Source organism: Rhinolophus sinicus, chromosome X, assembly GCF_036562045.2.
Source record: "Rhinolophus sinicus isolate RSC01 chromosome X, ASM3656204v1, whole genome shotgun sequence".
In the NCBI taxonomy this organism is placed as follows: Eukaryota; Metazoa; Chordata; class Mammalia; order Chiroptera; family Rhinolophidae; genus Rhinolophus; species Rhinolophus sinicus.
The window spans coordinates 50173356-51326788 of record NC_133768.1 but is presented as its reverse complement, the minus strand read 5'-3'; the positions used below and the strand labels follow the sequence as shown (position 1 = coordinate 51326788).

General features: G+C 36.2%; 1 pseudogene; it reads left to right on the top strand.

Moving 5' to 3' along the window:
• The first annotated feature begins 295987 nt into the window (after nucleotides 1–295987).
• Nucleotides 295988–297389, top strand: LOC109438475 (dnaJ homolog subfamily C member 21; annotated as a pseudogene).
• The last annotated feature ends 856044 nt before the right edge of the window (nucleotides 297390–1153433 follow it).

Here is a 1153433-nt window from a genome sequence, read left to right as displayed (position 1 = left end):
TTTAAGTTCATTTTCTGGAGACTTCACTTTCTTTCTGAGTTCTCTTGTTCCCTTGGTTATTCATGGTAATTAATGATTTATTATTTCTCTTCTTAGACATCTAGAGGAGTGGGTTCTGCAACAGGTTGATAGGAAGAAGTCTTTCTTTTGTTTTCCTGTGCCTGTTGTTAGAATGTTTTATTTTCTCTTGACTGCAGCCTTTTTTCTCTCTCACACTGTAGTGTCATATTTTCTCTGCAGTATTCTAGCTTCTGACACAATGAGGGGATTCCCTGGATGGTGCGCTGCTCCTCTGTTAACAGGTTACCTGGGTCATAGGGCTCCAGGTCTCTCTGGGTATGTGTAGAGCTTTTGAAGTTGCAAAGCTCTTCTTCTTTTTTTTTTTTTTTTAAAGTTTTTATTGGGGAAGGGGAACAGGACTTTTATTGGGGAACAGTGTGTACTTCCAGGCCTATTTTTCCAAGTCAAGTTATTGTCCTTTCAATCTTATTTGTGGAGGGTACCATTCAGCTTCAAATTGTTGTCCTTTCAGTCTTAGTTGTGGAGGGTGCAGCTCAGCTCCAGGTCCAGGTCCAGTTGCCGTTTCTAGTTGCAGGGGGCACAGCCCACCATCCCTTTTGGGACTGGAGGAATTGAACTGGCAACCTTGTGGTTGAGAGCCTACTTGCCCATGTGGGAATCGAACTGGCAACCTTCGGAGTTAGGAGCATGGAGCTCTAACCGCCTGAGCCACCGGGCCAGCCCTGCAAAGCTCTTCTTGCACCAGATTCAGAGCCTGTGTGTTTCAGCATCTCTGTTTACTCCTGCTGGGATCCACCGAGATAGGTGGGGACAGGGGCAGCATTGTTTATAAGAGGCGGCCCAGAGCAATGCCGGTGACCACCACCCCTGCAGTTCCTGCTTCCACAGCTCCCTTCTCTTTGCTGGAACTTGTTGGGCTGTGATTCTGTGTCTGTGGATAACTGTTGTCAGAACTGTGACTATTCTGTTCTTTTGATCTGACACTGCTATTGTTCCTCTTCTAGCATTGGGCAGGTGGGGGCGGGGCGTGCTCTAGGAGGTAGGGAGGGGGCAGCTAGTCTCAGTTCTTAAGGCTTCCATTCTTTGCAACATTGATGGCTTAAACCACAGTTTTCAGCCCTCTTCCCTCAGTCTTTGCTCCGAGGTCTCTGCTGTGAGCTTTGGGTTGAGCCGTGTTATATGGTGTCCCCTCAGCCCTGTGGGCCATAAACAGAGCCCTATCAGTGTGACTTCTTCCCTCTCCCAGAGCTGCGGTAGTTCCGGGATGCAGTGACCTCGGAGAACTGAGCTAGTTCTGCGTTGTGCGCCTGCACGAACCCATCTGTGCACTTCTCCCTTCCCTCCTTCCCTGGTAGCACAATTTGCCCACCTTCAGATGAATTCAGTAGTGAGCCTCTTCATATTGCCTGTCTGCTGTGCTGGGAGTCCTTTGTGGAGTTATAGTTTTTCAATTTGTTGTAAATTCCAGAGGAGATTTCCAGAGGCTCACCTCATGTTGCCATTTTGATGACATCACTCTTCTTAACTTTTTTAAAGCTTATTTTATTGCTTAGATTTGATGTATCCCCAAGAATTTTCCAAATGCCCTTGACTAGAATGTGTGTGCATATTCTGCCACTGTTGGAGGGAATATCTGTTAATTCCATTTTGTCTAACCTGTAGTTCAAGTCTAATGTCTTCTTATTGGTTTTCTTACTGGATGATCAATCTATTGTTGAAAGTGGGATATTAAAGTTCCCGACTCTAGGGAAAGTTCCCTACTCTAATTATTGTATTGCTGGCTATTTCTTACTTTATATCTGTTAATATTTTCTTTACATTTTTAGATGCTCCAATGTTGGATGCATAAATATTTACAATTGTTATATCCTCTTAATATAATGACACCTTTTTATTATATAATATCCTTTTTATTTATTTTATATAAATTTAATTTAAAATATTTATATAAAATATATTTAAAAATAAAAATAATATACACAATATTCATTAACATAAATAACATTTTCAAAAAATAAAATTACATTTTTCCAAACCAAAATAAAGTTACTGAGGAGTGGCTTTGTTTTATACCATTTACAAATTTTCAATGTTTTGTCTAATAGAAAATAACATATAATAAAGTGTTTAATTCTGATATTAAGTTTTGACTGTTGACAACTTTCAAGTCCCTTCCTTCTCGCCTCCCCTCTTGTCCCACATTTGGGCCAGCTGACAAGAAAACATGCATACTATGCTCTTGGCACAAGTGGGGAATTCAAAGCATAGAAACCCTGGTGCAGCCATCACCTAAACAAAATCAAATCCAAGGACATTCATGCTTATTTATTTATTTATTTTTCTTTTTCAAGTCATTTTTGGACTTGCTTTGGAGCATTCACTGCTGTCCTCAGAAACCATTATTATGTGAGTTTTATTGCTTTCCATACTGTTTTGGTGTATTTGTGGCAACATTCTAACCAAATTTTGGGTGGTGTGTGTATCCCATCTCTTTGGTTTGACCATAATACCTCTAGATTCTGGATTCTTTTATCTACTTCTGCATTTAGTATTTTGTGTTACGTTGTTTCAGTTGAAATATGTAAAGGAAATCCTGCATTTCACAGATATGTAGTTTGAAAAAAGAGTATTTTAAAAGCTTTTTCAGATAATTGTGGACAGTCCTCTTTCATACTATACCAAAACTTGATAAGTGTTAGTTGCAATAAATAAGATAGTAGCAATGTGGAATATGAAACCGTGTTAATGAATTTGATACTTGGAAAATGTTTATTCACTGAGATATATAAATCCCTAAATATTGATACATTTCATCATATATCCAAAATTCATAAGCCTTAACTTTAGCACCCTTGTCATAATAGTAATTTTAATTATTGGGTGGTTGCCAAGCTCATGGTGGCAGATGCAAGTTTTCAAAAATATTAATATTTGCTTGAGAGATCAAATTTTATTATTGGCAACAAGTAATGTCAGTTTTGTTTTCTCATTGAAGTAACTGTTTTGCTTTCTTAATTTTTCAGTCAATATCTGCCAAATGTCCAAGTCTAAATAACCGTACTTTGTCTATCGGTATTATTTCAAGTAAAAAGTGTGTTTTATTTAATAAAATATTGAATAGCAGATTGTACCTCAAACAACCAGACAACTGCTTTTCTTGGAGATAGCCATCATACTTCAGTATACTACAAACATGTTTTATGTATGCTTGCTATTTTATCACAAAAAAGCTATAAAAAAAGTTGTGTATTTAAGAATTAAAATTTAATAAAATGAATAGTATTTACTACTTCATCAATCATATTTTTTTCATGTGAAACTGGCTTTTTTTACTTGCACGTATGTCGAAATCAAGAATATAATGACTACTAGCAATTTGGTACCACTGCTTTGATTTTTGCTATAATGCTGGAACATTTAACCCCCACTACTTTTGCACCATCTGTGAAAAGGTCCACACAGTAAAAATGGTAGATTAAGCTTAATTTTTTATAGAACTAATTTAAATGTCACAGACTTCATGAAAGGGTCTTAGAAATCCCAAGGTTTGTTGAATCACTCTTTGAGAACCACATTTGGGGGCTTAGAAAAGGGGGACAATTTGTGTGAGTTGGCATAGTTGAGGATGATTTCATAGAGGAGGCATGATTTGAGCTAGAGCTATAAAGATTGAGATTTGGACAGGTGGCGTGAGCCAAGATGTTCAGGTACATGGGAGTAACAACAAGGAGTGTGGCGTAAAATTTCAGAGTAAAAGAAAAATGGAGATAAACTACCTGTATAGAATGGGTTATGAGTATAGAATCAGGTTGTCTGACAATGTCTTATATGATGACATCAAGTGAGAATCTTTGAATGTAAAATGAAATATTAACAATTAGTGGAAATAAAATGATCAGTGAAATAAAGGCCCCCCTCAGTGTTTATAAAGACTATTAATTAACACTTTTCAAAGTTCTTATTATAAATTAAGTGGAAACAAACATGATTTTGTTAAATGGGAAGGATATTTACAGATAGGCAGCAAATCAGCCGTATGTCTCCACGGACATCACTAGCAATTTTACATAAGTGGCTTTCTTCTTATTTAATTCAGTCACTCCTTTACTCTTCTAAGAGTCATGTTTGTGAAGAAAATTTTCTGAAACAATTGCTGACTTGTTTTTTCTTCTTCACTTGGGAAGTCTTGTTTGTGTTGATGGCTTCAACACTGTATATAGGCCAATGCAAGGAGCAGTGCTTACTCTCAGCATGGCTAACAGATGGAATGCTGTCAGGACAACCATATGAGTACATATCAGTTTTGCCAGCCTGAATCCTGATTTGGGACAAAACAGAATGTCAGAAGGCACTAGAAAGCACTAGAAGATACTAATCATGTTTGGATAAAAGCAAGAGCTTTGATAATTTTCCTGGGCCAAGTGAAGAAGCCCATATGTGTTTTTCTTAATTGGCTTTGTTTTGCTTGTAAAGTTTTAGAGGCAAGCAACATTTGTAAGCAAACTATTTAGAGAATAGCAATTGCTTTATTTTACTAAAGCTGTGTCTGTCAAATAACAAATTTGACTCAGTATCCCTCCCCCAGTTAAATTGACAAATTGATTGAATTGAATGAATTGGCTGGTTGTTTTAGTTCACTGGTGATTATCATTGGTCTCCTTCCCTTTCTCTTTCCCATTCCACAATTAAACACCCTTAAACATTTCATAGCAGAAAAAAGTAGCCCCCCAGAAGTTAAGGTTTTCCTTAATATTTGAAGTTTTTTTTTTTTTTTTTTTTCTCATTGATTTGGTTTAAACTTCCAGTAGGTTTGAGTGTTTGGAGAGATCTCTACTTTTATTTTTAAAAACAAAAAAGGTCTTTGTGACTGTCTCTGTGAGCAGGTGTGTGTGTACATGTGGTTATTATGTATGTATAGCATCTCCAACTTTTTTACAATAAAAAAATATTTTAACAAAACACCCCAATAAATTTTAATAAAAAAATAAAAAAATCATTGAATGAGTTTCAGAAACAAATGTAAATGAGCTAAATTAATGTTTTTGAATAGGGATAATGTAATTAATTTGTTGTGAGGTATGAAAAATGTGTGTGATCCTTCAATGTTGAGAGAAATAATATATTACTCCAAAAACAAATAAAACCCTTGTATTTATCCAGAAATATTCAGTTAAATATTTTAAAGTGAAAATCCATTAATTTTAAAATTAAAAATGACATTTCTTACTACAGAAACACTATGTATTTAGTATGGAAATCTTGGATTAGTCTCTACTTAGTATTTTGAAACTATTTTTGGGAGGAAGTCATGGTTTTCGGTAATACTGAAGATTTGAGAGTCCCTCTCCATTGTAATGGAGACAGTGTTTACATATCACTGTCAGTGTTTATTAAAACCTCAATTCACTGTAAACCAACTAACTTGAACGTCTTCCTAACCCAGGGTTGCCAGATTTAGCAAATAAATATATAGGATTCTCAGCTAAATTAGCTATTTTTTTAGTTTAAGTGTGTTTCAAATATTGTCTTATATTTTAACTTTCAACTCTATCCCTGAACTTTAATGTTACTATCTCCTTTTCAGAGAATGAAAGGTGATGATTAAAAATAACCAATAGCTTAAAACAAATGCTTAGTAGGAAATTAGTAAAACACAAAATAAACACAAATACATTCCAGGCCTTAGGATACATCTAGCCAACTCTCCCATACTTACTAGTGGCTCCACTTCCAAATGGTGAGAAGCAGATCTTTATTAAAATGGAGATGTCCAGGACCCAGTGGATTTTGTAGTCAGACCTGCCACCAATTCTCAACTTTTAATTTCTTGTCTGTCATTTGGGCAACAGCTATATAAAATGATTGTTGTGAAAATTAAATGTGTAAAATGTTGTGCATACAGTTATCTGGCTATTTCTTCAGTCAAGTAAAAGAAGATTAAATTATATTTTCCAAACTCTCCTGGGGCAAAGTCTTGGAACAAGTATATTTTAGACTTTGCCTCTGTATTTATTATGAACATTTTCACATATAGCTAAATGTAGAAAGCATAGCAACAATGAAATATCATTTACTTAATACCCAGCTTGAATAATTATGAACATTTTGCCATTCTCATCTGCCCTCTTTTTTTCCTGGAGAATTCTAAAGTATATCCCAGACTAAGTATACTTTTACCCATACATATTTCAATATGTATTGGAAATATGTTTAATATTAGGGATTAAACCACTTTCCAAAAAATTAGATGGAAATTGGAATCACTTCCCTCATTTTTCCCCCATTAACTTTCACCTTCCTCTTAATTTGTGTATCTTGTAGATTAAATTTCTAAAGGAAGTCAGTATTGAGATACCTAGATTGTAGCACTCTAGACTGGAAATGCAAATATCATTGCAAGATTATGTTTTGCATGATAAAAGTACAGAGACAAACCTTCACCACCAAAAAATTAAAAGCAGTTTAACAGAAATATAATGCAAAATTTTCAGAAAATGAGAAAATTTTATTTGCCATTGCAATTGTATTTTTGCACCAGTGGGATGAAATTATATATTTGGAAGTAACGGATGGTTACTAGTGGATATATTTTACAATGAAAGCCTTCAATTCTTAAGGTGACTTGAAACCTACATAGTAATAAATGTGCTAACCTCCACTGAAAATAATTATGTGGGATTATTCTTCTAACGACCTAATTTTTCATCTTTCCTACCTGTGTAAACATTAAAGCTAAATGCATATTACTGACTCACATAATATTGAAAGCAAGAATTTCCATATTACTAAAGTAAAAGTGAAAATCCCAAATGAGGACTAGAATATACATATGTATAAGCCTTCTATTTGAATGTATACGGACAACTGGGAAAATTTTAAACAATAGTAACTCACTGAAAATCTTATAAACTCCAATAAAAATAGGGTGGAAAATGGGAAGAAATGCAGAATTGAAAGACCTGGAATACATTCTCAAGTTTTACCATTAACCAGCTAAATGGCATGTGCTAGGAAGTGTGAGATGAATGCCCTCCACTGTAAAGGTGTTATATACAGCACACAGTTTTTAACTGCTATTTACAACTATTTTTCTCCTGTAAGAAAATCTCATGGCGGTATTGAAATAGCAAAGCTGCCAGGTGAATTGGAGGTTGTTGTGGTAACTGTTTTGCACCTAACAGTGGAATACACAGATGTAAATATGCATACAAGTTGAAGGTATTAATGCCTGAGGGCAGCATAAAAACACACGGTCAATTTCAGCATCTATTTTTGGGTTTTGTTCAGTTTTACTCAAATAGGCTTGCAGTCAGATACTTCCTCTTTCCTCCCTTCTTTCATCTAACCCCATGTGGGGTTGTGCACCCTCCTGACCTCCAGAGGTGAGGTGATAATGGAGAAGGGCAGGGGGAGAAAAAGATTGATGAATTTTCTGAATAGACCTAATTGAAAAACAAAGCTAGCTACATTTTATCCTTCCTTGTAAACATTCGTTGAACAGAGTGGAGTTAGATTTTTCTTTTTAAAATCAATGAGTGCTTTGTACTTTAACTGGGAATTTATTAGCCTCTAAATTCAATATATTTGCATCACTAACATGAGCCAAACCATTCCAGTCTGTTCAAATACTTTTGATTTTGGCATCTGAGCAGAACTATGCTGGGATGTATGTTCTGTACGTGCAGGTATTATTTAACTGGGAACTGGAAAACGGTCCAAATGGGAACGGATGTCTTCACTACTAGTTTCCAGTTTCAAGTTCAATATCTGCACATATTAACTACAATCAGTGTTTTATTTAAATATGTAAATTTATTACATTTACACCAGTAGATTTTTAGGAATGGAGACTTTATGGGACCTCTTTTCCTACTTGCCTCTCCACTGTTTCAAAATTCTCTTCTGAAGTGTTTTTCCACTCTCCACCACATTGCTTGGATTTTACAAAGTAATTCATGAATGCAGCTAAAAAAGAGAAGCCTTTAACAACTAATCTGCATTTTTGTTTCAGCACAATATCGTTCTGACAGTAACAGTTTTGATAAGGTGTACTTTTTGCTGGGTGGAACAAAGAGCAATAAATTAGTTTTGAACTTTTGTGATCTTGTATTATAAAGAGTCTACAACAGACACTATATTCAAATCAATTGTCAAAGTGAAGAAGGTTTAATAACTGTTGTACTATATAACCTTTTACATAACTGCAGCCTGAGGAAGGGTACACTTTAAGATCTACAGCCATATTTCATTATTATAATTCTTAATAAAATATTCTTTCAGTTATAGAAAAAGGTAACCAAAAAGTGCAAAAAACAAACAAACAAACAAACAAAAAATACCCTCACAACTATTTAGTTTATAGATTTGTTTATAGTATTTATTTCAATAAAAGATCTCCATTTTTTCCTTGATATGATTGGTAGATGAAGTTAAAAGCAGGCCCAGAGAAGAAAACTATCAAGAATAATTTTGGATTATGAGGTCAAAGAACAGATTAAGTAGCAGAGATGCTGCTTCTCAGGCGATATCACGTTAGATTGTACTAGCTTTTTGTTGTTTTACCACTGATGGGGTGGGTGCCTTTTGTCTGAAAATCTTGAAAATTCCTACACATGTAGTATTTTCATGGTCCATAGGATAGGTGACCTCAGAACAAATATTGCTATTTTCCAGAGAAAGGAACTGAGTCAAAGTGGTTTAGAGACTGCCCCCAAGATAACTACCTAGCTCTGTGATTCTGTTCTACATTTTAGTAGTTGAATGAAGAAGAATCCCAGAACTTCAGACTCTTGTGTTGAACCACCATGCATGATTTCTTTTCCCTTAGTAATTACGGTCCTATCTGAGGAATTCTACAATAAATTCCATCTCCCGGTTGCTAAGAATTTTTGCTCAATAAAGTCAAGGGAGATCTCTTTTGATGCCAGAGACCACTAGATTATGATTCAGCACAGCTTTATTTCAAACTGTTGAAACTTACAGAAGCTTAGTTGTAAGACTTTATAAGTATCTTAAATCATGTAGGAATCAGAGAGCTCCCTTAAAATACTTAGGCATAAAGAAATATTGTGATGGGACAATAGCCTAAGATGGACTTTAGGACCAACTTCAGGGAAAGGATAGAGAATTTAGAGTTAGACTTAAACTCCAGACCCTAACCAGCTATGCGCCTTTATGCAATTCCCTTCCTCTTGCTGGCCTCAGCTCTCCTGTCTTTAATACTAGGAGGAAGTTAGACTAAAACTAATTACTCTCTTTGTGGAGGTGGGGCAGTGTTGGCCACAAAAAATTTCAAACTCTGATGAAAGCTCAGGACCCCCTCACCAGAAAATGGCAAATAGTCATAGAGACACACTCACCCCCAAATATATTCACGCATCATTATTACAAAAATTTGAGATTTGTGCCCCCTAAAAACTCATACATAGACTCCAGTTTAAGAATCTTGCAGTGAATACTCTCTTTTGGCAGTAGCAAAATTTGCTTCTGTTTTTCTAATTCAATTAAATATGATTTACGTATGTATACTGCATACTAATAAAGATAACTTCCCAGTCAAAATATATAAAACCTGGGAAAGGCAGGGCTATTCCCTAGGATTAGATGCCCTATTTGATGGTGTCACATTTTTATGTCCAAGCCAGGGACTTCAAGCTTTTCAAGAATTTATAAACATGCTCAGAAACTGAAAAATATGTAGTGGCTTTAAAATATGCACATAAAATATCAATATCAAAATTTAAACATGTTTAAATTTCTAGATAACATAGCTCACTGATTTGCTAACTGTTATTCAGTTTAAAGTAATTACACATAAATATAATAAACGTTAAATCACAACAAATTTTTCTTACCAAAACATAAAATTATAATATTAATAAAACTATTTAGACTTTTTAATCAACAATGTATTTAAGATACAATTAGATATATTTTAATATTTTTTATATGATATGGGGTAGGGCTTCCAAATCTAAGAGTATTTAAGGCCTAAAAAGGTCTCAAAACAGTTCTGGTCTAAGACCTACCCTTCAGCTTTCTGAAAGGAAGAAGCTGTTTGTATCAGAGCTCTAAGATTCACATATACTTGGACCCTAACCTGAGAACTAATTCTTTTTTTAATGAGGAAGTGGAAAGCAGTTGCAGGAGCAGGGAAACAGTGAATCTTAGGCTCTGGATCTTGAAATTGGGGGCAGGGGAGGGGGGATTAAATGAAAGGAAAGGAGAGAAAACAGGAAGCTAGTGCTGTTTTAGAATTTCAGTGTTGGCTAAAGTAGTCTCTGTTTTTTTTTAAGGTCTTTGTGTGTGTGTGTGTGTGTGTGTGTGTGTGTGTGTGTGTGTTTTAACTATTATAAAATCTTTTAAACATACAGAAAAGCTGAAAGACTCATATAATGAACTCCATATACTCACTGCTAAGATTTAATGAACGTTAATATTTTGCCATATTTATTTCATCTACTTTTTATGGATTATTTTACAGATAATTTTAGACATCATGAGATTTTAAATATACTTTTACCCATATGATTCTCTGAAAATTAAGGTCATGTTCCTAGATCATAAAAATTATCATTATTACACTTATTGATGGGAAATAATTCCTTGATTTAATTTAATTTCTAGTCTATATTCAAACCCCCTATTGTCCACAAAATGTCTTATATAGCTCACTGAAATCATTATCTAATCAAACATCGTGTATAAATTTTCTAATCTAGCAGACCCCCACTTTTTTTTTCTTTATAAAATTGAGCTGAATTTAGTTAATTCCTTTCTTGTGGAGCTTAACTCATTTCTCAAATCCCTGTATTTCCTGTAAATTGAAAGTTAGGTCTAAAGGCTAGATACGATTTTTGGCAAGTATGTTACTTAGGTGCTGCTGCACACTTCATGTTGCATTTTATCAAACGTTATATGCTATTTGGTTGTTCCACTATTAGTGATGGTGAATAATTGTCGGTTAGTAGTAACAACTTGGTCCCTGAAAATAATAATTTCAAAGTATTATTTTCTCTTTTACAACTAGCATGTCGAATGATACTTTTAGCCATGCAACTTTTGAAAGATGAAAGGTGGGGGTAAAGATAAGAAATGTATGAGAAGAGCCCCATGATGTAGTTTATTACCTTATTAATTCTTTTCAAAAGGTATTTTTCATTTTTGGTGCTTAAGGCTGGCTTTTCTCCTTTCCTGTATCCTTGCTTTCTCTATGAAATATTGGCAAGTTGCTGCTGATTTATTATTTTAGAAATGAACTTATAAAGTAATTTTAAATGGTTGCTTTTATGTATTATAATAATAGAGAATTATCTAAAAATCCATTTTTTTCAGGCAACTGTTTTAATAGAAAACTGGTTTTCAAGACCATGATGTTGGACAAAAAATATTTTGGGAGAATTTCTAAAACAAGGTTTTTTGTTTGTTTGTTTACCTCTTTTCATTCCACAGTATTCTGTTGAATTCTATGAATGCTTACATATGTTTCTTTCCAGCTCAGTTGCAGCAAAACACTTTGTATGATTACAATAACATCCTCTCTGTTTTTATATTTATGTATCGTTTGTGCCGATTTCACTGACTTAGAAAGAACTGCTGGAACTGCAGAGCTGTGTAGTTTAGGTCTGTCCTCGGTGAATTGAGTTGCCCTAGCAATGGAATAATCACAACCGGTTGCTATATTTAATGGAAAATAATTTCATTTTTATAACAAACGTCTGCAAAGAGATCACAAAAATTACTTTTAAGGTATTCTTTGTAATGACTGATTTTTAATAAACTCATCTGCTTGACTGAACAATTTCGGTGTAGAAACAAAAGAATGTGAAATTGCCTTAGGGAGTGAGGTCAGGTGAAGGTTAATCAAAGGAAGTGACAGTGAAATGACATTCATGGCTTTTGGTAAATTTTTAATCATTACATACACAAACTCACACTTGAGTGTGGGCATATGTGCTCATACACACGACATTGAAACTTAAACTCCGTAGAAACAATTTTGTAAAATCAGATGACTGTTTTATTCTTATGATTTGACTTTCTGCCTGTATTTCTGATTCAAGCTAGAATTTTTGAATTTGAAAAATAGGGTAGATTAAAGTAGCTATGGGATGTAAAGGTATTCAAATTATTTTTTTGGCTTGGAATGAAATGAATTTTAGGAGAACATTGAAACAGACAATTTTATATATTTAGAATTTGTAGGGGACATTAAAAAGAAAACATGAGGAATTATTGGTCCAGAAAAAAAAAATTGTGAATAGACAGTGGTTGTTTTCTAAAAACTTAACTGGAAATTGAGGATATAGGCAGAAACACCCTTTATTACAAGGCAGCTTATTATACATCAGAATGTTTTATTTCCAAAAAAGGACAATTTCTGGTCAAGAAATCCTTCAAGCAGTGTTATGTATGCTCTCAAATACTATTGTAGTGGTAAAAAATGCCTGATTAAATATTAATTCACTCCCTTATACTGTTTTTGACTAATTTTTTTCTAGGTGAAAATTTAAAAAAATCAAAAAATCAGAAAACCAAAAGAAAAGATGTTTTAAGATTGATGAGCTCCCTTCTTTAAAGAAAAATTATGTTAACTACTTTTAGTTTTTGCCACAATAACTTTGGTACTACTTTGACTTAGCAGGATGGAATCAACTATTAATGACTTTATTATTGTCTGAGACAACTGCCTCAAAGTAAGACAGCATTTCTTTCTTTTCATTTGACTGTATACAATTAGTGTTATTTAGAGATTTTGTAGTTGTAGGACAGGGATTTATTTCCAATTTCCACCAAGTATATTGCCCCAAAAGAAGAAGAGACTAATGTTTCACTTTGCTGATAATTACCAACATGAAAATCTAGAAAAAAATAACTATTTTTCCCATTCTCTTAAAGTGTTAGATCACCACAGTTATCATGTTAATTTTTAAATGAGATCTTCTGAAGGTTTCTTTTTATATTAACATGGATAACTGCAATGCTATTTATCTGAACACACATTTGACGACCTTTACAAACAATCAGAAGGGTAACAAGGAACTGTAGTGAGCAGGAAGCCTTTTATATAAAGCAAAACTGATGAACTTTACACTTTGTTGGGTCTGACAAATTGTGGAAATGAAAACAAGTTGTGTTTACCAACTGTGCTTTCTAATCCCCTCACCTTCCCCCTTATCACCCCCCCCCCCCCCATCTAGCAACCCTCAGTATTTCCTCTGTCTCTGAGAGGGGTTGTCACTGTGTGAGTTATATAAATGATAAATGTCTATTAAAAAAAGAAAAGAAAACAAGTTGTGCTGCTGCTATAACTTTGACAAATTTCTTTTTCTAAAAAAAAAAAAAATCTGTTTTTCTCTTGAATCTTTCCTCCTTAGCAGAAAATAAAGCTAGTGAGATACACAGAATAGAATGACTAGTGTATTTTAACACTTCTAGAATCTGCATTTCCCCACATAAAATCTTTAGGTATGTCACAAGGAAGATGCTGCTAAAAGTGGAGTGTCATTACAGGATGGGATTTTAAAAAAATGGGACACCAGAAGAACTGGTCATTTATTTGTTAATTTAGTTAAATAGTCTATCAAATTAGTAACAACAACAAAAAATCAAACCACCAGTCTCGGAAATACTGTCCAGCTGTTAGACCTGCTCTCAGCACAGCACTGTAAGTCATTTTTCTCGTTTTGTTCTTTGAATGTAAACACTCTATTACCCTTAGACAAAGAAAAAAGTTGTTATTTGGAATATCTGAACAGTTGGAACTCTACACCATTTATAGAAGGGGAGACTAATCAAAAAGGGGGTTAAAAATCTCAGAGTACCTTCTGCCTATTTATAGTAATTGCTTATAATTTAGGCTGGCTCTATGGAATTATCAGTGACTCAAATTGGAAGTAAAAACCAGACAGGCAGGTTTTACTTGATGGCCAATAATTTAATGTTGTCTGAGGAGTAGTTCCATTATTTATGGATTTTTAATTGTGTAACTCCTAAATGCAGATGAGCATTGTACCTAAAGAAAATGGACAAGTCACATAATCTCTGAGTTTGTTTCCTTACCTATAACAATAGAGCAAATAATATGTACTTCATAGTGTTATTGTGAGTGTTAGGATAGGAAGAAAGAATTTCTAAGCCTTATCTAATTTGGATCCTTTGTATATGTATACAATAAAGTGGAAAATTGAAGAATTGTCCAGAGAATCTGAGTAGAAATCTCACTTTAGTCTTGTTTTTTTGATGATTTTTTATTTATTTATTTATTTATTTATTTATTTATATTTTTTAAAGTTATTTTTTGTATTTTTTTATTAAAGTTTATTGGAGTGAAAATTGTTAGTAAAGTTACATAGGTTTCAGGTGTACAATTCTGTAATACAGCATCTATATATCACATTGTACGTTTTTAAATGAGGTGATTTTACAACATGGCTCATGTTGTAACTTGAGCCAGCTTTACATTCACCTTTCTTTTGTAATGCAAATTCTATAAAAATAAATTTTTACTCCCATATAAAATGTTTCAAAGCTGTAAAACTTTTTTTTCCATTCCTTTTAGTACTTAAAGCTGTGAAATTTTCTTTCTCCTTGTAGTACTTAATAGGGCTCATCATTGCTTGAAAAAAGTATAGCAAATGTTCCTTCTCATTGAACTGTTGTGAGAATAAAGTAACGTTATAAATGTAAATATACTTTACAGACAAAAATATGTTACAGAAATGTTAATTGTTTTCACTTACTATACAGGCTTTTTGTACGTGGAAAGTTTATCGGGAGAGCTTATCCTTTGAAATAATTTTCCTGGTCGTGGGCCTGGGTTTGCACTGAGCCAGTAACACTCACCTGATTTCCCTTGTTGCAAAATTAGGTGTTATCCTTTGGTTCACTAAGGTGATAGTTGCAATCTAGTTATTAAAAAGATATGATGCTAATTGGCCATCCTGGAGATAAAACTTGTTGCCACGGTCTTATTAATGTCATGATTTAGCCAACGAAGCTAACTAGCCACAGACAAAATGACAGAAAGACTAACTTCCCATTATATGCTTTTCCCTATTCTCTGCCTTTTCTTATTTATATGTTCACTACATTAGCAAATTGGGATATATTTATGTCCCAAAGATTTTTCAGATTATAAGAAGACTGATAGTGAACATTTATTGTACATAAAGTTGTTTGCAAATGTGTTTGAAACTTAACAAAAATGTATAGTTTTAAAGACTTGGCAGTGTTTTAACATATGCACCTCCCAAGTTTTACCCAGCTGGAAAGAGGAAGCCCTGATGAATTTTCATGCCTTCTGGTGAGCTAATGACGATATTTGTTGGTGTGGAGATTTTTTTGGGAACTCTCCAGAAGAAACTCTTCTCCTTGAGCTGGTGAAATTTGAAGAACAACTTCAAACAGCAAGGCTGTTGTCAAAAGAAACAGATGGGGCAATATCTGAGGTAATTTCTTACAGTATCTAAAATTAATTTACAGTAAAATACTTACCTAACCAGGGGCTAATTTCTTTTAAGAATTTCTGAACTGGAAAATGAGCTCACCAGCTTCCTGCTTGAAATTTCTCTTTGTAGAACTGATCAAGCGGAAGGATGGGTATTATCTGAAATGTAGATCTGGAAAAAGAACATTAACAATAATGGTATTTCTTCACGGTGCTCATTTAGAAATATGAGTGTAGCAAGAGTGTACAGATAGAAGATGCCTTCACTTACAACCCATCTGTCCTCAATGGGGTCATCAGAAGGTCAGATGTTGTGCCACCTTGGGCCATTTAGCAAAAACTATAGCCTTTTCTCTAACCTCTAGGCCTTCTTTTATTTTCTTGGAGATTGGTTTCCCCTTGGCAACAGTCCAATGTGCTAATTCCATGGGTTGAAGATCTTTAAAATGGAAAATGAAAATCCCTCTTGACTCCTAGTGACTGATTAATTTGCTACTAGAGGTAGGTGAGGGACAAGAAAAGCTGCCATTGTTTCCCAAAGAAGAAAGGAACAGTGGGGTACCTAGGCTGCAGAACTGATTGCAATTAAAATATGTTTTAAGGAACTTGAGAGAGCACATTAGAGAGAACAATACATGCAGAATATACAATGGATTGTGTCTCCAAGTTTACAGTTTACTTTTCTAACATAAAATAATAGAATTTATTTTTATGTTATTCTTTCACTCATTTTACAAACACTGGAAGCACTTATTTATTTACTTATTTATTTATTGAAAATTTTTGCTTTCTGAACTCCAGAGATATGTGCTGTGACTAGAAAGAAGTTACTTCCCACGCACTAATGGTACAGGATATCTTGTTAATGCAAACCAAAGTTTTGGCAAATATGTGTGTCTAGGAGTTTTTGGTAGCATCATTTACTATTAAAAACTCGTTCTTGAAATGTTGGTTGTAACGGAGGGGTTCAGCACTAGTGAAGGATGTAGCCTAGTCAAAATGCTTGATCAATAAATGATTTTGTATGACTATGAGAACAGTGACCCATTTTGAACATTTTTTAATTGTTTTGGTTGCCTATCAACAATGCATAGGTAAATGATGCTCCAAGAAATAAATAATAAGATGCTATAACAAATGAAAGGGACTTTAACATTTTCACTGTGACATTCATCTATAGTTGAATGATATTTCCATGCTGCTGACTGCGGCGTTTGACTTTACCCCATGAGCTCAGTGTTCCAGAAAGGAAGTTTAGGAAAGCAGATACACATTTGTCTATATTTTTGTTTTTCAAGAATGAATAACAATAGGAAATTTTTATACTTTAAAGTAATCATTTGTTTTAATGAAATGTAGCACCTTCACTGTATTTACTTAAAAATGTAAATAATGTAATTATTTTCTGTGGATTTTTGACACATTTTGGAGAACAAACTTGAAATTAATTAACACAGTGAAAGGTGAAAGACCATCTAGTCCAACCCACTTATTTTGTGGATAAAAAACTGAGAGCCAATATAAGTAGATATCTCATTAAAGACACAGAGGTAACTACTATGTAGTTTTCCTGGACCTATCTTCCTTCCACTACACTAGGAAGATGTGTATAGGGCAATCCCCTGTGTTGTCTTCATCCACTTGCCCCCTTATCACTTATTGGTCAGTTTGGTTGTTTGCTTTGTGGATAAACAATATGGAACTTGAAAAAATTGTAGTTCAAACTACTATATATGTGTATATATATACACACACACACATATGTATATGTATATGTATATATATGTGTATATATATACATATATATACATATATATATATATATATATATATATATATATATATATATATTGCTCATATGAATACAGTTTCTGTCCTATAGAATCAGAGAATTTTAGATTTGGAAAAGATCTAGCCTTACTCATATACTAATCTATTTTTCGCCATCCTTAATGAGAAGTCACTTGGATTCTGCTTGGATTCCTTCAAAATGAGGAGCTTATTTTTCTTTTTAAAAGGCACCCAAATTTATTATCTGATAACATTGTTAGAAAGTGTTTTAGAATATGAAACTAACATTTGTCCCTTTGTTTTTTGCATCTATGATTCTTTTTGTGCCATATGGGACCATACAGAAAAAAAATATTTTACATGATGATATTTCAACACTTAAGAAAATATAGTCATACCCTTCATGCCTTCTAATCTCTCTCAATTCCTTATATGAGAGCATTTCCATATCCTTTAAGATCCCATGGGCTATTGCTGAACAGTCTCCAGTGAGTCAACATTCCTCTAAAAATAGATCAGAAAAAAAGATGATATTACAAGATTTATTTTGAGCAGTCTAGTTGCAGAACGATAACTCTTGTCCAGAAATACATTTTTTTTTTTTTGCCATGGGGTATCATAATTTTGAGCTCTTAGTATGTGTCAGAAACTCCTATGTACTTCACATGAATTATCCAAGTAATCTTTACCACAATCCTGTGAGGTAGGTACTTGTATTCTCATTTCGTAGATGAAGACACTGAGGACCAGAGATGTTGAGTAAGATGTCCAAGGATTCAAAGCTAGTAGATGTCAGATTTCAACTCAAGCTTTCTTAACTCCGAGCAAGGTGCTGCCTCCTGTACCACCAGAGTGACTTATTTGTCTTCCCTTCCCATTGTTTACTCATTTTAATCTTGTACATAATCTTGAGGTCCTCTATTTGACACAAATAGCTAAATATCATCTGTACTTGCACAATTGACTTTAAACTAACCCTTAGTAGAGAACTTACATCTTTTCTCATCCATTTTCCATCCTGTTAGTTTTGGTCTAACTTTCTAGATTTTTGAATGCTGCTTTATCTTTTAGATTTTTGTCATTCATTGAGTTGAGCAACAAGCCATTAATATCTTTGTTTAACTTATCTCTAAATGTTGAACATGATAGCTAATTTCTTTCAGGTTGATATGGATGCATTAACTCATATTCTTTGTATGATTATAAAACTGGGCATGACCTCATCTAATAGTACTGTCATGTAGCTTATATTTGCCATCTAGTTGACAAGGATATTATAGAAAACTATCAAGGATCTTGCTAAAATAAAGCTGCATTGTAGCTATAGCATCTTCCCATTCATTGAACAATTATTTTTTTGAGCATTTTCTAGACAACAATAGTATGTAAAGATGACTACTGACTATTAAAGCACATAGACTTTAGTAAAAAAATACTATAATATAATTAACTGTGCAGATAATATACTTTGATGGGTCAAGGGAAGAAGGGATTGGTTCCAGTTTGTGAAGAGAAAGGGTGTGATTACTAATCTACAGACCCTTCAAAAAGGGAGATTTGCTTAATTTGGCAGGATTGCCTATTAGTTAACCCATGCTAAATCTTGGTTATGACTTCAACCTAAGTTAGAAAGCATAAAACTTTAGATGCACTTTTCTGTCATAGCCACTTGAATATTTTAAGCATTTAAATTGGGATAAATTTAAGCTAGAGTAAATCAATTTGAGAGGCTTTGTGCTTTGGAATTTAAAACACAGATATTTTGTGCTCTGTTAAAAAATATAAGCTCTCTCCTTATACTGGGGAGAGTTAGCTACTTTAGGACTTCTCTTTTCCAGTAATCTTAAGAAACATTATTTTTTCTCTTTATGGGTCATTTACATCATAAGGGATCACTTTAACCAAACTCTACATTTTCCGATCTAGCTTCCTCTCAGAACTCAACTCCTCCTCACATGGGGCTGCACCCTTTTGTTGTTCTGAATATTTTAAACACTTTAAAACAGACAGAATAGAGCAATTTTAAAACACAGATACACAGTGCTTTCCTGAAACATGCATACAATCTTTACAAATTAAGTCTGTGTCTGCATGGTGCTAAAACATCTGCTCAATTCAGTCCTACTTGTGTTTGTTCTATAGATATAGTGACCATTTGCCCTGGATTTTCCAGGACATTTCTAATTTCAAACATTTTGTCCCATTGTCCCCATAATTACACTCTTATTTGTAGGAGCATGCATCCTAGTTCAAGGGTGAGAAAGTATATTAGTTGACTTTATAAAGTATTTTGATGATTGTTTGAGTTACTTAAATGAGTCAGGTGTTTTGGTGTCCTATAAGCCTAGATGTCTCTAGAATTTAATATGTTGCTATTTCTATTCATGTCCCTCTCCTTAACCTAACACATGGTTTGAGAACTCATGAACAAATAAAAAGCTGAAAATATTAATCTTGGCAACAATAAAGATTATTTGGTTCATTGTAAACAACAGGATGTAGACAAGGATATAAAAATATTGAAATAAGACAATGGCAAAGATAAAGTCATTCTTTAAACATTTCTTAAGGCTCCACAAGGACAGTTCACTATATTGGGGAACATAAAAATTAATTATTGAATCTGTTCTCTACACTGAAGATGAAATCACTAATCATCTCTGAGCCTCAATTTTCTATAAAATGAGTATGACAATAACAAGACTTATACCATAAAGGTATTATAAAGATTAAATAAGATAACTTCAAATTGCTTAGCAATGATCCTGCTACGTAGTAAGTGTTCCATGAATATTAGCTACTAATATCATTATAATAGGAAAAACTATCTTTGTCTGATTCAATACTATGGTACATTGAAGTAGAAAGGAGGGTTTAGAGTTGACTAGATAGAGAATAGGCAAAGCTAGTGAAAGGGAAAGACCCTAGAGAAGGTAGGTCTTGAGCAATGATTTAAGGAAAGGAAAATGCACATTGGGTGGATAGGCAGGAGGATAGGGGAAGACACATACAAAAAGATAAATTAACTGTTATGTAAAAACAAGTCTGGTTTGTTATAATAAACAAAGCACTCCATGTAGTAAATTGGCATATTGGCAATAAAATGTTAAAATTTAAGCTCCTTGTTTTTATTCCAGGTAGTCTTTTTTAGTCGTGTATAGTAGTTGGATTCAAAGGTTAAAACAATCAGCAATATGAATCCACTATTGCTAAGGTAACTCTTATATGGGAGCCTCATATTCTTCCCTTTTAATGTTTTTATATTAATTAAATTTTATTGGAGTGAAAACTGTGAACAAAGTTAAATAGGTTTCAGGTGTACAATTCTATGTATCATCATATATAGAATTATCTATAATACATCATATAGATAATTCATCATCATATAATACATCATCTATATATCACATTGTGTGTTCACCACCCAGAGTCAGTTCTCTTTCCATCATCATATATTTGATCCCCTTTATCCAATTTCTGTCCTGTATCAGAATTTTACTTATGATTGCAGTCTTCGTCATCTTTGGACTGTAGTTCCAGTCTTTACATGGTTTATTGGTGATTCATCTGGAAGAAGAATAATTATGCTAAGAAATCCTTTTTAGCGTTTATATGCAATGATTCTTGGGCTGAGTGCGTTACTTCAATTACCTAATTTTATCCTTATAACACCCTATGGATAGGTAATATTATCATTCTCATTTTACAGATGAGAAAGCAGAGGCACAGAGAGATCAAGTAACTTACTCAAGGCCACACAGCTCTATTAAGTGGTAAAATTGAATTTTGAACACATGCAGTTTGGCACTAGTGTCCATGATACTATATTGCACTACTACTTCTTGTTAGAAAGTTTAGTAGTTGAACACTTACCTGACATACACAGTAAATGCTTGATAAACATTTATTGAATAAATGAGAGAAAATACATGAATGTGGATATGGGCTAAATTTGTACAACAATCTGACTATGTTAGTATAGTTACGAAGAAGAAGAAAGCTTGGTAATTATCCATTATACTTAATAAATGTAGATGACCAGGCAAGACAAATAGCTCACTTTTGACTCAGTAATAACAGTTCATTGAGGATTTCATAAAACAAAGTAAATAGAAGAAGGGATAATTTCAGATTTATTTGATACCTAATTTAAGACCAATATTTCACATTTCAAATTATTCCACAGACCAGTGCAATCTAAATTTATTACCATAGATGCCAGTATAGTCACTGTCAATGTGGACAGTGTGGAAAGGAATCTTGGAACTAAACATGTAACTCTCTGAACTAATTCATGAGGTTGCTCTTTGGAAGCAATGCTCTACACAATGGGCATTTCTGTCTTTGCATTTTACACTGGATGCAATTATTCTCAATTTTGTATTTCACACTGCCTGTGTATAGATGCAAAAATCATTCAATTAGAGAAGAAAAATGAACTACCATATAGGAAAAGGATTTCTGAAAGTGTTCTCTGAGTTTCAGAGAAGATGGCAAGGCTACCAATAATGTAATTAGAGTCTCCATCATAAGATAGCCAAGATTAGACATGGACTTTACTAAGTTACTGCCACCTGGATACTTTGTGTTCAATATGGGATTACCTCAGACAAGGGATTCATAAACTAACTCTATATCTATCCGTCTATCTATCTATCTATCTATCTATCTACCTATATATCATCTGAAATTTGATTACTGTGTTCCTGTGGTTTTATGTTTAAAAAGGCAGCTAAGCTTTATATAACCAAATCAGTAAAAGATATATACAATTGTATTTTGCTTCCCTTTTTCTCTGGCTCTTTTTCAATGGTAGCTTAGACAATATGCTATTGAGTCAATGTTTATTTGAAAGAAATAATCAATTTTCAGTTTTACTGCAGAGGAACATTGAATAATCTCTTAGTTTGCTGATTATGCACTCAAAAACAAACTAGCAATAAAGCATTCCTTTTTACTGAATTTGTTTTGGCATCAATACTATTCTTTGAAAATTTGACAATTAGCCCATCTATGTACATTTTGAAATAATGAATGACCTTCCGAGAGATTTTCATGCTGTAATATTAGTCTTCTATACCTTTCTGTATTTGCAACTCTATGCATAGTGTATGTAAGTTCAGTGGCTTCAGATCTGAGACTTGATTTTTCTCAGTATGGTTGCATTAACATTCAGCTTGAGTATGTAAGATAATAGTATTAAAAGCAACCTTCCATTCTGTTGTCATGGATGCAGCACAACCCAATACTGGTGGCACTATACCACTAGTCTTTGCACAACCTCATTTTTATCTACAAATTCTAATTTAATTACATGTGAAATTCAATCACCATTCTTAAAAATCCTTGCTATTTATTTGATATTTGAACATTAAAATGAATTAGAATCCATTGACTATCTTTGAATGTAAGAATCTTTTTCAAAATATTCTTTTTAAGCAAAGTATTTCTGTTACTATTAATTATAAAAATCAGAAACAAAACTCATGGAAAATACTGCTTCTTATGTTTTTCTTCACTGGTTCAGTGAGTCAGTGTATACTCTCTTGTGGGTATGTAATGTGGAGAAAAGTAGTACTATTCTATAAATAATTGATATAAATAGCATGTATATTTTCTGAGTTTGTAGAGGATTTTACAGTTTCCACATGTCTTTTTACAATATCTATGTTACCAATTTTGAAGAACTTAGAATAAATACACATATTCCTGGTGTAACTAATTTTGGTAGTGAAGAAAATTGGTCACAAGAATGCTTGCCTCAAACCTGATGGCCATATCTAGGACTTTAAAAACAATACACAACTCTCTAGGAGGCAGGGATTTTAGTATTTATCAAGAACTAAGTTTTTGTTATGCAATCACACAAAGTATCTCTAAGGACAGAGTAAACTAATCTGAAAATAGCCAAATCCATAGTTGGTTGGTTAAATGTGTAATGCGCAATAGGTCTTCTTATTGGTCTGTATACACTTTTTTTTTTTAAAGAGATCTATGTCCTTTTTTCCCCAAAAAGAGACAACCGATGTTGTATTCTGCTTTGGAATAACAAGTAAAGAGATCCTTATTTGCTAAAAATATTTTCCTTCTCTGTTAATTTAATTCTGATTGTGTGAATTTTTATGTATGAGAACAAATTTTGATAGTTTAAAAGCCCTCCATAATATTTTTAATGATTTTTATTTGACAGCTGTTTATCTGTATACCTTGAAAATGTAAAATAAATTAAAATTTAGAATTTTAAAGTAGTTTCTGATGTTTGCTTTTTACATATTAATAATAAAATAATTTTATCCTATGTAATTAATTTTGCCACCTGGTTTTCAATAATTTGAACCACACAGGTTGATTTTTTGTTTTGATTACACTAAATATCTATTACCTTATATACATAAAGATACCTTAGATTATGTACTGTTTTGTCTGATGGTGACTAGAATGGGGGGAGTTTATGCTTATGGGTGGGGAAAATCTGTGCCCACTCATAATTAAACAACCACAAAGATACATGAATCAGTCAGCAAAAGCAGGCATCAACATTATGGATTGAAAATTAAAGAGTCAAACACCCGAGTGTCTACTGTATCTGCCTGCTGCTAGACACTGAAGCATGGAGAACAGGATACACCTCTATGGATGGGTAGCTTTCCTTATTAAAAAAACACAGTGGGAAGCCCAGTAGGGGAGCGTACTAAAACAAGGCTTTGTAGTAATTTCCCTGAAAGAAATTTCCCAAGATAGCAACCTGAAATGCTTTTAATCTTATGACTAGCTATAGAGTGTGCTTTGTACTAAGTGGTATTTAAAAATTCCGTTAGTTTGCAGCAGATCATATCTGGTAGAGTTTCCCAAACTTTTCCCTCTTCCTTTATTTTTCCTTATAAAACATTTGGTATCCAGAATCATTAAAATGCATACATACTTGAGAGTCTGAATCCCTTTGAAAATCTCAATGATATGTTAGCTATTTTCATTTTGGATGAAAAATTTGACTTAGAAACTGACATAATTGCATCACTGGATAAAATGATGATGAACTTTTATGGCTGCATTTTCTGCTTCATTCATTTAATGTCTCACATGTTTCATCAGGTGAATACTGATGTTGCATCCTTTTACTTCTTTTAAACTGCAAGGAAGACTTAAATGCTATAAACTTATCAAACTCCAGAATGTTCATGCCTAATAGTTGACAAGAAATATTTCAAATGCCGATTTTGAATGTCTGTTCACAACTTGAAATAGTAGTTTCAATTTTATTGTGACTTTTTTTTAACCTAAGAAGATTCTATTGTATTTTTGGAAAATAATAATTCTCTTTTAAACTTGAGTGTGTCTGTCTATTGTCCATTATATATATCTAAACAATCAAGGCCTTGAAATATTACTGTCTAAAACTATCAGAAGAAGGTATTGTGAGGTGATATAGTGCCATTTGAGACACATGGATGGATCTTGAGATTATTATGCTAAGCTAAATAAGTCAGACAGAAAAAGTAGAGAACCACATAATTTTACTGATATGTGGTATATAAAACTGAAAACAACAAAGGAACAAGGCAAACAAATGACGAAATAAAAACTCATTGACACAGACAATGGTTTAGTGGTTGCCAGAGGGTAAGGGGGTGAGGGGTGTGATAGATGAAGGTAAACGGGGTCAAATATATGGTGATAGAAAGACAACTGACTCTGGGTGGTGAACACACGATGGGATTTATAGATGATGTAACACAGAATTGTACACCTGAAATCTATGTAACTTTCCTACCAATTGTCACCACAATAAGCTTTAATTAAAAAAAAGAAGGTATTGTGATTTTTAACCTATTGACAAAGCATGACTGAGCACCCTGAGGGTAGTTATTAATAATATTCCTTAAGTGGATCTCTAGTAATGTGAGCAAGGTTTTCTTATATAATGAATGTATTTACATATGTTATATTTTTAGACAAATGTAAAGGTGTGAATTAGAGTAGACAGAGTGGAAACTGATATGATTTTGAATAACTTAACCACAGTCTTGGAGACTTTGAATCCAAAAAGAAACATATAATTTTACATTGCAATATTCTATTCTTATTTAATAACAGTAGATTTATATAAATGAGGCCAAACACCAAGGACACACCCTGAATTTTACATGATTTTTTGAGAAACTTATAATGATAGAACTTAATAAATCTAACTTGACTAGGTAGCAAATAGTGTTTTGAAGCAGTAAATAGCAGCATGCTTTCTTCCAGTTCAGACTTGTAGACATTTTATTTTTATGTAGCGGTTAGTAGCAACACTTTAACATTGAATTTCCCCTTTGAGTACCCATATTTTAAAAATACAGAAACAAAAAGCTTTATTGCTTAAGACAGTGGATTTTTTACCTTCTTGTTTAGTAATGTAATTATGATCTGGAGATATTTGCATTTTCCTCATAATTAGGTGCTACAAGAATATTTTGTAAGTATAAAACTCAAGAGAAAAAACAGTGAAAATGTTTGCTTATATGTTGTCTGCATGTTAACACAAAGACATTTTTAATATGTTGGTACTAATTCTGTAATTGGTATATACTAGAAATATTGTAATTAGTTTTTTTCTTTAGAGTAACATTTGTAAATTCAGTTGTATAGTTTTCATTTTTCTTTCATTATATTTTATCATTTTTCCAGTGGTTTGAATTTACAAGTTAATTACCAACTTCAAGAAAAATTGTCCAAAATGACAGGATTATGTGTCTGAACCTTGCATTTTACCTATTTGATTTTTGTTTTTAGTGGTCTGGAATTATATTAGAAAAACTTCCTGTTTTTATTATGAGTATATTCCTCAGTGTCAGGAATAAAAACTATTTCTACTTTAAAGTAGAAGGACCTGAATTTTGGATTTTAAAAAATGTTTAATGGCACTTAAAATTAAATTGTCAATTTTATTGAGACCCTTATGCCACATTTGAAAATCACAAGTCATTTTGCATAGTTTTGAGTAATTCTGAATTCCAAAAGAAAAATAGGGAAAAGAGCTAATGAGATGGTTATTTGACAATGAGATGATTTCTTATTATAAAATTCATACAACTTACCATTTTTAGTAGTTTTATTTACTGTAACCTCAAAATCTATATACATTTTGGTAGTTACAAGAATCAGACTAAAATATATCCATTGTTTCTTAAAATTAGAAACACATTTTTTTAGTTTGAGTTTTAAGTTAAAAATCTGATGCTCATAAAATAATGTAAAACAGTTTCTATATCACAGTTGCTACTATAATAAATGCATTTTGTGTTCTTATAATATCATGCAAAAATAAAGTATTAGAAATATAGAATGTTTTCATGGGTAGAAAGTGCATATACATTTCCACAGTTCCAAAACTTCAACATGGCTGTGAAGAAAAAGTACATTTCAACTCACATTATATGTATATGATACAAAATGATTAGATCTAATTTTATTTGTCTTATGTATTTTAGAGGGATTAAAAAATTCCTGCAGGGAAACAGTTAATCTATTTCTAACTGAAGCTTTATTTTTGTAATCTATCCAGTGCTTCGAGTTCTGTCATTGATCTATGATTTATGTGATTTAAACCACCTCTTGGCTGTAACACTGGTTTCTGTCCAAGATGCTGAGTTGAATACTAATTACAAGATCAAATTTATGCTGTTGGGCTAAGCAGCTCAATGAGTTCTCCATGAAGGACTCCCTTCTCCATCCCTGCCACAGTTGAACCTTAGGGAAATATTTGTCAGAGAAAAGGGTAAGGGGAGAAAAAAAATGTATCAAATAAAAACGTCTTATTCTGCATGTTTTAGCATATTAAATAATTGTTTTGAATCACACATATGCAGTCATGAATGAAGATGTGGTTGTGCAGATAGAAGACATAAATTGTATATGTATTTATTGTGTGTGTGTGTGTGTGTGTGTGTGTGTGTGTATTTCCATGTCTGGGAACATAGAATAAACATTCAAATTAATATTCATGGCTTTATTTGAAACCCAAGTTAAATTAATAGCTAAAATCCACTGTACAGTGGCAATACTTCCATTCTTTAACTGTACTCCAGAAATTCCAAATAGCAACCAGCATTGGGCCATATACATAGTAGCCAATTATTCCATTAAAAGGGAAAGTGAATTTGTTGAGGGAGTAATTTAAGATGTACGTAACTGAGTAAATTTTTGTGCAGAGCAGTGGTACTCAACTGGGAGTCATATAGTCCTCTAGGGGACATTTGGCAATGTATAAAGATATTTTTGGTTAAAACAACTGGGAGGGCAAGATGTTATTTCACATCTAGTGGGTCTAGGCCACTGATGATACTAAACATTTATAATGTAGAGGACAACTCCCCACAACAAAGAATTATTTGGCCCCATATGTCAACAGTGATGTTGTTGAAAAACCTTAGTCTAGAAGTACAATACACTTGTTAGTTACTAGGCATAATCATACAAATTGCTGAAAAAATGAGACTAATTGATATTGTTCACTTCACAAAGAAAAATCATTCTAAATAACTGGGCCAAACAAATGGCAGGATTGGAGTGGCAGGATGTAGTTGTGACCCAGACGTACAATCATAGAAGATTGCAAAGCTAAAGAGGCCACTATCTTAAATGTGGCTTTTTCAAATTCAGTGAGGCCTCTGAATTCAATTTGGTTTGGTTTTAAGGAGATGGTAGTGCTTTTTTTCTCCATTTATATGTGCATATCAACTTCAATTCTTTTCTTTTTGAACCCACACAAATACACATTTATGTAATATTGACATATTCACCCACTTTTAATTTGAAGACCTATATTCTTATCTGTGTATGGGTCAGATCCATTTAAGCATCTCTATAATTCATGCTAATTTACACAGTTGGATCACTCTTGGAGTCACAGACATTTATTCTTGAGCGAGTTGTACTATTTACCCAGGTCTTACATGGCTTCTTCAGGAATTGTGTAAGTCTTAGAATGAACTCACTCAATAAAACATCAGTTGTGATATTATCAAACCCAAAATATCAGAAGCTATTGTAACTACTACATAAAAATAAATTCCAATTCTTCATACATCTGCAAGGTCCCAGAAAGCTAATAGGTTACTTGGTTGGTTGTCTTAGTCAGTTTGGGCTGCTATAAAAAAAAATGCCACAGACTGTGTGCCTTATAGAAAACAAAATTTGTTTCTCATAGTTCTGGAAGCTGGAAATCCAATATCATGGTGCAAAAATGGTCACATTCTGATGAAGGTTTTCTTCCTACTTTATAGACAGTACATTCTTGCTATGTCCTCACAGAGAGGAAGTGGTGAGGGATCTCTGTGGAGTCTCTGTTATAAAAATACTAATTCCATTAATAGGGGCTCTACCCTAAGGATTTCAACATATTGATTTGAGTGGGGTACACAAACATTCAAACCATAGCAATGGCCTGTGGGTATATATGGAGGCCAGGAGAGATTATTGAGCAAAATGGTTCTATAAACTGTATGTGGATTCTTGTGTTTGTTCTTTCCCTAGAAGTAATGATAGCTAGCCTTATTGTTATTCATTGCCAAAACTAGTCCTACTTTCTGGCTGTAATCAAACTCCCTTATGCCTCCTTCCAGACTAGTGGCCCAATATCATTCCTTTCCCTTACTGCATACACTTTTTGGAGCATCGAATCAGTCTAATGGGAGAGTGGGTTGAGATATTGTGCAAATAGGGTGACATTGTTTGAGTACTAGAATACATAATGTGGGTTCAGCTCAAAATGTAGACTAACCAATACACAGAGCTGCCTGATACTTGCTAACTTATTTTATGAGGACAACATTACCTTGGTACCAAAACTTGGTAAGGATAACACAAACAATGAAAACTACAGACCAATATCTGAAGAATACATATGAAAAAATCCTAAACAACTACTAACAAATCAAATACAACAAAACATTATAAAGATTATTCATCACAATTAACTAGAGTTCATTCCAGGGGCACAAGGATGGTTCAACATATGCAAATTGATCAATATGATACAACCACATAAACAAAATAAAGGATAAAAACCACATGCTTATATCAATAGACACAGAAAAAGCATTTGACAAGATGCAACATCCGTTTATGATTAAAACAATAAAATGGATATAGAAGCAAAGTACCTCAATGTAATAAAGGTCATATATGACAAACCCACAGCTAATATCATACTTAATGGTGAAAAACTGAAAGCTTCACCTCTAATATCAGATAAAAGACAAGGATGCCCCCTCTAATCACTGTTATTCGACCTAGTATTGGAAGTCCTAGCCAGAGCAATCAGGCAAGAGAAAGGAAAAAAAAAGGCATCCAAATTGGGAATGAAGAAGTCAAATTATAATTTTTTGCAAACTACATGATTCTTCATAGAGACAACCCTAAAGACCCTACCAATAATCTATTAGAAAAAATAAATGAGCACAGTAAAGTTGTGGGATACAAAATTGATGTACAAAATGCCATCATTTTCCTATATAGTAAATGAAATTTCAGGAAAGAAAAGAAAAAAATTCCTTTTGCAATTGCAGTGAAAAGAATAAAATACCTAGGAATAAACTTCACAAAGGATGTGAAAAACCTATACACTGAAAACTATAAGGCATCATTAAAATAAATGGAATAAGAAACAAAGAAATGGAAAGATATTCATGTTCATGCATTGGAAGAATCAACATAGTAAAAATGGTGATATTATCTAAAGAATATACATATTCAATGCAATCCACATAAAAATCCCGATGGCATTTAAAAAATAAACACAACAAATAATCATTAGAATTGCATGGAATCACAAAAAAAACCAAATAGCTAAACCAATCCTAAGAAAAAAGAACATGGCCACACATATAAGCATCACACCCCTATCTTTAAATTATATTAATACTACAAAGTGACAATAATCAAAACAGCAAGGTATTGGCAGAAAAACAGAAACACAGACCAATGGAACAGAATTGAAAACCCAGAAACAAAACCACATATACACAGGCAAATAATTATTGACAAAGGAGCCAAAATCATACAATGGAGAAAAAAATCCTCTTCAATAAATGGTCCTGGGAACATTGAAAAGCCACGTGCAAAATAACAAAACTAGACTGCTGTCTGTCACCATATACCAAAATTAACTCAAAATGGATCAAAAACCTAAACATAAGACCTGAAACAATATGTTGCATAGAAGCAAACAGGTGCTAAACTTATTGTTCTTGGTCTTAGAGAAGAATTTATGAATTTGACCTCAAAGGCAAGGGAAGTAAAAGCAAAAATAAATGAATGGGACTATATCAAATCAAAAAGCTTCTGCACCGTAAAGGGAACTGTCAACAAAACAAAGAGGCAACCAACCGAATGAGAGAAGATATTTGCAAACAACACCTCCGAGAAGGGGCTAATATCCAAAATATATAATTATGTCATACAACTCAACAACAACACAATCTAATAAAAAATGGGCAAAGAACCTGAATAGACACTTCTCCCAGAAAGACATTCAAACGGCCAAAAGATATACGAAAAGATGCTCAACTTCACTAGCTATTAGGGAAATGCAAATCAAAACCACAATAACATACCACCTCACACCTGTTAGAATGGCTATTATCAATAAGACAAGTAATAACAAGTGTCGGAAAGGCTGTGGAGAAAAAGGAACCCTCATACACTGCTGGTGGGAATGTGAACAGGTACAGCCACTGTGGAAAACAGTATGGAGGTTCCTCAAAAATTTAAGAATAGAACTATATGACCCAGCAATTCCTCTTTGGAAAGCTACCCAAGAAATCTAAAACACTTATCTTTTAAAATATATGTACCCGTATGTTAATTGCAGCATTATTCACAGTTGCTAAGACATGGAAACAACCGAAGTGTCCCTTAATAGATGATTGTATAAACAAGATGTGGTGCACTTATAGAATAGAATATTTCTCAGCCATAAGAAAAGATGAAATACTGCCATTTGCAACAGCATGATTGGATCTTGAGATTATCACACTAAGCAAAATAAGTCAGACAGAAAAAGTCGAGAACCATATGACTTCACTCATAAGTGGCATATAAAACTGAAAGCAACAAATGGATAAGGCATACAAACAAACAAAACTGATAGACCCAAATTACAGTTTAGAGGTTACCAGAGTATAAGGGGGAGTGGGAATGGTAGATGAGGGTAAAGGGGGTCAATTATATGGTGATGGAATGAGAAATGACTCTGGGTGGTAAACACAGAATGCAGTATATAGATGATATATTGTAGAATTGTACACTTGAAACCTATATAATTTCATTAACCAATGTCACATAATAAAAAACTTTATCAACAAACTTCAAAAAAATCCTTAGAGCTTCCTGGAGGGAGTGGGCAAAAGAAAAATCCAGGTAGGTAGATTACTGTGCCTTTTTTGATGAATTAACTAACTCTTCAAAGTCCCAACGTGGAAGGTAAAAATGAATTCTTCAACTCATTTGAATCTGCATATTTCATCAAATAGACGCAGTTCAGTTGCTAAAACACTGGCCCCATTAGCTGAAAACTGTTATATATTAAGGTACATATAATGATTGCAGAAATTTTCTGCCTCAAAATGTGTTTCTACGTCAACGCTTCTACACAGTATTATATGTTAAACATCAAATGAAAAATACTGTATTAGGTTTTCTTCTTTTGTTTTAATTGGTACTACTTAAACATCAGTCTTTGCTTTATAATTTTTCTCATATTCGTAGCTCAGTTGATACATTTCACATTCTCTTTTAGTAGCTTTGGATATAATAACTAAATAAAATCATATTGGATGTGATCCACTGTAGTATAGTAAATGGTGGTATAAGACTCCCTAGCATTGTACAAAAACCAGGATAGATGTTAAAAGGTTTCCCACAATGTCTGGCCATTTGGTTTTGGATACTTGCAATGCAATACCCATCTGCAGACTGGACCTTTTAGAGGGTATACATATTTCTGCCAAATGAAAATATGAATTTGTACAGGTTCACACCCAATTGTATTGTTTTATTTTTCCATTGCTACATAATTGATATACAATGTCCTATTCATTTCAGGTGTACATCATAGTGATTCAATATTGATATATGATATTTGATATTGACATTAGTAAAGGATCCCTATGATAAGTGTAGTTATTATTTGTCACCATACAAAGTTATTACAATATTATTGACTATATTCCCTATGCTGTACATTACACCCCCATGGCTTATTAATTTTATGATTGGAGTTTGTACCTTAATCCCCTTTATCTCCTAAAACCCCTCATCTATCCCCCAAATGCTCCCTACTCTGGTATCCACCAGTTTGTTCTTTGTATCTGAGTCTGTTCTGTTTTGTTTGTTCATTTGTTTTGTTTTTTAAGATTTCACATATAAATAAAATCATATGGTATTTGTCTTTGTCTTGCCTACTTATTTCATTTAACATTAGCTTTTGGTCCATCCATGTTGAGCAAATGGCAAGATTTCATTCTTTTTATGGCTGAGTAAAATGTATATACATATTTTTATCCATTCATCTATTAATGGACATTTAGGTTGCTTCCATATCTTGTCTATTGTAAATAATGCTGCAATGAACATAGGGCTGCATATATCTCTTCAAGTTTGTGTTTTTGTTCTCTTTGAAATTGTGGATCATATGGTAGTTCTATTTTTAAATTTTTGAGGAACTTTCATACTGTTTTCCATAGTGACTGCACCATTTTATATTCCTGCAAACAGTTTCCTAAGGTTCCCTTTTCTCCACATCCCCACCACCACTTATTATTTTTTGTCTTTTTGGTAATAGCCTTTCTGACAGGTGTGAGGGGGGTATGTCATGGCTTTGATTTCCATTTCTGTGATGATTAGTGCTATTGAGCATCTTTTTAAAAAAAATTTATTGGGGAGCAGTGTGTTTCTCCAGGGCCCATCAGCTCCAAGTCGTTGTCCTTCAATCTAGTTGTGGAGGGCGCAGCTCAGCTCCAAGTCCAATTGCCATTTTCAATCTTTAGTTGCAGGGGGTGCAGCCCACCATCCCAAGCGGGAATTGAACTGGCAACCTTGTTGTTGAGAGCTCACGCTCTAACCAATTGAGTCATCCGGCAGCCCCTTTTGAGCATCTTTTCATGTGCTTGTTTGTTATCTATATGTCTTCTTTGGGAAAATATTTATTCAACCTTTCTGCCCATTGTTTAATCAAAATATTTTTGATACTAAGTCATGTGTATTCTGTATATAATTTGTATATTAGCCTCTTATCGAACGTTTGATTTGCACATACCTTTTACCATTAGTAGGCTGCCTTTTTGTTTTGCTGATGGTTTCCTTCGCTGTGCCAAAGCTTTTTAGTTTGATGTAATCCAGTTTGTTTAGTTTTGCTTTTGTTGCCCTTGCCTGAGGAGACATATCCAGAAAATAACATTGCTAAGATCAATGTCAGAGAGCTTACTGCCTATGTTTTCTTCTAGGAGCTTTTTGGTTTCAGGTTTTACACTGGAGACTTTAATTCATTTTGAATTTGTTTTTGTAAATGGTGTAGATAATGGTCCGTTTTCATTCTTTTGCATGTAGCTGTCCAGTTAGTTTTCTGTTGACACCTGCTATTGAAGGAACATGCATGTGTTAATGAAGATCACCCTCAGATCCTCACTTCTAGTCATAACTAGATCTATTGCTATGAGAAAACATTAAGATATGCTCTCCTAACTGCAATATTTCATTAAACATCTCCACCCAGACAGTCTGGAAGGCAGTGATAACTGGTATTTACAGTGATCATTCTAGGGCAATATAAGAAGATCTTAAAGTGTATTCTAAATCCTGAAAATACATTGTAGGTAAGCTCAGTATACTTTTTTCTTTTAAAATATTTTATTAAAATATAGCTAATATACTAACATATTAGTTTCAGGTGTATACCATGGTTATTCAAGATTTATGTACCTAAAGAAGTGATCACCATAGTAAGTTTAGTAACCATCTGACACAGTAGAATGTTATTACATTATTATTGACGATATGCTCTATGCTGTATATTATGTCCCATGACTCATTTATTTTATAACTGGAAATTTGAATTCTAATTCCCCTTCAACTTTTCCCCCATTTGATATTTAATTTTTAAATTGCAGTTGACATTTCATATTATTGCATATTAGTTTCTGGTGTACAGGATAGTGATTAGACATTTATGGAATTTATGAAGTGATACCCCCATTAGTCTAGTATACACTTGGCACTGTACATGGTTATTACAGTATTGTTGACTATATTCCCTATGATGTACTTTACATCTCTGTAACTATTTTGTAACTATCAATGTGTACTTCTTAATCCCTTCCCCTTTTTCACTGCACCCTCCAACCCCCCTCCCATGTGGCAACCATCAGTTTGTTCTCTGTATCTATGGTCTGTTTCTGGAGGCCCAGTATAGTTTTACTGTTGCATGTTTTTGTTTTATTTATCTTATTCTACGTCTTCAAAACTTGGTAAATATGTAAACTCACTGTTAATCAAGAATATTTTAAAACAGAATGCTATACTTTTCAATTTCTTCGTGTAAAAGAACAGTTACTGCATTTGATCTGATGTTTTCATTTATCTACATTATCATCTTTTTTAAGAAACTGGGCACTGTATTCTTTTGAATCTTCTGTTTTTATTTTTAAATTTAAAACAGCAAATTTAAGTTAATTGTTGAAAAGCAAATGTGGAAATACTGACCTTTGTTGTTGTTGTTCAATGCTGGGTCTGATATCAAGATATGTTTCCCAAAGTATTGATTATGCTCTAACTCAGGATTGTGCTAGATAATGTAAATAACATTAAAAATAAAGATTAAAATATTTATTTATTTAACAAATATTTATTGGGCACTTACTATGTGCAAGGCACTGTGCTAACAAAAACTGTTTCACAGTTACCTTATTTTTCTCATAGAACTTAAATGTTGTTATTGTCTAGGGAACATACATTAATCAAAGAATCACACAAATAAGTGTAAAATTCCACTAGCAGAAAGGTTCTTAGTGTAATGAAAACATGTAAGAATGGGTTTTTACTTAGCTTGAGAACTAAAGTATGTCTTCCTTGAGATGAGTTCTGAGGGATGAGTAGGTGCTAAAGATTTAAAGGGGAAAGAGTAATAATGTTGTAAATAGAAAAAGGGTTTGTAGGGGTGGCCGGTTAGCTCAGCTGGTTAGAGCGTGGTGCTAATAACACCAAGGTTGCCAGTTTGATTCCCACATGGGCCACTGTGAGCGGCGCCCTCCTAAAAAAAAAAAAAGGGGGGGTTGTACTAGGAGGAAACATGACACTCTCGAGGAATTTAATATCTAGTGTGGAGGGAGTGCAGAGAGTAAATACGGGTCAGTTCACACAGGTACAAAAGAAGGCCTTTAAGGCATTTTAAGCAGTAATTCGTGAAGTGAAACAACAGATTTTTATTTTGGAAATATTTTGGCTGTTGTAGAGAATTGAGGGGAGGATGTCAGAATGGAAACAGAAAGACATAGTAGGCCACTACTGTGGTAGGCCATGGGAGAGATGACGACAGATTTTTTCTTTTAAATAATGTTTGACATACAACATTTATATACCTTACAAAGTGATCACCACTTTAATTCTAGTAACCATCAGTCACTGTACATAGTTATTATGATATTATTGACTATATTCCCTATGCTGTACATTACATTGCTATGACTAATTTTATAACTGCTAGCTTGTACTTAATCCGCTACCCCTTTTCCATCCATGCCCCACCCCCTCCCCTCTGGCAATCATAAGTTTGTTCTCTGTATCTCTGAGTTTGTTTCTGTTTCATTGTTTGTTCATGTTTTGTTTGATAGATTTTGCATACAACTGAAATCACATGGTATTTGTCTTTCTCTGACCAATTTTTATATATCTCACATCTTCTTTGTCCATCTATCAACGGACACCTAGGTTGCTTCCATATTTTGGCTATTATAAAAATCATATCATATTTCTATTTTTAATTTTTTGAGGAATCTCCATACTGTCTTTCATAGTGGTTGCATTAGTTTTCTTTTTTCTTATTAGTTTCATGTGTACAAAACAGTGTAACTGTTAGACATTTACACACCTCACAAAGTGATAACCGCTCTGTTCCAGTATACTACCCCCCTGACATTGTATATAGCTGTTACAATTCCATTGACTCTATTCCCTATGCTGTACTCCACATCCTGTGACTATATATATATATATATATATATATATATATATATATATATATATATATATATATATATATATATATATGTATATATAATATAGTTGACATTCAATATTATTCAGTTTCAATTTCAGGTGTACCGTGCAGTGGTTAGGCATCTACACTGTTCATAAAGTGGTCTCCCTATTAAGACAAGTGCCCATCTGACACCCTACAAAATCTTTACAACATTATTGATTATATTCCCCAAACTGTCTTTCATATCCCCATGGCAATATTGTGGCTACCAATTTGTGCTTTCTGATCTCCTCATCGTCTCCTTCATCCCCACCCCTGTCCCATCTAGCAACCATCAGTTTTATCTCTATATCTCTGAGACTATTTCTGTTTAGTTTGCTCGCGCACTAGTTTTCAATCCCACCAACAGTGCATGAGGGCTCCCTTTTGTCCACATTCTTGTCAACACTTATTCTTGTTGTCTTTTGGATAACAGCCATTCTGACAGATGTGAGGTGATATCTCGTTGTGGTTTTGATTTGCAATTCCATAATAATTTGTGATGCTGAGAATATTCTCATGTGTGTATTGGCCATCGTATGTCTTCTTTGAAGAAATGTCCATTCAGGGACTCTGCCCAATTTTTAGAATCATATTTATTAAAGTTTATTTGGGCTACAATTGTTAGTAAAGTTACACAGGTTTCAGGTGTAAAATTCTGTACTACATCATCTATATCACAACAGTATACTGTTCTGCCATAAGATGAAATAGTGCCATTTGGAACGACATGGATGGATCTTGAGATTATTATGCTAATCAGACTTTTTTGATGTTGAGTTGCATGAATTCTATTTTTTTTTTAATTAAAGCTTATTGGGGTGACAATTGGTAGGAAAGTTACATAGATCTCAGATGTACAATTCTGTAATACATCATGTATATATCACATTGTGTGTTCACCATCCAGAGTCAGTTGTCTTTCCATCACCATATATTTGATCCCCTTTACCTTCATGTACTAACCCCCTCCCTCTGTACCCTCTGGTAACCACTAAACTATTGTCTGAGTCTATGAGTTTTTGTTTCTTCATTTGTTTGACTTGTTCTTTTGTTGTTTTCAGTTTTATATACCACATATCAGTGAAATCATATGGTTCTCGACTTTTTCTGTCTCATTTATTTTACTTAGCATAATAATCTCAAAATCCATCCACGTTGTCGTAAGTGGTACGATTTCATCTTTTCTTATGGCCGAATAGTATTCTACTGTGTATATATATGACATCTTCTTTATCCAATCATCTATTGAAGGACACTTTGGTAGTTTCCATATCTTGGCCACCATAAATAAAGCAGCAGTGAACATCGAAGCACATATATCTTTACGGATAAATGTTTTCAGATTTTTTGGGTAGATACCCAGGAGAGGGATTGCTGGGTCATATGGTAATTCTATTCTTAATTTTTTGAGGACCCTCCACACTGCCTTCCATAACGGCTGCACGAATCCGCATTCCCACCAGCAGGGTATGAGGGTTCATTTTTCTCCACAGCCTGTCCAAAACTTCTTATTACTTGTCTTGTAGATAATAGACATTCTAACTGCTGTGAAGTGATATCTCATTGTGGTTTTTATTTGCACTTCTCTGATGATTAGTGTTGAACATTTTTTTGATATGTCTATTGGCCATTTGTATGTCCTATTTGGACAAATGTCTCATGAGGTCCTCTGCCCATTTTTAATTATACTGTTTGTTTTTTTGTTGTTCAGTTGTATGAGTTCCTTATATATTTTGGATATTAGCCCCTTATTGGAGGTGTTGTTTACAAATGTCTTCTTCCATTCGGTTGGTTGCCTCTTTATTTTGTCAATGGTTTCTTTCACTGTGCAGACGCTTTTTAGTTTGATATAGTCCCATTCAATTATTTTAGATTTTACTTCCCTTGACTTTGAAGTCAAAATCATAAAATTCTCTTTGAACCCAAGGTTTATAATTTTAGTACCTATGCTTTTCTATGCAGTTTATTGTTTCAGGTCTTAGGTTTAAGTCTTTGGTCCATTTTCAGTTAATTTTGGTACATGGTGCAAGAAAGCAGTCTTGTTTCATTCTTTTGCATGTGGCTTTCCAATTCTGCCAGCACCATATAGGGAAGAGGCTGTCTTTTCTCCATTGTATGTTTTTGGCTTATTTGTCAAAAATTATCTGTCCAGATTTATGTGGTTTTATTTCTGCGTTCTCAATTCTATTCTATTGATCTGCATGTCTGTTTTTATGCCGGTACCATACTGTTTTGATGATTTTTGCCCTTTAGTACAATCTTAAGCCAGGGAGTGTGATACCTCCAGCATTGTTCTTTTTGTCATTTGTTTTTCCATATAAATCTGATGATTTTTTTGTTTCATTTCTTAAAGAATGGCATTGGAATTTTAATGGAGATTGTATTAAATCTGTATATTGCTTTGGGTAACACGGCCATTTTAACTATATTGATTCTTCTAATCCATGAACACAGAATGTCCTTCCATTTGTTTGTGTCTTCTTCAATTTCCTTTAAAAATGTCTTATATTTTTCAGTGTATAGCTCTTTCACATTCTTGATTAAGATAATTCCTAGGTATTTTATTCTTTGTGTTGCAATTGAAAAAAGATTTTTTTTGGTTTTTCTGACATTTCATTGTTAGTACATAGGAATGCAATGGACTTTAGTAGATTGGTTTTGTATCCAACGACTTTACTGTATTCTTTTATTGTTTCTAATAGCGTTTTGGTGGAGTCTTAAGGGTTTTCTACCTATAACATCATGTCATCTGCAAAAAGGGACAATTTAACATCTTCGTTCCCAATTTGGATGCCTTTTATTTCTTTCCCTTGCCTGACTGCTCTGGCTAGGACTTCCAATAGTATGTTGAAAAGCAGAAGTGATTGGGGACTACCCTGTCGTGTTCCTGAATGTGCAACACAGGGCTTCAGTTTATCACCATTAATTATTATATTAGCTGAAGGTGTGTCATATATGGCCTGTTTTATGTTAATGTATTTTCTTTCTATACACATTTTATTAAGTTTTCAACCATAAATTGATGTTGTATATTGTCAAACGCTTTTTCTGCATCTGTTGATATAACCATATGATTTTGTCCTTTATTTTGTTTATGTGGTGTATCACACTGATTGATTTGCATTTGTTGAACCATCCTTGTGCTCCTGGGATGAACCTTACATGGTAGTGATGAATAATTATTTAAATGCATTGTTGCATTCGATTTGCTAGAATTTTGCTTAGGATTTTTGCATCTGTATTCATCAGAGATATTGGTCTGCAATTCTATTTTTTTCAGTTATCCTTACCAGGTTTAGGTATCGGGTTAATGTTGGCTTAATAAAATAGGTTAGGGAGTATTTTCTCTACTTCAATTGTTTTGGAAGAGTTTGAGTAGGACAGATATTAGATCCTCTTTGACTGTTTGATAGAATTCACTAGTGAAGCCATGTGGTCCCGGACTTTTGCTTTTGGGAAGGTTTCGGATGACTGATTCAATTTCCTTACTGTTGATTGGTCTATTTAATTTCCCAGTTCTTCATGATTCAGCTAATGGTCATTTAGAGCTGCTATTCATTATTTATTATCGGTTTGAATGATCTATCCATAGCTGTCAATGATGAAGTTAGGTCCCCTGCTATAATTGTTTTTTGGTCAATTTCTCCCTTTAGTTCTTTTAGTAGTTGCTTTGTATATTTTGGTGTTCCCTGATTGGGGGCATAAATATTGACGACTGTTATATCTTCTTGTTGTATAGTCCCCTTTATCATTATTAAATGTCCATCTTTGTCTCTTATTTCCTTTTTTTATCCTGAAGTCTGTTTAATCTGATATCAGTATGGCTACACCGACTTTTCTCTGGACACCATTTGCATGGAGTGTCAATTTCCACCCTTTCACTTTGAGTCTATATTTGTAAGTGCAGCTGAGTTGTGTCTCTTGCAGGCACCATATAGTTACATTTAGTTGTTTTTTTTTTTCCATTTTTTTAAAAATTAGTTTCAGGTGCACAAGACAAAGCAAAACTTAGACGTTTATCATTTATATCCCTCACACTGTGTGAACCCCCCTCCCCCCATCCACTATCCCTCTGTACGTTCCCCAAATTAATTTTCAAACCCCCATGACCATCTTGTGGTTACCGACTATTTTTCAAAACCTCTCACCTTCCCCTTATCCCCACCCCCCCGCCCCTCTAGCAACCCTCTGTTTTTCCTCCATGTTTCCAAAACTGTCTCTGATTAGTTCATTCACTTATTCTTTTCTTTAGATTCCGCATATAAGTGAGATCATATGGTATTTGTCTTTCTCTTTCTGACTTATTTCACTTAACATAATGTTCTCTAGGTCCATCCATGTTGTTGCAAATGGTAAGATTTCTTCTTTATGGCTGCATAATACTCCATTGTATAAATGTACCACAGTTTCTTAATCCAGTCATCTTCTGATGAGCATTTCGGTTGTTTCCATGTCTTGGCTATTGTGCATAGCGATGCAATAAACATAAGGGTATATATATTTTTTGAATTAGTGTTTTTGATTTTTTGGGGGGGATGAAAACCCAGGAGTGAAACTGCTCAGTCATAATGTAGCTCTATTTTTAATTTTTTGAGAAATCTCCACTGTTTTTTATAGTGGCTGCACCAATTTGCAATCCTACCAGTTGTACATTAGGGTTCACTTTTCTCCACATCCTCACCAATACTTGTTCTTTGTTTACTTGTTGATAACAGCCATTCTGACAAGAGTGATGTGATATCTTATTTTGGGTTTTATTTGCATTTCTCTGATGATCAGTGACAATGAGCATCTTTTCCTATGTCTATTGGCCCTCTGTATGTACTCTTTAGTGAAATGTCTCTTCATATCCTCTGCCCATTTTTTAATTCTTTTGGTGTTGAGTTTCATGACTTTTTAAAAATAAATTTTGAATATTAACTCCTTCTCATATGTATCGTTGGCAAACATTATATCTTCTCCCATTCAGTAAGATTTTTTTGTTTGTTTTGTTTTGTTGATGGTTTTTTTCACTGTGCAAAAACTTTAGTTTGATGCAGTCCCATTATTTGTTGTTTGTTTTGCTTCCCTTGCTTGAGGGGATATATCAATAAAAATATTACTAAGGGTAATATCTGCAGTTTTACTTTCTATATTTTCTCCTAAGAATTTTATGGTTTTATGTCTTACAGTATTTAATTCATTTTGAATTTATTCTTGTATATGTCATAAGAAAGTGGTCCAGTTTCAGGTTTTTTTGCATGTATCTGTGCAGTTTTCCCAGGACCATTTATTAAAGAGACCATCTTTATCTCAGTGTAAATTTTTGTTTCCTTTGTCACAGATTAAATGACCATATATGCATAGATTTATTTCTGGGCTCTAAATTCTGTTCCATTGATCTATGTGTCTATTTATGCCAGTACAATGCTGTTTTGATTACTGTAGCCTTGCTATATAATTTGGTATTAGATAGCATGATACCTGCCGTTTTGTTCTTATTTCTCAAGATTGCCATGGCTATTTAGGTTCTTTTATGGTTCCATACAAATTTTAATATTATTTGTTCTAGTTCTGTGAAAAATGTCATTTGTATTTTGACAGGGATTGCATTGAGTCTACATATTGCTTTAAATCTATACAATGTAGTGTAGACATTTTTTAAATTAAAGTTTGGGGGAGACAATTGTTAGCAAAGTTACATAGATTTCAGATGTACAATTCTGTAATACCTCAAAGACATTTTAACTATATTAATTATTCCTATTGAGGAGCATGGTATATGTTTCCATTTCTTTCTTTCTTATTTAATTTCTCTTTTCAATGTCCTATAGTTTTCTCAGTACAGGTCTTTTACTTCCTTGGTTAAATTTATTCCTAAGAAGTTTATTAGTTTTCTGATGCAATTGTAAATGGGATTGTTTTCTTAATTTCTCTTTCTGAGAGTTCTTTTTTGGCGTATAAAAATGCAACCAATTTCTGACTATTAATTTTGTATCCTGCTACTTTACTATATTCATTTACCAGTTCTGATAGTTTTTTGGTGGATTCTTTGGGATTCTCTATATAAAATATCATGTCATCTGCCAATAATGACAATATTACTTCCTCCTTTCCAATTTGGATGCCTGTTTTTTTTTTTGTGTGTGTGTGTTTTTTTACCTTTTCTTGTCTGATAGCTGTGATTAGCACTTCTTGTACTATGTTGAATAAACGACATGAAAATGGGCATTCTTGTCTTGTTCCTGATCTTAATGGGGAATGATTTTAACTTTTCCCTGTTGAGTATGATGTTAGCTGTGGGTTTGTCATGTATGGCCTTTATTATGTGGGGATATGTTCCCTCTATTCCCACTTTGCTGAAAGTTTTTATCATAAATTAATGCTATATTTTGTCAAATGTTTTATCTGCATCTAGTGATATCACCATATGATTTTTATTTTTCATTTTGTTTATGTAAGGTATCACATTAATTGATTTGTGGATACTGAATCAACCTTGCATACCAGGAATGAATCCCACTTGATCGTGGTGTATTATGCTTTTAGTGTATTGCTGAATTCAGTTTGTAATATTTTCTTCAGGATTTTTACATCTATGTTCATTACGGATATCAGCCTATAGTTGATTTTTTTTTTGTAATGTTTTTGTCTAGTTTTGGGATCAAGGTAATGGTGTCCTCATAAAATGACCTTGGGAGCCTATCCTCCTGGATTTTTTTGAATAGTCGAAGGAGAATAGGTGTTAATTCTGTTTTTGAAATGTTTTTTAAGTATTATTATCGTTTATACTAATTGGATATTTTTTTCCCAAGTTTCTTTCTTTCTTTTTTTTTTTACTATTAGTTTCAGGTGTACAAAACAATATAATAGTTAGACATTTCACCCCTCACAAAGTGATACCCTCCAATCTATTGTCCCTCTGGCATTATATATATCTATTACAATTCCATTTACTCTATTCCTTATGCTGTACTTCAATCCCATGACACATATATATACATATATATGTGTGTATATATATATATATATATATATATATATATATGTAATATATATGTATTACATTTTACTTGATGTACAATATTAATCAACTTCAGCTTCAGGTGTACAGTGCAGTGGTCAAGCATCTACATCGTCCATGAAGTGGTCTCCCTAATAAGACATGTGCCCATCTGACACCCTACAAAATCTTTACAACATTATTGCTTATATTCCCCAAACTGTCTTCCATTTCCCCTTAGCAATATTGTAGTTACCAATTTATGTTGTCTAATCCCTTCCCCTTCTCCCTCATCCCCACCCGCCTCATCCAGCAACCATCAGTTTTTCCTCTATATCTCTGAGATGATTTGTTTACTTTGCTCATTTATTCAGTTCTTTAGATTCCACATATAAGTGAGATCATATGGCATTTGTCTTTCTCTGACTGACTTATTTCACTTAACGTAATATTCTCTAGGTCCATCCATATCGATGCAAATGGTAAGATTTAATTCTTCTTCATGGCCAAGTAATAGTCCATTGTATAAATATACCACAGTTTCTTAATCCAGTTGTCTACCACGGGCATTTCGGTTGTTTCCAAGCCTTGGCTATTGTAAGCAGCGCTGCAGTAAACATAGGGGTGCATATATTTTTTCAAATTAGCACCTTGGTTTTCTCTGAGAAGTACCTAAGAATAGAATTGCTATGTTATAAGGTAGTTCCATTTCCAGTTTTTTGAGATACCTCCATACTGAGTACCATAGTGGCTGCACCAGTCTTCAATCACACCAACAGTTCCCTTTTCTCTACAGCCTTGCCAGCTCTTGTTGTTTGTTGATTTATTGATGACAGTTATTCTGACTGGAGTGAGGTGGCATATCATTGTGGTTTTTATTTGCATCTCTCTAATGATTAGTGATGTTGAGTATTTTTCACTTGTCTGCTGGCCATCTGTATGTCCTCTTTAGAAAAATGTCTCTTCATGTCCTCTGCCCATTTTTCAATTGGGCTGTTTGTGTTTTTGGTGTTGAGTTGAATGAGTATTTTGTCAATTTTGGATATTAATCCCTTATCAGATATATCATTGTCAAATATCTTCTCCCATTGAGTAGGCTGCCTTTTTGTTTTACTGATGGTTTCCTTTGCTGTGAAAAACCTTTTAAGTTTGATATAATCCCATATGTTTATTTTTTCTTTTGCTTCCCTTGCTGGAGGGGATATATCAGTAAAAATAGTACTCAGGGTAATGTCTGCAAATTTACTCCCTATATTTTCTTCTACAAATTTTATGGTTTCGGGTTTTAACATTTAAGCATTCAAGTCTTTAAACCATTTGCATTTGTTCTCGTATATGGCATAAGGAAGTCATCCAGTTTCATTTTTTTTTTTGCATATGCCAGACCAGTTTTCCCAGCACCATTTATTAAATAGACTGTCTTTACCCCAATGTAAATTCTTGCTTCTACTCTCATGGATTAAATGACCATGTATGAATGGATTTGTTTCTGAGTTCTCTATTCTGTTCCATTGATCTATATGGCTGTTTTTATGCCAGTACCATGCTGTTTTAATTACTATAGGCTTGTAGTATGAGTTGATGTTGGGTAGTGTGATACCTCCCACTTTGTTCTTATTCCTCAAAATTGCCATGAGTATTCGGGGTCTTTTATGGTTCCATATAAATTTTAGGATTCTACGTTCTATTTCTGAGAAAAATACCCTTCGTAGTTTGATAGGAATTACTTTGAATCTATGTGTTGCCTTCGGTAGTATTAACATTTTAACTATACTAATTCTTCCTATCCATGAACATGGTATGTGTTTCCATTTATTTGTATCTTCTTTGATTTCTCTCTTAAGTGTCTTATAATTTTCTGAGTACAGGTCTATTACTTCTTTGGTTAAATTTATTCATGTTTTATTGTTTTTGAAGCAATTGTAAATGGGATTGATTTCTTGGTTTCTCCATCTGATTGTTAATTATTGGTGTACACAAATACAACTGATTTCTGAATATTAATTTTGTATCCTGCTAATTCACTAAATTTACCGGTTTGAATAGTTTTTTGTAGAGTCTTTGGGGTTCTCCATGTATAGTATCAAGTCATCTGCATATAATGACTATTTTAATTCCTCCTTTCCAATTTGGATGTTTTTTATTTCTTTTACTTGTCTGATTGCTGTGGCTAGAACTTCCAGAACTATGTTGAATAAAAGTGGTGAAAGTGGGCAGCCTTGTCTTGTTCCTCATCTTAATGGGAAAGATTTTAGCCTTTCCCCATTGAGTGTGATGCTAGTGGTGGGTTTATCATATATGGTCTTTATTGTGTTGAGATATGATCCATCTATTCCCACTTTGCTAAGAGTTTTTATCATAAGATAAGTGGCTGCTGGATTTTGTCAAATGCTTTTTCTACATCTATCGATATAATCATATGATTTTTATTTTTCATTTTGTTAATGTGGTGTATCACATTAATTGATTTGCAGCTATTACCAACCTTGCATACTAGAAATGAATCCCACTTGATCATGGTGTATGATCTTTTTAATGTGTTGCTGAATCCAGTTTGCTTGAGTTTTGTTGAGGATTTTTGCATCTTTGTCCATTAGAGATATCAGCCTCTAATGATATCTTTGTCATTTTTTTCCCCGTTTTTTGTAATGTCTTTGTCTGGTTTTGGGATTAGAGTAATAATGACCTCATAAAACGTGCATGGGATCCTTCCCTCTTTCTGCATTTTGTGGAATACTTTGAGGGAAATAGGTGTTATTATTTTTTTTTAATATTTTGTAAAATTCACCTGTGAAACCATCTGGTCCTGGACTTTTGTTTGTTGGGAGCTTGTTGGTTACTGATTCAATTTCTTTGGTAGCAGTCAGTCTGTTCAGAGTTTCTGTTTCTTCTTGATTTAGTCTTGGAAGGTTGATTCATCCATTTCTTCAAGATTGCCTGATTTGTTGGCATATAGTTGCTCATAGTAGTTTTAAAATTTTTCTGTATTTCTGTGGTACCTGTTGTCACTTCCCTTTCATTTCTGATTTTATTAATTTATTAAAAGAGAAATTAATTTATTAATCTTTTTCTTGGTGAATCTGGCTAAGGGTTTGTTGATTTTGTTTTTCTTTTACAAAAACAGCTTTTGGATTCTTTGATCTTTTGTATTTATTTATTTATTTATTTATTTTTTGGTCTCTATTTCATTTATTTTTGCTCTCATCTTTATTATTTCCTTCCTTGTACTCCGTTTGGGCTTGTTTTCCTGTTCTTTTTTCAGTTCCTTTAGGTGTAAAGATAGCTTCTTGATTTGAGATTTTTCTTATTTCTTTTGATAGGCCTGCATTGCTATGAATTTACCTCTTAGGACTGCTTTTGCTACATCCCATAGATTTTGGGTGATTGTGTTTTCATTTTCATTTGCCTCCAGGTATCTTTTGATTTATTCGTTTATCTCATTATAGACCCACTTGCTATTTAGTGACATGTTATTCAGCTCCATATATTTGTGTGTTTTCTGGATTTCTTCTTATAATTGATTTCTAGTTTCATAGCATGGTTAGAGAAGATGCTTGATTCATTTCAATCTTTTTATATTTATTGAGACTTGTTTTGTGGCCTAGCATATGGTCTATTATGGAAAATGTTCCATGTGCACTTGAGAAGAATGTATATTCTGCTGCTTTAGGGTGAAATGCTCTAAAAATATCGATTAAATCCAACTCTTCTAAAGTGTCATTTAAGGCCACTGTTTCTGTGTTGATTTTCTGTCTGGAGGATCTGTCTATTGGTGACAATGGGGTGTTGCAATCCCCTAGTACGATAGTGCTACTGGTGATCTATGACTTTATATTGGTCATAAACTGTTTTATATATCTAGGAGTTCCTATGTTGGGTTCATAAATGCTTACTAGGGTTATTTCCTCTTGTTGGATCAATCTCTTTATCATTATGTAGTGTCCTTCTTTGTCTTTTATTGTAATCTTCGTTTTAAAGTCTATTTTGTCTGAAATAAGTATTGGTACCTCAGCTTATTTCTCATTTCCATTTGGTTGAAATATCGTATTCTATACTTTTACTTTCAGTCTGTGTTTCTCTTTCAGTCTGAGATGAGTCTCTTGTAAATAGCATATGGATGGGTCCTGCTTTCTTATTCACTCAGCCACTCCCATGTCTTTTGATTGGAGCATTTTGCCCATTCACATTTAAAGTGATAATTGATAGGTATATATTTATTGCCATTTTGTTATTCGTATTTCTGGTCTTCCTTTGTTAGTTTGTTTTCCTCTTACTTCTGTTTAGAAAAGCCCTTTTAACATTTCCTGTAATGCTGGTTTGGTGGTAATGAATTATTTTAGCTTATTATTTTCTGAGAAGCTCTTTATCTCTCCTTCAATTTTAAGAGATAACCTTGCTGGGTAGAGCAATCTTGGTTGTAGAACTTTGTTTTTCATTACTTTGAATATTTCCTGCCACTCCCTTCTGGCCTGCAGAGTTTCTGTAGAAAAGCCAGCTGATATCTTATTCCCTTGTATGTAACCCACTGCCTTTCTCTTCCTGCTTTTAGGATTTTCTCTTTGTCTTTAACATTTGCTGTTTTAACTATGTGTCTTGGTGTGGGTCTGTTTGGGTTCATCTTGTTTGGAACTCTCTGCACTTCCTGGGCTTGTATGTCAATTTCCGTCACCAGGGTGGGGAAGTTTTCCATCATTATTTCTTCAAATATGTTCTTGATCCCTTGCTCCTTCTGGTATTCCTATGATGGAAATGTTGTTTGTGCTTGATGTTGTCCCATGGGTCTCTTAAACTGTTTTCATTGTTTTTTATTCTTTTTTTCCTTTTTGTTTTTCCAATTGGGTGATTTCTGCTATCTTGTCTTCTAAATCACTGATCCGATCTTCTGCTTCATCTAATCTACTGGTGATTCCTTTGACTGTGTTCTTCATTTCTGTTATAATATTCTTTAGTTCTAACTTTCTTTTTTTCAATGATTTCTCTATCCTTTATGTTCTCACTAAGTTCCTTAAACATTCTTTCTTTTATTGTTGATTGAGGTTCCTTTTATACATTAGGTAACTTTGCCAGCTGTGTTAATTATTTTATTTTTCATTTTTATTTTTAAAAATTTTTTAATTTTTATTTTTTTTTATTTGAAATTCATTATTCTTCAGTTTCAGCTTCAGGTTTACAGAGCAGTCATCAGGCATCTATATCATACATCATCCCTGAGGTGGTCTCCATAATGGGACAAGTGTCCATCTGATACTGTACAAAATCTTTACAAAATTATTGATTACATTCCCCAAATTGACTTTTGTATCTCCATGGCAATCTTGTGGTTACCGATTGTGCTTTCTAATCTCCTCACCTTCCCCCTTATCCCCACACCCCCACCCATCTAGCAACCCTCAGTTTTTCTTCTATGTCTCTGAGCCTGTTTCTGATTAGTTCATTCATTTATTCTTTTCTTTAGATTCCACATATAAGTGAGATCATATGGTATTTGTCTTTCTCTTATCATCAGTGTTCTAAACTGTCCCTGATAGGATGGATGCCTCGGTTTCATTTAGTTCCATTTCTAGAGGTTTCTTGTGATGTTTCATTTGGGACATGTTTCCTCATTCTGGCTGTCGCTCTGTGATTGCTTTGATATATTAGGAAGATCACCTATGTCTCTCAGTCATTGCTGGGTGGTCTTATGTAGTATTTGTCTTTTATATTCAGGTTGCACAGTCTGTCTATTCTCCTGTCCTGTGTGTTCCAGAGGTGTTACTGTTGAAGTTGATCTTTAATTGCGTTTGGCTTGTCAGAGGGTGGGATTGACCCTCAGGCTGATTAGCTGGGAAGATTAGCTCTGCTCACTGTATGAGCTGCTGTGTGGAGGTTGACCACTTCAGAGGAAGCTTGCCCCTTGTGGGTTCTTGTGTCTGTGGAAAATTTCCTTTGAGATTGCCACTCGTGGGTTCAACCAGGTAGTGCTCTTGTTTGGTCTGATGCTGACATTAGGTATCTTGGTTTTGGTGTCTCTTGGGCGGGGCTCCTACTCTGGGCCATTTTAGCCCTGTCTGTTACCAGCCCATGGCTACCTGGTAGGTGCCTCAAAGCTGTATATGGTTGGCTGCTGCCTGTGCTTGACCTGGAGTCATGTGGGGGTGGTGTCTCTATTAACTGAGGCTGGCTACCACCAATATTGGTCCTGAGGCAGTTTAGCAAATGGCCCAGGAAATCCTAGGCCTGTTGCCACCTGTCAGTTGCCCATAATGCCCAACTATTGAAAGAGGCTCTTTAGGTGCATGTGTCTAGCTCTTTGACCCAGTATTGAGAGTGCCCTCAGTGATGGGGCACTAGCTGGCCAGGATGGAGTTCAAGTGAGTCACAAGACATAGTTGGTGGTTTTTAAAATGTTAATGCAGATTCAGATATTCTGCTAATACCTGGCCTGTGACTCCCTTGAACAGTGTCCCAAAGGCACTACAGCCAGCCTTCACCTCAAGCTTGCAAATTCCTGAGAGCTGCTCCTGAGTGGCTGTTGTGCAGGTTTGGGGTCACTGAGCACCACCATAGATGGCCCCAGGGCTCTGCAGACCATCTGTTATTGTAAAAAATCCTTTTTCACAGTTTATGGGAGTGGAGCCCATTACCCAGGCACCCAGAGTGCCCCTAACAATGCAGCTGTAGGTAGGTGAGTTGGTGTTACAGGTGGGTAAAGGCAGTGGTCAGTGGTTTCTACAGTTGCAATGTAGTCTCAGCTCCTGGACCAGTGCTAGGACTATGTCCATTTTGCAAAACAAAAACAAAGCAAGGCAAAACCAACAACATTAATAAAACAAATACACTCCCACAAAAACACAATAAACAATGATCAGACAGGAGAAACAAAAATATATATAAGAGACAAAAATAGCAGAACAAGACAGAAAAACAGTAACCAAAGCAATAACAAGACAAATAAACCTGAGAAACAACAACAAAAAGAAAACAGATGAAAGAAAAAGAAGAAAAAGGAACAAAAAAATGAAAGAAGAAGAAAACAAAAACAAAAAAGATAAAAAGAAAAAACTATGATAAAAAAGGGGGGGTGTGTGAGTAGACGGACTAAAAGAAAAGAAAGAAAAAGCAAAAGCAAAAAAACGGCTTTCCACCCGCTTTAATCTGCAGGCCACTTGCTCAGCAATAGAGTCTCCGTGCAACTCAGCACTAGCTGTGTTGAGCAGAAGGGCACAGCACGTCATTTGCTGGCCTGCCTCTCAGGCTCAAAGTTAGCTGCCTGCAATTGGCTGCCGTGGGCTGGGGGGCTGTGCTCACCACCAAAAACCCCCACAGTTTGCTGTGGGGTGTCTGCTGCTGCAAAACCCATCTGTGGCCCCAGGCATCAGGGGCCCAGGATACTCCAGGCAATTCAACTCTAGGTGGGCAGGGCAGGCCCCCAGGGCACAACAGGGTGTGGTCAGTGACCCCAACCAAGTCAGAGCAGCCTGAGCTCCTGCACCGGCAACCAGCCTGAACAAACACGCCAGGAATACCTTGGTCAGATTGCACTGCCTGCTGCGCAGCTCCCAACCCAACACTCTCAGGAAAACTCTCAGTCTCTGCCTGTCTCAGTCAGCAGCCCGTGGATCAGGTAGAGTAGCCTGACAGTCAGGTGCTACCCTGGCAACACTGTACTGCAGTGTAGAGAGCTGGAACCCAAGGCAGCTCGTGCGCACTCACGACTGCCTGCGTCCCAATCAGCAGCCTGCCAGAGGTGGAACGCACCCGACAGGCCTCTCCCCGGCAACACTATACAAGCCTAAGTTGAGCAGGAACCCAAGGCAACATGCCCCTGCACAGATGCATGCCTGCACCAATTTCACCAGACCAATGTGTTCCCCAACGTGACCCTCTGTGGGAGGGTTTAACCCTGAAAAAATGGCACCCTCCTGTACACCGCTCGTATGTAAGCTCCACACAGGGAGAAGAATGGTCCCCAAATCTCCAGCTCCCATGCCAAAGGTGCTCAACTCAGTCTTTCTCCACAGGCTTCCGGGCCCCTGCCCACGGAGCCACTCCCTCCGCCAGGGACTGGGTGAGTGCTCAGCAAGCAAGCAAGTCCAATGCCTGCTCCACAGGAGGGCGACTGGGTCTCTAGTTGCCCTCCAACCCACAGAGTTGAGCAAAGAGGGTCCTTACTGACTTCTATTGCCAGCTATCGTGGAACTCGCATTCCCGGCAGAGGCACTTTGGGCTGGGGAGTCCAGCATGGAGTCGAAGGATCTCTCTCTCTCCCCCAGCAAAGAAGCCTCTGCCACCCTCCTGGTGTTCGCCCTCTCTCCACGGGCCTGCCTCACATCTCCGCCCCTAGTACCAGTCTCAATGTAGCCTCTTCTTTAAATCCTTAGTTTAGAGATTCTGTTCAGCAAGTATTCAGATGAATTCTGAGGTTGACTGTTGTATAAATTATTTGTAATTTTAGTGTGATCTTGGGACGCAATTGGCACAGTGCCCATTTATTCCATCACCTTAGCTCCTAAAATTAATTGGATATTTTAAAATTAAAGTTTATTGGGGTGACAATGGTTAGTCAAGTTACACAGGTTTCAAATGTACAATTATGTAATATATCATCTATATATCACATTGTGTATTCACCACCCAGAGTCAGTTCTTCCTCCATCACCATATATTTGATTCCGTATACCCTCATCTATCACCCCGCAGCCCCTTTACCCTCTGGTAACCACTACACTATTGTCTGTGGCTATGAGTGCTTGTTTCATCATTTGTCTTGTTCCTTTCTTGTTTTCAGTTTTATATACCACATATCAGTGAAATAATATGGTTCTTGACTTTTTCTGTCTGACTTATTTCACTTAGCATTATAATCTCAAGATCCATCCATGTTGTCACAAATAGCACTATTTCATCTTTTCTTATGGCAGAATAGTATTCCATGGTGTATATATGCCACAACTTCTTTATCCAATTATCTATGAAAGGACACTTTGTTTTTTGTACATGTCTTGGCCACTGTAAATAAAGCTACAACGAACATCAGAGCACATATATCTTTACGTATAAATGTTTTCAGAGTTTTTGGGTGGATACCTAGGAGAAGGATTGCTGGGTAATATGGTAATTCTATTCTTTTTTTCTGGTTTTTTTTTTTTTTTTTTTTTTTTTTTTTTTTTTTTTTTTTTTTGAGGAGCCTCCCCACTGCATTCCATAGCAGCTGCACCAATCTGCATTCCCACCAACAGAGTATGAGGGTTCCATTTTTTCCACAGCCTCTCCAACCCTTGTTATTATTTGTCTTGTTTGTAATAGCCATTCAAACTGGTGTGAGGTGATAGCTCATAAAATACCTAGGACTAAACATAGCCAAGGACGTGAAAGGCGTATACACTGAAAACTATGAGACGTTTTTAAAACAAATGGAAGAAAACACAAAAAAATGGAAAGACATTCTGTGTGCAGGGATTTGAAGAATCAACATAGTTAAAAAAGACCATATTATCCAAAGCAATACACAAATTTAATGCAATCCCCATCAAAATCCCAATGGCATTTTTAAAAGAAATAGAACAAAAAAATCATCAGATTTTTATGGAACCACAAAAATCGCCAAATAGCCAAAGGAATCCTAAGAAAAAAGAATAAGGCTGGAGGTATCACACTCCCTGACTTCAGCTTGTACTACAGGGCAACAATAATCAAAACAGACACATAGCCCAATGGAATAGAATTGAGAACCCAGAAAATAACCCACATAAATATGAACAGATGATATTCGAAAAAGCCAAAAACATACTGTCACATCCAGCGCAACACGGGCAGTGAGGGTGCGAGAAGGGGCAGCTTTGGGTTAAGTTTTTAAGAAAGAAACAAACAGACTTAAAGTAGTTAAATCTCAGAAGGCCAGGTGTCTCACAGTTTTGAAAGGCAGGAGCCCGGAATAAAGCCGAGGGAGGTTTTATTGATAAGTATACAAGAAAGTAACATTGTTTCTTACACGGTCTGTGAGACTCATACATCATAGCAGAAAAAAATGTTTCTTCCAATCAACCTTTGTCTGTCAATAGCCGAAGCACCAAAGTCCCATGATGTCTTACTTATGGTATGTTCCCTCTCAGGGTTAAGTCTGTCATATTGTAATAGTTCCGTTGAGATAAGTGGAGAGAACTGATCTTTATTATCCTCATGACTTCTCTCACAATCAGGTGAGAGAGGAAAGCGAGAGTCAGCAATGGCTTTTCCCAGGCAGGGGGGAATGGGAGGCAAGGCTCCTTTTTGGATCTTCTAAGACAGCTCATTGGGAGTCCCTACTCGGTTCTGCCTGGCTTGAGTTGTTCCCCCCATGGGAAATCTTACTCATCATTGGCTACAAACCATCTTTTGGGGACCAGACATAAGGTGTAAAACATAGAGGTAAGCAAAGTCCTAAAAAGGCACAGTCTCACAGACTTTTCTTTCCTCAAGGAAAGACAAGGGGGGCAGTCGGCTAGGCTGTTGTGTGACTACAACATACAGTGGAGAAAAGATGCCTCTTTAATAAATGGTGCTGGGAGAATTGGAAAGCCACATGCAGAAGAATGAAACTAGACTGCTATCTGTCACCATGTACCAAAATTAACTCAAAATGGATAAAAGACCTAAACATAAGACCTGAAACAATAAACTGCATAGAAGAAAACATAGGTACTAAACTTAATGCACCTTTCAAAATCCAATCCAATTCTAAATGGACAGAGGACCAGAATAGACATTTAACCAAAGAGGATGTACAGATGACCAAGAGACATATGAAAAGATGCTAAACATCACTGGTCATCAGAGAAATGCAAATAAAAATCACAATGGGATATCACCTCAAACCACTTAGAATGGCTGTCATCAGGAAGACAAATAATAACAAGTTTTGGGGAAGCCGTGGAGAAAAAGGAACCCTCATACACTGTTCGTGGGAATGCAGATTGGTGCAGCCGCTATGGAAGGCAGTGTGTTTGTTTCTCAAAAAAATTAAGAATAGAATTACCATATGACTCAGCAATCCTTCTCCTGGGTATCTACCCCCCAAAAATCTCAAAACATTTATCCATAAAGATATATGTGTTCAGATGTTCACTGCAGCTTTGTTTATGGTGGCCAAGATATGTGAACAACCAACGTGTCCTTTGACAGATGATTGTATAAAGAAGATGTGGTATATATACATAATGGGATACTATTCTGTTATACGAAAAGATGAAATAGTGCCATTTGCAACAACATGGATGGAAGTCGAGATTATTATTCTAAACAAAATAAATCAGAAAAAATTGAGAACCGTATGATTTCACTGCTATGTGGGATACAAAACTGAAAACAACAAAGAAGCAAGACAAATGAAGAAACAAACTCAGAGACACAGACAATAGTTTAGTGGTTACCAGAGGGTAAGGGGGTATGGGTGCAGTAGATGAGAGCAAAAGGGATAAAATATGTGGTAATGGAAGGAGAACTGACTCTGGGTGGTGAACACACAATGTGACATATAGATGATGTATTACAGAATTATACTCTTGGTACCTATGTAACTTTACTAACCATTGTCACCCCAATAAACTTTTATTAAAAAACAAACTTTCTCCTTATTTTGAGGAGGCATGGCTGGGCACCCGGGTTTCCAGAGCTCCCTTGCCATTGTACCTCTAGCTTAGTGGCACTGGCTTCCAGGGAGCTAACAGGTGTGGTAGGTTATTTCTACAAGTTCAGTGCTGTCTCAGTTTCTGCAATGGTGCTGGGCCCAGGACCACGCCAACAAAATGCCCCAAGAACACCATGGCCAGCCACTGACCACCATATTCAGGCCCACCATGCCTCTGCCCGTCTATGGTGTGGTGCTGAACTTGACTTAATACCCTCCAGCAATATTTTCCAGGCAGTCACAGGCCCTCTCCCTGCTTTAATCTGCAGCCTGTGACATGGAGCCAGCAGCCGGCAGTCAAGAAATTTTTGGGTTACGTAGTACCAGTTGTGTGGAAGGTATGGACCCAGGGCATTGCCAAGCAGTGTGCAGGTGTGGATTCTACCAGGCCAATGCAGTCCCAGACTTGGTCCTTTGGGGAAGCACTTAACCCTGTAAAGATGGCACCTCCCTGTAAGCCACCTCCCATAAAGCAGAGACCACATTGAGGCTGGTAGGAGGGGCAGAGACACGAAATGGGTGACCTCAAACCCACAGAGAGAGGTTGAAGTCTGGTAGGGTCTCCTTGGTGGCAGAGGTCCCCACTAAAGAGAGAGGGAAGCTCCACACAGGGTCAACAATGGCTCCCATCCCTCCAGTTCCCATGTCAAAGGCACTCAGTTCAGTCCTTCACCACACATCCCTGGGCATTCTGAGTTGCCACTCCTTCCATCAGAAGCAAGGTGAATGCCTGCTAGTGAGGGAGTCTCTGTGTCAGCTCTACAAGTGGGCGTCTGGGTTTCAAACTGACTTCCATCCCCACCAGGAAGGGTAGACAGAATCCTTACTGATTTTCAGTGTCAGATGCCATGGGAACGCCTCTTCCTGGCACAGGACCCCTGGACTGGGGAGCTGGTGTGGAGCTGGAGGTTCCCTCTCTCTTTAGGGGGGACCTCTGCCACCAAGGACTTCAACCTCTCTCTGTGGGTTTGAGGTCAGCCCATTTCGTGTCTCTGCCCCTCCTACCAGTCTCAATGTGGTCTCTGCTTTATATGCTTAGTTATAGTGGTTCTGTTGAGCTAGTGTTCAGATGACACTTAAGGTTGATTGTTCTATAATATATTCCCAATTTTGGTGTGATCCTGGGATGCAGCAGGCATAGCATTTGCCTAATATGCCATCTTGAACGTCTCTCTCTATGTATCTTTTCATCTTTCCTTTTATTTTTTTTCTTTGACCAGTTGTTTTTTAATAGCATGTTGTTTAATCTCCACATATTTGTGGTTTTTCCTATTTTCTTTTTGCAGTTGATCTCCAAGTTTAAGGCCTTGTGGTCAATATGCTTGGTATGATTTCAATCTGCTTAAATTAGCTGAAGCTAGATTTATGTCCCAACATTTGGTCTCTCCTTGATAATGTTCCATTGAACACTATAAAAGAATAGTCTAGTGTTCTAGAATGAAGTGCTCCGTAAATGTAAGTTATGTTCATTTGGTCTAATGTGTCATTTAAGGCTGGTATTTCCTTAGTGATTTTATGTTTTGATTATCTATCCACAGCTATTAATGGTGTGTTTAGGTCCCCTATTGTAGTTGTATTTTTGTCAGTTTTTTCCTTTATTTCTGTTAGTAGTTGCTTGGTATAATTTGGTCCTACCTAATTGGGGGCATATGTATTGATACATTTTATGTATTCTTGTTTTATTGTCTACTTTATCATTATGAAATGTCCATCTTTGTCTCTTGTTACCTTTTTCATCCTGAAGTCTGTTTGTTTATATATAAGTATGGCTACATACACTTTATTCTGGATACCATTTGCTTGAAGTATTGTTTTCTACCCTTTCACTTTGAGTCTACTTGTCCTTATAGCTGAGATATATGTCTTGGAGGCAGCATATTGTTGGGTTTTGTTTTTGATCCAACCTGCTACTCTGTGCCATTTTATTTATTTTATTTTTTATTTTTTAATTTTTTTCTATTTTTTTTTTAATTTATTGGGGTGACAATTGTTAGCAAAATTACACAGATTTCAGGTGTACAATTCTGTATAACATCATCTATAAATCCCATTGTGTGTTCACCACCTCTTAAGAGTCAGTTCTCCTTCCATCGCCATATATTTGATCCCCCTTACCCTCATCTCCAAACCCCCACCCCCCTTACCCTCTGGTAACCACTAAACTATTGTCTGTGTCTATGAGTTTCTGTTTCTCATTTGTTTGTCTTGTTCTTTTGTTATTTTTGGTTTATATACCACATATCAGTGAAATCACATGGTTCTCTGGTTTTTCTGTCTGACTTTTTCGCTCAGCATTACACTCTCAAGATCCATCCATGTTGTCACAAATGTTCCTATATCATCTTTCTTACCGCCGAATAGTATTCCATTGTATATATATACCACAACTTCTTTATCTATTCATCTATTGTAGGACATTTTGGTTGTTTCCATGTCTTGGCCACTGTAAACAAAGCTGCAATGAACATTGGAGCACACGTGTCTTTATCTGTAGATGTTTTCAGATTTTTTGGGTAGATACCCAGGAGAAGGATTGCAGGGACATATGGCAATTCTATTCATAACTTTTTTTTTTAATTTTATTTTATTAAATTTATTGGGGTGACAATTGTTAGTAAAATTACATAGATTTTAGGTGTACAATTCTGTATTACATCATCTATAAATCCCATTGTGTGTTCATCACCCAGAATAAATTCTCCTTCCATCACCATATATTCGATCCCCCTTACCCTCATCTCCCACCCCCCACCTCCCGCCCCCCTTACCCTCTGGCAACCACTAAACTATTATCTGTGTCTATGAGTTTCTGTTTCTCATTTGTTTGTCTTGTTCTTTTGTTGTTTTTGGTTTATATACCACATATCAGTGCAATCACATGGTTCTCTGCTTTTTCTGTCTGATTTATTTCGCTCAGGATTACTCTCTCAAGATTCATCCATGTTGTCACAAATGTTCCTCTATCATCTTTTCTTACCGCCGAATAGTATTCCATTGTGTATATATACCACAAGTTCTTTATCCATTCATCTATTGGAGGACATTTTGGTTGTTTCCATGTCTTGGCCACTGTAAACGAAGCTGCAATGAACATTGGAGCACACGTGTCTTTATGGATAAATGTTTTCAGATTTTTGGGTAGATACCCAGGAGAGGGATTGCTGGGTCATATGGCAATTCTATTCGTAATTTTTTGAGGAACCTCCACACTGCCTTCCATAACGGCTGCACCAGTCTGCATTCCCACCAACAGTGTATGAGGGTTCCTTTTCCTCCACAGCCTCCAACATTTGTTACTATTTGTCTTGTTGATGATAGCCATTCTGACTGGGGTGAGGTGATATCTCATTGTGGTTTTGATTTGCATTTCTCTGATGATTAGTGATGTTGAGCATTTTTTCATATGTCTATTTGCCATTTGTATGTCCTCTTTGGAGAAATGTCTCTTCAAGTCCTCTGCCCATTTTTCAATTGGGTTGTTTGTTTTTTTGTTGTTGAGTTGCATGAGTTCCTTGTATATTCTGGATATTAGCCCTTATCGGAGGCACTGTTTGCAAAAATCTTCTCCCATTCAGTTGGTGGCCTCTTTATTTTGTCAATGGTTTCTTTTGCTGTGCAGAAGCTTTTAAGTTTCATATAGTCCCATTCGTTTATTTTAGCTTTTACTTCCATTGCCTTTGGAGTCAAGTTCATAAAATGCTCTTTGAACCCAAGGTCCATAAGTTTAGTACCTATGTTTTCTTCTATGCAGTTTATTGTGTCAGGTCTTATGCTTAAGTCTTTGATCCATTTTGAATTAACTTTGGTACATGGTGACAAATAGCAGTCCAGTTTCATTCTTTTGCACGTGGCTATCCAATTCTCCCAGCACCATTTATTGAAGAGGCTGTCTTTCCTCCATTGTATGATTTTAGCTTCTTTGTCAAAAATTATCTGTCCATATTTATGTGGTTTTATTTCTGGGTTCTCAATTCTATTCCATTGGTCTATGTGTCTGTTTTTCTGCCAATACCATGCTGTTTTGATTATTGTAGCCCTGTAGTACAAGCCAAAGTCAGGAAGTGTGATACCTCCATTATTGTTCTTTTTTCTTAAGATTGCTTTGGCTATTCTGGGTCTTTTGTGGTTCCAAACAAATCTGATGATTTTTGTTCTATTTCTTTAAAATATGCCATTCGGATTTTGATGGGGATTGCATTGAATCTGTATATTGCTTTGGGTAATATGGCCATTTTAACTATGTTGATTCTTCCAATCCATGAGCACGGAATGTCTTTCCATTTCTTTGTGTCTTCTTCAATTTCTTTCAAAAATGTCTTATAGTTTTCAGCATATAGGTCTTTCACATCCTTGGTTAAGTTTATTCCTAGGTATTTCATTCTTTTTGCTGCAATTGCAAAAGGAATTGTTTTTTGTATTTCTTTTTCTGAGATTTCATTTTTAGTATATACGAAAGGAATGGACTTTTGTATGTTGATTTTGTAGCCAGCAACGTTACTGTATTCGTTCATTGTTTCTAACAGCTTTTTGGTGGCATCTTTAGGGTTTTCTATATATAGCATCATGTCGTCTGCAAAGAGTGATAATTTAATTCTTCATTCCCAATTTGGATGCCTTTTATATCTTTCTCTTGCCTAATAGCTCTGGAAAGGATTTCCAACACTATGTTGAAAAGCAGAGGTGATAGGGGACAGCCCTGTCGTGTTCCTGAACATAGAGCAAAGGGCTTCAGTTTTTCACCATTAATTATGAGATTAGCATAGGCCTTCTCATATATGGCCTTTATTATATTAAGGTATTTTCCTTCTATACCTATTTTATTAAATATTTTAATTGTAAATGGATGTTGTATCTTGTCAAATGCCTTTTCTGCATAAATTGATATAATCATATGATTTTTGTCCTTTATTTTGTTTATGTGATGTATCACATTGATGGATTTGCGTATGTTGAACCATCCTTGTGCCCCGGGGATGAACCCCACTTGGTTGTCATGAATAATCTTTTTAATGCATTGTTGTATTCGATTTGCTAGAATTTTATTTAGGATTTTTGCATCGGTATTCATCAGAGATATTGGTCTGTAGTTTTCTTTTTTTGTGCTGTCCTTACCAGGTTTTGGTATCAGGGTAATGTTGGCCTCATAAAATGAGTTAGGGAGTACTGTCTCTTCTTCAATTTTTTGGAAGAGTTTGAGCAGGATTGGTATTAGATCCTCTTTGAAGGTTTGGTAGAATTCACTAGTGAAGCCATCTGGTCCCGGACTTTTGCTTTTGGGAAGGTTTTGGATGACTGATTCAATTTCGTTACTGGTGATCGGTCTGTTTAGATTTTCCAGTTCTTCATGGTTCAGCCTTGGAAGGCTATATGTTTCTAAGAACTTGTCCATTTCTTCTAGGTTGTTGAATTTGGTGGCATATAGTCCTTCATAGTATTCTTGGATGATCCTTTGTATTTCTGTGGTGTCCGTGATAACTTCCCTTTTGATTTCTGATTTTGTTAATCAGTGTCTTCTCTCTTTTATCTTAGTAAGTCTAGCCAAGGGTTTGTCAATTTTGTTAATCTTTTCAAAGAACCAGCTCTTTGTCACATTAATTTTTTCTATTGTCTTTTTGTTCTCTATTTCATTTAGTTCTGCTCTAATTTTTGTTATTTCCTTTCTTCTGCTGACCTTGGGTTTTACTTGTTCTTCTTTTTCTAGTTCTTTAAGGTGTAACATGAGGTTATTTATTTGGGAGTTTTCTTGTTTCTTGAGATAGGCCTGTAATGAGATAAATTTCCTCTTAAAACTGCTTTTGCTGCATCCCAAAAATTTTGGTAGGATGTATTTTCATTGTCATTTGTTTCTATGTATCTTTTGATCTCTCCTCTAATTTCTTCTTTGACCCAGTCCTTCTTTAAAAGTATGTTGTTTAATCTCCATGTATTTGTGTTTTTTCCGACTTTCTTTTTACAGTTGATATCCAATTTCAAAGCCTTGTGATCAGAGAATATGCATGGTATGATTTCAATCTTCTTAAATTTGTTGAGACTGATTTTATGTCCCAATATATGGTCTATCCTTGAGAATGTTCCATGTACACTAGAAAAGAATGTATAGTCTGATGTTTTAGGATGAAGTGCTCTATAAATGTCAATTATGTCCATTTCATCTAATGTGTCATTTAGGGCTACTATTTCGTTATTTATTTTCTGTTTGGATGACCTATCCATAGCTGTCAATGATGTATTTAAGTCCCCTAGTATAATTGTGTTTTGGTCAATTTCTCCCTTTAGTTCTGTTAGTAGTTGCTTGGTGTATTTCGGTGCTCCCTGATTGGGGGCATAAATATTGATGACTGTTATGTCTTCTTGTTGTACAGTCCCTTCACCATTATGAAATGTCCATCTTTGTCTCTTGTTATCTTTTTCACCTTGAAGTCTGTTTCATCTGATATCATTATGGCTACACCTGATTTTCTCTGGGTACCATTTGCTTGGAGTGTCAATTTCCACCCTTTCACTTTGAGTCTATGCTTGTCCTTGTAGCTGAGATGTGTCTCTTGGAGACAGCATATGGTTGGGTTTAGTTTTTGATCCAATCTGCTACTCTGTGCCTTTTTATTGGTGAGTTCAGTCCATTTACATTTAGGGTGATTATTGATATGTGAGGATTTCCTGTCATTCTATCTTTAGTTTTCTGGTAAGGCTGTGTCTCCATTGTTTCTTTGCCTTTTGTTGTTGTCTATTATTTCTGTGTGGTGGTATTCTATGATGTTTCCTCTGTTTCTTCTTTTATTTCAGTATATATTTCAGTTCTGGATTTATTTGAGTGGTTACCCTTAAGTTTATGTAAAAGAAAGTTTGATATTTAGAGTATTCCATTTTCTTCAGCACGCTTACTTTCTCCATTCCCATATTCCGGTTCAGGCCTTTACTCTCCCCCTTTTTGAGTTTTGGTTGCAACAAATTGTCCCTGTTGATGGTGGTAGAATAGCCTCCTTTAGTATTTCTTGTAGTGCAGGTCATGTATTAGAAAATTCCCTCAGCTTCTGTATGTCTGGAAAGGTCTTTATTCCTCCTTCATATCTAAAGGATATCTTTGCTGGATATATTATTCTTGGCTCATGATTTCTCTCTTCAATAGTTTGAATATTTGGTTCCACTCCCTCCTGGCTTGTAGAGTTTCTGCTGAAAAATCTGATGATAATCTAATGGGCTTTTCTTTCTAGGTTACTGTCTTCTTTTCCCTGTCTGCCTTGAGGATTCTTTCTTTGTCGTTGATTTTAGACAGCTTCAATACAATGTGCCTTGGAGAAGGCCTGTTGGGATTGAGGTAACTAGGTGTTCTATTTGCTTCTTGGATTCGAGGGTCCAGTTCTGTCCACAAGTTTGGGAAGTTCTCATCGACAATTTGTTTGAATATATTCTCTGTTCCCTTGTCTCTTTCTTCTCCTTCTGGTATGCCCATTGTTCTTATATTGCTCTTTCTGATGGAGTCAGAAAGTTGTTGTAGATATGTTTCATTTCTTTTAAATCTGAAGTCTCTTTCTTGTTCCATCTGTGTCATTTCCAGGTTCCTATCTTCGACGTCACTGATTCTTTCCTCCATCTGGTCAACTCTACTACCTAAGCTGGTTATTTCACTCTCAATTTCTTCTATTGAGTTCTGTATCTCCAGAAATTCTATTTGGTTCTTTTTTGAAATTTCAGTCTCTTTCATAAAATGCTCGTGCTGTTCTTTGATTGAGTTTCTGAGTTCATTTAACTGCCTATCTGTGTTTTCTTGTATCTCGTCGAGCTTTTTCAGAACTGCAATCTTGAATTCTCTGTCATTTAAGTCACATATTTCTGTATCTTTAAGTGTCTTTTCTGGAGATTTTTCACTTTCTTTCTGAGCTATCTTGTTTCCTTTGTTATTCATGGCAATTTATGGTTTACTGTTTCTCTCCCTAGACATCTACAGGAGTGGCTTCTGTAACAGGTTGATAGGAAGCGGTCTTTCTTTTGTTTTCCAGCACTTGTTGTTAGAATGTTTTATTTTTTCTTCAACTGCAGCTTATTTTTCTCCTCCCACACAGTATTGCTATGTTTTCTCTGCATTATTCCAGCTTCTCACAGAATGGCGGGTTTCCCTGGGAGACGGGCTTCTCCTCTGTTAATAGTTCATCTAGGTCACAGTGGGTAGTGTCCCGGTAGGTATGCGGAGAGCTTTTGATGTTCCAAAGCTCTTCCAGCTCCAGATTCAGAGCCCGTATGTTTCAGCAGTTCTGTTTACTCCTGCAGGGATCCGCCCAGATAGGTGGGGCCAGGGGTGGGGTTAGTTGTGAGAGGTGGCCCAGAGCAATGGCAGCGACCACCACCACAGCCGGTCCTGCTTTCACAGCTCCCTCCCCTTTGCCGGAACTAGTTGGGCTGCGAATCTGTGTCTGCAGTCCACAGGTCTCCGAACAGCAAATATTCTGTTCTTTTGATCTGACACTGTTCTATTTCTAGCACCGGGCAGATGAGAGCTGGGCGAGCTCTGGGAGGACAGGGAGGGGCGTCTAGTCTCAGTGCCTAAGGCTTCCGTTCTCTGCTCGGCAGTGCGGGCTTATACCACCATTTTCAGCCTTCTTCCCTCTGTCTTTTCTCCGAGGACTCTGCTGTGAGTGTTGGGTTCAGCCGTGTTTTATGCCGCCTCCTCAACCCTGTGGGCCACAAGCGGAGCCCTAGCAGTCCGAGTTCTTCCCTCTCCCGCAGCTGCGGTAGTTCCGGGAAGCAGCGAGCTCGAAGCACTGAGCTAGGTCTGCCTCCTGAGCTGCGCGGCTCCGTCTCCGCGCTTCTCCCTTTCCTCCTCCCCCTGCTCATGCGAATCTCCCACCTGTAGGTGATTTTGGTAGTGGGCCTCTTCGTCTTGCTGTCTGCTGTGCAGGGAGTCCTTTGTGGATTTTTTGTTGTTCGATTCGTTGTAAATTCCAGGGGAGATTTACAGAGGCTCACCTCACGCCGCCATTTTTACTTTGTGCCATTTTATTAGTGAGTTCAGTCTATTTGCATTTAGGGGATTATTGACATATGAGGATTTCCTACAGTCATTTCATCTTTTGTTTCCTGTTACCTCAGTGTCTCCATTGTTTCTTTGGGTTTCGGTGCTGTGTGTTATTTTAGTATAGTGGTGTTCTATGATTTTTTACCTGTGCTTCCTCTTTTTTGATGTCGTGTATCTCAGTTCTGTTTTTTTTGTGTGTTTTTTTTGAATTGCTACCATTAAGTTTATGAGGTAGAACAATTAAGTTCGTGAACTCATCCTAGAAAAAGTGCTACATACCTCATTGCTGAATATCACTGTGGTCACCTTTGAAGTACTCCCCTTGGTAAGCTATGCACCAACACCAGCACCTAGTCCACCTTCAAGGCAATTTTGGAACTTTTTTTCTGGAATTGCCATCAGACTGTCGTCGTATTACCCTTGATGTCCTGAATGTCATCAAAATGTCTTCCTTTCAATATTTTCTTTATCTTTGGGTAAAGAAAGAAGTCATTGGGGACCAGATGAGGTGAGTAGGGAGGGTGTTCTAATACAGTTATTTGTTTACTGGCTAAAAACTCCCTCACAGACAGAGCCATGTGAGCTGGTGCATTGTCATGATGCAAGAGCCATAAATTGGTGAAAAGTTCAGGTAATTTTCGTCTAACTTTTTCATGCAGCCTTTTCAGCACTTCCAAATAGTAAACTTGGTTAACTGTTTGTCCAGTTGGTATAAATTTGTAATGAATAATCCCTCTGATAATAAAAAAAGTTAGTAACGTTATTGCAACAAGTTCACGGACTTAATTGTCATACCTCATTTGTAAAAGGAAGTTTCATATATACAATAGTCCTTTGTTTTGTAGTCTGCTTCTTATCTCTATTCCTCTTTGCAACTTCAGTCCTTTAACCTCTCCCCTTATATGTTTTTGTTGTCACAAATTATCCTTTTTTATTCTGTGAGTTGATTTCTGGGTTGCAGTAGCAAGTTGTCTTTTTCTTCTCTTCTTCCTTTTTTATGTTTTGATATTCTTTATCCTTTATGTTATCTTTAAGTGTAAAGTGCCTAGTGCTGTGTAGGTGTTGCCATTTCCTGTCTTTCTCTGTTAATAATCTTGCTCATGGTTTTGTATTCTTTTGACTTTTAGTTTCAGGTTGAATAGCCTGCTTCAGTATTTCCTGTAATGCACATCATGTGGTGGAAAATTCTTTCAGCTTCTGTATGTCTGGAAAGTCTTTATTCCTCCTTCATACCTAAAGGATAACTTTACTGGATGTATTATTCTGGGATTGTCCTTTCTCTCTATCAATAGTTTGAATATTTGATTCCATTTCCTCCTGGCTTGTAGAATTTATGCTGAAAAATCTGATAATGGGTTTTCCTTTATACATTAATGACTTCTTTTCCCTAGTTGCATTGATAAATCTTTCTTTGTCATATAATTTTTGATATCTTCAATATAGTGTGCCTTGGAGAAGGCCTGTTGTAATTGAGGTAATTTGTTGTTCTGTTTACTTCTTGGATTTGAGGATCCAGTTCTTCTATAGGTTTGGGAAGTTCTCAACGACTATTTGTTCCCTTCTCCCTCTCTTCTCCTTCTGGTATATCCATTAACCTTATGTTACTCTTTCTGACGGAGTCAGAAAGTTCTTGCAGCATTCTTTCATTTCTTTTAACACTTAAGTCTCTCTCTTTTTCCATCTGTGTCATTTCCAGGTTTCTATCTTCAATATCACGAATTCTTTCCTCCATCTGATCAGCTCTATTTCCTAAGCTGGCTGTTTTATTATTCATTTCTTTTATTGAGTTCTTCATCTCCAGAAATTCTATTTGGTTCATTTTAAAAATTTCAATCTCTTTGGTAAAATATTCATTTTTTTCAATGATTTATTTTTTGAGTTTATTAAACTGCCTTTCTGAGTTTTCTTGCATGTTGTTGAGTTGAGTTTTGTCAGAACTTCAGTCTTGAATTCTCTGTCATTTAAGTTCCATATTTCCATGTATTTAAGTTTATTTTCTGGAGATTTAAAACTTTTCTTTCTGAGCTGCCTTGTTACCTAGACTTTTCATGGCAATTAATGAATTATTATTTCTCTTCCTGAACATCTACAGCACTGGATTTTGCAGCAGATCGAGATAAAGAGGTTTTCTTTTGCTTTCCAGTAGGTGTCACTGCAATGTTTTATTTCCTCTTCTGCTGCAGTGTTTTATTTTCTCTTGTGCTGTTCTGGCTTCTCACAGGATGGGTGGTTTCCCGGGATCTGGGCGTCTTCTCTGTGATCAGGTTGCCTTTGTCTCAGGGCACCCCCGCAGTGGGATTATGTGTTGGGCAGTGGGGTTCGAGCTACTGAGATCCCAGATATTTTGCTCTTTAATCTGACACTGCTACAGTTTCTTCTGGAGCTTGCTTCTAACACTGGGATTGTGGGGGAGATGTGCACTCAGGGAGGGTGGGAGGAGGTGGCCAGTCTCTATGTCTTTGTTTTATGCCTGGCAATGAGTGCTTAAACCACAGTTCTCACCCTTGTGTATTTGGTTTTTGCCCCAAGGTCTCTGCCTCAATTGCTGGATTCAGCCATATTTATATGCTGATCCCTCAGATAGGATTGTGGTCCCAGAAAGTGGTTGCAGCCTGAATCCTTCCCTCTCCTGAGATTGCAGTGAGCTCCAGGCCGCATCCTGCAGCCCATGTCTCTGCACTTCCCCCTTCCCTTGCTCACCTGATTCGCCTACCTTCCGATGTTTCAATGTGAGGATCTCTCAGACATACTTGTGTGTTGCATACGATATCCTTTGTTGAATTATAGCTGTTCAATTTTTAGTAACTTACAGGGGAGATGTCAAGGAGTACTCCTCACACCTCCATGCTTCTGACATCACTCCCAAAAGCTCCTCCCTTGTCTTCTAAGCCAGTGATTCGATCTGCTTCATCTAGTCTGCTGTTGATTCCCTCTAATGTATTCTTTAATTATTGTATTGTTCAGTTCTGACAGGTTCTTTGTTATGTTTTTTGTCTCCATTTTTATGTTTCCTATCTCTTTCTTGAAGTTATCCCTGAGATCATTGAGCATCCTAATAACCAGTGTTTAGAGCTCTGCATCTGGTAGCTTCTTTGTCTTCATTTTATTTAGTTCTTTTTCTGGAGGTTTGTTCTGTTCTTTTATTTGGGACACATTTTTTTCCCTCCACATTTTGTCTGCCTCTCTGTGTTTGTTTCTATATATTAAGTATAGCTGCTATCTCTCCCCATCTTAGTAGAGTGGCCTCATGTGTTAGGTGTCCTGTGGTGACCAGTGGCAATGTCTCCCTGGTCACATGAGCCAGGTGCTCCAGGTTTGTCCCTTGTATGTGTTTTATGTGCACTCTTATTGTAATTGAATCTTGGTTACTGTTTGCATGTCACTGGGATAGATTGACCCTCAGGCTCATTGGTTGTGAGGACTGGCCATGACTATGGTGGAGAAAGTGTTGTGTAGGGGTTGATCTTATAGAGCAAGATTTGCTTTAGCAGGGTTCAGGTGCCTGCCTAGTCTGACCTTTGGGTGTGCTGTCCGTGGAGGCAGCCACGTGTTGCTCCATCTCAGTCTGAAGCCAGCCCCTGGATGAAACTTCCTTAAGTCCTCCTGGTAGGGGCCTTCCCACAGGCCAAGTTCAGCTGCAGCCTGTGCCTTGCCAGAGTCCACCTGGTAAAAGCCACGGAACAATCTGAAGATGGCCACCACCTGTGCTCACCTTGGAGGTACCTGGGAGAAGCCAAGATATGAAACAAGACCTGCTGCTGCTAGTTCTGGTGTTAGGGATGCTTAGCAAGGGGTATGGAGCATGGTGAGGCCAGACAATTGTTCTTTGGGGTTTGTGATCTTTTGGAAAATTTTAGGTAAGTCTGCAGCTTGAGCCAAGACAGGTTGTTTGTACGGGAATGCCAGTGGAAGTGGCTTGGGTGGTTCCACAATTTGGGTGGGATGGAGTCTCAGGGAGTCACTAGGGCAGGGTGAATGGTATTAGCTAGGTTGATGGAGATTCAAAATAGTGCCTATCTTAGTCTGCATTCCGGGAGGGGACAGGCTCGACAAAGGAACATGGGCTCTGCCAGAACCTCTGTCTGGGAGAAAGTGCCCCCCTCTGCAGCCCTTCTGCTAGACATTTCAGTTCCCCCCCTTTGTCTCTGGCACCTTTCTACCTGCTGCCCTAGTGCTGGAGCTTAGAGCAAGTGAGTCTGTGAGTGAGTACATTTGTGCATGGCCCTTTAAGAGGATGCCTGGGACTCCAGCAGCCACCTGTCTCACTTAGCAATAATCTCTGCTGGTGTTAGCAGCCAGAATTTATGGGGAGTTCTCTTCCTAGCACTGGAACCCTGGGCTGAGGAGCCTGATGTGTGTCTGGGACCCTTTACATCTCAGGGGGACCTCCACAACAAAGATATTCTTCCCAATTTTTAAATGCCCTTTGTGGGTGTGGGACCAGTGCATTCCATCTCTATGCCTCTCCTACCAGTCTTGATGTGGTTTCTTCTATATATCCTTAGTTGTAGGACTCATGTTCAGATAGACTTCAGGCAATTCTCAATAACGGGTTTTCTGTAGTTCAGTTGTAATTCTGATGTCGCTATGAGAAGATGCAAAGCACAGCATTTTCCTATTCCACCATGTTGACTGGAAATCCCATCGTTCGGAATCTTTCCTTTAATTCTGAATGATAACCTTGTTGTGGGCAGAGTGTTATTGGTTGTGGGTTTTTTCTTTCTTCACTTTGAATATTTTGTGCCATTCCCTCTGGCTTCCGAATTTTATGATGAAAAATCAGCTTATAGTCTTATAGGTTTTCCCTTGTACTTAGCTAGCTGCTTTTTGTCTTGCTTCTTTTATTTATTTTTATTAAATTTATTGGGGTGACATTTGTTATTAAAATTATAAAGGTTTCAAGTGTAAAATTCTATAATATACCATCGATATATTGCATTATGTGTTTTAAATTCTCTCTTTAGCTTTAATTTTTGGCATTGCAATTATGGAATGTCTTGGTGTCAGCCTTTTTTAATTTCTTTTTTATTTTTTTATTAGTTTCAGGTGCACAAAACGAAGAAATAGTTAGAAGTTTATCATTTATATCCCTCACACTGTGTCAAATCCCCTTCCCCCATCCAAAATCCCTCTGACATAGCACACAGCCATTACATTTCCACTGTCTCTATTTCTAATGCTGTACTCTACTTCTTATAAAATATATATATATATATATATATATATAAACTTGTTGTTGACATTCATTATTGTTCAGCTTCAGCTTCAGGTGTACAATGCAGTGATCAGGCATCTACATCTTCCCTGAGGTGGTCTCCCTAACAAGACAAGTGTCCATCAGATACCCCACAAAATCTTTGCAACATTATTGCTTATTTTCCCCAAATTAACTTTCGTTAACCCATGGCAATCTTGTGGTTACTGATGCTTTCTAATTCCCTCACCTTCCCCCTTAACCCCACGCCCCCCGCATCTAGCAATGCTCAGTTTTTCCTCTATGTCTCCAAAACTGTTTCTGATTAGTTCATTCACTTATTCTTTTCTTTAGATTCCACATGTAAGTGAGATCATATGGTATTTGTCTTTCTCTGTCTGACTTATTTCACTTAACATAATGTTCTCTTTGTCCATCCATGTTGTTGCAAATGGTAAGATTATATGTTCTATTTCTGTGAAAAACGTCATTGGTAGTTTGATAGGAATTGCGTTGAATATGTATATTGCCTTAGGCAGCATGGACATTTTAACTATATGAATTCTTCCTATCCATGAACATGGTATGTGTTTCCATCTATTTGTATCTTCTTTCATTTCTTTCTTCAGTGTCTTATAATTTTCTGAGTACAGATCTTTTACTTCTTTGGTTAAATTTATTCCCAGGTATTTTATAGTCTTTGAAGCAATTGTAAATGGGATTGCTTTTTTAATTTCTCCTTCTGATGTTTTATTATTGGTATATACAAATGCAACTGATTTCTGAATATTAATTTTGTATCCTGCTACTTTACTAAATTCATCTATCAGCTCTAATAGTTTCTTGGTGGAGTCTTTAGGGTTCTCTCTATATAGTATCATGTCATCTGCATATAATGACAATTTTACTTCCTCCTTACCGATTTGGATGCCTTTTATTTCTTTTTCTTGTCTGATTGCTGTGGCTAGAACTTCCAGCACTATTTTGAATAGAAGTGGAGAAAGTGGGCAACCTTGCCTTGTTCCTGATCTTAAGGGGAATGGTTTAGCTTTTCCCCATTGAGTATGATGTTAGCTGTGGGTTTATCATAGATGGCCTTTATTATGTTGAGATATGATCCCTCTATTCCCACTTTCTTAAGGGTTTTTATCATAAATGGCTGCTGGATTTTGTCAAATGCTTTTTCTGCATCTATTGATATGATCATATGATTTTTATTTTTCATTTTGTTAATGTGGTGTATCACATTAATTGATTTATGGATGTTGAACCACCCTTGCATACCAGGGATGAATCCCACTTGATCATGGTGTATGATCTTTTAATGTATTGCTGAATTCTGTTCACTAATATTTTGTTGAGGATTTTTGCATCTATGTTCATTAGAGATATCGGCCTGTAGTTTTCTTTTTTGTGGTGTCTTTGTCTGATTTTGGGATCAGGGTGATAGTGGCTTTGTAAAAAGTGTTTGGGAGTCTTCCTCCTTCTGGATTTTTTGGAAGAGCTTGAGGAGAATAGGTGATAATTCTTTTTTGAATGTTTTGTAAAATTCACCTGTAAAGCCATCTGGTCCAGGGCTTTTGTTTGTTGGGAGATTGTTGATTACTGATTCAATTTCCCTGGTGGTAATCAGTCTATTCAGGTTTTCTGTTTCTTCTTGAGTTAGCCTAGGAAGGTTGTATGCTTCTAGAAAATTGACCATTTCTTCCAGATTGTCAAATTTCTTGTCATATAGTTGCTCATAGTAATTTCTTAAAAATTTTTTTGTATTTCTGCAGTGTCTGTTGTCACTTCTCCTTCATTTCTGATTTTATTAATTTGGGTCCTCTCTCTTTTTTAATGAGTCTGGCTAAAGGTTTGTCGATTTTGTTTATCTTCTTGAAAAACCAGCTCTTGTATTCATTGATCTTTTCTATTGTTTTTTTGTTTGTTTGTTTGTTTGTCTCTATTTCATTTATTTCCACTCTGATCTTTATTATCTCCTTCATTTTACTACCTTTGGGCTTATTTTGATGTTCTTTTTCCAGATCCCTTAAGTGTGAAGATAAACTGGTGATTAGTGTTTTATCTTGTTTCTTTAGGTCGGCCTGCAATGTTATGAATTTCCCTCTTAGGACTGCTTTTATTGCATCCCACAGATTTTGGGTCGTTGTGTTTTCATTTTCGTTTGTCTCAAGATATCTTTTGATTTCTTCCTTGATCTCATGGTTGACCCATTCATTATTTAGTAACATGTTATTCAGTCTCCATGAATTGGTGTGTCTTCCAGTTTGTTTCCTGTAGTTCATTTCTAATTTCATAGCACTGTGGTCAGAGAAGACAATTGGTATGATTTCAATTTTCTTAAATTTATCAAGACTTGTTTTGTGGCCTAACATATGGTCTATCTTGGAAAATGTTCCATGTGCACTTGAGAAGAACGTGTATTCTGCAGCTTTGGGGTGAAATGCTCTGAAAATATCGATTAAATCCAAGTGGTCCAATGTGTCATTTAAGGCTGTTTTTTCCATATTGATTTTCTGTCTGGAAGACCTGTCCCTTGTTGTCAGAGGTGTGTTGAAGTCCCCTCCTATGATAGTGTTACAGCTGATCTCTGTCTTTATGTCAGTCAATATCTGTTTTATATATTAGGTGCTCCTATGTTGGGTGCATAGATGTTTACTAGGGTTATGTCCTCTTGTCGGATCAATCCCTTTATTATTATATAGTGCCCATCTTTGTCTTTTAATATGTTCTTCATTTTAAAGTCTATTTTGTCAGATATAAGTATTGCAACTCCAGTTTTTTTCTCATTTCCATTTGCATGAAATATCTTACTCCAACCCTTCACTTTCAGCCTGTGTGTGTCTTTTGATCTGAGGTGAGTCTCTTGTATACAGCATATACAAGGGTCTTGCTTTCTTATCCACTCAGCCACCCTATGTCTCTTGATTGGAGCATTTAATCCATTTACATTTAAAGTGATTATTGATAGGTACATAGTTATTGCCATTTTAAAATTTGTAGTTAGATTGTTTTCATCTTTCTTCTGTTTACAGAAGTCCTTTTAGTATTTCTTGCAATGCTGGCTTGGTGGTAATAAATTCCTTTAGATTATTCTTTTCTGGGAAGCTCTTTATCTCTCCTTCAATTTTAAATGATAGCCTTGCTGGATAAAACAATCTAGGTTGTAGGCCTTTGTTTTCCATCACTTTGAGTGTCTCCTGCCACTCCCTCCTGGCCTTCAATGTTTCTGTAGAAAAGTCATTTGATAGTCTTATGGGAGTTCCCTTGTATGTAAACCTCTGTCTTTCTCTTGCTGCTGTTAGGATTCTCTCTTTGTCTTAAATCTTTGCCATTTTAACTATAATGTGTCTTGGAGTGGACCTGTTTGGGTTTATCCTGGTTGGAACTCTCTGCACTTCCTGGGCTTGTATGTTGGTTTCCTTCATCAGGTTAGGGAAGTTTTCGGACATTATTACTTCAAATATGTTCTAATCCCTTGCTTCCTCTCTTCACCTTCTGGTATTCCTATGATGCACATGTTGTTGCACTTGATGTTATCCCAGAGGTCTCTTAAACCATCTTCATTGTTTTTTATTCTTTTTTCTTTCTGTTGTTCTGTTTGGGTGATCTCTGCTAACTTGTCTTCTAAGTCGCTGATTCGATCCTCTGCTTCATCTAACCTGCTGTTAATTCCTTCAAGTGAGTTCTTTATTTCAGTAATTGTGTTCTTTAGTTCTAACTGGTTGTTCATTATGATTTCTCTATCCTTCTTTATGTCATCACTAAGCTTCTTAAACATTCTTATCATCAGTGTTCTGAACTCTGATAGTCTCTGATAGGTTGGTTACCTCTCTTTCATTTGGTTCCAATTCTGGAGGTTCCTTCTGTTCTTTTATTTGGGACATGTTACTTTGTTTCCCCATTCTGGCTGACTCTCTGTGTTTGCTTCGATGTATTAGGTAGATACCCTAGGGTTCTTAGTTCTTGCTGGGTTATCTTATGTAGTATGTGTCCTTTATATTTGACTTGCACCACTTCCTTCTTCTCCTCTGCGTGTGCTCCAAAGGTGACGTGTTGTGTATATTGTCCTGTTAAAGAAGATCTTTAATTGCTTGTAGCTTGTGAGTAGGTGGGGTTGACTCCTAGGCTGACTAGTTGTGAGACTTGGCTCTGCCCACAGCAGGATGTTCTGCTGCATAAGGTTTGACAACTTAAATGTGGTTTGGCCTCTATGGGCTCTTGTGCCTGTAGAGAATTCATTCTGGGTGTGTCACTTGTAGGTGAAACCCAGTAGTACTCTGGTTTGGTCTGGAGTTGGCCTCTGGGTGTGTTGAATCTTGTGCCTCTTAAGCTGGGCCCTGGTGTAGGACAATTTCAGAACAAAGCAAATCACCAAACACAACAACAACAACAAAGAAAAAGCCAAATATATTCACATGTAAAAACAACCAAAAACCCACACTCAACACAGGCAAAGATATCAAAGTTATAAAAACAAAACAAAACAAAAAAAGCAGTGCCAGTCTTGGCTTAAGCCCACCAAATAATTTCTAGGTTGTCCTGTGCTGTACCAAAGAGTCCTCTGTATATTGTGCAGACAGAGCCGGTCACCTGGTGCCCAGAGTGACCTTGGGAGTGCAGATTTAGATGAGTGGGGCTGAGGGGTCTGGATGGTAGTTTCTACAAAGTCAGTGTAGTTTCTGCTCTTGCTTGCATATATGCGCACTGAGATTAGCATCACCAGCCCTGTGCCCAGTTCTCCTGAGTCTTAGGGCACTTCTTCCGTGTGTGCGTGTGTGTGTGAGAGAGTATGTGGCGGGCGGGAGATTTCTGAGCTGCTGAAAGCCCAGAGATGCGTCTGCCACCTACTGCTGATCCCTGGGAGTGTCTCCGCAGTGTAATTGCCCTGTCCTAGACAAGCCAGAAAAGGTGGGGGCTGGGGATGGAGGGGTCTTCTCTCTTCTAGCACAGCTGTGTCACACTCTTCCCGCAGGCCAGAAAAGGTGGTGGCTGTGGGTGGAGGAGTCTTTTCTCTCCTAGCCCAGCAAAAGTCAGTCTTCTCAGCCTCTTCCCTGGATCAGAGCTGCATGCTGGTCTTCCCAGAACCTGAGCACTATGGCGCCTCTGTAATCTGACACTACTCAGTTCAGGGGTCTGTTTAAGTCTCTAGAAGGGCAGGGGCATAATTGGGAGAGTGGGGGGAGGGGCCCAGGTATGGAATTTGTGTCCATTGTCTGACCTAGGGCCCAGATGGATGTCTCAGCTGAGGTTACTGCCTCAAATACTGGATATGTTGCCCCCTTGGCAGGAGAGATCAACTGTGGGATTCAGGGAAAGAGCCCACCTCCTGGCTTTTGTGTTCTCTCTTCTGTCCTGGGATCCCCTGTGTCTCTGCAGCCGCGGATGTGGCTGCGTCTCCACTCTGCTCCCTTCTCTCTTCCCCTGCTCGCACAATTTGCCCACCTTCAAGTAATCCTTGCACGAGTTTCTTAGGTGTTCTGCATGATGAGCAGAGAGTCCTTTGATGGGTTATAGATGTCTCGTTTGTGATAAGATCCGGAGGACAACTCAGAAAGTCCGCCTTACCTCCTCCATTCCTATGATGTCACCGGTGTCAGCCTTTTTGGGTTTATCTTGTTTGGCACTCTGTGTGCTACCTGGATTTTAATGTCTGTGTCTTTCACTAAGTTAGGCAAATTTTCAACCATTATTTCTCCAAATAATTTTTTGTCCCTTTTGCTCTTTCTTCTGGAATCCCTGATAAAAAATGTCAATAAGTTTGATGTTGTCTCAGAGGTCCCTTAAACTATCCTCATTTTTTAATAAAAATTCTGTCTTTGTTTTTGCTGTACTGATAGGTGATTTCCACTACCTTGTCTTCCAGGTTGCTCATCTGTTCTTCTGCATCATCTAATCTGCTGTTATTTCCTTCTATTGTAATTTTTGTGTCAGTTAATGGAATCTTCAGCTCTGAATATTTTGTGAGGTCTGATAATTAAGTTCATGAGCCTGTTTGGAACGATGTTGCTAACCTTTTTTGATGTCAGAGGGAGTATTCATTATGAATTTGTACCAACTGGACAAGCAGTTACCAAGTTTACTATTTGGAAGTGCTGAAAAGGCTGCATGAAAAAGTTAGATGACGAACTTTTCACCAACAAGTCATGGCTCTTGCATCACAACAATGCACCAGCTCACACAGCACTGTATGTGAGGGAGTTTTTAGCCAGTAAACAAATAACTATATTGGAACATCCTCACTACTCACTTGTTCTGACACTCAATGACTTCTTTCTTTACCCGAAGATAAAGGAAATTTGAAAGGAAGATATTTTGATGATATTCAGGACATCAAGGATAATACAATGACAGATTTGATGGCCATTCCAGAAAAAGAATTCCAAAATTGCTTTGAAGGGTGGACTAGGCACTGGTGTTGGTGCATAGCTTCCCAAGGGGTGTACTTCGAAGGTGACCATAGTGATATTTAGCAATGAGTTATGTAGCACTTTTTCTAGGATGAGTTCATGATCTTAATTGTCAGACCTGTGTGTGTGCACGTGGTGTGTGTGTGTGTGTGTGTGTGTGTGTGTGTATTCTGTCTCTTTGTTGGAGTTTATCTACACTTCTTCTTGGTTTACTGAGTATTTTTATAATCAACATTTTGAATTTTTTATCTGTCAGATTCCATGTTTCCATTTCATTATTTTTTTTCTGGGTTTTTGGCCTGTTTTTTATTTTTATTTTTTTGTTAAGAACATATTCCTCTGTACCATCATTTTGCCTGTATCTCTGTTTTTATTTCTATGAATTAAGTGAAATAGTAGCCTCTCCTGGTATTGAAGGAGTGGCTATGTGTCAGGCTTCCCTTTGTGTGTCTACTGTAGATAAGCTGGAGTGGGCACATGACATGAGGGTTCCTGGGGGCAACTCATATCAGGGCTACCCTAGCAGGTAGGTTGAAGTTGGGCCTGGATTGTGTGCAACCTTGGGAAATTCTGGGAGCAAACCTAACCTGAGCTGCCTTGTCAGGTCAACTTGGGCTTTAGTTAGAGTCAGCTCAATTTGTGGGCAGTCCCAGGAGCAAAGCACACTGGGATCTTCCTGTCAGGCTGACTGTAGCTGTAGCTGGAATGGGCTTGGGCAGCAGGGAGTCCTAGGTCCAACATATATTGGTGCCCAGAGCTGTAGCTGAAGCAGGCCCAGTCAGCAGGAAATCCTGGGGGCAAGCTGTACCAAGGCCACATTGGCAGGATGTTTGGAGCTGTAGCTCAAGTGGGCTATGGCAGCAGGGAATGTTGGGGGGGCAAGCTATGATGGGGGACACCTAGTAAGGATGGCTGTAGCTGTAGCTGAAGCAGGCATGGCATGTAGGAAGTCCGGGCAACAAGCTGTACCAAGGCCTGATCTGTAGTAGAAGTGGGGGTGAGCAAAGTTGGGCACTGGGGACAAGTTACACTTTGTCCAGCACTATATCTTAAGTGGGTTTGTGCTGCAGGAAGTCTCAGGAGCAAGTCAGGCTGGAACCTGGAGATGTAGCTAAAGCAGTTTGGGCCATGGGACATCCTGGGGTCAAGCTGTACAGGGGTCACTTTTGCAGAACACCTGAAGCTGCAGCTATAGCAGGTAAAGGCCACCGGAAGTTTTGGGGGCAAGTCACCTGAGGGCTGCCTTGGCATGTTGGTTGAACCTTGTGTTGGAGTAGGCTGGGGCTGCAGAGAGTCCTGGGGACAAGTCAAGAACAATTGCTAGAGTGGATGAAAGTCTCTGGCAGTCCCAGGGAGAAGTCATGTCAGGGCTACCTTGGCAGTCTGCTAGAAGCTGTCATTGAGAAGGTTGTGGGGAGTCCCAAGTGTAAGCTTTGCTGCCCAGGAGCTCTAGGTGTAGCAGGTGTAGTCTGAGGGGTGTCCCAGGGGCAAGCTATGCTGGGGCCACTTTGGCCCCAGCCTTGGTAGGCTGGCTGTAGCTATAGCTGAAGGAGGTATGAGCCATGGAAAATCCTGGGTCAAGCCATGCCAGGGCCAGAAGCTGTGGCTAGAGCTGGTGCAAATTGTGGGGAGTCCTGGGAATAAGCCCCAAGAGCGGATATGGGCCTGAAGCCCGAGCTGCACTGGGATGGCCTTAGACTGTGGCTAGAACACCTTGATTAAGCTCTTCCCTGTACAATCAAGGTGGAGGGGAACAACAAATGGAACATTTTGGTGCCTCTGACACTGGAGAGAATTCCTGTAATTACCCTTCCATTTGGCAGATGCTCTAATATTAGTAAATGGATTTCCTTCCATATTGTCTGGGTGTCATTTAGACCACTGGTTTAATTATTTTTGTTTGTTTTTTTTTGTTTTGCTGTGCCCCAGGGCAGGTATGTCTGCAAGTGGTCCTACTGTGCTCTCTTCCTATTGCAGGTTGGTGTGTTGGGGGTGGGGTTTCCATGATACCATGTCTCTATCTCTCCTACTCATTTTTGTGTGCTCTCTATCTCCTCTGTTCTCCAGAACTTTTCAGTCAGCCCTCAATTCTTTTTTAGGTGGAATTGCTCTGTCTATAGGTGTACATTTGATGTGTTTATGGGAGGAGGTGAGTTCAGGGTCTTCCTACACTGCCATCCTGGACCTTTCCTCATGATTATGGCAGTTTTAACAATAGTTCTGGCAGGCGAGGAAAGAAACTCACACATTAGAGCTATATTTAGGAGACAAAGTTTCAATTTTTGATAGTAGAGAAGTAGTTCCCTAAATGCGAAAATACAGGAAAACTTAGAGACTTTCTTTTATGGAGTGTGGTGGGCTGGGAGTAAGTTAGATTTCACATGTATTTGCCTTTGTGTTATTTAATGCTTTTGAGGACAATTGTGGAAGGTGAGACATGCAGTAAAATCATTAGCCTGCAAACCAAAACAATCCATAATAGTGACTTATTAGTAGATAGTTCAGCCATTAAGTGCTATGGGAGTTTCAGTAGAGGAATGCTGAGTTCTATTACCCCTTCCATGAGTACATGGATTTGGGCTTCATAGTCATGGTGGTGGAGTAAGTCCATTTTAGAAGTTTCTAGTTCCCATAGATAGAATACAAAAAGAGACAAGAATCCACCTATCTGTGCAGTTAACTCAATACCCCATGCTATCACTTGATGTGTATAATATTGAATGAAAGAGTGAGAATTATAGACTTAGATGTTTTAAACCCAGGAACATTGAGTGAACTCTTGACACTGATCACTCATCCTATAAATTTGCATGTATTTTCTTTCTTTTTTTTTGTCATTTATTTATTTTTATTTTTCATATTGATTTTTTTTTAAATAAAGTTTACTGCGGTGACAATTGTTAGTAAAGTTACATAGATTTCCGGTGTACAATTCTGTATTACATCATCTATAAATTCCATTGTGTGTTCACCACCCAGAGTCAGTTCTCTTTCCATCACCATCTGTTTGATCCCTTTTACCCTCATCTACCACCCCCTTCCCCCTTACCCTCAGGTAACCACTAAATTATTGTCTATGTCTACGAGTTTTTGTTTCTCATTTGTGTGTCTTGTTCTTTTCTTGTTTTTGGTTTATGTACCACATATCAGTGAAATCATATGGTTCTGTGCTTTTTCTGTCTGACTTATTTCGCTCAGCATTATATACTCAAGAACCATTCATGTTGTAATAAATGGTCTTATTTCATCATTTCTTACCACCAAATAGTATTCCATTGTGTATATATACCAAAACTTCTGTTTTTGTTTGTTTGTTTGTTTGTTTGTTTTTAATTTTTTAAATTTATTGGGGTGACAATTGTTAGTAAAATTACATAGATTTCCGGTGTACAATTCTGTATTACATCATCTATAAATTCCATTGTGTGTTCACCACCCAGAGTCAGTTCTCCTTCCATCACCATATATTTGATCCCCTTTACCATCATCTACCACACCCCTCCCCCCTTACCCTCTGGTAACCACTAAACTATTGTCTGTGTCTATGAGGTTTTGTTTCTCATTTGTTTGTCTTGTTCTTTTTTGCTTTTGGCTTATATACCACATATCAGTGAAATCATATGCTTCTCTGCTTTTACTGTCTGACTTATTTCGCTCAGCACTATATTCTCAAGATCCACCCATGTTGTCACAAATGGTCCTATATCATCTTTACTTACCGCCAAATAGGATTCCATTATGTATATATACCACAACTTCTTTATCCATTCATCTATTGAAGGACATTTTGGTTGTTTCCATGTCTTGGCCACCTTAAACAAAGCTGCAATGAACATTGGACCACACGAGTCTATGTGTATAAATGTTTTCAGATTTTTTGGGTAGATACCCAGGAGAAGGATTGCTGGGTCATATGGTACTTATATTTGTACTTTTTTGAGGAACCTCCACATTGTCTTCCATAACGGCTGCACCAGTCTGCATTCCCACCAACAGTGTATGAGGGTTCCTTTTTCAACACAGGTTCTCCAACACTTGTTACTATTTGTCTTGATGATGACAGCCATTCTAAATGGGATGAGGTGATATCTCATGGTGGTTTTCATTTGCATTTCTCTGATGATTAGGGATGGTGAGCATTTTTTCTTATGTCTATTTGCGATTTGTATGTCCTCTTTGGAGAAATGTCTCTTTAGGCCCTCTGCCCATTTTTCAATTGGGTTGTTTGTGTTTATAGTTGTGGAGATGCATGAGTTACTTGTATATTTTGGATATTAGTCCCTTATCGGAGGCACTGTTTGCAAAAATCTTCTCCCATTCACTTGGTTGCCTCTTTATTTTGTTGATGGTTTCTTTTGCTGTGCAGAAGCTTTTAGGTTTGATATAGTCCCATTCATTTATTATAGCTTTTACTTCCCTTGCTTTTGGAGTCAAATTCATAAAATGTTCTTTGAACCCAAGATCCATAAGTTTAGTACTTATGTTTTCTTCTATGCAGTTTATTGTTTCAGGTCTTATGCTTAAGTCTTTGATCCATTTTGAATTAATTTTGGTACATGCTGACAGATAGAAGTCAACTTTCATTCTTTTTCACATGACTTTCCAATTCTCCCAGCACCATTTACTGAAGAGGCTGTTTTTTCTCCATTGTATGTTTTTTGCTTCTTTATCGAAAATTGTCTGTCCATTTTATGAGGGGTTATTTCTGGTTTCTCAATTCTATTCCACTGTTCTACGTGTCTGTTTTTTGCCAATATCATGCTGTTTTGATTATTGTTGCCCTGTAGTACAAGATAAAGTCAGGGAGTGTGATTTTCTTAAAATTGTTTTGGCTATTAGGGGTCCTTTGTGGTTCCAAACAAATCTGATGATTTTTTGTTCTATGTCTTTAAAAAATTCCATTGAAATTTTGATGGGGCTTGCATTAAATCTGTATATTGCTTTGGGTAATATGGCCATTTTAATTACGTTGATTCTTCCAATCCATGAGCATGGAATATTTTTCCATTTCTTTCTGTCTTCTTCAATTTCTTTTAAAAATGTCTTGTAGTTTTCAGCATATATGTCTTTCATATCCTTGGTTAAGTTTATTCCTAGGTATTTTATTCTTTTTTTTTTTTTAATTAAATTTATTGTGGTGACAATTGTTAGTAAAATTACATAGATTTCAGGTGCACAATTCTGTATTACATCATCTATAAATCCCATTGTGTATTCACCACCCAGAGTCAGTTCTCCTTCCATCACCATATATTCGATCCCCCTTACCCTCATCTCCCACCCCCCACCCCCCGCCCCCGTTCTTTTTGCTGCAATTGCAAAAGGAATTTTTTTCTTTATTTCTTTTTCTGAGATTTCATTGTTAGTATATAGGAATGCAGTGGACTTTTGTACATTGATTTTGTAGACAGCCACGTTACTGTATTCGTTGATTATTTCTTTTTTTTTCTTTTTTCAAAATTAAATTTATTGGGGTGACAATTGTTAGTAAAATTACATAGATTTCAGGTGTACAATTCTGTACTACATCATCTATAATTCCCATTGTGTGTTCATCACCCAGAGTCAGTTCTCCTTCCATCACCATATATTTGATCCCCCTTACCTTCATCTCCCGCCCCCCACCCCCCACCGCCCACCCCCCTTACCCTCTGGTAACGACTAAACTATTGTCTGTGTGTATGAGTTTCTGTTTCTCATTTGTTTGTCGTGTTCTTTTGTTGTTTTTGGTTTATATGCCACATATCAGTGAAATCACATGGTTCTCTGCTTTTTCTGTCTGACTTATTTCGTTCAGCATTACACTCTCAAGATCCATCCATGTTGTCACAAATGTTCCTATATTATCTTTTCTTACTCATTGATTGTTTCTAATAGCTTTTTGGTGGAGTCTTTAGGGTTTTCAATATATAGCATCATGTCATCTGCAAAGAGTGACAATTTAACTTCTTCATTCCCAATTTGGATGCCTTTTATTTATTTCTCTTTCCTGATTGCTCTGTCGATGAATTCCAACACTATGTTGAAAAGCAGAGGTGATAGGGGACAGCCCTGTCGTGTTCCTGAACGTAGAGTAAAGGGCTTCAGTTCTTCACCGTTAATTATGAAATTAGTTTTGGTCTTGTCATATATGGCCTTTATTATGTTAAGATATTTTCCTTCTATACCTATTTTATTAAGTGTTTTAATCATAAATGGATGTTGTATCTTGTCAAATGCTTTTTTGCATCAATTGATATAATCATATGATCATTGTCCTTTATTTTTGTTTATGTGAGTATCACATTGATGGATTTGCGGATGTTGAACCATCCTTGTGCCCCTGGGATGGACCCCTCTTGGTCATGATGAGTAATCTCTTAATTCATTGTTGCTTTTGATTTGCTAGAATTTTGTTTAGGATTTTTGCGTCTGTATTCATCAGAGATATTTGTCTGTAATTCTCTTTTTTTGTGTTGTCCTTATCAAGTTTTGGTATCACGGTAATGTGGGCCTCATAAAATGAGTAAGGGAGTACTGCCTCTTCATCAATTTTTTGGAAGAATTTTAGCAGGATTGGTATTAGATCCTCTGAATTTTTTGTCGAATTCACTACAGAAGCCATCAGGTCCCAGACTTTTGCTTTTAGGAAGGTTTTGGATGATTCAATTTCATTACTGTTCATCGGTCTGTTTAGATTCCAGTTCTTCATGCTTCAGCCTAGGAAGGCTATATGTTTCTAAGAACTTTTCCATTTCTTCTAGGTTATTGAATTTGGTGTCACATAGTCTTTCATAGTATTCTTAGATGATCCTTTGTATTTCTTTGGCACCCGTGATAACTTCCCCTCTTTCATTTCTGATTTTGTTTATTAGTGTCTTCTCTCTTTTTATCTTAGTGAGTCTAGCCAAGGGTTTGTCAATTTTGCTAATCTTTTCAAAGAACCAGCTCTTTGTCACATTAATTTTTTCTATTGTCTTTTTGTTCTCTATTTCATTTAGTTCTGCTCTGATTTTTGTTATTTGCTTTCTTCTGCTGACCTTGGGTTCCATTTGTTCTCCTTTTTCTAGTTCTTTAGGGTATAACATGAGGTTATTTATTTGGGAGTTTTCTTGTTTCTTGAGATAGGCCTGTAATGAAATAAATTTCCCTCTTAAAACTGCTTTCGCTGCATCCCAAAAATTTTGGTAGGATATATTTTCATTGTCATTTGTTTCTATGTATCTTTTGATCTCTCCTAATTTCTTCTTTGACCTGGTTGTTCTTTAAATGTATGTTGTTTAATGTCCATGTATTTTTTATTTTTCCTGCTTTCTTTTTGCAGTTGATATCCAACATCAAAGCCTTGTGTTCAGAGAATATGCTTGGTATGATTTCAATCTTCTTAAATTTGCTGAGGTTAATTTTATGTCCCTGTATATGGTCTATCCTTGAGAATGTTCCATGTACACTAGAAAAAAAATGTATATTCTGATGTTTTAGGATGAACTGCTCTATAAATGTCAGTTATGTCCATTTCATCTAATGTGTCATTTAGGGCTGCTATTTCGTTATTTATTTTCTGTATGGATGATGTATCCATAGCTATCAATGATATATTTAGGTCCCCTAGTATAATTGTGTTTAGGTTGATTTCTACCTTTAATTCTGTTAGTAGTTACTTGGTATATTTTGGTGCTCCCTGTTTGGGGGCATAAATATTGTTGACTGTTATGTCTTTTTGTTGTATTGTCCACTTCACCATTATGAAATGCCCATCTTTGTCTCTTGTTACCTTTTTCACCCTCAAATCTGTTTCATCTGATATCATTATGGCTACACCTGATTTTCTCTGGGTACCATTTGCTTGGAGTGTCAATTTCCACCCCTTCATTTTGAGTCTATGCTTGTCCTTGTAGCTGACATGTATGTCTTGCAGACAGCATATGGTTGGGTTTAGTTTTTTTATGCAATCTGCTTCTCTGTGCCATTTACCTTTAGGGTGATTATTGATATGTGAATATTTCTTTTCATTTTATCTTTAGTTTTCTGGTAAGTCTCTGTCTCTATTGTTTCTTTGCCTTTTTGTTGTTGTGTATTATTTCTGTGTGGTAGTATTCTATCATGTTTCCTTCTGTTTCTTGTTTTATTACAGTATATATTTCAGTTCTGGATTTTTTTTGAGCATTTACCTTTATGTTTTTGTAAAAGAAGGTTTGATATTTAGAGTATTCCATTTTCTTCAGCATGCCTAATTTCTCCATTCCCATATTCCAGTTCAGGCCTTTACCATCCCCCTTTTTATGTTTTGGTTGCCACAAATTGTTCCTGTTGATGGTGGTCAAATAATCTCCTTTAGTATTTCTTGTAGTGCAGGTCGTTTATTAGAAAATCCCCTCAGCTTCTGTATGTCTGGAAAGGTATTTATTCCTCCTTCATATCTAAATGATATCTTTGCTGGGTATATTATTCTTGGCTCATAATTCCAGTCTTTCAGTATTTTGAATATTTGGTTCCACTCCCTTCTGGTTTGTAGAGTTTCTGCTGAAAAATCTGATGATAATCTAATGGGTTTTCCTTTGTAGGTTACCGTCTTCTTTTCCCTGGCTGCCTTGAAGATTCTTTCTTTGTTATTGATTTTTGACAGTTTCAATACAATATGCCTTGGAGAAGACCTGTTGATGTTGAGGTAATTAGGTGTTCTATTTGCTCCTTGGATTCGGATCCAGTTCTTTCCACGAGTTTGGGAAATTCTCATCGATATTTGTTTCAATATAGTCTCTGTTCCCTTCTCTCTTTCTTCTCCTCGTATGCCCATTATTTTTATATTGCTCTTTCTGATGGAGTCAGAAAGCTCTTGTCAAGTTCTTTCATTTCTTTTACGTCTCAAGTCTCTTTCTTCTTTCATCTGTGTCATTTCCAGGTTTCTATCTTCGATGTCACTGATTTTTTCCTCCATGTGGTCAACTCTACTACCTAAGCTGTCTATTTCATTCTTTGTTTCTTCTGTTGAGTTCTTAATCTCCAGAAATTCGATTTGGTTCTTTTTTTAAAAATTTTAATGTCTTTCGTGAAATGTTCATCTTCTTCTTTTATTGTGTTGCTGAGTTCATTTAACTGCCTTTCTTGCATCTTGTTGAGTTTTGAGAACTGCAATGTAGAATTCTCTGTCATTTAAGTCGCAGATTTCCATATCTTTAATTTCATTTTCTGGAGACCTTTCATTTTCTTTCTGAGCTGTCTTGTTGCCTTGGTTATTCATGGCAATTAGTTATTTATTATTTCTCTTCCTAGACATCTATAGATGTGGGTTCTGCAACCGGTTTATAGGAAGATGTGTTTCTTTTGTTTTCCAGTATGTGTTGGTTGAATGTTTTATTTTCTCTCCAACTGCAGCCTTTTATTTCTCTCACATTGTAGTGTTTTGTTTTCTCTGCACCATTCTAGCATCTCACACAATGGGGGGATTCCCTGGAAGGTGGGCTTCTCCTGTGTTAACAGTTCAACTGGGTCATAGGGCACTGTATCACTGTGGGGTTGTGGAGAGCTTTTGAAGTTCCAAAGCTCTTCCTGCACCAGATTCAGAGCCCGTGTGTTTCTGCAGTTCTGTTTACTTCTGCAGGGATCTGCCCAGATATTGGGGATAGGGGTGGGGTCAGTTGTGAGAATTGGCCCAGAGAAATGGCGGTGACCACCACCAGAGCAAGTCATGCTTCCACAGCTCCCTCCCCTTTGCCAGAGCTAGTTGTGTTGCAAGTCCGTGTCTGCAGACCACAGTTCTCAGAACGGCAAATATTCTGTTCTTTTGATCTGACACTGCTACTCTTCTGTTTCTGCACTGGGCAGGACGGAGCGGGGCGATCTCTGGGAGGGTCGGGAGGGGGTGGCTAGTCTCAGTGCCTAAGGCTTCTGCTCTCTTTGGCAGTGAGGGCTTAAACTACTGTTTTCAGCCTTCTTCTCCCAGTCTTTGCTCTGAGGTCTCTACCGTGAGCATTGGTTTCAGCCTTGTTAAATGCTGTCCCCTCAGCCCTATTGGCCATAAATGGAGTCCTAGCAGTCCGAATTCTTCCCTGTCCTGCAGCTGCGGTAGTTCTGGGATGCAGCGACTTTGGAACACTGAGCTAGGTCTGCATCCTGCGCCCATGGAGCTCCAAGTCCGCACTTCTCCCTTCCCTCTTTCCCTGCTTGCGCAATTTGTCCACTTTTCGGTGAATTCAGTAGTGAACCTTTTCGTCTTGCCTTTCTGCTGTGCAGGGAGTCCTTTTGTGGAGTTATAGTTTTTCATTTTGTTGTAAATTCCAGGGGAGATTTCCAGAGGCTCACCTGACGCTGCCATTTTGATGACATGTTGCATTTGTTTTCCCCTAGCAAGTTGCAAGAGAACTGGAGGTGATAATCAAAATGAGGAAATAATACCCAAAGTAGCAGTGTCAGCAAACACTTACCCACAAGTCAATCTTGATTGCCCTCTCTGGGAATTATTGTTAGATGAATGAAATGAAAATCTAAGAATCAACATCCCCAGGCAGCTCTATCTCAATTCCTCCCATTTGGGAATTATCTTTCAGAAAATGTAATATTTTTGGTTAAAAGGAGCCCAGAGAAGGATGATGGCAAAAATAGAAAAGAATGAATTGCTGTTTGCTTTACTATTCTTTGAAATGAAATAATTGTTTGATTATGTATTCTGATGTTTCCAAAGCTCCTTATAAAGTTCTAATCTTCTATATTAAGAAGTAGACAATTTGAAATTAAATAGCTGTATTCATTATTATATATTTCATTGAGGTGAATAATATTGTAAAATAGTAGATTAAATAACCAAGTCACCGTTTGAACTAGTTTTTAATTTAATTAGACTTAAAAATGGCTTTTATATAATTAAAAAATTTGTTACCAACCTGTTAACTCCCTACCCCATTGTAAAGCAGCATAACAGCAACTAACTTTCCTGAATCTCTTCTTAATTATAAAGATATTAGATGTAGAACTTGTCACATGGCTTATTCCTATGGCTCATCAAGGCCAGAATTCTGTTTCTGACAAGGGCATTTGTCTCAGTGTCATTTTATAGGGAAATTTGTGTGGTTTTCCTGCTTTCAACCTAAATTTGAGCTGATCCACAACTATAGTAGTTGATCTACAATGTGTGATAAAAAAACACAGCGAATATTTTATAATAATTATATAATATTTTATAATAGTTTTATTTAATAATTAAATTAGAAAATATTAAACTGAAAGACTCATTGCCATTAACCCCCCCCATACCTTCCCTCCCTTCAAATACACTTATCCTATCATTCTTGCCACTTTCTGAAAAGGTTCTGGAAGTCCTCTTTCATGAGTGTCTTTAGTGGCACTGTCATGGCTGCCTCGAGGTCCTGAATTATTTTGACTGGGGAAGAGCTAAAAGTTGCCCGGTGCCAGATCTGGTGAATAAGGTGGATGAGGACACAATGTAATGTTTTTATTTGACAGAAAATGCTGTATACCAGAAGCCATGTGTGACACAGAGCATTGTCATGATGGAGGATGATTTAGGACACACTTTAAAGCACACCTCTCAACCATCACTCACACCCGACTGACAGCTCCGGACAAGTTGAAACTGGTCACACACTGTTACTAAGGTTTGATATGCTGCTTCCTGTGTTGAAGAGCTCTGCCTTTCTGTTGGATGGTACTCAGCAGCAGCATTCACTGTATGTTTTAATCACAATGGAAAGGCTCCATGTCACACATCGCTGCTGGTCTACAGCAATTTCTGTCAAAGAAAAACGTTAAGATGTGTCCTCATGCACTTTATTCACCAGATCTGGCACCAGGTGGCTTCTGGCTCTTCCCCAAATTCAAAATGACCATAAAAGTTAAATGCTTTGAATCTATTCAGGATATCAAGGCAGACATGACAATGCAACTAAACACACTCATAAAAGAGGACTTCCAGAACTGCTTCAGAAAGTGGCAAGCACCATGGGAAAAGTGTGTTCAAAGCGAGGGGAAGTATTCTGAGGGGTATTAATGGCACTGTCTTTTACTGTAATAATTTTTTAATGTACACGTTCACCTTGTTGTTTAATCACACCTTGTATACACACATTTTGGGCTGAAGTATGTACAGCTTCTTCCCATTCTCTGTCTATCCTACAATTTGGGTGTACCCAGACAAATTTGTCTTCAGAACACACCATAAATATTCCATAGTTCTGAGGAATAGGTTTGTAAATTATTTTATGTTGTTGCACTTGGTTATGGTTCTTCCACTTTGAATAAAATTCCTGAGGACAATAAAATTTCAAAATAAGCATGGCTGGATATTACTTTCAGATAACAATTTGTTCCCTTCTTCCGTCATCATCTTTACCTTTCTCATATTCAATTTCATTGTCTCTGGGGAAGTATGTGACATTGAATTGTCTGTGAGAATTTCTAGTTTTGTTTTTATAATTTAAACCCATATGGAAATGTAAGGGTTGCAGAAATACTTTAGAGTTATTCTTGATACATCCCTTTCTCTCATACCCCAAATCCAATCCATCAGCTATGTCCATTGGCTATATCTTCAAAATACAAGAATCCCACCACTTTCATCTCTTACTCTTCTCCAATCCTGGTTTGAGCCATCATAATCTCCAACCTAGATCACTAAAATAAAAACTTTATTGGTCTATCTCCCATATCAGTAGTTTATTTTCACCACAAAATACAAAGAGTGGTACTTTAAAAGTATAAATTATATTGTTACTGTGTCCTAATCCCCGTAGTCTAGGGGTTCTTAACTTCTTTTGTATCGTGAACCCTTTTGATAGTCTGGTGGAACCTCTGAATTCCTTGTCAGAATATTTTAAAATACATAAAATTTGAAAAAGAATGCAGAGTGAACCAATCATTCTGAAATACGTAGCCTAAATACATTTTAAAAACTAATTTATAACATAGTAACATATGGTACTTCTTAATTAATGTATTAAATAACAAGATCTAGGGTCCAGTCTAATGACTAATGTAATTTCCAAATTATGATAAATGTGAATGATATTTTAAGATATCTGCAACAACTATAATACAATATGAAACTGTCTTTGATTTGTACTTGTGACAAAATTAAAGGTAATTTTAATACTGTTGTGACTTGTGGTGCATTCATAATGGAAGGAAATGCAAATTTCAGTTAAGGGTAGTGAAAATAAAGATGTAATTTTTTTTCTGGTCCAGGTTCAGTCCTCCTGAATTCTATCCAAAGATTTTCAAGGTCCAGAACCCCTGCACCAGTGTCCTCCTATCTCACTCAAGGTAAATGCAAAGTCCTTAGGACTTATATAAAGCCATAATGATCAACTCTCCCTCTTCTATTTTCTCTTCCATGGTTCTCTCCTTCATTCACTGTGCTCTTGTCATAGTAGCATCCTTCAATACGCTAGGCATGTGTCAACTTTAGAATGTTTGTACTGGCCATTTCAGGTTGTCTTTTATTATTGAGTCATAATGCCTCTTTATATATTCTGTATATAAGAATCTTATATGATGTATGTTTTAAAAATATTTTCTCTTAGCATAATGTTTTCAAGATCCATCCATGTTTTCATAAATGGCAGTATTTCATCTTTTCTTATGGTCAAGTAGTATTCCATTGTGTGCATGTACCATGTCTTCTTTATCCAATAATCAATTGAAAGACACTTTGGTTGTTTCCCTGTCTTGGATACTGTGAATAATGCTTCAATGAACATTGGGGAACATATATCTTTAAGGATAAATGTTTTCAGATTTTTTGGGGTAGATAAAGAGGGGTCATATGGTAATTTTATTCTTAGTTTTTTGAGAATCCTCCATATTGTTTTCCATAGTGGCTATACCAATTTACATTCCCACAAACAGTGTGTGAGGGTTTCAAAATAAGTTAGACAGAAAATGTCAAGAACCATATGACCTCACTCATATGTGGGATATAAAACTGAAGCAACAAAGGAACAATACAAACAAACAAAGAAACAAAAATCTATAGCCACAGACAACAGTTTAGTGGTTACCAGAGGGTAAGGGGGTGGAAGGGTGGTAAAAGAGGGTAAAAGGGATCAAATGTATGGTGATGGAAGGAGAACTGACTCTGGATGGTGAACACACAATGTGGTATATAGATGATGTATTACAGAATTGTACACCTGAAACCAATGTAACTTTACTAACAATTGTCACCCTAATAAACTTTAATGTAAAAAAAGTTTTTATTAGTTACAGGTGTACATAACAACATAATAGTTAGACATTTATACCCCTCACAGAGTGATAAACTTCCCCAATCTACTACCTTTCTGACATCATATATAGCTGTCACAATACCATTGACTATATTCCCTATGCTGTACTTTACATCCCGTTGACATTCAATATTATTCTAATTTAGCTTCAGGTGTACAGCACAGTGGTCAGGCATCTACAGAGTCTATGAAGTGATCCCTCTGAGAAATCTAGTACCTATCTGTTACCCTTAATAATCTTTACAACATTACTGATTATATTCCCCATACTGTATTTCATATCGCTGTGACTGTATTGTGACTACCAATTTGTACTTTGTAATCCCTTTATCTTCTTTTTCAATGGTTTGTACTCCTCCTGCTCTAGGATTTCAGCTCAGCATTGGCTAAGATGGTTATTTTAGTATCAATTTATTTTTTGCCACTTGTCTAGTAAATATGGTAGTTGTAGAGTGGTTTTATAGCCAGGTAGCAGAGAAAATTATATATAATATCAATATGAATTGTCTCTGTAGATGAGGGCCCAGAAGCATTAAAGGATCCATCTATCAACTGGCAGATGTGGCCTGACCAACCACAGAAACAGCTTGTTTCATGCTTACCAAAGGAAACTAAGAACAATAATAAACTGCATATAAAAAATTCAGAAGTTAATAAAACTAATTTTACGTGTTTTTAATTAATTTCATTTTAATTGGTTCAATAAGCTAATTTTTTTAAATTTAATTTTATTGGGGTGACAATTGTTAGTCAAATTACATAGGTTTCAGGTGTACAATTCTGTATTACATCATCTATATATCACATTGTGCATTTTCCACCCAGAGTCAGTTCTCCTTCCATCACCACATATTTGACCCCTTCTACCCTCATCTACCACCACCTCCCCACTTACGCTCTGGCCACCACTAAACTATTGTCTGTGTCTATGAGTTTTGTTTCTTCATTTTTCTTGTTCATTTGTTGTTTTCAGTTTTATAAACCACATATCAGTGAAATCATATGGTTCTTGACTTTTTCTGTCTGACTGATTTCACTTAGCATTATAATATCAAGATCCATCCATGTTGTCACAAATGGCACTATTTCATTTTTCTTATGGCAGAATAGTATTCCATGGTGTATATATACCACAACTTCTTTATCCAATCATCTATGAAAGGGCACTTATGTTGTTTCCCTGTATTGGCCACTGTAAATAAAGCTGCAATGAACATTGGAGTGCATATATCTTTACGGATAAATGTTTTCAGATTTTTTTGGTAGATACTGAGGAGAGGGATTGCTGGTCATATGGTAATTATATTCTTATTTTTTGAGGAAACTTCACAGTGCTTTCCATAGTAGCTATGGAAGGCTAGTATTTTTAAATGAACTCATTTATTTTAAAACTCATTAATTGGACTCAGAACACTTTGTCTTTTATTGTTTAAAGCAGAGAATGTAGTTTTCCTTCGGAATTTGAAGAATCCCTTTTTGCCAATTGACAAATGCGTTTATTTTTACATATAAGCTCTATTAAATGCAATAGAATCTACCTCCTTCCTCTCTTGCAGTCTCTTTTGTTTGTTATAACTGTATGGAGTTGTTAAAAGTTATCGTATTAGTGTTAAATTAAAAACAGCAGTTTTTCTTGTTGTTTTTTAAGCAATAGCAGTAAAAGAGAAATCTGTGGTAAGCACTGAGGAAAGTAGTTATTATACATGTTCTTTTCACAGGATCTTCCTATGGGACAAATCCTTCATGTTTAAATGTGAGTTTGAAAAGTTCCTTTGAAAACTTCCACACCTATGGAATTTCTGTAAGGCGACGGCATTAAATATTGCTGAAATATCATATAGGATATAACATTATTTGAGTCTAACTTTATAGAAAGTTCTGACATTTAAAGAAACTCAAATTACTAACAAAGCCAGAAATTATATAGATCCTGGAAAAAGTAGCAAAAATAAAAAATGTGGAAATGTGAATGAGAAATTTCAAATTCGTTTTATTTGCATTTTTAAAAATATGTTTCAATACCACATATCAAATAAACCAAAAACAACAAAAAAACAAGACAAACAAATGAGAAACAGAAACTCATAGACACAGACAATAGTTTAGTGGTTGCCAGAGGGTAACGGGGGCGGGGGGTGGGGGGTGGGAGATGAGGGTAAGGGGGATCGAATATATGGTGATGGAAGGAGAACTGACTCTGGGTGATGAACACACAATGGGATTTATAGATGATGTAATACAGAATTGTACACCTGAAATCTATGTAATTTTACTAACAATTGTCACCCCAATAAATTTAATAAAATTAAATTAAAAAAAATATGTTTCTATGCATATATAATTGCTTAGTAAAAAAAGGAAACAAAATAAAAAATCTGTTGCTTATTTAGTGGTAAGAGTGAGCACATGGTTTTGTGTTCCTATTAGGGATCATTCTTAATAAATAACTAAGAAAATGAACCCAGCAAAGAGTTACTACTTAACTGGATACTTTTTTGACTATTGTTTTGTTTTTGTTGAGAAAAGCTCATCCAGTCATTCATTCACTTATTCATTCATTCATTTATTATGCTTTTACAGATTTTCTCCACTAGCAGTACTGCAGAAATGCAGAGATGTAAAAAAAAAAAATGAGCCTTCTCACTATCTATAGTTATAAGTGCTATTTAAAATCCTGATAAAAGACAGATTTTTTAAAAAATAAAGTTTATTGGGGTGACAATTTTTAGTAAAGTTACATAGATTTCAGGTGTACAATTCAAGCAGATTGTTTTATACATGTAATTTCCTGTGAATTACAGATTCTCCCGTTCTGTCTGCAAAACATATTTTATTTCTAATAAAATATCAATGAACACTTAAATTTAAAAATAAGTTGACTTTCAGGGAATGACTGAGAATAAGAGCTAAGTCAATTTGACTGACTATGCCTTTATTTGTATCTGTGGCTAGTTAGGATAACCCAGAAATGTTTTATTCAAAAGGTCAGTTGATTGAAGGGGAAGGTAGGCTGTTTTGATCCTGCCTGGTGATCTGGTAAAAGGAGTCTTTGTTTACAAGATTAGATGACACAATGAAAATGGTTTCTGCAAATCAACTGCTACTGGAGGAAAACAATTCAAAGCACATGTTTTACTTTGGGTGGGCTAAGTGTGTCAGCTTTGTGTGCAATGTAGTATGTCATGATTCTAAGCTATAAAATATGCTTGGAAACATAATCACATGTGAAAAATCATGCCAGATGGGATATGTGTATTTCTCATTTATATTTATAATAAGTAATAACTAAACTTTCCAGAATACTTTGTGTGTTCTGGTCTTATGCTAAGCATTTTACATATGTAATTACAATCTTAATAAACCCTATAAAGCAGGTACCCCTATGTCCTCATTTTATCAATGAGGGGACTGAGGCTAAGAGACATTAAGTAATTTGTCTAAGATTCTAGCCTTTATAAGGGGTGAGACTAGAATTTGAATCAAGTAATCTGACTTTAGAACTCAGGTGCTTAAGCATTTTGCCAGACCAATTAGGGATATTTCAACTATAATACATCTAGAAATCTGCAATTTGTTATTATTATAGATGTAGCTTTAAGGCAGCTATTCCTCATCCAGTTGTTTATGCTTTCAGATCCAACTTTCTAGACTAGTTAACATTTCTGTACCACAGTTCCCTCACATAAAATTGGAAAAATAAATAACTACCTCATAGAGTTGTTTTAATGATTAAATGAAATAATGTTATTTGTGTCAGGTAATATGGTAATTATCAGATAATATGATGTGTGTCATATAAGATGTTAGTGTATTTAATCTTTTTAAGTAATAATAATAATAATAAAAGTACTTGGCTTTTACTTATGGGTTACTATGAATCAGGCATTGAATTAAGCACTTTTTATTGACTATGTTTTATAATCCTCACAAAAAATATGATGAGGCAAGCACTATTCTTTCTATTTTACTGATGAAACCACTGAGTCAGAGTGAAATTAAATATAATTATGAGTATCACACAGCTAGCAAATTGCACAGCCACAATAGAAACCCAGGCAATCTTTTACACTTTTGAGTTAATATAGATCAGGCTTTGCCTTTCTTTTTTATTTTGTGGCATTCACTTCTATCCAATTATGGGGCAAAGCTGACCAGTAACAATGTTCTTACTAACCTCTGTGCAAATACTTCTGTTATTTGTAAGAGCAAAACTTTATTCATTTCTGGAGGGATGTTGAAGGAAAGTAGCCTTCTGAGGAGCAGCCAGAAAGTAGTGTGGGTGGAGCCCAGTGAGCAAGGGAGGGAGTGGTTGGAGGAGAGAGGGAGAATTGATTATAGAGGGACAGGATAGTAACAGGGAGAGTAATTAGGCATCTATTGCCATAATTACTTCTCTTTTATCCCTTTGTATCAATGTTTATATGACTTTTATTCCACTTAGAATTTCTCTCTAATTTAAAGGAATTGATGAAGTTGAAAATATTCAGTAAAACCAATGATTTTGTTTCATGAACACTTACCCATATGATGTGGGAGGTATTTTCATTCAAACGCATAATGGAGCTAGGTGATTATTTTTTTCAGAATCACATGCTTTATTTTTAGTATTAATTATTTCCTAGGATATATCACTTGAACCAGGCAAATGGTTATTAGGTTATACTCCTCTGCAGCCTCCACAACATAACTTCAAAGGGTATGCAAAGCCTCCAAAGAGGTTATTGATGAATAATTGTCCTGGGGTGCTATCTGTAAAGAAGATTTCCATAACATTATACTTTAAAAAAAATAAAATGAAACACTGCTATACTTATTGTCACGGCCTGTGATTTACTCCTTTATCCATCACTTTCTGTGGGGATTTCGGGCAAGATATTTGAGCACTCTGTTTCAGTGTTTTCAAATGTAAAACATATATCTCCAGTTATTTGTTTGCCTTCTAAAAGGACTAAATGAGTCACGGAAAGCTAAGTGCTTACAATAGAGTCTGATAGTATGCATTCAAAAAGTCCTTTTTTATTCAGTATTCTGGTGTTTAGACTTTGCTTAGCATTTTTTCTTTATGAATGACAATTTTTCTTTTTTTTTACTTTTAAGAACTGTTATTGAGGACCTCCTATGTGGTAGACATTTTTATATGTATTGGAGCTAAAGAAAAAGAAAATATGGCACTTGTTCATTAAAAAAAATACCTGCTTAGCTTAAGCGAAATAAGTCAGACAGAAAAAGTCGAGAACCATGTGGCTTCACTGATATGTGGGATATAAAGCTGAAAGCAACAAAGGAACAAGAGAAACAAATAAAGAAACACAAACTCATAGACACAGACAATAGTTCAGTGGTTACTGGAGGGTTAGGGGGAGGGGGCATAGTAGAAGAGGGTAAAGGGGGTCAAATATATGGTGATAGAAGGAGAACTGACTGGGTGGTAAATACACAATGTGATATATAGATGATGTATCAGAATTGTACACTTGAAATGTATGTAATTTTACCAACCATTGTCACCCCAATAAATTTTAACTAAAAAGGAAAAACCCCTGAAAACTGCTTCAAGAACCCAAAAGTGTAAAAAACAACAACAACACAAAAAACAAACAAACAAAAACTCTCCTGGATAATAATGGATATAGAAATGTAAACAACAAATCTTAAAGGTGGTGAAGAGTAGGGATGTATATGTAAGTAATCGTGTTTAAAAATAAACCTGAAATATGAATCCCACTTTAGGTCTGCTGTGTTCTAGATAAGTAAATCTTACCAGAATTTGATTCCTATAGTCACTCAAATTTTCAAAGAAAGGCCATGCTTTGTCAAAAGTTCGTAGAGCTGCCCAATGACAAAGCAGATTCACTTCTTCATAACAGTAAACTGTGTAAGATAATCATTCAGTCCCATCATCATCTTCACAAAATAGTACATCGTCATAGAGTTTTGCACATTTAAAAGAGTATATTGATTTCTTCTATGACTCACAGCTGTGTAACGTCAGCCCAATCACTAATGGGTAATTCCTCAAATGGCTGAAAAAAACCTACCATTCATTTAGAAAAACAGCTCAGGGTATGTCATGACTTCATCTTCCAACATCATTTTTTTCTTTTGAAAAATTTTAATGTGCACTTGGAAGTCTTTTCTGTCAGAAAAAAACACCCATAAATCTTTCTCACTAAACATTTAAAAGAGAATAAAATAGTAAATGACCTGATGCACCTTTTGTTAGGTATCTTTTAGACCTAGGGTACAGGACATTGAGCATTAATACCAATAAGGCTAAGCCAAAAGACAATATGTAAACATATGATGCAGAAACCTGTGAGTGAGTCCCTTTTTCTTTTTTTGCATATATGTAGCTCTCACTTTCCAAAAGTAAGACACCTTATTGATTGAGAATTAGGTAGATTCACTGTGTTATTCTCATCAATTTAGCCATAAAATGTCACAGTATATTTATTTAGAACATAACGTTATGGAACTCTGTGATTGTGAGTACTGTGATTCACAATGAATTTTTCTCCTATTCTTAAAGTATTATGTGTATATTTTTATGCCCAATATACCCTGATTATTAATGGAATATGGGTTTAATTTAATAGATAAGGATGACATTTTATATACTTATCTTTGGCAAAAAACAATTCTTATGTGTTAAAATAAATTCTATAGAGAGTAAAAATTCTGGAATTGTGGAGTGAGGACCTTTATAAATATACTTCTCCATAAAAATTATAAAAAAACTTGTACACCTATAATCTACATAACTTTACTAACAACTGTCACCCCAATAAACTTTAACTGAAAAAACTAACCTACTAAAATTTGTCAAAATCAAATTTTACTGAACTCCTGTGAATAAGCAAATGTCTACAAAAACCTGAGGGGTATTTGTTCAAGAAAAATAAACAGCATGCTAAATCTTGGTAAGAACAGTAAGATTTGTGGTGGTTTAAGTTGGCCTACCCTCATCCTCCTCTTTTCAGTTCCACAGTAGGATTGAAAACCAGCAAACTTGCAACTATGATGGGAAGATCCATCAGCCTTCCAGTCACTGTAGAAAGAAGACTGGGTTTAGAACTCCTGAGAAAGCCCCAAACCCAAATAGTCTTATAACTATTCACACTATCTCCCGGATTCTTAGAAAAGCCTCTATTATCAGAATGTTTTTAATTTTTATCTAACTCAGAGCTAATTCTGCAAGACAAGCTATATCCTCAGGGTGTTTGTTAAAAGCAATCAGTAGCAATTATTTAACATTACAGCTGCCTGAGGTTATGATACATGTTGGGGTTAACAAGTACCTGATAAAAAAAATTAAAAAGAAGGTCTGCAAAACAAAATGTCCTCAGAGGATTTTGAAAAACTCTGACATGTTCCTAGGGTGATAGAAAGCCATGAACAGGTAGAGGGGCTATGTGTATTCCCAGGTGAAAATTGATAAGGCCCCAATTTTTCACCTCTTGCTGACAGCACCTGGGCATATAGGAAGTGAAAGTTATGGCACAACTGTAAACTACAGTTGAGTATTGAAGACATGCCCCAACACACACACAAAGTACCTTGGCAAACTGTATGTGTATGTGTGGGTTATTGATTCAAGGCACTTAAAAAAGTATCTGTCTAGTCATTATCTGACCACTAAGTTAATGAAGAAGAGATTTCAGTGGTTATGCACAACAAAGAATACAGACTTCGCAGAGGTTGTCCATGAAAGTCAGCAAACAAGCAAGGAGCAGCAACAACAATAAACAAGAAACAGTAATGATAAGAAGTCTTCGGGGAACTTGTGATTTCCATAGTAGCCACATTATATTGCCACATAATAGTTAAAAATATCAAGTTCTTTAAGAAAAAAAAGGACCATGGAAAGAAACATGAGATTATGGTTCATATGCAGAGAAAAAAAATAGAAACTGTCCCTTTGAAAGCTCAGATTTTGAACTTACTAGACAAAGATTTTAAATCAGCTATTATAATGTGGTCAGAAAACTAAAGGAAACCATGCATATTAAAATAAAAGAATGAATAGGATGATATCACACCAAATAGAAAACATCAATATAGAGACAAAAACAAGAGTCAAAAAAAAATTCCTCAGCTGAAAAGCACAATAACTGTAAGAAAAGAATCACTATATAGCTTCAACAATACATATGAACTGGTAAAGAAAAGAACCACCAGACTTGAAAATAGAGATTACCCTGTTTGAAGTACAAAATGAAAAAAAGAATGGATAAAAGTTAACAAAGCTTCACAACCTATGAAATGGGAATAATATTTGCAAAACACATATCAGATAAAGGATTAATACCCAATATATATCAAATAATTCACACAACTCAATAACATTAAACCAAGCAATCTGATTAAAAAATTGGTATAGGAACTAAATAGATGTTTTCCTAAACAAGACACCCAAATTACCAAAAGGTACATGGAAATGTGTTCAACATCACTATGAAGCAGGAATATGCAAATCAAAAACACACTGAGATATAACCTCATACCAGTTAGAATGGCTATCATCAGGAAGATAAGAGTTGGTGAGACTGCAGAGAAAGGGAACTCTTGTATAATGTTGGTGAGATTACATGTTGGTTCAACTGCTGTGGAAAACAATATGAAGGTTCCTCAAAAAAATTAAAAATAGAACTAACATGTGATTGACTTTCCGTTTCTGGATGTATATCCAAAGGAAATAAAATCAAGATATTGAAGAGATATCTGCACTGCTACGTTCACTCGTGATAGCCAAGATATGAAAACAACCTAAGACTCCCTCAATATTCCACATAATGGAATGTTATGCAGCCATGAGAAAAAGGAAATCCTGCCTTTTGTGACAACATGGATGGACTTGAGGACATTATGCTGTGTGAGATAAGTCAGACAGAGAAAGACAAATATTGTATGCAATCACTTATATGTGGATCTGAAAAAGCAAAATTTATAAAAACAGAGAGTAGAATTGTGCTTAGCAGGGGTTTTGGGGTAGGGAAATTGGGGAGATGTTTAAGTGTGCAAACCTGCAACTAGTAGGAAAATAAGTCCTGGAGGTCTAATGGACAGCATAGAAATTATAGTTAGTCAACAATACTGTATTATAAAATTCAAAGTTGCTAAGAGATAATAATTATGTGATGTGATAAAGGTGTTAGTTAATGCCATGGTAATAATCATGTTGCAATGTATAAATGTATTAAATCAACATGGCATACACCTTAAACTCATATAGTGTTATATGTCTATTAGATTTCAACAAAAATAAATGTGCAAAATTTCATATATTATAGGATACCACAAAGTTTACCAACATATGCGTAATGGTTGTCCCAGAGGGAGAGGGGGATATTTTAAAATGATAAAAGAAGCATTTCAGCAAGAATTTATTTATCAATTATGAATTAGAACAAATATAATAATTAGGATAAATATAAAAATTAGAATTTGTAGCCAAATGAAAATAAAAATACATGTCAAAATTTATGGGATGCAACTGAAGTAATACTTAGTGGAAAATTTGTAGCTTTAAATGCCTACATTCTAATAGGCATTTCTAAAATGCCTATTAGAAAACAGAAAGTTCTCAAATTAATAGTCTTTGATGTCACCTTAATGATGTCAAAAAGAGCAAATAAAACTTGAGGTAAGCAAGGTGATGAAAATAAAGACCAGGATAGAAATTAATAAAATCCAAAACAGCAAAACTATAGAGAAAATAAATAAAATCAAAACTTGGTTCTTTGGAAAGATAACAAAATTGACAAAACATTAAAACAGACTAATCAGGTGAAAAAGACAACATATAGACTGTGAGAATTAGGAATGTATGAGGAGACATTATCACTGACTCCTCAGAAATTAAAATGATCATAAGAAAATACTATGAAATACTTTATACTAACAAATTCGACAAATTAGATGAAATGGACAAGTGCCTATAAAGTCACAAATTACCAAGATTCCCTCAATAGAAACTAGAAAATATAGATAAAAATATAACAGATGAAGCAATTAAATTAGTAACTAAGAATCTTTTCAAAAACATAAGCTTAGACACAGATGTCTTTATTGGTCAATATTATCAACGATTTAAAGAGGAAATAATCACACTACTCAACTAAATTTTCTAAGATATTTTGGAGGATGGCCTATTCCCAGCTCATTCTGTGGGAACAATATCACCCTCATCCCAAATCTAAAGATAGCAGGAGAAGAAAAATACAGACCAATATTTGCAAGTATAGATGCAAAAAACTGACAAAATATTAGCTATCCAAATTCAACAACATGTAGGAAAGATTATATACCATGGTCAAGTGAAATTTGTTGTAGGAATTCAAGGTTGGTTTAACATCCAAAACTTAAAAAAAAACCACACACCACATTAATAGAATAAAGTATTAAAAACTATATATCATTTCAAAAGACTCCGAAGAATCAGTTGACAAAATCCAATACTGATAAAGGGTCTTTACAAACTGGAATAGAAGGGAACTTCCTCAACCTGATAAATATTGTGACCTATTTTCTTGAAAATCTACTCAACCATTCCTAACCAGAGAGAAACAAGTATTTTCATTACTCATGTCTTATTGCTAGTTGGACTCCAATTAAGAAGTTGAAATACAATAAAATTAAAATAACACAATTTTCAAGAAAGAAAGATTAAAGCAGGTTAAAGGGCTATAGTGATAAAGAAACAAAATCAATTTTCATTAGCTTCATATAAGCATTTGTTTTGAATGATGAGGAAGCTACCAAGTTCAGCCAGTAATCAGCACATTTCATCACCTAAAATTGGGGGTTCCTTACCAGGGATCCCCAGACTGGGGAAAAACAAAGCAAAGGTAAGAATAAGAGAAATGATCCTGAAGTTCTCACCTTTACCTCACATTATAGGCTTATGCTTTCAGGACCTATTCATTTATCAGATGCTGTAGGCATAAGACAAGAAGGAAATGACCCTGTTAGGGCATAGCCATGGCAGAACTGTCTGCTAGCTCCTAATTTCTTTACTCCACTTTTCACATGAGTATATTTAGGTTCTGCTAATATTGATATTTTATTGATTGCCTTAGTTTTTTGCCACAAATTTGCATTGTCTTCATATTGTTTACTCGTGGCAAGGATATATTACATAATAAATCTACCTTCTTGAATTTCACTATATGATGTTAGCCTGTGGCAGTTTGAGAAACCTGTTTTCTCATGAGTCCATCATTATGTGATTTAATCCTCAGAAGGTTTTCACCTTACTGACACTGTGGGGGACCCTTTTATATATGTGAACAAATTAGCAAATTATTTCATTTAATTACAAAAAAGATAAGAAGATGATGATATCCTGAAGCATAGAAAAATCATTTTTATACTACTTGGAATCTCATAGATGGACAACCATTCAACTTTGGGAGGAAATCAGGTATTAATGGTTTCATGGTTTAGTTTATATATCTACATAATGACCCTGCGCTTCCATCTTGGACTAAATTTATTCATGTCAGTGGCTGCAACATTGAAATTCTCACTATTTGTTACTCTTTGTATTAAAGGTTTGAAAGGCTCTTGTATACATAGAATAAAGTTAACATATTTTTTTCTTTATTTGCTGTAACATCTCTTATTGGATTAGTTTATCACATTAGTTCTACATGACCAGGAGGGAAAGGAGGCAATAGGATGGATACATGGAATAGTATCGAGATGAGAAAACTCCTCACTTGCTTCAGATAGGGACTGCTGGATTGCCAGGATGACAACTGAAGCTTCGCAGCTTATGGAAGTATTAAGGAAATATGAAAGGCATTTGTATGGGGTCACAGAATCAATGGGAGAGAGGTTAGGAGAGAGATTCTGAGAACCAAAGTGCTTGAATATACTGGAGGGTGGTCAGGGAGAGACTTACACCTCACAGTCCTTGGGTCCTCTTGATGCCCCCACTATAGAAACTCTCCCTCCACTCCTTTATATTCAAGGATAGCCTTAGCCTCATTTCAGTTCAATAATAGGAAGGCTCCTGCTGTACAAGCTGTAGGTTGTCAATTGGGACTTCAGTCAAAGCAGGCTTTGTCCTTGCCTTTCTGGAGTTCATTGTCTAGTGAGGAAAGCATCTCACTTCTAGGCTCTGCCACTTTACCAGATACTCAACATAGAGAAAATCATTTTACTTCTCTGAGCTTCAATTTTCTCATCTGGAAAATGATAATAATAATTACAACAGCAACAACAACAACAATGTTTCCTTCATAGGACTGTTGAGAGCATTTGATAGGATAAAGCTGATTGCAGATGAAGTGAGCTATATAAATGGTGCCTGTTACTAATAGGGATAATGGCAATGATGAAGCACTTAGTGAAATGGCTGTCACATGATAAGTATTCAATAATTAGAATCTGTTATAAGCAATTATTACTGACAGGATTGTAGTTTTTGTGATTCCTGGGAGAACTACTTTGCCATAATGAATACAACCATTAGTTATCCCAGAGGTTTTCCCAATGCTCTTTCTTCCTCATTCCATTGTGAACCATTCTATATCTGGTGACATGGACTTACAGTGATTCTCATAATTTAGTATTGTCAGACTCATCTGAGGAATTTGTAAAAAATATACCTCTTAGTACCATCTTCAAAAATTCTGACTCAATAGTCGTAAAAGTGGCTTCCAAGTGTCTGAATTTTAAACAAATGTCTTAAGTGCCACTAATGCAGGAAGTCTTGTACCACATTTTGAGATAATTTGGCCTAGAAACTCTCCAGATACTTTTTGGGGACACAGTAGTTTTCTATATTGTCTTACCATGTCTATTCCAGCTCTTCCCGAACTAACTGTCATGCCCATGAGAAGAAAACCTGGGAGAGATTTCCATAAACTAACTCAGCATGGGGAAGATGGAATAATAGATACCAAGGGAAGAAAATATTTGAGGGGGGCAGGAACAGACCCTTTCCAATTAAGTCCACGTGACCGCCACTGGCACAGTGGGCCCTCAGGGAGCAACAGTGCTTCTCAGAATCACTGAATTGGAGAAGAGGCCAGGGCACAGCTGGAGATGGGTATTCCATGGAAAGAGCCTTGCAGAGCTTAATGATAAAAAATTTGGGAATGCAAAATCTTGCTAATTCAGTCTAATTGGGGATCTGAATAATTTTTTAATTAAACATTTTTAATTAAAAATGATAGAGTATTTGAAAGGCAATTTTATTACGGTCAAGGAGCTACATTAACCTGAACCAAGCTAACAAAGTGTTGCCAAGTACAGGGCCTCTGGGAATTAATGTACTAAATGGAGAATTATTTGTCATCAGGAATTTGTACATAAAAGGTTTGTTATATAAATGGATGCTGCTTAAAAGCTGCTTAAAAACAGGTTGTTCTTTTAAGGGGTATAAATATGTGCCTGGTAATCGTGTTTGCATGATTTTACTAAAGCCCCCTCCCTATTCCTCCATCAGATAGTCCAGCTTTCACTTCTGGTAGAATTTATTCAAATTCATTTGCAAAGCTCCTAAAATCACAATTTCCACATGGGTAATGAACATGTCATCAATTTTGTGAGTAAAATAAAATCTGAAGTGGAGAGGAGCTTAGAGATCATTAAGCCAAAAGTCCTAATTTTACAGATGGAGAAACTGAGGCTCATAGCAAGGATGTAACTTGCCCAAGAACATACAGGGTTGGGGTAGAGTGAGGACTAGATCCCAGATCTCCAACATTCCAGAGCAGCCTGCCTCCTTCTACATGGACCGTGCTGCTTCCTAGTGAATGCCATTTACTAAAACTTACCCTGATTAGTAATGCATGTCTACATTATGATTATTTTGTTAATGCCCTTTGTGTACTGTCCAGATGTGAATTAAAGTGATTCTATACAAAGATAAGATACACAAGGACTCAAGAAGCAGAATTCCAATGGTATTTAAATTTGTAACATAAGATGTGTTTATAGGAGAAAACACTATTAATCAAAAAAAGTAGGCAAAACATAAAGAGAAGCAGAAACTGATGGGGTAGGTAAATGGCAAGAGTTCTAACTGGGCTCTAGACTTCAGCAAAAATGTATCATCAGGGTGTATCTTCACCAACTACTCCCTCTCCCACCATTTGCTTTTTCTGTGTGTTATTCCTTCTTCTGAAATAGTTGAGAAACATTTTCCTAAAGTAAAGAATAAAGGATGGAAATTGATTGTTCTGGCAATGCTAGTTTTTATTTTATTAAATTATTGGGGTGACATTAGTTCACAAAACTCTGTAAGTATCAGATGTACAATTCTATAATGCATCATGTGTATATTGCATTGTGTGTTCACCACCCAAAGTCAAATCTCCTTCTGTCACCATGCCATATATTTGACCCCCTTAAACCTTTTATAACTCCCACTACCTCCCTTTCCCTCTGGTAACAACTACGCTCTTGTCTATGTTTATGAGTTTTTGTGTGTTTGTCTATCTTGCTTGTTTGTTGCTTTCAGTTTTACATCCCACATATGAGTGAAATCATATGGTTTTTTCTCTCTGACATTTCATTTTGCTTGATAGTCTCAAGATCCATTCATGTTGTCGCAAAAGGCAGTCTCTCATTTTTTCTTATGGCAGAATAGTATTGCACTGTATATATGTACAATGTATATGTGTACACATATTTTTATCCAATCATCTATTGTTGTTTCCATGTCTTGGTCATTTTGAATAATGTTGCAATGAACATACGGGTACACATATCTTTACAGATAAATGTTTTCAGGTATTTTTTCGGTAGATACCCAGAAGAGAGATTGTTAGGATATATAGTAATTCTATTTTTAATTTTTTGAGGAACTTCCATACTATATTCCATAGTGTCTATACCAAATTGCATTCCCACCAGCAGTCTATGAAGGTTCCTTTTTCTCCAAAACCTCTCCAACACTTATAATTAAGTGTATTGTTGATAATAACCGTTCTAACATGTGTGGGGTGGTATCTCATTGTGGTTTTGATTTGCATTTCCCTAAGAGCTGGTGAAGTTGAGGATCTTTACATTCATCAGTAGGCCATTTGTATGTCTTCTTGGGAGAAGTGTCTGTTCAGGTCCTCTGCCCATTTCTTATTGGCTTTTTTTTGTTTCTTGTTATAGTCAAATTGCATGAGTTCTTTATATATTTTGGATATTAACCCATTATTGGAGATGTTATTTGCAAGTATCTTTTCCCATTTTGTTGGTTGCCTTTTAATTTTGTTTATGGTTTCTTTTGCTCTGCAGAAGCTTTTTGGTTTGAAATAGTCCTATTCATTTATTTTTGCTTTTAATTTCCTTGCCTTTGATGTCAAATTCATAAAATCCTCTCTAAGACCAAGGTCAATAAGATTAGTACCTATGTTATTTTTATGTATTTTATAGTTTTAGGACTTAAACTTAGGTCTTTGATCCATTTTCAGTTTATTAATTTGTATGGTGACAAATAGAAATCTAGTTTCATTCATTTGCATGTTGCTTCCAATTTTATCAGCACCATTTATTGAAGAAGTTTTCCACTCTCCATTGTATGTTACGAGCTCCTTTGTCAAAAATAAATTGCCAATATGCATCAGTTTATTTATGGGCTCTCAGCTCTGTTTCATTGTCTGTGTGTCTGTTTTTCTGTCAATACCATGCTGTTCTGATTATTATCACTTTGTAGTATAATTTGATGTCAGGGAGTGTGATACCCGTGGCTTTGTTCTTTTGTTCTCAGGATTGCTTTGACTATTCAGGGTCTTTTGTGGTTCATTACAAATCTGATGCTATTTTGTTTTACTTCTTTAAAAAATGCCACTGTGATTGACATCATCAAAATGAGGGCATGAGGTGAGCCTCTGTAAAGCTTCCCTGGAATTTACAACTAATTGAACAACAACAACTTCAAAAAGAACTCCCTGCACAGCAGAGAGGAAAGATGAAGAGGGCCACTACTAAATTAACCTAAAGGTGTGCGAATCGCACGAGCAGGGGAGGAGGGAAGGGAGAAGTGCGGAGACAGAGATGCGGGGGCACAGGACACAGACCTAGTTCAGTGCTCCGAGCTCGCTGCATCCCGGAAATACTGCAGCTGTGGGAGAGAAAAGAATTCTGACTGCTAGGGCTCAGCTTATGGCCCACAGGGCTGAGGAGACAGCATATAACACGGCTGAACCCAAAGCTCATGGCAGAGACCTTGGAGAAAAGACTGAGGGAAGAATGCTGAAAACGGTGGTTTAAGCCATCACTGCTCAGCAGAGAATGGAAGCCTTAGGACCTGAGACTAGCTGCCCCCTCCCTACCCTCCCAGAGCTCGCCCCATCCCCACCTGCCTGGTGCTAGAAGTGGAACAGTAGCAGTGTCAGATCAAAAGAACAGAATATTTGCGGTTCTGAGAACTGTGGACTGCAGACACAGATTCGCAGCCCAACTAGTTCTGGTAAAGGGGAGGGAGCTGTGCAAGCAGGACCGGCTGTGGTGGTGGTTGCCGCCATTGCTCTGGGCCACCTCTCACAACTCAACCCACCCCTGGGCCCACCTTTCTGGGTGGATCCCTGCAGGAGTAAATAGAACTGCTGAAATATTAGGGCCCTGAATCTGGTGCAGGAAGAGCGTTGGAACTTCAACAGCTCCCCACATACACACACAGACACTGTGCCCTGTGATCCAGGCAAACTATTAACAGAGGAGAAGCCATTCTGGCAGGAAATCCCCCCATTGTGTGAGAAGCTGGAATAGTGCAGAGAAAACATAGCACTACCGTATGAGAGAGGAAAAAAAAAGGCTGTAGTCAGAGAGAAAATAAAACATTCTACCAACATGTACTGGAAAACAAAAGAAAGACCTCTTCCTATCACCTGTTGTAGAAGCCACTCCTGCAGATGTCTAGGAAGAGAAATAATAAGTCAGTAATTGACATGAATAACCAAGGCAATAAGACAGCTAAGAAAGAAAGTCAAAATTCTCCAGAAAAGGAATTTAAAGATATGGAAATATGTGAACATAAATGACAGAAAATTCAAGACAGCAGTTCTGAAAAAACTCAACGAGATACGAGAAAACACAGAAAGGCAGTTCAATGAACACAGAAACACAATAAAAAAACAACATGAGCATTTTACAAAAAAGATTGAAATTTTAAAAAAGAACAAAATAGAATTACTGGAGATAAAGAACTCAATACTAGAAATTAAGAATGAAATAACCAGCTTAGGTAGTAGAGTTGACCAGATGGAGGAAAGAATCAGTGACATCGAAGATAGAAAAATGGAAACTAAACAGATGGAAGAAGAAAGAGACTTGAAACATAAAAGAATTGAAATAACTCTACAAGAGCTTTCTGACTCCATCAGAAAGAGGAATATAAGAATAATGGGCATACCAGAAGAAGAAAGAGAGAAGGGAACAGAGAATTTATTTAAACAAATTGTTGATGAGAACTTCCCAAACTTGTGGACAGAACTGGATCCTCAAATCCAAGAAGCAAATAGAACACCTTATTACCTCAATCCCAACAGGCCTTCTCCAAGGCACATTGTATTCAAACTGTCTAAAATCAACGACAAAGAAAGAATCCTCAAGGCAGCCAGGGAAAAGAAGATGCTATCCTACAAAGGAAAGCCCATTAGATTATCATCAATTTTTTCAGCAGAAACTCTACAAGCCGGAGTGAGTGGAACCAAATATTCAAACTATTGAAAGAGAGAAATTATGAGCCAAGAATAATATACCCAGCAAAGATATCCTTTAGATATGAAGGAGGAATAAAGACCTTTCCAGACATACAGAAGCTGAGGGAATTTTCTAATACACGACCTGCACTACAAGAAATACTAAAGGAGGCTATTCGACCACCATCAACAGGGACAATTTGTGGCAACCAAAACATAAAACAGGGGAGAGTAAAGGCCTGAACCGAATATGGGAATGGAGAAAGTAAAAGTGCTGAAGAAAATGGAATACTCTAAATATCAAACTTTCTTTTACATAAACTTAAGGGTAACCACTCAAAAAAAAATCCAGAACTGAAATATATACTGTAATAAAAGAAGAAACAGAGGGAAACATCATAGAATACCACCACACAGAAATAATAGACAACAACAAAAAGGCAAAGAAACAATGGAGACACAGCCTTACCAGAAAACTAAAGATAGAATGACAGGAAATCCTCACATATCAATAATCACCCTAAATGTAAATGGACTGAACTCACCAATAAAAAGGCACAGAGTAGCAGATTGGATCAAAAAACTAAACCCAACCATATGCTGTCTCCAAGAGACACATCTCAGCTACAAGGACAAGCATAGACTCAAAGTGAAAGGGTGGAAATTGACACTCCAAGCAAATGGTACCCAGAGAAAATCAGGTGTAGCCATAATGATATCAGATGAAACAGACTTCAAGGTGAAAAAGATAACAAGAGACAAAGATGGACATTTCATAATGGTAAAGGGACTATACAACAAGAAGACATAACAGTCATCAATATTTATGCCCCCAATCAGGGAGCACAAACATACCAAGCAACTACTAACAGAACTAAAGGGAGAAATTGACCAAAACACAATTATACTAGGGGACTTAAATACATCATTGACAGCTATGGATAGATCATCCAAACAGAAAATAAATAACAAAATAGCAGCCCTAAATGACACATTAGATGAAATGGACATAATTGACATTTATAGAGCACTTCATCCTAAAACATCAGACTATACATTCTTTTCTAGTGTACATGGAACATTCTCAAGGATAGACCATATATTGGGACATAAAATCAGCCTCAGCAAATTTAAGAAGATTGAAATCATACCAAGCATATTCTCTGATCACAAGGCTTTGAAATTGGATATCAACTGCAAAAAGAAAGCAGGAAAAACACAAATACATGGAGATTAAACAACATACTTTTAAAGAACGACTGGGTCAAAGAAGAAATTAGAGGAGAGATCAAAAGATACATAGAAACAAATGACAATGAAAATACATCCTACCAAAATTTTGGGATGCAGCGAAAGCAGTTTTAAGAGGGAAATTTATATCATTACAGGCCTATCTCAAGAAACAAGAAAATCCCAAATAAATAACCTCATGTTACACCTTAAAGAACTAGAAAAGAAGAACAAGTGAAACCCAAGGTCAGCAGAAGAAAGGAAATAACAAAAATCAGAGCAGAACTAAATGAAATAGAGAACAAAAAGACAATAGAAAAAATTAATGTGACAAAGAGCTGGTTCTTTGAAAAGATTAACAAAATTGACAAACCCTTGGCTAGACTCACTGAGATAAAAAGAGAGAAGACACTAATTAACAAAATCAGAAACGAAAACGGGGAAGTTATCACGGACATCACAGAAATAGAAAGGATCATCCAAGAATAGTACGAAGGAGTATTTGCCACCAAATTCAATAACCTAGAAGAAATGGACAAGTTCTTAGAAACATATAGCCTTCCAAGGCTGAACCATGAAGAACTGGAAAATCTAAACAGACCGAACACCAGTAACGAAATTGAATCAGTCATCCAAAACCTTCCCAAAAGCATAAGTCCGGGACCAGATGGCTTCACTAGTGAATTCTACCAAACCTTCAAAGAGGATCTAATACCAATCCTGCTCAAACTCTTCCAAAAAATTGAAGAAGAGATAGTACTCCCTAACTCATTTTATGAGGCCAACATTACCCTGATACCAAAACCTGGTAAGGACAGCACAAAAAAGAAAACTACAGACCAATATCTCTGATTAATACAGATGCAAAAATCCTAAATAAAATTCTAGCAAATCGAATACAACAATGCATTAAAAGATTATTCATCACGACCAAGTGGGGTTCATCCCGGGGCACAAGGATGGTTCAACATCAAATCCATCAATGTGATACATCACATAAACAAAATAAAGGACAAAAATCATATGATTATATCAATTGATGCAGAAAAGCATTTGACAAGATACAACATCCATTTATGATTAAAACACTTAATAAAATAGGTATAGAAGGAAAATACCTTAACATAATAAAGGCCATATATGACAAGCCCTCTGCTAATCTCATAATTAATGGAGAAAAACTGAAGCCCTTTGCTCTACGTTCAGGAACACGACAGGGATGTCCCCTATCACCTCTGCTTTTCAACATAGTGTTGGAAGTCCTTGCCAGAGCAATCAGGCAAGAGAAAGAAATAAAAGGCATCCAAATTGGGAATGAAGAAGTTAAATTATCACTCTTTGCAGATGACATGATGCTATATATAGAAAACCCTAAAGACTCCACCAAAAAGCTATTAGAAACAATCAACGAATACAGTAAAGTTGCTGGCTACAAAATCAACGCACAAAAGTCCATTGCCTTCCTATATACTAACAATGAAATCTCAGAAAAGAAATACAAAAAACAATTCCTTTTGCAATTGCAGCAAAAAGAATAAAATACCTAGGAATAAACTTAACCAAGGATGTGAAAGACCTATATGCTGAAAACTATAAGACATTTTTGAAAGAAATTGAAGAAGACACAAAGAAATGGAAAGACATTCCGTGCTCATGGATTGGAAGAATCAACATAGTTAAAATGGCCATATTACCCAAAGCAATATACAGATTCAATGCAATCCCCATCAAAATCCCAATGGCATATTTTAAAGAAATAGAACAAAAATCATCAGATTTGTTTGGAACCACAAAAGACCCGAATAGCCAAAGCAATCTTAAGAAAAAGAACAATAATGGAGGTATCACACTTCCTGACTTTGGCTTGTACTACAGGGCTACAATAATCAAAACAGCATGGTATTGGCAGAAAAACAGACACATAGACCAATGGAATAGAATTGAGAACCCAGAAATAAAACCACATAAATATGGACAGATAATTTTTGACAAAGAAGCTAAAAACATACAATGGAGCAAAGACAGCCTCTTCAATAAATGGTGCTGGGAGAATTGGATAGTCACGTGCAAAAGAATGAAACTGGACTGCTATTTGTCACCATGTACCAAAGTTAATTCAAAATGGATCAAAGACTTAAGCATAAGACCTGACACAATAAACTGCATAGAAGAAAACATAGGTACTAAACTTATGGACCTTGGGTTCAAAGAGCATTTTATGAATTTGACTCCAAAGGCAATGGAAGTAAAAGCTAAAATAAACGAATGGGACTATATGAAACTTAAAAGCTTCTGCACAGCAAAAGAAACCATTGACAAAATAAAGAGGCCACCAACTGAATGGGAGAAGATTTTTGCAAACAGTGCCTCCGATAAGGGCTAGTATCCAGAATATACAAGGAACTCATGCAACTCAACAACAAAGAAACAAACAACCCAATTGAAAAATGGGCAGAGGACTTGAAGAGACATTTCTCCAAAGAGGACATCCAAATGGCAAATAGACATATGAAAAAATGCTCAACATCACTAATCATCAGAGAAATGCAAATCAAAACCACAATGAGATATCACCTCACCCCAGTCAGAATGGCTATCATCAACAAGACAAATAGTAACAAGTGTTGGACAGGCTGGGGAGAAAAAGGAACCCTCATACACTGTTGGTGGGAATGCAGACTGGTGCAGCCGTTATGGAAGGCAGTGTGGAGGTTCCTCAAAAAATTACAAATAGAATTGCCATATGACCCGGCAATCCTCTCCTGGGTATCTACCAAAAAAATCTGAAAACGTTTATAGATAAAGACACGTGTGCTCCAATGTTCATTGCAGCTTTGTTTACGGTGGCCAAGACATGGAAACAACCAAAATGTCCTTCGATAGATGAATGGATAAAGAAGTCGTGGTATATATACACAATGGAATACTATTCGGCGGTAAGAAAAGATGATATAGGAACATTTGTGACAACATGGATGGATCTTGAGAGAGTAATGCTGAGCAAAATAAGTCAGACAGAAAAAGCAGAGAACCATGTGATTTCACTGATATGTGGTATATAAAACTGAAAACAACAAAAGAACAAGACAAACAAATGAGAAACAGAAACTCATAGACACAGACAATAGTTTAGTGGTTGCCAGAGGGGTGGGGGTGGGGTGGGAGATGAGGTAAGGGGGATCAAATATATGGTGATGGAAGGAGAACTGACTCTGGGTGATGAACACACAATGGGATTTATAGATGATGTAATACAGAATTGTACACCTGAAGTCTATGTAATTTTACTAACAATTGTCACCCCAATAAATTTAATAAAATAAAATATTAAAAAATGCCATTGGGATTTTGAAGGGGACTGCATTAAATCTGTATGTTGCTTTGGGTAATATGGCCATTTTAAGTATTTTGATTCTTCCAATCCATGAGCACAGAATGTCTTTCCATTTCTTTTGTCTTCTTTAATTTCTTTCAAAAATGTCTTATAGTTTTTAGCATATAGGTCTTTCACATCCTTGGTTAAGTTTATTCCTAGGTATTTTATACTGTTTGCTGCAATTTCAAAAGGAATTGTTTTTTGTATTTCTTTTTCTGAGATTTCATTGTTAGTATATAGGAATGCAATGGAGTTTTGTACATTGATTTTGTAGCCGGCAAATTTACTGTATTCATTGATTGTTTCTAATAGCTTTTTGGTGGAGTCTTTAGGGTTTTCTATATATAACATCATGTCATCTGCAAAGAGTGATAACTTAACTTCTTTAGTCCCAATTTGGATGCCTTTTGTTTCTTCTCTTGCCTGATTGTTCTGGCAAGGACTTCCAACACTATGTTGAAAAGCGGATGTGATAGGGGACAGCCCTGTCGTGTTCCTGAACGTAGAGCAAAGGGCTTCAGTTTTTCACCATTAAGTATGAGATTAGCAGAGGGCTTGTCATATATGGCCTTTATTATGTTAAGGTATTTTCCTTCTATACCTATTTTATTAAGTATTTTAATCATAAATGGATGTTGTATCTTGTCAAATACTTTTTCTGCATCAATTGATATATGATTTTTTTCCTTTATTTTGTTTATGTGATGTATCACATTGATGGATTTGTGGATGTTGAACCATCCTTGTGCCCCGGGGATGAACCCCATTTGTTCGTGATGAATAATCTTTTCAATGCATTGTTGTATTCGATTTACTAGAATTTTGTTTAGGATTTTTGCATTGGTATTCATCAGAGATATTGGTCTGTAGTTTTCTTTTTTTGTGCTGTACTTACCAGGTTTTGGTATCAGGGTAATGTTGGCCTCATAAAATGAGTTAGGGAGTACTGTCTCTTCTTCAATATTTTGGAAGAGTTTGTGCAGGATTGGTATTAGATCCTCTTTGAAGGTTTGGTAGAATTCACTAGTGAAGCCATCTGGTCCCTGACTTTTGCTTTTCGGAAGGTTTTGGATGACCAATTCAATTTTGGTACTGGTGATAGGTCTTTTTAGATTTTCCAGTTCTTCATGGTTCAGCTTTGGAAGTTTATATGTTTCCAAGAACTTGTCCATTTCTTCTAGGTTATTGAATTTGGTGGCATAGAGTCCTTTATCGTATTCTTTGGTGATCCTTTGTATTTCTGTGGTGTCCGTGATAACTTCCCTTTTTTCATTTCTGATTTTTGTAATTAGTGTCTTCTCTCTGTTTATCTTACTGAGTCTAGCCAAGGGTTTGTCAATTTTGTTAATCTTTTCAAAGAACCAGCTCTTTGTCACATTAATTTTTTCTATTGTCTTTTGTTCTCTATTTCATTTAGTTCTGCTCTGATTTTTGTTATTTCCTTTCTTCTGCTGACCTTGGGTTTTACTTGTTCTTCTTTTTCTAGTTCTTTAAGGTGTAACATGAGGTTATTTATTTGGGAGTCTTCTTGTTTCTTGAGATAGGCCTGTAATGAGATAAATTTCCCTCTTAAAACTGCTTTCGCTGCATCCCAAAAATTTTGGTAGGATGTATTTTCATTGTCATTTGTTTCTATGTATCTTTTGATCTCTCCTCTAATTTCTTCTTTGACCCAGTCGTTCTTTAAAAGTATGTTGTTTAATCTCCATGTATTTGTGTTTTTTTCCCGCTTTCTTTTTGCAGTTGATATCCAATTTCAAAGCCTTGTGATCAGAGAATATGCTTGGTATGATTTCAATCTTCTTAAATTTGTTGAGACTGATTTTATGTCCCAATATGTGGTCTATCCTTGAGAATGTTCCATGTACACTAGAAAAGAATGTATAGTGTGATGTTTTAGGATGAAGTGCTCTATATATGTCAATTATGTCCATTTCATCTAATATGTCATTTAGGGCTACTATTTCGTTATTTATTTTCTGTTTGGATGATCTATCCATAGCTGTCAATGATGTATTTAAGTCCCCTAGTATAATTGTGTTTTGGTCAATTTCTCCCTTTAGTTCTGTTAGTAGCTGCTTGGTATATTTTGGTGCTTCCTGATTGGGGGCATATATATTGATGACTGTTATGTCTACTTGTTGTATAGTCCCCTTTACCATTATGAAATGTCCATCTTTGTCTCTTGTTATCTTTTTCACCCTGAAGTCTGTTTCATCTGATATCATTATGGCCACACCTGATTTTCTCTGGGTACCATTTGCTTGGAGTGTCAATTTCTACCCTTTCACTTTGATTCTATGCTTGTCCTTGTAGCTGAGATGTGTCTCTTGGAGACAGCACATGGTTGGGTTTAGTTTTTGAACCAATCTGCTACTCTCTGCCTTTTTATTGGTGACTTCAGTCCATTTACATTTAGGGTGATTATTGATATGTGAGGATTTCCTGTCATTCTATCTTTAGTTTTCTGGTAATGTTGTGTCTCCATTGTTTCTTTGCCTTTTTGTTGTTGTCTATTATTTCTGTGTGGTGGTATTCTATGATGTGTCCCTCTGTTTCTTCTTTTATTTCAGTATATATTTCAGTTCTGGATTTTTTTTTTTTTGAGTGGTTACCCTTAAGTTTATGTAAAAGAAAGTTTGATATTTAGCGTATTCCATTCTTTTCATCAGGCTTACTCTCTCCATTTCCGTATTCCCACTCAGGCCTTTACTCTCCCCCTTTTTTTGGTTGCCACAAATTGTCCCTGTTCATTGTGGTCGAATAGCCTCCTTTAGTATTTCTTGTAGTGCAGGTCGTGTATTAGAAAATTCCCTCAGCTTCTGTATGTCTGGAAAGGTCTTTATTCCCCCTTCATATCTAAAGGATATCTTTGCTGGATATATTATTCTTGGCTCATGATTTCTCTTTCAATACTTTGAATATTTAGTTCCACTCCCTCCTGGCTTGTAGAGTTTCTGCTGAAAAATCTGATGATAATCTAATGGGCTTTCCTTTGTAAGTTATCGTCTTCTTTTCCCTGGCTGCCTTGAGGATTCTTTCTTTGTCGTTGATTTTAGACAGCTTCAATACAATGTGCCTTGGAGAAGGCCTGTTGGGATTGAGGTAACTAAGTGTTCTATTTGCTTCTTGGATTCGAGGGTCCAGTTCTGTCCACAAGTTTGGGAAGTTCTCATCGACAATTTGTTTGAATATATTCTCTGTTCCCTTCTCTCTTTCTTCTCTTCCTGGTATGCCCATTATTCTTATATTACTCTTTCTGATTGAGTCAGAAAGTTCTTGTAGAGTTCTTTCATTTGTTTTAAGTCTCAAGTCTCTTTCTTTTTCCATCTGTTTAGTTTTCAGGTTTCTATCTTTGATGTCACTGATTCTTTCCTCAATCTGGTCAACTCTACTACCTAAGCTGGTTATTTCATTCTTAATTTCTTCTATTGAGTTCTTAATCTCCAGAAATTCTATTTGGTTCTTTTTAAAATTTCAATCTCTTTTGTAAAATGCTCATGCTGTTCTTTGATTGTGTTTCTGAGTTCATTTAACTGCCTATCTGTGTTTTCTTGTATCTCATTGAGTTTTTTCAGAACTGCAATCTTGAATTCTCTGTCATTTAAGTCACATATTTCTGTATCTTTAAGTGCCTTTTCTGGAGATTTTTCACTTTCTTTCTGAGCTATCTTGTTGCCTTGGTTATTCATGGCAATTACTGGTTTACTATTTCTCTTCCTAGACATCTACAGGAGTGGCTTCTGCAACAGGTTGATTGGAAGCGGTATTTGTTTTGTTTGCCAGTACTTGTTGGTAGAATGTTTTATTATTTCTCCAACTGCAACTTATTTTTCTTCTCCCACACGGTAGTGCTATGTTTTCTCTGCACTATTCCAGCTTCTCACACAGTGGGGGGATTCCCTGGGAGACTAGCTTCTCCTCTGTTAATAGTTCGTCTAGAGCACAGGGCGCAGTGTCCCTGTGGGTATGCGGAGAGCTTTGATGTTCCAAAGCTCTCCCAGCTCCAGATTCAGAACCCGTATGTTTCAGCAGTTCTGTTTACTCCTGCAGGGATCCGCCCAGATTGGTGGGATCAGTGGCGGGGTGAATTGTGAGAGGTGGCCCAGAGCAATGGCAGCGACCACCACCACAGCCGGTCCTGCTTCCACTGCTCCCTCCCTTTGCTGGAAATAGTTGGGCTGTGAATCTGTGTCTGCGGTCCACAGTTCTCAGAACAGCAAATATTTTGTTGTTTTGATGTGACACTGCTACAGTTCCGCTTCTAGCACCAGGCAGGTGGGGGCGGGGTGAGCTCTGGGAGGGTAGGCAAAGGGCGGCTAGTCTCAGTGCCTAAGGCTTCCATTCTCTGCTCGGCAGTGAGGGCTTAAACCACTCTTTTCAGCCTTCTTCCCTCAGTGTTTTCTCCGAGGTCTCTGCCGTGAGCGTTGGGTTCAGCCATGTTATATGCTGTCCCCGCAGCCCTGTGGTCCATAAGCGGAGCCCAGCAGTCCAAGTTCTTCCCTCTCCTGCAGCTGCAGTAGTTCTGGGAAGCAGCGAGATCGGAGCACTGAACTAATTCTGTGTCCTGTGCCTGCATGGCTCCATCTTCGCACTTCTCCCTTTCCTCCTCCCCCCTTCCTACGCCCCCCCCTCCCCCACTCGCGCGAATCTCCCACCTGTAGGTGATTTCGGTAGTGGGCCTCTTCTTCTTGCCTGTCTGCTGTGCATGGAGTCCTTTGGGGAGTTTTTGTTGTTTGATTCGTTGTAAATTCCAGGGGAGCTTTACAGAGGCTCACCTCACACCACCATTTTTCCTCTGCAAATCTCCTTCGATTTTAAATGATAGTCTTGCTGGGTAAAGCGATGTAGGTTATAGGCCTTCGTTTCTCATTACGTTGAATATTTTCTGCCACTCCCTTCTACCTTGCAAAGTTTCTGTAGAAAAGTCAGCTGATTATCTTATGGGAGCTCCCTTGTATGTGACTCGCTGTCTGTCTCTTGCTGCTTTTAGGATTCTCTTTGTCTTTAACCTTTGCCATTTTAACTATAATGTGTCAATGTGGTCCTATTTGCATTCATCTTGGTTGGAACTCTCTGAACTTCCTGGGCTTGTATGTCGATTTCATTCACCATGTTAGTGACGTTTTGGGTCATTATTTCTTCAAATACATTCTCGATCTCTTGCTCCCTCTCTTCTACTTCTGGTATTCATGTGATGTGCATGTTGCACTTGATGTTATCCCACAGGTCTCAAACTATTTTCATTGTTTTTTATTCTTTTTTTCTTTTTGTTTTTCCAACTGGGTGATTTCTGCTATCTTGTCTTCTAAGTCGTTGATTCAATCCTCTGCTCATCTAATGTACTGGTAATTCCTTCCAGTGTTTGCTTCATTTCCGTTATTGCATTCTATAATTCTGACTGGGTATTTTTTATGATTTCTGTATCCTTCTTTCTGTTTTCTATGTCTTCATTGAAATTCTCACCAAGTTCCTTTAACATTCATATAATCAGAGTTCTAAACTCTGTCTCTGATAGGTTGGTTGCCTTTGTTCCATATAGTTCCATTTCTGGAGGTTTCTTCTGATCTTTCATTTGGGACATTTTCTTTGTTTCCTCATTCTGGCTGTCACTCAGTATTTGTTTCAATGTATTAGTTAGATCCCCTATGTCTCTCAGTCTTTGCTGGGTAGTGTTATGTATTGTGTGTCCTTTATATTTGGATTGCAGTCTCCCTATTCTCCTGTGTGTCTGTTCCAGAGGTTTCCCTGTGTTGTGTGTATTCTCCTGTTGAAGTTGTGTTTTAATTGTTTTTTGCTTGTCAGTGGGTGGGATACTCACAGGCTAACTAGCTGTGAGTATTAGCTATGCCCACAATGTATGAGCTGCGGTGTGAAGTTTGACCCCTCAGATGAGGCTTGGCCCCTGTGGGCTCTTGTGCCTGTAGAGAATTCTCTTTGGGTTTGTCACTTGTAGGCCAAAGTCGGTAATGGTCTGGTTTGGTATGGAGTTGTCCTCTCGGGTTGTTGATTCTTGTGTTTCTTGGGCTGGGCTCTTGTGCAGGGCCATTTCAGAACAAAACAAACCAACAAGCAAAAAAACAACAATAACAAAACCAAATACACTCACAAATAAAAACAACCAACAGTCAACAGAAAGAAAAACATCAAAAAATACAAAAAGGAAAAAAAAATAATAGCAAAAAATCAATACAGAAAAACAGAAAGAAGGAGGAAAAGTAGAGCAAGGAAAAGAGAAAAGAAAAGAAGTGAGAGAGGGAAAAAAGGAGGACAAAAATATCTATCTAAAAATGATACTATTAATAATAAAATAAAATAAAAAAAAACAGCATCTGTCTTGGCTTAAGTTCACCAAGCTATCTCCAGGTTGCCCTCTGCTGTAGAAAATGTCGTCTGCATCTTGTGGAGGTGGAGCTGGCCACCTGGCACCCAGAGTGACCCTGGCAATGTAGTTCTAGGTGGGCAGGGCTATGGGGTGTGTTTGGTACTTTTACAGTCAGTGTAGTTTCTGCTCTCACCGGCACAAATGTGTGCTGAGAACACCACAGCCACCCACTGGGAGGTGGGCTTCTCTCTGGGCACATTGCCTGGGTTTTAGGGCACTTCTTTTGTGGGTGTGTGTTTGTGAAGGATGTGAGATTTCTGAGCTTCTGAAAGCCCAGAATTAACTCTACAACTTGCTGCTAACACCTGTGTGTGTCTCTGCAGTTGTAATTGCCCTGCCGGCCAGCCCAGAAGTTATCACACTCGTCCCAGCCTATTTGTAGGCCACAGTTGTCAAACCATTTTTTCCAGTTCTTGAGGGCCACAGTTCCTCTGTGATCTGACACTAGTCCTTCCTGTTCTGGCACCTGCTTAAAATTCTGCACTGGCAGGGGTTGGAAAAGCTGTGGGAGGGTGGAGGGGAGGGATCCAGGGAAGGTGCTTTCTCTGGATTCTGCCTGACTGTGAGACCCCAAGCCACAATTCCCAGGTGAGGTGTCTGCCTCGAACGCTGGGCACTGCTGTCCTATATTCTGATCCCTTGGCAGGACTGTGGGGTACAGGGAGAGAGCCCACAGCCTGGTTGTTGCAATTTATGGTCTGCTCTTGGGACCCCGCAACTCCGCAGCTGTGGGCCATGATTCTGCACTTTCCCCTACCTTCTTCCCCAGCTCACCCAGTTTGCCCATCTTCAGATAATCCTCCTGCGTGTCTCTTAGCTGTTCTTTGTGATGAGCAGAACATCCTTTGATGAATTATAGACGTTCAGTTTGTGGTAACTTCCAGGGGCTATCTGAAGAAGCCCACATCACACCACCTGTGACCTGATTTCAGATTTTTTGAATAGATGGATACTCAGTAGACTGATTCTTTCGTCATATGGTAATTCTATTCTTAAATTTTGAGGATACTCCATACTGTTTTCCATAGAAGTTGTACCAATTTACATTCCCACCTACATTGTGTGAGGGTTTCTGTTTCTCCACAGCCTGTCCAACACTTGTCATGATTTGTCTTGTTGATGATAGCCATTTTAAGATGTGTGAGATGATATCTCATTGTGGTTTTTATTTCCATTTCCCTAATAGCTAGTGAAGTTGAACATTTTAAAAATATATTTGTTGGCCACTTGTATGTCTTTTTGGTAGAAGTGCCTTTTCAGATTCTCTGCCCATTTTTTATTTGGATTGTTCTTTATTTCTTTATTGAGCTGTATGAGTTTTTAAATATATTTTTGATATTACCCTCTTATCAGAGGTGTTCTTTGCAAATAATTTCTGTTATTCAGTTGGCTGCCTTTTTGATCTGTTGATGGTTTCTTTTACTATGCAGAAGTTTTTCAGTTTGATAAAGTCCTATTCATTTATTTTTGCCTTTACTTCCCTTTCCTTTGACATCAAATTAGTAAAATCCTCTCTGAAACCAATATCGCCCGTATCTATAGTACTTATACTTTCTTTTATGCAATTTATTGTTTCAGGGCTTATGTTTAGATCTTGGAACCATTTCGAGTTAATTTTGGTGTATAGCGATGATAGCAGTCTAGCTACATTTGTTTTTAAGTCACTTATTAAAAATTAAAGTTTATTGCGGTGACAATTGTTAGTAAAGTTATATAGATTTCACGTGAACAATTCTGTAATACATCATCTATATATCACATTGTGTGTTCACCACCCAGAGTCAGTTCTCTTTCCACCACCATATATTTGATCCCCTTTACCCTCATTTACTATTCCCCTTGCCACTTACCCTCTGGTAACCACTAAACTATTGTCTGTGTCTATGAGTTTTTGTTTTTACATTTGTTTGTCTAGTACTTTTGTTGTATTCAGTTTTATATACCACATATCAGTGAAATCATATGGGTCTCTACTTTTTCTGTCTGACATATTTTCGCTTAGTGTTATAACCTCAAGATCCATCCTGTTGTCACAGATGGTACTACTTCATCTTTTCTTATGGCAGAATAGTGTTCCATTGTGTATATATACCACAACTTCTTTATCCATTCATCTATCGAAGGACAGTTTGATTGTTTCCATGTCTTGGCCACAGTAAATAAAGCTGCAATGAACACTGGAACATACTTGTCATTATGGATAAATGTTTTCAGATTTTTTGGGTAGATACCCAGGTGAGGTATTGCTGGGTCATACGGTAATTCTATTCGCAATTTTTTGAGGAACTTCCACACTGCCTCCCATAAAGGATGCACCAATCTGCATTCAAAAAACAGTGTATGAGAGTTCCTTTATCTCCACAGCCTCTCCAACACTTGTTACTATTTGTCTTGTTGATGATAGCCATTCTAACTTGTGTGAGGTGATATCTCATTATGGCTTGTATTTGCATTTTTCTGATAATTGATGATGTTGAACATTTTTTCATATGTCTATTGGCCATTTGTATGACCTCTTTGGAGAAATATCTCTTCAGGTCCTCTGCCCATTTTCAATTGGGTTGGTTTGTTGTCGTTGTTGTTGAGTTGTATGAGTTCCTTGTACATTTTGGGTATTAGTCCCTTATCAGAGGAGTTATTTGCAAGAATCTTCTTCCATTCGGTTGGTTGCCACTTTATTTTGTCAATGGTTTCTTTTGCTGTGCAGAAGCTTTTTGAATTTAATGTTGTCCCATTCATTTATTTTAGCTTTTATTTCCCTTGCCTTTGGAGTCAAAATCATAAAACGCTCTTTGAACCCAAGGTCCATAAGTTTAGTACCTATGTTTTATCCTATGCAGTTTATTGGTTCAAGTCTTATATTTAGGTATTTGATCTATTTGGAATTAATTTTGGTTCATGGTTACAGATAACAGTCTAGTTTCATTCTTTTGCACGTGGCTCTCCAATTCTCCCAGCACCATTTATTGAAGAGACTGTCTTTTCTTCATTGTGTTTTTGGCTTATTTGTCAAAAATAATCTGTCCATATTTATGTGGGTTTATTTCTGGGTTCTCAAGTCTATTCCATTGGTTTTGTGTCTGTTTTTCTGCCACCACAACACTGCTTTGATTATTGTTGCCCTGTAGTACAAGCTGAAGTCAGGGAAAGTGATACATCCAGCATTATTTTTTTGGTTTTGTTTTGTTTGCTTTTTTTTTTTTTTTTTTAGGATTCCTTTGGCCATTCGGGGTCTTTTGTGGTTCCATACAAATCTGATGATTTTTCGTTCTATTTCTTTAAGAAGTGCCATTGCGATTTTGATGGGGATTGCATTAAATCTGTATATTACTTTGGGTAATACGGCCATTTTCACTATGTTGATTCTTCCAATCCATGAGCACGGAATGTCCTTCCATTTCTTTGTGTCTTCTTCAATTTCTTTTAAAAATACCTTGTAGTTTTCAGTATATAGATCTTTTACATCCTTGGTTAATTTTATTCCTAGGTGTGTTTTTTTATTTTTTATTTTGTTGCAATTTCAATAAGATTTGTTTTTGTATTGCTTTTTCTGAAATTTCATTGTTAGTATACAGGAATGCAATGGACTTTTGTACATGTGTTTTGAAGCTGGCATCTTTATTGTATTTGTTTATTGTTTCTAAAAGCTTTTTGGTGGAGTCTTTAGGATTTTCTCTATATAGCATGATGTCAACAGCAAAAAGTGACCACTTCACTTGTTCATTTCGAATTTGGATGGGTTTTATTTCTTTCTCTTGCCTAATTGATCTGTCTAGGATTCCCAATACTATGTTGAAAAGCAGAGGTGATAGGGGATAGCCCTGTCATGTTCCTGAATGTAGACAAATGATTTCAGTTTTTCACCATTGACTATTATATTTGCTTAGGGTTTTCATATATGACCTTAATTATGTTAAGGTATTTTTCCTACTATTGCTATTTTATTAAGTGTTTTAATCATAAATGGATGTTGTATCTTGTCAAATGCTTTTTCTGCATCTATTGATATAATCGGATGATTTTTGTCTTTTATTTTATTTATGTGATGTATCACATTGATTGTTTTGTACATGTTGAACCGTCATTGTGCCCCTGGGATGAACACCACTTGGTTGTGATGTATAAACTTTTTAACACGTTGCTTTAGATGTGCCAGAATTTTAAAAAGAATTTTGCATGTGTATTCATCAGAGATATTGGTCTGGGGTTCTCTTTTTTGGTGTTATCCTTATCAGGTTTTAATATCGGGGTAATCTTGGCCTCATAAAATGAATTGGGGAGTACTGTCTCCTCTTCAATGTTTTGGAAGAGTTTGTGCAGGACAAGTATTAGATCATCTTTGAATGTTTGGAAGAATTCAGCAGTGAAGCCATCTGGTCCCAGAATTTTGCTTTTGGGAAGGTTTGGAATGACTGATTCAATTTCCTTACTGGTGATCAGCCTATTTAGATTTTTCCAGTTCTTCATGATTCAGCCTGAGAAGGCTTTATGTTGCTGAGAACTTCTCTATTTTTTCTAGGTTATTGAATTTTGTAGCATATATTCCTTAATAGTATTCTGGGATGATCGTTTGTATTTCTGTGACACCCGTGGTATCATCCCCTCTTTCACTTCTGATTTTGTTTATTTGTGTCTTTTCTCGTTTTATCTTAGTGAGTCTAGCCAAGGGTTTGTCAATTTTATAAATCTTTACAAAGAACCAGTTGTTTGTCACATTAATTTTTTCTATTGTCTTTTTGTTCTCTATTTCATTTAGTTCTGCTCTGATTTTTATTATTTCCTTTCTTCTGCTGACTTTGGGTTTGATTGTTTCTTCTTTTTCTAGTTCTTTAAGGTGTGACATGAGGTTATTTATCTGGAATTTTTCTTCTTTCTTGAGATAGGCCTGTAATGATATAAATTTCCTTCTTAAAATTGCTTTCGCTGCATCCCAAAAATTTTGGTAGGATGTATTTTGATTGTCATTTGTTTGTATGTATCTTTTGATCTCTCCTCTTATGTCTTCTTTTACCCAGGCATTCTTTAAATGTATGTTGTTTAATCTCCAAATATTTGTGATTTTTCCTGCTGTCTATTTGCAGTCGATGTCCAATTTCAAAGCCTTGTGATCAGAGAATATTCTTGGTATGATTTCAATCTTCTTTAATTTGCTGAAGCTAGTTTTATGTCCCAATATATGGTCTATCCTTGAGAATGTTCCATGTACACTAGAAAAGAATGTATAGTCTGATGTTCTAGGATGAAGTGCTCTATAAATGTCAATTATGTCCATTTCATCTAATGTGTCATTTAGGGCTGATATTTCTTTATTTATTTTCTGTTTTGATGATCTATCCATAGCTGTCAATGATGTATTTAGGTCCCCTACTATAATTGTGTTTTGGTCAATTTCTCCCTTTAGTTCTGTTAGTAGTTTCTTGGTATATTTTGGTGCTCCCTGATTGGGGGCATAAATATTCATGACTGTTGTGTCTTCTTGTATAATCCCCTTTATCATTATGAAATTTCCAACTTTTTCTTTTGTTACCATTTTTATTCTGAAGTCTATTTTATCTGATATCAGTATAGTTACACCTGATTTTCTCTGGATACCATTTGCTGAAGTGTCAATTCCCACCCTTTCATTTTGAGCCTACATCTGTCCTTGTAGCTGAGATGTGTCTCTTGGAGGCAGCATATGGTTGAGTTTAGTTTTTTTATCTATTCTGCTCCTCTGTACCTTTTTATTGGTGAGTTCAGTCCATTTACTTTTAGAGTGATTATTAATGTTTGTGGATTTCCTATAAATCTATCATTGTTTTTCTGATATGACTGTGTCTGCGTTGTTTTTTGCCTTATTGTTGCTGTCTATTATTTCAGTGTGTTGGTATTCTATGATTTTTCCCTCTGTTTCTTCTTTCATCATGTTATATATTTAAGTTTAAAATTTTTTTTTGAGTGGTTACCGTTATGTAAAAGAAAGTTTCATATCGAGAGTATTCCATTTTCTTCCACATGCTTCCTTTCTCCATTCCATTATGCTGGTTCAGACCTTTACTCTCCCCTCTTTTATGTTTTTGTTGTCACAAATTATCTCTATTTATGCTGTGAGTTGATTCCTGCACTGCAGTAGGAAGTTTTAGTTTTCCTGTTTTTCTTTAAATGTTTTTTTTTTTCTTTATGCTGTAGTTAAGTGTATAGTGTCTTATTTGGTGTAAGGGTGCCATTTCTTGCTTCTGTCTTTCTGTTTGTAATACTATTCAGGTTTTGTGTTTTTTACTGTTTTTTTCCAAGGTGAAAAGCCTCCTTCAGTATTTCTTGTAGCACAGGCCATGTTTTAGAAAATTCTGTCAGCTTCTGTATATCTGGAAAAGTCTTTATCCCACCTTCATATCTAAAGGATATCTTTGCTGGATATGTTATTCTTGGCTCATAATTTCTCCCTTTCATTAACGTGAATATTTGAGTACACTCCTTCCATGCTTGTTGATTTTCTGGTGAAAAGTCTAATGACATCCTAGTGGGCTTTCTTTTGTAGGTTACCATCTTCTTTTCCCTGGCTGCTTTGAGGATTTTTTCTTTGTCGTTGACAGCTTCAATACAATGTGCCTTGGAGAAGGCATGTTGGGTTTGTTAATTAGTGTTCTTTTTGCTTCTTGGATGTGAGGATCCAGTTTGTTTGCTTTTCCCACAAATTTGGGAAGTTCTTATCACTATTTTTTTGAATATACTCTTTGTTCCCGTCTCCCTTTCTTCTTCTTGCATGCCCATTATTCTTATGTTGCTCTTTCAGATGGTGTCAGAAAGTTCTTGTAGAGTTCTTTCATTTCTTTTAAGTCTCAAGTGTCTTTCTTCTTCAATCTGTGTCATTTCCAGAGTTCTGTCCTCGATGTCACTGAATCTTTCCTCCCTGGTGTTCAGCTCTATTACCTAAGCTGTCTATTTCATTCTTCATTTCTTTTATTGATTTATTTATCAGTAGAAATTATATTTGATTCTTTTTTAAAATTTCAATGTCTTTAGTAAAATGTTCATTTTATTCTTTGATTGTGTTTGTGAGTTCATTAAACTGCCTATTTGTGTTTTCTTGCATCTCATGGATTTTTTTTTCAGAAGTGCCATCTTGAAATCTCTGTCATTTAAGACATCTTTTAGTTCATTTTATGGAGACTTTTCATTTTATTTCTGAGCTGTCTTGTTACTTTGGTTATTCATGGCGTTTAGTGAATTATTATTTCTCTTCTTCAGCATCTACAGGAGTGGGTTCTGCAACTAGTTGTTAGGAAGAGGTGTTTGTTTTCCAGTAGGTTATTGTAGAATCCTTTTTTTTTCCTTTCCAATTGCAGCCTTTAATTCTCTCTCACGCTATAGTGTTATATTTTCTCTGCACTGTTCTGGCTGTCGTACAATGTGTCGATTGCCTGGAAGGTGGGCTTCTCCTTTGTGAGTAGGTTGCCTGGGTCTTAGGGCACCACCTTTGTTCGAGTATATGGAAAGCTTCTGAAGTTCCGAAGATCTTCCTGCACCAGATTCAAGGCCCGTGTGTGTCAGCAGCTCTGTTTACCATGCATGGATCTGCCCAGATAGGTGAGGACAGGTGTCAGGGTGGGTTGAGTTGTGAGATGTGGTTGTGGGCAATGATGGCGACCCCCAGCACAGCCACACCTGCATCCAGGGCTCCCTTGCCTTTGCCGGAACTAGTTGGGCTGCGAGTCCATGACTGTGGCCTGCAGTTCTCAGAACTGCAAATATTCTGTTATTTTGATATGACACTGCCACCCTTCTGCTTCTAGTACTGAGCAGGTGGGGTTGGGGCAAGCTCTCAGAAGGTGGGTAGTCTTCATGTCTACTAAGCCTTCAGTCCTCTGCTTGCCAGTGAGGGCTTAAACTGCCATTTTCACCCTTCTTTTCTCAGTCTTTGCTCTGAGGCCTCTGCAGTGAGTGTTGGGTCCAGTGGTGTTATATTCTGATCCCTCAGGCAGGACTGTGGGTCATAATGGGAGCAATAGCATTCTGAATTCTTCCCTCTCTTGTGACTGCAGGAGTTCAGGAGTGCTGGGAACTCCAAGCTCCAAGCTCCGGTCATCTCCTTAGCCCAGGCAGCCCGCATTTCCTTACTTCCCCTTACTCTCCTCCCCCATTTGTCCAATTTGCCCATCTTTAGATGATTTCTATTGTGCGTCTCTTAGTCTTGCCTGTCTGCTGCACAGGGATGCCTTTGTGGAATTATAATTGTTCAATCTCTTGTAAATTCCAGGGGAGACTTCAAGAGGTTCACCTTACGCCAACATTTTTATGACATCATCTAAATTATCACTTTAATTTTTTATTGCCTTTTCTTTCTTTATTTCATTCTGCTGTAATTTATTGTTTCCTTCCTTCTGCTGACTTTGAGTTTTATTTGTTCTTTTTCTAATTTTTAAGATGTAATCTTAGGTTGTTTATTTGGGATTTATCTTTTTTTTTTTTGAGATAGCCTTGTAATGATATAAATTTCCCTCTTAATGTGGAAATTCATCTGCATTGAAAATATTTCATTATGCTTTCTAATATTCTTTTGTGTTTTTCAAAGGACATAGTATTACTCTTACTCAAAGCATCAAATACATGTATAATAAAATCCTATTATTTTTCTATCTGGCTTTCTTCAAGGGCAACAACATATTAGCCTCTGTAGAGATACATGTGGTTCCAGGATCACAGGTTGGCAGTTGAGAGTTACTGATTTCAATTCTTCCTATTTCACCTAGAGAGAAAAAACTGTTATGCTCCTTCAATTATAGAAGGAAACCCACAGCTCACCTCATTTTCTCCCTAATAATCTTTGAATTGGGCTTCATTCATACTGCTACCTGGAAATTGAAAGATTTACTTCTTCAAGTGATTTTTGGCAGGAGAAATTCCTGCCTTGGAAAAGCTGTAATTTGATGCTCATTGAATTTTTGTTATTTCTCCTTGACTTACTTCTTTCAGAACATCTATATCCTGAGTGCATGTTTTGCCACTGGAGAAATAATCCTCTTCTCTGTTAAGATTGAGTGTTTTGTGTTTAAATTTATATTATAAATAACTGTACAATAGAAAGTATAATAGTAAAATATCCCCTTCGTCATGTACCAATGGCACATTTTGAAAAATTATAAACATTCTGATGTTTTATTTAATTTGTGTTTGGGCTTTTAAAGAAATGAAATACTTAGATTATTTCACTTTCAATAATATCCTGTAAAAGAAATGAGTACTCAGGTTGATTATTCTTATTTCTGAGCAGGCAAACAGAAGTTAAATGACTTGCACAAAGTTACAGCATTATAGCAAAGATGAAAGTAGAACTTTGGACTCTTGATTCTCTTTCTCTTAACTTGTTTTTCAAATCAGATTGCTTCTCTCGTTAAAGAAAAGAAAACTGATTCCATCTCTGGAGAATTATAAAATCTCTCATTGCTCTTTGAAGAAAAAAATTTTATCTGTCAGACACAAGATCTTCATTTTTATACCAGCATCTGTTATGCCCAGCTCTTCATGGACTGAAACTGACTGAAAAGTCCCTATCTTCTGAGTTCACTCCTTGTTTGTTCAACAAAATTTGTTGACAATCTGTGAATAAATTTTCTGCTTACTTGGCTATCTTCAGCTCAATTTGACAAAATATGACTTTAGCAATTCCATTCCCAAAGATTGCCTCTCAGGTATGGTTTCAAATCCTCCAATCCCTGTTTGAACTGGTCTCCTAAGATTCTTCAAGCTTGGATTGTATTCTGGGCTCTTGGTTTTCCTTTGCCTTCTTCAGCCTTATCTCCCAACACATATTACACTTGGCTAATTTTGTGGTCTACTACTTGGACTGTTCTCTCAGGCTCTTTCCACTAAACTTCCCAGTAATTGTCATAGTGTTCACTTTGTAATCTTGAATAATAATTTTAGTTCTCTCAACTCAACCTTACCAAGTGGCAGCTTTACATTTTCAGTTTAAAGTATGGTAGATAACAAGGATTAGTTGGCTGAAAAAGTAGAATGGGGAAAAATTACAAAAGATACTGAGTTAGGCTGATATCTAGAACTTGCATCTCTCTGTTCTAAATATCAGGAGTCCCTTGGCCTGTGGACTCATCCCTGTCACCAATCCCTGAAAGCCATCATGGGTTGAGATAGGTTCGAATTATAAAGCTTCATCATGGATCATCTCTTGCTTCCTATTTATCTGGTGTCAATCTTGAGGCCTAGTTTTGGTAACTGAACTTTTGCTTGGATTCTTGTCTTCATTTCGTATGTGTGAACCTTTGCTTTAGTGCCCCTGTCCTTTTAGAATTGAAAATAAACCCTCACCAATTCACTTCTTTGAAAGTCTAGAGTTCTTGTCCATGAACCCCAGAACCCCAGATTAGTAGTTGGGAAGTTGCCAGCTACTGATAGGATTACTGTGAGCTAATTATTTGGACTTCAGAGTTTCACAGCTAATTGAATTCCCTTTGCTGCTCTTCTAGCCTAATTAGCTAAATTTAAATAATACTAATGAATAAATAATGAATAACATTAATTTACTGCAAACTATGTGCTAAGATCTACTCTATGCACCTTCAAAGTATTAAATCATGCACACCTCACAGGAAGCCTGAAATAAGTAATAATACTTTGCCTGAACTTCTTCTTTCTTATGACTATATCCTGTGGTCATATACATTCTGCTTTTAGACTTTATTTGCTTAATGTCAGTAACAAAGTGTGTCTCCTCTGTCCTCATCCCTCAACCACCATGTGTCCCATTAATGGTTGGACTAGTTTCATACCATTGGTGGTCTCAGCCTGTAAAACATCATCCATTCAATCCAGCATGGATAGTCATGCTCTGACATATAACCATGATCTCTCTGTGGTCTTTCTAGGATAACAATGAAACTAAGGTTTTGGGATCCCTGGGTAGACAGACTAGCATTCAAATCCTAACTCTAGGATTTTCCAGTTGTATGATCTTGTACTCAGATATTTTTTTAACCTATAAAATGGGATTAGTAATAGTAATTATGTTTATAAGGATATTATGAAAACAAAACAATTTAACACATAAAATGTTTACCATAGACAATCTTGGCACACAATGGAGTTCAAAAATGGTGGATAATATTAACATCATTATTCAGTATTTTTATTAAACATTGAATACCATTGGATTGTGTTCTGTCTTTAATATCCCTGGTCTGACAAGTGAAGCTGACTGTGTAAAAGAGTTATTTATTTAAAAACAGAAAAAAAAATTTGCTTTTGACTTCAGAATTTCCTGTAACTAACAAATTTAAGGATTCTATGAATCATAACCCCAATTTCACACACCAGTAATAATACATCTAGAAAAAAAACAGTTCATTTTTATTGCAAAGGGTAAATATTTAAATCATTGATATGATTTATGAAAAAGAACATTAAAATTATTAAAATATAGTTTAGAATCAATTAATGAAGTGTTCAACTTGCCTCAGGGTCATTGCCAAAAGATAATACATTTTAAATTAAAATTGGATGTGGTAATAAATAGCATTAGTAACTACAAATAAGAACATATTTAAGAAAGTAATTGATTAGAAACCCAAAAGTCCATATCTATGTCTTAAGTGCTTTGAGTTTCCTGATCTGGTTCAATATCTTTAGAATTTCAGTGAACTTTTTCTCTTTAGTAGTTTCCATATTTCTTGAATCCTGATTATCCCCAGTTAGTCAATACACTTATAATAAGAGATTTTACATGTGAAAGGCATTCAGGATGTATTGTAGAGATGCTAAAGGGCATCGGAAGGTCTTTAGTCTCAAGGAGCTTATCTAGAACTTAAAAAGATATAAACATGTGAAAGCTAAATAATACAAACCTAGAAAAAGGTGAGTTGCTATGAGGCAATATGATTAATCACCTGCATCACAGTGAGTAGTAGAGAAAAAATAGTATCCAGAGAAGTTCAGAGGAGGACATATGCATTTGGGCTAAATTGACATGGGGAAGTATTTTGGGGTAGGGGAGAAAGGATTGGAGCTGTTCTGAAGGGTAAGTAAAATTTGGGCTGTCTCAAACATCTTTAATTGATTCTATGTCCTATTCTGGTCTTTATATTAATGTTCTAAGGCTTTTCACTTTTTAAGGGAGAACTGGAAAATTAACGGGCTAAAGAATGGAAGATATAGTTCTAATAATTCTAGTTTCTTGCTACTCTTACTGAACATCTATTAGGAATTCTATAATTTTAGTCACTACATGTCCTTTCCTCACCTCAGAATTTTCTTGGGATTTCTCACCCCTATTTCTAAATGTTTGAGTAGATGGTTGAAATTTACCCATGCCTCAGTCATCTTAATTGGAAAATGGGCTGCTGTTCTAATCCACGGGAACATTGGTTCACAAGGAAGGTGGATAGTGTAAACTGTGTATAATGGATACACATGTGCATTTGCTATTTTTATCATTGCTCACAGTGCAACTTACCATTGCTCTTCCCTTTTTCTACTCATTTATTTTTGAGTTGCCTGATTCAGATGCAAATAGCTCCCATCTTCTCTTCCCTGGGCTCAGGGTGCTGTTTACAGTTCTGGAAATGTGTTGTGGCTTGGTATAATGTGAGAGTGCCTCTACTTGGATACTTACATCATGAATATTGAAAGTTTTTTTTATTAATTTGAGGTGTACAAAACAATATAATAGTCATTTACACCCCTCACAAAGTGATAATCCGTTTCCCCCAATCTACTACCCCTCTGACATCATATATAGCTGTTACAATTCCATTGACTCTATTCCTTATGCTGTACTCCACATCCCATGACTATATATATATATATATATATATATATATATATATATATATATATATAAAATTATAGTTGACATTCAATATTATTCAGCTTCAGCAACAGATACAGCACAGTGATCAGGCATCTACACTGTCCATGAAGTGGTCTCCTAATGAGACAAGTGCCTACATGACACCTACAAAATCTTTACAATATTATTGATTATATTCCCCAAACTGTCTTTCATATGCCTGTGGGAATATTGAAGCTAGCAATTTGTGCTTTCTACTCCTTTCACCTTCGTCATCCCCACCCCCCTCCCAATCTAGCAAACATCAGTTTTTTCTTTATATCTCCAAGACTATTTCTGTTTATTTTGTTCAATTATTCTGTTCTTTAGATTCCACTTATAAGTGAGATCATATGGTATTTGTCTTTCTCCATCTGACTTGTTTCACTTAGTATAATGTTCTCTACGTCCATCCATATCATTGCAAATGGTAAGATTTCATTCTTCTTTATGGCCGAGTAATATTCCATTGTATAAATGTACCACAGTTTCTTAATCCAGTCATATATCAATGGGCATTTTGGTTGTTTCCATGTCTTGGCTATTGTGAATAGTACTGCAATAAACATAGGGGTGCATATATTATTTTGAATTAGTGTTTTGGATTTCTCTGGATAAATACTTAAGAGTGGAATTGCTGGGTCATAAGGTATTCCATCTTCAGTTTTCTTAGATATCTACATACTGATTTCCATAGTGGCTGCACCAATATGCAATTCCACCAACAGTGTACGAGGGTTTCCTTTTCTCCACATCCTCGCCAGCACTTGTTGTTTATTGATTTACTGATGATAGCCTTTCTGACTGGAGTAAGCTGATCAGTTGTTTATTATGCTGTGTGCCCTCAGATGTGGAAATGCTCCTATTTGGGCAAAGTTGCCATGGACCTGTTTATTATCACTTTAGATATCACAAATTAAAACCCAAGTGGCCATTGGATTGAGCCCTGGAAAATGTACATTTTCTGCCCCTGTTAGTTATCTCCTTGGCATCTGAAAATAAAACCAGTTCATGGAAACAGTGCTTTTTATGGTAAGTTAAACTTTTTGAGAACTTTGAGAATTGAGAGGTTTAAGTTCCGCTTGAAATTCAGGGTGGATTACATAGCCATCTCCAAATAACTCAAAGCTGTACGAGGTCAGGCCACCTTGTGAGAGCTCACTTCCACGTATAAGTATGATTCCAAATTTCCCATAAACTATAAATGAGGATCTCAATGCACACGAATGACATATTTGCCTCAATAGAAAAACTAATTTTATGTTATCTAAGAAGCTGATTAATGATGGTGTCACCCTATATTCTAGCAAAAATCAATGTTGCATTAAAAACTAATATTTAATTAAACATCTTAGTTTACATGATAATTTTCATAAAGTTAACTGATATGAGATACTAATGGGTGACTGTCTTATAGAATACAACCACTGTAATATCAGGAGAACACTGTATGATACGGTTTTATTTAAAAAACAATATTGATGTTCATGTCATCATTAAAATTGATAAAAAAGAAAAATCTACAATTCATCTCTGTGCATATGTGCCTGACTGTGTGTGTGTGTGTGTGTGTGTGTGTGTGTGTGTGTGTGTGTGTGTGTTGTCAACCAATTAAGAATTCTTTGGGTAGAAAGGGTTTAAGTAATAATAATAAATCAATTTGTTTTGCTTCACCATAATTAAAAGAGTTGTTACCCTGAATTCAATAATAAAGGAAATATATTGTGACTTAATGAAAGTTATAAAGTAGGTTGAGAAAACATGAATTAGAGTCATACAATCTTGGTTATAGTAAAAATATAATTCTTCAAATATGATGTATTTTCCCACAAGATATAAAAGTTACATATTTTGACGTCATCAAAATGATGGCATGAGGTGAGCCTCTGTAAATCTCCCCTAGAATTTACAACAAATGGAACAACTATAACTCCACAAAGGACTCCCTGCTCAGCAGACAGGCAAGATGAAGAGGCCCACTACTGAATTCACCTAAAGGTGGGCGAATCGCGAGAGTGGGGAAGTAAGGAAGGAAGAAGTGCGGAGACTGAGACCCACGGCCTCAGGACGCAGACCTAGCTCAGTTCTCCGAGCTCGCTGCATCCCGGAACTACTGCAGCTGTAGGAGAGGGAGGAACTCGGACTTCTAGGCCTCAGCTTATGGCCCACAGGGCTGAGGGGACAGCATATAACATGGCTGAACCCAATGGTCACAGCAGAGATCTAGGAGAAAAGAATGAGGGAAGAAGGCTGAAAATGGTGATTTAAGCACTCACTGCTGAGCACACAACGGAAGACTTAGGGACTGAGACTAGCTGCTCCCTCCCTATGCTCCCAGAGCTCACCACGCCCCCACCTGCCCGGTGCTAGAAGCGGAACAGTAGCAGTGTCAAATCAAAATAACAGAATATTTGCTGTTCTAAGAACTGTGCAAAGCAGGAACAGATTCGCAGCCGAACTGGTTCTGGCAAAGGGAAGGGAACTGTGGAAGCAGGACCGGCGGTGGTGGTGGTTGCCGCCATTGCTCTCGACCACATCTCACAACTCACCCTGCCCATGGCCCCACCTATCTGGGCGGATCCCTGCAGGAGTAAATAGAAGTGCTGAAATACACGGGATCGGAATCTGGTGCAGGAAGAGCTATGAAACTTCAAAAGCTCTCCGCATAACCACAATGGACACTGTGCCCTGTGACCCAGGTGAACTATTAACAAAGGAGAAGCCTGTCTCCCAGGGAATCCCCCCATCATGTGAGAAGCTGGAGTAGTGCAGAGAAAACATAGCACTACAGCGTAGAGAGAAAAAAAGACTGCAGTTGTAGAGAAAATAAAATACTCTGCCAATAAGTACTGGAAAACAAAAGAAAGACCTCTTCCTATCAACCTGCTGCAGAAGCCACTCCTGTAGATGTCTAGGAGAGAAACAGTAAATCAGTAATTGCCATGAATAACCAAGGTAACAAGACAGCTCAGAAAGAAAGTGAAACGTCTCCAGAAAAGGAACTTAAAGATATGGAAATGTGTGACTTAAATGACAGAGAATTCAAGATTGCAGTTCTGAAAAAGCACAATGAGATGCAAGAAAACACAGAAAGGCAGTTTAATGAACTCAGAAACACAGTCAAAGAACAACATGAGCATTTTACGAAAGAGATTGAAATTTTAAAAGAGAACCAAATAGAATTTCTGGAGATTAAGAACTCAATAGAAGAAATTAAGAATGAAATAACCAGCTTAGGTAGTAGAGTTGACCAGATGGAGGAAAGAATCAGTGACATCGAAGATAGAAACCTGGAAATGACACAGATGGAAGAAGAAAGAGACTTGAGACTTAAAAGAAATGAAAGAACTCTACAAGAACTTTCTGACTCCATCAGAAAGAGCAATATAAGAATAATGGGCATACCAGAAGGAGAAGAAAGAGAGAAGGGAACAGAGAATATATTCAAACAAATTATTGATGAGAACTTCCCAAACTTGTGGACAGAACTGGATCCTCGAATCCAAGAAGCAAATAGAACACCTAATTACTTCAATCCCAACAGGCCTTCTCCAAGGCATATTGTATTGAAGCTGAATAAAATCAACGACAAAGGAAGAATCCTTAAGGCAGCCAGGGAAAAGAAGATGACAACCTACAAAGGAAAGCCCATTAGATGCTCATCAGATTTCTCAGCAGAAACTCTACAAGCCAGGCGGGAGTGGAACCAAATATTCAAACTATTCAAAGAGAGAAATTATGAGCCAAGAATAATATACCGAGCAAAGATATCCTTTAGACATGAAGGAGGATTAAATACCTTTCCAGACATACAGAAGCTGAAGGAATTTTCTAATACACGAACTGCCCTACAACAAACACTAAAGGAGGCTAATTGACCACCATCAACAGGAACAATTCCTGGCAACCGAAACATAAAAATGGGGTGATTAAAGACCTGAACCGGAATATGGGAATGGAGAAAGTAAGCGTCCTGAAGAAAATGGAATACTCTAAATACCAAACTTTCTTTTACATAAACTTAAGGATTACCACTCAAAAAAATACAGAACTGAAATATATACTGTAATAAAAGAAGAAACGGAGGGAAACATCATAGAATACCACCACACAGAAATAATAGACAACAACAAAAAGGCAAAGAAACAATGGAGACCCAGCCTTACCAGAAAACTGAAGATAGAATGACAGGAAATCCACACATATCAATAATCACCTTAAGTGTAAATGGACTGAACTCACCATTATAAAGGCACAGAGTAGCAGATTGGATCAAAAAACTAAACCCAACCATATGCTGTCTCCAAGAGACACATCTCAGCTACAAGGACAAGCATAGACTCAAAGTGAAAGGGTGGAAATTGACACTCCAAGCAAATGGTACCCAGAGAAAATCAGGTGTAGCCATAATGTACAGATGAAATAGACTTCAGGATGAAAAAGGTAACAAGAGATAAAGATGGACTTTTCTTAATGGTAAATGGGACTATACAACAAGAAGACATAACAGTCATCAATATTTATGCCCCAATCAGGAGCACGGAAATATACCAAGCAACTACTAACAAAACAAAAGGGAGAAATTGACCAAAACACAGTTATACTAGGGGACTTAAATACATCATTGACAGCTATGGATAGATCATCATCCAAACAGAAAATAAATAACGAAATAGCAGCCCTAAATGACCCACTAGATGGGATGGACATAATTGACATTTATAGAGCACTTCATCCTAAAACATCAGACTATACATTCTTTTCTAGTGTACATGGAACATTCTCAAGGATAGACCACATATTGGGACATAAAATAAGCCTCAGCAAATTTAAGAAGACTGAAATCATACCAAGCCTATTCTCTGATCACAAGGCTTTGAAATTGGATATCAACTGCAAAGGGAAAGCATGAAAAAACACAAATACATGGAGATTAAACAACATACTTTTACAGAACGACTGGGTCAAAGAAGAAATTAGAGGACAGATCAAGAGATACATAGAAACAAATGACAATGAAAATACATCCTACCACGATTTTTGGGATGCTGCGAAAGCAGTTTTAAGAGGTAAATTTATATCATTACAGTCCTATCTCAAGAAACAAGAAAAATCTCAAATAAATAACCTAAAGTTACACCACAAAGAACTAGAATAAGAACAAATGAAATCCAAGGTCAGCAGAAGAAAGGGAATAACAAAAAATCAGAGCAGAACTAAATGAAGTAGAGAACAAAAAACAATAGAAAAAAGTAATGTGACAAAGAGCTGGTTCTTAGAAAAATTTAACAAAATTTACAAACCCTTGGCTAGAGTCACTAAGATAAAAGGAGAGAAGACACTAATTAGCAAAATCAGAAATGAAAAAGGGGAAGTTATCACTGACACCACAGAAATACAAAGGATCATCCAAGAATACTATGAAGGACTATATGCCACCAAATGCAATAACCTAGAAAAAATGGACAAGTTCTTAGAAATATATAGCCTTCCTAGGCTGTACCATGAAGAACTGGAAAATCTAAACAGACCGATCACCATTAATGAAATTGAATCAGTCATCCAAAACCTTCCCAAAAGCAAAAGTCCAGGACCAGATGGTTTCACTAGTGAATTCTACCAAACATTCAAAGAGGATCTAATACCAATCCTACTCAAACCCTTCCAAAAAATTGAAGAGGAGACATTACTCCCTAACTCATTTTATGAGTCCAACATTACCCTGATACCAAAACCTGGTAAGGACAACAAAAAAAGAAAACTGCAGACCAGTATATCTGATGAATACAGATGCAAAAATCCTAAACAAAATTCTGGCAAATCGAATGCAACAATGCACTAAAAGGATTATTCATCATGAACAAGTGGGTTTCATCCCAGGGGCACAAGGATGGTTCAACATCCGCAAATCCATCAATGTGATACATCACATAAACTAAATAAAGAACAAAATCATATGATTATATCAATTGATGCAGAAAGTGCATTTGACAAGATACAACATCCATTTATGATTAAAACACTTAATAAAGTAGGTATAGAAGGAAAATACCTTAACATAATAAAGGCCATTTATGGCAAGCCCTCAGCTAATCTCATGATTAATGGTGAAAACCTGAAGCCCTTTGCTCCTTGTTCAAGAACATGACAGGGCTGTCCCCTACCACCTCTGCTTTTCAACATAGTTTTGGAAGTCCTTCCCAGAGCAATAGGCAACAGAAAGAAATAAAAGTATCCAAATTTGGAATGAAGAAGTTTAATCTTCACTCTTTGCATATTACATGATGCTTTATATAGAAAAACCTAAAGACACCACCTAAAAGCTATTAGAAACAATCAACAAAACAGTAAATTTGCTTGCTGAAAATCAACGTACAAAAGTCCATCACATTCCTATATAGTAACAATGAAAACTCAGAAAAAGTAATACAAAAAACAATTCATTTTGCACTTGCAGCACAAAGAATAAAATACCTATGAATAAATTTAACCAAGGATGTGAAAGACCTAGATGCTGAAAACTAGAAAACATTTTTAATAGGAAAAGAAGACGATAGAAAGAAATGGAAAGACCTTCCATGCTCATGGATTGGAAGAATCAACATAGTTAAAATGGCCATATTACCCAAAGCAATATACAGATTTAATGCAATCCCCATGAAAATCCCAATGGCATTTTTTAAAGAAGTAGAAAAAAAAACCAAAAAAACACACATCAGATTTGTTTGGAACCACAAAATACCCCAAATAGCCAAAGCAATCTTATGAAACAAGAACATAACTGGAGGTATCACACTCCCTGACTTACCTTGTACTACAGGGCAACAATAATCAAAACAGCATAGTATTGGCAGAAATACAGATATGTAGACCAATGGAATAGAATTGAGAACCCAGAAATAAAACCATATAAATATCGACAGATAATTTTTGACAAAGAAGCAAAGACATACAATGGAAAAAAGACAGCCTCTTCAATAAATGGTGCTGGGAGAATTGGATAGCCACGTGCAAAAGAATGAAACTGGACTGCTATTTGTCACCATGTACCAAAATTAATTCAAAATGGATCAAAGACTTAAGCATAAGACCTGACACAATAAACTGCATAGAAGAAAACATAGGTACTAAACTTATGGACCTTGGGTTCAAAGAGCATTTTATGAATTTGACTCCAAAGGCAATGGAAGTAAAAGCTAAAATAAATGAATGGGACTATATGAAACTTAAAAGCTTCTGCACAGCAAAAGAAACCATCGACAAAATAAAGAGGCAACCAACTGAATGGGAGAAGATTTTTGCAAACAGTGCCTCCGATAAGGGGCTAATATCCAAAATATACAAGGAACTCATGCAACTCAACAACAAAAAACAAACAACCCAATTGAAAAATGGGCAGAGGACCTGGAGAGACATTTCTCCAGAGGACATACAAATGGCAAATAGACATGTGAAAAAATGCTCAACATCACTAATCATCAGAGAAATGCAAATCAAAACCACAATGAGCTATCACCTCACCCCAGTCAGAATGGCTATCATCAACAAGACAAATACTAACAAGTGTTGGTGAGGCTGTGGAGAAAAAGGAACACTTATACACTGTTGGTGGGAATGCAGACTGGTGCAGCCGTTATGGAAGGCAGTGTGGAGGTTCCTCAAAAACTTTTGAATAGAATTACCATATGACCCAGCAATCCCTCTCCTGGGTATCTACCGAAAAAATCTGAAAACATTTATACATAAAGACACGTGTGCTCCAATGTTCACTGCAGCTTTGTTTACGGTGGCCAAGACATGGAAACAACCAAAAAGTCCTTCGATAGATGAATGGATAAAGAAGTTGTGGTATATATACACAATGGAATACTATTCGGCGGTAAGAAAAGATGACATAGGACCATTTGTGACAACATGGATGGATCTTGAGAGAGTAATGCTGAGCGAAATAAGTCAGACAGAAAAAGCAGAGAACCATGTGATTTCACTGATATGTGGTATATAAACCAAAAACAACAAAAGGTGCAATCTTTATTGATGATAATCTACTAATAAATAATATAGCTTTGAAAATGACAATTTCATTCATGGGACAGTCATTTTTTTTGAAAACTGCTACATTTCCAAAGGTTCACATTTAACTTTCCAGTCAAATATTATTTATCCTAAATAATTCTATATTAATAAGTTGATTTTTGGAGGAGAAAAAGATGTTAAAGTTGCTTCATGTATGTTCCTCTTTGTAGTATATTCATATTTTGCTGAAAATGTATTTGTGTGTAAGAATAAGATAAAAATATATGCATTGAGGACTTATAAGTAAGTGTGCATTTAGGATTATAAGTAAAATTTATTCCACCTGAAAAAGCTTTGTAAGGGAAATTTTTGTATCTGTCATCCTTAAATCCTGTTCACTTTATGTCTGACAGCGTTAAATCTTATTCAACTGTTGAGAAGTGTTCAGTTTTTTCTGTCGTTTGCAACTCATCAACTATGTTTTTCCTGAATAGAAGTGTTCCTTTCCCTTTGATTTGGCATGTGTTTGTAGTATTACACCCATTTCCTGAGTTAAACAGTAGAATGTCATCAATCCTGTCTTTTTGAGGTGATGTAATATTTACATGCCAAAGAAGGCCAAGAACCTTATCTCTTCTTTAATTAGAGAAAGAGAGCAAATTTTCCTTTGCGCATCTTATTGCTCTGCTTTTGCATTTCTGGGTCAACTTTGCTTTCATTAGTAATCTCCAAGAAAGTCTTTCCTCACTCATTAAATAGCTCCTTTCTCCATTAAGTTATTGAGCAAAAAGCTGTCAACTGACTACCAGTACTTCTTTTACTATATCAGTCAAAGATTTTTACAATCAATATTCCCCTATTGTTAAAAGTCCACTACCCACTTCTTACTGATTTTTTAAAAAAATACTGAGGTGAAGGAATGAAAATTAACTAACTGATAACTGGTTCTTGGCTAAACTGAGAATAGAATCCTTGTTGCTTGGCTCATACTTAAGTGGTCCACATCTCCTCACTTGTGGAACCTGAATATAGCCAAAATAAAAATAGGTTCCAGCATGTAAATGTTATTTAATTAAAGAGATTTTTCCCCCTAAAACTATGATGACTAAAAGAAGACCTGTTTGTAGGATCAAAGTTGAAGGGGTTTGCAACCACAAAGGGGACACCTTTAACAAAAATAAGTAATGATGGTAATGGATTATAATCTATAGACTAAAATGCAAATGAATGAATTTATACTCATACAAAGAAACAATTGAATTAATACATCATTGAAGGAGAATGTAATTTAAACTGAAAATGTAGAAGGGATTAAGGAAATAATAAATTACCATTGGTAAAAACCATGATAATTATTTCAGTTGATAATTAACAATGGATAATAAAATTAGTGGGTAAATGTATTAAGAGGTTTACATAATAGAAATGGTGGTGGGAGGTGAGCCTCTTGAAATCTCCCCTGGAATTTACAACAAATTGAACAACTATAATTCCACAAAGGACTCCCTGCTCAGAAGACTGGCAAGACTAAGAGATGCACAATGGAAATTATCTAATAATGGGCAAAATGGAAGACTAGGGGAGGAGGTAAAGGGGTAAGTGCAGAGATGCAGGCCACACGGGGCCGCAGGAGAGACACAGACTGAGCTCAGAGCTCCAAACTGCCTGCATTCTGTACCTACTGCAGCCAGGCTAGAGGGAAGAATTTGGACTTCTAGCACTCCCATAATGGCCCACAGTCCCGCCTGAGAGATCAGCATATAACACTACTGAACCCCACCCTCACAGCAGAGACCTCAGAGGAAAGACTGAGGGAAGAAGGGTGAAAGCAGTGGTTTAAGCCTTCACTGCCAAGCAGAGGACAGAAGACTTCGGCAAAGAGCTTGGCCGACCCATCCAGATCCTCACAGAGCTCGCCCAACCCCTACCGGCCCAGTGATAAAAGTGGAAGAGTAGCAGTGACAGATCGAGAGAACAGAATATTTTCAGTTTTCAGAACAGTGACCGTAGCCACAGAAACATGGCCTAAACAGTTCTGTAAAAGGGAAAAAAACCTTGGATGAATGAATGGCTGTGCTGGTGGTCCCTGCCATTGCTCAGAGCCACCTTTCACATCCATTCCACTCCTGCCCCCGACTATCTGGGAGGATCCCTGCAGGGGTAAACAGAGATGCTAAAACACATGTGCCCTCAATCTGGTGCAGGAAGAGCTTTGGAAACTCAGATGCTCCCCACATCTCCCCAGGGAGGCAGTGCCCTGAGACCCAGATGACCTGCTCACACAGCAGAAGCCCACCTTCCAAGAAATTGCCCTATCGTTTGAGAACCTGGGACAGTGCAGAGAAAACATAAGACTACAGTGTGAGAAAGAATCAAAGGCTGCAGTCAGAGAGAAAATAAAGCATTCTACCAACACCAACTGGAAAACAAAAGAAAGACCTCTTCCTATCAGCCTTTAGCAGAACCCACTCCTGTAGATGCCTAGGAAGAGATATAATTCACTAATTGCCATGAATAACCAAGGTAACAAGGTAGCTCAGAAACAAAATGAAAAGTCTCCAGAAAATGAGCTTAAAGACATGGAAATATGTGACTTAAATGACACATTTTCAAGATTGCAGTTCTTAAAAAAATTAATGAGATACAAGAAAACATAGAGAGGCAGTTTAATGAACTGAGAAACACAATCAAAGAACAAAATGAACATTTTAGCAAAGAAATTGAAATTTTAAAAAAGAACCAAATAGAATTTCTGGAGATTAAGATGTCATTATAAAAAAAAAATGAAGAGAAAAAAACACACAAAAGAAAAATGAAATGGACAGATTAGGTAATAGACCTGACCAGATGGAGAAAAATTTCAGTGACACCGAAGATAGAAATCTGGAAACGACACAGATGGAAGAAGAGAAACACCTGAGAGTTAAAAAAATAAAAGAGCTCTATAAGAACTTTCTGACTCCATCAGAAAGAGCAATATAAGAATAATGGGCATACCAGAAGGAGAAGAAAGAGAGAAGGGAACAGAGAGTATATTCAAACAAATAGTCAATGAGAACTTCCCAAACTTGTGGAAAGAACTAGATCCTTGAATCCAAGAAGCAAATAGAACAATTAAATATCTAAATCCCAGCAGGCCTTCTCCATGGCATATTGTATTGAAGCTGTCTAAAATCAACGACAAAGAAAGCATCCTCAAGGCAGCCAGGGAAAAGAAGATGGTAACTTACAAAGGAAAGCCTATTAGATTATCATCAGATTTTTCAGCAGAAACTCTACAAGCCAGGAAGGAATGGAACCAAGTATTCAAACTATTGAAAGAGAGAAATTATGAGCCAAGAATAATATATCCAGCAAAGATATCCTTTAGATATGAAGTAGGAATAAAGATCTTTCCAGACATACAGAAACTGAGGAAATTTTCTAAGACAGGACTTGCACTAGAAAAAATACAAAAGGAGGCTATTCAAACTGAAACGAAGAAACAAAACAGTACAAAACCATGAGTAGTATTATGAACAGACAGAAGCAGGTAATGGCAGCCCTTACACCAAATAGGACACTATACACTTAAACATAACGTGAAGGGTAAAGAAGAAGAAAAAAACACTTTAAAAAAAAGAGAGGGGGAGAGAGAGAGGAAAAAGACTACTTGCTACTGCAGCACAGAAAACAACTCACAGCATAAATAGGGATAATTTGTAACAACAAAAACATATAAGGCGAGAGAGTAAAGGTCTGCGCCTGCAGAAGGGAATGGAGAGGGAAGCATGCTGAAGAAATGCACACTCTAAATATGAAAGTAACTTTTACATAAACTTAATGATAACCACACAAAAAATACAGAACTGAAATATATAGCTTAAAAAAAGAAGAAACAGAGGGAAAAATCATAGAATACAACCACACTGAAATAATAGACAGCAACAGAAAGGCAAAGAAACAATGGAGACTCCATCATACCAGAAAATCAAAGGTAGAATGATAGGAAATACTCACATATCAATAATTACCCTAAATGTAAATCGACTGAACTCACCAATAAAATGGTGCAGAGAAGCAGATTGGATTAAAAAAACAACAACACACACACACACACACACAAACTAAACCCAACAATATGCTGCCTCCAAGAGACACATCTCAGCTACAAGGACAAATATAGAATTAAAGTGAAAGGGTGGAAATTGACACCCCAAGCAAATGGTATTCAGAGAAAACCAGGTAGGCATACTGATATCAGATGAAACAGACTTCAGGATAAAAAAGGTAACAAGAGACAAAGATGGACATTTCATAATGGTAAAGGGGACTATACAACAAGAAGACATAACAGTCATCAATATTTATGCCCCCAATGAAGGAGCACCAAAATATACAAAGCAACTACAACATAATAGAACTAAAAGGAGAAATTGACCAAAACACAATTACAGTAGAAGACCTAAATTCATCATTGACAGCTATGGATAGATCATCCAAACAGAAAATAAATAACGAAATAGAAGCCCTAAATGACACATTAGAGGAAATGGATATAATTGACATTTATAGAGCACTTCATCCTACTATATCAGACTACACATTCTTTTCTAGTGTACATGGAACATTCTCAAGGACAGACCATATATTGGGACATAAAACTAGCAGCAAATTTAAGAAGATTGAAATCATACCAAGCATGTTCTCTGATCACAAGTCTTTGAAACTGGATATCAACTGCAAAAAGAAAGCAGGAAAAAACGCAAATACATGGAGATTAAACAACATACTTTTAAAGAATGACCAGGTGAAAGAAGAAATTAGAGGAGAGATCAAAAGATACATAGAAATAAATAACAATGAAAATACATCCTACCAAAATTTTGGGGATGAAGCGAAAGCAGTTTTAAGAGGGAAATTTATATCATTACAAGCCTATTTCAAGAAATAAGAAAAATCTGAGATAAACAACCTCACGGTACCCCTTAAAGAACTAGAAAAAGAAGAACAAATGAAGGTCAGAGGAAGGAAGGAAATAATAACAATCAGAGCAGAACTAAATGAAATAGAACATGAAACACAATAGAAAAAATTACTACAACAAAGAGATTGTTCTTTGAAAAGATTAATAAATTTGCCAAACACTTCGCAAGAGTCACTATGATAAAAAGAGAAAAGAAACACATAAACAAAATCAGACATGAGAGAGGGGAGGTTACCACAGATGCCACACAAATACAAAGGATCATCCAAGACTACAATGAAGAATTATATGCCTCCAAATTCAATAACTTAGAAGAAATGGTCATGTTCTTAGAAACTTATAGCCTTCCTAGGCTGAATCACAAGGAACTGGAAAATCTAAGTAGACCAATCAACAGTAAGGAAATTGCATCAGTCATTTGGAACCTTCCCAAAATCAAAAGCCTGGGACCATAAGGCTTCACTAGTGAATTCTACCAAACATTCAAAGAGGATCAAATACCTGTAATACAAAAACTCTTCCAAAAAATTGAAGAAGAGACAATACTCCCTAACTCATTTTATGAGGGCAACATTACCCTGATACCAAAACCTTGTAAGGATAACACCAAAAAAGAAAATTACAGACCAATATCTTTGATGAATACAGATGAAAATCCTAAACAAAATTCTAGTAAATCGAATGCAAGAATTCATTAAAAAGATTATACAACATGACCACGTGGGGTTCATCCCAGGGGCACCAGGATGGTTCAACGTATGCAAATCAATCAATGTGATATATTACACAAACAAAATAAAGAGCAAAAATTATACGATTACACCAATAGATAAAGAAAGAACATTTGACAAGATACAACATCCATTTATGTTTGAAACATTTAATAAAATGTGTATAGAAGGAAATTACCTTAACATAATAAAAGCCATGTATGACAACCCTCAGTTAATATGATAATTAATGGTGAAAAACTGATTCCCTTTACTCTAAGTTCAGGAAAACGACAGGGTTGTGTCCTATCATCTCTGCTTTTCAACATAGTATTAAAAGTCCTAGCCAGAGCAATCAGGGAAGAGAAAGAAATAAAAGGCATCCAAATTTGGAACTTTTTGTAGATGGATAAATGGTCACTTTTTGTAGATGACATGATGCTATATAGAGAAAACCCTGAAGACTCCACCATAAAGCTATTAAAAACAATAAACGAATACAGTAATGTTGGTGGCTACAAAATCAACGTACAAAAGTCCATTGCATTTCTATATACTAACAAAGAAATCTCAGAAAAATAAATTTGAAAAATTCCTTTATTAATGGCAATGAAAAGAAAAACTACCTAAGAATAAACTTAACCAAGGATATGAAAGACCTATATACTGACAACTGTTTTTTAACCTTTTTTATTTAAATTTATTGGGGTGACAATTGTTAGCAAAATTATATAGATTTCAGGTGTAAAATTCTGTACTACATCATCTGAAAATCACATTGTGTGTTCACACCCAGAGCCAGTTCTCTTTCCATCACCATATATTTGATCCCCCTTACCCTAATCTCCCAACCCCCACCCCCCTTACCCTCTGGTAACCACTAAACTATTGGCTGTATCTATGAGTTTTTGTTTCTCATTTGTTTGTGTTGTGCTTTTGTTGTTGTTTTTGGTTTATATACCACATATTTGTGAAATCATATGGTTCTCTGCGTTTTCTGTCTGACTTATTTCGCATAGCATTATACTCTCAAGATCCATACATGTTGCCACAAATGTTCGTATATCATCTTTTCTTACCGCCTAATACTAATCCATTGTGTATATATACCACAACTTCTTTATCCATTCCTCTATCGAAGGACTTTTTGGTTGTTTCCATGTCTTGGCCACCGTAAACAAAACTGCAATGAATTTTGGAGCACACGTGTCTTTATGGATAAATGTTTTCAGATTTTTTGGGTAGATACCCAGGAGAGGGATTGCGGGGTCATATGGTAATTCTATTCGTAATTTTTTGAGGAACCTCCTCACTGCCTTCCATAACGGCTGCACCAGCCTGCATCAACAGCTTATGAGGGTTTCTTTTTCTCCACAGCCTCTCCAACACTTGTTACTGTTTGTCTTGTTGATGATAGCCATTCTGACTGGGGTGAGGTGATAGCTCATTGTGGTTTTGATTTGCATTTCTCTGATGATTAGTGATGTTGAGCATTTTTTCACATGTCTATAGCCATTTGTATGTCCTCCATGGAGAAATGTCTCCAGGTCTTTTGCCCATTTTTCAAGTGGGTCGTTTGTTTTTTTGTTCTTGAGTTTCATGAGTTCCTTGTATATTTTGGATATTAGCCCCTTATCGGAGGCAGTTTGCAAAAATCTTCTCTCATTCTGTTGGTTGCCTCTTCATTTTGTCGATGGTTTCTTTTGCTGTGCAGAAGCTTTTATGTTTCATATAGTTCCATTCTTTTCTTTTAGCTTTTACTTCCATTGTCTTTGGATTCAAAGCCATAAAATGCTCTGTGTACCAAAGGTCCATAAGTTTAGTACCTATGTTTTCTTCCATGCAGTTTATTGTTTCAGGACTTATGCTCAAGTCTTTGATCCATTTTAAATTAATTTTGGTACAAGGTGACAGATAGAAGTCCAGTTTCATTCTTTTGCATGTGGCTATCCAAGTTTCCCGGCACCATTTATTGAAGAGGCTATCTTTCCTCCATTGTATGTTATTAGCTTCTTTGACAAAAATTATCTGTCCATATTTATGTGGTTTTATTTCTGGGTTCTCAATTCTATTCCATTGGTCTATGTGTCTGTTTTTCTGCCAATACCATGCTGTTTTGATTATTGTAGCCCTGTAGTACAAGCTAAAGTCAGGGAGTGTGATACCTCTAGTATTGTTCTTTTTTCTTAAGATTGCTTTGGCTATTCGGGGTCTTTTGTGGTTCCAAACAAATCTGATGATTTTTTGTTCTATTTCTTTAAAAAATGCCATTGGGATTTTGATGGGGATTGCATTAAATCTGTATATTGCTTTGGGTAATATGGCCATTTTAACTATGTTGATTCTTCCAATCCATGAGCACGGAATGTCTTTCCATTTCTTTGTGTCTTCTTCAATTTCTTTCAAAAATGTCTTATAATTTTCAGCATATAGGTCCTTCACATCCTTGGTTAAGTTTATTCCTAGGTATTTTATTCTTTTTGCTGCAATTGCAAAAGGAATTGTTTTTGTATTTCTTTTTCTGAGATTTCATTGTTAGTATGTAGGAATGTGGTGGATTTTTGTACGCTGATTTTGTAGCCAGCATCTTTACTGTATTCGTTCAGTGGTTCTAATAGCTTTTTGGTGTAGTCTTTAGGGTTTTGTATATATAACATCATGTCATCTACAAAGCGTGATAATTTAACTTCTTCATTCCCAATTTGGATGCCTTTTATTCCTTTCTCTTGCCTGATTGCTCTGGCAAGGACTTCCAACACTATGTTGAAAAGCAGAGGTGATAGGGGACAGCCTTGTCGTGTTCCTGAACATAGAGCAAAGGGCTTCAGTTTTTCACCATTAATTATGAGATTAGCAGAGGGCTTGTCATATATGGGCTTTATTATGTTAAGGTGTTTTCTTTCTATACCTATTTTATAAAGTGTTTTAATCATAAATGGATGTTGTATCTTGTCAAATGCTTTTTCTGCATCAATTGATATAATCATATGATTTTTGTCCTTTATTTTGTTTATGTGATGTATCACATTGATGGATTTGAGGATGTTGAACCATCCTTGTGCCCCGGGGATGAACTCCACTTGGTCGTGATGAATAATCTTTTTAATGCATTGTTGTATTCTTGATTTGCTAGAATTTTGTTTAGGATTTTTGCATCTGTATTCATCAGAGATATTGGTCTGTAGTTTTCTTTTTTTGTGTTGTCCTTACCAGGTTTTGGTATCAGGGTAATGTTGGCCTCATAAAATGAGTTAGGGAGTACTGTCTCTTCTTCAAGTTTTTGGAAGAGTTTGAGCAGGACTGGTATTAGATCCTCTTGAAGGTTTGGTAGAATTCACTAGTGAAGCCATCTGGTCCCGGACTTTTGCTTTTGGGAAGGTTTTGGATGACTGATTCAATTTCGTTACTGGTGATCGGTCTGTTTAGATTTTCCAGTTCTTCATGGTTCAGCCTTGGAAGGCTATATGTTTCTAAGAACTTGTCCATTTCTTCTAGGTTATTGAATTTGGTGGCATATAGTCCTTCATAGTATTCTTGGATGATCCTTTGTATTTCTGTGGTGTCCGTGATAACTTCCCCTTTTTCATTTCTGATTTTGTTATTTAGTGTCTTCTCTCATTTATCTTAGTGAGTCTAGCCAAGGGTTTGTCAATTTTGTTAGTCTTTTCAAAGAACCAGCTGTTTGTCACATTAATTTTTTCTATTGTCTTTTTGTTCTCTATTTCATTTAGTTCTGCTCTGATTTTTGTTATTTACTTTCTTCTGCTGACCTTGGGTTTCACTTGTTCTTCTTTTTCTAGTTCTTTAAGGGCTAACATGAGGTTATTTATTGGGGATTTTTCTTGTTTCTTGAGATAGGCCTGTAATGATATAAATTTCCATCTTAAAACTGCTTTCACTGCATCCCAAAAATTTTGGTAGGATGTATTTTCATTGTCATTTGTTTCTATGTATCTTTTGATCTCTCCTCTAATTTCTTCTTTGACCCAGTCATTCTTTAAAAGTATGTTGTTTAATCTCCATGTATTTGTGTTTTTTCCTGCTTTCTTTTTGCAGTTGATATCCAATTTCAAAGCCTTGTGACCAGAAAATATGTTTGGTATGATTTCAATCTTCTTAAGTATGTTGAGGATGATTTTATGTCCCAATATATGGTCTATCCTTGAGAATGTTCCGTGTACACTAGAAAAGAATGTATAGTCTGATGTTTTAGGATGAAGTGCTCTATAAATGTCAATTATGTCCATTTCATCTAATGTGTCATTTAGGGCTGCTATTTCGTTATTTATTTTCTGTTTGGATGATCTATCCATAGCTGTCAATGATGTATTTAAGTCCCCTAGTGTAATTGTGTTTTGCTCAATTTCTCCCTTTAGTTCTGTTAGTAGTTGCTTGGTATATTTCGGTGCTCCCTTGTTGGGGGTATAAATATTGATGACTGTTATGTCTTCTTGTTGTATAGTCCCCTTTACCATTATGAAATGTCCATCTTTGTCTCTTGTTATCTTTTTCACCCTGATGTCTATTTCATTGATATCATTATGGCGACACCTGGTTTTCTCTGGGTACCATTTGCTTGGTGTGTCAATTTACACCCTTTCACTTTGAATCTATGCTTGTCCTTGTAGCTGAGATGTGTCTCTTGGAGACAGCGTATGGTTGGGTTTAGTTTTTTGATCTAATCTGCCACTCTGTGTCTTCTTATTGGTGAGTTCAGTCCATTTACATTTAGGGTGATTATCGATATGTGAGGATTTCCTGTTATTCTATCTATAGTTTTCTTTTAAGGCTGTGTCTCCATTGTTTGTTTGCCTATTTGTTGTTTTGTATTATTTCTGTTTCGTGGTATTCTATGATGTTTCCTTCTGTTTCTTCTTTTATTACAGTATATATTTCAGTGCTGGATTTTCTTTGAGCGTTTACACTTAAGTTTATGTAAAAGAAAGTTTGATATTTAGAGTATTCCATTTTATTCAGCACGCTTACTTTCTCCATTCCCATATTGCAGTTCAGGCCTTTACACTCCCCCTTTTTATCTTTTGGTTGCCACAAATTGTCCCTGTTGATGGGGTCGAATAGTGTCCTTTGGTATTTCTTGTAGTGCAGGTCGTGTATTAGAATATTCCCTCAGCTTCTGTATGTCTGGAAAGGTCTTTATTCCTCCGTCATATGCAAAGGATATCTTTGCTGGATATATTGTTCTTGACACATAATTTCTCTCTTTCAATAGTTTGAATATTTGTTTCCACTCCCTCCTGGCTTGTAGAGTTTCTGCTGAAAAATCTGATGATAATCTAATGGGCTTTCCTTTGTAGGTTACCGTCTTCTTTCCCTGGCTGCCTTGAGGATTCTTTCTTTGTTGTTGATTTTAGACAGCTTCAATACAATGTGCCTTGGAGAAGGCCTGTTGGGATTGAGGTAATTAGGTGTTCTATTTGCTTCTTGGATTTGAGGGTCCAGTTCTGTCCACAAGTTTGGGAAGTTCTCATCAACAATTTGTTTGAATATATTCTCTGTTCCTTCTCTCTTTCTTCTCCTTCTGGAATGCCCATTATTCTTATATTGCTCTTTCTGATGGAGTCAGAAATTTCTTGTAGAGTTCTTTATTTTTTTTAAGTCTCAAGCCTCTTTCTTCTTCTATCTGTGTAATTTCCAGGTTTCTATCTTAGATGTCACTGATTCTTTCCTCCATCTCGTCAACTCTACTACCTGAGCTGGCTATTTCATTCTTAATGTCTTCTATTGAGTTCTTAATCTGCAGTAATTCTATTTGGTTCTTTTTTAAAATTTCAATCACTTTGATAAAATTCTCATGTTGTTCTTTGTGTTTCTGAGTTCATTAAACTGCCTTTCTGAGTTTTCCTGCATCTCGTTGAGTTTTTTCAGAACTACAATCTTGAATTCTTTGTCACTTAATCACATATTTCCATATCTTTAAGTTCCTTTTCTGGAGACTTTTCACTTTCTTTCTGAGCTGTGTTGCTGCCTTGGTTATTCATGGCAATTACTGATTTATTATTTCTGTTCCTAGACATGTACCGGAGTGGCTTCTTCAACAGGTTGATAGGAAGAGGTCTTTCTTTTGCTCTCCATTAATTGTTGGTAGAATGTTTTATTTTCTCTCCGACTGCAGCCTTTTTTTCTCTCTCACATGGTTGTGCTATGTTTTCTCTGCACTATTCCAGCTTCTCACACAATCGGGGGATTCCCTGGGAGACAGGCTTCTCCTCTGTTAATAGTTCTTCTGCGTCACAGGGTACAGTGTCCCCGTGGGTATGCAGATAACTTTTGAAGTTTCAAAGCTCTTCCTATACCAGATTCATAGCCCGTGTGTTTCAGCAGTTCTGTTTACTCCCGCAAGGATCCGCCCAGATAGGTGGGGCTAGGGGAGGGGTGAGTTGTGAGAGGTGGGCCAGAGCAATATTGGCGACCACCACCACAGCCGGTCCTGCTTCCACAGCTACCTCTCCTTTGCCATGACTAGTTGGGCTGCAAATCTGTGTCTGCTGGTCCACAGTTCTCAGAACAGTAAATATTCTGTTCTTTTGATCTGACTTTACTACTGTTCCGCTTCTAGCACCAGGCAGGTGGGGGCGGGGTGAGCTCTGGGAGGGTAGGGAAAGGGCAGCTAGTCTCAGTGCCTGAGGCTTTCTTCTCTGCTCGGCAGTGAGAGCTTAAACCACCATTTCAGCCTTCTTCCCTCAGTCTTTTCTCTGAGGTCTCTGCTGTGAAAGTTAGGTTCAGCCGTGTTATATGCTGCCCCCCTCAGCCCTGTGGCCATAAGCGGAAGCCTAGCAGTCCGAGTTCTTCTCTCTCCCGTAACTGCAGTAGTTCCGGGATGCAGTGAGCTCGGAGCACTTAGGTAGGTCTGTGTCCTGCGCCCACGTGGCTCCATCTCCGCACTTCTCCTTTCCCTCCTCCCCTGCTTGCGTGATTCGCCCACCTTTGGTTGAATTCAGTAGCGGGCCTCTTCGTCTTGCTTCTGTGTTGTGCAGTGAGGCCTTTTTTTTTTTTTTTCCCCCAAATATCCTTCCTCTGAAACCAAGTCACTGTAATTCATACACTTTATTGCTTAACTTTTGGATAGGGAACATATTTTACATGACGGTGTATGATTGCCCCATTTTGGGGATATCTGTTTGACTTTCCTGATGTTTGCACAATTTTTTGCACAATGTTTGAAAAAGGGTCCCAGCAGATTACTTCGGCTTGTAATATAAATTCCTTGAAGGTGGTAACTGTAGATAGGAAAAGTTTTGGTATCAAACGAAATGCCATTCCAAATCTCAACTTTTGTTCAAGTGACTTGACTCAGAATACAGGTAGGGAGGTATTTAAATATGAAACAGAACAAAAGAAGTCTGAATACTCAGAATCTTTCTTTAGGTCCTAAAGTATCTGATAATACATAGATAACAAAATATTGTTATTAAATCCTTTTGCCATTTATTTCATTTTTATAGTAACCATACTGAAAAAAATCTCCAAATATTGGATTGTAATTTATATAAGTTACACTTACAAAACTAATATTGCTATTGTTTATATTCCAGTGATAGAGCACTTTTTTTTATTAGTTTCAGGTGCACATGACAAAGTAATACTTAGACGTTTATCATTTATATGCCTCACTCTATGTGAACCCCCTCCCCCATCCACTATCCCTCTGACATCACATAGGACCATTACATTTCCACTGAATCTATTCCTAATGCTGTACTCCGCTTCCTGTAACCATATACATACATATATATACATATATATATATATATTTATACATATATATATATATATATATATATATATATATATATACACATACATATACATATGTGTACATATACATGTATATATATATAATTATAGTTGGCATTCATTATTGTTCAGCTTCATGTGTACAGTGCAGAGATCAGGCATCTATATCATTCCTGAGGTGGTCTCCCAAATGGGACACGTGTCCATCAGATACCCCACAAAATCTTTGCAACATTATTGCTTATTTTCCCCAAATTAACTTTCGTTAACCCATGGCAATCTTGTGGTTACTGATGCTTTCTAATCCCCTCACCTTCCCCCTTAACCCCACGCCCCCCCGCATCTAGCAATGCTCAGTTTTTCCTCTATGTCTCCAAAACTGTTTCTGATTAGTTCATTCACTTATTCTTTTCTTTAGATTCTGCATATAAGTGAGATCATATGGTATTTGTGTTTCTCTGTCTGACTTATTTCACTTAACATAATGTTCTCTTTGTCCATCCACGTTGTTGCAAATAGTAAGATTTCTTCTTTATGGCTGCGTAATACTCCATTGTATAACTGTACCACAGTTTCTTAATCCAGTCATCTACTGATGGGCATTTTGGTTGTTTCCATGTCTTGGCTATTGTGTATAGTGCTGCAATAAACATAGGAGTGCATGAAGATTTTTGAATTAGAGTTTTGGATTTCTCCGGATAGATACCTAGGACTGGAATTGCTGGATCATAAGGTAGTTCCATTTTCAGATTTTGATATACCTCCATACTGTTTTCCAAAGTGGCTGGACCAATCTGCAATCCCACCAGCAGTGCACAAGCGTTCCCTTTTTTCCACATCCTCGCCAGCACTTGTTGCTTGTTACTTTATTGATGATAGCCATTTTAACTGGGGTGAGGTTGTATCTCATTGTGGTTTTTATTTGCATTTCTCTGATGGTTAGTGCGGTTGAGCATTTCTTCATATGTCTGTTTGCCATGCGTATGTCCTTTTTAGAAAAAATGTCTCTTCACGTCCTCTGCCCATTTTTCAATTGGGTTGATTTTTTGGAGTTGAGTTGAGTGAGGTTTTAGAAATTTGTGATATTAACCCCTTATTGGATATGTCATTGGAAAATATCTTTTCCCATTCAGTAGGATCACTGTTGTTTTATTGATGCTTTCCTTTCTGTGAAAAAAATTGTTTAGTTTGATGTAATCCCACACGTTTATTTTTTCTCTTACTTCCCTTATGCGAGGGGATATATCAGTAAAAATCTTATTCCGGGTAACGTCTGTAAAGTTTCTTCCTATATTTTCTTCTAAGAATTTTATGGTTTCAGATCTTACATTTAAGTCTTTCAGCCATTTTGAATTTATTTTTTTGTATATGGTGTAAGGAGGTGGTCCAGCTTCATTTTTTGCATGTGTCTGTCCAGGTTTCCCAGCACCATTTATTGAATACACTCTCTTTACCCCACCATACATTCTTGCTTCCATTGTTGAAGATTAAATGGCCATATAGGCCTGGATTTATTTTTGGACTCTCCATTCTGTTCCATTGATCTATGTGTCTGTTTTTATGCCAGTACCATGCTGTTTTGATTACTGTAGCCTTGTAGTATAATTTGATGTCAGGTATTGTTATACCTCCCACTTTGTTCTTATTTCTCAAGATTTCTGAGGCTATCCGGGGTCTTTTATGGTGCCACATAAATTTTAGGATTATATGTTCTATTTCTGTGAAAAACGTCATTGGCCGTTTGATAGGAATTGCGTTGAATATGTATGTTGTCTTAGGCAGTATGAACATTTTAACTATATTAATTCTTTCTATCCATGAACATGGCATGTGTTTCCATCTATTTGTATCTTTTTTCATTTCTTTCTTCAGTGTCTTATAATTTTCTGAGTACAGATCTTTTACTTCTTTGGTTAAATTTATTCCCAGGTATTTCACAGTCTTTGAAGCAATTGTAAATGGGATTGTTTTTTAATTTCTCCTTCTGATGTTTTATTATTGGTATATACAAATGCAACTGATTTCTGAATATTAATTTTGTATCCTGCTACTTTACTAAATTCATCTATCAGCTCTAATAGTTTCTTGGTGGAGTCTTTAGGGTTCTCTATATATAGTATCATGTCATCTGCATATAATGACAATTTTACTTCCTCCTTACCGATTTGGATGCCTTTTATTTCTTTTTCTTGTCTGATTGCTGTGGCTAGAACTTCCAGCACTATGTTGAATAGAAGTGGAGAAAGTGGGCAACCTTGCCTTGTTCCTGATCTTAAGGGGAATGGTTTTAGCTTTTCCCCATTGAGTATGATGTTAGCTGTGGGTTTATCATATATGGCCTTTATTATGTTGAGATATGATCCCTCTATTCCCACTTTCTTAAGGGTTTTTATCATAAATGGCTTCAGGATTTTATCAAATGCCTTTTCTGCCTCTATAGATATGATCATGTGATATTTATTTTTCATTTTGTTAATGTGGTGTATCACATTAATTGATTTGCTGATGTTAAACCACACTTGCATACCAGGGATGAATCTCACTTGATCATCGTGTATGATCTTTTTAATGTATTGCTGAATTCTGTTCACTAATATTTTGTTGAGGATTTTTGCATCTATGTTCATTAGAGGTATCGGCCTGTAATTTTCTTTTTTTGTGTTGTCTTTGATTTTGGGATCAGGGTGATAGTGGCTTTGTAAAAAGTATTTGGGAGCCTTCCCTCCTTCTGGATTTTTTGGAAGAGCTTGAGGAGCATAGGTCATAATTCTTTTTTGAATGTTTTGTAAAATTCACCTGTAAAGCCATCTGGTCCAGGGCTTTTATTTTGTTGGGAGATTGTTGATTACTGATTCAATTTTCCTGGTGATCATCAGTCTATTCAGGTTTTATGTTTCTTCTTGAGTTAGCCTTGGAAGTCTGTATGCCTCTAGAAAATTGTCCATTTCTTCCAGGTTGTCAAATTTGTTGACATATAGTTGCTCTTAGTAATTTCTTAAAATTGTAAGTCAGTTTTAAAAATAAACTGAAGGAGACACAAGAAAAAATGGAAAGATATTCTGTGTTCATGGATTGGAAGAACCAACATAGTTAAAGTGGCCATATTACCCAAAGCAATATATAGAATTAATGCAATAACCATGAAAATCTCAGTGGCATTTTTTTAAAAAAAGAAATAGAACAATAATCACCAGATTTGTATGGAGGCACAAAAACCCCGAATAGCCGAAGCAATAATAAGAAAAAAGAACAATGCTGGCAGTATCACACTCCCTGATATCACCTTATACTACAGGGCAACAATAATCAAAACAGTATGGTATTGGCAAAAAAACAGACACATAGACCAATGGAATAGAATTGAGAACCCAGAAATAATCCCACATAAATATGGACAGATAATTTTCGACAAAGAAGTTAATAACATACAATGGAGAAAAAACAGCCTCTTCAGTAAATTTTGCTGGGAGAATTAGAAAGCCACATGCAAAAGAATGAATCTAGACTGTCACCGTGTACCAAAGGTAACTCAAAATGCATCAAAGACCTAAACGTAAGATCTGAAACAATAAATTACATAGAAGAAAACATAGGTACTTTATTTATGGTCCTTGGGTTCAAAGAGCATTTTATGAATTTGACTTCAAAGGCAAAGGAAGTAGAAGCTAAAATAAATGAGTGGGACTATATCAAACTGAAAGCTTCTGCACAGCAAATGAAACCATCGACAAAATAAAGGGTCAACCAACCAAATGAGAAGATTTTTGCAAATAACACCACTGATAAGGGCTAATATCCAAAATATATAATTATTTCACAAAATACAACAACAACAACAACAAACAATCCAATTAAAAAAGGGGCAGAGGACTTGAAGAGACATTTGTCCAAAGAAGACATAGAGATGGACAATAGACATATGAAAAAAATGTTGAACATCACTAATCATCAGAAAAATGCAAATAAAACCCACAATAAGATATCACCTCATACCAGTTAGAATGGCTATCATCAACAAGACAAATAATAACAAGTGTTGGAGAGGCTGTGCAAAAAAAAGAAACCCTCATACACTGTTGTTGGGAATGATGATTGGTGCAGCCGGTATGGAAGGCAGTGTGAAGTTTCCTCAAAAAATTATGAATAGAATTACCATATGATCCAGCATTCCCTCTCCTGAGTATCTATCCAAGAAATCTGAAAACTTTTATCCATGTGCTCTGATATTCAGTTTGTCTTTATGTACATGGCCAAGACATGGAAACAACCAAAGTGTTCTTTGATGTATGATTGGATAAACAAGATGTGGTATATATATATGCAATGGTATATTATTCTGCCATAAGGAAAGATGAAATAGTACCATTTGCAAAAACGTGTATGGATCTTGAAATTGGTATTCAAAGTGAAATATGTCAGACAAAAAAAGTCAAGAACTGTATGATTACACTGATATGTGGAATGTAAAACTGAAAAGAACAAAAGAACCAGACAAAGAAATGAAGAAACAAAAACTCATAGACATAGACAATAGTTTAGTGGTTACCAGAGGGTTGGTAGATGAGGGTAAAAGGGATCAAATATATGGTAATAGAAGGAGAACTGACTCTGGGTGGTGAACACACAATGTGATACATAGGTGATGTATTACAGTTTGTTCACCTGAAACCTATGTAACGTTACTAACAATTGTCAACACCAATAAACTTTAATAAAAAAATGTATTAAGATAAACGGATTGTTTGTATGGCCTCAAAGTATCTCCATACAAGATACTTATTAATTACAAGTAAAACAACCTTAACTCTGCAATTCAGAAGCATGGCACCACCTTAACCCAATGATCAAGGCTAACTTCACCAATAATGAGCTATACCAACATCAGCGAGCTCCTAATATGATGCACTAAAAAAAGAACAAACACTGTATCTGTGATATCTTTGCCCAAACTACATAACTTGATTTTTTTCATTAGGGAACAGTTGGCAAATCAAAATGAGGGCTATTCCATAACCTTTGCTCTTCAAACGTGTCACTATAATGAAAGACTAAGAAATACTGAGAAAGTATTCCAGATTAAATAGTCTAAAGAGACATGTCAGATAGTGCATTCTGTGATCTAACATCAGGTCCTGAAACAGAAAGAAGAAATTAGTGGGACAATTGGAACACATTGTATCGATGTTAGTTCATTGTTTTTGATAATTGTGATGTGGTTATGTAATATGTTAACTCTGGAAATCTGGGACAAGGGTATATAGGAATTCTTTGTACTACCTTTTCAACTTTTGTGTAAGTATGAAATTATTTCAAAATCCAAAGTTCATAGAAACAGAGACCAAAGGACTGTTGCCAGAAGGGAGGGTGTTGGAAAGTTGAGTGAAAAAGGTAAAGGGGAATATAGTCCATGATGTTGTGATAAGTTTGCATGGTGGCAGATGATTACTGGAATTAGTGAGGTGATCACATTGTAAGGTATAAAAATGTCAAATCACTATATTGTACGCCTGAAACTAGTATAACTAGTATAACTAGTGTATATACCAACTATACTTAAATTTTTTTTTTTGCTTTTTTTTTAAATTTTATTTTATTAAATTTATTGGGGTGACAGTTGTTAGTAAAATTACACTATACTTAAATTTAAAAGAAAGGAGGGGGACCTGTTTCATCAAACCTTTATTTAGAGTCAAGACCAGTGAATAAGTACAAGTTACTCATTTTATTGCTAGGCTTTCCAAAGACTTAAATTGCCACGCCTCCTTGAGGACATCATTATTCTATTATCTCACTTCTATTTTTCAGATTTTTGGCTAATGTTTAACCCCTAAACTTCTGCCTTCCTGCCATGCAAATCTTTTTTCTCAAGGGAGAATATAAAACATCTTTTTGGACCACATATTGTCCTACATTTAAGATTTCAGGAAACAAGACCAAAAATCACCTTACCACTCATATAAAGGGTTTATATGGGAAATTGTTGTCCAAATCATATTGCCTCTTTTCACCTCAAATGATTCGTTCCATAATTTTCAGTTCACAAGGAACTAAAGTGCAGTTTGAAGATAATGTATGGTAGGATTAGCAATCGACTACGAGGCTTTTCATTGAAATGCCCCCTTTCAAGAACATTTTAAAATAAAAGTTGAACAAGTTAACCACCTTCCTAATGCTCTAATAAAAATTCAAAAGGTGGGAATCAATTTATGTGTTAACAGATGTTGCTATCTGTAGAATAAAAATTCAGACATGGCAATAACAATAGCTATCACTTGACGAACATGTACTATGTTCTAGTCACTCTGGTGTGTGCTTTACATATATTTTTCTGTTTGATTCTCAGGATCCTGTGAGGCAAATACTATTAATAATCCTATTTTTCATATAAGGTTATCAAAATTGAGAGATTTTGAATCAATAACCCAGGGTTCATATCTAGTAAAGCCGCGACTTTATGAACCAAATTCTGTACGTATCTATATTTCACAGATTTTGCACTATCCCACACTGACCGAACTGAGGTCAAAATATCTAGGTAATGGCAAAAAAGCTGCAAATACTTCTTACTTTTTATTTTTTCATAATGAAAAACTCTGGAATATTTTAATCATCTAATGTTTATTCACCATTAAGACAGTATTAAATACTTCACTTGGTTTTTTACTTTGTGTTGAGAGATTTTGTCATCTTCTAGATTTAGACCCAAAGGTGAGTGCAAATATTTTGGATAGTGCCGTGTATAATAGGATCCCATTCTTCAGCGTGTATTTCATCAGGTTAATGTGGTGAGTTCTCCAGTGATTTCCCTTTCATGTGCATGGAAGTTGGGTTTCCAGGTTAGTTCATATTGGGCTGTCTATCATCAAGAAGGTAAAACTATACGTATAGAGGAGATTGGGGAAAGGCATGACTTGGTGAATGATTACTACAAAGCCTGCTTTTTTCTTTTCTGGTTGGGAAGAATGGCAAATATTCTTAGCCCCTCCTACATTTTTGTTTGTTTGTTGCATTTCAGTAAGAGAATAAAGGAGGAAAAAATCTGAAACATTTGTGTAGATAAAAACAAATTTCAAATTTCTTTTGAGGAGTTCCTTTACTGTTTTTGTAGTTTGACATCTCTCAACATCTTAAAATATCATCTCACCCAAACTGTTGAAAGAAAGAAACTCTGATTTCCCCCTGGAGACTATGAGACTGAAAATGGAAACTTTGTAGCCATAGTTCCATTTCAGACTGTACTCCCCTGTATATTCTAGTTGGAAGAAACATGTATTTGTTAAGTAGTTAATTAAATAAGTTTTACCATTTTAACTTGCTTTCCAAAGGAAAAAAAAAAGCAAAATAAATCTCCAACATGCTATTCTCTTTATCACCAATCTTAGCAGACTAAACATCACATTTCTTGCATCATTAATAATGCAAATTAGCTTTTGTTTTTCTCTCACATAAGACTATAATTAGAAGTAAATATTTAATGCCCAGATCAGAAAATCAAATCCTATACCCCAGAAAATGTGTTCACTAACTACAGTAAGCTAATGTGAGAAAGCTTGCATGTACAGCCATTCTGTTGATTTAACCTTTCTTGGTTTTTCTTCACTATCAATGGATTACTTTGTAACCATTCATTAAGGGGTAATGTATTCCTATACTCTTTCTGCCCCAATCTTTAGAGCTGCCAAGAGCACTAAATATTATATTTTAACATTATTAAACATATATATATATATGTAAGTACAACATTTGAACATTTAATTTTATATAATTTTAGCAATCTGAAAACTTCAGAATGAAATTCAGGAATTTACTTATTAATATCAGTTATGTATACTTTAGTTTAAAATATGTGTTAATCTACTGAAGATGCAAAAGGTTATTTGAAGCATTATCAGCATGATGTAAATGTGGTATTTTCATTTTAGCACTTGGGTAAAAACTATCTACAGAACGAAGGTAATACCTTGCTTGAGATGGTCATTAAGACAGAATCATTCTTTGTGGGATTAATTTCTGAGGTTTTTTCTGTAATACCACTTTTCTCTAGGAAGTGTAGGACTAATTCATCAATTAGTCCATCACTATGAGATATATAAGGTATAAGGTCCGTATTAATTAGAGAGAAGAAAACAAAATCTACTACCCAAACACAATCAACATTTGAACTTCACATTATGACAGTGTGCAAGTACATTGTTTAAAGAAGTATTCTGTTTTACAGTGGCAATAAAAGTAATAATAAAAGCTGAGCTCAATAATGTCTTTTATTTTTTTATTACTTTTTTAAGATTTTTATTAAAATATAACTAAAATACAATATTATATTAGTTTCAAGTGTACACTATAGTTATTCAACATTTTAGCTATTCAACATTTATATACCTAAAGAATTGATCACCATGATGAGTTCAGCAACCATCTGACACTGCGCCACGCTATCACAGTTATTGACAATATTCCCTGTGCTGTACATTACATCCCCATGACTACTTTGTAACTACCCATTTGTACTTTTTAATCCCCTTTTTCACCCACCCACAATCACGCTCCCATCTGACAACCATTAAAATATTCTCTGTATCTATGTGTTTGTTTCTGTTTTGTTTGTTTATTTTGTTATTTAGATTCCACATATAAGCAAAATAACATTGCATCTGTCTTTCTCTGTCTGACATACTCTACTTAGCACAATATCCTCCAGGTCCATCCATGTCACTGCTGATGGTAAGAACACATTTCCTTTCATGGCCAAGCAATATTCTATTCCATAAATGCATCACCTACTCCATATTCTTCATCCATCAACAGACACGCAGGCTGCCTCCACATCTTGGACACTGTAAACAATGCTGCAATGGATATATATGGATGCACTCATCCCCTCAAAGTAGCATTTTGAGTTTCTTTGGATAAATACCCAGAAGTGGAATTACTGTGTCTTTCTTTGTCTCTTTTCATAGCCTATATTTTAAAATCTATTTAATCTAGTATAAGTATTGCTACTTGAACTTTTTGTTTGTTTGTTTCCATTTTCACAAACTATTTTCACCCCATCCCTTTACTTTCAGTCTCTGTGTGTCTTTTGATCCAAAGTGAGTCTGTTGTAGGCAGTATATGCAAGGGTCTTGTTTCCTTATCCATTCAGCCACCCTATGACTTTTAATTATAGCGTTTAATCTATTTACATTGAAAGTAATTGTTGATAGATATGTACTTATTGCCATTTTATTGATCATAATTTTTACCTCTCCTCCCCTCCTTCTTCTTAAAGAAGTTCCTTTAACATTCCTTGTAATAATGGTTTGGTGGTGATGAACTCCTTCAGCTTTTTCTTATCTGGTAAGATCTTTACCTGTCCTTCGATTCTAAATGATAGCTTTCTCAGTAGAGTAATCTTGGTTGTAGGTCCTTACTTTTCATTATTTTAAATATTGTGTGCCATTCCTTTCTGGCTTTGAAATTTACTGTTTAGAAATCAGCTAACTGTCTTATAGTCTAACTCACTTGTAGATAGCTAATTGCCTTTCTCTTGCTGCTTTTAAGATCCCGTCTTTGTCTTTAACCTTTGCTATTTAATTATGATATCTTGGTGTGGGCCTCTTTGGGTTTATCTTGTTTGGGATTCTATGTGCTTCCTGGGCTTGTATGTATATTTATTTGCCCAGGTTTGGGAAGTTTTCCATCATTATTTCTTCAAATCAGTTTTCAATTCATTGCTCTCTCTCTTCTCCTTCTGATATTTCTATGATGCAAATGTTGGTACATTTGATGTTGTCTGAAAAGCCCCTTAATCTAGCCTCATTTTTTGGATTCTTTCTCTCTTTATATCTATCTTTCTTTCTTTCTCTTTCTTTCTTTCTTTCTTTCTTTCTTTCTTTCTTTCTTTCTTTCTTTCTTTCTTTCTTTCTTTCTCTCTCTCTCTTTTTCTCCCTTCCTTCCTTCCTTCCTTCCTTCCTTCCTTCCTTCCTTCCTTCCTTCCTTACCTCCCTCCCTCCCTCCCTCCTCCCTCCCTCCTCCCTCCCTCCTTCCTTCCTTCCTTCCTTCCTTCCTTCCTTCCTTCCTTCCTTCCTTCCTTCCTTCCTTTCTTTCTTCTGTTCTGGTTGGGTGTTTTCTGCTACATTATTGTGGGTACAGAGCCAGGAGTACAGTTTCCAGGCTCTCCACCTCATGTGGAAAGGTGCTGGCTCAGGTAGTAAATGGCCATCAACTGTGTTTGGATGGCCATCAGCTGTGGCTAGTTGGCTGTCAGCTGTAACTAGTGAGCCATTGGCCACTAATATAACTGTTGTGGCTACGCTAGCAGAAAATGGGTGCTGGCAAGAAGATGGTGGCTGAGCTAGCAAGCACAGATTGCAGTTAGCAAGGGGAGTCGGTCAGTTGGCAGGCAGAAAAGCAGACAGCAGGTTGCACGTCGTGTGAATCCAGCCTCCAGTGAGACGATAGTGGTATGACTCCCCTACCTATGGCTCCGTGGATGTTCCTTTTTGGCCTAGACACATCCTGTGTTCTTATGTGGAGAGCAGGAGCTGAGACCCTGCATGCCACCCCTCATGACACCCTGCATGACACATGGAGCAGCGAGCAGGGTCTCCCGCATGACAAATGGCAGAGCAAGCAGGGTACAGTGCCGCCCAAAGCTCTCCGAAGGGCGGTGGAGCAGTTTGTGCCTATGAACACTCAGTCTCAGGAAGACCAGGAGGAGCAGCTGCCGGAGAGCTGGACCCCTATGGAGGGGTGGAAAGACGTGGACGGTTCCCCAACCAGCATAGGCTGCAGAAAGTGAAGGTCGTTGTGGCCCTGTGGGCTGGGAAGTGCTTGCTGAGGCCCTCACTTCCAGGTTGGGGAGGATTTAGAGCCTTCGCCCTCCAGAGAGGGCTCACATTGTGGGGCTAATGCACAGCCCTGGAGAATGACTGTGGACTATGGGGAATGGGCTCCATCCCTAATTTAATGGACTGCTTGACTGTTTGCTTGGGAACATGCCACCAAGTAGTGGAACTGGTGGGTATTTGCTTTTGTGTCTTGACCAGCCGCCATGGAGAATATGTGAGAAAGACTGGCTGAGCCCAGGAAGTCTGGCTGTGCCCAGAGAGAGTGGCAGTGCCCTGAGAGACCCTGGCTGTGCCCGAGGAGACTGGTGGTACCCTAAGAAGCCCAGGAAGTCAGGCTGTGCCTAGAAGGACTGGTGGTACCCTGAGAAACCCTGGCTGTGTCCAGAATATTGCAGTCACCTCCAGGCTCCTCGCACAGGGCCCCTCATGGAAGATGCATAGATTGTGAGGCGAGACCCTGTAGGGGTGGAGTGTGGGGACAACCAGGAGTACAGTTTCCAGGCTCTCGGCCTCACATGGAAAGGTGCTGGCTCAGGTAGTAAATGGCCGTCAACTGTGATTGGACAGCCATCAGCTGTGGCTAGTTGGCCGTCAGCTGTAACCAGTGAGCCATTGGCCACTAATATAACTGCTGTGGCTACGCTAGCAGCAAATGGGGGCTAGCAAGAAGATGGTGGCTATGCTAGCAGGTGGCAGAGTGTGGATTGCAGATCTTGTGGCTCCTGCCTCCTGTGTCTCCAACCCAGCCTCCAGTGAGACTATAGTGGTATGACTCCCCTATCTATGGCTCCATGGGTGTTCCTTTTTGGCCTAGCCACATCCTGCATTCTTATGTGGGGAGCGGGACCAGAGACCCCGCATGACACCCCGCGTGATACTTATCTTCTAAATTTCTGTTTCAATCATCTGCTTCCTCTAATCTACTGTTGAGTACCTCTAATGTAGTTTTCATTTCAGTTATCGTATTCCTTATTTCTGACTGGTTCTTTTTTTTATGTTTTCTAGCTCTATTTTTACGTTTTCTATGTCTTTGTTGAAGTTCTCCCTGAAATCACTGAACATCCTTATAGCCAGTGTTTTCAATTCTGTGTCTGTAGATTGTTTGTCTCCATTTTGTTTAGTTCTTTATCTAGAGTCTCGTGCTGTTCTTTTATTTGGAGCATGCTTCTTTTTCTCCTTGTTTTGGTTGCCTCTGTGTTTTTGTTTCTATGTATTAGGTAGAGCTGCTATGTCTCCCAGTCTTTGTAGAGTGGCCTTATGTAGTAGGTGTGCTGTGGGCCCCAGTGACATAGTCTCCCTACTCACCTGAGCTGGGTGCTTCTGGTGTGTTCTTTGTGTGGGTTGTGTGTGCCCTTCTCTTGTAATTGAGACTTGGTTGCTGTGTGCACCTCAGTGGGAGGGATTGACACTCAGGCTGATTGGTTGTGAGGACTACAGTGGTTGTGACTACAGTGGAGGATCTGTTGTTTAGAGGCTGACACTGTGGATCAGTGTTCACTCTTAGAAGAGCTCTGGTGCTTGCTCAATCTGCACGTTTTAGTGTGTCAACCATAGAGGCAGCCAGGGAATGCTCTGGCTGGGTCCAAAGACAGTCACTGGGACCCCTGGAAGGGACCTTGCTGCAAGTCACATTCAGCCGCAGCTTACTGGGGGCCACGTGCAAATAGCCACCATCTATGCTGGGCTTGGAGATGCCTGGGAGAAGTGAAGTCTTGAATTGAGGCTGGCTGTTGCAATGCCAGGCTTGGGGCAGCTCAGCAAGAGGTAAAAGGCATACTGAGGCCAGATGCTGCTTTTTTGGGTTTGTGAACTTTTGAGAGTTTTAAAGAAAGTCTTCATGATGAGGCAAAATAGGCTGTTTATATGCTAAAGTCACTGGAACTGGCTTGGGTGGGCCTGCAAGTTGGGCAGGTTGGGTCTTAGAGAATCACCAGGGAGGGGTGAATGGTGTTAGCTAGGTGGTAGAGTCCCAGGTATGGCACCCACCTAAGTCTTCATGCTGGGAGAAGGGAGGCCTCAACAAAGAAACTATGGCTTGTGCCAGCATTTCTGTCTAGGATAAAGCTGCCCCTGCAGAGCTCACCCTGAAACCAGACAACTCGGTTACTCCCTGTATGTCCCTGATGCCCCTCTAGCCATTGCTCCAGTGCTGGAGCCAGAGTAAGCAAGTCCATCAGTGAGTAAGTCTGCTTGCAGGCTGTTTAAGAGGACTGCCTGGAACTCCAACAGCCCTCTGTCTCACTCAGCCACAATCTCCACCAGTTTTGACAGCCAGATATTATGGGGACTTCTCTTCCCAGCACTGGAACTCTAGGATGGGTAGCCTGGTGTGCGGCTGGGACCCTAGCCTCTCAGGGGAGACCACTGCAGCCAAGATATCCCTCGCAATTTATAACTGCCACATGTGGGTGCGGGATCTGCCCATTCCACATCTCTGCCCCTCCTACCAGTCTCAAGTTGGCTTCTGTATATACTAAGTTGTAGGACTTCTGTTCAGCTAGATTTCAGATGATCCTCAATGATGTTTGTCTGGTAGTTTAGTTGTAATTTTGAGGTAGTCGTGACAGCATGTAAGAGCAGCCTTTACCTACTCCACCATTTTTACCAGAAAATCTAAATATTTGAGTTTTAATAAAGAAAAGTAAGAACACACATGGGATATGTTTTTGTTCTCTGGATTGCTTTTAAGCCTATTAACCTAATGAAATGATTTCTACTAATGTCACACATTTGCAAGAGTTAAAATAAAAGCTAGCCCCTGTATGAAAAAGAACAGTGGATGAAAACCAAAGGAACACAATGATTTCTGAAACTAAGCAACCATACAACAACAATGTGCTTGGTTTTAGTTTTGAAAATTATTAATTATAAATTATTAGATTTGGTTTGAGTTTCTTTAGAAAAATATTAAAGTAGCCCAATAGAAAAGTGAAATGGCATTACATTTGGCTAAATTCTAGGATACAAAATTGTTTTATCCAGGGATCACTTATTTCCATTTGAATTGTGGCCAATCTTTGTCATGACCTAATTTCCCCTCAGTAGGATATACTTATGAACATTTATAAATCATTTATTTATTCAACAAATATGTTACATAACTGTTATATATATATATATATATATATATATATATATATATATATATATATATATATATATATATATATGCCAGGCCTTAATTTATGTACAGGGAAAACAACACTGAGCAAGATATACAGGTTCTCTTCCACCATGACTGTTTAAAATCTAGTAGTGGAAGAAGTCATTGCGCAGAAAATCAAAGTAACATTTCATTTTGCTATGTTGGGAAAAGCACAGCATTCTGGAAGGGAGTGTCTTATCAAATATATAGGGATCAAAGAATGTTCCTTAGAGGAAAAATATAAAGTGAGTTAGTTTGTCAAAGATAATTTAAATGAGTCATATATGCATTATGGAGAGGGCATTTCAAGTAAATGTGCAGTTTGGTACAGGTTAGAATGATTTTCCTGAACCTGTTTCATTATCTGTACACATTGGTGCATATATATATATATATATATATATATATATATATATATATACACACACACACACATATATGAGGTTGGACAATTAAGTTTGTGAACTCATCCTAGAAAAAGTGCTACATACCTCATTGCTGACTATCACTATGGTCACCTTCGAAATACTCCCCTTGGGAAGCTACGCACCAACACCAGCGTGTAGTCCACCCTTCAAAGCAATTTTGGAACTCTTTCTGGGATGGCCATCAGATCTGTCGTTGTATTACTCTTGATGTCCTGAATCTCATCAAAATGTCTTCCTTTCAATATTTCCTTTATGTTCAGGTAAAGAAAGAAGTCATTGGGGGCCTGATAAGGTGAGTAGGCAGGGTATTGCAATACAGTTATTTGCTTACTGGCTAAAAACTCCCTCACAGATAATGCCCTGTGAGCTGGTGCATTGTCATGATGCAAGAGCCATGAATTGTTGGCAAAATGTTCAGGTCATGTAACTTTTTCATGCAGCCTTTTCAGCACTTCAAAATAGTAAACTTGGTTAACTGTTTGTCCAGGTGGTACAAATTCACAATGAATAATCCCTCTGATATAAAAAAAGGTTAGCAACATTGTTTCGAACTTAATTGTCAGACCTTCATGTGTGTGTGCGTGTGTGTGCATGCACAAAAAAGGTGCCTAATTCGGTAGCCTGTTGGGTCCAGAACAGCTTTTACAGGGAGGCCATGTGGGTGTGCTGATGTCCTGTTTTTCCTTCTTAATCCATTTGTTGAGAGGCAAAGTCTCCAGTTAATGTAGCTGTGAATTTTCTGCTGTGATCTTGCACGTAAGGCAAAGCACCAGAATAGCGTTCTAGTCCAGTCTATCAAAGTGGAAGGGAACATCAACTATGGTGCTCTCCAGCTCATGAAGCCTTGGAGAGTTCCTGCTGTCCCTGGTGTTCTCACTCGGCTTCCTAGCCTTCTCTATTTGGTTTCTTTTTCTTGTTTGTTGTCTAGAGGCTCTTCATTCAGGGATTGGTTGTTTTTTAGGAGAAATTTCTACCTATATACATGTATATTTAATTTTGCTCTGGAGAGAGGGCAAGTTCAGCATTCTCTTATGACATCCCTAACTTTCATGATCATATGTTTAATGCAGCATTATTTATAATAGCCAAGATAGGGAAACAGCCTTAATGCCAATCAGTGGATAAAATCATAAAGAAAATTACACACACACATGCGCGCGCGCGCGCGCGCGCACACACACACACACACACACGAGGTCTGACAATTAAGTCTGTGAACTTGTTGCAATGATGTTGCTAACATTTTTTGATATCAGAGGGATTATTCATTATGAATTTTTACCAATTGGACAAACAGTTAACCAAATTTACTATTTGGAAGTGCTAAAAGGCTGCATGAAAAAGTTAGATAAAAATTACCTGAACTTTTTGCCAACAATTCATGTTTCTTGCATCACGACAATGCACCATCTCACAGGGCATTGTCTGTGAGGGAGTTTTTAGCCAGCAGACAAATAACTGCAACACCCTCCCCACTCACCTGATCTGGCCCCCAATGGCTTCTTTGTTTACCTGAAGTTAAAGGAATTATTGAAAGGAAGACATATTGATGACATTCAAGACATCAAAGGCAATACAATGACAGCTCTGATGGCCATTCCACAAAAAAAGTTCCAAAATTGCTTTGAAGGGGGACTAAATGTGAGCATTGGAGATTCCCAAGGGGAGTACTTTGAAGATAACCATAGTGATATTCAACAATGAGGTATGTAGCATTTTTCTAGGATGAGTTCGTGAACTTAATTGCCCAACCTCATATTCTCTGTATCTTTGTGAAGACAAAAGAGATGAAAGATGTGAAAATGGCATGGAAATTGTAAAGGATTAAATGATATGAAGGATTATTATTTTTGTTCCCCTTAAGCCCTTCTTTACCTTTTCCTTGATATTTACCATAACAAGTTCCCATTGCTTTAGGCACTTTCTCTTGCTGAATGTTAACTTGCTGATCTGATAAGTGATTCCATATTAATACATTAATTGTTGGTGGTTGATCAATTTTTCTCTTGGTATATTTTACAGGAGTGTGTAGAAGTACTTTCTTTTCAGAAGCAGTAACACTAATGGCATGAATTACAGGCATTGTGACATATTATTGGGAAAAATATTTTATTTAGTGGCAGGATGGGCAACTAGGAATTCCTCAACTCCACTAGGTAGGGGACTACCAATTCTGCTGACAATAGAACAGGGCATACCAAGAAAACATTTGTTTTAATTATCATCTCATTTGATGTTCATAGTGACTCCTTAAAGAAGGCAGACCTGGAGTTATAGAGTTATAGCTAGTAAGTGATAAAATAAAAAACTGGAACCCAGGTCTTCTGATTCCAGACAGTATTCTTTCCACTGGAACCCAGGAAAATTATTTTTAAAAAATTAGTTATTTTTTCAAATGAAGTCCTTAGCAAAATCAGAAGATGAAAACCAGGTACAAGTAGAGGTATTTGGAGAAGAAAGAGTTTGGTGGCTCAGAGCCTTAACCTCTCATCAGTTTCTACATATCTCCTTTCACAACATTAAGGGACCTCCTAAAAACCAGGTAACAAACTTTGAGGACAACCACTGCACAACACTATACTGCTATACAACTCACTGAGTATTTCCAAGAGTCAGCCCACATCCATGGGCTTCTCTCTGTCAGGTCTAGATAAGTTTCATGAAGTATCTGACAAATACCATCTTTCCAAGTTACCAGGATGAAGTCTAGGGGGTATAAAGTCATTGTTGCTTGTTTCATCACCCTCAAAGTTACACATTAGTTTTTTTAATTAAAATTTATTAAGGTTACTATTATTAGTAGAGTTACATAGATTTCAGGTGTACAATATATCATCTATATATCACATTGTGTGTTCACCATCCAGAATCAGTTGTACTTCTATTACCATATAGTTGATCCCCTTTACCCTCATCTATCACCCCCTCCCGCCTTAACCTCTGGAAACCACTAATCTATTATCTGTGTCTATGAGGTTTTGTTTCTTCATTTGTTTGTCTTGTTCTTTTGTTGCTTTCAGTTTTATATAGCATACATCAGTGAAATCATATGGTTCTCGACTTTTTCTGCCTGACTAATTTTGCTCAGCATAATTATCTCAAGACCCATCCATGTTGTTGCAAATGTTACTATTTAATCATTTCTTAGGGCAGAATAATATTCCATTGTGTATATATACCACAACTTCTTTATCTATTCACCTATTGAAGGACACTTTGGTTGTTTCCATATCATGGCCACCACAAATAAAGCTGCAATGAACATTGGAACACACTTATCTTTATGTATAAATGTTTCAGGTTTTTGGCATAGACAACAAGTACAGGGATTGCTGGGTCATAAGGTAATTGTATTCGTAATTTTTTGAGGAACCTCCACACTGCTTTCCATGGCGGCTGCACCTATCTGCATTCCCACCAACAGTGTATGAGGGTTTCTTTTTCCCCACAACCTCTCCAACACTTGTCACTATTGGTCTTGTTGATGATAGCCATTCTAACTGGCATGAGGAGATATCTCATTGTGGTTTTTGTTTGCATTTCTCTGATGATTACTGATGTTGAACATTTTTTTATATGTCTAATGGCCATTTGTATGTCCTCTTTGGAGAAATGTCTCTTCAGGTCCTCAGTCTATTTTTTAAATAGGATTTTGTTGTTGTTGTTGTTGTTGTGGAGTTGTATGAGTTCCTTATATACTTTGGATATTAACCCCTTATCAGAGGTGTTGTTTGCAAAAATCTTCTCCCATTTGGTTGGTTGCCTCTTTATTTTGTCGATGGTTCCTCTTGCTGTGCAGAAGCTTTTAAGTTTGATATAGTCCTATTCATTTATTTTTGCTTTTGCTTCCCTTGCATTTGGAGTCAAATTCATACAATGCTCTTTGAACTCAAGATCCATGAGTTTGGTACCTATGTTTTCTTCTATGCAGTTTATTCCTTTAGGTCTTATGTTTAGGTGTTTGATCCATTTTGAGTTAATTTTGGTACATGGTGACACATATCAGTCTAGTTTCAATCTTTTGCATCTGGCTTTCCAATTTTCCCAGCACCATTTATTGAAGAGGCTGTCTTTTCTACATTGTATGTTATTGTCTTCTTTATCAAAAATTATCTGTCAATATTTATGTGGTTTTTTTTTCTGCATTCTCAATTTTATTCTGTTGGTCTTTGTGTCTGTTTTTCTGCTAATACCATACTGCTTTAATGTTGCCATGTAGTACAAGCCAAAGTCAGGGACTGTGATACCTCCAGCATTGTTCTTTTTTTTTTTTTTTTCAGGATTACTTTGACTATTCAGTGTCTTCTGTGGTTCCATACAAATCTGATGATTTTTTGTTCTATTTCTTCAAAAAAATGTCATTGGGATTTTGATGGGAATTGCATTCAATCAGTATATTGCTTTGGGTAATATGGCCATTTTAACTATGTTGATTCTTCGAATCTATGAACACAGAATGTCTTTCCATTTCTTTGTATTTTCTTCAACTTCTTTTAAAAATGTCTTATAGTTTTCAGTATATACGTCTTTCACATCTTTGGTTAACTTTATTCCTAGGTATTTTCTTCTTTTTGTTTCAATTGCAAAAGGAATTGCTTTTTAATTATACCTTTTCCTGTGATTTTATTGTCAGTATAGAGGAATGCAATGGACTTTTGTACGTTGATTTTGTAGCTGGCAACTTGACTGTATTTGTTTATTGTTTCTAATACCTTTAATGGAGTATTTAGGGTTTTCTATATATAGCATCATGTCATCTGCAAAGAGTGACAATTTAACTTCTTCAGTTCCAATTAGGATGCCTTTTATTTCTTTTTCTTGCCTGATTGCTCTGGCAAGGACTTCCAACACTATATTGAAAAGCAGAGGTGATTGGGGACAGCCCTGTTGTGTTTCTGAACGTAGAGCAAAGGGCTTCAGTTTTTCACTGTTAATTATGAGATTAGTTGAGGGTTTGTCATATGTGGCTTTTATTAGGTTAAGGTATTTTCCTTCTGTGCCCATTTTATTAAGTGTCTTATTCATAAATCGATATTGTGTCTTGTCAAATGATTTTTGTGCGTCTATTTATATAATCATATAATTTTTCTCCTTTGTTTTCTTTATGTAGTGTATCACATTGATTGATCTCCGTATGTTGAACCATCCTTATTTCCTTGGGATGAACCCCACATGGTTGTGATGTATAATCTTTTTAATGAATTGTGGCATTCGATTTGCTAAAATTTTGTTTACGATTTTTGCGTCTGTATTCATCGGAAATATTGGTCCCTAATTTTCTTTTGTTGTGTTATCCTTAGGAGGTTTTGGTAAAAGCGTAATGTTGGCCTCATAAAATGAGTTAGGGAGTACTGTCTCTTCTTCAACTTTTTCGAAGAGTTTGTGTAGTACAGGTATTAAATTCTCTTTGAAAGTTTGGTAGAACTCACTAGTGAAGCCATCTTGTCCTGGACTTTTGCTTTTGGGAAGGTTTTGGATGACTGATTCAATTTCCTTACTGTTGATTGGCCTATTTAGATTTTCCAATTCTTTTTGATTCAACCTTGGAAGGCTATATGTTTCTAAGAACGTGTCCGTTTCTTTCAGGTTATTGAATTTGGTGACATATACTCCTTCATAGTATTATTGGATGATCCTTTGTATTTGTGTGGCATCTGTGGTAACTTCCACTGTTATTTCTGATTTTGTTTACTTGTGTCTTTTCTCTTTTTATCTTAGTGAGTCTAAGACAAAATTTGTCAGTTGTATTAATCTTTTCAAAGAACCAGCTCTTTGTCACATTACTTTTTTTGTCTTTTTGTTCTCTATTTCATTTTGTTCTGCTCTCATTTTTACTATTTTCTTCCTTCTGCTAATTTTGGGTTTCACGTTTTCTTCTTTTTCTAGTTCTTTAAAGGTAATGAGAGGTTATTTATTTGGGATTTTTCTTGTTTCTTGAGATAGGCCTGTAATGGTGTAAATTTGCCTCTTAAAACTGCTTTTGCTGCAACCCACAAATTTTGATAGGATGTATTTTCCTTCTCATTTGTTTCTAGATATCTTTAAATCTCTCCTCTTATTTCTTGTCTGACCCAGTCATTCTTTAAAATATGTTGTTTAATCTCCACGTTTGTGGTTTTTCTGCTTTCTTTTTGCAGTTGATATCCAATTTACAAGTCTGTGATCAAATAATATGTGTGGAATGATTTCAATCTTCTTAAATATACTGAGGTTAGTTTGATATCCCAATATGTGGTCTATCCTTGTGAATGTTCCATGTACAATAGAAAAGAACGCGTAGTCTGATGTTGTAGAATGAAGTGCTCTATAAATGTCAATTATGTCCGCTTCATCTAATGTGTCATTTAGGGCTGATATTCCCTTAATTTCTGTTTGCATGATCTATCTATTCCTGTCAATGATGTATTTAGGTCCCCCACTATAATTGTGTTTTTGCCAATTTCTCCCTTTAGTTCTGTTAGTAGTTGCTTGGTATATTTCGGTGCTCCCTGATTGGGGGCGTAAATATTGTTGACTGTTATGTCGCCTTGATGAATCATCCCCTTTATCATTATGAAATGTCCATCTTTGTCTCTTGTTACCTTCTTTACTCTGAAGTCTGTTTCATCTGATATCAGTATGGCTACAGCTGCTTTCTTCTGAATACCATTCGCTTGGAGTATCAATTTCCACCCTTTCACTTTGAGTCTATATTTGTCCTTGGAGCTGAGATGTGTTTCTTGGAGGCATCACATGGTTGGGTTCAGATTTTTTTTTTCTTATCTTATTGGCTCCTCTGTGGCTTTTTATTAATGAATTCAGTGCATTGACAGTTCGGGTGATTATTGACATGTGAGGATTTCCTATCTTTCTCTATTTGTTTTTCTGGCATGTCTGTGTCTTCATTGTTTCTTTGCCTTTTGTTGCTGTCTTTTATCAGTGTTGTGGTATTCTATGAGTTTTCCCTCTGTTTCTTCTTTTATTATGTTATATATTTGTGTGTTTTTTTTTTCTTTCTTTTTTCTTTGAGTGTTTACCATTAAGTTTAGGTAAAACAAAGTTTCATATTTAGACTATTTCTTTTTCTTCAGCATGCTCACTTTCTCCATTCCCTTATGCCCGTTGAGACCTTTACTCTCCTCACTTTTATGATTTTGTTGTCATAAATTATCCTTATTTATGCTGGTCAAAGAGCCTCCTTCAGTTTTTCTTGTAGTGCAAGACGTGTGTTAGAAAATTCCATCAGCTTCTCTGTGTCTTCAAAGGTCTTCATTCCTCCTTCATGTGTAAAGAATATCTTTGCTGGTTGTTTTATTTTGGTCATAATTACTCTCTTTCAATTCTTTGAATATTGGAGTCAATTTCCTCCTGGCTTGTAGAGTTTCTGCTGAAAAATCTGATGATTACATAAAGGGCTGTCCCTTGTAATTAGCATATACTTTTCCCTGGGTACCTTGGGGATTCTTTCTTCATCATTAATTATTGACAGATTCAATACAATGTGCCTTGAAAAGGCTTGCTGTTTTTGAGGTAATTAGGTGTTCTATTTCTTGGATTTGTGGATCCAGTTCTTTCCACAAGTTTGGGAAGTTATCGACTATTTGTTTGAATTTACTCTCTGTTCCTTACTCTGTTTCTTCTCCTTCTGGTATCCCCATTATTCTTTTTTTTAAGGATATTGGGGAGACAATTGTTAGTAAAATTATATAGATTTCAGGTGTACAATTCTGTGTTACATCATCTATAAATCCCATTGTGTGTTCACCACCCAGAGTCAGTTCTCCTTCCATCACCATATATTAGATCCCCCTTACCCTCATCTCCCACCCCCCACCCCACTTACCCTCTGGTAACCACTAAACTATTGTCTGTGTCTATGAGTTTTTGTTTCTCATTTGTTTGTCTTGTTCTTTTGTTGTCTTTGGTTTATATACCACATATCAGTGAAATCATATGGTTCTCTGCTTTTTCTGTCTGACTTATTTCGCTTAGCATTGTACTCTCAAGGTCCATCCATGTTGTCACAAATGGTCCTATTTCATCTTTTCTTACTGCCGAATAGCATTCCATTGTGTATATATAGCACAACTTCTTTATCCATTCATCTATCGAAGGACATTTTGGTGGTTTCCATGCCTTGGCCACTGTAAATAAAGCTGCAACGAACATTGAAGCACACATGTCTTTATGTATAAATGTGTTCAGATTTTTTGGGTAGATATCCAAGAGAGGGATGTCTGGGTCACATGGTAATTCTATTTGTAATTTTTTGAGGAATCTCCACATTGCCTTCCATAGTGGATGCATCAGTCTGCATTCTCACCAACAGTATATGAGGGTTCCTTCTTCTCCACAGCCTTTCCAATAATCATTATTTGTTTTGTTGATGGTAGCCATTCTGACTGGGGTGAGGTGATATCTCATTGCGGTTTTTATTTGCATTTCTCTGATGATTAGTGATGTTGAGCATTTTTTAATATGTCTATTTGCCACTTGTATGTACTCTTTGGAGAAATGTCTCTTCAGGTCGTCTGCCCATTTTTCAATTAGGTTGTCTGTTTTTTTGTTGTTGAGTTGCATGAGTTCCTTGTATACTTTAGATATTAGCCCTTTATCACAGGCACTGTTTGCAAAAATCTCCCATTCAGTTGTTGGCCTCTTTATTTTGTCGATGGTTTCTTTTGCTGTGCAGAAGGTTTTAAGATTCGTATAGTCCCATTCATTTATTTTAGCTTTTACTTCCCTTGCCTTTGGAGTCAAATTCATAAAATGCTCTTTGAACCCAAGGTCCATAAGTTTAGTACCTATGTTTTCTTCTATGCAGTTTATTGTTTCAGGTCTTATGCTTAAGTCTTTGATCCATTTTGAATTAATTTTGGTACATGGTGACAGATAGCAGTCCAGTTTCATTCTTTTGCACATGGCTATCCAATTCTCCCAGCACCATTTATTGAAGAGGCTGTCTTTTCTCCATTGTATGTTTTTAGCTTCTTTGTCAAAAATTATCTGTCCATATTTATGTGGTTTTATTTCTGGGTTCTCAATTCTATTCCATTGGTCTATGTGTCTGTTTTTCTGCCAATACCATGCTGTTTTGATTATTGTAGCCCTGTAGTACAAGCTAAAGTCAGGGAGTGTGATACCTCCAGTATTGTTCTTTTTTCTTAAGATTGCTTTGGCTATTCGGGGTCTTTTGTGGTTCCAAACAAATCTGATGATTTTTTGTTCTATTTCTTTAAAAATGCCATTGGGATTTTGATGGGGATTGCATTAAATCTGTATATTGCTTTGGGTAATATGGCCATTTTAACTATGTTGATTCTTCCAATCCATGAGCATGGAATGTCTTTCCATTTCTTTGTGTCTTCTTCAATTTCTTTCAAAAATGTCTTACAGTTTTCAGCATATAGGTCTTTCACATCCTTGGTTAAGTTTATTCCTAGGTATTTTATTCTTTTTGCTGCAATTGCAAAAGGAATTGTTTTTGTATTTCTTTTCTGAGATTTCATTGTTAGTATATAGGAATGCAATGGACTTTTGTATGTTGATTTTGTAGCCAGCAACTTTACTGTATTCGTTGATTGTTTCTAATAGCTTTTTGGTGGAGTCTTTAGGGTTTTCTATATATAGCATCATGTCATCTGCAAAGAGTGATAATTTAACTTCTTCATTCCCAATTTGGATGCCTTTTATTTCTTTCTCTTGCCTGATTGCTCTGGCAAGGACTTCCAACACTATGTTGAAAAGCAGAGGTGATAGGGGACAGCCCTGTCGTGTTCCTGAACATAGAGCAAAGGGCTTCAGTTTTTCACCATTAATTATGAGATTAGCTGAGGGCTTGTCATATATGGCCTTTATTATGTTAAGGTATTTTCCTTCTATACCTATTTTATTAAGTGTTTTAATCATAAATGGATGTTGTATCTTGTCAAATGCTTTTTCTGCATCAATTGATATAATCATATGATTTTTGTCCTTTATTTTGTTTATGTGATGTATCATATTAATGGATTTGTGGATGTTGAACCATCCTTGTGCCCTGGGGATGAACCCCACTTGGTCGTGATGAATAATCTTTTTAATGCATTGTTGTATTCGATTTGCTAGAATTTTGTTTAGGATTTTTGCATCTGTATTCATCAGAAATATTGGGCTGTAGTTTTCTTCTTTTGTGTTGTCCTTACCAGGTTTTGGTATCAGGGTAATGTTGGCCTCATAAAATGAGTTAGGGAGTACTGTCTCTTCTTCAATTTTTCGGAAGAGTTTGAGCAGGATTGGTATTAGATCCTCTTTGAAGGTTTGGTAGAATTTACTAGTGAAGCCATCTGGTCCCGGACTTTTGCTTTTGGGAACGTTTTGGAAGACTGATTCAATTTCGTTACTGGTGATCGGTCTGTTTAGATTTTCCAGTTCTTCATGGTTCAGCCTTGGAAGGCTATATGTTTCTAAGAACTTGTCCATTTCTTCTAGGTTATTGAATTTGGTGGCATATAGTCCTTCATAGTATTCTTGGATGATCCTTTGTATTTCTGGGGTGTCTGTGATAACTTCTCCTTTTTCGTTTCTGATTTTGTTAATTAGTGTCTTCTCTCTTTTTACCTTAGTGAGTCTAGCCAAGGGTTTGTCAATTTTGTTAATCTTTTCAAAGAACCAGCTCTTTGTCCCATTAATTTTCTATTGTCTTTTTGTTCTCTATTTCATTTTGTTCTGCTCTAATTTTTGCTATTTCCTTTCTTCTGCTGACCTTGGGTTTCACTTGTTCTTCTTTTTCTAGTTCTTTAAGGTGTAACATGAGGTTATTTATTTGGGATTTTTCTTGTTTCTTGAGATTGGCCTATAATGATATAAATTACCCTCTTAAAAATCCTTTTGCTGTATCCCCAATATTTTTGCAGTATGTATTTTCATTGTCATTTGTTTCTATGTACCTTTTGATCTCTCCTCTAATTTCTTTTTTGACTCGGTCCTTCTTTAAAATTATGTTGTTTAATCTCCATGTATTTGTGTTTTTTCCTGCTTTCTTTTTGCAGATGATATCCAATTTCAAAGCCTTGTGATCAGAGAATATGCTTGGTATGATTTCAATCTTCTTAAATTTGCTGAGGCTGATTTTATGTCCCAATATATGGTCTATCCTTGAGAATGTTCCATGTACACTAGAAAAGAATGTATAGTCTGATATTTTAGGACGAAGTGCTGTATATACGTTAATTATGTCCATTTTTTCTAATGTGTCATTATGTTTGCTATAATGTTATTTATTTTCTTTTTGGATGATCTATCCATAGCTGTCAATGATGTATTTAAGTCTCCTACTGTAATTGTGTTTTGGTCAATTTCTCCCTTTAGTTTTGTTAGTAGTTGCTTAGTATATTTCGGTACTCCCTAATCAGGAGCATAAATATTGATGACTGTTATGTCTTTTTTGTTCTGTAGTCCCCTTTACCATTATGAAATGTCCATTTTTATTTCTTGTTACCTTTGTCATCCTGAAGTCTGTTTCATCTGATATCAGTATCGCTACATATAATTTTCTATTGGTACCGTTTGAATGGAGTGCCAATTTCCACCCTTTTACTTTGAGTCTATTCTTGTCCTTGGAGCTGAGGTGTGTCTCTTGGAGACACCATATGGTTGGGTTTAGTTTTTTTATCCAATTTGCTACTCTGTGCCTTTTTATTGGTGAGTTCAGCCCATTTACATTTAGGGTGATTATTGATATGTGAGGATGTCCTGTCCCTCTATCTTTAGTTTTCTGGTAAGTCTGTGTCACCATTGTTTCTTTGCCTGTTTGTTGCTGTCTATTATTTCTGTGTGGTGGTATTCTATGATATTTCCCTCTGTTTCTTCTTTTATTGCAGTGTATATTGCAGTTCTGTATTTATTTTTCTGGTTACCCTTAAGTTTATGTAAAAGAAAGTTTGATATTTAGAGTATTCCATTTTCTTTAGCACGCTTACTTTCTCCATTCCCATATTCCGGTTCAGGCTTTACTCCCCGCCCCCCCTTTTATGTTTTGATTGCCACAAATTGTCTCTGTTGATGGTGGTCGAATAGCCTCCTTTAGTATTTCTTGTAGTGCAGGTCGTGTATTAGAGAATTCTCTCAGCTTCTGTATGTCTGGAAAGGTCTTTATTCCTCCTTCATATCTAAAGGATGTCTTTGCTGGGTATATTATTCTTGGCTCATAATTTCTCTTTCAACAGTTTGAATATTTGGTTCCACTCCCTCCTGGCTTGTAGAGTTTTTGCTGAAAAATCTGATGATAATCTAATGGACTTTCCTTTGTAGGTTACCGTCTTCTTTTCCCTGGCTGCCTTGAGGATTCTTTCTTTGTCGTTGATTTTAGACAGCTTCAATACAATGTGCCTTGGAGAAGGCCTGTTGGGATTGAGGTAATTAGGTGTTCTATTTGCTTCTTGGATTCGAGGATCCAGTTCTGTCCACAAGTTTGGGAAGTTCTCATCGACAATTTGTTTGAATATATTCTCTGTTCCCTTTGCTCTTTCTTCTCCTTCTGGTATGCCCATTATTCTTATATTGCTCTTTCTGATGGAGTCAGAAAGTTCTTGTAGAGTTCTTTCATTTCTTTTAAGTCTCAAGTCTCTTTCTTCTTCCATCTGTGTCATTTCCATGTTTCTATCTTTGATGTCACTGATTCTTTCCTCCATCTGGTCAACTCTACTACCTGAGCTGGGTACTTCATTCTTCATTTCTTCTACTGAGTTCTTAATCTCCAGAAATTCTATTTGGTTCTTTTTTTAAAATTTCAATGTCTTTGGTAAAATGCTCATGTCGTTCTTTGATTGTGTTTCTGAGTTCATTAAACTGCCTTTCTGTTGTTCTTGCATCTCTTTGAGTTTTTTTCAGAACTGCAGTCTTGAATTCTCTGTCATTAAATCACATATTTCCATATCTTTAAGTTCCTTTTCTGGAGACTTTTCACTTTCTTTCTGAACTGTCTTGTTGCCTTGGTTATTCATGGCAATTACTGATTTATTATTTCTCTTCCTAGACATGTACAGCAGTGGCTTTTGCAACAGGTTGATAGGAAGCAGTCTTCCTTTTGTTTTCCTGTACTTATTGGTAGAATGCTTTATTTTCTCTCTGATTGCAGCCCTTTTTTCTGTCTCATACGGTCGTGCTATGTTTTCTCTGCACTATTCCAGCTTCTCACACAATGGGGGGATTCCCTGGGAGACGGGCTTCTCCTCTGTTAATAGTTTGCCTGGGTCACAGGGCGCAGTGTCCATGTGAATATACAGAGAGCTTTTCAAGTTCTGAAACTCTTCCTGCACCATATTCAGAGCCCGTATGTTTCAGCAGTTCTGTTTACTCCTGCAAGGATCTGCCCAGATAGGTGGGGCCAGGGGCGGGGTGAGTTGTGAGAGGTGGCCCAGCGCAATGGCGGTGACCACCCCCACAGCCTTCCGGCTTCCACAGCTCCCTTCCCTTTCCTGGAACTAGTTTTTCTACGAATCTCTATCTTTGGTCCACAGTTCTCAGAACAGCAAATATTCTCTTCTTCTGATATGACACTGCTACTATTCCACTTCTAGCACCAGGCAGGTGAGGGTGGGGCGAGCTCTGGGAGATTAGGGAGGAGGTGGCTAGTCTCAGTGCCTAAGGCTTCCATTCTCAGCTTGGCAGTGAGGGTAAAACACCGTTTTCAGCCTTCTTCCCTCAGTCTTTCCTCCAAGGTCTCCTCCATGAGTGTTGGGTTCAGCTGTGTTATATGCTGTCCCCTCAGCCCTGTGTGTCATAAACGGATCCCTAGCAGTCCTAGTTCTTTCCTCTTTCCTCTCCCGCAGCTGCGGTAGTTCCGGGAAGCAGCGAGGTTGGAGCACTGGTCTAAGTCTGTGTCCTGTGCCCACGTGGCTCTGTCTCCTCACTTCTCCCTTCCCTCCTCTCCTGCCCACGCAATTCGCCCACCTTTAGGTGAATTCAGTAGTGGGCCTCTTCGTCTTGCCTGTCTGCTGTGCAGGGAGTCCTTTGTGGTATTATAGTTTTTCGATTAGTTTTAAATTCTAGGGGAGATTTACGGAGGCTCTACTCACGCTGCCATTTTGATCTCATTCCCTGTTATTTTTATATTGCTCTTTGTCGTGGAGAAAGGAATTTCTTTTTTTTTTAAGGTTTTTTATTTTTATTTTTATTGGGGAAGTTGTACAGAACTTTTATTGGGGAACAGTGTGTACTTCTTGCGTTTTACCCAAGTCAAGTTGTTGTCCCTTCAATCCTAGTTGTGGAGGGTGCAGCTCGGCTCCAGGTCCAGTTGCTGTTGTAGTTGCTGGTGGCACAGCCCTGCATCCCTTGCAAGAGTCAAACTGGCAACCTTGTCGTTGAGAGGACGTGCTCCAACCAACTGAGCCATCTGGGAGTTCAGCTGCAGCTCATCTCAAAGTGCCATGCTCAATCTTAGTTGCAGGGGGCAGATCCTACCATCTCTTGTGGGAGTTGAGGAATCGAACCATCAACCTTGTGCTTGAGAGCCTACTGGTCCATGTAGGAATCTGATCGTCAGCCTTCAGTATTAGGAGCATTGTGCTCCAACTGCCTGAGCCACCACCCCGTCCCGATGAAGTTCTTGTAGATTTTTTTTCTCTGAGTTCATTAAACTGCCTTTCTGTGTTTTCTTGCGTCTTGTTGAGTATTTTCAGAACTGTAATCTTGAATTCTCTGTCATTTAAATCACATTTTCCATGTCTTTAAGTTCATTTTCTGGAGACATTTCATTTTCTTTCTGATCTGTCTTGTTACCTGGGTTATTCATGTCACTTAGTGAATTATTATTTCTCTTACTAGGCATCTTCAAGAGTTAGTTCTGGGACTGGTTGTTTGGAAGAGGTCTTTGCTTTGCTTTCCCATAAATGTTGGTGGAATGGTCTATTTTCTTTCCAATTGCAACATTTAATTCTCTCTCACACTGTAGTGTTACATTTTCTCTCACTATTTCAACTTCTCACACAATATAGGGATTTCCTGGAAGGTAGGCTTCTCCTATGTTAGTGGGTTGCCTGGGTCTCAGGGCACCGCCTCTGTTGGGGGTTGTGGAAATGTTCTTATGCTCTGAAGCTCTTCCTGTACCAGATTCAGTGGTTGCATTTTTCAGAGGCTCTCTTTACCTCTGCAGGGATCCGCCCACACAGGTGTGGGCAGGGGCAGGGTGGGCTAGGAGAGATGTCTGTGAGCAATGGTGGTGACCACCAACACAGTCCCCAGGGCTCTTTCCTCTTTGTCAGACCTAGTCTGGCTGGGATTCCATGGCTTCAGGCCACAGTTCTCAGTACTCGCAATATTCTGTTCTTTTGATCTGACACTTCTACCGTTCTGCTTCTGACACTGTGCAGGTGTGGTGGGGTGAGCTCTTGGAGTGTTGGGAGGCATTGGCTAGCCTCCATGCCTAAGCCTTCCATTTTCTGTTTGACAGTGATGGCTTAAACTTCTGTTTTCACCCTTCTTCCCTCAGTGTTTACTCCAAGGTCACTGCTGTGAGCCGTGGTATATGCTGATCCCTCAGGCGTGACTGTGGGCTGTAAGCAGAGTGCTAGCAGTCTGAATTCTTCCCTCTCTCATGCCTGCAATAGCTCTGGAATGCTGGGAGTTTGGAGCTATGTCTGTGTCCTGCGCCCATGCGACCCGCATCTCTGCACTTCTTGCTTCCCTCCTCCCCCGTTGGCCCAATTTGCCCACCTTTAGATGATTTCAGTTGCTCGTCTCTTATTCTTGTCTATCTGCTGCACAGGGAGTTCGTTGTGGAATTATAGTTGTTCAACTTGTTGTAAATTCCAGGGGAGGTTTCAAGAGGCTCACCTCACACCACCATTTTTATGATGTCATCCCTTATACATTAATGTATTCAGAAAATATTTATTGAGAACCTACTATGAGCCAACCACTCTTCTACGTACTGTAAATACACCACCAAACAAAAAACTCAAAAACCTCTACCCTCACAAGGATTATATTCTAAGTATACTATATTGTTTAAAGGCATGGACTCTGGGGACAAATTATCTGCATATGAATTCCAACTCCATCACTTAGTATTTGTATGACCTTATTCAAGTTAATCTATTATTGGTTACATTCTTCATTTACAAAATAAGTGTACGAACAATGTCTACCTCGCACAATGATTATAAGGATTGAAGAGTTATTGTTTGTAAAATGCAGCACATAATAAGTAATATATGCGTTTCTTAAATAAAAAAGAGGGAAGGCACAGACTGTAAAAGAATAAGTAAAACCTATGGAATGAGAGATCATGATAAGTACTATGAAGAAAAACATGTAGGGAAGACATAATTGTTCTTGGGATGTTCTTGGAGACAGCAAAGAAGTTGTTGTGGCTTGAGCAAAGTGAGGACAAAGAGAGGGAAGTAGGACCATTGATATCATTTCAGATTTCTGTTCAAAGTGGATTGTTCTTTGGCAATAGATGTATACTTTTTCAGAAAGCAATGTGCATCAGTGGCAAGCATTAGAAGTTATAGGCTGCCAAGATATTGCTAACCACTATTTAATAACTCCAAATAGAGATTGCTTTGCGGATGGAAAATGTCATGTTTTTCTTTAAAAGCAGGATAAAGAGTGGCTTTCTGGTTAGGAGTGGGGGTAGAGGTGGGAGTAGAAGATGTCACAGGTGTGCTCTTAGTTTTCCTTATGTAATATGAAGGTTTACTTCAATTTGATGCAATTATACAGGCAGTTCAAAAAATGATTTTTTCCGTGTAAGTAACCCACTATTGGTAGCAGTGTAATGGAATGAAATGCTAGCTCTCTCTGACTTCACCTATTCCATCTTGCATTATTCTCATTGTCTTCAAGATAATAGCTCCTGCTCTAGACATGCTAATTGTTAGAGGAATTCTGCTTGCATCTTGCATGTTGAGTTTTTTTTTTTTTTTTTTTTTTTTTTTTTTTTTTTTTTTTTATTAAATTTATTGAGGTGACAGTTGTTAGTAAAATTACATAGATTTCAGGTGTACAATTCTGTATTACATCATCTATAAATCCCGTTGTGTGTTCATCACCCAGAGTCAGTTCTCCTTCCATCACCATATATTCGATCCCCCTTACCCACATCTCCCACCCCCCACCCCCCACCCCCCTTACCCTCTGGCAACCACCAAACCATTGTCTGTGTCTATGAGTTTCTGTTTCTCATTTGTTTGTCTTGTTCTTTTGTTGTTTTGGTTTATATACCACATATCAGTGAAATCACATGGTTCTCTGCTTTTTCTGTCTGACTTATTTCGCTCAGCATTACACTCTCAAGATCCATCCATGTTGTGCATGTTGAGTTTTTAAAAGAACAGTCCCTTGCCAGAAGTTGCCTCTCCTGAGGAGGTGGGGGAAAAGTGTACAAAAATAACAATTATTTATCAAAGACTTGCAGGAACCTTGAAATCAGACTCAGATCAGCAAGGGTCAACAGACTGGGAACAAAGAGTTTTAGAGATTTCTCCAGTTTTTTCAACCTCTGCTCTTACCCAGATGTTTGTGGTCATCAACCATCTCATGCCCCTCCCATTTTCCCTTCCCTAGACATAAAAGAAGCCTGAACTTGGTACTTTCTTAAAATGGATTTGAGGAACTACTAGAGCTCCCATCTTCTCGATTTGGCACCTTGTTGGTCAATAAATCTTTCCTTACTCCAAACTCTGATATTTTGAGTTTGTTTTTTGAAGCATTGGGCACAAAGACTTTGGGGCTAGTAACAACGGAATGCTGTTCCTCCCAAATAGACCTGAGCTAAGTTTTAAACCTGTGTACCACCAGAGATAGGAATGATTTGACTCTAAGATGAGTTTCAGAATAAGTTGGACAGAAGCATTTTAATGTAATATATGGCTAAAGCCAAAGTTAGATCAGGCTGTGAGTGACATATTAAGGATTAGTAAGAAAGGTAACATATTGGATGTATGTAAGCATGTTTTAAAATGCATACATTCATTAGCCTCTCCTTAATTTTTTAAATGTTGCTTAAATTCAGGAATATTATAAACCAGGCTAATTTATTTTATGTTTATCTATCATCTATCTATCTATCTATCTATCTATCTATCTATCTATCTATCTATCTATCTAGATATCGATTAAACATGTCTATACTTGAGCATACTGTTTGAAACAATAATTGAACACTTATTAAATAAATATTTATTAAACATCTTCTATGAGCCACACACTGTTCTAGATGCTAGAATTACAGCAGGAACCAAAACAGGAAAGGTCCCTACCCCCATGGTGCTTACATCTAGTCGGGGAGGCAGATTTGAAATAATCTGAAAAGATATATTATGCATATTTTGATAATTTCTATGAGTTTCTTACTATTATACCTAACATTCCTTAAAGTAGTCCACATTTTCCCAAAAATAAAGGGATAAAGGAAATAATTGGACTCTTGAATAATTAATTTAAAAACCTAAGTTACAAAATAATAGCATAAATGTCACAAGTATGAAAAGTGCTATTGATTGATTCAGACACCAATAGGCAATACCTTGAGTGTCTTCTAAGGAAATATAAAGCTGTTTTTTATTGACACTAAAGATCCTCTAAGACTGTTCTCAGTTTATGTAGTATATTTTGGTAAGCAAAGATGCAAAGGCTCCAAAGGAGAAAGAAATGTAGAGGAGTCCCAGGGCATCAAAGATATATGGGGCCTTTTTAAAGAACACCTTCAGCAAGTATGCAAGCATCAAGCATTGTCATTTAAAATGGTGATGGATTCTTACATGACTAGTGGAATACAATGTGTTTTATTCAGTCCTTCTCCCACCTCATTTTGAAAGCCATTTGCTATAATTCAAAGAACAGGTTCACTTGTCTGTTACATTTCAAATCAGATTTTGACAGAATTATTTGAAGCTGGAGAATACGCATAAGTCTTTTAATAAGCTTTTTGAAAGCTCTTTTGCTAAAACCACCATGTCACAATTTGCCAAAAGAAAGTATGTATAAAACAGAGGAAAAACTTAGTGACAGTGACATGAGTCACAAACTTGGTAAAATGCCATGCCTTAAAGATAACGTATTATTGAAATTATTAAGAAAATACTCAGAACAGTTTTCACGGGGCTTTGCTGCCTAGTTGCTCCTACCCTATCATACTCATTCTATTTTCTATGTATAATCAACTTCACAAGTTAAACCAGTCAATGTGGTAAGCTCAATGCAAGGAGGAAAAGAACAAAAACAAAAAAAAAAAATACAGAATTTCAATATTTATTCAAAGTGCTAGCTGCAGTAACAGTGCATTGAAAACAATTAATCTTTTACCTGTTTGAGAAACACCATCCCTCATTACTGTTATAGAATCAGTGTTGCAGTAGACCATGTAGATTCAAGGACACCTCTCCTTGATACACCTCCATGAGTTTAGAGTAAATGACAGACTCAAATTACATGAAATCTGACATCCAAACCTGGGTTGCAACATCCAAACCTGGGTTGAATAAAAAAGAAAAACAGTCCAAGTAGTTCTTTGGAAAACTTTTATTTGAAAAAAATTTCATAACTTTTTGGTTGTAGCAGCAGACAGTGGTGAAGATTCTCTTTTTCAATATCCAGTTTGTAGCAAATGTATACTTTTGTAAAATACATTAAAATGAATTACTATAAAAATGAAATTAAAATTAAAAGATATACAAAATTTACAGAGCTGTATCAAGGAGAGGAGTTTTTGAATCTACATCATCTACTGCAACAGATTCCATGCTGTACACCTGAAATAAATATAAAATAATACTAAATGTGAGCTGTAATTGAAAAAATAAAACAGTTGAAAGATCCATGGAAGTTGCAAGTTCATCAAGGGCATCACTTCTCTACACATCAAAATTTTCTTTTGCACCTATTGTGATGGGCCCTAGAAATACAGAAATTAATATCCACAATCTTTTCCTCAGAAAGCTTATAATCTAATGACTTGTTGCTGAACTTGTGATTTACATACCAGCAGCATTATAGACTTAACCTGGTAACTTGCTAGAAAGCCAAACCTCAAACCCAATTCCAGATCTGTTAGAATGTTCATATTAACAAGATTCCTAGGTAATTAATATGCACATTAAAATTTGAGAAGCACTGATCAAATGAATTCTATCAGTGCTACTCATTGAATGTCTGAGTACCGGGCCGGGTTTGTGAACTGACCCATGGCAAGATAAAAATGAAAATTAAGAAAAACAATTTAGACAATTTTATGGCAAATTGACATGGACAACATCCAAATGTAATAGGTGGACTTGAATTTTGTATATGTGTGTGTTTTAAATTTCACATTTTAGTAATTCATTTAATTATATTTAACAAAATTATACTTTTGTCACAGATTGAATGTTAAAAATAAAGATTCTTCACAAGAGTTAGTTTGGGAAGCACTATACTAGATCATTTGATCATCTGGATGTTCGGGGCAGGTGAAAGTCTCAATTATTCAGAATAAACTCTTATTGTCATGAAACTAGCCATACTGATGTTCAGAAATATTATTCAAATGTTTTATTTGGTATAAGGAAAACAGGCTGCTTGGAAAACTTTTTTGCTGCAGTAGTTTGTGAAAGTTGCAGGTTTCAAAATTATAATTAAGGATTTTATAAGAACTCTTTTTGTGCAAACAATTTTATAAATACAAAGTAAAAATAGAAACTATTTGATTTTTGAGTGGAGAGAATCTAATCATGAAGGGCATTGAGATTATATTGTCAGTGTTGCTTCCTGCTCTGGCTGAATGACGAGGTGTTTAAAGAGCTCTAACAGATGGGATCTGAAATGTACCATGAATCATTTCATTAGTATGCTATGAAAAGGAGTAATCACAGATAAGGTGATGTGCACAAATTGAGAAATCAAATTGGTCTGAACTCACTCATGAACAAAACAGAGTTGCTAACATTAAGGAGCTTCCAGTTTGGCAAACAAAATCCACGTTAAACAATTATCTAAATAATTATTTAATTGCATTTGATGAAGGAAAATTACAGTCATATGAAAACATATAATTGTATATATAATTCAGATTGAAGTAATGAAGGAAAGCTTCTTTCAAGAAGTGACATTTGAGCTGAGACCTAAACAATAAGTTAGTCAGAAGAAAGGAGGAGGAGGAGGGCATTGTTACAGACAAGGGAAGTAGTATTTTTGAACACCCTGGGACAAGAAGACATTTCCATGGAGAAAAGAAAACTTCCTAGAACATGGTAAGCAAGAGGAAGTGATGGTAGACGAGACCACCAAGTTGCTGAGATAATGCATGTCTAGGAAAGTCATGGTCAGTCACTATTTTGAACTTTATCCAAAGAGAAATGAGAGGATGCTGGTCCAGATGATGGAATAGGTAAATGCTGTGCTCACCTCCTCCCACAATCACATTAGAATTACAACTAAACTACAGAACAACCATCATTTAGAATTGCCTGAAGTCTAGCTGAAAAGAAGTCCTACAACTAATGATATACAAAAGAAGCACTAGTCAGAGGGACAAAGATGCTGAAGGGCTGGTCCCACACCCACATGTGGCAGTTAAAAACTGGGAAGCATATCTGGGCTGTGTAGGCCCCCCTGAGGAGTGAAGTGTTCCAGGCCCACACCAGTGTCCCCAGCTCAGAGCTCCAGTTCTGGAAAGAGAAGTCCCCACAACTTCTGGCTGTGAAAACCAGTGGAGATTGTGGTTGAGTGAAATGGAAGGCAGCTGGGGTCCCAAGAACTCCTCTTAAAGGGCCCAGGCACAGACTTACTTGCTGACAGACTCATTTGCTCTGAGCTCCAGTACTGGAGTGGCAGCTTAAAAGATACCAGAAACATATGGGGTGGGGTTGGTTGGGAGAATTGTCTGGCTGCAGGGCGAGGGCTGGAGAGGCAGCTTTCACCCAGACAAAAGTGCTGGCAGAAGCTATTATTCCATTGTTGACCACTTGCCTACACACAGGTGGCACCATGTCTGAGTCTCCATCAACCTGGCCAACACTGTTTGTCCTCCTCACCCTGGTGATTCCCTGAGATGCCACCACATCCAACTTGCAGGCCCACCCAAGCTATTTCCAGTGGCTTTTCCATACAAAAGGCTTCTTTAGGCTCATGCTTCAGACTTTCCTATAATGTCTAAAAAGATCATAGATCCAAAACCAGCAGCATCTGGCCTTGGTGTGCCCCATACCTCTTCCTAAGCAGCCCCAAGCTGGTGCTACTGGGGGCCAGCCTCAGTTCACAACTTGGCCTTACCCAGACACCTAAAAACCCAGCACAAGTGGCAACCATCTGCATATTACTTTGTATCTTATACCAAGTGGCCCTGGGTTGGGCAGAAATAACAACTGACCTGCACCAGAGCCACTCCAAAGACGTCCCTGAAACAACACACCCAGTGGCAAGCATCAGACCACACCAGTATACCACATAAAAAACTTCACAAATGGCACACCCAAAGGACAGACTCAGCAGGTACCAGAGTCCTGCGAAAGCAAATCCTGCTCTCTAGGAGAGTCCCACTGTAGTCATAGCCTGTCCTCACATCTAATCAGCTTAAGGGTCTTCCTTCCAATAGATGTGCCAATGGCAATCAAGGCTAAATTAAAACAGAAGGGCACACACAACCTACACAAAAGACAAACCTAAAGCACTTGAGGAGCAGACAACACCCTAAGGAATTAGACTGCTGAAATCTAATTCTCATTGAGAACCCAGAAAAGAAAGTAGAGCAGTGAAGTAATTTTTTTCCTCTCAAGTATTTGCCTTTCCTGGTGAACATGAGCTTCTAGATTGAGGTAAAACTTTAGTACCTCCCTCCTTTAGAGGGTATCATAAGAGAACCTCTTCCTAATAAAATATGGATTCCAAAAATCTATACTCTGAGGGTAAAAGTTCCCTAAAAAGTAAATCCATTACCCACTTCCCACGGGAACACAAAATTTTTTCTTAATACCCAAGTGAGCAAGTTAACAGGTGTTCTGAGGGGACATCCCTGGGAAATTATAACTACAAGTTGGCCCTCCTTTGGGTTTATAGCCCAAATTCACATCAACTAAGTAGGCCAAAAATAATCTCAAGATGTGATTATAGTATAAAGTGATCCTGAACTTGTAGTGAGTGTCCTTAGGCATATTATAGAAGTCACCATAAATCCTCTCTGGAGGAGAGCATTTCATCCTAGACCTCAAATCCTCTAAAACTATTTTTCAAGGACAACAAGCATCACCCATTCAAAAACACACATGCATAAGAAAATAAGGCACCATGAGTTAAAACCAAGAAAAATATAGGCAGAAAAAAACCAGATTAATAAACTCTTCAAATACTTAAATTATCAGACTGACTATATGAAATATATAAAATATGAAAACTTAAGTTTAAAAAATTAATATACAACAAGGGGCCGGATACATATTTAAATGATCTATAGATTTGAAAACATGACAAATAGAACTCTGCTAGAAATAAAAATATGCAATAAGAGAAAATTTTAATATCAGTGGATTCATTTCATAAAAAATTGATATAGCTGAAGATGCAGCTGGTAAACTTGAAGAAATTTCAGAAGAAATTTTCTAGAATGTAGCATTGAGAGACAAAAATATGAATTCAATGGCTATTAAGAGACATAGAGATACAAAGGCTTTCTTTCTGAACTTAAGCAAGATAGTCTCTCACTTCAGTGTTCTCATACATGTTACTCCCAGTACCTGGAATGTTTTTCCTCCAGATTTTTACATGGCTAGTGGTTGGTGGTCCCTTCTCATTACTGAAGTTGCAGCTTAAATGTCATATTTCTGGAGAAGCCTTCTATGGTGGGTTACTGAGTATTGGATCACTCCAACCAACAATCTACCCTTCACTTCTTGTAATGCATAGTATGGGAAGCAAAAACAAAATGTTACATACCTCATATTTCTTTTCAGTTAGTCCTGATGAGAATGAGATTCCACCAATTAAGCAGAAAGGAGACAGGAGCTTCTTTCTGCTGCTATATATGTTGGCAAACAAAATCACAGATGTGTAAAGACTGAGAAACAATTGTAGTGGTTGAACTCAGATTTTTGCAGGCTAATTACAAATTTCATGGGTATCAAGAGGCAACTCTGGAAGTAATAGCAATGGTTGTGGCAAGGGTGGCTTTGTGATCTCTAGATCATATCTATGGTGATAGTCTCTTTCTCTTTTGGCATTATATAAATACCATATTTATTTAGATGTAGTTCACATGTCATAAAATTTCACTTGTGAAGTGCACATTTCAGTAGTTTTCAGTGGATTCTGAATTGTGCCACAATCACTGCTATCTATTCAAGAATGTTTGCATTATCCCTAAAACAAACCCTGTATCTATAAGCAGTTACTTCCCATTTCCTTTTATTCTCAGGTCTTGGCAATGACTAATCTAATTTCTGTCTATGGATTTCCCTATTCTGGATATTTTATATAGATGGCATCCCAGTATTACCTTTCGGTCTGGCTTCTTTCACTTAGCATAATATGTTCAAAATACATCCATGTTGTAGCGTAAATTAATATTTAATTCTTTTGTACAGCTTAACAATCTTTCAGTGTATAAATACGAAATCTGACAATTAAGTTTGTGTACTTGTTGCAACAATGTTGCTAACTTTTTTTTATATCAGAGGGATCATTCATTATGAATTTGTACCAACTGGACAAACAGTTAACTAAATTTACTAATTGGAAGTGCTGAAAAGGCTCCATGAAAAAGTTAGATGACCTGAACTTTTCAGCAACAATTCATGGCTCTTGCATCACAACAATGTACCAGCTCACACAGCACTGTCTGTGAGGGAGTTTTTAGCCAGTAAACAAATAACTGTATTGGAACAACTTTCCTTACTCACCTGATTTCACCCCCAATGACTTCTTTCTTTACCCAAAGATAAAAGAAATACTTCAAGGAAAATATTTTGATGACATTCAGGACATCAAGTGTAATATGACACCAGCTCTGATGGCCATTCCAGAAAGAGTTCCCAAACTGCTTTGAAGTGTGAACTAATCACTGGGTTGGTGCATAGCTTCCCAAAGGGGGTGCTTCAAATGTAACCATAGTGATATTCAGCAATGAGGTATGTAGCACTTTTTCTAGGATGAGTTCACAAACTTAATTGTCTGAACTTCTATATCACATTTTGTTTATCCATTGATTGGTTGATGGATATTGGATTATTTTCAAGTTGTGGCTATTAGAATCATGCTTCTATATACATTTATGTGCGAGTTTATCTGTGGACAAATGTTTTCAGTTCCTTTGGGTATATATCTAGGACTAAAATCAATAGGACACATGGTAATTCTATGTTTAAATTTTGAGAAATTGCCATACTGTTTCCCAGTTACTACATTTCACATTTTTATAAGCAATGTATAAGGGTTCCCATTCTCCACATCTTATCCAATACTTGCCACTGCCTGTCTTTCTTATGTAGTCATTCTATTGCATGTGTCATGGTTTCTCATTTTGGTTTAGATTTGCATTTCCCTAATGAGTAATGATGTTGAGCATCTTTTCAAGTGTTTGTTGAACATGTCTCTGGAGAAATATCTGTTCAAATTACTTCTCCATTTTTAGTTGGGTCATTTAATTGATTGTGTTTTTTTTTAGTTTTTTTTTTACTGAATTGTAAGTGGTTTTATGTACTATAGATACAAGTGTCTTATCAGATATATAATTTGCAAATATTTTCTCCCATTACACAGGTTTTCTTTTAACTTCACTTATGGTGTCCTTTGAAGTGCAAAAGTTTTAAATTTTGATGAAATTTAATTTATCTTTTTTTGTTACTTTTGCTTTTGGTTTGTTATCTAAGAAGCCATTGCCTTATCCAATGTCATGAAAATTTATACCTATGTATCCATCTAGGAGTATTATAGTTTTAGCTCTTACATTTAGGTCTTTGATCCATTTTGAGTTAATTTTTGTGTATAGTGTGAAGAGTCCAAATTCATTCTATTGTATGTGAATGTCTTGTACTTGTGCCATTCTTGAAAACAATATTCATTTCTCCATTGAATTGTCTTTGTGATCTTGTCAAAAATCATAATTGACAATAACTGTGTGGTTTTATTTCTGGACTCTCAATTCTATTCAATTGAAACACATGTTTACACTTATACCAGTACCTCAGTATCTTGATTATACTGTTTTGCAGGAAAATTTGAAATCAGGAAGCTAGTGTCCTCTAATTATATTTATAAATATTTTCTAAAGACTGTTTTGCTCTAGGTCCATTACATTTCAGTATGAAATTTAGAGTCAGTTTGTTAATTTATGCAAAGAAGTCAGCTCGGATGTTGATTGGAATAGCTTTGAGTCTGTAGATCATTTTCAGGAGTACCATTCAACTTTCTTTTATTTTTATTATGGTAGAAAACACATAAGATCTATATGCCTAACTTTTTAAATTGAGACATAATTGACATATAATACTGTATAAACTTAAGGTGTACAAAATGTTAATTTAATACATTTACATATTACAACACGATCACACTCATATTGTTAGCTAATACATGTATCATGTCATATAATTATCATTTTTTTGGTGATGGAAACAATTGAGATCTAGTCTCTTATTAACTTTGAAAATTTTAATACAGTATTATTGTCTATAATCACTATGGTCTTCATTAGATCTTGAAAACTTATAATATACTGGTTCCAAATTTGTACCTTTAAACATCTCCCAAATCCCTCTACCCACTAGCCCCTGGTAATCACCATTCTGCTCTCTGTTTTTGTGAGTTCAGCTTTTTCAGATTCCCCATGTAAGTGATTATATGTAGCAATTGGCTTTGTATGTGTGACTTATCCCATTTTACATAATGTCCCCCAAAGACCATACATGTTGTAACAAATGGTACGATTTCCTTCTTTCTCATGGCTGAATGATATTCCTGCGCATGCCCGCGAGAGAGAGAGAGAGAGAGAGAGAGAGAGAGAGAGAGAGAGACATCTTTTTTATCCATTCATCTGTTGATAGATATTTAGGTTGTTTCCATATCTTGACTATTGTAAACAATGCCACAACAAACATGTCAGTGCAGTTATCTCCTCAATATTCTCTTTTCTTTATTACTCATTAGTTATTTAGATGTATTTTGTTTAATTACAATATACTTGTAAAATTTCTTAAACTTTATTTTGTTATTGATTTCTAATTGAATTCCATTGTCATCAGAGAATGTAATTTCTATAATTTGAATCATCTTAAATTTATTAATAATTGTTTTATGGTTTTGAATATTTTATATTCTGAAAAATGGTTCAGGGGCTCTTGAAAAGAATATGTGTTTTACTCTTGATGGGTGGAGTGTTCTGTACATATCTCTCTGGTCTGATTGGTTTATAGCATTTTTCAGGTCTTCTATTTTCTCTTTAATATGCTGCCTATTTGCTTTGTATATTATTGAATAGTGAATATTTAATTCTGCAATTTTCATAATAAATTATCTATTTATCTTCTCAACTCTGAGAGTTTTTTATTTATATCTTATTGGCTCTGTTGGTAAGTGCATATATACTTAATAATTGCTATTACTTCCTGATGCCTAAACACTTTTTAAAATTAAAATTTATTGGGGTGACAATGGTAAACAAAACTACATAGGTTACAAATGTACAATTCTATAATACATCATCTATGTGAGCACATTCTGTGCTTAGTGCTCAGAGTCAGATCTTCCATCACCATATATTTGACCCACTTGACCTTCTTCTACCATGGTCCCTCCCCCCTTACCCTCTGGTAACCACTAAACTGTTGCCTGTGTTTATGAGTTTTTGTTTCATTATTTGTGTGTCTTGTTCCTTTGTTGCTTTCAGTTTTATATGCCACATATGAGTGAAGTCATATGGTTCTTGACTTTTTCTGTCTAATTGATTTTGCTTAGCATAATAATCTCAAGATCCAACAATGTTGTCACAAATGGCAGTATTTCATCTTTTCTTTTGGCAGAGTAGTATTCCATTGTGTATGTATACCACATCCTCTTTATCCAATCATCTATCCAAGGACACTTTTGTTGTTTCTATGTCTTGGCCACCATAAATAAAGCTGCAGTGAACACAGGAGTACATAAATTTTTACAAATAAATGTCTTCAGATTTTCTGGGTAGATACCCAGGAGAGGGATTGTTGTGTCATATGGCAATTCTATTCTTAATTTTTTGAGGAACCTCCACATAGCCTTCCATAGCGGCTACACCAATACGTATTCCCACCAACAGTGTATGAGAACGTATTTTTCTCCACAGCCTCTCCAACACTTGTTATTTGTCTTGTTGATAACAGACGTTCTAACTGGTGTGAGGTAACATCTCATTGTGGTATTGATTTGCATTGCTCTAATAGTTAGTGAAGTTGACCATTTTTTAATTAAAATGTATTGGGGTGACAATGGTTAACCAAACTACATGGGTTTCTAGTGTACAATTCTATAAAAGATCATCTATTTATTACATTATGTGTTCAGCATGCAAAATTAGTTATCCTTCCATCACCATATATTTCACCCCCTTTACACATCTTCTACCGTCTCCCCTTCCCTTTACCCTCTGGTAATCACTAAAATGTTGTCTGTGTCTAGGAGATCTTATATCTTTATTTGTGTGTATTTTTCCTTTGTTGCTTTCAGTTTTATATCCCACATTTGAGTGAAGTCATGTGGTCCTCAACTTTTTCTGTCTTATTTCACTTAGCATAATAATCTCAAGATCCATCCACATTGTCGCAAATGCAAGTATTTCATCTTTTGCTGTACAAGATTAGTATTCTGTTGTGTATATATACCACATCTTCTTTATCAAATAATCTATCAAAGGACACTTTAGTTGTTTCCATTTCTTGGCCACCATAAATAATGTTATAATGAACATTGGAGTACATATATCTTTACAGATAAATGTTTTCAGATTTTTGGGGTAGATACCCAGTAGACAGATTGTTGGGTCATATGGTAGTTTTATTCTTAATTTTGGGAGGAACCTCCCTACAATTTTCCATAGTGGCTGTGCAAATTTACATTGCCACAAACAATGTATGAGGGTTCCTTTTTCTCCACAACCTCTCCAGCACTTGTTATTATTTGTCTTGTTGATGACAGCCATTCTAACTGGGGTGAGGTGATATCTCATTGTGGTTTCCATTTGCATTTTCCTAATAGCTAGTGAAGTTGAACATTTTTTCATATATCTCCTGGCCATTTATATGACTTGGGAGAAGTTTGTGTTCAGCATTCTACCCATTTTTTAATTGGATAGTTTGTCTTTTTCTTGTTGAGTTGTATGAGTTCCTTATGTATTTGGATATTATCCCCTTATAGGAGGTGTTGTTTGCAAATATTTTCACTCATTTGGTTGGTTGTCTCTTTGTTTTATTGATGTTTTCTTTTGCTGTGCAGAAACTTTTTACTTTGATATAGTCCCATTCATTTATTTTAGCTTTCACTTCTCTTGCCTTTGAAATCAAATTCATAAAATCCTCTTTAAACCCAAGGTCCATAAGGTTAGTACCTATGCTTTCTTCGATGCAGGTTATTGTTTCAGAATTTATGTTAGATCTTTGATCCATTTTGAGTTAATTTTGGTACACGGAGACACATAGCAGTCTAGTTTCATTATTTTGCACGTGCCTTTCCAATTTTCCCAGCACCATTTATTGAAGAGGTTTTTTTTTTTTTTTATTCTCCATTGTATGTTTTTGGCTCCTTTGTTGAAAATTTTCTGCCCATATATATGTGGTTTTTTTTCTGGGTTTTCAGTTCTATTACATTGGTTTCTGTTTCTGTTTTTCTGCCAACACCATGCTGTTTTGATTATTTTTGCTCTGTATTACAAACTGAAGTCAGGGAGGGTGGTACCTCCAGCCTTATTGTTTTTTCTTAGGACTGCTTTTGCTGTTCAGGGTCTTTTGTGATTCCATGAAAACATGATCATCTCTTGTTCTATTTTTCTAATAAAATGCCAGTGGGATTATGATGAGGATTGCATTAAATGTGTATATTGCTTTTGGAAATAGGGCCATTTTAACCCTGTTGATTCTTCCAATCCATGAGCACGGAATGTTTTTCCATTTCTTTGTGTCTTCTTCAATTTCTTTAAAAAATGTCATGCTTTTCAGTGCATAGTTCCTTCACATCTTTCTTAAGTTAATACCTAGGTATTGTATTCTTTTTTTTTTAAGTGCAAAGCCATTGTGTTTTTCATTTCTTTTTCTGAAATTTCATTGTTAGTATATAGGAATGCAATGTATTTTTGTACATTGCTTTTGTAGCCAGCAACTTTACTGTATTTGTTTATTGTTTCTAATAGGTTTTTGGTGGAGTCTCTAGGGTTTTTCTATATATTACATCATGTCATCTGCAAAAAGTGACAATTTAACTTCTTCATTCCGAATTTGGATGCCTTTTGTTTCTTTCTCTTCCCTGATTGCTTTGGCTAGGACTTCCAATGCAATTTTGAAAAGCAGTGGTGATAGAGTACAACCCTCTTTTGTTCCTGAATGTAGAGTGAATGGCTTCTGTTTTTCACTGTTAGTTATGATATTAGCTGAGGTCTTGTCATATATCGCCTGTGTTATGTTAAGGTATTTTCCTTCTATACCCAGTTTATTAAGTGTTTTAATCATAAATAGATGTTACATCTTGTCAAATGCTTTTTTGCATGTATTAATACAATCGTATGATTTGTATATTTTATCTTATGTGGTTTTGTGGTGTATCATATTGATTGTATTGTGTATGTTGAAACATTCTTGTGCCCCTGAAATGAAACCCATTTGATCATGATGTGTAATGTTTCTAATTAATTGTTGTATTGGATTTCCTAGAAAAATATTAAAGATTTTTTACATTGTATTCATCAGAGATAGTAGTCTGTAATTTTCTTTTGTGTGTGTTATGCTTACCAGGTATTGGTATCAGGGTAATTTTGGCCACATAAAATGAATTAGGATGTATTGTCTCTTTAATTTTTTGGAAGAGTTTGAGGAAGACAGGTGTTAGATCCTCTTTGAATGCTTGGTAGCATTCACTAATGAAGCCACTTGGTGCTAGACTTTTGCTTTTAGGAAGGTTTTAGATGAATGATTTAATTTCCTTACTGTTGCTTGTTCTATTTAGATTTTCTAGTTCTTCATGATTCAGTCTATGAAGTCTATCTGTTTCTAAGAACTTGTCCCTTTCTTCTAGGGTATTGAATTTGGTAGCATATAGTCCTTCATAGTATTCTTGGATGATCCTTTCTATTTCTGTGATAACTGTGGTATCTTCTTTTTCATTTCTGATTTTGTTTATTTGTGTCTTTTCTCTTTTCATCTTAGTGAGCCTAACCAGGGTTTGCCAATTTTATTCATCTTTTCAAAGTACCAGGTCTTTGTTGCATTAATTTTTTACATTCTCTTTTATGAATGTCAGTTATGTCCATTTTGTCTAACGTGTCACTTAGGGTTGATATTTCTTTGCTTATTTGCTGTTTGGATAATCTATACATAGCTGTCAATGATGTGTTTAGGTCCCCTACTATAATTGTGTTTTGGTCAACTTCTGTCTTTACTTCTGTTAGCAGTTGCTTTGTATATTTTGGTGCTACCTGATTGGGAGCATAAATATTGATGACTGTTATGTCTTCTTGTTGTATAGTCCCCTTTATCATAATGAAGTTTCCATCTTTGTCTCATCTTACCTTTTGTATCTTGAGATCTGTGTCAACTGCTATCAGAATAGGTACACCTGCTTTTCTCTGAATACCATTTACTTGGAGTGTCAATTTCCACCCTTTCACTTTGAGTCTGTATTTGTCCTTATAGGTGAGATGTTTTCCTTGGAGGCAGTATATGGTTGGGTTTAGTTTTCTGATCCAATCTGCTACTCTGTGCCCTTTTATTGGTGAGTTCAGTCCATTTACATTTAATGTGATTATTCATATATGACAATTTCCTATAATTCTACCTCTAGTTTTCTGGTAGGATGGTGTCTCCATTGTTTCTTTGCCATTTTGTTGCTATTATTTCAGTATGGTGGTATGCTGTGCTATTTTCCCCTATTTCTTCTTTCTTTATGTTATATATTTCAATTTTTTTTTTTTGTCGTTACCATTACTCTTATGTAAAAGAAAGTTTGATATTTAAAGTATTCCATTTTGTTCAGTATGTTTCCTTTCTCCATTCCCTGTGCCAAATTGGACATTTACTCTATTCATTTTTTTGTTTTTATTGTCACAAATTATCCATATTTATTCTGTGAGTTCATTTCTGTGCTGCAGTAGCAAGTTATGTTTTTTTCCTCCTTTTTAAGTGTATTCTTTTTCTTTCTTTTTTTTTAAATTTTATTTTATTAAATTTATTGGGGTGACAATTCTTAGTAAAATTACATAGATTTCAGGTGTACAATTCTGTATTACATCATCTATAAATCCCATTGTGTGTTCATCACCCAGAGTCAGTTCTCCTTCCATCACCATATATTCGATCCCCCTTACCCTCATCTCCCACCCCCCCCCCCCCTTACCCTCTGGCAACCACTAAACTATTGTCTGTGTCTATGAGTTTCTGTTTCTCATTTGTTTGTCTTGTTCTTTTGTTGTTTTTGGTTTATATACCACATATCAGTGAAATCACATGGTTCTCTGCTTTTCTGTCTGACTTGTTTCGCTCAGCATTACTCTCTCAAGATCCATCCATGTTGTCACAAATGTTCCTATATCATCTTTTCTTACTGCGAATAGTATTCCATTGTGTATATATACCACAACTTCTTTATCCATTCATCTATCGAAGGACATTTTGGTTGTTTCCATGTCTTGGCCACCGTAAACAAAGCTGCAATGAACATTGGAGCACATGTGTCTTTATCTCTAAATGTTTTCAGATTTTTTGGGTAGATACCCAGGAGAGGGATTGCTGGGTCATATGGCAATTCTATTCGTAATTCTTTGAGGAACCTCCACACTGCCTTCCATAACGGCTGCACCAGTCTGCATTCCCACCAACAGTGTATGAGGGTTTTTTTTCTCCACAGCCTCTCCAACATTTGTTATTATTTGTCTTGTTGATGATAGGCATTCTGACTGGGGTGAGGTGATATCTCATTGTGGTTTTGATTTGCATTTCTCTGATGATTAGTGATGTTGAGCATTTTTTCATATGTCTATTTGCCATTTGTATGTCCTCTTTGGAGAAATGTCTCTTCAAGTCCTCTGCCCATTTTTCAATTGGGTTGTTTGTTTTTTGTTGTTGAGTTGCATGAGTTCCTTGTATATTCTGGATACTAGCCCCTTATCGGAGGCACTGTTTGCAAAAATCTTCTCCCATTCAGTTGGTGGCCTCTTTATTTTGTCAATGGTTTCTTTTGCTGTGCAGAAGCTTTTAAGTTTCATATAGTCCCATTCGTTTATTTTAGCTTTTACTTCCATTGCCTTTGGAGTCAAGTTCATAAAATGCTCTTTGAACCCAAGGTCCATAAGTTTAGTACCTATGTTTTCTTCTATGCAGTTTATTGTGTCAGGTCTTATGCTTAAGTCTTTGATCCATTTTGAATTAACTTTGGTACATGGTGACAAATAGCAGTCCAGTTTCATTCTTTTGCACGTGGCTATCCAATTCTCCCAGCACCATTTATTGAAGAGGCTGTCTTTGCTCCATTGTATGTTTTTAGCTTCTTTGTCAAAAATTGTCTGTCAATATTTATGTGGTTTTATTTCTGGGTTCTCAATTCTATTCCATTGGTCTATGTGTCTGTTTTTCTGCCAATACCATGCTGTTTTGATTATTGTAGCCCTGTAGTACAAGCCAAAGTCAGGAAGTGTGATACCTCCATTATTGTTCTTTTTCTTAAGATTGCTTTGGCTATTCGGGGTCTTTTGTGGTTCCAAACAAATCTGATGATTTTTTGTTCTATTTCTTTAAAATATGCCATTGGGATTTTGATGGGGATTGCATTGAATCTGTATATTGCTTTGGGTAATATGGCCATTTTAACTATGTTGATTCTTCCAATCCATGAGCACGGAATGTCTTTCCATTTCTTTGTGTCTTCTTCAATTTCTTTCAAAAATGTCTTATAGTTTTCAGCATATAGGTCTTTCACATCCTTGGTTAAGTTTATTCCTAGGTATTTTATTCTTTTTGCTGCAATTGCAAAAGGAATTGTTTTTTGTATTTCTTTTCTGAGATTTCATTGTTAGTATATAGGAAGGCAATGGACTTTTGTGCGTTGATTTTGTAGCCGCAACTTTACTGTATTCGTTGATTGTTTCTAATAGCTTTTTGGTGGAGTCTTTAGGGTTTTCTATATATAGCATCATGTCATCTGCAAAGAGTGATAATTTAACTTCTTCATTCCCAATTTGATGCCTTTTATTTCTTTCTCTTGCCTGATTGCTCTGGCAAGGACTTCCAACACTATGTTGAAAAGCAGAGGTGATAGGGGACATCCCTGTCGTGTTCCTGAACGTAGAGCAAAGGGCTTCAGTTTTTCTCCATTAATTATGAGATTAGCAGAGGGCTTGTCATATATGGCCTTTATTATGTTAAGGTATTTTCCTTCTATACCCATTTTATTAAGTGTTTTAATCATAAATGGATGTTGTATCTTGTCAAATGCTTTTTCTGCATCAATTGATATAATCATATGATTTTTGTCCTTTATTTTGTTTATGTGATGTATCACATTGATGGATTTGATGTTGAACCATCCTTGTGCCCGAGGATGAACCCCACTTGGTCGTGATGAATAATCTTTTTAATGCATTGTTGTATTCGATTTGCTAGAATTTTATTTAGGATTTTTGCATCGGTATTCATTAGAGATATTGGTCTGTAGTTTTCTTTTTTGTGCTGTCCTTACCAGGTTTTGGTATCAGGGTAATGTTGGCCTCATAAAATGAGTTAGGGAGTACTGTCTCTTCTTCAATTTTTGGAAGAGTTTGTGCAGAATTGGTATTAGATCCTCTTTGAAGGTTTGGTAGAATTCACTAGTGAAGCCATCTGGTCCCGGACTTTTGCTTTTGGGAAGGTTTTGGATGACTGATTCAATTTTGTTACTGGTGATCGGTCTGTTTAGATTTTCCAGTTCTTCATGGTTCAGCCTTGGAAGGCTATATGTTTCTAAGAACTTGTCCATTTCTTCTAGGTTGTTGAATTTGGTGGCATATAGTCCTTCATAGTATTCTTGGATGATCCTTTGTATTTCTGTGGTGTCCGTGATAACTTCCCCTTTTACGTTTCTGATTTTGTTAATCAGTGTCTTCTCTCTTTTTATCTTAGTAAGTCTAGCCAAGGGTTTGTCAATTTTGTTAATCTTTTCAAAGAACCAGCTCTTTGTCACATTAATTTTTCTATTGTCTTTTTGTTCTCTATTTCATTTAGTTCTGCTCTAATTTTTGTTATTTCCTTTCTTCTGCTGACCTTGGGTTTTACTTGTTCTTCTTTTTCTAGTTCTTTAAGGTGTAACATGAGGTTATTTATTTGGGAGTTTTCTTGTTTCTTGAGATAGGCCTGTAATGAGATAAATTTCCCTCTTAAAACTGCTTTCGCTGCATCCCAAAAATTTTGGTAGGATGTATTTTCATTGTCATTTGTTTCTATGTATCTTTTGATCTCTCCTCTAATTTCTTCTTTGACCCAGTCCTTCTTTAAAAGTATGTTGTTTAATCTCCATGTATTTGTGTTTTTTCACCCTTTCTTTTTACAGTTGATATCCAATTTCAAAGCCTTGTGATCAGAGAATATGCATGGTATGATTTCAATCTTCTTAAATTTGTTGAGACTGATTTTATGTCCCAATATATGGTCTATCCTTGAGAATGTTCCATGTACACTAGAAAAGAATGTATAGTCTGATGTTTTAGGATGAAGTGCTCTATAAATGTCAATTATGTCCATTTCATCTAATGTGTCATTTAGGGCTACTATTTCGTTATTTATTTTCTGTTTGGATGATCTATCCATAGCTGTCAATGATGTATTTAAGTCCCCTAGTATAATTGTGTTTTGGTCAATTTCTCCCTTTAGTTCTGTTAGTAGTTGCTTGGTGTATTTCGGTGCTCCCTGATTGGGGGCATAAATATTGATGACTGTTATGTCTTCTTGTTGTACAGTCCCCTTCACCATTATGAAATGTCCCTCTTTGTCTCTTGTTATCTTTTTCACCTTGAAGTCTGTTTCATCTGATATCATTATGGCTACACCTGATTTTCTCTGGGTACCATTTGCTTGGAGTGTCAATTTCCACCCTTTCACTTTGAGTCTATGCTTGTCCTTGTAGCTGAGATGTGTCTCTTGGAGACAGCATATGGTTGGGTTTAGTTTTTTGATCCAATCTGCTACTCTGTGCCTTTTTATTGGTGAGTTCAGTCCATTTACATTTAGGGTGATTATTGATATGTGAGGATTTCCTGTCATTCTATCTTTAGTTTTCTGGTAAGGCTGTGTCTCCATTGTTTCTTTGCCTTTTTGTTGTTGTCTATTATTTCTGTGTGGTGGTATTCTATGATGTTTCCCTCTGTTTCTTCTTTTATTTCAGTATATATTTCAATTCTGGATTTATTTTGAGTGGTTACCCTTAAGTTTATGTAAAAGAAAGTTTGATATTTAGAGTATTCCATTTTCTTCAGCACGCTTACTTTCTCCATTCCCATATTCCGGTTCAGGCCTTTACTCTCCCCTTTTTGAGTTGTGGTTGCCACAAATTGTCCCTGTTGATGGTGGTCGAATAGCCTCCTTTAGTATTTCTTGTAGTGCAGGTCGTGTATTAGAAAATTCCCTCAGCTTCTGTATGTCTGGAAAGGTCTTTATTCCTCCTTCATATCTAAAGGATATCTTTGCTGGATATATTATTCTTGGCTCATGATTTCTCTCTTTCAATAGTTTGAATATTTGGTTCCACTCCTCCTGGCTTGTAGAGTTTCTGCTGAAAAATCTGATGATAATCTAATGGGCTTTCCTTTGTAAGTTACCGCCTTCTTTTCCCTGGCTGCCTTGAGGATTCTTTCTTTGTCGTTGATTTTAGACAGCTTCAATACAATGTGCCTTGGAGAAGGCCTGTTGGGATTGAGGTAACTAGGTGTTCTATTTGCTTCTTGGATTCGAGGGTCCAGTTCTGTCCACAAATTTGGGAAGTTCTCATCGACAATTTGTTTGAATATATTCTCTGTTCCCTTCTCTCTTTCTTCTCCTTCTGGTATGCCCATTATTCTTATATTGCTCTTTCTGATGGAGTCAGAAAGTTCTTGTAGAGTTCTTTCATTTCTTTTAAGTCTCAAGTCTCTTTCTTCTTCTATTTGTGTCATTTCCAGGTTTCTATCTTCGATGTCACTGATTCTTTGCTCCATCTGGTCAACTCTACTACCTAAGCTGGTTATTTCATTCTTAATTTCTTCTATTTAGTTCTTAATCTCCAGAAATTCTATTTGTTCTTTTTTAAGATTTCAATCTCTTTCGTAAAATGCTCATGCTGTTCTTTGATTGAGTTCCTGAGTTCATTATACTGCCTATCTGTGTTTTCTTGTATCTCGTTGAGTTTTTTCAGAACTGCAATCTTGAATTCTCTGTCATTTAAGTCACATATTTCTGTATCTTAAGTGCCTTCTCTGGAGATTTTTCACTTTCTTTCTGAGCTATCTTGTTGCCTTGGTTATTCATGGCGATTACTGGTTTACTATTTCTCTTCCTAGACATCTACAGGAGTGACTTCTGCAACAGGTTGATAGAAAGCGGTCTTTCTTTTGTTTGCCAGTACTTGTTGGTAGAATGTTTTATTATTTCTCCAACTGCAACTTATTTTTGTTCTCCCACACGGTAGTGCTATGTTTTCTGTGCACTATTCCAACTTCTCACACAATGGGGGGATTCCCTGGAAGACGGGCTTCTCCTCTGTTAATAGTTCGTCTAGGTCACAGGGCGCAGTGTCCCGGTGGGTATGCAGAGAGCTTTTGATGTTCCAAAGTTCTTCCAGCACCTGATTCAGAGCCCGTATATTTCAGCAGTTCTGTTTACTCCTGCAGGGATCCGCCCAGATATGTGGGGTCAGGGGCGGGGTGAGTTGTGAGAGGTGGCCCAGAGCAATGGCGGCGACCACCACCACAGCCGGTCCTGCTTCCACAGCTCTCTCCCCTTTGCTGGAACTAGTTGGGCTGTGAATTTGTGTTTGCAGTCCACAGTTCTCAAAATAGCAAATTTTCTGTTGTTTTGATCTGACACTGCTACTGTTTCGCTTCTAGCACCAGGCAGGTGGGGGCGGGGCGAGCTCTGGGAGGGGAGGGAGGGGGCAGCTAGTCTCAGTGCCTAAGGTTCCATTCTCTGCTCGGCAGTGCGGGCTTAAACCACCGTTTTCAGCCTTTTTCCCTCAGTCTTTTCTCCGAGATCTCTGCCGTGAGCATTGGGTTCAGCCGTGTTATATGCTGTCCCCTCAGCCCTGTGTAGCCCTGGCGGAGCTCTAGCAGTCCGAGTTCTTCCCTCTCCTGCAGCTGTGGTAGTTCTGGGAAGCAGCGAGCTCGGCGCACTGAGCGAGGTCTGTGTCCTGCGCCCGCGTGGCTCCGTCTCCGGCACTTCTTCGTTTCCTCCTCCCCCCACTCGCACGAATCTCCCACCTGTAGGTGATTTCAGTCGGTAGTGGGTCTCTTCGTCTTGTCTGTCTGCTGTGCAGGGAGTCCTTCGTGGACTTTTTGTTGTTCGATTCTTTGTAAATTCCAGTGGAGCTTTACAGAGGCTCACTTGACGCCGCCATTTTTCCGCTTAAGTGTTTTTTTCTTCTTTACCCTGTATGTTATGTTTAAGTGTGCAGTGTCCTATTTGGTGTAGGCATTACCATTTCCTGCTTATGTCTTTTCGTAATATTGCTTATGGTTTTGTATACTTTTTTGTTATTTTTTTTCAGATTGAATAGCCTCCTTCACTATTTCTTGTAGTTCAGGTCATGTATTAGAATATTCCCTCAGGATTTGTATGTCTGGAAAGGTCTTTACTACTTTATATCTAAAGTATAGCTTTGCTGGATATACTATTCTTGCCTTATAATTTCTCTCTTTCAATAGTTTGAATATTTGATTCCACTCCCTTCACCTTGTAGAGTTTCTGCTGAAAAATATGATAATGGCTTAATGGGCGTTCCTTTATAGATTACAGTCTTCTTTCCCTGACTGCATTGATGATTCTTTCTTTGCTATTAAGTCTTGACAACTTCAATACAATGTGCCTTGTAGAAGGCCTGCTGGAGTTGAGGTAATCAGGTGTTCTATTTGCTTCTTGGATTCGAGGATACAGTTCTTTCCAAAAGTTTGGGAAGTTCTCATCAACTATTTGTTTGAATATAATCTCAGTTCCCTTGTCCCTTTCTTCTCCTTCTGGTATGCCCATTATTCTTTTATTGCTTTTTTGGATGGAGGGAGAAAGTTCTTGTAGAATTATTTCACTTCTTTTATGTCTCAAGTCTCTCTCTCCATCTATGCCATTTCCAGATTTATATTTTTGATGTCACAGTATCTTACTTCATCTTGTCAGCTCTATTACCTAAGCTGGCTATTTCAGTCTTCATTTATTTTATTGAGGTCTAAATCTTCAGAAATTCTATTTAGTTCTTTTCAATAATTTCAATCTCTTTGGTAAAATGTTCATTTTATTATTTGATTGTGTTTCTGACTACATGAAACTGCCTGTCTGTTTTCTTACGTCTCGTTGAGTTGTCTGAGAACTGCAATCTTGACATTTTGATGATTTTCAAGGTTATAGATGAGTTGTCTCGTTCAGTGGATAAAAATGAAAAGGTCATTACATCATTAAATTGGCGGTATGAGGTAAACTTTTTGAAATCTCACCTGCAATATACAACAAATTGAAGAACTATAATTCCACAAAGTACTCCCTGCACAGCAGACAAGCAAGACTAAGAGTCACTCAACTGAAATCATCTAATGGTGGGCACATTGGGTGAGCCGGGGAAGATAAAAGATGGTAGTGCAGAGATGTAGTCCACACAGGCGCAGCAGCAAACTGGAGTTCAGAATTCTGAGTTCCCTGCTGTCAGGAGCAATCACAGTCATGGGAGAAAAAAGAATTTGAACTGCTAGCACTCCCCTTGTGGCCAAAAGTCCTGCCTGAGGGATCAGCACATAACACGGTTGAACCCAAGAGAGCTTGGTGAAAGAAAGTGGAAAGAAGGGTGAAAATGGTGGATTAATTCCTCACTGCCAAGCATAGGATGGAAGGCATAAGCTCAGAGCCTAGCCATCCCCCAAAACCCTTCCTAAACTCACCCCACTTCCACCTTCCCAGTGATAGAAGTGGAAATGTAGCTGTGTAAGATCAAAAGAACTGAATATTTGCAGTTCTGAGAACTGCGGCCTGCAGCCATGGACCTACAGGACAAGTAGTTCTGGCAAAGGGGAGGAAGCCCTGGGTGCAAGACTGGCTGTGCTGGTGGTCTCCACCATTGCTCTGGGCCACCTCGCACTACCTACCCTGACCCTGTCCCTACCTATATGGGCCGATCCCTGTGGTATTAAACAGAGCCACTGAAACACACAGGCTCTGAAATTGGTGCAGGAAGAGGTTTGGAACTTCAGGAGCTCTCCATGCCCCTGACAGAAGCAGTGCCCTGTGATCCTGGTGACGTATTCACAGAGGAGAAGCCCACATTTCAGGGAATTTCCCATTGTGTGAGAAGCAGAAACAGTGCAGAGAAAATATAATACTACAGCATGAGAGAGAATAAAAGGTTGTAGTCAGAAAGAAAATAAAACATTCTACCAACACCTACTGGAAAAAATGTAAGAACTCTTCCTATCAACCTTTTACAGAACCCACTCCTGTAGATGCCTTAAAAGAGAAAAATAATTCATTAATTGCCATGAATAACCAAGGCAACAAGACAGCTCAGAAAGCAAATGAAAAGCCTCCAGAAAATGAACTTAAAGACATGGAAATATGTGGGTGAAATGACAGAGAATTCAAGTTTCAGTTTTTAAACAAAAAGAGATGCACGAAAACACAGACAGGAGTTTTAATGAACTCAGAATCATAATCAAAGAACAAAATGAACATTTACCAAAGAGACTGAAATTTTAAAGGAATCAAAAAGAATTTATGGAGATTAAGACTTCAGGAAAAGTAATGAAAATGAAATAGTCAGTTTAGGTAATAGAGTTGACCAGAAGGAGGAAAGCATCAGTGACATTGCAGATTGAAATGTGGAAATGACACATATGAAGAAGAGAGTGGCTTGAGACATAAAAGAAATGAAAGTACAAGAACGTTCTCACTCCATCAGAAAGAGAATATAAGAATAATGGGCATACCAGAGAGAAGAAATGGACAAGGGAACAGAGAGCATATTCAAACAAATATTTGACGAGAACATCACAAACTTGTGGAAAGAACTGGATTGTAAAATCCAAGAACAAATAGAACACTTAATTACCACAATCCCAACAGGCCTTCTCCAATGCACACTGTATTGAAGCTGTCAAAAATTAATGGAAAAGAAAGAATACTTAAGGCATCCAGGGAAAAGAAGACGATAACCTACAAAGGAAAGCACATGAGGTTATCACCAGATTTTTCAGTAGAAACTCTACAAGACAGGAGAGAATGGATTCAAATGTTCAAACTATTGAAAGAGAGAAATTATGAGCCTAGAATAATATATCCAGCAAAGATATCCTTTAGATATGAAGAGGAATAAAGACCTTTCCAGACATACAGAAGCTGAGGGAATTTTCTAACGTGTGACCTGCTCTACAAGAAATACTGAAGGAGGCTATTCAATCAGCATGAATTGGGATAATTTGAGACAAAAAAAATGTAAAAGGGGGGAGAGTAAAAGCCTGAACGGGCATAAGGGAATGGATAAAGTAAGCATGCTGAAGATAATGGAATACTTTAAATATGAAACTTTCTTTTCCATAAACTTAAAGGAAATGACTCAAAAAAACTCCAGAACGGAAATATATAACATAAGAAAATAAAAAACACAGGGAAAAATCATGGAATACCACCACACTGAAATAATAGACAGCAACAAAAATGCAAAAACAAAAAACAAAAAACACACACAAAGAAAAAAAAATGGAGACACAATCCTACAATAAAACTGAAGATAGAATGGTAGAAAATTTTCATATATAAATATTCACCCTAAACATAAATGGACTGAATTCACTAATCAAAAGGCACAGAGTAGCAGATTGGGTAAAGAAAAAGTAAACTCGACCACATGCTGCCTCCAAGAGACACATTTCAGTTATGAGGACAAATATAGACTCAAATTGAAAGAGTGGAAATTGACACTCCAAGCAAATGGTATCCAGAGAAAAGCAGGTGTAGCCATATGATATCAGATTAAAGAGACTTCAGGACAAAAAAAGGTAACAAGATACAAAGATGGACATTTTGTAATGATAAAGGGGATTACACAACAAGAAGACATAACTACTAACAGAAATAAATGGTAAAATTGACCAAAACACAATTATATTAGAGGACCTAAATACATCATTGACAGCTATGGATAGATCATCCAAAACAAAAATTAATAAAAAAAAAATATCACCCCTAAATGACACATTAGATACAATGAACATAACTGACATTTATAGAGCACTTCATCCTAGACACATCAGACTATACATTCTTTTCTAGTGTACATAGAACATTCTCAAGGTGAGACCATATATTGGGACATCAACCTAACCTCAGCAAATTTAAGAAGATTGAAATCATACCAAGCATGTTCTCTGATCACAAGGCTTAGAAACTGGATATACACTAGTAAAAGAAGGTAGGAAAAAACCCACAAATATGTGGAGATTAAACAACATACTATTAAAGAACGACTGGGTCAAAGAAGAAATGAGGAAAGATCAAAAGATACATAGAAACAAATCGCAACGAAAATGCATCCCACGAAAATGTTGGGGATGCAGCAACAGCAGTTTTAAGAGGAAAATTTATATCATTACAGGCCTATCTCAAGAAACAAGAAAAATCCCAGATAAATAACCTCACGTTACTCTTTAAAAAAACTACAAAAAGAAGAAAAAATGAAACCCAAAGTCAACGGAAGGAAGAAATAACAAAAATCAGAGCAGAACTAAATGAAATAGAGAAATAAAAAGAGAATAGAAAAAATTAATGCAATAAAGACCTGATTCTTTGAAAAGATTAATAATATTGACAAACCCTTGGCTTAGTCACTAAGATAAAATGAGAAAAGACACAAATATAAGAAAGGAAGTTATCACAGAAGCCGCAGAAATACTACGGGTCATGCAAGAATAATAGAAGGACTATAAATCACCAAATTCAATAGATTAGATGAAATGGACAAGTTCTTAGATACATATAACTTTCCTATGCTGAATCATGAAGAATTGGTAAATCTAAATAGACTGATCACCAATAAGGAAATTAAATCAGTCATTCAAAACCTTCCCAAAAGCAAAAGTCTGGGACAAGATTACTTCACTAGTGAATCCTACCAAACATTCAAATAGGATCTAATACCTGCCCTCTTAAACTCTTCCAAAAAATTGAAGAAGAGACAATACTCCCTAATTCATTTTATGAGGCCAACATTGCCCTGATACAAAAACCTGGTAAGGGTAACAGAAAAAAAGAAAATGACAGATCAATATCTCTGATAAATATTGATACAAAAATCATAAACAAAATTCTAGCAAATCGAATGCAACAATGCATTAAAAAGGTTATCCATCATGACCAAGTGGGGTTCATCCCAGTGGCACACAGATGGTTCAACATGTGCAAATTGATCAATGTGATGCACCACATAAACAAAATACAAAAGTCATAGATGCAGAAAATGCGTTTGATACGATACAACATCCATTTATGATGAAAACACCTAATAAAATGTGTATAGAATGTGTATAGAAGGAAATATGTCAATATAATAAAGGCCATATATGACAAACCCTTTGCTAGAATAATAATTAATGGTGAAAAACTGAAGCCCTTTGCTCTATGTTCAGAAACACCACAGAGCTGTCCCCTATCACCTCCACTTTTCAACATAGTATTGAAAGTCTTAGCCAGAACAATCAGGCAAGAGAAAAATAAAAGGCATCCAAATTCTGAATGAAGAAGTTAAATTGTCACTTTTTGCAGATGACTTGATACTATATTGAGAAAACCCTAAAGACTCCACCAAAAAGCTATTAGAATCAATGAATGAATACAGTAAAGTTTCTGGCTACAAAATGAATATACAAATGTCCATTGCATTCCTATATACTAACAATGAAATTTCAGAAAATAAAATTTAAAAAAAAGCAATTCCTTTTGCAATTGCAAGAAGCAGAATAAAATACCTAGGATTAAACCTAATCAAGAATGTGAAGTCCTATACACTTAAAACAATACGACATTTAAGAAAAAATTGAAGAACACACAAATAAATGAACAGATATCCCTCCCTGTTCATGGATTGGAAGAATCAACATAATTAACATGGCCATATTACCCAAAGCAATATACAGATTCAATGCAATCCCCATGAACATCCCAATGCCATTTTTTAAAGAAATAGTACAAAAAATCTTCTGATTTCTATGGGACAAAAGACCCTGAATATCCAAAGCAATCCTAAGAAAAAAGAACAATGCTGGAGGTATCACACTCCCTGACTTCAGCTTGTACTACAGGGCAACAATAATCAAAACTGTATGGTATTCGCAGAAAAACAGACACAGCAGACCAATGAAATAGAACTGAGAATCCAGAAATAAATACACACAAATAATGACAGATAATTTTTCACAAAGGAACCAAAAGCATACAATGTAGAAAAGATAGCCTCTTCAATAAATGGTGCTGGGCGAACTGGAAAGCCACGTGCAAAGTGATGAAACTAGACTGCTATGTGTCTCCGTGTACCAAAATTAACTCAAAATGGATCAAAGACCTAAATATAAGTCTTGAAACAATGAAATGCATAGAAGAAAACATAGGTACTAAGCTTATGGACCTTGGGCTTAAAGAGCATTTTATGAATCTGACTACAAAGGCAAGGGAAGTAAAAGCTAAAATAAATGAATGGGAATATATGTAACTGAAAATCTTCTGCACAGCAAAAGAAACCATCGATAAAATAACGAGGCAACCAACCAAATGGGAGAAGATTTTTGAAGACAACGCCTCAGATAAAGGGCTAATATCTAAAATATACAAGGAACTCATACTACTCAACAACAAAAAATCAAACAATCCAATTAAAAAATGGGTAGAGGACCTGAAGAGACATTACTCCAAAGACAACATACAAATGGCCAACAGACATATGAAAAAATGCTCAATATCACTAATCATCAGAGAAATGCAAATGAAAACCACAATGAGATATCACCTCACACCAGTTAGGATGGCTGTTATTAATAAGACAAATGGTAACAAGTGTTGGAGAGGCTGTGGAGAAAAAGGAACCCTCTCCGTTGGTGGGAATGCAGGTTTGGGATCCTACTATGGAAGGCAGTGCGGAGGTTACTCAAACAATTCAGAATTGAATTACCATATTACCCAGCAATTCCTCTCCTGGGTATCTACCAAAAAAGATCTGAAAACATTTGTCCATAAAGACATATGTGCTCCAATGTTTATTGCAGCTTTATTTATTGTGGCCAAAATATGGAAACAAGCAAAGTGTCATTTAAAAGATGAATGGATTAAGAAGTTGTGGTATATATACACAATGGAATACTATCTGCCATAAAAACGTGAAATAGTACCATTTGCAAGAAAATGGATGGATCTTGAGATTACTAGCTGAGTGAAATGAGTCAAAAAGAAAAAGACAAGAACCATATGATTTCACTGATATGAGGGATATGAAATTGAAAGCAACAAATGAACAAGACAAAGAAATGAAGAAACAAAAACTCATAGAAACAAACAATAGTTTAGTGGTTACCAAAGGGTAAGGGGGAAAGAGTTGGTAGATGAGGGTAAAGGGGATCAAATATATAGTGATGGAAAGGGAACTGACTGAGTTGTGAACACACAATGTAATATATAGATGATGTATTTCAGAATCGTACACCTGAAATTTACATAACTTGACTCACAATTGTCACCCCAATAAACTTTAATTTAAAAAGCTGCAATCTTGAGTTCTCTGTCATTTAAGTCACATATTTCAATGTCTTTCAGTTCATTTTCTAAAGACTTTTCATTTTCTTTCTGAGCTGCCTTGTTACCTTGGTTTTTCATGGCAATTAATGAATTATTGTTTCTCTCCCTAGCCATCTGCAAGAGTGGGTTCTGCAACAGGTTGATAGCAAGTTGTTTTTCTTTTGCTTTCCAGTAGGTGTTGGTAGAAAGTTTTATTTTCTCTTCAACTGCAGGCTTTTATTCTCTCTCATGCTCTAGTGTTATATTTTCTCTGCATTGTCCCAGCTTCTCATACATTGGGATAATTCCCTGGAAGGTGGGCTTCTCTGTTAGCAGGTTGCCTGGGTCAGGTTACGGCCTCCCTTGAGGGATGTGGAGAGCTTCTGAAGTTCCAAAGTTCTTGCACCAGATTCAGAGCCTGTGTGTTTCAGTGGCTCTGTTTACCCATGTAGGGATTTGCCCATGTAGGTAGGGACTAGGGTGGGGTGGATTGTGAGAGGTGGCCCAGAGCAATGGCAGAGACCACCACAGCCAGTCCTGCACCCAAGGCTCCTTCCCCTTTGCTGGAACTGGTTGAACGGTGAATCCATGGCTATGTGCTGCAGTTCTCAGAACTGCAAATATTCCGTTCTTTTTTCTGACACTGCTACAGTTCTGCTTCTAGCACTGGGCATGTGATTGTGGGGCGAGCTTTGGGAGGGTAGAGAGTGGTCGGCTATGTTCCATGCCCATGCTTTCTGTCTTCTGCTTAGCAGTGAGGGCTTAATCTGCCATTTTCTTCCTTCTTCCAACAGTCTTTGCTTCGAGGTCTCTGCTGTGAGAGTGGAATTCAACTGTGTTATATGGTGATGCCTCACATGGGACTGTGAGCCATATGGGGTCTGTCAGCAGTCCAAATTTCTTCCTATCCCATGATTGTGGTAGCGCCACAATGTAGGGACTCAGATCTATGATCCTGGTCTGCATTCTGCAGTTCACATGGTTCACTTCTCTGCATTTCGCCCTTCCCTACTCCCCTGCTTGCCCAGTTTGCCTACTTTTAGATGATTTCAGTAGCGTGTCTATTAGTCTTGCCTGTCTGCTTCCCAGGGACTCCTTTGTGGAATTATAGCTCTTCAATTTGTTGTAAGTGGTAGGGGAATTTTCAAGAGGCTCAACTCTTGCTGCCATTTCTGTGATGTAATCTCTGTTGTCTTTTTGTTCTCTATTTCATTTAATTCTGCTCTGATTTTTATTATTTCCTTCCTTCTGCTGACTTTGGGTTTCATTTGTTCTTTTTTTTTTTTCCTAGTTCTTTGAGGTGCAATGTTAGGTTATTTATCTGGAATTTTTTCCCTTTCTTGAGATAGACCTATAATGATATAACATATCCTCTTATTACTGCTTTAGCTGCATCCCGATAATTTTGATAAGATGTATTTTCATTCTCATTTGTTTCTATGTATCTTTTGACTCCTCCTCTTATTTTTTTTGACCCAGTCGTTCTTTAAAATCATGTGGTTTGATCTCCACTTATTTATGTTATTTCCTGCTTTCTTTTTATAGATGATTTCCAATTTTAAAGCCTTGTGATCAGAAAATATGCTTGATATATCAATCTTCTGAAATTTTTTGAGGCTCGTTCTATGTCCCAACATATAGCCTACCTTTGAGAATATTTCATGTACACTAGAAAATAATGTAATTTCTGGTGTTCCAGAATGAAGTGCTCTCTAAATGTACATTATGTATTTAGTCTAATGTGTTATTTAGTGCTGATATTGCCTTACTTATTTTCTGTTTGGGTGATCTATCAATAGCTGACAATAATGTATTTAGGTACCCTAATATAACTGCATTTTGGTCAATATCTCCCTTTAGTTCTGTTAGTAGTTGCTTTGTATACTTTGGTGCTGCCTCATGGGTGCATATATATTGATAAGTGTTATGTCTTCTTGTATTATCCCATTTATCATTATGAATTGTCCATCTTTGTCTCTTGTTACCTTTTTTATCCTGAAGTCTGTTTCATCTGATATCAGTATGGCTACACCTGCTTTTTTCTGAATACCATTTGCTTGGAGTATCAATTTCCACACTTTCACTTTGAGTCTATATTTGTCCTGTAGCTGTGATGCATCTCTTGGAGGAATGGGTTTTATGCATATGGCTGGGTTTTATTTTTTGACTCAATCTGCTACTCTCCCTTTTTATTGGTGAATTCAATCCACTCACATTTAGGGTGATTATTGATATACAAGGTCTGACATTTAGGTTTGCGAACTCATCCTAGAAAAAGTGCTACATACCTCATTGCTGAATAACACTATGGTCACCTTTGAAGTACTCCCCTTAGGAAGCTATGCACTGACTCCAGTGCCTAGTACAGTTTTCAAAGCAATTTTGGAACTCTTTTTCTTGAATGGCCATCAGAGTTTTCATTGTATTACCCTTGATGTTCTGAATGTCATCAAAATGACTTCCTTTCAATATTTCCCTTTATTTGGGTAAAGAAAGAAGTCATTGGAGCTAGATTAGGTAAGCAGCAAGGGTATTTCAATACAGTTATTTGTTTACTGGCTAAAAACTTCCTCACAGACCATGCCGTGTGAGCTGGAGCAATGTTGTGATGCACGAGTCATGAATTGTTGGCAGAAAGTTCAGTCGTCTAACTTTTTCATGCAGCATTTTCAGCACTTCCAAATAGTAAACTTAGTGAACTATTTGTCCAGTTGGCACAAATTCATAATGAATAGTCCCTGTGATATCAAAAAAGGATAGCAAAATCATTGCAGTAAGTTCTCAAACTTAATTGTCATAACTCCAATGAGGATTTCCTGTCATTGTATCTTTTGTTCTCTGGTGGTTCTGTGTCTCTATTGATTTTTTGCCTTTTTGTTGCTGTTTGTTTTAGTGTGGTGGTATTCTATAATTTTCCTTCGTTTTCTTCTTTTTAATATTATATTAGGTTGGTGCAAATGATATTGTGGTTTTTGCAATTATTTTCAACGTTTTAACCCACAATTATTTTGCACCAACATAATATCTCAGTTCTGGATTTTTTTTGTGTGTGTGGTTACCATTACGTTTGTGTAAAATCATGTTTCAGATATACAGTAATTGTTTTTCTTCAGCATGCTTCTTATCTCCATTCCCCTTTGCAGTATCAGACCGTTACTCTCTGCCATTTTATGTTTTTGCTGTGACAAGTTATCCCTACTTATGCTGTGAGTTGATTTCTGAGTTGGAGTAGCAAGTTGTGTTTTTCTTCTCTTATCCTTTTTAAAAAAAATGTTTTTTTTAACTGTTTTACCCTTCATATTATGTTTAAGTATATAGTGTCCTGTTTTGTGTAGGTGTTGCCATTTTCTGCTTCTGTCTGTAATACTGCTCATGGTTTGTATTCTTTTGATATATTTTTCAGGTTGAATAGCATTCTTCAGTATTTCTTATATGCAGGACATGTTTTAGAAAATTCTGTCAGCTTCTGTATGTCTGGAAAGGTCTTTATTCCTACTTCACATGTAAAGGATATCTTTGATGGTTATATTATTCTTGGCTCATAATTTCTCTCTTTCAATAGTTTGAACATTTGAATCCATTCTTTTATTGAGTTCTTAATCTCCAGAATTTCTATTTGTTTCCTTTTTGAAATTTGACTCTTTGGTAAAATGTTAATTTTGTTCTTTGATTGTGTTTCTGAGTTCATTAAACTGCCTATTTGTGTTTTCTTGCATCTTGTGGAGTTTTTTCAAACTGCAATATTGAATTCTCTGTGTTTTAAGTCACATATTTCCATGTCTTTAAGTTCGTTTTCTGGAGACTTTTCATTTTCTTTCTAATCTGCCTTGTTACCTTGGTTACTCATGGTAACTTATGAATTATTGTTTTTTGTCCTGGGCATTCATAGGAGTGGGTTCTGCTGCAGGTTGATATGAAAAGGACTTTCTTTTGCTTTCCAATATGGGTTGCTTAAATGTTTTATTTTCTCTCCCTCTGCAGCCTTTTATTTTCTCTCACACTGTAGTGTTTTATTTTCTGTTGCACTGTTCCAACTTCTCATGTGATGGGGGGAGGTTTCCCTGGAAGATGGACTTCTCCTCTGTGAGATGGTTACCTGGGTCTCAGGGAAGAACCTGCATGGGAAGATTTGGAGGGCAATAGTGTTCTGAGCCTCTGATACCCCAATGCTGCCCCTGCAGCCTGACCCATGTGTCTCAGTGGTTCTGGTTGTCTCTTCAGGGATCTGCCCAGAAATGTTGGGGTGTGGTTTGTTGTGAGAGGTGTCTTGTGTGTTTCTGGCTCTGAGCAATGGCGATTACCAGCCAACAGCTCTCTTGCCTCTAGAGTACCTTCACTTTTCCCGGAATTAGTTGTGCTGTGAGGATGCATTTGTGAGACTGTTGCTGGAGTTCTCAGGGCCATTCATAATCTGTTTTTTAATCTGACACTGCTACAATTTCTTCTGGAACCCGCTTCAAACAGTGGGAGGGTGGGAGTGTGGCTAGTTCTGGGAGGGTGGGGGACAGGCAGCCAGGCTCTGTGTCTTTGTTTTCTGTTTTCTGCCTAGCAGTGAGGGCTTAAACAGTGGTACTTACCTTTCTGTATTTCTTCTTTTCTCTGAGGTCCCTACCGTGAGTGCTGGGTTCAGCTATATTATATCCTGGCCCTCCAGGTAGTACTGTGGGCCACAGGGATTTGTCATGCAGCCAGAATTCTTCTCTCTCGGGACTGCAATGAGCTCTGGAGTGCAGTGACCTCCATTCTGCATCCTGTGGCCAATGGCCCACATCTTTGCACTTCCCCCTGCCCTACTCCCCTGCTCTCCCGATTTGCCCAATTCAGGTGATTCCATGTGAAGATTTCTCTGACATGCTTGTGTGTTGTTCAGGGAATCTTTTGTTGAATTACACGTGTTCCATTAGTTGTAACTTCCAGGGGAGATTTCAAGAAGTAGTCTTCATGCCACCATATCTGTGACTCAGGTTTGTTAACTCTTTTATTGTTATAAGATATGCTTCCTTATGTCTAGTGTCAATTTTTGTCTTAAAGTCTATTTTGTCTGATATCAGTATAGATATTTCACATACCTTTTAGTTATTGCTTGCATGATATATATATATATATATATATATATATATATATATATATATATATACACATATACATATTTTTATCTTTTTACTTTCAATCAAGTTGTATTTAAATCTGAAATATGTTTCATACACAGCATATAAATGAGTCAAATATTTTTAAATCTAATTTACCAGTGTCTCTCATTTGATTGAAATATGTTGTCTGTTTGTTTTTAAATTAATGATTGATGAGGTAGCATTTGCACTTGCCATTTTTCTATTTTTCAAAAATATGGTTTATGTCTTTTGTGTCTTTACTTGTCCATCTCTACTTGTTTTGGTGGTAAAATAAAATTTATAGTATGCCATTTTATACTTGTGTAGTTTGTTTCTTTTTTTACAGTTATTTTTTAGTAGTTGCCTGAGGATAACAATTAATGTCTTGTATCTTTCAGTTAGGACTAATATCAACTACATTTAAATAGTACATAATTTTTTTCTCTCTCATAACCTTCTATCTCTTTCCCCTTCTTCGTGTTATTTGTCATACAAATTATATTTTTATATATTTAAGAGTAATGGAAAAGTTTTAAATACTGCTTTATAGAGTTGTCTTTTAAATCACATAGAATAAAATTGTTAAAAACAAAAATACATTTGGGGGTGATGTCATAGTAATGGCGGCAGCAGGGCACACTTTTTGAGTTCTCCTTCGGATCTTATCAGAAACGGGACATTTATGACCCATCAAAGGACTCTCTGCTCATCACGCAGAACAACTAAGAGACTCGTGCAAGGATTACTTGCAGGTGGGGAAAATTGGGCGAGCAGGAGAAGAGGGAAGGGAGCGGAGTGGAAATGCGGTCCCCACCTGTGGCTGTGGTGACGCAGCCTGCACCTTCGGCTGTGGAGAGGAGCCCACATCTGCAGCGATGGAAATCCGGCTGACATCCGCAGCTGCAGAGACGCAAGGGATCCCAGGACGGAAGAGAGAACACAAAAGCCCGGAGGTGGGCTCTTTCCCTGCATCCCACAGCTGATCTCTCCGGCTGAGGAGGCAGCGTATCTAGCAATTGAGGCAATAACCTCAGCTGATTCCTCCAGTTAAGAACAAGGACACAAACTCCATACCTGGGCCCCTCCCCCCACTCTTCCAATCCTACCCCCACCTTTCCAGAGACTTGAACTGGCCCCTGAACTGAGGAGCGGTGTCAGATTTTAGAGGAGCCTTGGTGCTCAGGCTCTGGGAAGTCTGGCGGGTGGCTCTTGCCCAGGGAGGAGGCTGGGAGGAGTGTGGTTTTCGCTGGGAAAGGAGAGAGGACCCTCCTCCAACCCCAGCCACCACCTTTTCTGGCCTGCGGGAAGAGTGTGACACAGCTGGGCTGGGAAAGAGAAGACCCCTCAATCCCCAGCTCCCACCCTTTCTGGCCTGCCTAGGGCGGGGCAATTACATCTGCAGAGGCACTCCCAGGGATCAGCAGTAAGCGGCAGACACAGCTCTGGGCTTTCAGCAGCTCAGAAATCTCCTGTCCACCACACACACACATGGAAGAAGTGCCCTAAGACTGAGGAGAACTGGACACAGAGCTGGTGGTGCTACTCTCAGTGTGCATATGTGCAGGCAAAGACAGAAACTGCACTGGCTTTGTAAAAACTATCGTCCAGACTTCTCAGCCCCACACATCTAAATCTGCAGTCCAAACGTCACTCTGGGCACCAGGTGACGGGCTCTGCCTGCACAATACGCAGGGGACTTTTTGGTACAGCAGAGGACAACCTGGAGATTACTTGGTGGGCTTAAGCCAAGACTGGCGCTACTTTTTGTTTTGTTTTGTTTTGTCTTTATATCTTTGCCTGTGTTGAGTGGGGGTTGTCGGCTGTTTTTACATGTGAATGTATTTGATTTTTTCTTTGTTGTTGTTATGCATGGTGATTTGCTTTGTCCTGACATTGCCCTACCAAGGCCCAGCCTAAGAGGCACAAGATTCAAAACACCCAGAGGCCAACTCCAGACCAAACCAGAGTACTACCGGGTTTGACCTACAAGTGACACATCCAGAGGGAATTCTCTACAGGCACAAGAGCCCATAGAGGCCAAACCACATTTAAGTGGTCAACCCTCACGCAGCAGAACACCCTGAAGTGGGCAGAGCCAAGTCTCACAACTAGTCAGCCTAGGAGTTAACCCCACCTACTCACAAGCGAAAAGCAATTAAAGATCTTCTTTAACAGGACAATATACACAACACAAGAGTCACCTTTGGAGCACACACATAGGAGAAGAACAAATTGTGCAAGTCAAATATAAAGGACACATACTACATAAGATAACCCAGCAAGAACTAAGAACTCTAGGGGATCTACCTAACACATCGAAGCAAACACAGAGAGTCAGCCAGAATGGGGAAACAAAGAAACATGTCCCAAATAAAAGAACAGAAGAAACTTCCAGAAATGGAACCAAATGAAACAGAGGTAACCAACATATCAGAGACAGAGTTCAGAATACTGATGATAAGAATGTTTAAGGAGCTTAGAGGCGACATCAAGAAGGATGTAGAAATCATAATGAACAACCACTTAGAACAAAAGAACACAATTACCGAAATAAAGAACTCACTTGAAGGAATTAACAGCAGGTTAGATGAAGCAGAGGATTGAATCAGCGACTTAGAAGACAAGTTAGCACAGATCACCCAAACAGAACAACAGAAAGAAAAACGAATAAAAAACAATGAAAACGGTTTAAGAGACCTATGGGATAACATCAAGCGCAACAACACACATCATAGGAATACCAGAAGGTGAAGAGAGGAAGCAAGGGATTGAGAACATATTTGAAGTAATAATGTCTGAAAACTTCCCTAACCTGATGAAGGAAACCAACATACAAGCCCAGGAAGTGCAGAGAGTTCCAACCAGGATAAACCCAAACAGGTCCACACCAAGACACATTATAGTTAAAATGGCAAAGGTTAAAGACAAAGAGAGAATCCTAAAAGCAGCAAGAGAAAGACAGAGGGTTACATACAAGGGAACTCCCATAAGACTATCAAATGACTTTTCTGCAGAAACATTGAAGGCCAGGAGGGAGTGGCAGGAGATACTCAAAGTGATGGAAAACAAAGGCCTACAACCTAGATTGCTTTATCCAGCAAGGCTATCATTTAAAGTTGATGGAGAGATAAAGAGCTTCCCAGAAAAGAATAAGCTAAAGGAATTTATTACCACCAAGCCAGCATTGCAAGAAATACTAAAAGGACTTCTGTAAATAGAAGAAAGATGAAAACAATCTAACTACAAATTTAAAAATGGCAATAACTATGTACCTATCAATAATCACTTTAAATGTAAATGGATTAAATGCTCCAATCAAGAGACATAGGGTGGCTGAGTGGATAAGAAAGCAAGACCCTGGAATATGCCGTATACAAGAGACTCACCTCAGATCAAAAGACACACAGGCTGAAAGTGAAGGGTTAGAATGAGATATTTCATGCAAATGGAAATGAAAAAACTGGAGTTGCAATACTTATATTTGACAAAATAGACTTTAAAATGAAGAAAATATTAAAAGACAAAGATGGGCACTATATAATAATAAAGGGATCGATCCGACAAGAGGACATAACCCTAGTAAACATCTATGCACCCAACATAGGAGCACCTAAATATATAAAACAGATATTGACTGACATAAAGACAGAGATCAACAGTAACACTATCATAGTAGGGGACTTCAACACACCTCTGACAACAAGGGACAGGTCTTCCAGACAGAAAATCAATATGGAAACAACAGCCTTAAATGATACATTGGACCACTTGGATTTAATCGATATTTTCAGAGCATTTCACCCCAATGCTGCAGAATACACGTTCTTCTCAAGCACACATGGAACATTTTCCAAGATAGACCATATGTTAGGCCACAAAACAAGTCTTGATAAATTTAAGAAAATTGAAATCATACCAATTGTCTTCTCTGACCACAGTGCTATGAAATTAGAAATGAACTACAGGAAAAAAACTGGAAGACACACCAATTCATGGAGGCTGAATAACATGTTACTAAATAATGAATGGGTCAACCAGGAGATCAAGGAAGAAATCAAAAGATATCTCGAGACAAACGAAAATGAAAACCCAAAATCTATGGGATGCCACGAAAGCAGTCCTAAGAGGGAAATTCATAGCATTGCAGGCCTACCTAAAGAAACAAGAAACATCACTAATCAACAGTTTATCTTCACACTTAAGGGATCTGGAAAAAGAACAGCAAAATAAGCCCAAAGAGAGTATAAAGAAGGAGATAATAAAGATCAGAGCGGAAATAAATGAAATAGAAACCAGAAAAACAATACAAAAGATCAATGAATCCAAGAGTTGGTTCTTAGAGAAGATAAACAAAATCGACAAACCTTTAGCCAGACTCATTAAAAAAAGAGAGGACCCAAATTAATAAAATCAGAAATGAAAGAGGAGAATTGAAAACAGACACCGCAGAAATACCAAAAAATTTAAGAAATTACTATGAGCAACTGTATGCCAACAAATTTGACAATCTGGAAGAAAGGGACAATTTTCTAGAGGCGTACAACCCTCCAAGGCTAACTCAAGCAGAAACAGAAAACCTGAATACACTGATTACCACCAGGGAAGTTGAATCAGTAATCAACAATCTCCCAGCAAACAAAAGCCCTGGACCAGATGGCTTTACAGGTAAATTTTACAAAACGTTCAGAAAAGAATTATCACCTATTCTCCTCAAGCTCTTCCAAAAATTCAGAAGGAGGGAAGACTCCCAAACATTTTTTATGAAGCCACTATCACCTTGATCCCAAAATCAGACAAAGACACCACAAAAAAGAAAACTACAGGCCAATATCTCTAATGAACATAGAAGCAAAAATGCTCAACAAAATATTAGCGAACAGAATTCAGCAATACATTAAAAAGATCATACACTATGATCAAGTGGGATTCATCCCTGGTATGCAAAGGTGGTTCAAAATCCGCAAATAAATAAATGTGATACACCACATTAACAAAACGAATAATAAAAATCACATGATCGTATCAATAGATGCAGAAAAAGCATTTGATAAAATCCAACAGCCTTTTATGATAAAAACCCTTAAGAAAGTGGGAATAGAGTGATCATATCTCAATATAATAAAGGCCATATATGATAAACTCACAGCTAACATCATACTCAATGGGGAAAAGCTAAAACCATTCCCCTTAAGATCAGGAACAAGGCAAGGTTGCCCACTTTCTCCACTTCTATTCAACATAGTGCTGGAAGTTCTAGCCACAGCAATCAGACAAGAAAAAGAAATAAAAGGCATCCAAATCGGTAAGGAGGAAGTAAAATTGTCATTATATGCAGATGACATGATACTATATAGAGAACCCTAAAGACTCCACCAAGAAACTATTAGAGCTGATAGATGAATTTAGTAAAGTAGCAGGATACAAAATTAATATTCAGAAATCAGTTGCATTTGTATATACCAATAATAAAACATCAGAAGGAGAAATTAAAAACACCAATCCCATTTACAATTGCTCCAAAGACTATAAAATACCTGGGAATAAATTTAACCAAAGAAGTAAAAGATCTGTACTCAGAAAATTATAAGACACTGAAGAAATGAATAGAAGATACAAATAGATGGAAACACATACCATGTTCATGGATAGGAAGAATTAATATAGTTAAAATGTCCATACTGCCTAAGGCAATATACATATTCAACGCATTCCTATCAAATTACCAACAACTTTTTTCACAGAAATAGAACATATAATCCTAAAATTTATATGGGACCATAAAAGACCCCGGATAGCCTCAGCAATCTTGAGAAATAAGAAAAAGTGGGAGGTATGACAATACCTGACATGAAATTATACTACAAGTCTACAGTAATCAAAACAGCATGGTACGGGCATAAAAACAGACACATAGATCAATGGAAAAGAATAGAGAGTCCAGAAATAAATCCATGCCTTCATGGCCATTTAATCTATGACAATGGAAGCAAGAATGTATGGTGGGTTAAAGACAGTGTATTCAATAAATGGTGCTGTGAAACCTGGACAGACATGCAAAAATATGAAGCTGGACCACCTCCTTACACCATATACAAAAATAAATTAAAAATGGCTTAAAGATTTAAATGTAAGATCTGAAACCATAAAATTCCTAGAAGAAAATATAGGAAGAAACTTCACAGATATTACTCGGAGTAAGATTTTTACTGATATATCCCCTCATGCAAGGGAAGTAAGAGAAAAAATGAACATGTGGGATTACATCAAACTAAAAAGTTTTTTCACAGCAAAGGAAACCATCAATAAAACAAAAAGGGACCCTACTGAATGGGAAAAGATATTTGCCAATGATATATCAGATAAGGGGTTAATGTCACAAATTTATAAAACACTCACTCAACTCAACTCCAAAAAAACAAACAGCCCAATTTAAAAAAAGGGCAGAGAACATGAAGAGACATTTTTCTAAAAAGGACATACAGATGGCAAACAGACATATGAAGAAATGCTCAACCTCACTAACCAGCAGAGAAATGCAAATTAAAACCACAATGAAATACCACCTCTCCCCAGTCAAAATGGCTATCATCAATAAATCAACAAACAACAAGTGCTGGCGAGGATGTGGAGAAAAGGGAACGCATGTGCACTGTTGGTGGGATTGCAGATTGGTGCAGCCACTATGGAAAACAGTATGGAGGTATCTCAAAAATCTGAAAATGGAACTACCTTATGATCCAGCAATACCACTCCTAGGTATCTATCTGGAGAAATCCAAAACTCTAATTTGAAAAAATTTATGCACTCCTATGTTTATTGCAGCACTATACACAAAAGGCAAGACATGGAAACAACCGAAATGCCCGTCAGTAGATGACTGGATCAAGAAACTGTGGTACATTTATACAATGGAGTATTACACAGCCATAAAGAGGAATGAAATCTTACCATTTGCAACAATTTGGATGGACCTGGAGAACATTATGCTAAGTGAAATAAGTCAGACAGAGAAAGACAAATACCATATGATCTCACTTGTATGTGGAATCTAAAGAATAAGTGAATGAACTAATCAGAAACAGTTTTGGAGACATAGAGGAAAAACTGAGGGTTGCTAGATGGGAGGGGGTGGGGATAAGGGGAAGGTGAGAGGTTTAGAAACAGTCAGTAACCACAAGATGGCCACGGGTTTTGAAAATTAATTTGGGGAATGTAATCAATAATGTAAAGATTTTGTAGGGTATCTGATGGACACTTGTCTCATTGTGAGACCACCTCATAAATGATGTAGATGCCTGATCACTGCATTGTACCTGAAGCTGAAGCTGAACAACTATGAATATCAACTACAAGTTTATATGTATATGTGTGTGTGTGTATATATATATATATATATATCGTATATATATATATATATATATATTTCTTGTAGAGAAGGTTTGAGTACAACATTAGGAATAGAGACAGTGGAAATGTAATGGCTCTGTGCGATGTCAGACAGATAGTGGATGGTTCACACAGTGTGAGGGATATAAATGATAAATCTAAGTATTACTTTGTCTTGTGCACCTGAAACTAACAAATCAAAAGTAAATCATATTGAGGAAAAAAAGTACTTTTTTCTTAAAAAATTTTTTTAATTTAAAGTTTATTGGGGTGACAATGGTTACTAAAGTTACATATTTCATGTACAGTTCTGTAATACATCATCTATAATATCCCATTGTATGTTCACCACCCAGAGTCAGTTCTCCTTCCATCACCATATATTAGATCCCTTTTACCCTCATCTACCACCTCCCTGCCCCTTACCCTTTGGTAAACACTATTGTCTATGTCTATGAGTTTTGTTTCTCATTTTTTTGTCTTGTTTTGTTGTTTTTGGTTTATATACACATATTAATGAAAGTTATATGTTCTCTGATTTTTCTGTCTGACTTATTTTTGCTTAGCACAATAATCTCAGGATCCATCATATTGTTGCAAAAGTCACTATTTCATCTTGTGACAGAGTAGATTTTGATTGTCTAGGTAAATGTCTCCTTTATCAAATCATCTAAGGACACTTTGTTTTAATGTTTTTCATCAAAAAGCTGAAGTGAACATAAGAGCACATGTATCTTGACAGTTAAATGTTTTCAGATTTTTCATAGATAACCTTCTGGGTCATATGGTAATTCTGTCTTAAATTTGCCCAAAACCTCATGGGTCTCTTCCATAGTGGCTGCACCAATCTGCATTCCTAAACAGTGTATGGTTCCTTTTCTCCAGATCTGCTTGTTATATTTGACTTGTTGATGATATATTCTAACTGGGGTGAGGTGATATTCAGTTTTTATTTGCATTTCTCTAATTGATTAGTGATGTTGAGCATCTTTTATATGTCTATTATCTATAGGAAACTCTTTGAGAAATGTCTCTTCAGGTCCTCAATACCATTTTTTAATTGGATTGTTTGTTATTTGTTGTTGAGATATATGAGTTCCTTATGTAATTTAGATATTAAGTTATCTGAGGTGTTGTTGAAGTCTTTTCCATTAAATTGGTTGCTGTTTATTTTCATTTTCTGAATGGTCATACTTTTCATAGTTTGATATGCATTTGATTTTATTTTAGGTTTGACAATGCCTCTGGAAATTCATAAATCCTCTGAACCCAAAATCCATAAGTTCAGTGTCATTTTTTGTTCTATTTAAGTTTATCCTGGTTAATTCTGAGGTCTTATGTTTTCTTTGATCCATTTTAGTAAGCTTTGGTACATGGTGACACAGCAGTCTAGTTTAAATACATTCTTAAATATTGAACTAATTAATTCTCCAGCACCATTTATTGATGAGTTTTCTTTCTCCATTGTATTTTGGCAGCTTAGTTCAAAATTATCTGTCCATATTTTGGTTATTTCTGGGTCTCAATTCTATTCCATTATCGTGTGTTTCTTCGGAATACCATACTGTTTTGATTGTTCCTCTATACAGCTGAAGTCAAGAATTGATACTAGCATGATCTTTTTCCTTAGGATTGCTTTTTTATTTGGGGTCTTTTTAAATTCTGTACAAATCTGATGATTTTCAATTATTTCTTTAAAAAATGCCATTGATTTTGATGGATTAAATAAATCTGATATTACTCTGGATAAATATGGCCATTTTAACTATGTTGATTCAGCATCATGAACATGGAATATCTTTCATTTCTTTGTGTTGTCTTCAATTTCTTTTAAAATGTCTTAATAAGTTTTCAGTCTATGTCGCATTACCCTTGGTTAATTCTTCTAGGTATTTTATTCTTCTTGTTGCAATTACAAAAGGAATTTTTTTAAATTTCTTTTCTGAGATTTCATTGTTGGTATATAGGAATGCTATGGATTTTACTATCATTGATTTTGTAATTGGTAACTTTACTGTATTTTTATTTTTCAATAGTTTTTTTCAATTGTTTTTCACATAGCGTTCATGTCATCTGCAAAAAGTGACAATTTAATTTTATTTCATTAGGATGCCTTTTATTTCTTTCTCAAAATGATTGCTCTAAGGACTTTGTCATACTATGTTGAATAGTAGTGGTGTTAGGGTATAACCCTGTCTCGTTTTATAAGTGTGATAAGACTTCTGTTTTCACCAACTTTAGTTTCTTAATAACTGAGGTTGTCAATAGGCATTTATTATATTAATTCTTTATAATTTTATTAATATGCTTTAATCATAAATGGGTGGTATCTTAGTGGCACAAATGCTCTCTTGCATCAATTGATATAATCATACTATTTATCCTTTATTTATGGAGTATCAAGTTGGTTGATTTGCATATGTTTAACCATCCTTGTTCTAGGGTGAACCTTACTTGATGAAACAGAATATTGTCATATATATATCTTATATGTTCAATCCCTCAGTGAACTCATTACGGATGACATATCTGAAAACAAACACAGAAGAATGAACACTATTCCTTAGTAAACTTTATGCAAATCTGTCACCTGGGTAATAGTCCAAAACATTTGTTGATAGCTGACTTTCAGTGTAGAGCAAAACTAGCTTTCTGAGCTGCAGGTATAACAAAGTCTTGTGAATTAAACAAGAGTAAAGTCAACTTAAGCAGGCTTATATATTTTGATATATAGAGACTTATTTAACATTTGTATTTATACTTATATTGTTATAAGCATCATACATACACATACTATATATTTATCAAATGTACAATTCTGTATTACATCATCTATAAATCCCATTATGTGTTCACCATCCAGAGTCAGTTCTCCTTCCATCACCATATATTTGATTCCGTTTACTCTCATCTACCACCACCCTGACTCCTCACCCTCTGGTAACCACTAAACTATTGTCTGTGTCTATGAGTTTTCGTTTCTTTCTTTGTTTGTCTTGTTCCTTTGTTGTTTTTAGTTTTATATCCCACATAACAGTGATATCACATGGTTCTCTGCTTTTTCTGTCTGACTTATTTCACTCAGCATTACACTCTCAAGATCCATCCATGTTGTCACAAATGTTCCTATATCATCTTTTCTTACTGCAAATAGTATTCCATTGTGTATATACCACAACTTCTTTATCCATTCATCTATCGAAGGACATTTTGGTTGTTTCCATGTCTTGGCCACCGTAAACAAAGCTGCAATGAACATTGGAGCACACCTGTCTTTATGTATAAATGTTTTCAGATTTTTTGAGTAGATACCCAAGAGAGGGATTGCTGGGTCATATGGTAATTGTATTAGTAATTTTTGAGGAACCCACACAATGCCTTCCATAGTGGCTGCACCAGTCTGCATTCCCACCAACAGTGTATGAGAGTTCCTAATATCCACAGCCTCTCCAACACTTGTTACTATTTCTCATGTTGATGATAGCCATTTTGATTGGGGTGAGGTGATATCTCATTATGGTTTTTATTTGCATTTTTCTGATGATTAGTGATATTGAGCATTTTTTTATATGTCTATTTGCCATTTGTATGTCCTCTTTGGAGAAATGCCTCTTCAGGTCGTCTGCCAGTTTTTCAATTGGGTTGTTTTTTTTTGTTGTTGTTGAGTTGCATGAGTTCCTTGTATACTTTGGATATTAGCCCCTTATCAGGCACTGTTTGCAAAAGTCTTCTCCCATTCAGTTGGTTGCCTCTTTATTTTGTCGATGGTTTCTTTTGCTGTGCAGAAGCTTTTAAGTTTCATATAGTCCCATTCATTTATTTTAGCTTTTACTTCCATTGCCTTTGGAGTCAAATTCATAAAATGCTCTTTGAACCCAAGGTCCATAAGTTTAGTACCTATGTTTTCTTCTATGCAGTTTATTGTGTCAGGTCTTATGCTTAAGTCTTTGATCCATTTTGAATTAATTTTGGTACATGGTGACAGATAGCAGTCCAGTTTCATTCTTTTGCACGTAGCTATCCAATTCTCCCAGCACCATTTATTGAAGAGGCTGTCTTTTCTCCATTGTATGTTTTTTGCTTCTTTGTCAAAAATTATCTGTCCATATATATGTGGTTTTATTTCTGGGTTCTCAATTCTATTCCATTGGTCTATGTGTCTGTTTTCTGCCAATACCATGCTGTTTTGATTATTGTAGCCCTGTAGTACAAGCTAAAGTCAGGGAATGTGATACCTCCAGTATTGTTCTTTTTTCTTAAGATTGCTTTGGCTATTCGGGGTCTTTTGTGGTTCCAAACAAATCTGATGATTTTTTGTTCTATTTCTTTAAAAAATGCCATTGGGATTTTGATGGGGATTGCATTAAATCTGTATATTGCTTTGGGTAATATGGCCATTTTAACTATGTTGATTCTTCCAATCCATGAGCATGGAATGTCTTTCCATTTCTTTGTGTCTTCTTCAATTTCTTTCAAAAATGTCTTATAGTTTTCAGCATATAGGTCCTTCACATCCTTGGTTAAGTTTATTCCTAGGTATTTTATTCTTTTTGCTGCAATTGCAAAAAAGAATTGCTTTTTGTATTTCTTTTTCTGAGATTTCATTGCTAGTATATAGGAATGCAGTGGACTTTTGTATGTTGATTTTGTAGCCAGCAACTTTACTGTATTCGTTGATTGTTTCTAATAGCTTTTCAGTGGAGTCTTTAGGGTTTTCTATATATAGCATCATGTCATCTGCAAAAAGTGATAATTTAACGTCTTCATTCCCAATTTGGATGCCTTTTGTTTCTTTCTTTTGCCTGATGCTCTGGCAAGGACTTCCAACACTATGTTGAAAAGCAGAGGTGATAGGGGACAGCCCTGTCGTGTTCCTGAACGTAGAGCAAAGGGCTTCAGCTTTTCACCATTAATTATGAGATTAGCTGAGGGCTTGTCATATATGGCCTTTATTATGTTAAGGTATTTTCCTTCTATACCTATTTTATTAAGTGTTTTAATCATAAATTGATGTTGTATCTTGTCAAATGCATTTTCTGCATCAATTGATATAATCATATGATTTTTGTCCTTTATTTTGTTTATGTGATGTATCACATTGATGGATTTGCGGATGTGGAACCATCCTTGTGCCCGGGGATGAACCCCACTTGGTCGTGATGAATAATCTTTTTAATGCATTGTTGTATTCGATTTGCTAGAATTTTGTTTAGGATTTTTGCATCTGTATTCATCAGAGATATTGGTCTGTAGTTTTCTTTTTTTGTGTTGTCCTTACCAGGTTTTGGTATCAGGGTAATGTTGGCCTCATAAAATGAGTTAGGGAGTACTGTCTCTTCTTCAATTTTTGGAAGAGTTTGAGCAGGATTGGTATTAGATCCTCTTTGAAGGTTTGGTAGAATTCACTAGTGAAGCCATCTGGTCCCGGACTTTTGCTTTTGGGAAGGTTTTGGATGACTGATTCAATTTCGTTACTGGTGATCGGTCTGTTTAGATTTTCCAGTTCTTCATGGTTCAGCCTTGGAAGGCTATATGTTTCTAAGAACTTGTCCATTTCTTCTAGGTTATTGAATTTGGTGGCATATAGTCCTTCATAGTATTCTTGGATGATCCTTTGTATTTCTGTGGCGTCCGTGATAACTTCCCCATTTTCATTTCTGATTTTGTTAATTAGTGTCTTCCCTCTTTTTATCTTAGTGAGTCTAGCCAAGGGTTTGTCAATTTTGTTAACATTTTCAAAGAACCAGCTCTTTGTCACATTAATTTTTTCTATTGTCTTTTTGTTCGCTATTTCATTTAGTTCTGCTCTGATTTTTGTTATTTCCTTTCTTCTGCTGACCTTGGGTTTCAATTCTTCTTTTTCTAGTTCTTTAAGGTGTAACATGAGGTTATTTATTTGGGATTTTTCTTGTTTCCTGAGATAGGCCTGTAATGATATAAATTTCCCTCTTAAAACTGCTTTCGCTGCATCCCAAAAATTTGGTAGGATGTATTTTCATTGTCATTTGTTTCTATGTATCTTTTGATCTCTCCTCTAATTTCTTCTTTGACCCAGTCATTCTTTAAAAGTATGTTGTTTAATCTCCATGTATTTGTGTTCTGTTGCGAACTTTCTTTTGCTAGTTGATATCCAATTTCAAAGCCTTGTGATCAGAGAATATGCTTGGTATGATTTCAATCTTCTTAAATTTGCTGAGGCTGATTTTATGTCCCAATATATGGTCTATCCTTGAGAATGTTCCTTGTACACTAGAAAAGAATGTATAGTCTGATGTTTTAGGCTGAAGTGCTCTATAAATGTCAATTATGTCCATTTCATCTAATGTGTCATTTAGGGTTGCTATTTCGTTATTTATTTTCTGTTTGGATGATCTATCCATACCTGTCAATGATGTATTAAATCCCCTAGTATAATTGTGTTTTGATCAATTTCTCCCTTTTGTTCTGTTAGTAGTTGCTTGATATATATGGGTTCTCCCTGATTGGAGGCATAAATATTGATGACTGTTATGTCTTCTTGTTGTACAGTCCCCTTCACCATTATGAAATGTCCATCTTTGTCTCTTGTTATCTTTTTCACCCTGAAGTCTGTTTCATCTGATATCATTATGGCTACACCTGATTTTCTCTGGGTACCATTTGCTTGGAGTGTCAATTTCCACCCTTTCACTTTGAGTCTATGCTTGTCCTTGTAGCTGAGATGTGTCTCTTGGAGACAGCATATGGTTGGGTTTAGTTTTTTGATCCAATCTGCTACTCTGTGCCTTTTATTGGTGAGTTCAGTCCATTTACATTTAGGGTGATTATTGATATGTGAGGATTTCCTGTCATTCTATCTTTAGTTTTCTGGTAAGGCTGTGTCTCCATTGTTTCTTTGCCTTTTTGTTGTTGTCTATTATTTCTGTGTGGTGGTATTCTATGATGTTTCCCTCTGTTTCTTATGTTATTACTGTATATATTTCAGTTCTGGATTTTTTTTTGAGTGGTTACCCTTAAGTTTATGTAAAAGAAAGTTTGATATTTAGAGTATTCCGTTTTCTTCAGCATGCTTACTTTCTCCATTCCCATATCCTGGTTCAGGCCTTTACTCACCCCTTTTTATGTTTTGGTTGCTACAAATTGTCCCTGTTGATGGTGGTCGAATAGCCTCCTTTAGTATTTCTTGTAGTGCAGGTCGTGTATTAGAAAATTCCCTCAGCTTCTGTATGTCTGGAAAGGTCTTTATTCCTCCTTCATATCTAAAGGATATCTTTGCTGGATATATTATTCTTGGCTCATAATTTCTATCTTTTCAATAGTTTGAATATTTGGTTCCACTCCTCCTGGCTTGTAGAGTTTCTGCTGAAAAATCTGATAATAATCTAATGGGCTTTCCTTTGTAGGTTACCGTCTTCTTTTCCCTGGCTGCCTTGAGGATTCTTTATTTGTCGTTGATTTTAGACAACTGCAATACAATGTGCCTTGGAGAAGGCCTGTTGGGATTGAGGTAATTATGTGTTCTATTTTCTTCTTGGATTTGAGGGTCCAGTTCAGTCCACAAGTTTTGGAATTTCTCATCAACTATTTGTTTGAATATATTCTCTGTTCCCTTCTCTCTTTCTCCCCCTCTGGTATGCCCATTATTCTTATATTTCTCTTTCTGATGGAGTTAGAAAGTTCCAGTAGAGTTCTTTCATTTCTTTCAAGTCTCAAGTCTCTTTTTTCTTCCATCTGTGTCATTTCCAGATTTCTGTCTTCGATGTCACTGATTCTTTCCTCCATCTGGTCAACTCTACTACCTAAGCTGGTTATTTCATTCTTAATTTCGTCTATTGAGTTCTTAATCTCCAGAAAGTCTAAATGGTTCTTTTTTAAAATTTCAATGTCTTTGGTAAAATGCTCATGTTGTTTTTTGACTGTGTTTCTGAGTTCATTAAACTGCCTTTCTGCATTTTCTTGCATGTCGTTGAGTTTTTTTCAGAACTGCAATCTTGAATTCTCTGTCATTTATGTCCCATATGTCCATATCTTTAAGTTCCTTTTATGGAAACTTTTCACTTTCTTTCTGAGCTGTCTTGTTGCTTGGTTATTCATGGCAATTCTGATTATTATTTCTCTTCCTAGACATCTACAGGTTTTGCTTCTACAACAGGTTGATAGGAAGAGGTCTTTCTTTTTTTTTCCAGTACTTGTTTGTGGAGTGTTTTATTTTCTCTCTGACTGCAGCCTTTTCTTCTCTCTCTCACACAGTAGTGCTATGTGTTTGCTGCACTAGTCCAGCTTCTCACACAATGGGGGGATTCCCTGGGAGATTGGCTTCTCCTCTGTTAATAGTTCGCCTGGGTCACAGGGCGCAGTTTCCATGGTGTATGTGGAGAGCTTTTGAGATCCAAGCTCTTCCTGCACCAGATTCAGAGCCCGTGTGTTTCAGCAGTTCTGTTTACTCCTGCAGGGATCCATCCAGATTGGTGGGGACAGGGCACAGTGAGTTGTGAGAGGTGGCCCAGAGCAATGGCGGTGACCACCACCACAGCCGGTCCTGCTTCCACAGCTCCTCCTCTTTGCTGGAACTAGTTGGGCTGTGAATCTGTGTCTGTGGTCCACAGTTCTCAGAACAGCAAATATTCTGTTCTTTTGATCTGACACTGCTACTGTTCCACTTCTAGCACCAGGCAGGTGGGGGCAGGGCAAGCTCTGGGAAGGTGGAGGAGGCGGATAGTCTCAGTGCCTAGCACTTCTATTCTCTGTGGCAGTGAAGGCTTAAACCACCATTTTCAGCCTTCTTCCCTCAGTCTTTTCTCCGAGGTGTCTGCCATGAACGTTGGGTTCAGTCATGTTACATGCTATCCCCTCATCCCTGTGGGACATAAGCGGTGCCGTAACAGTCTGAGTTATTCCCTCTACCATAGCTGAGGTAGTTCGAATGCAGCGAGCTAGGAGCACTGAGCTACTCTGCGTTCTGTGCCCACGCTGCTCTATCTCCGCAGTTCTCCTTCTCCTCCTCCCCCACTCCATAATGAATCTCCCACCTTTAGGTGAATTCAGTAGTGTGTCTTCTTGCCTGTGTGCTGTGCAGGGAGTCCTTTGTGAGTTATAGTTCTTGCATATGTTGTTAATTCAGGGGTGATTTCCAGAGGCTCACCTTACGCTGCCATTTTGATGATGTCTCCTTTTTGTTGTTTTATGTTGAAAACAATAGTAATGGAACATTTTACGTATCCTGAAAACATTTGTTAAATGAATGAGACGATGTACTTTGTTTCCTACCCCTCTATTTTTCCAGTTTTTCTAAGGTATAACTGACAAAAAATTGTATATATTTAAAGTGTACAAGTGCTATGCATATACATTTTAATATAATTACCAAAATCAAGTTAATTAGCATATCCATCACCTCACATAATTACCTTCATTCTGTGGTGAGGTTAATTAACATTTATTATACTAGGAAATTCACATATACAATAAATTATTATTTAATACAGTCACAATGCTGTACATTAGGTACACAGAATTTATAATTGAAAATTTGTACTATTTGACTAATATCTCTCTATTTCTTCCATTTCTTAGCCTCTGGCAGCCAACATTGTACTTTTTGTTTATATGAATATAAACTTTTTTGAAAGATACTGCATACTTAAAACATACAGCATTTGTCTTCCTCTGTCTGGCTTATTTCACACACCATGATGACCTTTAGGTTCATCCAAGTTCCAAGTAGCTTGATTTCCTTCTTTATGAAGTTGAATATTATTCCATTGTGTGTATGTGTGTGTGTGTACTACATTTTCTTTATCTATTAGTTTCTTTTCTATAGAATGCAAGTGATGGTAATTATGTTATGAGGTTGTTATGAAGATTAAATGAGGTCATTTCTTTTAAAGTAGTTAACATAGTGATCAGCATTTAATAAGTTCCCCCATTTAATGTTGGTCATTGTTATTGTTAGTATTGCTGTGGAATAAACATGGAATTTAGCCTCAAATATAAAAATAATTTTTCCAGTGTGTGACCTTGTGTAAGTAAATACTTTTTTGGAAAATAAAGCTGATTATGTTATTTCAAAAAGAAAGCAATATACTTTTCCCCTAGAGATGCTATCAGGAATTAATGAGATAATCTATGTGAAAACATTTTGTATGCTGTGTAATGAAAATATTACATGTATATTAAATATGTTTACATAATTTTATGTAAGTGTTCAATTGATATAAACTAAGATATTTTAAGTGCTGATCTTTCCAAGATAACATACTTGCACTTTACTTTGCCAGAATGTTATAGTTTAGAGCAACACTGAGTTACTTTGTCCAAACTCTCCATCTATTTAGAAGAAACTGAAGTTTAGAAACTAAATGCCTTTTTCCCAAGTAAATACTGAGTACATGGAAAAGATGAATTTAGAACTGAGATTTATGTATATCTCATCTGGTATAGTTTTCAATGGAGCCTTTAACATGTTTTAGCTCAGAACAAGGATACTATTGGCTGGAAAATGAAACACTAGGAGAAGTAAGTATAGTAAAATATTTGAGCCCATGTATGACAGTGGTTTTCAAATCACATTTCATTGGTCACTAGTTCATTAATGCTTACAGCAGGTCTATTTTGTAAAAGTCAATGTTTCTGGACTTCCTAATCAGTGTAATAGTGGTGGATGCAAAAACCTCCTGCCACCATCTACAGCATAATATTGCAAACATACATTTATATAAAAGCTGTACAAGTATATACATGCCCACATTTACATTGATAAAGTATTTCTTACTCTTAAAAATTAAACACACTTTTTTCTTTGGTGGATTGTTTTTATAGCTTCCAGAGGCTTAATTAGTGAAGGTCTAAATAAGTACCTGTTTTGTAAGGTTGTTGAGAGGATTAAATAATATGATAGTCCATCCAAAAGCACTTAATACAGTGCCTGTATAAAGTAATAACTCAGCAAATGAGAAAAGTTATTATGATCAATGGTTGTTGCTCACGTGACATATGAATAAAGCCTAAAGGTGTAAATAATAGAAAAATCTCCTCAATCCCATAGGTAGTGCTACAATTTATGTTTACTAGGTATATAAATTTATAGATTACTTGATAACTACCTGTTCATTATTTCTTTATGTGGATTTGTGTTAGTATCTAATGCCCTATTATTTCCGTCTGAATAGCTCTCTTTAGTTTTTTCTTGTAGAGAAGGTTTGTTTGCAACAGATTTTCTCAGTTTTTGTTTGTTTGTTAATGGCTTAATTATTCCCTCATCTTTGATAATTTTTTGAAACAGAATTATTGGTTGTCAACAGTTTATTTTCCATAGCAGCATGTGAAATGTATTATCTTATTGTCTTTTGTCTTACATGATTTCTGATTACAAATCAGCTGTTAATCTTATTGAGGAACTCTTATTCTTGATGAGTCACTTTTTTTTTAAAATGGTAGTCTGAAAAAAAATGCTTTTTTTAAATTAAAGTTTATTGGGGTGACAATTGTTACTAAAGTTACATAGATTTCAGGTGTACAGTTCTGTAATACATCATCTATAAATCCCATTGTGTGTTTGCCACCCAGAGTCAGTTCTCCTTCCATCACCATATATTAGATCCCTTTTACCCTCATCTACCACCCTCCCTCCCCCCTTACCCTCTGGTAAACACTAAACTATTGTCTTTGTCTATGTGTTTTTGTTTCTCATTTTTTCTCTTGCTTTTTGTTGTTTTTGGTTTCTATACCACATATTAATGAAATCATATGGTTCTCTGCTTTTTCTGTCTGACTTATTTTGCTTAGCATTATAATCGATGAATCACTTTTGTTCTTGGTGCCTTCATAATTTTCTTTGTCTTTGACATTTAATAGATTTTGATTGATCTAGGTATGTTCCTGTGTTTATTCAATATGTGTTTTAATGTTTTTTCATCAAAATTGAGAACGTTTTACCCAAGTTTACAAATATTTATTCTGTTCCTTCCTTTTTCTTCTGTCCTTCTGGGACTCACTTATACATATTTTTGTATACTTAACGGTGTCCCAAAAGTCTCTGGGGTCTATTTATGTGTCCAGACATTTTTGTTGTTGTTCCTTAAAATGAATAATCTCTGTTCCCCTGTTTTGCTTCCATTGATGCTGTCTTTGCTTGTTCAAATATGCTGTTGAGCATATTTAACTATTTTTAAATTTTAGTTATTGTCCACTTCATCTCCAATATTTCTATTTGATTCTTAATTTTAATTTATGAAACATTACTCTCATACTTCCTTTTAGTTCTTTATACATGGTTTAAATATATTCATAATTTAATTGTAATATTTATATATTTCTAATGGTTAGTTTGAAGTCTTTGTCTATTAAGTGCATCACATGCTCTTTCTCAGAAAAGATTTTATTCATTAATTTTTTCCCCATGAATGGGTCATACATTTTCATTTGTTTACATGCATTTTGATTTGTTTTTTCACTGGACAAATTAAGACACTCTGGAAATTGGATATCCTCTTCCCTATGGTTTCTTTCTGTCATTCCTCTTGTTTATTTAAGGATTATCCTGGCTTAATTCTGAACAGTGTTTCTTGTCACTTTTGCCAACTGAAGTCTCTGCTTTGTTAGTTAGTGGATAGGTAATGTTTGGAAATACATGTTCTTAAATATTGAACTAATTAGTCTCCCAGTCTTTGTGAGTACTAAGGTATACCTTCTATGTTCCCCCAGTTGTTTAACAGTTCTACCTTAGTCTTCATTCTCTGCTTGTGCACAACCTTTTGGTCAGCCTGAGGTGAGTGCATATTTCCTTATCAGGTCTTTCTAGACATGTGCATAACTCTACACATATGTATGGCTTTCTATATCACCAGGAATATATTGAAGTTTTTCAATGCCTTATATAGACATCTAATTTCCTAGTTTTTAAATTTTTTCATCAGCCTATTGTTCATGCCAGCTAGAAGCCTCAGGTAGGTGCAATTTTAAACAATCACCACCAATTATTTTCAATTATTACCCTGGAAAAGAAATGAGGTTGTTTGGATAGAGTAAACTCTGATGTGTCTCAAATACAGATAATCCTGAAAATTGTGTTTTTAGCTAGCATCAAATGTTAAATAGTGACAATACCCCAGGAGTGTGGCTTTCGGAAGTTCCAAACCTGTTATTAAACCCTGCCCCCATTACACCTAGGCTGATGATTTTCACAAATTTCATAGTTAACAGGGCCCTTAATTTTTTTAATGTTAGAGTGGAGCTAGGGAGAAAGGGATAAAATTATGCAAGTTAAAATGCCACAAAACTACTGTTCTTACTGAGATTTAGGTGTGCTTTTTTTAAAAAAATAAGAACTTCTCAGATATTTTTCAAATTTTCACTAATTTCCAGAGTTCCAAAAAATGATTTTGACAATTTATGTCCTTGTGTTTAATATAGAGATGACGATTTTCAGAAGTTCTTACCTCAAGATGAGGGTAAGGGGGATCAAATATATGGTGATGGAAGGAGAACTGACTCTGGGTGGTGAACACACAGTGGGATTTATAGATGATGTAATACAGAATTGTACACCTGAAAACTATGTAATTTTACTAACAATTGACACCCCAATAATTTTTCTAAAAATTCAGACGTGCCTCCTAATTATGTTTTCATAACTAATAATTCAGTAGTGGCACAAGACTTCCCTTCTGTTGGGAAAGTTTCCTGAGGTATACTGGAAACAACCTCCAGTGGAAGACAGGGATAAAAGGCCAAAGAAAGAGAATGACAACTCCAGAAATAATGAGTTTATTAAGGGAACTTATAAACAGAGGCAGAGTCTTTTGCAGTAGCAAGATGGTGGACCACCATCTTGATATATATAGCCTCCAGGAACATGGGAGGCTTGTAGCCAAGTGGCATGTGCTTGTTAAGAGTTCTATATTGCAAAGTAGTAAACTCCTTAATCGGCCTACCTATTTGTGTCAGAACATTCTTTTCAGGTGATACAGACCCAACCCTCCTGAGGTGAACTGGCAGTCACTGAGTGCAACTTACTTCTTAAGATGGCATCAGTCACATCAAGCATCACAAACCATTTTACCTAATACCCTATTTCAAGTCTTTCAACAATTTTATGTGTCCCCTTTCCTTCACTGAATTAAGCTTTTCCTAAGTACCTACAAAAGTTTGTTTCTTGTACTAAATCCTGTATGATATATTTTCCTTAACGACTTATCAAAGTGACATTCTTATTGTTTTCCATCACTGTGCCTTGCTCGTTTTCTTAATCCCACATATAAGTTTTAAAATTATATCTTTGTTTGTTTCTTATCTGACTCTACAATTAGACTGTAAGGTCTGTGAGGGTAGTTACCAAAACTTTCTTGTACACTACTTTCTATCATTAACTACAAGGTCTGAAAATTAAGTTCTCACACTTGTTGCTAGTCTTTTTTTGATATTAGAGGGATTATTCTTTATGAATTTGTACCAACTGGAGAAACAGTTAACGGAGTTTACTATTTGGAAGTGCTGAAAAGGCTGCATGAAAAAGGTAAACTACTTGAACTTCCTACCAATAATTCATGGTTCTTGCATCACGATAATGCACCAGCTCACCCGGCACTGTCTGTGAGGGAGTTTTTAGCCAGTAAACAAATAAATATATTGGAACACCCTCCTTAATCACCTGATCTAGCCCCCAATGATTTCTTTCTTTACCTGAAGATAAAGGAAATATTGAAAGGAAGACACTTTGATGAAATTCAGGGCATCAACTATAATACGGTGACAGCTCTGATGGCCAGTCCAGAAAACGAGTTCCAAAACTGCTTTGAAGGGTGGGCTAGGCACTAGTGCCAGTGTACATCTTCCCAAGAGGTGTACTTCAAAGGTAACAATAGTGATATTCATCAATGAGGTCTGTAACACTTTTTCTAGGATGAATTCACAAGCTTAATTGTCCATATAACAAAGGTTGGCATACAGTAAATGATTCTTAAATATTTGTGGGGGAAAAATGAATAAGTGAAAATGTTATTAAAAACATGGAGAGGTATAATAGAATAAATGACAAAGTTTGCTTTGGCACACATTTAATGTTTATTGTGTTTTCAAATACTGTTGCTTCCTGTGGTTTATGTTGTGTTGCACGTATTAATATTTCAGATTATGAGAAAAATTAGAATGAAAAAATCTTATATTATTGTGTATTTGTTTGACTGACTAATGGTGTATCAGCACTATAGTAAAAAAATGGTCTATGTGAAGAACGCCTCTATGTTCAATTTATTGAAAGCTGTGTTTTTTTATTTTAAAATTTATTGGGATGACAATTGTTAGCAAAATTACACACATTTCAGGTGTACAATTCTGTATTACATCATCTATAAAGCCCATCGTGTGTTCACCATCCAGAGTCAGTTCTCCTTCCATCACCATATATTTGATCCGATTTACCCTTATCTCCCACCCCCTACCCCACTTACCCCCTGGTAACCGCTAAACTATTGTCTGTGTCTATGAGTTTTTGTTTCTCATTTGTTTGTCTTGCTCTTTTGTTGTTTTTGGTTTATATTCCACATATCAGTGAAATCATATAGTTCTCTGCTTTTTCTATCTGGCTTATTTCACTTAGTATTAAACACTCAAGATCCACCCATGTTGTCACAAATGGTCCTATTTCGTCTTTTTTTACCGTCAAATAGTATTCCATTGTGTATACATACCACAACTTCTTTATCTATTCATCTATCGAAGGACATTTTGGTCGTTTCCATGTCTTGGCCACCGTAAACAAAGCTGCAATGAACATTGGAGCACACCTGTCTTTATGTATAAATGTTTTCAGATTTTTTGAGTAGATACCCAAGAGAGGGATTGCTGGGTCATATGGTAATTGTATTAGTAATTTTTGAGGAACCTCCAATGCCTTCCATAGTGGCTGCACCAGTCTGCATTCCACCAACAGTGTATGAGGTTTCCTTTTTCTCCACAGCCTCTCCAACACTTGTTACTATTTGTCTTGTTGATGATAGCCATTCTGACTGGGGTGAGGTGATATCTCATTGTGGTTTCTTTTTTTTTTTTTTTTTTTGCATTTCTCTGATGATTAGTGATGTTGAGCATTTTTCATATGTCTATTTGCCATTTGTATGTCCTCTTTGGAGAAATGTCTCTTCAGGTCCTCTGCCCATTTTTCAATTGGGTTGTTTGCTTTTTTATTGTTGAGTTGCATGAGTTCCTTGTATATTTTGGATATCAGCCCCTTACTGGAGGCACTGTTTGCAAAAATCTTCTCCCATTCAGTTGGTTGCCTCTTTATTTTGTCGATGGTTTCTTTTGCTGTGCAAAAGCTTTTAAGTTTCATATAGTCCCATTCGTTTATTTTAGCTTTACTTCCATTGCCTTTGGAGTCAAATTCATAAAATGCTCTTTGAACCCAAGGTCCATAAGTTTAGTACCTATGTTTTCTTCTATGCAGTTTATTGTGTCAGGTCTTATGCTTAAGTCTTTGATCCATTTTGAATTAATTTTGGTACATGGTGACAGATAGCAGTCCAGTTTCATTCTTTTGCACGTGGCTTTCCAATTCTCCCAGCACCATTTATTGAAGAGGCTGTCTTTTCTCCATGGTATGTTTTTTGCTTCTTTTTCAAAAATTGTCTGTCCATATTTATGTGGTTTTGTTTCTGGGTTCTCAATTCTATTCCATTGGTCAATGTGTCTGGTTTTCTGCCAATACCATGCTGTTTTGATTATTGTAACCCTGCAGTACAAGCTAAAGTCAGGGAGTGTGATACCTCCAGTATTGATCTTTTTTCTTAAGATTGCTTTGGCTATTCGGGGTCTTTTGTGGTTCCAACAAATCTGATGATTTTTTGTTCTATTTCTTTAAAAATTGCCATTGGGATTTTGATGGGGATTCCCTTAAATCTGTGTATTGCTTTGGGTAATATGGCCATTTTAACTATGTTGATTTTTCTAATCCATGAGCATGGAATGTCTTTCCATTTCTTTGTGTCTTCTTCAATTTCTTTTAAAAATGTCTTATAGTTTTCAGCATATAGGTCTTTCACATCCTTGGTTAAGTTTATTCCTAGGTATTTTATTCTTTTTGCTGCAATTGCAAAAGGAATTGTTTTGTATTTCTTTTTCAGAGATTTCATTGTTAGTATGTAGGAATGCAATGGACTTTTGTACGTTGATTTTGTAGCCAGCAACTTTACTGTATTCGTTGATTATTTCTAATAGCTTTTTGGTAGAGTCTTTAGGGTTTTCTATATATAGCATCATGTTATCTGCAGCGAGTGACAATTTAACTTCTGCATTCCCAATTTGGATGCCTTTTATTTCTTTCTCTTGCCTGATTGCTCTGGCAAGGACTTCCAACACTATGTTGAAAAGCCGAGGTGATAGGGGACAGCCCTGTCGTGTTCCTGAAAGTAGAGAAAAAGGCTTCAGTTTTTCACCATTAATTATGAGATTAGCTGAGGGTTTGTCATATATAGCTTTTATTATGTTAAGGTATTTTCTTTCAATACCTATTTTATTAAGTATTTTAATCATAAATGGATGTTGTATCTTGTCAAATGCTTTTCTGCATCTATTGGTATAATATTATGATTTTTCTCCTTTATTTTGTTTATGTGATGTATCACATTGAGGGATTTGTGGATGTTGAACCATCCTTGTGACCTGGGGATGAACCCCACTTTGTCGTGATGAATAATCTTTTTAATGCGTTGTTGTACTCAATTTGCTAGAATTCTATTTAGGATTTTTGCATCTGTATTCATCAGAGATATTGGTCTGTAGTTTTCTTTTTTTGTGCTGTCCTTACCAGGTTTTTGTATCATGGAAATGTTGGCCTCATAAAATGAGTTAGTACTGTCTCTTCTTCAATTTTTTGGAAGAGTTTGAGCAGGATTGGTATTAGATCCTCTTCGAAGGTTTGATAGAATTCACTAGTGAAGCCATCAGTTCCCGAACTCTTGCTTTTGGGAAGGTTTTCGATGAGTGATTCAATTTCTGGTGATTGGTCTGTTTAGATTCTCTAATTCTTCATGGTTCAGCCTTGGGATTCTATATGTTTCTAAGAACTTGTCCATTTCTTCTAGGTTATTGAATCTGGTGGCATACAGTCCTTCTTAGTATTCTTGGATGATCCTTTGTATTTCTGTGGTGTCCATGATAACTTCCCCTTTTTCATTTCTGATTTTGTTAATTAGTGTCTTCTCTGTTTTTATCTTAGTGAGTCTAGCCAAGGGTTTGTCAATTTTGTTAATCTTTTCAAAGAACCAGCTCTTTGTCACATTAATTTTTCTATTGTCTTTTGTTCTCTATTTCATTTAGTTCTGCTCTGATTTTTGTTATTTCCTTTCTTCTGCTGACCTTGGGTTTCACTTGTTCTTCTTTTCTAGTTCTTTAAGGTGTAACATGAGGTTATTTATTTGGGATTTTCTTGTTTCTTGAGATAGGCCTGTAATGATATAAATTTCCCTCTTAAAACTGCTTTTGCATCCCAAAATTTTGGTAGGATGTATTTTCATTCTCATTTGTTGCTATGTATCTTTTGATCTCTCTAATTTCTTCTTTGACCTAGTCATTCTTTAAAAGTATGTTGTTTAATCTCCATGTATTTGTGGTTTTTTATGCTTTCTTTTTGCAGTTGACATCCAATTTCAAAGCCTTATGATCAGAGAATATGCTTAGTATGCTTTCAATCTTCTTAAATTTGCTGAGGCTGATTTTATGCCCCAATATATGGTCTATCCTTGAGAATGTTCCATGTATACTAGAACGAAATGTATAGTCTGATGTTTTAGGATGAAGTGCTCTATAACTGTCAATTATGTCCATTTCACCTAATGTGTCATTTAGGGCTGCTATTTTATTATTTATTTTCTGTTTGGATGATCTATCCATAGCTGTCAATGATGTATTTAAGTCCCCTAGTATAATTGTGTTTTGGTCAATTTCTCCCTTTAGTTCTGTTAGTAGTTGCTTGGTATATTTCGGTGCTCCCTGATTGGGGGCATAAATATTGATGACTGTTATGTCTTCTTGTTGTATAGTCCCTTTTACCATTATGAAATGTCCATCTTTGTCTCTTGTTATCTTTTTCACCCTGAAGTTTGTTTCATCTGATATCATTATGGCTACACCTGATTTTCTCTGAATACCATTTGTTTGGAGTGTCAATTTCCACCCTTTCACTTTGAGTCTATGCTTGTCCTTGTAGCTGAGATGTGTCTCTTGGAGACAGCATATGGTTGTGTTTATTTTTTTTTTTATCCAATCTGCTACTCTGTGCCTTTTAATGGTGAGGTCAGTCCATTTACATTTAGGGTGATTATTGATATGTGAGGATTTCCTGTCATTCTATCTTATGTTTTCTGGTAATGCTGTGTCTCCATTGTTTCTTTGCCTTTTTGTTGTTGTCTATTATTTCTGTGTGGTGGTATTCTATGATGTTTCCCTCTGTTTCTTCTTTTATTACAGCATATATTTCGGTTCTGGATTTTTTTTTGAAAGGTTACCCTTAAGTTTATTTAAAAGAAAGTTTGATATTTAGAGTATTCCACTTTCTTCTGTATGCTTACTTTTCCTTTGCTGTATTCCGGTTCAGGCCTTTACTCTCCCCATTTTTTAGTTTTGGTTGCCACAAATTGTCCCTATTGATGGTGGTCGAATAGCCTCCTTTAGTATTCTTGTAGTGCAGGTCGTGTATTAGAAAATTCCCTCAGCTTCTGTATGTCTGGAAAGGTCTTTATTCCTCCTTCATATCTAAAGGATATCTTTGCTGGATATATTATTCTTGGCTCATAATTTCTCTCTTTCAATAGTTTGAATATTTGGTTCCACTCCCTCCTGGCTTGTAGAGTTTCTGCTGAAAAATCTGATGATAATCTAATGGGCTTTCCTTTGTAGGTTACCTTCTTCTTTCCCTGGCTGCCTTGAGGATTCTTTCTTTGTCGTTGATTTTAGACAGCTTCAATACAATGTGCCTTGGAGAAGGCCTGTTGGGATTGAGGTAATTAGGTGTTCTATTTGCTTCTTGGATTCGAGGATCCAGTTCTGTCCACAAGTTTGGGAAGTTCTCAAACTTGTTTGAATATATTCTCTGTTCCCTTCTCTCTTTCTTCTCCTTCTGGTATGTCCATTATTCTTATATTGCTCTTTCTGATGGAGTCAGAAAGTTCTTATAGAGTTCTGTCATTTCTTTTAAGTCTCAAGTCTCTTTCTTCTTCCATCTGTGTAATTTCCAGGTTTCTATCTTCGATGTCACTCATTCTTTCCTCCATCTGGTCAACTCTACAAGCTGGTTATTTCATTCTTAATTTCTTCTATTGAGTTCTTAATCTCCAGAAATTCTATTTGGTTCTTTTTAAAATTTCAATCTCTTTGGTAAAATGCTCATGTTGTTCTTTGATTGTGTTTCTGAGTTCATTAAACTGCCTTTCTGTGTTTTCTTACACCTCGTTGAGTTTTTTCAGAACTGCAATCTTGAATTCTCTGTCATTTAAGTCACATGTTTCCATATTTTTAACTTCCTTTTATGGAGACTTTTCACTTTCTTTCTGAGCTGTCTTGGTGCCTTGGTTATTCATGGCAATTACTGATTTATTATTTCTCTTCCTAGACATGTACAGGAGTGGCTTCTGTAACAGGTTGATAGGAAGATGTTTTTCTTTTGTTTTGCAGTACTTGTTGGTAGAATGTTTGATTTTCTCTCTGACTGCAGCATTTTTCTTCTCTCTCACATGATGGTGCTATGTTTTCTCTGCACTATTCCAGCTTCTCACACAATGGGGGGGATTGCGTGCAAGATGACTTCACCTCTCTTACTAGTTCTCTTGTGTCACTGGGTGCAGTTTCCATGTGGGTATGTGGAGAGCTTTTAGAGATCCAATGCTCTTCCTGCACCAGATTCATAGCCCGTGTGTTTCAGCCGTTCTGTATACTCCTACAGGGATCCATCCAGATTGGTGGGGACAGGGGCACAGTGATTTGTGAAAATTTGCCCAGAGCAATGGCGGTGACCATCACCACAACCGGTCCTGCTTCCACAGCTCCCTCCTCTTTGCTGGAACTAGTTGGACTGTGAATCTGTGTCTGTGGTCCACAGTTCTCAGAACAGCAAATATTCTGTTCTTTTAATCGGACACTGCTACTGTTCCACTTCTAGCACCAGGCAGGTGGGGGCAGGGCAAGCTCTGGGAAGGTGGAGGAGTGGGCGGATAGTCTCAGTGCCTAGCACTTCTATTCTCTGTGGCAGTGAAGGCTTAAACCACCATTTTCAGCCTTCTTCCCTCAGTCTTTTCTCCGAGGTGTCTGCCATGAACGTTGGGTTCAGTCATGTTACATGCTATCCCCTCATCCCTGTGGGACATAAGCGGTGCCGTAACAGTCTGAGTTATTCCCTCTACCATAGCTGAGGTAGTTCCGGAATGCAGCGAGCTAGGAGCACTGAGCTACTCTGCGTTCTGTGCCCACGCTGCTCTATCTCCGCAGTTCTCCTTTCCCTCCTCCCCCACTCACGCAATTCGCCCACCTTTAGGTGAATTCAGTAGTGTGTCTCTTGCCTGTGTGCTGTGCAGGGAGTCCTTTGTGGAGTTATAGTTCTTGCATATGTTGTTAATTCCAGGGGTGATTTCCAGAGGCTCACCTTACGCTGCCATTTTGATGATGTCTCCTTTTTTTGTTGTTTTATGTTGAAAACAATAGTAATGGAACATTTTACGTATCCTGAAAACATTTGTTAAATGAATGAGACGATGTACTTTGTTTCCTACCCCTCTATTTTTTCCAGTTTTTCTAAGGTATAACTGACAAAAAAATTGTATATATTTAAAGTGTACAAGTGCTATGCATATACATTTTAATATAATTACCAAAATCAAGTTAATTAGCATATCCATCACCTCACATAATTACCTTCATTCTGTGGTGAGGTTAATTAACATTTATTATACTAGGAAATTCACATATACAATAAATTATTATTTAATACAGTCACAATGCTGTACATTAGGTACACAGAATTTATAATTGAAAATTTGTACTATTTGACTAATATCTCTCTATTTCTTCCATTTCTTAGCCTCTGGCAGCCAACATTGTACTTTTTGTTTATATGAATATAAACTTTTTTGAAAGATACTGCATACTTAAAACATACAGCATTTGTCTTCCTCTGTCTGGCTTATTTCACACACCATGATGACCTTTAGGTTCATCCAAGTTCCAAGTAGCTTGATTTCCTTCTTTATGAAGTTGAATATTATTCCATTGTGTGTATGTGTGTGTGTGTACTACATTTTCTTTATCTATTAGTTTCTTTTCTATAGAATGCAAGTGATGGTAATTATGTTATGAGGTTGTTATGAAGATTAAATGAGGTCATTTCTTTTAAAGTAGTTAACATAGTGATCAGCATTTAATAAGTTCCCCCATTTAATGTTGGTCATTGTTATTGTTAGTATTGCTGTGGAATAAACATGGAATTTAGCCTCAAATATAAAAATAATTTTTCCAGTGTGTGACCTTGTGTAAGTAAATACTTTTTTGGAAAATAAAGCTGATTATGTTATTTCAAAAAGAAAGCAATATACTTTTCCCCTAGAGATGCTATCAGGAATTAATGAGATAATCTATGTGAAAACATTTTGTATGCTGTGTAATGAAAATATTACATGTATATTAAATATGTTTACATAATTTTATGTAAGTGTTCAATTGATATAAACTAAGATATTTTAAGTGCTGATCTTTCCAAGATAACATACTTGCACTTTACTTTGCCAGAATGTTATAGTTTAGAGCAACACTGGGAGTTACTTTGTCCAAACTCTCCATCTATTTAGAAGAAACTGAAGTTTAGAAACTAAATGCCTTTTTCCCAAGTAAATACTGAGTACATGGAAAAGATGAATTTAGAACTGAGATTTATGTATATCTCATCTGGTATAGTTTTCAATGGAGCCTTTAACATGTTTTAGCTCAGAACAAGGATACTATTGGCTGGAAAATGAAACACTAGGAGAAGTAAGTATAGTAAAATATTTGAGCCCATGTATGACAGTGGTTTTCAAATCACATTTCATTGGTCACTAGTTCATTAATGCTTACAGCAGGTCTATTTTGTAAAAGTCAATGTTTCTGGACTTCCTAATCAGTGTAATAGTGGTGGATGCAAAAACCTCCTGCCACCATCTACAGCATAATATTGCAAACATACATTTATATAAAAGCTGTACAAGTATATACATGCCCACATTTACATTGATAAAGTATTTCTTACTCTTAAAAATTAAACACACTTTTTTCTTTGGTGGATTGTTTTTATAGCTTCCAGAGGCTTAATTAGTGAAGGTCTAAATAAGTACCTGTTTTGTAAGGTTGTTGAGAGGATTAAATAATATGATAGTCCATCCAAAAGCACTTAATACAGTGCCTGTATAAAGTAATAACTCAGCAAATGAGAAAAGTTATTATGATCAATGGTTGTTGCTCACGTGACATATGAATAAAGCCTAAAGGTGTAAATAATAGAAAAATCTCCTCAATCCCATAGGTAGTGCTACAATTTATGTTTACTAGGTATATAAATTTATAGATTACTTGATAGCTACTCTCTGCTTTTCACTACAGCTCTCACATGGAACTGCATTTGGCCTTTATCCTTTATTTACAACATTTAAGAAATTTAAAATAAATTTTATACTCCACGTTACTTACTGATTTTACATACAATTTAACAGTGACATAGGAAACTTCTCTTGTGATGATTGAAGCTCTGAATTACACTGTTCTCTGTGTCAAAAAGAACTCTCTTATATTATTGTTTTATCTGTTCCATTTTAGATATTATCATTGTTCCCAGTTACATAATATTCTCAGACCTTGTTAAAATGAGATTACTCCTTGTGGGTAACCCAAACAAGTCTACTATATTTTATACACAGTAACTTTTCCACATATTTGGAGAGAGCTCTAATGTCCTGATGTAAAATCTTTTTTTCCAGGGTAAATATGTAAAGGTCTTTCAAACATGTCTCAGACAACACTCTGTTTAATTTTATAACTATCTTAACCATTCTTTCCAATTTGTTTAATAATTGGAAAAAAAAATGTGATGCCCTGTTAGGAAACCAATATTCAAGGTATTTTTTCATTTCTGAAAGTAGATCAGATATATTGTCTTCCTTTATTTCAAGTATTGTACTCCTGTTAATGCATAATATCACATTAACTTTTCTTGAAACACACACACACACACACACACACACACACACACACACACACTCAGCTCACTGTCAATGAAAAGTCATTAAATCTTTATTACATGGATTGTTGAGAAGCCCTCTTTATGCATTCCATGAGAAATTTGCCCTTTTCAAGTGCAGAAGTATTCCATGTATTTAATAATATTAGATTTATCCTATTTTTCTTCCCATCAAAAATTTTTGCATGCTGATGACGACAACTATATATTCTGTTTCAAGATGTGCCACTAGGATTAATGCCAGCAAAATAGCAAACTGAAAATCTCGAAGCTCCCATTCTCCCACTGAAACATTAAAACAAACAAACAAACAAACAAAACACCTAGAAGTGGTCTTAAACATCAGTGATCTGGAAAACATTCAAAGCTTTAAAGCAACCAAACAAACACCCAATTAGGAAAAATCTACCTTAAAAGTGTTAGGAAAGTTTTGTGGTGTTTTCACTCATGTTTGCCTCACCCCTTCCAGGTGTAGTCTTGAAGTTGAAGCACCCTGGTTCCCAATTACTTCTTTTAAACCAAAGGAAGTTGAGCAGAAATTATTTGCATATTATTGTGTATATAAGGTAAAATCTATAGAGTGGCTACCTGAAATACTGATGAAAGGCACACATCTCTTTTTTGCCTAATGTAGACATCATTCAGAAAAAGCAGTGGGCACTGCTTTGGAATGTTTTAAGATGGACTAAAGATCCACAACATTTGGGACAAAAATTATGAGTGTACTGAGACATATAATGGACCATCTAAGGAAAGGAGGAGAATTTAGGGTGGGACTCTTTGGTAAATTAGAATATTCAAAAGTAGCCATGTTTACTAAGACATTTAGAAAGCCATGAACATGCACAGGCAAGAAGCATGCTCAAAATGGACTTGAAAAAACTTTAAGCATAAAAAACTTAGCTAGGTATTAAAATGTCCCAGCACAGAGAAACTGAACAAAAAAAGGAAGAGGTATTTTTTTCCTCTCTCTCTCTCTCTCTCTCTCTCTCTCTCTCTCTCTCTCTGTCTCTCTCTCTCTCTCTCTCTCTCTCTATATATATATATATATATATATATATATATATATATATATATATATATATATTTGTTTCAGTTCTCTTCATTCAAGGAAATTTCTGTGAAAATATTAACTGAACATGTAAACAAAGAGAGACATCACTGACAACATATAACAAGAAACAGTCTTTGCAAAGATAGTTTGGAAAGCTCAAAATACAAACAGACTACGATAGTTGTGAACAACTAATAAAGAAACAGCAAACACTGGGGAAGGAGAAGAACATCATTTCCAGAGTTAAAACCTTGTAATAGTCAAATATCAAACTATTAATACTAAATCCCAAGGCATATGAAGAAATAGGAAAACATGACCCATTTAAAGGAACACAATAAGTATACTGCTGTCCCTGAAGACCAGACATCAGACATACCAGACAATGGCTTTAAAATAACTACATTAAATATTTACCAAGAGCTAAAGCATACCATAGCCAAAGACCTAGAGGAAATCAGGAAAATGGGATAAGAAAAAAATGAGAATATCAGCAAAGAGGTATAAATTATGTAAAGGAACCAAACAGAAATTCTGGAGATAAAAAGTACAATATCTGAAATCCATAGTTTACTAGAGGAGTTCAGCAGCACAATTGAGCAGATAGAAAACAAATCAGAGTACTTGGAGGTAGGAAAATGGAAATTATTGATCCTAATGAGACAGAAGAAACAAAAGGATGAAAAGGGAACAGAACCTAAGGGACTTGTATACACTCAAGTGGACCAACATACACATGATGGAAGTCCCAGAAGGTTTAACAGAGGGTAAAGGCAGAGAAGTTATTATTTTTTTTAATGGCCATAAACTTCCTAAATTTCATGAAGCGCATGTTTCTATAAAGTTCAAAGTTCAATGAACTCCAAGAAAATAATCCCCAAGAAACAAGACAGAGAATCACATTATGATTGAAGTGTTAAATGACCAAGGCAGAGAGAATCTTATGAGCGGGAATAACAATGTGACTCATTACATATAACAGATTCTTTATAAGATTATCTGCCAATCTCTCATTCACAATTTTGGAGGTCAAAGGCATTTGGGTAATGCATTTAAAATACGGAAGAAAAAATCAACAATCAACCAAAAATTCTACATCTGGTAAAACTGACTTTTAAAAATGTGGGGAAAATGAAGGAATTCCCAGAAAAACAAAACCTGAAGAAGTTCATTACCACTAGACCAGCCCTATAAGAAATGATAAATGGAGTCTTTCATGTTGAAATAAAATGTTGCAGGACAGTAATTTGAAGCAATATTAATAAATAAAGATCTGTCATAAATAAGAATATATTTGCTGACATAAAATCCAGTATTATTATAATTTTGGTTTGTGAATCCACTTTTTGTATTTTACATGATTTAAAAGACAAATACATACAAATAATTATAAATCTATGTTATTCAGTACACCATATAATAACAAGTAATTTGTGACACCAGTAACATAAAGGGGGGACAGAGCTCTATAAGAGTTGAGATTTTGAGATTGAAGATATTATCAATTCACATCAAATTATTATAACTCTAGGATGTTATATGTAATCCCAATGGTAATCACAAAAAATCTATAAAATATACACAAAAGAAATGAGAAGTAATTCAAAATATGTCATAAAAATCAACTAAACACAAAAAAGTCGGTAATGGAGAAACTGAATGATAAAAGAGCTATAAGGCATGCAAAAAACAAATAGAAAAATGGCAGAAGTAAGACCTTTTATCAGAAACTATAGTAAGTGTAAGTGGATTAAAATCTCCAGCCAAAAGACAGAAACATGTAGAATAGATTGAAAAAAAAAAAAGCATGATCCAACACCATGCTGTCTATAAGAGACCCAATTTAGATCTAAAGACACAAACAAGTTGAAAGTGAAAGTACAGAAAAGGGTATTCCATTCAAGGGGAAATAAAATGAGAGCTGAAATAGCTATATTAATGCCAGACAAAGTACTTTAAGTTATAAAATGTAACAAGAGACAGATAAGGACAATATACTGGGGGTGCAAAAAAATGTATACAAGTGGACATTTTGGTCAACATTGCTCACTCAGTAGTTTGCCATAATCAGAAGTATCTGGACGCTGATGGTAACCACTTTGAGGATCTCTTGTAATTGCAGAAGTCAAACGTGACTTGTATTCATCTTTTGTTTTTGGTATATATTAAGTATAAAATTTTAATAGTTTTTTCCTTTATTAAAATGTGTATAGATGTTTTGCACCCTCTGTATATTAATAAGAGGGTCAATTTATCATGAAGACATAACAATTGAAAACACATGTGCACCAAATATCAGATTCCCAAAATATATTATGCAAACGTTGACAGAATTGATGGGAGATTTGATAATTCAATACATTTACATTTAAAATAATCATTAATAGCTAAGAACTTACTATTGTTATCTTATTGTTTTCTGTCTGTTGCGTAGTTCCTTTCTTTCTTTTTCTCTTGGTATCTTCCTTTGTTATATGATGATTTTCTGTAGTTATGTGCTTTGATTTCTTTGCCTTTATATTTTGTGCATCTACAAGAGGTTTTTGCTTGTTGGTTACCATGAGGCTTTCATAAAATATACTATAATTATTACTATCTTTTTAACAGTATTAACATCTTAAATTTTATCACATATAAAAATTATATGCTTTTATTATCCCCCACCATAGTTTATGTTTTATATCACCATTTACATATTTTTATATTGTGTAACAATTAATAAATAATTGTGGATTTCCAGCCAAGACTGTGGAATAGGTAAGTGTTGTGCTTGCATTCTCTCATGACCACATCAAAATTACAACTAAAACACACAAAAAACATCATTGAGAATCACCTGAAGTTTAGCTGAACAGAAGTTCTACAATAAAGGATATACAGAAGAAGCTACCTTGAGATTGGTAGGAGGGACAGAGACATGGAATGGACAGGTCACACAACCATGTGTAGTGGTTAAAAATTATGAGGGATGTCTCAGCTGCAGAGGTCCCCCCTGAGGAGTGAGGGATCCCAGCCCCACACCAGGCTCCCAAACTCAGGGTTCCAGTTCTAGGGAGATAATTCTCCATAACTTCTGGCTGTGAAAAACAGCAGAGATTGTGGCTAAGTGATATGAAGGGCTGCTGGAGACCCACATGGTCTTCTTAAAATGCTTGTGCATGGACTTACTGACAGACTTGCTCACTCTGAGCTGCAGTCCTTGAAAGGGGCCTGGCCATGCAAGGAGGATCTGAATTGTCTGGCTTTAGGACGAGAGCTGGAGGGGCACCAGTCTCCTAGGCAGAAGTGTTGGCAGAAGCCATTGTTTCCTTGCTGAGCTCTCTCCCCTCCATATGGTGGCAGGCAGCAACCATACCTGAGTCCCCACCACCAATGCTGACACTGTTTGCCCCACCCTGGCAATTTCCTGAGACACAACCACACCCAAATTGAGGCCCACCCAAGAGACATCCAGTGTATTTTCCATACAAAAGCCCTGTCTTGGCTCATGCTGCAGACTTCCTTACAATTTCTCAAAGGTTCATAAACACCAAACAAGCAGCATCTGGCCTCAGCATGCCCTGTACCACTTGCTAAGCAGTCCTGAGCATGGGACTCGTAGCAGCTGTCCTCCTTTCACAGCTTAGTCTCTCTCAGGCACCTCCAAGTCCAGTGCAAGTGGCACCCATCTATGGATTGCTTTGTGGCTCTTTCCAGCAGGCCACAGGGGCTGGCATGGCAAGTGGGTGGCTTCAGACCAAGCTGTAGCATCAGTTGGCTGCCTCCACAGATGACACAACCAAAGGGCAGACTAGGCAGGCACCAGAGCCCTGGTAAATTGAATCTTTCTCTGTAGGATCAGCCCCTGCACAACAACTTCTCCACTGCAGTCATGGCCGGTCCTCACAACAAATCAGCCTGAGGGTCAATCCTTCCCACTGACATGCAAATAGCAACCAAGGCTCAACTACAACAGGAGGGCACACACAACCCACACAAAGGATGCACCTGGAGGACCCAGCTCAGATGACCAGGGAGACTGCCACTGGGCCCCATAGGACACCCACTACATAAGGCATCTCTACTAAGACTGGGAGGCATAGCAGCCATACCTAACATATAGAAACAAACACAGGGATGCAGCCAAAATTAAGAGACAAAGAAACATGACACAAATGGAAAAAAAAAACACAAACCCACAAAAAAAAAGAAAACAAAAACACAGAACAAACCTCCAGAAAAAGAAATAAACAAATGGAAACAATGAAACTACCAGACAATGAGTACAAAAGACGGTTCTAAGGATGCTCAATGATCTCAGGGAGAACTTCAGCAAAGAGATAGGAAACACAAAAACAGAGATAGGAAACAAAGGAAAAAAAACAGGAAGACAAAAAGAATATAATGAATGAATTAAAGAATACGTTAGATGGAATCAACAGTTGATTAGCAGAGGTTGAAATCAATAATTTAGAAGATAAAGTAGCAAGAAACACCCAATCAGAACAGCAAAAAATGGGATTTATAGATGATGTAATACAGAATTGTACACCTGAAATCTATGTAATTTTACTAACAATTGTCACCCCAATAAATTTAATAAAATTAAAAAAAAAAAAAGAACAGCAAAAAAAATAAAGAAAATAGTTTAAGAAAATTCTGACACAACATCAAAGATACCAACATTCACATAATAGGACTACCAGAAGGTAAAGAGAGAGAGTGAGAGCCAGGAACTGAAAAAACCTACTTGAAGAAATAATGACAGAAAATTTCCCTAACATGGCAAAGCAAATAGACATACAAGCCCAGGGAGCAGAGAATCCCAAACAAGAGGAAACCCAAGAGGCCCACACCAAGACACATCATAATTAAAATGCTATAGGTTAAAGACAAAGAAAGACTCTTAAAAGCAGCAAGAGAAAGCAGTTAGTTACAGACCATCAGCTGATTTCTCAGCAGAAACTTAAATAGCCAGAACGGATTGGTATGGAATATTCAACACAATAAAAAGCAAGAACCTATAACCAAGATTACTCTACCCAGCAAAGCCATCATTGAGAATCAAAAGACAGGTTAAGAGCTTTCCAGAGAATAAAAACTGAAAAGAGTTCATCACCACAAACCACTGTTACAAAGAATGTTTAAGGGAGTTCTTTTTTAAATCATTATTATTACAGTCTATTGGGATGACATTTCTTAGTAAAATTACATAGATTTCAGGTGTACAATTCTGTAATACATCATCTGCATATCACATTGTGTGTTCACCACCCAGAGTCAATTCTCCTTCCATCACCATATATTTGATCCCCCTTACTCTCATCGCCCACCCGCCTCCCAACTTACCCTCTGATAACCACTAAACTATTGTCTGTGTCTATGTGTTTTTATTTCTCATTTGTTTGTCTTGTTCTTTTGTTGTTTTTGGTTTATATACCACATATCAGTGAAACCACATGGAAACAACCAAAATGTCCTTCGATAGATGAATGGATAAAGAAGTTGTGGTATATATACACAATGGAATACTATTCGGCAGTAAGAAAAGATGATATAGGAACATTTGAGACAACATGGATGGATCTATGAGTAATTTTTTGAGGAACCTCCACACTGCCTTCCATACAGGCTGTACTAATCTGCATTCCCACCAACAGTGTATGAGGGTTCCTTGTTCTCCACAGCTTCTCCAACACTTGTTACTATTTGTCTTGTTGATGATAGTCATTCTAACTGGTGTGATGTGATATCTCATTGTGGTTTTGATTTGCATTTCTCTGATTATTAGTGATGTTGAACATTTTTTATATGTTTATTGGCCATTTGTATGTCTTCTTTGAAGAAAGGCCTATTCAGGTCCTCTACCTATTTTTTAATTGGATTTTTTGGGTTTTGTTGTTGTTGTTGTTGTTGCTGTTGAGTAGTATGAGTTCCTTATACATTTTGGATATTAGCCCATTATCTGAGGTATCATTTGCACAAGTATTCCTCAATTCTGATGGTTTCCTCTTTATTTTCTCTATGGATTCTTTTGCAATGCAGAAGCTTTTTAGTTTGATATATAGTCCCATTCACTTTTTTTTATCTTTTACTTCCCTTGCCTTTGGGGTCAAATTCATAAAATGCTCTTTGAACCCAAGGTGCATAATCTTAGTACCTATGTTTTCTTCTATGCATTTTATTGTTTCACGTCTTATGATTAGGTTTTTGATTCGTTTTGAGTTAATTTTGGTACACGGTGACAGATAACAGTCTAGTTTCATACCTTTGCACGTGGCTTTCCAATTCTGTCAGCACCATTTATTGAAGAGGCTGTCTTTTCTCCATTGTATGTTTTTGGCATTTTATCAAAAATTATCTGTCCATGTTTATGTAGGTTTATTTCTGCGTTCTCAATTTTATTCCACTGGTCTGTGTGTCTGTTTTTCTGCCAATACCATGCTGTTTTGATTATTGTAGGCCTGTAGTACAAGCTGAAGCAAGGGAGTGTGATACCTCCAGCATTGTTCTTTTTTCTTAGGATTGCTTTTGCTATTTCAGGTCTTTTGTGGTTCCATACAAATCTGATGATTTTTTGTTCTATGTCTTTAAAAAATGCCATTGGGATTTTGATGCTGATTGCATTCAATCTGCATATTGCTTTGGGTAATATGGCCATTTTTACTATGTCGATTCTTCCAATTCCCGAACATGGAATGTCTGTCCATTTTTTTTGTGTATGTGTTTGTCTTCTTCAATTTCTTTTGAAAACGCCTTATAGTTCTCAATATATAGGTCTATCTCATCCTTGGTTAAGTTTATTCCTAGGTATTTTATTCTGTTTGTTGCAATTGCAAAAGGAATTGTTTTTCTTTATTTCATTTTCTGTGATTTCACTGTTCATATATAAGAATGCTGTGGACTTTTGTACATTATTTTGTAGCCAGCAACTTTACTGTATTTACTTATTGTTTCTAATAACTTTTTGATGGAGTCGTTTGGGTTTTCTATATATAGACTTGTGTAATCTGCAAAAAATGACAATTTAATTACTTAATTCCCAATTTGGATGCTTTTTATTTCTTTCTCCTGCCCGACTGCTGTGGGTAGGACTTCCAATACTATGTTGAAAATCAGCAGTGAGAGGGGACAGCCCTGTCATATTCCTGAACATAGAGCAAAGGGATTCACTTTAGCTATTAATTATGAGAGTAGCGGAGCGTTTGTCATATATGGCCTTTATTATGTTAAGATATTTTCCTTCTATTCCTATTTGATAAAGTGTTTTAATCATATATCAATGTTGTATGTTGTCAAATGCTTTTTCTGCATCAATTGATATAATCAACTGATTTTTGTCCTTTATTTTGTTTATGTGATGTATCACGTTGATGGATTTGCATATGTTGAACCATCCTTGTGTCCCTGGGATGAATTCCACTTGGTCGTGATGTATTAAAAAGTGTATTAAGAAGATGTAATCTTTTTAATACATTGTTGCATTAAATTTGCTAGAATGTTGTTTATGATTTTTGCATCTGTATTCAGCACATAAAGTGGTCTTTAATTTTCTTTTTATGTGTCATCCTTACTAGGTGTTGATATCAGAGTACTGTTGACCTCGTAAAATAAGTCAGGGAGTATTTTCTCTTCTTCAATTTTTTGGAAGAGTTTGAATAGGACAGGTATTAGATCCTCTATGAATGTTTGTATAATTCGTTAGTGAAGCTATCTGGTCCCGCAACTTTGCCTTTGGGGAGGTTTCAGATGACTGACTCAATTTCCTTTTGGTTGATTGGTCTATTTAGATTTTCCAATTCTTTGTGATTCAGCCTAGGTAGGCTATATGTTTCTAAACACTTGTCCATTTCTTCTAGTGTATTGAGTTTTGTGGCATGTAATTCTTCATAGTATTCTTGGATGACCTTTGTATTTCTGTGTCATCCATGGTAACTTTCCCTCTTTCATTTTTGATTTTGTTTATTTGTGTTTTTTCTGTTTTTCTCTTAGTGAGCCTAGCCAAGGGTTTGTCAATTTTATTAATCCTTTCAAAGAGCCAGGTCTTTGTTTCATTATTTTTTTCTACGGAATTTTTGTTCTCTATTTCATTTAGTTATGCTCTGATTTTTATTATTTCTTTCTTTCTGGTGACTCTGGGCTTCATGTTTTCTTCTTTTCCTAGTTCTTTAAGGTGTGACCTGAGGTTATTTATCTAGGAGTTTTCTTGTTTGTTGAGATAGGCCTGTAATGATATAAATTTCCCTATTAAAACTGCTTTTATTGCATCCCCAAAATTTTAGTAGGATGTATTGTTTTCCTCATTTATTTCTATATATCTTTGATCTTTCCTCTTATTTATTCTTTGACTCAGTCATTCTTTAAATGTATGTTGTTTAATCTCCATACATTTGTGGTTTTTGCAGCTTTCTGTTTGCAGCTGATATCCAATTTCAAAGCCTTGTGATCAGAGAATATGCTTGGTATGATTTCACTCTTCTTATATTTGCTGAGGCTAGTTTTATGTCCCAATGTATGGTCTATCCTTGACAATATTCCCTGTACACTAGAAAAGAATGCATATTCTGATGTTGTAGGATGAAGTGCTTTATAAATGTCAATTATGTCCATTTCATCTAATGTGTCATTTAAGTTTGCTATTTCATTATTTATTTTATGTTTGGATGATCTATCCATAGCTGTCAATGATGTATTTAGGTCCCCTACTACAGTTGTGTTTTGGTCAGTTTCTCCCTTGAGTTCTATCAGTAGTCCCTTTGTATATTTCAGTGCTCCATGATTGGTGGCCTAAATATTCATGACTGTTATGTCTTTTTGTTGTATACTCCCTTTATCATTATGAATATCCATCTTTGTCTCTTGTTACCCGTTTTTATCCTGAAGTCTGTTTCATCTGATATCAATATGACTATACCTGATTTTCAGTGAATACCATTTGCTTGGAGTGTGTGTTTCCATCCTTTCACTTTGAGTCTATATTTTTCCTTGTTGCTGAAATGTGTCTCTTAGAGGCAGCATATGGTTGGGTTTATTTTTTGATCCACGCTCATACTCTGTGCCATTTTATTCGTGAGTTCAGTCCATTTACACTTAGGTGATTATTGATATATGAGAATTTCCTACCATTCTGTCTCTGGTTTTCTGATAGGATGGTGTGACCAGTGTTTCTTTGCCTTTTTGTTGCAGTCCATTATTTCACTGTGGTGGTATTCTATGATTTTTCCTTCTATTTCTCCTTGTTTTATGTTAGGTATTTCAGTTCTGGATTTTTTTTCCAGTGGTTATAATTAACCTCTCAACCATGTAATCTTTAACCACATCAACCTTGTAAAGGAAAGTTTCATATTTACAGTATTCTATTTTCTTTTTTAATTTTATTTTATTAAATTTATTGGGGTGACAATTGTTAGTAAAATTACATAGATTTCAGGTGTACAATTCTGTATTACATCATCTATAAATCCCATTGTGTGTTCATCACCCAGAGTCAGTTCTCCTTCCATCACCATATATTCGATCCCCCTTACCCTCATCTCCCACCCCCCGCCCCCCGCCCCCCTTACCCTCTGGAAACCACTAAACTATTGTCTGTGTCTATGAGTTTCTGTTTCTCATTTGTTTGTCTTGTTCTTTTGTTGTTTTTGGTTTATATACCACATATCAGTGAAATCACATGGTTCTCTACTTTTTCTTTTTTATTTCACTCAGCATTACACTCTCAATATCCATCCATGTTGTCACAAATGTTGCTGTATCATCTTTTCTTACCGCTGAATAGTATTCCATTGCATATAACACAATTTCTTTATCTATTCGTCTATCAAAGAACATTTTGGTTGTTTCCATCTCTTGGACAACATAAATAAAGCTGCAATAAACATTTGAGCACATGTGTCATTATGGATAAATATTTTCAGATTTTTGGGTAGTTACCCAGGAGAGGGATTGCTGGGTCATATGGTAATTCTATTTGTAATTTTTGAGGAATCTTCAAACTGCCTTCCATAGCAGCTGCACAAGTCTGCATTCTCACCAACAGTGTATGAGGGTTCCTTTTTCTCCACAGCCTCTCCAACACTTGTTACTATTTGTCTTGTTGATTATAGCCATTCTGACTGGGGTGAGGTGATATCTCATTGAGGTTATTATTAGCATTTCTCTGATGATGAGTGATGATGAGTATTTTTTCATATGTATATTTGCCATTTGTGTGTCCTCTTTGGAGAATGTCTCTTCAAATCTTCTGCCCATTTTTCAATTGGGTTGTTTGTGGTTTTTTGTTGATTTGCATGAGTTCCTTGTATATTTCGGATAATAACCCTTTATCGGAGGCACTATTTGCAAAAATCTTTTCCCATTCACTTGGTTCCCTTTTTATTTTGTCAATGGTTTTGTTTGCTGTGCAGAAGCTCTTAAGTTTGATATAGTCCCATTCATTTATTTTAGCTTTTACTTTCTTGCCTTTGGAGTCAAATTCATAAAATGCTCTTTGAACCCAAGGTCCATAAGTTTAGTACCTATGTTTTCTTCTTTGCAGTTTATTGTTTTAGGTCTTATGCTTCAGTCTTTGATCCATTTTGAATTAATTTTGGTACATGGTGACAGATAGCAGTCCAGTTTCATTCTTTTGCACGTGGCTTTCTAATTCTCCCAGCACCATTTATTGAAGAGGCTGTCTTTTCTCCATTGTATTCTTTTTTGCTTTTTGACAAATATTATCTGTCCATATTTATGGGGGTTTATTTCTGGGTTCGCATTCTATTGCATTGGTCTAAGTGTCTGTTTTTCTGCCAATACCATGCTGTTTTGATTATTGTTGCCCTGTAGTACAAGCTAAAGTTAGGGAGAGTGATACCTCCAGCATTGTTCTTTTTTTCTTAAGATTGCTTTGGCCATTGGGGGTTTTTTGTGGTTCCAAACAAATCTGATGATTTTTTGTTCTATTTCTTTAAAAGATGCCATTGGGATTTTGATGGGAATTGCACTAAATCTGTATAGTGCTTTGTATAATATGGCCATTTTAACTATGTTGAGTCTTCCAGAAAATTACCACAGAATGTCTTTCCATTTCTTTTTGTCTTCTTCAGTTTCTTTCAAAAATTCCTTATACTTTTCAGCATATAGGTGTTCCACATCCCTGGTTAAGTTTATTCCTATATATTTTATTCTTTTTGCTGCAATTGCAAAAGGAATTGTTTTTTGTATTTGTTTTTCTGAGATTTCATTGTTAGTATACAGGAATGCAATGGATGTTTGTACGTTCATTTTGTAGCCAGCAAATTTACTGTATTTGTCGATTGTTTCTAATAGCTTTCTAATGGAGTTTTTAGGGTTTTCATATAAAGCATCATGTCATCTGCAAAGAGTGATAATTTAACTTCTTCATTCCCAATTTGGATGCCTTTTATTTCTTTCTCTTGCCTGATTGCTCTGGCAAGGACTTCCAACACTATGTTGAAAGCAGAGGTGATAGGGTACAGCCTTGTCGTGTTCCTGAACGTAGAGCAAATGGCTTCAGTTTTTCACCATTAATTATGAGATTAGCTGAGGGCTTGTCATATGTGGCCTTTATTATGTTGAGGTATTTTCCTTCTATACCTATTTTATTAAGTGTTTTCATCATAAATCAACGTTGTATCTTGTCAAATGCTATTCTGCATTAATTTATATAATCATAAGATTTTTGTTCTTTATTTTACTTATGTGATGTATCACATTGATGGATTTTCAGATGTTGAACCGTACTTGTGCCCCTGAGTTGTACCCGACTTAGTTGTAATGAATAATCTTTTTAATGCATTGTTTTGTTCAATTTGCTCGAATATTGTTTAGGATTTTTGCATCGGTATTCATCAGAGGTATTGGTCTGTAGCTTTCTTATTTTGTGTTGTCCTTACCAGGTTTTGGTATCAGGGTAATGTTGGCCTCATAAAATGAGTTAGGGAGTATTCTCTCTTCTTGAGTTTTTTTGAAGAATTTGAGCAAGATCGGTATTAGATCCTCCTTGAAGGTTTGGTAGAATTCACTAGTGAAGCCATCTGGTCATGGACTTTTGCTTTTGGGAAGGTTTTGGATGACTGATTCAATTTCGTTACAGGTGATGGGTCAGTTTAGATTTTCCAGTTCTTCATGGTTCAGCCTAGGAAGGCTGTATGTTTCTAAGAACTTGTCCATTTCTTCTAGGTTATTGAATTTGGTGGCATATGGTCCTTCATAGTATTTTTGGATGATCTTTTGTATTTCTGTCGCGTTTGTGATAACTTCCCCTGTTTCATTTCTGATTTTGTTAATTAGTGTCTTGATATCCAATTTCAAAGCCTTGTGATCATAGAATATACTTGGTATGATTTCATTTTCTTAAATTTCCTGAGGTTAGTTTTATGTGCCAATATACGGTTTATCCTTGACAATGCTCCATGTACACTAGAAAAAAAATGTGTAGTCTGATGTTTCAGGATGAAGTGCTCTATAAATGTCAATTATGTCCATTTCATCTAATGTGTCATTTAGGTCTGCTATTTCGTTATTTATTTTCTGTGTGGATGATCTATCCATAGTTGTCAATGATGTATTTTGTTCCCTTAATATAATGCTGTTTTCGTCAATTTCTCCCTTTAGTTCTGTTAGTAGTTGCTTGGTATATTTTGGTTTTCCCTGTTTAGGGTATAAATATTGATGACTGTGATGTCTTTTTGTTGTGTTGTCCCCTTTACCATTATGAAATGTCCGTCTTTGTCTCCTGTTATCTGTTTCACCCTGAAGTCTGTTTCATCTGATACCGTTATGGCTACACCTGATTGTCTCTCGATACCGTTTGCTTGGAGTGCCAATTTCCACTGTTTCACTTTGAGTCTATGCTTGTCCTTTTAGCTGAGATGTGTCTCTTGGAGACAGCATATGGTTAGATTTAGTTTTTTGATCCAGTTCCTGCTCTGTGCCTTTTTATTGGTGAGTTCAGTCCATTTACATTTGGTGTGATTATTGATATCTGAGGATTTCCTGTCATTCTATCTTTAGTTCTGGTAAGATTGTGTCTCCATGGTTTCTTTGACTTTTTTTTTGTTGTCTCTTATTTCTGTGTGGTGAAATTCCATGATGTTTCCCTGTGTTTCTTCTTTTATTACAGTACATATTTCACTTCTGGATTTTTTTTTTTTCCCAGTGGTTACCCTTAAGTTTATGTAAAAGAAAGTTTGATGTTTAGAGTATTCCATTTTCTTCAGCATGCTTACTTTCTCCATTCCCATATTCTGGTTCAGGCCTTTACACTCCCCTTTTCTATGTTTTGGTTGCCACAAATTGTTCCTGTTGATGGTGGTCGAATTCCCTCTTTTAGTATTTGTTGTATTTCAGGCTGTCTATTAAAAAATTCCCTCAGCTTCTCTATGTCTGGAAAGGTCTTTATTCCTCCTTCATATCTAAAGGATATCTTTGCTGGGTATATTATTCTTGGCTCATAATTTCTCTCTTTCTATAATTTGAATATTTGCTTCCACTTCTTCCTGGCTTGTAGAGTTTCTGCTGAGAAGTCTGATGATAATCCAGGGGGCTTTCCTTTGTAGGTTGCCTTCTTCTTTTCCCTGGATTCCTTCAGGATTCTTTCTTTGTCATTGATTTTTCACAGCTTCAATACAATGTGCCTTGGAGAAGGCCTGCTGGGATTGAGGTAATTAGATGTTTATTTGCTTCTTGGATTTGAGGATCCCGTTCTTTCCACAAGTTTGGGAAGTTCTCATCGACAATTTGTTTGAATATATTCTCTGTTCCCTTCTCTCTTTCTTCTTCTTGTATGCCCATTATTCTTATATTGCTCTTTCTGATGGAGTCAGAAAGTTCTTGTAGAGTTCTTTCATTTTTTTTAAGTCTCAAGTCTCTTTCTTCTGCCATCGAGTCATTTCTCGGTTTCTATCTTCAATGTCACCAATTCTTTCCTCCATCTGGTCAACTCTACTTCCTAAGCTGGCTATTTCATTCTTCATTTCTTCTATTGAGTTCTTAATCTCCAGAAATTCTTTTTGGTTCTTTTTTATAATTTTAATATCTTTGGTAAAATGCTCATGTTTTTCTTTGATTGTGTTTCTGAGATCATTAAACAGCCTTTATGTATTTTCTTGTATCTCGTTTAGTTTTTTTCAGAACTGCGGTCTTGAATTGTCTGTCATTTAAGTCACATATTTCCATATGTTTAACTTCATTTTTTGGAGACTTTTCATTTTCTTTCTGAGCGGTCTTGTTACCTTAGTTATTCATGGCAGTTAATGATTTATTACTTCTCTTCCTAGGCATCTACAGGAGTGGGTTCTGCAACAGGTTGATAGGAAGAAGTCTTTCTTTTGTTTTCCAGTACGTGTTGGTAGAATATTTTATTTTCTCTCTGTCTGCATCCTATTTTTTTCTCTCTCACTGTAGTGTTACGTTTTCTCTGCACTATTCCAGGTTCTCACACATTGGGGAGGATTCCCTGGAAGGCGGGCTTCTCTTCTGTTAGCAGTTCACCTTCGTCATAATGTCCTACGTCTCTTTGGAGATGCGGAGAGCTTTTGAAGTTGCAAACCTCTTCCTGTACCAGATTCAGTGCCTGTGTATTTCAGCAGTTCTGTTTACTCCTGCAAGGATCCACCCAAATAGGTGGGGATAGGGACTGGGTGAGTTGTGAGAGTTGGCCCTGAGCAATGGCACTGACTACCACCACAGCCAGTCATGCTTCCATAGCTCCCTCCCCTTTGCTGGAACTAGTTGGGCTGCATATCTATTTCTGTGGACCATAGTTCTCAGAACTGCAAATATGCTGTTTTTTTGATCTGACATGGTACTGTTCCGCTTCTATCAGTGGGCCGGTGGGGGTGGGGTGAGCTCTAGGAGTGTAGGGAAGGGGCGGCTAGTCTCAGTGCCTATGGCTTCCATTCTCTGCTCGGCAGTGAGTGCTTAAACCAATGTTTTCAGCTTTCTTCCCTCAGTCTTTGCTCCGAGGTCTCTGCCATGAGCGTTGAGTTCAGCCATGTTATAAGCTGTCCCCTCAGCCCTTTGTGCCACAAACAGAGCCCTAGCAATCTGAGTTCTTCCCTGTCCTGCAGCTGCGATGGTTCTTGGATGCAGCGAGCTCAGAGCACTGAGATAGGTCTGCATCCTCTGCCAGCGATGTTCCCTCTCTGCACTTCTCCCTTCCCTCCTCCCCTGCTAGCACAATTTGCCCACCTTTAGGTGAATTCAGTAGTGGGACTCTTCATCTTGCCTGTCTGCTCTTCAGGGCATCCTTTGTAGAGTTATAGTTGTTTGATTTGTTGTAAATTCCAGGTAAGATTTCCAGAGGCTTACCTCACACCTCCATTATCATGACGTCTCTTAAAGTAGCAAATTTGTTGTTTGAACATCAACTGTTTCATTTAAGAGGTAATACACTTAAGCACCACTGCTATATTGCCCCCACTAACACAATATTTCAATACAATGCAATGAATTTGTGAATACTACAAAAGTTTTAACCTCAAAGCTTCATTCTTCCTGTTCCTTCTGCTACGAATATCCTTCTATATTTCCTCTACATTTTCTATGTTCATTACTTTTTAATTATACAGATTTCATCCTAAATATCATCTTAGAAAGCTTGTCTTTCTTCGTGCTATCTAAAATCCAACTACTTTTTAAATATAAAAGTAATTATAGTTGACATTACCACTACTTTCTCATTCTTTCCTTCAACACAATATTATTTTTCTTCATAGTTCTTATGATTTATAATTATTTTATGTGCTTATTTACTTTTTTTGTTTTGTTTTATTTTCAAGACTCCCCCACAGGCTCCATGAGGTCTGGGACCTTGTTTGTTTATCACTTATTCATGATACATATCCACATGTCTGGAACATAGTAGGTGCTCAATACATGTTGAATCAATCTCACTTAGTTGTGGAATCTAATGAAAGAATAAATGAGCAAACTAAACACAAATAGTCTCAGAGATATTGAGAAAAAAACTGATGGTTGCTAGATGCGAGGGGTGTGAGGATGAGGGAGAATGTTAGGGGATTAGAAAGCACAAATTGGTATCCACAATATTGCCACAGAGATATGAAAGATAGTTTTGAGAATATAATCAATAATGTAAAGATTTTGTAGGATGTCAGATGGGCTTATTAGGGAGACCACTTCATGGACAGTGTAGATGCCTGACCACTGCACTGTACATCTGAAGCTGAATAATATTGAATGCCAATTATATATATATATTTTCCCCCAGTGGATGTGGAGTACAGCATAGGGAAAAAGTTAATGGAATTGTAAAAGCTATATACAATGTCAGAGGGTAGTAGATTGGGGGAGGGGTGTTTGTCACTTTTTGAGCAGTGTAAATGTCTAGCTATTACACTCTTTTGTACACCTGAAACTAATAAAAACAAACAAACAAAAGGATATTCAAATAGCATTAGACATAGGAAGTGCCATATTTTACTGTAAACCTCTGTAGTCTTTGAAACTCAGAGTAAAGATATAATTATCATACCTGTAACTACATGATGAAACAAGTTCTATGTTTTGTTATTTGTTCCCTTTAATAAAACTTTGTTATCTTGTTATAGCTAATTCCATTAAGGCAATCCTCAGTATAGGAGGTACATAATTTTCAACTTTTGTAAAAATGATTTTCTAAATGTTTACAGATGGCCAATATTAAGTTTTTTAACATTATAGATTTATAAAGTAAGTACAGAAGCATGATTTTTTGATATATTAAAATGACACTTGGTCTCAATTAAATTAACTTAAAACAGTAATAACGTTTCATAACAGAATTTTAAAAGCTTCAACTCATGATTTTCCATTTGTCACATAATAAGAAAAGAATGCTCACTGGATAGTCTTTCAGATTATTTCTTTTAAAGTCTGCCAACAGCAGAATTTTAAACTTGTGTAATTCACAGTTTAAGGCCCCTGATTTTTCTTTCCCTGCAGATGTAAGCTATTCCTTACATCTGCTTAAGTAGCCTATAGGACAGTTTAGATAGTTTCCCTCTAGAATTTCTCTTCCTATTCCTTCATTTTCTAAAATACTCTAGCATCTGAAATTTATTTTAAAGATTGTTGGGGATCAGAAACATCAGCCCATAGAACTCAAGAATTTCTGTACATTTCTATTTCAATACTGTAGACTAAGCAAATTTTAAATTGTCGTTCTGTCATGAACCTCTATAGAATAATATGAAGTAAAAGCATTACAAGGGAAATAATTCTATAACAGAAAGAAGGAAAAGAATTATCAGCTAATGTCAGCATACTGACAAGCAAAGTAGAACAGAGTGTGCACAGTATGGCGATGGGTTCCAATCTTTTCAGAGGAACACCAGAGAAGTTCTAGGAAAATGCACAAATTTGGAGTGATATGAAGATGAAAACAGGACAGCACCACTACTTAGCACCCCTCCATACACACTCACACACCTATTCTGAAGTGATTGGAAATTTGATGTTTCCTTACAGGCCAAATGATGCATAAGTTTATTTTCTAAAGAAATGTTCTACCTGAACAGAAATAAGGTTCCCAGTGTGAGATGTAATATACATGAGCACGGGTATCCTCATACTGTTACTTTGGGGGGCTTCCCACAATTTTCCCCTTCATGTGCTGGTAGAATCCACCCCATTTATGTACATGGGTATATGGGTAAGAAATTGGCACATCTTACCCATATACCCATGTACACAAATCCCACATTCAAACATTCCTTTAAAGAAAAACGTCAACCACAGACAAATTATGTTGTTTGTCTATTCTAACCTGTCTGAGGGGTAACACATGATACAACACAAGTTTCCTATCTCTGTTTCCTTTTACTGTGAACCCATTCAGAGTGGAAAAGTGGCAAAAAATTTTCAAAATCTTTATAATGGGATATAAAAAATCTTCAAATCTGCGTAGGACAAATGATTGTAGGTCAGAGTTTCAGTAGAGCACCTATAAGATGGCAGGAAAAGCTATGGAGAGAGATAGCTTGGAAAACTGAGCCATTCCAGAGTGTTTGTATGTACTGCAGAATTTTAAAAGCCACACATATGCCCAGGAAAAATACATCCACAGTAAAGTGCTAGGACCCTAAGCTTTCACTACTGATTTGAAAACTCTGTGCTAGTAGTAGGTTGAGGCAGAGTTGCTAATGATCTGGCTAAGTATTAAAGAAATACCTCAACACTGAGTCAATTCACAAAATCTAATAAATTTTTCTTTAAAATTTCAGAAATTCAAAAAAGTCTTAGTCAAAACACTGGCTGAACTCAAGCTAAGCCTTCAACAATCAAAAACAACAAAACCTTTGGAAGAGTGAGAAATTGATTTCCAAAGTTATCATATGTTAATGTTTGAATGTTTTCAACAAATATATCACAGAGTGGATGAAGAAACAAGAAAGTATAGTGCATTTAAAGGAAAGAATAACAAAAACCATCCCTGACGAAACCAAAACAATGGACTTAACAGAGAAAAGAAAAAAACTTTAAGTCAATTGTGTTAAATATGCTCAATGAGCAAAATAATAATAATAATAATAATAATAATAATAATAATTAATAAATAAATAAATAAAAGAATAAAAGACAAATAATAATGAGAAATCAAGAAATGACATATGAAAAAATGAGATTCTAGAGCTGAAATGTAGAGTAATTGAAATGGAAGAAAAAATTCACTAGAAAAGTTCAACACCAGATTTGAGTAGGTAGAAGAAAGGATCAAGAGACATGAAGATAAGACAATTGAAATTGAGTCTGAGGAATGGAAAGAAAAAAAAAGAATAAAGTAAAAAAAGTAAAGTGAGCTAAACCTAAGGGATTTGGAGAATTAACATATGCATATGTGTCTCAAAATGAGAACAGATGAGAAAAGGGCAGAAATAATATTTGAAGAAATAATGACTGATAATTCTCCAAATTTGATGAAAAGCATGAAACCAAATATCCAACAAGCCCAACAAAATCCAAGCAGAATAAATTCAAAGTGATACAACACTGAGATACATTATAGTCAAATTGCTGAAAAACAAAAAAAGAATCTGAGCAGCAAGAGAAATAAGATTTTTTACCTGCAAGGGATTCTCGAAAAGATTAATAGCTGATGAAAAATCACACTGTCCAGAATGCAGTGCCATAATAACTTTCAAGTGCCGAGTTAAAAAAAAAAAAAAAGTAAAACAAGCATTTAAATTTTCTATATCTGGCAAAATATCCTCTTAAGCATGAGGAAAAATTTTTAAAAATCCTCAGAAACAAAAGCTAAGGGTGTTTTTTTTCCTGGAATATATTCACAACAAGAAGTAATAAATGGAGAACTTGAGGCTGAAATGAAAGGACACTGAAAGTAACTAAAAGCCATATAAAGATATAAAAATCTCCAGTTGGGGAACTTTATAGATAAATACATGTATAACCACCATTATTATTATAAATTTGATTTGTAGCTCTTGTTTTATTTTCTATACTCTACAAAAAGCAAAAGCATAAGACAATAAGTCTATGTTAATGGGTACATGGTATGTAAAGTTGTAATTTGTAAAAATAACAATAAATAAGGGTAAGGTAAACATAGATTGGAGAGGAGTGTCTGTATGCTACCAAAACTAAGTTGGTATTATACAGACTAGGTTGTTTTAAGTTTTAGATGTTAGTCATAAATTCCAAATGATAACAAAGAAAATAAATACAAAATATACAGTGAAAAGAAGAAGGAGGGAATCAATATGTTACATTACCAAAAAGTCAACTAAAATTCTAAAAAATAGTAATGGAAGAAACGAGGAACAAAAATATATAAAACACATGGAAACAAGAGGTAAATGACAAAAGCACCTATTTATTTATCACCAAGTTAAATATAAATGGTTGAGAATTTTCAATTAAAAGAGATATGGAAAAATAGATAAAGCAGATTATATATATAACAAGAGATTAATTTTAGATGCAAAGAAACAAAGCAGTGGAAAACAAAATGATAGATAAAGATATTCCAAGAAAAGTATTAACCAAAAGACTGCTGCAAAGGCCATATAATTATCAGCCGCATAGATAGGAAACTATAAAAGATTACAAGTTACCAGGAAGAACATTATATGTTGATTAAGGCTCAATACATTCAAGAATATATATTAGGTATAAACATGCATGTTCTTAACAACAGAGTCCCAAAATGTATAAGCAATAATTGACAAAATTATGGGGAGGAATATACAAATCTAATAGACGGAGACTTTAATACCTCACTTTTAATAATGTAATGGACAATAAAACAGGGTAAAAAAAAGAATCAGAGGACTTGAACAACACTATTAAACAATTAGACCTAACAGACATATGAGGAATACTTCACCCAAGAATAGTAGAGTACATATTCTACTCAAGTGCACAGAATATTCTCCAGAACAGATCACATGTTAGGTAATAAAACAAGTCTTAATAAACTTTAAAGGGCTGAAATCATATAAAGTATTCTTTCTGACCACAACGGAATGTAACTAGAAATAAAAACAGAAAGAAAACTTGAAAACTCACAAATATGTGAAAAACAAGCAACACACACTTAAATAACTAAGGAGTCAACAAAATAAATCACAAAGTAAATTAGAAAATACATCAATACAAATGAAAATGAAAACACAATACACAGTCAGGACTAAGATATCAGTGTATAAAGACCCTAAACTTTCCGATTTCCATGGACACAACAAATATATACCTATATAGAGAGCAATTTCTCCTGAAGGAGAAATGAGAGCTGATTGAACAACTTCTGCACAATGAATTATAAAGACATGACATAAAGAAGGGTAGGAGAGACAGAGACATGGTAACAATGGGAATCCCACCCCTGATGTGGTGACTTACAGTAGGGAGGGATATCACTGAGAGGTACACATGCAGACTTGCCAATCCTGGAGCACTGAAAAAGGAGTTCAAAGGGGGCACTTAGAATACATGAGAAGAAAATCTCATGTATTTACTAAACCTACAGCATCTGCCAAATAGGCAGAGATGCATTGGAAATCTTCACAGGATCAGAGGTGCTAGAAAGCTTTATTACTTGTGTTTCCTCTCCAACATGATAGTGCAGGTGGGAGACCAGTCCAACCACTCTAGCCAACCTGACAGGTTGGCCCCAGTGAGCTTCAGGACCCTGGTTGACACAAGCATCAGCCATCCCCCAAAGGTTTACAGCACAGGAGCCCTCCCAACTGCACCCGCACAAGCTCCTGCCACCCCATGAAGGCAGTCACAGTGTGGCAAGCCCAAGAACCCCCTGGCTCACACCTGCTACCACAGCTCCACTAAAGCAGCCCCTATGCAATGCACCCTGGAACTGCCTCAGACCATGCTTTATCCAGCTCCAACCGGCTTGACAAAGCTGCCAGTCACACTCTGTCTACACAGGGGTTGTTCCTACAGAAGACACAACCTTAAGACCTGGAAAAGTAGCTGCTTTGCCTAATTCATAAAAACAAACACAAAAAGTCAAACAAAATGAGATACAGAAATGTTTTCTAGAATGAAACCACAGAATAAAAAATTTCGAAAGAGATAAGTTATTTACCTGATATAAAGTTCAAAATAATGGCCATAAAAATGTTCACAAAACTTGGGAGAAGAAAGGAAGAACACAATGAGGACTTCCACAAAGAGTTCAAAAACATGAAGAAGAACCAATCAGAGCTGAAGAATACAATCACTGATATAAAAGAGACGCTAAATATAATCAACAAAAGATCAGATATACGAAAGACTGGATAAGTGATCTAAAAAACTAAATAGTGGAAATCACCCAATCACATTAACAAAAAGAAAAGAAAACTTTTAAACATGAGGATACTTTAAGGGGATTCTGGCACAACATCAAGCATACTGTAATTTACATTATGGGGTCACAGAATAATAAGAGAGAGAAAAAGGGGGGTAAAAAAGCATAATCAGAAACAGTTTTGGAAACATGGAGGAAAAACTGAGGGTTGCTAGATGGGCAGGGGGGTGGGGATAAGGGGAAGGTGAGAGGTTTTGGGAACGTACAGAGGGATAGTGGATGGGGGGAGGGGGGTTCACACAGTGTGAGGGATATAAATGATAAATGTCTAAGTTTTGCTTTGTCTTGTGCACCTGAAACTGATTAATAAAAAAAAAAAAAAAGCATATTTGAATAAATGATTCCTGAATACTTGGATATCTTGGGTAAGAAAATGGAAATCCATGTCCAGAAAGCACAGAGTCCCAAACAAGATGAATCCAAAGAGATATTTATCAATACATCTTATAATTAAAATGGCAAAAGTCAAAGATAAAGGAAAATCTTAAAGGCAGCAAGAGAAAAACAGCTAGCAACACAAAAGGGAAAACCCCATAACAAGATCGGCTTATTTTTTCAGCAGCAACATTGATGACCAGAAAGGATTGAGAAGATGTATTTAAAGTGCTGAAAGGGATGAAAAACAACAACAACAACCTTAAAACAAAGAGTACTCCATCCAGCAAGATAATAACCCAAAACAAATAAATGATAGTTTCCCAGATAAGCAAAAACTAAAAAAGTTCATCACCACTAAATTGCCTTTAAATAAATGTTAAAGAATCTTCTTTAAGCAGAAAAGCAAGGAGAAGACTAGAAATGAGAAAATATATGAAAGAAAAAATGTCAATGGTGAAAGCAAATATATATTATAGGCAGGATAAGTCACTTAAAAACCTAGTATAAAAGTTAAAAGACAAAAGTATTAAAATCAACTATAACTATAGTAAGTGGTTAGGGGATACACAAAAAATATGTAAAATATGACATCAAAAATATGAAATATGACCAGAAATAGTAAAAATGTAGTGTGCTTATAATTCTTTTGAATTTAGTGACTATCAGCTTAAAACAGTGTGTAGTCAAGGTGTGTGTGTGTGTGTGTGTGTGTGTGTGTGTGTACTAAAATACCTACAGTAGATATAAAAAAATAAAGAGAAAGGAACCCAAACACAAAACTAAAGAAAACCATCAAACTACAAGAGAAGAGACCAGAAGAAGAAAGGAACAGAGAAGAACTTAAAAAAAACAACCGAAAAACAAGAAACCAAATGGCAATAAGAATGTACTATCAAAGATAACTTTAAATTTAAATGGACTAACAGCTTTAATGAGAAGAAATCATGGATGAATGAATAAAAAAGCCAACACCCATTTATATGCTAGCTACAAAAGACTCACTTTATATCAAAAGACACACACAGACTGAAAGTGGAGAGATGGAAAAAATATTCCTTGAAAACAGAAACAAAAAGAAAGCTGTAGTAGCAATACTCATATAAGACAAAATAAAATTCAAAGTCTATAACAAAAGGTAATGACATTACATGATGATAAATGGGTCGATCCAAGAAGAGGACATACCATCCATAAATATGTGTACACTCAACATAAGAGAACCTAAATGTATAAAATGTTATCAGACATAAAGACAGAAATTGACATTTACACCATAATAGTAGGGGACTTTAATACTCCACATGAACCGATTGGTAAATCATCAAACAGAAAATCAGAAAGAAAACAGGAATGCTGGAGAATATGTCATATAAATAGCAGCAAGAGGTAAGCCTCTTGAAATCTCCCCCGGAATTTACAACAAATTGAACACCTATAGTTTCACAAAGGACTCCCTGCAGAGCAGACAGGCAAGAGTAAGAGACACGCAACTGAAATCATCTAAAGGTGGGCAAATTGGGTGAGCAGGAGAGAAGAGTAAGGGAAAGTGCAGAAACAAGAGGTGTACACGGCTGCAGAATGAAGACCAGAGATCCCAGCAACCTGCATTCCAGAGCTACAGCAGTCGCAGAAGAGAGAAGAATTCAGACTGCTAATACACTCCTTGTGGCCCACAGTGTGATCACCATACAACACTGCTGAACCCAAAGCACACAGCAGAGGGCTGGGAGCAAAGACTGGGGAAGAAGGGTGAAAACTGAGGTTTAAGCCCTCAGTGCTAAGCAGAGGATGGAAAGCATAGGCACAGACATAGCAGATCCCTTGTTACCCTCTCAGAGCTCGCCTCACCCCCACTTACCCAGTGCTAAAAGCTGAACTGTAGCAGTGTCAGATCAAAAGAACAGAATATTTGCAGTTTTCAGAACTGTGGCCCACAGCCAGGGACTCGTGGACAACTAGTTCCGGTGAACAGGAAGGAGCCTTGGGTGCATGACTGTCTGTGCTGGTGGTCGCTGCCATTGCTCACAGCAACTTCTCACAACCCAGCAAAACACTTCCCCCACCTATCTGCATGGATCCAGACAGGGGTAAGAAGAGCTGCTGAAACACACAGGCCCTGAAACTGGTGCAGGAAGAGCTTTGCAATTTCAGAAACTCTCCACATCCCCCCACAAAGGCAGTTCTCTGAGACCTAAGTGGCTTTCTCACAGAGGAGAAGCCCAGCCTCCAGGGAATGCACCCATTGTATGAGAAGCAGGACAAGTGCAGAGAAAATGTAATACTACAGTGTGAGAGAGAATAAAAGGCTGCAGTCAAAGAGAAAATAAAGCATTCTACCAACACTTACTGGAAAGCAAAAGAAAGCACTCTTCATATCAACCTGTTCCAGAACTCACTCCTGTAGATGCCCAGGAAGAGAAATAATAATTAATTAGTGCCAGGAATAACAAAGATAATAAGGCAGCTCAGAAAGAAAATGAAAAGTCTCCAGAAATGAACTTAAAGACATGGAAATATATAACTTAAATGACAGAGAATTCAAGAATGCAGTCCTTAAAAAACTCAATGAGATGCAAGAAAACACCAGACAGGAACTTTAATGAACTCAGAAACACAATCATAAAACAAAATGAACGTTTCAAAATGATTGAAATTTTAAACAGGAACCAAATAGAATTTCTGGAGATTAAGACCTTAATAAAATAAATGAAGAATGAAATAGCCAGCCTTGGTAACAGAGCTGAACAGGTGGAGGAAAGTATCAGTGACATTGAAGATAGAAACCTGGAAATGACTCAGATGGAAGAAGAGAGAGACTTGAGAATTAAAGAAATGAAAGAACTCTACAAAAACTTTCTGACTCCAGAGAGAGAGCAATATAAGATTAATGGGCATACCAGGAGGAGAAGAAATGGAGGAGAGAACAGAGAGTGTATTCAAACAAATACTCAATGACAACTTCCCAAACTTGTGGAAAGAACTGTCTCCTCGAATTCAAGATGCAAACAGACACCTTATTACCTCAATCCCAAAAAAGCTTTCTCCAAGACGCATTGTATTGAAGTTATCAAAACTTAATGACAAAGAAAGAATCCTCAAGGCAGCCAGGGAAAAGAAGATGGCAACCTACAAAGGAAACCCCATTAGGTTATCATGAGATTTTTCAGCAGAAACTGTACAAGCTAGAAGGGAGTGGGATCAAATATTCAATGTTTTGAAAGAGAGAAACTAGGAGCCAAAAATCATATATTCAGCCAAGACATCCATTAGATATGAAGGAGTATTAGAGACTTTTCCAGACATACAGAAGCTGAGGGAAATTTCTAACACATGACCTGCATTACAAAAAGTACTAATGGAGGCTACTAAACCTGAAAAAAAAAAAAAAAAAAGCAAAAGAATATAGAACCATGAGTAGTGCTATGAACAGAGAGACAGAAGCAGTAAATGGCAACTCCTACATCAAATAGGACACTATAAACTTTACCATAAAATACATGATAAAAAAGAAAAAAAATACTTAAAAAAAAGTAAAGAAAAGAAAACTTGTGACTGCAGTGCTCAAATCAACTTACAGCATAAACGGGAATAATTTGTGACAACAAAAAGATAAAAGGGGACAGAGTAAACGTTATGAAGTAGCACAAGGAAATGGAGAAGGGAAGCATTCTGAGAAAATTGAATACTCTAAACATGGAATTTTCTTTCACATAAACTTAATGATAACCACTCAAACAAAACAGAACTAAAATATATAACATGAAAAAAAGAAGAAACAGAGAGAAAAACCATAGAATACCACCACACAGAAATAATAGACAACAACAAAAAGTCAAAAAACAATGGAGACACCAGCTTGTTAGAAAACCAGAGATAGAATGATTGGAAATCCTCATATATTAATAATCATCCTAAATGTAAATGGACTGAACTTACCAATAAAAAGGCACAGAGGAGAAGATTGGGTCAATAAACTAAACCCAACCATATGCTGCCTTCCAGAGACACATCTCAGCTACAAGGACAAATATAGACTCAAAGTGAAAGGCTGGAAATTGACACTCAGAGCAGAGTACTCAGACAAAGGCAGGTGTAGCTATACTGATATCAGATGAAACAGACTTCAGGATAAAAATGGAAACAAACGACAAAGATGACATTTAATAATCATACAGGGGACTATAGAACAAGAAGGCATAACTGTCATCAATATTTAAGCCCCCAGTCAGGGAGCACCAAAAAATAAAAAAGCAACTGCCAAAAGAACTAAAGAGAGAAATTGACCAAAATAAAATTATAGTAGGGGATTTAAATACATCATTGACAGCTATGGAGAGATCATCAAAACAGAAAACAAATAAAGAAATAGCAGCCCTAAATGACACATTAGATGAAATGGACATATGATATTTACAGAGCACTTCATCCTAGAATATCAGACTGTATTTTCTTTTCCAGTGTACATGGAACATTCTCAATGATAGACCATATATTGTGACATAAAACAAGCCTCAGCAAATTTAAGAAGATTGAAATCATGCCAAGCATATTCTCTGATCACAAGGCTTTGACATTGGATATCAACAGCAGAAGAAAGCAGGAAAAAACACACAAACATGTGGAGATTAAACAACATAACTTAAAGAAGGCTGGGTCAAATAAGAAATAAGAGAAGTGATCAACAGATACAAAGAAACAAAGGAGAATGAAAATACAATGTACCAAAATTTCTGGAATGCAGCAAAACCAGGTTTAAGAGGCAAATTTATATCTTTACATCTCTAACTCAAGAAAGAAGAGACATCCCACATAAATAACCTCATGTTACACCTTAAAGAACTAGAAAAAGAAGAACACATGACACTCAAAGTCAGCATAAAAAAGCAAATAATGGAAATCAGAGCAGAACTAAATGAAACAGAGAAAAAAAAGACAGTAACAAAATTAATGCAAACAAAGAGCTGGTTCATTGAAAAGGTTAATAAAATTGAGAAACCCTTGGCTAGACTCATTAAGATAAAAAGAGAAAAGACACAAATAAATGAAATTAGAAATGAAAAAGTGGAATTTACCATAGATGCCACAGAAATACAAAGGATCACCCAAGAATACAATGAAGAGATATGCCACCAAATTCAATAACCTAGAAGAAATGGACATGTTCTTAGAAATATATAGTCTTCCTAGGCTGAATCATAAATAACTGGAAAATCTAAATAGATTGATCACCAATAAGGAAATTGAATCAGTCATTCAAAACCTTCTCAAAAGCAAATGTCTGGGACCATATAAGTTCACTAGTGAATTCTAACAAACATTCAAAGACAATCTAATACCTGTCCTACCCAGACTCTTCCAAAAAATTGAAAAAGAGGTAGTACTCCCTAACTCATTTTATGAGGCCAACATTATCCTGACACCAAAACCTGGTAAGGATAACACTCAAAAAAGAAAATTGCCACATATACTGATATGTGGTATATAAACCAAAAACAACAAAAGAAGAAGACAAACAAATGAGAAACAGAAACTCATAGACACAGAAAATAGTTTAGTGGTTGCCAGAGGGTAACGGGGGCGGCGGGTGGGGGTGGGAGATGAGGGTAAGGGGGATCGAATATATGGTGATGGAAGGAGAACTGACTCTGGGTGATGAACACACAATGGGATTTATAGATGATGTAATACAGAATTGTACACCTGAAATCTATGTAATTTTACTAACAATTGTCACCCCAATAAATTTAATAAAATAAAATTTAAAAAAAAAAGTATCAAAAAAAAAAAAAGAAAATTGCTGACAAATATCTTTGATGAATACAAATGCAAAATTCTAAAGGAAATTCTAGCAAATCAAATGCAGTAATGTGTTAAAAAGATTATACATCACAACCAAGTGGGGTTCATCCCAGGGGCATAAAAATGGTTCAACATATGCAAATCGATCAATGTAATACACAAACATAAACAAAGTAACAGACCAAAATCAAAGGATTAGATCAATAGATGTAGGAAAAGCATTTGAAAAGATACAACATCCATTTTAATTTAAAAACTTAAAATGTATATAGAGGGAAAATACCTGAATATAATAAAGGCCATATATGCAAACCCTAAGGTAACATTATAATTAACAGTGAAAAACTGAAGCACTTTGCTCTACATTGAAGAACAATACAGGCCTGTCTCCTATCACCTCTGCCTAGACAGAGCAATCAGGGAAGAGAAAGAAATAAAATGTATCCAAATTTGGAATGAATAAGTTAAATTGTCACTTTCTGCAGGTGACATGATGCTATATATGTAGAAAACCCTGAAGACTCCTCCAAAAAGTTATTAGAAACAATAAACGAATACAGTAAAGTTGCTAGCTACAAAATCAATGTACAAAAGTCAATTGCATTCCTATATTCTAACAAAAGAATCTCAGAAGAAGACATTAAGAAAACAACTCATGTGATTTCACTGATATGTGGTATATAAACCAAAAACAACAAAAGAACAAGACAAACAAATGAGAAACAGAAACTCATAGACACAGACAATAGTTTAGTGGTTGCCAGAGGGTAACGGGGGCGGTGGGTGGGGGGTGGGAGATGAGGGTAAGGGGGATCGAATATATGGTGATGGAAGGAGAACTGACTCTGGGTGGTGAACACACAATGGGATTTATAGATGATGTAATACAGAATTGTACACCTGAAATCTATGTAATTTTACTAACAATTGTCACCCCAATAAATTCAATAAAAAAAAAAAAAAAAAAGAAAACAACTCATTTGGCAATGGCACAAAATAAAAGTATAAAATACCTAGGAATAAACTTAATCAAGGATGTGAAAGACCTGTATACTGAAAACTATAAGACATTTTTAAAAGAAATTGAAGAAACAATGACATGCAAAGACATTCCATGTTCATGGATTGGAAGAATCAACATAGTGAAAATGGCCATATTACCCAAAGCAATATACAGATTTAATGCAATCCCCATCAAAATCCCAATGGCATTTTTAAAATAAATAGAATAAAAAAAGAAAAATAAATAAAATAAAATAAATAGAACAAAAAAAAATCATCATTTTTTTATGGAAGCACAAAAGACCTTGAATAGCTAAAGTAATCCTAAGAAAAAAGAACAATGCTGGAGGTATCACACTCCCTGACTTCAGCTTGTACTACAGAGCAACAATAATCAAAGAGCATGGTATTGGCAATAAAACAGACACAGAGACCAGTGGAATGGAATTGAGAACCCACATAAATATGGACAGATAATTTTTGACAAAGAAATAAAAAACATACACTGGATAAAAACAGCCTCTTCAATAATCCGTGCTGGACGAATTGAACAGCCACGTGCAAAAGAGTGAACCTAGACTGCTATCTGTCACCCTATACCAAAATTAATTCAAAATGGATAAAGATCTAAACATAAGACCTGAAACAATAAATTGCATAGAAGAAAACATAGGTACTACACTTATGGCCCTTGGTTTCAAAGAACATTTTATGAATTTGACTTCAAAGGCAAGGGAAATAAAAGTTAAAATAAATGAATGGGAGTATATCACACTAAAAAGCTTCCTCTCAGCAAAAGAATCCGTCGACAAAATAAACAGACAAAATAAAGCAACCTAATGGGAGAAGATTTTTGCAAACGATGTCTCCGATAAGGAGCTAATATCCAAAATATATTAGGAACACATACAACTCAACAAGAGAAAAACAAAGAATCCAATTAAAAAATGGGCAGAGGATCTGTAGAAACATTTCTCCAAAGAGGACATACAAATGACCAATCGACATATGAAAAAATGCTCAACATCACTAATCATCAGAGAAATGCAAATAAAAACCAGAATGAGCTATCACCTCACTTCAGTTCGAATGGCTAACAACAAGACAAATAATAACAAGTGTTGGGGAGGCTGTGGAGAAAAATAAAATCCTCATACACTGTTGGTGGGAATGCAGATTGGTGCAGCCTGCATGGAAGGCAGTGTGGAGGTTCCTCCAAAAATTAAGTATACAATTACCATATGACCCAGCAATCCCTCTCCTGGGTATATACCCCAATAATCTGAAAACATTTACCTATAAAGATATATTTGCTCCCATGTTCATTGCAGCTTTATTTATGGTGCCCAAGACATGGAAACAATGAAAGTGTCCTTTGATACATGATTGGGTAAAGAAGATGTGATATATGTACACAATGGAATACTATCCTGTCATAAGAAAAGATGAAACAATACCATTTGCAACAACATGCATGGATCTTGAAATTATTATGCTAAATGAAATATGTCAGGCAATAAAATTAAGAACCATGATTTCACTGATATGTAGTATATACAATTGAAAGCAACAAGCAATACAAACAAATAAAGAAACAGATACTCGTAGGCACAGACAACAGGTTAGTGGTTACCAGAGGGCAAGAGTGGAGCCTAGATAGGAGAAGAGGTTAAGAGGCTCAAATATATGGCGATTGCAGGAGAAGTGACTCTGGTTGGTGAGCACACAATGTTATATATAGATGATGTATTATAGAATTGTACACTTAAAACCTATCAAATTTCACTAACCATTGTCACCCCAATAAATTTAATTTATAAAAGAAAAGATAAAAGGCTATGGGGATGTAATGTACAGCATAAAGTATATAGTCAAATGTATTATAGTAACTTTTATGGTGACAGAGGGCAACCAGAATTACCATGGAGTCTATTCATAATGTATGACCATATACATACCCAATCACTATAATGTGCATTTAAATGTCATATGATATTGTATCTCAACTATATATTAATGAAATTTTCAAAAAAACTATGTATGGAAAGAGCATTGTACAAAATGAATGTTTGGAAATGTTTCCAGCATTTTACTTGACATTGTTGAAGATAATATTGTAAGTATATTGCTATAAACACTCTCACATCTGAAGACTGTTTTCTACATCATCCAAATGGAGAGTTTCAGTGGATTTTGTTAAAACCATTAATATGCATTACCTTCAAATTAGTTTTGTAAGAACATTTGATTGGGATCACAGAAGATGGGAATTTGATAGCCACATTTCAATGAAAACAACTGCAAAATGAATTTTGGGTTCAAAATTGATTTACATGATTAAAATTGATTTACGCAATTGATTTCCATGATCCATTTCATCCACTTGCATATTTTTGAAAATTATTTTCCAACTATGACAATAATTAAAAACAAATTCTCAAAATAAACTTGCATTTGAAACATACCTTTTAGTTGTTGTATTGTAAAATTTTAAACTAATAGTTTAAAACTAATGAAGCATATTTAAGTATATTGTGCTCATTTAAAAATGGTAATGATGTTTTAATGAGTGAAAAACAATTTTGTTACCATAAACAAATGAAATAATAGCACTTTAAGGTATTTATTGTATTACAAAGTGAAAACAACATACGAAAACTCTTGGGATGCAGTGATAAGTTAGAAATGTGTAGCTATAGGCTCATTTATTAAAAAGAAGAAATGTCTCAAATAAATAACCTAACTGTATATCTTAAGAAATTTGAAAATAAACAGCAAATTAAACCTAAAGTTAGGAAGGAAATACTATTAGAGTGGGAAAAATGAAATAAAGACTAATAATAGAGAAAATCAACACAACCAAAAGATTTTTTAAGATCAATAAAATTAACAATTTTTAACTAGATTGACTAAATAAAAAAAAGACAAATTATTAAATTCAACCATGAAAGTGGGACCATTTCTACTAATTTTATATAAATAAAAGGTATAAGAAAATACTATGAACATCAGCATGACACTAAATTTGCTATCTACTTAAACAGAAAAATGCTGAGAAACACAAAAACTACCAAAACTGACCCAGGAAGAAATGGAAAAACTGAATAGACCTATATCAAGTAAGAGGATTGAATCTTTAATAAAAATCTCCCCAAAACAAAAAAATCAGTATGAAACTGTTTCAGTGATAAATTCTAGCAAACATTTAAAAGAGAATGAACAATAATTATTCTCTAACTTTTTAAAACACTACACAACTAGAGAACATTTCCTAACTCCTTCTGTGAGGCCATATTGTTCTGATACCAAAGTCAGACAAAGACATCCCAAAAAAGAAAACTGCAGATTAATAACTTTTATGAATAGAGATTCAAAAATTTTCAACAAAATAATGAAATAGCATATTAAAGGGTTATACACAATGACCAAGGAAGTTTATTTCAGGAATGTAGGGTGATTTAACATATGACAAGTAATCAATGAAATGCAACACAGGAATAGATTGAAGGGCTAAACTGACCACATCAATTGATGTAGAAAATACATTTATTACCAGAGGGTAAGAGGGGAGAGTGGTGGGAGATGAGGGTAAGGGGGATCGAATATATGGTGATGGAAGGAGAACTGACTCTGGGTCATGAACACACAATGTGATTTATAGATGATGTAATACAGAATTGTACACCTGAAGTCTATGTAATTTTACTAACAATTGTCACCCCAATAAATTTAATATTATTAATAATAAAAAAAATAATAGAAGTAAAAAAAAAAGTTAAAATAAAAAATATATATGTATATTTTTAAAAAAATGTTAACAGGAAACCTGGGTGAATTCCAAATACTGTTTTATAACAAATAATAATAATAATAATACTTTTAAAAAGTCACATAGAAAAAAAAAATAACCCACAGCTAACGTTATAATTAATCTTGAAAGACTGAAATACTTCTCCCTAAAATCAGGAACAAGACAAGAATGACTGCTTTTACCAGAGCAAATTGTCAAGAACAAGGAAGTAAAAAGGTTCCAAATTTGAAAGGAAGTTGTAAAACTATATTCTCAGATTACATGATCTTATTTCTATTAAACACACACACACACACACACACACAAAACCTGTTACAACTCATAAACAAAATCAGCAAAGTTACAGCATACAAAATCTTCAACACACAAAAATCAACTGTATTTCCACATACCACTATAGAGGGGGAAAAAAGGAAATTAAAACAACAATTGTATTTACAATAGCTTCAAATACAATACTAAATAAATTTAACCAAGAAGGTAATAGATTTGTGTACCAAAAAATTGCAAAATATCACCTAAAGAGAATTAAGACATAAGTAAATAGAAAGCCATCCTGTGTTAATGAATTGAAAGAATTAATATTGTTAATATCACCCAAAGTTATCTACAGATTCAATGTAATCCCCATCAAAATACTGATGGCATTTGTAAAGAAATGGAAAAACAATCTTAATGATCATATGGAATCTCAAGAGACTTCAAATAGCCAAAACAGTCTTGAAGAAGAACAATAAAGTTGGAGGTCTCAAAATTTACTACAATGCTACAGTACTCAGAGCAATGTAGAACTGACATAAGGACAAACATATAGACCAATTGAATGGAATTCAGAAATAAACTTATACATCTAAGACCCACTGATTTTCAGTAAGAGTCACAAGATTATTCAATGAAGGAAAACACAAAAAAAGATCCTGGGAAAACTGGACATACCAAAATATAAATGAGATGAATGAAGTTAGACTTTTATAATATACTTCATACTATAAACCACTCAAAATGGATTAAAATCCCAAATCTAAGATCTATGATTAAAATGAATCATAAAGGTAAATATGAATTATGTTGGATCTGGAAATGCTTCTTTAAAAATATGACATGGAAAGAAAAAGAAAAAAATCCCAAATGTAATTTAGACTTTATTCTAATTAAATCTTGTGCAAGTTAAAAAAAAGATGGCAGAATAGGTAAACGCTGTGCCTGCCACCTCCCATTACCACATTAAAGTTACAACTAAATGATAGAAAAATCAACCTCGACAAACATCTGAAGACAAGCTGAACAGAATCCCTACAACTAAGGATATAAGAAGAGGCCAACTCAAGACTGGTAGAAGGGGTGGAGATGAGAAACAGGCTGAACTCACACCCACTGGTAATAATTAAGCATTGGGAGAGATACCTCAATGGCAGAGGCCACCCCTAAAGAGTGAGGGGTCTCAGTCCCACACCAGGCTCTACAGCCTAGGGTTCCAGTGTCAGGAAGAGGAGTACATACAACATCCAGTTGTGAAAATCAGCAATGATTCCACCCATCCCATTGAGACAGATGGCAGCTGGAAATAAAGGCATCCTTTCATAGGGCCCGCACACAGACTCACTAGCTTGCGGGCACTTACCCTGGGCTCCAGCAGAGGGGTAGCAACTTGAGAGGCACCCAGAGACATATAGGAAAGATTAGTTGTGTGGCTTCAGGATGAGGACTAGAGGGACAGCTGCCATTATCCCTTTGAAGAGCTCACCTCACTTTTAGCCTACATGCAGGTGCCATCTTTACTGTGTTGAGCCTTTCTCCACATGGGGAATTCTGAGACTGCATTGGCCTGGTGAAATTTTTGCAGCCCACCCCAGTGATTCCATGGGATCCCACCCCACCCTGCTCACATGGCATCACCAGGGGCACTCTCAGTGCCTGGACAACTACCCCCACTATGGACACTGTAGGAGGCTTTTCCAGCAGCAGAGGGAGCATGGTGGCTTATGTGCCTACCTGGGACACTTTTGGTGACAGGCAGTTATCCCTGGCCTGTGTTGCAGCCTTTCTTAGAGAGTTCTTAGGGATGTGAGGGCCTGAGGTAAATAGCAGTTGGCCTCAGTGTTCTCTGGGCATTTTGCAGAGTGGCCACAGGCTTGTCACCCACCCAAGAAAATGTACATTGCCTTGTGAATATCATCTGTCCCATTACAGTGATTCCTTGACCTCTGCCCTGACCAATTTACAAAGCACCATGTAGGCACTGTCAGCACTGGGGCAACCACCCTAATCCACACACCTAAGGAGACTCTTTCAGTGGCTGAGCCTTACAAGGAGCCAACAGGTGCCACAGGCCTTGGGACACACTAGGCCTTTTACTAAGCTGCTCTAGTTCACAAACTGGTGGCAGTTAGCTTCAGTTTACAGTGTGGCCACCTCCACACATCTCCAGGTCCAGTGCAGGCACAAAATAACTACATACAGCATTCTAGCTTACACTGGGTAGCCATGGTTTGGTCACAGGCAATAGTGAACTTAACCTGGAGGGGAGCCCCTCCCAAGAGGCACAAGAAACAACACGGACAGTGGTGAGCTTCAGATGAAAAGAGAGCACCACCTAATTAGCACCACAAGCAGTGAACCCAAAGGGTGATCTCACAAGGCAAAAGAGCCCATGGGGTTGAACCCCCCTTTGAGGGGTCAGCACCCACACAGAAGCTCATATGTTGTGGGCATATGTCACAGCCAGTCAACCTGAAATTTAATTCCACCTACCAAAGTGCCAAAAGTAATCAAGGTTCAACTACAACAGGATGGCACACGAAACCCACAGAACAAACACTCATGGAACACACGGTACAGGTGATAAGGAAGAATGCATCACTGGACCACACAGGACACCTACTATATAAGGCCATCCAGCAAAGTCTGAAAGACTTAGAACATCTACCTAATACATATAAATGGATGCACAGAGGCAGACAAAATGAGGAAACGAAACATATTCCAAATAAAAGGAGAAAACTCCAGAAAAATACATGAGTGAAATGGAAGCAACGAACCTACTACAGAGAATTCAAAACATTGGTTATAAGAATATTTAAGGAACTTAGGGAAAACTTCAACATAGTAGTAGTAAGCATAAAGAAGGACATAGAAACCAAAAAAATGAACCAGTCAGAAATAAAGAATACAATAATTGAAATGAAGAGTACACTAGAAGGAAACAAAAGCAGATTAAATTAAGCAGAGGATCAAATCATTGATTTAGAAAACTAGGTAGCACAAAACACCTAATCAGAACAACAAATAAAAAAAAGAACTTTTAAAAAATGCATAGTTTACATGACCTCTGGGACAACATCAAGCATAATAAGATTAACATCATAGGAGTACCAGATGGAGAAAAGAAGGAGCAATGGATTAGGACTAATTTGAAGAAATAATGACTGAAAACTTCCCTAACCTGGTAAAAAAATTACACATACAAGCCCAGGAAGTACAGAGTCTCAAACAAGATGAACCCAAAGAGGACCACATCAAGACACATTATAATTAAAATGGGAAAGTTTAAAGACAAAGAGAATTCTAAAGGCAGCAAGGGAAAGACTGCAAAACAACTCCCAGAATATTGACAGCTGATTTAACAAGAGAAACTTGGCGGGTGAGAAGGGAGTGGCACAGAATATTAAAAATGATGCAAAGAAGGACCTACAACAAAGACTACTCTACCCAGCAAGATTATTATTTAAAATTGCAGAGATAAAGAGCTTCCCAGACAAGAAAAAGCAAAAGAATTAATTACCCCCAAGTCAATATTTAAATAAAGGTTAAAGGGACCTCTTTAAAAAGAAGAAGGGGGGAAACAAACAAAAAAAAAGATAAAAAATATGAATAATAAAATGGCAATAACTGGGTATCTATCAAAAATCACTTTAAATTTACATAATTATTTTGTTGCTTTCAGTTTTATATACCATGTATCAGCGAAATCATATGGTTCTCTACTTTTCCTGTTTGACTTATTTCACTTAACTTTATAATCTCAAGATCCATTCATGAAGAAACAAATCTCATAGACATTGAAAATAGTTTAGTGGTTAGCAAAGGGTAAGTGGGGAGGGGAAGTTCTAGAAGAGGATAAACGGGGTCAAATATATGGTGATGGAAGGAGACGTGACTCTGGGTGGTGAACACATAATGTGAGACACAGGTGATGTATTACAGAATTGTACACCTGAAATCTATGTAACTTCACTAACAATTATCACCCCAATAAACTTTAATTTAAAAAAATTTAAATGAATTAAATGCTCCAATCAAAAGATATAGTGTAGCTGAATGGATAAGAAAACAAGACCCATACATATGACGTCTACAAGAGTCACACCTCAGATTGAAAGACATGCACAGAGTGAAAGAAAAGGGATGAAAAAAGATATTCACGAAAATGGAGATGAAAACCAAAAGCTAGGATAGCTACAGACATATTAGACAAAACTGACTTTAAAACAACGTCTATAATAAGAGACAAAGAAGGGCATTACATAATGATAAACGGATCATTCCAACAATAGGATATAACCATAGTAAACATCTATGCACCCAACATAGAACCACAAACATATGTAAAGCAAATATTGACCAACATAAAGGGAGAGATTGAAAGTAATACAATCATACTAGGGGACTTAATACCCCATTGACACCAATGGAAAGACCTTGCAAACAGAAAATCAACAAGGAAACAGTGGCCTTACATGACACATTAGACCAGATGGATTGAAATTATATTTTTATAGCATTTTGCTCCAAAGTAGCAGAATATACATTCTTCTTAAGTGCACATTGAACATTTTCCAAGATAGACTACATAGTAGGCCACAAAACAAATTTCAATATATTCAAGAAATTTGAAATCGTATCAAGCATCCTCTCTGATCATAATGGTAACAAATCAAGTCTGGATAAGAAATCAAGTACCAAAAACACCCCTAAAAAACACACAATTACATGGAGGCTAAATCACATGTTACCAAAAAGGAATAGGTTCACAATGACATCAAGGAAGAAACCAAAAGATACCTTGACACAAATGAAAATAGGAACACCACACCCTAAAGATTGTGGGACACAGCAAAAGCAGTCCTAAGAGAGAAATTTATAGCAACACAGTTCTAGCTCAAAAATCAAGGAAAATCTTGGGAGTGACGTCATTAAAATGGCTACGTGAGGTGAGCCTCTGGAAATCTCCCCTGAAATTTACAACAAATTGAACAACTATATCTCCACAAAGGACTCCCTGCACAGCAGACAGGCAAGACATTGAGACTCACAACTGAAATCACCTAAATGTGGGGAAATTGTGCGAGCGGAGGAGGAGGGAAGGGAGAATTGCGGAGACAGGGCCACGCAGGTGCAGGAAGCAGACTTAGTTCAATGTCCAAGCTCGCTGTATCCCAGAACTAATGCAGCTGTGGGAGAGGGAAGAACTCTGACTCCTAGGGCTTCGTTTATGGATGAAAAGGCTGAGGGGAAAGCATATAACACGGCTAAAACCAACGCTCACGGCAGACCTCAGAGCAAAGATTAAGTAAGAAGATTGAAAATGGTGCTTTAAGCCCTCATTGCTGAGCAGAGAATGGAAGCCTTAGGCAGTGAGACAAGCCACCTCCTCCCTACCTTCCCAGAGGTCGCCACTCCCCAACTTGTCCAGTGGTAGAAGTGGAACAGTAGCAGTGTCAGAGCAAAAGAACAGAAAATTGCAATTCTGAGAACTGTAGTCCACAGACATGGACTCGCAGCTCAACTAGTTCTGGCAAAGGGGAGGGAGCAGTGGAAGCAGGACTGGCTGTGGTGGTGGTCACCGGCATTACTCTGGGCCACCTCTCACAAATCACCCCGCCCCTGTCACCACCTATCTGGGCGGATCCCTCCAGAGGTAAACAGAGCTGCTGAACGACACGGGTTCTGACTCTGGTGCAGGAAGAGTTTTAGAACTTCAGAAGCTCTCCACATGCCCCCACACATGTTGCGCCGTATGACCCACATGAACTGTTCACAGAGGTGAAGCCAGCCTAAGAAGGAATACCCCCCATTGTGTGAGAAGATGGAACAGTGCAAAGAAATCATAACACTACAGTGTGTGAGAGAAAAAAAGGCTGCAGTCGGAGAGAAAATAAAACATTCTACCAACAAGTACTGGAAAACAAAAGAAAGACCTCTTCCTATCAACCTGTTGCAGAACCCACTCCTGTAGATGTCTAGGAAGAGAAATAATAAATCATTAATTGCCATGAATAACCAAGGCAACAAGACAGCTCAGAAAGAAAGTGAAAAGTCTCCAGAGAAGCAACTTAAAGGTATGGAAATATGTGACTTAAATGAAAGAGAATTCAAGATTGCTGCTCTGAAAAAACTCAACAAGATGCAAGAAAACACTGAAAGGCAGTTTAATGAACTCAGAAACACAATCAAAGAACACCATGAACATTTTGTCAAAGAGATTGAAATTTTAAAAAAGAGACAAATAGAATTTCTGGAGATTAAGATCTCAATAGAAGAAATTAAGAATGAAATATCCAGCTTAGGTAGTAGAGTTGACCAAATGGAGGAAAGAATCAGTGACATTGAAGATAGAAACTTGGAAATGACATGGATGGAAGAAGAAAGAGACTTGAGACTTAAAAGAAATGAAAGAATTCTACAAGAACTTTCTGACTCCATCAGAAAGAGCAATATAAGAATAATGGGCATACCAGAAGGAGAAGAAAGAGAGAAGGGAACAGAGAATATATTCAAACAAATTGTCGATGAGAACTTTCCAAACTTGTGGAAAGAACTGGATCCTCGAATCCAAGAAGCAAATAGAACACCTAATTACCTCAATCCCAACAGGCCTTCTCCAAGGCACATTGTATTGAAGCTGTCAAAAATCAATGACAAAGAAATAATCCTCAAGGCAGCCAGAGAAAAGAAGATGGTAACTTACAAAGGAAAGCCCATTAGATTATCATCAGATTTTTCAGAAGAAACTCTACAAGCCAGGAGGGAGTGGAACCAAATATTCAAACTATTGAAAGAGAGAAATTATGAGCCAAGAATAGTATATCCAGCAAAGATATCCTTTAGATTCGAAGGAGGAATAAAGACCTTTCCAGACATACAGAAGCTGAGGGGATTTTCTAATACATGACCTGCACTACAAGAAATACTAAAGGAGGCTATTTGACCACCATCAACAGGGACAATTTGTGACAACCAAAACATAAAAAGGAGGAGAGTAAAGGCCTGAACCGGAACATGGGAATTGAAAAAGTAAGCATGCTGAAGAAAATGAAATACTCTAAATATCAAACTTTCTTTTACATAAACTTAATGGTAACCGCTAAAAAGAAAAATCCAGAACTGAAATATATACTGTAATAAAAGAATAAACAGAAGGAAAAATCATAGAATACCACCACACAGAAATAATAGACAACAACAAAAAAGCAAAGAAACAATGGAGACAGCCTTACTAGAAAACTAAAGACAGAATGATAGGAAATCCTCACATATCAATAATCACCCTAAATGTAAATGGATTGAACTCACCAATAAAAAGGCACAGAGTAGCAGATTGGATCAAAAATCTAAACCCAAACATATGCTGTCTCCAAGAGACACATCTCAACTATAAGGAAAATCAAAGTGCAACGGTGGAAATTGACACTCCAAGCAAATGGTATCCAGAGAAAATCAGCTGTAGCCATACTGATATCAGATGAAACAGACTTCAGGGAAAAAAGGTAACAAGAGACAAAGATGGACATTTCATAATAGTAAATGGTACTATACAACAAGAAGACATAACAGTCACCGATATTTATGCCCCCAATCAGGGAGCACCGAAATATACCAAGCATCTACTAACAGAACTAAAGGGAGAAATTGACCAAAACACAATTATACTAGGGGACTTAAATACATCATTGATAGCTATGGATAGATCATCGAAACAGAAAATAAATAACGAAATAGCAGCCCTAAATGACACATTAGATGAAATGGACATAATTGACATTTATAGAGCACTTCATCCTAAACATCACACTTACACTTTTTTCTAGTGTACATGGAACATTCTCAAGGATAGACCATATATTGGGACATAAAATCAGCCTCAGCAAATTTAAGAAGATTGAAATCATACCAAGCATATTCTCTGATCACAAGGATTTTGAAATTGGATATCAACTCCAAAAAGAAAGCAGGAAAAACACAAATACATGGAGATTAAACAACATACTTTTAAAGAACGACTGGGTCAAAGAAGAAATTAGAGGAGAGATCAAAAGATACATAGAAACAAATGACAATGAAAATACATCCTACCAAAAATTTTGGGATGCAGTGAAAGCAGTTTTAAGAGGGAAATTTATATCATTACAGGCCTAGACCAATAAACAACAAAAATCCCAAATAAATAACCTCATGTTACACCTTAAAGAACTAGAAAAGAAGAACAAATGAAACCCAAGGTCAGCAGAAGAAAGGAAATAACAAAAATCAGAGCAGAACTAAATGAAATAGAGAACAAAAAGACAATAGAAAAAATTAATGTGACAAAGAGCTGGTTCTTTGAAAAGATTAACAAAATTGACAAACCCTTGGCTAGACTCACTAAGATAAAAAGAGAAGACACTAATTAACAAAATCAGAAATGAAAAAGGGGAAGTTATCACGGACACCACAGAAATACAAAGGATCATCCAAGAATACTATGAAGGACTATATGCCACCAAATTCAATAACCTAGAAGAAATGGACAAGTTCTTAGAAACATATAGCCTTCCTAGGCTGAACCATGAAGAACTGGAAAATCTAAACAGACCGATCACCAGTAACGAAATTGAATCAGTCATCCAAAACCTTCCCAAAAGCAAAAGTCCGGGACCAGATGGCTTCACTAGTGAATTCTACCAAACCTTCAAAGAGGATCTAATACCAATCCTGCTCAAACTCTTCCAAAAATTGAAGAAGAGACAGTACTCCCTAACTCATTTTATGAGGCCAACATTACCCTGATACCAAAACCTGGTAAGGACAACACAAAAAAGAAAACTACAGACCAATATCTCTGATGAATACAGATGCAAAAATCCTAAACAAAATTCTAGCAAATCGAATACAACAATGCATTAAAAAGATTATTCATCACGACCAAGTGGGGTTCATCCCAGGGGCACAAGGATGGTTCAACATCCACAAATCCATCAATGTGATACATCACATAAACAAAATAAAGGACAAAAATCATATGATTATATCAATTGATGCAGAAAAAGCATTTGACAAGATACAACATCCATTTATGATTAAAACACTTAATAAAATAGGTATAGAAGGAAAATACCTTAACATAATAAAGGCCATATATGACAAACCCTCAGCTAATCTCATAATTAATGGTGAAAAACTGAAGCCCTTTGCTCTATGTTCAGGAACACGACAGGGCTGTCCCCTATCACCTCTGCTTTTCAACATAGTGTTGGAAGTCCTTGCCAGAGCAATCAGGCAAGAGAAAGAAATAAAAGGCATCCAAATTGGGAATGAAGAAGTTAAATTATCACTCTTTACAGATGACATGATGCTATATATAGAAAACCCTAAAGACTCCACCAAAGAACTATTAGAAACAATCAACGAATAAAGTTGCTGGCTACAAAATCAATGTACAAAAGTCCATCGCATTCCTATATACTACCAATTAAATCTCAAAAAAAGAAATACAAAAAACAATTCCTTTTGCAATTGCAGCAAAAAGAATAAAATACCTAGGAATAAACTTAACCAAGGATGTGAAAGACCTATATGATGACAAGTATAAGACATTTTAAAAGAAATTGAAGAAGACACAAAGAAATGGAAAGACATTCCGTGCTCATGGATTGGAAGAATCAACATAGTTAAAATGGCCATATTACCCAAAGCAATATACAGATTTAATGCAATCCCCATCAAAATCCCAATGGCATTTTTTAAAGAAATAGAACAAAAATCATCAGATTTGTTTGGAACCACAAAAGACCCTGAACAGCCAAAGCAATCTTAAGAAAAAAGAACAATACTGGAGGTATCACACTCCCTGACTTTAGCTTTTACTACAGGGCTACAATAATCAAAACAGCATGGGGTTGGCTGAAAAACACACACATCGACCAATGAAATAGAATTGAGAACCCAGAAATAAAACCACATAAATGTGGACAGAAAATTTTTGACAAGGAAGCAAAAAACATGTAATGGAGAAGAGACAGCATCTTCAATAAATGGTGCTAGGGGAATTGGATAGCCACATGCAAAAGAATGAACCTGGACTGCTATCTGTCACCATGTACCAAAATTAATTCAAAATGGATCACAGACTTAAGCATAAGACCTGACACAATAAATTGCATAGAAGTAAACATAGGTATTAAATTTATGGACCTTGTGTTCAAAGAGCATTTTATGAATTTGACTCCAAAGGCAATGGAAGTAAAAGCTGAAATAAACGAATGGGACTACTTGAAACTTAAAAGCTTCTGCACAGCAAAAGAAACCATAGACAAAATAAAGAGGCAACCAATTGAATGGGAGAATATTTTTGCAAACAGTGCCTCTGATAAGGGGCTAATATCCAAAATATACAAGGAACTCATGCAACTCTACAACAAACAAAGAAACAACCCAATTGAAAAATGGGTAGAGGAGCTGAAGAGACATTTGTCCGAAGAGAACATACAAATGGCAAATAGACATATGAAAAATTGCTCAACATCACTAATCATCAGAGAAATGCAAATAAAAACCACAAGGATATATCACTTCACCCCAGTCAGATTGGCTATCATCAACAAGACAAATAGTAACAAGTATTGGAGAGGCTGTGAAGAAATAAGAACACTCATACACTGTTGGTGGGAATGCAGACTGTTGCAGCCATTATGGAAGGGAGTGTGGAGGTTCCTCAAAAAATTATGAACAGATTTGCAATATGACCCAGCAATGCCTCTCCTGGGTATCTACCCGAAAAATCTGAAAACTTTTATACATAAAGACACGTGTGCTCCAATGTCCAATGCAGCTTTGTTTATGGTGGCCAAGACATGGAAACAACCAAAATATCCTTCAATAGATGAATGGATAAAGAAATTGTGGTATATATACACAATGGAATACTATTCGGTGGTAAGAAAAAATGATATAGGAACATTTGTGACAACATAGATGGATCTTGAGAGTGTAATGCTGAGCGAAATAAGTCAGACAGAAATAGCAGAGAACCATATGATTTCACTGATATGTGGTATATAAATCGAAAACAACAAAAGAACAAGACAAACAAATGAGAAACAGAAACTCACAGACACAGACAATAGTTTAGTGGTTACCAGAGGGTAAGTGGGGTAGGGGGTTTAAGGGGGATCAAATATATGGTGATGGAAGGAGAACTGACTCTGCGTGGTGAACACACAATAGGATTTATAGATGATGTAATACAGAATTGTACACCTGAAATCTATGTAATTTTACTAACAATTGTCACCCCAATAAATTAAAAAAAAAAAGTCAGACACAAAAAGCAGAGAACCATGTGATTTCACTGATATGTGGTATATAAACCAAAAACAACAAAAGAACAAGACAAACAAATGAGAAACAAAAACTCATAGACACAGACAATAGTTTAGTGGCTACCAGAGGTAAGGGGTTGGGGGTTGGGAGATGAGGGTAAAGGGGATCAAATACATGGTGATGGAAGGAGAACTGACTCTGGTTGGTGAACACACAATGGGATTTATAGATGGTGTAATACAGAATTGTATACCTGAAATCTACATAACTTTACTAACAAATGTCACCCCAAGAAACTTTAATAAAAAAAAAAAAAAATGGCTGTCAAATGCTGGCCCTTAAATGTCACCTGAAAAGAATCTGGATATGCTGCAGTAGCAGCTGAACAGTTTTAATTAATTAATTAATTAATTAATCCAAGCAGTATATAATGTGTTCAGTGACCCTCAGGAAGAAGCATGTTATGATAATCATAGAGAGGCTTTGCTCAAAGACAGGCTTGATGGTAAATATCAAGATGACAGCTTAGATTTGCTTCACTATTTCACTGTTACCTGTTACTCTGGTTATGGAGTAGATGAAAGGGGCTTTTATACAGTGTATTATAATATTTTTGAAATGATTGTGAAGGAAGAACTAGAATCTGTATTAGAAGAGGATGCTGAGGGTTTTCTAACTTTGGAGACTCCCAGAGTGACTATGACTCAATAGTCCACAGTTCCTACACTTCTTTGCATAGTTTTTACACTCAAGAAAACTTTTCTTGGAAAGAATTATGTGATACTCAACAAAATTCTAACCTCTGGGAGAAAAGAGCCGTGGAAATAGAAAACAAAAAGATTCGAGATAAAGAAAGGAAATTGGAAGAATGGTGAGATAAAAGAGTGTAGGTTCATTGGAAACTGGTGTAAGAACAGAATGCAGAGAAGGCAAAGAAAGCCGAAGAGAGGAGGCAGCAGCAGAAGCTAAAGCAGGCACAACTGGCAGAGCAGTACAAAGAAGAAATCAGGATGACGCTGGCTGATTTGTAGAAGGAGCTCAGGGAGATGGAGGCGTGGTATGAAAAGGAATTTGGAGGTAGGTCGGATGAAGATGAAATGAAGGAACATGAGCTCAAAGATGGACAGGATGGTAAAGATAGCAATGAAGCCGAGGTTGCAGAGCTTTATGATGTCCTTTACTGCCCAGCATTTGACAAGTCTTTCAAGAGAGAAAAGGCTATGAGGAATCACGGAAAACCCAAGAAGCATCGGGAAATGATTGTCTTGTTAAAACAAGAGTTAGAGGAGGAAGAAGAAAAACTTTTCAGGACCCCAGACTAGTGAAAATCTATTAAATGCCAATTCTGAGGAAGAAACAAAAGCTTTCTAAAAAACAGAAGAAAAAGAAACAGTAACCCATGCAGAATTATAATGATAATTTCAATGAAAATGGAACTGGAAAAGGAGTAAAGTTTCAACCAGAATATACCAACTTAAATCATTACAGTGCCAAAGAATTGGAACCTAGTCCCCAAGAAAATGTCAGTGTCACAGAGACTGTTGAACTAAGTGATGACTCAAAAAGTGATGGTAAAAGTGTTCCTAAACCCAAAGGAAAGAAAGCCAAAAATATGAAAAAGTCTGTCAAAGTACTTGCTGAACCACAAACAGTTAATGATGTTCTTATCAACTGCACAACTTGCCATAGTGAATTTCCATCTTGGAATAAAATTTTTGACCATCTAAAGACCACAGCTCATGCAAGAGCACCTTCAGCATCTTCTTTAAACAGTGTAACAAGTAGTCAAAGCAAGAAAGGGAAATGTGAAAGCAGATAGGCATTCGGCCAATGCTTTTTCTTTTTGATTGTCTCTAGATTTTGAAAGCAAAAACTGAACTGAAATCATCTAAAGAGTTAAAATTTCAGTGATCTGCAATTTATGGCAATACGGAAGATTATTTTTTGTCATGTAAAAACATTTTTTTTCATTTAATGTATATTTTTAAACATTTCATTAGCGACAGAATTCTACCTTTGCCATCTGGATTGAATTGAATATCTCAAAATAGTAAATATTGTAAAGTATGCATTCTTGATTTCTGTTGGCTCATATGGACAGAAATGTACAGGGAGAATTAAATTATTTTATCACATAAAAAAGTAAAATATATACATATTGGAAAGGAAAAAAATAACACTTTCTTTTTTCAAAGAGGGCGTGATTATCTATGAAAAAAATCCCAAAGAATCAACAACAACAAACCTCATGAAACTAATAAACAATCATAGCAAGGATGTACAATACTAGGTTGTTATACAAAAGTCAATTGCTTTTCTATAAACCAACAATGAAGAAGTGGAATTTGAAACTTAATTTATAGATATAGTGAAAACCCGATAAAAATATCTGAAAGATATTTTTGGATATTGACAAACTGATTTTAAAGTTTATATGGACAGACAAAAAACCAGAATAGCCAACACAATAATGAAGGAGAAAAAACAAAGTTGGAGCACTAACACCATCTTACTTCAAACTTACTCTAAAGCTACAGTAATGAAGATAACATGGTATCAATAAAATAACAGACATATAGATCAATAATAAAATAGAACTTATAAATAGACCCAAATAAATATGGTCATCTGATCTTTGACAGAGGAGCAAAGATAGTCTTTTCAACAAATGGTCCTGGAGAAAATGGCTATCCAAAAAATAAAATTAAATAAAATTAACAACTTACAAAATTAAACAAAATAAATAAAATTAAGAAAAATTAAACAAAATAAATAACTTACATACAGATCTTATACCCTGCACAAAAATTAAACAAAATGGATTATACATCTAAATGTAAAAAACAAGAAGAAACTTAGATGATGGTGCATATGGTAATGAGCTTTTTAGCTACAATACCAAGTGCACAATCCATGAAAAAGAATAATTAATAAGCTAAAATTTATTAAAATTGAAAACTTCTGCTCTGTGAAAGACAATGTCAAGAGAACCCACATACTGGCAAAAATATTTGCAAAAGACATGTCTGATAAAGGACTGGTATCCAAAATATACAAATAACTCTTAAAATTCAACAATAAGAAAACACCTAATTTAAAAATGAGCAAAAATCTGGAAAGACATCTCATCAAGGAAGATATACATATGACAAATGAGTATATGGAAAGATGCTCCACACCATATGTCATAAGTGAAAAGCAAATAAAAACAGTGAGCTATCAACACACACCTATAAGAAATGCCAAAATCCAGAACATTGACAAAACAAAATGCTACTTAAGATGTGGTGCAACAGCACCTTTTGTTATTTGCTGTTGGGAATGCAAAATAGTGCAGCCACTTTGGAGAGCAGTTTGACTGTTTCTTATAAAACTAAAAATACTCTTACTATACAATTAAGCAATCACACTCCTTGGTATTTATCCAAGTGATTTGAAAACGTATGCCTTCCCAAAAAGCTGCACAAAGATGTTCATAGCAACTTATTCATAATTGTCAAAACATCAATGTAACCATGCTGTCCCTCGGGAGGTGATTGGATAAATAAACTGTGGTATATCCAGATAATGGAACATTATTCAATATTGAAAGATATAAGCTATCAAGCCATGAAAATACATGGAGGAACTGTAAGTTCATACTACTAAATGAAACAAAATAATGTGAAAAGTCTACACAATCTATGATTTTAGCGATATGACATTCTGGAAAAGGCAAAACTATGAAGTAAGTTAGAAGGACAGTAGCTGCAGTGGTTTGGTTGGGGGGAGAATAATGACTAGGTATAGCAAAGAGGATTTTTAGGAAAGTGAAAATACACTGAATCATATCATAATGATGTATACACGTCATTATACATTTGTCAAAACAATTAACATGTCCAACACCTAGAGTGAACTGTAATGTAAATTATGGAATTTGGGTGTTTATAACGTGTCAATGTAAGTTAATCAGCGTGGAAATTGTACCATTCTTGTGGGGGATGTTGATAATTGAGGAGGCTATGCATAAGTGGGGGCAGAGAATAGAAGGGAAAATGGTACCTTCCCTCAATTTTGCCTTGACCTTTAAACTGCTCTAATAAAAAGTAAACTCACACATAAACACACACACACACACACACAGACACACACACACGCACAAATAGAGAATGTCAGCATCTGACTTGACCAAGCAGAAAAAATAATCTATGAAGCAGATAACATTTATATAAAAATATACAATCAGAAAAAAAACACATGAAAAGAATAAAGAAAGCCTATACAATTTATGAGATATCAGAAAAATAATTTCTATAAACATTATCAAAGTCTCAGAAGTAGAAGAGAGAGGGACATGTGCATAAATATTAATCGAAGAAACAGTAGCTAAAAACTTCCACAATATAGAGAGAAATATGGACATCGAGACGCATTGAATTCAAAATTCCTCAAAGAGGTTCAACATAAAGGAGATGCCACCAAGATGCACATTGAACAGTAAAAATGAAAGAAAAAAGAGAGAATTTTGGAAGTGACAAAAGAAGGGAGACTTGTTATATAAAAGAGAACCCCTTTTTTATCCTGAAGTCTGTTTCATCTGATATATGGTGATGGAAAAAGAACTGACTCTGGGTGGTGAACACACAATGTGATATATATAGATGATGTATTACAGAATTGTACACCTGAAATCTATGTAATTTTAATAACAATTGTCACCCCAATAAACTTTAAAAAAAGAGGGGGAACCCCATTAAGGTTTTATCCAGATTTCTCAAAAGAAAATTATGCATACCAGAAAAGAAGGGGCTGATAGATTAAAAATACTGGGGGTAAAAACACTACCAATCAGGAATACATTATAAGGAACAGCTGTCCTTTAGGAATGAAAGACTAGCCTAGAAAAAAAAATCTACAGGAATTTTCATCACTAGGTATGCCTTACAAGAAACATTAAAAGGGAATTCTTCAAGCTGAAATAAAAGATGATTAGAAACATGAAAATATAAAACTCACTGGCAAATGTAAGTGTATAGACAAATTAAGAAAACATACTGTAAGGTTGTTGTAAAAATCACATTACTCTAGTTTGGAGCTGTGAGCCAGAATTGTAGAAGAAGACCAAATACATATGATAAATATATTTTGGTTATCAGAATAACCAAATATATATTTCTTATAAATTACACTATTACATAGAGATTCAAGATGGCGGAGTAGATAATCACTGTGTCTACGTCCTTCTGTGAACACATTAAAATCACAACTAAATTATGGAATAATCATCCTGGAGAACCATCTGAAGTCTAGCTGAACAAAAGTCCTATAACCAAAAATTTAAAGAAGCCACATGGAGACTGATAGGAGGGGCAGAGATGCAGAAACTCCATGTGGTAGTTGAGACTAAGGAGGGATACCTCAGCCATGGAGGCTCCCCAGCCCAGAGTACTGGTGGTGGGAAGAGGAGTGCCACAATATCTGGCTGTGAAAAAACAGTGGGAATTCCAACCTTTTGGGTGGGACAGAGGGCGGCAGGAAACCCAAACGTCCTCTTACAGGGCTTGTACACAGACTCACTAACTCACAGGCATTCACCTTGTGCTCCAGTGGAGGGATGATGACTCGGGGGGTCTTGGAGACATGTGGGGGGCAGACTGAGTTGTGTGGTTTCATAGAGAGGCCTGGAGGACAGTCTTTTCCTATTGAGGGTTCTTCCTCCTGTAGAGCTGGCAGGCAGGCACCATCTTTCCAATGTTGAGCCCACACCCACATGGTAAATCTGAATCTGATTGGCCTATTGAGCTCTGTTGCTCTGCCCTGCTTATTCAGCTGGAACCCCCCACCCCACCCAACTTGTGTACAGCTGGAGGCACTTTCTCTGCAAGTAGCCATCCCCTCCCACATTGCATTCTTTCTTGGAAAACTATCAGAGTTCACAGGCCCCAGGTAGTTGATGACTGGCCTCTATGTGCTCTGAGATCTTTGCTGAGTCACTCTAGGCTCGGCACTGGCACCAAACACTACTTTGAGGGGACCTGTGCATCCATATGTTCCTTGCAGCATTGTTTACAATGGCCAAGGTGTGGAGGCAGCCTTGGTGTTCTGCAATGGAAGAATGGATAAAGAGGAGGTGGTACACATATGCAATGGAATATTGCTTAGCCATGGAAGGGAATGTGTTCTTGCCATCTGCAGCAACATGGGTGGATCTGGAGTGTATTGTATTGGGTGGAGTATATGAAACAGAGACAGACAGAAGCAATGTGACTTTGCTTATATGTAGAATCTAAGAACAAAATTAACAAACAAAACAGAAAGAAACTCATAGATACAGATAACATTTTTTTAAATTTATTTTTTAAATTTATTGGGGTGACAATTGTTAGTAAAATTACATAGATTTCAGGTATACAATTCTGTATTACATCATCTATAAATCCCATTGTGTGTTCACTACCCAGAGTCAGTTATCCTTCATCACCATATATTTGATCCCACTTACCCTCATCTCCCACCCCCTAACCCCCTTACCCTCTGGTAACCACTAAACTATTATACAGATAACATTTTGATGGTTGCCAGATGTAGGGAGGATTGGGGGTGTGGGTGAAAGAAGGGGAAGGAATTGAGAAGTACAAATTTGTTGCTACAAAGTAGTTATGGGGACGTAGGGTATAGCATAAGGAATATAGTCAATAATGTTGTAATAACAATGTATGGTGTCAGATGGGTACTAGATTTGTTGGGGTGATAGATGGAAAGGGGCTGGGGCAGGGTGAAAAATGTGAAGGAATTAAAAAGCACAAATTGGTAGTTGCAAAATAGTCATAGGGATGTAAATAAAGCATAGGAAATATAATCAATAATATGGTAATAGCTATGTATAGGGCCAGGTGGGTACTAATCGGGGGTGGGGGGGTCACTTCATAAATTATATAAATGTCTAACCACTATGCTGTACACCTTAAATTAATATAAAAAATATTGAACGTCAGCTGTAATTGGAAAATTAAGAAGGGGGTTAAGATAAAGGGGAATAACAAAGTCAAAGTTCCAGGTATAAAGCAAATAAGTCTTGGGGATGTAATATACAGCATAGAAAATATAGTCAATAATATAGTGATAGCATGGTATGGTGTCAGATGGTTGCTGGACTTATCAGAGTGAACACTTCTTTAGCATAGGGAATATAATCAATAATGTGGTAATAGCTATGTATAGTGCCAGTAGGGTACTGTTGAATAAGTATGATGTACACCTGAAATATAATATTGTACATTAGCTATATTTTAATAAAAAACTTAAAATTACAATATCACTGGAAAAATTACATAACTCTGTAAAAACTTAAAATATATAAGCATTAAAATAATTAGAACCATGATTATTTATTTCATTTCTTAAATATATTTTTTATTTTTAATACATTTGACATACAATATTATATTAGTTTCTGGTGTACAACACAGTGATTAGACATATATGTAACATATGAGGTGATATCACCTGATAAATCTAGCACCCATCTGACAGCACACATAGTTATTAGAATATTATTGACAACATTCCTATGCTATACTTTACATCCCCATGACTATTTTGTAACTACCAATTTGTACTTCTTAATTCCTTCCTCTCCTTCACCTATAATCCCAAAGCACCTCCAATCTGGCAACCCTCAAATAGTCTCTGTGTCTGAGTTTGTTTTTGTTTTGTTTGTTCATTGATTTTGTTCTTCAGATTCTACATGTAAGAGAAATCTTATAGTATTTGTCTTTCTTTGTCTGACTTACTCCACTCAGTGTACCACACCCTAGGTCCATCCATGTTGTTGCAATAGCAAGATTTCATTCTTTTTTTATGGCTGAATAACATTCCATGGTATACACATACCACCTTTTGTTTATCCATTTATCCATTGATTAACGCCCAGGATTCCTCCAAATCTTGGCTATAATAAATTATGCCGTAATGAACATATAAATGCACATGATCCTTCCAAGTAGTATTTTGGGTTTCTTCCATAAATACCCAGCAATGGGATTACTGGGTTCTAATTTGTCTCTTGTTATAGCCTTTGTTTTAAAGTCTATTTTGTCTGGTATAAGCATTGCAACCCCAGCATTTCTCTCTCATTTTCTTTTTTATGAAATATCTTTTTGCACTCCTTTATTTTCAGTGTGTATATGTCTTTCGGTCTGAAGTGGAACTCTTGTAGGCAGCATATGTACAGATCTTATAATCTCATCGATTCAGCCATATTATGTCATTTGATTGGACCATTTAATCCATTTATATTTAAAGTAATTGTTGGCAGATATACAGTTATTGCCATATATATCTATATCTATATCTATATATATATGTATATATATATATATATATATATGTATGTATATGTGTGTATATCTCTATATATACATATACACACACATATATATAAACTTTAATTACATATGCATATAATTAAAGTTTATTGGGGTGTCAATTATTAGTAAATTTACAGAGCTTTCAGGTGTATGATTCTGTTACACATCATCTATATATCACATTTTGTGTTCACCACGCAGCGTCAGTTCTCCAACAATCACAATATATTGTATCCCTTTTACCCTCATCTACCATTACCCCCCCTCCCGTCTGGTAACCAGTAAACTATTGTCCATATCTATGAGTTTTTGTTCTTCATTTGTTTGTCTTCTTCCTTTGTTGTTTTAGCTTTATACACAACATATCAGTGAAATAATATCGTTCTCTACTTTTTCTGTCTGATTTACTTTGCTTAGCGTAATAATCTCAAGATCCATCCATGTTGTCACAAAAGGCACTGTTTCATCTTTCTTATGGCAAAATAGTATTCTACTGTGTATATATACCACAACTTCTTTATCCAATCATCTATCAAAGGACACTTTGTTAATTTCCATGTTGTGGCCACCTTACAGAAAGCTGCAATGAACACCAGAGCACATATATTTTTACGAATAAATGTTTTCAGAATTTTGGGTAGATACCCAGGAGAGGGAATGCTGGGTCATATGGTAATTCTATTATTAATTTTTTCAGTTGCCTCCACACTGCCTTCCATAGTGGCTGAACCAATCTGTATTCCCACCAACAGTGTATGAGGGTTCCTTTTTCTCCACAGCCTCTCCAACACTTGTTACTATTTGTCTTGTTGATGATAGCCAGTCTAACTGGTGTGAGGTGATAGCTCATTGTAATTTTTATTTGCATTTCTCTGATGATTAGTGAAAAAATGCAATAAAAATGGCACCGAGAGTTGAGCCTCTTGAAATCTTCCCTGGAATTTACAACATATTGAACAACTATAATTGTACAAAAAACTCGCTATGCAATAAACAGGCAAGCAGAAGTGGCACACAACTGAAATCATCTAAGGGTGGGCGAATTGGGTGATAATGGGAGGAGGGAAGAGGGAATTGTGGAGACATGAGCTGCCTGGACCCAGGAGCATAATGCAGCTTGGAGCTCCAAGCTCCCTGTATTCTGGACCAACCACAGTTGTGGGAGTGGCAAGAATTCAGACTGCTAGTGCTCTGCTTATGGACCACAGTCCCACCTGACGGATCAGCATATGGCATGGCTGAACCCAAAACTCACAGCAGACACCTTGGTGCAAAGACTGAAGGAAGAAGAGTGAAAACTGCTGTTTAAACACTCAATGCCAAGCAGAGGATGGAAGTCATAGCCATGGAGCCTAGCCACACCCTCCTCACCATCCCAGAGCTCACGTGACCTCCACCAACCCATGGCAAGAAGCAGAAATGTAGCACTGTCAGATCAAAAGAAGGGAATATTTGAACTTCTGAGAACTGCAGGCCGCAGCCAGGGACTCACAGCCAAACTAGTTCCAGCAAAGGGGAAAGAGCATTGGGTACAGGACTGGCTGTGCTGGTGGTGGCCTCCATTTCTCTTGGCCACCTCTCACAACTCACCACGACCCTGTGCCCACTTATCTGGGCAGATCCCTCCAGGAGTAAACAGAGATGGTGAAACACACAGACCCTGAAACTGGTACAGGAAGAACTTTGGAACTTCCGAAGATCTCCACATATTCTCACAGATGTGGTGCTCTGTGACCCAGGGGACCTGTTCACAGAGGAGAAGCCCACTTTCCAGGGAATCCCCTCATTGTGTGAGAAGCCAGAATAGAACAGAGAAAATATAACATTAAAATGTAAGAGAGAAAAAAAGGCTGCAGTCAAAGAGAATATAAAACATTCTACCAACACCTAAAGGGAAAACAAAAGAAAGACGTCCTCCTATCATCCAGTTGCAGAACCAACTCCATTACATGCCTAGGAAGAGAAACATAATTCATTAATCGCCATGAATAACCACTGTAACAACAAAGCTTAGAAAGAAAATGAAAAGTCTCCAGAAAATGAACTTAAAGACATAGAAATGTGTGACTTAAATGACAGAGAATTCAAGATTGCAATTTTTAAAAAAACTCAAAGAGATACCAGAAAACACAGACAGGCAGTTTAATGATTCAGAAAACAGTCAAAGAACAAAATGCATGAAATACCAAAGAGACAGAAATTTTAAAGAAACAAACACAATTTCTGGAGACTAACAACTTAATAAAAATTAAAAAAAAATACAGAATGAAATAGCCAGCTTGGGTAATATAGCTGACCAGATGGAGGAAAGAATCACTGATATCAAAAACAGAAATCTGGAAATGACACAGAAGGAAGAAAAAAGAGACTTGAGACTTAAAAGAAATGAAAGAACTCTACAAGAACTTTCTAACTCCATCAGAAAGAGGAACATAAGAATAATGGACATACCAGAAGAAGAAAGAGTGAAGGGAACAGAGAACATATTCAAACAAATTGACAATGAGAACTTCCCTAACTTGTGGACAGAACTGGATCCTCAAATCCAAGAAGCAAATAAAACCTAATTACCTTGTTGGGGATTATACAACAAGAAGACATAACAGTCATCAATATTTATGCCCCCAATCAGGGTGCACCGAAATATACTAATCAACTACTAACAGAAATAAAGGGAGAAATTGACCAAAACATAGTCATACTAGTGGACTTAAATACATCATTGACAGCTATGGATAGGTCATCCAAACAGAAAACAAATCACGAAATGGCAGCCCTATATGACACATTAGATGAAACGGGCATAAGGGCATATGTAGAGCACTTCATCCTAAAATATCAGAGTACACATTCTTTACTAGTGTACATGGAACATTCTCAAGGATAGACCATATATTGGGACATAAAATCAGTCTCAGCAAATTTAAGAAGATTGAAATCATACCAAGCATATTCTCTGAGCACAAGGCTTTGAAATTGGATATCAACTGCAAAAAGAAAGCGGGGAAAACACACAAATACATGGAGATTAAACAACATATTTTTAAAAACTGACTGGGTCAAAGAAGAAATTAGAGGAGAGATCAAAAGACACATAGAAACAAATGAAAATGAAAACACATCCTACCAAAATTTTGGGGATGCAGCAAAAAGCAGTTTTAAGGGTGAAATTTATACCACTACAGGCCTACCTCAAGAAACAAGAAAAATCCCAAATAAATAACCTCATGTTACAACTTGAAGAACTAGAAAAAGAAGAACAAGTGAAACACAAGGTCAGCAGAAGAAAGGACATAACAAAAATCAGAGCAGAACTCAATGAAATAGAGAACAATAGACAATAGAAATAATTAATGTGACAAAGAGATGGTTCTTTGAAAAGATTAACAAAATTGACAAACCCTTGGCTAGACACACTAAGATAAAAAGAGAGAAGACACTAATTAACAAAATCAGAAATGAAAAAGGGGAGGTTTTCACGGACACCACAGAAATACAAAGGGTCATCCAAGAATACTATGAAGGACTATATGCCACCAAATTCAACAACCTAGAAGAAATGGACAAGTTCTTAGTAACATATACTGTCCTAGGCTGAACCATGAATAACTGGAAAATCTAAACAGACAAAACACCAGTAAGGAATCTCAATCAATCATCCAAAACCTTCCCAAAAGCAAAAGTCATGGACCAGATGACTTCACTAGTGAATTCTACCAAACATTCAAAGAGGATCTAATACCAATCCTGCTCAAACTCTTCCAAAAATTTGAGGAAGAGACAGTACTCCCTAACCAATTTTACGAGGCCAAAATTACCCTTATACCAAAACCTGTTAAGGACAGTACAAAAAAGAAAACTATAGACCAATATCTCTGATGAATACAGATGAAAAAATCCTAAACAAAATTTTAGCAAATCAAATCAGCAATGCATTAAAAAGATTATTCATCACGACCAAGTGGGGTTCATCCCCGGGGCACAAGGATGGTTCACCATCTGCTAATCCATCAATGTGATAATCACATAAACAAAATAAAGGACAGAAAGCATATGATTACATCAATTTATGCAGAATAAGCATTTGACAAGATACAATATCCATTTATGATTAAAACACTTAATAAAAGAGGTACAGAAGAAAAGTACCTTAAAGTAATAAAGGCCATATATGACAAGCCCTCAGGTAATCTCATAATTAATGGTGAAAAACTGAAGCCCTTTGCTCTACGTTCAGGAACATTACAGGGCTGTCACCTATCACCTCTGCTTTTCAACATAGTGTTGGCAGTCCTTGCCAGAGCAATCAGGCAAGAGAAAGATATAAAAGGCATCTAAATTGGGAATGAAGAAGTTAAATTATCACTCTTTGCAGATGACATGATTGTATATATAGAAAACCCTAAAGACTCCTCCAAAAAGCTATTAGAAACAATCAATGAATACAATAAAGTTGCTGGCTACAAAATAAACGTACAAAGGTCCATTGCATTCCTATATACTATAATGAAATCTCAGAAAAAGAAATACAAAAAACAATTCCTTTTGCATTTGCACCAATAGAATAAAATACCTAGGAATAAACTTAACCAAGGATGTGAAGGACCTATTTGCTGAAAACTATAAGACATTTTTGAAAGAAATTGAAGAAGACACAAAGAAATGAGGGTAAGGGAGATCGAATATATGGTGATGGAAGGAGAACTGACTCTAGGTGATGAACACACAATGGAATTTTTAGATGATGTGATGCAGAGTTGTACACCTGAAATCTATGTGGTTTTGCTAACAATTGTCACCCCAATAAATTTAAAAAAAAAAGAAAGAAAGATATTCCGTGCTTGTGGATTGGAAGAATCAACATAGTTTAATGGCCATATTACTCAAAGCAATATACAGATTTAGTGCAGTCCCCATGAAAATCCCAATGGCATTTTTTAAAGAAATAGAACAAAAAAATCATCAGATTTGTTTGGAACCACAAAAGTCTCCAATAGCAAAAGGAATCTTAAGAAAAAAGAACAATACTGGAGGTATCACACTTCCTGACTTTAGCTTGTAATACAAGGCTTCAATAATCAAACCAGCATGGTATCAGCAGAAATACAGACACGTAAACCAATGGAATAGAATTGAGAATCCAGAAATACAACCACATAAATATGGACAGACACTTTTTACAAAGAAGCTAAAAACATACAATGGAAGAAAGACAGCTCTTCAATAAATGGTGTTGGGAGAATTGGATAGCAACATGCAAAAGAATGAAACTGGACTGCTATCTGTCACCATGTACCAAAATTAATTCAAAATGGATCAAAGACTTAAGCATAAGACCTGACACAATAAACTGCATAGAAGAAAATATAGGTACTAAACTTATGGACCTTGGGTTCAAAGAGTGTGTTCATTTTATGAATTTGACTCCAAAGGCAATGGAAGTAAAAGCTAAAATAAACGAATGGGACTATATGAAACTTAAAAGCTTCTGCACAGCAAAAGAAACCATCGACAAAATAAAGAGGCAACCAAATGAATGGGAGAATATTTTTGCAATCAGTGCCTCAGATAAAGGGCTAATATCCAAAATATACAAGGAACTCATGAATCTCATCAACAAAGAAACAAACTACCCAATTGAAAAATGGGCAGACGATCTGAAGAGATATTTCTCCAAAGAGGACATAGAAATGGCAAATAGATATATGAAAAAATGCTCAACATCACTAATCATCAGAGAAATGCAAATCAATACCACAATGAGATATCACCTTACCCCAGTCAGAATGGCTATCATCAACAAGACAAATATTTATAAGTGTTGGAGAGGCTGTGGAGAAAAAGGGACCCTCATACACTGTTGGTGGGAATGCAGACTGGTGCAGCTGCTATGGAAGGCAGTGTGGAGATTCCTCAAAAAATTACGAATAGAAATACCGTATGACCCAGCAACCCCTCTCCTGAGTATCTACCGAAAAAGTATGAAAACATTTATACATAAAGACATGTGTCCTCCAATGTTCATTGCAGCTTTGTTTATGGTGGCCAAGACATGGAAACATCCAAAATGTCCTTCAATAGCTGAATGGATAAAGAAGTTGTGGTATATATACACAATGGAATACTATTCCGTGGTAAGAAAAGATGAAATAGGACATTTGTGACAACATGGATGGATCTTGAGAGTATGATGCTAAGCGAAATATGTCAGATAGAAAAAAGCAGAGAACCGTATGATTTCACTGATATGTGGTATATAAACCAAAAACAACAAAAGAACAAGACAAAAAATGAGAAACAAAAACTCATAGACACACACAATTATTTAGTGGTTACCAGAGGTTAAGGGGGTTGGGAGGTGGGAGTTGATGTTAAGGGGGATAAAATATTTTGTGATGGAAGGAGAACTGACTCTGGGTAGTGAACACACAATGGGATTTATAGATGATGTAATACAGAATTGTACACCTGAAATCTATGTAATTTTACTAACAATTGTCTGCCTAATACATTTGAAAAAATGGAGAGAGTGTCGTCATAGGAATGGCAGCAGCGGGGCACACTTTTTGAGTTCTCCTCCAGATCTTATCAGAAATGGGAGGTTTATAACCCATCAAAGGACTCTCTGCTCATCACAGAAAACAGCTAGGAGACACGCGCAAGGATTATTTGCAGGTGGGGAAAATTGGGCGAGCAGGGGAAGAAGGAATGGAGTGGAGTGGAGACGTGGCTGCACCTGCGGCGGTGGAAATCCGGCCCTCATCCGCAGCTGCGGAGACTCAGGGGATCCCAGGATGGAAGAGAGGACACAAAGGCCAGGAGGTGGGCTCTTTACCCTGTGTCCCACAGTGGACCTCTCCCGCCGCGGGGGCAGCATATCTAGCATTTGAGGCAATAACCTCAGCTGATACTTCTAGTTAAGCCTTAGGCCGGACAAAGGACACAAACTCCATACCTGGGCCCCTCCACCCGCTCTTCCAATCCTACCCCCACCCTTCCAGAGACTTGCACTGGCCCCTGAACTGAGGAGCAGTGTCAGATTACAGAGGAGCCTTGGAGTTCGGGCTCTGGGAAGATTGGCAGGCGGCTCAGGCCCAGGGAGGAGGCTGGGAGGAGTGTGGTTTTTGCTGGGCTGGGAAAGAGAAGACCCCACCTTCCATCCCCAGACTCCAAGCTTTCTGGCCTGCCTAGGGCGGGGCAATTACATTGGTGGAGGCACTCCCAGGGATCAGCAGTAAATGGCAGACACAGCTCCCAGCTTTCAGCAGCTGAGAAATCTCCCATCCGCCACACACACACACAGGGAAAAAGTGCCTTAGACTCAGGAGAACTGGACACAGGGCTGGTGGTGCTACTCTCAGTGTGCATATGTGCAGGCAAGGGCAGAAACTGCACTGGCTTTGTAAAAACTACCGTCCAGACCCTTCAGGCAACGCACCTAAATCTGCAGTCCCAACGTCACTCTGGGCACAAGGTGACCGGCTCTGCCTGCACAATACGCAGGGGACTCTTTGGTACAGCAGAGGACAACCTGGAGATTACTTGGTGGGCTTAAGCCAAGACTGGCGCTCCTTTTTGTTTTGTTTTGTCTTTATATCTCTAATATCTTTGCCTGTGTTGAGTGGGGGTTGTCAGTTGTTTATTACATGTGAATGTATTTGATTTTTTCTTTGTTGTTGTTTTTGTGCTTGGCGATTTGCTTTGTTCTGAAATTGTCCTACCAGGGCCCAACTTAAGAGGCACAAGGTTCAACATACCCAGAGGCCAACTCCAGACCAAACCAGTGTACTACCGGGTTTGACCTACAAGTGACACACTCAGAGGGGATTCTTTACAGGCACAAGAGCCCATAGAGGCCAAACCACATTTAAGTGGTCAACTCTCACGCAGTAGATCACCCTGTGGTGGGCAGAGCCAAGTCTCACTACTAGTCAGCCTAGGAGTTAACCCCACCTACTCACAAGTGAAAAGCGATTAAAGATCTTCTTTAAAAGGACAATATACACAACACAAGAGTCACCTTTGGAGCACACGCATAAGAGAAGAACGAATTGTGCAAGTCAAATATAGAGGACACATACTACATAAGATAACCCAGCAAGAACTAAGAACTCTAGGGGATCTACCTAATACATCAAAGCAAACACAGAGAGTCAGCCAGAATGGGGAAACAAAGAAACATGTCCCAAATAAAAGAACAGAAGGAACCTCCAGAAATGGAACCAAATGAAACAGAGGTAATCAACCTATCAGAGACAGAGTTCAGAACACTGATGAGAAGAATGTAAAGGAGCTTAGAGACAACATCAAGAAGGATGTAGAAATCATAACGAACAACCTGTTAGAACTGAAGAACACAATTACCGAAATAAAGAACTCACTTGAAGGAATTAACAGCAGGTTAGATGAAGCAGAGGATCAAATCAGTGACTCAGAAGACAAGTTAGCAGAGATCACCCAAACAGAACAACAGAAAGAAAAAATAGTAAAAAAACTATGAAGATGGATTAAGAGACCTATGGGATAACATCAAGCACAACAACATGTGCATCATAGGAATACCAGAAGGTGAAGAGAGAAAGCAAGGGATTGAGGACATATTTGAAGTAATAATGTCCGAAAACTTCCCTAACCTGATGAAGGAAACCAACATACAAGCCCAGGAAGTGCAGAGTTCCAACCAGGATAAACCCAAACAGGTCCACACCAAGACACATTATAGTTAAAATGGCAAAGGTTAAAGACAAAGAGAGAATCCTAAAAGCAGCAAGAGAAAGACAGAGGGTTACATACAAGGGAACTCCCATAAGACTATCAAATGACTTTTCTGCAGAAACATTGAAGGCCAGGAGGGAGTGGCAGGAGATACTCAAAGTGATGGAAAACAAAGGCCTACAACCTAGATTGCTTTATCCAGCAAGGCTATCATTTAAAATTGATGGAGAGATAAAGAGCTTCCCAGAAAAGAATAAGCTAAAGGAATTTATTACCACCAAGCCAGCATTGCAAGAAATACTAAAAGGACTTCTGTAAATAGAAGAAAGATGAAAACAATCTAACTACAAATTTAAAAATGGCAATAACTATGTACCTATCAATAATCACTTTAAATGTAAATGGATTAAATGCTCCAATCAAGAGACATAGGGTGGCTGAGTGGATAAGAAAGCAAGAGCCTTGTATATGCTTTATACAAGAGACTCACCTCAGATCAAAAGACACACACAGGCTGAAAGTGAAGGGTTGGAGTAAGATATTTCATGCAAATGAAAATGAGAAAAAAGATAGAGTTGCAATACTTGTTTATGACAAAATAGATTTTAAAATGAAGAAAATATTAAAAGACAAAGACGGGCACTCTATAATAATAAAGGGATCGATACGACAAGAGGACACAACCCTAGTAAACATTTATGCACCCAACATAGGAGCACCTAAATATATAAAACAGATATTGGCTGACATAAAGACAGAGATAAACAGTAACACTATCATAGTAGGGTCTTCAACACACCTCTGACAACAAGGGTTAGGTCTTCCAGACAGAAATTCAATATGGAAGCAATGGCCTTAAATGATACATTGGACCACTTGGATTTAATCGATATTTTCAGAGCATTTCACCCCAATGCTGCAGAATACATGTTCTTCTCAAGCGCACATGGAACATTTTCCAAGATAGACCATATGTTAGGCCACAAAACAAGTCTTGATAAATTTAAGAAAATTGAAATCATACCAATTGTCTTCTCTGACCACAGTGCTATGAAATTAGAAATGAACTACAGGAAAAAAACTGGAAGACACACAAATTCATGGAGGCTGAATAACATGTTACTAAATAATGAATGGGTCAAGCAGGAGATCAAGGAAGAAATCAAAAGATATCTCGAGACAAACGAAAATGAAAACACAACGACCCAAAATCTATGGGATGCCGTGAAAGCAATCCTAAGAAGGAAATTCAGAGCATTGCAGGCCTACCTAAAGAAACAAGAAACATCACTAATCAACAGATTATCTTCACACTTAAGGGATCTGGAAAAAGAACAGCAAAATAAGCCCAAAGGGAGTACAAGGAAGGAGATAATAAAGATCAGAGTGGAAATAAATGAAATAGAAACCAGAAAAACAATACAAAAGATCAATGAATCCAAGAGTTGGTTCTTAGAGAAGATAAACAAAATTGACAAACCTTTAGCCAGACTCATTAAAAAAAAGAGAGAGAGGACCCAAATTAATAAAATCAGTAATGAAAGAGGAGAAGTGACAACAGACACTGCAGAAATACAAAAAATTTTAAGAAATTACTATGAGCAACTGTATGCCAACAAATTTCACAATCTGTAAGAAATGGACAATTTTCTAGAGGCGTAACCTTCCAAGGCTAACTCGAGAATAACAGAAAACCTGAATAGACTGATTACCACCAGGAAAATTGAATCAGAAATCAACAATCTCCCAAAAAACAAAAGACCTGGACCAGATGACTTTACAAGAGAATTTTACAAAACGTTCAAACAAGAATTATCACCTATTCTCCTCAAGCTTTTCAAAAAATCCAGAGAGAGGGAAGACTCTCAAACACGTTTTACGAAGCCACTATCACCGTGATCCCGAAATCAGACAAAGACACCACAAGAAAAGAAAACTACAGGCTGATATCTCTAATGAATATAGATGGAAAAATCCTCAACAAAACATTAGCGAACAGAATTCAGCAATACATTAAAAAGATCATACACCATGATCAAGTGGGATTCATATCTGGTATGCAAGTGTGGTTCAAAATAGTTAAAATGCCCATACTGCCTAAGGCAATATACATATTCAACACAATTTCTATCAAACTACCAAAGACATTTTTCACAGAAATAGAACATATAATCCTAAAATATATATGGGAACATAAAAGACCCCAGATATCCTCAGCAATCTTGAGAAATAAGAACAAAGTGGGAGGTATAACAACACCTGAGATCAAATTATACTACAAGGCTACAGTAATCAAAACAGCATGGTACTGGCATAAAAACAGACACATAGATCAATGGAACAGAATAGAGAGTCCAGAAATAAATTGCCTATATGGCCATTTAATCTACGACGATGGAAGCAAGAATGTATGGTGAGGTAAAGACAGCGTATTCAATAAATGGTGCTGTGAAACCTGGACAGACACATACAAAAAAATGAAGCAGGACCACCTCCTTACACCATATACAAAAATAAATTCAAAATGGCTTAAAGACTTAAATGTAAGATCTGAAACAGACACATAGATCAATGGAACAGAATAGAGAGTCCAGAAATAAATTGCCTATATGGCCATTTAATCTACGACGATGGAAGCAAGAATGTATGGTGAGGTAAAGACAGCGTATTCAATAAATGGTGCTGTGAAACCTGGACAGACACATACAAAAAAATGAAGCAGGACCACCTCCTTACACCATATACAAAAATAAATTCAAAATGGCTTAAAGACTTAAATGTAAGATCTGAAACCATAAAATTCCTAGAAGAAAATATAGGAAGAAACTTCACAGACATTACTCGGAGTAAGATTTTTACTGATATATCCCCTTGCGCGAGGGAAGTAAGAGAAAAAAATAAACATGTGGGATTACATCAAACTAAAAAGCTTTTTCACAGCAAAGGAAATCATCAATTAAACAAAAAGGGATCCTACTGAATGGGAAAAGACATTTGCCTATGATATATCTGATAAGGGGTTAATATCACAAATTTATAAAAAAAACTCACTCAACTCCAAAAAAATCAAAAAACCCAATTAAAAAATGGGCAGAGGACATGAAGAGACATTTTTCTAAAAAAGACATACAGATGGCAAACAAACATATGAAGAAATGCTCAACCTCACTAACCATCAGAGAAATGCAAATAAAAAACACAATGAGATAGCACCTAACCCCAGTCAAGATGACTATCATCAATAAATCAACAAAGAACAAGTGCTGGCGCGGATGCGGAGAAAAGGGAAGGCTTGTGCACTGTAGATGGGAATGCAGATTTGTGCAGCCACTATGGAGAACAGTATGGAGGTATCTCAAAAATCTGAAAATGGAACTACCTTATGATCCAGCAATTCCACTCCTAGGTATCTATCCGGAGAAATCCAAAACTCCAATTAAAAATCTTTATGCACTCCTATGTTTATTGCAGCACTGTACACAATAGCCAAGACATGGAAACAACTGAAATGCCCATCGGTAGATGACTGGATTAAGAAACTGTGGTACATTTATATAATGGAGTATTACGCAGCCATAAAGAAGAAAGAAATCTTACAATTTGCAACAACATGGATGGACCTAGAGAACATTATGTTAAGTGAAATAAGTCATACAGAGAAAGACAAATACCATATGATCTCACTTATATGAGGAATCTAAAGAAAAGAATAAGTGAATGAACTAATCAGAAACAGTTTTGGAGACATAGAGGAAAAACTTAGGGTTGCTAGAGGGGTGGGGGGTGGAGATAAGGGGGGAAGGTGAGAGGTTTAGAAAATAGTCAGTAACCACAAGATGGCCACGTGGTTTTGAAAATTAACTTGGGGAACGTAATCAATAATGTTAAGATTTTGTAGGGTATCCGATTGACATGTGTCACATTTGGGGGACCACCTCAGGGATGATGTAGATTCCTGATCTCTGCACGGTACAGCTGAAGCTGAACAATAATGAATGCCAACTGGAAATATATATATATATATATATATATATATATATATATATATATATATATATATATACACACATATACACATACATATATATATATACATACATATATATATGTATGTATATGTGTGTATATGTGTGTATATATATATGTATGTATATGTATATATTTGTATGTATATGGTTACAGGAAGCGGAGTACAGCATTAGGAATAGAGACTGTGGAAATGCAATGGCTCTGTGCAATTTCAGAGGGATAGTGGATGGGGGGAGGGGGGTTCACACAGTGTGAGGGATATAAATGATAAACGTCTAAGTATTGCTTTGTGTTGTGCACCTGAAACTAATAAAATTATATTAAAATATGTAGGAAAAAAAGAAATTGATATTGACATAATACTATTAATTAAACTAGAGATTTTACTCAAGAAAAAAATCAATGACAAAGAAAATATCCTCAAGGTACCCAGTGAAAAGAAGACGGTAACCTACAAAGTAAAGCCCAGTAAGTCATCATCAGATTTTTCAGCAGGAACTCAACAAGCCAGGAGGGAGTACACTCAAATATTGGAACTATTGATAGAGAGAATTTATGAGCCAAGAATAATATATCCAGCAAAAATATCCTTTAGATATGAAGGAGGTATAAAGACCTTTGCAGACATACAGAAGCTGTGGGAATTTTCTTACACATGACCTCTACTACAAGAAATACTGAAGAGGTTATTCAATCTGAAACCAAAAAGCAAAAGAATACAAAACCATGAATAGTATTCTGGAAAGACCAAAGCAGGAAATGGCAATCCCTAGAACAAATAGGGCACTATACACTTAAACATAATATACAGGGTAAAGAAGGACAAAAATAAAACAAAAAGAAAAACACTTTAAAAAAGAGGAAAAAGACAACTTGCTACTGCAGTGCAGAAATAAACTCACAGCATAAATAGGGACAATATGTGAAAACAAAAACATAAAAGGGGAAAGAGTAAAGGTCTGAACTGGCACAAGGGAATGGAGAAAGGAAGCATGCTGAAGAAAACGGAATTTGCTTTTACATAAACTTATTGGGAACCACTCAAAAAAAAAATCCACAACCCAATTATATAACGTAAAAAAAAAAAAAGAAACAGAGGGAAAAAACATAGAATACCACCCCACCGAAATAATAGACAGCAACAAAAAGTCAAGGGAACAAGGAAGACACTATCCTCCCAGAAAACCAGAGATAGAATGATAGGAAATTCTCACATATCTATAATCACCCTAAATGTAAATGGACTGAACTCACCAATGAAAAGACACGGAGAAGCGGATTGGATAAAAAAACTAAACCCCAAAAATATGCTGCCTTCAAGAGCCTCATCTAAGCTACAAGATCAAACATAGACTCAAAGTAATAGGGTGGAAACTGAGAATCCAAGCAAATGGTATTCAGAGAAAATCAGGCGTATGCACCGTGATATCAGATGAAAGAGACTTCAGGATAAAAAGAGTAATGACAGACAAAGAAGGACATTTCATAATGATAAAGGGGACTATACAACAAGAAGACATAACAGTCATCAATATTTATGCCCCCAATCAGGAGGCACTGAAATATACAAAGCAACTACTAACAGAACTAAAGGGACAAATTGACCAAAAAACAAATCTACTAGGGGACCTAAATACATTATAGACAGCTATGGATGGATCATCCAAAAAGAAAATAAATAAAGAAATATCAGCACTAACAGAAACATTAGATGAAATGGACATAACTGATATTCATAGAGCACTTCATCATAGAACATCAGGCTATACATTCATTTCTAGTATACATGAAACATTTTCAAGGATAGACCATATATTGAAACTAGCCTCAGCAAATTTAAGAAGATTGAAATCCTACCAAGCATATTCTCTGATCACAAGGCTTCAAAATTGGATACCAACTGCAAAAAGAAACCTGGAGAAACCATAAATATGTAGAGATTAAGAAACAAACTTTTAAACAGTGACTGGGTCAAAGAAGAAATAAGAGGAGAGATCAAAATATACATAGAAACAAATGCAAATGAAAACACATCCTACCAAAATGTTTGGGAAGCAGTGAAAGCAGTTTTAAGAGGGAAATTTATATCATTACAGGACTATCTCAAGAACTAAGAAAACTCCCAGATAAATAACCTCATGTTCCACCTTAAAAAGAAGAACAAATGAAACCCAAAATCAGCATAAGGAAGGAAATAATAAAAAACAGAGCAGAACTAAATGAAATAAAGAACAAAAAGACATTAGAAAAAATTAATGCCACAGAGCTGGTTATTTGAAAAGATTATAAAATTGACAAACCTTTGGCAAGACTCACTAAGATCAAAAGAGGGAAGACACTAATTAACAAAATCAGAAATGAAAAAGGGGAAGTTATCACGGATGCCACAGAAATACAAAGGATCATCCAAGAAGACTATGAAGGACTATATGCCACCAAATTTAATAATGTAGAAGAAATGGACTGTGGGGACAGAGCCCCAGAGAGCAGTTTCCAGGCTCTCGGCCTCACATAGAAAGGTGCTGGCTCAGGTAGTAAATGGCCATCAACTGTGATTGGATGGCCATCAGCTGTGGCTAGTTGGCCATCAGCTGTAACCAGTGATCCATTGGCCACTAATATAACTGCTGTGTCTACACTAGCAGAAAATGGGGGCTAGCAAAAAGATGGTGGCTGAGCTAGCAAGAGCAGATTGCAGAGAGGCGGATGCCGCCAGTGCGAATATAGTGGAATGAATCCCCCATCTATGGCTCTCTGGGTGTTCCTTTTTGGCCTCACAATATCCTGCATTCTTATGTGGGGAGCAGGACCAGAGACCTCACAGGCCGCCCTGCACCACATGGACATATTCTTAGAAATATGTAACCTTCCTAGGCTGAATCAGGAAGAATTAGAAAATCTTAATAGCCTGATCAATAGTACGGAAATTGAATGAGTGAGCCAAACTTTTGCAATAGGAAAAGTCCAGGACCAGATGGCTTCACTAGTGAATTCTACCAAACCTTCAAAGAGGATATCATACCAGTCCTGCTCAAACTCTTCCAAGAAACTGAAGAGGAGGCACACCCTAACTCACTTTATGAGGCCAAAATTACCCTGATACCAAAACCTGGTAAGGAAAACAAAAGAAAAAGAAAATTAAAGAACAACATCTCTGATGAATACAGATGCAAAAATCTTAAACAAAATTCTAGCAAATCGAATGCAACAATGCATTAAAGAGATTATGCATCACGACCAAGTGGGGTTCTTCCCAGGGGCACAAGGATGGTTCAACATACACAAATCCATCAATGTGATACACCACATAAACAAAATAAAGGACAGAAATCATATAATTATATCAATAGATGCTGTAAAAGCATTTGACAAGCTACACCATCCATTTATGATTAAAACACATAATAAAACAGGTATAGAAGGAAAATATGTCAACAAGATAAGGCTATATATGTCAAATCCACAGCTCCTATCATAATTAACAGTGAGAAACTGAAGCCTTTTGCTCTATGTTCAGGAACACAACAGGGCTGTCCCATATCAACTCTGCTTTTCAACATAGTATTGGAAGTCCTCACCAGAGCAATCTGGCAAGAGAACGAAATAAAGGCTTCCAAATTGGGAATGAAAAAGTTAAATTGTAACTCTGCAGATGACATGATGCTGTATATAGAAAACCCTAAAGAATCCACTGAAAAGCTATTAGAAACAATAAAAAATACAGTAAAGTTGCCAGCTACAAAATCAATTTACACAATACCATTGCATTCCTATATACTAAAAATGAAATATCAAAAAAAGAATAAATAATTCCTTTTGCTATTGCAACAAAAAGAATAAAATACCTAAGAACAAACTCAACCAAGGATGTGAAAGACATATATACTTAAATGTATAAGAGGTTTTTAAAAGAAATTGAAAAAGACACAAAGTAATGGAAAGATATTTCATGTTCATGGATTGGAAGAATCATCATAGTTACAAAGGCCGTTTTACCCAAAGCAATATACAGATTTAATCGAATTCCCATCAAAATCCCAATGGCATTTTTTTAAATAAATGGAACAAAAATTCATCAGATTTGTATGGAACCACAAAAGACCCCAAATTTTCAAGCAATCCTGAGAAAAAAGAACACTGATGGAGTTATCACACTCCCTAAGTTTAGCTTGTACTACAGATCAACAATAATAAAAACAGCATGGCATTGGCAGAAAAACAGACACATAGACCAATGGAATAGAATTGAGAACCCAGAAATAAAACCACATAAATATGGACAGATAATTTTTGACAAAGAAGCAAAAAATATACAGAGGAGAAAAGACAGTCTGTTCAACAAATGGTGCTGGGAGAATTGGAAAGCAACGTGCAAAAGAATGAATCTGGACTGCTATCTGTCACCATGTACCAAAATTAGTTCAAAATGTATCAAAGACCTAAACATAAGACCTGAAACAATAAACTGCATAGAAGAAAAAATAGGTACTAAGCTGATGGACCTTGGGATCAAAGAGCATTTTATGAATTTGACTCCAAAGGCAAGGAAAGTAAAAGCTAAAATAAATGAATGGGACTATATCAAACTAAAAAGCTTCTGCACATCAAAAGAAACCATCAGCAAAATAAAGAGGCAACCAAGTGAATGGGAGAAGAGTTTTACAAATAACGCCTCAGGTAAGGTGCTAATATCCAAAATATATAAGGAACTCATACAACCGAACAACAGAAAACAAACAATCCAATTACAAAATGGGCAGAGGACCTGAAGAGACATTTCTCCAAGAGGATATACAAAACGGCCAGTAGACATATGAAAAAATGCTCAATATCACTAATCATTGGAGAAATGCAAATAAAAACCACAATGAGATATTAACTCACCATAGTTAAAATGGCTATCATCAGCAAGGCAAATAGTAACAAGCATTGGAGAAGCTGTGGAGGAAAAGGAACCCTAATACAGTGTTTGTGGGAATGTATATTGGTACAGCCACTGTGGAAAGCAGTGTGGAGATTCCTTCAAAAATTAAGAATAACCCAGTAATCCCTCTCCTGGGTATTTACTCCAAAAATCTGGAAACATTTATCATTAAAGTCATATGTGCTCTAACGTTCATTGCAGCTTTTATTTTTTATTTTTTTTTTTATGGTGGTGAAGACATGGAAACAACTAAAGTGTCCTTCAGTAGAGGAATGGATAAACAAGTTGTGCTATATATACACAATGGAATACTGTTCGGCCATAAGAAAAGATGAAATAACACCATTTGTGACAACATGGATAGATCTTGAGATTATAATGCCAAGCATAATAAGTCAGACAGAAAAAGTAGAGGACCATATGGTTTCACTGATATGTGGTATATAAACCTGAAAACAACAAAAGAACAAAACAAACAAATGAAGAAACAAAAACTCATAGACACAGACAATAGTTTAGTGGTTACCAGAGGGTAAGGAGGGAGGGGGCTTCTAGAAGACAGTAGACAGGGTCAAATATATGGTGATGGAAGGAGAACTGACTCTGGGTGGTGAACATATAATGTAAGATATAGAAGATGTATTGCAGAATTGTACACCTGAAATCTATGTAACTTTACGAACAATTGTCTCCCCAATATTAAGTCCCAATAAACTTAGTTTAAAAATATGCAGTTGAGTTTCTGATAGGGATTGCATTGAATCAATATATTGCTTTGGATAATATGGCTATTGTAACTATGTTGACACAATTCATGAACATGAAACATCTTTCCATTACCTTGTGTCTTCTTAAGTTTCTTCTAATAATGTCTTGTAGATTTCAATGTATAGATCCTTCCTATGTTTGGTAAGTTTATTGTTAGGTATTTTATTGTTTGGTTACAATTTCAGAAAAACTTGTGGTATTCTTTTTTTTTCCCTGAAATTTCATTGTTAATATATTGAAATGCAGTGGATTTTTGTACATTGATTTTATATCCTCCAACTTTACCAAACTTGTTTATAGTTTCTAATTATTTTTAGTGGCATCTTTAGGGCTTTCTATTATAAAGAATCATGCCACCAGCAAAAAGTGACTATTTAATTTATTCATTCCCAATTTTGATGGCTTTAATTTCTTTCTCTTGCGTGATTGGTCTGGCTAGGGCTTCCAATACTATGCTGGGCAACAGTGGTGACAAGACAATCCTTGTCATGTTCCTAATCTTAGAAGAAAAGCCTTCAGTTTTTCAACATTATGTAGTATATTACCTCAGGGTTTGTCCTATATGGCCTTTATTATGCTGAGGTACTTTCCTGTATACACATTTCAAGCGTTTTCATCATAAATGGATATTGTATCATGTCAAATGTTTTTCTGCATCTATTGATAGGATCGTATGATTTGTATGATTTGTATTCTTATGTGGTGTATCACACTGATTGCTTTGCATATTTTACACCTTCCTTGTGCCCCTGGAATGTACCCCACTTGATGTTATGTATAATCTTTATAATGTGTTGTTCTATTCCACTTGTATTTTGTTTAGGTTTTTTGCATCTCTATTTATCAGAGATACTGGTCTGTAGTTTTCTGTGTGTGTGAGTGTGTGTGTGTGTGTGTGCACGCACGCGCGTGTGTGTGTGTGTTATTTTTACCATGTTTTGGTATCAAGGTAATGTTGGCCTCATGTAATGAATTAGGAAGTATTGCCCCTTCTTAATTTTTTTGGTATTAAGTCACCTTTGAACGTTTAGAGAATTCACTAGTGAAGCCATCTCATCCTGGACTTTTGCTTTTGGGGAGTTCTTGGATGATTATTTCAATTTCTTTACTGTGGATCTATGTGTTTTGATATTCCAGTTCTTTGTTAGTCTAGGAAGGTCATATGTTTCTAAGAACTTTTCCATTTCTTTTAGGTTACTGAATTTGATTGCATCCTGTCTTTCACAGTATTCTTTCATGATCCTTTGTATTTCTTTGGTATCCATTGTAACCTCTCTCAATTTTGATTTTGCTTGTTTCAGTCTTTTTTTCCTCAGTGAGTCTAGTAGGAGTTTGTCAAATTTGTTAATCTTTTCAAAGAACCATCTCTTTTTTGTTTTAAATTCTTTATTTTACTTTTGGTTTCTATTTCATTTAATTCTGCTCTAATATATATTATTTCTTTCCTTCTGATTACTTGGACTTCATTTGTTCTTCTTTTTCTAGTTCTTTAAGATGTAATGCTAGATTCTTTCTTTAGGATTTTTGTTTTTTTATGAGGTATGCCTGTAACAGTATAAATGTCCTTCTTATTACTGCTTTCACCACATCCCAATAATTTTGATATGTTTTATTTTCATTCACTTTTGTTTTTATGTGTCTTTTGATTTCTCCTTTTATTTCTTCTTTGATCCAGTCGTGCTTTAGTAGCCTGTTGTTTTATGTATGGATATTTGTGAGTTTTCCTGCATTTTATTTTATTGCAGTTGATCTTCATTTTCAAAGCATTGTGGTTAGAAAATATGGTTGGTATGATTTCAATCTTCTTAATATTGTTGATGCTGATATTTTTTAATTGATTTTTTTTTGTTTGGATGATCTGTCCATAACTCTTAATGGTGTATTTAGGTCCCCTACTATAATTGTGTTTTTTCAGTTTCTCCCTTTAGTCCTATTAATAGTTGCTTTGTATATTTTGGTGCTACCTGATTGGGGACATATATATTGATATGTTTTATGTTTTCTTGTTGTATTTTCCACTTTATCATTGTGAAGTGCCCATCATTGTCTCTTGTTACTATTTTCATCCTGAAGTCTCTTTCGTCAGATATAAGTATGACTACACCTTATTTTCTCTGAATACCATTCGCTTGGAACGTCAGTTTCCACCCTTTCACTTTGCGTCTATATTTGTCCTTGTATCTGGGATGTGTTTCTTGGAGGCAATATAGAGTTGGGTTTTATTTTTTTATCCAATCTGCTACTCTGTGACTTTTTATTGGTGAGTTCAGTCCATTTACATTTAGGGTGATTATTGATATATGAGGATTTCTTATAGCCATTCTATCTTTTGTTTCCTGGTGATTCAGTGTCTCCATTATTTATTTTTCTTTTTGTTCCTGTTGGTTAATTTATTATGGTGGTAGTCTTTGATTTTTCCTTCTTTTTCCTCTTTTTTTATGTTATGTGTCTCAGTTCTGATTTTTTTTTGAGTTGTTACCATTAAGTTTATGTAAAAGAAATTTTCATATATACAGTAGTCCTTTTCTTCTACATATATCTTGCATTTTTTTTTCTTTGCAAATTCAGGCCTTCATCCCCTCCACATTTATGACTTTGTTTTCTAAATTATCCATATTTTTGCTGTATGTTTATTTTTGAATTACAGTAGAAATTGTCTTTTCTTGTTTCGATTTTACCTCCTTTAACATTTATGTTATATTTAAGTATTTGTGCCCTATTCTGAAAAGAAGTTGCCATTTCCTGCTTCTGTCTGTCTGTTAGTCATCTAACTCATTGTTTTGTATTCTTTTCACTTTTTGTTTCAGATACAATAACTCTTTCTGTATTTCCTGTAATGCAGGCCTCGTAGTGGAAAATTTCCTCAGCTCTTGCATGTCTGGAATGGTCTTTATTCCTCCTTCATCTCTAAAGAATAACTTTACTGGATACAACACTCTTGGGTGACAATTTCTTTTTGCAATAGTTTGAATATTTGATTAATTTTCCTCTTGGCTTTGTACAGTTTCTGTTGAAAAATCCATTGGTAATCTAATGGGCTTTCCTCTATAAGGTACAAACTTCTTTTCCCTGGCTTCATTGAGAATTATTTTTTGTCATTAATTTTTGACACTTTTAATACAATGAGTCTTGGAGAAAGCCTTTTTGAATCGAGGTAATTAGGTGTTCTGTTTGGGTTTTGGAATCAAGGATCCAGGACTTTTCATAGGTTTGGAATATGCTCATCAGCTATTTGTTTGACTAGGCTCTCTGTGTACCTCTCCCCCTCTTCTCCTTCTAGTATACCCATCATTATTCTGTCGCTCTGTCTTTTTCACTTTTTATTATTATTATTTTCTTTTTTCCCCAACTTTGAGCTTTCATTTATTTTATTATTTTTTAATTAAACTTTATTGGGGGGACAATTGTTAATAAAATTACATAGATTTCAGGTGTACAATTCTGTATTACATCATCTATAAATTCCATTTTGTGTTCACCACCCAGAGTCAGTTCTCCTTCCATCACCATATATTTGATCCCCTTTACCCTAATCTACCACCCTCCCTCCCCCCTTACCCTCTGGTAACCACTAAACTATTGTCTCTGTCTATGAATTTTGGTTTCTCATTTGTTTGTCTTGTTCTTTTGTTGTCTTTGATTTATATACCAGATATCAGTGAAATAATATGGTTCTCTGCTTTTTCTATCTGACATATTTCACTTAGCATTATAATCTCAACACGCATCTATGTTGTCACAAATGGTCCTATTTCATTATTTCTTAATGCCGAAAAGTATTCCATTGTGTATATATACCACAACTTCTTTATCCATTCATCTATCGAAGGATATTTCGGTTGTTAGCATGTCTTGGCCACCACAAATAAAGCTGAAATGAACATTGGAGCACACGTGTCTTTATGGATAACTGTCTTCATATTTTTTGGGTAGATACCCAGGAGAAGGATTGCTAGGTCATACGGTAATTCTATTTGTAATTTTTTGAGGAACCTCCGCACTGCCTTCCATAGTGGCTGCACCAATCTGCATTCCCACCAACAGTGTATGAGGGTTCCTTTTTCTCTACAGCCTCTCCAACACTTGTTACTATTTGTGTCATTGATGATAGCCATTCTGACTGGGGTGAGGTGATATCTCATTGTGGTTTTTATTTGCATTTCTCTGATGATTAGTGATGTTGAGTAACTTTTCATATGTCTATTTGCCATTTCTATGTCATATTTGGAGAAATGTCTCTTCAAGTCCTCTGCCCATTATTCAACTGGGTTGTTTGTTTTTTTTTTGTTTTTGAGTTTCATGAGTTCCTTGTATATTTTGGATATCAGGCTATTATCGGAGGCACTGTTTGCAAAAATCCTCTCCCATTCACTTGGTGGCCTCTTTATTTTGTCGATGGTTTCTTTTGCTGTACAGAAGCTTTAAGTTTGATATAGTCTGAGTCAGTTATTTTAGCTTTTACTTCCCTTGCCCTTGGAGTCAAATTCATAAAAAGCTATTTGAACCCAAGTTCCATAAGTTTAGTAACTATGTTTTCCTCTATGCAGTTTACTGTTTCAGGTCTTATGCTTAAGCCTTTCTTCCATTTTGAATTAATTTTGGTACATGGTGACAGATAGCAGTCCAGTTTCATTCTTTTGCATGTGGCATTCCATTTCTGCCAGCACCATTTATTGAAGAGGCTGTCTTTTCTCCATTCTATGTTTTTTGCTTCTTTGTAAAAGGAGAACTGACTCTGGGTGATGAACACACAATGGGATTTATAGAAGATGTAATACAGAATTGTACACCTGAAATCTATGTAATTTTACTAACAATTGTCACCCCAATATATTTAATAAAATAAAATTTTTAAAAAAAGTTTATATACCACATATCAGTGAAATCACATGGTTCTCTGCTTTTTCTGTCTGACTTATTTCGCTCAGCATTACACTCTCAAGATCCATCCATGTTGTCACAAATGTTCCTATATCATCTTTTCTTACCGCCGAATAGTATTCCATTGTGTATATGTACCACAATGGGATTTATAGATGATGTAATACAGAATTGTACACCTGAAATCTATGTAATTTTACTAACAATTGTCACCTCAATAAATTTAATTTAAAAAAAAGAATAAAAAAAAAGTTATCTGTCCATACTTATGTGGTTTTATTTCTGAGTTCTCAATTCTATTCCATTGGTCCACATGTCTCTATTTTTTCCAATACCATGCTGTTTTGATTATTGTTGCCCTGTAGTACCACCTATAGTCAGGGAGTGCGATACCTCCAGCATTGTTCTTTTTTCTTAAGATTGCTTTGGCTATTCGGGGTCTTCTGTGGTTCCAAATTAATCTGATGGTTTTCTGTTCTATTTCTTTAAAAAAATACCACTGGGATTTTGATGGGGATTGCAAAATATATTGCTTTGGTTAATATAGCCATTTTAACTATGTTGTTTCTTCTAATACATGAGCACGGAATGTCTTTCCATTTCTTTGTGTCTTCTTCAATTTCTTTCAAAAATGTCTTATACTTTTCAGCATATAGGTCCTTCACATCCTTGGTTAAGTTTATTCCTAGGTATTTTATTCTTTTTGCTGCAATTGCAAAAGGAATGTTTTTGTTTTTTTTTTCTTTTTCTGAGATTTCATTGTTAATAAATAGGAATGCAATGGAATTTTGTACGTTGATTTTTGTAGCCAATAACTTTACTGTATTCATTGATAGCTTCTAATAGCTTTTTGATTGAGTCTTTAGTGTTTTCTCTATAAGCATCATGTCATCTGCAAAGAGTGAAAATTTAACTTCTTCATTCCCAATTTGGATGCCTTCTATTTATTTCCCTTGATTGATTGCTCTGGCGAGGTCTTTCAACACTATGTTGAAAAGTAGAGGTGATAAGGGACAGCCCTATTGTGTTCCTGATCTTAGAGCAAAGGGCATCAGGTTTTCACCATTATATTGAAATTACCTGAGGGTTTGTCCCATATGGCCTTTATTATTTAAGGTATTTTCCTTCTATGCCTATTTCATTAACTGTTTTAATCATAAATGGATGTTGTATCTTGTCAAATGCTTTTTCTGCCTCAATTTATATAATCATATGATTTTTGTCCTTTATTTTGTTTATGTGATGTATCACATTGATGGATTTGCATATGTTGAACCACCCTTGTGCCCCTGGGTTGAACCACCTTGGTCATGATGAATAATCTTTTTAATGCATTGTTGCATTCGATTTGCTAGAATTTTGTTTCGGATTTTTGCATCTGTATTCATCAGAGATATTCATCTGTAGTTTTCTCTTTTTGTGTTGTCCTTACCAGGTTTTGGTATCAGGGTAATGTTGGCCTCATAAACTGAGTTAGAGAGTGCTGTCTCTCCTTCAATTTTTTGGAAGAGTTTGAGCAGGATTGGTATTAGATCCTCTTTGAAGGTTTGGTAGGATTCACTAGTGAAGCCATCTGGTCCCGGACTTTTGCTTTTGGGAAGGTTTTGGATGACTGATTCAATTTCGTTACTGGTGATCGGTCTGTTTAGATTTTCCCGTTCTTCATGGTTCAGTCTTGGAAGGCTATATGTTTCTAAGAACTTGTCCATTTCTTCTAGGTTATTGAATTTTCTGGTATATAGTCCTTCATAGTATTCTTGGATGATCCTTTGTATTTCTGTAGTGTCCGTGATAACTTCCCCTTTTTCGTTTCTGATTTTGTTTATTAGTGTCTTTTCTCTTTTTATCTTAGTGAGCCTAGCCAAGAGTTGGTCAATTTTGTTAATCTTTTCAAAGAACCAGCTGTTTGTCACATTAGTTTTTTCTATTGTCTTTTTGTTCTGTATTTCATTTAGTTCTACTCTGATTTTTGTTATTTCCTTTTTTCTGCTGCCCTTCGGTTTCACTTTTTCTTCTTTTCCTAGTTCTTTAAGGTGTAACATGAGGTTACTGATTTGGGGTTTTTCTTGTGTCTTGAGAAAGGCCTGCAATGATATAAGTTTCCCTCTTAAAACTGCTTTTGCTGCATCCCAAAAATTTTGGTAGGATGTATTTCATTCTCATTTGTTTCTATGTATCTTTTGATTTCTCCTCTAATTTCTTCTTTGACCCGGTCATTTTTCAAAAATGTGTTGTTTAATGAGAAACAATAACTCATAAACACAGACAATAGTTTAGTGGTTACCCGAGGGTAAGGGGGTAGGGGGGTGGGAGATGAGGGTAAAGGGATCAAATAAATGGTGATGGAAGGAGAACTGACTCTGGGTGATGAACACACAATGGGATTTATAGATGATATAATACAGAATTGTGTTATTTCATCACCTGAAATCTATGTAATTTTACTAACAATTGTCACCCCCAATAAATTTAAAAAGGAAAAAAGGGGGGAAAAAGTGTGTTATTTAATCTCCAAGTATTTGTGATTTTTTCTGCCTTGTTTTTGCAGCATATTTCCAATTTCAATGCCTTGTGATAAGAGAATATGCTTGGTATGATTTCAGTCTTCTTTAGTTTGTTGAGGTTTGTTTTATGTCCCAATATATGGCCTATCCTTTTGAATATTCCATGTACACTAGAAAAAAATGTATAGTCTGATGGTTTAGGATGAAGTGATCTATAAATGTCAATTATGTCCATTTCATCTAATGTGCTATTTAAGGCTGCTGTTTCATTAATTATTTTCACTTTGGATGATCTATCCATAGGTGTCAACGATGTATTTAGGTCCCTTGGGATAATTGTGTTTTGGTCAATTTCTCCCTTTAGTTCTGTTAGCAGTTGCTTGGTATATTTTGGTGCTCCCTGATTTGGGGCATAAATATTGATGACTGTTATGTCTTCTTGTTGTACAGTCCCCTTCACCATTATGAAATGTCCATCTTTGTCTCTTGTTACGTTTTTCACTCGGAAGTGTGTTTCATCTGATATCAGTATGACTACACCTGATTTCCTATGGATACCATTTGCTTGGAGTGTCAATTTCCACCCTTTCAGTTTGAGTCTATGCTTGTCCTTGTAGCTGAGATATGTCTCTTGGAGACAGCAGATGGTTGGGTTTAGTTTTTGATCCAATGTACTACACTGTGCCTTTTTATTGGTGAGTTTAGTTCATTTACATTTAGGGTGATTATTGATATGTGAGGATTTCCTATCATTCTTTCATTAGTTTTCTGGTCAGATTTTTTCCCCCATATATTCTTTGCCTTTTAGCTGTTGTCTATTATTTCTGTGTGGTGGTATTCTATGATGTTTCCCTCTGTTTCTTGTTTTATTACAGTATATATTTCTGTTCTGGATTTCTTTGAGTGGTTACACTTAAGTTTATGTAAAAGAAAGTTTGATATTTAGAGTATTCCATTTTCTTCAGCTTGCCTACTTTCTCCACTCCCATGTTCTGGTTTAGGCCTTTACTTTCCCCCTTTTTACATTTTGATTGCCACAAATTGTCCCTGTTGATGGTGGTTGAATAGCCTCCTGTAGTATTTCCTGTAGTGCAGGTTGTCTAATAGAATATTCCCTCTGCTTCTGTATGTTTGGAAAGGTCTTTATTCCTCCTTCATACCTAAAGGATATCTTTGCTGGGTATATTATTCTTGGCTCGTAATTTCTCTCTTTCAATAGTTTGAATATTTGGTTCCAAGCCCTCCTGGCTTGTAGAGTTTCTACTGAGAAATCTGATGATAATCTAATGAGCTTCCCTTTGTAGGTTACCGTCTTTTTTTCCACGACTGCCTTGAGGATTCTTTCCTTGTTGTTGTTTTTAGACAGCTTCAATACAATGTGCTTGGAGAAGGCCTGTTGGGGTTGAGGTAATTAGGTGTTCTATTTGCTTCTTGGATTCGAGGATCCAGTTCTTTCCACAAGTTTGGGAAGTTCTCATCGACTATTTGTTTGAATATATTCTCTGTTCCCTTCTCTCTTTCTTCTCCTTCTGGTATGCCCATTATTCTTATATTGCTCTTTCTGATGGAGTCAGAAAGTTCTTGTAGAGTTCTTTAATTTCTTTTAAGTCTCAAGTCTCTTTCTTCTTCCATCCATGTCATTTCCAGGTTTCTATCTTGATGTCACTGATTCTTTCCTCCATCTGGTCAACTCTACTACCTAAACTGGCTATTTCACTCTTAATTTCTTCTATTGAGTTCTTAATCTCCAGAAATTCTATTTGGTTCTTTTTTAAAATTTCAATCTCTTTGGTAAAATGTTCATGCTGTTCTTTGATTGTGTTTCTGAGTTCATTAAACTGTCTTTCTGTGTTTTCTTGCATCTCGTTGAATTTTTTCAGAACTGCAATCTTGAATTCTCTGTCATTTAAGTCCCATAGTCCATATTTTAAGTTCATTTTCTGGAGACTTTTCACTTTCTTTCTGAACTGTCTTGTTGCCTTGGTTATTCATGATAATTAATCATTTATTGTTTCTCTTCCTAGACACCTACAGCAGTGGGTTCTGCAACAGGTTGATCGGAAGACGTCTTTCTTTTGTTTTTCAGTACATGTTGGTAGCATATTTTATTTTCTCTCTGACTGCAGCTTTTTTTTTCTCTCTCACACTGTTTTGTTATGTTTTCTCTGAACTATTCCAGCTTCTCACACAATGGGGGATTCCTTGGAAGGCGAGCTTCTCCTCTCTTAACAGTTCACCTGGGTCATAGGGTGCTGCGTCCCTGTGGGGATGTGGAGAGCCTTTGAAGTTCCAAAGCTCTTCTTGCACCAGAGTCAGAGCCCGTGTGTTTCAGCAGTTCTGTTTATTCCTGCAGGGATCTGCCCAGATAGGTGGGGACAGGGTTGGGGTGTCTTGTTAGAGTTGGCCCAGAGCAATTGCAGTGACCAACACCACTTCCAGTCCTGCTTCCACAGCTCCCTCCCCTTTGCGGAACTAGTTGGGCTTTGAATCTGTTGTGAACCACAGTCCTCAGAACTGCAAATATTCTGTTGTTTTGATCTGATACTGCTTGTGTTCCACTTCTGGTACTGGACAGGTGGGTGCAGGGTGAGCTCTGGGAGAGTAGAGAGGGGGAGGCTAGTGTCAATGCCTAAGGCTTCCATTCTCTGCGGCAGTGAGGGCTTAAACCACCGTTTTCAACCTTCTTCCCTCAGTCTTTACTCTGAGGTCTCTTCTGTGAGCATTGTGTTGAGTCATGTTATATGCTGTCCCCTCAGCCCTGTGGGCCATAAACGGAGCCCTAGCAGTCTGAGTTCTTCCCTCTTCCACAGCTGCGGTTGTTCTGGGATGCAGCAAATTCGGAGCACTCAGCTAGGTCTTTGTCCTGTGCCCGCGCAGCTCCATCCGGGCACTTCTCTATTCCCTTCTCCCCTGCTCGTGTAATTTTCCCACCTTCAGGTGAATTCAGTAGTGAGCCTCTTTGTCTTGTCTGTCTGCTGTGCAGGGAGTCTTTTGTGGAGTTACAGCTGTTCAATTTGTTGTAAATTATAGCAGAGCTTTCCAGAGTCCCACCTCACGCCGCCATTTTGATGAAGTCTTGCAATCTGTTTCTTGGACTTGAGGATCCAGTTCTTTCCACAAGTTTGGGAAGTTGTCATCAATTATTTGTTTGAATATACTCTCTGTTCCCTTCTCCCTTTCTTCTCCTTCTGGTATGCCCATTATTCTTATATTGCTCTTTCTGATGGAGTCAGAAAGTTTTTGTAGAGTTGTTTCATTTCTTTTAAGCCTCAAGAGTCTCTCTTCTTCCATTTTTGTCATTTCCAGATGTATATCTTTGATGTAGCTGAGTCTTTCCTCCATCTGCTCAAGTCTACTACCAAAGCTAGCTATTTCTTTCTTCATTTCTTTTATTGCGCTCTTAATGTCCAGAAATTCTATTTTGTTCTTTTTAAAATTTTCAATCTGTTTGGTAAAGTGTTCATTTTTTTCTTTGAATTTGTTTCTTAGTTCATTAAACTGTCTGTTTTTGCTTTCTTGCATCTTGTCGAGTTTTTTCAGAACTGCGATCTTGAATTCTCTAGCATTTACGTCACATATTTCCATGTCTTTAAGTTCATTTTCTGGAAACTTTTCTTTTTCTTTTTGAGGTATCTTGTTTCGTTGGTTATTCATGGATAATAATTAATTATTATTTACCTTCCTAATCATCTACAGGTGTGGGTTCTGCAGCAGGTTAATAGAAACAAGTCTTTCTTATGTTCTCCTGTAGGTGTTGGTAGAATGTTTTGTTTTCTCTCTGATTGCAACCTTTTATTCTCTCTCACATTGTGGTATTATATTTCTTTGCACTGTTCCAGCTTCTCACATGATAGGGCGATTCCCTGGAAGTCTGGCGTCTGCTCTGTGACCAGTTAGTCTGTGTCACTGGGCACCACCTTCATAGGGGGATGTGGAGGTCTTCTGAACTTCCAAAGCTCTTTGTGCACTAGATTCACAGCCTGTGTGTTTCAGTGACTCTGTTTACTCCTGCAGGGATCCGCCCAGATAGGTGGGGACAGGGGCTGCGTGTGTTGTGAAAAGTGTTCCAGAGCAAGGTCGGTGACCACCAGCACAGCCAGTCCTGCATCCAATGCTCCCTGCCCTTCACCAGGAATTAGTTGGGTTGTGAGTTTGTGGCTGCAGGGCCACAGTTCTCAGAACTGCAAATATTCTGTTCTTTTGATCTGACACTGCTATCGTTCTGCTTCTAGCCCTGAGAAGTTGGTGGCAACGCGAACTCTGGGAGGGTTGGGAGGGGCCAGCTAAGCTCAATGCTTAAGCCTTCTGTTCTCTGATCTACATTGAGGGCTTTGAATGTAGTTTTCACCCTATTTCCCTCAGTCTTTGCTCTCAGGTCTCTGCCATGAGCATTGGGTTCAACCGTGTTATATGCTTATCCCTCAGGTGGGAATGTGGGCCATAAATGGAGCTCTAGCAATTGGGCTTCTTCCCTCTCCTGTGGCTGGGGTAGTTCTGGAATGCAGTGAGCTGGGAGCTCTAAGCTCTGGTCAGCATCCTGCGCCTCCTTGGCTCTGCGTCGCAGCGCTTCCTGCTTTACTCCTCTCCCACTAACCCAATTTGCCCACTTTTAGGTGATTTCTTTTTTGTGCCATTCAGTCTTGCCTGTCTTCTGCACAGGGAGTCCTTTGTGGAGTTATAGTTGTTCAATTTGTTGTAAATTCCATGGGAGATTTCAAGACTCTCACCTCAGTCAGCCGTTTTTATGACGAATCCCCTATTGCTCTTTCTGATGGAGTCAGATAGTTATTATAGAGTTCTTTCAGTTCTTTTAACTAACAAGTGTCTCTCTTCTTCCATTTGCGTCCTTTGCAGGTTTCTATCTTATGTATCACTAATTCTTTCCACCATGTCATAAGCTCTATTTAATAGCTGGCTTTTTTATTCTTCATTTCTTTTATTGAGTTATTCAGTCCAGAAAATTTATTTGGCTCTTTTTAAAAATTTGCTTTTTGAGAAAGTATTTATTTTGTCTGTTGATTTTATTTTTGAGTTCATTAAACAATCTATTTGAGTTTTCTTATATCTTGCTGCATTTTTTTTCAGAACTGCAGTCTTGAATTTTCTGTCATTCAAGTCACGTATTTTTATGTCTAATTTATTTTCTGGAGATTTTTTTTTTTTCTTACTGAGCTGCCTTGTTACCTTGGTTGTTTATGGTAATTGGTAAGTTATTTCTCTGCTTAGGCATCTATGGGAGTAAATTCTGCAGCAGGTTAATAAGAAGAGGCCTTTCTTTTGTTTTCCAGCTGGTGGTAGTAGAGCATTTTATTTTATTTTTCCATTGCTCTGGCTGGCTTTTTAGATCTTTGCTTGGTAATGGAGATCCCTTGTATTCCCTGGTGAGTTGGGTTTCTTTTCTGTGAGCAGATCACCTAGGTCTCAAGGCACTACCCCCATGAGAGAGTGCGGTGGGTGATCAGATTCTGAGCTCCTGAAATACCGATGATGTCACTGCAGCCAGATGCAGTGGTGCACTGCCTGAGCTGTACCAGGTGCCCTGATATGTAATCAGCCATGAAGGATGGGGGATGTGTTGGCTGGGAGAGGCTGATGGCATGTTTGTGTCTTTGCTTTTCTCCTAGTAATAGTAATTGTGAGTCCTCAGCTGCCTTACCTCTGTATTTCCACCCTTGTCACTGTTATTTTCCACAGTGTGCATCTACCTCTCAGGAATTGTTTCTCCAGTTCTCAAGTCTGTAGATATTCTGCTTTGTAACCTGACCCTCACTCCTACAGTTTCTTCTGGGGCCCACTGCTAGCTCTTAGATGGTGCAGTGAGGGAAGATCTGGGAGGGTGAGGGGAGGCAACTAGGCTCTGTATCTTTGTTTTCTGCCTGGCCATGCCTACTTCTAGAATACAGCTGTCATACTTCTGTATTTGTCTCTGCCTTGATATCTCAGCCCTGATTGGTGGATACAGCCATATTATAGTCTGATCATCAAGCAGGAATGCTCGGGGCCACACAGAGTGCACCAGCTGACTGAATCCTCCCCTCTCCTGAGACCCAGTGTGAGCTCCTGGCTGTGCCAGCAGTGCCCGACCCTGTTCTTCTCCTTTTCCTCCCGTCCGATCTTCCTGATGTGCTCACCTTCAGAAGTTTCATTGTGCGGATCTCTCAGATATGTTTGTGTGTTGTGCAGGAAATCCTTTGTTGAATTGTAACTGTTTAACTTGTTGTAACTTCAAGGGGAGCGATCAAGGGAATCCCTCACCCTGCCATGCTTCTGACATCCAACAAATTGACATTCAAAGTAATTATTGATATATATATATATATATATATATATATATATATATATATATATATATTCCTTATATATATAGTAATTCCTTATATATATATATAAGGAATTACTATTGCCATTTAAAAATTTTTTTTCTGACTCTTTAGTATTTTTTTATTTCCTTTGTTCCTGTTTTGCTATCTTCTTTTATGATTTGATGATTTTTTTTTGTAGTGGTATGCTCTCATTATTATTTTTTCTCTTTTGTGTATCTATTATCTACTATGTTATTTTCTTTGTGATTCCTATGACACCAATGTAAAATATTTTACAGTTATAAATAGTTCATTTTAACATAATAACTCAACTTCAATGACATACAAAAAAGTCTATATTTTAATTCCCTTTCTCCACATTTCATGTAGTTTTTAATTTATGCATTTTAAGCCACAATTTCCATTTCTTTGTGTTGTGTATCCATAAATAAATTATTGAAGCTAATTTTTTAAATACTTTGTCTTTTGATATTTATACTTGAATTCAATGTAATTTATGTGCCCCAATTTCAATGTTAAGAGTATTCTGAATTTTGCTACATAACTTCATCAGTGAGTTTTATGTTTTCATATTGCTAAATAGCATACTTAATTTCAACAGATGAAGAACTATTTTCATCGTTTCTTGTAACACTAATCTAGTGGTGATTAACTCCATCAGCTTTTGTTTGTCTGGGAACATCTTTATCTCACTTTAATTTCTGAATGACAACTTTGTCCCATTAAGTATTCTTGTTGCAGTTTTTTTTTTTTTTCTTTCAGCACTTTGAATATACCATCCCACTCTCTCCTGTCTTGTGAGTTTTCTGCTGAGTAGTCACCAATTATCTGTTTCAAGTCACCTTGTATGTGAAAAGTAATTTTCTCTTTATTTTTTCAATATTCCCTTTGTGCTTGACTTTTGATAATTTGATTATAATATGTTTTTGAGAGGGCTTTTTGGATTTTCCCCATTTGGAGTTATGTGGCCATGCAGCAGCCTACCCGTCTGTCTCCTTGTACCTGCCCCTAAAGAAAGCAGAGTCTGTGAGATGGATCCTTTCAGAGACATTACTTCATCTTTGTGTTTGCACCTTATCTCTCCCTGTTTGGTCCCAAAATTTTGGCTGGTCAGCCAATGATGAGTAAGATTTCCCATGGGGGGGGGAACAACTCAAGCCAGGTACAGTTGAGTGGGGAACAACAGGAGAACCCACGGGGTTCATAGAGGTAGGCACAGCCCCCCACCTTTCCCAGGCTAAAGAGAGCCTCTGCCTCTGTGGCTGCATTCTTTCCCGAAACCTGCAAGGGAAGAGATTCAATGATGTGTTCTCCATGTACTCATATGCATATAGGTTCTGTCCCTTGGGGAAGTACATACATTCTGAGACTTATGGTTCAGGTCCCTGCAGGCAAGGGTGATTGGCTTGAATCAGTTTCCTATTATGATGAATAGGATTCACAGATCTTGAGATTGACAGGCTTTATGTCCTTTACTTCCAAACCTAACTAATAAAAGCTAATGCGTAGGCCCCATTAGGCGCATCCAGTCCTTCAGGCTGCATGACTCGTAGCACCGCTTCACTCTTTTCATGGCTACTGTCTTTTCTTAACCCTGCGCTGCCCTCCTCGCTACCCACAAACCTCGTCATGCGAGATGCCACAGAGTTATTTTGGACTTCATAGATAGATATGTACATTTTCCTATGCAGATTTTGAGTCATGCCTTCTTTTTCTTTTTTAATTAAAGTTCATTGCAGTGACAATTGTTAGTAAAGTTACATGGGTTTCAGGTGTACAATTCTGTATTACATCATCTATAAATCCCATTGTGTGTTCATCACCCAGAGTCAGTTCTCTTTTTCTCACAATATATTTGATTTCCTTTACCCTCATCTACCACCCCGCTACCCCCTTACCTTCTGGTAACCACTAAACTATTCTCTCTGTCTATGAGTTTTTGTTTCTTCATTTTTTTGTCTTGTTCTTTTGTTGTTTTCAGTTTTATATACCACATTTCAGTGAAATCATATGGTTCTCAACTTTTTCTGTCTGACTTATTTCGCTCAGCATAATAATCTCAAGATCCAATCATATTGTCACATATGGTACTATTTCCTCTTTTCTTAGGCAGAATAGTATTCCATTGTGCATATATACCACAACTTCTTTATCCATTCATCTATCGAAGTACACTTTTGTTGTTTCCATGTCTTGGCCACCATAAATAAAGCTGCAATGAACGTTGGAGCACATATGTCTTTATGGATAAATGTTTTCAGGTTTTGTGGGTAGATACCCAAGAGAGGGATTGGCTGGGTCATATGTTAATTCTATTCTTAATTTTTTTTCGTTGTTCAGTTGTATGAGTTCCCTATGTATTTTGAATATTAGTTCTTATCTTGGGCGTTGTTTGCAAAAATCTTCTCCCATTTGCTTGGTTGCCTCTTTATTTTGTCAATGGTTTCTTTTGCTGTGCAGAAGATTTTTAGTTTGATATAGTCCCATTCATTTATTTTAGTTTTACTTCCCTTGCCTTTGTCGTCAAATTCATAAAATGCTCTTTGAACCCAAGGTCCATATCTTTAGTACCTGTGTTTTCTTTCATGAATTTTATTGTTTCATTTCTTATGTTTAGGCATTTGGTGCATTTTGAGTAAATTTTGGTACACAGTGACAGATAGAGATCTAGTTTCATTCTTTTGCACATGGCTTTCCAATTCTCCCAGCACCTTTTATTGAAGGAGCTGTCTTTTCTCTATTGAATTTTTTTGGCTTCTCTGTGAAAAATTATCTGTCCATATTTACTGTGGGTTTATTCCTCTCAATTCTATTCTATTGTTCTGTGTGTATGTCTTTCTGCCAATATCATACTCTTTTTATTATTGTTGCCCTGTAGTACAAGCTGAAGTCAGGGAATGTGATACCTCCATCATTGTTCTTTTTTCTTAGCATTGCTTTTACTATTTGGGGTCTTTTGTGGTTCCATACAAATTTGATGATTTTTTTGTTCTGTTTCATTAAAAAACACAGTTGATTTTTGGATGGGGATTACATTAAATCTATATATTGGGTAACATGACCAATGTAACTATGTTGATTCTTCCAATCCATGAACACAGAATGTCTTTCCATTTCTTGGTCTTCTTCAATTTCTTTTAAATATGTCTTATAGTTTTCAGTATAGAGGTCTTTCACATCCTTAGTTAAGTTGATTCCTAGGTATTTTATTCTTTTTGTTCAAATTGCAAAAATACTTTTTTAAAATTTCTCTTTCTGACATTTCATTGTTAGTATATAGAAATGTAATGGCTTTTTATACATTGATTTTGTAGCTGGCAACTTTACTGTATTCATTTACTGTTTCTAATAGCTTTTTGGTGTAGTCTTTAGGGTTTTCTATATATAGCATCATATCATCTGCAAAGAGTGACAATGTAACTTCTTCATTCCCAATTTGGATGCATTTTATTTCTTTCTCTTGCCTGCTTGCTCTGGTGAGGACTTCCTACACTATGTTGAAAAGTAGAGGTGATAGGGGACAGCCCTGTCATGTTCCTGAACGTAGAGCAAAGGGCTTCAGTTTTTCACCATTAATAAGAGATTAACTGGGGGTTTGTCATATATGACCTTTATTATATTAAGGTATTTTCCTTCTATACCTATTTTATTAAATGTTTTAAACATACATGGATGTTGTATCTTGTCAAATGCTCTGTCTGTATCTATGATATAGCCATATGATTTTTGTCCTTCATTTTGTTTATGTGGTACATCATATTGATCGATTTGCGGATGTTGAACCATCCTTGTACTCCTGGTATGAACGGCAATTGGTCATGATATATAATCTTTTCAATGCATTATTGCGTTCGACTTGCTAGGAATTTTAGTATCTGTATTCATCAGATATATTGGTGTGTAATTTTCTTTTTTTGTATTATCCTTATCAGGTGTGGTATCAGGGTAATGTTGACCTCATAAAATGAGTTAAGGAGTATTGTCTCTTTTTCAATTTTTTGGAAGCCTTCAAGTAGGATAGGTATTAGATCCTCTTTGAATGTTTCATACAATTCACTAGTGAAGCCATCGGGTCCCGGATATTGCTTTTAGTAAGTTTTTGAATGACTGACTCAATTTCCTTACTGTTGGTTGTTCTATTCAAATTTTCCACTTACTTGTGTATCAGCCTAGGAAGGCTATATGTTTCTAAGAACGTGTCCATTTCTTTTATGTTATTGAATATAGTCCTTCAGAGTGCCCTTAATGATCCTTTGTATTTCTGTTACATCCGTGGTGACTTCCCCTCTTTCACTTCTGATTTGTTTATTTGTGTTTTTTCTCCTTTCATCTCAGAGAGTCTAGCCAAGGGTTTCTTAATTTTATTAATCTTTTAAAGATTAATAAACCATTTCAAAGGTAACAACAACCATCTGTTTGTAGCATTAATTTTTCTATTGTCGTTTTGTTCTCTATTTCATTTAGTTCTGCTCTGGTTTTCATTATTTTCTTCATTCTGCTGACTTTGGGTTTTGTTTGTTCTCCTTTTTCAAGTTCTTTAAGTTGTAATGTGAGTTTACTTATCTGGGATTTTTCTTCTTTTGTGAGATAGGCCTGTAATGACATTAGTTTCCCTCTTAAACCTGTTTTTGTTGAATCCAAAAAATTTTGGTACGTGTATTTTCATTCTCATTTGTTTCTATGCACCTTTTTATATCTCCTTTTATTTCTTCTTTGATCCAGTCTTTCTTTAAAAGTATGTTGTTTAGTCTCCATATATATGTGGATTTTCCTACTTTTTTTGTTCTGCAGTTCTATCAAATTTCAAAGCCTTGTGATTAGAGAAAATAGTTTGTATGATTTCAATCTTCTTATTTTTGGTGAGGCTGTTTTTATGTCCTAAAATACAGTCTATCCTTGAAAATCTTCTATGTACACTAGAAAAGAATGTGTAGTCTGAAGCTTTAGGATAAGTGCTCTATAAATGACATTTTGTCCATTTCATCTAATGTGTCATTTAAAGCTAATATTTCCTCATATATATTCTTTTGGATGGTCTACCCATAGCTGTCAATGATGTGTTTAGGTCCTCTACTATAATTGTTTTCCTTTTTTTGTTTTAATTTATTGGGGAGACAATTATTAGTAAAATAACATAGATTTCAGGTGTAAAATTCTGTATTACATCGTCTATAAATCCAATTGTGTGTTCACCACCCAGAGTCAGTTGTCCTTCCATCACCATATATTTGATCCCCCTTACTCTCATCTCCCACTCCACACCCAACTTACCCTCCAGTAACCACTAAACTATTGTCTTTGTCTATGAGTTTTTGTTTCTCATTTGTTTGTCTTGTTCTTTTGTTGTTTTTGGTTTATATACCACATGTCAGTGAAATCATATGGTTCTCTGCTTTTTCTGTCTGACTTATTTCAATTAGCATTATACTCTCAAGATCCATCCATGTTGTCACAAATGTTCCTATATCATCTTTTCTTACCGCCGAATAGTATTCCATGGTGTATATATACCACAACTTCTTTATCCATTCATCTATTGAAGGATATTTTGGTTGTTTCCATGTCTTAGCCACCGTAAACAAAGCTGCAATGAACATTTGAGCACATGCGTCTTTATGTATAAATGTTTTCAGATTTTGTGGGTAGATACCCAGGAGACGGATTGCGGGGTCATATGGTAATTCTATTCGTAATTTTTAAGGAACCTCCACACTGCATTTCATAATGGCTGCACCAATCTGTATTACCACCAACAGTGTATGAGGGTTCCTTTTTCTCCACAGCCTCTCCAACACTTGTTACTATTTGTCTTGTTGATGATAGCCATTCTGACTGGGGTATGGTGATATCTCATTGTTGTTTTCATTTGCATTTCTCTGATGATTTGTGATGTTGAGCATTTTCTCATATGTCTGTTTGCCATTTATAGGTCCTCTTTGGAGAAATGTCTCTTCAGGTCCTCTGCCCATTTATCAACTGCGTTGCTTGTTTTTTTGTTTTTGAGTTCATGAGTGCCTTGTACATTTTAGATATTAGCCCCTTATCGGAGGCACTATTTACAAAAATCTTCTCCCATTCAGTTGGTTGCCTCTTTATTTTGTCGATGGTTTCTTTTGCTGTGCAGAAACTTTTAAGTTTGATATAGTCCAATTCATTTATTTTAGCTTTTGCTTCCATTGCCTTTGGAGACAATTTCATAAAATGCTCTTTGAACCCAAGGTCCATAAGTTTAGTACCTATGTTTTCTTCTATGCAGTTTATTGTGTCAAGTCTTATGCTTAAATCTTTGATCCATTATGAATTAATTTTGGTACATGGTGACAGATAGCTGTCCAGTTTCATTCTTTTGCACATGACTGTCCAATTCTCCCAGCACCATTTGTTGAAGAGGATGTCTTTCCTCCATTGTATGTTCTTAGCATCTTTGTGAAAAATTGTCTGTCCATATTTATGTGGTTTTATTTCTGGGTTCTCAATTCTATTTCATTAGTCTATGTGTCTGTTTTTCTGTAAATACCATGCTGTTTTGATTATTGAAGACCTGTAGTATAAGCTAAAGTCAGGGAGTGTGATACTTCCAGTATTGTTCTTTTTTCTTAAGATTGCTTTGGCTATTCGGGGTCTTTTGTGGTTCCAAACAAATCTGATGATTTTTTGGTTCTAGTACTTTAAAACATGCCCTTGGGATTTTGAGGGTGAAGGCATTAAATCTGTATATTGCTTTGGGTAATATGGCTATTTTAACTACATTGATTCTTCCAATCCATGTTCACGGAATGTCTTTCCATTTCTTTGTGTCTTCTTCAATTTCTTTCAAAACTGTCTTATAATTTTCAGCATATAGGTCCTTCACATCCTTGGTTAAGTTTATTCCTAGGTATTTTATTCTTTTTGCTACAATTGCAAAATGATTTTTTTGTATTTCTTTTTCTGAGATTTCATTGTTAGTATATAGGAAAGCAATGGACTTTTGTACGTTGATTTTGTAGCCAGCAACTTTACTGTATTCGTTGATTGTTTCTAATAGCTTTTTGGTGGAGTCTTTAGGGTTTTCTATATATAGCATCATGTCATCTGCAAAGAGTGATAATTTAACTTCTTCATTCCCAATTTGGATGCCTTTTATTTCTTTCTCTTGCCTGATTGCTCTGGCAAGGACTTCCAACACTATGTTGAAAAGCAGAGGTAATAGGGGACAGCCCTGTCATGTTCCTGAACGAGAGCAAAGGGCTTCAGTTTTTCACCATTAATTATGAGATTAGCTGAGGGCTTGTCATAGAGGGCCTTTATTATATTAAGGTATTTTCCTTCTATACCTATTTTATTAAGTGTTTTCATCATAAATGGATGTTGTATCTTGTCAAATGCTTTTTCTGCATCAATTGATATAATCGTATGATTTTTGTCCTTTATTTTGTTTATGTGATGTATCACATTGATGGATTTGCAGATGTTGAACCATCCTTGTGCCCCGGGGATGAACCCCACTTGGTCGTGATGAATAATCTTTTAATGCATTGTTGTATTCGATTTGCTAGAATTTTGTTTAGGATTTTTGCATCTGTATTCATCAGAGATATTGGTCTGTAGTTTTCTTTTTGTGTTGTCCTTACCAGGTTTTGGTATCAGGGTAATGTTGGCCTCATAAAATGAGTTAGGGAGTACTGTCTCTTCTTCAATTTTTTGGAAGAGTTTGAGCAGGATTGGTATTAGATCCTCTTTGAAGGTTTGGTAGAATTCAGTAGTGAAGCCATCTGGTCCCGGACTTTTGCTTTTGGGAAGGTTTTGGATGACTGATTCAATTTCGTTACTGGTGATCGGTCTGTTTAGATTTTCCAGTTCTTCATGGTACAGCCTTGGAAGGCTATATGTTTCTAAGAACTTGTCCATTTCTTCTAGGTTGTTGAATTTGGTGGCATATAGTTCTTCATAGTATTCTAGGATGATCCTTTGTATTTCTGTGGTGTCTGTGATAACTTCCCCTTTTTCGTTTCTGATTTTTGTTAGTGTCTTGTCTCATTTTATCTTAGTGAGTCTAGCCAAGGTTCTGTCAATTTTGTTAATCTTTCTAAGAACAAGCTCTTTGTCAGATTATTTTTTCCTGTTCTCTATTTCATTTAGTTCTGCTCTGATTTTTGTTATTTCCTTTCTTCTGCTGACGTTGGGTTTCACTTCTTCTTTTTCTAGTTCTTTAAGGTGTAACATTTGGTTATTTATTAGGGATTTTTCTTGTTTCTTGAGATAGGCCTGTAATGATATAAATTTTCCTCTTAAAACTGCTTTCGCTACATGCCAAAAATTTTGGTAGGATGTATTTTCATTGTCATTTGTTAGAAGTACCTTTTGATCTCTCCTCTAATTTCTTCTTTGACCCAGTCTTTCTTTAAAAGTATGTTGTTTAAGCTCCATATGTTTGTGTTTTTTCCTCCTTTCTTCTTGCAGTTGATATCCAATTTCAAAGCCTTGTGATCAGAGAATATGCTTGGTATGATTTCAATCTTCTTAAATTTGCTGAGGCTGATTTTATGTCCCAATATATGGTCTATCCTTGAGAATGTTCCATGTACACTAGAAAAGAATGTACAGTCTGATGTTTTAGGATGAAGTGCTCTATAAATGTCAATTATGTCCATTTCATCTAATGTGTCATTTAGGGCTGCTATTTCGTTATTTATTTTCTGTTTGGATGATCTATCCATAGCTGTCAATGATGTATTTAAGTCCCCTAGTATAATTGTGTTTTGGTCAATTTCTCCCTTTAGTTCTGTTAGTAGTTGCTTGGTATATTTTGGTGCTCCTTTATTGGGGGCATAAATATTGATGACTGTTATGTATTCTTGTTGTATAGTCCCCTTTACCATTATGAAATGTCCATCTTTGTATCTTGTTATCTTTTTCACCCTGAAGTCTCTTTCATCTGATATCATTATGGCTACACCTGATTTTCTCTGGGTACCATTTGCTTGGAGTGTCAATTTCCACCCTTTCACTTTGAGTCTATGCTTGTCCTTGTAGCAGAGATGTTTCTCTTAGAGACAGCATATGTTTGGGTTAGGTTTTTGATCCACTCTGCTACTCTGTGACTTTTTATTGGTGAGTTCAGTCCATTTACATTTAGGGTGATTATTAATATGTGAGAATTTCCTGTCATTCTATCTTTAGTTTTCTGGTAAGGCTGTGTCTCCATTGTTTCTTTGCCTTTTTGTTGTTGTCTATTATTTCTGTGTGCTGGTATTCTATGATGTTTCCCTCTGTTTCTTCTTTTATTACAGTATGTATTTCAGTTCTGGATTTTTTGTGTGTGGTTACCCTTAAGTTTATGTAAAAGAAAGTTTAATATTTAGAGTATTCCATTTTCTTCAGCACGCTTACTTTCTCCATTCCCATATTCCGGTTCAGAACTTTACTCTCCCCCTTTTTATGTTTTGGTTGCCACAAATTGTCCCTGTTGATGGTGGTCAAATAGCCTCCTTTAGTATTTCTTGTAGTGCAGGTCGTGTATTAGAAAATTCCTCAGCTTCTGTATGTCTGGAAAGGTCTTTATTCCTCCTTCATATCTAAAGGATATCTTTGCTGGATATATTATTCTTGGCTCATAATTTCTCTCTTTCAATAGTTTGAATATTTGGTTCCACTCCCTCCTGGCTTGTAGAGTTTCTGCTGAAAAATCTGATGATAATCTACTGGGCTTTCCTTTGTAGGTTACCGTCTTCTTTTCCCTGGCTGCCTTGAGGATTCTTTCTTTGTTGTTGATTTTAGACAGCTTCAATACAATGTGCCTTGGAGAAGGCCTGTTGGGATTGAGGTAATTAGGCATTCTATTTGCTTCTTGGATTCGAGGATCCAGTTCTGTCCACAAGTTTGGGAAGTTCTCATCAACAATGTGTTTGAATATATTCTCTGTTTTCTTCTCTCTTTCTTCTCCTTCTGGTATGCCCATTATTCTTATATTGCTCTTTCTGATGGAGTCAGAAAGTTCTTGTGGAGTTCTTTCATTTCTTTTAAGTCTCAAGTCTCTTTCTTCTTCCATCTGTGTCATTTCCAGGTTTCTATCTTCGATGTCACTGATTCTTTCCTCCATCTGGTCAACTCTACTACCTAAGCTGGTTATTTCATTCTTAATTTCTTCTATTGAGTTCTTAATCTCCAGAAATTCTATTTGGTTCTTTTTAAAATTTCAATCTCTTTTGTAAAATGCTCATGGCGTTCTTTGATTGTGTTTCTGAGTTCATTAAACTGCTTTTCTGTGTTTTCTTGCATCTCGTTGAGTTTTTTCAGAACTGCAATCTTGAATTCCTGTCATTTACATCACATATTTCCATATCTTAAGTTCCTTTCCGGATACTTTTCACTTTCTTTCTGAGCTGTCTTGTTGCCTTTGTTATTCATGGTAATTACTGATTTACTGTTTCTCTTCCTAGGCTACTACAGGAGTGGCTTCTGCAATATGTTGATAGGAAGAGGTCTTTCTTTTCTTTTCCAGTTATTGTTGGTAGAATGTTTTATTTTTTCTCCGACTGCAGCCTTTTTTTTTTTTCTCTCTCACACGGTAGTGCTATGTTTTCTCTGCAGTATTGCAGTTTCTCACGCAGTGTGGGGATTCCCTGGGAGACAGTCTTCTCCTCTGTTAATAGTTCACCTAGGTCACAGGGCGCAGTTTCCCTGTTGGTATGCGGAGAGCTTTTGAAATTCCAAAGCTCTTCCTGCACCAGATTCAGAGCCTGTATGTTTCAGCAGTTCTGTTTACTGCTGCAGGGATCCACCCAGATAGGTGGGGCCAGGGGCAGGGTGAGTTGTTCTTTGATCTGACACTGCAACTGTTCCGTTTCTAGCACTGGGCAGGTGGGGGCGGGGTGAGCTCTGGTAGGGTAGGGTGGGGGCGGCTAGTCTCGGTGCCTAAGGTTTCCGTTCTCTGCTCGGCAGTATGGCTTAAACCACTGTTTTCAGCCTTCTTCCCTCAGTCTTTTGTCCGAGGTCTCTGCCGTGAGCATTGGGTTAGCCGTGTTATATGCTGTGCCCTCTTCCATGTGGGCCATAAACAGAGCCCTAGCAATCCGAGTTCTTCCCTCTCCCACAGCTGCGGTATTTCCGGGATGCAGCGAGCTCGGAGCACTGAGCTAGGTCTGTGTCCTGAACCTCCGCCGGCTCCGTCTCTGCACCTCTCCCTTCCCTCCTCCCCCGCTCGTGTGATTTGCCCACCTGAAGGTAAATTCAGTAGTGGGCCTCTTCGTCTGGCCTGTCTGCTGTGCAGGGAGTCCTTTGTGGAGTTATTGTTGTTCAATTAGTTGTAAATTCCAGCGGAGCTTTACAGAGGCTCCCCTCACGCCGCCATTTTGATGACGTCTTATAATTGTGTTTTGATCAATTTCTTCCTTTAGTTCTATTCATAGTCGCTTGGTACATTTCAGTGCTCCCTATTTGGGGGCATAAATGTTGATGAGTGTTTTGTTTCTGGTTGGATAGTCCCCTTTATCTTTATGAAATGTCCATTTCTGTCTCTCGGTAATTTTTTTGTCCTGAAGTCTGTTTCATATGCTATCAGTATGGATACACCTGATATTTTCTGGATCCCATTTTCTTGGAATGTCAGTTTCTACCCTTTTACTTTTTGAGTCTGTATTTGTCTTTGTAGCTGAGATGTGTCTCTTGGAGGCAGCATAATTTTGGGTTTAGTTTTTTGATCCAATCTGCTACTCTGTGCCTTTTTTTTGGTGAGCTTAGTCCATTTACATTTAGAGTGATTATTGATATGAGGAATCCTATCATTCTATCGGTGGTTTTCTGGTGGAATTGTGTCTCCATTGTTGCTTTGCCTTTTTGTTGCTTTCATTTCAGTGTAGTGGTATTCTAAGATTTCTCCCTCTGTTTCATTTTTTTTAATGTTGTTCATTTTAGTTCTGGTTTTTGTTGTTGTTTGTTTGTTTTTTGAGTCATTGCCATTAAGTTTATGTAAAAGAAAGTTTCATATTTAGAGTATTCCATTTTCTTCAGCATGCTTCCTTTCACTATTCCCTTTGCTGGTTCAGACCTTTACTCTCTCCCTTTTTATTTTTTTCTGTTACAAATTATCCCTATTTATTCTGTGAGTAGATTTCTGTGCTACAGTAGCAAGTTGTCTTTTTCCTGTCTTTTTAAGTTTTTTTATTTATTTGTATTTCTTTACTCTGTATGTTATTGTTAAGTGTATAGTGCCCTATTTGGTGGAACGGTTTACATTTTATGCTTCTGTCTGTCTCTTTGTAATACTACTTATAATTTTTGTTCCTTTGCTTTTTTGTTTCAGTTCGAATAGCCTCCTTCAGTATTTCTTGTAGTACAGTTTTTGTGTTACAAAATTCCCTCAGTTTCTGTATGTCTGAAAAATTCTTTATTCCTTCTTCGTATCTAAAGAGTGTCTTTGCTGGCTGTATTGTTTTGTTTAAAATTTCTGTCTTTCAATATTTTGAATATTTGATTCCACTCCCTACTGGCTTGTAGAATTTATGCTGAAAAATCTGATGATAATCTAATGTGCTTTCCTTTGTAGGTTACCATCTTCTTTTCCCTGGCTGCCTTGAGGATTCTTTCTTTGTTGTTACATTTTGACAGCTTAAATACAATGTGCATTTGAGCAGGCCCGTTGTGTTTGAGGTAATTAGGTGTGCTGTTTGCTTCTTGCATTCGAGGATGCAGTTCTTTCTACAACTTTGAGAAATTCTCATTGACTGTTTATTTGAGTATATTCTATTTCCTTCTCTCTTTATTCTCCTTCTGGTATGTCCATTTTTCTTATATTGGTCTTTGTGATGGAGTCAGAAAGTTCTGGTAGAGTTCTGTCATTTTTTTTTTAAATGTCAAGTCTCTTTCTTCTTCCATCTGTGTCATTTCCGTATTTCTATCTTTGATGTTACTGATTCTTTCCTCCATTTGGTCAGCTCTATTACCTAACTGGGCTATTTCATTCTTCATTTCTTTTATTGTGTTATTCATCTCCAGACATTTTATTTGGTTCTTTTTAAAAATTTCAATGTCTTTGGTGAAATGTTCATTTTGTCCTTTGATTGTGTTTCTTAGTTCATTAAACTGCCTCTCTGTTTTTTCTTACATCTCATTGAGTTGTTTAAGAAATGCGCTCTTGAATTCCCTTTCATTTGAGTCACATATTTCCATTTCTTTAAGTTCATTTCCTAGAGACTTTTCATTTTCTTTCTTTGTTGCCTTGTTACCTTGGTTATTCTTGGTAATTAATTAATTATTATTTCTCTTCCTAGGCATCCACAGGAGTGGGTTCTGCAACAGTTTCATATGAAGAGGTCTTTCTTTTGCTTTCCAGTATGTGTTGGTAGACTGCTTTATTTTCTGTCCTACTTCAGCCTTTTATTCTCTCTCATGCTGTAGTGTTATATTTTCTCTGCACTGTTTTGGCTTCTTGCAATGGGTGCGTCCCCTGGAAGGTGGACTTTTCTTCTGTAAGCATGTTGCCTGGGTCTCAGGGAACCACCTCCATGGGGGTATGTGGAGAGCTTCTGACATTCCAAAACTCTTCCTGCACCAGTTTCAGGGCCTGTGTTTTCAGTGGCTCTCTTTACCCCTGCAGGTATCTGACCAGATATGTAGGGGCAGGGGAAGTTTTGGTTATTAGAGTTGGCTCTGAGCAAAGTTGGAAACCACCAGCATAGCCAGTATTGCTCCCAAAGCTCCCTTCCCTTCGCAGGAACTAGTTGGGCTGTGAGTCCATGCCTGTGGGGCCACAGTACTCAGAACTGCAAATGTTCTCTTTTTTTGATGCAATACTGCTACTGTTCTGCTTCTAGTACTGAGAGGGTGGGGATGGGGAGAGCTCTGGGAGGATAGGGAGGGTTTGGCCATGCCTATGTGTTGCATCCTCTGCTTGGCACTGAGGGCTTATACCACTATATTCACTCTTTTTTTCTCAGTGTTTACTCCGAGGTCTTTACCCTGATTGTGGGGTTCAGCTGTGTTAGATGCTGATCACTCAGATGGGACTGTCAGCCATAACGGGAGTGCTAGTAGTCCAAATTCATCCCTCTTCCATGACTGCTATAGTTTCTGAATGCAGGGAGCTCGGAGCTCTGGTCTGAGTCCTGCCACCCATGTGACTCTTGTCTCCACACTTCCCCCTTCCCTCCTTCTCTGTTCGCCCAATTTGCCCACCTTTCGATGATTTCAACTTCATGTCTCTCAGTCTTGTCTGTCTGCTGCACCATAGTCCCTTTTAGAATTAAAGCTGTTCAATTTGTTGTAAATTCCAGGGGAGATTTCAAAATTCTTATCAAGCTGCCATTTCTATGATGTAATCTAAATTTTTATATATTCTAAGTCCCTTTCCTATGCATGATTTGGATTTTTTTTCTCCCATTTTGTTGCTTATATTTTCATTCTCTTGATGATGTCCCTTGAAGCACAAAAATGTTCAATATATTATATTATATTATATTATATTATATTATATTATATTATATTATATTATATTATATTACATTACATTACATTACATATAACTGGAAGCTACAGTTACTCTCAATGAGGACTTTATGTAGCTTCTCCAATGTGCTAGGCTCAGCTTCCACAGAGCTTGGTGGCTGGTTTCTGAGCATTAATATCATTAGTGTAGGTACCAGGAAGAAGCTATATCTGTTTTGTTATTTGGCCTTGGAAGTCACATAAATTCCTTTTTCTATACTCTTTCAGAGAAGTCATATCTCAAGCCAGATTCAAAAAGAGGGAACTTAGACTGTACTTCTAAATGTGAGGCAAGTTAGTCATATTTTAGGAAGAGCATGGCATATGAGATGGCAGATATATATGTTGGTGTGGCCATTTTGGGAAAAATAATCTGACATAATAACAACTATAACTTCTCTTTTGTATCGCTGATCTTCTCTGTGGCCCCCATAGCATAACATTTTGTACAATCTAAGTCCTTTATAAATGACCAAATAACTACTTGAGTGATATAATGAAATAAAACATGAGTTTAGAATTTGGGCTTGGAAAGTGCCATTTTGTATAACTTTGAAGGATATTTGGTCAAACAGACATGTTTTATTTCTTATTACTTGATCATTTATTTTTCCAGAAACAATGTTTTAATGGCAAGACATCAACTATCTTCAGAGGGGTTTGATAAGCATCTCATATCTTACTCAGATTTTGTTCCTGACATCTTTTCATTTCTTCCCTTCTGTTTACTATAACCTCAAACAAGAAACACATGTCTTAGAATCCACAGTTTGACGCAGTAGTTATGGTTGAGAAAGACCTGTTGTCTCAGCTAGGACCCATGTATCCTGTCAAGAGCTCTGTATTGGTTACTCTTGGCTAGCAATTGACAATAGATATTGAAGAAAATTTGTTGTTTCTGTTTTATGAAAATGTACACACCCATAAACAGCCAAACTGAAGTCAGAATTGTTATTTTTATGGGTCCTGTATATAAACTATTTCTCAGCGTTAACTTAATTCTGTCACATGAGTACGAAGTAGAGAAAAGGAGTATGGAGGGCAAGGGAACTTGGAAAGAAGGTGCGGAAGGCATATTCTCACATGAACTGTAGACATCTGTAAAGTGATAACTCTGTAAGAATTACAGTATGTCATGATAAAGTGAGATAAAGAGGGTTAGTCTAGCAAGTTTTAGAGAATGTAAATCTTCTATCCAAGAAACAGTAACATAGTTAATTTGCAAGAAAATCTATTACTACCAAAGCACTTTCTCAATTGTATTGCCCAAGAGTGAGACTCAAAATCTTGTTTATCATAGTTCTTTTATTGAAAAGACCTTGGGTGAGTTAATGCCTATACATTCCTGGTTTTGATTTTATAATTTAAAAAGTATTGTACATTCTAAAATTCTAGTTCAAGTTGTTTCTTTTTTCACAACAAGGGCATTGATATTATTACATAGCTTCTTCCTAACATGGAAGCAAAGAACCATCTTTCTTTCCTTTCATCAAATCTTTACCTTCTTCTTGAGGCAGCCAGAGAAATGAGCTGGGTACTGCCACACACATTAAAACACCCAATACCCACCAATATAGGACAATACTCACAGCAATGCACTATTTGTTGTACAAAGGATTGAGTTCTGCCTCTGTCACTGTGAGTAAATCACTTCTTTTAAATTTATTTTTCACAAGTTCTTCACTTATAAAATACAGTTGATGATATCACAACAGTTTATACTTTAAATATCATTGTGTTGCATTTTCTGGCTTACTTGCCCAATACACACTCAACTCTACCAGAAGGTGAATGAAGGAACAGTGCTTGTATCCTTCTTCATTGTTTTTCAAACACTTAGAATAGTTAATGGTGCATAGTAGGTACTATAAAATATTTGTTTGAATAAACACAGAAAGTTTCCTGCTGCATTTAAACTTACTTTGCTTTTAATATTCTGATACATGGTATAGTCAAGTAATTTGACTTACATAAATTTCTTTTTTTTCATATTATTGAATTATTATATTTCCTACCCTCTTTTTTATTATTTTAAAATATACACAACATAAAGATTATCATTTTAACTGTTTTTAAGTCAACAGTTCAGTGTCATTAAGGACATTCACATTGTTGTACATTGTCTTTTATGCTTCCATATAAATTTATTCTAGTTCTGTGAAAATTATGATTGACATTTTGATAGGGATTGCATTGAATCTATAGATTGCCTTGATAGTGTGGACATTTTAACAACATTAATTTTTCCTATCCATGAACACGGTATATGCTTCCATTTATTTATATCTTCTTCAACTTCTTTTTTCAGTATCTTACAATTTTCCAAGTACAAGTCTTTAACCTCCGTGGTTAAATTTATTCCAAAGAATTATTTTTCAGATGCAGTTGTAAATGGAATTGTTTTTTTAATTTCTATTTCTGCAGTACATTACTTATGTATAAAAATAGGTTCTTTATATATAGTATCATGTCATCTGTAAATAATGACAGTTGTAATCTTCCTTTCCAATTTGGATACATTTTATTTCTTTTCACTTGTCTATTTACTGTGGCTAAGACTTCCAATACTTTGTTGAATAGGAGTGTTCCTAATTTTAAGGGAGTGCTTTTAGCTTTTGCCCATTGAATACGATACTAGTTATGAATTTGTCATATATGGCATTTATTTTGTTGAGGTCTGATCCCTCTATTCCCACTTTGCTGAGTGTGGTTTTTTTAAATTATAAATTGATGTTCAATTTTGTCAAATGCTTTCTCTGCATCTATTGATATGACCATATGGTTTTTATCTTTAAATTTGTGTATGTTGTGTATCACATTAATTGATTTCTAGATATTGAACCAACTTGCATTCTAAGAATAATCCCTCTTGACCATGATGTATGATCTTTTTAATGTATTGCTGAGTTTCGGTTTGCTCGTATTTTGTTGAGAATTTTTGCATCTAAGTTCATCAGGGATATCAGCCTGCAATTTTCTTTTTTGTAATGTCTTTTTCTGGTTTTAGAATCAGGGTATTGTTAGCATCATAAAAATGAACGTGGGAGCTTTCCCTCCTCTTGAATTTTTTGGGACAGTTTGAGAAGAACAGGTGTTAATTCTCTGAATATTTAGTAAAATTCACCTGTTTAGCCATCAGGTCCAGGACTTTTATTTGGTGGAGCTTTTTATTACTGATTCAATTTCATTAGTAGTAATTTGTCTGGTCATATTTTCTGTTTATCCTTGATTCAGTCTTGGAAGATTTTATGTTTCTTAGGAATTCATCCATTTCTTCAAGATTTTCCATTTTCTTGGCATAAAATTGTTCATAAGATATTCTCATAATTCTTTGTATTTCTGTGGTGCCTGCAGTCACTTGTGTTTCGTTTCTCAGTTTACTTATTTGATTCCTCTTTTTTTCTTGATGAGTCTGGTTGAACGTTTATCAATTTTGTTTACCTTTAAAAGAAACAGCTCTTACTTTCATTGATCACTTGTGGTGCTTGTAAGACTCTATCTCATTTAATTCCACTCTGATCTTTATTATTTCTTTCCTTCTACTTGCTTTGTGCTTTGTTTGCTGCTGTATTTCTTGTTCCTTTAAGTGTAAGTTTAGATTATTTATTTGAGGTATTTATTGTTTCTTGAGATAGTTCTGTATTGCTATTAATTTCCCTCTTAGTACTGCTTTCACTCTGTCCCATAGATTTGGGTCACTGTGCTTTCATTTTCATTTGTTTCAAGGTATCTTTTGATTTCTTCCTTAATCTCTTTGTTAACCCATTCATTCTTTAGTAGCATGTTGTTTAGCCTCTATATTTTTGTGTCTTTTTCCAGCTTTATTCTTGTAATTGATTTCTAGTTTCATAACATTGTGGTCAGAGAAGACATTTTATATGATTTCAATCTTCTTGAATTTATTAAGGGGTGTTTTGTTAATATTTTAACATGTGGTCTACCTTGGAAAGTGTTCCATGTGTACTTAAAAGTGTGTATATTCTGCTTCTTTGGGGTAAAATGCTCTAAAAATACAAATTAAATTCATCTGTCTAGTGTGTCATTTAAGGCTACAGTTTCCTTATTCATTTTCTGTCTGGAAGATATGTCCATTGGTGTCAATAGGGTATTAAAGTCCCCTGGTATGATTGTATTAATGTTGGTCTCTCTCTTTATGTGGGTCAATGTTTGCTTTATATATTTAAGTGCATCTCTGTTGGGTGCATAAATATTTACAAGGGTTATATCCTCTTGTGGGATTGAGCCCTTTATTATTATGTAATCTCTCTCTGTGTCTCTTTTTATAGATTTTGTTTTAAAGTATGTTTTTTTCTTATATAAGTATTTCTACCACAGATTTTTTGTTTCTTTGTTTCCACTCACATGAACTATCTTTTCCACCCCTTTATTTTCAGTGTATGTGTGATATTTGATAGGCAGTGGATCTCCTGTAGACAGCATATCTATTAAACTTGTTTTCTTATCCATTCAGCTATCCTATGTCTTTTAATTGGAGGATTTAGTTCTTTTATATTTAACACGATTATTGATAGACACATAGTTATTACTATTTTAGTATTCAATTTTATGTTCCTTTTCCCCCTTCTTCATCTTAAAAAGGTCCCTTTAACAATTCTTGTAGTACTGCTTTCGTAGTGATGAACCTTTTTTCAGCTTTTCTCATCTGGGAAGCTCTTTATCCTTAAATTTTAAATGATAGCAAAGGAGAAGGTTCAAGATAGCAGATTAGGTAAATGCTATGCCTATTGCCTCCCAGGATAATGCCAAAATTACAAATAAGTTATAGAATAATCAACTTAAAAATCATGTGAGGACTAGCTGAAGAGAACCCCTATAACCAAGGATATAAAGAATAGTCCACATCGATAGTTGTAGGAGGGGCTGAGATACAAAACAGGCTGACCCCAAACCAACAGATTGTGGTTGAACACTGGGAGGGACTTCTCCTTGGCAGGCGTTACCCCAAAAGAGGGAGAGGTTCTAGCCCTACATCTGACTCCCCAGCCCATGGGTCCTGTGTTAGGAAGAGAAATTCCAACAACAGCTGGCAGTGAAAGTCAGAGAGACCTCTGTCTGTTTGTCCTGGTGAGATGGAAGGTGGCTGGAAACACTGACACCCCTCTTGAAGGTCCCACCCACACTCAGTCACTTATAAACACTCATCTTGTCTTCAGTGGAGGGGACAGCAACTCAAGGAATGCCGGAGACATACAGGGAAAGGCTGAGTTGAGTGGCCTCAAAGAAAGGGCTGGAGGGACCAGCTATTGTCTCTGCGTGGAGCCTGTCTCACATGTAGCCTACAGAAAAACATCATCTTTTCTATGTTGAATCATCCTTCATAAGGCCAAATCTGAGAGCACATTGGTCTGGTAAAATCCATGCATGCACTCCACTTTGGTGGCACATTGGGTCCCCAGCATCCCACACAGCTAGTACTGCATTGCTGGGGCACTCTAGCCTACCAATAGGCCAGCCCTGCCCCATGAGCTGCAGAAGCCTTTTAGAGCAGCAGATGGTACGCAGCGGCCTGGGCAACTTTTTATGGTGAGCAGTGAGCTACAGCCTGCACAGCATCCTTTCTTGGGCAGCTGTCAAGAACCTGTGGGCCTGAGGCGAGTGGTGACTGGTGGAGGTATCCTCAGGGCATTTTTGCATAGTATTTGCAGGCCAAGCACTGGTGCATGAACTGGAACTGAAGTAACTTTGTTAAAACCACTGCCTCCACTATATAACACTCTGAAACCTGGACTTGCCCAAGTAGGGCTGCATTCCTGGGGGCACTCTCAATACTCTGTAAAGCAACCTGGCCACACACATAAGGAGGCTTTTCAACAGCTGAGCCTTATGGGAAGCCAGTAGGTGGCAACACATACAGGGGGGTCCTAGGCATTTTGCTGAGCTGCCTCATGCCCAATACTAGTGGCAGCCAGACTTGGTTCACAGCAAAACCACACTGGCATGCCTCTAGGTCCAGCACAGGCAACAACCAACCACATATAGTTGTGCAGTTCTTACTGGGTACCCCTGAGTCAGTCACAGGCAAGGCTGAAATGGGCCTGCAGAGGAGCCAATCACAAGAGACACCAGGGACTACATACCCAGAGTTCAGCTTCACACCACACCAGAGCATTACCTGGTTAGGCTGACAAGCAGCACACCCAAAGGGTGGACTCACAGGAACAAGAGCCAGCAGGGCAAACTCCACTTGAAGGTGTCAGCCCTCACACAGCAACTCATATGCTGTGGGCATAGCCAATCCACAGAGTCAGTCAGCCTGGGAGTCAATCACACCCATCAACATGCTAAAAGCAATCTAGGTTCAACTATAATAGGATAATACAGACAAAATAGACAAGGGAAAACCCTGGAGCACATGCGAAATAGATCAGAAGATTGTGTCATTGGACCACACAGGACAAATACTACATAAGGCCATTGAGCAAAGACTGATAGACATAGGAGATCTACTTAATACATAGAAGCAAATACAGAGAGGCAGCCTGGATGAGGAAACAAAGAAACATGTCCCAAATAAAAGAAATGGAGAAACTTCCAGAAATAGAACATAACAAAATGGAGGTAACCAACTTATCAGAGACAGAGTTTAAAACACTGGTTATAAGAATGCATAAGTGTCATAGCAAGAACTTCAACAAAGAGATAGTAAGCATAAAGAAGGAAATAGAAACCATAAAAAAGAACCAATCAGAAATAAAGATACAATAACTAAAATGAAGAATACACTAGAAGGTTTCAACAGCAAATTTGATGAAGCAGAGGATCGAATCAGCAATTTGGAAGACAAGGTAGCAAGAAACACCCTTTCAGAACAATAAAAAGCAAAAAAGAATAATAAAAACAAAGACAGTTTAAGGGACTTTTGGGACAGCATGAAGCATAAAAACATTTTTGCATCATAGCAGTACCAGAAGGAGAAGAGAGGGATTAAGGGATCAAGAAACAATTTGAAAAAATAATAGTTGAAAACTTCCCAAACCTGATGAGTAAAATAGACATACAATCTCAGGAGGCACAGAGAGTCCCAAACAAGATGAACCCAAACAGACCCACACCAAGACACATCATAATTAAAGTGGGAAAGGTTAAAGAAAGAGAAAATTCTAAATGCACACACACACAAAAAAGACAACTATTTACTTAAAAGGGAGCTCCCAGAAGACCATCAGCTGATTTCTCAATGAGAATTTTGTACTCCAGAATGGAGTGACAGGGAATATTCAAAGTGATGAAAAACAAGGACCTACAACCAAGACTGCTCTACCCAGCAAGCTATCATTTATAATTGAAGGAGGAATAAAGAGTTTCCCAGACAGCACAGAATCCATTACCATCAAGCCAGTATTGCTAGAAATGTTAAAAAAAAAAAAAAAAATACTCCTTTAAGCAGAGAAAAGGAGAAAAGAAACAAACATTAAAAATATGAATAATAAAATGGCAATGATTATGTACATATCAATAATCACTTTAAATGTAAATGGATTAAATTCTCCAATCAAAAGTCATAGAGTAGCTGGATAAGAAAACAAGACACACGCATATGCTGTCTAAAAGAGATCTACCTCAGATTGAAAGACACACATAGACTAAAAGTAAAGGGAAATAAAAGATATTTCACATAAATGGAAATGATTAAAAGTGATGGTGTAGCAATACTTGTATCAGAAAAAAATAGACTTTAAAGCTAAGGCTGTAATAAGGACAAAGAAGGACATTGTGTAATGATAAAGGGATCAATACAGCAAGAGGATATAATCCTAGCAAATATTTATGCACCCAACATAGGAGAACCTAAATATATAAAACAAATATTGACTGACATAAAGGCAGAGATCAACAGTAACACAGTCATAGTAGGGGACTTAACACTCCACTGACACAAATGGACAAAACATCAACAAGGAAACAGCAGCTTGAAATGACACATTAGACCAGATGGATTTAACTGATATTTTTAGAGCATTTTACTGCAAAAGCAACATAATGTACATTATTTTCAATTGCACACAGAACAATTTCCAAGACAGACCACATGTTAGGCCACAAGACTCAATAAACATGAGAAGATTAAATCATATTAAGTTTCTTCTCTGGTCACAATGGTATGAAATTGGAAATCAATTCCAAAAAAATAACACTGAAAAACACAAAAACACATAGAGGTTAAATGACATGCTACTAAATAATGAACGGGTCAATAATGAAATTAAGGAAGAAATCAAAAGATACCTTGAGACCAACAAAAATGAAAATCCAATGACCTAAAATCTATGGGACACAGTGAAAGCAGTCCTAAAGGGAAATTCATAACAATGTAGGCCTACCTAAAAAAACTTAAAAATCTCAAACAGAGTTTAACTTTACATGTAAGGGATCTGGAAAAAAAAATTGCAAACAAAGCCCAAAGTCACTAGAAGGAAGGAAATATTAAAAATCAGAGTGGAAATAAATGAAACAGAGGATAAAGAAAACAATACAAGATAAATGAAATTGAGAGCTGTTTTTTTGAAAGGATAAACAAAATTGATAAACTATTAAACAGACTCATGAAGAAAAAAAGAGAGGGCTCAAATAAATCAAATCAGAAATGAAAGAGAAGTCACAACTGACACCACAGAAATACCAAAAAAAAAAAAAAATTAAGAAAATACTATGAGCAAATATATGCCAACAAATTAGACAATCTGGAAGAAATGGATAAATTCCTAGAAGCATACAGTCTTCCAAAGTTGAATCAAGAAAATCAAGGGGTGGCCAGTTAGCCCAGTTGGTTAGAGCGTGGTGCTGGTAGCACCAATGTTGCTGGTTCAATCCCTGCATGGGCCACTGTGAGGTGCACCCTCCTTAAAGAAGAAAGAAGAAGAAGAAGAAGGAGAAGGAGAAGGAGAAGGAGAAGGAGAAGGAGAAGGAGAAGGAGAAGGAGAAGGAGAAGGAGAAGGAGAAGGAGAAGGAGAAGGAGAAGGAGAAGGAGACGGAGAAGGAGAAGGAGAAGGAGAAGGAGAAGGAGAAGGAGAAGGAGAAGGAGAAGGAGAAGAAGAGGAGGAGGAAGGAGAAGGAGGAGGAGGAGGAGGAGGAGGAGGAGGAGGAGGAGGAGGAAGAGAAGGAATGGAAAATCTGATCCAACTAATTATTACCAATGCAAGTGAATCGGTAATCAAGAAACTCCCAGCAAACAAAAGTCCTAAGCCAGATGGCTTCAGATGTGAATTGCACCAAACATTCAAAAAAAATTAACACTTATTCTGTAATACAGAATTGTACGCTTGAAAACTATGTAACTTTACTAATCCTTGTCACCCTAGTAAACTTTGATTAAAAAAAAAGAATTAAAAACTACTTTCCAAAAACTATTCCAAATAATTCAAAAGGAGGGTAGATTGCAAAGCTCATTTTATGAGAGGCCTATATTAACCTGATTCCAAAATCAGGCAAAGACATTAAAAAAGAAGAAGAAGGAGAAGGAGAAAAAAAAACTATAGGCCAATATCCTTGATGACCATAGATTAAAAAATACTCAACATAGTATTAACAAACCAAATTGAAAAATACATTAAAAAGATCATAAACCACAATCAAATGGGGTTCATTCCTGGTATGTAAGGGTGGTTTATTGTCTGTGACTCAAATACAATGACATACCAAATAAACAGAATAAAAAATAAAAATTATACAGCCATATCAATAGATGCGAAAAAAGTATATGACGAATCCAGCATCCATTTATTATTAAAACTATGAGCCCGAGGGGGATCAAAATGGCGGCTTGGGGTGAGCCTCTGTAAAGCTCCCCTGGAATTTACAACTAATCGAAAAACAATAACTCCACAAAGGACTCCCTGCACAGCAGACAGGCAAGACGCAGAGGCCCTCTACTGAATTCACCTAAACGTGGGCGAATCCCGTGAGAAGGGGAGGATGGAAGGGAGAAGTGCGGAGACGGAGCCACGTGGGCACAGGACACAGACTTAGCTCAGTGCTCCAAGCTCGCTGCTTCTCAGAACTACCGCAGCTGCGAGAGAAAGAAGAACTCAGACTGCTAAGGCTCCACTTATGGCCCACAGGGCTGAGGAGGCACAATATAACACGGCTGAACCCAAAGCTCAAGGCAGAAACCTTGGAGAAAAGACTGAGGGAAGAAAGCTGAAAACAGTGGTTTAAGCCCTCACTGCCGAGCAGAGAACGGAAGCCTTAGGCACTGAGACTAGCCGCCCCCTCCCTACTCTCCCAGAGCTCGCCCCACACCCACCTGCCGGGTGGTAGAGGTGGAACAGTAGCAGTGGCAGATAAAAAGAACAGAATATCTGCGGTTCTGAGAACTGTGGATCGCAGACACAGATTCGCAGCCCAAATAGTTCCACAAAGGGGACAGAGCTGTGGAAGCAGGACCGGCTGTGGTGGTGGTCACTACCATTGCTCTGGGCCACCACTCAAACTCACCCCGCCCCTGGCCCCAACAACCTGGCTGAATCCCTGCAGGAGTAAACAGAACCGCTGAAACATACGGGCTGTGAATCTGGTGAAGGAAGAACTTAGAATTTCAAAAGCTCTCCACATACCCACATGGACACTGTGCCCTGTGACCCAGGCAAACTATTAACAGAGGAGAAGCTTGTCTCCCAAGGAATACCCCCATTGTGTGAGAAGCTGGAATAGTGCAGAGAAAACATAGCACTACCGTGTCAGAGAGAGAAAAAAGGCTGCAGTCGGAGAGAAAATAAAACATTTTACCCACAATTACTGAAAAACAAAAGAAAGACATCTTCCTAAAAATCTGTTGCAGAAGCCACTCCGGAAGATGTCTAGGAAGAGAAATAATAAATCAGTAATTACCATGAATAACCAAGGCAACAAGACAGCTCGGAAAGAAAGTGAAAAGTCTCCAGAAAAGGAACTTAAAGATATGGAAATATGTGACTTAAATGACAGAGAATTCAAGATTGCAGTTCTGGAAAACTCAACGAGATGCAAGAAAACACAGAAAGGCAGTTTAATGAACTCAGAAACACAATCAAAGAACAACATGAGCATTTTACGAAAGAGATTGAAATTTTAAAAAGAACCAAATAGAATTTCTGGAGATTAAGAACTCAATAGAAGAAATTAAGAATGAAATAACCAGCTTAGGTAGTAGAGTTGACCAGATGGAGGAAAGAATCAGTGACATCGAAGATAGAAACCTGGAAATGACACAGATGGAAGAAGAAAGAGACTTGAGACTTAAAAGAAATGAAAGAACTCTACAAGAACTTTCTGACTCCATCAGAAAGAGCAATATAAGAATAATGGGCATACCAGAAGGAGAAGAAAGAGAGAAGGGAACAGAGAATATATTCAAACAAATTGTTGATGAGAACTTCCCAAACTTGTGGACAGAACTGGATCCTCGAATCCAAGAAGCAAATAGAACACCTAATTACCTCAATCCCAACAGGCCTTCTCCAAGGCACATTGTATTGAAGCTGTCTAAAATCAACGACAAAGAAAGAATCCTCAAGGCAGCCAGGGAAAAGAAGACGGTAACTTACAAAGGAAAGCCCATTAGATTATCATCAGATTTTTCAGCAGAAACTCTACAAGCCAGGAGGAGTGGAACCAAATATTCAAACTATTGAAAGAGAGAAATTATGAGCCAAGAATAATATATCCAGCAAAGATATCCTTTAGATATGAAGGAGGAATAAAGACCTTTCCAGACATACAGAAGCTGAGGGAATTTTCTAATACATGACCTGCACTACAAGAAATACTAAAGGAGGCTATTTGACCACCATCAACAGGGACAATTTGTGGCAACCAAAACATAAAAAGGGGAGAGTAAAGGCCTGAACTGGAATATGGGAATGGAGAAAGTAAGCGTGCTGAAGAAAATGGAATACTCTAAATATCAAACTTTCTTTTACATAAACTTAAGGGTAACCACCCAAAATAAATCCAGAACTGAAATATATACTGTAATAAAAGAAGAAACAGAGGGAAACATCATAGAATACCACCACACAGAAATAATAGACAACAACAAAAAGGCAAAGAAACAATGGAGACACAGCCTTACCAGAAAACTAAAGATAGAATGACAGGAAATCCTCACATATCAATAATCACCCTAAATGTAAATGGACTGAACTCACCAATAAAAAGGCACAGAGTAGCAGATTGGATCAAAGAACTAAACCCAACCATATGCTGTCTCCAAGAGACACATCTCAGCTACAAGGACAAGCATAGACTCAAAGTGAAAGGGTGGAAATTGACACTCCAAGCAAATGGTACCCAGAGAAAATCAGGTGTAGCCATAATGATATCAGATGAAACAGACTTCAGGTGAAAAAGATAACAAGAGACAAAGATGGACATTTCATAATGGTAAAGGGACTATACAACAAGAAGACATAACAGTCATCAATATTTATGCCCCCAATCAGGGAGCACCGAAATATACCAAGCAACTACTAACAGAACTAAAGGGAGAAATTGACCAAAACACAATTATACTAGGGGACTTAAATACATCATTGACAGCTATGGATAGATCATCCAAACAGAAAATAAATAATGAAATAGCAGCCCTAAATGACACATTAGATGAAATGGACATAATTGACATATATAGAGCACTTCATCCTAAAACATCAGACTATACATTCTTTTCTAGTGTACATGGAACATTCTCAAGGATAGACCATATATTGGGACATAAAATCAGCCTCAGCAAATTTAAGAAGATTGAAATCATACCAAGCATATTCTCTGATCACAAGGCTTTGAAATTGGATATCAACTGCAAAAAGAAAGCAGGAAAAACACAAATACATGGAGATTAAACAACATACTTTTAAAGAATGACTGGGTCAAAGAAGAAATTAGAGGAGAGATCAAAAGATACATAGAAACAAATGACAATGAAAATACATCCTACCAAAATTTTTGGGATGCAGTGAAAGCAGTTTTAAGAGGGAAATTTATATCATTACAGGCCTATCTCAAGAAACAAGAAAAATCCCAATAAATACCTCATGTTACACCTTAAAGAACTAGAAAAAGAAGAAAAAGTGAAACCCAAGGTGAGCAGAAGAAAGGAAATAACAAAAATCAGAGTCGAACTAAATGAAGTAGAGAAAAAAAAGACAATATAAAAAATTAATGTGACAAAGAGCTGGTTCCTTGAAAAGATTAACAAAATTGACAAACCCTTGGATAGACTCACTAAGATAAAAAGAGAGAAGACACTAATTAACAAAATCAGAAATGAAAACGGGGAAGTTATCACAGACATTTCAGAAATACAAAGTATCATTCAAGAATACTATGAAGGACTATATGCCAGAAAATTCAATAACCTAGAAGAAATGGACAAGTTCTTAGAAACATATAGCCTTCCAAGGCTGAACCATGAAGAACTGGAAAATCTAAACAGACCGATCACCAGTAAGAAAACTGAGTCAGTCATCCAAAACCTTCCCAAAAGCAAAAGTCCGGGACCAGATGGTTTCACTAGTGAACTGTACCAAATCTTCAAAGAGGATGAAATACCAATCCTGCTCAAATTCTTCCAAAAATTTGAAGAAGAAACAGTACTTTCTAACTCATTTTATGAGGCCAACATTACCCTGATACCAAAACCTCGTAAGGACAACACAAAAAAAGAAAACTACAGACCAATATATCTGATGAATACAGACGCAAAAATCCTAAACAAAACTCTAGCAAATCGAATACAACAATGCATTAAAAAGATTATTCATGATGACCAAGTGGGATTCATCCCCAAGGCACAAGGATTTTTCAACATATGCAAATCCATCAATGTGATACATCACATAAACAAAATAAAGGACAAAAATCATATGATTATATCAATTGATGCAGAAAAAGCATTTGACAAGATACAACATTCATTTATTATTAAAACACTTAATAAAATAGGTACAGAAGGAAAATAACTTCAAATAATAAAGGTCATATATGACAATCCCTCAGCTAATCTCATAATTAATGGTGAAAAATTGAAGCCCTTTGCTCTATGTTCAGGAACACGACAGGGCTCTCACCTATCACCTCTACTTTTCAACATAGTGTTGGAAGTCCTTGCCAGAGTAATCAGTCAAGAGAAAGAAATAAAAGTCATCCAAATTGGGAATGAAGAAGTTAAATTGTCACTCTTTGAAGATGACATGATTCTCTATATAGAAAACCCTAAAGACTCCACCAAAAAGATACTAGAAACAATCAACCAATACAGTAAATTTACTGACTGCAAAATCAGCGTACAAAAGTCTATTGCACTCCTATATACTAACAATAAAATCTCAGAAAAATAAATAGAAAAAACAATTCCTTTTGCAATTGCAGCAAAAAGAATAAAATACCAGGGAATAAACTTAACCAAGGATGTGAAGGACCTATATGCTGAAAACTGTAAGACATTTTTTTTTTTAATTAAATTTATTGGGGTGACAATTGTTAGTAAAATTACATAGATTTCAGGTGTACAATTCTGTATTACATCATCTATAAATCCCATTGTGTGTTCATCACCCAGAGTCATTTCTCCTTCCATCACCATATATTCGATCCCCCTTACCCTCATCTCCCACCCCCCACCCCCCGCCCCCCTTACCCTCTGGCAACCACTAAACTATTGTCTGTGTCTATGAGTTTCTGTTTCTCATTTCTTTGTCTTGTTCTTTTTGTTTTATATACCACATATCAGTGAAATCACATGGTTCTCTGCTTTTTCTGTCTGACTTGTTTCGCTCAGCATTACTCTCTCAAGATCCATTCATGTTGTCACAAATGTTCCTATATCATCTTTTCTTACTGCCGAATAGTATTCCATTGTGTATATATACCACAACTTCTTTATCCATTCATCTATCGAAGGACATTTTGGTTGTTTCCATGTCTTGGCCACTGTAAACAAAGCTGCAATGAACATTGGAGCACACGTGTCTTTATCTCTAAATGTTTTCAGATTTTTTGGGTAGATACCCAGGAGAGGGATTGCTGGGTCATATGGCAATTCTATTCATAATTTTTTGAGGAACCTCCACACTGCCTTCCATAATGGTTGCACCAGTCTGCATTCCCACCAACAGTGGATGAGGGTTCCTTTTTCTCCACAGCCTCTCCAACATTTGTTACTATTTGTCTTGTTGATGATAGCCATTCTGACTGGGGTGAGGTGATATCTTATTGTGGTTTTGATTTGCATTTCTCTGATGGTTAGTGATGTTGAGCATTTTTTCATATGTCTATTTGCCATTTGTATGTCCTCTTTGGAGAAATGTCTCTTCAAGTCCTCTGCCCATTTTTCAATTGGGTTGTTTGTTTTTTTGTTGTTGAGTTGCATGAGTTCCTTGTATATTCTGGATATTAGCCCCTTATCGGAGGCACTATTTGCAAAAATCTTCTCCCATTCAGTTGGTGGCCTCTTTACTGATATGTGGTATATAAACCAAAAATAACAAAAGAACAAGATAAACAAATGAGAAACAAAAACTCATAGACACAGACAATAGTTTAGTGGTTACCAGAGGGTAAGGGGGGTGGGGGGTGGGAGATGAGGGTAAGGGGGATCGAATATATGGTGATGGAAGGAGAACTGACTCTGGGTGGTGAACACACAATGGGATTTATAGATGATGTAATACAGAATTGTACACCTGAAATCTATGTAATTTTACTAACAATTGTCACCCCAATAAAAAAAATTAAAATACCTAGGAATAAATTTAACCAAAGAAGTAAAAGACTTGTGCTCAGAAAATATACAACATTGAAGAGAGAAATGAAAGAAGATACAAAGAAATGGAAACACATACCATGCTCATGAATAGGAATAATTAATATAGTTAAAGTGTCCATAGTACCCAAAGCAATCTATAAATTCATTTCAATCCCTATCAAAATAGTAATGGCCTTTTTCACAAAACTGAAACAAATAATTCAAAAATTTATATGGAACCATAAAAGACCAGAGAATGACGAACCTAGGTGGAGGTATTATGCTAACTAATATCAAACTGTACTACCAGGCTATAGTAGTCAAAACAGCATGATACTGGCATAAAAATAGATACAACATATCAATGAAACAGAATAGAGAGGCCAGATATAAATCCATCCTTATATGATCATTTAATCTATGACAAAGGAAGCAAGAATATACATTGGGGTAAAGGCAGTCTATTTAATAAATGACCATCCCTATGTGATCATTGAATCTATGACAAAAGAAGCAAGAATATACATTGGGGTAAAGGCAGTCTATTTAATAAATGGTGTTGAGAAAACTGGACAGATACATGCAAAAAATGAAACTGGACCACCTTCCTATGTGATATACAAGAATTAACTTAAAATTAATTAAAGACTTAAATGTAAGATTCTAAACCATAAAACTCCTAGAAGTAAATATAGGAATTAAACTCTCAGACATTACCCTTAGTAATATTTTACTTATGTATCTCCTTGGGCAAGGGAAACAAAAGAAAAAATAAACAAATGGGACTACGTCAAACTAAAATGTTTTTCCACAGCAAAGTTAACTATCAATAAAATGAAAAGACATCCTACTGAATGCAAGAAGATATTTTCCAGTGATACATCTGATGAGCGTTTAGTATTCAAATTTTATAAAAAAAAAAAAATACTCATACAACTCAACACCAAAAAAACCAAACAATCCAATTAAAAAATGGGCAGATGACCTGAACAGACATTTCTCCAAAAGGCTATACAGATGGTCAATAGACATATGAAAGACGCTCAATGTCACTAATCATCAGAGAAATGCAAACAAAAACCACAATGAGATATCACCTCACACCTGTCACAATGGCCTTCATCAATAAATCAGCAAACAACAAGTGTTGGTGAGGATGGGGAGAAAAGGGAACCTTTGTGCACTCTGTGGGGGTCAATTGGTGTAGCCACTCTGGAAACAGTATGCAACTACCTCAAAAAATTAAAAATAGAACTACCTTATGGCTCAGCAATTCCACTCCTAGGTATTTATTCAAGGAGGGCATTTATTCAAGGAAATCCAAAACACTAATTCAAAATGATATATGCACTCCTATGTTTACTTCAGTGTTATTTACAGTAGTCAAGATATGGAAACAATTAAAATACCCATGAATAGATGATTGGATAAAGAAATTGTTTTTCATATATACAATGGAGTATTACTCTTCCATAAAATGGAATGAAATCTTACCATTTGCAACAACATGGATGTGCCCAGAGGGTAGTATATTAAATGAAATAAATCAGATCAAGAAAGAAATACCATATAATCTCACTTATATGTGGAATCTAAAGAACAGAATAAACAAACCAAAAAAACAGAAAGACTCATACATTGCAGATGGCTACTAGATGGGAGAGGGGTTAGGGGGCTGTGTCAGAAAGGGGAAGGGATTAAGAAATACAAATTGGTAGTTATTAAATAGTCATGGTAATGTACAGTACAGTGTGAGGAATATAGTCAATAATATTGTAAAAACTATGTACAGTGTCTAATGGGTACTAGACTTATTGGGGGGATCACTTTATAAATTATATAAAGTCTACCCACTACTCTGTACACCTGAAACTAGTATAAAATATATTAAATATCAACCATAATTTAGAAATAGTCATGAGATATAAAGGACAGAATAAGGAATATGTCAATAATTGTGTAATAACTATGTACAGTGTCAGATGGGTAATAGGCTTATACGGGTTATCACTTTGTGAGGTATATAAATGTCTAATCTCTACATTGTTTTGTAGTCCTAAAAATAATAAGAAAAAGAAAAGAAAAAATGTGGGAAAGAAACATGGAAATCATGCTCTGCTGTATTTAGTATAAGGTCAAGTTTCATATAATAAAGAGAAGTATATTGCTTAGCATTCACCATAGCATTTGCATTTTTTTAGCAAAAAAATTATTTTTACTATTTTTGATTAAATTTATTGGGGTGACATGGTTAGTAAAATTACATAGGATTCAAGCATGCATTTCTGTAATATATTGTCTATATATCACGTTGTGTACTCACCACCCAGAGTCAGTTCTCTTAAGAACCACATTCACTGCCTTAAACATCTTTATCTCCAATGTTATCAGATATTATAATGCTGTCTCATGAATTCATTGCTATGCATTTTTAAAACCCTAAAAAGTAACAGGTAACTGGCATAGTGATGCACTGACACGTACTAATTATTTTTTAATTGGTTGAAAGCAATTCATGAAAATTGTAATGCATTCACCTAGCTGTGTATATATGGTGACATCATTCAATAGTGTGTATGCCAGATAGAATTGTTGTACAATTTTAAAAATTAAATTATTTCATGCTTATGATCTCAATTCATGTTTTATATTCCAGATTTATTTTAAACCATTTCCCAGCTTTATGAAAAATATACATTGGAGAAGCCTTAGAAGGAGAAAATAACTGTAGAAAAAAATTGCACTAATATGGGTATTTGCCATAGGGAAGAAACCATAAACTCCTTGTTTCACAAATGAATAACATACATGATTCACATGGAAGAATCTTCATTACTCAAAATATCACATACAAATATATAAATTAAAACTTGTCTGTACAACTAAATTAATTTATTTGAGAAGCTGTTAACAGAGGTGTAATAATGTTGTCACTGTTCAAACACATTCAAAAACATGTTTTGGATCTTCCTCACCTTGGGAAAACACCTTCTGTGAGTGAGCCACATTATTTTCAATACCATTTTTTAAAAAAAAATTATTGGGTAACAGTGTGTTTTTCCAGGACCCATCAGCTCCAAGTCAGGTCGTTGTCCTTCAATCTAGTTGTGGAGGGCACAGCTCAGCTCCAAGTCCAGTCACCATTTTCAGTCTAGTTGCACGGGGCACATCCCACCATCCCATGTGGGAATCGAACAGGCAACCTTGTTGTTAAGAGCATGTACTCTAACCAATTTTCAATATTCTTGATGGTAACAAACCATAATCCTTTGAAGATGGACTTGATTTTTAATTAAAATACTATCAACACATAAATAAAATGACTAACAAATGAAGTTTTAAAATACAGTGATATGGTTAGAAAACTAGTTTTATTCAATAGGTATTTATTGAGTATTTGATATGTATAAAATGCTGTGTTTTAGATGCTTATAGAGAGTGGTTCTTAACACTGGTTATACAATAAAATTACTTGGGGAGATTTTAAAATACTGAGTTCCACTCCCATAAATTATGATTTATTAGTCTAAGGTGGGGCCTAGGAATTAATGTAAAAATTTAAAAATAAATTTAGGTGATTGTAATGTGTATTATAGTTGTAAATGACTGAGATAAAAGATTTAGAGATGAGTAAGACAAATAGCTGAATACAACTGAGGGAAATTTGCTTCTGACTATTTGATAAGCTTCTCTTATGAGGTCACAATCTATGGAGTAAGACTAAAAGGTGAATGAAAATTACAATTTACTGAGGGTTTATTCTGTACCAAGCAGTTTTCTTAGGTCTCTATATGTTGTAAAGTATTTAATCCTCACCACAATTATATGAAGTATATAATTGTTGTGGTCTGAATGTTTGCATCCTCTCAAAATTCATATTCTGAAATCTTAATCCTCAAATTGATGGTATTAGTAGGTAGGGCCTTTAGGAGATGCTTAAATCATGAGGGTAGAACCCTCATGAGTGGGATTAGTATTTTATAAAAGAGGCTTCAGGGAGATCCCTAGTCCCTTTCACCTTAGGACACAGCAAGAATGTGTCATCTAGGACACAGATTCTACTGTCACCTTGACCTTGGACTTTCAGCTTCCAGAACTGTGAGAAACAGACTTATGTTGTTTATAAGCTATCTAGTCTGTGGTATTGTCTGAATAGACAAAGATAGTAATCTTCTCCCTTTTTTAATTAATGATAAAATGAAGTTCAGAGAGGTTATATAACATGCTTCCATTAGTAAATAGCAAAGCTGAGATTCAGATCCAGGCCTGTCTAGCTTCAAAATTCTTGTCCCATCTATTGTACAAAATTGCTTCGAATAAGAGCAATACATGGTGTAGAATATTAAGTGTTGTAAGATTTGAAGTCAGAAGGAGAGATAATTTCTAGCTGAGGATAGTAAGATCTTGTAAAAGATAACATTTAAATTTGAATCTAAAAGTTTAATAGGAGTTTTATAGATGGACATGAAGATGCAGCTATTTTAAATATGAGCAAGGCATACAGAAAGGAAACCAAACTGTATATTTGAGTGATTAAAAATGGTCCAATTAATGTTACTCAATCATAGCAATATTACTATGATGTTTAGAAATGAGTGAGGGTAAGTTTGGTTCTCTCAAAAATGGAAGCACTCTACAATGCACACAACAATCTTGCAAAATGAACAATTACACTGCAAATACCAAGTGTCTTCACTGAAATTTGTGCATGGGTATGTGTAGAAAAGTAGCAGGAGATAAGCCATGGTATAGTGTTTACCAATACTTCCATTCCTCCTTTCTTTCTGGATACAGGAGAAGATTGAAACTCCTTGCATACTTGAAGCTAAGTGCAGCCATGAGTTAGTTGCAGGCAGAAGCATTTACAAGCAGGCATACAATTGCAATCTCTCTTCCCCTGCTGATTTAAACCCTGAAGGCTTGTAATGAGAAGGTGATACCACAAAATCAAAGCATCCTATATGACTGAGCCATCACAGGAAGGACAGCTATCCTGAAGAGATGGCTGAGACCACATAAAACTTTGTAATATACTTTTGTTACTTTAAGCCACTGATATTTTGGTATTGTTTTTTTGCATTGTCATGAACTAGCTTATATAGACATAAGTTATATAAATATAACTGAATTAAAAATCATTTGCAAAGGTCCTTGAATGTTAGAATATGGAATACAGACATGGTTCTGAAAACTCTTCAAATACAGGATTTCCACTAATTTTCAGAGTATTGATTGCATAATTGGATTATATGTTTAACCTCCCAATTTAAATTCGTTGAATAGCTTTCATTAGATGTATATGTCTGGTATTTTAAAAATCACTTTCATTCCCTTTTCCTCACAGAGCATGCAAATGATCAGAACACCTAGATATGTCTGATGCTAAGCATTTAAAACAATTGTGCAAGTGAATAATGTGGAAAACTGCTATTGAAATGCAACTGGGGTGGCCCAGTGGCTGAGGCGGTTGGAGCGCTGTGCTCCTAATGCTGAAGACCACTGGTAGATTCCCACATGGACCAGTGAGTTGCGTCCTCTACACCTAAGACTGTGAACAATGGCTCTCCCTGGAGCTGGGCTTCTGTGAACAGCCATAGGTCAGTGTGAACTGTTGTGTGCTGTCATGACTGCTGTTAGCTGCCGTGGGCTGCTGTTTGCTGCTGTGGGCTTCTGTGTGCTGATGTGTGTGCTACCGTGAAGGGCCAGTGGCCACGCTGGCTGGCAGCCATGAGTGTCTGGCAGCCATGAGTGGCCAGCAGCCAGTGTGTGGCAGGCAGCCATCATGAGCAACCGGCAGCCAATGAGAGCTGTGGTGAGCTGCTGTGAGCAGCCCATCAATGACCTGTGACTGACTGCCTCAACCCTGTGGAGCGCAAGGCTCATAATACCAGCATGGGCCAGGGAGCTGTGCCCTACAACTAGACTGAGAAACAATGGTTGAAAAATGGGGGGGGGGGGTTGAGGCTGGCGGGAGGGTAGTGGGACGGGGTCAAAAACAAAAAAAAAGAAATGCAACTGAACCTTCCCAGTAATTACTGCTGTACAGAACATGGAGTAGAAAGCTATCCTTCATGCATGCTTGAAAGTACTTAACAACAAGAAGCACTCATTGACATTGTATCTTTTAAAATGTAAAAAGGCAGTCTAACTTTCTGTTTTTTATTTATTTTTATGAAATGGCCCATCTCCTTAAGAAACAGAGATGCTAATAGTCTGGCTTTCTACAGTAATGAGAGACATGCTCATGAAATGTTCAAATGCTCATCTGCTCAGATACAGCCTTCTCTAGCTCTGGATTAAGTTAAGGGAAAATAAACTATAACCATTTTCAGGCAACTTAACAACATTTACTAAGGGACTATAAAATATTTACATCTTTCAATTGAGTAATTTTACTTTGGGAAATCAAGCCTCAAAAACTGATACCGAATATAAACAAACTTGAAACACAAAACTATTCAATGCAGCAGTATTCGTAATAGCAAAAGATTATAAGCCATTATCTTTCCAGCAGTAGGAATTCACTGAATTAAATTATAGTACATTCATATTATAAAAATTATACAGTTAATTAAATGTGTACACATTTATTTTTATGAAATAAAAATCTAATAGAGTATGTATAATACCATACTAAATACATTTATTTGAAAAAATATAGAGGTATACCAAAATTATTAAGTGATCAACTCAGAGTGGTAAGATTTTGGCTTATATTTTCCATATTTTGTCTTTTCTATATTTTGAAAATTTGTCATAGTAAATATGATTTATTTTCAAAATGAGTATAAGTATCTTAAATGATGCAAGAGCTTCAGCCCAATGAAGACTAGCACAAGAAGAAACAGAAAAGTGATTTGTATATTCCATCTTGTTCCATTTCTGAAATACGAGGTGTGATCAAGAAATATGATGAATGTTTAATTAAAAAATTATTACAGTAAAAGACATTTCCATTAATCTCCCTCAAAATACTCTCCCTTGCTTTGCATACACTTATCCCATCATTCTTGCCACTTTCAGAAGCAGTTCTGGAAGTCCTCTTCCATGAGTGTCTTTAGTTGCACTGCTGTGGCTGCTTTGATGTTCTGAATTGATTCAAAACATTTACCTTTCATGGTCATTTTGACTTTGGGGAAGAGCCAGAAGTCGCACGGTGACATATCTGGTGAATAAAGTTGATGAGGACACACCGTCATGTTTTTATTTGACAGAAATGGCAGGGCAAAAAGTGATGTGTGACACAGAGCCTTTCCATTGTGATCAGAAAATACAGTGACTGCTGCTGTTGAGTGCCATCCATTGGAAAGGCACAGATCTTCAATAAGGGAAGCAGTGTGTGGAACCTTAGTAAAAGTGTGTGACAAGTTTCAACTGGTTGGGTGCAGTCAGTTGGGTGTGAGCTATGATTGAAAGAAGGTGTGTTTTAAAGAGTGCCATAATTCATCCTCCATCATGACAATACTCCATGTCATACATCACTTCTAGTATACAGCAGTTTTTGTCAAATAAAAAATATTATGGTGTGTCCTCATCCACCTTATTCACTGGATCTGTCACCGTTTGACTTCTGGCTCTTCCCCAAAGTCAAAATGATTCAGGATAGCAATGCAGCCATGACAGTGCAACTAAAGACACTCACAAAAGAGGACTTCTGGAACTGCTTCAGAAAGTGGCAAGAACGATGGGATAAGTGTTTTCAAAGTGAGGTGGAGTACTTTGAGGGGGATTAATGGCAATTTCTCTTTTACTGTAATAGATTTTTATTTAAACATTCATTCACTGTATAGTTTGATCAAACCTCGTATTTCACTCTACTTTAATGATCTATCTAGCCCTCTACTCATATTTGGAATATTAAAAGACATTGCTTCAATCCCAGTCCATGTGATTTTATAAATAAATGGTTAAGCAGTAGAAGGCTAAATCAGTGAAAGTAACATATACATATATATATACATATATATATATATATATATATATATATATATATATATATATATATATATATATATATATATATATATATATATATAGAGAGAGAGAGAGAGAGAGAGAGAGAGGTATGAGATCTGACAAATAAGTTCTCAAACTAATCCTGGAAAGAATGCTACATAACTTATTGCTGAATATCACTATGGTCACTTTCGAAGTACTTCCCTTGGGAAGCTATGCACTGTTGCTAGCGCCTAGCCCACCCTTCAAAACAATTTTGGAACTCTTTTTCTGGAATGGCCATCAGAGCTGTCATTGTAGTACCCTTGATATCCTGAATGTCATCAAAATGTCTTCCTTTCAACAGTTCCTTAATCTTCAAATAAAGAAAGAAGTCATTGCGGGCCAGAACAGGTGATTAGGGAAGGTGTTCCAAAGAAGTTATTTGTTTGGTACCTAAAAACACTCTCACAGACAGTACCATGTGAGCTGCTGCATTGTCATGATGCAAGAGCCATGAATTGTTGGCAAAAAGTTCAGGTTGTCTAACTTTTTCTTTTTATGGTACATTCTTTCAGTCATTCAATTATCATTTTTCATGTGCTATAATCTATCTATATCACATGAAAATATGTGAAAATTCCCAATTAATATTAAGAAGTAAGCATAAATAAATTTTAACAACTTGTATCGATAGCTCAAAAAAAAAAGAAAAAACAACAAAAAACCGAGGTAATATTTAAATGAAAGTAAGATGCAAACATCTAAGTAAAATGGAAACAAATGAAATCCAGTAATTTATTAGAAGAAACAAAATTCATGAATGAGTTTACGACATTCAAGTAAAGAGAGATGGTTTAAAATGAAATAATTCATTAATATAATTTAAACAATAGGTATAAATATTGAGAATATAATCAGTTTCGCACAAAAAAAATGCATTTCATAAAATTCAGCTCACATTCTTAAAATAAACAGTACATTAGGACTACAAAGGTACTTCCTTTAAATCAATGTTTTTGTTTTTGTTTTTTAATTAAAGTTTATTGGGGTGACAATTGTTAGTAAAGCTACATAAGTTTCAGGCATACAATTTTGTAATACATCATCCATACATCACATTGTGTGTTCACCACCCAAAGTCAGTTCTCCTTCCATCACCATATATTTGATCCCTTTTACCCTCATCTACCACCCCCCACACCCTTACCCTCTGGTAACCACTAAACTATTGTCTGTGTCTATGAGTTTTTGTTTCTCATTTATTTGTCTTGTTCTTTTGCTGTTTTTGGTTCATATACCACATATCAGTGAAATCATATGGTTCTCTGCTTTTTCTGTCTGACTTATTTCGCTTAGCATCATACTCTCAATATCCATCCATGTTGTCACAAATGTTCCTATTTCATCTTTTCTTACCACTGAATAGTATTCCATTGTGTATATATAACACAACTTCTTTAACCATTCATCTATCGAAGGACATTTTGGTTGTTTCCATGTCTTGGCCACCGTAAATCATGCTGCAATGAACATTGGAACACACTTTTCTTTATGTATAAATGTTTTCAGGTTTTTGGGTAGATACCCAGGAGAGGGATTGCTGGGTCATATGGTAATTCTATTTGTAATTTTTTGAAGAACCTCCACACTGCCTTCCATAGCTCTGAACCAGCCTGCATTCCCACCAACAGTGTATGAGGGTTCCTTGTTCTCCACAGCCTCTCCAACACTTGTTACTATTGGTCTTGTTGATGACAGCCATTCTAACTGGGGTGAGGTGATATCTCATTGTGGTTTTTATTTGCATTTCTCTGATGATTAGTGATTTTGAGCATTTTTTCATATGTCTATTTGCCATTTGTATGTCCACTTTGGAGAAATGTCTCTTCAGGTCCTCTGCCCATTTTTCAATTGGGTTGTTTTTTTATTGTTGTTGTTGTTGTTGTTGAGTTGTATGAGTTCCTTATATATTTTGGATAATAGCCCCTTTTTGGAGGCGTTGTTTGCAAAAATCTTCTCCCATTCTGTTTGTTGCCTCTTTATTTCACTGATGGTTTCTTTTGCTATGCAGAAGCTTTTCACTTTGATATAGTCCCATTCATTTATTTTAGCTTTTACTTCCCTTGCCTTTGGAGTCAAATTCATAAAATGCTCTTTGAACCCAAGGTCCATAAGTTTAGTACCTATGTTTCCTTCTATGCATTTCATTGTTTCAGGTCTTATGTTAGGTCTTTGATCCATTTTGAGTTAATTTTGTTACATGGTGACAGATAGCAGTCTAGTTTCATTATTTTGAGTGTGGCTTCCCAATTCTCCCAGCACTATTTATTGAAGAGGATTTATTTATCCATCGTATGTTTTTGGCTTCTTTTTCAAAAAATTTCTGTCCATATTTATGTGGGTTCATTTTTGGCTTCTCGATTCTATTCTATTGGTCTGCGTGTCTGTTTTTCTGCCAGTACCATACTGTTTTGATTATTGTTACCCTGTAGTACAAGCTGAAATCAGGGAGTGTGTTACCTCCAGCATTGTTCTTTTTTCTTAGGAGTGCTTTGGCTATTTGGGGTCTTTTGTAGTTCCATACACATTTGAAAATTTTTTGTTCTATTTCTTTGAAAAAATGCCATTGGCATTTTGATTGGGATTGCCATTTAAGGCACATATTTCCATGTCTTCAAGTTCATTTTCTGGAGACTTTTCATTTTCTTTCTGAGCTGCCTTGTTACCTTGGTTATTCCTTGCAATTCCTTGCAATTTCTCTTCCTAGGCATCTACAAGATTTGGTTCTGCAACAAGTTGTTAAGAAGTAGTCTCTTTTGCTTTCCAGTAGGTTTGGTAGAATGGTTTATTTTCTGTCCAACTGCAGCCTTTTGTTCACTCTCACACGTTAGTGTTAACTTTCTTTGCACTGTGCTGGCTTCTCACACAATGGTGGGATTCTCTGGAAGTTGGGTTTATCCTCTGTGAACAGGTCTTCTGGGTCTCAGGGCACTCCCTCCATGGGGGAATGTGGAGAGCTTCTGAAGTTTTGGAGCTCTTCTTGCACCAGTTTCAAGGCCTGTGTGTGTTCAGCTCCTCTGTTTACCCCTGCAGGGAGCTGCCCAGGTAACTGGGGGCAGGGTTGGGGTGCGTTGTGAGAAGTGGCTCTGAGCCATGTTGGCGACTACCAGCACAGCCTATTCCTACATCCAAAGCTACCTCCCCTTAGCCGGAACTAGTTGGGTTGCGAATCCATGGCTGCAGGCTGCAGTTGTCAGAACTGCAAATATTTTGTTCTTTTGATCTGACACTTCTACCGTTCTGCTTCTAATAGTGGGCATGTAGGGGTGGGGCAAGCTCTAGGAGGATGGGAAGGGGTTGGCTGGGCTCTGTGCCTATGCTTTCTGTCCTCTACTTGGCAGTGAGGGCTTCAGCTGCCGTTTTCACTCTTCTTCCCTCTATCTTTGCTCTGAGGTCTTTGCCATGAGCAGTGGGTTCAGTCATGTTATATACTGATCCCTCAGGCGAAACTGTGGGTCATAAAGGGAGTGTCAGCAGTCCAAATGCTTCCCTCTGGCACAAGTGTTGTAGCTCCAGAATGTAGGGATCTCAGAGCTCTGAGCTCAGGTTTGTGTCCTGCAATCCATGTGGCCTGTGTCTCTGTACTTCCCTTTCCCTCCTCCCCCTCTTGCCCAATTTGCCCACCTTTAGATGATTTATATTGTGCATCTCTTAGTCTTGCCTGTATGCTGCATAGGGAGTCTTTTGTGGAATTATGGCTGTTCAATTTGTTGTAAATTCCAGGGGAGATTTCAAGTGGCTCTCCTCACACTGCCATTTCTATGACATCATCTTGTCTAAATTTTACATGCAGCCTTTTCAACACTTCCAATTTATAAAATTGGTTAACTGTCCAGTTGGTACAAATTCATAATGAATAATCCCTCTTATATTAAGAAAGGTTACCAACATTATTGCAACAAGTTCCTGAACTTAATTATCAGACATTGTGTATGTACATATGTATGTCTACACAAAGCACACATATACCATATGAGGGATAAAAATGGGAGGTATATTTTTACATGGACCAGTGCTAATTTGTTACTAAAGTATTACTTGTCTTATAAGGGAATAAAAGGATTTTTCATCTTTTACAGAGTTATGTTTAACAATAGATATTAACTGCTTCCTTTTTCTGCTCTTTGGTGTTAATTTTATATGGCATAAAAAAGTAAGTATGTAGTTTTGGTTGTTGTTTTTTTTCTCAAATTTTCTCTCTAGAAAAAAAAAAAGAAGACAACCTTATGTAGTGGATCAGTGCCATAAATAATCTCTATTATGGCCATCTATGTCTGATACAATATGTGAATGCATTTTGAGACTAGTGAGGATTTCTGATTATTCTTTATTCAGACCTTGTATGTAGCTGCTTATATGAGACTGGCCCTGGCTAGAAGCCTTGGACAATAAAATCCTTTTTTTCAAGTAGAGCCTATAGCAGTAGTAAAGCTCAAAATAGAAGACAAGTTTCCTATGCTCCTCTCTTTCAACCTCCCAAAAGAAAGGAGCATCTGTCTCACTGGGGTCAGAGTCTTTGGAAAGAAGATGGAAAAGAATAAAATGAGGACAGAACCAAGTTCAAGCAATGAACAATTAGTGCTGCAATACAATAGCCACCTATTTTCTGGCAGTTTCTGAATTTGAGGGGCAAAGTTTGTCCTGCTCATCCCGTACCCCAACACACATAGGTGATAGCTTTCACTGGACCTGTGGTCTCTGCTGCTGTTCTGCATATAGCCCTCTAAAACCTCTTCATAAAATAAAAAACAAAACAAAACAAAGCAAAAAAAAAAAAAAAAAAAAAAAAAAAAAACCCTCTTCATGTCTTTTACTTTGTGCCTTGTTCCCTTCAGGCTACTGTAATAAAAACACCGTATCATCTTTCCCAAGGCTGTGACTCCAATGATATAGATGCTGCTTTCTTTTGGGATACGGAAAGAGGGGAGCATAAAAAACTCATCTTCCTTTCTGAGCTTCCTGACTTCTGTAGGCTCTGTTTGAAAACTAACTTTTATTTTGCAAGGCTTCTAGCAAGAGCCAGTCTCATACAAGCAGCTACATACAAGGTCTGAATAAAGGAGAATCAGAAAGGCTCTCTAGCCTCAAAATGCAGTTGTATATCATATCAGAGATGGATGGCCATACTAGAGATTATTTATTTTACTGATCCCCTACATATGGTTGACTTTTTTTTTCCAAACAGAAACTTAAAGAAAAAACAAAAACACAACAACACACTACATATTGTCCATTTTTATCCCAAATAAAATTAATACCAGAGAGTAGAAAATGGAAACACTCAATATAAGTCTTTAAATGTAACTCTATAAAATAGGAAAAATCCTTTTATTTTCTTGTGAGACTAGTAGAAGAGGGAAAAGGGGATCAAATATATAGTGATAGAAGGAAAACTGACTCTGGGTTGTGAACACTCAATGCAATATATAGATTACATATTGTAGAAATATACACTTAAACCTATATAATTTTACCAACCATTCTCACCCCAATAAATTTAATAAACAAGAAAAGAAATAAAAATAAAAATGCTATAGACTGAGTGGTTTAAGCAAAAAAATATATATTTCTCACAGTTCTGGAGGCTGAGAAGTCCAATATCAAAGTACTAGCAGATAGAATGTCTGGTGAGTGCCCTTGTTCTGATTCATAGTCAGCCCCTTTCTTGCTGTGTCTTCATGTGGCAGGAAGGGTGGGACAGCTCTCATGAGGTCTCTTTCACAAAGGCACTGATTTTATTCATGAGGGGCCCACCTTCATGACAAAATCACTTCCCAAATATCTCACCATCTAATACCATTACATTGGGAGTTAAATTTTCAACATGTGAATTTTAGGGGGATGCCAATATTCAGTACATAACATCGGGACTGTTTTTTAGTGTCTTCATGGCTCTACTCCTGGATGGAGACTTTCAGACCAGTATCGGGTGAACCAAATAATAAGATTAAGTATGAACACATGTCTCTGACTTGACACCTCACTTCTCTATGTCTGTTGGGCAGGGAGCTAGGGGCAATCTTAAGTAGCAAAGTTAGTTGTGGCATCTGGTATGAAATCAGGAGCTCAAGTTACTTGGCTTCTTCACTTAAAGGACACAGCCACTCTCCATTTCATTTCTTTATTTTTCTTTATTTACCTTAGAAGGAAACACCAAAAAAAGAATGAAAAATATTTTTGTGTTACCCCATCATGTGATAGGCAGAGAAAACATTGTGCTCAGTTATTTTGGCAAAAGGCAACTGGCCATGCTCTGTTTGAAAGAAATTGGCAGAAACAAAATGCATATAAATGACCCAGGCTATATATGGCAATTTGAACACACCCAGTACTCTCTGTGGTTGCTGGTTCCAGTAAGGCAAGGCTTTGAGGCTACTATTGTGGGTCTGAAATGTGAGAAAGATGGGCCAGGCCACAGCCCTTTAAATGGTCTTTTCTTGCAAGTAAAATTGAGGCTTTTCAGGAAAAGGGAGCCTCTTTGTCTGATTAATGAGGATTTAATTCCCCTTTTTTTGGTCATAAAAAATATTTGTATGATATGGACTCTCATTTTAAACTTACTTCAAATGCTATAATTCTAACTCTTGCCATGTTCTGCAGAGAAAAAGACTTCTATATATTTTTTTCCAAGTCTTGGGTTGGGGCGACTCAAAACTTTGCATCATGTATGGTTGTAAACAGAACCATTGGCTTTAACAATGATTAACTCTTATTTCTGGCTCATTGCGAGTTAGACAATGAATGTATAGGCAAGAAGCAGAGAAAAAGACTTCTATGGCTGAGACTTGACACTTTGGGAGCTGTGGCTCTATATTGCCCACATTAGAGGTGCAAGGATATTTCACACCTGCCATTTCTATCAAATGTACAAACTCACTAGAAGGAGAATTCCTGTGGGAATATGACTGAACTCTAATAGATATCAACATGAAACTCATTAGATTTTTCAGATATCGATCTTTTTTTTTTTTTTTTGGCTCTTTTTAAAAAAGTGATAGCATCTTTGTAATTTTCACTCAAAAAGAGAAAAATATGCTTTTTATATGAGGTGTTTATATAATCAACCAATTCACTGCCATCTCTGATATCCAGTTATTGTTCCTTGAAAATAAACTATCTAAAAGTATAATAGTCTTTTGCTCCCATTTGGTAAGAAAAATATTTAAAAATATGGCTAGTTTGTTTGCAATCAGTTTCATAAGATGTGCCTAATTTTGTTCTAGTTCAATTTTGTGAAAGTATTTTAACCCATCCCTTCACCCCTTAACTAATGTTTTAAGGCAAAGAGAACATGGCTATTCTCTTTTTTACAACATTGACATACATTATAAATGTCTCATTGAAATAGTTAAGACTAGAAGTAGAAAACATTGCTAAACATTTCCACATGATTTTACTGGTTGTTGTGATATTTCAGTTCATGCTACAATTTAATATGCCAACTATATCTAAATTACAGTATCAGATAATTAAGAAAGGGTATTTTATAATTGATTTCTCCCAAAATAAATTTGGAGTCCCAGAAATCACCCAATGTTTATATGTTGGTAAAACTCACTGCATTTACTTTCTATTAAAGTTCCATGATCAGACAATGGGGGAATAATTATAATTGAGCATTTTTGTGGCAAGACCTTACATCAACAATGACATTGTTAAAAACTGGCTCTATTTAAATTTGCAGGTTAAAGAAGAAACATATCCTTTGATTAATAGTTTTTTTTTTCCAAAATTTGATATTAAGTAACTCTGTTTTAATTCCAGTCAAGATGGTGACTAGAACTAAAAGTAGGTGAATGCTGGGCTCACCTTCTCCCTCACAACATCAAAATTGCAGCATCTGGCCTCATCCTGCCCTGTACCTCTTGCTAAGCAGTCCCAAACCAAGCATTAGTGGAAACCAGCCTCAGTTCTCAGCTTGGCCTCTCTCAAGCACAGCGCAAGTGGAAACCATCTGCAGATCACATTATACTCCATACCAAGTGGCTCTGGGCTGGGCATAAGGAGCAGCTGATCTTGGACTGCACCAGAGCCTCTCCCAAGAGACCAGAGAACCAACACACCTGGTGGCCAGCTTCAGTCCACAGCAGAACACCATCAAACACCTCAAAAAATGACACACCCAACGAGCAGACTTGGCAGGCATCAGAGCCCCGCTAAAGTGAATCCTGCTCTGTAGGGTCAGTCCCTGCACCACTCCTCCACTGCAGTCCTCACAACAAATCAGCTGTATAGTCAATCGCTCCCATTGATATGTCAATGGCAATCAAGGCTCAATTACAACAGGAAGGTACACACAACCCACATATGGGATACACTTGAAGCACACAACACTAGATGACTAGGGATGTTGTATCCCTGGACCCCAAAGAACACCTACTACATAAGACCACTCTTCCAAGACTGGGAGATATAGCAATTCTACCTAATACATAGAAACAAACACAGGAGGGAAGCCAAAATGAGGAAATAAAGAAATATGTTCTAAATGAAAGAACAGAACAAAGCTCCAGAAAAAGAACTAAACAAAATGGAGAGAGGAAATCTACCAGATGCAGAGTTCAAAACACTGGTTATAAGGATGCTTAATGATAGAAGGGAGAACATCAATAAACATAGAGGAAACATAAAAGAAAGAACAGTCAGAATTGAAGAATACAATAATAGAACTAAAGAATACATTAGAAGACATCCATAGTTGATTATGTGAAACAGAAGATCAAATTAGTGATGTGGAAGATAAGGTAGCAGAAAACACCAAATCAGAATAAATGAAAGGGAAAAAAGGACCCCAAAATGAGGATAGTTTAAGGAGCCTCTGGGACAACATAAAGCACACCAACATTTCCATTATATGGGTACCAGAAGGATAAGAAAAAGAGCAAGAATTAAAAATCTATTTGGAGAAATAATGAGAGAAAACTCTCCTAAGCCTAGGAAAGGAAATAGACGTGCGAGCCCAGGAATTGCAGAGTCCCAAACAAGATGAACCCAAAGAGGACCATATCAAGATACATCATATGAAAATTGAAAAGTTTAAACACAAAGAGAGAATCTTAAAAGCAGCAAAAGAAAAGCAGTTAGTAATATGCTAAAAAGCTTCCGTAAGATGATCAGCTGATTTCTCAGCAGAAACTTTGCAGGCCAGAAAGGGATTGGCATGAAATATTCAAAGTGATGAAAAGCAAAGACCTACAACCAAGATTAAACTGTCCAGAAAAGCTGTCATTTAGAGTCGAAGGGTAGGTAAAGAGTTTCCCAGACAAGAAAAATCAAAAGGAGTTTATTACCACAAAACCAGTATTATAAGAAATATCAAAGGGACTTTCTTCAGAAGAAGAAGGAAAAAATATGAATAATAGAATGGCAATAAATACATATCTAACAATAATTACTTTAAATGTAAATGGATAAATACTCCAATCAAAAGACATAGGGTGGCTGAATGGCTAAGAAAATGACTCTTAAATATGCAACCAACAAAAGACTCACTGCAGTTTGAAAGAAACACACAGACTGAAAGTAAAGGGATGGAAAAATATATTTCATGAAAATGGGAACAAAACAAAACGCTGGGGTAGCAATACTGATACCAGACAATATAGACTTTAAAATAAAGGCTATAACAAGAAACAAAAATGGACCCAGTAATCCCACTTCTGAGTATTTATACAAAGACACCCAAAACTCTACTTTGAAGAGACATGTGAATTTATACATTCACTGCAGCATGATTTACAATGGCCCAGATAGGGAGGCAGCCTGGATATCATCAATGGATGAATGGATAAAGAAGAGGTGTTACACATGTACAACAGAAATATTACTCAGCCATAAAAAGTATGAAATCTTTCAATCTGCAATAACATGGATGGACGTAGAGGGAATTGTGCTGAGTTGAGTAAATCAGAGAGAGAAAGACAAATGCCATATGATTTCACTTATATGTGGAATCTAAAGAACAAAATAAAAGAGCAAACAAAACACAAACAGATTTATATGTGGTCTGACAATTAAGTTCGAGAACTTGTCACTATGTGCTTACATTGGCAGCACTGTATAAACAGCTTGATAAGGTTTCATAACCCTGGTATATCAGTGTCTCACAGCTGTGTTTGTGTCAACATGTGGCAGTGTCTTGCTGAGTGGCATTCATTATTGTTGCTGCGTACTTTTGTGTGCTGTCATGTGAATGTCTGAGCTTGAATTAGAGCAAAAAACAAACATTAAATTTCCTGTTAAACTTGGCAAGAGTGGAAATGAAGTCAGAGGCATGTTAGTCCAGTTTATGGGGATAATGATGTTAAGAAAACAGTAGTTTACAAATGGATTAAATGATTTTCTGAGGGGAGAGAACACATTAGTGATGAAGAGAGGTCAGGGCATCCATTACTGAGCAGAAATGACAAAAACATTGCAAAAATCTATTGAATTGTGTGCCAAAATTGTCAGCTGACTGTGAGAAGCATAGCAGATCAGGTAAATATCGATAGAGAAATAGTTAGGAAAATCTTAACTGAAAATCTTGGCATGAGAAAGATGTGTGCAAAAAAGGTCCCAATGCAGCTCACTCATGATCAAAAGCAAAGAAGAGTCAAAGTTTGCCAAGACATTTCGGAGAGGAAAGATGATGTTTTGGGCCATGTTATCATGGGTGGTGAAACATAGATGTACCAATACAACCCTGAAACAAATCATCAAAGTGCACAATGGAAATCAGCCAATTCTCCATTACCAAAAAATTTCTCTCAGTCCAAATCAGGAGTCAAAATGATGTTGCTGATCATTTTTTTTTATATCAGAGGAGTTATTTGTCATGAAGTTGTACCAACTGTGCAAAATGTTAACCAAGTTTACTATTTGGAAGTGTTGAACATGCTGCATGAAAATGTTAGACAAAAACCACCTGAGCTTTTTGCCAACAATTCATGGCTCATACATCACAACAACACACCAGCTCACACGGCACTGTCTGTGAGGGAGATTTTAGCCAGTGAACAAATAAATGTATTGGAACACCAACCCTACTCACCTGATTTGGCTACCAATGACTTCTTTCTTTACCCAAAGGTAAAGGAAATATTGAAAGGAAGATATTTTGATGATATTCAGGACATCAAGTGTAATACAATGACAGCTCTGATGGCCATTCCAAAAAAATGTTCCAAGATTGCTTTGAAGGGTGAACTAGGCACTGGCATTGGTGCATAGCTTCCTGTGGGGACAGAGCCAGGAGTGCAGTTTCCAGGCTCTTGGCCTCACATGGAAAGGTGCTGCCTCAGGTAGTAAATGGCCATCAACTTTGATTGGATGGCCATCAGCTGTGGCTGGTTGGCCATCAGCTGTAACCAGTGAGCCATTGGCCACTAATATAACTGCTGTGGCTACACTAGCAGAAAAATGGGGGCTAGCAAGAAGATGGTGGCTGAGCCTGCAAGTGGCGCAGTGAGGGTTGAGAATTGTGTGGCTCCTGTTTCCTGTTTCTCCAACCCAGCCGCCAGTGAGAGTATAGTGGTATGACTCCCCTACCTATGGCTCCGTGGGTGTTCCTTTTTGGCCTAGCCACATCCTGCATTCTTATGTGGGGAGCAGGACTAGAGACCCCGCAGGCCGCCCCGTGTGACACTTACCAAGGGGAGTACTTCAAATGTGCCCATAACGATATTCAGTAATGAGATATATAGCACTTTTTCTAGAATGAGTTTCTGAACATAATTGTCAGACTTTGTAGGTGTAGAGAACATTTTGATGGTTTTCAGATGGGAACGGTTTGGAAGGATGGGTGAAAAAGGTGAAGGATTAAGAAGTACAAATTGGTAGTTACAAAATAGTCATGGGGTTGTAAAGTCCAAGATAGGGAATATAGTCAATAGTATTGTAGTAACTATGTATGCTGCAAGATGGATACTAGATTTATCAGGGTTTTCACTTCGAAACTTAGATAAATGTCTAATCACTATGTTGTACAACTGAAACTAATAAAATATTGTATGTCAACTGAAATAAAAAATATAATATATATGTATATTAAAAAGTAAACTTTGTTTTATCTATACATGTGATTTATTTATTTCAAACAGTTGAAACTATTCACATTTTCTCCCTCACTACTGTAAAAAACTGACCCTCCCAAGAATAAACCAAAGAACCAAGATTCAGAAAAGGCTTTCAACCTCTAGTGGCTACATGGGAAAACTGTAAGAAGCTTAGTAATACTTTCACCAACAGGAAGTGGGCATCTTATAATTGCTAATGGAGGCCTTGAAAATATTTCTATGCAAACAAATTGGACCAGAAGCATGAGTTTTATATTTTGACTTAAATAAGATGTACTATTTATTCTTTTTTTAAAATTAGTTTCAGGTGTACAAAACAATGTAATAGTTAGATATTTCACCACTCAAAAAGTAATAAACTCTCTCCCACAATCTATTGCCCATCTGGCATCATATATATCTATAACAATTCCATTGACTATATTCCCTATGCTGTAAGCCATATCCCATCACCATATATATATATATATATATATATATATATATATATATATATATATATATATATATATGCATACATATATATATTAAATTATAGTCGACATATAATATTATTCAGCTTCAACTTCAGGTGTACAGTGCAATGATCAAGCATCAACACCGTCCATGAAGTGGTCTGCTTAATAAAACATGGGCCCATCTGACACCCTACAAAATCTTTGCAACATTATTGATTATATTACCCAAACTGTCTTTCATTTCCTCTTGGCAATATTGTAGTTACCAATGCTATCTAATCCCTTCCCCTTTTCCCTCATCCCCACTCCCTCCCATCTAGCAACCATCAGTCTTTCCTCTATATCTCTGAGACTATTTTTGTTTACTTTGCTTATTTATTCAGTTCTTTAGATTCCACATATAAATGAGATCATATGGTATTTGTCTTTCTCTGACGGACTTATTTCACTTAACATAATGTTCTCTTGGTCCATCCATATTGTTGCAAATGGTAAGATTTCATTCTTTCTTATGGCTGAGTAATACTCCATTGTATAAATGTACCACAGTTTCTTAATCCAGTCATCAACTAATGGGCATTTCATTTTTTTCCACGTATTAGTTATTGTAAGTAATGCTGCAATAAACATAGGGTTACATGTATTTTTTCTAATTAGCATCTTGATTTCTCTGGATAGATACCTAAGAGTGGAAATGCTGGATCACAAGGTAGTTCCATTTTCAGATTTTTGAGCTACCTCCATACTGTTTTCCATAGTGGCTACACCAATCTGCAAAACCACCAACAGTGCACCAGGGTTCCCTTTTCTTCACAGCCTTGCCAGCACTTGTTGTTTATTGATTTATTGATGATAGCTATTCTGATAGGAGTGAGGTGGTATCGCATTGTGGTTTTTATTTGCATTTCTCTAATAACTAGTTAGGTTGAGCCCTTTTTTCTATGTCTGTTGGCCATCTGTATATCCTCTTTAGAGAAATGTCTCCTTATGTCCTCTGCCAATTTTTTATTTATTTATTGGGGTGACAATTGTTAGTAAAATATAATGGAATTCAGGTGTACAATTCTGTATTGCAACATCTATAAATCTCATTGTGTGTTCACCACCCAGAGTCAGTTCTCCTGTATCACCATATATTTGATCCCCCTTACACTCATCTCCCAACCCCCCCCAACCTCTGGTAACCACTAAACTATTGTCTGTGTCTATGAGTTTTTGTTTCTCATTTGTTTGTCTTTTTTTGTTGTTGTTTTTTATTTATATATCACATATCAGTGAAATCATATGGTTCTCTGCTTTTTCTGTCAGACTTATTTTGCATAGCATTATACTCTCAAGATCCATCCATGTTGTCACAAATGGTCCTATGTCATCTTTTCTTACCGCCGAATACTATTCCATTGTGTATACATACCACAACTTCTTTATCCATTCATCTATCAAAGGATATTTTGGTTGTTTCCATGTCTTGGCAACCGTAAATAAAGCTGCAATGAGCATTGCAGCACACGTGTCTTTATGTATAGATGTTTTCAGATATTTTGGGTAGATACCCAGGAGAGGGATTGCTGGGTCATATGGTAATTCTATTCATAATTTTTTGAGGAACCTACACATTGCCTTCCATAACGGCTGCACCAGTCTGCATTCCCACCAACAGTGTATGAGGGTTCCTTTTTCTACACAGCCTCTCCAACACGTGTTACTACTTGTCATGTTGATCATAGCCATTCTGACTGGGGTGAGGTGATATTTCATTGTGGTTTTTATTTGCATTTCTCTGATGATTAGTGATGTTGAGCATTTTTTCATATGTCTATTTGCCAATTGTATGTCCTCTTTGGAGAAATGTCTGTTCAGGTCCTCTGCCCATTATTTAATTGGGTTGTTTGTTTTTTGTTGTTGAGTTGCATGAGTTCCTTGTATATTATGGACATTAGACCCTTATCGGAGGCACTGTTTGCAAAAATCTTCTCCCATTCAGTTGGTGGCCTCTTTATTTTGTCGATGGTTTCTTTTGCTGTGCAGAAGCTTTTAAGTTTCATATAGTCCCATTCATATATTTCAGCTTTTACTTCCCTTGCTTATGGAGTCAAATTCATAAAATGCTCTTTGAACCCAAGGTCCCTAAATTTTGTACCTATGTTTTCTTCTATGCAGTTTATTCTGTCAGGTCTTACGCTTAAGTCCTTGATCAATTTTGAATTAATTTTGGTACATGGTGACTTATACCAGTCCAGTTTCATTCTTTTGCACGTGGCTATCCAATTCTCCCAGCACCATTTATTGAAGAGGCTGTCTTTCCTCCATTGTATGTTTTTAGCTTCTTTGTCAAACATTATCTGTCCATATTTATGGGGTTTTATTTCTTCGTTCTCAATTCTATTCCATTGGTCTATGTGTCTGTTTTTCTGCCAATACCATGTTTTGTTTTGTTTTATTATTGTAACCCTGTAGTACAAGCTAAAGTCAGGGAGTGTGAAACCTCCAGTATTGTTCTTTTTTCTTAAGATTGCTTTGGCTATTCAGAGTCTTCTGTGGTTCCAAACAAATCCGATGACTTTTTGTTCTATTTCTTTAAAAAATGCCATTGGGATTTTGATGGGGATTGCATTGAATCTGTATATTGCTTTGGGTAATATGGCCATGTTAATTATGTTGATTCTTCCAATCCATGAGCACGGAATGTCTATCCATTTCTTTGTGTCTTCTTCAATTTCTTTAAAAAATGTCATAGTTTTCAGCATATAGGTCCTTCACATCCTTGGTTAAGTTTATTCCTAGGTATTTTATTCTTTTTGCTGCAATTGCAAAAGGAATTGTTTTTTATTTCTTTTCTGAGATTTCATTGTTAGTATATAGGAATGCAATGGACATTTGTATATTCATTTTGTAGCCAGAAACTTTACTGTATTCATTCATTGATTCTAATAGCTTTTTGGTGGAGTCTTTAGGGTTTTCTATATATAGCATCATGACATCTGCAAAGAGCAACAATTTAAATTTTCATTCCCAATTTGGATGCCTTTTATTTCTTTCTCTTGCCTGATTGCTCTGGCAAGAACTTCCAACACTATCTTGAGAAGCAGAGGGGATAGGGGACAACCCTGTCGTGGTCCTGAAAGGAGAGCAAAGGACTTCAGTTTTTCACCATTAATTATGAGATTAGCTGAGGGTTAGTCATATATGGCCTTTATTATGTTAAGGTATTTTGCTTCTATACCTATTTTATTAAGTGTTTTAATCATAAATGGATGTTGTATCTTGTCAAATGCTTTTTCAGCATCAATTGATATAATTACATGATTTTTGTCATTTATTTTGTTTATGTGGTGTATCACATTGATGGATTTGCGGATGTTGAACCATCCTTGTTCTCTGGGGATGAACCCCACTTGGTCGTGGTGAATAATCTTTTAATACTTTGTTGTATTCGATTTGCTAGAATTTTGTTTAGGATTTTTGCATCTGTATTCATCAGAGATATTGGTCTGTAGATTTCGTTTTTGTGTTGTCCTTACCAGGTTTTGGTATCAGGGTAATGTTGGCCTCATAAAATGAGTTAGGGAGTGCTGTCTCTCCTTCAATTTTTTGGAAGAGTTTGAGCAGGATTGGTATTAGATCCTCTTTGAAGGTTTGGTAAAATTCACCTGTGAAGCCATCTGGTCCCGGACTTTTGCTTTTGGGAAGGTTTTGGATGACTGATTCAATTTCGTTACTGGTGATCAGTCTGTTTAGATTTTCCAGTTCTTCATGGTTCAGCCTTGGAAGGCTATATGTTCCTAAGAACTTTTCCATTTCTTCTAGGTTATTTAATTCGGTGGCATATAGTCCTTCACAGTATTTTTGGATGATTCTTTGTATTTATGTGGTGTCAGTGATAACTTCCCGTTTTTCTTTTCTGATTTTGTTAATTAGTGTCTTCTCTCTTTTTATCTTAGTGAGTCTAGCCAAGGGTTTGTCAATTTTGTTAATCTTTTCAAAGAACCAGCTCTTTGTCACATTAATTTTTTTCTATTGTCTTTTTGTTCTCTATTTCATTTAGTTCTGCTCTGATTTTTGTTATTTCCTTTCTTTTGCTGATGTTGGGTTTCATTTGCTTTTCTTTTTCTAGTTCTTTAAGTTGTAACATGAGGTTATTTACTTGGTATTTTTCTTGTTTCTTGAGATAGGACTGTAATGAGATAAATTTCCCTCTTAAAACTGCTTTTGTTGCATCCTAAAATGTTTGGTAGGATGTATTTTCATTGTCATTTGTTTCTATGTACCTTTTGATCTCTCCTCTAACTTCTTCTTTGACCCAGTCCTTCTTTAAAATTATGTTGTTTAATCTCCATGTATTTGTGTTTTTTCCTGCTTTCTTTTTGCATTTGATATCAAATTTCAAAGCCTTTTGATCAGAGAATATGCTTGGTATGATTTCAATCTTCTTAAATTTGCTGAGGCTGATTTTATGTCCCAATATATGGTCTATCCTTGAGAATGTTCCATGTACACTAGAAAAGAATGTATAGTCTGATGTTTTAGGATGAAGTGCTCTATATATGTCAATTATGTCCATTTCATCTAATGTGTCATTTAGGGCTGCTATTTCATTATTTATTTTCTGTTTGGATGATCTATCCATAGCTGTCAATGATGTATTTAAGTCCCCTAGTATAATTGTGTTTTGGTCAATTTCTCCCTTTAGTTCTGTTAGTAGTTGCTTGGTATATGTTGGTGCTCCCTGATTGGGGGCATAAATATTGATGACTGTTATGTCTTCTTGTTGTATAGTCCCCTTTACCATTATGAAATGTCCATCTTTGTCTCTTGTTACCTTTTTCACCCTGAAGTCTGTTTCATCTGATATCATTATGGCTACACCTGATTTTCTCTGGATACCATTTGCTTGGAATGTCAATTTCCAGCCTTTCACTTTGAGTCTATGCTTGTCCTTGTAGCTGAGATATGTCTCTTGGAGACAGCATATGGTTGGGTTTAGTTTTTTGATCCATTCTGCTACTCTGTGCCTTTTTATTGGTGAGTTCAGTCCATTTACATTTAGGGTGATTATTGATATGTGAGGATTTCCTGTCATTCTATCTTTAGTTTCCTGTTAAGGCTGTGTCTCCATTGTTTCTTTGCCTTTTTGTTGCTTTCTATTATTTCTGTGTGGTGGTATTCTATGATGTTTCCCTCTGTTTCTTCTTTTGTTACAGTATATATTTCAGTTCTGTACATTTTTTGAGTGGTTACCCTTAAGTTTATGTAAAAGAAAGTTTGATATTTAGAGTATTCCATTTTCTTCAGCATGCTTACTTTCTCCATTCCCATATTCCAGTTCAGGCCTTTACTCTCCTCCTTTTTATGTTTTCATTGCCACAAATTTTCCCTGTTGATATGGTCGAATAGCCTCCTTTAGTATTTCTTTTAGTCCAGTTCGTGTATTAGAAAATTCCCTCTGCTTCTGTATGTCTGGAAAGGTCTCCTTCTTCCTTCATATCTAAAGGATATCTTTGCTGGATATATTATTCTTGGCTCATTTCTCTCTTTCAATAGTTTCCAGCCTTCTTTCCTCAGTCTTTCCCCTGACTTCTCTGTCATGAGCGTTTGGTCCAGCCATGTTATATGCTGTTCTTTGAGCCCTGTGGGCCATAAACGGAGCCTTAGCAGTCCGAGTTCTTCCCTCTCCCGCAGCTGTGGTAGTCCCAGGATGCAGCGAGCTTGGAGCACTGAGCTAGGTGTGTGTCCTGAGCCTGCACAGCTCCTTCTCTGCACTTCTCCCTTCCCTGCTTATGAGATTTGTCCACCCTTAGCTGAATTCAGTAGTGGGCCTCTTTGTCTTGCCTGTCTTCTGTGCAGGGAGTCCTTTGTGGAGTTATAGTTGTTCAATTAGTTGTAAATTCCAGGGGAGATTTGCAGGCTCTCGACTCAAACTGCCATTTTGATGACCCAGATCTGGCCTTTTTTAATTGGGTGTTTTAGTGTTTTTTTTTTGGTGTTGAGTTGAATGAATTTTTTATAAATTTTGGATATTATCCCCTTATTACATGTGTCATCGACAAATATCTTGTCCCATTCAATAGACTACCTTTTTGTTTTATTGATGGTTTCATTTGCTGTGAAAAAAACTTTTAAGTTTGATGAAATCCCATTAGTTTACTTTTTCTTTTATTTCCCTTGCCTGAGGGGATATATCAGTAAAAATATTACGCAGATAATCTCTGTATATTTACTCCCTATATTTTCTTCTAGGAGTTTCATGGTTTCGTGTCTTACATTTAAGTCTTTAATCCGTTTTGAATTTGTTCTCATATATAGCATAAGGTTGTGGTCCAGTTTCATTTTTTTGCATGTGTCACTCCAGTTTTCCCAGCACCATTTATTTAGTAGACTCTCTTTACCCCAATGTGTATTTTTGTTTCCATTTCATAGATTAATGACCATATATAAGTGGATTTATTTCTGGGCTCTCAATTCAGTATCATTGATTTATTTTTCTTTTTTTAAGCCAGTACCATGCTGTTTTGATTTCTATATGCTTGTAGTGTGATTTGATGTTAGGTAGCCTGATAGCTCCCACTTTGTTCTTATTTCTCAAGATTGCCATGGGTTTTCGGGGTCTTTCCATATAAGTTTTAGGATTATATGTCTTATTTCTGTGAAAAATACCCTTGGTAGTTTGATAGGAATTGCGTTGAACCCGTGTATTGCCTTAGGCAGTACGCACATTTTAACTATATTCATTCTCCCTATGCATGAGCATGGTATGTGTCTCCATTTATTTGTATGTTCTTTAATTTCTCTCTTCAGTGTCTTAAAATTTTCTCAGCACAGGTCTTTTACTTCTTTGGTTAAATTTATTCCTAGGTATTTTATTGTTTTTGAAGCAATTGTAAATGGGATTGATTTCTTGATTTCTCCATCTGATAGTTTATTATTGATGTATACAAATGCAACTGATTTCTGAATATTAATTTTGTGTCCTGCTACTTTACTAAATTCATTTATCAGTTCTAATAGTTTTTTGGGGGGTTGTGTGGGTATAGTATCATGTCATCTGCATATAATTACAATTTTACTTCCTCATTTCCAAGTTCGGATTCCTTTTATTTATTTTCCTTGCCTGATTGATGTGGCTAGAACTTCCAGAACGATGTTAAATAAAAGTGGTGAAAGTGGTAATCTTTTCTTCTTCCTGATCGTAAGGGGAAAAGTTTTAGCCTTTCCACATTAAGCATGATGTTAGCTTTGGGTTTATCATATATGGTCTTTATTATGTTGAGATACGATTCCCCTATTCCCACTTTGATAAGAGTTGTTATTATAAATGGCTGCTAGATTTTGTCAAATGCTTTTTCTGCATCTATTGATATGATCATATGATTTTTATGTTTCATTTTGTTAATGTATTATATCACATTAATTGATTTTTGGGTATGGTACCAACCTTACATACCAGAAATGAATCCCACTTGATCATGGTGTGTGATCTTTTTAATGTGTTCCTGATTCCAGTTTGCTAGTATTTTGTTGAGGATTTTTGCATCTATGTTCATTAGGGATATCATTCTGTAATTTTCTTTTTTTGTAATGTCTTTGTCCGGTTTTGGGTTCAGAGTAATAGTGGCCTCATAAAATATATTTGGCAGCCTTTCCTCCTTCTGGATTTTTTGGAATAGTTTGAGGATAATAGGTGTTAATTCTTTTTTGGATGTTTTGTAAAATTCTCCTGCATCACCATCTGGTCCAGGACTTTTGTTTGTTGTGAGCTTGTTAATTGCTGATTCAATTTCTTTGTTACTAATTGGTCTGTTCAGTCTTGGAAGATAGTATGCTTCTAGAAATTTTTCCATTTCTTCCAGATTGTCTAATTTGTTGGCATATAGTTGCTTGTAGTATTTCTTAAAATTTTCTGTATTTCTGTGGTATCTGTTGTCACTTCTCCTCTTTCATTTTTGATTTTATTAATTTGGGTCCTCGCTCTCTTTTCCTTGGTGAATCTGGCTAAGGGTTTGTTGATTTTGTTTATCTTTTCAAAAAGGAAGCTCATACTTTCATTGATCTTTTGTATTTTTTTTTTGTTTGGTCTCTATTTTATTTATTTCTGCTCTAATATTTATTATTTATTTCCTTGTACTCACTTTGGGCTTTGTTTCCTGTTGTTTTTCAAATTTCCTTAGGTGTAAAAGTAGCTTGTTGATTTGAGATTTTTCTTGTTTCTTTAGGTGTCCAGCATTGCTATGAATTTCTCTCTTAGGACTGCTTTCTCTGCATGCCATAGATTTTGTGTCATTGTGTTTTCATTTTTGTTTGTCTCAAAGAATCTTTTGATTTCTTCCTTGATCTCATATTTGATACATTCATTATTTAGTACCATGTTATTCAGCCTCTATCTGTTTGTGTGTTTTCCAGTTTTCTTCTTGTATTTAATTTCCATTTTCATAGCACTTTGGTCAGAGAAGATGCTTGACGTGATTTCAATCATCTTAAATTTATTGAGACTTGTTTCCTGACCTAGCATGTGGTCTATCTTGCAAAATATTCCATATTCTGCTGCTTTGGGATGAAATGCTCTAAATATATAAATTAAATCCAACTAGTCTTAAGTGTCATTTAAGGTCACTGTTTCTGTGTTGATTTTCTGTCTAAAGGATCTGTGCATTGGTGACAATGAGGTGTTGAAGACCCCTACTACGATAGTGCTAATGGTGATCTCTGACTTTATGTCAGTCATAAACTGTTTTCTATATTTAGGAGTTCCTATGTTGGGTGCATAGATGTTTTCTAGGCTTATATCCTGTTGTTGGTTCAATCTCTTTTTATTACGTAGTGTCCTTCTTTGTCTTTCATTGTAGTCATTTTAAAGTCTATTTTGTGTGAAATAAGTATAGCTACCCCAGGTTTTTTCTCATTTCCATTAGCGTGAAATATTTTATTCCATTCCTTTACTTTCATTCTCTGTGTCTTTTGATCTGAGATGAGTCTCTTGTAAACATCATATGCTTGGTTCCTGTTTTCTTATCCACTCAGTCACTCTGTGTCTTTTGATTGCAGTATTTTGTCCATTCATATTTAAAGTGATTATTGATAGGTTTATATTTATTGCCATTCTGTTATTCATATTTCTGGTCTTCCTTTCTTAGTTTTTCCCCCCTTTATTCTGTTTAGAAAAGCCCTTTTTTAAATTTATTTTTAAAATTTATTGGGGTGACAATTGTTAGTAAAATTACATAGATTTCAGGTGTACAATTCTGTGTTACATCATCTATAAATCCCATTGTGTGTTCACCACCCAGAGTCAGTTCTCCTTCCATCACCATATATTTGAACCCCCTTACCCTCATCTCCCACCCCCCACCCCCCTCACCCTCTGGTAACCACTAAACTATTGTCTGTGTCTATGAGTTTCTGGAAAAGCCCTTTTAACATTTACTGCAACTCTGGTTTCGTGGTAATGAATTCCTTTAGCTTATTCTTTTCTGAGAAGGTCTTTACCTCTTCTTCAATTTTAAGTGATAGCCTTGTTGGGTAAATCAATCTTGGTTGTAGGCTTTTGTTTTTCATCACTTTGAATATTTCCTGCCATTCCCTTCTGGCCTGCAGAGTTTCTGTAGAAAAGTCAGCTGATAGTCTGATAAGAGTTCCCTTGTATGTAACCCGGTCTTTCTCTTGCTGCTTTTAGTATTCTCTCTGTCTTTAAACTTTCCATTTTAACGTGTTTTGGTGTGGGCCTGTTTGGGTTCATCTTGTTTGGAACTCTCTGCACTTCCTTGGCTTATATATCGAAATCCTTCACCAGAGTGGGGAAGTTTTCCGTCATTATTTCTTCAAATATGTTCTCAATCCCTTATTCCTTCTCTTCTCCTTCTCGCATTCCTAGGATGCAAATATTGTTGTGCTTCATTTTGTCTCACAGGTCCCTTAAACTACTTTTATTGTTTTTTATTCTTTTTGTTCTTATTGGGTCATTTCTGCTATTTTGTCTTCTAAATCGCTGATATAATCCTCTGCTTCATTTAATCTACTGGTGATTCCTTCTAGTGTGTTCTTCATTTCAGTTATTATATTCTTTAGTTCTCACCAGTTGTTTTTTATGATTTCTCTATCCATCTTTATGTTCTAAGTTCCTTAAACATTCTTATAATCAGTGTTCGAAACTCTGTCTCTGATAGTTGGATGCCTGTGTTTCATTTAGTTCAATTTCTAGAGGTTTCTTCTGAGCTTTTATTTGGGACATTTTTATTTGTTTCTTCATTCTTGCTGTCACTCTGGGATTACATTCATGTATTAGGTAGATTACCTATGTGTCTCAGTCGTTGCTGGATGGTCTTATGTAGTATGTGTCATTTATATTTGGATTGCAGTTTCCCTATTCTCCTGTCCCATGTGTTCCAGAGGTGTTGAATTTGACCTTTAATTGATTATTGTCTTGTCAGAGGGTGGGATTGACCCTCAGGCTTATTAGCTGGGAGAATTAGCTTTGTTCACAGTGTATGAGCTGCTATGTAGAGGTTGACCCCCTCAGAGGAGGTTTGGCTCCTGTGGGTTTTTGTGCCTGTGGAAAATTTCCTTTACGAGCACTGCTTGTACATTCACCCAGGTAGTACTCTGGTTTGGTCTCATGCTGGCCTCTGGTGCATTGGTTTTGGTGTCTCTTGAGTGGGTTTCCGACTCAGGCCTGTTTCAGCCCTCTCTGTTACCTGCCCATGGTTACCTGGTAGGTGCCTTAAAGCTGTATGTGGTTGGCTGCTGCCTGTGCTGGAACTGGAGTCCTGTTGCAGCGGTTTCTCTGTGAACTGAGGCTGGCACCCACCAATATTGGTCCAGAGGCAGTTTAGCAAAAGGCAGGTATTTACACAAAATTGACTACACAGACAAGTTCCTTCTTTACCATATAAAGAAGAAATAATGAACCTTTTTGTTTTTATTTTTATTTAACATTTTTCTAAGCAACCTTATTTCTTCTTCTCAGATCTTGACTACTTCTATGTATTTGTAAAGACACAGTTGATCCTGGCTGTCTCTTTCAACTTTTTATCATCATTGTCAAGCTTCACCCCCTTAGATCACTGTGGCTCTTATTTCCTATGTTCCTTTGTTGATGTTATATTTAACATTTTATATTCAAATATCTTAACTCTCCAACAAAATTATGAGATTCTTGAGGATAGAGTTTCTTTAAAATGTCTTCATATCCTCCCACAGGTCTCATAAATAGAGCAAAGGGCCCAGAAAGAAACCTTCCCATATATAATTAATTAATTTTTAACAAGGGGGGCCAAGAATATTCAATGGAGTGAAGGATAGGCTTTTTAACAAATTTTGCTGGGGAAACTGGGTATACAATACAAAAGAATGAAGTCGAATCCTTACCTCATGGCAAATAATAAATAAATAAATAAATAAATAAATAAATAACTCAGAATGGATCAAAGATCTGAAATTAAAAGCTAAAATAGGACGTCATCAAAATGGCGGTGTGAGGTAAGCCTCTGGAAATCTCCCCAGGAATTTAAAACAAATTGTACAACTATAACTCCACAAAGGACTCCCTGCACAGCAGACAGGCAAGATAAAGAAGCTCAGTACAGAATTCACCTAAAGGTGGGCAAATTGGGCAAGCAGGGGAGGAGGGAGGGGCGAAGTGCAGAAACGGGCTTCGCAGGCACAGGACGCAGACCTAGCTCAGTGCTCCAAGCTCACTGCATTCCAGAACTACTGCAGATCTGGGAGAGGGAAGAACTCAGACTGCTAAGGCTCACAGGGCTAAGGGGGCAGAATATAATATGGCTGAACCAAACAATCATGGCAGATACCACAAGGGAAGAAGGCTGAAAGCAGTGGTCTAAGCCCTCATTGCCGAGCAGAGAATGAGCAGAAAGCTGAAGCCTTAGGCGCTGAGCCTAGCCACACATTCCCGACCCTCCCAGAGCTCGCCCACCCCCACCTACCCAGTGGTAAAGCTGAACGGTCACAGTGTCAGATCAAAAGAACAGAATACTTGCAGTTCTGAGAACTGTGGTCTGCTGACACAGATTCACAGGCTAAGTAGTTTTGGCAAAGGGGAAGGAGCTGTGTAAGCAAGACTGGCTGGAGTGGTGGTCACCGCCATTGCTCTGGGGAAACTTTCACAACTCACCACGTCCCTGTGACCCAGGTGAACTGTTAACAGAGGAGAAGCCTGCCTTCCAGGGCATCCCCCCATTGTGTGAGAACCTGGAATAGTGCAGAGAAAACATAACACTACAGTCTGAGAGAAAAAAAATGGCCACTGTCAGAGAGAAAATTAAACATTCTACCAACACGTGCTGGAAAACAAAAGAAAGACCTCTTCCTATCAACCTGTTGCAGAACCCACTGCTGTAGATGTCTAGGAAGAGAAATAATAAATCATCAATTGCCATGAATAACCAAGGCAACAAGACAGCTCAGAAAGAAAGTGAAAGGTGTTCAGAAAATGAACTTAATGATATGGAAATATGTGACCTAAATGACAGAGAATTCAAGATTGCAGTTCTGAAAAAACTCAATGAGATGCAAGAAAACACAGGAAGGAAGTTTAATGAACTCAGAAACACAATAAAAAACAACACAAATATTTTACCAAAGAGACTGAAATTTTAAAAAAAAGAACCAAATAGAATTTCTAGAGATTAAGAACTCAACAGAAGAAATTAAGAATGAAATAGCCAGCTTAAGTAGCAGAGTTGACCAGATGGAGGAAAGAATTAGTGACATCCAAGATAGAAACATGGAAATGACTCAGATGGAAGAAGAAAGAGACTTGAGACTTAAAAGAAATGAAATAACTCTACAAGAAGTTTCTGACCACATCACAAAGAGTAATATAAGAATAATGGTCATACCATGAGAAGAAGAAATAGAGAACGATACAGAGAGTATATTCAAACAAATAGTAAATGATAACTTCCCAAGCTTGTGGAAAGAACTGGATCCTTTAAAACAAGAAGGAAATAGAACACCTAATTACCTAAACCACAAGAGGCCTTCTCCAAGTCACATTGAAGCTGTCTAAAATCAATGACAAAGTAAGAATCCTTAAGGAAGCCAGGGAAAAGAAGACAGTAACCTACCAAGGAAAGCCCATTAGATTATCATCAGATTTCTCAGCAGAAACTCTACAAGCCAGGAGGGAATGGAGTCAAATATTCAAACTATTGAAAGAGAGAAACAATGAGCCAAGAATAACATACATAACAAAGATATCCTGAAGATATGTAGGAGGAATAAAGACCTTTCCAGACATACAGAAGCTGAGGGAATTTTGTCACACAAGATATGTACTACAAGAAATACTAAAGGAGGCTATTCGACCACCATCAACAGGGACAATTTGTGGCAACCAAAACTCAAAAAGGCAGAGAGTAAAGGCCTGAACCGGAATATTGGAATGAAGAAAGTAAGCATGTTGAAGAAAACGAAATACTCTAAAGATTAAACTTTCTTTTAAATAAACTGAAGGGTAGCCACTCAAAAAAAATCCAGAACTGAAACATACACTATAAAAAAGAAGAAACAGTGGGAAACATCATAGAATACCACCACACAGAAATAATAGACATCAACAAAGTGGCAAAGAAATAATGGAAGCACAGTTTTACCACAAAACTAAAGATAGATTGATAGGAAATCCTCACATATCAATAATCACCCTCAATGTAAATGGACTGAACTCACCAATAAAAAGGCACAGAGTAGTAGATTGGATCAAAAAACTAAACCCAACCATATGCTTCCTCCAAGAGACACATCTCAGCTACAAGGACAAGCATAGACTCAAAGTGAAAGGGTGGAAATTGACACTCCAAGCAAATGGCACCCAGAGAAAATCAGGTATAGCCATATGATATGAGAAGAAACAGACTTCAGGGTGAAAAAGGCAACAAGAGACAAAGATGGACATTTCATAATGGTAAAGTGGACTAAACAACAAGAAGACATAACAGTCATCAATGTTTATAATCCCAATAAAGGAGCACCAAAATATACCAAACAACTACTAACAGAACTAAAGGGAGAAATTGACCAAAACACAATTATGCTAGGGGACTTAAATACATCACTGATAGCTATGGATAGATCACCTAAACAGAAAATAAATAGTGAAATAGCAGCCCTAAATGACACATTAAATGAAATGGATATAATTGACATTTATGAGCACTTCATCCTAAAATATCAGACTATACATTTTTTAGTAGTGTTCATGGAACATTCTTCTTGTTAGACCATATATTGGGACATAAAATTAACCTCAGCAAATTTCAGAAGATTGAAATCATACCAGGCATATTCTCTGATCACAAGACTTTTAAATTGGATATCAACTGCAAAAAGAAAGCAGGAAAAACCACAAATACACGGAGATTAAACAACACACTTTTAAAGAACGATCCAAACAAGGAAGAAATTAGAGGAGAGATCAAAAGATACATAGAAATAAAAGAGAAGTATAATGCATCCTTCCAAAATTTGGGGGATGCAGCGAAAGCAGTTTTAAGAGGGAAAATTTATATCATCACAGGACTATCTCAAGAAACAAACAAACAAAAAAACACCAAATAAATAACCTCACGTTACACTTTAAAGAACTAGAAAAAGAAGAACAAATGAAACCTAAGGTCAGTAGAAGAAAGGAAATAACAAAAATCAGAGCAGAACTAAATGAAATAGAGAACAAAAAGACAAGAGAAAAAAATTAATGTGACGAAGAGCTGGTTCTAGAAAAGATTAACAAAATTGAGAAAACCTTGGCTAGGCTCACTAAGATAAAAAGACAGAAGACACTAAAAAACAAAATCGGAAATGAGAAAGGGGAAGCTATCACAGGATGCCACAGAAATACAGGGGATCATCTAAGAATACCATGAAGGAGTATATGGCACCAAATTCAATAACCTTGAAGAAATGGACAAGTTCTTAAAGCATACAGCCTTCCTCAGCTGAACCATGGAGAACTGGAAAATCTAAACAAACTGATCACCAGTAACGAAATTGAATGAGTCATTCAAAACCTTCCCAAAAGCAAAAGTCTGGGACCAGATGGCTTCACTAGTGAATTCTACCAAATGTTCAAAGGGGACCTAATCCTGCTCAAACTCTTCCAAAAAATTGAAGAAGAGACAGTACTCACTGACTCATTTTATGAGGTCATCATTACCATGATACCAAAACCTGGTAAGGACAACACACACACACACACACACACAAACTACAGACCACTTTAGAGATGAATACGGATTCAAAAATCCTAAACAGAATTCTAGCAAATAGAATTCAGTAATGCATTAAAAAGACTATTCATGACTACTAAGTGGGGTTCATCCCAGGAGCACAAGGATGGTTCAACATAAGCAAATCCATCAATGTGAAACCACATAAATAAAATAAAGGACAAAAATCATATGATTATATCAATTGATGCAGAAAAAACATTTGACAGGATACAACATCCATTTATGATTAAAACACTTAATAAAATAGGTATAGAAGGAAAATTCCTTAACATAACAAAGGCCATATATGACAAACCCTCAGCTAATCTCATAATTAATGGTGAAAAACTGAAGCCCTTTGCTGTATATTCAGGAACACAACAGGGCTTTCCTCTATCACCTCTGCTTTTTAACATAGTGTTGGAAGTCCTCACCATAGCAAGCAGGCAAGATAAAGAAATAAAAGGCATCCAAATTGGGAATGAAGAATTTAAATTGTCACTCTTTGCAGATGACATGATGCTATATACAGAAAACCCTATAGACTCCACCAAAAAGCTGTTAGAAACAATCAACAAATACAGTAAAGTTGCTGGCTAAAAAAATCAACATACAAAAGTCCATTGCATTCCTATATACTAACAATGAAATCTCAGAAAAAAGAAATTAAAAAAACAATTCCTTTTGCAATTGCAGCCAAAAGGATAAAATACCTAGGAATAAACTTAACCAAGGATGTGAAAGTCCTATATGCTGAAAACTATGACATTTTTAAAAGAAACTGAAGAAGACACAAAGAAATGGAAAGACATTCCATGCTCATGGATTGGAAGAATGAACATACTTAAAATGACCATATTACTGAAAGCAATGTACAGATTTAATGCAATACCCATCAGAATCCCAATTGCATTTTACAAAGAAATAGAACAAAAATCATCAGATTTGTTTGGAACCACAAAAGACCCCAAATCGCGAAAACAATCTTAAGAAAAAAGAACAGTGCTGGAGTTATCACACTCCCTGACTTTAGCTTGTACTACAGGGAAACTGTCATCAAAACAGCATGGTATTGGAAGAAAAACAGACACGTAGAACAATGGAATAGAATTGAAAACTCAGATATAAAACCACATAAATATGGAGACAATTTTTGATAAAGAAACAAAAAACATAGAATGGAGAAAAGACAACTACTTCAATAAATGGTGCTCGCAATTTTGGAAAGCCACGTGCAAAAGAATGAAACTGGACTTCTATCTGTTACCATGTACCAAAAGTAATTCAAAATGGATCAAAGACTTAAGCATGAGACCTGACACAATCAACTGCATAGAAGTAAACATAGGTACTAAACTTATGGACATTGGGTTCAAAGAGTATTTTATGAATTTGACTCCAAAGGCAAGGGAAGTAAAAGCTAAAATAAATGAATGGGACTATATCAATCTTAAAAGCATCTGCATAGAAAAAGATATCATCACAAAATAAAGAGGCAACCAACTGAATGGGAGAAGATTTTTGCAAACAGTGCCTCCGATAAGGGGCTAATATCCAAAATATAGAAGGAACTAATGCAACTCAAAAACAGAAAACAAACAACGCAATTGGAAAATGTGCAGAGGACCTGAAGAGACATTTCTCCAAAGAGAACATACAAATGGCAGATAAACATATGAAAAAATGCTGAACATCATGAATCATAAGATAAATGCAAATAAAAACCACAATGAGATATCACCTGACACCAGTCAGAATGGCTATCATCAACAAGACAAATAGTAACAAGTGTTGGAGAGGCTGTAGAGAAAAAGGAACACTCATGCACCGTTGGTGGGAATGCAGACTGGTGCAGCTGCTATGGAAGGCAGTGTAGAGGTTCCTGAAAAAATTACGAATAGGTTTACCGTATGACCCAGCAATCCCTTTCCTGGGTATCTACCCAAAAAATCTGGAAACATTTATCCATAAAGACACGTGTGCTCCAATGTTCATTGCAGCTTTATTTACGGTGACAAGACATGGAAACACCCAAAATATCCCTCAATAGATGAATGGATAAAGAAGTTGTGGTATATATACACAATGGGATACTATTTGGTGGTAGGAAAAGATGAAATAGGACTATTTGTGACAACTGGATCGATCTTGAGATTATAATCTTAAGTGAAGTAAGTCAGATGAAAAAGCAGAGAACAATATGATATCACTCTTATGTGGTATGTAAACCAAAAACAACAAAAGAACAAGTCAAAGAAAAGAGAAACAGAAACTTACAGACAGAGACAATAGTTTAGTGGTTACCAGAGGGTAAGGGGGTGGGGGGTGAAGGTAAAGGGGATGAAATATCCCCTTGAGGGTAAAGTGGATCTAATTCCCTAGATGAGATTAAACGGGATCAAATACATGGTGATGGAAGGAAAACTGACTCTGAGTGGTGAATCCACAATGGGGTTTATAGATGATGTAATACAGAATTGTATACCTGAAATCTATGTAACTTTACTAACAATTGTCACCCCGATAAACGTTAATTTTAAAAAAAGCTAAAATAATAAAACCCATAGAATGAAACATAGGGAGAATTTTCCACAACATGTGATACGGCAATGATTTGTTAAATATTACACCAAAGTCAGTAAACAAGCAAAGATTAATTGTACTTCATTGAAATTAAACTTTTGTGAATCTGACGACAAAATCAACAGAGTGGAAAGGTTATCCACGGAATGGGGGAAGCCATTTACAAATTATAGGTCTAATAAGCAAATGAATATCCAGAAAGTATAAGGAACTTCTACACACTCAAGAACAACAACAAAATAATATAATTTACAAATGGGAAAATATTTCCATAGGTATTTCTTCAAAAAAAAAAATACAAATATCTAATTTGCACAAGGAAAAGTCCTCAATATCATTAGTCATGAGGGAAGTGCAAGTGAAAACCACAATGAGATGCCACTTCACACCTACTAGGATGTGTATAGTCAATGAAATGGAACATAGTGTTGGGAAAGGTACGAAGTAATTGTAATACTTGTTCCTGGCTGGTAGGAATGTAAAATGTGGCAGCCTCTGAGGAAAATAGTTTCACAGTTTGTAAAAAGTTAATCATTGAGCTACAAGGCAGCTGCAACACCACAGCGGGCGAGAGGCCCTTGGATGCCCCTTGTGCGGGAAGGCATTTGCTCAGCACCCCTACCTGGACCAGCACCTTGCGCTTGCACTGAAACGAGAGGCCATTGGATTGCCACTGGTGCTCGAAGGACTTCGGGCCCAGCTGAAGAGGCACAAGATTCAATATACCCAGAGGCCAACTCCAGACCAAACCAGAGTACTACCGTGTTTGACCTACAAGTGACACACCCAGAGGGAATTCTCTACAGGCACAAGAGCCCATAGAGGCCAAACCACATTTAAGTGGTCAACGCTCATGCAGCAGAACACCCTGCAGAGGGCAGAGGCAAGTCTCACAACTAGTCAGCCTAGGAGTTAACCCCACCTACTCACAAGCGGAAAGCAATTAAAGATCTTCTTTAACGGAACAATATACACAACACAAGAGTCACCTTTGGAGCACACGCAGAGGAGAAGAACGAAGTAGTGCAAGTCAAATATAAAGGACACATACTACATAAGATAACCCAGCAAGAACTAAGAACTCTAGGGGATCTACCTAATACATCGAAGCAATCACAGAGAGTCTGCCAGAATGGGGAAACAAAGAAACATGTCCCAAATAAAAGAACAGAAGAAACCTCCAGAAATGGAACCAAATGAAACAGAGGTAACCAACCTATCAGAGACAGAGTTCAGAACACTGATGATAAGAATGTTTAAGGAGCTTAGAGACGACATAAAGAAGGTGTAGAAATCATAATGAACAACCAGTTAAAACTAAAGAACACAATTACTGAAATAAAGAACTCACTTGAAGGAATTAACAGCAGGTTAGATGAAGCAGAGGATCGAATCAGCGACTTAGAAGACAAGTTAGCACAGATCACCCAAACAGAACAACAGAAAGAAAAACGAATAAAAAACAATGAAAACGGTTTAAGAGACCTATGGGATAACATCAAGCGCAACAACACACATCATAGGAATACCAGAAGGTGAAGAGAGGAAGCAAGGGATTGAGAACATTCTTGAAGTAATGTCCGAAAACTCCCCTAACCTGATGAAGGAAACCAACATACAAGCCCAGGAAGTGCCGAGAGTTCCAACAGGGATAAACCCAAACAGGCCCACACCAAGACACATTATAGTTAAAATGGCAAAGGTTAAAGACAAAGAGAGAATCCTAAAAGCAGCAAGAGAAAGACAGAGGGTTACATACAAGGGAACTCCCATAAGACTATCAAATGACTTTTCTACAGAAACATTGAAGGCCAGGAGGGAGTGGCAGGAGATACTCAAAGTGATGGAAAACAAAGGCCTACAACCTAGATTGCTTTATCCAGCAAGGCTATCATTTAAAGTTGATGGAGAGATAAAGAGCTTCCCAGAAAAGAATAAGCTAAAGGAATTTATTACCACCAAGCCAGCATTGCAAGAAATACTAAAAGGACTTCTGTAAATAGAAGAAAGATGAAAACAATCTAACTACAAATTTAAAATGGCAATAACTATGTACCTATCAATAATCACTTTAAATGTAAATGGATTAAATGCTCCAATCAAGAGACATAGGGTGGCTGAGTGGATAAGAAAGCAAGACCCTTGTATATGCTGTATACAAGAGACTCACCTCAGATCAAAAGACACACACAGGCTGAAAGTGAAGGGTTGGAGTAAGATATTTCATGCAAATGGAAATGAGAAAAAAGCTGGAGTTGCAATACTTATATCTGACAAAATAGACTTTAAAATGAAGAACATATTAAAAGACAAAGATGGGCACTATATAATAATAAAGGAATAAATCTGACAAGAGGACATACCCCTAGTAAACATCTATGCACCCAACATAGGAGCACCTAAATATATAAAACAGATATTGACTGACATAAAGACAGAGATCAACAGTAACACTATCATAGTAGGGGACTTCAACACACCTCTGACAACAAGGGACAGGTCTTCCAGACAGAAAATCAATATGGAAGCAACAGCCTTAAATGACACATTGAACCGCTTGGATTTAATCGATATTTTCAGAGCATTTCACCCCAAAGCTGCAGAATACACGTTCTTCTCAAGCGCACATGGAACATTCTCCAAGATAGACCATATGTTAGGCCACAAAACAAGTCTTGATAAATTTAAGAAAATTGAAATTATACCAATTGTCTTCTCTGACCACAGTGCTATGAAATTAGAAATGAACTGCAGGGAAAAAAACTGGAAGAAACACCAATTCATGGAGACTGAATAACATGTTACTAAATAATGAATGGGTCAACCAGGAGATCAAGGAAGAAATCAAAAGATATCTCGAGACAAACGAAAATGAAAACACGGTGACCCAAAATCTATGGGATGCCATGAAAGCAGTCCTAAAAGGGAAATTCATAGCATTGCAGGCCTACCTAAAGAAACAAGAAACATCACTAAACAACAGTTTATTCTCACACTTAAGGGATCTGGAAAAAGAACAGCAAAATAAGTCCAAAGGGAGTACAAGGAAGGAGATAATAAAGATCAGAGAGGAAATAAATGAAATAGAAACCAGAAAAACAATACAAAAGATCAATGATTCCAAGAGTTAGTTATTAAAGAAGATTAACAAAATCGACAAACCTTTAGCCAGACTCATTTGAAAAAAGAGAGAGAGGATCCAAATTAATAAAATCAGTAATTAAAGTGGAGAAGTGACAACAGACACCGCAGAAATATAAAAAAAATTAAGAAATTACTATGAGCAACTATATGCCAACAAATTTCACAATCTGGAAGAAATGGACAATTTTTTCTAGAGGCATACAAGCTTCCAAGGCTAACTCAGGAAGAAACAGAAAACCTGAATAGACTGATTACCACCAGGGAAATTGAATCAGTAATCAACAATCTCCCAACAAACAAAAGCCCTGGACCAGATGGCTTTACAGGTGAATTTTACAAAATGTTCAAAAAAGAATTATCACCTATTCTCCTCAAGCTCTTCCAAAAAATCCAGAAGGAGGGAAGACTCCCAAACACTTTTTACGAAGCCACTATCACCTTGATCCCCAAACCAGACAAAGACACCACAAAAAAAAGAAAACTACAGGCCGATATCTCTATGAACATAGATGCAAAAATCCTCAACAAAATATTAGCAAACAGAATTCAGCAATACGTTAAAAAGGTCATACACCATGATCAAGAGGGATTCATCCCTGGTATGCAAGGGTGGTTCAACATCCGCAAATCAATTAATGTGATACACCACATTAATAAAATGAAAAATAAAAAATCACATGATCATATCAATAGATGAAGAAAACGCATTTGATAAAATCCAGCAGCCATTTATGATAAAAACCCTTAAGAAAGTGGGAATAGAGGGATCATATTTCAACATAATAAAGGCCATATATGATAAACCCACAGCTAACATCATACTCAATGGGGAAAAGCTAAAACCACTCCCCTTAAGATCAGGAACAAGGCAAGGTTGCCCACTTTCTCCACTTCTATTCAACATAGTGCTGGAAGTTCTAGCCACAGCAATCAGACAAGAAAAAGAAATAAAAGGCATCCAAATCGGTAAGGAGGAAGTAAAATTGTCATTATATGCAGATGACATGATACTATATATAGAGAACCCTAAAGACTCCACCAAGAAACTATTAGAGCTGATAGATGAATTTAGTAAAGTAGCAGGATACAAAATTAATATTCAGAAATCAGTTGCATTTGTATATACCAATAATAAAACATCAGAAGGAGAAATTAAAAAAACAATCCCATTTACAATTGCTCCAAAGACTATAAAATACCTGGGAATAAATTTAACCAAAGAAGTAAAAGATCTGTACTCAGAAAATTATAAGACACTGAAGAAAGAAATGAAAGAAGATACAAATAGATGGAAACACATACCATGTTCATGGATAGGAAGAATTAATATAGTTAAAATGTCCATACTGCCTAAGGCAATATACATATTCAACACAATTCCTATCAAACTACCAATGACGATTTTCACAGAAATAGAACATATAATCCTAAAATTTATATGGGACCATAAAAGACCCCGGATAGCCTCAGCAATCTTGAGAAATAAGAACAAAGTGGGAGGTATAACAATACCTGACATCAAATTATACTACAAGGCTACAGTAATCAAAACAGCATGGTACTGGCATAAAAACAGACACATAGATCAATGGAACAGAATAGAGAGTCCAGAAATAAATCCATGCCTATATGGCCATTTAATCTATGACAATGGAAGCAAGAATGTATGGTGGGGTAAAGACAGTCTATTCAATAAATGGTGCTGGGAAACCTGGACAGACACATGCAAAAAAATGAAGCTGGACCACCTCCTTACACCATATACAAAAATAAATTCAAAATGGCTTAAAGACTTAAATGTAAGATCTGAAACCATAAAATTCCTAGAAGAAAATATAGGAAGAAACTTTACAGACATTACCCGGAATAAGGTTTTTACTGATATATCTCCTCACGCGAGGGAAGTAAGAGAAAAAATAAACATGTGGGATTACATCAATCTAAAAAGTTCTTTTCACAGAAAAGGAAACAATCAATAAAACAAAAAGGGATCCTACTGAATGGGGAAAGATATTTGCCAATGATATATCTGATAAGAGGTTAATATCACAAATTGTTAAAAAAAAAAGAAGTCACTCAACTCAACTCCAAAAAAACAAGCAACCCAATTAAAAAATGGGCAGAGGACATGAAGAGAGATTTTTCTAAAAAGGACATACAGATGGCAAACAAATATAAGAAGAAACGCTCAACCTCACTAACCATCAGAGAAATGCAAATAAAAACCACAATGAGATACCACCTCACCCCAGTCAAAACGGCTATCATCAATAAATCAACAAACAAGTGCTGGCGTGGATGTGGAGAAAAGGGAAGCTTGTGCATTGTTGGTGGAATTGCAGATTGGTGCAGCCTCTATGGAAAACAGTATGGAGGTATCTCAAAAATCTGAAAATGCAACTACCTTATGATCCAGCAATTCCACTCCTAGGTATCTATCCGGAGAAATCCAAAACTCCAATTCAAAAATCTTTATGCACTCCTATGTTTATTGCAGCACTATACACAATAGCCAAGACATGGAAACAACCGAAATGCCCATCGGTAGATGACTGGATTAAGAAACTGTGGTACATTTATACAATGGAGTATTACACAGCCATAAAGAAGAAAGAAATCTTACCATTTGCAACAACATGGATGGACCTAGAAAACATTATGTTAAGTGAAATAAGTCAGACAGAGAAAGACAAATACCATATGATCTCACTTATATGTGGAATCTAAAGAAAAGAATAAGTGACTGAACTAATCAGAAACAGTTTTGGAGACATAGAGGAAAAACTGAGGGTTGCTAGATGGGCGGGGGGGTTAGGGATAAGGGGGAAGGTGTGGGGATTAGAAAACAGTCAGTAACCACAAGATGGCCACGGGGTTTTGAAAATTAATTTGGGGAATATAACCAATAATGTTGTAAAGATTTTGTAGGGTATCCGATGGACACTTGTACCATTTGGGAGACCACCTCAGGGATGATGTAGATTCCTTATCAGTGCACTGTACAGCTGAAGCTGAACAATAATGAATGCCAACTATAATTTTATTTATACATATATATATATATACATATATATATATGTATATATATATATATATATGTATATACTTACAAGAAGCGGAGTACAGCATTAGGAATAGAGACAGTGGAAATGTAATGGCTCTGTGTGATGTCAGAGGGCTAGTGGATGGGGGAAGGTGGGTTCACACAGTGTGAGGGATATAAATGATAAATGTCTGAGTAAAAAAAATAATAAAGTAAAATAAAATGTAACAAATTATGTTTCATATGCAAAGAAAGTCAGTGTTTTTCAGGAGACATATATCGACATTTTATGGGATACTTTATTAAGAACAAATATAAGTGTGTAGATGTCTAAAAAAGAATTTTAAATAAAATTTTTATAACTGCTTTATTGAAAAGAAAACATTGAGTTTCTATATAGCCCAGCAAATCCAATCCAAAGTTTATATATAAAATAATTAAAAACAGGGACTTGAACAAGTATTTTTACACCATGTTCATAGCAGCAGCATTCAAAATATCTAAAAGTTGGAAACAACCCAAATGTCCATCAATGGATGAATTGATAAATAAATGTGGTATATACATGCAATGGAATATTATTCATCCATAAAAATGGATGAAAGGTTGATATATGATACAACATGAATGTACCTTTAAAACACCATGTTTAGTGTAAAAATCCTGACAGAGAAGGGTAATTATTGCATGATTGCACTTATATGAGGTACACAGAATAGGCAAATTCATAGATGCAGAAAGCATAATAGATGGAGGAAGGAAAAATGCAGAATTATTGTTAAGTGGTACAGAATTTTTTGGGGGATGATAAATATTTTTGGTATAGATAGTGATAATGGTTACACAGCATATTTAGTGTCATTGAAGTGTACACTTATAAATAGTAAAAAACAATAAACATTATGCTATGTATAGTTTATGAAAATAAAAAAGGAAGACATGCACTAGTCTCAAACAATGTTATATCAATATTTATTTGATAAACCAGCTAAATTAGGTGGGATGACATGCTTTATTGTCCCAAATTTGGCATATTTATAAATACTCTGGAGAACAAGGTGTACACATATGCACTAGCTTTGTTCCTCTGTCTTCATTATTCCTTTAATTGTGTGTTTTTTTCATTCTGCTTCCCCAGTTTTATTTCCCAAGGGTTACCATCATCTCATGAGAGGATATCTCGATTGTAGAATTCAAGACTGAATAAATCCTAATAAAATATGTAATCTAATCTTTTCATTTAAACATTTCCAGAGCTAATTAGAATCATGGGTAGGACTGGAAAGCAATTAACTTAGGGTTTATTAGTAGTAACGTACATGAGTGTTGGCAGCATTAGGATGAAGTAGCTTAGTGTGGTTTTCTAAGTTTTATGCTGAGATTTGTATGTTCACGAGTTTGAGTGAGAATCCATGCATAATCTACAAGGTAGTTAATCCAATAACAAAAGAACCATTTCCTTGATCTAGATTTATTCAGAACGGTGAAGTGAAACAAGTAAGTATGTATATTTTGGAAATTTGCACGGCTTCATATAGTTAGCTCCTTCTCCTTTTAGTCACCCCTTCAGAAAATACTTCCTAGACCATCCTACTAAAATATCCTCCATGGCTCTATATCATATTATCTTCTTATTTCCTTCATAGTACATGTTGTACCCAGATAATTAATTTACTTATTGTTCTTCTCCCCCTATTGGAATATATAATCCTCCTAGTCTACCTTTTTCACCATTGTGTTCCTGGTGCCTGGTATGGTATCTGGTACAGAAAAGGCATTCAGTATATTTCTGAATAAGTAGATGCAACCAAATCCAGATGGCAAATAGGAGGAAAGGCAACAAGATGGCTACATAAAACTGATGCGTTTATGTAGGAGTATGATGCCAGCAGAGTACTGCATTGGAGTTTCTGACAATGAGGCAAAAACCTAATGAAATGTGAGCAATTGAGAAAAGGTTAAACAGCAGAAGGCAACGGTAGGGGAGGATTAAACACATACAGATTGAAATATGGGACAGTACAGAGCCTCATGTGGGAGGCTTGTGAACTGAACTATTCATGAGTCAACTGAGTGGGAGTTGCCTAGGGAAGTGTTAATGCAGTTTGATCTTTGTTTAGGTTGAAAATAAAAATGTTTCTGAAACAACAGAAAAAATCCCACATCATCACTATGTATAGGCAGACAGCCACAATCAAATATTCTTTTAGCTGTGACGTATAATTAATCTCAGACCTAAGAAGTCTGTTAATTACTGCCTGGAAAGGATTATTTGAATTTATGCAATGACTTCTCCCAAAGATGAACTGATAGATTTCCTCACAGTAGGAGTGACAAAATATAAACACGTAATGGGTATTGTGTTTTGGTGAAACTACCGTCTTCAAATACCATGGATCTAGGTACCAGAAAAGTGAAGTTTCCAGCAATTCCACAGGGTCAATCCATAAACAAACTACTAAATCATAGAAACTCACGATGGTAACCTGCGGACAAATAATGAGGTTCTACTTATTCAAGCTTTGTTAAAGTTTGTATGAAAAATTTCATGAAGTCTTGAGGCCTGCACTTTTCTTTTCATGTAAAGGTCTAATACTTGGTCCCTATTCTGTATATAGGTAAGGAGACCGTATTGACAAGGACCATAGAGAATGTGACAGAAGTATGTATTTCTTCTCTAAGCACAGTAAAGAGTTGCTTGCCATTCCCAAGGAGCTCCAACTTTGCTTTAAGTTGTACTATGTTCATTTATTTTGTTAGTACGGTATTCCTTAAAACATTGTCTTTCTCTTTGAGTAAGGCAAGATATATTTTTCTTTTTTTATTTAATTAAAGTTTACTGGGGTGACAATTATTAGTAAAGTTACATAGGTTTCAGGTGTACAATTCTGTAATACATCATCTATGTATCACATCGTGTGTGATAGATTTTTCTTACCTCATTTTCCTGTTTCTTTTCTTTATTCTCTTTTTCTTTTAATATTATAAAAGGAACAAATTCCATTTTCCCCTAGTCAACTGAATCAGTCTTATTCCTGTACACCTTGATGTGGATATTCAGGCCTCAAAATGTTTTCTATCATAATTTTCTCCTCTTCTGAAATTGAAAAAAAATTTTTTTTTCATTTCTTGCCTTTGTGTTTAAAACCACTCTTTGTGAGAATGCAACTTATCATGTGGGTCCCTCTTTTTTCCTTATTGTTCCTTGACAACCTTAGTCTTCCCAAAGACAACACATATTTTGCTTCTGATCTGGCTGCTTGTGAGTGCTGCCCTTTTCCTACTTTAGTGTCAAATGAAAACTGTCAAGCTTACATACATGGCTTTGGTCCTTTCTCTTTTTACTTCCTATACTATAGAGAATGTGACAGACTACTAAACAAACTACTATCCTGCGTTCTTACATATTTAGGATACACCCACCACCTCACCTCAACTTTTGTACCTTCCTAAATTAGTTGAGGAAACTTCCATGTTTCCTCAATTCCTTAAGTAAAAATCAATTAATCAATCAATCAAATCACTCTTTGTGATCCTTTAAACTTCATTAAGGTATAACGAGTTAGTCCCTCAATTTGATGTATTATAACCTGTGAATGTTCTTTCTGCATGCTTGATTACTTTTTGCACTTCGTTCCTCTACACTGGCCTTTAGAATCTATCTCTCTGCACCTTCTCAATTTTAATTATTTCTGGGTAGTGTGCATAACCCGTGGGCATACATTCATTTACCTATGAGCACTTTCTATTTCTCCCTCTGCCCATTGCACCAGCTTACTCAAATTTATCATGCACTTCCAGCAGACATTTGTGACTAGCTTCACTGAATATTATGCAGCTCGGTTTTCTATTTCTTAATTAACATTCAGGTAAGATAAATGATTTTTTAATTAAAGTTTATTGGGGTGACAATTGTTAGTAAAGTTACATAGGTTTCAAATGTACAATTCTATAATACATCATCTATATAGCATGTTCTGTGTTCAATACCCAGAGTCAGATAAATTATTTTTTTTAATGGCTACACATATCCCAAATCAGCAAGTCTAATAAGTGTGGTTTGCCTTTAAACAAATCAAGAAATACTCTTTAAAATTTTTTTAATCTGTTACAGTTGACATTCAATATTATTTTATATTAGTTTCAAGTGTATAGCATAGTGGTTAGACATCTGTATAATTTATGCAGTGATCGCACTGATTAGTCTAGTACCTACCTGGCTCTATACATAGTTGTTGCAACATCATTGACTTTATTCTCTATGCTGTACTTTACATCCCCGTGACTATTTTCAACCTTATTTTTATTTATATTGTGATATTTTAGTCTAAAAAGATTTCTATTTTAGAATGTTTCTATCATTTATAAGTATTTAGACAGAATATCTTTGTTTTCTCACTTTGTAGATTATGCTGAAAATTATCATCTAACTTCTGGGTTTTGCTCCACAATTTAACTCATCAGAATCATTTGGCCACCTGTGCCTAAATAACTTCCCAAATATAAAACAATGATGCTTTTGCTTCACCTACTTTAAGTCTTCTAATAGCAGTCACAATCTTCCTTTAACCTTTCCCTTTTGGACTCCCCTACAATCTGAATTTCTTGAGTCTGAATACTTTGGCTAAATTTGGGGCCACATTATTTTCCAGGAATTGTTATTTATATTCAACATCCAATTGTAGAAATTTCAATTTTTACTAATGGAAAACAAACATTTGTTTACTTTGGACTCTTGGGACAGAGAATGCTTCAAATGCATAGAGTTAATTTCTATTATCAAATTGCTTTTGCCCTTAGTGCTGTGGAGACTGTTAGATGGAAATTTTTTTGTTTATTTGGGAACTAACTCCATTGGATATGTTATCACGATTTATTGGTATACTGGACTCACCTTTATAGACACAGTGATTTGGAAGTCTCTGTGAATCCTGCAAACTCAATATGATAACCTTTAGTGGACTTTTCTTTCCACAGCTGTTATTCTACAATAGATATTTTTACTCTTCACTCTATTCCGTGGAGATAAAACCTGTGATCCTCAGTATGATGTTCAAGGTCCTCCAGAATTATATTCCATCTAATTTGTCCAAGCTCTTTATCTTCTTTTCTTGAATATGAACACTTCACTTCAGCCAGGTCAGCTTTTTCACTGCTAAAATTATCCAAGAAGGAAAATGCTTAATTCTGTGTTTCTGCTCATGTTTTTTCTCATGTCTGAAATGCTCCCTTCTTTCTGTCTATCCAAATAATGAGTTCTATGTCCTCTGGAAAGTACATCTTTTCTTAGACTAGCCAACCTTACTCATTATTTTGCATAAGTAGTTCATCTGTATCATACAACTCAGTACTTGGTTTCATACTGAATTGATTATTGTTTTTCCACAAGTGTAAGCTCTTTTTCTTTTTTTACTTAATTGTGTAAGCTCCTTGAGCAGAAAGACTATGATTATAGTGGTACAGCAGAAAGGAAATGATTTTTGAGTCAGATGAAAACTCTCTTTCTGGCCTCTCCATTTATTTGCTGCATGACCTTTGATAAACTAGTTAACTATTCTGAGTTTTGTTTCCTCAAAATTAAAAAGTGGTTGATCATAGTAATTATTAATGTTATTGTCATTACGAATAGAAGAGATAATGTATGTAGAGTACCTAGCCCAATACTTTGCCCATGCAAAATTATCAATGTAGTGGATAAGAATATAGTGTATAGATCTGTTCAAATCAGTAGCTACTAGCGACAAGTGGCAATTAAGATTTAAATTAATATTAAATAAAACATTTATTCCTCATTTGCTCTAGCCACATTTCAAGTGCATAATAGCCAGATGTGGCTAGTGGCTACCATATTATACATAGATAGATAACATTTCCATCATCACCGGTAGTTCTAGTGGACAGTATTGCTCTAGAGTCTAAAAGTCCTGGGTTTGACATGTCTTCATTTCCTAGCTTTATGTTGAGCAAGTAAATATACAACATCTCTAAGCCACCATTATTTATGTATAAAATGAGGATGACTAACATCTGAAAAGACTTTTTTGAGGATACATAACATATTGCCTGACATATAATAGATGCTCAAAAAGGCTTCTTGTTATAAATATTATCATAATTATCAGTTTCCTTCCTCTATCAAATATATATCACAATAACAAGCATATAATGGTTAAGCATTCTATAAGTATATTTTAAATTAAAATACTATCAAATAAATATAGTACTCCTAGTGAGAATTATGCCCAAAGAAGACATATCTATTACTCCTCTATTATTAAGAACTTCCAGTGGGTTGACAGAAACATTCTTTTAGGTACCTTTCAGTGACCCTAATCTAGTAGGATAGCTCAAACCGTTAGACAGTTTTGTATTTAGCCCAAAAAAAGTTACCACTAGGTTAAGTTTACACAGAAAAAGTGAAGCAGAAATGGAGCATATGTCCAGTGAATCCAAATCATCTATCCATCTAATCGGTTAGAATGGATTAACCTAAGCCTATATGTGCATGTGTGTGTTTGTGTGAATGCATGTGTATGTGTGTGTTGTGAATTTTACTAAATTTAGAAAAATGACTGCCTTGGTGCTCCACTACAAGTTTGCATAGATAAGTGTTTTCCAGGTATTAATTTTGTAAAATTGCCTTATGTATGATGTGCTTCCAGCAATTTTATTTTCCTGTCATCTTAGAGTGTTGTAAGTTGGCAGGTCCCAAAGGCTGAAACTATTTTTGACTAGCTTATGTATGGCAGCCTGTATTAAAGACCTGGGGTGCTTATTAATCTGAGTTTTGACATGATTTCTCTATTCACATTGGGAATTTACATTGTATTGTTGCCTTTTAGTGCTAGGAGAACAGTTATGTTAACTTTTCATATAAAAAATTGTCATCCATTTCATGACCTTGCCAAATTCTTGTTTTTAATCTCCTCTTTTTTTAAAGTTTATTTTTTAAACTTATTGGGGTGACAATTGTTAGTAAAATTACATAGATTTCAGGTGTACAATTCTGTATTACATCATCTATAATTCACATTGTGTGTTCACGACCCAGAGTCAGTTCTCCTTCCATCACCATATATTTGATCCCCCTTACCCTCATCTCCCACCCCCACCCCCCTGACCCTCTGGTAACCACTAAACTATTGTCTGTGTCTATGAGTTTTTGTGTCTCATTTGTTTGTCTTGTTCTTTTGTTGTTTTTGGTTTATATACCACATATCAGTGAAATCATATGTTTCTCTGCTTTTTCTGTCTGACTTATTTCACTTAGCATTATACTCTCAAGATCCATCCATGTTGTCACAAATGTTCCTATATCATTTTTTCTTACCGCCGAATACTATTCCATTGTGTATATATACCACAACTTCTTTATCCATTCATCTATCAAAGGGCACTTTGGTTGTTTCCATGTCTTGGCCACCGAAAATAAAGCTGCAATGAACATTGGAGCACATGTGTCTTAATGTATAAATGTTTTCAGATTTTTTGGGTAGATTGGTACTATTTCATCTTTACTTACGGCAGAATAGTATTCCAACAAAATTTTTTATACTTGATTCCTTCCAAGTTAAAATATACTTGTATCGCTCCTAATTTACAAGTATTTTACTGTATCTTCCCTAAAAGGCCCAGCTACAATGTGTTGTCTTTACAAAGTATTCCCTTATCTCTTCAACTAGCAGTAATTTCTCCTTCCTCTTAATTCACATAGCTCCATGTTCATAACCCTTATTTTGGAACTTCTTAGTCTATTTTTTCAAATAACTAATTTTATAAATGTCCTGTCTGCTCAACTCTACTGTAAGCCTCTTGAAGGCAAAGGCCATAGGTTATGAAAAAATAAAATAGGAATATCCATACACTGCAAAATATTTTGCTTTATTTCTTTTCCTTATTTTGGTAAAATATATATAATATAAAATTTACCATTTTAACATTTTTAAGTATAAAATTCAGTGATATTCAGTACCTTCCCATTGTTACACAACCATCACCGTTACATAGCTCCAGAATATTTTCATCATTCCAAATTGAAACTCTGTAACTATGAAATGATAACTCTACACTCCCACCTTTGTGTAGCCCCTGCTACCCTGAATTCTACTTTTTGACTCTATGAATTTGCCTGTTCTAGGTACCTCATTTCTATGGAATCATATACATTTTCCCCTTTGTGTCCAGCTTATTTCACTCAGTATGATGTTTTAAGGTAAATCTATGTTTTATCATGTATCAGGATTTCATTTCTTTGTAAAACTGAATCGTATTCAATTTTATGTATACACCATATTTTAACTGTTAATTTACTGATGAAAACATTGGTATTTTTCCATCTTTCAGTTACTGTGAATAATAGTGCTATGAACATTGGTGTAAAAATATCTCTTTGAGTCCTTGCTTTCAATTTTTAAAATTAATATCATTGATTTGAATTGTATTGACTTACTTTTAAAAATACTGTGCTAAAAGTGCTGAACATAAGATCTACCCTTTTAACAGATTTTTATAGTGTTGATATCTATAGGCACAATGTTGTATAATGGATATCTTGAGCCTATTTATCTTGCATAACCACAATTTTATAACTGGTAAGTATCAACTCACCATACCCTGCAATACCAACCTCTGAAAGTCAACATTCTGTTCTTTTCTTCTATGCATTTCAGTATTTTAGATACTTCATATATATGGAATCATGCAGTATTTGTTTTTCTGTGATTGGATTATTTCATTAGTCTAATGTTCTCCAGGTTCACCTGTGTTGTCAAATATTGCTATATTTCCTTTTTATGAAAAGCTAAAAATTATTCCATTATATGTAAAACACTTTTTTAATCCATTCATCCATCAGTGGCATTTAGCTTGTTTCTCATCTTGGCTGTTGTGACACTAGTGCTGCATGAACAAGGGAGTGCTATTATCTGCTGGAAATCCTGCTTTCAATTCTTTTTTTATGTATACCTAGAAGTAGAATTTCTGAATCCTATGATAATTCTATGTTAAATTTATTGAGTAAAAGCCAAACTTTCTTCACAAATACTGTATCGCATTACACTCCAACCAGCAACGTGCAATGGTTCCAATTCCTCTTGATTTTCCACAATTTTTATTTATATGTCATATATATAACATACATAATATTGTATGTAAAACATATATAATATATAATATAATGTAATGTAATGTAATATAATATAATATAATATAACATAACAGAATGTAGTATAATATAATATAATATGTAACATAATGTAATATATAAATATTATCCATTCTCAGCATCATTTATCTCTTATCATTTTGATAATAGTCATCCTAATAAGTGTGAGGTTATATCTCATTCTAGTTTTGATTTGCATTTCTCTAATGACCATGTCTCCCCGAAAATAAGACCTAGTCGGACAATCAGCTCTAATGCATCTTTTGGGGTAAATATTAATATAAGACCTAGTCTTATATTATATATTATGTTAAGTTATGTTATGTTATATTATATTATTATATTATATAAGACTCGGTTTTATAGTAAAATAAAACTGGGCCCTATATAAATTTTTGCTCCAAAAGACGCATTAGAGCTGATTGTCTGGCTAGATCTTATTTTCAGGGAAACATGGGATTAGTGATGTTGAGCACCTTGCAGGTACCTGTTGGCCATTTGTATGTCTTCTGTGAGAAAAACATGTCTATTCAGGTGTCTTCTGTGAAAAAAATGTTTATTCAGATCATTTGCCCATTTTTTTCCTTTTTTTTTTTTGCTTTTGAGTTCTCTGAATTTCTTATATATTTTAGATATTAACCCCTTATCATGTATGTGATGTGCAATTTTTTCTCACATTCCACAGATTACTTTTTCATTTTTTGATGGCTTCATTTGGTGTGCAGAAGCTTTTTAGTTTGATGTAGTCTTCCATTTGTTTGTTTGTTTGTTTGTTTGTTTGTTTGTTTGTTTGTTTATTTATTTATATTTATTGCTGTTGTTGCCTTTGCTTTTGATGTCAAATTAAAAAGAAAAATATTGCAAACTAGTGTTAAAAAGTTTTCTCCCTAATTTTTGTTCTAGGAGTTTCAGGGTTTAGGTCTCATGTTCAAGTCATTAATCCATTTTTAGTTGATTTTTGTGCATGACATAAGATAGGAGTTCAATTTCATTCTTTGGCATGTAGCTAATACAGTTTTCCAAACACTATATATTAAAGAGAATATCTTTTCCCATTGTACGCATATATTCTTGTATCCTATGCTGAAAATTAATTAAATAGGTTTATTTCTGGGCTGTCTATTTGTTTCTGTTGATTTATGTGTCTGTTTTAATGCCAAGACCATCATCTTTTGATTACTCTTACTTTGCAAAATAATTTTAAATCAGAAAGTTTGTTTCTTGCAGTTTTGTTTTCTCTCTATATCACTTTGGCTAGTATTGGTGTTTTGTGCTATCATACACATTTTAAGATTCTTTATTCTATTTCTGTGAAAAATACCATTAGATTTTGACAGAGATTGCATTGAATATGTAGATCACTTTGGGCAGTATGAAACTTTTAACAATATGAATCATTTCAATTTATAAGCAGTAATTTCTTTCCATTTATTTGAGTCTTCAATTTTTTATTAATGTCATAGTTTTCAGTGTACAGATCTTTCACCTCCTTGGTTGAATTTATTCCTAAGGACAAAATACTTAGGAATAAATTCAACTATTTCTATTGTAAATGGGATTGTTTTCTTCATATTTTTCTCTTTCTGATAGTTGTTAGTAGGTAGAAACACAACTGATTTTTGTATATTGATTTTGTACCCCTCAACTTAACTGAATAAATTTATTAGTCGTAACAGTTATTGGGTGGAATTATTAAACTTTTCTATATATAACATCATTTTATCTGCAGATAGAAACAATTTTACTACTTCCTTTCTGATTTAGATGCCTTTTGATTCTTTATCTTGTCTAATTGCTATATCTAGGACTTCCAGAATTATGTTGAATACAAGTTGCTAGAGTGGACATCCTTGTCCTGTTTCTAATATTGAAGGAAAAGCTTTCAGATTTTCACTGTTGAATACATTAGCTGTTGGCTTCTCATATGTGGTCTTTATTATATTGAGGTATGCTTTTTCTATACCAAATTTATTGAGAGTTCTTTTTTTTTTATCATGAAAGTATGTTGAATTTTGTCAAGTGCTATTCCTGCACCTATTAAGATGATTGTTTGACTTTTTCCTTCACATTGTTACTGTGGTGTATAATATTCATTAATTTGCAAATGCTGAGCTATCCTTGAATCCCTGGAATAAATCTCACTTGATTATGATGTATGATCTTTTTAATGCATTGTTGATTTCAATTTACAAATATTTTATTGAGAAATCTTACATCTATATTCATCGGGGATATTGACCTATAATTTTCTTTTCTCACAGTGTCTTTGTCTGACTGTAGACCCAGGGTAAGTCTGGCCTCATAAAATGAAATTGGAAATATTCTATCTTCTTAAATTTTTTGAATAGTTTTAGAAGCATTGCTGTTAATTTGTCTTGAGATGGTTGGTAGAATTCACCAGTAAAGCCATCTGGTACTGGGCTTTTCTTTGAAAGCTTTTGATTACTTGAACTCCTTACTCATTATCAGTCTGTTCAGACTTTCTATTTTTTTGTGATTCAAGCTTGGTAGGTTGCATGTTTCTAAGAATACTTATATTTCTTTTAGGTTATCAAAATATTTTTTTGATATATAATTGTTCAGAGTAGTTTTATAAACTTTTGTGTTTCTATGGTGTCAGTTCTAATGTCTCCTTTTTTATTTATTATTTTATTCTAGTCTTCTCTTTTATGTTTTAGTTGGTCGAGCAAAAGTTTGGTCAATTTTGTTTATCTTTTCAAACAACCAGCTCTTAATTTTATTGATCTCTTCTATAGATTTTTTCTTTATTCATTATTTCTGCTCTGATCTCAGTTATTCCCAATCTTCTGTTAACTTTGGGCTTAGTTTATTATTATTTTTGTACTTTTTGAAGTGTAAAATTAGTTTGTTTATTTTATAACTTTCGTTTCCCAAATGTAGTACCAGGTCTGACAATTAAATTCGCAAACTTGCCACTGTACACTTACATTGGCAGCACTGTACAAACAGCTCAGTAAGTTTTCATAACTTTGGTATATCAGTGTTTCACAGCTGTGTTCATGCTGACATGTGGCACTGTCTTGCTGAGTGGCATTTATTATTGCTGTTGTGTGTTTTTTTGTGCTATCACAAGAATGTCTGAGCTTGAATTAGAGCAATGAACACACATGAAATTTCTTGCTAAACTTGGCAAGAGGGGAAGTGAAATCAGGGACATGTTAGTCCAAGTTTAGGGGATAGTGCCATAAAGAAAACGGCAGTGTACAAATGAATTAAACGTTTTTCTGAGAGGAAAGACAGCATCACTGATGAAGAGAGGTCAGGGTGGCCAGTGATGAGCAGAACTAATGAAAACATTGCAAAAATTTGTCAAATTGTGCATCAAAACTGTTGGCTGACTGTGAGAAGCATAGCAGATCAAGTATCCATCAACAGAGAAATAGTTAGGAAAATCTTAACTGAAAATCTTGGCATGAGAAAGGTGTGGGCAAAAAATGGTCCCTAAGGAGCTCACTGATGAAAAAACAAACAAAACAAAACAAAGGAGAGTCGAAGTTTACCAAGACTTTTTGGAGAGGCAAAACAATGTTTTGGGCCATGTTATCACTGGTGATGAGACATGGGTGTACCAATACGACCCTGAAACAAAGCGCCAAAGTGCACAATGGAAGTCAGCCAATTCACCACGACCAAAAAAGTTCTGTCAGTCCAAATCAAGAGTCAAACAAATGTTGCTAACGTTTTTTGATATCAGAGGGATCATTCATCATGAATTTACACCAACTGGACAAACAGTTAACCAAATTTACTACTTGGAAGTGCTGAAAAGGCTGCGTGAAAAAGTTAGATGACCTGAACTTTTCGTCAGCAATTCATGGCTCGTGCATCACAACAATGCACCAGCTCACACAGCACTGTCTGTGAGGGAGTTTTTAGCCAATAAACAAATAACTGTATTAGAATACCCTTCCCCCCAAACTTATCTGATCTGCACTCCAATGACTTATTTCTTTACCCAAAAATAAAATTAATATTGAAAGGAAGACATTTTGATGACATTCAGGGGTAATATGATAACAACTCTGATGGCCATTCCAGAAAGAGTTTCAAAATTTTTTTGAAGGATGGACTAGACACTGACATCAGTGCATAGTTTCCCAAGGGGAGTACTTTGAAGGTGACCATAGTGATATTCAACAATGAGGTATATAGCACTTTTTCTATGATGAGTTCGCGAACTTAATTGTCAGTGCTCATATTTTGCTGCCATAAACTTCCCGTTGAAAACTGTTTTGTAGCGTTCCATAAGTACTGTTATGTTTGTTGTGTTTTCATATTTATTTGTTTCAAGATATTTTGTGATTTCTCTTTTGACATATTGGTTGTGAAGGATCAAGATGTTTAATTAACACATATTTCTGAATTCTTCTTTGACCCATTAGTTGTGCAGAAGTGAGTTGTTTAGTACCCACATATTTATAAAATTTGCAGCTTGACTCCTGTTACTGATTTTTAGTTTCATAACATGGTCTAAAAACATCCTTGGTATGATTTCACTCTTCTTAAATATATTAAGACTTGTTTTGTGGCCTAACATAGAATCTATCCTGGAGAATTTTTCATTTGTGTTTAAAAATAACGTGTATTCTGCAGCTGTGTATATGTCTATTAAGTTCGTTTGACTAAGATATGGGTCAAGTTCAATGTCTTTTTGCTGATTTTCTCTCTAATTTATCTATCCACTTTTGGAAGTGGGTTATTGAAGTTCCCTACTAGTACTGTACTGCTTACTATTTTTCCCTCAGATATTTTAGTATTTGCTTAATGTATTTTAGGTGTTCCAGTGTTGGAAACATGTATATATAGAGAGAGGGTGCCAAGAAATGTATGCACATTTTAAGAAAGGAAAAAATGTATTAAAATTGTAATACTCGATATAAACCAATAACAAAAGATGAATACAAGTCACATTGGACTTCTGCAATTACAAGAGGTGCCCAAAGTGGTTACCATCAGCATCCAGACACTTCTAATTATGGCAAACTACTGCTTGAACAATGTTGACTAAAGTGTCCACTTATATACATTTTTGGCAGCCCCCCCAGTATTTATGTGTGTGTGTGTGGGTGTGTGTGTGTGTGTGTGTGTGTATATATATATATATATATATATATATATATATATATATATTAGTTAACACCTTTATCATTACATACTGACCTCATTTTTTTTCTTGTAACTATTTTCAGCTTAGCATCTATTTTGTCTGATGTAAGAATATCTGTCCCTGCCCTCTTTTGGTTTCCACTTGCATAGAATATGTCTTTCCATCCTTTCACTTTGAGCCTATTGTATCTTTAAGGCTGAAATTAGACTCTTGTAGGCAACATATAATTTGGCCATGATTTTTTTTAATCCATCTAGCCATTCTATGTCTTTTGTTTAAAAAATTCAATCCATTTACATTTAGAATAGTCACTGATAGTTAATGACTTATTAGGCAATAGTATCATCTGACTGTTTTGTAGAATTAATTTTTTTCCTGTCTTCTCCTATTGCCTCCCTTTGTGAATTAATACTTTCTTATGGTGGTATGCTTTGATTATTTTCTCCATATCTTTTATTAATCTAGTGTATGTTTTCTTCTTTATAGTTGCCATGAGACCTACAAAAGCATCTTATAGATGTAACAGTCGATTTTATGTTGATAAAACTTATACCTTGATCACATTGTAAATCTACCCTTTTAATACCTCTATTGTGTTCTTGACATCACAGTTTACCTTTTTAATATTGTGTATTTATTAACACATTTTTATATTTATGGGTATTTTTAATACCCTTGTTCTTTAATCTTTTTTTAATTAAAGTTTATTGGGGTGACAATTGTTAGTAAATTTACATAGATTTCAGGTGTACAATTCTGTAATACTTCTGTATTACATCATCCATAAATCCCATTGTGTGTTCACCACCCAGAGTCAGTTCTCCTTCCATCACCATATATTGGATCCCCTCATCTACCACCCCTCCTTCCTTACCCTCTGGTAACCATTAAACTATTGTCTGTGTCTATGACTTTTGTTTCTTCATTTGTTTGTCTTGTTCTTTTGTTGTTTGCACTTGTATATACCACTTATCAGTGAAATCATATGGTTCTCTACTTTTTCTGCCTGACTTATTTCGCTTAGCATAATAATCTCAAGATCCATCCATGTTGTCACAAGTGGCACTATTTCATCTTTTGTTATGGCAGAATAGTATTCCATTGTGTATATATACCACATTTTCTTTATCCAATCATCTATGGAAGGACACTTTGGTTGTTTCCATGTCTTGGCCACTGTAAATAAAATGGACATTGGGCACATATATCTTTATGGATAAATGTTTTCAGATTTTTTGGGTAGATACCCAGGGGAGGGATTGTTGGGTCATAGAATTACCAGGTGACCCAGGCTCCTCTTCAATTTTTTTAAAAGACTTTGAGATGGACAGGTATTAAATCATCTTTAAGGTTAGGTAAAATTCACCAGTGAAACCCCCTGGGTCTGGACTTTTGCTTTGTGCAGGTTTTGGGTAATTGTTTCAATTTCCTTACTGTTGATCAGTCTATTTAGAAATTCTAGTTCTTCATGTTTCCGTCTAGGAATATCATATATTTCTAAGAACTTGTCCATTTCTTCTATGTTATTTAATTTGGTGGCATAGTCTTGCCATTGAATTGTTTTATGATTCTTTGTATTTCTGTTTTACCTGTCATAACTTCTGTTCTTTCATAACTGATTTTGCATATTTATGTCTTTTCTTTTTTCTTAGTGAGTGTAGCCAGGGGTTTGTCAATTTTACTTTTTGTTCCAAAGAATGAGCTATTTGTTGCATTAATTTTTTTCTATTGTCTTTTGTTTCCTGTTTCATTTAATTCTGCGTAGTTTTGAAAAGTATTATTATTTCCTTCCTTTTGCTGACTTTGTCTTTCATTTATTCTTTTTTCTAGTTCTTTTAGATGTTATTTTAAGTTGTTTATTTGGGATTTTTCTTGTGTGTTGAAATAGGCCTGTAATGATATAAACCTCCCTCTTAGTACCATTTTTGGCACACCCCAAACGTTTTGACATGTTGTACTATTATTCTCACTTGTTTCTATGTATCTTTTGATCTTGCCTTTTCTTCCTTCCTTTACCAGTCATGCTACAATATCCTGTTGTCTAATTTCCATGTATTTGTGTTTTCTCCCACTTTCTTTTTTCAGTCAACCTCCAATTTCAAAGCATTTTGGTCGGAGAATACTCGTCGTGTTTGGTATGATTTCAATCTTCTTAAACTTGTTGATGCTTGTTTTGTGTCCCAACAGTTGGTCTATCTTTGAGAATGTTCCATGTATACCAGAGAAGAATGTATAACCTGGTGCTCTGTAAATGTCCATCATGTCTTTTTGGTCCAATGTGTCATTTAAGGCTGATATTTTCTTCTTCTTTTTTTAAATTTTATTTTATTAAATTTATTGGTGTGACAATTGTTAGTAAAATTACATAGATTTCAGGTGTACAATTCTGTATTACATCATCTATAAATCCCATTGTGTGTTCATCACCCAGAGTCAGTTCTCCTTCCATCACCATATATTCGATCCCCCTTACCCTCATCTCCCACCCCCCACCCCCCCACCCCCCTTACCCTCTGGCAACCACTAAACTATTGTCTGTGTCTATGAGTTTCTGTTTCTCATTTGTTTGTCTTGTTCTTTTGTTGTTTTTGGTTTATATACCACATATCAGTGAAATCACATGGTTCTCTGCTTTTTCTGTCTGACTTGTTTTGCTCAGCATTACTCTCTCAAGATCCATCCATGTTGTCACAAATGTTCCTATATCATCTTTTCTTACTGCCAAATAGTATTCCATTGTGTATATATACCACAACTTCTTTATCCATTCATCTATCGAAGGACATTTTGGTTGTTTCCATGTCTTGGCCACCGTAAACAAAGCTGCAATGAACATTGGAGCACACGTGTCTTTATCTCTAAATGTTTTCAGATTTTTGGGGTAGATACCCAGGAGAGGGATTGCTGGGTCATATGGCTATTCTATTTGTAATTCTTTGAGGAACCTCCACACTGCCTTCCATAATGGCTGCACCAGTCTGCATTCCCACCAACAGTGTATGAGGGTTCCTTTTTCTCCACAGCCTCTCCAACATTTGTTACTATTTGTCTTGTTGATGATAGCCATTCTGACTGGGGTGAGGTGATATCTCATTGTGGTTTTGATTTGCATTTCTCTGATGATTAGTGATGTTGAGCATTTTTCATATGTCTATTTGCCATTTGTATGTCCTCTTTGGAGAAATGTCTCTTCAAGTCCTCTGCCCATTTTTCAATTGGGTTGTTTGTTTTTTGTTGTTGAGTTGCATGAGTTCCTTGTATATTCTGGATACTAGCCCTTATCGGAGGCACTGTTTGCAAAAATCTTCTCCCATTCAGTTGGTGGCCTCTTTATTTTGTCAATGGTTTCTTTTGCTGTGCAGAAGCTTTTAAGTTTCATATAGTCCCATTCGTTTATTTTAGCTTTTACTTCCATTGCCTTTGGAGTCAAGTTCATAAAATGCTCTTTGAACCCAAGGTCCATAAGTTTAGTACCTATGTTTTCTTCTATGCAGTTTATTGTGTCAGGTCTTATGCTTAAGTCTTTGATCCATTTTGAATTAACTTTGGTACATGGTGACAAATAGCAGTCCAGTTTCATTCTTTTGCATGTGGCTATCCAATTCTCCCAGCACCATTTATTGAAGAGGCTGTCTTTGCTCCATTGTATGTTTTAGCTTCTTTGTCAAAAATTATCTGTCCATATTTATGTGGTTTTATTTCTGGGTTCTCAATTCTATTCCATTGGTCTATGTGTCTGTTTTTCTGCCAATACCATGCTGTTTTGATTATTGTAGCCCTGTAGTACAAGCCAAAGTCAGGAAGTGTGATACCTCCATTATTGTTCTTTTTCTTAAGATTGCTTTGGCTATTCAGGGTCTTTTGTGGTTCCAAACAAATCTGATGATTTTTGTTCTATTTCTTTAAAATATGCCATTGGGATTTTGATGGGGATTGCATTGAATCTGTATATTGCTTTGGGTAATATGGCCATTTTAACTATGTTGATTCTTCCAATCCATGAGCACGGAATGTCTTTCCATTTCTTTGTGTCTTCTTCAATTTCTTTCAAAAATGTCTTATAGTTTTCAGCATATAGGTCTTTCACATCCTTGGTTAAGTTTATTCCTAGGTATTTTATTCTTTTTGCTGCAATTGCAAAAGGAATTGTTTTTTGTATTTCTTTTTCTGAGATTTCATTGTTAGTATATAGGAAGGCAATGGACTTTTGTGCGTTGATTTTGTAGCCAACAACTTTACTGTATTCGTTGATTGTTTCTAATAGCTTTTTGGTGGAGTCTTTAGGGTTTTCTATATATAGCATCATGTCATCTGCAAAGACTGATAATTTAACTTCTTCATTCCCAATTTGGATGCCTTTTATTTCTTTCTCTTGCCTGATTGCTCTGGCAAGGACTTCCAACACTATGTTGAAAAGCAGAGGTGATAGGGGACATCCCTGTCGTGTTCCTGAACGTAGAGCAAAGGGCTTCAGTTTTTCTCCATTAATTATGAGATTAGCAGAGGGCTTGTCATATATGGCCTTTATTATGTTAAGGTATTTTCCTTCTATACCCATTTTATTAAGTGTTTTAATCATAAATGGATGTTGTATCTTGTCAAATGCTTTTTCTGCATCAATTGATATAATCATATGATTTTTGTCCTTTATTTTGTTTATGTGATGTATCACATTGATGGATTTGCGCATGTTGAACCATCCTTGTGCCCCGGGGATGAACCCCACTTGGTCATGATGAATAATCTTTTAATGCATTGTTGTATTCGATTTGCTAGAATATTATTTAGGATTTTTGCATCGGTATTCATCAGAGATATTGGTCTGTAGTTTTCTTTTTTTGTGCTGTCCTTACCAGGTTTTGGTATCAGGGTAATGCTGGCCTCATAAAATGAGTTAGGGAGTACTGTCTCTTCTTCAATTTTTTGGAAGAGTTTGAGCAGGATTGGTATTAGATCCTCTTTGAAGGTTTGGTAGAATTCACTAGTGAAGCCATCTGGTCCCGGACTTTTGCTTTTGGGAAGGTTTTGGATGACTGATTCAATTTTGTTACTGGTGATCGGTCTGTTTAGATTTTCCAGTTCTTCATGGTTCAGCCTTGAAGGCTATATGTTTCTAAGAACTTGTCCATTTCTTCTAGGTTGTTGAATTTGGTGGCATATAGTCCTTCATAGTATTCTTGGATGATCCTTTGTATTTCTGTGGTGTCCGTGATAACTTCCCTTTTACGTTTCTGATTTTGTTAATCAGTGTCTTCTCTTTTATCTTAGTAAGTCTAGCCAAGGGTTTGTCAATTTTGTTAATCTTTTCAAAGAACCAGCTCTTTGTCACATTAATTTTTTCTATTGTCTTTTTGTTCTCTATTTCATTTAGTTCTGCTCTAATTTTTGTTATTTCCTTTCTTCTGCTGACCTTGGGTTTTACTTGTTCTTCTTTTTCTAGTTCTTTAAGGTGTAACATGAGGTTATTTATTTGGGAGTTTTCTTGTTTCTTGAGATAGGCCTGTAATGAGATAAATTTCCTCTTAAAACTGCTTTCGCTGCATCCCAAAAATTTTGGTAGGATGTATTTTCATTGTCATTTGTTTCTATGTATCTTTTGATCTCTCCTCTAATTTCTTCTTTGACCCAGTCCTTCTTTAAAAGTATGTTGTTTAATCTCCATGTATTTGTGTTTTTCCGCTTTTTTTTGCAGTTGATATCCAATTTCAAAGCCTTGTGATCAGAGAATATGCATGGTATGATTTCAATCTTCTTAAATTTGTTGAGACTGATTTTATGTCCCAATATATGGTCTATCCTTGAGAATGTTCCATGTACACTAGAAAAGAATGTATAGTCTGATGTTTTAGGATGAAGTGCTCTATAAATGTCAATTATGTCCATTTCATCTAATGTGTCATTTAGGGCTACTATTTCGTTATTTATTTTCTGTTTGGATGATCTATCCATAGCTGTCAATGATGTATTTAAGTCCCCTAGTATAATTGTGTTTTGGTCAATTTCTCCCTTTAGTTCTGTTAGTAGTTGCTTGGTGTATTTCGGTGCTCCCTGATTGGGGGCATAAATATTGATGACTGTTATGTCTTCTTGTTGTACAGTCCCTTCACCATTATGAAATGTCCATCTTTGTCTCTTGTTATCTTTTTCACCTTGAAGTCTGTTTCATCTGATATCATTATGGCTACACCTGATTTTCTCTGGGTACCATTTGCTTGGAGTGTCAATTTCCACCCTTTCACTTTGAGTCTATGCTTGTCCTTGTAGCTGAGATGTGTCTCTTGGAGACAGCATATGGTTGGGTTTAGTTTTTTGATCCAATCTGCTACTCTGTGCCTTTTTATTGGTGAGTTCAGTCCATTTACATTTAGGGTGATTATTGATATGTGAGGATTTCCTGTCATTCTATCTTTAGTTTTCTGGTAAGGCTGTGTCTCTGTTGTTCCTTTGCCTTTTTGTTGTTGTCTATTATTTCTGTGTGGTGGTATTCTATGATGTTTCCCTCTGTTTCTTCTTTTTATTTCAGTATATATTTCAGTTCTGGATTTTTTTTGAGTGGTTACCCTTAAGTTTATGTAAAAGAAAGTTTGATATTTAGAGTATTCCATTTTCTTCAGCACGCTTACTTTCTCCATTCCCATATTCTGGTTCAGGCCTTTACTCTCCCCTTTTTGAGTTTTGGTTGCCACAAATTGTCCCTGTTGATGGTGGTCGAATAGCCTCCTTTAGTATTTCTTGTAGTGCAGGTCGTGTATTAGAAAATTCCTCAGCTTCTGTATGTCTGGAAAGGTCTTTATTCCTCCTTCATATCTAAAGGATATCTTTGCTGGATATATTATTCTTGGCTCATGATTTCTCTCTTTCAATAGTTTGAATATTTGGTTCCACTCCTCCTGGCTTGTAGAGTTTCTGCTGAAAAATCTGATGATAATCTAATGGGCTTTCCTTTGTAAGTTACCGTCTTCTTTTCCCTGGCTGCCTTGAGGATTCTTTCTTTGTCGTTGATTTTAGACAGCTTCAATACAATGTGCCTTGGAGAAGGCCTGTTGGTATTGAGGTAACTAGGTGTTCTATTTGCTTCTTGGATTCGAGGGTCCAGTTCTGTCCACAAATTTGGGAAATTCTCATCAACAATTTGATTAAATATATTCTCTGTTCCCTTCTCTCTTTCTTCTCCTTCTGGTATGCCCATTATTCTTATATTGCTCTTTCTGATGGAGTCAGAAAGTTCTTGTAGAGTTCTTTCATTTCTTTTAAGTCTCAAGTCTCTTTCTTCTTCCATCTGTGTAATTTCCAGGTTTCTATCTTCAATGTCACTGATTCTTTCCTCCATCTGGTCAACTCTACTACCTAAGCTGGTTATTTCATTCTTAATTTCTTCTATTGAGTTCTTAATCTCCAGAAGTTGTATTTGGTTCTTTTTTAAAATTTCAATCTCTTTCGTAAAATGCTCTTGCTGTTCTTTGATTGAGTTTCTAGTTCATTTAACTACTTATCTCTGTTTTCTTGCATATCATTGAGTTTTTTCAGAACTGCAATGTTGAATTCTCTGTCATTTAAGTCACATATTTCTGTATCTTTAAGTGCCTTTCCTGGAGATTTTTCACTTTCTTTCTGAACTATCTTGTTGCCTTGGTTATTCATGGTAATTACTGGTTTACTATTTCTCTTCTTAGACATCTACAGGTGTGGCTTCTGCAACAGGTTGATAGGAAGCGGTCTTTCTTTTGTTTTCCAGTACTTGTTGGTAGAATGTTTTATTTTTTCTCTGACTGCAGCCAATTTTTCTTCTCCCACACGGTAGTGCTATGTTTTCCCTGCACTATTCCAGCTTCTCACACAATGGGTGGATTCCCTGGGAGACGAGCTTCTCCTCTGTTAATATTTCGTCTAGGTCACAAGGCACAGTGTCCCAGTGGGTATGCGGAGAGGTTTTGATGTTCCAAATCTCATCCAGCTCCAGAGCCCATATGTTTCAGCTGTTCTGTTTACTCCTGCAGGGATCCGCCCAGATAGGTGGGGTCAAAGGCGGGGTGAGTTGTGAGAGGTGGCACAGAGCAATGGCGGTGACCGCCACCACAGCCGGTCCTGTTTCCACAGCTCCCTCCCCTTTGCTGGAACTAGTTGGGCTGTGAATTTGTGTCTGCAGTCCACAGTTCTCAGAACAGCAAATATTCTGTCCTTTTGTTCTGACACTGCTACTCTTCTGCTTCTAGCACCGGGCAGGTGGGGGCGTGGCGAGCTCTGGGAGGGTAGGGAGGGGGCGGCTAGTCTCAGTGCCTAAGGCTTCCATTCTCTGCTCGGCAGTGAGGGCTTAAACCACTGTTTTCAGCCTTCTTCCCTCAGTCTTTTCTCCGAGGTCTCTTCCGTGAGCGTTGGGTTCAGCCGTGTTATATGCTGTCCCCTTAGCCCTGTAGTCCATAAGCGGAGCCCTAGCAGTCCGAGTGCTTCCCTCTCCGGCAGCTGCAGTAGTTCCGGGATGCAGCGAGCTGGGAGCAGTGAGCTAGGTCTGCGTCCTGAGTCCATGCTGTACTTCTCCCTTTCCTCCTCCCCGCGCTCATGCTCATGTGAATCTCCCACCTGTAGGTGATTTCAGTAGTGGACCTCTTCGTCTTGCCTGTTTGCTGTGCAGGGAGTCCTTTGAGGAGTTTTGTTGTTTGATTCGTTGTAAATTCCAGGGGAGCTTTACAGAGGCTCACCTCACGCCGCCATTTTTCCTTGCCTCTCCCTTATATTTCCTTCTAAATGCTTTATGCCTTTGGGTCTTATATTTAAGTCTTTAATCTATTTTGAATTTATTCTTGTATATGGTATAAGAAGGTGATCCAGTTTTTTGTAATTTTCAGTCTGTAATTCTATGCTTGTTTTATAAAATTTATACCTAAGTATTTAATTTGATATCTAAAGAATGTTGTATTCCCAATTTCAATTTTTATATACATATGGTTCCAAAATATGTATACACGTTTTAAGAACGGAAAACACTATTAAAATTGTAATACTGAATATGTACCGATAACAAAAGATGAATACAAGTCATGTTTGACTCCTGCAATTACAAGAGGTTCTCAAAGTGGTTGTCAGCATCAAGACACTTCTGGTTATGGAAAACTACTGCTTGAGCAACGTTTACCAAAGTGTCCAGTTGTGTACATTTTTTGGCACCCCAAGTATTTATTGTTAATATACCTAAAAGTGAGTTTTGTGCATTGACCTTATGTGCCAAATAAATGGGATGCATGCCTTGTTTGATCCTGAAGACTTGGAGATAAATTTTGCAGGAGAGTCTTAGTTTATAAATCCTTTTTCTCTCACACACAACTGATATAAAAATATATATTTGCACCTAGAGGAGGATCCAATTCAAGATGGCACAGTAAATAAATGCTGTGCTTGCCTCTTCCAATGACCACATTAGAATTACAACTAAATTACAGAACAATCAACCTGGAAAACCATCTCTAGTCTAGCTGAACAGAAGTTTTATCACTAAAGATGTAAAGAAGAGCCACATCAAGACTGGTAAGAGGGGCAGAGACATGGAATGGGCTGGCCCCATACCTCTGTGTGGGGGTTGAGAAATGGGAGGAATATCTTTGCCATGAGATTCCCTTTTGTAGGAGTGAAGGACCCTGTCTCCACTGTGCTCCCCAGTCCTAGTCACAGCAATCGGATGATAAAAAGAAATAAAAGGCATCCAAATTGGAAAGGAAGAAGTAAAACTGTCATTACTTGCAGATGACATCATACATGTTATGTATAAAAAACTGAAAGATTCCACCAAAAACTATCAAAAGTGATAAATGAATTTAATAAAGATGCAATTATAAATGGGACTATTTTCATTAATTCTCATTTAGATAGTTCATTATTGATGTATAAAAATGATACTAATTTATGAATATTAAGTTTGTATCTTGCTACTATACTGAACTTATTTATCAGTTCTAAATATACATATACTTAAGACTTCCATCCCTATGTTGAATAAAACTGGTGAAATTGGGCATCCTTGTCTTGTTCCTGATCTTAAGGAGAGTGCTTTTAGCTTTTTCCCAGTGAGAATGAGTTTAGCTGTGGGTTTGTTATATACGGCTTTTATTATGTTAAGGTATGTTCCCTCTATTCCCATTTTGCTGAGAGTTTTTACCATAGATTGATGCTGGATTTTGTCAAACACTTTTTCTGAATCTATTGATATGACTGTACGATTTTTATCTTTCATTTTGTTATGTGGTGTATTACATTAATTGATATGCAGATATTCAACCATGTTTGCATTCCAGGAATAAATCCCACTTCATCATGGTGTGTGATCTTTTAATGTATTGCTGAATTTGGTTTGCTAATATTTTGTTGAGGATTTTTCATCTGTGTTCATCAAGCATATAGGCTTATAATTTTCTTTTTTTTTTATAAGTCTTCTTTTGGTTTTGGAATCAGGGTAATGGTGGCCTCATAAAATGAAATTGAGACCTTTCACTCCTATTATGTTTTTTGGAAGAGTTTAAAAAGGATAGGAGTCAATTCTTTGAATGTTTGGTCAAATTCACCTGTGAAGCCCTCTAGTCCAGGGATTTGGTTTGTTTTGGGAATATTTTGATTAGTGATTTAATTTTATTTGTAATAATCTGTCTGGCTAGGTTTTCTGTTTCATCTTGATTCATTCTTGGAAGATTGTATATTACTAGAAATTTATCCATTTTTCCTAGATTGTCTGATTTGTTGACATAATTTTTCATAATATTTTCTTATAATTCTTTGTATTTCTATGGTATCAGTTGTCTCTTCTCCTTTTTAAATTCTGATTTTGTTTATTTGGGTTTGTTTGTTTTTTTCTTGAGGGGTCTAATTAAAGGTTTATCAATTTTGTTTATCTTTTCAAGAATCAGTTCTTTGTTTTATTGATCGTTTGTATTGTTTTTGACACTATTTCCTTTATTTCTGCTCTGAACTTTATTATTTCCTTTTTTTCCCCCTACTCACTTTTGGTTTTGTTTGCTGTTATTTTCCTAGTTATTTTAAGTGTAAGGTTAGATTTTTGATTTGAGATTTTTCTTGGTTTTCGTGGTAGGCCTGTATTGCTGTGAGTTTCCCTCTTAAGAATGCTTTTGCTGTGTCTCATAGATTTAGAGTAATTGTGATTTCATTTTCATTTGTCTCAAAGTATCTTTAGATTTCTTCCTTTATCTAATTGCTAACCCATTCATTATTTAGTAGCTTGTTATTTAGTTTCCATGTATTTGTGTGTTTTTCAGGGTTTTTTCCCTTGTAATTGATGTCTAGTTTCATACCAATGTTGGCAGAGAAGATGCTTGATATGATTTCAATCTTCTTAAATTTATTGAGACTTGTTTTATGTCTAACATGTGGTCTACCCTGGAAAATGTTCCATGTGCACTAGAAAAGAATGTATATTCTGCTACTTTGGAGTAAAATGCTCTAAAAATATCAATTAAATCCATCTGGTCCAGTGTATTATTTAAGGCTGCTCTTTCCCTGTTCGTTTTCTTCCTGTAAGATCTGTCCATTGGTGTCAATGGGGTGTTAAAGTCCCCTACTATGATTTTATTACTGTTGATCCCTCCCTTTATGTTGGTCAATATTTGCTTTACATATTTAGGTGCTCCTATGTGGGGTGTGTAAATGTTTACTAGGGTTATGGCCTCTTGTTTGATATATACCTTTATCATTATGTATGCACCATTACGTATGTATGTACCTTTGTTTCTTACTGTGTATAGCCTTTATTTTAAAGTCTGCTTTGTCTAATATCAGTATTGCTACCTCAGCTTATTTCTTTTCCATTTTCATTAAATATCTTTTTGCATCCCTTTTCTTTCAGTCTGTGTGTGTCTTTTGATCAGAAGTGGGTCTCTTGTACACTGAATAAGTATGAGCCTTGTGTTCTTATCCATTCATCTACCCTATATATTTTGATTGTAGCATTTAATTTATTTATATTTAAAGTCATTATTGATAAATACATAGTTATTGCCATTTTATTGTTAATATTTATGTTATTTACCCCCTCCTTCTTCTTAAAGAAGTTCATTTAACATTTCTTTTGATATCGGTTTGGTGTTGATGAGCGACTTTAGTTTTTAATTATCTGAGCATCTTGTTATCTGTCCTTCAATTTTAAATAATAATAGCCTTGCTGGGTGAAGTAGTCTTGGTTGGAGGTCATAGCTTTTCATCACTTTGAATATTTCATGTCAATCAATACTGGCCTGATAAATTTATCTTGTGAAATCAGCACACAATCTTATGGGAGCTCCCTTATAAGTTATTAGTTGCCTTTCTCTTGCTGCTGTTAGGATTCTGTCTTCATCGTTAACCTTTGCCATTTTAATTATGATGTGTCTTGGTGTGGGCTTTTTTGGCTTCATTATTTTTGGCATTCTGCACTTCCCAGACTTGTGTCTGTTTTCTGCACCAGGTTAGGAAAGTTTTCAGTTATTATTTCTTCAAATAGGTTTTCAATCACTTGCTTTCACTCTTCTCTACCTGATACCCCTATTATAAGAATATTGTTATGTTTGATGTCCCAGAGGTCTCTTAACTATCTTCATCCTTTTTTATTCTTTTTGCTGTTCTGATGGGGTTTTTTCTTCTCCCTCATCTTACAGATTGCGGATTCTATCTTCTGCTTCATTTCATCTGGTAATGATTCCTTGTAGTGACTTTTTCATTGCAATTATTTTATTCTTTATTTCTTACTGGTTCTTTTTTGTGGTTTCTATGTTCTTTTTATGCTTGCTATTCCTTTGTTAAAGTTCTTATTAGTTCCTTCAGCATTCTTATAACAATTGTTTTGAACTCTGTATTTGGTAGATTCCTTAACTATTTTTCATATAGTTGTCTGTAGTTTTTCTCCTGTTCTTTCATTTGGGACATATTTCTTTCCCGCCCCCCTCTTTTTGGCATTCTCTGTATGTTTGTATCTATGTACTAGGTTGGTCTATTATGTCTTCCAGTCTTGGCCAGGTTATCTCATGTTTTAGGTGCCCTGTGGATTCCAGTGGCATACCAGGTTGTTCAGTAGTCCATTGTGTGTGTTTCATGTGCCCTACCAATGAAGTATTGATGACTGTTAGCATGTCAGTCAGTTTGATTGACCCTCTGACTGACTGGCTGTCAGATTTGGCCCCATCCACAGCTTATGGACTGCTCTGTGGTGACTTACCCCACAGAGCAGGATTCTCCACCAAGCTCTGGTGCTTGCTGAGACCACCCTTTTGGTGTGTCACTTGTGGGGCTAATTGTGTGCTGTTCTGTTGTGATCTGAAGCTGGGCTCTGAGTATGATGGATATGGGCCTTTTGGGAGGGTTTCTGGTGTAGTCTTAGGTCAACAACCTCCTGTTGCTGGCCCAAAACTACCTGGTAAGAACTACAAAATGACCTGCAGTTGTTTACTTCTTGTGATGGACCTAGAGGTGTATGGGAAAGGCCATGCTGTGAACAGAGGGTGGCTGCCAACAGTATTGGGCTTGGGTCACACTGCAAAATGCCCAGGGCACCCTGAGTTCTACCTCTGCTTGCTGGCTGCCTGTAAGGCTTAGCTGCTGAAAGAGCCTCGTGTGGTATACGAGTTGGGTGAATTGGCATCTCCAGGAGTCACCCAGTTACAGTGAGTGGTATTCACCATGTTAATGTAGATTCTGGTTTAGCACCAGTGCTGACCTACTCAGCAAAAGACTCAGAGCACACCGAGATCAGCCACCACTGACCTGTGGCCCTCTAACCCCCAATATTTTTTTTCAAGAGAGACTGTAGTATGAGCTGGGGCTGGCTGCTTGCTGCAGAAGTGCCTCTGGTGGCATGCAAGTTGAGGTCAGCGGTTTGCTGCTGAAAGAGCCTCCTGCAACGTGCATTGCAAAGCTGGCTGCTGGTCATGGAATGTACCTCCAGTGATGCAACAGTTGAGTGGGGCATAGTCTCAGGGAGTTACCAGGGTGGAGCGAGCAGAGTTCACCAGGCCAACGCAGATTCAGATTCCACTGTGTTGGGGAGGCATCAATTCAGGAATCATGGCACATGCCTGATAGCTACATGGGAAGGAGGCTCTACACAAGGAAAATGGCGACTGTTCCTCCAGTCCTCATCCTGATGCCACACAACTCAATCTTTTCTATATGTCTCTGGTCCCTCCCAAGTTGCAGTCCCTCTGCTGGAGCCCAGAGTGAGTGCCCGTGAGCCAATGAATCTGTGTGCTGGCCGTTTAAGAGCATGCCTGGATTTTCAGCAGCTTTACATCTCACCCAGATGCTTGGAATTCCCACTGTTTTCCACATTCATTTATTGTGGAAACTCCTCTTCAATGCACCAGTATTCCATGCTTGGGAGCCTCGTTTGGGGCATGGGTCCCTCTCTCCTCCAGGAGACGTCCATGGCTGAGATATCCCTCCCAATTTTCAACTGTCACAGGCAGGTGTGGGGTGAGCCTGTTTTGCGTTTGTGCCCCTCCTACCAGTCTCTCCAAGGCTTCTTCTTTATATCATTAGTTGTATGATTTCTGTTAAGTGTGGCTTCAGATGGTTCCCCAGGCTAATTTTTCTATAATTTAGTTGTAATTTTAATGTGGTCATGGGAGGAGGCAAGTAAAATGTTTGTCTACTCCACCATCTTGCCCCTTCTTGTGCTTTCAGTTTTATTTGCTTTGTAATATTTCTTGATATCTCTTGATTTCTTCTTTGATTCATTGGTTGTTCAGGAGTTTGCCTATTCATCTCTGCCTTTTAATATTTTCCAGCTTTCCTCCTGTTATTGATTAATAGCTTCATACCACACTAGTCAGGAAAGATACTTGATATGATTTACCTCTTCTTAACCTTTCTAAGTCTTATTTGTGACCTGTCATTTAATGTATCTTGGAGAATGTTTCATTTGTGCCTGAAAAGAATTGTGTTTTGTTGCTGTTGGATGTAATGTTGTGTGTGTGTGCATGTGTGTGCGTATGTGATCTCTTTTGTGTGGAGCATGTTGCTTCAAGTTAAATGTTTCATTGTTGATTATTTGCCTGGGTGATCTGCCCATTGCTGAATATGGGGTGTTGAATTTCTCTGCTAATATTGCATTTTTTAATTTATCCCTTCAGATCTGTTAGTATTTTGTTAAAATATTCACATGTTCCAATCCTGGGTAAATATTTATGATTGTTAAATCTTACTAATGAGTTGACCTTCTTATCATTGTATAATGATATATTTTGTCTCTTATTACCATTTTTGGCTTAAAATACATTTTGTCTAATATAAGAAGAGCAACTCATGCTCTTTTTTGGATTCTACTTGCATGGATTATCTTTTGTTATCCTTTAATTTGAGCCAATGTGTGTCCTTAATTCTGAAGTGAATCTTTGTAGGCAACATATGGTATGGTCCTATTTTGTTGTAGTTGTTTTATTTTACTTGTTTTATTTTTTTTCCATCCAGCCACTCTGTACCTTCTGGTTAAAGGCATTAATCCATTAAAATTTAGTAATTATTAATAAGGAAGGATTTACTAATGTCATCTTATCAGTTGCGTTCTAAGTATTATGTTGTTTCATTTATATATTTTTTCTGGCTTGCTTGCTTTCTTATAAACTGATGACTTTTCTTAGTTTCATTCTTTGATTCTCTTCTCTTTCTTTTTTGTATCTAGTATTGTGCACTGTTTCTTCATTATTTCCATGAGGTTTACATAAAATATTTTATAGATGCAATGTCTATTTTACTCTGCTAACAATTTAACTTTGTTTACATACAAATATTCTATTATTTTACTCCTCCCTTCCCCTTTTTTTGATGTCCCCATTTATAACTTTTTCCAGAAGTTTTTCTTTGGAAAGATTAATAAAAATCAATAAGTATCTAGAAATACTGATAATAAAACAAAAGCAGAGAGAAATTGCATTACCAGGAACACAAGACTGGCTATCATTTCAGACCATGCAGACATTACAAAAATATATTATGTAAACAAAACATACAAAAATTACACAATTAGGTGAAATAGACCAATTCCTTGAAATCTAAAAGTACCCAAAGAATAGATAATCTTAATTGTCTTCTATCTATTAAAAGTGAATATATAGTTAAATGCTTCCAAAAAATTTATGTCCCATTAAGTTTCAATGGCACTTTCACTAAATACTTAAAGTTGAACTATCACTAATTCTACACAGTCTCTTCTATAAAACAGAAGGGTAGAAAACCCTTGTTACTAGTTTATGAGGGAAATATTTCCCTGTTAAACCAAAGATGTGTATATATATATATATATATATATATATATATATATATATATATACATCTTTGGTTTTAAATATATTTATATCAAGCATACACACAAAGCTCTGACAATTAAGTTTGTGAACTTTCCACTGTGTAAGTGCACAGTGCAAATGTATAGGTATATTTCGTGTGTGTGTGTGTGTGTGTGTGTGTGTGTGTGTACATACACACACAATACATGGTATCCAAACATAGATCCTAACATCTCAAAAATATTGGAATATCAAGTTCAACAATATGTAAAAAGAGTAAGACACCACATTCAAATATGTTTTATTCCAGAAATGCAAAACAGTTTCAATACTTGAAAAATTTATCAGTAGGATTCTGTTTTTTGGACTAGCACATAAGGAGCTTAGAAATTGCCATTCCATCCTAACAAGGAAAAATCTGAACAACCTGAAAAATCAACTCTTTTTAAGTCCATCAGAGAAGTGAAGCGACAGGACAGACACACTGCTCTCAAAATTGAAAAGACAGATAGGCAAATACAGAGGATCACACATTACCAGAACAAAATCCCATGAGCAAAAATATCCACTGGAACCAATAATGGGATAGGAAAAGTTGAACTGTAATTGAAAAATTGCTGGAGGCTCAGTATGGACAATCCTGATATTTACTAGCATAAAGACAAAAAAAAAAAAAATAGACCAGAGGAATAGAATAGAGAACACAGAAATAAAGCCTTGCATACAAAGTCAAATGATCTTTGACAAGGGTGTCAATATGAGTATGTAGGCAAAGGACAGTCTCTTCTACAAATTTGGGAAAATTGTATTTCCTCATCTAAAAGAGTGAAGTTGAACTCTATCTTATATTTTAAAGAAAAAGTAATTCAAAATGTATAAAAATTTAAACGTTAGCCCTGAAACTATAAAACTTTTAGAATTGAACATAAGGGGACATCTTCAATAAAGAGGACTTGGTAATAATTTATTGGGTATAACATCAATAAAAGGAAAAATAGACAAGTGGGACTCCATCAAACATAAAAATGTTTGTGTATCAAATGATAAAGTCAATAAAGTAATAAAGCAACTTATGAAATAAAAGAAAATATTTCTAAATCATATATCTGATTAGGAGTTAATATCCAGATTACATAAACAACGTAACCAAAAGATAACCTGATTAAAACATGAGCAAAGGATTTGAATAGACATTTTCTAAAGATTATATACAAATGGTTAACGAACATATAAAAAGTTGCTCAACATCAATAGTCATTGGATACATGCAAATCAAAACCATATTGTTATGTTTCTTAACAACAATTGATGAGACTGTAAAATTGTGTAACCACTATGAAAAACAGTATGGAGGTTTCTAAATAGATTAAAAATACAACTATCATATGTTCCAGCAATTCCAATTTTGGGTCTATATCCCAAAGTATTGAAAGCAGGATATCGAAGAGATATTTATAGACCCATTTTTATAGCAGCAATGTTTATAAAAGCCAAAATTGGAAACAACCTCAAAGTCCATTGATGTATGAATGAATAAATAAAATGTGGTATACACATATAGTGAAATATCATTTAGTCTTAAAATAAAGGAAGTCTTGTCATTTGCCATAAAAAGGGTGAATATTGAGGGCATTATACTAAATAAAATAAGTTGGTCACAAAAACAAATACTATATGAATCTACTTGTATGAGATATCTGAAGTAGTCAAATTTATAAAAAACAGAAGAACGGTGCTTACCAGAAGTTGAGTGGTGGGGAAATGAGGAGTTGTTGTATAATGGGTATAGAGTTTCTGATTTGCACGATGAAAAAATTTTGGAGATCTGTTTCACCACAATGTGAGTATACTTAACACTATTAAATTGTACACTTATAAATGGTTAAGATGGTAAATTTTATGTTACAAATTTTTGCCGTAATAATAAAAACACAGTACTTCTGTCATGCTTGACTACTAGGGACAAAGGTTTGTAAAAGATTTTATCTGTTGCTCTCTTCTACTTAATCCTTTATTAGATCCCATTTGTATTTTGTACCTAAACACTGACCTTCAGAATATCATGAAATATGGCAAGGTCCTACTGGGTGCTTCTCTGTGTACCCTTCTTATGGTATAAAGCACCATAAAATAGATTAGATTAGAAAAATTCAGATTAGAAGTATTTAGATGTAGAATGGAATTTGGAAGCATTCAAAAAAATTATTTCATTTGTACAAGTAGATAAACTGAGAACAAAGCAAGGAAATGGGTAGTGAATCATTCAAGTTGACACAATCAATTAGAGGTAAAGCTAGAATAGCAGTAAAGGTCTCCTGACATCTTTATCATTATAATTAAATCTTTAGTAGTCTAAATGGTGCCCCCCGAAAAAACCAAATGTTTACATCTTAATTCCTATAACCTGTAAATGTTACTATATTTGAAAAAAGGTTCTTTTCAGATGTAATTAAATTAAGGATCTTGAGAAGATCATATTAAATTATTATAATGATCCTTATATCCAATGATAAGTATTTTTATGAGTGACATACAGAGGAGAAGACAGACACACACAAAGGAGACGGTGATGTGAAGAGAGGCAGGGGTTGGAGTGATAAACTACAATCCAGGAAACACTGATTGTTGGCAGCCATGATAAGCTAGAAAAGAGGCAAGTAATGGATTATTCTTTTGCATTCCAGAGTAAGCACAGCCTTGCCATTTATTTGGACTTCTTGTCTCAAGAACTGTGAGAGAATAAATTACTCTTGCTTTAGGCCTCCAAGTTTGTGGTAAATTGTTATGGCAGTCACTGGAAACTAATACAAAGACACATACCATGTTGTAGACTCACAAAACAGAGATTTTGCCCTTCATTAGAGATACAGAAACAATTATAAAAATGTGGCCAAGATTCTCAGATATTGCTCCTGAGAATCATTATGATGATTACAACTGAAATAAGCAAGTAACTTAAACAACAAAAGGACTTATCTCACCTAGGGAATTCAGAGATAGGATACCTCCACAGTTGGCTAATTCCACTACTCAATGATGCCATCATGAACTCAAGGGCTTTTCATCTTTCCACTCTGTCCTCAATAGTGTGAACATTGTGTTAGCTTAGCTCACCTCATAATCACAAGATGGCAGTCACAATCACAATTCCAGTCTTCACATACAGATAAGATGATACCCAGGCAAAGAATGTTCACTCTTTCTTCCATGCTCTTTTTTTTTTTTTTTTGCATGTTTAAATTAAAATTTATTGGGGTAACAATGGTCAGCAAAACTACATATGTTTCAAGTGTACAATTTCGTAATACATCATCTATATACTGTCTTCCATGCTCTTTTTAAGAGCAAAGCAACTTTTCCCAGAAACCCTCCAGCATATTTCTCCTTGGGTTAATTTGTCTAGAACTGATTAATATAGTATCCCACCAACAGATTTCTGGTAACTAAAATGTGGCTAATATGATTGATTTAGACTAATAAGTATTTATTAAATAGATATTTGAACAAAATTAGGATTCTGCTACTACAAAAGAAAGAGAAACTGGATAGTCAACAATCAATCAACTGAATCAGCTACCCTGTTTCAATAAATTTGAAGGAAGGAACAAAGGAGGAAAAAATTCCTAAAAATTAATGACAGAAATCAGAAGTGATCCTTAATAGGGATTAAACATTTTTTTTTTTTTACTTAAATTTTTACAGTGTCACAGAATGTGTTGGTTAAAATAGACCTTAAACTTGATCTAACCCATTGGTTTTCAAATCTCACTGATCAGTGAGATCACCCATAAAAAGTGTGAAAAATATAGATTTTGGAGCTTGTCTTTAAATTTTTTTAATAAAAATGTATCTGAATTTTAATGTTTGCTGGGTGGTTTTGCTGATCTGGTAACTTTTGGGCACTATTGGTATAATCCACTCTCTAGCTTTTTTCTATGTGAAAATACATGAAAAAGTGAGAGGCCCATGTTTCCTCAGCATATTGAAACAAAGCGTGTAAGTGAATATTAAAAAAAAAAAAACTAGATTACAATATAATCTTATTTCTATTATAGAGCAAGTACTTTTATGCATTTGCTTGTTACATTGATATTTTTGTCTTTCTTGCATTAATATTCTTCCTGGGAAGCTAGGATATATTATTATTCAAGTGAAGTATCCAAAATGTGAGCATTATCAATTTGTATGCATTTTTACTTTGTTTTGATGCTTGACCTAAGGGCAAGAAAAGGTTAATTTGCCACAGAAGGTCATCCCGCTCCATCATCAGGTACTACAATCTAAAGCTGATGTGGCTTCAAATGCCTAAGCTTAATGAAAAATCAATATGCAATGTTTGACTTTGTAACTGTGAAATTTTGCAAAGGTTTTTATGCTTTAGTGTTCAAAAGAAAGTGCAGTCTGTATGTTCCAAGAGTGAAACTACATTATCATTAATACCGCTGTAACCAGGCTTCATAGATTGAACAGGATCTGATTATTACTATTGGTTGCATTTTTACTATCTTCTTAACTCTCTGGAAAGTACTTTGCTCTAGAAAATTAGTATCAGTTGAAGCAAGATAAAGTTGAATTCTTCCTAATGTTGTGTATACCCCGAATAAATGTTTTATCAGATAGTGTGTTTCAGGATGTTGCTCCAAAGCACCCTCCATCTTAAAAACAAAACAAAGTAATAAAAATTGTTAGTCTTGTTATACTCATCAAATTATTTTCAAGTTTCATAAATACATTAAAATCACAATTTTGAAAGACATAGGTCTGGACTCATATTTTGAAAACAAGCAAACAAACATTTTTGTTGTTGCTATGGTTAACTCTATTGGGTCTGGAAGTTCTTGTCCAGAGGAATTCCTTATAAAACAAACATTAGAAACTATTTGCAAATGTGATTGTTTTAACAGGCTTAAAGCTGAAATTAGGAGAGTCATGTGATATTAGTATTGATTAAAAATCCAAACAGGATATTGTGTCCAAACCACAGTATAATGAAAGCCATGTACTACAATGTGCAAAAAATATGTGTTATGGTTTTGAAAATATATTAATATAAAACAAATTTTCAATGAACACAACTTGGACACTTGTATTAGATTAAACAGCATGGTTCAGTATTGGTCAGGTATCTGTATATAACAGATACTCAACTCAAGCCAGCTCCATTTTGAATATTTCTAGATTTCTAGGGAACCAATCTGCTTGGCACAGTTAAGGTATATGCCCTTTTGGACTCATGATTATAGCTATTAAAAAGGTCTGTGAGAAGGTGGAATTACCCATTTGAGACACAAATTTAAAAAGAATAAATCTAAGCAAGACACTGGGTATGTGAATGGTTGCTGCTTCTAGAAGTGAGAGATGGTGGCAGGTAAATGTACACTGATCTGCCCTCCGCTGTACACTTCTTGAGAATTTTAAAAACTATTTTATTAATTAATTAACTTATTTATTTATTTATTTATTTTTATTTATTTTGTCCATCGTTATCTTTTTTTTTGCTTATTTAGTAATTTTTATTTATTTGTTTGTTTGTAATTTATTGGGGTGACAATTGTTAGCAAAATTACATAGATTTCAGGTGTACAATTCTGTATTACATCATCTATAAATCCCATTGTGTGTTCACCACCCAGAGTCAGTTCTTCCATCACCATATATTTGATCCCCCTTACCCTCATCTCCCACCTCCCATTCCCCTTATCATCATTATATTTTTAAAATTTTATTAAATTTATTGGGGGTGACATTGGTTAGTAAAATTATATAGGATTCAAGTGTACAATTCTATAACACATCATCTATATATGGCATTCTGTGTTCATCACCCAGAGTCAGTTCTCCTTCCATAACCATATACTTGACATCCTTTAAACAATTCTAACAAGTTCCTCCCCCCTTAGCCTGTGGCAATCACTAAACTGTTGTCTCACACGTGTTAGAATGGCTAATATCAACAAGACAAGTAATAGCAGGTGCTGGAGAAGTTGTGGTGAAACAGGAACCCTCATGCTCTGCTGGTGGGAATGTAAATTGGTACAACCACTATGGAAAAAAGTATGGAGGTCCCTAAAAAAAAATAAGAATAGAATTACCATATTACCCAGCAATCACTATTCTGGAAATGTACCCCCCAAAAGCTGAAAACATTTATCTGTAAAGCTATATGTACTCCTATGCTTATTGCAGCATTATTCACAGTGGCCAAGATATGGAAAAAACCAAAGCATCCTTCAATAGATGATTGGATAAACAAGATAAAGTCCATATATACAATGGAATACTACTCAACCATAAGTAAACATAAAATACTTCTATTTGCAACAACATGGATGGATCTTGAGATTATCATGCTAAGTGAAATAACTCAGACCAAAAAAAAAAAAAAAAAAAAAAAAAGAGAACCATATGACTTCACTCATATGTGGGATATAAAACTGAAAGAAACAAATGAACAAGACAAACAAACAAAAACTCATAGACAAAGACAACAGTTTAGTTGTTACCAGAGTGTAAGGGAGAGGGTAGATGGTAGAAGAGGGTAAATGGGGTCAAATATATGGTGATGGTAGGAAAACTGACTCAGGGTGATCAAAACACATTACAATATATAGAAGATGTATTATAGAATTGTACACTTGAAACCTATATAATTTTACTAACTAATATCACCCCAATAAATGAAGTAGAGTTAAAAAATAAGCAACAACAACAAAAAACTTCCAATAAGTAAAAGCCAAGGACAAGATGGTTTCACTGGTGAATCCTACCAAACATTTAAAGAAGATTGCAGACTGGTGCAGCCGTTATGGAAGGCGGTGTGGAGGTTCCTCAAAAAATTACGAATAGAATTGCCATATGACCCAGCAATCCCTCTCCTGGGTATCTACCCAAAAAATCTGAAAACATTTAGAGATAAAGACACGTGTGCTCCAATGTTCATTGCAGCTTTGTTTACAGTGGCCAAGACATGGAAACAACCAAAATGTCCTTCGATAGATGAATGGATGAAGAAGTTGTGGTATATATACACAATGGAATACTATTCGGCAGTAAGAAAAGACGATATAGGAACATTTGTGACAACATGGATGGATCTTGAGAGTGTAATGCTGAGCGAAATAAGTCAGACAGAAAAAGCAGAGAACCATGTGATTTCACTGATATGTGGTATATAAACCAAAACAACAAAAGAACAAGACAAACAAATGAGAAACAGAAACTCATAGACACAGACAATGGTTTGGTGGTTGCCAGAGGGTAAGGGGGGTGGGGGGTGAGGGGTGGGGGGTGGGAGATGTGGGTAAGGGGGATCAAATATATGGTGATGGAAGGAGAACTGACTCTGGGTGATGAACACACAACGGGATTTATAGATGATGTAATACAGAATTGTACACCTGAAATCTATGTAATTTTACTAACAACTGTCACCTCAATAAATTTAATAAAAAAAAAAAAAAAAAAAAAAAAATCATTCTTAATATCATTTTATGGGGCTACAATTGCCCTGATAACAAAGCCAGATTAGAAAAGTACAAGACAGTAAAAAACAAACAGTCCAATATATCTGATGAAAGTAGATGCAAACATCCTCAACAAAATATTAGCAAATTGAATTCAACAACACAGTCAAAGCATTATACACCATGATCAAGTGGGTTTTACTCCAGGTATGCATGGGTTTTATTTTTTTGCTGAAAAATTTTATCTTCATTTTTATTAATTTAGAATTTTGCTATGTTGAAAATATAGGCAATAAATTATACTTGTAGCTTTAGCTAAAATGGAAATCACAGATATTTTTAAGTCATATTTTAGCCATTGCAGGTATCTTAAAATTTTGTTTCTATTCATACTTGCTCAAAATTATGGTATTAATACCATAACATAGACTTGATTTTAAAACTTTTTCAATTACAGTGGACAGTCAATATTGTATTAGTTTCAGGTGTACAGCATAGTGGTTAGACACATAATTTACAAAGTGATACCTCTTTACATATAATATACAAAGTCACACCCACTTGACATCATATATTTATTACAATATTACTGGCTATGTTCCGAAGCTCTACTTTACATTCCCGTAAATATTTTGTCACTGCCAATTTGTACTTCTTAATCCCTTTACCTCTTTCATCCAACCCCTCAATCCCCTTCCCAACTGACAACCATTAGTTTGTTTTCTGTATCTATGAGTTTGCTTCTGTCTTGCTTGTTTGTTTATATATTTATTATTATTTTCAGATATAAGTGAAATCATATGGTATTGGTCTTTGTCCAAATTATTTCACCTAATTCAATACCCTCTAGGTCCATCCATGTGGTCAAAAATGTTACAACTTCATTCTGTTTTATGGTAGAGAAATATTCCATTGTATATATGTAACACTTTATCTATTTTAATTTTGATTGGAACATTTAATCCATTTATATTTAAAGTAATTTTTGATAGGAATGTAACTATTGCCATTTTATTAGTTGTTTTCTAATTGTTTCATAGTTCTTTGTTCCTTTTTTTATTCTCGTGCTCTCTTTTCTTATATGTTGTTGATTTCCTGTAGTTCTGTGTTTGGATTACTTCCTCTTTATTTTTTGTATAACTCTTATGTATTTTTGGTTTGTTGTTAGCATGTGTTTCATATATATCAAGTTATGTTTATAGCAATCTACTTTAAATTGATGGTCCCTTAATTTTGAACATATTCTGTGATCACTACCATTTTACAAACCTGACCCATGTTTATGTTTTTGTTATTAACTTTACTTAGTGTGTGTGTATGTTTATCTCTTAATTTACTGTTGTAATTATACATGATCTCTTATTTTTGTCTTTTAACCTTTGTATTAGCTCTAATGTTGGTTGAACTACTACTTTCATTATGTTTGCCTTAGTCATTGCTTTTTTTTCCTTTGAGATATTTTTTGTTCATATTTTTTACTTTTCCTTCTTTTTCTTAAAAAAAAAAAAAAGGCCCTTTAACATTTCTTGTAATACTGGTTTGTCGGTTATAAACTCCTTCAGCTTTTTTCTGTTTGGGAAGCTCTTAATCTCTCCTTCAATTCTAAATGATTGCATTGCTGGGTAGCATAATCTTGGTTACAGTTCCTTGCTTTTCATCACTTGGAATATTTTTTGCCAATCCCCACTGGCTTGAAAACTTTTTGTTGAGAAATCAGCTTTTCTCTTGCTACTTTTGGGATTCTCTTTTTTCTTTTACCTTTGACATTTTAATTAAGATGTGTCTGGGTTTGAACCTCTCTGGGTTCATCTTGCTTGGGACTCTGCTTCCTGGACTTATATGTCTATTTCCTTTGCCAAGTTATAGAGAATTTTCTGTCATTATTTCTTCAAATAGATTTTCAATTCCTTCTGGCTCTGCTCCTTCTGGTACCTCTATGATGCAATTGTTTGTTATGCTTGATGTTGTCCCAGAGGTCCCCTAAACTATCCTCATTTTTTTTAATTATTTCTTTCTTTATTTCTTTTTTGCTCTTCTGATTGGGTGTTCTCTGCTACTTTATCATCAAATCACTGATTTGATCCTCTGCTTTATCTAATGTGCTGTCAATTCCATCTAAATATTCTTTATTTCAGTTATTATACGCTTCATTTCTGACTGGTTCTTTTTTTATATTTTCTATCTCTTTTTAATATTTCCTATATCTCTGTTGAAGTTCTCACTAAGATCATCTATTTTTTTCTCTAAGTTCATTAAACATTCTTATAACTAGTATTTTGAACTGTGCATCTGGTATATTGCTTGCCTCCATTTATAAACTTCTCTTTCTGAAGTTTTGTCTTGTTGTTTCATTTGGGACATGTTTCTTTTTCTCCTCATTTTGGCTGCCTTTCTGTGTTTGTGTTTATGTATTTGGTAGACTTGTGATATGTCCCATTCTTAGCAGAGTGGCCTTATGTAGTAAGTGTCCTGTGGGGCTGAGTGGTAAAGTCTCCCTCTTCACCGGATATGAGTGCTCCAGGGGTGTCACTTGTGTAGATTTTGTGTGCTTTCCTGTTGTAGTTGAGCCTTGATTCCTATTGGTATGTTAGTGCCTGGGATTGATCCTCAGGCTGAATGGCTGTGAGGGCTGGCCATGACTTTAGTGGAAAAGCTTGTGTGGGATCTGACCCCATGGGGCATGATTCATTTTAGTGGGGCTCAGATGCCTGCCAAGCCCACCCTTTGGGTGTGTTGTTTCTGGAGCTAATTGGATGGTGCTTTGGTGTGGTCTGATGTCAGTCACCAGGTATGTTGGTTCTGGAACCTCTTAGGAGGGACGCAGATATAAGTCTAAATCAACCTCTACCTATGTCTAGCCCAAGGCCACCTGGTAGGATCTTCAAAGTTATCTGTGGTTGGTAGCTGCCTGTGCTGAGCTTGGAGGTCCCTGAAGGTGGTATGCTATAAACCAAGGCCAAGTGCCACCTGTGCCAGTCTTGGGGCCACTTAGCAAGAGGTATAGAGTATGCTGAGGCCAGCCGTGGCTTGTTTGGTATTTGTGGACCTTTGAGAAATTTTAGGAAAGTCAAAAGAATGAGCCCAGGATATTCCTTTATTTGGATTACCCTCTGAAAGAGGTTCTGGCATGGTAGATGAATTGGATGTGGAGGGGTCTCAGAGTATCAGCAGTGTGAGACAAAAGCTGTGTTAACTGGGTTAATGGAGATGCAGACTTGGTGCTTGCTTGCGTTTGCAGACTGGGTGGTTGAAGGGTTCAACAAAGGTCCAATGGCTCCTGCCAGCTGTTCTGCACTTTAGTCCTTGATAGACCTTCCACTCAGCCCTTTTCCTAAACGCAGACAATTCAGTCCTCCTTGTATGTCCCTGGTCCTTTTGGTGCTGCTTTTCCTTTTCTGGAATCCATGGCACATGTTTGTGAGTGAGTGAATCTGTGATCAAGCCCTTTAAGAAGACACCCAGATATACAGCAGGTTTCTGTCTCACCCAGAACAAATACCTCCTGATTTTACCAGCCAGCTGTTGTGAGGACTCTTCTTCCTGACACTGGTGTTCTGAGCTGGGGAGTCTTGCATGAGACTTTGACCCCTTGCTCTTTAATGGGACCTCCACAACCAAGATATCCCTCCTGTTTCTTAACCACCATATATGTATGTGGGACCAGCCTGTGTTCACCTCCACCACTTCTATCAGTCTTGATGTGTATTCTCTATACCCTTAGTTATAGGAGTTCTATTTGTTTAGTCTTCATGTGGTTGTTCTATAATTAAGTTGTAATTTTGATGTGGTTGTGGGAGGAGGTGAGCACAGCTTTTTCTACGCTGCTATTTTGACTGGAAGTTAAATCTTCTGGATTATTGCAATAGCTTCTGACTTTTCTTTGTGTGTCTGCCTTGTAAAACTTCAAGGTATTCTCCAGCACATTCCCTACTGCAGTTCACCCAATATGAAGTGGTGAGCTGATGGGACACAATGGACCCTTGCTTGTACCTAGCACCTGGTCCAGGTCTGCAGGGTGTTCCTGGGTGGACTTCTTCAGAATCCTGCCAACTATACCACGTAAGTGTTGATATAAAAAATATTCAAACCATTCTGGTGGTTGGGAAGTCCAAGGGAAAGCTGACAGCAAGGCAGTTTTCATCCTGAAGCCTTGCCTTTTGGCTTGTATATGGCCACCATCTTACTTTGTGCTCACATGACCTCTTCTTTGTGTGCACACACAAAGTGGGGGAGGGAGAAACTATGCATGAATGGTTTAACATATACAAATCAGTAAATGTGATAGATTAAATTCATAGAAAAAAATATAAAAACATGCCATTATCTCAATAGATACAGTAAAAACATCTAACAAAATTCAACATTATTGCATGATAAAATGTTCAAAAAATTAGGTATGAGGCATAGAGACAGTGAAAATGTAATAGCTGTATGAGACGTCAGAGGGGAAGTAGGTTGGGGGAGGGGGTTATCAGTCTGTGAGGGGTTTAATGTCTAACTATTACATTGTTTTGTAAACCTGAAACTATTTAAAAAAAAACACCATAAACATATCTCAACAAAATGAAGGCCACATATGACAAGCACACAGCTAACATTATATTCATTAGTGAAAGGTGAAAAGCTTTTCCTCTATGATGAGGAACGTGAAAAAGGTACTTACTCTCACCAATCCTATTCAATATAGCAATGGAAGTCCTGGCCAGACCAATCTGGCAAGTAGGAATAAAAATATTATCCAAAATGTAAAAGGAGAAGTAAAGCTCTCTGTGTTTGCAGATCATATACTAACAAAGAAATTTTATAATAAAATATGTCATCAAAATGTCAGCGTGAGGTGAACCTCTGAAAATCTCCCCTGGAATTTAAAAAAATTGAAAAACTGTAACTCCACAAGTGACTCCTAGCACAGTAGACAGGCAAACAAAGAGGCTCACTACTGAATTCACCTAAAGGTGGGCAATTGCGCTAGCAGGGGAAGAGGCAAGGGAGAAGTGCAGAGACGGGGCTGCACGGGCAAAGGAGGCAGACCTAGATCAGTGCGCTGAGCTCGATGCATCCCAGAACTACCACAGCTGTGGGAGAGGGAAGAACTTGGACTGCTAGGGCTCTGCTTATGGCCCACAGGGCTGAAGGGGCAACATAAATCACGGCTAAAAACAATACTTATGGCAGAGACCTTGGAGCAAAGACTGAGGGAAGAAGGCTGAAAACAGTGGTTTAAGAGCTCACTGCCACAGAGAATGGAAGCCTTAGGTAATGAGACTAGCAGTCCTCTCCCTACCCTACCAGAGCTTGCCCTGCCCCCACCTGCCCAGTGCTAGAAGCAGAACATGAGCAGTGTCACATCAAAAGAACAGAATATCTGTAGTGCTGAGAACTGTGGTCCACAGACACAGATCTGCAGCCCAAATAATTCTGGCAAAGGGGAAGGATCCATGGAAGCAGGAATGGCAGTAGTAGTGCTCAAAGCCAGTGCTCTAGGCCACCTCTCACAAATCACACCGCCCCTATCCCCACCTATCTGGGCGGATCCCTGCAGCAGTAAACAGAGCTGCTGAAACACATGGGCTCTGAATCTGGTGCAGGAAGAACTTTGGAACTTCAAAAGCTCTCCACATCCACACGTGGACATGATGACCTATGACCCAGGAGAACTGTTAACAGAAGAGAAGCCCGCCTTCCAGGGAATCCCCCCATTGTGTGAGAAGCTAGAATAGTGCAGAGAAAACAACACTACAGTGTGAGAGAGAAAAAAAGGCTACAGTCACAGAGAAAATAAAACATTCTACCAACAAGTATTGGAAAACAAAAGAAACACCTCTTCCTATCAACCTGTTGCAGAACCACTCCTGTAGATGTCTAGGAAGAGAAATAATAAATCAGTAATTGCCATGAATAACCAAGGCAACAAAACAGCTCAGAAAAAAAGTGAAAAGTCTCCAGAAAAGGAACTTAAAGATATGGAAAGATGTGATTTAAACGACAGAGAATTCAAGATTGCAGTTCTGAAAAATCTCAACGAGATGCAAGAAAACACAGAAAGGCCGTTTAATGAACTCAGAAACACAATCAAAGAACAACATGAGCATTTTACCAAAGAGATTGAAATGTTAAAAAGGAACCAAGTAGAATTTCTGGAGATTAAGAACTCAATAGGAGAAATTAAGAATGAAATAGCCAGCTTAGGAAGTAGAGTTGACCAGATGGAGGAAAGAATCAGTGACATCGAAGATAGAAACCTGGAAATGACACAGATGGAAGAAGAAAGAGACTTGAGACTTAAAAGAAATGAGAGAACTCTACAAAAATGTTCTCACTCCATCAGAAAGAGAAATATAAGAATAATGGGCATACTAGGAGGAAAAGAAAGACAGAAGGGAACAAAGAATATATTCAAACAAAAGTCAATGAAAACTTCCCAAACTTGTGGAAATCACTAGATCCTCAAATCCAAGAAACAAATAGAACACCTAATTACCTCAACCCCAATAGTCCTTCTCCAAGGCACATTGTATTGAAGCTGTCTAAAATCAACGACAAAGAAAGAATCCTAAAGGCAGCCCAGGAAAAGAAGACAGTAACCTACAAATCAAAGCACATTAGATTATCATCAGATTTCTCAGCAGAATCTCTACAAGTAAGGAGGGAGTGAAACCATATATTCAAATTATTGAAAGAGAGAAAATATGAGCCAAGAATAATACACCCAGTAAAGATATGCTGAAGATATGAAGGAGGAATAAAGACATTTCCAGACATACAGAAGCTGAGGGAATTTTCTAATACACTACTTGCACTATAAGAAATACTAAAGGAGGCTATTCGACCACCATCAACAGGGACAATTTGTGGCAACCAAAACATAAAAAGGGGAGAGTAAAGGCCTGAACCGAATATGGGAATGGAGAAAGTAAGCATGCTGAAGAAAATGGAATACTCTAAATATCAAACTTTCTTTTACATAAACTTAAGGGTAACCACTCAAAAAAATCCAGAACTGAAATATATACTGTAATAAAAGAAGAAACAGAGGGAAACATCATAGAATACCACCACACAGAAATAATAGACAACAACAAAAAGGCAAAGAAACAATGGAGACACAGCCTTACCAGAAAACTAAAGATAGAATGACAGGAAATCCTCACATATCAATAATCACCCTAAATGTAAATGGACTGAACTCACCAATAAAAAGGCACAGAGTAGCAGATTGGATCAAAAAACTAAACCCAACCATATGCTGTCTCCAAGAGACACATCTCAGCTACAAGGACAAGCATAGACTCAAAGTGAAAGGGTGGAAATTGACACTCCAAGCAAATGGTACCCAGAGAAAATCAGGTGTAGCCATAATGATATCAGATGAAACAGACTTCAGGGTGAAAAAGATAACAAGAGACAAAGATGGACATTTCATAATGGTGAAGGGGATTATACAACAAGAAGACACAACAGTCATCAATCATTATACCCCCAATTATGGAACACCAAAATACACCAAGCAACTACTAACAGAGGTAAAGGGAGAAATTGACCGAAACACAATTATACTAGGAGACTTAAGTACATCATTGACAGCTATGGATAGATCATCCAAACAGAAATTAAATAACGAAATAGCAGCCCTAAATGACACATTAGATGAAATGGACATAATTGACATTTATAGAGCCCTCCACCCTAAAACATCACACTATACATTTTTTCTAGTGTTCATGGAACATTCTCAAGGATAGACCATATATTGGGACATAAAATCAGCCTCAGCAAATTTCAGAACATTGAAATCATACCAAGCATATTCTCTGATCACAAGGCTTTGAAATTGGATATCAACTGCAAAATCAAAGCAGGAAAAACACAAATACATGGAGATTAAACAACATGCTTTTAAAGAACGACCGGGTCAAAGAAGAAATTAAAGGAGAGATTAAAAGATACATAGAAACAAATGAGAATGAAAATACATCCTACGAAAATTTTTGGGATGCAGTGAAGCAGTTTTAAGAGGGAAATTTATATCATTACAGGCCTATCTCAAGAAACAAGAAAAATCCCAAATAAATAACCTCATGTTACACCTTAAAGAACTAGAAAAAGAAGAACAAATGAAACCCAAGGTCAGCAGAAGAAAGGAAATAACAAAAATCAGAGCAGAACTAAATGAAATAGAGAACAAAAAGACAATAGAAAAATTAATGTGACAAAGAGCTGGTTCTTTGAAAAGATTAACAAAATTGACAAACCCTTGGCTAGACTCACTAAGATAAAAAGAGAGAAGACACTAATTAACAAAATCAGAAATGAAAACGGGGAAGTTATCACGGACACCACAGAAATACAAAGGATCATCCAAGAATACTATGAAGGACTATATGCCACCAAATTCAATAACCTAGAAGAAATGGACAAGTTCTTAGAAACATATAGCCTTCCAAGGCTGAACCATGAAGAACTGGAAAATCTAAACAGACCGATCACCAGTAACGAAATTGAATCAGTCATCCAAAACCTTCCCAAAAGCAAAAGTCCGGGACCAGATGGCTTCACTAGTGAATTCTACCAAACCTTCAAAGAGGATCTAATACCAATCCTGCTCAAACTCTTCCAAAAAATTGAAGAAGAGACAGTACTCCCTAACTCATTTTATGAGGCCAACATTACCCTGATACCAAAACCTGGTAAGGACAACACAAAGAAAGACAACTACAGACCAATATCTCTGATGAATACAGATACAAAAATCCTAAACAAAATTCTAGCAAATCGAATGCAACAATGCATTAAAAAGATTATTCATCACGACCAAGTGGGGTTCATCCCAGGGGCACAAGGATGGTTCAACATCTGCAAATCCATCAATGTGATACATCACATAAACAAAATAAAGGACAAAAATCATATGATTATATCAATTGATGCAGAAAAGCATTTGACAAGATACAACATCCATTTATGATTAAAATACTTAATAAAATAGGTATAGAAGGAAAATACCTTAACATAATAAAGGCCATATATGACAAACCCTCAGCTAATCTCATAAATTAATGGTGAAAACTGAAGCCCTTTGCTCTACATTCAGGAACACGACAGGGCTGTCCCCTATCACCTCTGCTTTTCAACATAGTGTTGGAAGTCCTTGCCAGAGCAATCAGGCAAGAGAAAGAAATAAAAGGCATCCAAATTGGGAATGAAGAAGTTAAATTATCACTCTTTGCAGATGACATGATGCTATATATAGAAAACCCTAAAGACTCCACCAAAAAGCTATTAGAAACAATCAACGAATACAGTAAAGTTGTTGGCTACAAAATCAACGTACAAAAGTCCATTGCATTCCTATATACTAACAATGAAATCTCAGAAAAAGAAATACAAAAAACAATTCCTTTTGCAATTGCAGCAAAAAGAATAAAATACCTAGGAATAAACTTAACCAAGGATGTGAAAGACCTATATGCTGAAAACTATAAGACATTTTTGAAAGAAATTGAAGAAGACACAAAGAAATGGAAAGACATTCCATGCTCATGGATTGGAAGAATCAACATAGTTAAAATGGCCATATTACCCAAAGCAATATACAGATTTAATGCAATCCCCATCAAAATCCCAATGGCATATTTTAAAGAAATAGAACAGAAAATCATCAGATTTGTTTGGAACCACAAAAGACCCTGAATAGCCAAAGCAATCTTAAGAAAAAGAACAATAATGGAGGTATCACACTTCCTGACTTTGGCTTGTACTACAGGGCTACAATAATCAAAACAGCATGGTATTGGCAGAAAAACAGACACATAGACCAATGGAATAGAATTGAGAACCCAGAAATAAAACCACATAAATATGGACAGATAATTTTTGACAAAGAAGCTAAAACATACAATGGAGCAAAGACAGCCTCTTCAATAAATGGTGCTTGGAGAATTGGATAGCCATGTGCAAAAGAATGAAACTGGACTGCTATTTGTCACCATGTACCAAAATTAATTAAAAATGGATCAAAGACTTAAGCATAAGACCTGACACAATAACCTGCATAGAAGAAAGCATAGGTACTAAACTTATGGACCTTGGGTTCAAAGAGCATTTTATGAATTTGACTCCAAAGGCAATGGAAGTAAAAGCTAAAATAAATGAATGGGACTATATGAAACTTAAAAGCTTCTGCACAACAAAAGAAACCATCGACAAAATAAAGAGACCACCAACTGAATGGGAGAAGATTTTTGCAAATAGTGCCTCTGATAAGGGGCTAATATCCAAAATATACAAGGAACTCATGCAACTCAACAAAAAAAACAAACAACCCAATTGAACAATGGGCAGAGGACTTGAAGAGACATTTCTCCAAAGAGGACATACAAATGGCAAATAGACATATGAAAAAATGCTCAACATCACTAATCATCAGAGAAATGCAAATCAAAACCACAATGAGATATCACCTCACCCCAGTCAGAATGGCTATCATCAACAAGACAAATAGTAACAAGTGTTGGAGAGGCTGTGGAGAAAAAGGAACCCTCATACACTGTTGGTGGGAATGCAGACTGGTGCAGCCATTATGGAAGGCAGTGTGGAGGTTCCTCAAAAATTATGAATAGAATTGCCATATGACCCAGCAATCCCTCTCCTGGGTATCTACCCAAAAAATCTGAAAACATTTGTACATAAAGACACGTGTGCTCCAATGTTCATTGCAGCTTTGTTTACAGTGGCCAAGACATGGAAACAACCAAAATGTCCTTCAATAGATGAATGGATAAAGAAGTTGTGGTATATATACACAATGGAATACTATTCGGCGGTAAGAAAAGATGATATAGGAACATTTGTGACAACATGGATGGATCTTGAGAGTGTAATGCTGAGCGAAATAAGTCAGACAGAAAAAGCAGAGAACCATGTGATATCATGTGATATGTGGTGTGTAAACCAAAACAACAAAAGAACAAGACAAACAAATGAGAAACAGAAACTCACAGACAGAGACAATAGTTTAGTGGTTAGCTGAGGATAAGTGGTGTGGGGGGTGGGAGATGAGGCTAAGGGGGGTCATATATATAGTGATGGAAGGAGAACTGACTGTGGGTGGTGAACATACAATGGGATTTACAGATGATGTAATACAGAATTGTACACCTGAAATCTATGTAATTTTACTAACAATTGTCACCCCAATAAATTTTAAAAATAAATTATTTTAAATAACTAAAAAACGAAACAAAACAAAAAACTGGGAATGAAGAATTTAAATAGTCACTCTTGCAGATGACATGATGCTAGCTATAGAAAACCCTAAAGACTCCACCAAAATGCTATTAGAAACAATCAATGAATACAGTAAAGTTGCCGGCTACAATATCAACATACAACAGTCCATTGCATTCCTATATACTTACAATGAAATCTCAGAAAAAGAAATTGAAAAAAAAGAATTCCTTTTGCAATTGCAGGAAAAAGAATAAAATACCTGGGAATAAACTTAACCAAGGATGTGAATGACCTATATGGTGAAAACTTTAAGAGATTTTTAAAACATATTGAAGAAGACACAAGAAAATGGAAAGGCATTTCATGTTCATGGATTGGAAGAATCTACATGGTTAAAATGGCCATATTACCCAAAGCAATATACAGATTTAATGCAATCCCCATCAAAATCTCAAATACATTTTTTAAAGAAACAGAGCACAAAATCATCAGATTTATTTGGAACCACAAAAACCCCGACTTGCCAAAGGAATCTTAAAAAAACAAACAAACAAACAAACAAAAACAATGCTGGAGGTATCACATTCCCTGACTTTAGCTTGTACCACAGGGAACAATAATCAAAACAGCATGGTATTGGCCAAAAACAGACATGTAGACCAATGGAAGTGAACTGAGATCTCAGAAATGAAACCACATAAATATGACAGATAATTTTTGTCAAAGAAGCAAAACCATACAATGGAGAAAAGACAACCTCTTCAATAAATGGTGCTGGGAAAATCGTAAAGCCACGTGCAAAAGAACGAAACTGGACTGCTATCTGTCACCATGTACCAAATTAATTCAAAATGGATCAAAGACTTAAGCATGAGACCTGAAACAATAAACTGCACAGAAGAAAACATAGGTACTAAAGTTATAGACCTTGGGTTCAAAGAACATTTTATGAATTTGACCCCAAATGGACGGGAAGTAAAAGCTAAAATAGACGAATGAGCCTATATCAAACTTAAAAACTTCTGGACAGCAAAAGAAACCATCGACAAAATAAAGAGGCAACCAAGTGAACGAGAGAAGATTTTTGAAAACGGTGTCTCCGATAAGGGGTTAATATCCAAAATATACAAGAAACACATGAAACTCAACAACAAAAAACAAACAACCCAATTGAAAATGGGCAGAGGACCTGAAGAGACATTTCTCCAAAGAGGACATACAAATGGCAAATAGACATATGAAAAAATGCTCAACATCACTAATCATCAGAGAAATGCAAATCAAAACCACAATGAGATATCACCTCACCCCAGTCAGAATGGCTATCATCAACAGGACAAATAGTAACAAGTGTTGGAGAGGCTGTGGAGAAAAAGGAACCCTCATACACTGTTGATGGGAATGCGGACGGTTGCAGCCACTGTGGAAGGCAGTGTGGAGGTTTTTCAAAAAATTATGAATATATTTACCATATGACCCAGGAATCCCTCTCCTGGGTATCTACCCAAAAAATCTGAAAACATTTATCCATAAGAAAAAGCGAAGAACCATGTGATTTCACTGATATGTGGTATATAAACCAAAAACAACAAAAGAACAAGACAAACAAATGAGAAACAGAAACTCATAGACACAGACAATAGTTTAGTGGTTGCCAGAGGGTAAGGGGGGCGGGGGGTGGGGGGTGGGAGATGAGGGTAAGGGGGATCGAATATATGGTGATGGAAGGAGAACTGACTCTGGGTGATGAACACATAATGGATTTTATAGATGATGTAATACAGAATTGTACACCTGAAATCTATGTAATTTTACTAACAATTGTCACCCCAATAAATTTAATAAAATAAAATTTAAAAAAAACACACAAACAAAAAAAACAACAACACATGGGCTCCAAGGTTCATTGCAGCTTTATTTATGGTGGCCAAGACATGGAAACAACCAAAATGTCCTTCAATATATGAATGGATAAATAAGCTGTGGTATATATACACAGTGGAATACTATTCGACAGTAAGAAAAGATTAAATAGGACCATTTCTGACATGGATGGATCTTATGAGTGGAATGCTGAGCGAAATAAGTCAGACAGAAAAAGCAGAGAACCATGTGAGTTCACTGATATGTGGTATATAAACCAAAAACAACAAAAGAACAAGACAAACAGATGAAAAACAAAAACTCATAGACACAGACAATAGTTTAGTGGTTACCAGAGGGTAAGTGCGGTGCAGGGTGGGAGATGAGGGTAAGGGGGGTCAAATATATGGTGATGGAAGGAGAACTGACTCTGGGTGGTGAACACACAATGGGATTTATAGATGATGTAATGCAGAATTGTACACCTGTAATCTATGTAATTTTTCTAACAATTGTCACCCCAATAAACTTAAAAAGTAAATAAATAAATAAATAAATAAATAAATAAATAAATAAATAGATAGATAAAAGAAAAGAAATAGGAAACAAAATCTCATAGACACAGACAATAGTTTACTGATTACCAGAGGGTAAGGGGTCAGGGGCTGATAGATGAGTGTAAAGGGGATCAAATATATGGTGATAGAAGGAGAACTGATTCTGGGTGGTGAACACACAATGGGATTTATAGATGATGTAATACAGAATTGTACACCTAAAATCTATGTAACTTTACTAACAATTGTCACCCCAATAAACTTTAATTTAAAAAAGAAAAGAAAAAAAAAGAAAGAAAATGAGGGCATTCTAAAATAATACCTTGTTTAGTTAAGAAGGATAAGGCCAGGAGACAGCTCCTCTAGATCGACTTTAGACTTAATGACTTGCCAGCCCTGAATATTTGTCCATTATTGGTCTTTTCTAGGTTTTATTTTTCTTATTACTATGCAATAAATTGTGTTTGGGGAATAGGCGGTGCAGTAGAGGTTAGAAAGTGACTTGAAAGAATCAGATCATTTTTAATTTCTTCTCTCAGTTATTACATTTTACATATATCTGCATAGGCACCCTTTTTATTATAAATAATGACATTTATGTATCAATAACCCTCTAGTAAATCTACATGAACCAAAGTATATGAAGGAATATTAAACAGTAAAGATGGAAATCTGAAAAGTTAGTTTTCCTGTTGCTATGTAATGGTAGAATAATTAGAAGAGGTCAATTTAAATCCTGTGGTAAAATTAATGCAATCAGAATTTTGATCTTTGATTTTCAAATTAGTTGTTTAAAGAAGCTATGTAATATGCTCCTGTGACTAAAAGGAAACTGAAAAATGGTGGTCCTAATTTGCTTAGTATTATCCTTTACATTTCAGTGATTCTCAGACTTCTTGTCCTTTAGTTTTTAGTAAAGCATTGAAAGTTATTCCTTTCTGATTGTTCCCTGTAATTTTCATTCATGTTTTCCTTTTCCAATCTTTTAAAAAATTATTCGAACATTTTTAGTACTTTATTTTATCTGCAGAATTTTTCTATATCTGTTTGCATGGTTTTATTAACAGTGTTCTAGGGAATAAGATATAAAAACTTAACTTTTCACAGTCAAATTAGAATTAATATTTCACAACTTTAAGTGGTATGTCATAAGCTTATCATAAAATAAGTTTCTTTACCATTCCCCTTTTCTGTTGTATTTATCATATGTATTATTTACATATATTGACAATCCCTTAATACAATGTTATACACTTTGCTTTTTATCTGTCATACATATTTTTATATATAAAACTTAGGAGAATAACTGACCCTAGATATTTACTGTTCCTACTACTTTTTAAAAACTTTTTAAAAATTAGTTTCATGTGTACACAGCAACATAATAGTTAGACATTTATACCCTCACAAAGTGATAAACCCCTTCCCAAAGATACTACCCCTCTGACATCTTATATAACTGTTACAATACTACAGACTTGAAGTGACAAGTATCTCTCTGGTGACAATGTCCTCAAGTCTGAAGAACTTTCTGTAGCATCTCCTTTAGAGCAAAACTGCTGATAATGCATTTTCATAGATTTTCTTCATCTGAGAATGTCTTTATTTCACATTTGGTCCTAATGTTATTTTCACTGAGTGTAGAATTCTGTGGTTACAGTCAGCAACTTTGCAAATGCTATTCCACTGCATTCTGGTCCAATTGTTTCTAATGAGAAGTGTGAAATCATTAAAAAGTTTTTCACCTATATATTTAGCATAATTCTTCTCTGGCTATTTTAAACATATTTATGTTGTTTTTACTTTTCACCAGTTTGACACTGAAGGATGTATTCCTTTAACTTTACCCTATTTTGGGTTATCTGAACTTCTAAAATCTATGTTTATGTTTGTGGCCAAATTTGATAAATACTCAGCTACATTTCTTCATGTGTTTTCTGTGCCATATTCTTTTTTTATCTGATACTTATTGAGGTGTAACACTAAACATTTTGTTTGTAAGTGATAACCCCAAACTGCCTCAGTAATTTTCTTTTTTTTTAATTAAAATTTATGGTGGTGGGGGGTAATGGTCAATGAAATTACACAGTTTTCAAGTGTACAATTCTATACTACATCATCTATATATTGCATTATGTGGTCACCACCCAGAGTCTGTTCTCCTTCCATCACCATATATTTGAGCCCCTTGACCCTCTTCTACCATCCTGCGTATCCCCCTTACCCTCTGGTAACCTCTAAACTGTTGTCTGTGTCTATGAGTTTTTGTTTCTTTGTTTGTCTGTCTTGTTCTTTTGTTGCCTTCAATTTTGTATCCCATATAAGAGTGAAGTGATATGGTTCTTGACTTTTTCTGTCTGACATTTTTTACTTAACATAATAACATCAAGGTCCATACCAGTTGTCCCAGATAGCAGTATTTCTTCTTTTCTTACGGTGGAGTAGTATTGCACGGTCTATATATACCACATCTACTTTATCCAGTCATCTATCAAACGACACTTTGGTGGTTTCCATGTCTTGGCCACTGTAAATAATGCTGCAATGAATATCAAAGTGTATCTTCATGGGTAAATGTTTTCAAACTGTTTTGGTAGATATCCAGGAGAGGGATAGAGGGGGTCATTTGGTAATTCTATTCTTAATTTTTTGAGGAACCTCCATACTGTTTTCTATAGTGGCTGTACCAATTTACATTCCCACCAACAGCGTATGAGGGTTCCTTTTTCTCCAAGCATCTCCAACACTTGTTATTATTTGTCTTATTGATGATAGCCATTCTAACTGGTGTGAGGTGACATCTCATTCTGATTTTGATTAGCATTTCCTTAATAGCTAGTGAAGTTGAGCATTTTTTTCATATATCTGTTGGCTGTTTTGTACGTCTTTTTGGGAGAATTTTCTGTTCATTTTCTCTGCACATTTTTTAACTGGATTGTTTGCATTGTTGTTGTTGAGTTGTATGAATTCCTTATATATTTTGGATATTATCCCTTTATTGGAGGCATTGGTTTTCCTAGGTATTTTATTCTGTTTCTTGCAATTGCAAAAGGAATTGTATTATTATTATTATTATTATTATTATTTATTTTTCTGAAATTTCATTGTTAGTATATAGTAATGCAATGTATTTTTGTACATTGATTTTGCAGCTGGCAACTTTACTGTATTCATTTATTGTTTCGAATAGCTTTTTAGTGTAGTCTTTAAGCATTTTCTATGTAAAGCATCATATCATCTTCAGAAAATAATAATTTAACTTCGTCATACCCAATTTGGATGCCTCTTATTTTTTTCTCTTGCCTGATTGCTCTGGCCAGGACTTCCAACACTATGTTGAATAGCAGTGGTTATAGGGGACAAGTCTGTCTTGTGCCTGAACGTACTATGAAGGGCTTCAATTTTTCACTGTTAATCATGATATTAGTTGAGGTTTTGTCATATGTGGCCTTTATTATTGTATGCTGAGGCATTTCCTTCTATACCCATTTTATTAACTGTTTTAATCATAAATGGATGTTGTATCTTGTCAAATGCTATTTCTGCATCTATTGATATAATCCTACGATTTTTATCTTTTAGTTTGTTCATGTGGTATATCACATTGATCAATTTGTGTATGTTGAACCAACCTTGTACCCCTGGGATGAACCCCACTTATTGTGATGTATAATCTTTAAAGCATGTTGTATTTGATTTGCTAAAATTTTGCTTAGAATGTTTGTATCTGTATTCATTAGAGATAGTGGTCTGTAATTTTCTTTTTCTGCGTTAACCTTACCAGGTTCTGGTATAAGGTAATGTTGGCCCCATAAAATGAGTTAGTATGTATTGTCTCTTCTTCAATTTTTTGGAAGAGTTTGAGGGAGATATGTGTTAGATCCTGTTTGAATGTAAGGTACAATTCACTAATAAAGCCACGTAGTCCTGGACTTTTGCTTTGGGGAAGGTATTGGATGACTGACTCAATTTCCTTGCTGTCAATCGGTGTATTTAGATTTCCCAGTTCTTTGTGATTCAGCCTTGGAAGGCTATATGTTTCTAAGACTTGTCCATTTCTTCTAGGTTATTGAATTTGGTTGCATATAGTCCTTCATATTATTCTTGGATGATCCTTTGTATTTCTGTCACATCCCGCAGTAACTTCCCATCTTTCACTTCTGATTTTATCTGTTTCTTTTCTCTTTTTATCTTAGAGAGTCTAGCCTAGGGTTTGTCAATTTTAGTAATCTTTTCAAAGATCCAGCTCTTTGTTGCATTAATTTTTTGTGTTGTCTTTTTTCCCCTCTATTTCATTTAGTCCTACTTTGATTTTTATCATTTCCTTCCTTCTGCTGACTGTAGGTTTCACATGTTCTTCTTTTTTTAGTTCTTTAAGGTGTACTGTTAGGTTGTTTATCTGGAATTTTTATTGTTTGTTGAGATAGGCCTGTAATGATATAAAGTTCCCTCTTATTCCTGCTTTCGCTGAATCCCAATAATTTTGATAGGATGTACATTCATTCTCATTTCTTCCTATTTATCCTTTAATCTCTCCTCTTATTTCTTCGTTGATCCAGTCATTCTTTAATAACATGTTGTTTAAGTTCCACATATTTGTGGGTTTTCCTGCTTTTTTTTTTTTTTTTTTTTTTTTTGTGGCAGTTGATGTTCAACTTCAAAGCTTTGTGATCAGAGAATATGCTTGGTACGATTTCAATCTTCTTAAATTTCCTGAGGCTACTTTTGTGTCCTAATATATGGTCTATCCTTGAAAATGTTCCCTTGTACACTAACAAAGAATGTATAATCTGATGTTCTAGGATGAAGTGCTCTATCAATATAAATTATGTCCATTTCATCTAATGTGTCTTTAGGGCTGCTATTTCTTTATTTATTTTCTGTTTGGACAATCTATCCATAGCTGTCAATGATGTATTTAAGTCCCCTAGTATAATTGTGTTTTGGTCAATTTCTCCCTTTAGTTCTGTTAGTAGTTGCTTGGTATATTTCGGTGCTCCCTGATTGGGGGCATAAATATTGATGACTGTTGTGTCTTCTTGTTGTATAGGCCCCTTTACTGTTATGAAATGTCCATCTTTGTCTCTTGTTACCTTTTTCACCCTGAAGTCTGTTTCATCTGATATCATTATGGCTACACCTGATTTTCTCTGAGTACCATTTGCTTGGAATATAAATTTCTACCCTTTCACTTTGAGTCTATATTTTTCCTTGTAGCTGAGATGCTCTTGGAGGCAGCATATAGTTGGCCTTTGTTTTTTGATCCAATCTGCTGCTCTGTGCCTTTTTATTGGTGAGTTCAGCCCATTTACATTTATGGTGATTATTTATATATGAAGATTTTCTATCGTTCTCTTTTGTTTTGTGGTGGCTAGGTATCTTCATTATTTCTTTCCCTTTTTGTTGCTGTGCATTATTTCAGTGTGGTTATATTTTATGACTTTTCCCTATATTTCTTGTTTTTTTTATGTTATATGTCTCAGTTCTGGATTTTTTTTTTTTTTGAGTGGTTACCATTAAATTTATGTAAAGGAAAGTTTCATATATAGTAGTCTTTTTTTTTCTACAGCATGCTTCTTGTCTCCATTTCCCTTTGCAGGTCAGACCTTTACTCTGTCCCTTACGTTTTTGTTGTCACAAGTTATCTGTATTTATGCTTGAGTTGATTTCTGAGTTGTGGTAACAAGTTATCTTTTTCTTTTTTTTCCCCTTTTTCTTAAATATTTTTATCTTCTTTACCCATTTGTGTTGTGTTTAGGTGTATAATGCCCTATTTTGTGTAGGGGTTGCCATGTCCTGCTTCTGTCTGTCTGTTCATAATGTTGCTCACGGTTTTGTATTATTGAGTTTTTTTGTGTGTGAGGTGGAATAATCTCCAGAATTTCCTATAATGCAGGTCAGGTGTTAGAAAATTACCTCAACTTCAGGAGGTCTGGAAAGGTCTTTATTCCTCCTTCATATCTAAAGGATATTTTTGCTGGATATATTATTCTTGGCTCCTAATTTCTCTCTTTTAATAGTTTGAATACTTGATTCCACTCCCTCTTGGCTTGCAGATTTTCTGCTGGAAAGCCTGATGATAATCTAATGGGCTTTCCCTTATATGTCATTGTTTCCCTCTTCCCCCCTGGTTACCTTTAGGATTCTTTCCTTGTTTTTAATTTTTATAGCTTCAGTGCAATTAACCTTGGAGTAGACCTGTTGGAATTAAGGTAATTAGGTGTTCTGGTTATTTCTTAGATTTGAGGATCCAGTTTTTTCCACAAATTTGGGCAGTTCTTGTTGATCTTTTGTTTGAATATACTTTCTGTCCCCGTCTCTTTTTCTTCTTCTTCTGTTATGCCTGTTATTGTTATGGTGTTCTTTCTAATGGCGTCAGAAAGATCTTGTAGAGTTCTTTCATTTCTTTTAACTCTGTCTTCTTCCATTTGTGTCATTTCTAGATTTCTATCTTTGATGTCATTAAGTCTTTCTTCCATCTGATCAGCTCTATTACCTAAGCTGGCTCTTTGATTCTTCATTTATTTTATTGAGTTCTTCGTGTCTAGAATTTCTGTTTAGTTCTTTTTAAAATTTTCAATCTCTTTGGTAAAATGTTAATTTTGTTCTTTCTTTATGTTTCTGAGTTAACTAAACTCCCTATCAATGTTTTCTTCCAGCTTGTTGAGTCTTTTCAGAACAGCAATTGAATTCTCTGTAATTTAAATCACATATTTCCAAGTCTTTAAGTTTGTTTTCTGGAGATTTAAAAATTTTTCTTTCTGAGCTGCCTTGTTACCTAGTTTATTTATGGCAATTAATTAATTATTATTTCTCTTCCTGGGCATTTAGAGGAGTGAGTTCTGCAGCAGGTTGATGTAATGAGGTCTTTTTCTTTTTTTTTTTCTTCTCTTTTTTTTTTTTTTTTTTTTTGGCTTTCCAGTAGGGGTTGCTGAAATGTTTCATTTTCTCTCCCACTGCAACCTTTTATTTTTTCTCACACTGCAGCCTTTTTTTTTTTCTCTTGTGCTTTTCCAGCTTCTCACACAATGGAGGTTTCCCAAAGGTGGGCTTCTCTCTGTGAGCAGGTTGCTATAGTCTCAGAGCACCACATTCGTGGGAAGATGTGGAGTGCAATAGAGTTCTGAGCTTCTGAAACCCCAGTGCTGCCCTTGCAGTGCAATGCAGAGCTTCTGTTTTTCAATGACTCTGGTTGCCCCAGCATGGGATCCACCCAGAAAGGTGGGGGCGGGGTGAGCTGTGAGAGTTGGCTGGTGCATTTGTGGCTCCAACCAGTGGCAATTACCAGCCCACAGCTCCCTGGCCCTTACAGCTCTTTCTCTGTTGCCAGAATTAAGCACTTGCTGTGCATCTTGGCTATGGGAATGTCACTCCAGTTTTCAGGGTTTTAGATATTCTATTCTTTATTCTGACATTGCTACCATTAATTCTGGAGCTTACTTCTAACACTGGGAGTGTGGTGGTTGGGTGATCTTTTGGGTGGGGGGAATCAGCCAGGCTCTGTGTCTTTGTTTTCTTTTTTTCTGCCTGGCAGTGATGACTTAAACCACAGTTCTCATTTGAGGATTCTGCTCCAAATGCTGGTTTAACCGTATTATATGCTGATCCCTCAGGCAGAACTGTAACCCACAGGAAATGCAAATACAGCCTGGATTCTTCCCTCTCCTGAGAAATTAGTGAGCTCCAGACTGCATCCTGGGCCTTTGGCTTGCCTCTATTTTGATCCATTCTTTTCTGGAGTTTTGTCCTTTTTTTTTTTTTTTTGGGGGGGGGGACATTTTTGGCTGCATCCCAAAAAGTTTGGTAGGATGTATTTTCATTCTAATTTGTTTCTATGTATCTTTTGATCTCTCCTCTTATTTCTTCTTTGACCCAATAGTTCTTTAAAAGTATATTGCTTAATCTCCAAGTATTTGTGCTATTCCCTGCTTTCCTTTTGCAGTTGATATTCAATTTCAAAACCCTGTGATCAGAGAACATGCGTGGTACGATTTCAATCTTCTTGAATTTGCTGAGGCTGACTTTATGTCCAAATATATGGTCTATCCTTGAGAATGTTCCATGTACAGTAGAAAAGAATGTATAGTCTGATGTTTTAGGATGAAGTGCTCTATAAATGTCAATTATGTCCATTTCATCTAATGTATCGTTTAGGGCTGCTATTTCATTATTTGTTTTCTGTTCCGGTGATCTATCCATAGCTGTCAATGGATGTATTTAGATCCCCTAGTATAATTGTGTTTTGGTCAATTTTTCCCTTTAGTTCTGTTAGTAGTTGCTTGGTATACTTCGGTTCTCCCTGATTGAGGCATAAATATTGATAACTGTTATGTCTTCTTGTTGTATAGTCCCCTTTACGTTATGAAATGTCCATCTTTGTCTCTTGTTACCTTTTTCACCCTGACGTCTGTTTCATCTGATATCAGTATGGCTACATCTGGTTTTCTCTGGATAGCATTTGCTTGGAGTGTCAATTTCCAACCTTTCAGTTTGAGTCTATGGTTGTCCTTGTAGCTGAGATGTGTCTCTTGGAGACAGCATATGGTTGAGTTTAGTTTTCTGATCCAATCTGGTACTCCGTGCCTTCTTATTGGTGAGTTCAGTCAATTTACATTTAGGGTGAGTATTGATACATGAGGATTTCCTATCATTCTATCTTTGGTTTTCTTGTAAGGCTGTGTCTCCATTGTTTCTTTGCCTTTCTGTTGTTGTCTATTATTTCAGTGTCCTGGTATTCTATGATTTTTCCCTCTGTTTCTTCTTTTATTATGTTATGTATTTCAGTTCTGGATTTTTTTGAGTGTTTACCATTAAGTTAATGTAAAGACAGTTTCATATTCAGAGTATTCCATTTTCTTCAGCATGCTTACTTTCTCCATTGCCTTATGCCCATTCAGATCTTACTCTCCCTCCTTTTATGTTTTTGTTGTCACAGATTATCCCTGTATATGCTTGTCGAATAGCCTCCTTAATTATTTCTTGTAGTACAGGTCGTGTGTTGAAATATTCCCTCAGCTTCTGTATGTCTGGAAAGGTCTTTATTCCTCCTTCATATCTAAAGGATATCTTTGCTGGATATATTATTCTTGGCTCATAATTTCTCTCTTTCAGTAGTTTGAATATTTGAGTCCACTCCTTCCAGGCTTGCAGAGTTTCTGATGAAAAATCTAATGATAACCTAATGTGCTTTCCTTTGTGGGTTACCGTCTTCTTTTCCCTTGCTACCTTAAGGATTGTTTCTTTCTCGTTAAGTTTAACAGCTTCAATATAATGTGCCTTGGAGAAGTCTTGTTGGGGTTCAGGTAATTAAATGTCCTATTTGCTTCTTGGATTCGAGGATCCAGTTTTTTCTACAAGTTTGGGAAATTCTTGTCGACCATTTGTGTGAATATAATCTCTTTTCCCTTCTCCCTTTCTTCCTTTGCTGGTATGCTTATTATTCTTATATTACTCTTTCTGTTGGAGTCAGAAAGTTCTTGTAGAATTCTCTCATTTCTCTTAACTCTGAAGTCTCTCTCTTCTTCCGTGTATGTCATTTCCAGATTTCTATCTTTGATGACACTGATTCTTTCCTTTATCTGGTCAACTCTATTACCTTAGCTGGCTATTTCACTCTTCATTCTTTTTATTGATTTCTTAATCTCCAGAAAAACCTTCTTGGTTGTTTTTTAAAATTTGAATCTCTTTGGTAAAATATGTATTTTGTTCTTTGATTGTGTTTCTGAGTGCATTAAACTGCCTTTCTGTGTTTTCTTGCATCTCATTGAGTTTGTTTTTTTTTTTAATTAAATTTATTGGGGTGACAATTGTTAGTAAAATTACATAGATTTCAGGTGTACAATTCTGTATTACATCATCTATAAATCCCATTGTGTGTTCATCACCCAGAGTCAGTTCTCCTTCCATCACCATATATTCGGTCCCCCTTACCCTCATCTCCCACTCCCCACCCCGCCCCCCTTACCCCCTGGCAACCACTAAACTATTGTCTGTGTCTATGAGTTTCTGTTTCTCATTTGTTTGTCTTGTTCTTTTGTTGTTTTTGCAGCTTTGTTTACTGTGGCCAAGACATGGAAACAACCAAAATGTCCTTCGATAGATGAATGGATAAAGAAGTTGTGGTATATATACACAATGGAATACTGTTCGGGAGTAAGAAAAGATGATATAGGAACATTTGTGACAACATGGATGGATCTTGAGAGAGTAATGCTGAGCGAAACAAGTCAGACAGAAAAAGCAGAAAACCATGTGATTTCACTGATATGTGGTATATAAACCAAAAACAACAAAAGATCATTGAGTTTTTTAAGAACTGCAATCTTGAATTCTCTGTCAATTAAGTCACATATGTCCATGTCTTTAAGTTCATTTTTTGTAGACTTTTCATTTTCTTTCTCAGCTGTGCTGTTACCATGGTTATTCATGGCAATTAATGAATTACTATTTCTCTTCCCAGGCATCTACAGGATGGGGTTCTGCAATATGTTGGTAAAAAGAGGTCTTTCTTTTGTTTTCCAGTAGGTGTTGGTAAAATGTTTTATTTTCTCTCTGTTTGCAGAATTTTATTCTTTCCCACATTGTAATGTTATATTTTCTCTATGCCATGGGGGGATTCCTTGGAAGGTTGGCTTCTCCTCTGTAAGCAGGTTGCCTGGGTCTAAGGGCACCGCCTCTGTTGGGGGATGTGGAAAGCTTCTGAAGTTCTGAAGCTCTTCCTGCACCAGATTCAGGGCCTGTGGTTTTCAGTGGCTCTGTTTACCCCTGCAGGGATCTGCCCCGATAGGTGGGGAGGCAGGGTGGGTAGTGAGATTTGGCTGTGAGCAATGGCAGCAACCACCAGCACAGCCGGTCCTGCACCCAGAGCTCCCTGCCCTTCACTGGAACTATGGCTGTGAGTCCAATGCTGTGCATCACAGTTCTCATAACTGCAACTATTCTGTTCTTTTGCTCTGACTGCTACTTTTCCACTTCTAGTACTGGGTAGGTTGGGGTAGGGCTAGCTCTGGGAGGGTAAGGAGTGGTCCACTAAGCTCTGTGACTAAGCCTTCCTTCCTCTGCTTGACAACAAGGGCTTACACCTCCATTTTCACCCTTCTTTCCTCAGTCTTTGATCTGAGGTCTCTGCCATGAACATTGGGTTTAGCCATATTAGATGCTTATCCCTCAGGTGGGACTGTGGGTCATAAGGGGCACTTTAGCAGTCTGTATTCTTCCTTCTCCCACTGCTGCAGTAGCTTTGGAATGCAGGGAGTTCGGAGCTCTGAGCTAGGTCTGTGTCTCTGCACTTGCGGTTTCCCTCCTCCCCCACTCACCCAATTTGCCCACCTTTAGGTGATCTCATCAATAAAGCAATAAACAATAAATATTGGCAAACATATGAAGAAAAGGGAATCCTCATGAACTTTTGATGCGATTGCAAATGGGTGGAGTCACTATGGAAAACAATATGGAGGTTCCTCAGAAAAAATGAAAATAGAGCTACCTTATGACCTCACAATTCCTCTTCTGGATATTTATTTGAAGAAATCCAAAACAGAAATTTGGAAAGATATATAGGGACTTATGTTTATTTCAGTGTTATTTACAACAGCCAAGGTATGGAAGCAACCATCAATAGATGACTGGATAAAGAAGAAGGGATATATGTATATAAATGGAATATTACTTAGCTATAAAAAAGAATGGATTTTTATCATTTGGGACAAAATGGATGGAGCTGGCGGGTATTGTGTTAAATAAAATAAGTCAGACTAAAGAATGCAAATACTATATGATCTCAGTTATATGTAAAACCTAAAGAACAAAATAAATAAATTAAGTAAATAAATAAATAAATAAATAAATAAATAAATAAATAAATAAAACAGAAATAGACTCATAGATACAGAGAACAAATTTATGGTTGCCAGATGGGAGGGAGATTTGGCACTAGGTGAAAAAGTTGAAGGGATTAAAAAGTACAAATTGGTAGTTACAAAATAGTCATGGGGATATAAAGTACAACATAGAGAATACAGTCAATATTATGGTAATAGCTATGCATAGTGCCAGGTGGGTACTTGACTAATCAGGGGATTACTTCACAAATTATATAAATGTCTAACCACTGTGCTGTACACCTGAAACTAATGTAAAATAATATTGAATATCAACTGTAATTGAAAAATAATTAAATAAAAACAGAAAAATTATATATCTGTTGGCCATTTGTATGCCTTGTTGGGAGAAATTTCTGTTCAAGTCCTCTGTCTTTTATTTTAATTAAAGTGACCAGAGGGTGGGGGGTTGGTAGATGAGGGTAAAAGGGATAAAATATATGGTGATGGAAGGAGAACTGACTCTGGGTGGTGAACACACAATGTAATATATAGATGATGTATTGCAGAATTGTACACATGAAACCTATGTAACTTTACTAACAATTGTCACCTCTGCCCATTTTTAATTGGATTATTTGTCTTTTTTTGTTGAGTTGTATGCACTCCTTATATATTTTGGATATTAGCCCCTTATCAGAGGCATGTTTGCAAATATCTTCTCCCACTTGGTTGGTTGCCTCTTTGTTTTGTTGATGGTTTCTTTTCCTGTGCAGAAGCTTTTTAGTTTGAGATAATCCCATTCATTTGTTTTAGCTTTTACTTCCCTTGCTTTTGAGGTCAAATTCGTACACAATGTAATACTACTCTGCCATAAGAAAAGATGAAATATTGCCATTTGCAACAAAATGGATGGATCTTGAGATTGTTATGCTAAGTGAAATAAGTCAGACAGAAAAATTCAAGAACCATATGACTTCACTCATATATGGGATATAAAACTGAAGGCAACAAAGGAATGAGATCCAGAAATAAAGAAACAAAAACTCATAGACACAGACAATAGTTTAGTGGTTACCATAGGGAAAGAGGGAGGGGATGTGGTAGAAGTGGGTAAAAGGGGTCAAATATATGTGATGGAAGAACTGGCTCGGGGTGGTGAACACACAATGTAATATATAGATGATGTATTATAGAATTGTACACCTGAAGACTATATACTTTGGTTGACCATTGTCACCCCAATAAACTTTAATAAAAAAATAGGAAAAAAATGGCGGAGTGAGGTGAGCCTCTGTAAAGCTCCCCTGGAATTTACAAAGAATCGAACAACAAAAACTCCACAAAGGACTCCCTGCACAGTAGACAGGCAAGACGAAGAGGCCCACGACCGACTGAAATCACCTACAGGTGGGAGATTCGCGCGAGTGGAGGGAGGAGGAAAGGGAGAAGCACGCGGAGACGGAAACGTGCAGGCGCAGGACGCAGACCTCGCTCAGTGCACCGAGCTCGCTGCTTCCTGGAACTACCGCAGCTGGGGGAGAGGGAAGAACTCGGACTGCTAGGGCTCCGCCAGGGCTCCACAGGGCTGAGGGGACAGCATAAAACACGGCTGAACCCAACGCTCACGGCAGAGACCTCGGAGAAAAGACTGAGGGAAAAAGGCTGAAAACGGTGGTTTAAGCCCGCACTGCCGAGCAGAGAACGGAGCCTTAGGCACTGAGACTAGCCGCCCCCTCCCTCCCCTCCCAGAGCTCGCCCCGCCCCCACCTGCCCGGTGCTAGAAGCGAAACAGTAGCAGTGTCAGATCAAAACAACAGAAAATTTGCTGTTTTGAGATCTGTGGACCGCAAACACAAATTCACAGCCCAACTAGTTCCAGCAAAGGGGAGAGATCTGTGGAAGCAGGACCGGCTGTGGTGGTGGTCGCCGCCATTGCTCTGGGCCACCTCTCACAACTCACCCCGCCCCTGACCCCACCTATCTGGGCGGATCCCTGCAGGAGTAAACAGAACTGCTGAAATATACGGGCTCTGAATCAGGAGCTGGAAGAGCTTTGGAACATCAAAAGCTCTCCGCATACCCACCGGGACACTGCGCCCTGTGACCTAGACGAACTATTAACAGAGGAGAAGCCCGTCTCCCAGGGAATCCCCCCATTGTGTGAGAAGTTGGAATAGTGCAGAGAAAACATAGCACTACCGTGTGGGAGAAGAAAAATAAGTTGCAGTTGGAGAAATAATAAAACATTCTACCAACAAGTACTGGCAAACAAAAGAAAGACCGCTTTCTATCAACCTGTTGCAGAAGTCACTCCTGTAGATGTCTAGGAAGAGAAATAGTAAACCAGTAATCGCCATGAATAACCAAGGCAACAAGATAGCTCAGAAAGAAAGTGAAAAATCTCCAGAGAAGGCACTTAAAGATACAGAAATATGTGACTTAAATGACAGAGAATTCAAGATTGCAGTTCTGAAAAAACTCAACGAGATACAAGAAAACACAGATAGGCAGTTAAAGGAACTCAGAAACTCAATCAAAGAACAGCATGAGCATTTTACGAAAGAGATTGAAATCTTAAAAAAGAACCAAATAGAATTTCTGGAGATTAAGAACTCAATAGAAGAAATTAAGAATGAAATAACCAGCTTAGGTAGTAGAGTTGACCAGATGGAGCAAAGAATCAGTGACATCGAAGATAGAAACCTGGAAATGACACAAATTGAAGAAGAAAGAGACTTGAGACTTAAAAGAAATGAAAGAACTCTACAAGAACTTTCTGACTCCATCAGAAAGAGCAATATAAGAATAATGGGCATACCAGAAGGAGAAGAAAGAGAGAAGGAACAGAGAATATATTCAAACAAATTGTCGATGAGAACTTCCCAAATTTGTGGACAGAACTGGACCCTCGAATCCAAGAAGCAAATAGAACACCTAGTTACCTCAATCCCAACAGGCCTTCTCCAAGGCACATTGTATTGAAGCTGTCTAAAATCAACGACAAAGAAAGAATCCTCAAGGCAGCCAGGGAAAAGAAGACGGTAACTTACAAAGGAAAGCCCATTAGATTATCATCAGATTTTTCAGCAGAAACTCTACAAGCCAGGAGGAGTGGAACCAAATATTCAAACTATTGAAAGAGAGAAACCATGAGCCAAGAATAATATATCCAGCAAAGATATCCTTTAGATATGAAGGAGGAATAAAGACCTTTCCAGACATACAGAAGCTGAGGAATTTTCTAATACACGACCTGCACTACAAGAAATACTAAAGGAGGCTATTCGACCACCATCAACAGGGACAATTTGTGGCAACCACAACTCAAAAAGGGGAGAGTAAAGGCCTGAACGGAATATGGGAATGGAGAAAGTAAGCGTGCTGAAGAAAATGGAATACTCTAAATATCAAACTTTCTTTTACATAAACTTAAGGGTAACCACTCAAAATAAATCCAGAATTGAAATATATACTGAAATAAAAGAAGAAACAGAGGAAACATCATAGAATACCACCACACAGAAATAATAGACAACAACAAAAGGCAAAGAAACAATGGAGACACAACCTTACCAGAAAACTAAGGATAGAATGACAGGAAATCCTCACATATCAATAATCACCCTAAATGTAAATGGACTGAACTCACCAATAAAAAGGCACAGAGTAGCAGATTGGATCAAAAAACTAAACCCAACCATATGCTGTCTCCAAGAGACACATCTCAGCTACAAGGACAAGCATAGACTCAAAGTGAAAGGGTGGAAATTGACACTCCAAGCAAATGGTACCCAGAGAAAATCAGGTGTAGCCATAATGATATCAGATGAAACAGACTTCAAGGTGAAAAAGATAACAAGAGACAAAGATGGACATTTCATAATGGTGAAGGGACTGTACAACAAGAAGACATAACAGTCATCAATATTTATGCCCCCAATCAGGGAGCACCGAAATACACCAAGCAACTACTAACAGAACTAAAGGGAGAAATTGACCAAAACACAATTATACTAGGGGACTTAAATACATCATTGACAGCTATGGATAGATCATCCAAACAGAAAATAAATAACGAAATAGTAGCCCTAAATGACACATTAGATGAAATGGACATAATTGACATTTATAGAGCACTTCATCCTAAAACATCAGACTATACATTCTTTTCTAGTGTACATGGAACATTCTCAAGGATAGACCATATATTGGGACATAAAATCAGTCTCAACAAATTTAAGAAGATTGAAATCATACCATGCATATTCTCTGATCACAAGGCTTTGAAATTGGATATCAACTGTAAAAAGAAAGCGGAAAAACACAAATACATGGAGATTAAACAACATACTTTTAAAGAAGGACTGGGTCAAAGAAGAAATTAGAGGAGAGATCAAAAGATACATAGAAACAAATGACAATGAAAATACATCCTACCAAAATTTTTGGGATGCAGCGAAAGCAGTTTTAAGAGGAAATTTATCTCATTACAGGCCTATCTCAAGAAACAAGAAAACTCCCAAATAAATAACCTCATGTTACACCTTAAAGAACTAGAAAAAGAAGAACAAGTAAAACCCAAGGTCAGCAGAAGAAAGGAAATAACAAAAATTAGAGCAGAACTAAATGAAATAGAGAACAAAAAGACAATAGAAAAAATTAATATGACAAAGAGCTGGTTCTTTGAAAAGATTAACAAAATTGACAAACCCTTGGCTAGACTTACTAAGATAAAAGAGAAGACACTGATTAACAAAATCAGAAACGTAAAAGGGAAGTTATCACGGACACCACAGAAATACAAAGGATCATCCAAGAATACTATGAAGGACTATATGCCACCAAATTCAACAACCTAGAAGAAATGGACAAGTTCTTAGAAACATATAGCCTTCCAAGGCTGAACCATGAAGAACTGGAAAATCTAAACAGACCGAACACCAGTAACAAAATTGAATCAGTCATCCAAAACCTTCCCAAAAGCAAAAGTCCGGGACCAGATGGCTTCACTAGTGAATTCTACCAAACCTTCAAAGAGGATCTAATACCAATTCTGCACAAACTCTTCAAAAAAATTGAAGAAGAGACAGTACTCCCTAACTCATTTTATGAGGCCAACATTACCCTGATACCAAAACCTGGTAAGGACAGCACAAAAACAGAAAACTACAGACCAATATCTCTAATGAATACCGATGCAAAAATCCTAAATAAAATTCTAGCAAATCGAATACAACAATGCATTAAAAAGATTATTCATCACGACCAAGTGGGGTTCATCCCCGGGCCACAAGGATGGTTCAACATATGAAAATCCATCAATGTGATACATCACATAAACAAAATAAAGGACAAAAATCATATGATTATATCTATTGATGCAGAAAAAGCATTTGACAAGATACAACATCCATTTATGATTAAAACACTTAATAAAATGGGTATAGAAGGAAAATACCTTAACATAATAAAGGCCATATATGACAAGCCCTCTGCTCATCTCATAATTAATGGAGAGAAACTGAAGCCCTTTGCTCTACGTTCAGGAACACGACAGGGATGTCCCCTATCACCTCTGCTTTTCAACATAGTGTTGGAAGTCCTTGCCAGAGCAATCAGGCAAGAGAAAGAAATAAAAGGCATCCAAATTGGGAATGAAGAAGTTAAATTATCACTCTTTGCAGATGACATGATGCTATATATAGAAAACCCTAAAGACTCCACCAAAAAGCTATTAGAAACAATCAACGAATACAGTAAAGTTGCCGGCTACAAAATCAACGCACAAAAGTCCATTGCCTTCCTATATACTAACAATGAAATCTCAGAAAAAGAAATACAAAAAACAATTCCTTTTGCAATTGCAGCAAAAAGAATAAAATACCTAGGAATAAACTTAACCAAGGATGTGAAAGACCTATATGCTGAAAACTATAAGACATTTTTGAAAGAAATGGAAGAAGACACAAAGAAATGGAAAGACATTCCGTGCTCATGGATTGGAAGAATCAACATAGTTAAAATGGCCATATTACCCAAAGCAATATACAGATTCAATGCAATCCCCATCAAAATCCCAATGGCATATTTTAAAGAAATAGAACAAAAATCATCAGATTTGTTTGGAACCACAAAAGACCCGAATAGCCAAAGCAATCTTAAGGAAAAAGAACAATAATGGAGGTATCACACTTCCTGACTTTGGCTTGTACTACAGGGCTACAATAATCAAAACAGCATGGTATTGGCAGAAAAACAGACACATAGACCAATGGAATAGAATTGAGAACCCAGAAATAAAACCACATAAATATGGACAGATAATTTTTGACAAAGAAGCTAAAACATACAATGGAGCAAAGACAGCCTCTTCAATAAATGGTGCTGGGAGAATTGGATAGCCACGTGCAAAAGAATGAAACTGGACTGCTATTTGTCACCATGTACCAAAGTTAATTCAAAATGGATCAAAGACTTAAGCATAAGACCTGACACAATAAACTGCATAGAAGAAAACATAGGTACTAAACTTATGGACCTTGGGTTCAAAGAGCATTTTATGAACTTGACTCCAAAGGCAATGGAAGTAAAAGCTAAAATAAACGAATGGGACTATATGAAACTTAAAAGCTTCTGCACAGCAAAAGAAACCATTGACAAAATAAAGAGGCCACCAACTGAATGGGAGAAGATTTTTGCAAACAGTGCCTCCGATAAGGGGCTAGTATCCAGAATATACAAGGAACTCATGCAACTCAACAACAAAAAAACAAACAACCCAATTGAAAAATGGGCAGAGGACTTGAAGAGACATTTCTCCAAAGAGGACATACAAATGGCAAATAGACATATGAAAAAATGCTCAACATCACTAATCATCAGAGAAATGCAAATCAAAACCACAATGAGATATCACCTCACCCCAGTCAGAATGGCTATCATCAACAAGACAAATAATAACAAATGTTGGAGAGGCTGTGGAGAAAAAGGAACCCTCATACACTGTTGGTGGGAATGCAGACTGGTGCAGCCGTTATGGAAGGCAGTGTGGAGGTTCCTCAAAAAATTACGAATAGAATTGCCATATGACCCAGCAATCCCTCTCCTGGGTATCTACCCAAAAAATCTGAAAACATTTAGAGATAAAGACACGTGTGCTCCAATGTTCATTGCAGCTTTGTTTACGGTGGCCAAGACATGGAAACAACCAAAATGTCCTTCGATAGATGAATGGATAAAGAAGTTGTGGTATATATACACAATGGAATACTATTTGGCAGTAATAAAAGTGTAAACTCTCACATTTTGGAACATGGATCCAGTAGCTGCACTAATGTCTTGATAATTCTAACATGTATCATCTTGGAATTGGCTTATGTTGACTTTTTTCCTTTTCAAATTGAGATTTTTTCTCTTATCCCAAGTAACTTGGGATTGTATTCTGAACATTTTAAGTATGCTATTATGAGAATCTTAGTCTTGTTTGAATCTTAATAAAATTTTTCATTTTTAAAAAAAATTTCAGCAGGTAATCTACCTGGTTAGGTTCAGACCACAAAATCTCACTCATCTTATGTGGACTGTAGTTTAATTGCAATTGTCTGTTTGTTTTTTATTAATTTCAGGTGTACAAAACAACATAATGATTAAACATTTACATATCACACCAACTGTCAACCCCAAGAAGCATCTGACACAGTACATATCTATAATAATACCATTGACTATATAACTTATGCTAGACTTTACATCCCACGACTACATATTTTTTAAATTGTAGTTGACATTCAATATTATTTTATATTAGTTTCAGGTATACAGTGTAGCTGTTAGGCATTTATATATGAAGTGATCCCCCAATAAGTCTAGTCCCCATCTGACACTATACCTAGTTTTTACAATATTACTGACTATATTTTCCCATAGGGTTGGGGGGGTGAGAAAGGTGAAGGGATTAGGATGTATAAATTGGTAGGTACAAAATAGTCATGGGGATGTCTGTTTGGTTTTTAAGGCCTTTGCATGTGTACTACCTAGTGGCTTCTCCCAGACATGGGTAGCGATTTTCCCTATCGGTCTGTTCTCAAATATTTTAGCGTGCTACTTTTGGTCAGGTCACACAAGCAACTTAGGGGTGATACTAGGACTTTGTACATCACTTTATGAGATAGGTCTCTTGAAGTCTCTCCTCTTTACATTTTTCCTTGGATACTTTCTGATTTCCTGAAACTTCATTTCACAGTGTTCCAACAGAAGGCAGGGGTTGTTGTATGCCACTTTGACATGCAATACCCATGACTGCATCTGCATTCTGGGCAAAAACTTGGGAGAACATAAAGGGAAAATGCAGCAACTTGGATTCCCCCATATTTTCCTTGGGCTCACACCTTCTCTGATTCAAGAGAAAGATGTATCTACCTCAGAATTTTAGGTGCATGCTCAGACACTACTGCCCATGCATCACCACGAAATTTCTTGGTAGTTAGAGATAAAAAGAATGTCTCTTAATTTTAAATATTGTCTTTAAAAATTCTAAGGAAAGAAAATTAGAGCTTATCTTGAAGCAATTTCAGACCACACTCCTTGTAGACACATAAATTTCAGGCTACCTTTGAGTCCAGTATGAATTATACTAACAGAGAAAAATGGTAAATTGACCACCATTTGATGTGGTCTCAATTCAGCTCTCCTTCCCTTTCACTTCAATTCAGCTCTCCTTCCCTGGTCTTTCTGTTACTATTTACTTTTATGAGTTCGTTGACAGTTGCTTCCTGAATTCTGTCCAAGGTTTATATTTTTATTCATTAGCTTTAAGGCCTTGTGTACATTTATAAATTTCTCTATTTTTAAATTTTCCTCATCTGTATTATAGGGATAATAATACCTTCTTCCATGAGAGTATTGCACATATTAGATAAAAATTCAGTAAAGTCAGCAAAATGTCTGGATATTAAATGACGCATACTTGTTGGAAGAGTATATTTATAATTATTCATAATAATTTTATCACCATAGAAAAATTGTCAATAGTTTAATAGATTCATTTACAGTCTTTTTTCTATGCATACATACTTATAAGAATGAGACCATACTGCACATACTGCTTAGTAACCTGCATTCTTACCTAACAATATACCTTGAACATCCTTACACGTCAATAAGTATAATACTTATTTTTAAATCTGATATTCAATTATATCAATGTACCATTAATTTAACCTATATATTGTAATTCTTGAAAATTTCATAATAACAATGAATATAATTGTAACTACACAGTTTATATCATACTTCGTTAGTTCCACAAGAATTATTTTAGCTTAACTTTGATATTACAAAGTTCCTTGATGTTCTGAGTAATTTTGACTTTGGGGAAGAGCCAGAAGTGGCACGGTGCCAGATCTGGTGAATAAGGTGGATGAGAACACACCGTAATGTTTTTATTTGACAGAAATTGTCATATACCAGAAGTGATGTGTAACACGGAGCATTGTCATGATGGAGGATGATTTATGGCACACTTTGAAACACAACTTTTCTCAACCGTAGCTCACACCTGGCTGACTTAACTGAACAAGTTGAAACCTGTCACACACTGTTACTAAGGTTCAACACACTGCATCCCCTATTGAAGATCCCTGCCTTTCCATTGGATGGCACTCAGCAGCAGCATTCATTGCATTTTGTGATCAAAACGCAAAGGCCCTGTGTCACACATTGCTTCTGCACGGCAATTTCTGTGAAATAAAAACATTACAGTGTGTCCTCATCCACCTTGTTCACCGGATCTGGTACCATGAAACTTCTGGCTCTTCCCCAAAATCAAAGACCATGAAAGTAAACCATTTTGAATCAATTTAGGAGATTGAGGCAGCCACAACCGCACAACTAAAGGCACTCACGAAAGAAGACTTCCAGAACTGCTTCAGAAAGTGGCAAGAATGATGGGATGTGTGTTTGAAGCAAGGGAGGGATATTTTGATGGGGATTAATGGCAATGTGTCTTTTAATGTAATTTTTTTATTTAAACATTCACCATATTCTTTGATCACATCTTGTATAGTATTTTGCTCATCTGAAAAAATTTGAATGCTTTTTTTTAGAGAATGTTGTTGATTTATTTGCTTTAAAGACTGTTTTCATTGTGGTAAAATATACATAACATAAAATGTAGCATTGTAACCATTTTTAACTGTGCAAAGAATTGGCATTTGGTACAATCACAAGGTTGTGCAAATAGCATCACTATCAATCTCCAGAAACTTTCATCATCCTAAAGAGAAACTTTGTACCCATTAAAGAATAACTCCCCATTTTCCCTCTCTCTTGGACCCTGGTAATCTTCTATTCTATGTTGTGTCTTCATCATTACTTTTATTCTAAATACCTCATATAAATCGAATCATGTAATATTTTTTTCCTTCTTTATCTGGCTTATTTCATTTAGCATACTGTTTTCAAGGTTCATCCATGTTGTAGCATGTAATAGAATTTTACTCCTTTCTTAGGTGAATTATATTTTATTACAAATATAGATAACATTTTGGTCATCTGTTGATAGACATTTTGATTTTTTTCCACATTTTGGCTATTGTAAATAATATGCTATGAACATTGGCATACAAATATCTGTTTTATTCCCTGCATTCAATTGTTTTCGGTACATACCTAGAAGTGGAATTGCTGAATCTTATGGTACTTATGTTTAAATTTTTTTAGGAAATGCCAAACTATTTTCTACAGTAGCTGCTCTATTTGCATCTCTGCTAGCAATGCATAATGGTTCTAATTTTCCATATTCTTGCAAATACTTCTTATCACCCCCTTTTTTATAATAGCCATCTAAATTGGTATGAAAAGGTCTCTAATTGTGGTTTTGATATGCATTTCCCAAATGACTAGTGATGTTGAATATCCTTTCATGTGCTTCTCAGCCATATGTGTATCCTCTTTGGAGAAATGTTTATTCAAGTCCTTTGCCTGTTTTAGAATTGGGTGGTGATTGTTGGTGTTTTCAGTTGTAGGTATGTTAGTATATATTCTGGATATAAAGCTCTTATCAGATACATGATTTGCAAATATTTTCACTCATTCTGTGTGCTGTCTTTCCATTCTCTTGATTGTATCTTTTGATGCACGTAAGTTTTTATTTAGGTGAAATTTGTCTATTTTTTCTTTTGTTGCTTGTGCTTTTAGTGTCGTATCCAAAAATCATTGCCAAATCCAATGCCATAAAAGCTTTCCTCTTATATTTTTGACTTTGTTTAGAAGTTTTTCTTTCACATTAAATCTTTGATCAAATTCAAATTATATAGTGTGAGGTAAGGGTCCAACTTCATTCTTTTGTATGTGGATATCCAGTTGTTCTGCTGTCATTAGTTGAATAGTCTATAATTTTCCCCATTAAATGATCTTTGCATCTTTGTCCAAAATCAATGTCATAGATGTATTTGTTTATTTTGGGGCTCTCAGTTATCATCTATTGGCCTATATTTCAATCTTTATGTCAGTAGCACATTGTGTTGATTACTGTTACTTTATATTTCTATTTGACATTCGTTATTATTCAGCTTCAGCTTCAGCTTCACGTGTGCACTGCAGTGGTCAGGCACCTACACCGTCCATGAAGTGGTCTCCCTAATAAGACAGGTGTCCATCAGATAGCCTACAAAGTCCTTACAACTTCATTGGTTATATTCCTCAAATTGTCTTTCATATCCCTGTGGCAATCCTGTGGTTACCAATTTGTGCTTTCTAATCCCCTCACCTTCCCCCTCATCTCCACCGCTCTCCCATCATCTAACAGTCCTCAGTTTTTTCTCTATATCTCTGAGATGTTTATGACTAGTTTGATCATTTATTCTATGCTTTAGATTCCATATATAAGTGAGATCATATGGTATTTGTCTTTCTCCATCTTATTTCACTTAGCAAATGTTCTTTAGGTCCATCCATATCGTTGCAAATGGCAAGATTTCATTCTTCTTTATGGCCGAGTACCATGGTTTCTTAATCCAGTCATCTACCAATGGTCATTTCGGTTGTTTCCATGTCTTGGCTGTTGTGAACAGTGCTGCAATAAACATAGCGGTGCATATATTTTTGTGAATTATAATTTTGGATTTCTCTGGATAGATACCTAGGAGTGGAATTGCTGGGTCATAAGGTAGTTCCATTTCCAGTTTTTTGAGATACCTCTGTCCTGATTTCCATAGTGGCTATACCAATCTGCAATCCTACCAACAGTGCACAAGGGTTCCCTTTTCTCCACATCCTTGCCAGCACTTATTTTTTGTTGATTTCCTGATGATAGCCATTCTGACTGGAGTGAGGTGGTATCTCATTGAGGTTTTTATTTGCAATTCTCTGATGATTAGTGATGTTGAACCGTTTTTCATATGTCTGCTTGCCATCTGTATGTCCTCTTTAGAAAAATGTCTCTTCATGTCCTCTGCCCATTTTTAAAATTGGGTTGTTTTTTGTTGTTGTTTTTGAGTTAAATGAGTTTTTTTTATAGATTTTGGATAGTAACCCCTTATCAGATGTATCATTCACAAATATATTCTCCCATTCAGTAGGATTCTTTTTTGTTTTATTGATGGTTTTCTTTGCTGTGAGAAAACTTTTTAGTTTGATGTAATCCCATATGTTTATTTTTCCTCTTACTTCCTTTGCCCGAGGGGTATATCAGGTAAATTATTACTAAGGGTAATGTCTTCAAATTTACTTCCTATATTTGCTTCTAGGAGTTTTATGGTTTCAGATCTTATATTTAAGTCTTTAATCCAATTTGAATACTTTCTTGTATATGGCACAAGGAGGTGGTCCAGCTTCATTTTTTTGCATGTGTCTGTCCAGGTTTCCCAGCACCATTCATTGAATAGACTGTCTTTATGCCAATGTAAATTCTTGCTTCCATTGTCATAGATTAAATGACCATATAGTTATGGATTTATTTCTGGGCTCTCTATTCTGTTTCATTGATCTATGTGTCTCTTTTTATGCCAGTACCATGCTGTTTTCATTACTACAGCCTTGTAGTATGATTTGATGTCAGGTACAGTAAGCTTTGAAATTAGGAAGTGTGAGTCCTCCAAACATTGTTCTTTTTCAAGACTCTTTTAGCTATTTGGGATCATTTGCAATTCCATATGGATTTTAAGATTGGATTTTTCTGTTGTTGTGAATTGGTTTGGGTAATGTAATTATCTTAACATTATTAAGTTTTCTAATCCATGAAGAGGATATCTTTCCATTTATTAATGTCTTCTTTAATTTCTTTCAGTGATGTTCTGTAATTAACATGCATTAGTATTTCTTCTCCTTGGTTATATTTATAGCTAAATATTTTATCCTATTTGATGCTACTGTAAATGTAATTGTCCTGATTTACTTTTGGGATTATTTATTCCTAGTGTATAGAAATGTAACTTACTTTTTATGTGTTGGGTTTATATCCTATAAATTTGTGTGTGTGTGTGTGTGTGTGTGTGTGTGTGTGTGTGTGTATGACCTTTCGTTTCCTGCATATATGACAATGTCATTTACAAATATAATTTTACTTCCTCCTTTCCAACTTGGATATCTTTTCTTTCTTTTTCCTACCCAAGTGCTCAGTCTATAACTTCTAACACTATTTGAGTAAAAAATTGTGAATGGAAGCCTCTTTGTCTTTTTCCTAATATTAAGAGAAAAGCTGTCTTTTACTATTGAGTATGATTTAGCTGTTGGCTTTTTATGTATGGCCTTTATCAAGTTGAGGCATTATCCTTCTATTGCTATTGTGCAGTTTTTCTTTTTTTGTTGTTTGTTTTTTTATCATGAAATGATATTGAATATTGTCAAACATTTTTTCTGTATTAATGTAATGAGCTTGCAATTTTTAAATTTATTACCTTAGTTTATTGTAACTCATTTGAAATTTTGATTTAGAGTATGAAATTGGAGTTTAAAATTGTAGTGGTCCAAATGATGGCTTACTTTACTTGTTACACTTACACCTATGGAATAGTCTATCTCAGTCTACTGATTTGAGATAGAGCCTTGATATTATACAAAATTCTTACATACATTTAAGGTATTGCTGAGCTTTCTATTCACAAATTAAATATAATTTTATAGTACCCTTAAATTATCTGTTGGACAATTCCTTTCTAATTATATTCTAAAAAGTTCCTAGCTCATTTATTCTTTCATTCTTTTATATAAACATTAAGTTAATTTATGTCTCTTCAAATAAAAGTTATTTGAAGTTTTACTGTAATTTAATTTATAGATAAATTTATAGGAAATATTTACATGTCTGCATTCAGTCATGGTTCCTATATGTTTTTGTTCTGTATTTTTAGTTTCATTTATATTCTTCCTATGATATATTAAGTTTCCCCCCCCATGTTATATTCCACAGATGTTATCGTAATTGGGATATTTTTCCATCACAGTGTATAACTAGTTAAGTAAATAGATTACAGATAGTGGGGTCCTGTTTTCTCACTTGCTACAGTGAGTGGTTACAGATAAACAAGGGAAAAATTAAAATGATTGATGTGATGCTACGAATCAGAGTCAGGAACATTGGTATGAACTTACGTTTAGCTTAGTATAGATACAGATGGATGTATATAAAATAAGTAGTATGCATATTAATATTTCTTCGCTTTGTCAACTAAGAAGGACTAGAACCAATGACTTCCCAGTGTCAATGAGCACATCCAATGACATTTTTATTTTGTAATACCATTCTCCAATGAAAGAAACCAGGATCTCTTGGACAAATAGCTGATTTTAGGGTGTCAAACAATGGCTGTTAGTGCCAATTCAATGCAAACAGGAATCCCCAATTTGGGGTGCAGTGAAGAAGGAAACTTTATTCAGTGCAAACACCTCAATTTTGATACAACACAGCTATGAAAACAGCATAGCAGTGAGAACAATCCATTAGTGTTACAGCTCAATTAAGAAACAGCATAGGTGTTTCAATTAGAACAGCATGGCTGTGAGGCAGCAATGGGGTGAGGCCCCTTTCAGGCCATTAGCTCTGCTCTGGTCTGCTGCACTTGCTCCAGTCCAGTTCACTCCTCTGTGCCTTGTGTAGGTCTATTTTGCCTTGCTCCAGCAATACATGTCTGGTGTGGGGAGCCATGGTTTCTTGCAACCCTGAACCTTGCAGACTGGCTCGGTTTCTGCCCCCATAACATTGTCTCTGCCTTATCTGAGAGGCGCCTAACGGCTGCTGAGGAATGTGGTGGAAACGGCCAGTTCCAGGACACAGAAGACTAAGGGCTTTCTGAACAATTGGTAGGTTCTGTCTCCTTGAGATATTTACTTTTGTGAGTTTCAGTGACCTTGTATCTTCTATGTCAAAGTAAAAGATTTACTTTCGCTGAGATAATGCATATCTTCTTCGTTTAACTGCACGTACTCAAACTGTATATATTGGTTAGAGATAATAAACTCAGGGCTTCAGCATGAATGAAGACTGGCCGCATTAGCATTTGTGTGTGTCTTTTATTCATTCCCACTCCCCCATTCAGGTACTGATCGACTTGTGGCGGCTGGCCCTTCACACTTGGCGCCCGAACAGGTATTTCAGCTCCAGCTGGGTAAATGCAGTCTCCAGTCTTCCAAGGAAAGGGAAATTGTGCTCTCTGAGCCAGAGTAGACCTCAATTATATAGGCAGAACTCCCCACTTCTAGTCTCTGATGGGTCTGTCCTCATGCAAATCAGTACTCCATATGCTCACAGTTTGTTTGCTCAAAAAAAAAACAAAAAAAAAAAACCAAAAACACAACAACAGCAACAACAACACTATCCTGATTAGTCGGAATGGAGCTGCTGTGATTGAATGGTGAAGATGCTGATGGGGATACAGCTGTGCAGCTCTAATTGAACAGGGAATGTCTCAGTCCTATTGGTTGAAATACAATTCTAGGAAATCCTTTATAAGGACTGGTTCAGATGTCAAGAACACAGTACAGGCAGAGAGTTCAGTGATGGCTTTTCCCTGAAGTGCAGTTTAAATGAAAGGCTCCTGTTTAGAAAAGGCTGCCAGGTGTGGAGGTTCCTCAAAAAATTACGAATAGAATTGCCATATACCCAGCAATCCCTCTCCTGGGCATCTACCCAAAAAATCTGAAAACAATTAGAGATAAAGACACGTGTGCTCCAATGTTCACTGCAGCTTTGTTTACGGTGACCAAGACATGGAAACAACCAAAATGTCCTTCGATAGATGAATGGATAAAGAAGGTGTGGTATATATACACAATGGAATACTATTCGGCGGTAAGAAAAGATGATATAGGAACATTTGTGACAACATGGATGGATCTTGAGAGAGGAATGCTGAGCGAAATAAGTCAGACAGAAAAAGCAGAGAACCATGTGATTTCACTGATATGTGGTATATAAACCCAAAACAACAAAAGAACAAGACAAACAAATGAGAAACAGAAACTCATAGACACAGATAATAGTTTAGTGGTTGCCAGAGGGTAAGGGGGGTGGGGGGTGGGAGATGAGGGTAAGGGGGTTCAAATATATGGTGATGGAAGGAGAACTGACTCTGGGTGATGAACACACAATGGGATTTATAGATGATGTAATACAGAATTGCACACCTGAAATCTATGTAATTTTACTAACAATTGTCACCCCAATAAATTTAATAAAATAAAATAAAATAAAATAAAACAAAAATAAAAGGCTGCCAGGCTCTGCTTTTAGCCACCAGGAATCCTACTTGGCAGGTATCTTTTCTCTCAAGGTCCACAAGAGCAAGTGTAGGAAATATATAGGACAATCCTAGAGTATATTATACTGCCAGAAAGTTAGAAACCCACAAGAAAACAAGACAAACTAACAAAATTGGAGTACATCAAAAGAACACAAAAGCAAATTGGAATTACTCCCAATGACTAAAATGAACATTTTGAGCAACAGAATTAATGAAATAGTGTTCTATTATAACACAGTGTATAAATATTGATGAGTCCATATTGATATCAATAAATGGAGTATAATATACAATCCACCCATGCAAAAAATCCAATCAATTATGTAGATATTCCACCCTTAAGAAGACAGAACATAACTTAGCACTGCTAAATGTGACTTTCACATAATTAAACTTCCTTCCAAATGGTACAGCATGAAAATGACAAACAAACAGTAACTTCTCCAATAATGAAAAAAATGAGAAAGCTTTTCTCAGCCTGGTGGTTAAAGTTAAAATTAAGAGTAATGTCATGTATGTACCTTTGACATGCTGTGGTAAGAATGGCACTTTACCTTTAAAGTCTTACTTCCCAAGTTAATCACAACAAAAACACTAGATAAACCCCCGTTGAAGGACAAAATTCAAAATGCCTGATCATTTCTCCTAAAAACTCTTAAGGCCATAAAAAAACAAGAAAAGTCTGAAAAACTGTCACAGCCAAGAGAAGTCTAAGGATATGGGGACTTCCGGAAAAAAGGCGGCATGAGGTGAGCCTCTGTAAAGCTCCCCTGGAATTTACAAAGAATTGAACAACAAAAACTCCACAAAGGACTCCCTGCACAGCAGACAGGCAAGACGAAGAGGCACGCTACCGACTGAAATCACCTACAGGTGGGAGATTCGTGCGAGTGGAGGGAGGAGGAAAGGGAGAAGTGCGCGGAGACGGAGCCATGCGGGCACAGAACGCAGACCTCGCTCAGTGCGCCGAGCTCGCTGCTTCCCGGAACTACTGCAGCCGTGGGAGAGGGAAGAGCTCGGACTGCTAGGGCTCCGCCAGGGCTCCACAGGGCTGAGGGGGCAGCATATAACACGGCTGAACCCAACGCTCACGGCAGAGACCTCGGAGAAAAGACTGAGGGAAAAAGGCTGAAAACGGTGGTTTAAGCCCTCACTGCCGAGCAGAGAACGGAAGCCTTAGGCACTGAGACTAGCCACGCCCTCCCTCCCCTCACAGAGCTCGCCCCACCCTCACCTGCCCGGTGGTAGAAGCGAAACAGTAGCAGTGTCAGATCAAAACAACAGAAAATTTGCTGTTTTGAGAACTGTGGATTGCAGACACATATTCACAGCCCAACTAGTTCCGGCAAAGGGGAGAGAGCTATGGAAGCAGGACCGGCTGTGGTGGTGGTCGCTGCCATTGCTCTGGGCCACCTCTCACAGCTCACCCCACCCCTGGCCCCACCTATCTGGGCGGATCCCTGCAGGAGTAAACAGAACTGCTGAAACATACGGGCTCTGAATCAGGAGCTGTTAGAGCTTTGGAACATCAAAAGCTCTCCACATACCCACCGGGACACTGCGCCCTATGACCTAGACCAACTATTAACAGAGGAGAAGCCTGTCTCCCAGAGAATCCCCCTATTGTGTGAGACGTTGGAATAGTGCAGAGAAAACATAGCACTACCTTGTGAGAGAGAAAAAAAAAAGCCTGCAGTCGGAGAAAAAGTGAAACATTCTACCAACAAGTACTGGAAAACAAAAGAAAGACCAATTCCTATCAACCTGTTGCAGAAGTCACTCCTATAGATGTCTAGGAAGAGAAATATTAAACCAGTTATTGCCATGAATAACCAAGGCAACAAGATAGCTCAGAAAGAAAGTGAAAAATCTCCAGAGAAGGCACTTAAAGATGCAGAAATATGTGACTTAAATGACAGAGAATTCAAGATTGCAGTTCTGAAAAAACTCAACGAGATACAAGAAAACACAGATAGGCAGTTAAAGGAACTCAGAAACTCAATCAAAGAACAGCATGAGCATTATCCGAAAGAGATTGAAATTTTAAAAAAGAACCAAATAGAATTTCTGAAGATTAAGAACTCAATAGAAGAAATTAAGAATGAAATAACCAGCTTAGGTAGTAGAGTTGACCAGATGGAGGAAAGAATCAGTGACATCGAAGATAGAAACCTGGAAATGACACAGATGGAAGAAGAAAGAGACTTGAGACTTAAAAGAAATGAAAGAACTTACAAGAACTTTCTGACTCCATCAGAAAGAGCAATATAAGAATAATGGGCATACCAGAAGGAGAAGAAAGAGAGAAGGAACAGAGAATATATTCAAACAAATTGTCGATGAGAACTTCCCAAATTTGTGGACAGAACTGGACCCTCGAATCCAAGAAGCAAATAGAACACCTAGTTACCTCAATCCCAACAGGCCTTCTCCAAGGCACATTGTATTGAAGCTGTCTAAAATCAACGACAAAGAAAGAATCCTCAAGGCAGCCAGGGAAAAGAAGACGGTAACTTACAAAGGAAAGCCCATTAGATTATCATCAAATTTTTCAGCAGAAATTCTACAAGCCAGGTGGGAGTGGAACCAAATATTCAAACTATTGAAAGAGAGAAATCATGAGCCAAGAGTAATATATCCAGCAAAGATATCTTTTAGATATGAAGGAGGAATAAAGACCTTTCCAGACATACAGAAGCTGAGGGAATTTTCTAATACACGACCTGCACTACAAGAAATACTAAAGGAGGCTATTCGACCACCATCAACAGGGACAATTTGTGGCAACCAAAACTCAAAAAGGGGAGAGTAAAGGCCTGAAGCGGAATATGGGAATGGAGAAAGTAAGCGTGCTGAAGAAAATGGAATACTCTAATTATCAAACTTTCTTTTACATAATCTTAAGGGTAACCACTCAAAAAAAATCCAGAACTGAAATATATACTGAAATAAAAGAAGAAACAGAGGGAAACATCATAGAATACCACCACACAGAAATAATAGACAACAACAAAAAGGCAAAGAAACAATGGAGACACAGCCTTACCAGAAAACTAAAGATAGAATGACAGGAAATCCTCACATATCAGAAGTCTAAGGATACATGACTACTCTATGTAATGTGGTACCCCGTATGGAACCCTGGAACAAATAAAAGTCATTAGGTCAAAGCTAAGACAATCTAAATAAAATATGTATTATTTAATAATAATGTACCAATATTGTATCATTAGTTCTGACAAATATACCAAACTAATGTAAGATAATCAGATAATTGTGTGCGAGTTATATGGGAACTCAGTATTATCTTTACAGCTTTTCTGTAAATCTAAAAGCATTCTAAAATAAAATGTTTATTACCTAACACTTATGAAAAACATTATATTTGTAGTATTACTGATAAGTTGGACAACATGACATAAGCTTCAGATAAATCACCACAAAAACTCATGTGTAAAGAATCTTTTTGTCTTTTGTTATGTGGCCACTCAGAAAGACCACTAGAGGCATTCCAGCTGCAAACCAGGGAAATCTGTCTCCTTGTCATTGCTTGACCTTAGTCCATCTGAAGATGCTTTGAATCTGACATTTTTCTCAACTGGCTGCTCCCCAAACTCTGAAAATGAGTTTGTAATTTGTTTGAACTATCAACCATTGTTTTCATTTTGTTTCTATAGGAATATATCTCGTTAAATTATCTGATTGCTCACACCATTCAGAAGTTTAATCTATGTGAAAGGTTACCTGCAATACCACCGCCTGAAATAGAGAATTCTTACATTCATCCTTTCCTAAGTAATCATAAGGATATGTGTTTGTTAGTAATACATTATGTTGTACCTATGTAAATAACTTTAAAAATTGAAACCCATTTGATTTTTTAATTGGTTAAGTCTTGTCTCCTAAGAATCTCTGCTCTAGGGAATTTTTCAATCCTTGGCCATTGTTCTCCTTATAGTCATCATACTAATTTCTCAAGTTTCTTATACGAAGGGTGCCAAAAAATTTATACACATTTTAAGAAAGGAAAAAAAATATTAAAAATATAGTACTCAATATATACAAATAGCAAAATATGAATACAAGTCATGTTTGACTTCTGCAATTACAAGAGTTGTTCAAAGTGGTTACCATCAACATCCAGACAGTTCTGATTACAGCGAACTACTGCTTGAGAAATGTTGACTAAAGTGTCCACATGTATACAATTTTTGGCACCCCCAGTGTACTCTGCAGTGTTTCAAATGCCGGTTAGCAGCCACATGCCAAATGGTATCCATCAAGATCAACAACTGGATGAAATCAACAATAACCACACAAATGATGAAGATGGTGACCATGTGGCTCTCCAGCATGACAATTCAACTAATGGATACAGGAAATATGTGACTCTTCAGCCTGATTACATTACTGGTGGTAATCAAGAATAATTTTATGTCAGTTGAGCAGGCTGAGAGTGTGACCAAAAGGGGGAAATTGTTAACATAAAAATAAATGCAGATTAGCCTCGAAAATTCCCTGAGTAGACAAAACCAGTTCAGTCATAAAAGCAAAGCTTAATTTAGCTTATTTTGCAAAACTGACTTGAGCAGGGTCTTTCTGTTTGTTTGTTTTGTTTTTTTGTGTTTTTGCTTATTGGCTATATTTGCTTTGGGTTTCAAATAGGTATTCTTTATCATGGTTAAAACATTTCTTATATTGTATATACTCTTTTTCTAATGTTGTTTTATTTAAATAATAGATGTTGAAAATTTCATATGCCTTTTTCACAGCCATAGTTATTTTAATGGTAATTTGCTGAATTAAATAGGTCTATCTAGCTCCAGATGCAGTAGCCTAGTTAATTTTTGACACTCAGTAGATGTTCAATAAATGTTGACTGAACTTAAATATTTACAAACAGAGTGTCTGAACCCAAATGATGAACATAAAAAGTGTTTGTTTCTTCCTTGTCTTTTCAGATAAACCAACCCCTTTAGTTATCTTCAGTATCTTCTCTGACAATTTTCCTTGTTCAAATAACAGAGGAACAATATGAAAAAGAAATACATGTTCACATACACACACACACACACACACACACACACACACACACATTGAGAGTACTGATCTGTGTAGACCCAGACCCTCTCTATATCAACAGTAATAAAAATCAATATGTATTAGTTGCTAATCTGTTCCAAAAACATAGTAAATTATCAGCAGACATGGGGATATTTATTAGCCAACACTTCTGAACATCCACAGTACAATTGAAATTGATACTTATAGTTATGACATTTCAAGACCTTCTGAAACACTGAATCATTGTTATATATGGTAAATGCATATTACAAAATTATTCTGTTAAACAGAACTTCTGATTTGCAGGAATGTCAGAATACCAAGGGTTCATGTGCCTCAAAAACTACATATTAATTGAGTGCTCCTAGATGCACTAGCCTTTATGAAATTATAATAATGTATTTTGTGTCAGAAATAATTTTATATTCAGCAAATAGAAAGGACTGAGTTTTTGCATCTTGGTTTAATTATATTACTATTAGAATAACTTCATTGTAAATAATGTCAGCAAAATATTATTATCAAGGTGATAAAATAAAAATAGAAAACATTACGGTTGTAAATTCTTATTTTGGATTCCAGAGACTTGAGATGACATCCTTCAAGAAAAATTGTTCCTTATAGATGGAAAGGGAGACTGTCTCTTCAAGTTTAATATTTTGTCAAGAGACGACATCATAGAAATACCTGTGTGAGGTCAGCGTCTTGAAATCTCACCTGGAATTTACAACAAACTGAACAACTGTAATTCAACAAAGGACTCCCTGAACAACAAACAGGCAAGGCTAAGAGGCTCACAACTGATTTCACCTAAAGGTGGGCAAATTGGGTAAGCTGGGTAAGGAGGGAAGCAGCAGTGCAGGGACGCACTGAAATATATAATGTATAAATGTTTTCACATTTTTTGGGTAGATACCCAGGAGAGGCATTGCTGGGTCATATGGTAATTCTATTCGTAATTTTTTTGAGGAACCTCCACACTGCCTTCCATAACGGCTGCACCAGTCTGCATTCCCACCAACAGTGTATGAGGGTTCCTTTTTCTCCACAGCCTCTCCAACACTTGTTACTATTTGTCTTGTTGATGATAGCCATTCTGACTGGGGTGAGGTGATATCTCATTGTGGTTTTGTTTGCATTTCTCTGATGATTAGTGATGTTGAGCATTTTTTCATATGTCTATTTGCCATTTGTATGTCCTCTTTGGAGAAATGTCTCTTGAAGTCCTCTGCCCATTTTTCAATTGGGTTGTTTGTTTTTTTGTTGTTGAGTTGCATGAGTTCCTTGTATATTCTGGATATTAGCCCCTTATCGGAGGCAGTTTGCAAAAATCTTCTCCCATTCAGTTGGTGGCCTCTTTATTTTGTCGATGGTTTCTTTTGCTGTGCAGATAAAGACACGTGTGCTCCAATGTTCACTGCAGCTTTGTTTATGGTGGCCAAGACATGGAAACAATCAAAATGTCCTTCGATAGATGAATGGATGAAGAAGTTGTGGTATATATACACAATGGAATACTATTCAGCGGTAAGAAAAGATGCTATGGGAACATTTGTGACAACGTGGATGGATCTTGAGAGTGTAATGCTGAGCGAAATAAGCCAGACAGAAAAAGCAGAAAACCATGTGATTTCATGTGATATGTGGTATATAAACCAAAAACAACAAAAGAACAAGACAAACAAATGAGAAATAGAAACTCATAGACACAGACAATAGTTTAGTGGTTACCAGAGGGTAAGGGGGATGGGTGGTAGGGGGTGGGAGATGAGGGTAAGGGGGATCAAATATATGGTGATGGAAGGAGAACTCACTCTGGGTGGTGAACACACAATGGGATTTATAGATGATGTAATACAGAATTGTACACCTGAAATCTATGTAATTTTACTAACAATTGTCACCCCAATAAATTTAAAAAAATAAATTTATATATATATATATATGTATATATATATATATATATATATATATATATATATATATATATATATATATATATGTAATGTAACAAAAGAAAAAACAGAGGGAAATATGAAGATTACCACACTTAACTAATTGACAGCAACAAAAAGGCAAAGAAAAATGGAGACACAGTCCTACCAGAAAACCAAAGAGAGAATGAAAGGAAATCCTCATATATCAGTAATCACCCTTATTGTAAATGGACTGAACTCTCCAATAAGAAGGCACAGAGTAGCAGAATGGATCAAAAAACTAAACTCAACCATACACAGCCTTCAAGAAACACAGCTCAGCTACAAGGACAAATATAGACTCAAAGTGAAAGGGTGGAAATTGACACTCCAAGCAAATGATATCCAGGGAAAATCAGGTGATATAACCATACTGATATCAGATGAAATAGACTTAAGGATAAAAAAGGTAACAAGAGACAAAGATGGACATTTCATAAGGATAAAGGGGACTATACAAGAAGACATAATAATCATCAATATCTATGCCCCCAATCAGGGAGCACAAAAAATATACCAAGAAACTACTAACAGAAATAAAGGGAGACATTGACCAAAACACAATTATAGTAGGGGACCTAAATACATCATTGGCAGTTATGAATAGATCATCAAAACAGAAAATAAATAAATAAATATCAGCCCTAAAGACACCTTAGATGAAATGGACATAATGACATTAACAGAGCCCTTCATCCTAGAACATCTGCCTATACATTCTGTTCCAGTGTACATGGGCCGTTCTCAAGGATAGATCATATATTGGGACATAAAATTAGCCTCAGCAAATTTAAGAAGATTGAAGTCATAGAAAGTATATTCTCCGATCACAAGGCTTTGCAACTGGATACCAACTGCAAAAGGAAAGCAGGAAAAAACACAAACATGTGGAGATTAAACAATATACTTTTAACAAATGACTTGGTCAAAGGAAAAATAAGAGGAGAGATCAAAGTATATATACAAACAAATGAGAATGAAAATACATCCTACTGAAATTTTGGGATGCAGTGACAGCAGTTTTAAGAGGGAAATTTAAATCATTACAGGTCTATCTCAAGAAACAGGAAAAAAAATAAAAAAAATAACCTCATGTTACACCTAAAAGAACCAGAAACAGAACAAATGAAAACCAAAGTCAGCAGAAGGAAGGAAATAATAAAAATCAGAGCAGAACTCAGTGAAATAGAGAACAAAAAGACAATAGAAAAAGTTAATGTGACAAAGAGCTGGTTCTTTGAAAAGATTAATAAAATTGACAAACCCTTGGCTAGACTCACTAAGATAAAAAGAGAGAAGACACAAATAAACAAAATCAGAAATGAAAGAGGGGAAGTTATCACGGATGCCACATAAAAACAAAGAACATCCAAGAATACTATGAAGGACTATACGCCAGCAAATTCAATAACCTACAAAAAATGGACAAGTTCTTAGAAACATATAGCCTTCCTAGGCTGAATCATGAAGAATTGGAAAATCTAAATAAAACTATGAACAGTAAAGAAATTAAATCAGTCATCAGAACCCTTCCCAAAAGCAAAGTCTGGGACCAGATGGCTTCACTAGTGAATTCTACCAAAAATTCAAAGAAGATCTAATATTGGGACCAGATGGCTTCACTAGTGAATTCTACCAAAAATTCAAAGAAGATCTAATACCTGTTCTACTCAAACTTTTCCAAAAAATTGAGGAAGAGACAATACTCCCTAGCTTATTTTATGAGGTCAATATCACCCTGATACCACAACCTGGTAAGGATAACACACACAAAGAAACTAAATTACAGACCACTATCTCTGATGAATACAGATGCAAAAATCCAAAACAAAATTCTAACAAACCTAAAGTATCAATGCATTAAAAAGATTATACATCACCACCAAGTGGGTTTCATGCCAGGGGCACAAGGACGGTTGAACACAGGCAAATAGATCAAAGTGGTACACCACATAAACAAAATAAAGGACAAAAATCACATGATTATAACAATAGACACAGAAAAAGTGTTTCACAAGATAAAACACCTATTTATGATTAAAACACTAATAAAATAGGAAGAGAAGGAAAATGCCTTAACATAATAAAGGCCATATATGATGAAACCTCAGCTAATATCGTAATTAATGGTGAAAAAAAGGAAGGCCTTTGCTCTACATTCAAGAAAATGTCAGGGCTTCTCCCATCACCTTTGCTTTAAACATAGATTTGGAAGTCCCAGCCAGAGCAATCAGGCAAGAGAAAGAAATACAAGTCATCAACAATGTATGTGCCATCAAAATGGCGGCGTGAGGTGAGCCTTTGTAAATCTCCCCTGAAATTTACAACTCATCGAACACCTATAACTCCACAAAGGACTCCCTGCACAGCAGACAGGCAAGACGAAGAGGCCCACTACTGAATTCACCTAAAGGTGGGGAAATCGCACAGGCCGGGTAGGAGGGAAGGGAGAACTGTGGAGACGGAGCCAAGGGGGCCCAGGACGCAGACCGAGCTCAGTGTTCCGAGCTCGCTGCATCCTGGAACTACCTCAGCTGCAGGAGAGGGAAGAACTCGAAATGCTAGGGCTCTGTTTATGGCCCACAGGGCTGAGGGGCAGCACATAACACGGCTGAACCCAACGCTCATGGCAGAGACCTCAGAGAAAAGACTGAGAGAAGATGGCTGAAAACAGTGGTTTAAGCCCTCACTGCGGAGCCGAGAACGGAAGCCTTAGGCACTGAGACTAGCCGCCCCTTCCCTACCCTCCCAGAGGTCGCACTGCCCCCACCTGCCCGATGTTAGAAGCGGAACAGTAGCAGAGTCAGATCAAAAGAACAGAATATTTACTGTTCTGAGAACTGTGGACCGCAGACACAGATTCACAGCACAATTAGTTTTGGCAAAGGGGAGGGAATGTGGAAGCAGGACCGACTGTTATGGTGGTCGGTGCAATTGCTCTGGGACACCACTCACAACTCACCCCGCCCCTGGCCCCACCTATCTGGGTGGATCCCTGCAGGAGTAAACTGAACTGCTGAAACATACAGGCTCTGAATCTGGTGCAGGAAGAACTTTGGAACTTCAAAAGCTCTCCGCATACCCACAAGGACACTGCACCCTATGACCCAGGTGAACTATTCACAGAGGAGAAGACCATTTCACACAGAATCCCCCCATTGTGTGCGAAGCTAGAATAGTGCAGAGAAAACATAGCAGTACCTTGTGAGAGAGAAAAAAAGGATGCAGTCGGAGAGAAAATAAAATTTTCTACCAACAATTACTGGAAAGCAAAAGAAACACTTCTTCCTATCAACCCATTGCAGAAGCCACTCCTGGAGATGTCTAGGAAGATAAATAATAAATCACTAATTGCCATGAATGAAAAAGGCAACAAGACAGCTCAGAAAGAAAGTGAAAAGTCTCCAGAAAAGGAACTTAAAGATATGGAAACGTGTGACTTAAATGACAGAGAATTGAAGATTGCAGTCATGAAAAAACTCAATGAGATGCAAGAAAACACAGAAAGGCAGTTTAATGCACTCAGAAACACAATCAAAGAACAACATGAGCATTTTATGAAAGAGATTGAAATTTTAAAAAAGAACCAAATAGAATTTCTGGAGATTAAGAACTCAATAGAAGAAATTAAGAATGAAATAGCCAGCTTAGGTAGTAGAGCTATCCAGATGGAGGAAAGAATCAGTCACATTGGAGATAGAAACCTGGAAATGATACAAATGGAAGAAGAAAGAAACTTGAGACTTACAAGAAATGAAAGAAGTCTACAAGAACTTTCTGACTCCATCAGAAAGAGCAATATAAGAACAATGGGCATACCAGAAGGAGAAGAAAGAGAGAAGGGAACAGAGAATATATTCAAACAGATAGTCGATGAGAACAACCCAAACTTGTGGACAGAACTGGATCCTTTGCTCTACGTTCAGGAACAAGACAAGGCTGTCCCCTATCACCTCTGCTTTTCAACATAGTGTTGGAAGTCCTTGCTAGAGCAATCAGTCAAGAGAAAGAAATAAAAAGCATCCAAATTGGGAGTGAAGTTGTTACATTGTCATTTTTTGCAGATGACATGATGCTATATAGAAAATCCTAAAGATTCCACCAAAAAGCTATTAGAAACAATCAACGAATACAATAAAGTTGCCGGCTACAAAATCAACGTACAAAAGTCCATCACATTCCTATATACTAACAATGAAATCTCAGAAAAAGAAATACAAAAAAAAATTCCTTTTTAAATTGCAGCAAAAAGAGTAAAATACCTAGGAATAAACTTAACCAAGGATGTGAAAAACCTATATGCTGAAAACTACAAGACATTTTTAAAAGAAATTGAAGAAGACACAAAGAAATGGAAAGACATTCCATGCTCATGGATTGGAAGAATCAACATAGTTAAAATGACCATATTACCAAAAGCAATATACAGATTTAGTGCAATCCCCATCAAAATTCCAATGGCATTTTATAGAGAAGTAGAAAAAAAATCATCAGATTTGTTGGGAACCACAAAAGACCCCGAATAGCCAAAGCAATCTTAAGAAAAAAAAAAACAATACTGGAGGTATCACACTCCCTGATTTTAACTTATACTACAGGGCTACAATAATCAAAGCAGAATGGTATTGGCAGAAGAACAGACACGTAGACCAGTGGAATAGAATTGAGAATGCAGAAATAAAACCACATAAATATGGACAGGTAATGTTTGATACAGAAGCCAAAAACATACAATGGAGGAAAGACAGCATCTTTCAATAAATGGTGCTGGGAGAATTGGATAGCCACGTGCAAAAGAATGAAACTGGACTGCTATCTGTCACCATGTATCAAAATTAATTCAAAATGGTTCAAAGACTTAAGCATAAGACCTGACACAATAAACTGCATAGAAGAAAACATAGGTACTAAACTTGTGAACCTTGGGTTCAAAGAGCATATTATGAATTTGACTCCAAAGGCTAGGGAAGTAAAATCTAAAATAAACAAATGGTACTATATGTAACTTTAAAGCTTCTGCACAGCAAAATAACCATCGACAAAATAAAGAGGCAACCTATTGAATGGGAGAATTTTTTGCAAACAGTGCCTCTGATAAAGGGCTAATATCCAAAGTATACAAGGAAGTCATGAAACTTAACAAAAAAAAACAACCAACAACCCAATTGAAAAATGGGCAGAGGACCTGGAGAGACATTTCTCCAAAGAGGACATACAAATGGCAAATAGACATATGAAAAAATGCTCAACATCACTAATCATCAGAGAAATGCAAATCCAAACCACAATGAGATATCACCTCACCCCAGTCAGAATGGCTACCATCAACAAGACAAACAGTAACAAGTATTGGAGAGGCTGTGGAGAAAAAGGAACCCTCATACACTGTTGGTGGGAATGCATACTGGTGCAGCCGCTTTGGAAGGCAGTGTAGAGATTCCTCAAAAAATTATGAATAGAATTACCATATGACCCAGCAATCCCTCTCCTGGGTATCCACCCAAAAAATCGGAAATCATGTATGCATAAAGACACGTGTGCTCCAATGTTCATTGCAGCTTTGTTTACGGTGGCCAAGACATGGAAACAACCAAAATGTCCTTCAATAGATGAATGGATAAAGAAGTTGTGGTATATATACACAATGGAATACTATTTGGCAGTAAGAAAATATGAAATAGGACCATTTGTGACAACATGGATGGATCTTGAGAGTATAATGCTAAGCGAAATAAGTCAGACAGAAAACGCAGAGAACCATGTGATTTCACTGATATGTGGTATAAAAACCAAAAACAACAAAAGAACAATACAAATGAAAAACAAAAACTTATAGATAGAGACAGTAGTTTAGTGGTTACCAGAGGATAAGGGGGGAGGACGGTGGGAAATGAGGGTAAGCGGGATCAAATATATGGTGATGGAAAGAGAACTGACTCTGGGCGGTGAACATACAATGGGATTTATAGATGATGTCATACAGAATTGTACACCTGAAATCTATGCAATTTTACAAACAATTGTCACCCCAATAAATTTAAAAAAAAGTCATTCACATTGGGAATGAAGCAGTTAAATTGTCACTTTTTGCAGGCGACATGATGCTCTATATTGAAAACTCTAAGGACTCCACCAAAAAGCTTTTGGAAACAATAAACAAATGCAGTCAAGTTGCTTTCTACAAAATCAAGATACAAAAATCCATTGCATTCCTATGTAAAAACAATGAAATCTCAGAAAAATAAATTTTAAAATATCATTTTGCAATTGCAACAAAAAATGAATATTTAGGAATGCACTTAATCAAGAATGTGAAAGACTTATGTTTCCTTGAAAATAAGACTGGGTCATATATCAATTTTTGCTGCAAAAGACGCGTTAAAGCGTATATTCAGGTGATATCGTGCTGAAAAACCATGTTAGGGTCATTTTCCGATTGGGTCTTATTTTTGGGGTGACATGACCTATACTGAAAACTACAAGACATTTTTAAAAGAAATTGAAGAAGACACCAACAAATGGAAAGACATTCAGTGTTCATGGATTCGAAAAATCAACATAGTTAAAATAGCCATATTACCTCCAAAAATATACATATTTAATGCAGTCCCCATCAAAGTCGCAATGGCATTTTTTAAAAGAAATAGAACAAAACAATTATCAGATTTGTATGGAAACACAGAAGACCCCAAATAGCTAAAGGAATCCTAAGAAAAAAGAACCATGCTGGAGCTATCACAGTACCTGACTTCAGCTTGTACTACAGGGCAACAATAATCAAAACAGTATGGCATTGGCCGAAAAACAGACGCGCAGACCAATAGAATAGAACTGAAAGAAATAAACCCACATAAATATGGACAGATAATTTTTGACAAAGAAGCCAAAAATATACAACGGAAAAAAGAATCCTCTTCAATAAATGGTGCTGGGAGAATTGAAAAGCCACATGCAAAGGAATGAAACTAGACTGTTATGTGTCTCCATGTACCACAATTAACTCAAAATAGATCAAAGACCTAAACATAAGACCTGAAACAATAAAATGCATAGAAGAAAACAAAAACACTAAACTTATGTTCCTCGGGTTCAAAGAACATTTTATGAATTTGACCCCAAAGGCAAGGGAAGTAAAAGCTAAAATAAATGAATGAGACTATATCAAACTAAAAAGCTTCTGCACAGCAAAAGAAACCATTGACAAAATAAAGAGGCAACCACCTGAATTGGAGAAGATTTTTGCAAACAATGCCTCTAACAAGGGGCTCATATCCAAAATACATAAGAAATTCAATAACAAGAAAACAAACAATCCAATTAAAAATGGGCAGAGGACCTGAAGAGACATTTCTCCAAAGAGGACATACAAATGGCAAATAGACATATGAAAAAAATGCTCAACACTACTAATCATCAGAGAAATGCAAATAAAAGCCACAATGAGATATCACCTCACCCCAGTTAGAATGGTTATCATCAACAAGATTAATAGTTACAAGTGTTGGAGAGGCTGTGGAGAAAAATGAACCCTCATACACTGTTGGTGGGAATGCAGACTGGTGCAGCTACGGAAGGCAGTGTGGAGGTTCCTCAAAAAATTAAGAATAGAATTACCACATGACCCAGAAGAAGTTGTGGTATATACACACAATGGAATACTATTCTGGCATAAGAAAAGAAGAAATAGTACCATGTGCGACAACATGGGAGGATCTTGAGGTTATAATGGTGTGGGAAATAAGTCAGACAGAGAAAGTCGAGAACCATATAATTTCGTTGATATGTAGTATATAAAACTGAAAACAACAAAACAATAAGACAAACAAATGAAGAAACAACAACTCAGAGACACAGACAATAGGTTAGTGGTTAGTGAGGGTAAGCGGGGAGGATGATGGTAGATGAGGGAAAAGAGGATCCAATATATATGTTGATGGAAAGAGAACTGACCCTGGGTGGTGAACACACAATGGGATTTATAGATGATGTATTACAGAATTGTACACCTGAAATCTATGTAACTTTACCAACAATTGTCACCCTAATAAACATTAATTAAAAATAAAAAAGTGAAATATAAAATTATTTGTGTTTTATAATCTTTGCCTTGAAATCTATTTCTGATATAATTATAGCTACCCCAGCTTCCTTTTACTTTACACTTGCATAGAATATTGCTTTTAATCACTTCATTTTTTTATCCATTTGTGTTCTTAAATCTGAAGTGAGTCTCTTGTTGACAACATAGATTTGGGTCTTATATGTTTATATCCATTTAATCACTATATCTTTTGATTGGAGAAATTAGTCCATTTTCATTTAAAGTGATTATTAATAGGTATGGATGTGTTGCCATTTTGTTAATTGTTTTCTGCGTTTTAATTCCTGTGTTGTTGTTTTTTCTTTTTGTCTTGGTCTTTCTTTTGACTTGATTATTTTTTGGTAGTTACATGCTTAGATTCCTTTCTCTATATCTTGTGTATATATATTATGTATGTTTTGTGATTCACATGATGCTTATGTAAAAAATCTTATATATATTGTAGTGTATTTTAAGTTGTTAATGTCCCAATTTACATGTTTTACCTTGCATATCCATTAGTAAATTATTTTGTTATAGTTATTTTACTACTTTTGTCTTATCACCTTTCTACTAGTTTTATGAGTCACCCCCCGTTTACAACATTAGGTTATTCTGAATTAACTATGTATTTATCTTTACCAGTGGGATTTATAATTTTAAGTGTTTTTTCATTACTTATTAGCACCATTTCTTGTAAGTTTGGTCTAATGATGCTGAACTTCTTCAGCTTTTGCTTGTCTGATAAACTATCTCCCCTTTGTTTCTGAAGGATACTTCTGCTGGATAGTGCATACTTGGCTGGTAGGTTTTTTTTTGTTTTTTTTTTTCCTTCAATACTTTGAATATATCTTGTCACTCCCTTCTGACCTGCAATGTTTCCGTGGAAATATCTCCTCATTGTCTTATGTCATTCTCTTTATGTATATAACAAATTGGTTTTCTGCTGTTCTCTTTATGTTTGAGTATTTAATTATAATGTGTCTTCTTGTTCTTTTTGGATTCTTCTTATGTGGACCTATCTGGTATTTCTGGATGTTGATAGTCTATTTCCTTCCTCACGTATTGGGAGGTTTTTAGCCATTATTTATTTCCCCCTCTTTCTTCAGCCTCTCCCCTGACTCCAGTTCAGGCTGTTGTTTCTCAGTCTAGTTGTGTAGGACACAGCTCCCTGACCCACGCTGGTATTATGAGCCTTGCACTCCCCACGGCTGAGGTAGTTGGTCACCATTCGGCTGCTCACAGCAGCACATGGTAGTCCACAGCATCACACGGTAGCACATGGCAGCACATGGTAGCCCACAACAGCATACAGCAGTCCATGGAAGCCTACAGCAGCACACAGCAGCCTACAGGAGCACACACTGGCCACCAGTCACTCAAAGTGGCTCTCAGCAGCCCACGGTAGCACTCAGCAGCCCACAGCAGCACTCAGTGGCCCACGGCAGCTCACAGCAGCCTACGCCAACCTCCAGCTGCTCATAGCAGCTCACCTCCAGGGAGAGCTGTTCTTCACAATCTTAGCTGCAGAGGGCGGAGCTCATTGGCCCATGTGTGAATTGAACTGGTGACCTAGGCATTAGGAGCACAGTGCTCCAACCACCTGAGCCACCAGGCCAGCACAGCCATTATTTCTTCAAATAAGTTATTTGTCACATTCTCTTTCTTTGTCTTCTGGGAATACTATATTGTGATCTTCTTGAAGTCCCATAAGTCTCTTAAGCTATATTTACTCTTTTTTTTTCTTTTTGCTCCTCTGATTTGATGAATTCCAATGCACTCTCTGATTTTGCTGATCCTTTGTTCCACTTCATCTAGTTTGCTGTTGAACATTTCCATTGTATTTTTCAGCTCAGATATTGTATTGTTCAGCTCTGTGATTTCTGTTTGGTGTGTTGTTTTTTTTAAATATTTTCTATCTCTTTGATAAAAATCTCACTTTGTTCACTCATTGTTCTCTTGACATCAACAAGCATCTTTATTACCATTACATTGACTTTTGTATTAGGTAAATAACTTATCTCCACCGCAACCTTGGGGTGATAGTTAAAAACTGTTTCTTTGTTTGCTATTATCTCATTGAACAAATAAACACAAGCTCCACTGGCTACCAGGGGTAGGTTATCAAACAATATGTCCTCTGGGTAACAGCCACAAATGTCAAGGTGTCAGAAGTTTGCACAAACTTGTCTGTGGGAGACACCATTGACCTGGGATAGAGCAGAGGGAGAGCACATAGATGGAGCCCCCTGTCCTCCCTTGTCATTGGAGTTGACAGTCAGGCCCTAGATGTGTGTTAAATTAGAAGACTGCCCCTCAGTCCTCATCCATTAGGATAAGCAAATAGGCTTCTCTCATGGAAAGAATAGGTGTTTCAATTTGCTTCCTCTGCACTCTGCCCTGGGTGATTGCCCATTACAAACTGTTTCTGTTGTTATAGTCCTGTGGAACTAATAAATATAAACTTCACTGGCCACCAGAGCCATGCAATCAAGAGACATTCTTTGGGCAGAAGCCCCCAAAATTGGAGCACGAGATTTGTGCACAATTTCCTTTCCATGAGATACCAGTAACCAGAGGAAAGTAGAGGGAAAACGTAAAGATTACCTCTCACAGGGCTGCTTAGTCTCTGGAGGGTATTGCAGTTGGTCCCTTGATGTGTGTTAAATTAGAACCCTTCCCCTTAGTCAGGAGCTATTAAAATAAACAAGTAAGCCATTTTCATGGAAAGATTGTTTCACTCTGTTGCCTCGCTGGGCTCTGGGGGGTTAGCTATCATGAGTCCACTTGAGCCCTTTAATAGTTGTCTCTTAAGTCACTATAGCTTGATTGTGATTTTTCAAGCAAATTTTGGTCATGAAAACAGTAATTCATTAGCTTTTCTTAATTTTTAAGAAATAAAGATGAAAATGGTATGGTGACATAGGACTTATAATTATTTATACATACTATAAACAGCTCAAAACTCACATTTATATTATAAAAATGTCTTAAAGTGTTTAATAATGCATATGGCCTTATAGTCTCCAAATGTTTTAATTTGTAATTTTTAAATGACTAAACAATAGTGTTTTATTGATAAAAGGTTAGCTTCAATGCATGCACAATCACTGTGCAAAATACATTTTCAGAATACATTTCTATAGGTAAAGATTATCTCTTAGTAAAAAACAATTACCTATTAGTAAAAGTATTTATTTAGGAATGGGCAACAAAAAGGGATTTAAAACTTTAACGGCGTAGGTTCACTCACTGTGCTTAACCATAATTCAGGGCAGCTAGCCCTATGTAGTAGTTTTACTCAAATGCACAGTTTTTACCAAGAAGAAGTTTTCCATGATTTTCAAGGCCAATTTGTAATTTTTAACCAAACACTAAGCTCAGTTTTAAATTGGCAGCTTTGGACACATTTATACTGATCTTATTTTAAAAATGAGTAAATAATCATGTGGCTACAACAATATCACACATTAGTGACTTTAATGTAAATCAATGGGAGTTGTATGGAATAAATATTCCTCAAAATATATTACACAAGAACTGGCAAATGAAGGTCAAGTTCAATAATCTTTTAAAATATATTTTGGCTCTTTTTAAACTGAAAAATTTTAAATATAGCCTAGTGCATAGCACAGACCACAAATATATCAATTTTAGTTCACCTAAACATTATGGTGTATATGAGTTGTGATAAAAAAATATTGTGGATGTTTAAATAAAAAAAAATTATTATGTGTTCATCACCCAGAGTCAGTTTTTACTAACAATTGTCACCCCAATAAATTTAATAAAATAAAATTAAAAAAAAATTATTACAGTAAAAAACATTGCCATTAATCCCCCTCGAAATACCGCCCCCCCACTTCAAACACACTTATCCCATCTTTCTTGCCACTTTCTGAAACAGTTCTGGAAGTCCTCTTTTGTGAGTGTCTTTACGTGCATTTAAGAAACAATATGTATTTTGATAGAGATTAATGGCAATGTGTCTTTAACTGTAATAAACTTTTTATATTTAAACATTCACTGTAATTTTTCATCACACCTCATATGATGTAGTGCCAGGCACTGTGATGAGGGTTGTTACAGAAGTGATCAAGATTTAGTTTTTACTTTTTTTTTTCTGTTTACTTCGTGGGATGAAATATGAATTAGGTTATATTTTGAAGGACAGGAATCAAAAGCCCACTTTTGAGCTGACAAACCCAACAGGAAATATTAAGCGGATAGATAACTACATATATGAAGTTTGTTTCAAAAAACTGAGCTGAAAATAAAATTTGAAAGTTTTTAGTGTATCAATAACATTTAAAGTAATGGCAATTGATGACATCACCCATGAAGAAATTATACTGAGTAAAGAGACGAGATCCTAGAATTGAGTCCTAAGGAACAGCAATACTTAAAAGTTTTGTAGAAGAGGAGTAAAACAAAATAAAACCTAGAAATATGTTGTCTCAAAAACAAAATTTTAAAAATATGTATTTTTAAAAGGGGAAGTTTACTGAATATTGTGAGGTCAAATAACATGAGAACAGATGTATTCTTTGGTTTTGGCACTGAAAAGGCTGTCAATGACCTTGATGATGATAGTTTTGATAAAATGGTACAAATGGAGTCAGTTTGGAATGGGATGAAGAGTTACATATAAAATTTGAGAGTGCTCAAACTACTTTTTAATAATACAATGCAGGAATGCCAGAAGAGTTGTGTTGTGTCAATTGAAGGTCTTTTGATGACGGGAGATATTGGGGTTCATTTGTGTACTGACATGAATATCCCATAGAAGGAAAGCAATTGATGATGTAGGGGAGACAGTAAGTCATTTACACTCTCAACAAATTCTGAACTACTGCTTAATACTAGGTTTTAATCTATGCACAAAAGATTAGCTGGAAACAGAAGAGTTCTTGTCATCATATAACTTACATTACCATGAGTAATTTTTTAAAAAATGCCTCAAGAAGGTAAAAAAGTTTGGCCTTTGAGAGATATGAAAGGTAGGTCATGCAGAGTCTTGCATACTATCCTAGGGACCATAAGTTTTATTTTATTATTTTACTCTGTGTATGGAATATATTCCAAATAACCTCAGAATACTATTAAATTAATTTTAAAAATAAATTAACAGTGTTAGATGACAGTGCCTCTCCTTCTTAACTTACTTAATAGCCTGTCTATTGGAATCTATCTGTATGATTTTAGTGAGATGATTTTAGATTAGATCTGTTATCTAGCTGTTTTGTGTTTTGGTTTGGTTGTTTGTTTCCCCCAATAAGGTATATGATCTCTGAGGAAAGGCATTATTGCAAGGGGTTTAACAGTTCAAACTCAGAAATAAAAACTGCAATATCTATATCATATCAGGTAAAAGACAACTGTAAGTAGAGATAATGGTGATATATTTCTTATAGAAATATCATGAAAATTAAATGAGACACTATTTTCAATGTGGTTAGCACCTTACATAGCACATAGTAAAGCATCCTATTGGTAACTACTAGAGTTCCTGGATGCTTGGCAAATATTTGTTCACTTTATTTCTTAATTTTTTTGTTGTTGGTAAAAATGTACATTGGTATATCCACTATGACAAAGAGTACAGAGGTTCCTCAAAAAATTAAAAATAGAACTACCATCTTATCCAGTGATTCCACTTCTGGGTATATATCTAAACAAATGAAATCATTATCCTGATAGACATGTGCATCATTATGAAGGCATTATGCTAAATGAAATAGGTCAGACACAGAAAGACAAATAATGTATAATCTCACTTATATGTGGAATCTAAAAAAAAAACACAAAAAACACTCATTGAAATAAAGATCAGATTAGTGATTGCCAGGAGTGGGAAAATGGGTATAGGTGTTCAAAAGGTAAAAACTTCCATGTATAAAATAAATAAGTTTTGAGGATGTAATATACAAATGATGACCTATAGCTAACAATAAGTTTTCGTATGCATTTGAATCCATTCAAAACATTTACCTTTCATGGTCATTTTGACTTTGGGGAACAGCCAGAAGTTGTACAGTGCCAGATCTGGTGAATAAGGCAGATAAGAACACACAGTAAGGTTTTTATTTGATAGAAATCACAGTACCAGAAGTGATGTGTGACATAGAGCCTTTCTGTTGTGATAAAAAAACACAGTGAATGCTATTGCTGAGTGCCATCCAATGAAAAGGCAGGGATCTTCAACATGGAAAGCAGTGTGTTGAACCTTAGTAACAATGTATGACAACTTTCAACTTATTTGGTGAAGTCAGTCAAGTGTTAGCTATGGTTTTAAGAAACGTTGTTTTTTTTTCCTTGCGTAATTTATTTTTTTAATTAGTTTCAGGTGTACAAAGCAACATACTAGTTAGACATTTATACCCCTCACAAAGTGATACCGCCCTCCTCTAAGCTACTACCCCTCTGAAATCTTATATAACTGTTACAATACCCTTGACTATCTTCCTTATGCTATACTTCTCCTCCCGTGACTACGTATATATCTACTGTGTTTCCCCGAAAATAAGACCTAGCCGGACCATCAGCTCTAATGCATCTTTTGGAGCAAAAATTAATATAAGACCAGGTATTATATTATATTATATTATATTATATTATATTATATTATATTATATTATATTATATTATATTATATTATATTATACTATAAAGACCCAGTCTTATATTATAGTAAAATAAGATCGGGTCTTATATTAATTTTTGCTCCAAAAGACGCATTAGAGTTGATGGTCTGGCTAGGTCTTATTTTTGGGGAAGCACAGTATTAATTAGAGTGGACATACAATATTATTCTACTGATCAACAATGTTATAAAGATTATGTAAGATGTCAGATGGACACTGGACTTATCAAGGGAAAGAAGGTGTATTTTAAAGTGTGCCTTAAATCATCCCCCAACATGAAAATGCTCCAATGCTCCGTGTCACACATCTCTTCTGGTATACCACAGTTTCTGTCAAATAAAAACACTACGTTGTGTCCTCATCCACCTTCTTCACCAGATCTGGTACCATGTGACTTCTGGCTCTTCCCCAAAGTCTAAATGATTCAGGACATTGAGGCAGCCATGACAGGACAACTAAAGACACTCACGAAAGAGGCTTCCAGAACTGCTTCTGAAAGTGGCAAGAATGATGGGCTATGTGTGTTTGAAGTGAGGGGGAGTATTTTGAAGGGGATTAATGGCAATGTGTCTTTTACTGTAATACATTTTTTTAAATTAAAGTTTATTGGGGTGACAATTATTAGTAAAGTTGCATATATTTCAGGTGTACAATGCTGTATGTAATGCATTTTTTTTAATTTAAACATTCATCATAGTTTTTGATCACATCTCATATTTAAGATAGGTTTGGTGATGTTCCACTATGCCCCAGGAATGCAATAATTTTTATCCTCCTGAGATCTAACAATAGATCATTTTTTTCCTGTTTTGTTTTAGTTTAATTTTCAAATGATAAGTAGCAGCTCTTTGTGATCTTTGTATAGAGACACTTCTTCTGTGTCACTCCTGTTAAGAGGAAGTGATATTCTTTCCCCTGGCTAATGGAAGATTAGTGTGGAAAGTCTTAAAAGTAAAAGCAACTAGATGGGTTGTTAAGAAGCACAAATTATATAAGCTTTGAGCTTACTCTATCTTTGGGGTGGGAGGTTATTGAAAACATTCCAATTTCATTATCATTTTGAGCATTCTTTTTATCTTTGTGTGCGATGTTCACCACAGCTACTTACCCTCTACAAAACAGAACACCCAGAGAAAGCTTTCTCCATTTAATCAAAACCTCATATACTTTTTTCCTTAGTCTCATAAACAGCAAATTGTCATTTGAGTTCTATTCCCCTCCAAACAACAAATAGAGAATATTCAACTACTTCAAAAATAGTGTGACATATATGTTACAGGAAGGAATCTAGTGTATTTTAGTGTCACATTTCCTCTCAACACAAAAACACAGTTTTGTATTTTCATTCATTACTTGGGAAGATAGGTAGGGGTACTACAGAGTGGTTAGTTAACCAAATAATTTGGCTAATAAAAAGTGAACATAGTTAGCATAGCTCACTTGTCAGTTTTCAAAGCCTTGGAATATAATGAAATACAATTAACACAAAAGCTGTACTGAGCATAATTGAATCTTGCTTTGATGATTCAGAAGACATTTCAGGACTTTCAGTGCTGCAGGGTCATTACAAATATCAATTCTTACTGAAATTTAGCAAATGAAGCTTTCCAATTAATAAAAGGCTGGACAGACAACACAGATGAAGGTCTAGAGAGAAGACATATTTTTTCCATAGTTCTTCCCATGCTGAATCTAATGGGAGAATACTTTATGAATGACTTGGTTTTGTTGGATAAACTAATTGAATTATTCATTTATTCAAATAGATTTACTGAGAACTTAATATGCGTCAGTTTCTGGGGCAGGAATGAGGTAATAACGATGAATCATTGCCTTTCTCTGTCTGACTTATTTCACTTAACATAATATCCTCTAGGTCCATCCATGTTGTTAAAAGTGACAAGATTACATTCTTTATAAGGCTGAGTAATATTCTACTCTGTATATATACTTCTTCTTTATCCATACCATATGATTTCACTTATATATGGAATCTAAAAAAATGAACAAACAAAACAGAAATACACTCATAAATGCAGAGAACATTTTGATAGTTGCCAGATGGGAGGGGCATTTGGAGGATGGGTAAAAGGGGGAAGGAATAGAGAGGTACAAATTGGAAGTTATAAAATATCCTTGGGGATGTAAAGTATAGCACAGGGAATATAGTCAATAATATTGTAATAACTATATATGGTGTCAGATGTTTACTACATTTATACATAAGTTGTATAAATGTCTAACCATTATGTTGTACACCTGAACCTAATATAATATTGTATGTCAACTGTAGTTGAAAAATAAACATTTTTAAAAGGTGAATCTTTTAATGTGTACACTCGTGGTTAAAAATAAGTAAAGTAGTATGCTGTAAGGACGGCTTATTTTTTTATTTATGAAATAATTAATTTTTTGTTTAATCTGTTCTGGGCATAGGAATATTGACTTCAATTCACTTAGGAAAGGTCTGCCTAGTCCAGGAAACGAAATAGCATTGGGGCTTTATGTAAACTGGGAAAAAAAAGTGTGTAAAAGTTGATGAAACTTTATCTTTATAATGTCAGATATATTCTGTGTACTACATGATTAACTACAAATGAATATGAATTCTACACAGTGAAGTTCTGAGATGAGCTTCCTGTTATTTATTTTCCACTTAAGATCAGGAAGACTTTTTATCTATGTGACTATGTGAATACTGTATGTTCTGATACTTCATGGATAAGCTTCTTTCAGGTTCTTCTGATCTGTGTTTCCCACAGTGATTTGTTTTACACAATTTGTGCTGTAACTGATCCCTTTCTTATTTAAGGATCTTTGTATAAATTTGTAGATTGTCAATCTATACTTATGTGATTGTTTCATGGTTGTTTCAATTATAGATTTTTTTATTACTAATTCCCGAGGACTTTAACTCCAATAGCCACTGCAAAATTTTAGTTTCCTCCTTTACTTGCTAGCTATGGGAGTGAGTTCATTCTTTGTTTTCTGGGATTTGGAGTTATTTATCTACTCAAACTACATCTTCCTGTCTGAGTTTTTTATATTTATATTCTCTCTCAAACTTCGACAATATAGATTCCAGGGATTTTTATGTATATTTTATTCTGTGTTGTGGGAGGCAGCAAACTGAAAATGATATCTAAATTTTTTTTTAATTTATTGGGGTAACAATTGTTAGTAAAATTACATAGATTTCAGGTGTACAATTTTGTATCACATCATCTATAAATCCCATTGTGTGTTCACCACCCAGAGTCAGTTCTCCTTCCATCACCATATATTTGATCCCCCTTATCCTCATCTCCCACCCCCCAACCCCTTACCCTCTGGTAACCACTAAACTATTGTCTGTGTCTATGAGTTTCTGTTTCTCATTTGTTTGTCTTGTTCTTTTGTTGTTTTTGGTTTATATACCACATATCGGTGAAATCACATGGTTCTCTGCTTTTTCTTTTTTTTAATTTTAATTTTATTTTATTAAATTTATTGGGGTGACAATTGTTAGTAAAATTACATAGATTTCAGGTGTACAATTCTGTATTACATCATGTATAATCCGATTGTGTGTTCACCACCCAGAGTCAGTTCTCCTTCCATCACCATATATTTGATCCCTTTTACTCTCATCTATCACTCCCTTCCCCCTTACCATCTGGTAACCACTAAACTACTGTCTATGTCTATTAGTTTTTGTTTCTTTGTTTGTTTGTCTTGTTCCTTTGTTGTTTTCAGTTATATACCCCATATATCAGTAAAATCATACGGGCTCCGATGTTCATTGCATCTTTATTTACAGTGGCCAAGACATGAAAACAACCAAAATGTCCTTCAATAGATGATTGGATAAAGAAGATGTGGTATATATACACGATGGAATACTATTCTGCCAAAAGAAAATATGAAATAATGCCATTTCCAACAATATGGATGGATATTGAGATTATTATGCTAAGTGAAATAAATCAGTGTTCCTTTTTTTGTGTTCTTTTATTAAATTAAAGTTTATTGGGGTGACAATTGTTAGTAAAGTTACATAGGTTTCAGGTGTACAGTTCCATAATAAATCATCTGTATCACACTGTGTGTTCATATAGTTGATATACAATATTATGTTGGATTCAGGTGTACAACATAAGGATTTCACATTTATATATTTTATGTTGTAATAATCACAAAGAGTTTAGTAAATATCTGCCACCATACAATGTTATTATGATATTATTGACTATTTTCACTCTGCTGTATATTACATCCTGGTGGCTTATTTATTTTATATCTTGAAGTTTGTACATCTTATTTACCTTCACCTTTTCCACCCACTGCTGTCCTCTGGCAGCCATCAGTTTGTTCTTTGTATGTATGAGTCTGGTTCTATTCTGTTTGTTGACTTGTTTTTTAAATTCCACTGGTAACTGAAATCATATGGTGTTTGTCTTTCTCTGACTTATTTCACCTAGCATAATACTCTCTAGGTCCATGCATATTGTTCCAAATGGTGAAATTTTATTATTTTTATGGTTTGATAATATTCCACTCTATGTATATACCACTCATTCTTTATCCATTCACGTATTCCTAGACACCTATGTTGTTTCCATATCTTGGCTATTGTAAATAATGCAATGAACATAGGGGTGAATATATAATTTGAATTAGTGTTTTTGTTTTCTTCAGATAAATACTCAGGTTGGAATTGCTAGGTCATATGGTAGTTCTTTTTAAAAAACTTTTGAGAAACTTCCATAATGTGTTCCATACTGGTTACACCAATTTACATTCCCAATAACAGTGCATATCTTTGCCACCATCACTTGCTGTTTGTAGACTTTTTGATAATTGCCATTATTACAAGAATGAGGTGATATGTCATTGTTTTGATTTGCATTTCCCTGATGATTAAAGATGTTGAACATCTTTTTATATGTTTATTGGCAATGTGTATGACTTCTTTGGAGAAATGTCTATTCAGGTCCTCTGCCCATATTATAATTGGACTGTTTAATTTTTTTGATATTCAGTTCTATGTGTTCTTTATATAGTTTAGATATTAACCACTTATTGGATATATCATTTGCACATACCTTTTCCCATTTACTAGGGTGTCTTTTTAATTTTATCTTTATTTTACAATTACAGTTGACTTACAATATTATATCGATTTTGGGTGAACAACATAGTGATTATACATTTACATAACTTAAAAAGTGATCACCCCGATAAATCTAGTATCCATGGATTGGTTATATTTCTCATGCTATACTTTACATCCCTATGGCTATTTTGTAACTACCAGTTTGTTTTTCTTAATCCCTTCCCCCTTTTCACCCATCCTCTCAAACCCCATCCCATCTGAGAACTGTCAAAATGTTCTCTGTATCTATGAATTTGTTTATGTTTTTTTTGTTTGTTTAATTTATTCTTTAGATTCCACATATATGTAGAATCATATGGCATTTGTCTTTCTCTGTTTGACTTAATCGCCTCAGCACAATACCCTCTAGGTCCACCCATGTTGTTGCAGATTTCATTACTTTTTAAGGCTGAGTGGTATTCCATTGTATATATGTACCACCTCTGCTTTATCCAGGCATCCACTAATGGACATCCAGGTTGCAGTCATGTCCTACTTATTGTAAATACTGCTGCAATAAACATATTGAGGCACATGTCCCTTCAATTGATGTTTTCGGGTTCTTCAAGTAAGTATCCTTAAGTGGGACTACTGGGTCTAACTGTCATTTGTTATAGGTTTTTTTGTGTGTGTTTTTAACTCTGTTCTGTCTGGTGTAAGTATTGCTGTGCCAGATGTTTTTAGATTTGTTTGTTTGTTTGTTTGTTTTTTCTCATTTTCATTTTCATGAAATACATTTTTCCATCCTTTTACTTTCAGTCTCTGTGTGGCTTTTCATATGAAGTGAGTCTCTTGTAGGCAGCATGTCTAAGGGTCTTTTTTTCTTATCCATTCATCCACCCTATATCTTTTGACTGGAGCATTTAAAGTAATTGTTAATAGATATGCAGTTATTGCCATTCTATTATTTATATTTCTGACTCCTCCTCCTCCTGCTCCTCTTTCTTAAAAAACATGTCCCACTGACATTCCTTGTAATATCGGTTTGCTTGTGATGAACTCCATTAGTTTTTTCTTGTCTGGGAAGATTATAATCTGTCCCTCTATTCTAAATGATAGCTTTTCTGGGTAGAGTAATCTTGGTTGTAGGTCCTTGCTTTTCATTATTTGAATATTTCATGCCAATCCTTCCTGGCTTTCAAAGGTTCTGTTGAGAAATCAGCTGACAGTCTTAGGGGTTTGCCTTTCTAGGTAACTAACTACTTTTCTCTTGCTGATTTAAGATTTTTTAAGATTCTCTCTTTAACTTTTGGCATTTTAATGATATTGTGTATTGGTGTGAGCCATTTTGGGTTCATCTTGTTTGGGACTCTCTGCACTTCCTGGGCTGCTATGTCTATTTCCTTCTGCAGGTTAGGGAAATTTTCCATCTTTTTTTTCTTTTCTTTCTTTCTTTCTTTCTTTCTTTCTTTCTTTCTTTCTTTCTTTCTTTCTTTCTTTCTTTCTTTCTTTCTTTCCTTCTTTCTTTCTTTCTTTCATTCTTTCTTTTTCTTTCTCTTTCTTTCTCTTTCTTTTTTTTTCTTTCTCTTTCTTTTTCTTTTTCCTTCCTTCCTTCCTTCCTTCCTTCCTTCCTTCCTTCCTTCCTTCCTTCCTTTCTTTCTTCCTTTCTTTCTTATTAATTTCAAGTGTACAAAACAATGTAATAGTTATACATTTACACCCCTCACAAAGTGATAACCCTCCTCCCCAATCTACTAACCCTCTGACATCGTATATAGCTGTTACAATTCCATTGACTCTATTTTCTATGCTGTACCCACATCTTGTGACTATGTGTATATTAAATTATAGTTGACGTTCATTATTATTCAGCTTCAGCTTCAGGTGCACACTGTAGTGGTCAGGCATCTACACCGTCCATGAAATGGACTCTCTAATAAGAAAAGTGTCCTTTGGATACCCTTCAAAATCTTTACAACATTATTGATTATATTCCTCAAACTGTTTTTCATATCCCTGTGGCAATCTTATGGTTACCAATTTGTGTTTTCTAATCCCCTCACCTTCTCCTTCATCCCCATCACGCTCCCATCTAGCAACCCTGTTTTTTCTTTGTATCTCTGAGACTGTTTCTGATTAGTTTGTTCATTTATTCTATTGTTTAGATTCCACATATAAGTGAGATCATATGGGATTTATCTTTCTCCAACTGACTTATATCACTTAGCATAATGTTCTCTAGATCCATCCATATTGTTGCAATTGGTAAGATTTCATTTTCCTTTATGGCTGAGTAATACTCCATTGTATAAATATACCATAGTTTCTTAATCCAGTCATCTACCAATGGGCATTTCAGTTCTTTCCATGTCCTGGCTATTGTGAGTGGAATTGCTGGGTCATGAGGTAGTTCCATTTCCAGTTTTTTGAGACACCTTCATACTGATTTCCATAGTGGCTGCACCAATTTGCAACCCCACCAACACTACACCAGGGTTCCCTTTTCTCCCCAGCCTCACCCGCACTTGTTGTTTGTTGATTCATTAATGATAGCCATTCTGACCAGAGTGAGATTGTATTTCATTGTGGTTTTTATTTGCGTTTCTCTAATGATTAGTGAGGTTGAACATTTTTTCATAAATCTGTTGGACATCTGTATGTCCTCTTTAGAAAAATGTCCCTTCATATCCTCTGCCTATTTTTCACTTGGGTTGTTTGTTTCTTTAGTGTTGACTTGAATGAGTTTTTTATAGATTTTGGATATTAACTCCTTAACAGATGTGTTTATCCTGAGAAATCGAAAATGCTAATTAAAAAAAAAATACATGCACTCCCATGTTAATTGTAGTGCTATCCATCAGTATTTCTTAAAATATGTTTTCTTTCTTTCTTTCAATTTATTGGGGTAAACATGATTAGGAAAATTACATAGGTTTGAAGGGTACAATTCTGTAATACATCAGCTATATATCACATTGTGTGCTCAGACTCACATTTAATTCTCCTTCCATCACCAAATATTCGATCCCCTTTACCCTCTTCTACTATCTTCCATCCCACATTAAGCTCTGGACACCACTAAACTGTTGTCGGTGTCTATGCAGTTTTGTTTCTTTATTTGTTTGTATTGTTCCTGACTTATTTTGCTTAGCATAATATCAAGATCCATCCACGTTGTTGCAAATAGCAATATTTCATATTTTCTTATGGCAGAATACTTTTCCATTGTGTATATACATACCACACCTTCTTTATCTAATCATCTATTGAAGGACACTTTGGTTGTTTCCATGTCTTGGCCACTGTAAATAAAGGTGCAATGAACATCAGAGTACATATATGTTTACAGATAAATGTTTTCAGATTTTTGGGGGGGTAGATACCCAGGAGTGTGATTGCTGGGTCACATGATAATGTTATTCTTAATTTTTTAAGGAACCTCCACACTGCCTTCCATCTGGCTGTACCAATCTTCATTCCCACCAACAGTGCGTGAGGATTTCTATTAACCCACAGTGTCACCAACAATTGTTATTATTTCTTTTGTTGATGATAGCCACTCTAATAGGTATGAGGTGATATCTCATTGTGGTTTTGATTTCCATTTTCTTAACAGCTAGTGAAGTTGAGCATCTTTTCATATATATATTGGCCATTTGTATATCTTCTTGGGAAAAGTTTCTGTTCATGACTTCTGCCCATTTCTTAATTGGATTGTTTGTGTTTTTGTTGTTTGAGTTATATGAGTTCCTTATATATTTTGGATATTAGCCCCTTATCAGAAACATTCTTTGCAAATACCTTATTCCCTTCAGTCTGTTGCCTCTTTACATTGTTGAGGATTTCTCTTGCTGTGCAGAAGGTTTTTAGTTTGATATACTCTCATTAATTTATTTTAGCTTTTATTTCACTTGCTTTTGAGGTCAAATTCATAAAATCCTCTTTCAATCAAAGGTCCATAAGATTAGTACCTATGCTTTTTTTTATGCAGTATATTATTTCAGATCTTATTTTAAGCTCTTTGATCCACTTTGAGTTAATTAAAGTACATGGTACCAGATAGCAGTCTAGTTTCATTCTTTTGAAAGTTAATTTCCAATTCTCCCAGTACCATTTATTGAAGAGGCTATCTTTTCTGCATTGTATGTTTTGGGCTCCTTTGTGAAAAATTATCTGTCCATATTTATGTGGATTGATTTCTGGGTTTTCAGTTCTATTCCCTTGGTTTTAGTGTCAATACCATGCTGTTTTGATTTTTGTTGCTCTGTGAAACAAGCTGATGTCAGGAACGGTGATACCGCCAGCATTACTCTTTTTTCTTACGATCACTTTGGCTATTTGGGTCTTTTGTGATTCCATACATATCTGATCATGTTTTTTTTTTTTTTTTCGTATTTCATAATGACATTTTACTTTTTCTTTCTTTTATTCTTCAATTAAAGTTTATCAGGGTGACAATTGTTAGTAAAACTACATAGACTTCAGGTGTAAAATTCTGTATTACATCCTGTATAAATCACATTGTGTATTCCCCACCTAGAGTTAGGTCTCCTTCCATCACCATATATTTGATACCCTTTACCTCATCTACCATCCCCTTCCCCACTTACTCTCTGGTAAACAGTAAACTATTGCCTATGTCTATGAGTGTTTGTTTCTCATTTGTTTCTCTTGTTCTTTTGTGGTTTTTGGTTTATATACGAAATATCAGTGAAATCATATGGTTCTCTGCTTTTTCTGTCTGACATATTTCACTTAGCATTATAATCTCAAGATCAATCCATGTTGTCACAAATGGTCCTATTTCATCCTTTCTTACCGTCAAATAGTATTCCATTGTGTATATTTACCACAACTTCTTTATCCATTCATCTATCAAAGGACATTTTGGTTGTTTCCATGTCTTGGCCACCGAAAATAAAGCTGCAATGAACATTGGAGCTCATGTGTCTTTATGTATAAATGTTTTCAGATTTTTTTGGGTAGATACCCAGGAGAGGTATTGCTGGGTCATATGGTAATTCTATTCGTAATTTTTTGAGGAACCTCCACACTGCCTTCCATAGCGGCTTCACCAGTCTGCATTCCCACCAACAGTGTATGAGGGTTCCTTTTTCTCCACAGCGTCTCCAACACTTGTTACTATTTGTCTTGTTGATGATAGCCATTCTGACTGGGGTGAGATGATATCTCATTGTGGTTTTTATTTGCATTTCTCTGATGATGTGTGATGTTGAGCATTTTTTCATAAGTCTATTTGCCATTTGTATGTCCTCTGTGGAGAAATGTCTCTTCAGGTCCACTGCCCAATTTTCAATTGGGTTGTTTTTTTGTTGTTGAGTTGCATGAGTTCCTTATGTATTTTGGATATTAGCCCCTCATCGGAGTCACTGTTTACGAAAATCTCCCATTCAGTTGGTGGCCTCTTTATTTTGTCAATTGTTTTGTTTGCTGTGGAGGAGCTTCTTTTTTTTTTTGTTTTTAATTAAAGCTTTTTGCAATGACAACGTTTAGTAAAGTTACATAAGTTTCAGGTGTACAGTTCTGTAATGCATGATCTATATATCACATTGTGTGTTCACCACCCAAAATCAGGTCTCCTTCCATCAACATATATTTGATCTCTTTTACCCTCATCTACCACCTCCCTCCCCCCTTATTCTCTGGTAAGCACTAAAGTATTGCCTGCATATATGAGTTTTTATTTCTTAATTTGCTTGTCTTTTTCCTTTGTTGTTTTCAGTTTTATATGCCATATATCAGTGAAATCAAATAGTTCTCGAGTTTTTCTGACTGACTTATTTTGCTTAGCATAATAATCTCAAGATCCATCGATGTTGTTGCAAATGGCAATATTTTATATTTTCTTGTGGCAGAATAGTATTCCATTGTGTGTATATACCACAACTTCTTTATCCAATCATCTATCAAAGGACACTTTGGTTGTTTCCATGGCTTGGCCACTGTAAATAAAGCTACAACGAACACTGAAGCACATATATTTTTACAATTAATGTTTTCAGATTTTTGAGGTAGATACCCAGGAGAGCGATTGCTGGGTCATATGGTAATTCTAGTCTTAATTATTTGAGAAATCTCCACAGTGCCTTCTATAGAGTGTGCCCCAATCTGCATTCCCAAAACAGTGTATGAGGGTTCCTTTTTCTCCACAGCCTCTCAAACACTTGTCATTTGTCTTGATGTTAATAGCCATTCTAACTGGTGTGAGGTGATAGCTCATTGTGGTTTTCATTTGCATTTCTCTGATTATTAGTGATATTGAGCGTCTTTTCATAAGTCTGTTGGCCATCTGTATGTCCTTTTGGAGAAATGTCTATTCAAGTCTTCTGTCCATTTTTTAAAATAATATTTTTTGTTTTTTTTTGTTGTTGAGTTGTATGAGTTCCTTATATATTTTGGGTAATAGCCCCTTGTTTGTGGTATTGTTTGCAAAAGTCTTTTGCCATTTGAATGAATGCCTCTTTATTTTGTCAGTGGTTTCTCTTGCTGTACAGAAGCTTTTTAATTTGATGAAGTCCCATTCATTTATTTTCACTTTTACTTCCCTTGCCTTTGAGCTCAAATACATAAAATCATCTTTGACCACAAAGTTCATAAGTTCATTACCTGTGTTTTCTTCTATGCAATTTATTGTTTCAGGTCTTGTGTTTAGCTCTTGATCCACAAAATACTTAGGAATAAACTTACCCAAGTATGTGAAATAACTATACACTGAAAACTCTAAGGTATTTCAAAAATAAATTGAAGAAGACACAAAGAAATGGAAAGATATCCATGTTCATAGATTGGAAGAATCAACATAGTTAAAATGGGCTTATTACCCCAAAAAATCTACAGATAGAACTAACAATTGTCACCCCAATAAATTTAATAAAATAAAATTAAAAAAAAAAAAAAAAAGAATGCAATCTCCATCAAAATCCCAATGGAATTAAAAAAAAAAAATTTAATTTATTGGGGTGACAATTGTTAGTAAAATTACATAGATTTCAGGTGTACAATTCTGTATTACATCATCTATAAATCCCATTGTGTGTTCACCATACAGAGTCAGTTCTCCTTCCATCACCATATATTTGATCCCCCTTACCCTCTTCTCCCACCCCCCAACCCACTTAGCCTCTGGTAACCACAAAACTAATGTCTGTGTCTATGAGTTTCTGTTTCTCATTTGTTTGTCTTGTTCTTTTGTTGTTTTTTCTTTATATACAACATGGGATTTTTTAAAGATATAGAACAAAAACATCATCAGATTTGTACGGTACAACAAAAGACGTCAGATAGCCAAAGCAATCCTAAAAAAAAAGAATAGATTGACATAATCAAAATGGCGGCGTGAGGTGAGCCTCTGTAAAGGTCCCCTGGAATTTACAACTAATCGAACAACAACAACTCCACAAAAAACTCCCTGCACAGCAGAAAGGCAAGAAGAGGCCCACGACTGAATTCACCTAAAGGTGGGCGAATCGTGCAACCTGGGGAGGAGGGAAGGGAGAAGTGCGGAGATGGAACCCTGTGGGCAGAAGACACAGACCTAGCTCAGTGCTTCGAGCTCGCTGCATCCCGGAACTCCTGCAGCTGCGGGGGAGGGAAGAACTCCAACTACTAGGGCTCCGCTTATGGCCCACAGGGCTGAGGGGTCAGCATATAACACGGCTGAACAAAACACTCACAGCAGAGACCCCAGATAAAATACTGAGGGAAGAAGGCTGTAAACGGTGGTTTAAGCCGTCACTGCCAAGTAGAGAATGGAAGCCTTAGGCACTGAGACTAGCCGCCCCCTCCCTACCCTCCCAGAGCTCGTCCCACCCCCACCTGCCCGGTGCTAGAAGTGGAACAGTAGCAGTATCAGAACAAAAGAATAGAATGTTTGCTGTTCTGAGAACTGTAGACCACAGACACAGATTCACAGACCAACAAGTTCTGTCAAAGGGGAAGGAGCTGTGAAGCAGGACCAGCTGTGGTTATGGTCACCGCCATTGCTCTGGGCCACCTCTCACAACTCACCCCTCCCCTGGCCCCAAATATCTGGGCAGATCCCTGCAGGAGTAAACAGCACTGCTGAAATATAATGGGCTCTGAACTGGTGCAGGAAGAACTTTGGATCTACAAAAGCTCTCCGCATACCCACCAGTACACTGTGCACTGTGACCCAGGTGAAATATTAACAGAGGAGAAGTCCATCTCCCAGGGAATCACCCCACTGTGTGACAAGCTGGAATAGTGCAGAGAAAACATAGCACTACCGTGGGAGAGAGCATAAAAGGATGCAGTCAGAGAGAAACTAAAACATTCTACCAACAAGTACTGGAAAACAAAAGAAAGACAACTTCCTATCAACCTGTTGCAAAAGACACTCCTATAGACATCTAGGAAGAGGAATACTAAATCAGTAATTGCCATGAATAACCAAGGCAACAAGATAGCTCAGAAAGAAAGTGAAAAGCCTCCAGAAACGAGCTTAAAGATATGGAAATATGTGATTTAAATGACAGAGAATTCAAGATTTCAGTTCTGAAAAAACTCAACAAGATGCAAGAAAACAGAAAAAGGCAGTTTAATGAACTCAAACACAATCAAAGAACAACATGAGCATTTTACGAAATAGACTGAAATTTTTTAAAAAAAGAACCAAATAGAATTTCTGGACATTAAAGAACTCAATAGAAGAAATTAAGAATAAAATAATCAGCTTAGGTAGTAGAGTTGACAAGACAGAGGAAAGAATCAGTGACATCGAAGATAGAAACCTTGAAATGACACGGATGGAAGAAGAAAGAGACTTGAGACTTAAAAGAAATGAAAGAACTCTACAAGAACTTTCTGACTCCATCAGAAAGAGCAATATAAGAATAATGGGCATACCAGAAGGAGAAGAAAGAGAGAAGGGAACAGAGAATATATTCAAACAAATTGTTGATGAGAACTTCCCAAACTTGTGGACAGAACTGGATCCTCGAATCCAAGAAGCAAATAGAACACCTAATTACCTCAATCCCAACAGGCCTTCTCCAAGGCACATTGTATTGAAGCTGTCTAAAATCAACGACAAAGAAAGAATCCTCAAGGCAGCCAGGGAAAAGAAGACGGTAACCTACAAAGGAAAGCCCATTAGATTATCATCAGATTTTTCAGCAGAAACTCTACAAGCCAGGAGGGAGTGGAACCAAATATTCAAACTATTGAAAGAGAGAAATTATGAGCCAAGAATAATATATCCAGCAAAGATATCCTTTAGATATGAAGGAGGAATAAAGACCTTTCCAGACATACAGAAGCTGAGGGAATTTTCTAATACACGACCTGCACTACAAGAAATACTAAAGGAGGCTATTCGACCACCATAAAGAGGGACAATTTCTGGCAACCAAAACATAAAAAGGGGAGAGTAAAGGCCTGAACCGGACTATGGGAATGGAGACAGTAAGCATGCTGAAGAAAATGGAATACTATAAATATCAGACTTTCTTTTACATAAACTTAATGGTAACCACTCAAAAAAATGCAAACTGAAATACATATGGTAATAAAAGAAGAATCAGAGGGGAAAATAATAGAATACCACCACACAGAAATAATAGACAACAACAAAAGGCAAAGAAACAATGGAGACACAGCCTTACCAGAAAACTAAAGATAGAATAACAGGAAATCCTCACATATCAATAATCACCCTAAATGTAAATGGACTGAACTCACCAATAAAAAGGCACAGAGTAGCAGATTGGATCAAAAAACTAAACCCAACCATATGCTGTCTCCAAGAGACACATCTCAGCTACAAGGACAAGCATAGACTCAAAGTGAAAGGGTGGAAATTGACACTCCAAGCAAATGGTACCCAGAGAAAATCAGGTGTAGCCATAATGATATCAGATGAAACAGATTTCAGGGTGAAAAAGATAAAAAGAGACAAAGATGGACATTTCATAATGGTAAAAGGGACTATACAACAAGAAGACGTAACTGTCATCAATATCTATGTCCCCAATCAGGGAGCACCGAAATGTACCAAGCAACTACTAACAGAACTAAAGGGAGAAATTGACCAAAACACAATTATACTAGGGGACTTAAATACATCATTGACAGCTATGGATAGATCATCCAAACAGAAAATAAATAATGAAATAGCAGCCCTAAATGACACATTAGATGAAATGGACATAATTGACATATATAGAGCACTTCATCCTAAAACATCAGACTATACATTCTTTTCTAGTGTACATGGAACATTCTCAAGGATAGACCATATATTGGGAAATAAAATCAGCCTCAGCAAATTTAAGAAGATTGAAATCATACCAAGCATATTCTCTGATCACAAGGCTTTGAAATTGGATATCAACTGCAAAAAGAAAGCAGGAAAAAACACAAATATATGGAGATTAAACAACATACTTTTAAAGAACGACTGGGTCAAAGAAGAAATTAGAGGAGAGATCAAAAGATACATAGAAACAAATGACAATGAAAATACATCCTACCAAAATTTTTGGGATGCATGAAAGCATTTTATGAAGGACATTTATATCATTACAGGCCTATCTCAAGAAACAATAAAAATTCCATATAAATAACCTCATGTTACACATTAAAGAACTAGAAAAAGAAGAACAAATGAAACCCAAGGTCAGCAGAAGAAACGAAATAACAAAAATCAGAGCAGAACTAAATGAAATAGAGAAAAAAAGCACAATAGAAAAAATTAATGTGACAAAGGGCTGGTTCTGTGAAAAGATTAACAAAATTGACAAACCCTTGTCTAGACTCACTAAGATAAAAAGAGAGAAGACACTAATTAACAAAATCAGAAATGAAAAAGGGGAAGTTATCACGGACACCACAGAAATACAAAGGATCATCCAAGAATACTATGAAGGACTATATGCCACCAAATTCAATAACCTAGAAGAAATGGACAAGTTCTTAGAAACATATAGCCTTCCAAGGCTGAACCATGAAGAACTGGAAAATCTAAACAGACCGATCACCAGTAACGAAATTGAATCAGTCATCCAAAACCTTCCCAAAAGCAAAAGTCCGGGACCAGATGGCTTCACTAGTGAATTCTACCAAACCTTCAAAGAGGATCTAATACCAATCCTGCTCAAACTCTTCCAAAAAATTGAAGAAGAGATAGTACTCCCTAACTCGTTTTATGAGGCCAACATTACCCTGATACCGAAACCTGGTAAGGACAACACACACAAAAAAAGAAAACTACAGACCAATATCTCTGATGAATACAGATGCAAAAATCCTAAACAAAATTCTAGCAAATCGAATACAACAATGCATTAAAAAGATTATTTATCATGACCAAGTGAGGTTCATCCCCAGAGCACAAGGATGGTTCAACATCCGCAAATCCATCAATGTGATATATCACATACACAAAATAAAGAACAAAATTCATATGATTATACCAATTGATGCAGAAAAAGCATTTGACAAGATACAACATCCATTTATGATTAAAACACTTAATAAAATAGGTATAGAAGGAAAATACCTTAACATAATAAAGGCCATATATGACAAGCCCTCAGCTAATCTCATAATTAATGGTGAAAAACTGAAGCCCTTTGCTCTATGTTCAGGAACACGACAGGGCTGTCCCGTATCAACTCTGCTTTTCAGCATAGTGTTGGAAGTCCTTGTCAGAGCAATCAGGCAAGAGAAAGAAGTAAAAGGCATCCAAATTGGGAATGGAGAAGTTAAATTGTCACTCTTTCAGGAGGCATGATGCTATATATAGAAAACCCTAAAGATGCCACCAAAAAGCTATTAGAAACCATCAACGAGTACAGTAAAGTTGCCGGCTACAAAATCAATGTACAAAAGTCCATTGCATTCCTATACACTAACAATGAAATCTCAGAAAAAGAAATACAAAAAAAAATTCCTTTTGCAATTGCAGCAAAAAGAATAAAATACCTAGGAATAAACTTAACCAAGGATGTGAAGGACCTATATGCTGAAAACTGTAAGACATTTTTGAAAGAAATTGAAGAAGACACGAAGAAATGGAAAGACATTCCGTGCTCATGGATTGGAAGAATCAACATAGTTAAAATGGCCATATTACCCAAAGCAATATACAGATTTAATGCAATCCCCATCAAAATCCCAATGGCAGTTTTTAAAGAAATAGAACAAAAAATCATCAGATTTGTTTGGAACCACAAAAGACCCTGAATAGCCAAAGCAATCTTAAGAAAAAGAACAATACTGGAGGTATCACACTCCCTGACTTTAGCTTGTACTACAGGGCTACAATAATCAAAACAGCATGGTATTGGCAGAAAAACAGACACATAGACCAATGGAATAGAATTGAGAACCCAGAAATAAAACCACATAAATATGGACAGATAATTTTTGACAAAGAAGCTAAAAACATACAATGGAGCAAAGACAGCCTCTTTAATAAATGGTGCTGGGAGAATTGGATAGCCACATGCAAAAGAATGAAACTGGACTGCTATCTGTCACCATGTACCAAAATTAATTCAAAATGGATCAAAGACTTAAGAATAAGACCTGACACAATAAATTGCATTGAAGAAAACATAGGTACTAAAGTTATGGACCGTGGGTTCAAAGAGCATTTTATGAATTTGACTCCAAAGGCAATGGAAGTAAAAGCTGAAATAAACGAATGGGACTGTATGAAACTTATACGCATCTGCACAGCAAAGAAACCATTGACAAAATAAAGAGGCAACCAAGTGAATGGGAGAAGATTTTTGCAAACAGTGCCTCCGATAAGGGGCTTATCCAGCATTTGTTACTATTTGTCTTGTTGATGATAGCCATTCATTGGAGCACACGTGTCTTTATCTCTAAATGTTTTCAGATTTTTTTGGTAGATACCCAGGAGAGGGATTGCTGGGTCATATGGCAATTCTATTCGTAATTTTTTCAGGAACCTCCACATTGCCTTTCATAACGGCTGCACCAGTCTGCATTCCCACCAACAGTGTATGAGGGTTCCTTTTTCTCCACAGCCTCTCCAACATTTGTTACTATTGCAGCTTTGTTTACACTGGCTAAGACATGGAAACAACCAAAATGTCCTTCGATAGATAAGGGGCTTATATCCAAAATATAAAAGGAACTCATGAAACTAAACAACAAAAAAAACAAACAACCCTATTGAAAAATGGGCAGAGGACCTGAAGAGACATTTCTCCAAAGAGGACATACAAATGGCAAATAAACATATGAAAAAATGCTGAACATCACGAATCATAAGATAAATGCAAATAAAAACCACAATGAGATATCACCTGACACCAGTCAGAATGGCTATTATCAACAAGACAAATAGTAACAAGTGTTGGAGAGGCTGTGGAGAAAAAGGAACCCTCATACACTGTTGGTGGCAATGCAGAGTGGTGCAGCCGTTATGGAAGGCAGTGTGGAGGTTCCTCAAAAAAATTACGAATAGAATTACCATATGACCCAGCAATCCCTCTCCTGGGTATCTACCCCAAAAATCTGAAAACATTATCCATAAAGACACGTGTGCTCCAATGTTCATTGCAGCTTTGTTTACGGTAGCTAAAACATGGAAACAACCAAAATGTCCTTTGATAGATGAATGGATAAAGAAGTTTTGGTATATATGCACAATGGAATACTATTCGGCGGTAAGTAAAGATGATATAGGAACCTTTGTGACAACATGGGTGGATCTTGAGGGTATGATGCTTAGAGAAATAAGTCAGACAGAAAAATCAGAGAACCATGTGATTTTACTGATACGTGGTATATAAACCAAAACAACAAAAGAACATGACAAACAACTGAGAATCAAAAACTTGTAGACAGACAATAGTTTAGTGGTTACCAGAGGATAGGGGTTTGGGGGTGGGAGATGAGGGTAAGGGTGATCAAATATATGGTGATGGAAGGAGAACTGACTCTGGGGTGGTGAACACACAATGGGATTTATAAATGATGTAATACAGAATTGTACACCTGAAATCTATGTAATTTTACTAACAATTGTCACCCCAATAAATTTAATAAAAATAAATAGATAAATTATCTGTCCATATTTATGTGGTTTTTTTAGTAGGTTTTCAATTCTGTTTCATTCGTCTGTGTGTCTGCTTGCTGCCAATACAATACTGTTTTGATTATTGTTGTCCTGCAGTGCAAGCTGAATTCAGGGAGTGTGATACCTCCAGCATTGTTCTTTTTTCTTAGGATTGCTTTCATTATTCGGTGTCTTTAGTTGTTCCACACAAACCAGCTGATTTTTTGTTCTATTTCTTTAAAAAATGCCGTTGGGATTTTTATGTGGATTGCATTCAATCTGTATATTTTTGGGGGTAATATGGCCATTTTAACTATGGTGATTCTTCCAATCCATGTACATGGAATGTCTTTCCATTTCTTTGTGTCTTCTTCAATTTCTTTTTAAAATGTCATGTACTTTTCAGTATATATGTTTTTCACATCCTTGGATAACTTTATTCTGAGGTATTTTATTCTTTTTATTTCAATTGCAAAAGGAACTGCTTTTTTAAAATTTCTTTTTCTGAGATTTCATTGTTAGTATATAGGAATGTAAAGGACTGTTGCACGTTGATATTGTAGCTGGCAACTTTACTATATTCATTTATTGTTTCTAATATCCTTTTGGTGGAGTATTTAGGCTTTTCTATGTGTAGCAGTATGTCGTCTGAAAAAAGTGACAATTTAACTTCTTCATTCCCAACTTGGATGCCTTTTATATCTTTCTATTGCTTGATTGCTCTGTCTAGGACTTCCAACACTAGGTTGAATGATAGTGGTGTAGGGGACAGCCCTGTCGTGTTCCTGAAAGTAGAGTAAAGGGCATCAGTTTTTCACCATTAATTATGATATTAGCTGAGAGTTTGTCACATATGGTCTTTATTGTGTTACCTTGTTTTCTTTCTATACCTATTTTATTAAGTGTTTTAAGCATAAATGTATGTTGTATCTTGTCAGACACTTTTTCTGCGTCTATTTATATACTCATATGATTTTTGTCCTTTATTTGGTTTGTGTGGTATACCACATTGATTTGTGTATGTTGAACCATCCCTGTGCCCCTTGAATGAAACCCACTTGATCGTGATGTATACTCTTGTTAATGCATTGTTATGTTCAACTTGCTAGAATTTTGTTTGGGAGTTTTGCATCTGTATTCATCAGAGATTTTGTCTTTTTTTTATTTTTTATTGCCCTTCCCAGGTTTTGATATCACAGTAATGTTGGCCTCATAAAATGAGTTAGGGAATATTATCTCTTCTTCAAATTTTTGGAAGAATTTGGGTAGGAGATGTATTAGACACTCTTTGAATGTTTGGTAGAATTCACTAGTGAAGCCATCTGGTCGTGGACTTTTGCTTTTGGGAAGGTTTCGTTTGAATGATTTAATTTTCTTACTGGTGATCAGTCTATTTAGGTTTTCCAATTCTTCGTGATGGAGCCTAGGAAGGCTGTATGTTTCTAGGAAATTGTCCATTTCTTCTAGGTAGTTCAATTTGGTGGCATATATTCCTTCATAGTAATCTTGGATAATCCTTTCTATTTATGTGGCATCCGTGTTACTTCCTCTCTTTCAATTCTGAAATTGTTTATTTGTGTCTTTTCTCTTTTTATCTTAGAGAGTCTAGCCAGGCATTTCTCAATTTTATTACTCTTTTCAAAGGACCTGCTCTTTTTCCTTTTTCGTAATAATTTCTTCTGTTGTCTTTTTGTTCTCTATTTTGTTTAGTTCTCTGATTTTTATTATTTCCTTCCTTCTGCTAACTTTGGGTTTCATTTCTTTTTCTCTCATTCTTTAATGGGTAACATTAGGTTATTTATCTGAGATTTTTCTTCTTTGTTGAAATAGGCCTGCAATGATATAAATTTCTCTCTTAAAGCTACTTTTGCTGCATCCCAAAAATTTTGGTAGGAGGTATTTTCATTCTCATTTGTTTTTATGTATCTTTTGCTGTCTCCTCTTATTTCTTCCTTGACCCAGTTGTTCCTTAAAAGTATTTTGTTTAATCTCCACATATTTGTGATTTTTCTTGCTTTGTTTTTGCAGTTGAAATCCAATTTCAATGCCTTTTGATCAGAGAATATGCTTGGTATGATTTCAGTCTTCTTAAATTCGCTGAGGCTCATTTTATGTCCTAATGTATAATCTATCTTTCATTAGGTTCCATGTACCCTAGAAAAGAATGTATAGTCTGATGTTCTAGGATGAAGTGCTCTATAAATGTCCATTATGTTCATTTTATCTAATGTTTCATTTAGGCCTTACATTTCTTTATTTTTATTTTTTGATGATCTATCCATAGCTGTCAATGACATATTTAGATCCCCTACTATAATTGTGTTTTGGTCAATTTCTCCCATTAGTTCTGTTGGTAGTTGTTTGGTATATTTTCATGCTCCCTCTTTGGGAGCATAAATATTGATCACTATTATGTCTTCTTGTTGTATAGTGCCCTTTATCATTATGAAATATCTATCTTTGTGTCTTGTTGCCTTCATTATCCTGAAGTCTGTTTCACCTGATATCTGCATGGGTACACCTGCTTTTCTCTGAATACCATTTGATTGGAGTATCAGTTTCTACCCTTGTACTTTGAGTCTGTATTTGTCCTTGTAGCTGAAATGTGTCTCTTGGAGGCAGCATACGGTTCAGTTTAGTTTATCGATCCAATCTGCTACTGTGTACGTTTTTATTGGTGCATTCAGTCCATTTACATTTAGAGTGATTATTGATATATGAGAATTTCCTATCATTCTATCTCTGGTTTTATGGTAGGATGGTGTCTACATTGTTTGTTTGCCTTTTTTTGCTGTCTATTATTTAAATGATATTTCCCTCTATTCTTTTTTATTGTACATTGTGGGGGAAGAGCCCCAGAAAGCAGTTTCCAGGCTCTCTGCCTCACATAGAAAGGTGCTGGTTCAGGTAGTAAATGGCCATCAACTGTGATTGCATGGCCATCAGCTGTGGCTAGTTGGCCGTCAGCTGTAACCAGTGAGCTATTTGCCACTAATATAACTGCCGTGGCTACGCTAGCAGAGAGAAAAAGAATGGGGGCTAGCAAGTAGATGGTGGCTGGGCTGGCAAGCGCGGATTGCAGTTAGGATGGCTGGTTGCGGACAGTGTGGATCCAGCCTCCAGTGAGAGTATAGTGCCGCCAGCAAGACTATACTAGTATGACTCCCCTACTTATGGCTCTGTGGGTGTTCCTTTTGGGCCTCACCATGTCCTGCATTCTTATGTGGGGAGCGGGAGCAGAGACCCCGTAGGCCTCCCCACACGACAAATGGCGCAGCGAGCAGGGTCTCCTGCAAGACATATATATTTCAGTTCTCAATTTTTTTTTTGAGTGGTTACCGTTAAGTTTATGTAGAATAAATTTTGATATTTCAAGTATTCTGTTTTCTATAGCATGCTTCTTTTCTCGATTCCCTTGTGCCTGTTGAGAACTTTACTCTCTCCCCTTTTATGTTTTTGTGGTCATAAATTATCCCTACTTATGCTGTGAGTTGATTTCTGCACTGCAGTAGCATGTTGTCTTTTTCCTCTTTTTTTTTAAGTGTTGTTTTTCCTTCTTTACCCTGTATATTATATTTAAGTGTATAGTGTGCTATTTGGTGTAGGTGTTACCATTTTCTCCTTCTGTCTCTTCATAATACTACTAATGATTTCATATTATTTTGCTTTTTTGTTTCAGGTCGAATAACCTCCTTCAGTTTTTCTTGTAGTGCAAGTCGTGTGTTAAAAAATGTCCTCAGCTTCTGTAAGTCTGGGAAAATCTTTATTCCTCCTTTATATCTAAAGGATATCTTTGCTGGGTATTTATTCTTGGCTCATAATTACTCTTTCATTAGTTTGAATATTTTCATCCACTCCCTCCTGCTTGTAGAGTTTCTGCTGAAAAATTTGATGATAATCCAATGGTCTTTCCTTTGTATGTTACTGTTTTCTTTTCCCTGGCTGCCTTGAGGATCCTTTCTTTGTCATTAATTTTTGACAGCTTCAATTCAATGTGCCTTGGAGAATGCCTGCTGGGATTGAAGTAATTAGGAGTTCTATTCGCTTCTTGGATTCAAGGATCCCCTTCTTTCCACAAGTTTGGGAAATTTTGTTGACTATTCGTTTGATTCTACTCTCTGTTTCCTTCTCCCTTTCTTCTCCTTCTAGTTGCCCATTATTCTTATATTGCTCTTTCTGTTGGGGTCAGAAAGTTCATGTAGAATTATTTCATTTCTTTTAACTCTCAAGTCTCTCTCTTCTTCCGTCTTTTCCAGATTTTTGTCTTTGATGTCACTGATTCTTCCCTCCATCTGGTCAGCTCTATTTCCTATTTTGGCTATTTCATTCTTCATTTCTTTTATTCAATGCTTCATCTCCAGAATTTCTATTTGGTTCATTTAAAATTTTTAATCTCTTTGGTAAAATATTCGTGTGTTTTTTTTTATTGTGTTTCTGAGTTCATTAAACTGTCTATCTGTTTTCTTCCACTTTTTTGAGTTTTTTCAGAACTGCAATTTTGAATTATCTGTTATTTAAGTCCCATGTTTCCATGTGTTTATTTTCATTTTCTAGAGTGTTTTTATTTCTGAGCAACCTTGTTACCTTGGTTATTCATGGCAATTACTGAATTATTATTTCTTTTACTGGGCATCTACAGGAGTGCATTCTGAAGCAGATTGATATGAAGAGGTCTTTCTTTTGCTTTCCAGTAGGTGTTGCTGCAATATTTTATTTTCTCTTCTGCTGCATCATTTTATTTGCTCTCACACTGTAACATTTTATTTTCTGTTGTGCTATTCCAGCTTCTCACATGATGGTGGGCTTCTCCTCTGAGCAGTTCACCTGGGTCTCAGGTCACCACCTCCATGGGAAAATATGGAGGACGTCAGACTCATGAGCTTCTGAAATCCAATACCACCCCCTGCAACTTGATCATGTGTGTCTCAGCAGCTCTGGTTGCCCCCACAGGTATCCACACAGAAAGGTGGAGTTGGGGTTGGCTGTGACATTCAGCTGTGAGCAATGACGACTACCTGCCCACAGCTGTCTCAACCCTATAGCTCTTTCCCTAGCACCAGAATTAGTCATGTGCTGTTCATCTTTGGCTGTGGGAATATCACTGCGGTTTTTAGGGCTGTAGAAATTATGTTATTTAAGCTGACACCATTATTGTTTCTTCTGAAGCCTGCTTCTAGCACTGGGAGTGTGGGGGTGGGGCAATCTCTTGTTGGGGGTAGTTGGCCAGGCTCCATATCTTTGTTTTCTGTTTTCTGCTTGGTAGTGAGGTCTTAAACCACATTTCTCACCCAAGGTCTCCACCCCAAAGAGTGAGTTCAGCTGTATTATATGCTGATCCCTCATGCACAACTGTGGGCCACAGGGAGTGTACTAACAGCCTGAATTCTTCTCTCTCTGGAGACCACAGTGTGCTGTGGACTGTGTCCCCTGGCCAGTGGCCAGCATCTCTGCAATTTCCCCTTGACTCCTCAACCTGCTCACCTGATTTGCCCATCTTCAGGTAATTCACTGCACAGATTTCGCAGATGTCCTTGTGTGTTGCTTAAGTTATCTTTTGTTGAATTATAGCTGTTCAATTTGTTGTAACGTCCAGGGAAGATTTCAAGAATCACTCCTCACACTGCCATTTTTTTCTTTTCTTTTTTTAAAATAATTTATTTTTTAAATTTATTGGGGTGACAATTGTTAGTAAAATTACATAGATTTCAGTGTACAATTCTGTATTACATCATCTATAAATCCCATTGTGTGTTCACCACCGAGAGTCAGTTCTCCTTCCATCACCATATATTTGATCCCCCTTACCCTCATCTCCCACCCCCCACCCCATTTTTGTGACATATTGCTGAAATAGGTTTTCAATTCCTTGCTTTCTTTTCTCCTTCTGGTTCTTCTATGATGCAAATGTTGATATTGTCCCTGAGGCCCCTTGCACTATGCTCAATTATTTGAAACCTTTTTTTTCCTCTTTTTGCTGTTCCAGTTGGGTGTTTTCTGCTACCTTATCTTCTAAATCTCTGCTTCATCTAATCTACTCTTGATTCCCTCTAATGTAGTCTTCATTTCAGTTATTTTATTCTTTATTCCTGACTGAATCTTTTCTGTGTTTTCTATCTCCATGTTTATGTTTCTTGCATCTTTCTTGAAGTTCTCTCTGAGATCATTGGGCATCCTTATAACCCACATTTTGAACTCTGCATCTGGTAGATTGCTTGTCTCAATTTTGTTTAGTTCTCTTTCTGGAGCTTTGCTCTGTTCTTTCATTTGGGGCATGCTTCTTTGTCTCCCAATTTTGGCTGCCTCCTTGTATTGTTTCTATGTCTTAATTAGAGCTGCTATGTCTTCTGGTCTTAATATAGTGGCCTTATGTAGTAGGTGTCCTGCGGGGCCCATTGGCATAGTCTCCCTTACCCAGGTGCTACAAATGTGTCTCTTATGTGTGTTGTGTGTGCCCTCCTGTTGTAGTTGAGCTTTGATTGCTGTGGGAATGTCAATGAGAGGGATTGGCCCTTACGATGATTATTTGTAAGGACTGGCAATGACTACAGTGGAGCAGCTGTTATGTAGGGGTTGTTCCTATGGAGGAGGTTCCACATTAGCATGGCTCTGGGGCCTGCAGAATTTGCACTTTGGTTGTGTCATTTGTGGAGGTTATTGAGTGATTAACTAGCATACACTTATATCCAGAATATAATGAATCATTTTGTTCAATAACAAATTCTGGGACATTGCACTAGTCAAATGAAATACATGTAATAGTGAGAGGTATACTATAAGAGTTAAGAGCTCATATTCTGAAGTCAGACTTTATTTGAATTCTATAACTGCCAATTACTGTGGGACCTTTACTTAACTCTCTGTAAAAGAGAGGAAATAATACATTCCACGTAAAATTATTCAATTAGTTAATATAGGCAAAGTAATTTTCACAGTGCCAAACATTTAGTTGTTGCTCAATAAGAAGTAACTGTATTATTCCTATCTTGTCAATAAGTAATGAGATTTAAAATGATAAGAAGAGCTTGTTATTTCTCTTTCACTATAGACCAAAGGTGAAGGCATTGGAACAAGTATTATGAGGAATGGCAATCTACCAGATGGTAGCATGACCCCCAAATTATTTCCTCCACATTATGTGCTGAACTTTTATAAAACAAATAATGTATTTATGCATGTATGTCTTTGTTCATTCGTTAATTCTTTTTTTCATCCATTTAGCATATATTTATTATGCATATTCTTTGTGAAATATTATGCCTGGTGCAAACACCTAGCCAGTAGCAACACAAGAGCAGTATTATTCTTACTCTCATGGAACTTATGGTCTAGTGAGAAAAAATAGGAGAATTTGGAAGGATCTTAAAAGATTAGTCTAATATTTTCCAAACTATATTTTGAAAAATGCTAGTGCCCTATGATATATTAATAGCTCTTTGATAAATAAATGTGTTTTAATGATCAAATTGAGACATGCTACATATTACAATCACACTAATTAAACATCCACAAAATATATTAGTATATTAACTACTCTGAGAATTCCTGCAATAAATAAATATGTTTACCTTGTTTACAACAACATTTCCAAAATGTGTTTGACCACAGAAACTTTTCTTTATGCAAAAGTGTTAATATCACATGGGATATAATAGACCCACAGAACACAACTTGAGAAAATCTTGTCTAATTCAACCCTTTTATTTTGTGGTTGAAATAAATAAATATCAGAGAATACAACTAACCTGTTTCATATTACAATTTCTCATCAGATGATTATGGGATTAGAAGCTCATACCAGCACTTTTTCTACTTCCCCATGAAGATTCCAAGGAATGGAATTGTCTCTGCTTTACTATCTTAAATGCAGTTTGAAAGAGATTGTACAAAGTTTTTATTTATTTTGTGAATGTCCAAAACTCAAGTTTAGCTTTACATGATTTGGAGTATAAATTCCACAGTGCACTTCATATCTTTACTGAAAGCCAGAAAAGTATCAACTATCAATTTAAATTTTATATACTATAATTTGAATTATAAAATACATTTTATAATGATGCAATTATAATTATCACAATAACTTGATCAATATCAACTCCATGCTCACATTCCAATACAGATCATCTGGCTATCTGAAAATATTGGATTATTAACCAAACAAAAGCAGGTTTTTGTTTTATGATTTTGAGAAGGTATCCCTCCTGCATTAGATAACCTGTATTTGGTTATCTTACTGAAGACTTAGAAAAAATCACCACCTCTCATAGTACTCCCCCAAGTACAGGTAGAGTTGCCAATAAAGAGAATTTGTTTCGTTTAATTTGTATTTTGTTCTTTTATAGACAGTGGAGAGAAAAAAAATAAATGGTATTTATCAAGTGTAAAAGTGCACAATTGAGCAATTTTCCATTCTGTGTTTTCTGACCTCTTTCTGCAAACACTAGTTACAAAAGATAAATGTTTTGATTATTTTCTTTTTAATAAATACCAAAAATAAATATAGAAAATTTAAAAATAGGGTGCGGATATAAAATATCTCAGTAATAAAGAGAACAGAAGCAAACTGTTACTGCTCTTTGGAATGAGTAGTTTTAACAAAGTAAGCAAGAATCATTTTCTATGGTTGAATGTTGATTCCCCAGTGTGCTCTCAGTAAGTAATTAGAATGGCCCACTGAATGTCAGCATCAGCTTGTTTATTCTCATTATTTTATCATTTTAAAAACCCTCTAGGTGATGAGACATGCAGTATAGAACATAATTACCATTATTAGCATACTAATTGGACACAAAAATAGGCCAACTACAAGGTAGCCAACTGAATAATTTCACATTAATCAAACACCATAGTGAATAAGCCTATTGTTAAATTGACAGCTTCTATAATTGGCAATATTTTGCAGTGAAAAATCAGAATTTCCTTGTAATATCTCTCCAGTGTCAGATAATTTAGTAATTTTCCATGTTCTCATCTTCAAGTGTGTGCACCTAGATCAGGTTTTTAAAAAAAATCATGATGAGAATACTAGTCTTTTTAAAAACTGACCTAAGTATTTAAAGAGAGGTTTCTTGGCCATCAGCATAAATGATAACCAAACAAAAAAGCTACCAATTTAGTCACTTGTTGCTGTATATTGTTTTATTTATAAATATGCACATGTATTCTGCTGAACCCAAAAGACACTTGGCCACATTTATAGACTGGAGATGGTCTACTTTGTAAGAGTGCAAATATGATACCTTGCAGTAATCCCCTACTTAACAATGTAATTTTTTAAATGTACTGGCAGTTATGAAAGATAAGTGCTCCATGACAGCAGTATTTTTTTCCTGCAGGTAAGTAGAATTGGTCTAGACTAAAATTCTTTCTTAGTAGAAGAGAATCATTATAAAGTCTCAGTGTATAGGAGATTCCCTTTTTCTGATGTCCTGTGATACCAGTTTTATTAGATCATCTGCTTACTCAAAAGTCACAAATGGCCACCAGCTGCTTTCAAGATACAGCTCAATTGAGTACTATTATAGGTTTTCTACAATCTGACTTCAGGAGGTCTTTTTGACTGATCCCCAAAATAACTTCTGTTCCAGCCAGTCAACCTCCTGTATATCAAACATCCATGCCATTCATAATTCTCCTATGCATACTTTTTGCATGTTTTCTCCTCCTAGACTATCTGTCTCTTCTTTTATACTTATCCCCTTCTTTTATATGTTTTTTATACTTACACTTTTCCTCAAAGGTTCACTCAAATCCCTCCTCCCTGAAGGTTTTTCTGACTATTGCAACCCAAAGTTAGTTCTCCTCTTGCTAAACTTCTATTATGTTTACTATGAAGTCTAACAATGAAGTTTGTGAACTCATCCTAGAAAAAGTGCTACATACCTCATTGCTGAATATCACTAATCACCTTCAAAGTACTCCCCTTGGGAAGCTATGCACCTATGCCAGTACCTAGTCCACCCTTCAAAGCAATTTCAGAACTCTTTTTCTGGAATGTCCATCAGAGCTGTCATCGTATTACCCTTAATGTCCTGAATGTCATTAAAATGTCCTTCCAATGTTCCCTTTATCTTCGGGTAAAGAAAGAAGCCATTGGGGGCTAGATCAGGTGAGTAGGGAGGGTGTTCCAATACAGTTATTTGTTTACTGGCTAAAAACTCCCTCACAGACAGTGCTGTGTGAGCTGGTGCATTGTCGTGATGCAAGAGCCATGAATTGTTGGCAAAAAGTTCAGGTCATCTAACTTTTCACGCAGCTTTTTCAGCACTTCCAAATAGTAAACTTGGTTAGCTGTCCAGTTGGTACAAATTCATAATGAATAGTCCCTTTGATATAAAAAAAAGTTAGCCATATTGTTGCCACAATTTTGTGAACTTAATTGTCTGACCTCATATTTATATGAAATATATTAATTTCCTCTACAAACAGTGAATACCTATTAAATGTCATCCCCACCATTTGGCAACAAAAAGACAAAGATGGCTCTGGCATGTTTCCCCCTTGAAGCTTCATAGGTGTGATTTTTATCATATTATACAGGTTTGAAAGTAGAAACCCTATGTTATATTCCTTTTGTTCCCCTCATTAATGAGCACATAATGGATTATCTAGAAAATAATAATGGATTAAGTTTCTCTATTACTTTTCCTTTTTTATAAGTCTTATTGAAGTTACATGTCATTGCCATTTAGAGCTTCCTTGTAATTACGTCAACTTCACTAACTTTCTTTTATCCCATAACATTCCCTTTTCCATTAATATTTTTACTGACTTTTCTATAGCATGCTAGAATGAGGTAAGTAATGTACTGGGAAATCTGTTCCTATATTGACTTTTACAGTCGGGCCTCCCACCGAACTTGTTTTCATCCCTTAATTTATCTGCATCTTAGTTTCCCTATCTATGAAATTAAGAGGTTGAACTACATTAATAATACAGATAAGTAGGTGGATTTCAGCATCATGTGAGTGATGATTTTATTAAAATATTTAAGTAAGTGTTGGATAGATCAGTGGTCCCCAAATGTGGTTGCACATTAGAGTTCTATGTGAAGTTTTAAAAACTGCCGTTGAATCAACTCCCTCCTAGAAACAAATTTAGTCAATTTCCAGGGGCATATATTGGATGTTATTATCTTCTAAAAGGCTAGTCCAGTAAATTTAATGCATAGACAGAGTTGAGAACGGCTGAACTTTGTTGCTCTGATTTTCCATGACTTTGTAGTTCAAAAAGCATTAAAGTTATTGAGGAATACCTTAGCAAGTTCATAAAAGTTAGTTTTAGGAAGGAAAAAACATTTACATGTAGAGCAAGACATTTTTAAGAATCTATTTTATGATTTCATGAAAATCTAATCTATGATAATTTAGAAAGAAGGAAATTCAACCTTATGCCTACATATCATTGACTTGGATTGGAATAGCTATTTCTTAAATTATACATAATCTGCTTCAGTTAAGGGAATTACTTATATATTGAACAATGAATTCTGACTTAGGAAGGTGAAAATAAATAGGATTCCTGAATAAGCACAAATCTCATTCCTGGCAGAGAACACCAGACCTTTGTAACATTTTACTCTTGTGTTTTTTGTTTTGTTATCTATTTGTGCTGTATAAACAGAGAGTCTTCAGAGGAGCCTTTGCCATGGGCATAGCTCTGCAGGTAGAGCAATTTAACCCATGAGCCTCAGGAGGGAGAACTGTGGAATGCAGCTGATAGGTAGCCATGAGAAGTGTACTAATGACAATACTGGCTCACCTGCTATAACCAAAATAAAAATCAAAATAATAGTTGATTAATAGAAATTGAAGTTTGTGTTAATCTCATGCGTAGAACCAGGGTCCTTCTACACTGTTGCATTATCATCCTCAAAATGCAGCTTCCATCTTCTGATCTAAAATGGCTGCTTAAGCTCCCACTATCATGTTCACATTTCATCTAGCAAGGAGTAAAGGTGAAAGGAGACTGCGAATGCTTTTATACATAAGGTAAAAAATCAAGGTATTTCACACATCCCTTGTCTCACACTCCATTAACCAGTACATAGACACATGGCCACACTGCTGCAAGTGAGGCTTAGAAATGTAATCTTCAGCTGATAAATGTAGTCTTCAGCAAATACTAACATTTTTTAAAGTATATTTAAAGAGGCTACATGTGTGGGGAAAGCTGAATTTTTGTCACAGGTAGGAATTTGTAATAAGCTGCCAAATTTCTTTCCTTTACCAATGTCCTTCAAAGTCCCTAGATGAAGATAAATTAATTCTTCCTTCCCTTCGTCAACTATGCTTCCAACTCTCCACATGTATATTAATATCACCTGCAGAACCAACTCCATTCTAATCTCTGAGACTGATCTTAACTCAGGGTAAAGAAGAGTGGACATTTTAATATGTATTTGCTGGCTACTTAAAAAAACTTTTCTTTTGGGGGCCAATACAGTATTGTATGTGTAGCTCTACCTGGTATTATTGAAGCAACCAAGCCTGAATAACTTGCTGTATTTCTTGTTTATCTTGGTTTGGCTTCTGTCCTTTTTCCTACCTTGGTAATGGGGAGTTACTGTTTAATGGCTATGGAGTTTCAGTTTTGAAAGATGAAAAGAGTTTTCAAGATGGATGGTGGTAATGTTTGCACAGCAATATAAATGTACTTAATGCACCACGCTGTGCACTTAAAATAATAATATGCTAAATCGTATGTGTATTTTACCATAATTAAAAAGTGATGGAGAAATTAAGACATTCTCAGGTAAACAAAATTTGAGGGAGTTTGTTAGCAATAGACTATCCCCCCCCCAAAAAAAAAAATGCTTCAAGTTGAAATGAAAGGACACTAGACTGTAACTTGAAACTGAAGAAAGAAATAAAGATGTCCACTAAAGGTAGCTACATAGGTAAATGCAAAAGCCACTATTCCTGTATTTTTAGTTCATAACTCCATTTTTTTGTTTCTTACACATAATATAAAATTCAAACAAAAATAGTTATAAATCTATGTATTGGGCATACAATGTATAAAGACACAATTTGACAACAAGAAGAATATAATGGGGTGGGGAGGTTAGAGACTATTAGGACCAAACTGTTTGTATGCTATTGAAGCTATGTTGGTATCAATTTAATAGAATTATAAATTTAGGATGTTAATTGTAATCTTCATGGCAACCACTAAGAAACTATGTAAAAATATATACCCAAAAGGAAATTGAAAGAGAGTAAAAATAATACACTGCAAAAAATCAACTAAATAAAAAAGAAAGCAGTAATGGAATGAATGAGAAACAATCAAGGTACATCACATACAGAAAACAAAAAGCAAATGGACAAAAGTAAATCCATTTTATTAATTATTTATTTACTTGAATAAAATAGATTACTCTCTCCAATCAAAAGGTATAACTTAGCATGTTGAATTACAAACAAACAAAAAAACATGGTCCAAGAGTATGCTGTCTACAAGTTATTCATTTTAGATACTAGGTACAATAGGTTGAAAGTGAAAGAATGCAAAAACATGGTCCATGCAAATAGCCACCAACAGATAACTGGAATACTATATGATCAGATAAGAGTCTTTGAGCCAAAAACTGTGCAAGAGCAAAGAAAGATATTATGTATTATAAAAGGGTCAATACACTAAGAAGACATAACAGTTATAAACATATATGTACCAAACATCAGAGCCTCAAAAAAAAAAAAAAAAAAAATATATATATATATATATATATATATATATATATATATATATTTATATTATATATATATATATATATATTATAATTTTATATATATATATATATATATATAAATATATAAATTGACAGAATTGAAGGGGAAAATAGACAGCTCTGCAATAATAGTTGGAGATTTCAATGTCCCACTTTTCATAATGGATAGACATTCATATGGAAGATCAAAGAGGAAATAGAATATTTGAACAACACTATAAACTAATCAGATCTAAAAGACATATATCAACTATTGAACAATAGAGGATACACAATTTTTCCACATGCACGTGGGACATTCTCTAGGGTAAACCATATGCTGGGCCAAAAAACAAGTCTCACTAGATTTTGAAAGGGAAATATAATGCAAAGTATCTTCTCTGACCAAAGTGGAATGAAGATAGAAATCAATTACACAAGGAAAAGTGGAAAGTTCACAAGTATGTGGAAACTAAACAACACACTCTTGAACAACTAATGGATCAAAGAAGTAATAATAAGTGAAATTAGAAAAAAAAACTTAGAGATATATAAAAACTAAAACACAGCTTACCAAAACTTAGGAGATACAGTTGAAGGCAGCATTGGAGGGAATTTATGACAGTAAACACCTACTTTAAACAAGAAAAAAGATCTCAGATCAGTAAACTAACTATATAGCTTAAGTAACTAGAAAAAGAGGAGCAAATTAAACCCAAAGTTAACAGAAGGAAGAAAATAATAAACATTAAAGCTGAAATAAATGAACTAGAGAAAATAAAAATAATAGAGAGAACCGATCCAACCAAAAGTTGGTTCTTTAAAAACATCAACAAAATTGGCAAACGTTTAGGTAAACCAATGGGAAAAGGGGGAGAGAAGTCACAAACAATTAAAAATCAGAAATTATATTAGGGACAATACTACTAACCTTACGGAAATGAAAAGGATTATAAGAATATACTATATATTGCCTTACATGAACAAATTAGATAACTTAGCAGAAATGGACAAATTAAAACACAATTACCAAACTGATCCAAGAAGAAATAGAAAATCTGAGCATTACCACCCACCCCCCAAAAAAAAAGATTGAAAAGATTGGAAGATTGGATAAGTAATAACCACCAAGTACCAAAGAAAAGTCCAGGAACATGTGGCTTCACTGGTGATTTGTATTAAATATTTAAAGAATGAACACCAATCCTTCCTAATATCTTGTGAAAATTAGAAGGGGGAACACTTCCAAACTAATTCTATGATGCCAGCAATACTCTGATTCCAAAGCCTGATAAAGTCATTACAAGAAAAGAAAATTACACAGCAATGTCCTTTATATGCAAATTTCTCAAAAAACAAAAAAAGCACTTAAAAAAAAAAAAAAACACACCAAAAGCATTTAAGAGGATCCTACACCATCACCAAGTGATATTTATCTCAAGAATACAATAGTGTTTTAACATGAGAAAATTAATCAGCTCCTGGAATGAAGGAAAAATGCAAAACAAAACAGGATCATTTCAGTTGATGGAGAAAAATCATTTGACAGCATCCCACACCTTTTCGTGATAAAGACACTCAGAAGGAAGTTTCAACATAATAAATGCCTTTATGAAAAATCCACATATAACATCATACTCAATGGTAAAATACTGAAAGTATTCCTATAGTTAGGAATCAGACAGGGATGCCTACTTTTGCCACTGCTATTCAAAGTTTTACTGAAAGCACTAGAGAATGCAATTAGATATGACAAAGAAATAAAAGGCTGGAATGATGACATATTTACTAATAAAAATGGCAGCATGAGGTGAGCCTCTTGAAATATCCCCTGGAATTTACAGCAAATTGAACAACTATAATTCCACAAAGGATTCCATCCACAGCAGATAGGCAAAACTAAGAGGTGCACTACTGAAATCATATAAAGGAGGGCAAATTTCACAAGTGAAGGAGGAGGGAAGGGAGAAGTGTGGAGACAGGGCCACAGGCCAAGGACACAGACTTAACTTGCTGTTCCAAGTACACTGCATTCCGCAACTACTCCAATGTGAGAAAGGGAAGAACTCGGACTACTAGGAATCTGCTTATGGCCCACAGTGCTGAGGGGACAGCACATAACACAGCTAAACCCAATGCTCATGGCAGAGACCTCAGAGCAAAAACTGAGGGCAGAGGGGTCAAAACAGTGGTTTAAGTCCTCACTGCCAAGCACAGAATGGAAGCCTTAAACACTAGGCTAGCTGCCCTCTCCTGACAATCCCAGAGCTTGCCCCACCCCCACCTGCCCAGTGCTAGAAGCTGAAGAGTAGCAGTGACAGATCAAAAGAAAAGAATATTTGCTGTTCTGAGAACTGTGGTCCGCAGACACAGATTCGCAGCCCAACTAGTTCTGGCAAAGGAGAGGGAGCCGTGAAAGCTAGACTGATTGTGGTGGTGGTTGCCGCCATTGCTCTGGGCCACCTCCACAACTCACCCTGAGCCTTTTCCCACCTATCTGGGTGGATCCCTGCAGGGGTAAACAGAGCTGCTGAAGTACATGAACTCTGAATCTGATGCAGGAAGAGCTTTGGGACTTCAAAAACTCTCCACATCCCCCCACAGAGGTGGCACCCTATGAACCAGGCGAACTGTTTACAGAGGAGAAGCCCAACTTCCAGGGAATCCCTCCATTGTGAGAAGATGGAATAGTACAGAGAAAATATAACACTACATAAATTCACAAAATGCTCTTTGAACCCAAGGTCCATAGGTTTAATACCTATATTTTCTTCTATGCAGTTTATTGTTTCAGGTCGTATGCTTAAGTCTTTGAACATTTTGAATTAATTTTGGTTCATAGTGACAGATAGCAGTCCAGTTTCATTCTTTTGCACATGGCTTTCCAATTCTGCCAGCACCATTTATTGAAGTCTTTTCTCCACTGTATGTTTTTTGCTTCTTTGTCAAAAATTATCTGTCCATATTTATGTGGTTTTATTTCTGGGTTCTCAATTCTATTCCATTGGTCTATGTGTCTGTTTTTCTGCCAATACCATGCTGTTTTGATTATTGTTGTCCTGTAGTACAAGCTAAAGTCAGGGAGTGTGATACCTCCAGCATTGTTCTTTTTCTTAAGATTGCTTTGGCTATTCGGGGTCTTTTGTGGTTCCAAACAAATCTGATGATTTTTTGTTCTATTTCTTTAAAAAATGCCATTGGGATTTTGATGGGGATTGCATTAAATCTGTATATTGCTTTGGGTAATATGGCCATTTTAACTATGTTGATTCTTCCAATCCATGAGTACGGAATGTCTTTCCATTTCTTTGTATCTTCTTCAATTTCTTTTAAAAATGTCTTATAGTTTTCAGCATATAGGTCTTTCACATCCTTGGTTAAGTTTATTCCTAGGTATTTTATTCCTTTTGCTGCAATTGCAAAAGGAATTGTTTTTCTATTTCTTTTTCTGAGATTTCATTGTTAGTATATAGGAATGCAATGGACTTTTGTACGTTGATTTTGTAGCCAGCAACTTTACTGTATTCGTTGATTGTATCTAATAGCTTTTTGGTGGAGTCTTTAGGGTTTTCTATATATAGCATCTTGTCATCTGCAAAGAGTGATAATTTAACTTCTTCATTCCCAATTTGGATGCCTTTTATTTCTTTCTCTTGCCTGATTGCTCTGGCGAGGACTTCCAACACTATGTTGAAAAGCAGAGGTGATAGGGGACAGCCCTGTCGTGTTCCTGAACGTAGAGCAAAGGGCTTCAGTTTTTCACCATTAATTATGAGATTAGTTGAGGGTTTGTCATATATGGCCTTTATCATGTAAAGCTATTTTCCTCCTATACCTATTTTACTAAGTGTTTTAATCAAAAATGAATGTTGTATTTTGTCGAACGCATTTTCTGCATCATCATATGATTTTTTCTGCAGCTGATATCATCATATGATTTTTGTCCTTGATTTTCTTCTCTGATGTATCACATTGATGGATTTGCGTATGTTGAACCAACCTTGTAACCCTGGGATGAACCCCACTTGGTCGCGACAAACACTCTTTTTAATGTATTGATGCATTAAATTTGCTACAATTTTGTTTACTATTTTTGCATCTGTATTAATCAGAGATATTGGTATGTGGTTTTCTTTTCTTGTGTTGTCTTTACCAGGTTTTGGTAGCAGGGTAATGTTGGCCTCATAAAATGAGTTAGGGAGTATTGTCGCTTCTTCAGTTTTTTGGAAGAGTTTGAGCAAGGTAGGTATTAGATCCTCTTTGAAGGTTTGGTGGAATTCACTAGTGAAGCCATGTGGTCCAGGACATTTGCTTTTGGGAAGGTTTTGGATGACTGATTCAATTTTGTTACTGGTGATCTCTCTGTTTAGATTTTCCAGTTCTTCATGGTTCAGCCTAGAAGGCTATATGTTTCTAAGAACTTGTCCATTTCTTCTAGGTTATTGAATTTGGTGGCATATAGTCATTCATAGTATTCTTGGATGATCCTTTGTGCTTCTGTGGTGTCGGTGATAACTTCCCCTTTTTCATTTGACTTTGTTAATTAGTGTCTTCTCTCTTTTTATCTTCGTGAGTCTAGCCAAGGGTTTGTCAATTTTGTTAATCTTTTCAAAGAACCAGCTCTTCGTCACATTAATTTTTTCTATTGTATTTTTGTTCTCTGTTTCATTTAGTTCTGCTCTGATTTTTGTTATTTCCTTTCTTCTGCTGACCTTGGGTTTCATTTGATCTTGTTTTTCTAGTTCATTACGGTGTAACATGAGGTTATTTATTTGGGATTTTTCTTGTTTCTTGAGATAGGCCTGTAATGATATAACTTTCCCTCTTAAAACTGTTTTCAGTGCATCCCCAAAATTTTGGTAGGATGTATTTTCATTGTCATTTGTTTCTATGTATCTTTTGATCTCTCCTCTAATTTCTTCTTTGACCCAGTCGTTCTTTAAAAGTATGTTGTTTAATCTTCATTTATTTGTGTTTTTTCCTGCTTTCTTTTTGCAGTTGATATCCAATATCAAAGACTTCTGATCAGAGAATATGCTTGGTATGATTTCAATCTTCTTAAATTTACATAGGCTGATTTTATGTGCCAATATATGGTGTATCCTTGAGAGTTTTCCATGCACACTGGAAAAAAATATATAGTCTGATGTTTTAGGATGAAGTGCTCTATATATGTCAATTATGACCATTTCATCTAATGTGTCATTTAGGGCTGCTGTTTCGTTATTTATTTTCTGTTTGGATGATCTATCCATAGCTGTGAATGATGTGTTTAAGTCCCCTAGTATAATTGTGCTTTGGTCAATTTCTCCCTTTAGTTCTGTTAGTAGTTGCTTGGTATATTTCGGTGCTCCGTGATTGGGGGCATAAATATTGATGACTGTTATGTCTTCTTGTTGTAAAGTCCCTTTTACCATTATGAAATGTCTATCTTTGTCTCACGTTACCTTTTTCACCCTGAAGTCTGTTTCAACTGATACCATTGTGGCTACACCTAATTTTATCTGGATACCATTTGCTTGGAGTGTCAATTACCACCCTTTCACTTTGAGTCTATGCTTGTCCTTGTAGCTGAGATGTGTCTCTTGGAGACAGCATATGGTTGGGTTTAGTTTTTTGATCCAATCGGCTACTCTGTGCCTTTTTATTGGTGAGTTCAGTCCATTTACATTTAGGGTGATTATTGATATGTGATTATTTCCTGTCATTCTATATTTAGTTTTCTGGTAAGGCTGTGTCTCCATTGTTTCTTTGCCTTTTTATTGTTGTCTGTTATTTCTGTGTGGTGGTATTCTATGATGTTTCCCTCTGTTTCATCTTTTTATTACAGTATATATTTCAGTTCTGCATTTTTTTTTTTGAGTGCTTACCTTTAAGTTTATGTAAAAGAAAGTCTGATATATGGAGTATTCCATTTTCTTCAGTACGCTTACTTTCTCCATTCCCATATTCCGGTTCAGGCCTTTACTCTCCTCCTTTTTATGTGTTGGTTGCACAAATTGTCCCTTTTGATGGTGGTTGAATAGCCTCCTTTAGTATTTCTTGTAGTGCAGGTCGTGTATTAGAAAATTCCCTCAGCTTCTGTATGTCTGGAAAGGTCTTTATTCCTCCTTCATAGCTAAAGGATATGTTCACTGGATATATTATTCTTGGCTCCTAATTTCTCTCTTTCAATAGTTTGAGTATTTGGTTCCACTCTCTCCTGTCTTGTAGAGTTTCTGCTGAACAATCTGATGATAATGTAATGGGTTTTCCTTTGTTGGTTACCGTCTTCTTTTCCCTGGTTGTCTTGAGGATTCTTTCTTTGTCGTTGATTTTAGACAGCTTCAATACAATGTGCCGTGGAGAAAGCCTGTTGGGATTGAGGTAATTAGGTGTTCTATTTGCTTCTTGGATTCGAGGATCCAGTTCTGTCCACAAGTTTGGGAAGTTCTCATTGACAATTTGTTTGAATATATTCTCTGTTCCCTTCTCTTTCTTCTCCTTCTGGTATGCCCATTATTCTTATATTGCTCTTTCTGATGGAGTCAGAAAGTTCTTGTAGAGTTCTTTCATTTCTTTTAAGTCTCAAGTCTCTTTCTTCTTCCATCTGTGTCATTTCCAGGTTTCTATCTTCGATGTCACTGATTCTTTCCTCCATCTGGTCAACTCTACTACCTAAGCTGGCTATTTCATTCTTAATTTCTTCTATTGAGTTCTTAATCTCCAGAAATTCTATTTGGTTCTTTTTAAAATTTCAATCTCTTTCGTAAAATGCTCATGTTGTTCTTTGATTGTGTGTCTTAGTTCATTAAACTGCCTTTCTGCGTTTTCTTGCATCCCGTTGAGTTTTTTCATGACTGCAATCTTGATTTCTCTGTCATGTAGGTCACATATTTCCATATCTTTAAGTTCCTTTTCTGGAGAATTTTCACTTTCTTTGTGAGCTCTCTTGTTGTCTTGGTTTTTCATGGCAATTACTGATTTATTCTTTCTCTTTCTAGACATCTACAGGAGTGGCTTCTGCAACAGTTTGATAGGAAGAGATTTTTCTTTTGTTTTCCAGTACTTGTTGGTAGAATATTTATTTTCTCTCTGACTGCAGCCTTTTTTCCTCTCTCACAAGGTAGTGCTATGTTTTCTCTGCACTACTCCAGCTTCTCACACAATGGGAGGATTACCTCGGAGAGGGCTTCTCCTCTGTTAATAGTTGACCTGGGTCACAGGGGTCATTGTCCGTTTGGGTATGTGGAGAGGTTTTGAAGTTCCAATACTCTTCCTGTACCATATTCACAGCCAGTATGTTTCAGCAGTTCTGTTTACTCCTGCAGGGATCTACCCAGATAGGTGGCACCAGGGACGGGGTGAGTTGTGAGTGGTGGTCCAGAGCAATGTCAGTGACCACCACCACGGTCGGTCCTGCTTCCACAGCTCCCTCCCCTTTGCTGGAACTAGTTGGTCTGTGAATCTGTGTCTGCGGTCCACAGTTCTCAGAACCAAATATTCTGTTCTTTAGATGTGACACTGCTACTGTTCCATTCTAAGACTGGGCAGGTGGGGGTGGGGTGAGCTCTGGGAGAGTAATGAGGGGGCGGCTATTCTCAGTGCCTAAGGCTTCCGTTCTCTGCTGGGCAGTGAGGGCTTAAACCACCATTTTCAGCCTTTTTCCCTCAGTCTTTGCTCTGATGTCTCTTCCATGAGCGTTGGTTTCTGCTGTGTTATATACTGTCCTCTCAGCCCTGTGGGCCATAAACTGAGCCTTAGCAGTCTGAATTCTTCCTTCTTCCACAGCTGCAGTAGTTTCGGGATGCAGTGAGCTTGGAGCACTGAGGTAGGTCTGCGTCCTGTGCCCGGGATGCAGTGTCTCTGCATGTCTCCCTTCCCTCCTCCCCTGCTTGCGCAATTTGCCCACCTTTTGGTGAATTCAGTAGTGGGACTCTTTGTATTGCCTGTCTGCTATGAAGGAAGTCCTTTATGGAATTATAGTTGTTCAGTGTGTTGTAAATTCCAGGGGAGATTTCCAAAGTCTCACCTCATGCTGCCATTTTCATGATGTCACTCACATTTTGTATATCTTGATGATTCAGTCTTAGTAGATTGTATGTATTTAGGAATTTATCCATTTCTTTATGTCCAATTTGTTGGCATATAATTGTTTATAATTGTCTCCTTTTTTTTCTTTTTTTTTTGTTTTGTTAGTATTTCTTGGGATCAGTTGTAATGTCTCGTCTTTTATTTCTGATTTTATTTTAACCTCTCTTTTTTCCTTATGGAGTCTAACTAAAGGTTTTTGTATTTTGTTTATCTTTTCAAAGAATCAGCTGTTTCATTGATCCTTTCTATTTTCTTTTTATTCTTTATTTCATTTATTTCTGCTCTGAACTTCGTTATTTCCTTCCTTCTACTTACTTGTTCTTTTTCTAGTTTTTTGAGGTATGAAGTTAGGTTGTTTGAGATCTTCCTTGTTTCTTGATATAGGCATTTATTGTGATGATACTTCCATCTTAGGGCACTTTTTGCTTCATTCCATAAATAGTGGTATGTTGTACTTCCATTTGTTTCAAGGTTTATTTCTCCTTTATCTTTTGATTTTTCCCCCAATGGTTGTTCAGTAGCACGTTGTTTAATCTCTACATATTTGTGAATTTTCCAATTTTCTTCTTGTTCTTGATTTATAGTTTTATACCATTGATATCAGGAAAGATGCTTGATATGATTTCCATATATTTTTAATTTATTAAGATTTTTTTGTGTCCAAACCTATGATCTCCCCTGGGGAAAGTTCCATGTTTGCTTGAAAGGAATGTGTATTGTATTGCTTTTGAATATAATGCTCTGCATATGCCTGTTATGTTCATCTGACCTAATGTGACATTAAAGCCTATATTTTTATTGATTCTGTGCTGATGTTTTATGTATTTATGACAATGAAATATTACACTCTCTTACTATATTGTATTTTTTTTCTTTAATATTTGTTAATTTGTTTAATCTGTTAATATTTGCTTTGTGTATTTAGGTGTTCCTATCTTGGGTGCATATACATTTATAAATATTATGTTCTTTTGTTTGATTTATGTTTTTATCATTATGTACTGACATTCTTTGTCTCTTATACCAGTCTTTGTCTTAATGTCTATATTGTCTGATATAAATATCGCCACCACAACTTGCTTTTAACTTCTTTTGACTCCAAGTTATTTTAATTTAACTTAATCTACCACTTGATATGTGTTCTCAATTTGTTCCATTATGATTTGGTATTTTCTGATTAAATTGTCAAACAAGCAACTAGGAAATGAGTAAGAACCCACAGTTGTTTTTTTGTTTGTTTTTAAATTGTGCACGTAGTTACCCTATCATGTAGAAGATTCTGGTACCATGCAACAAGAATTAAATATAGAATCAGACAGACCCATGTTTAAGCATGAATATCAAATCTTACTCCATATGTAAGTTTAGACACATTTATTAAACTCATTAAGTCTAAATTTTCTCATATAAAATTGTATCAGTTGTGGTCAATGGTTCCATTAAATTTCACTATGTACCAAAATTAATTCAAAATGGAGCAAAGACTTTAGCATAAGACTGAAACAATAAACTTTATAGACTAACACATAGGTACTAAACTTATGGACCTTGGGTTCAAAGAGCATTTTATGAATTGGACTCAAAAGGCAAGAGGAATAAAAGCTAAAATAAATGAATGGGACTATATCAAACTGAAAAGCTTCTGCACAGCAAAAGAAAACATTGACAAAATAAAGACGTAACCAAATTAGTGGGAGAAGATATTTGCAAACAGTGCCTCCGATAAGGGGCTAATATCCAAAATATACAAGGAACTCATGCAACTCAACAACAAAAAGACAAATAAACCAATTGAAAAATGGCAGAGGACCTGAAGAGACATTTCTCTAAAGAGGACATACAAATGGCAAATAGACATAAGAAAAAATACTCAACATCACTAATCATCAGAGAAATGCAAATAAAAAACCACAATGAGATATCACCTCATCCCAGTTAGAATGGCTATCATCAACAAGATAAATAATAACAAGTGTTGGAGAGGCTGTGGAGAAAAAGGAACCCTCATATACTGTCCGTGGGAATGCAGACTGGTGCAGCCGCTATGGAAGGCAGTGTGGAGGTTCCTCAGAAATTTATGAATAGAATTACCATATGACCCAGCAATCCATTTCCTGCGTATCTACCCAAAAAATCTGAAAACGTTTATACATGAAGACACGTGTGCTCCAATATTCATTGCAACTTTGTTTACAGTGGCCAAGACATGGAAAAAAAAAGTGTCGTTCAATATATGAATGGATAAAGAAGTTGTGGTATGTATACACAATGGAATACTATTCGGCAGTAAGAAAAGATGAAGTAAGACCATTTGTGACAACATGGATGGATCTGGAGAATATAATGCTAAGCGAAATAAGTCAGACAGAAAAAACAGAGAACCATATGATTTCACTGATATGTGGTATATAAACCAAAAACAACAAAAGAACAAGACAAACAAATGAGAAACCAAAACTCATAGACACAGACAATAGTTTAGTGGTGACCAGAGGGTAAGTGGGGTGGGGGTTGGGGGGTGGGAGATGAGGGTAAAGGGGATCGAATATATGGTGTTGGAAGGAGAACTGACTCTGGGTGATGAACACACAATGGGATTTGTAGATGATGTAATAAAGAATGTTTCTTAATGGCAACAACAGGATCAATTTCTTTTGCTCATCATATTCTTGGCTCCTATCATAGTGCCTGATGTAGAGACTCAATATATATCTTTGAATAAATGAATGAGTAATTGTGTCAGTGCTCAGCATGCTATTTTTTAAAGCATAGATTAATTAGTATTAGGTATTTTATAATAAAGGGTTTGAGGTTTAACCAATTTTCTTGTTTCATTGAGGGTGGAGTTATTTTTTTTTATCAGTTTACTTTTATTTTATTCAATGGGTTTTGAAAGAAGAAAGAGGTGTAAAAATGCCTTTACTCCTCTATCTTAGAATTTCTATATCAGAATTTTCACCGATTCTTTAATAATAAAAAGTTATCATTCATTAAGTGCTACTGTACATACATTATCTCTTTTAATATTTATAACAGTTCTATCAGATAGATATTATTATTGGAGAATCTTAAGTCCAAAAGAGGCTAAGCAAATTCCTAAATGTTGCAGTATTAGCAGTCTTCAAAGCCAGAATTCAAACCCTCATTTGTTTGTATCTAAACATTCAGATCTAAACATCTGCCTACTAAGGGATGGCTATGCTTCGTTTTTTTTCCTCTTTTTTTTAAAATTAAAGTTTATTGGGGTGACAATTGTTAGTAAAGTTACATAGATTTCAGGTGAACAATTCTGTAATACATCATCTATATATCACATTGTGTGTTCACCCAGTCAGGTCTTTTCCCATCACCGTATATTTGATCCCCTTTACCCTCATCTACCACCCTCTTCCCCCCTTACCCTCTGGTAACCACTAAACTATTGTCTGTGTATATGAGTTTTTGTTTGCTCATTTGTTTTTCTTGTTCTTTTGTTGTTTGCAGTTTTATATACCACATATCAGTGAAATCATATGGTTCTTGACTTTTTCTGTCTGACTTATTTTGCTTAGCATAATATTCTCAAGATCCATCCATGTTGTCACAAATGGTACTATTTAATCTTTTTTATGGCAGAATAGTATTCCATTGTGTATATATACCACAACCTCTTTATCCATTCTTTTATCCAAGGACATTTTAGTTGTTTCTATGTCTTGGCCACCATAAATAAACCTGTAGTGAACATTGGAGCACATATATCTTTACGGATAAACGTTTTAAGATTTTTTGGGTAGATACCCAGAAGAGTGATTGGTGGGTCATACGGTAATTCTATCCTTAATTTTTTGAGGAAACTACACACTGCCTCCCATAGTGGCTGCAGCAATCTGCATTCCTACCAAGTGTGTATTAGGCTTTCGTTTTCTCCACAGCCTCTCCAACATTTTTATTATTTGTCTTGATTATGCTTCCTTTTTAATTCAACTTTATGGAAGAGCATAGAAAGCATACAGACATTGGAAAGTTACTTGTAGCCTGGTTGGAGAGATTAGCATCTATGCCAATAATGAACACAGCTAAAAACCAGTAGATGGCAAGTGACATAATAGAAGATCAATACTATGTGAATTCTAAGAAAGGACAATCATTTACAACTGAGCTAGTCAATAAATGCCTCATTGAAGAGGTAGGATTCCTAAACTAAAGCTTAGTTGCAAAGCAAGTACCAGGGACATGCACAATGTGCTTGGTCAGCTTAAAAACATTTTTTTTTTTGAAACCACTGGAAAAATATAGCTCTTTTTGGAGGTTGGGGAAATAGTGAGAAAAAAACAAACATGCATGTAGAAGGTCCAAAGTGGCAGATTAAGTAGACACTATGCATACTGCCTCCCAGGATCACACAAAATTACAAATAAATTATACAACAATCGACATCAAGAATCATCCAAAGACTAGCTGGACAGAACTAATGCTATAAAGAAGAAGCCATGTCAAGTCTAGTAGGAAGGGTAAATAAATGAAACTGGCTGACCCTAAACCCACAGATTGTGGTTGAACACTGGGAGGGATGCCTTAGTGGCGAAGGTCCCCCCAGAACAAGGAGGGGCCCCAGCTTTACACCAGTCTTCCCAGCACAGGGATCCTGTGCTAAGAAGAGGAATTCTCACAACATCTGGCAGTGAAAATCAGGGAAGACTCTGCTTGTTCATCCTGGTGAGATGGAAGGCAGATGGAAACCAAGATGCCCTCTTAAAGGGCTCACACACAGACTCACCCACTTGCAAACACTCACCTGGTCTCTATTGTAGGGATGGCAGTTCAAGAAGTGCCAGAAACATACGGAGAAAGAATGAGTTGTGTGGCTTTGCAACAAAGGCTAGAGGAACAGTTTTCCCTGTGTTTATCCTGCCTCACATGCAGTCTACAGAAGAGTGCCATATTTTGTATGTTGAACCCTCCCCCAACAGGCCAAATCTGAGACCACATTGGTAAAATCCACCTGTGCCCACCACCTTGGTGATGCCCTAGGTCCCTGCCCCCACAGCTAGTACTGCATCACCAGGGTCAGTCTCAGCTCCTGGGCGGTCAGGCATACAACACAAGCTGCAGAAGCCTTTTGTCATAGTGGATGGTCCGCAGTTGCCAGGGAAATATTTGGTGGTAGGCAGTGAGCCACAACATGTTCAGTCTCTTTTTGGTGGCTCTCAGGAATCTGCAGGCCCAAGGTAAGCAGTGGCTGGCTGCAGTGTTCTCAGGGCATATTGTGAAGTTGTCACAGGTCAGGCACTGATGCAAGAACTGAACCTGCATTAACCTTGTAAAAACTGCTGGACATGCCTGGTGACTACATGGGACCCAGCCCTGCCCAGCGAGTGCTGCATCACCAAAGGCACTCTCAACACCAGGTCAACCAACCTGACCTGTGCACCTGAAGAAGATCTTTCAACAGCTGAGCTTTACAAGCAGCCAGCAGGTGTCAACAGACCTAGGGAGTCCTGGGTCATTTGCTAAGCTACCCCAGGCCCAATACTGGTGGTAGCCAGCACTGGTTCATAGCAAGGCCACCCTCACATTCCTCTAGGTACAGCACAGGCAGCAACTAACAACATATAGCTTTATGACTCCTACCAGGGAGCCCCAGACCAGTCATAGGCAAGGCTGAAATTGGCCTGCACAGGAGCAGCTCACAAGAGACAACAGAAACAACACACCCAGAAGATGGGTCAGACCACACCAGAACACTACCCAGTTAGCCCCACAAGTGGCACAGCCAAAGGGTGGTCTCAACAGGCACAAGACCCCATAGGGGCAAATCCCCTTCTGAAGGGTCATCTCCCAAACAGTGTCTCATACTCTTTGGGCATAACCAGTCCTCATAGACAGTCAGCCTGGGAGTCAATCTCACCCACTGACATGCCAAAAACAATCAAGTCTCAACTACAACAGGAGAATACACACAACTTGTACAAGGAACACTACTGGAAAACATGCACAGGTGATCAGGGAGACTGTGCCACTGGACTACATAGGTCACATACTACATAAGGACACCTGGCCAATACCGGGAGACATAGCATATCTATCTTTTATATAGAAGCAAACACAGAGAGGCAGCCAGAATAAAAGAACAGAGAAACCTAAAAACAACAACAACAACAACAACAACAAAAACTAAATGAAATGGAGGCAACGAACTTACCAGAGAGAAAGTTTAAAACAATGGTTACAAGAATGCTTAAGAAACTTATTGAAAATTTCAACAAAGATATAGTAAGCATAAAGAAGAACATAGAAACCATTAAAAAACACTCAGAAATAAAGAATACAATAACTGTAATGAAGAATACACTAGAAAAAATCAACAGCAGATTATATGAAGCAAAGGATTGAATCATTGATTTAGAAAACATAACAGAAAATACCTAATAGGAACAACAAAAAGAAAAAAAAAAGAATATAAAAAGCCAAGATAGTTTAAGGGACCTCTGGGAAAACATCAGGCATAACAACATTCAAATCACAGAAATACCAGAAGAAGAAGAGAAAGAGCAATGTTTCAAGAACCTATTTGAAGAAATAATGATTGAAAAACTCATCTAATTTGGCAAAGGAAATAAACATACAAGCACAGGAAGTACAGAGTCCCAAACAAGATGAACCCAAAGAGGCCCACACCATGACACATTATAATTAGAATGGCAAAAGTTAAGCACAAGTAATCCTAAAAGCAGCAAGAGAAAGACAACTAGGTACTTACAAGGAGCTCCCATAAGACTGTCAGTGATTTCTAAACAAAAACTTAAGAGGCCAGAAGGGAGTGGCAGGAAATATTCAAAATGATGAAAAAGAAAGGACTACAACCAAGACTACTCTACACAGCAAGGCTATCGTTTAAAATTGAAGGAGAGATAAAGAGCTTCCCAGACAGGAAAAAAAAAAAAAAAAAAAAGCCAAAGGAATCAATATCACAAAGCCGGTACTATATGAAATGTTAAAAGGACTTCTTTAAGCAGAATAAAGGATAAATCAAAAAAACAAATGAAGATCAAAGATATAAATAATAAATTGGCAATAAGTATGTACCTATCGATAATCACCTCAAAGGTAAATGGATTAGATGCTCCAATCAAAGGAGATAAAATAGGTGAACAGATAAGAAAACAAAACCCATGCATATGTTGTCTACAGTAGATCCACCATAGATTGAAAGACACACATAAACTGAAAGTAAGTGGATGGAAAAAGATGTTTCATGCAAATGAATAAGAAAAAAGCTGCGGTAGCAATACCTATATTGGACCAAATACACTTCAAATAAGACTATAATAACAGACAAAGAATGACATTAAATAAGGGGATGAATCCAAGGAGAAGATATAACCCTAGTACACATTTATTCACACAAGAAAGGAACACCTAAATTATAAAACAAATATTGACGGTCACAAAGGGAGAGATCAACAGTAACACAATCATAGTAGAGGGATTTCACAGCACACTGACACCAATGGTCACATCTTCCAGACAGACAACACGGAAACAGTGGCCATAAATGACACACTACACCAGATGGATTTAATTGATATTTTCAGAGCATTTCACCCTAAAGCAGCAGAATATACTTTGTTTTTCAAGTGGACATGGAACATTATCCAAGTTAGACCATATGATAGGCCACAAGACAAGTCTCAAATTTGTCTCAACAAATTTAAGAAGATTTAAATAATATCAAGCGTTTTCTCTGACCACAGTGGTATGAAACTGAAAATCAATTACAAGAAAAAAAATCTGAAAAACACACAAACACATGGAGAGAAGATAACATGCTACTAAATACTGAATGGGTCAACAATGTGATAAAGGAAGAAATCAAAAGACAAATAAAAATGAAAACACAATGACTCAACATCTATGGGACACAACAAAAGCAGTTCCAAGAGGGAAATTCATAGCAATGAAGGTCTACCTAAAAGACAAGAAAAATCTCAAATAACCAGTCTAACTATATACCTTTGGAACTGGAGACAGAATGGCAAACAAAGCCCAAAGTGAGTACAAGGAAAGAAATAATAAAGATCAGATTAGAAATAAATAGAAGCTAAAAAATAATACAAAAGGTCAATGAAACCAAGAGCTATATTTCTGAAAAGATAAAATTGACAAACATTAAGCCAGACTCATCAAGAAAAAAAAAAAAAGAGGAGCAAAATAAACAAAATCAGACATGAAAGGGAGGTGACAATGGACAACAAAGAAATACAAAAATTTTAAGAACATACTATGAGCAACTATACACCAACAAATTCTACAATCTGGAAGAAACGAATAAGTTCCTAAAAGCACACAATCTTCCAAGGATGACTCAAGATGAAACAAAAAATCTCAACAGCCCAACTGTTACTGTGCTTCCCCCAAAATAAGACCAGGTCTTATATTAACTTTTGCTCCAAAAGACACATTAGGGCTTATTTCCAGGAGATGTCATCCTGAAAAATCATGCTAGGACTTATTTTTTGGTTAGGTCATATTTTGGGGGAAACATGGTACCATCAAAATTGACTCAGTAATGTACAAGCTACCAGCAAACAAAAGACCTGGACCAGATGCCTGCACAGGTGAATTTTACCAACTACTCAAAAAAGAATTAATGCCTATGATTCTGAAACCATTCCCAAAATGTCAAGAGGAGGGAAGGCTCCCAAACTCATTTTATGAGGCCAGCATTACCTTGATTCTAAAACCAGACAAAGTCATTACAGAAAAAGAAGACTACAGGCCAATAACCCTAATAAATCTAGATGCAAAAATCCTCAACAAAATATTAGCAAACCAAATTCAGCAATACATTAAAAAGATCATATACCACAATCAAGTTGAATTCATTCTGTCATGCAAGGTTGGTTCAATATCTGCAAAACAATTAATGTGATACACCACATAAATAAAATCAAAGTAAAAATCATATGGTCATATCAATAGATGCAGAAAAAGAATTTGAACAAATTCAGCATGGGTTTGTGAAAAAAAACACAAAAAACAAACAAACAAACTCTCAGCAAAGTCGGAATAAAGGGAAAATATCTCAACATAATAAAAGTAAATCAACAGCTAATATTCATGCAAAAGTAATTGCAGTTTACAAGGTTAAAAACAATTGCAAAAACCACAATTACTTTTGCACCAACCCAATCTCTTACTCGGTGGGAAAAAGCTGAAAACATTTTCCTTAAGATAAGGAACAAGATAAGGATGCCCACTTTCACCACTTTTATTCAACATAGTACTGGAAGTCTTAGCCACAGCAATCAGAAAAGAAAAAGAAAAAACAGGAGGGAAAAAAACATCCAAACGGGAAAGGAAGTTATAGTGTCATTATTAGCAGCTGACATGATACTATGTAGACAGAACCCAAAGATTACACCAAAAAATTATTAGAAGTGGGCATAGAAATTGTGGTGTGAGGTGAGCCTCTTGAAATCTCCCTTGGAATTTAAAACAAATTGAACAGCTATAATTCCACAAAGGACTCTCTCTGTGCAGCAGACAGTCATGACTAAGAGATGCGCAACTGAAACAATCTAAAGATGGGCAAATTGGGTGACCTGGGGAGGAGAGGAAGGGCTAAGTGCAGAGACGTGGCCCCCACGAGCACAGGATGCATACTGGAGCTCCAAGCTCCCTGCATTCCAGAGCTACCATAGTCGCAGGAGAGGGAAAAATTCGGACTGCTAACACTCCCCTTGTGGCACACAGTCCCAGCTGAGGAATAACCATATGACATGGCTGAACCCAATGTTCATGGCAGAGACCTCGGAGCAAAGGCTGAGGGAAGAAGGGTGTAAACGGTGGTTTATGCCCTCACTGCCAAGCAGAGGATGGAAGGCTTAGGTACGGACCATACCCAAGCCCTCCCCACTCTCCCATAGCTTGCCACACCCCCACCTGCCTAATGTTAGAATCAGAACAGTAGCAGGGTCACATCAAAAGAACAGAGTATATGCAGTTCTGGGAACTGTGGCCCACAGCCACCGACACGCAGCCCAACTAGTTCTGATGAAGGGGCAGGAGCCTTGGGTGCAGAACTGGCTATGCTGGTGGTTGCTGCCATTGCTCAGAGCCTCCTGTCACAGCCCACCCTGCCCCTGCTCCCAACTATCTGGGTGGATCCCTGCAGGGGTAAACAGCTGTTGAAACACACAGGCCCTGAATATGGAGCAGGAAGAACTTTGGAACTTCAGAAGCTCTCCACATTCCCCAAGGAGCTGGTGCCCTGAGACCCAGGCGACCTCTTCACAGAAAAGCTCACCTTACAAGGAATTCCCAATTGTGTGAGAAACCAGAACAGTGCAGAGAAAATATAACACTACAGCATGAAAGAGAATAAAAAACTGCAGTTGGAGAAAAAAAAAAGCATTCTACCAACACCAACTGGAAAGCAAAATAAAGACCTCTTCCTACCAACCTGTTGCAGAAGTCTTCCTGTAGATGCCAAGAAAGAGAAATAATAATTCATTAATTGCCATGAATAACCAAGGTAACAAGGCGGTTAAGAAAGAAAAATGAAAAGTCTCCAGAAAAAGAACTTAAAAATACAGAAATATGTGACTAAAATGAAAGAGAATTCAAGATTGCAGTTCTGAAAAATCTCAATGTGATGCAGGAAACCACAGACAGGCAGTTTAATGAACTCAGAAACACAATCAAAGAACAAAATGAACATTTTACAAAAGAGATTGAAATTTTAAAAAAGAATCAAATAGAATTTCTGGAGATTAAGAATTCAATAGAAAAAAATAAAGAATGAAATAGCCAATTTAGGTAATAGAGCTGACAAGGTGGAGGAAAGAATCAGTGATATTGAAGACAGAAATTTAGAAATGACACAGATGGAAGAAGAGAGAGACATAAGAGATAAAAGAAATTTAAAAACTACAAGAACTTTCTGACTCACTCACAAAGACAAATATAAGAATAATGGGCATATCAAAAGGAGAAGAAAGGGAGAAGGGAACAGAGAGTATATTCCAACAAATAGCTAATGAGAACTTCCCAAACATGTGGAAAGAACTGGATCCTCGAATCCAAGAAGCAAATAGAAAGCTTAATTGCCTCAACCCCAACAGGCCTTCTCCAAGGCACATTGTATTGAACCTGTCAAAAAATTAATGACAGGGGAGGCCAGGAAAAATGGCAGAGTGAGGTGAGCCTCTGTAAAGCTCCCCTGGAATTTACAACGAATCAAACAACAATAACTCCACAAAGGACTCCCTGCACAGCAGATAGGCAAGACGAAGAGGCCCACTACTGAATTCACCTACAGGTGGGAGATACGTGCGAGTGGTGGGGAGGAGGAAAAGGAGAAGTGCCGAGATGGAGCCGCCCGGGCGCAGGACGCAGACCTAGCTCAGTGCTCTGAGCTCACTGCTTTCCGAAACTACCGCAGCTGGGGGAGAGGGAAGAACTCGGACTGCTAGGGCTCCGCTTCCCACCGGGTGGAGGGGACAGCATATAACTCGGCTGAACCCAACGCTCACGGCAGAGTCCTCGGAGATAAGACTGAGGGAAGAAGGCTGAAAACGGTGATTTAAGCCGACACTGCCAAGCAGGGAACGGAAGCCTTAGGAACTGACACTAGCCGCCCCCTCCATACCCTCTCAGAGCTTGCCCCGCCCCCACCTACCCGGTGCTAGAAACAGAACAGTTGCAGTATCAGATCAAAATAACAGAATATTTGCTGTTCTGAGAACTGAGGACCGCAGACACAGATTCGCAGCGCAACTAGTTCTGGCAAAGGGGAGGGAGCTGTGGAAGCAGGACCGGCATTGGTGGTGGTCGCAGACATTACTCTGGGCCTCCTCTCACAACTCACCCCGCCCCTGACCCCACCTATCTGGGCGGTTACCTACAGGAGTAAACAGAACTGCTGAAACACACGGGCTCTGAATCAGGAGCTGGAAGAGATTTGGAACATCAAAAGCTCTCTGCATACCCACATGGACACTGCGCCCTGTGACCTAGATGAACTATTAACAGAGGAGAGCCCGTCTCCCAGGGAATCGCCCCATTGGGTGAGAAGCTGGAATAATGCAGAGAAAACATAGCACTACCATGTGGGAGAAGAAAAATAAGCTGCAGTCAGAGAACAAATAAAACATTCTACCAACAATTACTGGAAAACAAAAGAAAGACCAATTCCTATCAACTTGTTGCAGAAGCCACTCCTGTAGATGTCTAGGAAGAGAAATAGTAAATCAGTAATTGCCATGAATAACCAAGGCAACAAGATACCTCAGAAAGAAAGTGAAAAATCTCCAGAAAAGGCACTTAAAGATACCGAAATATGTGACTTCAATAACAGAGAATTCAAGATTGCAGTACTGAAAAAACTCAACGAGATGCAAGAAAACACAGATAGGCAGTTAAATGAACTCAGAAACTCAATCAAAGAACAGCATGAGCATTTTATGAAAGAGATTGAAATTTTAAAAAGGAACCAAATAGATTTTCTGGAGATTAGGAACTCAATAGAAAAAATTAAGAACGAAACAACAAGCTTAGGTGGTAGAGTTGACCAGATGGAGGAAAGAATCAGTGACATCGAAGATAGAAACCTGGAAATTACACAGATGGAAGAAGAAAGAGACTTGAGACTTCAGGAAATGAAAGAACTCTACAAGAACTTTCTGACTCCATCATAAAAGAGCAATATAAGAATAATGGGCATACCAGAAGAAGAAGAAAGAAAGAAGTAAACAGAGAATATATTCAAACAAATTGTCGATGAGAACTTCCCAAACTTGTGGACAGAACTGGACCCTCGAATCCAAGAAGCAAATAGAACACCTAGTTACCTCAATCCCAACAGGCCTTCTCCAAGGCACATTGTATTGAAGCTGTCTAAAATCAACGACAAAGAAAGAATCCTCAAGGCAGCCAGGAAAAGAAGACGGTAACTTACAAAGGAAAGCCCATTAGATTATCATCAGATTTTTCAGCAGAAACTCTACAAGCCAGGAGGGAGTGGAACCAAATATTCAAACTATTGAAAGAGAGAAATCATGAGCCAAGAATAATATATCCAGCAAAGATATCCTTTAGATATGAAGGAGGAATAAAGACCTTTCCAGACATACAGAAGCTGAGGGAATTTTCTAATACACGACCTGCACTACAAGAAATACTAAAGGAGGCTATTCGACCACCATCAACAGGGACAATTTGTGGCAACCAAAACTCAAAAAGGGGGAGAGTAAAGGCCTGAACCGGAATATGGGAATGGAGAAAGTAAGCGTGCTGAAGAAAATGGAATACTCTAAATATCAAACTTTCTTTTACATAAACTTAAGGGTAACCACTCAAAAAAAATCCAGAACTGAAATATATACTGAAATAAAAGAAGAAACAGAGGGAAACATCATAGAATACCACCACACAGAAATAATAGACAACAACAAAAAGGCAAAGAAACAATGGAGACACAGCCTTACCAGAAAACTAAAGATAGAATGACAGGAAATCCTCACATATCAATAATCACCCTAAATGTAAATGGACTGAACTCACCAATAAAAAGGCACAGAGTAGCAGATTGGATCAAAAAACTAAACCCAACCATATGCTGTCTCCAAGAGACACATCTCAGCTACAAGGACAAGCATAGACTCAAAGTGAAAGGGTGGAAATTGACACTCCAAGCAAATGGTACCCAGAGAAAATCAGGTGTAGCCATAATGATATCAGATGAAACAGACTTCAAGGTGAAAAAGATAACAAGAGACAAAGATGGACATTTCATAATGGTGAAGGGACTGTACAACAAGAAGACATAACAGTCATCAATATTTATGCCCCCAATCAGGGAGCACCAAATACACCAAGCAACTACTAACAGAACTAAAGGGAGAAATTGACCAAAACACAATTATACTAGGGGACTTAAATACATCATTGACAGCTATGGATAGATCATCCAAACAGAAAATAAATAACGAAATAGTAGCCCTAAATGACACATTAGATGAAATGGACATAATTGACATTTATAGAGCACTTCATCCTAAAACATCAGACTATACATTCTTTTCTAGTGTACATGGAACATTCTCAAGGATAGACCATATATTGGGACATAAAATCAGTCTCAACAAATTTAAGAAGATTGATATCATACCATGCATATTCTCTGATCACAAGGCTTTGAAATTGGATATCAACTGTAAAAAGAAAGCGGGGAAAAACACAAATACATGGAGATTAAACAACATACTTTTAAAGAAGGACTGGGTCAAAGAAGAAATTAGAGGAGAGATCAAAAGATACATAGAAACAAATGAGAATGAAAAAACATCCCACCAAAATCTTTGGGATGCAGCGAAAGCAGTTTTAAGAGGGAAATTTATCTCATTACAGGCCTATCTCAAGAAACAAGAAAACTCCCAAATAAATAACCTCATGTTACACCTTAAAGAACTAGAAAAAGAAGAACAAGTAAAACCCAAGGTCAGCAGAAGAAAGGAAATAACAAAAATTAGAGCAGAACTAAATGAAATAGAGAACAAAAAGACAATAGAAAAACTTAATGTGACAAAGAGCTGGTTCTTTGAAAAGATTAACAAAATTGACAAACCCTTGGCTAGACTTACTAAGATAAAAGAGAGAAGACACTGATTAACAAAATCAGAAACGAAAAGGGAAGTTATCACGGACACCACAGAAATACAAAGGATCATCCAAGAATACTATGAAGGACTATATGCCACCAAATTCAACAACCTAGAAGAAATGGACAAGTTCTTAGAAACATATAGCCTTCCAAGGCTGAACCATGAAGAACTGGAAAATCTAAACAGACCGATCACCAGTAACAAAATTGAATCAGTCATCCAAAACCTTCCCAAAAGCAAAAGTCCGGGACCAGATGGCTTCACTAGTGAATTCTACCAAACCTTCAAAGAGGATCTAATACCAATCCTGCTCAAACTCTTCCAAAAAATTGAAGAAGAGACAGTACTCCCTAACTCATTTTATGAGGCCAACATTACCCTGATACCAAAACCTGGTAAGGACAGCACAAAAAAAGAAAACTACAGACCAATATCTCTGATGAATACCGATGCAAAAATCCTAAATAAAATTCTAGCAAATCGAATACAACAATGCATTAAAAAGATTATTCATCACGACCAAGTGGGGTTCATCCCTGGGGCACAAGGATGGTTCAACATCCGCAAATCCATCAATGTGATACATCACATAAACAAAATAAAGGACAAAAATCATATGATTATATCAATTGATGCAGAAGAAGCATTTGACAAGATACAACATCCATTTATGATTAAAACACTTAATAAAATAGGTATAGAAGGAAAATACCTTAACATAATAAAGGCCATATATGACAAGCCCTCTGCTAATCTCATAATTAATGGTGAAAAACTGAAGCCCTTTACTCTACGTTCAGGAACACGACAGGGATGTCCCCTATCACCTCTGCTTTTCAACATAGTGTTGAAAGTCATTGCCAGAGCAATCAGGCAAGAGAAAGAAATAAAAGGCATCCAAATTGGGAATGAAGAAGTTAAATTGTCACTCTTTGCAGATGACATGATGCTATATATAGAAAACCCTAAAGACTCCACCAAAAAGCTATTAGAAACAATCAACGAATACAGTAAAGTTGCTGGCTACAAAATCAACGCACAAAAGTCCATTGCCTTCCTATATACTAACAATGAAATCTCAGAAAAGAAATACAAAAACAATTCCTTTTGCAATTGCAGCAAAAGAATAAAATACCTAGGAATAAACTTAACCAAGGATGTGAAAGACCTATATGCTGAAAACTATAAGACATTTTTGAAAGAAATTGAAGAAGACACAAAGAAATGGAAAGACATTCCGTGCTCATGGATTGGAAGAATCAACATAGTTAAAATGGCCATATTACCCAAAGCAATATACAGATTCAATGCAATCCCCATCAAAATCCCAATGGCATATTTTAAAGAAATAGAACAAAAATCATCAGATTTGTTTGGAACCACAAAAGACCCTGAATAGCCAAAGCAATCTTAAGAAAAAGAACAATAATGGAGGTATCACACTTCCTGACTTTGGCTTGTACTACAGGGCTACAATAATCAAAACAGCATGGTATTGGCAGAAAACAGACACATAGACCAATGGAATAGAATTGAGAACCCAGAAATAAAACCACATAAATATGGACAGATAATTTTGACAAAGAAGCTAAAACATACAATGGAGCAAAGACAGCCTCTTCAATAAATGGTGCTGGGAGAATTGGATAGCCACGTGCAAAAGAATGAAACTGGACTGCTATTTGTCACCATGTACCAAAGTTAATTCAAAATGGATCAAAGACTTAAGCATAAGACCTGACACAATAAACTGCATAGAAGAAAACATAGGTACTAAACTTATGGACCTTGGGTTCAAAGAGCATTTTATGAATTTGACTCAAAGGCAATGGAAGTAAAAGCTAAAATAAACGAATGGGACTATATGAAACTTAAAAGCTTCTGCACAGCAAAAGAAACCATTGACAAAATAAAGAGGCCACCAACTGAATGGGAGAAGATTTTTGCAAACAGTGCCTCCGATAAGGGCTAATATCCAGAATATACAAGGAACTCATGCAACTCAACAACAAAAAACAAACAACCCAATTGAAAATGGGCAGAGGACTTGAAGAGACATTTCTCCAAAGAGGACATACAAATGGCAAATAGACATATGAAAAATGCTCAACATCACTAATCATCAGAGAAATGCAAATCAAAACCACAATGAGATATCACCTCACCCCAGTCAGAATGGCTATCATCAACAAGACAAATAGTAACAAGTGTTGGAGAGGTTGTGGAGAAAAGGAACCCTCATACACTGTTGGTGGGAATGCAGACTGGTGCAGCCGTTATGGAAGGCAGTGTGGAGGTTCCTCAAAAATTACGAATAGAATTGCCATATGACCCAGCAATCCCTCTCCTGGGTATCTACCCAAAAATCTGAAAACATTTAGAGATAAAGACACGTGTGCTCCAATGTTCATTGCAGCTTTGTTTACGGTGGCCAAGACATGGAAACAACCAAAATGTCCTTCGATAGATGAATGGATAAAGAAGTTGTGGTATATATACACAATGGAATACTATTCGGCGGTAAGAAAAGATGATATAGGAACATTTGTGACAACGTGGATGGATGTTGAGAGTGTAATGCTGAGCTAAATAAGTCAGACAGAAAAAGCAGAGAACCATGTGATTTCACTGATATGTGGTGTATAAACCAAAAACAACAAAAGAACAAGACGTATAAATGAGAAACAGAAACTCATAGACACAGACAATAGTTTAGTGGTTACCAGAGCATAAGGGGAGTGGGGGGGGTGAGAGATGAGGGTAAGGGGGATCAAATATATGGTGATGGAAGGAGAACTGACTCAGGGTGTTGAACACACAATGGGATTTATAGATGATGTAATACAGAGTTGTACACCTGAAATCTATGTAATTTTACTAACAATTGTCACCACAATAAATTTAAAAAATAAATTATAGAAAAAATTAATGACAAACAAAGAATCCTCAAGGCAGCCAGGGAAAAGAAGACGGTAACTTACAAAGGAAAGCCCATTTGATTATCATCAGATTTTTCAGCACAATCTCTCCAAGTCAGGCGGGAGTCGAATCAATATTCAAACTATTGAAAGAGGGAAATTATGAGCCAATAATAATATATCCATCATAGATGTTCTTTAGATATGAAGGAGGAATAAAGACCTTTCCAGACATACAGAAACTGAGGGAATTTTCTAACACACGACCTGCACTACAAGAAATACTGAAGGAGGCTATTCTGCCTTAAACAAAAAAGGAAAAGAATACAAAACCATGAGTGGTATTATGAACAGACAGAAAGAAGCAGGAAATGGCAACCCCTACACCAAATAAGACACTATACACTTAAAGATAACATACAGGGTAAATAAGAAAAAAGAAACACTTATAAATTTTTTAGCAAATCAAGTACAACATGCTTTAAAGATTATAGATCACGACCAAGTGGGGTTTATCCCAGGGCACATGGATGGTTCAACATATGCAAATTGGTCAATGGCTACACCACAAAAACAAAATAAAGGACAAGAATCATCTGATTATATCAATAGATGCAGAAAAAGTGAGAAGATACAACATCGATTTATGATTAAATCACTTTATAAAATTGGTATAGAAGGAAAATACTTCAACATAATAAAGGCCATATATGACAAACCCTCAGCTAACCTCATAATTAACAGTGAAAACCTGGAACCCTTTGCTCTATGTTCAGGAACATGACAGGGCTGTCCCCTATCACCTGTCCTTTTCATCATAGTATTGGAAGTCCTAACATGAGCAATCAGGCAACAGAATGGAATAAAAGTCATCTACATAAGGAATGAAGAAGTTAAATTGTCACTTTTTGCTGATGATATGATGCTATATATACAAAACACTATTTTTTATATATAAGACTATTAAAAATGCCAGCCGTGTGTTCAATGTTCGTTTTTTAATTGGGGGATATTGGGGAACTGTGTGTTTTTCCATGACCCATTAACTCCAGGTCAAGTTGTTGTTGTTGTTGTTGTTTTCAATCTAGTTGTGGAGGGTACAGCTCACTGGTCCATGTGGGAACTGAGCCCACGACCTTGGTTTTATGAGCACTGTGCTCTAACCATTGAGCAAACCAGTTGCCCCATGATCCAGTATTTTATGGGTGTCGTTTTTCAAAAACACTTATTATTTAATCACTTTAACCTTTTATACTGGTAATAAAACTGAGTCCAAGGAGATTTCTTTATTATTGTACAACTCATAGTGCAATCATGTCAAAATACTAGAATAGTAAATTGATTTCCTCCCCAAGATCTGGGAACACTTGTATAATACTTTGATTAAATACTTAAATTATGCTTCATTGTCTAACATAGTTGACACTGAATAAGCATTTGATGAAAGAGTTTGTTGAATCAATGAATACTATGTTACCACTTACTACTACTATTAGCAGTAGTACTACTACTAACAGAGTGAAGCATACTGGGAGGACTTGGATAAGGAGTCCTTGGAAATTTACTGAAAGGGGCAATTATTAGAAGTATGATGTGAAATCACTGTGGTGGAACCCAATTTCAACACATGATGAATGCAGTGTGCAAAAAATAAAAAATCTTACAAATCTGAAAGTCATCAAAAAGAGCTTTGTTATATCCTGGGAGGTGGGAAATAGAAATAGAGTGTTAATGGAATATTGAAATGTTACACATTTTTAGAGGAATTTAGAGTATCCCAGGTGTAATGTCTAAAAGGCACCTTCACTTTTTGTGGCTGCATCACAAATGTTACTGGCTTTTGGTTTTGAGGTTTATCAACTATTCATTTTCAATATTGCATTAACCACTCTGTCACAGAACTGCTTTCCTTTTTTTAATGGTACCTTCATCACAAAGAATTATCCCAGGGTGCAGTGACTAGGACCAGGTTGCAAGCTTTTTGATACTTAAAATATAGCAATAGTTGTGACTGACTGGTAAGGACTTGCTTTTATCCATCATTTTTCGGGGGGTGGGTAGGATTTTTGCTCTATGTATTTCACTGGTTTATTTTGTTGATGTTGAAAATGTTTGAGATATTTCTAATAGGCAACTTAGTTGTTTAAAATAAGTAGTTGTTTGCAAGATATGAAAAAAAAATTGTTGGAATGTTTTCTTTTAAAAATCAGCATGAGGATGCCTCTAACATAGCTTAATACATATCAGATGATTTAATTACCATTTAACACTCTTAAAATACTGATTTTTTTCAAATTAATGTGGCATTCAACAAACTCCCAGGGAGGTGAATTTATTTTAAAAAATAATAAATGAGAATAATACATTGATAATGGTGTGCCTGTTAAAAGGGCTACTAAGCCCAAATTTCCAGATGTTTCTGGATGCCAACTGCACACAGGGAGACTATCTTTAATTTCCTAGTGCCTTTGTGTTCTTAGTTTGCTACTTATAATTTGTTCTTTTTAATAATTTCTACTTGTATATACTGTGCATCTTTTCATCCTAGAAAATAAACTAGCACCTCTCTTTCCAATCATACTTCAAACATGATTATATGGTGAAACTGAAACTGGACCTTTGTGAATGAAGTATGAGAAAATAAGTACAAATAATCATAATTATTGCAACCAAATTAATGTCCTTCTGTGATTCTCTGCATTTTTCTGTTAGTTTCTTTTTTTTATAAATGTACAGAGCTAGACCCATCTCCCTGCATGTTTCCAAGAGTAAGATAACATTGTCAGTTTCCCATAAAATATTAAAATATATTTTATATATGAATGTACACTGTGATATTGAATTAACTAATGTATTCATATACACATTATTTTGAAGAGAATTTTAGAGGATTGGACATTTTTTTATTTTTTGACTTTTTGACTTTTTATATTTCAATTACAGTTGACATACAATATTATATTAGTTTCAAGTGAACAACATAGCAATTAGACATTTATATTCTTCACAAAGTGATAACCACAATAAATCTATTACCCATCTGACACTGTACGTAGTTATTACACTATTACTGAATATATTTTCTATGTAGTACTTTATATTCTCATAACTATTTTGTAACTACCAATTTGTATTTCTTAATTGCTTCAGTTTTTTATCAGTTATTTTTAAATATAGGTTTCTTTTATGAAATAAAGATCCATGAAATAATCCTTGCATCATTTGTTTCTGAATTTAATACTATCCTTGTGCTTGCCCAGGAAGAGGTATTTGTTTCTTCAGCAAAACTTACTGTGTCCAGGAATCATCAAACTACTGTCAGGAAACTGGAGCCTTTCAAATATAAAAATTCAGCACTTTTTCCCAATACAGGAGGCTTCCCTATATATCAGAGAGAATCATTTTTAGATAGGGAAGGCAGACATTGTTGCTATTTTTATCTTTATTGTTTCATGAGTTTATGAATTTTAGAGTTTGGGAAAGTCTGTTTGTATGTTATAATTTGTGTAAAGGAATTTTGTAAATCAAAAGGGTGTTTGTAAGTCAAATAACAGGAAGAAAGATTAAAATTTGCAAAATTGAGAGAGAAATGGTGACTGTAGTAGGAAAGAAAGAACAGATGTACAGAATTAGTAGAAATGTAGATAAAGAAAGAATGGTAGATGGAAAAAAAAGGAAGCCAGAAAACCCCAAAAAAGGACAGGAGGGAGGGGAGAGACAAACCAGAGAGAGAGAGAGAGAGAGAGAGAGAGAGAGAGAGAGAGAGAGAGAGAGAGAGAGAGAGAGAAAGGAAAGGTGGGGAGAAGAAATTAGTACATAACTTTATTTTTTATTCCATCAAACTATATGACTAGTTCTTGTACTATATTGCTAAATGAAATCATTATTAGTCTTCCTTAAAGGAAAGAGTATTGAATTTACTCCCATCCCTAAATGAATGATATTTTAAGACTCTTGATCTTAAAATTGTGTGATATTTGGTGTCATTTACAAGAAACTTCGTTACAAATTAATCTATAATTATCTAGTTCCATACTGTTAAAATGGGTGACTATGCCTTAATTATAAAATTGGCAAGGGTTTTGAATCTGTCAGCTTTCATATAAAAGGTTACCACTAATACTGTAGTTTACAACATATGATAAGAATCACTAATTAAATACTCCAAAATCAAGAATGGAACAAGAGCTGTCAATTCTGAAGAGATATCAATGACGTAAGACAGTGATAAAAATCACTAGGAGTATTTACTCTTACTTTATGGGTTTTATATTATAGGAACAAAAAGAACCACAAAGGAAGTCAAGAGATAAAATATAAGTATGATTAAAGGACAAAGGTTCCACTTTTCAGCCTCCCTTTTCCTTCCAAATGTAATGTGCATGACATCTAGGGGAGAGATTAGCAATTTTACGATTCTGATAGTTGTTTTCTGCATTGAAATAAGTAGTTGAAACTTTGTTGCAACTCCCAACTCGTTATTTAAAGAATGGTCATTTTTGTGGAACATATCAAAGGAAGCATAAATAGCATCTGAAAAAGCAGGCTATAAGTTTAGTATCACATTGTCAGAAAAAAGAACTGCAAAACTGTTGTTTTCTCACTATTGGCTAACTAAAATGACAAAGCTGAATAAATATATAAACATTTTTATTGGAAGTAAAAACTATTAACAAACGTATTTTATTGTGAAGCTCAAACACAAACTTGGCTTTCTCTGCTGTTCTAGGCAACTCAGCTTCTATCCTGAAGGATATCTTACCCTTATGTGCTTTGGCTGATCTCCAGGGTCCCCTGGGAGAAAGCTATATCTCTATTTACATATCAAAGGAAATGAAGAATCAAATCCCATTAGACCTCTCAGGGGATGTGAAAGTACTATATGAATTAGGAGTCTCAACAATTTTCCTTCCAAAAACTTTCTTTGTCACACAATGCTTAGCACACTGTAGTATCTTGCAGAGAGGCAAACAAAATAAGCTTAAGAAAGAGTTAAAGATGCTATGCAAATGTTTTTTAATTAGTTTAAGTAATTGTTTAGAGTAACCATATAGGGAAAAGAGAAGTCAGTCCAAGGATGTGGGCCCATTCTAATTGTTTTACTATTTGGACATCTACAAAACCACACAATGGAAGTGGCTAATTGCAGTTCTTCACTTCATGAAAAAGGATGACTGCCCATAACCAAAAGGTACATTACTTGATTTTTACTGGCTATTAAATATTTGTAATGACCATCTCAGCTTTTGCATATTTACTGGAATGTAGTTTCCATTTCGTAGGATTTTTTAGCTTTCTGCTCTTTGTGCAGCCTGGAATGTACAGTATAGTATACAGAAACAAATACTAAGCTAGAGTGGCATTCAAAATCCAGCCTACCCTAGATGTCTTCAGCAAGGCTCTCTTGCTCATATGACATTGAATGCTTCCTATGAAGTTATGAAAAATAAAGACTAAAATATGAATTAAATAACCATACTTCTCAACAAACAGTACATAAAGCACTCATTAGATATTGATTATTTTAAATATATTTGTTTAAAATGTTTCCACAAGTGTTCAAATATTTCTTTTCACAATCGAATTCTGTGATCTGTCAACTTTTAAATATCCCAAAACTGCAGTTTTTCTTTCACTGCATTTAATTAACAAGAGATAAGGGTGTTTTGTTTTGTTTTGCTTACCATTTCTTCTTCAATTCAAAATGCCCTTGTTGGGTGAAATCACACTCATAATAGTGATCAGGATGATTCCTCATATATACAAAATGATTTTACTTTATCTTAATATTCCTTTGAGAAATGTAGAGAAGAGACTAAGTCACTTCAGACCAGATTGAGATTGAACTCTTGTTTTCCCTTGCATCAAACACACTTTTCTTTATTACATCTGTCTGTCTGTGTGTCTGTCTGTGTGTCTGTCTGTTTGTCTCTCTCTCTCTCTCTCTCTCTCTCTCTCTCTCTATCTATCTATCTATCTATCTATCTATCTATCTATCTATCTATCTGTCATCTCCACCTGCCCTTCAAACATTTAATGAGTCCTGGTGATGTGTCAGGCATTATGTTAAAGTATTTTTCATGTATTATCTCCCTACATATTCACAAACTCGTACCTCAGTGATGAAGTAGAGTGCTAAGAATATAAGGAGCCTCTTTTGAGTCTTTGTTGCTTCTTATTTGTTTCTTTTATTACTACCACAAATATTTCTTGAACATAAATTATGTGTAGGGCCAAGTGCTAGGTATTTAAAATTCCCTGTAACTTTTGGTACATGGACAACACATTCAGTATCAGTGTTTTCTGTTTTTGTTTATACACTCCTAAATTTTTCTGACTTAATACCATACAGCCCAGAGTACATTGTCAAGGTCCCAAGGAACATAAATATGTCCTTGAAGTTGTTGAGACTAGTCATTGTTTATTCTTTTAATGAATGTTTGTTGAGCATCTACCACGTGCCAGGCACTGTGCTTATGCTGGAGATATAAATGAAGCAAAACAACATTCCTGATTTCAGGAGATCAGTCTTAGTGAAGAAGACAGACAAGGAAACTGAGGAATCTAAGGTAATGATAAGTCTGATAATGAAGAAAGTGCATGGTGTTATGGAGAAATAGGAAGAAGCACACAATTTTGTGTAGACGATGAGTCAGAAAAAGGTTCACAGAGGAGGTGGGTTTTAATGATGAAGGACTTTTTCAGGTGGATAATAATAGTAGTAATAATGATAATAATAATAATACATTTTATTGAGCCTCTACTAGGTCTCAGGCACTGGGCCAGGCATAGGAAGTATTATTTTAATTTCACAAACAAGGTAGCTGAGCTTCAGAAGGTTAAGTAGTTTCTCAGAGGTCACACAGCAAGTAAGTAGCAGAGGCCTAATCCAAACCCAGTTTTACCTTACTCCATCTACATCATGCTACCATGGTTTGCCATCATTTTATAATGCTCCTTCTACTGTGGTCTTGTGTAATGTTAGTGTTTTTTTTTAACCTGTGATCATCTGTTTGACAAGTTTTTCTTTTATTTATATTATGCTTTTATTGTAAATTTAATTAAAAATCACCTTTTTATATATGTAAGTTATGTTCAACAAATATGATTCCAATACTGCCTATCTCACAGGATTCTTTGAGGTTCAAATGATATGAAAGGTTTGAAATGTCCTTTGAAAATTTGACAAACTAAAAAAGTGCAAGTTGTTGTTTGTAATAGACATTTTCAGCTCCACAAGTTAGCTGTTTTAGGTAATTTAAGTTTTGCTTTCATTCCAAGTATGATTTCCTGTGTCTTGATTTCATCCTTATATGTGTAAAAGTTTCCATGTTCTGTTTCTTTGCAGTTATATTTGATTGATTTATAGTTAGTATTCTGATTTGGCAATAATTACATGATCATCTGTGGATAATACTAGTCTAATTAATCATTTGTAAACTGGCTACCATTGGTTACTTTCATTTTCCACTTGTATAATTTTATAGATGCATGTGTTCATGTGTCTGTGTGCGTACTCTATAATATATTACACCAGTACTAAAGTCGAATTTAACTAACCTAAGCTTCATTTTAGGTCACTGACATATGCATTCAATAAAATTTGTCCTTGACATTTTTAAAATTTTTAATATGGTTCTGGCACCAGCAATTTCTTTCCTTTTTTTTCTTATTTTGAATACCATTTTTCAAAGTGTGCTTATTTTTGGGACACTTTTCTATGAAATTTACTAACAGCTAAGCATGTCTTTGCACATTATTAAGTTTTATATTGATACATTTATTTACGCATTATTAATGAGTATATAATCAGTCTCCCAGCATCTAGATTCTAATAATTTGAGTTACTTTATTTACACTTTATGATATCTTTAATAATAGTGATGAAATGATCATTTTCTGTGTTCTTTGTTTTTTATGTTTACCTCAAAAAGAACATAAGTTCTGTTAGCTCCAAAGATCTGGGGATTTAAAAAACTATGTTAATTTTACTATGCATTTCTCTTTTCCTCTGTCTTTGAGTAGATTTTAGAATTTTAGGGAATTATAGACATATCTTTTATTGACCCTTCCTGATAACAGATGATGACCATACTATATGCAGGGTGAGAATAGAGTGATCTATACTTTCCAATCTATATATTAATTTTCATTAAGTTAATTATTTTCTGAAACCCTCTTATATATTGGATATAACTATTGATTTGTGTGAAGACTTTTGTTTGGTCCAAAACACTACCCTGATTTAGTATTTCCATAACAATTCTTAGTTTAACTTAGGACTCTTTTTTTCTAATTAATAACAAAATAAAAGTGGGCAAAATGAATGATTATTTTTTTTTCCGTGGACAGCTTCAGTTAGATAATAGCATGTTCTATGTTTGGGCAATAAGCTCTAGATAGGCTAGAATGTGAAAGTTTGAAATACTTTAATAGGCTGTGTACAGTTGGGAGTATAAAGTCTCATGGCATTTAAGGTGCTCCTTCTCACCCACCTTGAGATCTTAAAATGAAGATGAAAGTATAAAACAAGCCAGGAGTGTATTCCCCTTTGTGGAATTAAAAAAAAAAAAAAAGGAAAAACTACTCTATCAAGTATTTTACAAGTGATTCCCGCATTCCCTTTTACCCTGTCCCGGCAATTTTGTCTAAATTAACTAGCTCCAAACACAGTTACAGAAATGTGTCATGATAATTTGTATTTTATCTTCACAGTGATTTTCCAATTCTTGTATTGCGGGAACTCAGCTCATTCCAGCACTATTTGCTAAAGAACTGAGTTCACTAAGTTATATCCACATTAGAGCTGCTCTACTTTTTAAAAAATATCTGAAAAACCTCATCATATGATAGTCTAGCTTACTAGGATTCAGTATAGAGCCTGTAAATCACTTTTGAAGAAAACTTCAGAAAATGGCGTGCAATCTTGTATGATGTACCCATAGGAAGCTTGAATAGATAATCTCCATTCTTTTATTATTATTATTATTATTATTATTATTATTATTTTAAAAAAAGTTTAGGGTGGCCAGTTGGCTTAGTTGGTTAGAGTGCAGTGCTCATAACACCAAGGTCGCCAGTTTGATTCCCACATGGTCCAGTGAGCTGCTCCCTCCACAACTAGATTGAAAACAATGACTCTACTTAGAGCTGATGGGTCTTGGAAAAACACACTCTTCACCAATATACACCAATTAAAATTTTAAAGTTTATTGGGGTGACAATTGTTAGTAAAGTTACATAGGTTTCAAGTGTACAATTCTGTAGCACATCATCTATATATCACATTGTGTGTTCACCACCCAGTCAGTTCTCCTTCCATCACCATATATAATAATAACCATAAATAATAACAAGTGTTGGAGAGGCTGTGGAGAAAAAGGAACTCATACACTGTTGGTGGGAACGCAGATTGGTACAGCTGCTATGGAAGGCAGTGTGGAGGTTCCTCAAATAATTAAGAATATAATTACCATATGACCCAGCAATCCATCTCCTGGGTGTCTACCCAAAATATCTGAAAACATTTATCCGTAAAGATATATGTGCTCCGATGTTCACTGCAGCTTCATTTCCAAGACATAGAAACAACCAAAGTGTCCTTCAATAGATGATTGGATAAAGAAGATGTAGTATGTATATACAATGGAATACTATTCTGACATAAGAAAGGATGAAATAGTATCATTTGCAACAACATGGATGGATCTTGAGATTATTATGCTAAGTGAAATAAGTCAGACAGGAAAAGGTGAGAACCATATGATTTCACTGATATATGGTATATAAACTAAAAACAACAAAAAAACAAGACAAACAAATGAGAAACAAAAACTCATAGACACAGACAATAGTTTAGTGGTTACCAGAGGGTAAGAGGGGTGGGGGGTGGGAGATGAGGGTAAGGGGGATCAAATATATGGTGATGGAAGGAGAACTGACTCTGGGTGGTGAACATACAATGTGATATATAGATGATGTAATACAGAATTGGACTCCTGAAATCTATGTAACTTTACTAAAAATTGTCACCCCAACAAACTTACAAAAAATATTATGTAGGGGAGAAAGGGGGTTAATCGTGTTAGTTAAAATTGAGCACAATTTTTCTGTTTGTGCTCAATTTTAACTAACATGATTAATCAATGATGAGCAAATCTTTGATTTGTATAAATCCATATAGCATTTTTAGAAATTTCTAGGAAAAAATAAAGAGATGATAAAAGATCTGTGAAAAGACTTTCTTTGGTTCCTAACCAGCACATGGTATAATGTCACATATATGTCCCTTAGATTAAATTTGAGTTTATATGCAGAAACATATATTCCAAGCTTTACTGTTTCAACACTTCTGGTAACATCGCAGAAAGCATAAGTAGATGATAAATAGTCTCGGGTGATTAAAAAATGGACCCTGTACCCATATTATTGCTGAGAGGAAATAGAAGGTATCACAAAATAAGATCCTTGTTAGCAGCTAAAATGTTAGATTGTTAAAAGTTCAACAATTAAACAATCTTTTCATCTTGTCAGATGAGATGCGTTCCACATCGGTTTAACACAGATTTACTAAGTGAACACCACAGGCATAGTGCTGAGCTAGCTGTTGTGGGACACAAAGAAGCACATAATATGAACTCTGTCCTTAAGGGGCTTCACTATATGTAAAGAGACAAGATAAATATGCATTAATAGATAGATATTGAACAATTCATAAGTCAGCACAAGCCAATACCACAAGGCATGAGGTTATATTAAAAATCAAATGTGGGGATTAGATGATGGGTGTTATGTGTGTTCAAAGGAGAGAGACCAATGTGGCTGGAGTAATCAAGGAAGACTTCCTGCAAGAGGTAGGGCTTCATTTGGGAGACCACTTCAGGGATGATGTAGATGCCTGATCTCTGCACGGTACACCTGAAGCTGAACAATAATGAATGCCAACTATAATTATATATATGTATATATTTGTATGAATATGGTTACAGGAAGCGGAGTACAGCATTAGGAATAGAGACAGTAGAAATGTAATGTCTCTGTGCGATGTCAGAGGGATAGTGGATGGGGGAAGGGGGGCTCACACAGTGTGAGGGATATAAATGATAAACATCTAAGTTTTGCTTTATCTTGTGCACCTGAAACTAATAAAATTATATTAAAAAAAAAAAAAGAGGTAGGGCTTGAACTGGGCCATGAAGTAGTTCTAGATGGTAAGGAATTGTATAGATAAGATGAGAAATATTCCATGTCTGAAGAAAAAGAAAAAGAAATACTAAAGTTTTAGAAGCTGTAATTAATGTTTGCAGGATGGATCACTTTTGGAAAGAAGCATTATCGAAGAACAGCAATAGGCTAGCATCCATTGATCCCTGGTTTAAGTTGGATGCTACCCTGGCTTCAGCAGGGATTGGTCCTATTGTCATAATTCTTCTGTACCCAAGTTACTTTGCTGGGCCAATTTTACTATTTCCTACTCTCAAATCATCATGTCAATCAATTACCATGTGTCATGTTTTACAAATTAACAAAAGCGTTACAGCTAAGCATATATAATATGGCACAGAGTAGTTTCATCTTACATTTGCGAACTAGCTAGTCATATTTAGAAGGATCACCCACAGATGTTTCACAGAAGGAGAAGGGAAAGAGAAAGAAAGAATTCTACCCACTGAGAATATATTTAATTATTCTTTCCAGGGCATCTGTGTGAATTATGCAAGCTGTGTAAAAATATTAATTTTAAATGTGGCATAATCTGTGCAAGTCTATAAAAAGAAAAGTACAGGCAGGCCAATGAGTTAAACAGAAATATTGGAAGTTATTTGTAATCTCAGTGGTTTCAAGGTGTGCTTCCATGGGTTATGGGTGGTTGGTGAGGTCAATTTTGTTCTGCCTTCAAGGTCAGAGGTGAACTTTCTCCTCTTATACTATGGAGTAGAGGGGCACATATCCCCCAAAGTCCTCCAAGCTCAAATCATTTATCTGAGAGTAGCTTTTTGTCTCCCTGAGTTTTCAATAAAACATTAAATGGAATAAAGAAAAAATGTTTCAATTTTTAATTCCCCTAGATTGAAAAACAGATTAATTAGATCTTCCTCTGTGCCCAATGCTTAGCTTCTCCTCTAGCAGAGGAACCTAGGATTTCAGAATTTTCCTAGGTGGATCTAGTTTTAATCCTGTCTGGTTTGGGAGGCCACTGATATATCCCAGGCTAGCAAAAAGGAAGGAATTTACTTCCTGAGGAGAACTAAGGCTGAGTCAGCACTACAAAAGGGTCATTTACTAAAAATGTCTTTCCTGTTGCTGGAAAGAGGAGGGGGAAACATGTAGAAAAATATATACATTTTGATCTTCAAAAAATTACCATTATAACCCCAATAAACTTTAATAAAAAATTGTGTTAGTTTTGGTTTTCTAACCCCCTCTTCAATCTTAGATTATAAGCCTCCAAATTTTTGTTCACTCACAGTGGTTAAATCACTATTAATAATAGAGTAAAATAAACCCTTCCCAATTTAAATCACCTTAGAAAGGGGAAAAAAGAAAATGTATTGAGCATTTGCTTTATCGTAGTTTTATTCTAGATTCTATAACTTATATTTTCTCATTGATTCCTTAAGATACCCATGGGACTCATACCTGATATTTACTAACTAACCTTTAACCATACCACACTTAAAATTAATTCCACAAGCACAGTGTGAAGAAGTTAACAGGATGGATTCAACCAGAAGCACTATACATTTATTATTTTTCCAGAAAGCAAAAAACACAAAAGTGATCTGCCTTCCAGAAAACTAAACTATATGGGAATTTTCTCCAGATACTTTGTAGATGTCTTCCCACTCAGCCTTCTGACTTAGAGATGACTTTTGTTTCAATGCAGCTGCATGGTTAATATTTTTAAAAGAACACTTATTTATTTATTTATTTACTTATTTATTTTGCTTACCAACAGTGATGGTAAAGCTGTTTGTTGTTATAAACATCTCACAAGAATAAAGAACAATGGGTTCTACTATTTGCAACTTCCTGCTGAGCAGATGTTTTGGCATCTTTTATTTCTGGAGTCAGATGAGAATGTTTTGACTGCCATATAAGAGACTATATCCACTGAGTGGAGAAGTTAGCCATAGTGTATAATATATATTACACACACACACACACACACACACACACACACACACACACACCCCCAAGGTGCCAAAAAAATCTATACACAATTTAAGAAAGGAAAAAACTGTATTAAAATTACATTTTGAGCACCTCTTGTAACTACAGAAGTCAAATGATACTTGTATTCATCTTTTGTTGTTGATATATATCGAGTATGACAATTTTAATACAGCTTTTTTCTTTTTTAATATGTGTATAAGGTTGCATCATAAAAATGGCGGGGTAAGGTGAGCCTCTTGAAATCTCTCCTGGAATTTACAACAAATTGAACAGCTATATTCCACAAAGGACTGTCTGCACAGCAGACAGGCAAGTCCAAGAAACACACAATTGAAATCATCTAAAATTGGGCAAGCAGGGAAAAAGGGGAGGTGGATGTGCAGGACGCAGAATGCAACAGAGCTCGGAGCTCTGAGGTCCCTGCATTATGAAGGTATTGCACTTGCAGGAGAGGGAAGAATTTGGACTGCTAGTGCTCTGATTATGGCCCACAATCCTGCCTGAGAGATCAGCATATAAGATGGCTGAACTGAACACTCATGGCAGAGACCTCACAGCAAAGACTGAAGGAAGAAGGGTAAAAATGGCAGTTTAAGCCATCACTGCCAAGGAGAGGACCGAAGACATAGGCGCGGAGCCTACCTGACCACTCCCTCCCAGAGCTCGCCCCACCCTCCCAGTGCTAGAAGTGGAACTATAGCAGTATCAGATGAAAACAACAGAATATTTGCAGTTCTGGAAACTGCAGCCCTCAGCCATGGACTCCCAGCCCAACTAGTTCTGGCAAAGGGGAAGGAGCTTTTGGCGTAGGACTGGCTGTGCTGGTGGTTGCCACTATAGCTCTGGGCCCCCTCTCACAACACACCCAGCCCCTGTCCCCACCTATCTGGGCAGATCCCTGCAGGAGTAAACAGAGCTGCTGAAACACACAGGCTCTGAATCTGGTGCAGGAAGAACTTTGGAATTTCTAAAGCCCTCCAAATCCGCCCACAGAGGCCGAGTCCTGTGACCCAAGCAACCAGTTCACAGAGAAGTCCACCTTCCAGGGAATCCCCCCATTGTGTAAGAAGCCAGAACAGTGCAGAGATAATATAACACTATAGCATGAGAGAGAATAAAAGGCTGCACTCGGAGAGAAAATAAAACATTCTACAAAAACCTACTGGAAAACAAAAGAAAGACCTCTCCCTATCAATCTGTGGTAGAACCTACTCCTGTAGATGCCTAGGAAGAGAAATAATAATTCATTAATTGCCATGAATAACCAAGTTAGCAAGGCAGTTTAGAAAGAAAGTGAAAAGTATCCAGAAAATGAATTTAAAGACACGGAAATATGTGACTTAAATGACAGAGAATTCAAGATTACACTTCTGAAAAAACTCAACGAGATGCAAGAAAACACGGACAGGCAGTTTAATGAACTCAGAAACACGATCAAAGAACAAAATGAACGTTTTACCAAAGATATTGAAATTAAAAAAACAAAACAAATAGAATTTCTGGAGCTTAAGAACTCAGTAAAAGAAATGAAGAAAGAACGAGACATCCAGCTTAGGTAATAGAGCTGACCAGATGGAGGAAAGAATCAGTGACATAGAAGGTAGAAATCTGGAAATGACACAGATGGAAGAAGAGAGAGATCTGAGAGTTAAAATAAATGAAACAACTCTACAGGAAGTTTCTGACTCCATCAGAAAGAACAATATAAGAATAATGGACATACCAGGAGAAGAAAGGGAGAGGGGAATGGAGAGTGTATTCAAACAAATACTTGACAATAACTTCCCAAACTTGTGGAAAAAACTGGCTCCTCGAATCCAAGAAGCAAATAGAACACCTAATTACCTCAATGCCAACAGGCCTTCTCCAAAGCACATTACATTGAAGCTGTCAAAATTAACAACAAAGAAAGAATCCTCAAGGCAGCCAGGGAAAATCAGATGGTAACATATGATTCAATTATCATCAGCCCATTCGATTATCATCAGATTTTGCAGCAGAAACTCTACAAGCCAGAAAGCAGTGGACAGAAATATTCAAACTATTGAAAGAGAGAAATTATGAACCAAGAATAATATACCCAGGAAAGATATCCTTTAGATATGAATGAGGAATAAAGACGATTCCAGGCATACAGAAGCTGAGGGAATTTTCTAACACATGACCTGCAGTACAAGAAATACTGAAGGAGGCTATTCGACCTGAAACAAAAAGCAAAGAAATATAAAACCATGATTGGTATTATGAAAAGACAGAAGCAGGAAATGGCAACACCTACACCACATAGGACACTGTACACTAAACATAACATACAGCGTAAAGAAGGGGAAAAAATATAAAAAAAAAGAGGAAAAAGACAACTTGCTACTGCAGCACAGAAATCAACTCACAGCATAAATACGGATAATTGGTAACAACAAAAACATAAAGGCAGAGAGTAAAGATCTGAACTGGCACAATGGAATGGAGAAAGAAAGCATGCTTAAAAAATGGAATACTCTAAATAACAGACTTTCTTACACATAAATTTAATGGTAACCACACACACACAAAAAAATCCTTAACTGAAATATGTAACATTAAAAAAAAAAAGAAATACAGGGAAAAATCATAGAATACCAACACAGTGAAATAATAGACAGCAACAAAAAGGCAAAGAAACGAGGGAGACACTATCCTACCAGAAAACCAGATATGGAATAACAGGAAATTCTCATATATCAATAATCACCCTAAATGTAAATGGACTGGACTCACCAATGAAAGGCTCAGGTGGTTGGAGCTCCGTGCTCCTAACACAGAAGGCTGCCGGTTCGATTCCCACATGGGCCAGTGTACTCTCAACCACAAGGTTGTTAGTTTGACTCCTGGACTGCCCCAAGGGATGATGGGCTCCGCCCCGGTCAACTAAGGTTGAAAATGGCATCTTGAGCTGAGATCCCGCTGAGTTCCCAGATGGCTCAATTGGTTGTAGCGCGTCCTCTCAACACAACGTGCCGGTTTGACTCCCTCAAGTTATGGTGGTCTGTGCCCCCTGCAACTAACAACAGAAACTGGACCTGAAGCTGAACTGTGCCCTCCACAACCACAATTGAAAGGACAATGACTTGGCAAAAATTCTGGAAGTACACATTGTTCACCAATAAAGTTCTGTTTCCCTTCCCCAGTTAAAAAAAAATAAGAAAGAAAGAAAAGAAATGAAAGAAGGGAAGTTACCACGGATACCACAGAAATACAAAGCATCATCCAAGAATACTATGAAAGATTATCTGCTACCAAATTCAATAACCTACAAAAAAAGGACATGTTCTTAGAAACAGACAGCCTTCCTGGGCTGAATTACGAAGAATTGGAAAATCTAAATAGACAGATTACCAGTAAGGAAATTGAATCAGTCATCTATCTGAAAGCTTCCCAAGAGCAAAAGTCTGGGACCAGATGCCTTCACTAGTGAATTCTACCAACATTCAAAGAGGGTATAATACCTTTCCTCCTCAAACTCTTCCAAAATTAGAAGAGGAGACAATACTTCCTAACACATTTTATGAGGCCAACATTACCCTGATACCCAAACCTGGTAAGGATAACACACAAAAAAAGAAAATTAGAGACCAATATCTCTACTGAACAGACACAAAAATACTGAAAAAGAATCCTAGGAAATCACATGCAACAATGCACTAAAAAGATTATACATCACGACCAAGTGGGTTTAATCCCAGGGGCACAAGTATGATTAAACATATGCAAATCAATCAATATGATACACAACATTATATAAAAGACGAAAATTATATGATTATATCAATAGATGCAGAAAAAGCATTTGACAAGGTACAAAATCAATTTATCATTAAAACACTTAATAAAATGGGTTAAGAAGGAAAATACAGGCTAGTCTTTTCCGGAAAAACGGCTGCGTGAGGTGAGCTTCTGAAAAGCTCCCCTAGAATTTACAACGAAACCGACAAGGAAAACTCCACAAAGGACTCCCTGCACAGGAGACAGGTAAGACAAAGAGGCCCACTACCGAAATCACCTACAGGTGGGAGATTCACGCGAGCGGGGGGCGGGGGGGGGGGCGCGGGAGGAGGAGGGCAAAGGGAGGGAGCTGTGGAAAAAGAACCTGATGTGATGGTGGTCTCCGCCATTGCTCTGGGCCACCTCTCACAACTTACCCCGCCCCTGGCCCCACCTATCTGGGCGGATCCCTGCAGGAGTAAACACAACTGCTGAAACATACGGGCTCTGAATTTGGAGCTGGAAGAGCTTTGGAACATCAAAACCTCTCCGCATACCCACCGGGACACTGCACCATGTGACCTAGACGAACTATTAACAGAGGAGAAGCCCATCTCCCAGGGAATCCACCCATTGTGTGAGAAGCTGGAATAGTGCAGAGAAAACATAGCACTACCGTGTCGGAGAAGAAAAATAAGCTGCAGTTGGAGAAAAAATAAAACATTCTAACAAACACCGGAAAACAAAAAGACTGCTTCCTATCAACCTGTTACAGAAGCCACTCCTATAGATGTCTAGGAAGAGAAATAGTAAACTACTAATCGCCATGACTAACCAAGGCAACAAGATAGCTCAGAAAGAAAGTGAAAAATCTCCAGAAAAGGCACTTAAAGATACCGAAACATGTGACTTAAATGACAGAGAATTCAAGATTGCAGTTCTGGAAAAACTCAACGAGATACAAGAAAACACAGATAGGCAGTTAAATGAACTCAGAAACTCAATCAAAGAACAGCATGAGCATTTTACGAAAGAGATTGAAATCTTAAAAAAAGAACCAAATAGAATTTCTGGAGATTAAGAACTCAATAGAAGAAATTAAGAATGAAATAACCAGCTTAGGTAGTAGAGTTGACCAGATGGAGGAAAGAATCAGTGACATCGAAGATAGAAACCTGGAAATGACACAGATGGAAGAAGAAAGAGACTTGAGACTTAAAAGAAATGAAAGAACTTACAAGAACTTTCTGACTCCATCAGAAAGAGCAATATAAGAATAATGGGCATACCAGAAGGAGAAGAAAGAGAGAAGGGAACAGAGAATATATTCAAACAAATTGTCGATGAGAACTTCCCAAATTTGTGGACAGAACTGGACCCTCGAATCCAAGAAGCAAATAGAACACCTAGTTACCTCAATCCCAACAGGCGTTCCCCAAGGCACATTGTATTGAAGCTGTCTAAAATGGAACAACAAAGAAAGAATCCTCAAGGCAGCCAGGGAAAAGAAGACGGTAACTTACAAAGGAAAGCCCATTAGATTATCATCAGATTTTTCAGCAGAAACTCTACAAGCCAGGAGGGAGTGGAACCAAATATTCAAACTATTGAAAGAGAGAAATCATGAGCCAAGAATAATATATCCAGCAAAGATATCCTTTAGATATGAAGGAGGAATAAGGACCTTTCCAGACATACAGAAGCTGAGGGAATTTTCTAATACACGACCTGCACTACAAGAAATACTAAAGGAGGCTATTCGACCACCATCAACAGGGACAATTTGTGGCAACCAAAACTCAAAAAGGGGGAGAGTAAAGGCCTGAACCGAATATGGGAATGGAGAAAGTAAGCGTGCTGAAGAAAATGGAATACTCTAAATATCAAACTTTCTTTTACATAAACTTAAGGGTAACCACTCAAAATAAATCCAGAACTGAAATATATACTGAAATAAAAGAAGAAACAGAGGGAAACATCATAGAATACCACCACACAGAAATAATAGACAACAACAAAAGGCAAAGAAACAATGGAGACACAGCCTTACCAGAAAACTAAAGATAGAATGACAGGAAATCCTCACATATCAATAATCACCCTAAATGTAAATGGACTGAACTCACCAATAAAAAGGCACAGAGTAGCAGATTGGATCAAAAAACTAAACCCAACCATATGCTGTCTCCAAGAGACACATCTCAGCTACAAGGACAAGCATAGACTCAAAGTGAAAGGGTGGAAATTGACACTCCAAGCAAATGGTACCCAGAGAAAATCAGGTGTAGCCATAATGATATCAGATGAAACAGACTTCAAGGTGAAAAAGATAACAAGAGACAAAGATGGACATTTCATAATGGTGAAGGGACTGTACAACAAGAAGACATAACAGTCATCAATATTTATGCCCCCAATCAGGGAGCACCAAATATACCAAGCAACTACTAACAGAACTAAAGGGAGAAATTGACCAAAACACAATTATACTAGGGGACTTAAATACATCATTGACAGCTATGGATAGATCATCCAAACAGAAAATAAATAACGAAATAGTAGCCCTAAATGACACATTAGATGAAATGGACATAATTGACATTTATAGAGCACTTCATCCTAAAACATCAGACTATACATTCTTTTCTAGTGTACATGGAACATTCTCAAGGATAGACCATATATTGGGACATAAAATCAGTCTCAACAAATTTAAGAAGATTGAAATCATACCATGCATATTCTCTGATCACAAGGCTTTGAAATTGGGTATCAACTGTAAAAAGAAAGCGGCGAAAAACACAAATACATGGAGATTAAACAACATACTTTTAAAGAAGGACTGGGTCAAAGAAGAAGTTAGAGGAGAGATCAAAAGATACATAGAAACAAATGACAATGAAAATACATCCTACCAAAATTTTTGGCATGCAGCGAAAGCAGTTTTAAGAGGGAAATTTATCTCATTACAGGCCTATCTCAAGAAACAAGAAAACTCCCAAATAAATAACCTCATGTTACACCTTAAAAAACTAGAAAAAGAAGAATAAGTAAAACCAAAGGTCAGCAGAAGAAAGGAAATAACAAAAATTAGAGCAGAACTAAATGAAATAGACAACAAAAGGACAATAGAAAAATTAATGTGACAAAGAACTGGTTCTTTAAAAAGATTGACAAAATTGACAAACCCTTGGCTAGACTTACTAAGATAAAAAGAGAGAAGACACTGATTAACAAAATCAGAAACGTAAATGGGGAAGTAATCACGGACACCACAGAAATACAAAGGATCATCCAAGAATACTATGAAGGACTATATGCCACCAAATTCAACAACCTAGAAGAAATGGACAAGTTCTTACAAACATATAGTCTTCCAAGGCTGAACCATGAAGAACTGGAAAATCTAAACAGACCGATCACCAGTAACGAAATTGAATCAGTCATCCAAAACCTTCCCAAAAGCAAAAGTCCGGGACCAGATGGCTTCACTAGTGAATTCTACCAAACCTTCAAAGAGGATCTAATACCAGTCCTGCACAAAATCTTCCAAAAATTGAAGAAGAGACAGTACTCCCTAACTCATTTTATGAGGCCAACATTACCCTGATACCAAAACCTGATAAGGACAGCACAAAAAAAGAAAACTACAGACCAATAGCTCTGATGAATACCGATGCAAAAATCCTAAATAAAATTCTAGCAAATCGAATACAACAATGCATTAAAAAGATTATTCAACACGACCAAGTGGGGTTCATCCCCAGGGTACAAGGATGGTTCAACAAATGAAAATCCATCAATGTGATACATCACATAAGCAAAATAAAGGACAAAAATCATATGATTATATCAATTGATGCATAAAAAACATTTCATAAGATACACCACCCATTTATGAATAAAACACTGAATAAAATAGGTGTAGAAGGAAAATACATTAACAGAATAAAGGCCATATATGACAAGCCCTCTGCTAATCTCATAATTAATGGTGAAAAAATTGAAGCCATTTGCTCTACATTCAGGAACACGACAGGGATGTCCCCTATCACCTCTGCTTTTCAACATAGTGCTGGAAGTCCTTGCCAGAGCAATGAGGCAAGAGAAAGAAAGAAAAGGCATCCAAATTGGGAATGAAGAAGTTAAATTGTCACTCTTTGCAGATGACATGATAGTATATATAGAAAACCCTAAAGACTCCACCAAAAAGCTATTAGAAACAAACAACGAATACAGTAAAGTTGCTGGCTACAAAATCAATGTAAAAAAGTCCATTGCCTTCCTATACACTAACAATGAAATCTCAGAAAAAGAAATACAGAAAACAATTCCTTTTGCAGTTGCAGCAAAAAAAAAGAATAAAATATCTAGGAATAAACTTAACCAAGGACGTGAAAGACCTATATGCTGAAAACTATAAGACATTTTTGAAAGAAATTGAAGAAGACACAAAGAAATGGAAAGACATTCCGTGCTCATGGATTGGAAGAATCAACATAGTTAAAATGGCCATATTACCCAAAGCAATATACAGATTCAATGCAATCCCCATCAAAATCCCAATGGCATATTTTAAAGAAATAGAACAAAAAATCATCAGATTTGTTTGGAACCACAAAAGACCCGAATAGCCAAAGCAATCTTAAGGAAAAAGAACAATAATGGAGGTATCACACTTCCTGACTTTGGCTTGTACTACAGGGCTACAATAATCAAAACAGCATGGTATTGGCAGAAAAACAGACACATAGACCAATGGAATAGAATTGAGAACCCAGAAATAAAACCACATAAATATGGACAGATAATTTTTGACAAAGAAGCTAAAAACATACAATGGAGCAAAGACAGCCTCTTCAATAAATGGTGCTGGGAGAATTGGATAGCCACGTGCAAAAGAATGAAACTCGACTGCTATTTGTCACCATGTACCAAAGTTAATTCAAAATGGATCAAAGACTTAAGCATAAGACCTGACACAATAAACTGCATAGAAGAAAACATAGGTACTAAACTTATGGACCTTGGGTTCAAAGAGCATTTTATGAACTTGACTCCAAAGGCAATGGAAGTAAAAGCTAAAATAAACGAATGGGACTATATGAAACTTAAAAGCTTCTGCACAGCAAAAGAAACCATTGACAAAATAAAGAGGCCACCAACTGAATGGGAGAAGATTTTTGCAAACAGTGCCTCCGATAAGGGCCTAATATCCAGAATATACAAGGAACTCATGCAACTCAACAACAAAAAAGAAACAACCCAATTGAAAAATGGGCAGAGGACTTGAAGAGACATTTCTCCAAAGAGGACATACAAATGGCAAATAGACATATGAAAAAATGCTCAACATCACTAATCATCAGAGAAATGCAAATCAAAACCACAATGAGATATCACCTCACCCCAGTCAGAATGGCTATCATCAACAAGACAAATAGTAACAAATATTGGAGAGGCTGTGGAGAAAAAGGAACCTCATACACTGTTGGTGGGAATGCAGACTGGTGCAGCCGTTATGGAAGGCAGTGTGGAGGTTCCTCAAAGAATTACGAATAGAATTGCCATATGACCCAGCAATCCCTCTCCTGGGTATCTACCCAAAAATTCTGAAAACATTTAGAGATAAAGACACATGTGCTCCAGTGTTCATTGCAGCTTTGTTTACGTTGGCCAAGATATGGAAACAACCAAAATGTCCTTCGATAGATGAATGGATTAAGAAGTTGTGGTATATATACACAATGGAATACTATTCCACGGTAAGAAAAGATGATATAGGAACATTTGTGACAACATGGATGGATCTTGAGAGTGTAATGCTGAGCGAAATAAGTCAGACAGAAAAAGCAGAGAACCATGTGATTTCACTGATATGTGGTATATAAACCAAAAACAACAAAAGAACAAGACAAACAAATGAGAAACAGAAACTCATAGACACAGACAATAGTTTAGTGGTTACCAGAGGGTAAGGGGGTTGGGGGTTGGGGGGTGGGAGATGAAGGTAAGGGGTATCAAATATATGGTGATGGAAGGAGAACTGACTCTGGGTGATGAACACACAATGGGATTTATAGATGATGTAATACAGAATTGTACAACTGAAATCTATGTAATTTTACTAACAATTGTCATCCCAATAAATTTAATAAAAAAAAAATTTTTAAAAAAAGAAGGAAAATACCTTAACGTGATAAAGGCCATATATGTCAAACAATCAGTTAATATCATAATGGTGAAAAAGTCGAGCCCTTTGATCTCAGTTCAGGAACACGACAGGGCTGTCCCCTATCACCTCTGCTTTTCAACTGATTATTGGAAGTCCTAGTCAAGCAATAAGGCAAGAGAAAGAAACAAAATGCATCCAAATTTGGATTGAAGAAGTGAAACAGTCACTTTTTGCAGATGACATGATGCCAATTAGAGAAAACCCTGAAAACTCCACAAAAAAGTTATTGGAAATAATAAACCAATACAGTAAAGTTGCCGGCTACAAAATCAACATACAGAAGTTCATTGCATTAGTATATGCTAACAATGAAATTTCAGAAAAAGAAATAAAAGTAAACAATTCCTTTTGTGATTGTAACCAAAAGAATAAAATAACTAGGAAAAAACTTACCAAGAATGTGAAAGACACACAGAAGACTATCAGAAATTTTTAAAAGAAATTGAAGAATACACAAAGAAATGGGAAGACATTCTGTGTTCATGGATTGGAAGAATAAACATAGTTAAAATGACCGCATTACCCAAAGCAATATACAGGTTTAATGCAATTCCCATCAAAATCCCAATGGCATTTTTTAAACAAATAGAACAAAAAATCATCAGATATTTTTGGAACCACAAAAGACCCCGAATAGCCAAAGCAGTCCTAAGAAAGAAGAACAATGCTGGAGGTATCACACTCCCTGACTTTGGATTGTACTACACGGCAACAATAATCAAAACAGTATGATATTGGCAGAAAAACAGACACACAGACCATGGAATAGAACTGAGAACCCAGAAACCTACCCCCATAAATATAGAAAGATAATTTTCGACAATTAAGCCGAAACATACAGTGGAGAAAAGACTGCCTCTTCAAGATATGGTGCTAAGAGAACTGGAAAGCCACGTGCAAAAGAATGAAACTAGACTGCTATCTGTCACCATGTACCAAAATTAACTTAAAATGGATCAAAGACCTAAAGATAAGACCCGAAAGAATAAAATGCATAGAAGAAAACATAAGCACTAAACTTATGGACCTTGGGTTCGATGAGCATTTTATGAATTTGACCCCAAAGGTAAGGGAAGTAAAAGCTAAAATAAATGAATGGGACTATATCACACTTAAAAGCTTCTGCACAGCAAAAGAAACTGTTGACAATATAAAGAGGCAACCAACAGAATGGGAGAAGATTTTTGCAGACAACTCCTTGAATAAGGGGCTAATATGCAAAATATATAAGGAACGTGTACATCTCAACAACAACAACAACAAAAAAAAAACAATCCAATTAAAAAAATGGGCAGAGGACCTCAATAGACATCTCTCTGAAGAAGGCACACAAATAGCCAATAGACACATAAAAAAAATGTTCAACATCACTTATCATCAGAGAAATGCAAATAAAAACCGCAATGAAATATCCCCTCACATCAGTTAGAATGACTATTATCAACAAGACAAATAATAACAAGTGTTGGAGACACTGTGGAGAAAAAGGAACCCTCATACACTGTTGCTGGGAATGCAGATTGGTGCAGTTGCTATGGAAGGCAGTGTGGAGGTTCCTCAAAATTTAAGAATAGAATTACCATATGACCCAGCAATCCCTCTCCTGGGTATTCACTGAAAAAATCTGAAAATATTTATCCGTAAAGATATATGTGCACAAATGTTCACTGCAGGTTTATCTACAGTGGCCAAGACATGGAAACAACCAAAGTGTCCTTTAATAGATAGTTGGATAAAGAAGTTGTGGTATATATACAGAATAGAATAGTATTCAGCCGTAAGAAAAGATAAAATAGTACCAGTTGCAACAACATGGATGGATCTTGAGATTATTACACTGAGCAAAATAAGTCAGGTAAAAAAAGTAGAGAAGCATATGATTTCACTGATATGTGGTATATAAAACTGAAAACCACAAAAGAACGAGAGAAACAAATGAGGAAACAAAAACTCAAGGATGTGAACAGTAGTTTAGACCAGAGGGAAATGGGGAAAGGAGTGATAGATGAGGGAAAAGGGGATCAAGTATATGGTGATGGAAGGAGAACTGATTCTGGGAGGTGTACACACAATGTGATATATATATAGATGTATTACAGAATTGCACACCTGAAATCCATGTAATTTTACTAACAATTGCCACCCCAATAAATTTTAAAAAGTGTATACATTTCTCTCTCTCTCTCTCTCTCTCTCTCTCTCTATATATATATATATATATATATATATATATATATATATATATATATATTCACTTTCTAATCCAAACCCCTAAACCTCTGCAAGTGTAATGTAGACAGTTCCCTGGATTCATTTTTGTTAAATGCAGAAACTGGATGGGAGAAACTGTAGGTTGAAGTTCCAAGATTCCTGCATTTTGCACTTTTGTTCTTTTTCAAATCAGTCAACACTGAAAATTCAGAAAATCTGTGCCCTATCTGCCTTTTTCTTACTTCTCTGGTACTTGTCTAATCCAAGAGTCCAGAGAAAATATGTAATGTATTATGTATCCAGGATAGTGCTTCTGGGAAGATTGCCCCCTGCCTCAGCTATGGGAGAACAGCTTTACTTATAACCTGTATGGACGGCCACAGCACATTCATACAACCTGAATATCACTGAAACTTAGTTCAGTGGCTTTCTTTTTTCATTGCAAAAAAACTTGTGCTCTTTTCTGATCAATTGCACACTTTGATTTTATGTGTGATTTCTCTAGAAAACCAGTAAATGAGGAGAAAAATATGTGGATACATCAATGATAAAACGGTCTTAGTGCACACATGTACTGTATTTTGCCATGTATAATGCACACTTTTTGCCCAAATTTGTGAGGGAAAAATAATGATGCACCTTATACATGGGAAGTACTAATTCTGTATCCTTATAAATGTTTTTAATTCTTTAATTTATGCTTATGAGTTAAAAGTGTAACTCTATATATACCACAACTTCTTTATCCATTCATCTATCGAAGGACATTTTGGTTGTTTCCATGTCTTGGCCACCGTAAACAAAGCTGCAATGAACATTGGAGCACACGTGTCTTTATCTCTAAATGTTTTCAGATTTTTTTGGGTAGATACCCAGAAGAGGGATTGCTGGGTCATATGGCAATTCTATTCGTAATTCTTTGAGAAACCTCCACACTGCCTTCCATAATGGCTGTACCAGTCTGCATTCCCACCAACAGTGTATGAGGGTTCCTTTTTCTCCACAGCCTCTCCAACATTTGTTATTATTTGTCTTGTTGATGATAGCCATTCTGACTGGGGTGAGGTGATATCTCACAATGGAATACTATTCGGCAGTAAGAAAAGATGATATAGGAACATTTGTGACAACATGGGTGGATCTTGAGAGAGTAATGCTGAGTGAAACAAGTCAGACAGAAAAAGCAGAGAACCATGTGATTTCACTGATATGTGGTATATAAAACAAAAACAACAAAAGAACAAGACAAACAAATGAGAAACAGAAACTCATAGACACAGACAATAGTTTAGTGGTTGCCAGAGGGTAACGGGGGCGGGGGGTGGGGGGTGGGAGATGAGGGTAAGGGGATCGAATATATGGTGATGGAAGGAGAACTGACTCTGGGTGGTGAACACACAATGGGATTTATAGATGATGTAATACAGAATTGTACACCTGAAATCTATGTAATTTTACTAACAATTGTCACCCCAATAAATTTAATAAAAAAAAATTAAAAAAAAAAAAGTGTAGCTCTAGAAATCAATAACGATGTCCATATGCAAAATAATACCCTGGAATATGATAATCGGTTTTGTTGAACTTACGATGAACTTGCAGTGATGAAGAGTTCTTGGCCTTGTGTGATGCATAAATATCGTAAATTTGTTACAGGTACATAAAATTTCTTGTACCATAATATGTTAAAAAGTAAATGCTGCAATTCCTTTATAATACAAAAAACAAGTATCTAAATGTAAACAAATAAAAATTTGAATTAAAACTGAACATTTTTTTCCTTGAAATTTTGGGGCAAAATTGTGGGTATGCATTATACACGGCAAAATACGGTACATGTCTCTGGCTCTTGAATACTGACATCCTTATAATAAACAATCAGATACCACAGATTGATCTCAAGCTTTAATGGTTTTGTATTTGGCTTGTTGGAAATTATTTTCCATCATAGTATACGTAGATGAGAATAACTAAAAAACAAGAGTGAAGCTTAATGACATCAATAGTGGTATACTCTCCAAATTGTATAAACACGCTTTGTATCAGGTATTGTACTATTCCCATAATCCTTTTTAATGATGATGTTTTAAAAATCTTCCTTTGATTCTCTTCTGAACTTTAATTGTGTTATTATGAGTCTTATGGTAATTTGGTTGTTATTAAATGCCAAATACTTTAACGTATGTTGCCTTATTTAATACTCCAAAGAAGTTCTGAGGCATTATAGTAGACATTGTTGATTAAATATCCAACAGTAATGCAGCTTTCCCCTTTCTTCCCTCTAATAAAACCTTAATTTTTGTCTAGGCACGACTTTTCTCCTTGAGGTTTTGTATTTAAAGAAAGTCAATGACTTTTAATACAGGAGAGGAAATACAATGTCTAGGCAAGATTAGTGATGTCATTTTCCTGGCCAGTAATTGGTTCAGTTATAAGCATAGGATACACTTCTGACTAATGAGACCTGAGAGGAAGTCTGCTTGGAAGCACCAAGGAAAAAAAAATTCCATGATGATTAAATGAAAAAAGAATACAATACATGCAAGAAAAAGGACTTCTTATTATTGTTCTTCTGGACATGTTTATGTCTGTACCTGATTCCTGAAAGTATTTCAGCTATCTTTCTCCCATGAAGAGACCTAAACTTAAATGCTTGTAATGGCAAAGTAAAACTCTTGGCAAGAACCTTGGTCTTTCATGGTGTCACCAAGCCACTGAATGAACTAATCCTAGAAACACACTATCTCTGGATTTCTTGTTATGTCAGATAATACATATCATATTATTTAAGCTGTTTGAGTCGGAGTTTTCTGTTACTTTCAAGCAAAATGAATCTCAACTGTTTATATATATATATATATATATATATATATATATATATATATATATATATGTATACATATATATCTACATATATAAATATATAATATGAAAAATGTATATAATATAAATATATAATATAAAAATGAAGTTTATATATTATACATAATAATATATAATAATGTAAAGTATATATATATATATAACATATATAATAAGGTATTATATATATATAAACTTCATTTTTCATATGGAGAATCTGAGCTTTAAAGAGCTAATTGAGTTGCCTGATGTCTTAGAGTTTAAAATTGGGAGGGCATAGTGTTGGATGAATATGTTTCCTGTTATTTTCACTGAGACACCCAGATTCCTGTGGTAAATTGCAACATTCCTATATTATTAAATGTATTGTTCCTGTTATTCCTCTAATTTAATATTTAAGTAAAAAAGTCTGGGGGAAATGCTACCCCAATTTTTTAGCTAATATGGTATCTATTGTGATTTCTGACCCTGATTAGCTAAGATACTTCTTTTGTCAATTTGTAGATCTTATGAACATCAAACTGTACTTCAAAAAGCATATTGGCTATTTCCACCTTGATATCAGAGAGTCATCTCTTCTTCAACAGGTCCAATACTGAAATCACCATTTTTATCTAAAACCTGTTACACATTCTATATTTACATCTTTATTAATGATTCCATAATTTGTCCATGGGCCTACACCAGGTATAGGGAAATTATTCCTAACATGTCTCTCACTCTTCATGTATGATTCATAATGAGATTTTGTCATTTTTATACTGTAAATAACTTTTTCCACCTTTCTCATTTGTACTATCCTTAGACATTGAGATCGATGCTTTGGAGCATACTGCATATCCAAAACACAAAATGAAATTTATAAAAGAATACATGACCTTTCTATCATTCAAGGTTCCATGCTCAGACCTAGCAGAGCATGACTGGTAACTCCAAACATCCAATCTTACAGCTGGAACTACTCAGGCCCTCCATATCCTTTACCCTATATCCTCGAGCCAAACAATGACTACTGGTAAATGCTATGAAGGTTTCTGGATTGTACCAATGTTGCAAATGAGCACTGCTTTGGACTGTGAGGAGGATTTAGACCGAAGAGGTACTTATATAAATGAAAAGGCAATTTGTCACATACTGCACATACTGTCTCTCAGATGTTATAAATGTCATAGATAGTTGCATAACAAAGTATCATATCTTAGTGGTGCTGAACATGCATTTTTCATGTTCTAATCTATGGTTCTAGACATACTCATGAATTCCCATGGTATGTACATATATCAGTGGAGGAACATTTTGCAATAAACAATTCAGTGCAAATTGTTGAATGATTCATATTACTCATGTATTTATATATGTAGGTCTAGATTTTATATGGATCAAGCATGATACTGATTTTTTTTGCAACTAGATAAATATTAGAATACGAGAAATACAAATAGCCTTAATTTATAAAATCTTTTAATAAGATTTTGTTCCAGAAAATTAAATAAGATTATTTCAAACTTATTTGAATAACTTTGAACTTATAATGTTCATAGTCATTAATATAATTTACATTTTGTCTTTTGAATTCAATAAATTATTTTTGAATATCTTATAAGCAAATGAAAGTATAAAATATTTAAATTTTGTATTTTTTATTTATTGAAATTCACATTTTTGCTAAAATATATTCAATTTTGTATCCTTTGAATACACTTGTATTTTTTTTAACATTTTCTATTATTAACATAAGGAAACATTCAGATAATAAAAACAGATAATGTAAAAGTGGAATATAGAAAAGAAGTAACATAAAAAGTGGACAGATTTTGTGTGTATAATTTTTTAAACAGTAGAAACAATGAAAGTGAGCAGACTTCTATTGAGCATCACAATCACAAGATTCATTAATAAGACAGGACATTATACATTCTTTGTTTAATGCAAATTTAATTCCTGATCAAAACAATAAAAAGAGAAAAGTATTCCTATCAAATTCAAAACTCAGAAGAAACAAATGCAACTCTGTCCAGACCATCAGATGATGAAGAAAACGGCTTTCAGGAAATCCAGAAAATTGAAAGATGAAACCTGTGTATCTTTACTACGTTTATTGGATTATGACCATGGAAAATGGCTGTCATGCCCTTATGACAGTGTGAAAATGTTTCTAACAATGCATAATCCGATTTTAATTAATGCTGTATTTTTTTCCCTAATTGGACGAACATAGCAAAACATTTAATATTTCATTTTGCATCAAAATTCTTTCAAATGGATAAACTGTGGAAAAATGAATTTTGTGTCATACATTCAAAAGCAATCTATGCATATTTTCATTCATTGCAATAAATTCACATTTAAAATTTCACTTGCATAACTGCAATTACTGGAACTGAGGGGAAAAAGTTTGAGTAAACAGTATTAATTAGTGTTCCACAAAGACGAGTGGAAGCAAATACAGAGCATTGTCATGATTTTCTTAAAATAATATGTGTCCAACATTTAGCAAGCATAAGAGTTCACACTATTTCTAGAAAAATAAAAAAATAGTTTTATTAGATATTATTTTGAAATCTCTTGGCTAAACCTGTAAAATGGATAAAAATAAATAAAGTAAATAATCACTATCTAGGATGGGAAATTGAAAATGAGATTTTAATATAATAAATTAAGAAGTAAGAGAATAAATCATATATGCAATTTATTTTATTTTTTAGGGTTTTTTATTCATCAAATTTATTGGGGTGACATTGCTTAGCAAAAGTATATAGGTGTACATTTCTAAAAACATCGTCCATATATTGCATTGGTAAGGGGGGCTGAAGGGTAGTAGAAGAGTGAAAACAGGGTTAAATATATGGTGATGGAAGAACTGACTCAGGGTGATGAATACTCATATATGCAACTTAAAAAGTAAATTTTATTCGGTACAACTAGATTAAAGTAGGGGAAATCATGTTGAATAAATAACATTTAATATAAAGTACAAGTTTTGATTTTGTAAGACACTGAAAAATAAACCAAATTTTAGGCATGGATTTAAAAAAAATGTTGAGGGTGAGCCTATGCTAATGATACTAACAAGTTTGATTTTTAAAAAATGGTGTATAAGACAAAATTGTGGCTGACAATAGAGAAGTATTTTTTTGTGCTATGTGCATAGCATATATTGAATACATTGAATTTGATACTGGGAGGCATGGCCTCAACTGTGCTGATATTAATGGCATTTCCCTTTAAAAGCTGAGATTATATATGATAATTTCTGGGTCTTCCCAAAGATAGAACATCTTCATTTATGTATATTAACTTTTACCTTATAAATATCTTTATACACATGATAGGATGTCGACTAAATGCTGTTAAATAATTACATTTATTTAGACAAAATAAAAATGCACTACAAAATTAAGTGAAAAAAACAGAAGATTCTTAAATAAAGATCAACTCATGGTCTCTAGTGGAAAACAAAACTAATTTTGAATTTATTCTTATCCACTGTTATTTAGTAGGAAACTACTGCTTTTTATCAATAATATTAATGAGAGCATAAAGAAAACAGATTTAAGTTTGACTATTTCATATTTAAAATGCTTGAATATTTTAAAATAGAGAAAATGGTTCCTCTTTATTGAAAGGAACTGCATGGAAATATGCAATAAACATGACATTACAAAAATAAGATTAAGAAAAAAAGTTTTCACAACCATATGGAAAAAGATTCAGATAAAAATATTGCCCAAGCTAATTTCTGTAGAAACCGTTCTAAAAAAGGCTTATGTATAATTCATTCGAGGTCAAGGTATAGTCTTGATTGAAAGAAATTTGAACAAGTTGGACAACATAGTGCTATAATCCATTGTATTATAAGATACCAGTATTGAAAATGTTGAAAGAAGAAATTATGAAATATTCTCTGGGTTTAAATATTGCATTGAAAATAGTGAAAATCACAGTATAAGACATGGAGGTTTATATGATGAAATTAAAATATCTTGTAATATATTATATGATAACAATGCTTTATCATATGTGGCACCATTGAAGTGTCCATGATATGTAAGATACATGATTGTGGTTGATTCAAAAAAATTACTACATATTTTTAGTTCCTTTTTATACTAAACTGAGTCTAGCCTAAACTGCTGGGCTGCAGAATCCTGAGACAATAAATTACTGCTGTTTTAAATCACAAAGTATTCATTATACAAGAAAGGCTAACTGATATAATGCTTCATTTTTTAAATCTAAGTATTACTTAAGAATTAAGAATTTTATTGACAATTATTACTTTCTACTATTTCAGCTGAGACAAGTTTCTGCAAATTGAAATTAATGAAAAACTAATGAAAAATTGCGATGACTTAGGACTCCTGGTCGTATTTAACATTGCTGTCAATGGAACACAAATAATATGAAAATTATTATTATAAAACCCTAATTAGTGATTTTGGTGAAATTAAGGTAAATCTAGATATAGATATAGATATAGATACAAACATATAATCATTTATTATTTATTTATTTATTTTATTGCTCATCAAAATATTGCTACCTCATCAAGAGAATACCCGCACCTGCACAATGATAATTAAATTCAGTCAGTTTTGGTATTATGTCCCAACCTCTTGGGAGTTATAGGGGACAGCGTTTTGTCCATCTCTACTACCATTGCCTTATTTCAAACATATAATTATCTCTCAACTTCAATATTTTAATATTCTTCTAATAGCCTTCACACACACCACTTTCTCTTTTTCTCTCTATATATGCCATCCTCAGAAAATTCTTAGGAAAGTGTTAAAATAATTTGCCACAGCCTTACTTAAGATTCTTTAGTGGTTTCTTATCATCTGTAGGATAAAGTCCAAACTTTTTGGCAGAGCATACAGTAGCCTTCATGAATGGGCCCTTGCCTATCATATTTGCAGCCTCTTTTTTCTAACACCCTCCTCATAGTTACGTTTCAGTGCAACCAGGTCTAGCTATGTAATTTGTGGGGCCAGTGCAAAACATGTTTTCAAAAATTATTAACAATTTCAGCATAGTGATGACAGATTATTAAATCAAGTATGGAGTCCTTCTAAGTGGGGACTGTGTGTAACTACATAGGTCACATGTCCATGAAACCAGCCCTGACTTCACTCCCCCCAATGGTTTACAGTTCCCAGAACATTCCATTCACTTCTTATCTACCTTTCCATATCCTGTCCCTTTTGCTATAATGCACCTTTCTCCATTTCTTTTAAGAATTTTCATCCAAGTCATAAAAAAATATTTTCTCCTCTGGGGTTCCATAACACTTGAGATATAACCCCATCATAATGCTTTCCACATAATAATTATGTTTACATATGTTTACAAATCTGTTTCCTTCACCAGTCTCTGAAAATCTCTAGGACAGGGATCATATCTTGGTTCATCTCTGAGTCTTCAACCTCAAGATCTACTACTGAAGAGGTGTTCTGCAAGTTAGAAGACAATTTTTATGTTTTTTTTTTTCCAGTATGTGAAATGGAGATAACTTATGCTTCCTACTTAACTTGTAAAAATTAAAGAACTGATTAAGCCACAGAGTTGTTTCAATGATGATACCAACATATCATGAACAAGTTGTGCACTAAATTGCTATGCTTTGCTCATCTGCATATATCAGACTTATTTCAGTGACATTTGTAGACAAAATAAGAAATACAATACAAAATATTTTATTGGACCAATGGGGAAAATAATGGTTGATGCCCTGAATTTTGGTTAAATTGACAGGGTGACAATGTTTGAAAGTAGGTGTTTATCATTTTACTCCATATGCTCACTATTTAATCACGTTATATTTGCTAAGGGAAGAGAGGATAGTTCCCAGTTTTGACACATCTTGTGACTATCAACACTAACAATCTAGTTATGAAAAACGTTTTGAATTTTACATCTTTGAGAAGCAAAACATTCACACAAAAGTAGGTAAAATACGTTGGTTAGAGAGAAGAAAATTCAATAAGTGTTGTAAAGCACAGGTACTGGATTCTCTAGCATTAAGACTTATTGTGTACTGTTACTGGCTTTCAGAAAGGTCTCTGGCTTTCAAACCTCTTAATTAGAAATACATGTGTTTTAAAATACAATTAGTTTTGACCCATGCCAAGGCAGCAAGACCAGAAAAGTGAAGTCTTTTTGGTACATGGTTTTTTGGATATTATGTCCTAGTACATTTATACAAGAATCTCATGTTACTAGGAGTATCTGGAAGGAGTCTTACTTACTTTCAATGATGCTCTCACATTTTTAGATCAGATTCTACTGTATGGTGATTATCGGTAAATGCATTTGCATTTACCGTGATCTGAAAGTGCAATATTATAAAGCTACTTGTGAAGTAGCCTTACATGTACACAGAGTTGCATACATATAAACTCTGATATCTGTGTTTTAATTGAGATGTACTCTATTTTACTTATTGAGACTGTGGATAGTCATTTCTTCCATTCAGATCCATTTGCTTATACTACGGAACTTTTGTACCCTGTATTAAAGCTGATGTTAAAGACAATACTGTGTTTCAACTAATAACAACAATAAAAATAGCATGTATTGAGTTCTGACATGAGGCTCAGAAGTGTTAAATGACCTACCGAAGGTCACATAGTAGCTAGAAGGTGATAGAGTCAGACTTGAATCCAAATCATTCTGAATCCAAAACCCATGTTCCTAACCACAATTATTCTACTTTCTGATCATAAGCTCCTGTTGGGACTTGATGGATGAAAGAAAATTCTCCCAATCTTAAACAATTTGTCTGTCCAGCTATGTTTCTAGAATATGTACTATTAATGACTGATGAGTTTAAGTATTACCATCTAAAGGAATGTTTCCTTCAAAGGAATATACAAAATAATTTGTTTCACCTTAAACAAATAAACTAAATTGCCATGTCATTATCACTTTAATGTGAAACAGATAATCACATGCCTTTCAGATTTAACTAGCATTTATTTGTGTACCCGCTGTGTGGTAGAACTTGGGTTAGACATGTACACATCACAGCATTGAGGGAGAAATACTAAAATAACAATACTTAGCATTTATTGAGCTCATATTATATGCTAAGCAATTTGGACAATTCTTATATATTTTCCAATTTAATTATCTGAATATCCCTGTGAATTAAGTACCTCTGATCAACAAATGAGGATATTGAACATCAGAAAGATTTAGCTATTTCTCTGAGGTCACAAAGGTAAGATGTTGTGGGGACTACATTTTATGCTAAAGCTCACGGCCTTATGCCCTAAACTAGGGTATGGATCAGTACTGCTATTTTTGTGCTGAGTTTCTATATGTAGACAATGCAGTAATTAAAGGTGGTGTTAATTCAGCAGTTTTTCCCAACAGAATTTGGCTTCACTGCTACTAATATATTAAAGTAGCATTGAAACAAATGTGTAGCATGGTGCTACAGGAGGGGCCAAGCGACAGTATAAAGGAGGCTGGGGCTGGCAGCAAAGATAGACCTTAAGACCTTACCTATTTGACAACGTTGCCTGGCTCAGTCCCTGATAAAATGAGTCTCCTTGTGGCATACTTTCTCCACTGATGTTTCTATTCTTTGCTGTTCATACATGATCTAACCACTTTTTTAACATCTTGTTTGGAATCAGGCTATTAATAATGAAGAGAAGGGGGTGAAAATTCGTAAACACCGTTTCTTTCAGTGTTAGTACCCTTTAGCCATTCATGGAACTACTTTGTACATTCTTCCCATTTGCTGGCCTTCACCTTCAATGTGAATGATAAGGCAAAATTATACAGGTAAATTTCAGCTTTTTATCTTAATCCTAAAATGGTTGTGAAGAATAAAGAAAGAAACGTATAATTTAACAACCTTCAGTAAAAAAGGTTTTTAGCTAGACCACTGAGTGTGCCAGAATAAAGCAACATTCTTCACATTCCTGAAATTGAGTCTCTTGTCTACTAGGTAAGTTGCATTAAAATTGGTTTGCATTCATCTAATGAATGAATTATTGAAATTCCTTGGGAAATAAAGCTGCATCCACTTTTCCCAAAGCTTATTGTTTCGGCAAATATATTGAGAACTGGTTAAGTAATTTCAGCCTCTCATTTATTTAATACATTACAGATGGATATCTGTTTAAGTCATAATGGGTCATTTCTGCCAACATCAAGCCCTTCAGAGTTTAGCAGGGGGAAATACATGCATGCTTCATGTATCCTTAATTTAGTGTGAGAGGCTCCATCTTTTATCTCTGGAAAACAGTTCTGTCAGCAGAATGAAATTCTCTGTGAGGAAGTAAATTAGTTTGAGCATGGCAGAAATTCCACTATCCAACGCTTTACTGTCTCACAATCCTGATGCAATATACCACACCACAAAAGAGAAATACTGAGTTAATGCCACCTTTAGCATCTTTCAGCAATACTTCTAACCATTCATTTACAATTAAATGTACACAAGATTTTTTTTGTAACTATCCGGTGTAAGGAGTCTTTTCTTCATCTCCATTTTTTCCACATTCATGATTCTAACCAAAGATTACTTTGTCTAGTTTGCCTTGTCATGTCACTCCATGTTTCACAAATTTTGGCTAAATCTATCCTAATAAGTAACTGAATTAAGATTACCCATTCATGCATATGTTTCTACAACTGCTTTTTAAATCCTTTGCTAAAATTTTGAAACAGTTATGAAAATGTGTCTTTGAGACAAGAGTATGATTTGGTCATAGTTCATTCATAAATCTTTTTTTTAAGGTTGTTATTATAAAATATCTAGAAGAAAAAATAGGGAATGTATTTAAATAATCCTGGACTGGTTAAGACCTTGTAAAGCAATGCACAGAACCTAAAAACAATTTAAAAATTAGATAAATGTTACTTCATAACATTTTAAATTATATGCATTGAGAAATGTACCATAAAAATATTAATGGTAAAAATAGAATGTAAAACATACCTCTGACAAGGTACTATTTCTTTACTATACCAAAAATTCTAAAAATCAATAAGAAAAAGCCAAAAACTCTATAGAAAAATAAGCAGAGTACATTTATAGATAGTTTGTAGAAAAAAATGGGAATGGGTTTTAATTATATGAAACGAAGCACAATATAAATAATAGAAAATGTATACAAATTGAAACTGTAAGATGCCATTTTGCCTATAATTTTAACGTTATCTAAAATTTGTAATCATATACTATGTTGTAAAGGCTGTGGGAAACAGACACTCGGACAAATTGTTAGTAAGATGTAAATTAATATAACTCTTTGGAGGACAACTTGGCAATATCAAAGTAATGAAATTCACATACCGTGAGCCCCAGCAATTCCACTTCTATGAATTTTACCTTTTTCCATAGATATATGCATGTATTCATATATATCATATACAGTTGCATATTTATATTTAAATTTATAGTCTACTATGTAGATATACACACATATACATACAATTATGTAAACAAAATAATAGGATATCCTTGGACAGATAAACCAGAAGCTGGTAAGAGTGATTGGTTTTGAAGGAGGACAGTAAGCATGAGGGGAGTGGTGTCTGTGGAGCTAAGGGATGGGGGTTCATTGATGCAAGTGAAACTTGCTTTTCACGCAATTCCCTTTTGCATTCTTTGATTTTTATCATATGCATTATAGATTAAGTGATATATATTGAATTATACATTTGGATATGTATTATCTGTCTTAAATATTTTAAAAACTAAAGGGGTCTATTTTTGGTGCCTAGACATATGAACTTCTAAACTAAGAAATTAATGCTGTCTGCAAATTTAACAAATTAGTGAAAAGAGCAGGTCAAATGGGAAAGGCAGAGCTTAGAAGTAAACAACTCTTATTCTAGGACCAGTGCAATGTACATATGGTGGCCTAAAATCCTAGCTCTCCCATTTATTAAATATGTAGTCTCAATAATCTCTACAAGCCTCAGTTTTCACATATGTAGCACTGGCATGATAATACCTATGTCATAGTATTTTCCAAAGCATTTAATGAGACAATATGTGTAAATTGCCTAATATAGGGCTAGTTGTATAGTAAGCAGTCAATAACGTTCAATTGTCATTTTAAAAAATTGTCATCGAAAATAGCACTAAACAATGACTTTAGGATATGTAAATTTATTTTTTCTTAGTTATTTCCCTAATTAAATATATATAATGTAGCCCATTTATTTAAAGACTCTGAACCTCAAGTTCCTCACTTGTAAAATTAGAATAATTATTCCCACCTCACCTACCTCAAAGAGTTTTGAAAGACTGGTATGAGATTATATGTTTAGAAGGGCTTTGAGTGTTACCATATCCCAGGGCATTATTATCATCCCAAAAAGGTTAATTTGTGTTCTTTTTATAGATCTGTTGAAGAAGAGGATTCCACAAACTTCCCCTAGATATTCTGAGGCTGTCTCTGGACTTCCGTTCTGGTTACGGTTCACTGGAAGATGGAATATGTTAGAGGAAATATATGGAAAAAAAAAATCCTTCACAATCCTCATCCTTCACTAAGCCCTCATGAATTGGATTAGTATCCTTATAAAAAGATGCAGAGAGCTCCATTACCCCTTCTGTCATTTGAGGGCACAGTGGGAATGTACCATCTATGAACCAAAATGTGGACCTTTACTAGACAGTGAATATGTTGGAGCCTTAATATTAGACTTATAGCCTCCAGAACAGTGAGAAATAAATTTCTATTGTTTAAGCCATGTGGTCTATGGCATGTTTGTTATAGCAGCCCAAATAGGACTAAGACAAAACCCTTCATTGCCTTCCTCCAAAGTTTATATCCCTTCTATAACATTTTAAACATATGAAGTACAGTACCTTTGCTTGGTCACCTTCATTGACAGAGAACTCATTAATTTCCCAGGCATTAAATTCTACTTTTGTTCTCCTCATGAAATTGGATATTTTTCTTATTTGTAGTAATATAGGTTTTGTTACTATTTCATATAACAGTTCTTCAGCTATCTAAATACAGAAATTAAAGGAACTTGGATTTCTCACTGTTCTTAGTTCCATCAATTTTTCCTACTCTGACATGCTTTCACATCCCTACACTATTCCAGACATTTTCTTATGGATGTACTCTCATTTGTCAATATCCTGTGTGGTATCCATAACTAAATATAGTTTTCCAGGTCTAGGTGGAGTAACATCAGCTTCTATCTTCTAGAACCTTTTTCTTTTATTAAAGATTGCTTTAGCATCTTAGAAGCCTAGCTATTCCCTTTTGATTTCTCACATTGTACTTACTGTTGATGAACACCCTTGGCTTTCATGTATTATGGCTAAGCTATGCTTCATGTCTTTTATTCAGGTGAATTTTTTATGTGGGGTATGTGTGTGTATGTGTTATTTTTGGCTAGATGTGGATTATGCATCTTATAATTATTTTCATAATTTTTATCTATTTTTTAAATTGTTTATAAAAATATATACCTTGCTTGCAATAACAAAAAAATAATGAAAAAAATTATTATAACCAAACAAATATATTATCTTTTTTGGGGGACAAGAGTATTTGACCTACATCCTAATATAGCCATGATAGCTCTCCAGACCTTAGTTCACCTTTTCTTGCAACAAGGAACTGACACAGCCATCAGGACACCTGGACAAACGGGAAGGCATTTTTATCTCTTCTTGGAAGATAACAGAAAGAGAACATAGTACTTAATGAGTATGCTGTAGTGGCTAAGATCGTGGACTTTAGAACCAGACAGCCTACCTCTGCAAGTTGCTAGATTTGTGATCCAGATTAAGTTATTTAACATCTCTCTGTGCCTGCAGTTTTCACTTTTTAAATAGAAGATATTTACATAACCTGCCTCATAAGATTACTGTCAAGATTAAATGAGCTAATATAAGTAAAGTTCTTAGACTAGTGCCTATAATATAGTAAGCCCTCAACAAATTTATTATTATTATTATTATTATTATTATTATTATTCCATGGGAAACTGAACTGGTGTATAGTGGAAGATCAAACATTTCAATTTACTAGGATCTAACATATTTTACATGTTTTATATTAATATGCACCTTGGCCATAGATAAGAACTCCAAATACATGCCCTTCTCATCTCTTAATATAAGATACTATATTTTTCTCTTCCTTCCTTCCTTCCCTTCCCTCCTTCCTTCCTTCATCCCTCTCCCCCTTCCTCTCTATCCTTGTCTATCTTTCCCAGTTTTTTGATATCTTTCTATTTCATTTTGTTTAAAATAGATAATTCTAACCATGAGATCAATATGGGCACATGTTTTGATGTGATTCTATTCAGAAGATTAGATACTTCTAACTTTCTCAACTGTGTGTGTACCAGTCATGAACTTAGAAATCTCATGCAAATTGGATAACTTTTGATTTTTTTCTACACATGCATATCAAGACATCAATGAAAGAGCTGATGGTATTTCTTTCCTTGCAGTTTCTAACTTCAAGTAGAAGCAGCAGTTCAAAGAGAAAAGTGATAAAAATGTTTTGCAGTTAAGGAAAATACTCCCAAACAATTTAGTCCCCACTAATTATAATCTATATTCTTTAAAAGCTTCTTTTAAGTTCATTTGAAGACTGGTCGGCATAGCACAGTGTATAATCTCCACTTAAGATCAAATCATCCCATTCATGCTCAATCAAAAAGGGATTGGTGGTTAGGATAATTAGGACTCCCTACTCCTTTGGGGTGGTCTGGCCAGAAATGAAGCTATCTGAGGCAGCTCTACTCAAATAGTTTACTGAATGTAGCACAAAAGAGTTGAAGTTCTTTTCACCTACTCCTTCCATCCCACCTAGTCCAAATATCAACATGGATTTTAGAACCCCCACAATGGTTGCTAACATTTGACCTATTTCATTTTCATTTCCTGTGTGGTCTAAGTAAAGCACTGTGAGCAAGTGAAAGAGCATTAGACTGACAATTAAGGGATTTGTTTCACAGCCTCAAGGAGTTTTTAGATCTGAAATATATTTGAAGTCTTAGTTTTTCGTTGTTGTTTGTTTTCTTTTTCCCTATGTAGGTTTAGGAAGATAACTTCACTTCCCTGAGCTTCAGTTGCCTCTACTGGAATACCAGCACAATTACACAACTAGATGATAACCTTTAAGAGACAACTTTTAAGATAAATCTGCATGATACTTGGTTATAGAATTATTACCTTTAGCATAACACCTTATACTCAGCAGGCCAAAAGAAAATATTTGTAATTAGAAATTCTTGTCCTGCCTTCCGCAAAAGATTGTCATAAAGATAAATTGAGATACTAGATATAAATGTGCTTTCAATAGTAAGAATTATATAATAGACATTTTAACCCACAATTAAGAATAACTAATATTAATTTGTTGATCTGACAATGATCCAATAAAGTGGATGTTCTTAGTTTATAGATAAATACATCGGGACTCAGTGGATCACTGAACTAGTCAGGAATTGAACAGAGAAGATAATGCAGGATTTCTGGAATTTTGGTGAATCTTATGCTCAAACACATGAAATATGTAATTCTTGAACTGAAAGATAAAGTTCCATCTAGTTTTAAAAGTAGCATGTAGTTTCATTGTTTCCCCTTTGCCTTACCCACACATGATTTGTGAAAATCATTGTTAAAGCCATAGCATTATTAAAGATGCAATTCCTGCTTTTTCAGGGCCAGAATTGAAAACTGACAAGATGATCAAAACTGATAAAGGGTGAATTCTTAAAAGCAAAGGGAAAAGAAAACAGTTTTTGCTCTAACATGTGAACATGACTCTTATTGTCAGTTTCTCAAAACTGACAGGAAAGAGATTTTTATATTGAGTTTTCAAATTGAGTATATTAGTATCTCTTGTCTGAATTTAAAAGGAAAAAATACATTAATTTCACATCAACCAAACTTTTTAATTTTATTGTTATTACTTTTTAAGGCTGGGGCTTATACTTAATGGCCTCTGAAGTAGTGTCTCTTAATTTCATAATGTTGCTACCCTACTTACCATTTGGGGACAAGCTATACAAAGTAGCATTTTTCTCAAGTCAAGGACAAACCCTCAGGCTTGATGGTGAATGATTCTAAAAGACTATTATTTGATTCAGTGTTGCTTTATTTCTCGTCAACCTGGTAGGCATATCATACCACTCGAAGGAAAAACGAAGGAAAAATGTTCCTTCTCTCCAGCAAGCTTACTCTTTTCTATGAGAATTAAAAGATTGCTTTAAAGCCATCCACAATTATGACCTTGACTAGGAAAATGTAAGCTAATAAGGCTTCAACAAATTATGGTCTTTTTGGTTGATTTGCCTAGTGAACTGTTAATTGTAAAACTGAAAGACATTATGTTCAGCTTTCTCTATCACATCTTTTGTGTTTTAACAGTGACACTTCATTGAGTGCAATTAACAAAGCCTAGGAGATTTATTAACACACTTCTTCATGGCCAATGATCCATTCCACTTAAGACATAACACTGTAAAATGCACATTATCTCCTTTTGGCACTTACAATAATGCTTCATGAACTAGGAAGGCATATGTTAAAGCAGATAAAATAGCATTATTAGCTGACAAATCTTACAATTTATTAGACAGTTAATTTATCAGCTTAAAAGACACTTAAAACAGCTGTGCATTTAATGTCTTTTTAATGTATCCAGTAAAACTTGCATAATTGCCTGTAGTGCAATTTATTTTTAGCTATGTTGCAGAATGTCTGCATTTACTGTTTACATCTTCTTTAATTTTTCCTGCAAGGCTCATCACATCTTTGCCGGAGCCCTAATGGCCAGGGCCAATAATCAGACAAAAAGCCTCCTCAAACAAATAGTTCCCAGTGAATGGACTATTCAAAAGTGCATGCTGCTTAGGACCCAAAGAGTGTTAGCATTTTATCTCCACCCCAAGGGCAAAGGATGAGGTTCCAAATAAATAAATAAAACACAGAAATAAAACCAGGCTGACTCAAATCAGTAGGTCTATTTCAAGCCTTCACATCACAGGCAACAACAGCCTATGTATTTGAATTTGGAGCCCATTCAGAACTACACGCCTGGAGTGGGAACTACCAAGATTTTCAGACTACATTAGCAAGATTGTTTCATTTCATAATTAAGGTAACAGTTCCCTGATGATCAATTGGTTTATACCTAAGTACTGTACTAGTGAAACAGGATCACAGGAGAAAAGTGTGAAAGATAAGACACATTTCATGGCTCTGACTTGTTATTTGGTTCGGTTTGCTTACGGCTCTTCAATTTAATGGAACTGTTATTAAAATTTTCTATTTTCTACAGACTGTTTCACAGGATCTTTCACAGTATGTTCTATAGAATCTTTAACAGGAAATGAGGCTAGTTATTATTGAAGCAAAAAGTCAAACAGTGCAAGTTGCCTCCAATGATAGGACAATTTAAGATTTGATCTCTGGACTTTAGGAGAGTTTTCAGTAATTATTAAAAAAGACATGACTTCTCTCATTCTAAAATTTAAAGTTCCATCTCCCCTTCCATCTGATGTGAGCTTTTCCATGGCTGAAAGGCAGTGGCATGTGCTTATTTTTAAGATAATGAGTGGTGCCCAATTTCAACTTTTCCTTTCGACTGACTTAAATATTCCTTATGATGTCTGAACTTAATCTAAGTCTTTTAAGCTGCTTTCAGAACTTGATATTATGAGAGAGAGAGAGAGGAGAAATGTGTGTCAGCACACACACACACACACACACACACACACACACACACACCATTAAAATAACCTGTAGGACTATAAACTTGTAGGGATGAAGAAAAGTACTTCCCACATGGATTGGCCAGGACCTCAGGTAGCAGGTTTAATGAGATCTAGACTTCATATCCAGTCCCTATTTATTTTATATCAAGGGCAAGATAAATTAAGAAGGTGACAGAAAGGAGAGATTTCATGCATTTTGTCTTTCATTTTCAAATTTGTTTTCCACTGATGTATGTTTTTCTCTAGGAACTTGCAAGTGACTGCATGCTGTAGAGAAATATTTATATTCTCAAAGCTTGGTAAAGGAGGAAGAAGGTAGCAATAGCTAAGAGGAGATGTGATTATACTGGGATTCACAAGTCAATATTGTGGACAAGATAGACTTTCAAGTCCAAAATAAATTGCTCTGGAAAAATTCTTACTTAATTGAGAAGTGCAGAGGAGGTTCAGAAATCTTGTTATATGAATACTAACTTTATTATTTAGCCAGAATAACCAAAATAATTGTTTTACTTAATTTACACTTGCTTTTTTTTTTAACTAGATAGATTGTCAGAAAAATTGAGGCCTTTCATATATATAAACTTGTCTTTGCATCTTTACTTCACATCCTTACAATAGCCCTGCAGGACAGATATTATTACCAATGTATAAATGAGAGGAAACTCAGAATGAAAGAGACTTGCCAAAGATTACTTATGTAAATCTCACAACTGCCTCCTAATCCAATTTCTTCTTCTTCATCATTGCTGCTTTACACTGGCTCTTAGACTACACAGAAAGAATACTACCTAGACTGAAGTTCAGGCTCAAGGCAAAACAAAACAAAAACAAAAAAAAGTATAACATCATTAACTCCACAAAAGATCTCTAGTTTCACTACATAAGAAAAATAGATTATACATTCAACTGTATCTTTTCTAAAACACATACTTATTTGGTCAATTTGAGAAAAATATAATAATCATTTATATTTCTAAAGTTGTTCTCTAAGAACATGTTGAAATATTTCACCAGGTTTCTGTCAAGAAACACAAATCTACGTCATATTTATGATAGAATCTTTTGTTGCTCTAGTGAATCGTTTCCCAACATTAACAGGAATTGAACAAAACATCCTATTCACAGTAAAATGTCCATTCATTTTTGATTTCTAACAGGATATTTTGCTGATCTACTTTTTTTCAGATTCAAGTTTTCAAAAGCCATAAATGACTGAGTCCCAAGTACTATCATTCTTTGTCCTGCATTCTAGGTGTATAGATTTACTGGTTCATTAACGGATATATCTTAGTACAGCATGAGCATGTGTTTGTGTCTCTGTGTGTGTGTGCCTGCACATTCACTCAAGTGCATACTTGAAATCAAGAAATAAAGAATAACAAATTGAGGTGAACAGCAATATGTATGCCACTTACCTACATGCACTAAAAGGAGGCATATATCTGTTCAATTTTTAACAATCAAAGTGTCCTTCAATAGATTATTAGATAAAGAAAATGTGGTACATATATACAGTGGAATATTACTACTCAGCCATAAGGAAAGATGAAATGCTGCCATTTGCAATAACATGGTTGAATCGGGAGAAGGTCAAGTGAAATAAGTCAGACTGAAAAAGTGGAGAATCATATGATTTCACTCAAGTATGGAATATAAAACTGAAAGCAACAAATGAACAAACGGGACAAATAAATACTCATAGACACAGAAAACAGTATGGTGATTACCAGAGGAAAAGGGAAGTGAGGGAAGGTAGAAAAGGGTAAAGGGGATCAAATACCGGGGGTGCCAAAAAAATGTATACAAGTGGATACTTTGGTCAATGTTTCTCAAGCAGTAGTTCACCATAGTCAGAAGTGTCCGGACGCTGATGGTAACCACTTTGAGCACCTCTTGTAATTGCAGAAGTCAAATGTGACTTGTATCCATTTTTTGTTATCGGTATATATTGAGTATTACAATTTTAATACAGTTTGCCTTTCTTAAAATGTGTATACATTTTTTTTGGTACACTCTGCATATGGTGATGGAAGGAGATTTGACTTTGAGTGGTGAACACACGATGTAATATACAGATGATGTATTATAGAATTGTACACTTGAAAGCTGTGTAATTTTATTAACTCCAATACATTTAATAAAAAACAATTACAAGCACTTAATAGCTTATCCTTCACACAGATGGTAGTCTGCTAATGATAATTGTTTTATCATTAAATAGGCCAGCATTGTGGACAATTTTACTGCTATAGTGAAAATGGTAAGGTGCTCATCATATTCCCCATTGTGATCTAATTACCATTTGTTTTAGATATTTTCTTTTAGGGAAGTCAGTCTGCCAATTGGTGACTCTAATAGCGATCTTTTAATGAAGGGAATGCAGTTTTAAAGAACTACGCCAGTCCACATAATATTGGCAATATAAACCTTTTATTTACTTAGTTTAACAGGTAATGCTTGTGAGAAGAAAAGGTAATATTTTTCATAATACTTCAATTATATGCCAAAATTTTCTATCTTTTACCAGTAAAACAAGCAAAATAGTGAATTAAGATCTCATATGAAATCAAATTAATGTATCATTGTTAATTTGTATTTTGAGGAACATAATTTATTTCTCTTCCAAAGGAAAGACAAGCCCTCCCCCCAAATACATTTGAGTTCTTTAGGTGCTATGTGTATATGGGAAAATTGTATACCTCCCCCGTTTTCAGGTTGCATGATTTTACATTGAAAACATCTGCTAAGAGTTATAGTTCTTGGGAATCAAGTTTTTTCATAACAGAAATCATTAGTGAACATTAAAAGAATATAGGGCTGACTTATCATGGGACCTGGATCTAGCCCTATGTTGGCCTCAAAATAGAAGTGCTGCCTTAGGGAAAAAATGACTTAACTTCTCTATAAGTTTCTTTAACTGTCAGAAATGTGAACACCAAAAAAAAAAAGGTTTTGAAAATTTTAAAACTAACAAAAATAAAGATGTTTACATGAATAATTTAAATTGCCTAGCACTTCAATGCATTTTAAGTTTAACTTTAAAACTATTTTAACACATACAACTGCATCAATTCATTATTCCTACCATATTATTATCTCTTTTTATTAACAAGTTTATCTATGGTTATTTATGTTCAAGTTACATATTGTTCTGTCCAAATTTTAAATAATAATTTTAGATTTTAGACCCATATATATTATGGATGCATTCTGAGCATGGTGTTTGTAATTTCATAGTTTGTCTTTCCATTCAAATGCTTCTTTACAAAGAATATAAAATAAAACAAATAATACGACTGTTTGGCACTTTCTTACAAAACTAAACATACTCTTACCATACAATCCAGCAATTACACTCTGGTTTTTACCCAAATGTGTTGAAAACTTATGCTCACATACAGATGGCCAATAGACATATGAAAAAATGCTTAACATCACTAACCATCAGAGAAATGCAAGTAAAAACCCCAATGAGATATCACCTCACCCCAGTCAGAATGGCTATCATCAACAAGACAAATAATAACAAGTGTTGGAGAGACTCTTGGTGGGAATGCAGACTGGTGCAGCTGCTATGGAAGGCAGTGTGGAGGAGCCTCAAAAAATTAAGAATAGAATTACCATTTGACCCAGCAATCCCTCTCCTGGTTATCTACCCTTAAAAAATCTGAAAACATTTATCCATAAAGATATATGTGCTCTGATATTCACTGCAGCTTTATTTACAGTGGCAAAGACATGGAAACAACCAAAATGTCCTTCAATAGATGAATGGATAAAGAAGTTGTGGTATATATACACAATGGAATACTATTCTGCCATAAGAAAAGATGAAATAGTGCCATGTGCGACAACATGGATGGATCTTGAGATTATTATGCTAAGCAAAATAAGTCAGAGAGAAAAAATCGAGAACCATATGATTTCACTGATATGTGGTATATAAAACTGAAAACAACAAAGGAACAAAACAAAGAAGAAATAAAAACTCATAGACACAGACAATAGTTCAGTGGTTACCAGAGGGTAAGTGGGGAGAGGGGTGGTAGATGAGGGTAAAAGGCATCAAATATATGGTGATGGAAGGAGAACTGACTCTGGGTGGTGAACACACAATGTGATATACAGATGATGTATTACAGAATTGTGCACCTGAAACCTATGTAACTTTCCTAACAATAAGCTTTAATTTAAAAAAAAGAAATGGAAAATTTATGCTCACATAAAACTGCACATAGGTGTTTATAGCAGCTTTATTTATAACTGCCAAAACTTGGATGCAACCAAGATGTCCTTCATTAGGTAAATGGATAAATAAATGTCAGTACATCTAGACAATGGCATATTATTCAGTGCTAAAATGCAATATCAATCAAGCCTAGGAAAGACATGGAGGAACTTTAAATGCTTGCTACTAAGTGAAAGAAGTCTATCTGAAAAGGCTATATACTATATAATTTCAACTATATAACATCCTGGAAAAGTCAAAATTATGGAGATGGTAAAGAGATAAGTGCTTGTCAGTGGTTAGGGGAGGGAGAGATAACTAGGAGCACAGAGTATTTAGGGCAGTGAAATTGTTCTTTATAATACTATAATAATGGATATTTGACATTAATCATTTTATATAATGTTCAACACCAAGAATGAAACCTATGTAAACTTTGGATTTGGGGTGATAATTATGTGTTCATATAGGTTGATTGATTGTAACAAATGTATCATTTTGATGCAGGATGTTGATAGTAGGGGAGGCTATCTGAGGGTTTGGGTGGAGAGGAATACTGCGTTTCCCTGAAAATAAGACCTAACCGGAAACTAAGCCCTAACATGATTTTTCAGGATGACATCCCCTGAACATAAGCCCTCATGTGTCTTTTGGAGCAAAACTTAATATAAGACCTGGTCTTATTTTCAGGTAAACACGGCATATGTAAACTCTGTGTACTCCCCCCTCAATTTTGCTGTGAAACTAAAACTGTTATAAAAAGTAAAGTCTATTTAAAACAAAACAGAAAAAAGTGATAAAGAAAAGAATATGATTTGGTCAATGGCATCCTATGACAAATCAAACATGGCTTATTTATTCTGCCGTTAATTTTTCAGTCCAATGATATTTCCATGCAATAGTAACCAGCATTGTATTTGGAGAGGACAACATGTTTTTACTAAGCTATAAAAAGTCTCTTCCATCTAAACTATGTTCTTATCTTCTGAGCAATGTAAAGTAATGGGAAGCATAAGCCAATTAATTGTATTTTTGATGGTTGTTATGGGCTGAATTATGTCTCCCCACAATTCACAAATTGAAGCCCTAAGCCCGAATATCTCAAAATGTGACTATATTTGGAGACAAGGCCTTTAAAGAGATGATTAAATTAAACGAGGCTAAAATGGGCCCTAATCCAATCTCACTGTTGTCCTTATAAGCAGAGGAAATTTAGACACAAAGTGAGACACTATGGGCATACACAGACATTGAGTAAAGACTCTGTAAAGACACAACGAGACAGTGGCTACCTGAAAGCCAAGGAGAGAGGCTTTAGAAGAAACCTAACCCATTGCCACCTTGATCTTAGACTTCTAGCCTCCAGAACTGTGAGAAAATACATTTTTGTTTAAGCCTCCTACTCTGTGGTATTTTGTTATGGGAGCCCTAGTAAACTAAAACATGGTAGTGGAGTTATCAAGTAAGTATGAGTACATGAAGGAAAGGGTTGAGAAACACAGAGATAAATTATTTTTACAGGAAACAGACAGACAATACTGAATTCTGGAAAGTTGCATTGTAGTTTAGTAAAAGAAAAGCTCATGTAAACATGGCAATATTGCTACCAGATTATAATTCCAAATTATGTTTCAGTAAGATTCAATTACTTGGCTACCACAAATGCTTGAAGAAGGCATCTCTAATACTGAACGAACACTGCTGTGGTGACTTTGTCTCAGAAACTCAGGCAGTTAACAGAGCCTGACAGAGAGCAGCATTCACTAAATTCTTTCTTAAAGTTCCTTATGTATTGTCTCCTGTTTACTTCAGGGTTATAATTTAAACTAGTTGATATAGGCAGGCACACTCCATGAAAAAATAAGAGCAACAATTTTTGAGCATTGGACTAACCAATTTACGGGAATAATCTAATTTAGTCTAAGAAAATTCAATGAACTAAATATTGTCATCATTTCCACTTACAGTTAAAGACACTGAGGCTTAGAGAGGTTAAGTGATTTTACTAAGATTATGTAACTACTATGTGTCAAAGCCAGGGTATAAACCAGATTCAGTCAGACAGTAAAGCCTATGTTCTTAAGCACTATGCTTCACTGCCACACATTTTCCCTTCCTTTGGTTTCCAGATTTAGCAAATAAAAATACAGAATGTCCTGTATCTAATCTGGCAAAGGTAACTTGACTAATAAGTTTAATATTATAATATATTTTATTTGGGCCCAAAAGAAAAAAAATGACTTGGAAAATCAAGTTGTACTTGAGTGTGGGAGTTGGGAACTAACAGCCCATCATTAATCACTGATGGATAGTGAAGGACTGATGAAGCTCATGGAAAGTAGTTGGAGAACAGATAATTCTTGAAAGGTTTGCTCCATCATCCTGATTTTCCACATTCTCAGAAGAGTCAATTTCAGCCAGAAGAGGCACTTCCTTTTTCCCCAGATTGTTGAGTAAAATCTGGAGAATATAAAGGAATCACATGATAAACAGTGCTTCCTTTTGTATTAAGTGAATGTGACTACTGTGCCACATAGTAGCTGGGTGATTATGTTTTCTCTTCCCAACTGCCTAGGGAATTACATCAGAGTGCAATCTTCTTTTTCAACATATGTAACAGACATGTATTGAATGTCAAGAATATACTAAGTACTAATTAGAATCAATAAGATATTAAGATAATTTCAGGGCCCAGTAGGGCTTAACGAATATGACTAAGGGTCACAGTATAATTTATATACTTACCCATCATAGGGTAACCAAGAGTCATGGCAAGCCCAACATTCTTAAATTTCATAAGAGGAACAAAGGGGTATTTGAGAGATATAAAAGTGGGTTTCTTATCTTGATGAACAGCCATTTTTTCAGAGTAGTGTGTGTAAACAAATGTCAAGAAACAAAAGCAAGATACAAAGCAGACTGCCTTCATTGAATTGCCTAGAGATACATGTGCCCCCACTATAGGATCTAGCAGATAAAAGAGGTAAATTTGGCAAGAATAAAGATCCCTCCATTCCAGGGTTATAAAGTGCTTGGTGTGAATCTCTATACAAATGAAAACAAACATGGGATACAGAAGTATTTAGTTACCTCAGAGAGCTCTCATGCCCAATGGCAAGCTGATCCCCAGCGAGGTGCATTAAGAAAGCCTAAAATTAGCTGTGCATACCCTGTTATATTGTAGGTAGAGAATCACTATTTTACAATAAGGAATACTACTCATTAACGTCACATATTCAATAAATATTTGGGTGAGTGTAATAGGGGATGGACTGAATAAAAGAGTGGAATACAGCAGGTCCTCGAATAACGTCATTTCATTCAAGATCATTTTGTTTTGTAGCTCATGAGAAAAAAGAAAAGATTCCCAGTCAGAGCCAGTGTCTGCGTGGAATTTGCATGTTCTCCCCATGTCTGTGTGGGTTTTCTCCTGGTACCCTGCTTTACTCCCCTAACCCAAAGACATGCATGTTGGATTAATTAGTGTGTGAAATTGTCCTAGTATGAATAAATGTAGATATGTGTGTGCGTGCACCCCACAATGAAATGACATCCTGTCCAGGTTTGGTTTTCACCTTGTGCCTTGAGCTGCCTGGGAGCTACCCAGGACACTGAACTGGAATAAACAGGTTATAAAATAATTCTTACTTGTCTTTACCAATCTTTCTTAAATATATGTATAGCTTACATTTTTCAATATTTAATATTATAAGTGTTTTGGGTCTTTATTTAGAAGTTTGGTACGTTTTTGTGACCAGAAATATGCTGTAGAAACTTAACTCTTATTTATATCAATTAGCCGATGGTAAAATTGGTTTTGTTTTATGTTGTTTCGTTTAAAGTTGTAGTTTCCAAGAACCTATTGATAATGTTAAGTGAGGACTTTCTTTACTCTAAAAAATGGGGAATTTAAGATTTGGTCTACAGTCCTTAGATTAGTAATTTCTAATATCATTTCTGAAACCTCCTATACTTTGCCTTCTAGGTGTCTAGAACACTCAAAGTTTAAGGGTATCCAGGTGAGAGCTCTGTCCCTCTCTTCCATGTTCCACGATTACCCTTCAGTTCTTCAAACTTGTCCTCAGACCTTTAAAACTTTCATTTTTTCAATGCCTTTGGCAAAGCTAATTTTTAGGAAGAAAGCATTTGACTTAAAAGTACAAACAATTGATAACACATTATAGTATAAGGTTATCTTTCCAGAAGTATTTGGATTTTTAGAGAACTATTTATTTTTAACACCAAGAAGTGAATCCTCAATGGGAGAATTTAAATAAGAATACACTGTAATCCAGGACAGGGGTTTTTCATCTACTCCTCAAATCACAAAACCCCAGTCTATGAATATCCACGAGAAAGGTGATTCTTGTTAATCACAATTAAATGTGTTAAGTCCTTTTGAATTCAACAGCGTTTTAAGCAAACTGTGGATGTAACTATCATGGGAATAGATTCCATGACCTCTGTTTATCTGCCCACCAAGAATTCAGATAATGCCTGCATCACTGGTTCACAAACGCCAATCTCTATCTAGATGCCAAAAGACCTGCATCAAAGTGAAATGAGAAAAGTATGAACAATGAATGATACTTTTACCTGAGATTTTGTCCATGTTACTTTTGCTGATGTTAAATTAACATTTCTTGTATGACGTCACAGTATAAGTAGTCAGCATTGAATATGCAATTATTTGGCAGAATGGAAAGTGAGCAGCCTTGCAGCTTTGCGTTGGTCAAATTATCTTTTTTTGAAGCTAAACTGGCCTATGAAATCTCTAAATCTGGAATTACTCTTCACCATAATACTAAGGCATTTCATCAACTCTGGAAATGCCATAATTTGTTGTAAGGGGTGGAAATGGGGTGCTGAGTGGTAAACAGTGGGCAGAAGAACTGGGGAAGAAGAAATTAGTCGAACTGCCAAAATGACCAATTGACTGAACTTTACCTCAGAAATGACCTTGACTGCCCCAGTCTTTAAAAGACCTCGAAAGTGTCTGTCTTTGGACTTTAGCACTAAAAGACAGGTACATTCTAAAGGCTTGCACATGTTGGAACATTTTTTCCCTGAAAAAAAAATCTATCAAAATATAGTGTATGGAATGAAAATAAAGGAATTGTGGGAGGAGGGGTGGAAGGAGGGATCCCCTTTATCTCTGTTCAAAGAGAATTGAGAGGAAAGTCCATTTGGCTTTGACTAAATTGAAATACCCTTTTCTCTGTGCTTGGAATTCAGATCCTTTAAAATAACCAGTCATTTCTATTGGGACTTTAGTAGCCTAGTAAAGAGCTCGTCACTGACTCACACAGCTTCTGCTGAATTAAGAGTTGGGGGGTGTGCTGGTTTACAAATCTGAGGCTGATAACCACAGACACATTCACCCTCTTAGTAAATTCACCTTTGGGAGGATTCCAGCAGGCATTGCATGGAACCGAGGAGTGGTGGGAGGAAACATGTTGAAGCTATAGTCCACAGGGATGGTCCAAGCCAGATGTCTGTTGTGAATGTCTTGCTAGGTCCACCCACACAACTGTTTATTTTTGACAACCAATCTGCGCATTTGACTTTTCACAGATTGGTGCCAAACACCTGCCTGCAGCCAATATAGACAGCTAGGCACAGAGGCAAAATAGCCAGCCACCTATGCAAGTGTGTTTTCAGGGATGGCAGGAAATAGCCAATAACAAAAAAATAGTCATATGTGTATGCACATACGTTTTTATTCCTTTACTTTCACTCTAATTTCCCTTGCCAGACTCCTTTCATTTCACAGTGAAATATTAGTCTTTAACTGCAAATCCTTTATAGGGGAGAGAACACATTTTTACTAAAATGTAAATGACTAATAGAAAAAGCTTTCCCCAAGATAGTATTTTGACAGGCAAAAGATGATGAGATACTACAAAGGGAGATGTTTAGTCTTAGAAAAAGATAAAGAAAAGGTTAATAGAGTTGTATTGTGTTTCCCTGAAAATAAGACTGGGTCTTATATTAATTTTTGCTCCAAAAAATGCATTAGGGCTTATGTTCAGGGGATGTCATCCTGAAAAATCATGCTAGGGCTTATTTTATGATTAGGTCTTACTTTGTGGGAAACACGGTAGTAGGCACCTTTTAGCTATTTTGGCCAGGGTCAACCTAGTGAACAAAATGTAATTTAGTCGTATCTGGAGATAGAAAGTATTTGGTCAATAAACATTGACTATTATGGGATATAAAAATGAGATATACTCAATGTATCATTAGCAATCCTATAATATAAAATTATAATGTTTATTTGTCTATCTTCTTACCACCAAGTCCAAAAAGAATGTCAGAAATAAACATTATAAATCAACTTCACATTTGTATCACACTTCACAATTTGCAAAGTTCTTTAATATTTATTCTCTTAATTAAAATGTTTGGTAATGTCACATTGCCAAAAAGTGAATGGAATTTTATTGAAAAATAACAAAACAAACTTTATCCTTTTGTTAAGAATGTTTCTAAACCAAGCAGCTTATAGTATCCTTTCTTTTGAAATACTTGCATACTTTCTGAACTTTTGCCTCTGGTTTTAACCTGCAATTATAGATGATGAACCTGTTATTAAACTTGCTTGCAGCTAATGTCAGTTTATCCCCAAGCATCAGACGCCAGATGTTTTTGGTGAGAAGAAAATTAATGGCCTAAATAATGAATCAATTAAGGAGCAGTGGCCATAATCCATCTGCTCTTTAAACCAAGACCCTGAGTCAGGCTGGCTTCTGGCTACACAGAATGTTAATCAGTTGAAGAGTTAAACGGAGGACTCAAAGCCATTGTTGCAAGATGCCTCTGGGCGCCCCCAAGCCATCCCATCTATAGGCCAACCTTTGTACAAGGAATGAATAGGGAACAAAAAACAGGAGACAGAAAGAGAACTGTATAGGACATAAGACTGGTAATTTGGATTGACTGCCCTTTGTGTACCCAAGAAGAGAATGACTAAACATGGACATTGGAAACCCAAGCCAACCTACCACTATTTGGATAACATAATATTCCCTAAATACATAATCCATTTAGATGACAGTTAAATCATTTCTTTGTTGGGTTTATCCTATTTGTCATTGTTTTCCTAACTCCTTTTTCCCTCCCAATATGGACATTAATCTTTACTGTGGTTTGAAGTGAGAAATCAGTTTGCATAAAAAAATGTATAAAGAGAAATTTTCTGAGGGTTTGAGGCTTCAGCCTATGTCTTCCTGTTTTTGTTTGTTTGTTTGTTTGTTTGTTTGTTTTCCATTTCTTCTGGCTATTTGAAAAGCAAGTATAAGAGAGGCAATAAATGACCTAATCAGGCACCTTTGTTACTAGAGGGTGGGCCCTTCTCTGTGCAGTGACCAGGTTCTTGGTGTCTCGAGCAAAGAATTGAACAAGATACTGAGGTAAAGTAGTGAAAAAGCAGTTTATTAGAAGAGATAGTGAGACAGGATAGTTAGCATGTTGGCTAGGTAGACGGGGGTCCCTGGTGGAATAAACAAAAATCAGCCATATCCTGAAACTCCAGGTCCTGGAATGTCTCCTTCATTCCAGGACAGGGACATGAGAATACGCCTTGAGGTTAATAGATAATCTCAAATCCATTCTGGCTGGACAAAGGAGCAGATCTGATAGATAGGAATGGATTAGTTCGTTAATTCCTTCAGGATGAGCAAACAGGACAAACCTGATAGATGAATTCAATCAGAAGTCTCCAGTCCCCTTCCCCAAGCAGGCAAGGGAAGGTATAAAAGTAAGAGCTTTTGCCTCAGTCACTGGGCACCCCCATTCAGGACCTGCTGCCACTCAGGAGCTGCAACCTCTTCTCCTGCCTCTAATAAACTATCTCCCTTTACAACTTTTTGCCTCACCCTGGTCCGTGTGCCCATTCTTTGGCTTCATGAGGCAGGATCCCAGCCGACACCCAGATCCAACATAATTTACATCATTTGGGGACTCACGAGAAAAATATTTCTACCTCAATAGTACACTTCAAGGAAATAGGAGCAGACACGAGCAGTAGAGAATGGCTCAAGGGCCCCAGGTGCCATTAATAGGAGCAAAAGAAGGGGCTCAAAGGCAAAAAGATCCAGGCTCAAGGTGGAACAAAGGAAGAGGCTCAAAAGGCAAAAAAGCCCAAAGGGGAAGAGCCCGGGTTCAAAAGAGGGCCTGACTGGCGAGGACTTGGAAGTTTTTATCCTTTTTTTCTCTAGAATGGGCTGTTCCCTTCTGGGCATGGGACCACTTGATTGACACCTGTGATTGACAAGAGGCTATTTATCTTTTTAGATTGTACAGGTGTGAGTGGCCAGTTTGATCTAGTTGGGTATCTTGTACCCATTTGTTTACAATGAAAAGGGGAAGTTTTGGACAGAGAGGGGAGGTCTTTTGGGTGGTAATGTAGAGACCCGATGTCTATCTCTAACTGACTGCCTTGTTTTCCACTTGAGAGATATGATCCCCATAAAATCTCTATGGGAAGTTGAGGGACAGGAGGTCTGTTTTTCTGTATCTGCTTCTTGCTGGACAGGGGTGTAGAGCTGTCTCTCCATATTGGGGGATTCATGGCACTCTCGCCTTATCTGATCTCAGATGAGAGGAAGGGATCTCAAGATCTGCCTGGAAGACCATGTTGGCTTCTTTGGTTGCGACTGGCAATCCTGCTGGGATATCCTCTGTATCTCCAAGCCCCTGAATGAGAAAAAGTAGATTTTAATTAATAAATCTGTTAGCTGTATAGAGCCTGTGGCCATTCAACCAGTCATTTAGGTGGCATAAATTGCCCAGGAGCTGGCCCAGAATGGGTTGGAAAGAACATTAGGCTTCAATGATTACAATCAACAAGTATACTGGCCTGCGGGATCTGGAATGGCTTGGGGGATGTTGGGAAGTCACAGACTTTTAAATAGTTATCTGAAGCAGGGGCGATAGACATTCTGTGATTCAGGCTAAGAGCAATCTTTAGTCTAGGATTCAGAAACTGATTAGAAGAGTAATCAAAGCCAGGGGCTAAAGAGCTAAGAAGCTAGGGAAAAGGAGACTTAAAATTTCTATAGTGAGGGTGATATAAAATTTCTATATCACCTTCTCAAATGGTAATATTTGACTGAATTCTTTCCTTTTTAAAGCCCACAACTAACATTTCATAGGCTTTAAAGGGATCACTCAAAGCAGCTCTGATATATCTTTTTAAACCTTTAGGGTAGACATAGGAAGGAAAAAGGATAGCTAGTAAACTAGCTAGATGATAGATATGATATGACATATATATATATATATATATATATTATATATATATTTATATATATACAAAATTTATATATATATATTTTATATATATATATAATATATATAAATATATATATAAATATATATATTTTTATATATATTATATATATATTTATATATATATATATAAAATATTTATATATATATATATTTATATATATATAAAAAGAGCAGAATCCAAATAATTTGATCTCAACTTCTATTTCCTCAGATCTCTCAAAATTTCTGAGATACATTTGGAATGGTGGTGCTGAGCATGCTGGAAAAAATTTTGCAACTAGTGCTTCCTTTTATCTGTTGCTGCTTTTGCCCTCGACTACTTAGGTAACAGAAACAGAAGAAATTAGAAAAAATTCCAACCAACAGTGCTAGAGAAGGCAAAAAAACAAACAAACAAAACAGACAATAGAAATTAATAGAAACAATTTAGATTTTGTGGAGCTATTGGCCAGAAACACGGATATAAAGTTAGTGATTGGGTGTACTGCCTGGTCAAAACATGCAGAACAGGGAGCTAAGACCCATAACCATTAGGATAGCTACATAGATTAATTTATGTACATTTCATGATGTCCTGAAGTGAAAATGATGCCCCTAGGATCATATATGGAAGCCTGTCGTCATATGAGTGCCACTTTCTAAACTACAGCTATGCTAAGCAGGTATATATATATATATATATATATATATATATATATATATATATATATATATTTTTTTTTTTTTTTTTTTTTTTTTTTTTCTGGTCTGCGGTCACGTCACTTCAAACTAGCAAGAATTTATTGAGCTCCATTTTTTGGTTTTTTTTTAATCCACAAACTGTAGCAGTACTGGTTGAAAGAGATTGTTTTAAATAGGACCTGTCTTGCATAGGGATCAGTCAGTAGCCACTTATGTCTATGAGATGTGATTTTTTGGGGAGGCCTCAAATAATAACTACACAACCCATTACCTCATTGTTTTAGGCTTTAATTGCTTCTACTTTACAATTTTCCTCTGGAAGGCATCCTACCTAGTAACCAATAATTTGTCATTATTTTTAATAGGAATTTTTAAAATAGGAATTAATTGAGAAGCAGCTGGAAATCACAGAGAGAGCCATGGATTAGGTAAAAGGAAAGAAAGCTCTGTAAAAATAAAGAGACATTTAAGTGGAGGCTAGGAGCCTCAAATAACATTTTTTTTTTTTTTACTTCATCATCCAACATTGCTCTACAAAGAATTTTTTTTTACATCATCATCCAGCACAGTTCTAAGGAAGCAGTGTATCTCTCGTGTACCTATTACCCCCTGCTAAGGTCAGACAAATAAGGTCATAGAAAGAGCAGCTTTCCTTTTGAGTGGCCCTTGGTTGGAATACTATTGATAAATCAACAGTCCCTGGGCTGCAGAGAGGAAGTGAGTGTCCCTTGCTCCCTCCTTGGTTCTTGACATTGCCTAAGGATTGCCTGGCCTCTAGCTGAAATGGGCCTACTTTCCTCAATCCAAGCTATTGCATGCCTGTGTGCACACGCATGTGCACATGCACACACACACACGCATACAGGCAAGCACACATCCCAACATAACAGTTACCAAACCTTTGCTTTTTGTTCTAAGGATTTTGAATGCCAGTGAGTCCTGGGAAATTATCTGGGAGGAACTGGACCACATTCCGTTGGCCTAAATAAAGTGCCCTTAAAATAAGTCCACTCTGCCTACTATTTAGGAGTACAGGAATTTGGAGCTGCTACTTTCTACACACAGGAATCGTACCACCAGATAAAATAAACATACCCTTTAGCATCAAATTTCATTTATTTAGTTACCACTAGCACTTAAAAAAAACTTTCTATTTAAAAGACTTCTAAGCTATCAGAAGCTTTGGTCATTTTTTAAACTAGTTTTGCTGAGTGAGAGGACAGAGAAAAAGAAATGATTTAGAAATATTGTTAAATAAAAGTGCTAGAACCCTGGGAGTTATTTTGAGATGTGGAAAGCACAATATGACTAAAAGAGGCAAGCCTAAACTTCCTGAGTTCCTGAGACTACTACCTTGGCTGCCCAAACAGACAACTCTGCAATCAGAGCCCATTGTGACCGGTTCCCTATGAAATAAAAAGTTTTTTATTTTGAAATGCATATGTACCATTTTTTTCAGAGAGAAAAAATCATGTAATTTTTGGTAGGAGGGGAGGAGTAGGCTAAAGAGACTGTTTTGGTCATGATCACCTTCATCTCAGATATTATAATTGAGTCTTCCCTTTGAATCTGGACGTGTTTTTGTTTAGGTTATGAAATAAGTCTGAACAATGGCAACAATAGTCTCAGTGACTTTTCTTTCTTAAAATCCAGTCCAAAGGGCTAAAGTAAAACGTTCTCCAAAAGCTTCTTTCAATGTTTATATTTTGCTTAGTTGTGTTGCATTTATTGTATATACTATTCTACGAAAGATAATGAGTTGACTTATTTCTAAGCCACCTCTCCCAAAAGAAACCCTGCTACAACATCTAACGAGGGTTTTTTGTTGTTATTAAGTGATTTCTATTGCTGTTCTTCATATGCATTAACACTTTCTAAACCTCAATTAATGTATTTTCTCTTTATAATCCTTTGTGCAAATTATCTTCTTCAAAACTAATGTTAATGCTTTCAATTGAACATTTTCTGATCCTCGCTTTATCTTGACTCTTCAGGTAGTCTCCCATTTCAATTTTAATATATTAGCCTCACTTCCTTTGGTTTTTAAAGTGAATCAAAATGATTGAGAAATTCAGTTGAGAACTGTGTTCTCATCAGCTTGTTTCTCAGGGTGCATTCAATTTCCCTCAATTTATATTGTGGATTTATTTTTAAGTTTTAAATTGGGTTGTGATCTGTTAAACCGATCATGAAAATTTAAGTTGCCATCCTTGAGTTTCCCTCTATGCACCGTGAGAAACAAGCTGATGAGAAAGAACACAGTTCTCAACTGAATTTCTCAATCATTTTGATTTGACAGCTCTTATTCAGAAATCACATTTTCTTTTAGGATTTATCTGTATTTTGGTAAGTTGTAAGGATTCTGAGCGATCTGATGATTAAAAGACAAAATGTCAGTTTAATCAGGGATCTATTTTAAAAATAAACACTTTGGTTAAAATGGCACCTTTTGGATCAAATATGTGAGCACCTTATACTTTTGGTTGGGTATATAATTTTATCAGCCTGTTTTTGCTTTATAAAAATCAATAACTGAATATAAATTTATGACAAAATGAATGTAGAAAAATCTCTAATCCTTGAGCCTTATTTTGGTTTTTGTACAACAACAAAAAAAATACTTCCCCACTCAATTTTGCTTATTTTAAATATAATGTAAAATTTAAATACTAGCCTAGAAGATAAAATCTTAGTTTTTCCTTGTACCAATTAAAAAAAATAAAAATGAGATTATCAATGGAGAACAAAACAGGTTCAATTGTGTGAGGGAGAAAAAAACTCAAGCTGTTCTTAACTGAAATCCATTTTCAAAGTTTATGTAATTAGATTTCACCCTTCATTCACAACCCCTGCTCCAGGTACCCCTGAATATGAGTTTGCCTCTTGTAATATTCTATGGGTCTAACCAGCCTAGGGAATGAAAAGTAAAAAAGGCACTTACAGACATGCATTTACTATTTCAGTCCTTGAGATCATCAAGAGGGCACTAAGAAGTGCTTTTGATTTTACTCTTCTCTTCAAAAGACCAGGGTTTTTGTTTGTGGGTTTTTGGTTTTTTGTTTGTTTGTTTGTTTTTTGTTGTTGTTTTGTTTTTCCCTCACAAAAGAGTCTTGTTGGGTTTCCACTAGGCACTGCTTCTCAGATATTTCAACCATCTCCATTGTATCCCTGTGAGTCGGTTATTACTGAGCAGAACAAAATGAAGCTAGGATTTCTATGTCAATTTCCTTCTAAAGAGGCCTAATCACTTGCCCCACCTCTTGGTGAAAATTCCTGTGAGAGAAGTATGGTTACACTCAGTAGGCTGACAGAGAAAGAGAGGAACAGAAAAGTGGCTAGTGCTAGGGCTAAGAATATGACTGTAGGCTCCTAATTTCTTAGCCTGGGTGCTTTTGTGAAACTACATTGCCAAGTAACAGAATTCGTAGAATTTGTTTTCCCTTTCTTTAATTGTAAATTTTCCTGCTAATATCGAAACTCATAACCAGCCTTATGCATCTATGGAGGCACTGAATTTTATTTGTTATCATGTGACAATATCTCTTTAGTCTTTCAAAGTTAACAATTTCAGAGATAGTTTTGTTTCAATCCTCTCTGTGGCCAGCCAGTACTCCCCTCCTTCCCTGCTCCAGTCTCACCCCACAGCAGCACCAAGCGCTGACATGAGTTGATTTTTCTTTCTCAGTGTTTGCACACTGACAATACTATTGTGTTCTCTTTACTCTAGACTTTCACCTATTTGAATGCACTACAATAAACATGGCCAGAAATTATCTTTCTAAGGCATCATTTTGATTATGTCCTTCATTTAGAAACATTCAAACTCTCTCTTGCAACATAAAATCCAAATTTCTCACCTGGTATTGGTAGTCTACTCTTATAAATACTGAGCTTGCACCACAACCCCTCATCACATATGACTATTATAAGATACTTGGGAAAGCTTTTAGCATTTATTTACTTATTTATTGATAATTTTATTTTAATTTTTTATTCAAGTTTATTGTGGTGACAATTGTTAGCAAAGTTACATAGGATTCAGGTGTATAATTCTGTAATACATCATCTATATATCACATTGTCTGTTCACTACCCAGAGTCAGTTCTCTTTCCATCACCATGTATTTGATCCCTTTTACCCTTGTCTACTACCCCTTTCCCATCTTACCCTCTGGTAACCACTAAACTATTGTGTGTGTTGATGAGTTTTTGTTTCTTTATTTGTCTTGTTCCTTTGTTGTTTTCATCTTTATATACCACATATCAGTGAAATCATATGGTTCTTGACTTTTTCTGTCTGACTTATTTTACTTAGCATTATAATCTCATGTTCCATCTATGTTGTTGCAAATGGCACTATTTCATCTTTTCTTATGGCAGAATATATATGCTTTTAGCATTTTTGATTTCTAAAGGTCAGAGACTGTGCTGTCTTCAATTTCACACAGCACCCAATATAGTGATGTGTATATCAGAGATGTACAAGAAATATTTTAGAATGGATAGATGGAAGAATAACTAAAGATTTTCACTTCCACTTACTATCTGTTCACTATTCTCAAAATTGTGAATTAGAATGATTTTTAAAAGGTTCAAATGGTGCGTATATAATGAAAGAAAATGAGTAAGTGATAATACCAGACCCACAATTAAAAAAAATAACTTTTGCTCCTCCTAAATGTATTTTAGAAAATGCAGGAAATTCAGAAAAGTAGCAAGTACAAAGAAGTACATAATAGTATTCAATGTTAACATTTTGGTGTCTAACTTTCTCATTCTCTTTTTTCTTTTATAAGCAGGCAGTAACTTTGAGAGAAAAATGGTCAGAACTCTCTCTATTATTCTAAGTAGGGTAAATTGACTCTCTCCATGGATTCACTATTTATTTGATTTTTAGTAGAGCGAAGGGCCTCTGAGTTTGCAACTAGAAATATCATGAATACATTCTTATACTCTTACATTTAAATGTTTACTACTTTTCATGTCACTAAAATGAATTCTATCTTCAGAGGAGAAAAGACAGAAAGTTGTATTTCTCCTTACTATTGCTGGTGCAGAAAATATTTAAATGGAATTTCTCCCCACCCCAACCCCCCACAGGAAAGGAAGGAACGACCTCAAATTTCACATAAAGATTGACTTTGGCATGTTTCTCAGGGATGCTTCAAATGGACAGTAGCATTTGTATTATCTTGTTTGTTTGTTTGTTTTTTTAAGGAGGAAGTTAAATTTTCCACCTGGATACAATTTGACAAGTTTTACTAAAGTAAAAGAAACATAATTTATTGTTTCAAAAGTTTCCTTAGTGCTGCTTTAATTGAATTCTTCTTTGACTTGGTCACCCTAAGTAAGAAATTGGTGCAACATTTTATTCTCCCAAACTAGAAGGAATGTTTTCCCTCCTCAGTCACTCTTGCAGCATACTTGTCAGACAACTGCAGTATAGGGAGAAAGGGCACTGGGCTTGGATCTAAGTTGTTCCTCTGCTTCTGGCTGTATGAAGAAATTCCTTCTCTTCCTTTTTTCCTGTTTCCAATATATAATAAACTCTTCTCATTCCAAACCACAATATAAAAAGTTAGCATCAATTTACCCCACCTAATAAACATCGCCTTATTTGTGCTATATTGAACTTCACATGAGTCTTAAGTTCCTTTGAGCCTATAAATAATAATTTTCTTGGTAAAATAAGCAGCAATCTAGATCAATGGCACAGCTGTAATTCAAAGATTATTGCTGCCACAGGTAAACAAAAAGAACACCATGGTTTACAATATTAGCATATGTCCTACTACCAAATTATAGGTTTGTCTTCAGTGAGGGGGTACTCATTATAGTTATTGACAATTTAAAATACACTTACTTTTTGTCAAAGAATTTGAATCACATGTATGACATACAAGGCAAGCATTTATTCAGTACAATGGTATGAAGGCTCATTTGCAAATAGTGTGTGTGTTGGGGAGGTCTGTCCTTCAGATTTCAAGATTGTCTTTTTTCTACTTGAATAATAAGGAAAGCAATATTATTATAAAAGGAGGCAGGGGATGAATGGAAAGAAAGGTACTCTATTACAGTTCAACGACAAGAAGCCCATTCTTTTAATGCATGAGAAAATTGTTGTACTGAATATTATTTAAAAAAAAAGTATTTCCCCTCTTAACAGGCATGGGACTTGGATAACATCTTATTGTATTGAGATAGAGACTTTAATGTTATTTCTTTTAAATGCCTCATGCTAGGTGAAGCCTTTCTGTAAAATCTCATATTACATCAAAAATTTAAAAAACACATTTCTTTCCCCTAAGCCACCACCCTTCCCTGAAACTTTTGTTAAAACATAAATTTAAACTATGGCCAACTCAAGATTTGTATTTAAATCAAACCAAGAAGCTGAGCAATAAACAGTGTTATCACTGTTGTATTCAGTATTGGTTTTAGTTTTTATACTGAGCACTATAATTTTTAATAAAAATAACAAAAAGTTTATACTTGAAAAATATAAAAAATAATAAATCAAATCAAGAAGAACTGAGAAAATGTTCTCATAATCTGGACTCTTCTTAGACCACAGTGTGTAAGGGATTGGGAACAAACACATACAGTATGATGCATGTTACATAAGTATATTCATACTTGATGAGCACACATATGGTTGACCAAATTAAATCCTTCCTCCCTGCAGTCTAACTCCAAAATTATTTTTAAAATTGACCTTACGATGCAATAATGATTCTGCTTCCTTCACATTGGGTAACCTTGCTGGCCTATAACTATAATAGATATAATGGTACGTGGCCAATTTTGTTGAAGGCCTTTGAGACAGAGACCAAATGCTAAGGTCCTGTTTCCTGATATTTTGATATAAAGGGTATAGGTTTCAAATTCCTATTTTCATGGAAACTAGCAGGCATGCTGGGGGAAAGAAGCTTTGAAGTTATCAGAAACCTTTTTTTAATCTAAATGATCTGGAGCAAAGTAGAGCTATCTGTTAGTATTACCCAGGGTACTTAGCTGCTCTGTTGCCCTTGTGGGTCAAACTTCAGTGTAAATAACTTTATCCAGGAGCAACTATTTGGATGTGCCCCCACATCTGTCAGTGAAGCATTTGGATCCAATCTAAACACAAGCTTGAAACAGGGTAGCTATAACACATGAAACTTACCAAATTCTCCTATTTTGAAAGCCCAGTTTTTGTTTTGAAATACCCATGTGAAAGGAAAATGCAGGCATTTGACATTTCAGACTTTGTGTTGTTTTTCTTCTCTTTCATCTGCTAAATGACCAGAAATACTCGAATGTCACTTGTCCCCATAGGTGAAAGCCAAGTCATTATATAGTAAAGTAAACTGCATGGAAGTGTTTTCTCTATCTCTGTCTCTTTGTCTCTTTGTCTATGTCTCACACCCACACCCATACCTGATATGTAGACCAGTCTTATATGCCACATACCTTTGGTGATAATTTTTTGGGCAGCAGGACTGTGAGTTAAACTAAACAATTCTTAGAACCTGAAAATCTAACAGCCTGCTAATTTTTTTCACTTTATTATTTTTGTTAAGTAATCAAGTTATCTATGTGCTATTTTCAGAATCTTGCATTTTTCTTTTCTGGTTCCCCGTGCTCAGTGATATGTGGGAGCGTAGTGGTTTACAATAATACTGCAGAGGTATCTGCAAATCTGATGTTCATTTTAAAACTACAGCTCACAAACCGTTTCTAATGACAATAATGCCCCACTTGAGGGAGAATCAAATATTTTTCAAACATTCAAACATACAGTTTTATGAGAAAGAGACAAACAAGCATATAAAGCTGATGATATTCAGAATTCATGTTTCCCAACCCCTACCAAGTAGCTACTAAAATATGTTTTATAGAGTTCAGAAGTTCATCTCAATCTTAAAAACCCGTGGTTATTGAAGGTAAGAATTGATGGTAAGAGTGATGACCCTGAGTCCTTGTATTGGCTCAAAAGTAGTTATTTTAACAAGCACCTGCCAATTATTAAGCCCCCAAAATGTTTTCCTTTGTTTCAATCTGTCAGTCTCTTTATATGCATCATACAGTTTATGATACTTGTAACTGTATCTGATACCTGTAAGTGTAAATTACCTGACCAAGTAAGTAGCAGAGCCAGCATTTGTACTTAGGATTGTCTGACATTAAATGCTGATTCTTAAATACTACTCTATAGTGATATAAGTATCTAACACATCCTATAATATAATAAGAATACGAGGTTTATACACTAGGCTAAGAATTTTAATATGAAGATGAGATAATGTTTGGAAAACTCTGAGCATAGTGACTGACACCTAGTAAGCATTCCCTAAGTGTTAAAATTCCACTACTACATTTCATAAGTAAACGATAGCCCCCTTTACAAAAAGGAATTTATAATTTAATGGGGGCAGAAGACAAATAAGTAAAACTTCACATAACACAAGATTCAAATCAATAAGTCAAGGTAACAATAGAGATGTGATAAGAGAGTACAAAGCACATTATACAGACTACACTTCTTTAAAATAGAGTATTTTAAAGTAAAATGATCCAAAAATATTCAAGGGGTAGGTGGAACTTGAGATTATCTTGAGTGATGGTTACAATTTCCATAGGGAGGAGGAGAGGAGATTCTAGATGGATGGAATTGCATGAGCAAAAGGAAGGAGGCTGGGTTGTTAAAAATATTAAATAATGTGGGATATAAAACTGAAAGCAATGAACAAACAAGACAAACAAGCAAAAACTCATAGACACAGACAACATTTTAGTGGTTACCAGAGGGTAAGGGGGGAGGGGTAGGTAGAAGAGGGTAAAGGGGTTCAAATATATGGTGATGGAAGAAGATTTGACTTTGGGTGGTAAACATACAATGCAGTATATAGATTACGTATTATAGAATTGTACACTTGAAACCTATATAATTTTATTAACCAATGTCATCCCAATTAATTTAACTTAAAAATTAAATAATGATCATTACATTGTTAGAATTTTTATTCTCTGAGAATAAAAATTTATAGCAGATACAGTAATCATTGACTGAATACACTCTTCAGTTCATTTAAGAGATCAGGTGGTGTAATAATAGGAGCATCAACATCAGGGTCAGAAGACCTTTCCCTAAGTGTTTTCCATAAGAAACATAATATTCAACTTAGAATACAAGAAATTTGGATTTACATTTGTCTGGAAGTGGGTGCTTTTTATCACTAAATTCAGAATCCACATACATAGATGATGATCATACATCTTGAAAAGCATTGTCCACTGGGTTATGAGTATACATGTTCGATGTGTGTATGACGCATCACACTGTAAGGTATAAAAATGTTGAATCACTATGCTATACACCTGACATGAATAATTAATATAATATTGTATACCAATTATACTTAAATTAAAAAGAGAAGGAGAGAGAGAGAGAGAGGAGTGGCATACCAGATGAATTTAAATAATGGGTCACCTTTCTTTTTATTTCTAACACATATTATGAAACCTATTGTAAAAGTAGGAAGGATTCAGAGAACATGCAGCAGAGAAGTGACCTTTTAGCCTTATCCCCAAACACAAGCATGACATGTGAGTTAATAAGTGCAATTATCTATGTAGTTAATGCCATCAGAAACAAAGCTTTCTTATATGTCAGTTGCTCTTGCAAACCACTGCAGCGCTGTTAGGTCCTTCAGATGAATTACTATAGGAATTCTAGGCCCTAAAGAAAATCATAATCAATAGGGTGTCATAAATCTCCTTCACACCTGGAACTCAACTGTAGCAATGCTTTTTATCCTCAATCCCAGGGTATGTTGTACACTTGCTGCTGAGAATGTCAGCGCGATGAGATCTTAAATATTCCAGCACATTTTGATCATTACTACCAGGTGTGGGTCTCACCTAAATGAATATCCCTGTGAGCAATGAAGCAGCTTTGAGGTCACAAAGTTGATTACCCAGGTGAATTCCCAGCTCCTTTTATTACAGAGAATCTGTACTTTATCTCCTAAAGTACTGGTTGGGCTGTGTTTTGTAATCCAACTGGGATTCCTCTCTTAAAGGAATCAATTATTTTTTTAAAGTAATTGATATTAAAACAAATATAACTAATGAAAAGGTTTTGTATATTTTTGGCTTAATATTTTCTATTTATTTACTTTTAATTTATAGTACAGTTTTTAAAGAACTGCTACAGGTAAAGAATGTGACAGTAACAGAATTGTGCTATCATGATTACCACAACACGGCTAGGGGTACATTTGACTGTAGTTTCTGGAATTCCTCTGAAATGTAATGTGCTAATTTCCAAAGAACAGCTAACTTGTTTACCTGTAAGATGAACTAAAAACGTAGTTACAATATAGTTAACTCAAAAAGAACCACTTAATCCAAACACAACACTTATTTTCTATGGTGGTTTTCTCCTAATTCAATAGATCAAAGAATTGTACATAAAACTAAGGCAAAAGAATCAAATCAAATTAAATGACTGTAATTATCTAAGCATATTAAACACCCTTATTTTTATTTATTTTTGTTTACTATTTTTGGCAGGTGGTAGTGACTTAAGATGAAGTAGAGCCATTAAAGTCCCTCTGGGTTGTTTTGGCAAAACTAAAAATAATACCTTGCCAATACATGAATGACTTCCTTCTGATTTGTTTCCAAAGGAACCCAGTTTCACCATGTTTACCATTAATTGGTATTACTGATAATAGACACTATAATTTTGAATATGCTGGATCCTTTTAATATGGATTCGTGCAAAGTCTTCTCATTTGACAATATTTGAATTCTGTGAACTAAAACGATATCAAACAGTTTATACAATGTCCAAAAGAATAAAAACTTCCATTCTTGGCCTTAAGCCAAATGTTAGTAAAATTCACTATTCTTTATATGAAAAAAAATTTTTCAGAAGAACAATCCATGTAAGAGTAACAGACTTTTATAAGGACAAAGTTTTATTTTTCTTAAAAATATGGTCAGTATGGATCAACAGGTTAGAAAAATGTTATCCTAAATCCTAGATGTTTCAGTCAACAGTATTTATTTCTAGAAATATAATTATTTACTTTGGAATTTATTTCTTCCAAATTATTTATATAGCAGCAGATTAAAACAAAGTAAAATAAAAATATTCTAGCTTGTGTAAAATTGTAATGTGGCTGATTTAAAAGATAAACAGAAGACATCATCACAATACATGATTTAAACACACCTGAAATCTCACCAATCAAGTCCTTATCAACTTAACATAGAACATGTGCTATAGTCATCATATCTTTGAACTAGTATTTATTTAAAGGCTTACTTACTTCCAACTGCCCATGCTGAAAATTCTTGTCAGGATCTTTCTTTGGTTTTTGAAAATTCTGTCACAATAAACATTGTTACCTGATTTAAATATATGAACAGATCAAAGTGATTTTTCCTAAAATGTCCATGAAACCAGCCGTTGCCTCCCCCTCCTCCCCAAACATGTAAAATTTGTTAACTCTGAATATATATATGTATACGTATATACATATATACACATATATTATATATAAATATATAAGTATATATATGTTATATATTTAAATTTGTTAAGGAACAAAGAATTGTAGCCCACAAGTCAGAAGACCCTCTCAAATTTTTTATACATGTTCTTTAACTTAAACCTGCTGAAGTGGGGATTACATATGCAAGCCTTTTACAAAGGCAAGAAAATATTCTGTGCTCAGTTAGTACAAGAAACTCAGTAGTGAAAACATTTTGGTATTCTCCAATTTGTTTAACATTGCAGGGAAGCTGAGTTTGGGGAAGGGTACGAAATAGCTATGAAAAGGATATTCCTTTTTAATTAACTCATTAAAAATCTGCTTTAAATTCAGGACAGCAGCACAAAGTGAATGTAAATTCCTCATAGTCCTAGGCTAATGATAATATTAAAAAAAAAAAAAAAACATGTTGAAGAATCTTGACAGTAAAGCAACATTTCATTTACTTCAGGGTGATTTCTCCATTTGTATTCCATGTTACTTCTACTTTGAGCAGGCCCTATTTAGAAAAACAACAAATACTACAAAAAGAAGTCATAAATGAAAATGCAATTAAATGCTGACTATTCACATTACAAAAAAGATTGTTAAATTTTCTGAGGTCCCCCACACTTCAGTACACACACACACACACACACACACACACACACACACACACACAGCTTTTGTACATGCATTTGCTTATCTGCATTTAGACTTGGATCCTGAGAAACTTAGAGTGAAAATTTTAGAAGCAACAGTCTGTTGAAAGCCTATCAGCTGGAATAATGAAGAAGCTCTGCAATTGTAATGTGAATTGATGGGAAAATGAAATTGGATTTATTAAAATAACACTTTGACTTTGCATCATACCTTTCTCCTTTTTTAAGGCACTTGCACAGAATTCTCATAACTGCTTTATGAGGTTGGCTGTAATTGAAAATTCATAAAATGTCAGAACTGAAAGACTCCTGTGTTTTTTTTATCATGTCATCTCTTGATATTAAAGGGAAAAAAACAACAAAAAAAACAAGGTTCAGAGATTGGGTGTCAAACATTAGGCCAAATGGTTATAATGGAAGAAATACTGATTGTGACCATAACATGATGAATTTAAGATTTTGCCACTCCTGAACTGTGCAAACTTCCTAGAGCAGATACTTTAACTTCCTTTAACTCAATTTTTTCACCTGTAAAATATGGAACACAGTATGTAAATTTCTGACTTGTATAGATTAAGTGAAATTATGGTTGGAGAACACTTAGTACACTGTCTGACACATAATAGGTACTCAACTAAAGATAGTTCTATTCCTGCAGGGCAGTCTATAATGCACACATAAAAAATGTCTTCAGAAATACACTTATTAGTTGAAGCAAGTTGTACCAGTACACAGAGAAGGGAGAGCACTGGCAAATCTTTTTTAAATTATGGTTTACAGCCTTCAATAATAAAAGTGAGTTTAGGATCTGCTATTCGCCATTTATTTTAGCATAAACTGCCTAGAACATATCCAAAATTGAGACAAACATAGACTTGTCTCTATGTATTTGCCTAGGTGATATGACTTTGGAGGTGGGAGATTCACCCTTTCTCTACTATATACACATACTCATTTACCCTCCTTGTATTGAAATCCCTTTATTCTTCAGGTTTAGCATATCATTAAAATATAATTATAAATTTTCCTGACTACAACAAAAAATACAGTTTATTGCAGAGCTGTAAAATAATATAAAGAAGAAAATAAAGAAGATTAGCCAACCCACCAGCCAAAATAAACTGATTCAAATATTTTGGTTTGTTTCCTTAGTCTTTTATTTTCCATGAGTTTGCCCATGTATTAGGATTGTAATATATATAGAGAAAGTTTTATCAGGATCTTTTCAGTCTTCGTCTTGTGAGAATTTCTACATGTCATTAAATATTCTTTAAAACCATAACACTTGATGGCTGCATACTATTTCCATGATATGCACAATCCACAATCTATTTTAATACATCTGCTTATTACAAACTCGGTTTAATTGGACTTAATGCAGCTGTCAACATAGTTTTACTTTTTTGTAAATGCAACTCTGTCCCTGTACTTATAGTCTTTTTCCTTCCAGAGAGGTAAACAGTCCTGATATCCTAGGCAGGTGACAAACAATATTGGGGGTGCCAAAAAATCTATACACATGACTTGTATTCATATTTTGTTATCAGTAGATATTGTGTATTACAATTTTAATACAGTATTTTTTTCCTTTCTTAAAATGCATATATATTTTTTTGGCACCCTCTGTATATTGGTAGGTGGAGCATATTAAAATAATTGTAAATTTGAAGGCTTTAGGTAGGGCATGATCACTTACATTTTATCATATCCCCACAACTCCCTATCATTTCATTATTCATTAGCTTACCTTACCTGCCTTTTCCCTGAGGGTATTTGTTTATGGCTTCTGATAAAGCTATCAAATTTATTAAACTTGTAATTATTTCAGTAACTTTCTCCACTACTAGCCTGTGAAATCTTTAATGACAGGAACCACAGCTATACTCATCTTTGTATGTAATTTAATGATTTTAACAAGGACTGAATCCCAGGAATGATAGAAAAAGTTGTGATGTTTGTCATCAAACCAGAGACACAGCTAGTTAGTAATGGGTATTTTATCTAACTTGGGGCCACAGACCTTCTTAAACTGAGTTGTAGTGTTTTTGCTTGCATTCCACTGAGCTAAGTTAGTCAAACAACATGGATTCACTGCACTCCTACCACATATCATGTTTTGAGCTTAGCAATGGGGAGAACCTAAAAAAGATAAGGTACCATGTTGCAAAAGGAACAGAGAGGAAAGATTTGCCAGTGATGAAAGTTCAAGCATTTAGGGATAAAGAGTGCTTTCCTGTTCTATCTCTAATTAGGACAGTTGGTAACCATGAAATGAACTTATATGCGAAGCTGAATCTTATCGAGAGTAAACTGACATTTCTAAACTGAGAAGGCAAGACCCAACTTCTTTCTGAAGTATGTGAACCTTCTCCCCTTTTATTGTTCTGCTGTAGCCAGTCTGTATACAGAACAAAATATAGCCCTAAAATGAAGAATGATAATCATCCATTGACACCTTTTGAAGTAGGGTTGGTGGGGAAGGCAGTAATGCAGCCATCATACAGATATTTCTAAACCCATCCTATTCCTGATAGATTGCCAATGAAGCCAGCTGTACTCAGGCCTGGTCGGAAAACACACAGATGACCAGATTTTACTTCAGGCACTGCCAGCACTTTGTCACACGAGCTTTCTTTCAAGTCCTCTATAATAGAGGACATTCTTTGGAGAGATCCAGACGCACCATCTAACTATAGCATTCATTCATAACCTGCATCACTAAATTAGTGCATCCCCCCAACCCAGGGTCTCTGTAAAATCGAATGAAACTATGCATAAGGAGAAACACTGTCAAATGTAGAACTCCAAAGCAGTAGAAATGAGAATTATCCTTTCATATGTATCACTCTTATTTCCCTCTCTCGATGTGGCTTTCACAAGCGCAACAGCTCTATCTTCTTTTTCTGGTGTTTCCTCCATCACTAAACTCAAGGTTATGCAATAGAAATGCAGTGAATTCATATTGACTGACAGATTTAGCTCAGTAGAATGGAAACAAGACCATTACAAATTAGTTTAGAGAAGTCTGTGGCCCCACGTCAGACAAAATGCCAGTTTGTAACTAGCTGTGTTTCCAGGCTGGTGACAAACATCAGGACTTTCTATCATTCCTGGAATTCGATCGTTCCTAGAGGCATTAAATAATAAATGGAATCCCAGTGCAATTTCAATGATTTCTCCTTGAATTTTAGTTGTTGTGCTACTCTTAGCCCTATTTTGAAAGACCCAAGCATTATCAGATGTGTGCATTTCTACATGATAGAAGACAATGGCTATGACTGCTGAATTACCAAAAGCAAAATTAAAGTAGGTATTTAATCCTTAAAGTCATCTACTGTCTACTCCTACTTCCATGCAGGAAGGCTAATCAGAGCTCAGAGAGGCCAAGGTATAGTGCATCTAAGCACCAGTGGGAAACAAATCTCTTGAGAGTTCACCCAAATTAGAGCTCCAAAGGGTGTGGCTCTGAAGAGATCAGCTGGAGGTACAGCTGATGTCAGCACCTCCCTGAAAAATATCTTGTTACAGCTCTGCAATCCAGATGAATACCTGCAATTCATATTCCATGGGGTGGGGGTGGGGGTCGAGGAGGGGGAAATAGCAATGAATTTAGGGGTGGCAAGGAAGGGAGGACTTTTAGGAAGTCCATTAAAAAGTATATTTAGGCAGGGGCTAGCTGGGATGATCTCCAAAAAATTCCTGGAATATAATTTCCAGGACTGTTGATAAATTTTGAAGAGTTTTTGAGGCAATTACAACTGGTCCTTCAGTCCCAAGGTATCCTAACATTACTTACTACAAGCTCTAGGATTGTAATATTTGAGTGACTTTCTTTTGATCTTTGTGGAAACACAAAGCAGATTGAATGTAGGCTTTAGATGCATTTGACTTTCCTTGACCAATTTTTTTAACAAATGAATGTAACGCTATTTGATGAGATCTTCATCCTCTGGGTTTCTACACTACGGTTCTTGTCTCACACTCTAGTATCTTCATGCAATTATGATACTACCTTGGCTCATGAAGAAAACGTCTCAGGTCCTTTTCATCTCTGATAGGCCCATGATTTCCAGTCTGGGAGTTAGGTCTCAGCATAGCCTCCTAATACCATGCTACTACACTGGAAGTCTGTGTTAATTTAACTACTTTTCAGGAATTGCTCCCAGCATGCTGAAGGCAAGAAGTGGAAATGTTGGAGTGGTGGTATCTACATATAGAGAACAGTTGATATGAGAGAAAGAAAAGGGGGGGGGATATAATGTATCTTGGTAAAGATACATTTCTACTTGGTATTTTTGACTATATGATTTTTCCTAATGGAGAGTTTGGGGTGAGTGGAGGCCAGGGATCTAGTTGTAAGCTTTCTAGTGTCTTTTTATTGTTGTTGTTGTTTTGTTTTTAAACAATGTCAGTCTATTACTCATAAAACCTACAAAAAGGGTTTAGGTGATTTGACTGCCTATGGTTACATGCCCTCAAGTACTCTGAATTCTGGAGACATGAGAGTAGTTCCTACTAACCAAAATTACCAGAGGACTTCTGTGTAACCCAGATAAACACAGGCTGAAAATTCTGTCTCAAAATCTATGAGCAAAACAAACTCACCTCTGATGAGAGATATCTTGGAGAATTTCCTGCCTGCTCTGACAGCCACTCTATGTACTAGGTAGTTTTATTCTCATAAGACATAACAAACCTGAAGGTCTTCAAGGGAACCTGATGCACAATCAAATCCACAAAGGTGTGTATAAGTGCCTTTACATGAACAGAGACAATTCCCACCAAATTGGAAAATAGGTACACCACTGGCTCTCACCTTTTTCTTTTTCTTCCTTTCTTTTTTATTGAGGAAAAATTGGTATATAACATTATATAAGTTTTAGGTATATAACACTGTAATTGGACATTTGTATGCACTAAAAAATGATCACCACCAAAAATCTAGTTACCATCTTTCATCATATAATCGATCCCTTTCCCCCATTTTGCTCCCCATCCAACCCCTTTCCCTCTGATAATCACCATTCTGTTCTCTGTATCTTTGGGTTTGTTTTCAGATTCTGCATATGGGTAAAACCATACAGTATTTTTCTTTCTGTGTCTTACTCATTTCACTTATCAGAATTCTCCCAAGGTTTATTCATGTTATTGCAAATGGCATTTACTTCGTGGGTTTTTTTATGGCTGAGTAGTATTCCATTGTATGCATACCACATCATTTTTTATCCATTCATCTGTAGATGGACACCTAGTTTGTTTCCATATTTTGGCTATTGTAAACAATGCTGTGATAAATATAGAAGTACATATATCTTTTCAAATTAGTGTTTTGATATTCTTCAGATAAATAACCAGAAATGGAAATTTTTTGAGGAATCTCTACACTGTTTTCCATAGTGGCTGCACTAATTTACATTCCATTAACAGGGTAATAAGATTTCTTTTATCTATTTCCCCATCCAGCACTTGTTGCTTCTTTTCTTTTGGATAATAGCCATTCTAACATATGTGAGGTGATATTTCATTGTGGTTGTGATTTGCATTTCCTTAATAATTAGTGATATTGAAAATCTTTTTGTGTGCTTGTTGGTCATCTGTATGTCTCTAAAAATGTCTATTCAGATCCTTGGCCCATTTTTTAATTGGCATTTTTTTGTTTGTTTTTTGTTATTGAGTTGTAGGAGATTTTTTAAATATATTTTGGATATTAACCTCTTGTTGAATGTATGATTGGCAAATAACCTTCTCCCTTTCGGTAGGTTGCCTTTTGTTTTGATGATGGTTTCTTTCCCTATGCAAAAGCTTTTTAGTTTGATGTAGTCCCATTTGATAATGTTTGTTTTTGTTTCCCTTGCCTTCTGGATGATAACCTTGCTGGGTAGAAAATTCTTGTTTGGAAGTTTTTCTTTTTAGCACTTGGATTATGTCATGCTGAAAGTTTGAAAATTTCAGCTGAAAAATCTGCTGATAGCGCTATGTAATTTTCCTTGTATGTAACAAGTTGTTTATTGCTGTTTTTAAGGTTTTCTCTTTATATTTAACTTTTGCAATGCACAAAAATGTATTTAAGACTGATGTCAAGGAGCTTCTAGGAAATGTGTGATTTCAGGTCTTACATTCAGGTCTTTAATTAATTTTAAGTTAATTTTAGTGTATGATATAAGACAGTGGTGTAGTTTCATTCTTTTACATGTGTCTGTCCCGTTTTCCCAACACCATGTATTGAATTGACTGTCCTTTCACAATCTTTTGCTGAACTTTTGGTAAATTTTTTCTTGTTTCATACCACTGTCATCAGAGAAGATGCTAGATATGATTTCAATTTTCTTGAATTTATTGAAGCTTGTTTGGTGGCCTAACATGTGATCTATTCTAGAGAATGGTCTCTGATCACTTGAGAAGAATGTATATTCTGCTGCTTTTGGATGGAACATTCTGCATATATCTATTAATTCTATCTGTCATAATATGTCATTTAATGTTGATATTTCTTTATTGATTTTCTGTCTGAATGATCTATCCATTGATGTAAGTGGGTTGATAAAGTACCTTGTGTTATTGTATTGTTGATAATGTCTCCCTTTATGGCCATTCATATTTGCTTTATAAGAGGTCTGACAATTAAGTTTGCAAACTTTTTGCAATTATGTTGCTAACCTATTTTTATATCAAAGGGATTATTCATTATGAATTTGTACCAACTGGACAAACAGTTAACCAAATTTACTATTTGGAAGTGCTGAAAAGGCTGCATGAAAAAATTAGACTACCTGAACTTTTCACTGACAATTCATGGCTCTTGCATTACAACAATGCACCAGCTCACGTGGCACTGTCTGTGAGGGAGTTTTTAGCCAGTAAAAAAAAAAAAAAAACTATATTGAAACATTCTCCTTACTCACCTAATCTGGCCCCCAATGACTTCTTTCTTTCCCTGAAGATAAAGGAAATATTGAAAGGAAGACATTTTGATGACATTCAGGCCATCAAGGGTAATACGATGATAGACAACTCTGATGGCCATTCCAGAAAAAGAGTTCCAAAATTGCTTTGAAGGGTGGACTAGGTGCTAGCATCAGTGCATAGCTTCCCAAGGGGAGTACTTCAAAGTGATTGTAGTGATATTCAGCAATGAGGTATGGAGCACTTTTTTCAGGGTGAGTTCGCAAATGTAATTGTCCGACCTCATATATTTGGTTCTTCCACGTTAGGTGTACAAAAATTTATAAATGTTATATCTTCTTGCTTGATTGACCTTTATCATTACATAATGCCCTTTATTGTCTTTTATTACAGTCTGTGTTTTAAAGTATATTTAGTTTTATATGATTTATAGTTTAACCATCTTCTTATTTGTTTCTATGTACATGGACTACCTTTTCCATCCCTTTGTTTTCAGTTTGTGTGTGACCTTACCTCTGGTGTGAGTGTCTTGGAGGCAGCATATAGCTGGGTCTTATTTTATTTTAATCTATTCAGCCACTCTATATCTTTTGATTTAGAGAATTTAGTCCATTTACATTTAAAGTTATTAATAGGTATGTACTTATTGCCATTTTGTTAATTTTTTTCTGGAAGTTTTTGTAGTTTCCCTCTGTTACTTCTATTTCTTTTTTCCCTTATGGTTTGATGGCTTTCTTTAGTGTTATGTTTAGATTCCTTTCTCATTATCTTTTGTGTATTTACTATATATTTTTTTTATTTATGGTTACCATGAGGTTCTTATATAACATCTTAGGCATACAATGGTCTGTTTTTGCGTGGATGGGAACTCAAATTTGAACACAATCCAAACTTTTACATTTTTCACTTCCACTCCATTTTATATTTTTGATATCACATTTTACATCTATTTATTTTATTTATTTTTTAACTGCTTCTTGTAGTTTTAGTTATCTTTACTCCTTTTCTTTTAACTTCCATACTTGCTTTATAAATTATCGATTTACTACCTTTATATTTATTTAACTTTTCCAGTTAAATTTTTGTATATTTTCTTGTAATGAATTAATGCCATTTTTTCTTAGCTTAAAAAGTTACCTTTAACATCTCTTGTAAGGCCAGTTTAGTGGAGATGGACTCCTTTAAGTCATGCTTATCTAGAAAACTCTTATTCTGTCCTTTAATTCTGGATGATAGCCTTGCTGGGTAGAAAATTCTTGTTTAGAATTTTTTTCCTTCTATCACTTGGAATACATCATGCTTAAAATTTGAAAATTTCAGCTGATTAATCTGCTGATAGCCATGTAGTTTCCCTTGTATGTAACAAGTTGTTTTTCTATTGCTGTTTTTAAAGTTTTCTCTTTATATTTAAATTTTGCTGTGTTAATTATAATGTGTGTTGATGTGGATATCTTTGGGTTCATATTCTTTGGAACTTTCTGGACCTGGATGTATGTTTCCTTCCAGAGAAGTTTTCAGCCACTATTTCTTCAAACAAGTTTTCTGGCCCTTTCTCTCTTCTCCTTCTGGGACTTCTATAATGCAAATATTTTTGTTGATGTCCCAAATGTCCCTTAATGTATCATCACTTTTTAAAATTCTTTTTCTTTTTGCTGCTCCATGTGAGTTCCATTGCTTCATCTTCTAGCTCACTGATTAATTCTTCTTTTACATCAAATATGTTTTGAACATCTCTAGTGTATTTTTAAGTTCAATTATTTTATTCTTCAGCTCTGTAACTTCTGTTTGGAACTTTCCTATTGTTGCTTTCTCTTTGTTGAAGATCTCACTGTGTTCATCTATACTTTTCCCACTTTGGTGAGCATCTTTATGACCATCACTTTGAATTCTTTATCAGGTAGATTACTTATTTCATTAATGTCTTTTTTCTTTTAGTTTTTTCATGTTCTTCATTTGGAACATATTATTTTGTCTCCTCATTTTCCCTGACTCTCTGTGTTTGCTTCTATGTATTAGGCAAATCACCTACCTCTCCCAGTCCTAAGGGAGCATCCTTGTGCAGTAGATGTTATGTGGGACCCAGAAATGCAATCCTTTCTAGCCATAAGAGCTGGGTTCTCAAAGGGTATCCCCTGTGTGGACTGTTTGTGCCACAGCGGCAAGGTGGTGTTGTGTTGGGCTGTAGCGTGGCCTGCCGGTAAGTCATGTGGCTGTTGCAATGGTGTAGTTGTTGGCAGGGCTCTTAATGGTGTGATCCCATTGGCTCTAGCACATTAGAATGAGAGTTCAAAAATAGTGCCTGCCATTGCTAGTATTAGCAAGGCTGGATGAGATCATCAAAATGATGCCCACAAGTGTCTTTGTCTCCAGAGTTATTTCCTACAATTTCTAACCTCTGTGACAGATGCTTTAAGATTAATAAGTGAATGGGATTCATAGATGATGTAATACAGAATTGTGCACCTGAAATCTATGTAATTTTACTAACAATTGTCACCCCAATAAATCAAAAAAGAAAAAAATATTAATAAGTGGGTCTCTTTCCAATAAGGTCTCAACACTTTTCAAACTGGTGCTTTTGCCCTGAGTACTGGGGTGAGAGAATTGGCATATAAGCCATTAAGAGTGGGTTCTTTGTTTCCTACAGTTCTGTGGTTTTCCTGAATGTAATCCTCATTGCATCTCAAAGCCTGGCATTCTGAGGGTTCATCTCTCCTGTGCAGGATCCAAGGATTGCGGTGCCTGTGATAGATCAAAAACCATTCACTTTTCAGGGAAAATTTCCATACCTTTCAGATTCCTCTTTTTCTTTTCTTTCTTTTTTTTTTAATGTTGAGGAGATCTCTCTTGAGTGATGATAGCTACACCTGAGGTGGGGTCCTTCCTTTAGCAAGACTATGTCTCTGCCTCTCCTACTCAATGCTGTCTTTTTATCCCTTGTTACAGAGGCACCGTTCATTTAGTTTTCAGCACTTTTTCAGAAGAAATCATTTCATATGTAGTTGTAGATTTCTTCTGTCTGTGGGAAGATGTGAATCCAGGATCTTCCTATGCTGTCATCTTTCCTGTACTCTTTTCTTTAACTTCCTCAATACTCAGGCTATGATGGTAGTAAAAATGCATATAATAGTAGAGGTACTATCTAATATTTGATGAACTCTTATTATTTGGTCAGTGTAGTGCTTTATCAATTTAATAATTCTTTGCAATAGATGCCATTTCTATCACCCCCAATTTATGTATATGAAAATCGATTTCTGAGAAGTTCAATAAATTGCCAAGGTTATTTTTTAAAGTGACACAGACGGGAACTGAGCCCATACTTGTTACATCAAAACCCGTGGGTTATAACATGCTGCATTGGACTGCTCATAGTGCTGCAGCCAGTGAGGCAAAGAATCTGATCCATGCATTTTCATTCATGCACTAAGCACTAACTATGCTTTTCCTAACAAAGAAATGACACTTTCAGTGACTTTGATTGGGAATGATCCTCTATTATTGAATCTTTTATCCACTGAAGACATTCTATAGAAGCTCTAGTGGATGATCACTTAGTCTCTGCTGACGTATCTAAGGAATGAGGAGCTTATTACTTATTACCTCCTTGCCAAGAGCAGATATAAGTTTTCCCATGGCAGTCCTGAAAATATTTTCAGGAAGTTATCACACTCTTCTCAAGTCTTCTATCCTTCATTCTGAGCATCACCAAATTCTTCTGCCACTTCTCCTATTTTCAGATATTTGTTACTGAATTTGTTTATTGATTTACACATTCAAAGATCTATTGAGCACCTATTATGTGTCATGTACTATAGAAATACAATAGTGTACAAAGTGTATTCCTTTTTTCCCCACAGAACTAATTATAATGCGTCATGAAGATGAGTAAATAATTTTCAATTTATCATTCTGATTTTTTTATTTAAATGAGTCACAAATGAATGATAAGTAAGGATAAAATTTAATTCAAATGACCATTTCTGGCTCCAGTGGAAAAGAATATTGAGAATAACACAACCCTCTCAGTGGTTGTATACTTCATAATCTGTGCACATGTTATATCTTTTATGGGTAAAATGATTTTAATCACTCTTAAGATATTTGTTTTAGTTAGCTATTACTGCATAACAAACTATCCCACAATGTAATGGTTTAAGACAATGAACATTTACTATTTTTCATAAGTCTACAGATTGGCTAGGCAATTATGCTAATCAGGGACAGGTTTGTGTGATCGCAGTTGGCTTTGATCATGTGTCTTCAGTCACCATGCAAAGGTCACTTTGGACCTTCTCTAGGACTAATAGCACTCTTTCACATGGTCTCTGAATTGCTGTCAAACTAGCCTGGGCATATTTTCATGGAAAGTTAGCGTTTTGAGAGAGAGAACAAAACTGTAGAAAGAGCCTAGGCTTTGAATTGTCACATTTTTGCACCTGTTTCATTTTGTTGAGCAAAGCAAGTCAAAAGACCAGCACATATTTAATGAGTGAGGAAGTAGGTTCTATCATGTGGGGATAATTGGGGCAAAATCACCTGCCAAGAGCATGAATATAGGGAGGATTAGAGGAGTGAAAAACCTTTCTTTCTTTCTTTCTTTCTTTCTTTCTTTCTTTCTTTCTTTCTTTCTTTCTTTCTTTCTTTCTCTCTCTCTCTCTCTCTCTCTCTCTCTCTCTCTCTCTCTCTCTCTCTCTTCCCTTAGTTTCCCTTCCCTTCCTTTCCCTTCCCTTCCCTTCACTTTCCTCCTCCTCCTCCTCCTCTTCCTCTTCTCTCTCTTCCCCCCCACATTGGTATGCCATAATATTAGATTAGGATGTGCTCAAAATCACAACCTAAAACCTACAGATTGCATTTTCCCTGATTCCAACCAATAAAAAAAAGAAAGAAAACTTGTTTAGAAAGCAATGAATCCAACTGTGACTTTATATTCCTCATGATTCAGGATCTTCAGGATCTAGGGGCATTTAATGTCACAGTCCCCAAACCAATGCTGCTTGTATACCAAAAAGAGATTGGTTAGTATGCTATAGCTGCCTACAGAGGGAACAAATGAGTAGCAGGAAATCACTCATTTCCATCATTGAAGCCCAATGAGCTTAACACTTTATTTTCTCATGTTCTGCAGTCTTACACATGGATAGAGAAGACAGTGAATCATCTAGATTATAAGAGTTAAGGAGCACCAGAAATGTCTCCTAGCTGCAAAATTTTCATTGCACTGGTTTATGCCGGATAGCCCTCATGCCCTAATTTTACAGTGATAGAAATTTCGCAACTTGAGATTCATTCCTAGGCTTCTTAATTCTGAATTAATTGAGCTAATCGTTTACCAGGTGACCTGAAGTATCTGGAGGAGAACACTGGGAATCTAGGGGAAGAGGTAAGTTTGACAACTTTGCAAAATTAATTAGATGCAGTGCCTCTTGATCCTGGTTGTACAGAAGACTTACCCAAGGTGACGAAAAGAAAATGTTGGGGCTCAAGCACTAGTTCCCAGATATTCTGATTTAATTGGTCTGAATTGGGGTCAGATGAACATTTTTAAAACGCACCTGTGTGATTTTAATATTTAACTAGGGTTTAGAACTACTAGAAAGTCTAGCTGACTTAGAACTATTTCAATTAAGCATCAGTTATATTGGCATCTATTGCTTCCTGTCAATCCACATGCTTGCATTGGCTCAGTCTGGAGTGATGACAAGTTCTCATCCCAGCTAGATATACTCAATGATTACATCGTTGGAATAGACATCAAAAGTTTACTTTTTACTTGCCAAGCTTGCACATTTTCTTCCATGTAACTCCTCAGATTTAGAATCTATGAAGCAAGTGCCAATGCATTATCTAATTTAATCATCACAAGTCTATAAAATGGGCATTGTTATCCTCATATTAATTCCTTGAAGAAACTGAAGTTAAGAGAGGTAAAGAAACTTGCAGAGAGTCACAATACTAGTTAATGAGATTTGTGATTTAAATCCAAGAAAGGAGAAGAGCCATCAGTATGTGGGTCATAAAATGTATACTTTTATTTATTCATTCCAAGACAAAAACAGCAAACTTCATCCAAACATCAATTAAGGTGGTGCCAATGTAGAGCACCTACATCAGGATAGTTCACTATTCTCAAATACATACATTATTCTTTTGTTCTGGAACTTGAAATTCTCACCACTAGAGACTAATAAATTTTTAAAATAATATAGCTTAAGGAGCAGCAGGTTTTTTTGTTTGTTTGTTTGTTTTTGTTTTGTTTTTGTATTCACTCATTTACCTCAATGAGTTTGAGAAATGTGATTAGCATTTTGTTACTGATAATAAACATTTATTGTTAATTGTTATTGTTAATAAGTTGAATGAATAACTAACATACTCAGTGAAATAATTGCTTTTATGCATAAGAGCAGACGCAAGACTTTCCCTATTAAAAAGTCACTGCTGAAGAGTGACGTCAGAGGAATGGCGGCAATGGGGGGCACTTTTTGAGTTCTCCTCCAGATCTTATCACAAACAGGACATATAACCTATCAAAGGACTCTGCTCATCACGCAGTACAGCTAAGAGACTCCTGCAAGGATTACTTGCAGGTGTGCAAATTGGGCGAGCAGGGGAAGAGGGAAGGGAGCGGAGTGGAGACGTGGCCCGCATCTGCGGTGGTGGAAATACGGTTCCCACCTGTGGCTGTGGGGACGCAGCCCGCACCTTCGGCTGTGGAGATGCGGCCCACATCTGCGGCTGTGGAAACACGGCCGGCATCTGCTGCGGTGGAAATGCGGCTGACATCTGCAGCTGCAAAGACGCAGGGGATACCAGGATGGAACAGAGAACAAAAAAGCCAGGAGGTGGGCTCTTTCCCTGTGTCCCACAGCTGATCTCTACCACCGAGGGGGCAGCATATCCAGCATTTGAGGCAATAACCTCAGCTGATACCTCCAGTTGGGCCCTTGGCCGGACAAGGACACAAACTCCATACCTGGACCCTTCCCTCCCCCTCCACCCCCCCGCTATTCCAATCCAACCCCTGCCCTTCCAGAGACTTAAACTGGCCCCTGAACTGAGAAGTAGTGTCAGATTATAGAGCAGCCATAGTACTCAGGCTCTAGCAAGACTGGCGTGCAGCTCTGACCCAGGACAGAGGCTGGGAAGAGTGTGATTTTTGCTGGGCTAGGACAGAAGAGATTCATCCACCCCCAGCCCCCACCCTTTCTGGCCTGCCTAAGGTAGGGCAATTACAACCGCGGAGGCACTCCCAGGAATCACCAGTAAGCCGCAGATGCAGCTCCCAGCTTTCAGCAGTTCAGAAATCTCCGGCCCGCCACACACACACACACACACACACACACACACACACACACACACGGAAGAAGTGCCCTGAGACTCAGGAGAACTGGGCACAGGGCTGGTGGTGCTACTCTCAGTGTGCATAAGTGCAGGCAAGGGCAGAAACTGCAATGACTTTGTAAAAACTACCATCCAGATTCCTCAGACCCACGAATCTAAATCTGCAGTCCGAACGTCACTCTGGGCACCAGGTGACCGGCTCTGCCTGCACAATATGCAGGGGACTATTTGGTATAACAGAGGACAACCTGGAGATTATTTGGTGGGCTTAAGCCAAGACTGGCGCTGCTTTTTGTTTTGTTTTGTTTTGTCTTTATATCTTTGATATCTTTGCCTGTATTGAGCGGGGGGGGGGGGGTTGTCGGGTGTTTTTACATGTGAATGTATTTGATTTTTTTCTTTGTTGTTGTTGTTGTTGTTATGCATGGTGATTTGCTTTGTTCTGAAATTGACCTACACCAGGGCCCAGCTTAAGAGGCACAAGATTCAACATACACAGAGGCCAACACCAGACCAAACCAGAGTACTACCGGGTTTGACCTACAAGTGGCACACCCAGAGGCACAAGAGCCCACAGAGGCCAAACCATATTTAACTGGTCAACCCTCACGTAACAGAACACCCTGCGGTGGGCAGAGCCAAATGTCACAACTGGTCAGCCTAGGAGTTAACCCCACCTACTCACAAGTGAAAAGTAATTAAAGGCCTTCTTTAAAAGGACAATATACACAACACAAGAGTCATGTTTGGAGCACACGCAGAGGAGAAGAAAGAAGTAGTGCAAGTCAAATATAAAGGACACATACTACCTAAGATAACCCAGCAAGAACTAAGAACTCTAGGGGATCTACCTAACACATCGAAGCAAACACAGAGAGTCAGACAAAATGGGAAACAAAGAAACATGTCCCAAATAAAAGAACAGAAGAAATCTCCAGAAGTGGAACCAAATGAAACAGAGGTAACCAACCTATCAGAGACAGAGTTCAGAACACTGATGATAAAAATGTTTAAGGAGCTTAGAGACAACATCAAGAAGGATGTAGAAATCATAACGAACAACCAGTTAGAACTAAAGAACACAATTACCAAAATAAAGAACTCACTTGAAGGAATTCACAGCAGGTTAGATGAAGCAGAGGATCGAATCAGTGACTTAGAAGACAAGTTAGCAGAGATGACCCAAACAGAACAACAGAAAGAAAAACGAATAAAAAACAATGAAGATGGTTTAAGAGACCTCTGGGATAACATCAAGTGCAACAACATGCGCATCATAGGAATACCAGAAGGTGAAGAGAGGAAGCAAGGGATTGAGAACATATTTGAAGTAATAATGTCCGAAAACTTCCCTAACCTGATGAAGGAAACCAACATACAAGCCCAGGAAGTGCAGAGAGTTCCAACCAGGATAAACCCAAACAGGTCCACACCAAGACACATTATAGTTAAAATGGCAAAGGTTAAAGACAAAGAGAGAATCCTAAAAGCAGCAAGAGAAAGACAGAGGGTTACATACAAGGGAACTCCCATAAGACTATCAAATGACTTTTCTACAGAAACATTGAAGGCCAGGAGGGAGTGGCAGGAGATACTCAAAGTGATGGAAAACAAAGGCCTACAACCTAGATTGCTTTATCCAGCAAGGCTATCATTTAAAGTTGATGGAGAGATAAAGAGCTTCCCAGAAAAGAATAAGCTAAAGGAATTTATTACCACCAAGCCAGCATTGCAAGAAATACTAAAAGGACTTCTGTAAATAGAAGAAAGATGAAAACAATCTAACTACAAATTTAAAAATGGCAATAACTATGTACCTATCAATAATCACTTTAAATGTAAATGGATTAAATGCTCCAATCAAGAGACATAGGGTGGCTGAGTGGATAAGAAAGCAAGACCCTTGTACATGCTGTATACAAGAGACTCACCTCAGATCAAAAGACACACACAGGCTGAAAGTGAAGGGTTGGAGTAAGATATTTCATGCAAATGGAAATGAGAAAAGAGCTGGAGTTGCAATACTTATATCTGACAAAATAGACTTTAAAATGAAGAACATATTAAAAGACAAAGATGGGCACTATATAATAATAAAGGGATCGATCTGACAAGAGGACATAACCCTAGTAAACATCTATGCACCCAACATAGGAGCACCTAAATATATAAAACAGATATTGACTGACATAAAGACAGAGATCAACAGTAACACTATCATAGTAGGGGACTTCAACACACCTCTGACAACAAGGGACAGGTCTTCCAGACAGAAAACCAATATGGAAACAACAGCCTTAAATGACACATTGGACCACTTGGATTTAATCAATATTTTCAGAGCTTTTCACCCCAATGCTGCAGAATACACGTTCTTCTCAAGCGCATATGGAACATTTTCCAAGATAGACCATATATTAGGCCACAAAACAAGTCTTAATAAATTTAAGAAAATTGAAATCATGCCAATTGTCTTCTCTGACCACAGTGCTATGAAATTAGAAATCAACTACAGGAAAAAAACTGGAAGACACACAAATTCATGGAGGCTGAATAACACGTTACTAAATAATGAATGGGTCAACCAGGAGATCAGGAAGAAATCAAAAGATATCTCGAGACAAATGGAAATGAAAACACGACGACCCAAAATCTATGGGCTGCTGCAAAAGCAGTCCTAAGAGGGAAATTCATAGCATTGCAGGCCTACCTAAAGAAACAAGAAACATCACTAATCAACAGTTTATCTTTACACTTAAGGGATCTGGACAAAGAACAGCAAATTAAGCCCAAATGGAGTATGAGGAAAGAGATAATAAAGATCAGAGCTGAAATAAATGAAATAGAAACAAGAAAAACAATACAAAAGATCAATGAATCCAAGAGTTTGTTCTTAGAGAAGATAAACAAAATTGACAAACCTTTAGCCAGACTCATTAAAAAAAAAGAGAGGACCCAAATTAATAAAATCAGAAATGAAACAGGAGAAGTGAAAACAGACACCCCAGAAATACAAAAAATTTTAAGAAATTACTATGAGCAACTATATGCCAACAAATTCGACAATCTGGAAGAAATGGACAATTTTCTAGAGGCGTACAACCTCCCAAGGCTAACTCAAGAAGAAACAGAAAACCTGAATAGACTGATTACCACCAGGAAATTGAATCAGTAATCAACAATCTCCCAACAAACAAAAGCCCTGGACCAGATGGCTTTACAGGTGAATTTTACAAAACGTTCAAAAAGAATTATCACCTATTCTCCTCAAGCTCTTCCAAAAATCCAGAAGGAGGAAGACTCCCAAACACTTTTACGAAGCCACTATCACCCTGATCCCAAAATCAGACAAAGACACCACAAAAAAGAAAACTACAGGCCGATATCTCTAATGAACATAGATGCAAAAATCCTCAACAAAATATTAGCGAACAGAATTCAGCAATACATTAAAAAGATCATACACCATGATCAAGTGGGATTCATCCCTGGTATGCAAGGGTGGTTCAACATCCAAATCAATTAATGTGATACACCACATTAACAAAATGAAAAATAAAAATCACATGATCATATCAATAGATGCAGAAAAAGCATTTGATAAAATCCAGCAGCCATTTATGATAAAAACCCTTAAGAAAGTGGGAATAGAAGGATCATATCTCAACATAATAAAGGCCATATATGATAAACTCACAGCTAACATCATACTCAATGGGGAAAAGCTAAAACCATTTCCCTTAAGATCAGGAACAAGGCAAGGTTGCCCACTTTCTCCACTTCTATTCAACATAGTGCTGGAAGTTCTAGCCACAGCAATCAGACAAGAAAAAGAAATAAAAGGCATCCAAATCGGTAAGGAGGAAGTAAAATTGTCATTATATGCAGATGACATGATACTATATATAGAGAACCCTAAAGACTCCACCAAGAAACTATTAGAGCTGATAGATGAATTTAGTAAAGTAGCAGGATACAAAATTAATATTCAGAAATCAGTTGCATTTGTATATACCAATAATAAAACATCAGAAGGAGAAATTAAAAAAGCAATCCCATTTACAATTGCTCCAAAGACTATAAAATACCTGGGAATAAATTTAACCAAAGAAGTAAAAGATCTGTACTCAGAAAATTATAAGACACTGAAGAAAGAAATGAAAGAAGATACAAATAGATGGAAACACATACCATGTTCATGGATAGGAAGAATTAATATAGTTAAAATGTCCATACTGCCTAAGGCAATATACATATTCAACGCAATTCCTATCAAACTACCAATGACGTTTTTCACAGAAATAGAACATATAATCCTAAAATTTATATGGGACCATAAAAGACCCCAGATAGCCTCAGCAATCTTGAGAAATAAGAACAAAGTGGGAGGTATAACAATACCTGACATCAAATTATACTACAAGGCTACAGTAATCAAAACAGCATGGTACTGGCATAAAAACAGACACATAGATCAATGGAACAGAATAGAGAGTCCAGAAATAAATCCATGCCTATATGGCCATTTAATCTACAACAATGGAAGCAAGAATGTACGGTGGGGTAAAGACAGTCTATTCAATAAATGGTGCTGGGAAACCTGGACAGACACATGCAAAAAAAATGAAGCTGGACCACCTCCTTACACCATATACAAAAATAAATTCAAAATGGCTTAAAGACTTAAATGTAAGATCTGAAACCATAAAATTCCTAGAAGAAAATATAGGAAGAAACTTCACAGACATTACCCGAGTAAGATTTTTACTGATATATCCCTCAGGCAAGGGAAGTAAGAGAAAAATAAACATGTGGGATTACATCAAACTAAAAAGTTTTTTCACAGCAAAGGAAACCATCAATAAAACAAAAAGGATCCTACTGAATGGGAAAAGATATTTGCCAATGATATATCTGATAAGGGTTAATATCACAAATTTATAAAAAAAAAACTCACTCAACTCAACTCCAAAACAAACAAACAACCCAATTAAAAAATGGTCAGAGGACATAAAGAGATATTTTTCTAAAAAGGACATACAGATGGGAAACAGACATATGAAGAAATGCTCAACCTCATTAACCATCAGAGAAATGCAATTAAAAACCACAATGAGATACCACCTTACCCCAGTCAAAATGGCTATCATCAATAAGTCAACAAACAACAAGTGCTGGCGAGGATGTGGAGAAAATGGAACGCTGTGCACTGTTGGTGGGATTGCAGATTGGTGCAGCCACTATGGAAAACAGTATGGAGGTATCTCAAAAATCTGAAAATGGAAGTACCTTATGATCCAGCAATTCCACTCCTAGGTATCTATCCGCAGAAATCCAAAACTGTAATTCAAAAATCTTTATGCACTCCTATGTTTATTGCAGCAGTATACACAATAGCCAAAACATGGAAACAACTGAAATGCCCATCGGTAGATGACTGGATTAAGAAACTGTGGCACATTTATACAATGGAGTATTACGCAGCCATAAAGAAGAAAGAAATCTTACCATTTGCAACAACATGGATGGACCTAGAGAACATTATGTTAAGTGAAATAAGTCAGACAGAGAAAGACAAATACCATATGATCTCACTTATATGTGGACTTTAAAGAAAAGAGTAAGTGAATGAACTAATCAGAAACAGTTTTGGAGACAAAGAGGAAAAACTGAGGGTTGCTAGATGGGCGGGGGGGTGGGGATAAGGGGGAAGGTGAGGGGATTAGAAAACAGTCAGTAACCACAAGATGGCCACGGGGTTTTGAAAATTAATTTGGGGAACATAATCAATAATGTTGTAAAGATTTTGTAGGGTATCCAATGGACACGTGTCCCATTTGGGAGACCACCTCAGGGGTGATATAGATACCTGATCACTGCACTGTACACCTGAAGCTGAACAATAATGAATGCTAACTATAATTTTATATATACATATGTGTGTGTGTGTGTGTGTATATATATATATATATATATATATATATATATATATATATATATATATATATATATGGTTACAGGAAGTGGAGTACAACATTAGGAATAGAGACAGTGGAAATCAAATTTCAGGAATATAATACTATTAACTATAGTCACCACACTGTTTATTAGATCCCCAAAAATCATTGAACTTATAACTGAAAGTTTGTATCCTTTGACCAATTCAAACCACCATTTTACTCTCTGCTTCTATGTATTTGGCTTTTTAAGATCCACATATAAGTGACACCATGCAGTATTTGTCTTTCTCTGTTTGACATATCTCACTCAGCATACTGTCCTCCTTGATCCATGTTGTTACAAAAGGCAAGATTTCCTTCTTTCTTATGGCTAAATAGTATTCCATTGTGTATATATACTGCATCTTCTTTACCCAATCATCTAGCATTGGACACTCCAGTTGTTTCCAAGTCTTGTCTACTGTGAATAATGCTGCAAGGAACATAGGGGTGCAGGTATCTCTTCAAGAAACTGATTTCATTTTTTTTTTCAGATAAATACATGGAAGTGGGATTGTTGGGTCATATGGTAATTCTATTTTTAATTTTTTGAGGAACCTCCTAACTCTTTTCCTTAGTGGCTGCACAAATTTACAATTCCACCAACAGTCCATGAGGGTAACATTTTCTCCACATCCTCACCAACACTTGTTGATCTATTATTCATTTTTAAAGATTCTTATTAAAAATATAGCTAAAATACAACATTAGATTAGTTTCAGGTGTACAGCATATTTATTCAACATTTATGTACCTAAGAAGTGATCATATTGTCCCATTCGTTTATTTTAGCTTTATAGATGATGTAATACAGAATTGTATACCTGAAATCTATGTAATTTTACTAACAATTGTCACCCCAATAAATTTAGAAAATAAATTTAAAAAAAAGTGATCATAAGTCCAGCAACCATCTGTCACTGAACCACCCTATCAGCATATTATTGACTATATTCCCTATGCTTTACTTTACATCCCCATGATTATTTTGTAACTACCAATTTAACTTCTTAATCCCTTCACCTGTTTCACCCAGTCCCCAACCCCTCCCATCTATCACCCCACTTAATCTAATACCCATCTGAAACCATATATAGTTACTACAAAATTGACTATATTCCTTATGCTATACCATACATCCCCATGACTACTGTGTAACAACCAACTTGTATTTCTTAATCCCTTCAACTTTTTTCACCTACCCACAACCCCTCTTCCATCTGACAATCAACCAAATGTTCTGTTTGTTCTATTGTACGTGCTATAGTTTGTTTCTATTTTGCTTGTTCATTTTGGTGTTTAGATTCAACATATAAGCAAAATCACATCACATCTGACTTTCTATGTCTGACCTACTCCACTCAGTACAATACCATCCAGGTCAATTCATGCTGCCGCAGATGACAAGAACCCATTCCTTTCAATGGCCAAGCAATATTCCATTATATATATGTACTGTCTTCTCTTTATCCATTCATCCATTGATAGACATCCAGACTTCCTCCACATCTTGGCCATTGTGAACAATGCTGCAATGAACATATGTTTGCACACGTCACTTCGAAGTAGCAAGTTGCACTTTGGGTTTCGTCAGATAAATACCCAGAAGTTGGATTACTAGTTCCTTCTTTGTCTCTTGTTACAGCCTTTGTTTTAAAGTCTATTTTGTATGGCATAATTATTGCTATCCCAGCTTTTTTTTGTTTCAATTTTCATGAAATATATTTTCCCCATACCTTTACTTTCAGTCTGTGTGTATTTCAATCCGAAGTGAGTCTCTTGTAGGCAGCATATGTAGGGGTCTTGTTCTTCTATCTATTCAGTGCTCCTGTGTCTTTTGATTGGAGCATTTAATCCATTTACAATGAAAGTTATTGTAAATATGTAGCTATTGCCATTTTATAATTCATGTTTTTTAGAGCTTCCCTGACAAGAAAAGCTAACAGAGTTCATCACCACCAAACCAGTATTATAAGAAATGATAGACTTCTTTAAGAAGAAGAAAAAGGGGGGAAATAGAATATAAACATGAATAATAATATGGCAATAACTTTGTATCTATCAATAATCACTTTAAATGTAAATGGATTAAATGATCCAATCAAAAGACAGTGGGGTCACTGGATAAATAATAAAACAAGATCCATACATATTCTGTCTACAAGATATCCACTTCAGATCAAAAGATACACACAGACTGATTGTAAAGTGATGGAAAAAGGTATTTTATGCAAATGGAAATAAAAAATGCTAGAGTAGCAATACTTAGACAAAACAGTCATTAAAACAAAGAGCATAATATGAGACAAAAAGAGATATTATATTAATGATAAAGGGATCAATCAAACAAAAGGATATAACCCTTGTAAACTTTTATGCACCCAATTTAGGAGCACTTAGATATATAAAGCAAATATTGACCAACATACAGGGAGAGAGAAAAAATAATGCAATCATAGTAGGGTACTTTAACACCCAGTTGACATCAATGAACAGGTCTTGCAGACAGAAAATCAACAAGGAAATAGAGACCTTAAATGACACACTATACCCGATGGATTAAATTTATATTTTTAGAGTATTTCACCCCAAAGAAGCAGAATATACATTCTTTTCAAGTACACATGGAACATTTCCCAAATTAGACCACATGTTAGGACACAAAACAAATCTCAATAAGTTTAAGAAGATTGAAATCATATTGTCTTCTCTGACCACAATAGTATGAAACTCAAAATTAATTTCAAGAAAAAAAACTGAAAAACACACAAACACATGAAAGATAAATAACATGCTATTAAACAATGAATGGGCCAATAACAAAATCAAAGAAGAAATCAAAAGATACCTTGAGAAAAATGAAAATAAAAACACAAAGACCTAAAATCAATGGGATATAACAAAAGCAGTCCTAAAAGGGAAAATCATAACAAACAGGCCTCCTTCAAGAAAGAAGAAAAAATTCAAATAAATAATCTAACCTTACACTTAAAGGAACTAGAAAAAGAATAGCAAACAAAACCCAAAGTGAGTAGAGGGAGAGAATAATAAAGATGAGAGCAAAAAGAAACAAAATATTCTAAAACAAATACAGAAGATCAATGAAAACAAGAGCTGGTTCTTCGCGAAGATAAACACATTGATAAACCTTTAACCAGACCCATCAAGAAAATAAGAGAGAGGACTCAAATAAACAATGTGAGAAATGAAAGAGGAAAAGTAAGAACAGACACCACAGAAATAAAAGTATTATGAGAAAATATTATGAACAATTATATGCCAACAAATTGGACAGTCTTGAAGAAATGAATAAATTCCTAGAAACATACAAACTTCCAAAACTGAATCAAGAAGAAACAGAAAATTTGAACAGACTGAGTAAGATTTAACAAATCGAATCAGTAAACAAACAAAAAAAAAACTCACAAAAATAAAGTCCTGGAACAGATGGATTCAGAGGTAAATTTTACCAAACATTCAAAGAAGGATTAACAACTATCCTTCTCAAGCTATTCCAAAAATTTCAAGAGGAGGAAAAGCTCCCATGCTCATTTTATGAGGCCACCGTTACATTGATACCAAAACCAGAAGATGTAATGAAAAAAGAAAATTACAGGCCAATAACCCTGAGAAACATACATGCAAAAATCCTCAAGAAATTATTAGGAAACTGAATTCAGCAATACATTAAAAAGATCATACACAGTAATCAAGTGGGATTTATCCCTGGTATGCAAAGTTGGTTTAATATCTATAAATCAATTAATGAGATTCATTAAATAAACAGAATGAAAAATGTGGTCATATCAATAGATGTAGAAAAAGCCATTGACAAAATCCAGCATTGATTTATGATAAAAACGCTCAGCAAAGTGGGAATAGAGGGAACATATCTCAACATAATAAAGGTGATATATGACAAACCCACAGCTAATATCATACTCAATTGGGAAAAGATAAAGTATGCTTATTAAGATCAGGAACGACAGAGTTCCGGAAAAATGGCGGTGTGAGGTGAGCCTCTGTAAAGCTCCCCTGGAATTCACAAAGAATCGAACAACAAAAAGTCCACAAAAGACTCCCTGCACAGCAGACAGGCAAGACGAAGAGGCCCACTACTGATTGAAATCACCTACAGATGGGAGATTTGCGCGAGTGGGGGGAGGAGGAAACGGAGAAGTGCGCGGAGACTGAGCCGCGCGGGCGCAGGACGCAGACCTAGCTCAGTGCGCCGAGCTCCTGCTTCCCGGAACCACCGCAGCTGCGAGAGATCGGACTGCTAGGGCTCCGCCAGGGCTCCACAGGGCTGAGGGGACAGCATATACCCTGGCTGAACCCAACACTCACGGCAGAGACCTCGGAGAAAAGACAGAGGGAAAAAGGCTGAAAACGGTGGTTTAAGCCCGCACTGCAGAGCAGAGAACGGAGCCTTAGGCACTGAGACTAGCTGCCCCCTCCCTCCCCTCCCAGAACTCGCCCCGCCCCCACCTGACCGGTGCTAGAAGCGAAAGAGTAGCAGTGTCAGATCAAAACAACAGAAAATTTGATATAATTGAGAACTGTGGCCCACAGACACAAATTCACAGCCCAACTACTTCCGGCAAAGGGGAGAGAGCTGTGGAAGCAGGACCGGCTGTGGTGGTGGTCGCAACCATTGCTCTGGGCCACCTCTCACAGCTCACCCTGCCCCTGGCCCCACCTATCTGGGCGGATCCCTGCAGGAGTAAACAGAGCTGCTGAAACATACGGGCTCTGAATCAGGAGCAGGAAGAGCTTTGGAACATCAAAAGCTCTCTGCATACCCACTGGGACACTGCGCCCTGTGACCTAGACGAACTATTAACAGAGGAGAAGCCCGTCTCCCAGGGAATCCCCCCATTGTGAGAGAAGCTAGAGCAGTGCAGAGAAAACATAGCACTGCCTTGTGAGAGAGGAAAAAAAAGCTTGCAGTCGGAGAAAAAGTAAACATTCTACCAACAAGTACTGGAAAACAAAAGAAAGACCTCTTCCTATCAACTTGTTGCAGAAGTCACTCTTGTAGATGTCTAGGAAGAGAAATAGTAAACCAGTAATCGCCATGAATAACCAAGGCAACAAGATAGCTCAGAAAGAAAGTGAAAAATCTCCAGAAAAGGCACTTAAAGATACCGAAATATGTGACTTAAATGACAGATAATTCAAGATTGCAGTTCTGAAAAAACTCGACGAGATACAAGAAAACACAGATAGGCAGTTAAATGAACTCAGAAACACAATCAAAGAACAGCATGAGCATTTTACGAAAGACATTGAAATTTTAAAGAAGAACCAAATAGAATTTCTGGAGATTAAGAATTCAATAGAAGAAATTAAGAATGAAATAACCAGCTAGGTAGTAGAGTTGACCAGATGGAGGAAAGAATCAGTGACATTGAAGATAGAAACCTGGAAATGACACAGATGGAAGAAGAAAGAGACTTGAGACTTAAAAGAAATGAAAGAACTCTACAACAACTTTCAGGCTCCATCAGAAAGAGCAATATAAGAATAATGGGCATACCAGAAGGAGAAGAAAGAGAGAAGGGAACAGAGAATATATTCAAACAAATTGTCGATGAGAACTTCCCAAATTTGTGGACAGAACTGGACCCTCGAATCCAAGAAGCAAATAGAACACCTAGTTACCTCAATCCCAACAGGCCTTCTCCAAGGCACATTGTATTGAAGCTGTCTAAAATCAACGACAAAGAAAGAATCCTCAAGGCAGCCAGGGAAAAGAAGATGGTAACTTACAAAGGAAAGCCCATTAGATTATCATCAGATTTTTCAGCAGAAACTCTACAAGCCAGGAGGAGTGGAACCAAATATTCAAACTATTGAAAGAGAGAAATCATGAGCCAAGAATAATATATCCAGCAAAGATATCCTTTAGATATGAAGGAGGAATAAAGACCTTTCCAGACATACAGAAGCTGAGGGAATTTTCTAATACACGACCTGCACTACAAGAAATACTAAAGGAGGCTATTCGACCACCATCAACAGGGACAATTTGTGGCAACCAAAACTCAAAAAGGGGAGAGTAAAGGCCTGAACAGAATATGGGAATGGAGAAAGTAAGCGTGCTGAAGAAAATGGAATACTCTAAATATCAAACTTTCTTTTACATAAACTTAAGGGTAACCACTCAAAAAAAATCCAGAACTGAAATATATACTGAAATAAAAGAAGAAACAGAGGAAACATCATAGAATACCACCACACAGAAATAATAGACAACAACAAAAGGCAAAGAAACAATGGAGACACAGCCTTACCAGAAAACTAAAGATAGAATGACAGGAAATCCTCACATATCAATAATCACCCTAAATGTAAATGGACTGAACTCACCAATAAAAAGGCACAGAGTAGCAGATTGGATCAAAAACTAAACCCAACCATATGCTGTCTCCAAGAGACACATCTCAGCTACAAGGACAAGCATAGACTCAAAGTGAAAGGGTGGAAATTGACACTCCAAGCAAATGGTACCCAGAGAAAATCAGGTGTAGCCATAATGATATCAGATGAAACAGACTTCAAGGTGAAAAAGACAACAAGAGACAAAGATGGACATTTCATAATGGTGAAGGGACTGTACAACAAGAAGACATAACAGTCATCAATATTTATGCCCCCAATCAGGGAGCACCAAAATACACCAAGCAACTACTAACAGAACTAAAGGGAGAAATTGACCAAAACACAATTATACTAGGGGACTTAAATACATCATTGACAGCTATGGATAGATCATCCAAACAGAAAATAAATAACGAAATAGTAGCCCTAAATGACACATTAGATGAAATGGACATAATTGACATTTATAGAGCACTTCATCCTAAAACATCAGACTATACATTCTTTTCTAGTGTACATGGAACATTCTCAAGGATAGACCATATATTGGGACATAAAATCAGTCTCAACAAATTTAAGAAGATTGAAATCATACCATGCATATTCTCTGATCACAAGGCTTTGAAATTGGATATCAACTGTAAAAAAAGCGGAAAAACACAAATACATGGAGATTAAACAACATACTTTTAAAGAAGGACTGGGTCAAAGAAGAAATTAGAGGAGAGATCAAAAGATACATAGAAACAAATGACAATGAAAATACATCCTACCAAAATTTTTGGGATGCAGCGAAAGCAGTTTTAAGAGGAAATTTATCTCATTACAGGCCTATCTCAAGAAACAAGAAAACTCCCAAATAAATAACCTCATGTTACACCTTAAAGAACTAGAAAAAGAAGAACAAGTAAAACCCAAGGTCAGCAGAAGAAAGGAAATAACAAAAATTAGAGCAGAACTAAATGAAATAGAGAACAAAAGACAATAGAAAAAATTAATGTGACAAAGAGCTGGTTCTTTGAAAAGATTAACAAAATTGACAAACCCTTGGCTAGACTTACTAAGATAAAAGAGAAGACACTGATTAACAAAATCAGAAAGCGTAAAAGGGAAGTTATCACGGACACCACAGAAATACAAAGGATCATCCAAGAATACTATGAAGGACTATATGCCACCAAATTCAACAACCTAGAAGAAATGGACAAGTTCTTAGAAACATATAGCCTTCAAGGCTGAACCATGAAGAACTGGAAAATCTAAACAGACCGATCACCAACGAAATTGAATCAGTCATCCAAAACCTTCCCAAAAGCAAAAGTCCGGGACCAGATGGCTTCACTAGTGAATTCTACCAAACCTTCAAAGAGGATCTAATACCAATTCTGCACAAACTCTTCCAAAAATTGAAGAAGAGACAGTACTCCCTAACTCATTTTATGAGGCCAACATTACCCTGATACCAAAACCTGGTAAGGACAGCACAAAAAAAGAAAACTACAGACCAATATCTCTGATGAATACCGATGCAAAAATCCTAAATAAAATTCTAGCAAATCGAATACAACAATGCATTAAAAAGATTATTCATCACGACCAAGTGGGGTTCATCCCCGGGGCACAAGGATGGTTCAACATATGCAAATCCATCAATGTGATACATCACATAAACAAAATAAAGGACAAAAATCATATGATTATATCAATTGATGCAGAAAAGCATTTGACAAGATACAACATCCATTTATGATTAAAACACTTAATAAAATGGGTATAGAAGGAAAATACCTTAAAATAATAAAGGCCATATATGAAAAGCCCTCTGCTAATCTAATAATTAATGGAGAAAAACTGAAGCCCTTTGCTCTACGTTCAGGAACACGACAGGGATGTTCCCTATCACCTCTGCTTTTCAACATAGTGTTGGAAGTCCTTGACAGAGCAATCAGGCAAGAGAAAGAAATAAAAGGCATCGAAATTGGGAATGAAGAAGTTAAATTATCACTCTTTGCAGATGACATGATGCTATATATAGAAAACCCTAAAGACTCCACCAAAAAGCTATTAGAAACAATCAACGAATACAGTAAAGTTGCCGGCTACAAAATCAACGCACAAAAGTCCATTGCCTTCCTATATACTAACAATGAAATCTCAGAAAAGAAATACAAAAACAATTCCTTTTGCAATTGCAGCAAAAGAATAAAATACCTAGGAATAAACTTAACCAAGGATGTGAAAGACCTATATGCTGAAAACTATAAGACATTTTGAAAGAAATTGAAGAAGACACAAAGAAATGGAAAGACATTCCGTGCTCATGGATTGGAAGAATCAACATAGTTAAAATGGCCATATTACCCAAAGCAATATACAGATTCAATGCAATCCCCATCAAAATCCCAATGGCATATTTTAAAGAAATAGAACAAAAATCATCAGATTTGTTTGGAACCACAAAAGACCCCGAATAGCCAAAGCAATCTTAAGAAAAAGAACAATAATGGAGGTATCACACTTCCTGACTTTGGCTTGTACTACAGGGCTACAATAATCAAAACAGCATGGTATTGGCAGAAAAACAGACACATAGACCAATGGAATAGAATTGAGAACCCAGAAATAAAACCACATAAATATGGACAGATAATTTTTGACAAAGAAGCTAAAACATACAATGGAGCAAAGACAGCCTCTTCAATAAATGGTGCTGGGAGAATTGGATAGCCACGTGCAAAAGAATGAAACTGGACTGCTATTTGTCACCATGTACCAAAGTTAATTCAAAATGGATCAAAGACTTAAGCATAAGACCTGACACAATAAACTGCATAGAAGAAAACATAGGTACTAAACTTATGGACCTTGGGTTCAAAGAGCATTTTATGAACTTGACTCCAAAGGCAATGGAAGTAAAAGCTAAAATAAACGAATGGGACTATATGAAACTTAAAAGCTTCTGCACAGCAAAAGAAACCATTGACAAAATAAAGAGGCCACCAACTGAATGGGAGAAGATTTTTGCAAACAGTGCCTCCGATAAGGGCTAGTATCCAGAATATACAAGGAACTCATGCAACTCAACAACAAAAAACAAACAACCCAATTGAAAAATGGGCAGAGGACTTGAAGAGACATTTCTCCAAAGAGGACATACAAATGGCAAATAGACATATGAAAAATGCTCAACATCACTAATCATCAGAGAAATGCAAATCAAAACCACAATGAGATATCACCTCACCCCAGTCAGAATGGCTATCATCAACAAGACAAATAGTAACAAATGTTGGAGAGGCTGTGGAGAAAAGGAACCCTCATACACTGTTGGTGGGAATGCAGACTGGTGCAGCCGTTATGGAAGGCAGTGTGGAGGTTCCTCAAAAATTACGAATAGAATTGCCATATGACCCAGCAATCCCTCTCCTGGGTATCTACCCAAAAATCTGAAAACATTTAGAGATAAAGACACGTGTGCTCCAATGTTCATTGCAGCTTTGTTTACGGTGGCCAAGACATAGAAACAACCAAAATGTCCTTCGATAGATGAATGGATAAAGAAGTTGTGGTATATATACACAATGGAATACTATTCGGAGGTAAGAAAAGATGATATAGGAACATTTGTGACAACATGGATGGATCTTGAGAGTGTAATGCTGAGCGAAATAAGTCAGACAGGAAAAGCAGAGAACCATGTGATTTCACTGATATGTGGTATATAAACCAAAAGCAACAAAAGAACAAGACAAACAAATGAGAAACAGAAACTCATAGACACAGACAATGGTTTGGTGGTTGCCATAGGGTAAGGGGGGTGGGGGGTGGGGGGTGGGAGATGAGCGTAAGGGGGATCGAATATATGGTGATGGAAGGAGAACTGACTCTGGGTGATGAACACAAAATGGGATTTATAGATGATGTAATACAGAATTGTACACCTGAAATCTATGTAATTTTACTAACAATTGTCACCCCAATAAATTTAATTAAAAAAAAAAAGATCAGGAACAATAGAAGGATGTCCACTTTCATCACTTTTATTCAACATAGTAATGGAAGTCCTAATCACAGCAATCAGACAAGGAAAAGAAATAAAAGGCATCCAAATTGGAAAGAAAGATGTAAAACTGTCATTATTTGCAGATGACATGATACTATATAGCGAGAACTCAAAGATTACACCAAAAAGCTGTTAGAACTGATAAATGAATTTAGTAAAGTAGCAGGATACAAAATAACCATTCAGAAATCAGTTTTATTTTTATACACCAATAATGAATTATCAGAAAAAGAAATTAAGAAAATAATCCCATTTACAATTGCATAAAAAATAAAATACTTAGGAATAAATTTAACCAAGGAAGTAAAAGACTTGTACTCAGAAAATTATACAACATTAAAGAGAGAAATGAAAGAAGATACAAATAAATGGAAACATATACCATGCTAATGGATAGGAAGAATTAATATAGGTACAATGTCCATTTAAATTTGTATGGAACCATAAAAGATCCTGAGTAGCCACGGCAATCTTGAGAAAGAAGAAAAAGGCTTCGTAGACTGTGTAGATGCCTGACCACTGCACTATACACCTGAAGCTGAAGTTGAATAATACTGATTGTCAACTATAATTATACGCACACACACACACAGACACACACACACATACACACACACACACACACACATACACACACATATCAGATAGTGTGATACATCCAGCTTTGTTCTTTTGTTTGTTTGTTTTATTTTTAAATTAGTTTCAGGTGTACAAAACACAATAATAGTTAGACATTTACACCCCTCACAAAGTGATAAACCACCCCAGTCTATTACCCATCTGAAATCGTCTATAGCTGTTACAATTCCATTGACTATATTTTCTATGCTATACTCCATATCCATGAATCATAGAAAATATAGTCAATGGAATTGTAACAGCTATATATGATGTCTTCATATAGATTGGGGAGGGGGTGTTATCACTTTGTGAGGGGTGTAAATGTCTATTATGTTGTTTTGTAAACTTAAAACTAATTTAAAAAGTAAAAGAAACAAACAAAAAGAGAACAAAACTGGATGTATCACGCTACCTGATATCAAATTATACTACAAAGCTATAGTAATCAAAACAGCATGGTATTGGCATTAAAACAGACATATAGATCAATGGAACAGAATAGAGTGCCTAGAAATAAATCCATTTGTCATGCGGGAGACCCTGCTAGCTGCGCCATTTGTTGTGCACAGAGGCCTTCTCGCCGCGCCATCTTTCAGGCGGGGCGGCCTGCGGGGTCTCTGCTCCCTCTCCCCACAGAAGAATGCAGGATATGGTGAGGCCGAAAAGGAACACCCACGGAGCCATAGGTAGGGGAGTCATACCACTATGGTCTCACTGGAGGCTGGGCCCACCGGACACTGACCTGCTGTCCGCTTTTCCGCCAACCGACCGACCGAGGACTCTTCTCCACTCTCCCCTCTGTTCCTCTCTCTCCGTTCTCCTCTTCCGCTCTCTTCGGCTCTGCTCGGCTCTGCTTGGCTCCTCGGCAATCCTCGGCAATGCTTCGTAGCCGCAGCAGTTATACCAGCGGCCAATTGGCTAACCGGCCACAGCCGACGGCCAATCAGCCACAGCCGACGGCCATTCACCACCCGAGCCAGCACCCTTCCACGTGAGGCCGAGAGCCTGTAAACTACTCACTGGTGCTCTGTCCCCACACCATACCTATATGGTCATGTAATCTATGACAAAGGAAGGAAGAACTTACATTGGAGTAATGACAGTCTATTCTATAAATGGTGCTTGGAAAACTGGACAGATACATGCAAAAAATGAAGGTGGACTAACTTCTTTTGCCATATACAAGAATAAATTCAAAATGGATTAAAAAGTTAAATGTAAGACCTGAAACCGTAAAACTCCTAAAAGAAAATATAGGAAGTAAAGAATTAGTTATATTTTTCACTGATATATCTACTCAGACAATGTAAACAAAAGAAAAAATAAATTGGACTACATCAAACTAAAAAGGTTTCTTTTTCATAGCAAAGGAAACCATCAACAAAACAAAACGACAGCCTACTGAATGGGAGACAATATTTACCAATGAAACATCTGATGAGGGGTTAATATCCAAAATGTATTTTTAAAAAGTCATACAAATCAACACACACACACACACACACACACACACACACACACACAAATCCAATTAAAAAATGGGCACAGGACCTGAACATACATATCTCCAAAGAGGACATACAGATGGCCAATAGATATATGAAAAGATGCTCAACATCACTAATTATCAGAGAAATACAAATAGAAACCACCATGAAATATCACCTCAGGATGGCTATCATGAGTAAATCAACAAACAGGTGTTGGCGAGGGAACCCTTGTATACTATTGGTGAGATTACAAATTGGGGCAGCCTCTATGGAAAACAACATGGAAGTTCCTCAAAAAAAATTAAAAATAGAACTACCTTATGACCCAATAATTTTACTCCTAATCATTTATTCAAAGAAAACACTATTTCGAAAAGATATATGAACCCTTGTTTATGGCAGTGCTGTTCACAATAGCCAAGATATGGAAACAACCAAAATGCCCATCAATAGATGATTGGATAAAGAAATTGTGGTGCATCTATACAATGGAGTATTACCCTGCCATAAAAATAATCAAATCTTACCATTTGCAACAACATGGATGGACCTTGAGGATATTATGTGAAGTGAAATAAGTCAGACTGAGGTTGACAAATATAATATGATCTCACTTATATGTGGAATCTGAAGAACAGAATAAATGAACAAACAAAACAGAAGTAGACTCATAGATACAGAGAACAAACTGATGGTTGCTAGATGGTAGGGGGTTTGGGGGTTTGGGAGAAAAAGGTGAAGGGATTAAGCAGTACAAATTGGTAGTCACAAAATAATCACAGGGATGTGAAGTACAGTATGGACAATATAGTTAATGCTGTTAAAACTATACATGGTTTCAGATGAGTACTAGACTTATCAGGGGGATCACTTCATAAATTATATAAATGCCTAACCACTTGAGTGCTGTACACCTGATATTAGTATAAAATAATATTGAATATCAACTATAATTTAAAAAATATATAGTCACGGGATGTAAAGTTCAGCATAGGAAATATAGCCAATCCTATTGTAATAGCTGTGTACGGTGTCAAATGAGTAGTAGACTTGTGTTTATCACTTTATGAGATGTGTAAATGTCTAATAATTATGTTGTTTTGTACACCTGAAACTAATAAGAAAAATCCAATTTTTGTCTGCCCCTTTTTGGTGGTTGCTAGGTAGTTGGTTTACCAGTTACTGGTTTGGTCAACTATTTATCATGATTGGGAGACTTGTCATTTGCAAGACTACCATGAAGCTGGAGACAGTGTGTTATTCCTGATATTGGACATTTTTTTTCCTGAGTAAATTCTCCTTGGATTGTTCCAAGCCTTTGGTTAATTTTCCAAGTTCTGAAACAGTTCATTTGACAGTTGTTGTTTTTCAGTGTTCTCATTGCTTTAATGGGGAAACGGATTTTCACAGGTTCTTACACTGCCATTAGGATATCTCATCTATCTAATTTACTAAGTAAGACCTAATCAGTGATTAAACCTGCATATGAAGCAATCAATGAAAGAGAATTTTAACGCAGGAAGTGTAACCTTAGTAAAATAAAACTCAAAAGCTAAACTGTGACAGTAATTTTCAGGCCTGCTGATAATAAAAAAAAAAAAAAAAAGCAGGGGATAAGAGGGATAGTATTACTCATGGAAAATGTACCAGAGGAAATAATATTCAAAAGATAAGCAGATGGGAAGGAGTGTTTGGTAACCAGAACAAAAGTAAATAGGGCACAAATATGGAGGGTGTCCAAGACTTGAGGAGTTTTGGAGGGTAGCAATGAAGAGCAAGGAAACTGTATCAAAGGAAGGCAATGCTGGACCGGGGGGTGTTGAAACAGAACTTGACCTTTCAAATCAGCAGAAAAGTGGCTGCTTACAAGATACAATTTGAGGTTTGATAGGTTCTAGGCATGATATACTTGTCCCCTGCCTAAAAGGATTTTCTCCAAACTACCTGACACTGTCACCATTTAGGAGACTTGACTATATAAGGCTTTCAAAATCACCCAGATTCCTTTGTTAAGATACAAAGACCCCTATAATAAACAGGGAAGTGTTCATGTAAATAGTTATATAAATAGAAGATTTCAGATAAGACTAAAGCTAATATCCTGGCAGTTAATAGCTATTAAAAATAATAAAACTCTGAGGAGACTAAGGAACCTATTTGAAGTTGAGGGGAAAAACTGGCAATAGCAAAAGGTAGTGCATACAAGACCAATATTACCAAAGACAGTCTTGGCTGGATACATAATAAGAAGCACTAATCTTGTCATGATTGGTTAAGTAACATGGGGCATTTAATAGAGACCCAGAAAGCTCTAGGAGTTTGGACACTGTACAGTGATTAAAAGGACACACTGCCAAAGATGTTTAGAAGAACAAAATGAGAGTAATAGTGTGAAATTATCCACTTGACAGAGGAAGCAGTAATGTAAATTATCCCAACTATGGTCTTTCCATTCCGGATTCTTCAAGATATGAGCATATAATTATTTCAGATAATTCTCCTGATTTCATTACAATTTTGGTTTTCATTTCTTAAGTTTATTACAATTTATTCATGTATGACCGTTATCTAGAGCTTTATGATTTTAAGCAGAATTGTTGTACAAATTGGTGAACATATGAATAAAGCAAAGTGCCTGACATATATAGTAGGTACTTAATGGGAACTACTATTATTATCAACCAATAAACCATTATCAATAAACTATATAATCTACCCATAGGAAACTAGCTTGCTTAAGAAACAACTTTGGTTATAACATGCTGGAGGGACTACACAGTTAGGTAAAATATGTTCTCTACTCTGTATGAGTTTAAAGTCTCTTTGGAGTAATAAGCCATGCAGGAAGTAAAAAAAAAAGTAACTATAATATGATAAGCCTTAAAAAATTACCCACATAATTCCTGGCATAAGAGTTCAAAGAAATGTCTCTTCACATTCTCTGCCCATTTTTTAATTGGATTGTTTGTTTTTTTGTGGTTGAGATGTATTATGAGTTCCTTATATATTTTGGATGTTAGCCCCTTATTGGAGATGTTGTTTGCAAAACAACTGAAAACAACAAAAGAACAAGACAAACAAATGAAGAAACAAAAACTCATAGACATAGACAATAGTTTAATGATTATCAGAGGGGGAGGGGAGGGGGATTCTAGAAGAGGGCAAACAGGGTCAAATATACGGTGATGGAAGGAGAACTGACTGGGTGGTGAACACACAATGTATGATGTATTACAGAATTGTACACCTGAAATCTGTAATTTTACTAACAATTGTCTCCCCAATAAACTTTAATTAAAAAAAAAAGAGTTCAGAGAAGATAATACAATTTTAAATCGGGTAACCATGGAAAAATTAAGTATTCACAGGGTATCTTGTATGGAAAACTACAGTAATAGGGGTTCAAATGGAGAAGAGGTCATTGTGGGATGGGCCAGCTCTGTGCTAGGCACTAGGTGGAGACAAATAAAGTATGCTTTTGAGGTTTAGTAGAATTGTGCTATATAATTATGCCAGCCCCTTTAGGCTACTCACCACTATTGATAATCATAAAACAATATGTTAATTTCTTACTATGTGCCAAGTTCTAGTCTAATCATTTTATATGAATTATCTCATTTAATTATAAAAAGATCATATAAGGAAAGCACAATTATAAGTTTCATTTACAGATGAGTCAAATGACACACAGAAAATATTGTAGAATTGTACACTTTAAACCTATAATTTTACTAACCAAAGTCACCCCAGTAAATTTTTTTTAAATTAAAGTTTACTGGGGTGACAATTGTTAGTAAAATTACATAGATTTCAGGTGTACAATTCTTTATTATATCGTCTATAAATCTCATTGTGTGTTCACCACCCAGAGTCAGTTCTCCTTCCATCACCATATATTTGATCCCCTTTACCCTCATCTACCCAGTAAACTTAATAAAAATTATTTTTTAAAAAAATGGGGGTGGGGGGTGGGAGATGAGGGTAAGGGGGATCGAATATATGGTGATGGAAGGAGAACTGACTCTGGGTGATGAACACACAATGGGATTTATAGATGATGTAATACAGAATTGTATACCTGAAATCTATGTAATTTTACTAACAATTGTCACCCAAATAAATTTAATAAAATTAAAAAAAAAAAGTTAAATAACTTGCCAAGGTCATGAAGCTACGTAATGGCAGAATTTTTAATCCAGATACTCTTGTTCTAAGGCCCACATTCTTAGCCACTATATTTTACTTAACATTTGACATTCTACAAACAAACTATAAACTTTCTTCGTTTGAGAAACTTCCAAAAACTATTTTATTTTCTTTGAATGCCCATCCTCACAATATCTCCTTGTAGAAATATCAAATTTTTTCTTCAAGTTTCTTCTCAAAACTGACAAATAATTTTTAGATATTTGAATGATATCTCATTCCTCCTTTTGTTTCTATAATCTTAGTGCATAATAATTAAGACTTGGATATAACTTGTCTACATCTTAGTTCCTTCTTAAATTTAGAATCTGACTTATAGGGCAATTGTGCAGATAAAATGAGGAAGTACATGTAAAAAGTTTGGCAATGTGTTTGGTATATAGTAAACTATTAATAATAAATAATAAAGTATTTTGGCTATTTGTTTAATATTTTAAGATAACCATACATTAAAGTTGTACATAAACATTTGTACATACACTTTTCTACCTACCACATATTTGTAAATTCTTGCTAGGTAGATATTGGGAAGTTTTCTTCTATCACTCCTAATACAATTATTTGCACATAATATGTGTTTAATAAGTATTTGTATTGAATTACAGGTTAAAACAAATTTGAACAATCTTGGGGGAGTGGAAGGAATAAAATCTTATGACATTCAATCCCACTGAAAAATAAAATTAATTATTATTTTAATTGAAGAAATTATACCAATATATACTGTCTATTACAAGAAATAAAGGATATTACCATTTATCAATAATCACATTATTTTTTCTGCAAAAAATTATTACTGTGAAAAACAAAAACACTTTCAAATAACGTGTGTATTCATATTGCTGGATTTATATGAGCAATAAGTTTTCTTTTCCTTTTTTCCTCATAAAGGAATTTTCTATTTTTTCCTCATAAGCTTTACCTGTAGAGGCCTTACCAGCCTTGTTAAACATATAGTCTATAGATGAACCATGGTCACATAAAGTGTTTTGAAACTGGGGTCTTTGAAAAATTGATTTTCAGGCCTTTCATCATTACCATTTTGATCAATCATTTGTAGATTGATCACTGAGCAGACAGGTATAACTGGGACTGATTGTTGAGATCAACCAAATAACTGAATAAAACTGACTCTTCAGTGGACAAGTTACTGCTTAGTAATTGATTTTTTGAAATTTAGGAAGAAATGATACATATATGTAGATTGATTTTAGTCACTTGAGCATACTATACAGAAATATCCTTTGTTTCAGTTTTAGATAAACCTTACAAGTAAAGAATGGTTATTACTCACAGCCTCTGTTTAGCTTACAGATTTTCTTCTTAAAATTAAATTTACTTAGTTTATAAGATAGTAACTAGGAAGATAAACTATATCACAATGGAGACCAAGGTCTCAAATTTGAACCTCAAAGGAAAATTATTTTGAGGCAGTGGAAAGGATTTTGGTTAGTATATAGGAGAGTCATTATGCTGCTTCACATTTTTTTTTTAATGGCTTGAACTTTAAATATATTTTGAGCATGTAATTTATAGAAATGATTGTTACTTAGCTTATTATAGACATTCAACAAAATGTTTTAGACAGTATGGTTTATATATAAAATAATGGTAGATTATGATATTTAATTGCCTGTAGAATACAGCTAGCACCCAGGAGGCTAATTTGTTTGCATTACTTGGTCAGGTCAACTGCTTAAAAAACAGATTGTAGAACTACTGGTAGATTACATTACACCATTTAAATAAATAGTAGCAATTTGTCAATGTCATCTTAGCTTCAACATTTCCTTTGAAACACCAGGAAACAGTAATTCTGACTAAGCTGAACCCTCCCCGCCCCCACCCTTTTTCTTGGAACGTGATGACCTAAATCTTCTTATTTATAGTAGATAATGCCTATATGTCCTTTACAAATTCTTATTAAGTATCTTTTTGGAAAGATAAATAAGTAAACTTTGGAAAGAATGAAGTGGTTTTTGATACATTCCAAACTATATTAAATGCTTAAAATGATGAATTGCAACAGCATGACCTAATAATTGGGAAAAAACAACATTTTAAAGTTATTTTGATAACTGACATAGCCTCATTCTGAAAGGAACTCTAATCGAGACTGTACATATATCCCACAAATCAACATGTATTTTCTGGTGAAAGGGATTTTATTTGTTTCTTTCTTTTTTCCCCCCACTATCTCTAAAAATTCTACTGTTGAAACCATGCATTAGAATGCCAATATAGTTATTTGGTTTATTTATTGAGACCATCCAAAATAAAATACAATTATAAAAGGACCAAGCGAACAGAGGATCTGAGCAGTGCCCTTAAGTAGAGAAGACAAATTAAAAAGATTGGGATTATTCAATCTGGAAAGACAATTGCTATTAAGGAAACTGATCAAAGTCTGCAAAACCACAAATGACGTAGAGAGGTAAAACAGATTATTTTCCCAACCAAACCCTGCTAAAGTAGAAAAAAAAATAAAGGCCTCCTTTTTTGCTTGAAAATGAGATTTCTAGGGAAAATAAAAATAAATAGTATTTTACTTAATAGAATATTAAGACCCATTGTCTTGAGAGGTAGTCATATGCTGAGAGTGTAATTTACAAAGAGGTTTTAGTTAACTAGTGATTGATAGTGCATTCTCAGGAATCAGAAATCTATAGTTCAAGGCCTGGTTTTATGTATTCCTTCAATATGTATTATCTGGCTGCCTTTTATGTGCCAGGCACTTGATAAAAGATAATAATTAAAACATCTGGTAACCACCTTCATGGAACTTACTATTCATTAGAGGAGACAGACATTTAACAGTCACTTACTTAATGTAAATCAAAAATTTTCAAGTTGTTTCAAGTCCTTTTGAAGAAAAAAGTACAAGTGTTTATGTTTATGTTTATGAGAGAGTAAAATAGTGGTGATGAATTAGACCTAAGGACTGGGTTCAGTTAAGGAAATGTCTCTCTGAGAAACTAATGTTTAAGCTGAGACTTGAAAGATATGTAGAAGTAACTTAAGCAGAGTGGGCAGGGAAAACACTGCAGGCACAGGAAAGTGTGTGTAATGTCCTAAGGTGGAAAAGAAGCTAGTTTGTTGGTGGACTTGAAAGAAGGCCACTATAACTTGTGGTTAAAGAGGGGGGCAGTAAAATGAGAGAAGGATGCCGAAGTAGTCTGGATTAATTTAGATAGGTTATTTAAACACTTTAAAATTCAGGGTTTTTTTCCATAGTAAGCAAACTGTTTGATATTGATCTTAGCAATATCTTCTTGGATATGTCTCCTTGGGCAAGAGAAACAAAAGAAAAAATAAAGAAATGGGACTACATCAAATTAAGAAGATTTTAGACAGCAAAGGAAACCATCAACAAAATTAGAAGACAACCTACTGAATGGGAGAAAATATTTGCAAATGATGTATCTGATAAGGGGTTAATATCCAAAATATATAAGGAACTCATACAACTTAATGCCAAAAACCCCCAAACAATCCAGTTAAAAAAATAGGCAGAGGACCTGAATAGACATTTCTCCAAATAGGACATAACACATGGCCAATAGACATATGAAAAGATGCTCAACATCATTAATCATCAGAGAAATGCAAATCAAAACCACAGTGAGATATAACCTCACACCTGTCAGAATGGCTATCATGAAAAATCAACAAATAAGTGTTGGTGAGGATGTGGAGGAAAGGGAACGCTTGTACAACTGTTGTTGGGATAATAAATTGGTGCAGCCATTCCAGTTCTGGGTATTTATCCAAAGAAATCCAGAACACCAATTGGAAAAGATATGTGCACCCCTGTCTTCATTACAGCATTATTTACAAGAATCAAGATATGGAAGCAACTCAAGTGCCCATTAATAGACGAATGGATAAAGGAGGTGTGGTACATATACAATGGAATATTACTCAGCAATAAAAAAACAATGAAATATTGCTATTTGCAACAACATGTATGAACCTAGAGGGTGTTATGCTAAGTGATATAAGTCAGACAGAGAAAGACAAATACCATATGATTTCATTTATATATGTAATCTAATAAAACAAATGAAAAGACAACACAAAACAGAAACAGACCCATAGATATAGAGAATAAGCTAATGGTTACCAAAAGGGACAGGGATGGGAGAACAGGTGAAAAAATAATAGTTTATACTTTCATAGTGCTTACAACAGGCATTATTTAAAACATAATAAAACTCGTGGTTTTTTTTTTTTTTTTCATTAGTAAAAACTGGGTATAATGAGTACTTAACTCTTATAGTTGTTTGTGAAACGTGAACAAAATCATGTATGTGAAACACTTTTTAGAGCACGTGGAAAATGAGTGCTCAGGATGTTAGCTATAGCTATTCTTATTTGAGAAGCAATATAGCCTAATAGTTATATCTACTCATGCTCAAATGGAAATGAACTTGGATCTATCCTTAGGTAATGTTGTGCAAATAATTTAACCTCTTTAAACTCAGTTTTCTCGTCTGTAAAATAAGGCTGGTAATAGTGTCTATGTCATGGAGTTGTTTTGAGGCTGAATTCAGATAAAATAACCTGGCAAATAGTAAGTACCAAATAAATGTTAACCATTATAGGAAATCCACATCTAACTGAAGAAATTTGAAGAACATTCCTAACTTTGAGATCTTTCTCAAGAAGGGCAGCTTTACCCTTCAACACAATATCTCTTCACTCTGAGCTTGAGAAAAATCATGGGGCTGATTTATTTAGCTTTTATCAAGGATGAGGTGGGCAATATGTTGGAATCATCTAGACTAATGAAAACTTACAATTGCATTGGAAATTGTAAGAGAAGGACCCTACTCATTCATCTACTCATCCATTTATTCACTCCTTCCTTATTTCGTTCATTATTACTAAGTACGTTCTTTGTGGCAATCACTGAGCTAACTTCTGGGCATACTGAAGATTTATCTAGTCTCTGCCCTGAAGCTCATGTCATAGGAGACTTAACACTGCATAGTTCAGCAAGTTAGGGACTGTATAGTTATACCTGAGGACATGGTCAGGAAAGTTTTCATTGAAGTGGTGGGAATTTTCATTCTAGCAAAAATGTACACGGAGATTGTAGAAAAAAAGAAAAGGGATTGTTGAGAGGTTGGTTAGGTGTATGGTATGGCTCGATTTGGCTAAAATTCTGGCATTTATCCTAAACTCCAGAGATGTTTTAGTGTGACTCAGCAGTAGGGTAGCTCAAAGTCACTATTCCAATACAATGTGGCTATTAGAGAAATTGGAGAGACCACAGCATTTCCCAATTGTTGTGGGAAGACTTAATTGGCTAATTAATGACCTTATCTTGCTGTGTCACCAAGAATATGTTATTTAGCCTTTTAATCTCAGTTTTCACTTATGAAATTAAAGGCGTTGATAATAGTAATACCTCATAAGTTTGCTGTAATGATTAAATGATATAATGCAATAGTTCTTCATCCTGACTGCATATTAAGGTCACCAAGGATCTTTGACAAAAATGTTGACTGCTACGCACTTGCAGAGATTTTTACTTAATTAGTCTAGATGGAGTTTGAACATCACTTTATAAAAGCTCTCTATGTGATTCTAATGGGTAGAAGTGTTGAGAAACCCTGAAATAATGCATGTAAAGCCTGGCATATATTAAATGATTAATGTGTTAGATAACTTTAAGCTGTTGTTGATGTTGATATTATTATTGTTGTTGCTATTCTTATTTATATCTTATTTTATCAGTTTTGCTATGGATTTCTCAGTTCTTATCCACTCAAAATATTTTCTAATTCCCAGTGTAATTTATTCTTCAACCTCTGGATTTAGAAGTTTATTGTTTCATTTACAGTGATATGAAGATTTTCTATTTTTTATTATTATTGATGTCTAGCTTAATACGTGGTTAGATAACATATTTTGTATGGTTTCTATACTTTGAAATTGGCTAATGTTTTCCTTAATACCCAGAATATGGTAAAATTTTGCTGTTGTTGGGTACAGAGTTTATTTATACATGACCCAATATGTTTTCATGTAATTCAAGCCTTCTAGATCCTTACTGATTGTTGGTCTGTTTGTTTTATCAGTTACTGAGAGAAATGTGTTAAAATCTATTTGTCTATTTCTCTTTTTAATTCTCACAGCCTTTATTTTAGAGATTTTGAAGCTATGCTATTAGAATCATTCAAATTTAGAATTATTTAACCTTCCTGGTGGATTATCCATTTATCTTTATAAAGTATTTCTGTTTTTCTCTAGTAGTAATTTTTCAGTTAAAGTGTTTTTGTTTGTTTGTTTGTTTGTTTTTTTCCCTCCTCCTGTGTGGAGTATAACTAGTCCAGGTTTCTTCTAGGCAGTGTTTGCATTATATAGCTTTTCATACATTATTTTCAAACTTTCTGTTTCCCATTATTTAACATGTGTCTCAGTAAGCAGCGTATATTGTTGGGTTTTGTATGGATTTTTACACAGTCTGATCCCTCTGTCTTTCAACGGGGCATTTAGTATACTATATTTAATATAGTTTCTGATAAGATTTGGTTTATAGCTACCATGCACTAATATTTTCTATTTGTCCTATTTATGCTTTGTTCTTTGATTCACCTTTTTTGCCTTCATTTGGATTAATCAAATTTATTATTATTTTTCCTGTTTCTTCTATATTATATTGTTAGTTATATATTCTTGGGATTATACTTTTAGAGATTAGAGATTACAACATGCATCCTTGATTTAAAACTAAAAATCAGTATATTTACCATTTTTAAATAATGCAAGGACTATATAGAACTTTAATTCTATTTACCTTTCTTATTTTTTGTGCTATCAACTTTAATTCTATTTACCTTTCTTATTTTTTGTGCTATCAAATTTAATTATATGTATGTATGTATGTATGAATGTATATATACATATACTGTGAGTGCCAAAAAACGTATAGAAGTGAACACTTTGGTCAATGTTGCTCAAGCAGTAGTTCACCATAATCAGAAGTGTCTGGACGCTGATGGTAACCACTTTGAGCACCTCTTGTAATTGCAGAAGTTAAATGTGACTTGTATTCATCTTTTGTTATTGGTATATATTGAGTATTACAATTTTAATACAATTTTCCTTTCTTAAAATATGTATACATTTTTGGCATCCTCTGTATGCATACATATACCCATATATAATGAATGCTGCAAGAAAACCATTATTTTTATTTTTATAAATATTCATCTATTATTCATATATACTTAATAATTTATTATATTGAGATATAATTTACACATAATAGTGTGTGAATTTAAGGTGTACAATGAAGTTGATTAAATACATGAATATATTGCAAAGTGATTACCTCTGTAGCTTTAATTAACACCTCTATTATGTCACACAAATATTTCATTTTTCTCATAAAAATATTTTACATCTAGTCTTAGCAATTTTGAATATGTAATGCAATATTTTTGATATTAATCACTATGCTGTGAATTAGATCTCCAGAACTTACTCATCTTCCAGTTGGAAGTTCATGCCCTTGAATAACATCTCCCCAATTCATCCACCTAAAATCCCTGGTAATCAAAACTCTACTCTGTTTCTACAAGGTCACCTATTTTAGATTCCACATACAAATGAATATTTGTCTTTCTCTCTTCACACTATATTTATCCATTCTTCTGTTCACAGACACTTAGGTTGTTTCCATATCTTGGCCACTGTGAATAATGCTGCAATAAACATGGGAGTACAGATATCTTTTCAATATCCCATTTTTATTTCCTCTAGATATATACCCAGAAGTGGGATTGTTGTATGATATGGCAGTTTAATTTTTCAATTTTTTGAGGAAAGTTTGTGCTGTTTTCCATAACAGCTGAACCAATTTATAATCCCAACAATAGTGCACAAGGGGCCCCTTTTCTCCACATCCTTACCAACACTTGTTTTCTCTTATCTTCCTGATGAAAGCCATTCTAACAGGTATGAGGTGATACCTCATTTTATTTGCAGTTCTCTGATGTTAGTGATGCTGTGCATCTCTTTATGTACCAGTTAGCCATTTGGATGTCTTTTTTTTTGGGGGGGGGAACAAAATGTCTCTTCCTCTATTTTTTAATCATACTGTTCGCATTTTTGTTATTCAGTTGTATGAATTCTTTATATATTATGGACATAAACCCCTTATCTGATATATACTTATAGTTTGCAAACATTTTCTCCCATTCTGTAGGTTGAGAGGAATTCTGGGACCAATTTTCAATGTGGGGGTAGGGAATTTCTCATACTACCAAACAATTTTGCAACACCAGCTGGGTGTCCTACAATTCAACTCAATTCTGACACTATCTACCCGGAGTGCCCCCTATGCTTCTGATTGACCAGCTATCAATTGGAGGTTCCAACAACCGCCTCCTTAGGTTCAGTTAGTGTGCTAGTGCAGCTCATATAACTTAGAGTAACATTTTACTTACTAGATCACTGGTTCATTATAGGATATAATCCAGGAACAGCCAGCTGGAAGAGATACATAGGGCAAGGTGTGTGTGAAGGAGCACAGAGCTTTCATGCCCTCATCAGGCAAGCCACTCTTCTCACATCTCCATATGTTCACTAACTCAGAAGCTTTCTGAACCTTCTCCTTTTGGGTTTTTATAGAGGTATGATTACATGGGCATGATTGATTAAATCATTGGCCGTTGGTGGTTGATTCAACCTCCAGCCTATTTCCTTACACCAGAGATCAGGGTGCCATGATTGAAAGTTATAACCCTCTAATTACATGATTGGCTCCTCTGGTGACTAACTCCATCCTTACACATTTTCCAAATATCACCTTAGTAACACAACAAAAGACACTTTTATCACTTAGGAAATTCCAAGGGTATGAAGAACTTTGTGCCAGAAATGGGACAAAGACCAAATATATATTTCTTATTATAAATCACAGTATCACAGTTGCCTTTTTATTTTAATGATTGTTTCTTTGGTTTTGCAGGTTTTTAGTTTGAAGTAGGTTGACTTGTTGATTTTTGCTTTTGCTTGTGCTTTTGGTGTCACATCCAAAAAATTGTTGCCAAAATCAATATCAAGAAGCTTATTCTCTACGTTTTTTTCTAAGACTTTTGTGGTATCAGGACTTATGTTTAAGTCTTTAATCCATTTCTAATTATTTTTTGTGAATGGTGTAAGCGAGGGGTCCAATTTTATTTTTTTGCATGTAGTTATTAAGTTTTTCCAGAACTATTTGTTGAAGAGATGATACTTTTCCTATTGTATGTTTTGGCTACCTTGTCAAATATTAGTTGATTATATATGTAAGTGTATACCTCCAGGCTTTATATTCTGTTCCATTGGTATGCGTCTATTTTTATGTCAGGAACATATTTTTTTAAATGAATATAGCTTTATAGTACACTTTAAAATCAGGGTTTTGAAAAAAAAAAAAAGAATGATAAAAAAAATCAAAAAAAAAAAATCAGGGTTTTGGCTATTCAGGGTCCCTTGTGGTTACATACTTTGAGATTTTCCCCCCCATTTATGTGAAAAGCCATTGGATTTTTTTTTTTTTTAATTTATTGGGTTGACAATTGTTAGTAAAATTACATAGATTTCAGGTGTACAATTCTGTATTACATCATCTATAAATCCCATTGTGTGCTCACCACCCAGAATGAGTTCTCCTTCCATCACCATATATTTGATCCCCCTTACCCTCATCTCCCACCCCTCCTCCCCCCTAACCCTCTGGTAACCACTAAACTATTGTCTGTGTCTATGATTTTTTGTTTCTCATTTGTTTGTCTTGTTCTTTTGTTGTTTTTGGTTTATATACCACATATCAGTGAAATCATATGGTTCTCTGCTTTTTCTGTCTGACTTATTTCGCTTAGCATCATACTCTCAAGATCCATCCATGGTGTCACAAATGTTCCTATATCATCTTTTCTTACTGCCGAGTAGTATTCCGTTGTGTATATATACCACAACTTCTTTGGAATTTTTTTAGGGATTACATTGAATCATAGACGGCTTTGGGAATTATAGACATTTTAACAATAGTAATTCTTTCAATCTACAAACTTGGGATAACTTCATTTGTTGGCATCTTCTTCAATTTATTTCATCAAAGTCTTGCAGTTTTCATTTTTAGCTCTTTAACTTCCTTGATTAAATTTATTCCTTAGTATTTTATTGTTTTTGATACTACTGTGAATGGGATAGTTTATTTATTTTTCAGAAATTTTGTTTTTAGTATATAGAAACAATGGATTTCTGCATGTTAATTTTTATATCCTGCAACTTTACTAAATTCATCGATTAATTCCAACAGCTTTTTAGTAAAGTCTTTAGGATTTTTTGTATATAAGATCATATCATCTGCAAATAACAATTTTACATTTTCCTTTCTGATTTGAATGCCTTTGTTTCTTTGTCTTGGCTACTTGCTCAAGATAGAACTCCCAGTACTACATTGAAATAAGAGTGTTGAGAGTGGGCACCACTTCTCTTGTTCCTGTTATCTCAGGTGAAGCTTTCATTTGCACCATGGAGTATGATGCTATCTCTGGGTTTGTCATATATTACTTTTATTATGTTGAGGTTCTTCCACTTATACTAAATTTGCTAAGGGCTTTTTTCATGGAAAAAAATGTATTTTTTTAAATGCTTTTTATACATCTATTTGGCTGATCATATGATTTTTTATCTTCTAATCTATCAATTTGGCATATCACATTTATGGATTTGCATATGCTGAATCATCCTTACATAGCAGAGATAAATCCCACTTGGTTGTGGTATATGATTCTTTTAATTTACTGTTGAATTGAGTTTGCTAATATTTTGCTGAGAATTTCTTTTATGTATGCTCATCAGGGACAGTGGTCTATAGTTGTTGTTTTTTTTCTTATCTGACTTGATAACAAGGTAATGCTGACCTCATAAAGTGTTTCTTCCTCTTCAATTTTTTGAAAGAGTTTGAGAAGAATTGACATTAATATTTCTTTAAATATTTGGTAAAACTCACCAGTAAAGACATCTGGTCCTGGACTTTTCCGGGAGTTTTTTTTTAATTTTTTTTATTAGTAATTGAATATTCTACTCATTATTGTTCTGTTTAGATTTTCTATTTTCCTCTTAGTAAGTTCTCTGTTTCTAGGAATTTATTCATTTTTTTTCTAGATTATTCAATTTGTTGGCATATAAGGCTTATAATTGTTCACAATCTCTTATGATCCTATGTATTTCTGTAGTATCAGTTGTAATGTCCTACTTGTCATTTATGATTTTATTTATTAGAGTTCTCTCTTTGTTCATTAGCTAGTCTAGCTAAAGTTTTGCCAATTTTATTTATCTTTTTGAAAACCACCTTTGAATTTTGTGGATCTTTTGTATTGTTTTTCTGGCCTACATTTATTTCTGCTCTGATCTTCATTTCTTTCCTTTTACTAACTTTGGGCTTTGTTTGTTCTTCTTTTTCTAGTTCCTTGAGGTGTAAATTTAGGTTGTTTATTTAAGATCTTGTTTCTTAATGTAGGTGTTTATCACCGTAACCTTCCCTCTCAGAACTGCTTTTGTAGTATCCCATAGGTTTTGGTGTGTTGTGTTTCAATTTTCATTTCTTTTGAGATATATTTTTGTTTCCCTTTTAATTTCTTCATTGACCCATTGGTTATTCAGGAGTGTTGTTTAGTTTCCACAGAATTCTAAATTTTCCAGCTTTCCTTTTGTTGTTGACTTCTAGTTTTATAACATTATGGTTAGAAAATATACTTGGTATAATTTCAATTTTCTTAATTTGCTAAGACTTGTTTTATGGCCTATCATATGAACTATTCTGGATGCTATGTCATGTGTAGTAGACAAGAATGTGTATTCTACTGCTGTTGGACGGAATGTTATGTAAATGTCTGTTAGGTGTAATTTGTCTAATATATAGTTCAGGTCCAATATTTCCTTTTTGATTTTCTGCCTAGATGAGCTATCATTGCTCCAAGTGTGGTATTGAAATCCCTTCCCATTAATATATTGTCGTCTTTTTCTTCCTTCAGAATTGCTAGTATTTGCTTAATATTTTGAGGTGCTCCAGGTTGAGTGCATATATATATATATGATCATTACGTTTTTGATAAATTGACCCCTTTATCATTATATAACTATATTTGGTTTTATTACCCTTTTTGCATAAAGTATATTCTGTATGATATAAATATAACTATCCCCCACTGTCTTTTGGTTTCCACTTGCATGAACATTTTTCCACCCCTTCTCATTGAGGCTATGAGTGTGCCTAAATCTGAAGTGATCCTCTTGTGTTTAAATTTGAAATAAGTCTGTTGTAGGCAGTGTAGTGCTTATTGTTGTTGTTTTCAATCCATCTAGCCACTCTATGCCTTTTGATTGGTGAATTCAAAACATTAAATTTAGAGTAATTATTAATATGTAAGGACTTACTAATGCCATCTTATTAATTGCTTTCTTGGCTGTTTTGTAGTTCTATTGCTTATTTTTTTCCCTGTTACTGCATACTTTTGTATATTAGTTATTTTCCATCGTGGTATGCTATTCCCCCCCCCCCCTTTTTTTTTTAACATTTTAGAATATATTCTAGGTTTTTGTTTTGTGGTTATAATTAGGCTTACCTAAACCATAGTACAAATAAAACAGTCTATTTTAAGCTCATAGCAAGAGAAGTAAACACATCCCTTTAAAGCCCTTTGATATTCTTATCTGTCTCTTTCCCAATACCCTCCTTCCCCCTAGTCAGTACTCTGAGTGCTGCTGGAATGAAATGGGTTTCTTAAGCAGTGTCCTACACAGCTTAGCTAGCTTGGTACTCTCTCACAGTTCACCTTGTCCCTATGGAGAGTCCTCTGCTGCCTAGTTCATCCCTGCTTTGTGTGACCTTTGAGGAGAGGCACAATTGCCAAATTTCTTTTTACCCTGTCTAATGATTCCACACTTGTATTTTTTTGTTGTTGTTCGAACGGCATACTGAAATTTTCCCTCAGTAAGGCTGGACTTTTTAAAAGCCTCTCTGAACTGTGGGTGTCTGCCAAAGTCAGCACCCTCCAGATATTTCCTGTCTATGGCCAAGAACTCTTAGGGCAGGTTTACTGGCTTCTACTTGTTCTGTAGCACTTACTGAGGTCTGTCTACCTACCATATTTTCCCAAAAATAAGACCTAACTGAAAAATAAACCCTAGCATGATTTTCAGGGTGACATCCCCTGAACATAAGCCCTAATGCATCTTTTGGAGCAAAAATTAATATAATACCCAGTCTTGTTTTCGGGGAAACACGGTATTACAGGATGCACAGGTGGTACTGGCTCTCACAACTCCCAAAGAGGCACTTTTGTTTATGGAAGGATGCCTAGTTAGTTGTTAAAAAGGGGGGGGGGAGTAGGAAGATCATATGTCACCATGATGCTCAATTTATATTTAATCATTTATTTATATTTTCAGTATTCTTCAGTCATTTACATTCAATTATCTTTTTTAACTTTATGATGTGGGCACTGTTACCACCCTTATTTTGTCGATTAGAAAACAAAGATGAAACGAGGTAAAATTATTTTCATACGATTACCTGTAAGTGTTCAATGCAGATTCAAACTACAGTGTTTCTGACTTCAAAACCCGCCCTATTAATGACTATTATACTACCTTATGTAAGCTAGTAACTTTGCATAGTTTTAAAAAGCAGTAACATCTTTTCAAAGAGAAATCTAGGCCTCAAAAGATACTCCTTGGTGAGATCCACACCAAATTTGACTTTCTTGACACCTGGGCTATTTTCCCCCCTTTTCTCTATTTAGCTAATGCCTGTCTGGCTCTTATAGTAAAGTTCAGTTTTTATTTCTTCCATGGGGACTTCTTCAGCTCCAGCTCAGAATATATATTTAGGAATAAATTTGGTTGACAATGTGTGTGTGGAGGCAGACTAAAATATTGGGTATGGAGGCACAATGTTTGAGTTTGATTTCTGGTTCCAACATTCCTAACCTAAAATCTTTGACATATAACTTCTGTCTACATAACCTTATCTTTAAAATGGTGATGAAAATAGAAAGTGTTGTTGGTATGATTAAATTAATAGACATAATTTTAAAAAACTTCCTGGCAGAGAAAAAGTACTCAACAAGTATTGTGTTTAATTATTATAGTCTCGGCTTCCTTAACTAGACAGTTCTCTGAGAGCAGAGTGTGTGCTTAATTTGTGTATAAATCTCCAGCTCTGAGCTTATTCTTTTGCACTGAGTAAGCATTCTGCAATCATGTTATATAGCAGAAAAACACAGGCCTCTAATTAAACAATGGGATTTTGTAAGGAAAAGAGCTCATTAGGGTAGCAGCCCCTTTAATTCAATAATAATTAATGACATATCTACCAAGTGCCAAGTACTCTACTAAAAATTACTCACTTCATAAAATGTTGATCTTTATTATTTTCTTTTTTTTTAAGTTTATTGGGGTGACAATTGTTAGTAAAGTTACACAGATTTCAGGTGTAAAATTCTGTACTACGTAATCTATAAATCATATTGTGTGTTCACCACCCAGAGTCAGTTTTCCTTCCATCACCATATATTTAATCCCCGTTACCCTCATCTACCACCCCCTCCCTCTTACCCTCTGGTAACCACTAAACTACTGTCTATCTCTATGGGTTTTTGTTTCTCATTTGTTTGTTTTGTTCCTTTGTGTTTTTTTTTTCGGTTTATATATACCACATATCAGTGAAATCATATGGTTCTCGATTTTTACTGTCTGACTTACTTCGCTTAGCATTATAATCTCAAGATCCATCCATGTTGTCACAAATGGTCCTATTTCATCTTTTCTTAGCGCTGAATAGTATTCCATTGTGTATATATACCACAACTTCTTCATCCATTCATCTATCGAAGGACATTTTGGTTGTTTCCATGTCTTGGCCACCGTAAATAAAACTGTAATGAACATTGGAGCACAGGTGTCTTTATGGATAAATGTTTTGAGATATTTTTTGGTAGATACCCAGGAGAGGGATTGCTGGGTCATACGGTAATTCTACTTGTAATTTTTTGAGGAACCTCCACACTGACTTCCATAGCGGCTGGACCAGTCTGCATTCCCACCAACAGTGTATGAGGGTTCCTTTTTCTCCACAGCCTCTCCAACATTTGTTATTATTTGTCTTGTTGATGATAGCCATTCTGACTGGGGTGAGGTGATATCTCATTGTGGTTTGGATTTGCATTTCTCTGATGATTAGTGATGTTGAACATTTTTTCATATGTCTATTTGCCATTTGTATGTCCTCTTTGGAGAAATGTCTCTTCAGGTCGTCTGCCCATTTTTCAATTGGGTTGTTTGCTGTTTTGTTGTTGAGTTGCATGAGTACCTTGTATATTTTGGATATTAGCCCCTTATCGGAGGCACTGTTTGCAAAAATCTTCTCCCATTCAGTTGGTTACCTCTTTATTTTGTCAATGGTTTGTTTTGCTGTGCAGAAGCTTTTAAGTTTCATATAGTTCCATTTATTTATTTTAGCTTTTACTTCCATTGCCTTTAGAGTCAAATTCATAAAATGCTCTTTGAAACCAAGGTCCATAAGTTTAGTACCTATGTTTTTTCTATGCAGTTTATTGTGTCAGGTCTTACGCTTAAGTCCTTGATCCATTTTGAATTAATTTTGGTACATGGTGACAGATACCAGTCCAGTTTCATTCTTTTGCACGTGGCTATCCAATTCTCCCAGCACCATTTATTGAAGAGGCTGTCTTTCCTCCATTGTATGTTTTTAACTTCTTTGCCAAAAATTACCTGTCCATATTTATGTGGTTTTATTTCTGGGTTCTGAATTCTATTCCATTGGTCTATGTGTCTCTTTTTCTGCCAATACCATGCTGTTTTGATGATTGTAGCCCTGTAGTACAAGCTAAAGTCAGGGAGTGTGATACTTCCATTATTGTTCTTTTTTCGTAAGATTGCTTTTGCTATTCACAGTCTTTTATGATTCCAAACAAATCTGATGATTATTTGTTCTATTTCTCTAAAAACTGCCATTGGGATTTTGATGGGGATTGCATTAAACCTGTGTACTGCTTTGGGTAATATGGCCATTTTAACTATGTAGATTTGTCCAATTCATGAGCACGGAATGTCTTTCAATTGCTTTGTTGTCTTCTTCAATTTCTTTTAAAAATGTCTCATAGTTTTCAGCATATAAGTCTTTCACATCCTTGGTTAAGTTTATTCCTAGGTATTTTATTCCTTTTGCTACAATTGCAAATGTAATTGTTTTTTTGTTTCTTTTTCTGAGATTTCTTTGTTAGTATATAGGAATACAATGGACTTTTGTACGTTATTTTTGTAGCTGGCAACTTTACGGTGTTCGTTGATTGTTTCTAATAGCTTTTTGGTGGAGTCTTTAGGGATATCTATATATAGCATCCTGTCACCTGCAAAGAGTGACAATTTAACTTCTTCATTCCCAATTTGGATGCCTTTTATTTCTTTCTCTTGCCTGATTGCTCTTGCAAGGACTTCCAACACTATGTTGAAAAGCAGCGGTGATAGGGGACAGCCTTGTCTTGTTCCTGAACGTAGAGCAAAGGATCCAGTTCTGTTGACAAGTTTGGGTTGTTCTCATCGACCATCTGTTTGAATATATTCTCTGTTCCCTTCTCTCTTTCTTCTCCTTCTGGTATGCCCATTGTTCTTATATTGCTCTTTCTGATGGAGTCAGAAAGTTCTTGTAGAGTTCTTTCATTTCTTGTAAGTCTCAAGTTTCTTTCTTCTTCCATCCGTATCATTTCCAGGTTTCTATCTCCAATGTGACTGATTCTTTCCTACATCCGGTTAGCTCTACTACCTAAGCTGGCTATTTCATTCTTAATTTCTTGTATTGAGTTCTGTATCTCCAGAAATTCTATTTGGTTCTTTTTCAAAATTTCAATCTCTTTCATAAAATGCTCATTTTGTTCTTTGTTTGTGTTTCTGAATTCATTGCACTGCCTTTCTGTGTTTTCTTGCATTTCTTGAGTTTTTTCAGAATTGCAATCTTGAATTCTCTGTCATTTACATCACATATTTCCACATCTCTAATTTCCTCTTCTGGAGACTTTACACTTTCTCTCTGAGCTGTTTTAGTGCCTTGGTTATTCATGGCAATTAATGATTTATTGTTTCTCTTCCTAGACATCTTCAGGAGTGGCTTCTGCAACAGGTTCCTAGGAAGAGGTCTTTCTTTTTTTCCAGTTTGTGCTGGTAGAATGTTTTATTTTCTCTCTGGGTGCAGCCTTTATATCTCTGTCACATTGTAGTGTTATGTTTTCTCTGAAGTATTCCAACTTCTCACACAATGGGGGGATTCCTTGGAAGGCATGGTTCTCCTCTGTTGACAGTTCTCCTTTATTGTAGGGCACCGCATCTGCGTGGTGATTTGGAGATCTTTTGAAGTTCCAAAGCTCTTCCTGCACCAGATTCAGAGCCCATGTGTTTCAACAGTTCTGTTTAGTCCTGCAGGATTCTGCCCAGATAGGTGGAGACAGTGGCAGGGTGGGTTGTGAGAGGTGGCCCAGAGCAATGACAATGACCCCCACCACATCCAGTCCTGCTTCCACAGTTTCCTCCCCTTTGCCGGAACTGGTTGACCTGTGAATCTGTGTTTGTGGACCACGGTTCTCAGGACTGCGAATATTCTGTTCTTTTTTTTTTTTTTAGTTTGTTTTTTAAATTTATTGGGGTGACAATTGTTAGTAAAATTACATAGATTTCAGGTGTACAATTCTGTATTACATCATCTATAAATCCCATTGTGTGTTCACCACCCAGAGTCAGTTTTCCTTCCATCACCATATATTTGATCCCCCTTACCCTCTCTCCCACCCCCCACCCCCTCTTACCCTGTGGTAACCACTAAACTATTGTCTGTGTCTATGAGTTGCTGTTTCTCATTTGTTTGTCTTGTTCTTTTGTTGTTTTTGGTTTATATACCACATATTGTTGAAATCACATGGTTCTCTGCTTTTTCTGTCTGACTTATTTCGCTCAGCATTACACTCTCAAGATCCATCCATGTTGTCACAAATGTTCCTATATCATCTTTTCTTACCGCCGAATAGTATTCCATTGTGTATATATACCACAACTTCTTTATCCATTTATCTATCGAAGGACATTTTGGTTGTTTCCATGTCTTGGCCACCGTAAACAAAGCTGCAATGAACATTGGAGCACACGTGTGTTTATGGATAAATGTTTTCAGATTTTTTGGGTAGATACCCAGGAGTGGGATTGCTGGGTCATATGGCAATTTTATTCATAATTTTTTGAGGAATCTCGATTTTTTTTTTCCATAGTGGCTGTACCAGTTTACATTCCCATGTACATAAAGACAAATTGAACATCAGAGCACATGGATAAAAGTTTTCAGATTTCTTGGATAGATACCCAGGAGAGGGAATGCTGGGTCATATGGTAATTCTATTTGTAATTTTTTGAGGAACCTCCACACTGCCTTCCATAACGTCTGCACCAGTCTGCATTCTCACCAACAGTGTATGAGGGTTTCTTTCTTTCCACAGCCTCTCCAGCACTTTTTATTATTTATCTTGTTGATGATAGCCATTTTAACAGGTACTAGGTGATATCTTATTGTGTTTTCAATTTGCATTTCCCTAATAGCTAGTGAAGTTGAGCATTTTTTCATATATCTCTTGGCCATTTGTATGTTTTCTTGGGAGAAGTGTCTGTTCAGGTCCTCTGCCCATTTTGTTTTTTTTATTAAATGTATTGGGGTGACAATTGTTAGTAAAATTACATAGATTTCAGGTGTACAATTCTGTATTACATCATCTATAAATCCCATTGTGTGTTCATCACCCAGAGTCAGTTCTCCTTCCATCACCATATATTTGATTCCCCTTACCTTCATCTCCCCCCCCCACCCCCCCACCCCCCTTACCCTCTGGTAACCACTAAACTTTTGTTGTTGAGTTGTATGAGTTCTTCATATATTTTGCGTATTATCCCCTTACCAGAGGTGTTGTTTGCAACTATCTTCTACCATTCAATTGGTTGCCTCTTTGTTTTGTTGATGGTTTCTTTGCTGGGCAAAAGCTTTGTAGTTTGATATAGTCCCATTCATTTATTCTAGTTTCATTCTTGTGCACATGGCTTTCTAATTTTCCCAGCAATAGTTATTGAAGAGTCTTTTGTTTCTCTATTGTATGTTTTTGGTTCTTTTGTCGAAAATTATCTGCCCATATATGTGTGGGTTTATTTCTGGGTTTTCAATTCTGTTCCATTGGTCTGTGTGTCTGTTTTTCTGCCAATACCATGCAGTTTTGGTATTATCGATTTGTAGTACAATTTGTACTCAGGAGTGTGATCCCTTTGGCCATGTTCTTTTTTCTCAGGATTGCTTTAGTTATTTGGGATCTTTTGTGAATCCACACAAATCTGTGGATATTTTATTTATTTCTTGGAAAAATGCCATTATGATTTTGATGGGGATTGCATTAAATCTGTGTATTGCTTTCAGTAATATGGCTATTTAAAAAATATTAATTTTTCAAATCCACGAACATGGAATAAGTTTTTATTTCTTTCTGTCTTCTTCAATATCTTTTAATAACATTTTATATTCTTCAGTGTATAGGTCCTTCACATCTTTTGTTAAGTTTATTCCTAGGTATTTTTGTTGTTGTTGTTACAATTGGAAAATGAATTTTTTAAAATACTTTTTCTGAAATTTCATGTTAGTTAGTATATAGGAACATAACAGATTTTTGTAAACTGAATTTGTATCCTGGAACTTTATTATATTTCTTTATTCTTTCTAATAGTTTTTGGTTGAGTCTTTACAGTTTTCTATGTAAAGAATCATGTCATCTGCAAAAAGTGACAGTTTAATTTCTTAATTCCTCATATGGATGCCTTTTACTTCTTTCTCTTGCCTGATTGTTCTGGCTAGGACTTCCAACACTATGTGGAATAACAGTGGTGAGATGGGGCATCCTTGTCTTGTTCTGAATTTTAGAGAAAAAGCTTTCAGTTTTTCACCATTAAGTATGATTTTAGCTTAGGGTTTGTTAAATATGGCCTTTATAATGCTGAAGTATTTTCCTTCTATACCCATTTTATTAAACATTTTAATCATAAATGGATGCTGTATCTTGTCAAATGCCTTTTCTGTATGTATTGATATGATCGTATGATTTTTCTCCTTTATTTTGTTTACATGGTGTATCACATTGATCAGTTTCCATATGTTGAACCATTCTTGTACCCCTGGAATGAACCCCCTTGATTGTGATGTATAATCCTTTTAATGTATTGTTTGTATTTTGTTTAATATTTTGTGTTTGTATTCGCCAGACATTTTGGTCTGTAGTTTTCCTTTTCTGTGTTATCCTTACCAGGTTTTGGTATGTATCAGGGTAATGTTGGCGTCATAAAATGAGTTAAGAAGTATTGCCCCTTCTTTAATTTTTTGGGAGAGTTTGAGGAGGACATGTGTTAAATCATCTTTGAATGTTTGGTAGCATTCACTAGTGAAGCCATCTGGTCCTAGACTTTTGCTTTTGGGGAGGTTTTCAACTATAGTTTCCATTTCCTTACTATTGATCAGTCTACTAGATTTTACAGTTCTTTGTGATTCAGTCTAGGAAGGTTACATATTTCTAAGAACTTATCCATTTCTTCTAGATTATTGAATTTGGTGGCATATAGACCTTCACAGTATTCTCATATGATACTTTGTATTTCTGTGGTATCTGTTGTAAGTTTTTCTATCTTTCATTTCTGATTATGATTAATTTGTGTTTCTCATTTTTTGTTGTTGTTGTTGTTGTTGTTGTTTTTCTGTTGAGAGTCTGGCCAGGGGATTGTCAATTTTATTAATCTTTTCAAAGAACAAGGTCTCTGTTGCATTATTTTTTCTACTGTCTTTATTTCTCTATTTCATTTAATTCTGCTCTTATTTTTATTATTTCCTTCGTTCTGCTGACTTTGGGTTTTCTTTGTTCTTTTTCTATTTTTTTAAATTAGAGATTATTGGGGTGACAATTGTTAGTAAACTTATATAGATTTCAGGTATACAGTTGTGTAATACATCACCTATTATATATATATATATACACACATATATATATATATATATATATATATATATATATATATATATATATATATATATATCACATTGTGTGTTCATCACCCAAAGTCATTTTATCTTTTGTTTTCTGGTAGCTTGATGTCTCCATCGTTTCTTTGCCCTTGTGTTTCTATCTGTTATTTTAGTTTGGTGGTATTCTATATATTTTTTTGTTATCCACTCCCCTCTGTTTTCTCTTTTCTTTTAAGTATGTGTCTCAGTTCTTGATTTTCTTTCTTTTGAGTGGTTACTATGAAGTTTATGTAAAAGATAATTTGATACTTACAGTAGTCCATTTTCTTCAGCATGTATCTTATCTCTATCCCCTTTGTAAATTCTGACCTTAATCCACTCCCCTTTTATGCTTTTATTGTCTCAAATTATCCCTCTTTATTCTGTGGGTTCATTTCTGAGTTGGATTATTCTGTGGGTTCATTTCTGAGTTGGATTATTCTGTGGGTTCATTTCTGAGCTTGATTATTCTGTGGGTTCATTTCTGAGTTGGATTATTCTGTGGGTTCATTTCTGAGTTGGATTATTCTGTGGGTTCGTTTCTGAGTTGGATTATTCTGTGGGTTCGTTTCTGAGTTGGATTATTCTGTGGGTTCGTTTCTGAGTTGGATTATTATGTGGGTTCGTTTCTGAGTTGGATTATTCTGTGGGTTCATTTCTGAGTTGGAGTGACAACTGTCTTCTTTTTTATGTTTATACATTCCTAATTTTTGTTATATGTAAGTGTAGTGCCCAATTGTGAATAGAGGTTGCCATTTCCTATTTCTATGAGTCATATTAATCAAAGTTGTATAACCTTTTGACTTTTTGTTTCAGGTAGAATAACCTCCTTCTGTATTTTCTGTAATGCAAGCCTTGTGGTGGAAAATTCCCTCAGCTTCTGTATATCTGGAAAGGTCTTTATTACTCCTTCACATCTAAAGGATAACTTTGCTGGATACATTATTCATGGCTGTACATTTCACTTTCAATGGTTTGAATATTTATTTTCACTTGCTCCTAGCTGGTAGAGTTTCTATTGAAAAATCTGATCATAATCTAAGGGACTTTCCTTTATAGATTACCATCTTCCTTTTCCCTGGCTGCCTTGAGAATTATTCTTTTGTCATTCATTTTGACAGTTTCAATATAATGTGCCTTGGAGAAGGCCTGTTAGGATTGAGGTAAAATATTCTGTTTGCTTCTTGGATTTGAAGATCTAGTTGTTTCCATAGGTTTGGGAAGTTTTCATCTACTATTTGTTTGAATAGGCTCGTTGGTCCCTTCTCCCTCTCTTCTTCTTCTTGTATACCCATTATTCTTATATTACTTTTTCTAATGGAGTCAGATAATTCTTGTAGAGTTCTTTCATTTCTTTTAACTACCAAGTCTCTTTCTTCTTCATTGTGCTTCATTTCCCAATTTTTGTCTTTGATATCACTAATTCTATCCTCCATATGGTCACCTCTATTTCTTAAGCTGGCTGTTTCATCCTTCATCTCTTTTATTGAGTTCTTCATCTCCAGAATTTCTATTTCATTCTTTTTTAAAATTTAAATCTCTATGTTAAAGAATTCATTTTGTTTATTGATCTTACTTCTAAGTTCATTAAACTGGCTCCCTGAGATTTCTTGCAACTTACTGAGCTCTTTCAAAAATGCAATGTTACATTCTCTGTCACTTAAGTCCATATTTCCATGTCTTTAAGTTCATTTTCTGGAGATTTTTCACTTTCTTTCTTAGCTGCCTTATCACTTTGGTTGTTCATGGTATTTGATGGATTATATCTTTTCCTAAGCATGAATGGGAATGAATTCTGCAGCAAGTTGATATGAAGAGGTCTTTCGTTTACGTTTTAGTAGGTGGTGATGGAGCATTTTATTTTATCTTGCCCTGTTCTGCCTTCTCACAGTGAAAGATTCCCTGGAAGGTGGGCGTCTCCTCTATGACCAGGTCTCCTATTTTTCAGGACACTGACCCTGTCAGAGAATGTGGTGGGCAATAGGGTTCTGAGCCCCTGAAATCCCAGTGTTGCCCCTTCAGCCAGATGCAGAGTTGTGCTGCCTGGGCAATCCTGAGTGTCCCTACTGGGATCAGCCAAGAATGGTGGGGGCAAGGTGGGCTGGAAGTGGCAGCTGGTGTGTTTGTGGCTTTGTTTTCCTCTGAGTAATGGCAACTGCCAGACCATAGCTCTCTCACCCCTATATCTCCACACTTGTTACTGGGTTAGCCACAGTGTGAGTCTACCACTTAGAAACTCTCACTCAAGTTCCCAGGCCTGTAGATTTCTGCTCTTTAATCCAACCGTCATTGTTACAGTTTCTTCCGGGGCTCACTGCTAGCTCAGAAAAGGTATGGGGAGGTGAGCTCTGACAGGTTGTGGATAGGCGGCCAGGATCTGTGGCTTTGTTTTCTGCCTGGCAGTAAGGGCTGCTAGATCACAGCTATCACACTACTGGTTTTGGTCTTTGCCTTGAGGTCTTTGCCCCAATTGCTGGATTCAGTATTATATGTTGATCACTCAGGCAGGAATGATGGAGGCCACAAAGAGTGCATCTTCAGTCTGAATCCTCCTCCTCCCAGGACCATAGTTACTTCCAAGCTGTGTCCATAGCAGTGAGCTTCAGGCTGCATCCACACACCCATCTCCGCTCTTGTCCCTTCCCTGCTACCCTGTTCGCCATGATTCACCCACCTTCAGATGTTTCAATGTGCAGATCTCTCAGATGTGTTTGTGTGTTGCACAGGGAATCCTTTGTTGAATTTGTTGTAAATTCAAGGGGAGCGATCAAAGTGACCCCTTACACTGTCATGCTCCTGACATCACTCCTATAATCTTTTACACATCTTTTTAAAAAATATAATAAATTTCTTCAGGTCACCAAAAATATTTCTATACTCTCAATATATTCAACATACACCCTAGCTATGCAAATTAACATAGAAGAAATCATGTCCATATAGAAATTCTGACAAATATTAATGTTACTCCTATGGATTGAATTCTATGGCACATAGAATTAGTTACTTATTTACAAGCAATTTGGCACCTCCCAGATGAATCTATCGCAGAGATCAATTTCCAATGTATGATTTTTAAAAAGCTAGGGTAATTTTATCAATACAGTGAAATAACTGGTCGAGTCATTGAAAATATAGCATACTTATTTAATTTTTTGAATTATTTGATGATTTGATTCAAGCTATGTCTGTAGACACACTTTAGCATGATTTGTGGCTGAATTAGCACATCAGTGGTCAAATAAATCTGACATTTAGATGTAAACTTGACAAAATATTTAACTTGATAGCTGCAAGTTAACACAGTATATATCTAAAACAAAACTTTATTTTCAGAGACGTCATCAAAATGGCGCTGTGAGGTGAGCCTCTTAAAATCTCCCCTGGAATTTACAACAAATTGAACAACTATAACTCCACAAATGACTCCCTGCAGAGCAGACAGGCAAGATGAAGAGGCCCACTACTGAATTCATCAAAAGTTGAGCTAAATACGTGAGTGAGGGAGGAGGGATGGGAGAAGTGCAGAGACAGGGCCATATGGGCACAGTACACAGACCTAGCTCAGTGCTCTGAACTTGCTGCATCTAGGAACTACCACAGCTGCTGAAGAGGAAAAACTCAGACTGTTAGGACTCCGTTTATGGCCCACAGGGGTGAAGGGATAGCATATAACATGGTTGAACCCAACAATCATGGAAGAGACCTCGGAGCAAAGACTGAGGGAAGAAGGCTGAAAACAGTGGTTTAAGCTCCCACTGCCACAGAGAATGGAAGTCTTAGGCACTGAGATTAGCCACCCAGTCCCTACACTCCCAGAGCTCGCCCCACCACAACCTGCCCAGTGCTAGAAGCAGAATATTACCAGTGTCAGATCAAAAGAACAGAATATTTGCAGTTCTGAGAACTGTGGTACGCAGTCACAGATTTGCAGCCCAACTAGTTCCTGCAAAGGGGAAGGAGCTATGGAAGCAGGAGTGCCTGTGGTGGTGGTCACCGGAGTTGCTCTACGCCACCTCTCACAACCCACCCTGCCCCTCTCTACACCTATTTGGGTGGATCCCTGCAGGAGTACACTGATCTGCTGAAAGACACACAAGCTCTGAATCTGCTGCAGGAAGACCTTTGGAACTTCAAAAGCTCTCCATATCCCCACACAGAGGTGGCGCCCTATGACCCAGGTGAACTGTTAACAGAGGAGATTCCCACCTTCCAGGGAATGCTTCCACTGTCTCAGGAGCTGGAATAGTGCAGAGAAAACATAACACTACAGTGTGAGAGAGAAAAAAGGGCTGCACTCAGAGAGAAAATAAAACAATCTAACAACACATACTGGAAAAGAAAAGTAAGACCTCTTCCTGTCAACCTGTTGCAGAACCCACTCCTGTAGATGTATACGAAGAGAAATAATAAATCATTAATTGCCATTAATAACCAAGGCAACAAGACAGTTCAGAAAGAAAGTGAAAAGTCCCCAGGAAATGAACTTAAAGATATGGAGATATGTGACTTAAATGACAGAGAATTCAAGATTACAGTTCTGAAACAACTCAACGAAATGAAATAAAACATAGAAACGCAGTTTAGTGAATTGAGAAACACAATCACAGAACAATATGAACATTTTACCAAAGAGACTGAAATTTTAAAAAAGAACCCAAGGGAATTTCTGGAGACTAAGAACTTAATAGAAGAAATGAAGAATGAAATAGCAAGCTTAGGTAGTAGAGTTGACCAGATGTAGGAAATAATCAGTGATATCAATGATAGAAACCTAGAAATCACATGGATGGAAGAAGAAACAGATATGAAACTTAAAAGAAATGAAAGAACGCTACAAGAACTTTCTGATTCCATAAGAAATAGCAACATATGAATAATAGGCATACCAGGAGGAGAAGAAAGTGAGAAGAGAACAAAGAGTCTATTCAAACAAATAGTTGATGAGAACTTCCCAAACTTGTGGAAAGAACTGGATCCTCGAATCCAAGAGGCAAATAGAACACTTAATTACCTCAATCCCAACAGGCCTTTTCCAAGGCACATTGTATTGAAGCTATCAAAAACCAATGACAAAGAAAGAATCCTCAAAGCAGCCAGGAAAAAGAGGAGAGTAATTTACAAAGAAAGCCCATTAGATTATCATCACATTTCTAAGCAGAAACTCTACAAGCCAGGAGGGAGTGAAACAAAATATGCAAACTATAGAAAGAGAGAAATTATGAGCCAAGAATAACATACCCAGCAAAGATATTCTTTAGATATGAAGGAGGAATAAAGATCTTTCCAGACATACAGAAGCTGAGGGAATTTTCTAATACATGAAGTGCACTACAAAAAACACTAAAGGAGGCTATTTGACTACCATCAATGGGGACAATATGTGGCAACAAAAACATAAAAAGGGGGAAAGGAAAGACCTGAACCGGAATATGGAAATGGAGAAAATAAGCATGCTGAAGTAAATGGTATACTTTAACTATGAAACTTTCTTTTACATGAATTTAATGGCAACCGCTCGAAACAAAAATCTAGAACTGAAATATTTACTGTAATAAAAGAAGAAACAGAGGAAAACATCATAGAATACCACCACACAGAAAGAATAGACAACAACAAAAAGGCAAAGAAACAATGGAGACAGTCTTACCAGAAAACTAAAGATAGAATGATAGGAAATCCTCACATATCAATAATCACTCTACATGTAAATGGAGTGAACTCACCAAAAAACAGGCACACAGTAGCAGACAGGAACAAAAAACTAAACCCAACCATATGCTGTCTCCAAGAGGCACATCTCAGATACAAGGACAAGAATAGACTCAAAGTGAAAGGGTGGAAATTGACACTCCAGGAAATGGTATCCAGGGAAAATCAGGTGTATCCATATTGATATCAGCTGAAACAAACTTCAGGGTGAAAAAGGTAACAAGAGACAAAGACAGACATTTCATAATGGTAAATGGGACTATACAACAAGAAGAACACATTACAGTTATCAATATTTTTGTCCCCAATCAGGGAGGACCGAAATATACCAAGCAACTACTAACAGAACTAAAGGGAGAAATTGACCAAAACACAATTACACTAGAGGATGTAAATACATCATTGACAGCTATGGATAGATCATCCAAACAGAAAATAAATAACAAAATAGCAGCCCTAAATGACACATTAGATGAAATGGACATAATTGACATTGATAAAGTGCTTCATCCTAAAATATCAGACATGTTTTTCTAGTGTATAAGGAACATTCTCAAAGATAGACCATATACTGGGACATAAAACTAGCTTCAGGAAATTTAAGAAGATGGAAATCATACCAAGCATATTCTCTGATCACAAGGCTTTGAAATTGGATGGCAACTGCAAACACAAAGCATGAAAAACCACCAATACATGGACATTAAACAACAGACTTTTAAAGATTGACCGGGTCAAAGAACAAATTAGGGGAGAAATCAAAAGATACATAGAAACAAATGACAAGGAAAATACATCCTACTAAAACTTTTGGGATGCAGTGAAAGTAGTTTTAAGAGGGAAATTTATATCATTACAGGAGTATCTCAAGAAACAAGAAAAATCCCAAATAAACAACCTCACGTTACACCTCAAAGAACTAGAAAAAGAAGAATAAATGAAACTCAAGGTCAGCAGGAGAAAGGAAATAATGAAATTCAGAAGAGAACTAAATGAAATGGAGAACAAAAAGACAATAGAAAAATTAATGTGACAAAGAGCTGGTTCTTTGAAAATATTAACAAAATTGAAAAACCCTTGGCTAGGCTCACTAAGATAAAAAGAGAGAAGACACTAATAAACAAAATCAGAAACGAAAGACAGGAAGTTATCACAGACGCCACAGAAATACAAAAGATCATCCTAGAATAATTTGAAGGACTGTATGCCACCAAAATCAATAACCTTGAAGAAATGGACAAGTTCTTAGAAACATGTAGCCTCCCTAGGCTGAAACATGAAGAACTGGAAAATATAAACAGACCGATCAGCAGTAACGAAATTGAATAAGTCATCCAAAACCTTCCCAAAAGAAAAAGTCCGGGACCAGACTGTTTCACTAGTGAATTGTACCAAACCTTCAAAGAGGATCTAATACCAATCCTGCTCAAACTCTTCCAAAAAATTGAAGAAGAGACAGTACTCCCTAACTCTTATGAGGCCAACATTACCCTGATACCAAACCCTGGTAAGGACAACACAAAAAAAGAAAACTACAGACCAATATGTCTGATGAATACAGATGCAAAAATCCTAAACAAAATTCTAACAAATCGAATACAACAATGCATTAAAAAGATTATTCATCACGACCAAGTGGGGTTAATCCCCGGTGCACAAGGATGGTTGAACATCCACAAATTCATCAACGTGATACATCACATAAACAAAATAAAAGACAAAAATCATATGATTATATCAATTGATGCAGGAAAAGCATTTGAAAAGATACAACATCCATTTATTATTAAACCACTTAATAAAATAGGTATAGAACGAAAATTCCTTAACATAATAAAGGCTATATATGACAAACCATTGTCTAATCTCATAATAAATGGTGAAAAAATTAAGACCTTTGCTCTACATTCAGCAATATGACAGGGCTGTCCCCTATCACCTCTGCTTTTCAACATAGTGTTGGAAGTCCTTGCCAGAGCAATCAGGCAAGAGAAAGAAATAAAAGGCATCCAAATTGGGAATGAAGAAGTTAAATTATCACTCTTTGCAGATGACATGATGCTATATATACAAAACCCTAAAGACTCCACCAAAAAGCTATTAGAACCAATCAACGAATACAGTAAAGTTGCCGGCTACAAAATCAACGTACAAAAGTCCATTTCATTCCTGTATACTAACAATGAAATCTCAGAAAAAGAAATACAAAAAACACTTCCTTTTGTAATTGCAGCAAAAAGAATAAAATAGCTAGGAATAAATTTAACCAAGGATGTGAAAGACCTATATGCTGAAAACAAGAAGATGTTTTTAAAAGAAATTGAAGAAGACAAAAAGAAATTGAGATACATTTTGTGCTCATGGATTGGAAGAATCAACATAGTTAAAATGGCCATATTACCCAGAGCAATATACAGATTTAATGCAGTTTCCATCAAATTCCCAAATACATTTTTTAAAGAAATAAAACAAAAAATCATCAGATTTGTTTGGAACCACAAAAGACCCCAAGTAGCCAAAGCAATCTTAAGAAAAAAGAACAATTCTGGAGGTATCACACTCCCTGATTTTAGCTTGTACTACAGGGCTACAATAATCAAAATAGCATGGTATTGGCAGAAAAACAGACACATAGACCAATGGAATAGAATTGAGAACACAGAAATAAAACCACATAAATATGGACAGATAATTTTTGACAAAGAAGCAAAAAACATACAACGGAGCAATGATAGCCTCTTCAATAAATGGTGCTGGGAGAATTGGATAGCCACGTGCAAAAAATGAAACTGATCTGCTATTTGTCACCATGTACCAAAATTAATTCAAAATGGATCAGAGATTTAAGCATAAGACACAATAAACTGCATAGAAGAAAACATAGGTACTAAACTTAGGGACCTTGGGTTCAAAGAGCATTTTATGAATTTGACTCCATAGACAAGGGAAGTAAAAGCTGAAATAAGTGAATGGGACTATATGAAACTTAAAAGCTTCGGCACAGCAAAAGAAACCATCGACAAAATAAAGTGGCAACCAACTGAATGGGAGAAGAGTTTTGCAAACAGTGCCTCCGATAAGGGGCTAATGTCCAAAATATACAAGGAACTCATGCAACTCAACAACAAAAAAACAAACAACCCAATTGAAAAATGGACAGACGACCTAAAGAGAGATTTCTTCAAAGAGGACATACAAATGGCAAATAGACATATGAAAAAATGCTCAACATCACTAATCATCAGAGAAATGCAAATCAAAACCACAATGAGATATGACCTCACCCCAGTCAGAATGGCTATCATCAACAAGACAAATAGTAACAAGTGATGGAGAGGTTGTGGAGAAAAAGGAACCCTCATACACTGTTGGTGGTAATGCAGACTGGTGCAGCCATTATGCAAGGCAGTGTGGAGGTTCCTGAAAAAATTACTCATAGAATTACCGTATGACACAGCAATCCAACTCCTAGGTATCTATCGCAAAAATCTCTAAACATTTATAAATAAAGTCACATGTGCTCAAATGTTCATTGCAGTTTTTTTTACGGTGGCCAAGACATGGAAACAAGGAAAATATCCTTCGATAGATGAATGGATAAAGAAGTTGTGGTACATGTACACAATGGAATACTGTTTGGCAGTAAGAAAAGATGATATAGGACCATTTGTGACAACATGGATGGATCTTGAGAGTATAATGCTAAGCGAAATAAGTGAGAGAAAAAGCAGAGAACCATATGATTTCACTGATATGTGTTATATAAACAGAAAACAACAAAAGAACAAGACAAACAAATGAGAAACAGAAACTCATAGACACAGACAATAGTTTAGTGGTTACCAGAGTGTAAGGGAGGAGGGGGTGGGGATGAGGGTAAGGGGGATCAAATATATGGTGATGGAAGAAGAACTGTCTCTGGGTGTTGAAAACACAATGGAATTTATAGATGATGTAATGCAGAATTGTCCACCTGAAATCTATGTAATTTTACTAACAATTGTCACCCCAATTAATTTAAAAAAAAAGAAGAAAAAAGCAATGATAATATCTCATTATACTAGGAAGGTAAAATGATAGAATTAGTATTGCTTTCAATGAATGTGAGGGAGATCTAAATTTTAGACCTAGCTGTGTCCTTCACTAACTGCGAACTTGGGTAAGTCAATTTTTTCAAGGTCTCAGTTTCTTTATGTGATAAAGAAACATGAGGTGTAGAATTGGTTTCCAAGTCTCATTTCCTCTGATGTTTAATGATTCTAGCTAAAGTAATTAGAATTTCTCATGTTCATGGTTGTAAGACAGAATTTGCAAAACTTGAAACTGTATCCCCGTCTGGCAACAATAACAATAAAACTTCCCTATGATGGTCTGGCAAATTTCACTGGGCATCACAAATTGACCTTTGATTTTTACTTAGATATTAGTTTTCCTTTTGTTATATCCTTTACATTTTACTTGTTAAGTTCAGCCACAATAACGTAGTTAACTCTAGTCCGATGTTATGACATATCACAGCTGACAGCTTTGTTATTCCACCAATTATGGCTGAATGTACAGTCAATATGGCTGGGACATCTGTCACCACATTGATCTCCAGAGGTGATTTGAATCATCACTCTGGTGAAGCAGCCCCTCCCTACTTCACCATCCTGAGTACATAAACTCTTAAAGCTTCCAATTTTAGTATATGTGCTGACGAATCGAGGACTTAAAGCTTCCACTATTGGAGGAAGATAACCAATGGTGATAGAGGAGGATCATTCACAGATCAGAGGTAGAGAAATAAATGTATATAGTTATTATTCATTTTCTTGTTCCAGCTTCTACAAAACCTCTTCCATTCAATTACCGATGACTATTATTACTCTGCATTCAATCATTTACACTTATAGCCTGAGTTAAAGTTAGAGGTTAAGTGGGAAGAAGGAGAAAATAGGGTTTTGCACAAATATTAGAAAATACATTAATGGGCATCACCTGTATCATATGATAGTGAATTAATTATACACTTTGAAACCACATTAAACTAAATTTTAAAAGAAAATAAAGTTCTGGTTTATTTTTAATGAAAGTTTATTGGGGTGACAAATGTTAGTAAAGTTACAAAGATTTCAGGTGTACAATTCTGTATTACATTACCTATAAATCAAATTGTGGGTTCACCACCCAGTCAGTTCTCCGTCCATCACCATATATTTGATCCCCTTTACCTTCATCTACCAACACCCTCCCCCTTAAACTCCAGTCACCATTAAACCATTGTCTGGGTCTATGAGTTCTTGTTTCTCATTTGTTTGTCTTGTTCTTTGTTGTTTTTGATTTATATACCACACATCAGTGAAATCATACGGTTCTCTGCTTTTTCTGTCTAACTTATTTCGCTTAGCATTATAATCTCAAGATCCACCCATGTTGTCACAAATGGTCCTATTTCATCTTTACTTACCGCTGAATAGCATTCCATTGTGTATATATACCACACTTCTTTATCCATTTATCTATCGAAGGACATTTTGGTTGTTTCCATGTCTTGGCAACTGGAAATAAAGCTTCAATGAACATTGGAGCACACGTGTCTTTATGTATAAATGTTTTCAGAGATACGTCATCAGAATGGCCGTGTGAGGTAAGCCTCTGTAAACCTCCCCTGGAATTTACAACAAATCTAACAACTATAACTACACAAAGGACTCCCTGCACAGCAGAAAGGCAACACGAAGAGACCCACTGCTGAATTCAGCTAAAGGTGTGCAAAACACACGAGTAAGGTAGGAGGGAATGGAGAGCTTCAGAGATGGAGCCAAGTGGGCGCAGGACACAGACCGAGCTCAATGCTCCGAGCTTGCTGCATCCCGGAGCTTTCACAGCTGTGGGAGAGGGAAGAACTCTGACTGCTAGGATTCCGTTTATGGCCCAAAGGGCTGAGGGACAGCATATAACACAGCGGAACCCAAAGCTCACAGAAGAGACCTCGGAGCAAAGACTGAGGGAAGAAGGCTGAAAATGGTGGTTTAAGCCCTCACTGCCAGCAGAGAATGGAAGCCTTAGGCACTGAGACTAGCCGCCCCCTCCCAGCCCATCCAGAGCTCACCCCGCCACAACCTGCCTAGTACTAGAAGAAGAAGAGTAGAGGTGTAAGATCAAAAGAACAGAATATTTCCTGTTCTGAGAACTGTGGTCCTCAGACACAGGTTCGTAGCCCAACTAGTTCCAGCAAAGGGGAGGGAACTGTGGAAGCAGGACTGGCTGTGGTGGTGGGCGCCACATTGCTCTGGGCCTGAGGTTTTCCTTTCATTCTATCTTTAGTTTTCTGGTAAGGCTGTGTCTCCATTGTTTCTTTGCCTTTTTGTTGTTGTCTATTATTTCTGTGTGGTGGTATTCTATGATGTTTCCCTCTGTTTCTTCTTTTATTTCAGTATGTATTTCAGTTCTGGATTTTTTTTTTTTTTAGTGGTTACCCTTAAGTTTATGTAAAATAAAATTTGATATTTAGAGTATTCCATTTTCTTCAGCACGCTTACTTTCTCCATTCTCATATTCCGGTTCAAGCCTTTACTCTCCCCCTTTTTAAGTTTTGGTTGCCACAAATTGTGTCCCTGTTGATGGTTGTTGAATAGCCTCCTTTATTATGTCTTGTAATGCAGGTTGTGTATTAGAAAATTCCCTCAGCTTCTGTATGTCTGGAAAGGTCTTTATTCCTCCTTCATATCTAAAGGATATCTTTGCTGGATATATTATTCTTGGCTCATAGTTTCTCTCTTTCAATAGTTTGAATATTTTGATCCACTCCCTCCTGGCCTGTAGAGTTTCTGCTGAAAAATCTGCTGATAATCTAATGGGCTTTCCTTTGTAGGTTACCGTCTTTTTTTCCCTTGTTGCATTGAGAATTCTTTCTTTGTCATTGTTTTTAGACAGGTTCAATACAATGTGACTTGGAGAAGGCCTGTTGGGATTGAGGTAACTAGGTGTTCTATTTGCTTCTTGGATTCGAGGGTCCAGTTCTGTCCACAAATTTGGGAAGTTCTCATCGACAATTTGTTTGAATATATTCTCTGTTCCCTTCTCTCTTTCTTCTCCTTCTCGTATGCCCATGATTCTTATATTGCTCTTTCTGATGGAGTCAGAAAGTTGTTGTAGAGTTCTTTCATTTCTTTGAAGTCTCAAGTCTCTTTCTTCTTCCATCTGTGTAATTTCCAGGTTTCTATCTTCGATGTCACTGATTCTTTCCTCCATCTGGTCAACTCTACTACCTAAGCTGGTTATTTCATTCTTAATTTCTTCTATTGAGTTCTTAATCTCCAGAAATTCTATTTGGTTCTTTTTTTAAAATTTCTATCTCTTTGGTAAAATGCTCATGCTGTTCTTTGATTGAGTTTCTGAGTTCATTTAACTGCCTATCTGTGTTTTCTTGCATCTCGTCGAGCTTTTTCAGAACTGCAATCTTGAATTCTCTGTCATTTAAGTCACATATTTCTGTATCTTTATGTGTCTTCTCTGGAGATTTTTCACTTTCTTTCTGAGCTATCTTGTTGCCTTGATTATTCATGGGGATTACTGGTTTACTATTTCTCTTCCTAGACATCTACAGGAGTGACTTTGCAACAGGTTGATAGGAAGAGGTCTTTCTTTTGTTTTCCAGTACTTGTTGGTAGAATGTTTTATTATTTCTCCAACTGCAATTTATTTTTCTTCTCCCACACGGTAGTGCTGTTTTCTCTGCACTATTCCTGCTTCTCACACATTGGGGGGATTCCCTGGGAGACGGGCTTCTCCTCTGTTAATAGTTCGTTTAGGTCACAGGGCGCAGTGTCCCGGTGGGTATGCGGAGAGCTTTTGATGTTCCAAAGCTCTTCCAGCTCCTGATTCAGAGCCCGTATATTTCAGCAGTTCTGTTTACTCCTGCAGGGATCCGCCCAGATAGGTGGGGCCAGGGGCGGGGTGAGTTGTGAGAGGTGCCCAGAGCAATGCTGGTGACCACCACCACAGCCAGTACTGCTTCCACAGCTCCCTCCCCTTTGCCGGAACTAGTTGGGCTGTGAATTTGTGTCTGCGGTCCACAGTTCTCAAAACAGCAGATTTTCTGTTGTTTTGATCTGACACTGCTACTGTTTCGCTTCTAGCACCGGGCAGATGGGGGCGGGGCAAGCTCTGGGAGGGGAGGGAGGGGGCGCCTAGTCTCAGTGCCTAAGGCTCTGTTCTCTGCTTGGCAGTGCGGGCTTAAACCACTGTTTTCAGCCTTTTTCCCTCAGTCTTTTCTCCGAGGTCTCTGCCGTGAGCGTTGGGTTCAGCCGTGTTATATGCTGTCCCCTCAGGCCTGTGGAGCCCTGGCAGAGCCCTAGCAGTCCGAGTTCTTCCCTCTCCCGCAGCTGCGGTAGTTCCGGGAAGCAGCGAGCTTGGCGCAGTGAGCTAGGTCTGCGTCCTGCGCCCGCGCGGCTCCGTCTCCGCAAACTTCCCCTTTCCTCCTCCCTCCACTCACGCTAATCTCCCACCTGTAAGTTATTTCAGTCGGTAGTGGGCCTCTTCGTCTTGCCTGTCTGCTGTGCAGGGAGTTTTTTGTGGAGTTTTTGTTGTTCGATTCTTCGTAAATTCCAGGGGAGCTTTACAGAGGCTCACCTCAAGCCGCCATTTTTCTGGAAAAATCCTCGTTGAGTTTTTTCAGAACTGCAATCTTGAATTCTCTGTCATTTAAGTCATAAACTTCCATATCTTTAAGTTCCTTTTCTGGAGACTTTTCACTTTCTTTCTGAGCTGTCTTGTTACCTTGGTTATTCATGGCAATTACTGATTTATTATTTCTCTTCCTAGACATCTACAGAAGTGGCTTCTGCAACAGGTTGATAGGAAGAGGTCGTTCTTTTGTTGGTAGATTGTTTTATTTTCTCTCCTACTACAGCCCTTTTTTTTATCTCTCACAAGTTAGTGCTATGTTTTTCTCTGCACTCTTTCAGCTTCTCACACAATGCGGGGATTTCCTGGGAGATGGGCTTCTCCTCTGTTAATAGTTCGCCTGGGTCACAGGGCGCAGTGTCCGTGTTGGTATGCAGAGACCTTTTGAAGATCCAATGTTCTTGCTGCACCAGATTCAGAGCCCTTATGTTTCAGCAGTTCTGTTTACTCCTGTAGGGGTCCGCCCAGATAGGTGGGTTCAGGAGTGGGGTGAGTTATGAGAGGTGGCCCAGAGTAATGCCTGCGACCACCACCAAAGCCGGTCCTGCTTCCACAGCTCCCTCCCCTTTGCCGGAACTAGTTGGGCTGCGAATCTGTGTCTGCAGTCCACAGTTTCAGAACAGCAAATATTCTGTTCTTTTGATCTGACACTGCTACTATTCAGCTTCTAGCACTGGGCAGGTGGGGGTGAGCGAGCTCTGCGAGGGTATGGAGAGGTCGGCCAGTTTCAGTGCCAACAGCTTCCATTCTCTGCTCAGCAGTGGGGGCTTAAACCACCGTTTTCAGCCTTCTTCCCTCAGTCTTTTCTTTGAAGTCTTTGCAGTGAGCATTCGGTTCAGCCATGTTACATGCTGCCCCCTCAGCCCTGTGGGCCATAAACAGAGCCCTAGCAGTCCGAGTTCTTCCCTCTCCCGCAGCTGTGGTAGTTCTGGGATGCAGCGAGCTGGAGCACTGAACTAGGTCTGTGTCCTGCACCCATGAGGCTCCGTCTCCTCACTTCTCCCTTCCCTTGTCCCCTGCTGGCATGATTCACCCACATTTAGGTGAATTCAGTAGTGTGCCTCTTTGTCTTGCCTGTATGTTGTGCAGGGAGTCCTTTGTGGAGTTATAATTGTTTGATTAGTTGTAAATTCCAAGGGAGATTTACAGAGGCTCACCTCACTCCGCCATGTTGATGACATCTTTTATCATTTCTTGAACTTAATAAGTGCTTGCGGCATGATTAAAATGTTTGAATATGTGATTTTAGTTCCTTGAGGTAAAACAAACAAACAAACAAATAAAGAAAAACACATATATGTTTACGATGAAGGCTATGAAACAAATTTTTTATAGCCACTTTCATGGGCATAGCAACATAATTAGAAACGTAAGTGAAATTACATTTCTTCTTCCTTGGACACATTTATGCTTGGTATTATGGATTGACCTTTGAAACCTAATTATTTTATTATTATTATTATTATTATTATTATTATTATTATTATTTTGTGTATGGTGTAGTGTTTCTGTTTTTATTTTTGCCTTTTACAAATCAGAAAAGCTAACAATTTTTGGAATTCCAGATTGAGATAATTTTTGTGGTAAAGCTGTTTTAGTGGTGATAAAGTCCTTTAATTTTTCTTGTCCGGGAAACTATTTCTCCTTTGATTCTGAATGATAACTTGCTATGTAAATTATTCTGTGTTGCAGTTTCCTTTCTTTCAGCACTTTAAAGATGTCCTGCCACTGTCTTCTGGCCTGAAAATTGCTGCTGAGAAATCAGCTGATAGCTTTATGGGGTTTATTTTGTAAGTAACTAGTTGTTTTCATGTTTCTGCTTTCACAATTTTTTCTTTGTTTTCAATCTTTGCCATTTTATATTACAATATATCTTTCTGTGAGTATCTTTACGTTCATCTTGTTTGGAACTCTCTATGTTACCTGGACCTGGACGTCTGTTTCCTTTCCCAGGTTAGGAAAGTTTTCAGCTATTATTTCTTCAAATAAAGTTTATGTTCCTTTCTTTTTCTTTTCCTGCTGGGATCCTTATAATGTGAATGTTTGTGTGCTTGATGTTGTCCAAGCCATCCCTTAAACTAATCTTATATTTTAAATTCTATTTTTATTTTTTATTTTGGCCGTTCTGATTTCCACTCGCATGTCTTCTGTCTGATGTCCACTTGTATGCCTTCCAGGTCTTTGATACAGTTTTCTGTATTAGTTAATCTGTTATTAATTCCTTCTAGCATATTTTTATTTTAATTGTTGTATTCTTCAGCTCTGCTTGGTTCTTTATTATAATTTTTGATTTTTTAAGTACTCCCTAAGATTATCTATTCCATTCTCAAGTTTGGTAAGCATCATTGTGACTATTTCTTTTCAATTTTTTATCAGACAAATTACTTATCTCCGTTTCATTAGGATTTTTTGTTTGTTTGTTTGTTTTGTTTTGTTTTTCCTGGATATTTTTCTTGTTCCTTCATTTGAGAGATATTCTTCTATCTTTTCATTATTTCACTTCCTATGTTTGTTGATATGACTTAGACAAAATAGTTATCTTTCTCAGTCTTGAAAATATAGCCTTATGTAGAAGCAAACTCTGTATAGGCTGTGTGTGCCAGATGGTTTCGGCAATTTGGGGAGCTGAGTAGGTCCCTATGGTGTCTCGGGCACTGAACTTCTGAGGTGAAGCAGCTCTGAGCAGGCAGTCAAGGCACATGTAGTAATGCCCTGTTGATCCTGCTTGATTCTATTTTTTTTTTCAGAGCCAAAATGGGCTCAGGTGATTTGTCCATGAGCATATTGTGGCAATCTTGCAGGTAGGCCAGACCACCTGGATAGAGTTCCCGTCCACTGTTTTGAGGTGGTAGGGGATATATACAATGGTGTTCACCAGCACCTCAGACCCCAGAGAATTCCTGCAGTTCCAAGAGAGCTCCCATAACTCTGCAAACTTCTCTATATGGTCTCTCTCGTGTTTGTTGTACAGAAAGTGGTCTTGTATAGAAGCAAACTCTGTGTAGGCAGTGTATGCCTGGGAGATTTGGCAGTCCAGTGGATCTGGGTGGGCACTTCTGTTGCCTGGGGTTCTGACTCGGTGGCCTGGAGCGACTTCAGGAAATGAGACCTGGTGGGTGTGGAAACTTCCTCTTTATCCAGGTTGTTCCTTTTGTTTGGAGCTGCAATGGGCTCCTGGAAGTGTGGTTGGGAACACAATGGAAAGATCTTGCAGGTAGGCCAAAGTACCTTAATGGAGCTCCTGCCTACCTTATTAAGGTGGAGGCCAATGTAAATGGTGCTCACCAGGACCTCCAATCCTGGGGAGTTCCTGTAGATTACACAGAGCTCCTATGGTTTCCTAGCCTTCTCTATTTGGTATCTTTCTCTTGTTTGTTATTCAGAAGCTGTTTAACCAGCCGTTAGTTATCTCTGAAGAGTAACTGCTCTCTATATAGATTTATGTTTCAGTATGCTCGTGGAAGGGGGTGAGTTCAGCATCCTCCTATGCCACCTCCATCTTGGACCTCTCATCATTCTTAATTTATTAAAAATATTTTAATTGCCAAAACCAACTTTCAAGTATTTGTTGAATTCTGCTACTTCAGACATATTCTGTTAAATGATACAATAATCAAACAGTAGACAATCAAATCATAAAAGCCAATTTACCCAAGGAATGGGTAACATATTTCTAATTCTAGTACAATGTAAATGTCTAGCCCAGTGTTTTCTAAACTATCATATATATAGAACAGTAGTTCTGTAGTACATTAATCACTATTACTAGGATAGGAAAGTTGTTTAATGATCCAATACATATTAGATATGTTAAATTAAACAAAGCTAACAAGATTTCTTTATCACAGTATTACCTGAAGAAATGTCCACTAAACTAGCCATAGTCCAGATGGTGTAAGACATGTTATAGCATGGATTATGTTTATTACTCTAAGTGTGGTGGTATGTCATATCATAGACAGTTTTAAGCAGGAAAGTGAAATAATTTTCAGGGACACCAATGAAGAGGATATTACAATAGACTAGGTAAGAGATGATGGAGGTTTGCACCAGATTAGTGGCAATAGAAGTTTTAAGAAGTGGTCAAATCCTAGCTGTATTTTGAAATAGGAGCCAACAAAATTCATTAACAGACTAGATTCAGGATATGAGTGATAGAGGGAAGTCTAGAAGATGTATTAGATTTTGGACGAAAGCAATCGCTGAATGGTTATGTTACTGAAACAGGAAATACTAGAACAGATTTGGGAGTTTTATCAGGAAAAAGAGTTGGAATCAGAAGTTTATTTTTAAACATGTTAAATTTAAGATGCCTATTAGGCATCCAGGTGGAAATATCAAATATACAGTTTGAAGTATAAATCTAAAGGTTAGAGGAGAAGTGAAGCTTGAGATTTAAATTTTCAGTCATTAATATATAAGTGGAATTTAAAAGCTATGGAACTGGCTGCAATTACCCAACGAGAGGATATAAATAAAGAAGAGATTCAGAGATTAATTCTTGAAATACTTCAATATTTAGAATTCAGGGAGGTAAGAATGAATCAACAAAAGACACTGCATAAGTAGTGACCAATGAGGTAAGAAGAAAACAAGTTTATTGTTTCAAAATGCTAGTCCAAGTGGTTTAAAGGGATAATTAATTATTTGTGACAAATGCTGCTGAGATATCAAGGAAGATGAGGACTGAGATTTAATCATTTAGTAAGAAAAATCCCTTGGATTTTGAGATGTAATTCTGCGGTGGGATCAAATTCCTTTTTTTTTTTTTTTTTTTTATTAAATTTATTGAGGTGACAATTGTTAGTAAAATTACATAGATTTCAGGTGTACAATTCTGTATTACATCATCTATAAATCCCGTTGTGTGTTCATCACCCAGAGTCAGTTCTCCTTCCATCACCATATATTTGATCCCCCCTTACCCTCATCTCCCACCCCCCACCCCCGTTACCCTCTGGCAACCACTAAACTATTATCTGTGTCTATAAGTTTCTGTTTCTCATTTGTTTGTCTTGTTCTTTTGTTGTTTTTGGTTTATATACCACATATCAGTGAAATCACATGGTTCTCTGCTTTTTCTGTCTGACTTATTTCGCTCAGCATTACTCTCTCAAGATCCATCCATGTTGTCACAAATGTTCCTATATCATCTTTTCTTACTGCTGAATAGTATTCCATTGTGTATATATACCACAACTTCTTTATCCATTCATCTATCGAAGGACATTTTGGTTGTTTCCATGTCTTGGCCACTGTAAACAAAGCTGCAATGAACATTGGAGCACACGTGTCTTTATCTCTAAATGTTTTCAGATTTTTGGGTAGATACCCAGGAGAGGGATTGCTGGGTCATATGGCAATTCTATTCGTAATTTTTGAGGAACCTCCACACTGCCTTCCATAACGGCTGCACCAGTCTGCATTCCCACCAACAGTGTATGAGGGTTCCTTTTTCTCCACAGCCTCTCCAACATTTGTTACTATTTGTCTTGTTGATGATAGCCATTCTGACTGGGGTGAGGTGATATCTCATTGTGGTTTTGATTTGCATTTCTCTGATGATTAGTGATGTTGAGCATTTTTCATATGTCTATTTGCCATTTGTATGTCCTCTTTGGAGAAATGTCTCTTCAAGTCCTCTGCCCATTTTCAATTGGGTTGTTTGTTTTTTGTTGTTGAGTTGCATGAGTTCCTTGTATATTCTGGATACTAGCCCCTTATCGGAGGCACTGTTTGCAAAAATCTTCTCCCATTCAGTTGGTGGCCTCTTTATTTTGTCAATGGTTTCTTTTGCTGTGCAGAAGCTTTTAAGTTTCATATAGTCCCATTCGTTTATTTTAGCTTTTACTTCCATTGCCTTTGGAGTCAAGTTCATAAAATGCTCTTTGAACCCAAGGTCCATAAGTTTAGTACCTATGTTTTCTTCTATGCAGTTTATTGTGTCAGGTCTTATGCTTAAGTCTTTGATCCATTTTGAATTAACTTTGGTACATGGTGACAAATAGCAGTCCAGTTTCATTCTTTTGCACGTGGCTATCCAATTCTCCCAGCACCATTTATTGAAGAGGCTGTCTTTGCTCCATTGTATGTTTTAGCTTCTTTGTCAAAATTATCTGTCCATATTTATGTGGTTTTATTTCTGGGTTCTCAATTCTATTCCATTGGTCTATGTGTCTGTTTTTCTGCCAATACCATGCTGTTTTGATTATTGTGGCCCTGTAGTACAAGCCAAAGTCAGGAAGTGTGATACCTCCATTATAGTTTTTTTTTCTTAAGATTGCTTTGGCTATTCGGGGTCTTTTGTGGTTCCAAACAAATCTGATGATTTTTTGTTCTATTTCTTTAAAATATGCCATTGGGATTTTGATGGGGATTGCATTGAATCTGTATATTGCTTTGGGTAATATGGCCATTTTAACTATGTTGATTCTTCCAATCCATGAGCACGGAATGTCTTTCCATTTCTTTGTGTCTTCTTCAATTTCTTTCAAAAATGTCTTATAGTTTTCAGCATATAGGTCTTTCACATCCTTGGTTAAGTTTATTCCTAGGTATTTTATTCTTTTTGCTGCAATTGCAAAAGGAATTGTTTTTTGTATTTCTTTTTCTGAGATTTCATTGTTAGTATATAGGAAGGCAATGGACTTTTGTGCGTTGATTTTGTAGCCAACAACTTTACTGTATTCGTTGATTGTTTCTAATAGCTTTTTGGTGGAGTCTTTAGGGTTTTCTATATATAGCATCATGTCATCTGCAAAGAGTGATAATTTAACTTCTTCATTCCCAATTTGGATGCCTTTTATTTCTTTCTCTTGCCTGATTGCTCTGGCAAGGACTTCCAACACTATGTTGAAAAGCAGAGGTGATAGGGGACATCCCTGTCGTGTTCCTGAACGTAGAGCAAAGGGCTTCAGTTTTTCTCCATTAATTATGAGATTAGCAGAGGGCTTGTCATATATGGCCTTTATTATGTTAAGGTATTTTCCTTCTATACCCATTTTATTAAGTGTTTTAATCATAAATGTATGTTGTAACTTGTCAAATGCTTTTTCTGCATCAATTGATATAATCATATGATTTTTGTCCTTTATTTTGTTTATGTGATGTATCCCATTGATGGATTTGCGTATGTTGAACCATCCTTGTGCCGCGGGGATGAACCCCACTTGGTCGTGATGAATAATCTTTTTAATGCATTGTTGTATTCGATTTGCTAGAATTTTATTTAGGATTTTTGCATCGGTATTCATCAGAGATATTGGTCTGTAGTTTTCTTTTTTTGTGCTGTCCTTACCAGGTTTTGGTATCAGGGTAATGTTGGCCTCATAAAATGAGTTAGGGAGTACTGTCTCTTCTTCAATTTTTGGAAGAGTTTGTGCAGAATTGGTATTAGATCCTCTTTGAAGGTTTGGTAGAATTCACTAGTGAAGCCATCTGGTCCCGGACTTTTGCTTTTGGGAAGGTTTTGGATGACCTTCATGGTTCAGCCTTGGAAGGCTATATGTTTCTAAGAACTTGTCCATTTCTTCTAGGTTGTTGAATTTGGTGGCATATAGTCCTTCATAGTATTCTTGGATGATCCTTTGTATTTCTGTGGTGTCCGTGATAACTTCCCTTTTACGTTTCTGATTTTGTTAATCAGTGTCTTCTCTCTTTTATCTTAGTAAGTCTAGCCAAGGGTTTGTCAATTTTGTTAATCTTTTCAAAGAACCAGCTCTTTGTCACATTAATTTTTTCTATTGCCTTTTTGTTCTCTATTTCATTTAGTTCTGCTCTAATTTTTATTATTTCCTTTCTTCTGCTGACCTTGGGTTTTACTTGTTCTTCTTTTCTAATTCTTTAAGGTGTAACATGAGGTTATTTATTTGGGAGTTTTCTTGTTTCTTGAGATAGGCCTGTAATGAGATAAATTTCCCTCTTAAAACTGCTTTCGCTGCATCCCAAAAATTTTGGTAGGATGTATTTTCATTGTCATTTGTTTCTATGTATCTTTTGATCTCTCCTCTAATTTCTTCTTTGACTCACTCCTTCTTTAAAAGTATGTTATTTAATCTCCATGTATTTGTGTTTTTTCCCGCTTTCTTTTTACAGTGGATATCCAATTTCAAAGCCTTGTGATCAGAGAATATGCATGGTATGATTTCAATCTTCTTAAATTTGTTGAGACTGATTTTATGTCCCAATATATGGTCTATCCTTGAGAATGTTCCGTGTACACTGGAAAAGAATGTATGGTCTGATGTTTTAGGATGAAGTGCTCTATTAATGTCAATTATGTCCATTTCATCTAATGTGTCATTTAGGGCTACTATTTCGTTATTTATTTTCTGTTTGGATGATCTATCCATAGCTGTCAATGATGTATTTAAGTCCCCTAGTATAATTGTGTTTTGGTCAATTTCTCCCTTTAGTTCTGTTAGTAGTTGCTTGGTGTATTTGGTGCTCCCATATTGGTGACTGTTATGTCTTCTTGTTGTACAGTCCCCTTCACCATTATGAAATGTCCATCTTTGTCTCTTGTTATCTTTTTCACCTTGAAGTCTGTTTCATCTGATATCATTATGGCTACACCTGATTTTCTCTGGGTACCATTTGCTTGGAGTGTCAATTTCCACCCTTTCACTTTGAGTCTATGCTTGTCCTTGTAGCTGAGATGTGTCTCTTGGAGACAGCATATGGTTGGGTTTAGTTTTTTGATCCAATCTGCTACTCTGTGCCTTTTTATTGGTGAGTTCAGTCCATTTACATTTAGGGTGATTATTGATATGTGAGGATTTCCTGTCATTCTATCTTTAGTTTTCTGGTAAGGCTGTGTCTCCATTGTTTCTTTGCCTTTTTGTTGTTGTCTATTATTTCTGTGTGGTGGTATTCTATGATGTTTCCCTCTGTTTCTTCTTTTATTTCAGTATATATTTCAGTTCTGGATTTTTTTTTGAGTGGTTACCCTTAAGTTTATGTAAAAGAAAGTTTGATATTTAGAGTATTCCATTTTCTTCAGCACGCTTACTTTCTCCATTCCCATATTCCGGTTCAGGCCTTTACTCTCCCCCTTTTTGAGTTTTGGTTGCCACAAATTGTCCCTGTTGATGGTGGTCGAATAGCCTCCTTTAGTATTTCTTGTAGTGCAGGTCGTGTATTAGAAAATTCCCTCAGCTTCTGTATGTCTGGAAAGGTCTTTATTCCTCCTTCATATCTAAAGGATATCTTTGCTGGATATATTATTCTTGGCTCATGATTTCTCTCTTTCAATAGTTTGAATATTTGGTTCCACTCCCTCCTGGCTTGTAGAGTTTCTGCTGAAAAATCTGATGATAATCTAATGGGCTTTCCTTTGTAAGTTACCGTCTTCTTTTCCCTGGCTGCCTTGAGGATTCTTTCTTTGTCGTTGATTTTAGACAGCTTCAATACAATGTGCCTTGGAGAAGGCCTGTTGGGATTGAGGTAACTAGGTGTTCTATTTGCTTCTTGGATTCGAGGGTCCAGTTCTGTCCACAAATTTGGGAAGTTCTCATCGACAATTTGTTTGAATATATTCTCTGTTCCTTCTCTCTTTCTTCTCCTTCTGGTATGCCCATTATTCTTATATTGCTCTTTCTGATGGAGTCAGAAAGTTCTTGTAGAGTTCTTTCATTTCTTTTAAGTCTCAAGTCTCTTTCTTCTTCTATCTGTGTCATTTCCAGGTTTCTATCTTCGATGTCACTGATTCTTTCCTCCATCTGGTCAACTCTACTACCTAAGCTGGTTATTTCATTCTTAATTTCTTCTATTGAGTTCTTAATCTCCAGAAATTCTATTTGGTTCTTTTTTAAAATTTCAATCTCTTTCTTAAAATGCTCATGTTGTTCTTTGATTGTGTTTCTGTGTTCATTTAACTGCCTATCTGTGTTTTCTTGTATCTCGTTGAGTTTTTTCAGAACTGCAATGTTGAATTCTCTGTCATTTAAGTCACATATTTCTGTGTCTTTAAGTGCCTTTTCTGGAGACTTTTCACTTTCTTTCTGAGCTATCTTGTTGCCTTGGTTATTCATATCAATTACTGATTTAGTGTTTCTCTTCCTAGACATCTACAGGAGTGGCTTCTGAAACAGGTTAATAGGAAGAAGTCTTTCTTTTGTTTTCCAGTACTTGTTGGTAGGATGTTTTATTTTTTCTTCGACTGCGGCCTCTTTTTCCTCTTCCACAAGGTATTCCTATGTTTTTTCTGCACTATTCTAGCTTCTCAAACAATGGGGGGATTCCCTGGGAGATAGGCTTCTCCTCTATTAATAGTTCATCTAGGTCACAGGGTGCGGTGTCCCGGTGGGTATGGGGAGAGCTTTTGATGTTCCAAAGCTCTTCCAGCTCCAGATACCAAGCCCTGTATGTTTCAGCAGTTCTGTTTTCTCCTGCAGGCATCCGCCTAGAAAGGTCGGGCCAGGGGCGGGGTGAGTTGTGAGAGGTGATCCAGAGCAATGTCAGCAACCATCCTCATAGCCGGTCCTGCTTCCACAACTCCCTCCCCTTTGCCGGAACCAGTTCGGCTGCGAATTTGTGTCTGCGGTCCAGAGTTCTCAGAACAGCAAATATTCTATTATTTTGATCTGACACTGCTACTGTTCTGTTTCTAGCACCGGGCAGGTGGGGGCAGGGTGAGCTCTGGGAGGGTAGGGTAGGGGCGGCTAGTCTCATTGCCTAAGGCTTCCATTCTCTACTCAGCAGTGAGGGCTTATACCACCATTTTCAGCCTTCTTCCCTCAGTCTTTTCTCCAAGGTTTCTGCCGTGAGCATTGGGCTCAGCCGTGTTATACGCTGCCCCCTGAGCCCTGTGGGCCATTATTGGATCCGTAGCAGTCCGAATTCTTCCCTGTCCCGCAGCTGTGGTAGTTCTGGGAAGCAGCGAGCTCGGAGCACTAAGCTAGGTCTGCATCCAGTGTCCACGCGGCTCCGTCTCCGCACTTCTCTTTTCCCTCCTTCACCTCTCGCGCGATTCTCCCATCTGTAGGTGACTTCGGTAGTGGGCCTCTTCGTCTTTCCTGTCTGCTGTGCATGGAGTCCTTTGTGGAGTTATTGTTGTTCGATTCATTGTAAATTCCAGGGGAGCTTTACAGAGGCTCACCTCACGCCGCCATTTTGATGATTTTCTCGTTTTTCAACCGTGAGTTTGAAATTTTTCAAAATATAACAGAAGGGAAGGCGTGGGATCCCTGCTTTAATTCTAGAGGGGACAGATAATAAAATAAGCAAAACAGATAGGATGCCAGTTAGTGATAAGTGGTGTGGAGTAAAATTAAGCCCGGAATAGAGATGCAAAGAGCCACAGAGGTGGTTAAATTTTAAATGGGGTGGCCAGCGACTGCCCCTTGGTATAGAGGTCATCTGAGTAAAGCTTTAGGTGTGCTCTCCTCGGACTTGTTTTGCTTAACATAATAATCTCAAAATCCATCCATGAAATGGCAAATGGTACTATTTCATCTTTTCTTATGGCAGAGTAGAATTCCTTTGTGTAATATATACCACATTTCTTTATCCAATCATCTATTGAAGGACACTTTGGTTGTTTCCATGTCTTGGTCACCGTAAATAAACCTTCAGTGAACATCGGAGTACACTTGACTTTATGTGTAAATGTTTTCAGATTTTTTTTGGCAGATATCCAGGAGAGGAATTGCTGGGTCATATAGTACCTCTATTCTTAATTTTTTGAAAAACCTCCACGTTCCCTTCCATAGGAGCTGCACCAATCTGCATTCCCACCAACAGTGAATGAGGGTTCCTTTTTCTCCACAGCCTCTCCAACAATTGTTATTATTTGTCTCGTTGATGATAGCCATTCTGACTGGGGTGAAGTGATATCTCCTTGTGGTTTTTATTTGCATTTCTCTGATGATTAGAGATGTTGAACATTTGTTTCATATGTCTATTGGCCATTTGTACGTTGTCGTTGGAGAAATGTCTATTAAGGTCCTTTGTCCATTTTTTAATTGGATTGTTTGTTTTTTGTTGTTGTTGAGTTGTATTTGTTCCTTATATATTTTGGATATTAGCACCTTATAGGAGCCGTTATTTGCAAAAATCTTCTTCCATTCAGTTGGTTGCCTCTTTATTTTGTCAATTGTTTCTTTTGCTGTGCAGAAAGTTTTTAGTTTGATATAGTCCCATTCATTTATTTTAGCTTTAACTTCCCTGGCCTTTGAGGTCAGATTCATAAAATCCTCTTTGAACCCAAAGTCCATATGTTCAGTACCTCCATTTTCTTCTATGCAGTTTATTGTTTCAGGTCTTATATTTAGGTCTTTGATCCATTTTGAGTGAATTTTGTTACACAGTGATAGATAGCAGTCTGGTTTCATTTTTTTTTTTTTTTTTTTTTTTTTTTTTTTGCACGTGCCTTTCCAATTCTGCCAGCACAATTTATTTAAGAGGCTGTCTTTTCTTCATTGTATGTTTTTGGCTTCTTTGTCAAAAATTATCTGTCTGTATTTATTTGGGTTTCTTTCAGGGTTCTCAGTTCTATTACGTTGGTCTGTGTGTCTGTTTTTCTGCCAGTACCATACTGTTTTGATTACTGTTGCCCTTTAGTACAAGCTGAAGTCAGGGAGTGTGATACCTCTAGCATTGTTCTTTTTTCTTAGGATTGCTTTGGCTATTCGGGGTCTTTTATGCTTCCATAGAAATCTGATGATTTTTTGTTCTGTATCTTTAAAAAATGCCATTGGGATTTTGATGGACATTGCATTCAGTCTGCATATTGCTTTGGGTAATATGGCTGTTTTAACTATGTTGATTCTTCCAATCCATGAACACAGAATGTCTTTCCATTTTTTTTGTGTGTTCTTCAATTTCTTTTAAAAATGTCTTATAGTTTTCAGTATATGGGTTTTTCACATCCTCGGTTAAGTTTATTGCCAGGTATTTTATTATTTTTGTTGCAATTGCAAAATAAATTTTTTTGAATTTATTTTTCTGAGATTTCATTGTTAGTGTATAGGAATTCAATCAGCTTTTGTACCTTGATTTTGTAGCCAGCAACTTTATTCGTTTATTGTTTCTAATAGCTTTTTGGTGGAATCTTTTTAAAATAAATTTTATTGGGGAATATTGGGAAAGAGTGTGTTTCTCCAGAGCTCATCAGCTCCAAGATATTGTCTTTCAATATAGTTGTGGATGGCGCAGCTCAGCTCCAAGTTCAGAGTCCATCTTCAATCTTTAGTTACAGGGGGCACAGCCCACCATCCCATGTGGGAATTGAACTGGCAACATTTTTGTTGAGAGCTCATGCTCTATTCAACTTAGCCATCTGGCCGCCTCTGGTGGAGTCTTTAGGTTTTTGTATATGTAGCATCATGTCATCTGCAAAACGTGACAATCTAACTTCTTCATTCCAAATTTGGATGCATTTTATTTCTTTCTCTTGCTGATTACTCTGGCTAGGACTTCCAATACTATGTTGAAAAGCAAAGGTAACAGGGGACAGCCCTGTTGTGTTCCTGAACATAAAGCAAAAGGCTTCAGTTTTTCGCCATTTATTATGATATTAGCTGAAGGTTTGTCATATATGGCCTGTATTATGTTAAGGTATTTTCCTTCTATACCCATTTATTAAGTGTTTGAATCATAAATGTATGTTTTATCTTGTCAAACACTTTTTCTGCATCTATTGATATAATCATATGAATTTTATCCTTTATTTTGTTTATGTGGTGTGTCACATTGATCAATTTGTGTATGTTGAGCCATCCTTTTGCCCCTGGGATGAACCCCATTTGGTTGTGTGGTATAATCTTTTTAATGCATTGTAGCATTTGATTTGCTAGAATTTTGTCTAGGATTTTTATCTCCTCCTCTTAAGAAGTTAACCTCCAAAAATTTTATCCTTAAACTGGTATTGAATTACACACTCATTACAAAACAATGTCAGAAACAAGGATTTTTTTTATATCGTCATTGCATGTGATTTGATAATAAGATTTAGAAATAAACTATTAAATTTGAATTTTATTTTTCGTTGTCTAAGTCAGAGATTTCCATATTCAGATGCACCTTTCATTGAATGTGAATACTGATTTGAGGAGTATTTATTAAAGTAAAACTCTCTGGGTACCATGCTGATATAATTGCACAGTTACTCCACGAATTGGCCTTTAATATGATCCATTAAATTCAGACATTGAGACTATTTACTGTGAATACATATCAAATTTCATAGTAGAGACAAGAGCTGCTTTTTCTTGATGTGGCTCTTACAATAAATCAGCTGAATCCAAAATAAATATAAAGGATGGTGTTTTTATAACAAGCTGCTTTATAAATTCATCCATATGTAAAAAAGCAACTGCTGTTATGGCAAAGAGTAAGTTTTATTATTTTCTACTCTTCAGTCACAAGAGGAAGAAGAAGGAAAAAATAACCCTTCATTGTGTATAAAACCTTGTGCACTTTGACATAAGTCCTTCCAGCCAAACTCTCTTTTTGATTGAAACAAACTTAAACCATATTCCATTTCACAAAAGAAAAATGTGCTGAACATGTGGTTTTCAAAATAGAAGCATGTGCATCAACTGTTCAACATGAAGATCCTTTCTGAGAAATGTCTCCAGGGAAAGTTTATTACCCAAAGCCAGGGAGTACAGGAAAAGGGTGAAACAGACTGAGATCAAGCATTCCTTAAAGTAGATGGCCCAGGCAGAGGCATAAGTGACATTTAATATGCATGCTCAGGGGCTCCTGTTGAGTGCCCTGTTTGGTAACCCGGATCAGGATGCTTGTTTAGTGGATAAAAGTGTAACTTTAGAAATTGGCAGGAACTCTTGTGTTCGGCCACCTGTATTCTCAGCTAGAGATGGTGGAAGGGGTATTAAACAAGCACACATTTCAAACTTTGTTCTATTTTGCTTTTTTACAACTTTCTGGTTTCGAAAGAACCATTTATAAAACTGCCAGTTTAAAGATACAGTGACAACACTCAGTGGCTATTATGGTATAGTTCATATTTTTACATTGCTAAAATACTTTCTTCAAAAGCTGTAAATATAAATTGAGAGAAAAGTAGACATTATCTTTACTACAGTAGCTGGGGTGAATTGCCATATGAATGGGTATCTTTGTTGCAGACATTTGGCTATCAATATTCCTATTTATATCTAAAATAAATACTGTGAACTTTGAAAGCAGTCTGCAGAGTCAATCAACAGTGAATATTAGCACTTCAAGGAAATCATCCCTTCCAGTCCTAGGAGGATTAAAAAAAGAGTTTAGGCTGTGAATTTTGACCTAAGAATATATTACGCTGGTGCAAAAGTAATTGCAGTTTTTGCAATTATTTTTAACCTTCTAAACCGCAATAACTTTTGCACCAACTTAATAATAATGTCTTCCCAGGTCTCATTATGCCTTATGCCCATTTAAGGCCATCGGGGGCCCAGAATAATGAAAGAGTGGTACAAATTTATGACCCACTAGATCTAGCAATAGCCCTTTAGATATTAGGTTGGATTAGTATATTTACCGCTAATCCAAACATTGTGGGCCAAATTCTGCCTGACACATCTGCACTGTGAGTCTCTGAAAATTGTAGCAGGTTGAGCTTTTGAAGAGCTAAGGGCAGTCTTTATGCTCCAGGCACAGGCTGTATGTAGTTTGCCATCAAGTATAGTTCTTCAGATTTGCATTTCATCCACGTATGCAATGGTAGCACCTGCTCCACACCCCAAACACACATACACTCCATGGCAATGGTCATTGAGAGCAACAAACTTAAATTAGTCATGTATTCTTTTCTAGACCAAGCAAACTTTGAGACAATTTGTGCATATGATATTAGAGAGAAAAAGCCATTTATATACTTGACGCTTGTCAAAACTTTAACCAAAGAAGCTATCTGAAAACAAAGTTTTACATTAATTTCTGCTAAACTACAGATTCAGCTACAAATTTGTATCCAAGCATGCATTACAATTTGGGGACACCCTTTGGAGTTCCTCAATTTTTTAAAATTAGTGAGTCTGCGATGTGAAAACATATGTGGTACTATTTTCATCTGCTATGTGACAAGGTGCCTTTTAGAATATAATCACGTAGAGGCATCAAAACATAAATTATGTCAACAAGCACTAGACACAATATATAAAATGATTCAGAAATCATATATGTTATTTAATACTGGATCACAGCACTTCTACTAAATATTATCTGGACTACTGCTTATCTGTCAAAGGAATCTTGCACTAATATTAAATAACAATATCATTTTTGAACCCCCTACTATCTGTCATGATTTTTATATTTACTTGCACTGATCTTCATAAAACAGGATGAGGTGAATATTCTTATTTCCATTTTACACATAAGAAAATGAGGCTCACAGAAAATAAGCGACTTACCCAGGGCCTAAAGTAGAGCTGAACTTTAATCCCTGAAATCTCTGTTTCTTAAATTCTTGATTTTGACTATGGCACTGATATGGGTTAAATTATAACCCACACCCCAAAAAAGAGATAGAAGTCCTAATCCTCAGTATGTATAAATTTGGGTCATTTTACATACATAATGTTTGCTCTTGATTTTTCATTTAATATTTTTTCATGAGAATTTTCATTTTCATAAGATATAAAATATGATATATAATAATGACATGGTGTTACAGCATAACTGTACAACAATTTATGTTAAAAATTCCCTAATTTGATACTTTTAAGTTGTTTCCATATATTTTATAATTATAAATGATGCTGCAATGATTATCATTATATATAAATATTTGTGTACAATTCTGATAATTCCCTTAGGATAAGTCCTAAATGTGGCATTCCTGAGTCATTTTAACAGACCTTGCTACGTATTACCAATTGCTTTCTATAAAAGGTGTATCAATTTACACTCCAGTTTGTAATGTATGCTTTATTTTTATTCTACCATTATCACACTGGATGCTATGTTTTAAAAATTAAGTTTAAATTTGTTAATAAAAAGTATGCTAATATTTTTGAAGTAAGTCTTATTACTCATCTTCAAAAATGTTTTTACTTAAAATAAGATTACTAAGATGCTACAATGATGATTTTTGAAACACAATTTTTCTGCTACTTTGACTTTTGTGAAATTTGTATGTGCAGTTATGTTAAACAAGCTATTTTAATAAAATGGACAATCTTTAATATTTATCTATTCTTTAACAAGCAGATGGTTTGATTTGTAAACAGCTAATGTGGCATATCATATATTGACTTTAAAGTAAAGCAAATATATAGATAATATCAGAAAAACATTTGAACAGAATACCTTTTAAATTTATAAGTTCTCTCGGTGAAGGAAAGTATAAAAAGTTTTAGAAAAATATTGGAAATATTATTTCACCCAATATTCAAGTCTGGTAAATATTCATTGTGTTAAATAATACATGTTGACATGAAAACATAGAATAAATTGAGGCAAAGTATATTATGTGGTAAACATTTTGATTTAATACATTTTCTTGCTCTATTTTATTTCTTATTTCTGAAACGTGTGATTGATGCAGGAAATATTACTTTTTCCCTCGAGAATACTGGTCCATATTAATACCTAGTAGTTGCTTTAAATATACCTTCAAATAAAATGGATTAAAATAACATATTGAGAAGTGACTAAAATTATTAAACATCAAAATAAATCTTATTTAGTTTTTTGTGTAAAATTCATAGTTTATTTTATGCATTTGACTAAGTAAAGTAAAATGTATTAGCTTAAATAAATAGCAAGAAGTATTTTTAAGAATAAATAGAAGATAGATAATTAGTGTAGTATTTTTGTAGTTTGTCACATCAGGCAGCTTACCTGAAATCCCCAAAATCTAAATATCCAATGTTTATAAGTATTCCTACTTTTCTAAATTACTCTCAAAGGATTGTTTTGAAATATAAATATATACATACTAATGGTGGTGAATTAGAAAAAAACTATATGATTATGAATTCATAGTTCTATTTACTTTCTTTACTGATATTTAAAAATGTTATTGTTTTGATATATTTTTATTAGTTAATTAAATATATTACATATATTACATAATTTCTCTTCCCTTGTAATCAGGAGAATGACACAGTCCCCTGCTCATATTTTACTGATGATGATGATCCTTCAGGATATTCTCTGTCAAATGAACTCAAAAAGAGTCTGGAGGCTTTAGCTAGAAATAAATGATAAAGATTTATTCAAGTTCCTTAGGGTTTGCAAACCATAAACACAGCTTGGCAATATCCAGAGAGTTCCAAAGAAGAAAGAAAAGCTAAGAGTTTTTCTAATAAAAATGTACATTCTTGAGGAGAATGATTCCTGCATTCTTAGCCTATGGATTGGTCTGAGATGGTAATCGTCTAGATGACGGGTGGTCTGGATAATGGAAGTCAGGTGGTCTAGATATTGTTAATATCTTACATCATTATGATATATTTGTTACAATTAATGAACTGTAAAAAAATTGATATACTGTCGTGACTTTATTTGTGGTCTTTAAAGTTAATACTATATTCAGAATTCCTTCATTTTTAACTAATTCCCTTTTGTTGTTTACCAGGATCCCATCCAGAATACCACATTACTTTTAATCATTATGGTACCTTAGGGACCTCCTGTCTGTGATAGTGTCTCAGACTTTCCTTGTTTTTCGTTACCTTAGCAGGTTGTGGTGCACTGGTCAGATATTTTGGAGAATATGTCCAATTGCAGTTTATCTGATATTTTTACAGGGATAATGGGTTTTGGGGAGAAAGACCATAGAGTAAAATGCCATCCACATTCTTTGAGTTCTCAACTAAAAAAAAAAAAAAAAAAAGAAAAAAAGAATAAAACAAACAACCAATACTTATTAGCCCAAATTTTGTATTTCTTCTGGGAAACCCAGACTCTGGCAAAACCAGACATTTGGAAGGATCTATCACCCTATTTAGTAAATGACAGAATTGATGGCAAAAATAAATTCTTAAAACTTGGGTATGGCAGTAATGAAGCTGTAATGTTTGAAATGGTATATATGGTCGGACAATTAACTTCGCAAACTCATCCTAGAAAAGATGCTGCATACTTCATTGCTGAATATCACTACAATCACCTCCAAAGTACTCCCCTTGGGAAGCTATACACTGATGCCAGTGCCTAGTCCACGCTTCAAAGCAATTTTGGAACTCTTTTTCTGGAATGGCCATCAGAGCTGTCATGGTATTGATGTCCTGAATGTTAGCAAAATGTCTTCCTTTCAATTATTTCCTTTATCTCCAGGGAAAGAAAGAAGTCATTGGGTGCCAGATTAGGTGAGTAGGGAGAATGTTTCAATAAATTTATTTGTTTACTGGCTAAAAACTCCCTCACAGACAGTGCCGTGTTAGCTGCTGCATTGTCATGATTCAAGAGCTATGAATTGTTAACAAAAAGTTCAGGTCATCTAACTTTTTTCACGCAGCCTTTTCAGCACTTCCAAATAGTAAACTTGGTTAACTGTTTGTCCAGTTGGTACAAATTCATAATGAATAATCCCTTTGAAATACAAAAAGGTTAGCAACATTGTTGCAACAAATTTGCGAATTTAATTATCAGACCTTATATGTCAGTACAGATGAGATACTGTGGGGCTGGGAAGTCTCTGGGAAAAATTAAGTAGTAACAAAATTCTCACCTTTAGACTTTTAAATGAATAATTGGCTGAGCAAGTAAGCAAGATCATTAGGTGACTTCAAAAGGACACATGATTAGGATCCAGGATCAGAACCAAAAATATATTTAAACTTGAGTTGTTTCTGCCAGTTCACTAACAATAGTCTAGCTAATTAAGTAGATCAATTCCGTGCTTTGCTTTAGGAAGATTGGGAGAACTTATAGGAATAGGATCACAAGAGAGCAGTGTGAAAGCTTGCAGGGAAATACTATGGGAGAATTTTAAAATTAATTTATCTTTAGCATAAAACAGAAAACATGTCCTGGGGTTTAACAGTAGTTTGGAAAATTGTTATAGAAGTTTGGGGAAAAAAAGACCATAGAGGTAAAGTGCCATCAGCATCTCATCATATCAAAGGTATATGCCACCAGTATGACTTATCACTATTGATGTTCACATTGATCACCTGGGTGAGCTAATGTTTGTCAGGATTGTCCAACATAAAGTTTTCCTATTTCCCCTCTTTCCATGCTATACTCTTCAGAACAAACACAATGCACAATGCACAGTCAAGGAGTGGAGTGTTATGTTACATACCGTTGAGAGTGGAGTATCTATTTGGAATTTTATTCACTGGAGCTTTGTTTATTCTCTGAAATTTATTTAAACAATAATTTATTTTATATCAGTATGGACTCATTAATATTTATTTTATACTTTGAGTTATAGTCCAGTAGTACTTTATTTTGTTGTTGCTCAGATTGTTGTAGCAACATGGGAACTCTTTCAGGTGGCTCATGTGTCTCTTTAACATAGCCCTATCATCATGTATATTGATAGATATAAGATATATATTTGTATATATTATAAATATATACTTATATTTATATATACTATATATAAGATATATAAATAATTATATATAAAGATATATAATTATATGTAAATAAACACACATATTATATATATATAAACTATGGAAATACACATATATCTTATATACACACACATATACTTATATATGTGTGTGTATATAAGATATATGTGTATTTCCATAGTTTCTCACACTATAAATGCTCCACTCTCATTTTCTGTATTTTCTGCCCTAGTGCTAGATTCTGAATCAGCGATAGGTCCAAAGAGCCATTGTTTTTTTAATTGGAAAATGGTGTTAGGAAAAAAGATCTGGTTGCCAAGTCTGCATGTAGGTACTGAGGTGTCATTGCTTCTAGCCTCTCTCAGCTGACATAGTGAGAATTTACAAGTGTGTATACTAACCCACATATATAACATATCTATAAATATTTATGTTTATCTACCTCTACTTATATGAAGTTAAACATGAGTTCATACTGACATTTATTACTCTAGTACATCCCCATATGGACCTTCCTAGCCTTTTGTTCTTCCTTGTCTGATGTCCCCACTCCAACAGTTAAAGATCTGGCTTCTACCATCCATTAGCTGCCTTCTATTTACTTAATTTTTTAGTTATAGTACACATGTATTGTGTTTTAACAATTTTAACCCACATTTTCATGAGAAATTATTTTATTAACTAAGGTACAGTGTTTATGTACAATTTATTTTTAATATTACTTAGTTACTTAGATTAACACCATTGCCCCCCCATTCCACTCAATCCAGATATATCATAAATTTCTAATACAGCTAGATTATTTTGTTGCACTCTGCATTTAATTCTGATATTCTAACCTATTAATTGCTTTATTTTAATCTGCATATTTTTATTCAATCTTTGTGATGTAAATTCTATTGCTTATAACAGGTGCATAGTGTCATGTATTCACCACTATAGTATCATACTAAATAGTTTCACTTCCCTGGTCAAATCTCCTATATTTTGGCTATTCAATCATTCCCTTTCCAAAGCTCCCAGCAACCACTAATCTAGTTTATGTCTCTATAGTTTTGCCTTTGCCAGAATGTTATATGTATAAAATCAGTATGGCTTCCTTCACTTAGCCATATACTTTTAAGATCTATCCATTTTGTTGCATGGACTGTTAATTCATTCTTTTTTATTGCAGAATTACATCCCATTGTATAAACATACTTTTGTTTATAGACAGTTTGTTTATTCACCTATTAAAGGACATTCTGTTTGCTGCCAGTTTGGGCAATTATAAATAAAGCTTCTCTAAACGTTCTTGTATAGGTTTTTGAATGGACATAAGTTTTAAAATCAGTCGGATAAATACGTAACACCACAATTGCTGGATGGTATGGTAAAACTATATTTAGTTTCATGAGAAACTGACAAACTGGAGATGTGATTTCTGTAATGATGGAGTAAGAAGTTCAGCAGACTCTCTTTCCAGCAAAACAAAAATTAAACTGGTGAAAATTATTTAAAAAATATTTAAAATGTCTGGAAATTGTCCTAAGGAAGACCATACAACATAAAAAGAAGCATTCATTCAAGAATCTATTACATGAGACTATAGCAAGAGACTATAGCATTAGACCCTCTCACCTACCAACTCAATATTACAGAATGTCTACCCAAGGTTTATGAAGCAAATGAGACTGGCCCTCTTTTTCCCCCAGATCCCTATTCATAGTTTCATCCTGTAAGGGGAGGACTGATTGCATTTCTCATTTATCCCCAGCCATGTACTGCAAAAGTTCTATTCCAGACAATCACACAGAGAGGGCTGGATCTAACTTACTCTATTCTTTCATAGGGTGACTATTCTACACTTGGTGCTACAGACAGAAATTACTGTGGCTCTGATTGCCCATGCCCTAGGTCACTCATAAGGTGAAGGTTCCACATGGAAAAACAAACCAAGAAGAGCATGTGTTGCCATGTCCCCCCAGTACCAACTCATAGAGGGTCTATCACTAGGAATAGCAAGTTGCTTCCCCCAGCTGGACTACTATGAATAGTCCGGAGGTTTTGTCATAGTGAAAGGCTGGCCATAAATATGGAGAGCTCTGCATATTTGCCTGAGAGAACTGATGTTATTTGGAATTTAGTGGAGAATTCCATGTGTAAGTGTGTCATGAATATCAATAGAGATCTTGGTGGAAAATAATTTTAAAAGTGCTGGTAGCTATGATACAAATAAAAGGACAGACTATCCAAAAATTTAATAGAAGTAATCATAAAAGAAATACATCCAAGAAGAGTCCTCCTGGGATCACAGTCAATTCTGGGTGTTGGGAAGGCTGTAAATGTGTCCTAGACTGCACTCACTCAGAAACAATCAGAATAAGATGAGGCGGGGGCAGAGTTGAAAGTATTTCCCAAGACATGAGCAACCTATTAACACAGGACTAAAATGCAATTGGCCAAAAAAAGCTTAAATACAATCTCTGAATGAACAATATACTACTTTGACCCAGGTGCAACTCTTGGTAAGCTAGCCTTAAATATAAATTCATATTAATTCCTTGAAATCTGGAAGACAGAACACATGTCTAAACTTCACTCTCTCAAAAGTCATCAGGAAAAGAGTCTGCAAGCTACTAGTGCCTGGCTAAATGTGAAGCAAAAATATATTCACTTCCTGGAGTGAAATAGCAGCCTTCAAGACACACATACATGCAATGGTAAATGATAAAATCTTACTGGTCAATAGGGCTAAAGTGCACCTTTTACCAATAACTCACTTATCGTAACCCAGGATAACTTCTAGCTAGGAAAGATAAAAAATGAAAATGAGGGGGGAAAAAACTTCTACGTCAGAACATACATCTGCATATCTTGAGAGAAAAATAATTACTTCAGTCAAGTCACAAAACAAATAAGTAAGTAAAGAAGAAAACCATAACAACAATAACAATCATGGGGGAGTGGAAATCAGTATCCATAAGGACTACAATATAGTATTCAAAATGTCAACATTTCAACAAAAAGTACCAGATATACACACAAACAGAAACTTGTGACCCATTTATGAAAACATCAGGTAACAGAAACAGCATTTGAAACGTCTTAGATGGTGAGCTTAGTAAAGAAAGACTTAAGAGAAGTTGTAATCAAAATGTCTAAATAACAAAAATAAGAACTTAAAAAATAATTAAATGTATGAAAACATAGGATCACCAAATAAAAATATGAAATAAGGAGACATATTTTTAAATGAACAAAATAAAAATCTTGAGTTCAACAGAAATATAACCCCCAAAAAAATTATTACAAGGAGGTAAATATTGCATTTTATTTGGCAGAATAAACAATCATGAATATTGAATTTATGGTATTTGTCTTTCTCTGTTTGGCTTACTTTACTTAGCACAATACCCTCTAGGTATACCCATGTTGTCAGAAATGGTTAGATTTCTTTTTTTTTTATGGCTGAGAAACATTCCATTGTATATATACACCATATGATGTTAACTATATGTGGAATATAAAGAACACAATAAACAATAACAACAACAGCAAAACAGAAACAGACACATAGATAAAAAAGAACAAATTAATGGTTACTAGATGGGGGGGTGGTTGGGGGCTGGGTGGAAAAAGGTGAAGGGATTAAGAAGTACAAATTGGTAGTTACAAAATAGTCATGGGGATGTAAACTATAGCATAGGGAATATGGTCAATAATATTGTAATCACTATGTGTACTGTCAGGTTGGTACTAGACTAACCAGGGGAAACACTTCACAAATTTTATAAATGTCTAACCACTATGCTGTACACCTGAAACTAATATAAAATAATACTGAAAGTGAACTATAATTGAAAAATAGAGGGTGAGACATCATCAAAAAGGCAGCACGAGGTGAGCCTCTGGAAATCTTCCCTGGAATTTACAACAAATTGAAAAACTACAACTCCACAAAGGAATCCCTGCACAGCAGACAGGCAAGACAAAGAGGCTCACTACTGAATTCACCTAAAGGTGGGCAAATTGTGTGAGCAGGGGAAGAGGGAAGGGAGAAGTGCGGAGACGGAGCCTGGAGGGCTCAGGACGCAGACCTAGCTCGAGGCTCCCAGCTCGCTGCATCCCGGAACCACTGCAGCTGCGGGACAGGGAAGAAATCGGACTGCTAGGGCTCTGCTTATAGCCCACAGGGCTGAGGGGACAGCATATAACACGGCAGAACCCAACGCTCACAGCCAAGACCTTGGAGAAAAGATTGAGGGAAGAAGGCTGAAAACGGTGGTTTAAGCCCTCACTGCCGAGCAGAGAACGGAGCCTTAGGCACTGAGACTAGCCGCCTCCTCCCTACCCTCCCAGAGCTTGCCCCGCACCCACATACCCAGTACTAGAAGTGGAACAGTAGCAGTGTCAGATCAAAAGAAGAGAATATTTGCAGTTCTGAGAACTGTGGTCTGCAGACTCAGACTCACAGCCCAACTAGTTCCGCCAAAGTGGAGGGAGCTGTGGAAGCAGGAACAGCTGTGGTGGTGGTCGCCACCATTGCTCTGGGGCAATTCTCAAAACTCACCCTGCCCCTGTCCCCACCTATCTGGGCGGAAACCTGCATGAATAAATAGAACTGCTGAAACACAGGGGCTCTGAATCTGGTGAAGGAAGACCTTTGGAACTTCAAAAGTTCTCCACATTCCCACAGGGACGTGGTGTCCTATGACCCAGGTGAACTGTTAACAGAGGAGAACCACCTTCCAGGGAATACCCCCATTGTGTGAGAAGCTGCAATAGTGCAGAGAAAACATAACACTACAGTGTGAGAGAGAAAAAAAGGCTGCAGTCAGAGAGAAAATAAAATGTTCTACCAACACGTACTGGAAAACAAAAGGAAGACCTCTTTCTATCAACCTATTGCAGAACCCACTCCTGTAGATGCCTAGGAAGAGAAATAATAAATCATTAATTGCCATGATTAACCAAGGCAACAAGACAGTATAGAAAGAAAATGAAAAGTCTCCAGAAAATGAACTTAAATATTTAGAAATATGTGACTTAAATGACGGAGAATTCAAGACTGCAGTTCCTAAAAACTCAACGAGATGTAAGAAAACACAGGCAGGAAGTTTAATGAATTAAGAAACACAATCAAAGAACAACATGAACATTTTACTAAAGAGATTGAAATTTTAAAACAGAACCAAATAGAATTTCTGGAGATTAAGAACTCGATAGAAGAAATGAAGAATCAAATAACCAGCTTAGGTAGTAGAGTTGACGAGATGGAGGAAAGAATCAGTGACATCGAAGATAGAAACCTGGAAATGACACGGATGGAAGAAGATAGAGACTTGAGACTTAAAAAAAAGAACTCTACAAGAACTTTCTGACTCCATCAGAAAGAGCAATATAAGAATAATGGGCAAACCAGAAGGAGAAGAAAGAGAGAAGGGAACAGAGAGTATATTCAAACAAATAGTCAATGAGAACTTCCCAAACTTGTGGAAAGAACTGGATCCTAGAATCCAAGAAGGAAATAGAACACCTAATTACCTCAACCCAAACAGGTCTTCTCCAAGGCACATTGAATTGAAGCTATCTAAAATCAACGACAAAGAAAGAATCCTCAAGGCAGCCAGGGAAAAGAAGACAGTAATGTACAAAGAAAAGCCCATTAGATTATGATCAGATTTCTCAGCAAAACTACAAGCTAGGAGGGAGTGGAACCCAATAGATAAAGTATGAAAAGAGAGAAATTATGAGCCAAGAATAATATACCCAGTAAAGTTATCCTTTAGATATGAAGGAGGAATAAAGACCTTTCCAGACATTCAGAAGTTGAGGAAATTTTCAAATACATGACCTGCATTAGAAGAAATACTAAAGGAGGCTATTCGACCACCATCAACAGGGACAATTTGTGGCAAACAAAACATAAAAAGGGGGAGAGTAAAGGCCTAAACCGGAATATGGGAATGGAGAAAGTAAACGTGCTGAGGAAAATGGAATACTCTGAATAGCAAACTTCCTTTTACATAAACTCAAGGGTATCCACTAAAAAAAAAAAAAAAAAAAAAAAAAAAAAAAAAATCCAGAACTGAAATATATATTGTAATAAAAGAAGAAACACAGGGAAACATCATAGAATACCACCACACAGAAATAATAGACAACAACAAAAGGGCAAAGAAACAATGGAGACACAGCCTTACAAGAAAACTAAAGATAGAATGATAGGAAATTCTCACATATCAATAATCACCTTAAATGTAAATGGACTGAACTCACCAATAAAAAGGCACAGAGTAGAAGATTGGATCAAATAACTAAACCCACCCATATGCTGTCTCCAAGAGACGCATGTCAGCTACAAGGACAAGCATAGACTCAAAGTGAAAGAGTGGATATTGACATTCCAAGGAAATGGTATCCAGAGAAATCAGATGTAGCCATACTGATATCAGATGAAACAGACTTCAGGTTGAAAAAGGTAACAAGAGACAAAGATGGATATTTCATAATGGTAAAGGGAAGTATACAAGAAGAAGACCTAACAGTCATCAATATTTATGCCCCCAATCAGGGAGCACCGAAATATACCACCAACTACTAACAGAAGTAAAGAGAGAAAGTGACCAAAACACAATTATAATAGGGGATCTAAATACATCATTGACAGCTATGGATAGATCATCCAAACAGAAAATAAATAATGAAATGGCAGCCCTAAATGACACATTAGATGAAACAGACACAGTTTTTTTTATTATTTTCAGGTGCACAAAACAAATTAATACTTAGACAGTTATCATTTATATCCTTCACACTGTGTCAACCCCCCTTCCTCCATCCACTATCCCTCTGACATCACATACAGCCATTACATTTCCACTGTCTCTATTCCTAACGCTGTACTCCTCATCTTGTAAGCATATATATATATATATATATATATATATATACTTGTAGTTGACATTAATTATTGTTCAGCTTCAGCTTCAGGTGTACATTGCAGTGATCAGGCATCTACATCATCCCTGAGGTGGTCTCCCTAATGAGACAAGTGTCCATAGGATACCCTACAAATTCTTTACAACATTATTAGTTAAATTCCCCAAATTAACTTTTGTAACCCCGTCGCAATCTTGTGGTTACTGACTGCTTTCTAATCCCCTCACCTTACCCCTTACCCCCACCCACCCATCTAGCTACCCTCAGTTTTTCCTCTATGTCTCCGAAACTGTTTCTGTTTAGTTCATTCACTTATTCTCTTCTTTAGATTCCACGTATAAGTGAGATCATACGGTATTTGTCTTTCTCTGTCTGATTTATTTCACTTAACATAATGTTCTCTAGGTCCATCCATGTTGTTGCAAATGGTAAGATTTCTTTCTTCTTTATGGCTGTGTAATACTCCATTGTATAAATGTACCACAGTTTCTTAATCCAGTCATCTACCGATGGGCATTTCGGTTGTTTCCATGTCTTGGCTATTGTGTATAGTGCTGCAATAAACATAGGAGTGCATAAATTTTTTTGAATTAGAGTTTTGGATTTCTCCGGATAGATACCTAGGAGTGGAATTGCTGGATCATAAGGTAGTTCCATTTTCAGATTTTTGAGATACCTCCATACTGTTTTCCATAGTGGCTGCACCAATCTGCAATCCCACCAACAGTGCACAAGGGTTCCCTTTTCTCCACATCCTCGCCAGCACTTGTTGTTTGTTGATTTATTGATGATAGCCATTTTGACTGGGGTGAGGTGGTATCTCATTGTGGTTTTTATTTGCATTTCTCTGATGGTTAGTGAGGTTGAGCATTTTTTCTGTTTGCCATCTGTATGTCTTTTTAGAAAAATGTCTCTTCATGTCCTCTGCCCATTTTTAATTGGGTTGTTTGTTTTTTGGAGTTGAGTTGAGTGAGTTTTTATAAATTTGTGATATTAACCCTTATCAGATATATCATTGGCAAATATCTTTTCCCATTCAGTAGGATGCGTTTTTGTTTTATTGATGGTTTCCTTTGCTGTGAAAAAACTTTTTAGTTTGATGTAATCCCACATGTTCATTTTTTTCTCTTACATCCCTTGCCCAAGATGATATATCAGTAAAAATCTTACTCCTGGTAATATCTGTAAAGTTTCTTCCTATATTTTCTTCTAGGAATTTTATGGTTTCAGATCTTACATTTAAGTCTTTAAGCCATTTTGAATTTATTTTTGTATATGGTGTAAGAACGTGGTCCAGCTTCATTTTTTTGCATGCGTGTGTCCAGGTTTCCCAGCACCATTTATTGAATAGACTGTCTTTACCACACCTTAAATTCTTCCTTCCATTGTCATAGATTAATTGGCCATAAAGGCCTGGATTTATTTCTGGACTCTCTATTCTGCTCCATTGATCTATGTGTCTGTTTTTATGCCAGTACCATGCTGTTTTGATTACTGTAGCCTTGTAGTATAATTTGATGTCAGGTATTGTTATACCTCCCACTTTGTTCTTATTTCTCAAGATTGCTGAGGCTATCCGGGGTCTTTTATGGTTCCATATAAATTTTAGGATTATATGTTCTATTTCTGTGAAAAATGTCATTGGTAGTTTGATAGGAATTGCGTTGAATATGTATACTGCCTTAGGCAATATGGACAATTTAACTATATTAATTCTTCCTATCCATGAACATGGGATGTGTTTCCATCTATTTGTATCTTCTTTCATTTCTTTCTTCAGTGTCTTATAATTTTCTGAGTACAGATCTTTTACTTCTTTGGTTAAATTTATTCCCAGGTATTTTATAGTCTTTGAAGCAATTGTAAATGGGATTGTTTTTTTAATTTCTCCTTCTGATGTTTTATTATTGGTATATACAAATGCAACTGATTTCTGAATATTAATTTTGTATCCTGCTACTTTACTAAATTCATCTATCAGCTCTAATAGTTTCTTGGTGGAGTCTTTAGGGTTCTCTATATATAGTATCATATCATCTGCATATAATGACAATTTTACTTCCTCCTTACCGATTTGGATGCCTTTTATTTCTTTTTCTTGTCTGATTGCTGTGGCTAGAACTTCCAGCACTATGTTGAATAGAAGTGGAGAAAGTGGGCAACCTTGCCTTGTTCCTGATCTTAAGGAGAATGGTTTTAGCTTTTCCCCATTGAGTATGATGTTAGCTGTGGGTTTATCATATATGGCCTTTATTATGTTGAGATATGATCCCTCTATTCCCACTTTCTTAAGGGTTTTTATCATAAATGGCTGCTGGATTTTATCAAATGCTTATTCTGCATCTATTGATACGATCATGTGATTTTTATTTTTCATTTTGTTAATGTGGTGTATCACATTAATTGATTTGCGAATGTTGAGCCACCCTTGCATACCAGGGATGAATCCCACTTGATCATGGTGTATGATCTTTGTAATGTATTGCTGAATTCTGTTCCCTAATATTTTGTTGAGGATTTTTGCATCTATGTTCATTAGAGATACCGGCCTGTAGTTTTCTTTTTTTTGTGGGGTCTTTGTCTGATTGTGGGATCAAGGTGATAGAGGCCTTGTAAAAAGTGTTTGGGAGTCTTCCCTCCTTCTGGATTTTTTGGAAGAGCTTGAGGGGAATAGGTGATAATTCTTTTTTGAACGTTTTGTAAAATTCACCTGTAAAGCCATCTGGTCCAGGGCTTTTGTTTGTTGGGAGATTGTTGATTACTGATTCAATTTCCCTGGTGGTAATCAGTCTATTCAGGTTTTCTGTTTCTTCTTGAGTTAGCCTTGGAAGGTTGTATGCCTCTAGAAAATTGTCCATTTCTTCCAGATTGTCAAGTTTGTTGGCATAGAGTTGCTCATAGTAATTTCTTTAAATTTTTTGTATTTCTGCGGTGTCTGTTGTCACTTCTCCTCTTTCATTTCTGATTTTATTAATTCGGGTCCTCTCTCTCTTTTTAAAAATGAGTCTGGCTAAAGGTTTGTCGATTCTTTTTATCTTCTCTAAGAACCAACTCTTGGATTCATAGATCTTTTGTATTGTTTATCTGGTTTCTATTTCATTTATTTCCGCTCTGATCTTTATTACCTCCTTCCTTGTACACCCTTTGGGCTTGTTTTGCTGTTCTTTTTCCAGATCCCTTAAGTGTGAAGATAAACTGTTGATTAGTGATTTTTCTTGTTTCTTTAGGTAGGCCTGCAATGCTATGAATTTCCCTCTTAGGACTGCTTTTGCGGCATCCCATAGATTTTGGGTTGTCGTGTTTTCATTTTCATTTTCTCGAAGTATCTTTTGATTTCTTCCTTGATCTCATGGTTGAACCATTCATTATTTAGTAACATGTTATTCAGCCTCCATGAATTTGTGTGTCTTCCAGTTTTTTTTCCTGTAGTTCATTTCTAATTTCATAGCACTGTGGTCAGAGAAGACAATTGGTATGATTTCAATTTTCTTAAATTTATCAAGACTTGTTTTGTGGCCTAACATATGGTCTATCTTGGAAAATGTTCCATGTGTACTTGAGAAGAACATGTATTCTGCAGCTTTGGGGTGAAATGCTCTGAAAATATCGATTAAATCCAAGTGGTCCAATGTGTCATTTAAGGCCATTGTTTCCATATTGATTTTCTGTCTGGAAGACCTGTCCCTTGTTGTCAGAGGTGTGTTGAAGTCCCCTACTATGATAGTGTTACTGTTGATCTCTGTCTTTATGTCAGTCAATATCTGTTTTATATATTTAGGTGCTCCTATGTTGGGTGCATAGATGTTTACTAGGGTTATGTCCTCTTGTTGGATCGATCCCTTTATTATTATATAGTGCCCATCTTTGTCTTTTAATATGTTCTTCATTTTAAAGTCTATTTTGTCAGATATAAGTATTGCAACTCCAGCTTTTTCCTCATTTCCATTTGCATGAAATATCTTACTCCAACCCTTCACTTTCAGCCTGTGTGTGTCTTTTGATCTGAGGTGAGTCTCTTGTATACAGCATATACAAGGGTCTTGCTTTCTTATCCACTCAGCCACCCTATGTCTCTTGATTGGAGCATTTAGTCCAGTTACATTTAAAGTGATTATTGATAGGTACATAGTTATTGCCATTTTTAAATTTGTAGTTAGATTGTTTTCATCTTTCTTCTATTTACAGAAGTCCTTTTAGTATTTCTTGCAATGCTGGCTTGGTGGTAATAAATTCCTTTAGCTTATTCTTTTCTGGGAAGCTCTTTATCTCTCCATCAATTTTAAATGATAGCCTTGCTGGATAAAGCAATCTAGGTTGTAGGCCTTTGTTTTCCATCACTTTGAGTATCTCCTGCCACTCCCTCCTGGCCTTCAATGTTTCTGTAGAAAAGTCATTTGATAGTCTTATGGGAGTTCCCTTGTATGTAACCCTCTGTCTTTCTCTTGCTGCTTTTAGGATTCTCTCTTTGTCTTTAACCTTTGCCATTTTAACTATAATGTGTCTTGGTGTGGACCTGTTTGGGTTTATCCTGGTTGGAACTCTCTGCACTTCCTGGGCTTGTATGTTGGTTTCCTTCATCAGGTTAGGGAAGTTTTTGGACATTATTACTTCAAATATGTTCTCAATCCCTTGCTTCCTCTCTTCACCTTCTGGTATTCCTGTGATGCGCATGTTGTTGCACTTGATGTTATCCCAGAGGTCTCTTAAACCATCTTCATTTTTTAAAATTCTTTTTTCTTTCCGTTGTTCTGTTTGGGTGATCTCTGCTAACTTATCTTCTAAGTCTCTGACTTGATCATCTGCTTCATCTAACCTGCTGTTAATTCCTTCAAGTGAGTTCTTTATTTCAGTAATTATATTCTTCATTTCTAACTGGTTGTTCATTATGATTTCTCTATCCTTCTTTATGTTGTCTTTAAGCTCCTTAAACAGTCTTATCATCAGCATTCTGAACTCTGTCTCTGATAGTTTGGTTACATCTATTTCATTTGGTTCCAATTCTGGAGGTTTCTTCTGTTCTTTTATTTGGGACATGTGTCTTTGTTACCCCATTCTGGCTGACTCTCTGTGTTTGCTTCAATGTATTAGGTAGATCCCCTAGGGTTCTTAGTTCTTGTTGGGTTATCTTATGCAGTGTGTGTCCTTTATATTTGACTTGCACCACTTCCTTCTTCTCCTCTACGTGTGCTCCAAAAGTGACTCTTTTTTTGTGTATATTGTCCCAGTAAAGTTCATCTTTAATTGCTTTTAGCTTGTGAGTAGGTGAGGTTGACTCCTAGGCTGACTAATTTTGAGACTTGGCTCTACCCACAGTGGATGTTCTTCTGCATGAGGGTTGACTGCTTAAATGAGGCTTGGCCACTATGGGTTCTTGTGCCTGTAGAGAATTCCCCCTGGGTGTGTCACTTGTAGGTCAAACCCAGTAGTACTCTGGTTTGGTATTGAGTTGGCCTCTGTGTATGTTGAATCTTGTGCCTCTTAAGCTGGGACCTGGTGTAGGGCAATTTCAGAACAAAGCAAATCACCAAGCAAAACAACAACAACAACAAAGAAAAAATCAAATACATTCACATGTAAAAACAACCGATAACCCACACTCAACACAGGCAAAGACATCAAAGATATAATAACAAAACAAAACAAAAAAGCAGCGCCAGTCTTGGCTTAAGTCCACCAAGTTATCTCCAGGTTGTCCTCTGCTATACCAAAGAGTCCTCTGTGTATTGTGAAGGCAGAGCCGGTCACCTGGTGCCCAGAGTGACCTTGGGACTGCAGATTTAGATAAGTGGTGCTGAGGGGTCTTGATGGTAGTTTCTACAAAGACAGTGAAATTTCTGCTCTTGCCTGCATATATGCACACTTAGAGTAGCACCACCAGCCCTGTGTCCAGCTCTCCTGAGTCTTAGGTCTTAGGGCACTTATTCCGTGTGCGTGCGTGTGTGTGTGTGTGTGTGTGTGTGTGTGTGTGTGTGGCGAGTGGGAGAGTTCTAGCTGCTGAAAGCCCAGAGCTTCGTCTGCCGCTTACTGCTGATCCCTGGGAGTCTCTCTGCAGTTGTAATTGCCCTGCCCTAGGCAGGCCAGAAAGGGCGGGGGCTGGGGATGGAGTGGGTCTTCTCTCTCGCAGCCCAGCCATGTCACACTCTTCCCACAGGCCAGAAAAGGTGGTGGCTGGGGGTGGAGTAGTCTGTTCGCTCCTAGGCCAGCAAAATCACACTCTTCCCAGTCTCTCCCCTAAGTCAGAGCTGCATGCCGGTCTTCCCAGAGCCTGAGCACTACAGCTTCTCTGTAATCTGACACTACTCCTCAGTTTAGGGGCCAGTTTAATTCTCTGGAAGGGCAAGGGTAAGATTGGGAGAGTGGGGGGAGGGGCCCAGGTATGGAGTTTGTGTCCTTTGTCCTACCTAGGGCCCAGCTGGAGGTCTCAGTTAAGGTTACAGCCTCAAATGCTGGATATCTGCCCCATCAGCAGGAAAGATCAGCTGTGGGACCCAGGGAAAGAGCCCACCTCCTGGCTTTTGTGGTCTCTGTTCCATCCTGGGATCCTCTGCGTCTCTGAAGCCACAGATGCCAGCCGTTTCTCCACAGCCAAAATGGATATAATTGACATTTGTAGAGCACTTCATCCTAAAACATCAGACTATACATTTCTTTCTAGTCTACATGGAACATTCTGAAGGATAGAGCATATATTGGGACATAGAAGTAACCTCAGCAAATTTAAGAAGATTGAAATCATACAAAGCTTATTCTCTGATCACAAGGCTTTGAAATTAGACATCAACTGCAAGAAGAAAGCAGGAAAACCCCCAAATACACGAGGATTAAACAACATACTATTAAAGAATGACTGGGTCAAAGAAGAAATAAGAGGAGAGATCAAAAGACACATAGATACAAATGAGAATGAAAATACATCCTAACAAAATTTTGGGGACACAGCGAAAGCAGTTTTAAGAGGGAAATTTATATCATTACAGGTCTATCTCAAGAAATAAGAAAAATCCCTAATAAATAACCTCACGTTACACATTAAAGGAATAGAAGAAGAAGAACAAATGAAACCCAAGGTCAGCAGATGTAAGGAAATAACAAAAATCAGAGCAGAATTAAATGAAATAGACAACAAAAAGGCAATAGAAAAAACTAATGTGACAAAGAGCTGGTTCTTTGAAAATGTTAACAAAATTGACAAACCCTTGGTTAGACTCACTAAGATAAAAAGAGAGAAGACACTAATAAACAAAATCAGAAATGAAAAAGGGGAAGTTATCACGAACACCACAGAAATACAAAGGATCATCCAAGAATACTATGAAGGACTATATGCCACCAAATTCAATAACCTAGAAGAAATGGACAAGTTCTTAGAAACATATAGCCTTCCTACGCTGAACCATGAAGAACTAGAAAATCTAAACAGACCGATCACTAGTAACTAAATTGAATTAGTCATCCAAAACCTTCCCAAAAGCAACAGTCTGGGACCAGATCGCTTCACTAGTCAGTTCTACCAAGCCTTCAAAGAGGATCTAATACCAATCCTGCTCAAACGCTTCCAAAACATTGAAGAAGAGACAGTACTCCCTAACTCATTTTATGAGGCCGACATTACCCTGATACCAAAACCTGGTAAGGACAACACAAAAAAAGAAAACTACAGACCAATATCTCTGATGAACACAGATGCAAAAATCCTAAACAAAATTCTAGCAAATCGAACACAACAATGCATTAAAAAGATTATTCATCACGGCCAAGTGGGTTTCATCCCAGGGGCAGAGGGATCGTCCAACATATGCAGATCCATCAATGTAATATATCACATAAACAAAATAAAGGACAAAGTCATACAATCATAAAAAAAAATTCTCTTTGCAATTGCAGCAAGAAGAACAAAATACCTAGGTTTAAACTTAACCAAGGATGTGGAAGACCTGTACTGGAAACTGTAAGACATTTTTAAAAGAAATTGAAGAAGACACAAAGAAATTGAAAGACATTTCGTGATCATGGATTGGAAGAATCAACATAGTTAAAATGGCCATATTACCCAAAGCAATATACAGATTTAATGCAATCCCCATCAAAATCCCAATGGCATTTTTGAAAGAAATAGAACAAAAAATCATCAGATTTTTTTGGAACCACAAAAGACCCCGAACAGCCAAAGCAATCTTAAGAAAAAAGAACAATAATGGAGGTATCACACTTCCTGACTTTGGCTTGTACTACAGGCCTACAATAATCAAAACAGCATGGTATTGGCAGAAAAACAGACACATAGACCAATGGAATAGAATTGAGAACCCAGAAATAACCCCCCATAAATAGGGATAGATAATTTTTGTCAAAGAAGCAAAAAACATACAATGGAGAAAAGACAGCCTCTTCAATAAATGGTGCTGGCAGAATTGGAAAGCCATGTGCAAAAGAATGAAACTGGACTGCTATCTGTCACCATGTACCAAAATTAATTCAAAATAGATCGAAGATTTAAACATAAGACCTGAAACAATCAACTGCCTAGAAGAAAACATAGGTACTAAACTTATGGACCTTGGGTTCAAAGAGCATTTAATGATTTTCTCTTCAAAGGCAAGGGAAGTAAAAGCTAAAATAAATGAATAGGACTATATCAAGCTTAAAAGCTTCTGCCCAGCAAAAGAAACCATCAATAAAATAAAGAGGCGACCAACTGAATGGGAGAAGATTTTTATAAACAGTGCCTCCGATAAGGGTCCAAAATATACAAGGAATTCATGCAACTCACCGAAAAAAAAGAAACAACCCAATTGAAAAATGGGCAGAGGACCTGAAGAGACATTTCTCCAAAGAGGGCATACAAATGGCAAATAGACATATGAAAAAATGCTCAACATCACTAATCGTCAGAGAAATGTAAATAAAAAACACAATGAGATATCACCTCACCCAAGTTAGAATGGCATCGTCAACAAGACAAATAGTAACAGGTGTTGGAGAGGCTGTGGAGCAAAAGGAACCTTCATACACAGACTGGTGCAGCCACTATGGAAGGCAGTGTGGCGGTTCCTCAAAAAATTAAAAAATACAATTACCATGTGACCCAGTAATCCATCTCCTGGATATCTACCCCAAAATTCTGAAAACATTTATCCATAAAGACGCGTGTGCTCCATGTTCACATGCAGCTCTATTTATGGTGGCCAAGACATGGAAACAACCAAAATGTTCTTTGATACATGAATGGATAAAGAAATCATGGTATAAATACACAATGGAATACTATTCGGCTGTAAGAAAAGATTAAATAAGGCCATTTGTGACAACATTGATGGATCTTGAGAATATAATGCTAAGTGAAATAAGTCAGACAGAAAAAGCAGAGAACCATATGATTTCACTGATATGTAGTATACAAGCCAAAAACAATAAAAGAACAAGACAAACAAATGAGAAACAAAAACCTCATAGACACAGACAATAGTTTAGTGGTTACCAGAGTATAAGGACGGAGAGGGTGGTAGATGAGGGTAAAGGAGATCAAATATATGGTGGTGGAAGGAGAACTGAGTCTGGGTGATGAACACACAATGGGATTTATAGATTATGTAATACAGAATTGTACACTTAAAATCTATGTAACTTTACTAATAATTGTCACCCCAATAAACTTTAGTTAAAAAAAGAGAGAGAGATGCAGCAAAAGCTAATTAAGCTAAAAGACGAAATAGATAAATCTAATTTCATCTGGAAACTTCACCAGACCTGACTTCAACACTGAAACTCATGAAACTACCAGACAGAAAATACAATAACATGTGTGTTTAACAACAGTCAAATGACAGGATAATTTAATATTTATAGAACATTCTATACAGCAACAGAAAAATAGACATCTTAAGACAACTTAAATGAATGTATACATGGAACATTCACCAAGATCAACCATACCCTAGTCCATAGAACAAAGGTCAAAAATTAAAAAAAAGAAAAGAAAGAAAAGAAAATGAAACCATATTGTGTGTATTCTCTGACCATGATGGAATCAAATGACAGTTCTGTAACAGAAAGACAGTAGAAAAATCTACAAACAATTGGAAACTAAATAACAGATTTGAAAATAAACTGTGGGCCAAGAGTAAATCTCAAAAGAAAATTTAAAATACATACAAAATAAAAAAATGAAAGTAAAACATATCAAAATCTATGCTGAGATGGAAACTCATTGCACCAAATACTTAAGAGAGGACAAGTCTTAAATTATTTACCTCAGGAAACTAGGAAAAGAAGAGAAAGAAATCAAGGAAAATAAGAAGAAAATAATAAAGATAAAAGTAGAAATTAATAAAATTGGAAACAGAGAAGCAACAGTAACAAAATAAAGATCACTTACATGAAAAGTTGGTATTTGAAGTAATAAAAATGAAAAACCTCTAGTAAGACTGACAAAATCAAAAGAGAGAAGAAAAAATTAATCTATGGACTGCAACTGAAACTATCAATGAGGATTCTACAACCATTAAATGGATAATAAGGGTTTACTACAAACAGCATTTTATTCAGAAAACTTTTTTACTAAAATTTATTGGGGTGACAATGATCAACAAAACTACATAGGTTCCAGATGTACAATTACATAATACATCATATATCTATATATATTGCATTATGTATTTGCCACCCAGAGTCAGTTCTGGTTCCATCACCATATGTTTGACCCGCTTTGCACTCTTCTACCATCCCCACTCTTACCATTTGATAACCAGTAAACTGCTGTCTGTGTCTATAAGTTTTTGTTCTTTATTTGCTTGTCTTATTCCTTTGTTGCCTTCAGTTTTATCCCACACATGAGTGAAGTCATATGCTTCTCAACATTTTCTGTCTCACTTATTAGACTTAGCATAATAATCTCAAGGTCCATTCATGTTGTTGAAAATGGCAATATTCATCTTTTCTTATGGCAGAGTATTTCGGTATATATATGTATATATGTGTATACATATATACATATACATATACATATACATATACATATACATATACATATACATATACATATACATATACACACACACACACATACTATATCTTCTTTCTCCAATCATCTATCTGAGGACACTTTGGTTGTTTCCATGTCTTGGCCACCGTAAATAAAGCTGCAATGAACATTTGAGCACATATGTCTTTATGGATAAAAGTTTTCAGATTTTTGGGGTAGATACCGAGGAGCAGGATTGCTGGGTCATATGATAATTCTATTCTTAATTTTTTGAGGAATCTCCATACTGTTTTCCATAGTGGCTGTACCAATTTACATTACCACCAACAGTGTATGAGGGTTCCATTTTCTCCACAGCCTCTCCACCACTTATTATTTGCCGTGCAGGTATCTGTATGATACCTGTTTGTTGTAATATCTTGTTTTGCCAGTTTGCCCATGAAAACATTTGGGCTTACAACCATTCCCGGAAGTTATCTTACTGGAACTCCCATTTTCTTAAAACTGTCTGGATCTAGTAGGTGCCTATACCGCGTCATATAGCTATCAATAGTTTGTTTGTTTATTTATTTATTCCTGTTTTCTTTAATTGTTAGTTTCAGGTGTACAAAACAACATAAAGATTAGACATTTACACACTTCACAAATGGATAAGCCCAAGTCTGCTTCCCATCTGTCTTTGTACATAGCTATCACAATACCATTGACTATATTCCCTATGTAGTACTTTACATCCTGTGACTATTTATGTATCCTAATTATAGTTGACATTCCATATTATATTTTGCTTTAGGTGTACAGCACAGTCTTTTTATTGTGGTTAAAATGACTTCAATTTTATCATTTTAATCATTTAAAGTGTGCAATTCAGTTTGTTTGTCTAGGAAAGTCTTCTGTCATCCATTTCTGAAGGACAGCTTTGTTGGATAAAGTATTCATGTTTGGAAGTTTTGGTTTTTTTTATTCAGTACTTCAAATATATTATCCCACTATCTGCTAGCCTATCACATTTCTGATAAGAAATCTGCTGATAGTCACAGGAGGGTTCCTTTGTATGTGAGGAGGTGTTTTTTTTTTTTTTTTTTTTTTTTTGGGGGGGGGGTTCTTGCTGCTTTTAAAACTGTTTTTTTTTTTAAATCTCTGATTTTAGACAGATTTATTATAATGTGTCTTGAAGAAAATATTTTTTTAGTTTGGTGTCTTCAGGGATCCATGTCCTTCATAAACTTGGATGTTCAAATCTGCAGATTTTGGAAGATCTCAGATATTATTTCTTTAAATATGCCTTCTACCATTTTTTTTCTCTCCTTTTGAAACTTCAATTATGCATAAATTATTTTGCTTTCTACCATTTTGTGTCTGAATCCTTTCACTTAGCATAATGTTTTCAGGGCTCACTTACATTGTAGCATATATCAGTATTTCTGCCTTGTTATGGCTGAATAATATCCCATTGTATGGATATACCACATTTGTTTATCCATTTATTAGTTGAGGGACATTTGTGTTGTTACCACTTTGGGGTTATTGTAATTAGTGTTGCTATGAGCATTCACGTACATGTTTTCATTTGATGACTTCTTTTCAATTCTTCTGGGTATATACTTAAGAGTGGAATCTCTGGGTCATATGGAGGTTTTATGTTTAACTTCTTCAGGGAATGCCAAACTGTTTTCCACAACAGCTGTCTCATTTTACATTCCCACAAGTGATGTATAAAGTATGAGCACATATTGAGCAACAAATATAATTAACACTTCTGTGCAAAATATAAGCATGATCAGTGCCTTCAAATAACTCATACATTACTTAGATGACTAATTAATTTATGAAAAATATGAAGTTAAGGAAACAAAGATAATAATGTATATAGCCTTTAATTTTTTTTCCAGTGCCTAGAACAAGGTCTTTCATATAGAAGTTTCTTGATACCTATTTAGTAAATGAATGGCATGATATGACATTAAAAATAAACTATTAAATCAAAGATAACTTTGATGTTTAGGGCCTTGATGAATGTTACAGAGTCCAAAGTATGAATGAGAAAAGAACAGAATTAAAATTGAAATTTTATTCTGAATTGTAAAAATCTCATGATTAGAATACATTTCAGAAATCATCATATCACGCACAGCTGTCTTTTTACTTTTCCCTATAAACTTTGGGTATATAGTATCTTTGACTAAAATAAAACAAAACTGTAAGGATCAATTAACAAAATTAAAACTAAACAAGGGAATGACAAGTTGAAGAAATCAGTGTTTTAGGAAATTAAATAGCAAGTGTGGAATGATACACAAAAGACATATATTTTTGAGCATTGACTTTGTGTACCATGAGTTGCAACTTACAGTAACATGGGATAATTTACATGTCCCAAGAGTTACATTAACATTTGTAAAACTGATATATGAATACTTCATTATGCTACTGTTAGATTGAGAAAATTTTATGGTAAGTGATATTTAAAAAATTAGGAAATTTTATTAAATAAAGAGGCTAATTTCAGCGGAGAAAAAATTACTACATTTGCTATTGACAAAGTACTTATAGATGAATTAGCTCATTAGCTGTAGTATGGTACTTAAATGCTAACTGAAAATATATATAATTATATGCTGACTCACCAGGATGATCATATTATCCCTTGTAACACTACTGACAAAAATTCCATACTGATTACAATTTCATACTCTATATATAAATTACATTTTTTGAATACATGATTTTAACTTCCGTTATGCCAGGCAGTACTGAAAAAAAAGGAATTTATTCTTTATTTGAGCAGTAAAGGATGGAGTTTGTAAAGGGTAAAGGTCACTCACGGAATTTGTAAAGGTTATTCAGAGGCTTAGCTGATTAACCCAAATAGTACACAGCTTTTTTGACTATTTTTTATCTCTGAAACAACTTCTTTTTTAAGATTATATCTATATCTATATCTATATCTGTATCTATATCTATATATATATCAAATTACACTTTGTTAAAATTATGTTGGAGTATGAATCTGAAGATTTTAGCATTATTTTATTTTGACATTTGAATGAAAGAAACTCCCAAACATATTTTTAATCATAGAATCAAAGAAAGAAATATTTATTTTAAATCATCTAGTCTAAGAGACTCAAAAGTCAGTAGAGCACAGTGGTTAATGGTGTAATGGTTAAAAATGATTATGGAGCCTAATTGCCTGGTTTTAAATCTTCACTCTTCTACACACTAGCTTTGTAAATTTAGGTAAATTCCTTAATTTCTCTGTGACTTGATTATGTTACCTATAAAGTAGAGCTATTATAATACTAGCTGTCTCATGGGATTATTTTGTGGGTTAAATGAGGCTTAGAATAGGGAGTTGTATAAGTGCTATAATTATTATATTGAACGCTCAGATTTTACAGACCTTATCATCTATATTCTTAAACAGTTGAACTCTTTGATCTATTAGCTGAAGTGAATAACGCAGAATCTTGTTTTTCTTTCTTCAAGGACATTCAAAATATAAAAGTCCCTCCTCTTCTAAGACCTCAGAAGGGGTATGCTTGTACTCTATTGTCTCAGATGAAGAGAAATCTGTGGAATTTAGATATTTTGTAAAAAGTAATTGATTCACTGAGTTTCTTTGTGAGAGAACAAATGTCATTCCCCATTTTCTAGCAAGTAAAGTGAGAAAAAGAAAAACAGTACGACTCCTTTATAATAATTCTGGTGCTGGGAGACAAAAAGACCACCCACCTTACAGACGCACCCAAGCCTCTCAGGCTTTGACTGCTAAGAGTTGTTAGATTTAGGGATTGAGATCTGACTCACAGTATGTCTAAATTTCTAAAAAAAAAAAAAAAAAAAAAAAATGTTGGGTTAAAACAGGGCTCTACTGTACTTCTGAATTTAAGGAAACATGAACACTACATAAACACTAACATTTTTCAAGGGTTATCACACTTTTGTTTTTCCAAGCCAAATTCTTTCATTTCACAAAAATCACGTATTGAGCCAAGTTGTTGGGCTTTTGGCTAAGAGCAGTCAAAAACTTTTCTGTCAAGCCAATATTAAACCAGGTATTGGGAGATAATCTCGGGGGGGGGGGGAAGGAAATCCTAACTATAAATTTAAACCTCCAGAGAGAACACACGGTTTTCCTCCTGAATGATTCAGATTATTTGTTGTGATGTTATCAATTTCACCACAAAATGATAAACAATGGTCTGCTCTCTTCTAGATGAAGAAAAACAGCTGAAATATTGTACTTTCATTAATTCTTCTGGGATATATCTGACACAAGCAATACCATATATGCTCCTTTGCTTCTCTCATATCACTACCTGTTTCACCCTTAACGTAGCATGAACCATTATTTCATTACATTTGGGAGAATTATCTCATTGTTTAGTTTCCTCTGCATAGCAACCAATATTTAGAGTTTAATTTAACCATTAAATAAAACATAAAACTTATTTTGAGGGAAAAAGATGGATATGGGGAGGAAGGTGTTCTGGAGCCTTTTTTGGTGGGAAGGGGAGATTAAAGGAACCAGTATTGCAAAGGAGTTTAAGTTAGTGAATAATTTATGATATTTGGGAAGAATATGGCAGACCATGTCCCTATCAATGTCCATTTTTAAATGATTATTTCATTTTACTAACTCAACTTAAAATATGACCTGAATTTGCTTATGAGTCTCAACAAAAGGCAAAGATTTGCTCAACTGCCAAGTGAAGCAAGACTGTGGCCCTCCAATGGAGACTGCTCAGTAAAGGAGAACTTAAGTCTGCTTTATTCTGAATTACACAGGAAAGTGTAGGTGGTGTTTTTTGTTATATTTTCTTGAGTCATCCTTATATTCAAAGGCTCCACTTTAGGGAGCTATTTGTTTTATTTGTTTATTTTTTTTAAGATATAGTAAACCAATCTTATAAGGTTTTAGAAGTTTCATTGAATTTAGAAAGTTTATTTTCCGGTACAAAAGATGAAAACTTTTAAGGTTCTATAATAGATTCAAAATGTTCCTATACATAATTTAGAAAAAAAAGTTTTATACTATAAACTCAGGTTCTAACTATAAATTCAGCCACATATGGTGATCAAAATATTAAAAAAGAGAAGCATTGTATTTCTTTTCACATATATTTGAGTGACATTATCTAAAATATGACAATTATTTGAAAATAATTTGGCAAGTGAGCTAGGTCCTTTTAGGAACAGGCTGGAAAGTAAAATAAATTGGGAAAAAAAAACCCTGCTAAGTAGGGCAGTTAGTCCACCCCATTACAAAATTCAGTGAAAGACAGTACAATCAAAAAGTGAAAACTGGAAATTAGATGCAACCTGCAAAAAACATTAGGGGAAGTGCAACCCAGAATTTATTAAGACTAAGAAAAATATCAGGGGAAAATTTGTTCATTAAGTGATAAGTGCAAGCTTATTTTTGATCCCCAAAAGTAAATGGTTTTTAATGCTTATTTTATAAATCTTCATCTTTACTCAGAAGAAAGGAAAAGAGAAACAATGAATCATAAAAAACAACTTAAAGTACAGGAAGAATGCAGGATATAGAAGGGGAAGACATGGGACACAATTACTTTAGTAATATGAATATGAGGATATATAGCATATATTTAATTTTTTTGGAAATAAAAGTCAAGTACCTATAGGCTTAATTTGCACATCTTGAAATATTAGGAAAGAAATCCACTAAATTAGTATGCAAAAACCTAGAAAAAAATAGAAATATTATTTGTCAAGTAGGCAAAACTCAATTAAATCAAATTCATTAGGGACAAAGGCAAGGAGGTTATATTTAAGAATAAAAAATTCACTATTAATTTAAATTTTGGAATAAGAATGTCACATATGTTTTCAGACAGGAAAAAATTGTTGGTTCTTCTATCTCTTCTTGCATCATTCATTTTGTAGACATCTGCAGTTTATCTATTTTTGGATTGTGTATTTCAGCAATGTAACTACAGCCTACTGTATTTTGCCATGTATAATGCACACCCATGTTTTGGGCCCAAACTTTCAGGGAAAAAAAATCTTTTGTTTTAATTCAAATTTTTATTTGTTTACATTTAGGTACTTGTTTTTAATATTATAAAGGAATTTTAGCATTTATTTTTTAACACACTTTAGTACAAGAATTTTATGTATAAAGTGCACATTATACCTGGCAAAATGCAGTAAGTAAATCCTTTGATTATTATTAGTAGTTGCTGAACCAATGTTTTCACATGTGTTTTCTATATTCATTCATTCATTGAAAGCTTTTGGCTTCCTTATTATGTACAAGCTAACATGCTAGACCTGGGGTTGGGAAGGAAGCATCACAAACGTTCTTGCCTTCAAATTTCTTAGAATATAGTTAATAAAAGAACATGTGGACAGTCAATTAGAAATACCTAAATTAAAAAAAGAATAAAATAAAACAAAGTTAAGACATAGAAGACCATCTCTAATATAATTTAGGATTCTAAAATCCTAAAATGTTTATATTTCATGGTGTTGTTCCACGAATAATTCATACTATTTTGTTTAAATATTCTATCATTGGTTCCAGAATTTCCACATTCTGTCTGTGTGTGTATTTTATGTGTACTTATTAAGATGAGCTACTTATAAAATCTATCAGTTTTCCTAGTATCTTATTGAGGCTTTTCATATAGAATTATTCCTGATAGACAATACTGTTGGGTTCCAAGTTGTGAATGGGATGCAACTACTTAGATAGAGATTTTAGAAAATGGTATGAAATAAAATATTTGTGAATTTCTTACTAATGATATTTAATTACAGCTTTTGAGTCAGATGGGAAAATAATCTAAAACTGTAACAACTGTGAAAAACAACACATCACATCATAAATATCCAAATGTCATTGTCTTTATAGGTGACAAGGGAGGAGGTTCCATGTGGACAGCAATAATGTAACCATTGTAATCATTGGAGGTTGTTGTCAGACTTTGTAGAACATTCTGAATAGGGAGGAGTTTTGGAAGACATTTTGGAAACAGACCAAATTCACTTTGAAACAAATTGGGTAATCAAATAGAGTAACACCGTTTTCAAAAACAAAAAACCAAAAATTGTGAACATAGTGCCATTTGTCTCATTTTGTAATGTGCCACATAAACTGGCTCTAAGGGAAAGTTTACAGAATCTTCCTTCAAAAAGGATTATATACATAACCAAGTGAGTATCCTCCCAAAGCTTCTGTTTTGAAGGTGTCAGTGGTCATTTGCGTGTCAGAAGTCAGACATATCTCTTTATTGTCACATCTTTTCTATGTGCCATTTATACACACATACTCATAAATACACACAGTCATGAACATTCATTTACATATTTAAGGTTAGTATTATGGATTTCAATGTGCTCAGAAATATCCTGTCTCTTAGCTGTCTCTTAAGCTTAGGTCTGTATATGAAGACACCACTATCCCAGTGCTGTGCTGTCGCATAAATATACTCTCTTACTTCTGAAATTTTCCTATTCTACAGGAGCAGTGCTAGGGGTCAAACTCACAAAGGTGCTGTTCCCCAATTGCAGCAAACACTGCCATGTGTTGTATGTTTGATGAATTAAAAGGATGCTGCCAACTTAATTACACTGTAACCCTTCAATAAAGGAAGGGCAGAGCTGATTAACTAGTGAATAATTGGGGGCTGATTGATGGCTCTCTCCCTTACTGCTGAAGGCTGTATATATAATTATTTTGCCTTTGGGCCTAATTTTGCCACTGTTAGATTCTACTTTTGTCATCAGTTGTAATTTATAGATGGAGCTTGAAGCCTTAAAAAGGAGGGATAGAAAATGGAATATCTTTGAATCCCTAGATATGTCACCTGCAAAAGACCAGCAGGCAGCCTTCAACATCAACATTTGGAGTCACTTAACAGCATTAACACTTCATGCTTTGCAATATAATAATATTATAATTTGGCAATTATCATAATATCAGCTTTTATGAGCTTAAAATCATATTGCATCACCTAGTGGTTTTAAATTTATTTTTAGTACAAGATCGATTTGTTAGAAGTCAATATAATTTTCATGCACTCTTTCCCCAGCCAAAACATCCTCTTTTTTATATACTAACAAAGCTGTGAATATCTTACTTTCAAAGGAAGCAGGTTATAATTTCTTCAAAGGAAAAATAAATCTTCAACCATCTTGAATATTAGTGTAAAATCACCACCACCACTAAAAATCAAACCAGTATGATAGATATTTTAGCTTCTGAAAAATACAACATTTACAAGTATTTGCCATGTATAAGGTACCACGCACAATTTGAAAAATATAGGAGTATATAAGATATTAACAGTTATGTGCTAAAACCTCAGTATTTCAAACCCTAGACTTCAAATATATTCTACAAAACACTACACTCATAATGCTGTTATAAAATATGCCAATTCAAGGAAAATAAATCAATCGTAACAGAGGGTCTGTTTTTGGATAATTCTTCAAGTTTTTGGATAATTCTTCAAGAAACTAGCTCCTTACAATAAAGGGGCGGGGGAAGACTAAAGAAACATTTTAAAAATTGTGGCTCTCCTAGCCATGCTAAAAGAATGCAGATGGCTTTATATTCCAGGCTTTTTTTCATCATGAAAATAATGTCCTAGAGATATATTTTAGGTAACTCGTCCTTTAAAACACTGCAATCACAAAGCTTCTAATTTATAAGCCAAGAAAAACAAATTATCTCTCTCAGGTTTCCTTTGTTGTTTTGTACTCACTGAGAACTCCCTGGCCTATGAATCACAGGACAATTTGAAAAAACTTTCCGTCAAAGCTCAGTAGTGCACCAGTGGGCATGGACCAGGAGAAAAAAAAAAGATTGATATTTGCCCTCTCTTCTTATCTGCACTTGATTTATAAGTCAGTGTGAGCTAGCAAGAGAAATAAAGGCAAAGACCTTGATGCCTCCCCGTGGAGAATATGCACCATTTGGATTGAAGGCTTGAAAGAGTGGAAATTAATGGTAAGCTGTTCATCTGTCACTACTGCCAGCCTGATGGTTTTGCAGAGAAGGCGAGGACTATATGACATGCCCTCCAGTGAAGGGCAAGTCTCTCCGCTGTTTTCCTATTATAAACACAGAGCTCTGGGTTTCTGAGGGATTTAAATTTAAAATAAAACTGTATTATGGATAGATGAATATTTACACTAGTTTGTTTTATTCCTTTAAAGTATTAACTTGTAGAATTATGCTTGCTGTAGGAAGAAGGAATATTTTGATTTCCCTTTCTCTCTTTTTCTTTCTTCTTCCTTTCATTTTTTTTTTTTTAATTTAGGCCAAACCTTCTGCTTGACAATGTGGCTTAGCCCTTTTACATCTGGCTGCATTTTTCCTGCTGTCACATTGCAATGAAATGTAAACAGGCCCTGAAAGTTAGGCACATGTAAAGTGAGAAGAATTAGTTGCATTTCACTGTACAAAATGCAGAATGTGATTGCACAGTTCAAACTATAAGGTGAGATGTTTCTACTTCCACTGAAATACAAGAATGGTTATGAAAATATTATGAAGTACACACTCAACAGGGAAAAGCATCATAAATAAATGTTTTATCTTGTGCGGAAGATCAAGTGAGCCCCGTTTCTTTACTACTGAAATGATTTATGATGGTAAAGACTTGATATATTAACATGACACTTGATACTATGAGTGAGAAAAGGAGTACTACATAAACTGATAGCTGAAATTAAAGTCTTATATTCTTCACTCACTTTCCCATGTAAGAAAAAAGCTCTATATTATTTTTCTAAGAAAAGGGAAAATTTGTATCTGGTATAATTTTTTTTCTATTTAAATTATCTTCACTGTTGGACAAATGTTTCAGGGCAAATCAACCAAAAAAGAGAAAACAAGAAAATATTTGCATTGCTTCATAGTAGGAGGAAAGCAAAATAAGAGATAGATTAAGCAAGCCTAATAATTTGGTGAGTGTCTGATCATCATCATGTTTCAATCAAAAAATTATTTTTCAATAGACATCAATTAAATCTTAACACAGAAAAGCAGAACTATTTCAAATGCATTATAAATGCATTAAATAACATCAGTAATAGAAACCATTCAATAATTTCTTATTTCCTAGAAATTAAATATTATTTTATGAAATATAAAACATTACTTAAGTTTCTGCTGTGAAACATACCCATATATGTAAATTTAATGTTTCTGTCAAGTAGACTGCATTCTAATAGCAGCATAAAATAAGATAATTAAAGAAATAACTAACACAATGAAAAAAGTAATATATTCCACAAGAGAGGTAAAAGCAAAAATACAAAAATATTCTGGGAATTCAGTGGCAAGATAAGTTACTCCAGGATATAAAAGAATAGCATGAAGAAAGTAACATTTGATCTGAACTTTAAACAGTTGAGAGGATTTAGACAAAGGCAATGGGGAAGAGGGTGTTCAATTGGAAGAAGATAATACTGTCATGGGGGATGTTCAGGAAATAGCAAACAGTCCAATTTAGCTGGAGTAGAGGAAACCTGAAAAAGAATAGTGGAAGATGAAACTGGAAAAGCAGTGTTGATTTATATTATACAGAGTTTTGAATGCTGTGGTAAGAGTTAAGGTCCTTATTTGAAAATTCACACAACAATTTTAGTTAAAAAGAGAGTAAACATGAATAAGGCAATTATTTAGTAGAATTGATTTGGTAGCAGATTATAGCAGAGTTTGACGGATAAGAGCCTTGAGGCCAGAAGACCACTGAGAAGACAATTGTAATTATGCATATGAAAGTTAGTAAGAGTCTGGATAAGGGTAGAAGCAGTGGGAATGGAAATGAGGGAATGGATTTTAGCACTCATTTAGTGATGGAACCCATAATGTTTTTATAGCTGAGTAGTGGCTGATATTGTGCTTGTATGAAAGAAAAATGATAGCGATCACAAAAAAAGAAGGAAAAATGAAGAAGGTGGAAATACCTTTGAAGTGAATTTAAAAAGCAGACTGGAACTCATAGGCGAATCAAGATTGGAGTTTGAGTTTTGTAAGGCATCAGCACCAAACCAAAGAAATAAAGTAAATGCACCAAAGTGCATTTCAACAATGTCTCTTTTGATTTTTTAAATTAAACACCAGAAACATTAAATCACAAAGTATCCTGTGTTTAGAGACAGCTGTGGCAATCAACCATATTGGAACCCTCTTTGGTCATCTTCTGTGTGGTGGATTTCAGTTTAGAAGAATCTATGCATTGTAGATTTATCCTAATTATCTGCTTGGGGTAAAACATATTCTTCTGGGGAAAAAATATTCCTCAAGACAGAGAATCAGTTACTTGCTTGGTATTATTTATATTTTAAAAATCCTACCAGCATATGTTGCTGTGTGTGTGTGCGCGCGTGTGTGTGATGGGGTGGAGAGAGAAATATGCAGTAGCACAAAGGCAAAATATCTCTATTTTTCTATGCAAGATCAGAGGCAAATCTTTTTTACTTGAAGATCTATATCTTTCAACTACTGCTCTCTTCAGGTAGTTTTTCTTACGTATTTGAGGGGAAAGGTGTTCGTAAATATCACAAATAAACTGAAATGCTATTCCACAATTCTTCCTTTTGTAAAATTCCCAACACCTCATTTAGTATTATCTTGAAATAACTAGATAACACACAATTCAGCTTTTTACAAAACCCTGGAGTAAGGGATGTCAGTGACAAGAATGGTTGGTAGTTCTAGTACCAACAGTTCCTAAATTTTCAATAGCTACATCTGGACCTGAGTTGTTCCAATGGGAAAAGACAAGGATTACTTTCACAAAGAGTATTATAATGCTTAGGGCTGCTAAATAACGTGATTCTCCTTTTGGAGTTACCCTTGAGATACAGAAAGATACCTAGATCCTTTCAAATTAAGTGACATAGCCATTTGTCTGGGCCAATTATCTCAGTTTGTTATAGTGCTAATGAGGCCCAAGTCAAAAGTTTGAACCCAGATGCATCAATTAGCATCAAAGTCTTAAATTCTATTAATCACTACCTAATTCCAGATCTCAACCACAATGAGCAAACAGCCATCACAGTTGCCACAAAAGAGGTGAGGTAGGTCAGAGAATATGACAGACAAAAAAGATCAATGTACAGGGATGATTGTAAGTATGTTTCTTTCACATAAGGATGAATACACATGTGTTCCTTGGAAGGAAAATACTTCAGGCTATTTATAAACAATAATTTAATGATTATGAATGTTCAAGAAGTTCATAATATGGTATCTGTTACATGAAGGGTATTGGTGGTTAGCATCCAAAATACAAGCCATCTTGCGATATCTCATTACATGTCATTTCCACATGTAAACAAAATTTGAGACATTTCAATCAATCATTTTGAAAATAATGCACTTGAGGAAAGGGCTAGTAGCATCATGTGTGCTCCTGAAAGACAAGGGCTACATTTTCTATCTTATATATCTTTATATTCCTATAAGCATAGTAAATTGTTACCTAATTGATTCTGTGCTAGTTTAAAAATATGGATGGGACAACCTGAAAATCATGGAGTCATTTGTAGTTAGTCACTTGGACTAATATTTTCACAAGATAGGATTTAGGTTGTTATCTATTTTGAAAGCTTCAGAGTGGCAAGAATAGAGTCAAATAAAGAGTGGATGGATGGATGGATGGATGGATGGATGGATGGATGGATGGATAGAAAATGAAACTTCTATTAGAAATTGGACTCTGGTTTTCTCTGCTTTATTAATGTTTTATTTATTTGTATTTTATTTTTTATTTAAGTATAGTTCGTATACAGTATTATATTTGTTTCAGGTGTATAATTACAATAGATTGATTTGATGTATATACTTTATAATGGGATCACCTCACTTAGTATAGATATCAACTGTCACCACACAAAATTATCACAATATTATTGACTATATTCACCTTCATGTTTTTGCCCATCCCCCTCATCTTCCCACTAGCAACCATCAGCTTGATCTCTGCTTCTGAGTCTGTTTTTGTTTGTTGACTTTGTTTTGTTTTTTAGATTATACATACAAGTGTAACCATATGGTATTTGTCTTTGTCTGACTTATTTCACTTGGCATAATACTCTCCTGGTCATGTTGGCAATTTGGAGGTAGATAAGTCAATTTTAGAAAGCCCCTTAGAATCTGATCAAGATGGTGGAGTAGGTAAATAGTGTGCTTACCTCCTCTCATGACCATATCGAGATTACAACTAAACTACAGAACAACGATCATCGAGAATCACCCAAAATCTAGCTGAACTGAAGCCTTGCAACTAAGAACATACAGAAGAAACCACCTCAAGACTGGAAGGAGGGGTGGAGACGTGGAATGGGCTGGACCCACATCCACATATGACCATTAAATATTGGGAGAGATATCTTGGATGTAGAGGTCCATGTTGGAGAAATGAGGTGTTCCACCACCACAACAGGCTCCCCAACCCAGGATTTCAATGCCAGAGTGAGAACTCCCCACAACCTCTGGCTGTGAAAACCAGCAGAGATTGTGGCTAAGTGAGACAAGGTGAGTCCCAGGTACTCCTCTTAAAGGGCTTGTGCACATACTTGTTTGTTGATGGACTCACTTTCTCTGAGCTCCAGCACTGAGGCAGCAACTCAAAAGGTGCTAGGGACATACAGGGAGGAACTGAATTTCCAAGGGCTAGAGCAAGGGCTAGAAGAGAAGCTTTCTCCCAGATGGAGGAGCTGGTGGAAGCCATTGTTTCGTTGTTGAGCTCTCCTTCCTCCTGGTGTGCAGATGCAGTTAACGGCCATATCTGAGTCTCCATCAACCTAGCTATCACCATTTATTTGCCCTGATGTCCTGATATCCCCTCCACCCACCTTTCGGGCCCACCAAATCTGCTTCCAGTGGCTATTCCTTATAAACGGCTTGTCTTGGCTCATGCTATAGACTTTCCTACAATCTCTCAAAGGTTTACAAAAATGAAACAAGCAGCATCTGGCTTTGGTGTATCCCATACCTGTGGCTAAACAGCCTTAATCCTGGCACAAGTGACTGCTGGCCTTGGTTCTTGGCTTGAACTCTCGGGGCATCTGCAAGCCCAGTACAAGTGGTAGCCATCTGCAGATTGCTTTGTGGCTTATGCTGGGTAGCCCCAGACATGGCACAGGCTGTTGCTGAACTTGGCATGTTGTGGGGCTTTTCCCAGAAGGCCCCAGGGTTGGCTTCCCTGGTGGACAGCTTTGGACTCAGCTGGAACATCACCCAGTCATCTCCGTGGATGACACACCCAACGGGCACACTGGAGGCACCACAGCCCTGCTAAAGTGAATCTTGTTCTGTAGGGTCAGGCTTTGCACAACACACCTCCACAATAGTCATGGCCAGTTCTCATAACTAATCAGCTTGGGAGTCATTTCCTCTCACTGACTTGCAAAGAGCAACCAAGGCTCAACTACAATATGAAGGCATACACAACCCACACAAAAGATACACCTGGAATACCCAGCTCAGGTGACCAGTAAGGCAGTGCCACCAAGCATCACAGCACACCTACTATATAAGGTCAATACAGTACAACTGGAAGATATAGCAACCATGTTGAATACATAGTAACAAACACAGTGATGGAGCCAAAATGGGGAGACAAAGAAACATGCCCCTGAAAAAGAACAAAAGAATTGTCCAGAAAAAGAATTAAACAAAATAGAGACAAGAAATCTACCAGAGAAATAACTCAAAAACTGGCTATAAGGATATTCAATGATCTCAGAGAGAACTTTAAAGAAGAGATAGGAAATATAAAAATAGAGATAGAAAGCATAAAAAAGCATCAGTCATAAATGAAAAAAAAAAACAATAATTGAAATAAAGAATACATTAGAGGAAATCAACAGTATATTAGATAAAGCACAGGATTGAATCAACAATTTAGAAGATAAATTAGTAGAAAACACCTAAACAGAAGAGCAAAAAGAAAAAAAGAATACCCCCCAAAATTGAGGATAGTTTAAGGGACCTCTGAGACAACATCAAATGTACCAACATTTGCATCATAGGAGTACCAGAAGGAGAAGAGAGACAGCAAGGAATTGAAAACCTATTTAAAGAAATAATGACTGAAAAATTCCCTACCCTTACAAAGGAAACAGACATGGAAGCCCAGGAAGCATAGAGAGTCCCAAACAAGGTGAAACCAAAGGTGTTGACACCAAGACAAGTCATAATTTAAATGCTAAAGGTTAAGGACAAAGAAAGAACCTTAAAATCAATAAGAGAAATGTGGTTAGTTACTTACAAAGGAGTACCCATAAGACCATAAGTTGATTTCTCAACAGAAATGTTGCAGGCCAGAAAGGACTGGCATGAAAAATTTGAAGTGATGATAATCAAAGACCTACAACCAAGATTTTTCTACCAAGCAAAGCTAGCATTTAGAATCAAAGGACCTATAAATACCGTCCCTGACAGGAAAAAGCTAAAGGAGTTCATCACCACCAAACAGTATTACAAGGAATCTTAGAGGTACTTCTTTAAGATGGAAAAAAAAATATTTGAATAATAAAATGTCAATAACTACATATTTATCAACAATTACTTTCAGGCATCATAGAAATGGTGGCATGAGGTGAGCCTCTTGAAACCTCCACTGGAATTTACAACAAATTGAACAATTATAATTCCACAAAGGACTCCTTGTGCAGCAGACAGGCAAGGCTAAGACACACACAATTGAAATTACCTAAACGTGGGAAGATCAGGAGAACGGGAGAGGAGGGAAGGGGAAGTGCAAAGATGATGGCCGTGCAGGCAAAGAACACAGACTAGAGCTAGAAACTCCAAGCTCTCTGCATCCTAGATCTACCACAGTCGCAGGACAGGGAAGAATTCAGACTTCTAACGCTCCCCTTGTGGCCCACAGTCCCGCCCCAGGAATTAGCACATAACACGGCTGAACCCGACACTCACAGCAGAGACCATGGAGCAAAGACTGAGGGGAGAAGGGTGAAAACAGTGGTTTACATGCTCACTGTGGAGCAGAGGATGGAAGGCATAGGCATAGAGCCTAGCTGACATATCCCCACCCACCCTGAGCTTGCCCCACCGCAACATACCCCGTGCGAGAAACATAACGGTAGCAGTGCCAGATCAAAAGAACAGAATATTTGCATCTCCAAGAACGGCAGCCCTCAGCTACGGACTCGCAGCCCAATTAGTTCCAACGAAGGGGATGGAGTCTTGGGTGCAGGACTGGTTGTGCTTGTGGTCATCGCCATTACTTTGAGCCACCTCCCACAACTCACCCTGTTTCTGACTTCACCTACCTAGGGGATCTCTGCAGCGGTAAACAGCGCCACTGAAACACACAGGCCCTGAAACTGGTGAAGGAAGGGTTTTGGAACTTCAGAAGCTCTCCAAATCCCCACACAGAAGTGGTGCATGAAACCAGAGGACCTAGTCACAGAGGAGAAACCCACCTTCCAGCTAACACTCCCACCCCATTGTGTAAGAAGGTGGAACGGTGCAGAAAAAATATAACACTACAGCATGAGAGAAAATAAAAGGCTACAGTTGGAGAGAAAATAAAAAATTCCACCAAAACTTACTGGAAAGCAAAAGTAAGAGGTCTTTCAATCAGTCTGTTGCAGAACCCACTCCTGTAGGTGCCTAGGGACAAAAATAGTAATTCATTAATTGACATAGATAACCAAAGTAACAAGGCAGCTAAGAAAGAAAATGAATAGTCTGCAGAAAATTAACTTAAAGACATAGAAATCTGTGATTTAAATGACAGAGAATTTAAGATTGCAGTACTGAAAAGCCACAACGAAATGCAAGAAAACACAGACAGGAGGTTTAAGAACTCAGAAAAACAATCAGAGACAAAAACGAACATTTACCAGAGATTGAAATTTAAAAACAGAATCAAACAGAATTTCTGGAGTTAAAAACCTCAATAGAAGAAATTAAGAATAAAAAAGCCAGCTTAGGTAGTAGAGTTGACCAGATGGAGGAAAGAATGAGTGACATTGAAGATAGAAACCTGGAAATGACACGGATGGAAGAAGAAAGAGAAGTGAGACTTAAAAGAAATGAAAGAACTCTACAAGAACTTTCTGACTCCATCAGAAAGAGCAATATAAGAATAATGGGCATATCAGAAGAAGAAGAGAGAGAGAAGGGAACAGAGAGTATATTCAAACAAATAATTGATGAGAACTTCACAAACTTCTGGAAAGAACTGGATCTTCAAATCCAATAAGCAAATAAAACACCTAATTACCTCAACCCAAACAGGCCTTCTCCAAGGCACATTGAATTGAAGCTGTCTAAAATCAACGACAAAGAAAGAATCCTCAAGGCAGCCAGGGAAAGAAGACGGTAACCTACAAAGGAAAGCCCATTAGATTATCATCAGATTTCTCAGCAGAAACTCTACAAGACAGGAGGGAATGGAAAAACATTCAAACTATTGAAAGAGAGAAATTATGAGCCAAGAATAATACACTCAGAAAGGTATCCTTTAGATATGAAGGAGGAATAAAGACCTTTACAAACATACAGAAGCTGAGGGAATTTTCTAATACATGAACTCCACTACAAGAAATACTGAAGGAGGCTATTCAACTACCATCAACAGGGACAATTTGTGGCAACCAAAACGTAAAAAAAGGGGGAGAGTAAGGCATGAACCAGAATATGGAATGGAGAAAGTAGACGTGCTGAAAAAAATGGAATACCCTAAATATCAAACTTTCTTTTACACAAACTTAAGGGTAACTACTAAAAAAAATCCAGAATCGAAATATATACTGTAATAAAAGAAAAAACAAAGGGAAACATCATAGAATACCACCACACAGAAATAATAGACAACAATAAAAGGCAAAGAAACAATGGAGACACAGACTTATCAGAGAACTAAAGATAGGATGACAGGAAATCCACACATATCAATAATCACCATAAATGTAAATGGCCTGAACTCATCAATAAAAAGACATAGAGTAGCAGATTGGATCAAAAAACTAAACACAACCATATGCTGTCTCCAAGAGATGCATCTCAGCTAAAAGGACAAGTATAGACTCAAAGTGAAAGTGTGGAAATTGACACTCCAAGCAAATGGTATCCAGAGAAAATAAGGTGTAGCTATACTGATAACAGATGAAACAGACTTCAGGGTGAAAAAGATAACAAGAGACAAAGATGGACATTTCATAATGGTAAAGGGGACTATACAACAAGAAGACATAACAGTCATCAATATTTATGCCCCCAATCAGGGAGCACCGAAATATACCAAGCAACTACTAACAGAACTAAAGGGAGAAATTGACCAAAACACAATTATACTAGGGGACTTAAATACATCATTGACAGCTATGGATAGATCATCCAAACAGAAAATAAATAACGAAATAGTAGCCCTAAATGACACATTAGATGAAATGGACATAATTGACATTTATAGAGCACTTCATCCTAAAACATCAGACTATACATTCTTTTCTAGTGTACATGGAACATTCTCAAGGATAGACCATATATTGGGACATAAAATCAGTCTCAACAAATTTAAGAAGATTGAAATCATACCATGCATATTCTCTGATCACAAGGCTTTGAAATTGGATATCAACTGTAAAAAGAAAGCGGAAAAACACAAATACATGGAGATTAAACAACATACTTTTAAAGAAGGACTGGGTCAAAGAAGAAATTAGAGGAGAGATCAAAAGATACATAGAAACAAATGACAATGAAAATACATCCTACCAAAATTTTTGGGATGCAGCGAAAGCAGTTTTAAGAGGGAAATTTATCTCATTACAGGCCTATCTCAAGAAACAAGAAAACTCCCAAATAAATAACCTCATGTTACACCTTAAAGAACTAGAAAAGAAGAACAAGTAAAACCCAAGGTCAGCAGAAGAAAGGAAATAATAAAAATTAGAGCAGAACTAAATGAAATAGAGAACAAAAAGACAATAGAAAAATTAATGTGACAAAGAGCTGGTTCTTTGAAAAGATTAACAAAATTGACAAACCCTTGGCTAGACTTACTAAGATAAAAAGAGAGAAGACACTGATTAACAAAATCAGAAACGTAAAAGGGGAAGTTATCACGGACACCACAGAAATACAAAGGATCATCCAAGAATACTATGAAGGACTATATGCCACCAAATTCAACAACCTAGAAGAAATGGACAAGTTCTTAGAAACATATAGCCTTCCAAGGCTGAACCATGAAGAACTGGAAAATCTAAACAGACCGATCACCAGTAACGAAATTGAATCAGTCATCCAAAACCTTCCCAAAAGCAAAAGTCCGGGACCAGATGGCTTCACTAGTGAATTCTACCAAACCTTCAAAGAGGATCTAATACCAATTCTGCACAAAATCTTCCAAAAAATTGAAGAAGAGACAGTACTCCCTAACTCATTTTATGAGGCCAACATTACCCTGATACCAAAACCTGGTAAGGACAGCACAAAAAAAGAAAACTACAGACCAATATCTCTGATGAATACCGATGCAAAAATCCTAAATAAAATTCTAGCAAATCGAATACAACAATGCATTAAAAAGATTATTCATCACGACCAAGTGGGGTTCATTCCAGGGGCACAAGGATGGTTCAACATCTGCAAATCCATCAATGTGATACATCGCATATACGAAATAAAGGACAAAAATCATATGATTATATCAATTGATGCAGAAAAAGCATTCGACAAGATACAACATCCATTTATAATTACAACACTTAATAAAATAGTATAGAAGAAAAATACCTTAACACAATAAAGTCCATATATGACAAACCCTAAGCTAATCTCATAATTAAATGTGAAAAACTGAAGCCCTGTGCTCTACCTTCAGGTACACGACAGGAATGTCGCCTATCACCTCTGCTTTTCAACATAATGTTGGAAGTCCTTGCCAGAGCAATCAGGCAAGAGAAAGAAATAAAAGGCATCCAAATTGGGAATGAAGAAGTTAAATTATCACTCTTTGCAGATGACATGATGCTATATATAGAAAACCCTAAAGACTCCACCAAAAAGCTATTAGAAACAATCAACGAATACAGTAAAGTTGCCGGCTACAAAATCAACGCACAAAAGTCCATTGGCTTCCTATATACTAACAATGAAATCTCAGAAAAAGAAATACAAAAAACAATTCCTTTTGCAATTGCAGCAAAAAGAATAAAATACCTAGGAATAAACTTAACCAAGGATGTGAAAGACCTATATGCTGAAAACTATAAGACATTTTTGAAAGAAATTGAAGAAGACACAAAGAAATGGAAAGACATTCCGTGCTCATGGATTGGAAGAATCAACATAGTTAAAATGGCCATATTACCCAAAGCAATATACAGATTCAATGCAATCCCCATCAAAATCCCAATGGCATATTTTAAAGAAATAGAACAAAAATTCATCAGATTTGTGTGGAACCACAAAAGCCCCCAAATAGCCAAAGCAATCTTAAGAAAAAAGGACTATAATGGAGGTATCACACTTCCTGACTTTGGCTTGTACTACAGGGCCACAATAATCAAAACAGCATGGTATTGGCAGAAAAACAGACACATAGACCAATGGAATAGAATTGAGAACCCAGAAATAAAACCACATAAATATGGACAGATAATTTTTGACAAAGAAGCTAAAAACTTACAATGGAGCAAAGACAGCCTCTTGAATAAATGGTGCTGGGAGAATTGGATAGCCACGTGCATAAGAATGAAACTGGACTGCTATCTGTCCCCATGTACAAAAATTAATTCAAAATGAATCAAGACTTAAGCATAAGACCTGACACAATATACTTCATAGAAGAAAACACAGGTACTAAACTTATGGACCTTGGGTTCAAAGAGCATTTTATGAATTTGACTCCAAAGGCAATGGAAATAAAAGCTAAAATAAACGAATGGGACTATATCAAGCTTAAAAGCTTCTGCCCAGCAAAACAAACCATTGACAAAATAAAGAGGTAACCAACTGAATGGGAGAAGATTTTTGCAAACATTGCCTCCAATAAGGGGCTAATCTCCAAAATATACAAGGAACTCATGATTCTCAATAACAAAAAAACAAACAACCCAATTGAAAAATGGGCAGAGGACCTGACCAGACATTTCTCCAAAGAGGACATACAAATGGCAAATAGACATATGAAAAAATGCTCAATATCACTAATCATCAGAGAAATGCAAATCAAAACCACAATGAGATATCACCTCACCCCAGTCAGAATGGCTATCATCAACAAGACAAATAGTAACAAGTGTTGGAGAGGCTGTGGAGAAAAAGGAACCCTCATACACTGTTGGTGGGAATGCAGACTGGTGCAGCTTATGGAAGGCAGTGTGGAGGTTCCTCAAAAATTACGAATAGAATTACCATATGACCCAGCAATCCTCTCCTGGGTATCTACCCAAAAATCTGAAAACATTTATACATAAAGACACGTGTGCTCCAATGTTCATTGCAGCTTTGTTTACAGTGGCCAAGACATGGAAACAACCAAAATGTCCTTCGATAGATGAATGGATAAAGAAGTTGTGGTATATATACACAATGGAATACTATTCATGTAAGAAGAGATGATATAGGAACATTTGTGACAACATGGATGGATCTTGAGACTATAATGCTAAGCGAAATAAGTCAGACAGAAAAAGCAGAGAACCATATGATTTCACTGACATGTGGTATATAAACCAAAACAACGAAAGAACAAGACAAACAAATGAGACACAGAAACTCATAGACACAGACAATAGTTTAGTGGTTACCAGAGGGTAATGGGACAGGGAGGTGGGAGATGAGGGTAAGGGGGATCAAATATATGGTGATGGAAGGAGAACTGTCTCTGGGTGGTGAACATACAATGGGATTTATAGACGATTTAATACAGAATTGTACACCTAAAATCTATATAATTTCACTAACAATTGTCACCCCAATAAATTAAAATATAAATAAATAAAAATAAAATAGAATAAAATAAAATGATGCCAACCTGAAGGGAAAAAAAAAAATGTCCGTACTACCCAAAGTAATCTATAGATAGAATGCAATCCCTATCAAAATACCAATGCCATTTTTCACAGAACTATATATATCATATAGTTCCATATAAATCTTAAAATTTATATGGAAATATAAAAGGCCCAAAGAGCCACAACAGTCTTGAGAAAGAAGAACAAAGTTACAAATTTGGATGTATCACAATACCTTATATCAAATGATACTACAATAGACACATAGATCAATGGAACAGAATAGTGAGCTCAGAAATAAACCCAAACCTGTATAATCAATTAATCTATGACAAAGGAGGCAAGAAGATACAAAAGAGTAATGAGTGTCTATTCATAAATGGTGCTGGGAAAATTGGAGAGATACATGCAAAAAAAAAATAGAAACTGGACCACCTTCTTAATCAGTATACAAGAATAAACTCAAAATGAATTAAAGACTTAAATGTAAGACTGAAAACAATAAAATCCTAGAAGAAACCATAGCCAGTGAACTCTCTGACATTGCTCTTAGTGAGATATGTCACCTCAGGCAAGGGACACAAAAGAAAAAATAAACAAATGGGACTACATCAATCTGAAATGTTTTTGCACAGCAAAGGAAACCATCACCAAAATTGAAAGACAACTTACTGAAGGGGAGAAGATATTTGTTAAAGACATTTCCAATAAAAGGTTAATATACAAAATTTATGAAGAACTCATACAACTAAACACCAAAAAATAAAAAAATAAAAATCCCTAACTATCCAATTGAAAAATTGACAGAACTATGAAAAATAACAAAAATGTCCTTCAATAAATGACTGGATAAAGAAGATGTGGATCTATGTCACAAAATGGCAGCATAACGACTACTTCTTGAAACCGCCCTTGGAATTTACAACAAAATAAATAGCTATAATTCAACAATGGATAACCTAACCAACACACAGGCATATCTGAGAGATCTATGTGTCGAATCATCTGAATGTGGGCAAATAGGGCAAGCAGGGGAAGAGCAAAGCGGGAAGTGAAGAGACAGGCCACAGGATGCAGTCCAGTGCTCACTGCAGTCTTAGGAAAGAGAAGAATTCAGACTGCAGGCACACTCCGTGTGGCCCATAGTCCTGACTGAGGGATCAGCATATAATACTCCTGAACCAAATATTTGGGGCAGGGACCTTGGGGCAAAGACTGAATACGGAAAGGTGAAGGCTATGGTTTAAGCCTTTACTGCCAGGCAGAAAACAGAAAACAGAGACACAAAGCCTGGCTGACACCACCCCACACTCACATAACTCACCCCCCCATCCCATTGTTAGAAGTGGGCTCTAGAAGAAACAGTAGCTGTGTAAGCTTAAAGAACAAAAATCTACAGCTCCAAAAATGGGAGAGACAGTCTCGTAAAAGCACAAAGTGACTAACACCAGCAATAAGAAAGAAAGTGTAGGGGTGAGACCTCTGTGGGATGGAAGTTACCATTGCTCAGAACCACAAACACAAACCACCTCTCAAAGACAACCTTACCCCCACCTTTCTGGGAATATCACTGCAGGGGCAACCAGAGCTGCTGAGACACATAAGCTCGGCATCAGGCTATCGCGGAAGCATTGAGGATTCAGAAGCTCAGAACTCTATCACGCCCCCTCCCATATCTTCCTACAGGGCAGAAGCATGAGACCCAGCCAACCTGCTCACAAAGGAGAAGCCCACTTTGCAGGAAACACACATTACATGAGAAGCCAGAACAGTGCAAGAACCAATAAAATGCTATAGCATGAGAGAAAATAAAAGGCTTCAGCATGAAAGAAAATAAAAGACTTCAGCATGAAAGAAAATAAAACATGCCAGCAACACCTACTGGAAAGCAAAAGAAAGACCTCTTCATATCAACCTGTTGAAAAACCCATCCTGTAGATGCCCAGGAAGATAAATAATAATTTATTAATTGCCATGAATAACCAAGGTAAAAAGTCAGCCCAAAAGAAAATGAAAAATCTCCAGAAAATGAACTAAAAGAGATGGAAATACGTGACTTAAATGAGAGAGAATTTAAGATTACAGTTCTGAAAAAACTTAATGAGTTGCAAGAAAACAAAGATAGGCAGATTGATTAACTCAGAAACAAAATCAATGAACAAAATGAATACTTTACTAAAGAGATTGAAGTTTTGAAAAGAATCGAATAGAAATTCCAGAGATGAAGAACTCAAAAATAGAAATAAAGAAAGACATAGCCAGTTTAGGGAATACACCTGACCAAATGGAGGAAAGAATCAGTGACATTGAAGATAGAAATCTGCAGATGACATAGATGGAAGAAAAGAGAGTCTGTAGAGTTAGAAGAAGTGAAAGAACTCTGCAAGAACTTTGGAACTCCATCACAAACAGCAACATAAGAATAATGAATATACTAGATGGAGAAGAGACGGAGAAGGGAATGAAGAGTATATTCAAACAAATAATTAATGAGAACATCTCAAACCTGTGAAAGCACTGGATCCTTTAATCCAAGAAAAACAAACAGAATACCTAATTACCTCAATTCCAAAAGGCCTTCTCCAAGGCACATTGCATTGAAGCTGTCAGAAATTAATGACAAAAAGAATTGTCAAGGCAGCAGGGGCAGGGTGTGGGGGGGTGTAAAAAGTGGTAACCTATAAGGGAAAGCTCATTAGATTATCATAGGACTTTTCAGTAGAAACTCTACAAGGCAGAAAAGATTGGAGTCAATTTTCAAACTATTGAAAGAGAAATTATCAGCCAGGAATAATATATCCATCAAAGATATCCTTTAGATATGAAGGAGGAATAAAGACATTTCCAGACATAAAGAAGCTGTGGAAATTTTCTAACCAGCATAACAGGAAATAATAAAGGAGGCTATTCAATGTGAAACAAAAAAGCAAAAGAAGACAAATCCATGAACAAGATTATTAACAGACAGATAGAAGCAGGAAATGGCAACCCCTACACCAAAAAGGGCACTATACACTTAAACATATCATAATGGGTAAAAAAGATCAAAATAAATTTTAAAAAGGAAAAAGAGAAGAACAATACAACTTGCTACTGCAACTCAAAAATAAACTCACAGCATAAGTAGGGATAAATTGTGATAACAAAACATCAAAAGGGAGAGAGTAAAGGTCTGAATCTGAAAGGGGAATAGAGATGAGAAGCATGCTGAAGAAAAAGTACTACTTGCACATATGAAATATTTTTACATAAAATTAATGGTAACCACTCAAAAAAATCCAGAACTGAGATACATAACATAAATAAAAGAATAAATGGGGGGGGGAGGATCTTAGAATACCACCACAGACAGCAACAAAAAGGAAAAGAAACAATGGGGACTCTGAGACACCAGAAAAGAAAATACAAAATGGCTATAGGAAATCCTCATATATTGAAATCATCTTAAATGTAAATGGGCTGAACTCACCAATAAAAAGGTACAGAGTACCAGACTGGAACAAAAAACAGAAACCAACCATATGCTGCCTCCAAGAGACACATGTCAGCTACAAGGACAAATACAGACTCACAGGGTGGAAATTGATACTCTAAGCAAATGGTATCCAGAGAAAAGTGGATGTAGCCATTCTTATATCAAACAAAACAGACTTTAGGGAAAAAAAGCAACAAAAGACAAAGATGGACATTTCATAATGATGAGGGGGACAATACATGAAGACATAACACTTATTAACATATATACCCCAATCACAGAGCACAAAAATATGCAACGTGACTACTAACAGAACTGAAAGGAGAAGCTGACCAAAACAAAATTATAGTAGGGAACATAAATACATCATTGACAACTATGGATACATCATCAAAACAGAAAACCAGTAAGGAAATAACAGCCTTAAAAGACACATTAGATCAAATGGATATAACTGACATTCATAGAGCACTTCATCCTAGAACACCAGACTATACATTTTTTTCTAGTTTACATCAAACATTCTCAAGGATAGACCATATGTTGGAACATGAAACAAGCCTTAGCACTTTTAAGAACACTGAAATCATACTAAGCATATTCTCTGATCACAAGGCTTTGATATTGGATACAAACATGAAAAGAAAACAGGAAAAAATACAAACATGTGGAGATTAAACAACATGCTATTAAAGAACGACTGGGTCAAAGAAAAAATAAAATGAGACATCAAAAGACACATAGAAACAAATGAGAATGAAAACACATCCTATCAAAATTATTGGGATGCAGCAAAAGCAGTAACGAGACAAATTTACATCATTACAGACTTATCACAAGAAACAAGAAAAATCCCAAATGAAAAACCTAACACTGTACTTAAAGAACTAGAAAAAGAAGAACAAATGAAACCCAAAGTCAGAAGAAGGAAGGAGATAATAAAAATCAGAGCAGAACTAAATGAAATAGAGACCAAAAAGTCAATAGAAAAAAATTAATGCAACAAAGAGCTGTTTCTTTAAAAAGATTAAAAATTGACAAACCCTGGGCTACACTCACTAAGATAAAAAGAGAAAAGACACAAATAAACAAAATCACAAATGAAAGAGGGAAGTTACCACGGGTACCACAGACACACAAAGGATCATACAAGAATACTATGAAGAACTATATGCTACGAAATTCAAAACGCTAGAGACATATATCCTTCCTAGACTGAATCACAAAGAAATGGAAAATCTAAATAGACCGATCAACAATAAGGAAATTGAATCGGTCATCCCAAACCTTCCCAAAAGCAGAAGTCCAGGACCAGATGGCTTCATTAGTGAATTTTACCAAACATTGAAAGAGGATCTAATACCTGTCCTCCTCAAACTCTTCCAAAAAATTAAAAAAGCAATACTTCCTAATTGATTTTATGAGGCCAAAATTACCCTGATACCAAAACCTGGATAAGTTTCACATAACAAAAGAAAATTACAGACCAGTATCTCTGATGAATACAGATGCAAACATCATAAACAAAATTCTAGCATCATTATATACCACAATGCATTAAAAAGATTATACATCACAATCAAGTGAGGTTCATCTCAGGATCACAAGGATGGTTCCACATACGCAAATCAATCAATGTGATAAACGAAATAAATAACATAAAATATAAAAATCATATGATTATATCAATAGATGCAGAAAAAGTATTTGACAAGATACAACATGCATTTATGATGAAAACACTTAATAAAATGGGTATAGAAGGAAAATTCCTTAACATAATAAAGGCCATATACGATAAACCCTCAACCAATATAATACTTATTGGTGCAAAACTGATACCTTTTGATTTACATTCAGGAACAAGACAGCATTGCCCCTATCACCACTGTTATTCGACATAATATTGGAAGTCCTACCAAAACAAGTAGGCAAGACAAAGAAATAAAAGGCCTCCAAATTGGGAATGAAAAAGTTATATTGTCACTTTTTGCAGATGATATGATCCTTTATATGGAAAACGCTAAAGACACCACCAGAAAGATTTTAGGATCAATACAGAAATAGCAGAAAAAGTATTTGACAAGCGTATTTCCCTGAAAATAAGACTGGGTCTTATATTAGTTTTTGCTCCAAAAGACGCATTAAAACTTATTTTCAGGGGATGTCTTATTTTTTTCATGTACAACAATCTACATTTATTCATTTATTTATGTACAACAACCTACATTTATTTAAATACAGTCATGTCATCTTCTTCTGGAACATCGTCATAACTCTCCAAACCCCGAATTCTGGCTTGAATTTCTTGCAACTCCATTTCCTGTAGAACCATTGGTCTCAATCTCTCATGTCCAGTAATAGAGCTCTCCTTAAATGAGCACTTCTTGTCCATATAGTCTGCTCGTATTGTACTGACAACACATTTGTCAGTGATTTTATCCCATGAATTATTCACCCAAGTCATGACCTAATGCAGGCTAGGCTTCACAAAGTTTCCATGCTGATTTCTCTCCATTCTATTTTCAATGTAGTCATTGATTTCTATGTGCAAATGGTCCTTGAATGGCTTGTTTATTGCAATATTAAGAGTCCAAAGATAGGCAGTCATTCCTGCGGGAATCATTATTTGATTTATTCTTCTCTCTGCAAGGAAGTTCTTCAGGTCTTTAGCATGGAGAGTGCTGACTGAATCACAGACTAGGAGACCTCTTTGGCCACCTTGCAAAACAAGTGGCAGAATTAAATCAACCCACTTCCTTATAACTGCTTTTGTACACCAGGTTTTTTCAGTTTCAAGAATATAAATGCCTGAAACATGTTAAACCTTATCTTTCTTGCCCTTAGTGATGATTAAAGGTGGGGCTTTTTTTCCATGCAGTCGAATTGCCAAAATACAGGTAACATGTGCACTTTTGTAACCAGCAGAGGGAATGTAGATTGACGAGGCAACCCTCTGATAAATTGTCCTTTGAGATCCTTGGACCATAAACAGTGCAATTTCATCCATAGCAATCATGTTGGAAAGTTGGTATTTAGAAAAGCTGATGCCATCAACAAGGGACTTCAATGCAAGAGCATATTTAATAACTTCAGTATCTTCCAGCTTGAACAGTGTTGTCAGTCTTAGAGACAGTTCATATCGCTGAAGGAAGCCATCCAGCCAGTGTTTTGATGCCTCAAATTATTTTGGGGCTATTTTTAACTGTAGTGCCATTGCAAGGGCAAATGCTTGAATATCAGCCCTGCACACAACCAAAACCTTTGCTCTCCTGTCAGCAATCCATTCACAGATGATGTCTTCCAGCTCAGGAAATAATGGTTGCTGACATGATCCACACTTGCACTTCTTAGCGTTTCCCTCATCCACCTGTTGACTGAGGTTATCATACTCTGCTCACCATTTTTGGACCATTCCTAGGTCCAACTTCTTCTCTTTGTAGAAAGCCATAAGATTCTTGCCCCAGGAGTCCTCCATGATTCCCTTCTTGTACTCAACGGAATAACTCTTTCTTTTTGCACTCGTCTTGTCTGGGGGTCCAAATATTATTCCCTTTAAATCTACCATTAAATCAAGTGTTAACTGAAGACTTGACAGGAGTGGCAACAAAAATGATGACCATTAAGAATGATGGTCCACGCAAAAGGCACAAAAAGTTGCAGACACCAAAATTCAGAAAACGTTACTTTATTTCAACACGAGTGCATTAAGTACGTCTATTACAACACACGATGTATTGAATTATGAAGATTCATATTAGACACGACCATGTCTGTTCATTATCAAGTGGGCACGTTATTCATGCATTGTGTCTATACTCTAGTTATTTGGCAGTAAGTCTCAAACTCATCTGTTTACATAGATGTTTACCTCTTGTCCAAGGTACCACCTTGGGTATTTACAAATACTTAATTATAATTTATATTATCATTTATTTTAAGTATTAATGTTAATAATATTATTTATTTATATTTAATTACATATTAATATTATTATTTTATAATTCAATACATCCATCATGTGTTGTAATGAATGTACTAAATGTGTCCGTCTGGCTGAGATCTTAACTGGCACTTATTTTTGGGGTAGGGCTCTTATTATGAGCATCGTAAAAAATCATGCTAGGGCTTATTTTCTGGTTAGGTCTTATTTTGGGGAAAATACAGTACAGTAAAGTAGGTAGCTACAAAATCAATGTGCAAAAATCCATTGCATTCCTAGATACTAACAATGAATTTCCAGAAAATGAAATTAAAACAAAACAAAACAATTTTTTTTGCAATTGCAACAAAAAGAATAAAATAACTGAGAATAAACTTAAGGAAGGATGTGAAGGACCTATACACTGAAAACTACATGGTATTTTTTTTTTTTTTTAAATTGAAGAATACACAAAGAAATGGAAAGACATGTGTTCATGCATTGGAAGAATAAACACAGTTAAAATGGCCATATCACCCAAAGCAATATACAGACTTAATGCAATCCCCATCAAAATCCCAATGACATATTTTAAAGATATAGAACTTAAAAAAACCATCAGATGTGTATGGAATCAGAAAAGATCCCAAATAGCCAAAGCAATCCTAAGGAAAGAGAACAAGGCTGGGGGTATGAAACTCCCTGACTTCTGCTTATACTACAAAGAGACAATAATGAAAACAGCATGGTATTGGCAGAAAAACAGACACCTAGACCAACGGAATAGAATTGAACCCCAGAAATAAACCCTCATATATATGGACAGATAATTTTCAACAAAGGAGTCAAAAACATACAATGGGAAAATAGAAGCCTGTTCAATAAATGGTACTGGGAAAATTGGAATGCCACATGCAAAAAAATGAAGCTACATTGTTATATTTCACCATACAACAAAATTAACTAAAAATGAATCAAAAACTTAAACATAAGACTTGAAAAATTAAATTGCATGGAAGAAAGCATAGTACTAAACATATAGACCTTGAGAGAGGATTTTACGAATTTGACCTCAAAAGGAGGGAAGTAAATGTAAAAATAATTGAATGGGAATACGTCAAACTAAAAAGCTTATGCACAGAAAAAAAAGGACAAAACAATGAGGCAACCTACCAAATGGAGAAAGATACTTGCAAACAACACCTCCAATAAGGGGCTAATATCCAAAATATATGAAGAATTCATACAACTCAATAAGATAAAACAACCAATCCAGTTAAAAAAAAAATGGGCAGAGGACCTGAAAAGACACTTCTCCCATGAAGATGTATACATGAGCATCTGATATATAAAAATATGCTCAACTTCACTAGGTATTTTGGAAATGCAAATAAAAACCACAATGAGATATCACCTCACACCTGTTAGAATAGGCATTGTTAACAAGAAAAATAATAACAAGTATTGGAGAGGTTGTGGAGGAAAAGGCACCCTCATACACTGCTAGTGGGAATGTAAACTGGTACAACCACTATGGAAAAGATTATGGAGGCTCCTCAGAAATTGAAGAACAGAATTAACCCATATATCAGCCACCCATTTTCTGGGTATCTACCCAAAATATCTCAAAACATTTATCTATAAAGATATATGTATCCCCATGTTCATTACAGCATTATTCATGGTGGCCAAGACATGGAAGAAACTGAAGTGTACTTCGATAGATGATTGGATAAAGAAGAAGCAGTATATATACATAGTAGAATACTACTCTGCCATAAGAAAAGATGAAATATTGCCATTTGTCATAATATGGATGGGTCTTGATATTATTCTGCTAAGCAAAATAAGTCAGACAACGAAAGTCAAAAACCATATGACTTCACTCATATGTGGTATATAAAATTGAAATCAACAAAGGGACAAACAAAGAAACAATAACTCATGGACACATACAACAGCTTAGTGGTTACCAGAAGGTAAGAGGGAAGGGGTGTGGTAGGAGAGGGAAAATAGGATCAAATACATGGTGATGAAAAGAGAACTGACTTTGGGTGGTGATATCTACATCTCTATCTCTATCTCTATCTCTATCTCTATCTCTATCTCTATCTCTATCTCTATCTCTATCTCTATCTCTATCTCTATCTCTATCTCTATATCTATCTATATAGATATATAATAGAAATATACACTTGAAACCTACATAATTTTACTAACTGTAGTAAACTTTAAATAAATTTTTTAAAAATGTAGCACAGGAATAAAGATGGACAAAGTCCAGTAGATTAGAATAGAGATTACAGATAAATCCCTGACAAATAGGGTAAAATGATTTTCCCCAAGAGTGCTTAGACCATTTCACAGGAAAAGGACCGATCATGTTGTACACAAATGATGCTTTGAAAACTAGATGTCTACGTTCAAAACACCAAGTTGAACCCCTATCTTAGAGAAGATGTACTCAAGAGCGATGAAAGATCAAAACATAAATCCTAAAACTGTGACACTCTTAGAAGACTACTTGGAGGAAAAACTTCATAACCTTGAATTTGGCAATGATTTTTTGGATATAACAACAAAGGCACATGGAACAGCAATAACAAAACAAAGTTCACCAAAAGTAAAAAAAAAAAAAAAAGGATGCAATAAGTGACACTATCAATACAATAAAAAGACAACACATAGAAGAGGAGAAACTACTTGTTATGAGAAAAACATATATCCCCCTAAAATTCATATGTTGAAGTTCTAGCCACTCTCCCCAATAGCTCAGAATGTATTTGTAAATAGGGTCTTTAAAGAAATATTAAGGGACCGAAGATCCAAGATGGCAGAGTAGATAAATGTCATGCTTGTCTCATCCCATGAACACATCAAAATTACAACTAAATTATAGAAAAATCAACTTGGAGAACCATCTGAAGTATAGCTGAACGTAAGTTTTATAACTAAGTATATAAACAAGAAGCCAAGTCGAGACTGGTAGGAGGAGTGAACATGCAGAATGGGCATGCCTCAAACATTGATATAGCAGATGAAAATTGGGAGGGATATCTCAGCTACAGAGGTTCCCCATGGGGGAGCAATTGACCCCAGCCCCACACCAGCCTCCACAGATCAGAGTACTGGTGCCAGAAAGAGGAGAACCCAAAAAATCTGCCTTTGAAAAACAATGGGGATTCTGATAGTCCTGGTGGGACAGAAGGCTGCTGGAAACCCAGACATTCTCTTAAAGGGGCCAAACAGGCACTCACCGTGGGCTCTGGCAGAGGAATGGTGACTCTGGGGTCATCGGAGACATATGGGAGAGACTGAGTTATATAACTTTGGGTTGCAGGCTGGAGAGACTGCCTTTTCTCTGAGTGAAGTTTTTCTCCAGTGCAGCCAGCAGGCCGGTGCCATATTTCCTGTGTTGATCCCGCCCCCACAGGCCAAGTCTGAATCTGATTGGCCTGGTGAGCTCTGCTGCTCCACCCTGTTGACTCACTGAGATCTTGCCTCACCCAACTTACTACCCAAAGAGGCTTTATCAGCACCTGAACCTTATGAGAGGTGGCAGCAGGCCTTGGAGTGTCCTGGCTTTTTGAGGAACTAACTCACACCCAGTACCAGTGGCAACCATTCTTGATTCACAGTGTGTCCTCTCCCACATTCAGGTTTAGCACAGGCAGCGACCACTCATGGATCGCTTTGTAGCTCCTACCAAGTAGTCCCCAGCTGGTCACAGGCAGTGGCTGACCTGGGCCTGCACCAGAACTCTTCCCAAGAGGCCCCTTAAGCAACATACTTGGAGGTTGACTTCAGACAACACCAGAGAACCACCCAATTGGCCCCACATGAGGCACACACAAAGGGCAGCCTCAATAGTGACCAGAGCTTGCTGGGGCAAATCCTGCTCCATGGAGTTAGACCCCCTCACAGCAGCACATAGGCTGTGGACATGGTCAAACCCCACAGCCAGTCAGCCTGAGGGTCAATACCATTCACTGATACGCCAATAGCAATAAACGCTCAACTATAACAGGAGGGCTCACAACCCAAATAAGGAAGACTCCTGGAGCACCTGGCTCAGGTGACCGGGCAGACTGTGCCACTGGTTCCGCAGCATTAGATAACGAAATATGTACAAATGAAAATAAATATAGTAACATTAACCAAAAATAACACATTGATTACTTACTATGAGTCAGTCATTGCACATTTCTAGATACTATTTCATTTAATCCTCACAATAATCTTCACATATTTTTTAAACTTCTTCTTTTTTACTCTTCCTCTTTTTTTAATTAAAGTTTATTGGGGTGATAATTTTTAGTAAAGTTACATAGATTTAGAAGTGTACAATTCTGTATTACATCATCTATGCATCCTATTGTGTGTTCACCACACAGAGTCAGTTCTACTTCCATCACCATATATTCGATCCCCTACACAATCATCTACTACTCCCATTTCCCCTTCATCTCTGGTAACCACTAAACTATTGTCTGTGTCTATGAGTTTTTGTTTCTCATTTGTTTGTCTGTTCTTTTGTTGTTTTTGGTTTATATACCACATATCAGTGAAATCATATGGTTCTCTGCTTTTTGTGTCTGACTTATTTCGCTTAGCGTTATAATCTCAAGATACATACATGTTGTCACAAATGGTCCTATCTCATCTTCTCTTACTGCCGAATAGTATTCCATTGTGTATATATACCACAACTTCTGTATCCATTCATCTATTGAAGGGAATTATGGTTGATTCCATGTCTTGGCCACTGTAAATAAAGTTGCAATTAACATTGGAGCACACATGTCTTACGTATAAATGTTTTCTGATTTTTTGATTGGTACCCAGGAGAGGGATTGCTGGGTCATAGCATAATTTTATTTGTAATTTTTGAGGAACCTCCACACTGTTTTCCATAGCAGCTGCACCAGTCTGCTTTCCCACCAACAGTGTATGAGGGTTCCTTTTTCTCCACAGCCTCTCCAACACTCATTACTATTTGTCTTGTTGATGGTAGCCATTCTAACTGTGGTGAGGTGATATCTCATTGTGGTTTTTATTTGCATTTCTCTGATAATTAGTGGTGTTGAGCATTTTTTCATATATCTATTTGCCATTTGTATGTCCTCTTTGGAGAAATGTCTGGTCAGGTCCTCTGCCCACTTTTCAATGGGGATGTTCGTTTTTTTTGTTGTTGAGTTGCATGAGTTCCTTGTATATTTTGGATATCAGCCCCTTATTGGAGGCACTGTTTGCAAAAGTCTTCTCCCATTCAGTTGGTTGCCTCTTTAGTTTGTCAATGGTTTCTTCTGATGGGCAGAAGCTTTTAACTTTGATATAGTCCCATTTATTTATTTTAGCTTTTACTTTTTCTTGCCTTTGCAGTCGAATTCATAAAATTCTCTTTGAACCCAATGTCCACAAGTTTAGTATCTATGTTTTCTTCTATGCAGTTTACCGTTTCAGGTATTAGGCTTAAGTCTTTGATCCATTTTGAATTAATTTTTGGACATGGTGAAAGATAGCAGTCCAGTTTCATTCTTTTGCACGTGGCTTTCCAATTCTCCCAGCACCATTTATTGAAGAGGCTGTCTTTTCTCTCTATTGCATATTTTTTGCTTCTTGTCAAAAACTGTCTGCTCATATTTGTGTGGTTTTATTTCTGAATTCTCAATTCTATTCCTTTGGTCTATGTGTCTGTTTTTCTGCCAATACCATGCTGTTTTGATTATTGTTGCCCTGTAGTACAAGCCAAAGTCAGGAAGTGTGATACCTCCATTATTGTTCTTCCTTCTTAAGTTTGCTTTGGCTATTTGGGGCCTTTTGTGGTTCCAAACAAATCTGATGATTTTCTGTTCCACCTCTCTGAAAAATGCCACTGGGACTTTGATAGGGATCTGTATATTGCTTTGGGTAATATGGCCATTTTAACTATGTTGATTCTTCCAATCTATGAGCACAGAATGTCTTTCCATTTTTTGTGTCTTCTTCAATTTCTTTCAAAAATGTCTTATAGTTTTCAGCATATAGGTCTTTCACATCCTTGGTTAAGTTTATTCCTAGGTATTTTATTCATTTTGCTGCAATTGCAAAAGGAATTGTTTTTTGTATTTCTTTTCTGAGATTTCATTGTTAGTATATAGGAATGCAATGGACTTTTGTATGTTGATTTTGTAGCCAGCAACTTTACTGTATTCGTTGATTGTTTCTAATAGCTTTTTGGTGGAGTCTTTAGGGTTTTCTATATATAGCATCATGTCATCTGCAAAGAGTGATAATTTAACTTCTTCATTCCCAATTTGATGCCTTTTATTTCTTTCTCTTGCCTGATTGCTCTGGCAAGGACTTCCAACACTATGTTGAAAAGCAGAGGTGATAGGGGACAGCCCTGTCATGTTCCTGAACGTAGAGCAAAGGGCTTCAGTTTTTCACCATTAATTATGAGATTAGCTGAGGGTTTGTCATATATGGCCTTTATTATGTTAAGGTATTTTCCTTCTATACCTATTTTATTAAGTGTTTTAATCATAAATGGATGTTGTATCTTGTCAAATGCTTTTTCTGCATCAATTGATATAATCATATGATTTTTGTCCTTTATTTTGTTTATGTGATGTATCACATTGATGGATTTGCGTATGTTGAACCATCCTTGTGCCCCGGGGATGAACCCCACTTGGTCGTGATGAATAATCTTTTTAATGCATTGTTGTATTCGATTTGCTAGAATTTTGTTTAGGATTTTTGCATCTGTATTCATCAGAGATATTGGTCTGTAGTTTTCTTTTTTTGTGTTGTCCTTACCAGGTTTTGGTATCAGGGTAATGTTGGCCTCATAAAATGAGTTAGGGAGTACTGTCTCTTCTTCAATTTTTTGGAAGAGTTTGAGCAGGATTGGTATTAGATCCTCTTTGAAGGTTTGGTAGAATTCACTAGTGAAGCCATCTGGTCCCGGACTTTTGCTTTTGGGAAGGTTTTGGATGACTGATTCAATTTCGTTACTGGTGATCGGTCTGTTTAGATTTTCCAGTTCTTCATGGTTCAGCCTTGAAGGCTATATGTTTCTAAGAACTTGTCCATTTCTTCTAGGTTATTGAATTTGGTGGCATATAGTCCTTCATAGTATTCTTGGATGATCCTTTGTATTTCTGTGGTGTCCGTGATAACTTCCCTTTTATTTCTGATTTTGTTAATTAGTGTCTTCTCTTTTTATCTTAGTGAGTCTAGCCAAGGGTTTGTCAATTTTGTTAATCTTTTCAAAGAACCAGCTCTTTGTCACATTAATTTTTTCTATTGTCTTTTGTTCTCTATTTCATTTAGTTCTGCTCTGATTTTTGTTATTTCCTTTCTTCTGCTGACCTTGGGTTTCATTTGTTCTTCTTTTTCTAGTTCTTTAAGGTGTAACATGAGGTTATTTATTTGGGATTTTTCTTGTTTCTTGAGATAGGCCTGTAATGATATAAATTTCCTCTTAAAACTGCTTTTGCTGCATCCCAAAAATTTTGGTAGGATGTATTTTCATTGTCATTTGTTTCTATGTATCTTTTGATCTCTCCTCTAATTTCTTCTTTGACCCAGTCGTTCTTTAAAAGTATGTTGTTTAATCTCCATGTATTTGTGTTTTTTCCTGCTTTCTTTTTGCAGTTGATATCCAATTTCAAAGCCTTGTGATCAGAGAATATGCTTGGTATGATTTCAGTCTTCTTAAATTTGTTGAGGCTGATTGTATGTCCCAATATATGGTCTATCCTTGAGAGTGTTCCATGTACACTAGAAAAGAATGTATAGTCTGATGTTTTAGGATGAAGTGCTCTATAAATGTCAATTATGTCCATTTCATCTAATGTGTCATTTAGGGCTGCTATTTCGTTATTTATTTTCTGTTTGGATGATCTATCCATAGCTGTCAATGATGTATTTAAGTCCCCTAGTATAATTGTGTTTTGGTCAATTTCTCCCTTTAGTTCTGTTAGTAGTTGCTTGGTGTATTTCGGTGCTCCCTGATTGGGGGCATAAATATTGATGACTGTTATGTCTTCTTGTTGTACAGTCCCTTCACCATTATGAAATGTCCATCTTTGTCTCTTGTTATCTTTTTCACCTTGAAGTCTGTTTCATCTGATATCATTATGGCTACACCTGATTTTCTCTGGGTACCATTTGCTTGGAGTGTCAATTTCCACCCTTTCACTTTGAGTCTATGCTTGTCCTTGTAGCTGAGATGTGTCTCTTGGAGACAGCATATGGTTGGGTTTAGTTTTTTGATCCAATCTGCTACTCTGTGCCTTTTTATTGGTGAGTTCAGTCCATTTACATTTAGGGTGATTATTGATATGTGAGGATTTCCTGTCATTCTATCTTTAGTTTTCTGGTAAGGCGGTGTCTCCATTGTTTCTTTGACTTTTTGTTGTCTATTATTTCTGTGTGGTGGTATTCTATGATGTTTCCCTCTGTTTCTTCTTTTATTACAGTATATATTTCAGTTCTGGATTTTTTTGAGTGATTACACTTAAGTTTATGTAAAAGAAATTTTGATATTTAGAGTATTCCATTTTCTTCAGGACGCTTACTCTCTCCATTCCATATTCCAATTCAGGCTTTTTCTCTCTCCATATTTTATGTTTTGGTTGCCACAAATTGTCCCTGTTGATGGTGGTCGAATAGCCTCCTTTAGTATTTCTTGTAGTGCAGGTCATGTATTAGAAATTTCCCTCAGCTTCTGTATGTCTGGAAAGGTCCTTATTCCTCCTTCATATCTAAAGAATATCTTTGCTGGATATATTATTCTTGGCTCATAATTTCTCTCTTTCAGTAGTTTGAATATTTGGTTCCACTCCCTCCTGGCTTGTAGAATTTCTGCTGAAAAATCTGATGATAATCTAATGGGCTTTCTTTTGTATGTTACTGTCTTCTTTTCCCTAGCTGCCTTGAGGATTCTTTCTGTGTCCTTGATTTTAGACAGCTTCAATACAATGTGCCTTGGAGAAGGCCTGCTGGGATTGAGGTAATTAGGTGTTCTATTTGCTTCTTTGATTTGAGGATCCAGTTCTATCCACAAGTTTGGGAAGTACTCACCGACAATTTGTTTGAATATATTCTCTGTTCACTTCTCTCTTTTTCTCCTTCTGGTATGCCCATTATTCTTTTTTTTTTTTTTTCCCCATGCTATTTTCTTTATTAGTTCTATTACCAGTTTAACCATTCACTGCCTTTCTTTTTTTTTTTATTATTAAATTTATTGGGGTGACAATTGTTAGTAAAATTACATAGATTTCAGGTGTACAATTTTGTATTACATCATCTATAAATCTCATTGTGTGTTCACCACCCAAAGTCAGTTCTCTTTCAATCACTATATATTGGTCCCCTTTACCCTCATCTACCACACCACTCCCCCCTTTCCCTCTGTGATTTGCATTTTCTTTATAGCTAATGAAATTGAGCATCTTTTCATATATCTGTTGGCCATTTGTATGTTTTCTTCGGAAACTTGTCTGTTTATGTTTTCTGCCCATTTCTAATAGGACTACTTGTTTTCTTGTTGTTGTTGAGTTATAGGATTTTTTTTTTTTTTTTTTTTTTACGTATTTTGGATATTAGCCTATTATGAGAGTTATTGTTAGAAAATATATTCCCCCATTAACTCGGTAGACTTTGCATTTTATTGACGATCTCCTTTGCTGTCCAGAAGCTTTTTAGTTTGATGTAGTCTCATATATTTCTTTTCGCATTTATTTCTCCTGCCTTTGGGGTCAAGTTCATAAAAGCCTCTCTGAGACAACGGTCAATAAGTTGAGTACCTATGTGTTCTACGTATTTTGTTTCAGGTCTTATATTTCGGTCTTTAATTTTTTTGAATTAGTTTTTGTGTATGGTATCTAACAGCAGTCTAGTTTCATTATTTTGCTTGTGGTTTCCCATTTTCCCAACACTATTTATTGAAGAGGTTTTCCATTCTCTATTGTATATTTTTGGCTCCTATGTTGAAAATTAGTTGCATATATCAGGTCCAGGATGGCAGATTGGGCAAATGTTATGCCTACTGCTTCCAGGATCACACCAAAATTACAAATAAATTATATATCAACCTCAAGAATTATCTGAAGACTACCTGAATGCAAATGAATGCTATAACTAAAGATATAAAGAAGAGACCACATTGAGACTGGTAGGAGGGGCACAGATGTGAAACAGGCTGACTCCAATCCCAGAGATAGTTGTTGAACACTGGGATGGACACCTCATTGGTATAGATTGCCCCTGAGGAGAAGGAGTCTCAGCCCCACACCGGGTTCCCGGCCCAGGGGTCCTGTACGAAGAAGAGGAGTTCAGTTCCTACAGCATCTGGAAGTGAATATCAGTGAGAATCTGTCTGCCCTTAGTAATATTTTTACTGATATATCTACTTGGGCAAGGGAAACAAAAGGAAAAGTAAACAAATGGGACTACATCAAAATAAAAAACTTTTTCACAACAAAGGAAGCCATCAACAAAACAAAAAGACATCCTAATGAATGGTGAAAGTATTTGCCAATTATACATCTGATAAGGGGTTAATATTTAAAGTTTATTTAAAAACTCATGTAAATCAACACACACACACACACACACACATACACACACACACACAAGCAAGCAATCTAATTTAAAAAATGAGCAGAGGACATGAATTGATCTTTCTCCCAAGAAGACATACAGATGGTCAATAGACATATGAAAAGATGCTCAATGTCACTAATCACCAGAGAAATATAAATAAAATGCACAATGAGATACCAGCTCACTCCTGTCAGAATGGCTATTATTAACAAATCAAGAAATGAGTGTTGTCAAGGATGTGGAGGAAAGGACAAAATATCATCAAATTTGAACTACCTTATGACCCAGCAATTCCACTCTTGGTTATTTATCCAAAGAAATCCAAAATACTAATTCAAAAAATATATATGCACCCCTTTGTTTACTGGAATGCTGCTCAATAATATTCTATTGTACACCTGAAACTAAATTTTTTTTTCAGGAATGTGAGTAAATGAACATGATATAGTGTTAATTGAAAAAAAAAAAGCAGAATGAAAGACTATACATATAGCATGATATCCATTTTTACATAATAAATTAATAAACAGAAGAAAGGGCCTGGAAGGAAATATGATATCAAAATAAATTAACTATGTGGTGAGTCTACAGGTGATCTCTATTTTTGTCTACATTATTTAATACTCTTTAGAGAACACAAATTAAGTTTATATTAAGAAAATGAGACCACACATTAATTTAATTGCTTGTGATTAGAAAATGAAGTTGAAGAAAAACATCTATAATTAAGGAAAAAATTCTAAAACTTACATAATTATTTCTAAGAAGTATTAATAGGCTGACCATTTAACTGATGAGATTTCTAATATCTTGTTGTAGAAATCAAAGTTTCATTAATGTGTTATATCACATTGATTGATTTGCATATGTTGAACCATCTTTGACCCTTTAATGAACCTCACTTGATTATGATATATTATCTTTTTGATGTATTGTTGCATTTAATTTACTAGTATGTTTAGGATTTTTATATGTACATTAATCAGAGATGTTGTTTCATAATTTTCTTTATTTTTGTTTTCCTTGCCAGGTTTTGGTATCATTAATGTTGGTTTCATAAAATTAGTTAGGAAGCATTGCCTCTTTCAATTTTTTTTGGAAGAGTTTGAGGAGAATGTGTTAAATCATGTTTGAATGTGGGGTAGAATTCATTAGTGAAGTCATCTGGTCCCGGACTTTTACTTTTTGAGAGATTTTGGATGACTGTTTCAATTTCCTTACTGTTGGTCAGTCTATTTTGATTTATCAATTCTTCATGATTCAGTTATATATTTATAAGGACTTGTCCATGTATTCTTTTTTTTTTTTTTAAATTTATTGGGGTGACAATTGTTAGTAAAATTACATAGATTTCAGGTGTACAATTCTGTATTACATCATCTATAAATCTCATTGTGTGTTCACCACCCAGAGTCAGTTCTCCTTCCATCGCCATATATTTGATCCCTCTTACCCTCATCTCCCACCCCCACCCCCCTTATTCTAAGTTATCAAATTTGGTGGTGTATAGCCTTTCATAGTATTCTTATAAAGTCCTATGTATGTCTGTGGTGTCCATTATAACTTCTCTTTCATTTCTGATTTTGTTTATTTGAGTTATTCTACTTTTTTCTTATTGAGTCTAGCCAGAGGTTTGTCAAATTAATTAATTTTTTCAAAGCACCAGCACTTTATTGCATTATTTTTCTATTGTTTTTCTGTTCTCTATTTCATTTAATTCTGCTGTAATTTTATTATTTCCTTCCTCCCACTGACTCTGGCCTTCATTTTTTTGTTTTGTTTTGTTTTTTGTAGTTCTTTAGGTGAAATGTTAAGTTGTTTATTTCAGGTTTCTCTTGTTTATTGATGTGGGTCTGTAATGCTAGAAAACTTCCCTTTCACTACCAGTTTTGCTGGATCCCCAAACTTTTGATATGATGTATTGTCATTCTCATTTCTCTGTGTGTATCTTTTGATCTCTCCTTTTATTTTTCCTTTGACCCAGTCATTGTTCAGTAGCATATGGTTTAATCTCCATGTATTTGCATTTTTTTCAGCTTTCATTTTGCGGTTAATTTCAAGTTTCAAAGCCAGAAAATAAGTTTGGTATGATTTCAATCTTCTCAAATTTGCTGAGATTAGTTTCGTGCCCTAATATATGGTCTATCCTTGAGAATGTTGTACGTGTACTAAAAAAAGAATATATATTCTGGTGTTCTGGGGTGAAAAGCTCTGTAAATATATATTATATCCATTTGGCCTAATATGTCATTTAGGGCTGATATTTCCTTATTGATTTTTTGTTTGTGTGATCTATCCATTGCTGTCAATAGGGTATTTAAGACCCCCGCTATAATTGTATTTTTGTCAGTTTCTCCCTTTAGTTCTGTTAGTAATAGCTTTATATATTTTGGCACTCTGAGGTTGAGTGCATATATGTTACTAAATGTTATATCTTCTTGGGGCATTCTCCCCTTTATCATTATAAAGTGTTCATCTTTTTCTCTTGTTACCGCTTTATATTGAAATCTATTTTTTCTGATATAAGTATGAGTGCACCCACTTTTCTCAGGATGCCATTTCCTTGGAGTATCATCTTCCACCCCTTCACTTTGACTCTATGTTTGTCTTTGCAGTCTTTGAAATGGGTTTCCTGATAGCAGCAAATAGATATTTTGTTTTTGTTTGTTTTTGTTTTTCTTTTTCATCCTGCTACGCTGTGTCTTTTAATTTGTGAGTTCAGTCCATTTACATTTAGCGTGATTACTGATCTATGAGGACTTCCTATAGTCATTTTATCTTTTGTTTTCTGGTAGCTCTGTGTCTCTGTTGTTCCTTTTCCTTTGTGTTTATGTTTGTTATTTTCTTTGGTGGTATTCTATGATTTTTCCTCCATTTCCTCTTTTTTTATATTATGAGTCTCAATTATAGACTTTTGTTTTGGGGTTACCATTGGATTTATAAGGCAACACTTTTAGATAGGATTTTTATTTTATTTTATTTTTTTCAATTAAAGTTTATTGGGGTAACAATTATCAGTAAAATTACATAGATTTCAGTGTACAATTCTGTAATACATCATATATATTTATAACATATACGTTGTATTACAGAACTGTAATGGATATATATATATATATATATATATATATATATATATATATATATATATATATATCACATTGTGTGTTCACCACCCAGCGTCAGTTCTCTTTCCATCACCATATATTTGATCCCCTTTACTCTCATCTACCACCTGCCTCCCCACTTACCATCTGGTAACCACTCAACTGTTGTCTTTGTCTATGAGACAGAAAAAGTCAAAATCCATATGATTTCACTGATATGTGGTATATAAAACTGAAAACAACAAAAGAACAAGACAAACAAATGAAGAAGCTGCACTTTTTTAAAGGAAGGTTTTCATTTAGATCAATTTCTTATATGCACCACATATGTGAGTTCTTGGTACTTATCATAATTTTAATTGTACATTTATTTTTGTTATCTCTGTATATTGTCAGTTCCTACTATAGTACCTGTCAAATACTGGTGTTTAATGTATGTTTATTGATCCTTTTTTTTTTTTACAATTTAAAAAAAATGTCTCAGAAAGGTTAAATAATTTTCCCAAGCTCATAAAGTGAGTTGGGACTTGAGCTTAAAATATCTTATTCTGTAGTCCAAGATCTTAAACACGGCAGTGTTTTCCCATGAAGTAAAATGGTGGTAGAACTAATCCACAACAATGGACTACATATAAATAATGTGTATTGGACATTATTTTTATACGATGCCATTGCAGCTTATTTAGCTTTTTATTCATAGTTTTTTAGGAACTATCAAAGTAAATTTCTATTTCATGACATTGCTCTGAAGAGTATATAATACATCATTTAGGAATCAAATATTCACATATACTTGATGGCATATGTGATGACACAGAGACTCATAGTGATTGGTAAATGGCATCAAAATATATATTTGTTTGCCCAAAACATAAGTTACTCCCATTGACAAATATAAAGCAGTTAAGAAGCTGTGTAATCAGTATACTAATATAATTTCCAAAATTGCCCAAGACATACTTTAAAACAGTAACTATATTATCTCACATTACATCCCCCCACAAAAAAATAAGACAAGCAAGTAATTGAATAGAACTTCCCTATTAAAAAGCCAACCTCTTCTTTCTTTTAGTTAAATTTAGTGGGGTAACCTCTTTTTTTAAGTCTAACATTTGCTCAGTATTTGTTTAACTGCTAAATATTTATTTAACTATCAAACTAACATGAATAAGAAAATGCTCAGTGTCCGCTGCATAACTAACTTAAGTGTATAGATGAGGAGGTATGAATATGGGCTCTCCTGTCAGACAGACCTGAGTACAAATCCTAGTTCTATAATTTATTAGCTGTGTGGCTTAGGCCATTTGACTAACCATTATAAGTCTCATCTGTTTCCTCATCTGTAAAGTGAGGAAAGTAATAGTATATCACTCATTGGGGTGTTCTAAGTACTAAAAAATAGTTTATGTAAATCTCTTGACACATAATTAATCACTGAATAAATGTTAGGTGTAGTAATAAGGATGGGAATGATGATTAAGATAACCTAAACGTAATTAAGTGTCCTAAAAGGACAGAAACCCCTCTGGGGCTATATTTCTTGTAGACTATTAGATAATACAAGACACATAGGAGCTTGGAATGGACAGAATATAACTGTCTCTGCTTCTATTGCCTTTCCACAAAACCCCTCCACACACACACACACACACACACACAGACACACACACACACACACACATTTTCACATACACACATATAAGGTAAAGGTGTAAGATTCTCCAGAAAGTTTAACACCTCTCCAAACACAAGGTAAATGGGCTAGTAGTTGTCTCAATAGGCCTAAGGTATTTTAAAGAGGCAGGACTCATGTTCTACAGTAAGCAGGTTGCAGACTAAATCAAAGCCATATGGGTAATGCATTTGTAAAAGGACAACCTGTCTGCAAAACCATTCTGAGGAAGCAAATGAAATGCAGATGCAGAAATAAATGCTCAGCTTTCATTTCCAGCTATTTTTTTTTTAAATATTGAACTGTCATAAATATCAGAAAACCAAACACCAAACTCCAGGTGTTTGACCTCCTTCTGTACGCATAAATGTGTGTATACACACACATACACCATCACCACCACCACCATCACCACCATCACCACCACTTAGGGTTTGATTCCTATAGTTAAACTAGCAGTAGCAAAATTAGTTCTATAAACAAGTATAAAAGTTGCTATGCTTTTTTGGCCCCTTTCCCTTTTATAAATAGGAACGAGGATGTACATAAATACCTGCAAGATACCTTGTGCATGATGGAAACCTATTAAATCAATGAATATATAGTGTTTTGGTCTTTGAGTAGTATAACTGATTTTTAAACTCATGCAAGATGTGATCAAAATACATGGTGAATATTGCTGCCCTGTGCCACCCAACAGAAAGGCAGGAATCTTCAATATGGGAAGTAGTGTGTCGAATCTAGTAACTGTGTGACAAGTTTCAACTTGTTTGGTGCAGCCAGTCAGGTGTGAGCTATGGTTGGGAGAAGGTGTGTTTTAAAGTGTGCCATAAATAATGGATCATGAACAATGCATTAACAAGAAATAGGCAAACAGTTTCATCCTCCATCATGACAATGCTCCATGTCACACATCACTTCTGGTATGGTAATTTCTGTCAAATGAAAACATCACAGTGTAACTTTACTAAGAACTGTCACCCCAATAAACTTTAATTTAAAAAAATTACAGTGTGTTCTCATCCACCTTATTCACTAGATCTGGCACCATGCAACTTCTGGTTCTTCCCCAAAGTTAAAATGACAATGAATTGTAAATGTTTTGAATCGATTCAGGGCATTGAGGAATCCATGGCAGCAAAACTAAAGACACTCATGAAAGAGGACTTCCGGAACTGCTTCAGAAAGTGGCAATAATGATGGGGTAAGTGTGTTTGAAGTGAGGGGGGAGTCTTTTGATGGGGATTAATGGCAATGTGTCTTTTACTCTAATAATTATTTTATTATTTAAACATTCACCATATTTTTTTTTATCACACCTGTCTTGCTTCAGGATTTAGGAACATTGACTCTAAACTTGCTCATACCTGTTGTCCTAACATCCTTACTTCCATTTTAAACCTTAGCTCAAATGTCCAAATTTCCACAAACTTTCTCAAGATTCACTTTCCTGCAACTGATCTCTCCCTCTTTTGAAATGCGTAACATATTTTTTGTGCATTTTGCATGACATGATGTCTACATGTAGCTATCTGTGTCCTCATCCTATTTAAAATAATAGATAGCATTGATGAGGGCAGAAACCTCATTTAACTCATCTTTCTATCCTACTTACAGAATCTGCTCTGGATCTAGCCTAGCTCAGATTGTTTAATGAACAAGAATTGCCATCTCAGATTTTATTAAACATAATACTAGCTAACACACACTGAGTGTTGTTATTTGTCAGCTATTGTCACACACACACACACACACAAAAAAAAAAAACTTTAAAAAAACCACCTTAAATAACAGTTATTAAATTTTCTTGCTCACAGGTCTTTAGGTTAGTTGCCACAGCTCTACGTTAGGCTGTAGGTCAATTGAGTTGTTTCCAGGTTTCCAGTCAGTTTCAGTTCTACTCCATTATAAAGCCCAGGCAAAGGTAGCAACAGCTACCTTGGGAATGTTCTTCTCATAGAGTTCACAGCATTATGCAAGAAGGCCAGCAATATCATGCATTACTTCTGAAGGCCTTGCCTAGGACCTAAGATTATGACTTTCATCTTTATCTGATGGGACAAAAATAAGTCACATGGTAAAGCCCAACTTTATACCAGTCATTGTATATAGTTAATTCTTATAACCACCATATGAAGTGGATAGTACTGTGCCCCTTTTATAGGTAAAGAAAATGAAGCTCATAGAGGAATTAATTTATGTAAGATCATGAAGCTCATAAATAATGGAGTCAGGATTCCAACTCAGAAAGTAAAAGTTCAGAGCCTCTAATATTTTTCAAGCCATATGGTCTATCAGTTATTCACTGAGAAACAAGCCTAAGTAGAAATATACTGTCCTCATAACTATTAATTTTCATGAGTTTGAAAACACACATACACACATTCATTTAGTCACTTATTCAGCAAGTATTTATTGAACATCAGCATTGTGTCAAACATTAGATTAGTCCCTGAGGATATAGCAGTGAATGAAACAAACAAAGCCCTCATGAAGCTTACATTATTATAATGGAATGGGGGAGTCTGACTATAAGCAATTAGATAGATATAAAGGAATTAAAAAAAAATCTCCTGAAGAAAAATAAAACACAGTTAAGGAAATACAGTATAACATGGTGAGGAGGCAGGGCTTAGCATCCTATAAGGGGTTACTGAGTAAGCCCTCTCTGATTTTGAGCAGAGACTTGAACAAAGTGAGGCATGTAAATATTTTGAGAAGGGTTTACATGAATAGAGCATTTTGAAAGCAATTTCAGGTGATTCACAGAGATTTCTGAAGCCCAACTATAAATCTCAGTTCAAAATCCATTTCATAGGAAAGATGAAAATTTGGAATTCCATATGAAAAAATATATTTGGCTATAAATGGCCTACAGTGTGACTCCACAAAATCCTATATAGATGAGAGATTTTCAAAATAAGAGTTACATTGCATGTTTCTTATTAAAATCTCTACAAAACAGTCATTTTGTCTTCACTGTTCTCTTTTTCTTCTTTCTACTCAAACTTATTTAAAATGTATGCCTTGATTGTCATGTCCAGCGCAACACAGGCAGTGAGGGTGCAAGAAGGGGCAGCTTTGGGTTAAGTTTTTTTTTTTTTTTAAGTTTTTAAGAAAGAAAGAAACAGAGACTTAATGCAGTTAAATCTCAGAAGGCCAGGGGTCTCGCAGTTCTGAAAGACTGGAGCCCAGAATAAAGTGGACTGGAGATTTTTATTGATAAGTATACAAATACAAGAAAGTAACATTGTTTCTTACATGGTCTGTGAGACTCATACATCATAGCAGAAAAATGTTTATTCCAATCACCCTTTGTCTGTCAACAGCCGAAGCACAAAGTCCCATGATGTCTTAATTACGGTATGTACCCTACGGTATGTTCATTGCAGCTTTGTTTATGGTGGCCAAGACATGGAAACAACCAAAATGTCCTTCGACAGATGAATGGATAAAGAAGTTGTGGTATATATACACAATGGAATACTATTCGGCAGTAAGAAAAGATGATATAGGAACATTTGTGACAACATGGATGGATCTTGAGAGTGTAATGCTGAGCGAAATAAGTCAGACAGAAGAGCAGAGAACCATGTGATTTCACTGATATGTGGTATATAAACCAAAAACAACCAAAGAACAAGACAAACAAATGAGAAACAGAAACTCATAGACACAGACAACAGTTTAGTGGTTACCAGAGGGTAAGGGGGGTGTGGGGTGGGAGATGAGGGTAAGGGAGATCAAACATATGGTGATGGAAGGAGAACTGACTCTGGATGGTGAACACACAATGGGATTTATAGATGATGTAATACAGAATTGTACACCTGAAATCTATGTAATTTTACTAACAATTGTCACCCCAATAAATTTTAAAAAATAAAAAAATAAAAAAATAAAAATCTCAGAGGGCCAAGGGTCTCACAGCCTTAAAAGACTGGAGCCCCAAATTGGACCGACTGATGGTATTTATTGATTACACACAAAGAAGTTACATTGTTTAAGACACGGTCTGTGAAACTCAACCACTATGTTAGAAAATGACTTCAAACCAAAATTATTTGTCCCAAAAAGCCGAAGCGTATAATCCCATAATGACTAAGGTGCGGTATGCACCTCCCTGGGGGGCAAAGTCTCTCGTGGTGAAACAATTGTACAAGCTGAGCAGAAAGAGCTTGATCTTATCGCTCTAAAGACCTCTCTCACAATTAGGTGAGAGGGAGCAGCAAGAGTCAGCAGCAGCTTTTCTCAAGCATGGGAGAAGTGGAGGCAATGCTCCTTCCCAAACGTTCCAAGGCAGTTCATTGGGGGTCTCAATGGGGTTCTGTCTGGCTCGAGTTGTACCCCCGTGGGGAATCTTACTCGTCTTTGACTGCAAACCCTTCTTTTGGAGACCAAAGAGAGAGATACAAGGTGTAACAAACTCAGTCCCAGAGAAGTACAGTCCCACAGACTCTTCTTTCCTTAAGGAAAGGTGCAGGGGGACAAACAGCTAGGCTGTTGTGTGACCACAGTTCCTTAGTTACTTTCAAATAAAGAAACAAAAAGTCATAGACATAGACAATGGTTTAGTGGTTACCAGAGGGTAAGGGGGGATGGGGTGGTAAATGAGTGTAAACGTGATCAAACTTGAGGTCTGACAATTAAGTTTTCGAACTTGTTGCAATGATGTTGCTAACGTCTTTTTATTTATTTATTTATTTTTACTTATTTTTTAAATTTATTTTTTAAAATTTATTGGGGTGACAATTGTTAGTAAAATTACATAGATTTCAGGTGTACATTCTGTATTACATCATCTATAAATCCCATTGTGTGTTCACCACGCAGTCACTTCTCCTTCCATCACCATATATTTGATCCCCCTTACCCTCATCTCCCACCCCACACCCCCCTTACCCTCTGGTAACCACTAAACTATTGTCTGTGTCTATGAGTTTCTGTTTCTCATTTGTTTGTCTTGTTCTTTGGTTGTTTTTGGTTTATATACCACATATCAGTGAAATCACATGGTTCTCTGCTCTTCTGTCTGACTTATTTCGCTCAGCATTACACTCTCAAGATCCATCCATGTTGTCACAAATGTTCCTATATCATCTTTTCTTACTGCCGAATAGTATTCCATTGTGTATATATACCACAACTTCTTTATCCATTCATCTGTCGAAGGACATTTTGGTTGTTTCCATGTCTTGGCCACCATAAACAAAGCTGCAATGAACATTGGAGCACACGTGTCTTTATCTCTAAATGTTTTCAGATATTTTGGGTAGATACCCAGGAGAGGGATTGCTGGGTCATATGGCAATTCTATTCGTAATTCTTTGAGGAACCTCCACACTGCCTTCCATAACGGCTGCACCAGTCTGCATTCCCACCAACAGTGTAAGAGGGTTCCTTTTTCTCCACAGCTTCTCCAACACTTGTTATTATTTGTTTTGTTGATGATAGTCATTCTGACTGGGGTGAGGTGATATCTCATTGTGGTTTTGATTTGCATTTCTCTGATGATTAGTGATGTTGAGCATTTTTTCATATGTCTATTTGCCATTTGTATGTCCTCTTTGGAGAAATGTCTCTTCAGGTCCTCTGCCCATTTTTCAATTGGGTTGTTTGATTTTTGTTGTTGAGTTGCATGAGTTCCTTGTATATTCTGGATATTAACCCCTTATCGGAGGCACTATTTGCAAAAATCTTCTCCCATTCCCTTGGTGGCCTCTTTATTTTGTCGATGGTTTCTTTTGCTGTGCAGAAGCTTTTAAGTTTCATAAAGTCCCATTCGTTTATTTCAGCTTTTCCTTCCATTGCCTTTGGAGTCAAATTCATAAAATGCTCTTTGAACCCAAGGTCCATAAGTTTAGTACCTATGTTTTCTTCTATGCAGTTTATTGTGTCAGGTCCTATGTTTAAGTCTTGAATTAATTTTGAATTAATTTTGGTACATGGTGAATTAATTTTGAATTAATTTTGGTACATGGCGACAGATAGCAGTCCAGTTTCATTCTTTTGCACGTAGTTATTCAATTCTCCCAGCACCATTTATTGAAGAGGCTGTCTTTCCTCCATTGTATGTTTTTAGCTTCTTTGTCAAAAATTATCTGTCCATATTTATGTGGTTTTATTTCTGGGTTCTCAATTCTATTCCATTGGTCTATGTGTCTGTTTTTCTGCCAATACCATGCTGTTTTGATTATTGTAGCCCTGTAGTACAAGCTAAAGTCAGGAAGTGTGATACCTCCATTATTTTTCTTTTTTCTTAAGATTGTTTTTGCTATTCGGGGTCCTTTGTGGTTCCAAACAAATATGATGATTTTTTGTTCTATTTCTTTAAAAAATGCCATTGGGATTTTGATGGGGATTGCATTGAATCTGTATATTGCTTTGGGTAATATGGCCATTTTAACTCTGTTGATTCTTCCAATCCATGAGCATGGAATGTCTTTCCATTTCTTTGTGTCATCTTCAATTTCTTCCAAAAATGTCTTATAGTTTTCAGCATATACGTATTGAGTCTCTGCTTCTTTCTTATAGCTTAACCCAAAGCCGCCTCTTCTCACCTCCCAACAGCCTGTGTTGCGCAGGATGTGACAAGGAACAATACCAATGACTTTTGATAAAGATTTAGCAGAGAATATGTCAAGACACGTCTTAGAAAAAACTAGATGAAAAGCAAATATTTCCAAGAGGTGTTAAACTTCAGTTCTCTTTGTGGAATGTGAAATTGGGGATTTGAAAGTCATCCTGCCATAGTTAGTTTCATTAGTTAAACACCTTTGGTTTCTTCTGCAACCTAAATACTTTGATGACAATAAGCACACATTTTTTTAGGGATTAATTTTCATTTGCATGTTCTTATCAGTCTTTTAGTTTTTGTCATATATCCATTTGCATTTTTTTCTGCAGATCCTTATATCAGAGAGCAAGGATCAAATCCCTATAAGGTTCGGTAGATTTGCACAAAAATTGGGTGACAATTTTCATTTTGTCTGCTCTTTTAAAATTACTGTAGGTGTGTATCTGAGTAAAAGTTTTCCAAGACATAAAGATTAAAAAAAATTTCAGCAGTATTAAACTATAGGCCATTAAACAATAAACGTTACTTATATAAAAAGGATGATACAAGATTATTTTCTTCTGAGCTAAACAGAAATAAATAACTTCTTTTAAAATATGATTTATTTTTATATACTCACAAATATACTTACAGAAATGTCAGGGCTATTTTAATTGGAGATGTTTGCTAGTTGCAAGCTTGTATGTATCCACTTTCCAATTTTACTATACATAATGGTTTATAAAATGTAGGGTCAGTCCACTCAGCTGCTATATTGAGGAACTTTGGACCTTGGGGATGCCTGGTCAATTCAGCAACCAGATCCTCAATATTATTTTGGCAAGTAGCGCTCACGATGTCAGTTCAAAAAACTTCTTGCTTGATGCCATTTGTGGCTGGTGTCAGTAGGAAAGAATGTAATAGTTCATACAAAAATTCCACTACTTTCACTTTTCTATGCAAATACCTGACTGTGTGTTTAATAACTGATCACAATGTTTTCAGTTCAGGGAATATTTTCCATATTTTAATGAAGGTACTTATATATTCACCTTGAATTCTGCAGTTATATTAAGAAAGATAAATGGCACTATATTTTTGTGGCAAATAAAAAAATTGTCATGTTTCAGGTCTTGATAAATGCAATCAAAGTTAATATAAGATCAAGGAGAGATACACTAAAGAAACACAATAATTAGAAAAATAGCCAAATCCAGAAATTACTTTTAATAGAAGGCAATTTTAGTAATCTCACTGTATAAAAGAGCTTCACTTTTTTAAAAAGTCCATGACCTTCAAAGCAATCAGTTATAATATTTTATTGAAACTATTTTATTCATGGGACGTTGGAAATTCTGATTTATCCTGCATCTATGAATCAAATTTTTAAACAACACTTTGTTCAAATTTTTAAAAAAAATCTGTTTGAAAATAGAGAACTTTATGTTTTTAAGAAAGACAGTTTTAGTACAATTTATTTGTATTTTTTAAACTCTTTTTTACTAAAGTAAATATTAACCTCTTTCCTTGCTACTTTCTTGCTATATGCCTTTTTGATTTGTTTTATTATATTAGTTTCAGCTGTACAAAACAACATAATTATTAGACACTTACACCCCTCACGTGTTGATAAACCCCCACAGTTTACTCCCCCTCTGACGTCGTATATAACTGTTGCAATACCATTGACTATATTCCCTATGCTGTATTTTACATCCTGTGAATATATAAATATATATATGTGTGTGTGTGTGTGTGTGTATATATATATATATATATATATATATATATATATATATATATATATATATATATAGTTGACATTTAATATTATTCCACTTGAGCTTCAGGGTACAGTGCAGTGGTCAGGCATTTACACAATCTATGAAGTGATCCCCCTAATAAGTCCAATATCCATCTGGCACCCTACATAATCTTTACAACATTATTGATTATATTTCCCATACTGTATTTTACATCCTTGTGACTATTTTGTGACTACCAATTTGTGCTTTCTAATCCCTCCATCTTCTCTTCATCCCCAACCCCCCTCCCACCTAGCAACCATCAGTTTTTTCTCTGTATCTCTGAATCTATTTCTGTTTTGTTTGCTCGTTTATTCTGTTCTTTAGATACCTCATATAAGTGAGATCATATGGTATTAGTGTTTCTCAGTCTGATTTATTCTGCTTAGCATAATATATTTTTAATTGAGGTATATTTGACATACAATATTGTGCAAGTTTACTGTGTACAACACAACGATTTGATAGATTTATATTGCAGCATGACTGCTATTGTAGTGTTTGTTAACACATCTATCATGTCAGGAAGTTATCAGTTCTTTTAGTGTTGAGACAAATTAAGATCTAATCTCCAAGCAAGTTTAATGTTTATAATACAGTTTTGCTGTCTATAATCACTGTACTGTGTATTAGCTCTTCAAAACTTCTTTATTTACTAGTTGTGAGTATGAACTCTTAAACACATCTCTCCTATTCCCCCACACCCCCAGCCACTTGTAACCACCATTTTACTCTCTGCTTTTACAATTTGCTTTTTTTTTTTAGATTACACATATAAGAAATATACAATATTTGTCTTTTACTGTCAGGCTTATCTCATTTAGCATAATGCTCTCAAGGTCTATACATATTGTTGCAAATGGCAGAATTTTCTTTTTCCTTATGACAGAATAGTTTTTATTGTATGTATATGCGGTCTGACAATTAACTTCACGAACTTGCCACTGTGCACTTACATTGGAAGCACTATACAAACAGCTTGGTAAGATTTTATAACCTTGGCATATCAGTGTCTCACAGCTGTGTTCCTGTGGACATGTGGTGGTGTCTTGCTGAGTGGTGTTCTTAATTCTTTTTTTTTTTTAATTTAATTTTATTAAATTTATTGGGGTGACAGTTGTTAGTAAAATTACATAGATTTCAGGTGTACAATTCTGTATTACATGTTCTTAATTCTTGTTGCTTGTTTTTGTGTGCCATTACAAGAATATCTGAGCTTGAATTAGAGCAACGAACAGACATTAACTTTATTTAAAAAAAAATATTGTTAAACTCGGCAAGAGTGGAAGTAAAATCAGGGACATGTTACTCCAAGTTTATGGGGATAATTTCATGGAGAAAAAACAATATACAAATGGATTCAACATTTTTCTGAGGGGAGAGAATGTGTCACTGATGAAGAGAGGGCAGGATGGCCAGTAATGAGCAGAACTGACGAAAACATTGCAAAAATTTGTCAAATTGTGCATCAAAATCATTGACTGTGAGAAGCATAATAGACCAAGTAAACATTTATAGAGAAACGGTTAGGAAAATCTTAACTGAAAATCTTGCCATGAGAAAGGTGTGTATAAAAATGGTCCTGAAGGAGCTCACCGATGAAGAAAAGCAAAGGAGAGTGGAAGTTTGCCAAAACCTTTTGAGAGCCAAGATGATGTTTTGGGTTGTGTTATCACTGGTGATGAAACATGGGTGTACCAATATGACCCTGAAACAAAGCGTCAAATTGCACAGTGGAATTCAGCCAGTTCTCCACGACCAAAAAAGTTCTGTCAGTCCAAATCAAGAATCAATACGATGTTGCTAACCTTTTTTGATATCAGAGGGATTATTCATTATGAATTTATACCAACTGGGCAAACAGATAACCAAGTTTACTATATGGAAGTGCTGAAAAGTCTGCATGAAAAAGTTAGACAACTTCAACTTTTTGCCAACAATTCATGGTTCTTGCATCACAACAATGCACCAAATCACACGGCACTGTCTGTGAGGGAGTTTTTAGCCAGTAAACAAATAGCTGTATTGGAACACCCTCCCTACTCACCTGATCTGGGCCCCAGTGACTTCTTTCTTTACCCAAAGATAAAGGAAATATTGAAAGGAAGACATTTTGGATGACATTCAGGACATCAAGGGTAATACAATGACAGCTGTGATGGCTATTCCAGAAAACGAGTTCCAAAATTGCTTTGAAGAGTGGACTAGGTGCTGGCATCAGTGCATAGCTTCCCAAGGGGAGTACATTGAAGGTGACCATAGTGATATTCAGCAATGAGGTATGTAGCACTTTTTCTAGAATGGGTTCATGAACTTAATTGTCAGTCCTCATATACCACATCTTCTTTATCCATTCATTTATAGACATTTAGGTCATTTCCATATTATGGCTACTGTGAATAATATTGCAATAAACATGGAAATGTATGTCTCTTTGTTAATCTGTTTTCTTTATCTTTGGGTATATACCCAGAAGTGAGATTGCTAGATCATAGGGTAGATCTATTTTTAATTTTTGGAGAAACCTCAAAATTGTTGTCCATACTGTCTAAACCAGTTACAATCACACAACACTGCAGAAAAGTTTGCTTTTTGCCACATCCTTGCCAACACTTCTTATCTCTTTTCTTCTTGAAGATCACCATTCTTACAAGTGGGGAGTAATATCTCATTCTAGTTTTGATTTCCAGTTCCCTAATGATTATTGATGTTGAGCATGTTATCATGTTGACAACTTGGATATCTTTTTTTTTTTTTTTTTTTTTTTTTTACCAAAATAAAAAGTCTATCTAGTTCCTCTGCCCTTTTTTAAATTGGATTGCTTAGTTTTGTTTTGTTTGTTTTTTTTGTTATTGAGTTGCATGAAGTTTTATATATTTTGGATATTAATCCTTTATCTGATACATTTTTTTCAAAAATTGCCTCCCAGGATGTAGGTGGTTTGTTTTATTTTGTTAATGAAACTTTTCCTGTGCACAAACTTTCCTTTTAATTTCTATTTAATTTATTGGGGTGACATTGGTTAGTAAAATTATACAGGATTCAAGTGTACAAGTCTATAGTATATTATCTACATAATGCATTCTGTATTAACCACCTAAAGTCAATTCTTCTTCCATTAACATATATTTGACCCCCTTTACCTTGTTCTAGTGCCCCTTACCCTCTGGTGACCACTAAACTGTTGTCTATGGCTATGAGTTTTTGTTTGTTTGTGTTTTTCATTTGTTGATTTTAGTTTAATATCTCACATATAAGTGAAATCAAATGGTTCTTGACTTTTTGTGTGTGACTTATTTCGCTTAGCATGATAATCTCAAGATCCATTCATGTTGTCTCAAATGGTAGTATTTCATCTTTTCTTATGGCTGAGTGGTAATATTCCACTGTATATGTACCACATCTTCTTTATCCAATCATCTATTGAAGGACACTTTGGTTGTTTCCATGTCTTGGCCACCATGGATAATTATACTATGAACATAGGAATACATATATCTTTACAAATAAATGTTTTCAGATTTTTAAAGTTATACCCAGAAGAAAGATTGCTGGGTCCTATGGTAATTCTATTCTTAATTTTTTGAGAAACCTCCATATTGTTTTCCAGAGTAGCTATACCAATTGACATACCCTCAGTTTATGAGGTTTCCTTTTTCTCCACAGCCTCTCAAATGCTTGTTATTACTTACCTTGTTGTTAATAGCCATTCTAACAGGTGTGCGGTGGTGTCCTGTGGTTTTGTTTTGCATTTCCTAATGGCTAGTGAAGTTGAGCATTTATTCATATATCTGATGGCCTTTGTCTTCTTGTGACAAGTTTCTTTTCATGTCCTCTGCCCATTTTTTAATTAGATTGTTTTTTTGTTTGTTTTTTTGGGTTTTTTTTGTTTGTTTTTTTGGTTTTTAGTTGTATCAGTGCTTTACATATTTTGGATGTTAATCCATTATAAGAGGTATTGCATGCAAATATCTTCGCTCATTCGACTGGTTGCCTATTTGTTTTGTTGATAGTTTTTTCTGCTCTGCAGAAGCTATTTTTGTTTTGTTGTTGTTGCTGTTGCTGTTTTTAGTTTGATATAGTTCCATTCGTTTATTTTTGCTTTTACTTCGCTTGCCTTGAGGTGAAATTCATAACATCCTCTCTAAACACAGGGTCTAAAGTTTAGTGCTTATGTCTTCTTCACTGCAATGTATTGCTTCAAATCTTATTTTTATATCTTTGACCCATTTTGAGTTAATTTTGGTGTATTGTGACAGATAGCAGTCTAGTTTCTTTTTTTTTTTTTTTCACGCAGCTTTTCAATTTTTCAAGCACCATTTATTGAAGAGGTTTTCTTTTCTTCATTGTATGGTTTGGGCTCCTTTGTCGAAAATTATCTGCCCATATAGTATATGTGGGTTTGTTTCTAGATTCCCAGTTCTGTTCCATTGTTCTTTGTGTCAATTTATCAGCCAATACCATACTGCTTTATTATATCACTGTTGCATAAGATGAAGTCAAGGAGTGTGATAGCTCCAGCTTTTGTCTTTTTTTCTCAGGATTGCTTGGCTGTTCAGGGTCATTTCAGATTCCATACCAGTACAAGGTGTGATCAAGAAATACAGTGAATGTTTAAATAAAAATAAAAAACAGAATACAGTAAAATACACATTGCCATTAATCTCCCTCAAAATATTTCTCCTTGCTTTGAACACACTAGTCCCATCATTCTTACCACCTTCTGAAGCAGTTTTAGAAGTCCTCTTTTGTGTCGTTAATCATGTTGTCATGGCTGCCTCGATGTCCTGAATCCATTCAAAATGTTTACCTTTCATGATCATTTTGACTTTGAGGAAGAGCCAGAAGTTGCATGGTGCCAGATCTGGTGAATAAGATGGATGAGGACACACTGTAATATTTTTATTTGACAGAAATTTCCGTACCAGAAGCAATGTGTGACATGGATCCATTCCCTTTGTGATCAACAAATATGGTGAATGCTGCTGCTGAGTGCCATCCAATAGAAAGGCAGGGATCCTCAAAATGGGAAGCAGACTATTGAACCTTAGCAACAGTGTGCTACAAGTTTCAACTTGTTTGATGAAGTCAGTAGGGTGTGAGCTGCTGTTGATAGAAAGTGTGCTTTAAAGTGTGCCATAATTCATCCTCCATCACGACAACACGTCGTGTGACACATCACTTCTGGCATATGGCAATTTCTGCCAAATTAAAACATTATGGTGTGTCCTCATCCACCTTATTCACTGGATCTCGCACTGTGCAACTTATGGCTCTTCCCCACAGTCAAAATGATTCAGGACATTGGGGCAGCCATAAGAGCACAACTGAAGATACTCATGAAAGAGGACTTCCAGAACTGCTTCAGAAAATGGCAAGAATGATGGGATAAGTGTTTTGGAAGTGAGGGGGTATTTTGAGGAGGTTAATGGCAATGTGTCTTTTTCTGTAATATTTTTTTTTATTTAAACACTCACCCTATTATTTGATCACACTCTATGATTTTTTTGTTGTCGTTGCTGTTCTATATCTTTAAAGAAATGCCATCGGGATTTTTGATGGGGATTACATTAAATCTGTATACTGCTTTGGGTAATATGGCCATTTTAACTATGTTGATTCTTCCGATCCACGAACATGGAATATCTTTCCATTTCTTTGTGTCTTCTTCAATTTTTAAAAAATAATGTCTTCATAAGACCTGACACAATAAACTGCATAGAAGAAAACATAGGTACTAAACTTATGGACCTTGGGTTCAAAGAGCATTTTATGAACTTGACTCCAAAGGCAATGGAAGTAAAAGCTAAAATAAACAAATGGGACTATATGAAACTTAAAAGCTTCTGCACAGCAAAAGAAACCATTGACAAAATAAAGAGGCCCCCAACTGAATGGGAGAAGATTTTTGCAAACAGTGCCTCCGATAAGGGGCTAGTATCCAGAATATACAAGGAACTCATGCAACTCAACAACAAAAAAACAAACAACCCAATTGAAAAATGGGCAGAGGACTTGAAGAGACATTTCTCCAAAGAGGACATACAAATGGCAAATAGACATATGCAAAAATGCTCAACATCACTAATCATCAGAGAAATGCAAATCAAAACCACAATGAGATATCACCTCACCCCAGTCAGAATGGCTATCATCAACAAGACAAATAGCAACAAATGTTGGAGAGGCTGTGGAGAAAAGGAACCCTCATACACTGTTGGTGGAATGCAGACTGGTACAGCCGTTATGGAAGGCAGTGTGGAGGTTTCTCAAAGAATTACGAATAGAATTGCCATATGACCCAGCAATCCCTCTTCTGGGTATCTACCCAAAAATCTGAAAACATTTAGAGATAAGACACGTGTGCTCCAATGTTCATTGCAGCTTTGTTTACGGTGGCCAAGACATGGAAACAACCAAAATGTCCTTCGATAGATGAATGGATAAAGAAGTTGTGGTATATATACACAATGGAATACTATTCGGCTGTAAGAAAAGATGATATAGGAACATTTGTGACAACATAGATGGATCTTGAGAGAGTAATGCTGAGCAAAACAAGTCAGACAGAAAAAGCAGAGAACCATGTGATTTCACTGATATGTGGTATATAAACCAAAAACAACAAAAGAACAAGACAAACAAATGAGAAACAGAAACTCATAGACACAGACAATAGTTTAGTGGTTGCCAGAGGGTAAGGGGGGCGGGGGGTGGGGGGTGGGAGATGAGGGTAAGGAGGATCGAATATATGGTGATGGAAGGAGAACTGACTCTGGGTGATGAACACACAATGGGATTTATAGATGATGTAATACAGAATTGTACACCTGAAATCTATGTAATTTTACTAACAATTGTCACCCCAATAAATTTAATTAAAAAAAAAAAAATAATGTCTTATATCTTTCAGTGTATAGGTCTTTCATATCCTTTGTTAAGTTTATTCTTAGGTATTTTATTCCTTTTGTTGCAATTGGAAAAATATTTTTTCATTTCTTTTTCTCAAATTTCATTGTTAGTATATAGAAATGCAATGGATTTTTGTACATTGACATTGTGTTGTGCAACTTATTGTATTTGTTTATTATTTCTAATAGTGTTTTGGGTCTTCTATATATAAAAAAAAAACATGTCATCTGCAAAAAGTGAAAATTCGACTTCTTCATTCCCAGTTTTGATGCTTTTTATTTCTTTATCTTGCCTGATTGCCTTTGCTAGAACTTCCAATAGTATGTTGAATAACAGTGGTGAAAGGGGGCACCCCTATATTTTTCCAGATCATAGAGGAAAAGCTTTCATTTTTCACAAGTATGATGTTAGCTGAGATTTTTGTCATTGATGGCCTTTATTATGTTGAGGTGTTTTTCATCTAGACCCATTTTATTGTGTGTTTTAATAATAAGTGGATGTTGTATCTTGTCAAATGCTTTTTCTGCATCTTTTGATATAATCATGTGATTTTTATCCTTTATTTTGTTTACGTGATGTATCACATTGATATATTTACATATTTTGAAACATCCTTGCACCCCTGGAATGAACCCCACCTTATCATGATGTATAATCTTTTTGATGTACTGTTGTTTTCAATTTGATAGTATTTTGTTTAGGATTTTTGCATCTGTATTAATCAGAAACATTGGTCTGTAGCTTATTGATAGAGTCAGTAAGTCAGTGAGTCAGTGAGTGAGTGTGTGTGTGTGTGTGTGTGTGTGTGTGTGTGTGTGTGTGCGTGTGTGTGTGTTATCCTTACCAGGTTTTGGTGTCACGGTAATTTTGGCCTCATAAAATGAGTTAGGAATTACTGCCTCTTCAATATTTTGAAAGAATTTGAGTATGACAGGTATTAAATCATCCTTGAATGTTTGGTACAATTCACTAGTGAAGCCATCTGTTCCTGCACTTTTGCTTTGGGGGAGGTTTTGGGTGATTGTTTCAATTTTCTTACTGTAGATCCATCTATAAAGCATGTAGCCTTTTCCAGTTCTTCATGCTTCAATCTAGGAAGGTTATATATTGCTAAGAACTTGTCCATTTCTTCTAGGTTAATTTAGTGGCATATGTTCCTTCACAGTATTCTTGTATGATCATTTGTATTTCTGTGGTAACTGTTACAACTTATCCTCTTTCATTTCTGATTTTGTTTGTCTTTTCTCTTTGTTCTTTAGTGAGTCCAGCCATTGGTTTGTAAATTTTATTACTTTTCATAGAACCAGCTTTTTATTGCATCAAGTGTTTTCTATTGTCTTTTTGTTTTCTATTTCATTTAATTCTGCTGTAATTTTTATTATTTTCTTCATTCTATTGACTTTGGGTTCTATTTGTTCTTCTTTTTTCTAATTCTTTATGATATAATGTTAGGGTATTTATTTGGGTTTTTTCTTGTTTCTTGAGATAGGCCGGTAATGATATAAATTTCCCTTCTCTCACTGCTTTCACAGCATCCCAATAATTTTGATAAGTTGTATTTTCATTGTCATTTGTTTATGTGTATCTTTTGATCTCTCCTTTTATTTTTTTTGACCCAGTCATTCTTTAATAGCATGTTGTTTAATCTCTGCCTGATTGTGCTTTTCCCCACTTACTTCTTGCAGTTGATCTCCAATTTCAAAGCATTGGGTTGGAGAATATGCTTGGTATGATTTTAACCTCTTAAATTTGTTGAGGCTAGTTTTGTGTCCCAACATATGGTCTAAACTTGAGAATGTTCCAGGTACACTAGAAAATAATATATAGTCTGGTATTCTGAGATGAAATATTCTGTGAATGTCTATTATATCTATTTGGTGTCATATGTCATTTAAGGCTTATATTTCCTTTTAGGTTATCTGTTTGGATGATCTATCCATAGCTATCAATTGCATATTTAGGTCTGTTGCTTTAATTATGTTTTTGTCAGTTTCTTCTTTTCATTCTGTTAGTAGTTGCTTTATGTATTTTGGTGCTCTCTTATTGGGATTATGTATATTAAGTGTTACGTCTTCTTGTTGTATTGTCCCCTTTATCATTATGAAATGCCCATATTTAACTCTTGTTACATTTTTTATCCTGAAATCTGTTTTGTCAGATATAATTGTGGCTACACTTGCTTTTCTCTGGATGTCATTTGTTTGGAGTATCATTTTCCACCCTTTAATTTTAAGTCTATATTTTCCCTGCAGCTGATATATGTCTTTTGAAGGCAGCTTATGGTTGGGTTTTGTTTTCCTATCCAGTCTGCTGCTCTGTGGTTTTTTATTGGAGAGTTCAGTCCATTTACATTTGAGGTGAGTATTGATATGTGAGGATTGCCTATGGCCATTTTATCTTTTGTTTTCTGGTAGCTTGGTGTTTCCATTGTTTTTTGCCTTTTATTTCTGTTTATTATTTTGGTGTGATGGTATTCTATGGTTTCTTCCTGTTTACTATTTTGTGTTATGTGTCTCAGTTCTGCATTTTTTTAGTGGTTTCCATTAAGTATATGGCAAAGAAAGTTTCATGTATATTATACATTAGTCCTTTTCTTCAAGATGCATCTTACTTCCATTTTTCTTTGCAAATGCAGACCTTTATCCCTTCCCTTTTTGTGTTTTTGTTGTTACAAATTATCCCTATTTAAGTGATAAGTTCCTTTCTGAGTTGCATTAGCAAATTGTTTTCTTCTCATTTTTTTTTATGCTTTTATCTCTTTTAACCTTTATGTTATTTTTAAGTGTATAGTGCCCTATTCTGAGTAGCAGTTGCCATGCTTTTGTCTGCTAGATTTCCTACTTTTGTCTCTCTGTTATTTGTCTTACAGTTTTTTTGTTTGTTTGTTTGTTACATCTTTTTGTTTCAGGTAGAATAACCCCTTGCTGTATTTCCTGTAATTCAGCACTTGTGGTGAAAACTTTCCTCAGCTTTTGTATATTTGGAAAGGTCTTTATTATTCCTCCATATCTAAAGGATAACTTTGTTGGATATATTACTTTTGGCTGGTAATTTCTCTCTTTCAGTAACTTAGATATTTGATTCCACTTCCTCATAGCTTGTAGAGTTTCTGCTGAAAAGTCTGATGATCTGATGATTATCTAATGGGCTTTTCTTTGTATATTACAGACTTCTTTTTCCTGGCTGCCTTGAGAATTCTTTCTTTGTAATTAATTTTTGACAGTTTCAATATAATGTACCTTGGAGAAGCCCTTTTTAGATTGAGATACTTAGGTGTTCTGTTTGCTTCTTGGATTTGAGGATCGATTTCTTTCTGAGGTTTGGGAATTTCTCTTTGACTATTTGATTGAATAGGATCTCTGTGCTCTTCTCCCTCTCTTTTCCTTCTGGTATACCCATTATTTTTATATTGCTCTTTCTGTTGGAGTCAGATGATTCTTGTAGAGTTCTTTCATTTTTTTGAACTCTGAAGTCTCTTTTATTCCATCTTATCATTTACAGATTTCTACATTTGATATCACTAATGCTTTCTTTCATCTGGTCTGCTCTATTTCCTAAGCTGGATATTTCATTCTTCAACTCTTTTATTGAGTTCCTCAGCTCCAGAATTTTATTTGGTTCATTTTTAAAACTTCAATCTGCTTGGTAAAGTATTAATTTTGTTTGTTGATTTTATTTGAGTTAATTAAACTGCCTATCTGTGTTTTCTTGCAACTCATTGAGTTTTTTTAGAACTTCAATCTAGAATTCTCTTTTATTGAAGTAACATATTTTCATGTCTTACAGTTTATTTTCTAATTTTTTTTCATTTTCTTTCTTAGCTGCCTTGTTACCTTGGTTGTTCATTGCAATTGATGATTTATTTTTCTTCCATCTACAGGAATGAATTCTGCAGAAAGTTGTTATGAAATGGTTTTTCTTTTGTCTTCCAGTAGGTCACATTGGGGTGTTTTATTTTCTCTTGTACTGTTTTGGCTTCTTGAGTTGGAAGCTTTCCTGAGAAGCTGGGCATCTCCTCCGTGACCAGGTTTCCTGGGTCTCAGTGCACCTACCCTATTGGAGAATGTGGTGGGTGATGGAGTCTGAGCCTCTGAAGTCCCAGTGATGCCCCTGCAGTCAGATGCAGAGCTGCCTGAGCAGTTGTGGGTGTCCCTGCTAGGATCAGTGGACAAAGGTAAGGGCATGGTGGTCTGCAAGGGGCCACGGGTTTGTTTGTGGCTTTGTTCTCCTCTGAGTAAATGTGATTGCCAGATAACAGCTGCCTCACCTCTATATCTCCACCACTGTCACTGGGATTAGCTGAAATGTGCATCTACCACTCAGGAACTGTCTCTCCAGTTCTCAAGTCTACAGATTTCTGCTCTTTAACCCAACACTCACTGCTACAGTTTCTTCTGGGACATGCTGCTAGCTCTGGGAGGGTGCAGGGAGATGAGCTCTGGGATGATGCAGGGAGGTATCCAGGCTCTATGGCTTTGTTTTCTGCCTGGCAGTATGAGGGCTGCTACATCACAGCTGTTGCACTTGTTTTTGGTCTTTTCCCTGAGATTTCTGCCCCAATCGCTGGGTTCAGCCATATTATATAGCAATCACTCAGGTAGGCATGCTTGGGGCCACAAAGAGTGCACCTGCAGCCTGAATCCTCCCCTCACCCAGGATTGCAGTGAGCTGTGAGCTGTGTCTATGGCAACGAGCTCCAGGCTGCATCTGTGCGGCCATCTTTGTTCTTCTCCCTTCCCTTCTCCCCTGTTCACCCCAATTCTCTTACCTGCAGATGTTTCAGTTTGCAGATCTCTCAGATGTCTTTGTGTGTTGTGCAGGGAATCATTTTTTGAATAATAGCTATTCAACTTGTATGTTCAAGTGGAGAGATCAAGGCGGACTCCTCTCACCACCATGTTTCTAATATCAGCCACATAAACTTTTAAGTTTGCCATAGTGCCACTTAATTTTTTTCGCTTGATTTTTGTGCTTTTGATATCATATCCAAAAAAAAATCATTGCCAATACCAATGCCATGAGGCTTCTTCTCTATTTTTTTTTTTAAGGAGTTTTATGGTTTCCTGTTTTATGTTTAAGTCTTTGATCCATTTGAAGTTAATATTGGTGGTTGGTGTAAGATAGAGGTCCAATTTTATATTTTTACATGTGGTTATGCAGTTTTTTTTTTCATTATCATTTGGTAGAGACTACACACTCCCCACTGGAAGTGACTCATTCCCATATCAAATATTAGTTGACCATATATGTGGAGGTTAATTCTGGGTTCTCTATTGTCTTTCACTCTTCCATACGTCTATTTTTATGCCAGTAGCATACTGTTTTAATTATTATAGCCTTATAGTGCTGCTTGAAATCAGGATGGGTGATGCCTGCCACTTTATTCTTCTTTCTCAGGATTATTTTCTGTTATCCAGCATCTTTTTTGGTTCCATAGAAATTTTAAGATTTGTTTTTTGATTTCTATGAAGAATACCATTGTAAGTTTGTTAGAGATTTCTAACAAATCTATAGATAGCTTTGCATAGTATTGACATTTTAATAATAGTAATTCTTCTGATCTATAAACGTGAGATGTCTTTCTATTTGTATCTCCTTCAATTTCTTTCAGCAAAGTCTTGTAGTTTACATTGTACATATCTTTCACTCTTTTGGTTAAATTTATTTTCATGTATTTTATTATTTTTGATGCTACTGTGAATGGGATAGTTTTCTATTATTTCTTGTCAAGATGTTTCATTGTTAGTGTATAGAAATATAACTGATTACTGTATGTTGATTTTATATTCTGCAATTTTACTAAATTTGTTGATTGCTTCCAACAGGTTTTTTGTTTGTTTGTTTGTGTTAGCCTTTGTGATTTTCTGCATACAAAGTTATATCTTCTGCAAATAATGACAATTTTACTTTTTTCTGTCTGATTTGTATTATGTTTATTTATTTGTTTGCTTCACAGGTGTAGCTAGGACTTCCAGTTCTATATCAAATAAGAGTGGAGAGAGTAAGCACATTTGTCTTCTTGCTGACCTTAGAGAAACAGCTTTCAGTTTTTCTCCATTGATTATACAGGTTACTCCCATATAACACAGCACTTCTATAATACAGTTTCACTCTAACACTGTTTGGGAATTGGGGAAACCCCTCGTACAACATGGCATCCTAGAACAAAGTTTCTCTCTAACACGGTTTGAGAATTAGAGAAATCCCCAAACAACATGGAGCATTATAAGAACCTTTAAGAGCAAAAAATATTTCATTCGAAATTAGGGAAATACCCAAATAACACAGAACATTATAAAAACTTTTAAGAGCAAAAGATATCTCATTTGAAATTTTTCATTCAAGCATGGATGTCGTATCAGATTTTACTGCAGAATTTTAAAATTTATTAGAATTTTAAATCGATTTTGTTCATTTCAGAGGATAAAGATATCTTGTCAAAAAGAAAATGCCCTTGGTTAATGGTGCTTAGTAGTAGTGGTGAAGAAAACATTATTTAATACATATTAATATGTTATACTTTTGGTGAAAATTGCTTTAATAAAGATATTTCTCTTAATTATAAAAGTATAATAGCATGTGGGTTGTGTTTTTTTAATTTTTGGAAACTAACTCCAATTTTTGTACTAGTTCTTTGTTCTGTATAACACGGATTCGCATAACACGGCAGTTTTAGGAACCTAACAATCGTGTTACATGGGGGTTGCCTGTAATGTTATCTGTGGGTTTGACATATATGGTCTTTACTATGTTGAGGTACATTCCTTCTATACCCAATCTGCTGAGGGTTATTATCATTAAGGGATGCTTTTTATGTATTTATGAGATAATCATATGATTCTTACTTTTCATTCTATTAATGTAATATGCCATATTTATTGATTTGCACATGAGGTGTGACAATTAATTTCATGAACTCATCCTAGAAAAAAGTGCTATATTATTCATTGCTGAATATCACTACAGTCACTTTCAAAGTACTCCCCTTGGGAAGCTATGGCCTCATGCAAGCATCTAGTCCACTCTTCAAAGCAATTTTGGAACTCTTTCTGGAACAGCCATCAGAGATGTCATCATATTACCCTTGATATCCTGAATGTCATCCAAATGTCTTCCTTTCAATATTTCCTTTGACTTTGGGTAAAAAAGAAGTCATTGGGGTACAGATCAATTGAGCAGGGAGGGTATACCAATACAGTTATTTGTTGACTGGCTAAAAACTCCCTCACAGACAGTGCCACGTGAGCTGGTGCATTGTTGTGATGCAAGAGCCATGAATTGTTGGCAAAAAGTTCAGTTCGTCTAACTATTTCACACAGCCTTTTAAACACTTCCAAATAGTAAACTTGGTTAATTATTCATCTAGTTGGTATAAATTCATAATGAATAATCCCTCTAATATCAAAAAAAGTTAGCAACATCGTTGCAACAAGTTCGCCAACTTCATTGTCCCACCGCATATGTTGCACAATTCTCGCATTCCAGGGAGTAATCTCACTGAGCCACAATGCATAATAATTTTAATGAATTTAATGTGGTTTGTTAATACTTTGTTAAGAATTTTGGCATATGTATTCGTCATGGATATTGTTCTACAGTTTTCTGTCATTGTATTCTCTTTATCTGACTTTCATTTAAGGATAGTGCTGGCCATGTAGAATGATTTTGGAAATGTCTCCTCTTCTTCGATATTTTGGAAGTTTTAGAAGCATTGGCATTAATTATTATTTAAATGTTTGGTAGAATTTCCACATGAAGCCATCTGGTCCTGGGATTTTCTATGTTGGGAGATTTTTGATTAAGGACTTGATCTCCTTATTTGCTCAGACTTACTATTTCTTCCTGATTCAGTCATGGTAGGTTTTATGATTGTAGAACATTATCCATTTCTTCTAGGTTATCTTTTGTTGGCATATAATTATTCATAGTAGTTTATATGATCCTATATATTTCTGTAGAGTTTGTTTATTTTTCATTTCTAATTGTATGTATTTGAGTCTTTTGTCTTTTTACTTAGTTATGTCCTATTAATGGTTTGTCAATTTCCTTTATCTTTTTGTAAAACAAACTCTTAGTTTTATCTCGTCTGTATTTTAGTTGGTCTCTATTTCATTTATTTCCTTTTTAAACATTTTTTATTAGTTTCAGGTGCACAAAACAATGTAATAGTTAGACATTTATCATTTATATCCCACATACAGTGACAACCCCTCTCCCCACATCCACTACCACTCTGACATTGCACACAGCCATTACATTTCCACTGTCTCTATTCCTAATGCTGTGTTCTGCTTCTTGTAAATATATATATATACATATATATATATATATATATATATATATATATATATATATATATATATATATGTGTATATATATATATATATATATATGTATATATAGTTGTAGTTGACATTCATTATTGTTCAGCTTCATCTTCAGGTGTACAGTGCAGTGATCAGGCATCTACATCATCTCCCTGAGGTGGTCTCCCTAATGAGACAAGTGTCCATTGGATAGCCTACAAAATCTTTACGACATTATTGATTACATTCCCCAAATTAAATTTCATATCCCCGTGGCAATCTTGTGGTTACTGACTGTGTTTCTAATCCCCTCATCTTCCACCTTTCCCCACACCCTCCCATCTAGCAACACTCAGTTTTTCATTTATGTCTCTGAGACTGTTTCTGGTTTGTTCATTCATTTATTCTTTTCTTTAGATTCCACATATAAGTGAGATCACATGGTATTTGTCTTTTTCTGTCTGACTTATTTCACTTAACATAATGTTCTCTAGGTCCATCCATGTTGTTGCAAATGGTAAGATTTCATTCTTCTTTATGGCTGTGTAATACTCCATTGTATAAGTGTATCACAGTTTCTTAATCCAGTCATCTACCGATGGGCATTTTGGTTGTTTCCATGTCTTGGCTATTGCGTATAGTGCTGCAATAAACATAGGGATGCACAAATTTTTTTGAATTAGAGTTTTGGATTTCTCCAGATAGATACCTAAGAGTGGAACTGCTAGATCATAAGGTAGTTCCATTTTCAGATTTTTGAGATACCTCCATACAGTTTTCCATAGTGACTGCACCAATCTGCAATCCCACCAACAGTGCACAAGTGTTCCCTTTTCTCCACATTCTCGCCAGTACTTGTTGTTTGTTGATTTGTTGATAATGTGCTTATGCAAAGCTAAAGCAATGTTATTTCTCTGCTAAAATAATTATTTTTTCTTGTACTGTTAGGATGCATTTAATAAGAGATTACAAAGGGAAAACAAAGCTATAATGTTTTATTAAAATTATTTTCTATACTCTTTATCATCAGGTCTCTAATTACTTAAGTAAACTGAATCTTCTTAATATTAAAATAACAAAATTTTCCTTACAACTATTTAACTTTCCGCATTTGCCTACAAACTAATTGTCACCGTGGATATGAGTAACTTAAATATCGTTCCACAATGAGCTATAATTTTATTTGACCAAATGTTTTAGAAGTTTTGATATTTGACAAGCTTCCCAAGATTCGAAAAATACAGTATTTTTCTTGACCTTTGCAGTTTTTAAGAACTTTGGAGTTTTTCAGAAGGATCCTTGAAACACCTCAAAGATTTGTTTCCTGTCATTATAAAAGGGGTAAATTAAATTAATTAAGATTATTCTGTATGTCAAAGTTACGTGGGAAACATCAGATAAATAATACTGAAATTTTGATTATATTTATGTTGATGTATTATTAATATAAATGTTAAATTACTTATAGTTTTTCTCCATCTATGAAAGTTGTGACTCTTATGGTGTCTTTGAAATGTGAACACCAAGAAACTAACTACAGCACTGCTCACAGAGAATGAAAGAAAATAAGGTGGCCTTTTTAAAAATACAAACTGCTATATAATTTTGCTTGCCATCAGGCTACAACCATAGCCACAGCTAAAGTCTTGCTAGAAAACATTATACCAACTTGAGGAGTCCCTCCAGAACTACACAGTGATTGAGGAACTCATTTCATGTGACAGGTTATCCAAGCCATTTGCAAAGTCTGGCCTATTTACCAACACTTCCATTGTGCATATCATCCCCAATCTCCTGGCTTGGTGGTTGTACAAACATCTTAATTCAATCTTAACTGGCCAAGATTTGCATGGCATTTGGATTGTCATGGCCCAAAGCTCTCCCTTTGGTTCTTCTTAATCTTTGATCCACTCCACTTGGTAAACATGAATTTTCTCATTTTGAAATAATAACAGGAAGACCTATGCATTTAACTGAAGGACTTTATCCATCAACTATTATAAAAGGAGATCTTTTATAATATCGTCAAGAATTAATTAATACTGATAGAGATGAACTGGGATTTTAAGGAAACTAATCAGGCTGGGAGGTCTGTGGGTGGAGCTGGGCTCCTTTAACACTATGGTCCTAACTTCCTTTTCATAAAACTCCATGGTTCTAATTTTCTTGACTCCTTGCCTTATATATCCTCCCTCTTGGCATACAGCCAGAATGTGCATGTGGCTCATGGGGTCTGCACATTCTCATGCTGCTACAGTACTTTTTCCTTTTCCTGGATGTATCCTTTTGGTAACAACTACCTAGTCGGTGTTCCATCAACAATACCATTCAAAATAACTAACGTCATTAAAGATTGCTCTCAGGGTGCCCTCCTGAGAGACAAAGATCAGCTTCCCCATTTATAACCAGGAGATTTTTGTCTATTGGAAAAGGCATCCTCTTATGTCTAGCTGACAGCCGAGACTTTCATTCAAGATCCTCTAGAAGCAGCCTGGGATCTCTGGTTTTCTCCCTGGTACAAACTCCTAAAGTCTTAATATTCCCCATTAACTATACCTCCTGATCTCACCTTCATCCCTTACATTAATTATTAAAATTGACTCTGCCTTTTCTACTTTATTTTATTTTCCCTATTTATTTTTTATTTTTGAAATATTTTTTGTCAATTACAGTTGACATACAATATTATATTAGTTTCAGGTGTACAACATAGTAATTAAACATTTATATAGCTTATGAAATGATCACCATGATAAATCTAGTACCCATCTGACACCATACATAGTTATTACAATTTTATTGACTATATTTCTATGCTATACTTTACATCCTCATGACTGTTTTGCAATTAGCAATTTGTACTTCTTAATCCCTTCTTCCTTCACCTATTTCCCCTCCTCCCATCTGGCAATCATCAAAATGTTTTTGGTATCTATGAGTTTGTTTCTGTTTTGTTTGTTTACTTTATTTTTTAGAATCTACTACACAATTGACCAGTACTTCTTAAAACTCTTAAGGTCATCAAAAACAAAGAAAGAAAGTCTGAGAAACTGTCAGACCAGAGGAGCCTAAAGAGACCCGATGACTAAATGTAATGTGTACTGGATGGGATCCCGGGACAGTGAAGAGCAGCAGAGTTGGCCACCCCGAAATATGACTCTTTGGTATATTATTTTATGCTGGTTAATTTTTAGAAGTAGCAGATTTGGGAGAAGCTCTGAAAAAACAACAAAAATTACTTTTGTAAGAGGACATTTACATTGTGAGGAAAATCTGCATTTGTAAGGGTGTTTTCCTAACTATACCAGACCTGCTTTCGCTTTCAATGGAGAATGACAAATCTGCATAACAATTTGTTCATTGTGCTTTTTCTGGTAAACTCCCTTCTCTCTATCCCTCTCTAGCTGACTCTCTATCCCCAACATCTTTTTGTTTTTTTCCTTTGGCTGAAGGTGATATTTAAGTGGTGATGTCTTCTAACATTTTGGTAACATACTCAGTTTTACTGGGTCTCTCCTATGTATATAGGATATATATATATATATATATATATATATATATATATATATATATATGTTATTAAACTTTGTTTTTCTCCTGTTAATCTGTCTCATGATAATTTGATTATTAGTCTAGCCAGAAGAACTTTAAAAAGTGAGAGAAAAATTATTTTCCACCCTGACAACAGAAAAAAATAGGTAAAACTAAGGAAATTTAAGCGAAGTGTGGTCTCTAGATAATAATATTGTATCAATATTAATATATCAGTTGTACGAAATGTACCATATTAATGTAAGGTATTAATAATAGGGGAAAATAGGTGCAAGGTATACAGGAATCCTCTATACAGTTTAAGCAGGGCCCAGCTGGTACCCTTGTATTCTAAATGCCTCTGGGATGCCCTGCCCCCATCCTAGCTGGCTTCACACCCCTGTGGCTGAGAGAATGCCTCCGGGATGCCCTGTCCATGTTCCAGCTCCTTATCTTAGAAAATCATCTTGTAGATGCTTGCTAATCACAAACTCTTTCGCTTAGCATTTACCCAAGTTATTCCCCCACCATTCCAGGACCGCTGGCACCACAAGAGATGCGATGACAGAGGGGGGCATCATGAAGGGAGAACAGACTTCTGGGACATCATGCAGCCTCTGGAAGAGTGCCCTGATATTCCCTTAAATAGCCCCAGCTGGTCTGAAAATGTAAGGAAGTTTTTGGAGGTGTTAACTCGCTACCTTCCCAGACCAGTGGTGCTCTGATAATAAACACTTATTCTACAACCCAACTCCTGTGTTGGTCTATTGGCGGAGCAGTGCAGGCAGCACGAACCCAGGACTCATTTGGTCCCCGGTTACACTATCTTTGCAACTTTTCTGTAAATCAAAAACTATCCTAAAATTTTATTTAAAATAATAGAGAACATTGCCCAGGTTCTTTTCCACCTAGAATTCTGAGTGAAAATTCATTTCTGCCAATTACACAATCTCATGTGAGATTTCGAAAGCTAAAGGTAGAAGGCATTTCCCAGTTTTGCTGGTAAGCAATTGTAGGGGTATTAGGTTTTCTGAAGAAGTAGCATTCCACTGTCACATCATTAATTTCATGGCTGTCAGGAGGTACTCATGATGGTAATGCTGCGGGTGGCAGTGACCTAATCCTAATTCCCTGTTCCCTGCATTATAGCAGTAGCAATGTGTCTATAAAGTCAACAAATTCACTGGAGGCTAGTTGGATCCCCACCATTCTTATTATGACAGACGTAGTAGTTCCTCTGGTATTTCAGCTTTGTTGCAAAGTTCTGAGTCCTGAAGTTCTAGTAAAAGCCCAAGTATCAACATTTTCAAAAATATATATTCAGATTACATCATCAAATGGTGACATGAGGTGAGCTTCTTGAAATCTCCCCTGGAACTTACAACAAATTCAATAGTTATAATTCCACAAAGGACTCGCTGCACACATGCAAGGCTAAGAGATACACAATTGAAATCATCTAAAGGTGGGCAAATTGGGTGAGTGGATGAGGAGGAGAGGGGGAAGTGTGGAGACACAGGCCGCTGTGTAGGCCGCAGAGCACAGATGGAGCTTGGAGATCCAAACTCCCTGCATTCCTGAGCAATCACAATTATGGGAGAGGGAAGAATTCAGACTGCTTGTATGCTGCTTATGGCCCACAGTCCCACCTGAGGGATCAGCATATAACACGGCTGAACCCAACACTCACAGCAGAGACCTCGGAGCAAAGACTGAGGGAGAAGGGCAAAAATGATGGTTTAAGCCCTCACTGCCAAGGAGAGAAAGGAAAGCTTAGGCAGGAAGTCTAGCTCCCCCTCCGCACCCTCCCAGAGGTCACTCCACCACCACCTTCCCAGTGCTAGAAGTGAAATTATAGCAGTATCAGATCAGAAGAACAATATTTGCAGTTCTGAGAACTGCGAGCCACAGCCACAAACTCACAGCCCAACTAGTTCCACCAGAGGGGAGGGAACCTTCGGTATAGGATGGCTGTGCTGGTGTCGGCACTATTGCTCTGGACCACCTCTCACAACCAACCCCATCTCTGTCTCCACCTATCTGGGCGGATCACTACAGGAGTAAATAGAACTGCTGAAACACACAGGCTCTGAATCTGGGGCTGCAATAGTTTTGGAACTTCAGAAACTCTCCACGTGCCACCATAGAGGTAGTGCCCTGTGACCCCAACAACCTGTTTAAGGAGAAGCCCAACCTCTGAGGAAATCCCCTCATTGTGTGAGAAGCCAGCATAGTGCAGAGAAAATATAACACTACAGCATGAGAGAGAATAAAAGGCTGCAGTAGGAGAGAAAAGAAAATATTTTATCAACACCCACAGAAAAACAAAAGAAAGACCTCTCTCTATCAACCTTTTGCAGAACCCACTCCTGCAAATGCCTATGAAGATAAATAATAATTCATTAATTGCCATGAATATCCAAGGTAACAAGGCAGCTCACAAAGAAAATGAAAAATCGCCAGAAAATTAACTTAAAAACATGGAAATATATGACTTAAAAGACAGAGAATTCAGGATTCCAGTTCTGAAAAAAACTCAACGAGATGCAAGAAAATACAGACAGGCAGTTTAATGAACTCAGAAACACAACCAAAAGCAAAATGAACATTTTGCCAAAGAGATTGAAATGTTAAAAAAGAACAAAATAGAATTTCTAGAGATTAAGAACTCAATAAAGAAATGAAGAATGAAATAGCCAGCTTACGTAATAGAGTTGACCAGATGGAGGAAAGAATAAGTGATATCAAAGATAGAAATCTGGAAAAGACACAAATGGAAGAAGAGGGAGACTTGAGAGTTAAAAGAAATGAAAGAACTCTATAAGAAATTTCTGACTCCATCAGAAAGAGCAATATAAGAATAATGGGTATACCAGAAGGAGAAGAAAGGGAGAAGGGAACAGAAATTATATTCAAACAAATAGTCAACAAGAACTTCCCAAACTTGTGGACAGAACTGGATCTTCAGATCCAAGAAGCAAATAGAAGACCTAATTACCTCAATACCAATGGGCCTTCTCAAAAATTAACAACAAAGAAAGAATTGGCAAGGCAGCCAGGAAAAAGAAGATGGTAACCTACAATGGAAATCCCATTAGGTTATCATCAGATTTTTCAGCAGATATTCTATAAGCCAGAAGAGAGTGGAATCAAATATTCAAACTATTAAAATAGAGAAAGTATGAGCCAAGAATAATATATCCAGCAAAGATATCCCTTAGATATGAAGGAGGAATAAAGACTTTTCCAGACATATGGAAGCTGAGGGAATTTTCTAACACATGACCTGTACAACAAGTAACATTCTAAAAGCCTATTAACCTAAAACAGAAAAGCAAAAGAATACAAAACCATGAGTATTATTACAAACAGACAGCAGCAGAAAATGTCAACCCCTACAGAAAATAGGCCACTATACACTTAAACATAACATGCAGGGTAAAAGAGAGAAAAAAAAACAAAAAAAAAAAAACACTTCAAGGAAAAAAACAAGAGAGGTAAAAGACAACTTACTGCTGCATTGCAGAAATCAAATCACAGCATAAATAAGAATAACTTGTGACAACAAAAAGCATAAAAGGGGAGAGAGTAAAAGTCTGCCCTGCACAAGAGAATAGAGAAAGTAAGCATACTGAAAAAAAATGGAATACCCTAAATAACAAACTTTATTTTATATAAATTTAATGGTAACCACTCAAAAAACAAAACAAAACAAACCAAAAAAAAAAAAAAAAGAAACATAACACATAAAAAGAGAAGAAGTAGAGGGGAAAGTCATAGAACACCACCACACTGAAATAACAGAGAGCAACAAAAAGGCAAAAACGCAATGCAGACACCATCCTAACAGAAAACCAGAGGTAGAATGATAGGAAATTCTCATATATCAACAATCATCATAATGTAAATGGGCTGAATTCATCAATAAAAAAGCAAAGAGTAGCAGATTGGATCATAAAAGTAAACCCAACAATACGCTGCCTCCAAAAGTCACATCTGAGCTATAAGGACAAATACAGACTCAAAGTGAAAGAGTGGAAACTGATATTCCAAGTCAATGGTATTCAGAGAATGGCAGGTGTATCCATACTGATATTAGATGAAACAGACTTCAGGATAAAAAAGGTAAGAAGAGACAAAGATGGAGATTTCGTAATCATAAAGGGGATTATTCAATAAGAAGATAAAACAGTCATCAATATTTATGCCCCCAATCAGGGAGCACCAAAATATGCCAAGCAACTACTAACAGAACTAAAGGGAGAAATTGACCAAAACACAATTATATTAGGGGACCTAAATACATCATTGAAAGCCATGGATAGATCATCCAAACAGAAAATAAATAACAAAATAGCAGCCCTAAATGACACATTAGACGAAATGGACATAATTGACATTCATAGAGCATTTCATCCTAAAACATCATACTACACATTATTTTCTAGTGTACATGGAACATTCTCAAGTATAGGCCTTATATTGGGACGTAAAACTAGCTTCAGCAAATTTAAAAAGATTGAAATCATACCAAGAATATTCTCTGACACAAGGCTTTGGAATTGGATACAAACTGCAAAAAGAAACAGGAAAACCACAAGTATGTGGAGATTAAACAACATAGTTTAAAGCATGAGTGGGTCAAAGAAGAAATAAGACGAGAGGTCAAAATATACATAGAAACAAATGAGAATGAAAATACATTCTACCAATTCGGGAGGAAAAATGGCGGCCTGAGGTTAGCCTCTGTAAAGCTCCCCTGGATTACAACGAATCAAACAACAAAAACTCCACAAATGACTCCCTGCACAGCAGACAGGCAAGACGAAGAGGCCCACTGCCGAAATCACCTACAGGTGGGAGATTCCAGCAAGCAGGTGGAGGAGGAAAGGGAGAAGTATGGAGACAGAGCTGTGCAGGCACAGGAATCAGAACCAGCTCAGTGCTCCGAGCTCACTGCTTCCCGAAATTACCACAGCTGCGGGAGAGGGAAGAACTCGGACTGCTAGGGATCGGCTTCCCACTGGGCTGATGGGGCAGCATATAACTCAGCTGAACCCAACGCTCACGGCAGAGACCTCGGAGAAAAGACTGAGGGAAGAAGGCTGAAAACAGTAGTTTAAGCCCTCACTGCCAAGCAGAGAAAGGAAGCCTTAGGCACTGAGACAAGCCGCCTCCTCCCTACCCTCCCAGAGCTCGCCCCGCCCCCACCTGCCCTGTGCTAGAAGTAGAAAAATAGAAGAGTCAGATCAAATAACAGAATATTTGCTGTTCTGAGAACTGTGGACCGCAGACACAATTTCGCAGCCAACTGGTTCCGGCAATGGGGAGGGAGCTGTGGAAGCAGGACCAGCTGCTGTAGTGGTCACCGCCATTTCTCTGGGCGCCCACTCACAACTCACCCCGCCCCTAGCGCCACCTATCTGGGCGGATCCCTGCAGGAGTAAACTGAACTGCTGAAACATACCGGCTCTGAATCTGGAGCTGGAAGAGCTTTGGAACATCAAAAGCTCTCCGCATACCCACACGGACACTGCGCCCGGTGACCTAGATGAACTATTAACAGAGGAAAAGCCTGTCTCCCAGGGAATGCCCCCATTGTGTGAGAAGCTGGAATAGTGCAGAGAAAACATAGCACAGCCGTATGGGAGAAGAAAAATAAGCTACAGTTGGAGAAAAAATAAAACATTCTACCAACAAGTACTGGAAAACAAAAGAAAGACCGCTTCCTATCAACCAGTTGCAGAAAGCACTCGTGTAGATGTCTAGGAAGAGAAATAGTAAACCAGTAATTGCCATGAATAACCAAGGCAACAAGATAGCTCAGAAAGAAAGTGTAAAATCTCCAGAAAAGGCACTTAAAGATACAGAAATATGTGACTTAAATGACAGAGAACTTAAGATTGCAGTTCTGAAAAAACTCAACAAGATGCAAGAAAACACAGATAGGCAGTTAAACGAACTCAGAAACACAATCAAAGAACAGCATGAGCATTTAACGAAAGAGATTGAAATTTTTTAAAAGAACCAAATAGAATTTCTGGAGATTAAGAACTCAATAGAAGAAATTAAGAATGAAATAACCAGCTTAGGTAGTAGAGTTGACCAGATGGAGGAAAGAATCAGTGACATCGAAGATAGAAACCTGAAAATGACACAGATGGAAGAAGAAAGAGACTTGAGACTTAAAAGAAATGAAAGAACTCTACAAGAACTTTCTGACTCCATCAGAAAGAGCAATATAAGAATAATGGGCATACCAGAAGGAGAAGAAAGAGAGAAGGGAACAGAGAATATATTCAAACAAATAGTCGATGAGAACTTCCCAAACTTGTGGACAGAACTGGACCCTCGAATCCAAGAAGCAAATAAAACACTTAGTTACCTCAATCCCAACAGGCCTTCTCCAAGACACATTGTATTGAAGCTGTCTAAAATCAACAACAAAGAAAGAATCCTCAAGGCAGCCAGGGAAAAGAAGACGGTAACTTACAAAGGAAAGCCCATTAGATTATCATCAGATTTTTCAGCAGAAACTCTACAAGCCAGGAGGGAGTGGAACCAAATATTCAAACTATTGAAAGAGAGAAAGCATGAGCCAAGAATAATATATCCAGCAAAGATATCCTTTAAATATGAAGGAGGAATCAGGACCTTTCCAGACATACAGAAGCTGAGGGAATTTTCTAATACACGACCTGCACTACAAGAAATACTAAAGGAGGCTATTCGACTACCATCAACAGGGACAATCTGTGGCAACCAAAACTCAAAAAGGGGGAGAGTAAAGGCCTGAACCGGAATATGGGAATGGAGAAAGTAAGTGTGCTGAAGAAAATGGAATACTCTAAATATCAAACTTTCTTTTACATAAACTTAAGGGTAACCACTCAAAATAAATCCAGAATTGAAATATATACTGAAATAAAAGAAGAAACAGAGGGAAACATCATAGAATACCACCACACAGAAATAATAGACAACAACAAAAAGGCAAAGAAACAATGGAGACACAGCCTTATCAGAAAACTAAAGATAGAATGACAAGAAATCCTCACATATCAATAATCACCCTAAATGTAAATGGACTGAACTAACCAAAGAAAGGCACAGAGTAGCAGATTGGATCAAAACACTAAACCCAACCATATACTGTCTCCAAGAGACACATCTCAGTTACAAGCACAAGCATAGACTCAAAGTGAAAGGGTGGAAATTGACACTCCAAGCAAATGGTACCCAGAGAAAATCAGGTGTAGCCATAATGATATCAGATGAAACAGACTTCAAGGTGAAAAAGATAACAAGAGACAAAGATGGACATTTCATAATGGTGAAGGGACTGTACAACAAGAAGACATAACAGTCATCAATATTTATGCCCCCAATCAGGGAGCACCGAAATACACCAAGCAACTACTAACAGAACTAAAGGGAGAAATTGACCAAAACACAATTATACTAGGGGACTTAAATACATCATTGACAGCTATGGATAGATCATCCAAACAGAAAATAAATAACGAAATAGTAGCCCTAAATGACACATTAGATGAAATGGACATAATTGACATTTATAGAGCACTTCATCCTAAAACATCAGACTATACATTCTTTTCTAGTGTACATGGAACATTCTCAAGGATAGACCATATATTGGGACATAAAATCAGTCTCAACAAATTTAAGAAGATTGAAATCATACCATGCATATTCTCTGATCACAAGGCTTTGAAATTGATATCAACTGTAAAAAGAAAGGGAAAAACACAAATACATGGAGATTAAACAACATACTTTTAAAGAAGGACTGGGTCAAAGAAGAAATTAGAGGAGAGATCAAAAGATACATAGAAACAAATGACAATGAAAATACATCCTACCAAAATTTTTGGGATGCAGCGAAAGCAGTTTTAAGAGGGAAATTTATCTCATTACAGGCCTATCTCAAGAAACAAGAAAACTCCCAAATAAATAACCTCATGTTACACCTTAAAGAACTAGAAAAGAAGAACAAGTAAAACCCAAGGTCAGCAGAAGAAAGGAAATAACAAAAATTAGAGCAGAACTAAATGAAATAGAGAACAAAAAGACAATAAAAAATTAATGTGACAAAGAGCTGGTTCTTTGAAAAGATTAACAAAATTGACAAACCCTTGGCTAGACTTACTAAGATAAAAGAGAGAAGACACTGATTAACAAAATCAGAAACGTAAAAGGGAAGTTATCACGGACACCACAGAAATACAAAGGATCATCCAAGAATACTATGAAGGACTATATGCCACCAAATTCAACAACCTAGAAGAAATGGACAAGTTCTTAGAAACATATAGCCTTCCAAGGCTGAACCATGAAGAACTGGAAAATCTAAACAGACCGATCACCAGTAACTAAATTGAATCAGTCATCCAAAACCTTCCCAAAAGCAAAAGTCCGGGACCAGATGGCTTCACTAGTGAATTCTACCAAACCTTCAAAGAGGATCTAATACCAATTCTGCACAAACTCTTCCAAAAAATTGAAGAAGAGACAGTACTCCCTAACTCATTTTATGAGGCCAACATTACCCTGATACCAAAACCTGGTAAGGACAGCACAAAAAAAGAAAACTACAGACCAATATCTCTGATGAATACCGATGCAAAAATCCTAAATAAAATTCTAGCAAATCGAATACAACAATGCATTAAAAAGATTATTCATCACGACCAAGTGGGGTTCATCCCCGGGGCACAAGGATGGTTCAACATATGCAAATCCATCAATGTGATACATCACATAAACAAAATAAAGGACAAAAATCATATGATTATATCAATTGATGCAGAAAAAGCATTTGACAAGATACAACATCCATTTATGATTAAAACACTTAATAAAATGGGTATAGAAGGAAAATACCTTAACATAATAAAGGCCATATATGACAAGCCCTCTGCTAATCTCATAATTAATGGAGAAAACTGAAGCCCTTTGCTCTACGTTCAGGAACACGACAGGGATGTCCCCTATCACCTCTGCTTTTCAACATAGTGTTGGAAGTCCTTGCCAGAGCAATCAGGCAAGAGAAAGAAATAAAAGGCATCCAAATTGGGAATGAAGAAGTTAAATTATCACTCTTTGCAGATGACATGATGCTATATATAGAAAACCCTAAAGACTCCACCAAAAAGCTATTAGAAACAATCAACGAATACAGTAAAGTTGCTGGCTACAAAATCAACGCACAAAAGTCCATTGCCTTCCTATATACTAACAATGAAATCTCAGAAAAAGAAATACAAAAACAATTCCTTTTGCAATTGCAGCAAAAAGAATAAAATACCTAGGAATAAACTTAACCAAGGATGTGAAAGACCTATATGCTGAAAACTATAAGACATTTTTGAAAGAAATTGAAGAAGACACAAAGAAATGGAAAGACATTCCGTGCTCATGGATTGGAAGAATCAACATAGTTAAAATGGCCATATTACCCAAAGCAATATACAGATTCAATGCAATCCCCATCAAAATCCCAATGGCATATTTTAAAGAAATAGAACAAAAATCATCAGATTTGTTTGGAACCACAAAAGACCCCGAATAGCCAAAGCAATCTTAAGAAAAAGAACAATAATGGAGGTATCACACTTCCTGACTTTGGCTTGTACTACAGGGCTACAATAATCAAAACAGCATGGTATTGGCAGAAAACAGACACATAGACCAATGGAATAGAATTGAGAACCCAGAAATAAAACCACATAAATATGGACAGATAATTTTGACAAAGAAGCTAAAACATACAATGGAGCAAAGACAGCCTCTTCAATAAATGGTGCTGGGAGAATTGGATAGCCACATGCAAAAGAATGAAACTGGACTGCTATTTGTCACCATGTACCAAAGTTAATTCAAAATGGATCAAAGACTTAAGCATAAGACCTGACACAATAAACTGCATAGAAGAAAACATAGGTACTAAACTTATGGACCTTGGGTTCAAAGAGCATTTTATGAATTTGACTCCAAAGGCAATGGAAGTAAAAGCTAAAATAATCAAATGGGACTGTATGAAACTTAAAAGCTTCTGCACAGCAAAAGAAACCATTGACAAAATAAATAGGCCACCAACTAAATGGGAGAAGATTTTTGCAAACAGTGCCTCCGATAAGAGGCTAGTATCCAGAATATACAAGGAACTCATGCAACTCAACAACATAAAAACAAACAACCCAATTGAAAAATGGGCAGAGGACTTGAAGAGACACATTTCTCCAAAGAGGACCTACAAATGGCAAATAGACATATGGAAAAATGCTCAACATCACTAATCATCAGAGAAATGCAAATCAAAACCACAATGAGATATCACCTCACCCCAGTCAGAATGGCTATCATCAAGAAGACAAATAGTAACAAATGTTGGAGATGCTGTGGAGAAAAAGGAACCCTCATTCACTGTTGTTGGGAATGAAGACTGGTGCAGCCATTATGGAAGGCAGTGTGGAGGTTCCTCAAAAAATTACGAATAGAATTGCCATATGACTCAGCAATCCCTGTCCTGGGTACTAACCAAAAAATCTGAAAACATTTAGAGATAAAGACACGTGTGCTCCAATGTTCATTGCAGCTTTGTTTACAGTGACCAAGACATGGAAACAACCAAAATGTCCTTCGATAGATGAATGGATAAAGAAGTTGTCGTATATATACACAATGGAATACTATTCGGCAGTAAGAAAAGATGATATAGAAACATTTGTGACAACATGGATGGATCTTGAGAAAGTAATGCTGAGCGAAATTAGTCAGACAGAAAAAGCGGAGACCCAAGTGATTTCACTGATATGTGGTATATAAACCAAAACCAACAAAAGAACAAGACAAACAAATGAGAAACAGAAACTCATAGACACAGACAATAGTTTAGTGGTTGCCAGAGGGTAAGGGAGGTGGGCGGTGGGAGATGAGGGTAAGGGGGATCGAATATATGGTGATAGAAGGAGAACTGACTCTGGGTGGTGAACACACAATGGGATTTATAGATGATATAATACAGAATTGTACACCTGAAATCTATGTAATTTTACTAACCATTGTCACCCCAATAAATTTAATATAATAAAATTAAAAAAAATATCAGTTGGGGAGTACTGTCTCTTCTTCAGTTTTTTTTGGAAGAGTTTGAGCAGGATTGGTATTAGGTCCTCTGTGAAGGTTTGGTAGAATTCACTAGTGAAGCCATTCGGTCCTGGACATTTGCTTGTGGGAAAGTTTTGGATGACTGATTCAATTTCGTTACTGGTGATCTGTCTGTTTAGATTTTCCAGTTCTTCATGGTTCAGCCTTGGAAGGCTATATGTTTCTAAGAACTTTTCCATGTCTTTTAGGTTATTGAGTTTGGTGGCATATAGTCCTTCATAGTATTCTTGGATGATCCTTTGTATTTCTGTGGTGTCCGTAATAACTTCACCTTTTTCGTTTCTGATTTTATTAATTAGTGTCTTCTCTCCTTTTATCTTAATGAGTCTAGCCAAGGGTTTGTCAATTTTGTTAATCTTTTCAAAGAACCAGCTCTTTGTCACATTAATTTTTTCTATTCTCTTTTTGTTCTCTATTTCATTTAGTTCTGTTCTAATTTTTGTTATTTCCTTTCTTCTGCTGACCTTGGGTTTTACTTGTTCTTCTTTTTCTAGTTCTTTAAGGTGTAACATGAGGTTATTTATTTGGGAGTTTTCTTGTTTCTTGAGATAGGCCTGTAATGAGATAAATTTCCCTCTTAAAACTGCTTTCGCTGCATCCCAAAAATTTTGGTAGGATGTATTTTCATTGTCATTTGTTTCTATGTATCTTTTGATCTCTCCTCTAACTTTTTCTTTGACCCAGTCGTTCTTTAAAAGTATGTTGTTTACTCTCCATGTATTTGTGTTTTTTCCTTCTTTCTTTTTGCAGTTGATATCCAATGTCAAAGTCTTGTGTTCAGGGAATATGCTTGATATGATTTCAATCTTCTCAAATTTGCTGAGCTGATTTTATGTCCCAATATATGGTCTATCCTTGAGAATGTTCCTTGTATACAACAAAAGAATGTATAGTCTGATGTTTTAGGATGAAGGGCTCTATAAATGTCAATTATGTCCATTTCATCTAATGTGTCATTTAGGGCTTGTATTTCGTTATTTATTTTCTGTTTGGATGATCTATCCATAGCTGTCAGTGATACATCTAAGTCCCCTAGTATAATTGTTTTTTGTCAATTTCTCCCTTTAATTCTGTTAGTAGTTGCTTGATATATTTCGGTGCTGCCTGATTGGGGGCAGAAATATTGATGACTGTTATGTCTTCTTGTTGTATATTCCCTTTCACCATTATGAAATGTCCATCTTTGTCTCTTGTTATCTCTTTCACCTTGAAGTCTGTTTCATCTGATATCATTATGGCTACACTTGATTTTCTCTGGGTACCATTTGTTTGGAATGTCAATTTCCACCCTTTCACTTTGAGTCTATGCTTGTCCTTGTAGCTGAGATGTTTCTTTTGGAGACAACATATGGTTGGGTGTAATTTTTTGATCCAATCTGCTACTCTGTACCTTTTTATTGGTGAGTTCAGTCCATTTACATTTATGGTGATTATCAATAGGTGAGGATTTCCTGTCATTCTATCTTTAGTTTTCTGGTAAGACTGTCTCTCCATTGTTTCTTTGTCTTTTTGTTGTTGTCTATTATTTCTGTGTGGTGGTATTCTATGATGTTTCCCTCTGTTTCTTCTTTTATTACAGTATATGTTTCAGTTCTGGATAATTTTTTTGAGTGATAACCCGTAAGTTTATGTAAAAGAATGTTTGATGTTTAGAGTATTCCATTTTCTTCAGCACGCTTACTTTCTCCATTCCCATATTCTGGTTCAGGCTTTTACTTTCCCCCTTCTTACGTTTTGGTTGCCACAAATTGTCCCTGTTGATGGTGATCGAATATCCTTCTTTAGTATTTCTTGTAGTGCAGGTTGTCTATTAGAAAATTCCCTCAGATTCTGCATGCCTGCAAAGGTCTTTTTTCCTTCTTTACATCTAAAGGATATTTTTGCTAGATATGTTATGATTGGCTCATAATTTCTCTGTTTAAATGGTTTGAATATTTGGTTACACTCCCTCCTGGCTTGTAGAGTTTCTGCTGAAAAATCTGATGGTAATCTAATAGGCTTTCCTTTGTAGGTTACCGTTTATTTTCCCTGGTGTCTTCAGGATTCTTTCTTTGTCATTAATTTTTGACAGCTTCAATACAATGTGCCTTGGAGAAGGCCTGTTTGGAATGAGGTAATTAGGTGTTCTGTTTGCTTCTTGGATTAGAGGATGCAGTTCGTTCCTGAAGGTTGGGAAGTTTATTGACTATTTGTTTGAATATGTTGTTTTCCCTTCTCTCTTACTTCTCCTTCTGGTATGCCCATTATTCTTATATTTCTCTTTCTGATGGAGTCAGAATGTTCTTGTAGAGTTCTTTCATTTCTTTTATGTCTCAAGTCTCTTTCTTCTTCCATATGTGTCATTTCTAGATTTTTATCATTGATGACACTGATTCTTTCCTCCATGTGGTAAACTCTACTACCTAAGCTGGGTGTTTAATTCTTCTTTTTTTTTTTTTTTTTGAGTTCTTAATCTTCAGAAATTCTATTTGGTCTTTTTAAAATTATAATCTCTTTCTTAAAATGTTCATTTTGTTCTTTGATTGTATTTCTGAGTTCATTTAACTGCCTGTCTGTAGGTTTTTTGTTTGTTTTTTTCACCTTATTTAGGTTGTTGAGAACAGCAATCTTCAATTGTCTATCATTTCTGTCACATATTTCCATGTCTTTTTCTTTGTTTCTTTTTTTTTTTAGTTTCAGGTACACAAAAAATGTAATAGTTAGACAGTTATTGTTTATATCCCTCACACAGTGACAACCCCTCTCCCCCATCCACTACCCTCTGATATTTTACACAGCCGTTACGTTTCCACTGTCTCTCTTTCTATTGCTGTACTCTGCTTCTTGTAAATATATATATATATATATATATATATATATATATATATATATATATACATATATGTGTGTATATATAGATATATAGATATATATGTATATATGTATATATATATACACATTTGTATACATACATATATATACACATATATATCCATAGATATATATGTACATTTATATATAATTGTAGTTGATATTCATTATTGTTCTACTTCAACTTCAGGGGTACAGTACCATGTTCAAGTGTCTACATCATCCCTGAGGTGGTCTCCCAAATGGTACAAGTGTCCATCGGATACCCTACAAAATCTTTACAGCATTATTTTTTACATTACCCAAAATGAGTTTTGTAACCGTATGGCAATCTTGTGGTTACCGACTGTGTTTTCTAATCCCCTCACCTTCCCCCTTACCCTGACCACCCCATATAGCAACCCTCAGTTTTCCCGGTATGTTTCTGAGATTGTTTCTGATTAGTGTGTTCATTTATTTTTTTCTTTAGATTCCACATATAAGTGAGATCATATGGTATTTGTCTTTCTCTGCCTGACTTATTTCATTTAACATAATGTTCTCTAGGTCCATCCATATTGTTGCAAATGGTAAGATTTCATCCTTCTTTATGGCTGCATAATAAATTTTCCATTGTATAAAGGTACCACTGATTCTTAAACCAGTCATCTACCTATGGGCATTTTGATTGTTTCCATGCAATGGCTATTGTGTATAGTGCTGCCATAAACATAGGGGTGCATTTTTTTTTTTAATTAGAGTTTTGGATTTCTCCAGATAGATACCTAGGAGTGAAATTGCTGGATCATAAGGTAGTTCCATTTTCAGATTTTTGAGATACCTCTATACTGAATTCCATACTGGCTGTACCAATATGCAATCCCACCAACAGTGTACAAGGGTTTCCTTTTCTCCACATCCTTGCCAGCACTTGTTGTTTGTTGATTTATTGATGACAGCCATTTTGACTGGGGTGAGGTGGTATCTGATTGTAGTTGTTATTTGCATTTCTCTGATGATTAGTGAGGTTGAGCATTTTTTCATATGTCTGTTTGCCATCTGTATGTCCTTCTCAGAAAAATGTCTCTTCATGTCCTCTGCTCATTTTTTAAATGGGTTGTTTGTTTTTTTGAAGTTGAGTGAGGTTTTTTGTAAATTTGGGTTATTAATCCCTTATCGGATACAACATTGGCAAACATCATCTCCCATTCAGTAGGATCCCTTTTTGTTTTATTGATGGTGTCCTTTGCTGTGAAAAAATTTTTACTTTGATGTAGTCCCACATGTTTATTTTTTCTCTTACTTCCCTTGCCTGAAGGGATATATCAGTAAAAATCTACTCTGGTAATGTCTGTAAAGTTTCTTCCTATATTTTATTCTAGGAATTTTATGGTTTCAGACCTTTCATTTAAGTGTTGGTCCATTTTGAATTTATTCTTGTACATGGTGCAAGGAGGTGGTCCAGCTTCATTTTTTTGCATGTGTCTGTCCAGATTTCCCAGCACCATTTATTGAATAGACTGTCTTTACCCCACTACAAAGCCTTGTTGTAGATTAGAATAGAAGTGTCGTTGAATAGAAGTGGAGGAAGTGGGCAACCTTGCCTTGTTACTGATCTTTAGGGGAATTGTTTTAGCTTTTCCCCATTGAGTATGATGTTAGCTGTGGGTTTATCATATATGGCCTTTATTATGTTGAGATACGGTCCCTCTATTCTCACTTTCTTAAGAGTTTTTATCATAAATGGCTGCTGGATTTTGTCAAATGCTTTTTCTGCATCTATTGATATGATCATATGATTTTTATTTTTCATTTTGTTAATGTGGTGTATCACATTAATTGATTTGCGGATGTTGAACCACCCTTGCATACCAGGAATGAATCCCACTTGATCATGGTGTATGATCTTTTTAATGTATTGCTGAATTCTGTTCACTAATATTTTGTTGAGGATTTTTGCATCTATGTTCATTAGAGATATCGGCCTGTAGTTTTCTTTTTTGTAGTGTCTTTGTCTGATTTTGGGATCAGGGTGATAGTGGCCTCATAAAAAGTGTTTGGGAGCCTTCTCTCCTTCTGGATTTTTTTGATGAGCTTGAGAAGAATAGGTGATAATTCTTTTTTGAATGTTTTGTAAAATTCACCTGTAAAGCCATCTGGTCCAGGGCTTTTGTTTGTTGGGAGCTTGTTCATTACTGATTCAATTTCCTTGGTGGTAATCAGTCTATTCAGGGTTTCTGTTTTTTCATGAGTTAGCCTTGGAAGGTTGTATGCTTCTAGGAAATTGACAATTTCTTCCAGATCGTCTAATTTGTTGCCATATAGTTGCTCATAGTAATTTCTTCTTATTATTTTTTGTATTTCTGTGGTGTCTGTTGTCCCTTTTCCTCTTTCATACCTGATTTTATTAATTTGTGTCCTCTCTCTCTTTTTTGTTTGATAAGTCTGGTTAAAGGTTTGTCGATTTTGTGTGTCTTCTCTAAAAACCAAATCTTGGATTCATTGATCTTTTGTATTGTTTTTCTGGTTTCTATTTCATTTATTTCCTCTCTGATCTTTGTTATTTCCTTCTTTGTACTCCCTTTGGTCTTATTTTGCTGTTCTTTTTCCAGATCCCTTAATTGTGAAAAATAACTGTTGATTTATTTGTCTTTTCAGGTAGGCCTGCATTGCTATGAATTTCCCTCTTAGGACTGCTTTTGCTGCATCCCATAGATTTTTGTGTTGTCATGGTTTTATTTTCATTTGTCTAGAGATATCATTTGATTTCTTCCTTGATCTCATGGTTGAACCATTCATTATTTGGTAACATGTTATTCAGCCTCTATGAGTTTCTGTGCCTTCAAGCTTTTTTTTCTCCCTGTAGTTGATTTCTAATTTCATAGCACTCTGGTCAGAGAAGACAACTGGAATGATTTCATTTTTCTTAAATTTATCAAGACTTGTTTTGTGGCCTAGCATGTGGTCTATCTTGGAAATGTTCCATGTGTGCTTGAGAAGACAATGCATTCTGGACCTTTGGCGTGAAATTCTCTGAAAATATTGATTAAATCCAACTAGTCCAATGTATCATTTAAGGCCATTGTTTCCATATTGATTTTCTGTCTGGAAGTCCTGTTCCTTCTTGTCAGAGGTTGTTGAAGTCCCCTACTATGATAGTATTACTGTTGATCTCTGTCTTTATGTTGGTCAATGTCTGTTTTACATATTTAGATGTTCCTATGTTGGGTGCATAGATGTTTACTAGGGTTATGTCCTCTTGTTGGATCGATCCCTGTATTATTATGTAGTGCTCATCTTTGTCTTTTAATATATTCTTCATTTTTAAGTCTATTTTGTCAGATACAAGTATTGCAACTCCAGCTTTTTTCTCATTTCCATTTGCATGAAATATCTTACTCCGACCCTTCACTTTCAACCTGTGTGTGTCTTTTGATCTGAGGTGAGTCTCTTGTATAAAGCACATACAAGGGTCTTGCTTTCTTATCCACTCAGCCACCCTATGTCTTTTGATTGGAGCATTTAATCCATTTACATTTAAAGTGTATTGATAGGTACACAGTTATTTTTTAAATTTGTAGTTAGATTGTTTTCATATTTCTTCTGTTTACAGAAGCCCTTTTAATATTTCCTGCAATGATGGCTTGGTCATAATAAATTCCTTTAGCTTATTCTTTTCTGGGAAGCTCTTTATCTCTCCTTAAATTTTAAATGATAGCCTTGCTGGATAAAACAATCTAGTTTGTAGGCTTTTGTTTTCCATTTCTTTGAGTATCTCCTACCACTCCCTCCTGGCCTTCAATGTTTCTGTAGAAAAGTCATTTGATAGTCTTATGTGAGTTCCCTTGTATGTAATCCGCTGTCTTTCTCTTGCTGCTCTTAGGGTTTTCTCTTTGTCTTTAACCTTTGGCATTTTAACCATAATGTGTCTTGGTGTGGACCTGTTTGGGTTTATCCTGGTTGGAAATCTCTGCAACTCCTGGGCTTGTATGTCAGTTTCCTTCACAAGGTTAGGGAAGTTTTCAGACATTATTACTTCAATATTACTTCAAATATGTTCTCGATCCCTTTCTTCCTCTCTTCACCTTTTGGTATTCCTATGATGTGCATATTGTTGTGCTTGATGTTATCCCAGAGGTCTCTTAAACCATCTTCATTGTTTTCTATTATTTTTTTCTTTTTGTTGTTCCGTTTGGGTGATCTCTGCTAACTTGTCTTTTTTTTCTTTCTTTTTTTGAATTCCCTATTTTATTTTACGATTTTTGAGGACACCATTGAGAATTTCAAGAGCCATTTTAGTCTTGAGATTACATTCAAAAAAAAAGAAAAGAAAATTTCTTCCATGACTTTTAACTGATTCCATTGGAATTTTTATACTGAAGTAGTGATTATATAGAAGATATGAGAAGTCTGTAGTTTACAGTGAGACTAGTATTGGAAATGTAATAATAATGAGAAAGAGAAACTTAGGTCAATATACAATATCACATCACACTTTTAGAGTAACATAACTGTAGTGGAAAGTAGGTTACTGAACCTTGGTAAACTCCCTGTCGGGAAAGTACAAGTGTGTGGTTCAATAATCAGTATCCTAGCCTGAAGAGTAAACCTTGCCTAACCAATTGACACTGCTTAGCAAACACAATGCATGGACTAGTGTTTCCTTGTAGGATTGTGTAGCCTGGGGTAGCCCATTTTTTCTTGCCAAACTCACCTTTTACACCTTTTATGCTAATGGCCCATCAAAAACACAGGTCTAGAACACAGGTCTTTATCTTCACCTAGGTCAGTGCTGGCTCTGCTTGGAAATGCTTAGTCTTTGGGACATAGTCTCTCATAAACAGTCCCTATGGCCTAGAGCAGCTAGAAAGGCCAATGCTCTGGGGAAAAATAAAAAACAAAAAAGCTGTGATTTTTCTTGAGATCAGTTCTCAGGGTTTTTTCTTTTTTTCTTCTTCTTTTTTTTTTTTCTATCTTTAGATTTCTGTAAGGCTGTGTCTCAATTTTTTCTTTGCCTTTTTGTTGTTGTCTGTTATTTCTGTGTGGTGGTATTCTATGATGTTTCCCTCTCTTTCTTCTTTTATTACAGTATATATTTCAGTTCTGGATTTTTTTTTTTTTTGAGTGGTTACCCTTAAGTTTATGTAAAAGAAAGTTTGATATTTAAAGTATTCAATTTTCTTCAACATGCTTATTTTCTCCATTCCCATATTATGGTTCAGGCCATTACTCTCCGACTTTTTATGTTTTGATGCCACAAATTGTCCCTGTTGATGAAGGTGGAATAGCCTCCTTTAGTATTTCTTGTAGTGCAGGTCATGTATTAGAAAATTCCCTCAGCTTCTGTATGTCTGGAAAGGTCTTTTTTCCTCCTTCATATCTAAAGGATATCTTTGCTGGATATATTATTCTTGGCTCATAATTTCTCTCTTTCAATAGTTTGAATATTTGGCTCCACTCCCTCCTGGCTTGTAGAGTTTCTGCTGAAATATCTGATGAGAATCCAATGGGCTTTCCTTTGTAGGTTACCATCTTCTTTTCCCTGGCTGCCTTGAGGATTCCTTCTTTGTCATTGATTTTAGACAGCTTCAATACAATGTGCCTTGGAGAAGGCCTGTTGGGATTGAGGTAATTAGGTGTTCTGTTTGCTTCTTGGATTCGAGGATCCAGTTCTGTCCACAAATTTGGGAAGTTCTCATCAACAATTTGTTTGAATATATTCTCTGTTCCCTTCTCTCTTTCTTCTCCTTCTGGTATGCCCATTATTCTTATATTGCTCTTTCTGATGGAGTCAGAAAGTTCTTGTAGAGTTCTTTCATTTCTTTGAAGTCTCAAGTCTCTTTCTTCTTCCATCTGTGTCATTTCCAGGTTTCTATCTTCGATGTCATTGATTCTTTCCTCCATCTGGTCAGCTCTACTACCTAAACTGGTTATTTCGTTCTTAATTTCTTCTACTGAGTTCTTAATCTCCAGAAATTCTATCTAGTTCTTTTTTAAAATTTCAATCTCTTTCGTAAAATGCTCATGTTGTTCTTTGATTGTGTTTCTGAGTTCATTAAACTGCTTTTCTGTGTTTTCTTGCATCTCGTTGAGTTTTTTTCAGAACTGCAATCTTAAGTTCTCTATCATTTAAGTCACATATTTCCATATCTTTAAGTTCCTTTTCTGGAGACTTTTCAATTTCTTTCTGAGCTGTGTTGTTTCCTTGGTTATTCATGGCAATTACTGATTTATTATTTCTTTTCCTAGACATTTACAGGAGTGACTTCTGCAACAGGTTGATAGGAAGAGGTCTTTCTTCTGTTTTCCAGTACTTGTTGGTAGAATGTTTTATTTTCTCTCCGACTGCAGCCATTTTTTCTCTCTCACACGTTAATGCTATGTTTTCTCTGCACTATTCCAGCTTCCCACACAATGGGGCGATTCCCTGGGCGATGGGCTTCTCCTCTGTTAATAGTTCGCCTGGGTCACATGGAGCAGTGTCCATGTAGGTATGCAGAGAGCTCTTATTACTTGTCTTATAAGTCGCTGATTTGCTCCTCTGCTTCATCTAACCTGCTGGTAATTCCTTCAAGTGTGTTCTTTATTTCAGCTATTGTATTCTTTAGTTCTAACTGGTTGTTCATTATGATTTCTCTATCCTTCTTTATGTCATCACTAAGCTCCTTAAGCATTGTTATCACTAGTGTTCTGAACTCTGTTTCTGATAGATTTGTTACCTCTATTGCATTTGGTTCCAATTCTGGAGGTTTCTTCTGTTCTTTTATTTGGGACATGTTTCTTTGTTTCCCCATTCTGGATGATTCTGTGTTTGCTTCAATATGTTAGGTAGATCCCCTAGTGTTCTTGGTGTTTGCTGGGTTATCTTAAGTAGTATATGTCCTTTATATTTGACTTGCACCACTTCCTTCTTCTCCTGTGCGTGTGCTCCAAAGGTGACTCTTGTGTTGTGTATGTTGTCCTGTTAAAGTTGATCTTTAATTGCTTTTGGCTTGTTAGTAGGTGGGATTGACTCCTAGGCTGACTAGTTGTGAGACTTGGCTGTGCCCACAGTTGATGATCTGTGTGAGGGTTGACCGCTCAAATGAGGCTTGGACCCTGTGGCCCCTTGTGCCTGTAGAGAATTTCTTCTGGGTGTGTCACCTGTAGGTCAAACCCGTTAATACTCTGGGTTTTGTCTTGAGTTGGCCTCTGGGTGTGTTGAATCTTGTGCCTCTTGAGCTGTGCCTAGGTGTAGGGTAATTTCAGAACAAAGCAAATCACCAAGCACAACAACAACAACAAAGAAAAAACCAAATACACTCACATGTAAAAACAACCGATAACCTTCACTCAACACAGGGAAAAATATCAAAAATACATAAACAAAACAAAACAAAAAAAAAGCAGTGCCAGTCTTTGCTTAAGCCCACCAAGTAATCTCCAGATTGTCCTCTGCTATACCAGAGTCCTCTGCGTCTTGTGCAGGCAGAGCCCGTCACCTGGTTCCCAGAGTGACCCTGGGACTGCCGTTTTAGATGAGTGGGGCTATAGGGTCTGGGTGGTAGTTTTTATGAAGTCGTTGCAGTTTCTGCTCTTGCCTGCTCATATGCGCACTGAGAGTAACAACCAGCCGTATGCCCGGGTCGCCAGAGTCTTAGAGAACTTCTTTCCTGTGTGTGCGTGTGTATGTGTGTGAAGGATGGGAGATTTCTGAGTTGCTGAAAGCCCAGAGCTGCGTTTGCTGCCTACTGCTGACCCCTGGGAGGGTCTCTGCAGTTGTAATTTCCCTGCCATAGGCAGGCCAGAAAAGTTGGGCGCTGGGGATCGAGGAGTCTTCTCTCTCCCAGCCCAGTAGTGTCACAGGCTTCCCAGCCTCTTCCCTGAGTCAGAGCTGCAAGCTGGATCTTCCCAGATCCTGAGCGATATGGCTCCTCTGTAATCTGACAGTGCTCCTCAGTTCAGTGCTTGAATCTCTGGAAGGGTGGAGGTAGGATTGGTAGAGTGAGGGGAGGGGTTTATGTCCTTTGTCCAACCTAGGGCCCAGCTGGAGGTCTCAGATGAGGTGACTGCCTCAAATGCTGGATATGCTGCTCTCTCAGCAGGAGAGATCAGCTGTGAGACTCAGGGAAAGAGCCCACCTACTGGCTCTTGTGGTCTCTGTTCTGTCCTGGGACCCCCTGCGTCTTCGCAGCCGTGGATGCCGGGCCGCGGTCTCCACTCCACTCTCTTCCCACCTCCCCTGCTCGCCCAATTTGCCCACCTTCAACTAATCCCCCTATGAGTCTCTTAGCTGTTCTGTGTGATGAGCAGAGAAGAGAGTCACTTGATGGGATATAGATGTTCCTTTTGTGGTAAGTTCCGGAGAACTGAAGAAGACCACCTCGCTGCCGCCATTCCTATGACGTCACTCCTCTTTCATTTATTTCTGCTCTGGTGTTTATTATTTCCAATTTTTGTTAAATTTGGGCTTAACTTGTTCTTCTTTTTCTAATCCCTTAAGGTGTATAGTTAGGCTGTTTATTCTACATCTTTCTAATCTTTGATATATGCATTTATTGCTATAAATTTACCTCTCAGAACCACTTTTGCAGCATCCCATAAGTTTTGGTATATTGTGATTCTCTTTTCATTTGAGCAAAATATTCTTTGATTTCTCTTTTGATTTCTTGTTTGGCCCATTTTTTTGTTCAGGATTCTGTTGTTTAGTTTTTCCATATTTGTGGATTTTCCAGCTTTCCTCATGATGATTTCTAGTTTCAAATCATTGTAGTGAGAAAAGATACTTGGTATGATTTCGATCTCTATAAGTTTGCTAAGTCTTGTTTTCTGTCCTATCGTATTATCTGTCCCTGAAAATGTCCCATGTGCAGCTGAGAAGAATGTACATTCTGCTGCTGTTGGAAGGCATGTCCTATAGATGTCAGTTCCACTTGATATAATGTCTACTTCAAGTCCATCATTCCCTTGTTGATTTTCTCTGAATAATCTATCCATTATTGGAAGTGGGCTATTAAAGTCCTCTACTATTAATATATCATTGTGTATTTCTCCTTCATTCCTGTTAGTATTTGCTTAATATATTTAGTTGTTTCTATATTGAGTGTATATATATTCACAATGTTATATCTTCTTGTTTTCTTTATCACCATATAATGGTGTTCCTTTCTGTTGTTATTGTTTTTCCACTTAAAGTGGAAAATATGTTTTTATTATATAAGTACAGTTGTATCTGCTTTCTTTTGACTTTCACTTGCATAGACTATTTTTTTCCATCACTTAACTTTGAGTCTATACATGTTCCTAAATCTGAAATGGGTCTCTCATAGGCAATACATACTGGATTGTTTTTACCCATCTAGCCACTCTGTGACTTTTAACTGGTGAATTGAATGCGTTTATATTTAGAGCAATTATTGATATGTAAGGACTTACAAATACCATATTATTAGTTGCTTTCAAATCCTTTTGTATTTCTATTGTTTCTTTTTCCTCTGTATCTGTTTGTTTTTATAAATTGTTTAATTTCCATGTTATTATGTTGTGATTACCCTTGTCTTCTGTGTATCTCCTCTATGATTTTGCTTTGTAGTTGTCTTGTGAATCACATAAATCATCTTACAGATAAAACAGATCATTTTAGGCTGATAACTTATCATTAAATGTCTGCAAAGTTTGCACCCTTTTAGTCTTCCCTTTTATATTATCAATATTACAATTTACCTCTTTTAATGTTGTGTATTAATTTATAATTTATAGCAGATATAGATAGATTTACTGTCTTTCTTCAACTTTTATACAGTTGTTGAGTGGTTAACATCCTAATATAGTGTTACAGCTTTAGAATTCTGTTTATTTTTCATCATTAGCAATGTGTTGCATGCTTTTATATGTTTTCATGTTGTTGATTAGTGTCTTTTAATTTCAGCTTGAAAAACTCCTTTCAGCATTTCTTGCAAAGCAGGTGTAGTGGTGATGAATGCCTTTAGCTTTTGTTTGACTGGGGACAGCTTTTATTTCTCATTCATATCTGGTGATGGATAACTTTGCCAGATAAAATAGTCTTGGCTGGAATTTTTTTTTATTACCTTCTGGTGTACAAAACAATGTAATAGTTAGACATTTACACCCTTCTCAAAGTGATAACCCCCTTCCCCCAATCTACTACCCCTCTGACATAGTATATAGCTGTTACAATTCCATTGACTCTATTCCCTATGCTGTACTTCACATCCTGTGACTACACATGTATTAAATTATAGTTGACATTCAATATTATTCAGCTTCACCTTCAGGTGTACAGCACAGTGGTCTGGCATCTACACCATCCATGAAATTATCTCCCTAATAAGACCAGTGCCTATCTGACACCCTACAAAATCTTTACAACGTTATTGATTATATTCCCCAAACTGTCTTTCATATCCTCATAGCAATATTGTAGCTCCCAGTTTGTGCTTTCTAATCCCCTCACCTTCTCCATCATCTCCATCCCCATGAGATCTAAAGAACAGAATAAATGAGCAAACTAAATGGAAATATTCTTAGAAATATTTGCTGCAAATTTTTATCTTTCCACATTTTCAGTGTGTCATTCCACTGTCTCTTGGCCAGTAGAGTTTCTGCTTTGAAATCTGGTAAAAGAATATTGGGGATTCCTTTGTATATTACTTTCTCTTTTCTTCCCCTGGCTGCCTTTAAGATTCTTTCTTTATCATTGATTTTTTGACAGATTCATTATAATGTATATTGGAGAATGTCAGTTTTCATTAAGATCACATGGTATTCTATTAGATTCGTGGACTTGCAGGTGCTAGTCCTTCCCCAGGTTTGAGTAGTTCTCAGATATTATTTCATTAAATAAACTCTGTGACCCCTTCTCCCTTTTATCTCTTTCTGCACTCAAATAATTCAGATATTTGCCTTTCTGATGGATTCCATTACATGCAGTAGCCTTTCTTCACTCTTTGTAAACCTTAGATCCCTTTCTTCTTCTAACTATATTATTCTTATATTCCTGCTCTCCAAGTGATTATTATTTTTTCTCCATATGGCCTTCCATGTTACTGATGATCTGTATTGTATTCTTCATTTCATTCATTGAATTCTTCACCTGCAGAATTTCTCTTTGGTTATTTTTTATAATTTCAATATATTTGGTAAAAAAAGAAAATACCCTCTTTGTGTTCATTAATTTTATTCTTGATTTCATTGAATTTTCTCTGAGATTTTTGGTAGCTCATTGAGTTTCTTTATAACAGCTATTCTTAATTATTTATCGTTTAGATCCTTATGTTCCATGCCTTCTAATTCAGTTTCTAGAGAATTATCACGTTCTTTTTATACCATATTTTCTTGATTTTTCATGTTGTTTGTAGCTATGTACTTCTGCTTTTGCATTTGAAGTAGCAGATAACACCTCAACTAAGCTTTTATGTCTTTTTTTGTTGTTCTTACAATTACCCAGGTTGACTAATTGAAATCTTTTTTTTTATTATTATTCCAGAAGGCGGTGTTATAGATCAAGTCTGTGGTTTCTCCCTAGCTCAAAAGCTGTTGCCTAAATTTCTGAGCATGTTCCCTGTCTACTGGACCTAGTTCTCATGGACACTCTGGATCATACACAAAGAATCAGCAGCAGAGTGTGGGAAGGTATGGGTCTAGTAGTCGATGTGCTAGGGGTGCCCACAAACATACCAAGAAAATCCCCAGTGTTGGCACTCCCAGAGGCATGTGATTGGACTTTCTGCTGAGAAGAATCCCTTCAAGGCCATTTGAAATTTTTATTTGCCTCTTTCTTAATATCTTCCCTCATTGCAGTGGGAGAGAGTCAAGATTTGTACTCAGTGTGCTGGTGGAGGAAAATGTTATTTTTCCAGCCACCTTTCATCCTGCTGGGGTAGCCAGGCCCTCTCTCACTGTCCTCCTTTCTCCATGAATAAGAGGTGACTCTACTAGATAAATCAGTCTCAATAAGCACCTCCTGAATGGTGGGATGGTACAAAGAAAGTTTCCCTTACCATCTCTACTGCAATCAAACTTGCCTCTGATGTGAAAAAACTCATACTTTTATTTTTTTATGCAGTGGTGTGGGAGATTCTCCCTTCCTGTGGGATGGACTTCTGCCACTTCTTTTTTTGTGGTAAGGAGTGATACAGGTAAAGTGAAACTGTTCCTCTTAGTCTCTTCAATGCATCAAATATCAGATTTTTTTTTCTTTCTGTTCCAATGGTGTGCTTCTCCACTTGAATCCTAGAGTTCCACAAATGCTCTCTCATTCATGAATTACTATCAAAATAATTGCTATTTGGAGGGAGATGATAGAAAACTTTAATTTTTGCAATTTGATTATGTTACGCCATTCAAATTCTTCTTTAAACATTTGCTAGCATGCACCAGTGACATTAACTGATCCTATACTTTTCTTTATAAGTTTTTGATTACTAGTTCAACCTCTTTACTTGTTATAGGTTTATTCATATCCTCTCTTTCTCTTCTTGATCCACTTTGAGTAGTTTGCATATCTCTACGAATTTGTTCATTTTATGTAGGTTACCAAATTTGTTGGCATATGTTCATAGTATTCATTTATAATCTTTTGTATTTCATTTTTCTTCTAATGCAATTAGTTGTTTAATTGAGATATAATTGACCTATAACATTATTTTAGATTTAGGTACAAAATATGATTCAATATTTGTATATGTTTTGGAATAATCACCACATACCAAAATGACTGGTTAGCATCCATAACTACACATATTTACACAATTTTTTTATTTTTTGTGGTGAGAACTTTTGAGTTTTCCTCCCTTAGCAACTCTCAAATATACAGTACATTCACTGATATGTGGTATATAAAACAGAAAACAACAAAGAAACAAGACAAACAAACAAAGAAATAAAAACTCATAGACACAGACAATAGTTTAGTGGTTACCAGAGGGTAAGGGGTTTGGGTGTGGTAGATGAGGGTAAACTGGACCAAATATATGGTCATGGAAGGAGAACTGACTTATTTCACTTAGCATTATAATCTCAAGATCCATCCATATTGTCGCAAATGGTCCTATTTCATCTTTTCTTACCGCCAAATAGTATTCCATTGTGTATATATACCAAACTTCTTTACCCATTCACTTTGATTGTTTCCATGTGTTGGCCACAATAAATAAAGCTGCAATGAACATTGGAGCATATATGTCTTTATGAATAAATGTTTTCATATTTTCTGGGTAGATACCCAGGAAAGGGATTGCAGGGTCATATGGTAATTCTATTCTTAAGTTTTTGAGGAACCTCCTCACTACCTTCCATAGCGGCTGCGCCAATCTGCATTCCCACCAATAGTGTATGAGTCTTCCTTTTTCTCCACAGCCTCTCCAACACTCATTACTATTTGTCTTGTTTATAATAGCCATTCTCACTGTGGTGAAGTGACATCTCATTGTGGTTTTTATTTGCATTTCTCTGATGATTAGTCATGTTGAGAATTTTTTTCCATGCCTATTGGACATCTGTGTGTCCTCGTTGGAGAAATGACTATTCAGATCTTATGACCATTTTTTAATTGGGATTTTTGTTTTTTTGTTGTTTAGTTTTATGAGTTCCTTATATATTTTGGATATTAGTCCCTTATCAGAGGCATTGTTTGTGAAAAACTCACATTCAGTTGGTTGCCTCTTTATTTTGTCAATGGTTTATATTGCTGTGCATAAACTTTTTAGCTTGATATAGTCCCATTCATTTATTTTAGCTTTTACTTCCATTGCCTGTGGAGTCAAATTCATAAAATGCTCTTTTAACCCAAGGTCCATAAGTTTAGTACCTATGTTTTCTTCTATGCAGTTTATTGTTTCTGATCTTAGGTTTAGATCTTTGATCCATTTTGAATTAATTTTAATACATGGTGACAGACAGCAGTCTCATTTCATCTTTTGCACATGGCTTTCCAATTCTCCTAGCACCACTTATTGAAGAGGCTGTCTTTTCTCCATTGTATGTTTTGGGCACATCTGTCAAAAATTTTCTGACCATATTTATGTGGGTTTATTTCTGGGAACTCAATTCTATTCCATTGGTCTATGTGTCTGTTTCTCCGCCAATACCATACTGTATTGATTACTGTTGCCCTGTAGTACAAGCTGAAGTCAGGGAGTGTGATACCTCCAGCATTGTTGTTTTTTCTTAGGATTGCTTTGGCTATTCAAGGTATTTTGTGATTCTAATGATTTTTTGTTCTATTTATTTAAAAAAATGCCATTGGGGTTTTGATGGGGATTGCATTAAATCTGTATATTTTTTGGGTGCTATGGCCATTTTAACTATGTTGATTCTTCAAATCCATGAACATGGACTATCTTTCAATTTCTTTGTGTCTTCTTCAATTTTTTAAAAAAAATGTCTTATAGTTTTCAGTATATGGGTCTTTCACATCCTTGGTTAAGTTTATTCCTAGGTATTTTATTCTTTTTGTTACAATTGTAAAAGGAATTGTGCTTTTTTAAAAAAAATTTCTTTTACTGAGACGTCATTGTTAGTATATAGGAATGCAATGGACTTTTGTGCATTGTTTTTGTAACCAGCAACTTGACTGTATTCATTTATTTCTTTTAACAGCTTTTTAGTGGATTCCTTAGGGTTTTCTATATATAGCATCATGTCACCTGCAAAGAGTGATAATTTAAATTCTTCATTCCCAATTTGGATGCTTTTTATTTCTTTCTTTTGCCTGATTGCACTGGCAAGGACTTCCAACACTATGTTGTAAAGCACAGGTGATGTGGAACAGCCCTGTTGTGTTCCTGAACATAGGGCAAAGGGCTTCAGTTTTTCACCATTATTTATGAGATTAGCTGAGAGTTTGTCATATGTGGCCTTTATTATGTTAAGGTATTTTCCTTCTATACCTATTTTCTTAAGTGTTTTAATCATAAATGGATGTTGTATTTGTCAATGCTTTTTCTGCAAGCATTAATATACTCATATGATTTTCTCTTTTATTTTGTTTATATGGTTTATAAGATTGATGGATTTGAGTTTGTTGAATGATCCTTATTTCCCTGGGATGACCCCACTTGGTCGTGATGTACAATTTTTTTAATGCATCATTGCTCGATTTGCTAGAATTTTATTCAGAATTTTTGTGTTTAGATTCACCAGAGATATTGGTCTGTAATTTTCTTTTTCTGTGTTATCCTTACCATGTTTTGTTATTAGGGTAATGTTGGCCTCATAAAATGAGTCAGGGAGTATTGTCTCTTCAAATTTTTGGAAGAGGTTGAGTAGGTCAGGTATTAGATCCTCTTTAAATGTTTGGTAGAATTCACTAGTGAAGCCATCTGGTCCCAGACTTTTGCTTTTGGGAAGGTTTGGGATGACTGGTTCAATTTCCTTACTGTTGCTCAGTCTTTTCAGATTTTCCAGTTCTTCGTGATTCATCCTAAGAAGGGTATATGTTTCTGAGAACACGTCAATTTCTTCTAGTCTATTGAATTTTGTGGCATATAGTCCTTCTTAGTATTCTTGGATGATCCTTTGTATTTCTGTGGCATCCATGGTAACTTCCCCTTTTTCATTTCTGATTTTGTTTATTTGAATCATTTCTCTTTTTATCTTACTGAGTCTAGCAAAGGGTTTGTCAATTTTATTCATCTTTTCAAAGAACCAGCTCTTAGTTGTATTAATTTTTTCTGTTGCTTTTTTGTTCTCTATTTCATTTAGTGCTGCTGTCAGTTTTATTGTTTCCCTCCTTCTGCTGACTTTGGGTTTCATTTTTTCTTCTTTTTCTAGTTCTTTAAGTTGTAACATAAGGTTATTTATCAGGGACTTTTGTTCTTTCATGAGATAGGCCTGTAATTATATAAATTTCCCTTTTAAAACTGCTTTCACTGCATCTGCAAAATTTTGGTAGGATGTATTTTCATTGTAATTTTTTTCTGTGTATCTTTTGGTCTCTCCTCTTATTTCTTCTTTGATCCAGTCATTCTATAAATTGTGTTGTTTAATCTCCACATATTTGTGATTTTCCTGCTTTCTTTTCCTGTTGATATACAGTTTCTAAGCCTTGTGATCAGATAATGTGCTTGGGATATTTCAATATTCTTAAATTTACTAAAGCTAGTTTTATGTCCCAATATATGAGGTATCCCTGAAAATATTCCATGTACACTAGAAAAGAGTATATAGCTGATGTTCAAAGATGAAATGTTCTATAAATATTAATTGTGTCCATTTGCTCTAATGTGTCATTTAGGGTTGATATTTCATTATTTATTTTCTGTTTGGATGACTTATCCATAGCTGTCAATGATGTATTTAGATCCCCTACTATAATTGTATTTTGGTCAGTTTCTCCCTTTTTTTCTGTTAGTAGTTGCTTGGTATATTTCAGTGCTCCCTGATTAGGGTCATAAATCTTGATGACTATTATGTCTTCTTGTTGTATAGTCCCCTTTATCGTTATGAAATGTCCATCTTTGTCTACTGTTACCTTTTTTATCTTGAAGTCTGTTTCATCTGATATCAGTATGGTTACACCTGATTTTCTCTGAATACCATTCACTTGGAGTGCCAATTTACACCCTTTCACTTTAAGTCCGTATTTGTCCTTGTCACTGAGATCTGTCTCTTGGAGGCAGCATGTGGTTGGGTTTAGTTTTTTTTTATCCAATCTGCTACTCAGTGCCTTTTAATCGGTAAGTTCAGTCCATTTACATATAGTGTCATTATTGATATATGAGGATTTCCTATCATTTTTTCTTTGATTTTCTGGTAACACTGTGTTTCCATTGTTTCTTTGCCTTTTTGTTGTTGTCTATTATTTATTTGTGGTGGTGTTCTGTGATTTTCCCTTCTGTTTATTATTTTATTATGTTATATGTTACAGTTCTGGATTTTTTTTTTTTTTTGAGTGACTACCGTTAATTTGATGTAAAAGAATGTTTAATATTTAGAGTATTTCATTTTCTTCAGCATGCTTATGTTCTCCATTCCTGTATTCCGATTCAGGCCTTTACTCTCTCCCATTTTATGTTTTTGTTGTCTCAAATTATCCCTATTTATGCTGGTCCAATAGCCTCCTTCAATATTTCTGGTAGTGCAGGATGCATGTGAGAAAATTCCCTCAGCTTCTGTATGTCTGGAAATGTCTTTATTATTCAGTCATATCTAAAGGATGTCTTTGCTGGATATGTTATTCTTGGCTCATAATTTCTCTCTTTCAATAGTTTGAATATTTGAGTCCACTCCCTCCTGGCTTGTAGAGTTTCTGATGAAAAATCTCATGATAATCTAATGGGCTTTCCGTTGTAGGTTACTGTCTTCTTTTTCCTGGCTGCCTTGAGGATTCTTTCTTTGTGGTTAATTTTTGACAGGTTCAATACAATGTGCCTTGGAGAAGGCCTGTTGGCATTGAGGTAATTAGGTATTCTACTTGCTGCTTGGATTCGAGAATCCAGTTCTTTCCACAATTTTGGGAAGTTCTCATCGACTGTTTGTTTGAATATACTATCTATTCCCTTGTCCCATTTTTCTCCTTCTGGTATGCCCATTATTCTTATATTGCTCTTTGTGATAGAGTCAGAAAGTTCTTGTAGAGTTGTTTCATTCCTTTTAATTCTCTCAAGTCTCTCTCTTCCATCTATGTCATTTCCAGATTTCTATCTTTGATGGCACTGATTCTTTTCTCCATCTGGTCAACTCTACTACCTAAGTTGGCTATTTCATTCTTCATTTTTTTTACTGAGTTCTTAATCTCCATAAATTCTATTTGGTTCTTTTTTAAAATTTCAGTCTATTTTGTAATATGTTCATTTTGTTCCTTGATTGTATTTCTGAGTTTATTAAACTGACTGCCTGTGTTCTCTTGCATCTTGTTGAGTTTTTTATGAACTGCATTCTTGAATTCTCTGTCATTTAAGTCACATATTTCTATGTCTTTAAGTTCATTTTCTGGTGACATTTCATTTTCTTTCCGAGCTGCCTTGTTACCTTGGTTATTCACGGCAATTAATGAATTATCATTTCTCTTCCTAGGCATCTACAGGACTGAGTTCTGCAACAGGTTGATAGAAAGAGATCTTTCTTTTGTTTTCCAATAGGTGTTGGTAGAATGTTTTATTTTCTTTCCAATTGCAGCCTTTGTGTCTCTCACACTATAGTGTTGTATTTTCTCCACTGTTCCGGCTTCTCACACAATGGGGTGATTCCCCGGAAGGCATGCTTCTCCTCTGTGAACTGTTCACCTGGATCACAGGACACTGCCTCAAAGGGGGGATGTGGAGAGTTTCTGAAGTTCCAAAGCTCTTCCTGCACCAGAGTCAGAACCTCTGTTTTTCAGCAGCTTTGTTTATTCCTACAGGTATCCACCAAGATTGGTCAGGATAGGGGCAGTGTGGGTTGTGAGAGGTGGCCCAGTGTAATGGCGGTGACCACCACCACAGCCAGTCCTGCACTCAAGCCTCCTCCCCCACCCTTCACTGGAATTAGTTGTGCTGCAAGTCCATGGCTGTGGGCCACAGTTCTCAGAACTGCAAATATTCTGTTCTTTTGATCTGATACTACTACCCTTCTCTTCTAGCACTGGGAGGGTGGGGGTGGTGTGAGCTCTGGGAGGGTGGGGAGGGGCTGGCTAGGCTCAGTGCCTAAGCCTTCCAGTCTCTTCTTGGCAGTGAGGGCTTAGATTGACATTTTCACCCTTCTTCACTCAGTCTTTACTTTGAAGTTTATGCCATGAGCATTGGGTTCAGCTGTGTTATATATTCATCCCTCAGGCGGCACTGTGGGTCATAAGCAGAGAACTAGCAGTGTGAGTTCTTCCCTCTCCCATGGCTGCAGTGGTTCTGGAATGCAGCAAGCTCAGAGCTGTGAGTTCCAGTTTGTTTCCTGTGCCCTTGCATCCCGGCTACTCTGCACTTCCCCTTTTCCCTCCTTCCCTGCTCACCCAATTTGCCCACCTTTAGGTGATTTCAGTTGCATGCCTCTTAATCTTGCTTGTCTGCTGTGCTGGGAGTCCTTAGTGGAATTATAGTTATTCCATTTGTTGTAACTTCCAGGGAAGATTTCAAGAGGCTTACTTCATGCCGCCATTTTTATGATGTAATCTCAACTAAGTATATTTTAGTAAGATGAGTATATTTAGATTTATTTCCTTAAATGTCTTGGTATTGGTATTCTCATATTTCAAATCTCATTAGAGTTAATTATAAAATAACAGTTTATATAATTTGATTTTCTATTCCCATTATATGAACCAATCACAGCTCTTTAATTTCAAAAAAAAATCTTCAAAATCAGGCTGCAAATGCCAGTTTTTATGCTCTTAAAATACTTAGGTTTAATAATATCTATTAAAAAGAGCATTTTGCTGACTCCAGGTAAGGGTACCTTAATAAGAGATAACTTAAAGATTTCCATACACTTCAGAAACAAAGAAAATAAAAAGGAGCATAATTTCCATATTAGTATTCTGGACCAAAAGAGATTTATATTGAATATAACTATAAATTAGAGTGAAAAGTATTTTTATCAACTATATTACCATTAACTGTCAATGGATTCTGTTTAGCTCCTTTTTCTGTGTCTAAGAAATCCTCTGCCACTATGACCCAGACAGCATCATATATGTCCTCTAAAAGTATAATACTAAGAGTAATAGCTTAAGCTGATTCTTGGAGTTTCCTGTATACAGCATTATAGGGTTTTCCTTTCTGCACATTTTGTGGAGCTTCTCTACACATTCATTTATTGGTACATTGACTATGAGTATGTTTCACCTTAGTCCCAACCTCCTCCAGAGGGTAATACGGAACTGGGACAAGAAAAGAGGGTGACTTACCTACATGTTCTCTTCTCCTATGTGAAGAATAAATATTTTTAGATCTAGGATCACTCTATAAAAAGTGTTCAGAAGGCATTATGCTTCCATCACCGTATATTTGACCCTGTTTACCCTCTTCTACCACACCCCTCCGTGGTGAACACACAATGTGATGTATAGTTGATGTATTACAGAATTGTACACTTGAAACCTATGTAATTTTACTAACCATTGTCACCCCAATAAATTTTAACTAAAAAAAAAAGAAGGCATTCTTGATGGCAATTATAGACAGAGAAGCATCTATGTAAAACCAAGGAATCAACTAGTTGGTTTTCTGCCTCCTCACACCTCCAGTTTTATCAACTCTTACCCCTCACCCCATCATTCAAGAGTTTTTTCTGTGTTCTCCACTTTCCCCTGGACACTTTATATCTTGGATTAAACTTCCTGGTCCAGACCTCTTAATCTTATGTTCAGTTTCAAATTGAAGTTACGAAAGTTACCTTACCATGCTCCCTGTATTCTATTTTGTTTCAAGATGTTGCAATTAAATCATAATGTGCTGAGAAGTTAGTCCACCGATACCCATATATTTTATTTCATGGACACCAGTAAAACAAAATAACAGCAAAAAAGTCAGGGAGATCAACAAATGTTTGAAAACAGTTAATTTTAATAGGCAAAGATATAAAAACACATGTGCGTTCTCTCTCTCTCTCTCTCTCTCTCTCTCTCTCTCTCTCTCTCTCTCTCTCTATCATATAAGTAATAGCTAATATTTGTCATGTCATTGACCTGTGCAAATCACTTCACATGCATTGATTCAGGTTATAACAACAATAATCTTTTGAAAATGGTATCATTATTAACTACACTGTGGAGTTGAAAAAAGTAAGTTTTAAAGTGATTTAATCCCTTGCAAAAGGTTGCAGAATTAGAAGTGAAATGGGTGCCCTATAACCAATTTATTTTAAAGCCAGAGTTCCACTTTTTAAGTATCATGCCAAAGTGCATTGTTTAGACTAGATACAGTATATTATCTTACACATAGACCATTATTTCATAAGAAAACACTCATTAAAACCAAAATAATAGGAAGGGTAATTTAGAATAATGAAGAACACCTCTAACCAACTAAATCTAGCCTTATGAAAAACAACTGATTGATTAATTTTGCTGCTGACAAGTGAATTCTTTGTTATCGTCAAGCACTTAGGGATGACTATGTTGGCTCACTTTTGTGGCTTTTAATAGTAACCTTGTAGAAGAAGATTCTGAGTTGTTAGCACATAGAAATGAATCTATTGGTACAATAGCAGTCCAGCAGCATCCCTTAAAATGTACTTTAAACTGGCAATTGGCTACCTAACTTATGAATATAGTGGTGTAGAAACACTAGTCTTAGAATCAATGGACTTGGTTTTAATTCTGATTCTACTACCAGACTCCTTACCTATCTCATATGCTTATTTAAGAATTGAGTGAATAATAGCTATGTATGGTGTCAGATAGATAGTAGACTTGTTGGGGTTATCACTTTGTGAGGTGTATATATGTCTAATCACTATGTTGTTCTGTAGACCTGAAAGTAGTAATAATAATAATAATAATAATAATAATAATAATAATAAAGAATTGAGTGAGATAATATAAGTGAAGTACTTAGCAAAGGTCCAGAAATATAAGTCATCTATTTTAAATACACTTAAATACACAAGTTAATTCATCTCTGTGGACTTCAATTTCCTTAAAGATAAATATTCCATGATTTTCAAATAAATTTAGATAAGTAAGTAAAAGTTATTTTTTATTAAGAGACTGTTTCAATTTTAGTTAAACAAGAGATTTTGAAAATTAATACTCAAATTCCAGATAACCAGCAACCTCCAAATTGCAGATTAGAAAAGACTTCAGAAAAGATTGATTCAATCTCCATCTCTTTATTAACATAGGAACTAAGAACAAGAGAAGCTAACTGATAGCTTCTCAGTGACTGAGACAGAACTCCTTAATTCCTGTAATAATATTCTTCTTCATCACATTGGTTAATTTATCTGAATAATTATATAACATTTTGTCAGAAATTGAATACAGTGAAAATATTTTAGTCTGTAAACTTATGGACTCTTGGATGATTTTAATTACTTTAAGGATAGATAAAGGTGGGTGAGATGTTTTCCTTTCCTCAAAAAGCAATTTTAATTTTCCTAGCACTATAAGAATCTTTACTTGATTTTTGTGACACTTATGTTTCATCTTCAAAAAATAAGCCTGATACAGTTACTTAAATAATTCACCTCTTGGTAGGTATTTTAGTCAATGCCAGAGTGCAAGAATTCTACATTATTGATGAAATTGGATTGGACTTTTCACATTTTAACATATTTTGAGTTTATATGGAATATTCTGAAGCAGCAATTAAAATAATTAAGGGAGGTGAAGAAATCTTTAGCATGCAAGAAAGATTTCTACAAAATGTTAATTTCTGTCAAATAAGTGAATCTATGCACAGATGCCTCCTGACAGAGCCTGTGATTTCAAAGTGCTTTGCATGCCAAATAACTTGTTTACCGTCTCGATGTTTGCCAAGTTTACTGTCAATTTACAAATAATTTCCATTTTTCTGTGTATTCCACTGCCTTTTGATGGATATGTCTTCCAGACTTTTATCTTGCATGTAGACAAACTAATTAATATTTACCCTTCAGGCCAATATTTTTTCTCAGATCTAAATGTGGGTTAGATTTTTCTTCGTTTCCATATGCTTTGTTCTGTCAATCATCTCTGCTCTCTGTCGCTAAAAATGTAGTTCAGTGGATGGCAATTTCCACGTTTTACAGATTACACACACACACACACAAACACACACACAAGTGCACAGACACACAAAATGAACTTATCTAAGTCTATGCATATAGACATCTAGTGTGGATTCAGTTGGAAAAAATTACCTTTGTGATAACATGCAAATTTGAGAAACTAACTTTCAAAGTAGATGAGAACATACTTGAAATCACCTTGTGGTTCCTATTATCATCCTACTGTGCTTGGCTATTGAGGTACTAAAATTCAAATGTCCCCACTGTACTGAGGCTCCAAATTGAGATTATGTAGTGTCTCATAATACCTGTGTCTATTTAAAAAAAAATTCAGAAAGATAAATATGAAAACGGAATTCGATGCAAACCCAGACAAGGTACAGAACTAAATGTGAAAAAGAACATAGCAGATGTCACTAGAAAACATTCAGCCATGCTTTAGATGGTAAAATATCGCTTTCTTATTGAACACATTTTCTATGGGCAAAACACTAATAGCTCCAAAACTGCTGTTATTTTAATTTAAAGAGCTTGTGTAGGGGTGTGTGTGATTGTGTGTGTGTGTGTGTGTGTGTGTGTGTGTGTGCAAACATGTCTGTAGTGAATTTTTATAAATGATACAAATATCTAAGTGAGAATGTTGCACACAGAGCTATATACAAAGAACAAATCCTAACATTCTTAATTCCCAGATCTAGAAAAAAAAAAAAAGAATGTATCTGTCCAGGTTATAGATTATGGGACTACATCTACTTTTAATGTGTCATTCAAACTTGTTAAAGAAGCAAACCAACAAAACTTTGTAATTCATGTTTTTACTTATTTAAAATGTTATGTAGAAAGAGCAAGTTACTAAAATAAAACCAATGTCTGCTTAGGTGAAATTTATCTAAATAGTAAATATGAAAAACCTTAAGTTACCTCTTATGAAAGTTTTCCAGTTACCACTGCCAGTTAAATTTGTAGAAATGGAACTACAGCATCTTGAAAATTCAAGCTTACCATCTGCAGAAGTTAACAAAGTTCTTCAGCAGGAACCAGGGAATTTGCTCATCCATACTACAAGAAAGAATGCCAACAACAGTTGTAGCCAGAAAGACTTGGGGTAGACTAAAGTTAAACAGAATCACTAGCTGACAATTGTCAGGCAGCCATTCTCTTTGCTTCCACCTTTGTCCAGGTGGGCCTTTCCTCTTCGATCCTTCATTGGTTGTATCTAGATGACAGGCATTTTTAATTATACTAATGTATAGTAATGATATTGCTCAGAGTGACAAAAGTTGTAGAGAGCTGGAAGGGATGGAAGATCTTTTAACACACTCTATCAGGATATTGAAGTTTTAAAAAGTGATTTCCAAGATGGTGGAGTAGATGAACACTGTGCCTGCATACTTACATAAACACATTAAAATTACAACTAAATTATAGAGCAATCAACCCAGAGAACCATCTGAAGTCTAGCTGAACAGAAGTTTTATAACTAAAGACATAAAGAAGAAGCCACATGAAGACTGGTAAGAAGTGCAGAGATGTGAAACACACCAGCCCCAAAGCTATGTGTGGCAGTTGAGAATATGAAGGGATATCTCAGCCCTGGAGGTTCCCCAAAGAAGGAGCAAAGGACCACAGCTCCATCCCAGGCTCCTCAGCCCAGAGTTCTGGTGCTGGGAAGAGTAGCCTCCACAACATCTGGCTTTGAAAAACAGTGGCGATTCTGACTGTCCAGGTGGGATGGAAGACTGTGGGAGAACCAGACATCCTCTTAAAAGTTTTGCCCACAGAATCACTCACTCGCAGGCACTAACCCTGGGCTCCAGCAGAGAAGCAGTGACTTGGGGTGCATTAGAGGCACACTGAGGTCAAATTGAGGTATGTGGCTTTGGAATGAACACTGGAGGACTGTCATAATTTTCCCTATTTGGGTCTTCATCCTATGCAGCTGGCAGGTGGGCACTATCTTTCCTGTGTTGAGTCCTCCCCCTAAGCTTAAAGCCAAATCTGAATCTGATTGGTCTGGTGAACTTCACTTGCTCCACCCTGTTGACTCACTGGTTTCCTCTCTCACTCAAATTTCCCAATGCTGGAGGCACTTCCTTGGTGAGCAGCCTGCCCTGCCTGCATTACACTCTTTATTGGAAAATTACTGGAGTCTGTGGGCTCCAAGAGGGTAGTAACTGGCCTCAGAGTGCTCTGAGACGTTTGCTGAGTAGCTCCAGGCTGAGCATTGTTACCAAACCAGAGTTTACATTAACCTGGTGACTGCAACTTGTTCCACTCTAGTGACTCCCTGAGACCCTCCCTCACCAAAATTGCATATTGCATGAGGCTTTATCAGAGGCTAAACCCTAAGGGAGTTGGCAGGTGGCAGTAGGCTTCAGAGTGACCTGGATTTTTGTGGTGCTACCCCAGGCTCGGTACAGTTGGCAGTTGTCCTTGGTTCACAGAATGGCCTCTCCCGATTGCCTCCAACTTTAACACAGGCAGTGAACAAATGAAGATCACTTTGTAGCTCCTCCCAGCTGGTCACAGGCAGTAGGTGACTTGGGCCTGCAATGGAGACCCTCACAAAATACCCCAGAACCAACATACTTCAACATGCCCCAGAAACCACAGCAGGGCACCATGCAATTAGCCCCAAAAGTGGGAAAAAAGGGTGATCTCAATGGCACAAGAGTCTGCTGGGGTGGATCTCACTCTGTAACGTAAGTCCCATGCACAGAATCCTGTAAGCTGTAGACATGGCCAAACCCCACAGCCAATAAGCCTGAGGACCAATTCCACCCACAGGCATGCTAATAGCTATCAAAGCTCAACTATAACAGGAGGGTACACACAACTCACACAAGGGACCCTCCTGGAGCACCCAGAGAAGGTAATCTTGGAGACTGTTCCAGGGCCCCACAGAGCACTTACCACATAAGACCACCCAGCCAAGCAAGACTGGGAGACATAGCAGCCCTACCTATCATACAGAAACAAACACAGAGAGCCAGCCAAAATGAGGAAACAAAGAAATGCATCCCAAATGAAAGAACAGGAGAAAAATCCAGTAAAAGAACCAAATAAAATGGAGACAAACAACATACCAAAGGCAGATTTAAAACAATGGTTATAAGAATGCCCAAGGAACTTAGTGAGAACTTCAACAGAGAGATGGCAAGGATAGAAAAGGACATAGAAACCATAAAAAGAACCAGTGAGAAGTGAAGAATACAATAACTGAAATGAAGAATGCACTAGAAGGAATCATCAGCAGACCAGATGAAGCAAAGGATCGAATCAGCAATTTGAAAGACAAGGTAGCATAAAACACCCAATTGGAACAGCAAATGGAAAAAGAATAAAAAAAAATGAGGGTAGTTTAAGAGACCTCTGGGACAACATCATGTGAAACAACATTTGCATCATAGGGGTACTGGAAAGAGAAGAGATAAATCAAGGAACTGAGAATCTATTTGAAGAAATAATACTGAAAACTTTCCTACCTTGGGAAAGGAAATAGACATACAAGTCTGGGAAGTGCAAAGAGGCCCAAACAAGATGAATCCAAACAATCCACCACCAAGAAATATTATAATTAAAATGTTAAAGACAAAGAGAGAATCTTAAAGCAGCAAGAGAAAGGCAACTACTAACTTATAATTGAGCTCCCATAAGATTGTCAGCTGATTTCTCAACAGAAACTGCAGGCCAGAAGGGATTGGCAAAAATATACAACATAACGAAAACAAGGACCTAAAACCAAGAATACTCCACGAAGAGAGGCTATCATTTAAAATTGAAGGACAGATAAAGATCTTCCCAGGCAAGAAATAGCTAAAGGAGTTCACCACCACCAAACCAAGATTACAAGGAATGTTAGAGGGACTTCTTTAAGATGGAAAGAAAAAAAATCAAAATTATGAATAATAAAATGGCAATAGCCAATTACCATTTTATGCCAATTGTTGGCATGTCTGTCAACAATTACTTTCAATGTAAATGGATTAAATGTTTTAATCAAAAGACATAGGAGGTCTGAATGATTAAGAAAAAAACTCTTACATATGCTGCCTACAAGAAACTCACTTCACATTGAAAGACATACAGAGAAAGCAAAGGGATGGAAAAAGTTGTTTCATGAAAATGGGGAAAAATCTGGGGTAGCAATATTTATATCAGAAAAATAGATGTTAAAATAAAGGTTATAACAAGAGACAGAGAAGGACCAGTGTCCCACTTTTGGGTATTTATCTAAAGAAACCCAAAATGCTACTTGCTATTTCGAGAAGACATGTGCATCCATATGTTCATTGCAACATTATTTATAATGGCCAAGATGTGGAGGCAGGCTTTGTATCTGTTGATGGAGGAATGGATAAAGAGAAAGTGATATAGATAGATGATAGATAGATAGATAGATAGATAGATAGATAGATAGATAGATAGATATAATGGAATATATATAATGGAATATTGCTCATCCATGGAAGGAAATGGGTTCTTGCCATCTGCAGTGGAATGGCTAAACATGGAACTTATAGTGCTGAGTGGAGTGTGAGACAGAGAAAGACAGGAGCAATGTGATTTCACTTATATATGGAATCTAAAGAATAAAATAAACAAACAGAAGAGAAACAGACACATAGATACAGAAAACATTTTGATGGTTGCCAGATGAAAGGAGGGTTGAGGGTGTGGGTGAAAAATGGGGAAGGGATTAAGAAGTACAAATTGACTGCTAAAAGGTAGTTATGGGGATATAGGGTAGAGCATAATGAATATAGTCAATAATATTGTAATAACTATGTGTGGTGTCAGATAGGTACTAGATTTGTTGGGATGAAAGATAGGAGGGTGTATGGAGGCAGGGTTAAAAATGTGAAGGGATTAAGAAGAAAAAATTGATAGTTACAAGATAATAATGGGAATGTAAAGTAAAGCATAGGGAATATAGTTGATATGATAATAACTATGTATTGTGCCAGGTGGTTACTGAACTAGTCAGGGGAATCACTTAAATTATATAAATGTCTAACCACTATGCTATACACCTGAACTTAATATAAAATAATATTAAATGTCAACTATAACTGAAAATTTTAAAAGGGGGGGAAAGGTGAAGGGGAATAGTAGGTCCAAATTTCCATATACAAAACAAATAAGCCATAGGGATGTAATGTACAGCATAGAAACTACAGTCAATAATATTGTGATAGTATGGTACCATGTCAGATGGTTGCTGGACTTATTATGGTTATCACTTCTTTAGATATATAAAAGTTGAAAAATTATGATGAAATCATGAAACTATATGTAATATTGTATGTAGCTATATTTTAAAAAAATCTTAAAGAAGAGTATTTCATTGTGTATATATATACCACATCTTCTATATCCAATCATCTATCGAAGGACACTTTAGTCGGTTCCATGTCTTGGCCACCATAAATAAAGTTGCAATGAACATCAGAGCATGTATATATTTTCAGATAAATGTTTTCAGATTTTTTGGGTAGATACCCAAGAGAGGGATTGCTGGGTCATATAGTGATTGTATTCTTATTTTTTGAGGAATATCCACACTGCCGTCCATAGCAGCTGCACTAATCTGCATTCCCACCAAGAGTGTATAAGGGTTCCTTTTTCTCCACAGCCTCTCCGACACTTGTTACTATTTGTCTTGTTGATGATAGTCATTCTAACTGGGGTGAGGTAATATCGCATTGTGGTTTTTATTTGCATTTCTCTGATGATTAGTGATGTTGAACATTTTTTCATGGATAGATGATTGGATAAAGAAGATGTGGTATATATACACAATGGAATACTATTCTGCCTTAAGAAAAGATGAAATAGTACCACTTGAGACAACATGGATGGATCTTGAGATTATTATGCTAAGCAAAATAAATTGGACGGGAAAAAGTAGAGAACCATATGATTTCACTGATATATGGTATATAAAACTGAAAACAACAAAAGAACAAAACAAACAAATGAAGAAACAAAAACTCATAGACACAGACAACAGTTTAGTGGTTACCAGAGGGTAAGGGGGGAGTGGGGTGGTAAATGAGGGTAAAGGGGATGAAATATATGGTGATGGAAAGAGAACTAACTCTGGGTTGTGAACACACAATATGATATATAGATGAGGTATTACAGAATTGTACGCATGAAATCTATGTAACTTTACTAACAATTGTCACCCCAGTAAACTTTTATTAAAAAAAATAAAATTAAAATAAATAAATAACTTAAAGAAAAATTAATTAATTAATTAATCACTTCCTAGCTTGAAGAGAGGCTTTGTCAGAACTGCCTTAAAAGCACGGGATAAAAGAAGTAAGAAAGTAAAAAAATAAAAAAATAAATAAAAAATTATTATTTTTAACTTCTTTCTAAGAGAATAGATTATTTTAACTCAGACGGAAAGAAATGATACTGGGTGAAGGTACAAGAAGTCAGGCAGCATGCCTCACGACTAATAGATAATCGCCCTAAAAGAAATGTTATCTTAAAATAAATAAATTAGCCTGTGTAATTTATGTTTGTCAGCTATTGAGTATGTGAGGGCCTGAGATGCTGCTCCTACAGGCTCTCAGGATATTTTGTACCTGTTCTGTCTTAGCTATTTATGTCTGTTTTTCTGCTATGATCAAATGAAAGAGAGTACTCATACTACAGCCTTTCTCATGGGCCCACCCAAAATAATATGTAACTGCCAACAAACCAGCTCGTACTGCAACCTCTTTTTCTTACTTGTAAAGAAAAAAAAAAATCTCATAATAGGAATAGTTACTGTTCATATAGCAGTTACAATGTGCCAGAACTGTTCCAAGGACTTTGTGTATATTAAGCATTTAATTCATACAGCACTGATACGAAGTTGTCCTATTATTATCCCTATTTTACAGATGTGGGAATTATGACTCAGAGAGATTAGGCAACTTCTCTAAAGTCACATTTTTAATAAGAATTAGAAGCAGGAATCAGGGAGAATCTTACTTTAGCAGATTATATTCTATACCCAACACAAGTACTTTGAAATACAAATGAGTGGAAATTATGTTAATATAAGGTAACCACATTTATTAAAAAAAATAAAGGAAGTCTATTACAAATATTGATAGTTTGGCAGTAACTGGTTACATCATTTGTGATGTACCTCAACCCGAATCATGGCTCATTAGTGAGAACTGTTGCTATTTTATAGTATTTACCCATAAAACAGTCAACAGATATTTAGGGAAAAACTATAGCAGACACTATGCTAGGTGCTGGGGATATAATAGTGAACCAAACTGATGATTGCTCTCATAGAGTTGATATACCTCTAGTTATTTTCTGTTTCCTTGGTTGTGTTCATTACTAGACTGTGATCTCTTTAAGAGCACAGCAGTATGATATTTGTGTTTTTATCTCTAGAACTTAGCAGTGCTTGGTACATAAAAATATTTCAATAAATATCTCTGGAATATTGAATTAATTAATTAAATCAAGTGTTCCACTTTTCATCATTAAAAAAAGGTTATTGCTGAAATTAAAAATAATAATTTAAGGAAGAGTCTGACAATTCTGGCATATACCACTTCATTAATAAATTTTTAACAATGGATTCTTATGGAAACTAGCTAGAGAAATAATTCTTAAATGCAACACATCCTCCCAAAAAACAGTAGACCAACAAAATTAAAGTTTCAATAGGATTTGGTAGTAATATGTATGTAAATGTGACTGAAATTTGTTGATGTTTCAATACACTATGCAACTTGTATACATAAACCGTTAGGTTCTGGGCTCCATATATCTCTCCATATGCAACTCCAACCACTTTCACCCATTCATGCTACACTGGCCATTGGAAATTACTTACTATTCACTCAAGAATTCATTTATACCTCCATACATTGCTTATGTTGTTGTTCCCTTTCAGTGGAATGCATCATCCCTTTGACATTCAGAACTACATCCTTCTGAACTCATCCCTGACATCCATAGACTTAATAGGGATTCCCTCTCTAAAATCTTGAGTATTTCTTATTGGTATAACATTCAGCCTAAATTATTTGTATGTCAATACTGGAAGGTCCTTGAGGGCAGGGGTGGTATATTTTGAGAATTATACTTACAGTGACAAGCACAAATTACATTTGTAAGCACAATGTCAGGCACATGGTAAATAGAATCAACTGAACTACAGTTTTAAAAAACCAATCAGCATGATAATCTCAAAATCCATTTATGCTGTCACCAAGGGCGGTATTTCATCGTTTCTTATGGCTGAGTAATATTCTATTGTATATATGTACCATATCTTCTTTATCCAATCATCTATCAAAGGAAAATTGGGTTGTTTCAATGACTTGGTCACCATGAATAATGCTGCAATGAACATAGGAGTACATATATCTTTATGAATAAATGATTTCAGATTTTTTGGATAGAAACTCAAAAGAGGGATTGCTGAGTCACATGGTAATTCTAGTCTTAATTTTTTGAGGAACCACAATTTTTCCGTATTGGCTGTGCCAGTTTACATTCCTGCCTGCCGTGTATGAAGGTTCCTTTTTCTCCACCACATTTCCAACACTTGTCATTACTTGTCTTGTTGATAATAGCCAATCTAACAAGTGTGAAGTGGTATCTCATTGTGGTTTTGATTAACGTTTTCCTAGTAGCCAGTGAAGTTGAGCTACTGAAGATATATATCTTTACATATATCTTTTGGCCATTTGTATGTCTTCTTGGTAGTAGTGTCTGTTTGGTTCCTCTGCCCACTTTTTCATTGGATCATTTGTCTGCTTGGTGTTTAGTTGTATGAGTTCCTTATATATTTTGGATATTAGTCCCGTATCAGAGGTGTGGTTTGCAAATAACTTCTCCCATTCTGTTGGTTGCCTCTCTGTTTTGTTGATGGTTTCTTTTGCTGTGCAGAGATTTTTAGTTTGATATAGTCTCATTCATTCATTTCTCTTTTACTTCCTTTACCTTAGAAGTCAAATTCATAAAATCTTCTCTAAATCCAAGGTCCATAAATTGAGTACCTATGTTTTCTTCTATGCATTTTATTGTTTCAGGTTTATATTTAAGCCTTTGGTTCATTTTCAGTTGACTTTGATATATGGTGATATATAGCAGTATAGTTTCATTTTTGGCATGGGGTTTTCCAATTTTCCCAGCACGATTTATTGAAAAGGCTTTCTCTCCGTTGCATGCCATTGATTCCTTTGTTGTAAATTATTTCCCATATATATATGGGCTTAATTCTTGGTTCTCAATTTTATTCCATTGTTCCATGTATGTGTTTTCCTGAAAATACTATGCTGTTTTGATTGTTGGCATTTCATAGTATAAACTGAAGTCAAAATGTATGATACCTCCAGCCTTGTTCTTTTTTCTCAGGATTGCTTTGGCTATTCAGGGTTATTTGTGATCCCATACCATATGATGACATTTTGTTCTATTTTTTTAAAGCATGCCAGTTGCATATTTGATGGGGATTACATTAAATCTGTATATTGCTTTGGGGAATGTGGCCATTTTCATGATGTTGATTCTTCTGATCCGTGAACATGAAATATCTTTCCATTTCTTTGTGTCATCTTCAATTTCGTTTAATAATTTCTTGCAGCTTTCAGTGTATAGGTACTTCACATTCTTTGTTTATTCCTAGATATTTTATTCTTTTTGTTGCAATTGCAAAAAGAGCTGACCTTTTTTCATTTCTTTTTCTGAAATTTCATTGTTACTACATAGGTATTCAATGGATTTTTGTAAACTGATTTTGTGTCCTGCAACTTTATTGTACTTCTTTACTGTTTCTAATAGTTATTTTTGGTGGAGACTTTTGGGTTTTCTATGTAAAGAATTATGTATTGAGAATCATACAATTTCACTCATATGTGGAATATAAAACTGAAAGTGAAAATGACTTCATAGAAATGGCAGCATGAGGTGAGCCTCTTGAAATCTCCCCTGGAATTTACAACAAACTGAACAACTATAATTCACAAAGGACTCCCTGCACTGCAGATATGCAAGACTAAAAGACACACAACTGAAATCATCTAAAGGTGGGCAAATTGGGCGAGTGGGTGAGGATGTAAGGGTGAAATGTGGAGACACAGGCCATGAGGGCTGCAGGACACAGACCGGAGCACAGAGCTCTGAGCTTGCTGCATTCAGGAGCTACCACAGTCATGGGAGAGGGAAGAATTCGGACTGCTTGCACTCCTCTTATGGCCTACAGTCCTGCCTGAGGGATCAGCATATAACATGGCTGAACCCAATGCTCAGGGCAGACCTGGGAGCAAACACAGTCTCTCTTCCTCATTCCACCAGTCTCAACAGTACTTCAGACAATAGGTACACTGCTTGGTCCAAAATTTCTTTTCAATGGCTAATAAAGAAGTTTATCTGTCATAACTTCTCTTTAAACTGTCATTCCCTTGCAAATTTATTATACACTCTCAAAGGAGAAGTAAACACATACATAGGCTTTCTGCTTATACACATTCTTCCTACTTATCTTCAATTCAATATTTTCTCTCCTTTCACCACCATCCTGTCCCAGTTTTTTTTTTATAAGCTAAAAAGCTGACAAGTACAAAAATATCACTAGTGCTAGATCTAAATAAAAAAAAAAAAGGATGTTCATTGCAGCTTTATTTATGGTGGGCAAGACATAGATACAACCAAAGTGTCCTTTGAAAGATGAATGGATAAAGAAGTTGTGGTATATATACATAATGGGAAACTATTATGCCATAAGAAAAGATGAAATAGTACCATTTGCTACAACATGGGTGGATCTTGGATCATTATGCTAGGCAAAGTAAGTCAGAGAGCAAAAATCTAGAATCATATGATTTCACTGATAAGTGATATATAAAATGGAAAACAAAAAAGGAACAAGACAAACAAATGAAGAAACAAAAACTCATAGACACAGACAATAGTTTAGTGGTAACCAGAGGGTAAGGGGGGAGAGGGGTGGTAGATGAGGGTAAGGAGGATCAAATATATGGTGATGGAAGGAGAACTGACTCTGGGTGGTAAACACACAATGGGATTTATAGATGATGTGTTACAGAATGATACATTTGAAACCTGTGTAACTTTACGAAAAATTGTCACCCTAATAAACTTTTAAAAAAGAAACAAAAAGGAAAGTCAGACATTTTCAAATAACTGTACTGAGATATAATTCACATAGTATAAAACACACCAAATTAAAGCATGCAATTCAACAGTTGTAATGATATTTTACAAAATTAGGCAAACATCACCAATTTGGAATGTTTTATTATTCCAAAAGAAGCTCCATACACATTAGTGGTCACTCTTGATCTCTTCCACTATTATACTTCACTTCCTCACCAGTAACAATAAGCCCTAAGCAATCCTCCCCAAAAACCATAAGCCCTCAGCAATTTATAGCTCTACAGATTTGCATAATCAAAGAAATTTCATATAAATGGAATCATAAGCATTATAGTCTTTGTGACTCCTTTTATTTAGATTGTTTCAAGGTTTCAACATGATGCACCATGTATCAGTACTTCACTCCATTTAATGACTAAATAACATTCCATTGTATAAATATACCATATTTGGACGTCATCAAAATGGCGGCATGAGGTAAACCTCTGTAAAGCTACCCTAGAATTTACAACTAATCGAACAACAATAACTCCACAAAGGACTCCCTGCACAGCAGACAGGTAAGAAGAAGAGGCCCACTACTGAATTCACCTAAAGGTGGGCAAATAGCGCTAGTGGAGGGGGAGGATGGAAGGGAGAAGTGTGGAGACGGGGCCCTGAGGGTGCAGGAGGCAGACCTAGCTCAGTGCTCGGAGCTCGCCACACCCGGAAACACCGCAGCTGAGGGAGAGGGAAGAACTCTGACTGCTAGGGCTCCGATTATAGCTCACAGGGCTGAGGGGGCAGCATATAACATGGCTCAACCCAAAGCTCATGGCAGAGACCTTGGAGAAAATATTGACGGAAGAAGGCTGAAAACGGTGGTTTAAGCCCTCACTGCCGAGAAGAGAACGTAAGCCTTATGCATTGAGACTAGCTGTCCCCTCCCTACTCTCCCAGAGCTCAACCTGCCCCCACCTGCCCGGTGCTAGAAGCGGAACAGTAGCAGTGTCAGATCAAGAGAAGAGAATATTTGGTGTTCTGAGAACTGTGGACCGCAGACACAAATTCGCAGCCAACTAGTTCCGGCAAAGGGGAGGGAGCTGTGGAAGCATGACCGGCTGTGGTGGTGGTCACCGAAATTGCAATGGGCCACCTCTAACATCTCACCCCACCCCTGGCCCTACCTATCTAAACAGAACTGCTGAAACATATGAGGTCTGAATCTGGTGCAGGAAGAGATTGGAACTACAAAAGCTCTCTGCATACCCACACGGACACAGCGCCCTGTGACCCAAGTGAACTATTAACAGAGGAGAAGCCCAACTCCCAGGGAATCCCCCCATTGTGTGAGAAGCTGGAATAGTGCAGAGAAAACATAGCAATACTGTACGAGAGTGAAAAAGAATGCTTCAGTTGGAGAGAAAATAAAACATTCTACCAACAAGCACTGGAAAACAAAAGAAAGATCTCTTCCTATCAACCTGTTGCAGAAGTCACTCCTGAAGATGTCTAGGAAAAGAAATAATAAATCAGTAATTGCCATGAATAACCAAGGAAACAAGACAACTCAGAAAGAAAGTGAAAAGTCTCCAGAAAAGGAACTTAAAGACATGGAAATATGTGATTTAAATGACAGAGAATTTAAGATTGCAGTTCTGAAAAAACTCAACGGGATGCAAGAAAACACAGAAGGGCAGTTTAATGAACTCAGAAACACAATCAAAGAACAACATGAGCATTTTATGAAAGAGATTGAAATTTTAAAAAAGAACCAAATAGAATTTCTGGAGATTAAGAACTCAATAGAAGAAATTAAGAATGAAATAACCAGCTTAGGTAGTAGAGTTGACCAGATGGAGGAAAGAATCAGTGACATCGAAGATAGAAACCTGGAAATTACACAGATGGAAGAAGAAAGAGACTTGAGACTTAAAAGAAATGAAAGAACTCTACAAGAACTTTCTGACTCCATCAGAAAGAGCAATATAAGAATAACAGGCATACCAGAAGGAGAAGAAAGAGAGAAGGAAACAGAGAATATATTCAAACACATTGTGATGAGAACTTCCCAAACTTGTGGACAGAACTGGAACCTCTAAGCCAAGAAGGAAATAGAACACCTAATTAACTCAATCCCAACAGGCCTTATCCAAGGCACATTGCATTGAAGCTGTCTAAAATCAATGACAAAGTAAAAAACCTCAAGGCTGCCAGGAAAAAGCAGACGGTAACCTACAAAGGAAAGCCCATTAGATTATCATCAGATTTTTCAACACAAACTCTACAAGCCAGGAGTGAGTGGAACCAAATATTCAAACTATTGAAAGAGAGAAATTATGAGCCAAGAATAATATATCCAGCAAAGATATCCTTTAGCTATGAAGGAGGAATAAAGGCCTTTCCAGACATACAGAAGCTGAAGGAATGTTCTAATACACGACCTGCACTACAAGAAATACTACATGGAGGCTATTCAACAACCAAAAACAGGGACAATTTGTGGCAACCAAAACATAAAAAAGGGGGAAGTAAAGGCCTGAACCGGAATATGGAAATGGAGAAAGTAAGCGTGCTGAAGAAAATGCAATACTCTATATATCAAGCTTTCTTTACATAAACTTAAGGGTAACCACTCAAAAAATTTCAGAAGTGAAATATTTACTCTAATAAAAGAAGAAACAGAGTGAAACATCATCGAATACCACGACACAGAAATAATAGACAACAATGAAAGACAAAGAAACAATGGAAACACAGTCTTACCAGAAAACTAAAGATAGAATGACAGGAAATCCTCACATATCAATAATCACCCTAAATGTAAATGGACTGAACTCACCAATAAAAAGGCACAGAGTAGCAGATTGGATCAAAAAACTAAACCCAATCATATGCTGTCTCCAAGAGACACATCTCAGCTACAAGGACAAGCATAGACTCAAAGTGAAAGGGTGGAAATTGACACTCCAAGCAAATGGTACCCAGAGAAAATCAGGTGTAGCCATAATGATATCAGATGAAACAGACTTCAGTGTGAAAAATATAACAAGAGACAAAGATGGACATTTCATAATGGTTAAGGGGATTATACAACAAGAAGGCATTACACTCATCAATATTTATACCCCAAATAATGGAGCACCGAAATCTAAAAAGCATCTACTAACAGAACTAAAGGGAGAAATTGACCAAAACACAATTATACTAGGGGACTTAAACATATCATTCACAGCTATGGATAGATCATCCAAACAGAAAATAAATAACGAAATAGCAGCCCTAAATGACAATTAGATTAAATGGACATAATTGACATATATAGAGCACTTCATCCTAAAACATCAGACTATACATTCTTTTCTAGTGTACATGGAACATTCTCAAGGATAGACCATATATTGGGACATAAAATCAGTCTCAGCAAATTTAAGAAGATTGAAATCACACTAAGCATATTCTCTGACCACAAGGCTTTGAAATTGGATATCAACTGCAAAAAGAAAGCAGGGAAAAACACAAATACATGGAGATTAAACAACATATTTTAAAGAACAACTGGGTCAAAGAAGAAATTAGAGGAGAGATAAAAAGATACATAGAAACAAATGACAATGAAAATACATCCTACCAACATTTTGGGGATGCAGCAAAAGCAGTTTTAAGAGGGAAATTTATATCATTACAGGCCTATCTCAAGAAACAAGAAAAATCCCAAATAAATAACCTCATGTTACACCTTAAAGAACTAGAAAAAGAAGAACAAGTGAAACCCAAGGTCAGCAGAAGAAAGGAAATAACAAAAATCAGAGCAGAACTAAATGAAATAGAGAACAAAAGACAATAGAAAAAATTAATGTGACAAAGAGCTGGTTCTTTGAAAAGATTAACAAAATTGACAAACCCTTGGCTAGACTCACTAAGATAAAAAGAGAGAAGACACTAATTAACAAAATCAGAAATGAAAAAGGGGAAGTTATCACGGACATCACAGAAATACAAAGGATCATCCGAGAATACTCTGAAGGACTATATGCCACCAAATTCAATAACCTAGAAGAAATGGACAAGTTCTTAGAAACATATAGCCTCTCAAGGCTGAACCATGAAGAGCTGCAAAACCTAAACAGACCGATCACCAGTAACGAAATTGAATCAGTCATCCAAAACCCTCCCAAAAGTCCGGGATCAGATGTCTTCACTAGTGAATTCTACCAAACCTTCAAAGAGGATCTAATACCAATCCTGCTCAAACTCTTCCAAAAATTGAGGAAGAGACAGTACTCCCTAACTCATTTTATGAGGCTAACATTACCCTGATACCAAAACCTGGTAAGGACATCACTGAAAAAGAAAACTACAGACCAATATCTCTGATGAATACCAATGCAAAAGTCCTAAACAAAATTCTTGCCAATCGAATACAACAATGCATTAAAAAGATTATTCATCACGACCAAGTGGGGTTCATCCCGGGGCACAAGGATGGTTCAACATCTGCAAATCCATCAATGTGATACATCACATAAACAAAATAAAGGACAAAAATCATATGATTATATCAATTGATGCAGAAAAAGCATTTGACAAGATACAACATCCATTTATGATTAAAACACTTAATAAAATAGGTATAGAAGGAAAATACCTTAACATAATAAAGGCCATATATGACAAGCCCTCAGCTAATCTCATAATTAATGGTGAAAAACTGAAGCCCTTTGCTCTACATTCAGGAACACGACAGGGCTGTCCCCTATCACCTCTGCTTTTCAACATAGTGTTGGAAGTCCTTGCCAGAGCAATCAGGCAAGAGAAAGAAATAAAAGGCATTCAAATTGGGAATGAAGAAGTTAAATTATCATTCTTTGCAGATGACATGATGCTATATATACAAAAACCTGAAGACTCCACCAAAAGCTATTAGAAACAATCAACGAATACAGTAAAATTGCTGGCTACATAATCAACGTACAAAAGTCCATTGCATTCCTATAACTATCAATGAAATCTCTGAAAAAGAAATATAAAAAACAATTCCTCTTGCAATTGCAGCAAAAAGAATAAAATACCTAGAAATAAACTTACCCAAGGATATGAAGGACCTATAAGCTGAAAATTGTAAGACATTTTTGAAAGAAATTGAAGAAGACCAAAAGAAATGAAAAGACATTCGATGCTCATGAATTGGAAGTATCAACATCGTTAAAATGGCCATATTACCCAAAGCAATATACAGATTTAATGCAATCCCCATCAAAATCCCAATGGCATTTTTTAAAGAAATATAACAAAAAAGCATCAGATATTTTTGGAACCACAAAAGACCCCAAGTAGCCAAAGCAATCATAAGAAAAAAGAACAATACTGGAGGTTTCACACTCCCTGACTTTAGCTTTCACTACAGTGCTACAATAATGAAAACAGCATGGTATTGGCAGAAAAACAGACACAGATCTATGGAATAAAATTGCGAACCCAGAAATAAAACCACATAAATATGAACAGATAATTTTTGACAAAGAAGCTAAAAACATACAATAGAGAAAAGACAGCCTCTTCAATAAATGGTGCTGGGAGAATTGGATAGCCACGTGCAAAAGAATGAAACTGGACTGCTATTTGTCACCATGTACCAAAGTTAATTCGAAATGGATCAAAGACTTAAGCATAAGACCTGGCACAATAAACTGCATAGAAGGAAACATACGTACTAAACTTATGGACCTTGGGTTCAAAGAGCATTTCATTAATTTGACTCCAAAGGCAATGGAAGTAAAAGCTAAAATAAACGAAAGGGACTATATGAAACTTAAAAGCTTCTGCACAGCAAAAGAAACCATCGACAAAATAAAGAGGCAACCAACTGAATGGGAGAAGATTTTTGCAAACAGTGCATCCGATAAGGGGCTAATATCCAAAATATGCAAGGAACTCTTGAAACTCAACAGCAAAAAAACAAACAACCCAATTGAAAAATGGGCAGAGGACCTGAAGAGTCATTTCTCTAAAGAGGACATACAAATGGCACATAGACATATGAAAAAATGCTCAGCATCACTAATCATTAGAGAAATGCAAATAAAATACACAAGGAGATATCACCTCACCCCAGTCAGAATGACTATCATGAACAAGACAAATAGTAACAAGTGTTTGAGAGGCTGTGGAGATAAAGAACCCTCATACACTGTTGGTGGGAATGCAGACTGGTGCAGCCGTTATGGAAGGCAGTGTGGAGGTTCCTCAAAAAATTGCGAATAGAATTACCATATGACCCAGCAATTCCTCTCCTGGGTATTTACTCAAAAAATCTGAAAACATTTATACATAAAGACACGTGTGCTTCAATGTTCATTGCAGCTTTGTTTATGGTGGCCAAGACATGGAAACAAACAAAATGTTTCGATAGATGAATGGATAAAGAAGTTGTGGTATATATATACACAATGGAATACTCTTCAGTGGTAATAAAAGATGATATAGGAACATTTGTGACAAAATGGATGAATCTTGATAGTATAATGCTGAGCGAAATAAGTCAGACTGAAAAAGCAGAGAACTATATTATTTCACTGATATGTGTTATGTAAACCACAATAGCAAAAGAACAAGACAAAGAAATGAGAAACAAAAACTCATAGACACAAACAATAATTTAGTGGTTACCAGAGGGTAAGGGGGATCAAATATATGGTGATGGAAGGAGAACTGACTCTGGGTCGTGAACACACAATGGGATTTATAGATGACGTAATACAGAATTGTACCCCTGAAATCTATGTAATTTTACTAACAATTGTCACCCCAATAAATTTAAAAAGAAGAAAATGAAAAAAATAATGTTAGTTTTTCTCCAATGCTCCCCAAACTTTCTTGCCTTTCCTCAAACAAAATATGTCAGCTTTAAACCATTCTACAAGTTGTACTCTAGGCCATTCTCTCTGGTGTTATTCAGTGCCAAAATGTACATAAAATCTCTAAAGGCATCAGTCTTTGATTTCTGCAGAGGTGATTTTTCAGGTATAAAAGGAAAATATTTTATTTATTCATTCACCTGTCGATGGATTACTAGATTGCTTCCATATTTGGCTATTGTAAATAATGCTGTGATGACATAGGTGTGCATATGTCTTTTCAAATTAGTGTTTTGATTTTCTTGAGATAAAAGTCCAGAAGTAAAATAGCTGAGTCATATGGTATATCCATTTTCAGTTTTTTAAATTAAATTTATTGGGGTGACATTGCTTGGTAAATTTATATAGGTTTCAAATATACAATTCTATAATACATCCTCTATATGTTGCATTGTGTGTTCCACACCCAAAGCCAATTGGCCTTCTGTCACCATATATTTGACCCCATATACCCCCTTCTATCAGCACTCCCTGCTCCCTTACCTTCTTATAACCACTAAACTGTTGAATGTGTCTGTGATATTTTGTTTGTCTTGTTTGTCGCTTTCAGTTTTATATACCTTATATGAATGAAAACATATGGTTCTTCATATTTTCTAACTTATTTCACTCAGCATAACAATTTCAAGATCCAACCTTTTTGCTGCAAATCGCTGTATTGCATCTTTTATTATGGCTGAGTAATATTCTATTGCATAAAATATATCTTCTTTATGCAATTGTCCATCGAAGGACACATCAGTAGTTTCCATGTATTGACCACTGTGAATAATGCTGCAATGTACATATATTTTTACAGATAATTGTTTTCAGATATTTTGGGCAGATGCCCAGAAGAAGCATTGCTGGTTCATATGGTAATTATCTTCTTAATATTTTAAGGAACCTCCATGCTGTTTTTCACAGTGGCCATACTAATTCAAATTCCCACAAGCAGTGTATTAGGGTTTCTTTATCTCTACAGCCCTTCCAACACTTGTTATTACTTGTCTTGCTGACAAGACTTTCTAACAGGTGTGAGGTGGTATCTCATTGTTTTGATTTGTAATTCCTTTATAGCTACTGAAGTTGAGCATCTTTTCATACATCTGTTGTTCATTTGTATGTCTTCTCAGAGAAGTGTCTGTTCAGGTTTTGAGCACCTTATTAATTGGATTGTTGTTGGTTTTTTTTTATTGTTGAGTTGTATGAGTTTTTTTTATATATTTTGGACATTAGTCCCTTATAAGAGGTGGTGTTTGCAAATATCTTCTCCCATTAGGTTGGTTACCTCTTTATTTTGTCGATGATTTCTTTCGCTGTACAGAAGTTTTTTTAGTTTGATATAGTCCCATTCATTTATTTTAGCTTTTACTTCCCTTGCCTTTGAGGTCAAATTCATAAAATTGCCTCTAACCCAAGCTCCATAAGATTAGTACCTATGTTTTCTTCTGTATTTTTTATTTTTCCTGGTCTTATATTTAGGTGTTTGATCATTTTGAGTTACCTTTGATATATGGTGACAGATATCAGTCTAGTTTCATTCTTTTGTATGGGGCTTTCCAATTTTCCAGCACAATTTATTGAAGAGGATTTCTGTTCTTTATTGTATGCTTTTGTCCCCTTTGTTGAAAATTATTTGTCATATACATATGGGTTTATTTCTGACTGCTCAATTAAATTCCATTATTCCATGTGTCTGATTTTCTGCCAGTACCATACTCTTTTGATTATTGTTGCTTTGTAGTATAATTTGATGTCAGGGAGTGTGACACTTCCAAACTTATTCTTTTTTCTCATAATTGCTTAGGCTATTTAGGGTCTTTGGTGATTCCACACAAATCTGATGATTTTTTAAAATTTATTTCATTAAAGTGCAATTGGGGTTTTGATGAGGATTGAATTAAATGTATGTATTGCTTTGGGTAATACGGCCATTTTAATTATGTTGATTCTTCCAATCCATAAAGATGAAATGTCTTTCCATTTCTTTTGTCTTCTTTAATTTATTTTGATAATGTCTTGTAGTTTTCAGTTTATAGATCTTTCACATCCACTGTTAAATTTATTCTTAGACATTTTATCTTGTTTTTGTAATTGCAAAATGAATTGTGTGTTTTTTCTTCTTCTTCTGAAATATCTGTGCTAATATATAGGAACACAATGGATTTTTTAAACTGATTATGTATTCTGCAACTTTTCTGTATTTGTTTATTGTTTCTAATCGTTTTTGGTGGTGTCTTTAGAGTTTTTATATAAAGAATCATGTCATCTACACAGTGACAATTTGTCTTCTTCATTACCTGTTTGTATGCCTTTTATTTCTTTCTCTTGCTTGATTGTTCTGTCTAGAACTTCCAATAGTACGTTGAATAACAGTGTTGGAGTGGTGGGGGCTTCCCTGTCTTACTCCTGGTCATAGAGAAAAACCTTGTGGTTTTTCCACGTTAAGTGTGATATTAGCTGAGATTTTGTCATATATGACCTTCATTAATTTGGGGTACTTTTATTCTGTATGCATATTATTAAGTGTTTTAAGCATAAATGCTTTTCCTGCATCTATTGATATGATCACAATATGTTTATCCTTTATTTCGTTTATGTGGTGTATTACATTGATCAATTTGCATATATCGAACCATCCTTGTGCCACTGGAATGAACCCCACTTGATCATGATGTATATTCTTTTTTGTATTGTTGTATTCGATTTGCTAGCATTTTGTTTAGGATTTTTGCATCTGTATTCATCAGAGATATTGGTCTGTAGCTTTCTTTTTTGTGTTTTTCTTATGAGGTTTTGGTATGAGGGTAATGTTGGCCTCATAAAATGAGTTAAGAATCATGCTTCTTCTCCAATATATTTGAAGAATTTGAAAAGGACAGGAAATAAATTACCTTTGAATGTTTGGTAGAAATCACTTGTGAAGTTATCTGGTCTTCGAGTTTTGCTTCTGGAGAGGTTTCTGATGATTATTTCAATTCCCTTATGTTGATCAGTCTATTTTGATTTTCCATTTCTTCCTGGCTCAGTCTAGGAAGGTTATATAGTCCTAAGAGCTTGTCCATTTCTTCTAGGTTATTGAATTTGGTGGCATATAATCTTTCACAGTATTCTTGCATGATGCTGTGTATTTTTATGATATCCATTATAACTTCTCCTCTTTCATTTCTAATTTTGATTATTTCTGTTTTTCTCTTTTTTCCTTAGTGCATCTAGCCAGGCATTTGCTATTTTATTAATGTTTTCAATGAACCAGCGCTTTGATGCGTGATTTTTTCTATTTTCACTTTGGTCTCTGTTTCATTTAATTCTGCTCTAATTTTAATTATTTCCTTCCATCTGCTGTCTTTTTCTTTTATTTGTACTTCATTTTCTAGTTCTCTAAGATGTAACAATAGTTTGTTCATTTGGGAATTTTCTTGTTTCTTGAGATAAGCTTGTAATGGTACAAATTTCCCTCTTTATTTTTTTTAATTCATTTTTTAAATTTATTGGGGTGACAATTGTTAGTAAAATTACATAGATTTCAGGTGTACAATTCTGTATTACATCATCTATAAATCCCATTATGTGTTCACCACCCAGAGTCAGTTCTCCTTCCATCACCATATATTTGATCCCCCTTACCCTCATCCCCCACCCCTAACCCCCTTCCCTCTGGTAACCACTAAACTATTGTCTGTGTCTATGAGTTTCTGTTTCTCATTTGTTTGTCTTGTTCTTTTGTTGTTTTTGGTTTATATACCACATATCAGTGAAATCACATGGTTCTCTGCTTTTTCTGGCTGACTTATTTCGCTCAGCATTACACTCTCAAGATCCATCCATGTTGTCACAAATGTTACTATATCATCTTTTTTAACTGCCAAATAGTATTCCATTGTGTATATATACCACAACTTTTTTATCCATTCATCTATCGAAGGCCATTTCAGTTGTTTCCATGTCTTGGCCACCATAAACAAAGCTGCAATGAACATATGAGCACACGTGTCTTTATCTATAAATGTTTTCAGATTTTTTGGGTAGATACCCAGGAGAGGAATTGCTGGGTCATATGGCAATTCTATTCGTAATTTTTAGGAACCTCCACACTGCCTTCCATAATGGCTGCACCAGTCTGCATTCCACCAACAGTGTATGAGGGTTCCTTTTCTCCACAGCCTCTCCAACACTTGTTACTATTTGTCTTGTTGATGATAGCCATTCTGACTGGGGTGAGGTGATATCTCATTGTGGTTTTGATTTGCATTTCTCTGATGATTAGTGATGTTGAGCATTTTTCATATGTCTATTTGCCATTTGTATGTCCTCTTTGGAGAAATGTCTCTTCAAGTCCTCTGCCCATTTTTCAATTGGGTTGTTTGTTTTTTGTTGTTGAGTTGCATGAGTTCCTTGTATATTCTGGATATTAGCCCTTATCGGAGGCACTGTTTGCAAAAATCTTCTCCCATTCAGTTGGTGGCCTCTTTATTTTGTCAATGGTTTCTTTTGCTGTGCAGAAGCTTTTAAGTTTCATATAGTCCCATTCGTTTATTTTAGCTTTTACTTCCATTGCCTTTGGAGTCAAATTCATAAAATGCTCTTTGAACCCAAGGTCCATAAGTTTAGTACCTATGTTTTCTTCTATGCAGTTTATTGTGTCAGGTCTTATGCTTAAGTCTTTGATCCATTTTGAATTAACTTTGGTACATGGTGACAAATAGCAGTCCAGTTTCATTCTTTTGCACGTGGCTATCCAATTCTCCCAGCACCATTTATTGAAGAGGCTGTCTTTGCTCCATTGTATGTTTTTAGCTTCTTTGTCAAAAATTATCTGTCCATATTTATGTGGTTTTATTTCTGGGTTCTCAATTCTATTCCATTGGTCTATGTTTCTGTTTTTCTGCCAATTCTATGCTGTTTTGATTATTGTAGCCCTGTAGTACAAGCCAAAGTCAGGAAGTGTGATACCTCCATTATTGTTCTTTTTTCTTAAGATTGCTTTGGCTATTCTGGGTCTTTTGTGGTTCCAAACAAATCTGATGATTTTTTGTTCTATTTCTTTAAAAAATGCCATTGGGATTTTGATGGGGATTGCATTGAATCTGTATATTGCTTTGGGTAATATGGCCATTTTAACTATGTTGATTCTTCCAATCCATGAGCATGGAATGTCTTTCCATTTCTTTGTGTCTTCTTCAATTTCTTTCAAAAATGTCTTATAGTTTTCAGCATATAGGTCTTTCACATCCTTGGTTAAGTTTATTCCTAGGTATTTTATTCTTTTTGCTGCAATTGCAAAAGGAATTGTTTTTATTTCTTTTCTGAGATTTCATTGTTAGTATATAGGAAGGCAATGGACTTTTGTGCGTTGATTTTGTAGCCAGCAACTTTACTGTGTTCGTTGATTGTTTCTAATAGCTTTTTGGTGGAGTCTTTAGGGTTTTCTATATATAGCATCATGTCATCTGCATAGAGTGATAATTTAACTTCTTCATTCCCAATTTGGATGCCTTTTATTTCTTTCTCTTGCCTGATTGCTCTGGCAAGGACTTCCAATACTATGTTGAAAGGCAGAGGTGATAGGGGACAGCCCTGTCGTGTTCCTGAATGTAGAATAAAGGGCTTCAGTTTTTCACCTTTAATTATGAGATTAGCAGAGGGCTTGTCATATATGGCCTTTATTATGTTAAGGTATTTTGCTTTCATACCTATTTTATTAAGTGTTTTAATCATCAATGGATGTTGTATATTGCTGAATTCTTTCTGCCTCAATTGATATAATCATATGATTTTTGTCCTTTATTTTGTTTATGTGATGTATCACATTGATGGATTCTTGGATGTTGAACCATCCTTGTGCCCCGGGGATGAACCCACTTGGTCGTGATGAGTAATCTTTTTAATGCATTGTTGTATTCGATTTGCTAGAATTTTATTTAGGATTTTTGTATCAGTATTCATCAGAGATATTGGACTGTATTTTTCTTTTTTCTGCTGTCCTTACCAGGTTTTGGTATCAGGGTAATGTTGACCTCATAAAATGAGTTAGGGAGTACTGTCTCTTCTTCAATTTTTTGGAAGATTTTGAGCAGGATTGGTATTAGATCCTCTTTGAAGGTTTGGTAGAATTCTCTAGTGAAGCCATCTGGTCCCGGACTTTTACTTTTGGGAAGGTTTTGGGTGACTGATTCAATTTACTTACTGGTGATCGGTCTGTTTAGATTTTCCAGTGCTTTATGGTTCAGTCTTGGAAGGCTCTATGTTTCTAAGAACTTGTCCATTTTTCTAGATTATTGAATGTGGTGACATATAGTCCTTCATAGTATTCTTGGATGATCCTTTGTATTTCTGTGGTGTCCGTGATAACTTCCCTTTTTCATTTCTGATTTTGTTAATCAGTGTCTTCTCTCTTTTATCTTAGTAAGTCTAGCCAAGGGTTTGTCAATTTTGTTAATCTTTTCAAAGAACCAGCTCTTTGTCACATTAATTTTTCTATTGTCTTTTTGTTCTCTATTTCATTTAGTTCTGCTCTAATTTTTGTTATTTCCTTTCTTCTGCTGACCTTGGGTTTTACTTGTTCTTCTTTTCTAGTTCTTTAAGGTGTAACATGAGGTTATTTATTTGGGAGTTTTCTTGTTTCTTGAGATAGGCCTGTAATGAGATAAATTTCCCTCTTAAAACTGCTTTCGCTGCATCCCAAAAATTTTGGTAGGATGTATTTTCATTGTCATTTGTTTCTATGTATCTTTTGATCTCTCCTCTAATTTCTTCTTTGACCCAGTCCTTCTTTAAAAGTATGTTGTTTAATCTCCATGTATTTGTGTTTTTCCACTTTCTTTTTGCAGTTGATATCCAATTTCAAAGCCTTGTGATCAGAGAATATGCATGGTATGATTTCAATCTTCTTAAATTTGTTGAGACTGATTTTATGTCCCAATATTTGGTCTATCCTTGAGAATGTTCCATGTACACTAGAAAAGAATGTATAGTCTGATATTTTAGGATGAAGTGCTCTATAAATGTCAATTATGTCCATTTCATCTAATGTGTCATTTAGGGCTACTGTTTCGTTATTTATTTTCTGTTTGGATGATCTATCCAAAGCTGTCAATGGTGTATTTAAGTCCCCTAGTATAATTGTGTTTTGGTCAATTTCTCCCTTTAGTTCTGTTAGTAGTTGCTTGGTGTATTTCGGTGCTCCCTGATTGGGGGCATAAATATTGATGACTGTTATGTCTTCTTGTTGTACAGTCCCCTTCACCATTATGAAATGTCCATCTTTGTCTCTTGTTATCTTTTTCACCTTGAAGTCTGTTTCATCTGATATCATTATGGCTACACCTGATTTTCTCTGGGTACCATTTGCTTGGAGTGTCAATTTCCACCCTTTCACTTTGAGTCTATGCTTGTCCTTGTAGCTGAGATGTGTCTCTTGGAGACAGCATATGGTTGGGTTTAGTTTTTTGATCCAATCTGCTACTCTGTGCCTTTTATTGGTGAGTTCAGTCCATTTACATTTAGGGTGATTATTGATATGTGAGGATTTCCTGTCATTCTATCTTTAGTTTTCTGGTAAGGCTGTGTCTCCATTGTTTCTTTGCCTTTTTGTTGTTGTCTATTATTTCTGTGTGGTGGTATTCTATGATGTTTCCCTCTGTTTCTTCTTTTATTTCAGTATATATTTCAGTTCTGGATTTTTTTTGAGTGGTTACCCTTAAGTTTATGTAAAAGAAAGTTTGATATTTAGAGTATTCCATTTTCTTCAGCATGCTTACTTTCTCCATTCCCATATTCCGGTTCAGGCCTTTACTCTCCCCTTTTTGAGTTTTGGTTGCCACAAATTGTCCCTGTTGATGGTGGTCAAATAGCCTCCTTTAGTATTTCTTGTAGTGCAGGTCGTGTATTAGAGAATTCCCTCAGCTTCTGTATGTCTGGAAAGTCTTTATTCCTCCTTCATATCTAAAGGATATCTTTGCTGGATATATTATTCTTGGCTCATGATTTCTCTCTTTCAATAGTTTGAATATTTGGTTCCACTCCCTCCTGGCTTGTAGAGTTTCTGCTGAAAAATCTGATGATAATCTAATGGGCTTTCCTTTGTAAGTTACCATCTTCTTTTCCCTGGCTGCCTTGAGGATTCTTTCTTTGTCGTTGATTTTAGACAGCTTCAATACAATGTGCCTTGGAGAAGGCCTGTTGGGATTGAGGTAACTAGGTGTTCTATTTGCTTCTTGGATTCGAGGGTCCAGTTCTGTCCACAAATTTGGGAAGTTCTCATCGACAATTTGTTTGAATATATTCTCTGTTCCCTTCTCTCTTTCTTCTCCTTCTGGTATGCCCATTATTCTTATATTGCTCTTTCTGATGGAGTCAGAAAGTTGTTGTAGAGTTCTTTCATTTCTTTTAAGTCTCAAGTCTCTTTCTTCTTCCATCTGTGTCATTTCCAGGTTTTTGTCTTCGATGTCACTGATTTTTTCCTCCACCTGGTCAACTATACTACTTAAGCTGGTTATTTCATTCTTAATTTCTACTATTGAGTTCTTAATCTCCAGAAATTCTATTTGGTTCTTTTTTAAAATTTCAATCTCTTTCGTAAAATACTCATGCTGTTCTTTGATTGTGTTTCTTAGTGCATTTAACTGCCTATCTGTGTTTTCTTGCGTCTCATTAAGTTTTTTCAGAACTGCAATCTTGAATTCTCTGTCATTTAAGTCACATATTTCTGTATCATTAAGTGCCTTCTCTGGAGATTTTTTTACTTTCTTTCTGAGCTATCTTGTTGCCTTGGTTATTCATGGTAATTACTGGTTTACTGTTTCTCATCCTAGACATCTACAGGAGTTGCTTCTGCAACAGGTTAATAGGAAGCCGTCTGTCTTTTGTTTTCCAGTACTTGTTGGCATAATGTTTTATTTTTTTTCCAACTGCAGCTTATTTTTCTTCTCCCACACAGTAGTGCTGTTTTCTCTGCACTATTCCAGCTTCTCACACAATTGGGCGATTCCCTGGGAGATGGGCTTCTCGTCTGTTAATAGTAAGTCCAGGTCACAGGACGCAGTGTCCCGGTGGGTATGCGGAGAGCTTTTGATGTTCCAAGGCTCTTCCAGCTCCAGATTAAGAATCCGTATGTTTCAGCAGTTCTGTTTACTCCTGCAGGGATTTGGCCAGGTTGCTGGGGTCAGGGGCGGGGTGAGTTGTGAGAGGTGGCCCAGAGCAATGGCTGCCACCACCACCACAGCCGTTCCATCTTCCACAGCTCCCTCCCCTTTGCCAGAACTGGTTGGGCTGCAAATTTGTTTCTGCAGTCCACAGTTCTCAGAACAGCAAGTATTCTATTTTTTTGATCTAACACGCTACTGTTCCGCTTCTAGCACTGGGCAGGTGGGGGCGGGGCGAGCTCTGGGAGGGTAGGGAGGTGGCGGCTCGTCTCAGTACCTAAGGCTTCCATTCTCTACTCGGCAGTGAAAGTTTAAACCACCGTTTTCAGCTTTCTTCCCTCAGTCTTTTTTCCGAGGCCTCTGCCGTGAGCCTTGGATTCAGCTGAGTTATATGCTGCCCCCTCAGCCCTGTGGGAAGCGGAGCCCTAGCAGTCTGAGTTCTTCCCTTTCCCGCAGCTGCGGTAGTTCCGGGAAGCAGGAAGCTCAGAGCACTAGCTAGGTCTGCATTCTGTGCCCGAGAGGCTCTGTCTCCCCACTTGTCCCTTTCCTCCTCCCCCGCTCGCGCGATTCTCCCACCTGTAGGTGACTTTGGTAGTCGGCCTCTTCCTCTTGCCTGTCTGCTCTGCATGGAGTCCTTTGTGGAGTTTTTGTTGTTCGATTCATTGTAAATTCCAGGGCAGCTTTACAGAGGCCTATGTCACGCTGCCATTTTTCCTTGCAATCCAAATTTCCCTCTTTTTACCATGGTTGCAGCATTCGAAACTACTCAGAAGGTGTAGTTTCATTCTCATTTCTTTTTATTGATCCCTTGTTCTCTCCTTTTACATCTTGTTTGAGCAAGTCAATCTTTGGTGGCATGTTGTTTAATATCCAAATATTTGTGGTATTTCCTGCTTTGTTTCTGTACTTGATCTTCAATTTCAAAGCATTGTGATCAGAGAAAATGGTTGGTATGATTTCAATCTTCCTAAATTTGTTGAGGTTAGTTTTGTATCCCAGCATATGATCTATCCTTGAGAATGTTCTATGTGCTCTAGAAAATAATGTAGGGGGTTGCCGATTAGCTCAATTAGTTAGAGCGTGGTGCTAATAACACCAAGGTTGCCAGTTCGATTCCCACATGGTCCACTGTGAGCTGCGCCCTCCTAAAAAGAAAAAAGAAAAAGAAAGGAAACAATATATAGTCTGGTGTTCTGGGATGAAAGGCTCTGTAAATGTCGATTATGTTCATTTGGCCTAATGTGTCCTTTATGGCTCATGTTTCCTTTTTTATTTTCTGTTTGGATGATCTATCCATAGCTGTCAATGAGGTACATATGTCACCTATTGTAATTTTGTTTTTGTCAATTTCTCCCTTTCGTTCTCTTGGTAGTTTCTTTATGTATTTTGATGCTTGCTGATTGGGAGTATATATTGATGAGTGTTATGTCTTCTTGATGTATTGTCCTCTTCATCATTATGAAATGTCCATCTTTGTTTCTTGTTACCTTTTTTTATGTTGAAGTCTATTTCATCAGATATAAGTATAGATACACCTGCTTTTCTCTGTATGCCATTTCTTTGTAGTATTATACTTCACCCTTTCACTTTGCATCTATATTTGTCCTTGCAGCTGGGATGTGTGTCTTGAAAGCATCTTTGGTTTTGATCCAATCTGCTAGTCTGTGTTTTTATTGGTGAGCTCAGTCCATTTACATTTAGGGTGATTATTAATATATGATGATTTTCTATACAGATTTTATCTTTTGTTTTCTGGTAGCTCAAGGTCACAGTTGTTTCTTTGCCCTTGTGTTTCTGTCTGTTATTTTGATTTTTGATTATGATTTTCTCTTTTGTTTTATTTTTTATATTATGTGTCTGAGTTCTGAATTTTTTTGTGTGATTACAATTAAGTTTATGTAGAAGAAAGTTTCATATACCAGGGGTGCCAAAAAAATGTGTACAAGTGAATACTTTGGTCAATGTTGCTCAAGCAGTACTTAGCCATAATCAGAAGTATCTGGATGCTGATGGTAATGACTTTGAGCACCTCTTGTAATTGCAACAGTCAAATGTGACTGGTATTCATCTTTTGTTATTGCTATATATCGATTATTATAATTTTAATAATTTTTTTCATTTCTTAAAATGTGTGTACTTTTTTTTTGGCATCCTGTGTATACAGTAGTCCCTTTTCTTTTGCATCTGTCTTATTTTCTTTCCCCTTTGCAAATGTAGACTCTTACTCTAACTTCCCTGATATGTTTTTGTTATCACAAATAATCCTTATTTATGCTGTGAATTCATTTCTGAGTTGCTCTAACAACTCTCTTTTTATTTCTCTCTGCATTATGCTTTCACTTCCTGAACGTTTATGTTATATTTAAGTATATAGTGCCTATTCTGAATAAGGTTTGCCATTTCCTACTCCTATTTGTCTATTAGTCATTTTACTCATAGTTTTGTATCATTTTGTCTCTTTTTTTCAGGTAGAATGACCTTCTTCTGTATTTCCACAGGCAATGCAGTCCTGTGGTGGAAACTTCCCTCAGCTTCTATATGTCTTGAAAGTTCTTTATTATTTCTTCATATAGAAATGATAACATTGCTGGATACATTATTCTTGACTGGACATTTCACTCTTTTGATAGGTTGAATATTTGATTGCACTCCCTTGTAACCTGCAGAGTTTCTGCTGAAAACACTGATGATAATCTAATGGGCTTTACTTTGTAGGTTATGGTTTTCTTTTTCCTGGCTGCCTTGAGAATTTTTCTTCTTCATTAATTTTGACAATTTTAATATAATGTGCCTTGGAGAAGGTGTTTTTGATTGAGATAATGAGATGTTCTGTTTCCTGCTTGGATTTGAGGATCAAGTTATTTCAATAGCTTTGGGAAGTTCTCTTTGACTATTTGTTTGAATAGGCTCTCTATTCCCTTCTCCCTCTGTTCTCCTTCTGGTATACCTATTGTTATTCCATTACTCATTCTGATGGAGTCAGATAATTCTTGTAGAGTTCTTTCATTTCTTTGAACTCTCAAGTCTCTCTCTTCTTCCTTCTGAGTCATTTTCTGATTTTTATCTTTGATAGTACTAACTCTTTCCTCAATCTGGTCAGCTCTATATCCTAAGCTGGATATTTCATTCTTCATCTCTTTTATTGTGTTCTTCAGCTCCAGAATTTCTTTTTGGTCTTTTTAAAAAATTCTAGTCTCCTCGGTAAAGTATTCATTTCGTTAATTGATTTCACTTCTGAGTTCCTTAACCTGTCTATCTGAGTTTTCTTACATCTCCTTGAGTTTTTTTTTTTCTTTTTTTTTTCTTTTTTTTTTTTTTTCTCAGAACTGCGGTCTTGAATTCTTTTTCATTTAAGTCACATATTTCCATGTGTTTGAGTTTATTTTCTAAAGGTTTTTCATTTTCTTTCTTATCTGCATTGTTACCTTGGTTATCCATGGCAATTGATGATTTATTTCTCTACCTAGGCATCTACAGGAATGAATTCTGCAGCAAGTTGATACAAAGCAGTCTTTTGTTTTCCACTAGGGTGCACTGCAGAATTTTATTTTCTCTTGCACTGCTCTGGCTGGGTTCTGGTATCTCTGCTGGAAAGTAGATCTCTTTTATTTCCTGGGGCGGTGGGCATCTCCATCTCCTCTGTGACCAGGTCACCTTGGTTTCAAGGCACTATACCCATGGGAGAATGCAGCAGGTGATGGGGTTCTGAGCCCCTGAAACTTCAGTGCTGTCTCTGTAACTAGATTCAGTGTTGTGCTGCTTGAGCTCTCTCAGGTGTTCCTACTGGAATCATCCTGGGAGGGTGGATGTGGGGCGGGCTGTAAGAGGCTGCTGGTGTGTTTGTGGCTTCATTCTCCTCTTAGTAATGGTGACTGCCAGGCCCAAACTGTCTGGCATTAGTAGCTCCATTCTTGTCACTGGGGTTAGCTGCAGTGTTTGTCTGCCGCTCAGGAACCCTCTCCAATTCTCAGCGCTGCAGAAATTCTGCTTTGTAATGTAACACTCACTGCTATAGTCTCTTCTTGGTCCCACTGCTAGGTCTGGGAGTTTGCAGGACAGCAAGTTCTCAGAGGTTGTGGGGAGGCTGCATCAGTTTTTTTTCTTTTTCTTTCTGGCAATAGCAACTGCTAGAACACAGCTGTCACACTTCTGTGTTAGGCCTCTCTCCCAATGCTGGGTTCAGCAATATTATATGCTCATCACTCCAGCAGGAATGCTCTAGGGTATGCAACTTGAATGTGAGTCCTCTTCTCTCCCAAGACCCACAATAAGCTCTGGGCTGTGTTCATGGCACCCCTTTTGGCTCTTTTCCCATCCCTCTTCCCTTGTTTACCTTAATTTATCTTCAGATGTTTTGATATGTGGATCTCTCAGATATGTTTTGTGTTGCACGGGGAATCTTTTGTTGAATTATAGCTGTTCAACTTGTTGTAACTTCAAGAAGAGAGATCAAGGGGACCACCCCTCATGATGCCTTGCTTATCCATTTTTAGTTTTTTGAGGAATCTCCGTACTGTTTTCCATAGGGGCTGCACCAATTCGCAGTCCCACTAACTGTGACAAGATGTGAATATATATATATATATATATATATATATATATATTTTGCAGGAATAAAATATTACCATACATTGCCATTTGGGATAACACGGGTGGATCTAGAGAGTACTGTATTAAGTACAATAACTCAGGCACAGAAAGACAGATACTGTATGATTTACCTTATATGTGGAATCTAAAAACCAAACAAAAACAGTCTCATAGAAACAGAGGCTGAAGGGACGGTTACAGTGTGGAGGTATGGGTGAAGAGGCAAAAGGGAATATAGTCAATAAAGTCAATAATATTATGATAAGTTTGCACAGTGACAGGTGATTATTAGAATCAGTGGTATGATCACATTGAAAGGTATAAAAATGTGAAATCATTATATTGTACACCTAAAACTCATATAACCAATATAAGATTTTATACCAACTATACTTAAATAAAAAAAAAAAAGACATTGGGTGGCTGGATGGCTCAGTTGTTTAGAGTGTCAGATCTTAACAGCAGGGTTGCAGGTTCGATTCCCACATGGGTCAATGAGCTACGCCCTCTACTAGATTGAAGACAATGAGCTACTGCCGAGCTTCCAGAGGGGTGGCCAGATGGCTCAGTTGGTTAGAGCGCGCGAGCTCTCAACAACAAGTCTGCTGGTTCAATTCCCGCATGAGATGGTGGGCTGCACCCCCTGCAACTAAAGATTGAAAACAGTGACTGGACTTGGAGCTGAGCTGCACCCCCCAAACTAGATTGAAGGACAACAACTTGGAGCTGATGGGCCCTGGAGAAATACACTCTTCCCCAATATTCCCCAATACATATTTTAAAAAAATAAAAAGAGACATATTGTGGTACATGTTATGGCAGATGAAATGAAATATCATTCAGTGCATGTGCTCATTATGCTTGCTGTGAAAATGTGCACTTGGTAATTACAAATAGATAAAAATATGCTCTGTATATTTTAGATGAGGGATCTTAAATATTCAGCAACAATTGCCTATAATTGGAATACTCCTACAAACACTGTATTGTTCAAAGAACTTTACACATTGCAAATTAATTATTTTACTAACAAGATATATTAAGTAGTTTTGAATGCACATCAGTGACCAATGTGTTTTAAGTGAATGACAATTTGCATTACATTTATCGGTATTATCTCATATCTCAGATTCATTGCTTACTTTGAAGTACCATGTTCAGACTGGTAATTCAAAATGAATATCTTTATTATGTCTTTTTAATTCATTTTTTCAATGACAGTTTATATCCAATATTATATTATGGTCAGGTGTGCAACATAGTGATTACACATTTATATAACTTACGAAGTATCACCCCTATAAGTCTAGTAGCCATCCGAAACCATACATAGGCATTACAATGCTATTGACTATATTCCCTATGTTGTACTTCAAATCCTGTGATTATTTTGATTACTGGCACTTTGTACTTCTTAATCCTTTACACCTTTTTCTCTCATCCTCCAACCCCCCATCCCATCTGGCAACCACCAATTTGTTCTCTGTATCTATGAGTTTTTTGTTTGTTTGTTTGCTGTTTGTGTGTGCATTTATTTTGTTTTTTAGATTACACATATAAGTGAAATCATATGGTATTTTTAATTCTCTGTCTAACTCATTTCACTTAACATGACACCTTCTTGGTCCATCCATGTTGTCACAAATCATAAGATTTCATTCTTTTTTATAGTTGATTTTGATTTATTTTAAGTAAAGATCTTTGTGTTTGCAAAATGTAATAAAATATCATTAGATTTTCCCCAAATATATGTCCCAAAATTGAAATATAAGTAATGTCTACTACAGAAGTCTTTATGCTAAACCATGGTTGCTAGAGCAAGGGACATGGAATGTGTTGGGGGAATGCCTTGAGCTAACAGCTTGAGCTAACAGCTTGAGATGATTGATCATGTTCATAATGCAATTTTGTAATAATTCTTTACAAGAAAAATTATGCACAAATTGATATCCTCATTCAAAATAATAACTTATTGAACTTTCAAGTTCATACACTTGAATATCCAGGTTAATTGCTCTCTCTGCTACTAAAAAAGGAAAATATTCTTCCATGTAAAATTGTACTTTTCTTATAGCACTAGTATCTATAAATGAAGATAGTTCTTTTCTAGCCAAAGGAGATGCTAATTCTTACTACATACAAAAATGAAGTGACTCTAACTTTAAGTGGGCAAGATCTGATGTTTACAATCAATAAAGCCTCACAAGAAATTATAATTTTGTGATGGCACAATGTGATTTTGAATGTTTAAAAAGGAGATACAAACTGTTTAAGATGCTGCAAAAGAAGCTAGTCAATGCCAATCCCTAGAGCTCATGATTAAGAGACGATACAAATGTCTTTAGGCCAGAAAGAATTTTCTTCTTTAATTCACTTTCATTTTCTTAGAGGGAGATTCAATTGCCAAGTGCTTTCTCTAAAGGCATCTGTGCTTACTACAAAAACAAAAATTCCAAGGTTTTTTTTTCCTTCTATGTTTTGAGCATGTTTTGCCTTTTTATCCAACACCTGTTGCCCTTTCTCATTTATCAGTTAATTTTCTTGGCGTGAGAATGAATCATTGCAAAGACATTTGTAGCTTTAGAAAATGAAAGAGCCTGTTACCAACTGTATTGTACCATCCATGGTTGAATTTCTGCTTTGGACATAGCCACTACAATTTGAATTATTAATTCACTGTTTTCATCTATTTTTTTCCAAGCAATATGTTGGTCAGGATACAAGACATCAGCATTTTTGGTACTTTAATTAAAGATACAGGGAGACTCCTGAAGGTTTGCCTGGGAAGAAACAGATTTACTTTCTACTTTTATACACATTGTGAGATTTTGTCATTTTGAGAGACACTTTAATGATTTTCCTATGAGATAAAGGAAAAAAAATAAGTGAAGTAGCTTGTAACTATAATTGGTTTGGCTTAGACACTTAAAATACACTTATGTAGCGGAGAGAGAGGAGAGAGAGAGAGACCAAAGCAAGTTATGAAATTTATTTTATTTAACACTTCTGAATTCTGTTTAATCTAGAATTAATGTCATATTGTGAGTTACCAAAGAATGTTGCACATAATATACTTTTTATGATGAATTTTAGTTGCTCTGAACATAAAAACAGGAATGTAAAACATATTCTCAAAGGAAAGTGAACAAAAAAAATCTAAAGAAGTGGGGGAAGAGGGAAAGAGCCCAAGAAAGTTGTTTCCATGGGATCTTGATATGACATTTGTTCTTTTCAGATAAACACAGAGAGTCCTAGTATTTAAGGAGTTCATAAATGTTAAACAAAATTTAAGGATTCCCAGTATGCCTAACCACTAGCCACCCTTATCATCTGGGGTGCTTGCACCAGAGAAAGTGTCTGATGCTCACCTATTAGGTGTTACTGGCATAAAACCTCAGCAGCTGGCAGACATGTTATTCTCTTGGTACTTGGTAAATGCTATGAGGAATATACATGGGGCACAGCAGTAAACACTATTCTGCCTTCTAGTAAAACACATAAAGCCTCCTTTGGACTTCTCTGTTTCTGAATAGGTGGCAAACAAAATTGCCAGAACCAATGCAAGTGCTTTATGCCATTCAGAATGGCAGAGGAAATCTTGGCACATCTAACTTTAGTCTCCTCAACTTAAACTCACCCAAATGTAATACTTCCTCTACTCCCTCAATATCTTCCTACCTGTAAATAGCGTATTCTAATACTATAGAAGTGTAGAATCACCACAGAAAGAATACTTATATAACTTTACTAACAACCATCACCCCAATAAACTTTAATTTAAAAAAATACTTATGGTTCACTGCTAAAAAAAAAAAAATAATCAAGTACCTCATGGATTTGGAAATTTCTGTTGAAGAACTTGTAAAGTATATAGACCATAAAAATACATACAAAGTATACACACAGTCTCTATAGGGAAAACTGCGTTAAGTGTAAAACAGGGCATTTTCTTTGGACAGAAAAAGACATGAAAGGGTAACATTATGTCTATGTTTTGCAAAGATGCAATAAAAAAAAACCTAACAAACAGTCCTGTTAATTCAAGTGGTGGTAGTCATCAAAGTAGGCTATTTTGCTTTACTAATAGCATACATTTCCTTTCCTCATGTAACATAATTTTCCCATTCATAATAATTGCTCTGAGAGTCTGAATGATCATTAAGACAACACAATTTTCATGGAAAAAATATAAATAGCACCATGCAGAGTGACCTATTTAACCCTTTATTCACAAAATTAATTTTGTCAAAATATACTTACAATTTGAAAACTTCTTATTTGTCTTAATATATTTTGAAAGTATTTTTTAATTCCTTCAGTTTGTAGCAGATAATAGATATTCACTAAATCAAAACTGATTAATTTTGGTCCCTTTTTAAAATTTCAAAGCAACAAAGAAAGTATCTTTTGAAGAAATGATTATTTCAGAATTGATAAAGAAGTGTATTTGAGGGAGGAAATACAAACATTTACAATAATAAATTTCACTTTATAAAGGTCAATAAAATTATTCTTCCTCAACAACTTTTTTCACATAAAAGAAAATGAAATCTTTCTTACATTAGAGCAAATAATTTGTAGCAGAGATGTTGAATCAATAAAAAAGCATCAAAAGGATCACAGTTCCACCATTGCTCCCTACAAAGAAAACTGGAATGTGAAGACTGATAGTTAAATTAGTAAAAATCATGTCTTTTATATGGTATATAATATAAAGAACAACAAATATTAGCTAAGAAATTCAGACTGTGTAAGTAAAATGATATATAAGATATAATAGGAGACGTTGGCCTATATCCTTGCTGAATAATTTCCTCAAGTTTATTCTACATGGAAAATAAACTGAGACCTTAGTCATGATCCTCAACATTTTGCTACAGAGCTTTATTTCTAGCATTTTTGGACAATAATGATAAATGGAGAAATGGAAGCTGACAGTGTAGTTGTGGGGAAGGAGACCAGTCTACTCATAAACTGCTTTCTTGTTTCATGCTAGAAGATACACAGCTGATTACCTACAAGCTAACAACTTTAAGTACTAGACATCTGGAGATTGATTCTAATTCATTTCCTGAGCATATCTTACGTAAGGTATCTCTGATTTCTTATACTTTATCCTTCTTGCTCTATTGTTCATATCCATTGTGATCCTGGATGATGGGGTAAAAAGAATTCCACGACACATCTTGGTCATTTTGGCTCATAGAATAAAACTTGAGGTGGCAACAAAAAAACAGATTCATAAAATGTGCGAGTTGGGAGCAATCTGATAGATCAAGGCCAATGTACAGCCTATTTGCAGATGAGGAAACTAAAACTCAAGGAGGACAAATAAATTGGCCAAAGATGGGAATAAAATAAAACTAGGCTGTAGGACTGACTCATGAAAATTTGTCTTCCAAAGAGAGTTTCTCCTTGGGCTTGAGAAGATATGTGGAGAAAAAGCTAATTATGATTACATTCGAAATTATTTTTAAAATGTGTACTTCATAAAACCAGATACTCTGAGTATCCACAAAAATCATATAGTCTTTCATTCCTGTCACTTATTCCATGAAAAGAAAATGTCAAGAAGCCTGCAGTAGTTATATGAATGTAGGTTGACTAATGTTTTGGGAAAAAAATATTACCATAGGCAAAAAGATATATTTCAAAATGACAAAAGTGTCAACTAATCAAAAAGAAAAAATCATCATAAATGTGTACAGATTTAATTACAAAATGTACTAATCAAATACTTATAGGGCAGGTAATGTTAGCAAGATGGTGAATTACGAAGCTCCAGGTATATGTTCTCTCTGTAAACATTAAATGAATGACAAAAATAACTAAAATAACTAAATAAGATCTCTGGAAACCATTAAAAATCTATAGCAACAAAATTAACATTAATCAAGAAAAAGCAACATTCAATATGGTAGGAAATTTGTGGTACTTTTAAAGCACTTTGCCTCACACCCATTCCAAAGTGGTGCTGAGTAGTTTAGGGGAAGCAGCAACCCAATTCTTAGTTCTTTTTTGTGAAGCAGAGAGAGTAAAGTGGACTAAATTTGCAATTTTCTAATTTGTCTGAAAACTTCTTGAAAGATGGGTCTCCATGATGACTAACTTACAGCTCAGAAGGCAAAAGGCAGATGGGATTTCAACTTAGGAAATGATGCAAGAATCAACAGCATGGTTCATAAATACCACAGAGAAACTCAATGCCACAGAAAAAAGGGATGAAAAATTACATATTGACATATGCAAGTTAACACTAAGATTCTGATTATTAAAAAAGATAAGATTCTTAAGGAAATTAAGATATTTAAAAGAAGAAGTGTTTAAAGAGAATTGTGAAAAAATGCATGCATGTGCACTGGGAAGGCAAATGCACAGAATAGGTGATGAAAAATTACATATTGACATATGCAAGTTAACACTAAGATTCTGATTATTAAAAAAGATAAGATTCTTAAGGAAATTAAGATATTTAAAAGAAGAAGTGTTTAAAGAGAATTGAGAAAAAAATGCATGCATGTGCACTGGGAAGGCAAATGCACAGAATAGGTCAGAGAAAACCTTAACATTTCATACCTGGCATATTAGTGAGAATCTTAACCTTGCATGGAACCAACATGCAAAGACTGGAAGAAGTAGCATTTTTTTTTTCATATACTCAACATTCAGTAAAATATCATAATACATTCAGAAATGGGAAAACACAAACCAGTAAAGGAACATAATAAATCTAAATAAAACACAGACTTCAGAATTATTAGACAAAGATTATTTTTAAACTGTCTTAAATGTGGTCAAAAAGCTAAAGAAAAACATAGCAAAAAACAAGAAAACAACAAAACAAAACAAAACAAAAAAAACCCAAAAACAAAAACTAAGGAAACCTTGGAAAAGATCAAATGAACAAATGACGATACTGATAAAGAGAAATTACAGAAAGTGCCAAACAAAAATTCTGGAGCTGAGAAAACAATAACTGAATGTAAAAATTCCCTAGAGGTGTTCAACAGTAGACTCAAATAGACAGAAGAATCAATGTACTTGAACACTGCCAATTTGAAATTATCAATTAGGAAGAGCAAAAAGAAAAACAAAAGAATTAACAAAAGTGAACCCATCTTAAAAAACATACAGGATGCCATGAAAAAGAAGATATACAGAAAAAACCTCAGTCATCATGATGGATGAGGAGATCCAATATTATAAATTAGATAAACACTGTGCATGCCTCCTCCTGTGAAAACATTGAAATTACAACTAAATGACAGAGAAACCAACCTGGACAACCATCTGATGTCTAGCTGACCAAAGTCCTTATAACTAATGATACAAAAAATAAAAAATAAAACAACAGAGACGTCATCAAAATGGCAGCGTGAGGTGAGCCTCTGTAAATCTCCCCTGGAATTTACCACTAATCCAACAACTATAACTCCACAAAGGACTCCAGGCAAAGCAGACAGGCAAGAGGAAGAGGCCCACTACCGAATTCACCTAAAGGGCGAATCACGCCAGCAGGGGACAAGGGAAGGGAGAACTGAGGAGACGGAAACTCGTGCACACAGGTCACAGACCTAGCTCAGTGTTCCAAGCTCGCTGCATCCCGGAACTACCGCAGCTGTGGTAGAGGGAAGAACGCAGACTGCTAGGGCACTGTTTATGGCCCACAGGGCTGAGGGGACAACATATAACATGGCAGAAACCAAGCTCATGGCAGAGACCTCGGAGAAAAGACTGAGGGAAGAAGGCGGAAAATGGTGCCCTCACTATTGGGCAGAGAATGGAAGCTGCAGGCACTGAGACTAGCTGACCCCTCCCTACCCTTCCAGAGCTCGCCCCACACCCACCGGCCCGGTGCTAGAAGCTGACTAGTAGCAGTGTCCGATCAAAAGAACAGAATATTTGTGGTTCTGGGAACTGTGGACCGCAGACACAGACTTGCAGCACGAGTTCCGGCAAAGGGGAGGGAGCTGTGGAAACAGGACTGGCTGTGGTGGTGGTGGCCGTCATTGCTCTGGGCCCCACCAATCTGGGCAGATCGCTGCAGGAGTAAACAGAACTACTGAAACACACGGCCACTGAATCTGGTGCAGGAAGAGATTTGGAACTTCAAAAGCTTTCCGCATGCCCACACAGATATTGTGCCCTGTGACCCAGGCGAACTATTAACAGAGGAGAAGCCCATCGCCCAGGGAATCCCCCCATCGTGTGAGAAGCTAGAATAGTGCAGAAAAAAAACATAGCAATACTGTGTGAGAGACAAAAAAAGGCTGCATTCGGAAAGAAAATAAAACATTCTACCAACAACTACTGGAAAACAAAAGAAAGACCTCTTCCTATCACTCTATTGCAGAAGCCATCCTGCAGATGTCTAGGAAGAGAAATAATAACACAATAATTGCCATGAATAACCAATGCAAAAAGAAAGCTCAGAAAGAAAGTAAAAAGTCTTCAGAAAAGGAACTTAAAGATATGAAAATATGTGACTTAAACGACAGAGAATTCAATATTGCAGTTCTGAAAGAAACTCAACTATATGCAACAAAACACAGAAAGTCAGTTTAATGAACTAAGACACACAATCAAAGAACAACATGAGTATTTTACGAAAGAGATTGAAATTTTAAAAAAGAACCAAGTAAAATTTCTGGAGATTAAGAACTCAATAGAAGAAATTAAGAATGAAATAGCCAGGTTAGGTAGTAGAGTTGACCAGATGGAGGAAAGAATCAGTGACATCAAAGATAGAACTCTGGAAATGACATACCTGGAAGAAGAAAGAGACTTGAGACTTAAAAGAAATGAAAGAACTCTACAAGAACTTTCTGACTCCATCAGAAAGAGCAATATAAGAATAATGGGCATACCAGAAGGAGAAGAAAGAGAGAAGGGAACAGAGAATATATTCAAACAAATTGTCGATGAGAACTTCCGAAACTTGTAGACAGAACTGGATCCTTGAATCCAAGAAGAAAATAGAGCACCTAAATACCTCAATCCCAACAGGCCTTCTCCAAGGCACATTGCATTGAAGCTGTCTAAAATCAACGACAAAGAATGAATCCTCAAGGCAGCCAGGGAAAAGAAGACGGTAACCTACAAAGGAAAGCCCATTAGATTATCATCAACTTTTTCACCAGAAACTCTACAAGTCGGAGGAAGTGGAACCAAGTAATCAAACTATTGGAAGAGAGAAATTATGAGCCAAGAAAAATATATCCAGCAAAGATATCCTTTAGATATGAAGGAGGAATAAAGATCTTTCGAGACATACAGAAGCTGAGGGAATTTTCTTTTTCTCTTTTTTTTTTTTTAATTTTATTTTATTAAATTTATTGGGGTGACAATTGTTAGTAAAATTACATAGATTTCATTGCAGCTTTGTTTACGGTGGCCAAGACATGGAAACAACCAAAATGTCCTTCGATAGATGAATGGATGAAGAAGTTGTGGTATATATACACAATGGAATACTATTCGGTGGTAAGAAAAGGTGATATAGGAACATTTGTGACAACATGGATGGATCTTGAGAGTGTAATGCTGAGCGAAATAAGTCAGACAGGAATTTTCTAATACATGACCTGCACCACAAGAAATACTAAAGGAGGCTATTCAACCTCCATCAACAGGGACATTTTGTGGCAACCAAAACATAAAAAGGGGGAGAGTAAAGGCATAAACCAGAATATGGGAATGGAGAAAGTAAGTGTGCTGAAGAAAATGGAATACTCTAAATATCAAACTTTCTTTTACATAAACTTAAGGGTAACCACTCAAAAAAAATCCAGACTTAAATATATACTGTAATAAAGAAAAAACAGAGGGAAACATCATAGAATACCACCACACAGAAATAATAGACAACAACAAAAAGGGAAAGAAACAATGGAGACACAGCCTTAATTGGAACCTAAAGATAGAATGATAGGAAATCCTCACATATCAATAATCACCCTAAATGTAAATGGACTGAACTCACCAATACAAAGGCACCGAGTAGCAGATTGGATCAAAAAATTAAACTCGACCATATGCTGTCTCCAAGAGACATATCTCAGCTACAAGAAAAAGCATAGACTCAAGTGAAAGGGTGGAAATTGACACTCCAAGCAAATGGTATCCAGAGAAAATCAGGTGTAGCCATAATGATATCAGATGAAACAGACTTCAAGATAAAAAAGATAACAAGAGACAAAGATGGACATTTCATAACGGCAAATGGTATTATACAACAAGAAGATAACAGTCATCAATATTTAAAACACCAAACAGGGAGCACCAAAATATACCAAGCAACTACTAACAGAACTAAAGGGAGAAATTGACCAAACACAATTAAACTAGGGGACTTAAATATATCATTGACAGCTATGGATAGATCATCCAAACAGAAAATAAATAACGAAATAGCAGCCCTAAATGACACATTAGATGAAATGGACATAATTGACATTTATAGAGCACTTCATCCTAAAACATCAGACTATACATTTTTTTCTAGTGTACATGGAACATTCTCAAGGATAGACCATATATTGGGACATAAAATCAGCCTCAGCAAATTTAAGAAGATTGAAATCATACCAAGCATATTCTCTGATCACAAGGCTTTGAAATTGGATATCAACTGCAAAAAGAAAGCAGGAGAACCACAAATACATGGAGATTAAACAACATACTTTTAAAGAATGACTGGGTCGAAGAAGAAATTAGAGAGATCAAAAGACACATAGAAACAAATGAAAATGAAAATACATCCTACCAAAACTTTTGAGATGCAGTGAAAGCTGTTTTAAGAGGGAAATTTATATCATTACAGGCCTATCTCAAGAAACAAGAAAATCCCAAATAAATAACCTCATGTTACACCTTAAAGAACTAGAAAAAGAAGAACAAGTGAAACCCAAGGTCAGCAGAAGAAAGGAAATAACAAAAGTCAGAGCAGAACTAAATGAAATAGAGAACAAAAAGAATAGAAAAATCAGTGTGACCAAGAGCTGGTTCCTTGAAAAGATTAACAAAATTGACAAAACCTTGGCTAGACTCACTAAGATAAAAAGAGAGAAGACGCTAATTAACAAAATCAGAAATGAAAAGCGGAAGTTATCACGGACACCACAGAAATACAAGGGATCATCCAAGAATACTATGAAGTACTATATGCCACCAAATTCAATAACCTAGAAGAAATGGACAACTTCTTAGAAACATATAGCCTTCCAAGGCTGAACCATGAAGAACTGGAAAATCTAAACAGACCGATCACCAGTAAAGGAATTGAATCAGTCATCCAAAACCTTCCCAAAAGCAAAAGTCTGGGACCAGAGGGCTTCACTAGTGAATTCTACCAAACCTTCAAAGAGGATCTAATACCAATCCTGCTCAAACTCTTCCAAAAAATTGAAGAAGAGACAGTACTCCCTAACTCATTTTATGAGGCCAACATTACCCTAATACCAAAACCTGGTAAGGACACCACAAAAAAAGAATACTACAGACCAATATCTCTGATGAATACCGAAGCAAAAATCCTACACAAAATTCTAGCAAATCGAATACAACAATGCATTAAAAAGGTTATTCATCACGACCAAGTGGGGTTAATCCCCAGGGCACAGGGATGGTTCAACATCCGCAAATCCATCAATGTGATACATCACATAAACAAAATAAAGGACAAAAATCATATGATTATATCAATTGGTGCAGAAAAAGCATTTGACAAGATACAACATCCACTTATGATTAAAACACTTCATAAAATATGTATAGAAGGAAAATACCTTAATATAATAAAGGCGATATATGACAAGCCCTCTGTTAATCTCATAATTAATGGTGAAAAACTGAAGCCCTTTACTCTAAGTTCAGGAACACGACAGGGCTGTCCTCTATCACCTCTGCTTTTCAACATAGTGTTGGAAGTCCTTGCCAGAGCAATCAGGCAAGAGAAAGAAATGAAAGGCATCCAAATTGGGAATGAAAAAGTTAAGTTATCACTCTTTGCAGATGATATGATTCTATATATAGAAAACCCTAGAGAACATTAAGTTAAGTGAAATAAGTCAGACAGAGAAAGACAAATACCATCTGATCTCACTTATATGTGGAATCTAAAGAAAAGAATAAGTGAATGAACTAATCAGAGACAGTTTTGGAAACATGGAGGAAAAAATTGAGGGTTGCCAGAGGGACGGGGGGGGTGGGGATAAGGGGAAGGTGAGAGGTTTAGAAAATAGTCGGTAACCACAAGATGGCCATGGGGTTTTGAAAATTAATTTGGGGAACGTACAGAGGGATAGTGGATGCGGGGAGGGGGGTTCGCACAGTGTGAGGGATATAAATGATAAACGTCTAAGTTTTACTTTGTCTTGTGCACCTGATACTAAGAAAAAAAAGAAAAAAAAAAAGGAAAACCCTAAACACTCCACCAAAAAGCTATTAGAAATAATCAACGAATACAGTAAAGTTGCTGGCTACAAAACCAACATACAAAAAATCAATTGCTTTCCTATATACTAACAATAAAATCTCAGAAAAAAAAAAATACAAAAAACAATTCCTGTTGCAATTACAGGAAAAAGAATAAAATACCTAGGAATAAACTTAACCAAGGATGTGAAAGACCTATATGCTGAAAACTCTAAGACATTTTTAAAAGAAATTGAATAAGACACAAAGAAATGGAAAGACATTCCATGCTCATGGATTGGGAGAATCAACCTAGTTAAAATGGCCATACTACCCAAAGCAACATACAGATTCAATGCAATCCCCATCAAAATTTCAATGGCGTTTTTAAAGAAATAGAGCAAAAAATCATCAGATTTGTTTGGAACCACAAAAGACCCCGAATAGCCAAAGCAATCTTAAGAAAAAAGAACAGTAATGGAGGTATCACACTTCCTGACTTTGGCTTTTACTACAGGGCTACAATAATCAAAACAGCATGGTATTGGCAGAAAAACAGACACATAGACCAATGGAATAGGATCGAGAAGCCGAAATAAAATCACATAAATATGACATATAATTTTTGACAAAGAAGCTAAAAACATACAATGGAGGAAAGACAACCTTTTCAATAAATGGTGCTGGGAGAATTGGATAGCCACGTGCAAAAGAATGAAACTGGACTGCTATTTGTCACCATGTACCAAAGTTAATTTAAAATGGATCAAAGACTTAAGCATAAGAAATGACACAATAAACTGCATAGAAGAAAACATAGGTACTAAAATTATGGACCTTGGGTTCAAAGAGCAGTTTATGAATTTGACTCCAAAGGCAATGGAAGTAAAAGCTTAAATAAACGAATGGGACTATATGAAACTTAAAAGCTTCTGCACAGCAAAAGAAACCACCGACAAAATAAAGAGGCCACCAACTGAATGGGAGAAGATTTTTGCAAATAGTGCCTCTGATAAGTGGCTAATATCTAGAATACACAAGGAAGTCATGCAACTCAACAACAAAAACCAAACAACCCAATTGAAAAATGGGCACAGGATTTGAAGAGACATTTCTCCAAAGACGACATACAAATGGCAAATAGACATATGAAACAATGCTCAACATCACTAATCATCAGAGAAATGCAAATCAAAACCACAATGAGATATCACCTCACCCCAGTCAGAATGGCTATCATCAACAAGACAAATAGCAACAAGTGTTGGAGAGGCTGTGGAGAAAAAGGAACCCTCATACACTGTTGGTGGGAATGCAGACTGGTGCAGCCCTTATGGAAGGCAGTGTGGAGGTTCCTCAAAAAATTACGAATAGAATTGCCACATGACCCAGCAATCCCTCTCCTGGGTATCTACCCAAAAAATCTGCAAACATTTATCCATAAAGACACGTGTGCTCCAATATTCATTGCAGCTTTTTTTACAGTGGCCAAGACATGGAAACAACCAAAATGTCCTTCGACAGATGAATGGATAAAGAAGTTGTGGTATATATACACAATGGAATACTATTCGGCGGTAAGAAAAGATGATATAGGAACATTTGTGACAACATGGATGGATCTTGAGAGAGTAATGCTGAGCGAAATAAGTCAGACAGAAAAAGCAGAGAACCATATGATTTCACTGATATGTGGTATATAAACCTAAAACAACAAAAGAACAAGACAAACAAATGAGAAACAGAAACTCATAGACACAGACAATAGTTTAGTGGTTGCCAGAGTGTAAGTGGGGTGGGGGTTGGGGGGTGGGAGATGAGGGTAAGGGGGATCGAATATATGGTGATGGAAGGAGAACTGACTCTGGGTGATGAACACACAATGGGATTTATAGATGATGTAATACAGAATTGTACACCTTAAATCTATGTAATTTTACTAACAATTGTCACCCCAATAAATTTAATAAAATAAAATTTAAAAAAAAGAAAAAAGAAATAGGAAATACATATGATATAATCTGAATATAAAAAAAGAAAGTTGTAGAATGTTTATGAAAAATGAATTTTGGGAAAGAAATTTTATTCATTGTCAAGCTGAATATGATTGAATAAATTTGCTCTAAAGGTTTTAAAACTTAACTTTAATATCAATGGTGTAATTACATACAACTGATCTTTAATTTTCTATCCTCTGCTAAAATGGCCAGTTTTCTTGGATTGTTGGCCTGCTCTTAAAAACTTTTAAGTGACCTACTTAGAAAACAAAAATTCTGTTTTCTGAAATTAATTTCCTCTGTTTGCTGTCTTTATCAAGTCTTTGATTACTTAAGTAAACTGAAAGAAAGCTATGTTCTACTCAGATCTATGTCTAATTTCTATATTTTCCTGTGAAGTCTTTGTCATTTGTTTAAAACAGATAACTAAGTATTGATTGATAATAATCTGTAATCCTTGTTTAGTCAAGTGTTCTAAAACCTTTTGATATTTTGACAAATTTTCCAGAATCAAATTGTAAATGAAGACTCTTTGACATTTAAATAACTTTGGGATTTCCATGGGGTCCCTGGAACATCTTGAAATGTATGTTCTCTCTACTTACAAAAAGGAAGAAATTAAAATAATTAGGCTTATTGGAAATATTAAATTTTATGGGAAGCATTGTCAAATACAATGTAATACTAAGACTTCTTTATGTTGTATTTGTATATGTTCTAAGTTTTTAAAATTGGATGAAGTTCCTACAGTCTGATATTGTAATGGTGACAGTATATCTTCTATTTTGAGATTTAAACCTCTGATGTAATTTGTTTTGACAATATGGGTTGGCTTGGGACATTTTGAAAGCTTTTTTTTTTCTTTTCTTTTCCTCCTTCCTGCCAAACCTTAATGATTCTGTTTACTGCACATTTACTATGCACACCCACCAGTTTCAATGGTTCTGTTTATTTTGGGCCAGCCTAGTGCATGACTGGCCCAGTGACTTGGGAGAAGTTTTTGCATCTGTATGGGATCTGCTCCAGACCCTGAGGCACATTAGCCTCTGGGACATGTTTTTGTTTTGTTTTTCCTGGAGTAGCCTGGCCAACTTCTCTTTTTTCTGCCTCTCCTTGCATCCTTATAAAACCTTTTGGCGTTATTAAGAACAGGAAGGCAGTCTTTGTGAGAGGAAGTCAGTCCATTCTCTTCACTTAATGCTGGCATTTTGGAATAAACCTGCTTTACTTTCCACCAACCTTGCCTCTCAAGTTTTGGCTTTCACGCGATGAGCAGCTGGACCTTTTGAATAGTAACAATATGTTCTGATACGTTATCAGTCATAATTCCAGTTATTATCTTAAAATGTTGTATGTTACAGGAATAGCCAAATTTTCTTGTCAATTCCATTATAATAAACTCTCATCATGTCTCTAAGAATGGAGAGTTTTAAAAGACTGTTATATAGACACAATTACTGTTTTATTCAGGTACTTTTAGAAAATTGTTCCTGCAAATGTACCTCATTTTCAATGAAATTCATGGAAATAACTCAGGCAAACACAGGTGTCTGATAACTTGAGGATCATAAAACAGAATTGGAACAAAGAATGTCCTTGAATCTACTTGTAAGAAATATTACAAGGTCCTCCTCATTACCCAGATGGCAGCCAAATTTCAGGTGATTGAAACTTGGATATATATCTCACAGCTGAAAGAAGCTCAACTTGACATCTGGTGATATCTAAATGTCAGAGACCTCCAAATCAAATTGGCCAGGAAGAGAATTAGCTGAAATCAATGTAGACTACTGCTGTCCAAAATGTTAAGATCAAGACTTCTTACTTTAGCTAAACTTGAAACCCTTTCTTCATTTTTTATCCTTTCCTTTACTCTGGCATTGGTCTGGAAATATGACACCATCACTCATATGTCCCAGGGCATTGCTAAGGGGGTAATCTCTGGAATATAGAACAACTTTTTATTTCAGCCTAGGAGAAAATCTAACTGACCCCTGGCTTGAATGGGCAAATGTAACAATTCTTGCAAATAAATCCATTAACATTGCCACATTTATGGAAGTCTTTCATTCTCTGACAGGATTTATCTTTCCCTGAGGTAGTTATTCTCCTTGGGCCAATGAATGCCTAAATGGCTGGTGAATGACCAGGGAATGCCTCTTAAATTATTTAGTTGTGCAAAGTTGTTCATGTTGATAAGGTTGCACTTGAATTTTAAGTATCTAAATTCAGGTACCTAAGATCACTGAACAAAATTCTTGACTGTAAAAGATGACTCATTTAATGGGGGGGGGTGGTTCTTTGACTTATTTGGTCTTGATTACTTTGGATCTTGGGGACCATGGCTCCTATGTGCACTCCAGATTTGGAGAATTATCCTGCTTATAATAGTCATAGTGATCTCTATGGTGTATTGTATTCTCTTAAAGGTTTTAAATGCATGTTCACAGCTGCCAATCACCAAGCAAATAATATCCTTAGACTGCAAGATCAGAAAAGGAATGAGAATGACCAACTGAAAAATCATGAGCCTGAAGTCAATGGAGAAAGACAAATGCTATATGATCTCACTTGCATGTGAAATCTAAAGAACAGAATAAATGAACAAATTAAACAGAAATAGTCTCAGAGATATAGAGGAAAACTGATGGTTGCCAGTTGGGAAGCGGCTAAGGATGAGGGAGAAGGTGAAGGGATTAGAAAGCACAAATTGGTAACAACAATATTGCCACAGGAATATGAAAGACAGTTTGGGGGACATCATCAATAATGTTGTAAAGGTTTTGTAGGATGTCAGATGGGCACTTGTCTTATTAAGGAGACCATTTCATGGATGGGGTAGATGTCTGAGCACTGCACTGTACAGCTGAAATTGGAGTCAATGGAATTGTAACAGCTATATACAATGTCAGACGGGTAATAGATTGGGGGAGGGGGTTATCACTTTGTGAAAGGTGTAAATGTCTAACTATTACATTGTTTTGTATACCTGAAACTAATAAAAAAAGAAAGAAAGAAATACAAAATCAACAAAAGCTGTGAGTACTACGAAGTGGCAGGTGAGAGTGTCACTAATACCACAAGTTTTGATCACATCTTCCAGAATGAAAGTCTGAACAAAAGGAGGAAAATGTGAAAAAGAAACAACAGACCCTAAATGGAGTCACTTTTGGTGAGCCCCACAAATACTTAGTACCTAACCTAACTGCAGTGTGGGGACAAAGCCAGGAGTGCAGTTTCTAGGCTCTCGGCCTCATGTGGAAAAGTGCTCACTTGGGTAGTAAATGGCCATCAACTGTGATTGGATGGCCATCAGCTGTGGCTAGTTGGCCATCAGCTGTAACCAGTGAGCCATTGGCCACTAATAAAACTGCTGTGGCTACGTTAGGAGAAAATGGGGGCTAGCAAGAAGATGGTGGCTGGCAAGCGCGGATTGCAGTTAGCACAGCGTAGTGTGGATTGCAGATTGCAGAGAAGTGGACAGCAGGTTGCAGATAGTGTGGCTCCTGCTTCCTGTGCCTCCAACCCAGCCGCCAGGGAGAATACAGTGGTATGACTCCCCTATCTATGGCTCCGTGGGTGTTCTTTTTTGGCCTCACCACATCCTGCGTTCTTATGTGGGGAGCAGGGTCAGAGACTCCACATGACACCTTGCAGTTTCAGTGTCTTCCAGGAGCAGAATTTTGAACCAATCAGTTTAAAATTTCCTGGTCTACACTCATGAGGTAATCCACCTGATAAAACCCTCCTGCCTTCCCCTAATGGAAGGTGACATTGCCTGAAATAATGCAATATTTTAACCTCCTTGTCCCACTCTCCTTCTGCCAATAAAAAAAAAAAAACAAACAAAAACAAAACAAAACAAAAAACCTTACATTTTGTACAACTTCTTGGATCTTCCTTCTATTTGCTGTATGGGATGCTGCTTGATTCAAGTATCATTCAATAAAGCCAATTAGATCTTTAAATTTACTTGGTTGGATGTTTATTCTTTAACAAAATCCAGCCAGGTAAATTCTTTTAAATTTCAAAACCTGGAAATAATTTTCTGTATTTCATAACTCCATTCTCTGGGCTTGTAGCTCTCATCTTGGCTGGTAGTTCCACCTTCAGAGTCATCCTTCCTAGTTTATGAAAGTTAGCACATATTACAACTAAATAATTTTATCAACCTGTTTATAGACAATAGAATCTTTAGAGTCCAGTGGCCTTCTTTCCCTTTTTACATTCTCTATTTCTTTTCTTTAAAGGTGGAAGTATTTCTGAAGATATAATATCCTCATAAAATTTGTAGATCTTTCCTATGTATCACAATGATTTACTCCATTAGACAGATTACAATTTTTCCTAAATAATCCCTTCTCTGTCTGTGTCTCTGTCTGTGTCTCTGTCTGTGTCTCTGTCTGTGTCTCTGTCTGTCTGTCTGTCTGTCTGTCTGTCTGTCTGTCTGTCTCTCTCTCTCTCTCTCTCTGTTTGATGTTTGCAGAGATATCTGAGAGGACACAACTTAAAATTTTGGGGATGTTATCTGATTTGATTAGAAAAAGTTGAGTCACATCCTTGATATCTTCAAAGAGCCTTTGAACTTTTCTCTTTCTAATGTATTCATAAACAGTTGTAGAGGCACACACTCAGCCTTTTCTCTAAAGTACTCTATCCTGATAATGTATCTCTTAATTTTAGAATCTTCTACAATCAGGTTAGGCTGTAATTTTTCAAATCTTATTTACCTTTTATTTAAAAGTACTTCCTTCATTTTGTGAGTCTCTTCTTACATTTTGCTATAAGTAAGAAGAATAGAGCAAGCCACTTTCAACTTTTTGCAAGAAAAAATTCTCATCTAAATATTCAAACTCATGAAGTAAAAGTTCTTTTTACATAATTGTAGGGTACAACTGCACTAAGCTTTCTCTATATAAAACAGATCCATTTTTCTCCAGTTTCATTGATATATATAATTCTATTAACAATCTATTCAAGAAAATCCATATTTTTTTCTATCAGCCTCTTCCAAATTCTTCCAGGCTCTTTCCACTGCGTAATTTCTCAACCACTTCTACATTTTTAGGTATTCAGTACAGCAGTATCCCACTTCCACATACCAAAATATGTATCAGTTTTTTAATTTACTATTATTATTATTATTATTATTATTATTATTATTATTATTAGGGAATATTGGGGAACAGTGTGTTTTTCAAGAATGTCAAGTCGTTTTTTCAATCTAGTTGTGGGGGGTGCAGCTCAGCTCCAAGTCAAGTCATTGTTTTCAATCTAGTTATGGAGGGCGCAGCTCACTGGCCCATGTGGGACTCAAACTGGTGACCTTGATGTTACGAGCACCATGCTCCATCCACTGAGCCAATTGGTTGGCCACCAGTGGCTCAGCTCCAAACTCAAGCCATTGTGTATCACTGGCCCATGTGGGAATCAAAACCGTGACCTTGGTGGTATGAGCACCATGCTCTAACCACTAAGCAAACCAGTCACCCACCAGCAGCTCAGCTCCAAGCTCAAGCCATTGTTTTCAATCCAGTTGTCGAGGGTGCACTTCACTGGCCCATGTGGGAATCGAACCCGCAGTCTTGTTGTTAAGAGTTTGCACTCTAACTGAGCCATCCCTTAGTATATTTTTAATAGTTTTATTCAGAAGTATATATACCATATTAACACGTTTATTTTTTTATAAATTTATCTGAGTGACATCAGTTAATTACATAGGTTTCAAATGTACAATTTTATAATACATGATCTATATATTGAATTGTGTGTTCACCACCCAAAGTCTGTTCTGTTTCTCTTACCGTAGGCAGGAAGAATAGGGCAGCAGGGAGAGGGGGGAGGAAGAGAATGAGAAGGTGAGGAAAGACAAAGAAGGGAGGAAATGAAATCATCCTTCAGAAAAAGTGCAGCTACAAGACCAATCAGAACTAGATCTCGGCGGCCAAGAGCCAATCTGGGATGCTATCTTGTCACTTTGGGTGAACTTCAGCTAATTATAATGGATTATAATATTATTAGCATCATGGTTTAGTAAAGTCTCTACCCCCTGGAGTCACCATGATAGTTCCGACAGAGCTAAATATGGACAAAAATCCCTCCTCCCACCAAGAAGAAGTGGTCAGCTAGGTCCTATCTAGGAACGCCTATACTGCCACCCCTAAGTCTTGAATACTTTGCACCTTCATTTTAAGTGTGATAAATTCCCAAGCTTCATTGTTCTTCAGAGCAGCTGCTCTTCTCTGAGTCTGCCCATTCTTGTCATCTTGAGAGTGTAGTGTTCTTCTTTAGCAAATCTGCGGCTTTCTTGGCTTATTCTATGTATCCTTGAATTTTTTCCTACAACAAACACCAAGAACCTGTTTTTCGACAACACTTCTGTCAACATTTGTTTGACTCCCTTTACCCTTTTCTATCACCCTCCCCCCATACCCTCTGGTAACCACTAAACTGTTGTCTGTGTCTATGAGTTTTTGTTTTTTGTTTGTTTGTTTGTCTTGTTCATTTGTTGCTTTCAGTTTTATATCCCAGTGACCAAGATATGGAAAGAACCAAAGTGTCCTTTGATAGATGATTGGATAAAGAAAATGTGGTACATATATACAATGGAATATTACTTGGTCATAAGAAAAGATCAAATACTGCCCTTTAAGACAACATGGATGGATCTTGAAATTATTATACTAAGATAAATAAGTCAGAGAGGAAAAATTGAGAACCACATAATTTCACTCATATTCACACATTTAAAATATGAAATTCAATAAATTTTGATATATTCACAGAGGTGTGCAACCATCACCATATTTAATATCAGAATGTTTTTATCACCTCAAAGGGAAAACCCATAGCCATTAGCAGTGATTTTCATTTTCCCCCAAACTCTTTCCCAAGCTTTATGCAACTACTGACCTATTTTCTGTCTCTACAGATTGGTCTATTCTGAATATTTCATATAAATGGAATGATAGAATATGTTGTTGGTTGTTACTGATTTCTTTTTCTTAGCATAATGTTTTCAATATTCATCCGTGTTTCAGTAGGTATCAATAATTCATTCCTTTTTATGGTCAAACGGTATTCCATTATAGGAATATGAGGCATTTTATTAATTCATTCAGCAGTTGATAGCCATTTGTGTTGTTTCCACTTTTTGACTTTTGTAAATAGTGCTACTCTGAAAATTCATGTAAAAATGTCAGTGTGAACATATCTTTCCAGTTGTTTTGGTTATATACCAAGGAGTGTAATTGCTAGGTTATATTGTAGCATTATGTTCACCTTTTGGGGGAAACTGTGCTACTGCTTTCCACAGTGACTGCAACATTTTATTTTGCCACCAGTAACACATAAAGTTTCTGATTTTTCCACATCCTCACCAGCACTTATTTTTATCCTTTTAAAAAAATAGTTTTATTATAGGTATCCTACTTTGCATGAAGTGCTGTTTCATTTTACTTTGGATTTACATTACTTAATGGCTAATGATGTTTGTTTAGCTTTTTTCCGTGTGTTTAATTGCCCAGTTTTATATCTTTCTTAGAGAAATGTCTATTCAGACAACTGCCCATTTTATAATTTGAATATTTATCACTTTGTATTGGGTTGTAATAGCTATTTGTATATTCTGGTTACAAGCCCAGTATAGGATATGTTATTGAGAAATATATTTCCCATACTATGATTTATCTTTTTTTTTGGCATGTGCAAAAATTTATTTAACCCATTTCCCACTGTTGGACATGAACTCTTTCCAACATTTCACTCTTATAAATAAAACTTAATGAAAACTTTTGTAAACCTTTGTCCACATTTCTTTTTTTTCTCTTTTTTCCTTGATTGTATATTTTGAAGCACAAAAGTTTTTATTTATGGTAAAGTCACATTTATCTTCTTTTTCTGTTTGTGCTTTGGCTTTTATATCTAAGAAAGTTTTGCGAAACCCAAGGTCACATGATTTTCCTCCAAGAATTTTGTAGTTTTAGCTCATATAAAAACTGGCACATACATTTTTATGGCAGTTTTATTCACACTTGCCCAAATGTGGAAGCAACTAAAATGTCCTTCAGTAAGTGAATTGATAAATAAACTGTTACTCATCCAGACAATTGAATATTATTTAGCGCTGAAAAAAGTGAGCTATTGAGCAATTATACACCAACAAATTGGACAATCTGGAAGAAATGGATAAATTCCTAGAAACATACAGTCTTCTAAGGCTGAATCAAGAAGGAACAGGAATGTAAACAGGCCAATAACTACTAACAAAACTGAATTAGTAATCAACAAGTTCCCAACAAACAAAAGTCCTGGAGCAGATCACTTCACAGATGAATTTTACCAAGCATTCAAAAAAGAAATAACACCTATTCTTCTCAAACTAATGCAAAAAATTCAAAAGGAGGAGAAAGGCTTCCAACCTCATTCGATGAAGCAACTTTTATCCTGATTCCAAAACCAGACAATGACATTACAAAAAAAGAAAACTATAGAGTGATATACCTAAAGAACATACTTGCAAAAAATCCTCAACAAAATATTAGCAAACCAAGTACAGAAATACATTAAAAACATCATACACCATTATCAAGTGGAATTCATTACTGGAGTGCAAGTTTGGTTCAATATCTGTAAGTCAAATACATGATACAACACGTAAACAAAATTAAAAAATAAAAATAATATGGTCATATCAATAGATACAGGAAAAGCATATGACAAAATCCAGCATAATTTATGATAAAAACTCTCAGCAAAGTGGGAATAGAGGGAACATACCTCAACATAATAAAGGCGATATGAGACAAACCCACAGCTAATATCATACTCAATGGGGAAAAGGTAAAAACATTCTCCTTATGATCCGGAACAAGATATGGATGCCCACTTTCACGACTTTTATTCAACATAGTACTGTAAGTCCTAGCCACAGCAGTCAGACAAGAAACAGAAATAAAAAACATGCACATTAGAAAGAAAGAGGTAAAACTCATTATTTGCGGATGACATGATACTGTATAGAGAGAACCCCAAAGACTCCACCAAAAACTATTAGAACTGATAAATGAATTTAGTAAAGTAGCAGATACAAAATTAATCTTCAGAAATTGGTGGCATTTTTATACACCAATAATGAACAATCAGAAAGAGAAGTAAAGAAGACAATCCCATTTAAAATTGCACACAAAAATAAAATACTTAGGAATCAATTTTACCAAGAAAGTAAAAGACCTTTACTCAGAAAATTATAAGACATTGAAGAGAGAAATTTAAGGAGAAATAAATAAATGGAAATATATACAATGGTCATGGATGGGAAAAATTAATATAGTTAAAATGTCCATATCACCCAAAGTAATATATAGATTCAATGCAATTCCTATCAAAATACCAATGACATTTTTCACAGAACTGGAACAAATAACCCTAAAATTTGTATGGAACCATAAAAGACTCCTAATAGCCCCAGCAATCCTGAGAAAGAAGAACAAAGCTGAAGGTATCATGTTACCTGATATCAAATTGTACTGCAAGGCCATAGTATTCAAAACAGCATAGTATGGCATAAAAACAGACACATACACAAATGGAACAGAATAGATACCCCCGAAACCTACACCTATATGGTCAATTAATCTACGACAAAGGAGGCAAGAATATGCAATGGGGTAAAGACATTCTTTTTTTTTAAATTAAATTTATTGAGGTGACAATTGTTAGTAAAATTACATAGATTTCAGGTGTACAGTTCTGTATTACATTCTATTTAATAAATAGTGCTAGGAAAACTGGACAGATACTTGCAAAAAAATGGAACTGGATCAACTTATGCCATATACAAGAAAACACTCAAAATGGATTAAAGACTTAGATATAAGACACGAAACCATAAAACTCCTAGAAGAAAATATAGGAAGTAAACTCGTAGACATTACTGCTAGTAATATATTTACTGACATATCTCCTCAGGTAAGAGAAACAAAAGGAAAAATAAACAAATGGGACTACATCAAGCTAAAAAGTTTTTCACAGCAAAGGAAACCATCAACAAAACAAAAAGACATCCTACTGAATGGGAGGAAATATTTGCTAGTGATACATCTGATAAGGAGTTAATATCCAAAATTTATAAAAAACTCATGCAACTCAACACAGACACACACAAAATAGGCAGAGGACCTGAATAGAAATTTCTCCAAAGAAGACACATACAGATGGCCAATACATACATGAAAAGATGCTCAATGTCACTAATCATCAGAGAAATGTGAATAAAAACCACAATGAGATACCACCTCAAATCCTGTCAGAATGGCTGTCATCAATACATCAACAAACAACAAGTGTTGGTGAAGATGTGGAGAAAAAGGGAACCCTTGTGCATTATTAGTGGGATTGCAAATTGATGCAGCCACTATGGAAAACAGTATGGAAGTTCCTCAAAAAATGAAAAATAGAACTATGTTATGACCCAGCAATTCCACTCCTGGGTACTTAACCAAAGAAATCCAAAATACTAATTTGAAAAAACATATACATCCTCATGTTTACTGCAGCACTATTTACAATAGTCACGATATGGACACAACTAAAATGCCTATCAATAGATGATTGGATAAAGAAACTGTGGTACATTTATACACTGCAATATTACTTAGCCATAAAAAAGAATGAAACCTTACCATGCAATAACATGAATGTACCTAGACCATATTACGCTCAGAGACATAAGTCAGACTGAGACACAAATACCATATGATCTCATATGTGGAATCTAAATAATAGAATACACAAACAAAACAGAAATAGACTCATAGATACAGAGAATATTCTGATGGTTACCAGATGCAAAGGGGTTTAGGGGCTGGGTGAAAAAGATGAAGGGATTAAAAAGTACAAATTTGTAGTTAAAAAATAGTCATGGGATGTAAAATACAGCATAGGGAATATAGCCAATGGTATTCTAACAGCTATGTACAGTGTCAGATGGGCAGTAGACTTGTTGGGGTTATCACTTTGTGAGGTATGTAAATTATCTAATCATTGTGTTGTTTTGTACACTCAAAAATTAACAATAAAAACATATTAATCAGAACCTAAGTAATTAAAAAAATAAATGAACTATCAAGTCAAAAAAAAGTCATGGAGGAAACATAAATGCAGATTACCAAGTGAAAGAAGCCAATCTGAAAAGGCTATGTACTCTATGTATTGTATGACATACGGAAAATGCAAAACTGTAAAGACAGTAATCAGGTAAGTGTTTGCAAGGAGTTAAAGGAAGGAGAGATTTGAATAAGCAAAACACAAAGTATTCTTAGTTCAATGAAACCACTCTGTATATTATAACGGTGGATACATTTGTCCAAACACATAGAATGCACAGCGCCAAGAGTGAATTCTAATGCAAACTATGGACTTTGGATGATAATAAATATGTCAGTGTAGGTTCATCAATTGTAACATATATACCACTGTAGTGAGGGATGCTGATAATGGTGAAGACTATGTGTGCGTAGGGGGATGACAAGGGGTGTGGTAAATCTCGGTACCTTCTGCTTGATATTACTGCAAACCTAAAACTGCACTAAAAATAAAGTCTTTTTTTAAAAGAAAAATTTTAAAAATACATAAAAAGTACCACATGCTTGTATAATTTAACCATACTCAAATTGGTTTTATATAAAAATAAAATTCTGGTTTATGAAAAAAATGTAATGATGGCCCATTGACCAATGGAAAAGTGACATAAAGCAGAAATACTTGCAAATAGTTTTTTTAACAAAAAGTCTTTTCCTAAACAGATTAGCTGGACTTGGCTTATTTGCATTGTATATGTTGTAAATATTAGAACAGGGATTCCCAATCTTCAGTGAATATGAGAAATTCCTGGGGACCTTGCTAAAGTGTTAATGCCAGGATCTGCTCTTCTCGCAAATCCTGATTCGACACTTGATATTTTCCTAGGCTACTTAGAGTTCTGGTATTTGGTATATCTCACAAGAACAAGCCATCTAGGGAAAAATACATAGTTTGAAGATATCCTTGCAAAAACTATACTTAAAGGTCAAAGGGAGGTTTTAAAATGCTTGAAAAGCTTTTATGACATTTTAAGGCAAATATCCTAATTTTCTCTCCCTCCTGAGAATAGTTCTATTATCTGCAACTGTTTAATGTGCTACATTTGGAATTTATGTATAACATCTTTTTGTTATTTTGTCTTTCTTATAAAAGAAGAATTAATCACACCAATTTTAATAAAGATATTTAGCAAATGAGTGGGAAGACAAACATAAGTTTAATAAACTGATATTTTTAAATCAAAACCTCTAAATTATATTAACACTTTGCAAACTCATTAACTTTCTGATATGGGTGAGGGAAAATAACATGAACATGCCCTCTCAACTTCCAAAGGCTTACCTAAGAAATTTGTCCAATAATTCCTAACAACCTCAAGACAAGAAAACAATGCTTGTGCCTATGAATTGTGTTTTAATGAATATCTCCTGAAGTTAATTGAGAGTTAGTTGATTATCCACTGATGATAATTTTACTGAAGTTTTATTACCTTAAGATCATTTATACTTATTTTGCAAAATAATACTGAGGTAACATAGGGTAAGTACAAAGCTTAAAATAAAGCTGCTTTTTTTAATATTATCAACTTTTGTTTTCTAGTTAGATAACAATAAAGTGGATAGAATTACATCACCACTGCAAAACCAGAACTCTAATTCCTTCATACTTCCCTTTTGCTGGCTTTTTAAGCTATTTACTGCTTAGCACTGGTCTACTTTTGTAAGAAAATAACAACAATTTTTGTTCATTAAAATTATACACTCATTTTATTGTTGTATGATTTGTGTAGTTCTTTTTATTGGCATTGTATAGACTCTACAAAAGCAAAATTTAATCCTTTCAGAGAGCTGAAAGGAAGCAATCTCTTATATGACAAATCCAACATTATCATATGTAAACCTCATTTGCTATGGAATATCTCCCTGTTTCCAGCTCATTAATTGAAAGAAACCTATTTTCATATTTTAGTAGGCAGCACTATTCTCCAACTAATGGAACGGTGTCTTTAGAAGAAAAAGAAAAAAAAAAGATGTTATAATGTGATGAAATAATTCCCCAAAGGAATAGAAAGAAAATATGCTGCTTAAACATCAGCCACCACAATATTATGCTAAATTAAGAAAAAAAATGAAATGAAAAAGTGGGTATTGGTAAGATAATAACTCATTCACTTACTAAAATCCACCAAATATGTTGTAACTGATCCAGATTGTTTTTCTTCCCTTAATTAAATAACCTATTTTTTAAATGGTTTTATATTGAAATCAAATAATTAACTAGAATAGTTTGTCTTTTTCCTCTGTGTGATGGTAAACTCAAATAATTTATTTTGTTCTTTATAAAAGAAATACCTGCCAATCTATACATATAGTGAATATTTTTAAAGACATCGTTATTTAACCATGAGGGACTCTGGTACATCATCCAAATTAATACTTATTAATTTTATTCTAAGCCTTTGGAACAAAGCCCCAGTAGCACTGTGTGTATAATGAAAATGGCCTAAGAACTCTGGACTAGCGCCAAATTAAAAAGACAGACAACAAAACTTTATCTCCATTTGCCCACAGTGATAGTACCTCTTTACTAAAGGCTCTTTAAAAATCTTCTAAAACATATTAAAACCAACAAAACCGGTAAGGAAGAGGAAAAATGGCGGCGTGAGGTGAGCCTCTGTAAAGCTCCCCTGGAATTTACAAATAATCGAACAACAAAAACTCCACAAAGGACTCCCTGCACAGCAGACAGGCAAGACGAAGAGGCCCCCTACCGAAATCACCTACAAGTGGGAGATTCACACGAGCGGGGGGAGGAGGAAAGGGAGAAGTGTGGAGACGGAGCCGCGCGGGCACAGGACGCAGACCTAGCTCAGTGCTCTGAGCTCGCTGCTTCCCGGAACTACCGCAGCTGCTGGAGGGGGAAGAACTCGGACTGCTAGAGCTCCACTTATGGCCCACAGTGCTGAGGGGGCAGCAGTAACACGGCTGAACCCCACGCATACGGCAGAGACCTCGGAGAAAAGACTGAGGGAAAAAGGCTGAAAACTGTGGTTTAGCCCTCACTGATGAGCAAAATAACAGAAGCCTTAGGCACTAAGGCTACCCGCCCCCTCCCTACCCTCTCAGAGCTTGCCCCACCCCCACCTGCCCAGTGTTAGAAACATAACAGTAGCAGATCAGATGAAAAGAACAGAATATTTGCTGTTCTGAGAACTGTGGACCGCAGACACAGATTCGCAGCCCAACTAGTTCCGACAAAGGGGAGGGAGCTGTGGAAGCAGAACCAGCTTTGGTGGCGGTCTCCGCCATTGCTCTGGGCCACCTCTCACAACTCACCCCGCCTCTGGCCCCACCAATCTGGGCGGATCCCTGCAGGAGTAAACAGAACTGCTGAAATTTTCGGGCTCGGAATCTGGAGATGGAAGAGCTTTGGAACATCAAAAGCTCTCCGCATACCCACTGGGACACTGCACCCTGTGACCTAGACGAACTATTAACAGAGGAGAAGCCCGTCTCCCAGGAAATCCCCCCATTGTGTGAGAACGTAGAATAGTGCAGCGAAAACATAGCACTACCATGTTTGAAAAGAAAAATAAGCTGCAGTCGGAGAAAAAATAAAACATTCTACCAACAAGTACTGGAAAAAAACAGAAAGACAGTTTCCTGTCACCTGTTGCAGAAGCGACTCCTGTAGATGTCTAGGAAGAGAAATAGTAAACCAGTAATCACCATGAATAAGCAAGGCAACAAGATAGCTCAGAAAGAAAGTGAAAAATCTCCAGAGAAGGCACTTAAAGATACAGAAATATGTGACTTAAATGACAGAGAATTCAAGATTGCAGTTCTGAAAAAACTCAATGAGATACAAGAAAACACAGATAGGCAGTTAAATGAACTCAGAAACTCAATCAAAGAACAGCATGAGCATTTTACGAAAGAGATTGAAATTTTAAAAAAGAACCAAATAGAATTTCTGGAGATTAAGAACTCAATAGAAGAAATTAAGAATGAAATAACCAGCTTAGGTAGTAGAGTTGACCAGATGGAGGAAAGAATCAGTGACATCGAAGATAGAAACCTGGAAATTACACAGATGGAAGAAGAAAGAGACTTGAGACTTAAAAGAAATGAAAGAACTTTACAAGAACTTTCTGACTCCATCAGAAAGAGCAATATAAGAATAATGGGCATACAAGAAGGAGAAGAAAGAGAGAAGGGAACAGAGAATATATTCAAACAAATTGTCGATGAGAATTTCCCAAACTTGTGGACAGAACTGGACCCTCGAATCCAAGAAGCAAATAGAACACCTAGTTACGTCAATCCCAACAGGCCTTCTCCAAGGCACATTGTATTGAAGCTGTCTAAAATCAACGACAAAGAAAGAATCCTCAAGGCAGCCAGGGAAAAGAAGACGGTAACTTATAAAGGAAAGCCCATTAGATTATCATCAGATTTTTCAGCAGAAACTCTACAATCCAGGAGAGAATGGAACGAAATATTCAAACTATTAAAAGAGAAAAATCATGAGCCAAGAATAATATATCCAGCAAAGATATCCTTTAGATACGAAGAAGGAATAAAGACCTTTCCAGACATGCAGAAGCTGAGGGAATTTTCTAATACACGACCTGCACTACAAGAAATACTAAAGGAGGCTATTCGACCACCATCAACAGGGACAATTTGTGGCAACCAAAACTCAAACAGGGGGAGAGTAAAGGCCTGAACCGGAATACGGGAATGGAGAAAGTAAGTGTGTTGAAGAAAATGGAATACTCTAAATATCAAACTTTCTTTTACATAAACTTAAGGGTAACCACTCATAAAAAATCCGCAACTGAAATATATACTGAAATAAAAGATGAAACAGAAGGAAACATCATAGAATACCACCACACAGAAATAATAGACAACAACAAAAAGGCAAAGAAACAATGGAGACACAGCCTTACCAGAAAACTAAAGATAGAATGACAGGAAATCGTCACATATCAATAATCACCCTAAATGTAAATGGACTGAACTCACCAATAAAAAGGCACAGAGTAGCAGATTGGATCAAAAACTAAACCCAACCATATGCTGTCTCCAAGAGACACATCTCAGCTACAAGGACAAGCATAGACTCAAAGTGAAAGGGTGGAAATTGACACTCCAAGCAAATGGTACCCAGAGAAAATCAGGTGTAGCCATAATGATATCAGATGAAACAGACTTCAAGGTGAAAAAGATAACAAGAGACAAAGATGGACATTTCATAATGGTGAAGGGACTGTACAACAAGAAGACATAACAGTCATCAATATTTATGCCCCCAATCAGGGAGCACCGAAATATACCAAGCAACTACTAACAGAACTAAAGGGAGAAATTGACCAAAACACAATTATACTAGGGGACTTAAATACATCATTGACAGCTATGGATAGATCATCCAAACAGAAAATAAATAACGAAATAGTAGCCCTAAATGACACATTAGATGAAATGGACATAATTGACATTTATAGAGCACTTCATCCTAAAACATCAGACTATACATTCTTTTCTAGTGTACATGGAACATTCTCAAGGATAGACCATATATTGGGACATAAAATCAGTCTCAACAAATTTAAGAAGATTGAAATCATACCATGCATATTCTCTGATCACAAGGCTTTGAAATTGGATATCAACTGTAAAAAGAAAGCGGAAAAACACAAATACATGGAGATTAAACAACATACTTTTAAAGAAGGACTGGGTCAAAGAAGAAATTAGAGGAGAGATCAAAAGATACATAGAAACAAATGACAATGAAAATACATCCTACCAAAATTTTTGGGATGCAGCGAAAGCAGTTTTAAGAGGAAATTTATCTCATTACAGGCCTATCTCAAGAAACAAGAAAACTCCCAAATAAATAACCTCATGTTACACCTTAAAGAACTAGAAAAAGAAGAACAAGTAAAACCCAAGGTCAGCAGAAGAAAGGAAATAACAAAAATTAGAGCAGAACTAAATGAAATAGAGAACAAAAAGACAATAGAAAAAATTAATGTGACAAAGAGCTGGTTCTTTGAAAAGATTAACAAAATTGACAAACCCTTGGCTAGACTTACTAAGATAAAAGAGAAGACACTGATTAACAAAATCAGAAACGTAAAAGGGAAGTTATCACGGACACCACAGAAATACAAAGGATCATCCAAGAATACTATGAAGGACTATATGCCACCAAATTCAACAACCTAGAAGAAATGGACAAGTTCTTAGAAACATATAGCCTTCAAGGCTGAACCATGAAGAACTGGAAAATCTAAACAGACCGATCACCAACTAAATTGAATCAGTCATCCAAAACCTTCCCAAAAGCAAAAGTCCGGGACCAGATGGCTTCACTAGTGAATTCTACCAAACCTTCAAAGAGGATCTAATACCAATCCTGCACAAACTCTTCCAAAAATTGAAGAAGAGACAGTACTCCCTAACTCATTTTATGAGGCCAACATTACCCTGATACCAAAACCTGGTAAGGACAGCACAAAAAAGAAAACTACAGACCAATATCTCTGATGAATACCGATGCAAAAATCCTAAATAAAATTCTAGCAAATCGAATACAACAATGCATTAAAAAGATTATTCATCACGACCAAGTGGGGTTCATCCCGGGGCACAAGGATGGTTCAACATACGCAAATCCATCAATGTGATACATCACATAAACAAAATAAAGGACAAAAATCATATGATTATATCAATTGATGCAGAAAAAGCATTTGACAAGATACAACATCCATTTATGATTAAAACACTCAATAAAATAGGTATAGAAGGAACATACCTTAACATAATAAAGGCCATATATGACAAGCCCTCTGCTAATCTCATAATTAATGGAGAAAAACTGAAGCCCTTTGCTCTACGTTCAGGAACACGACAGGGCTGTCCCCTATCTCCTCTGCTTTACAACATAGTGTTGGAAGTCCTTGCCAGAGCAGTCAGGCAAGAGAAAGAAATAAAAGGCATCCAAATTGTGAATTAAGAAGTTAAATTATCACTCTTTGCAGATGACATGATGCTATACATAGAAAACCCTAAAGACTCCACCAAAAAGCTATTAGAAACAATCAACGAATACAGTAAGTTGCTGGCTGCAAAATCAATGCACAAAAGTCCATTGCCTTCCTATACACTAACAATGAAATTTCAGAAAAATAAGTACAAAAAACAATTCCTTTTGCAATTGCAGCAAAAAGAATAAAATACCTAGGAATCAACTTACCCAAGGATGTGAAAGACCTATATGCTGAAAACTATAAGACATTTCTGAAAGAAATTGAAGAAGACACAAAGAAATGGAAAGACATTCCGTGCTCATGGATTGGAAGAATCAACATAGTTAAAATGGCCATAATACCCAAAGCAATATACAGATTCAATGCAATCCCCATCAAAATCCCAATGGCATATTTTAAAGAAATAGAACAAAAAGTCATCAGATTTGCTTGGAACAACAAAAGACCCCGAATAGCCAAAGCAATCTTAAGAAAAAAGAACTATAATGGAGGTATCACACTTCCTGACTTTGGCTTGTACTACAGGGCCACAATAATCAAAACAGCATGGTATTGGCAGAAAAACAGACACATAGACCAATGGAATAGAATTGAGAACCCAGAAATAAAACCACATAAATATGGACAGATAATTTTTGACAAAGAAGCTAAAAACATACAATGGAGCAAAGACAGCCTCTTCAATAAATGGTGCTGGGAGAATTGGATAGCCACGTGCAAAAGAATGAAACTGGACTGCTATTTGTCACCATGTACCAAAGTTAATTCAAAATGGATCAAAGACTTAAGCATAAGACCTGACACAATAAACTGCATAGAAGAAAACATAGGTACTAAACTTATGGACCTTGGGTTCAAAGAGCATTTTATGAACTTGACTCCAAAGGCAATGGAAGTAAAAGCTAAAATAAACGAATGGGACTATATGAAACTTAAAAGCTTCTGCACAGCAAAAGAAACCATTGACAAAATAAAGAGGCCACCAACTGAATGGGAGAAGATTTTTGCAAACAGTGCCTCCGATAAGGGCTAGTATCCAGAATATACAAGGAACTCATGCAACTCAACAACAAAAAACAAACAACCCAATTGAAAAATGGGCAGAGGACTTGAAGAGACATTTCTCCAAAGAGGACATACAAATGGCAAATAGACATATGAAAAATGCTCAACATCACTAATCATCAGAGAAATGCAAATCAAAACCACAATGAGATATCACCTCACCCCAGTCAGAATGGCTATCATCAACAAGACAAATAGTAACAAATGTTGGAGAGGCTGTGGAGAAAAGGAACCCTCATACACTGTTGGTGGGAATGCAGACTGGTGCAGCCGTTATGGAAGGCAGTGTGGAGGTTCCTCAAAAATTACGAATAGAATTGCCATATGACCCAGCAATCCCTCTCCTGGGTATCTACCCAAAAATCTGAAAACATTTAGAGATAAAGACACGTGTGCTCCAATGTTCATTGCAGCTTTGTTTACGGTGGCCAAGACATGGAAACAACCAAAATGTCCTTCGATAGATGAATGGATAAAGAAGTTGTGGTATATATACACAATGGAATACTATTCGGCGGTAAGAAAAGATGATATAAGAACATTTGTGACAACATGGGTGGATCTTGAGAGTGTAATGCTGAGCGAAATACGTCAGACAGAAAAAGCAGAGAACCATGTGATTTCACTGATATGTGGTATATAAACCAAAAGCAACAAAAGAACAAGACAAACAAATGAGAAACAGAAACTCATAGACACAGAGAATGGTTTGGTGGTTGCTAGAGGGTAAGGGGGATGGGGGTTGGGGGGTGGGATATGAGGGTATAGGGGATCGAATATATGGTGATGGAAGGAGAACTGACTCAGGGTGATGAACACACAATGGGATTTATAGATGATGTAATACAGAATTGTACACCTGAAATCTATGTAATTTTACTAACAATTGTCACCCCAATAAATTTAATAAAATACAATTTAAAAAAAAAAGAAAACGACAGACAGAAATGGAAAGATATTCCATGATTACGGATTGGAAGAATCAAGGTAATAAATATGGCCATATTATCAAAAGCAATATACAGATTTAATGCAATCCCCATCAAAATCCCAATAGCATATTTCAAGAAATAGAACAACAACAAAATAATCAGAGTTTTATGGAATCGCAAAAGACCTTGAATAATCATGCAATCCTATGAGAAAGAACAAAGCTGGAAATATCACACTCCCTGACTTCAATTTGTACTAGAAAGCAACAATAATCAAAACTGCAAGGTACTGGCAGAAACACAGACCAATGGAATAGAATTGAGAACCCAGAAATAAACCTACATACATAAGGGCAGATCATTTTTTACCAAGGAACAAAAAACATACATTGGAGAAAACAAAGCCTCTTCAATAAATGATCCTGGGATAATTGGAAAGCCGAGTGCAAAAGAATGAAATTAGACTGCAGTCACCATCACCAAAATAAACTCAAAATTGATCAGAGACCATTTTCTTTCTGAGCTGCCTTGTTACCTTAGTTATGAATGGTAGTTGATGGATTATTTCTTTTCCTGAGTATCTACAGGAATGAATTCTGCAGCAGGTTGATATGAAGAGGTCTTTCTTTTGTTTTCCAGTAGTCAGCACTGGAGCATTTATTTTCCTTTTGCCCTGTTCTGGCTTTTCACTGTGGAAGATTTCCTGGAGGTGGACAGCCATTCTATGACGGGGTTGCCTTGGTCTCAGAGCACTACCCACCTTGATAGAATGTGGTAGGCTATGGAGTTCTGAGTCCCTGAAATTTTAGTGCTTCCCCTTCAGCCAGATGCAGTGCTGTGCTGCCTGAGGTGTCCCACTTATCCCTGCTGAGAATAGCTGTGAACAGTGGGTGTAGGGTGGACTGGGAGATGTGTATTGGTGGCTTTGTTCTTCTTCCAATAATAGCAACTGCCAGACTTCAGCTGTCTGACTCCTGTATCTCTATCCTTGTAACTAGGATTGGCGACAGTATGTTTCTGCCACAAAGGAACTGTCCTTCCAGTTCCTAGGATTGTAGATATTCTGCTCTTTAACCTGATACTCACTGCTACAGTTTTCTTTCTTGGTTCCACTGCTAGCTTGGGATGGTACAACAAGGTGAACTTTTGGAAGTTGGGGTGGGGGGGAGGCTGCCAGTTTCTGTGGCTATGTTTTCTGCCTGGCAGTGATTGCTGCTAGACCACAGCTGTTGCACTTCCATATTCAATTTTTGCCTTGAGGTCTCTGCCCTAATCACCCTGTTAAGCCGTATTATATACTCATCACTCAGGCAGGAATGCTCCGGGACACGGAGAGTACACCTGCAGCCTGAATCATCCCCTCTCCTGTGACTGGAAATGAGTTCCATGGCACCAATCTCGGCTCTTCTTCCTTCCCTCCTCCCCTGTTCACCCTGATTCACCCACCTTCAGATGTTTTGAAGCATAAATTTCTCAGACATATTTGTGTGCTGTACAGAGAATCCTTTGTTGAATTATACCTGTTTAACTTGTAACTTCGAAGGGAGAAATCAACAGGATATGCCACCCTGCTTCTGACCTGTTTTAATCTTCACATTGGGATCAATGGTAGAATAGGCTGAGATTATAAACTTGATTTTTAAACCTTGTATATGTATTACTTTCATAAAGTATTAAAACAAATAAAAATTTTGAAATAAAAGAAATATGAATGTTTTGTCTCTGAACTTCCTCTTTGTGGACTCTATCAGATAGACTTAAAACAGCATTTGCTGTTCATTCATCTATTTACTTCTTTATTTAAGTACATGTGTTGAACCCCTACTATTTACCTGTCACTATCATAGGAATTGGAGATAAATGATGAGAGAGAAAAACTGAGAGCTTGAATAAACACCAATACAAAAATTATTGGATACATTGTTTTATGTCTACCCTATGTGTTATTATCCAGCTAATAATGCATATGAATTTACTGAACTCTTTATTGATTTTGGAAGCACACCTATGCCAAACTATTAGCAGCTATATAATGAAACAGAACACCACCCTCCTGGGCATTTCAATTATATTCTTGATCAAGTTATTTGAAACTACCTTTTTCACATTAATCGGTGTCTATTTATTTAGTATAAATTTGTTTTTAAAATTCAAAAGGGACAACTTTTGACTTATATTCTGAACTTTGTGCTTTGCTTTCTCTAGTGTTTATGTATCCTTGTATTATTTTAATAGCCAGATATTTAATAATGTACAATATTTCTTTAGATGGCAAATTGTGTTTGTGTTTCAAAGATATATCTAATGTAAGTTGGGTAACAGTAAACCTAATTTCTAGTAAAGGAAAAAGTATTTAAGTTGAGAACTGAAGTCATACAGAAAAGTGGGTATTTCTTCTCAGCTTATTTTAAAACAGGTTTATATAGTTCTTTGTAATCAGAGGCCATGTATACATCATGCAAACATCTGGATAAAATGAAGAAGTTTTAATTACATGTTAAGGTGTAAGGCTAGTTAATGCCAACCAGCTGGAAATATCTGGAAGTCTGACCAAGATATTCAACTTTCATATAAATGTTTGAAGTCACATAGCATCAGAGCCAATGTTGATAACATCTAATGTCTGATTCCTATATGAAAAAACTTTATACCAAATTAATAAATTCCACAGTTGATAATATTAAATAGCAACACAGTAAGAACTAAATAGATTATTTTGGGGTGCTCATAAGAACATGTATGCTGCCATTAACTTCCTTTGAGGCTTAGAAATAGTGCAATCAACCCTGTGCCCTGGACCCAAACCTCTTCTGGTAGTCATGTATTCCCATGGTCTAGAGATAGAGCAAGGATGGGAGACAGTTATGATGGCATCTCAGAAACCAAATATTTAATCTCACTTGGTCTCTGACTTAGCAAAATACTTGCTACTGTACATCAATATGTAGTCTCCATCCAGCTAGCTCATAAAGGTATTTGTGAAAAGCAGGCAATTCAGTTCACTTACCCATCCTCAGAAGGTATTCTATCCTAACTCACCACATGGAATTGCCATTTTTTCTCCCAGTATATCCTCTTTGGACCCTTTTATAACTGCAAGTAATTTCTCTTTAACATTAAAATCCCTTTTAGTGGACATTATTATTCCCTGCTCCTTAGAGCACTTGTGTATATCTCTGATCATTGATCATTTGGCTCTCAGCAACCTGTCCCTGCTACAACTCTGGTTGCCAATAATTTTCCAAAGACTTAATTGTTTTTGTTTGTTTTGTTTCAGGAGTACAAAGCAATGTAGTAGTTAATTGTTTGTTTTTAAAATAAACTGCACTTAACCAAACAAGGGCCCGTATCAACTCTCTTATAGTTGTTTGCCTACCTCCAGGCCTTGGAAAACCCTCAGCTCGGATATACATACCAACTCAGAAGGCTTATGCCAAAGGACTTATCACTCCAATGTACCCCACATGTCAGTACAAATCCAAAATTATTCTATCCAGGATCCTTGATATACAATAAAATTTTAAATGATGAATCACAAAGCATTTAAATGGAATTAATTACTTGAATTTTATACAATCATACTGAAGAGATTCATTCCTAGGTAAATTTTCCTTGAGAACTGCAATGAGAGTAAACTGGCACATGTTTGCACTTATATTTCTGCATAGATAATAGGGACAGTTATTAATGAAACATGAAGTCATTAAATGAAATACTTATGAAGGAAAAATGTATATTTGTAGTAGGGATATTTTGCATATATAAAATATTTAGAGCTTTGAACAATCTTTTAGTGTTTGTCATCCTAACATCAATAGGAGACTGTTGATTAACATTATTAATTAGATGTGATAAATTATGTTGAAATGATATTCCATTGGAAAACCTTATTTGTGATTCTAGAAGATACTTAACAGTAATTTCAATAGAATTATTCAATGCAGGTTAACTACTTTCTTCATTTTATTTACAACAAAACACAATTAAATCAATATCACATGAAGCATATTGTGCTCCCACACATACATTACCCTTAATGGGCTAAATGTCGCTTTGTAGATTTTTGTAGCCTACGGAATTTTATGGCATTTAATTTTAGTTTTTCCTGTATTCTGCTATTTAGGTGAGAATATTTAGTTTTTAAAAAATCTATTGGAAGAATTTTTACAACATGGAAAATAACTTGTTTTCGTATTTGGTCTTTTGCCCATCTTTTTTCACTAAATATTTTGATGTAGAGTGCTTTTATGCTTTGGAAGAATTCATGTTATATATTACTGGACAACAATTTTGGTTATTCATACTTTATTTTATGCTTTATTCTGGCATCTGGAACTAGTATGTTAATTAGATTTATTTTGAAGGCTTTGCGTAGATTCTTTTTTTACTTTCTATTTTTTGCCTTCATTTACAAATAACTTATGAAAGTCATGGTTAATTGTACTAGTTAATATGTAAAGAAGATTTCAAATATGATTGTGTACTTTGAGCATTTTTAAGTGTGTGCCACAAAACTAAATAGAGAATTTAAGTGACTATCTGAATGCTTTACATCCCACAACTTTGGGTCTCAATTATATAGATTTTTCAAAAACTTGCAACAAAATCGTCCTATATGTTCTGGTTAATTGCATCAATTCTTTTTATTTTGCATAAGCACACAACTTTAATGTCATAAAATGCAAATCTGTGAAAAATATATTTTCACTGTGTGAAAGATGTAAGCATGTGCTTGTACTTTGGTCTCCAAGACATTTTTTAGTCATATGCATAGGTAGCAATACAAGGTCTGACAATTAAGATCGCCAACTCATCCTAGAAAAAGTGCTACATACCTCATTGCTGAGTATCACTATGGTCAGTTTCGAAGTACTCCCCTTGGGAAGCTATGCACCAATGCCAGTGCCTAATCCACCCTTCAAAGCAATTTTGGGACTCTTTTTCTGGAATGGTTATCAGAGTTGTCATCATATTACCTTTTATGTCATGAATGTCATCATAACATCTTCTTTTAAATACTTCCTTTATCTTCGGGTAAAGAAAGAAGTCATTGAGGGTCAGATCAGGTGAGTACGGAAGGTGTTCCAATACAGTTATTTGTTATTTGTTTACTGGTGAAAAACTCCCTCACAGACAGTGCTGTATGAGCTGGTGAATTGTTGAGATGCAAGAATCATCAACTGTTGGTGAAAAATTCAAGTCATCTAACATTTTCATGCAGCCTTTTCAAAACTTCCAAATAATAAACTTGGTTAACTGTCCAGTTGGTACAAATTCATAATGAATAATTCCTTTTATATGAAAAAGGTTAGCAACATCATTACAACAAGTTAATGAACTTAATTTTCAGAACTTGTAAGTATATATATATATATATATATATATATATATATATATATATATATAGAGAGAGAGAGAGAGAGAGAGAGATCAATTATCATGTCTACACTTTCCTCATGCATGCATTTTCCACATCATACCAGTACAGTAGTTTCTGTTAGTATTTGATCAGGGGACTCTCTTCAAACATTCCACATAATTTATCATTAATCTAACCAATATGATCTATATTTCCCTTAATGCTGATTTTCCTGAATACACTACTGGTGGGAATGTAAATTGGTATAGCCACTATGGAAAACAATATGGAAGTTTCTCAAAAATTAAGAATAGAATTACAATCCAGCAATTCCTCTTTTGTGTATCTATCAAAAAATTGGAAAATATTTATCTGTAAAGATATGTGCTCTGATGTTCATTGCAACTTTATTTACAGTGGCCAAGACATGGAAACCACCAAAGTGTCCTTCCATAGATGACTGAATAAACAAGATGTGGTAAACATATACAATGGAATATTACTTGGCCATAAGAAAAGATGAAATACTGACATTTGTGACAACATGAATGGATCTTGAGATTATCATGCTAAGTGAAATAAGTCAGACAGTAAAAGTTGAGAACCATATGATTTCACTTATATGTGGGATATAAAACTGAAAACAACAGATGAACAAGACAAACAAAAACTCATAGAGAGAATAGTTTAGTAGTTATGAGAGGGTAATGGGGAGGGAGGTGGGAAAGGAAAATAAAGGGAGTCAAATATATGGTGGTGGAAGAAGAACTAACTCTGGGTGGTGAACACACAATGTGATATATAGATGATGTATTATAGAATTGTACGCTTGAAACCTACCTAATTTTACTAACCAGTGTAACCCCAATAAATTTAGTAAAAATACATAAATGAAAAGTAGCTTTTAAAAAATGTCTAAGTCATTCTGGAATTTACACATTTTTTTGGGTAATAGCCTACCTATTGGTGACACACATAAGTGTTTCCTCTGAACAGATTTAATTTTTAATTTTCCTGAATCAGTGTTAACCAGGAAAAAGGTAATTGTTGTCAAGAGTATTCAAAGTGTCAGAATATCCTTCAATGTAAAAGCTGTTAGAATCTATGCAAAATTAATTACTGAAGCTCTATTGAACTGTAATAATAACCTGCCACTGATGACAGCAATTACTGGGAAAGTGTAATAGAAATCAAAGGAGCATTTTTCTCTGACAAGTACATTTCTAACTAAGGTTTACATTGGCTGAATAGTGTTGACAATGATAATGTGCTGTATCATTCTTAATCATGGCTGGCATGATGTTAGTGTTTGAACTGTTCACTCTTAGAGACAAACTAATTACTTGTTTTATTTGACACTGTACAGGATCCTGGTATATAGGAATATATATTTTAGATGAATAGAGGTTAAGTGTTATGCTTTTTCACCTGTTTTACATCTTTTCTAAGTGCAGGTTTTAAGTACATTTTACTTCAAATAAAAGAAACTAATTGCAATTAAGCCATACTGGCAAAGCAAACTTCTAAGATTTTTCAAAAGGTTTAGTAATCTATAATTAGGTCAAATTATGGGGTCTTCTTTCAATTCTAACCTTTACCAATGGTCATCTTCACTATCAGAATTCTTTTTGTTTTTTCCCCATGTGCCTTACCTTTTATTACTCAATTTCTTTTTTTCTTTTTTAAAATAGTTCTTGGTGATGCGTCCCACCATATCTTGAAGAGACATCACATATACTCCTTTAGAGGAGATTCTCTAATAAATGATAACAACAAAACCTGGTGGAGCTGTGAGATGGCTTATTTTCTTAAATAAGTTTTGAAATACACAAAGGTAAGTGATTTATTTTCCTGTGGAAAAATAAAACACAAAATAATTTTTAAAAATATAATTCAGCTTTCAAGAAAGATACATATTAAAGGTATAAAATGGGAGTTTACAAAGAAACTTTAAACCTTTGTTATCTTGTTGAACTAAATTAGATTTTCTCCAACAGTTGGAATCTAAGAGACTTGTACTGTAATTTTCCCTCTTATTTGTATATTGGTGAAAACATCAGAAACAAAGTTGTAGGATAGAAACAACACAAAAATTTATTTGGGAGTGATCATGTGCCTGTCTGTCTTGATATCCAAGACACAAAATAATATTCTGAATAAGAATATCTACTCCCTGAGTTTGAGACTAGGCTCAATTTTTCAGGAGAAAATATTAAAAACAAGCTAATGGAACTGCTGCATGTTACTATTTTCTTTGTTCTAGACTTGACTCTGGAGTGTGCCCAGTGCATTAAGTTCAGTACTTGTTAATACATTAATAAGCCACACTCAATTCAAGTTATTGAACATGCACACCTCTGGTATATGAAACTATAGAGTAGGCTGCAGGGGCTACCAAGAATATAGAATCTGCATCTTTCACGTTTGATGAGTTTCTAAACTTCTCTGCAATGACAAAGAAGAGTAAATAAACTGTCTTGTGAACTCTGAGGTCAAGTAGTGGGGATTCACACATTCACTTTAACAACATTAGCATCTAAACTTTCTTTCACTATTAATTGTCTCTTTAATGGTTAGAAGAACAAGCATAATAAACCTTGGATGAAAATAATTTTTCAGTTGAATTCAGGACTCCATGTTTTCAAAAAGTAAAATTTAATAAGATATAAAGTGAAACCATGATTTCTTTGTATTTTTAAAGCAATGACATGTGAGAACAGAGACAATAATTGCTCCTTTCTTCTTTAGTGTAGCATGAATTATAGATATGGAGACAATGGTCAACTAGGGAATAGAAAATCTGAATTTTATTCCCATCTGTGGTAATTATCATTATTTGAATTGAGGCATGTCATAAATTGCTGAGACTTGATATCTTAATCTGTAAAATTAAATACTAATACCTAACCTGTCTACTCTAATCTGTCTACTCTATACAATTGCTTGAAGAATCAAGAAAGATAGTGCATATTGAATTACATTCTAAATCATGAAGCACCTTACATCTATAATGAGATGTTATCATTTTACCCTTGGAGAACTGGGGCTGTGCTCTGAAAGTAAATAATTTGCTTTTGCACTTTTAGAAGATGCCAATTATTATGTTATGACCAACCTAGAATTCTTTAACCCTGAATTACATATGAAGTACAGTGCCCAAAACACCCAAAACTAAAAATATGTGCAAACAAGAAGAAATCATACTTTGAGATTCATAAATGGTCATATGTATTAATGACATGTTATGTAACCCACTGTGCATCCATGGCCACTGAACAGAAGCCGTTGATTGACCAAAGAAGACTTTGATCTTGTCCAAGAAAACAAAGCCTTTTGAGTATCCTCTAACCTATCCAGCATGCATTAATTTGTTTCAAATCTTATTTAAGGACAGATACCCTGTTTAAACAAACATGCCAAAGTAGCACAAATTATTTCTTGATAGATTATATTTACAACAGTAGCATCCATTATATCTTCAAATCATAAATATTCAACGAGGACAACTCATGTTTGTTTCTTGGAGAAATATTTGGTATGAATTAGGCAAAACAGATCTTTTCCTCAATTCAGTTAGCAACTGCTGCACTTTTTCTCAGCCTCTAACACTAAACACAAAACAAAAATGGCTGTGCCTGTGCCTTAGTGTATTTTTGTGTGTGTTTAAATGAATTAATTCTAGGAGGAATTTGAAATTTGATCTAATTATTTGTTTACAATCTCAGTGAGCCAACACCATCCAAAGATTCTTTTAAGTAGACATATATAGAAAAAAAACAATTAAATTAAATTTGAGGCTCCTGGAAATAAATTTTTCAGTTAGGAGGTGGATTTTTTTCTAATACATTGCTATTGTCTATTGAAATTTATCTTATTTAATCTTGGCTGTTCCCTCCTGTCCCATGGATAGTACACAGCATGTACTTTATTGTTGTGATATATCAACAGTATGAATCACCCCTAAAATCATCATGTGCTCAAATCACTTTGGTTCTTTTGCTCCTTTGATCCAGGCCGATTGTGCCAAAGCCCAATAGGAAGCATTCTTTCATAGTCTGTGACAGTAACTTTAAGACTGTTATTATTGGAGGCATGGACATGTTAGATAATTTAGCAGATAGGCCATCTTCATTGAGTCCTTCCTAGTTCTTTATGTGGACAGTCTGAGAGCCTATGAAGAATGAAACCTTATTCATAGATATTATAAAACCTTTGACTGCATTTAAAAAGTATTTTATCATATTTCCTGCATTGACATGCAAGGAAAGGAAAATAGCACTAAAAACTAATAAATATTAAATGTATTCCATCTTTTAAGTGCAGTTTTTTTTTTTTGTTTTTTTTTTTTTGCTCAAATCCTGTGTGCTAATCACCTACATTAGAATCTTTTGGAGTATTTGTTCAAAACTGGAGGTTTCTTTGTTAGATGTTGAAATTTTTTATTTTAACTTCGCAAATGCAATTAATTTTGGGGGATCTGAAACCATAACTTCTTAAGTAATTTGAAAGAAATCCTCTGTATAAACCAAATATAACCTGTGATTTGCTCAACAATTAACAAATGTTTTGCAAAGGCAGTGGGGTAACACAGCAATATAATTCTTAAATGGAGTATGCAAAGTTATCAATAGAATAAAGTTATTAGTCCCAGGTAGCCCTATCTGGTGAAAAAAAATATTCTCTATTTCAATAGCTCCCAAATTAGTTTTAGATGCAGATTCCTGGGCCCAATTCTGGCCAAAATTTCTTTTTAAAAATTTAAATTATACTTTAAATAAAATTGGTATATATTTGATGTACATAACATGATTATATAAAATATATAATGCAATATATATTCATATATAAATGTATATATATATATATATATACATATATAAATGTATATATATATATATACACACACACACACACACACACACACACACACACACACTGTGGGTGCCAAAAAACATATACAAGTGGGCACTTTTGTTAACGTTGCTCAAACAGTAGTTCAGTATAATCAGAAGTGTCTGGACGCTGATGGTAACCACTTTGAGAACCTCTTGTAATTGCAGAAGTCAAACATGACTTGTATTCATCTTTTGTTATCAGTATATATTGACTATTACAATTTTAATAGTTTTTTCCTTTGTTAAAATGTGCGTACATTTTTATGGTACCCTCTGTATATATACTTATATGATTACTATAGTGAAGCTAGTAAACATGCCATCTACTCTCATAGTTGCCATGTTTTTTTGTGTGTGATGTGAGCACCTGGAATCTACTCTTTTAGCATATTTTCAGTAATCAATACAATATTATGAACTATAGTCACCATGCTGTACAACACAATTCTCTAGGCTTCTTAATCCTACATAACTGCAACTCTGTACCCTTTGACCATCTCTCCATTTCCTTCACCCCTCTAGTCCCTGGTAACAACCATTCTAATCTCTGCTTATATATATATTTGACTTTTTTAGATTCCACATATGATTGAGATTATGCAAGATTTGTCTTTTTGTGCCTGACTTATTTCACTTAGCATAATGTCCATCAGGTTTGTCCATTGTTGTCACAGGTGGCTGAAATTTAAATGTATTTAGGTTGGTCCAGGAATCTGAATTTTTAATATGCAACCAAGTTTGCTCTGGTATAGACAGCTTATGGATTACTCTTTGAGAAATACCATTCTAGTTACTGCATGTCCCAGAACCTTTATAATCTTATATGTAAGCCACTTGGAAAGAAAACAAGCTACTTAAATTTCTATATATTCTGAAAGAATACTATATGGACACAGAGACGGATAATTCTCAGGATTACTTTACCATTTCTACTGTGATTATTGGGAGATGAAGACTGATAAAACAGTTTATTTAGGAAAGTGCCTACATAATGAAATGTGAGGCTAATCAATACAGCCCTGACCAAAATATTTTCTCTTCCACATAGTGATAGTACACAGAAGTCTACCATTTGAAATGTATTCTGGTAGCTCTTGAAGGTTTTTAAAGTCATTCAACAACTTTTTTACTGAGTGCCTACTATGTGCTAGAAGTTGTTTTAACTCAATCTTGCAGTATTCTCTACCACAGTACAAAGAAACCCATGTAAAAACATTTATAATCTGTACCAGCTAATATGAAAAGATAATAACATTTATTGAGCACTTATTATGTGTCACAGACTCCTCAAAGCGCTTTATAAGTGTAAACAGTATAGCCCAAGAATCTTATTGTGGATATTACTATTATTATTACTACCATTGTATAGACAAAGAAATTAAGGCAAAGAAAGGTTAAGTAACTTCTCTAAGACTACACAGCTAGTCAGTGACAGAGCTAGGATTCAAATCTAAGATGTCTGTTGTGGGGACAGAGCCCCAGAGAGTAGTTTACAGGCTCTCGGCCTCACGTAGAAGGGTGCTGGCTCGGGTGGTGGATGGCCGTCGGCTGTGGCTGGTTAGCCGATTGGCAGCTGGTATAACTGCTGTGGCTATGGAGGAGAGCCGATGACTGCCGAGGATTGCCGAAGAGCCGAGCAGAGCCGAAGAGAGCGGAAGAGGAAAGTCAAGGAGAGCGGAAGAGAGGAGAGGAACAGAGTCGAGGAGAGTGGAGGAGGGTCGGTCGGTCAGTTGGCAGAAAGGCGGACAGCAGGTCTTGCATCCAGTGGGCCCAGCCTCCAGTGAGACCATAGTGGTATGACTCCCCTACCTATGGCTCCGTGGGTGTTCCTTTTTGGCCTCACCATATCCTGCGTTCTTGTGTGGGGAGCATGAGCAGAGACCCCGCAGGCCGCCCCGCCTGAAAAATGGCACAGCGAGCAGGCCTCCGCACATGACAAATGGCGCAGTGAGCAGGGTCTCCCGCACGACATCTGTCAACCAGCCTCATCCTCTTATTCACTGTGCTAGACCAAGATGGTCAAATGTCTTTTCTCTGGAGCTAACAACATGGTCTTAAAGAAACAGGATAGATTTGTAATTGTTCTTGAGGTTGAGGTAGAAAAAATAAGCATAGAGAGACAAAAATAGGAAGTGGTAGGGAATCAAATCTAAATTTAGCATTCCTCATCACCTTGCTGGCCTTGGTTGTGAAGTCAGAACAAACCATCTGCCTCTTTATTATCACAATGAGAATAATGATCTCTCTCTTTATTATCACAATGAGAATAATGATCTCTCCGATTTGTGTAGCACTTAATTTATAAATTCATTCTATATTGTTTCTTTCATTTGAATATGATAATTCTGTGAATTATGCAGGTGTCGTGCGGGGCGGCCTGCGGGGTCTCTGCTCCCGCTCCCCACATAAGAACGCAGGATATGGTGAGGCCAAAAAGGAACACCCACGGAGCCATAGGTAGGGGAGTCATACCACTATGGTCTCACTGGAGGCTGGGCCCACCGGACACCGACCTGCCATCCGCCTTTCCGCCAACCGACCGACCGATGACTCTCCTCCACTCTCCTCGACTCTCTTCCGCTCTCCTCGGCTCTCCTCTTCCGCTCTCTTCGGCTCTGCTCGGCTCTTCGGCAATCCTCGGCAATCCTTCGTAGCCACAGCAGTTATACCAGCGGCCAATCGGCTAACCGGCCACAGCTGACGGCCAATCAGCCACAGCTAAGCCAGCAACTTTCCACGTGAGGCCGAGAGCCTGTAAACTACTCTCTGGGGCTCTGTCCCCACAGCAGGATTGGCATCATTGTGTTTATTCTATAAATGAAGAAACTGAGGCACAAAAAGAATATGTATCAAAGTTACACAGTTAGTTTTATGGACTCTGAGAAAGAAGACACTGTGGGGACAGAGCCCCAGACAGCAGTTTCCAGGCTCTCGGCCTCACATAGAAAGGTGCTGGCTCAGGTAGTAAATGGCCATCAGCTGTGATTGGATGGCCATCAGCTGTGGCTAGTTGGCCGTCAGCTGTAACCAATGAGCCATTGGCCACTAATATAACTGCTGTGGCTATGCTAGCAGAAAATGGGGGCTAGCAAGAAGATGTCTGAGCTAGCAAGCAGCGGAGTGTGGATTGCGAATTGCAGAGAGGCGGATTACAGCTAGCAAGCGGAGTCGGTCGGTTGGCAGAAAAGCGGACAGCAGGTAGCACGTCGTGTGAATCCAGCCTCCAGTGAGATTATAGTGATATGACTCCCCTACCTATGGTTCCATGGGTGTTCCTTTTTGGCCTAGCCACATCCTGCATTCTTATGCGGGGAGCGGGACCAGAGACCCCGCAGGCCTCCCCGCACGACAGACACCTACCTAAAAGGGCTCCTGGAGGCTAACTGGGCTCAAATTTGAAAGCAGGCAACCATTTCTAAACAGAGGCCTCTCACATAAACTACTCTTCTGGGAGAAACCTGCACTGAACTGCCTGTCTCCTACACTGAAATGCCTGCCTGCACTGTGTTCCTGACATCTGAGTCAGTCCTTATAAAGGAATTCCTGGAATTGTATTTCAACCAGCAGGACTAAGACTTTCCCAGTCCAATCAGAGATGCACAGATATATCCCCATCAGCATCTTCACCAACCAATCACAGCTGCTTCATTATGAGCAGTCATGACAGTGCCATTTGGACCAATCAAACTGCAAGGATTTGGAGCCCTCTTTTGCATAGGGATGGATCAATTAATGACCAGGGGCAGGAACTTCTGTCTATATAAGTCAGTCCACTCTGGCTGGAAGAGGGCACTTTCCCTTTCCATTAAAGACATTATTTCTTTGGCTGAAGCTGAAACACTGAAGATGAAATATCAAAGATGCTGGACCAGAGTGGAGAAGGGCAAGTGAAAGAGAGCACAGCTGTCTAGCCAGAGTAGGCACTCGCCTGGGGCTGCTTCAGAGCCATGCTGTTTAACAGCTGTGCTATCTCTTAATTAGCTGTAACACTATTGAGCTGTTATCACAGCTGTGCTATATCACAATTGAGCTATTTGCACTTAATATAGTTTCCTTCTTCACCGAACCCCAAACTGAGGATTCCTATTGGCATTGAATTGGCTCCAACAAAAATTGGTTGACAGCTTCAATCTAATTATTTGGACTTTAGTCTGATTTTTGTAAATCCTTTGATATTCTTAGTATAATTTTAGCCCCATCCAGATAGGATAAAAGCAAGGTAAAAGACTGGTTGAAAAGGAATAGTAAGTTTGCTGATTTTCTCCTAACCTTACCAATAAATCCTAGGAAGTAGGAGAGAAAGATTAGATCTGACATGTGATATAACCTGAAGGCATCACCATTCCTTAGATACTAGTAACAGTAGCTAGGTCTCACCCTTCCCTTAGAATTTATACAAAACCTTCTCATATTTACATTTTCATAACACTACCATGCTTGCTTTGTCTTCTTCAGTTTGACTCTGAGAAGAATATTTAAAATTTAAAAAACAAACGATTCTTCCTTCATCAGTTACAGTGCCCTACATGAGAGCATGACAATGTCAGCACTTAGGGCAAAGCTAGAAATACTTGCAAACCTACACAGCTGAAGTAGGGTTCAGGATGGAGGGGAGACTATATGATATGCAAATCCAATCCATAGTGAAGAGACAAAGGGACTGAACTTGCTCAAACGTTAAATATAGTGACATATATGAAATCATTCCCAAATGCTTCTTGGGACTTTTTCTGTTTTAGGGCTTTAACTTTTAAAAAGAAGGGACAATCTAGGAAATTAATAATACTTGTCAATTTCCAGGAGATAAGTGCTCCTGTCTCAGTAGAAAACTGCCCAAAATTACAATTAATATCACTAAACAAAATTCTACAATATTGGTCCTGGCAACATCAACTTTTGCATTGCCCACATACTATGGAAATTCCCATTCCAATATATGAGTATTCAGCAAGCAACAATCAAAGATTCAAGGGTTCTTGTGAATATATTCTAAGTGTGACAATATTGGAATGGAAAGAAAGAACTGACTCTGGGTGGTGAACACATAATGCAATATATAGGCAATGTATTATAGAATTGTACACTTGAAACCTATGTATTTTTTTAAATTACTTTCAGGTGCATAAAACAATGTAATAGTTAGACATTTCACCCCTCACAAAGTGAGAACCCCCCTCCCCCAATCTATTGTCCTTTTGACATCATATATATGAGTGTATATGTGTGTGTGTGTATATATATATATATATATACACATACATATACATATATATATATATATATATATATATATATATATATATAGTTGACATACAATATTATTCAGCTTCAGCTTCAGGTGTACAGCACAATGGTCAGGCATCTACACCATCATGAAGTGGTCTCCCTAATAAGACATGACAGAGGAAGACAGAAAACTATATAGTTGTGTTGACCATTGTCACCCCAATAAATTTTAATAAAAAAGAAGTATTTGTACAGAGTCGTTAACTAATTCTTAAATGAATCAAAGAGAAACTTCAGACAACTTCACAATCCATCATCTCTGCACATCATACTATTTGAGTAAATTTATTCAAATTATACAATCCCTGTTTTTCATGGTGGCCATGACCAATTGACTGTTATATAAATAAACCAACATTTATTTATTAAATACCTATTACAGGCAAAGTTCTGTGTTAATCTTAGTGCCAGTGATGCAACACAAAATATCACTCATATTAGTTCTCATACCTGAGGCCTTGGAAGGGAGACAGTAAATTTAAAAAGAACTGCTGTTATGACAAACCCAATAAAACATGTGGACATAAAACATTACAATACAGGATGTTACTTAAACGCATGGAGAGCTCCAGAGAACATAACATTGTTTTGTCACATAGAAAATGTAAAAATATCAGCAAAATCTATGGCTGTAGGGGGAACTGTAACTTAAACCAGATAACATCTATCAGGAGTCATCATGGCCATGGACACTAAGGGCAACGCAAAGGAAACTCGACATAACTTCATAAGCAGTGCAAACTTTAGTGATTAGCAAAGGACTCTGGAGAAGATCTGTTAATGAACATTACAAGGAAATCCAACGACGTTATTAGAAAAACACACTGGCTACCTGAAAAGTATTGGGCATTTGTTTGTAATGGGAAGGTTTACTTTGTAAAGATGTAGAGTTTATGCACTAGCAAAAACAGTGAGACAAAGATAATATTATTAATATGCCCTCACTTTTTAAATTTACCTTAGTCTTTAGGGTATGAGGAAAAAATGTATTAGTAGGAAATTTTCAGTTGGTCACCAAGTCCTAATGTGACTTTAGTAGCTCCTTCCACGTCTGTCCATTCTTCTCCATTTCTCCCGTGCATGCTCTAATTCAGGCCCACTTCTACTTTGACTTAGATTACTGTAACAAGCTGTCAGCTAGCTTTCCCCCCGCTTTCTGTCCTCCCTTGATCTAATCTATATTGAACATGTTCAGCTCAGTGACTTTAATTATTCCTCACTATTTAAAGGATAAAGGCAAAATAACTTAAACATCTTTCTTTTAATTAAAGTTTATCAGGGTAACAATTTTTAGTAAAGTTACATAGATTTCAGGTGTACAATTCTGTATTACATTATCTATAAATCCCATTGTGTGTTCATCACCCAGTCAGTTATCCTTTCGTCACCATATATTTGATCCCCCTTACCCTCATCTCCCACCCCCCACCCCTTACCCTCTGGTAACCACTAAACTATTGTCTGTGTCTATGAGTTTTTGTTTCTCATTTGTTTGTCTTGTTCTTTTGTTGTTTTTGGTTTACATACCACATGTCAGTGAAATCACATGGTTCTCTGGTTTTCCTGTCTGACTTATTTCGCTTAGCATTATATTCTCAATATCCATCCATTTGTCAGAAATGGTCTTATTTCATCTTTTCTTACCGCTGAATAGTATTCCAATGTGTATATATACCACAACTTCTTTATCCATTCATCTATTGAAGGACATTTTGGTTGTTTCCATATCTTGGCCACCATAAATAAAGCTGCAATGAACACTGGAGCACAAGTGTCTTTATGGTTAAATGTTTTCAGATTTTTTCGGTAGATAACCAGGAGAGGGATTGCTGGATCATACGGTAATTCCACTTTTTATTTTTTTTTAGGAACCTCCACACTCTCTTCCATAGAGGCTCCGCCAGTCTGTATTCCCACAGAGGGTTCCTTTTTCTCCACAGCCTCTCCAACACTTGTTGCTATTTGTCTTGTTGATGATAGCCATTCTGACTGGGGTGAGGTGATATCTCATTGTGGTTTTATTTGCATTTCTCTGATGATTAGTGATGTTGAACATTTTTTCATATGTCTATTTGCCATTTGTATGTTCTCTTTGGAGAAATGTCTCTTTAGGTCCTCTGCCCATTTTTCAATTGGGTTGTTTGCTTTTTTGTTGTTGAGTCGCATGAGGTACTTGCATATTTTGGATATTAGCCCCTTACCGGAGACACTATCTGCAAAAATATTCTCCCATTTAGTTGGTTGCCTCTTTATTATGCTGATGGTTTCTTTTACTGTGCAGAAGCTATTAAGACTGATATAGTCCCATAAGTTTACTTTACCTTTTACTTCCCTTGCCTTTGGAGTAAAATTCATAAAATGTTCTTTGAACCCAAGGTCCGTAAGTTTAGTACCTATGTTTTCTTTTATGCAGTTTATTGTGTCAGGTCTTATGCTTAAGTCTTTGATCCATTTTGAATTAATTTTGGTACACGGTGACAGATAGCAGTCCAGTTTCATTCTTTTGCATGGGGTTATCCAATTCTCCCAGCACCATTTATTGAAGAGGCTTTGCTCCATTGTATGTTTTTAGCTTCTTTGTCAAAAATTATCTGTCCATATTTATGTGGTTTTATTACTGGGTTGTCAATTCTATTCCATTGGTCTATGTGTCTGTTTTTCTGCCAATACCATGCTGTTTGGATTATTGTAGCCATGTAGTACAAGCCAAAGTCAGGAAGTGCGATACCTCCATTATTGTTCTTTTTTCTTAAGACTGCTTTGGCTATTCGGGGTCTTTTGTGGTTCCAAACAAATCTGATGATTTTTTGTTCTATTTCTTTCAAAAATGCCATTGGGATTTTGATGGGGATTGCATTAAATCTGTATATTGCTTTGGGCAATATGACCATTTTAACTGTGTTGATTCTTCCAATCCATGAGCACGGAATGTCTTTCCATTTCTTTGTGTCTTCTTCAATTTCTTTCAAAAATGTCTTATAGTTTTCAGCATATAGGTCTTTTACATCCTTTGTTAAGTTTACGCCTAGGTATTTTATTCTTTTTGCTGCAATTGCAAAAGGAATTGTTTTTTGTATTTCTATTTCTGAGATTTCATTGCTAGTATATAGAAATGCAATGGACTTTTGTACGTTGATTTTGTAGCCAGCAACTTTACTGTATTCGTTGATTATTTCTAATAGCTTTTTGGTGGAGTCTTTAGGGTTTTCTATATATAGCATCATGCCATATGCAAAGAGTGACAATTTAACTTCTTCATTCCCAATTTGGATGCCTTTTATTTCTTTCTCTTGCCTGATTGCTCTGGCAACGACTTCCAACACTACGTTGAAAAGCAGAGGTGATAGGGGACAGCCCTGTCGTGTTCCTGAACATAGAGCAAAGGGCTTCAGTTTTTCACGATTATTTTGAGATTAGCTGAGGGTTTGTCATATATGGCCTTTATAATGTTAAGGTATTTTCCTTCTATACCTATTTTATTAAGTGTTTTAATCATAAATGGATGTTGTATCTTGTCAAATGCTTTTTCTGCATCAATTGATATAATCATATGATTTTTGTCCTTTATTTTGTTTATGTGATGTATCACATTGATGGATTTGCGGATGTTGAACCATCTTTGTGCCCCGGGGATGAACCCCACTTGGTCGTGATGAATAATCTTTTTAATGCATTGTTGTATGCGATTTGCTAGAATTTTGTTCACGATTTTTTCATCTGTATTCATCAGAGATATTGGTCTGTAATTTTCTTTTTTTGTGTTGTCCTTACCAGGTTCTGGTATCAGGGTAATTTTGGCCTCATAAAATGAGTTAGGTAGTACTGTCTCTTCTTCAATTTTTTGTAAGAGTTTGAGCAGGATTGGTATTAGATCCTCTTTGAAGGTTTGGTAGAATTCACTAGTGGAGCCATCTGGTCCCGCACTTTTGCTTTTGGGAGGGTTTTGGATGACTGATTCAATTTCGTTACCGGTCATCGGTCTGTTTATTTTTTTCCAGTTCTTCCTGGTTCAGCATAGGAAGGCTATATGTTTCTAAGAACTTGTCCATTTCTTCTAGGTTATTGAATTTGGTGGCATATAGTCCTTCATAGTATTCTTGGATGATCCTTTGTATTTCTGTGGTGTCCGTGATAACTTTCTTTTTTTTTCATTTCTGATTTTGTTAATTCGTGTCTTGTCTCTTTTTATCTTAGTGAGTCTAGCCAAGGGTTTTTCAATTTTGTTAATCTTTTCAAAGAATTACATTAGTTGTCACATTAATTTTTTCCAATGTTTTTTGTTCTCTATTTCACTTAGTTCTGCTCTAATTTTTGTTATTTCCTTTCTTCTGCTGACCTTGGCTTTCATTTGTTCCTCTTTTTCTAGTTCTTTGAGGTGTAACATGAGGTTATTTATTTGGGATTTTTCTTGTTTCTTGAGATAGGCCTGTAATGATATAAATTTCCCTCTTAAAACTGCTTTCGCTGCATCCCAAAAATTTTGGTAGGATGTATTTTCATTGTCATTTGTTTCTATGTATCTTTTGATCTCTCCTCTAATTTCTTCTTTGACCCAGTCATTCTTTAAAAGTATGTTGTTTAATCTCCATGTATTTCTGTTCTTTCCTGCTTTCTTTTTGCAGTTGATATCCAATTTCAAAGCCTTGTGATCAGAGAATATGCTTGGTATGATTTCAATCTTCTTAAATTTGTCAGGCTGATTTTATGTCCCAATATATGGTCTATCCTTGAGAATGTTCCATGTACACTAGAAAAGAATGTATAGTCTGATGTTTTAGGATGAAGTGCTCTATAAATGTCAATTATGTCCATTTCATCTAATGTGTCATTTAGGGCTGCTATTTCGTTATTTATTTTCTGTTTGGATGATCTATCCATAGCTGTCAATGATGTATTTAAGTCCCCTAGTATAATTGTGTTTTGGTCAATTTCTCCCTTTAGTTCTGTTAGTAGTTGCTTGGTATATTTCGGTGCTCCCTGATTGGGGGCATAAATATTGATGACTGTTATGTCTTCTTGTTGTATAGTCCCTTTACCATTATGAAATGTCCATCTTTGTCTCTTGTTATCTTTTTCACCCTGAAGTCTGTTTCATCTGATATCATTATGGCTACACCTGATTTTCTCTGGGTACCATTTGCTTGGAGTGTCAATTTCCACCCTTTCACTTTGAGTCTATGCTTGTCCTTGTAGCTGAGATGTGTCTCTTGGAGACAGCATATGGTTGAGTTTAGTTTTTGATCCAATCTGCTACTCTGTGCCTTTTTATTGGTGAGTTCAGTCCATTTACATTTAGGGTGATTATTGATATGTGAGGATTTCCTGTCATTCTATCTTTAGTTTTCTGGTAAGACTGTGTCTCCATTGTTTCTTTGCCTTTTTGTTGTTGTCTATTATTTCTGTGTGGTGGTATCCTATGATGTTTCCCTCTGTTTCTTCTTTTATTACAGTATACATTTCAGTTCTGGATTTTTTTTGAGTGGTTACCCTTAAGTTTATGTAAAAGAAAGTTTGATATTTAGAGTATTCCATTTTCTTCAGCACGCTTACTTTCCCCATTCCCATATTCCGGTTCATGCCTTTACTCTGCGCCTTTTTATGTTTTGGTTGCCAAAAATTGTCCCTGTTGATGGTGGTCAAATAGCCTCCTTTAGTATTTCTTGTATTGCAGGTCATGTATTAGAAAATCCCTCAGCTTCTGTATATCTGGAAAGGTCTTTATTCCTCCTTCATGTCTAAAGGATCTATTTGCTGGATATATTATTCTTGGCTCATAATTTCTCTCTTTCAATAGTTTGAACATTTGTTTCCACTCCCTCCTGGCTTGTAGAGTTTCTGCTGAAAAATCTGATGAGAATCTAATGGGCTTTCCTTTGTAGGTTACCGTCTTCTTTTCCCTGGCTGCCTTGAGGATTCTTTCTTTGTCGTTGATTTTAGACAGCTTCAATACAATGTGCCTTGGAGAAGGCCTGTTGGGATTGAGGTAATTAGGTGTTCTATTTGCTTCTTGGATTCGAGGATCCAGTTCTGTCCACAAGTTTGGGAAGTTCTCATCGACAATTTGTTTGAATATATTCTCTGTTCCCTTCTCTCTTTCTTCTCCTTCTGGTATGCCCATTATTCTTATATTGCTCTTTCTGATGGAGTCAGAAAGTTCTTGTAGAGTTCTTTCATTTCTTTTAAGTCTCAAGTCTCTTTCTTCTTCCATCTGTGTCATTTCCAGGTTTCTATCTTCGATGTCACTGATTCTTTCCTCCATCTGGTCAACTCTACTACCTAAGCTGGCTATTTCATTCTTAATTTCTTCTATTGAGTTCTTAATCTCCAGAAATTCTATTTGGTTCCTTTTTAAAATTTCAATCTCTTTGGTAAAATGCTCATGTTGTTCTGTGATTGTGTTTCTGAGTTCATTAAACTGCCTTTCTGTATTTTCTTGCATCTCATTTAGTTTTTTCAGAACTGCAATCTTTAATTTTCTGTCATTTAAGTCACATATTTCCATATCTTTAACTTCGTTGTCTGGAGAATTTTCACTTCCTTTTTGAGCTGTTGGTTGCCTTGGTTATTCATGGCAATTAATGATTTATTATTTCTCTTCCTAGACTTCTACAGGAGCGGGTTCTGCAACAGGTTGATAGGAAGAGGTCTTTCTTTTGTTTTCCAGTACGTGTTGGTAAAATGTTTTATTTTCTCTCCGACTACACCCCTTTTTTCTCTCTCACACTATAGTGTTATGTTGTCTCTGCACTAATCTAGCTTCTCACACAATGGGGGATTCCCTGGAAGGCGGTCTTCTCCTCTGTTAATAGTTCACCTGGGTCATAGGGTGCTGCGTCCCTTTAGGTGAATTCAGTAGTGAGACTCTTCGTCTTACCTGTCTGCTGTGCAGGGAGTCCTTTGTGGAGTTATAGTTGTTGAATTTGTTGTAAATTCCAGGGGAGATTTCCAGAAGCTCACCTTACGCCTCTACTTTGATGACGTCTTAAACATCTTTTGAAACGTGAAACAACTGTTAGTCTTACCTTTTTGGTATAATCTCCCACAATTTTCATAAATATACAATTCTGTTTAAATTTGTCTTCAATGACCTTCTCCTATTTGCTAAATCCAATTCTCAGTGTTTTTCTTCTTGATATCTTTATAACACCTGGCAGTGTTTTTCACATCCTCCTGGAAATTATTTTGTTTCTTGGATTTGCAGTATACAGAAGTATCTGTTTCATTTTGTGGCTTCTGCTCCTTGGTCTCCACTGCTGACTCTTCATTATCATTTCCTATTTGTAGATATTGAGCAGATGTTCTTCACTTTTACTTCAAAGAGGTAAATTGAAGTCATCAGACAGAATTTTTTCTTTAATATACTTTCACAATAGTGTACTGTACACTTAAAATTCTGCCAAGAAGGTAAGAATAGAGACCTTTCTTTAAGTTTCTTCTACAAAATATTCCAACATTCTTGCGTCTGCACCCATCTTTTTCTTTACATATAACATTAAAGGAGTAATACCAGCTCTTATCTAAGGTCAATTACTCTAAGTTTAGAATTCCATTCCTTCCAAATTTTCAGTGTTACACAAACCACTTATACTGAAGTATTGTATTAATCTTACACTAAACAGTTACCTTCTATGTACTTTAACCAACCCCACTCCAGGGTTCACATTGCACATAGGCCTAATAAATGCTCTGATAAAACCTTTACAAAATTTTACCCTCTTGTTCTTGTATATTCAGCTTCTCTTCTTGACTGCATCTTTCTCATATACATTTTCACATGGTCAAATCTCTTTATAAAAATATACAAATAAACAAAATAAACCCTAGATATCACTCTGAGGATCTGACTCACCATCACCAATGGGCATGAATGAGACTGAATCAAGTGGCTTTATTTGGGGCTAGTCAGCATTTCACTTTTCCTCCATCACTTGTATAAGCAGGGCCCAGCAAGGAGCTGAATATAGTCCCCCAACACACACACACAAAAAGTCCAATTAGAAAATGTACAAAGTTATAAACAGAAATTTTACCAAAGAAGATATGCAGATGGCAAGTATGCACATGGAAATATATTCAACACCATTAGTGAATAGGGAAATGACAGTTAATACCACAAAGAGATATCACTACATATCTATCACAATGGGTAAAATTTCTAAAAAGTGGTGTCAACATCAAATTCTGGTGAATATGTAGAGAAACTGAATCACTGATATATTGCTGGTGGGAATGTAAGGTGGTACAGCCAGTTTAGAAAACAGTTTGGCAATTTCTTGTACAACCAAACATAAAACTGTCATATAACACAATAATTGTACTTTTGGGCATTTTTCACAGGAAAATGAAAACTTATATTCACACAAAATCCTGTACACGAATGTGTATTGTAGTTTTATTTGTAACAGCCCCAAGTGGAAGCAGCCTACATGTTCTTCAACAAGTGAATGGCTAAACAAATTGTGGTACTTTTATACTACATAACACTATTCAGCAATAAAAATGAATAAACTCTTGATTTACGTAACTTGGATGAATCTCCAGGATTCATTCATGTGGTATAAGTATGGCTACCTCACCTTTTTCCCCCCATTTTTATGAAGTATCTTTTTTACCAGCCCTTTACTTTCTGTCTGTGAATGTCTTTCTATCTGAAATGATTCTCTTGTAGGCAGCAAATTTAAGTTTTGTTTTATTATCTATTCAGCCCTCCTATGTCTTTTGAGTGGAGTACTTAATACATTTACATTTAAAGTAATTGTTGACAGATATGTAGCTATTGTCATTTTATTGTTCACAATTTTGATTTTTTCCCCCATCTTGAAGTTCCTTTAACAGTCCTTGTATTACTGGTTTAGTGGTGATGAACTCCTTTAACTTTTTCTTGTCTGGGAAGCTCTTTATCTGTCCTTCGATTCTGAATAACAGCTTTGCTGGATAGAGTAATCTTGGTTGTAGGTCCTTGCCATTCATCACATTGAATATTTTGTGCTAATCCCTTCTGACCTGCAAAGTTTCTGTTAAGAAATCAGCTGACAATCTTATGGGAGCTCCCTTATAAGTTACCAGTTGCCTTTCTCTTGCTGCTCTTAGGATTCTCTTTCTGTTATTAACCTTTGCCATTCTAATTATAATCTTGGTGTGGGCCTCTTTGGGTTCATCTTGTTTGGGACTTTGCCTTTCCTGGACTTGTATGGCTATTTCCTTCACCAGGTTAGGAAAGTTTTCAGTCATTTTTTCAAACAGGTTCTCAGTCCCTTGCTTTCTATCTTCTCCTTCTGGTACCCCTATGATGTGAATGTTGTTATGCTTCATATTGCCCCAGACGTCTCTTGAACTATCCTCATTTTTATAAATTGTTTTTACTTTTTGCTGTTTTGATTAGCTGTTTTCTATTACCTTGTCTTCCAAATCGTTGATTCGTTCCCCTGCTTCATCTAGTCTGCTGGAATTTCCTTCTAGTGCAATCTTCGTTTCAGTTGTTGTATTCTTCACTTCTGACTGGTTCTTTTTTTGTGGTTTCTATGTCTCTTTTTATGCTTGCTATATGTTGAAGTTCTCACTAAGTCCCTTGAGCATCCTTATAACCATTGTTTTGCGTTCTGTCTCTGGTAGTTTGCTTGCTTCCATTTCATTTAGTTATTTTTCTAGTTTTCACCTGTTCTTTCTTTTGGGATGTATCTCCCCCCCCCCCAATTTTGGCTGCCTCTCTGTTTGTTTCTATGTATTAGGTAGATCTAATATGTCTCCCAGTCTTGGCCGAGTGGCCTCATATAGTAGGTGCCCTTTGAGGGCCCTGGTACATTCTCCCTTGTCAGGTGCACCAGGTGCTCCAGGAGTCTCCCTTGTGTGTTTTGTGTGTGCCCTCCTGTCATAGTTGAGCCTTGATTACTGTTGGAATGTCAGTGGGTTGGATTGACCCTCATTCTGATTGGCTGTGGTGTTTGGCCATGTCCACAACTTGCAAGCTGGTGTTTGTGGGACTTACCCCACTGAGTGGGATTTGCCCTAGCAAGATCTGGTGCCTGTTAAGACCACCCTTCGGTGTGCCACTTGTGGGGCTAGTTGGGCTATGCTCTGCTGTCATCTGAGCCAACCTCCAAGTATGTTAGTTCTGGGGCCTCTTGCAAGAGGCTCCGGTGCAGACCCAGGTCGCCCACTGCCTGTGACTGGCCAGAGACTACCTGGTAGGAGCTACAAAGTGATCTGAAGTTTTTAGTTGCCTGTGCTAACCCTAGACGCATGTGGGAGAGGCCATGCTGTGAACCGAGGATATCTGCTACCAGTACTGGGCATGGGGTAACTCCACAAAAAGCCAGGACACCCCAAGGCCTGTTGCCACCTGCTGACTCAGTTAAAGTTCAGCTACTAATAAAGCCTCATGTGGCACACAAGTTGAGTGATGTGGGGTCTTAGAGAGTCACTAGAGTGGGAAGACTGTAGTCAACAGCTTAATGTAGACTCTGGTTTGGTGTCAGTGCTGAGCTGGGACCTACTCAGCAAAAGTCTCAGAGCACACTGTTCTATAATTTAGTTCTAATTTTAATATGTCCTTGGAAGAAAGCAGGCACAGTGTGTGTCTACCTTGCCATCTTGGATCACCTGAATCAACTCAAAGTTTTATTGATTTCCTTTTTGTGTCATATTTTATATTTTGTTAATTTTTACTCCAATGTTTATTTGTTTCTTTCCTTTAGGTATCGTTAGACTTAGTTTGTAAATTATTAATTTTCTTTTTCCTTAGGGTTTAAATTTAGGATGTTAATTTGGAATCTTTCTTCTTTTTTAATGTAAGCATTCATAGCAATCCATTTCCCTTTGAGTACTACTTTTGCAGCATACTATAATTTTAATATGGTGTGTTTTCATTTTAGTTTAACTTAAAGTATTTTTTAATTTCTCTTGTGTTTTCTTCTTTAACCCATTGGTCATTTAAGAGTATGATGTTTGAGAAATAATGAGAATTGGCAAAGATGTGGAATAAAGAGAACCCTTGTGTAGTACTGGTGGGAATGTAAATTGTTGCAGCCACCATGAAAAACAGTGTGGTGGTTCCTCAAAAAATTAAAAAAATAGAACTACCATATGATCCAGCAATTTCATGTCTGGATATTTGTCCAAATAAAACAAAAACACTAATTCAAAAAGATATATTCATCCTGTGTTCATTGCAGCATTATTTACAATAGCCAAGAGATGGGAACAACCTAAGTGTTTATCAATGGATACTACATAAAGAAGATCACACACACACACACACAGAGAGAGAGAGAGAGAGAGAGAGAGAGAGAGAGAGAGAGAGAGAGAGAGAGAGAGACATACACACAATTTATCCATAAAAAAATATTAAATGTTGTCATTTGCAACAACGTGAATGGACCTTGAGGGCATTATGCTGTTAAATAAGTCAGACAAAGAAACATAACATATGATTTCACTTATATGTGGAATCTAAAAATGAAAAAGAAAAAAAACAAGCTTATAGATACAGAGGCCAGATTGCTGGTTGCCAGAGGTGAGGGAGGTGGAAAATGAGTGAAGGGGATTCAAAGGTATAAACTTCCAGTTATAAAATATTTGTCATGAGGATATAATGTGTAACATGGAGACTATAGTTAATGATACTGAATTGCATATTTAAAAGTTGCAAAGGAAGTAGATCTTTAAAGTTCTAATCACAAGAAAAAATTTGTTATGTATAGGGACAGATATTAACTAGACTAATTGTGCTGATCATTTCACAATACCATGGTTCCCCGAAAATAAGACCTACTCCGAAAATAAGCCCTAGCATGATTTTTCAGGATGACATCCCCTGAACATAAGCCCTAATGTATCTTTTGGAGCAAACCTTAATATAAGACCCGGTCTTATTTTCGGGGAAACACAGTATATACAAATATTAAACCATTATGCTGTATGCCTGAAACTAATGTTATATATCAATTATACTTCAATAAAAAGCGCGACATCAGTAAATTGTTCTTAATCAGTAAATTGTTCTTAATTTTCAGTCTAACTCTAATAAAAAAATATGAAATGGATGTGTGTGCATATAATAATGCAATAATAATGATCTAGAAGAGAGGGCGTGAGATTGGTAGGATACTTAACCCTCATCTCTTTTCCAATATTTGAATTCATATTTATTAGAGGGTAGAAAAAGCATATGTTGTTTAATTTTCACATAATTTAGGATTTCATTTTGCCTTCTGCTATTGTTTTTTAGTTTCATTCCATTGTGATCTGCAATGATGCTTCTTTTGACTTCAGTCTTTTTGAATTTATTAAGACTTGTTTTGTGGACTAACCTGGAGAATGTTCCATATGCACTTGATGAAAATGTGTGTTCTCTTATTATGAAGTGGAGTGCTCTAAGTTCAATTGGTGTTGTTCAAGTCTTGTATTTACTTACCTTCTTTCTGGTTGTTATCCCCATTATTTAAAGTGGGATGATGATGTTTCCTTTTATTATTTTAAAGCCGTCTACTTCTCCTTTCAATTATTTCAATGATTGCTTCATGTATTTACGAACTCTGTTAAGATACATATGTGTTTATGAGGGTTATACCTTTTTGGTAAATTAATCCTTTACTATTATATAATGTCCTTTTTGTCTTGTACTCGTTTTTTTCACTTAAAGTCTATTTTGTCTGATATTAATATAGTCTCCCTCCACTTTGGGTAGTACTTGTATGCAATATAATTTCCCATCTTTTTCAACTTTGACCCATGTATGTCCTTAGGTCTCTTGTAGATAATTTATAGTTGGATCTTGTTTGTTTTGTTTTATTTTTTAATTTATTCTTCCAATCTTTGACTTTTAAATTGGGGAGTTTAATTTATATATATATATATATATATATATATATATATATATATATATATATATATATGGATATCCATGTTCAATAAGTCATATAGAATGACTTATTATTTTTATTTTCTTTTTTTAAATTAAAGTTTATTGGAGTGACAATGGTTAGTAAAGTTACATAGGTTTCAAGTGTACAATTCTGTAATACATCATCTATATATCACATTGTGTGTTCACCACCCAGAGTCAGTTCTTCTATCACCATATATTTGACCTCGTTTAACCTCATCTGCCACCCTCCTCTCCCCTTACCCTCTGGTAACCACTAAACTATTGTCTGTGTCTATGAGTTTTTGTTTCTTTGTTTGTTTGTCTTGTTCCTTTGTTGCTTTCAGTTTCATATCCCACATATCAGTGAAATCATGTGGTTCTTGACTTTTTCTGTGTGACTTATTTCGCTTAGCATAATAATCTCAAGATCCATCTAAGTTGTCACAAATGGCACTATTTCATCTTTTCTTATGGCAGAATAGTATTCCATGTTTTTATTTTCTTATTTGCTGCATGTATGTCTTAAAGTATTTTTAACCCTCATTTCCTCCTGTTATGTAGTCATTTGTTTTTAATCGATATTTTGTGTTATCATATGTTGATTCTTTTTTCATTTATTTTTTATCCTAAATATATTATACAGTACATTGTTTTTGATTAACACAGAGATTATATAAAACATCATAAAGATATAATAATCTATTTTAAATTTATACCAACTTAATGTCAGTTGCATACAAAAATTTATTCTGTAGATTCCCCCATATTTTATATTGATGTGATAAATTATATTGCTATGTATTGTGTACTCATTGACATATTTATAATTACTTTTTATGTTTTTGTCTTTTGAATCCTATAAAAGAATAAAAAGAAGACTTATGTACCAAAATTACAACGTTAGAAGTTTTTATGTGTCTATTTAGTTATTTATTTTTAATTCACATGTAACATTGAGAAACTTTAAGGGGTATAGTATTTTCATCCATTTATATATCACAATGTGATTACTACTGCAGCATTAGCTAAAACACTATTCATATCACATAACTGTCTTTTGTTTATGTGGTGGGAACAATAAACAACTAGTCTCTTAGCAACTTTGAAGTTTATAACACAGTGTTGTTATCATTAACCACAACACTGTGCATTAGATCTCCAGGATTTATTTATCTACTGGTTGCAAGTTTGTACCTTAAACAACATTTCCCCAATTCCCTTGATCCCTGGACCCAGGTAACCACCATTTTACTCTCTATTTTTATGAATTCAGTCTTTGCAGATTCCACATATAAGTGCTATATCATACAGTATTTTTTTCTGTTGGACTTACCTTGCTTACCATAATGACTTCAAGGTCTTTTCATATCATCACAAATTACAGGAATTACTTTTTTTCTTGTGGTTTAATAATATTCCATTTTTAAATATATACCACATCTTCTTTATCCATTAATCAAATGACAGACAAGTAACTTGTTTCCATATCTTGGCTATTGTGAATAGTGCTGCAATAACTTGGGAGTGCCTGTAACTCTTTGATATCCTGTTTTCATTTTCTTTGAATATATAACCAGGAGTGGAATTGCTGGATCATATAATAGTTCTATTTTTAATTTTTTGAGAAACTTCCATACTATTTTACATAGTAGGTCATCGACTTTGTATTCCCACCAACAGTGTGCAAGGGTTCCTTTTGTCTCCATGTCCTTGCCAACACTTATCTCATGACTTTAATTTTTTTCAATTACAGTAGCATTCAGTATTATTTCGTACTAGTTTGAAGTGTACAGTACAGTGGTTATACATTTACATAATTTACAAAGTAATACCATCAATTAGTCTGGTGTTTACTGGGCACTATATGTAGGGTGGGGGGTGGGGGGGTGGGAGATGAGGGTAAGGGGGATCGAATATATGGTGATGGAAGGAGAACTGACTCTGGGTGATGAACACACAATGGGATTTATAGATGATGTAATACAGAATTGTACACCTGAATTCTATGTAATTTTACTAACAATTGTCACCCCAATAAATTTAATTTAAAAAAAAAAGGAAAAAAAAAAAAGAATATTATTGACTACATTCCCTATGCTGTACTTTATATCCCCATCACTGTTTTGTAACAACCAATTTGTACTTCTTAATCCCTTCATCTTTTTCACCCAGTCTTCCCCCAAACCCCTCCCATTTGGAAACTATCAGTTTGTTCTTTGTATCTATAAGTCTGTTTCTGTTTTGTTTGTTCATTCACTCCGTTTTTTAGAGTCCACATGCGTGAAATTGTATGGTATTTGTCTTTCTCTGTTTGACTTATTTCACTTAGCATATTACCCTGTACGTGCATCCATGTTGTTGTAAATGGTAAGATTTCATTTTTTGTGGCTGAGTAATATTCCATTGTAGATATGTACTATTTCTTCATCCAGTAGTCTATTGATGGGCACTTAGGTTGCTTATATCTTGGGTATTGTAAATAGTCCTGCAATGAACATAGGGGTCCATACATCTTTTTGAATTAGTGTTATGGATTTCTTTGGATAAATACCCAGAAGTGGAATTGCTGGGTCATAAGGTAGTTTTATTTTTAGTTTTTGAGGAAACTCCAAACTGTTTTTCATGGTGGCTGCACAAATTTGAAATCCTACTAAGAGTGCATGAGGGTTCCCTTTTCTCTACATCCTCTAAAACACTTGCTGTTGCTTGTCTTTTTAATAATAGCCATTCTAACAGGTGTTAGGTGATAACTCATTGAAGTTTAATTTGCATTCCCCTGATGATTTGTGGCATTGAGCATTTTTATGTACCCATTTATCATTTGGATTTCTTCTTTAGAAAGATATCTATTTAGTTTCTCTGCCCATTTATTAATCCAACTGTTTGTTTTTTAAATTGTTCTTGTTATTGAGTTGTACAAGTTTTTTATATACTTTGGATATTATCTCCTTATTCAATATACAGTTTGCAAGTATTTTCTTCCATTCTGTGTTTGTCCTTTTATTTTATTTTTATTTTGTTTCCTTTGCTGTACTGAAGCTTATTTGTTTTATTCATTCTCACTTATTGGTTTTTGCTTTTGTTGCTTTTGCTTTTGGTGTCATATCTAAAAAGTCATTGCTATGACCAATGTCAAAGAACTTCTTTCCTATGTTTTCTTCTAGGAGTTTTACAATATTAATTCTGATGTTTAAGTATTTAATCCATCTTGAGTTCATTTTTGTGAGATGTATAAAATAGGGTTTCAATTTTGTTTTATGCATGTGGTTATCCAGTTTTACCAACACCTCTTTTTGAAGATGTAATCTTTTCCCTGTTGAGTGTTCTTGGCTCCTTTGTCTTCCATTTGCTCTACTCTACTGAGGCTGTTCTCCTTTGCATTTATAATTTCATTCATTGAGTTCAGTTCCAGAATTTTTGATAGATTTTTTACTATAATTTCCATCTCTTTGGTAAATATTTCATTTTGAACCTGCAGTTTTTATGTGAATTTTATTGAATTTTCATGTTCCTTGTAGTTTCATGCTACTGCTTTCACATTTGAAGTAATAGATACTTCCTTTAATCTTTGCTGGTTGCATTCAGAGTATTTTTTACATTGGTGCTCTTATTATCTGATTATCTCTGCCTTTGTATTGGTACACCTATTCCACTTTTTTCTTTTTCTTGGGGCAGAATCCTTAAGTTGTTTTTTTTTTTTTTTAATTGGGAAATATTGGGGAACGGTGTGTTTTTCCAGGACCCATCAGTCATCCTTCAAGCTAGTTGTGGAGGGCGCAATTCAGCTCCAAGTCCAGTCACAGTGTTCAATCTTAGTTGCAGGGGCGCAGTCCACCATCCCATGTGGGAACTCAATTGGCAACCTTGTTAAGAGCTCATGCTCTAACCAACTGAGCCATGTGGCCATCCAGAAGCTCAGTGGCAGCTCGTTGTCTTCAATCTAGTTGTGGAGGATGCAGCTCACTGGCCCATCTCAGAATCGAACCTGCAACCCTGTTGTTAAGAGCTTGCACTCCAACCAGCTGAGTCATCCGGCCTCCCCAGAATCCTTAAGCTTTTTGTTTTCTCTAGTTCTTACAACTCACCAGGCTGGCTCCTTGAAACCTCTCTCTTACTTTCCAGAAGGCAGTACTATAGGTCACAGTTTTGGTTTCTCCCTTTTCTACAAATGTGGCCTGTTTACTGAGTGCCATCCTTGTCTATTGGTGTTTGTTCTTACCACAATGCTCTGGAGCACACAGAAAAAGCCAGACACAGAGTAGGGGAAACTGTGGCTTTAGCACTTGGGATATTAGGACTGCCTGTGGAGCCAGTGTACATATCCTCAGATTGATACACCCAGAGGCTTGTGGATGGATTTCCTGTTAAGTATAGTCAGCAATAATAATTTCCCTTTAATGACTTTTGATATTCTTATCTGCCTCTTTATCGATCTCCTCTGTCTTCCAAGACATAGAGGTCCTGCTACAGAGAAACTAATTTATCTAGCTGTCTTGCAACACTGGGGTAGCTGGGCATTCACTCATCGTACTACTTTTTTTCCTGCAGGTGAGGTTGCTGCCACCTAATTCAGTGTTACTTTGGCTGGAGTAGATGTTCCTACTATCTCTACTGTACCTAAACTTTTTGTTGCCGTTGCTCCAATGCTATGCTGGACTCTCCCTTTAGGAAGGCTGGATTTCTGCAATTTCTCTCTCATCCCTAAGTATCTCTGCAGCTTTGAACTCTCCATATTTCTGCATGGCTGCAGTGAGAGGGGTTGGGGCAAATTTGCTGCTCCACTAGATCCACAGCCCATATGGAAGTTAATCTGCCTATTACCAGATGCACAAGTGGGCGAGCCTGATCTGCATATGGTCCTGGATCTCACAGCTCTCATAAAGATGATCTTGTTCTTGGATGAATATCTATATAATTACTTGTTGAAAAAGAGGGACAAAAAAGAGGATTTTCTTACTCTGCTATGATGCTGATGTTACTCCCATTTGTCCATGTGAAGAGAACTTTTCAGACAATTTTATATTTTTGCTTGTTTTTGAGTTACTGCCTAGATTCCTCTCATTTCAACTTAAAAGACTCTCTTTAACTTTTTTTTTCTATAGCAGGTAGATCTAGTAGTAATGGACTCCCTCAACTTTTGTTTTTCTGAAGAGTATTAATTTCTTCCTCATTTTTGAAGGACACTTGCCAGATATAGAATTCTCAGTAGACAGTGTTTTTTTTTCTTTATTCACTTTAAATAAACTATCCCACAACTTCCTGTCATACAGTTTCTTCTGAGATAGCCGCTGCTAATTTTATTATCACTTGTCTGTAACTGGTTGCTTTTTTTTTTTTTTTCTTTTTTCAAAATTGTCTGTTTTGGAAACTCATAGACACAGACAATAGTTTAGCGGTTACCAGAGGGTAAGAGGGGTGGGGGGTGGGGGGTGGGAGATGAAGGTAAGGGGGATCAAATATATGGTGATGGAAGGAGAACTGACTCTGGGTGATGAACACACAATGGGATTTATAGATGATGTATTACAAAATTGTACACCTGAAATCTATGTAATTTTACTAACAATTGTCACCCCAATAAATTTAATAAAAAAAAATTGTCTGTTTTGGCTGTATATGGTTTGAGTATAATTTGTCTTGATGTGGGTTTCTTTGCATTCATCTTACCAGGATTACTGAGCTTCTTTTCTTTTAATTTGTTTAATTTTTTATTTTTATTTGTAGATCTATGTCATTTTTCAAATTAGGAAGTTTTGGGCTATTATTTCCTCAAACAAGCTCTGTGCCCCTTACTCTCTTGTCCTTCTTGGGCTCTCATAATGCATATATCATTCTTTTTTATGGTATTCCATAAATTTTGTAGGCGTTGTTCAGTTTTCTTCATTCTTTTGCTGTTATTGAGCTTTTCACTACTCTTTTTTTATTTCTTGAAATTTAGTAATTTGAAATAATCTGTCTTTAAGTTGACTGATTATTTATTGTTCCTGGTTTAGTCTGTTTTTTAATCCCTTTAGTAAATTTTAAGTTATTTTAAAATAACTTAAAATTTAAGTTATTGTGTTTTTTAGTTCCAAAATTTCTGCTTATTTTTTAAAATAAGTATCATGACTTTGTTAATATTTTCATTTTGCACATATATCATTTTCCTGATTTTACTTTGTCCTCTGTCTGTCTTTTCCTGTAGCTTTTTAGGCATATTGAAATGATTGTTTTAAATCTTTGTTTAATAAATCAGAAGCGTCTCTTTCTTTAGGGTCAGGTTCTGGATATTTATCTTATTTCTTTGAATGATCCATGATTTCTCTTTCTTTGTATGTCTTATGATCTATATAACTGTGTGTGCACTGGTTCTTTTTATGACCATTTTTTGAATGTTGTAAATTTGAAAAAAAAAAAAAAAAACCTCTTCTAGTCTTTGCTGACTGGCTTTGCAAGAGAACACTTTCACTAATCAGCCTGGCATGAAAAAATTTTCAGGTTTTTACTAGGCATGCATTTTCCTGGTCCTGTGTGTGTGTGTTTTCCTCCAATTTCTCCATATACATAGCTGCTTTTAAATGTCTTAATTTCCCTAATTGTCTCTCTTTTATTTTTACTCTTAGGTGTTTTATTGCATTCTTCAGCATGTAATATATTGTCCCCATGCTTCTGCTTGTCTGTAGTCCTCCTTTAGCATTCACATGCTGCAGTACCCACTACTGTTTTCTGTGGCATTCCCAGCCTGGGATCAGACCTATGCTACCTTATTCCTCTCTGAGCTCTTGTCAGTTGAGACTCTTGTCAGTTGAGCCCTGTCCCACAGCATCTCCCAAATAGTCCATAATTTTGCAAAAATGTTCCACTCTTTTCTTTCCATCCAGAAGAAAAAAAATCAGGAATTGAGCAGCTTTCTCTTGACTGCACCACACCAAGGAAGGGTAGGTCAAAACAGAGAAAAAATGCTGTCATTTTCTACTATTTTAAGCATAGCTTTTAATTGATTCAGCATTTGTTTTCTTTTGTGCTGATCCTTGACTGATTTCTAGAGCTCCCATAAAGCTTTTTTAATCAGTTTTTTTTCTTATTTAACTGATGTTTCCTTGGAGGAACAAAGGGCTGGGCTTTCTAGTCCATAATTTTATTGACACTGTTCCATTTTAGTAAAAAACATATATTAGAGGTCACAATTGCATTTTATTCGTTGATTAGTAAGATTGCTTTCCATCATTTCAATGTCCATGGTTCTTTTTATGGTCTTTGCTACCATGCAAAGCAAGGACTGCGTGTATGGATTTTTATGCCTGGCATCTCATTCGAGCTCCAAACTTGTACTTCTTACTACTTTCTGGATATGATCATTTGGATGTCTTCAAGGCACTTTGCTTAGCTCATTTAAAGATTAACTTGCCATATTTCTGTTGAAATAACTACTACTACTACTACCTCTGAATCCCTATCTTGCCTAATGGTATATCAAATCTATAAATAACCCAGCCTCAATATTTCACAGTAATTTTATAGTTATGTCTGATTTTTTTCTTCAGCTTCCTCAAGCCAAGTTCCACTTTCTTTTAGAATCATTGAATTTTAGAGTTACAAGGAGAAGTTTTAGAGATTATTGTATTAACCTCATTTATTTTTCAAATAAGAAAACAATGTCCCAGTGAGGTTGAGATATAAGTTGCAATAAATTTGGGTTAAAACATAGGTTTATTGACTCCATATTCAGTGTTCTTTGACAAAAATAAGACATGTTCTCCTCCAATATCTCTATTTGTCCCTTTTCTAATTCTTCTCCCATGCCAATGGCCTACATCATGCCTTATATTATCACATGCTTGGACCAGTGTACTATCCCTCAATATACCTGTCTGCTTCTAGTTCTCCCATTCCCCTCCTTGCCATATTTTATTTTCTACTCTATAAGGCTCTTTATAAAAACATTTTAATTACATGACAAAATGTTTAAACATCCATGTCTTCCAGTTTAATTTCCAGAAGTTAGAACTCCATATTTGCTGAATTGATGAATAATTTCTTCTCTGTGGTTGAAACATCATAATCAATTTTTTTCTCTGTCTCTTTCCATACTGCTCTTGATATTGTCATACATAACCCCTATCATTGCTCCAATCTCATTTTTTTTTGAAGCCTCTTTGATCATATTATTCCCATTTGGAAATTCTGTAGCACTTATTGTCTGTATTACTTTCTGGCTCATGGAATCAGCAGGCTTTCAGGGCAAACATATTTGCCTTGTGCCTTTAATTACCTGATCAATTCTTGAATGCGAGAACCATATGATATACCACTTGAAAATTCTCTCATCCTTTGGCACAGTTCAATGTTCAGAGGAGGCTCTTAATATTTTATTAATTGCTAACTGACATGCAAAACCACTAAACAAATGTTGAACAAGTAAATAAATTAATAATCCCTACATCCTCTAAACATGCAATAGCATATGTTTACAAGATACTTAACACAATGTGAAAAGAGGTTGAAAAAATCTTCCCAGTCTACTCCCGTTACAAAAATGGACTTGCAATTGCTTCCAGGTACTCAATCATGATTTTCTGCACTAAAAACTGAAGCTCACCCATCTATTTCCCCTACCCTTTGCTTATACTTAAAAAAAAAAAATAATTTCAATACTGCCATTTTTTAAAACCAAGTTCTTGGCAAAGACTTCCAATTTGACCTAATTCCTACAGTGCTTCCCCTTGGTGTCTGTGGTTGCTTTGTTTGCCACTGATTATTCCCATATGTAGTACACTAAATTCTCCTGCAAGGGAGTGGCACCCAATTTCTCGAGAGAGAGAGAGAGAGAGAGAGAGAGAGAGAGAGAGAGAGAGAGAGAGAGAGTTCTTGTCACTACCCCTGCTGTCATGTGCCTAAGTCATTTGGAACTGAGCTATAGAGTGGCACTGTAATGAATTAGTCCTCTTGCCCTCATGGGCCACATTTGTTACTGGCAATTTAGAAAGAAAAAAGAAGAGGAAAATAAAATGAATTCTGATCCAGCTTTCTAGGAATCAGCAAATCTAGTTTCTACTACATTCAGTGGTTTCTGTATTTACCCTTAGAATGTATTTCAGGCAATGTTAATAATGTACAGTTTCCCTTGCTGAACATTTTATTTATTTGAGTATATTTAGACAGACCTGAAGCTGTAATTTATCTTATTTTCTCCCAATGTTACTGCAACTGACTATTTCTTTCATACTCAGTTTATACACTACATTAATAAAAGAACACCAGTGACCAAAATACTGCAGGACCTGCCTCATAAATATTTATTTGCCATTTTTTGTTCTGGACATGCTAATTACACCATAGTCAGCTATATACAAGGACCTAAACTTGTTTTTCATTTACAATGAGTGGTAAGAAGGCCAACATCTGCCTTACATAGCAGTTTGCCTACGTAACCCTGCATAGTTTTCTATTGTTCCAAAAACTGTTCATGTGTATAATAAAAATTCAGTGAGTTTAGACCTCCTGTTTACAATAAAGTTTCAGGGAATTCGTTTTCTGCCACATTTTGGATTGCATTATTTTAAGATGGTCACAAAAAGTAAAATATCCCTAAGGATCATTTATGTTATTAAAATGCATTGTTATATTTCCATAATTGGCAATGTCTTATGTGGGTAGAAAAAAATGGTCCTTCAGATGTTATTTAAATGAAAATGTGTGACTCACTCTACGTATTTTACAATACAACATTGAATAAAATCTGTAGCACAATACATCTAGTGTGTGATAGGAATAATAATCTAGATAAAGATTGAGATAATACCTAAATAACTTTACTCACCAATTCCCTGAAATATTTCAATTGTATTAGATCAAATTCAGTTATCATCTATGCCAAAATTTAAGATAGAGCATTAATATTCAAAGAGTTGTTAGAACATCAACTATTATAGTATTGAATCTGGTATAAAACATGGCTCCCTAATCTCTAATTTTAATTGTTAGAATAATGTTTTTCCTAAGAAAACAAAACTCTGTCTTAGTCCATTCAGGCTTATTTACCCAAAATACCATAGACTGGGTAGCTTATAAACAACAGAAATATATTTCTCACAGTTCTGGAGGCTGGAAAGTCCAAGATTCAAGTGCTGGTGGATTTTGTGTTTGTTGTCAGCCCACTTTCCGGTTCGTAGTTAACTACCTTTTCACTGTTTCCTCCCATGGCAGAAAGGGAGTCAAATCTCTCTGTGGCTTCTTTTTTAAGGTCACTGATCTTACTTCTGAGGGTATCACATTCATGACTTAACCATCTCCTAAAGTCCCTCATCTTCAAACACCATGGGGATTAGGTCTCAACATGTGAATTTTAAAAGGATAAATAATATTTAGTCCATAGCACTCTCTTTTGGTGATTCTTATGTGCAAGAACTTTAGTGAGTCTCTGTTATATTCAATATAAAATTCAAAAATTGTGTTCATCTTTTAAGGCCCATTTTCTTCTTATTCCATAATTTCTATTACATTGGTGCAAATGTAATTGCGGTTTTTGCAATTATTTTTAACCTTTTAAACTGCAATTACTTTTGCACCAACCTAATATATAACTGTATTTCACACTCACCTCAAAACCACCCTATCTTGTCTAGTCAGATAAATTCTATCTAGTCAGATAGAGTTTCTCATGCATTCCATGTGAATTACCAACTTCAAGCCTTTATTTTCTCTGTGCTCCAGACTGAATAACTTTTCCCAACTGCCACTATTTAAAATACATTAGTATTTTAAGGACCACCTGAGTTCTCATTGTCTCTACAAAATCTTTCCAGAATTACTTTAGTATGAACTATACTTATCACTTTTATAAGTTTCTATTACACAGAGGTTTGTTACCACAGGACAGAAGTGATTGGAATTCAATCCTTACTGCTCTAATTGATCATTTGTATATGTCACATCTTCTAAGTGAATTGTAAGTTTCTTAGGGATAATAATTTCTTATATTTTTCTTTTATATCCCACTGAACACCTGGAGTAGCTCTAAGCATGTAGCAAGTGTTGGCTAAAGTTTTGCTTAATAGATGCCAAAACAAAAAATCAATGATACTACAAATATAGTTAGTATACATTTTCTGTGATATAATTCCCCTAGTTAGTATACATTTTCAATGGAGTTTTAAGCTGATAGCATTGGATCTATTGTTGAAATTATGTAATGTCCATTTTATAATAGATCACTACATATTGGTTCTTTTAAAGGTGAAAACAATCATCTAGAAATTACTTGTAGACAGTATCAGGACATTTATAGTTAGATTAGAACAGAATTGTTCTGTATTAGGAGCACTAGAAATAGTTCTCCATGAAAGCATTAACCCAAGTATTTGAGTAAAAACTTTTACTTGACATTTATGTATATGTAAGTAACATTGACATTGTTAAGGAAAGACAATATTTCCTGTAAATTTATTCATCTCTATGCTGAAAATATTGCAGCTATTGATATTACTCTTATGAACTATAACTAAGTTATGAAACCCAAGAGTGGAGACTTCAGAATTTACTTTTTTATTTTTTAAGATTTTTATTAAAATATAGCTAACATACAATATTATATTAGTTTTAGGTGTACTCAATAATTATTCAAATTTAATATACCTAAAGAAGTGATCACCATTATGAGTCTAGCAATCATCTGACACTGTACCATGCTATCACAATATTATTGACTATATTCCCTATACTGTACATGACTTATTTGTGTTTTTTTATTCCCCCCTTTCTTTTACCTCCCCCCCCAACTCCAGTTCAAACCATTGTTTCTCAGTCTAGTTGGGTAGGACAGCTACCTGGCCCATGCTGGTATTATGAGCCTTGCACTCCCCCTAGCTGAGGCAGTCCATCGCCAGTTGTCAGTTGGCTGCTCACAGCAGCTCACAGCAACTCTCGCTGGCTGCCGGCCGCTCACACTGGCCACCGGCCACTCATGGCAGAGTACAGTAGCCCACAGCAGCACACAGCAGCCCACAGCAGCACACAGCAGCTCATGCAGACTGCTGGCCACTCACGCTAGCTGTGGCCACTCACAGCAGCTCATGGCAGCTCTCGCTGGCTGCTGGCTGCTCACGCTGGCCACTGGCCACTCATGGCAGCACATAGTAGCCCACTGCAGCACATAGTAGCCCACGTCAGCACACAGCAGCCTGCAACAGCACACAGCAGCCCAGCTCCAGGAAGAGCTGTTGTTCACAATCTTAGCTGTAGAGGGTGCAGCTCACTGGCCCATGTGGGAATCAAACTGGCAATCTTGGTGTTAGGAGCACAGCGCTCCAACCACCTGAGCCACCGGGCTGGCCTGACTTATTGTTTGTTTTTTTACTGGAAATTTGAACTTCTTATTCCTATTCATATTTTCTCCCTTTTTAAAAATGTTCAATTATAGTTAACATTCAATATTATTTCATATTAATTTCAGATGCACAGCTCAGTGGTTAGACATTTATATAATTTATGAAATTATCCCCCTGACCAGTCTAATACCCACCTGGAATTATATATAGTTATTGCCATATTACTGACTATATTCCCTATGCTTTACTTTATGTCCCTATGACTATTTTGTAACTGAATTTGTACTTCTTAATGCCTTCATCTTTTTCTCCGTGCCCCCACCTCCTCCCATCTATCTCCCCAATAAATCTATTACTTATCTAACACTCTACATAGTTATTACAGTATTATTGACTACATTCCTTATGCTATACCCTACATCCCCATAACTACCTTGTAACAACCAATTTGTGCTTCATAATCCCTTCTCTTTTCAACCACTGGCAATGGTCAAAATGTTCTGTGTCTATGAGTTTGTTTCTATTTTGTTTGTCTGTTTGTTTTATTCTTTAGATCCCACATAAAAGCAAAATGACATTACATCTGTCTTTCACTGTCTGACATACTCCACTGAACACAATACCTTCTAGGTCCATCCATGCTTCCGCAGATGGCAAGAATCCATTCCCTTCCCTGGTCGAGCAATATTCCATTGCATATATGTACCATCTCTTCTTTATCCACTTATTTATTGATGGACACCCAGGCTGCCTCCACATCTTGGCCGTTATAAATAATGCTGCAATGATCATATGGATGTACACACCCCCTTGAAGTAGCATTTTGGGTTTCTTCAGAGACATATCCTGAAGTAGGATTACTGGGTCTTTTGTTGTCACTTGTTAAAGACTTGGCTTGAAATTTATTTTGTCTTGTATAAGTACTGCTCCTCCACTATTTTTTTTAAATTCCATTTTCATGAAATCTTTTTCCCATCACTTTAAGTCTCAGGATGTCTTGATTTGAAGTAGGTCTCTTGTAAGCACCATATATAAGCATCTTTTTTTCTTATCCATTCAGCCACCCTATCCTTTAATTGGAGCATTTAATCTATGTATACTTAAAGTGATTGTTGATATGTAGTTATTGCCATTTTATTATTCATATTTTGATTTTTTTTTTCATTTTAAAGAAATCTCTCTAGCGTTTTTTGTAATACTGGTTTGATGTTGATGAACTACTTTGTTGTTTTTTTTTCTTCTCTGGGAAGCCCATTATCAGTCCTTCCATTCTAAATGATAGAGTATGTAATCTTGTTTGTATGTCCTTGCTTTTTGTCACTTTGAATATTTTCTGCCAATCACTTCTGGCCTGCAAAGTTTCTGTTGAGAAATCAGCTGGCAGGCTTATGGGAGCTCCCTTGTAGGTAACTAACTACATTTTGCTTGCTGCTTTTAGAGTTTCTTTCTTTGTCTTTAACCTTTGGCATTTTCATTTTGATGTATCTTGGTGTGGGCCTCTTTTTGTTCATCTTGTTTGGGATTTTCTGTGCTTCCTGGGCTTGTATATCTATTTTCTTCACAATGTTAGATAATTTCTTTGTCATTATTTCTTCAAACAGGTTTTTAATTGCTTGTGCTCTCTCTTCTCCTTCTGGTACTTCTAATAATGCAAATGTTGGTACAATTGATGTTGTCCCAGAGGCCCCTTAAAATCTCTTCATATTTTATTCCTTTTTTTTTTTTCTGTCCTGTTTGGGTGTTTTCTGCTACCTAATCTTATTTTTTTAATTTTTTTTTTTTATTCTTAGTTTCCTTATTTGTTTATTTATTTATTTTTTTAATTAGTTTCAGGTGCACAAGACAAAGCAAAACTTAGACGTTTATCATTTATATCCCTCACACTGTGTGAACCCCCCTCCCCCCATCCACTATCCCTCTGTACGTTCCCAAAACCTCTCACCTTCCCCTTATCCCCACCCCCCCACCCCTCTAGCAACCCTCTGTTTTTGCTACCTAATCTTATAATTCGCTGATTTGATCCTCTGCTTAATCTAATCTGTTGATTCCCTCTAATGTAGTCTTCATTTCAGTTATTGCAGTCTTTATTTCTTTTTTGTGTTTTTTATCTTCATTTTTTAAGTTTCTTATCTCTTTGTTGAAGTTGAGCACCCTTATAACCAGTGTTTAGAACTCTAAGTCTGGTAGATTGTTGGTCTCAATTTTGTTTAGTTCTTTTTCTGGAACTTTGTTCTATTCTTTTACTTGGGTCATGTTTCTTTGTCCCCTTATTTTAGTTGTCTCCTTGTGTTTGTTTCTATGTCTTAGGTAGTGTTGCAATGTTTCTCAGTCTTAGTAGAGTGGAATTATGTAGTAGGTCCCTATGGGGTCCAGTAGCACAATCTCCCTGGTCACCAGAGCTGGGTGTTCCAGGTGTGTCCCTTGTGTGGGTTGTGTGTGACCTCCTATTGTAGTTGAGCCTTGGTTGCTGTCATTGGGAGGGTTGACCCTTGGGTTCATTGGTGAGAACTGGCTGTGACTAAAATTGTGGAACGCTGTGGCGGGGCTAACTCTATGGAGCAGGATTTGCTTCAGTAGGTCTCTGGTGCCTGCCCAGTGTGCCGTTTGAATATGTCATCTTTGGAGGCACCTCGGTGAAGCTCCAGCTCTGTCTGATGCTGGCTACTGGACATGCCAGCCTCAGGGCCTCCTCAAAAGGGCCCCTCCACAAACCGTGTTCAGGTGCAGCCTGTGCTCTGATCAGGGCCACTGGCATGAGCCACAAAGCAATCCACAGATGGCCACCACCCATGCCATGCTTATAGGTGCCTCAAGAGGCCAGACCATGAACTGAGGTTGGCTACTGCTAGTTTTGGGCTTGTGGCTGCTAGGCAAGTTGTATGGCACATGCCAAAGCCAGACACTGATATTTTTTGGGCGGTTGTTAACCTTTGAGAGATTTTAGAAAAGCCTGCAGCATGATACAAGACAGGTCATTCATGTGGAAAAGCCACTAGAAGCATATGGATGTGCCCAAATGTTTGGTTGGGCAGGCTCTCGGGGAATCACCTGGGCAGGGGTGAACTAATGAAGTTAGCCATGTTGATGGAACCTTAGATATGGCTGCCAACTGTGTCTGCACACCAGGAGGTAGGAGCATTCCACCCACAAATGATAGCTTACACCAGTTCCTCAATCCAGAAGAAAGCTTCCCTTCCAGTCCTCACTATGAATCCAGACAATTCAGTTCTTACCTATATGTCCCTGGTGCCTTTTCAGCTGCTGATATAGCACTGGAGCTCAGAGTAAGTGAGTCTGTGCATGGGCCATTTAAGAGGAGGGCCATGGACTGCAGTTCCCCTCTGTCTCAGTCACAATGTCTGCTGGTTTTCCCAACCAGAAGTTATTGGGACTTCTCTCCCTGGCACTGAAATCCTGGGCTGGTAAGCTTGGTGTGGGGCTGGGACCCCTCACTCCTCCAGGGGGGACCTCCAGAGCCAAGATATCCCTTCCAATTTTTATTTGTCACACATGGATGTGGGGCCAGCCTGTTCTGTGTCTCCTCCCCTCCTATCAGTCTCAAAATAGCTTCTTCTCTATCTCCTTAGTTGTATTACTTCTTTTCAGTTATACTTCAGGTGATTCTCAATGATAGTTGTTCTGTAGTTTAGTTGTAATTTTGATATGGTAGTGAGAGGATGGTAAACAGAGCATTTACCTACCTTGCCATCTTGACCAGGTCTCAAGAGACCTCAGAATTTAAATTTGAAGAGTTAAGCACTGTATTCACAAAGCACGAAATTTCCTATATAAAGAGCTTTCTCTGTCAGTTTTTACATATCTATCAAATACTACAATCATTAGCCATACAGTTGATAAAAATAAGTATCTAGATCACAGAAAATAACATTGTTGAAATAACAGTGTTATAACATGCTCGAATCTATAATTTTCATTAAAATATAAACATACACTCAACCATAAATATTGTCTTTGTTGAAGTTGAGAATTCATATAGCCGGTGTTTAGAACTCTAAGTCTGGTAGATTGTTGGTCTCAATTTTGTTTAGTTCTTTTTCTGGAACTTTGTTCTATTCTTTACTTGGGTCATGTTTCTTTGTCCCCTTATTTTAGTTGTCTCCTTGTGTTTGTTTCTATGTCTTAGGTAGTGTTGCAATGTTTCTCAGTCTTAGTAGAGTGGAATTATGTAGTAGGTCCCTATGGGGCCCAGTGGCACAATCTCCCTGGTCACCAGAGCTGGGTGTTCCAGGTGAGTCCCTTGTGTGGGTTGTGTGTCACCTCCTATTGTAGTTGAGCCTTGGTTGTTGTCATTGGGAGGGTTGTCCCTTGGGCTCATTGGTGAGAACTGGTCCAATAAAGAGAAAAGAGGACCTGATCCTGATATGATTTTGGAATACTGAATGCAACAACAATGTATCTGGACTGAGAGCTTAAAATATTAGGTATAGATATATATTAATCTTACAAACATTAAACTAGTACTCATTGATACCTTATTAAAAATGCATTAGGAGCTCTCTTTGTGGATAAGCACATTGTAGGTTGAAGAAGTTCTTTAAATTCCCCAAAATCATTGTTATCAAATGGCAGAGCCAAGATTTGAATACAGGTATGTCCAACCCCAAATTTACATTAAGGACACCCTTTCTAAAATAGTTATTCAGTTATGTTTCAACACATTCTTATCAGTGGAAAAAAGCTTTGCATCCCATAATGAGAAACATATTTAAACTATTTATAATTAGATTACATAGTTAGATAAGTGCAGTTAACTGGACATCATCATTTTTTTAAATTTATTTATTTTTTAAATTTATTGGGGTGACAATTGTTAGTAAAATTACATAGATTTCAGGTGTACAATTCTGTATTACATCATCTATAAATCCCATTGTGTGTTCACCACGCAGAGTCAGTTCTCCTTCCATCACCACATATTTGATCCCCCTTACCCTCATCTCCCACCCCCCACCCCCTTACCCTCTGGTAACCACTAAACTATGGTCTGTGTCTATGAGTTTCTGTTTCTCATTTGCTTGTCTTATTCTATTGTTGTTTTTGGTTTATATACCACATATCAGTGAAATCACACGGTTCTCTGCTTTTTCTGTCTGACTTATTTCGCGCAGCATTACACTCTCAAGATCCATCCATGTTGTCACAAATGTTCCTATATCATCTTTTCTTACCGCCGAATAGTATTCCATTGTGTATATATACCACAACTTCTTTATCCATTCATCTATCAAAGGACATTTTAGTTGTTTCCACGTCTTGGCCACCGTAAACAAATCTGCAATGAATATTGGAGCACACGTGTCTTTATCTCTAAATGTTTTCAGATTTTTTGGGTAGATACCCAGGAGAGGGATTGCTGGGTCATATGGCAATTCTATTCATAATTTTTTGAGGAACCTCCACACTGCCTTCCATAGCGGCTGCACCAGTCTGCATTCCCACCAACAATGTAAGAGGGTTCCTTTTTCTCCACAGCCTCTCCAACACTTGTTACTATTTGTCTTGTTGATGATAGCCATTCTAACTTGGGTGAGGAGATATCTCATTGTGGTTTTTATTTGCATTTCTCTGATGATTAGTGATGTTGAGCATTTTTCATCTGTCTATTGGCCATTTGTATGTCCTCTTTGGAGAAATGTCTCTTCAGGTTCTCTGCCCATTTTTCAATTGAGTTGTTTGTTTTTTTGTTGTTGAGTTTGATAGTTCCTTGTATATTTTGGATATTAGCCCCTTATCGGAGGCATTGTTTGCAAAAACCTTCTCCCAATCAGTTGGTTGACTCTTTATTTTGTCGATGGCTTATTTTGCTGTGCAGAAACTATTAAGTTTCACATAGTCCCATCGATTTATTTTAACTTTTACTTCCATTGCCTTTGCAAATTCATAAAATACTCATTGAACCCAGGTCCGTAAGTTTAGTACCTAAGTTTTATTCTATGCACTTTATTGTTTCAGGTCTTATGCTTAAGTCTTTTATCCATTTTGAATTAATTTTGGTACATGGTAACAGATAGCAGTCTAGTTTCATTCTTTTGCACATGGCTATCCAATTCTCCCAGCACCATTTGTTGAAGAGGCTTTCTTTCCTCCATTGTATGTTTTTGCTTCTTTGTCAAAAATTATCTGTCCATATTCATGTGGTTTTATTTCTGGGTTCTCAATTCTATTCCATTGCTCTATGTGTCTGTTTTTCTGCCAATATCATGCTGTTTTGATTATTGTGGCCCTGTAGTACAAGTTAAAGACATGGACTGTGATACCTCCAGTATTGTTCTTTTTTCTTAAGATTGCTTTGGCGATTTGGGGTCTTTTGTGGTTCCAAACAAATCTGATGATTTTTTGTTCTAATTCTTTAAAAAATGGCATTGGGATTTTGATGGGGATTGCATTATATCTGTATATTGCTTTGTGTAATATGGCCATTTTAACTATGTTGTTTCTTCTAACCCATGAGCACGGAATGTATTTCCATTTCTTTGTGTTTTCTTCAATTTCTTTCAAAAATGTCTTATAGTTTTCAGCATATAGGTCCTTCACATCCTTGGTTAAGTTTATCCTGGGCATTTATTTTTTTTGCTGCAATTACAGAAGGAATTGTTTTCTGTATTTCTTTTTCTGAGATTTCATTGTTAGTACATAGGAAAGCAATGGACTTTTGTATGTTGATTTTGTAGCCAGCAACTTTACTGTATTCGTTGATTGTTTCTAATAGCTTTTTGGTGGAGTCTTTAGGGTTTTCTATATATAGCATCATGTCATCTGCAAAGAGTGATAATATAACTTCTTTATTCCCAATTTACATGCCTTTTATTTATTTCTCTTGCCTGATTGCTCTGGCAAGGACTTCCAACACTATGTTGAAAAGCAGAGGTGATAGGGGACAGCCCTGTCGTGTTCCTGAACGTAGAGCAAAGGGCTTCAGTTTTTCACCATTAATTATGAGATTAGCTGAGGGCTTGTCATATATGGCCTTTATTATGTTAAGGTATTTTCCTTCTATACCTATTTTATTAAGTGTTTTAATCATAAATGGATGTTGTATCTTGTCAAATGCTTTTTCTGCATCAATTGATATAATCATATGATTTTTGTCCTTTATTTTGTTTATGTGATGTATCACATTGATGGATTTGTGGATGTTGAACCATCCTTGTGCCCCTGGGATGAACCCCACTTGGTCGTGATGAATAATCTTTTTAATGTATTGTTGTATTCGATTTGCTAGAATTTTGTTTAGGATTTTTGCATCTGTATTCATCAGAGATATTGGTCTGTAGTTTTCTTTGTGTTGTCCTTACCAGGTTTTGGTATCAGGGTAATTTTGGACTCATAAAATGAGTTGGGGAGTACTGTCTCTTCTTCAATTTTTTGGAAGAGTTTGAGCAGGATTGGTATTACATTCTCTTTGAAGGTTTGGTAGAATTCACTAGTGAAGAAATCTGGTCCCAGACTTTGCTTTCTGGAAGGTTTTGGATGACTGATTCAATTTCATTTTTGGTGATCAGTCTGTTTAGATTTTCCAGTTCTTCATGGTTCAGCCTTGGAAGTCTATATGTTTCTAAGAACTTGTCCATTTCTTCTAAGTTATTGAATTTGGTGGCATATAGTCCTTCATAGTATTCTTGGATGATCTTTTGTATTTCTATGATGTCCGTAATAACTACCCCTGTTTCATTTCTGATTTTGTTAATTAGTGTCTTCTCTCTTTTTATCTTAGTGAGTCTAGCCAAGGGTTTGTCAATTTTGTTAATCTTTTCAAAGAACCAGCTCTTTGTCACATTATTTTTTTCTGTTGTCTTTTTGTTCTCTATTTCATTTAGTTCTGCTCTGCTTTTTGTTATTTCCTTTCTTCTGCTGACCTTGGGTTTCACTTGTTCTTTTTCTAGTTCTTTAAGGTGTAACATGAGGTTATTTATTTGGGATTTTTCTTGTTTCTTGAGATAGGCCTGTAATGATATAAATTTCCTCTTAAAACTGCTTTCGCTGCATCCCAAAAATTTTGGTAGGATGTATTTTCATTGTCATTTGTTTCTATGTATCTTTTGATCTCTCCTCTAATTTCTTCTTTGACCCAGTCGTTCTTAAAAGTATGTTGTTTAATCTCCATGTATTTGTGTTTTTCCTGCTTTCTTTTTGCAGTTGATATCCAATTTCAAAGCCTTGTGATCAGAGAATATGCTTGGTATGATTTCAATCTTCTTAAATTTGCTGAGGCTGATTTTATGTCCCAATATATGGTCTATCCTTGAGAATGTTCCATGTACACTAGAAAAGAATGTATAGTCTGATGTTTTAGGATGAAGTGCTCTATAAATGTCAATTATGTCCATTTCATCTAATGTGTCATTTAGGGCTGCTATTTCGTTATTTATTTTCTGTTTGGATGATCTATCCATAGTTGTCAATGATGTATTTAAGTCCCCTAGTATAATTGTGTTTTGGTCAATTTCTCCCTTTAGTTCTGTTAGTAGTTGCTTGGTATATTTCGTTGCTCCCTGATTGGGGGCATAAATATTGTTGACTGTTATGTATTCTTGTTGTATAGTCCCCTTTACCATTATGAAATGTTCATCTTTGTCTCTTGTCATCTTTTTCACCTGAAGTCTGTTTCATCTGATATCATTATGGCTACACCTGATTTTCTCTGGGTACCATTTGCTTGGAGTGTCAATTTCTACCCTTTCACTTTGAGTCTATGCTTGTCCTTGTAGCTGAGATGTGTCTCTTGGAGACAGCATATGGTTGGGTTTAGTTTTTTGATCCAATCTGCTACTCTGTGCCTTTTTATTGGTGATTTCAGTCCATTTACATTTAGGGTGATTATTGATATGTGAGGATTTCCTGTCATTCTATCTTTAGTTTTCTGGTAAGGCTGTGTCTCCATTGTTTCTTTGCCTTTTTGTTGTTGTCTATTATTTCTGTGTGGTGGTATTCTATGATGTTTCCCTCTGTTTCTTCTTTTATTACAGTATATATTTCAGTTCTGGATTTTTTTGAGTGGTTACCCTTAAGTTTATGTAAAAGAAAGTTTGATATTTAGAGTATTCCATTTTCTTCAGCACTTACTTTCTCCATTCCCATATTCCGTTCAGGCCTTTACTCTCCCCTTTTTATGTTTTGGTTGCCACAAATTGTCCCTGTTGATGGTGGTCGAATAGCCTCCTTTAGTATTTCTTGTAGTGCAGGTCGTGTATTAGAAAATTCCCTCAGCTTCTGTATGTCTGGAAAGGTCTTTATTCCTCCTTCATATCTAAAGGATATCTTTGCTGGATATATTATTCTTGGCTCATAATTTCTCTCTTTCAATAGTTTGAATATTTGGTTCCACTCCTCTTGGCTTGTAGAGTTTCTGCTGAAAAATCTGATGATAATCTAATGGGCTTTCCTTTGTAGGTTACCGTCTTCTTTTCCCTGGCTGCCTTGAGGATTCTTTCTTTGTTGTTGATTTTAGACAGCTTCAATACAATGTGCCTTGGAGAAGGCCTGTTGGGATTGAGGTAATTAGGTGTTCTATTTGCTTCTTGGATTCGAGGATCCAGTTCTGTCCACAAGTTTGGGAAGTTCTCATCGACAATTTGTTTGAATATATTCTCTGTTCCCTTCTCTCTTTCTTCTCCTTCTGGTATGCCCATTATTCTTATATTGCTCTTTCTGATGGAGTCAGAAAGTTCTTGTATAGTTCTTTCATTTCTTTTAAGTCTCAAGTCTCTTTCTTCTTCCATCTGTGTAATTTCCAGATTTCTATCTTCGATGTCACTGATTCTTTCCTCCGTCTGGTCAACTCTGCTACCTAAGCCAGTTATTTCATCCTTAATTTCTTCTATTTAGATTTTAATCTCCAGAAATTCTATTTGGTTCTTTTTTAAAATTTCAATCTCTTTCGTAAAATGCTCATGTTGTTCTTTGATTGTGTTTCTGAGTTCATTAAACTGCCTTTCTGTGTTTTCTTGTATCTTGTTGAGTTTTTTTCAGAACTGCAATCTTGAAGTCTCTGTCATTTAAGTCACATATTTCCATATCTTTAAGTTCATTTTCTGGAGACTTTTCACTTTCTTTCTGAGCTGTCTTGTTGCCCTGGTTATTCATGGCAATTACTGATTTATTATTTCTCTTCCTCTGTTAATAGATCACCTGGGTCCCAGGGCACAGTGTCCATGTGGGTATGTGGAGAGCTTTTGAAGTTCCGAAGCTCTTCCTGCGCCTGATTCAGAGCACATATGTTTCAGCAGTTCTGTTTACTCCTGCAGGGATCCGCCCAGATAGGTGGGGCCACGAACGGGTTGAATTATGATAGGTGGCCCAGAGGAATGGTGGCGACCACCACCATAGCTGGTCCTACTTCCACAGCTCCCTCCCCTTTGCCCCAACTATTTGGGCTGCGAATCTCTGTCTGCAGTCCACAGTTCTCAGAACAGGAAATATTCTATTATTTTTATCTGACACTGCTAGTGTTCTGATTCTAGCACTGGGCAGGTGGGAGCAGGTCGAGCTCTGGGAGGGTATGGAGGGGCGGCTAGTCTCAGTGCCTAAGGCTGCCGTTCTCTGCTCGGCAGTGAGAGCTTAAACCATCATTTTCAGCCTTCTTCCTTCAGTCTTTTCTCCGAGGTCTCCGCTGTGAGTGTTGGGTTCAGTCATGTTATATGCTGCCCCTCAGCCCTGTGGGCCATATGCGGAGCTCTAGCAGTCCGAGTTCTTCCCTCTCCCGCAGCTATGGTAGTTCTCGGGTGCAGGGAGCTTGGAGCACTGAGCTAGGTCTGCATCATGCGCCCGCGCGGCTCCATCTCTGCACTTCTCCCTTCCCTCCTCCCCCGCTCTGGTGATTCACCCACCTTTATGTGAATTCAGTAGTGGGCCTCTTTGTCTTGCCTGTCTGCTGTGCAGGGAGTCCTTTGTGGAGATATTTTTGTTCAATTAGTTGTAAATTCCCGGGGAGCTTTACAGAGGCTCACCTCATGCCGCCATTTTGATGACGTCTCACCCATGTTGATTTTCAATCTGGAAGATTTATCCATTGGTGTCAGTGATGTGTCAAATTCCCCTACTATGATTATATTACAGTTGATCTCTCACTTTATGTCAGTCAATATTTGTTTTATAAATTTTGTTTCTTCTTTGTTGCATACATTAATGTTTACAAGAGTTTTATCCTCTTGTTGGATTGGTCCCTTTTATCATTATGTAGAGTCCCTCTTTGTCTCTTATTATACCCTTTGTTTAAAGTCTACTTTGTCTGATATAAGTATTGATAGTCCTGATGTTTTATTTGTTTCCATTCACATGAAATGTATTTTTCCATCCCTTTAATCTCAGTCTGTGTTGGTTTTTCAACCTGAATAGTATATCTCGTAGAAAGGAAATATGTTGGTCTTTTGTTCTTCTCCATTCAGTGACAATATATCTTTTGATTGTAGTATTAAATCCATTTACATTTAAAGTGATTATTGATACATAGTTAATACCATTTTATTATTCATAATTATGTTCTCCTTTGCCCCATCTTCTTCTTAAACAAATCCTTTTAACATTTCCTGTAATACTGGTTTGGGTGTGATAAAATATTTTAGCTTTTTCTTGCCTGGAAAGATTTTTATCACTCTTTCAGTATTAAATGATAGTCATAATGGGTTGATTAGTCTTGGTTGCAGAGCCTTATATTTCATCATTTTGAATATTTTGTGCCAATCACTTCTGGCCTACAAAGTTTCTCTTGATAATTAGCTGATAATCTTAAGGGAGCTTCCTTGTAACTACTTGCCCTTATCTTGCTGCTTTTAGTATTCTCTCTTCATCTTTAACCTTTGCCATTTTAATCATAATGTGTTTTGTGGTGGACCTGTTTGTGTTCAACTTATTTGGGACTCTCTGTTCTTCTTGGGCTTCTATGTTGATTTACTTAGGCATGTCAGGAAAGTTTTCAGTCATTATTTCTTCAAATAGGTTCTCAATACCTAGTATTCTCTCTTCTCCTTCTTGTACCCCTATAATGTGATGTTTTTAAGCTAAAATATTGTCCTGGAGGTCTCTTAAACTATCCTAATTTTTTAAATTGTTTTTACTTTTTGTTGTTCTGCTTATATGTTTTCTTCTACTTTGTCTTCTAAATCCCCGATTATTTGATTATCTGCTGCATTTGGTCTGCTGGTGATACCTTCTAGTGCATTTTTCATTACAGATATTACATTCTTCCCTTCTGACTTGTTGTTTTTTATGTTTTATATATCTTTTTTATAAATTAAAGTTTATTGGAATGACAATGGTTAGTAAAATCATGTAGGTTTCAAGTGTACAATTCTGTGATATATCATCTATATATCACATTGTGTGTTCACCATCCAGAGTCAGTTTTCCTTCCATCACCATATATTTGACCCTGTTTACTCTCTTCTACCACCCTCCTCTCCCTTTATCTTCTGGTAACCACTAAAATGTTGTCTGTGTCTATGAGTTTTTGTTTCTTTGTTTGTCTTGTTCATTTCAGTTTAATATCCCACATATTAGTGAAGTCATATGGTTCTCAACTTTCTCTGTCTGACTTATTTTGCTTAGTATGATAATCTCAAGATCCACCACGTTGTTGCAAATGGCACTGTTGTATCTTTTCTTTTGGCAGAATAGTATTCCATTGTGTATATATACCACATCTTATTTATCCAATCATTTATCAAAAGATAATTTGGTAGTTTCCATGTCTTGGCCATGGTAAATAAAGCTGCAATGAACATTGGAGCACATATATCTTAATGGGTAAATGTTTTCATATATTTTTTTTTTTTTTGGTAAATACCTAGGAGAGAGATTGCTGGGTCATATGGTAATTCTATCCTTAATTTTTTGAGGAACCTCCACACTGCCTTCCATAGCGGCTGTACCAGTCTGCATTCCCACCAACAGCGTATGAGTGTTCCTTTTTCTCCACAACCTCTCCAACACTTGTTACTATTTGTCTTGTTGATGATAGCCATTCTAACTGGTGTGAGGTGATATCTCATTGTGGTTTTTATTTTCATTTCTCTGCTGATTAGTGATGTTGAACATGTTTTCATTTGTCTATTGGCCATATGTATGTCCTCTTTGGCGAAATGTCTCTTCAGGTCCTCTGCCCATTTTTTAACTGGATTGTTTGTTTTTTTTGCTGTTGAGTTGTATGTGTTCCTTTTGTATTTTGGATATTACCCCCTTATCAGAAGCGTTATTTGCAAATATCTTCTCCCATTCATTTGGTTGCCTTTTTATTTTGTCATTGTTTTCTTTTGCTGTTTAGAACCTTTTTGGTTTGATATAATTATATATCTTTTTTTTTTTTTTTTTTGATACTTGCTATGGCTTTGTTGAAGCTCTCACTAAGTTCCTTGAGCATCCACATAAACGTTGTTTTGAACTCTGTATCTGGTAGGTTGCTTGCCTCCATTTTATTTAGTTCTTTTTCTGGTGTTTTTCCTGTTCTTTCATTTGGGACATATTTCCTTGTTTCCCCATTTGGCTGCCTCTTTGTGTTTTTGTTTTGTTTTGTTTTTGTTTTTGTTTTGCTATTTATTAGGTAGATCTGCTACATCTCCCAGTCTTGGATGGGTGGCCTTATATAGTAGGTGCCTTGTGGTACCCAGTGGCACAGTCTCCCTTGTCACCTGTGCTTGGTACTCCAAGAGTGTCCCTTGTGAGGGTTGTGTGTCCCCTCCTGTTACAATTGAACCTTTGATTTCTGTTGGCACATCAGTATGTGGGATTGATTCTCAGGTTGACTCTCTGTGGAGATTGGCCATGTCCATAAGCTGTGGGTTGTTGTGCAGGGAGCTTAACTCACAGAGCAGGATTTGCCCCAGAAGATTCTGGTGCCTTTTGAGACTGTCCTTTGTGTATGCCACATGTGAGTCTAATTGGGTGGTGTTCTGTTGTGGTTCAAAGCCAACCTATAGGTATGTTGGTTCTGGGGTCTCCTGGGAGGGACTTCAGTGCAGGCCCAGGTCAGCCACTGCCTCTGACAGGCTGGGTACTATCTGGTAGGAGCTACAGTGATTCATGGTTGGTTGCTCCCTGTGCTGGACCTGGAGGTATGTAGAAGAGACCACCGTATGAACCAAGGATGGTTGCTACCAGTGTTGGGACCGGGGTAGTCTGCCAAAAGCCTAGGACAGCCTGAGGTCTGTGACTGTTTGCTGACTCCCGTAAGTCTCAGCCACTGGTAGAAACTGATGCAGTATGTGAGTTGGGTGAGTGGGATCTCATGGAGTTTCCAGGGCCTAGAATGCAGCAGGTTAATGTAGATTCTAGTTTGGTGCCAGTGCAGAGCCCAGAGCTACTCAGCAAATGTCCCAGAGCATAGCAAGGCAAGACACCACCTGCCTGGAACCCATGGACCTCTGAAAGTTGTCCAAGCAAGTGTGCAATGTGGACTTGGCTGGCTGTATGCCAAGAAAGTGCCTCAGGTGTTAAGCAAATTGGGTGGGGCAAGGTTCCAGGGAGTCACCAGGGTGAAATGAGTGGATGAAGCAAGCAGAGTTTACCAGGCCAATTCAAATCCAGATTTGGCAATGTGTGTGGGGGGGGGGCTCAACACAAGGAGCATGGCTTCTACCTGCTGGCTGTTTGGGAGGAGGGTTGCACACAGGAAAAATGGCGACTGTCCCTCCAGTCTTTGAGGCCACACAACTCAATCTTACCCTGTATGTCTCTGATGTTTCCTAAGTCAGTATCTCTCAGCCAGCGTCCAGGATGAGTGCCTGAATGCAAGATAGTTTGTGCACAGACCCTTTAAGAGGATGCCTGGATTTTCTGCAGCCTTCCAACATACTTAGTCAGAATTCCCAGTTTTTTTTACAGCCAAATGTGGGGGCTGCTCTTCTTGACATTGGTACTCAGGGCTGGGGAGCCTGGTGTGGGCCCAGGGTCCCTCACTCCTCTGGGGAGACCTCCACAACTGAGCTATCCTTCCTGATTCTCAACCACCACACACAAGTGTGGGGCCACACATTCTGTGTCTCTGCCTCTCCTGTCAGTCTCTATGTGGATTCTTCTTTATATCTTTAGTTATAAAAGTTCTGCTCAGATAGACTTCAGATGGTTCTCCAGATTGGTTCTTCTATCATTTAGTTATAATTTTAATGTTGTCTCAGCACAGCAATTATCCATTCCACTATCTTGGATCCTCAATCTAGATTAATTAATTTAAATAATTAATTTATGCACAAGTTAAACTCATGTCACTTACCACCAATGATGTACAGCCACACTGTATGTTTGGATATCATTTTTATTTACTCTCCATTTGTTAATACCTCAACCACCTTGCCCCCTTGTCTTTCCAGCTATGGATTAATCTAATAATTTTTTTTTGCCTTTACTACAGTACTCTGGTTGCTAAGGATAACTGTATAATAAAACTTTAAAACTACACAGAAAAATTCCATACTAAATTTATTTTTAACATCAAATTGATTTTTAGCATTACTGGAAATTATCTAATGCCATCAAATTTATTAGTTTCACATTCCTTATAGTGGATATTCCAAAACGTCTGCAATCTTATCAAATCTCCAACTTTACCATATCTCCTTCCACTCCCAACTAAAAGTCCGAGCTCCTATCTTATTGAGAAAATATAATATAGCAAACAACAATTCCCTCGACGTTTTATTTTTACCCCAAATTCTCTTTATCTATATTCACTATTTTCTATTATCATTCTGGAAGCAGTGTTGCTCTGCTTTATTAATTCTATTCTCTCTACCTGTGAGATGGATATTTCTCTGCACATTCCTTATATATCAGTGTTCCATAACATTTCATCATTGACTTCTTCTCTCTTTCCTTTCCTCCCCTTTGATTCCCTTCCACCACATTACCTTTACTTCTCTCTCCACATTAAGTATTCAACCTTGAAATCACATCATCATCATGTGCTTTAAATAAATATTGTCAATCTGTACTGCTATCCCCAACCTGTTCAATCAGAATATCTTGAGTGGAGCTTTAGCATTCATACTTTATAAAATCACCTCAGGTGAACTTAATGCAAGATTTGTTCTCTATTCTTTAGACTCCCTAGTAAAGAATTCATTCACTGTTATGGCTTCTATTGTCACCAATATGTTAGTACCCTGTATAGATATGTATCTAAAACTTAGTTTCTAAACTCTAGGTATGTACACTCAAGTGTTTACTGAATATCTTCATTTGACACTAAAACGCAATCATTCAAAACTGAATTTTTCACCATTTTTCAATTCTAATAAGGAAGATAAGAACCTTGTACCCTCTCAACTCAATGCATTCTTCTCTATCTTCAATGTAATTGTTTTAGTTGACACCTCATTACCTACCATCTTGTTTCCTCAGTGCTCTTCCTGGCATCAATATAACTATCTTTCAATTCACTCCTCATGCTTCTGCTAGTGTGATCATTCTCAGATGCAAATCTGGCCGTGCCACTTACCTGATTATAACATATTACCTTCAGAATAAAATTGAAATCCCATAGCACTTTTTACTTGATCCTCAATAATCTGATCCTAAGTCTTCCATCTTTGTTTCTTGCCATTCAAATCTCTTCCATTATACTCTATGTTCTATTAATGCTGAAATATGTGTTGGTTCACTCTTGCTTCCAGGATTTTGTACATGTTATTTCCAGTTTATGAAATACCTTACTTCAAGGCAATCATTTTAATCCTATTAATGCCTCAGGACTTAATGGCAACTCCTTCAAATAGGTGATGTAAGCTTCCCCTGCTTTACAGATATCTTAGATAAGTGATTCTCAAAGTGTGATCTCTGGAACATCATCAGCAGTACCTGAGAACTTGTTAGAAATGCAAATTCTCAAGCAGGATCTCCCACCTACTGAATTAGAAACTGTGTGTTTGAACAAGTCATCCAGAGGATTTGGATGCATCCTAAAATATGAAAATTACCGCCCTAATTTACTGTAATATAGTATATTATATTTGCATACATCTTTGTCATCACTATATGGAATTAGTTGATGGAGGAACTATGACTTCCCTATCACTGTCACCTCAATACTGACTACAGGTCTAAGAAGGTTGTTAATATTAAAAAAAATAGTTGCTTTATTATTAAATGTATAAGTACCTGACAATTATAAATTTCTAAATTTAGCAGCATACCAGTTCATCATTAAAATTTAGAGACAAAGTGACTTTAAGGCACATTGCATAGGTATATAAGAGACTTTTCTTAGGTATACCAGAATAATGTTAACATAAAATAACTTGGATATGCCTGGATTTTCTCACAGTGTATTTGAGTACACTCAACTCCTCACATACAAGCTCACAATCACCTTAATAAAGCCACTATGGAAGGCAGCATGGAGGTTTCTCAAAAAATTAAAAATAGAATTACCATATGACACAGAAATCCATCTCCTGGGTATCTACCTAAAAAATCTGAAAACATTTATCCATAAAGATATATGTATTTCAATGTTAATTATAGCATTACTTACAATGGCCAAGACATGGAAACAACCAAAGGGTCCTTCAATAGATGAATGGATAAAGAATTTGTGGTATATATACACAATGGAATACTATTCTGCCATAAGAAAAGATGAAATACTGCCATTCCCGACAACATGGATGGATCTTGAGATTATTATATGAGGCAAAATAAGTCAGACAGAAAAAGTCGAGAATGATATGACTTCACTGATATGTGCGATGTAAAACTGAAAGCAACAAAGGAACAAGGCAAATAAAGAAACAAAAACTCATAGACACAGAAACCAGTTTAGTGGTGACCAGAGGGTAAGGGGGGAAAAGGGGATGGTGGAAGAGTGTAAAGGGGATCAAATATGGAAGGAGAACTGACTCTGAGTGGTGAGTACACAATGTGATATACAGGTGATGTATCATAGAATTATACACTTGAAACCTATGTAATTTTAGTAACCATTGATACTCCAATAATTTTTTTCTTTCTTTTTTTTAAATTAAAGTTTACTGAGGTGACAACTGTTAGTTAAGTTACATAGGTTGCAAGGGTACAATTCTGTAATACATCATCTATATATCACATTATGTGTTCACTACCCAGAATCACTTCTCCTTCCATCACCATATATTTGATTTATTTTACCTTCTACCACCCGCCTCCCATCTTACCCTCTGGTAACTACTAAACTATTGCCTGTGTCTCTCAGTTTTTGTTTCTTCATTTGTTTGTCTTGTTCCTTTGTTGTTTTCAGTTTTATATACCACATATCAGTGAAATCATGCTTCTTGGCTTTTTCTGCCTGACTTATTTCGCTTAGCATTATAATCTCAAGGTCCATCCATGTTGTCACAAATGACACTATTTCATCTTTTCTTATGGCAGAATAATATTCCATTGTGTATACCGTGTTTCCCCGAAAATAAGATCTAGCCAGAGAATCAGCTTTAATCCGTCTTTTGGAGTAAAATTTAATATAACACCTGGTATTATATTATATTATATTAATTATATTATAATACATTATATTATATTAATGATATTATATTAAAGACTTGGTCTTATATTATAATAAAATAGGACTGGGTCTTATTTTAATTTTTTCTCCAAAAGACACATTAGAGCTGATTGTCCAGCTAGGTCTTATTTTCGGGAAAACACGGTGTATACCACATATTCTTTATCCAATCAGCTACTGAAGGGCACTGGTTGTTTCCAAGTCTTGGCCACTGTAAATAAAGATGCTCAACATCACTAATCACCAGAGAAATGCAAATAAAAACCACAGTGAGATATCACCTCACGCCGTTTAAAATGGCTATCATCAACAGGAAAAATAATAACTGTTGGAGAGGCTGTGGAGAAAAGGAAACCCTCATTCACTGTTGGTGGGAATGCAGATTAGTGCAGCCGCTATGGAGGCAGTGTAGATGTTCCTTAAAAAATTACGAATAGAATTACCATATGACCCAGCAATCCCTCTCCTGGGTATCTACCCAAAAAAATCTGAAAACATTTATCTGTAAAGATATACGATATGTTATCCAATGTTCATTGCAGCACCCCAATTCATTTAATTTTTAAAAAATACCAGAAAAAGCAATTGTATTCACTTTTAAACTTAGCTCACTCTTTTTTGATACCTTTTGCATACCATGGTCTTTAGTAGATGTTTTCACAAATGCTAACCCTTACACTTCTATCTAGATCTATAGAATAATAGTAATAGCAAAATTTCCTTTAATATTTGCATGTACTCAGTACTTCATGGTTTAGAATATGTTTTATACCTGTTGTCATTTAACCTTTACAATTATCCTATGAGGTAAACTTGTAAGACATTTGCTCACCATCTTATTTGTGAGAAAATTGAGACTGAGATACTGAAAGACATACTCAATCCACACATGAGAATAGTAATGAAGCCAGAAATAGACCAAGATTTTTGAATTCTAGGTCACTTATTTTTTTCAATAGATTATGGTGCGTTCCAAATAGCAGCTGGCTTTTTAAATTGAAGAATCAAGATATGCATATTCACTGATGTTCATAGACAGAAGTCTAAAAAGTAGGGTTTCTAAACAAACTAACTAACAAACAAACAGCACTTTGTCTATCATATGATATTTTGAGGAGTCCTTTCTCATTTGGTTTCCAGATAGGCAAAATTAAGGTCAACAACTCCAGGGCAACCATGTGACTGACAAGAAATGCCAATGCAGAATATGATGTACTAATATAATTAGACTAGGAAATTAAAAAATATTTATTTTTCAATCAACTGTTCAGATTAATGATCCATATATTTATCATGACCAACTACCAGTAATTTTCCTTATTGAAAGGAAAGAATAACTTATTGCTTTCACTCCATTCTTGTATTATGAAACAATAGAATGTTTTAAGTTTGGCCATTACTTTGAAAACTTCAAAGGGAACTTTTAAATAGAAAAAAAATTAACAAATTTGTAAATAAAATGTTGTGTTCAAGTCAGAAAAAAATTTTTGAACACTTTGAGATATGATACTTTATTTAGACATTCCTAGCCATAAATGATATTTATGATATGATCAGACTAACAAATTAATGCAAACATAAAAGAAAGTGTACACAAGTTGTGTTTCTCTTTCCAGAATGGTAGGCTCTAATTCTGGCAAAACAATTTGCTCGTTACTTCCTTGGACATATTTCCCTCAGGCCAGTTTTAAAAGAGAGTCTATTCTGTATATCAAAAGATAACTTTTTCATTTATGCCAATTTTCAGACTCAGAAGTAGGCCAGAATCCTTTCAAAATCACTGCAGTTTTATTTTCAATAACTGAGAGATTGCATTATTTTTGTAAGTTCTTATCTAAAATAATTTCTAAATTTTACAAAGTTTATTTCTTAAATGGACAAAATACTTGAACAAACACTTTACTTAAGAAGATATTTAGATGAAAAATAAGCAAATGATAATGTTCATTTTCATTCGTCACTACAGAAATTCAATTAAACAATGATGAAATACCATTAAACACCTACTGAAGTGGCTAAAAGAAAAAGAAAAGAGGAGAATATAGTTACAATATTAAGTGCTCATCAGGATGAATAACAACTAGTATTCCCATGCATTACAGGTTGAAAGTAAAATGGTACAACCACTATGTAAAATTGTTTGACAATTTGTTTTAAAATTAAAATAACATTTACTATGTGACCCAGCAAACTTTTTTTCTTATATTTACCCAATAGAAATTAAAACTAATGTTTAGTAAAAAGCATGTACATGAATGCCTGTAAAAGCTTGATTCATAATATCTCCAAACTAAGAACAACCCAGATATCCTTTGATAGGTGAATGGTTAAACAAAATGTGGCAAATCCATATGATGAAATGCTATTCTGCTACTAAAAGCAATGAGCTGTTGATATACATTAAAATTGAATAAATCTTAAAAGCATAAACTGACTGAAAAAACTAAAACCTTGAAAAGTTATATACACTGTAATTCCACTTATTTGACATTCTTGAAAAGATAAAACTATAGTGATGTGAATGGACCGGTGGTAGTCAGCATTAAGATGGGGTGACTTTAATTACAAAAGTCTAGCATGAGGGGATAATTTAGACATGATGGAATTGTTCTGAATTCTAACTGGTTGGCAGTATTAGAAAACTATGCATGGATTAAAGTGCATAGAACTGTACAATAAAATTTAATTTTATTTATGGGAATAAAATATAAAAATGTAAAAAAGAAGACATGAAAAAACTGTATGTGAAAAACTATATAGTGTTCCTGAAAGAAAAGATCAAATAAACAAACAAAAAATCAAGGTTGTTAAAATTTCAGTTCTTTTGAAATTGGTCTATAGAATCAACACAATTTTTATCAAGCTCTTAACAAATTATTAAATTAATAGCAACTGACATGCAAAAAGATGGTTAGGAGAAGGAAGGGGTGAGGAGATATGTGAAAAAGGAAGGGGAATATAATCAATAATATTGTGACAAGTTTGCATGGTGACAGATGATTACTAGAATTAATAGAGTGATCACATTGTAAGGTATAAAAACGTCAAATCTCTATTTTGCACACCTGAATCTAACATAACCAATATAATGTTGTATATCAACTATACTTAAATTAAAAAAATAATTAATAGTAATTAACCAGTTTATTCTAAAATTTATGAAAACCAAAACTCATACCAGATAAAACAATCCCAAAAAGGAAAAATATAATAATAAAGTTAGAGGTCTATCACTACTTGATTTCAAGAGTTGGTGTAAAGGTACATTAATGAAGACAGAGAAACATTTGCATAATGTTACAAAACCTAGATTAATGCTAGAGAATAGAGCATTTAATATTATTCCCACACATATGTAGGTGCTAAATTTCAACAAAAGTATCAAAGAAAGACAATAGACAAAAATGTCCTTTTAATAAAGGATGGTAGAATAACTTGATATATGCAAAAAAAATAATCTTTTTTTTTTTTAATTAAATTTATTGGGGTGACAATTGTTAGTAAAATTACATAGATTTCAGGTGTACAATTTTGTATTACATCATCTATAAATCCCATTGTATGTTCATCACCCAGAGTCAGTTCTTCCATCACCATATATTCCATCCCCCTTACCCTCACCTCCCCCCCCACCCCACCCCCACCCCCCTTACCCTCTGGCAACCACTAAACTATTGTCCGTGTCTATGAGTTTCTGTTTCTCATTTGTTTGTCTTGTTCTTTTGTTGTTTTTGGTTTATATACCACATATCAGTGAAATCACATGGTTCTCTGCTTTTTCTGTCTGACTTGTTTCGCTCAGCATTACTCTCTCAAGATCCATCCATGTTGTCACAAATGTTCCTATATCATCTTTTCTCACTGCGAATAGTATTCCATTGTGTATATGTACCACAACTTCTTTATCCATTCATCTATCGAAGGACATTTTGGTTGTTTCCATGTCTTGGCCACGTAAACAAAGCTGCAATGAACATTGGAGCACACGTGTCTTTATCTCTAAATGTTTTCAGATTTTTTGGGTAGATACCCAGGAGAGGGATTGCTGGGTCATACGGCAATTCTATTCGTAATTCTTTGAGGAACCTCCACACTGCCTTCCATAACGGCTGCACCAGTCTGCATTCCACCAACAGTGTATGAGGGTTCCTTTTTCTCCAACCTCTCCAACATTTGTTACTATTTGTCTTGTTGATGATAGCCATTCTGACTGGGGTGAGGTGATATCTCATTGTGGTTTTGATTTGCATTTCTCTGATGATTAGTGATGTTGAGCATTTTTTCATATGTTTATTTGCCATTTGTATGTCCTCTTTGGAGAAATGTCTCTTCAAGTCCTCTGCCCATTTTTCAATTGGGTTGTTTGTTTTTTTGTTGTTGAGTTGCATGAGTTCCTTGTATATTCTGGATACTAGCCCCTTATCGGAGGCACTGTTAGCAAAAATCTTCTCCCATTCAGTTGGTGGCCTCTTTATTTTGTCAATGGTTTCTTTTGCTGTGCAGAAGCTTTTAAGTTTCATATAGTCCCATTCGTTTATTTTAGCTTTTACTTCCATTGCCTTTGGAGTCAAGTTCATAAATGCTCTTTGAACCCAAGGTCCATAAGTTTAGTACCTATGTTTTCTTCTATGCAGTTTATTGTGTCAGGTCTTATGCTTAAGTCTTTGATCCATTTTGAATTAACTTTGGTACATGGTGACAAATAGCAGTCCAGTTTCATTCTTTTGCACGTGGCTATCCAATTCTCCCAGCACCATTTATTGAAGAGGCTGTCTTTGCTCCATTGTATGTTTTAGCTTCTTTGTCAAAAATTATCTGTCCATATTTATGTGGTTTTATTTCTGGGTTCTCAATTCTATTCCATTGGTCTATGTGTCTGTTTTTCTGCCAATACCATGCTGTTTTGATTATTGTGGCCCTGTAGTACAGGCCAAAGTCAGGAAGTATGATACCTCCATTATAGTTCTTTTTCTTAAGATTGCTTTGGCTATTCTGGGTCTTTTGTGGTTCCAAACAAATCTGATGATTTTTTGTTCTATTTCTTTAAAAAATGCCTTTGGGATTTGATGGGGATTGCATGGAATCTGTATATTGCTATGGGTAACATGGTCATTTTAACTATGTTGATGCTTCCAATCCATGAGCATGGAATGTCTTTCCATTTCTTTGTGTCTTCTTCAATTTCTTTCAAAATGTCTATAGTTTTCAGCATATAGGTCTTTCACATCCTTGGTTAAGTTTATTCCTAGGTATTTTATTCTTTTTGCTGCAATTGCAAAAGGAATTGTTTTTTGTATTTCTTTTTCTGAGATTTCATTGTTAGTATATAGGAAGGCAATGGACTTTTTTATGTTGATTTTGTAGCCGGCAACTTTACTGTATTCGTTGATTATTTCTAATAGCTTTTTGGTGGAGTCTTTAGGGTTTTCTATATAGAGCATCATGTCATCTGCAAAGAGTGACAATTTAACTTCTTCATTCCCAATTTGGATGCCTTTTATTTCTTTCTCTTGCCTGATTGCTCTGGCAAGGACTTCCAACACTATGTTGAAAAGCAGAGGTGATAGGGGACATCCCTGTCGTGTTCCTGAACGTAGAGCAAAGGGCTTCAGCTTTTCTCCATTAATTATGAGATTAGCAGAGGGCTTGTCATATATGGCCTTTATTATGTTAAGGTATTTTCCTTCTATACCCATTTTATTAAGTGTTTTAATCATAAATGGATGTTGTATCTTGTCAAATGCTTTTTCTGCATCAATTGATATAATCATATGATTTTTGTCCTTTATTTTGTTTATGTGATGTATCACATTGATGGATTTGCGAATGTTGAACCATCCTTGTGCCCCGGGGATGAACCCCACTTGGTCGTGATGAATAATCTTTTTAATGCATTGTTGTATTCGATTTGCTAGAATTTTATTTAGGATTTTTGCATCGGTATTCATTAGAGATATTGGTCTGTAGTTTTCTTTTTTGTGTTGTCCTTACCAGGTTTTGGTATCAGGGTAATGTTGGCCTCATAAAATGGGTTAGGGAATACTGTCTCTTCTTCAATTTTTTGGAAGAGTTTGTGCAGAATTGGTATTAGATCCTCTTTGAAGGTTTGGTAGAATTCACTAGTGAAGCCATCTGGTCCCGGACTTTTGCTTTTGGGAAGGTTTTGGATGACTGATTCAATTTCACATTGGTGATCGGTCTGTTTAGATTTTCCAGTTCTTCATGGTTCAGCCTTGAAGGCTATATGTTTCTAAGAACTTGTCCATTTCTTCTAGGTTGTTGAATTTGGTGGCATATAGTCCTTCATAGTATTCTTGGATGATCCTTTGTATTTCTGTGGTGTCCGTGATAACTTCCCTTTTACGTTTCTGATTTTGTTAATCAGTGTCTTCTCTCTTTTTATCTTAGTAAGTCTAGCCAAGGGTTTGTCAATTTTGTTAATCTTTTCAAAGAACCAGCTCTTTGTCACATTAATTTTTTCTATTGTCTTTTTGTTCTCTATTTCATTTATTTCTGCTCTAATTTTTATTATTTCCTTTCTTCTGCTGACCTTGGGTTTTACTTGTTCTTCTTTTTCTAGTTCTTTAAGGTGTAACATGAGGTTATTTATTTGGGAGTTTTCTTGTTTCTTGAGATAGGCCTGTAATGAGATAAATTTTCCTCTTAAAACTGCTTTCGCTGCATCCCAGAAATTTTGGTAGGATGTATTTTCATTGTCATTTGTTTCTATGTATCTTTTGATCTCTCCTCTAATTTCTTCTTTGACCCAGTCCTTCTTTAAAAGTATGTTGTTTAATCTCCATGTATTTGTGTTTTTCCGCTTTCTTTTTACAGTTGATATCCAATTTCAAAGCCTTGTGATCAGAGAATATGCATGGTATGATTTCAATCTTCTTAAATTTGTTGAGACTGATTTTATGTCCCAATATATGGTCTATCCTTGAGAATGTTCCCTGTACACTAGAAAAGAATGTATAGTCTGATGTTTTAGGATGAAGTGCTCTATAAATGTCAATTATGTCCATTTCATCTAATGTGTCATTTAGGGCTACTATTTCGTTATTTATTTTCTGTTTGGATGATCTATCCATAGCTGTCAATGATGTATTTAAGTCCCCTAGTATAATTGTGTTTTGGTCAATTTCTCCCTTTAGTTCTGTTAGTAGTTGCTTGGTGTATTTCGTGCTCCCTGATTGGGGGCATAAATATTGATGACTGTTATGTCTTCTTGTTGTACAGTCCCTTCACCATTATGAAATGTCCATCTTTATCTCTTGTTATCTTTTTCACCTTGAAGTCTGTTTCATCTGATATCATTATGGCTACACCTGATTTTCTCTGGGTACCATTTGCTTGGAGTGTCAATTTCCACCCTTTCACTTTGAGTCTATGCTTGTCCTTGTAGCTGAGATGTGTCTCTTGGAGACAGCATATGGTTGGGTTTAGTTTTTGATCCAATCTGCTACTCTGTGCCTTTTTATTGGTGAGTTCAGTCCATTTACATTTAGGGTGATTATTGATATGTGAGGATTTCCTGTCATTCTATCTTTAGTTTTCTGGTAAGGCTGTGTCTCCATTGTTTCTTTGCCTTTTGTTGTTGTCTATTATTTCTGTGTGGTGGTATTCTATGATGTTTCCCTCTGTTTCTTCTTTTATTTCAGTATATATTTCAATTCTGGATTTATTTTGAGTGGTTACCCTTAAGTTTATGTAAAAGAAAGTTTGATATTTAGAGTATTCCATTTTCTTCAGCACGCTTACTTTCTCCATTCCCATATTCGGTTCAGGCCTTTACTCTCCCCTTTTTGAGTTTTGGTTGCCACAAATTGTCCCTGTTGATGGTGGTCGAATAGCCTCCTTTAGTATTTCTTGTAGTGCAGGTCGTGTATTAGAAAATTCCCTCAGCTTCTGTATGTCTGGAAAGGTCTTTATTCCTCCTTCATATCTAAAGGATATCTTTGCTGGATATATTATTCTTGGCTCATGATTTCTCTCTTTCAATAGTTTGAATATTTGGTTCCACTCCTCCTGGCTTGTAGAGTTTCTGCTGAAAAATCTGATGATAATCTAATGGGCTTTCCTTTGTAAGTTACCGTCTTCTTTTCGCTGGCTGCCTTGAGGATTCTTTCTTTGTCGTTGATTTTAGACAGCTTCAATACAATGTGCCTTGGAGAAGGCCTGTTGGGATTGAGGTAACTAGGTGTTCTATTTGCTTCTTGGATTCGAGGGTCCAGTTCTGTCCACAAATTTGGGAAGTTCTCGTCGACAATTTGTTTGAATATATTCTCTGGTCCCTTCTCTCTTTCTTCTCCTTCTGGTATGCCCATTATTCTTATATTGCTCTTTCTGATGGAGTCAGAAAGTTCTTGTAGAGTTCTTTGATTTCTTTTAAGTCTCAAGTCTCTTTCTTCTTCTCTCTGTGTCATTTCCAGGTTTCTATCTTCGATGTCACTGATTCTTTCCTCCATCTGGTCAACTCTACTACCTAAGCTGGTTATTTCATTCTTAATTTCTTCTATTGAGTTCTTAATCTCCAGAAATTCTATTTGGTTCTTTTTTAAGATTTCAATCTCTTTCGTAAAATGCTCATGCTGTTCTTTGATTGAGTTTCTGAGTTCCTTTAACTGCCTATCTGTGTTTTCTTGTATCTCGTTGAGTTTTTTCAGAACTGCAGTCTTGAATTCTCTGTCATTTAAGTCACATATTTCTGTATCTTTAAGTGCCTTCTCTGGAGATTTTTCACTTTCTTTCTGAGCTATCTTGTTGCCTTGGTTATTCATGGCGATTACTGGTTTACTATTTCTCTTCCTAGACATCTACAGGAGTGACTTCTGCAACAGGTTGATAGAAAGCGGTCTTTCTTTTGTTTGCCAGTACTTGTTGGTAGAATGTTTTATTATTTCTCCAACTGCAACTTATTTTCTTCTCCCACACAGTAGTGCTATGTTTTCTCTGCACTATTCCAACTTCTCACACAATGGGGGATTCCCTGGGAGACGGGCTTCTCCTCTGTTAATAGTTCGTCTAGGTCACAGGGCGCAGTGTCCCGGTGGGTATGCGGAGAGCTTTGATGTTCCAAAGCTCTTCCAGCTCCTGATTCAGAGCCCGTAGGTTTCAGCAGTTCTGTTTACTCCTGCAGGATCCGCCCAGATAGGTGGGGTCAGAGGCGGGTGAGTTGTGAGAGGTGGCCCAGAGCAATGGCGGCAACCACCACCACAGCCGTCCTGCTTCCACAGCTCTCTCCCTTTGCTGGAACTAGTTGGGCTGTGAATTTGTGTTTGCAGTCCACAGTTCTCAAAACAGCAAATTTTCTGTTGTTTTGATCTGACACTGCTACTGTTTCGCTTTTAGCACTGGGCAGGTGGGGGCGGGCGAGCTCTGGGAGGGAGGGAGGCGGCTAGTCTCAGTGCCTAAGGCTCCGTTCTCTGCTCGGCAGTGCGGGCTTAAACCACCGTTTTCAGCCTTTTTCCCTCAGTCTTTTCTCCGAGGTCTCTGCCGTGAGCGTTGGGTTCAGCCGTGTTATATGCTGTCCCCTCAGCCCTGTGGAGCCCTGGCGGAGCCCTAGCAGTCCGAGTTCTTCCCTCTCCCGCAGCTGTGGTAGTTCCGGGAAGCAGCGAGCTCGGCACACTGAGCTAGGTCTGCGTCCTCCGCCCGCGCATCTCCGTGTCCGCGCACTTCTCCCTTTCCTCCTCCTCCCTCCACTCGCGCGAATCTCCCACCTGTAGATGATTTAGTCGGTAGTGGGCCTCTTCGTGTTGCCTGTGTGCTGTGCAGGGAGTCCTTTGTGGAGTTTTTGTTGTTCGATTCGTTGTAAATTCCAGGGGAGCTTTACAGAGGCTCACCTCACGCCGCCATTTTTCCGGAAGTTCAAAAAAAAAATAATCTTAATCCTTACCTCACCTCACAAAAAATAATTTAATTTGAAATTTATCATAAACCTGCATATAATAGCTTATGGAAGAAAACATGGAAAAATTTTTCACATCATTGGGGAACAAAAGTTTTTAATTAAGACAGAAAAATCACTGGAGATAAAAAAATAATTTGCACTTAATCAAAACTTTTTAATTAAAATTTATTGGGGTGACAATGGTTAGTAAAATTACATAGGTTTCAAGTGTACAAATTATAATACATCATCGATATATATCACATTGTGTGTTCACCACCCATATTGAGTTCTCCGTCCATCACCATATATTTTACCTCATTTACCTTCATCTATCATCCCCCTCCCCTCTTACCCTCAGCTAACCACTAAACTATTGTCTGTGTCTATCAGTTTTTTCTTTGTTTGTCTTGTTCCTTTGTTGCTTTCACTTTTATATCCCACATATCAGTGAAATCATATGGTTCTCGACTTTCTCTATGTGACTTATTTCACTTAGCATAATCTCAAGATCCATTCATGTTGTCGCAAATGGCACTATTTCATCTTTTCTTATGGCAGAGTAGTATTCCATTGTGTATATATACCACATCTGCTTCATCCAATCATCTATCGAAGGGCACTTTGGTTGTCCCTATGTCTTGGCCACCACAAAAAAAGCTACAATCAATATCGGGACACATATGTTTTTTTATGAATAAATGTTTTCAGATTTTTGGGGTAGATACCCAGGAGAGGGATTGGTAGGTCATATGGTAACTCTATTCTTAATTTTTTGAGGAACGTCCACACTGTCTTCCATAGTGGCTGCACCAATGTTCATTCCCACCAGCAGTGCATGCGGGTTCCTTTTTCTCCACAGCCTTTCCAACACTTCTCATTATTTATACTGATGATGATAGCCATTCTAATCGGTATGAGGTGATATCTCATTCTGTTTCTTATTTTCATTTATCTGATGATTAGTGATGTTGAGCATCTTTTCATATGTTTATTGGCCATCTGTATGTGCACTTTGAAGAAATATCTATTCAGGATTTAAAATTATTGTCAACACATCAGTGTTAAGAAATCACTTGTAAAAATGACATCAGCTTTCCTCCCCCTATATCTCTTAGTCTACTTCTGTTTTGTTTGTTCCTTTATTCTGTTCTTTATATTCCACATATAAGTGAGATCATATGATATTTGTCTTTCTCCGTCTGACTTATTTCACTTAGCCTAATATACTCTAGGTTCATCCATGCTGTTGTAAATGGTAATATTTCATTCTTCTTTATGTCTGAGTAACACTCCATTGCATAAATATACCAGTTTCTTTATCCAAATGTCTATCGATGAGCATTTCAGTTGTTTCAATATCTTGGTTATTGTGAATAGTGTTTCAATAAACATAAGGATGCATACATTTTTTTAGAATTAGTGTTTTGGATTTCTTTAGATAGATAACCAGGAGTGGAATTGCTGGGTAATAGGGTAGTTCCATTTTCAAATTTTTTAGTTAACTCCATAGAGTTTTCCATAGTGGTTGTACCAATCAGCCATTTCACCAACAGTGCACAAGTATTCCCTTTTCTCCACATCTGCACCAGCACTTGCAGTTTCTTGATTTATTAATGATAGCTATCCTGACCAGGGTGAAGTGGTATCTCATGGTGGTTTTTATTTGCATTTCTCTGATGATTAGTGAACTTTTTTTCATATGTCTATTGGACATCTGTATGTCCTCTGTAGAGAAATGCCTCTTCATGATCTCTACCCAATTTTTAATTGGGTTGTTTGTTTTTTTGGAATTGAACTGTATGAGTTTTTCTATAAACTTTGGGTATTAACCCCTTATCAGATGTATCATTGGCAGATATCTTCTCCCATTCAGTAGGATGCCTTTTTGTTTTATTGATGGTTGCCTTTGTTGTGAAGAAAAAAAAACTTTTTAGTTTGTCTTATTAGGGAAACCACTTCATGGACTGTCTGGATGTCTGATCACTGTGCTGTACACCTAAAGCTGAAGTTGAATAATATGGAATGTCAACTATGAATATATATATATATATATATATATATATATATATATATATATATTCACAAGATGTGGAATACAGCATAGAGAATAGAGTTAATGGAATTTTAACAGCTATATATGATATCAGAGGGGTAGTAGATTGGGGGAGGGGGTTAACACTTTGTGAGGGTGTAAATGTCTAACTATGACATTGTTTTGTACATCTGAAACTAATAAAAAAATGACATCAGCAAAATGATAGACTGGGATGTCCCACTACTCATCTCCTCCACAGAAACAACAATTCATAAACAACTACAAATCAATAAAAATGGCTATTATCAACAAATCAACAAATAACATCTGTTGGCGAGGATGTGGAGAAAAAGGAACACTTGTGCACTGTTTGTGGGATTATAAACTGGTGCATCCACTATATAAAACAGGATGGACATTCTGCAAAAAACCTAAAACTGTATCTACCATATGACCCAGCAATTCAACTTCTGGGTATTTATCTGAAGAACACAAAAACACTAATTCAATAACATATATATGCATACTTAGGTTTATTGCAGCATTATTTATATAGCTAAAATATGAAAGCAATGTAGGAATAGTTTCCATCAATTGATGAATAGTTAAAGAAGATGTGATATATACATATATACACATATGTGCAATGGAATAACATGCAGCAATAAAAAAGGATGAAATCTTGCCATTTATGACAACATGGATGAAGCTAGAGGGTATAATGCTAAGGAAATAAGTCAGGTAGAAAAAGACAAATACCATATGGTTTCATTTATATGGAAAATCTAAAAAATAAACAAAAGAAAAACAGACTCAAAGAAACAGAGGCCAAGGGATGGTTGCCAGAGAGAAGGGAGTGAGGAGATGAGTGAAAAAAATGAAGGGAAATATAATCATTAATATTGTGATAAGTTTGTAGATGATTACTAGAATTAGTGGGGTGATCATACTGTAAGGTATAAAAATGTTGAACCACTATATTTTACACCTGGAACTAATATAAGTAGTACAATATTTTATACTACCTATAATTAAATAAAAAAGATAACATAAAACAGCTCTGGGAAAGCTCTGGACTACAATAAAAAAGCAACAGAAATACTGTGTAGCACAAAAACTGAGGATGGCTACATAGAAAAGCATAAGAAGCATTTTACCTACATCCCCCATTCCCTAATATGAAGCAGCTTGGTGTAGAAAAGAAATCCCCTCAGAAGTAATTTACCTTATGGGAAAATGAAATGAAGAGGACCCCAAATCTTTTCACTGCCATAGATATTTGCAGTCTTTGCTGCAGAGACCTCCCAAGTCTTCACCAATGCTAAACCCAGATGATGTAGTTACCTGGACACCTGCCACTGGCCTTTGCAACCTGGGCCCATGGCAACACTGTACCCTGCTTTCCTTGGGCCCAAGATACATTACAATCCCACCCAAAGCCCAAGTTGTGGCAGCAACCCCAGAGACCTGCATCATGGTATCATGGATAACTTACACAGGCCGGCATCTCAGACCCTGTAGCCACCATTAAAATAGTGTAACTGTGCCCCAAACACCATGATAGTAAAACATACTTCTGAGTCTAATACCCTGCTTCTGCTTCCACTCTGAGTGCCAGTGAACCAGACTCAGCATTGAAGGTATCCCCTCTGTTATATGTCTTCCATGGGAATAAAGGAGGGCAGGAGGACCACATCATCCTTTGCCACTGAGGACCTCAACAACCCTAGTCACCACTGCCTTCATAGACATCTTTAGACTCGGCCACTGGGACCCCTGAAGTCCTTGATGATATTGACCTTAGCTGACAGAGCTGTATGGACAATATGCAACTGTGCCCTCAGAAGAAAAGGAGATGCTGCACTTTAACCAGCCACAGCTACACAACCACCTGCAGGTGAAAGACTTTCCTCAATAAAGCAATACTAAAAAGGCTGACAGAGATGACTGTTAACTCAAATGTGCAAATATCATTGCAAAGCAACTACAAACAAAAGAAAGGAAACATGACACCACCAAACAAACACAATAACCTTTGTTGTGCTGGGCAGCCTGCGGGGTCTCAGCTCCAGCTCCCCACATAAGAACACAGGACATGGTGAGGCCAAAAAGGAACACCCACAGAGCCATAGATAGGGGAGTCATACCACTATAGTCTCGCTTGCGGCTGGGTTGGAGACACAGGAAGCAGGAGCCACATGATCCGGAACCTGCCGTCCACATCTCTGTCTGCCAGTCGTCCAACACCTGCAGCTGCAATCTGCTGTGCTAACTGCAATCCACCTGCTAGCTCAGCCACCATCTTCTTGCTAGCCCCCATTTTTCTGCTAGCGTAGCCACAGCAGTTATATTAGTGGCCAATGGCTCACTGGTTACAGCTGATGGCCATCCAGTCACAGTTGATGGCCATTTACTACCTAAGCCAGCACCTTTCCACGTGAGGGCAAGAGCCTGGAAACTGCACTCCTGTCTCTGTCCCCACAACCTTTCAGTAACTTACCCAATGAAATGTAGATATAAAACTTATCTGAGAAAGAATTGAAAATAATTAAAGAAGCAAATCAACAAACCCAGGAAAACAATACATGAGTCACAGGAGAAGTTAAACAAAGAGAAAACGTCATAAAAAAAATCAAATAATTCTGGAGATGAAGACTACAATGAATAAAATTAAAAATGCAATAGTGAGTTTTGATGACAGACTCAATCAGGCAGGACAAAGAAATGCAAACTTGAAAACATCTCTTGAAATTAATCAGAGGAGAAAAAATAAATAAAAATGAAAAAGAGTGAAGAATGCCAACATGATTTAGGATACATATATATATATATATATATATATATATATATATATATATATTACACACATATGTATATATAATATATACATTACATATATATTATATGTTTATATGTGTATATATTATATATAATATGTATAAGATATATTTTATATATTATATATTATATATATTATTTATAATATATGATGTTATTATATATATATTATGTATATGTGTATATATATATATATATACTCACACACATATATATACATATGTATGTACATACATATAGTCTTCTCTATCTGGGATATATATATTATGTGTGTGTATATATATATATATATATATATATATATATATATATATATATAACATATATATCCCAGAAACAGAAGACTAAAAAAAGGGGCAGAAAGTTTATTTAAATAAATAATGTCTATTCAACATTTATATACCTAAAAAAGTAATCACCATGATAAGTCCAGCAATGGTCTGACACTGCACTATGCTATCACAACATTATTGACTATATTTCCTCTGCTGTATGTTGTAGATTAGCTATATTTTAATAAAAATCTTTAAAAATTGAAACAAACAAGCAAACAAACAAACAAACAAAAAACGGAAAATAGAAAAATAAATAAATGATGGCTAAAAACTTCTGAGATCTAGTGAGAGACACCCAGGTATGTAAGCTGAAAGGTCATCAAACAAATACAACCCAATAAGAACTTCTACAAGACACATTATAGTGAAATTTTCAAAAAGTAAAAAAAGGAACTATTTTGAAAGCAGAAGACAACAGAAAAATGACTTGTCACATACAAAATCATCAGCATAAGGTAAATGGTGCTTTTAAGCAGAAATCTTGAAGAGCAGGGAAGAATGTGTTGATATATTCAAAGTGTTGAAGGAAAAAACAACAACAACAACAAAATAAAAACCTGCCAAGCAAGAGCACTTCATGTGGCAATTTTTCTCCTGAGATATGAAGGATAGATAAAAACTTTCCCCAAAAAAGGTTTATGGATGTCATCACTACCAGACTTGCTTTACAAGAAATGTTAAAAAATATTCACTAAACTGAAACAAAAGGATGATAATTAGAGACATGAAAACATATGAAAGTAGCACAATCATCACTGAGAATTGCCTGAAGTCTATCTAAACCGAAGCTCTATGACTAAGGACATACAGAAGAAATCACGTCAAGACTGGTAGGAGAGGCAGAGACATGGAACAGGCTGGTCTCACACCCACGTGTAACCATTAAAAAATTGGCAAGGATATCTGGGCTGCAGAGGTCCCCCTGGAGGAGTGAGTGGTCCCCCACATTGGGCTTCCGAGACCAGAATTTCAGTGGTGGGGAGAGAAATGACCACAATTTCTGGTTGTGAAAACAAGCAGAGATTTTGGCTGAGTGAGATAGAGATGGCTTCAGTCCTCGAGACTCCTCTTTTTTTTTTTTTAAATTAAATTTATTGGGGTGACAATTGTTAGTAAAATTACATAGATTTCAGGTGTACAATTCTGTATTACATCATCTATAAATCCCATTGTGTGTTCATCACCCAGAGTCAGTTCTCCTTCCATCACCATATATTCGATCCCCCTTACCCTCATCTTCCCCCCCCCCCCCCCGCCCCCTTACCCTCTGGCAACCACTAAACTATTGTCTGTGTCTATGAGTTTCTGTTTCTCATTTGTTTGTCTTGTTCTTTTGTTGTTTTTGTTTTATATACCACATATCAGTGAAATCACATGGTTCTCTGCTTTTTCTGTCTGACTTGTTTTGCTCAGCATTACTCTCTCAAAAAATCTGAACACATTTAGAGATAAAGACACGTGTGCTCCAATGTTCATTGCAGCTTTGTTTACGGTAGCCAAGACATGGAAACAACCAAAATGTCCTTCGATAGATGAATGGATAAAGAAATTGTGGTATATATACACAATGGAATACTATTCGGCAGTAAGAAAAGATGATATAGGAACATTTGTGACAACATGGATGGATCTTGAGACTCCTCTTAAAGTGCCTGCTCATAGAATTATTCGCTGACAGGCTCACTTGCTCTGACCTCCAGTGCTAGGACAACAGCTCAAAAGGCACCAGGGAGATGCAAAGAGAAACTCAGTTTCTGGGCTTCAGGGTGAGAGCTGGAGGGGTAGCTTTCTCCCGAAGGGAGGAGCTGGTGGAAGCCATTGTTTCTTTGTTGAGCACTCCCCTTTCCCAGGGTGCAGACATAGGCAGCTGCCATATCTGAATATCCATCAACCAGGCTAACATTGTTCCATTACACTGCCCTGGTGAATCTGAGACCTCACTCTACCCAACTTGCAGGCCTAACCATACCGCTTCCAGTGGCTTTCCCATACAAACAATCTCCCTTAGCTCATGTGGTAGACTTTCCTAAAAATCTCTCAAAAGTTCACAAAACCCAAACAAGGAGCATCTGGCTTTAGCATATCTTGTACCACTTGTTGAGTAGCCTTAAGCCTGGCACTAATGACAGCCAGACTTGGTTCATGACGTGGCCTCTCAAGGTACCTCCAAGCACAGCTGAGATGGCAACAATCTGTGGATTGCTTTGTGGCTTAAGCCAGGTGGCCCAAGGAAGGGCACAGGCTGAGCCTGAACTTGGAATGCAGCTGGTCCCCTCCCTGGAGGCCCTGGGGCTGGCACACCCAGTGGATAGCTTCAGAATGAGGCAAAGCATACCTGGCTGCCTCCAAGGAAGACACAGCAAAAGAGCAGACTGAGAACACACCAGAGCACTGCTAAAGTGAATCCTGTTCCATAGGGTCAACCCCTCTACCACAATTTCTGCACTGTAGTCACAGCCATTCCTAACAACAAAGAGCCCAAGGGTCAACCCTCCAAATAACATGCAAACAGCAACCAAATCTCAGCTACAACAGGAGAACACACACAAAAAACACAAGGGACACACCTGGAGCACCTGGCTCTGGTGATCAGGGAGAGTGCACCACTGGGCCCCACAGGACACCCACTACATAAGTCACACTACCAAGACTGGGAGACATAGCAGACCAACATAATACAAAGAAAAAACACAGGGAGGCAGCCAAAATGGGGTAACAAAGAAACACACCTCAAATAGAACAAAGGTCCAGAAAAAGAATGAAACAAAATGGAGATAGGAAATCTATGAGACACAGATTTCAAAACAGTGGTTATAAAGATACTCAGTGATCTCAGGGAGAATGTCAACAAAGAGAGAGGAAACATAAAAATGGAAACAGAAAACATAAAAAAAACTAGTTAGAAATAAAGAATACAATAATGGAAATGAAGAATACATTAGAGGGAATCAAAAGTAGATTGGGCAAAGTAGAGAATTGAATCAATGATTTAGAAGGTAAGGTAGCAGAAAATAGCCAAACAAAGCAGCAAAAGGGAAAAAGAATCCAAAATATGCGGACAGTTTAAGGGACCACTGGGACAGCATCAACATACCAACATTAGCATGATAGCAGTACCAGAAGGAGAAGAGAGAGAGCAAGAAAATGAAAACCCATTTGAAGAAATAATGACAGAATACTTGACTAGGCTAAAAAAATAAACATAGAAGCATAGGAAGTGCAGAGAGTCCCAAACAAGATGAACCCAAAGAGGCCTACACCAAGACATATAATAATTAAAATGCCAAAGGTTAGTGACAAAGAAAGGATCTTAAAAGAAGCAAGAGAAAAGCAGTTAGTTACCTACAGGAAAGCTCCCATAAGACAGTCAGCTGATTCCTCAACAGAAAATTTGCAGACCAGAAGGAATTGGCAGGAAATATTCAAAGTGATGAAAAGCAAGGACCAACAATGAAGATTACCCTATGCAGCAAATCTATTATTTAGAATAAAAGAACAGAATAAGAGCTTTCCAGACAAGAAAAAGCTAAAAGAGTTCATCACCACCAAGCCAGTATTACAAGGAATCTTAGAGGGTCTTCTTTAAGATATATATATATATATATATATATATATATATATATATATATATATATATATGCATTAGCTACATATCTATCAACAATTACTTTAAATATAAATGGATTAAATGTTCTCATCAAAAGACACAGGGTGGCTGAATGGATAAGAAAACAAGACTAATACATATGCAGTCCATAAGAGAGTCACTTTGATTCAAAAGACATACACAGAGAGAAAACAAAAGGATGGAGAAAGATATTTCATGAAAATGGAAATGAAAAAATTAAAAAGCTGGGATAGCAATACTAATACCAGACAAAATAGACTCTAAATTAAAGTCTGTAACAAGAAACAAAGAAGGACCTAGTAATCCCACATCTGGATATGTATCCAAAGAAGTCCAAAACACTACTTTCAGTGAACATTTGCATCTATGTGTTCATTGCAATATTATTTGCAATAGCCAAGATATGAAGGTGACTTGAGTGTTCCTGAATGGATGAGTGGATAAAGAAGAGTTAGCACATATATACAATAGAATATTACCCAGCCATAAAAAATAATGAAATCTTGCCATCTGCAACAACATGGATGGAACTGTAGGGTGTTGTGCTGAGTGGAATATGTCACATAAAGATAGATGCAATGTGATTTCACTTACATATGGAATCTAAAGAACAAAACAAACAAACAAACAAGCAAAACAAACAAACAAACTTACAGATACAGAGAATATTTTGATGGTTGCCAGATGGGAGGGTGGTTGAGAGTGGTTGAAAAGTTGGAAGGGATTTTGAAGAACAAATTTGTTGTTACACGGTAGTTATGGGAATGTAAAGTAAAGCATAGGGAATATATTTAATAATATGGTAATAACTATGCATAGTGCTAGATGGGCACCAGACTAGTCAGGGGGAACCCTTTTTAAATTATATAAATGTCTAACCAATATGCTGTACACCTGAAATTAATATAAAATAATATTGAATATCAACTGCATTTGAAAAATTCAAAAGTGGGGAAAAGGTATAGAGAAATAAGATATTGAAATTTCCAGGTATTAGATAAATAAGTCTTTGGAATGTCATATACAGCATAGGAAATACACTCTATAATTTTGTATTAATGTGGTACAGTTGCGGATGGTTGCTGGACTTATGGTGATCACTTCCTTAGATATCTAATGTTGAATAACTATGGTGTACACCTGAAACTTATGTAACATTGTATGTTAGCTATATTTTAATAAAACTCTTCAAAAAGAAAACGTAAAAAGTATAAAATGTATTGGTAAAGGTAAATATATGCACAAGTTCATAATACTCTAATACTGTAATAATGTATAAACCACTTTTAACTCTAGTGTAAAGGTTAAATGACAAAAGAGTTAAAAATAAAGCTACATATTTTGTTAATAGATACATTATATAAAAATAAATTGTCTATTCAGGTCTACTGCCCATTTTTTAATTGGATTGTTTGTTTGTTTTTTTGTTGAGTTATATGAGTTCCTCATATATTTTTGATATTAGCCCTTATTGGAGGGGTTGTTTGCAAAAATCTTCTCCCATTTGGTTCATTGTCTTTTTATTTTGTTGATGTTTTCTTTTGCCATGCAGAAGCTTTTTAGTTTGATATAGTTCCATACATTTATTTTAGTTTTTACTTCCCTTTCTTTTGAAGTCAAATTCATAACATCTTCTTTGAACCCAAGGTCCGTAGTCTAAAACCTATGTTTTCTTCTATGCACTTTATTGTTTCAGGTCTTATGTTTAGGTTTTTGATCCAGACCTGAATAGACATTTCTCCAAAGAGGACATACAGATGGCCAATAAACATATGAAAAAATACTTAACATCACTAATCATCAGATAAATGAAAATAAAAAAGCACAATGAGGCATCACCTCACACCTGTTAGAATGGCTATCATCAACAATACAAATAACAAAAAGTGTTTTAGAGGCTGTGGAGAAAAAGAAACCCTTATACACTATTAATGGGAATGCAGATTGGTGCAGCCACTATGGAAGACAGTGTGGAAGTTCCTCAAAAAATTAAGAATAGAACTACCATATGACCCAGCAGTCCCTTTCTTGGGTATCTACCCAAAAAATCTGAAAACATTTATTCATAAAGACATATGTGTTCCTATGTTCATTGCAAATTTATTTACGGTGGCCAAGACATGGAAAAAACCAGCGTCCTTCAATAGATGATTGGATAAAGAAGTTGTGGTATATACACAATGGAATACTATTCTGCCATAAGAAAAAATGAATAGTGTCATGTGTGACAACTTGGATGGATCTTGAGATTATAATGCTAAGCAAAATAAGTCACACAGAGAAAGTCATAAACCATATGATTTCATTGGTATGTGGGATAGAAAACTGAAAGCAACAAATGAACAAGACAAACAAACAAAGAAACAAAAACTGATAGACATAGACAACAGTTTAGTGGTTACCAGAGGATAAGGGCAGAGGGAGTGGTAGATGAAGGTAAAGAGGATCAGGTACAAGGTGATGGAGGGAGAGCTGACTCTGGGTGATGGACACATGGTGTGAAGTATGGATGATGTATTGCAGAGTTGTACACTTGAAATGTGTGTGGCTTTGCTGATCGTTGCAACCGCAATACACTTTAACTAAAAAATAAAAAAATAAATTGTAAAATCAAAAACACAATATGTGATGAGAAAAGTAAATGCACAGAGTTGTTATCAGCTTAATATAGACTAATTACTATAAGATGTTTCAGTAATCCTCATGTAATTACAATGTAAAAACCAATAATAGATATTGAAAATATGCAAAAAAAAACTAAACATACCACTATAAAAATAATAAAATCACAAAACATTAAAGAAACACATCAACCACAAAACATACAGAAAACAATGAAAAAATTGCAAAAATAAGTAATTACCTATGAAAAGTTACTTTAAATGGAAAGGAACTAAATTCTCCAATCAAAAAACAAAGAGTGATTGAATGGATAAAAAGCAAAGCCCTGCTATATTCAACCCACCAGAAACCCATTTCAGCTTTAAAAACACACATAGGCAGTAAATGAAGGGATGGAAAAATATATTTCATGGAAATATAAAACATGGAAAACAAAAAAGAGCAGAAGTAGCTATACTTATATCAGACAAAATAAACTAAAGTCAAACAAGAGACAAATAAGGTTATTATATAGTGATAAAGACGATATAACTATTATATATGCATACAATATAAGATCACCTCAATAAAGTAAGCAATTACTAACAGATCTGAATGCAAAAATAGACAGCACACTATATAGCAGGAAATTTCAAAACCTCATTTTCACAATGCATATATCACTCAGACAGAACATGAATAAGAAAACAGTGGACCTGAACAACAGTATACAGAAAATACACCTAACAGATCTATAGAAACAATCAATCCAATAAAATACACATTTGACTCAAGCACACATGAAATATTCTCCAATAAATTACATATTAGGTCAAAAAACAAATCTTGAGAGTTCCATTCAAGATGGTGGAGTAGGTGAGTGCTCTTCCTCCTATAACCACATCAAAATTTCAACTAAATTATACAACAATGAACCTGGAGAACCACCTGAAGAATAGCTGACTGGAAGTCCTAAAACTAAGGATATAAAAAAGAAGCCACATCAAGACTGGTGGAAGGGGCAGAGATGCAAAACAGGCTGGTCCCACACTGGAGTATGGCAGCAGAGAATCAGGAGGTATATCTCAGCTGCAGAGGCCCCCCACTGAGGAGAGAGGGGTCTCAGTCCTGCACTATGCTTCCCCGCCCAAAACACCAGTTCCAGGTAGAGGAGTACTCAAAACATCTGGCTGTGAAAATCAGCAGGAATTCCCTCTGGGTAAGAAGGAGGGCTTCTGGAAACCCAGGCATCCTTTTAAAGGGCCTGCACACAGACTCATTCACTCACAGGCACTATCCTTAAGCTCCAGTGATGCAACTGGAGCTTGAAAGGTGCCAAAGACATATGGGGATCAATTGAATTGTGTGGCTTCAGATCGGGGAATAGAGGCACAGCCCCCATTGTCTCTGTGTTGAGCCCTGCCCCCACACTGCCTGCAGGTGGGTACCAAATCTGAATCTGCATTAACCAGGTGAGCACTACTTGCCCCACTCTGATGACCCTCTGAGGCCCCGCCCCTCCCAACTCAGGTACTGTACTAGTCTTAGTCAGGGACTGTGCCTCACTGGCAGTGGGCAGGCAGTGGCTGGCCTTGAGTTACCCTGTGCTGTTTTGCTGAGTGGACTCAGGCCCAGTTTTGGTGACAGCCAGACTTGGTTTGCAGTGTCAACCTCCAATAGGCTTTCAGGCCCAGGACAGGCAGCTACCAATTGCATATTGCTTTGTAGGTCCTACCAAGTGGCCCTGCGCTAGTCGCAGAAACCAGCTGAACTTGGCCTGCACAGAGGCCTTCCCAAGAGGCACCAGAACCAACACATCCATGGCCGGTTTCATACCATAACAGAGTACCACCCAATTAGTCACATGAGCAGTATACCCAAAGGATGGTATTGGCAAGCAACAGAGACCCACTGGGGCAAATCCTGATACATGGGGTCAGCTCCTGCAAAGCAGCTCATATGTTATGGCTCTGACCAATCCTCACAGCCAGTCAGCCTGCTGATCAACCACACCTAATGACATGGCAACCAAAGTCAAGACTCAACTATGAGAGGAAGGCACACACAGGTCATACAAGAAACACTCTTGGAGCACTGGGCTCAGGTGATCAGGCAGATTGCCCCACTGGGTCCCACAGGACGCCTACTGTATAAGATGACCCTGACAAAATTGGGAGACATAGTAGATCTATCTAATATATTAAAAAGAAACACAGAGAGGAAGCCAAAATGAGGAAACAAAGAAACATGTCCAAAATAAAAGAATGGGAAAAAAACCTCTGATTAAAAAAATAAATAAATCTAAACATGATGGAGGCAAGGAATCTACAAGATATAGAGCTCAAAACACTGGTTATAAGAGTGCTCAATGATCTTAGGGGAAGAATAGGTAAACTTAGTGAAAACTTTAGCAAAGAGACAGTAAGCATAAAAAGAACATAGAATCCATAAAAAAAGACCCAATCAAAAATGAAAAATACAATTAATGAAATGAAGAATACACTAGAAAAGTCAATGGCAAATAAGATAAAGAAGAGAATTGAATCGGTGATTTGGAAGACAAGGCAGCAGAAAAATCCAATTAGTACAGCAAAAAGAAAAAAAAAGAAGATAGTTTAAGGGACTTCTGGAACAAAATCAAGTGTAACAACACTGGCATCATAATGGTAACAGGAGAAGAGACAGCAAGGGGTTGAGAACTTATTTGAAGAAAAGATGACTGAAAACTTCCCTAAAATGGTCCAGGAAACAGATATACAGGTCCAAGAATTGCAGAGTCCCAAACAAGATGAACACAAACTAAACAAGAAGAAACCTGATAATTAAAATGCCAAAGTTTAAAGACAAAGAGAGAATCTTACCTACCAAAAGGTCTCATAAGACTTTCAGTTAATATCTCAACAGAAACTTTTCAGTCTGGAAGGGACTGGCACAAAATATTCAAAGTGATGAAAAGCAAGGAACTACAACCATGACTACACTACGCAGAAAAACTATCATTTAAAACTGGTTGAGAATGAGATTCCGGTGAAGTTGGGGGATTTGGTTAACGCTGTGCTTGCCTTCTCTCATGACCACATCAAAATTACAACTAAACTACGAAACAACCATCATTGAGAATTGCCTAAAATCTTGCTGAGCAGAAGCCCTACAACTAAGGACATACAGAAGAAGCCACCTTGAGACTGGTAAGAGGGGCAGAGAAGAGGAATGGTCTGGCCCCACACCAAAGTGTGACTATTAAAAATCAGGAGAGAAATTTCAGCTGCAGAGGACCACCCAAAGGATCAAGGGGTCCCAGTGCCACACCAGGCTCCCCAGCCCAGTGTTTCAGCGTGAGGGAGAAAAGTCCCGTAATTACCGATTGTGAAAACAAGCAGAGATTGTGGCTGAGTGAGATGGAGGGCAGCTGGAGTCCCAGACACTACTCTTCAAGAAACCAGGTACAAACTTACTCACTGATGGAACCACTGACTCTGAGCTCCAACACTGGGGCAGCAGATGGAGAGGAGATAGGGACATACTGGGAGGGGGAGCACTGAGTTGTCTGGCTGCAGGAGAAGGGTTGGAGGGGCAGCTTTCTCCTGGATAAAGAAACTGGCAGAAGCCATTGTTTCTTTGTTGAGCCCTCTCCCTTCCCAGCATGCAGATGCAGGCAGGCTCCACATTTGAATCTCCATCAAACTGGCTGATACCATTTGTCCACCACACCCTGGTGATTCTGAGACCCCACCCAAATCAACTTTTCCGTACATCCAAGCTGCTTCCAGTGGCTTTTTCATACAAACCACATGTCTTGGCTCATGCTGCAGACTTTCCTACGATCTCTCAAAGGTTCACAGAAACCAGATAAACAGCATCTGGCTTGAGTGAGTTCTGTACCTCCATCTGAGCAGCCCTAAGCCTGGCACCAGTGGTAGCCAGCATTGGTTCATGGTTTGGCTTCTCAAGGCACCTTCAAGCACAGAACAGGAAGCACCTATCTGCTGATTACTTTGTGATTCCTTCCAAGTGGCCCCAAGTGGGGTATGGGCTGTGGCTGAGCTTGACCTGCAGCAGGTACCCACCCAGGTGGCATGGGGGCTGTTGAGCCCAGTAGCTAGCTTCAAAATGAGCTGGATCATCACTTAGCCACCTCCAAGAATGACACATCCAAGGGGTGGATTGGGCAGGCCCCAGAGCCCTGCTGAAGCAGATCCTGCTCTGTAGGGTCAGCCCATGTACTCCAGCTCCTCCCCTATAGTCACAGCCAGTACTCAAAACCAATGAGTCTGAGGGTCAATCCCTCCTATTGACGTGCAAACAGCAACCAAGGCTTAATTACAAGAGGAGGGAAAACACAACCCACAAAACAGACACACCTGGAGTGTGTGGCTCAGTTACCAGGAGATACTCAACTGAGCCTCATAGCACACCTACTACATAAGGCCACTCTACTACTTGTGAGACCAGGAGACATAGCAGCCCTACCTAATACATAGAAACAAACACAGAAAAGCAGCCAAATTGGCCAAACAAAAAAGAAAGTCCCAAATAAAAGAACAAAACAAAGCTCTGAAAAAGAACTGAAAAAGAAAGAAAGAAAAACCACCACCACCAACAACAAAAAATGTAGACAAGAAATCTACCAGACACAGAGTTCTAAACACTGCTTATAAGGATGTTCAGTGATTTCAGGAAGAATTTCAACAAAGAGACAGGAAATATAAAAACAGAGAGAGAAAACATTAAAAAGTACCAATCAGAAATAAAAAATACAATAATGCAAATGAAAAATGCATTACAGGGGATCAACTGTAGATATTATGAAGCATAGGAGCAAATCAGTAAAATATAACATAAGGTAGCAGAAAACTCCCAATCAGAACAGCAAAATAAAAATAAAAAAGGAATCCAAGAAAATGAGGACTTTAAGGGGCTTCCGGGACAACATCAAGCATACCAACATTTGCATTATAGGGATACCAGTAGGAGTAAAGAGAGAGCAAGGAATTGAAAATTTATTTGAAAAAATAATGACAGAAAACATCCCTAACCTGGTGAAGGATATTGATATACAAGCCCAGGAAGTGTAGAGTACACACACACTCCAAAGAGGTCCACATCATAATTAAAATGCTAAAGTTTAAAGACAAAGAAAGAATCTTAAAAGGAGCAAGAGAAAAGCAATTAGTTACCTACAAGGGAGCTTCCATAAGACTATCAGCTGATTTCTCAAAAGAAATTTTGCAGGCCAGAAAGGGCTGGCAGGAAATACTCAGAGTGATAAAAAGCAAGGACCTACAACTAAGACTACTCTATCCAGCAAAGTATCATTCAAAATTGAAGGACAGCTCTCTCTCTCTCTCTCTCTCTCTCTCTCTCTCTCTCTCTCTCTCTCTGTCTCTCTCTCTCTCTCCCTCCCTCCCTCCTCCCTCTCTCTCCTTTCCCCCCACCTCAGCTAGGCCCATTTTCTTCCCTGAGAACATATCACTAATAAACCTTGCTTGCATATTTAAAAATAAATAAAATAAAGTAAAATGTAAGGATAGATAAAGAGCTTCCCAGACAAGAACAAAACTAAAGGACTTCATCACCACCAAACCAGTATAACAAGGAATCTTAGAGGGACTTCTTTAAGAGCAAAACAAAACAAAACAAAACAAAAAAGAAGAAACCAAAACTAAGAATAATAAAATGGCAATAATTACACACCTATCAACAATTACTTTCAATATAAATGGATTAAATCCTCCAATCAAAAGATGGGGGAGGGAGCTGAATGAATAAGAAAACAAGACCCTTACATATGCTGTCTGCAAGAGATTCACTTCAGATCGAATGACACACACAGACTGAAATTAAAGGGATGGAAAATGATATTTCATGAAAATGGAAGCAAACAAACAAAAAGCTTAGATAGCAATACTTACACCAGACAGAATAGACAGCTATATATGATGTCTGAGGGGTAGTAGATTGGGGGAGGTGTGGTCATCATTCTGTGAGGGGTGTAAATGTCTAACTATTACATTGTTTTGTACACATGAAACTAACAACAATAATAAAAAGAATAGACTTTTAAAAAGAGACTATAACAAGAGACAAAGAAGGACCTAGTAACCCCACTTCTGGGAATTTATCTGAATAAAACCAAAATGTTACTTTGAGGGTATGTGCTCATCCATATATTAATTGCAGCATTATTTACAAAAGCTAAGCTATCAAGGAAACCTTGGTATCCCTGAATGGATAAATGGATGAAGAAGAAGCAGTACATATACATAACAGACTATTAGTCAGCCATTTAAAACGAATGAAATTTTGCCATCTGCAACAACTTGGATGACCTAGATGGTATTGTGCTGTGTGTAGTAAGTTAGACAGTGAATCACAAATGTCATCTGATTTCACTTATAAGTGGAATCTAAAGAACAAAATGAATAAATAAATGAAACAAAGACAAACTCATAGATGCAGAGAAAACTTTGATGGTTGTCAGGTGAGAGTACACTTGGGATTGCATGAAAATGGGAAGGGATTAAGAGGTACAAATTGGGTGTTACACAGTAGTCATGAGGATGCACTGTATAGCATAAGGAATACAGGCAATAACATTGTAATAACTATGTATGTCATCAGATGGGTTTTAGATCTATTGGGGTGATAGATGGGAGGGTGGTTGAGGGCAAGGTGAAGGGGTTAAGAAATACAAACTGGTAGTTATAAAATAGTCATGGGAATGTAAAGCATAGGAAATATAATAAATAATTTAGTAATAAATATGTATAGTGCCAGGTGGGTACTAGTCAGGAGGATCACTTTGTGAATTATATAAATGTCTAACCACTATGCTGTACACCTGAAATTAATATAAAATAATATTGAATGTCAATTGTAATTGAAAAATTAAAAAGGGGGGAAATAAATAGGAGTAAGAGGTTCAAAATTCTAGGTATAAAACAAGTTTGGGGGATGTAATATACAGCATAGGGAACATAGTCTATAATATGATAGCATGGTTTGGTGTCAGAAGATTGCTGGACTTATCATGGTGATCAATTCTTTAGCATAGGAAATATAATCAATAATGTGGTAATAACTATGCATAGTGCCAGGTGGGTACTGTTGAATAACTATGATGTATGCCTCAATATAATATAATATTGTATGTTAGCTATATTTTAATAAAAATCTTTCTAAAAAATTGAAGGAAAGATAAAGATCATTTCAGACAAGACAAAGCTCAAAAAATTCATCACCATGAAACCAGAATTACAAGAAATGTTAAATGGACTTCTTTTAAAAAGAATGGGAATAAACATAAATATGAATAAAGAAATGGTAATACCTACACACCTATCAATAATAACTTTAAATGTAAATGGATTAAATGTGCCAATGAAAAGACATAGGGTAGCTGAATGAATAAGAAAACCCTTACCTATGGTGTCTATGAGAAACCCACTTCAGATGGAAAGACACACAGAGCCTGAATGTAAAAGGATAGAAAAAGATATTTCACGCAAATGGAATGAAAGTCAAAACTGGTGTAACAATACTTATATTAGAAAAAATAGACTTTACAATAAAGGCCATAATAAGAGACAAAGAAGAACATATTATAATGATAAAGGGATCAATCCAACTAGAGCCTATAACCCTTGTAAACATTGAAGTAACCAATGTATGAGCACATAAATATATAAAGCAAATAATGACTGACATAACTGGAGAAATTGACAGTAATACAGTAATTATAGGGGACATTAACACCCCACTGATATCAATAGCTAGATCTCCAAAAAAAAGAAAATAAACAAGGAAACAGTGGCCTTAATGACACATTAGATCTGATGTATATTATTGATATTCTTAGAGCATTTCACACAAAAAAGCAAAACATACACACTTTTCAAGTGCACATGGATCATTTTCCAGGTAGACCACATGTTATACCACAAAACAAGTCTCAATAAATTTAAGAAGATTGAAATCATATCATGCAACTTCTCCGAACACAACTGTATGAAATTAAAAATTAATTACAAGAAGAAAACTGGATTACACACAGAAACATAGAGGCTAAATAACATGCTACTAAACAATGAGTGATTAAAATAAGATAAAAAAGATACCTTGAGACAAATGAAAATGAAAACACAATTACCCGAAATATATGGGACACAGGAAAAACAGTTCTAAAAGGGAAATTTATACAATACAGACCTACCTTAAGAAACAAGAAAAATCTCAAAAAACAATCTAGTCTTACACTTAAAAGAATGAGAAACATAAGAAACAAAGCCCCAAGTGAGTAGCAGGAAGTGAATAATAAATATCAAAGTGGAAATAAATGAAATAGAGTCTAAAAAAGAGAGTACAAAAGATCAATGAAACCAAGAGCTGGTTCTTTGTAAAAGATAAACAATATTAATACATCTTTAACCGGACTCATCAAGAAATAAAGAAAAGACGAAGTAAATAAAATCAGACATGACATAGGATTACATCACAAATATGGTGGCATGAGGTGAGCTTCTTGAAATCTCCCCTGGAATTTACAACAAATTGAACTATAATTCCACAAAGGACTTCCTGTGCAGCAGACAGGCAAGGCTAAGATGCTTACAACGGAAATCACCTAAAGGTGGGCAAATTGGGAGAGCAGGGGAGGAGGGAAGCAGGGAGTGTGGAGACATGGGCCAAGAGGGCACAGGATGAAGACCAGAGCTCTGAGCTCTGAGGTCACTGCATTCTGGAATTACCAAAGCCACGGGAAAGGGAAGAAGTTGGATTGCTGGTGCTCTGCTTATGGCTCACATTCCGTCGGAGAGATCAGCATATAACACGGCTTTACCCAACGCTCATGACAGAGACCTTGGAGCAAAGACTGAGGGAAGAATGGTGAAAACAGCTGTTTAAGCCCTCACTGCCAAGCAGAGAAAGAAAAGCTTAGGTATTGAGCCTAGCTGCCCCCTCCCCACCCTGCCAGAGAGCCATGCCTCCCTCCCAGTGCTACAAGCAGAAGGGTAACAGAATCAGATCAAAATAACAAAATATTTGCCGGTCTGAGAACTGTGGCCCGCAGCCAAGAACTCTCAACCCAACTAGTTCCAGCGATGGGAAGGAAGCCTTGGGGACAGAATTTGCTATGGTGGTGGTCACAGCTATTGCTCCGGCCAGCTCTCACAACCAACCCTGCCCCCATCCGCACCTATCTGGGCAGATACCTGCAGGAGTAAACAGAGCCATTGAAACACACAAGCTCTGAATCTGGTGCAGGAAGACCTTTGTAACTTCTGAAGCTCTCCACATCCCCCCACTCACCCAAGGCAGTGCCCTATAACCCAGGTAAACTGTTAACAGAGGAGAATTCCGCCTTCCAGGGAACACCCCCATTATTATGTGAGAAGCTGGAACAGTGCAGAGAAAATATAACATTACAGTGTGAGAGAGAATAAACATTGCAGTCGAAGAGAAAATAAAACATTCTACCAACACCTACAAGAAAACAAAAGAAATACCTCTTTCTATCAACCTGTTGTAGAACCCACTCATATAGATGCCCAGGAAGAGAAATAATAATTCATTCATTGCCATGAATAGCCAAGGTAACAAGGCAGCTCAGAAAAAAATTAAGACTCTCCAGAAAATGAACTTAAAGACATGGAAATATGGACTTAAATGACAGAGAATTCAAGATTACATTTCTGAAAAAAATCAATGAGATGCAACAAAATACAGACAGGCAGTTTAATGAACACAGAAACACAATCAAAGAACAAAATGAACAATTTACCAAAGAGATTGAAATTTTAAAACAGAATCAAATAGAATTTCTGAAGATGAAGAACTCAGTAAAAGAAATGAAGAATGAAAAAGCCAGTTTAGGAAGTAAAGTTTAGCAGATAGAGGAAAGAATAAGTGACATCAAAGATACAAATCTAGAAATGACACAGATGGAAGAAGAGACTTGAGAGTTGAAAGAAAGCATAGAACTCAACAAGAAATTTCTGACGCTATCAAAAAGACCAACATAAGAATAATGTGCACACCAGAAGGAGAAGAAAAGGAGAAGGGAACAGAGAGTATATTCAAAGAAATAGTCAACGAGAACTTCCCAAACTTGTGGAAAGAACTGGAACCTCGAATCCAAGAAGCAAATAGAACACCTAATTACCTCAACTCCAACAGGCCTTCTCCAAGGCACATCATATTGAAGCTGTCTAAAATCAACAACAAAGAAAGCATCCTCAAGGCAGCCAGGGAAAAGAAGACGGTAACTTACAAAGGAAATCCCATTAGATTATCATCAGATTTTTCAGCAGAACCTCTACAAGCCAGGAGGGAGTGGAACCAAATATTCCAACTATTGAAAGAGAGAAATTATGAGCCAAGAATAACACATCCAGCGAGATATTGTTTAGATGTGAAGGAGGAGTAAAGAACTTTGCAGACAACACAGAAGCTTAGGAACATTTTAACATGTGACCTGCATTACAAGAAATACTGAAGAAGGCTATTTGACCAGCATAAATAGGGATAATTTGTGACAACAAAAACCTAAAAGAGGGGAAAGTAAAGGCCTGAACCAGCATATAGGAATGGAGAAAGTAAGCATGCTGAAAAACATGAAATACTCTAAATATGAAAATTTCTTTTACATAAACTTAATAGTAACCGCTCAAAAACAATCCAGAACTGAAATACATAATATAAGAAAAGAAGAAACAGAGAGAAAAATCACAGAATACAACCATACTGAAATAATAAACAGCAACAAAAAGGAAAAGAAACAATGAAGATACAGTCTTACCAGAAAAACAAAGATAGAATGATAGGATATCCACATATAACAATAATCACCCTAAATGTAAATGGATGGATCTCACCAATAGAAAGGCACAAAGCAGCAGATTACATAAAAAAAATTAACCCAACCATATGCTGCCTCAAAGAGACAAAAATCAGCTACAAGGAAAAATGCAGACTTAAAGTGAAAGGGTAGAAATTGACACACCAAGCAAATGGTATCCAGAGAAATTTAGGTGTACCCATACTGATATCAGATGAAACACACTTCAGGACAAAAAAGGTAGTAAGAGACAAAGATGGACATTTCATAATGATAAAAGGGACTATACAACAAGAAAACATATGAGTCATCAATATTTATGCCCCCAAACAGGGAGCACCAAAATACACAAAGCAACTACTTACAGAACTAAAGGCAGAAATTACCAAAACACAATTACACTAAAGGACCTAAATACATCATTGACAGCTATGAATAGATCACCCAAACAGGTAATAAAGAAATATCAGCCCTAAACGACACATTAGACGAAATGGACATAATTAATATTTATAGAGCACTATATCCTAGAACATCAGACTCACACATTCTTCACTAGTGTATGTGGAAAATGCTCAAGGATAGAAAATATATTCGGACATAAAACTAACACTGACAAATTTAAGGAGATTGAAATCTACCAAGCATATTCTCTGATAACAAGGCTTTGAAATTGGATATCAACAGAAAAAAACAAAAAAGCAGGAAAAACCACAAATATATGGAGATTAAACAACATACATTTAAAGAAAAATTGGGTCAAAGAAGAACTAAGAGGAGAGTTCAAAAGACACATATAAACAAATGACAATCAAAATACATCCTAACGAAATTTTTGGGATGCAGCGAAAGCAGTTTTAAGAGGGAAATTTATATCATTACAGGCCTATCTCAAGAAACAAGAAAAAAACAGATTAATAACCTCACGTTACACCTTGAAGAACTAGAACAAGAAGAACAAATGAATCCCAAGGTCAGCAGAAGAAAGGAAATAATAAAAATCAGAGCAGAACTAAATGAAATAGAGAACAAAAAGACAATAGAAAAAATTAATGCAACTAAGAGCTGGTTCTTTGAAAACATTAATAAAACCGACAAACACTTGGCTAGACTCGCTAAAAAGAAAAGAGAAAAGACACAAATAAACAAAATCAGAAATGAAAGAGGGGAAGTTACCACGCTTGCCACAGAAATACAAAAGTTCATCCAAGAATACAATGAAGGACTATATGTCACAAAATTCAATTACCTATAAGAAATGGACATGTTCTTACAGACATACAGCCTTCCTCGGAAAAATCACGAAGAGTTGTAAAATATAAATAGACTGAACAACAATAAGGGAATTGTATCAGTCATTCGAAATCTTCCCAAAGCAAAAGTCCAGGACCAGATGGCTTCACTAGTGAATTCTACCAAACATTCAAAGAGGATCTAATACCTGTCCTAATCAAACTCTTCCAAAAAATGCTGAAGAAGAGCCAAGACTCCCTGATTAATTTTATGAGTCCAATGTTACTCTGATACCAAAACCTTGTAAGGATAACAGAAAAAAAAGAAAATTACAGACCAATATCTATGATGAATACAGATGCAAAAATCCTAAACAGAATTCTAGCAAATCGAATGCAACAATGCATTAAAAAGATTATACATCACAACCAAGTGGGGTCACCGCAGGGGCACATCGATGGTCCAACATACACAAATTGATCACTGTGATACATCACATATACAAAATAAAGGACAAAATCATATGATTATATCAATAGATGCAGAAAAAGCATTTGATAAGATAGAACATTCATTTATGATTAAATCACTTAATAAAATAGGTGTAGAAGGAAGATACCTTAACATAATAAAGGACATATATGACAAATGCTCAGCTAATATCATAATAACTCCTAAAAACTGAAGCCCTTTCCTCTATGTTCAAGAATATGACAGGGCTGTCCCTTATCACATCTGCTTTTCAACATAGTATTGGAAGTCCTAGCTAGAGCAGTTAGGCAAGAGAAAGAAAATAAAACATATCCGAATTGGGAATAAAGAAGTTAAATTGTCACCTTTTGCCAATGACATTATGCTATATATAGAAAACCCTAAGAAATACACCAAAAAACTATTAGAAAAATTGAACGAATACAGTCATGTTGCCGGCTGCAAAATTAGCATATAAAAGTCCATTCCATTTATACATACTAACAATGAAATCTCAGAAAAAGAAATTTTAAGAACGAATTCATTTTGCAATTGCACCAAAAAGAGTAAAATACCTAGGAATAAACTTAACCAAGGATGTGAAAGACCTATATGTTATATGATATTTTAAAAATAAATTGAAGGAGACACCAAGAAATGGAAAGACATTCCGTGTTCATGGATTGGAAGAATCAACATAGTTAAAATGGCCATATTACTCAAAGCAATATACAGATTGAATGCAATCCCCATCAAAATCCCAATGCCTTTTTAAAAAATAAATAGAACAAAAAATCATCAGATTTATATGGAACAGCAAAAAACCCTGAATAACCAAAGCAATCCTAAGTAAAAAGAACAATGCTGGAGATATTACACTTCCTGACTTTAGCTTGTACTTCAGGGCCACAATAATCAAAACAGTATGGTATTTGCAAAAAACAGACACACAAACCAATGGAATAGAATTGAGAACCCACAAATAAACCCACATAAATATGGACACATAATTTTTGACAAAGAAGCCAAAAACATAAAATGGAGAAAACACAGGCTCTTCAATAAATGGCGCTGGAAGAATCGGAAAGCCACAGGCAAAAGAGTGAAACTAGACTGCTTTCTGAGATTATGTCCCAAAATTAATTCAAAATGGATCAAAGACCTAAGCATGAGACCTGAAAAAATAAACTGCATAGAAGAAAACATAGGTATGAAACTTATGGACATTGGGTTCAAAGAGCATTTTGTGAATTTGACTCTAAAGGCAAGCGAAGTAAAAGTAAAATAAATGAATGGGACTATAACAATCTCAAAAGCTTCTCCATTGACAAAATAAGGAGGCAGCCAGCTGAATGGGAAAAGATTTTTGCAAACAATGCCTCTGATAAGGTCCTAATATCAAAAATATATATGGAACTCATACAACGCAACAACAAAAAAAGAAACAATCCAATTAAAAAATGGGCAGAAGATCTGAAGAGACATTTATCCAAAACAAACATATAAGTGGCCAATGGACATATGAAAAAATGCTCAACATCACCAATCATCAGAGAAATGCAAATCAAAACCACAATGAGATATCACCTCACCCCAGTCAGAATGGCTATCATCAACAAGACAAATAGTAACAAGTGTTGGAGAGGCTGTGGAGAAAAAGGTACTCTCATACACAGCTGGTGGGAATGCAGACTGGTGCAGCCTTTATGGAACGCAGTGCGGAGGTTCCTCAAAAAATTTTGAATAGAATTGCTATATGACCCAGCAATCCCTCTCCTGGGTATTTACTCAAAAAATCTAAAAACATTCATCCATAAAGATGTATGTGCTCCAATGTTCATTGCAGCTTTCCTTACGGTGGCCAAGACATGGAAACAACCAAAGGGTCCTTCAATAGACGTATGGATAAAGAAGTTGTGGTATACTATTCTGCCATAAGAAAAGTTGAAATAGTGCCTTTTGTGACAATATGGATGGATCTTGAGATTATAATGCAAAGCGAAATAAGTCAGACAGAAAAAGTAGAGAACTGTATGAATTCACTGAAATGTGGTATATAAAACTGAAAACAAAAGAACAATACAAACTAATGAAGCAACAAAATCTCATAGATACAGAGAATAGTTCAGTTGTTACCAGAGGGTAAAGGGGGAGGAGGGGTAGATGAGGGTAAAGAGGATCAAATATATGGTGAAGGAGGGAGAACTGACTCTGGGTGGTGAACACACAATATGATATATAGACGATGCATTACAGAATTGTACAACTAAAATCTATGTAACTTTACTAACTATTGTCACCCCAATAAACTTTAATTAAGAAAACATCTGAACAGGCCAAAAATATAAACATAATTAAATCAGTAATCAAAAAAAACCCCAACAGACTGCTGGAGTGACATCATAGGACTGGTGGCAGCAGGGCACACTTTTTGAGTTCTCCGGATCTTATCAGAAACGGGATATTTATAACCCATCAAAGGACTCTCTGCTCATCACGCAGAAGAGGTAAGAGACTCATAAAGGATTACTTGCAGGTGGGGAAAATTGGGCGAGCAGGGAAAGAGGGAAGGGAGCGGAGTGGAGATGGGGCTGGCATCGGCGGCTGTGGGGACGCGGTCTGCACCTTTGGCTGTGGAGGTGCGGCCCACACATTTAGCTGTGAAGGTGCGGCCTGCACCTTCGGCTGTGGAGAAGCAGCCCGCACCTTCAGCTGTGGGGATGCGGCCCGCATCTGCGGCGGTGGAATCCCAGGCAACATCTGCAGCTGCAGAGATTCAGGGGATCCCAGGACGGAAAAGACAACACAAAAGCCAGGAGGTGGGCATTTTCCCTGCATCCCACAGCTGATCTGTCCCGCCCAGGGGGGAGCATATCCAGCATTTGAGGCAATAACCTCAGCTGATACCTCCAGCTGGGCCCTAGGTCGGACAAAGGACACAAACTCCATACCTGGGCCCCTCCCCCCCGCTCTTCCAATCCTACCCTGGCCTGTTCAGAGACATGAACTGGCCCGTGAACTGAGGAGTGATGCCAGATTACAGAGGAGCCTTGGTGTGCTGGCTCTGGGAAGGCTGTGACAGTCTTCCCAGACTGCTAGAAAGAGTGACTGGCTGGGTGCTAGAAAGAGTGACTGGCTCTGCCTGCACTTGGTGCGTGGGCGGCTCTAGCCCAGGGAGGAGGCTAGGAGGAGTGTGGTATTTGCTGGGCTAGGAGAGAGGGGACTCCTCTGCCCCCAGCCACCACCTTTTCTGGCCTGCGGGAGGAGTGTGACACAGCTATGCTGGGAAAGAGAAGACCCCTCCATCCACAGCCCCCACCCTTTCTGGTCTGCCTAGGGCAAGGCAATTACAACTGCGGAAGCACTCCCAGGGATCAGCAGTAAGTGGCAAATGCAGCTACCAGCTTTCAGCAGCTCAGAAATCTCCCGCCCGCCACACACACACACACACACACACACACACACACACACACGGAAGAAGTGCCCTAAGACTCAGGAAAACTGGACACAGGGCTGGTGGTGCTACTCTCAGTGTGCATATGTGCAGGCAAGGGCAGAAACTGCACTGGCTTTGTAAAAACTACCGTCCAGCCCCCTCAGCCCCACGCATCTAAATCTGCAGTCCCAACGTCACTCTAGGCACCAGGTGACTGGCTCTACCTGCACAATACGCAGGGGACTCTGCGGTATAGCAGAGGACAACCTGGAGATTACTTGGTAGCCTTAAGCCAAGACTGGCACTGCTTTCTGATTTGTTTTGTTTTGTCTTTATATCTTTGATATCTTTGCCTGTGTTGAGTGGGGGTTGTTGGTTGTTTTTACATGTGAATGTATTTGATTTTTTCTTTCTTATTGTTGTTGTTGTTGTGCTTGGTGACTTGCTTTGTTCTGAAATTGCCCTACCAGGGTCCAGCTTAAGAGGCACAAGATTCAACCTACCCAGTGGCCAACTCCAGACCAAACCAGAGTACTACCGGGCATGACCTGCAAGTGACAAACCCAGAGGGAATTCTCTACAGGCACAAGAGCCCATAGAGGCCAAACCACATTTAAGCAGTCAACCCTCACGCAGCAGAACACCCTGCAGTGGGTAGAGCCAAGTCTCACAACAAGTCAACCTAGGAGTTAACCCCTCCGACTCACAAGTGAAAATCAATTAAATATCTTCTTTAACAGGACAACATACACAACACAAGAGTCACCTTTGGAGCACACGCAGAGGAGAAGAACGAAGAAGTGCAAGTCAAATATAAAGGACACATACTACATAAGATAACCCAGCAAGAACTAAGAACACTGGGTGATCTACCTAATACATCAAAGCAAACACAGAGAGTCAGCCAGCATGGGGAAACAAACAAACACGTCCCAAATAAAAGAACAGAGGAAACCTCTCCAGAAATGGAACCAAATTAAACAGAGGTAACCAACGTATCAGAGACAGAGTTCAGAACACTGATGATAAGAATGTTTAAGGAGCTTAGAGACGACATCAAGAAGGATGTAGAAATCATAACGAACAACCAGTTAGAACTAAAGAACACAATTACTGAAATAAAGAACTCACTTGAAGGAATTAACAGCAGGTTAGATGAAGCAGAGGATCGAATCAGCGACTTAGAAGACAAGTTAGCAGAGATCACCCAAACAGAACAACAGAAAGAAAAAAGAATAAAAAACAATGAAGATGGTTTAAGAGACCTCTGGGATAACATCAAGCACAACAACATGCGCATCATAGGAATACCAGAAGGTGAAGAGAGGAAGCAAGGGATTGAGAACATATTTGAAGTAATAATGTCCGAAAACTTCCCTAACCTGATGAAGGAAACCAACATACAAGCCCAGGAAGTGCAGAGAGTTCCAACCAGGATAAACCCAAACAGGTCCACACCAAGACACATTATAGTTAAAATGGCAAAGGTTAAAGACAAAGAGAGAATCCTAAAAGCAGCAAGAGAAAGACAGAGGGTTACATACAGGGGAACTCCCATAAGACTATCAAATGACTTTTCTGCAGAAACATTGAAGGCCAGGAGGGAGTGGCAGGAGATACTCAAAGTGATGGAAAACAAAGGCCTACAACCTAGATTGCTTTATCCAGCAAGGCTATCATTTAAAGTTGATGGAGAGATAAAGAGCTTCCCAGAAAAGAATAAGCTAAAGGAATTTATTACCACCAAGCCAGCATTGCAAGAAATACTAAAAGGACTTCTGTAAATAGAAGAAAGATGAAAACAATCTAACTACAAATTTAAAAATGGCAATAACTATGTACCTATCAATAATCACTTTAAATGTAAATGGATTAAATGCTCCAATCAAGAGACATAGGGTGGCTGAGTGGATAAGAAAGCAAGACCCTTGTATATGCTGTATACAAGAGACTCACCTCAGATCAAAAGACACACACAGGCTGAAAGTGAAGGGTTGGAGTAAGATATTTCATGCAAATGGAAATGAGAAAAAAACTGGAGTTGCCACACTTATATCTGACAAAATAGACTTTAAAATGAAGAACATATTAAAAGACAAAGGTGGACACTATATAATAATAAAGGGATTGATCCGACAAGAGGACATAACCCTAGTAAACATCTATGCACCCAACATAGGAGCACCTAAATACATAAAACAGATATTGACTGACATAAAGACAGAGCTCAACAGTAACACTATCATAGTAGGGGACTTCAACACACCTCTGACAACAAGGGACAGGTCTTCCAGACAGAAAATCAATATGGAAACAACAGCCTTAAATGATACATTGGACCACTTGGATTTAATCGATATTTTCAGAGCATTTCACCCCAATGCTGCAAAATACACGTTCTTCTCAAGCACACATGGAACATTTTCCAAGATAGACCATATGTTAGGCCACAAAACAAGTCTTGATAAATTTAAGAAAATTGAAATCATACCAATTGTCTTCTCTGACCACAGTGCTATGAAATTAGAAATGAACTACAGGAAAAAAACTGGAAGACACACAAATTCATGGAGGCTGAATAACATGTTACTAAATAATGAATGGGTCAAGCAGGAGATCAAGGAAGAAATCAAAAGATATCTCGAGACAAACGAAAATGAAAACACGATGACCCAAAATCTATGGGATGCCGCAAAAGCAGTCCTAAGAGGGAAGTTCATAGCATTGCAGGCCTACCTAAAGAAACAAGAAACATCACTAATCAACAGTTTATCTTCACACTTCAGTGATCTGGAAAAAGAACAACAAAATAAGCCCAAAGGGAGTACAAGGAAGGAGATAATAAAGATCAGAGCGGAAATAAATGAAATAGAAACCAGAAAAACAATACAAAAGATCAATGAATCCAAGAGTTGGTTCTTAGAGAAGATAAACAAAATTGACAAACCTTTAGCCAGACTCATTTAAAAAGAGAGAGAGAGGACCCAAATTAATAAAATCAGAAACGAAAGAGGAGAAGTGACAACAGACACCGCAGAAATACAAACAATTTTTAGAAATTACTATGAGCAACCATACGCCAACAAATTTGACAATCTGGAAGAAATGGACAATTTTCTAGATGCATACAACCTTCCAAGGCTAACTCAAGAAGAAACAGAAAACCTGAATAGACTGATTACCACAAGGAAATTGAATCAGTAATCAACAATCTCCCAACAAACAAAAGCCCTGGACCAGATGGCTTTACAGGTGAATTTTACAAAACGTTCAAAAAAGAATTATCACCTATTCTCCTCAAACTCTTCCAAAAAATCCAGAAGGAGGGAAGACTCCCAAACACTTTTTACGAAGCCACTATCACCCTGATCCCAAAATCAGACAAAGACACCACAAAAAAAGAAAACTACAGGCCGATATCGCTAATGAACATAGATGCAAAAATCCTCAACAAAATATTAGCGAACAGAATTCAGCAATACATTAAAAAGATCATACACCATGATCAAGTGGGATTCATCCCTGGTATGCAAGGGTGGTTCAACATCCGCAAACCAATTAATGTGATACACCACATTAACAAAATGAAAAATAAAAATCACATTATCATATCAATAGACGCAGAAAAAGCATTTGATAAAATTCAGCAGCCATTCATGATAAAAACCCTTAAGAAAGTGGGAATAGAGGGATCATATCTCAACATAATAGAGGCCATATATGATAAACCCACAGCTAACATCATACTCAATGGGGAAAAGCTAAAACCATTCCCCTTAAGATCAGGAACAAGGCAAGGTTGCCCACTTTCTCCACTTCTATTCAACATAGTGCTGGAAGTTCTAGCCACAGCAATCAGACAAGAAAAAGAAATAAAAGGCATCCAAATCGGTAAGGAGGAAGTAAAATTGTCATTATATGCAGATGATATGATACTATATTTAGAGAACCCTAAAGACTCCACCAAGAAACTATTAGAGCTGATAGATGAATTTAGTAAAGTAGCAGGATACAAAATTAATATTCAGAAATCAGTTGCATTTGTATATACCAATAATAAAACATCAGAAGGAGAAATTAACAAAGCAATTCCATTTACAATTGCTCCAAAGACTATAAAATACCTGGGAATAAATTTAACCAAAGAAGTAAAAGATCTGTACTCAGAAAATTATAAGACACTGAAGAAAGAAATGAAAGAAGATACAAATAGATGGAAACACATACCATGTTCATGGATAGGAAGAATTAATATAGTTAAAATGTCCATACTGCCTAAGGCAATATACATATTCAACGCAATTCCTATCAAACTACCAACGACATTTTTCACAGAAATAGAACATATAATCCTAAAATTTATATGGGATAACAAAAGACCCTGGATATCCTCAGCAATCTTGAGAAATAAGAACAAAGTGGGAGGTATAACAATACCTGACATCAAATTATACTACAAGGCTACAGTAATCAAAACAGCATGGTACTGGCATAAAAACAGACCCATAGATCAATGGAACAGAATAGAGAGTCCAGAAATAAATCCATGCCTATATGGCCATTTAATCTATGACAATGGAAGCAAGAATGTACAGTGGGGTAAAGACAGTCTATTCAATAAATGGTGCTGGGAAACCTGGACAGACACATGCAAAAAAATGAAGCTGAACCAACTACTTACACCATACACAAAAATAAATTCAAAATGGTTTAAAGACTTAAACATAACATCTGAAACCATAAAATTCCTAGAAGAAAATATAGGAAGAAAATTCACAGACATTACCCGGAGTAAGATTTTTACTGATATATCCCCTCGCGCGAGGGAAGTAAGAGAAAAAATAAACATGTGGGATTACATCAAACTAAAAAGTTTTTCACAGCAAAGGAAACCATCAATAAAACAAAGGAATCCTACTGAATGGGAAAGATATTTGCCAATGATATATCTGATAAGGGGTTAATATCACAAATTTATAAAAAACTCACTCAACTCAACTCCAAAAAAACAAACAACCCAATTAAAAAATGGGCAGAGGACATGAAGAGACATTTTTCTAAAAAGGACATACAGATGGCAAACAGACATATGAAGAAATGCTCAATCTCAGTATCCATAAGAGAAATGCAAATAAAAACCACAATGAGATGCCACCTCACCCCAGTCCAAATGGCTGTCATCAATAAATCAACAAACAATAAATGCTGGTGAGGATGTGGAGAAAAGGGAATGCTTGTGCACTGTTGGTGGGAATGCAGATTGGTGCAGCCACTATGGAAAACAGTACGGAGGTATCTCAAAAATCTGAAAATGGAACTACCTTATGATCCAGCAATCCCACTCCTAGGTATCTATCCGGAGAAATCCAAAACTCCGATTCTAAATTCTTTATGCACTCCTATGTTTATTGCAGCACTATACACAATAGCCAAGACATGGAAACAACCGAAGTGCCCATCGGTAGATGACTGGATTAAGAAACTGTGGTACATTTATACAATGGAGTATTACGCAGCCATAAAGAAGAAAGAAATCTTCTGTTTGCAACAACATGGATGGACCTAGAGAACATTATGTTAAGTGAAATAAGTCAGACAGAGAAAGATAAATACCATGTGATCTCACTTATATGCGGAATCTAAAGAACAGAATAAGTGAATGAACTAATCAGAAACAGTTTTGGAGACACAGAGGAAAAACTGAGGGTTGCTAGATGGATGGGGGGGTGGGGATACGGGGGAAGTTGAGGGGTTTATAAAATAGTCGGTAACCAAAAGATGGCCATGGGATTTTGAAAATTAATTTGGGGAATGTAATCAATAATGTAAAGATTTTGTAGGGTATCCGATGGACACGTGTCCCCTTTGGGAGACCACCTCAGGGGTGATGTAGATCCCTGATCTCTGCACTGTACACCTGAAGCTGAACAATAATGAATGCCAACTAATATATATATATATATATGTGTGTGTGTGTATACATATATATACATATATATACATATATATACATATATGTGTGTGTGTGTATATATATATATATATATATATATATATATATATATATATGTATGTATATATATATATATGTGGTTACAGGAAGCGGAGTACAGCATTAGGAATAGAGACAGTGGAAATGTAATGGCTCTGTGCGATGTCAGAGGGATAGTGGATGTGGGGAGGGGGGCTCACACAGTGTGCGGGATATAAATGATAAACATCTAAGTATTGCTTTGTCTTGTGTACCTGAAACTAATAAAAAATAAATTAAAAAAACAACAACCAACAAACAAATGCCCTGTACCAGAAGGCTTCACAGGTGAATTTTACCAAACATTCAAAGAAGAATGAATGCCTATTCTTCTCAAACTATTCCAAAAAATTCAAGAGTAGATAAGGCTCCCAAAGTCATTTTATGAAACCAGAATTACCCTGATACCAAAACCAGAAAAGGATGTCACAATAGAAGAAAATTACAGGCTAACAACCCTGTTGAACATAGATACAAAAAATGTTAGCAAACCCAATTCAGTGATGCATGAAAAAGTTCATACACCATGATTAAATGGGATTTATTCCTTGTATTCAAGTTTGGTTCACTGTTCACAAATCAATCAATGAGATACACCATATAAACAAAATTAAAAATAAAAATCACATGATCATATCAATACATGCAGAAAAAGTGTTTGATAAAATCTAGCATTCATTTATTATAAAGACTCTCAACAAAGAGTGAACAGAGAGAACATAATAAAGGCTATCAATGACAAACCCACAACTAATATCTTACTCAATGAGGAAATCTAAATGTGTTTTGCTTGTGATCAGGAACAAGACAACGATGTCAACTTTCACCACTCATTCAATACAGTATTGGAAGTCCTAACCATAGCAATCTATCTAGAAAAAGTAAGAAAAGGCATTCAAATTGGAAAGGAAATACAACTGTCATTATTTGCAGATGACATGATACTATATAGAGAGAACACAAAATATTTTACTGAAAATCTACTAGAACTAATAAATTAATTTAGTAAATTAGCAGGATATAAAATTAATATTCAGAAACTGCCTGCATTTTTATACACCAATAACTAATTATCATAAAGATAAATTCACAAAACTATCCAATTTACAATTGCATCAAAAAAAAACACCTACAAATAAGTTTAATAAAAGATGCAAAAGACCTGTACTCAGAAAATTATACGACATTGAAGAGCGAAATTGAAGGAGATACAAATAAATGAAAGCATATACCATGCTCATGAACAGGAAGAATTATCATCTTTAAAATGTCCATACAACCAAAAGCAATCTATACATTCAATGCAATCTCTATGAACATACCAATGACATTCTTCCCAGAACTAGAATAAATCATCCTGAAATTTATATGGAACCACAAAAGACCCCAAATAGTCACAGCAATCTTGAGAAAGAAGAGCAAAGTTGGAGGTATCAGGCTATCTGATATGAAACTATACAATAAGGCTATAGTAATCAAAACACTGTGGTAGTGACATAAAAACAGACACATAAATCAATGAAAGAAAAGAGAGAACCCAGAAATAAACCCATGCCTATATGGTGAATTAATCTATGACAAAGTAGGCAAGACCATACATACAATGGAGTAAGGACAGTATATTCAATAAATGGTGTTGTGGAAACTGGCTAGATGCATGCCAAAAACAAAACCTGAACAGAACAAAAAGCATTAACTTGATCAAACCAGTAATCAAAAACTCTCAACAAACAAAAGCTTGTACCAGAAGGCTTCAAAGGTGAATTTTACCAAACAGTCAAAGAAGAATTAACACCTACCCTTCTCAAACTATTCCAAATACTATTGAATAACAGTAATGACAGGGGGCAACACCGTCTTGTTCCTGATTTTAGAAAAAAAGCTTCTTTTTCACCATTCAGTATGATATTAGCTGAGGGTTTGTAGTATGTGGTCTTCATTATGTTAAGGTATTTTCCTTCCATACCCATTTTATTGAGTATTTTAATCATAAATGGATGTTGTATCTTGTCAAATGCTTTTTCTGCATCTATTGATACAATCACATAATTTTAATCTTTTTTGTTTGTTTATGTGGTGTATCACATTGTCAAATTGCATATGTTGAACCATCCTTGAGACCCTGGCATGAACCCCACTTGATCATGATCTATATAATCTTTTCAATGTATTGTTGCATTCAATTTGGTAGACTTTTGTTTAGGATTTTTGCATCTATGTTCATCAGAGATATTGGTCTGTAGTGTTCTTTTTGTGTGTGGGTGTGTCATCTTTACCAGGTTTTGATATCAGGGTTATGTTGGCTTCATAAAATGAGTTAGGAAGTATTACCTCTTCTTCAAATTTTTGGAAGAGTTCGAGGAAAACAGGTATTAGATTCTCTTTGGATGTTTGGTAGAATTCACTAGTGAGGCCGTCTGGTCTGAAATTTGATTTTGGAAAGGTTTTGGATGATTGTTTCAAATTTCTAACTGTTGATCAGTCTATTTAGATTTTCCAGTTCTTCGTGATTCAGTCTAGGAAGGCTATATGTGTCTAAGAACCTGTCCATTTCTTTTAGGTTATTGAATTTAGTGGCATATAGTCCTTCGTAACATTCTCGTATGATTTTTTTTTATTTCTTTTTTATGCTTTTTTTTAAAAATTTTTATTTTATTAAATTTATTGGGGTGACAATTGTTAGTAAAATTACATAGATTTCAGGTGTACAATTCTGTATTATATCATCTATAAATCCCATTGTGTGTTCATCACCCAGAGTCAGTTCTCCTTCCATCACCATATATTCGATCCCCCTTACCCTCATCTCCCACCCCCCACCACCCTTACCCTCTGGCAACCACTAAACTATTGTCTGTGTCTATGAGTTTCTGTTTCTCATTTGTTTGTCTTGTTCTTTTGTTGTTTTTGGTTTATATACCACATATCAGTGATTTTTTTGTATTTCTGTGGTATCCATGGTAACTTCTCTTTCATTTATGATTTTGTTTATTTGAGTCTTTTCTCTTTTTATCTTAGTGAGTCTATCCAAGGGTTTGTCAATTTTATTAATCTTTTCAAAGAATCAACTCTTTGTTTCATCAAATTTTTGCTGTGTTTTTTGTTCTCTATTTAATTTAGTTCTGCTCTAATTTTAATGATTTCCTTCCTTCTAGTGACTAAGGATTTCACTTGTTCTTCTTTTTATAGTTCTTTGAGATCTAATGTTAGGTTGTTCATTTGGGATTTTTCTCGTTACTTGAGATAAGCTTGTAAGGAAATAAATTTCCCTCATAATATTGCTTTTGTTGCATCCCAATAATTTTGATATGCTGTATTTTCATTCTAATTTGTTTACAGGTGTGTTTTTTAAATCTCTTCTTTAATTTCTTCTTTGATCCAGTCGTTCTTTAATAGCATGTTGTTTAATCTCCATGTATTTGTGGTTTTTCCTCCGGGTTTTTTTTTTTTCAATTGCTCTCCAATTTCAAAGCCCTGTCATCAGGAAATATGCTTTGTATGATTTCAATCTTCTTAAATTTGTTGAGGCTAGTTTCGTGTACTAACACAAGGTCTATTCATGAGAATGTTCCATGTACACTAAGAAAGAATGTATAGTGTGGTGTTTTAGGAAGAAGGACTCTGTAAATATCAATTACGTCCATTTGGTCTAATGAGTCATTTAAGGCTGATATTCCCTTACTGATTTTTCATTTAGATGATCTATCTATAGTTGTCAATGTCATACTTAGGTCCCCTACTATAATTGTGTTTTGGTCAATTTCTCCCTTTTGTTCTGTTTGTAGTTGCTTTGTATATTTTGGTGTTCCCTGATTGGGGGCATAATTATTGATGACTGTTATGTCTTCTTGTTGTATAGTCCCCTTTATCATTATGAACTGTCCATCTTTGTCTCTTGTTACCTTTATTATCGTGAAGTCTGTTTCATCTGATGTCAATATGGATATACCTGTTTTTCTCTGACTACCATTTGCTTGGAGTGTCAGTTTCCACCCTTTCACTTTGAGTCTATATTTATTCTTGTAGCTGAGATGTGTCTCTTGGAGGCAGCATATGGTTGTTTTTTTTATCCAATCTTCTACTCTTACCTTCTTATTGGTGAGTTCAGTCCATTTATATTTAGGGTGATTATTGATATATGAGGACTTTCTTTAGCCATTTTATCTTTTGTTTTTTGTTAGCTTGGTGTCTCCATTGTTTCTTTGCCTTTTTGTTTCTGTCTGTTATTTTTGATTGGTGGTATTCTATGGTTTTTCCCTCTGTTTCGTCTTTTTTATATTATGAGTTTCAGGTATGGATTTTTTTTTTTGAGTGGTTACTATTAAGTTTTTGTAAAAGAAATTTCATGTATACAGTAGTCCTTTTCCTTCAGCATGCTTCTTATCTCCATTTCTCTTTGCAAATTCATACCTTTGCTCTCTGCCCTTCTTTTTTTTTTTTTAAGATTTTATTGAGGAGGGAGAACAGGACTTTATTGGGGAACAGTGTGTACTTCCAGGACTTTTTTTCAAGTCAAGTTGTTGTCCTTTCAATCTTTGTTGTGGAGAGTGCCGTTCATTTTGAAGTTGTTGTCCTTTCAGTCTTAATTGTGCAGGGTGCAGCTCAGCTCCAGGTCCAGTTGCCATTGCTAGTTGCAGGGGGAGCTGCCCACCATCCCTTGTGGGAGTCAAGGAATCAAACTGGCAACCTTGTGGTTGAAAGCCCATGCTCCAACCAACTGAGCCATCTGGGAAGTCAGAGGCAGATCAGCTCAAGGTGCTGTGTTCAGTCTTATTTGCAGGGGGTGGAGCCCGCCATCGCTTGCGGGACTCCAGAAGTTGAACCGGAAACCTTGTGGTTAAGAGTCCACTGGATGATGTGGGAATCAAACCTGCAGCCTTCGGATTTAGGAGCACAGAGCTCCAACTGCCTGAGCTACCAGGCTGGCCCCTATATTTTTTTAATCACAAATTATTCCTATTTATGCTACAAATTTATTACTGCATTGCAGTAGCAAGTTGTTTTGTTTTTTCTTCCTTTTTGAAAAAGGTTTTTTATCTTCTTTACCCTTTATGTTATATTTAAGTGTATAGTGTCCAATTCTTTGTAGGGATTACTAGTTCCTGCTTCAGTCTGTGTGTTCGTAATCTTGCTCATGTTTTTGTACCCTTTTATTTTTTTGTTTCTGGTCAAATAGCTTCCTTCAGCATTTTCTGTAAAGCAGACCACATGATGGAAAATTCCCTCAGCTACTGTACGCCTGGAAAGGTCTTTATTATTCCTTTGTATATAAAGGATAACTTTGCTGGATATATTATTCTTGGCTGGTAATTTCTCTCTTTCAATAGTTTGATCATTTAATTTCATTCCCTCCAGGCTTGTAGAGTTTCTGGTGAAAAAACTACTGATAACCTAATGGAATTTCCTTTATAGGTTACTGTCTTCTTTTCCCTGGCTGCCTTGAGAATTCTTTCTTTGTTATTATTTTTTGACAACTTCAATACAATATGCCTTGGAGAAAGCCTGTTGGGATAGAGGTAATTAGATGTTCTGTTTGCTTCTTGGATTCTAGGATCTATTTCTGACCACAGGTCTGGAAAGTTCTCATAGACACGTTGTTTAAATAGAATCTCTGTTACCTGTTTGCTCTCTTCTCCTGATATATCCATTATTCTTATGGTGCTCTTTCTGATGGAATCAAGATATAGCTCTGGTAGAGTTATTTCTTTTAACCTCTAGTCTCTGTTTTCTTGCATCTGTGTCATTTCCAGATTTCTATATTCACTATCACTAATTCTGTCATTCATCTGGCCAGCTCTATTTCCTAAGGTGGTTATTTCATTCTTTATCTCTTTTCCTGAGTTCTTCAGATCCAGAATTTCTTTTTGGTAATTTTTAAAAATTTCAATCTTTTTGATAAAACATTAATTTTGTTTGTTGATTTTATTGCTGGGTTCATTAAACTGCTTATGTGAGTTTTCTTGCATCCATTGAGTTTATTTCAGAACTACAATTTTGGATACTGTCATTTAAAGCACATACTTCAATATTTTTAAGTTTATTTTTCCAGAGTTTATTCATTGGTTATCTGAGTTGCCTTGTTACCTTGATTATGCTTGGCAATTAATTAATTATTATTTGTCTTTCTGGGCACCTATATGAGTGGATTCTGCAGCAGATTAATATGAATTTGTCTCTCTTTGGTTTTCCAGTAAGTGATATTGGAGCATTATATTTTCTCTTGCACTGCAGTGTTTTATTTTTTTCTTGCACTGTTCCAGCTTCTCATGTGATCAGAGGATTCCTTGGATGTGGACTCTTCCTCTGTAATTAGGTCACCTTGGTCTCAGGGCACTGCCGCTGTGGGGGTGTGTGAGGAGTGGTGGGGTTCTAACCCTTTGAAATCCCAGTGCTGCCTCTGCAGCCCTATGTGGAACTTGTGAGTCTCAGCAGCCCTGCATGCCCCCACAGGGATGAACCCACAAATGTGGGGGAAGGGTGAGCTGAAAAAGGTAGTAGGTGTGTTTGTGACTCCAAGCAATGGTGACTTGTAACCCAGAGCTACCTTGTCCTTACAGCTCCTTAACTGTTACCAGAATTGACCACATCGTGCCTCTGGAGCTCCAGAAAATTCTCTCCAATTCTCAGGTCTGTAGATATACTGCACTTTAATTTGACATTGCTGGTTTCCCCTGGGGCCCAATTCTTCCATTTATTTATTTATTTATTTATTTATTTATTTATTTATTTATTTAATGTTTGTTGGGGTGACAATTGTTAGTAAAATCATATAGGTTTCAGGTGTACAATTCTATAATATATCATTTATATATTATATTGTGTGTTCTCCACACAGAGTCCGTTTGACTACCATCATGATATATTTGATCCCTTTTAACCCTCATCTACCAAACCCTTCCCCACTCCCCTCTAGTAGCCACTACACTATTGTCTGTGTATGTGAGCTTTTTCTACATTATTTTTATTATAATTGTTTGTCAATTAAAGTTTATTGCGGTGACTATTATTAGTGAAGTTACATAGATTTCAGGTGTACAATTATGTATTACATCATCTATAAATCCCATTGTGTGTTCACCACCCAGAGTCAGTTCTCATTCCATCACCATACAGTTGATCCCCTTTACCCTCATGTACCAACCACCTCCCCCCTTACCTTCTGGTAACCAAAAACTATTATCTGTGTCTGTGAGTTTTTGTTTCTCATTTGTTTGTCTTATTCTTTTGTTGTTTTTGATTAATATACCACATATCAGTGAAATCATATGGTTCTCTGCTTTTAATGTCTGACTTATTTTCCTTAGCATTACAATCTCAAGATAAATCCATGTTGTCACATTACTCTTATTTCATTTTTTCTTACTGCAGAATAGTATTCAATTGTGTATATATAACACAACTTCTTTATCCATTCATCTATCAAAGACCATTTTGGTTGGTTCCATGTCTTGGCCACCATAAATATGGCTGCAATGAACATTGGGGAACACTTGTCATTATGTATAAATATTTTCAGATTTTTTGGGTAGATAACCAGGAGACGGATAGCTGGGTCATATGGTAATTCCATTTGTAATTTTTTGAGGAAACTCCACACTGCATTCCATAGTGGTAGCACCAGTCTGCATCCACCAACAGAGTATTAGGGTTCCTTTTTCTCCACAGCTTCTCCAACAGTTGTTACTATTTGTCTTGATGACAGCCATTCTAACTGGGGTGAGGTGATATCTCATTGTGGTATTCATTTGCATTTCTCTGATGATTAGTGATATTGAGCATGTTTTCATGTGTCTATTTGCCATTTGTATGTCCTCTTTGGCAAAATGTCTCTTCAGATTCTCTGCCCATTTTTCAATTGTGTTGTTTGTTTATTTGTTGTTGAGTTGCATGAGTTTCTCGTATATTTTGGATATTAGCCCCTCATCAGAGGCACTGTTTGCGAAAATCTTCTCCCATACAGTTGGTTGCCTCTTCAGTTTCTCGATATTTTCATTTCCTATGCAAAAGCTTTTAAGTTTGATATAGTCCCATTCATTTATTGTAGATTTTACTTCCCTTGCCTTTGGAGTCAAATTCATAAAATGCTCTTTGAACCCAAAGTCCATAAGTTTAGTACCTATGTTTTCTTCTATGCAGTTTATTGTGGCAGGTATTATGCTTAAATCTTTCATGCATTTTGAATTAATTTTGGTACATGGTGACACACAGCTGTCCAGTTTCACTCTTTTGCACGTGGCTATCCAATTCTCCAAGAACATTTTTTGAAGAGGCTGTCTTTTCTCCATTGTATGTTTTTTGCTTCTTTCTCAAAAACTGTCTGTCCATATTTACGTGGTTTTGTTTCTGGGTTCTCAACTCTATTCCATTAGTCTATGTGTCTGTTTCTCTGCCAATACCATGCTATTTTGATTATTGTAGCCTTAGAGTGCCAGCTAGTCAGGGAGTGTGATACCTCCAGTATTGTTCTTTTTTCTTAAGATTGCTTTGGCTATTCGTGGTCTTTTGTGGTTCCAAACAAATCTGACGATTTCTTGTTCTATTTCTTCTAAAAATGCCATTGGTATTTTGATGGGGATTGCATTAAATCTGTATATTGCTTTGGGTTATATGGCCATTTTAACTATGTTGATTCTTCCAATCCATGTGCACGGAATGTTTTCCATTTCTTTGTGTCTTCAATTTCTTTTAAAAATGTCTTATAGTTTTCAGCATATAGGTCTTTCACATCCTTCGTTAAGTTTATTCCTAGGTATTTTATTCTTTTAGCTGCAATTTCAGAAGGAATGGCTTTTTGCATTTCTTTTTCTGAGATTTCATTGTTACTATATACGAATGCAACGGACTTTTGTACGTTGGTTTTGTCGCCGGCAACTTTACTGTATTTGGTGATTGCTTCTAATAGCTTTTTGGTGGAGTCTATAGGGTTTTCTATATATAGAATCTTTGCATGTCATCTTTGCATGTCATCTGCAAAGAGTGATAATCTAACTTCTTCATATCTAATTTGTATGCATTTTATTTCTTTCTCTTGCCTGATTGCTCTGGCAAGGACTTCCAAAATTTTGTTGAAAAGCAGAGGTGATAGGGGACAGCCCTGTCGTGTTCCTGAACGTAGAGCAAAGGGCTTCAGTTTTTCACCATTAATTATGAGATTAGCTGAGGGCTTGTCATATATGGACTTCATTATGCTAAGTTATTTTCCTTCTATACCTATTTCATTAAGTGTTTTAATCATAAATGGATGTTGTTCTTGCCAAATGCTTTTTCTGCATCAATTGATATAATCATATGATTTTTGTCCTTTATTTTGTTTATGTGATGTATCACATTGATGGATTTGTGGATGTTAAACCATCATTGTGCCCCAGGCATGAACCCCACTTGGTCGTGATGAATAATCTTTTGAATGCGTTGTTGCATTCGATTTGCTAGAATTTTTATTATTATTTTTGCATCGGTATTCATCAGAGATATTGGTCAGTAGTTTTCTTTTTTTGTGTTGTCCTTACCAGGTTTTGGTATCAGGGTAATGTTGGCCTCATAAAATGAGTTAGGGAGTACTGTGTCTTCAATATTTTGGCAGAGTTTGAGCAGGATTGGTATTAGATCCTCTTTGAAGGTTAGGTAGAATTAACTAGTGAAGCCATCTGGTCCCAGACTTTTGCTTTTGGGAAGGTTTGGGATGACACATTCAATTTCGTTACTGGTGATATGGTGACCGGTCTCTTTAGATTTTCCAGTTCTTCATGGTTCAGCCTAGGAAATCTATATGTTTCTAAGAACTTGTCCATTCATTCTAGGTTATTGAATTCGGTTGCACTTAGTTCTTCAGAGTATTCTTGGATGATCAATTGTATTTCTGTGGTGTCCGTGATGTCTTCCCCTTTTTCATTTCTGATTTTGTTAATTAATGTCTTCTCTATTTTTATCTTAGTGAGTCTAGCCAAGTGTTTGTCTATTGTGTTAATCTTTTCAAAGAACCAGCTCTTTGTCACATTAACTTTTTTTCTATTGTTTTTTTGTTCTCTATTTCAATAAGTTATGCTCTGATTTTTGTTATCACCTTTCTTCTGGTGACCTTGGGTTTCAATTGTTCTTTTTCTAGTTCTTTAAGGTGTAACATGAGGTTATTTATTTGGGATTTTTCTTGTTTCTTGAGATAGGCCTGTAATGATATAAATTTCCCTCTTAAAACGGCTTTTGCTGCATCCCAAAAATTTTTGTAGGATGTGTTTTCATTGTCATTTGTTTCTATGTATCTTTTGATCCCTCCTCTAATTTCTTCTTTAACCAGGTCATTCTTTAAATGTATATTGTTTAATCCCGATTTATTTGTGTTATTTCCTGCTTTCTTTTTGCAGTTGATGTCCAATTTCAAAGCCTTCTGATCAGAGAATACGCTTGGTATGATTTCAATCGTCTTAAATTTGCTGAGGGTGATTTTATGTCCCAATATATGGTCTATCCTTGAGAATGTTCCTTGTACACTAGAAAAGAATGTATAGTCTGATGTTTTAGGATGAAGTGCTCTATAAATGTCAATTATGTCCATTTCATGTAATGTGTCAATTAGGGCTGCTATTTCATTATTTATTTTCTATTTGGATGATCTATCCATAGCTGTCAATGATGTCTTTGCTGGATATATTATTCTTGGCTCATAATTTCTCTCTTTCAATAGTTTGAATATTTGGTTCCTTACCCTCCTGGCTTGTAGAGTTTCTGCTGAAAAATCTGAGGATAATCTAATGGGCTTTCCTTTGTACGTTACTGTCTTCTTTTCCCTGGCTCTCTTGAGGATTATTTCGTTGTCGTTGATTTTAGACAGCTTCAATACAATGTGCCTTGGAGAAGGACTGTTGGGATTGAGGTAATTAGGTGTTCTATTTCCTCCTTGAATACAAGGATCCTGTTCTGTCCACAAGTTTGGGAAGTTCTCATCAACAATTTGAATATATTCTCTGTTTCCTTCTCTCTTTCTTCTCCTTCTGTATGCCAATTATTCTTATATTGTACTTTCTGATGGAGTCAGAAATTTCTTTTAAGTCTTTTAAGTTCTTCATTTCTTTTAAGTCTCAAGTCTCTTTCTTCTTCCATCTGTGTAATTTCCAGGTTTCTATCTTCGATGTCACTGATTCTTTCCTCCATCTGTTCAACTCTACTATCTAAGCTGGTTATTTCATTCTTGATTTCTTCTATTGAGTTCTTAATCTCCAGAAATTCTATTTGGCTCTTTTTTAAAATTTCAATCTCTTTCGTGAAATATTCATGTTGCTCTTTGATTGTGTTTCTGAGTTCATTATACTGCCTTTCTGTGTTTTCTTGCATCTCGTTGAGTTTTTTCAGAACTGCAATCTTGAATTCTCTGTCATTGAAGTCACATATTTCCATATCTTTAAGTTACTTTTCTGGAGACTTTTCACTTTCTTTCTGAGCTGTCTTGTTCCCTTGGTTTTTCATGGCAATTACTGATATATTATTTCTCTTCCTAGGTATCTACAGGAGTGGCTTCTGTAACAGGTTGATAGGAAGAGATCTTTCTTTTGTTTTCCAGTACTTGTTGGTAGAACGTTTCATTTTCTCTCCGACTGCCGCCTTTTTTTTCTCTCTCACATGGTAGTGCTGTGTTGTCTCTGCACTATTCCAGCTTCTCACACATTGGGGGGATTCCCTGGGAGAGGAGCTTCTTCTCTGTTAATAGTTTGCCTTGGTCAGAGGGCGCAGTGTCTTTGTGGGTATGCGGAGAGCTTTAGAAGTTCCAAAGCTCTTCCTGCACCAGATTCAGAGCACATATGTTTTTGCAGTTCTCTTTATTCCTGCTGGGATCCACCCAGATAGGTGGGGACAGGGGTGGGGTGAGTTGTGAGAGGAGGCCCAGAGCAATGGCTGCAACCACCACCACAGTCCGTCCTGCTTTCACAGCTCCCTCCCCTTTGCCGGAACTAGTTGGGCTGTGAATCTTTGTCTGTGATCCACAGTTGTCAGAAGAGCAAATATTCTGTTCTTTTGATCTGACACTGCTACTGTTCCACTTGTAGCATCGGGCAGGTGGGGGCGGTTCGAGCTCTGGGAGGGTATGGAGGGGCGGCTAGTCTCAGTGCCTAAGGCTTCTGTTCTCTGATCGGCAGTGAGGGTTTAAACCACCGTTTTCAGCCTTCTCCCTCCATCTTTTCTCTGATGTCTCTGCCGCGAGTGTTGGGTTCAGCTGTGTTTTATGCTGTCCCCTCTGCCCTGTGGACCATAAACGGATCCCTAGCAGTCCGAGTTCTTCCCTTTCCAGCAGCTGTGGTAGTTCTGGGATGCAGGGAGCTTGGAGCACTGAGCTAGGTCTGCATCCTGCGCCCGCGCATCTCTGTCTCTGAACTTCTCCTTTCCCTCCTCCCTGCTTGCACGATTCACACACCTTTAGGTTAATTCAGTAGTGGGCCTCTTCGTCTTGCCTCTGCTGTGCAGGGAGTGCTTTTTGGAGTTATAGTTGTTCGATTAGTTTTAAATTCCAGGGGCGATTTACAGAGGCTCAATTCACGCCGCCATTTTGATGACTTCTTAGGGGAGGTATTAACACTGAAAATATGGTGCCCTCCTGTAGGCTAAACATGTGTTAGTCTCTACACAGGGACAAAAATTGCTTCAGTCCCTCCAGCTCCCTCCTTGCAGCCATACAACTCTGTCCTTCCCTGAAAGTCCCTGTGCCTCCTGAGCTGCTTCCCCTGCACCAGAGACCATGCAAGTGCTCAGAGGATAGAGAGTATGTGTCCCAACTCTACAAATAGACATCTGGATTTCCATCCACGCTCTGTCCCACCAGGCAGGGCAAACAGAATCCTCATGGATTTTCACTGCCAGATGCTGTGGGAAATCCTCTTACCAGCACAGGACCACTGGCCTTGGGAGCCCAGGGTGGAGCTGGGTCGCCACATCTTCAGAGCGGACCTCTGCCACTGAGGTGTCACTTCTGGCATTCAACCCTCATCCGTGGGCTTGGGGTCAGCCCACTTTGCATCTCCCCTCCTCCCACCAGTCTCGATGTGACCTCTTCTTTATAGCCTTAGTTACAGAGGTTCTGTTCAGCTAGTCTTCAGATGATTATTGAGGTTGATTGTTGTATAATTTCTTTGTAATTTTGGTGTGATCCTGGGATGCACTAGGCATAGCATTCACCTAATCCACCATCTTGGACCTCCTCCACTTTAACCAGCCTAGAGGTTTTCTTAGGTTGTTGCCAGTTCTGACATTTTATGACTTATTGGCTTCTAATTCTCCCATCTGCCTTGAATGCTGAACTAATCTAGTCTTCACAGGCCTGCTACCTGCTTGCCATCTGTTGCTTACCCTTGGCTTACTCTCACACCAGACATATATGAGTGTCCTGCTTCCTGTTTCTCTGCTTGGCTGCTGTCCCTGGGGATAATTGACCCTCCTAGGTCCACCCCCTTGACTCGACCATTGGCCCCTTGTCTGTCCATATCCAATGCTGACAGATATGCAATACATTGTGAAAGTAGTAGTTTGTTGAGGCCACAGTCACTGTTGATAAATTTTTCCACAAAATTTTTTATATTAAATTCATAACTATTCAAGAAAGCTAGATTAATAAACACAATTTTTCTCAGCTGCTGTTGTCTTAATCCTTAGACTGGCTTTCCTTGCTTTTCAATAATTTTCTATCACATGAATGGATCTCAACTACTAATGTTTTCAGAAAAGACCTTTGCATTATGGGAAATAAAGCAAAACATCCATGGAAGCAGTCACTTTCTCCTGAACTCTGGTCAGCAGATACATACCACTTTTGTGGGTTTCCTTTACTCCACTTTTAGTGTGGCTAAAGAACCGAAAATCCCCTTTAAATCCTAAGTATTTCTTTATAACTATTTCTCTGTAAGGAGGTTATTTACAATTATCACTTTGTCTTCAGGTTTTTGTTGTTTTTATTTTATTTTATTATTTTATTTTATTGTTTGTGGCCTGTTTTGAGAAAAGCTCAATTTAAGGAAAAGTTTCTTATGTGTATCCTAGTCCAATATTTTCTGCTGAATTTCCGTTTTAAGCTTAAGGAATTTTTTCGTGAAAGTTAAGAGATTTTGTTTTTGTTTCTGACTGGTGTAAACTATATGAAGTAGAAAGAAATTGTATTGGCAAAGTAGGTAGACGTACACTAATACTTTTCTAAGCTTTACCATAAAAAAATCAATTTTACTTTAGGTAGAAAAAAACTGGTTATATTGTTTCTGTAATGTCCTTTGGAATATATGATCACCAGACAATCAATTACATATGATCCATGCTCAATCCAATTAGTTTTTTGTAAACCAAAAATGATCATTGGAATCAGATGGGCCATATGGAAATATAACAGCCATTTTAGTGCAAATCAACTACAAAATATTTGATGCAGTTGTACAGATAAAAATTGTGTTTGTTTACAAAGTTAGTAAGAAAATGCATCAGGTTCCAAGAAATCTTTTCTTACTTCTAATTTGCCAGTTATAAATCAGCTTTTTTAAAACCAAATCTTACCAGAAGTCATGGGAGTTTTTGGCAAAACACTTCCTGCACCAGTATATTAAACTGAACAAAATTATAGGCCTTTACTTGAACTCTTTGTAAGTATACAGTGGCAGAACAATTAAAGAGCTATATTCTAAGTTACTGGGAGGTGAGCCAAATATTCTCTCATGGTTTTCTTGCCAATTTTCACAACAGTCTCCAAAACAAATTGACTTGCTAAACTTGGTATCTTATTTCTCTCTATCCTTATTGTAATCTAGCACAGTTTGTATATATGCATATGTAAAAATATAATAAAATAATGAAAAGTCAATATTTATTTAGTAATTTAGTTATGCAATTTCACAGCTCACATGTATAACATATATTGTATTATAAAAAAGAGGATGCAACTGTTCATTTTATTGTGGAATTTAAGTACTATAGTTATTTATAAGAAAAGATTTTCTAGGACTCCTTGAATGATCAGAAATCCAGCCATGAACAAGCAGCACAAAAGATCAGGCCTAAGTGAATTGAATTATTGTAGATCAGAGTGTTGTCAAAAAGTTCGCAATAGTGGTTCAGAAGTATTAGATTTTCAAAAATCACCACTTTTATTTTTATAAAAAGTTCAGATTACTGGGCTTCAGTGCTAGAGATTATCACTAATATTAAAGTAAGTCTTCAGTAAGATTTAGGTATTTATTTTTAAGAGGAACCCCCCGGTGACACTGATGCTATTAATCTTTTTTTAATTAATTAAATATTATTGGGATGCCAATTGTTAGTAAAGTTTCACAGATTTCAGGTGTACAATTCTGTAATACATCATCTATATATCACATTGTGTGTTCACCAGCCAGAGTCAGTTCTCCTTCCAACACAATATATTTGATCCCTTTTACCCTCATCTACTACCCCTCTCCCCCATTCCCCTATGGTAACCACTAAACTATTGTCTGTATCTACGAGATTCTGTTTCTTCATTTGTTTGTCTTGTTCCTTTGTTGTTTTCAGTTTTATATACCACATATAAGTGAAATCATATGGTTCTTGACTTCTCCTGTCTGATTTATTTCACTTGCCACAATAATCTCAAGATCCATCCATGTTGTTCCAAATGGCACTATTTCATCTTTTCTTATGGCAGAACAGTATTCCATTGTGTATATTTACCACAACTTCTTTATCCATTTATCTATTGAAGGACATTTTGGTTGTTTCCATGTCTTGGCCACCATGAACAAAGCTGCAATGTACATTGAAGCACATGTGTCTTTATGTATAAATGTTTTCAGATTTTTGGGGTAGATACCCAGGAGAGGGATTGTGGGTCATATGGTAATTCTATTCATAATTTTTTGAGGAAGATCCACACTGCCTTCCATAACGGCTGCACCAGTCTGCATTCCCATCAACAGTGTATGAGGGTTCCTTTTTCTTCACAGCCTCTCCAACACTTGTTATTTATCTTGTTGATGATAGCCATTCTAACTGTTGTGAAGTGATGTTTTTAATCTTTGTACCACATTTTGAGAAACACTATGCTCTGAAAAGAAGTTTAAATATTTGTAGCATGCAATCAGAATAAAGAACTTAATTTTTACACAAAGAATTGTCTCATGGTAAAGTAACTTATGTACTGTCACCTACCCTACCAATTGTTCTCAAACTCCAAGATACATTGGAATCATCTGCAGTGCTTGTTTATAATTGTGAATATCTGGAAATAAATCTCAGAATATGTGAGTAAGTAGGACTAGTACAGGGCCAAAATTTTACATTTAAAAAAATTTCTGAGCAGCACTCCATGTATTAATATAAAAATGGTTTCTCCATTCTCGTATTGAGAGATATTTGGGTGTTTTCCAGCTTTGGATTATTTAAAAGATACACTAAAAATTCTTTTCTTTTTTTTTTTTACTAAAGCTTATTGGGGTGACAATTGTTGGTAAAGTTTCATAGATTTTAGGTGTACAATTCTGTATTACATCATCTATAAATCACATTGTGTGTTCACCACCCAGAGTCATTTTTCTTTCTGTCACCATATATTTGATCTCCTTTACCCTCATCTACCACTGCCCTCCCCCATTACCCTCTGGTAACCAGTAAACTGTTGTCTGTGTCTATGAGTTTTTGTTTCTTATTTGTTTGTCTGGTTCTTTTGTAGTTTACAGTCATATACCACATATCAGTGAAATCATACAGTTCTCTACTTTTTCTAACTTATTTCGCTTAGCATTATATTCTCAAGATCCATCCATGTTGTCACAAATGGTCCTATTTCATCTTTTCTTACTGCAGAATAGTATTCAATTGTGTATATATACCACAAATTCTTTATCTATTCATTTATCGAAGGACATTTTGGTTGTTCCCATGTCTTGGCCACCGTAAACAAAGCTGCAATGAACATTGGAGCACACTTGTCTTTATGTATAAAAGTTTTCAGGCTTTTTGGGTAGACACCCAGGAGAGGGATTGCTGGGTCATATGGTAATTCTATTTGTAATTTTTTGAGGAACCTCCACACTGCCTTCCATAACGGCTGCACCAGTCTGCATTCCCACCAACAGTGTATGAGGGTTCCTTTTTCTCCACAGCCTCTCCAACACTTGTTACTATTTGTCTTGTTGATGATAGCCATTCTGACTGGGGTGAGGTGATATCTCATTGTGGTTTTGATTTGCATTTCTCTGATGATTAGTGATGTTGAGCATTTTTTCATATGTCTATTTGCCATTTGTATGTCCTCTTTGGAGAAATGTCTCTTCAGGTCCTCTGCCCATTTTTCAATTGGGTTGTTTGTTTTTTGTTGTTGAGTTGCATGAGTTCCTTGTATATTTTGGATATTAGCCCCTTATCGGAGGCACTGTTTGCAAAAATCTTCTCCCATTCAGTTGGTTGCCTCTTTATTTTGTCGATGGTTTCTTTTGCTGTGCAGAAGCTTTTAAGTTTGATATAGTCCCATTCATTTATTTTAGCTTTTACTTCCCTTGCCATTGGAGTCAAATTCAAAAATCATCTTTGAACCCAAGGTCCATAAGTTTATTACCTGTTTTCTTCCACACAGTTTATTGTTTCAGGTCTCATGCTTAAGTCTTTGATCCATTTTGAATTAATTTTGGTACATGGTGATAGATAGCCGTCCAGTTTCATTCTTTTGCAGATCGCTTTCCAATTCTGCCAGCACCATTTATTGAAGAGGCTGTCTTGTCTCCATTGTATGTATTTTGCTTCTTTGTCAAAAATTATGTGTCCATGTTTATGTGGGTTTATTTCTGGGTTCTCAATTCTATTCCATTGGTCTACGTGTCTGTTTTTCTGCCAATACCATGCTGTTTTGATTATTGTTGCCCTGTAGTACAAGCTGAAGTCATGGAGTGTGATACCTCCAGCATTGTTCTTTTTTCTTAAGATTGCTTTGGCTATTCGGGGTCTTTTGTGGTTCCAAACAAATCTGATGATTTTTTGTTCTATTTCTTTAAAAAATGCCATTGGGATTTTGATGGGGATTGCATTAAATCTGTATATTGCTTTGGGTAATATGGCCATTTTAACTATGTTGATTCTTCCAATCCATGAGCACGGAATGTCTTTCCATTTCTTTGTGTCTTCTTCAATTTCTTTTAAAAATGTCTTATAGTTTTCAGCATATAGGTCTTTCACATCCTTGGTTAAGTTTATTCCTAGGTATTTTATTCTTTTTGCTGCAATTGCAAAAGGAATTGTCTTTTATTTATAATTTCTTTTTCTGAGATTTCATTGTTAGTATATAGGAATGCACTGGACATTTGTACGTTGATTTTGTAGCCAGCATCTTTACTGTATTCGTTGATTGTTTCTAATAGCTTTTTGGTGGAGTCTTTAGGGTTTTCTATATATAGCATCATGTCATCTGCAAAGAGTGACAATTTAACTTCTTCATTCCCAATTTGGATGCCTTTTATTTCTTTCTCTTGCCTGATTGCTCTGGCGAGGACTTCCAACACTATGTTGAAAAGCAGAGGTGATAGGGAGAGCCCTGTCGTGTTCCTGAATGTAGAGCAAAGGGCTTCAGTTTTTCACCATTAATTATGAGATTAGCTGAGGCTTTGTCATATATGGCCTTTACTATGTTAAGGTATTTTCCGTCTATACCTATTTTATTAAGTGTTTTAATCATAAATGGATTTTGTATCTTGTCAAATCCTCTTTCGCATCAATTGATATAATCATATTATTTTTTCCCTTTATTTTGTTTATGTGATGTATCACATTGATGGATTTGCATATGTTGAACCATCTTTGTTCCCTGGGATGAACCCTACTTGGTCGTGATGAATAATCTTTTTAATGTATTGTTGTATTCAATTTGCTAGAATTTTGTTTAGGATTTTTGCATCTGTATTCATCAGAGACATTGGTCTGTAGTTTTCTTTTTCTGTGTTATCCTTACAAGGTTTTGGTATCAGGGTAATGTTGGCCTCATAAAATGAGTTAGCGAGTACTGTCTCTTCTTCAATTTTTGGAAGAGTTTGAGCAGGATTGGTATTAGATCCTCTTTGAAGGTTTGGTAGAATTCACTAGTGAAGCCATCTGGTCCCAGACTTTTGCTTTTGAGAAGGTTTTGGATGACTGATTCAATTTTGTTACTGGTGATCGATCTATTTAAATTTTCCAATTCTTCACGGTTCAGCCTAGGAAGGGTATATGTTCCTAAGATCTTGTCCATTTTTCTAGGTAATTAAATTTGGTGCAAAGTAGTCCTTCATAGTATTCTTGGATGATCCTTTGTACTTCTATGGCATCCATGGTAACTTCCCCTCCTTCATTTCTGATTTTGTTTATCAGTGTCTTTTCTCTTTTATCTTGGTGATTCTAGCCAACGGTATGTCAATTTTGTTAATATTTTCAAAGAACCAGCTCTTTGTCACACTAATTTTTTCTATTGTCTGTTTGTTCTCTATTTCATTTAGTTCTACTCTGATTTTTATTATTTCCTTTCTTCTGCTGACTTTGGGTTTCATTTGTTCTTCTTTTTCTAGTTCTTTAAGGTGTAACATGAGGTTATTTATTTGGGATTTTTCTTGTTTCTTGAGATAGGCCTGTAATGGTATAAATTTCCCTCTTAAATCTGCTTTTGCTGCATCCCAAAAATTTTGGTAGGATGTATTTTCATTCTCATTCGTTTCTATGTATCTTTTGATCTCTCCTCTAACTTTTTCTTTGACCCAGTCGTTCTTTAAAAGTATGTTTTTTAATCTCCATGTATTTGTGTTTTTTCCTGCTTTCTTTTTGCAGTTGATATCCAATTTCAAAGCCTTGTGATCAGAGAATATGCTTGGTATGATTTCAGTCTTCTTAAATTTGCTGAGGCTAGTTTTACATCCCAATATATGGTCTATACTTGAGAATGTTCCATGTACACTAGAAAAAAAATGTATAGTCTGATCTTTTAGGATGACGTGCTCTATGAAGATCAATTTTGTCCATTTCATCTAATGTGTCATTTAGGGCTTCTATTTCTTCATTTATTTTCTGTTTGGATGATCTATCCATAGCTGTCAATGATGTATTTAAGTCCCCTAGTATAATTGTGTTTTGGTCAATTTCTCCCTTTAGTTCTGTTAGTAGTTGCTTGGTATATATCGCTGTTCCCAGAATGGGGTTATAAATATTGATGACTGTTATGTCTTCTTGTTGTATAGTCCCCTTTACCATTATGAAATGTCCATCTTTGTCTCTTGTTACCTTTTTTACCCTGAAGTCTGTTTCATCTGATATCAGTATGGCTACACCTGATTTTCTCTGGATACCATTTGCTTGGAGTGTCAATTTCCACCCTTTCACTTTGAGTCTATGCTTGTCCTTGTAGCTGAGATGTGTCTCTTGGAGACAGCATATGGTTGGGTTTAGTTTTTTGATCCAATCTGCTACTCTGTGCCTTTTTATTGGTGAGTTCAGTCCATTTACATTTAGGGTGATTATTGATATGTGAGGATTTCCTGTCATTCTATCTTTAGTTTTCTGGTAAGACACTGTCTCCATTGTTTCTTTGCCTTTTTGTTGTTGTCTATTATTTCTGTGTGGTGGTATTCTATGTTTTTTCCTTCGTTCTTCTTTTACCGCAGTACATGTTTCAGGTCTGGATTTTTTTGAGTGGTTACCATAAATTTTACAGAAAAGAAGGTTTAATATCTAGAGTATTCCATCTTCTTTAGCATGCTTACTTTCTCCATTCCCATATTCTGGTTCAGGCCTTTACTCTCCCCATTTTTATACTTCGGTTGCCACAAATTGTTCCTGTTGATGGTGGTAGAATAGCTTCCTTTAATATTTCTTATGATGCAGGTCATGTGTTAGAAAATTCCCTCAGCATCTGTATGTCTGTAAAGGTCTTTATTCCTCCTTCATATCTAAATGTTATCTTTGCTGGGTATATTATACTTAGATCTTAATTTCTCCCTTTCAATAGTTTAAATATTTGGCTCCACTCCCTCCTGGCTTGTAGAGTTTCTGCTGAAAAATCTGATGATAATCTAATGGGCTTTCCTTTGTAGGTTACCATCTTCTTTTCCCTGGCTGCCTTGAGGATTCTTTCTTTGTCGTTGATTTTGACAGCTTCAATACTATGTGCCTTGGAGAAGGCCTGTTGGGGTTGAAGTAATTAGGTATTAAATTTCCTTCTTGGATTCAAGGATCCATTTCTTTCCACAAGTTTGGGAAGTTCTCATCGACTGTTTGTTTGAATATACTCTCTGTTCCCTTCTCTTTCTTCTCCTTCTGGTATGCCCATTGTTCTTATATTGCTCTTTCTGATGGAGTCAGAAAGTTCTTGTAGAGTTCTTTAATTTATTTTAAGTCTCAAGTCTCTTTCTTCTTCCATTCGTGTCATTTCCAGTTTTCTATCTTCGATGTCACTGATTCTTTCCTCCATCTGGTCAACTCTACTACCTAAGCTGGCTACTTCATTTTAATTTCTTCTATTGAGTACTTAATCTCCAGAAATTCTATTTGGTGTTTTTTAAAATTTCAATCTCTTTGGTAAAATTATCATTTTGTTTTTTGATTGTGATTCTGAATTCATTAAATTGCCTGTCTGTGTTTTCTTGCATCTCATTGAGTCTTTTCAGGACTGCAATCTTGAATTCTCTGTCATTTAAGTCACATATTTCCATATCTTTCAGTTCCTTTTCTGGAGCATTTCATTTTCTCTCTGAGCTGTCTTGTTACTTTTGTTATTCATGGCAATTAATGATTTAACATTTCTCTTCCTACACATCTATAGGAGTGGGTACTGCAACAGGTTGATAGGAAGAGGTCTTTTTTGTTTTCCAGTAGTTGTTGGTAGAATGTTTAATTTCTCTCCTACTGCAGCCTTTTATTCTCTCTCACATTGTAGTGTTATGTTTTCTGTACACTATTCCAGCCTCTCGCACAATGGGGGACTCACTGGAAGACAGGCTTCTCCTTTGTGAACAGTTTGCCTGGGTCATAGGATGCTGTGTCTGTGTGGGGATGTGGAAAGCTTTTTATGTTCCAAAGCTCTTCCTGAACCAGAATCAGAGTCCGTGTGTTTCAGCAGTTCTCTTTACTCCTGCAGGTATCCGCCCAGATAGGTGGGGACGGGGTGGGTGGATTGTGAGTGGTGGCCCAGAGCAATGGCAGTGACGTCCACCACAGCCAGTCCTCCTTCCACAGCTCCTTCCCCTTTTCCAGAACTAGCTGGACTGGGAGTCTATGTCCATGGACCACTCTTCTCAGAACTGCAAATATTCTGTTCTTTTGACCTTACACAGCTACTGTTCAGCTTCTAGCACTGGGTAGATGGGGGCAGGGTGAACTCTGGGATGGTAGGGAGGGGGCAGCTTGTCTCAGTGCCTTAGGCTTCAGGTCTCTGTGGCAGTGAGGGGTTAAACCACTGTTTTCACCTTCTTCCTTCAGTTTTTGCTCCGAGGTGTCTTCCGTGAGTGTTGGGTTCTGCGGTGTTATATGCTATCACCTCAGCCTTGTGGGCCATTAACGGAGACCTAGCAGTCTGAGTTCTTCCCTCTCCCACACTTTAGGTAGTTTGGGGATACAGTGAGCTTCTAGGTCTGTGTCCTGTGCCTAAGCGGACCTCTCTCCACACTTCTCCCTTCCCTCCTCCCCTGCTCATGCCATTTGCCCACCTTTAAGTTATTTCCATAGTGTGCCTCTTCGTCTTGCCTGTCTGCTGTGCAGGGAGTCCTTTGTGGAGTTATAGCTTTTCAATTTGTTGTGAATTCCAGGGAAGATTTCAAGAGACTCACCTCACGTCGCCATTTTTAAGACTGAAAATTCTTAAACAAGTCTTTTTGTGGACATATGATTTTATTTCATATGTATACACTTAGAAGTACAAATGCTGTTATAAAGTAAGGATATGTTTCTTAAGATACTGCTAAACTGTTTTTAAAAGTGCTTGTTCAATTTTACAGTTTCACAAAGTATAAGAGCTCTCTGAACTTTAAATAATCATCAAAATTAGATTCTGTCAGAATTCTTAATGTATATCATTCCTGTGAGTGTATGGTGATATACCATGTTTCACCGAAAATAAGAACAAGCCGGACGATCAGCTCTAATGTGTATTTTGGAGCAAAAATTAATATAAAACCTGGATTATATTATATTATATTGTATGATATTATACCCAGTCTTATATTGTAGTAAAATAAGATGTGGTCTTGTATTAACTTTTTCTCCAAAAGACGCATTAGGGTGTTGGTCCAGTCAGATCTGATTTTCAGGGAAACTGGGTACCATTGTCATTTTAATTTGCATTGCTCTAATGATTGATGAATTTGAACTTCTTTTGATATGCTCCTTGGTTATTCATAAGGACAACTTTGAATTGTTCCTTCAAGTTTTACACATATTTTTACTGGATGGTGTGCAATTTTATTATTGATTTTTATAAGCCATTTACATACATTTATATATTCTGGATATAAGTCTGCTTTCAGATATACAAGGTCTGACAATTAAGTTTGAGAATTCATCCTAGAAAAAATGCTACACACCTTGCTGAATATCACTATTGTCTTCTGTGAAGTATTTACCTTGGAAAGCTATGCACCAATGTCAGCACCTAGTCCACTCTTCAAAGCAATTTTGGAACATTTTTTTCCTGGATTGGCCCTCAGAGCTGTCATCATATTACCCATGCTCCCCTGAATATCATCAAATGTCATCCTTTCAATTCGTCTTTTTTCTTTGGGTAAAGAAATAATTCATTGTGGGGAAGATCAGGTGAATAGGGAGGGTGTTCCAATGCAGTTATTTGTTTACTGGCTAAAAACTCCCTCACAGATAGTGCTGTGTGAGCTGCTACATTGTCATGATGGAAGAGCCATGCATTGTTAGTGAAAAGTTTAGGTGGTTTAACTTGTTATTTATTTTTTATTTTTTATTTATTGGGGTGACAAATGTTAGTAAAACTATATAGATTTCAGGTGTAAAATTCTATATTAAATCATCTATAAATCCCATTGTGTGTTCACCACCCAGAGTCAGTTCTCCTTCCATCACAATATATTTGATCCCCACTAAACCTCATCTCCCACCACCCCACTCTCCTTACCCTCAGGTAACCACTAAACTATTGTCTGTGTGTATGAGTTTCTGGTTCTCATTTGTTTGTGTTGTTCTTTTGTTGTTTTTGGTTTATATACCAAATATCAGTGAAATCACATGGTTCTCTGCTTTTTCTGTCTGACTTATTTCGCTCAGCATTACACTCTCAAGATCCATCCATGTTGTCACAAATGTTCCTATATCATCTTTTCTTACTGATGGATAATATTCCATTGTGTATATATACCACAAATTCTTTATCCATTCATCGATCACAGGACATTTTGGTTGTTTCCATGTCTTGGCCACTGTAAAAAAAGCTGCAATGAACATTGGACCGCACGTGTCTTTATCTCTAAATGTTTTCAGATTTTTTATTATTATTATTATTTATTTGGGACGAAGAAGCCGACTACTGAAGTCACCTACAGGAGTAAACAGAACTGCTGAAATGTACAGGCTCTGAGTCTGGAGCTGGAAGAGCTTTGGAATATCAAAAGCTCTCCCCATACCACACGGACACTGTGCCCTGTGACCCAGGCGAACTATTAATACAGGAGAAGCCTGCCACCCAGTGTATCCCCTCATTGTGTGATTAGCTTTAATAGTGCAGAGAAAACATAGCACTACTGTGTGAGAGAGAAAAAAAATGGCTGCAGTCGGAGCAAAAAATAAAGCATTCTACCAACAAGTACTGGAAAACAAAAGAAACACCTCTTCCTACCAACCTGTTGCAGAAGCCACTCCTGTAGATGTCTAGGAAAAGAAATAATAAATCAGTCATTGCCATGAACAACCAAGACAACAAGACAGCTCACAAAGAAAATGAAAATTCTCCAGAAAAGACAATTAAAGATATAGAAATATGTGATTTAAATGACAGAGAATTCAAGATTGCAGTTCTGAAAAAACTCAACGAGATGCAAGAAAACACAGAAAGGCAGTTTAATGAACTCAGAAACACAATCAAAGAACAACATGAGCATTTTACAAAAGAGATTGAAATTTTAAAAAAGAACCAAATAGAATTTCTGGAGATTAAGAACTCAATAGAAGAAATTAAGAATGAAATAACCAGCTTAGGTAGTAGAGTTGACCAGATGGAGGAAAGAATCAGTGACATCGAAGATAGAAACCTGGAAATGACACAGATGGAAGAAGAAAGAGACTTGAGACTTAAAAGAAATGAAAGAACTCTACAAGAACTTTCTGACTCCATCAGAAAGAGCAATATAAGAATAATGGGCATACCAGAAGGAGAATAAAGAGAGAAGGGAACAGAGAATATATTCAAGCAAATTGTTGATGAGAATTACCCAAACTTGTGGACAGAACTGGATCCTCGAATCCAAGAAGCAAATAGAACACTTAATTACCTCAATCCCAACAGGCCTTCTCCAAGGCACATTGATTGAAACTGTCTAAAATCAACGATAAAGAAAGAATCCTCAAGGCAGCCAGGGAAAAGAAGACGGTAACCTACAAAGGAAAGTCCATTAGATTATCATCAGATTTTTCAGCAGAAACTCTACAAGCCAGGAGAGAGTGGAACCAAATATTCAAACTATTGAAAGAGAGAAATCATGAGCCAAGAATAATATATCCAGCAAAGATATCCTTTAGATATGAAGGAGGAATAAAGACCTTTCCAGACATACAGAAGCTGAGGGAATTTTCTAATACACGACCTGCACTACAAGAAATACTAAAGGAGGCTATTCGACCACCATCAACAGGGACAATTTGTGGCAACCAAAACTCAAAAAGGGGAGAGTAAAGGCCTGAACCGAATATGGGAATGGAGAAAGTAAGTGCTGAAGAAAATGGAATACTCTAAATATCAAACTTTCTTTACATAAACTTAAGGGTAACCACTCAAAAAAATCCAGAACTGAAATATATACTGAAATAAAAGAAGAAACAGAGGGAAACATCATAGAATACCACCACACAGAAATAATAGACAACAACAAAAAGGCAAAGAAACAATGGAGACACAGCCTTACCAGAAAACTAAAGATAGAATGACAGGAAATCCTCACATATCAATAATCACCCTAAATGTAAATGGACTGAACTCACCAATAAAAAGGCACAGAGTAGCAGATTGGATCAAAAAACTAAACCCAACCATATGCTGTCTCCAAGAGACACATCTCAGCTACAAGGACAAGCATAGACTCAAAGTGAAAGGGTGAAATTGACACTCCAAGCAAATGGTACCCAGAGAAAATCAGGTGTAGCCATAATGATATCAGATGAAACAGACTTCAAGGTGAAAAAGATAACAAGAGACAAAGATGGACATTTCATAATGGTGAAGGGGACTGTACAACAAGAAGACATAACAGTCATCAATATTTATGCCCCCAATCAGGGAGCACCGAAATACACCAAGCAACTACTAACAGAACTAAAGGGAGAAATTGACCAAAACACAATTATACTAGGGAACTTAAATACACCAGTGACAACTATGGATAGGTCATCTAAACAGAAAATAAATGACGAAATAGCAGCCCTAAATGACACATTAGATGAAATGGACATAATTGACATTTATACAGCACTTCATCCTAAAACATCAGATTATACATTCTTTTCTAGTGTACATGGAACATTCTCAGAGATAGACCATATATTGGGACATAAAATCAGTCTCAACAAATTTAAGAAGATTGAAATCATATCAAGCATATTCTCTGATCACAAGGCTTTGAAATTGGATATCAACTGCAAAAAGAAAGCAGGAAAAAGCACAAATCCATAGAAATTAAACAACATACTTTTAAAGAAGGACTGGGTCAAAGAAGAAGTTAGAGGAGAGATCAAAAGATACATAGAAACAAGTGACAATGAAAATACATCCTACCAAAATTTTGGGGATGCAGCGAAAGCAGTTTTAAGAGGGAAATTTATCTCATTACAGGCCTATCTCAAGAAACAGAAAACTCCCAAATAAATAACCTCATGTTACACCTTAAAGAACTAGCAAAAGAAGAACAAGTAAAACCCAAGGTCAGCAGAAGAAAGGAAATAACAAAAATTAGAGCAGAACTAAATGAAATAGAGAACAAAAAGACAATAGAAAAAATTAATGTAAGAGCTGGTTCTTTGAAAAGATTAACAAAATTGACAAACCCTTGGCTAGACTTACTAAGATAAAAAGAGAGAAGACACTGATTAACAAAATCAGAAATGAAAAGGGAAGTTATCACGGACACCACAGAAATACAAAGGATCATCCAAGAATACTATGAAGGACTATATGCCACCAAATTCAACAACCTAGAAGAAATGGACAAGTTCTTAGAAACATATAGCCTTCCAAGGCTGAACCATGAAGAACTGGAAAATCTAAACAGACCGATCACCAGTAACGAAATTGAATCAGTCATCCAAAACCTTCCCAAAAGCAAAAGTCCGGGACCAGATGGCTTCACTAGTGAATTCTACCAAACCTTCAAAGAGGATCTAATACCAATCCTGCTCAAACTCTTCCAAAACATGAAGAAGAGACAGTACTCCCTAACTCATTTTATGAGGCCAACATTACCCTGATACCAAAACCTGGTAAGGACAACACAAAAAACAGAAAACTACAGACCAATATCTCTGATGAATACCGATGCAAAAATCCTAAATAAAATTCTAGCAAATCGAATACAACAATGCATTAAAAAGATTATTCATCACGACCAAGTGGGGTTCATCCCTGGGGCACAAGGATGGTTCAACATACGCAAATCCATCAATGTGATACATCACATAAACAAAATAAAGGACAAAAATCATATGATTATATCAATTGATGCAGAAAAAGATACAACATCCCTTTATGATTAAAACACTTAATAAAATGGGTATAGAAGGAAAATACCTTAACATAATAAAGGCCATATATGACAAGCCCTCTGCAAATCTCATAATTAATGGAGAAAAACTGAAGCCCTTTGCTCTACGTTCAGGAACACGACAGGGATGTCCCCTATCACCTCTGCTTTTCAACATAGTGTTGGAAGTCCTTGCCAGAGCAATCAGGCAAGAGAAAGAAATAAAAGGCATCCAAATTGGGAATGAAGAAGTTAAATTATCACTCTTTGCAGATGACATGATGCTATATATAGAAAACCCTAAAGACTCCACCAAAAAGCTATTAGAAACAATCAACGAATACAGTAAAGTTGCTGGCTACAAAATCAACGCACAAAAGTCCATTGCCTTCCTATATACTAACAATGAAATCTCAGAAAAAAAATTACGGAAAACAATTCCTTTTGCAATTGCAGCAAAAAGAATAAAATACCTAGGAATAAACTTAACCAAGAATGTGAAAGACCTATATGCTTAAAACTATAAGACATTTTTGAAAGAAATTGAAGAAGACACAAAGAAATGGAAAGACATTCTGTGCTCATGGATTGGAAGAATCAACATAGTTAAAATGGCCATATTACCCAAAGCAATATACAGATTCAATGCAATCCCCATCAAAATCACAATGGCATTTTTTAAAGAAATGGAACAAAAAAATCATCAGATTTTTTGGAACCACAAAAGACCCTGAATAGCCAAAGCAATCTTAAGAAAAAAGAACAATAATGGAGGTATCACACTTCCTGACTTTGGCTTGTACTACAGGGCTACAATAATCAAAACAGCATGGTATTGGCAGAAAAACAGACACATAGACCAATGGAATAGAATTGAGAACCCAGAAATAAAACCACATAAATATGGACAGATAATTTTTGACAAAGAAGCTAAAAACATACAATGGAGCAAAGACAGCCTCTTCAATAAATGGTGCTGGGAGAATTGGATAGCCACGTGCAAAAGAATGAAACTGGACTGCTATTTGTCACCATGTACCAAAGTTAATTCAAAATGGATCAAAGACTTAAGCATAAGACCTGACACAATAAACTGCATAGAAGAAAACATAGGTACTAAACTTATGGACCTTGGGTTCAAAGAGCATTTTATGAACTTGACTCCAAAGGCAATGGAAGTAAAAGCTAAAATAAACGAATGGGACTATATGAAACTTAAAAGCTTCTGCACAGCAAAAAAAAAAAAACCATCGACAAAATAAAGAGGCCACCAACTGAATGGGAGAAGATTTTTGCAAACAGTGCCTCCGAAAAGGGGCTAGTATCCAGAATATACAAGGAACTCATGCAACTCAACAACAAAAAAACAAACAACCCAATTGAAAAATGGGCAGAGGACTTGAAGAGACATTTCTCCAAAGAGGACATACAAATGGCAAATAGACATATGAAAAAATGCTCAACATCACTAATCATCAGAGAAATGCAAATCAAAACCACAATGAGATATCACCTCACCCCAGTCAGAATGGCTATCATCAACAAGACAAATAGTAACAATGTTGGAGAGGCTGTGGACGAAAAGGAACCCTCATACACTGTTGGTGGGAATGCAGACTGGTGCAGCCGTTATGGAAGGCAGTGTGGAGGTTCCTCAAAAAATTACGAATAGAATTGCCATATGACCCAGCAATCCCTCTCCTGGGTATCTACCCAAAAAATCTGAAAACATTTAGAGATAAAGACACGTGTGCTCCAATGTTCATTGCAGCTTTGTTTACGGTGGCCAAGACATGGAAACAACCAAAATGTCCTTTGATAGATGAATGGATAAAGAAGTTGTGGTATATATACACAATGGAATACTATTCGGCAGTAAGAAAAGATGATATAGGAACATTTGTGACAACATGGATGGATCTTGAGAGTATAATGCTAAGCGAAATAAGTCAGACAGAAAAAGCAGAGAACCATGTGATTTCACTGATATGTGGTATATAAACCAAAAACAACAAAAGAACAAGACAAACAAATGAGAAACAGAAACTCATAGACACAGACAATAGTTTAGTGGTTACCAGAGGGTAAGGGGGGGGGGGTGGGAGATGAGGGTATGGGGGATCAAATATATGGTGATGGAAGGAGAACTGACTCTGGGTGGTGAACACACAATGGAATTTATAGATGATGTAATACAGAATTATACACCTGAAATCTATGTAATTTTACTAACAATTGTCACCCCAATAAATTTAATTAAAAAAAATAAAAAAAATAAAGTGATTATTGATACGTAAAAAAAAAAAATAAATAATAATAATAATATGAAAAATGAAAGAAGTGACAACCAACACCACAGAAACACAAAAATATTTAAAAATATACTATGAACAACTATGCACCAACAAATTGGATAATCTGGAAGAAATTGATATATTCCTAGAAGCACATGATTTTCCAAGGGTGAAACAAGAAGATGGAGAAAACCTGAACAGATCTATTCCTACCATCAAAATTGGATCAGTTATTCATAAGCTACCAACATACAATAGTCCTGATTCAGACGGCTTTAGAAGTGAATTTTACCAAACATTTCAAAAAGAATTAACAGCTATTCTCCTCAAACTCTTCAAAAAAATCACAGATTAAGGAAAGTTCCCCAGCTCATGTTATGTGGCCACCATTATTCTGATTCCAAAATCAAAGATGTTACAAAAAACAAAAATTCTAGGCCAATGTCTATAATGAACATAGAGGCAAAAATCCTCTACAAAATGTTTTCAAACCAAATTCAGTAATACATTAAAAATATCATACATCATGATCAAGTGGGATTCACTGGCTGGTATGTCAAGTTGGTTCAATATCCACAAATCAATTAACATGATACACCAAATAAAAAAATAAAAAGCAAAAATCACATGGTCATATCAATAGATGCATAAAAGCATTTTACAAAATCCAGCAGCCATTTATGTTAAAAACTCATCAAAATGGGAATGTTGGTAACATATCTCAACATAATAAAGGCCATATATGACAAACCCACAGCTAATATCATAATGGGGGAAAGCTAAAATAATTCCCCTTAACATCAGGAACAAGACAAGGATGCTCACTTTTACCACCTTTATTCAACATGGTGCTGGGAGTCCTAGCCACAGCAATCAGACAAGAAAAAGGTGGGTAAAAGACATCCAAATGAGAAAGGACAAAGTCAAACTGTCATTATTTGCAGATGACATGATACTACATAGAGAGAACCCCAAAGATTCCACCAAAAATATTAGAGTTGATAAATGAATGTAGTAAAGGGTACAAAAGTAATATTCAGAAATTGGTTGCATTTTTCTACACCAATAACAAACTATCAGAAAGAGATATAACAAAAACAAGCTCATTTCCAATTTCATCAAAAAATAAAATACTTAGGAATAAATTTAACCAAGGAAGAAAAAGACCTGTACTCAGAAAATTAAAATATATTGAAGAGAGAAATTAAAGAACATACAAATAAATGCAAATGTATATCATACTCATGTATAGGAAGAATTAATGTAGTTAAAATGTCCATACTACCCAAAGCAATATATAGATTCAATGCAATCCCTATCAAAATACCAATGGCAGTTCTCACAGAACTATAACAAATAAGCCTAAAATGTATATGGAACCATAAAAGACCCTGAATAGCCATGGCAATCCTGAGAAAGAAGAACAAAGTTGGGGTATCATGCTACCTAATGTCAAATTATACGAAAAGTCTACAATAATCAAAACAGCATGCTATTGGCATATAAGCACACATAGATCAATTGAAGAATAGAGAGCCCAGAAACAAAACCATGCCTATATGGTCATTTAATTTATGACAAAGGAAGCAAGAATTTACATTAGGGTAAAGATAGTCTATTCAATAAATGGTGCTGGAAAAACTGGACAGAATGCAAAAAAAGAAAAAAATAAACCAGGCCACCTTCTTATGCCATATACAAGAATAAACTCAAAATGGATTAATGACTTAAATGTAAGACCCAAAACCGTAAAATTCCTAGAAGAAAATATAGGAAGTAAACTCTCAGACCCTATCCTTAGTAATGTTTTTACTGATATACTTCCTCAGACAAGAGAAACCAAAAGAAAAATAAAGAAATAAGACTACATCAACTAAAAAGTTTTTTTTTTCACAGCAAAGGAAACCATCAACAAAACAATAAATTAAAAAAAAAAATCGGTGTCTGACATATAAAAACAAAACAAAACAAAACAAAAAGACATCCTACTGAGTGGGAGAAGATATTTACCAATGATACATCGGATAAGGGGTTAATATCCAAAATTTATAAAAAATCTCATTCAACTCAACACCAAAAAGAAACAAACAAACAAACAAAAAAAACACAACAACAATCCAATTAAAAAAATGTTCAGAGGATGTGAATAGTCATTTTTCCAGAGAAGACATGCAGATGGCCAATAGGCCTATGAAAAGATGCTCAAGGTCAGTAATCATCAGAGAAATGCAAATAAAAACCATAATGCAATACTACCTCACTCCTTTCAGAATAGCTATCATCAATAAATCAACAAACAATAAGTGCTGATGAGAATGTGGAGAAAATGGAACCCCCCTGCACTGTTGGTGGGATTGCAAATTGGTGCAACCATTATGGAAAACTGCATGGAGGTTCCTCAAAAAATTCACCATAGAACTACCTTATGACCCAGCAATTCCAGTCCTGGGTATTTATCCAAGAAATTCCAAAACACTAATTCAAAAAATATATGCACGTTGATGTTTACTGCAGCGCTATTCACAATAGCATACATATGGAAACAACCGAAATGCCCATAAATAGACAATTGGATACATTTATACAATGGAGTATAAAAAATACTGCCATAAAAAATTCTGCCATAAAAAATAATGGAATCTTATCATTTGTGACAAGATAGATAGACCTAGAGAATATTATGCTATGTGAAATAAATCAGACTGAGAAACACAAATACCATATGATCTCACTTATATTTGGAATCTGAAGAATAAAGTAGCAAATAAAACAGAAATAGAGTCATAGATACAGAGAACAAACTGATGGTTGCTAGATGTGTGGAGGGTTGGGGCATGGGTGAGAAAGGTGAAGAAATAAGGAAGTACAAATTGGTAGTTACAAAATAGTCGTGGGGATGTGAAATACAGTATGGGGAATATAAACAATAATGTTGTAAAGACTATGTAGGATACCGGACTTCATAGATTATATAAATGCCTAACCACTGCACTGTACACCTGAAACTAATATAAAATGATACTGAATGCCAAATATACATACAGAGTGTCAAAAAATGTATACATATTTTACAAAAAGAAAAAACTATATTAAAGTTATGCTGATGGTATCCACTTTGAGCAACTCTTGTAATATCAGAAGTCAAATATGACTTGTGTTTATCTTTTGTTAACAGTATATATTGAGTATTACAATTTCAATATAGTCTTTTCCTTTCTTAAAATGTGCATATATTTTGGATATATATATATATATATATATATATATATATATATATATATATATTCACTGGATGTAAAGTAGAGTATAAGAAATATACTCAATGGTGTTATAATAGCTATGTATGATGTCAGATGGGTAGTAGACTTGGTGGGGTTATCACTTTGTGAGGGGTGTAAATGTGTAATCATTATGTTGTGTTGTATATCTGAATTTAATTTTAGATAAAAAAGAATATCTTTATTGATATTACCTGCCACCTTCACTATAAAGTGAAGAAGAATGTAAAACTGAAGTTCCAGTTGGCTAAGGTCACACAGCAAACTGAAAATATGATGTTGATAGTCCACATATTTTGTATCTCAGGCTAGTTCTTTTTTTCAATGCATGGTACTGCCTTCCTATGGTTGATTAAAACATAATTTTGTTCAGTTCCTACTATGCACAATGACATTGTGCTAGAGTACAATGGGGATCTTGACCGATGTAAATAATGCTGCAATGAACATCGGAGTACCTATATCTTTACAGATAAATGTTTTCAGATTTTTTTTGGTATATATCCAGGAGAGGGATTGCTGGGTAATATGGTAATATGTATTATAGATTTGTACACTTGAAACGTATGTAATTTTACTAACCATTGTTGCCCCAACACATTTAATTTAAAAAAAAAGAAAACTGAAATTAGGTTAATTTGTTTAAGGTCAGACAGCTAATTTTTGTCAGAGTTGGAATGAAACCCTCATCAATTTGACTACAGAGTCTGTGAGTAGTACTAAGATACTAACTCTCTCTTCATTTAGATACACATCAAAAACTCTATTGTGTCTTTCTACCCTTTCTGTGAAGCTAAATAGACAAGAAAATAAAAAAACAAACAGGCTTATAGAGATTCAGCTGGTATAGAAAACTAGCCTTTTCCCCCATCAGTCTTCAAATTATACCTAGCACATTGGAATTCTGTACTCATAATATTACGAAATATGTTAAATAAGGACATATTTTTGGTTGTTGTTTAACAGAATCTCCATTAAAATATTATTCCCTGGTAAAGTAAAACTGAGGAATTTTGATGTGGAAAGTAGGGACAATTTGGCAACCTAAATAATTCTGAGACAGGTTTAGCCACATGCAGGGTGCAGCATGGGCAACAAGAGGACATCTTGAAGGCACTGAATATAAGTGGCTAAGAGGAAAGAGGTAGAACAGATACACATATACAAAAATGGGAGGGAATATAAATACAGCTTGACAATTTTGCTGATGCTCAATTAGTCATCTTCAAGTATTGAGCTTATAAACATAGTTTTCCCATATTTGATAGCAAGTTTTATTTTCTATTATTTTATTACTATAATGCAAACTGCTTCCTTTCCCTAAGCTTTGACGTTATTAGGATGAATAGATAATATTACCTTCACTCTGAAATCACTGAATATAACTTGAACCACCTTGTACATCAACTAAAGCAGTAAAACACATATAGGAAATACATACTTTTTTTGTAATTCTTGCACCAAAACTTACAATGTCAATTGTAAAGCACAATAATTTTTCAGGGATATAATTATATCATAACTTTAGCAAGTAGTTTTCATTAGGGTCCTAAGCAAACTGGTTGTTTTGCATGTAATATGATCCTATGTAAAGAATAAAAATAAATTGAAAGTAAAGAGGTAGGAAAGATACGGGATTCTGGTAAATTAATTGAGTCACTGGTAAATAACTCAGTGTGCTGAACATACCTAAAATTATCATGTATGAAATATTCCAACATTTCTGTTCATTATGTCTTTGAAAGTAATGCATTAGAATGTGTTTCTGTGAAGAATATTATAAATTGTGTATTTATGTATTAATTACTTGATATACTAAGTCTACTAAAGTGGTAGTAATTTATAACAATATGAAACTCAACTACTTTGGGATGGGTGCATATTATTGGCCTTAGATAAGTGTCCTCTTGAATGATGGCTGAATTCTTCAAATCACCACAATAATAGTACTAGTTACTATGTCAAAATACATATTATTTTTTTATTTAACTTACTGCCAACTTCTGATTTAAACATTAGTGATTCTTTATGCAATATTCTAAATTAGTCTAAATTAGTATGATCAATATTTTGGTGTTAATAGTCTGAGAATACTACTAATTTTTTGTTTCTGCTATTTTTTTAGGAAGATGTAGCTCACATGGCCCATGTGGGGTTCGAATTTGCAACCATGGTGTCACCAGCACAACACTCTAACCAACTGAGCTAACCGGCCACCCCAGAGAATACTACTTCTTAATGTCGACATTCTGAAAATAACATTGGTCCTTGTAGGTTTGTGAATCAGGGGGAAAAAAGTATTTCAATGAAAACAAGATCTTCAAACTTAATGAAGGTTGCCCAAATCCAAGATTGGATTCTTGGGTTATGGTGGGTGATTTCTCAGACATTCTGCTGATTCTACCTATGTTATACTACAAAAGATTTTGCATAATGGACATATATCTCTCTACATGAGTCACCTGAGAGGCAAGAAAAATGCTCTCTGTCAAGGAGCTACACACAGAAATGCATAAAACAACAGCTCTAAGAGGAGGAAAATACATCATTTTAAATATAGGTTTAGGGAAATATAAACTAAAATATAATTTTACACTGTTCTGGGTCATCTTGCTTTGTATTAACAAACAGAAGATTTTTTTTTTAATTTTGAGGCTTTAGGAGCAAATAATATAGTTCTCATAATTTTTAACTGACCTTCCAGTGGAATATTTAGAGGCCATTTCCTCTTCAGGCAGTCCATACCAAAGTAGTTACTCATCAGGAAATTCACAGCACCACTGTAAATTACAGTTAGCAAAACATACATTAAAAGCTGCTGTAAACCACTCTAAGAAACCTGCTGATGGCTATGATTAACGGCTGTGCATCTACAATTATTGCACATAGGTCTTAACAGAGCTATTTGTAAATTGTCAACAGAAACTTATGCAAACCCAGATATCAATCAGGAAGGTATGCATTAGAGTTGGTCAATTACAGCCCCTTTTTAATGGGACCAGAATGTGTATAATATTTCTCAATGCCTGAAAACTTCCAAAGATTAGTGATGAAGTTAATTTGAAAGCAAAATCATATGATAGACATATACTTGTTGCTTTCTGCTTGTTAGTCCTCAAAAAGAGAAACATGGCCTTATTTAAGTGTATAAAGCGCCTCCCTTTCCAATTTATTTTTTTTTAATTTATTGGGGGGACAATTGTTAGTAAAATTACATAGATTTCAGGTGTACAATTCTGTATTACATCATCTATAAATCCCATTGTATGTTCACCACCCAGAGTCAGTTCTCCTTCCATCACCATATATTTGATGCCGCTTACCCTCATCTCCCACGCACCACCCCCATTACCCTCTGATAACCACTAAACTATTGTCTGTGTCTATGAGTTTTTTTTCTCATTTGTTTGTCTTGGGTTTTTTTTTGTTGTTGTTTTTCGTTTATATACCACATATCAGTGAAATCATATGGTTCTCTGCTTTTTCTGTCTGACTTATTTCGCTTATCATCATACTCTCAACAATCCATGTTGTCACAAATGTTCCTATATCATCTTTTCTTACCGCCGAATAGTATTCCATTGTGTATATATACCACAACTTCTTTATCCATTCATCTATCAAAGGACATTTTAGTTGTTTCCATGACTTGGCCACCATAAACAAATCTGCAATGAACATTGGAACACACGTGTCTTTATGTATAAATGTTTTCAGATTTTTTTTGGTAGATACCCAGGAGAGGGATTGCTGTGTCATATGGTAATTTTATTCGTAATTTTTTGAGTAACCTCCACACTGCCTTCCATAACGGCTGCACCAGTCTGCATTCCCACCAACAGTGTATGAGGGTTCCTTTTTCTCCACAGCCTCTCCAACACTTGTTACTATTTGTTTTGTTGATGATAGCCATTCTGACAGGGGTGAGGTGATATCACATTGTGGTTTTTATTTGCATTCCTCTGACGATGAGTGATGTTGAGCATTTTTTCATATGTCTATTTGCCATTTGTATGTCCTCTTTGGAGAAATGTATCTTCGGGTTGTCTGACCATTTTTCAATTGGGTTGTTTGTTTTCCTGTTGTTGAGTTGCATGTGTTCCTTTTATATTCTGGATATTAGCCCCTTATCGGAGGCACTATTTGCAAAAATCTTCTCCCAATCAGTTGGTGGCCTCTTTATTTTGTCGATGGTTTCTTTTACTGTGCAGAAGCTTTAAGTTTCATATAGTCCCATTCGTTTATTTTAGCTTTTACTTCCATTGCCTTTGGAGTCAAATTCATAAAATGCTCTTTGAACCCAAGGTCCATAAGTTTAGTACCTATGTTTTCTCCTATGCAGTTTATTGTGTCAGGTCTTATGCTTAAGTCTTTGATCCACTTTGAACTAATTTTGGTACATGCTGACAGATAGCAGTCCAGTTTCATTCCTTTGCATGTGGCTATCCAATTCTCCCAGCACCATTTATTGAAGAGGCAGTCTTTCCTCCACTGTATGTTTTTGGCTTCTTTTCAAAAATTATCTGTCCATATTTATATGGTTTTATTTCTGGGTTCTCAATTCTATTCTATTGGTCTATGTGTCTGTTTTTCTGCCAATACCATGCTGTTTTGATTATTGTAGCCCTGTAGTACAAGCTAAAGACATGGAGTGTGATACCTCCAGTATTATTCTTTTTTCTTAAGATTGCTTTGGCTATTCTGGGTCTTTTGTGGTTCGAAACAAATCTGATGATTTTTTGTTCTATTTCTTTTAAAAAATGCCATTGGGATTTTGATGGGGATGGCACTAAATCTGTATATTGCTTTGGGTAATATGGCTATTTTAACTATGTTGATTCTTCCAATCCACGAGCACAGAATGTCTTTCCATTTCTTTGTATCTTCTTCAATTTCTTTCAAAAATGTCTTATAGTTTTCAGCATATAGTTCCTTCACATCCTTGGTTAAGTTTATTCCTAGGTATTTTATTCTTTTTGCTGCAATTGCAAAAGGAACTGTTTTTTGTATTTCTTTTTCTGAGATTTCATTGTTAGTATATAGGAATCCAGTGGACTTTCGTACATTGATTTTGTAGCCAGCAACTTTACTGCATTCGTTGATTGTTTCTAATAACTTTTTGGTGGAATATTTAGGGTTTTCCATATATAGCATCATGTCATCTGCAAAGAGTAGTGATTTAACTTCTTCATTCCCAATTTGGATGCCTTTTATGTCTTTCCCTTGCCTGATTGGTTTGGCAAGGACTTCCAACACTGTATTGAAAAGCAGAGGTGATAGGGGAGAGCCCTGCCGTGTTCCTGAACGTAGAGCAAAGGGCTTCAGTTTTTTACCATTAATTATGAGATTAGCTGAGGGCTTGTCATATATGGCCCTTTTTCTTAATTTATTGGGGTGACGATTGGTTGTAAAATTACATAGATTTCAGGTGTACAATTCTGTATTACATCATCTATAAATCCCATTGTGTGTTCACCACCCAGAGTCAGTTCTCCTTCCATCACCATATATTTGATCCCCTTTACCCTCATCTACCACCCTCCTCCCCCTACTTTTTTTATTTTGCAGAAACAAATCTAGCAAGAATGATATTTGTAGAACTCACACTCTTCCCAAACTATATTTTTACTAACTATAGTCTCAGAGGTGTCCATCACACAGTTGAGTATCCAAATGTAAATGCTTTGTCTGTCTTTTCCTCCCCTTAAGATTTGCTACATTTTGCAACCCTTGGCTCATGGAGAGACTATTTCAGGCCCAAAGAGAAACAACAATCCTTTTATATGATACAGTGCTTTTTTGCCAGTGCATTCATATCCATTCTTTCATGTGACTTCATGACATCCCAGTGAGGTAGGCAGGGTAACCATTGCAGTTTACCTCAAATGGTAGTAGCATAATTAATAATATAGCAAGGTGTATATAGTGTTCTGATTATTAAGGTCAATTATTATCTGCGTAATATTGTTTGTTTTGTATCTATTCACATTTCAAGAATATACAAAAGTGATATTAAAATCAGAATTGACCAGTTCAGCTTAAAATAATTTCCTCAGAAAAGCATCATAACTGTAATCAGCATTGATAAACTAATTTCCATGAAGTCTGCACATCAGAGATATGTAGGAGAGACACTGAAAAAAATCTTAAGATTTGTGAGTCAATAAGCTTCCTTAATAATTCTGAAGTTGCTCAAATTGCTTTCTCTAAAAGGAATAGCATAATTTAATTTTTTTAATTAAATTTTATTGGGGTGACAATGGTTAGTAAAGTTATGTAGATTTCAGGTGTACAATTCTGTAATACATTATCTTTATATATCACATTGTGTGTTCACCACCCAGAGTCACTTCTCTTTCTATCACCATATATTGGATCCCCTTTACCCTCATCTGCCACCCCCGTTCCCCTTACTCTCTGGTAACCACTAAACTATTGTCCTTGTCTATGAGTTTTTGTTTCTTCATTTGTTTGTCTTGTTCTTTTGTTGTTTTCAGTTTTATATACCACATATCAGTGAAATTATACGGTTATTGACTTTTTCTGTCTGACTTATTTCACTCAGCATAATAATCTCAAGATCCATCTATGTTGTTGCAAATGGTACTAATTCATCTTTTCTTATAGCAGAATAGTATTCCATTTTATACATAGAAACAACCAAAGTGTCCTCCAGTAGATGATTGTCTAATTTAAAAGCAATCATTTAAATTTAAATATCTTTAATCTCATCTAAGCATCTGTCAAGGGACTTATCAAATACTTCTGAAGAACAAAAGAATACAGAAATAAGCTTAAGGAAGTTAGAATAAGCAGAATAAATGGAAACTTTTTTTCCTCTCACATAACAATTTAACATCAATGGCAAGTCTTTTCCATAGGATATTTGAAACCAACGCCGCTTAGACAAACAGTGTTTAAAATGTACAACTGTCAAAATTAAATCCAATTGCAAATTTATATCACAGTGTAAACAGAGTAATGTGACAAATGAAAATGGCATTATATAGTACGCAAGAGGTGGCACTGTGCAGAGATGATTGTTGTGAGAAAGGCCAGGACAATGATGAAATGAAAAAAAAATAATCTTGGATTCTCCCCCAACAAATGACTCAAATCTATTACTAGAAAACAAATGTGTTCCTGTTACATCTGGAAGCCATGAGGTCACTTAGCCTTCAAGACTTTATGACTCCAGGATAGGGTATCCAATAGACACTTGTCTCATTAGGGAGACCACCTCAGGGTTGATGTAGACACCTGATCACTGCATTGTACACCTGAAGCTGAAATTGAACAATAATGAATATCAACTACAAGTTTATATATATATATATATATATATATATATATATATATATATATATATATATATGAAGCATAGTACAGCATTATGAATAGAGACAGTAGAAATGTAATGACTGTGTGCGATGTCAGAGGGGTACTGGATGGCGGGAGGGGGGTTGTCACTGTGTGAGGTATATAAATGATAAATGTCTAACTACTACATTGTTTTGTGCACCTGAAACTAATAAAAAATGTAAAAAAAAGACTTTATGACTCCATAAAGTTCTGTACTCTAATCCCATCCCCTTATACTTTCCCCACATAAAAATTTACCTGTGTTGTAGATCACTCCTTCTGGAGCTTGTCAGACCTTGTGGTTAACTAACCTGTTAATGCACTTCTCCTGAGTCAAATATTTGCATTTTCACACAACTATTTTGGATAAAGAGCTCCCTAAAGGGGTGCTTCTAAAGAAGGTTTGGGAGCATTTCTTTGCCCCAGGAATCCCACCATATGGCCATTTGCTTACTATAATTAGTCCTGTGTTGACCCTAATAATTCTGTGTTGGCTGAGATGGAAATCTTCCCACTTTGTTACTAGTGGCCGTCAAACAGACCACACTCTGATTTTGGCGTTCATTTAGAAATGCGGTGCTGAACAGAACAAAATCTCACCTCTATCTGACCCAATAAATTCCCTGCAGAGTCTAAAAAGTGGTTATCTGAACCCAGACCAATAATTCCAAATAACCATGGATTTATTTTTAAAAATCACCATAGTTAAATACTCAGAGACTGTATGATACTTACGGCGCTAATCATTTATTTTATTTCTTAAATATTCTGATGCCTCTTGCCATGTAGTCTAGCCGATCAAATGTTTCTCGTTTGCTTTCCCCAGTCCCTTCAAAACAAGACATAACCTCAGGGAGCCTCTGAGATCTAACCTGATTTCCACACTAGCAAATATGTAGATGACTGAGCTCTTAATGAGTCAGGCAAAAGGTCTTCTTATAATTGACACATAGAAATATTTGTTAATGGAATCCTAGTATCTGCCAAGTTCTCTTGTTAAGCTATTCGTATGTGTAATAAATATAAGTTTCACATAAAAGTAGCCAGAATACTGGAAATGAAAAAAAGGCCTCTCTAAATTCCGCTCAGCTCTCCACCCTGGAGCTTCTGACATAAGAACCACTAGTGCCCTCTTCTGGCAAGAAGAAATACAAACTTCATCTATCTAGTTACAGGAGGGCACTTAACAGAATAATCAAATATTTTACTGACATCCCCTCAAAAAATAACCTCATCTATTGGAATAGTGTTAGGAATCATAACTGTCATGAAATGCACTACTTCTCTCTGAAAAGCAATACTACTAGCTACAAGTTCTAGACGACACATATATGAGTTAAATATTTCTATTCAAAGATGGCATAAGTATATTCTAACATTGCAAAATTATCCAAATACAAGATATTGAAAAAATATATGTACTCATATGTACCCATGTGGAGAAAAGTTTGTGAGAAAGAATATTATAAATGTTAAAATCTGCTTGAAAAAAGTTTTTTTCTTTACCAAATTTTATTAAAATTTACTAACATACAATGTTATATTGCATTCAGGTGTACACCATACTTATTCAACATTTATATACACAAAGAAGTGATCACCAGTAATCATCTGACACTATAGAACGTTATTACAGCATTTTTTAATATACTGCCTATGCTGTACATTACATCTCCAAGACTTATTTATTTTATAACTGGGAATTTGAACCTCTTATTCCCCTTCACCTTTTCTACCTTTTTCTAAATTTTTCAATTACAGTTGACCTTCAATATTATTTTATATTAATTTCAGATATACAGCATAGTGGTTAGACATTTATATAATTTATGATGTCATCGCCCCGATAAGTCTAGTACACATCTGGCACAGGACATAACTATTGCAATGTTATTGACTATATTCCCTATGCTGTACTTTACATCCCTGTGACTATTTCAGAACTACCAATTTGTAATTCTTAATCCCTTTACTTTTTTCACTCAGCCCCACAAACCCTCCCCCATATGACAACCATCAGTTTGTTTTCTGTATCTATGAGTCTGTTTTTGTTTTGTTTTTTCATTTATTTTGTTCTTTAGAGTCCACATATAAGTGAGATCATATGGTATTTGTCTTTCGTTGTTTGACTTATTTCACTTAACATAAGACCCTCAAGGTCCATTGTTATTGTCACAAATGATGAGATTTCATTCTTTTTTATGACAAAGTAATTTTTCATTGTATACATGTACCACCTCCTCTTTACCCAGTCATCCATTGATGGGCACTTAGGTTGCTTCCATGTCTTGGCTATTGTAAATAATGCTGCAATAAACACAGGGTTGCATATATCTTTTCAAACTGGTGTTGTGAGTTTCTTCAGGTAAATACCTAAAAGTGGAATTGCTGAGTCATAACATAGTTCTATTTTGAATTTTTTGAGGAGCCTTCAAATTGTATTCCACAGTGGCTGCACCAACATGCACTCCCACCAATAGTGTGCAAGGCTTCCCTTATCTCCACATACTTGCCAATGCATGTTGTTTGTTGATTTATTGATGAGGGACATTTTGAAAGGTGTCAAGTGATGTCTCACAATGGATTTAATTTGCATTTCTCTGATGATTAGTGATGTTGAACATGTTTTCATATGTCTATTGGCCATGTGTAATGTCCTCCTTGCAGAAATGTCTATTCACGTCCTCTGCCCATTTTTTAATTGGATTGTTATTTTTTTCGGGGTTAAGTTGCATGAGTTATTTATGAATTTGGATATTAACCTCTTATCAGAATGTATCATGGATGAATATATTCTCCCATTCAGTAGGTTGTCTTTCCATTTCGTTGACGGTTTCCTTGCCGTGTAAAACCTTTATAGTTTGATGTAGTCTCATTTGATTATTTTTTATTTTGTTCTCCTTGCTTGAGGTGACATATCAGAAAAAAAATATTGCTAAGAGCAATGTAAGAAAGTTTACTTCTTGTGTTTACTTCTAGGAGTTTTATGGTTTGCAGTCTTACATTTAAGTCTTTAATCCATTTTGGGTTTCTTCCAATATAGGGTATAAGAAGGTGGTCTAGTTTCATTTTTTTGTATGTATCTGTCCAGTTATTCCACCATAATTTATTCCACCATAATTTATCTTTACCTTATTGTATATTATTGCATCCTTTGTGAAAGACTGACCATAAAGTAATGGGATTATTTCTGGGCTCTCCAATATGGCCCATTTATCTACATGTCTGTTTTACGCCAGTACCATGCTGTTTTGATTACTATAGCCTTGTAGTGTAGTTTGATTTTAGGTATTGTGATACGTCCAAATTTATTCTTCTTTCTCAAGATTACATTAGCAATTTAGGGTCTTTTATGGTTCTATATAAATTTTATGATTATTTTTTCTAGTTCTGTGCAAAATGCCATTAGTATTTTCATAAGGATTGCACTGAATCTATGGATTGCTTTGGTAAGTATGGGCATTTTGATGTTAATTCCTCCTATCCATCAGCACATAATATGCTTCCACGTATTGTTATCTTCTTCTACTACACTCTTCAATGATTTATAATTTTACAAGTACAAACCTTTTTACCTATTTGGTTAAATGTATTCCTAGGTATTTTCTTCTTTTATTTTTATTTTTTGGTCTTTTCTTGACATTCAATATTGTTTTATATTAATTTCACATGTACAGCATAATGGTTAGACTTTTAATGTACCAAGGGATTCACCCTGTCTAGTCTAGTAACCACCAGGCAATATACACATTTATTACCATATTTCTAATTAGATTCCCTATGCTTTACTTTACATCCCCATGACTATTTCATAGTTAACAGTTTGTATTTATTAATCCCTTCACGTTTTTCACACTGCCCTCAACCCCTCTCTTACCTATCACCATGATAGATATAGTACCCATCTGATACCATACGTAATTATTACAAAATTATTGACTGTATTCCTTATGCTATATCCTACATCCCCATGACTAGTGTATAATAACCAATTTGTATTTCTTAATTCCTTCCCCTTTTTCACACACCCACAATCCCCCTCCCATCTGACAACTATAAGAGGTATGACAATTAAGCTCACAAACTCATCCTAGAATAAAGAGCTACATACCTCATTGCTGAATATCACTACAGTCACATTCAAATTACTCCCCTTGGGAAGCTATGCACCGATGCCAGTGTCTAGTCCACCCTTCAAAGCAATTTTGGTATTCTCTTTCTGGAATGGCCATCAGAGCTGTCGTCATATTACCCTTGATGTCCTGAATGTCATCAAAATGTCTTCCTTTCAATATTTCCTTTATCTTCAGATAAAGAAATAAGTCATTAGGGGCCAGATCAGGTGAGTAGGGAGAGTGTTTCAATACAGTTATTTGTTTACTAGCTAAAAACTCCCTCACAGAGAGTACTGTGTGAGCTGATGCATTGTCGTGATGCAAGAGCCATGAATTGTTGGTGAAAAATTCAGGTCATCTAACTTTTTAATGCAGCATTTTCAGCACTTCCAAATGTAAATTTGGTTAACTGTTTGTCCAGTTTGTACAAATTCATAATGAATAATCCCTCTGATATCAAAAAAGGTTAGCAACATCGTTGTAACAAGTTCGCAAACTTAATTGTCACACCACGTAAAAATGTTATCTGTATCTATGTTCTTCTGTTTCATTTGTTTATTTTTAGATTCCACTTGTAAGTTACATCATATGACATTGTCTTTCACTGTCTGACTTACTACACTCAGCACAATACCCTCTAGGTCCATCTATTTTGCTACAGATGGCAAAATTATTTTCTTTTTTATGGCGAGTAATATTCCATTGTATACATGTACCTCCTCTTCTTTACCCATTCATCCATTCAGGGACACCCAGGTTGCCTTAATGCTTTGACTATTGTAAATGATGCTGCAATAAACATATGGATGGACACATCTCCTCAAAGTAGCATTCTGGGTTTCTTTGGATGAATACCCAGAAGTGGGATCACTAGATCCTTCTTTAGCTCTTGTTCTAGCCTTTGTTTTAAAGTCTATTTTACCTGGCATAAGTATTGCTACCCCAGCTTTTTTTTCCTCCACTTTCATAAAATATCTTTTTCCATCCCTTTACTTTCAGTCTGTGCATCTTTTGACCTGAAGTGAGTCTCTTGTAGGCAGCATATGTATGGTACGTATTTTCTTATCTATTAAACCACCATAATTTGGTTGGAACATTTAATCCATTAACATTGAAAGTAATTGTTGATAGATATGTAGTTATTGCCACTTTCTTATATATATATATAGATAATCATTTTTTAAAAGTTCCTCTAAGATTCCTTGTAATACTGATTTGGAGGTGATTAACTCCTTTAGCATGTTTATGTCTGGGAAATTCTTTATCTGTCCTTTAATTTTAAATGAAGCTTTGCTGGATAGAGTAATGTTGGTTGTAGGTCATTGCTTTTCATCACTTTGAATATTTTGTGCCAGTCCTTTGTGGCCTGCAATGTTTCTGTTGAGATATCAGCTGACAATCTTATGGTAGCTTTCTTGTAGGTAACTAACTGTTGTTCTCTTGCTGCTGTTAAGATTAGTTCTTCGTCTTTAAAATTTGGCATTTTAATTATGATGTGCATAGGTGTGGGCCTCTTCGGGTTCATCTTGTTTGGGACTCTGTATGCTTTCTGGACTTATATGTCTATTTCCTTTTCCAGATTATGGGAGTTTTAAGTCATTATTTTTTTCAAATGGGTTTTTAGTCTGGTTCTCTCTCTCTTCTGCTTTTGATACGCCTATGATATGAATGTTGTCCCAGTGGTCCCTTAAACTATCCTCATTTTTTAAATTCTTTTTTGGGTGTTTTCTGCTACCTTGACTTCCAAATTGCTGACTTGATCCTCTCCTTCATCTAATCTGCTGTTGATTTCTTCTCATTTTGTCTTCATTTCAGTTATTATATACTTTATTTATGACTGTTTCTTTTTTATGGTTTCTATGTTCTTTTTATGCTTCCTATCTCTTTATTACAGTTCTCACTAAGTTCCTTGAGCATCTTTATAACTAGTTTTGAACTCTGTATCTGGTAGGTTGCTTGCTTCCATTTCTTTTTAGTTTTTCTTCTAGAGTTTCCCCTGATGGTTCATTTGGGATATATTTCTTTGTTTCCTCGTTTTGGCTGCCTCTTTGCATTTGTTTCAATGTATTGTGTAGATCTGCTATGTCTCTTTGTGCTGGCAGAGTGGCCTTATGTAGCCAGTGTCTTGTGGGGCCAGTGGTGCAGTCTCCTTGGTCACCTCAGCTGGATGCTCCAGGAGTGTCCCTTGTATGGGTTGTGTGTGCCCTCTTATTTTGGTTGAGCTTTGGTTGCTATTGCAAAGTCAGTGGGTGAGATTATCCCTCAGGCTTACTTGCTGTGAGAATTGGACATTACTATAGCATATGAGCAGCTGTGCACGGTCTGACCCTAAAGAGATGGATTCACCACAGTGGCTTTTGCTGCCTGCAAAGACCATCTTTTAGGTGTATCATTTGTGCAGCTAATCAGGTGGTACTCTGTTGTGGTCTGAAGCTGGCTACTTGGTGTGTTGATTCTGGGGCCCCTTAGGATGGACTCCTGTGCAGGCCATGGTCAGCTTCTAACTGTGATCTGGCTTTGTCTACCTGATAAGAGGTACAAAGTGATCTGTGGCTCATTGCTGCCTGTGCGGGACTTGGAGGCATGTGAGAGATGCCACGCTGCAACCTGAGACTGACTGCCACCAGTACCAGGCCCAGGGCACCACATATACTGCTGCTGCCTGCCAGCTGCCCATAAGCCTCAGGCACTGAAAGAGCTTTGTTGGTTGATGTTGTATCCCAGGGAGTGTCCAGGATGGAGTGAGAAGATTTCACCAAGCTAATGAAATTACAGATTTGGCCATGTAGGAGTAAAGCTCAACACAGGAAAGGTGGTGTCCACCCACTGGCTACACAGGTGGAGGGCTGAATACAGGGACAATGGTGGCTGTCTCTCCAGCCCTCTTGCCGAAGCCACAAAACTCAGTCTCTCCTTGAAAGTCTCTGGCATCTCCTGAGCTACTGTCCCTCAACCAGAGTCCAGGGTGAGTCCCGGGGTGTAAGATAGTCTGTGCCCAGGCTCTATAAGGGGATGCCTGGGTTTCCTGCAACCTACTGTTTTACCTGAATGGATGGAATCCCTGTCAATTTTCACAGCCAGATGTTCTGGGGACTCATTTTCCTGGTACTGGCACACTGGACTGAGGAGCCCAGTGTCAGTCTGCGACCCCTTGATAATCAGGTGAAAGTGCTGCAGCTGAGATATCCCTCCTGATTCTCAACTGCCACATATGGTATGAGGCCAGCTTATTCCACATTTCCACTCCTCCTACCAGTCTCAACATGGCTTCTTCTTTATATCTTTAGTTATAGGACTTCTGTTCAGCTAGTCTTCAAATAGTTCCCCAGGTTGACTGTTCTATAACTCAGTTGTAATTTTGAAATTGTCATGGGAGGAGGAAAGCACAGCATTTACCTACTTGCCATCTTGAATATAACTTGAAAAAAATTTTCATAACAAGTATTTTTTTTTTCATGCACAGTGTATACATATAATACAGTGTTGCAGTGCAAAAGAGCACTCTCCATAAGGAAACTGTGGATGTGTGATAAAAGAGTTTGAAACACATACACATATACGCACAAAATAGTCTTTTTTTTTTTTTTTTTTCTTCCTCTTCATAGTTGTTTTGATAGCTGTGGACCTTTTACAAACTTCCTTCTGGAAATTACATTCAGAGCCAAAAATTCTTTAACAGTAATTTCTGGTAACACTGTAATTTTGACCTATGGCTATATCACTCCACTTGAGCTCTCATACAACTTAGCACATTAAACTCTAAATCCCATTTAGCAGTTACCAAAAATTCAAAGCTGGTCTTTTAGGAGATTGATTTATCAACACCAAGGATATTCCAAAGGATTAAAAATTACTCAGAAAATAACTTTTTAAAGAGGACAAGGTTCCAAGGATGACTAGCACATTTTCTGAAACAAGAGAATAAGTGGAGGTGTCATCCATATTAACTACTTTGAAAGAAATTCAATCTACACGTCTCAATATAAGGAAAAAAAAATTCATGGAGATGCTCTATCAAGATGGTGGGGAAAGTAAACACTGTGCATACCTACTCTCACAACTACATCAAAATTACAAACAAACTGCAGAGCAATCATCATTGACAATTACATGAAGTCTAGTTGAACCGAAACCCTACAGCTAAGGACATACAGAAGAACTGACCTCAAGACTGGTAGGAAGGGCAGACAAGAAGAATAGGCTGATCCCACACCTGAATGTGACTGCGAAAAATCAGATGGGATATCCCAGCTGTAGAAATACTCCCTAGAGGAGTGAATTTGTGTTTCACAAATAAAATTTTGCCTTTATAGGTTTTCTGATTACCCAATGTCTTATAGAGTTTAGATATATATTGGAGTGGAGGAATATTTGACTATTCATGGTGTTCTAAATATAGGCAGCATTTTTTTAGTAGGCAAGAGAACGGAAATTTATCTCATATTTAGAAAATAAATATCTAATTGTTATATGAACAATCTTTGGAATAATTTGATCTAACAGTACAGGTGAAAGTTTGGTTTAGAGTGTGAACACATCAATTATTACAATTATATCCCCAGGTTAGACACCAAAGGATAAATTCACTTTATATTGTATCAAAATTCAACTATCAAATTTGTCTTCAAGGAGAAATATCATCAAAATGGCGGTGTGAGGTGAGCCTCTGTAAATATCCCCTGCAATTTACAACTAATCGAACAACTATAACTCCACAAAGGACTCCCTGCACAGCAGACAGGCAAGACGAAGAGGCCCACTATGAATTCACCTAAAGGTGGGCAAATTGCGCGAGTGGAGGGAGGAGGGAAGGGAGAACTGCGGAGACGGAGCCGAGAGGGCACAGGACACAGGCATAATTCAGTGCTCCGAGCTCGCTGCATCCCAGAACTACCGCAGCTGCAGGAAAGGGAAGAACTCGGACTGTTAGGGCACCGTTTATGGCCCATAGGGCTGAGGGGACAGCATATAACACGGCTAAATCCAATGCACATAGCAGAGACATCGGAGAAAAGACTGAGGGAAAAAGGCTGAAAATGGTGGTTTAAGCCTTCACTGCCGAGCAGAGAACAGAAGACATAGGCACTGAGACTAGCCGCCTCCTCCCTACCCTACCAGAGTTTGCCCTGCCCCCACCTGCCCGGTGCTAGAAGCGAAAGAGTAGCAGTGTCAGAGCCAAAGAACAGAATATGTGTTGTTCTGAGAACTGTGGGCCGCAGACACAGATTCGCAACCCAACTAGTTCTGGCAAACAAGAGGGACCTGTGGAAGCAGGACCGGCTGCGGTGGTGGTTGCCGCCATTACTCTGGGCCACCTCTCACAACTTACCCTGAACCTGGCCCCACCTATCTGGGTGGATCACTCCAGGAGTAAACAGAACTGCTGAAACATACAGGCTCTAATCTGGGACAGGAAGAGTTTTGGAACTTCAAAACCTCTCCGCATACCCACATGCATAACTATACTGCGCCCTGTGAACCGGGCGATCTGTCAACAGAGGAGATGCCTGTCTCCCAGGGAATCCCCTCATTGTGTGAGAAACTGGAATAGTGCAGAGAAAACATAGCACTACAGTGTCAGAGAGAAAAAAAGGATGCAGTCGGAGATAAAATAAAACATTCTACCAACAAGTACTGGAAAACAAAAGAAAGACCTCTTCCTATCAACCTGTTGCAGAAGCCACTCCTGTAGATGTCTAGGAAGAGAAATAATAAATCAGTAATTGCCATGAATAACCAAGGCAACAAGACAGCTCAGAAAGAAAGTGAAAAGTCTCCAGAAAAGGAACTTAAAGACATGGAAATATGTGACTTAAATGACAGAGAATTCAAGATTGCAGTTCTGAAAAAACTCAACGAGATGCAAGAAAACACAGAAAGGCAGTTTAATGAACTCAGAAACACAATCAAAGAACAACATGAGCATTTTACGAAAGAGATTGAAATTTCAGAAAAGAACCAAATAGAATTTCTGGAGATTAAGAACTCAATAGAAGAAATTAAGAATGAAATAGCCAGCTTAGGTAGTAGAGTTGACCAGATGGAGGAAAGAATCAGTGACATCGAAGATAGAAACCTGGAAATGACACAGATGGAAGAAGAAAGAGACTTGAGACTTAAAAGAAATGAAAGAACTCTACAAGAACTTTCTGACTCCATCAGAAAGAGCAATATAAGAATAATGGGCATACCAGAAGGAGAAGAAAGAGAGAAGGGAACAGAGAATATATTCAAACAAATTGTCAATGAGAACTTCCCAAACTTGTGGACAGAACTGGATCTTCGAATCCAAGAAGCAAATAGAACACCTAATTACCTCAATCCCAACAGGCCTTCTCCAAGGCACAATGTATTGAAGCTGCCTAAAATCAACACAAAGAAAGAATCCTCAAGGCAGCCAGAGAAAAGAAGATGGTAACCTACAAAGGAAAGCCCATTAGATTATCATCAGATTTTTCAGCAGAAACTCTAAAAGTCAGTAGACAGTGGAACCAAATATTCAAACTAGGGAAAGAGAGAAATTATAGCCAAGAATCATATTTCCAGCAAAGATGTCCTTTAGATATGAAGGAGGAATAAAGACCTTTCCAGACATAGAGAAGCTGAGGGAATTTTCTAATACACGACCTGCACTACAAGAAATACTAAAGGAGGCTATTGGCACCATCAACAGGGACAATTTGTGGCAACCAAAACATAAAAGGGGAGAGTAAAGGCCTGAACGGAATATGGGAATGGAGAAAGTAAGCGTGCTGAAGAAAATGGAATACTCTAAATATCAAACTTTCTTTTACATAAACTTAAGGGTAACCACTCAAAAAATCCAGAACTGAAATATATACTGTAATAAAAAGAAGAAACAGAGGAAACATCATAGAATACCACCACACAGAAATAATAGACAACAACAAAAGGCAAAGAAACAATGGAGACACAGCCTTACCAGAAAACTAAAGATAGAATGACAGGAAATCCTCACATATCAATAATCACCCTAAATGTAAATGGACTGAACTCACCAATAAAAAGGCACAGAGTAGCAGATTGGATCAAAAACTAAACCCAACCATATGCTGTCTCCAAGAGACACATCTCAGCTACAAGGACAAGCATAGACTCAAAGTGAAAGGGTGGAAATTGACACTCCAAGCAAATGGTACCCAGAGAAAATCAGGTGTAGCCATAATGATATCAGATGAAACAGACTTCAGGTGAAAAAGATAACAAGAGACAAAGATGGACATTTCATAATGGTAAAGGGACTATACAACAAGAAGACATAACAGTCATCAATATTTATGCCCCCAATCAGGGAGCACCGAAATATACCAAGCAACTACTAACAGAACTAAAGGGAGAAATTGACCAAAACACAATTATACTAGGGGACTTAAATACATCATTGACAGCTATGGATAGATCATCCAAACAGAAAATAAATAACGAAATAGCAGCCCTAAATGACACATTAGATGAAATGGACATAATTGACATATATAGAGCACTTCATCCTAAAACATCAGACTATACATTCTTTTCTAGTGTACATGGAACATTCTCAAGGATAGACCATATATTGGGACATAAAATCAGCCTCAGCAAATTTTAGAAGATTGAAATCATACCAAGCATATTCTCTGATCACAAGGCTTTGAAATTGGATACCAACTGCAAAAAAAAAAAAGCAGCAAAAAACACAAATACATGGAGATTAAACAACATACTTTCAAAGAACGACTGGGTCAAAGAAGAAATTAGAGGAGAGAACAATAGATACATAGAAACAAATGACAATGAAAATACATCCTACCAAAATTTTCGGGATGCAGCGAAAGCAGTTTTAAGAGGGAAATTTATATCATTACAGGCCTATCTCAAGAAATAAGAAAAATCCCAAATAAATAACCTCATGTTACACCTTAAAGAACTAGAAAAAGAAGAACAAATGAAACCCAAGGTCAGCAGAAGAAAGGAAATAACAAAAATCAGAGCAGAACTAAATGAAATAGAGAACAAAAAGACAATAGAAAAACTTAATGTGACAAAGAGCTGCTTCTTTGAAAAGATTAACAAAATTGACAAACCCTTGGCTAGACTCACTAAGATAAAGAGAAGACACTAATGAAAAAAATGAGAAATGAAAAAGGGGAAGTTATCACGGACCCCACAGAAATACAAAGGATCATCCAAGAATACTCTAATGGACTATATGTCACCAAATTCAATAACCTACAAGAAATGGACAAATTCTTAGAAACATATAGCCTTCCTAGGCTGAACCATGAAGAACTGGAAAATCTAAACAGACCGATCACCAAGGAAATTGAATCAGTCATCCAAAACCTTCCCAAAAGCAAAAGTCCGGGACCAGATGGCTTCACTAGTGAATTCTACCAAACCTTCAAAGAGGATCTAATACCAATCCTGCTCAAACTCTTCCAAAAAATTGAAGAAGAGACAGTACTCCCTAACTCATTTTATGAGGCCAACATTACCCTGATACCAAAACCTGGTAAGGACAGCACAAAAAAGAAAACTACAGACCAATATCTCTGATGAATACAGATGCAAAAATCCTAAATAAAATTCTAGCAAATCGAATACAACAATGCATTAAAAAGATTATTCATCACGACCAAGTGGGGTTCATCCCAGAGGCACAAGGATGGTTCAACATCCCATCAATGTGATACATCACATAAACAAAATAAAGGACAAAAATCATATGATTATATCAATTGATGCAGAAAAAGCATTTGACAAGATACAACATCCATTTATGATTAAAACACTTAATAAAATAGGTATAGAAGGAAAATACCTTAACATAATAAAGGCCATATATGACAAGCCCTCTGCTAATCTCATAATTAATGGTGAAAAACTGAAGCCCTTTGCTCTACGTTCAGGAACACGACAGGGCTGTCCCCTATCACCTCTGCTTTTCAACATAGTGTTGGAAGTCCTTGCCAGAGCAATCAGGCAAGAGAAAGAAATAAAAGGCATCCAAATTGGGAATGAAGAAGTTAAATTATCACTCTTTGCAGATGACATGATGCTATATATAGAAAACCCTAAAGACTCCACCAAAAAGCTATTAGAAACAATCAACGAATACAGTAAAGTTGCTGGCTACAAAATCAACGCACAAAAGTCCATTGCATTCCTATATACTAACAATGAAATCTCAGAAAAAGAAATACAAAAAACAATTCCTTTTGCAATTGCAGCAAAAGAATAAAATACCTAGGAATAAACTTAACCAAGGATGTGAAAGACCTATATGCTGAAAACTATAAGACATTTTTGAAAGAAATTGAAGAAGACACAAAGAAATGGAAAGACATTCCGTGCTCATGGATTGGAAGAATCAACATAGTTAAAATGGCCATATTACCCAAAGCAATATACAGATTTAATGCAATCCCCATCAAAATCCCAATGGCATATTTTAAAGAAATAGAACAAAAATCATCAGATTTGTTTGGAACCACAAAAGACCCCGAATAGCCAAAGCAATCTTAAGAAAAAAGAACAATAATGGAGGTATCACACTTCCTGACTTTGGCTTGTACTACAGGGCTACAATAATCAAAACAGCATGGTATTGGCAGAAAAACAGACACATAGACCAATGGAATAGAATTGAGAACCCAGAAATAAAACCACATAAATATGGACAGATAATTTTTGACAAAGAAGCTAAAAACATACAATGGAGGAAAGACAGCCTCTTCAATAAATGGTGCTGGGAGAATTGGATAGCCACGTGCAAAAGAATGAAACTGGACTGCTATCTGTCACCATGTACCAAAATTAATTCAAAATGGATCAAAGACTTAAGCATAAGACCTGACACAATAAACTGCATAGAAGAAAACATAGGTACTAAACTTATGGACCTTGGGTTCAAAGAGCATTTTATGAATTTGACTCCAAAGGCAATGGAAGTAAAAGCTAAAATAAACGAATGGGACTATATGAAACTTAAAAGCTTCTGCACAGCAAAAGAAACCATCGACAAAATAAAGAGGCCACCAACTGAATGGGAGAAGATTTTTGCAAACAGTGCCTCCGATAAGTGGCTAATATCCAGAATATACAAGGAACTCATGCAACTCAACAACAAAAAAACAAACAACCCAATTGAAAAATGGGCAGAGGACTTGAAGAGACATTTCTCCAAAGAGGACATACAAATGGCAAATAGACATATGAAGAAATGCTCAACATCACTAATCATCAGAGAAATGCAAATCAAAACCACAATTAGATATCATCTCACCCCAGTCAGAATGGCTATCATCAACAAGACAAATAGTAACAAATGTTGGATAGGCTGTGGAGAAAAAGGAACCCTCATATAATGTTGGTGGGAATGCACACTGGTGCAGCCGTTATGGAATGCAGTGTGGAGGTTCCTCAAAAAATTTCGAATAGAATTGCCATATGACCCAGGAATCCCTCTCCTGGGTATCTACCCAAAAAACCTGGAAACATTTATCCATAAACACATGTGTGCTCCAATGTTCATTGCAGCATTTTTTATGGTGGCCCAGACATGGAAACATCCAAAATGTCCTTTGATGGATGAATGGATAAAGAAGTTGTGGTATATATGCACAATGGAATACTATCCGGCGGTAAGAAAAGATGAGATAGGAACATTTGTGACAACATGGACATGGATGGATCTTGAGAGTGTAATGCTGAGCGAAATAAGTCAGACAAAAAAAGCAGAGAACCATGTGATTTCACTGATATGTGGTATATAAACCAAAAATAACAAAAGAACAAGAGAAACAAATGAGAAACAGAAACTCATAGACACAGACAATAGTTTAGTGGTTACCAGAGGGTAAGGGGGGGTGGGTGGTGTGTGATGAGGATAAGGGGGATCAAATGTATGGTGATGGAAGGAGAACTGAGTCTGGGTGGTGAACACACAATGGGATTTATAGATGATGTAATACAGAATTGTACACCTGAAATCTATGTAAATTTACTAACAATTGTCACCCCAATACATTAAAAATAAATAAATAAATAAATAAATGAAAACTGAGTATTCTGACCAGTTACAATCAACTGTTTTAGCATGCTCTGTCATCATTTCAGAAAGGCTATATTTCAGAGAACTAGCTGTTCTTTATTACAGTATCAGCACTGAAGGTAGGCTGTATTCTTAGGGTTTCTATAGAATTAAATCAGAATCCCTATTTAGGGTGAAGATCACAAACTCATAACCTATTTGAAAAATAAATAAATAAAAGTTTGGATCTACGGTTAAACATGGGAGCCAATGACCTTAGCTCTGTTGTACTCTACCGGATCATTTGCTTTATGTATGCAGCAACAGAGAGATCAACAGCATTTTCAGAATATTCTAGTTACAAAAGTGTTTCCACTCAGCTTCATTACTTTATAAATCTAGCACTAGTCTGGATAAACTTGTGCTTGGTTAGTGTCCTCTCAGTACTAGCGTTCTAGCCCTGGTAGTTGTCTTCTGTCCCTCTGCAGGAAAACAAACAAAACAAACAGAAAAAAAGCAAAAACAAACAAACAAAAAACAGTAGGCTTCTTTGATTGGGTCTAATTTCATGGGGTTGTCATTTTGCCTCAAGATACGCAAAATGCCTCAATCACATAAATGGCACACAAGGTTGGAAGAGGACCAGAATTTTGTGAAAGAGTATTTAGAGAGTGCCCTTAAAAAGGTCTGAATATACCTAACCAAGGGAGAGGGATGGAAGGTGGGTCCTTTCTTCACATCCACTCAAACAAACAAGAGGGACTTCAAAGAGACCACTGCCTAGGGCTTCATGTGGGCACCTTCCCCACTAGCACCCAGAAGGCGCTGTGACGTGGCGCCCGGAGCACGTGGCAGAGCCTATCTGCCCCTCCCCCCAGCTAGAGGGCAGTCTAGGGCTCCCATTGAGACGTCACCCCAGCAGGCAGCTTGATCCACTACCTGTTCCCCAGGAGACGCCACAAACCTCTCCCAAGAGTTTCAGAGCAAAGCCAGAGGGTCCTTGGCCCTGACCCACGACCCTCCTTGAGCAAGGCTCCCACTTCCAGACTGACCCTCCCACCATTCCGACCGACCCCTCCAACAAGGGAAGAGGTCCCTCAAATTTCTCTGAGAAAGGAAGTCCTCATGAGTGAGGCAGAAGAGGCCACCGTCATGGAGGCGGCAACCTCAGTCTCCCCCCAAGCCACGCAGAAAGATCTGTTGTCCTTGGGAGGCGGAGATTCTCCCGGGGCCCTTGTCACCAGCAACCACAGAGGGGATGCAATCCCGGAGGCCACTGCAGCAGCAAGCGCCCAGGGAATGGTCATCGCCAAGAGGGTGCTTGGCTATGTCCAGTGGTTTAATGTGAAGAAAGGATACGGTTTCATCAGCAGGAACGATACCCAGGAAGATGTGTTCGTGCACCAGACGGCCATCACCCGGAACAACCCTCACAAGTACCAACGCAGCGTGGGCAATGGCGAGATGGTGGAGTTCGATGTTGTGCTGGGCAAGCGGGGCACCGAGGCTGCTAATGTGACTGGTCCAGCGGGCGCCCCAGTGGAGGGCAGCTGGTTTGCTGCCAACCGCCCCGGCTTTTGCCATGGCTACTACAACCCCCACCGCGTGCCTCAGCCTCGCGGCCCCAGGAGCACTGAGGACAATGTCAACAAGCACAAAGGCAGCAGCTGCGATGGCCTCACCGCGGCCCAGGGCCAGAGTGGCCACCTACTGAGCCATCCCCCAGACCAAGGGCTGCAGTGTTTCCCGCCCTCCCGCAGACCCCAGGCCGTGACCGAGCGACTGCCCGTGCTCCCAGCTCCAGCCAGAGGCCTGCAGGCCTCCCTCCGGCCCGGGTCCCCCCCTACCTCAGGCCCTGCGTGCGCACCGCTGCAGCGAGGGCCCTGTGTTAGCTACCGGCTGAGTCGCCCTAGAGGCCAAGGCCCTGCTCCTGGTCCTAAACCCTCACTCGGCATCTCTAAGGAGCTGAAAGCACTGGGCAAGGAGAACGGGCGCGATGCGGCAGTCCTGCAACAGAATCCCCCGCCACGCTATGGATTCTGGCACCCCAACGACCTGCGCCTCCGCCTGCTGCAACTGCGTGATGCCCAGGGCCAGAACCCCGAAGCAGGAGCTGGTAAGATCCGGAAGGGCCCTGCTGGAATAACCACTTTTGTTGCCAAGAAGAGAAGCATGGTAAAAGAGGTGGATACCGCAGTCGCGCATGAACCCTCTGCCACTCAGGCTGAGTAACAGCCAGACTCCCTTTCCAGGGACTCCCTGGCCTGGGCTGCAGGTGATGTTCCCTTGAGGAGATGGTGCTCTTTGGTGCTACACAGTCCAAACATCCATATTGACTGTTAGATTTGTGCCCTGAAAAAATACATGCCCCTTCCCCAAGGTTTGAGGATAAACTACAAGATCTATATATTTCTAAACTCCCACTTGCCGTCTGCTTTGGTAGTTTCTGTACACACACAGACAGACAGACACACACACACACACACACACACACACACACACTCACAGGTGTGCACCTCCGAATCTATTCTTTTTAAATATCTGAACAGGACCATAGCTATTTTGCATTCCTAGGTGAGGTAGTTCAAGTACTTCAAAAATAGTTTTATTTTTAATGCACAATGAAGGTTATCTGATATTGAAAATTATCTGGCATTGTTATCTGATATTACTCACTTGAGTGGTCATTTTTTTCAATAAATCATTTCATGATTATTTATCTGTTATCATTGTTGTCTGATTTTTTAAAAGTCTGCCAGCACATAATTGTACTGAGAGTGTCCTTTAAGTCTTTTTTTAAAATGGGTTTTAGCAAACATATCTGCTATTCTTTTTACACATCACAAACTTAAGACTAATTCTGGACTTACGGATTAAACCTCTCAGGATATTCTAAAGGAGTAGAAGACATGGAGAGGGAAGAAGTGTCCCCATTGCTTTCTTTTTTATCCTCGTCCCCTGAGCAATAACTCTACCCACACTTATTGCTTAGGCACTCTCCAAGGCAAAACACAAAAATCTGAACCAAATCCCATGACAAGCAAGAAAATGTGGCTCTCTGGAAACAGAATTTGCCTCTTCTGTGTTTTTTTTCTTTCAATAGATTCAGTCTAGTAACATTTAAGTATTTAAAAGAAAATGGACATGTGGGGCTATGGGGTGGAGGAGATGAGGAAAAGCTGGTCAAAAGGTACAAACTTTCAGTTATAAGATGAGTAAGTTCTGGGGACCTAATCTACAGCATGGTGACTAGTTAACAACACTGTTTTATATATTTGAACGTTGCTGTTATATACAGCTTTAATGTTCTCAGCACGACAGCAACAACGAAATGGTAATTGTGTGAGTAGGATGTGTTAATCATCCTTATCTTCGTAAACATTTCACAGTAAATACCTGCATCAAACTACGACTTCATACATATTAAATTTACACAACTTATATGCCAAATACATCTCAATAAACCTGGGGGAAATGGAAGGAAAAAAAAAGGAAAATGGGAATGGAAGGGGGTATAACTGTTGTTGTGAATACCTCTAGAGATGAAGAGAAAGAGCAGGTCCATAGTTTCCATCTGTGCTTCCTGGTGGAATCCATCCAGGGGATCTGTAGAGGATTCTTGGAAGGCTGAGCAAGTGATGTTCAGCCCACCTCTGACCCTTTCACATCAAACAGAGAAGCTCTAACTTCCCTCTCGTGGTTTTCATTTGAAAAATACAATGGGCTTGGTGGGTGGGAGGCAGGGGTTGAGTTTTGGGGTTGGGGGGAGTGGGCAATTAATAAATTTGAAGCCAACAGAGGTCTTTAAAACCTCATTTTACAAATTAAGGAAGTTAGATTATCAATAGCAAAATCAAACTACTTGTTTTAATGTTGAGGCAGTTCACACCACATTATAACAAGCATAAGAGATTTGAAGAGTGAGTATTCAGTCATTCAGTATGGCCAAATATCCTTAATGGATTCAAGTAGATGCTGTAGAAAATACTCATTCAGCAAATATTTGAGTGCCCACTTGTGCAAGACCCTCTGCCAGGCACTAGGAGTTGCATCATGGTGAAGAAGATGGTCCCATCTCCACAGTCTAGTGGAAAGTAAGACAAAACTGGCAGCAATTACACAATGGAGTGAATACTCTGCTCAGAGAGGAAACACAGGTGACCAAGATGATGGGGGGGGGACCACTACTTGGATACTTGAATTTAAAATTACATCTTGGAGGCAGGTCCAAGATGGAGGGGTAAGAAGACCCTGAACTCACCTCCTCCAGGGACACCCAGGGAATATACAACTACATATAGAGCAATTCCTCCTGAAGAAAAATTGAGGGCTGATTGAACAGTTTCTACAATACAAACAAGAGAGGGACTACATAGAGAAGGGTAGGAGAGACTGAGATGTGGTAACCACGGGAACCCCACCCCAATGGGGAGACTTGCAGTGAAGAAGGATATCACCGAGGAGCCCTCTATGAAGCACAGTGATAAAAGAGTGATTTAAAGGTCAAGTAGACTACATGTGAAATTTATTTTTTATTTTTCTGATCCCAAGATCCCTGCCAAACGTGTGGGGAACTGTGGGAACTCTCCTTGTTCTGAAAAGCTGGCAAATGCCATTATTTACATTCTTCCTCTGTGTAGATAAGCTATGGGAATTTAGTCCCACAGCTCCAACCACCCTGCAAGACCTCCACACAACAACCCGGACCACCTCACCCTCCATTAGCTGCAGCCCCAGACAGTCATCTTCTCAGGTGCCCCCAGAATCCCCCATCCCAGGCCATCTTCCTCACAGCTACTGCAGCCCCATCAGGTGGCATGACAAAGCACCAGAAGAGCCCTGAACCCCAGGCCAACTAAGCCAGATTGCTGCAACTCCAAGTCAGCCAGGCCCCTATGGCACTCCACAATAGCTACAGACACAGCTTGCCGGACCCCAGGGTGACCCCAGAGCCTTGAACCCCAGGCCAACACAGGGACAGACTGCTGCAAACCTATTCACCAGGGAGCCCCTGGAGTCCCATAACCTGGGCCACCTAGCCCTGTGACCCCTACAGCCTCAGCCTGCCAGTCCCCTAGGGAGCTCCACCTCCTTTGGCCACCATGTTCCCTACAGCCCACCAGGACACCCAAAGTGTCCACTGCCACTGGCAACTTCAACCTGGACTTGTTACAGCCCCAAGCCACCCTCCACACCAAGGCACCCCCTAGCTACATGTCCATGGCTGTCTCAGCCAGAGATGGTTGCTGTCCCACCCTTCCAGCCACCCAAGTCAGAGAGCATGAGCATTGTTAATAGTGGGATTGAGGGAAGCAGAATTCAGATAAGTAATGGGGAGCATATCTTTAACTTGTTACCCACTCCATGAATTTAGATTTAAATTTAATGTATACAAGCCTCACATGATCTTCCTAGTGTGAAAAAATAATATAAACAGAGCCACTTTAAAATGGAACTGAAACTGCCATCCCAGAGGAAATGCCTTGAATGTCTTATGCTTAAAACCTTTGGAATGTTAAAACAAGGCAAAATAAGCTTTGAACTGGGCCTAAAGCAACATTATGTCCCAAAGAACTATTTTCAAAAATAACAAGAAAGCAGATATTATGATCACCAGACTGATGGCTAAGACTCCTGTAACTGGAGAGAGTGCTATGCTTCTCTCCCTTCTGACTCTTACCACGAATTTTAGCCTGTGTTTCATTCACCCAAAGCCTTCAAGCAAATAGTTCCTATTGCAGATATGCAAATTGACTAGAGGAATTCTGCACAAACAGCTTCCTGAATAAGTGGGAAAAGATATGCAAAGCTATGGCTCTTTATCAAAGATTTTCAGGAATATCAGGACACCACTCAGATCAGCAGGGGAAAAGGACTTCAAGAACCAACTGGTGGGCGTCATAAAAATGGCGGCATGAGGTGAGCCTCTTGAAATATCACTTGGAATTTACAACAAATTGAACAACTGTAACTCCACAAAGGACTCCCTGCGCAGCATACAGGTAAGACTAAGAAGTGCACTACTGAAATCATCTAAAGGTGGGCAAATTGCACAAGGGGTAAAGAGGGAAGGGAGAAGTGAGGAGATGAGGCCGCATGGGCACAAGTCACAGATCTAGCTTGGAGCTTCCAGTCATTGCACTCCGGAACTACTGCAGCTTCAGGAGAGGGAAGAACTCACAGTGCTAGGCTTCCTCTTATGGCCCACAAGGCTGAGAGAACAGCATATAACACGGCTGAACCCAATGCTCAGGGGCAAAGACTGAGAGAAGAAGGCTGAAAACGGTGGTTTGAACCCTCACTGCAGATAAGTCTTAGGCACTGAGACTAGCCACCCCCTCCCTACCCTTCCAGAGCTCACCCTCCCCCACATGCCCAGTGCTAGAAGTGGAAAAGTAGCAGTGTCAGATCAAAAGAATGAATATTTGCAGTTCTGAGAACTGTGGTCCGCAGACACAGACTCGCAGCCCAACTAGTTCCGGTAGAGGGGAGGGAGCCTTAGGTGCAGGACTGGCTGTCTTCATGGTGTTGGCACCATTGCTCTGGGCCACCACTCACAACCCAACCTGCCCCTATCCCCACCTATCTGGGCAGATCCCTGCAGGAGTAAACAGAGCTGCCTAAACACACCAGCTCTGACTCTGGTGCAGGAAGAGCTTTGGAACTTCAGAAGCTCTCCACATCCCCCCACACAGGCTGCGCCCTATGACCCAGGCAAACTGTTCACAGAGGAGAAGCCCGCCTTCCAGGGAATCCCTCCATTGTGTGAGAAGCTGCAATGGTACAGATAAAATATAACACTACAGTGTGAGATAGAATAAAAGGCTGCAATCAGAGACAATACAATATATCCTACCAACACCTACTGGAAAACAAAAGAAATACCTCTTTTTATCAAACTGTTGCAGAAGCCACTCCTGTAGATGTCTAGAAAGAGAAATAATAAATCATTAATTGCTGTGAATAACCAAGGTAACATGACAGCTCAGGAAGAAAATGAAAAGTCTCCAGAACATGAACTTAAAGACATGGAAATATGGAGTGATGTCATAGGAATGGCAGCAGTGAGGTGGTCTTCTTGAGTTCTCCTCCAGAACTTACCACAAATTGAACATATATAACCCATCAAAGGACTCTCTGCTCATCACAGAGAATAGCTAAGAGACTCGTACAAGGATTACTTGAAGGTGGGCAAATTGGGCTAGCAGGGGAAGAGGGAAGGGAACAGAGAGGAGACATGGCCCACATCTGCAACTGAGGAGTTGCAGGGGATCCCAGGACAGAACAGAGACCACAAGAGCCAGAAGGTGGGCTCTTTCCCTGTGTACCACAGCTGATCTGTCCTGCTGAGAGAGCAGAATATCCAGCATTTGAGAGAGTAACCTCAGCTGAGACCACCAGCTAGGCCCTAGGTCAACAAAGGACAAAAACACCATACCTAGGCCCCTCCCCACACTCTGCCAATCCTACCCACCACCCTTCCAGAGACTCAAGCTGGACCCTGAACTGAGGAGTAGTGCCAGATTACAGAAGAGCCTTACTGCTCAGGATCTGGAAAGACCTGGCTTGCAGCTCTGACCCAGGGAAGAAGCTGGGAAGAGTGTGACACTGCTGGGCTGGGAGAGAGAAGACTCCTCCATCCTCAGCCCCCACCTTTTCTGGCCTGCCTATGGCAGGACTATTACAGTGGTGGAGACACGACCAGGGGTCAGCAACAGGTGGCAGACACATCTCTGGGCTTTCAGCAGCTCAGAAATCTCCCACCCTCCACACATACAGACACACACACACACAGAGACACACAGAAAAAGTGCTCTAAGACTCAGGAGTCTTGAGCACAGGACTAGCTGTGTTACTCTCAGTGAGCATATGTGCAGGCAAGAGCAGAAACTGCACTGACTTTGTAAAAACTACCTTCCAGACCCCATAGACCCACTCATCTAGAACTGCAGTTTCAGGGTCTCTCTGGGCACCAGGTGACTAGCTCTGCCTGCACAATTTGCAGAGGACTCTTTGGTATAACAGAGGACAACCTGCAGATTACTTGGTGGGCTTAAGCCAAGACTGGTGCTGCTTTTTTTTGTTTTGTGTTGTTTTTGTATTTTTGATACTTTTGCCTGTGTTGAGTGTGGGGTATTGGTTGTTTTTATATGTGTGTTTGTTTTTTTCCTTGTTGTTGTTGTTGTGCTTGGTGATTTGCTTTGTTCTGAAATTGTTCTACACCAGGGCCCAGCTCAAGAGGCACAAGATTCAAAACACCCAGAGGCCAACTCAGGACCAAACCAGAGTATTCCCAAGTTTCACCTACACGTGACACACCCAGAGGGAATTCTCTACAGGCACAAGAGGCCATAGGGGCCAAGCCTCATTTGAGCGGTCAACCTTCACACAGATCATCCACTGTGGGCAGATCCAAGTCTCACAACTAGTCAGCCTAGGAATCAATCCCACCTACTGATAAGCCAAAAGCAATTAAAAATCAACTTTAACAGGAGAATATACACATCACAAGAATCACCTGTGGAGCACATATACAGGAGAATGAGGAAGTTGTGCAAGTCAAATGTAAAGGACACATACTACATGAGGTAACCCAGCAAAAACTAAGAACCCTAGGAGATCTACCTAATACATCGAAGCAAACACAGAAAATCAGCCAGCATGGGGAAACAAAGAAACATGGCCCAAATAAAAGAACAGAAGAAACCTCCAGAATTGGAACCAAATGAAATAGAGGTAGCCAACCTATCACAGACAGAGTTCAGAACACTGATGATAAGAATGTTTAAGGAGCTTAGTGACGACATAAAGAAGGATAGAGAAATCATAATGAACAACCAGTTAGAACTGAAGAGTACAATAACTGAAATAAAGTACACACATGAAGGAATTACCAGCAGGTTAGATGAAGCAGAGGATCGAATCAGCGACTTAGAAGACAAGTTAGAAGAGATCACCCAAACAGAACAACAGAAAGAAAAAATAATAAAAAGAAATGAACATGATTTAAGAGACCTCTGGGAAAACATCAAGCGCAACAACATGTGCATCATAGGAATACCAGAAGGTGAAGAGAGGAAGCAAGGGATGGAGAACATATTTGAAGTAATAATGTCCGAAAACATTCCTAACCTGGTGAAGGAAACTGACATACAAGCCTAGGAAGTGCAGAGAGTTCCAACAAGGATAAACCCAAACAGGTCCACACCAAGACACATTATAGTTAAAATGGCAAAGGTTAAAGACAAAGAGAGAATCCTAAAAGCAGCAAGAGAAAGACAGTGGGTTACATAGAAGGAACTCTTATAAGACTATCAAATTACTTTTCTACAGAAACATTGCAGGCCAGCAGGGAGTGGCAGGAGGTACTCAAAGTTATGGGAAACAAAGGCCTACAACCTAGATTGCTTTATCTAGCAAGGCTATCATTTAAAATTGAAGGAGAGATGAAGAGCTTCCCAGAAAAGCATAAGTTAAAGGAATTTATTACCACCAAGCCAGCATTGCAGGAAATATTAAAAGGGCTTCTGTAAATAGAAGAAAGATGAAAACAATATAACTATAAATTTGAAAATGGCAATAGCTATGTACCTATCCATAATCACTTTAAATGTAAATGGATTAAATGCTCCAATCAAAATACAGAGGGTGGCTGAGTAGATAAGAAAGCAAGACCTTTGTATATGCTGTATACAAGAGACTCACCTCAGATCAAAAGACACAGACAGGCTAAAAGTGAAGGGTTGGAGTAAGATATTTCATGCAAATAGAAATGAGAAAAAAGCTGGAGTTTCAATACTTATATCTGACAAAACAGACTTTAAAATGAAGAATATATTAAAAGACAAAGATAGGCACTATATAATAATACAGGGATCGATCTGACAAGAGGACATAACCCTAGTAAACATCTATGCACCCAACATAGGAGCACCTAAATATATAAAACAGACATTGGCCAACATAAAGACAGAGATAAAAAATAATACTATACCAGTAGGAGACTTCAACATTCTCTGACAAGAAGGAACAGGTCTTCCAGACAGAAAATCAATATGGAAGCAATGGCCTTAAATGACACATTGGACCAGTTGGATTTAATTAATATTTTCAGAGTATTTCACCCCAAAGCTGCAGAATAGATGTTCTCCTCAAGCACACATGGAACATTTTCCAATATAGACAACATGCTAGCCCACAGAACAAGTTTTGATAAATTTAAGAAAATTGAAATCATAGCAATTGTCTTTTCTGATCACAGTGCTATGAAATTAGAAATGAACTACTAGAAAAAAAACAAACTGGAAGGCACACCAATTCATGGAGGCTGCATAACATGTTACTAAATAATGAATGGTTCAACCATGAGATCAAGGAAGAAATCAAAAGATGTCTCCAGACAAACAAAAATAAAACCTTGATAACACAAAAATCTATGGGATGCAGCAAAAGCAGTCCTAAGAGGGCAATTCATAGCAATGCAGGCCTACCTAAAGAAATAAGAAAAAACACTAATCAACAGTTTATCTTCACACTTAAGGGATCTGGATAGAGAACAGCAGAATAAGCCCAAAGGGAGTACAAGGAAGAAGATAATAAAGATCTGAGAGGAAATAAATGAACTAGAAACCAGAAAAGCAATACAAAAGATCAACTAATCCAAGATTTGCTTTTTAGAAAAGATAAACAAAATTGAAAAACCTTTAGCCAGACTTATCAAGAAAAAAGAGGACCCAAATTAATAAAATCAGATATGAAAGAGGAAAAGGGACAACAGACACCACAGAAACACACACACACACACACACACAAACACACACACACACACACAAAGAAATTATGATGAGCAATCATATGCCAACATATTAGACAATCTGGAAGAAATGGACAATTTTCTAGAAGCATACAACTTTCCAAGGCTAGCTCAAGAAGAAACAGAAAACCCGAATAGACTGATTACCACAAAGGAAATTGAATCAGTAATCAACAAGCTTCCAACAAACAAAAGCCCTGGACCAGATGGCTTTACAGGTGGATTTTACAAAATATTCAAAAAAGAATTATCACCTGTTCTTCTCAAACTATTCAAAAAAATCCAGATGGAGGGAAAGCTCCCAAACACATTTTGTGAGGCCACTATCACTCTGATCCCAAAATCAGACAAGGACACTACAAAAAGAAAATAACAGGCCTCTGTCTCTAATGAACATACATGCAAATATCCTTAACAAAATATTAGCGAACATAATTCAGCAGTACATTAAAATGATCGTACAACATGATCAAGTGGGATTCTTTTCTGGTATGCAAGTGTGGGTCAACTTCTACAAATAAATGAATGTGATACACCACGTTAAGAAAATGAAAAATAAAAATCATATCATCATATCAATACATGCAGAAAAAGCATTTGACAAAATCCAGCAGCAATTTATGACAAAAAACTCTTAAGAAAGTGGAAATAGAGGGACCATATCTCAACATAATAAAGGCGATATATAATAAACCCACAGCTGACCCATTGGGGAAAAGCGAAACCCATTACCCTTAAGATCAGGAACAAGGCAAGGTTGCCCAGTTTCTACACTTCTATTCAACATAGCACTGGAAGTTCTAGCCACAGCAATCAAACAAGAAAATGAAATAAAAGACATCCAAATTAGTAAGGAGGAAGTAAAATTGTCATTACATGCTGATGGCATGATACTATAGATAGAGAACCCTAAAGACTCCACCAAAATACTATTAGAAATGATAAATGAATTTAGTAAAGTGGCAGGATACAAAATTAATATTTAGAAATCATTTGCATTTGTATATACAAATAATACAATATCAGAAGGAGAAATTAGGAAAACAATCCCATTTACAATTGCTTCAAAGACTGTAAAATACCTGGGAATAAATTTAACCAAAGGGGTGAAAATCTGTACTCAGAAAATTATAAGACACTGAAGAGAGAAATTAAAGAAGATATGAATAGATGGAACATTATACCATGCTCATGGATAGGAAGAATTAATATAGTTAAAATGCCCATGCAGTCTAAGGCAATATACAGATTCAACGCAATTCCCATCAAACTACCAAGGACATTTTTCATAGAAATAGAACATGTAATCCTAAAATTTATATAGAACCATAAAAATCCCTGGATAGTATCGGCAATCTTGAGAAATAAGAACAAAGTGGGAAGTATAATGATACCTGAAATCAAACCATAATACAAGGCTACAGTAAACACAACAGCATGGTACTGGCATAAAAACAGACACGTAGATCAATGGAACAGAATAGAGAGTCCAGAAATAAATCCATGCCTATATGGTCATTTAATCTATGACAATGGAAGCAAGGCATTATAGTGGGGTAAAGACAATCTATTCAATAAATGGTGCTGGGAAACCTGGACAGACACATGCAAAAAAATGAAGCTGGACCACCTCCTTACACCATGTACAAAAAAAGTTCAAATTGGATCAAATACTTAAATGTAAGATCTGGATACTTCCGGAAAAATGACGGAGTGAGGTGAGCCTCTGTAAAGCTACCCTGGAATTTACAAAGAGTCGAACAACAAAAACTCCACAAAGGACTCCCTGCACAGCAGACAGGCAAGACGAAGAGGCCCACTACCGACTGAAATCACCTACAAGTGGGAGATTCGCGCGAGTGGAGGGAGGAGGAAAGGGAGAAGTGTGCAGAGACGGAGCCGCACGGGCGCAGGACGCAGACCTAGCTCAGTGCTCCGAGCTCGCTGCTTCCCGAAACTACCGCAGCTGCGAGTGAGGGAAGAGCTCGGACTGCTAGGGCTCCACTTATGGCCCACAGGACTGAGGGGGCAGCATATAACATGGCTGAACCCAACGCTCACGGCAGAGTCCTCGGAGAAAAGACAGAGGGAAGAAGGCTGAAAATGGTGGTATAAGCCCGCACTGCCGAACAGAGAACGGAAGCCTTAGGCACTGAGACTAGACGCCCCCTCCCTCCCCTCCCAGAGCTCGCCCTGCCCCCACCTGCCCGGTGCTAGAAGCGGAACAGTCGCAGTGTCAGATCAAAACAACAGAAAATTTGCTGTTTTGAGAACTGTGGACTGCAAACACAAATTCACAGCCCAACTAGCTCCAGCAAAGGGGAGAGAGCTGTGGAAGCAGGACCGGCTGTGGTGGTGGTCGCTGCCATTGCTCTGGGCCACCTCTCACAACTCACCCCGCCCCTGACCCCACCTATCTGGGTGGATTCCTGCAGGAGTAAACAGAACTGATGAAACATACGGGCTCTGAATCACGAGCTGGAAGAGCTTTGGAACATCAAAAGCTCTCCGCATACCCACTGGGACACTGCGTCCTGTGACCTAGACGAACTATTAACAGAGGAGAAGCCCGTCTCCCAGGAATCGCCCCATTGTGTGAGAAGTTGGAATAGTGCAGAGAAAACATAGCACTACCGTGTGGAAGAAGAAAAATAAGTTGCAGTTGGAGAAATAATAAAACATTCTACCAACAAGTACTGGCAAACAAAAGAAAAACCGCTTTCTATCAACCTGTTGCAGAAGTCACTCCTGTAGATGTCTAGGAAGAGAAATAGTAAACCAGTAATCGCCAAGAATAACCAAGGCAACAACATAGTTCAGAAAGAAAGTGAAAAATCTCCAAAGAAGGCACTTAAAGATACAGAAATATGTGACTTAAATGACAGAGAATTCAAGATTGCAGTTCTGAAAAAACTCAACGAGATACAAAAAAACACAGATAGGCAGTTAAATGAACTCAGAAACTCAATCAAAGAACAGCATGAGCATTTTACGAAAGAGATTGAAATCTTAAAAAAGAACCAAATAGAATTTCTGGAGATTAAGAACTCAATAGAAGAAATTAAGAATGAAATAACCAGCTTAGGTAGTAGAGTTGACCAGATGGAGGAAAGAATCAGTGACATCGAAGATAGAAACCTGGAAATGACACAGATAGAAGAAGAAAGAGACTTGAGACTTTAAAACAAATGAAAGAACTCTACAAGAACTTTCTGACTCCATCAGAAAGAGCAATATAAGAATAATGGGCATACCAGAAGGAGAAGAAAGAGAGAAGGGAACAGAGAATATATTCAAACAAATTGTCGATGAGAACTTCCCAAATTTGTGGACAGAACTGGACCCTCGAATCCAAGAAGCAAATAGAACACCTAGTTACCTCAATCCCAACAGGCCTTCTCCAAGGCACATTGTATTGAAGCTGTCTAAAATCAACGACAAAGAAAGAATCCTCAAGGCAGCCAGGGAAAAGAAGGCGGTAACTTACAAAGGAAAGCCCATTAGATTATCATCAGATTTTTCAGCAGAAACTCTACAAGCCAGGAGGAGTGGAACCAAATATTCAAACTATTGAAAGAGAGAAATCATGAGCCAAGAATAATATATCCAGCAAAGATATCCTTTAGATATGAAGGAGGAATAAAGACCTTTCCAGACATACAGAAGCTGAGGAATTTTCTAATACGACCTGCACTACAAGAAATACTAAAGGAGGCTATTCGACCACCATCAACAGGGACAATTTGTGGCAACCAAAACTCAAAAAGGGGAGAGTAAAGGCCTGAACGGAATATGGGAATGGAGAAAGTAAGCGTGCTGAAGAAAATGGAATACTCTAAATATCAAACTTTCTTTTACATAAACTTAAGGGTAACCACTCAAAAAAAATCCAGAACTGAAATATATACTGAAATAAAAGAAGAAACAGAGGAAACATCATAGAATACCACCACACAGAAATAATAGACAACAACAAAAGGCAAAGAAACAATGGAGACACAGCCTTACCAGAAAACTAAAGATAGAATGACAGGAAATCCTCACATATCAATAATCACCCTAAATGTAAATGGACTGAACTCACCAATAAAAAAGGCACAGAGTAGCAGATTGGATCATAAACTAAACCCAACCATATGCTGTCTCCAAGAGACACATCTCAGCTACAAGGACAAGCATAGACTCAAAGTGAAAGGGTGGAAATTGACACTCCAAGCAAATGGTACCCAGAGAAAATCAGGTGTAGCCATAATGATATCAGATGAAACAGACTTCAAGGTGAAAAAGATAACGAGAGACAAAGATGGACATTTCATAATGGTGAAGGGGACTGTACAACAAGAAGACATAACAGTCATCAATATTTATGCCCCCAATCAGGGAGCACCGAAATACACCAAGCAACTACTAACAGAACTAAAGGGAGAAATTGACCAAAACACAATTATACTAGGGGACTTAAATACATCATTGACAGCTATGGATAGATCATCCAAACAGAAAATAAATAACGAAATAGTAGCCCTAAATGACACATTAGATGAAATGGACATAATTGACATTTATAGAGCACTTCATCCTAAAACATCAGACTATACATTCTTTTCTAGTGTACATGGAACATTCTCAAGGATAGACCATATATTGGGACATAAAATCAGTCTCAACAAATTTAAGAAGATTGAAATCATACCATGCATATTCTCTGATCACAAGGCTTTGAAATTGGATATCAACTGTAAAAAAAAGCGGGAAAAAACACAAATACATGGAGATTAAACAACATACTTTTAAAGAAGGACTGGGTCAAAGAAGAAATTAGAGGAGAGATCAAAAGATACATAGAAACAAATGACAATGAAAATACATCCTACCAAAATTTTTGGGATGCAGCGAAAGCAGTTTTAAGAGGGAAATTTATCTCATTACAGGCCTATCTCAAGAAACAAGAAAACTCCCAAATAAATAACCTCATGTTACACCTTAAAGATCTAGAAAAAGAAGAACAAGTAAAACCCAAGGTCAGCAGAAGAAAGGAAATAACAAAAATTAGAGCAGAACTAAATGAAATAGAGAACAAAAAGACAATAGAAAAAATTAATGTGACAAAGAGCTGGTTCTTTGAAAAGATTAACAAAATTGACAAACCCTTGGCTAGACTTACTAAGATAAAAAGAGAAGACACTGATTAACAAAATCAGAAACGTAAAAGGGAAGTTATCACGGACACCACAGAAATACAAAGGATCATCCAAGAATACTATGAAGGACTATATGCCACCAAATTCAACAACCTAGAAGAAATGGACAAGTTCTTAGAAACATATAGCCTTCAAGGCTGAACCATGAAGAACTGGAAAATCTAAACAGACCGATCACCAGTAATGAAATTGAATCAGTCATCCAAAACCTTCCCAAAAGCAAAAGTCCGGGACCAGATGGCTTCACTAGTGAATTCTACCAAACCTTCAAAGAGGATCTAATACCAATTCTGCACAAACTCTTCCAAAAATTGAAGAAGAGACAGTACTCCCTAACTCATTTTATGAGGCCAACATTACCCTGATACCAAAACCTGGTAAGGACAGCACAAAAAAGAAAACTACAGACCAATATCTCTGATGAATACCGATGCAAAAATCCTAAATAAAATTCTAGCAAATCGAATACAACAATGCATTAAAAAGATTATTCATCACGACCAAGTGGGGTTCATCCCGGGGCACAAGGATGGTTCAACATCAAATCCATCAATGTGATACATCACATAAACAAAATAAAGGACAAAAATCATATGATTATATCAATTGATGCAGAAAAAGCATTTGACAAGATACAACATCCATTTATGATTAAAACACTTAATAAAATGGGTATAGAAGGAAAATACCTTAACATAATAAAGGCCATATATGACAAGCCCTCTGCTAATCTCATAATTAATGGAGAAAAACTGAAGCCCTTTGCTCTACATTCAGGAACACGACAGGGATGTCCCCTATCACCTCTGCTTTTCAACATAGTGTTGGAAGTCCTTGCCAGAACAATCAGGCAAGGGAAAGAAATAAAAGGCATCAAATTGGGAATGAAGAAGTTAAATTATCACTCTTTGCAGATGACATGATGCTATATATAGAAAACCCTAAAGACTCCACCAAAAAGCTATTAGAAACAATCAACAAATACAGTAAAGTTGCGGCTACAAAATCAACGCACAAAAGTCCATTGCCTTCCTATATACTAACAATGAAATCTCAGAAAAAGAAATACAAAAAACAATTCCTTTTGCAATTGCAGCAAAAGAATAAAATACCTAGGAATAAACTTAACCAAGGATGTGAAAGACCTATATGCTGAAAACTATAAGACATTTTGAAAGAAATTGAAGAAGACACAAAGAAATGGAAAGACATTCCGTGCTCATGGATTGGAAGAATCAACATAGTTAAAATGGCCATATTACCCAAAGCAATATACAGATTCAATGCAATCCCCATCAAAATCCCAATGGCATATTTTAAAGAAATAGAACAAAAATCATCAGATTTGTTTGGAACCACAAAAGACCCCGAATAGCCAAAGCAATCTTAAGAAAAAGAACAATAATGGAGGTATCACACTTCCTGACTTTGGCTTGTACTACAGGGCTACAATAATCAAAACAGCATGGTATTGGCAGAAAAACAGACACATAGACCAATGGAAAAGAATTGAGAACCCAGAAATAAAACCACATAAATATGGACAGATAATTTTTGACAAAGAAGCTAAAAACATACAATGGAGCAAAGACAGCCTCTTCAATAAATGGTGCTGGGAGAATTGGATAGCCACGTGCAAAAGAATGAAACTGGACTGCTATTTGTCACCATGTACCAAAGTTAATTCAAAATGGATCAAAGACTTAAGCATAAGACCTGACACAATAAACTGCATAGAAGAAAACATAGGTACTAAACTTATGGACCTTGGGTTCAAAGAGCATTTTATGAACTTGACTCCAAAGGCAATGGAAGTAAAAGCTAAAATAAACGAATGGGACTATATGAAACTTAAAAGCTTCTGCACAGCAAAAGAAACCATTGACAAAATAAAGAGGCCACCAACTGAATGGGAGAAGATTTTTGCAAACAGTGCCTCCGATAAGGGGCTAGTATCCAGAATATACAAGGAACTCATGCAACTCAACAACAAAAAAACAAATAATCCAATTGAAAAATGGGCAGAGGACTTGAAGAGACATTTCTCCAAAGAGGACATACAAATGGCAAATAGACATATGAAAAAATGCTCAACATCACTAATCATCAGAGAAATGCAAATCAAAACCACAATGAGATATCACCTCACCCCAGTCAGAATGGCTATCATCAACAAGACAAATAATAACAAATGTTGGAGGCTGTGGAGAAAAAGGAACCCTCATACACTGTTGGTGGGAATGCAGACTGGTGCAGCCGTTATGGAAGGCAGTGTGGAGGTTCCTCAAAGAATTACGAATAGAATTGCCATATGACCCAGCAATCCCTCTCCTGGGTATCTACCCAAAAAATCTGAAAACGTTTAGAGATAAAGACACGTGTGCTCCAATGTTCATTGCAGCTTTGTTTACGGTGGCCACGACATGGAAACAACCAAAATGTCCTTCGATAGATGAATGGATGAAGAAGTTGTGGTATATATATACACAATGGAATACTATTCGGCAGTAAGAAAAGATGATATAGGAACATTTGTGACAACATGGATGGATCTTGAGAGAGTAATGCTGAGCGAAACAAGTCAGACAGAAAAAGCAGAGAACCATGTGATTTCACTGATATGTGGTATATAAATCAAAAATAACAAAAGAACAAGACAAACAAATGAGAAACAGAAACTCATAGACACAGACAATAGTTTAGTGGTTGCCAGAGGGTAAGGGGGGCGGGGGGTGGGGTGTGGGAGATGAGGGTAAGGGGGATCGAATATATGGTGATGGAAGGAGAACTGACTCTGGGTGATGAACACACAATGGGATTTATAGATGAAGTAATACAGAATTGTACACCTGAAATCTATGTAATTTTACTAACAATTGTCACCCCAATAAATTTAATAAAATAAAATTAAAAAAAAAAAAAAGATTATTCATCACGACCAAGTGGGGTTCATCTCCGGGGCACAAGGAGATTTCAACATCTGCAAATCCATCAATGTGATACGTCACATAAACAAAATAAAGGACAAAAATCAAACGATTATGTCAATTGATACCAAAAAAGCATTTGACAGGATACAACATTCATTGATGATTAAAACACGTATTAAAATAGGTATAGAAGGAAAATACCTTAACATAATAAAGGCCATATATGACAAATACTTAGCTAATATCTTAATTAAGAGTGAAAAATTGAAGCACTTTGCTCTACGTTCAGGAACACGACAAGGCTGTCCCCTATCACCTCTGCTTTCCAAGATAGTGTTGGAAGTCCTTGCCAGAGCAATGAGGCAAGAGAAAGAAATAAAAGGCATCCAAATTGGGAGTAAATAATTAAACTGTCACTCTTTGCAGAGGACTTGATGCTATGTATAGAAAACCCTAAAGACTCCACCAAAAATCTGTTAGAAACAATAAACGAATACGGTAAGTTGCTGGCTACAAAATCAATGTACAAAAAAGTCCATTGCATTCTTGTAGAGTAACAATGAAATCTCAGAAAATGAAATAAAAAATATTTGCTTTTGCAATTGCAACAAAAACAATAAAATACTTAGGAATAAAATTAACCAAGGATGTGACAACCTGTATGCTGAAAACTATAAGACATTTTTTAAAAATATTGAGGAAGACAAAATGAAAAGGAAAGACATTCCGTGCTCATGGATTGGAAGAATCAATATAGTTAAAATGCCTGTGTTACCCAAAGCAGTATATAGATTTAATGCAATCCCCATCAAAATCCCAATGGTATTTTTTAAAGAAATAGAACAATAAATCATCAGATTTCTATGGAACCACTAAAGACCCCGAATAGCCAAAGCAATCCTAAGAAAAAAGAATAATGCGGGAGGTATCACACTCCCTGACTTTAGCTTGTACTACGGGGCAACAATAATCAAAACAGCATGGTATTGGCAGTAAAGCAGACACACAGACCAATGGAACAGAACTGAGTTCCCTGAAATAAATCCACAAAATATGGACAGATAATTTTTGACAAAGAAGCAAAAAACATACAACAGAGATAAAACAGCCTCTTCAATAAATGGTGCTGACAGAATTGGAAAGACGTGTGCAAAAAATGAAACTTGACTGCTATCTGTCACCATGTACCAAAATTAATTCAAAATGGATCAAAGAACTAACTATAAGTCCTGAAATAATAAACTGCATAGAAGAAAACATACGTACTAGACTTATCGACCTTGGGTTCAAAGAGCATTACATGAATTTGACTCCAAAGGCAAGGGAAGTCAAAGCTAAAATAAATGAATGGGATTATATCAATCTTAAAAGCCTCTGCACAGCACAAGAAAACATCGACAAAATAAAGAGACTACCAACTGAATGGGAGAAGATTTTTGCAAACAGCACCTCTGATAAGGGGCTAATTAATATCCAAAATATACAAGGAACACATACAACTCAAAAACAAACAAAAAAAACCCATTGCAAAATGGGCAGAGGACCTGAAGAGACATTACTCCAAAGAGGATATATAAATGGCAAATAGACATGTGAAAAAATGCTCAACATCACTAATCATCAGAGAAATGCTAATAAAAACCGCAATGAGATATCACCTCATCCCAGTTAGAATGGCTATCATCAACAAGAGAAATAGTAACAAGTGTTGGAGAGGCTGTGGAGAAAAAGGAACCCTCATACACTGTTGGTGGGAATGGAGATTGGTACAGCCACTATGCAAGACAGTGTGGAGGTTCCTCCAAAAATTAAGAATAGAATTACCAAATTACCCAGCAATCTCTCTCCTGGGTATCTACCAAAATATCTGAAAACATTTATCCATAAATGCTTGTGTGCTCCAATGTTCATTGCAGCTTTATTTAGTGGCCAAGACATGGAAACAACCAATAGGTCCTTCCATAGATGAATGGATAAAGTAGGTGTGGTATATATACACAATGAAATAGTCCCATTTGTGACAACATGGATGGGTCTTGAGATTATAATGCTAAGTGAAATAAGTTAGACATTATAAGTTGAGAATCGTATGATTTCACTGATATGTGGCATATAAAACTGAAAACAACAAAAGAACAAGACAAACAAATGAAGGAACAAAAACTCAGAGACATAGACAATACTTTAGGAGTTACCAGAGGGTACGGCTAAAGGGGCCTCTAGAATAGGGTAAATGGGATCTAATATATGGTGATTGAAAGAGAACTGACTCTGGTAGGTGAACACACAATGTGAGATATAGATAATGTATTACAGAATTGTACACCTGAAATCTATGCAATTTTACTAACAATTGTGACCCCAATAAACTTTAATTAAAAAAAGAACCAGCTGGTATCAAAGAAATTTCCTCTCTTCCTGGGATCCCACCTCTACCCTGCCCATTTCCTCTTCCCTTGACATAAAAGAAGCCTAAATTCTGGCTCTCTTAAGATGGATTTGAAAAAACTAGAAATCTCCCATCTTATTGTTATAGTGACATTTCAGTAAATAAATATTTCCTTATTCCAAAGTCTGACCTACTGAATATTAAGTAAAGAGGGTGCCAAAAAATGTATACACATTTTAAGAAAAGAAAAATACTGTATTAAAATTACGCTGATGGTAACCACTTTGAACACATCTTGTAACTGCAGAAGTCAAATGTGACTTGTATTTATCCTTTGCTATTGGTATATATTGAGTATTAAAATGTTTTAAATTAAATTTTATTGGGGTGACAATGGTTAGTCAAGTTACATAGGTTTCAAGTGTATAATTCTGTAATACATATCTATATATCACATTGCGTGTTCACCACCCAGTCAGTTCTCCTTTCATCACCATATATTTGACCCCATTAACCCTCATCTATCACCCCTCTCTGCTAACCCTCTGATAAATACTAAACTATTTTCTGCGTTTTCTGAGTTTTTGTTTCTTCATTTGTCTGGTTCCTTTGTTGTTTTCAACTTTATATCCTACATATCAGTGAAATCATATGGTTCTCGCCTTTTTCTGTCTGACTTGTTTTGCTTAGCATAATAATCTCAAGATCAATCTATGTTGTTGCAAATGGCACTATTTCATTTTTTCTTATGGGAGAATAGTATTCCTTTGTGTGTAATTATAACATCTTCTTTATCCAATCATCTACCGAAAGACACTGGTTGTTTCCAAGTCTTGGCGACCATAAATAAAGCTGCAATGAACATCAGAGCACATGTATCTTCACGGATAAATTTTTTTGGTAAACATGCAGGACAGGGATTGCTGGGTCATATGGTAATTCTACTTAATTTTTCAGGAACCGCCACACTGCCTTCCATAGCAGCTGCTCCAATCTACATTCCCACCAACAGTGTATGAGAGTTCCTTTTTCTCCACAGCCTCTCCAACACTTATTATTTGTCTTGTTGATGATTTGTCTTGTTGATTATTTGTCTTGTCTAGACATTCTAACTGGTGTGAGATGATACCTCATTGTGGTTTTTATCTGCATTTCTCTGATGATTAGTGATGTTGACTATCTTTTCATATGTCTATGGGCCATCTGTATGTCCTCTTTGGAAAAATGTTTGTTCAGGTCCTCTGCCCGTTTTTTAATTGGATTGTTTGGTTTTTTGTTGTTGAGTTGTTTGAGTTCCTTATATATTTTGGATATTAGCCCCCAATTGGAGGCATTGTTTGCAAATATTTACTCTCATTCAGTTGGTTTTGGTCTTTGATCCATTTTGAGTTAATTTTGGTACATGGTGACAGATAGCAGTCTAGTTTCATTCTCTGCACGTCGTTTCCAACTCTCCTTCCACCATTTATTGAAGAAGCTGTCTTTTCTCCATCATATAGTTTTGGTTTCCCTGTCAAAAATTTCTGTCCATATTTATGTGGATTTATTTCCTGGGTTTTCAATTCTATTCCATTGTTCTATGTGCATGTGTGTGTTTTTTGCCAATACCATGCTGTTGTGATTATTGTTGCTCTGTAGTACAAGCTGGAGTCAGGGATTATGATACCTGCAGCATTATTCTTTTTTTTTCTCTTAGGATTGCTTTGGCTATCCAGGGTCTTTTGTGGTTCCATACAAATCTGATGATTTTTTGTTTTATTTCTTTAAAAAATGCCACTGGGAGTTTGATGGGGATTGCATTGAATCTGTATATTGCTTTGGGTAATATGGCCATTTTAACTATGTTGATTCTTCCAATCCATTAACATGGAATGGCTTTCCACTTCTTCGTATCTTCTTCAATTTCTTTTAAAAATGCCTTATAGTTTTCAGTGTATAGATATTTCACATCCTTGGTTAAGTTTATTTCTAGATATTTTATTCTTTTTTGTTGCAATTGCAAAACAAATAGTTTTTTTCATATTTCCTTTTCTGAGTTTTCATTGTTAGTATATATAGGAATACAATGGATTTTTGTACATTGCTTTTGTAGGTGGCAAATTTACTGTATTTGTTTATTGTTTAGAATAGCTTTTTGGTGGAGTCTTTAGGGTTTTCTACATACAGTATCATATCATCTGCAAAAAGTGACAATTTAACTTCTTCATGAATATTACAATTTTAAAAGTGTTTTCCTTTCTTAAAATATGTATGCATTTTTTTGAACCCTCTGTGTTTGATGTACCAAACACATAGGCCTTGTGACTGCAACAGACTGAAAATGAAAAACAAAAATTGTGTAGCATTAACATCACTTATGTTAGCTTACTGTACCAATAAAAGAAATGTTTACCTTCTATTGATGCAACAGCTCTCCTTCCCTTTCTCATAAATACTTCTTTATTTTGTTTCCTAATCAAAACAGTATTTGTGCTTCTGCCTGAATTACTGTTTTCTGAATCACTATACTTTTTTTTAAATCTCAAATAAATGCTTGTTGCCCCTCAGTTTGAAAAGCCCTTTATTTTCAGGTTAACATATCTGGTGTGTGGAACAAGATCTAAAGTGGCCACACTTTCATGAACCTGCATCCCCTGGAACCAGGTATGGTTCCTACTGGGTATACTCTTAAAAAGAAGTTATAAAGGGAAAGCAAAAATATTATGTTTTATTAAGATAATTCCCTGTATCCTTTATAATAAGTCTTTAATTGCTTAAGTAAAGTGAGTGTTCTTAATATAAAAAGAGCTAAATTTTGCTTACAACCATTTTACTTTCTCTATTTGCCTGAAAAGTCTTTGTTACCATGATTAAATTAATAACATAAGTATTGTTCCACAATGACCTATGACTCTATTTTTTAAAAAGTGTTTTAAAATTACTTACATGTTTGACAAATTTCCCAAGATTTGAAATTTAAATAGTTTTGTCTTAATCATTAAGATTTATGAGAACTTTGAGATTTTTCAGAAGGATCACTGAAACATTTCAAAGAAAATATCTCTCCTTTTAAAACATAAGAATATTAACATAATTAGATTTCATAATATGTTACATTACATAGGACTCATTGTTAAATACATTATGCTAAACCGTTGATTATATAAAATTCCTAAAATTTTGACATGCCATGGTACAATGCTACAAATTTACAATATTTCTGTCTGTAAATCTTTCATGTCTTTGGAAATGTAAACACCCAGGAGCTAACCAAATCATTGCCCATAGAGACTGATGGAAAAAAGGTGGACTTTTAAAAATGCAGACTGCTATATAAGATCACTTGACAAAATAGATTTATAAAAGAACTATTTTCCCCCAAAACTGCTACAACATAATTAGGATGAAACAAAATGACTGTACATGGGAAACAGGATTATGTCTTCAAACAAAGAAGGTGTGAAGCATGAAGATGCACTTTTCTTAAGAAAAAGGAAAATGAAATGTGTTTTTTGGGTAAGGAAAAATATAAAGAATATTAGTTTTTTAGGGGATAATAAAGAAAAGGAAGTTAATTTTGTCCTAAAAATCATTGTTTGAAAATAAGAAGGGAAAGGAAAGGACAAAAACTGAAAGGTACATGAAAGTTGAAGAAGGTTTGTGGAAGTTGCAAAAGGTTTGTGAAAAAAGGATCTTAAGATAAGAATTTTATATATGGTCAAGCTAACTAAGATTGCAAGGGATAGTTAAGTCAATTACATTGTTTGTGTGTATATACATACATATATATATATATATATATATATATATATATATATATATATATGCTGTCATCAGATCTTTAACCGTGGCCAGTTTTAAATCTTCTATCATTTACAGACAATTATTGCTTTACTCTGATGCTTTGGCTAAATAAATAATTAAATAATTAAATAAATGGTGTCCACATTTGAAAGAAAGAAGTGAAATTGTCATTATTTGCAGATGACATATTATATATAGAGAACCCAAAAGATTCCCCCAAATAAACTATTAGAACTGATAAATGAATTCAGTAAAGTAGCAGGACACAAAATTCATATTCAGAAACCAGGTGCATTTTTGTAAACCAATAATAAACTATCAGAAAAAGAAATTAAGAAAACATTACTTTTGCTATTGTATCAAAAATAAAATACCTAGGAATAAATTTATCCAAGGAGGTAAAAGTCCTGTACTCAGAAAACTATAAGACATTGAAGAGAGAAGTTAAAGAACATATAAATAAATGAAAGCATATATCATGCCCAGGGATAGGAAGAACTAATATAGTTAAAATGTCCATACTACTCAAAGCAATCTATAGATTCAATGCAATCCCTATCAAAATAACAATGGAATTTTTCACAGAACTAGAACAAATCTTAAAATGTATATGGAACTACACACAAAGAAATAACCACAGCAAACTTGAGAAAGAAGAAAGTTGTAGGTACAAAGCCATAGTAATCAAAACAACATAATACTGCCATAAAATAGACACGTAGACCAATGAAAGTGAATAAAGAGCCCAGAAATAAATCCATGCCTCTATGGTCATTTAATATGTGACAAAGGAGGCAGGAATATGCAGGGGGGTAAAGAAAATCTATTCAATAAATAAACAAATGGGACTATATCAAACTAAAAACTTTTTTGCACAGAAAAGGAAACCATGAACAAAATGAAAAGACAACCTACTAAATGGGAGAAGATATACACCAACAATACATCTGATAAGGGGTTAATATCCAAAATTTATAAAGAACTCATACAATTCAACACACACACAAATAAAGGAACAATCCAATGAAAAAAATGGGGAGAGGTCCTGAAAAGACATTTCTCCAAAGAGGGCATACAGATAGTCAATAGACATATAAAAAGATGCTGAACAACATTAATCATCAGAGAAATGCACACTGAAACCACAATTAGTTATCACTTCACACCTCTCAGAATGCCTATGATAGATAAGTCAACAAACAATAAGTGTTGGCAAGGACGTGGAGATAAAGGAAACCAGGTGCACTGTTGATGAGATTGCAAATTGGTGCCACCACTATGGAAAACTTGATTGAAATTCTTCAAAAAAATAAAAATATAATTACTTTATGACCCAGCAGTTCCACTTCTGGTTATTTATCTGAAGAAATCCAAAACACTGATTCAAAAATATATATGCACCCCTATGTTCATTGTGGCGCTATTTACAATAGCCAAGATAAAGGAACAGCCTCAGTACCCATCTATAGATGAATGGATAAAGAAAATGTGGTACATATATACAATGGAATATTAGTCAGCCATAAAAAAGGGTAAATGCCATTTGAATTTGATAGGAATTACATTGGATCTACAGATGGCTTTCGACAGTACGGATTTTTACAACAATTAATTCTTATAATTCAATAACGGGATAGCTTTCCATTTGTTTGTGTCCTCAATGATTTCATCAATACCACATTGTTTTCATTGTATAGATTTTCACTTCCTTGGTTAAATCTGTTATTAAGTATTTAATGTTGTACTATTATTTTGAATGGGATTGTTTTCTGTTTTCTTGATGATAAAAACCACAATGAGATACCACCTCACCCCAGTCAAGGTGGCTATCATCAATAAATCAACAAACAACAAGTGCTGGCGCGGATGTGGAGAAAAGGGAACGCTGGTGCACTGTTGGTGGGAATGCAGATTGGTGTAGCCACTATGGAAAACAGTATGGAGGTATCTCAAAAATCTGAAAATGGAACTACCTTATGATCCAGCAATCCCACTCCTAGGTACCTATCAAGAGAAATCCAAAACTCCAATTCAAAAATCTTTATGCACTCCTATGTTTATTGCAGCACTATACACAATAGCCAGGACATGGAAACAACTGAAGTGCCCATCGGTAGACGACTGGACTAAGAAAATGTGGTACATTTATACAATGGAGTATTACGCAGCCATAAAGAAGAAAGAAATCTTACCATTTGCAACAATATGGTTGGACCTAGAGAACAGTATGTTAAGCGAAATAAGTCAGACAGAGAAAGAGAAATACCAAATGATCTCACTTATATGCGGAATCTAAAGAAAAGAATACATGAATGACCTAATCAGAAACAGTTTTGGAGAAATAGAGGAAAAACAGAGTTGCTAGAGGGGCTGGGGGGGGGATAAGGGGGAAGGTGAGGGGTTTAGAAAATAGTCGGTATCCACAAGATGGCCATGGGGTTTTGAAAATTAATTTGGGGAAAGTAATCAATAATGTAAAAATGTTGTAGGGCATCCGATGGACATGTGTCCCATTCGGGAGACCACCTCAGGGATGATGTAGATGCCTGATCTCTGCACACTACACCTGAAGCTGAACAATACTGAATGACAACTATAAATAAATAAATATATATATATATATATATATATATATATATATATATATATATATATATATATATTTGTATGTATATGGTTACAGGAAACGGAGTACAGCATTAGGAATAGAGAAAGTGGAAATGTATTGGCTCTGTGCAAGGTCAGAGGGATAGTGGATACGGGGAGGGGGTTCACACAGTGTGAGGGATATAAATGATAAACGTCTAAATTTTGCTTTGTCTTGTGCACCTGAAACTAATAAAACTAAAAAAAAAAAAAAAAAAGTCTATTTAACATCTGTCATGAACAACAGTTATAAAAATATTTTCGAGGAGACGTCATCAAAATGGCAGAGTGAGGTTAGCCTCTGTAAATCTTCCCTGGAATTTACAACTAATCCAACAACAATAACTCCAAAAAGGACTCCCTACACAGCAGACAGGGAACACGAAGAGGCCCACCTAAAGGTGGGCGAATCCCGCCAGCAAGGGTGGAAAGAAGGAAGATGTGCGGAGACGGAGCAGTGTGGGCACAGGACGCAGACCTAGCTCAGTGCTCGGAGCTCGCTGCATCCCGGAAATCCCGCAGCTGCTGGAGAGGGAAGAACTCAGACTGCTAGGGCTCCGCTTATGGCCCACAGGGCTGAGGGGACAGCATATAACACATCTGAACCGAACGCTTATGGCACAGACCTCGGAGAAAAGACTGAGGGAAAAAGGCTGAAAACGTGGTTTAAGCTCTTACTGCCGAGCAAAGAACGGAAGCCTTAGGCACTGAGACTAGCTGTCCCCTCCCTACCCTCCCAGAGCTCGACCAGCCCCCAGCTGCCCAGTGCTAGAAGCTGAAAAGTAACAGTGTCAGATCAGAAGAACAGAATATTTGCTGTTCTGAGAACTGTGGACTGCAGACACAGATTTGCAGCCCAACTAGTTCCAGCAAAGGGTGGGGAACTGTGGAAGTAGGACGAGCTGTAGTGGTGGTCTCCGCCATTGCTCTGGGCCACCTCTCACAACTCACCCCGCCCCTGGCCCCACCTATCTGGGCAGATCCCTGTAGGAGTAAACAAAACTGCTGAAATATATGGGCTATGAATCTAGTGCAGGAAGAGCTTTGGAAATGCAAAAGCTCTCCTCATACCCACACGGACATGGCACCCTGTGACCCAGGCAAACGATTAACAGAGGAGAAGTCCGTCTCCCAGGGAATCCCCCCATTGTGTGAGAAGCTAGAATGGTGCAGAGAAAATATAGCACTACTTTGTGAGAGAGGAATAAAAGGCTGCAGTCGGAGAGAAAATGAAACATTCTATTAACAAGTACTGGAAAACAAAAGAAAGTCCTCTTCCTATCAACGTGTTGGAGAAGCCACTCCTGTAGATGTCTAGTAAGAGAAGTGATAAATCAGTAATTGCCATGAGTAACCAAGGCAACAAGACAGCTCAGAAAGAAAGTGAAAAGTCTCCAGAAAAGGAACTTAAGATATTGAAATATGTGACTTCAATGACAGAGAATTCAAGACTGCAGTTCTGAAAAAACTCAACGAGATGCAAGAAAACACAGAAAGGAAATTTAATGAACTCAGAAACGTAATCAAAGATCAATATGAGCATTTTACGAAAGAGATTCAAATTTTAAAAAAGAACCATATAGAATTTATGGAGATTAAGAACTCAATAGAAGAAATTAAGAATGAAATAGCTAGCTTAAGTAGTAGAGTTGACCAGATGGAGGAAAGAATCAGTGACATTGAAGATAGAAACCTGGAAATGTCATGGAAAGAAGAATAAAGAGACTTCAGACGTAAAAGAAATGAAAGAACTCCACAAGAACTTTCTGACTCCATCAGCGTGAGCAATATAAGAATAATGGGCATACCTGAAGGAGAAGAAAGAGAGAACGGAACAAAGATTATACTCAAACAAATTGTCGATGAGAACTTCCCATACTTGTGGACAGAACTGGATCCTCGATGCAAGAAGCAAATAGAACACCTAATTACCTCAATCCCAGCAGGCCTTCTCCAGGTACATTGTATCGAAGCTGTATATAATCAACCACAAAGAAACAGTCCTCAAGGCAGCCAGGGAAAAGAAGATGGTAACCTACAAAGGAAAGCCCATTAGATTATTAACAGATTTTTCAGCAGAAACTCTACAAGCCAGGAGGGAGTGGAAACAAATATTCAAACTATTGAAAGAGCAGAAATATGAGCCAAGAATACTATATCCAGCAAAGATATCCTTTAGATATGAAGGAGGAATAAAGACCTTTCCAGTCATACAGAAGCTGAGGGAATTTTCTAATACATGACATGCCCTAGAAGAAATACTAAAGGAGGCTATTCGACCACCATCAACAAGGACAATTTGTGGCAACCAAAACATAAAAAGGGGGAGAGTAAAGGCCTGAACTGGAATATGGGAATGGAGAAAGTAAGCGTGCTGAAGAAAATGGAATACTCTAAATATCAAACACTCTTCTACGTAACCTTAAGGGTAATCACACAGAAAAAATCCAGAACTGAAATATATACTGTAATAAAAGAATAAACAGAGGGAAACATCAAAGAATACGACAACACAGAAATAATAGACAACAACAAAAAGGAAAAGAAGAAATGGAGAAACAGCCTTACCAGAAAACTAAAGATAGAATGACAGGAAATCCAAACATATCTATAATCACCCAAAATATAAATGGACTGAACTCACCAATAAAAAGTCACAGAGTAGTAGATTGGATCAAAATACTAAACCCAACCATACGCTGTCTCCAAGAGACACATCTCAGCTACAAGGACAAGCATAGACTCAAACTGAAAGGCTGGAAATTGACACTCCAAGCAAATGGCATCCAGAGAAAATCAGGTGTATCTATACTGATATCAGATGAAACGGAGTTCAGGGTGAAAAATGTAACAAGAGCAAAAGATTGACATTTCATAATGGTAAAGGGGACTATACAACAAGAAGACATAAGAGCCATCAATATTCATGACTCAATCAGGGAGCACCGAAATATACCAAGCAACTACTAATAAAACCAAAGGGAGAAGTTTACCAAAACACAATTATAATAGGGGATTTAAATACATCATTGACAGCTATGAATAGATCATCTAAACAGAAAATAAATAACATAGCAGCACTAAATGACACATTAGATGAAATGGACATACTTGACATATATAGAGCAATTCATCCTAAAACATCAGACTACACAATTTTTTCAAGTGTACATGGAACATTCTCAAGGATAGACCATACCTTGGGACATAAAATCATACTCACAAAATATAAGAAGATTGAAATCATACCAAGCATATTCTCTGATCATATGGCTTTGAAATTCGAAATCAACTGCAAAAAGAAAATGGGAAAAAACACAAACACATGGAGATTAAACTACATAATTTTAAAGAACTACCTGGTCAAAGAAGAAACTAGAGAAGAGATCAAAAGACACATAGAAACAAATGACATTGAAAATACATCCTACCAACATATTTGGGATGCAGCGAAGGCATCTTTAAGAGGGAGATTTATATCATTACATGCCTATCTCAAGAAACAAGAAAAATCTCACAAAAATACCCGCTTGTTACACTTTATACAACTAGAAAAAGAAAACAAATGAAACACAAGTTCAGCAGAAGAAAGGAAATAACAAAAGTCAGAGCAGAACTAAATGAAATAGAGAACAAAAAGACAATAGAAAAAATTAATGTGACAAAGAGCTGGTTCTTTGAAAGATTAACAAAATTGACAAACACTTGGCTAGACTCACTAAGATAAAAAGAGAGAATACATTAATTAACAAAATCAGAAATGAAAAAGAGGAAGTCATCACGGAAATCACAGAAATACAAAGGATCATCCAAGAATATTATGAAGGACTGTGTGCCACCAAATTCAGTAACCTAGAAGAAATGGGCAAGTTCTTAGAAACATATACCCTTCCTAGGCTAAACCATGAAGAACTGGAAAATGTAAACAGACCTATCACCAGTAACGAAATTGAATCAGTCATCCAAATCTTTCCCAAAAGCAAAAGTTCGGGACCAGATGGCTTCAATAGTGAAGAAGACACAGTACTCCCAAACTCATTTTATTAGCCCAATATTACCGTGATAGTAAGGACAACACACAAAAAGAAAACTACAGACCAGTATCTCTGATGAATACAGATGCAAAAATCCTAAACAAAATTCTAGAAAATCGAATACAGCAATGCGTCAAAAATTTATTCATCAGACCAAGTGGGGTTCCTCCCCGGGGCACAATGATAGTACAACATCTACAAATCCATCAATGGGATATATCACATAAGCAAAATAAAGGACAAAAATCATGTGATTATATAAATTGATGCAGAAAAAGCATTTGACAAGATACAACATCCATTTATGATTAAAACACTTCATAAAATAGGTACAGAAGGAAAATACCTTAACATAATAAAGGCCATATATGAGAAGCCCTCAGCTAATCTAACAATTAATGGTGAACATCTGAAGCCCTTTGTTCTATGTTCAGGTACACGACAAGGCTGTTCCCTATCACCTCTGCTTTTCAACATAGTTTTGGAATTCCTTGCCAGAGCAATCAGGAACGAGACAGAGAAGGCATCCAAATTGAGAATGAAGAAGTTAAATTGTTACTCTTTGCAGATGACATGATGGTACATATAGAAAACCCTAAAGACTCCACCAAAAAGCTATTAGAAACAGTCAACGCATACAGTAAAGTTGCCGGCTACAAAATCAATGTACAAAAATCCGTTGCATTCCTATATACTGACAATGAAATCTCTGAAAAGAAATACGAAAAAAAAATTCCTCTTGCAATTTTAGCAAATAGAATAAAATACCTAGGAATAAACTTAACCAAGGATGGCAAAGACCTATATGGTGAAAAGTATAAGACATTTTTAAAAGAAATTGAAGAAGACACAAAGAAATGGAAAGACATTCCGTGCTCATGGATTGGAAGAATCAACATAGTTAAAACGGCCATATTACCAAACCAATATACAGATTTAATGCAATCCCCATCAAAATCCTAATGGCATTTTATAAAGAAATAGAACAAAAAATCAACAGATTTGTTTGGAACCACAAAAGACCCCGAATAGCGAAAGCAATCTGAAGAAAAAAAACAACAACACTGGAGGTATCACACTACCTGACATTAATTTTTATTACAGGGCTACAATAATCAAAACAGCATGGTATGGCAGAAAAACAAACACATAGACCAACAGAATAGAATTGAGAACCCAGAAATAAAACCACATAAATATGGACAGACAATTTTTGACAAAGAAGCTGAATACATACAATGGAGGAAAGACAGCCTCTTCAATAAATGATGCTGGATGAATTGGATAGCTGCATGCAAAAGAATGAAATGGACTGCTTTCTTTCAACATGTACCAAAATTAATTCAAAATGGATCAAAGACTTAAGCATAAGACCTGGCACAATAAACTGCATAGAAGAAAACATAGGTACTAAACTTATGGACCTTGAGTTCAACGAGCGTTTTACGAATTTGACTCCAAAGGCAAGGGAAGTAAAAGCTAAAATAAACATATGGGAATATATGAAACTTTTCTTTTTTTTAATTTATCGGGGTGACAATTGTTAGTAAAATTACATAGATTTCTGTATTACATCATCTATAAATCCCATTGTGTGTTCACCACCCAGAGTCAGTTCTCCTTCCATCACCATATATTTGATCCCCCTTAGCCTCACCCCCCACACACACACCCCTTACCCCCTGGTAACCACTAAACTATTGTCGGTGTCTATGAGTTTCTGTTTCTCATTTGTTTTTCTTGTTGTTTTGTTGTTTTTGGTTTATATACCACATATCAGTGAAATTACATGGTTCTCTGCTTTTTCTGTCTGTCTTGTTTCGCTCAGCATTACACTCTCAAGATCCATCCATGTTGTCACAAATGTTCCTATATCATCTTTTCTTACCGCCGAATACTATTCCATTGTATATATATACAACAACTTCTTTATCCATTCATATATCGAAGCACATTTTGGTTGTTTCCATGTCTTGTCCACCATAAACAAAGCTGCAATGAACATTGGAGCACACGTGTCTTTATGGATAAATGTTTTCAGATTTTTTGGGTAGATTCCAAGAGGGATTGCTGGGTCATATGGCAATTCTATTCGAAATTTTTTGAGGAACCTCCGCACTGCGTTCCATAAAGGCTGCACCAGTCTGCATTCCCACCAACTGTGTATGAGAGTACCTTTTTCTCCACAGCCTCTCCAACACTTGTTACTATTTGTCTTGTTGATGATAGCCATTCTGACTGGGGTGAGGTGATATCTCATTGTGGTTTTGATTTGCATTTCTCTGATGATTAGTGATGTTGAGCATTTTTTCATATGTCTATTTGCCATTTGTATGCCCTCTTTGGAGTAATGTCTCTTCAAGTCCTTTGCCCATTTGTCAATTGGGTTGTTTGTTTTCCTGTTGTTGAGTTGCATGAGTTCCTTGTATATTCTGGATATTAGCCCCTTTTCGGAGGCACTGTTTGCAAAAATCTTCTCCCATTCAGTTGGTGGCCTCTTTATTTTGTCAATGGTTTCTTTTGCTGTGCAGAAGCTTTTAAGTTTCATATAGTCCCATTCGTTTATTTTAGCTTTTACTTCCATTGCCTTTGGAGTCAAGTTCATAAAATGCTCTTTGAACCCAAGGTCCATAAGTTTAGTACCTATGTTTTCTTCTATGCAGTTTATTGTGTCAGGTCTTATGCTTAAGTCTTTGATCCATTTTGAATTAACTTTGGTACATGGTGACAAATAGCAGTCCAGTTTCATTCTTTTGCACGTGGCTATCCAATTCTCCCAGCACCATTTATTGAAGAGGCTGTCTTTCCTCCATTGTATGTTTTAGCTTCTTTGTCAAAAATTATCTGTCCATATTTATGTGGTTTTATTTCTGGGTTCTCAATTCTATTCCATTGGTCTATGTGTCTGTTTTTCTGCCAATACCATGCTGTTTTGATTATTGTAGCCCTGTAGTACAAGCCAAAGTCAGGAAGTGTGATACCTCCATTATTGTTCTTTTTCTTAAGATTGCTTTGGCTATTCGGGGTCTTTTGTGGTTCCAAACAAATCTGATGATTTTTGTTCTATTTCTTTAAAATATGCCATTGGGATTTTGATGGGGATTGCATTGAATCTGTATATTGCTTTGGGTAATATGGCCATTTTAACTATGTTGATTCTTCCAATCCATGAGCACGGAATGTCTTTCCATTTCTTTGTGTCTTCTTCAATTTCTTTCAAAAATGTCTTATAGTTTTCAGCATATAGGTCTTTCACATCCTTGGTTAAGTTTATTCCTAGGTATTTTATTCTTTTTGCTGCAATTGCAAAAGGAATTGTTTTTTGTATTTCTTTTTCTGAGATTTCATTGTTAGTATATAGGAAGGCAATGGACTTTTGTTCGTTGATTTTGTAGCCAGCAACTTTACTGTATTCGTTGATTGTTTCTAATAGCTTTTTGGTGGAGTCTTTAGGGTTTTCTATATATAGCATCATGTCATCTGCAAAGAGTGATAATTTAACTTCTTCATTCCCAATTTGGATGCCTTTTATTTCTTTCTCTTGCCTGATTGCTCTGGCAAGGACTTCCAACACTATGTTGAAAAGCAGAGGTGATAGGGGACATCCCTGTCGTGTTCCTGAACGTAGAGCAAAGGGCTTCAGTTTTTCACCATTAATTATGAGATTAGCAGAGGGCTTGTCATATATGGCCTTTATTATGTTAAGGTATTTTCCTTCTATACCCATTTTATTAAGTGTTTTAATCATAAATGGATGTTGTATCTTGTCAAATGCTTTTTCTGCATCAATTGATATAATCATATGATTTTTGTCCTTTATTTTGTTTATGTGATGTATCACATTGATGGATTTGGATGTTGAACCATCCTTGTGCCCCGGGATGAACCCCACTTGGTCGTGATGAATAATCTTTTAATGCATTGTTGTATTCGATTTGCTAGAATTTTATTTAGGATTTTTGCATCGGTATTCATCAGAGATATTGGTCTGTAGTTTTCTTTTTTGTGCTGTCCTTACCAGGTTTTGGTATCAGGGTAATGTTGGCCTCATAAAATGAGTTAGGGAGTACTGTCTCTTCTTCAATTTTTTGGAAGAGTTTGAGCAGGATTGGTATTAGATCCTCTTTGAAGGTTTGGTAGAATTCACTAGTGAAGCCATCTGGTCCCGGACTTTTGCTTTTGGGAAGGTTTTGGATGACTGATTCAATTTCGTTACTGGTGATCGGTCTGTTTAGATTTTCCAGTTCTTCATGGTTCAGCCTTGGAAGGCTATATGTTTCTAAGAACTTGTCCATTTCTTCTAGGTTGTTGAATTTGGTGGCATATAGTCCTTCATAGTATTCTTGGATGATCCTTTGTATTTCTGTGGTGTCCGTGATAACTTCCCTTTTCATTTCTGATTTTGTTAATCAGTGTCTTCTCTTTTTATCTTAGTAAGTCTAGCCAAGGGTTTGTCAATTTTGTTAATCTTTTCAAAGAACCAGCTCTTTGTCACATTAATTTTTTCTATTGTCTTTTTGTTCTCTATTTCATTTAGTTCTGCTCTAATTTTTTGTTATTTCCTTTCTTCTGCTGACCTTGGGTTTTACTTGTTCTTCTTTTTCTAGTTCTTTAAGGTGTAACATGAGGTTATTTATTTGGGAGTTTTCTTGTTTCTTGAGATAGGCCTGTAATGAGATAAATTTCCCTCTTAAAACTGCTTTTGCTGCATCCCCAAAATTTTGGTAGGATGTATTTTCATTGTCATTTGTTTCTATGTATCTTTTGATCTCTCCTCTAATTTCTTCTTTGACCCAGTCCTTCTTTAAAAGTATGTTGTTTAATCTCCATGTATTTGTGTTTTTCCCCGCTTTCTTTTTGCAGTTGATATCCAATTTCAAAGCCTTGTGATCAGAGAATATGCATGGTATGATTTCAATCTTCTTAAATTTGTTGAGACTGATTTTATGTCCCAATATATGGTCTATCCTTGAGAATGTTCCGTGTACACTAGAAAAGAATGTATAGTCTGATGTTTTAGGATGAAGTGCTCTATAAATGTCAATTATGTCCATTTCATCTAATGTGTCATTTAGGGCTACTATTTCGTTATTTATTTTCTGTTTGGATGATCTATCCATAGCTGTCAATGATGTATTTAAGTCCCCTAGTATAATTGTGTTTTGGTCAATTTCTCCCTTTAGTTCTGTTAGTAGTTGCTTGGTGTATTTGGTGCTCCCTTATTGGTGACTGTTATGTCTTCTTGTTGTACAGTCCCCTTCACCATTATGAAATGTCCATCTTTGTCTCTTGTTATCTTTTTCACCTTGAAGTCTGTTTCATCTGATATCATTATGGCTACACCTGATTTTCTCTGGGTACCATTTGCTTGGAGTGTCAATTTCCACCCTTTCACTTTGAGTCTATGCTTATCCTTATAGCTGAGATGTGTCTCTTGGAGACAGCATATGGTTGGGTTTAGTTTTTTGATCCAATCTGCTACTCTGTGCCTTTTTATTGGTGAGTTCAGTCCATTTACATTTAGGGTGATTATTGATATGTGAGGATTTCCTGTCATTCTATCTTTAGTTTTCTGGTAAGGCTGTGTCTCCATTGTTTCTTTGCCTTGTTGTTGTCTATTATTTCTGTGTGGTGGTATTCTATGATGTTTCCCTCTGTTTCTTCTTTTATTTCAGTATATATTTCAGTTCTGGATTTTTTTGAGTGGTTACCCTTAAGTTTATGTAAAAGAAAGTTTGATATTTAGAGTATTCCATTTTCTTCAGCATGCTTACTTTCTCCATTCCCATATTCGGTTCAGGCCTTTACTCTCCCCTTTTTGAGTTTTGGTTGCCACAAATTGTCCCTGTTGATGGTGGTCGAATAGCCTCCTTTAGTATTTCTTGTAGTGCAGGTCGTGTATTAGAAAATTCCCTCAGCTTCTGTATGTCTGGAAAGGTCTTTATTCCTCCTTCATATCTAAAGGATATCTTTGCTGGATATATTATTCTTGGCTCATGATTTCTCTCTTTCAATAGTTTGAATATTTGGTTCCACTTCCTCCTGGCTTGTAGAGTTTCTGCTGAAAAATCTGATGATAATCTAATGGGCTTTCCTTTGTAAGTTACCGTCTTCTTTTCCTGGCTGCCTTGAGGATTGTTTCTTTGTCGTTGATTTTAGACAGCTTCAATACAATGTGCCTTGGAGAAGGCCTGTTGGGATTGAGGTAACTAGGTGTTCTATTTGCTTCTTGAATTTGAGGTCCAGTTCTGTCCACAAATTTGGGAAGTTCTCATCGACAATTTGTTTGAATATATTCTCTGTTCCCTTCTCTCTTTCTTCTCCTTCTGGTATGCCCATTATTCTTATATTGCTCTTTCTGATGGAGTCAGAAAGTTCTTGTAGAGTTCTTTCATTTCTTTTAAGTCTCAAGTCTCTTTCTTCTTCCATCTGTGTCATTTCCAGGTTTCTATCTTCGATGTCACTGATTCTTTCCTCCATCTGGTCAACTCTACTACCTAAGCTGGTTATTTCATTCTTAATTTCTTCTATTGATTTCTTAATCTCCAGAAATTCTATTTGGTTCTTTTTTAAAATTTCAGTCTCTTTTGTAAAATGCTCATGCTGTTCTTTGATTGTGTTTCTGAGTTCATTTAACTGTCTATCTGTGTTTTCTTGTATCTCGTTGAGCTTTTTCAGAACTGCAATCTTGAATTCTCTGTCATTTAAGTCACATATTTCTGTATCTTTAAGTGCCTTCTCTGGAGATTTTTCACTTTCTTTCTGAGCTATCTTGTTGCCTTGGTTATTCATGGCAATTACTGGTTTACTATTTCTCTGCCTAGACATCTACAGGAGTGGCTTCTGCAACAGGTTGATAGGAAGCGGTCTTTCTTTCGTTTTCCAGTACTTGTTGATAGAAAGTTTTATTTTTTCTCCAACTGCAGCTTATTTTTCTTGTCCCACATGGTAGTGCTGTTTTCTCTGCACTCTTCCAGCTTCTCACACAATGGGGGGTTCCCTGGGAGATGGGCTTCTCCTCAGTTAATAGTTTGTCTAGGTCACAGGGAGCAGTGTCTATGTGGGTATGCAGAGAGCTTTTGAATTTCGAAAGCTCTTCTTGCACCAGATTCAGAGCACGTATGTTTCAGCAGTTCTGTTTACTCCTGCAGGGGTCCGCCCAGATAGGTGTGGCCGGGGGCAGGGTGAGTTGTGAGAGGTGGCCCAGAGCAATGGCTTTGACCACCACCACAGCTGGTCTTGCTTCCACAGATCCCTCCCCTTTGCCCCAACTAGTTGGGCTGCGAATTTTTGTCTGTGTTCCACAGTTCTCAGAACAGCAAATATTCTGTTCTTTTGATCTGACACTGCTACTGTTCTGCTTCTAGCACCAGGCAGTTGAGGGCGGGGTGAGCTCCGGGAGCGTAGGGAGTGGGTGGCTATTCTCAGTGCCTAAGGCTTCTGTTCTCTTCTCTGCAGTGAGGTCTTAAACCATTGTTTTCAGCCTTCTTCCCTCAGTCTTTTCTCCGAGGTCTCTGCCATGAGCGTTGTGTTCAGCCTTGTTATATGCTGTCCCCTCAGCCCTGTGGGCCATAAGCGGAGCCCTAGCAGTCTGAGTTCTTCCCTCTCCCGCAGCTGCGGTAGTTTCAGGAAGCGGGGAGCTTGGAGCACTGAGCTAGGTCTGCGTCCTGCTCCCCCACGGCTCCGGCTCCGCATTTCTCCCTTTCCTCCTCCCCCTGCTTGTGCGAATCTCCCACCTGTAGGTGATTTGGGTAGTGGGCCTCTTCGTGTTGCCTGTCTGCTGTGCATGGAGTCCTTTGGGGAGATTTTGTTGTTTGATTCGTTGTAAATTCCAGGGGAGCTTTACAGAGGCTCAACTCACACCACCATTATTCCTCCAGCCTCTCGATTGTTGTATCTTTTCTAGGAAACCATGTTCTTGGATAATATGGCAGTGATATCACTTTAAGACAAGAAAAGATCTATGGAACTATTTTACAAATTGTAAAGCTCTATGGATACTACCACTACTACTTATTATTATTATTATAAGCCACTTGTTGAACATTTTTGTCTTAGATATTATGCAACTTATTTTAATGCATGACCTCATTGAATTCTCATAGAATCCCAATGAGGTGGATACTACTTTTATGCCAATTAGAGGAAGGAAATTGGACCTTACAGATAGTAAATAACTTACCTAAGAGCCTGCAAAAAGTAGAGGACTCAAACTCTTTCTTATTACAGATTTAGTAATCATAATTGATTGACAGATAGGTGGGTGAACAGATGGATAGATGAATGAAAATATGGATGGAAGGATAGATGGATGGATGGGTGAATGGACAGAAAATGTGCTTGTTATTGCTGTATTTAATAAACATCCATAAATTTTTATACTGTTGATGATGACATAGTCTTATTTATTAATGGATTCAGACGATGAGAAGAAGCAGCTTTTTTCTTGTTCCTATATAAATGAGAATTAGCAGAAGTATATCCTTATCTTGCATCCTGCATAAGGCCGAACATATACATAGGGAGAAATAATCATTATATATCGTGTAATTTAGAGCTTTGAAAATTAATTGTTAAGAAATTCTCCCTCTTGTTTTGCTTCCTATGTCTATCCCCAGAAACGATATTAAAAATATTTACAACAAGTAAAAAGCAGACACCAAAAAGAAAGAATCTGATACACATTATAGATCTGGAACTGGGTCCTGAAGCATCCCCATCCTGTCTCACATTTCTCCTTTTGCTGCTGGATATTCGGGAGTTCCAGGGACCCAAGAGAAGGGCTTGGTTGATCTGGACAGCACTGGGGGTCTTAGAGAACTGGGAATTTATGAACTAGTACAGAAGTATTTAAAATTATTTTAATAATTAATATAGCTATACTGATGTGTATTGGCTAAATATCATCCCTTTCTATTGGATGAGTCGTGGCTTCCATTTCATGATAGCAATCCAGACATAGAATGCCAAGAAGACTGGCTTAGACATTGAGGGGAAAAATAAACGCATAGCTTTCCTTAGGAGCAGTTTTGTGAAGGAATGAGGCAGTAGACAATAAAAAGAACATTACATAAGACAAAAGATGTGAACAAAGGGGAGCTATAGAGAGCAAAGACAAATATTTCATCTCAATTGCAATTTTTCCAGAGCTGTTCTTGCTTATTTTATTTCAGAAGTTCGAGTACCTAGAACTTAAATAAATGAGAAAGGTAGGTGGAGGGAGATGGTGATATAAGCATAATACTCACTGAAATTTCACTCTTTCAGTTGTCCTCCTCAGGTATATCAATGTGTTTCATGAAGGCAAGAAGAACATTCCTCTTCCCCAATTTACTCTCTGATTCTCTTAGGAAGCGGTGCTCAGAATCATAAAGTATTGCTGCTTCCTGTCCTTTGTAGAAAATGAGATAATGTTTGTTTGTTTTTTTAAATGTTTTAAATACTGAGCTTGGAAATAATTTAAAAACCATTTAATCCAACACTTTCTTTTTACAGATGAGCAAACTAAGTCAGAAAAAAAAAAAATCCAAGTCACACAACTAATAATTGGAAGAACCCAGACTAGAACCAAGGTGTCTTGAATCTTAAACTATTTTGCTTTCTTATTACCCATGCATCTTCTCCGTAATCAAACTTCAAAGCTATATACCACAACTTCTTTATCCATTCATCTATCGAAGGACATTTTGGTTGTTTCCATGTCTTGGCCACCGTAAACAAAGCTGCAATGAACATTGGAGCACACGTGTCTTTATCTCTAAATGTTTTCAGATTTTTTGGGTAGATACCCAGGAGAGGGATTGCTGGGTCATATGGCAATTCTATTCGTAATTCTTTGAGAAACCTCCACACTGCCTTCCATAATGGCTGTACCAGTCTGCATTCCCACCAACAGTGTATGAGGGTTCCTTTTTCTCCACAGCCTCTCCAACATTTGTTATTATTTGTCTTGTTGATGATAGCCATTCTGACTGGGGTGAGGTGATATCTCACAATGGAATACTATTTGGCAGTAAGAAAAGATGATATAGGAACATTTGTGACAACATGGATGGATCTTGAGAGAGTAATGCTGAGCGAAACAAGTCAGACAGAAAAAGCAGAGAACCATGTGATTTCACTGATATGTGGTATATAAACCAAGAACAACAAAAGAACAAGACAAACAAATGAGAAACAGAAACTCATAGACACAGACAATAGTTTAGTGGTTGCCAGAGGGTAACGGGGGCGGGGGTGGGGGTGGGAGATGAGGGTAAGGGGGATCGAATATATGGTGATGGAAAGAGAACTGACTCTGGGTGGTGAACACACAATGGGATTTATAGATGATGTAATACAGAATTGTACACCTGAAATCTATGTAATTTTACTAACAATTGTCACCCCAATAAATTTAATTTAAAAAAAAAAAAAAAAAAACTTCAAAGCTATCAGTTGCAATTTTCTAATGTTACTCCCGTTCCCAAGATTCTCTGTGGCAGTGAACTATACTACCTTTTAGTCCAATTGTCCAATTTCATAACTTTTAAGGCATTTTTGGTAGATATAACCCTGACTCTAAGAAAATTTGTGAAGGTGACCTCTAATATGCTAAACCAATTCCACAATCCTCTGGGTAAACTCTTGAATAACCGGTGCCCATTTTCAATTATTAAATCAGCATGCAGTTCTAGTGTATAAAACAAGCATTTTAATTTTAAATTTGATTAATGGTTTTCATAGCTTATGTAAACACATTTTTACTTCAGGTAGTAAACTGTAAAGTAGAAGGTCATGAAGAAACAGAGGCTTGGTAAATGAGAAATAAATAGGTGCCATAACTTATAGTGTTACTAATGGATGCCCTTTGTCAACAGTACAGTGGTCACCAAATCTATACCACGGGAGACAAATGGTGCTTCTCTCTGTTATCTGTCAGAATTTTTACCAATCTCATAGATTTACTATTTCTATAAAACTTTACGGCACTACTGTATCATAGAGTATTTTATGTCTTTCATCACCCAATTTATTACCTAATAGTGGCTTGAACTTCAAATCTTGGCCACAACAGTTTCCCACATTAAACCCACATCCCAAATCTAAGTTGATAATAATGCGCAGGCTAAATTGCTCATGCTCAAATTAGCTGGTTCCTTTTGAGTATTTTATATAACTATAATATTATCAGGATTTTGCATATTTATAATACATTAAAGTTATAAAAATTGGGTTTCATATACAACAGGCCATTGAATAACATCATTTTGTTCAACATCACTTTGTTATAATGTTGATGAAATGTTGTAGAAACTTAACTCTTTACATCAATTAGCCTACAGCAAAATTGGTTTTATTATATGTTGTTTTACTTAAAGTCACGGAACCTATCAACGATGTTAAATACTTACTGTACATTATTCCCAACACCCCAATTTTTAATTTAAAATATATTAAGCTATAATTCACATACATTAAAAGTCACCTTTATATACAATTCAGTTGATATTAGTATATGCATACACCTGTGCAGTAATCACCACTACCTAATTCTAGAACATTTTTCTCAGCCCCAAAATAAATATCATACCCATTGGCAGTCACTCTCCATCTTCCCCTCCCCAACCCCTGGCAACCACTGATCTACTTCCAGACTCTATGAATTTAACTGTTATCAATATTTTATATTAATAATATCATACAATATGTGGCCTATTGTGTATGTGCTTTTGCTTAATGTTTTCAAGGTTTATCCATGTTGTTGCATGCATCATCACTTCATTCCTTTTTAATACCAACTAATAGTCCATTGTATGGACATACCACATATTTTATCCATTCATCTGTTTATAGAATTTTGGCTATGATTAATAATATCTATTCCATGAACTCTCATTTACAAGTTTTTATGTAGGCATATATTTTCATTTATCTTGGGTATATACTTAGAAGGGAATTGCTTTGCCATATGGTAACTCTATGATTTTTTTCTTAATTAAAGCTTACTGGGGTGACATTTGTTAGAAAAGTTACATAAGTTTCAGGTGTACAATTCTGTCACACTTAAACAAACTGCCGGATTATTTTCCAAATGGGGCTACATTTTTATTCCAACCACTACTGTATAAGGATACCAATTTTTCACATCCCTGCCAATATTCATTATGAACATTATATCTATATTGACTCTTTCAATCCATAAACATGGAATGTCTTCCTATTTCTTTGTGTCTTCTTCAATTTCTTTTAAAAAATGTCTTATAGTTTTCAGTGTATAGGTTCTTTATATTCTTTGTTAACTTTATGGGGATGCAGAGAAAGCAGTAGTACGAGGGAAATTTATATCATTACAGGCCTATCTCAAGAAAGAAGAAAAATCCCAAATAAAGAAACCAAATGTTACACCTTAAAGAACTAGAAAAAGAAGAAGAAATGAAACCCATAGTCAGCAGAAGGAAGGAAATAATTAAAATCAGAGCAAAATTAAATGAAATAGAGGAGAAAAAGACAATAGAAAAATTAACGTAAAAAAGCTGTTTTTTTAAAAATATTAATAAAATTGACAAACCCGTGGCTAGACTCACTAAGATAAAAAGTGAAAAGACACAAACAAAATCAGAAATTAAAGAGGAAAAGTTACCATGGTTGCCACAGAAATACAAAGGATCATACAAGAATGCTATGAAGGATTATATGCTACCAAATCAATAACCTAGAAGTGGAAAAGTTCTTAGAAACATATCACCTTCCTAGACTGAATCATGAAGAACTAGAAAATATAAATGGATAGGTCAACAGAATGGAAACTGAACCAGTCAACTAAAACCTTCCCAAAAACAAAAGTCCAGGTCCAGATGGCTTCCCTAATGAATTCTACCAAACATTCAAAGAGGATCTAACACCTGTCCTCTTCAAAGTCTTCTGAAAAAACTGAAGAAAAGGCAATACTTCCTAACTCATTTTATGGGGCCAACGTTACCCTGACACCAAAACCTGGTAAGGATAAGACAAAAACAGAAAATTACAGACCAATATCTCTGATGAATACAGAAGCAAAAATCCTAAATAAAATTCTAGCAAATCAAATACAGCAATGCATTATAAAAATTACACATCATGAATGAGTAGGGTTCATCCCAGGGTACAAGGATGGTCCTACATACACATATCGATCAATGTGATACACCACATAAACAAAATAAAATAAAAAATAATACGATTATATCAATAGATGCAGAAAACGCATTTGACAAGATACAACATCCATTTATGATTAAAACACTTAATAAAATGTGTATAGAAGGAAAATTCCTTAACATAATAAAAACCATATATTTCAAACCCTCAGCTAACATCATAATTACTGGTGAAGGAATGAAGCCTTTTGGTCTATACTCAGGAACAAAACAGAGGTGTCCCCATCACCACTGTTATTCAATATAGTACTGGAAGTTCCAGCCAGAGCAATCAGGAAAGAGTAAAAAATAAAAGGCATCTGTATCAAGATTGAAGAAGTTAAGTTGTCACTTTTTGCAGATGACGTGATGCTATATATAAAACCCTAGAGACTCCACCAAAAACTAGTAGAGACAATAAATGAATACAATACATTTGTCAGCTACAAAATCAACATACAAATAAACATTGCATTCCTATATACTAACAACAAAATCTCCAAAAAAGAAATGAAAAAAAAAAAAGAAAAACACAAAAAAACACAATTTTCTTTGCAATTGCAACAAAAAGAATAAAATATCTAAGAATATATTTAACAAAGAACATGAGGGACCTATACACTGAAAACTGTAAGACATTTTTGAAAGAAATGGAAGAAGACACAAAGAAATGGAAAGACATTCCGTGCTCATGAACTGGAAGAATCAGCATAGTTAAATTAAAATGACCATATTACCCACTGCAATATACATGTTTAATGCAATCCACACCAGAATCCCAATGGCATTTTTTAAAGAAATAGAACAAAAAAATCATCAGATTTGTATGGAACCAGGAAAGACCCCTAAAAGCCAAAGCATTTCTAAGAAAAAAATAATAATAATAAAGCTGGAGGTATCACACTTCCTGATTTTAGCTTGTACTACATACAGAGCAACAATAATCAAAACATCATGGTATTGGCAGAAAAACACACACAGACCAATGTAATAGAATTGAAAACCCACATAAATATCGACAGATAATTTTTGACAAACAAGCCGAAAACATACATTAGAGAAAAGAAAGCCTCTTCAATCAATGCTGGGAAAATTGGAAAGCCACATGCAAAAGAATGAAACTAGACTGCTATCTGTCACCATGTACCAAAATTAATTCAAAATGGATCAAAGACCTAAACATAAGATCTGAAACAACAAACCGCATAGAAGAAAGCATAAGTACTACATTTATGGACCTTGGGTTCAAAGAAGATTTTATTAATTTGACCTCAAAGGCAAGGGAAGTAAAACCTCAAATAAATGAATGGGAGTATATCAAACTAAGAAGCTTTGGCACAGCAAAAGAAATCATAAACAAAACAAAGAGACAACCAACCAAATGGGAGAAGATATTTGCAAACAAAACCTCCAATAAGGGCCTAATATCCAAAATATATAAGGAATTCATACAACTGAACAACAAAAAGACTAACAATGCAGTTAAAAAATAGACAGAAGGCATAAACAGAAACTTCTCCCAAGAAGACATACAAACAGCCAACAGATACATGAAAAGATCCTCAACTTCACTAGCTACTGAGGACATGGAAATCAAAATCACAATGAGTATCACCTCACACCTGCTAGAATGGCTATCATCAATAAGACAAATAAGTGTTGGAGAGGCTGTGGAGAAAAAGGAACACTTATACACTGTCAGTGGGAATGTATATTGGTGCAGCCATTATGGAAGGCAGTGTGGAGGTTCCTCAAAAAATTAGGAATAGAATTATCATTTTATGTGCTTCTTCATTTACTCAGCTAGGACCTGCTTTAATTGCCTAAGAGTGGCATAACAGCAGAACAAAATTTACACACACACACACACACACACACACACACACAGACGCAATTTATTGATCTTTTATTTTCAAAATCCTCAATAGGAAAAACAAAATAATTCAGGCCTTAAATAAATTAATGGTGAATATTGAGATATTGATGAATAAGACCCCAACTGTCTAATTGGAAACTACTTAAAAGGTTTCCACTGAAGGAGAGAGTCGAAAGAAATGGGAAAAAAGAAACATAGACATTGAATGTCCCTAAGAAAAGGGGTTAATATGCCATGCCACACAACATGCCCTAGATAAACCCTGTTAGGGGTGATGGAGGTGGTATAGATAATAAATTACTTGGACAGGTTTAGAAAATGTAAAAAGAGAGAAGATCAATTCTATTTCTGGGTGGAACTCAAAGGAGTTTTCAAATTCTTTGAGAAAAATTGGCTATATGTTATGTCTAGGCAGAAAGGGTCTTAGACAAGATTTAGACAGTTTGCTATTGCCCAACCTGGCAAAATAATAGCAGGATGGTACACACACTCATCTGTCGGCTATGGAAGAGGATAAAAGGAGAGCCAGACCAAATGATGTGCTGCTTTATTTAATCCCTGCTCACGATCCAATTCCAGAATTTAGATGTAAACCTGAGGAAATTGATTAAGATATTATTTCTACTGTTCAGAGAAGCTATACAAAAAGTTTAAAATAAAGCAAAAACATGAGTTCCTGCTCTTTCATTCTCATATTTGATCAGTGCTACTCAAAATGAAAGATCTGTAATAACATGAGGAGTTTATACAACAATGCAAATTCATATACTCATTGAGTCTTGCAAGAAAATAAAATGTCAGTCCAACTAAATAATGTATTTGTGGCATAGTTGAATCACATGCTGACAAAAGCTTCTTATTTTGTTTGCAGACAGCAACAATCAGTTTGTGGACTACCAAGTAATTCACATACCATACTTCACGTAGCACTGTACTAGATTGTTGTCTAACAAGTCTGCCTAAAGGTCATCTACTGATTCTATAAAGCCTATATCTTTGTCCTAATGAATAGAGCCAAGATTGCAAACTTGTTTTCCACTGTGTCCCTTGGATTTGGAACAGAAGGTACTCTAGAGAATAAGTTAATAAACAAATGAGTTTGATAAATATACAATATAAACTAAGAATATCCATCTGAATGAGACTTGAGCAAAGAAGTGAACACATGGTATAAAATTATTCCCTTAATTCATCAATGGCCCCAAAATATCCCAGTATTTAAAATTAGATTAAAAAATAGTAAACTGGTAATCAGAAAGCATAAGTTATAGAACTGTGGCTTTCCTTGTGTTCATTGTCAAAGTTGTCATCATCAACATCATCATCATCATTATCATCAAAACAATTATTGAGCACTTTTTATCTGCCAGGCACTCTGCTAAGTACTTTTCATGTATTAAATCATTGAATTATCACAATTCTCTGATGAAATAGGTACTATCATTATCAACCCCATTATGTAGATAAAAAGCCTTGAGAAATTCACTAAGTTGTGCAAGGCCTAGCAAATAGATAATTGCAGAGCTGGGACTCAAACGCATGCTTGCTTTGATTCCAAAGGTGACAGTTTGAACAACTATTCTTACTACCTCACTTGGACAAATAATTTCCTATTTCTGTGTTAAAATATCTTTCTCTAAAAAAATCAAAGGTTAAACTTTTTTTAGATAATTTCTTTCTACTCTGATCTTATTGCATCCCTAGTGTTTCCCGTTATAGATCATGATCCAGCTTTGGGAATAAAGTCTTGGAAAAAAATATGTACTACATATACACTCTAGAGGGTTAGCATTTTGAAAGTTGATTCTGAATTTTTTTTTAGTGACACAAACTTATTGCTGAAAAATGGGACAAAGCAGTCATGTTGTATAATGTTGGATCACTTAAAGAGCAAGTGAAATTTAGACATCTATACAGAGAAATAAAGAATTATCCTGAGAACTTGTCTCTACTTTTTTTTCTCCTGTCCAAAAGACCAAAGGGGTGGTAATGCTGGTACAGATTAGGAGGATATATCTCAATTACTATCATTTACTTTTTGTGGCTATTCAATAAAGATGACTGATTAGCCATGTAGGAAGGAAAAATTCTCCTTGAAAAGGTTTGCCCTTGTTAATAACATAAAAGAACTGTCTACCAGACTCACACTGAATAAATATTTATGCAAATGAAAGGGGGCAGAAACTACATATATCTCCAGTAAAAAAATGATATTAATTGCATATGTGCCACATTTATATTCTATCCAGAGTATTTTCACATCTTTTATAATATTTCATTTGATCCTCATTGCCCTGTGCCACACCTTCTGTGAATTCAACAGTCAAATATGATCACCCCATTATATAGCTGTGGAAATTGCCTGATTCACTGAAAGTTTACCTGATTCACTGAAGTCCATGCATCTAAAAGTGACAGAGTCAGAATTCAAAATCACCCTTTCAGAATATGAACCACATTCTCTTTCCTCCCTGCCTCTAGTTTCTTTTGAAGTATCGGGCAGGCATCCATCTCCACTCCAGCTATAACACCTCCCATGTTTACAAATGATTTTATTTCAACCTTTCATTTATAGGCTGATTGCACTAGGATTCACAAGATATCTTATACAGATTGTATTATGGCAATTACCATGTTTCCCTGAAAATAAGAGCTCTTATATTAATATTTGTATTAGGGCTTATGTTCAGGGGATGTCATTCTGAAAAATCATGCTAGCGCTTATTTTCCAGTTAGGTCTTATTTTCGGGGAAACACAGTAGTTCCCTAAGCTAGCCCACAAAAGCTTATTTCACCCACATATAGCTAAATTAAAACATTTGAAAATTTATCCACCACCATGACTGTAATTCAAACCTCAAAATATTTTATTTATGTCAATTATATGGTATTTAACAATGTCTTGCCTTGTAGTATAGGTATGATTAAATCTGAAAGCAGAAACCATGTTTTATCGTATCCTTTATTCTTGATTACACCTATAGCAGTGCTTTTCGTATTGAAAACCATTCAATATTTGTTGAATTTGCCAGTAGAGCCTATAGAACTTTTTTACTTGCTTAGTTTAAAGGTACCATTGTTCAGTAATTTCGGAATTAGACAGTGCTGGCCTTGACCCTCAGTCTTAGAACTTTTTCAGTGATAACCAGCAAGTTCTTCAAGTTCTTCTACTCTTCTGAATCTTGGTTTCCTTATATTTAAAAGTTGGAATAATATATGGATTAAATAAGATCCTTTAGTGAAAATTCCTACCACATTGTAGGTTATTAACAAATATTATTTTCCCATATATTCCCCCAAAATATAAACATAAATTTATATATATTTATATTGTATATATACCTATAATACACATATGAATTTATTGAACTTAACTAAATGCACTGAATATTTATTGTGAAACGGTCTGCAAAGTTGCACTGAGGGATGCCAGGCAGTTGTCTGTCCCTGCTTCATAATATTTATTTTGTTCTTATAGCTTGTACTTGTGGAAGAGACCACTCCTTTAGCCTTCCATCCCCTCTCTTTTTTAATATATAATCTCCAACAAAATAAGAGAACAATAACAACTATTACTTACTGAGTGACTACAATGTGTCAGCATAGTGCCAGGCACTTTATACCCATAATTTCACTTAATCTACACTACAACTCTTAAAAGAGAGATACCATTAACTCCATTTTATGGGAAAGGGAACTGATTATCAAAACAATTTTAAAATGTTCCTGATTGCAGGGAGTTTAATTGTGGCATAATATAGGTTTAGCCTAAATTTCTTAGATTGTAAAGCTTCATGCTCTTTCTACTATACCCACTGACATATTCTTAGGTGATAATTATGAACCTTTGTATGCCTACATGAATAAAGCATGATTAATTTATATTTCAAAAACAAAATCCATACTCATAGTTAGTTATCCATTCTTGACATTTTATACCAAGGAGTAGGGCATGAGCTGAGGGTTGAGGATAAGGATCATTTAAGTAGAGATACATGGTAAATTTCTGGGGCAGTGGCATGTACTGATACAAAACAAAATCATAACAACTTTAGAAAAGGAGAAGGGAGTCTTTCAGTTATTCCATCCTTGATTTTAATTATCAGGGACTACCCTGACATGGAAAAATATGTTGAAGATTTAAGAGTAAAATATAGGGTTCCAGGTTCAGACCACAAAGAAAAAGAGGGAAAGAGGACTAGAGGACACTTTCAACCTCCAACTTCTGTAAACAAACGAGGAATGAGAGCTCCTGGAAGACAGTATTTAAGTACAAGTACTTTGGAATCTTACAAGATGAGGTTTAATCTTCGGTTTGTCACTTTTAGTTGAATGATTTAGGGGAATTGTTTCATTTCTCCAAACCCAATTTTCTCATCTGTAAGATATAAAAAAAATAAAAGTACTGACTACATCAGATTATTGTGAGAATTAAATGAAATAGTGAATTAAACAAACAATTTAGACAGGACCTGGGACAGAATAAACACTCAATAAATTTCATTTTGTGTTGGTGATGATGATAATGATGATATGATGATGATGATGATGATGATGATGATGATAATGATTACTATTATTGCTATTACTATCACCCTCTTACAATGACATCACAGGATTTGTGGAAACCATCCATATGTAAGGGACACAAATTTAGCATATGCAATATTTATGTGAAGGCTTCACATAAGAATTTTGTTGTTTACATTCTCTGGATACTCAGAAGGCTAGGAAAGGTAAAAAGGCCACAAGGAGTAATGCTGGAATGGTACCCTGAATTTGTCCATGTATGTTTTATATAGTGAATGATTAGTTGACAGAGAATTCATGACCTCACTCTAGCATTGACATCGAATTTTCTCAAAAAAAGTAAGAAAAAAGGGCCATAACTCGCAAAGTACTAAATATTCCACATACCCAAAGATGTGGTGATAGGAGAGGTGCAGCTATTTGAATGAAAGACGCTCACAGAAAATGATGTCGGGAGATGAATTTCATCACTGCCAGTGTATAGTAATTTTCTTGCCTCTTACCTCAGATATAAACACATTCTGACATCCTGCTCTTGATAGAATTTGTAATATGATCTTGTAATAAGTTCCATGAATTATGATGTAATCATCATTTTATTAATATGAGGTATGATATTTGAGGTTGCTTAATATCTAACACAAATGATAGACAAAGTCATAGAAACAAATCACTTAGAGGGCCTATACATTCAAGCTGCCCAGTACCTCTTAAGTTTAATTAAATGGTCAGTTAGCCTTTCTCTAAGAGGATACATTTTAGAATGGGGGAGAAAAATAAGGAGGAGACTGTCTGATACAGACCACACACATTGTCACAAAATTACACTATTGTTTCCCCTCCACACACACAAACACTTCACACTGCTTTATACAGTTCATGCCACAAAACATACCAAGCAACCGAATGACACATTAGTCGAGAGGCCTTCCATTTTACTTTGACAGTTTATGATAATGGAATTTAATTGTGGAAAAAGCAGAATAATTTCAGCTGAATGTCATTTGGTTCATTCAAACTGGGAATCAGGGACATTTTTAACAAAGGTTTTGAAACTTCTTTTGAAATCATGAAGCTGCTATGTACAGATAAGAGGAGAGGTTTGAGGATTCTCTATCAGAAATTTCAAGGTTTTTTCCATCTGCTTTTTCACATTAACTGGTAATTATCCAGAAAGGCACATAATAGTGCAGAAATACAGAAGCCAACAAAGGTTTTCCTAAGATATGTAAATTGTCAGTGATCAGTAAGGTGCAACAGAAAGGCTTTCTGCAGCACAATTATTTATGCCATTTCTGTTTGCTTTTAGGTTAACAGTGGTGGCCTGCTACAGTGCTGCTCCTTATCACGGGCCCTGCACATTAGCTTTCATCAGTGAGTACTAATAAAATATGGCAAAAATGTTGTTTAAAAGGCTGGTGTTGTCCCTTATTTACAAATGGTATTCTGAAAAACAATATTTTGTTGATTACATTAAAAAATAAAAACTTTCCTTTAATATTCCAGAATGCCATAACTATTAGAGATTTTCTAGTTAATTTATACATATGAGTTTGATCACACTGTACCAAAGTGGAGCTTATCAGCACCTCATATATAATCAAACCATGCATCTCATGGGTAAACCATAAAGGTGTTTTGGGACTTCTTTGGTGTACACTCAAGTTTGGCTTTACAACTTCTCTCCTGGCCCATAAAGATTTCCCAGGACCACAGAAAGGAATGTCTTGGCAAATCTGACTTATCCTTTATTCACTTTATACTTGCTCTGGTCTCACCAGTGCCAAAGACTTGGCATTATTATTTTTTTTGGTATACTTAAAGAGTTGAATAAATAATACCAATAATATAAAAAATAAAATAGTTATAATATTATTTACAACTATCACACACTGAGTGTTACTAGAAGTCAAGACATTAACTCATTCCATCTTTACAACAATACTGTGAGATACTTAGTTTTCCCCAAATTTATAGATGAGGAAAGAGACTCAGAAAAGCTCATTAACTTATTCAAGAATACACCTTGTAAACACCAATTTATAATTTAGATTTTAGGTCTATTTTATTTCTGAGGTGATAATGTCTCCATAAGTCCCTATTTCCACCTCTGCCTAGTTCTCTATTTGACTACCACATTCAGTTACTCTCTATTCACAGACTTAATTCTGTCTTATGGTTCTGTATCTCTCTTGAGTGAAATGATTCTATGGCCAGCCTTCTACATAAAACCCCAAATTTGAGATGATCCATGAATCCTCTCCCTTTGAATCCTGTCCACATGGGTTGCCACACAGTATACCTCACTCCTGTATGTAGAGTACACATATTTATCAAAAATATATCTCATTCTCAATATAAATTTTTTCGATTTTATACTTTCTATTAGAAGAGCATTCACCAGACTGAACACTTCTGCACTGGCCTTCCTAAAAGGTAACCAGTACTACACAAAAGTCTACCTTCAGTTGAAAAAAGCTGCATGATATTTTTTTCAATTTGCTCTGCCAGGACAGTACATTGCCACAAAAAATTATTTAGTTTAATTTCTTCTCCCTTGTTTCCTCAAATACCACCATCTCTAAGGATATCCCCATTGTCTCTAAGGAACAAAATGGAAGAATTAAACCTCAGGATAAGTTTTACTATTAATGTCAGCTACATGCACAGGTACCTGCCTAATGGAGTAGTATTTGAGGGTCTTACTCGTCCTCAAAACCTCTCTCCATTTTAATTGTACATTTAGACTTCTTAGAATATTTGAGTAGAAAGGGGTCATAATTATAAATTCCAACTCATTTAGTGGTTTACAAGTGAGGTAACTGAAGTCAATAAAGGCAAAGCAGCAAAGTTCATCTATGGCTTGAAGAGTGATGGTGTACAGGGCATGTCAGTTACAGTATTTGACATAACCCCAAATTCCATGTAACTGAAATTGCCCTACACTAACTTTCTGCAAAAGGAAGCAACGGTAGGCTGGAGTTTTGTATGGTGTTTGGTTATAAAAGAATGATGACAGATAAAACCAGAATTGGTCACATGACACATGGTAACATAAACTGTCTAGTAGCTCATGATGTAACCTGACAAAAGAAGATTTACAAAATCTCCTTTTATTTAAAATGCATCATACTTCTGAAATTAAACTGTAGGATATAAAGAAGATTGTTGAATAACAAATGAGAGAATACAGTAGATACATAAAGACAAGAAAGAATTCCATTATATAATTAAATATGCTGTGAAAGAGAGAGACTATAAGAGACTACAAGAGGAGCGGAAAGAAGAGAGAGAGAGAGAGAGAGAGAGAGAGAGAGAGAGAGAGAGAGAGAGAGAGAAGGAGGAAAGGAGGAGATGGAGAAAGGAGGAGGATATGGAGGCATGGAGGAAAAGAGAAGACAGGGAAGGAGAAAGAGAGATGTAGCAAACAGCGATCCATTGTCATGCTGCTTTGAAACTCAAAGGCTTTTTGCTTCCAGCGAGATTTATATGGATTCTGATAACAAATTCAGTTTTTAAAGTTAGTTTTAGTGACTTTCTTAGAATACAAACAGTTTAAGAGTCATATAAATAAAGTAAATTCACTTGATTTTGTGGATATAAAAACAAGAAACTTATCAAAATGGCGGCGTGAGGTGAGCCTCTGTAAAGCTCCCCTGGAATTTACAACTAATTGAAAAACAATAACTCCAAAAAGGACTCCCTGCACAGCAGACAGGCAAGACGAAGAGGCCCACTACTGAATTCACCTAAAGGAGGGCGAACCGCGTGAGCAGGGGAGGAGGGAAGGGAGCAGTGCGGAGACGGAGCCACGCGGGCACAGGATGCAGATGGAACTCAGTGCTCCGAGCTCCCTGCATCCCAGAACTACCACAGCTGCAGGAGAGGGAACAACTCAGACTGCTACGGCTCCACTTATGGCCCACAGAGCAGCATATAACATGGCTGAACCCAAGGCTCATGGCAGAGAACTCAGAGAAAAGACTGAGGAAAAAAGGCTGAAAACGGTGGTTTAAGCCCTCACTGCCAAGCAGTCAACGGAAGGCTTAGGCACTGTGACTACCCGCGCCCTCCCTACCCTCCCAGAGCGCGCCGCGCCCCCACCTGGCAGTGCTACAAGCAGAATAGTAGCACTGTCCGATCAAAACAACACATTTGCTGTTCTCAGAACTGTGGACTGCAGACAGATATTCTCAGCCCAACTACTTCTGGCAAAGTGGGGGGAGCTGTTGAAGAAGGACCAGCTGTGGTGGGGGTCACCGCCATTGCTCTGGGCCACCCCTCACAATTCATCCGCCACTGGCCCCAACGATCGGGGCGTATCCCTGCAGGAGTAAACAGAACTGTTGAAACACACAGGCTCTGAATCTGATGCAAGAAGAGCTTTGGAACTTAAAAAGGTCTGTGCATACCCACACAGACACTGCGACCTGTGACCCAGGCGAACTATTAACGGAGGAGAACCCGTCTCCCAGGGAATCCCCCCATTGTGTGAGAAGCTGCAGTAGTGCAGAGAAAACATAGCACTACCGTGTGAGAGACAAAAAAGGCTACAGTCGGAGAGAAAATGAAACATTCTACCAACAAGTATTGGAAAACAAAGCAAAGACCTCTTCCTATCAACCTGTTGCAGAAGCCACTCCTGTAGATGTCTAGGAGGATAAATAATAAATCAGTAATTGCCATGAATAACCAAGGCAACAAGAGAGCTCAGAAATAAAGTGAAAAATCTTCAGAAAAGGAACTTAAAGATATGGAAATATGTGGCTTAAATGACAGAGAATTCAAGATTGCAGTTCTGAAAAAACTCAACGACATGCAAGAAAACACAGAAAGGCAGTTTAATGAACTCAGAAACACAATCAAAGAACAACATGAGAATTTTACGAAAGAGATTCAAATTTTCGAAAAGAACCAAATAGAAATTCTGGAGATTAAGAACTCAGTAGAAGAAATTAAGAATGAAATAACCAGCTTAGGTAGTAGAGTTGACCAGATGGAGGAAAGAATCAGTGACATCGAAGATAGAAACCTGGAAATTACACAGATGGAAGAAGACAGAGACTTGAGACTTAAAAGAAATGAGAGAACTCTACAAGAGCTTTCTGACTCCATCAGAAAGAGCAATATAAGAATAATGGGCATACCAGAAGGAGAAGAAAGAGAGAATATATTCAAACAAATTGTTGATGAGAACTTCCCAAACTTGTGGACAGAACTGGATCCTCGAATCCAAGAAGCAAATAGAACACCTAATTACCTCAATCCCAACAGGCCTTCTCCAAGGCACATTGTATTGAAGCTGTCTAAAATCAACGACAAAGAAAGAATCCTCAAGGCAGCCAGGAAAAGAAGACGGTAACCTACAAAGGAAAGCCCATTAGATTATCATCAGATTTTTCAGCAGAAACTCTACAAGCCAGGAGGAGTGGAACCAAATATTCAAACTATTGAAAGAGAGAAATTATGAGCCAAGAATAATATATCCAGCAAAGATATCCTTTAGATATGAAGGAGGAATAAAGACCTTTCCAGACATACAGAAGCTGAGGGAATTTTCTAATACATGACCTGCACTACAAGAAATACTAAAGGAGGCTATTCGACCACCATCAACAGGGACAATTTGTGGCAACCACAACCTGAAAAGGGGGAGAGTAAAGGCCTGAACCAGAGTATTGGAATGGAGAAAGTAAGCGTGCTGAAAAAAATGGGATACTATAAATATCAAAATTTCTTTTGCATAAACTTAAGGGTAACCACTAAAAAAAAATCCAGAACTGAAATATATACTGTAATAAAAGAAGAAACAGAGGGAAACATCATAGAATACCACCACACAGAAATAATACACAACAACAAAAAGGCAAAGAAACAATGGAGACACAGCCTTACCAGAAAACTAAAGATAGAATGACAGGAAATCCTCACATATCAATAATCACCCTAAATGTAAATGGACTGAACTCACCAATAAAAAGGCACAGAGTAGCAGATTGGATCAAAAAACTAAACCCAACCATATGCTGTCTCCAAGAGACACATCTCAGCTACAAGGACAAGCATAGACTCAAAGTGAAAGGGTGGAAATTGACACTCCAAGCAAATGGTACCCAGAGAAAATCAGGTGTAGCCATAATGATATCAGATGAAACAGACTTCAGGGTGAAAAAGATAACAAGAGACAAAGATGGACATTTCATAATGGTAAAGGGGATTATACAACAGGAAGACATTACAGTCATCAATATTTATGCCCCAATCAGGGAGCACCAAAATATACCAAGCAAATACTAACAGAACTAAAGGGAGAAATTGACCAAAACACAATTATACTAGGGGACTTAAATACATCATTGACAGCTATGGATAGATCATCCAAACAGAAAATAAATAACGAAATAGCAGCCCTAAATGACACATTAGATGAAATGGACATAATTGACATATATAGAGCACTTCATCCTAAAACATCAGACTATACATTCTTTTCTAGTGTACATGGAACATTCTCAAGGATAGACCATATATTGGGACATAAAATCAGCCTCAGCAAATTTAAGAAGATTGAAATCATACCAAGCATATTCTCTGATCACAAGGCTTTGAAATTGGATATCAACTGCAAAAAGAAAGCAGGAAAAAACACAAATACATAGAGAATAAACAACATAATTTTAAAGAATGACTGGGTCAAAGAAGAAATTAGAGGATAGATCAAAAGATACATAAAACAAATGACAAGGAAAATACATCCTACCAAAATTTTTGGTATTCAGTGAAAGCAGTTTTAAGAGGGGTATTTATATCATTACAGGCCTATCTGAAGAAACAAGAAAAATCCCATATAAATAACCTAACGTTATACTTTAAATAACTAGAAAACGAAGAACAAGTGAAACCCAAAGTCAGCAGAAGAGAGGAAATAACAAAAATCAGAGCAGAACTAAATGAAATAGAGAACAAAAAGACAATAGAAAAAATTAATGTGACAAAGAACTGGTTCTTTGAAAAGATTAACAAAATTGACAAACCCTTGGCTAGACTCACTAAGATAAAAAGAGAGAAGACACTAATTAACAAAATCAGAAATGAAAAAGGGGAAGTTATCACGGACACCACAGAAATACAAAGGATCATCCAAGAATACTATGAAGGACTATATGCCACCAAATTCAATAACCTAGAAGAAATGGACAAGTTCTTAGAAACATATAGCCTTCCAAGGCTGAACCATGAAGAACTGGAAAATCTAAACAGACCGATCACCAGTAATGAAATTGAATCAGTCATCCAAAACCTTCCCAAAAGCAAAAGTCCGGGACCAGATGGCTTCACTAGTGAATTCTACCAAACCTTCAAAGAGGATCTAATACCAATCCTGCTCAAACTCTTCCAAAACATTGAAGAAGAGACAGTACTCCCAAACTCATTTTATGAGGCCAACATTACCCTGATACCAAAACCTAATAAGGACAACACAGAAAAAGAAAACTACAGACCAATATCTCTGATGAATACAGATGCAAAAATCCTAAACAAAATTCTAGCAAATCGAATACAACAATGCATTAAAAAGATTGTTCATCACGACCAAGTGGGGTTCATCCCCGGGGCACAAGGATGGTTCAACATCCGCAAATCTATCAATGTGATATATCACATAAACAAAATAAAGGACAAAAATCATATGATTATATCAATTGGTGCAGAAAAAGCATTTGACAAGATACAACATCCAATTTGTACTTCCTAATCCCTTCAACTTTCTCACCCACCCCCCACCCCCTTCCCATCTAATAACCATCAATTTATTCTCTGTATTTATGAGTCTATTTCTGTTTTGTTTGTTCATTCTTCTATTCTTTAGATTCCACATATAAGTGAGATCATATGGTATTTGTCTTTCTCAGTCTGACTTATTTCACTTAACATAATACCCTTTAGGTCTACCCATGTAAAATAATATTGAATGTTAACTATAATTAAAAATATATATGTATAGTCACAAAATATATATGCAAAGTACAGTATAGGGAATATAGTCAACGGTATTAGAACAGCTAAGTACAGTGTCAGATGGGTTGTAGACTTGTTGGGTTTATCACTTTGTGAGGGTGTAAATGTCTAATCATTATGTTGTTTTGTACACCTGATACTAATTTTAAAAATTAAATAAAAAAATTTCATTCTGTAAAAAAAAAAAAAAAAAAAAAGATACAACATCCATTTATGATTAAAACACTTCATAAAATAGGTATAGAAGGAAAATACCTTAACATAATACAGGCCATATATGACAAGCCCTGTCATGGAGGGTGGCCTGTGGGGTCTCTGCTCCTGCTCCCCACATAAGAACGCAGGATATGGTGAGGCCAAAAAGGAACACCCACGGAGCCATAGACGTGGGAGTCATACCACTATATTCTCGCTGGCGGCATCCGCTTCTCTGCAATCCACTCTTGCTAGCTCAGCCACCATCTTCTTGCTAGCCCCCATTTTCTTGCTAACACAGGCTCAGCAGTTATATTAGTGGCCAATGGCTCACTGGTTACAGCTGACAGCCAACTAGCCACAGCTGATGGCCATCCAATCACAGTTGATGGCCATTCACTACCTGAGCCAACACCTTTCTACGTGAGGCTGAGAGCCTGGAAACTGCTTTCTGTGGCTCTGTCCCCACACTCCACCCCTACAGGCTCTGGCCTCACAATCTACGGGACAAGCGTCTTCCGCGAGGGGCCCTGTGTGAGGAGCCTGGAGGTGAATGTAATATCCTGGACACAGCCAGGCTCTCTGTGCACAGCCAGGGTTTCTCAGGGCACCACCAGTACTTCTGGGCACAGACAGACTTCCTGGGCTTCTTGGGTACCACCAGTCTTCCTGGACACAGCCAGGGTTTCTCAGGGCACCACCAGTACTTCTGGGCACAGCCAGGTTTCCTGGGCTTCTAAGGGTACCACTAGTCTCCCCGGGCACAGCCAGGGCCTCTCAGGGCACTGCCATTCTCTCTGGGCACAGCCAGACTTCCTGGACTCAGCCAGGACTCTCAGAGCACTGCCACTCTCTCTGGGCACAGCCAGACTTCCTGGACTCAGCCAGGGCTCTCAGGGCATTGCCACTCTCTCTGGGCTCAGCCAGACTTCCTGGGCTCAGCCAGGGATCTCAGGGCACTGCCACTCTTTCTGGGCCTCTCAGAGTAGCAGCTCATATTCAAGGTGCTTACATATTCTCGATGGTGGCCAGTCAAGACACAAAAGCAAACATCCGCCAGTTCCACTACATGGTGGTAAGTTCCCAAGCAAACAGTCAAGCAGTCCATTAAATTAGGGATGGAAGGCAATTCCCCATAGTCCATAGTCATTCACCAGGGCTGTGCGTTATCCTCACAATGTGTGCCCTCTCCACAGGGCGAGGGCTCCAAGTCCTCCCCAAACTGGGGGTGAGGGCCTCAGCAAGCATTTCCCAGCCAACAGGGCTGCAAAGACCTTTGCTTTCTCTGGCCTATGCTGGTTGGGGAACTGTCCATGTCTTCCCACCCCTCCAAGGGGATCCAGCTCTCCAGCAGCTGCTCTTCCTGGTCTTCCTGAGACTGAGTGTTCATACACACAAACTGCTCCACCGCCTTTCGGAGAGCTTTGGCCGGCACCATACCCTGCTCGCTGTGCCATGTGTCATGCAGGGTGGCCTGCAGGGTCTCTGCTCCCGCTCCCCACATAAGAACGCAGGATATGGTGAGGCCAAAAAGGAACACCCATGGAGCCATAGACGGGGGAGTCATACCACTATATTCTCGCTGGCGGCATCCGCTTCTCTGCAATCCGCTCTTGCTAGCTCAGCCACCATCTTCTTGCTAGCATAGCCACAGCAGTTATCTTAGTGGCCAATGGCTCACTGGTTACAGCTGACGGCCAACTAGCCACAGCTGATGGCCATCCAATCACAGTTGATGGCCATTTACTACCTGAGCCAACACCTTTCTATGTGAGGCTGAGAGCCTGGAAACTGCTTTCTGTAGCTCTGTCCCCACAACCCTCAGCTAATCTCATAATTAATGGTGAAAATATGAAGCCCTTTACTCTATGTTCAGGAACACGACAGGGCTGTCCCCTATTACCTCTGCTTTTCAACATAGTGTTGGAAGTCCTTGCCAGAGCAATCAGGCAAGAGAAAGAAATAAAAGGCATCCAAATTGGGAATGAAGAAGTTAAATTATCCCTCTTTGCAGGTGACATGATGCTATATATAGAAAACCCTGAAGACTCCACCAAAAATCTATTAGAAACAATCAATGAACACAGTAAAGTTGCTGGCTACAAAATCAATGTACAAAAGTCCATTGCATTCCTATATACTAACAATGAAATCTCATAAAAAGAAATAAAAAATACAATTCCTTTCGCAATTGCAGCAAAAAGAATCAAATACCTAGGAATAAACTTAACCAAGGATGTGAAGGACCTATAAGCTGAAAACTATGACACCACATAGATTTCAGGTGTCAATTCTGTGTTGCATCATCTATAAATCCCATTGTGTGTTCACCACCCATAGTCACTTCTCCTTCCATCACCATATATATGATCCCCTTTACCCTACTCTACCACCCCGCTCCCCATTTACCCTCTGGTAACCACTAAACTATTGTCTGTGTCTATGAGTTTCTGTTTCTCATTCGTTTGTCTTGTTCTTTTGTTGTTTTTGGTTTATATACCACATATCAGTGAAATCATACGGTTCTCTGCTTTTACTGTCTGACTTGTTTAGCTTAGCATTATATTCTCAAGATCCATCCATGTTGTCACAAATGTTCCTATTTCATCTTTTCTTACCGCCGAATAGTATTCCATTGTGTATATATACCACAATTTCTTTATCCATTCATCTATCGAAGGACATTTTGGTTGTTTCCATGTCTTGGCCACAGCAAATAAAGCTGCAAGGAACATTGGAGCACACGTGTCTTTATGGATAAATGTTTTCAGATTTTTTGGGTAGTTACCTAGGAGAGGGATTGCTGGGTCATATGGTAATTCTATTTGTAATTTTTGAGGAACCTCCATACTGCCTTCCATAGTGGCTGCACCAATCTGCATTTCCACTAACAGTGTATGAGGGTTCCTTTTTCTCCACAGCCTCTCCAACACTTGTTACTATTTGTGTTGTTGATGATAGCCATTCTGACTGGAGTGAGGGGATATCTCTTTGTGGTTTTGATTTGCATTTCTCTGATGATTAGTGATGTTGAACATTTTTTCACATGTCTATTTGCCATTTGTATGTCCTCTTTGGAGAAATGTCTCTTCAGGTCGTCTGCCCGTTTTTCAATTGGGATGATGCTGTTTTTGTTGTTGAGTTTCATGAGTTCCTTGTATATTTTTGATATTAACCCCTTATCAGAGGCACTGTTTGCAAAAATTTTCTCCCATTCCATTGGTTGTCTCTTTATTTTGTCGATGGTATCTTTTGCTGTGCAGAAGCATTTAAGTTTGATATAGTCTCATTCATTTATTTTAGAAGCTGATATTTCTTAATGTGGATTTTGCCCTATCCCAGAGCTGGCCTAGCTTCACGTTCTCCCACCCCTTGCCTATAGCTAATGTAAATTCCTTCAGATTACCTCTTTCCCTTTCTCCTTTACCTGATGTATAAAAACACTGGCAAAACCCTGAGATGATGGACGTACTGTCTTTTCTATCTTGCCATGCTTCTGGTGGTTTAGACCCCATATCTCAAGACCAGTTTTCTTTATCGACTAGCATTTTTTGGCTCAATAAAACCTTATTTAAAAATATACTTCAGTCATGAAAGTTAAAGGTTTGTAAGTTAACAGGGATTTGCTACATGATTCTCTAAAATTAATTGTAGCTTGATTTTTTCCCTCAGTAATCCAAATAGCAAGGAGTTCTAAAGTTAAGATACTCCACAAAAATTATTGTGAGGATATATTATAAAGATAGGCATGTGTAATGTACAGAATAAGCAAGTTCTAGAAGTAGCAATTCATGTGTAGTGAATTATGAAGAGATAAAACTGATGGATTCAGGTTTACTCTACTTGAGCAGAAAAACATCCTCATCGTCACTACCTTTTTCTTATAGTTACCAAGAAAAGTTTTTTCCCTTTCTAATGAGGACTTTTAAGATTTACTCTATTAGGAAGTTTCAGATTTGCAGTTCGGCACTATTAAGTGTAGTCACCATACTGTGCATTATATTCCCATGACTTACTAATTTTTTAACTAGATGAGTGTACTTTTTGACATCCTTCACCCATTTTGCCGACTCTGATTTCCTGTTTCTGGCAAAAACAAACAAACAAACAAACAAAAAACACCACAAAACGAACAAAAAAAAAACCCTTATACTGTTTAATATTTTTTGAAAGACACTTCCATGCTAGAAATATGAACCACAATACAGTCTAGATAAGAATTTTAGGTTTCTGACCAAACAAAAGTTACAGACACATCTATTTTGTGTAACACTTATTTTACTCCACTCGTCAATCATTATGCTCCAGTCACACTGGTCTTTTTCAGTTTCTCATACACACAAAGTTCTTTCCCTTTTCAAGGATTTTTAAAAATGATATAAATGTCACATTTATTTTTTTTGTTTGCTACTACAGTGCCTGTCACATGGTATTTACTCACTGCACTTGAAATAAATAAATGAAAGAATTAATTAATTAATAAGTAAATGAGTTCTCAGCAAGAGAGAAGGAAGCTAATTGAAATAACTAAATCACTATAGAGTCACTAGAAAAAAATAAAGTGGGTAGTGAGTAATGTCTTGAGTTTCAGAAACAAAGCACTCATATTATTACTGTTAGAAAGTGTTACATAGTATCACCTCTTATAATAAGAAAATAAAACCTTAAGATTTCAAATATAATATTTTTGTTTTCTAATTTAATTTTAAATTTATAAACACAACAAAAAGGTTATTTGAAAAACATAAATCCATACTATTTAATTAATCCTAGATGATTTACCAAACAGAAAACAGCCAGTAATCTGCAACTATAATGAGAGTGGACTTTTGGTGTTTACTGTTATATGTTTCTCACTAAAATACTGTTGAAACCATTAGATAGTATGACTAGACTAGAACCTCTGTTCAAACTGTATATTTTCTCTTTTATTTCCCTCTTCTCATTTAAGATACATCATAATTAAAATGGCAAACCATAAAGACAAAGAATCTTAAAAGCAACAAGAGAAAAGCAGTCAGTTACCTACAAGGGCGCTCCCATAAGACTGTCAGGTGATTTCTCAACAGAAACTTTGCAGGCCAGAAGGAATTGGCAGGAAATAATCAAAGTGATGAAAAGTAAAGAACCTACAACCAAGATTACTCTACCCAGCAAAGCTATCATTTAGAATCGAAGGACAGATAAAGAGCTTCCCAGACAAGAGAAAGCTAAAGGAGTTCATCACAACCAAACCAGTATTACAAGGAATGTTAGAGGGAATTCTTTAAGACAAAAAAAAAATAGTTAAAAAATATGAATAATAAAATGGCATTAATTATATATCTATCAACAATCACTTTACATGGAAATGGATTAAGTGCTCCAATCAAAAGATACGGTGGCTGAGTTGATAAGAAAACAGGACCCTTACATATGCTGTCTGCAAGAGACTAATTTTATACCAAAAGACACAAACAAACTGAAAGTACACAGATGGGGAAAAGATATTTCATGAAAATGGAAACACAAACAAAAAAGCTGTGAAAGCAATACTTACACCAACCAAAATAGATTTTAAAACAAAGGTTATAACAAGTGATAAAGAAAGATCCAGTCATCCCACTTCTGGTAATTATCTGAAAAAACCCAGTGTGTGTCCATATGTTCATTACTGTATCCTTTACAATGGCCGAGGTGTGGATGCAGCCTCGGTGTTCATTGATGGATGAATGGATAAAGATAGGTGGTACATATATATATATATATAATGGAATATTACTTGGTCATGGAAGGGAATAAGTTCTCACCATCTGTGGCAGCATGAGTGGATGTGAAGGGTATTGGGCTTAGTGAAGTGTGTCAGACCGCTAAAGACAGATGCAATGTGATTTTGCTTATATATGGAATCTAAAGAACAAAATAAGCAACCAAACAAAACAGAAACAAACTCAAGATACAAAGAGCATTTTGATGGTTACTGGACAGGAGGGAGGTTGGTAATGGGTGAAAAAGTGGAAGGGATTAAGAAGTACAAATTTGTTGTTACAAAGTAGTCATGGGATGTAGGGTATAGCCCAAGGAATATAGTCAGTAATAATGTAATAACTATGTGTGGTGTCAGATGGGTAGTAGTTTTATCCATGTGGTAGATGGGCGTGGGTTTGGGGGAAGTGATGAAAAAGGTGAAGGCATTAAGAAGTACAAATTGGTAGTTACAAAATAGTCATGGGGACGTAAAATAAAGCATAGGGAATATAGTCAATAATATGGTAACAATAATGTACAGTGCCAGGTGGGTACCAGACTAGTTAGGGGGATCACTTCTTAAATTATATAAATGTCTAACCACTGTGCTGTACACCTGAAGTTAAAATAAATAGTATTGAATGTCAACTGTAATTAAAAAATTCAAAAAGGGAAGAAAAGGTGAAGGGGCATAAGAGATTCATATTTCCCAATATAAAACAAATAATTCATGGAGATTTAATGTACAGCATGGGAAATATAGTCAATAATATTGTAGTCAATAGCATTGTACAGTGTCAGATGGTTGCTGGACTTATGGTGATCACTTCTTTAGGTATATAAATGTTGAATAACTATTGTGTATGCCTGAAACTAACATATCATTGTATGTTAGCTATATTTTACTTTAAAAATAATAAAATTTAAAAAGTAAAAATCTATATGCAAAAAATGAAATATATTCAATCAAACTCTTTCTAGGTTATTCTTGAAATGATATAATTTAGTTTATCTATAATAATAGTTTTTGTTGTAGGATAATTCTAATACACTTTTAAATGTAAAATAATGCATATGATTCTGTTTTTTAATGGACCATTAATAACAGAAAAATGCTATTCCATTAAAATTATCTCTTTAAAAAATAAAGGGACTAAATGTAACAAAATCTGTGAAATTTTATGTATACAAAATTATATCTCCTTATTGCAATAAATTCAGAAAGACCAAAATGGAGAAAAATATGTTAATAAATTGGAAGTTTCAATATTGTAAAAATTTTAATTATTCTTAAATTAATCTATCAATTCAATATAACCTAGCCTATATCCCAAAATTTTCTTTTTAAATAATGAACAAACTAAAACCAAATTTTGTGTAACATTCAAAGGGCCAAGACTAGCAAAGATAATCTTATTTTTTTAATTAAATTTATTGGGGTATATAAAGCAAAGATAATCTTGAAGAGTGGATATAAATAATTATTTTACAATACATAAAACTACATGGTATTGGTACATAGAAAGACAATTAAATTAATTAAAAAAAAAAAACTCAATCAAGTGTGCCCTCTATTTAGAATGCTCTTTTTTCCAGATAGATAGGTAGCTTCCTCACTTTCTTCGTCTCTTTCATTCAAAAGTCACTCTCAATGAAGATTCCCTAAGCCACTCCCCTATTTAAGTCTCCCAACATTTCATATTCCTTTTCCTGCTTTTATTTTTTCTTTAGCTGTTGTTCCAATCTAACATAATATATGCCTTACAGATTTACAGAAGACTGTCAATAATTATTTGATAAATGAATTTATTTAAACTTCAAACCTCCCAGCATGTGATTCACATTAAGTACATTGAAGCATGTACCAGGTGACTTATGGAATGGACTCATCTTATGCAAAATTGTGAACTAATGTTTATCTCCTCAAACAAATGATGTCCTTATGTTTCCCCTGAGATGTCCAGGGCTTCTCACTAAGCAACTCACTGTAGTGTATTCTCCAACTCCCTCTGCATACTCTTCACCTATTTTTTGTCTACCATAAAAGCTGACCTGTCCTAAAATCCATTTATTGTTTTTTTCCTAAAAAAATATTTTTTCTTTTCTTTTTCTTTTTTTACATCCTATGACTTATTTATTTTATCACTCAAAGTTTGTGTGTTTTGACTAACTCCACCCATTTTGCCCAACCACTAACCCCCAACTCTGGCAATCACCAATTTGAATGTGTTCTCTGTATCTATGAGCTTGATTTTTTTTTTTAGAT